This window comes from Balearica regulorum, chromosome 8, assembly GCF_011004875.1.
Source record: "Balearica regulorum gibbericeps isolate bBalReg1 chromosome 8, bBalReg1.pri, whole genome shotgun sequence".
Lineage (NCBI taxonomy): Eukaryota > Metazoa > Chordata > Aves > Gruiformes > Gruidae > Balearica > Balearica regulorum.
In genome coordinates, this window is record NC_046191.1 from 28,591,076 (window position 1) to 29,625,777 (window position 1,034,702).

General features: G+C 49.2%; 25 protein-coding genes and 4 long non-coding RNA genes across 91 annotated transcripts; 16 read left to right on the top strand and 13 right to left on the bottom strand.

Moving 5' to 3' along the window:
• Positions 1 to 1,615: 1,615 nt before the first annotated feature.
• NTMT2 (N-terminal Xaa-Pro-Lys N-methyltransferase 2) lies at positions 1,616 to 48,306 on the bottom strand. 4 transcript variants are annotated; one of them, XR_012836590.1, is made up of 5 exons: positions 23,815 to 24,844; positions 22,147 to 22,308; positions 20,839 to 20,952; positions 3,567 to 3,615; positions 1,616 to 3,085 (listed from the first exon to the last, which is right to left on the bottom strand). XR_012836590.1 is itself a non-coding variant. In XM_075760306.1 (4 exons), exons 1-4 carry the CDS (start codon positions 48,226 to 48,228, stop codon positions 29,348 to 29,350), a joined length of 708 nt encoding a protein of 235 aa, XP_075616421.1. In that variant the 5' UTR covers positions 48,229 to 48,306; the 3' UTR covers positions 28,020 to 29,347. The 4 variants fall into 4 exon arrangements, 3 of the variants coding, with proteins under 3 accessions (XP_075616421.1, XP_010302527.1, XP_075616422.1); XM_075760306.1 differs by lacking the exons at positions 1,616 to 3,085; positions 3,567 to 3,615; positions 20,839 to 20,952; positions 22,147 to 22,308; positions 23,815 to 24,844 and adding exons at positions 28,020 to 29,475; positions 34,703 to 34,952; positions 40,497 to 40,672; positions 48,075 to 48,306; XM_010304225.2 differs by lacking the exons at positions 1,616 to 3,085; positions 3,567 to 3,615; positions 20,839 to 20,952; positions 22,147 to 22,308; positions 23,815 to 24,844 and adding exons at positions 29,344 to 32,055; positions 34,703 to 34,952; positions 40,497 to 40,672; positions 48,075 to 48,306.
• Positions 48,307 to 65,608: 17,302 nt separating this feature from the next.
• KIFAP3 (kinesin associated protein 3) lies at positions 65,609 to 137,251 on the top strand. Of its 2 annotated transcripts, XM_075760323.1 has the most exons (21): positions 65,622 to 65,776; positions 70,921 to 71,052; positions 72,578 to 72,732; positions 73,550 to 73,605; positions 74,106 to 74,247; positions 75,666 to 75,765; positions 76,537 to 76,661; positions 77,135 to 77,233; positions 77,949 to 78,127; positions 80,451 to 80,613; positions 94,639 to 94,739; positions 99,222 to 99,330; positions 100,575 to 100,687; positions 101,652 to 101,817; positions 102,032 to 102,157; positions 102,563 to 102,661; positions 104,120 to 104,205; positions 113,051 to 113,240; positions 117,588 to 117,687; positions 135,058 to 135,107; positions 136,789 to 137,251. In XM_075760323.1, the coding sequence occupies exons 1-20, from the start codon at positions 65,745 to 65,747 to the stop codon at positions 135,086 to 135,088; spliced, it is 2,304 nt and encodes a 767-aa protein (XP_075616438.1). In that variant the 5' UTR covers positions 65,622 to 65,744; the 3' UTR covers positions 135,089 to 135,107; positions 136,789 to 137,251. The 2 variants fall into 2 exon arrangements, with proteins under 2 accessions (XP_075616437.1, XP_075616438.1); XM_075760322.1 differs by lacking the exon at positions 135,058 to 135,107 and having other exon boundaries at positions 65,609 to 65,776.
• A 5,471-nt stretch (positions 137,252 to 142,722) lies between these two features.
• On the top strand, positions 142,723 to 159,186 carry SCYL3 (SCY1 like pseudokinase 3). The gene is made up of 14 exons (XM_075760309.1): positions 142,723 to 142,851; positions 146,501 to 146,792; positions 147,314 to 147,499; positions 148,195 to 148,308; positions 149,229 to 149,285; positions 150,029 to 150,131; positions 150,447 to 150,558; positions 151,229 to 151,306; positions 152,416 to 152,555; positions 153,280 to 153,467; positions 153,909 to 154,080; positions 155,936 to 156,079; positions 156,681 to 157,417; positions 158,765 to 159,186. Exons 2-14 carry the CDS (start codon positions 146,628 to 146,630, stop codon positions 158,825 to 158,827), a joined length of 2,259 nt encoding a protein of 752 aa, XP_075616424.1. The 5' UTR covers positions 142,723 to 142,851; positions 146,501 to 146,627; the 3' UTR covers positions 158,828 to 159,186.
• A 330-nt stretch (positions 159,187 to 159,516) lies between these two features.
• FIRRM (FIGNL1 interacting regulator of recombination and mitosis) lies at positions 159,517 to 177,961 on the bottom strand. Its single transcript, XM_010298306.2, has 24 exons — positions 177,794 to 177,961; positions 177,385 to 177,424; positions 176,571 to 176,659; positions 175,250 to 175,354; positions 174,553 to 174,693; positions 173,398 to 173,560; positions 172,935 to 173,019; positions 172,250 to 172,388; positions 171,623 to 171,703; positions 170,623 to 170,687; positions 169,004 to 169,152; positions 167,958 to 168,066; positions 167,250 to 167,436; positions 166,189 to 166,271; positions 165,763 to 165,814; positions 165,334 to 165,423; positions 164,455 to 164,640; positions 163,649 to 163,771; positions 162,662 to 162,757; positions 162,135 to 162,248; positions 161,637 to 161,741; positions 161,251 to 161,331; positions 160,424 to 160,537; positions 159,517 to 160,122 (listed from the first exon to the last, which is right to left on the bottom strand). The coding sequence occupies exons 1-24, from the start codon at positions 177,890 to 177,892 to the stop codon at positions 159,937 to 159,939; spliced, it is 2,682 nt and encodes an 893-aa protein (XP_010296608.2). The 5' UTR covers positions 177,893 to 177,961; the 3' UTR covers positions 159,517 to 159,936.
• Positions 177,962 to 177,990: 29 nt separating this feature from the next.
• On the top strand, positions 177,991 to 179,922 carry METTL18 (methyltransferase 18, RPL3 N3(tau)-histidine). 2 transcript variants are annotated; one of them, XM_075760313.1, is made up of 2 exons: positions 177,991 to 178,102; positions 178,370 to 179,784. In XM_075760313.1, the coding sequence occupies exon 2, from the start codon at positions 178,633 to 178,635 to the stop codon at positions 179,719 to 179,721; it is 1,089 nt and encodes a 362-aa protein (XP_075616428.1). In that variant the 5' UTR covers positions 177,991 to 178,102; positions 178,370 to 178,632; the 3' UTR covers positions 179,722 to 179,784. The 2 variants fall into 2 exon arrangements, with proteins under 2 accessions (XP_075616428.1, XP_075616429.1); XM_075760314.1 differs by having other exon boundaries at positions 178,037 to 178,125; positions 178,370 to 179,922.
• Positions 179,923 to 184,162: 4,240 nt separating this feature from the next.
• On the bottom strand, positions 184,163 to 187,681 carry LOC104632446 (14 kDa phosphohistidine phosphatase). Its single transcript, XM_010298305.2, has 3 exons — positions 187,474 to 187,681; positions 186,894 to 187,018; positions 184,163 to 184,356 (listed from the first exon to the last, which is right to left on the bottom strand). Exons 1-3 carry the CDS (start codon positions 187,601 to 187,603, stop codon positions 184,264 to 184,266), a joined length of 348 nt encoding a protein of 115 aa, XP_010296607.2. The 5' UTR covers positions 187,604 to 187,681; the 3' UTR covers positions 184,163 to 184,263.
• Positions 184,303 to 209,223, top strand: SELE (selectin E). 3 transcript variants are annotated; one of them, XM_075760310.1, is made up of 16 exons: positions 184,303 to 184,396; positions 186,018 to 186,110; positions 188,603 to 188,677; positions 202,190 to 202,266; positions 202,702 to 203,088; positions 203,871 to 203,978; positions 204,109 to 204,294; positions 204,944 to 205,129; positions 205,237 to 205,422; positions 205,986 to 206,171; positions 206,279 to 206,464; positions 206,748 to 206,933; positions 207,901 to 208,008; positions 208,466 to 208,487; positions 208,601 to 208,673; positions 209,028 to 209,223. In XM_075760310.1, exons 3-15 carry the CDS (start codon positions 188,658 to 188,660, stop codon positions 208,656 to 208,658), a joined length of 1,896 nt encoding a protein of 631 aa, XP_075616425.1. In that variant the 5' UTR covers positions 184,303 to 184,396; positions 186,018 to 186,110; positions 188,603 to 188,657; the 3' UTR covers positions 208,659 to 208,673; positions 209,028 to 209,223. The 3 variants fall into 3 exon arrangements, with proteins under 3 accessions (XP_075616425.1, XP_075616426.1, XP_075616427.1); XM_075760311.1 differs by having other exon boundaries at positions 208,604 to 208,673; XM_075760312.1 differs by lacking the exons at positions 184,303 to 184,396; positions 186,018 to 186,110; positions 188,603 to 188,677 and adding an exon at positions 199,849 to 201,904.
• A 12,509-nt stretch (positions 209,224 to 221,732) lies between these two features.
• RXRG (retinoid X receptor gamma) lies at positions 221,733 to 260,977 on the top strand. Of its 2 annotated transcripts, none has more exons than XM_075760316.1 (10): positions 221,733 to 221,879; positions 249,134 to 249,393; positions 252,492 to 252,636; positions 253,300 to 253,479; positions 256,739 to 256,899; positions 257,621 to 257,750; positions 258,426 to 258,558; positions 259,296 to 259,387; positions 259,620 to 259,725; positions 260,552 to 260,977. In XM_075760316.1, the coding sequence occupies exons 1-10, from the start codon at positions 221,783 to 221,785 to the stop codon at positions 260,697 to 260,699; spliced, it is 1,452 nt and encodes a 483-aa protein (XP_075616431.1). In that variant the 5' UTR covers positions 221,733 to 221,782; the 3' UTR covers positions 260,700 to 260,977. The 2 variants fall into 2 exon arrangements, with proteins under 2 accessions (XP_075616431.1, XP_010305612.1); XM_010307310.2 differs by lacking the exon at positions 221,733 to 221,879 and adding an exon at positions 239,108 to 239,303.
• A 7,324-nt stretch (positions 260,978 to 268,301) lies between these two features.
• LMX1A (LIM homeobox transcription factor 1 alpha) lies at positions 268,302 to 312,421 on the top strand. The gene is made up of 9 exons (XM_075760337.1): positions 268,302 to 268,434; positions 268,758 to 268,872; positions 269,458 to 269,644; positions 306,023 to 306,255; positions 311,159 to 311,328; positions 311,481 to 311,558; positions 311,671 to 311,740; positions 311,876 to 312,046; positions 312,250 to 312,421. Exons 2-9 carry the CDS (start codon positions 268,797 to 268,799, stop codon positions 312,408 to 312,410), a joined length of 1,146 nt encoding a protein of 381 aa, XP_075616452.1. The 5' UTR covers positions 268,302 to 268,434; positions 268,758 to 268,796; the 3' UTR covers positions 312,411 to 312,421.
• Positions 306,267 to 800,800, top strand: KLHL20 (kelch like family member 20). Of its 9 annotated transcripts, none has more exons than XM_075760327.1 (13): positions 306,267 to 306,278; positions 769,346 to 769,406; positions 776,815 to 777,388; positions 781,947 to 782,105; positions 783,262 to 783,356; positions 784,598 to 784,713; positions 785,079 to 785,262; positions 786,442 to 786,585; positions 786,803 to 786,936; positions 787,544 to 787,752; positions 789,407 to 789,513; positions 791,751 to 791,831; positions 791,916 to 792,116. In XM_075760327.1, exons 2-13 carry the CDS (start codon positions 769,384 to 769,386, stop codon positions 791,944 to 791,946), a joined length of 1,857 nt encoding a protein of 618 aa, XP_075616442.1. In that variant the 5' UTR covers positions 306,267 to 306,278; positions 769,346 to 769,383; the 3' UTR covers positions 791,947 to 792,116. The 9 variants fall into 9 exon arrangements, with proteins under 9 accessions (XP_075616442.1, XP_075616441.1, XP_075616448.1 ...); XM_075760326.1 differs by lacking the exon at positions 306,267 to 306,278 and adding an exon at positions 767,059 to 767,183; XM_075760328.1 differs by lacking the exon at positions 306,267 to 306,278 and adding an exon at positions 768,004 to 768,022.
• Positions 353,465 to 486,675, bottom strand: PBX1 (PBX homeobox 1). 2 transcript variants are annotated; one of them, XM_075760334.1, is made up of 9 exons: positions 485,699 to 486,675; positions 482,981 to 483,054; positions 381,791 to 382,035; positions 378,704 to 378,894; positions 377,624 to 377,759; positions 373,865 to 374,024; positions 366,036 to 366,148; positions 364,445 to 364,534; positions 353,465 to 357,556 (listed from the first exon to the last, which is right to left on the bottom strand). In XM_075760334.1, exons 1-9 carry the CDS (start codon positions 485,887 to 485,889, stop codon positions 357,464 to 357,466), a joined length of 1,293 nt encoding a protein of 430 aa, XP_075616449.1. In that variant the 5' UTR covers positions 485,890 to 486,675; the 3' UTR covers positions 353,465 to 357,463. The 2 variants fall into 2 exon arrangements, with proteins under 2 accessions (XP_075616449.1, XP_075616451.1); XM_075760336.1 differs by lacking the exon at positions 366,036 to 366,148 and having other exon boundaries at positions 354,789 to 357,556; positions 485,699 to 486,672.
• On the bottom strand, positions 513,133 to 583,488 carry LOC142602792 (uncharacterized). The gene is made up of 4 exons (XR_012836591.1): positions 583,367 to 583,488; positions 515,856 to 516,023; positions 514,550 to 514,816; positions 513,133 to 513,228 (listed from the first exon to the last, which is right to left on the bottom strand). It is a non-coding gene; the product is annotated as an uncharacterized LOC142602792 (long non-coding RNA).
• LOC142602689 (uncharacterized) lies at positions 589,561 to 623,173 on the bottom strand. The gene is made up of 6 exons (XR_012836452.1): positions 623,021 to 623,173; positions 617,684 to 617,944; positions 617,152 to 617,300; positions 607,740 to 607,821; positions 590,835 to 591,070; positions 589,561 to 589,671 (listed from the first exon to the last, which is right to left on the bottom strand). It is a non-coding gene; the product is annotated as an uncharacterized LOC142602689 (long non-coding RNA).
• NUF2 (NUF2 component of NDC80 kinetochore complex) lies at positions 673,381 to 689,291 on the bottom strand. Its single transcript, XM_075760317.1, has 13 exons — positions 689,078 to 689,291; positions 687,888 to 687,962; positions 686,712 to 686,788; positions 686,182 to 686,243; positions 685,187 to 685,284; positions 684,511 to 684,584; positions 682,573 to 682,669; positions 681,724 to 681,786; positions 680,842 to 680,979; positions 679,817 to 679,957; positions 678,830 to 679,005; positions 677,033 to 677,168; positions 673,381 to 676,028 (listed from the first exon to the last, which is right to left on the bottom strand). The coding sequence occupies exons 1-13, from the start codon at positions 689,198 to 689,200 to the stop codon at positions 675,879 to 675,881; spliced, it is 1,410 nt and encodes a 469-aa protein (XP_075616432.1). The 5' UTR covers positions 689,201 to 689,291; the 3' UTR covers positions 673,381 to 675,878.
• On the top strand, positions 690,087 to 694,839 carry LRRC52 (leucine rich repeat containing 52). The gene is made up of 2 exons (XM_075759078.1): positions 690,087 to 690,726; positions 694,586 to 694,839. Exons 1-2 carry the CDS (start codon positions 690,102 to 690,104, stop codon positions 694,837 to 694,839), a joined length of 879 nt encoding a protein of 292 aa, XP_075615193.1. The 5' UTR covers positions 690,087 to 690,101.
• Positions 696,767 to 703,422, top strand: MGST3 (microsomal glutathione S-transferase 3). Its single transcript, XM_075760318.1, has 6 exons — positions 696,767 to 696,877; positions 699,555 to 699,678; positions 700,838 to 700,911; positions 701,598 to 701,655; positions 702,777 to 702,849; positions 703,195 to 703,422. The coding sequence occupies exons 2-6, from the start codon at positions 699,562 to 699,564 to the stop codon at positions 703,302 to 703,304; spliced, it is 432 nt and encodes a 143-aa protein (XP_075616433.1). The 5' UTR covers positions 696,767 to 696,877; positions 699,555 to 699,561; the 3' UTR covers positions 703,305 to 703,422.
• ALDH9A1 (aldehyde dehydrogenase 9 family member A1) lies at positions 703,645 to 712,484 on the bottom strand. Its single transcript, XM_010312198.2, has 11 exons — positions 712,139 to 712,484; positions 711,287 to 711,432; positions 710,061 to 710,190; positions 709,598 to 709,732; positions 708,897 to 709,093; positions 707,910 to 708,050; positions 706,996 to 707,184; positions 705,825 to 705,912; positions 705,335 to 705,476; positions 704,659 to 704,771; positions 703,645 to 704,549 (listed from the first exon to the last, which is right to left on the bottom strand). The coding sequence occupies exons 1-11, from the start codon at positions 712,317 to 712,319 to the stop codon at positions 704,455 to 704,457; spliced, it is 1,557 nt and encodes a 518-aa protein (XP_010310500.1). The 5' UTR covers positions 712,320 to 712,484; the 3' UTR covers positions 703,645 to 704,454.
• Positions 714,016 to 732,687, bottom strand: TMCO1 (transmembrane and coiled-coil domains 1). Its single transcript, XM_075760319.1, has 7 exons — positions 732,488 to 732,687; positions 730,823 to 730,900; positions 727,344 to 727,403; positions 723,748 to 723,794; positions 723,049 to 723,116; positions 719,362 to 719,506; positions 714,016 to 714,355 (listed from the first exon to the last, which is right to left on the bottom strand). The coding sequence occupies exons 1-7, from the start codon at positions 732,555 to 732,557 to the stop codon at positions 714,257 to 714,259; spliced, it is 567 nt and encodes a 188-aa protein (XP_075616434.1). The 5' UTR covers positions 732,558 to 732,687; the 3' UTR covers positions 714,016 to 714,256.
• Positions 736,742 to 757,952, top strand: UCK2 (uridine-cytidine kinase 2). Its single transcript, XM_075760320.1, has 7 exons — positions 736,742 to 737,039; positions 747,437 to 747,596; positions 748,460 to 748,556; positions 749,406 to 749,548; positions 753,368 to 753,465; positions 755,497 to 755,545; positions 756,123 to 757,952. The coding sequence occupies exons 1-7, from the start codon at positions 736,941 to 736,943 to the stop codon at positions 756,260 to 756,262; spliced, it is 786 nt and encodes a 261-aa protein (XP_075616435.1). The 5' UTR covers positions 736,742 to 736,940; the 3' UTR covers positions 756,263 to 757,952.
• Positions 791,451 to 798,799, bottom strand: CENPL (centromere protein L). Its single transcript, XM_075760347.1, has 4 exons — positions 798,618 to 798,799; positions 798,080 to 798,331; positions 796,882 to 797,424; positions 791,451 to 795,543 (listed from the first exon to the last, which is right to left on the bottom strand). The coding sequence occupies exons 1-4, from the start codon at positions 798,762 to 798,764 to the stop codon at positions 795,472 to 795,474; spliced, it is 1,014 nt and encodes a 337-aa protein (XP_075616462.1). The 5' UTR covers positions 798,765 to 798,799; the 3' UTR covers positions 791,451 to 795,471.
• DARS2 (aspartyl-tRNA synthetase 2, mitochondrial) lies at positions 798,862 to 824,894 on the top strand. Its single transcript, XM_075760324.1, has 19 exons — positions 798,862 to 798,910; positions 799,161 to 799,302; positions 800,701 to 800,800; positions 802,127 to 802,193; positions 802,480 to 802,581; positions 803,632 to 803,727; positions 804,677 to 804,800; positions 805,428 to 805,474; positions 806,174 to 806,280; positions 807,075 to 807,144; positions 807,724 to 807,903; positions 808,732 to 808,839; positions 810,078 to 810,140; positions 810,317 to 810,469; positions 811,285 to 811,503; positions 811,803 to 811,913; positions 812,103 to 812,178; positions 813,456 to 813,659; positions 824,778 to 824,894. Exons 2-18 carry the CDS (start codon positions 799,188 to 799,190, stop codon positions 813,641 to 813,643), a joined length of 1,926 nt encoding a protein of 641 aa, XP_075616439.1. The 5' UTR covers positions 798,862 to 798,910; positions 799,161 to 799,187; the 3' UTR covers positions 813,644 to 813,659; positions 824,778 to 824,894.
• A 2,332-nt stretch (positions 824,895 to 827,226) lies between these two features.
• On the top strand, positions 827,227 to 857,232 carry RGS8 (regulator of G protein signaling 8). Of its 8 annotated transcripts, XM_075760338.1 has the most exons (10): positions 827,227 to 827,538; positions 828,040 to 829,709; positions 832,264 to 832,563; positions 836,278 to 836,336; positions 837,831 to 838,364; positions 840,253 to 840,354; positions 841,279 to 841,343; positions 849,662 to 849,828; positions 851,857 to 851,978; positions 852,379 to 857,232. In XM_075760338.1, exons 5-10 carry the CDS (start codon positions 838,339 to 838,341, stop codon positions 852,752 to 852,754), a joined length of 858 nt encoding a protein of 285 aa, XP_075616453.1. In that variant the 5' UTR covers positions 827,227 to 827,538; positions 828,040 to 829,709; positions 832,264 to 832,563; positions 836,278 to 836,336; positions 837,831 to 838,338; the 3' UTR covers positions 852,755 to 857,232. The 8 variants fall into 8 exon arrangements, with proteins under 8 accessions (XP_075616453.1, XP_075616461.1, XP_075616457.1 ...); XM_075760346.1 differs by having other exon boundaries at positions 851,857 to 852,521; XM_075760339.1 differs by lacking the exons at positions 827,227 to 827,538; positions 832,264 to 832,563 and having other exon boundaries at positions 829,630 to 829,709.
• A 7,015-nt stretch (positions 857,233 to 864,247) lies between these two features.
• RGS16 (regulator of G protein signaling 16) lies at positions 864,248 to 869,390 on the top strand. Of its 2 annotated transcripts, none has more exons than XM_075760348.1 (5): positions 864,248 to 864,382; positions 865,723 to 865,824; positions 866,514 to 866,575; positions 867,948 to 868,114; positions 868,381 to 869,390. In XM_075760348.1, the coding sequence occupies exons 1-5, from the start codon at positions 864,303 to 864,305 to the stop codon at positions 868,579 to 868,581; spliced, it is 612 nt and encodes a 203-aa protein (XP_075616463.1). In that variant the 5' UTR covers positions 864,248 to 864,302; the 3' UTR covers positions 868,582 to 869,390. The 2 variants fall into 2 exon arrangements, with proteins under 2 accessions (XP_075616463.1, XP_075616464.1); XM_075760349.1 differs by lacking the exon at positions 864,248 to 864,382 and adding an exon at positions 864,869 to 865,094.
• Positions 869,391 to 875,435: 6,045 nt separating this feature from the next.
• RNASEL (ribonuclease L) lies at positions 875,436 to 885,930 on the top strand. 4 transcript variants are annotated; one of them, XM_075760350.1, is made up of 9 exons: positions 875,436 to 875,708; positions 876,371 to 876,524; positions 879,250 to 879,522; positions 879,679 to 881,305; positions 881,684 to 881,772; positions 882,181 to 882,371; positions 882,475 to 882,592; positions 883,377 to 883,498; positions 884,601 to 885,930. In XM_075760350.1, the coding sequence occupies exons 4-9, from the start codon at positions 879,856 to 879,858 to the stop codon at positions 884,734 to 884,736; spliced, it is 2,106 nt and encodes a 701-aa protein (XP_075616465.1). In that variant the 5' UTR covers positions 875,436 to 875,708; positions 876,371 to 876,524; positions 879,250 to 879,522; positions 879,679 to 879,855; the 3' UTR covers positions 884,737 to 885,930. The 4 variants fall into 4 exon arrangements, with proteins under 4 accessions (XP_075616465.1, XP_075616467.1, XP_075616468.1 ...); XM_075760352.1 differs by having other exon boundaries at positions 882,478 to 882,592; XM_075760351.1 differs by lacking the exon at positions 876,371 to 876,524 and having other exon boundaries at positions 875,482 to 875,708; positions 879,250 to 881,305.
• Positions 885,931 to 889,099: 3,169 nt separating this feature from the next.
• Positions 889,100 to 907,291, bottom strand: RGSL1 (regulator of G protein signaling like 1). Its single transcript, XM_075760573.1, has 22 exons — positions 907,279 to 907,291; positions 906,374 to 906,456; positions 906,025 to 906,099; positions 905,132 to 905,261; positions 904,049 to 904,153; positions 903,548 to 903,709; positions 902,424 to 903,388; positions 901,779 to 901,841; positions 899,753 to 899,984; positions 899,005 to 899,091; positions 898,479 to 898,587; positions 897,044 to 897,237; positions 896,463 to 896,580; positions 895,881 to 895,977; positions 895,343 to 895,472; positions 894,136 to 894,316; positions 893,254 to 893,392; positions 892,499 to 892,623; positions 892,220 to 892,332; positions 889,652 to 889,747; positions 889,461 to 889,465; positions 889,100 to 889,174 (listed from the first exon to the last, which is right to left on the bottom strand). The coding sequence occupies exons 1-22, from the start codon at positions 907,289 to 907,291 to the stop codon at positions 889,100 to 889,102; spliced, it is 3,297 nt and encodes a 1,098-aa protein (XP_075616688.1).
• Positions 907,292 to 911,916: 4,625 nt separating this feature from the next.
• GLUL (glutamate-ammonia ligase) lies at positions 911,917 to 922,824 on the top strand. Of its 2 annotated transcripts, none has more exons than XM_075760355.1 (7): positions 911,917 to 911,937; positions 917,217 to 917,407; positions 918,693 to 918,854; positions 919,124 to 919,270; positions 919,726 to 919,853; positions 920,028 to 920,227; positions 921,119 to 922,824. In XM_075760355.1, exons 2-7 carry the CDS (start codon positions 917,242 to 917,244, stop codon positions 921,435 to 921,437), a joined length of 1,122 nt encoding a protein of 373 aa, XP_075616470.1. In that variant the 5' UTR covers positions 911,917 to 911,937; positions 917,217 to 917,241; the 3' UTR covers positions 921,438 to 922,824. The 2 variants fall into 2 exon arrangements, with proteins under 2 accessions (XP_075616470.1, XP_075616471.1); XM_075760356.1 differs by lacking the exon at positions 911,917 to 911,937 and adding an exon at positions 915,847 to 915,975.
• A 7,444-nt stretch (positions 922,825 to 930,268) lies between these two features.
• LOC142602793 (uncharacterized) lies at positions 930,269 to 959,764 on the top strand. 4 transcript variants are annotated; one of them, XR_012836617.1, is made up of 5 exons: positions 930,269 to 931,149; positions 956,499 to 956,696; positions 957,808 to 957,891; positions 959,030 to 959,202; positions 959,645 to 959,764. It is a non-coding gene; the product is annotated as an uncharacterized LOC142602793 (long non-coding RNA). The 4 variants fall into 4 exon arrangements; XR_012836619.1 differs by having other exon boundaries at positions 956,499 to 956,567; XR_012836618.1 differs by lacking the exon at positions 959,030 to 959,202.
• LOC104642971 (uncharacterized) lies at positions 958,020 to 1,003,554 on the bottom strand. 29 transcript variants are annotated; one of them, XR_012836611.1, is made up of 14 exons: positions 994,621 to 995,852; positions 993,296 to 993,333; positions 992,757 to 992,829; positions 991,372 to 991,470; positions 987,937 to 988,125; positions 982,373 to 982,510; positions 981,404 to 981,515; positions 981,093 to 981,143; positions 978,886 to 978,984; positions 978,243 to 978,359; positions 977,137 to 977,222; positions 971,588 to 971,915; positions 959,762 to 962,382; positions 959,074 to 959,652 (listed from the first exon to the last, which is right to left on the bottom strand). XR_012836611.1 is itself a non-coding variant. In XM_075760359.1 (4 exons), exon 4 carries the CDS (start codon positions 995,738 to 995,740, stop codon positions 994,574 to 994,576), a length of 1,167 nt encoding a protein of 388 aa, XP_075616474.1. In that variant the 5' UTR covers positions 995,741 to 995,856; positions 997,310 to 997,468; positions 1,000,370 to 1,000,443; positions 1,002,888 to 1,003,023; the 3' UTR covers positions 993,189 to 994,573. The 29 variants fall into 29 exon arrangements, 4 of the variants coding, with proteins under 4 accessions (XP_075616476.1, XP_075616474.1, XP_075616477.1 ...); XR_012836615.1 differs by lacking the exon at positions 993,296 to 993,333 and having other exon boundaries at positions 958,020 to 959,652; positions 995,692 to 995,852; XR_012836610.1 differs by lacking the exon at positions 993,296 to 993,333.
• Positions 1,003,555 to 1,005,967: 2,413 nt separating this feature from the next.
• LOC142602794 (uncharacterized) lies at positions 1,005,968 to 1,024,126 on the bottom strand. 3 transcript variants are annotated; one of them, XR_012836621.1, is made up of 6 exons: positions 1,023,997 to 1,024,126; positions 1,016,743 to 1,019,218; positions 1,014,953 to 1,015,076; positions 1,013,638 to 1,013,920; positions 1,013,367 to 1,013,427; positions 1,005,968 to 1,006,576 (listed from the first exon to the last, which is right to left on the bottom strand). It is a non-coding gene; the product is annotated as an uncharacterized LOC142602794 (long non-coding RNA). The 3 variants fall into 3 exon arrangements; XR_012836622.1 differs by having other exon boundaries at positions 1,014,953 to 1,015,132; XR_012836623.1 differs by lacking the exon at positions 1,013,367 to 1,013,427.
• Positions 1,024,127 to 1,034,702: the final 10,576 nt, after the last annotated feature.

The window sequence follows — 1,034,702 nt, forward strand, 5'->3', positions numbered from 1 at the left end:
TATGTGTCCTCTTGGAGAGGATGGGTTGTCTCTATTGCTCCTCTGTTATCGTAAGCAGCTTTTCCTGCCAGGAAAACTGGCCTCGGTGCAGCTCTCTCTACGACCCTCACAGCTCTGTCCAAATTTTGCAAGCAGACACCTTGGCACCTCCAGTTGCCTTCGAATTCTGTTAGTGTTGGCTGGCTGGGACCGATAGCTTCCATCTTCTTTCTCCTTGTTTCATTAACTGTCACGTTGGAGGTTTTGATCTTCCCTGGAACCAAGCCCTGCCAAGAGATTTACTCTACTCCAGTGCTCCGTTTCACATAATTGCCAGAGAAAGCTGTGCAGTTGGTAACGACCAAGGTAAGGAAACACACTAGATGCACTCAGGATATGGCGTTCATATATTGTACTTTCATAAAGGTATAGCAATGGAAACATTCCCTATTTTGATTGTCCCAAAGCCACAGGAAGAAGGGAATTAAGGGAATTGATATGTCTGGGATAGATGCCAGCTCCGATTTACTCACATTTTTACCTCGACCTGAAATACCTTGGTCAGAGATGGAAAACTTTTACAGAAGACACGAACCAAATCAGGCCCTGCAAGTGCTGGTATCCAGCTAAGAGCTATCTCAGCTGGCACAGTCCGAGAAACATAAAAACCACGGAAATGGGAATCAAATTGGCAACAGCAGCTCTGTAAGAAATTTCTTCTCTTCCTACAGAGGATTTGGACATTCCAGCGTCACCACGGCTAATACCCGCGTTTGCAGTCTGCCTTCTGACCACAAAGTGCCTAAGGTACCAGAACACCAGTGAGCGAGGATGTAGGGGTTGGCTTGGCTCCTGGAAAGAGGATGTGCTTTATCATCAAATCCCAGCATGATTTGGTATGGAGAGGCACAGAGCGGTCAAGGCAGAGTGGTGAGCCCAAAACAGGGTTGCCTTTGGAAGCAGTATAAAAAGAAAATATCCTTGCTAACATAACCTCGCCTTCTAGTTTAACCTCCATGTTCCCTCAGAGAGTGCAAACATGCCTGCACATATTTTAGGCACAGCAACCCACTTAGGAAGACTCAGATGTAGCGTAAGTCCAATTAAAGCAAAATGGAATGAAAGTCCCAAATTATTTCAATGTGTCAGAGCGAGGAGTTTGCAAATCCACTGGTTATTGCAAAGTTGTTCTAGGAAAAATAATTTCTGTGTAGATTCCACCCCACTTCGCTGAACTCCAGGGGAGTTTTGCCATCAGTTTCAACGGGAGAAGGACCAACACATATAAGCGAGCATTAGCCATGCATTAATTAATTGTGCTTCAGGCCAAATGCATTTGCTCTTATGCACCAATTGTGCAATGAATTTTCTATGGAAAGATCTCTGTCCCTGCAGTGGTGTCTACTGAACTTGCACCAGCAACGTCTAACTGCAAGATCCCATCTGACTGTCCAGAAACCCGTAAGAACATATATCTGCATTAATCTTGCTGAGATTAACATGAGTTCAATCAAGACCAGAGTTTGAGGAAAATATCTCATTACATATCAAGCTGGAGGGTAGATCAAAGCTTTTTGTTTAGCTCACTAATAAACCAAAACAGAAATAGCACTGCGGAGGAAATAGCTTGCTTGTTTGTGATGGCTCCCGTCTTTGGGAAGGTGAGTACAGAAATCACAAAATTATTACTGCCAAAATAACCAAAACAAAACACAAAATTAGGCAAATCTTTAATGAAGGATATAATCCATAATTTTTTTCTCTTGTTAAAATTCCTGAACACCAGACAGTGGGGATGGAGTGTTCTGCTTACATCACTCACCTCCAACTTCTGTTCAGAACAAGGGAAAACAGTTAAGGTCCTTTCTTGATTTATAAAGCATGGGGTTGTTGGTTTGTTTTTTTTTTTTTTTTCCATGTGTTTGAATATTAACAGGACCCCAAAACTCTGGTAGCATGAACTAGATTTACACCAACTCAGTGTGCCACCCCAAAGATGTGCCTGTGTTTCCTCTAAGGTTGTGTTCTGCAGTTGAGCTCTGCTCTCTAAGGGTTTCTAACACAGAGTTACCAAAGGGCAGATTTGGGTTGTTTTTTTTAAACTTGCTAGAAAGCCATTTGCTCCCTTAAATGTAATTTATGTCATTCAGCTAGAAAGTTTGTTTTCAGTACAAAATACTTTTTAATCACCTCTGTTAAGTCTTTCTACTTCATCTCATTTGGTTCCTATGGAAATCGCAAGTCTTCCAGAACTGCAAATTCCATTTCCCAGCCAACGTTAGGAAAACTGATTTTTTCCACTACCTTCTGAGATAGTATTTGCATATAAATACTGTTCAGATCTCAGAGAATATATTTGAAATTATTCTTATTATTCATCATACTGGAGACCTTCCATGTTTCCACAAGCAGCTGCTTTATTTTTTTCTCCCTTTCCACGTAAGCAAAAAAAAATCTCCCATTTGCTTCTTCATTAATCCTCAGCTCCATTTTACATGTAGTTCTTCACCAGAATTCTTGTTGTATTTAAAAAAAAATCAAAGAGAAAATAATAAAAATTGGCACCTTTGTGGCCAAAACAGCACTTCCCACCCTTGATCCATGGATGGCTGGCAAAGTTATAAAAGCTTGTAGTTGGTCTGGAGAACCAACTATTTTTAAAAACTCTCTATTCAAAGTTGAACAATGAAAGTGTAAGTGCTCCAAAAGACATAAAGAAGGCTGACGAGGATCTTTGCACGGTTTGGGAACCTCTGCGTTAAGGAAGAGAGAAAGAGCATGGAGTTGCCTGTCTTTTCTATGTATGACAACCTACAGTGAGCTGAACAAAAAGTGACGTGTCAGGGTGAACACCTCACATGTTAATGACAGGTAAGAGAGACCAACTGAGTCAGCCAGAACGAGTAAGGCTGCTCTCTGCTACGTGTTACACATTCCACAAGCACACACTAATGGTTCTGCTTATGCATTCGCTCAACTTCCTGGGCTTGTTGCTGGTGCTTTTTTACACCTCTCCTTTCTTTCTGCTGTCCCTCTCTCCTGTTTTAGGGCTCCACGTCACTGCTGCGTCTGCACTTCGGATAGCAATTTCAGGTGTAAAAGGAGGCTGAAACACAGGAAGGGACGACACTATCCATTAGGCAGTACAACAGGAGGGCATGACTATAGCTGGATAACAGAACAGTCAATGTGCAAGCCTCAGCTCCCAAGTCTTGTGAAGAACCATCCTTCACCTGTACTTGGGAGGAGGACCCAAAAGGGGAAGTGCAGTTGGAGCAATCTTTAGCCTGGGCAGGGCAGAAAATAGGAATATTCTTGCAAGTGGGATTTGAAAATCCCACTTGTTCTGAATGCTGTCCCAGGCAATGTGCAGGAAGAATACAGCACCAGATGAGAGCCACATGCTGAGTACAAGTGGTGAAAATCTTTTCTGTATCTCTGTGTCTCTCCTGCAGGGCACCTGAATACCAGAGATTCATGAGCATTTGCAAAGGATTTACTTTCTCAGCACGATCATTCTTGAGATTAGCATAGAAATGTCACAATAACATAAATTTCAGCTGTCCCCTTGTTACCTCCTCACGCACCTTGGGATTCTTCAGGATCTTCTCAGTTGTTGACAAAGAAGTTCTTCTCCTTTAAAAGAGCAGAAAAATATGGTTTGTTACTGTCTTCACCAGGCTGTGAGATATAAAGAATTCTTGAGAAGATCATCCCCTCTATGCCCTCGATCTAAACCAGCTACAGCACTAGCCAAGAGCCTGTGTCTTTTCATCTGCTTCATTAGCTACATTTTGGAAAATTTCAGGGCTTGTGCAGCTGGGAGATGCCTAAAACAATGTTAAGAAGGGCCATAGGTCTCTGGGCTTTGCAGCCGCAGCACCCATGGAAAGACCTGACATAGACGCTGGCAGTCATGGGTGAACCTTCTTTCAGAGGAAATGGAGATGTGCTGGGAACCTCCCAAGAGAGCAAAAGAATGCTTCCAGACAGTCAGGTGGAGCAGCCTGCTGGCTCCATCAACCTGACGGATTTGGCAGCCTCTCCTGCTCCAGCTGGCCAGGATCCTGGAGTCTGCAAAGCCAAAGGCAGAATTACTGAATTATTGGGAGAAAAGAGATAGCTGCGTAAGCTTACACACAGTGGTACACACAGACACACACATATATATATACCCACACATACACATTTAGACACATAATGGAGTAAGCAGCACACCCTTTAATAAGCTTGCAGGATAGATGAACTCCTAGTAGGACTTAAACCCCCATGCCTTTTCCTATAATGACTAAGTTGGTCTCCGTGTTGGGCATGTTAACTCTGCAGGAGAGCTCTAACATCTTCCTGGAAGAGATTTAAAGATGTATTTTTATAAGCTTTTGTAGAAGAGACACTGACTAAAAGCTCCTATCTGAAGCTTGCCCAACAGCCTTACATTCCCTGGGTTCCTCTAAGCCTGAGTCCTCAAAGACTTTCTGTAGCAGAAATCAAATCCCACTTCCAGCTCCAGTCTGCGCCAGGCTTGCTTGCTAGACTCTCGACTTCTTCAGCCCAGAGCAGAGTTCCTGCTTACGTCAGCAGCAGCTGGCCAAGAGAAAAAGAGAACAATACAGCCTTTATAGATTAACAATATTTCAACTTACTATAAATTATACAGAATATAACATGGCTCAGAGGTGTAATTTGTCATTCTTTGGGATCTTTGCTTTTTCTATCCTTTCTTTCTCTTCCTTCTCCACCTTCCCCTTTTCACTTCTCCTACCTTCCACTTCTGTCTTTTTACCTCCTTTTCTCTCTCCTTTCTGCATTTCCTCCCTTCCAACAGATCACACACTATTGCTCTAATGGCTCCACTCCAATCCCTACCTCTGTGTTATCTGCTAAAATCACTGACAACAGAACATCTAAGTGGAGATGCATTCCAGTGTCCTGGGAACACATGCATAGAGCAAAGAGAGAAGGACTTGAGGGGCAGGAGGACTGGGATATGCAAGAAGTACAGGCAGGAAAGGCCTGGGGTACCTACATTGGTATGGGCAAAGGAGAGAGCTCACCCCCAGCAGTGGCTGAAAGAATTCTCTACAGCATTTCTGCCTGGAACTGTCAGTCCAAGAAAAATTGTATTTCATAGTCAGAAGGACAAAAATAAATAGAAAAGTGTTTCATCTTTGGAGTGTTGGATATTTGACCTTATCTGGAATGAGTGTGTGTGTACATGTGTGCATACGTCACTGTTGTTATTTTATTACAGAATGCTGTTATGAAACTTCCCTTCCCCATTTTGCATAAATCTTCCTTTTCAGACATGTGGTCACCGGTTTAGGAAATATTTACTGTTAAATGCCTCAGTTTTTGCAGACCCAACTTTTCTCGGTTTCATTCTCAGGACTGCTCGGCATAACCAGAGCCTTTGCCACAGATGTCCCAGACACTGCTCTTAAAAACTTATTCTGACCAAAATTGGTGCTTTGGCCTGTGTGAACTGCTAAACATCATCACAAAGCAGCAATTAGGCTGTAAGTTACTTACAATCTTTGCGTCTTCAAACCTTAATATTTAAGTCACGTGGAAGAGTGTAGTTGTGGACACAAAACCAAGCACTTACAGGTTGCCATATTTGTTCAAACTCATCTTTGGTTCTCTTCCAAAAGCTAACCTTCCAGCTGACATTTGATGTGCTGCTCGCCTTATGTGGATGCCTGCTCAAGGAAGGAGAAATCCCTTCCCCACAGCAAGTACAGGCCTTGCTCAATTGACTCCAGAACCTAAGCCTCCAAAACTCAGGAGTCAAATGACTCCGCTGCTGAAAAGGCCCAAGTTCCCCATGGACTTGTCATCTGTGACACCAAGGAGCTGCCTCTCCCAAGCCAGGACCCAGAAGATGCTGTGCAACCTAACAAAATTCGACTGACCCGGCTACATTCCTGTCTAGCTACCACAAGGTACGCTTGTTAAGTTCTTGTCCTGTCAAGGTCACCTGACAAACAAAAACACTTTCAGAAAAGAAAATTGAGCTCATCCCTTCTGTTCTTGTGATCAATGTCAGCCCACGTTCCCCTTCACTCTTTCCCAGTCACCCGGACAATAGTTCTATGCCCCTCATTATGTATAAGGACATGCTTCCAGGTCCCAGAGAAAAGCACACACACAGACTTCCTAGTATTAAAGGTACTCTGCAAAGCATGGAAAACCTTCAGGACAGTCAGAAGAGATAACAACAGACAAGATGAATCCCACAGTCTGAATTCCCAAAGCCCTGAGTGCACCAAAAAGCTCTGCAGCCTCTCCCCTTTCCTTGGGGTTGGCTGCCTGCACTACAGGCCAGCTCTGATACAGTGCAACTGCAAACTGGGATCAGACTGCCTTGAAAAACGAAGTGAAATAATGGCAAGCAGCCTCTACAGAGCCCTTCCCCGCTTCATGCGGGAGCCGCATTTAAACTCGGGCCCTTGCCCTTGCCCTTCCCCTTAGCTACCTCGTAGGTCTGCCTGTGCTCATACACTTTGTTGAACCTGATCCTGGATTTGGGGGAAGAAGCGTTCCCTATCGCCCCTGGAAGCGATCAGATCCAGGAGCTGGTGCCCAGCTCCTCCTTGCTGCAGTGCACTTATCCTGCTTGCTCAACACCAAAACAGGCAATTTAAGCAGCCACACTGGTCCCCATCACAAGCGGGTGACGATCTTGTCCTTCAGGCCATCTTCTCACATTGGAATTGACCCCAGGCAGAACTGTTCATGATACAAGTCATCATATGTCTTCTCCAGGACAGCAGCAAGCGGAAGATCAGACCGCTGCCTTTTAGAAGACACAAACAGGAAACCATATCAAAGTAAAATCACAGGGAACTTAACTTCACCCTCACTCTTCCTAAAATCACTGGGCTCTTTGTGCCAATGTTGTATTTTGACATCATGTTCTCTGTCTTTACAATTTTCAGTTCAGCATAAAGTGATATGAGAGCAGAGAAACCCACTATGAGGATCAGAGATAGTGAAAGCCCTTCTGGATCATCTGTTTCAGAGCAGGTTTCTTATCTACTCCTCAGTTTTCACTTGCTGGAAAGTTACCCAGCCATATGTTTGCAATTAAAGTCTCAGTTCCTCATAGGCTCATGGCAAATAGTCTGCTTCACCTGGGTCACATCTCTAAGGGGAATTCCCCCAGACTGGATTTGCAGGCCATATTCGGTGGCAGCTCTGACACAGGTATTAGCAATAATGGAATCCATGTCAATTATGAGTTCATCCATTCGTTTTTCTATCCAGGCCTCCCACTCAAATTTCAGAGATCTCCTTCGAAAATGCAATTTGACCCTTTTTGGAATGGAGAGAGTTCCTTAGTCAGTCCATTTGAGACCAATTAGGCTGTTTGATTTGGGATCCTTTATCCCTCAGCACTCTTAGTCTGTCTGTTCCAATAAATGTTGAAAAAAATCCCCGTCTGAAATCCCTGCATGCTTCATGGACCCTATTTCCTACCCGGTAACTGCACTCCCTTTACTCCTCTTTCACCGACCTGAGTCAATCACAGACTCTGGGGTTACTTTGTGTGTACCAGCTCCGTCTCCTTGAACTGCCCTTCAACTTTGTGCCTGTGAAGGCCATGAGGATGAGGAGGTGTGATTGATAGACTTGCAATGGTTAAGAGCTCAGAGCAATCTCTTCTGCGGCTTATCCACAATGCGAACATGTTCTCAGAGTTCTTTTTTCATCGACTGCACTGATTTGCTTGAAATATTGATCGAATCATAACTGCTTCCTTTCCAACCATCTAATGGACAGTTCAGTCAGCCCATGAGTTTGGAGAGAATTCCAGCTTTCAAACCAAGGAGCAATCTCCGATTTACAGTGATTATTGTGTTTTATGTGTCATTCCTAGATGTTTCCAGCCCCTTGTCTCCCTGTAGGACAAGTCAATGATGTGGATTCAAGGCTGATAATGGAAACAAGGTCGCAGGTTGTGAGAAGACAGTCTTTAGAAGTTCTCCACATGTTCCAAACCAGAACAGCCTGCAAGGTTTGTGAAATCAGGGTGCACCCACAGTACAGAAATAATTTAAACCTAATATAATGTAAACCTTTGATTGAGGAATGAGCCTGAGCACATATTTAACTGTCATCACAAAGAAGACGGCTTTCCTCATTAGGGGCCCAGATGAATTGTTACAATAAGTCCAAGACCTGTTAGAGGAGAAGGGCTGGAATCAGCTCTTCCCTCCTGAGCCTCCGGGAACGACCCTGAACTTTCGGTGAGGGAGGTTTGTTTCAGAATCCAAACCTGAACCTGACTCTGAAGTTGGCTGCTCGCCCCCTCTTCCACGTGGCAGACCTAGCCCAGCTGAAGGCCTCCACGGCCTTGTGCTACACAGGGAGTTCAAAACCCAGATCTGGATTTTGCAGCTTGGGATCATCTCTGACTTTCCCGGCTTCAGAACCACAATTCCATTTGCTTTACGTCACTTGCCTGTTTGGTTTGAGGGAAGAAAAAAATATTTTTAAAAAACCCCAACCAGTAACAATCCAAAAGACAGCAACGCTGTCCCAGCAACATTCCTCCTTGCAGAGCAACGAAGAAGACAATTAAGCCCAGCAGTACCCACATCCTTAGCCCTTTGGGCCTCATAGCATTTTCTCCCTCTTTCCTCTGTCTTTGTTTTTGGGTTTTTATTTCCATTTTTATCACTTTGGCTCGTGCTGCCTGAGAGGCAGGGGACCTTGGTGGTGTCCTTGAAGTGTTTACTCAAGATTGGAGCACACCCAAGAGGTGGTTTTCAAGGCTCCTGCAAGACTCCGAAACCCCACACTGCGTGCGTGTTTTGCAGAGGGGAACGGCTGCAGCTGGCTCTACAGAATTTGCCGTTGGGGACAGGTTTGCCTGCCAGTGATGGAGAGGTGCTGGGAGCAAAGTGCGTCATCTTCATCCTCCTCCTCTGTCAGCCACACTCACATATTTGGTGGTGGAGAAGTCGTCGTGCTGCAAGCTCGGCTCTGCCCCTATTCTGGAGGATCTCCAGGCTCCCAGCAGCACACAGGAACAGTGCTCCTTAGGTTTCCTGAGCCTACAGCGCTGCCTCCTTCGGTGGCCCTCCCTGCACATCCTGAACCTCTGATACCACCCTACGGAAACAGACCTCCAAGCCTCTGTGTCTTGCTCACACCACTAATCAAAGCACTGTTACTTTTTATGGTAGGTTGCATAAAACCTAATAGATCCAAACAAAGCAATACAGTGTTCAGCGCATGCCCATCCTCCTTGCCATCACCATTCTTACACAACCTCTTGAACCTGGGCCAAGGCCTGTGGACTATCCAGAGCTGTCCTCCTATGCAGGACTTCACCACACCAGGGAATCTATCCTGCAAGGAGCTTCATCCTGCTTTTCTCCACTTTTAACCTTGGTGGTTCTTCACTGAATGCCCTTTCTTTCCTTCCTTAAGTCTTCTCTGTTTCTCTTCAATGTTGCCTGCCTTCCTCTTCTTTCTGGTCCTCCATCTCACGAGCTTTTTCCATGATTTTGAATGCCTTTGCTCCTCCAGAGTGGGTAAAAATATTTTGTATCGGTGATAAGGTAATATTTTGAAAACAAACTTCTCATAGTTAAACTATATTGATTGATATATGAGCACACGTGTTCTAATTTTCTGAAACATTCAAAAAATATAACCAAATATATTTCATACTGGAAAATATGACATTTCAGAACACTCAAAAACTGTGGAAACGGAACTTTCTTGCATTATAAAAATGTTTCATTTTGGGAAAACCTGGATTTTCTTTGCTTTTCTCCAGAAAAAATACTCAAAACAGGTACTTTTTAATGTTTGCACAAAAAAATAACGTCTTGTTTAAAAATCTCCTAATGAAAAATGTCCAGTAGGTCCCGGAGCTGGGTTCATTCCATGGTCACAATCCCTATTGATGGTGGTGAGGTTAGTTATGCTTGGTAAGAGATACAATGAAGAACTAACAAACATCCTTGCTGTTCTGCGCTTGCCCCAGCCTTCCTCCGCTGCAGGCACCCCCCTGCGCTCTGATCTCTTGGTAGGAGGGATTGGGGTATTTGTTATTGGTTTCGCACTGACCATGGAGCCTCATTTCTTATGCAGCCTCCCAGGACAATCCCGGGTTCTTGTGTGCAAATGAAATATGGCTCTGTTGGTGCATGCTGACGGGCCCTCTCCATGGGCAGCTTGCAAGAAAACTCACCCGTGGCATTCTGGCACCATTCTGAGGCCATTACCTCTGCTCCTGCTGTTTCTGCTTCCTCTGGCATTTTCAACGTTACCGTGGAATGAGGAGTGAGCCCCAGAAGAGGCGCATACCTAGAAACATAGCACTTGTCCTGCGGCTGCTAATAACTACTGACACTTGGTTTTCTACACCTCCACGTAGGTGAATTAAGCTTGCTTTGTTGTGCAGAAGAGCTCAAGCCCAACCAACGAAACCAAATTCTGGTGATATTTGGATCCAAGGCTGGAGCTGCACCTTTGACACTGCAGCTTAAACCCGTCTGCACAAACAATCTTGGCTCTCTTCCCACTGCAGTTTTCTATGCTGCCAAACCTCAGTTTTGAATCAGGAGGCAGGCACGAAAAGGAAAAGGAGAAAGAAAAAGAGAGAAAAGAACGAGAAATGTGACACATTTTTACTGGTTTTCTAGGTTTTGTTAGGCTTTCAGGTGCAGTTGTCTCGTGCTAGAAATTTTTCTTAATCAGAAGGGCTAGGAATATAACCTTCAAAAATAGAAAACCTGAGAGGTTTGAATAATTGCACACTACCAATGACTAGTGCCTCATGAATAGCCCTAAACCTGATAATGCATCTCTAGTTGGCAACATCAGGATCTGTAAGATTTCCCCATCTCATCAGTGAAAAATGTTTCCTGTTTGCAGAACAAACTTGCATCCCTGAGGTAAGAAGTACATCATAACATAAGGATTGTGAAACGTTTGTCAGCAACCTCTCTTTTAAATAGAAATCAGCATGTTGCAGCAAAGGCCACAGCCATCTTGCTGGAAAACAAAGTGATTAATGACACTAATATGTAATAATTAAAACATACTCATTGAAGGGGATTGTGAGCTGTTCTTGACTTGGGTAGGGCGTTGCCCAGTTGGATCAAAAATCTCTGGGATGTTCTTTAGGGATGCAGCAAGGTACAGGGGTGGTCCTGGTCTTTGACCAAGGCTCTATGACGCTATTGTAACAACAAAACGTCACAGAAGTGATCACATCTCAGAAAGACCTCTAGTCTTCTGGCCAGAAACACTAAAAATCTTAAGCACGGAGAGTCAAATTTCCACAGTCACCTTGCATCAGCCTGACTGTGCTCCCACTGCAAAATCAGTCACTGGTGGTAGGAAGAACAGCCTGTGCTTCTGAAAATCCCCTCTCTTGGATTTATTTCAGACCGCTATAAAATGCTTCTTCAACTTGTACATCAACCTAAACATCCATTCTTCAGAAATGGCTTTGTTGTCCATTCAAACTGTGTTTTCCAGCCATCGGAGACACAGGAGCAAAATGGTCTTTGCTCATCCCAGCCAAGAGTTTGGCTCGGAGCAGATCTGTTACTCTACCACGAGGCCCAAGCAATGTCAGCTAATGCAACACACCTGAGTTCCTCATCTCACTTGCTGGTGCCAGTCATTGGGAGTCAACTGTTTTCCTTAGGGCCAGGATTTCACACATTGTATTTAAGCTACCACTGAGTTCAAAGGCCATTCATCTCAATGGCCTCCTAAAGAACCCATGAGCAGCGCTAAGAAAACTCAGAAATCTCAGCCTTTGCAAAACTAGCGGAGGAATTTTCCCTTAGTAACAAACCCCTTTGCATCTTTTGTTTTGGAAAGTATGAAAATGTTTCCATATAAATTTTTCCAAAATGCAGCCCTCAAGATTCTCACATTGCCCCGATGCTGAGAAATCCCTCTGCTCGCCCCAGCAAAAGAAAAAAAAAAAGGACAGCCCGTGGAGCATCTGAAAGATGGCAGCATCCTCAAGCATCCCTAGCCTTGGGGTAGAAAGCTAAGCCTTGTTATCCCTGTTTTGATCCCAGGTTCCCAGGGCTTCTTGCCAGGTTGTTGGGGGTCTGGCATCTCTGGGGGGGTTTGTCTGGATTCTGGGGCAACACTCCGGGTGTCTGCGGGCTTCCTGTCCCACAGCAGGATTGAACGCAGCACAGGGGCCCCAAGCCCTGGAAAACAACGCAGCCGGCTGGCAGGAGAGCAGGCTGCGCTCCCACAGACTTGTGGCTGGGGCTGGGCTCACCAAACAGAACCACTCTCGAGAAGGATTTCAGCAATGACGAAGGATGATTTCCTGACAACGAAGAAAGCTTTCCATTAGAAATGTCCCAGACAGTCCCAACCCAGAGGCAGCATGGTGCTCTGGCAAGGTGGAGAAGTCCTCTGTGCAGCCCAGCAGCTACACCATGAAAGCACAAGGCTCAGGAGCCTGCCCCAGGGACCCTTTCCAACCAGCTTAATGCCTACCAAAGCCCTGGGGTTAGCTATCCAGTTATTCTGGCTCCCTCCATACCTCTCTGCAGTGATGCTCCCTCCTAGGAAATGAATCACACCTTACAGAGAGGCTGAGAAACCCTCTGGAGGTGCCTGTATGCGTGTTGACTCAGAAGGAAGGAGACTGCCAACACTAGATGTCTCAACCAGGGGCTGTGTCCGGGCAGTGGGCTCACACTGTGCTGACCCTAGGCAAGCATAGGGTGCCCGGCCCGGCCAGCCCACAGTGTAACAGCTTTTTCCCCCTCCAGCTTTTTCACACCTCCTTGTTTGCCTGCACCTCAGCATGTGCTCGCACATAAACAGCCCGGACGGCGGGTGAGTCCCCCGATTACGAACAGAGCCAGATTCACAGTTTGAGCTCATCACAGATAGCCTCCGTGCTCTCCTAACAACAAGGAGAGCATGTGGGCAGCAGCCACCATGTAGGGAAGGCAGTTTGCTTCACAAAACCCATAGCTATCCAGCAACAAAAAATGACAGGCCAGGAACCCCTCCAGGCATCTCGGGTGGGTTTTTAATGCAACATTTGGGGGCAGAATCTTTGTTCCAGGTTTTGCTTTGCTTTGATTTCTTAAGCACATACACATACAAGCCTGAGCCTTCAGCCCTCCAGCTTGTGCAAGAGCTCTTCTGTATGTGAAGTCCTAATGTCCGTGTCTTCTGCACCGTATGATGGGCTCTGCACAACACCCGGCAGAGAGAAATGGGACAAAATCTGTTAACAGATCATCTGTGCAAGGCCTGAACTCCAGCCAAGACAGATAAAAATAAAAGAAATTAAAATAGATGTGTATGTGTGTGTGTGTGCGTGTGTGTGTGTCTGTTTTATGAAGGGAACATTTATATTTTTAAACTAGGAGTAATTGTATTCTGTATCTGAAATGGCATCTGAAAGTGATTTAGTGGAACAATGTGGTTTCTGATTGGTGCTTGAACTAGTTCCAGAACATTTTTTATAATAAGCATCATAAAGATCCCAATTATCTGATCCTTTTTCCTAACATGGTCACAGAGGATGTTTCCAAAGAAACGGCTTTTGGGTTGGTTTTTTTCCTTTGTGGAACTGATCCTGCAAACATTTACATACATGCTTAATCTTGTGAGTAGCTCCAGAGAAGTGAACCAAGGCAGCCCTCAGCAGCAAAGCTAATCGGAGAGTAAACTACTAATGTTCAGATTTGCTAATCAGGGCAATCCATAGACTTTCAGGGAAAGGTCTGCTTGTTATTCTGAGAGCTGTTCAGGATGCATTTACGATTCAATAAAGGAGGCCCCAGCATTACCAAAATAATTACTTACTCAAACAAGCCTGTAAAATTCAAGGACTGCCCCAAATAAAAGGAGGCTTCCCCTCCTCCAGTTTAATAACATAAATCTAGTGAAATGCATCTTGCTGCCATAAAATCAGTTCTACATGCCTTAGAAACCATTGATTTACTAAGTGGGCAGGGAGGTTAGATCTTGCTAGGGACTCAGAGGGCTGAACATATGGAGAGAAGTTTTAAACCTGAAAGTTTTGTCCACCCACAGAAATGGAAAGCAGTTCGTATCTTACCATCTAACTTCAGTCTCCAAAATAAGACACATAAAAGCAACAGGCAATGCTACAGATGAAAATGGAGCCATTTTGATGATCGCTCGGTAAAGGGGATAAATAACAACCCTAAAACCCACTGCCTGTCCCAAGGGGGTGTTTGTCCCCGCCTGAAAAACTGGTTTTACACTGGCAGCATCCCCCTTGTGCTGGGACCCTGCAGGAGGGCTGGCTGTCACATCCTGGGCATTGCCTTTCCCAGGCAGCCCTCACCAGGCTGCAGGCAGGACTCCAGCACCGTGTGGCACACCAGACTTCCTGCCGTGAGCGCTGCAGGGCAAGGCCAGGCATGGATCAGGATGCAGCAGACACCTAAGGCAGCAGGCTGGTAAGAGAAGCAACAGGGTCTGCTACAGGACAGATGATTTCTTCCTGACAGAGACAAGTCTCTGCCTCTTTAGAAACATCTCTTCCACTTTGCGCCCCAAAAAAAGCCCTTTTTTCCTGAACTAACTGCTTTTGGCTACGTCCTTCCTGCCACACAGCACAACAGGGAAACCACAGGTCATCCTGGACACCACTTTTCAAGTACCATCTCAATATCCCTCTGTTTGACCAACGCGGGGTTTAATGTGCTGCAGAGGACAGTTGGTTGCCACTGTGATACCTACACGTAGTAACTAAGAACCCTCAGAGGTTCTTGTGTTAAAAAGGGCTGTGTGTGACACCACCCTCAGGGTCCTCTTTCTCCACCTTGCTCTTGTCTGGAAGAAGGAAACTCTCCTCTATATAGAAAAGAAGAAATATCCAAGAAGAGAGCAAGGGAAACTGCCAGGCAGTTGTCCTCCTTCAGACTAGCTATAGTTACAGGAAGGTGTGAGGGATTAAGCAGCCTGCTCAGCCTCACGCAGCAGGGCAGCCAGAGCTCCAGCAGTGAGTTTGCATTTGTAGTCAAGAGGAATAGGAAAACAGCTTTAAAAAATGCCAACTGACTGCTTGTGGGTATGAGCTTATAGAGATCATAAACAATTCCTCACAACACTTCCACACTCTCTGCAAACTCACACTGAAGCCTGCTGCGGTTTTGCAGTACTTCACCCCTATCCCACACCCACCTCACCTATAAAATGTTGTCAGACCAATCCTGGAAGGTGCTCAACCCATGTAGCCCCCAGCACTATGCAAAGGTAATTAGCCTGAGTGGGTGGACCTGGAAATGTCACCTAACTGCAGCAGCCACCTCACTATCAGGCTGCCCCTGGTCGATTGGATCATGTTCTGATGATGTGTGAACACAGAGGTGGCCAAAAATAAATAATAGAGGATGCCTTACTCCCCTGAGCGCTGAGGCTCTCATGCCAAGAAATATTCTCTCTTCTTGCTGCCTCTTTTTGTGGTGGTTTTCCCCGAGACTGAAAATGCTCCTCCACTGCAGAAGATGCAAAAAAATTCCTGCTGACCTCAGCATTGAGTTTCATCTTTTTGAAGCTTTGTTGCGCCTCTAAGATAATTTATGAGGTGTCAGGATTTTCCGACCACAAATGTCTTGGACGAAAACCATTTTTACACTACAGATGCCATGAACGAGAAGCAATTTCAGTCTGTTTTTTCTACAGCACTGTCTGTGTCCACAATGAAGCACGAGTTCAGAGCTCCTGGAGATTATTTGTGTAAGAATTGTCCGGGCCAGCGCTCCACTGAGTCTCAGGCTGGGTCTGATTCCCCACCTTTGCCTCATTGCCCTGATCTTCTCTGTTGGGAGGGGAACTCCCATTTCCTGGTGCTGTGCCATGAAAACATGAGCTTGCCAAAGTTACTCTCTGTATGTGTGTATGTGCGCGTATGTGTCGAACAAGCCAGAAGTACCAGAAGTAAAAAGATCCATTAACAAACCACATTTTGCAACATCCACAAGGATCCCCAGATTTCTCGTCTGTGGAGTTCTCTCCCCCGTGCTTTAGATTTTCGAGGGGAAAAAGGAAACCAACAAAAAACCCCAAGAACCCAGCTTAGCCGCCTCTAATCCAGTATGCACCTCAGTCTCCATGAAAGTGTTCTTGGGACGACAGCAGTATTTCCCTTGGCTGGGATGCCCAGCCTCCTGGCTCCTCTGGAGCTGCAGAGCTGTAGACATTCCGCTGAGTAGTTTGCAACCCTGCCTGCCAGGAAAACCCAATGTCTCCATGGAGAAATCTCAACGGAGGAGTTTGATACTCAATCAGGGATGGAAAAGAAGGGAGTTTATGCCTCCCTGAGACCAATACCTTCCCCCCCCCCAAAAAAAAAAAAAGAAATTAAAAGCAAGAGGGAAAAAAAAGAAAAGGGATCATATTCTTTCAGCCATGGGCCCGGACACGCCAGTAGTATTGGTGTACGGTGTATTTTTTTGTGTCAGGATGGGCCCAAGACATGGAGGCTCGAGCCAAGTGTCTGTTTAGGTCAGTGGGAGTCTATCAACTTTGGATCAGGCCTAATGTTTGGATCTGAAGCTGAACTTCCAAAAGTCTGGGCATGCTTGCATCTTCTGGTGAGGGAGGCTTGATTTGGCCTGGCTTTCAGATAAGAACCAGCTGCAAATGTAGGTCTCCAAACATGTTCTAGGAAAGAGATTATAGAAGAGCCCCTTCTTGCTCAATGCATTTATTCCCTGTGGACCAGATTCTGACATCTTCATTAACAGTGAGCGGAACCTTGCTCCAAGAGCCGTTATGTTGATTTGAATGGGGCTATTCAAGGAGTCAGCAAGCACCTCATGTCAGTGAGGGTAGCACCATCTAAGGGTCACATCTGTCTGCTTCATTGACATAAATGAGGTTTTTCTCCTTCCTGCTATTAGTATACACCGCTACAGAAGAAGCACATTGGGTTCCTTTCTTCCTTGAACCTCTTCAGCAAAATGCTGATTGCAGATTCTTCCTCACTGGTAATGTGGAAAGAAGCAAAAAAGTGCAGGAGCTCAGCTTATAGCTCTAACAGCTAGAAAAATCCTCTTGTGATAAAAGGAAGCTGTGATGAGAAGGTTAGAGTTCCTTCCTGAGCATTGCTCTAATCACCTTTTGTCTGCTTTCCCTCCCAGACTGAAAAATAGCGCCTGCATGTGAAGGCAGAAGAAGGACACTACTGTCTACCCACACCTTTTTGTAGCCATCCCTTCCTAGAGGTCATTCTCCTGTGGGCCATGGTCATACTTAGTCACTTTAAATACTAAAAGTCTGCTGTTTTGGATCACTTTGACAGAACCAGGTAAGGGGAACCACTTACCACAGGTAAGGCAAACCACTCCTGTGATTGCTGATAGAGGCAACCAGCCTTCTAAGCAGAGTGCCTGTGATGGGCAGGACTTTTCAGCCACATGAACTGCCTGCCTTGCTACCCTGAGTTTTGAGAGAGCTCAGAAAACTAGCTTGGAACTGGGCATTTAGACAACTAGACAGCTGAAGGAACCCCAGATTTAGACAATTAGGTGTACCTGATTCACATAACATGGAAGTTATACTCCTAACTCACATTCAGGCTTTTGAAAACCTCACTCACAACACCCAACACCCGCACATTGGATTTTCTTCCTTCCAGGACAGTGACCAGCTCTTGGCCCTAGCTGTTTCAGAGGTAACTAATTGCAGAAGAGCAAAACAAAGCAAAACCCATCTCCTCTGGATTCTTGCACCATTTTCTCCATAACCACCTCACGTCACCTCCCAGTCACCTAACTAAGGTTTGTCACATGTATATTTTCTTTTCCTTCTCCTTTCTCCAGGGAGGTAAGGGTATTTGCACTGTGATGCTAATATGAATCATCATAACTATTTACCTCACACTTCCTAAGAAACAAGGCTGCTTAAACAGAGTGGCTGTGTCTGTAAGGACAGGCCAGCCAGCGTTAGTGTCTCTTTCCAATTATGAAGAATGCTAAATGTGCAGCTTCTGCAGGCTAGTATTTGCAGAATAAATGCATGTGATTTTGCTAGTGTCAACAATTATCTGGTACCTGATAGTTGTGTGCAGTGCTGCAGTGAGCCCAAGGAATCCACGTTCTCCTTACTGAAAAGGAGGGGAAAAGTCTCCACACTTATGATAGTCGGCTTTCCTCACCACTTCCAGCAGTTAGCATGATCTTTTAACTTGTTTTGTATACAACTCCTTCTTTCTGCCATATTTTCTTGACCTTATTCTACACAGTGTTCTCAGATATTACAAACAGGTATCCAAGAGTCTGCTGCTTTTCCAGCAGGCATTTCAGGATTTTCTGCGGGCAGCAAATTCTCCGTTTTCCTGGTCTCCCTCAGCAAACTAACTCAACAGTGTAATGAGAGCAAGTGACAGACTGTTGTTTGTCAAGAAAGACCTTCTGGGAGAGGTTAAGAAGAGGATAACCTCTGCTCTTTTAGGTTCTACTCTGAATGGACAGATGAACAGAAAACAGTTGCCAGTCCATGGAAGACCAAGGTCTGAAAGGGAACAGCTGAGTTCTGGAAAATTGTTGGCAGCAAAACTGGGATTATTGGTCATTTATAGGTTGGGAGGGAACATAGTGGCAGGACATGAAAATTGGTAAAATAGTTTGTTTGCACACATTTCACATGCAGGAACGATTTTTATATGAGCAAACTATCCTCAGGAGATGGTTCCTGCTTAAGACTTGAGATTTGTCCCCACTTTAGAGGATGTGGAGGGATGAGATTCTGGTGTTAAGTCCTGGCCTGATGCTCCCAGAGCCCAAAGGCTTTGCAATGCAAGTTCCAAGTGAGCTGGAGACTAAGATATATAAGCAGAGGGAGTACTGAAGCACTTTTTGGAGATGGAGAGCAGGTTAAGCTGTTTTGTAAGATACAGCTAATGAAAGATCATTGTTGCCCTGAGGAGAAAGGAAGGGAATTGTATTATTTATGTATTATAAAATGCAGCCACTAAGGCATAAACAAAGCAACTTGCACAAAACCAGACAAAGGAGGTTGCCGCAGAGTCAGCAGTTTCAACTCAGGTTTCCTGTGTCCCAAACTAGCACTTTAATCATCTCCCTTCTCTGTGAGAGAGAAACAAGTATCAGAGAATGGAGTGAGTCTCCACATTTTTCTAGCCCAAGACAGAACTGTGTCCATTGTTGGGACTAGCCCCCTAGGAGGCATTATTTCTATTCAATTTGTGTGTGTCACAGCCAGATAATGCACTGGGTGGTATTTCCCTCTCTTCCCCCAATCTTTCTCTTTTATGACCACATGACTTCACCCCCTCGTGTGAGTGACAGTACCCATTAGACTAGACTCTGATGCAAAACAGCTGTGTGGAGAGAAGGGGAGGAAGGGAGTGGGGAACAGCAATTTAGAAAACAATTAAGTACATCAATTCCAATTCATTTGCTTGGCCAGGATAAGTAATTTCTAAGAGGTAACTTGATCTGTAGCGGACTGAGATTAAAGGCGAACTCCATTATCTCTAGTTTACAGTCTGGAGGAATTTGTTTTAACTGGTTACCAAGGAGGCAGCAAGAAAAAAAAAAAAAAAGAAAGAAAAAAAAAAAGAACCTTTGCCTAAGTATGTCTTAAAAATCCTCCTGATTTCTCCTTTTAAAGGGCACGCATAGATTTATTAACTCTCTGAGAGTATGGTTGCATTGAGTTGCAGGAGAACAGTTCAGTTTTTGAAAACAGAATCCCTGCCTGCAAGAGGTTAGAGATGCATTTTATCAAAACTGATCATGCCAGTTTTAAACTGCTGTTAAGATTTTGGTGCAAGATAGACTAGAAACATGAGACATGGGGTTCAGAAGCAGATTCAGCACACCGCAGAGGAAGCAGCAGGGTCCGGAGGAGAACACAGTGAGCTGAGCACCAGGCAGCCCCAAGTTTTCTCCTTCTGGTTTTGCCACCGCTGGACTCTCTGCCTGTGAAAGGTGATTCCCTGCACTGCTTTACCACTGCTGTGAGCGAAACGGTGGTGAAGTACTCAGACACCTCACAGAGGTGCTGTGATACTCCATGAGTAAATACCCCAACATCCCTTTGGAAACTGAAAGTCTGAACCCAGGCACACCATAGCAGGGGGTTGTGACCCAGCAGACACCAGGTTTTCTCCTGTATTCATGCTAGAATGTGGAATGACACCAAAAAGTGAGTGTGTGAGTGGGAGAGCCACTGATTCTCCACCCCATACTCTAGGGCTCTCCCCTTCCACCTTCCTAGGATCTCAGCACTTTGCCACAACCCCATGTCTCAGTCTTTGCCCCAACTTCTGCAGGCCCCTGTTTTGCAAAATACAGTGCTGTCAAGAAGCCAAGATGCCCTGCGACTCCAGACCAACAAAATGTTTCTCAGACCACTGAAAGCCCTTGTACTCATCCTGGGCATTCCTTCTGGGAACCCAGAAACAGCAGCCGTTGTGATTACAGGAACATAGAGGCCACATGTGTCTCTGGATCTGAAGTGAGGAGCGCAAGGGTGGGGTAAAAGCAGACATGGAAAAAACCATCCGTGAGCTGGCTCGAAGTTCAGAGTTGGCCTTGGATCTGCATTTCCCTGGCTGGACCCAGACTTCTACCTCTCCTGTGCAATTCTGTTTGTCTTAGGGACAAACCGCATTGCTGCCATCATGAAACGGCCAGCCTGCGCTTTATACAGCTGCATCCCTGTTAGCTAGCTGAGACTACAGGGCAATGTAATCACCTCAGTGGAAATAGGAGCTGAAGAATGTGATGTGATGAATTTTCCCGGACCACCAAATAAATTAAAAAGTAGGCTCCCAGCCCAGAAAGGTTACCCTCCCAAATAAACATGTCCCAGCCTCCCTTCCTCACACACACTTACCTTCTTCCACACCAGGAAGCTGAGTTCCTCACAGACTCCATTACAGACCCAGAATGAACAGGTTCTTCCAGCCAGCCGGCATCTCCCATACAGTAATTGCTTCGGTATGGGCATCTGAGAACAAGACAGAATTGTATATACTAGAAATATTCTCTTTGCATAAACTTCTCAGTAGACTTACTTTTGTCTTGTTGCCAGGAAATGTATTTGGGGCCTCTTGCTAACTTCACGTTTCTTTGATTAGAGGGGCATGGGCAGTTTGTTCCGATAGTTACAGGAAAACAGTGATGAGAGGAACTGAGAAACTGGAAAGCCCTCTCTAAGCACAACAGCTCCACAACAGCATAAGACCACCCTACTCCACCATCCTTCTTGTGACATCCACACTTCCAAGGGTTGGAAAGGAATGAGGGAGAACTCATCTTGCAGACGCGTTTCTCCAGAACAGGGAATGTCATGGTAGATAACCTTACAACCTGAGATCACTTAAGCAACACAATGCAGTGAGCTCCAGGGTGAAAGAGGGCCAGCAGCAACAAGTGATTGGGGGAATCAGCAAACAGTCAGAACTGCTTGGTTGGTTGGGGCAGTAATTTAAAAGCAAGAATATAGTCAGGGAAATTGGAGTGCGGCCAGGAAACGTGAGTTAACACCTTTCCTCTGCCAAAGACCACCGCTACGTCGGCAGTGACAGTGAACGGCCAGGGCCTTGGCGTCAATCTGCTCAAAAGCCTGCAAAGTGGGACGTGCACATTCTGTGCCCAGTCCAGGTCAGGATTACTTTGTGGCATGAGACAAGGCATTTAGCTTCTCTTGGCCCCAACTTGCTGTGTGCACAGCTCCCTGAGTTAGTACTTGCCTCCCTCCTGAGGCTCACTAGCAGTTTGTTAAGTGCCTGGTTCTCTTAAGAGGCAAGGTGATCCAGACAGTGCAAAGTACTTTATTTTCTGTCCTGGAGAAACCAGCCTCCTTCAGAGTCTCACTCATTAAGGCAGCAGCCGTTGTAATCCAAGCTCCTTTGATGGAAGAGGTAAGTGGAGAGATTGCCAAAGGGAGGATTAGCTGATGGATGTCTTGAGCTGCAAGGGTGTCTCATACGGATTTGTGCAGGATTTTCACCTCAGCCGTCCTGGCTGGAAATCCCGTCCTACCGTACCAAGACACTCTCCTTGCAGGCCCTGCTCTGCCTCTAGCAGCAGTGAGGCCCTGGCTGAGGCCTGGTTGCTAGCTGTCATTCTCAGCTCCCTCGCGAAGGAAAGGTACGCAGCATGCCAAAGAAAACCTAGCCCCAGCCTATGAAAATCTTACCTGTTGTACTCATAGGGAAGTGGCAGCTTTTGTCCGGAGACAGGATTGATTCAGGTGGGATTCCCAACTTGGCTACTCAGTGATACGATGCTCCGGGCCATTGTTTTCCCTTCTACAGTAGGGATTAGCATATGCTTCTCTCTGCACTGCACCCTTTGAGACCTATGAATGGAAGTGCTGTAAGCTACTTTGTGTGTTTAGGCCTAACCTTAAGTAAAGACATTTAGAAGGCACAGTTCCAACACATATTCCTAGACTATGTGACAGGCAGCAAGTTTCTCACTATTCCTCAGTCAAAAGGAGTAGCACAATCCCTGGTTTTCTCCCGTCTATGACTCCGCCTCCTCCTTAGTTGTCACCTTTGTCTTTGATTTCTGCCACTGTGCTTCTATGGATACCTCAGGCTATTTGTGTGAACTCATTGCTATGGGACAGAAAGGAAGGACAATCTGCAAAGGCAGGTTAGACCCACTTCTACATTCTCTAGTTATGTGAGAACTTTCATTTTGAAAGAACAACTTTCTAACCTTCATGGTGCAGTTAAGCCTTAAAGGGTATTAACTACAAACACAAGATTATTATTTCCTAAAATGTCATTATTTGAAAGCCATTCTCACAATGGGGTGTTTGAGGATGAAAATACTCCATCCTGTCAAGTCTCCTGCTTTCTATGTCAAACATCCCTCTTCCTTCCTGTCACCACCTTTGCAACTCACACACGTCAGCATGAGGCCACAGCTTCTTTCTGGCTCCTGATCCCAGGTGCTAGATGCTGTTCTGTCCACGCTTGTCTGACAAGCAGGTCACAAAGGTGGAGGGGAGCGAAGCACTCCATGCCACTCTCCATGTGCTGCCAGCTGCCCTAGCGCTTCTTTATCACACAGGATTGCAAACCCATCCATGGGCGGGTGTCCACTCTTTCTGTCACAGGACCCACTGGAGCAGGGCATAAGACTCCTTGTAATGTTATTGTTAAGAGGTTCCCTTGGGTTGTTTTTAGCAGAAATCTAAGTTGCTTGCTTTCCAGCAGAGGATCAGTTACAAAAACAACACCAAGCAGAAAGGCTTTTTTGAGAGTGAGGGCTCTGTTTACCGTGTTAATTTCAGGGAAAGTTATTTGGGAGGAGGGAGGAAGTAGTTAAATCCTTGTTTACCATGCTGGAAACCCAAATCCCCTCAGTTTACACAAATAAGAGAGAAAATGGCTCAGTGGTATAAGCACATGGCTGCAACTAAGGAGAGCTGGGTTTGCTCCCTGCTCTAATGTACACAACTCTCTAAGGCCACCCCTTCCTTCAAGGTGAGATTCAACTCATTTCACATTAGGTATATGGTCCCAGCTGAAGACCAAATCACTAATCAGCAGGCAGAGACAGGATATTCTTACTGTCAGATTTGTCCAATAGCATCAGATGGACTGAAAAGTCTTGCAGAGGTACTGTCCTTGCTTCCCTGATTATTAGGCAGTTGTAATAACCAGTTGGACTAAGCAGATGAAGTACGAGATGAACGTAACTCTGCTTTCTGGGATTCCCATCCATGCAATGAAGCTAACTAGTCCTTCCCCACCTGACAGTGGGGTGGAAAGGGTCAGTATACTCATCATTATAACATGCTTTGATACTGAGATGCTGGAGGCCATAAAAGCCTCACTCTAAGTAGATCTACCTGAGAAGGCAGCGCCGGAAAATAGTCCACTGGTTCCTAAATCCTTTCTGTTCGGTATGTGTGCCTGTTATGGCTGTTGCATGGCTGGTTCAGATCACCGCAATGATGTGCTCAGCCATCTTTTGTGAGGTGGTATTTCTCTCCTTGCTGTGGAGAATGCAGTCTGTTGGGGGAGACAGGACAAAGCTGCCTGTGCTGAAAGAACCCAGAAAAAGAGATAATTATTTACTGATCTCTGCTGCGTGAGGGCAAAGGCAGGGTTTGCTCTGCCCACTGAAATCACTGCATGCTGCAAACTGAAGGTGCTATCAGACATCAGCTTGGGGATCTGCAAGATTGAGAACAGAAAGGGACTGAATCCTACCTGAGCAGTGAAATGACTTAGTGTAGGGTGAGAAAGTACTCTCTTGCTCAGGGTCCCTCTGCCTTGGCATCTAGACACCTAGGGATGATACATGGCCTAATCACAGGCAGGAAACAAGTCAGATAGATAGCTCTGCAGACACCACCTGAACAGGAACCTCTTCAATGGCCTACGTTTTGCCTTTGGTAAGTGGTCAGGGCTGCCTTTCTCACCAAATCAAGGCAGCCCAAATATGGCTCCTCTGGGAACTTTAATGTTTTACTGAATCACTTAGTTTCTCTTGATGACTGCTGCTTCAGAGTCTCAGTTGTTGGATCCCAGTGGGGATTTTGTTGATGGGGGTTTATTGACTTCTTGTTACCTTGAAGTTACTGCAGTGGCAGGAGTCACAGGTAACTCCTGGAGTCTGTTTATTTTATGGGTTGGATTTTTAAGAGTACACCAATGGTATCCTGATTTTAGGAGAAGCTACTTGTTTATTTAGCAATGCACTCACGTACTGATCCATAAATAAAACTAGTGTGTTATTTAGTAAGGCCCAACAGAGCGTCAGCCCTGGCTCACTGGTAAACCGATCAATCCAGAGTGCAAAAAGCACTCCTCAGGAAACTCATCAGGTCTATCTGGGGGAGGTCGAAGCCAAACATCAGTGTAATTTTGTACTCTACTGAGTTTTTAGGTGTATCCGTGCCTGTACCTTCTGAAATGAAAATGCTAAAATGGAGTCCAAGATGGAGTAATTTCCAAAAACCTTCACTTTGGTCCTCAGTAGAGGCTTTCAGAGTTGAAAGATTTTTACAGGTGGGGCTGCAGATCCAAGTTCCACATCTGTGGGAAAAAGAACACACTTGAATGCACTGAAGACTGGTCTCACAGCAGGGTGCATGAATTCCCATACACTCCAGCTGGAATTCATCTCACCTCACTTAAAGACCTAAGAATGACTTGTCTTAACCTAAGTCAGTCCTGTAAGCTCCTTCCACAGTTGAGTATATGTGATAACCATCACAGAGGGAAGCTTTCTGGGAGGAGCTGATCTCTCCCCAGTGACAATCATGGGAAATCTTGACAACTACCTTAACCTCAGACAAATGTCTCTTAGATGTCCAAATTAGGTGAGAAGCATCTCACACCTGGTGCGCCCTGTGATAACGTGCAGCCATAGAGAAGGGAGCCACAAGGTCATTAGGTTGTCTTAGCTGATCCTATATACCACATGACAAAATCCTCATGTAACTGAGAGGCTTAAGATACAAGCAACATTAATTGAAAGAGGTTAGGGCAGATCTGAGTGGGTTTTACAAGTCAGACGTGCCAGGTGTCACCCAAGAGATCCTGCCATGGAGTCCTGGGACAGAGCCAGGTTAAGCAGATGACATCCAATGCTGATCCAGCAACAGTTGTCTTGGCTACCGGTGCTGGACCATTTCTCTGTGTGGTTGGGGATCCAGATTACATAGCGGCCCCTGTTCCACTGCAACAGATGCCCTGTGAAAAGCTGGCAAGCCACACATATTCCAAAGACCACAGGTCACCTTGGCGAATACAAACCGCATATTCCACGTGTATGCATATACACCTGTAAAACTGTTAACCGTGTGTGCACACACACAGAGAAGTCTTTCGAAGGACTTCAATACTGTTTGGATCTTTAATACACCTACCTAGAATGGGATGAATGCATGGGCCTGCTACAAACATCTCCTACATGGGGCATTTTTTTTCCACTGAGTGCAAAGAGAGCCTAGACAATTATCTTAGATGAGACATCTATATTTAGGTGTTTCAAATAAAGTGAGATTATTTGTACCTAAGATGCCTACATCTGCCTGAGGGGTTTTCAAAGACATGCTGATGCTAAACTTTAATTGAATTGGCCAAATGCTTTAGAAATCCCTCTAGATGCCTACCTCCACTGACAGACATTTAAATGCTTTCAAATCTGGTCTCCTAGATAATTCTGAAAATGTAGTCTTGTATGAAGCTGAGGTTCCTACAAGCCAAATCTTCAGAGACTTACAGGCACCCAAAGACACCAATAGGTATCTGCTAAGCCAGTGTACTCACAGGACTTGTGCATCTTCAAATGCCTCTAAAAACCTTAGTCTCAGGAGCCTGGAAATACCAGAACAGGTTGAAATGCCTGCAAATGCAACATTTTTGGAAGAGAGATAGAGGGAAGAGAGACTCCCCCACCTATTTTCTGTCTATTTTTGCTGCAGGCATACAGAAGGTTGTTCTTCCAACGCTTTGAAAGGAACAGAAGCTGTTTATGTTCATGAGCACCATGTTCAGCCTGAGCCCTGTCTTTGCAGGACATATCAGGTTGGCCTCATAAGCAGACTAACCACAACCATGCTGTTTCAATCTGCTCCAAGCACAAGCATAATAAGTTTATGTCTGTGTCTGCAAAACACTCTGTAGTTCCTGTAGTGGTCTGATTTGTGGAGGTGTTAATCACTCACAGCTCCCACTTAGGTAAAGCTGTAATGCAGCCCAGATCAACCTTCTTTGCCTCAGTTTCCTTATCCCGAACACAATGATAATGCATGCTTTAAGGTCTAGGGATGTATTGTGTCATACAAATATTGTTATTTATGGTGATGATGAGAACGTGAGCTTTGTTTTGTACAAAGGTCTGGGAGTGCCTACTTGACATCAATTGAAAGAGACAGGTATTAACCTGTATGTTTGATATACAGCGTGTTGTTATTGCTTGCAGATAAACAGAATTACCTCCTCTTAAAATCAAAGGTAATCTGTTTTACTTCACTGAGATGTGGTGATGTCCACAGAGAACAAATCATTTTTGGCAAGTGGAGGAGGGATTTTCTTGGCAAGTTGGAAGAAGCATCAAAGGAAGAAAAGAGGGATGGGATGCAACACAACTGGTTTTAATCACACGTAACAGTCAAGTTCCTTTGGACAGGTCTACTGTCTGATATGCCATTGCAAACGCTCTGGGGAGCCTGGATTAAGAGAATGGAAAAAACAAGTGAATGGCATAAAGGTACTCAGGGCACTCAGTGGAATAACTGGCAAAGCTTTTGTCAGTTGGCATTAGGCAGTGATATATTGCTCCCATTAATGTAGTGCCCTGGTACCATGACTTTGATTTTTAATGGGTGTTTGGTTACCCAAGTCCGTGCGTTTGGTTACCCAAGTCCGTGCCTTTTTCTGGTTTTGACAGTCACAGCTCCTCAGATCACACTGCACTTCTGTTTGACATTAACAATGAAGATGCTGAATTGGTTATAACAAGGATGCACTTTCACTCCCACTGTACAACCACGAGGGAGAGGGGAGACTCTCTTCTTTCAAGCCAGTTCAGCTCTGAGGTGGTCTGAATTGCTCTGGGGGTGCCAGTTTCTTCTTCTTGCCTGTGAAAGAGCCCAAGGTGGCTGCTCCTTAGGTCAGGCTCACTGCAGCCTGCCTGAATGGATGGGATAATGTCTGGACAACAAAAGCTTGGGCAAATATTTCTTGACAGGACTGTTCCTCTTGAAATGACTGTTTCCTCTGGAAGTTGCTGACTTGTTTCACTAAATTTGAGGGCAGGGAATGTACTGATTTTATTAGCATATTCTGTAGCAAACTAATGTTTCACTTCAACTATTACAATACTATATAATGTATTATATTATCATCTCACATAACATGTCAGTTTAGACTAGATTATAAAAACATCCAAACAAGAAAGTCAAACTAAAAATATTTGATATGATCATTTCAGTATTTCTGAAACAAAATATTTTACAACATCCATTCAGTGATATGTTTCAAACTGATGGCGCTCTCTTCCAGTTAGGAATGAAAGGACATTTATAATGTCTGAGTTGCCTTCGGAACTTGAACAGCTTGAGCTTTGATGGCTGCTGGAGCTGCACAGTTGGGATCGCTGTTCTGACTGCTGTAATAATTGCTTCCTTACGTTTTGTTTGGGTTGCAGTAGCATTTGGGGGCTACTGTCAGGGCTTGAGGATCTCTTTTGCAAGGAACCTCACATTCATATCATAAAGATAATATTTGGTCTTCAGTCTCACAGAATAGAAGCACCGGACCTGATATGGGGAAACCAGGCATTACCAAGAGCTTTGGTGGTGACATGGCAGAAGTGGGCTTTACTGCGCTTTGGCTAAATGATTGCTTGAGTAGTGGTTGCTGGGAGAAACATCTGATTGAAGGACTAACTGGGTATTTCACTAATTACCTGTTGGTGAATGAGGGCTTGAGTTTGAATGACTCTAAATGTTCTGTGAACCTTGTCTCAGCTAGGGTCTTGATCTTGGTTTTAAATTCCTGGTAGAGAGTGGGAACGAGTCCTAAATGAGCACCAAACAAATGGGATTCAAACTCCCACTGCAATCTGATGAGCTAAAGACTTCTTTAAATGCATGGTTTAAATAACCTGAAAGTTGAGGCAGAGCAACGGAGTTGATTATCCAGTCTTTGAACACCAAAGAGCAACTGATACATAAATGATTTCTTAGCAAGATCTTCTATTTGAAATTCATGGTTCACTATTATTATTATATACTACAGTGAAGTCCAGAGAGCCCTGAAATTTTAAGACAAGAAAGGCCCTTTACCAAATTCATGAAAATTTAGGGTGGCCTACACTGGTTGACTGGGAGTTCTTGAATTAAAATGTACCTTGGAAAAGGAGGAAACCAAAATATTATTCACTGTGCAGCAATCTCATGCATTTAAGCCCCTGGTGGGCTTGTGTTTCTTTACTCTTGAGGTTCATTATGTCACCAGAAAAGCTTTAATATTTTACTGTGGAAGCAACATAGCCATGAAACATTAATTTCCAGGAATGTGGGAACCATGAAATACGTTTTTTTCTACTAAATTAAGATTTTACTTGTCTCTGTTCTCACATAGTTAAGGGAACCAATGTTCATTATATGTATATGTATTCTGGAAATTCAAATAGGAAAGATGTACAAAATGTGGGAAGAACATTTTTACCTTGAAAAATGTATTTCACTGATAACAATACCAGTAATTTACATTCTACCTTTCACCCTAAACTACATTACATTCTGTATCCATCTCGGAACCACGTCTCTCATTACTGAACTCTAGTGTGTAAGCGAACAGCTGATATATTCTGCCCAGTGAGATGTGGCAGCTGTTTAGATTTGTACCAAATTGTTTACTTTCCTATTCCCACAATGCTGCTCTCTCACCATTGTAGTCACCAACACCAGTCAGAGATGCCTGGCACAGACACAATTGTACTAGGATCTCCAGCAGTTCCCAAGTACTCTGCACCATGGCACATTCTCTGGCTGGAAGAAAAAATGGTGAAGGACAAAATAATTTTTAATCCACAGAAAGGCCTTTTAAATATTTTCCTGTTATTCCTAACCAGCATTACTAACTATAGACTGATGGCTTTTTCCTGTGAAACAAATGACTGGGTTTCCTTCAGATATCTGCACATACTCCTATGCATGCAGAGACCACATCAGCTTTTAGCAGTGTTGGAAGAATGAAAGCATTGTAGAGGCTCAAAAGGCATTTGAAGCACTTAGTTCTGGGGACAATTCCAGAATGTAAGTGTTCACCTAGGGGTTTTAACAATGTTATATACTAAATTTATGTCCATTACCAGTTGATTAGAATGAAAGAATTAGCCAAAACATTCCAGAAGCATCTGTGTCATGGGAACCATAGGTTTCTAGGTTATATGACACGCCAGAATATTCACCAAATCAAGCAGGGTTGTGTTCCTTAATGGTACAATTAGAGATGGCACATTAAAAGAACAATTACTGGATAAGATTTGACGGCACAAAGCCCTCTGCCATAAATTGGAAATTCTCAACATATGCAACCATATTGCTAGAGAAGATGAGTTATGCAATTAAAACCAAAACTGGAGATTTGTTATCAAAGGATGGCAAAGAGTACTAAAATCCAGAGAGGTCCCCTGGTCTCGTTATCTTCAGGCTTCTATGTGAGTTAATCCAACACAGATGACAATATTTGACACAGTTATGCCTACAGTCATGTGGACGATGTTTTATAGAAGCCCCTTCTATCAGAACATGGAGGTTTGTCATAATGCAACTCTTTAAATTAAAGTCTGAAAAATTTTGCCAGAACTGCATTGCAGGGGAATCAAACATGGTAAAAATTCTGACAGAATCAGACCAGTCCATTCTAATATTATCATTCATCTCTAAAATTTTGAACAAGCCATATTTAATTTGCTTTTTACCTCACTATAGTAATATTTTAAATGCAAATTATTTAAAAGTTGAAGTCAAAAGAAACATTTGATGATTTTGTCTGAATGAAAAAATTTAATCAACTTGGAAAAGTTCAGGGTTGTGTGGTTTTCGTTCATAAATAATTTCAAGACTCTTTTCTTGTCCTCATTCAGAATGCAGCAGAATTTCAAATCCCGAATTTTTTTGCAAAATGAACTTCTGTCCTCCCACAGCACTTCCTGTGCCTATATGAAGGGGACAAGAAGCTGAATGTGCAATTTCTGTGAGCCTTAAAGAGACAGTATGTGCATTAGTATTTTCAAATCCAGGCTTAAACAGCTGCTGTTTGAATATAAATCATAGATGCTTTTGGGTTACACTAACACCCTCTGCAGTTTAGTACAGTTGTTAATTAATACAATACTGTATTAGTTCTTCTTACAGTCTTACTATTAACACCCCATGAAATCCCATTAGCTCTGCATATGGTGCCAGACTTGTTCTGAATGTGGGAAAGAAAGAAATTTACAGTGGTATGAATAATAAAGAGATGCTTTCAAGTGGTTTCCACTGTGAACATTTTGAAAAAATATTTTCCAGAATGTAATTTGTGGGGCAATCTTTTCACAAAATTTCAATGCAAACATGGATATATGTCATCTAATTTTTCCCCTGGAGTGTGAAAACCCTTACGAAGCACTATTGTTCTATGGCAGAAACGTCAGGAAGATAAAGTAATTCCTAAAAATAGAAAATTAACCAAGTTGTCTTATTGTCCAAACTGACAGAAATGAAAAAAAAACCCAAAAAAAGAGAAATAAACTGCATAGCTGATGCCAAGAAATGGATAAAACTTTCCTTACATTTTTGGTTTAAATATTTTTAAGTACCAACAGTGACGACAGTCAAAATTCAAGTTAGGTTTTCCAGAAGTTATTTGAATTTCCTGCTTCAGTGATCTGACAGTTCCTTCTTAAATTCTGATTTAAGTGCCATAGTAAAAACCAGGCTTATTTGTTAACACCTCATACAGAACACACCGAAATGTATTAGCCACTACAGACACTTCAGATCTAATTATTTTCTGTTAGTTGAGTTTTGTCCAGTATTGACTCTTTAAAAATGAAAGACAGATCTGACAAGGAGCTGTTAGAAAGGCTTTTAAAAATTGAGAGAATGATGAAACAGGCAGGATTTAGAAGCAGACTATTCCCCAGAGAAGCTGGCTCAATTGTAATTCTCTCCTGATCCTTTCAGAGTTGCTGGCCTAGAGTTGTAGTAGTAGTAGTTCATCGTTAGTAGGATTCTAGCAGATGCTTTTCTCCTTCCCAGTCCTGCGGTTCATCAATAGTCCAGTCTCTGCAGTTTCACTATGCAATCAGGAATGGCCAGGACCTTTCTGCATGGCCAACATCCAGACAGGGACACACTGCTCAGGGAATCCCTCCTGCCTCTCCTCTCGTAGGATGGTGAGTCCACTCATTTCAATGAGGCTGTGGAGGATGTTCAGGTCTCGGATCACACTACTATCCAGACAGTCCAGGATACAGCCCTCCCTGGCTACATTGTCCTTGAGAATGATAACACCATTATCCTTCAAGCCATTCTGGCACCGGATGAGAAACTCCAGGAGATCTTTATCTGTCAGATATCCTACAGATGAAAAGATGGACAATAGATCACTATTAACCATTCAAACAGACTCCCCCTGTACACATCAGAACGGTGCCTTGATCTGAGTCTCCATACCCTGTTTATTGCAGGAGAAGTTCTAGTCCTGCCAGATTTCATTATGAAATCTTGGGCAAATCAATGAGATCAACAGTTACAAACTCAAATCAATATTTAGGATCCATATTAGTAGTAGCAACAGATGTGGACAGAAGTCAATGGGAATAGTGGAGAAAATACTGGGTGCTGAAGGATTCTTTAATCTGGTGGTTAAAGTCATAATAAGAATCAGTGGCAGGAAGCTGGAGCCAAGCAAATTCATATTGGAAATACGTGACAACTGTTTAACAGTGTAAGTAATTACTCATTGGAAACTACCAACAGAAGTGGTGTTTACCACCTCTTGAAGTCCTCAAATCAAGCGTGGTTGACTTTCTCAAGATATGTTTTAATTGAACACAAACTACTGGCTCAGTACAAGGGTAAAGGAATGAATACAACAGCTTGCGATATAGACTAGGTCAAACTAAATAATCTAACAGTCCCTTCCATCTTTTAATGCTATAAATCTCTATAACTTTGTGTAACATTATGTACCCATCAAAGGAGTTCTGGATCAAAGATCCAGTGAGGAATGCAAGACCTTCCAAACTGCCAAATAAATTCTTTATATTACCCCATACTGTTGTGATTTCTGTATATGCCATATATATTTAAAAATAGTACTTTTTCAATATGCTAAGATTGTGGTTTTTATCCTTCCTTCTCAAAGATCAATACTTCTGTTGAGATCAGCTGGGCTCAGAGAAGAGCAAAATGAGAACTCTCACATGTGAAACATCTAAAATGAATTAATAAGGACAGATGGTCAGAAACTGAATGAAAAACTTGAAAAAAATCATTGTTTATATTTTCCAGTCAAAATATTTAGTTTTCTTGATGGAAGATTTAAACTATTATGAATGGAAGTTGTCATTTCAAAACCATGTTTTGACATAGCATGTCAGGTTTTTTAACCATGCCCCCCCCCCCGCAAAAAAGAAAAAAGCTCCAAAGCCAAAAGCTGAATTTTTTGAAGTTGAAGGAAAATGGTAATTTCTATATGAAATGTAAACTTGCATTATTCTTTTTCATAAAATAACAGTCTGGGCTCATATACTTATGCATACATAAGACAAATCAAGATCGCATTGGCAAGATTCATTGAAGCTTCTGAACACCTAATTTGGAACTTAATGTTCTCTTAGCTTTTAGCCTAGTTTCCCAAGAAAACGAGGTCTTCACGGTGCTGCTCTCTACCAGACAGTCCCGCCCTCACTCCACCAAAAAGCATTGAACTTGTTGGTATATTTCAGTCAAATTCAAGACAGGGGTAGAAGTTTGATTAATCCTTAAGATCACTACGTATTTCATTGAAATTGATGGAGGAAGGAGATTCAGATCTGTGTCTATGCTAAAGAAAAGGCATGTGCTCCCTTCATTAGCAGCCCCACGGCTGATCACCACAGCTTCAGACAAATCTTAGCTCATTCAGTCTCATGTTGACTCAGATTTGTGCAAAAGATGAGGCAAGAGCCACATTTACTGCAGTGACTGGTTATTCAAGAAGAGCAAAAATGCAAAGGAAAATGATACTGTTCTGAAGCAACTTCCTTTATAGCTATAAAGACCTGTTCTAAGCAGCCCAGTTTCACTACTTTTTAAGACTATGTGTAGAGGACAAATAAATGTTCCTGAATAAAATCATCTCCTGTGCTAATCTCTCTACCTTTATCTTTCTTTTTGCCTAGCAAGAAACTATCTCCAGGGTTTTGGAGAGGAGTTGTTCAGGCACCCTCTTGTGCTTTAGAATAATAACTTCTGCCAGCTGAAACTGCACCATGGAGACTTAGGTTCACAGATTAGGAGAAAACCTTCTTTCTGGAAGGACAGTTAGGCACTGCAGCAGGTTTTCTAGAAAAAATTAAGAACTTCTTTTTGGTGAGGAACATATTATTATGATTATTATATTATTACATATTATCTGATCACCAGTTTCCTGCACTTAATGCCGCAGGGCATTCACTGGGATGGCTGTAGGAGAAGAAGCAGGTATTGCTTATATGAGGGGGTACTGTGGGACATAGCTAAGTGAACCTGTTTGATAAGCATCAGTGCATGTGTAAGACATGATCTGGTTTATAGGTATTGGTGATTTCACTATGCCTTTTTCAGATTGTTTCCTGAAATATCCCCAAGTCTGGATAATCATCAGATTCAGAAATCCCTGCTTCACAGATTAAGCCAACCCCATGTATCTGTCTGTAGCATTGGCAGCTAAGAAGGAGGATTCCTGCACAAGAAAATGCATGTATAAGGCTTACTCCTCAGCTGCACCTTAGCATGCAGGCTAGTCTCCAAGAACATGCACCTTCCTCCAGTACCTCACCTGAAAAATACCAACTTGATTTGTACCCACTGTACATGTGGCTGGGGGAGAACTCTCAGAAGTCTCTCGTGAGATTTTAGGAAGCAGTCCCAAAGATTTGAGAACCTCCTTTTACAGCCGCACCACTCTTTTAACATAAACTTTAGCACAGGCTGTATAGTTCTCTGACATGCTGGGCTGGATGAGTCATGCTGAACTAACCTGAAACCCACTGAATCCAGATGACATCATATCTTTGTGGGGCTGGAGTGAATTCCTGGAGGCTTTTGCAATAATACGTCTCTACTCTGTCCTCCTTGCCCTGCAGGTAGTTCGGGACCTCAGCCAGGAAATTCTCCATCATATCCACCAGTTCCACGCTCTTGAAAACTGGTAACAGGACATGCTTGCTGATACGACCTATCCCAGAGCCGCAGTCCAGGGCGCGGTTGGTGCCAGCTTTCCCCACCCCCTGTGGGATACAAGAAAATATTTTTGAAATCTGAAAAATACCACCTGAAAGATCACAGCAACTGTGTTACCAGCTACGGCCTTTAGTCCACAAAGCCTCATGTCTTGTCTCCTTATTTGTGCAGGGCTGTTTTAAGATTGATAAGAACCTGGGACGGTATCAATAGAGCTTTGGGTACCTAAGTGTGAGCCAAACTGGGCTGCTGTGTTCCCAGGCTGCTGTTGATGGGACTTCCTCATTACAGCCCTGCATTTATTGCTGTACAGTAAGTTTTTGCTTGGTGTAAGAAGAGACATAATCTTTCACATGCTCCTAGCTTTCTCAGAAGTTCCACTGGTCTTTGTAAAGTCCTTGCAACTTCACCTGACAAATATTCATACCTCATAGCCAACTACATGGCTAGATAAGCCTCATTCTGAGTCCTGCAGAGGCCTAACAAAAAAGTAAGCATATACCAAATACTGCATGCAAGAAGTAACTTCTGCAGCATAGAACTCCCAAGGTGGCCATGGACATCTCTGCAGATACACAGCATCCTTGGAATCAGAGAGCAGTTTTCAAAACAAGCTGTGTTTGAACAAAGATCTTGGAGTTATAGGTAACTTATGACAACTCAAACAGTTTGGACTGGAGCACAGAGACAAGAAAGATGATTGAGTAGATTTTGCTTAACTGTTCTTTTTTTCTTCATAAATATCATCTCTGGACAGAGATCAGACATGAAAAAATGTGGCATGAAGGCTAGGTCTATGAGAAAATAATGAGTCACTGTAAAATAAGCTTTACAATGAAATCTGTATTTCACCCCTAAAGCTTCCATTCTAGCTATAAAAAGGCTCTTAAGAGCCTGCTCCTGTTCTGTAAAACAGAAATTTTAAGTCTGTACATGCACTGACTGTGGGATTGGAGCTCCCCTGGCCAAAGTTATCTGTTAAACAAATACATTAAAAGCAAATGTAAACACCTTTTCCGTGTCCTCTAGAACTGAGTGTTGAAGTGAAAGCTATGGGCCAATGTTCTGGCTGCAACTTCACTGCTCTTAAAGGAAATAAACCCCGGAAGAGTCTTGCTCTTCCTGCTTATTGGGAGACCCACTCTGTAATGACCAAGCATAAATCACGTAACTCACCACTTTTTTGGCCTTGCTTCAGTGGGTAATTCAGTAGATTATTAAGGTCAAAGGACAGTACCGTCAATGACATGACTATGAATAGCCCGGCTGAGCATCTGGTTACATAGAGTAACTGTAGAAAGAGCACAAGGACCTCAAAGCCTCTCACCAGTCTCTAGGGCTCCTGGTCCCAATTTGTATACCTAGGAAGATTAATCTCCCAATGTGTGCAAGAGTCCACAAGCCTTCAACCCTATTGGACTCTGGAGACTACCTGTTTGTAGTTAGCCAGAAAATGTGAGCCATTCTTCATTCACAGGCTGCGTGCAGGAGCATGTGGCTTTTACTGAAGACTGGACTAAGCTGTAACAGGGAGTTCATGAAAGGAGAAGGAATGGTGTTTTGGATCTTTACAAGGTGGATTTCCATATTGCTTGCTGGCAGAAACATACAGGCCTACAATGATGTGATTAGGTAAAAAACCTTTGAGAAAGGTGGTGAGAACACTGGGATGATTTACCAAAACAACTAACAGAATTTGACAAAAAGCCATATAACTTGTTTGATACTTGTGTTTCAGAGAACCTATAGTCACAGTACCTCACTCAAAACAGGGAATTCATCTCCCATGATGTGTCACGGCAAGGACCTCTGATGACACATCTCCATTTGCCATCAATAAGAAGGAAAGGGAACAATCATGGGAGATGAAGCTCGATCCCACACCTCACTGAAAGGGAGCAAGAGCATCAGGCAGTCAGTTGAGAAGTGCTGCAAAGCACCACGGCTCCATTTGTAATGAAAATGTTGACATAATTCCATGTTCAGCTAATATATTTTCAGTTTGGAAGTGCTCAGAGCTTTGACAGGGTATTAACATTTTCTTTGGAAAGCAATCATTTTCCCAAAAGCCTAATTGAGTTGAAAATCAGACTCCTTATTTAAAAAAATAGTCTAAGTGAAAATTTTAAGCCAGAACAGACTTCAAAACTTAAAGATTGACTGCTCCTCTGATTACCTGCTTCCCATCACCCAGAATCACTATCATTTAGGACACATACACACACAAAAATTCTTCTGTAAAGCTAAATAGGGCACTCACAAATTTCCTTAGGGATAAATGAGCTGGGGAATATGTTCCTGATGCTACTTCAGGTCTTGGAATGGCAGGAAGGCAGTGTAGATATGTAGGATATAAAAGAAATCAGATTTCAGGAAATAGATAAAAATCACAGTGGTTTTCTTTCTAAATTTAAAAAAAAAAAAAAAATCACGTTTTCAACAACATCTCTTCCATCCCCCATATTAAACAGCAGAAAAATCACTTTCGAGAAGCTTTTCATTCAGCAAGTAACCAATATCAGGCAGGTGAAATGAGGGCAAGAAAGGGAGAAAGGGTTTAGGGCAGAAAGGGAGCTATAAAGTTAATATAATCTACATCTGTATTATTTCACACACCTACAGCTCACAACTGTTCCTGAATTAATGGTTTCTTTGTTTTCTTTATTTCCCTTTTTACACATTACCTCTGGGTTAGGCACTTGAAAACACAGCGTCTATGTGGACATCAAGGCTTTAACTGGCATTAATACGTTGCCATAAATATGCAGTGCTATAGCTCTGCTGATAACCCTTCAAGTATGACTGTACCTAAGACAGCCTATAGTTTGTCTGTACAGCACTGTTGGCTCAAGTAATGTTGCTCTTGGTTTGAGTTCTGCCCACACACACATAAAACCTCTTAACTTGAGCACAGTGGCACTTTTAACTCAGTTTGATTTGCCTGGGAAGGAGACAGGCTAAAATATAAGTGAAGTCCTTAGTCCGTTCTGTAATTCCTTCCATGTGCCCAGGCAAGATAAATTCTCCAATGGTAAAGAAATCTGTAGCTCAGTTTACAGTGGTGCTAAGAATCATGCTAAGAAATGCCATACATGAAGGTATGCAACATCAGTCATGTAAGGGAAATGTCACAGTGTGGCATTTCCACACCAGCCAAACTAACTCAAGAGGGGTAATTTGAGTGGAACTGGGCAACTGTTTTTTAAGGAACACTAGTTTTGCCAGAAAATAAAGTTTTGGAAGAATAAAACTCTCTGTGAAATTGATATTTCAAATCTAGAGAACAGTTATAGCCAAAAAACGTCGGAAAGAATGTTGAAAATGTCAAGATACTTCTTTTTCACGACTTTCAAGGAAAAAAAATAACTTGTCAACTTTTCATTTCTAAACAGCATTTTTCATTTTGGAACTGACTTATATCTTGAAAACAAAGGGAAAAGTTTTTCAGAAGGTAAAACAATAAAAAAAAATAAGTGAAATATATTCAGTTGATCTGAAACTAATTTTCCTGTTTTCTGATTTTGTTAAACTTGTCTATAAAAAAAGAAAGTCTAGTTTATATTACAGTGAAGCAAGTAGCTTTTTTCTATCTTGATCACCTTATTAGAAAAAAAATATAGAGCCATAAACTTTGGAAGACATAACTCAAATTAGCTTTACAATAAAGTCACTACTACAGAAAGCCAGTAAATATCTGTATCTGGTCGAGTAGGACTCAAATTACAGTAGTAAGAAAGAAAAATAAACCATAAGTAACATAACCAATTGACTGTATTTCAACAGAGGACAGGCTTTAACAAACTAAATCAGAACTAGCAAAACAGCAGATTCCTTTCTGTTCCTTTTTTTTTTCTTTGTTTGATCTTGGCCATTCAGAGTATCCTTTCTATCCCTGGCTAATAATAGGAGTAGGAACTCTGCTCTGGAGTATTTTCTATCTGTCATCACACCTGATGCATTGGGTATGATTTCTCTTTGGCATGTGAAACTCTGCTACAGACTGTACTTCTTTCCTTTTCGGGTCTTGGAGATGAGAAAGCGTAACAGTGTGATATAAACCTGCCGTTCAAGAAACTGAATCTAGATGATGTCTAGGAAGCATGTAATCTTTCCCTTAGTACAAGTTTATGCAACACTTGAATTCTACAAATACCCTTAAAACAAGACTTAAGGAAAATATAAGGAATATGCCTTGACCTGGCTCCAGGTTTGTAAGTTGTGTTTCATTTTTTTCTGAAAATGTCGGTCTACCATCAGGTCCAGCTGCCTTGCTGAACTTCTTTGTATTTTCTTATTTTGTGTTTGTAGAAAGCCTGACACATCAAGGCTCTGAAATGTTATGAAGTCGTTTTGCATTAGCATTAATACAAATGACTGTTAATAAAAAAAAATGTAACTGTTCACTTGTGTTTTGCTGACTTAATGCCCCCAAAGCCTTCCGCTATTAGATACAGCAAACTTTGCCATCAGTTGCCCTTCACTGCTATACAGGATTTCTATCTCTTGCTAAGCCACACTCATTTTCCACCCTAATCCATTTAAACTTTGCCCTTTTTTACACACAACGTCTAATTAGCCTATTGAGCTTTTTTTCCACAGTACGTCATTAAGACTAAAAAAAGGTCATCTGGTTATCCCAAATTTGTATGTTTCAGCAGAAAATGAAAGATCTATGGTAGCATTATACAGAACTGGTCATTTTGTGAGCAGGAGAACTTACAAAATTTGGTTTCCTGTAGCTTCGTGGATTCTTTAGCATCTAATACTGTTGTTGAGCAAATTTAGAGGGCTTTTTTCCTGGGAAGAGGGAAGGGCAGTCAGAAAACCATCAGGCCACACTTTCAAAGACTTGTAGATTCCCAAAGACACATTTAGGCATCAACAGGACTTTCAGAAACTTAAGTGCCAAAGTGATACCGCTATTGTTGGTGCTTCTAAAGTCCCACTTGGCATCTCTCCGCATCTCAGGTCAAAGCAGAGCTTTGAAGATGTTTACAGACCTTTAGAAATCTGCCTGCAAAGGTCCCTAGTGACACTGGAATGTTCAAGAAAAAAATATGTTTCCTAATGGGTAGCTTATTCTATACACTCCTAATGTTTGCAGGGGGGAGGAGGGGAAGAGGGCTGGGTTTTGTTGCAGCATTCTCAGAAATATCTATAAATAGGCAAAACAGAAACTTGGCATTTAGTTTCAGCTACTTTCTCAAATGGACTGCAGGAATTTGCACAGACAAATCTCCCACTGAAGCCAGCAAGGATTTTATCATGAAAGGTCCCAGTCCTGCACTGAGAATTAATCTCCCACTCAAACACAGCTGTAAGAACTCCTTGCACAATCCTCTTTGAAGCTTTGGACCATAAGGATGCAAAACAGGTAAATAATAACATATGGCCAGGCAAAATGTGTATTGATGATGATGCATGACCTGGTGGAATACGTTACTAGACCCAATGACAGTCAGTTATGACCTGTGACTGTATATCAAATATGACATATGGTGCCATTTAAAATATACGTGACCGGGCACAGTGTATGTCATTTACGACACATCACCACTGTTTCTTGCAGAAGATGGGATTAAATGACTCACCCCAACAAATTTCCTGAGAAACTCCCTGGAGGATTCAATGTCTGTATTGGAGAGCTCAATGTAGTCTCCCATCATGCCCTCTTCTGTGGCTGGCACCTCCCGGTAGAAGTGTTTGGCCCTGGCGTAGAACTGCATCTCCCCATTGATAACTTGACTTGTCAAAGCATAAAGTTTCACTGCAAGCAGATAAATCACTGTTTTATTGTTAATGACAGATATTTCTGGTTTAGTTTACTGCTCTGGAGGCATGATGGCCAAGATCTATAAACTTATGTTGAGCCTTCAAATCACCAACCTCTGTTTCTAAAGGAAAGGTGGAAGGAAAGGTGTTGGATTTAATCCTGCAATACCTTGCAGGGACACAGCCCCCCTTGGGCAAATTCAGCGCCTCCCAGGCTCAGACATCGTTTTTGTCACCACACTCTTTTCACGTCAGTGAAAAAACATTTCAAGTTTGAAGTGAACTTGCATGCCAAAGAGAGCAAGGGGTTTGATTTGCTCTCAGAAAAGCTGTGGGCGGCATTTATTGCTGTGCAGGGTCATTATTTCCGCTATCACAAACCTAACTGTTCTGCAGATTTCCATATATGCTTTCTAGCCATTGACAGCTGCAGGGAGAATGCACCAAGAAGAGAGTGGATGAATGAGGCACTTGCTCTGGTTTATTTTTAGTGATACTGTACAGTCTGTGGCACTGCAAGTAAGCTGAACCAAAGAGCAGATGGTAGTCTCAGGCCTAAATGAGTACCAAGGAGGGAGACAATTTAGAAGCAACAGTCCTAAATTTTCATCTGTCACAGATCAAGGAGCGAGATAATCAGTGGGTGATATACTGGAAACTTCCTGTCTGCCAGAAGCTGAGATATTTCTTTTCATTGCTTCGCTATTTTGGTGGTAATATACAGAAATCATAAGTTTGAAGCTGTTTTATTAAAACCTGTTTGCTGGGTAAAGGGCTATTTTCCCCTATTCTTTAAAAAACTGAGGTCTGTCCTCCTCATCCTGTGTTTTTCTATACTCGATGTCCATCGGCATATCAAAAGTAGTTATGTTTTGCAGCTCAAAAGCGTGGATTGAGGCACGTCATAAACAGTTTGCTTGGTAACCAGCACCTCTTACTATCTCATGCACACATACAGGTGCCCAGGCATTTTCCTCTGCGTATGACACACAGCTATTCCCGGCCAGACCTTCCAACGAAAACACAACTACGAGCCTGTCTGTGAAAGCTAAGCAATAAGGAGGGATGGAGTCACACTGGGAAGAAGTCTTTGCGAGCATCACTTTGCAGCGTGAGACCAGCTCTGCTGCAGATTTCCAGTGTGCTCAAGGAACTGGAAATGAGCCGGCAGCAAACATCTTTCGGGTTAATAACAATGAAAAGGGAGAGCTCCCTGCCGGCTGCGTACACGGAAGGATAAGGAAGCAGTGCTTTGTCACTGCATCTTTAAACATCTGCGGGAGAACTGCTCGTCATTCTGGCAAGGGTCTGAACAGGCCATGCCTTGCTTACACCGGCTGGAGAACAGGAATTATGCCCTCCATGCAGAGGAGGAGAGCCAGGCCAGAGGCCCTGAATATAAGCCTGGAATGTATTTATTGAGGGCAAGCAAGCTCAGCAGGGAATGATAAGTGTGTGCCTGCCCATCCTCAGCAGGAGAATGACATTTTGGAGGCAAATGAGGGGGGACAAAGGAAGTAGGATGAGGAATAATTACCACCAAGGACCATTCGGAACAGAATAGTGCTATTGGGTTACACATAAGCAGCATGCCCAGCATATCCTTCATCCAACAAAAGCAGCATTACCAGCCCCTCTTGTCATCACCTGCTTAAGTCAACTGCCGAACGGATACTATTAAAGCTTTAATCCATTACACATTTATGTTATGCCTGAGAAATTTATACCACAAGAAGCACTGAGCCCAGCAAGGGTCAAACCTGGGAGTTTTACACACTCCACTGATTATATTCACATACTCAGAAGAAACCATTTAGCTGAAGAAATTAATATGAAGGGGGCAGCAGCCAATCCCCAGCACGACTTGGCCAGGGTGGCTCCCAGAGCCTGGGAAAAAGAGTCCATCGATGGCTGCGATTCTTCCAGTAAATGATCCCCATCTTCCCCCAGGAGTGGCACCATCTTGTTTGCTGTGTCTCTTTTTTCTTGACTTCAGATGCCAGCCTGTCTGGTGAACAGAACTGAATCCCTGCATGTTGGCTTTGCAAGATCTTCCATGTAAGAGTCCAGTGATGATTTCTAGGGCTTGTTTAGTGGACCTATCAACAGACAGTGATTTATCCCGTTCTGCTAGATTGAAGGGAAAAGCATTTACAGGCTGTCTGCACACTAGGACAGGGTGTTGCAGGCAGCTGGCAGCATGAGCAACAAATACTCAGTCCTTCTACTCAAAACATGAGCCTGACCTGAGGCAACACATGGGGACGATATGCTGTTCAGGATAGCAGATCTGTAGTGTGCACTCTCAGATTTCTCACTCAGAACCAGTATCAGGCTTGCAGAATGCTTGCCAGGACTTGCATGCATACACCAGCTGTCTGTGGCTCCTCCCGGGCCAGCTGGGGCCCCAGAGCCTGCCTTATGTGCTGGCATCTGAAACCAGCTCTGGGCTTAGTATCCATAGGGTCTTCTCTACACATCAACCTTTGCAAAGACCTTTTCATGCAAGTCTCCCACCTGAGGGCATGCAAGGACACAGGCTAACATAAAGAGTGGCACTGTACCCAAAGTCTTCTCCTGCGGACCCACAGAGTCTCACTTATGCAGCGTATGATCTATAGAGATGATTTCCACCTCTTGCTCCTTCCCTGTTACTCCTCCCTCTCATGAATTTGCAACACTGCCAACTCTCCCAATCCACAACCCAATTTTCCAGACACAGCCAATCAACCTCACCTCTGATCTGCCTTGCAGCTGTGCCTGGCATGCAGGCTCCAGCAGCAGGCCCAGAGGGAGAGGAAGGTATGCCAGCTTGCAAGAATCTACCCCAAAAGAGAAGTGTTAGGAGGCACAAGTCCTTGGTGGCAGTTAGTGTTGCAGCTTTGCTCCAGCACACTTCCCTGTCACCATAGGACTTGTCTAGCCAGAATCATCTCCCTTTCCATGGCCCATGTGGGACCGTCTCATGCATCAGGAAGTTAAATGCTTCTGAAGTCTGTTAGGGATGCACAGCCTGATTTCAATGAACTTTGTAAAGCAAGGCATAGGCCAGATAGGATGATGGAGCCTGTAAGTCTCCCAAATGTTGGGGGGGGGAAGCTGTCTTTCACAGACAAGCTTTTCAGTGTTAAGGCACGTGACTTGTAAGGTTTAAGGTTAGAAATGTGTTTCTAGTAAAGTAAGAAGCACGCTTGGTCTCTCAGCTGAATCTGCTGGCGAATCCCTCAAGTGGAGACGGTTAAAACAAACCTACTGCAAAAGCTGGCTGAGAACAGGAACTGGCTCCCTAAAAGTCACTCCACAGTCGTGAGATGTTAATAATTTTCAGTCGCTGCAAACACAGTCTGGATGCAGAGTGGTGACCTACAGCTGAATGCCAACCCCTGGCCTAGTCAGACAGTAACTACCTAAGCCCTTTTGCTCTGCAAAGTCCAAAACATGATCTCTAATATTTTTTCACGGGTCAGTTCAAAATACTATTTCTCAGTGCATCTGATCTAAACCTCTAGAGAAATGGGACCACTTAATATGTAAGATTTGGTGCAATCTCAACCTGCACTAGACTGTCTTACAGTTCTTGGTTGCAGAGTTTACTCAGCTAAATTTCCCTGGCAGAAGTAAATGTTGCAAGTAATTTTTTTGAAGTTTTTATTTGTGAACATTATTTTGTGGCTCCAACTGCTTTCTGCAAGATATTGAACTAATTCCAGTTTGGCTGAATATTCCCTTTTAAATGCAACATCTGCTTTGTACATCAGTTGAAAAATAGTTATGTGGGTGCAGGGTAGATTTCACCTCTCTGCTGCGGTCCAAGAACCATTTAAATTCTGTTTTATAGAGGATGAACAACAGCCCACCTCCAAAGCAGATTTTACTTACAGGCACGTGCCTCACACAGGAACATTTGTCTCTGCGGTCTGATCATCTAAGTTTTCCACTACAGATCTCACCCCACTGGCACTGAGTCCCACAGCCCATGTAAACATGTGCATAATTTCCAGCACCTAAATAGCTCCATTAAAGTCCACTGGGCTTAAGGGCATTCGCACACATTTAAGTACATTGCTGGATCAGGGCCTAAAGTTACTTATGTCTTCTATTTATAAATGCTACCCTGGTCTGTAAAAGTGACATGTTTCTCTTAACAGGCTGTGATACCAGATATGGTCAGCTCACAGGTAAACATGCTTAAGTGCTCCTCTACTGAGCCTAGCTATGGAGTGGGGGGAGTGTGGAGTTAGCATAGCTTGAAGCAAATTTTCTGCCTTGCTGTACTGCAAGTTTCAATGTGAGGCTTTATTTCAGTGTTACTATTCATGCTTAGGGTTAAGCACATGCTTAACTACCCTGCTAGGTCACAGTCTTAGCGTTGTTTTAGTTGTATAATACTGTTTACACAGAGATATCTGGATCTAGTCTTTGAGTTCAGTTCATTTCTGCTCAGTTCCACTCTGAACTGAACTGGAAAACGTCATTCTGCAGAGATGTTCAGACCCGCCACATTCTGTCCTCTCCATGAGAGCGAGCACTGAATCACAGGATAATCCAGGTTGGAAGGGACCTAAGGAGGTCTCTAGTCCAAACTTCTGCTCCAAGAAGGGACAGACATGCAGTCAGATGAGGTTCATCAGGACTTTATTCAGCTAGGTTTTGAAAGCCTCCAGTGATGGAGAATTGTATGACCTCCCTGGGCAACCTGATCCAATGCCTGACTGTCCTCATAGGGAAAGAGCTTTTCCTTATAGCCAGTCTGAACTTCTTTTGTTTCCATTTATGGCCACTGTCTCTTGTCCTCCTACCTCACACTACTGTGCAGAGCTCAGCTCCATCTTCTTCATGATCTTCTTGTAGGTACTGACAGGCTAGTATTTAGTGTCCCTGAAGCTGTCTCTTCTCGCTGCACACACCCCATTCCCTTAGTCTCTCTTCATAGGCTATGTGCTCCAGTTCCCTCACCACCTTGGAGGTCAACCAACTCACTCCATGTCATTTCCTGCATTGGGAGTTCAAGACTCCATGCATATGGTCTAATGACTTCCATAAAGGGGGATAATCGCTTTCCTCGATCAACTAGCTATGCTTTTGTTAAAAGGCCCAGGATACTGCTGGCCTTCTTTGCTGCCAGGACATGCTGCTGATTCATGTTCTGTTGCCGTCTACCAAAACCCTAACAGTAGGGCTGCTCCCTGGCCAGTCACTGCCCAGCCTGTGGTGGTGTTGCCAAAAGTTCTTCCTTTCCAGGTGCAGGACTTGGCATTTGCCTTTGAATTTCAGTGAATTTGAATTTCACTAGGTTCCCACTGTCTCCTTCCTCTAGCCTAACAAGGTGCCTCTGGATGGCAGTCCTGACCTAGAATTTGTGGACGAGTCCTGCCAGTAGGCTGCAATCTGCAAATGTGATGAGCAAGCAGTCCTTCACCTCCTCCAGATAAAGATGTTAAACAGGACAGGTCCCAGGACAGACCCTTGCGGTACTCCACGGACCTCGAGGTCTGACCACGACTTTCTGAGCCCCATCACCCAACCACTTTTTACCCATCTGATTGTCCACCCATCCAGACCATGACATCCTATCAGGCTGTGAAGTTTCTTGGATGTGTTTTCACAGCGCACAAGCTGCCCCACAGTACCTGTCCTTATGTACTTTTACTCCGTGGCAATAATCACGGAGTAATAAACATACTGCATGTTCATATGAAGGCTGGACTCACAGTACCTTTTCCACAGAGTCAAACTAATTTGGGTATGCTGGCAATAAGCTTTAAGCTCTTTAATGAAGTTTTAATGATTCAGGTAATGAAAAACCTGGCAGAGGGGATCTTTAGTCTGATAGGAACATTTTACAAAGCTTGTTGGCTGGGAATGGAAATTCAAATAAAATTCAGACACGAAATAAAATATAGTTTTACAAGAGTAAAGCAATTAGGCCTGGAAACAGCTTAATGATGGACTGATGGATTCTCAGTCATTTGCAGCCCTTAAACCAAGATATTTCTGTCTTCATAAATGTATACTGTGACCCAGTCATAAGTTACAAGCATGATGCAGGAACTTTTATGTGAAATTCTAAGCTAGATGTTCATAATGGTACCCTCTAGTCTTAAAATGATCTATCAGTACTTAGACTAACAGTTACATTGTAGGAAATCCTCTCAGTTTCTAATATGTTATGTTTATTTTCAAAACAAATGAAAGAATAACATTTTCATAGACTTCTTGAGATTACATCAACCTGTAATTAACTTCCTTTCCATCTTTCCTTCCTTTCCATTGTTCATAGCTATCTACCATTAGGGACAGGAGTATTTATCTTCCATGTTTCATTTTAAATAGCTGCAGATACTGCTGCATTTGAAAAGCCACATCAAAATATTAAGATAATACGGAAATGCTTTTTCTCCTTAGAGGACTCATGAATTCTATCATATTGAGCAGGGCTCTATCATATCTTGCTCAGCTCTGTATAGTTTCACACAATCAAGTAAGATAATGCACTCACCTAAATGGATCATTCGATTAGGAAGCCCTCAAGAATTCACTGTGAAGAGTAGTTTAACAGGTTGCACAGACACATCCTTTCCATCTTAAAATTCCTACAGTTCTAACATTGAGTGGAGGCTGAATAATTCTGCTTAAAAAGTGACATGCTAAAGTAATACTGACTCAAGTCAAATCTACCTTTTAGCTATATTGTCCTGGGGAAATCTTGTTTCTTATTCAGGGTCACATTTTCCTCAGAAATGAACATTCATTTTCTGCATCTAAAAAAAATTGTCTTGGCATCCTGTACTAGAGGCGTTGACTGAAATTTTGCTATAAACAAACATTTTGGAAGCATTTTCTTCCCAGATAACAAACAGTAGTTTAGACAGCCCGCTGCAGAGATTGGGATTACAAACACTCTTAAAACTTTTTTAAAAATCATTACCTTTCAGGTGCTTGTCCAAAACAATACATATGAGAAGGCTAAGGACACACTGAATGACAACAAAAGAGGTATCAGGCAACAGAAAGTAAGGCCTGTCAGCCCTGCTAGTTTTGTATTTGTCCTTCCAAGTTCCAAACAGGTCAATGCATGTTTTACTTTAATGGTGACAAAAAACCAAACCATCAGCCAGAAACCAAACTTTCTTTCACTTTTGTGTTTTTTCCCTTGCCCCGCTCTAACAATCTGGAGTATTTAGGTAAAACAACAGGATACTGAATTAGAGGGACCTGAGAGAGAGAGTACCAAATGGTTTAGCTAGCGCTGTAGTCTCTCTAGCTGAGCTTCTCAAAACTACTAATTGTAATTAATGTGACTGCACTCCACCATCTAACATCGTATGTCTTTCTGGAGCATGGTCACACACACACACACACAGACACACAGACACTCCTGCCCACCAGCTACTCACCCAGGGGAAGCTTTTCCAGCAGATAAAGGTAACTCTGAAAGAAATCATTTTGGATCGCCTTATGCAAGATGAAGGACATGCTGTGCCGACACAGTTCTTCATCTGTCTTGTGCCAGCGCGACTTAAAGGCCAAATGTGCTGCTTTATATGCCATGATGAAGATGATTTTTGCAAGGGTGGACAGTTGCTGTGGCTAGTGCTCTCTGGAGGACCTGTCCTTCCAAAGAGGCAGAGGCAGCGTCATTTAAATTGTGGCAATGTGCTGTCATTCTATACCGGGGTGTGTGTCTAGAGCAGTGCAGGGGGCGGAGGCGGGCACAGGGGAGTGAGAAATGCTGGCTGTTGGCACTGGCTCAGAGTAATCTCTGGAGTGTCGCCCTCTAAAACAAGCAGGTGCTGGAAAGTGATAAAAAACTCAACCAGGAAATTGCTTAGCCAGGGTAAAAGTATATCTACTCAAAAAAAGAGTGGCTTTAATTCAATTACACTTTTCCTAATCTATTCAGCCTTCACTTCAAAGGCACTCAGATATAATCCAGGAGCTACCATTTCTCTCTTTTATATCTCATAGGGTGATTTTGTTTCTGTCTCTCCCTCACTATTTGTTTTTCAGTCCAGGACACCCAAGAGGAAGGCCAGAAGACAGAACATGGACATGCTTCTACACGAACTGTGTGTCCTAATAAACTGTGATTACAGCAAGCAAAGAGAAGGCAAAAACTTCATGCTTTGCCACTGCGTACGGCAGGGCAAGCCATCCTCTATGCACTACAGTCTGCCCGGGTTCATTTAATCTGCTTAAATGGTACAGACTATCTCATCAGCAGAGGCTAGCTGGAAGAAATTACTGTCTAGGAACACAGAAATGGTGAAGCCAGGGGAGGGTACGAGCTTTTTGCTTTAGCTAACAAAATACACAGAGGAACAAAAGGAGATAAACTGCCCATCAACATACTTAGCCAAATATATTGGCTGGAAAAGAGAAGGAGGTTCAGGTCACTGCAGTGGGCAATATTCTAGAATAGGGGGAGTAGGGTGAGAATCTGAAATGCTTCTAGGATGGAGAATGCTAAGCTGCTAAAGGGGGCTGTATTTCATAAGTATGTCCCATCCCAGAGGAGGATCAGGTCCTCAATGGACAAGAACAGACAGGTACTGCTTCAAAACCTTGTTTGCCCCTTGGTATTTCAGGGGCAGTACAGCTTCAAGCCCCCTGAGTTGCAAAGGTACCCAGCAAGGGGATGGGCGGCTTCATACTGACTGCGCTGACCTCCACACATTGTGCCCATGAGGGTTTCCCCTTTTCAAGCTGTTTATTCCAGCTGTCTGCAGTGTAGGCACACTATAACGCAGCAACACACAACCAGAAAGTTGGATGTTTTCAGTACAAACAGGCTGCCATATGTCCTGAGCAGTACTGCAACTCCCGACAAACATCTGATCAAGCTTCTGAGAGCAGAACAAAGATGACCTAGCCTCCACCAAGGAAAATCACTAGCAATTCAGCTACAGATGATGCTAAATAGCATTTAGCAATGCATCAATTAATTAAAGCCTATTTTCCAACATGACTCGCTTCCTTGGAGGAGTCAATCTCTATCTCTGCTTTGATATTACTTATTAAAAGCATTTAGGGGCAAAACCGTCCCTGGGTATTACTACCTTTCTTGTTTCCTCAACTACCATCCTGCATTACTCATTCTCATCTAACTGCATGGGCAGGCTGCTCCCCCAGCTGTTCCAGTCTGCATGGTAATGCAAACGTGTTGATGAACAGATCAGGGAATAAATTTTATTCAGAAAAATATACTTATTTTTCTTTCAAGTAGTATCAGTTCCCCAATCCAGCCCGCAGCTGACACAAGGGAATTTGTCATGTGCTACAATACGGGGGCTGGAACAGCCACTTGGGATGGCAGTGTGGAGGAGGTAGTCATACAGCCACAATACACCGTGGCCTTACCAATAATGTAGATCTCCTCCCTGTATCCTGTCAGAGAGTTGTGCTGGAGGGGCTTCCACGACAGCCAAAGCTAATCTAAGTACTGGAAAATATATTCCTACGCTTCCACCCTTCCCTGCTCACACATTCCTGTTGTTGAGGTCTCTGCTGAGCCATTTCAGCTTGCTACACCAGTTGGCTTTTTCTGTCTGGTCAGCACTGTGAACCAGCTCAGTGCAGAGCTTACAATTGCTAGAGAAGTGCAAGAAGGGAGGCAGAAATGTGCAGTTGAGGATTGGGCGAAAAAGTGGGATCGTGGCGGTGGTTAGATCAGCTCTAGTGCCACTGCACCAAAGTCTGAGCCTTTCCTTCAATAGACGCCAGTGTTTTTCACACAGCCTTAGAAATTTCAGCCATCCCTTGAAATAACTCAGTCCCAAATTTCTTCCTGGTTATGTATCTATCAGAGAAACACCAGGCTCAACCAATTTTGAAATATCTGGGCCCAGACACAATCCTGGTCTATGTCTTGGTTTTCTCACAAATCTGGCCCTTTCACTTTGCTTATCTATTTTCAGCCACTTGCCAGTTAGCGCGCCAGGAACCGATGCGTCAAGACAGCATGTTAATGCTTTGGAAAGACGTTGCACAAGCTCACTTTATCACTGACAAAAGATACCCCTAGGAACTCAGGACCCACCTGTTCTGCATTTGACACCACGTTTCGCATTTGTCATGGCTGTAGTTTTGGCAATGCCCATTGTGTAGCAAAGTGACTCCTCTGCTTAGAGATAGCAGTGACTCCAAGCATGAAACCTAAGACCTGATGTGTCCTAGTGGAGTCAAATGCTGGGACAGCGTTGTGGAGGGTGCTGTGACCGCAGCCCCAGGGCTCCCCATAGCTTTGACACTCATGACATCCACAGGGGCCTGGGCTTTTACATTCACTAAGAGGATGTGAAGTGCAAAGGCAGAAAATGGCACTGTTTCTCTGGGCACTGTTTCTCTGTGCTTAACTTTTGCTTTGGAGCAGCACATTTGGGTTCCCCAGCGCCTGTGACTCCAGTGAAGCTCTCTCGATTTACACCCTCTGAGAATCTAGCTAATTATGACAGTGAATACATACACATGGGAAACAGGGCGTATTTCAGAGTCACTCCCTATCATTTTAATGCCCTGCTAGTGATCTTCGCAGAACATACTCCTAGCCCACTTTCCTTAGGAAAAATGTTAGGTGCAATCATGTTGTGTATGTCTCTGTCTATGACTTTTATTACCCCATCACCAAACAACATTTAAACCTATCTATCTATCTCAAACAAACCCCAGAACTACTTCAAAGCTTCAAAATAGTAGATGGGGTAGAGAGAGAGGTCTCATCCTGGTATCACTCAGCAAAGTGCTCTTCTGAGACACCGTAAAACCCATAAGGAGGGACAGGCATGGGTACATCTGCACCTCTCTTTACAAGGTACCATTCTCAACTATCCAACACAAATGTGTCAGAAGCAACAGTTCACAGGATTAGATTTTCAGGCTGAATGTTGGTTATAACTCTTTTTGATAAATTCATGGTGGGTTTGACTCACAGTAGTCCCGCCCCACACTAAAAGAGTAAAGATCTACAGAAGGCTGTATAAACACTAATTCTATTTATTCTGTTTGCATGTGATCAACACTAAATCCCTATTCCAAACAGCTCTATAATCTAAGAGTTACTGTGAACACACACTCAGTCCTCAAATACTAGTGCAGCTAAGTACAGCACTAGTACTTAGTGCTGTAATCACAACAGCATTCAAGCCTTCTAAAGCACTTCCAAAGCACTTCCTGTTGCTGTCAAAGGTTAGGCAGAAACATAGGTTTGTGCCCAGAAGTGCCTGAAAAAGGCCACAGAAATAGCAGGGTTTATTTCAAAAAGTGGATGCTATATTCTCCGCCTATTTGTCAATGGCAACATTAAGATGTCTTCTGCTAAGAACAGTTCACAACTGCTTCACGCTGTTTCCTAACCCCGTATTCTGAACAGGAGTAGTATCAGTCTACCCAGAAGCTGTGAACAAATCAAGCAATGTTATATACCCTGCATCGCCATTAACAAGAAGTGTGGGGCTTGAGTACGGGCACAATGGCACCCATACTACTTGTAGGATTACTGCTGAAATGTGAGTAAACGGACTTCTCAACTTTAGTTTCTTTTCCCAAATGGCCATTTGACTCTTTCTGAAGTTGAAGCCAGCAAGTCAGCTTTTTTGTTGGTAGTAGGGACACTGGAGAATCTAGACCTCTGGATAAACTGAAGCCCTACACTAAAATAACAGTAGACACGGCCATAATGCATGACAGTCATTGCCTCGAACAGCTTCTGGTCTAAAATAAGACTGTGTTTGTATTTATGTGGGTAAGCAAATAGTTCCTCCATGTGTCGTCTTCTTCCTCCCCGTGAGATCACGCAGTTCTAGGATACCAGGTTTATCACAGATTAAAATGAAGGATCAGCTAGAGTGGCTTCTTTTTAAATACCTGCAGCTGATCTCTGCCTGAGGGCAGCACGTTTAAAATAAGGTATCATACGGCTTATGATGAGTCACTGCAAGATCCAAGGCAGATCTGTTTGTTGGAGCATCAGGGTATTTAAAGAGAAGTTGGAGTTACTTTTATATTAGTAGGTAACTACCTGCCTCTGCAGATCTGAGCTGCACATGCTACTTCTGAAACACATCAGCTGCACAGAAGAGAAAAAGAAAAACATGTGCACTAGCTCCACATATCATGCAGGTCACAAGGGGTCAATTTTTGCTTTAAATTACTGTGTTCTGCTTACAAAACACCTGGAATGCAATATTTCCACACGGACAAGCCATCAGGATTGCTGTAAGATGTCTCTTTATCTTAAAAAGGCCTCTATATTAATTCTCCCTCACGCTCACGCCTGGCATATGCTGTCAGGAATAGATGTGGTTAAAGCAAGTAATTTTTGTTTTACCTTTGACAACAAGTTTTTAAAAGTTCCTGAAAACCACAGGATCATGTTGATAGATGAGGCACAGGCAGAGAGCACACATGCAGTTATGAGGGCAGTGAAGAACAGCTGCAGGTTGGATGGCAGGTGGTAACCTTTACAACTGACTTTGCTGCAGCCAGAAAAGCAACTGCCTGTATTGTTCTGACTGCAGCTTCAGTGGCTTATTCAGAGCCACAGTGTACACCAGTGTCTGGGTGTCAAGCTGGGAAACAGTATTATGACAATGGATGCACTAATTGTGTGACTTGTTGAAGTCCAGAACTCCTAGTCACAATCCTCACCCACCTAAACTTCACTCATGGGTCCAATTAGAGTCAGCAGTCTTCAGAAGTATGACTGTGAAAGTAATTTGGTTTAGAGTTGAGTGCGGAATTGAGAAAAAATAGTGTTTTGGGTTGACGAGAAACTGAAATATTTCTCTTCTCACCCGAAAAAAATATTTCTGTGTCAGGCCAAACAAAATGTTTTGGTTTGTTTGCAGGGTTATTTCCTTTCTTCCACTTATTTATTTGTAATTAAATTTAGGTAAATTTGGTTTCAGCTTATCATTTACAAGTGCAAACAATAATAATGTTGTCACCCGTAGACCAGTCAGTCTTGCAATATCACTCTGTGGCAAAAGGACCCAAGGAAATGCAGAGCAAACAGGTCCTTGGGCAAAGACCCAACCTTGGGATAGGACTTCTGATCTCTCATGAGAAACCCTTGCTTTGAACCACATTTCCAAAGCAGAGTTCACTGCCTGTAGGTCAGGCTGACTCATGCCCTTGAGGGCATATCCTGCACAATTCCCGTGCGCTTTCATGGGTGCAGTCACAGCAGCAATCTGTTATCATTTATACAATTGGAATTTAGCAATCTGGAATTCCATCTAAAGCAACAAAACACAGCATGTGAGCCCTATGGGTAAATACATTACAATTCATGTAAATGAAATTGGCCAGAGCTTTATCCCTATGGAGGGAATACACAGTTCTTTTCCTCTAATCCTTCTAGCTCTGGAGCCAACACTAAATTACATTTTTAAGGGAGTGAGTGAAGCCACTCTTAGGTAGGAGTGGGAGCCTGTCTCATCATGTCTCAAGCATGGCGACAGTCACAGCGGGACCCTGATTTTGAGATCCATAAACAGTATGCTAACGTAAATAGCAATATTTGGGGAGGACTCCTGCATGTTTTGGCTGTGAGGATTTTATTTGGTTTTGGTTAGGGACTCTCAGCAGTGCTGGGGCTGAAGGGAAGGAAGGGCAGGGTTCCTGATGAAACTGCAGCAGGGGCTGCTCTGTTGTTCTTGATAAGAAGCATGACAGCTGTGCCCACAACATCTGGTTTTCATTGAACCCTAGTGAGACTTCCTTGCTGAGTCTCTTCCACCCCATATGTGGTGGTTTAATTGATGGAGCCTGAGAAGGTTTTAGGTCCAGCGTGGAATGCTGCCTTTCACTGTGATATGTGACTCCAGATACAGTAAGGGCTGGGCTGCTTAGAGTCATCTTTTAAAAGCATTTCTTCTCAATATTGAATTTTGCATATATTGCCCTCTGTTGGCTCAAGCGTATGATAAGGCTCCTTTTCTAGGTGAAAGCTGTAACAAATCTTCTGGCTGAGTGGCAGGGTTTGAGGGTTCTGGAAAACACAGGATCAAGTTAGCTGCAGCCTTGTGCACGCGTGTGTGCATAGTTCATATCCCCCCATAGCTCTGTGTTTAGGAATGCAGGCACAGCTCTGTAACCAAGGAGGAAGGGGGTCTGGAGACTGGCTGTCTCAGCCATTGTGAACGGCACATAAGAAGAGAGTTTTAAGGACTGACCGGAGGGAATAGTGGTTTGGTGAGCCAGGATAAAGAGGATGTTGCACACTCAGGAAACAGCACAAAAAGCAATACAGAAAAGCCTGTGGGAGAACTGGGCAAGTGGGAGATAAGTTAGTCTTAATGTCTTTCAGGTCTGGCACGCAACTGCCAGAAATGCTTTGGTAAAAAGTCTCGCAAGGCTTTATTTTCAATTCCAAAGCAAAAGAAAGATGGCAACTCACACCATCAAAGCTCCTTCCGCACACAGCACTGCCAGAAAAACATGCCTTTGCACTTTCTCTCAGCTGGATCTAAGGTGTATGACTGACCCATCTGCTCAGACCAAATAGCATCTCACCCAGTTATCTTGTCTCTGACAGCAAAGAGCAGCAATGCCTAGGGAAGGTCTAAACCCGTTAGCTAGGAAATGTGCTTTGGCTGGTTTTTAGCACTTACATGCTGCTCCTGCACCGAACCAGACCAGGTATTTTCCAGGTATTTTCCTTAACTCTTAAAAGACCCAGGCATGAAGGCTCCCATCCTCGGCATACAAAGGCACACACTAGTGATGTGACAGGACACAAGAGTGGTGATGTCAGGAGGGGATAGCCTTTCTCTGAAGTGTGAACATAATGACAAAACAGAAACTCCAACCTGAGGAAGCAGAGAGTGCAATGGATAACAACAGATCTGTAGGAAGAAGTAATGTGGACAAACCATGGGTTAGGGAGATCATTTAACCTTCTGCGATATGCCTCTCTTATTAGAGAGGCTGAGATGTAAAGATCAGGAGCTCTGTGGATCCCTCCCTGCTGTTAGCTAGGATGGCAAACATCGCATTGGCATTTCCCAGATCCAGTACAGCAGCACATTTCACAGCAGTGGTGAAGAACATCCTTTTTGTTAGGGCAGTTAAAACTAGCCTGGAAAATGTGTTGTGCTGTGAGCCATAGAGCAACATGACACTTAGTTTCTTTTAGATTTTTGTCTAACTGCTTCTACCTGAGATAAGCCCCATACCTCCTCTGACTTGCCATCTATCGTGAAAGATCCACCACGGAAAAGAAACTGCGTGTGCTGCAGCCAGTCTGGAACTGCTCCAGGACAGCTTGGCCAGCCCGTTCATCTGTGCTGTCTGTCTGGCTAGTGTGCATACAGGGACTGACCCCTCACTGCTGCCAAAGAGCTGAACTCTGGTTAACTTTCCCCGAGCGCAGTCCCTATCGTGGGTCTCTCTCATCTACCTGGCAGCCAGAGTACACAAACCTCTAGAAACTTAACTAACTTTCAAACTCTGCACACGTCTTTCAGTGGTGATCACACTTGGCCAACACGTCATGAAGTTATTAGAAGGAGGAAGAAGAGACCTGATGAATGCAAGGATAGGGAATGCAGGATAAAACTAATTTCCTGAGGAAGCCAAAGGGAAACAAGCTGAAAGGAAAAAAGAAAAGTTGACTGTAGGGAACAAATCTGACAAGTGACCTTGAAAGGCCTCTTCCACCTTTAGCTCCTGAGAAGGAACGGTCTGGCAGAAGCCGTACGTGTGTGTGTGCACACCAGGGAAATTAGAGGGGGTCAGGAGCTGTAAGCAGCATTTTTACTGGATCAGTAAAAGTATTGCAAGTATACTACCCCTGCATTTCAGATACAGTGCATCTGTGACATTGCTGGCTTGGATAGCCTTCATCCTTAAATTGTCTCTGAGTTGTGCGGACTTTCACAATACCAGGAACTATGCAGTTAAATCCTGTGCATGCCTTGGAACATTCAACTCAGTTTCTGGAAAACCAAGCGATAAGTATCAAGGGGCAAGAAAACTAGATTAAGCTCAACTCCTGGACAGCATAAACATACGGGAACATAGATTGCAGAGACTATAAACACACCTCTTCTTGTGAAATACTGCTCTTACACAGAGGAGTGTCTCAAAAATTGCAAAACCCACCTCTGTTCAGAACTGAAAGTAGAAACCTAAATGATGAAGACTGGAAACTATTTGCTTTGCATGAACACTTTTTATCTGAGCTCTCAGACTAGAACCATTCAAAAGCCAAATGTGTGTGTGTTGTCCTCTGGAACAAAAAAAATAATCAAGACATAAAAAGTTTGAGATAGTTAAATGCTTCCTCCAGAGGCTGGGGATTAGAAGTCTGGGCAAGTAGCAAAGTAGGAAAAAAAAAAAGAGTAAAATAAAAGAAGAAACTCTTAAGTGACCTGACAAGGGAAACTTAAATCTTATTTTTAAGGGGTTAGGTTGTACTAAAGCTTGAAAAATTAAATCCACAGCTGTCTCCAGAGGACTATATCTCACTAAGAAAGCTTCAAGTAAGTTTATCATGTATCCAACACCTAGACATTGGACCTCAGGGACCACTAGGATAATATTTCCTCTGGATTAGCAAGAAAGCTAGTAAGTGACATTTGTATGAGACTAACTTTAAGGGGTTTTCTTATTATAAAATGATAAATGAAGAATGAGCATACTGGGAAGAAAAGTTCTTACAGTTTGTAAATCTAACACATCCCCACTATTTCATTAAAAATGCACTGTTATCTCCTAAATTAGTTTTATTTGGTGACATCAGTAATTTGATGTTTTTACATCTATCATCCTCCCAGTGAGGATCAACATGTTCTTTATGAACAATATTTTTAATCTCATAATCCCCTTTATGAGGAATGCTTTTAATTTCAGAGACCATAAGCACGGGCATTGAGACAATAAAATATATATGAAAAAAATTCAAGAACAAAACTATAGGAAACACAGGATGGATCTGGCACAATTACAGTGCTTTCCTCCTGGGATTCTTCACAACTAGCCAATAAAGCCCAGGATATGTTGGAATGCTATTAATTAACTCACCTCGCTGTGCCTTGCCATGACAACTGATACGCTCCTGGGTTCCAGGGAAATCTTACATATCATATGAGATGCAATAGTTAGCCGGAGCTGGGTGAACTAAGGACAACTTTAACATGTTAACTTTGAAATCTGAAATCCAACAGCGAATTGAGTTTTGTACAGAAGGCACAAAATAAAACTCAGACATCTATACAAACGCCAACGTTGGAGTTTTGTAGGATAAAGCACTTTTTATTTATCTATTTTGCATTTTCTGTGTCTGTTTAAGATAAGATACATTGGCGTGAGGAACAGACCACAGGTCCCCACAGCAAAATGCCTACCGTAATCTAGCATTATCCCGCTCTGCCCACAGAGCACATCAGTGACAATTGTGTTTTCCAGTTCTATGGAAAATCCTGAGTTACACACCTATGTGCTACTCTGTGCCTGTACAGATGCATATGTAGGAGGTGTAATGAAGGAAAGGCATACATAGCAAAATTAAATGGGGAAAGCGAAATGAGGGGTATTACCTAAACAGCTTGCAGATGGTAACTAAATTAGTTGAAAGCTGAAGGATTGTTTTTTCAACACACAGCTCAACAGCATTGTAAAACTTCCAGTACTGTAACCCAGAAGCTCGTGAGAAATAGTAATTACCAGAGCTAAACTCCTGGGCTCTCGTATTTTCTTACCCACTGGCTGGCCAGACCAGCCCCCGATCTTCCTTCCCCCAGTGCTTTCCAGACTCCTGGAAAGTAGAGCTGGGAGGGTGAAGAAATATTCTTCACCCCATGTTCCCTTCCACCTCTCCTGTCTTCTGTTGTCCCCCACACACCTTGTTTCAACACCATCACCTTCCTCTTCTGACACAGTTTCTTCCAGGCCCACATACACTCTCATGCCATTCCTTCACTGCGTTTCACAGCCAACAATCCCTCTGGCTGTTTCTGTGCTGAGCTGGCTAGGACAGCACCTGGAATGCACAGTGCTCCAGAGCTCAGGTTGTCTACAAGTCACATCCACTCTTGTCAGAGGCATTTTGGGAAGCTCCTCAGGAAAAGATATCTTGCCTGATTATCATTCCACCAAGAACTGATGGCCTAGGTGGAGTACAAGGCGGGGTCTAGGCAACAAGCAAATGCAGCCTTAAGGCTCTCCTAACTGTGAGGGAAATGCAGCCACAGCCCCCATGATGTGCCTTCACTCTTTGCATCCTGCTTGTCATTGACTCCCAGCTGACTGTGACATAAGTTACATTTTTTCTTACAACTGTCTCTGTTGTACAGATTCTTCCATTTTCCACCCCAGCCACGTTGCCAGAAGTAGTTCTGGGAAGACCAAGTAGGGTGAAGGGGCAAGTGCACTAAATCAAACAGCAGTACAGCATCTGCTTGGGTTCCTGATGAGTCTAAAACTGAGTCATCATGCCCCCTACCCAGTGGACTACTTCGTCTATTATTATCAACCATGATCTAAATACAACAAATTAGCATAAGAACAGAACCCATGAAAGAATTTACTATACATTCATCAACCAAACTCTTTCTTAGATTTAAAACCAGGACGGACTTCCATGCCCATCCAGTTGGCCCTTCAGTATAATACACACCAAAGACCCCCACCCACTGATCCCTGCATCAAGATCAGCCTTATCCCTACCAAGTGGAAGGATTACTTCATCCCTATAAAAAATATGAAGTCATCCTTCTTACCCATTCAGCACTAGAAAGACTTCAGCTGAATTACTGTACCCAGGTCTAGGAATGGCTCTTCAAGAAAAACATGGGCTGTCTGAGTAGCTTTGATACAATAAAAGGAATGGCTTTCTTGCAATAACGGCACTTCAGTCCTGGAATAGATTCCCCAGGAGGACTATAATGCACATCACTGAAGATGACAATAGTGATAGGAATAATATGGGTACAAATTATCTGGCTTGGGGCAGGGGAATAGCCTGAAAGAGGTTGCTTCAGCACAATTTGCTATGAACCTATGAGTCTGTTTAGGCTGGAGCATTTGTTTCACAAAGGCATCTACTCCTGACATAAAGACTGATAATAATGGGGAAGCATCCAGTCATGAATCCTAAGTTATTCCACTGGTTAAGGGCTATCTCACTAAAATTTTATGTTTGATTTCAGGTCTGAATTCATCTAGCTTAAATGCCTCTCCTTGTGCTTCCACTGTGCTATGCTTCTCACGTGCTTTGGTTAAAATTAAGGGGAAACAAAACCACAAATGCTGCTACCTGCAAAAGGATTTGCCCTGATACGAAAAACAAGGCTAGTGTTGTCCATCATAGTTCAAACACTTAATGAAAAAGATTTTGGCTGTAAAGTATTGTGCAAAATCTTCATTTTTTCTAAGGAAATAACCATTGTCTGAGATATTTATAATAAATTCTTGGAAATGGAAATTTCTCTTTTGGACCTGTTTGAAATGAGGAACTTGCTTTAAGTCAAATGTCACCTGAGCAACATCACTTCAGCTGAGGTACTCATTCCTTATTCTCCCTTTGCTTTTTGTGACAAAACCAGAAAAAAATGGCAATTATTTTTGGGCAAAGTAGAAAGAATTTGATGATCACATGCTTTTCTTTTGGAGGGGAGGGATGAGGAAGAGGGGAAATTCCTGATTTATGATCAAATATAGACTTGTTCAAGTGCCAAGGAGACCCCTTCTTGAAAACACTTAAGCTGGCGCTTAACTTTATTACTGTGGCAAAATTAAGCATGTGCTTGAGTGGTTGCAGAGTCAGAACCATAAAATGTCATAGCCTTTATAGCTATGAGTCTGCTTTCTGCCTGCTGCATCTAATAAACATTAAGAGGTGAAATTCTGTCCCCATCAGGGGTCAATGGTAAAACTCTCATTGACTTCAGCAGAACCAGGATTTTGCACAAGAAATCTCCATCATTGTCACTGAGGCCCACAAGATGATATTAGCAGAGAGAGGCCATCTGCTTGCTCTTGTGTGGACATTTTTATATTTAATCTTTCTATGTTTTCCTAGTCCAATTGAAATTAACCCAAACTGAAAGCACATCATTGACTCTTTGGATAGGATACTGCATATCAGGTTGTTTGTCAGAAAATTAGCAAACAGGAAATAGCAAATTCTAGTGCACCATACATACTGAACATACACACAGAGAAAATACTGACGTGTAGATGTGGCACTCAGGGACATTGTTTAGCGGTGGACTTGGCAGTGTTAGGTTTACGGTTGGACTCAATGATCTTAAAGGTCTTTTCCAACCTAAATGATTCTATGATTCTATGAAAATACACAACATGTTGTTCTGTTTCTCACAGCAAAATTCCCTCTTAAACAGTTGATACCTTAAGCAAAAAAAAAGGTAATATAGCACCATTATGGTACATTTTATGTCTTCCAACACTTCCTAGGTCAGCCTTGCTTAGGACATTAGTAAACTGGTATTTTTTTCTGTAAGTAAGTAGCAACCCTCAAATCTGAAGTCAGGCACTGAAAGTCTATGTAGATGGTTGCTTTGCCACGTCACAAGCTGCAGCTGAGCGTGGGTACTGTATTCCTGCCTTGCAGGCTTGTGCGGGTCTGCATGTGCAGAGTTTGTAACCAGTGCAGCTGCTGAGGAGCACTGAGGCACAAGACAGAAGAGGTCAGTTTACCCCCAGCTGGATATACTCACTCAGGCAACTGAACAAACGTACAAGGCCATCAAACAAGATCACTTTCACGTAAGTGAGCAATTCTGATCTGAATAAGCCAATGGACAAAACAGTATACCCTTTGCTCTATAATGTCTAGTTAAAAGAAAGCTCTGCTTCTCTATGAAGAGGTCTGCTTCTTTTCATATCTTCAAATTTTTCTTTCTACATCTTAAACAATGAAAACCTACAGCTAATTTTCTTCACTGGTTTAAATAAGCTGCAAATTGATGCATTTACTTAGGTCAGTGTTGAATTTGATATATTATAAAATCAAGCTCTCTGTAGAGACGCCTGTTTTCATTTTTGTGAAGTCTCATGTTCAAGGATAACAAGAGCACCCAGTATTTACCATCACGATCGTGTGTCATATTGAAAATGCCCTTCTCTTGCACAGATGTCCCTGTCACTGCTGATCAAAAAGGCATTCAACAATCACCTTGATCTGTGTCCCAAGATTAATTTCACCCAGAAGACTTAAGCCAAACTTTCCCGTTGCGTATCAGATTTTGCTTTGCCTCGTCTCACTTCTTTCAATATAAACTTTTAAGCCCAGTTTATTACCTCCATACCTCAATCACTTACTATGTGACAGCACACCAGAACTACATCATCTCCGTCCCCTACTGCACAGCATAGCCTAATCACTTAAAAGGTTCCTCTGAAAGTTATCCTTTCAGATTGCTGTACTTTATTTTAGCTAATAAAAGACCTTATTATACAGAGTTAATTTTTACAAGGTCTAGGAAAATATCCTGTAGTCTCCATTTTTCCCTTGAAATCCACCCATACTCTTTTTTTCCTGAGAACAAGATGCAATTTTCGATGCAGAAATTACAAATCTAAGGGTTGCTTTGATTTCTTAATTCCACAAGATAGAAATCAATCTATTACATTTTAACAATTCACACTCATTGAAGACAATGGAAACAGCTTTTTTGACTTCAAAATCAGGGTTAGCATCAGTACTTTTCAGTCATAATGAATTTGGTTTATACTAAGAGAACAAATAGGAAGAAATAAAACTAAGTTACCATGAGACAGTATGGTGAGTGTTGCTCTGATGTCACAGAGTATATTCTATCTGGTTAAGAACGTCTGGCCATACCTCCAGGAAAAAAAAAAAAGAATCTCAATTTTTTGCATAAATGTATGCTTCCTCAATTACATTAAAAAGGGTTTTCACTTTTTTAATGCAAAGATGTTGTTCATTTCTTCACCTACACTTATTCTACAAAAATGCTGTTCTTCATTTCCTCTATACTTATTCTACCGTGTATTTAACTTGAGAACATTCCACAGTTGTCTTTCCTCTTGTTTACCCATCTGCTTCACTCCTCTCACATAGCTTCTCTTCATGCAACTTCCTCCACTGTTCTCTTCCTGTTCTGCTTTTCTCTGCAACTCCCAGGCTCTTTTCCACCCTTTATATTCCCTCACTAAAAAAAAAAATCTTTTCTTCTACCTGACTCTAGAACAGTATTTCTTACAACTGCTCTAAGAAAAAAACCAAAAGCCAAAACCACCCAAACAAAAAAAAAAGAGAAATCCAGAAATACTGCACATTCCAGCTTCTCTTTGCAACTTGATCACCTTTCTGCCTCAAGTATCACTCTTTCTTTCTTCTTGTGTATACTTCTAACTTGCAGGTGAGGGTAATCGCCAGGGTCCTGTGGTAATGCCATGAACCTCATCACACTATAACAAAAGGGATATAAGAAATTGTGCAAAGCAACATCAACAGCCCAGGAAAAGGCTGTAGAACCAGACCTTAGGCAGCATTTGTTTTACAATTTAATTTTAAAAGAATCTACCAAGCAATGCAAGGTTTTTAGTGTTTGCGCCATGTGGTTTTCTAAACCCAGCATCAACTGGTTATCACTTACAGACAAAATTATCTGATTTTGGTGCTGTTTGTGGCTCAGTTGCTACACAGCTGAGGTATTTTCATTTGGACTTTGTCAGGCTGAGACAGGCTCTGCTGTCCTTTCAGCCCCTGACAAACAGCCAATTTTAGCCCAAACATTGTGGCATGCTTAACTGCAATAAATTTTCCTTTTCTCGTATTTTTCAGGTCTCACGTTCTTTTCTATCGTTGTCATCTTGTAATCTTTGACTTACTTTTTCATAGGTGTCTACAACTATTCTCCATTTGTAGGCATATGTGATCAGATTAAAAAAAAAAAATTCTCAGCGAAATAGATGGCGATTGTCAGGTACTTAGTACTCAGGAAATATCAGACTATTTATTTATATGACTTCAGAATTTAATGTTTGGCTCATGCTTATCTGAAGAGCTGCTGAAATCACTGAAGAACTGTTGTTCTGATCAGGTAGTCATATATACATTTTTATTTATGACAGTCATTAATAGAAAATACTACTGTGATAAAAAACAGAATAAGAATAGTAACAAAAATGTTATGTTCTAGCAATGTTTTGTAAATTCATTGCTCTAAGGTAGCACTTTATGCTTCACAGGTTACGTACTTTTTCCATTTTCTGTTAAAAAAACAGGCAGGGCACAGTATGGATACTGCCAAATATTTTTTGCTGAGCTGTTATAATTATGAAAATATAAAAAATTTTAGTGTTCAATAAGGTCAGTAGACATTAAGTATTGATCCTTAATATTTTGCCACAATAAAAACAGAAACTGCTTATTATTTATTTCTGTATTATTACCCCTATGACTCTGGGTAGACAGCCATTTCAGTTGTATGTGATGGGGCTGTAGTCCAGCAAAGAGCACTCCAGAAAACAACACACACATGGATCTGCCCTGCATCTTATATGCAACTGCTGTTAGTTGCTACAGCGTGGTATTGTCCTTTTATTCTGACACTCAAACAACAATCCATGCTCCTCAAATAACTCTCAAAATAAATAATCTCTGTAAATCCCACACAACAGTTTTATTGAATTTTATGAAAACAAGAAGAAATGAAAATCCTATTTTGAGCAAGTACAGAGAGAGTTCAAAAAGCCAACAAGCCACTGCTGGTTCTAGTTCTGTGTGTTAACCGTTTACTTTCTAACCAGATGAACAGGAGGACCCTTAGGCAGCTGGGGATGGGCCTGGTTTACCTCTATCATGGACAGCAGAACAAATAGCTCAGAGGAATTGCCATTTGGGACTGGATGCTGCTCTGATACAAACTTTAGTTAAACTAGAGCCCATTAAAATGGTTTCTGATACCTCTTGGATATGATGTCATTTGGTTGTTCTTTGGAGCGGCTGGGAAACAAGGTAAAGTGACAGAGGGTTCAGGTCCTGGTTGTACGATATAACATATCCCAAAACAATTTTGGATTTCCAGCCACCTGGCTGAGGCTGGAACTACAGCAGTATCACCCTCATGTCTCCTGTGCATCAGCAGGTGAGCAACAATGCTGCTGACCCAAGATGAAGATTGTATTTCAAAACACCTTGCTGACCAAGGCTGCCTTAAGGCTGGGCTTAGCCAAGAGGTGGTGCTGAGGTAAAGTGAGAGCTCAGATGGCCATAAAGGGGCAGGACACCACAATCCTCCCCTACATACTTCAAAGATGACGTTTCTTTATTCTTGCTACTTGCAGCTTCTGGAAGTACCAGGTATGAAACAGGTGGATGTCTCTGTAAGGGCAGGACTGTCTCTTGACTCCCTCAGGGCTCGAAGACCTGTGGCCATGCCCCACCTGGACCTGCACTTTCCTCAGCACCATTAACTTTGCTGGGGGATCAGCCTTGCCCAGCCTGCCCTGTGCAGCCTGCAGGCCGCCATGTCCTGTTCGCCCTCCTGTGAAGGAGTGAGCAAACCCTGAGGCAGCCCTGGTAATGACCCCACCGGGGTGTGAGGCTTGTAGGGCAGCCCTGGCCCTCATGGGGGTCAGCTACACCCCCTGATCTGCGAGGGCTCTAGGCCTGGGAAGCTTACCTAGCACGGCGGGCAGAGGCAGTTACCCGGCCGTTGCACCAAGGGGGGCACTGGGGACTCCGGCACAGCACGGCACAGCCCCTCCAGGGGTGCCCGGCCCCCGAGAAAGGCGAGGACAGGGCGAGAAGGCCGCGCCGGGCGGGGAGGCCGCCTCACGCCTCGGACCGGGGCCAGCGGGACAGCGCCTCCCATGCGCCTGCAGGGGGCGCTGCACTCGCCTCGCCCCGCCCCGCCCCGCCCCGCCCCGCCCCGCCCCGCCGCGCGCGGCCGGCACCAGGCGCAGGCGGGCGGCCGAGCCGCGCAGTGCGCATGCGCGCTCGCCGCCGCGGACTGTGGCGGCGGCGCGTGCGCGCTCAGAGCTCGCGGGGCGGGGCTCGCGCTCACCCTGGTAACAGCACCGCTGCGGGGCCGCGCCCTGCCGAGGCCTGTTCCCCCCCCCCCCCCGCCGCCATGCAGGGCGAGGATGCCCGGTACCTCAAGAGGTAACCGGGGAGGCTGGCCAGGGTGCGGGGAGGAAGCGCGGCAGGCTGTGTTTGGAGGTGGAAGGGAGCCGTGGGGCTGAGGCGGGGCAGGTCGTGGTGAGGGCTGGGCGTGGGACTGAGGCGCGGCAGGTTGTCCTGAGGGGTGGTGTGTCGTCGGGTGGGGCGCTGTGGGGTTTGCAAGGTTGTAGGGTGTGCGGCTGAGGTTGCGGGGTGGTGGATGGGAGGCTATGGGATGGTGGGGTACAAGGGAGCTGAGGCTGTGGGGCTGAGGTGTTTTAGCCTGTGGTGGGGGCTGAGGGGGAAGTCGTGAGGTAGGCGGGCAAGAAGGGGTGGTGGGGAGGTGATGGGGTGTGGGGCTGAGGTGTTGCAGGTTGTAGTGGGGGCTGGCTTGGGGATGGATGGGAGGTTATGGGTGAGGAGGTGAGAATGGAGAGTATTTTGAGAGGGGAGATGGTGAGGTGGGTGGAGGGATTGGGATTGGGGAGTGGCTTGTTTGGAAAATGGCTGGAGGTTGTGGTGCGTGGGGCATGATGGGTCAGAGGCTTGCTTTGGGGTGAGTAGTTTGTGAACGGCAGATAGATTTGTTTGGGGCAGGCTGAGGGTTGGTTGCCCAGTCTGGTGAGCAGGAGACTTGGATGGGGATTGGGAGGCTGGATTAGGGATGAATGAAGTTTATAAAATGAGTTTAGAGTAGGCTGAGAGATGGGATGGGTGGCATGCTGGTGGTAACTGGCAGGGGGAAGGTTGGTAGTTTGGAGGGACACACTGGCTTGGGGATGGCTGTGGTGGCATTTTATGGTGTGCGTTTGGGATGAGGCACTGAAGTAGCAGCAAGCTGAGAGGAAAAGAGATACTATTGGGGATGAGTGGGGAGGATTGTGTGGGTATTAGGGGTTGGGATGGGGCAACTGGTTGCTTTGGGGAACAGGCAGGCTGGGGACTGGGGAGGGAAATGAAAGTAAGTAACATGCAGTAAGGGCATGTTCTGGGTGCAGCTGGGAGAGATGAACTGGTTTGAAGGAGATGTTAGAGCATGGCAGATGGGGGGACAGGTAATGAGGTGGGACAAATGGGATGGTTTGGGAGGTGGGATGATAAACGGAGGGTGAGAGGATGAGTGTTGTGAGAAGTGAGTTGCAGTTATGAGCCCATGTAAAAGACGACTGGGAGGAAGGATGGCATAATATGGTGAAGGATAAAAGTGTGAGATAGGTGATTGCTGGAGGGGGTGTGAGCAAGTTGCATTGAGCAGTGGGAGGGTAGGTTGTGTTTGGATGAGAGGAAGCAGAGTATGATTGGAGGCTTAAAGACGATAAGGTGACATAATGGGTGGGGGGGATTAAAGAATAGCTAGGGATGGGTTGTCGAGGGGGAGCATGGCTAGATGTCGGCAGCATGGGTAAGAAAGGATAGCAGGTGGAGAGGTGATCCTGAGAGGTAACCATGGTGTATGAATGGGGCGATCTGAGTTTGATGTTAAGGATGTGATGAATGATGGTGCCTTTATCTGTCTGTTTGGCAGTGAGACCAGTCAGCCTAAAGAATAGGGTCTGATTAGGCAACTATTGGATCTCCATCAGCTGTTTCAGGGCAAAAGTGCTAGCAACCCCGAGAGATGTCAGGCAATCTAGACCTCTGTTAAGATTTGATGTGTGAACAGTGTCACTTTCTCCTACTATGCAGGTGATTTTATCTATCACATCTTGAATCCTGCAGAGTTCCTGGTCTCTCTTCTCCCCCGCCTCCCCCCCCTTTCCATGTTATTAGCATTTTCAGAACTTGCTGTTTAGGCTGTTTGGGTTTTGCTTTGTTTTTTTCTGCTCGTATGCTGCATATCAAGACCTATAATCGGAAACGGGAAAAAAATCCCTCTTGATAATCATTGAACATTAGTTCTGTCATGTAAATGTGATAACAGGTACAAATCAAATGGCTATCTGTAATTAAATAGATAGATGTAAGTTTAAAGTGGTGCCTATTTTTAGCCTTGCATGTTCTGTTTGTGCCATCTTATGTGATTTTGGAAGAATCTTCTTTATTTTGTAGTCATTACTGCAACAAGCATAGTTTTCTCTCTTTTTAGGGAGCACAAACTGAAAAAACATCTGATGTGCTGTTTAACGTGACTAGGCTTGTGCGGAAGTCCGGTACTCCTCTGATCCCTATTTCCCTTTGTCATCCTCCATGAGCAGTCTCCCTTCCACCAAGTCTGACTTGCTAGGATTTGTTATTGGATTTTCAGTCTTATCCACATGTGTGATTTGTGCCACTTGTAATTAGGATAGTTTGGTTTTGCTTTTTTTCCCTGAAGGAATTAGTTAATAAAGGGTATTCACACACCAGCTTTGGTTATATGAGCTCAGCTGGCACAGCTTTTGTCTGTAGAAAAGGCCCTCCTCTTTTAAACCTTTAACAGAGCAGGATTCTTGTTGACAGAGCAGGCAGTGAAGTGAAAGGATGGACTGATGTGTGTGAGAGCTCCCCAGTGCATTGCCGTTTCCACCAGGTTTAAGAATGTCTGTATTTTTAGATGTTTTAGGAAGTGACTAGATGCTTACAAACTCAGGATGGATAGAAAATCAGTAGATGTTTGTTGATTTGGGGAGGGAGAGAAGATTTTTGTCCCTAAAAGAAATTTGGGACTTTTTTGTGGTGCTAACAATCTGAATGCAGTGGTTTCCAAATGGAAAGTAACTTTAGTGGCTGTGTAGTGCATTTTAGTGTAGATCTTCAAGCAGTTCACAAAGTAAGATTTTTCAGAGAGGGAACTTGAATGTGAATTGATTTGTGACTCCGTTAGCTAGGAAATAGCTCAAGTAGTGAGGATGGTTGTCAGTATAAAAGGGCAGAAAAATCTCTGCAGCTGTAAATTCTTCATCTTGCCCTGTCTCTCTTAAGGGAAAAATTAAATATGGGAAATGCTAAAACTGTTTAAGCAGTCTTAGGCTGATGTTCTGCTGGTCGCTAAGCTCATCAGTGGTTTACTGCTGCCAAAAGGAGGAGGTCATCTCACTCCTTCCTCTTTATCCCTGCTCATAGATAGGAAGTGTCATTTCCTTGCTATGGAGCACTTTAATTCTGTAATACATTGAAAAACTCCCTCTGCCCAGAACATGAAGATTTTTCTGTTGGATTGCTGGAAGTGGCTGTGAAAGGGTTTGATGAGCCCTCACACCGAACCAAGGTGACTGCCAGGAGCAGGGAAAACATGGGAAAATGTAATCCTTTTGGCAATGATGAGTGTTAGTTCAGCTTGGTTCTTGTAAAACTATACCCAACTCCTTCAGGCCACTTGTCCTCCACCCATCCTTTTCTTTATATCTGTAAATATTACCAAGTTGTCTATTAACAGAGGTTTGACTGTCAGGAGGAGCGTTTGTGTTTGGGATCTCCTGGTAGGTCTAAATATGAGGGAAATATATTTGGGGATGGGAAATGAGAGCCAGTTTCTGCTGAAATAGATTTGCTGTAAGCTTTCTGCCCTGCAAGGCTGGACCTTGTGAGAACAGACTGTAATGAAGCATCTGCTTCAAAGTACTATTAAAGGAAAAAAACCCACAAATCTCTTCAAAAAATCTTAAGTGATAGATGGAGTTCTGCTACAATCTCATCAAGTAAGATCTTGCTCTTTAGCAGTGTGCTATATTTGTTTGCCCTGTAGCTTTATGTCTTTGTAAGGCTGGTAGTTGAACTAGAGCCTTCATTTCCCACAGCAGACCTTTCCGAGGTTTGTGGGGTTTTGGGGGGGCAGCTGTATCTCAAGAAAAAGGTATTTTTTACAGTTGTATTCTGCAGAAGGGACAGCAGCCACCATAGTAGCTGGGTAGATGGAGGCAGACATTTCAAACATTTTCTGAAGAGAGTGGTTACACGAAAGGCTGCATCTGGATTTGCTAACATTTCCAGTTCTGTGAGATTGAAGCAGTTTTCCCTGGTCTAATTGACCCAATGACATAGCTAGCTGTTATCTCATTTATGCTGATACAACTGCTGGTGAAGCCACCTGTAAATCTGTTTATTCACATGATCTGTCTAAAAAAACCCAACACCCAAACAAAACCCCAAAACAAACAAACAAAAACCCCAGCCACCCACCAAAAACCAAACCCACGTTAGGGAGTTGGTTTTTATCTGCAGTGTTTTTGCAGCCTGGTTTATGGCATGGCTGTACACATTCTACTGGAAGTACCAGTGGGAAAAGGGGCAAGTGTGAGCTTTACCACCAAAGACAGAAATGTGTAACTGTATTCTCTGGATGTGGTTCTGCCATCACTTGAAAACAGAAATGAGGTGTGCCTTCTTGGCCTTTTGTCCTGTCCTCATGGCCCTCGTATCTCTGCATAGACATGGAGCTGCTGGCGCAAAGAAGGAGAGAACAGCACTGGCTCTTTTGGCAGTGACATACCCGAGGTGCTTTCCTGGAGAATGCTTTTCCAAAATATCTGTAGCTGTAGCAAAGCAGATAGACATGCTTGGTTAATACCTGTTGATGGCAGCTGTTGATCTGGCTTGACCCAAGCCTGGCAACAAACACAATGAAATGAAGAACAGGAGTGAAGAGGTTTGTGCTTCAGGAGAGAATAGTGAATTTGAAATTAAATTTTTTTTTTAATTCATTCTCGATGGATTTTTAACTGTTAAGCTTTAGCTAAGCCTGCCGAGAGAGTCTTTGAAGAAAAATTTCCTTTTGTCAATGACTATACTTGTACCATTAGATTGATGCCACTAGTGGAAGATTTTGCAAGGTTGATAATGTAACAGGGAATCAGCTGGGAAATTCACCTTCTCTATGAAATGCATCTTTCCTGATTGTAGTTCCTTAAGAGAGCTGGGAGACTTAGAAATCAAAAATTTATCCTGTTTCTTCCTTACTTGATTTCTGTGACTAAGACTTGACCAATGGCTTGGGTGAGTCTGTACATACTAGAGACAATACTCAAGAATATGCCACTAGCACTAAGCACTGGTACAGCTGTGTAAAATGAAATATGGTGTGGAAGGAGGGCAGTGCTTGGGTTTAGGGTCTGGATGAAACTGGCGACAGGTTATTGCTACTGATCTATGTACTGGTATGTTTTTCTGAGCTTTTCATTTAATTGCTAATGCTTTTTTTTTTGCCTTTTTTTTTTTTTTCTTCATGGCAGGAAGGTAAAAGGAGGCAACATAGATGTGCATCCATCTGAGAAAGCCCTCATCGTCCACTATGAAGTGGAAGCAACGATTCTGGGAGAGATGGGAGACCCCATGCTGGGGGAGCGCAAGGAATGTCAGAAAATGTAAGGTCATAGCAAGTTCTGATAGCTTTTTCTGTTTTTCACAGTAATAAATTCAATAACTCAAAGCATCAACAGCCTGTAAGAAACTATGCTTTCTAATCTTTGTAAAACTTAGTATTGGATTAGCAGAGGGTTAAGAAGCCAGGAAGTAACATGTGCCTAGGAAAGTTAACATCTAAAACACATGTTGTAAATTGCTTTTCATCCATGTATGTTAAGGAGTTTTGTAAAGAAAAGTGATTATTCCCATTTTTCATGGTGGGAACTTGAGGTAGAGAAAAGTGAAGTGATTGATTCCTGCTCAAATGATGGTTAATGTTGGAGTAAGTAATGCTTTTGAACCTTCTGACAGCCTTATGCTCTAGCTGTTGGCTCTCTTGTTGTTTTGATCTGTCACCCCTGCTAGTGATTTCACTAAGTATCTGCATTTTAGTTTTGCCTAGTATTTTTCTTTTAAGAACATTAAAAGGTTCCCCATTGATAGTTCTCTGGACTTTTCCATAACTTCAGTTTCCAAGCTGCAAGTCTGGACCTTTCCTAGGTTTGTTTTATGTCTATACTGAATTCTTTTTGAAAATTTGAGCTGAAATGTCTGTGTGTGAATGCATGTAAGAATAATAATTGAGGAAGATAAAGAGAATCCTTGAAATCATCTTAAATTTTTGAAGATATCAGAAATGGTCATCTATTTTCAGATGAATTGGCATAACTTGCATCTGCCATGTGGTGGAATTGCTTTTTGATCCATCATATTGTTAATGCCCACAGATTTCTTACTGCTTGTTGCTTGTGGACCTGGCTGCAGGTCTGCCAGAGCTATGGGAGACTCCCCACACTGCATCTGCAGACACTGCAAAAGAATCTTACTGTGTAGTCAACACCCATAGCTGTTTCTCATTTTGGATTTTGTGTATGCTGTACTCCTTTGCAGTCCTGTGTACTTTTTTGGGGATATGTTGCAAAAAAATTACTGACTGCTGTGTCTAAGACAGTTATAAGGGATTAGTGTTGCAGCTTGTCAGCTGATGGACAGTTACACTCTGTCTAATCTAACAGTTACTTGCCATTTGGAGTTGTAGAGAGCCACTGCTTTGACATTGCTTTTGTAAGCCATGGCACAGGCATTGGGGGTATCGGGATTTTCTGCTTCAAGAATTCGTAACTGTGTAAACATAAGGGAGTGTAGTGACAGGACAAGGGGTAATGGGTTCAAGCTGAAGGAGGGTCGATTGAGATTAGATATTAGAAAGAAATTCTTTACTGTTAGAGTGGTGAGGCACTGGAACAGGTTGCCCAGAGAGGCTGTGGATGCCCCATCCCTGGAAGTGTTTAAGACCAGGTTGGATGAGGCTTTGGGCAACATGGTCTAGTGGAGGGTGTCCCTGCCTGCAGCAGGGGGGTTGGAACTAGATGATCTTTGAGGTCTCTTCCAACCCTAACCATTCTATGATTCTGTGATTCTATAAATCAAAGGATTTAAGATACAAAAAATTGAAAACTGAAAAGAGACCTATCTGTGTTGCAGCATTCGGCTAAAGAGTCTTAATGCAAATACAGACATTGCTTCCCTGGCTCGAAAGGTGGTTGAAGAATGCAAACTCATTCACCCCTCCAAACTCGCAGAAGTAGAACAGCTGTTATACTATCTACAGAATCGCAGAGATGCCTCAGCGGGAAAAGGTAAATATTACAGGGTCAGAGTAGCTTGGGACTGAGGTGTTTCAGTGTTGAAGAACTGTTGTGTAAGGTTTTTCTAGCTGAGGTCCTAACTTGCTTGATGTACGAGTTCTTCGGAGTGGGGAGGATGTATACTTAAATCACACTTGGAAAAAATTGCAATCTTGGACCAAGATGCGAGGCAATTACCATTCTAACAGCCAAAGTGGGGTTTTCTTGTTAGTTAAACTTAATATTGATGCTTCTTATTGGCTGCCTTGTGCTTTAGCAGGACTTTAGAGGTGTGGATTCCACTGTTTGGTGCAGCCTCTTCATATTGCATCTATACTTGCAGTAACATCAAAAGACTGTATGAGGATCTTCCTAGGAAGAATCACCTGTTGCAAGGGTAGTGTTCCTAGGCTGAATTTGTGCTGTCTGTAAAGCTGAGTGAGGAGTTAGAGCCTAACAAGCTTTGGTACAGTGTAGCAGACAGCTTGGGGTAATTCTCTTAAGTTCCTGGTGAACAAGTTACTGAGAACAGTAATTCTTTGCTCTGATGCTAAGGCATTTTGGTGGTCCTATTTATGTCTTAAGTTCATCTTAAACTTTCTGCTCAGGGGACAATTTCATATTTAATATCTGATCCTGCATTAACTTGTGGCTAGCAAGGTTTCCTGCAATCATGAAATGGTAAGCTTTGTTCTCAAGTTGGATTCTTAATGGGATGTGTTTAAAACAAAGATTAATGTTATTTATATGCTTTGATATGTTTTTTGGATACGTGTTTTGTCTGTGAATATGCATAACTTAACTGCAACCAAGTCTTTTTTCCTTATAGAAAAGAAAGAGAAATCCAGTAAGCCAAAAGATCCACCCCCATTCGAAGGAATGGAGGTAAGTATTGGTGTTAGAAGAGAAATGCAAAACTCGTTTACTTCTCAAGTAAGCAGTTATATAAGGGAGGGAGGGAGAGGAAATGCTGAATTCTGGGGGTTTTTTGCTTCTTGTTTTTTAAACAAAGAACTTGGTTTGGAAATATTGCACAATGGAATAAAAATCATCTCCATAAAGGGTAAAATATTTGACTTGCATACTTCCCCCTCCGACTATAGCACGCAGCAGGACAGCAAGTGAGGTCTGGAACATCGGACAGGACACAGGGAGTCATGTCTGAGCATCCTTTGTTTTTTGTAATTAAATCTTCTCAGATTTCCTGGTGTTCATTGGCAGTGATTCTGGTTGTGTTGATTTTTTTTTTTCCTTCTATTTTATTTTTTCCTAAGATCTTAACTCAAAGCTGTGCACTCTTTTGTCTTGTGATTAAGTAACATTGTGATTGATTGTCTTAAATTGACATCTCTCTGTGTGAAACCCCTGCTTATGACTGCTTTCAGATTGATGAAGTTGCTAATATCAATGACATGGATGAGTACATCGAGTTACTGTATGAAGACATTCCTGACAAGGTGCGCGGCTCTGCCCTCATCCTGCAGCTGGCTAGGAATCCTGATAATTTGGAAGAATTGCTTATCAATGGTAACTTTAAAACCCAATAGTTACTCCTCTTAATGTTGTGCTGTTTATTTGTGGTGCTTTCTTCTCAAGGGAAAAGAAGTTCACCTTTAATTTAGGATTTTTTGTTAGTTTGCGAGGCTTTGCTTCTTGGTACATAATAAGCTGGATGTCAAAGGCCAGTTGGATCTCTCTGCAAATGGATGCTTCTTAGACTGTTCTTAGGCGAGGGTAACACAGAAATCCTCCTGGCCTCAATAGGCTTTAGCTGTTTTTTCTCATCCTTGTTATTTGATGCTAAATTAACTTCAGTTGGCATTGCTGCTGGAGACAAGAGAATGTAGAGCTGTATCCTGAAGATCAGGAAACTTGCTTTGAAAATGGGATTTGCAAGCTGACATTAAGTATTGATGTTCGGTTTCCAAGAGAATAAATAAATTGAATGTGGATGCATGACCAAAGTATTTTGTGTATGCATACATACGTGCTGTGCCATGTGTGTTTTGAGAGCTACATCAGTGTGGAATAGTATGTGTTTGTAAATACATAAGTGTAAATACGTTTGTGTACATGTATATCCATTCTCATTTCCCATTGCCTCCTCTCTTCTGGGGGGGGAAAAAAGGACCTGTAAAGGTCTGTAAAAGTGTCAGAGAAACAAAAGATAGGGGCAGTCCAAACTAGACCTCCAAAGTGATGGTAAGTTCATGTCTTGTTAATTTAGTCTTTTTTTTTTTCCTTGCCCTCTTTCTCTTGCACTGAGCCCTTATACCCCCACATTTGTTGAGTAAATGATGACTTCAATATATACGCTACTCATCCTACAATGTCAGCAAGCAAGATTATTCTAAGAATTGGAATGGGAGGGGAATGGTAAGCCATCACATAATGGCTTGTCCCCATGAGTTGTTGCAAATATTCTAGTGCTTGAAATTGCCAGTTGCTGCTTTTCTCATTCTGAACATGTAACATGGTGCATATGAAGAGGGACTAGATAGGGGAAAGTGATTGGAAAAGATAAGTGGAGAGGAAAAGTAAGCTGAAATACGACAAGAATAAATATAAACCAAATTATGAAATAATACAAGTTGCTACAGGGGGAAAATAAATAGAAAGAAGTGGATTAAAAATGATAGTTGACAAAGTATAATTTAAAGGGGATTTGGAAGTGAACATGGTGATGTTTTAGGTAGAGGCCACAGTGTAGTAAGGTACACAGATGGCAGAGGCCACAAGGTCTTAAAATTAGTGATAGTTTTAAGATAACCTTAGTGTTTGGTTGCAGTTTCCTTGCATGTTGCCTGTTAGGGTGAGATAGCTCTGAAAATCTTCCATTAGAAAACTGATAGATGTAGGATAAGGTGTATTCAAATTCTGAGTCTCACGAGACAGAAGGAGGGAGGTGAAATGCCGATGCTCATCTGAATCTTGTTTCACTTCAGAAACTGCCCTGGGTGCATTGGCTAGAGTGCTGAGAGAAGACTGGAAACAAAGTGTAGAACTTGCTACCAATATAATTTATATTTTCTTCTGCTTTTCAAGGTGAGTGCAGAATCCCTGTATATAGGGACATAAGGAACTTCTCTCTGCTTAGTGGCTTTTCATTTGTTTTCTGCACTGCACTACAAAACCTCACTGAAACAGGAAAAAGAAATTGCTGGATGATTTGCTAAAAAAATAGCCATTTTCTTTAAATGACAAAATTGAGGCACAAAAAAAAAAACCCCATGGTGAGGCAGTGTGTAGTAGAGCTGGGAAGAAACTAGTAAGGATTCTGACACATAGGCTCAGCTTATAGGCTGAGCTGCCACTTTTTATTTCCCTTAGCATTCCTACTGAGGAGAAACCATATTCAAAACTGAAGTGAGAGCTTGCTTTTATTTAGATATGCCAGTGTTTCAGCATACCATGCCTAGAAATAATTCAAATGGAATTTGCATTGCAACTTGATTTTAGACCTCTACTATATTTCTGGTGAGTAGAGGGTCCTCTGAAGTACTTATAATATGAAAAGTGGGGCTGATTGGAAAACATTTTCCTTTACGCATGAAAATTGGAATGTGTTTGACTTGGAACAGCACACTGTTGCTTGTCCTTCTACAAGTTTGGAAAAAATATTCATGTTTTCAGGAATTGTTTTTGCTTTGAAATAGTTTTCCAATAAAGAAGTGTTATAATGTGGCACAGAGTAAATACCTTTTTTAATACTTCACGTGGTGCAGTGTTCAGGCATTGCTACCATAGATGTCAAAACAGATTTGGGGTTGTTTGCATTTATTTTTTTCCCTCACAGGTGTTTTTTCTTCTATGTAGTTTTTCTCAATTTCATGGAATAATCACACACTACAAAATTGGAGCTCTGTGTATGAATATCATAGACCATGAACTGAAGAGACATGAGCTTTGGCAGGAAGAACTTGCTAAAAAGAAGAAAGCTGATATCCTTTTGATAGGCTGGGGCAGCTTGATGGATTCTGACTCAACTTGATAGCCATTGTTGAGTAGTACAAGATGAGCATACAGCAACTTCTGTGAAAGCAGTAGAGTTTACTAGAAAGTGCAAAATATAATTACAGATATGAAGAAGACCAAGAGTGAGAAGTTTGGGCTGCTGAAGAGATTAAGCTGAAGTTACTAAAACAACACAAGAAAAACAATTTTTTATATTATCAGCAGTATGTCTTAGGAACATTTTTGCTGACTATTAGGATGTAATATATCCAGGACTAAGAGGAGAAAAAAAATCATGCTGTAGATTACAGGTGTAGCAAAGTGTTGCTGAGGTAGCGTCTTTACACTGGCTGTTCTATAGATCTCTTGCTGTTTACTAGTGCTTGAATAACACCTTTGAGGACAATAGTTATCTAGACTGTATAACTTTTATCTGAACTCCTTAACTTCTGCAATTTACTTGATGAAGATCCTGAAAATCAAACCCTGAAAAAGGACTATGAGAAAACTTACAAGAAATATCAAGGGCTGGTTGTCAAGCAGGAACAGCTACTCAGAGGTACCAAATCCAAGCAGCAAATTATTTCCTTGTTGGTGAATGTGGGCAGAGTGTTCTACTGGATGCCTGTTATAACCGGGATGTCTTAAACATACTTAAAGTGTGGATGAATATGGAAGAGCATTGCCGAAGAACAGGGAGAAGATGAGTACTTAATCAGATTGTTTGACAGTATGCTAACAATTTTTAAAGTGATCTGTCAGTCTTAGAGGAAAAATAGCAAAAGTGATCCACGTAAGTTTTCTTTGCTCATGATGTTGACTTGGGAGGAGTTGGGTATTTTGGTTTTGTATGTTTGTGTTTTAACTTAGGCTAACTTAGCCTGTATCTAAGTTGAATAGCTTTTACTCTATCTCAGTTTTTGTACTAAAATACACTTAATGTTAGATTGAAATGATCTGAGTGGCAAAGTTTTCCTGGGAAGGGCTTTTTAATGGTTCCCATTAGAATTGAAAGAAAAATATAAAAAGCTTCTAGTGATCATAATTTTTTTTTTTCAAATCCACTATTAGAATTAATCTTCTTCATGCTTTCTAAACAGGAATAAAAAGTATTCATGGTCAGTTTCCTTCAAAATGCATTGGGAGGGGAGGGGAACGCTTCTGAAAGTCTTGTCCTAAGCATTTAACGTGTATATAGAGACTTGTTTTTAGCTCTATTGTCTTTCATCTGTTGGTATGACTTATGTTTGTTATGTTATGGTTGACTTTGTTAGTTGCACTTTATCTACTCTTAAATCTTGCTGAGGATACTCGCACTGAGCTGAAGATGAGAAACAAGAACATTGTTCATATGTTAGTGAAAGCACTGGACCGTGATAATTTTGAGCTGCTTATCCTGGTTGTATCTTTCTTGAAGAAACTCAGCATTTTTATGGAGAACAAAAATGATATGGTAAGGCTCGTAGCACACTACTGCAATATTGGAAACGTATCGACTCTGAAAACTTGGTGTGGTTGGAGGGAAGAGGGAGACATCTCTGTCTCCACCATAAATAGCCGTAGTACTGGTTATCTTCCTCTCTTACTAGCAAAATCCAACATCTAGTCATAACATAGTGCAAAAATTTTTGAAGAACTGTCATCCCAAACAGTGAAGTTACCTCAGTGTGATATGTGAAATTCCGAATTTTGAAGTCAGCACCCCAAAGTCTTGTCATACCCCCACTTCTGGAGATGCCCATGACCCTTCCCCCAAACTAGACTCTTTTTGACAACATATTACTGTCTCTGCCATGTATTGTGCTGGAAGGGAGAGGTAGTTATCCTTTTAAAGTTTGCTGGACTAGTTTACTTATTTCCTAGATCAGCTTGGTCTTCAAATGCACCTCACAACTGTTCCTTCATGCTGCCAGTAGCTCCTAAGAACTAGAGGCAGTGTTACTCTTCATAACATTTTTTTAGGTGAAGTCTCAAACTTCTGAAATTGTAGCTTTTTTTTTTGTGACTTTACGCTTTAGCCAAGTATCTCCTTTACTGATATCCCCATGGCTTTCAGTAGATACATGCTTTCACTTCTGTGCCTTTATGCCACTTTGTTAAAGGAAAATGATAAATTTTCCTTATCCAAGAGGTAATCTGAGATTGATGTTACGCTTAGATTGTGAGATTAAAAGATCTGTGTAAATGCAATAGAAAATTAATTGCATCTTTGTTACTAGAACTGTCATTTGCATGCATATGCACTGAACTCTGCAGACAAGAGGTATCTTCCTTATTTATATATGGGTATCCTATTTCTTAACAAGTCAGGCACCAAGCATGCATGTTTTGGGGAATGTAGGCCGTTTATCAGGTGATTGGTCTTTGATTTAGTTTAAACTTGTGTAGTGCCCTGAAGGACTTTATTAGGAAAATAAGGATTAGCTCTCCAGACCACTGATCTGCTGGCACACTTTCTGCATTCCATTTGATTTAGTGGAAAGACAAATGAAACAAAATTATTGAATTTATTTTATTGCAAAGTGTTTTAACAGTTTTGAAAAGACTTTTGAAAAGCTTTGTATGCTTCAAGTCAACTGTTGGAGCATTTCTTACTGATAATAAAGATGATACTTTCTTCTCAACAGTATTATTAAGGAAAGGTACCAATGAAGGAGAAAGTGTTCTAATAGTTATGTCAGGCAATAGCTCAAAAGTGTCAAAGACAAAATGAACCAAGATTAGTTATACGATGCCTGATTCTAAGGAAAATGGAATAATCCATGTATATTTATAGCACATTCTTTCCTTTGGTATTCAAGTGCCATATTAAATTCAAAGCAGTGAAGTAGGAGTTCTTGCTATCTGATCGTTTTTGATCAGAGATATCCAGTCAGTTGTTTGATTATTGCATTATGCTGTGTGGGGAGAGCTGTAGTTTCTTTTCTTAGTGTTCATTCTGTGTGTATTTATAACTGGAAAGCTAGTTACCTCCATGAAAAAGTTTGAAGAATGCAAAATAATTTTATGTGCTGCCTTCTGGCCAAAGAAGGTTCTTGGGGGGGGGGGGGGAGGGGGGAAATGCATTTAAAAGATTATGTCAAATAAAAGCAGAGAAATGTTGCTTAAAAGATGATAAAAACTTTCTGAAGTCTTGCCAGTCAATGCTCAGATGTCTTTTCTGGCTGGTAGAGTGAACATGATCTCAGGAACTGATATCACATCTCAGTTCCTGGATTCCACTTTTTAATTTGAAAGTGATACATGCTTCAAGATGACTTTCATGCTTTTATTAAATTAATGTACAGGACGGCATGCCTCTTTTGAGAGTGCATGCAAAGTTCTGTATAGGGGTTCATTTGAAATTGATAATGAAAGGTCTCAAATTCTTTTTTGGATGTCAATTTTCTGTCTGACTTGGTTGGGTATCTCTTTGACTCTAATGTCAGTTGCTCCAGGGTTGCTTGCATTTAAGTTTAAATGAGTTCCCCCTCCCTCCTCAATCTAGTCTTGCAAGTGATGTCTCGACCACATTCTTGCAGTATTCCAACTGTGAGGAGTATTTCCAAGACATCTGAACTGTTCAGTTCAAAAATTTTTTTTAATCAACATTACCAGTAACCCAATCTAGAAGACTTCAACCACAAAGACATAAGCAAAGCTGCTTCAGATTCAAATGCATTGGCAGTCACTATTGTGGGTACAAATTGGGTATGTATTTGCATATGTGTGCGTGTGAACATGTAATGCACTGAGAGGGCTTTTACGCTGACTGATTTTTCTTCTTTGATATACAGGTTGAAATGGATATTGTTGAAAAACTTGTGAAAATGGTACCCTGTGAACATGAAGACCTGCTGAACATCACTCTTCGACTCTTACTAAATCTCTCCTTTGACACAGGCCTGAGAAATAAAATGGTACAAGTTGGTCTGCTTCCCAAACTCACTGCACTTCTAGGTATGTTTTTTCTTTTGTTCTAACATAAACATTTCAGCAGGGACAGTGAAGCTGTTTGCATCATGATGTAGTGTGCCTTAAAGTTGCTACATCACCTTTCTCTTTGCCAAACTACTTCCTCAGTACTCCCAACTTTTTATCATTCAAATCATCTTTTCAGATGCAGGTTTAAATGGAAGCTTAAAATAATGTGGTTCCCAGTAGATTTATTTCTAGGTTCTCTTAAACTATTGAATGAGTCTTCCGGTCTTTAAAAATAACTTTGATAGCTACGTGAGCTGACACACAGTTGATGTTTGTAATTTTGGGGGAGCACCTAGGAAAAATAGCCAGTAACTTCACAGAGCTTAGCTAATGGAGACACCAACTACCTCTTTTTCTTCTTTTTTTTTTTTTTTTTTTTTTTTTTTTTTTAAATGAAGCTTGATATACCTGCTGCCTCTTGTTACCTTAATAGTCCGGATAGAGAGAGCAGAATTTTCCCAGCTTTGTCCACTTAAACTCTAGGCAGTACTGATTTTTAGACTTTGAGCTTGACAGTCTGTAACTTGTGTTAAGTTCATGTGAGTACTTCAGATACAACTGAAACTTATTGTCTCCATGGCATTCCCCTATGGACAACAAAAAGGAGTTTGGATCATCGTTGTGCACTGGAGTTCTCAGGAGGGAGTTTTTATTGCTCCTTGTGTGTTCTTTGGCTGATACTATCTAGAGGCTGCTCTGGTAGATACACTAAATGTTTGGCAGGATTTGGCCATAAGAATTGCTGAGTGCTCATTTTAAAGTGGGAGTTGAGGATCTTGTATTGTGGAGCCCTAAATGCCTGAATCACTGATGCAAGGCATTGTTAAAGCTTTCTGAGATATGTTGAGTTTGGGATGTACTAAATCCAGTGCAGCTGGTGTATCCAGATGTGATTGGAGCAAGTGGAATGCAACAGTGAATCTGAGCTTTTTCCCCTTGTTTAGAGTCTGTTAGGGTTGTTTGCCTTCTCGATTTTACATTCAACTTCAACATAGCCTTATTGCTGTATAGTATGCAAGTAAATACCATGGAAACTTACACTCCTTTGGAATCTTTAATCCTGATGGTGACTAATGTAACAGCTACCTGATATATCCTGAAATGCCTCAGATCTTTTTATGCTTTCTGCCACACAACTGTGTTTGCACTTGATAGCCTCCTCTGGGCTGAGCTAGGAGGAAGAAGAAAAATGGCTTTTGGAATCACTTATTTATACTTTTTTTTTCCCCCTCAAGGTAATGCTATTTGGCAGTAAAGTAAACTGAGAAGTGGAAGCTAGTCAGGAAATACATTTTTCTCTCGTTTGAGAGAGGATCTGCCTAGGTAGTCTGGTTCAGCCTGGATTGTAAGCTTTTTGGGGCAGGAACTTGTCTCTTGTTTTTACAGCAGCTAGAGCTTTGGTCTAAGGCTAGGGCTTCTGGGAGCTTGTCACCCTAAGCAGTGGCACACCACAAATCACTGAGAAGTTCCTGCTCCCAGAAATTCCCCATTTAATATTACTGTCAGACTAAACTCATCAGTTAAATATCTGCTTTCTCATGTCTGTTTATAATGTGGAGAGGAGAATTTATTTTCAAATGCCATTCTCTTGTACTTCTAAGTAGGCCTGTGCAGAAGGCTGTTTAGATCAGAAGAACTGGCTGCTAAAATTGCAGTCTGTTCCTGAAGTGGCTGTTAGGGTAATCTACAGCAAGTTCCACTAGTACTTCCAGAAGTTTCACTGTCTGTTTGGCTCCAGGGGTGGTAGTTCTTTCTCTGATTTGGAAGTGTTTGACCCTTTTTTTTTCTTCTTTTTTTCCCTCTTTTATACAGGCATGTGCTGTTTGCGCTAGCTCTTCCCTGTAGAATTGCTTGATATTTATTTTGCAGTGTGCTGGTTAGAAAATGTAGGAAGAAATACTGTCTATTACTTGTTTCTTAAGCTAACTCTGTGATTTGTGAGATTCTTCTTGATATGGTGATTCAAATAATTCTCAAATACCTCATTTTGTGTATCCTGTCTCCTGTATGCCTGCAACCTTAATAATAAAATAATCATATGCCAGGTGCCCCTTTTATACAGGTTACTTGAATATTAAACACACATTATTCAAGTCAGTACCCTTCGGCTTACATTTGCAGGTCACCTTAAAGTGCTAACGCATCTCAACAGCTGTTGACAAGTTACCATACAGCTCCTAATGCCAAGAGGTCAAGTTTGTTGACTCAGCCTACTGAAATTTAACATTTGTGCATGCTGTGCCTTTGAGTCCTTAGCACTGAGTTTGAGATGAGTGTAAATTAAGTGTAATAGGTATTTAAGGGGAGAGTTAAGATTGCAAAGAATTAAAGGACAAGATTTTTCAGGCAGCACTTTAGGGTTGAGGATGGTGGTGGCTGCAGTCTGCAATTCTGGAAGATGTGCTGCTTTCCCAAGGGACTCTTAGTGGCTTGGGAGCAGGAAGGCTCTAAATGTGGGTGGAGGCTGGAAGCCAAGGGAATGGACTGGTTTCAACTGAGCTATCAGGAATGGACTAAGTATGGCATGGATATATTGGAGAACGACCATCTTCTTTCTTTCCTTCTCACTTCAGAGTGTTGAGGCTGCTGTTGAAAACATGGACATGAGAAATTCTGCTTAGTCTTGGTTTCCATTTTAATTAGCCTTTTGTTTTTAATAGTGCCAATGGCTTCTTCCCCATGTAGCTTTGCCAGTCAACACCACTTGTTAGTTTTCGCGGCTTCTCTTCACAAGTCTGAAGTATTGTGTATGACAAGACTCTTCTTGCTCCCTCCAGGCACCCAAGTTAATCAACTACAGCTGATCTTTGTTATGCTCTGAATCTCAAAGAACTGGGTGCAGTTGAGGGAAATTTGGCTTCGGACTTGAGATCAGAAGCTGGAGCAGAGCTGTGGAGACCTAGGAGATATACAGCCTGTTGTATTTGGGTTTTTCCATACACAAGCTGCTTGAAGAGATATGAAAAGAGATTTTATTGATGTGCGTGCCTTCAGTTCTTTAAGAAAACCTAATTGTTGAGTCACCAGGGCCTTGTGGAGAACGTTTTTTGTACTGGTGGCTTTGCTTTAATAGTTAGAAATTATATTTACAGTGATCTTTTCTTATACATTCTCTGTGAATATTTTATGTGCCAGTATATGTGAAGTAAGGCTTCAGTGGATTAAGGTGAGAAGTCATGTGAATTCACCAAGTGGTTTAAACTAGACGTTTGCCTGAAATATGGAAAATGCATATTCGGTGCCCTCTAATCTTCACCTCGGCAGGAGAGACCCAAGCAGCATGCTATAGACTATTCTGTGGAGGTTTGCTTCACTCATGCAGTGCTCTTGTTTTGCTTTGCATGGCATAATTCAAGTGGAGTGACTTGCTCCAAAACAGTAGAGTTTGATTAGTGTATTTGCTTGTGGAAAGTGTTCTCACTGAAAGGGGGAAATGTAGAGCTGAACTTTAAGAAAACAGATTCACATCCTTCCTTTATCCCCAAGAATGTTCTTCCCTTTTTCATAATTCTTCCCTTGGATGTGTGATTGGTTTCTAAAGTAAATGCCCTGGCAGCAAACAGAAGAAAACATTGTCTACAAGGAAGAATAAAAAAACCTTACTTCTTGTTTTGACCAAATGCACTTTGTTTTTCAGTGAACTGGCCAAACCAAATAGAAAATTTTTAGTACAGCTCTCTTGAATATATGCACAGCTTGTGATTCACATTCTTCTAATAAGAGTGCTATTTTGTGCTGCGTCTGAGTGGTTTCTTAGCCTTTGTGAAGTGAGACAAATAGTTTTCCATGAGAACAGCAGGCAGTTTGTACAGCAGAACCAGCTGAGTGTTGCTGTGTGTGTTTATGGTGGCTGCAAACTCTACTTGGTGGACCCCAGTTCAGGAGGACCTCCTGGCAGTATGGGGGTGTGACAAGCACTACCAAGGTTTCTGTGTCCACCCATGAGTGAGTTATTCCTCTCAAAAGGCTATAAATGATAGAGAATGGTGCAAAAGCTGTTACACTGGGAATTGTGGTGCTGCTCAAAGGGTAAAAGGAGTAGGTCTGGCTTCATGCAGGGAGCAAACATTCTTTTCTATGATGTGTGAATTCATCCCTTTGAGCTGCTGGACAGTTCTTAGGTGTACTGAATGTATATTGTCATGAAATGCCATTTTCATTCACTTCCCAATGCAAGCCATGCTTAAAGAATGAAAAGTCATTATGCTTGGAAGTCAGACTAAAGCATCTCTTTTTGGTTGCTCAAAATTACTAGCTGCTTTTAAAAATTGAGGGCCGATTGAGCTCGGGTATTGGTGAGCTGAAAACTGAGTGGGTCACAAAACAGTACCGATTGCAAACCAGGCCTGAATGCAGAAGGGTTGTGCAAAGTGTTACACAGTGTCAAGGTGCTCAATCTCAAAAAGATTTTAAGTGGTGATGAGCATCTTGGGTTATGTTTTCCAGTACAGATTACAGCAACTGAAAGAAAATTGGCTTTGTGGATTTGTATCCAGCCAAGTAGATTAGCGTTTGTTATACAACACTCTGAAATGCAGTGTGATCAGTCCCCAGTAGCAGTAGTGTAGTTCTGACACAGTATGTGTCAAGCCTATATGTCTTATTAATGTGAGCATCCTGGCCTGATGTTCTTAATTTCTTGGTGTTCCAAGACACTGAGAAGTAGTAGCCATCTGATCGTATGTAGAAGTCTAAGGGCTGTGTAGTAGTTTGACCTGCTTTGGTGTTTGCAAACTTTTCTATTATGAGTTCTTTATTTAAGCTGCAGATAGCCAGGGCGGAGGGTAACTTTGAGTCTGATTTAGTTCTCACCGAAGACTCTTTTTTCGCAAGGTTCATTGATAGAATTTTTGAGAGTTTTATTATCTAAAATCTTTTCTGGAAACTGCTAAAATTCCTCTGATATTTTTCCATTCTTTACATGTTATGTTTAATGAGCAGCCAAAGAATTGCCAAATAGTTGTATGTTGGCTTTCTTAACAATCACGTCTTGATATGGTATGCAGCCAAGCTGGATTATATGTTGACTGCTGTTTAAAAACCCAAGAAGTACTTTGCTCTCTAATTAACGGAGTGCTGTGGGTTTTTAATGTTCTATTCCTTTTATGAAAGTTTCTTTTAAGAAGGCTTAAAGTAGATGTGTTCTCTTTATGAGTTCACTTGGCCTTTTTGTAATGAACTTATTATGGAGCTTCACACATCTGTTGAAAAATGGAGCTTCTTATAGGCTACTGCAGTGTTTTTTCTGACTTTAATAGGCCTCGTTTATCCTATAAAGAAACATACATTTTCTTACCTGATCAAGTGAGCAAACAATAGGGGTCAGATGTGGCAAAGACCCTAACAAAAAGCACATGTCCAGCCATCAGGGTGAGGTAAAGTCATATCAGGATTGCTTGAAGTTATTAATGGCAGTAAAATTTATGCTTCCTCCTGTTTTCCCAATTAAATTGAGAAACCTTTTTTTCCTATGGTGGCTCTGCAGCAGCTGGTTCCAATACTTGTTGTGTGAATATTGCCTGGGGTGTCTCCATTCCTTTATAGTAGAGGCTGGCTGAAGCACATTAAGTAACAGTTCAACTACAGGGACCAGTCTGTTGGAAAGCAGTAATTATTAAGGGATTTATTTTAATGGTAGGTTTTTTATCATTTGTGGCGAGTATGGCCAAGGCTTAAAAAAAAACCCAATAAAACAACCCACAACAACAAACAAAAAACAACACAAAACAAACACAAACCAAAACATCTCTTAACATTCAACTTCTAAATCCTTATTAGAAGTGCAAATAAACCTAGCATGTGTAACTGACTTAAGGAGAGTGGTGGGTACACAATGTGTCTTAGAACCCAGCACTTATTTAGATACCTTAACTATGGATTAGACAGCAAACTTTAGTATTTAGTATTGTTACAGAAAAATTGACTTCTGATGTTGAGAAATACAGAACTCAGAGAGACCTCAGTATCACTAATATTGTGTTGGAAGTAGAAATAGAATCCCAACTAACTTTAAGGTAAACGCCTTCACTGTACCCTGCTTCATGCTACTAGTAAATTGTAGTGATTTATCAGGAAAGAATGACTGAAATTCATAACATCACTTTTACATAGGCGTACAAGTTTTTGAAGTCTATTGTCTAAGATTTTTCTGACTGCTTTAACGCTGTCCAGAGTTGGAAACAGTGTTTTTCCCTTTTGTAGCCATTACAGGTAGATCCTTGCTAATCTGAACGCTCAGCATTTGACTGTTCTGGTGAGTGAAAGCTTATTGCTGTGGTGTGCCACACACAAATGCGCATGTGTATTTAGCTGTGTTATTACCTTTTTTTTTAATGGAGAAGATAACTTTGATGTAACACGAGAATCTAACTTCAGGAATGTTGACTGAAAATAGAAATGCTTAAGGCAGCTGCAAGGACAGGCGTGGAGAGATGGCAACAATCTAAAGATGAGGGAGCTGAGTTGTTGGAAACTCACTGAACTGATGGATGGGAATGATCCCCTGAGCCAGTATTTCTACTGTGGAGCTTACAATATGTGACTGCATAATTAACTGAATTAATTTAATTGTTTCTTTGCATATTGCAAGAACAAACCAATACTTAACAGTAAAAAGTAAATCTAGTCCTCTGTGTGAACTGTTGATATCTGAAAGCTTTACAGGGCATAACTCGGATGTCTAAAACATGACAGAACAGAAACAACCAGCTTTAGTTTCTTGGCAAATCTCTGTAAAGAAGGGGTTGGGGCACTTCTGCTCGTCTTCCTAATCTATGGTAAAATTTTGATAAAGCCTGTATGAGAGCCAAAGTAGAAGAGAGAGGAGCACCTTTTCCAGAGCCCTTGTGGAGCCTGTAGGCAGAGGGATGATCTCAAAGGATCACGTGGAACAATTTTTGCAGATGTAGTCCCGTAGATCCCAAGGCTTTTACGAGTTCAGACACAAGGGGGGAGGTTACAATCAGCTTTCCCTTTTTGAAAATGTGGAAACATCTTAGCTCACAAGTTTCTGCTGTTTATCTAAGAGTTTCTCAGATGATCTTCTCCAGTGCAGGAGACCAACTGCAGGTTGCCCATGTCTGCAGTTGCTAAGGTGAGAAATCCTTTATCAGTTGATGGTATTATCTTCAGACCCTTTGAGCTGATGAGGGAAAAGATATGAAAACACAAAAAGTTGTTGCTCTATAGTGAGTATAGTGCTGGTATATCTCTATACAATCAATTTCTGTTCCTTTGGTCTCTGACATAGAAATGCTTTGCAGGATGGGTTATAATTTTACATACTTGAGTACTCTTATTGTGTAAAGCAAAACTTTCTTTGTGAGGCTGGGGCCTCAAATAGCTTTTCCAAAAAGAATAAAAAGACATCGGATCTGTGAGAAACTTGTAGATATCAGCAAATGACTTTTTAAATAACAAAACTGTAATCTTTTCACAATGAGAACACCACAATTGAATTGTTTACGTTTCTTCCAAGACTTTGCCAGTAAGAGTATGCTGGTGCTTGCACGGGAACAGTATCTCTTGAATAATACGGAGCTTAATTCTTGTTTTCTGGAAGACTCAAAAGCTCAGCCAATACTTAACTCCACTTTTTGGGCTTAGTAGATTTGAACCTCAGCTTTGTACTTCAGCAACTTTGAAGCATGGGTAAAACCAGTTTCCATTTCAATGCAGTGAATCATCCTTTTCTCGAAGTGAAAGGTGGCATCCTGTATTGTGGGTGTTTTGTTTTTATTTTTTTTCCTCCTTTGAGCAGCAGCATTTTGAAATACAGCTGCACCATCCATTCAGAACTGAGGCTGCTCTGCTGTGGAGCTGTGCACTTGCACAGCCAGGAACATGGAAAACCTCCACCTTTTTGCATTCCTACTGACTTCCAAACAAGAAGATTCGAAGGGTGTTTTTAGAATAGAGAAGTTTCAATATTTTCTAGTAATTGTAATTGGAGCAGTTGATGTAGTTTAATGAAATATAGGGCAGATATGGCAAAAATTATGCATGTCCTATAAATTTCCATTTAATTGTGTAGCATTTAATCTATGTAGCTTGGTGGAGACTTCTAAAGGTACAGCTTTGCGTGGAAGTTTTTCCACCTACTTTGGAAGTGGGTGTTTTCTTAGTTTGATTTAAACTGAGAAGCACCTCTCCTAATTTCCCATTTCTTGTAATAATGGTAGTTAATTCTCTTTCTCTCTTGCTGTCTTCCTTGGTCATAGCCTGATGCAAAACATATTTCTTTTGTGGAGAAAAAAGAAGTAGCTTTATCTTCTTCCTGCAGGGATAATCCTGTTGCCTCCTGTTTTCTCTCTAATCTGAACTTATAATTGATTTATATCTGGTTTGGGATATTACAACCAATCAGCTTCCAATTTCTGTGTCAATTCACAGGAGTTCAGTATGATTGGTTGTAGGACATCCTAAACAACAGCAGTTGTTGGATTTTTTGGTTTGTGGTTTTTTTTTTTTCTGTAGGAAGATCAAGCCTTGAAAAAGGTCTTATCTAAATTTAGCAGTATGTTGTCTACCCAGTGGCTGTGCTTTGTGGTCTTTTATGAGTAACAATACTGCAGTGAGGTGTTTACTGTATATTTTTCAGTCTGTCCTGCATAGAGTTCCAGGCAAAGAAATTGAATCTGGGGCTCCAGATGTGCAGCTTAATTTTTGTCTATAGCTGTAACATTAAATAACTCAGCCTAAGTTAGTAATTTATTAGTCCTTTGGCTTAGGATTCAGCATTATAATTCCTTCTTTGTTCCCTAGAAAAGACTGTATCCATGTTTCAGATAGGGCATGTATTTAGTTCTTTGGGGAAAGGAAAAAAACCAAACCCAAAACCCTTCCAAAAAAATAAAATTCCCAACGATGGCAAATTTGGGGTTTTAAGTTAGGCTTATGGTATGAAGCCAGTTTCAAATAACATAAAGGTGGCACAAGAAGGGTTATTAGTATGTAATTAATATCGTAATGTATTATTTCCAATGTCTGGTCTCCTTGAGTATGAGCAGATTTGAAAATTCTTTCAGGTTCTCTTGATAAAATAAACTGATATATCCAATACGATTTATATTTACATACGTAAATCAAACCAACATGTGTCTAAACCACACATGGAGTAACTTAGTCCAACTGTTTCAGGGCTGGTTGCAAGGAATAATATGGGATAGAGGTAAGCAGAGATACCTTTCTATCACTTTTTTCCTAAGATGACTGCTAATTATCATACATGCGAATAAACTCTTGATTTCAATGTTTTTCTGACAGCAGTGTGAGACTATCTAGATCTGCCATTCAGTTTGTGACATTCTTATCCATCTAGATGTCTTAGTTGCCTAATTCTGCATCAGATTTGACTGGAGAGTATCAGAGTTTGAAACTGAAATGAAGATTCATTCTGCCATTTTAATAGGTATTTACCTTCATTTGTGTTTTGGTTTTGATTTAGTGGTTGGTCTTGCACATGAGTTGGATAGGGTATGTTTCATATCTAATGTGAAGACATTGATTCCATGAGAAATGATGGCTACTTGAATTAATGATAGTGCTACATTTGAATTTTTTAGTCCATCATTTATATTCTCATTTTTACTTTAGCATTTGGAAGCTGAATGCTGCTGCAACTCAGAATGGCATTTCAGTTTTACAGCTTTAGGGTTTCTCTATTGTTATCATGGATCTAGTGGAGGATTTTTTCATTTTAAGCTCACAAACTCAACCAAAATGTAGGACTTGATCTCGTGATCAAGAAATTGTGTTTTTTTTCTTTAGCTTCTGCTACTAGTACTGTTTAGGTCTTTAACCTTAGTAAGAAGTAGACATGTAATTCAGGCGTTGGTCCACAGGACTGGCACATGGCTTCTTATTAATGTTCAAAGGCTAAAAATCTGAAGCCATTTTGAACTCAGAACCCATCATGTATTTATTTCCCTCTCTAATTTGCAGAAAACTAGTTGTGAAAACAGCCCGAGGGACCTGATATTTTTCCATCCCAGCTGCTCCAGCTGAACTACAGCTGCAAAAAAAAAAAAATCCGAGTATTGTTTCTATAAACTGTTGAGTGTATTTTATAACACAATAATTCCCACAAAATCAGTAACTGCAGTTAATGACCGGTTTGTTAAGGCATTAACTGCGCTCAGCTGGGAATGACCAATTTCTCTGGAATGGCTGTATAAGAACTAAGGATAATTCAGTAACACTTTCAAATAATTATTTGGTTAATTAATGGTAAATTCTTGTGGAAATCCTATCAAAGTACTCGTGACCCCCACGTTTAATATCCAATGAGTTCATTATGATTCATGTTTTATTGCCATAAATACCAGAAGAATCCATAATGACTAGGCCATTATTTTCCAGGGCTGCCCTTACTGCTTTAGGCCATTTGGCTATTCCACCTTCAGTCATAAAAAGCCTGATGCTCAAAACTACCAGCATTTGTAGGCCACAACTTTCTGGCACCCCACCAAAACTTTGGTGATTTTTATGAACACGTTTGGCAGAGATCTGTTTTTTCTTTTCTTTCTGTTGCTTTTTCTAGTTAGGGGAATAATTGATGTCTACTGTACCAAGTCATAAGGAAGTCTTTCTTGCAGTGTCTGCTTTTTCATGTGTGGCCTTCAGTAGTGGTCAAAAATGGCAGAAAAGGTATCGCTTCCATGCGTTAGAAAGCTGTTCTCCAACCAGGTACTGGGCAGGGTTTGAAATTTTTACAGCCAAGTCTCTTAACAATAATTGACTTAGGCTTTATTCATTAGTATTAAGATGAGTATAAAATAAACAAGCTTGGTACTAGCATATTCAAGTAATAGTCAATAGCTGCCAGTTTATATTTTGGGGAGTAAAGTCCCTACATAAAAGGATGGCAGTTGGCTTGGTGGATTTTTCAAACAGTCTGTCGCTTCTTACCCTTTTATACAGTCTTTGGCCTGCAAGATGATGCTTAGTGTTTAGAACACTGTAGCTGTTGAATCTGTTCTCTTCCTAATCTTCAACAAACCAGTTATGCACTGTTTCCAGTCAACTTTCCAATAGGCTGTATGTTTCCTATTTAAGCACGAGATTAACAAATGCATTAAATCATGCTGCCTGTGTGTAGAAACAGCCACCACCTCTTGATTTTCCTGAAGCGTTTGATTCTTTGGATCCTGAGTTGCCTCTGAGTTGCCTCTGTTTTGCATGAGAACTGAAAAAAGTCAGTAGGTTCTGTGTTTTTTTCCACCAAAGTGCTTCTATAGTAAAGTGGGACAGTGAAACTTCCAGAGGTCAGCCTGAAATTCTTTCCTTTCTGGGAAAATAAATGAAATTAAACTTAAAATGCATATACCATTAAATACTTACAGGCTGGTTTAGTTGCACACTGTTTTAACTTTAGTTCTGTAGCTTATTTTCATCTTGAAGTTAGTAGAATTCAGGTTTTTTTCTGTTTACTCGCAATTGCTTCCTTGCTGAGACTGTGCAATAAGTGCCTGTTGACTTAAATGTTCTAACCCTTCTCTGCTCCCTGTGTTGACAGTAGGATGGGGAACTCAGGAAAACGAGTCAGTTAACTGCACAGCAAGAAGGAATTTGAATTTAAATTTAAATTCAACTCTTCTTCTTGAAACTATAGCTGTCTTTTGCCTCTTTTGTATCATGAAATTTGCCTTACGGAACATACTTGGGGAGAATGATACAAGTACCAGTCATTAAAAAACAACTCTTTAAGAGTTCATTCAGATGAAATAAATTGATTTGAATTCTGGATATTCTTGACATTTTAAGTTGAGTATCTAGGTCTTGTTGATTATTTTTGGTAGTTTAGAAACCAAGGTAATGATGTCATTCAGCCTGATACCCAAGGTGGTGTTCAGGCATCAGAAAGGTTATTGTGACAGGCTGGACCTTGGAGAAAAAAGGAGAGAGAAAAATCTGCAAAGAGTTTCTTCTCAAAAAACCAGGCAGCCTTTGCTGCTATAGTAGGCTAATTTATTTGAAAATAAGCTACCGGTATTGCCAAATACCAGGTAAGAGCTATTGCTACCAAATGTAAGAGGCTATCTTAGCTGATGCTGTATCTTAGCACAAATGAAGCTTTCAAAAATAAACAGGAAAATAAACATGAAGGACAGAGGTTAAACAAATACAAAGTAGCATCATTCTCGTTGACTGCCTGCCAGTTCATACCTGCTGAAGGTCTGGTCCAACTTCACTCTGGTTTGTTTTTTCCTGTTGCTGTTCTGGGGAACCAACTTTCCTCCCTTTTATGCTGGCTTACCTTTTATTTCACGTAGTGTTTCCTGCATTATCCAGCAAAGCGTAATTGTAATTTGAGTCTTCATGTTTGAATCTTAAATAGAGGCATGGAAAGAAGTGTTAAGAGCAGTGTAAACAGCTTTTTTTTTTTTTTTTTCCCCCAGCCTCGTGAAATTTGAAGGCATAATTTACTGTTAAGATTTTTATATTTGCTTAGGTGAAGCCTTTAGCTATATGTATGGGAAGTTTTTTTTCATGTCATTGTTGGATTTACAATGTCACTACAAGTCAATAGGTAGGTGAGATGACCAGTCACAAGAGAAGCGCAAAAGATAATAAACACTTCATTTTGTTGACTTAAAACAGAGTGCATATGCTTTAGCAACTGTAGTACTGTCTGTGCTTTTACTTTAATAATAGCCAGAGTACCTTTCAAATTTGGACATTGTCCTTTCTCCAGTTGTGAAGTGTGTGGAAAGTTGTGATACAAGTCATGTTATTTTTCAAACAGGTAAGAATCCAGAAGGATCTGGAAGGTCAGCTGTGTTTTTAGGTTTGGCATGGGAAGGACTACTTCACTGTTGTATGGCAACTGCCAGAAGGGTTTCATGGGTCTTTTTTGGTAATTCAATTTTGAAAAAAAGGCACGAATGTGCATTCTCAGGATAAAGACATCATGTCCTTGCTGCTTAAAGGAAATTCCAGCTCCCAGTGATGTATGCAGAAGAAAAATTTAACTCTGTTGCTTGCTATTTGAGGTCTTGATGCTTTGCCAAAGTGTTAAACAGATATGTTCTAACTTAGCTTAAATAGAAGCGGGGGGTAGGATATTTCTTATCAGTTGTATAACTGATATTATCAATTGTTACTGTGAATACATCCTGATTTGGTGACCTTATTACATCCTGGTTTAACTAATAGAAATGGTCAGGTAAATGTTTTATCCCATATATAGCCAGTATCCTGCTGATGTAGGGCTAGAGGAGAACTCAAGAGAATGCTTCGTCCAGACTTCAGCAGTGAGTCAGGATCAAATTCATCTGTGTTGTTCTTAAACACTTGTACGTTTGTCTAAGCTGGTTTTATAGAACCTTTCAGTTAATGTAAGCTGTGAAGTATTTAACTGCTCCAATTTTTCTTGAGAATCATTTTCTCTTTGGTAAGTATTAATGTGAAAATATGCTAATGTTGTCTTTGAAATGTATGAAACACAAAAGGCACCCACAGGATAATATTATTGTTTAGGATAATTAAAAAAATCAGTATGTGACTTCATTGAAAGGCACTGGATTCCTTCTACAACACTTTAGTGGTAGTTCTTATTTTTCTCTCTGGCATTGGTATGTTCTTCATCGTTTCACTTTGAGACAAACTTGTTGTTTCAACAGGAATATCCACAGCTAAATTGGCATTACATTTGATATTTAATTTCCTAGCTGGAAACTGATGAAGGCTTCCTGAGGATGGCCTATGGTTATTAAGTGTTCCTTTCACAAAATATATTCCTTGCAAAGCAGGCAGGGTTAAGGAAGTGTTTTGAGGTGCTGGGGAGAGGCGCAGTAGTTAGCTTTGCCTTTGTTCCCTCTTTGCACAAATACGCAGTTCATTTGGATAGGCTAGGCAAGACCCTTTCTTAATGTTGCATTTCTGATTTAAATTTTCCCTCTATTAGCTAGGATTTTTGTGCTTTTTGTTTTCCCCTTTTGAGTGTTTACAACACCTAAAATACTAGACTTCTGTTAATATGGATTTTTTTTCTCCTTCTAGCAAATGAAAACTACAAACAAGTAGCAATGTGTATTCTGTATCACATAAGCATGGATGATCGCTTTAAATCAATGTTTGCATACACAGACTGTATCCCACAGGTATGTGCTTTTATCTAAGATTTGGTGTTGGGTGCATCTTTCACTGTGTCTTTTTTCAGCACTCATAGCAGAGCTCGCACTGACACCCACAGGTGAAAGTGGGAACAACCACGGTGCTGCTGAGTCGGTAGTGAACCACCTACTCATAGGGCAGTCTGACTGTTCTTGTTGTCTTTTAATGGTCCTCAGAAAAAGAATAGGTGACACGTTCTCTGTCAGCGCTGCTAACACTTGAGCTGCATCAATGAATTGGTAAAAATACAGGTGACCTGATGAATTTCTACAGAAGATCGGGAATGCTTGAGAGATGAAAGCTTGTGCGCAGCAGGTCTTTAGGGAACCTTGTGGAAAGTATTTCCTTTACAGTTTTAGAAGGCATTCTTTTCTTATCCCATTGGGTATCAAAATTTCAATGTCTCCAGTATTACAGGATATGAACTGGAAACCAGCCAGGCAGCGTTATGTTGCTACATGACAATTCCTTTTCCAACTGCAGGCATGTACAACACGGGAGACTTGAAGACCTTGGAAGGCTCTTCACCAATCTTTCAGGCTACAGTTTGTTGCATAACATTTTGTTCCCAGTCATAGTCTTTGATCCAAGCACAGACACAAATCTTGGGGTTTTATGTGTATGTCTTTTGTGTATTTTGTTGTTTGTTGTTTTGTTGGGCTTTTTAAGTACCACCAAATCCTCTCTTACTGATCTCTTTCTCAGTCCTGTTGAGGCTCGAGTTGACAAAGCCTGTGTTGCATGAGTGTTAAAAGCTCTCCGGTAGCTTTTTCAGAATTGCACCATGATATCTTCTTTCCTGCCAAACATGTTTTTAACATCAAACACATCCAGAATGGGAAGTTGCCATGGAAAGTTTTCAGAATGTTTCTGGTCATTATCTCATGATGAAAATGGTGATGTTTTTCCAAATGCAGGAGGATTTTGGAGAATAGAGAGCGGACAACTGGTGGGAATAACTAGTATATGTTACAAAATGGTCTTGTAAACATCCTGCTGACTGCCTTTTCTGCCACAGGAAGCAACTGTATCTTAAGGCATTTGTATGATATAAGGGACCTGCTTTGTTCTGAGCAGTTACTGGCCAAACCAGAACTAATGCACTGTGTTTCAGGGCTCATTTATGACGTGCTTTCAGGGAATTTTGGCATGGCTCTTAGATCCCCAGTGCCAAATGTAGAGAGCTGTGGAAACTTCAGTGATGTCATACTATGAACTTTGGTGAACATCATTGTTCTGATAGGCAGTGACTGCTCAGACTAGTGCTTAAAGAGATGTATCCAGAGAGCAGCAGAGCGGGAAACAAGTATGCTGCCTGCATTGGATTTTGGATAAAACTGCAAAATTCGAAGGATACCTGTGGCTATTGATGCTTCAGTGATCAATGTAATTATTCACAGATCATATCCGCTGACTGTTCAAAAAGGACAAGCTGGGCAACCAGAGCTTAAATTTTATTAATGAATGTTCAAAACCAGGGCAGTTATTAAAGAAGACAGAAGTAGCAGAAAACAGGGGGAAGTGGATAAGGCACAAGGAGAAGAAAGGGACCTTTTTAAAAGGACTCCCTGCCATCTGATTCTACCCTGGAAAACCAAATTCTCTTTTCAATAGCAGTACATGCCCTTCTGTGGGTTTGTTTCCTTTTGAGGAAAGGTGTACATCTACACTGGCAAATAATTGATAATGAATGTTTAGCTATTGTAGAAAGTGATTGGAAAATCCATCCCCTGTTCTCATTTTGAACAGGCAGAGTGTTTGACAAGGGCTTGCGCGTGCTGTCCCAGGTAAACATCCTTGTGGATCGCAGGAGTTAGTGGGTGCTATTCTAGTAACAGTTAAAAGTGAGTATTAACAGTTCATTCTTGTTTAGACCTCAGCAATGCGTGTTTTGTTTAAATAGGTGCAAATGCCATCCAGATGCTTATAAAAGCCTTTATTGGTAATAACTTGGCCAATCAAAGGGCATGGTTAGGCAGTGATGTCATGGTGATATTTAATATTTCACCACAGAGCAGTGTGCAAGGTTCTCTGCAGCTACCCACATGTTTTCCACCACGGTTGTCCTGTTTGGCCCCTCTTTGATCTATAAGCTTCTTTTCAGCTTAATGCTGGTAAACGTCCTCTCTTGACAGCACCCTTTGCTCCTGTCCGCCATTATCTGCTGAAGTTCAGAAACCAGAGCATCACTTCAAACAGCAGAGTTAGGGAGTAGCCGGTCAGGAGAGATTCCTGAGGCATGCAGTTCTGGCATAATCATTCAAAGATGTTTGAGCTGGGCTTGGGGAGGGGGTTGGACAGAGGTGTATGTGAACAGAGAGCTGTGGGGGTTGGCCTCTGGTCACTGGTAAATAAGTGAAGGCAGGTGCCAGAGAGTCTAGACACAGTGATTTCAGTCCTGGTCTGTGGTATCTGATACTCAATATGGGACTTGTCTGATTGAACACTACTGCCTCTTCATTGCACATGCTGCAGTCTTTTTACTGCCTTCCTGTTAAATCAGTAAAAGATGACAATGGACATAGTAAAAGCAGAACAAATTTAATTTTAATATTTCCTATTTGGCAGCAATTACTCTTCCTTTTGAAGTGGCACAAGAAGCAATCAAATTAAATGAAGACATAATGGGAAACATGGAGCTCGTATGAAACTATTATTTTAAAATTTGAACAGCTTTAATTGAAACTGGATATATTTTTTCTTTTTATAGAGAAGTAGTTCAGTAATTAACAGTGTAATCCTATCTTGTTAAACATCTAATTTCCACAGATTTTGTATTGTGTAAGTAATGAGAATGTTTCCCTTCAAATAATTTGAAGGGTTTTAAAAATCTGGTTTTAGAGGTTTTGTAACAGGAGAGTTGCAGGGGGTGATTTTTGAATGCTCACGTTTTACTTGTTAAGTGGCAACTTTCTTCTCTGGTTAATTCACTCTTACGTGACTGTCAGGCTTACGGATTTAATAAACTAGGGATTTTATAAGTTCTTCAAACAACATAGGGAAATCTAATTCTACCTTTTTAAGAAAGGGAGGAAGAAATCAATGATAGCTTTTTAAATCGGTACATGGAAGTCCCAGAAAGGGATGAATAAATATGTTAGAACATTTTTTTTATTTATTTTTTCATTTTATTTGGGTCCATTTGGAATAACAGCCTGCTCTCTGATAATAAATAAGCATACAGAATTGCTGTAGTAAAATACTTTGGAGTGAAATTCCTGCAATCGTATTGTTCCTTTCCCCCCGCCCCCCCCCCCCCCCCCCCCACTGGGTTGTTCACCCACTTTCTGTAGTTTTGAATGCATTACAAACTGTCTTTCCACCAGGGGGCAAGCACACAAATATTTAACAATCAGTTGTTGCCGCCTTCTCCCCCCACCCCTTTTTGACACAAACTGAGGTACATTTTTTTTGTACCTTATGTCCTGCTTATCTTTAGGTTCAGTTGTTTCTACTTCCAGTAATCTCAGTCTTGTCATCACGCTGCTTTGCATTCTAATCTTGGCATAGCTTATGAACTAAGCGGGTTTTAGAAGCAAATAGAATGATGTCCTGCAGCCCATCAGTGAGGAAGCCATGCAACTTGTCTGCCACGGCTGGAAACAGAGAAAAAGAAATTTATGTATTTGAGTCACATTCATATATATTCAATATGCCATTTCAAAAAATGTTCATATTGAATGAAATGAGACTAGATAGCCTGTGATGTAAGGGACATTTATACGTGTGTATAAAATGATGTCAATCCATAGGTTATTTGCGTAGGGAATCATCTGGGAATTCACTGACAGTTACTAAACAGTTGGAACAGGATTATAGGCAATTGTCTAGTTATGTTAACCCAGGTTGTTCTGTCCCATTACCAAAAGAATAGGATTTATACTGAGAAATATTTGGTGTGTGGCAGTGTTCAACTCTAGCAATGGAAGCTGCAAAGGTAAAGCACATTGCTGCAGATACAGCTAATTTGCCTATCAATGGAGTAATCTCAAAGCAAAATAGTAGTAGAATTATTCTGCCCTTGAATATCTGTTTAGAGTAATAATTTTATTAAGCAACCAGGTACTAATCTGACTTTCTGTGCAACTAAGTTGTAGGGTTTTTTTCTATATCGAGTCTACCTAAACTTTCAAAACAAATTTATACATTCACAACTTTAAAAAAAAAAACAAACCAAACCAAACAAAAAAACCCCAGTAAAAATTTAAAAATTCACTGGTAGCAATAAAATGTAACTAACCCAAGTTAAAGTGATAAGTGACTGCCATTTTTGTTGCTTTGTAAGCATTGTTATCCCCAAATAATGGAACTATACATCTTGTGCCTTTGACCTTTATAACTTTATTGTTCCTGTAAAAATGCTAAATATTAATTTAAAAAAAAAAACCTACTGTAGTTGACATCATAACATTGCTCTTCTAATGCTTTGGAAAGATTAACGACTTAAGTGTGCTTGTGTTTCTTGGCAGTTAATGAAGATGCTTTTTGAATGTCCTGATGAGCGAGTTGACCTGGAACTTATTTCTTTCTGTATTAACCTTGCTGCCAACAAAAGAAATGTACAACTTATCTGTGAAGGTAAGCGTCCTGAGATTTTACTGTTTTCTTCAAGATGATAACACACACACACATATATATTTATTTATATATACTTTCAAATATACATAATTTACATGTGTTGTTTTTAAATGCATATATGTACATGTATTTTTAAAAAGTAAAATGTACCTGTTTGGGTAATGATTGCAAGCAAATGGCCAAAAAATTGGTCTTGGTGGCAGGAGTGACACTCCATACATGCCCACATCTCTCGTGTGTGTAGTTCTGTAAAACACATTGATGATATTACTGTGGGAAACTATGGCTATATTGTTCTACCTGATGCCTGAAATCAATATTCAGCTAATCAGTTTTTCACCTGCCAGTACCAAATTAATAACACAGTGATGTCATTTAGTTGTGTCTTTCAGTTTTGTTTTTTTTTTCATTGAGCATCTTTTGGGTTCTAGTATTTTGTTACATGATATAGATGGATTCTTGTCCTGGTTTTGGCAGGGATAGAGTTAATTTTCTTCCTAGCAGCTGATACAGTGCTGTGTTTTGGATTTAGGATGAGAATAATGTTGATAACTCACTAATATTTGTAGTTGTTGCCAAGCAGTCAAGGACTTTTCAGCTTCTCATGCTGCCCTGCTAAAGACAAGGTGGGGAGTGCCAAGAAGCTGGGAGGGGACACAGCCAGGGCAGCTGACCCAAACTAGCCAAAGGGATTTTCCATGCTGTATGATGTCATGCTCTGGTAACAGTGGGACTTGCCCTGTGCAATCAAGTACTTCAGATCTGTATATGTCTGTTATGTGTGTTCCCACGTAATGATCTATATGACTGGTAAATAATCTTTTAAAACCATGACAATGTATTTGGTCCATGGAGTGGGGAGAGAAGTCTCTGAGCTAGTACTAACAGCTGTGCTGCATCTCCACTGACTGCACTTGATGATAGGGTAATAGTTTGGATCTAGAACTAAGCACACCTGAAGCATTTAGTTATTTATCTGACTTTTTAAGTGTCCCACCAGTACATATGGTTGTAGTAGTTGTTTTAGAGAAGCTATAGAATTTATACAAAGCAGGTCTTTTCTTTTTGACTTAAACTTGGAAGAAGAAATAGTTCTTGTCTAGATTCTTTTTCCTTTTAAACTTTTAAAAGTTAAAGCTGTTGTTTTGTTTGTGTGGTGGTGTTTTTTTTGATTGGCCAGTACTTTCCTCATTTTTTTTTTTTTTTTTATTTGGAGAATATCCTAAGTGTTTGTTTCTTTTCAGGAAATGGTTTGAAAATGCTAATGAAGCGGGCTTTGAAATTTAAGGACCCATTGTTAATGAAGATGATCAGGAATATTTCACAACATGATGGGCCAACTAAAAGCCTGTTTATTGTAAGTACTATCTATTACCTAATGTGATCTCTGACTCTTCTTACTGGAAAAGACGGGCTTTGGAGAGCTGGTGTGTTTTGTCTTTACAGGGTGTCCAGGTTAAATTTTCTTGGCTGTCATAGGTTGATTTATGTTTTGTTTTATAAGGCTATCTCAGTTGGTAGATCAGGGTTTTGATTCCTTACTAGAGGGAAAACGGATCTTAAGCTGTATCCAATAATTTCCTGCTCCAAAACAAACACACAAAAACAAGTAAACAAACACGACCACCACCACCACCCCAACTGCTGAGGTGCACATCATAACAATTATTTTGTCCTCTAGCTCTAAGAGCAGAGATTTAGGATAACTTAAAGTGATGGGGTTTGGGTTTTTTTTACTGTGCCAAGCGTTTTGTCTAAATGGATATCTTCAGATTTTGAATACTTAATATTCAGTTAACCATGTAAAGCCACCCTTTCAAAAGAAGAGGGGGAAACACATTCTAATTGTGGAAATTTTAAATGTACTGTTAAAATGAGGATTGAATATCGAATTGTCTTAAGACAGAATAGATTTAGTAAGTAGAATCTATCATTCCCCTGTTCATGTCCCCAGAAATTCTTGTAGTTATTTCTCAAAATCTTTTGGAAGGGGACTCCCATTACTGTCACTAATGCAGTATGGTGTTCGCTATCTTTCCCTTATTTTCTAACAACTTTCTCGAACTGTGTGTATAATAGCTACTTTTGGAACATCTCAACAAATGATCTACATCCCTTGGAAGTGAAAGGATAGAGAAGAATGCTGAAAGGTTTTCTTGGATTATTTTTCGATTGAAATTGAAGCTGCCTGGTTAGCCCTTATTTCAGGAGAAAAGTCTCCTTAGTGTTCTTTTGGGAACAAGTTTTGATTTCACTAAGTTGTGAGTTCTTCAGAACCCCATATTATTCACCTGTATTGTTTGTTGCTGTATTTTCTTTAGGATTATGTTGGTGATTTAGCAGCTCAGATATCAAATGATGAAGAGGAGGAATTTGTGATTGAATGCCTGGGAACACTTGCGAATTTGACCTTACCAGATCTAGACTGGGAACTTGTGCTGAAGGAGTACAAACTGGTGCCGTACCTCAAGGACAAACTAAAACCAGGTCTGTACAAAGTTTGGTTTAGTCTTCAAGAGACTCTACTGTGAAAGAATACTTAGAGTGCTCTTTCAGAGTAAGGTTTGTTTACCTTTGTAATTTGTGATTGTTTGGGGAAACACAACATTGAAGAACAGAATCATATCTACAGATAAATGTACAACTGCCACAATATTAAGAATTTCTAAGAGGTAATACTTTCTGCCTTCTGACTTACCAGGTTCTGCAGAAGATGACCTTGTTTTAGAAGTGGTGATAATGATTGGAACAGTTTCTATGGATGACTCTTGCGCTGCTTTGCTGGCTAAATCTGGAATCATCCCTGCACTCATTGAGCTTCTAAATGGTATATTGCCATGTTTCGCTTTAGGTCTTGTTTTTCTAGAGAAGTTTAGTTGACATAGCTGTGCTGTAACTGAATGCACCATTCACTTTCTCTTGTAAAGGAGGGGTAGGTGTTTTGCGTATGAAAGGATGAGCAATTACTCCGTTATTGATAGAGTGATACTGTCTAGTGGTCTAATAGGTTTGATTTTGGTTTTGCCGTACCTCCACAACTCCTGCTGCAATCTGTGGTCTTTCTACTGGACTGGAGCAGGGAAGAAAACACTCATTTTGTGTTGTCAGGAGATGGTATCTCACACATACTGCTGAACTGTCTAGCTGACGTATAAGAGCTGTGCTTTCTCTGGGCATCAAAAGTTTCTAGTTGTGAGATCTGAAATTGTGGGTTGGGTTTTTTTCCTTGCAGCTCAGCAGGAAGATGATGAATTCGTCTGCCAGATCATCTATGTATTTTATCAGATGGTCTTCCACCAAGCCACCAGAGATGTCATTATCAAGGAAACCCGTATCTTTTTAAAGATGAAACATCTAGAATTACAGCACTTAATTTGCCATCACTGATATTTGACCTATAGTTCTCTTGCATAAACCTCCTGATCTCAGAAGTTGATTTGTAAATGGTTTATTTCAGCTGAAGAAAAAAATGCAAGCAGCCTAGGCATGTAGAGGGACTGCAAGACTAATAGTAAAGATTAAAAGTTAGTTTGCTTCGAAATGGGGAGGGCAGTAGGAGAGGGATCACTGGACCAGATGACCCATTGGTTCCTATCCAATCTGAATTACTGTATGAATTTGTTTTGCAACATAGTCCGTAGGAAAAACTTACATGAAGCATAGACAAACTTCTTATGCTGCACCATTATATGTATGTGTTGCACACTCTGAAGTTACGTGCATTAAAATACTTTAATAGCGTTCTTTCTTGTATCAGTCTAGGCAACATAAATAATGCCTGCTCTGTATTTTTCATCCACCTAATTGTTCTTTAAATTGTATGTTTAGTGTAAGTCTCCCATCATCTTCTCACTGTGTAGACTTTGATTTCTGCTTCTGGCTTTCCTCTTTCTCTGTTTTCACCTGTCAGTTGATGACTGAATCTGTTCTTCAGTTTCCTCATGTCATGGATCTGTTCAGATTTTTTTGTATGGTACTTATAACCCAGTCTTTACTACCTATTATTTCAGTCATTGCTGATGTTGAGCTCGTTTAGATGATCCAAAAACTCTGGAAAGAGGCACTAGCTGCCTTTGTGAGTACTAAATTTTATTGAAACATTGAAGGGAGTCCTTGTAGGCATAGCAGATTAATGATTCCTTTGCTAATGATACAAGGACTACGTCTTAATGTCCTTTTTCCTTTAAGCTCTATAGAGTATCTGAGAAGCCATTTGGGATCTTGTTCTTTGTCTCCTGTTTGGACTTCCAGGTGGCTAGCTTTAATAATGAAAAAAAAAATAAAAACTGCATCTTTCTTTATATCTGTAATGATAAAGCACCAACATTTGAACAATGCTCAATGGAACAAGACTAGTATTAATGCTATCATCACATGATAGATTATCCTCAATATTTTTGAGACAAATACATTGGAAACCTTTTTTTTTTTTTAAAACAAGAAAACTCCCTAAAGATTACAAATGTAACAGTCTCAAAAGATTAAACCATTCCACAGAATCTATGCCTTTTTGACTAACATGTTAGGTGCATATATTTCCTGTAACAGATCAGAATGTATTTTCTTTGTAAGGGGCATGCAATTTTTCTTCAGCAATTTTGAAGAATATTTGGGTATCTTAAAATGTGATTAAACATAAAAAAAAAAAAAAGTGGTTGGATGAAGGCTGCTGAACTTCACATGTGATGGAAAATTCTTGACTACAGTTCTTAATGAAACTTGCAGTTGGAAGAACCCAGGACTGTGGAAAAAAAGAAAATAGCTTTTATCCTTAACAGTTTCTTTCCAGAGGCTCCAGCATATCTTATAGACCTGATGCATGATAAAAATGCTGAGATTCGCAAAGTTTGTGACAACACTCTGGATATTATAGCGGTAGGTCTGATTTTTTTATCATCTGTTCAAGAACCACTTTACATGAGATAATTCTAAAATAACTAAATAGCAATAACTTGCAAATTGAGAATATTTTTCATGCACAACTTTCTAATCACATAGGTAAAAGATTAATTTTCATGGGACAATGACAATCCTTAATCTAGTCTGTGTACCAAACTTCCAAAAAGTGCATATATACTTTGAAAATTCATACCAGCTAGCTTTACACTACAGACACTTTTAAAGAGTGCTTCTGTATTTAAATGAATTAATCACATTACACAAGTATGTCAAGCTTTCATTATTTCTTAGTTCTCTGAACAAATGACTCTTGTTACCCAGCAGCTTTTATTCAACTTTTCTACATCACCTGATGCCAATATTTGTTTTAAAAAGAAAATGTGGGTGGCAATCCTGAAGCTGGTTGTTTTCTGCTGGGGGAAACAGTCAGTATAATATTGAACTTTATAATATTGTCTTCAACTTTTGGATATGTTTCCTTTAGCTCTGTGACTCAGTTCAGCTGTCCATTGATCACAATAAACTTTTGAGGCAGTTGTTTTGTATTACACTGCTAACTTCGATAACAGAAAGAATACTAAATTATGAAGTGCTGTTGCTTTTTCAGTTCATATAGCATGTATAATCTGCTTCTGGGGATCCCTGACTCTAGAAGTGTGAATATTTTCTAGAGTGTTCTTCATTGAAGTAAAGGCATTGTGAAACTGATTCCACTTAAAAGTTGTGTTTCATTGTTAAAATTCCTCCTAGCTTGCTTAATTGAATTGACTTCTATTGCCAAAAAGAAATTTCAGCATTTTGTAATGTCTGAGGGTTGTACAGACTGTACATCCTTTTGGATGTAGAGTAGCTATCATGAAATTAAATCTTTTAGCCAAAGAGAACTTAACTATGAGTCAAGAGTAGTATCTCTGACTACCTTAATGTTTTTCCTGTCATCTACTTAGTTTCTTCTTTGAATTGTGCATATTGCAGCTTGTTCTCTGAAAGGTTTAATATAATGTAAGACCTCACTTACACTCCACAATAATACAGGGTATTTTGTCTTTTTCTGTTATACTCATTAGTAATGCCTTCTAATTTAATATTCATCTAAAAACCAAGTAAAATAACATAACACTTTCTGTGTTGGAATTCTGGTTCTGTTTTTGCTTCAGGGAGGTATGGAATGAAAATTGTGCTCCACTGTTTAGTGGCAGAGTTGCCATTGACATTCATTAAGGGCAAGATTTCAACTAAGATGAATTTGCACGTAGTACTTATTTATGATGATCATTATGTTCTGCTTACCAAGATCAATTATTTCCAGGGACATCTCCAGTAGAAACAATAGAAAGATTTTTATCTTCTGGGTGAGACTGGACCATCCGAATGCTTCCAATGCTTGTTTTATGTTGGGGCCAGTGCAATTTCCAAGTGTCTCAGGCATTGATTTGCTCATATGAGAGCTTTACAATGTGATACATAATTTTTCAGTAACTAGACACTATTATGTTAGTAATACTATTAAGCAACATTTATAGAATCTAGAAGAATACGTTGAAACATAGCTTCATGTTCAATATTAACATCCAAGTAAAAAGTACTTGGCTTTTTTTCCCCTCCTAAGAAGAGGTAACCTTTATGCTAGCTGTGAGTAAATGAGGAGTGCTATGATAATGGATGGGAAAGGCTTTCCAAGTTGCAAGAAGCATGGACAGGACTTCTAAGGCCTTGAGGAAGAATAAAGGGAGGAAATGAAGTGGTACTGCTGTTATTGGGGGCAGGGGAGAAGATAGCAAGCACATACTGAGAGTAGTTTGTGTGATGGTAAATTGTTTTTTTTCTTTGATTGTGGAGCAGTGCCACACTTAAAATGGTGTTCACTGGTAAGTTAGGAGAATTCCCTTTCTGCAAAGGTCTTTTTAGTTTTATTATCTAGCTGTTGGGTTTTAAGTTGCACAAACCATAACTGACACCATGCCTCTGTGGGGAACAGGAAGCACAATATGTCGTCTTTTCTGGAAAACAGAACTACTAATTGATTCCTTTCTTGGCAGTGTTGTAAGCTGGTTGCACTTTGTTTCCCAGTTCCAAAAATCACAGGTAAAAAAGGTAACACATTCTAGATGGTGATGGGAGAAAATATGAGAGAGTAAGTTATCAGAACCTCAGTCTTGACAGGTGTTCTGCCATTCAGTTCAGAGGCTACGGTGAAGCAGCCTGTGGACACCAAGGTGTTTGGTTGTGTGGCAATTTTGCATGACCAGTGTCTTCTGAGGTGTCTGAACAGACGTAGTCTCCAAGATTGATGAAACTTCTTATCTGTCCTAAATCCCCAACAAGAAAAGCTTAAGTTTTCGGTCTTGTTGTTCCATACATGCTGACAGGATTAGTTCCTCTGATGATGGAAATCAGAAACTAAATGTTGGAAAATAGAGATTTGAAAGTAATTTCTTCTTGGGGAGACAAATGCTGCTTTCACTCATCAATAAGCTCTATGCAGTGTGATTGAAATAACACTGAAGAAAATCAGATGCCTTATAAGCCTTAGGGGAGATATGCTTTCTGTAGTAAAGTAATTGTCACAGAAATTACGGAAATATTACACTAGTGATGATTTGTTTAATATAGCTTGGCCGGACTCTGCCATTGATGAACTGAAACAGATGTGCTGCTTTAGCATAGTATGTACTGGGGAGTCTCAGCTTTGCACTGGTAGATGCAAGATATCCCTTTTGTCAAAAAGAAAGTCTGTGTTGAAGCATTCCTAAATTATCAGTCTTGTGTCATGTGCCGACTCTTGACAGCAATCAGCTAGTTTAGTGTACTTGTACACCTAAAGCGGGACAGGTTTCAGGCTCAGCAGAAAGGCTGGAATCAACAGCTGGTGTAGGAATCTCAAGCAAATGAAGTTCCCTTTTCCTCTGCCTCAAAAGTCTGGACACCTGCAACTCAAATCTTGTGGAAAGAAATGTCAGCTTGAGATGTTGGGGTTTTTTCCCTATTCACTTTGACAATATTATCAAGAGCTGAGGGGATGTTATTAATCTCTCATGCTTCTCATTCTTTTTCTGATCCTAGCTTAGTCTTATTGCAGATAAATGATTTTCCTCATTTATTCAAAGGATATTTAATAACCATAACCAGATCCTTGGACTGTGTAGTCCAAGACTTCCCCCTTCTCTGTTTCCCCCCATTTTCCTAGTCAGCGTTCTTACACAGCTTTGAATCCAGGCCTGCTGTACCATCTTATCTCTTTTATGATCAAAAGTGGATCATTATGCTTCCCGCAGAAGTAAAACATCTTCTAGATAGCTACAGTGTTGTCCATGCGATTTAGGAAGGGCCTCATGCCTAAGGTGTGTTTTCATCTCTTGTTCTTTGCCCCAGGTATTCGTAATGAATGTCAAATAACGTTTGCCTCATCTGGAAAGCTGCATTAATGAACGGCTTGCATCTTTCCATGTTAGCTAAGTGCCCTGACACAAATCTTCTGTGTTGGGAATGCTGGAATTTCACATAAGAAGCAGGAATGTGCTGTGAGCCCTCAGTGCTCTGGGATTTGGGGCCAGCCGTGCAAGATGTTGGCCAGCTCTCTTAGAATCAAGGAAGAGCAGACCACAGGGATTTGGTGTGGGCTTTATTTGAATAGGCAGCGTACTCTGAAAATAGATAACCTTTGACTCCAGCTTGGTGTCCTCTTTCCATGAAGAGTGCTGTAGTCACTCCAGGGGAAAAAAGTTCTCCCTTCGCTTGTCAAGACTCGTCCTTTCAGTGGCGTCTCTTGTTCCCCTGTTATGCTGTAACAATTGTGAATACAGAGGGGTGTGCAGAAGAGCAGATAGGGTGTGAGGCTGCAGGCTGTTGACAGATGTTTTCACTGATCGACTTCTGCGTTGTTAAATTTGCAATCAGGCTGCTTTGGTGCTGGTAGCTTTTTGTGAACTTAGCAGGAAAGGCTCTACCTGGATTAGAACAGCAGCTATGCTGCAGGCAGCATTAGATAGGACAGGCACGTCCTGATTGTTATTGTCTTCACATAAACTTGTCTTGGACAGATTTCCTTCTAGCGTTGGTGCTTGCTCTTTGGAGTTGTAAGACTACGGAGGTGAGCCAAACCACTGATCTCTGTTACTTTCATAATAGCTTGCCAATGACACACCTTACATTCCTCCAAAGGGAGGAAAAAAAATAGTGCTTTCTTCAGCTATTGACAACACAGGAAGCCTGTTGACGGTGCGTATTTTGCATAAGCACTTAAATTTAGGGGGCATGAACGTTTACTCTTTTCTCTGCCTTGCCATTAGTTTCATACCACAGGTTTCTATAGCTTCACATCAGAATATATTTAGTGATGAACCTGATTGTTAAGAAGTGACTCTGGCTTGCACAGGTGTAAGTTGCAGAAGGATTTTTTTTTTTTGGCCTGTGAATGAATTGCCCTCTGGTTGTACTTACCCTAAGGTAGGTGTCATAGGCACCTGCAGAAGGTGATCCACAACATCTGTTTCTCTCCTTGGTTTATAGAGGCACATAGTTCAAATGATATGCCTAACTTTTGGATAGCTAGACAAGATAAATCTTTTCTTCCTTAATAAATGGTTAACTTTACCTTTCATGTAAGCTGTGTGTTTTAGGGATGGTTGAATAATGAAGAATGTAACATATCACCAAGTATAGCCTTGAACCTAATGAGCATTTTACTTACTGTATAGCAGTATGAGGAATCACATCAAATGAACCCTATTACAGACCCAATTAAAGGGCAACCACATTAAAGTGAAAAGGAAAATCTGTTTTTCATCAGCTTTGAGAGAACACAAAGCAGATCTGTGTAGCTCTATGTTATCCTATAGTGTGTTAATCAGATACAAGGTGTGACGGAAGCCAGTGACAAAGGGGACCCCTGATAGGGAACAGACATGCTCTGATAATAGGCCAGTTAACGCTTCATAATATTTCAATGGTTCAGTAGTAAACAAAGTTGGAAGTAGAACTTCAAAAAGGATGGCACATTCCTCACAGAGTCAAACCATACATCTTCTATGACACTTCTGGATTTATGGAAACCGAATGTTAAAAACAGTGATGTCAGGGAACTCCAAAGAGAATAAAATCAACCTTCGGGATTCCTCCTTTTATGTTTCTGAACATGCAATATTGGGGGGCGGGAGGGGAAGGGCAAGGCATTGGAGAATAGGCATGTTCTGCCCATCTTCTCATTCCCCCACCCGCCGCTTTTCTAGTAGCCTAACGTTTAAAAGGACTGGAGGGCACAAAGCTGTGTTTGTATCTCCATCATGGTTAGCTTTCTGGTTTCATTTTTGCAGGAATTCCTTAGTAAGGAAAGTGTGCTTCATGTGTTTAAAAAACAAAACCAAAACCCAACTGAAAACAAAAAACTCACAACAAAAAAAGGGGTTTTTTTAATAGCTCAAAATATAATTACTGGAAGACTTGCTGTGGTTTAGGGAACTGTTTTGCTCTAAGCTTCTTTAATTTGGTTTCTTTGTGCCTTTTGGCTGTAGTCCTGTATTTACAGCTTTTCTTCCATTCTGATGTTATTCCATTAATCATTTAACCAGTGGTGTTTCTACACATTTCTGTGGAAAATCTACAGACATATTCCTGATCTAGCAGTACTTAAATGAACTTTTTTTGTGCGGAGGTTATGTAAATTGTTCTAGATTACTGCAAATCATCCTTTTCTAGGATTGCTGCCAGAATGAGACTCTTGACAAAACCGATCATTGATCTGTGGTCACTTCTTTGTTCTTGTTCCTCATTCATAGTGAAATGCAAAGTACAAATATAACAAAGTAGCCAAACTGCTTGATCCCCTAACTGGTGATTTTTTTAAGTAATGTGCAGATATGGTTGATCTTACAGTGCCTCGTTTGCCATTCAGTTGCTAATCTGGTTTTCCAAAATTTAGATGCAATGATTGAGGTAAAATACCTGGGAGTTTTTTAAGCCTCTTAATATAGGCTGGCAAATGTAGAATTCTGCCCTGTTGTCATGGTCTAAGAAAAAAAAAAATCAGTTAGGATCTGAGAAATTTTAACTCATTTTTTTCTTTTAGAAGGATATACGAAGTTCTTGTCTGTTTGTGACAGATGTTCAGTATGTTCAGACAGTGGTGTGGAATGGAACAGCGATGTCGGGCGAGTGGGATTCATTTGGGGTTGTAACTTTGGGAAGATTAAAATGTTTTCAAAATTTATTAATGGTAAATGTGAATTAGGTAATTTAGCTGCTGGCCTTTTTACTTTTGAGAACTTTTAAAGGTAAACACGGCAATGTAAAAGGGATTCAGCTTTCCCACAGGTTTTGTCTAATTTGCTGTTTGTTAAATTTATTTTCCCTTGCTGCTTTATTCCCAGAAATCATGATTGCAGTTCTCATAAGACTGCAGTATGATTTCTGGCAGTTGTAAGATGTTTCTTTAAAACTTGTAAGTAATTCACAACTGCTGGAGCTGACATAAGATAGCCCACAGTTTAGCTCCAGCAATGTAGCAAAGGAGATGTTTCCAAGATGCTGGTCAGATGTTGCCCTTGAGTCATGCCCTTTCTTTTTTTTTTTTTTTTATGGGTCATTTTATAAATCTGAGTGATGAGTTTGCTTTTTCCAGGGGAACTCTTGTTTTGAACTGGTATTTCTAGCCTTTCCTTTTAACAGATAGTGTAAATGGGAGGGGGAGATTGAGAGGTAGAAATAGCATGAGCTGTTCTTTTTCCAAACAGTGTGAGGCATGGGGGTGGGGTGTTGTTTTTTGGTGGTTTGTTTTTTTTCTTTCTCCTTCCCTAAGGTTGTTGCATTACCGTATGGCTCATAGAAAGCTGGAATTCTGCTTGAGGCCGCTAGGCACTGAGAAAATCTATAGATTCTGCAGGGGATACCTGCTCCATGTATTGAAGTTATGCAGGAGACCAGGTTTTGAACAGGACTGCTTGTGTGCTGGGATGGTGCAGAGGGGAATTAGAAAGGTCTAGTAATTAGTGTTGATCAGAGGGGGAATTGGAGACATTTAGAATAAAGTCACAGACTGGGCACCCTAAATCTTGCAGGTACTTGTGTGGATGTACCATCAAAAGGAAGTTTACATTCTGCTTTAAGCTAAGAGAAACAAACTTGCCATTTTGTCCAAGTAAAACAAAGTTTAAAAACCCACTGCCACAGAATAAGGGTTTGTGGTTGCACAATACAATGTGATTCCCGTGAAATCTTGGATGTTTTAGATACTCGTCAGCGATGTCGGTGGAGCCTCTGCCAGAATGACAGAGCCAACTGGTTTTTGTGTTATCAACCAGTCAGAAGGGTGGAAGAGACATGGGGTAGAGAATGTGTAACCTATGTCAGGTTAATAGCAGTGAAGACAAGATAGGATGAATATTAAGTCAGTTTAAAAGCTCAAATTCAGTGTATAGGGGTTTCAGAAGTTTAACCTGAGCTACTAAGCCAACTTATTCTGACCTCACTGCTATTTTTTGACCTCTGGTTATAGACAGATCTACTTTTGCATGTCTAGCTGGAGCGGTTTAAGAAATTACCACTTCTGCAGCCACGGCATTGTTGCTAACTGCATGAATACTCTTCATCCCCTTCAGGGCTAAGTAAAACATTTTAAAAACCTCAAACTACTGCAACTAGATCTCTGAGGGAAGTCTGTCTAAAGCATGTGTTGACCATTGTGAGAGTTAAGAAATGATTTTCAATTTTTATCTCCTTTATAGTTAGGTGACAGTGAAGTGGGACCTGTTTCACAGGGATATTTCTTCCCACAAGTCAAAACACTTCAGTCATGAATGTTATTCTTGTTCACAATCCTTTGATTAAAAAAGTACTAACCATGGTGCATTATTTGTAAATCTTCCCAAATTGATAACATCTGCAGATTTTATATATTGATGAGTTTCCTATAGTTAGCTGTGCCCTGTCTTTCCAGTAATATTGAGAAACTGAGTATTATCCACAAGTTTGCATTCCCTCAGTGGTAATCAACGGCTCACATAGTCTGGTCTGTTTAGAAGAGCCTTCTAAACAACTGATTGCAGTGACCATAGGCTTTGTCACTTCCTTCTGATGCTCCTTTATATTGAATATCACATCACTTGAGTGCAATTAGGCTGTAATCCAGATTGAAATTTCATGCCTACATCTTGTTTCCATAGTGGCTGGAACCTATATCCTGTTTTCTTTAGCTTTCTGGAGAAGTTCCTCTCAGATTTTAGTTTTGTATCTTGGAGTCCAATATCCTCGTTATTACCAACGTATACCATTTTTTGTGGGTATTCAATATTAACCATAGCCATTATAAAATTTGACAAGAATTTGAAAATTAAATCCCATTTTATTGGAGGTCATGAAAGAAAATAAAGATTTATTGGTTTTATTACAACCTTTTGTTGTTGTATTTTCTAATAATGAGTTGTCTTAGTGAATGGTCATCTAACAAGGATGTACAGGGTATTTGGCCAGTGTTAGTAATTAATTACTGAAATCCTCATGAAAATTGGCAGTAATTGGCTGCTCTTGATAAACCAAATGAGGAGACTGTGATGATGGAACTTCCCTGCTCAAAGCAGGAATCTTTTTCTGGATGGTGTAAAGTTACAAACCATGAAGGGAAGATTGTATTGCCGCATGTACAAAACCAGAATAATGCCTAGTGCTTGCAAAATCATTATTTGCTCAAAGTACTCTGCAAACTGACTAGAGGGTATGTCACTGAGCCCTGAAACTTACATCTTTCACTGATGTTAAATTCCTCTACTATTTCCTGTTAAACCAAACAGCTTTGTCTCATCTTAAAATACTGTGTGGTGATTTTTAATAGGAATATGATGAGGAATGGGCTAAAAAAATCCAGAGCGAAAAATTTCGATGGCACAACTCTCAGTGGCTGGAGATGGTGGAGAGCCGGCAGATGGATGACAGTGAGCAGTATCTGTATGGTGATGATCGTATTGAGCCCTACATCCATGAAGGGGATATTCTGGAGAGACCTGACCTCTACTACAATGCAGGTAAGGTGGGATGTGTTAGTATTCAGCATTGGGATTGCCACCTCCGTATTTGGAACGGGAGCTTGACCTGGGGCTGTAGAGAGAATCCCCTGACTCAAACCTGCAAGACAGCTCCCCTTTTGTGTCACTGGGAACAGCACTGATGCATACTAGCCAGGAGTGGGCTTGTCCTTGTTAGGATGTTAATGATGGATGGAGTACTGTATATCCATGGTCTTAAGAAGTGTTACAGGTCTTCAGAAAGATGAGTAGACTCGTCTCGGAGAGCTAATGGACCGTGGTGACTGATTTGAATAAAGGTGGCCCAGCCTTGTTCTTCACACCTATTTCTTGTGTCCATAGCTTGTTTGCTTTACAAACACAAACCTTTTCTCATCTCTGTTAAATTCACAGCTATGGGATTTGATACTGAATTTTGTTCTGCCTCATGTGTTAGTTCTGTTATGGAATTTTTATTGCAGATCTTGATGAAAGACTTAAGCCACATCAAACTTCTGGGTTCCTTAGCAAAGGCAATCATTCTGAGACTTTCAGCTAATCTGTTTGTATGATTTTTGCTGTCACATATCTAGGGAAGCAGATGAATCTCTTCCGTAAATACTTTTTTTTTTTTAGTTCCTGATATGAAAAAGTTTTATTACTTGACAATTTGAAGAAGTTAAAAAAAAATGCGAAATTATTCTTAAGAAGTCATGTTCTTGATTAACCCTAATCCATTTTCTAAAGAAAAAAGACATTTCTTATTTTGCTTAATGCTATTGGTAGTGCATAATGGCACAGTTCTGGAAGAATCTCAGTTGGAATCTGCTCTGTCTCTTTCCGGCTGTAGAGATTTTGTAGTTACTAAGAAAATAGAGGTTACCATACTGGATTAAGACACTGATGTATCTAGTCCAATATTGCCAGCTGTTTCAGAGGAAGGTTCAAAAAACTCTGCAGGAGACAATCAAGAAATAATCTGCCCACTGGATAAATGTCTTCATAACTTTTCATAACTAGGAGTTGGCTTATGCTCTCAAACTTGTGGCGTTATATCCTTTTCAAACTCCTGGATGACTGTGTGCGCATGGATTTTTAAATTTTTTTTTAATTGCTGGGTTTGAGTCTGTGGTTTTTTATTTTCCACTTAAGTGTCCAGTCCTTTGCTTAGAAGCATGAGTCACAAAACTCTATGACTCTGGACGAATTTGCACAAATAGTAATAAGAAAAACAAAACCACTAAACCCCATAAGCTTTACTTATAGTTGCTGTGAGAAAATAATTGTGCAAGATCTCAGTAGCATTTCAAAAATTATTCTCAAAGGATATCAGAACTTAAGGATTCTTTTTCTTCTACTTTTGAATACATATGTCAGCCATAGCAACCTGCCTTTTTAGTGATATGTTTTTTCCTGTTTTTCCCTTCTGAATCCTGTAGCTTTCTTTTGCTCTACTAGACCTACAAAGTTAGCAGCGTGAGCCACATGTTGTACAGTACCAGGGTCTTTTATTATATCAAGTCTTCTTTGGGCTTCCAAAGTTAAAGATGTGCCAGCCTGCCTGATGTAGTCTCCCCTTTACAGGTCTTAATAATAAATCTTTGCTTATTCCATAGGGCCATTTCTTTTCCCAATAGTGTGAGCTAGAGATGGAGTGGCACCAGTAACACTGAATTTCCTGGCTTTTAATCATTTATCTTACAGGCTTAATGTTATTTAAGCAAAGATTTTTGTGTTGGAATTGATATTTGACCAGGAAGGAGAGGCAGATTTCCAATGATATGTTCTGCAGACGTTTGAAAAGTGCTTTTGTTTTTAAAGGTATAAGAGTAGGTGATTATGTTAAAAATACAGATTCACTTCTCGGGTTCCTTCTGACAAGTGCCCGTAATGGCGTGCTTCTGAAGTCTGCTAGATTTATACTTTTGAGATGTGCCCAGAGGGGACATAATATTCCTTTTGAAAAGGCTACGGATTATTGTACCAATTGGACTAGGCATTTGGTTTTCCCAAGGACAGAGTGTTACTTGGTCAAAAAATAACAAAAATGCAAATCTTTGTGCAGTCAGAAATTAAATGTTTGTATTTCAGTTTATAATTTTAGAAATTGCCTGCGCTGATGCCTGATGTACAAATCTTCCCTCAGCCATTATAGTTCTGGAGTTCTCTGATGTCAAGATGAGTTCCTTATTGCAATGATACACCATTTCTCTTGTGTAGTAATTTAAACCTACATGAAAAACTTAGTAGAGTCTCTGAAGTTACCTTCATGAGCTCAGTGTCTTTCTTGCTCTGAAAGTACATAACCCTAATTTATGTTGAAATGTACATAACAACAGATGTCCTTGCACTGTGTAATCATATTATATAGAGCTGATGCTATGCATGTGCTTTCATTTTCCTATAAATTCATGAATCATAACTGAGTGTTATGGTTTGAATGTTAGCACTCTTGATTGAAGACACTTTAAGTAGTGGTAGCTCTAGCCTCAGAGTTAAAATGTAGTGCTTTCTTTATTAATATAAAGATAGATGTTATTGTTAAGTCTCTCTCCTTTCAAATAAGTTTTAACCAAACCTGACTGTTTAAAATACATAGCCATTTAAATTGATTGTTTTTGATCTGAAGTGCTGCAGGTTAATGTTCCCCCTCGTTTCTCTTCTGTGAAAAATAAAGAATAGGTGGTAAGATAGAAGCTGGCACAAGTGTTAATAATAGTCATTTCAACTTTCCTTCCTGTTCTTTGGTCACTTGCCGTCCATATGATATCACAGAGCACTCATGTCTAGCTGAACATGCTGAAGGACAGTAATATTGATTTGTGTGAGATTATTTGCTTGTCAAGTAATACTCTTTCACATACTGTATACACATGTATACAATTAGAATATCACCATGCACAGCTATTTTATGCTGCTAAAATGTACTATCATCGTGGCTAGCATTTTTCACTTACAATCTGTTGCATTGTATTCAGTCACTTTCCCATGAGGTATTATCTTCTAAATGAATCTCTGTAGCACCTCATCTAATATCTGTTAGAAATCTAGATATGTCAATTCTATTCCTTTTATCATTTGTCACTATATTATCTTCAAAAAGCATCAGGTAAATTCATAAAGCACCAGGAGATTTGTTTGAATGCCTGAGTCGTCATCTCTAAGCCCTTGTGTCTGTAAGTAACTTTCCACTGCTTCCTGCACAGGCAGTTTTAGTAGTTTTGAAACCACAGAGGTTAAGCTAAGTGGCCTGTGACTCCCTGGATCTTATCTCTCTGTCTTTAAAGTGGAATGGCATTTGTAACTTCCTAGTCATTAGGAATCTCTCTTGTCTGTTAAACTATGAAAGTATCAGCCTTGAATGTACCTGTTTCTGCCCTGTTTTTATTGGGAAGCTTTCTGCACTGCAAGTTTGGGATTGTTTTCGTACAGTAATGGAGACAAACTGATGTAGGGTCTGTTTTAATGAAATACATCGTTTTATCTGATTAGAGCCTAATACTAATTACCAACTAAGAACTGTGGCCTTAATATTAACAAGAAATCTGTTCTGTGAATGGGAACAGGAAAGAGTTAAGCCAGGATCTCATTCATCTGGGTTCAGTTCACTGACTTTACTTCAAAGATACTCTGGATTTACACTGATGTAACAGAGGGAAAATGATAGCCCCTGTTATACTTCTCTTCCTTATAAAGCAAGTAGAGACTGTGAAGCCTTTAAGGAATACTGCTACTGGCTTTACAGATGTCTGCATCTTCATATGCCAGTGTTTTAATATAAAGGAAGCAAAAGAAAACTGTAACCTGTGTCCTTGAGTGGGTATTGTGTGGAAAGACCACTCTGTTTAGGAAATAGCTAGAAGACATTAAAATATGCGGGAGGTGAAAGAAATAGGTTTGAAGTGGCTTACCTGTTTTTCTTAACCAGTTTTAAGTGATACAGTGGTGAAGGGTAGAGTCTGAACAATTAAGACCTTTGCTGCTTTTTTGCTTTTATGCTGCTGGCCCAGATTAATGTTTGACCCTTCTCATTACTTTTTCTCTGGGCTCACTTTCATGACAGGGCAGACAAGATGGGTCTTGATATAACCTTTATGGGCCTGAGGAAGAAGAGGAGTAAGAAAATATTTCTTTGGTACAGTTTTTTTCAGGGCAGTAGGCTGAGCTACTTGGAGTTCCAATAAGGTTGTGGGGTTTTTTTTGTAATTGAAGTTGCTGTTCTTCAGTATTACTGCTGCTTGACACTCTTTCCAGAAATATTGCAAGTTGCTAATGAATTCCTAAGCCAAACCAGCACAGGTTATGTTGCCCACTTGCTATGAAGTCATGCTCCTTCATACGGTCACTGTAGCTTTCTTGTTTTTATAGATGGCCTAATAGCCCCTGATGGAGCGGTGAGTCCGGATTTCTTCAGTGATTACCATCTTCAGAATGGAGACCTCGCTGGGCAGCATCCCTTCTCTAGCAGGTAAATTGCTGTTTGTAAAGAATGCATATAATCCAACAATGGCTATTCACGTTTCTCTATAGAGCTTCATTTGTGGTGGTCAACAGTTTTTGCCCTCGTAGCAGTGGGAATAGCTTACACTCAAAAAGCAGTTCTAGTCTGTCTCCTGAACTACATGTTTCTTAACACATTAACATATATGCTTTAATACCTCATAGCTTTTGAAAAACTGTAGAACAGAAAGCTAAAACTAGAAAACACAACTAACTACATGTTATGACAATTACTCAAATACTACTCAGAAATTATTGTTGGGAAATATCTAGAGAGGCTTGAGATGCTGATTACCTAGAAGACTTTTGTTTCCAATATTCTTAAATTGTTAAAAATAAGTTTCTCAGCTGCTAAAACTATTTCTGTGGGTTTGGTTTTTTGTTTGGGGTTTTTTTTTTCCTCTTAACCTAAGTCTTTCCAAGGTATTCTCAGTTAGATTACTAATGGCACTTACTTTGAAAATTTGCTAGATGAGCAAAAGATGTCAGCTTGACTTTTGGGAGATTCTTCTCTGAATTCCCCTTCTGGTCAATGACCTCTCCTTCTCTGAATGTTAGCAAGCTGTTCCAGTTTGAATTTCTGAGTAGACTTCTCCCACGAGTTCAAAAAAAAAAAAAAGACTCATTTCAAAGAACGAAATCTTCATAGATCCTGTAGCATCTAGGAAATGCCTTTTATAGAGCATGAATTATGTACGCTCATTAGCAAGAAATATTTCAAACACTTTACAGTCATGGTACAGAATTCACTTTAGCAGGATGCTATCTGGACATGCCCATCCCATCCCTGTGGTTGAAATTCTTCCTTTGGAAAGGAAGAATGTTATTTTCCCAACTTACAACTTTAGTCAACATTTGTATAATAGGAGTAATTCACAGTACGTACAGCTGAAGCAAAAAACTGTTTTTCTTCCTTACTTTGGCTTCTAGTAATTGTTAAAGGACAGTGGATGGCTATGCTTGTTTGTTTATTCTACCTATGGTGCACCAGAAAGCTGACCATTCAGCAAGGGTGGAATGGTGGTAACATTTTTAAGAACAAATTAAAATAACTGAAATGCTCAGATTGGGGAGAAAAAGTAGGACTTAGGAGATGGGTCCCCTTGGGAAAAAAAAAGGAAGTGATTCTATTCAGTAAGGATCAAGTTCAGACTAGTATGTAACTCTTTGCGTGGAGCCTATGTTTGGGAAGGCACTGATCTTTTCCAAATGCACAACCTTCGTTTCAGAGCATGCAGGTGATAGAGAAACTGAGGGAAGTATGAGCTATGTGCTACTCTTGGAGTCTATGTGACTCACTGTTGTCAACTTTAAAATAGACACACAATCCAGGAGATGACAGATTTCTGTATTAACCAGAACATTGTATGGGTAGGTGGTCCCAACAGTCTTCATGCCCTGCTGGAGGTGGGGGCAAAGGTGTGTAGGGTGAAGCTTGCAGACTCCTTTATTTCCAATAGACTTAGATATAGCCCCAGTCAAGATGCTCCTGTTTTGCTATGAAGTTTTCAGCTGGGGAAGAAAATCTTGAGTGCCCTTGGGTAAAAGTTAAAGTAGATCACTCAGCCTCAAATTTCAATCCCTTATCAGGGAGCTATGTTAGTAAGCTGCTTTTGTAATCTGATTGTATTCCAACTAAAATGAGTAGCAAAATACATCTGATGTATACGTAGTTAAATTAAGTATTTGTAGGCTTTCCTTGTAATGTCTCAAGACATTTTTGGAGGCTCACCTCAAGAAAGAGAACAGACAAAAACTGCAGTTTGGCTAACGACAAACTCGGTAATTGCCTGTTGTTGATAGCCTCTGTAAATATTCAGATTTCTCATTAGGATTCTATTTTCTAGGAAGGCTTTTTTGATATGGCTGCTCCATGGATTTATCTGCAGTCCAGACACACAGTCTAATTGGAAACAGTGTGGACTGCTGCAAATGTTCTGTCCTATTTGTAACAGAGCAGGACTGAATTGTTTGATAGAATAGATACTGGCAGTCGAACGGCGAATCCTAGTTTTCAGATGTGTGTCATTATCGTTTTGAACTTCTTGGCGCCAGAAGCCAGGATTTCCTGATGCTTAGAGCTAATGTAAAATGCATTAGTGCTCCAAGGCATGAGCCATGGAATTGCCAGTCCCATGAGTTTGGAGAGTCAGACCCTCCCTTTTCTCGAATTTGAATTGGTGTTGGAAGGTAAAACCATACGTGCTAGAGAGGCTAATTAAAAATAATAGCAGCAAGTCAAGGCTCTTTTTATATGTTATATAGTGTACATTTCAGCCATACCAAAACATAATTCTAGGGTATTTTTATGCTTACAGTTTAAAGCTAACAAGAACCTTATGTCAAGGATTTATTTTTAACTAGTTCCAGCTTTTAATAAATCAAGATTTTTGTTATAAAAATGGTTCAGTTTTCTATTCTTAATATTTGAATATTTTTTCAGAAATTTTTTTAAAGCTGAGTTATGATTTGCATAGACAACTAGCAAGTCAGTTAATAGTAACATTTTTTGTGAGTTCCAAGAGAGGTGGCCTAATAATGAGTAGATGCATATTTTTGGTCTTTTCACTTGTTATACTTTTTTATTTGTTATACATTTATTTGTTGTGCCTGCATCTTCTGGTCTTTGCCTTTTATATTAGGCTTTTTAATTCTGTAATAAACAGTTGTTTGCTAAGTAATGGGGTGAGTTCTGAAGGGGTCTTTTCCGTCAGTTAAGACCACCCTGTGAAACTTGAGGTAGGTGACAACCATGAGCTGACTTTTTGTTACTCAACTTTGAATAATCTAATCCTTTCTTCTCCTTTCTGCATGCCTACAAGGATGACTTAGAGTATGTTGCCTCCATAATTTCTCTGAGGTTATTTCCTATCCTTGCAACATGCTCAGACTTCCCCTTGCCTCCAGGAGAGCCTAACAAGTCAGCCAGAAAGACTCACCTTTTTAGTGCCTGCGTGTCACTGAGAAGCTGAGCTAGTGTTGGTGCCTTCAGTGTGTTTCCAGGTCTTAAGTGTGTTCTTGGTCACCAACCTCATTTTTTGAAGCCAAAGAAATGGGTCCATGATGAGAGGTTTTTAAGGACCGCAATCAAACTCAAGTCACCTTGAAGATTTTCACTGCAAGCAATATTTAATAATACCTCTGCAAGGGAGCTCAGCCCACACCAGCTGCCATATGCCAGATTGTTATACTGTGTTGAGCAGGTAGTGAAACCCAAGTGCTTCCATGGTTGTAGGATGTTAGTTCTAGCAGAGGTCCGGGACAACCTCTGCCATTGCAGTTCCACCATGTTTGATTCAGGAGGATTTGGGGAATTGGAGCAGCAACCGTATCCAGATGTGCAAGTGATGAAGTGGTTGACTTTCTTGTAACCCATTAGGGATATCACAGCCATCTCCTGTGGAGTCTTTGGCCCAGGAGACACTGGACCTACATACCTAGACCTGCTGCACAGTCTTGGGCAGGTAGGGAAGTCCTCTTTTGAAATCAAGAGTAAAACAGAAGTTCAAAAAAGTTAAGGTATTTATAGGCAACTCCACTCACTGGGTTAGCACATCAGGGTTTTTTCCCCCCCTATAATTTTTTAAGAGGGAAATTTTTAAAGAGAAATAATGGTATTAATAGTAAGAACATCTTTAGTTCTGGTGAACTAGGTGGAGTATCTTAGGGGCTGCATTTTCCAAAGACATTGCCTTCTCTTCACAGGGTTTCTTGGGCTTTCCTTTGAAACCTAGAGCACTGACTACTGTTAAGAGTTGAGAATGTTACCTGGCATGATCAATTCCTACATTGTGAAGTACAGAACAACTTTGAAGGGAATTGTAAAAGTATCTAGCCATAAAGTCAGTTTGTAGATTTGCTTGCATGCTTGCTATTCTGGAGATTTCCTGAAGCAAGCAGGGATAATTGTTTCTGGTACTTATCAACAGAAAGGAGAAGCAGCGCATAAGACCTGGAAAATTGACACTTTTCTGATAGTGCCACCCTCACTTTAGGGACTCAAGGCATTGTTAGAAATAGAAATGCTTTGTTTCTGGTAATCTAGCTTGTGTGTTTTACAGCTCTTATTTCTGAACTATATTCTTAGTGGAGCTGTACTGTTGTGTATGATGTCTATAAATAGAATTATTTCAGAATATAATGTATACAGAAGTGGTGATAAAATACATAAACAGCATCTCTTGTTTTCCTCAAAGGTTTGGAGCAGAATGCAAACAGATCGTAAGGTATGTTTTCCATTCAGCAGAAAATACATGACTGAGGAGGTTGTTTTGACAGCTTGTATCCAGGTTTTTTTTATTGGCTACAAAAAGATTTTTGTGATTAGATTACCAGCTTTGAATCATCTTACTGTCTTTCGGAAGCAGATGGGCATTAGGCATAGATTTGAAATTTTCATCTGTTGTTAAAATCTGTATTCAAGCCTCCTGGTTCTGATAACTCTTAATACAGAGTGAAAGTTTTATGATTGTAGCAAACAAAAAATCCCTCACCTTTGGCTAAAGTGATGACAGCTTAGTGTCTGAGCTGCAAGGGATAAAGACCAGTTGAAAGCCTTCTTTGAGAAACTATGGTCATTTGTCAAATTTTAATCACCTCCTAGAGACTAATTACTTAGACACAAACATAATAGTGATGCTTAAATATCTTATAATAGAGGTATCCACAGTATTTTTCTTACCCTTTGGGGAAGAGACCACTTTTTAACCTTTCCCAGCTATAACCAGATAATGGTACACATTTTAAGTGCAAAAGCCAATTTTTTGTTAATATCTTCATCAGAGTTCCCAAATCCTCTCTGTAGCTTTAGAAAGATTAATAGTTAGGAATGCTGGAGCTAGCCAAAACTTTTTTTTTCTTCCCAAGGAAGTTTTTGCCAAATGAGAGTTCTTTAACCTCGTTATAAAATGTAGCAGAGCTGCCATTGCACAATCTTCATTTCCACCAAGACAAGGCGTTTCTGTGTGTGTGTGCTGTTCCCCGCGTGTGTGCTCACATCTCTCAACAGAGATCTGATTGAAGCTTCTTCCCAGGAAGCAGTGAGGTTTGGCATGTCAAACAAAACCAGTTTTATGAGGTGACTGTCTGTCTCTGTCCTTGGTGGAACATCTTTCCTCTTGCCTGGATTTACAGCCTCAAACTGTAGCTGCATTTCTTCTTTTTGCCATGGCAGGTCAGTGTGATCTTTTGTGAGCTAAGTATATGGAGCCAGGACCTCGCAGGCTGCTCTGCGTTGACTTAAGCTATGTCTGTTGCTGGCAAGTATAGGCATGCATAACCAAGCTGTTGTGTCTTGAGCTGACAGAAACTGTGGTGATGTGGGCTTCAGTAACTTACTACATGGCCATAGGTCCTGGTGGGAGCACAGGGAAGACTATTCCTGTGACTTAGTTTATCATGTAATGTCTGCATGTGCTAAAAGTCCACATTGAATGGAAGGAGTAGTCACAGCCACATGGTTTCTTGCTTGGGTACCCTGATGAAAATTTTAATGGGGGAAGGACATATGTCTCTAGCCTTGCATTCCTGTTGACTCCTGCAATGTGGTATGAACTCTGTCGTGAGTCCCAGCTGAATAGCTCCAGTTCAGGTCAGCTACAGGAACTCCATCAGGTGTTGGCAAATGCTGACTTTGTAAATGTTTATCAAAATGTTTTTAAATGGTTGTACTTGTAATTTATATCCTACATTGACATTTATAGTTATCTTCCATATAGATCCTCATCTTCAATTAGACTTGTTAAAAGCAGTCATGTGTTGTACTTCTCAAGCATTGTAGTTAGGATTTCATCTCTTCCTTGCTTTAGTCTCTGCAGGATATATCGCTGATAAAAAGAACCTCCTTCCTAAGGAAAGGACTGAAGGAGTTGGTGACCCTGCTGTGGATTATTTCTCATCCATGTTTTATTTTCAGTAGTGTGCACAGTTTATTTAGAAGTTTGAACATTCCCTTCCCAGCCTTTGAGCAGCGAAATGCCATCTTGCAGGCTATCTCTGAAGGTGAAGAACTAAAAGTGAGCTGCTTCAGGCAACCCTTTACAGCCATCAGCAGCAGAAGACTCTTTTGTTTCATGGTTCTTGGAAAGATTAGCTTAGATAAAAAAACATGTTTTCCTGTGGGGTCTGCGCTACCATAGAATTGAAGGTATGCACATCTCTCTCTACTCATCATTTGAATAGAGGCAGTAATGCTTTCCTGTCTTAGGGGTGGACATATAGTGAGTATAAAATCTTTTAATTAATGGAAAGAAAAGCTAATAGAATGTAAATTACTATTAAATATGATTCTACTTTCAAACATTTTACCACAGTGATATTTCTTACAGTTCTGTGCATTACTTTTCCATACTTAAACTTTATTTTAAAAACAAAACCAAAACTCCCCTTTTTTGCCTTTGCAGTATGTTCAGCGGAGTTGTACCCAGCTTCTAACATTTGGACACTATTTCATTTGCATTTCCCAAGAGAATTGAATTAGGTTTTATTAGTAAATTGGGCCTATAACCTTGTAGGCAGGTTTTATTAGTTTATCACACATCAGTATTAGCAAATTGTAAATCCCACTGAAACGAATTTGAAAAGGCCTTAAAGAGAAGCCCAGAACCAATGAAGTTTCTGGAGACAAGTAAGGGTGTGTTTTTGGTTTTGGCGTTTTTGTTGGGTTTTTTAATCCCACAAAAATGTTGTTAGTGGTAGTGGAGTCATATCTTTTTTTCTTCTTTTTTTATCATATTCTGTTGTCTTAACTGCCTACATCTTTAGTTTTAAAGAAGTTAAACTGAATATGGTCAGGAGGATTTCACTAAATTTCTGATATGGCTCTGTATGACTTGACATAACAGAGATGAAGCACACTCCTCATTTGGACAATGCAGCATTTACTGACTATCCATGTGAAACAAGCAGGTAAGTTTCTCTTTGTTCAGGTGGTACATGGAATTAAGGTCTTGCATTTAAAAGATGGTACTAAGGAAGCAGGAACTGATGCTTCTTGTAGGGTTTTGATCACAGTCTGGGACAAGCTTATTGAAAGACCTCACTTGATTTCTTCCGGTCCTGGATCATGGCCCGAATCAAAAGTCACTATATAGTTGTTTTCCTTCAGTACTTAAATGGGGGAGTGGTGCTTCATCGCAAGGAGCTTTCGAATGCAAGCTTGAATTTCTTTGTGTCTAGTTTAGAACAATTTTGTTTCTGCACCAGTACTAAACTAGAGTTATCTCTTTCCTTTCCCTGTTTTTTTAGGTAGTGGTTGTATTCCCTGCTAGCTGTCAGTTTATTAGTTTTTTCATACTGTCTTTTCAAAGCCATGTTTATAGATATTAAATACTGCAACCTGATCATATTATAATCCAGTTTGGGTGTCACCAATATGTATTTGACCATACTCTGCTGTTATGATATGGACAGTTATTGTAGCATTTTCGAAGAGCAGGAGTCTGATTATTCAAGGGGAAGAGAAATTTTCTCTATGACCCGTATTCATCTATGAGATTTTTCAGGGTTTGGTGATCTGTGTGTACTGTGCCACTAAAGGATTAGGGCCCAGCACTGCCTGTAATTTGGGAATATCCAGATGAGGACAATATTCTTCATATCTAGTATTCTATGTGCAGCAACTTTTTTTTTTATGTGTGTGGGTAGTTATTTATTATTATTCTGGTCTTAGACTGTAACATGGAAAGCTTCCAAGCAGCTGCTCTTGTACACACAGATGATGTCCACAGTGCAACACACAGTCCTTGCCCCAAAGAACTGATAGTCAGGATGGGCAGGGAACCAAAGGCGAGGAGATGAGAAGGGCCTCACCTGAAGTCAGGTGCCAGAGCCTGGAGTAGAGCAGCACTTCCCTGACTGCTCTCACGGTGCCCCAGTGACCAGACCACACCACCTCTCCAAGGTGTGTGGTCCATAATCATGAAGGATCATGTTGCACTTGTTTCATTTACTGTAAGAGCTGTTTAATTGCTCTGAACAATTACACTAGTATGCTAGGAGATGAAATAGCTTGCTTGGGAATATTTTAAAGGCGCAATTTTTTTCAGCAAGTTGCAGATGCCGTATGGGAAGAGAGTTAGCATTGAGGTTTTAATGCAGCTCAGCTCTTTTGGAATATAAGATACTTGGGCCTCTTTCACTTGCAGTCACTTCTTTTACATTTTTTTTTAGTTGCTTTTTATTTTACTATATTCCACCTGCAGTTGGCCTCATTTAACCGACCTGGTTTAGGAGGCTATTAAGAATTTTAAAAGAATACCAAAATGCTGTAGCAGTTAGCTCAAGTCCTTTGGAATGTCTTACCAAAAAATCCCCCAAACCTGAGTCTGTCTCTTCTGAAATGTAACGTTAATTAATTCCCACGTTCTGTCTGCTGCTCTTAGTCCCTCCAGATGTGCTACTAGGAATAGACTGGCTCCCTGGTTACAAGCCATCTGGGCTCTGTAAACTGATTTGCACTTATATTAAACAATAAGTGAACAGAATGCGGAAGAGTTATTAAAGCAAATGTACATTGCTTATAAATCTCAAAGTAAAATATTAAAACGTAGTAAACGGGAATGGAATGTGCAAATGAAGACCTGCTTGGTTTTAATGAGTTTAGCTGTGACCTTCTCGATTTCAACCAAAAGAAAAGAATTTTATTTTTCTCTTTAAAACAAAAAAAAAGAAAAAGAAACTATAAAACTGCTTACAGAAGTATCTGAGACAAAAACAAGGAAATATAATGTTCTAAACTTGACTGGTCCAAACCACTCAAGCTGCTGTGACAGCTCATAAAACTGAGAGTAGTTTTTAACTGGACTCTGTTTTACATTGCCAGAGTGAATTTTCCTTGCAGGAAGTAGCCAGAAGGTTTATTTAGTTTCCAGACTGCTGCTTTGATCTTTCCATTCTGTCACTTCTCAGGTTACATAGCCCTTTTTCACTGCAGTAAATCTGCAACAGTTAATGAGAATAAAATTTCCTCCTTCTCACTGATCGCATGCTGTTAAATGCCAAACCACAGCCAGCAGCATATTTGCAGAATTCAGCTGCACTGTACAAAAACAGCACAATCAGTTTAATCTTGTTGGTTTTGTAATTCATTTTATTGAGCTTTCCTTTTTCAAGTGACCTATTTTATCAAGACAAGTGGTTGCAAGGCCAGACCTGGAAGAAAGATTTAAAACTGTAATAAAGTGAAGGGTGTTTTGTATGCTATGTATAAGCATGCTCACAGGATTCAAAATTAAACCTACAATGAGTAGTTTTAAAAAATCCTGTATATCAGTGGGGTGTTTGTTATGGTTATTATCTGAACGGAACATGTGCTGCAAACAAGTCTCTAGTATAAAAATTAATGTAACATATCAAATTAATTTCTTTGCCAAATACTTAAAATTGTTTTGAGTCTAAAATTTGACTCTCCGAATCTGTGTGTATCAGCCTCAGCCATTCAAGTACGATGACTGAACCACCCGTTTCTCTTCCATCTGCAAAACTAGGATTTTTTTTTTTTAATCATGAGATTTTAAAAAAAAATAAATAAGTTTAGGGAGTTTATTTGCCTTCTGGGTTTTGAGCTTTTTAAGTTGTTTTTTTTCCTAGACTCTCTGCCCCACCTTTGGCCTGGAAACATTTTATTTTTTGTTTGTTTAATTAAAATTGAAATTTTGCATAATAATGCTCCAAGGTATAGATCTCCAAGAAAATGTTCCATGTCTCTATTTGTATCATTTGGCTTGTTCCCTAATATATCCAGTATTAGCCCAAAGAAAGAAAGCAGTAAGACATTGAGGCTTACTTCTTTCTTGGTTTACACTAAAATCGTCGCTGATTTGTGGTAGATTTTTGACAAGACTTCACTACGGCCCTGTGTTGATACGCGAAAGTGGTTGAAATCTGGACAGTTGTCTATGGTGGTAAAAAATATTTAAAGTTTATTCATCAGTAATAATGTTCCAACTGCATTTGCCGTGTGTGCTTTAGTGAACACTGCAAATCCCCTAGTAATGTTAACTTTCAGAAAAGACTTTGAAAGCTTTTATTGGCTGCAGCTGTAAGTCAAAGCAGAACACATTTATTTTTTTTATTTTTTTTTTTTTACTCTCCCTCCTTCCCTCCAGCATCTGGATTATCATAGCCATTGAGTTGCCCGGTTCTTGGTGCTGAGCACGGGAGACAGCAGAACTACCAGCCAGTAACCTGCTGGCATGGCTTTTCTGGGTATTTGTGCACAAGAGGGATCTTCTTTCCCGTTTGTATTGAAGCACAGAGCTGAGTGGCAGTGCTTAGACTTGAGGAGCTTATATAAATATTTAAAGGAATAATTTTCCAGCTAAGAGCCCTTCAATGCAGGGCACTGAAAACTTGCATTTCTGCTTCAACTGCTTATCTCAGTGTACGTTTTCAGTGACTCAGCTCTGTAACCTAGCACAGGAAGCAAGAAACGCTTCCCGTCTGGAAATGGGAAGGCTAGTGGAAGATGTGGACCAGATCCTGAGCTGATCTAGTCAGCGACACCGGTCACCTCTATGAAGTTGCCACTTAAGGATCTTACTCTGCTCAGGCTGTTGCCTAAAGCTTCTGTACCCAACATAACACTGACATTGCTGGAGCTCAGTAAAAGAGATGCTTTAGTTGTATATCTGGCTTGGGAAGGTTTCAAGATTAAGGCAATGTACTCTTCAAGTTATGGAGTTGACAGAAATACTTTGGACTCTGCAAGGAGAGAGGGGGAGGAAAGGACATCTTGCTTTTTATTGCCTGCTCCTCAGGGCTCTTTTTATTTGTTTTAGTTCTTAATTTTTAAGAAATGGATGTATCTAATCAGTGAGTTTGGCCAGTTGTTGAGCCAACAGCACAGGAGATGTTTCTGTCAGACTTATAATGGAAAGTCAGAACCCTTGGTTTTCATTCCAACTCTTACTGTGCACTTGACCTTTTAACAAATCCTGTACAGAATAGCTGAGAAACTCCCCATCCACGTGGCAGAGCTGCAAGCCTTGGGGAGGGAATGCTAGTAACGTTATCTCGATGCCCCTCAAAGGAACAAGATGCCTATGTGAAACAACTTGAGTTCTTGAGTTGCTATTTTGCCCTCTGGCAGCATTCTGGATTGGTTGCTTTTCTAGCAGATCAGAAATATTCTTTTTTTCCCCTCTTTGAGGGGTGTTACAGAATAAGCAAAAATCTTTTCTATCTACATCAGTCCAATTTGAGTCTTCTCATTACTGTAGTTTGTCACTTGCTGTCTTTAATGTCTGGGGTGTTTTTTCTTTTAATACTCCAATGGGAAACTGAGGTCATGGAGAAAAGGAGCAACTTGTCCGGGATCACACAGCAGGTAACTGACAGAGCAAGAAACTGAGCCCAAGTCCCAGGCTGCTTTCACAGAGCTGGGATGGCAAACTCTACAGCTTTCAAGCAAGGCTATTACTGAATTTGGCTAAGCAAGGTCATTTGTTTTCAGTTCAGTGCTTTCTTCCTATTCAGTTGGGAAATACTCTTTTTTTTTTTTTTTTTTTTTAAATACTGCATCCCCACCAGTGAATTTTGGCATGCTTATTGCTTGGTGTGTAGCTGGAGCCTGACACAGAAGACACAGTGCTCATTTCTCCACCATTGTCAGATTTGCATTTGTTTATAATTAAATGTCAGAAACAGCAGTATTGTGCTGAGATACAACTGGGCACCAAGTCCAGAAGCAACTGGAAACTTTAAGTCATTTAGTGCATTGAAGAAGCCTGGATCACATGGAAGGAGAGACGCGATCATATCCATAAAAGCTGTATCATGATGCACAAAGGAGCTAAAGTATTATCGCACAGGTTCATTCTGACACTTTCTGTCTTTGGGCAGATACAGTATTACTATTTAAGGAACATTAATATTCAATGCTAATGTAGAGATGGACTTGATATTCGATGCAGTGTGTACAGTCACAGTCCCTGCCACGAAACTTCCCTCTCACTTGAGCTTGAGGAATAGAAAGCACGGGGAAAAAAGCTTCACAGATAGGGGAGAAAAAGTTGGGGCCATGAGAGACAGAATTTAAGAGACTTGTGGTTTATAGTTTAACGTCATTACCAGGAGTGGGAGAATCTACAGTTACAGGACATTACATAAAGAAACGTTGTTTTTTTTCTAAGGCTTCTCAGTTGCATGCTGTTTCTCCATAACCCATGGTTTGTGCTCTTACTCTGAAGGACAGAAAATTTATGGTCAGTGAAGCAAAACCAGAGGTAGCTGGCATGTAGAATAGGATCATCTTCTCAGTCACTAGGCATTAAGCAAGGGAAAAAGCAACCAGCCCTATGCTGCTTTCTGATACCCTCCACTCTTTCATGATTGGTGTTATGAAAATGGTATCCCACCCAGTGTTTAGCTGACAGTGAGTATCAGCAGAAAGAGTCCATGGGTTTCACAGGCTCTGAGCCTTGGTTGAAGTGTGGTGGTTAGCTGGTACCTGCAGAGCATTAGTTAAATATTTCTTCCCTGAATATAATTTTAGAAGCTGGAGGTCTGTTTGTTCTATGGAATTCAAAACCACTTCCCACCTCCTGTGCTCGGATGCGCACCGTGCCTGAATCCTTCCTGTACCGTGGGCCAAGGCCTGGATGCCCCCAGCTTCCCCTGCCTTTTCCGTACCTGGGGAGGGAGGGAGCTGCAGCATTCACTAACCAGTCTATTAATTGAACTAGCAGGACAGCAGCCTCTGCCACATCCCATACACCATTATACTGCCCTGCATTGCAATCCTTGTCTTGGACCTATAGTCTAGCACCTTTCATCAACACTTTAAAAAAACACAAACAAACAAAACCCACTGGGAGGAGAGATAAAAATACAGATTTTGCTGCTGGCAAACTCCTGTGACTCTTGGTGACAAGTATTATAAACAATAAAGTGCATCTCAGTTGTACAGGTTATAATGCTGTGCTTGTCTCGAGATTAGAGACTGATGTGCCACTTCTATGGCTCAGGTACCTCCTGAGGGAAAAATGCAGCCTTTGGTATTCATCTGAACATAACTTGTTTTGTCTGTTACACACGGCATTATAGATTACAGGGGTTTATGGCATGACAGTTTATAAGGCAATATAGAGTGGTAACTGTACCATATGTTATCAACGGTGCTGTCACATACGAGTAGATTCACAGAAGGGAAACATTAGGACTTCAAAGATGCATTGCACAAAATTCCGAATGCCTGCCTGGGGTGAGGTGGGGGATATTTTGACAGTGGTTTGTAGAAACAACAGTATGAGGTGTATAAAGGGAGAAGGCACAGTGGAAACAGAGGGGTTCCTATGAACTCTACTGATGTCAGGCTTCTGAAAGATGCTCAGAAACCTTCTGGTTCAAACCCCATTCTCTGACATGCAGGAGGAGATTTGCAAAGCTGCAGGTGTGATCAGTGGCAGCAGGAAGAGGTGCCAGTGTAAACAGGGGCTGCTTGTTTATGCCTGCAAATAAACCCTCAGCAGCTCACCTGAGCACATGGAGAACTTTGGGTCTGATTCTTTCATTAGGATTTGGTAGGTTTGCTGATGAGTTGAGAGCTCTAAGTAGCGTTTGCTTGGTCTTGCCAGGGCCAGAGGACCTAGTGAATTATAAATTTATAGATTTTTTTTTTACTAGACTTTATTTTTAATAGAATGATAAAGCTTGTATCGCCAGTGAGTAGCTGAGAGCCTCTCAGACATGAGGCTGGTATAAGCCTTGTTGATGCAGAGTAAGGAGGGAGGATTGACAGGGGTTTAGAACAGGTTTAGGATGAAAAGAAATGTAGCTGAAATCGTGGCTCCGGTGGAAGCACCATATGCGTTTAGCTTGGATTCCATTTTCAGTAGGCAGTGATTTCAGGGTGCTTTAATATTGGGTTACCAACCATGAAACTGATAGGCCGAAAAGGATGAAATTTTGGCCCTAAAGTGTAAGCTCCTAAAGCGATTATTTCACCCCTTAAGGTGAAGACTTTTCCTGGGTCACCTTCGCTTGCACAGGCAGTCGCAGTCTTTTACAGTACAGGCTGGTACAATACTTGCCATACCGCTTCATGCCTCTTTCGTGAGCGTGCAGGCCTGTTTCCCAAGCAGTGTTTCTTGCTGAGATCACACCAAGATCCGTGCATCCTACTGCAGGATTTCCAGCTGGACTTCAAGGGATTAGTTTTGACCAAGAATTTCCCCAGTGACCCAGGACTTGCCTTGCTTATTCCAGAGGAATTAGTACCTGTTGTAGAGCAACTTGTCAGCACCAGCACTACTAACAGTGTCAACGCGAGTGTGGACAGGCTCAGGTGTCTATCGCATCGGGAAAACTTACAGAAAGCAGCCTTGCTCTGTGGTCAGTCTGCACCCAGGCGCTAATTACCCTGGTTCAGACTAAGCTCACGAGCCTCTCTTCCTGTACCGCGCGCTCACGAGCAGCAAAGATACCTGAGCGGGAACCCCAGCGGAGGGTTGCTGGCAGAGTGCTCCCTGCCTGAGCCTGCCAAGTCTTCCGGACGTAGCACAAAGCCGATCTAGTCTCTGAGGCTTTGGGCGCAGGAGAGAGTTAAGGAAAGTCAAGTATTTTGTGGACGTAGTGGGATGCTGGTTGGCATTTCCTACTGTGAGGGGGGGATGTGGTTGGTCTTTACATTTTAAATTATGTCAGGACACCTAGGATCCTAGATGAGCATATTAATTTGGATGTTATGAATCAGAGTAAGTATCAATAAGCAGAGCTGTTAAGAAATCTCTCCTCACTCATGCACATCAGGAATGCTTTCCTCTTCGGCATGTGTTCTTCAGTTCCCCAGCAGTACAGGCAAATTGGAAAGTTCAGCTGTCATTTGGGGAAGGTCATAGATCACACTAGCAGCCTGAGTAATCCAAGAGGTTTTAAGTATCATAGCATTTAGTTTAAAGTGAAATTTGCTCTGACAGGGGCTGGCAGACCAATAGGAAAAAGAAATATTTGTGCTTGGAAAAGTGCATGTGTAGAGACCGCGAGTATAACTGATGGCTGGAAGTGATTTCAGTCTAAAAAAAACAAATCATTAAGAGAGTGCATAGGGGTAAAATACACAGTTCATATTTTAAAGGGTCTCAAAATGAACCAGCAACTGAGGTTAGCAGTACAGAGTAATTAGCTGTGCTGTTCACCGTTTAACTCCATCAGCTCCAGGCACGGTGGTAAACTTTGCACAAGAAAACAGTTGTGCTTTGACGGCGTGGTTAGCAAGCATCGATCTCTCTGCGCACGCGTGCAATTTTGTGAGGCAAAACTGCCTTAACTTGTAGATTAAGGCAAGACCATAAGTCATTTATCTGAGGAGTTTGTTGTGATGTTGTGTGATCTGTATCTGCTATACGACTGCAGGGATTGTACGTGCTTCTGCTCGGTACATAGTTGGACAGGGCTGATTAACGGAGGAAAAAAAACCAATTTGAGGGTGAATATTGTGGCCTCTGGCATAATTGTGTGTCCCTAACTTTGGGAAGACAAACTGATGCTTGCTCTGCTGAGCGCTGCGTTTCCCTGTAGATACTGTCTAAATAAGGCCAACAACACGTTTTTCCTAGGAGTAAGTTTTGAAGTTGATTGCTGGTATAAATCTAAGAACACATGGTACAAATCATGATCTCAGGCCAATCATTACCCAACAACTGTTTACAGCCAAAAAGCTACCCTCTTTCCTGGTTCTGCCCTTCTGCTGTTCCTGTCCCCTGTCTCCATCTCCGTAGGTTATGCTTGCGGAGTCATTGCCCTTGACCGGCCAGCCTCACGAGTAAGCCAGACTTCAGTCTACCGACGCGTGTTTGCTGTTTTGCAAACAGTTACCTCTTGGGTTCGATAGCCTTTCCTTCAACTAAGGGGACAAGCTTCTTGCCACAGGCTGCCAGCACAAACAATCGAACAGGCAAAGCTGGTATGCTTCAACAGCACTCGCATGTAAAAATGAAGCCAACATTTTTTGAAGCATGGACAAGACTTCATTTACTACAGAGAAATATTTAAATAGGGGAGAGTGGTGATTTGATCAAGGTGTTTTAATGTGATTTTTCTGTTCCTTTCTTTTTATTTTTTTTTTTAACTGTCCAAAGCAGTTATCAGCTGATCCATCTCTTCCAGTTTTCTTCAGGACACTAACATATGTCTAAGCCATTTGGAAATAACTGATACTCCTCAAAGTTTAAACTCTAGGGATCTTTACCTAATTACTTACACATTTATAAAAAAAAAATTTAAAAAAAAATTGCTGAGAAAGTGATTGAAACCATATTTTCCCTGCTGTCGTTATCAATTTAAATACATTTAGAAGTTCTTTGAACACGGATTACTAACCTGGAAGTAGCAGGGAAAGCTCAGCCTGCAGTGATAGAGACCCATTGCCACCTCGTGGCTCAGCGTCGTCATTACACTTCACCTCCCAAAAACCCAACGTTATTTTAGTTTGGTAGTATGTAATGGAGTGACCAGAAGAAGTTCCTGAAACTCTGTAGGATGAAGAGAAGCCCCATTTACATTTAAGAAGGAAGTCCTGCTTCAGGACAGGTGTCTCGGTCCGCTGTATTTGTTGCATCCCATAAGCCCGGGCATGGCCCCTACCAGGTCAGCTCACGGTCACCAGCCTCCCTGCAAACAGGACTCACAGCCTGCAGCACTCACCTGCAACGTCTTTCCAGAACAAAGTTTCCAGTAGTTAGTAGAAATGCAAAGAGCCCCTATTGTACCATACTAGACATAAAAACAACTTATCCACAACTGTAATTATGTTATAGTCATAGAAAAAAAACAAAACATTGAAATATAAACTCAGAAAAGTGTTTTCTGTTAAAACAGCTTTTCATTATAAATCAAATGTAGATGCGTTAAGGATCTTTGGAAGAAAATAATGGAATTCCTGAGTTTAAAGGTAGCTTTAAAGGGTCCTGCTTCTCTGCAATTTTACGCATGTGTGGTATCACTGATAACTTGCGGTGGTGACAACAGAACTGGACTCTGTACTTCTAAATCCCACTACGCCTTCTTTTAGTATGTTATTAACTCCTAGTACTAACAGGACTGAAAGAACTTAAAGAATGGGCATTGTTTTACAGCAGTTATTCAACTTGTTTTCTGAACTGCCAGACAAATTGGTCAGCTTCATGCTAGGTCCTTGCTGGCTTGCTCAGAAGAGCTTTGTGGCCTGTACTTACCAGCAGCCCGTGTGAGGTCTGTCTAATCCTTTCATGTACTGCAAACCAGGAACAGTGGTAGAAGCAGGGACCATTCTCTGACTGAGGTGAGTGAAGGGTTTGGTGTTTCTGGAGATAAGAGTTAGATACAGACAAGTAACAAGATTTCTCTTCATCCCTTCTTTCAGGAGTATTTTAAAGCTTCAGGCCTGCTCATGAGAAAGCTGTTGTTTGCCAGGTACGAAGGAGGGACCTGGAGAAGGGGCCTCAGAGGTCACCAGCTCATTTCATAAAGGGCTTGGAAAAGAGTAATAGGACTTTGGAGTGGATGCAGGAAGGAATGGGTGGCCAGCGGAAGGTGTGGAGCCAGAGACGTGTTCACGTAGCTTTGCACCACTATAGAGTACGCTACGGCTACTCTGCTTCTCTTTGCCGTGCTGAAGGGACTGATCAGCCCTTAAGGTCAGACCGATGGCTCTGTGTACGAGTCATGAGACAGGGCATTGCCAGTCCAAATACAGACAGGCAGATGTGGAGATAGCAAAGCACTTTCAGGGTGCTGCATTTCTCCAGATGCATTCAAGTGAAACACAATGATTTTCTCTGCAGTTTGGCTTGTTGACTCTGTCCCCTCCCTCTCAGAGGATAAATCTCAGCCTCAGACCTTCCACCTTCACCTGATAATCAGAACATCCCATGACTGAACTAGTCCCCTGAGAAATCAAGCACCAAGGATTCCTTTTCTAGGACCTCACGGAGGTACAATCTGAGGAAAGTGTCTTTGCAACACCGAGCTATGGACATGGTCCCCGCCACTTCGGCTGAGCCCTTTCAGTCCAACCGATTCAGCAGTGCCAGCTTTTTGCTGAGCTGGGGCCCACCCATTGTACATCTGGATGGGTCGTTCTGTCCCAGCCTGGACTGTTGTGTAACCCGTGTTCCATATGTATAATTAGCAGTAATGAGGTTCAGCTTTTCCCCACTCCAAAAGCACTTTGGTTCTTTGTGTTTTGACAGTCTTCTGAGGGGAAGTTCAACTCCTTTCAATGCATCTTTAATCAGACAAATCAGAATCCATTTGTCCTTCTACTGAAGTGGAAGTTAAGAAGCGGCATAACTATGACTAGGCAGTAATCCAGTATCTTAGGCAATGTTCATTTTTCCTCTACCTCCTGCGTGAGAGTTACTGTTGAGTGTGAAATATGTGCCACTTTTCCCTACACAGTTCTTGTGCTTTAGTATCTAATTCATTGCTGTGGGATTTGTTAGGTGTAAAAGATGCTGTTCTATATGAAAAATGAATTATTCTGCCTCATTAGTACATAGCCTTTCAGTATACGATGAATTCTTTCTGCCATTTGGTTGTCAATCTTGTATCCCACCAGAAACGCTGTCCTTTGCTGAACGATGTTGCTGTACCAGATATTCTCACTTTCTCATTTCTAGCTGGTATTTTCCCAGGGGCTTCAGAAGTGTCCGGAAAGAAGGAAATTGGACCGTTCAGATGTGCTGTGCAGGGCAGGGTTACCAGTGGGCTTTGCAAGAAGCATGCTTGAAGCCTTTCCTGAAAGACATGTTAACTTTAACATGCAGATAGAGAAACTGGGTCACAGAAATGAAGTGCTTTGCTAGTAAATCCACAAAAGTATAGAAGAGAAGACTTCTGTCTCTTCTGGGATTTCTATTTGACCCAAAAGCCTTTCCTCGACAGGAGTTGTGCTGATTTCTCCACAGCATTTCTTTTCCCACCAAGGGAAGAGGAGACAGAGAAGTGCTGGCTAGAAGGGGAAGATGGCTTCCAAAGTTGCCTCACCAAATTATCTCTGTGGCAGGAAGAGCTGGAGACACCAGCACTGGTGCGCCTTCCCTACCGTACAGAAACCTACCGTTTCTCTCTCCTCTTTTTTTTTTTTTTGTAGCATTGGAGTTGACGGATTTGGTCAATCACCAGGGGTTCCTGGCCGCCCAGCCACTGCGTATGGATACCGCCCAGATGAACCCTACTACTACAGCTACGGAGCACGATAAAACGGCCCGCTCTGCGGCCCAGGGTGCTGCCACCTGCCCTGGAGGAACCAGCGTGTGCGTGGCAGGCAGTAGATCTGTCCCTTGGTAATGCATGATTGTACCGCGATGGGTCCATCGTTACGTATCCTTTGGCGTGCGTAGCTCCAGATAAACCTCACCTTTCTGGGTCCAGTGTTTTAGTGACAGTGTTTGTTCTTTGGTTGCTCTTTGTTATCGTTTTTGTACAGTATTTGCTCTGTGACTTGAAAGCAGGAATTGGAAGGCTACTGGACTGGAAAGCGTAACATTATGTATATTAAGCTACTAATTTAATTTCTATTAAATATAAAAACCTGTGTGGTCAGCAGTGGTGAATGTGTTTCTAACCAATGTTTCGTTTGTTTTACGAGGCATTTAAGAAAAATGCTTCATGTGAAGTGTGTTTAACATGGACCGTTTCCTTCTTGCACTTAAGTAACAGGAACACCCTTAAGCCCCGGCATCTCCTGGCAGTGCCTTGACACATAGTTACCGAAGTCCAGTCCTGGGTCTGAAGACTTTAATAATGGAAAGATGGCACAGGTTCACTCCCCTGGAGCTTCAAACATTTACAATCTAGTTTAAATGCTTGAAAACACTTAAAATTAGAAACTACACTACAAAAGAATACCTTTACCATAGTGTTTAAATAGAGTTCTGTGGGCTGAGAGAAGACAGCCACATCCTGAGGACTAACAAGAGAAAAAAAACCACTGTAACTTGGTTCAGAATCCAGATGCTGAGCCTTCCCCCCCCAGCTGCCCCATCCTAAAATCCAAATGCATCCTGTCCTGCCTGTTCATGGGGTTTAAGCTGGATCTATGCACAGATCATTGACTGAGCAGCAGAGACAGGCCAGGACACCTTCACAAGACAGTTCAAATTTTCACTTTTTAAAAGAAAAGTTACATCCACGTCATAATTATTTTTTTGTAATGGCTATTGATTTGCAGAATTGTTCCTCTCCTCTTTTCTCCCTCATTTTTGGCTTAAACAGAAAATAGACTTGCATCAGGGACTGATACTAGTAAAACAGCAGCCTGCAATCCCCTAAGACTGGTGTATGTGCTAGGAAAGTGATCTTCAAAGGCATGGAGTTGTTTAGGAAGTTGACAGACTGTTAGTCCGATAATTTAAAAATATCTTTGAAATCAAGATTGTTTTGAAACCTTGCTTTATCTTTTAAAAGTGGGCAAGAACTTTTATGTGCACTGTTACTCACTATGTTTCATACTGCATGACTGGAAACGATTCTAAAATTAGCCATGGTATTTCTTTACCAGTTTTCAGCCTCCTCCCTGCGCTGGCTTCATGCTCATGGCTACACTTACTGGAGGTAGGTGGAAGAACAGCATTGCCAAGATTAGAAAATGATTTTAAAAAATACTAGTTTTACAATTTTAAACTAATTCTTATGCAGGTTCTTAGAAAATGTAAAATCTTACTAGAAATACTGCAGAAAACTTGAATTAAACTAATGGCTTTCCAGTGTTGTACCTTTCTAGATTCTTTCCGTTGGTCCGAGCCCACACTTTATTTGCCCAGCAGTTGTGCCACATTTGTCAAAAGCGTTCAGGTATTTTTGTAGTTATAGCTGTGAGAGAAATTACCCAAACTGCATATTCAGACACAGGCTTTTCTTTTGAGACTGGCACTCGCTCATCAGGCTTTTCCAGAAAATTAGTGTGAAGTTATTTAAAGCAGTTGCCCTTCTCATGGAATGTGTTTTGGGGAAAAAAAATAATGAAGTGGGTCCTTGGAGTATATGCAAACTATCAATGAAACTGAAGGAGCCTTTAATTGGAAGCTTCAGGTTAACGAGGAACTACAGTTGAGCTTCAGCGAACGGGTGGGTGCCTGTAATTGTAATACAGTTGTGACCATGCTGAGAATAAATGGCAGTGGAAAAATCTCTGGCTGCATTTTTAGTATTCAATGTTAGGAGTTTATGAGAAAAGAATATAAAAGATCAAGTATTTGTAGCTTTGCCTGGCAGCAGCTAAGAGAAGAACATCATTTATCTGCAAGCAGAGCTTGGTAAAAATTACTCAGCACTTAGTAGCCTGAGGACAGAGCCTGCTAGCCAAGATGAAAACCAGCTGTGCCACTATACTCTCTGAGGCAGGAGAGCGCCTGATTTTCCCTTTAATTACAGTTCCCGAGCCAGAAAGGGGAAAAAAAAAAGATATGAGCACATAGACTTTTCAATCTATATCACATTTCCTGTGGGCGTCAGAGGGAGACTGGAGAGTCTGACCTGTAGGGTAACTTTTTAATTGTCTGTATTTATGGATCCAGTCCCTGAGTACTGTATCCTGCATGAAACGGGGCGAGGAGGGATCTGCTTTCCTTTAGCAACTTCTACAACTTCTGTCCTTTCCTCCTTTTCCTGGTTTCTCTCCCTGACTTCATATAGCTCCTCTTTTCTTTTCCTACAGCAGCAATCCCTAAGCATCCCAGGAGTTTCCTCTTTCCCAGTCTGCTGCTAATTAATTAATGAGTTTGGTTTGGCAGGTGTTTTAGATATAATTAAGCTGTAAAGTTAACAGCACAATGAAATAAGCATAGACTGAGAAGTTCATAGGTCTGTTAGCTGTTATTCAGGCTTTCTGCAGATGTACGGTGTAATTTCAGTGAGCAACCTACTTAATGTGGCAGCCTAAGATCTTGTTGTAAATTATTATTTGTACCACGCTAGTACTTAGGAGCTTACTAGGGCAGCAGAGGGTAGGGGAAAGCAAAAGCAAACGAATATCCTTGGCCTAGAGAGCTGATGAAGGACCCGATTCAAAGCCTTTCAAATACGGGGGCGGGTGGTGTGTGGACCTGTCTGGTAACAGTTTAACATGTGCATTTCATCCTGAAATAAGACTGCCATGATTCTGTTTAGTTTAATCCACTCTGGATTAAGCGAAACAGGAACAAGATGTATCTTCTGGAATAAGCAGAACAAGCTCTGTTTAGATACCAGAGATTTCATACGCCACTGGTAGCTCAGCTGTCCACCCTTTGCGGGAGAAGGCTGAGAATAGCTACAACCTTCATTCCTTCCATGCCCATCCTCAAGAAAAATAACATACAGTGAAGCTGACTTACTGGTGCAACTTATGTCGCAGCTGTCAGCCCTTAAAGTTGTTGTGACCTGCTCATTTTTTTCTTTATGAGGTTCAGGAGAGCACTCTGAGGCAACAAGAGGCACTGGAACTGCCTGCCTGCGCTGGCAGTGGAAGATGGTGCTGCGTTGCACGTAGTTCACAGGTAGTGATGATGTTTGCAACCAGTCAGTCTAGAAACATACTTCAGTGAGAACACGCACTTTTGTGAAGGTGGTATGTTGGGGTCCCTGCCTCCTAAAAAGAGAAACCCAGTTCTGTTTATTAAGAAACTGAGGCCTTGAGACTTGTCCTTAGCAGCAAAGAGCTACCGTAATGGAGTTGTAACTAACAGGACTGTGTGGCAGCAGGGCATCGCTGGAAAACACGTTGGCTGCAGTTGGTGCTGGGAGCACGACCCCAGCCCTGTTTCCTCCCTCGGCCTTTTCCGAAGGCACTGGGCCTGGAAGAGGAAGAGCTGAGGAACAGCTCAGCTGCAGACAGCGACTGCACTGGAGCCTGCTGGGCCACGCTCCCCAGCCATCCTCAGAGCCCTTACAGGCTCTATTCCATAGATGTGCCCTTTGTTCCGTCGTCTTCTACTGTCACTAGCTGTCCCTCCCCAATATGACAGTCTGTCCTTGCCCAAGCGACTTAAATAACTAGTTACAAACCTAATGAGACACTTGCAAAGAGCTCTGTGATCCCTCTGGTTCCCTGACTCCTCTTTCCTCTTCTGCCCTGGTTTTTTTTTTTTGCTGTTTTTTTCCTGGGAGCCACATGAATTACACCACAGCCTGAAGCTGGAGCCAAGTTCTGCGAGTAGAAATCAGAAGTTTAATAAGAAATGTTTGTCTTTACCTGCAGTTGTTCAGGTTTTCCAATCTTCTGCCTTTCCCCTGCCACAAACAAACAGGCGCACATACACACAGGTGACATACAAATCCATGCTTAGGCCCTTGAATAAACTGGTGAGGAACGCCCACAGTTCCCCTTATTTTGCGCTTCGGGGCTGGGCCTTTTGGCATGACTGTTTGTCCCATTTGGGCCAAAGACTTGAGATCTTTCCCACCTTTGAAAGGGAGAGGTGGCAAAGCTGAACTTTAGTTTTTGTTCCTGTGAGCACTGTCAGCCCATGATATATGACATATTATGCCTCACACACTAGGTAAGACCCATTCTACTTTCCTGCACCCTCTTCCTCCCATCATCTACCTCCTTTATTTAAAAGGACCCAAATCACCCAGCTGCCAGAGGAGCGGGCTCCTCCAACTGCTGTGCCCCTTTGTTCCCCCCAACATGCCAGTTTATGGACCTCCCAGCGCACAGGCGTAGGAGAAAGCCTTCCTCTGTGCTTCCCTGAAGATGGTGACGCTCAGCTGAAGGGAGTTTGGATGTGGATCTGAGGGGATCCCCGTTTCTGTCCAGATGCCTGCGGCTTCGTTGTGCTGAAGAGACTCGGCCATAAAGGAGCCTCTGGCCAGCAGACCCATGTCTCAGGGAATATCTGCACTGTCCCCGCTCTGGGCATGGACTGGAAGGCTTTGCTAGAAAGCAGGAGGAAGCGTATTGCTAAATAATGCACTCTACACATCTGTATCAGATTTGACAGCGCAAACTGTAATGCAAGCTAAACCGGTGGAGCTGAGTTACTAAAGCAAGCCAAGGAGTTCAGCAGAGCTTAGACCACCTTTGTTAAACGCGCTGCCTTTGCCATTAAATCTGTGTCTAGACAGGGCCACGGGTATGGGGTGTGCTGCTGGGCCCTGCTCGCTCAGAGCGTTACGTTCAAAATGATTGAGCAAACCACATCCTAATGCCCTGGCGCTGCACGAAACTGGAATAACATTGGCAACATGAAAATAGCGTGTGAAAAGCCCAGACCTCCCACTGCACTAGAGTAATTCCTTTCAACGTTCGTTCTGCTGTCCAAAATACTCACGTGAAATCTCTCCCAGGAGTCACTTTACTCTGCAGCACAGAGAGCAATTAGTTTTAATGGCATTAAATAGATCTCCTTCTGATGCACGAGTTACACCACCCAAGCAAACATTCGGGGCGATGGGGCGGGGGAGATGTGTTAGACAGACCACCTGCCTCGCGTAGCCAGTTCTCACCCCGTCGCCCGCCCTTGACTGAGGCTGCTGGGGAAGCTATCGCTCGATTCCCTGCAGCACTGGGAAGCTGTGGAAGGAAACTGGCTCCCTAAGCGCGGCTGGGGGGCAGGAGGCCGCAGCACGGTTCGAAGGAGGCAGACCCCTGGCTCCCCAAGCACCCGAGACCCATAAATCACAGGCAGCGCAGCTCGGTTCCCCACAGCAAAGGAGTTCAGGCGGAGGGCCCGGCCTGCCCACCGCGCCTGAGGCGCCGAAACGGAGGATGGGGCTGGCGGCGGGGCAGCTCGGCCGCTGCTGCGGGGCCTAGGCGGGGGCCGCGGGGCTGACCCGAGCGCAGGCCGCACACGGGTGGGCCGCGGTTCAGCGCCGGTGTTCGGTTGCTGCCGCGATTGCCGAGGGACTGGGGGTGCTGGCAGAGCCGGGCCGGGCTCACCACCGGTGCGGAACTGCGGCGGAAAGGGCCGGGGCGGCCTGATGCGAGGCTCGCCCACAACCAAAATGGCCGCCACTGCTTCGTGGGCCGCGCCCCTCGTGCGAGATGCCCGCCCAGCCGCTTCGCCTGGATCCGCCCGCCGCCAGGAGGCGCGCAAGGCAGGTGGCGGCGCTCCGCCCCGCCCGACTCGATGGTGCGCCGCTGCCGGAAGTGCGAGTCGGCGGCAGCGCTGCGAGGGAGGGAGCGGCCGGCGGGGCCGAGGCGGCACCACCCCCCCGGGCCGGCGGGGAGCAGGTGTGGAGGGGCCGCTCGGGGGTGGGATACGGGCTAACGGCGGAGGCAGGTGGTGGAAGGTGGCAGGGGCTAATGGCGGAGGCCGTTAATGGGGGGCTGACGGGGCTGGGGGTGCGGGGCGGCGGTGAATGGGGGTGACCGGGGCTCCGCTCCTCCACCCTCCCCAGGGCGCCGGTGGTCCCGGGGACCCGGCATCCCCAGCTCCCCTGGCGCCCGGGCAGTGTCCTGCCTGTCCCCGGCGGTGTCCGGCCTGGCGCTGCCCGCGGGCTCGCTGCTGCCGGGGACGTGGCGTCGCGCCTGGGGCCGGGGCTGCGGGGCCGGGGCACGGGCCCTCTGCTTCCCCCCGGGTTCCCCCCGGGCCGGCGCCTCAGGCCTCGCTCAGGTCAGGTCCTGACAGCCCGGCTCAGGAGAGGGTGACGCCGCTCCCTCCGTGCGGGTGTTGGTAACTCACAGGTAGGGTGTGCGGTGGGGGCAAAAGCTCGCTTTTCTGGGAGAAAAAGCACATACCGCATTGATGGCTAGTGGTTTCAAGTGCGCTGTAGGTAGCGGCCGCGTTCCCGGCAGCTGGCGTTACGCTGGTGTTTCTGGGGGAGCCTTCTGTGTTAAAGCCTGCTCTTTCCCCGTGCCTGGTGTCCAGGGTTGAACCATCCTTCGTAACGTGCAATAAACTCACGCTCCCTTCCCCAGAGAGGCTGTTGCCCCGTGATCGCCCACCTGTCTGGGTTCCTGGCGCTGCTTGCACAAAGCGCCCGCTGGACGTTTGCAGTTGCCGCGTTGGGAAACCTTTGCCTTTGGGAGGAAAGCACCATCACCTCTGACAGCCGCTTCCAGGAGGCTTCACCAGCGTGGGAGGCGGTGGGCAGGGCGAGGGGAAAGCTGGGAGCCGCCTCGCCCTTAGCTGTGGAGTGACAGGGCTCAGTGTACGTGTTTCAGGTGGTTATCTCCTATGCGAGGTGTTATCGCTCCACAAATAAGCTAAATTGAAATTCCAACTCTAACGCTGTTTGTGGTAGTGAACCCAAATTGTTCTTAACCGCCAGTCTCTCTGTCTCTCCCTGCTGGGCTCCTCTCCATCTTGAGGTGCACTGTGTGTTATATCTCAAGTTCATGCTTACAATTTATTGAAAAGAAGATGTCAAAGGGTTCTAATGTGGGTAATGCTGTTAACCCACAGAGCATATGTGGTCCTTACACAGTGTAGTTGTGTGACTGACAGTTTATTTTAGCATTGGAAGAATTCTTCCATGGGTTTAACCACACCTAGGAGTACACCTTTGCAAATGCTTTTGCCTACTGGAGTTTCAATAGCCAGCATGTTTTGAAGTGCTGTGAAAGAGAAAAGAAACCAAGCGATGGCTTTGTGAAGCTGGCGTGTCCCTGAAAAGCGTGGCTTGGGGTTCCGCAGGCTGCTGTTGCTGCCTGGTGTTCAAAGCTGCTCGTTTGGAGGTGCTCGGCGTTTGATACCAAGAGTTGCTGCGCCGCTCCTGAGAGGCGGTTACCTGGAGCGGGGGATGCTTGTTTGGAGCTGGTTGTCGTACCATGGCACTCGAGTAGATCGCGGTTATTTGGTTGACTCACGTTATGGTATTTCCGAACTGTGGGTGTCCCTGAAGCCAAATTTGTAACCAGTGAATATGTCCGTCTGCATTTGGAGGAATGCAAGGCACTAGGTTAGTTCAGATACTTCCAGCTGTCATGTGCAAAATCTGACTGAGAAATAATTACAGTAGAGCTAGCTAACAAAGCACAGCTGAGAAGAGCAGAGAATGCGGGTAAATGCCCTCAGCTGTGCCCACGAGGAGCAGCCAGTGCCATCGCACGCAGGTATGGAAGGTTAACATGGGGTGAGGCAGAGCAGGGCTCCAGGGACAACTGAAGAGGCAGCCCTTCCATCCTGGGGCAGCGGGAATCCTTTGTGCCAAGGAGTTTGCAAGAAAATCCACTTTAGAAATGTGTGTAACTGCTGCACGGTGCTTCCCGTTCACCTCTTAGCCCCTCTGTGTAGTGCTGGGAAGCTGTGGTTTAGACTTCTGTCTTTATTTCTTAAATTTCTTATGTTATTTCTTAAAGACCACTTTAAAGGAATCAGCGCTGAACAGGTGCAGATCCATCCCTGTTGCTAGAGGGCAGAGAATTCTCCCAAGTTGCGCGTTCTGTAGATAATTCAGTGTTAGATTTTAGGGGGATCAGGACAGATAACCTCAGTTTAATGTTTCAGGCTAGCAGTTGTACACTCACTTGGTATGCTCTGGAGGGTGAAGGTCTGTTCACATCAAAGTTAGGAGCTGTAATGTCTTCCAGTTCCCATACCTGATGTGTTCGTAGGGGTCCCAGCAAGAAGCACATCTAGAGTTGTAGCTACCTGTTTGTTACAGAACAGTTAGCTAAAAAAGGCAATTAAATGATGTGTGAGCAAGGATTTGTATGAAGTCTGTTAAAAAAGCAGTGTTCTGCTACTTCCCAGTGCTGCTGTTGACTGTGCAATTGGCATATTTACATTTAATAAACAAATTGGATCTAACGTGTTTTAATATAGAACATTTTGGGGAAAGGGGGGCAATCATTTAGGTAACTAATTCCTAACTGAAGCAGTGAAAAGAAGGCAGGAAATGGTAACAACCCAGCTCTCTCTCCAGGAGGCCCCCAGCACTGCTGACCCTGGAGGTCCTGGGAGGGCTTGGACTGGAGATGTGGGAGAGGGCCTGGAGCCGCTCTGTCGGGGAGCCGAGACACCCCCATGTTGTTGCCCTCCTGAAGCCTCAGGTCACAGCTGGAAACAACCACCATAAAGTGATTCTCCAGTTGCAAAAAATGGCTGGGGGTGGGCAATTTTTTTTTTTTTTAAATTTTTCCTGAAAACTGAGGTTTTGCTCTCTCCTCCTTTCATTACTAAAGATCGTTTGCTGACTTCTGTATACAGACAGGTATTCAGGGTCTTGCCTGTCGCCTGTGATCACAAGCCTGATTACAGAGCATATGCTCGGTCAGTGTTTTCTAAAAGAGCCTCCGCAATCAGCGTGTTTCTTTTACTGGTTTTGTATGTGAGGAAGCAGCACAAAAATCTGTGTCAGCCTCTTTCTGACAGAGGCTGTGGGAGGAAGGAAGGGTTGGCAGGCAGATGGAATATTTGTCAGAAGGAGAGAAGGTAATCGGAGGGGAAAGCATGCCGCTAGAGGAGGTTACCTGACTAGAGCTCCACTGGAATCTCTGTGGTTGGAGAATTGAGGAAGGGCTGCTCTTAGGAAGGCGCTGGGCTCCTTGTGCCTAAGGCGATGGCAGTCACAGTTCCTAACTGTTGGCTGGGCATAAGCTGAATTAGACCTCTGGAGTAGGTGTCTGCGTGACTGGAGGTATCGGTGGATCCTGGTTTTGGTGGATTCTCGGTTTGGTAGCCAGGTCAAGGACTAATTGTGAACTCTGTACTGTGTTCATCTGCGTGTCAGAGCTGGTGATGCCTGGCGGTGACGCTGGCACAGGTGCCAGCGCAGTCCTAGCTCCACAGCTAGAGTGCTACTCACCTGTTGATCTGAACCCTTGTGTTGAACGCTTGGTTTCCTTTACAATGTATGGGGCTTTTATTCTTGTCCCTAAACTGAAGGAGAGGATACTAGCAAGATGAGGTTCTTCATGGCTGTTTTATGCTTTGCAGAAAATGCTCTGAAGGTGATCTGGACAGTGCCTGCTGGAACTGAATCTGTCCGAAAAATATCTTCCTTCACCCAAAGACCTGTTCGTCATCAAGAGGGAACCTCTACAACAGCCGAACTCTGCAAGTGATGGGCTCGGAGAACAGCGCTTTAAAGAGCTACGCACTAGAAGAGCCGCCGTTCATGCTGCCAACTGGACACACAATTTATCCGGCCGTGCTACAAGATGGCAAACTTGCTTCGGTCTTTGTGTACAAGCGAGAGAATGAAGATAAGGTTAATAAAGCTGCCAAGGTACTGTAGAGAGCATGCCTGGGACAGGCTTGTCAGAGCTGTCCCTCCTTCTTCTTGGAGGGGTGGGAATCCAATGAGAGTCAAACCCGTGGGGAGTAAGGGCAGGAGAAAAGGTTGAAGTTGACTCTGGCTGCAGACAGCTGCAATGGAGGGGGAGAAAAGGGGCCGGCAGCTGCGAAGCTCATCACGCGCCACGCGATGTGAGCGGCGGCGGGAAGTGATGTTCGGATAGCAATACCTGTGTTACTTTGCAGAGCACTGGTCTCTTCCTGCAGATATGAGTCAGAGAGTCATGAGTGGATCCTACCTAAAATACTGTGTTTATTCTGTGTAAGACTTTGTATCTAGCTGTATTATAAAAAGTTCTGCGATGAGTGAGTGTGTGTGCTGAGTGCTCGGTGAGGAGCAGGGATGGGCTGCCGAAATTCAAGCAGAAAATGTGGCTAAAAGTACAAGGCTAAGCTCTGCAGCCAAAAGAGATGTCTTGGGTGAGATTTAACAGATGTCTTTGTTTCTGGAAGCACCTGAAAACCTTGCGCCACCCTTGCCTTCTGCGCTTCCTCTCTTGTACCGTGGAAGCAAATGGGATCCACCTGGTTACAGAACGTGTGAAGCCTTTGGAGATGGTCCTGGAGATGCTCTCTTCCGCAGAAATCTGCGCAGGGATCTATGACGTGTTGCTGGCACTCATCTTCCTCCATGACAGGGTAGGTACCACCAGCAGTACTAGTGAGGTTTTGGTGGGACCCAGATGCAGTGTGACAGGACAGTGTTGTTCTTGGGCTTGTCTGGGTAGCTGTCTCATTCCTGGTTCCTCACTAAACGACAGACCCGTACCCCACAGTTCTTTTAGGCTGAAACTGCTAAAATAATTGGCTGCTTTGTAGGAGTAATTGAAAATTAGGGTAATTGAAAATGCTGTAGGTTTTGGAAGTAAGGAAGCAGTTCTCAGTTCATGAACTGGCATCAGCTTGCAGTCCTTCTTACTTTAGGGAAATGGGATTGCTCGGCCTTGGCATTTATTTACAGCTGTCGCCATGTGTCAGAGATCGGTTGTCACCGCTCCCCTGCTTTGGCGCTGTGTGTTTGTCCAGGATGGTGGTTAAATCCCAGCTCAGACTGTAGCTTTTGGGCTTTGTGTTCGTAGTTGGAGGTGTTCTCTGGATTTACAGTTGCCTTGCAAGGGCTGTACAGAGCTTTGCCTGCTCTAAAACCCCAGCCCTTCTGCCTGATACCTACTAGTCACGTACAAAACCCTGAAAGACCTTTAGAACCGTGTGCTTTTTGGCAGCTTTTCCTCAGCTCCTCACAGCACCTAATTACTGCTGGCTGATTAAGATTTTACATCTTCATCTATCCCCAAGTCTGTTATCTCTTTTTTTTTTTTTTTTTTATGTTTTAGGGAAAACTAACGCATAACAATGTCTGTTTATCATCTGTGTTTGTAAGTGAGGATGGGCACTGGAAGCTGGGAGGAATGGAAACAGTCTGTAACTTCAGCGAAGCCACCCCAGAGGTAAGAGCCAAGCCAGGCGCACCCTCTGATGCCTGGGAGAGGTCCTTCCAGTTACTTGCAGTTACTACTAAGTGTGTTGGCTCACTTCTAGCTCTGACCTGAATCTTTCCCCTAAGGACACCGTAACTATACACTGCAACTTCTACACAATCAGAAACTGATTCCACATTAGCTGAAAAACAGCTGCTTTTCTAAGGGAGACCGCTGGCTGGAGGGTAGGTTAGGACTGAGGGGAGTGAGAAATCTTTGCTCCTCTAGACTGATTTAAAACAAACAAAGCTTTAGAATCAGGAAGATCCAGGTTGAAATGAATCAATAAGCAAAAATAATTTCAATGAGACTTCAGCTTTTGCTGCTGGCATCTTCACTGCTTGTTACTGGTCTTGGCAGAAAAATTCCTGTTTGGATTTCTGCTGCATGCTGTGCAGAGTCATTGCTGCAGCCTGGCGCTGTGTTGTAATTGTATATTGCCTTTTCTCCCAGAGGATCCACAAATCCTTCACAAACTGCATTGAGTGTCCTTGGCGTGTGTCACCCTTCAGAAGGGATCAGGCAGACACGCAACCGGCGTGCACGGTGGCGCGCAGCAATGCAAAGAGTGCGGCAGTAAAACCTGAGTGCTAAAGCTCACAAAGTCCTTTCCCCGTCCAGATGGAACATGCGGAAGGATGGGACTGAGGACCTAAAGGGATGAGTTGGCTGTGATGCCCTGAAGTTGCTCTCTGTCAGCCTGGTGCTTCACACCCAGTCCATTTGTGCCTCCCCTCCGGGCGTAGCAAAGTGCAGCCTGCCCTGGATGCCAGCCGCAGGGGCAGACCTCCCGCCATGCCGCTCACCCTGGCCCTGGGCAGAGCCTGCTCCTGCTGTGCGGCACAGATAGGTGATTGAGGCAGCTCACGTCTCCCCTCTTCTCCTTCCAGTTCCTCTCTCATGTCAAGTCGGTACGAGACCAGTCATGCATCCCTTGCGAGGAGATGGTGAGTAACATCGCTTGCTGGTGGAACTTCTTGCTGGCAATAAATAAAAGTGCAATGTTTGGGAAATAGTTTTCATTCACGTATTTTATTTCCTTATGGCTGAGTGGGAGGAAGTGGCTGGTGGATAACACCTGAGGTTTATTCTCTTCCTTTTTTACCTCCCTTCCCTCCGATCCCTGGTTCGGGTATGGTGTTGGGCACGGGGAGGTGAAATTCTGAATGAGGAGCGATGGGACAGCAGGTTGTTACACTGTTTTTCAAACACTTCATGTTTCAGATTTAGTGCCTGCAAATCTCCAAAGCTTTGCAGAAATGACAGAGTAGTTGCTGAGTTGCTGTGGTTGCACAACAGTGTAGCTCTCGCATACAGCAGCCTTTTTTGTTTTTACTCATTAGTCACCATTAAGCATCCTATGAGTTGCTTATGCTAAAGGAGCGTTCTTTCTCTCTCTAATTATCCCGTTTCCATAGAAATGCTGAAAGTTGTTGACTTGCAATTGCTGCATTCATTCACGGGGGAATTGTTTCATTGTGATGCAGTTGCTCCTTTGGGCTATAAATTCCCTGGTGGAGGTTTTTTTAGCATAATATTCTACTTGTAGAATACTTAGTGGAGCTTTGGTGTTATAAAAAGAATTGGAGAGCGTATGTGGTGGGGGGTGCGCGTGGGAGTAGAGATTCATGGAAACTACCAAGTATTTCATAAACTTCTACTTTGCTCATCTTTTTGGGTTTACTTTCAGTCTGCAGATTTCAAAATTCTGCCCAACAGCTATGGGCACGCGAGGGATGCCTACGCGTTTGGAACAATGGTTGAAAATCTCCTGACAGTCCTAAATGATCAGGGTGAGGAATGACACGTTTATTTTGCGACTGACAGCTCTCCGTAGCTTTTTCCTTGCCTTGGCAGCAGTCAGAGGTTCACTTGGTCCTTCCCCACCAGCTGCTTCATCAAGGGTGAGGGACACAGGCCCCAATAGCCAGGAAACCTAGGGAGAGAAGTGGAAATGCTGTTTTCCGTTCCTTTAGGGACAGATATGAGCAATTTTGCTACCAAATAAGAGCTTCTAAAAATAAGGTTTTTGGGAGGGTGGAGGACTCCTGAACATAGCTTGTCCAGTGTTGAGAGAGAAATCTAACTGTAGGTGCTCTGGCTTTCAGTTTCAGCAGATATTCTCTCCAGCTTTCAGCAAACCTTGCACTGTACACTGCTGAACCCAGATCCAAAGTGTCGTCCGCCACTGTCCAGCTTACTGTCTCACGAGTTCTTTAGGTAAGGAAAGGAATAGCCTGCCCCTCTTGGTAGGTCTTAATACTGCTTGTTTCTGCATTGCAAATGTGAAGGTGTGTTACTTGTTGGATGGGGACTGCAGACGTAATCCCTACCTCTTACGGGGATCTTTGATAAAGACACTCCTTAAATCAAGAAAGCACGATCAGCCTTCCAAGTGAGGTGCTGAGCTAGCAGTGGTGACAGTAGTGCGTCCCTTTGTCACATGCAGTCAGTTGCATCTCCCCAGGCTCATAGGAGGTGGTGGGAAACACTCTAGAAAATAAAATCATTAGTGATACTGCTGGAGCAAAGCAGGCTCTGTGATAATCCAGGTGTCTGCTGTCATCTGAGGGCTTCTCTGGGTGGTGGTATTAGCGTAGGGTGGCACTTCCTTCTCCTCGCCCCAGGAAGCTGGTCAGAGGTGGCTGATGCTGCGTTGCCCCAGTCTCCCTGTGAATTGCCAACTTCAAAGTGCAGCACTGCACAGGCGCAGCTGTTGGGTAACCCCTTGCACCCCCATGCTGGTGTTCGTGGTCCCCCAGTGTTTGACTTGTGTCCCTCTCTCTAGTTTTCTCTGCTAAATGAAGGATGGGGATTTGTAATCTCTGATTTGCGGGTGGTTTAAGCATCGATAAGGATCGCAATTGACAGCCTACGTTTTTGTGCTTAGGAATGATTTTCTGGAAGTTGTGAATTTTCTGAAGACCTTAACACTAAAGTCCGAGGAGGAAAAAACTGAATTTTTCAAGTAAGTGAAGGAACTGTAATCTGGAAGCTTCTTATTTCAGAAATACTTCTGCTGAATGGGATTGTGGAGGACCTGGAAAGTCTGGTGGCCAGAGAGGTAGTTCCTTAGGTGCCAGACTGATCGCTTTGGCAGAACATTGTTTGCTCTGTATTTTTCTTTCTTTTTCCCATATAAGAGCCTGGGTGTTCTTACAGGGCTATTTTCCTGCCTGTTTTATACTTCTGTGGTTACTGTCAGTTGTAACACTGGTTTGATTCCACTAGTTTGTGGAATCAAAGTGGAGGAAATGAGAGGAGAACAGGGATCTTAGCAGGAGCATTCAGCATGGTTCCCACAGCGGTGTTTACTGAGGGAGGGAGTGAATACTTTGCTTAAAGATAAGGCCCCTTTATCAGGCAGAGAGGCTTTCACAGTGTGTGCACTATTGCTCTTAGTCTCATCCAAACCGAGAGAAAAGCAGTAACTGTTACTGCTGTTTTAAAAATGAAAATCCTACGAGGAAGAGCAGTTGCACAAAATCAAACTTTGTGACTTTAAATAAACCCAACCTGTTGGCCACCTCCAAAATGTGTTCGATGGAAGTGGTTTCAAAATGGGATTCCCTTTTTGCAACGGAAGCTTCCCTTGTGTGGTGGGTAGAACAGCCTTTTCCCAAGCAGTAGGAACCTTCCTGTGATGCACCAGGTTGTGGGGTGAGGGGACAACTCTCTACTGCAGTTTTAACACTGCAGCGCTCCATGGGAAGACACCAGCTCTGAGGCAGTTTGATGTCACAGCAGTGAGCAGCTTCTCAGAGGAGGAAGCCTTCACGTGCCAGCTGCAGGTGCGCGGTGCTTCTGGATGGGCTTGTGACGGCCTGTGATCCGGGTGTGGGGCTTCACGGGATGTGTCTCTAGCTCCCGTTTTCTGTTACCTTTGCCTGAAGGCCTCAGGCAGGAGCAGAGCCTTGTCCTTCTAGGTTAGAGCACATGCAGAGTAAGAGGCTGTGATGGGATGCTGTCTGTAGGACATGAGGCAAACGCAAAAAGAGGGAAAAGCAATACTAAGGGAAACAGTTGTAAATGCATGGAAGGCTGCCTTGATCCTAATTGCTTTCTCCTGGAATGCAGATTCCTGCTGGACAGGGTGGCTGGCTTGTCAGAGGAGCTGATAGCATCACGGCTGGTGCCTCTTCTACTCAATCAGCTTGTGTTTGCAGAACCTGTAGCTGTCAAGAGTTTTCTTCCTCATCTGCTGGGTCCAAAGAAAGGTGACCTTTAAATACTTTATCTCTTCACAATTATTACTGACAAGTTTGGAATGAATTCAGAGTGGTCATTCCATTGAATAGTGGTGTTTCTTTAACCAGAACAAGTACCCTAACATACGAGCTGGAAAGGACAGTTGTGTGTGCTTCCCCATTTGCAGTACTTTGCTCTGTTGATTCTGGGAGGAGAATTAGGAATTGCCTGAGCTCTTTCCCAGGTTTGCGTGTTGCCCACGCAGGCTTTCCGTGTGGCTCAGTGCATATCTCTCTTCTCACTTTTCCCCTTCCCTGCTTGCCCTTTCTTCTGCCACTGCACTCTTCCTCCTGTAAAGGGCGCTCAGTCGTTCCTTTCCTATGTAAGAGGTGTTCAGCATGTCTTGCTGGATCCCCAGCTGTCTCTGTCCCGGCTGTTTGCCTCCCCTCTCTTAAAGCTATTTTTCCTAAATAGCTGCTGGCGTTTTAGCCAAGCAATACCTGTCTTGTTACTGTTTGACCCTCCGTGTTCAGAGCTGTTGCCATCAAGCAATGGCCACTGGCACCATGCCTCTCCTCCCTCCCGTCTCTGACATCCCAAGCAAGCTGTGTCAGCAGCTGACAAAGACTCAGACCTGGCAGTGAGGTGACACTGCAGATCTCGGCTGTGATGGTTTCTCAGCAAGTAGCTTTTGGGTGAGCCGTCTCTCGTCGTCGGAAGCGGCCTTTTCCCATCTTCACCTCTCTTCCCTAGAGCAAATTGGAGAAAGCCAGACCAGCTGCCTCCTGTCGCCAGCCTTGTTCCAGACACACGTCATTCCTGTGCTGCTGAAGCTATTTGAGGTTCACGAGGAACACGTTCGAATGGTGTTGCTGTCTCACATTCATGCCTACGCGGAACTGTTCTCTCGGGAGGAGTTGAAAAACATCATATTGCCACAGGTTAAGGACAGTGAAACAATATGCGGTATATCCTAGAATATGGGGCTTCTGCTGGTTGCGTTGATTCTTAGTTTAAAGTTAGGATCTCGTAGTGCTGGCCACAAACAGTGTGCAACCTCCTTTCTATGCAAGCCCTAACTCTTACACCCCACCCTGATCTGGAGTACAGGTTTTGTTAAATCCGACGCCCTCTGTCACACACACACCATTTGTGCCGATACCTGCTGGCCTTGACTGGCAGCCTCGTGACAAGAGACTGTGTTTCTGTTTCACACCACAGCTGTCAAGAATGGAGGAGTCTCAGCTCAGGGTGCCTTGGTGTTATCTACTGAGAGCAGTAGGAGATTGTAGAAATGAAATGTGCCGCAAATGTAACATTTAAAGGGGAAAAGTGAAAAAGAATTTTCTGTCTTTGGTAACGTTGTTATGTTTTTGGTGTAGGTATTGCTGGGCCTTCGTGATACCAGTGACTCTATCGTTGCGATAACGCTGCACAGCTTAGCAGTTCTCGTCTCCCTGCTTGGACCTGAAGTAGTTGTAGGTGGAGAAAGAACGAAGATTTTCAAAAGCTCTGCACCAAGCTTCATGAAAACTGCAGATCTCTCCCCAGAAGGTAAACGATACAGCCAGGGTGCACTTGGGATTCCTGCCTGTTCTATCCAAGCAACACAGGCAGAATTTCTTGGATGATTAATCTGTTGCTGTTGACAGGTTAATTGAGAAAAAAGCTAATTTGCAGCTAAACTTAATTAGGTGCCGTTTGCAGATACAGAATTGATATTGGAAGAAGAGTTATACAAAAGTATTTTAAATGTAGGGAATATATGGAAAAAAACCTTAAATCTCTGCTTCATTTAAGTATCTCTGTAAGTAAAGGAGATTGTTATGGGTGTGTGTTTGTCTTTGGTGGAAAAGCTATACTGCCCTTCTAATGGACTTATGTCAGATAGTTGTTTAATATTCCCTCTAGTCCTTCATGTCTTAAAAAATAGTAAATCTCATCCTCTTCCCCCAATTTCTATTCATAGATTGGAAAAGGAATACGAACTTCCCTATTTTCTCAGCTCTCAGGAGGCTTTTCAGCTAATCCAAATGAAGAAAGTAATCCCTGCACCTGCTAGATCACTTGGAACCAAGTATACTAAGGGAAAGCTTTTCTGGATATTCAAACTAAGAATGCTTATAACTGGAGGGAAGAATCGCCATTTGTTCTACTTTAGATGTATAGATACCAAATGAAATGCATGACAGAGATCAGTTTAAGTATAAATGTCTTCTTCCTGATAATGCGTGTACTGCCAGCTACCACCCTTTATTAAAATCTGTGGATGGCTCGTTGCATTATTTTGCTTTACATTATTTTAGTAGGCTATAGTGTATAAACCCCTTTGGATTGCATGCTAAAACCAGGTTTATTTTTCACAATATATTTATAATTAGACCCCACTAAACTATTGACAAACAACAAAACCCCCACTTTTGTCCTCAACAGTGACAACCTGCAAAAACCAGTACTAGAGGCTGAACAAGCTGTTTGCTTAAGCCCCTCAAAGGATGTACATTTTATCAAGGGCTCTTTGGGGAGGGGCTGGGTTGTGTGTGTTAATTGCAGCCCTTCCCAGTGCCACAGGCCATGCACTAAGGCCTAGCCTAGGCAGGCGCAGTTGGCTGGGAACACTGGTGAGGCACGTGGAAGCAGCTGCAGCACAGGCTCAAGCTGTGCTCTTTTGGGAGGGAGGCAGCAGGGCCTCGGACAGCTGAGGCCGGTGCTGATGAATCACCACCACAGCTCCCAAAGATGAACCGGAACGGGGTGGTTGCCAAGCTGTCTTCACTGGCCCAGGGAAACAAACTGCCTTTTGTGCAGCTTCTAAGCGTGGCCTCTACTGCCTGCCACCCCACTGCCCCTCGGGTGTGATATGGGGGAGGCTGTCCCACAGCCCTCAGGGTTCAGCCTCTTGTTCCTGTAAGCTGCTTCACTCATGCCCAGGCATAAGAGAAGGTTTGTGTAGTGGCATGAGTTTGCTTATGCTTTGAGGAGTTGTGACTATCAATCAGTGCTGTGCTTTTGTATGAGAGGCCAGTAACAGGGCAGTTGTGATGCCATGCAGTGCAGAAACTGGCATTTTGGATCCAGCCAGGTGGCAGACAGCATTTTTTTTTTTAAGCATCTGTTCTGATCATCATCAGTTTGTTCATTGTGTATTTCTTGAAAGAAGATACCAGCAGAAATTGACCCTTTAAAGTTGCCTAAACCATGTACTGGCAAGAGCTGCAGGTGGCGGGAACAGAGGAGCATTGTGTTACACACAGCTCAAGGGGGGCAGCTGGTAGATCGCTGCACCAATCTTCATTCAATATTGCTTGTCGGCATTGTAAATAGTGTTCTGATGTTGCGGGCAGTTTCAACTAAGACTGACATCACACCTTGTGGACCTGGTGTCCTTTCTTTTCTTTTATCCCTGCAGATTCTCCCAGCCACGTTGTAAGCAATCAGAGATATCAAACCTCTTGGCCTTTGAAAAACAATTCTAGTGCATTCTCCATCGCTGGAAATGTACCCGTCAAGAAGCTTTCTGTGCAACAAGACAATCCCCTGGCTTTAAAAACAAGTAAAACTTTGCCCTAGCTCTTCCTTTTTAGAAATCAAGTGTCTTACAAATGAAATGTTGCTTGAAAAGATGTTAGTTTTCTCCATATGCTGATCTGAAAGAGATACAGTGAACCAAGGAAGGTAACTGATGGAAGGAGAGCGTGACCCTTGACTTCCTAAGGAATAGTTATTTGGGAATCTGATATACACAAATGGCTGGCCAGCCTTAAATTTCAGTTTCCTTACCGCACGTTCTCTGCTGTGCTCTTTCACCCCTCCCACAGCTTGGCAGATACACTAGATTTATAGATCAGCTCATACTCTGACCTCAGAAGCTGACTCAGTTTACTTTCATGGCCTTTTTTCAGTCACTCATTGCTTATCAGCAGGTCAGCTTTTATTGCCCCAGGGCTTTGAGAGCAATACCCCTCCTTTGCAAGTAAGAAGGTGTCTGTGCTTTCCACGATGAGAGGAACTTGGCACTGAAGCACCTTTCTAATCAGCATTACTGGCTTATTTCTGTGCGGGGTGCTACCTGTGATGTCCAGGAGTTTTAAGCACTACTCTGTCTTTACATTTACTCTCTTGAAATGAGTATGTAACAGCTTTGTCTTCCACAGGTGAGCAAGACACTCAGTCTCCCCTGAATGGAATTCCTGGAAGCATTACTACCCTAGAGAGCAACAGGAACTCTTTGACTACCTCCAAAAAGCCAGCAGAGGAGTGGCCAGACTGGAGTGAGCCAGAGGAGACAGACACTGAGAAAACTGTGAACATTCAAATTCAGCCCCGAGAGCTGCGGGGCAGTGTGGGACCTTACTTTGCTGAACGTGATGTAGATGAGAAGCCTTGGGATGACTTTGAGCCCAGCAGCCCTAGTCCTGAACTGTCCTCAGGAAACTGCCTCACTGTGACACAAGCTGACGCAGTTGAAACGCCGAGGCCTCTGCCGGGTACACATCAACTGAGCAAAGAATCCAAAAGCCTCAGGCTGAGTCCCCCCACAAAGTCCTGCCCCAGAAACAGCTGGAGCAATGACAAGTGGGACCACCAGGAACAACTGGGAGAAACTGTGCTGCCAAAAACAACCTTTCAGGACAGGTTGAAGTCTTCATCAGAGTCTGGCCTAGGAGAAGAATTCACCATCAAAGTGAAGAGGAAACCTGTGCGAGACCCTGAGCTGGACTGGTTTGCTGACATGATCCCAGACATTAAACCTTCTTCAGCTGTCTTGATTTTACCTGAAGCGAGGACAGAGGCAATTGTTCCCAGTCACTCTGGTGCAGTATCCCACAGAGAAGGTGCCTCCCAAAATGTGCTGTTTTCATCCAAATTTGCAGCAGCTGACATTATTGAGGTAAGAGGCTATAGGCAGTGGGGTTTAAATGACTGTGCACCTGAGAGGATCCTAAAGCACGTACATAGCACAAATGGCTGTGGTAGCACTAGCTGGGTCCTTAATGAGATGGTGGATAACCTGGGGCAGTATCAGCAGCATGCAACTGTACAGTTGACTCTTTACCTGTAAATACAAGATGCTGAGCTCTGAATGATGCATCTTATCAGGCACCAGGTAATTCAGTGAGCCCCTCCTACAGCAGCAAGAGAGCTGTGTTAAGAAACATGAAGGAATGGACTTAACTTGTACACTACTAAAGGCGCTAAGGAAATTTAACTCCAGCTTTTAATTTGTGCTGCTGTATCCTGGAAGCAAGGACCTGACGTTATGTTAGGGAGAGTCTTGGTTTGTCAGGCAGGTAAAACAAGGCTGGATCCTGTCTGCTGAGCAGGCACAGCCCCATGCACAAACAGAAGGGGGCTTTCCAGCACAGAGGATGCTCAGGACTCAGTGTGGCTCCTAGAAAAACCTAATAGCACTGTAAAAAAAGGATGAGGAACCCAGAACCTCTGGATTACAGAGTAAAGCTTTTTGGGTGCTTTGTCTTCATGAAAGAGTAGCTGAGAAACTTCTCCATTTCAGAGAACCAGGGGGTTATAAAGCTGCCTTTTTAAGGAAGCAGGTAAATCCCTCTAGCCTCATCACAGAGACACCAGAGACTGCTTCTGTTTCTTAGGTGGGGAGGTAGCACTCCCACCACTGCCACCTGAACTCATAACTCCATTAGGAAATAGGTGTTGATTTCAAGTTGTTTTGCTAATTCAGCCTCAAGAGAGGTACCAACCAGGGTAGCAGGCAGCATGGGGAGAGGAGCCCTGGATATAAAGTGAAGTTGTTTACAACATGTGAAAATGGCATACTGGATTTTTTTTTTTTTTTAAGAAGGACTGCTGTGGTATTGACCACATTTGAGAGGGGAGAAGTAGAAGAGCTGTGGTGAGATCAAAGTCATATTGTTAGAATACAGCAGAACAACAGCGGTTTTCTAGGGGGAAAGAAATAATCTAGTTTATAGCATCCTGTTCTTAATGGGAAATGTTTTGTGACATACATACAGTTCTTTAATTTTAGGAAAAAATATAAGAATCGCCCTGTTGCTTTGCTCTTTTTCTTTAAGGTGTTTCCTTTTGTAGTTAAAAGTTCTTTAAGAAAGCAAGCTCCAATTAATGGCACTTCATTTGTGGTCTTATGAGGGGCTTTTGGCATTCTGGATGAACATCTTGCTCTGCCATGGCAAGGGGCTGTGTGCTAAGTACAGTAGTATGGTACACGTGCCTTAATATTGGTAACTTTACATGATTCTAGGCTGAAGCTGCAGGCTGGGGTGAAGAAGAGGAGTTGAACTGGGAAGATGATGCAAACTGGTAATGGGACTGAAAGAGACAAAGGCAATTTATGGTGCATTGGATTCTGTAAGAGAAGTGGCTGCTTCCCCGATACAATGGATAAGTACCTCAGCACTGGCTACAGCAGCCAGCGAGATCCCGTGGGGCTGATCTCTTGCCAAGGATGCTCCTTTCCAGCCTGTGCCAAAAACCGCAGGGGTGAGGCCTGCACTCAAGCAATACGCCCAGCTGTGGCGCGTGCCACCACTACTAGAAAGAGGAACAGCGCGATGGATGTGTTGGTGCCGACGTGCTACTGGAGGCCAAGAGCGGTGTAAGCGATTGTTCCAGAACTCATCCCTGCTCTGAAAAACTGATGACAATAAATGAAAGTCACACTGAGTTCCTTGGTTAATGTGCCTTTTTCTTTTTTTTTTAATTTCTTCAGAAAAGTAAAGCCCTTTTAACTTTTTAGCTAAGAGATGGTTTTAAGATGAATGTACAGTTTACTCAACTTATTTATTTCTGTTTATATAGTTCTGTCAGTGGATGGCACAAGAGGTGCTAGGAACCGTGCAGTGAAGGACCACTGAACACAAACTGCTTAAGCTCTGCATTCTTTCTGCTCTTAAGTGTGACCAATAAAGATTATTTTTAAAAGATGACCCTAGCGTGGAGTGGAACCAGCAGCAGAGGTATGTTCAGAGAACAGTAGAGAGCCTTAAATTGTTATTTTTGAGTGTATATTAAAATTAAGATAAAAACATGTACTGCCTGGTCACCTGCATGTGACAGGAACAAAGGTAACTGTTACTTTTACAACAGATCCAGACATCTTAGTATTCAAAATACAGTTTTGTGCAATATTTATCATCATATAGTAGCTTAGAGCAAGCTATACATCAGCAATATACAAAATGACAGCTCAGATGCACAACAGTGTCCATTAAAATATATTAATCCTTCCAGGTAATTATTATGAAAGATGGGCCAACATCTCACACCTCTGTTCATTTTGACACATTAACCGCAGTACAGTAGAGCATCACCCTGTGTCAGTTTTTTCTTCTGCAGCAATCGTGGTACAGAGGCATCTTTTCCCTCAGAACAGGGAGCTGAGCTGTTGTATTGTCTGTAACACTGCTGAGCGCCTTACCGTACACTGTCTCTGAGGACAGCTATAGCTGTATGTAGAGCCTCCAGTTTCACTGCAAGCCAAACAGGGGGTGACCCTTTCCGGAGTAGCAGCTTCACAGCCTCCACTGCCCCCTCCATCGTGTCTACTGCTGACTTATACTGCTCCTCAGAGGGTGAGTGGCATGCTCGTTTTGCCATGGGCTGCAGATTTAAGTAAACAGGAAACATCATTTATAATCTCTACATGAGTGATCAGTCTTCATCGAAATGCAAGAAAACCCTTCAATGGAGAAGAGCTGCAAGAGATTCTCTTGCCTTGTGAGAGTTCTTGCCGGCTGGCAGGCAGTAGTGAGCATTCACGTATAATATTAAGGGCCAGGAGGGCACACTACCTTTTTTCTTAGAACATGGAGGGCAGCAAGTCCATCTTGAACCTCTTTAGATACTTCCCAGAACTGACAGAAATCAACAATAGAGCCCAGATAGTTTAAAGTGCAAGTACCTCTCCTGTTGACTCCAGTTCTCCAGCCATTTTCATAAACTGTGCGCTGCAGGTAATCCTTTCTTGTTTCATGCGTTCTGTTCGTGCTTCTGTTGTCTCTTCGACTTGCCTTGTCTAGGGAGAAAGCCACGGGAGAGGTAACCAAAACAGAAAGCATAACAAACTTTCATAACCTCAATTTGTATGCCAGAACAAGGGGGAAGGAGGGAGAGATCTTAACATGCAGTTCAAATTAAATCTGATCTTTCATACGCTCTTCTGAGCAGGAGATTGAAATTACCTACAACTTTGGTGTAGCATCACTGGCAGCTATCAGTTCTGTTGCTAATGATCTGCTTGTCAAAAACTGCTCATCCAGCTAGCCCTGCCATAGGTTACAGCATGATAACCACCCCTCTTTCCCATTATCTATGTTCTGCAGGAAGAGCCATCTGTTCTTAAGAGAATTTTTTTTTTTTAACATGCAAAAAGGACTGAGATGTTTCGTACGTGTTATTTAGCTTTCAGGAACCAATCCAAGAGAAATGGGGAAGGAAATCACACAAATGGAATGATGAAATCCCTGCCTTTTTAACAGGGGACTCCTCCTCTGCTTACAGCAATAACTATGCAATTTGATAATTTTTTTTTTTTGGTCAAGAAGGGAAAAGCAAGGCATTAAAGTTGCAAAGTACTGGAAGAGCTGCGTACATAAGCATGGCAGTTGTTAATTCTGCTGATTAAAGCAAATAGAAAAGTTCAACCAGATCCCAGTTAAACGAACAATTTAAACTTACATATGTGCACAACATCAACTAAGAAAGCACTAAAATGGTTCAACAACATACCTTAGCCAGAAAACTAACAATTTTGTTCTTAGTGTCTTCAGAATTAAGGCACTGAGGAACAATATCTTCATGGCTTGTTTCCTGTCAAAAAAGTTGAGTAATAGTTGTTTAGTGCATTCATATTAACAAGGGAATAGACAAGTTAAAAAAAGTTTCTATGACAAAGCCTTCCTTGTTGCAACCAATGCTTCATGTCCCTTCCGCTCCTGAAATCACTTATAACTGCATTAACCTGTAGAAAAAATACATTTGATGTGCAATAGCAACTGTAAAACTAAGATCTAAATTGGTCAGTGAAGAGCAGCAGACATTTAAGGCAGAAGAATTGCTGTACAGTAAAAGTTAACAGAGCCAAATACACACATCCAGGGTTCTGCCACGCTTACCTCTGCAAAATGCGTGAATGCCTCCAATGCGTGCTGATGGATCAGCCAGGTCTGGTCAGCTAGCAGAGAAGCAAACAAACACGACAGCTGGGGTACAACTTGCCTCTGAAAGAGGAACGAGTGTCTATCAGTTCCAAAGAGTGATTTGTGCCTATCTTACCATCAGGATTTATTGGTAAAGAATCACTCTAAAGTTAAGGAACAGATTTGTGAAATGCAAGAGTGCTGCTGCTCTGTCTGGGGAAAAAAAACACCTTAAAGGAGGTGATGTTTTTTCTCCTTGGAGCTTTAAATGTCAGTCCTTTCTAACTGGTGAGAAGCAACAAGCAAATGAATAAACCAAGCATCTTACTTGCACTCAGCATGTCTCAATGAAAAATAAAAACTGCCATAGACTGTTAATAAGTCTCCAAGATGATTATTAACTATAGTTAAATAAATAGCTTTTAATTGGAAGATTGAAGATTATTTCATCATTAAGGCCATAATTATATTTACCTGTGCTTCTTGTGGTATAAACACCTTTCCCATAGAAGAGAGAAAATCCACCATCGCTAGACGAACATGATCTGGGGGATCCAACTGGAAGAGAGAAGACTGCAGTGCAAATACCTGCAGAAAACAAACCCCAGTGAAGCTCCATCAGACGGATTGTATGTGAAAACTGTTCTGTCTCATCTTTAAATCTAAGGACTTTGATTTTAGCAAACTGCACTGAAAACAAAGGAGGTGTGCGCTATACCTTGAATAAAACTGGCTAGGATAAAGCTGCAGTGTGCATTTTAGAAAGAAATGAGCATGCTCTATAGCATACCAGAATAATGGGATTCTCAAAAGCAGTGGTAACTAAAGTACCATATACTTGGTTTAAAGACCAGGAAAGTAATCAAGGAAGAAATAAAATTAGGCAGCTCCATGTGTTAAGAGAAGGCCAGACCATAAAATATAAGTTATTTGAGCTATCAGTAAATCAGGAAAAACTGGTTTTTCGTGAAGTTTGGGTTTTGGGTTTGTTTTTTTTTTACCTGAGTAATCAGTTGAGCATCTAATGCTTGGATGAAAAACTCCAAAAGGTGAAGTAATAAACACAGTGTCTGCTGGAGAGATGGCTCACTTGAGACCTTCAACAGATCACAAGATATTAGTAACATTGCATTTTAGCTTATGGAATAACTACTTAAGAAAGAAGTCAAAGTTAGTGTCGTGTTCCAAAATTCTTAACCTAACTTCACACACATAAACCAACACATTGTAAGCAGAAGAAAATATTAAAATAGTCATATCAATATTTCTAGGTAGTCATATTTTACAAGACCCTTTTCTTTGATTTTTATTAAGAATATTTCTTATCGCTCATCTCCTTCCTCTGCTCACTAATATAAGCAGCTAAAGGTTATCAACTTTTTCACTTATCGGTGACCTGATGCCTTCACAGAATGGCTGAGGTTGGAAAAGACCTCTGAAGGGGCACATTGTTGGCTCTTTTTCACCCCCACTCTCAAACTTTCTTTTTTAATCTGGAGTGTGAACCTTGAGAATCCTTTTTTCTTTACTACAGCTGTAGGCATGAACAGGTATACAGTTGCAAGGGAATCGCCTTACCCTCTTGCTCTCAAATGTGGGAGGAAGGGTACTAGCTCTGTGGGTTTTCACGTGCTAAGCTACGTACTAATTGCATCACCAAGAGTTTTGTTCACGTTCTATGAACATAGAAAATAGGCCAAATTTGTAACTGGTATGAATCAGAATGAGGTATTTCAGACTTCTCATTAAGCAAGTCTGAATCTGACACTGAGTAACAGATGGAGTAACAAGGAGCCATACGTGTAACATTTGGGAAACTTCGAACTGGGCTTACCAGAGCACGCACCTGCCTAATACATAAACCAGCTGAAAGCAGATGGGCAAGCACAGTTACACAGTAAAATAACTTAGTAACAAACCCATGATGAAACAGCACCAGCCTCTCAAAGACATTGTGCTTTCACCAGTGGAGCAGCAAATTCTCTTACCTGCTTAGCCTGGAGAAAAGTCCAGAACTGACCAAGCACTCCCAAGATAGATGACTGAAGTTCTGCCTCCAGAGTGTCACCAGCAAAATTGCAGGCAGCCAGCAGGACAGAAAGGGCAGTATTCTAGTAGGAAAAAAATGTATAAGTAAGACCAAAAAAACTACATGTAAAATGAACCAAAACCCCAGGCTTATATTAAACATCTAAAATGATACAAGATGGCAAGAAGCCCAATGTGCTGTGTCAGCTGTACAGTACAGCTAATCCACCAGGCCACTGGCCAATACAGCTTCCAAAGCGAGGAAACCATCCGTTACTTCTGAGTTTCACAGGGTGCTGTAGTCATTAGCGACATTGGCAGGTGAAAGCTGGCAACAGATACTTCATGTGGAAGTCTCTGGTTTCTCACACTCCTTCACCAAGGAGACCAGTGAGCATCTTTCAGAGTTGATGCTGCCTAAAAACAGGCAGGAGTTTAAAACTTAAATGTACTTGTATGATATAGTTTAAATCAGATATTCTAAAGAAAAATACATCTGCTCACCCAGAGAGCAAACAACAACTACAATAACTAGTAAACCACATGACCTCCACTCTCATCATCCTCAGATTAGAGGGTCCTGAGGTGCTGTGTACTAGAAGAAAATGTTAAAAATGAGAGTTCTTGCTCATGTATGGGAAAAAAATCCCCAACAAACTCTGCAACACAAAAAAAAAAAAAGAATTGAGGTAATAGCAACAGAACCCTTACAGTTTGGAAATGCAGAATTCACACATTTTTATGGCGAGAACTAAATGTCCTTTACCACAGGTCGGAGCTGTCCCAAAGCACGCCTGCTATTCAGCCATCGCCTGCACTGTGCAAGCCCTGCCAAGCAGAGCTGACACGCCACTCGTTTTCTCAGGTCAGGGCTCAGGGCCTTGAGGGATATGTGCTGCCACACAGCCAAGTTCTCCTCCTCTTCTGGAAGAAACTTATGAGCAAATTCAACCTGAAAACAAAAGTTAATATTAACTAAAAAGACCAGAAGGTAATTTGATAACCTGTCGAAAAGCTGAGAAACCAACAACCAAAATGCACTACTAGCTTGCTTTAGAAGTATTACATGAAAAAAATTGCGTAAACCCCGTTGATTAAATAATATCCAACTTTTTATATCAAAAAAGCCTTATAGGACCGCCGCCTCCCTTGTCACATACAGGACATCAGAATGATTAAGTAACTTACTCTTTCAGCTGCTTGAAGCAATGGCCCTAGCAAGTAGAAGACTGAGCCTTAGCCTCTCCAAGGTATACACAGAGAGGTGCTGACAGGAAAGGATACAGCTCGTTACATTTGATGACATGAGAACAGTCACAAACACCAGTTGCAAATGCAGTAACAGGACATCCAGTTTCAGCGAATCTGGGAGATATGCCATTTTCATACTTAGTCAAAAAAAGGACTTCACTGCCACTCAGTAAGACCACTTTTACAAAGGTGTACGTGCCTTTCTTGTCCTAAAGAGCACACCTGCACAAAGTAGGATCTACTATGACAAAGCAATAACAAGTACAATATCAAGTACAGCAAGCAAGCACTCAGCATCTTGTAATTTCTGAAGAACTGAAAGAGGATATTTGAACACAGGCTACTTATTTACATCTCTTCTATCAAAGACAGAGGATGCTAGTGCTATACTTGCCTGATGATCTGGAGCCATCAAGAACAGCATACGTCTCAGCAGAACACCCAAGGCAGAGACCTGGTAACAGTCACTGGGCCAAGACTTAATCTGAATTAGGAAAACAAGGAATGAATCTAATTAGATTAAGAAAAAAATCACCACTTGACAAATGAATTCTATACAGAATGTTCTGAGAGTTGTTATGTGGGATCACAGCAGTAACACTAAATAGAACAATGCAGGATATGTTGGAAATACTAGGCATATTGCTTTATATTTTCAGAGTACTGCTTTTGCTACTTGTTATCTCAATTTGAGGAATTAAAACAATCTCAATTTTGGATTTGGAAGGGAGATTAAACTTCTGTCTTTGGTCATTTAGAAAGTTTGCCAGTAGAACTAGGGTTAAAACCAGTGCCAAATTGCAAACATCGCTCTGGTTCTTACCAAGTGGGCAATCACAACAACGTGGTGAGCGCACAGTTCAGCTGTTCCATACCTGGAATGGAGAGAGAGAGAGACAGAAGATTGTGAGTCTGTACTTCCTACTCTTTTACAGACTAAATATTATAAATCTTGTCTGAAAGATGGCCATTTCTTCTAACATTTAAACTTGATATGCACAGACACAATTTACTTGGACCATTGCAAAAAACAATTACTAAATAATAGAAAAGGTATGTTCCCCTCACTTGCATGAATGTAAACATGGCTAAGCCATTTCTGCTCCTATTTTTCCAAATACGATCTATATCTGAAAAGAATCTAATTCTAGGACAATTTTGTCTTAAAAAAATCTCTCTCAAGGAATTATGTACAACAACTAACTGGATCTGTGGAAATCCTGCTTGACCTGTAATAACACCATCTTACCGGGCAAGAAAGCACCACGAGTCCATTGCCAGCAGAGACGTGATCATACTAGAACCCAAAACAGCATCCAGCAGAGCATACTCCTGAGGAGAAAAATGTATATTTAAATTCACACAGAAACAAATTGCAGGCTTACTATTACTTTTACTCCATTAATTAGCATAAAACCTAATAAGATTTTCAACTTACCGAATTTAAAATAAGAACTCGTTTTCATACTCTATATTCAGCTACACCATCAAGCAAGCAGCTACACCTTTAGTTTTGCATACATTGAATGTACATGTACATTCACTTCAATGGGCTGAGGATCCTTTACTTTTGAAAACATTTCATCACATGCATCCCTTCTTCGCAAGGCAACTTTTATGAAAAATTGCCAATTTTCTTGCCAGCTTTATCAGCAGCTTACTGAAAATCAAGTAAAACCTTTTTCCTCTTTTAGGAACACAGATTTTATGTGAAAGAGGAATGTAGCATTTAGGAAAAAAGAAATCTAAATTAGGGCTATAATTTTTGTTACAGCTCTTAACTTTATAAAGGTTTACATTTATCTAGAGGTGAAAAACTTTTAAAACGTTATGTAATCAAAGCCTGGAATACTCTGAAGTAGAAAAATTTGCTTATTACCATTTGATGGTATGTTCTTACCTGGAATCCCAACAATATAATCTACTCTAAATATTAAATGCCACTTTATTACTTCACAGTATAGACTAACAAAACAAGGTAAATTTAATCCAAATTGAATACTGTATAAAAGAAAGCACTTAACTTTTATAACAACTTGACCCCCCCGCCTCCTGAAGACAGCAAAAATTTCCAGCACCACTGAGGCTCTCAAGAACTTGTAAGCAGCTTTATTTTCCCCTTTGCCACAAGTGACATTGGCTGTATAACTGAACTCCAGTCATGTAACAGTATCACGGCTGCTTTCTACAGAACCGCTTCAAGCCTAAGCACCTCTTTAGAGTTAGATCGTTTGAAAGAACTTATTCTTTTTTAAATAGTACCTATGCATCACAACAGGTGAAGAGATGAGGAGCAAAAAACAATCTTACCAGCTGAGGAAAGTGCGATGGGAGCGTGGAAGCAATAAAGGAGCACAGGTGGACACAGACATAGTGATACAGGGTGATGGGAACTGCTGGCTGTCCTGTACCGATCACATCTGGCAAACAAACAGGGAGAGAAAGCTCGCCAGAACATTGCTGGAAACTGAAGAAAAGAGCTGAAAACAGAGACAGGCTGCAAGGGTGGGGGAAAAAAACAAAACAAAAAACACAACAAAAAATGGCTGGGTTACAGATATGCAAATCCCAAATCCTGCAAACAACGTCTGTATTTCTGTAGTACAGAATCTCTGTCCCTGACTGGAAATGGTGGCAATAACTTCAGTGCTTTTACACTAGATTTACATTCCTGACTATCTTCTTTTACAAATTCAGGTGATTATTAGAGGCTTCAGGCATAAAAATGCAAGATTTTAACTTAATGAAGTATCAGCAAATTATACACACATCTCTTCTTATCCTAGAAATAGTCTAAACACCATTCCTTTCCTGGAAAAACAGAGACATCTCTGGCTCTGCATCCTTCACTCCTGAAGCACTGAACATCAGATCCCGTTTTTCTCAGCATAAGGATGTAAATCTATAGAGTCTGACAAACTTACTATTTATTTACTGGAAAACCCCAGCAGCTGAGCCCCTCTGCCAATATACACTGATTGCTGTGGTGAAGAATTACAAGAAAAACTTTTGTAGTACCTGTTTCCTGTGTTCCAGAGAGTTTGCACTTCTTCAGGCTGAGAGGACAGCTTGTCCATTATGGTAATCAGGATGAGACACTGGGGCAGCTGCTGCTCAGGAGGGAGACCTGTAGAAGTTTTATTTTAAACGTGACGCTAGTTGCCCTGGTAAATAGACCGTGCGTGTAAACTGGCTTTGAAGCGATAAATGATGAACAACTGGCGAAACCTAAAAGTTGCCAGTAAAACAATCAAAAATCACTTTTACACACAGCTGGGCAAAAAAGGAATGTTTTGTCATGAATGAAATGTTTGAAGTGAAAAATTAATGCAATATACTATTTCAAGTAAACGATAAAAATATTCCAGTTCTGAACTGTGACTGCAACATGCTGCAAAGGAGTTACAATCCAGGCGCCTCATGCTTCCAGTCTCCTTGAAAGCACTGGATGCCTCAATCACTGAAAACACAAAGGTTTCTTCTAAGCGTGTCAGGATAACCACAAGGCCAGAGTGCACGTGTGGGAGCCCAGCCTACAGAGAGAAAAGGAGCAACTCATGCTCACACTGATCTCCCAAAAGGTACCACAGCTATCTCAGAATTATGACATGTTGGTCAGGGCAGAAGTAACAAAAAGCTGATCATTTTTTCCCATTTCAATGCATTCTACTTTCCACAGAAAAAAAATTAGTTTAGGAAAAATAGCTGTCTTTCCTCACCAAGAGAGCAGCAGAAAAATTTCAGCCTACTTTGAAAGTTTGACAGACAAATGCGGATTGAAATGATGCAAACTAGCAGAATTGACAGGATTTCTGTTAACCAGATTAATATTGAAGTTATTGTGAATACTTTGGAAAAGATGCATTCACCAGCAACATGAACTATCTGTTATAAAATTTATCTGAGTTAGCATGCAACTGGCTATATCATAGCACTTACAAAAGAATTAGAGACAAGCAAACCAGCTCAGAATGTTGCTTGTCCAGACAATTAAAATATCAATCCTGATCCCTTAGAGAAACTTTCATAGTACTATAGCAGTGGTAGCTGTATTTTAAACTCACCTAACTTTTCACTTAACACTTGCTCCATAAAAGGGCTAAAAGGAAGAAGCTGATTGATGAGAGGGTCCAGAGCCACAAGAAAAACCCGGGATATTTCATCTCGATGAACGTCCAAGATCTCTGGAGCATAGAGACTGGGAGGAAATTTGCTGAGGGGGGATGAAAAAAAAAAAAAAAAGTTAAATAATCTCAGTAGCATTTTTTGAGATTACTTTTCAAAATAACTACAAAAAGGCAAATTCATGATTTTTATTTCACAGTAACAAGGAAGACAGAAAAGGCTCCCCATTTTAGAATATCTGTTATAGCCTGAGCATTACAACTCTGCATTCAGCCTTTAAACTAAGCATCACAATCCAATATTTTACTAAACATTAAGAATACCTTACAAGATCATGGAAAATGCATATAAAATCCGTAAGATATGAGAAGAAATATACTGAATCACAAAAAAAAAAAAAAGTCAAGCAACAAAAAGCCAAGAAAACACCTGTATACACAATTTGACAGTCAGAAGCGTGACAGCACTAATTTAACACATGACACTAATAAAAGGGTACCACAATTTCTTTGAAGAGAAAAATACCCTAGGCAATAAAAGAAAAAAGAAGTTATATGGCAATAAAGCAAAAGAGATCATGAAATGAAAACCTTCTACTCTTGCAGCTTATAAAGTGGCTGTAAAAATGCTACCTTCCTACTCAAAAATCCTGCTTGGTTTTGCTGAATGAATAAAAGTTTACAATCTTCCACTGGAGAAAGATCTACAAGGTAAGAGGAAACTCGTAAAAAAAAAAAATCCACCCAGTCTTGCAGTGAAATGTGCAGTGAACTCATGCATGCATCTCACCACAGAACCCAGTTTCAATTCCAAAAGAATGATTGAAATCAGCCCTCTATTACAAAGTCCACTTTCCCCTATCCTTCCCCACTATTGCAGCAAATACAACAAAGCTTTTGAAAGAAAAATGATAAGCCGCTTGCAGACTGATAAGTTTTATGAGCATAACATTAAAAAAGCATGTGCTTCTGGGGGAACCTGAGAGTCCTTTTGTGACACTTCAGGAGATTATAAACACAACAGTAAAGTGATGAAAAATTTCAGGATAGAAACATTTCCATCTTTTGTCTTAAAGCTGAAACAATCTATCAACTTGTTGCTGCTGACACCTGCACTTAGTCTAGTTTTTAGCTCTGCCTAACTGCTTCATCACATGATGACCCAAAGGCGAATCCTACCTTCAGGAACTTTGACATTAGGAACAAGAATTTTCAAATGAAATTGCATCAATAGACCCAGTGTCCAAGACAATCAATCTGCATATTCTACACATAACTTGTTAAGAAATGTTGACATAATCGATTGCAACAAAGTTAGTGGCTTGTCAATATCAGACACTCAGAGCACTGATCGATAATAGGTTTAAGGTAACTGGTACCACACAAAAATGTCCAATTTGTTAAAACAATTTTTTTTAGATTTCTGTACATGAAAAAAAAGGAACAACTCTGGAACAAGAACTGTATTTTTATATCTTAAAATACCTGCAACTTTAAGAATGTAATATGAAGATGCTATTAAGACAGTATCAATAATCACTTATTTGTACTTCACTTACCTGTATATCTGAAGGAAGAGCTCATGTAACTGAAAGCACGAGTCAGAGAAGAAAGAAAGAAATTCCTGCAAAAGCCATTAATTTTGAATGGTACTTTTAATATAAAATACATGATTAAATACACTTTCTTTCTGTTCTGCTATACTGGTGTGTAAAGTACTATACTGCAAAAATTGGTTAAATTTTAACAGTCCATAGCACAAAGCAAACAATAAACAAAGTATTCTAAGATTAACTACACTACATGTATATATAGTAGGTAAAAATCAAATTTATAGGCTTATTTAAAAAAATTAGTAAGTAGAATTGTAATAGCCACAGAGAGCTGCAAAAATCGGACGTGCTCTCATACATGCTGAAAAGCTGTTTTATCCTGTCACAATGTCATTCACTTTGTGCTGAAAAAAATATCATCCCCCTGCTTTTCCTGCATGGGAGAAAACAGATGCAGAATGCACTGTCACTGCTGTTCCTAGAGAGCAAATTTTTTTTTCACATACATTCCTAAAATGGGTAGGTTTTACAGCATATCTTCTAATAATAAGAAAAATAAAATAAAGCAACAAAGTGCTTTAACAACAGTACACGGGCATTTCTTCTAACTAATGCCACATCTCTTTCAATTATTGAAATGAGAAACAATTCTGAAAACTTAGGAAACAGGTTTAATTTGCTTAATTCTTCCAGATAAAGTTACTATTGCACTGACTCAAGGCTACCTGTAAAGACTGGACATCTTCTGACAACTCCTCAGTGACATTGCTTGTTAACAGCCTATTTTTCTTGTTTGTTTTTCTGTTAAATCACAGCAGTGATTAGCCTGCTTAGGCTTGTGAGTATATACAGGTGGAAGAACTACAAGCACTTTATGCTTGGATGTTATACCACCCATATGGTATAGTCACAAATTGTTAAGATATTATGCAGTACAAAATTATTCCATTTGCAGACCAGAGGCTTAAATTTAATATTAACATAGAATTCAAGTATTAAAACCTACCTTGGTGTAGTGTAAAAGGGAATTAGCAAAGAACCTGCACAGCTTGACTGTCTTCTGGAACAGCCTGAGGTCAGTGCCCTCCTGTACAAAAAAAGGAGTTCCAAAACTTAATATACAGAATAATCCAATTTAAAAAAAAAAAAAAAAAAAAAGTTAGGTTTTGAACATTGTTAGCAATCTATTTCAAACGTGATTCTCTCCAGAGATGGGGGGATTCTGGATTCTTTCCAGGGATGGGGATTCTCTGCAGCTACGGGGGAAAAATTTTAGAAATCTTCTGTATGCCTCAACATTTTTCTAGCAATATTCAGAATTGAAATATTATCTTTTGACTGACCTTGGGATATTGTCAGTTTAGGATATTAAAAAAATTCCCATAGAATATGGTGGAAACTTATTGTCAGCACCTCACTAAAACATCCCTAATCTAAACAAAGTTATGGGCCTCATTTTCGCGTGGTTTCAAAAGAACAATGTATTCTGCCTAGTACATGAAGTAAAAAAAACACCACCAAAAAACCCCCAAAACCCCAAACAACCAAACCCAAACCACTCCCAGCAATAATACAGCACAAATAACTTATCCCCCTCAAGTTCAACAGCAGCTTTGGGAGCTTTTTAATTCACCTGTATCTCTGACATCTTCATTTGCTCAGCCAGTTGCAAGCAGGAGTGAAAAGAAAGAAGAGTGTCCTTGCACAAGCCACTGAGGATGTCACTGTGTTTCAGATGGCACTGCAGCAGAGAATGATGCTTCAGGCTTTGCCTAAATTATAGGAATATCATCAGATATTTAATTGTCAGAAGTGATCATGCAATGAGTTAGTACAAATCCAAATAATTTATTTTTCTATTTAGGCTTTTATACAACACTTATTAGTGCAATATCCACGTACACTGAAACCAGAAATTTAGTGAGAAGAACCCTCTTCACAGCCATGACGTAAACATAGAGGAGAGGCAGGATGAAAGCACAAGACAGCACAACTCAAGCCAAAAACACCTACAGAATTGCAGGTCAAACATCTTAAGATTATTTGTTCAGGCAACGGTGTTTCAAATTTTCTTCTGTTTTGTAACACAAAAAGTCAAGTTTCCACATATGATTCCTAACTATCTTCACTGACAGTGCCTTTAATACCACTTACAAGCTACATTTTTAAATAAGTTTCTAAATTTTCTTATGAGCTAAATTGAATTCTCCAATTTCAATTTTATTTGAAACTCTGAATATAAAGCTATCGAAATGCTAGTTATTTAAAATGACAGTCTGTTTATATTACAAAAAAATCCAAAGAGTTCAATGACATACTTGATTATGAACTTCCACGTATTGGCATGAAGAGCATGGTCCATATTGGAAATGACAGAGCATATCTCCAGCACAGTGTGGATTACTAAGGAGGAAATAATAACAGCAGTAACTGAGTTAAATCAGATTCATGAGTTCAGAGCTATGCTACTACTCTCCTAGGAAAACAGCAGCAATCACAAGCACTAAGAGAATACCACTGCATTGACACTGAATCAGGAAAATGGCTCAGTGCTGTCCCTTTCCTACAAGCTGATGCAATATGCCCCATCCCACAGAGAAATTTTCAGGAGAAAAATGGAAATATTTCAAGCTGCAAAATACTGCCTTCTGAAAGGCTGGTCAGGACAGCAAGAACTGAGCATGCTCAGAACCCTGTTTTAAAAATTCAGACATACTCTCTATAGAAGGAAAAAAAAAAAAGACTCAGCAAGACTAAAAAAAGTGTCAGATCCACATATACCTGACACCATATCTGTGATGTTGTCTTCAGTAGAAGTAGAGTCCATGGAAATCATATCAAGTAGTTCCATCAGCTGCTTCTGAAGAGAGTAAGTTTCCTTGAACATAGCTTGTAGGAGGTCAGAAATCAAGTGCAGATGCCCACAGTACACTGATTCACTGTCCTGTAGGAAACAGGGAGAAAGAGGTTTAAAAAAAAAAAAGTTCAGGAGTCATGATTTTTCACATGCTGAAAACATCAAGAGCTTTGTCATACGTTTCACTGGGAAAAACAAGGCAGAGATGTACCTACTTTAACCCAATACAACAACCAGATCTGTAGTTTCTGCTACCAACCCTGTTCACTAAATATAAAGTGCTGTTCACCTACAGCCTCATCAACAACTAACGAAGCCTGCTTGGCTCTAGCAAGTTTAGTGAGCTTTGGATTAGGCCTTGATGCATGAACCTAACATTGTATTTCTGAACAAAATAGTACCAGGTTAGCAACAAATGAAGTAGCAGTCCTAATGTTTCCCAATAGTTTCAAATGAGAATTGTTAAAGGTATGGCACTTGAGTTCATCCTGACATGGAAAACTGCTATAAATGTTCCCATAAGAAAGAAAAATTGAAAAGTGAAAATGAAGGCTGACCAAAAGCTATTGTGTCCTTATGAAAGCCTTATTTTCACTGTTGTAGGGGGAATTATTGTTGCATCTGAAAATGCAGATCTGAAACTGATATGTGTTACTCAATCAACATAAACATCCTAATCGCAACCTTCAGTCCACCTTGGAACTCGCATAGAAATAAGGTAAGTAGCACCATTTTGGTATCTGTTTGTAGCTCTCAAAATACTGCAGCTATCAGAAGTGCACAGACGCCACAGAGAGCCTTCATTCATCAGCAAAATGTGCAATTGACATTGATGCAAAATATGGAAAAAGCACAGTTTGTGCCTCTCACTACCAGGTCAGACTTGCTGGGCAGACAGCTGAAAAATCATTTTTGTACTTGTGCACTAAGTACATTCTGTAAACTATTTCACAACTAAATTTAAATTTAAAAAAAAAAATAATTCAACAACAATATTATTTCAAAATAGGATCTTCTTAAAAAGCATTTCCTGAAAGCCAACCAGTACAAGAATTTTTCTCCTTCTAACATAGATCTACCTTGCAGTGTGTAAATGTGTTCTTTATTACATAAAGAACCGAGGATGGAAGGGTGCGGATGCTCTCCATAGGCACACACTCTTGCAGTGTGCAGACGTATCGTACGCAACCAGTCAGAGTTTCCAGCAGTTGCACCATAGTCTTAAAGCAAGAACAAACAACAACAATTAATGTTCTTCACTCCTGCAATAATTTCAAAAGCATTCTTTCTTAACTGAATAGCTCCTAGATTGTTATGACATTTAAAGTTCACTGCTATTTGCATAAATAAGTAGTTTGTTAAAGCTGAATGAAGCTCCAGAAAATACTATCAAGCAATTCCAGACCTTTTCTCCAATACCATATACGTTCTGAAAGTTTCATATTTCTTTTGACTACTGTTCTCAACTTACAAAAATGTTAAACCTTTTTATTCAGAGACTGTATAAATAGGTGCCAGATTTGCTCTTTAAATATGGAGAATCTTATTCCATTTGCATTAGAGAATTTTTTTTTTTAAATTCTGATTAGCATCACACTCTAAATGTAATCAAATCATTCACACAATTTTAGTTGAACTTCAGCTGCAAAGGAAGATCGAATTATATTTTAACCAGCAGGTTAGTAGCTGGCAAAAGTATTCTAAAAACTTCTTAATTGTTTGGGTAAAATCACAGAACGTAAAAATTCTTTTGACAGCTTATTTTATGGGACTTGCCTGTAGAAGATTCCTTACAGTACTGCGTAACTCTGTATTCTGGCTGGTTAATCCTTTGGCCTCACTGGATAATTCATACATCAAGTTATCAAATAACTGTAGAGTCTGTCAGAACAAAACAAAACTTAAACATTTTATTTATAAATGTAGACAGGCAAATAGTAACACCATTCTCTATCTGCTTGCTTCCTTGGCATGGAGTCATGGGCTACCAAGATAACTCATAAGAGAAATAATGCTTTCTAGTGTTCAAATGATAAAGCACGATATACCAAGCAAAAACTATCTTATGGTTTTCCCAAACTATAGACAGAAGCTATATTACCTGTTACTTTGTATAAAGTCTGTTAGTAAAACAAACTTTCTAGCTAACTCACTTGAAATATATACCTCGTTCTACCAAAGATTTTTTACTTCGTAAAAGCCACACCATTTTAAAAGGATTTTCATTTTGTCTGAGAAAAATTGGGGGGGTCTGTTGGGAATGGTCGTTAACATTTTGAATAAAGAAATGACCTACAAACAACAGTAATTTCTACTTTGGTTGAGGTCCTTGGATATTTTACAAGCGTTACTTCTGCGACTGCAAAGACAGCAAGCGGCTTCCAGGTATGTACAGGATACTACATAAACTGTGAAGGTACTGTAATCCTTGTTCGGGATATGCAAGTTATGAGCCATTTTTCTTGTAATCTCTGAAATCTTGTATAGGACATAAAATAAGGGAAATGGAAATCAAGTGGCCATTTTTACAGGCTTCTTAAAATATACAAGCCGAGGCCTGAAACTTAAATCAGTAACTTGCCACTGCTTAATATCAGTTAAAACGTAAGCACTGAAGAATTTTCATACAGCTACAGCACAAATCTCTCCATCAGTGAATCATAAAAAACCACGTGTTAGGCCAGTATGGTCTAAAAGTTTATTCACTGTAAAATTCACAAATATCACAACGTTTATTCATGATATATGAGTGTTGGGTTCTTCAATTTATTTGTCCTGAGAGGCAATCTCCACTTTGGTCATTTTACAAAAAGCACAATCTTCTCAAAAACAAATAAAACCCAATTCTATTATTGAACACAGAAAGTCAAATATCATATGTTCGATCCTCTCTCCATTGTAAAGAATGGTAACAATCACAGAAACAATCCAACAACACAAAAACTGTTAAACTTTTTAAGCATGAAGTGTTAACTTCAACTTTTGTATCCAAACCAATAACTATATTGTGTGACTTCAAAAAAAGAATCGCTGCATTCTAAGCAGGTTTTAGCACTGGACTGACTGAAAGTTCCACATTTAATTGAAGCTGTCATACCTTAGGTAATACTTTTGAGAAAAAAGTTTGTTCCAAATCTGCAAGGCTGATATGGGGCAAAAACATTTCAGTCAGGATCCTCAAAACACCTGCAAAGCAAAACATTTATAAAATGTTACAGAAAAACATGTTATTATCAAAAATAAGCAGTGACCTATGAGATGAAACAAAGAACTGCATCAAGCAGAAACAGATCAGGTATTTGATTCTGAGAGAGGAACGTAACATTTGCCACATATGCATTATCTGAAAAATCAAGTAACAATAGCAGCTTCAACATGCATAAACACATCAATAATAGTGTCACACCTGCCTACGCTTAGCTGAAGGCCAAGCACAATGGTTTGCCCATGGAACTAGAATTTTCTGTATTCCAAACTGCAAATAGTTGTACATTTCACATGCTGGTTAGCACTAATACACAACTTAACCGTGAATGTGGGCAAGACTCCTAAACAGTTACATAGCAGCCTCATTTTCTTATTACTATCAGGTATTACAAGTTTTGCCACCTGCAAGATAATGGCCAAAAAGACAATAAAATACAAGATAAAAAGCATCTTTCTTTCAAGTATCTAAAAATCAGAAATAGCGTGAAGGAAAAAGCAGCCTCACATGCATAGCTTCTTTATGGGCTTTGTATAAAGCTTATTCAATGTGCAATTAGTGTAAAATGCAATGTCCAGCAGGACTGGTGAAGACTGTAAAAGTCACTAGTTATAGCAAAAGTATTTTTTAAGTAGTGCAGAATTTGTAATGCAATTGCAATACAACGATCCATAGGAAGAAGAGGCACTTCTTGGTCACTACTTACGAATATGCTCAGTCCAGTCTTCAGACTCTTGATACATAGAGTAAAAACGTTAAAGAAACTCAAACTCGCTCTGCCATGAAGATTATCTTTAAAGCAACTGCATAAGTCGCGGTGACTTCTCTCAGGCTGTCCTGCATGCACTTCATCCACCTTATGAAACTGGCAGGGATGCTCCATAATAAACACGGGCTGATATACCTCACGCACAATCAACGTAAGTTTTTCTGCAATGTATTGGGAAATTAAGTCTTGGGATTTTGCGGGGGGGGGGGGGGGGGGGGGGGCGGGGCTGGAGAGAGGGTTTATCTACAGTACTGAATGAACACCCACACACCCCCCACATCCCCCCCCGCCATTTCGGGGTGTCTCCTCATCCCAACAGCCGAACCACCCGCCCCGCGAAGGATATAAGGAGCCGGGGCAAGACAGCGGGCAGCTCCCGGCGGCAGAGGTCCCAGTCCCAGCCTCCCAGCCCTTGCAGGAGCAACTCGGGATCTGTTTGGGACATGGCGCCAGCTCCGTTTACCTCAGGACCTGCCAGCGGCGGGAAAAAGTTACCGCCGCTATCCCAGCAGGCTCCGCGCCCGCGGTGAAGGGGCGGGGCCGCCGCAGCCACCCCCTTTTTCACTGCGGGCGCGCATGCGCCGAGGGAAGCGGAAGAAGGGACCGCTCCATGTGGGAGAAGTGGAGGACGATCGCGTCCGGCAACCGGGGCTCGGTACGGGCACGGCCGGTAACGGGGTGCGTAAACCGGGACCGGGGAAGCAGGAAAGAGAAGCTGGGCCTTAATAACTTCGCTTTGCGTGGGTTAGAACGTTAAGTCTGAGTTTTAGCAGAAAAAACCGCGCTTGTAACGTTATCTCTTCAGAAATTTAAAGGCTTAGAAAATTTATTTTTTTTAATGAAAATCAGGATGCTACAATTAGACGGTTCGTTTGTGCTAATATTTAGCAGTTTAATGATACGTAAAACTATTTATTTTCAGAAGTAATTCACCTGATTCTTTGGCAAAACATCTGATATTCTACCTGCAAAGCACTCTTCCCCGCAGCCATACCTACTACGTAAAAACATCCTCTGTAAAAAAAAACCAAAAACCACACAACAAAACACCACCAACAAAACAAACAACCACCAAAACAAAAAGCACAGAAGAAAAAAAAAATCTTTGTATCAGTATTGCTCTTAAGTGAGCATTTCTGGCTGTAATAAAAAATTAGCTTAATTTATTACAGTTATTCCTGCAAAATGGCTTTTCAATTTAATTTTTCTATTGATGAAAATGAGAGCAATGAACCAGACACTCATGATAAGACAGACTTGCAGCTGTGCTCTCCAAAACACAAGCAGGAATCCACAGAAAAGAGGAAGCAAACTGCTGATCCTGTAGCAGACTCCAGGCTGGGTACTGATAAGCACCAAGATAAGACACCATCAAAGAAAAATTTCTGCTTTAAAGCTGCTAAGGAGCATAATATACCTGAGGATCTTAACAAAATATTGGAAAATAAAGTCATGGAAACAGTAGCAGACCTGTATTACATAAACGTGTCTGTAGTGGAAATGACATGTTTGGATGGCGCTGACAGAGAAGGCATCGTGTCTAAAAGTGTTTCTTCTCACTCCGATCTCATCCCAGGAGTCTATGAGGGAGGACTGAAAGTCTGGGAATGCACCTTTGATCTCATAGACTACTTTGCCGAGGCTGAAATACAGTTTACCGACAAGACGGTATTGGATCTTGGCTGCGGGGCTGGACTGCTGGGAATAGTTGCATTAAGGGGAAAAGCCGAAAAAGTCCATTTTCAGGACTACAACAGCACAGTGATTGATGAAATAACCTTGCCTAACGCAGTGGCTAACTGTATAAACGGAGGCAATAGGATGGGCAGTAGAGAAAGCAGAAAAACAAGCAAGCCTCCTTTGAAGAGGCCGAAGAAAGCAGAGCGCTTACCTAATCTGCTCACCAAATGCAGATTTTTTTCTGGAGAGTGGTCTGAAGTCACCCAGCTCCTGTTAAGCAGCAACAAACCCTTTTCAAAGTACGATATAATTCTCACATCTGAGACCATCTATAATCCTGACTACTACAGTGCTTTGCATGATACACTGGCTCAGCTCTTGCATAAGAACGGCCGAGTGTATTTGGCAAGCAAAGTACATTATTTTGGGGTTGGTGGTGGTATCTACCTCTTTGAGAAATTCATTGAGGAGAGAAACGTGTTTAGTACCAGCATAGTTAAAATAATTGATAAAGGACTGCAGCGATGTATTATGGAAATGGCCTTTAAAGATGCCAGTGAAAATTCAACTACTGGTCCTTCAAAAATATCTTAGAGACAAAATGGTTTAGTCCTCATATCTTTGCTTTTTTTCTCTGTTCAATTATTCTGGTTTGACAAATTCTGATGTCTGACTAGAAGCGAAAGACTCCTCTGATTCTGGTTTTTACATAGAAAAATGAAGTTCTTAAATGACCACCTGTTTATGCTAATTAATTGTCATTTATATGTATTTAAAAATGAAGCAAGTCACTGTCCCCAGTCCCTCTCACATTCTTTGGCAGTGCCAGAACCATATGTCACCAGAGCGGCTGCTGTGCGCAGCCTGAACTAGAGATCATTTAACATCCCAAAACACTGAGCATCCTGATGTAGTGCAGAAAGTGTTTTTTGAGGATTAGGCTCCCAACTCAGATACAGTTTAACTGCAGCAACGTATTTCAGAAGCTACTGCACATACCTGTGCTCTGCTGCTTTGCCACCAGAGGGGGATGTGATCATATTTATCACTTGTGTCCTATTCTGCTAGTAATCTTACATGTGTTTAATATTTCCATATGTAATGCACAAGTGCATTATTCAAGCCTTTGAAAAAGTATACCAGAAAACATGTACTAGTGTGGTCTGTGAATTTTCAGATTCAGATTTTGACATATCATTAAGAAAATTTCACCAAGTAATTGGAAAAAGCCGTACTGTTTTTAAAAATGAGTTAAGACTGATTTGGTTTAGAAGCTGAGTTCACAGAAGATACTATACAAGAGAATTTCCTTAAAATAACCAACCAATAAACCTACAAATGCAATCCAGGAAACTGGAGGATGACAGAACTGAGCTTTAGGTGACAAGTAGGAAAAGAGATAAGCTGCACTGTTATAGCAGATTGCTGTACTGTACTGTAATGGGTTTTTTAAAAAAAAATTTCCAGAAATTAACTGCCCATACACTATGGCCCATTTTCAAAACCTGTTGGGGGTACTACTGAACACTGTCACACTTCAACCTTTCCAGCAGTTGAGCAGGGCAGCAAACATTCAGAAAAGCCCGTGGACAAGTCACTCCTGTGTCCTAGGCTGAAGATTGTGATGTTGCTAAAGAACTACCAAAAATGCAAACAAACCCAAAGAACTACAAAATCTGGTCCCAAGTGCTTGATATCACCAGCAATTCACACAAAAATCCATTGCATGTTCTGTCATAACTAAAACTGGACAAAAAGCTATTAAACAATTCTACCAGGTATATCAAGCTACTGCTTATCATCATGCTGTGCTTTACTGGGTGCCCTTGCAGAAACACAAACAGTCAACCACTGCAGTAAACTGATGCAAAGATACTCAGTGGAGGGGAGAAAGAACAATAGTCTGAGGGGATGGAAAGAAACTTATTACAGCAGTGACCCAAGTCACTTTAATTATTGCATAAAGTTCCCGTCATTGAAGACTATGAAAGCCAACTGCAAGATTCCTATGTTGACCATGTTGCTATTAAGATAGAATCATAGAGGATTTCCTGTACTTTACAGAAGAGCCTTAACAACTACTGTTGTTTCAAAAACAATTCTAAGTAGACTGTTTTAAAGGGATGCTTGGATAACTACCACAGTTGTTATTTGGGGGGGGGCACACGGGAGCAGTCAGTTGTGCCATGGCTGTGACTGCGCTTTGGAATTTTTCTGCATCAAGTCTGAAACTTACTGATGATAGACAGCTGCTGACTACAGATTGAGAAACAAAAAAGTTTTCACTTTGGCAGATCAATAAAATACTGTTAACAGTTCTTTCTCATCAAAACTAGGAAACAAAGCAACTACCACTTGCCATTTTTCAAACCTCAGTTATAAGACAAATTGTGGCTTTCACATAGTGACCGAGTAGCTTGTTCTACACCTGCTAGGTCTAGTGCCATTTCAGAGAACAGTACCTGAGGTAGTAAGAAATGTTGACAATGAATATGGTTAAGAACAAGAATCTTAAGTATTTTTTGATGAGCAAAGGCAGCATTTAGAATCTTCTACTGTAATGCTTCCTCTTGAAAATATTCCACAATCAAACTCACTGTTTGGGTTTAATATACTACTCCTTTACTCAGTAGCCTCATTTTATTATTGGATTGCTCAAACATAGCTCTGTTTTCATGCAGATACAGAATTAGATTTTTTTATAGGACTTTCAAGTGAAGACTGCTAGAGCCATAATTAAAGTGATCACACACTTGCAAAACAGGAAACCCCACACAGTATAATTAAGTTTCCATTTCAGAATTACAGATGAGGATTAAGAATCCTTTTCTTAGGTGAAATCAACAGAATTAGTATTGGGATTTCCATAATTCCAGGTGATGTATATACTATTTTTAAAAGTCAGCAGATATATATATCCTGAGAGGAAGCAGAATCCAACACTTAGTTTTGTAGGCTGGTTGTTCTGTTTGTGTTTCAACATCAAATACTGTTTTCCCTAATCTACATAAAGGCTTTCTCTACCTGCCAAATCACCACCCCAGTGACCAGTTTCTTGCTTCTCTTCATGATCTGGAATAAAAAAATCTATCACTCATTTGTAATACTTGTACATATTATTTAATAGCTAGAGAAATTAGCATTTCCCTAAGTGACACTGCATAAGAAAGTACAAGAATTGAGAGGACCCTCAGAGCATTTTTTAAACCCTCACATCAGGCCCAATTTCTTGTGTGAAGAAACAAAGGTAGACATCATCTGGTAACTCAATTTATTAACTCATTACAAATCACCACCCCTTTTCTCACCTATGCCACCCCCTCACTTTTTGAAAGAGTCATCACAGTAAAAATCCGGTCTAAATTATGCCTTTCCTGTAAGTATTGTGGAGGAAAACATTAAAATCAGTCTCGACATCTCAGGAAACTAAATTTAAAAGCTTGTTTGTTTTAACAGATACTCTCCTTAACTGATGACTTCCCTTTGAAGACTATTTGCTAGTTTTGGGAAATGAGGCTATTAAAAATCAGTTTTGTATACTGGCACCAATTAAATGGTATCCGTTACAGTTACTTTACTAAGGCTTAAGGGAAAAAACCCATGAGGAAAATTGCAGTGGGAAGTGCCCTATTTGCAAATTATTGACTTGCATGCTATTCTTGGTTACTAGGTACACAGGCATTTAATCATGTTCTGAAATCAAAATCTTGTTAAGAAAAATCAAACCTACAATCAATGTTATCATGGCATTTGAAGTGGTACAGCCAGACAACTATTGCATGAGAGAAGAAAAAGAAGCACAAACAGCAGATGCAAAAGCTCAGAGGTGCTGGAGGAGAAAGTCCAGGCTGCATGTAGAGGCAAACAGGTGCCAGGTTCAAGAGATCCTGTTCCCAGGTGATTATTGGAATGGGGATACTTGGGACTCTTCTAATGAGGAATGGACTGAAAGGTCCGAGGACAAGAAGAAATCCTTTTCTGCCCAACCAATCAAAATAAAGATACAGAAGGGTGACATAAGATGGATAATTAATGTAATAAGGCACTAACAGGAGGATTTTTTGTAATAGAAATTGGACTAAAGCCTCTCAAATTTCATATTGTTTGTACTTTGAGTCACATACACATTGGAAAGAAAGCCACTAGACACCACAAGATACTGGTAGATAAGTGCAGTAGGAACCACACACAGCAAAGGGAAGAACCAGGATTTTTATACAAATAGCTCTTGAAGACTGCAAGTCAACAGTGTAGGCATTAGAACAAGAGGTACTGCCTTGAAATCCACAACAGCATTCAAGAGAAGACTGGCAGGAAACAAAAAAAGTGAAATTGTAGCAAGTAACAAATGAAAGGCAACATCCTGCCACAACAGGAGGAAACAGGTCACATAAGTTAAATTCAGAGACTGCCTCGGTGTATTGGGTCTGGCTGAGAGGTAGTTATCTGTAAGGTAATTATTGGCATAAAAAAAGGAAAAAGCATCATACTCATGGGGAATAAAAGTAGTCCAAGGGAATCAGAATGAAACAAGTATTGTCAGAATTTGACATTGCCATCAGTCTGCTATAGGCAAGGATCTTACAGGAACACAAAAGATCTTGATCGTTACTTGTGTGGAACACAAATACTGATTTTTCAAAGTAAGTGGAGTAAATCAAAGATTTAGATCATTGGTGAAGAACTGTAAGTCAACCATACCCTCCCCTTGATTTCCATAAATGCAGATAAGTTGAGAAGCCTAAAGAGCAATGGAAAATAAAACAAAATACTGGTCAAGAGACCAGGGAACAGGTTTGGTCCTGTGGTGTTTAAGGCAATGGCAAAGTCCTAATGTATCCTATAGTATATATCAGCAATACAGGATTGGATGAAAACAAACTGCAGGTAAGATGTGGGAACATTTAATTAGATGCCATGTCAAGAGTAGCAGGAAAAAGGCTTAGAACTGCAGATTCTGCACAAAGGAATCATCTGAAAAGTAAGACATATCTGGGAGTTACTAACAGTATTATAAATTACAGCAGAGTCCAGATTTATGGTAACATACATAGAAGATACATTCCATTTTATTTATCAAAGTACAGCTCAGAGTTACCAGTTTTGAACTGCTTCTTGTGTTCATAAGTAGGCAATTTATTTCTTGTCATCTGACCATGTAATTTCATAATCTGTATACACTTTTTTCAGTATCTCTGCAGTCACTGAATGATCTGCTTTTCCATAGCCCTGCAAGAAAGAACAAGTGCTTATTAGACACACACAGAAAGTAAGTCCACAGAACCATTGAGTTATTGTCAACATAAATTATCCAGTTATGATTTGATACTCCAAGTCATAGTTCACATACAAATAAATATAGGATCTAAAGCGTTATTCTTGCCATATCAAGTTTTATTTTTCTATTGTCCTCTAATTCCCTCCACTCTGATTTGTAAAAATAAATGAGATCAGGTCAAGTAATATCAAGTAATGCATTTTTCACATCCTGATTTCTTCAGCAGAAAGCTTGTTTTAAAATATTCCCTATCCCTCAGCTACCATATTTATTGAATGTTCTTTTAAACCAGAGATTGCATTGACCCACTTGAATGTATGAGCATAAAAACTGATTCAGCTCAGCTGAAGGAAAAGGGAATAAGAAGCCACATGTGTGAACATTAGAGTACTATTCTAGCCACTGAAGAAATCAGTCTTCATTTTTTTTTTTTTTTACTTATTTACAATCTTGTCTTAGCTGGTAACAGTATAATTTTAAGTATCTGCAAGTCCGAACTAAGGCAAGGTCAGATGACCCATCTGATTTTAATCCTCATTTAAATCACTGATCACAGTGTTACTCTTTCACTGAAATTTAAGAGTTGTGGTAGAAGGTGCCTTTTCATTATTGTCTTATGTGACTTAAGTTATCTTGATTTCATACTTCAGAACCACAAGTTTTTCCCTGTTAAAAAGCCTTTACTGCACAACAGTGCAGTCTACTGATAAAAACCTGTGATTTACAGGTTACTTTTTCCAGTACTATTTCACATGAAACATTTAACTTTAAGACTGAAAAAAAGAGCTCAAGATTGCATTATCAAAATATGTATTCTTATTCATCACTGACTCTGCCCCCCAAGAGGAACAGCTTAAGCAGCATTTAAACTGCACAAGTTAAAATTATTGATGCATTATAAACCACAAACTTTTCAAAAATACCAGATAGTATAGTTATGTCAGAAGCACAGCAGGTTTTATACTGTCAGTCATAAAGCAATGGACCTGCAGATCACTCTTGCCTTGGTAGTCACTCTGAAGACCCCATCTGGCTTTGCAAATAATAGCACAGCATCTACTTCAAAAGTAGTCAATGACTATTTCTCTGGCTTTCATAAAATACCAAGATAGGCCTGTTTTAGAGTCTGACAACAAATCCCCAGGAGATGCATTAAACCAACTTCATTAGTGTACTAACTCCTGACCTGCTAGTGAGGTCTGTCTCCAAATCACTGCCTGACAGAAGCCCTCATGGTAATAACTTTCCTTTTACATGGTGCTCATCTATAAGCATCAAGGTACCAAAAAGAAAGAAGGAAGGTATTTTCGTTAGACATTGTGTTACAAGATAAGGCTTTGGGCAACGTGGTCTAGTGGAGGGTGTCCCTGCCCACAGCAGGAGGGTTGGAACTAGGTGATCTTTAAGGTCCCTTCCAACCCAAACCATTCTGTGATTCTAAGAGCAGGAGTTGATCACTGCCTGTAACACTAAATTGGCAGCTGAAATAATGCAGGTGTCAGATCTCATCTAAAAATGCAGTTATGATGGGCACAATACTTTAGAATAAGCATTATACACTGCCTTCCCTCCCCATATAAATCCTAAAGAGTTTTTTTCCATATGATTCCAGGTGGCAAGAGTCATCTTAGAACAAAAGCAGCACTAACATTTAAAAAATGCTTAGCACATTCAAGGCCCAACCTTCACTGCTCATCCAGTTAAGGTAAGCAGATTTGAAGTAATCATCACTTCCTATAAAAAAAATCAATTAACAGAACTTTGTTCTTCTTTACAAGAGAAGCCTAGAATCTTTACTGACAGTATTACTACAGAAGTAGCTACACTTCATCACAGAGCAAGACCAGAAACAGATTACAACATGTTCCCCAAATTCAAGAAATTACAACTTAGTCTTTCATAAAGAAATTGAACTTGCACAGAACAGTAACAGGTGACAAAAATGTTCTGGTTTCAATTCTCTTAGAAGTTACTTTTAGTCCCACAAAATGCATTTATGTGAAACTATCTTCACCTACTAAAAATTCACCATACCTAAACCAAGTCTACTCTTCTCACCCAACACATACACAGAACATTCAAAATTTAGCTGGTCAACTACCAGCCAACATTTTTATTGGTAAATAAAGATCACACAATAGCTGGATCAAGACCCTGTGGCTACAAATGGGCTATTCCTGCTCTAGCAGTAACACTAAGATTCTGACTCAGAGAGATGCTAACTTCCATTTTTAGTCTTGATTATAACTTAACGCTGATATTGCTCAGCATATTATCTAGATATTAGTCAGCATTGTTAGCTATTATTTTTGCTTTGGTCTCCTGCCCTTAAAAATAGTGTTTTTCTAATTTATCTTACAAGTGAGACAGGCAAGTTTTCCAGTTAATGTTTACACTGTGATTCAAATTGCTGAAAGCCACAATACTATGAAACAAAATTCTCAGAACATCAGAGACAAAAGGATTTGAATACAAGAGATGCACTTACTGTAGAGAGCCCAAATACCCTAATTTTCTTGTCTTTGCTATTATGATCAATTTTCCCTCCTCCAAGGCACTTGCACTCATATCCCAGCTTTTCCATCTCAGGATTTACTTTTTCAAATATGTGATCTGCACAAGAAGAACGGTTAGAGCCATTAGAATACACACAAGGCCTCAAACGCTCTAGAACTCTTATTTTCAGGTATTTTCCTCTCGTTTTCCTCCAGTTCCCTTCCTTCACCTGCAAGAGGAGCTTTCTCTTGACATACATAGAAAAGCTGCTCTAGTTCAGTTTTTCACTTAGTTAACATATCTCATTCTCCTAAATGAGGTTTATCAGGTTTGGAAGCAGCACCTGACAGAAATATTGACCTGCTTTTCATATTTGCACAAGGCACCTATAAAGGGGGGATAAAAGAGGGCTTCTGAGCTACGCCCACTGACACCAGCCACAGGAGGCCGGGGGGGGGGGGTGTCCCCCTCAGATTCGCTCGGGAACCGGCAGCCACGTCCCGCCCCTGAGGGACGCTGCCGGAGAGCCCCGCTAACGGCCTCCCCCCCGCACCCCGAGGCCTGTCACCCACTGTGGAACTCGGCCGCCTTGGTGCCGCGGACGATGTCCCGCTGCTCCTCGCCGCCCGGGCGCTGCAGGCGCACCAGGATATACTTGAACGTGCCCTCGGGGTCGATTTCTACGTCCCGCACCGCCGCCATGGCGGTACCGCCAGCCCCTGAGGTGACCGGGCCGCACTGCTGTTCCGCGCGGAGGCGGGGTCGGCGGGAAGGCGCCGCTCGCGCCCAGAGGGCGGGGCAGCCGCTGTCGCCGCCGCTCAGCGATTGTCGTGAGGCGAACGGGTGACTGGAGGCTGCGGCTCGGTGCGGCCGGTCTCCCCTCGCAGGCTGTGAGAGGGCGCACGGCGAAGGCGGGTGTTACTCGTTCGGGTCGCCCGTTCAGGCTGTAGGGGGGCCCTCATCCATGCGCCCCTTCCTTCGCTGCCGTGCCGGCTCTCCCCCGGCTCCCAGACCCAGGGGCTTGTGGCGGGCCTGCGGTACAGGCCGAGGCGTTTACACCGGGGGAAAGGGGTGCAGACAGGGAGAGCTTAATGCCCTGAGAATCTATGGGTTACTCTTCGCATGTGTTAAGAAAGATACAAATTTACCTTCTATTCACCTTTTGGTAAGCGTTCTTAAATCATTAGGCAAGTTCCACACAGATTTGTATCTAGAATGATAAAGATACACCAGCTTGCTGAAATAAGAGCATAGTCTTGTATCAAACACTTACTCCAAAAAGAGGGAATATTCACATTTGAAAGACTAGAAGTTATTTAAGTAATTTCAGAATAATTCCACAAGTTAGTTTCACCATAGCCATAGCCTTTAAGTGCTATGTTGTAGGTCACTTTCGGCTAACCCAGCTTATTCTATTAAAACATACAAATCATAAGTCATTGTTGCCATTCATTTCTCCCACTCTAATATAAAAATACTGCTTGAATACAGACAGTGTATATATGAACCAAGATGTAATATATGAAAAATATCAGTAAAATATAGAAAGAATAACATTTAAATATGATATTTAGAGGTATTTAACAAGATAATATAATTTTTTTAATTAGAATTTGGTTTGTTGCTTTAAAGTTATTTACTAAGCTACTTTACTGACTACCTTAAGTCTTAATAAACATTTCTAATATGTTACTATTTCAGATACTATCATTAGTTACCTTTTTGAGCACAGAGTAGTACCAGTACTGTGAGGAAAATGACTAGAGGCTCAGTAAGGTAAGCCAAAACCTTGTTAGCTGTATCTTAGGAGCTGAGGCTATGAGAAGGGCTTTAAGTAGAAACCAAGGCTACCATCTCAGCTGTTCTGTATTTGCCAAGGCAGGCAGGGAAGGGGATAAAATCTGTGTCTGGGTCACATAGATCATAAGACTGAGAGAGAGTTGAAGTCCTGTGGAGTTGAGGTGGTTGGTCAAGCTTGTTTTTGTCATTTCAGTGATAAGGGTCTGTAGGATTGCTGTTGTATTTTTTTAAGTTTCTTTTAAGTGATTGAGAAAGTCTTATTTTGATGTTTTTTTTGTTATTTTACTTGATAATTTAACTTAATATCTGATGTTCTTATTGGAGCTATAGCATTAGGAAAGTTTTATGGTGCTTGCTTGTTTGAACAAACCTTGCCTTTTTATTTTTAACTGGAATATAAGCCTGTTGTATGGCTGTGGAAAACTTTCTTGCCCTGTTTCAGATATGATGCACATAAGGAACTAGTAACAAACAATGGTAGTACTGATGAGCAAGCACAAGTATGGCAAAGAAAATACTTATGGCATACCTCAGATAGAAACTAAACTTAAAGGTATTTGTAGTCTACATGGAGAACAGGTACTTGGCTTGACCTGACATTAGTTTGAGAAGATATGTTTGTAACTCTGTAGTGGGCAAAGCAGAACTTTGATCTGTTCTTCTTAATACATTTAACCTTCTTAAGTGCCCACTTTATTTAAAAGTAGTTTGCTATCCTATGCTGAGGTATAGGAGCTTCCTGTTGGCCTTTTAGGCCAAAGATAAAAATTTTCTGCTGTTGGTGGTAATTGTTAGTGCGTCACTTTAGGTCTCAGGGGTACAAAGAGGATGGCATGGAACAACGGGGTCTCAAACCAGAGACAGCCTGTCTCCAATAAAACTGTGTGGAGGGATTTTCCTTTTGTAATGGGATTACTCATATCTAACTGTGGCAGTGAGTTTGGCACTACTTTCTGAAAAATTAAGGGGTTTTTTATTTATTTGGCCAAGTGACACCTTGTCTCTTTACAGTGATGTCCTAAAAACCATCGTTCTAAGAAAAAGTATTGTAAACATCTCAAACTAGGTAACAGTGAACCAATGTGATGATAATTAAGATAGGATAGTAGATATTTTTCTTGAGTAGCTGTAGCCAGACCATAAGGGTAAGTGTTGCCAGTATTTTTTCCTCATCTGTGTTACCAATGGGGCTTGTTTTCTGTTATGGTTTGTAGGCTTTGGACTAGACCCAAATGACTATAAAGTTGTGCTGTTATTATTTATGCCCTTCCTATCATCAAATTGTTTTAATCTACATGGCCTTGTAAAATTCACCTATCCTTACATTGGCTTGGGTTGTGCCAATATTGCAATGTATGTTGCAGCAAATTCAACTGTTGATGTAACAGCATTTGTTTGTTGGTGTAATAGAATGTGTAGTTAGGCTGTTGTTAGGCTGAATCTGGGATACCTGAACCAAGTTATTGGTTGAGCTGGTGCATTTGAACTTGGTCAAACTTTTCTACATATTCTAGCAATCAGATTAAAAAGAAGCAACAAAAACTGTTTCATGTGATGTAGTGTAATAGCTGGGTATAACTATGTAGCCACACCAGCTCATTTTCATAAAGACATGAGATGTCCTGGTATCTGTCATACTTTTACCTTCTAAATGGTCTTGAGAGGGATAAAGCAGATAATAGCCCTGTGTTCTCTATTGCATCCCTCATAAGAGGGTCCTGCAACTACACTTTTTCTGTTTAACTGTTGAACATGTTAATAAGTGTTAACTCAATTTGAGATCATGATAGAGATATCAGTGAGACTGTATTCCTGCAGGTTTGATGAAAATGGGTGGAGAACAGAGGCACTGTGAGTGTTCCTGCTGAGGGAATGGGTTCTTCTCTATCAAGTGAAATATTTGAGTGATGGGAACCCCTGATAGGGGACAAATACATTCTTCTTGTCACAATTAACTGCATTTCTACTAGGCTTTGTGGTGACATTAAGGCTGTGATATTTGTGTCTTTTTATAGTAACTTTCTAGGAACATTTTTCTTCCCTATTATGTGCTCCCACTCCTCCAAGAAAAATTGTTGTGTTCAGGAAGTGTGTATGAATACTGGGCATTCTTTTTGAATCTTTTTTCCTAGAATTTCATAATTTTTTGGCTACTGAGGTAGACAAATGGTCTCAAAATAATCTTGGAGGAGGTTTCCACTTGTGAATGCAGTGCCCTTAAAATTGGCGCTGGAGTGTTTAGTAGATGTAAGCAGTAGCTTGACACATCAAAATACAGCTATTCTATCTTAAGTCTTTATATCCTCTAACCATCCAGAAGCTCAAACTACAACACAGATTAGGGTTTTCTTCCTACATATTGGCAGTCCAGCTAAAGCACGCATAGAATATTTGCAATAAAAAAATACAATGCTGTAGTTATGTTAAGTGATAGGTCCCTAGGAGTTCCTGAGGCATAGGTGCTAGCAGAGAAAGGTGGGTGTTATTAAGAATTTCCAGAGCAGTTCTGCCCAGTTATCCCTTTCTTACGTTTGACCTGTCTCTTTCTCTTCTCTTCTTGCTGTGAGTATACCTGAGATGGCTGTTGTAGGACTCCCATCTGCTAATTGGATTCTTAAAACCTTTGCCATAAAAGCAGAAAGGTTGAGTCTCTTGCTTGCCTTCCCTTTAAGTATCACTGAAAAAGCTGTGCATGTACAAAGTAGGCCAAATAATTGGAGGTTCTCAAGATGTGATTGGACAGGGTGCTGGATCATCTCATTCAGGCTCCCTTTCCCATGAAAGATTAGACCAGGTGATCTTCTGAGGTCCCTTCCAATGTGGGCTATTCTATGAAATTCAAGTGCTAAGATTACTGAACAGGCAGTGAAAAACTTGTTTTTTACTTTAGGGATGTGTGTGTGCTTATGAATGCATAAATGGATTTCCCACTTAAATGTTTTCATGCATGCAAAGATTAGATCTTCACAAAAGAGAATCCCTGCAGATAGAAGGTTCATAGCTTCTCTCCCTATTTCTCCAGACCAATTTGTGTAGTCAGTAGCAGCATTTTTCAGTCAGACTTGAGTCATGAACCTAATTTTAAAATTCAGGCAGAGGACCACATACAGTATTTCAACTCCTCTCCTGAGCTGTGTGTCAGCAGTCCAGCTCTGAGACTAAATTACATTTTGACTCACTGCAACATTCTGATAGATTATCTGAGATGACTCCTTCCCCTGTGTTATGGTCTGTGTTTTACAGCCTTCAGCTAAATTCACTTAGTGGAAAAGCTTAGTACACAGTAACTGGTTACAAAGAAAACACAGTGGCTTCCCTTTGAGTAACCCAGTAACAGAAAGGATCCCTGAAAAAGCATGGGTTCAGAGCCCAAAGGGGTTAACCCTGGTGCATGATGGTTCATGAGATTTTCTGATGTGCAGTTAAAAGCTAATTTGGCCTTGAGTGGAATTTTTGAGAAATTGTTACTGACTATTGACAACTGTCACTTGTTTTATTAACTTGGTTTGAAATGAGGGATGGGGAAGAGAAGGTGAGGCTGTACTGCAGCTGTATGTGGAGATACCAAAGCCAGTTCTAACTGAACAAGTTCAGGTAGAATTGAACAAGTTCAAGTAGCAGAAGTCATCTGGCTGCAGAAACAGAGTTCAGATCTAACTGGCTTATTCTGCCAAAACTGAGGATCAACTTACTGTGCAGGTCTCAGACCTGCTATTTCTAGCTTGTTTTCAGTGCCCAGACTATACTAGTTAACTTGCATGACATCTTAAAAGGAAGAAATTGGATTGCAGTTCAAGATCAAATGTAACATTTCATTGAGAATAGGCAAAAAGCTGCTAGCCAGGAGTATCTTAATGTCAAAACATCCTCATATTTATTTTGCTACTTAGCCTCTGAACAGCAAGTGACTAGAAAAGGAATATTAGTATAATGCAAATGTGTTAAATATACATTGTGGTGCAGCAAAGCTCACCATGGGATTCTCTTAAGCCATTAGGCCAATCCAGGTTACCAGAGTCAGGAAAAGGGAAACAATCAGTTTGAACTCCAGCTTTATAATTTTTTCCTTTTATTGAGCTCTTTGACAGGAGGGCACAAGATGTAAGGATATGTTTGGCCCATTATTGTATTACAGGAAAATATTAAGAAAAGAATTTTGAAGTAGGTAATTTCCATCACATGTAACTCTTGCACAAGGAGAAAATAAAATGAGTTGCAAATTTTTTTTGTCCCAGAGACTACACCCTTGAGTTGAGCAGAAGAGTATCTAATACAATGATGCAAATGAAATACACTGTTGTAAATTATGACTATCATGGACATCAAAGATCAGATCTGATTTGCTGCTTGGCCTGCTCATTTTAATAGGCTTTGAATGAAAATTTTTCTTCAACAACTCTTGGTTAGCAGCTACTTGGATTAGCAGTGAAGCCAGAACAAACGCAGGATAATAACATTATCTCTCTTAGTATTAACATCTTTCAGATCTGTGTACGTATTGTCAGCTCAGAAACCAGAGGCTTGGTTTGTGCACTGAAGGTTAAGACTCCAAGCCAACCTCCAGCATGCAGGAGTGTAAAGGACCTATGTTGGGTCTTTTATATCTTGCTTTCATGAATAACACTCTTGTATGATCCCTTTCAGAAACTGAGCAAGGTCTGCATGAAAAACAAATGTTTTGTTCTGCTGCTCATAGGAAGCATTTTTTAATCTCATTGCTCTGCTAGCTAGAAATTTCCTCCTAATTTCTAGTCTATGTTGACTCACAGATTATTTGTATCCATTTGGGTTTTTTGTAGCAACTTTATCCCTTTATATACAGAAAAATTCTGATCATTACCTTAGTTTCCTGATACTTATAAAGAGCCCATCACGTTGTTTCTGAGCCTCTCTAGCTGCTTCCTCCTCCCCAGACTTAAACACAAACTTCTAATAGCACCTGGGAAGATAGTTCTTTAGATGGTACTTCACAGAATATTTCTACTGTTTGGACAGTCTAGAATTTCTTACCAGGAAGTGTCATTCTCCTGACTCTCCTTCTGAATGACCATAAATATCACTTGCCTGTTGCAGGATTTCTAGTCTTCTCCGCTTTAAAGTACTGAACACATGCTTCCCGCCTATAATCCCCTTGGTCAGTGAAACTAGTCTGCTAGGTTTGTTTTCAGGGCTCTGCTGTCCTTTGGTTGTCCTTCCCTGCCTTTAGTGTCCATGCCTTACAGCATATGCTAGGGGCATGATGAAAGCATGGTGTGCAGATGATGATTCCAGAGTCCAGCTGTTACTTTGTGGTCTATAGAGATGAACAGTGTGAATGAATTGTTTAATTGATCAGAGTTAATTTATGTGGGATATGACATCCCGAATATAAGGGCCTTTCAGCTGCAGCTGCTTTTCTTCAAAGTAAACTCATGCATTTGCATTCATGGAGCAGAGATATGAGGGTATTCTGAATGGTGGTTTTAGGGCTGGAGGTACCCAGCAGGGAAACTGTGTCCTCCCTTAGTCATGGTGTTGGGATTGCAGTTCCCTAGGAAAAAATCAAAATGATGAAGAAAACATGGATGGGGAATGTAATTGTATGAAGTCTTAGTTGCAGAATTTTGGATATAGATCAAAAGAAGATGGATTATTTTTATTTCTTGTGGTGATCTACTAATATTTGTGTCTGTGCACTGGTTTAGCTATAGTAATAATTCTGCTGAGAGAAGGGACATCACATGCAGAACATCAGAATGAAGAGCTGCTTTCCCAAATGTGTTTATTTCAGAGGAAGAAAATTCTATCCTGCTTTAGAGGATAGATGCAAACTCATAGAATTGTGGTGGTTTAACTCTTGTTTTGTTGATTTAGTAGCTAATGGCATAACCTGAACAAGAGATGAAAAATAACATGACTGTCAATTTTGTTTTAATGCTTTTCCCATTGCTTTAAGTATCTGAACAAATGTATTTGCTCTCATATTTGTTAGGGAGAGAATGGATCTCCTTTGACTTAACGTTTAGATAAACCTTTGTCTTTGACTCTAGAGGGTTGTCATGGTTTAACCCCCACTGGTAACTAAGCACCACACAGCCACTTGCTCACCCCCATAAGGTGATGGGGAGGAGAATGAAAAAACACCTTGTGGGTTGAGATAAAGACAGTTTGATAGAATAACAAAGGAAGAGAATAATAATAATGAGTAATAACAATAACTATAACAATAACAAGTGATGCACAAATGCTATTGCTTACCACATGCAGAAGAAACCAAAAGCTGATGCCCAGTCTGTTTGAGTAGTGATCCTGCCTCCTAGCTAGCTTCCCTAGTTATATATGGAACATGATGTTTGTTGTGGTTTAGCCCTGGCCAGCAACTAAGCACCATGAAGCTGCTTGCTCACTCCCCTGGTGGTCATGGGGGAGAGAATGGGAAGGGTAAAAGCAAGAAGACTCATGGGTTGAGATAAACAATTTAACAGGTAAAGCAAAAGCCATGTATGCAAACAAAACAAGGGATTCATTCACCACTTCCCATGGCCGGTAGGTGTTCAGCCATCTCCAGGAAAGCAGGGCTCCATCATGTGTAACAGTGACTTGGGAATACAAATGCCACCCACCCAGCCCCTTATATGCAGAGCATGATGCTGTATGGTATGGAATATCCCTTTAGTCAGTTGGGGTCAGCTGTCCTGGCTGTGTCCCCTCCAGACTCCTTGTGCATCCCCAGCCTACTTGCTGGCAGGCAAGTAGGAGAAGCGGAAAAGGCCTTGACTCTGTGTAAGCACTGCTCAACAATAACAAAAACATCTCTATCAACACTGTTACCAGCACAAATCCAAAACATAGCCCCATACCAGCTACTATGAAGAAAATTAACTCTATCTCAGCTGAAACCAGGACATTGTTATATGGTAGGGATTATCCCTTTGGCCAGTCTGGGTCAGCTGTCCTGGCTGTGCTCCCCACTAATGATCTTATGTTAAACAAGACTGTCCTAAAAAAGCAATTATTTATCCAGTTGATAGAAATAACTGCAGAGGTCGGTATCACCCAAAGCACCTTTTAGGTATATGATCCAAAACTTCTAGGTCCTGCAAAAATGTGGCTCTCCAGTTTATGATCTACTGCAGATAAGACTTGGAAAGTTTGTTTATTGCTTGTTTCCCAGTAAAAAATAATAAAGGACTAGAATATCTGTACTGGCCTTCTCAGAAGCTTGTTTAGCAGACATTTCCTCCTAGAGCTCCTGAGGTGGGCAATTTGGGATGAAAACTTACGGAGAAAACTGAGACATTACAATAGTGAAGCTATAAGCTGCTGTATTTAATGATTAAAAAAATGTTGTTGACATTAGTTGTGGACTCAAACATGTTAAATACTGTGTCCCTTGATGTATAAAAATTATTTACCTGAAACTGACTTAAGCACTGAAAAGAACAGACCTGAAGCTTGGAGTTCATAAACTAATGGTGAGATGTATTAGCAAGGAAGTGAAGCTACTGCCCTCTTCATCCTTTTTTGTAGTTTTTTTCTCATAACAGTGCAAATGGAGAATGGAAGGTCATGTCAGCACTCCAGTGCTACTGATAATTCATGTTCTATCTGATAAGTCAAACCAGTGTTTCCTGGGACCAGAGCTAGATAGAAGCTATGCAAAAAAAATTGCAAAACAAAAAACATTTCTCATAACCACTTTTACAGAAACAACCACCTACTTAATCCTGAAACTTCCTCTCACTCCTCTCATTTGCCAAAAGCTGTAACTGTTCTCTTCCTCAGAGCCAGCATCCCCATCAGTGTCACAATCGGTGACATCTCACCTGCTGAGAGTGTGGGACTCGGAACAGACCTGGGCAGTAAAATCAACAGCGCTGGGTCTAGCCATGGGTTATGTGGTGCATGATGGGTGGCAAGGTTTCAAGAACTTCTCTGCCATAATTTCCAACAGTAGAATTAGAAATAATCAAGCTCTGTATGGAACCAGTTCCACCTGCAACTTCAGGTAGCCAAGTATGTGCGATGTTAAGACCAGCCCTGCTTTTATCTTAAGTCATGGTGTAAGTTGATTCCTCCACTCCTTTGCTCTGTTTGATGTTTCAATGCACTGAAAGGCACCTTGCCAGTGCGACTGATCTTTGCCCTCAGGTTAGATTCTTGAATGTGTATTTTTGCCTGTTTGGAGGAAATTGAGCAGTGTGAATCACATCAGAGAGTTCCCGAAATGAGAAGTGGCGATAAGATTTTCTGGCTCCTGGGGTTTCACTCCAGACAGACAGGAGACTGCCTTAGGCAGCTTGAGAAATTCCAGCTTCTTTGTAGCAGTTGTATTGCCTATCTTATTCACACTTAATGAGACACAGAGGCTGAGGGATGAGTATGGTTTTGGAAATTATCTTTTCCCATCTAGATCTCGGGGAAAACTTGTGCCTTAGACCTTTTGTCTCTGAATTTTTAGAGAATTAGTGTTTCAAGCTCTTCTCCAAACAGGAAACACCTTCACTACTGGCACCAGAACTCCCTTTCCCCTCAAGGCTGGCTAAAGCTCTCACTCTTCCTCTTCCACTGATACTGTGAAGCTGGAGTTTTTTTCCGTGACTTCAAAATTTCAAGTAGTTTTACAGTTCTTTGCCATGGGATAAATGTCTGTTGTACAAACTATTTTGACTTAAATACTTATGAAGTGGTTTAATTTAGGAAAGACAAATATAGCTCCTAGAAGAGGGATAGAACTGGATTACTCAGAGGTACTTAATTATCTATTTTTGTCTGTTGACATAAAAGCACCATTAAAATGTTTAAAAAGAAAGACTTAGAAATATGTAAACGCAGATGTAATCTTATTATGTAAGCCCTACAATGGGGGACCTACAAGAAAGCTGGAGAGGCACTGTTTAACAGAGCATGGAGTGATAGGACAAGGGGTAATGACCTTAAGCTGAAGGAGGGTAGATTCAGATTAGATATTAGGAAGAAATTCTTTACTGTGAGGGTGGTGAGGCACTGGAACAGGTTGCCCGGAGAAGTTGTGGATGCCCCATCCCTGGAAGTGTTCAAGGCCAAGTTGGATGAGGCTTTGGGCAGCCTGGTCTAGTGGAGGGTGTCTCTGCCCACCATCTGGCAACGGCTGATTCTGTGGAATAATTGCAAATTTTGTCTTAAATAAAACCTCCCTGTTAATGCATATCAGAACAGCATTTCCTATTTTTTAAAATGACAACAAATCATTAACTCATATTGAATTTGTGATCTGCTATAACTCCTAGTTCCTTTTCTACAATTCTACTGCCTAGCCAGCAGTTTTCCAGTTTGTTTTGTTATTTATTTTTCTTTTAAATTAAGACCATTGTGCTTGTTTCTATTGATTTGTCCTCATTTCTTTTGGATCATGTCTGTAACTCACCCAAATCTGAGTCCTACGTTGGTCCTTTGGAACTCTTGCAATTGCTCAAAGCTTGGTGCCATCTGCAAGTTTTCTAAGCATTTTAGATGATAATTTGCCACTCAAATTAGCTCAAGTACATTCAGGCTAAGACCTTGCAAGGCTCATTTGTGTAGTCCTCTCAGGCTTAGTGATCTTTGGAAAACTGCTCTTTGAGTAATGGTTACATCTCTTGCATGCTCATTTTATGGTGATTTGAGCTAAGCAATATTTCACTTGTTTGCTTGTAAGAATGTCTCATGGGACGGTATTAAAAGTCTTAATTAAGCAAACTATAGCACACTATTGTTTCTTTGTTACTCACTCAGCCTTGAAGTACAAACTAGATTGATCTGCCAAGAATAAATCATATCAATGCCAGCCATTCTTGACAGCTTAGCCTTCTGCTGATTTTTCAATTGTTTTCTTTACAATTTTTCAGTATGGTTCTAGTATCTTTTCTAGGTGCTCACATGGAAGGCCTGGCTTCGAGTTACCTTGATCTTCCTTTCATAGATACAGCGAGGCAATATTTGCTTTTTGTCAGCCCTCTGACACCTTTCCCCGCACTCTAAGGTAATTCCTGAGGGTTTGGATCCTTAAACAGTAACTTGGTTGGCTGTAACTAACCTAGTCTTCACTCCAGCCTTTTCTTTCTCTGACCTGTTCTTTTTTTCCCACTGCATAACACTATTGTAGTGAGTATTTGTTAACTTTTCTCTGTGTTGAAAGCAATGACATTTGACATGTTCTCTGTCAATTACTGTCCTTCTTTAAATAGCAGAACTGGCTGGTTTTTATTATTCTTACTCCTGATATGTTAATATAGCCTTTTCTTACCTTTTATGTGTCATGGTGAACTATCAAGTTAAACCTTCTAACTAGTTGCTGCTAGATAATCCTTGTTAGGCACTTCTGTAAGGGAAAAGAGGTGATCTGGAGTATTCCCATTCACTTGTAAAAAGCTGGGCTTTCACTTGTGGAAATGAAGGTCTGGAGTCTATAGGAACAAGAAGTGTTCTGCATTTCTGGAAATTTGACTTGATTTAGGTTTAGAGTCTCCTGTTTTTCTGGCAGAGAGGAATTGGATTAATTTTAAGGAACTATGTCTGTGTTCACGCAGCCTGAGAGGATAGTGGACAACTGTATCCAGCTCAGTACAGCACAATAAGTGAGGGTCTTATATTCTCAAATCAATTGGCAAAGGAAGAATACAAAAGCATAAATGTGAAATAACAATGAGAAGAGAATAAATCAGTAACATGGAAACCAACTAAGAGGCAGGCTGGATGGCATTTCTAGCTTGAATATCTGCAGTTCAAGCTAAGCAACTGTATCAGGTATTTTTGCTGAAATACCTGTTTAACTTAAGATGTAATATGAGCTTTAGCTCACAGGAATCCCAGTCTTCCTGAACAAGAAAATTGAAGTTTTTAAGCATCTTTGACTTTTAATGAAGAGATTTTAACCTCTCAGTTGTGTGCTTTTGAAAATGCTTTTCAGGCTTTCTTTTTTCTGAAAACTTTGCATTTATAAACATCTTCCATTATATTAAAAGGATATAAAAATATAATCAGTGGATGGCAGAATTCCCTGGGAAAAACCAAAAAGAGCCCCATGTCAGTGATGTATAATGGAATGCTGCCAACAAAAAGGCAGTCTTTTTTTTTTTTTTAGGCTGGAGTTTTTACAGGCATATTGCTTTTAGGCTTTGGTGTTTTGGGGTTTTTGTGGGTGGGGTTTTTTATCTGCTGCAGACAAGAGGTCTCAGACAGCCCCTGTGAAGGAAGACTATTGTAAGCTGTGAAATGCTCTCTTCCTTCCTCCGGAGATTCCACTGACAAAGCAACTCTGATGAAGTTTCCTCCACTCAGCTTCAGAACTTCTGCCATGACAAGGATGAGCACTTACCAGTAGGAAGCTTGTAAAACAACTTGCAAAAGTGAATCTCCAGGAAAAGGTGTAGGACTTTCTGCCACCTGGCTCCAGAGAGGATATCAACTGTTCTGGAGTTGTCTATAATTTTTCTGTGTGTACAATTATAACAGCTGATCAATGTTTTAGGAAAAAAAAAATAAGGCTGCCCTATCAAAACTCATTATCATTAGTTTGTATTAGGATAACATTTACAGAACCCCTGTGAAATTAGGCCTTGCTGCATGATGTACTGTACAGGTGCATCAAAAGTACTAGCCTCTTTTAGAAGGGTTTACTGTCTGAAGAACATGGACAGAGAAAGGTTGGCAGGCAGGAAATGTTTTCACTCCCAATTTACAGACGAGCAGCTGAGGCTAAAGAAATAGCCGTCCTGATCTTACGCTACCTGGAAGTCTCTGGAATTCTGTTCTAAGCAAGGCTGGCCCAGACCTGGGCTTGCAGAGTAAATTTGTGACATAGCCAAGAGTTAACCTCAACTTTCTAGTGTTTCTTGACTGTCTGTTTGTGTTTCTAGCTTTGCTAGTTCACACCTGCTAGAAAGTGTTCTTCTCCTTACAAATATTCAGTGCGTTGTTTTTAATCCTCACTCTATTCAGTAACTTTGACATGCTTTCTAGGACTTTGTTGCAATTTCTAGTGTACTCTCATACTTTGATAGTAACTGAGGCTGGTTTAGAATATACTCTTTATTTTATCCTCTTTTCTGTGATGAATTCCTTTGGGCAGAGATCTATTAAGGTATGGATACTTGACAAATATTTTTTTGTGAAAAAAATTGGGAATTGATACCAGCCAAGATCTTAGGTTGGAATCCAGGAGCCACTGATTTTTATTCTGTAAGAACAGGCTGAGGCTGCAAAATAAGAGCTCTGACATGTACTGTATAAACTATAACTGCCTTCTTGTGTATGCAGGTACACTCTGAATAGCCTGTGTCCACCTACCAACCCACTATAGCAAAGCATCTATAATTACATTACAAATGTGTCTCTGTACCATGGACACCATGTGACTGCCTATGCAGGGCAGTAATATAATTAATCAGTGTATACACAATAAATGTGCATTGATTCAGTACAAGACTAGCATATTGTCTTGTCCACCTGAAATATTATATGCACCTGTTCAGGAATTGTAACTCTATTGAGGTGAGGATATTGGAGCATGTGGTCCAAGGGACTTTCAAAGCTAAGGCCGTATTCCAAGCTTGACTTCTAGGAGTGACTGATGAATCTGTATTGTGAGCAAGACTCTAGAAGAGTACTAGTAATCCTGGGGCTGGCAAACCTTACCACAAATGAGAATTCTGCACAGCGTGCTGTGATCCACAAGGAAGGGCTTGTCCAGTGCTGCAGTTTCTATCTTTTACTCAAACTTAGTTAACCAGTTTTGGGTGTCAGTGCTTTTCTTACTGAGATCCCAAAAGAACTGGCACCTCCTTGCTGCAAAGCACTACATGCTGGGTGAAAAGTTGGAATCTGCTTATTCACACATCTAAAACTAACAGTCTTGCTCCTTCCTGATATCCTGGAATTGTGTGTTTCTGTCAGTAAAACTATGTAATGCAGCACTTGGCAGTTGGGGGGGTTGATTTGGCAAGGGGAAGCTTCAGGCTTATTGTGTGGGAGGGCCAGATCCTGGGATTTTCCAAGAAATTTTTTTCCACACGGAATTTCCTATCTCGCTGAGGATAGGCCAGTTGAGAGAATAAAAGGCCGTAGTAGAGGCAGGAGATTACACAGTCCAGACACTTGGAGCTGAACTTAATCTTCAAGTCCATATTCAGCAACTTAGCAACAGAAAGCAGTCACTGAGAAATATCGCAGAGGACTTTTGCCACCTGTCCACCACAACTACAACCTGTGAGTATAAATTGAGTGTATTATTCTGTTTCACTGCTCAGCTAAAGAACCACTGGACAGATGGAATTCTGTGTTGGTATTCTTTAAAAGTCGTTTACATTTAAAAGTTATTTTGATATTAAGCACTGTTTTAAAATGAATAATTTTGTAAAAATGGAAATTTTATTTCAGTCTTTAGAATAATTGTTTTAAAGTATGTAGAAAAGATTGCATAGACACTTTCATACTGAATTGTAAAAAGTGAGTATTTGTTCTCTACAAATGTGTACCTTCGATCTCTCATAGCCATCTGCTTAGAAGATTAGAGAAGAGAAAACTCAGAAACATGATTTGCTTGTGGTTCCTATCTCTTCTTGCTTATGGTAAGTGTGTCTTTTTCTGTGTAGAAAACTAGTTGGACGGTAATATTAGCATGACTGTTCTGTTTGAGCTCAGAATTAAACAGAATTTTTGAACTAATTAACTTGAGCTTAGGTTCATGTAGAAAAACCTCTAGCTGCAATGACATGTTTCCCTGCTTGCCTATCAAATACATAATTGGCTCCTACGCTTTGCTGTGAAGTCTGCAAAGCTTTGTGTGATCAGACACGGTTTCACAGGCTGAAGTCCCTATACTTGATGCTGACATGCCAGTTTTGAAGCTTTCCCGTTGATTGTTTACAAAATAATTGCCACTGGTTTTTATGTAGTTTCAGATATTGACAAGTTTTCAATATTTATAGAACCTTTCCTTCCCCTCTCTCTAGAAGAGGATGTGTCAAGTTAGACACCAACTTTTTGATATCTTTTCATTCTAGGACTTACAGTACTGCAGGGGGTGAATTGTTGGACATACCATTATTCAGACACGAACATGACCTACAAGGAAGCAGAGCTGTGGTGCAAAAAGAGGTATACTAACATGGTTGCCATTCAGAATAAGGAGGAAATCAACTATCTCAATGACTTCTTACCCTTCAATCCGGGTTACTACTGGATTGGAATCAGAAAAATTAATGACGTATGGACCTGGATTGGAACTAACAAAGAACTGACAGAAGAGGCAAAAAACTGGGCTTCAGGTGAGCCAAATGGCAAAGGGAACAACGAGGACTGCGTTGAAATCTACATCAAAAGAGGGAAGGATGATGGCAAATGGAATGATGAACAGTGTGAGAAAAAGAAGGTCGCCTTGTGCTACACAGGTATGATGTGATAAAGGCCATTCTAGTGGGCCCCTGTGGAGATGAGATGGTGGGTGGGATGAGCTGTTTAACCTAGTCTTACATATTAACTACCTGACCCTGTAAGCACTTGTACACCCATCCTTACTTATAGGACTGAGGTTCTTGTTCTAAGAGCTGGATTGATCTCACTTACCTTTTACCTCCCAGAATGTTACACATCTTTTATGAGCAAATCACCAGACCTTCTTTATAATCAGTGGCGAGAAACAGACTCTTCCAGATGTGACTTTCATCGCACTCTCAAGTGGGTGTCTCAGCTAGATAAGAATTGCCCTTTTGGAGGCATCTATCTGCTGACTATAGACCACTGGATTAGATTAGACACTTTGTGTAGAGGTGGCTAAGGCTAGGTAAAAAAGAAAATTCAAGTAAAATATCAGCCAAATTAGAGCTGTGGTAAGTTAATGAAGAATGTACGTATTGAGGATTTCTACCCACCCCATAGTATATTGTTCCTTTTGCATTCTAAATATTGCTAATATCTACCTGAGAACAAGTGATCACAGAGCTTCCAGCGAGTAGAATCCTTTCGTTGTGAGGTGGTCTGTCAAATATGTTGATTTCTGAAATCCTTCTGTAAAATGGCAGGGTAATCCTACATACCAAACCACCTGCTTTTCTTTTGCTGTACAAAGTGCTTATTTAGGGCCAGAAAGATAAACAAAGTGCTAGCCAGATTTCATTAGTGGCCATTGCTGATTCTTTTATAATTTGCTGTATTTTTTCTTTTTTCCTTCTAGCTTCTTGCAACCAATCTCTCTGCAGTGGCCGTGGAGAATGCATAGAGACTATTAACAATCACACCTGCCGTTGTAACCCTGGATTTCATGGGCCCGAATGCGAGTTTGGTAAGATTACTCCATCCTGCTTTTCAACCAGGGCAATGTTCGTGCTAGCTAGAGTTCAGTTTGTCTGGCTTGTTGGTTTACCTGCTCAGCCGATGAGACTGACTGTGTACCTTCTTGTGTTTCTTTGAAGTTAAGAGCTGTGATCCACTAGAGAAACCTGATCATGGGAGCCTCGAGTGCAACCACCCATTGCAGAACTTCAGCTACAACTCATCCTGCACAGTTCAGTGTGAGGAAGGCTATGAACTGACTGCGCTGGAATCTGTATACTGTACCTCTTCTGGGGTCTGGTCTGCGCCCCTTGCGACATGCAAAGGTGAGCTGCTCAAGCAGTGATAGATGAGTTTTCTGCATTATACATAGCTCTGTAAACTTCAGCATTGCTCTTAGTAGGTACACATTGAAGTTCTAGCCCATTTCCTGATAATTAATTATGTGGTGAAGGAGCTATTTTACTGTAGCACACAGGTGTCTCTGTTCCTGAAGAGATGAAATGGGCAGGATAAATGCTCTGGCCCTGGCCTAGATTTCCTTGTAGGGAAAGACTTTTTTACTTCTTAGTGGGGAACAGGGAATGGAGATGATCTAGCTGTGAGACTGCTTACAACAGGCCAGTTACTCCTGAATGTAGGAATTATTTTTTGAGGTGTTCAGCTTAGAATAAGCTACTGTTTGAAGCAAATAAAAGCATCAAACATCATCAAGCAGCAGTCAAAATGGGAAAATTTTGGATTGTAACTATTTGCTGTTCTGAGCTGCAGATGAATTTACAGCCATGTCTTAAGAGTCAGTCTTCCATTTTGAGATCTTTCCACTCCTATCTGCTTTTTGAAATGGCAGCATAGTAGATCTCCTTTCTAAAGCTGATTACATTTAGTGGTTATGTTGCTAAGTTTCAGGAAAGAAAAAAACAAACTTATGGTTTGTTCCCAGCTAAGCTCTGTGCTGTCTCTTATGCTTTTCAGCTGTGACCTGTCCTGCCTTAGAAATGCCTGCTCATGGTGCTGTGAACTGCTCTGATCCCTCTGTGGAGCTCACCTGGGGTGCCACCTGTGAGTTCACCTGTGAGGAAGGATTTGTCCTGACAGGACCAGCCACACTGCAGTGTGGGTCTTCTGGGGCCTGGGACAAGCAGCAGCCATCCTGTGCAGGTACCTTTCCTTATCCCTGCTCACCTGAGCACTTGGGGCTGTCAGCATTGGCATGTTGGATTCCTGAGACATCTGTGCTGATTGCTGTTGTGATCTGTGTGTTGCAGCTGTGAGGTGTGAGGCTGTAACCTGGCCAGAAGAAGGCTTTGTGACCTGTGACCACGCTCCTGCAGATCTCACCTATGGCTCGCGTTGTGATTTCCGCTGCAGCAGGGGCTATGTTCTGGACGGCCCATCCAGCATTGAGTGCATGGCACAGGGACAGTGGTCAGAGCCAGTGCCAAAATGCAAAGGTAAGATTTACTGGGCTGGAAATCATCAATTGAAGCTTAGAGTAGCTCGATAGTCTGAAGAGACTTCCTCATTCAAGTGCATTCAAGGAGCAACAGTCATCCCCTGTGTATTTATAGCACTTTTCATAAGCAGATCTGAAGACAGAGATCATTTAGTCTCTTGTATTAAAGAGGAAACAGCACTGCGGGGTGAGAAGCAACACTCAGGAACTGTGTCCCTGACACACATGATAACAGGCTTCTGAAGTGAAGTGTTCTGACAGGAACTTTTTATTCCCTACACCCCAAATGGCAGCCAGTGTCTGTTTATGCAGTCCACTAGTGGAGTATAATCTGGAGCTAGTCTCAGGATAGCTTGCATGCTTTAGGTGCACGGTTAAGGGTTCTGGCTGCACTGTGCAACATGCTGAAATCCCCGTTTCCTGAGACACTGCTAGGTCTGAAGGGAAGTACTATGGCTCTGCAGGGGACAGCTCCAGGCAGGGCATGTCCTCTTGTCAGCTCTGAGTGTTTATCTTGACCTACTCCAAGCTAAGCTCTGTGCTGTCTCTTATGCTTTTCAGCTGTGACCTGTCCTGCCTTAGAAATGCCTGCTCATGGTGCTGTGAACTGCTCTGATCCCTCTGTGGAGCTCACCTGGGGTGCCACCTGTGAGTTCACCTGTGAGGAAGGATTTGTCCTGACAGGACCAGCCACACTGCAGTGTGGGTCTTCTGGGGCCTGGGACAGGCAGCAGCCATCCTGTGCAGGTACCTTTCCTTATCCCTGCTCACCTGAGCACTTGGGGCTGTCAGCATTGGCATGCTGGATTCCTGAGACATCTGTGCTGATTGCTGTTGTGATCTGTGTGTTGCAGCTGTGAGGTGTGAGGCTGTAACCTGGCCAGAAGAAGGCTTTGTGACCTGTGACCACGCTCCTGCAGATCTCACCTATGGCTCGCGTTGTGATTTCCGTTGCAGCAGGGGCTATGTTCTGGACGGCCCATCCAGCATTGAGTGCATGGCACAGGGACAGTGGTCAGAGCCAGTGCCAAAATGCAAAGGTAAGATTTACTGGGTTGGAAAACACAGTTTTCTTGTCACTGGACAGGACACTGAAATCTCTATTCCTATAGGGTCTTGGTTCCAAACTGAACTCTGTGCTGTCTCTGTTTTCAGTGGTGACTTGCCCTCCCTTAGAAATGCCTGCCCATGGCTCCTTGAACCGCTCCCATCCCCAAGTCACACGAACTTGAAATTCCAGTGTACATCTACTAGTGCAAAAACAACAGGGCTAAAACCAGGGAAATCCTTAATGACTCTTAACCATTTCTTTCTGTATTGCAGTTGTACAATGTGAGCCACTGAGCTCTCCTGAGAAAGGCTCTATGGATTGCTCACATGGTGTTGGGAACTTCACATACAACACGGCCTGCCACTTCAGCTGTCTAGAAGGATGGAGGCTCAATGGTTCTCATGCTCTTGAGTGCAGTGAATCAGGAAACTGGAGTGCCAGTCTGCCCACATGTGAAGGTATTTTACCTGTGACTAGCCACAGAAGGGTAGGACTGGGTTTCTAGTCCAATGAGGTGTGGAAGGGTGGAGGAGATAGCACCAACCAGTGAGTTAGAACTTCTAGTGAAGTCCATGAATTAAAAAGCCCAACAAAAACTCTCAGTACTTTTTTTGAAAATAGAAGAGGGGAAAATTACTGAAATGTCTTGGTGAAAAATGTTTTCTTACCAAAACCAAAAGCTGCAACCTGATTTTGGGTTGGTTTGGTTTTTAATTAAAAGATTTCTCATGTGAGCTTTTTCCATAAAAAGAAAAAAGCTTTTCTAGAGAAACAGAACCCTGTGGGGAAATCTGCATTCATAAGTCTGTTTCTCAGTGGAAAAGTTTATAGATTTATTAATTTGGTGTGATAGTTTCTTGGGTGAACTCCTTAGCCAAAAGATCTCATGGAGCTTTTCTGTCAAAGGCTGTAATTTTACTGGACGGAAGTCTCAGCTTTGCTTTCTCATTCAAGGCAGTAAGAGCTCTGTCGTTGTCCTCAGTGGGAACATCCTTGGTCCACCTGAAATGCTTTTGCTCAAGGTCCTAAAAGCTCCTTTATTTGCTTGAGCAGAATTTAGATTCTTGAATAATTTCATTTATCTGATTGGGATTGCTCAGAGGAAGACAGCACAGTGGGAATTAAAATATGAACTGAAACATGAAAAATAAAAGATGAGCATTAATTGTCATGCGAGGCTGGAAGTTAGACAGACCCTGGTAGAGCTAGCTTGTTGCCTTGCCATTGCTTTGGCAATGGGTGGAATAATTTTTAGTATGCAGGTTTTTACCTTGTGTACAGGATGTGTCCTGTCTCAGCAAGAGCAAACTTATGGGTTACAAGCTGCAATTCTGGTTCCTCTTGAACACAAGGAAAAGGAAGTAGAGAGGGCTTCAAAGACCATGCATGCCTCTAGATCTCACTGAAACTTTTCCATCTTTTCAGCTTCTGAACAAGTCAGCTATGTCTCTGTGGGCATAGCAGCCACAAGTGCCTCTCTGTTGTCCACGGCATCATTCCTCCTTTGGCTTGCAAGACGTTTCCGAAGAAAAGGTGAGCAATTGGACTGGGCCCACTAGTTTTATTTACCTTCCTGAAAAATTCAGTAGAGAAAAAACACCTCCAAATGCCAATACCTTGCTTTTTAAAAAAAAGTGAAAATTCCCATACTTAAACAACTTCCAAAATTATTTTCAAGAAGCCTGCATACATGGCATGTTTGGGTTTTAGATGAACATTTTAAAATCAAAAATAGTAAAAGCCAAATGTTTAGAAAACAAGAATTAGAAGAAAAAAGCAACATTTTCTTTATGAGTAAATACTGCCAAGGAAAGTGAATGAGAATTTGAGATGGGGCTAATGACAACACAGGCATAACTGCCTGTGAGATTTGTTGCTAGATAATGGCTTTTTATCAGATATTCAGAAGTGAGAGTTTTTTAGAAGAAAAAGTTTGCATGAGGAGGCTTTCATCTTGAAACACTAAAACCTTTTCTTATTCTTCTTGCAGCAAAGAAATTTACTCCTTCCAGGTAAGTTTGTGTCTCAAAAAAGCAGCATGAAAAACATTGCAATCACTTTGCTAAAATCCATTTGATATAAACCCAGTTGTCATTAAAGTACTTCTCATTTGTGTTTTTTATAGTAGCTGCCAGAGCCTAACCATCGAAGGTAGCTTCCAAAGTGCTGGCCAGATTGTCTAACTCCAGGTGTTTCAGGTAAGCACATGAGATAGCTGCACTCCCAAATTCTCTTCCTTTTAATCTGACAAGCAATCAGAGCTGTTAATTGCTATACAATTGCTGAAATAGCAAGATGTGCTTTGGGGTGCTTAATATGCATCTTGGCATTGCATGAAAATATCTAACAAGAGTGATGGATTTATTGCTTTAGAAATGGTTATTCAGCTCCTAAAGTACGATTGTGCTTAGCATTCTGTCCAGCCTCGTGCAGTCTTAGGAACACTTTTGTGCTTTTTTGCTACCTGCTGCATACAAAATTCCTCTGAAATGAGAGCAAATACAAACTGATGCCAATTTTCCAACTTATAGAGGAATTTTTTCTTTCTGAAGGAATTGAAGCCATCTTTACTTAGTCTCGGAGATTTCCGGAGAATGAAACTGCATGCAAATCAGCAGCCATCCAGATGTTTTTATCTCTTGCTGACAAGATGATTGACCTTGTGTATTGCTCAGAAATTTTCAACTCAAGGTGTCTGGTATTTCCACTGAAGACAAGCAGAGAGTAAAACTCTGGCCTTATGGCAAAATACTGTCTATGTTCAGTCATGTAGTTATAACTGGGAGCTTGCCATCTCTTGTCCAGATGGTGAGCAAATAGTAAGCTGCTGCCTAAAGAGGAGGCTGGTTTCCCCTCTGGTCTACTCAAAGGTACCTAGGTGAGGTGATTATTTCACATCACTTACTACACTGCTGGAGGTGTCTCCTCTGGACACATATGGGTTATACTTGCAGAAACAGAATAATCGGGATGAAAAAATATTCATTGAATAGTCTTGAAAGCATTGATCTGGTTAATTGTTGAAGTCAGTTCATTTTAAGAGGATGTCCCAGCCAATAAATATGCCTGTAGTGATATGGGCAATTATTTGGGTTTCTGCTGTATGTCCCAGAAAGCTTAGAGACTCCTAAGCTTTTTTATTGTAACAGCACTAGGAATTGTAGTGCTTATAGTAGGTACTCGAGTTTCTGAATGCAGTGAGTAGATCTGAAATGACCTCATCCCTGTGGGATTATGCACTGTAATACAGGTGTATACATAAATATTTAATTGTGTGATTTTTACTGTGGTTATTTCTGTGCTGTTAACTGTAAATGTATTGTAAAATACCTGTTCCTGAGTAGGTCTGTGGCCATGGATCTGGGCCTGGGTAATTTTAAAATAATTCAGAGGTGTTTGTAAGGATTTCATGCCTGCGTATTATTTACAAATAAAATGGAAGCCTGAGATTTGTGTGTGTGTATATATATATATTGCAAGTATGATTTATTAAGCTGTTAAAGGACTTTAAATGAGAAAGTCTTAAGTTATGTTTAAGTTATAATCATAAATTAAGAATATCTGACTTAAAATCTGATATGTATTGTTCTATTTGTAACAGTAATTAATAAAATGTTTTTAATGTAATGCTCCCTTTTTGGAAACGTACATCATTTAAATGATTTAGGTCAGCCCTGTGGGATATAGCTTCAGCAGCAGAAGGTGAGGGTCTGGGGGAAGACTGGCTAACTAGCAAGGCTGTCCCTTATTTAGCTTTCCATGTTTTCAGAGCAGTCGAAGAAAGAGTAGCCAGCAGATGGCACTGACTGCCTGGGAGCTAGCACAGCCAGAGCTGGACCCCAAACCAGTATCCCCAGTCCTGAAAGGAAGGAGGAAGGCTCAGTGATGCATCCTGTAACGCAGGTGCCTGGACCAGCATCGTGCTCTGTGAGAGGCATGCTCAGGAGGAGAGGAGAGCAGAAAGAGAAGCAAGTAGGTGATCTTGATGCATAGTTAACAGCACAAACCTCTCGGCCCATGCAGGTCTTTGCAGCCCTTTCTGCTGGGAAATTAGCTGAGCTCTGGGAGACCATGGGGTAAGAGGTGAAAGCACAGCGCTGGGGATTAGTGATGACTGCTGTCTAGGGACCTCCACTCCCACCCTGGCTTGGGCTGGAGCCAAGGACTCTGCCATGGGCCAGTGATGGCCAGACGCTCCTGCGGCCACCCTTCCCCAAAGCCTGACACAGCCAAGGAAACTGCACTGTGGCTCTCCACAGCTGCTGCCAGAAGCCAGCCCTTGATGATGCACTCCTGCCCTAGGCAAGGCTCAAGAGAAGCCATCAGGCCTGTGAGCAAGGGAGTCAATTAAGAGGTGCTGTCTCACAGTGGACAGGGCCCATTGCTGTTTATCGCAAACCAATTAGCGAACTAAGAGTGGCTGTCGGCACTTCCCCCGCCTTGACAAGGTGGGGCCCAACCGTGTGAGCAGATGTAGAGCAGTAATCCTTCAGGTTCCCTGAGGGGATGTAGAGATTAGCCCGAAATGCCCTGCTCTGAATCCCTGCAGGAGCTGTTTTGAGAGCTAAACCACCACACGGGTCCCCCAGCCTGTCCTTGTTGTTGTCCTCTACGTGCGTGGTCCTGCAGCATCCTCTGGAGAGAGCTGCTCAGGCCAGCATGGCTCCCACCCTGCTGCAGTAAAGGCAGCCTGGCTTCTCCTTTCCCAGGAGCTGACCAGAGCTGGTACTTCTAGCAGCTTTCCCTGGGATGTTACAGGGGCTTTATTGCTGGAAAAGATACTAGAAAATTATCCCTGCTCCTTCTCTAAACCTTCATCCCTTGTGACTTCCAAAGGCAGCAGAAGTGAGACCACATCTGAGTGGGATTAGCCTTCTCTCTCTCCCATACATCCCCTGGGCCAAAGACTCCCTGAAGGGAATCCCATTTCTTCCAGTGACTTACAGGTTATGTCTATCCTCATAGTTAATGTTAGTCCAGGGCACAGGTGAAGTGTTAGCCTGTGCTTGTCCAGGTCACTTGATTCTTGATCATCATAGAATCATAGAATGGTTTAGGTTGGAACGGACCTCAAAGATCATCTAGTTCCAATCCCCTTGCTGCAGGCAGGGACACCCTCCACTAGACCACGTTGCCCAAAGCCTCATCCAACCTGGTCTTAAACACTTCCAGGGATGGGGCATCCACAGCCTCTCTGGGCAACCTGTTCCAGTGCCTCACCACTCTAACAGTAAAGAATTTCTTTCTAATATCTAATCTAAATCGACCCTCCTTCAGCTTAAACCCATTACCCCTTGGCCTGTCACTACACTCCCTGATAAACAGTCCCTGACCATCTTTCCTGTAGGCCCCCTTCAGAAACTGGTAAGCCGCAATTAGATCTCCCCAGAGCCTTCTTTTCTCCAGGCTGAACAATCCCAACTCCTGGCACTGTTTTTTCCTGCTTTGGGGTGTGAATTACCAGTTATGATGGCATGGTGCATCCAGGCCTTTAGGATCTTTCACGAAGTCATTTTATTTGCTGTGGATGTGTGTCTGTTGCAGTGCCTGTGAACACAGCTTTTCTGTTTGCTATGTGTAGAGCCCCTGTGCTAGCAAGAATGACCATGGGAACGCTTGCTGCCAGGTGGTCATTTAGTAACTCTGTTGTATCACTCCTGTATATGGTGCAGTGCTGTGCAACTGGAGGGACTTTATTTCCTGTTGTCCAATTTCCCTTAGATTCCTCAGCTCTCCCCAGGCCCGTGGCGTTGTTCAGAATGGGGTCCATGTTTTGCCTGGCATCTTATTTTGGAGTGGATGTCTACTTGTGCTGTGACCTATGGAAGCTGTGAAGGTGACATTAACTGGGAGGCACGCATGTCCTTTCATAGCTCTGTGTGTTTGCTGCTTGGCAAGGGGATGGTTTTTGTGGCGTAACTTAACACATTCCTGATGAACCAAGCTACCCCGGTGGCTTTAGCTTTTTACATCTGCAGTCTGACAGAAGGGGACTTAGAAACAAAATTTCACTTGAAGTCTCAGACAGACAGGTAGTGTTTGATTTGGGCCCTTGATGATACAGACAGTATAAGCCCTTCCCAGATTTGGTTTGTGCCTTCTGTTTTCATAAGCAATTAGCCATCAAACAAGCAGTCATTTACCAGGGCCTGGCTGAAGTTGCCTTCAGAGCTCCAGCTTTCAAGGGTTGGACTGGAACCAGAATTTGGCCAGCAGTTCTTCACTCACGAAGATAGGTCACTGCTACAGGCTCTGGAGACTTGGAGGTCTTTGCAGCTCCTTGCGTGCTTTGCTGAGGACTGGCAGCAGGGACTTTGAAGCAGCAGCAGCAGCTCCCGCAGGAGTTGGTGTTGTGATCAAATCACTATCCTGCTCCGCTCCTGCTCTGGGAGCTGTCAGAGGATATTATGGCCAGGAGGCCAGACTGCAACATAAAATGTGCCATGCAACATACTTGAGTCTCTGTGAGTCTGGTTTCTGTCCGAGTCTCGTTCCTGTTTAAATTCCTCTGGTTCTTGCAGGGGGCTGGCTCCCTCCTCCTGGCTTGAGCATGCTGCTCACGTGTGGCTGGTGGTGGGTATTTGGTGAGGGTCTTCAGACCATAGTCCTGGAGAAGAAAGTTGTCATGGTGAGCTCTTGGTCATGGACAGAGAGGACCACAGGATCACTGTTTCCTGGGAGCCGTAACTTGTGTCAAATAAGAAATACAGCAGGGGCTTGCTGATGGACAGGGAGGCCATCCTGCTGTTGGTAGTGGGCAGCAGAAACTTGGTGGAGGGCAGCAAAGCAGGCATCAGAGCCCAGCCTGTCACAGCATTTGCATGGTTGTATCACGGAGCTCCCTAGCCTGGTTTATGGCCTCTGATGTATGCCTTTAGGGTGAAACAAGCAAGGTTGCAGGTTAGATTTGGCCAGTGGAGTCAAAACCTGCTGGATGGTTATTGCTACTCACCTGCCACTATTAAATCTTATCCAGAAGGGAGGCAGCCTTGGCCAACACAGTTCAGCTGTGGCTCCATTGTGAGAAAGAAATCCACTGCCCAGAAAGTGTTTCCACAGCTGATGATGGCTAATGCTTTTTCCAGCTCAGGAAAGCTGCTGCCAAGAACAGGACAGCATGCAAAAAGCACAAATGCCTCCTCAGCAAGGCAGCAGATGCCCTCGGGCAGCTGCCAGCAGGTTTTCTACCTGCCTTCCCACTTCAGGGAAGGACATTCCCTGAAAAGCCCAACAGTTGCTTTGACTTTCAGCTTGGGCCAAGTGGGACCTTCATCAACTTCTCGCCTTGCCAGCTGCCATGAAAGCAGCAATGGCAGGTGTGAAATTGCAGGTGACTTGCTTGCTTCTGGCACTCCAGTGCTGTCATTTTGGGCTTTTGACAGCCTCTGAGTGGGCAGGAAGATGGAATCGCACTGAATCCATCCCTTCTGGAGCAGGCCTTGAGTAATGGAGCATTTGGGTGGAAGGAAAAGGGTTAAAGGGGAGACAGGAAACACTTTGTTGAGGGATTATTCCACAGGGTGATTTCTGGGAAAGGAGGGGCTGCAATCAGGCAGGATGCATTCACTTTGGGATCTTGGGAAATCAAGCCCAGCCTGGCCTAAACCAAGAGGAGAATATAGCGCAGCCCACACTGCATGAAACAGCCACGTCCCTGCTTCACCTTGTCTCATGTCAGTGCAAACAATCCAGATAACATAAAAATCAGCCATGGTGAAATGCTGGCTTCGCATGGACAACCAAGATATCCTATGGGGAAATGATACGGTTTGAGCAGAAAGATAGCAGGGGTAGTCCTAGAAAGCCCCATCCTAAGATAGAGAGAAAGGGCCCTCTCCAGTCCTGGCTGTATTTCCTCCTCCTCCGTTGGTACCAGGGACCCCAGGTTGGTCCCTGGGTGGAGAGCAGGGTGTGCTATCTGTGTCACGGGGCTGTTCCCAGACTGGAGTCTGATTTAAGTGGCCCTCAAAGGCAGCAAAGGAAAGCTCTGCAGAGGAGTTAGGAACTGCTGGGTCATTGTCAGAGAACAGAGATGATCTTTGCTACTTTACAGCAAATCACTTTTAACCAACACAACCCCTGCAAACAACCAGATATAGTAGAGGTTCTTCTACTGTGTCAGAAGCACTTGTAGAGAAAAACTCACCTGTGTCAGTAACCTCTTGCAACTAAAGGCAGAGGATTTGGCTGAAGCACTTTATAGTGATGAAGTAGTCATCATGGAGTCATGCAGGAATGAGCAGGGAGACAGCCCATGTTCTCTACTGCTCTTCCTCCTCTCTTGGAGAGAACAGCAGCTCCATCTGTTTTGCAAGACCCTTCTCACCTGCCACCTGTGCTCTTCTCTCTGAGTTTTTTGGTGGGTACAGTTCTTGGGGTAGAGGTGAGAGACCCTTGCCACATGCCTTTGAAGGGAACGGTGGCAGTTTGCATTGTGCGGGCAATTGGTAAAGGCACAGTGAATTTTGCACGCGCTACTCAGACATGCAGAGTTTGCTCAGGCTGGTGGTTTATTTGCACTGAAGACAGGCCAGCCATTCACCTGAACGCATTTGTCACTGCTCTTTTGAACTGGGGCAGCTGGATATTACTGCTGAGGTCAGTACAGATTGATCTGGTTCATTTTCTTTTCCCTCTATTAGCTCTTTCTTCAGGAATATTCAGTGCCCTGTTTAATTTTCCCTGCCTGAGTAGAGGGTTTAGCTTCTACACAGAGTGGTATAAAATCCCAGCTGATATGCCAGGAGGACAGCGCTCAAGACTTTAAAAAAATCCATGCCTTTCCTAACATTGCGTTTAAAATCCAGATTTTAAAAACATACTGGATATAAAAAGTTTCTTGTAAAGTAACTGTAATTACTTACAAACAAGCTTCTGGCTCACTGAAATCATGTAAGTGCTGAAAAAGAAGTCCGACACAGATCACCCTTTTCTCCAGACTGCAATTCATTCGGTTTGGCTGCATTAAATTCAGAAGCAGTTCCTTTAGGTGCTGGCAAAAGTGTTTCAAATGCTGCCAGACAAAGCTAATAACGCACACGCACGTGTCTGTGCATAAACACACAATGGGTCAGTCAATGCTTTTGTTTTGTCACCTTTTTGTGTTTCCTTGCACACGCAGAAGGCAGATTTGGGTTCTCAGCCCATTAAATGGTGAATGACTCTTCACTACATCCTTCCCTGTCTGCTAAGTGGGAGCAAATCTTGCAGGAGAGCCTTTTGGTGACAGAAATTGGTGATGGAGACTCTGTGGACTTTTAAAGCACTTTATTCATGTTCCTGCATGAGCAGCGGAAATGGAGATGGTTGCAAACAGCAGACAGATACTCTTTGCTTTCACATTGGCATTGAAGTGTTGCTACAGAAAATGATTCTGCCTTAGAGAAATGCACTGTGCAAGGATGAACCATCTGTCTTGAGTTTTGGGAACATGGAGTCTCCCAGACTTTGCAATGAGCAAAGCTAACTCTGAAGAGCAGGTTTTTCCCTGAACTTGCACCTGAGGAAAGAACTTGTCAGAGGATCCTATGAAACAGGATTTGAGGAGCCCTGAGAAGTCGCCCGCTCCAAACCCCTGTACCAGGCTGTGAGTGATATTGCGGGTGGAAGTTGGTGCCATGCACCCCATGCAAAAAGCAGGAGCTCTCTGAGAGGAACCCAGGTGGCTATTAGCTCTTCTAGCACTGAAGTGGTGGCCTGGGAAAATGAGCGCTTGGTTTAATTTCCCAGCACTGCTGATGGTTAAGTCTGAGAAATTCATGCCTCTACCTTGTGTCTAAACCAGAATGATACTCAACGCCTTAGAGAAGAGCTTTGGGACCTTCCCAGGAAGACCAGAGGACCTGTACTAGGGGAATGACAACATGTCCTGTTCATAGCCTCCTGCCCTCTCTATCTGCTGCTGGATATGAGGCCAAACAGGCTTTTGCTCTGATCTGGGACAGCCGTCCTTCTGTTCCCATGTCTGGAGCCTTTGGGGTGTTTGGAGGCTGTGGGAACAGGTGCAGTAGGGAACCTAAAAAACAACAGATCAGAAAACATATGGGACCGCCCCAGCTCTTAATTAACCTAATTGCTGTAGCTTCCACAAAGGTCTGCATGTTTGCCTAGCGTGTTGTTTCTGGTGCAGGCAAGCATCCCCGTGATAGAGTGCAGACGCGGTAATGCTATCAGCAGCCCCTTCCTTCCCAGAAGGGGCCCAGCGTTCCAGATCGCCTCCATAAAATCCAGCTGGTGGGCCCAGTCCTCATGCTTAGATGTACAGCCCACCCCTCCAAAGAGGTGCTGCAGGCTTCTCTGGAGAGAGGTGGGGGGTGAGGAATGGGTTTTGAAACCTAACAAGGGTTATTTCAGCCCAGCGGTTTGACTTGTCTGCCTGTCCTCCATCTGAGGATGTTACTTGCTGATTGCTGCTGCAGGGGCAATGAGTCACTCAGGCTGCAGGTGGTCAGCTGATAAATATATTGAGCCAGCTAACCTGCCTGTTCAATGGCACAGTAAAACCACTAGATATTTATAGAATGAAATTGCATCCTAACTGGTAAACAGAGAACACTAAATGCTCTTTGGTTAAAGAGCACAACCGGGCTGTAGTCCTTTCTTCAGGACTTCAGACCAAGAGAAAGGGTAGTCAAGAATCTTTACTAGCCTCTTTTGATGCTCAGACAACAGCAAGCTTTTTTCACTTCAGAGTCACTCTTCCTCACTGGAAGTATTTGGAGAACAAAGTCACTCCCAGTTTAGTTAAACATTTGTCTTTTCATGGCACTGAATTGTAAATAAAGCTGTTGTCCTAAAAATACTACAGATGGCTCAAACTTTCCTGAGTTTCAAAGATGTCCTCTAACAACAATCCTTGTGTTGTGCTGCAAACTGAAATTTGAAATCAGTTGTCCAGATGTCTGGTACAGAGCAGCCCAGCCGGCCAGCCTGCTCTTTGTAAGGGAGCAGCTATTCCCACATACGTGTTTCGCTCCAGTAGAGCCTGGATCCTCTCTGAAGCTCAGGGGCCGGAGACTTGAAGCACAGCAGAAGGAGCTGCCTTGAGAGATGCAGAGATGCTAGCGAGCGAAGAGGGAGAATGGAGTATCTGATGTGGGCACATCTTATCTGGTCAGCCAAGCCGAATGTTTATCACCTTTGGATTCACCATGCTGCCCAAAAAGCAAAACAGACGTGTAGTAGTGTTGGCAATCTCTGTAGGAACCTCCTGTCTGCCAGATTCTCTCTCCCTGCCCTCCCAGCAGGTGCCAGCTGGGTTTTTGCTTTCTTTCATCCTATGATCATGTTTCATCAAAGCAAGCACAGTCAGGGGATGCAGAGCCCAAAGGCTTACTAAAATTAGGCCTGATCTTTGGTCTGGTTTGTAAGTCGTTCCTAGGCATAGTGACGTCTGACATACAAACTGGCTAAAATCAGGGTTTGCAAGTCCTAAGTGCAGCTATGTTTGTATTATTGTTTGCAAAGTCCTTTGGGGCAGCTGTGTGCCTGTTAGAACAAAGTAGCAGCGCACAGGCACAGATCAAAGAACCCCCATGAAACAGATTTCAACACAGACAAGCAGCCTACACTGTCAAACTAGCTGACAAAGGAGGATCACGGGAGAAGCACTGCGACTGCAATTTTGACACAGTCAAACCATGCTCCATGTCCATGACTCAGTACTGGTGTCACACAGGTTACTGTGGAGATCTCTAGGTCTTCTGCAAAAACAACGAATGAACAAGATGTTAAGTCCCAATTAAGTTAATGGGGCTTAAACAAATCTTTCAAGTTGAATGTAGTGGTTTGTGTTTTAGTGGATCTGGATCTTGCTAAACCTTCCCTTCCCCCTTCTTCCCATTAGAGCTACTTAAATAACAGGGGTTAATAAGGAGAAATTATGAACAGCAGTTCAAACCCCAAAGCATGCCCAGAATAGGTGTTTGGAATGGCTATATGATATACTTTCAAAGAGGTGATGAATAAGCAGCAGAAGCAAGGAGGGAGAGCAAAAAGTGTGGTTTGTGCCTGTTTTGTAAACTTCGCTCATGTGGGTTTTTGAACAAAGAGGAAGTGTCAATGTCAGGTCTCTGGTTTGGCTGATTGCCTAACATGTCCTGGAAGTTAGTGCCCATTGCTAGTGCTGTCCTCACACCTGGCTAGAAGAGCATTCGTTCGGTGCTGGATCTGAAATAACAAGTCATCCCAACTCTGGCCTGCTCTTTGTGGGTAACAAATTTGGTCTAGTTCAGGTCTTCATGAAGATCTGGGTGGCCAGCAGCACTCTGCCAGGCCCGTGCTCCACCTGCTTGCTGCAAAATGGGCTTCTAAATGGCATGAACCAAGGTGAAGCTGATCTAATTTTGCAGTAGCCTGGGTGCACCATGATACACCTCTGGTGCACAGTGCTCTGTTTTCCTTTTCCCTGCTGCGTGGTGTCCCCATATGCTGCAGCTTGTGAGAAGAAAGGGGGTGTATGGGGTGCATCATACCCCAGGACAGGAATGGAGCTTGTGTCTAGGATATCTTTGTGGGAACTGAAAGGATGCAAGTTCAAATTAAACCAAAGGAGGTGTTTCTCCACTCTTCATTCACCTGTCCTGGGGATTGCCCTCCTAGCAGCTCCCTCTCTGCCCCAGGGAGACACAGGGGAAATCCTGGTGATAGCTCTGGCTTGGGGTAAGGGGCAGCTTCAGAAATGGGCTGCTTCCAGACTGTTAGGAGCTTTATAGGCCAAACCCAGTATCTTAAACTTCACCTGAAAACACATTGGCAATCAAGCCTAAGGAACACACTCCCAGGAAGCTTTGCAAGGCATGCTTTTATTGCAACTCTGACTATAAAGGTCTACAGCCTCTCATTCGATGAACAGACAACAGCATTTTTTTTCCTCCTAACAAGGTTTCCTTAGAAATGGATCCACTGCTGAATCCCGAGTCTGCCTGGCATATTCCGGGGGACATCTGGCATAAAATCTTCATTATTAGATTACATTAGTTGCAGCAATAATCATTCACATGGGATTATTACATCCAAGCTTGTCTCATTGCCTTTATCCTTTCACACATTGTCTTTCCCAGTTCCCCTTCAAAGGGCTGTTGTGAGTCTGTGTCGGAGCAAGAAATTAACTCGTTAGTAATTTATGCATCATTTCCTCCAGCCACATGTATTTAGGGCAAGATCAATAAAATATAATAAGGAAGCGGGTGGGTATTGTCACTGTGGGGCTGAAATAATTCCTTTGGTATCACTGTAAATCCTTCCCTCACATATGAAAACCTGCAGTCCTGTCCATCATTAGCTTATTTTGCTGGGCTGTATCAACAGGACATTGATTCGGCTCCTTTGTACGCTTGCAGAGTTCATGCCCTGCTACTTGTGCTTGCTGCCACACAAAGTGCTCTGAGTGGAGGTTTAAGATTTTGAAAGAGCAGCGTTTCACAGCCTTTCTTCTGACTCCTGTCGTGTAATTAAAGCCGTGCCACGTAACACTGCAGATTCGTTTCTGGAGTGGCTCCATGCTCTGGCATCTGCTGCGATATGTTAGGTCTGAGAAAGGGAAAGGGACAGCAAGAGGGATCCAAGCACCGCAGCTCAGGGTGCAGAAATCTTGCTGTCTGTGGGAACTGGGGAGGAAAATCTGAGTGGATCTGAAAGGTCAGTGGCAGGTTTGAGAGGATCTGGAGTCACTCACTAGTGATCTTACTGCTAGGCAGCCCTTCCTGGGTAATAACAACAACAAAGTAGGAGTTTGGATCCGTCTCACCCATGGCAGTGTGAGGATGTAAGAGGGGCAATGCTTGTGGAGAGAAGAGACAGCAGGCAGAGCACACTGGATTTCTATGGCTCCTAAAGAGACTCAGAGCTGATGCCACAGGGTATCTTACCTTTCCATGTCTCTTTTCCCACCTCATGGCTCCAATCCAGACTACCCTGCAGGGTTTCAGCTCCATGAGAACTTGAATTTAGGGAATTTGTTGCAATTTCAGATTAAGAATTTTCTGAAAGTGTAAACAAAGTCAAACGAGCAATTCGGCACCCTTGCTAGCTCTGCCTGCCTGGACTCCCTGAGGCTGTTTCTCCTGCAGGAGATGTCCCAGTGGTTAGCACTGATGTGGAAGGGGCTGTGTGGCCCACCTTGGCTTTAGCAATGCTCTGTCTGCTGACCCGAGGCGATTACAGCAACGCCGAGGCTCCAATTTCTGAAAGTCTCTGAAGGGAGAAGTTTTGAGATCACTTTGCACTCTGAGACCTGCATGTTTTCTTGCTGTAAATGTGGAGAAATCTAGGAGAGAGAGGTGGTTAAAACCTCTGACTCACATCCCAGAGGAATATATTCTTTGTGCGGTTGTGCTGGGCCGGGCAGCACACAGTGTACAGGACGGGGCAGTGAAGTCGGAGTAACCCTGCCCTCTACAACCCCGGCGATGTTGACACAGCCTGAAGGGGAGCACAGAGGAGATGAGAGCCTGAGATTATCACTGCAGACAGGGGAGTGGAATGTCATTTGCTTGTAGCTCCTCTCCATCAGGACTGGTAAAACCCAAACACAGAAGGAAGACGAAGGCAGACGCCCACGCATGGTTTGAGAGTGTAACAGAGATAAGCAGGCACAGGGACAAAGCCAGGGGCTCTAACTTTAGCACAAGAAAAACTGGTTGCAGCACAGAGCTGGTTGTCTTCTGAAAGCCTTCTGGAGACAAGGGTCTGTCCAGGTCACCTGCAAGCAGCTAGTGACGCTGCCCAGGAATGCATACAGGACATTGCTCCCTTGTCACCTGCCCCCTCGGTCCTCAGACAGCTTCGGTGAGGCAAGAGCCAGCTACACCTGGTCTCTGCTGGGGCCCAGTGGCGATGTGGCTAACACTACCACCTTTGCAATGGCAAAGTTTGTCATCAGATAGAGCGGGTATGCTTGCAGATGACAGAAAAAAGACCAACTGGCAGAGAGGAGGAAAGCAGAACTGAGAGGGATGCTCAGATGGGATGGCAGTTGTTTGCTTGGTTTTGTTCCATGAGGAGCCAGGGTTAGAAAAGAAATCGCTTCCAGGAGACACTTTCTCAGCAGAGCAGCTTCGGAGCAACTCCTTTGTGTTGCAGGGCCTTTCCCCAGCCAGCCCTCCCCCCCGGCATTGCAACATCTCTCGCTTTCCAAAGAGACAGGAGCCCAAAGAGCAAACACAGGAAACCCCAGCCCCGGTCAAGGTCTGGGAGGTAAATTTGTAACTTCGGACGGATCGTGAGGATGCTGCTCTGTAATATGTAAACACTCATTTCTTTTTCCAACAGCCCAGCACAGCGGAGAGCTGATTCCAAACCTCCCTTCATGGTTGAGTCTGCTGAAGAGACAGGACGCAGGTTGGAAATGCAGCCGGACACGCAGGCTCCTTATTCCCTGGAGACAGGCTCCTTCCCTCACTTCTGTAAGTCCTTGCTCTGACCCCACGTGAATCGGCTTGCCCAGCCGCCTGTAGCAATAGGCACCGACTGAACAGAGCCTTTATGGGAGTTTAACTGAGGCACCGGTTTTGGAAAGAAACCCTCATAGCGCTGCGCTGCACTCTGCATTGCAGGAGGGAAAAGCTATTTAACAGGGGTGGTGGAGATGTGATGGGACAGATGGGCTGTGGAAGGAGGTGGCAGCTCTGTACCCAAAGGTCTCTGGTCTGATTTGGGGCAGGAAGTTGGTGAGATGAGCTTGCCAGGTCTCTTCCAGACCTGATTTCTGTGAGTCTGTGCTTTCGTCCTGCAACGGAGGGAAAGAAAAGTGTTCAGAGTGTGGAAGGGGATACTTCAGGGGTGAGGGTGGCAATGGCTTATACTAAAGGAGTTCTGAGGATCAGCTTATAAAGGTTAATAAAGGACAGGTGGAAGTTACATGTAAAGCTAGTCAAGAATTTTCCATTAGAATAATATTTTTAAGAAAGTGATGTTTCTCCAAAAACTGAAGCTCTCCCTGGATAAATATTGATTTTGTCAAATATATTGAATATGTGTCTGTGTATGTACAGAGAGAGAATTCCACTGGGAAGATGCCATAATGCTCTAATTCATTTCAGATCCCTTTGAACCTGGTTTGTGTTTTGAACTGACTCAATGTGTTTCACTATCTCTGCTGCATATGAACTCTGCAATATATGTATAACAACGTTCTGACCAAAAGGAGTATATTTACTTGCCTTTATATATTTCCAAGTCACATAAAATTTAAAACAACAACTTCTCTTGCTGCTTTTGTAGTAAATATGTCACATATCAATATCAAGTTTAATTAGCATCAGCAGATGATACACTATTTGTCTGATTCCTGTACATGAGGTAAACCAGTGGCACAACACTGGAATTGATCTGATCGGATGCAAAGTAACCGTTGCATGCAGGGCCGAATCCTGGGAATCCAAACCCACCTGTCTTGGGCAGATCAGAGGGCTGGAGGGACTGCGGTGAAGTTGCTTTCCCCCCATCTTTCACTCCCTTCCCTTTGCTACACGGAGCACGGCTGTCCTTAGTGTGTTTGAGCCAGGCTCAGGGGAAGGGGACTTTGGCAAAAGGCAGAACTGAGAGCTAGGCAGGAACTTGAAAGCATTTTGGAAAAACCACCTAGGCTTGTGCCTGCTGACAGTGCTGACATACAGGTTCCCGCACGAACCCTGTCCAATTCTAGCGGGATTTCTGTAGTGCCACACAAATGGGGAGGCAATGCACAGCTGTAAGGCATCCTTGGTGCGTTTCTGTGTTGGCAGAACCCATGTTATAACCACCTGGGGCACTGAGGAATCACTGTCATTTTTAAAATTTCTATTCATTTATTTTTACAAGTACTCCAAACCATCAACTTATCTGGGTCTAAAGCACTTCCAGGGTGAGGGGAGTTTGGGTCAAATTCCACCAGTTTTGGAAGAGTCACTGGCTTTTTACTGGGGTGATTCACTTTATACATGAGAAACTGACAGCAAATGCCTGGATGCCAACAGTTCCATTTCCTACAGAAACCTGGACAAATAGGTGTGCACGTAAAGTGAAGGACAGAGATAAAATGATGTTCAAGGCTCAGAGATCTAAAAAGCTGATCTGGGTCATGAGAGCCAGAAGGGCATCCACCCCACCAGCGTACCCTCATCCCTCAGGATGAAGGAAGGCTGCACAAAAGCTCTGCCTGGTGCTCAGCCCCACTCTCAGGTGTAGTCCCCAGACTCTGTTGTCTGGAAGCGATCCACAAAGGATTTGTCACCAGCTACAGCCAAGAGAACCCCGAGTTGAAGTCTAGTGTGTGCTGCCAAAGCCAGCTTGCAGGTACTCACAGGTTAGCCCCTTCCACTCTGCATCTGTCAATAAAGCGAGCATCCTTCCCATCCTGACTTTTCCCAGCTGACCTTTTTAAGCACGGTTGCAGGTTCTGCCCGATCTTCCCTTTGACAGTTCTGAAGATTCATTCCGAACTTTGCAGAGGCAATTGGTTTACAGGAGAGATCAGCAACCTTTCATGAGCGCAGGGCTGGCCTGCCTTTCTCTTCCTCAAAAACAAGCTCACGCATGCCTGAAAACACTCAGGCAGGGAGATGGGAGATGCTGCCTTTACAATGGACGAGATGGTTCCCTTTGGGCAGTGAGCTTGGAGCTGGCTTTTGCATGAGAAAGAAATTTCTGTATTGAAGTCAGGGAGCTGGGAAATCACAGGTGACTGAAACAACAGGAGCAAATCCGACTCCATCTTTCATGTAACTCCATTGACCTTCTAGGGAGAAAACTTTTATTGCTGAGCCTGCTGCTTGCAGCAGAGAGGGGACAGTAAAAGCCCTTTAATTAGCTGATGAGAAGGAGTTTTCTTCTAGGCTAGACCTAGAGTGTTGTAGCAGGCGTTACTGCAGTGATAACAGTAGGGGAAAGGGTGGGTGAGTGGATGTTTATTGCAGGTGTTTTGAGTCTCCTCTTGGATCTACTTCAGCTGAAAACCCAAGGCCTTTTTACCCAGAGGATGAGGTTAGAGAATGGTTTGGAGTTAGATTTCTCTTCTCTTGCTGTGATCCTGTTTGGCTTCTCTCCTTGCTCCTGTTGCAGTAGCTTGCCAGGGTGATTCAGAAGTTGAGCTGATAGTCCTCACCTTGTGTGGTGCCTGGTTCTGCTCTAGTCTTGCTGTAAGTGCCTTGGTTGTGCTGAATAATATTGTACTGCCAAGTAGGTGCTGCCTCTCTGGGGAGGGGTGCTGGGCTGCCCTTGGGGAAGGGAGAGGATGAGGCAGCAGGGTGCTATCTCAAGGCTCACCCATGTGTGTGACAGTGCAGGCAGAGAGGAAGTCTCTGGGAAACTGTGATAATGCAATAAATGAGAGTAAAAATCCAGAATGTGCCAGGATGGGGAGGCACAGTGTGGTGGAGTGGTGCTTTGCTATGTCCTGCAAACAACAGTGTGTAAGGTCTTCTCTATCTGGGTGATGTGAGCTATCTGGAGTAGGTTTCTCTGTGCCCTCTCCTATGGAGGAGCGTCACATAGGAGCGAGCCTGAAAAAGCCAAGCAGCAGTGTGGTGGCTCTGATGTGCCAGGATGCTAATGCCTGCTCTGTCCTTGATGTCAGTGGCTGCTGAGCACAGCTCTCCCCTCAGATGGGCCCTGCTGCCCTGTGGGTTTTCTGCAACGCTCTTGTTTGCTTTCTTGTTATGGCTTTTTAACAGGAAGCCTTTGACACGATTCTGGCAGAAATTGCTCTTGCCTTGGCCTGCCCCTTCTGAGCTTTCTCCAGAAACATTATTGGATCCCAAACAAGGAATTTTGGGGCCAGGGCTTGGATGGCCCTGTTTGTTACCTGTGAGGGGTGTTGGAGGTGGCGGCTGCAGTGTGGGGAGGCTGGGCTGCCTCCACACCCAACTAGCAGAAATCCTGTGCTGTCTGGAGTTTTACAAGGGCTTTATCTGTACTTTTGGGCGTAGTTTATATTACTGTGGTTATATATATATATTTATTACTAGAGGAAAGCCTCTGGTTTTGGTGCTTTGAGGAAGAGAAGCATAACGCTACAAATCTAGTAGGTGAAGCTGCATTCAGAGACCGAGAGAGGCTTGGGGGTGGATTCTTTTCTCCTTGGCACCAACCCTGCTGGGCTTGAGGGCACAAAGTCGAAGTACACAAGGAATCTGGATCTCCTTCTAAAAACAAACAAGATCTGAGTTTGCAGTGCCTCAGCACCCTGGGGAGTACGTGGTGCGTCTGCTGCAAACCCAGAGCAGATGAAATTGGCTGAGGAGTTTGGCTGGTTTGAGGTGCAGGCTCACTCCTTCCCCTTGGGTCCGTCTCCTTGGAAGGAGGCATCAGAGCAAAGATGCCTCGGGCTGCGTACTGGGGGGCATGTTTGCTGACATAGGAGCCAGCAAGGTTACAGGAGGATACAGCAGTGTTGTGGGAGGGAGGCTGCCTCTGTGTCTGGCTGGCCTTGAGGGCAGTGAAGGGGTTAAATCCCACCCATTCTGCCCAATCAGTCTGGCTTGCCCGTAATAACCAATTAACAGAGTGTAATTGTGCAAATCCATATGTGGCAGTAATTACCAGGGAGATTAATGGATTCCTTCCTTTCTAAGTGGACCCCACTGCAGCTTGCCAGCATCCTCCCACCACCTGAAAGGACTCAGTGAGGGGGGAAAGCAGGAGCAGCTCTTCCCTGGACGCTCTGTGATGAAGCTGAGCAGACAGGGAGGCCCATGGGGACTGCCTGGTGCTTGTTTAAATAATACTTTTCATCTCCCTGCGTTTCCTTACATACAGCTCGCTGCTCCCTGGCTCGGACCCGGACTCCCAAGGACAGTTCGTGCCCAGCCTGCCGGAGCCTGGACTGCCGTGTCCCTGCCCTCCCCATTGTCCATTCATTCCCTGTTCCCCTTTTCCCTGTTTAACCTAATTGCTGCAGAATATCGTGTTTGTTTGCCCTCTTGTTTTGTAGCTTTGTTATTTTAGTTGCAATGGGTAATCCAGCAAACTGTTAAAGGCATACACGAGGCAAGGAGGGGACAGCAGGGCGCTTGGGGCAGATTTTCAAGCCAGGCAATGGGGTTGCATTTGGGTGATGGCAGCTTGAAGGCAGGCTGGGACTGCCACGTGCTTTAGGATGGGTTTTCTTAGGGATATATGGCCACAGAAGCACAGTGACCCTGCAGCAGGTGAATACTCCTCCCTCTGAATGCTGTGGGTGGAGAAACAGGGCACTGAGTCCTGCTGAGGGAGAAGGGGGTGCATTTGGGGACCTGTCCTTGGGTAGGTCACCACCTGGGCAGCATGGGCTCCTCCACAGTTGCACCAGCACCTTGAACAATTGAGATGCAAAACTGCCTGTCCCATTCAGCAGCCCTGGCCAGCCTTGCCTCTGCATCACACACGTGGTCTGAGCCCTGCTGACCTGTGGAGCTGGGAAGCGCTTGGCCCTGTTTCCATGCTGGGTGATGATCCCCATTTGTGCAGAGTCAGCCCATGGGGAGGGCTGATGTGCTGGCCATGGAGCCATCCATCCCTGGCTGCACGCACAGGGCCGTGGGTGCCCCAGCAGCGGCTGTGGTTGCTCGGCTGGGGATGGGGCAGGTGGCTGAGGAGCCAAGTTCCCTTTAGGGCCTGGGATGGCAGGGAGCGATTGCATCACAGCTCCCATCAAGTATCCTTGCATCCTTGCTGCCTTCCTCAGCTGGCCAAAAAAGTGATACTGGGGCTTGAACCTGGGTAATTTTTTTTTTTTTTTAAGCCCCCTGTGTGTAGGCTGAGACTTGGGGTAGGACAGAGCTGTGTGTGCTGGGTGAGGGCATCCCGTGGGTGTAAAAAGCAACCAGACGGAGCCAGGCCAAAGGTCTGTCTTGCACATGGTGGATGCTTGCAGGGGAGGTAGGAGCAGAGTGTGCTCAAGTGTCCTTCCTCCAGCAGGTATCTCCAAGCAGTCTGCCCTGAACCATTTGGCATCTTCCATCAGTGATAACTGTGTGGGTCCAGGACTGGCTGCCCCCAAAATCTGTAGTAATATCTGCACAGACATCCTGCAGAGCACTGGCTGGCCCTTGCCTGGCTGTTCTCCCGTAGCCCTGGCCCCATTTACTGCCACATACACAGTGATGGATGTGAATGACCTTTTTCTTATTGCTGACTTGTTACAAAGGCCAGGATTGTGGCTGGTCTGAGGGAACGGCTGTTCAAGGTGCTCAGCAGAGACGTGAACAAGGCTATTCTCCAAGGAGGCTTACAGATGATGGGGGAGCTTTGGGGGGATCCTTGCCTGGAGGTGATGGGAATTTACAGAAAGTTGCATCTTCCTAGAGGACAGGCAGAGGTGGAGAGCCCTGTCAAAGATGCTGCTTCTGAGTCTGCTTGCTTGGGGTCCTGGGAGCCAGCCTGCACCAATAGCTGGGCCTCCAGCCAGCAAGAGGCACTGGGGCAGCCCTTGAGTATTGCAAATGTGGTGGTTTTGTTTGTCAGAGAGCTGTGTCCACTGGTGTCAGCTGAGGCCCTCGACTATTTTAGCTCTTCTGTTTCACCTGACCAAGGGTTCATCAGTACTCCTCTTCCCTTGCTGCTGTGTCATCCTAGGTTAGAGGTTATGTGTGCCAAAGCACAGCTTGTAAATGAGCCTGTTCTGCTTGCAGGAGCTGGAAGTAGCTCATGTCTTAGGGGAGCCGTCTTCTCGGACAGCTTCCCACCTGGCACAGGTACCCAGGGGGATTCAGAGAAGTACTTGGTGCACTGAGGGATAGGTTTTGCACAATTTCTGGGATGCTTGAATTGTTGGGTCTTTGTTGCCCTGGATTTTAGGTTCCAGGGCTGCAGGATTTAGTGGATAGGTATGATGTAATAGCCTTGCTAATGAAATGAACCAGGGGAAACTGATTTGTGTGGTTATGGCTTGGCTCTTACCTGTCCAAAGTTCCCTGTGGGAACAGCCCTTGGCTTGTGCTGACTCTCAAAGTGTGCTTGGGAACCATCTGATGGAAAGTGCCAGGGACTGTGTTTACAACCAGCAGGACAGACCCTAGGATTGTGTTTGTGTCCTGGTACTGGTGAATTTACTGGTATAGATTAGCCTTTGGGGCTGTGCTGCTGGTTGGCAGCTGGAAAGCTTAAGACCTGAAAAGAGACTGGGCTCCAGAATTTTTTTAATGTTTGGCTAGCAGAGGAGACAGCTCTGTGTTGAAGAAGCTGCTCTGGGATCTTCAGGTCTTGCTTTTAAGAAACCTGCACATTGCATATTAAAAGTCAGCGCACACCAGTGCGGTGCCAGTACTCAGTGTGCATTGCTGCGCTCATGTTGTCCTGGGCCCTTTTTCTGCTTCTGCTGTGCAGAGGCTGCTCCTTATGCTCAGAGGCTTGAAAGGACGGGGCTGAAACATGTGGCTGTGGGCAGGTGCTCACTCCTTTCTCTCTCTTTCTACTGGGAAGAGGTTGGGGGGCAGAGAGCAGATATTTGACAGTGCCAGCAAATGTCATTCCACATCCTTGCAAATTCTTCACGCGTTTGCTTCTTGCTGCTGTGCTGTCTTGGCTCTGCATGGTGTGGTCTGGGCTTGCCTTGATACAGGGCTGTTCCTTTCTGTGGGGCACAGGGAATTTTGTCATGCTTATGTGGCTTTAAATACCAGTGGATTTTCCATTTGGTGCAGGGAAACGTGGCTTTTTGGAGGAGAATATATTTGAAATGCAATGGAGGGCACTGATGAGGAAAGGAATGCTCACTGTAGCTGGCTCCTTACCTGCCCTTTGGCTGCGCAGGTGGGTGAAGGGTTTTAAACATGGAGAGGAACTGATCTCGTGGGAGAAGGCTTTGGCTGAGTTTCGTGTTGTGTTTTTCTCCCTTTGGCTGCCACTGAAAGCTGAGTCCTAGGGGAAGGATGGCTGCTAGAAGAGATGAGGGATGTGCGTATCTGTCAGGGCAAGGCAAAGAGATGGCTCAGTCCCCTGAATGTCAAACAGACCAGGCTGGTGGAGGCTGGAACTCATGTTGGTAGGATCTATAGAAAGATGATCACAAAATGAACGTGTTGGTTTTCTGTGAAGCCGAAGCCTGCATGGCTTAGGGGGCAGATCCAGACGGTCACGAGTGGAATTGTCGGAGCCACCAGTGCAGTCAGAGGCAGTGAGGTGGTTGTATCCTGCCTCTCCTGTCTTCTTACTGCTGTTTATGAGGGGTGTCTTTGGGCTCCAGCTCTGCAGCATAGCATTGAACAGGGTGTGTCAATGATGTGGGCTGATTTATTGTTTTGGGGCTTTTTGTGTGTGGTTTTTGTTGGGTTTTGTTTGTTGTTTTTTTCCCCTGGTGACTCAGAGGCGTTATAGGTGTGAGCTGGGGGCTTGCAGTGCGCAGAGTTGCTGTGCAGATAGTGCTAGGCCAGGGTTGCTGATCAGAGGATTTGAAGGGATGGAAACTTGTTCCAAGACTTGCTTGAAACTCAGTGGAGCTCGGGAGAGCCATCCCCAGGAAGATCATGTCATTGCAGAAACAGATGAGACCTTTGTGCGTTAGAGGAGACAGCAAAGCATTGAGAAACCTCCCTCTCCCTCTTTCATGCAGACACACTTGGGTTTTAGTGGTATTTTATTTCCTTCCTTGCTCTCAGGGGACCCAATAGACAGGCTGAAATCTGTTGGAAAAAGGTTAACTGAGCCAGTGGCATCTAAAGAAGTGAAACAGAGGTGGGATCCAGGTGAGCTGCCTGCCTCCTGAGGAGCTGCAAGCATCCTAGGAAAGGGGCAGCAGCCCCACCACTCCACCATGGCTTGTAAAAATGCCTCGTTGACTCGAGCAAGGACTAAACTACAAAGACAGCTGGCTGAGAACACTAACTAAAGCTGTGCCTCAGTGATATGGTAGATGTGGCTTTTGGGCCCTTAGTCCAGATGAAAAATCTCCATGGCCACATGATGCAAAGTGCTAATCTGGTGTAAATGCTGCCACCTTCAGATCTTTTTAAATTATAGTAATGGGCCAACTTGATAAGGCAGGTTTTATCCTGGATCAGATACACTGGCTGCCACACAGCAGATCGTATTGTAGACATAAAAGTGCAGGAGAGACAGGAGTGATTCAGTGAAAGCTGGAGTCCTTGCTATGGCATTAATGTGACAGTGTGCAGTCTGATGTTTGCACCTGATCCAGGCAGTGCTCCATGGAGGAACCCAGTGTGAGCAAGCTTGAAGCTGTGGCCTTTCTGGTGTCGTGGTTTTAACCCAGCAGGCAGCTAAAACAACCATGCAGCCGCTCGCTTGCTCCCTGCCTCCCCGTCTTCGCCCACCCCCCCGCCCCCCCCGTGGGATGGAGGAGACAGTTGAAAAGAAAAAGGTAAAACTCGTGGGTTGAGATAAAGACAGTTTAATAGGACAGAGAAGGAAGGCAATGATAATAACAACAATAAAAGAATATACAAAACAAGTGATGCACAGCACAATTGCTCAGCACCCAGAACCAATACTCAGCTAGTTCTTGAGCCCACCTGCCTCCCAGCCCCCCTCCCAGTTACATGCAGAGCATGACATCATATGGTATGGAATATCCCTTTGGCCAGTTGGGGTCAGCTGTCCTGGCTGTGTCCCCTCCCAGCTTCTTGGGCGTCCCTCTGTCTTCTCGTTGGCAGGACAATATGAGAAGCTGAAAAGTCCTTGACTGCTTGGCAACAACTACAAACATCAGTGTGTTATCAACATTATTCCCATCCTGAATCCAAACCACAGCACGATACCAGCTGCTAGGAAGAAAATTAACTCTATCCCTGCCAAAACTGGGACAGCTTGCTTGGAGAGAGCATGGATTAGAAATCTAAAGGTACATGCTGATCTCCCCTCTCCCATGGCAGGGTACAGAGGCGCCTGGATTGAGATGTCTTATGATGGCTATCAACCTTCTGGGCTTTTGGGGCCTGGCTGCTGTGGCTGGGACCATGGGGACCAGGCTGTGGCTGGTGATGGCTACTGTGCCCTCAGCCATGAAGGTATTGGTGCTAGCCCCTGATGTGAAGCTGTTCCTCTTGGATGCCTCTAAGCCTTCCTCCCCTGAGAAAGGAGCTACTCAGAGCAGAAGTAACCCCTGTTACCTTGAACTCCAAGATATCTCCATTTGCCTGTCTGGTATAAATAGACCATCTGAGGCAGCTGGATGTGATGGAGATTGACAGGTTGTCTCTGGAGTTTTGCACTTGCTGAAGCAGGAGGAAATGTAAAAGCATGAACGTGGGGATGCACAGAGTGAGAGTCACAAGCAAAGCCCCCAACTGCACAGGAGGCTGTGGGGGATGCAGGTGGGAACCCTTTGTGGCCTTGTGCAGGGCGCTGCTGTGACGAGACCTTCCCACTCTGTGCTGAGCTCTGGTGGTCATCAACAAATGCAAGGTCCAGCAGATACCTTGCGTGGCTGGGCTGTCCCCTGCCACCTGTATGCCACCCAGCTCAGGCCCTTGCCAAAGGAGGGGAATGTAGTCTGCTCGCAAAAATCCAGGTTTGCCAGCAAAAGAGAATGAAGAGTGGAGCAGAATCTGGGGGGAAAAAAGGGGGGGGGGGGAAGGGGAGCTTTTGGAAATTTTTTCCAGGAGTTCTGCAGAGATGGGGGGGGGGCACCAAGTTTTACTGAGGTAGTTGGTTTCTGGGTAGTCAGAGAAGCCCTGAAATCTGTAGGTTTATTGTTAGGGAGGTGTTCTTTCTTTGTGTTGTGGTTTTCTTGGGGTTTGGTTTGTTCTTTTGCTTGTTATTTTGGTTTTTTTTAAGAGTCCCCATCCCTACAAGCAACAATGCAGAGTTTACCTTGTCAAGGAACCATCTTCTGTTGAAATACTTCCTCTGAGAAATGGTTGTTGTGGGGGAAACGGCAAAATTGCAGGCAGTTGCATGGGCTGTGTCTTCTAAGGTTTCTCTGAGAACTTTTTTTTTTTCAGGAGATGAGGAAATCTTGGTCTTCAGAGTGTAGTTTTCTTTGAAGCAAGGTAACTCAGCTGTTTTCAGGCTTTTTGCAAAAATCCCAGCTTCACATTGTGTGTACAGCACGGTTAGAGGGGCTTGCATTTCAATGACAACCTGTAGGTCCTCTGGCACTCTGACTCAGAAGTTTTCTTGCAGGGTGCTATCAAGTGAACCTTTTCTTCACCTGTCCTTTGAAAGCCCCTTGCTGAACACCAAGTGATGTGTCAAAGTGGACTTTAAGAGCTGAGTGTTCATTTCCCACCCAAATCTTCTCCGGACATGCAGGCCTTTTGGTCGGAGACCTGCCTTTGGATCTGAGTGACTTTAGCACCTGCCGATAGATATCTTGGCTTCATTTGGTCCTCATCCAACCTGAAATCCTGGTTTTATAGCCCAGTTTGCTTCCTTGCGCCGCTGGCAAGAGAAATCAGGTGCTTGCTTTGAAATGCAGAAGGATGTGTGACTCTCCCAGTTGCAGTATTGTGGTTCCTTTTTTTTTTTGTCTCTAGGATCTTTATTCCAGCAAAGCTAGAAAAGTGGAGTGACTTGTCTGAAAGTAGGCAGGGAGCCACAAGCTTCCAAACCCTGACCCAACCATTGCTCCGCGTTAGGACGCATGCCCAAAATCTTTATCTGGGGTGGCACAAATCTCCTGTATTATGGGCTTGCTTATTCCCCTGCAAACCCAACCCAAAGTAATAGATGCAGTTGACAAAAAAATATTTTCCAGAGGGTCCAAATGGCCTTTTTCTTTTTTTTTTTTCTTTGATCCACCTTCCCAGGAATACTTTGCTGCATGCTTTTCCATGACGCTACCGCTGCTGACCTTTCTGCTCTGGCAAGGGGGAGTCGCTGGGAAGCGCATAGGCAGCGATTCTTTACTGTTACAAAGGCCGGGATTGTTGGCAGTTTGATGCCCCAGAAAGTGTCTAATTGACTTGACTCTCTCTAGCTGGGCTCCAAATGGATTTTCTGCCTCAGGATAGCTCAGCATTATAGTGGACCTGTTGTTTTTGCTCCTCGCATGATATTAAAAAGTGCATTGTTGGAGCAGAAAGCGTGAGTCAGAACGGATGTGTGGAGGGAGCTGCCTGTCGCCTTGCGAATGAGTGCCAGCACAGAGGAGCGGAGCGAGACGGGGTCACCTGCCACCCGCAGTTAGGGGCGGAAAAGTTTCTTGGAGCATCCCAGAGAATGAGCTTGGCTTGATGGTATAGATTACACTTCATACTCAGAAATGGACAGATGTAAACCTGCCCTTTGCATCTCACATAGGGAGCACTAGTATTAAAACATCTCCTCTAATAATTTTGCAATATTTGCCCATTCCAGTGCAGGCTTGGTCCCAGGTGCCCTCTGGGCTGAGCAGACAGCTTGCTCAGGTGTCTCTGTCACCCTGTCATCTGGCACTGGTGCCTGGGAGCATCTCACCTGCATCTGTGTCAAAATGTGCTTGTGCCACCACCGGTGCCTGCTCGGGGTGGGGGGTGGGTGGGTAATTCCCTGGGAGGAGTGGGCAGCTGGGCCCCGCAACCAGCCAAGCTGCTGGAGGTGCTTAGGCAGGCGTAAGAGGATTCGGTGACACTGCTGATTAGTGTCGAGGGCCTCATTAACCGTGCTGGTAATTGAAGGTCTCCCAAGGTTTAAGCAGACTGATCTGCCCTCAGAGCCTGCTCTTGGCTGCATGGGACCGTGATTTTGCAAGGTAGGCAGTGACCTCCCTGAAGCAGCCTGGCACTGGGGATGGTGGGCCATGTCCTCCGTACCCTGGGGAGGGGACCCATGGTGGGTGGCAACTGTAGGGCTCAGAGAGAAATGGGACGGCCTGGCAAGGAGGAGAGGGCAGGTGTGTCTGTGGTGCTGCTGTTTGAAATGCTGCTGCTGGTAATTGCATTAGCCGGAGGAGGCTCTGTGGCTAATTTTATTAGCTTGGTGTCTGTGCTTATTGCTTTACAAGAGACAGCGGTGAGAAAGGGCAAGGCTGGGTGCAGAAGGGATGATGTGGTAGCTTCCTTCCCCTCCATCTCCAAGGGATCATAGGGGACACATTGCTTTTGTCTGTCCCAGGCCAATGCCAACTGGTACAGCAGATAGATGAGGTTGGTTCAGTCCGTTGATTGCCTTGAGAAACCCGGATTCAAGTCCCTGCTCTGCCACTGACTTCCTGTTTAGCCCTGAGCATGTCACCTGATGTCTGCGTGGCCTCCCTTGGAGGCAAGTAGGGAGGGGAATGGGCATTTTGGCTCCTGGGCACTCAGCCTGGCAGCCCCTCTTGCACCTCACTAGCCATATGACAGGAGTCCCAGCTCTAACACCAGCACCCTGTGGGCAGTGGGTTTTCTCTGGGACTCTGTAGCTCTGAAGCAGTGTGCCAGGAGGGAGATGCATGTGCAGCTGTAGGGTTATGAGGGCTGCAACCTTTTTATTTGCATATGCTGTTGCCACATGCACAACCATAGGATGCCTCTGCCTTTAAATAGAGATGGGATGAGGGACTGATGGGATTCTCGGTCATGTTCGGAGTTTTCCTGGTTCAATCCAATGTGCAAGGAATAGGAACCATACTTAATCTCTAGATTTCATGGTTCTGGGGCAGGGTGGGATAAGATTATTCCACGTTAGGCTTTCACATGTTTAGGGTCTAGCTCCGGAGACCAGCATCTCGAAAGCCTTGATGGAGTAGTGCTGGGAGGTCTTTGAGATACTATTCCAAGACTGCTGAAATATTAGCTGCAGTATGTCGACCTTGGAAAGCTAATGGGGAGGCAAGTGAGTCAGGGACCCAAACACAACGTTGGTGTCTCGGTTGGCTTGAGTTGGCATTGCTTTGTCGGGAGTCCCACTGTGACTGATGCCCCCCAGGGTGTAGCTGCTGGATGACAGTCAGCAGCACAGAGTCCCATGGCAATGGTTTGCCTTCCTAAAATAACAGTGGCAGTCATAATTTTTTTGTCTGAGGAAAAGGCTTGGAAGGGGTTTCCTTGGAGTTGCTCAGTGTGTGCATGTGTTCTGCAGCACTAAGCACTCACTAACCCAGATCTACTAAAAATCAATAAAGTAATCCACTTACTGCTTGGGACTGCCAACCTTTTTAAGGAGCTCAGAGCTGTTTTGTCGTCTTTCCTCTTGCCTTTCTTCTAAGCTGGAAGAAAGAAAAGAGGGATGGAGAAGGGGTGCTGGCAGAGCTGGACTAAAATCAGGCTCTTTGCTCTGGGCAGATCAATAAAAATAATTCCCCACTAAAACTTCATTAGCACGGAATTAAAGCTGCTGAGATCCCGTGTGGTCAGTAAGAATTAATGCTACTACTAAATCTCAGCACGGTTGGCGCTTAAAGCGCAGAGCCCCTTCGTTGCTCGCACCTCCCTGTCCCAGCGTTGCTGTGGCTGAACTGGCCGTGCAGCTGGCTCTGCTCCCGCTCTGCCCCACAGCTGCTCCGTGGGGACACAACCCTCTTGTCCAGCCTGAGGGCAAGGGACGGGCCAGGCTGAGATGGTGGCAAGGTGCAACTCAAGCAGGTGGAAGCAAAACTGTTGTGCAAGGGTGGATTTGTCTCTCAAAACAGTGGCTCAATTCTGAGTGCTGGTGGGGACCAGGGGGTTGATGACCCTGGTGTGTCTCTGCAGGGTGATGGGCAGATGATGGGGACAAGTCTCTGGGTGGGTGCCGGACAGGCAGGCTTCCCGTTGTGCCAGAGCTTTCCCTGAGACAGGATCTGAGAAACATCCCTCTGGTAGGCTGTGCTTGAGGCTGCACAAAATCCCTCTTTTCTGTGGAAGTCTTGGATCTTATTGAGGGGGTATGTGTGAAAATCACTTCTTTTGGAAGCAGATTGTTTGTTGGGGTTTTGATTGAAAAATGTTTCTTTCAGTCTTGTCACAGAGGGGAAAAAAAAAAAACCTCGCCCTGCTGAGAAATCCAATTTTCTATCCAGAGATTGAAACAAGTCACCTTGCAGCAGGCTCCTCTGCGTCGCCCTGGGTTTCTGCTTGCAGGGCCTTGGGGCATCCCTGCCTCATGCCTGGCTCTTGCCTCCTGCCCCTCACAAGGATCCTCAGCGTGGCTGTTAAACGGACAGCACAGGAGGCAAAGCCAGCATTATCCTGAAATAGCAAACTTTGACTACAGGTTAGAAATCCCTGTGTTTGCCACTTGGATTAGTACAGGGTGGAGAGGGGTTTTGGAGGGACCCATAGTTGAGTGCGGGGCAGCACCCACTGAAACAGGAGCTGTGCCTACAGCTCCGGCACCTGGATGTAGCTGTGGACGCTTGGAGGAGGGCTGGCTCTTGCTGAGGACGTTCACTGGGGACGTCCTTGTTGTATGTTGGGATGGTGGCAGGGGAGGACACAAACTCAGCTGCACAGGGAGAGGGTCAGGACATAGCACCACACAGATGCTGCTGGTTGTCAAACCCTCTGGTCTCCCTTCCCCGGAGCTCACAACTTGTGGCCTGTGAGTGGGGCGCATAAGCATGCTGCTCGGCTGCCTCTAGAGCAGTTCTGCAGTGCCATTGCTGTTTGTGCAATAAAACAAATGAGATGTGAAAGGTGGCCAGATAGAAAATACGAGAGCGATCTCTTCTGCTTGTATTTCCCCTGCAAGACTGCAGTTACTTGTTTTTTGCCTCAGTAGAACCTACTCTGAATACTGATTTTTTTTTTTTTTTTTTTTTTTTAAACCATGAGAAGAACCAGTGTGCGTATACCTGGGCCACAGCTAATGGGCTATGTAGAACACTGATACATTTGCCTGCAAACCTTCTTGCTCCTGACACCAGCCCAGTTATTTATTCATACTGCTAAGTGGAGATGTGCTCCCAAATGTTAGGCTCCTGTGCCCAGATAAATTCAAGTCCTGGAGTTGCTCTGATGTACCTGCTACCCATAAAGAGCTGCGCATCTGTGGCATGGTATCCTCCCGATATTGCACATTATCGGGTGCTTGCAAACAGATGCAGAGCAGAAATGGGAGGAAGCCAAGTCACCTTTTTAAAATAACTTTAAAATCATTAATGTGGAGGGGTGGGGGGAAAAACAAACCCTTCCCTTGCTTAAACTCTTTGGCTAGGGAGAAATGGATATGGCAATGTCTGAGAGCCAAGCAAGAAACAGAGCTAACAGGGTAACCTTTCCTTCTGCACCCGCAATGCCTCAGGGCTGACGGCACCTCAGTCAGCATTTGCCTGAGCTGCGGCTGGATGCTGTGAGCAGCTCTGCTGGCATGTTGCGTGCCTTTCCCTTAGTGCATGCTTAGTGCCAAAGTGCATGCTTAGTGCATGCTTAGTGCCAAAGGGCAGCATGGGCCCTCAGGTGTCCTGGAGGGGGCCAAGAGCTAGTAGGCCCCTGAAGGATGCCAAATATCCTAATCTGTTCTTCTCCCCCCCCCCCCCCTTTTTTTTTCCTCGCTGCTTGTACAGCATGCTCCCCATCCTGTACGCTGGGGTCATACGTGGCTTCTCTGGGAAGGCAGAGCCCCTTGCTGGCCCTGTGCCCCCTTTTTCTGCTGCACAGCTGGTACCAATGGCAGGGCTGCAACCTCCTCCTCCTCCAACATGGCCCTGCACATAAGTCATTGCAGACCTTGCTATCTGTTCACTTTATAACCTTGGGCAAAATTCCTCCCTCCTCCATTCCTTTGAGGTGACTTCATCCCAGGTCACCCAGATCAGAAACCAGCAGCAGTGGGCTGTGCTATTGCCTGCATCCTGCCTCTCCCCAAAATTGCAGCAGTTGGGTAGGGGGGCTTGCCAGGCGGGGAACTGGGACTGCTCCCCCTCCAGACTACCGGTCACTGGAGGAGGCAGTGCTGGAGGCTGCATGTGGCTTTGCCCCAATCTGGCAACTGGCTGCTTATTTCTACCTATTTCCTGCAGTACTTCGTTGTCAGGGTGGGTGGGCATTAAATTAAAGTTGTGGATGTACATATGGGACTGTCTGTGAAGCCTAATGCATTTTGTTGCTGTGGCTGTGAATGCTTTACTGACTGTATATGGCACGAATTGAGCCCCCTGGACTCTGTCCTGTGTCTCTACCTCTTCTCATCCCACACAGCTTTAGCAACTGGCTAATGAAGCTTTTTGGGGGTGGTTTGGGTGTTTTTTGGACCCCTTCGGATGGGGTTGGGGAGGGGAGTTGAACTTCCCGTTCCACTAGCCCTGGGAAGGTCCAGGTCCTCCTCAGCCTTGGCTGTTTCCTAGGGGTGGTGGCAATCTGGCATCGCAGGGGCCACGACTTGGTGCTAGGAGCACAGCTGAGGCAAGGATCAGTGTGGGATGGGAGTGCAGAGCTCCCTGCCCTGCCAAGCTCTAGCCCCTAAGCGCTGGGATGGCTGCACGTGTGCTCCTGCCCTGTCAGCCGGCCCGTCCTCGGGGTGCCAGCTCCTCCAGGCGAGGGTTGGCCCTTCGCATGTCTGGAAAACACCTCTGCATGGCTGGGACTAGTATAGCTAATAAACTGCATCGAGTCTTCACTGGTGGAAAAGCAAAGCATCCCCCTCCTTCCCCACGATGCTCCTCCCCTAAACAACTTCACCTCCCACCCTCCTCCCAATTTCTGATCTATACCGGAGCCGTCATGCATTGATCGGCATCTTATCCGGGCGATTATGCTGCCCGGACGGTCTGCCGTGAATTCACAGGGAGCCAAGACAGCTGAGCACTGGAGCCAGCTCTGAGCGGCGGGGAACAAGAGCATGTCTCATCCCGGCGAGCAGCTGCTGCCGGCGTGAAGCGAGGATGAAGCCACAGGAGGAGGCAGCTGCCCCGGCACCCTTGGAGAGCCCCTGCTCCTGCAGAGCCATGTCCCGACCCCGGCGAGCTGTGCCATGCTCCGGGCAGCTTTGAAGTTAGAGGAGGCAGTTGTGTTTGAAAAGGCAAGGGATGAACTGAAGATTAAACATGTATGGGAATTATCCTCACTTCATTAAGTTTCCTGCAGGCTTTGGCAGTAAGTATTTTACTTGTGTTTGCAATCTGTGCCTTCTGGGTTAGGTGGAGGAACTGATCCCACAGTAGGAGTATGGGGGGGGAGGTAAAGGGAATTTAAAAACATATTTAACCTATCTCCTGTGTGGCTGTAACCTACGGTGCCTTGTGCTTATGATTGAAGCTGTGCTGTGAACTTAGCACAGCCAAACTGAGCTGCCTGAAATTATGCAGGCTTGCGTCAAACCCTGACTCTTTGCTCTGAAGTTTAGTACATGGCATTTGAGATGCATGTATGTGTCTCTGTGTGATGGACTGAATCTATTCATTGAAAGAACAGGATCAAACCAAATAAGTATCTTTCCAATTGCATTTTTATTAAGTTGTTGGAAGGAAAAATTACTCTTAGAACATAAAACAGCCCCCAAGAAAATCTAAAGAAGGCTCTTTCCTTGCCTGGTGATCATCTCCTGCCCTTGTGACACAGATACCACCATAATCGTGTGAAGCTGTGTCAGATTAGCCAAATGAGGCTGCACAGCGAGACAGGGGTCTGCAAACGGCTGCGAGCTGCGATACCCCCGCGCACGCCAGCCATGTGTCAGCCCCAATTGCAGAAACCAGAACTGCTCTTGGGAAACGGGCTTTGCAATTACTGGGGCTCGCTCTTTTATTTTTATCTGAAGTTATTCCTCTTGTCCTCACATGGGGGATGTGTAAGGGGAACGCGTTGAGGAGCCGCAGGGCGCTCCCCAAGCGAGGCAGGGAGCGGGCAGGTTGGAGTGCTTGGCTGCAAGGGGCTGGAGCACCTGCGTGTTGGCTGCTAGCAAAATATTGATGCCGCTCCAGGGAAGTTAAAGTGCGTTGATGCTTGTGGACGTGCAAGGTCTTAGTATCTCTGGAAAACTCCTCAAGTTGTTCCAGGCCCTTCAGTGTGGGTAAATCTCTCCAGGACTCGCTCTGGCAGCCCCCAGGCTGTATACATCAATCTGTTATTTCTCTGCTAGAGAAGAGATTTGTGCAGACACTGGATTGCACATGGAATGTTCCTGCTATACGCATAGCTTTTTTTCCTCCCTCTTGCACCAGATGCTCACCTCTGGTAATTCTCCAACTCCAGAAAAGTCATTGGTATTGCATCAAGTCATCCCTAAGTTTCACAAGCGCTTGACTTTCCAAAATACCTTTTTTAGACAGTTTCTGCAGAAAAGAGACGAATCATTGGAAGAATCTATTGCTCACTGGTGTTTTTAAGAAACAAGCAAAGACAAGCCAAACTCTCTCCTATTGCTGCAATGAGAGTGAAACAATGGGAGTGTTATTTGTGTTTAATTTGTTGAGTATTACAAATTTACAAGGAAGCGAAGGAAAAGTGACATTGAAACTGATGTTCACAGGCACAGATCCCTGTAGAGGCAGGGGTCACAGCTCTTAGCAGAGCCTTTGGGAGATTTCTAGGGGAGGAAATCGGTAGTAGGAGCAGAGGTATTTCTGCTCCACCAACGCAGGCGAAGGCACTATTCTCCAGCCCACCAACAGTTCAATACACTGGGACTTTACCTTTCATTTAAAAGCATATTTAACTGGTGTTTTAACCTGCTTCTAACTTGGTTTAGAAAAACAGAGGTGTTCTCTGCAGGTGAACTTCTGACAGACCTGCAAAAGCATTGGCCAAGTTTTGTTTTGGCTGCTTTAAACCAGTTGCTCTGGCCTGTCCTATGCTCCCTGGATGATATAGAACTGCCGGTCACTGCTCACATCTACTCTGCCCTCAAAGCTGGAGGACTTCCATGCTCCTGAGGCAGCTTGAAGGGTCTGGGGGCTGCCTTTCCCTGGGTTGTTGGGTCTGCAGAAAGGGATTTCTGGCTGTTTGAGAAGGCAATTGCTGCTCTGGCCAGGCAACTTCAGGGCTGTGTGAGAGGCACTCGGGTTTTGAGAGGGATGAAGCAGGATGGATCGTGGTGACCATTGATGGGGGGGGGGTAGCAGCAGCTTCCCGCTGCCTTGGGATCCTCGCCACAAAGCCCGTGCAGGCAACCTGCATCTCTGGCAGGTCTGCAAAATGTTCATTGTCTTTGTTGCTCCCCCCTAAAAATAGTTAGGAAACTGTTCCATGTCCTGCCTGCGCTGTCACCATGAATGGGGACATCGGGGTGGTGCAAAAGGGTAGTGTCCACACTAGACTGTCAGCTTGTTGCATTCATTGTTCTTGTGCTGTGTTGCTGAAGAACAGAACTAAGGTGATGTGGCTGCTCCTGTTCAGCGTGTCTAGCTCTTATTGTGTTCAGATTTGCTTTAGCTCTGGAATTCTGGGCTTAATTTTGAGCATAACAGCATGGGGAAAAAAAAAGTATGTGTTGTATGTATTTGCTCTCTTCTTTTTTGCCTTCAAGTAACTGTTATGTATGCTTTAACTTAATTTTATCTGCATTCACATTAGAAATAAGGTACGTGTTTTTCATGGTGTGTATAACTGTCACTTTGATCTTAAATGTCTGAATAACACCGTCAAATTTGTCTCAGAATGTACGTACACAAATTGGTAATAGGCACATCATTTCTGATGGAAAAAAGGACAGTCAAACTCTGAAGCGTTACAGATGAGTTTGTAGAGTAGCGGGGAAGTGTTCAGATGAATCACCCTTACACATCTAAAGCGGGAGATGCGCACTAAGGCAGATGGATTTGCCTTCACAGCCTGGGCTGTAGAAGCAAGCAAAGGGCTTCAAAATGTGGTTTTTATCCTCCAGAAAGATGCGTTTCATCCAGAGTCCAGCTCCCAGGGCAAGGAAAGATGCTGTGCTGGCTGTCCTCTCTCTCTGAGCACTCTCTGGCACAGTTGGTTGGGGACAAGAACTAACTTGGCTCTTCCACAAAGTCTCTTTTATTAGTACTCATGTAATTTGGCCTGTGGCCACGCCACCTCCGGCTGCAATCTTGTTCAGCTCTCCCAAGCAAAGCGGGGTTAGGCCAGGTCGTTTGGGGGATAGGAAGAGTTGCAGAGGAAAAACCAGGCTGTGCCAGAGAGGGGGTTGCTGCCCAGCTGTTTGACACCTTTTCGCCCATCGTGGTCCCAGGTTTTGTGACATGTAGGGTGCTTTTTCCCTGGGTGTCACAGCTTGCCATGTCCGTACCTGTAACTGCGTGTGTGAAGATGGAAGAGGGCTCTGTCCCAGCAAAGGTGTGAGAAAATCCAGTGACTGGGCAACTTCTGCAGCGAGGCAAATGCAGGTGGTGGGGTTTTTGGTTTTAATTTATTTTATTTTTTTTTTTTTAAGCAGGAGACACTTGCCTTCAATTGCCTGGGGCAGCCACAGAGCCTGCAGCCAGTGGGATCCTTTCTGGTGGGGACCTGTAGCCTCTCCAGGAGTTTAAAGACCACTGTAGGAATTTGTGCATGTGTTTTCCTGGTGGATGCTGTGCCGGAGATCCCACTGCTCAGGTGGGAAATCTGATCAGACAATCATGAAAAACCTTCAGGCCTCAAATTCAACAACTTTTTTTTCTTTGGGGATGAGAAACTTTATCCAATGCTTGTGTATTACTGTGGTTACCAGGAGGATGTGATACCTTGTTAGGGTGAGTAAAATTGGCTTCTAGTCCCTATTTTAATTATATGACAAGCAGTTGTTGAAGGAGTCCTTGGCTGGCAAGATCACAGTGTAATGCATCGTTCCTGTCAAAGCCGTGGCAAAGCCTGCGTAGCTTCTGTGGATTTTGCTCCTTCCCTCCCTCCTCCTTAGCTTGGCTTCCTGGAGGGGAAAATATGGGGTTTCACTGCAGGTGTGTCTTGTCCAAATGTCCTTGGACATATAAGCTATTGATCCACTGTCCAATTTCAGTCAAATCAGACCAAGACCTCAAAATAGCATCTGATGCTGAGCCTGCACCAGGACACGTGAAAGTCTTGTGTGCTTCAGCATGCTGCTTCTTGTGATCCACGTTTGGTGCCTGTTTGCAAGGGCAGTACAGGAGCATCACCTGAGAGGAGAGGGAGCAGCTCTTCCCATCGCCTGGAGAGCTGAAGGAAACTTTCTCCTGCCCTGTGCAGATCCCTGTTGCAAAAGCCCCTGCTAACATATGTGCTAACACACCTCCAAAAAATTTTTGCTCCTCCATGATGTTAGCTGGCAGGGGAAGGCTGCATTATTTATTGACTCAGAGTTGAGTGGAAAGATGGAAGTGCAAAGGTTACTGGACCTTAAAAGTGAGGTGAAAACAATAACCTTTCTGTAAGATATTAGCATGGCAGTCTGTACTGCCTGTGGAAATCTGCTTGGACAGTTAAAAATATCACCAGAAAGGGAATAGTTTTTCAGTTTAGTTGCCATGTATTAAATAAAAACTACTTCTGCAGTCGCAGCAGCAAAACTTGGTTTGATTCCAGTTAACATGGGATGCTACATAACTGCATCCAGTTTCAGGAGTGTTTCTCGCAGGTATTTCCCCTTGAAGGTCGTCCCCAAGGACGAGCTGCCTGCCAAGCTGTACCTCCCACGCACGCCCGTGCTCCTCTGCTGAAATCAGCCCTTCTCCACGTGTCTCTTCCCACTTCTTGGTGCTCTCTGATCTGCGGAGGATGAAGTATCTGCGAAGTTTCGCTAGTCATGTGTCAGGCAGGGCAACTAGCACCTTTAATTGTTCATACCAATGAACAATTTCTGTGTATATCTGAGGCCTTAGAAGCACAAGCATATTCTTCATTATTTGAACAGTTTGTTCCATCTTTTTATTCTCTCTCAGATTAAAAACAAAACTGTGAAGGTTGAAAGTATCATCATCTCTAGACTTGCCAGGGATCTGCAGGTCTTAGGAGGTAGGATTGCTTTAGGCTTTAATCGAAGAAAGACTCCGGTGTTTAACGTGGATACCTTTCCTCTCAAGGCTTTGCTAGGGGTTAGAGCTGAAGGGCATTGACCAAAACAAACTTGCATCCCATGTTGGTTAACTAGACACTGTGTGTAGGACTTGGATGTTTCTGGTCCCTGTGTGTTCTCATTCCACTTTCTGCTCCAACATAATTGCCGAGACTGGTATTTCCTGCTGTAATTTGGGTGAAAATCAAGACAGCTTTATTGGTTGCAGGCTGGACGCTTCTGTTCCCACTGCCTTTGCCGAGGCGTTTGTGGTTGCTTGTGCACTCTTGCAGGTTGTCCCTGCTTCCTCGTCTGGCCTAGCTTTACCTGTGAAGTGCTCACAGCACAGGGGTATCCAAGCTGGCTTTATTGAGCCAGCGTTGGTCCTGGACCAGTTTAGCTGCGTTAGCCCACACCTGGCTGTTTAGCATTGGTGTGGTGGATCTGGAGCTCTGTGCTCTGCAGGTGCATCTGTCGGACACCTACACATCTGCTATGAAGTAGACAGCGTTCATCTATTTCAAATTTTGTGAGGCTGTTTATGCAAGTTTCCCACCCCTGGACTAGGATTTTGTGAAGATGAATGTGAAACACAGATGGAAGTGGAGCATCAAACTTTGTGTCCTTGCTTGGCTTCGGTGGCTGGTGGGTCAATCTAATGCTGTTGCTTATGTCCTCAATGGCACTGTTTTTAAAATGCAGAGATTTGAGTGGTTCTTAGGATCTTCCCTCATTATTTTTTCTGATGTCAGCAGTTGTCTGTGCTGAGATTAGATATGACTCTTATTCCGAATGGTAAAGCAACAGGATGGACGTTGTGTCTGTGCGCACACTTCCAACCCATGGCTGCTCTCTGCTGCAAGCAATGTGATGCATTTGCAGAGGCAGTTTGAAACAGCAAAGCACCCAGATGCAAGTTTCTTCTTTTTAAACTTTGCTTTTTACAAAGAGAAGGCTTAAGTGCGTGCATGTCTGTACGAGAGAGCTTGTGGGGGGTTGATTGAGGCACTGAGTTCTCTGAAACACTGCATTTTTGTAGTGGAGACATCAGAGAATCCACACAAGGCAGTTCCCTCCTGTCCTCTCTTCCTCTGCTCCTCCAGGAGAGAAATAAATACAATATCAGGCTTCTCTGAACCTCTCTTCAGGAAGCTACCTGTCCAAGCATTAATGCGGAGTAGGGGAGACGGGGAAAAAGATATAAGCAGCCCCATTTGTGGCTCAGAAATAAGCTGGTCTTGAATCTGGAATAGGTGGTTAAAAGCAGCAGCAAGCCCTGATGCTTGTTGCAGGGTCTCGGCTGGTCTCCCCCAGCAGACGTGGGGGACCTGGCTGGTCTGGGAGCCACGTTCGGTGCTCGCAGGCAGGGGCTGTGCCAGCCGCAGAGCCCTCACCTCCCGACGCAGGGCTGCCCTCCGCTCCATGGGGCTCTGCCGCAGCTGGCTGAATCCCCAGCATCGCTTGTCACCTCACATTACCTGACAGACAGACTCCGGGCCCGCTTTGGCCTGTGTAAATGTCACCTGTGCCGAATGCCGCTGGAGAGGCGGAGGCGGCCAGCTATGGCTGGCACGCAGGACCGAGTCCCATCTTCTCAGTGCCCCCCGCTCTGTCCCAGAGCTGTTTCCCCACTGCAGAGCAGCTCCTTGCTGGTCCTGCTCTGCTGCCGTGCTGATGTTTCTGTTCGTCCCCCGAACGATGGGAGAAAATACCTAAAGGAAAGCCATGCCATCCCTGCGAGCCCACTGCCTTTCTTGTTGCTTTCTGTTGGGAGATACATGTCACTGTTTTCAACCAGAGTGAGTCTGACTTCCAATCTCTGCTGTTTGCGCTGTCCCAGCCAGCCTGGCTCCTTTATACTGAAACAACTTTGGGGGTGCTCAGCTCAGGTAATTAGTAACCCCAGCGTCAAGGACGCTTTGACATGGCTCTTCCTGCACACCTTCTGCCAGCCGTGCAAATCGTTCCTTGCACGTGATAACGTGGTAGCAGTCACATCTTACATCCCTCTTGGAGCTCTTCCACCTGAAAATGAGAAGCTGAGAGGAGTATTTCCCCAGGTGTGGAGAATGTATTTCTGTTCCCTTGGGGACCAACTCAGCAAACTTATCCCAGAGAAAGATTGAAAGTCAAAGTTTGGACCAAAAAGTTTGACCAAGTTTGGTCAAAGTTGCAGGAGTGCTTTGCTTTGATTTCCTCCCCTCTCCCCAGCCCATACACACCCTTTTCTAAATATGGTTTGTATTGCAGTTTATAACAAATGGATAAAAATTATTCATTGGTAAATGGAAAGTTAACGTGGATGGTTTAGACCAAGGGGTTTGTCACAGCCTTGGCAGGACAGTGCGGCCAGGCACTGTGGGAACAAGCACGTTAACTCTGGTTTTTGTCGTCAGGCCCTGGCAGAGCCTGGCTTTACACCTGTGTGCTCTTCAGTAGATACTTTCATTTATCCATCCATCTCCACCAGCAAACACTCCTTCATGCATTCATGCTTGCTCTTTGGTGTCTCATTGCTGGGGTGAGAGGGGAAGGCACAAGCCTTCCAGGCTTCCTGGCTTCAACTTTTGATCCTGTCCTGGATCTAGGGGATTCCTCTGGATTTCTCTGGCCATAGCCCTTGAACATGGACACAAGCATACCATGGGGCTTGCCTGGCAAGCAGCCTCCTTGGGTGAAAGCCTTGCTCTGGGTCCTTATGAAACCCGGAGCCCTTCTAATGGAGGAACGTAGTGGTGACTCTTTCTGTAAGGTCTGGTGTAAATGCAAACAGTTAAATAACTCTCCTGGGAGTCTTATTGGTTTAAATCTTTTTTCATGATACTTTCAAAATATGCCCTTTTCTGTGTTAATGGAAAAGGATGAAGAATCATTCTTCTCCTTCGCTGTCCTGATGTGATAGATTTCATCCCAGTCTCCCCTTCAGTGGCTTATTTTCCAAGCTGAAGAATCCTCAAAGGCGGTGTTTTTTATCTAGGTGTTTAAAGAGGCATAAACCCAATTTCTTTGTAAGTCTGTGCTACAGATGCTGTGGAGGACTGCATGCTATGGTACCAGACTACTTGCAGGTGATGAAAAATGCATTTGCTTTTGTCTGAAGCTGACAATGGCACAAGTCAGGATGCTTCTTTTAAGTCCCAGGAAATAACCAGGGTGCCGCTGTGAGCTGAGCGCTGAGCCTGCTGCTAAAGGCTCTCCTGGCAGCTGTCTCTGGGGTGGAAGGCTTTTGCGCTTGGGAGCCATTACAAGGTAGGGATTTTGTTGTCTACTAACAGAAAACAGTCAGCGTGTCTCCATGATGGTGGTGGGGGACGTGGGGTGACTGTCTCCAGCAGCAGGCAGGAGCCCTGGCTCTGCCTCCAGACCGTCTTGCTGCCTCCAAGGCTTCTGCTGTTGTCATTGAGCCGGCTTCCTCTTGCTGCACATCGCTTTCCCACTGGGAGAATTGATCCAAAAAGCCAAAGCAAGAATTGACAAAGACCTTTTCTCCCCCTCCCTCTGCAGAATTAAGTCTGAAGTGGGTTGATAACGACGGATCGAGTCCTCCTTGACTCTGACAAATGTCTTTAATGTTATTCAGCAAGCTGACCTTTTCCCGTCTTTATTGTGCATCTTCCCTTTGAATCAGATTTGATTGTTACTTCAGGTAAAATAACAAACACTGTCACGTAAATAACTTTGCGATAATGTTAAAAGGAGGAAAAAAATCCAAACAAACAAAACACCAAAGCACTGCCTTACTTGCAAATGCAATGGGAACAAGCATCCTCTGTGCCAGCCATGGAAAACCAACTATGTGACCTTCCCAGGCAGCATCTTTGCCTTCCTACTCCAGGGAGTGATCTCCTGTGTTGAAAAACTAACAGAGAAACAATGGTTCATTGAAATGTTAACGACAGCTAATGCTAACTGGGGTTGTTAAATTCTAGGGGAGGGAGAAAAGGTCATATAAATCCTTAAAATACAACTAGATAAATAACCCATCGGGACTAGTGGGCATTTGATGCCCAGATACCCTCTGAATATTTGAGATTCTTCTTCTAGGAGACAGCGTTCAGGCCTTGGGTGAGGTGTTCAGCCTCAGAGACTGCCCTGAAGTGGCGATCATCAAGGTTATAGTGCTTTTCTAGGCCAACTCTTCCCCAGTGGGGTTCAGGGGCAGACTGAGCTCATGGGGCTGCTGTGAGGCTCAGTTTGGCAACGTGCGCTGGAGCTGTTTTGTGTGGAAGGAGAAAACCCTCTTTCCTGGTGGTTGTGAGACTGTCTGCCCAGGTGTGTCTGTGTGGCCACAGTCTCTTCTCTGCCTTGTACAAAGTGAGGAAAAGTAATGGGCAAAATACTTGGTGGTGCCCTGTCCTCTCATCTGCTTTGCTAGCATGTCATGGGCAGTTTCTGTCCTACATTGCTCCAGCTCCTCCTGAAGATGCTGGCTTCAAGTTTTGAGAGCTGGAGGAACATGTGAAATAGCACAGTGGAGAGATAACTGGGTGGGAAGGGGAAAGACCTGAACCATGGGAAGAGGAGCCTGCTGAGTATGATGCCTGACACATGGAAGGGAGCGAAGGTGCTTCATAATACACAGGGAGAATTTAGGGTTTCTAGCCTGGGTGGTGGGGATTTCACGGTTTCAGATGTGCACTGCCTCTGCAGCCAGCTTGCATGAAAGAAATGGGACCTCTGGGAATAGCTCTGAGCAAACCAGCCTGAGGCCAGCAGGCAGCAGTGCCTTCTTCCAAGTCAGCTGAGGCACCGAAGCAGTGAAGGAAGATTTGATTATTAAGTATTACCTGCATAATATGTTTTGTTGCTGTGTGTAACTGTATTTCCTATACCATAACTGATGTTTCACTCTTTCCCTGTATAGCATAAGGCATGTTTGCTGGCTGGCTTCGAGCCTTGGCCAGCATCTAAGCTGACACAACCAAGGCTGGGCAGCTGACCGCCGTACAGCCAGCCTTGCTCTTAGTATATTTAATCTTTCTGCTTCTCCCTGTAGATTCCCCTGTTCACGCCAGCTCCACATCTGTGAGCCCGTCGTCGAGCCTTTCCACAGGAAATTCGGTGGACGGGCACCACAACTACCTCGAGGCCCCTGCAAACGCCTCCCGGGCGCTGCCGTCACCCATGAACGCAATCGGGTCTCCGGTGAATGCGCTGGGCTCGCCATACAGAGTCATCACGTCCTCCATCGGCTCACACCCCGTCACTCTGTCCTCAGCCCCGGGCATGAATTTCGTGACACACGCTAGTCCGCAGGTAGGCAGATGTGCTCGCTTGCTTTGCTATGATGTTCAGACTGAGTAAAGTCCCAAAAATTGAGGAAATGGGTTGGCTGGTATGTTTTGGCTACTTAGGGAGATCAGCTGTGAAGAATGACTTCCATTTTCTGCATAAATCTCCCTGGCACAGACACGGAAAAGACACCTGTATATATTTCAAAATACCCTGCATGGTAAGGGGAGAGAGCTAATTCCCGGGGTCCATTCTTACCATGGGTACAGTCCAGTTCCCCTCCACTGCATCTATTGCAGTGTGTATAATTGCTGTATTTGAAAATAATTGGGATAGCCAAGGCCTGCAGCATATGAAGCTTTCCCTTTCTTCCTGCAAAAGGATATCTGCTTTATTTCATTATGTGGAAAGGAGACAGACTTTCTAGAGAGACAAACGTTAATGCTAAATGCCAGCCACATGTTCTGTGTTGCATATAAACTTTGCCTGAAGAAAAATTGTTTCTGTCCTCACTGCCTGAGCTTACTCAGGGGCTGAGGTTTCCCCTTCAGACAGGGGGGAGACCCAGATGTTAGGGTTGGTGTGTTCTCAGAGCCATGGATGGACCAGGATGGCCTTGTGAGGCAGGGACAGGACACGCTGCCCTGAGAGGCTGACACCACCTTTGGCATAGCTGGGACCAAGGTGGCAGTGTGGAACTTTGATAGTCTGTTGAAATGTCCTGAGAGTTCAGATCTAAGTGGAAATTTTGCCTTTTGTTAACAAGACTTTGCATTTTATTAGTGTGACCTGAAGGTAGGGAATGCCCAAGAGCCTCACAGCTCCTGCTGAAGTAGTAGCAGAGAGATGATCCCTGAGCCCTCTCTGCCCCATACCCTGCTGCTACTCCACAGTCTGTCTGAAGCTCTTTCTAGCGCCTGCCACCAAGTCAGGGAGAGGATGGTATGGGGTGGCCCCTGAAGAGCTCTGAGAAAGTATAAGGCTGATTTGGCAGGCTTGGCTTACCCTTCACCAGCATCCTCAACTCCTGCCTGGGTCTGGGCTGTCTGCAGTCCGTGTGCTGGGCATCCTTCCTCCCTTCGCACCACCTGACTATTCCCCATCGACCTGTCAATATTTGTGCCCACGGCATCCAGGGCAGGTACTTCATGGTGGTGGAGCTGGTGGCAGCATTGGCTGCGTGGAAGCCTTTCCTTTCCTGGGCTTGGGGACGCTCTGGGAAGCGGTTTCCCCAATCCAGGCACCGTGCCAAGTTCCCAGCTCCGAGGAGCGAGTTTCATTTGTGTTGCCTCTAATGCAAGGAGACAGCTGGGCCTTGGGGATTTGGTAGGGAGGCAGCTAATGGATTTGGGTTCAAGCAGTTGTCCCAGATATTGTATGTGATTGCACTTAACCTGCAGGAACCAAGCTCCGAGGACACTGATGGCTAAAGCTGCCCCGTTATTGTCTCAAAGTGCAGCCAGAGAGAAAGAAAAGGTGGTACCTGAGCTCTGAGTAACGTTTTATATCATAAAAAGTTCCTCCTGGCTCAGCATCTTGCCAAGAAGATGTTTTCAGGGTAAAAAAGGTGGCTGGACACTTATGGGGAGGAAGGGGTTGATTTCTCCTTTCCTTGGGCCAAGTTCAGATTTTGAAGCATTAGGATTTACAGCTGCCCAGTGCCTGGGGAAAGTGAACCTCTGTTCCTCTGGGCAATTTTTCCCTATGCACTTTTATTTTCCCGTGGGGCAAAACAACCTGGCTCCTTATTTTTGCTGCATAATTTGTATTTTCAATGTCATCAGACTTTTGAAGCTTTGAAAATGAAGGGACAATGGTGAGGAAAGGTGAAAACAGACTTCACCTCTTTATTTTTCCAGTGACAGGTCCAAAAATCCCAATAGGATGAACCCTTCTTGTTCTTTGATGAAATTCTCTGTGGAAATTATTATACTTTTTCATGGGAAATGGTCAAGTTCTTGGAGCAAATGGAGAACTTGCAACAGCATGCATGAAATCTAGTGGTTTAGATATTACAGAGACTGTAACAAAGGCTGTAGCTGGATTTTTCATCCAAAGCCCTGTTTTCTGTCCCTGCTTCTGCTCTCTTACTGGGAAGAAGAACTTTAACTGATAAGTTTGAGTGACTGTTAAAAACAAGCTTAATGATGGAGAAACCATTCCTAGCCCTTAAAGCATGGCAATGGGAAAGATGATTTGATAGTGGGTTTTGGAGAGACATTGCTCTGCCCAGACAGCTTTTGACAAGACGTGCTCAATGGCCCTTAATCCTCACTGCCCTGCCGACAACAGCTGGAAAGCAAATAGCAATAAAATGAAGCCCTGGGCAACATCAGGCTTTGGTCTCTAATCAATGTCGGTTCGTAACCTTTAACTTGCAGCAGCCGTGAGCAGCTCCTGGGGATCTCAGCTGGGGGCTCTGGGCTGTTCACTTGCATCTCACTGCAGCTGATTTTAGATGCTCAGCCTGCTCCCCCCTCCCCCCCCCCCCTTTTTTTTTTTTAATCTGGAAACCCCAAATCTGCTCAGTTCTCCAGCCTGCGATAGTGTTTGGGAACCTGAGTCCCAGGGAGTAACCAAAATAGCCATGTTTTCATGCATTTATGCAGATTTGCATATCATGAGGCAGGGAAGCTAACCTACTTAACACTTTTTTTTTTTTAAACATTGTTACAGCTTCCCAAGCCATGCAGCAGCGCAGGTTTAATTGCAACAGATCACCTGGCTGCAAAGCTCTTCTTTACTAAGCTGTTAGTGCTTGAGGCTGCAAGCAGCCAGTGATCAGCATCCTCTAATGAAGCAGGCAGGATCCCACCAGCCTTGTCACTTGGAGGCTGTAACTGAGCAGCTGAGAGTTGCTGCCTGCCCTTTTCCAGCTCTGCTTAGTCCTGGCTTTGGTTACAGAATCAGGGCAGGGTGAGAGGCAATATCTGCTACCAGGCATCTGCTTAAACCCCTCCAGCTGGATTCACCAAAGGATGTCTGTCTGCCCATGGCAGCCCCATGGAGGTGCTGGGGATAAGCTTGTGGGACGAGCCCAGCAGGAGCGGTCAGGCCAATTTGGGGATGGTTTCGTTGAGGTACAAGTCTCGACTCTCTAACGTGTCTTGTGGCTTCTGCAGCTCAACGTCCTAAACAACATCAGCAGCTCAGAGGACGTCAAGCCCTTGCCGGGTCTCCCAGGGATCGGGAACATGAATTATCCATCTACAAGCCCAGGATCCTTAGCCAAACACATCTGTGCCATCTGTGGGGACAGGTCCTCAGGTAGGAGGTTTTCTTTCTTGGAGAAGGCTTTGTGCAATGAAAACTCCCCTGATGCTCTGAAGCAAGGCTCGTGCAGGAGCGAACACTGCAGAGGCTCGCTGGCGCCATACTGGCATTGTTGGATTCATAGCTGGGTCTGGCTTACCCAAGGGCAGGCTGTCTGCTTTGCACATTAGTTGGGCTGTGCCCAAAAGAGAGCAAACCTAAAAGCCACGCTCTTCTCCCTTATATCTATAATCTCATTTTACATTTTGTCCCTGTTTATCAAAGGTAAGCATATCAAAATCGCTGTGTTCTTATTCACCTGGGCTTTGACTGTGCTTGTTTTTTTTCTCCAGCCTGGCCATGCCTTGCAGGCCCCCTCCATATCAGTGTACCCCATTTGCTACCTATGGCATTTCTGTTCTTGCACTGCAGCTAAGATGTGGCTCCACATCCTTCCCCTGGGATGCAGTCCCTCCTTATCTCAGGAAAGTGGCAGTCCTATAGTTTGACTGTTGCTGGTCACTATTCCAGCAAAGAGATGTTAAAGCCAGGTCAGGCCTGCTAAGGTGACACCCTGCAGCCATTTTTTTCACCTTTGGGGTTGGTTCAACCTCCTCCACGCTAGATGGAAGGGCAGATGCCTGCCTGCCCATTGATGACCTCCCCTTGCCTCCCCAGGGAAGCACTACGGGGTGTACAGCTGTGAGGGCTGCAAAGGCTTCTTCAAGAGGACGATCCGGAAGGACCTCATCTACACCTGCCGTGACAACAAGGACTGCCTCATAGACAAGCGCCAACGCAACCGCTGCCAGTACTGCCGCTATCAGAAGTGCCTCGCAATGGGGATGAAGAGGGAAGGTGCGTGCAGGCTGGTGGAAGGAATGGGCTTATAGAAATTTTCCTTACGTTTATTAGGGTAAATCTGTCTCTTGGTGGCCCTCCAAGGCTGGAGCATTCAAAAAAACCCACACTGACAGCTTCAGGCCATTTTTGACCTCATTTTGTAAAGGAAATGAGGCTGATGGGGAAGCTATTACACTGTATTTTTATTTCCATCCCACCTAAACACACGTACTGGTGACTATTGAGCTTATTAACTGATTTTGACCCAAGCTTGCCTTTAGTTTGTGGCCCTCAACGGCCTGGACCCCTGTAAACCTCTGCTGTGGCTGTGAGAAGTCCTGCAGCCTACTTGTCTCCTGTGTGAAGAGCAACCTCCTTTTTTCATTTTCAGCTTGCTGGCTGCATTTGTCACCACCTTGCACTGGAAGATAAGGGTGAATGATTTATTTCTATCTTTCATTTTATAGTTCCCCGTCCTTTCCTCTCTTAAGCTGAATTTTGGAGGTGAGCTCTGGTACAGCCCACATCCTGCGGTGGTTTTGTGCTGCAGGAGAGAGCTGTGTGGAAGCAGTTCATACAGCCTCTTCCATACTCTACACGTACTCACTGCAGCCCCCAACGGACTGTATTTCTGGCCCACACCATCTAAGGTGTTGATCTGGAGCAAGGATCTGACCTGAGGCAATTGGACTTAGAGGGTTTTGACATGACTTGACGGAAGCCTCCAAGAGCTGCTGAGAGTGACCCGTGTCTCTGGTGGGTCCTGCAGCCCTGTGCCTCTCCCACACAGCTCTGGAGAGTGCAGAGGGCTTTTGCAAAACCACCACTGAGTGAGTCTTTGCTGCAGGGAAAGGCAAGCCCGGTGGTGTGGGTGTTTATCTGTCCACTTCTGCCCCCTGCACTAGCTGCTTCCTCCTTGGTGGAGCAAGGACCCCTGAGCTAGATTGTCTCCCAAATGATACTGACAGACGCGAGGTCAGGTAGTGAGAACTAACACAGTATTAAAGCTGCTTTTTTCCAAGATAAAATAACTGTGCTGTCCCCAGGGTTGAATGCTAGCAGGCAGTGCAGCCCTCCCTTCTGGAGGCCACACTGTCCCCCTGCGGAGCACGCAAGCCGGTCCCTGTGCAGGGCAGAGCCTGGGGAAGTAGCTGTAACACTGGGCACAGGCTGAGCATCATCCTGTTCCCTGTAGCATCATCAGTGCTCTGCTGGCTCAACCACTTAGGGCAGCGGGGGACTGTGAAATGCCAAACTTGAGTAAAAAACCTAATCCTAGGCACAGCTCTCCCTTCCAGCTGGGTGCAAAGTGGCTCAGAGGACCAGGGTGTCAACGCAACTTCCCTTTGCATAGCGTGAAAATTTAAACCCCAGGATTTTGGTGGATCCTGCGGGGGTTTGGCTGCAATAATCACAGGGGCTTTCTGCGAGCTGCGGAAACTGGGGACAGCTTGTGGCTTGAACAAGGAATCCTGGATGAGTTTGGGGGCTGAGTGATGGGATTGGTGTTTCCTTGGCATGTTTGTTCTTTCGCTAAGATTTTGATGACTTTAGAAACACTTCCCTGGCTTCTTCCTGTCCATTACCCTAAAGAGGACAAATGCTTCCCCCAGCTGGCTGGCACATATGTGCACCCAGTGCCGCCCTCCCTTGCCAGCGCCAGACTGGATGCCTTGCTGAGCCATCTCTGTGGGTGCTGCCAGTTCCCCAGCAGCTGGGCAATGCTGGGAAACACATCCTCCCAGCTGGGAGAAATGCAGGGAAGCGCTGAGCATTGCAAAGTGCTGAGGAACCTCCCGTGGTTTGGCCCTTCCTCTGAAAGCCCCCTGATGTAAGCCAGGCTAAGGCAAGGCTGATGTGAGGGCTTATTTCCTGACACCACTGCGAACAGCAGAGCTATAAAGACAAACGGGAAAGAAATCACCCGATTCAAGTATCTGACCTGGAAGCTTGTCACACCCTTCTTCCAGCAGCACTTAGCGAACTGAGAAAACGGGGATCAAATTCTCCCGCAGGCTTGCTGTGGTCTTGCTGAGCTGGTCCCTTCCTTGGTGTCCCCTGGTGTTTATGTAGGTCCCTTCTCCTATTAAAGGGCTTTTTATTCCTTGGCCTTGGTGGTTCTCCCACTCTTTTGGATACTGACTGCCTGGTGCTTAGCTAATGATGGGGAAGCCATTAAGCTATTGAATAGCAAAGCACCGATGTCTTCGTGGCAGGGGCCAGCTTTGCAGCCAGTGTCTTCCTCACTGAACCTTTCATTTCGGGTGCATAAATGCCTACAGCTCAGTGCGGGTCATTCCTGGAGGCCAGGCCAGCTGCCTACCTGTCCCTTAGGGGTTTGGGGACACTTTGGGCCCCTGCCTGGTGCTGTATGCTCACACAGGGGAGTGATGCTAGCAGGACTGTAGTTTTGGGATGTTTCTCCCCACCAATGAACTAAACTGGTATGACACCTGCTGGTCAGGTTTTTCTAAAGCAGGATTTTCTTATTTCCCTTTGAGATGTCTCCAACAAAAATGTGCACCCAGGACTTCTATTGAGCACAAGGCTTGGCATACCACGTACACGTGTCCCACGCCAACCTGTCCTCCACACGTCCAGCAGCCCTGGGAGTTAGTAGCTGAGATCTAGAGAGAATCTCAGTGATTCTGTTCCTTTAGTCAGCAGATATTTTGGAAGATGTACAGAGATGGGAGAAGAGAGCGAAGACGTTGGGGTATTCAGAGGTGCTAGGAACTGCTTTCTGCTGAGGAGCATTGGGAAGAGAGGTGGTAGAGGGAGAGGAGACACCAGGGCTGGGGCAGGCTGGGTAAGCGTTTGCTCAGGAATGAGATAGGCAGTGCGTGTGGATTCAGCTGGAGGTGAGGGACCGTCTATCCCTGCTGCTGGATGCTCTGGCCACTGTGGGACACGCTGCGAGCACAGCAAACTTCAGTGTCTGGGTGCTGGGTCCCTCCTGCCTCCTCCAGCATCTAGTGACAGCTGAGCCCAGGCTGCCACCTGGAGGTATCAACTCCTCTTTATTCTGGAGCTTCATACCTTGGAAATCACAACTTTTTGTCAAATTTGGAGGCCAGTGCTCTACAGCAAGCACAAAGTTATTGGAGGGTGGTGGGGGCAGCCATTTTAATGGGCATACATCTGAAATATCCATTAACTTTCTGCTCTCCCCCTTGTGAGGGTGCTTCTTATCCCTCCTCCCAGAGGAAAGGGGACCCACTGTAAGCAGGTAAGCGTTGCTGTGGATGTAAAGAGCCGTGTTTCTGTCTGGTAGCTGTGCAGGAGGAGAGGCAGAGGAGCAGGGAGCGGAGTGAGAACGAAGCCGAGTCCACGAGCAGCGGCAGCGAGGACATGCCTGTGGAGAGGATCCTGGAAGCTGAGCTGGCAGTGGAACCCAAGACGGAGGCATACGGTGACGTGAACACAGAGAGCTCAGTAAGGGGCACTAACATCACTTGCAGCTTGAGATGAGAGCCTTCGAGGTGTGGTTTGAAAAGACAAACCCCATGTGTACGACTAGCATTTAGCGAGGGGTTTTTGCTTTGTACTGCCTAAAAATCGCCAATAATTTCTCTTTTGAAGCTACTCTGAGTGACAACTAGAAAACGGTCTATACGTTATTTTCCTAGCATTTTTTTCCCCGGTTCCCTTTGGTTTCAGTGAGTAGATAGGGCAATAGCTGGATGCTGGAGAGCCTGAGCCCTGTGCTGGCTTCCACAGTTGCACAGCCCTGGCCACTGCTTGTCTGCCCCAGTGACCAAGACTGGAATGGAGCTGGACACAGCAGATTTACAGCTGTGGTTTCACTGGTTTGGATAAAACTGCTGTTCAAGCCCGTTCAGAGGCTGCTTGGTGGCTTTTAGATATGTCCTGGGGAGCAGTAGTGCAGCCAGCCAAAGCACAGCAAGCAAACAGAAAAGTCTAGCAACCATCTGATTTGGCTGGTTGTAGAGGGGATAGTAGTAATAAATACCTTCTCTTCCCAACAGGGCACAGCTGAGATTATTGGCAATTTGATCATTTTACTTGTGGCTCTGAGTATCGTTAACTTGATCCGATACTGTGTGCGGTGCAGGCAGTGATTATCAAAGATTTTACATTGACAAATTCTCCTGTTTTTCTCCTCTCTCTTCCTTTTTGTATTGCTCTTAATTAGACAAATGACCCTGTCACCAACATATGCCACGCGGCTGACAAGCAGCTCTTCACGCTCGTCGAGTGGGCCAAGCGAATCCCCCACTTCTCTGACCTGACACTGGAGGACCAAGTCATTCTCCTGCGGGCAGGTAATGTCCCCCACATGTGGCCTCTGGGGCTATTCCTGGTACCCCCACCCCTTCTCTGGGCTGCATGCCGTGTCAGCCAGTCTAGGTGGTAAATGGGAGATCCTGAGCTGATCCATCCTTGCTGTCACAGGGTGAGCAACCCACCCTGGGCCATGACCAGCGGTTGGCAGAGGGTGTGGATGGGGCAGTGGAATCTGCTGTTCCCCTCTTCATGGAAATGTGGAGGAGAGCTGGGGAAGAGTGAATAAATGTGTCTTGTTAATGCAATTCCTATAACTGCAGAACTTACTGTGTCTGGGCCTCATCAGCATGTAATGTGTAAAATAATGTAAACAGATTGCTGATGCAAGGAATATGGTTTTTAGGACAAAAACCTAGCATCTTTTGGGGGTTTTTTTTGTTTTGTTTTGGGGTTTTTTTGTTGTGGTTTTTTCGCACTTTGAGTCTTTTTCTGCACCTTCCTTGCTGCTGGTCAGGATTTGCCCACCCCTTGCAATGTTGGCAAGGGTGCGGTTGGTACCTGGGGTCCCTTCTCTCCTATGAGCCGAGTCTGGAGCCCGTAGGGAGAAACCAGGATAAACCAACTCTCCTGCTCCATGTAGGACTGATTTTTTTTATTTTTATGGTTTTTTTCCTCTGAACTGCCTCTTGTGTCCTGTATGCCTCCTTCTGCAGGCTGGAATGAGCTGCTTATTGCCTCTTTCTCTCATCGCTCTGTATCGGTGCAAGACGGCATCCTTCTGGCCACAGGCTTGCATGTGCACCGCAGTAGTGCTCACAGTGCTGGTGTGGGCTCCATATTTGACAGGTACGTGGCCCGTTTCTATCATCCCATGTCAGTGGTGGCCAGGTTGGCTCTGTCTCTCCCCTCTGGAAGGGAGACATGTCCTCATTGAGAACTGGAGCAAACCTGTGGTGGTTTGGGGCAGAACTAGCTTAGAATGAGGAGGGGACACTTGACCGGCTTAAAAACCAAGAATGGGATGCAAGCACCTTGGAAGAGGATTTGCAGCTGCAGGAGATCCTTGGGTTGGTGTGCAGGGGGAAGGATGCTTCTCTGACTTCTAAGAGTTTGCCATAACTGGATCTAGAGCTAATGTTGATCAGCAAGATCAGCTGGCAAAGCCTTAAACCCCAACTTGCTCATACAGTGACTGTACATGCCTGACAGAACACTGCATTACCCCACTTACACAGCTGGCATGCTTAAGGGCAGTGCCCGTGTTTCACACAGTGAAATGTGGAGAAAAACCCATGCAGTTTTTCCCAAGTGAATGCAAATTGTTCTCCATAGTCTGAACAGAGGACAGAGGGCATGTGCTGAGCAAAGTGAGAACGGGAGTGAATTTGATGCTCAGATCCACAAATGCTGCTGATACATGTGTAGAAGAGCAGCGTGTGGCGTGGCGGTCCCTCAAAGCTGCCTCTTCCTGCAGAGAAGAATTGGGGGTGTTCCCAGTGCCTGTCCCAGATGCTTTCCAGCCCCCAGCCTTGCTGTCAGTACCTGTGTCTGATCATCTGCCCACCCATGTCCCCCACATGCAGGGTTTTGACAGAGCTGGTGTCCAAAATGAAAGACATGCAGATGGATAAGTCAGAGCTGGGGTGCCTGCGAGCCATTGTCCTGTTCAACCCAGGTAAGTCCAGGGCCTGGGGCAGTCCCAGGTGACACACACACCTTCGGCAGGTCACAGACAGGACGGCTGTGGCCGTGAGCATCAGGACTGCAGACAGATACGTCCCAGTCCTTGGGTGCATGGTTAAAGAGACCCTGAGTCCTTTCCTGCCCATGCACAGTCACTCTGCTGGCCAGGGAAAGGTCTCCTCTGCAGTGATTTCTTCCCTACCAGTAATCTCTCCCTGATCCAGATGCCAAGGGTTTGTCCAGCCCCTCAGAAGTGGAATCGCTGCGGGAGAAGGTCTATGCCACTCTGGAAGCCTACACGAAGCAGAAATACCCAGAGCAGCCAGGGCGGTGAGTGTCCCCAGGCAGTATAGGCCACCACAATTCCCACCCTGGAAAGAGGAAACTGAGGCAGGGCTGTCTGTGCTACCTCTGCCCGAGCCACCCTGGGCAGGAGCCCCGGGAGCAAAGCAAGGGCAAGACACCCGCCAAAACTGCCTGAACAGGCTGGCTTATCCTCTCAGTGCCCTAACTCTGGATCAGAGCCTTTAGGGTGCTGGTAAGATGCAATTTTCTTACTTTTCAATCCAATCCTACCCTCTGCTGGCCAAGCTCTCAAAACGCAGGCAGCCGGATCCTTCCTCATCATGGCCAGCCAAGCGATGCGCCCACAGCATCTTCTGCTATTTTTGGCTCTGGATGTGACTGCAGAGCGCTGCAAGTGGGATGTGGGGAGGGGGAGGCAGCCTGCCTGCTGTACCCCCTTGCAGCTGCGCCTCGAAACAGGAGGCGGTGGCTAGTAGAGGCACTGCTGTGGGGGTTGCGTACCGTCTCTGGTGGCTGGGGATTTTTTGAAGGCTGTTTCAAGAAGGATTTCAATGGCACCATGGAGATGTAAGTCACTAGTTCGAGTCTTGAAGAGTGAATCTGGATGTGTCTGATGGGGTTTTTTTAAGTTTTAAAAATGCTAAATTCTGTTTTGAAAAGATCCATATTCCCTTCATGCATGCAGAAAGAAATGTTTATTTCGAAAGCATAGGGGAATCTAAGACCGAGAACTCTCCAAGGCATTTTTGGGGAGGATTTGGGCTCTGGTATCCTGAGCCCCTGGCACAGGCTTGGAAACAAGGTGAGAGAGGGTGGCCATTGCCTCCTGCATGCCTCTGCTCTCTTCCAGGTTTGCCAAACTCCTCCTGCGCCTTCCGGCGCTGCGGTCCATTGGCCTGAAGTGTCTGGAGCACCTCTTCTTCTTCAAGCTGATTGGGGACACCCCCATCGACACCTTCCTCATGGAGATGCTGGAGACACCTCTGCAGGTCACTTGAGGGTCTGACTCTGCTCTGGCCAGACCCTGGTCCCCTGTGCCCCTGCACAGCCTCCCACCCCTCTGAGAGCTCAAGAGATGTCCTCTGCCCTCTGCCCCTCCTCAGTGGGATTGTTGTGGTTTTGTACAGCTGTAAATCACCCCCTCTAACCCTGCCTGGCTGTGGGGAGGTCCCAGATCCTCCAACCAGCTAACTGGTCCCCTGCCCCCCCTGTACAGATAATTGCTTTAAATTATTTTTTCACTCTGAATAAAAGCCAACAAAACAAATAAAGTAACGTATGAGAGAGGCACTGATTGAAGCTGGCAGAGCAGTGTCCTCTTTTGCTGAGGTCATGGGTCTGGCTGGGGATGGGGATGAGGGATCTTCCTGAGGCTCTTGGGCAGCCCAGATCAGGTCAGGAACATCACTCGGGATATTGCTCTATGTGTCCTCTGGCCAAGACAGAACCGGTATTGTTGCTCCTGCTAAGGAAAGACCTGGAGAAACTTGCTGCTTTGACCAGAATATTTCATTCTACCATCTTAAAAAGAAGCTCTTGGACCTTTGAATTTTCAAAGTAGTTAGAAAAGTGACTTTTTAATGTTCTTTTTCTCTTCTGATCTAGTCTAGCCACTGAGGGAAGAACCACAGTGCATCATTTTGGTCCAGGTGGAATATTTTGGGGTGACCCAAACCTGGTGTACTCATGGATAATTTTAATTTTTCTGAAGCTTCATGGATCCTGTTCTCAGGCTTTTTTTTTCCCCCCTCAGTATTTCTGCACTGGAAACAGGCTCTTCAACCCCAAATTTATAATCTCATACCTCCGTAAGTGAAACTTGCGGAGAGGGAAAGCAGAAGACACTCTAACAAAATCTACCTTGAAAGTCTGCCTGGTCTTTCCCCTGCTCAAATGGCACTGCTGGAGCTTCCCCTTGCAACAGAGCTAACCAGAGTCAAACGAGTTAAAGACATGAATTTGTTCAATACGTGGAGCTTATCCTGGTGGGAAAACATCCTCCTAGGAACCCAGCAAAACTGTCTGTATTATTATTCATAAAACAGGTGTAGTGTTAAGTGATCTGCCCCTTCTGACCCTCTCAGCAGACAGTGCGGTGAGATGCAGCCGTGCTTCGTCTGTCTGCGTGACAGATTGCAATGCTGCTACTCGGCAAGTCGGGGAAGTTTGGGGGAAAGGAGGAGTGACAACAGAAAAGAAAGAAGGATAAAAATGAAACATTCTTATTTTAAACTCCCCCATGGGGACATGATTAATTCACCAGTATTTCATTGTGAAGAGGAGAAAGACAATCAAAAAAGCAGGAGAAACAAAAATCCAAAATTATGAAAACTGATTTTTTTTATGACACTGGAAAAAACAGAATTTCAAAAGAGGTGAAAAGCATATTTAATTGAAAAGTTAATTTTTCCATTTAAGCGTTTCCCTTTTAAGACAGAAACTATTCAACCTGCTCATTGTACAACCTTTGCCAGAGGTTGAGAGACTGCGTGCAGACTGTTCTGGGATGGCGCCCACACCATGCTGCTAGTTAGACAAAGCAAGAGGTTACCTCCAGCTTGGGCTGCTGCTTCCCCCTCCAAGACCTGTGGGCTTCTAAGAGGTGGTCCCCAACTAGCTGGGTGGAGGTTCTTTTCAAATTATAAAGCCCTGGGTTTCTCTTGATCTCCCTGCTCTCAGGTGTGATGGTTTAAATCAAGAAGGATGGTTGGCATTAGCAGGCTTAGCAAGAGAAAGGCTGCAGGAGTTGATGCCACTGTGTGGTATTAATGCTTTTTGTTGAAATATATAAAGGAAAATCTGAGGGTCCTCATGCATGCAGCAGACCTTTTGCTAAGACGGTGTCTGAGTGCTGTTTTGGAGCCCTGCAGCGCTCGGTGGTAACGCCGAGTGTGCTTTGGCTCTGGGGTGAGCTGCTGCAGCACAGTGGGCTGAGGCAGCTGGAGAGGACGGGGTGCTTCCACACCAATGGTGCTGTCTCTTTCAGGAGCTCACAGGCACACAGTTGTTGCGGCTGTGATCAGAAGTGTTTACGTGGAGCTGCAAGATTAGAATTTATTTTAGCCTAGGCATCCAAAAGTGCTTTGGGCCATGTTCAACCCTCTCTGATCGAGGTTTAACGTAGACAGCGTGATGCATCTTGGTGGCTTAATTTGAGTCCGTGATGAGGGATTCAGAGTCCCTGATATTCTACAGTGGCAGAACAGCTCAACATGTGGGCAACAGCGAAAAATAAACTGTACAGCAGAGTGGGATCCAGCACCTAGCCCAGACTCCTGTTGCAGTTGGTGCAAGCAGAATGTGCTAAATCCCATGAGCGATTCACCTCGACTGTCTTGATGCTGATTTTGGTCTACTGTCTGCAAGCAAATCCAGATAACTGCCTGCAATATGAACAGTCACTTTTTGAAGTTGGAAGTGATGGGATATGATAACCAAGGCTGGGGCAGGAAGTCTCAAAGTGGCCATTTGTGGTTCCTGGACACCCCTATTCTTAGCAGTCTGCCTTGAGACCCTGGGAAGGTGGTCACTGGGTTCTGGGCCACAAGGTCTCCATGTTGCACTTCAAGCAGGGCTTGTCCTCTTTTTCTAGATGCCTAGTGGGGTTTTCTTTTGAAAATTTTGTGTGCTTGATCATCTGCTTAACACACACCCCACTCACAGATTCCCCCACCCTGTCTCTGGTAGGGCAGCGAGAACATGAGTCACGGAGTGTGGCTTTTGTAAATGAGAGACTGCTTGCTTGTCTTAAAGTGTTACTAGTAGACAGCTGTCCTATGCAGAGGAAAGAAATCATTGAGTAACTGAGCTCTATCTGAAATCATTGAGGAGCTGAGGTTTGATGTAATCTCCTGGACTCGGTCCTAACCCTCTGATTCCTCATTCATGTGGGCCTCTATACAATGATGTCAAAATGCTGCCCATGAGCAGTGCTTCCCCTAGCCCTGCAAAGCGTAGGGGCCAGTCTCTACAAACACCCCAAGGAGCCAACCTCACAACAGTTAGTAATAGCTCACTGGTGTAGATTTCCTTCAGGATGAACTGCGGCAGAAGAACATCAGCTTGGCGTGGCTGGAGCTTACCTAATCTGCAGCCCTGCAAAAAACTAATTTTCATAAAATAGTAGAAATCACAATCATGGATAAGCCAAAGAAAACTTCTATCCTTGCACGTGTATTCAGCCTCATCTTGATGGGCACAAAGAATTCAAAAATAACACTGAAGAACTAAAAAAAATCAAGAAATACCAAAGTTTAAGTCCTTTCCAATGTGGGCATTTTTTCCTTGCAGACATATGTCATGATGCCTTCAAAATCCACGCACATCAGCCACTTTTTAGGCATAACAAGGAGAGCATAACAGGGTCCAGCTACCTACCCTTCCTACTGAAACCTGGTTCCTCCTACCTCCCCTGAATTGTGTTCTTGCCAGGTTCCAGTTGCTGGGTCTTGCCACCACTTTGTCTGAAGATCCAATTACTGGTTTCCCCATGAAAACCCTCATAGCCTCAGATTGAGCTCTGACATTTTTCCCTTTGCGCTGGGAATAATAAATAAACCAGGCTCTGAGAATGACTGGTGCAAAGCAAAGTGTCATATTCTCTTTCCCACCATGCATCACATCTCATGAGCTGGATTTGTTTCTTACCCAGAAATCAAGCAGGTGTGTTTGCCTGCCCTGTCTTCCTTTGCGTTCTGTAGTGGCTGCTTCAGTTTCTGCTGGAGTTCAACAACAGCAGTTCCAAATTGGGAATAAAAAAAAATAAATCCCAAGCTACAAAGGTTTGATCTGGTTTGCATTCAGTTCAGCTCTGAGCTCCCTGCTCAATTTAGTTATTCAAGGGCATGTGCTATAGACCTGAGATGACTTTCAGACACTGGTGGTGTGACTCTGAACTGAGTGCCACCACCACTGGCCTTTCCTTGAGGACCTCTTGGCTGGGCTGCGCCCTGGACTGCCTTCACCATCACACCTGAGCTTCCCTGAGATGCTCTCTTTGCTGCCTGATTTCTCTGCTCGTCCCCTCTCCATCCCTCCCAGCTCTCCACTGTCCCATCAAAGGCCCAGGTGGGAACGTGGGGAGGCTGTGCTGAGTCAGTACCTCCCGGAGTACCAGAGGGCACGGGGAGCAGGAGGCGGAATTGCACTGATTAGGAGGCATGTGAGGCTCCCAGAGCTGGTGGTGGGGTCAGAGAGGGCAGCTGGGAAGCAGTGTGTGTGCCCTCTTTCAGGGGATGATGGCTTTTATTTCGTGGCGAGGTACACGGTGGTGGAAAGCGTGATACAGACAGAGAAGCCCTGATAAATCCACAGGCATTTGCCACCATTGGTGGACAAGACCCAACCTACACCCACACGAGGCCAGTCGCTGCCTCCCCACGCCTCTCGTCTCTCTCCCTATGCCCTCTGTGCAATTAGCTCTACCCGAGGCAGGCTTGGTTTGGGGGATTTCAGTGGTAAAGGGAGAGGATTTTATCACCCCAGGGATATTGGACAGTGTTGTGGCTCTGGCCTGATTTCTGGCTTGCTTGTCTACCCAGGGCCAACCTGCCCAGCTGGGTGTGCAGCACCCGATGCCTACAAAGGGCTGCGAGCGTGGCAGGAAGGGGAGGGTGGTGTGGGGGGATGTGTCTGTATGGTGCTTTGTCTCCTGAGTCAAGTTGGCTTCAGGCATTAAAGGCACCTGATGATGCTAGCTAGCATCATGATGCCCAGTGCCTCCTGTCCCAAGGGAGGTGGCTGGAGTGTGTATAGGGAGTACAACTCACTTTCATCATCTTTGGTCTCCTGCATGCCTGCTTCTGGGTCTAGCCCTCATTGCTCCTGTGTGGTTCTGCATCTGCTTTGCTGGGCAGAGTTAAGGTGATGTTGGAGGAAGGATCTGGCTCCCTATTCTCTAGGACCATGTCTGTTGCTGTGACCCTTGGAGCTGAGCGCTGCTGACCTCCTTCCAGCAGTGAGAGGCAGGGACCTGCTGGTCCACCCAAACTGCCCAGCACAAAATGTGAGAGATGGCCAACCGCAGTGGGTAGGCTGTTGGTGGAGATGTGCTCTTGCAACACTGCAGGCTTGTTAATTTGGTAGGCAGCTTCTGTTTAATGCTGTTTTTCCCAGATGACCTGGCTGCCTGCAGACCCTACAGCTAGAAGGAGAAAGCCTAGTCCTGCTTCTCCTCTAGTTCAATTTCTCTTCAGCTGCTAATGCTGTGAGCTACTGCACCTAATTCGGCCCTGGGTGAGCTAATCATGGAAACCCTGGCCCTCAGAAGGTACAGCAAGCTGGCTGAAATACTACCCCCAATCTTTTGTAGCACCGTTGCTCAAGGCGAAGGTGTACTTTGGGAGGGGAAAGGTGAAATTGCCAGGGGACCCTGTAAATGCTATCAGTGAGGAGGTTTGGAGAGTGTTGCATGTTTTACTGGTTCACCTGGTGACTCTCCTTTGTATGAGAGTGTGCTCCAGTACCTGTGACCTGGGTGGGAGCAGGTGTGTAAATCATGGGCAGCAACACCCTGCTGCAGACCCCTCAGTGTTACGCACTGGGCCCATCCCTCAAGCCGGATCCTTCATAGACTGACCCTGGGAGTTGCGCACGAGAGCTGTGATGTAAGGCAGTCTCCAGACCACTCCTTGCCTGGAGAGGAGGAGGAACACCACAGGGTGAGAACATCTAGGGGGAAAAGACTTCCCTCCCAGCTGTTCCTGCATCTCTGATCAGACTAAATCAGGCGGGTGGTCTGAGTACATAAGCAAGGTGCCCTGTACATGGCCACAGTTTTTAGCAGTGCTGGAGGATGGTTCCCCCATCCTGCAGGGCTGACTGCTGGCTCTGTAAGGAAAATCTACTGCCCTGCACAGCTCTGTGGGTGGGTGGGATGGGATGGCTGTGCTGGTTTGCACAGGGAGAAACAGCAGCATGTGGTGCCTGGAGCCCCTGGTCGTGCTACAGTCCTTGCTGGGCTGGTGTCTTGGCAATGTGGCTCTGATAGATCTGACTAACCAGCAACTTGGCTAGAGCTGCTCGGAGACCTTCAAGAGAGACAAAGATGGAAGCATCAGAGTCCAGTGCCTCCCTGATGCAGCTGCAGCTCAGCCTTCCTGGATGTGAGGGATCAGAGCTGTTTCATGCTGATCTGTGTGACGGTACCAATGCTTTCATACCCAAGCTCCCAGTCTAGTTATACTGGGATACAGTGGGGCTGTCTGTCCCAGGACCCTGTTTCCTTGTCCCGTGGGATTTTGGCAGGGCGGTGATCCACCCGTGCTAACCTGTGGCCTCTCTCCTTCCTACGAGCTCCCAAAGGACGTGACCTTGGTCCCTGCATCACCCACGTCATCTGGGCGTGGGGAACACTTGGTGACGAGGATGCCCCACGGAGAGGCTGGGAGCGCTCCTGCCCCCGGTGCCAAGGTCACCGGTGAACACGGGAGGTGAGGCCCCTAAAAACCTCCTGCCTGTCCTTCAGGAGTCTGTAGCCGGTGCCTCGCAGCTCTGAAGCCGGTTTCTCCCCCACCAGCTGGAGAGGGGGGACCCCAGCCCTTCTCCGTGCCGAGGGAAGCCGCGGCCCCGCTGCCCGGGCGGCTCTGGCAGCGGCAGGTACGAGCCCCGGCCCCGCCGCGGGTGGCTCCGGACCTGCCCGTGAAACTCCCCACAAAACAGCGGCTTCCCCCGCAGGCAGGAGAGAAGGGAAGAGCCGGGCGGGATGGGAAATCGCCGGGGCTGCGGGAAGGCTCTAAGTTTCGGCTTCCCCGGCCAGGCGGGATCTTTCCTCCTCGGGTTTCCCCTCCCCGAAACCGATGCGGTTTGGCGGAGCCGGAGCGGCGCTTCCCCGGGGCCGCCTCCCCCTGCGGCTCCGCGGTACCGGCGCCCGTAGCGGACCGGGTCCTGCTCGGCGCCAGCGATCACAGCCGACGAGCTCTCCGGGGCAGCTCTTCGGCTTTGCTTTTTGTTTGGTTTTGTTTGTTGTGGTTTTTTGTTATTTTTATTATTTTTTTTTTCCTCCCCCCAGCACTCATTTTCCTCAAATACTCCGGAGCGGCGGGAAGGAGGTGCCCGGGGCGATGCGCAGCGCGGGTGAGCGCATCCCGCCCCGGCCGCTGCCTCCCCGGGCCGGGGACCGGCTCTCCCCAAAAACTCCCGGCCTGGGCTTACTCCTGGAACGGAGAGCCGATTTCCAGCCGGTTTCACTACCGGGAGAGCCGCGGTGGCAGGGCACCACCCTCCACCTTCCCCCCCCCCCCCCCTTTTTTTTTTTTTGGCTTGCTTTCTAAGAAAAGAAGAAAAAAGGCCAGGGAGCGGAGCGGAACCGGGGCTGCCCCGGCGCCCCGCGGGGCGGCCCGGCCGTGCCCCCCGGAGCCGGCAAGGGCCGCCGGCCCCTCGAGGCGTGGCGGGGCCGGTGCCTGCAGCCAGGCAGGAAAGCGGGGAGGAAACTTATTTCGAGTGGGGTGGAGAGGGGAGGGCAAGGGGGTGGGGGTCGGGCAGGGAGGTATCAGCTCCAGGAAATGTGCCTTGGCAGCAGTCGGACGGGCGCTTCCCCGCAGGTTGGTGCGCTCCGCTCCGGAGCCGTCCAGGGCTCCTCGGTTCGCTCCCTACCCCGGGCAGCTCCGGCGGCGAGGAGGCCGGGGGCGGCCAGCCTGGGGAGGCAGAAGCCGCCGCAGGACCCCTCCGGAGCGGTGGCTGCGGACGCTTCTCCGGCCGGCTCCCCGCAGGAAGGCACCGCCCGGGCCGCCCCAGGTAAGCGGCCGAGCCCCGCCGACGGCAGCGCCGCATCCTCCTGTCCCGCTGCCGCGGGGGGCCCCGGGGCCGGTCGCCCCCTACGTCGGGGCCGTGGGGCTGGTGGGACGCTGCGAGCCATCCCCCCCTCCCCGGGCAGCGGCTGCGAAGGCGGAGCGGGGGTCTGGGGCGCGGGGGGGGGTTTCTCCCGCTCGGCGGCAGGGAGGGAAGAGGGGAGCGGGGCGCCCCGGGAGCGGGCGGGCAGCCGGGGCGGGGAAGCCCCGGCCGGGGGCGGCGGGGCCGGCGGCCGGGCTGAGCGCGGCGTGTCCGGGCTGTGTTGGCAGGCGGGCGGCGCGGCCCCTCGCCCGGCCCGGTTCCCCACCATGCTGGATGGGCTGAAGATGGAGGAGAGTTTGCAGAGCGCCCTGGACCCCGCGGCCCCCTTCTCCTCCCTGCTGGGTAAGTCGGGGCACCCCGCTTGCCCTCCCGGGGAACCCCAGGGTGGGGCACGGCCGGGCGGGCCCCGAGCGATGGGCACAGGAGGGTCCAGGGGGGCCCGGGGGCAGCTTTACCCCCGGCTCGTTCCTACCCGCAGCCCTGCCCGGCGCCGCTCCCTTCGCCCGGGGAGTGCCCCCGGCGCCCGCCTTCCCCGCTCCCGTTTCGTTCCGCGGTTGCATTAAATTGCGTGCCTCCCCCCACCGCCCCAGGGCAACGAAGGCCCTTCCTTCGTATCGAACAATAAATAATTTATTTAATTTTATTTTCTTCGTTTTAATATCGGTTTCAAATAATCGCCCTCTCTCCGACCTGCGGTTCTGCCGCCGTCTTTCCAAGAGGAACGAAATTGGGGGCGATGTCTCCCCCCCGGAGCTCCCCTAAGGCACAGGTCCCCCCCGGATCCCGGAGCAGCGCCCCGCACACCCCCCGGCCCCCCCGGCCCACCAGCCTGCGCGGGGGAAGCGAGAGCAGCGGGATCCTCCGTCCATCCCCTGCCCGGTCCGTCTCTCCATCCACCCAGCCCTGCCCCCGGGTCCTTCCCCGCAGGCAGAGCCGCGACCCCCAAGTCGGTGTGCGAAGGGTGCCAGCGAGTTATTTCGGATCGGTTCCTGCTGCGCCTGAACGACAGCCTGTGGCATGAGCAGTGCGTCCAGTGCGCGTCCTGCAAGGAGCCCCTGCAGACTACCTGCTTCTACCGCGACAAGAAGCTCTACTGCAAGCTGGACTACGAGAAGTAAGTGTCCCGCTGCCTCCCGGTGAGCCCCCTCACTCCGCTCCCACCGCCCGCAAAGCACCGGCGCTCTGCTGAAAGCTCCCTGCTTCCCCTGCCCCGTGTGTCCCAAGAGGCGTCAGCTTTACGGTGCTGCATGGTGAGTTGTGCTTCTCCCCCGCAGCCTGGTTGCACCCCGGTTCTCCCCTCTTTAGAGGTGTTTTGTTGTGCTCGGTTTTTGCCTTGGGAATTTAGGAGTCTTTTGTCGGGAGCCTCCGAGACCCTCGGTAACCCCGGGACTGTGGAGGGACGGGGCCAGGCGTTTTCCCGTGTCCTCTGGCTTTATTTTCCTACTGAGCATCTACAGGAGGGATGTTATATCCTCCCTGACCTGGTCCTGGACAGGGCTATTTTCCTAATATCCCCATAGACAGGGCAATGCTATCGCGTCCCTGGTCAGATGGGGAAACTGAGGCACTCGGTGGGGACCAGGAAAGGCCCCACTGAATTCGGAGTGTTTGCTATTGTACGCCAGAGGCTTTGCCCGTGTCTGGGGCTGTGATGGAGCAGGAAATTTGATGTAGGTGGTTAAAGCTTCCAGCCCTGACACATCCCCTTTGGCAAGTGTGGGGCTGGGGGGGGGGGGGAAGACAATGAGAAAATGATTTTTCTTTTTTTTAAAGAAAAACCTTTCCACTGGGAATGGGGAGAAGGCTGTTGAGTCTTTCCTCTCCTGCAGCTGCTTTTGTTTTTTCCTGCTCATCCCTCTCTTGCCGTCCCTGTCGGACCCTGTTCCCTGGCTGGGTTTCGGAGCCGTTAAGTTTGTTGCCTCTGGGCTGGTTGTTTCTTGAGGAGGGTGTAGATGGGGGGCTGGACCCTTCGCTATGGCAATAGCACGGCTGCTTGGAGCCCTGCGATTTAATTCCCAGGTCGCTGTTATATGAGAAAACAGTCGTCGGCGATGCTCTCGTCCCTGGCCTTCGGCGGGTCGGTGAGCGTGCCGGGGGCTAGCCCTGCTCCAGGCCTTTTTAAAGTTGGTTTTTTTTTTCCTTTCAGTCCCGTATTGTGGGTCTGAGTTTAATCACTATGGATACAAGGCAAATTGAAAGCAGAATTTGCACGCGTGACCTTGTTTTCAAACGTTTACGAAAGAGTGGAAGAATTAGCTGCCGCGAGAGTGGAAAGGAGAGGGCTGCGTTACGGGTTTTTTAGGCAGAAATTTGTCGAGATTGGGTGCGCTCCTTGTTTGTCAGTAGAATGTGGCTACTGGTTCCCATAGGTTTCCAACACAATTTAATGTGAGTTTTCTGCTTTATTGGTGCCTCTGTTTGGAGCACTAAGGAGAAATTGGGGTAAATATTACCACAGAAATGCCTTTCGAGCTTGCAGCACATGGTTTTACTCTCTGCGTGTTTGACTCAGCTTCTGAGCTCTGGGAGCCGGCTCCAACCTGAAACCCTCCTCCTATGTCTCTTGGCCGCGAAAGAAATCGGTGCCGCAGTTGGCTTCTTGCTGTGCCCATCTCGCTGTCGGGATGGACAAGGATGATGGCAAAAAAAAAAAAAAAAAGGCACAAATATTTCCTAGGCTCCGGCGGTGGCACCGTTTATCCCGGTTATTTCCCAGCTGCGTTTGGATTGGTAACTTCTGCTTGAGCCGGGGAGCGAGCTTTGCGGCTGTTTCCCCAAGGTGTGATAGTTTTAGCGCTGAACCGCTGCTGGCCTCTTCCCCTCCTGCACCTGTCTGTCCCTTCTCTCACCTTGTTGTCCCCTTGAATTTTTTTTTTTATTATTTTTTTTTTGGTGTGGGGCTGCAGGTCCATGTCCCTGCTCCCTTCATCGGCCCGGCGGGGCTCTCTGCCGTGTCGGCGCTGCGACTCCCTACCTGGGGACAGCAAGGATGCGGGGCAGAGTCCCGAAGACCTCTTTCCTTCGGGCTCTGTGGAGTTTTATATATGATTCTGTATTTAACAAAAACCCCTCTTTCTTCGCCCAAACTGCCTGTCCTGCCTTTGACCCGAGTGTTTTCGGAGCACTGTGCCTGCCTCTGCCGCGGTGCCGATGCCGATAACGGGGTTTTCAGTGCGAGACACGCAGGAGAAGAGCTGCTGCTCTTGGACTGAGCTAATTATCTTGAGCCAAGAGCTGGTTAATTAACGCGGGTGACTGACACTCCTTGTGCAGCGCGATGGTGTGAAGCGGCCGATCCTCCCCGCGGCACCGGCGGCCTCTCCGTCGGCACGGCGGTGCTCCCCGGGTGGGAGGCCTGGGGTGTCTGCGTGTGAAACGCCGGTGTCGGGGAAGCGGTCAGGATCCTACTTGCCAGTGTCACGGTGGTGATGTTTTTTGGTGTGGGGTTTTTTGGGGGGGTTTTTTGGGTTTTGGTGGTTTTGTTTTTTTTAATTGAAAGAAGGGATTTCTCTTCCATATGGTGACTATTGGGATGTTTTACCAGGGATGAGTAGGTGCAGTATTTTCTGACACGTATCTTTGCTCTCTGTTTGAGCTCCGTTTGTAACGAGGCTGCAGAGGGTTAACTACAGAGCGTGAGACGGCAGAGTTATGCCTTTAGTTATAAATACACCCGTGGAAAGTGTTACAGATAGTTTTAAGTGAGCATCTGACTTTGCTGGACTCTAGAAATTGAGGAATCATTTATTAAAACAGATGTTTTACATTTCTTTGTCTTTTATAAAGAGGAAGACCTTGGGAGAGGACCTGGAGAGGGATGGATTAAAGACCAGGGATACCGAGCTGGGTCTCGGCATCTCTTTGAAGTGCCCAGGGCCGCGGCTCAGGACCCGTGGGCAATTCGGACAGTGATGCCGGCTGGGGACTCGGGGGGCTGGGGGCCAGTCTTGGACCAGTTTCCCCGGTGCTGGCGGGGGGGGCTCCTGGGGAGGGACCGCTCAAGCCCGTGCCCCTGGGACGGCATCTATTTGGGGCAGAGGACGTTTGTTACAGAACATCCTGAATCCAGCGGCAGCCCCCGGCGCTTGTCCAAACCTGATAAGTCTTAACTATGACAAGGTTCAGGCTTCGCCCTGGCCGGCTCCCCAACTGCAGAGCGGTCCCGGGGACGCGCCCTGACCGTGGGGCCCCTGTATTAGTGACCAGGGGGATGGGCTTTTGTGGTGCTAGATCTGGGGGGGGAGCAAGGTCAACCCTGGCTATAAATGGGGAGGAGTGCTGGAAGCAATGGGAAGAGCGGGGCTGGTGAAAGGGGCTGCCCCGGGGGCTCAAAATCCACATGAGGATGGGAACGGCTGAGCCCTGCTTGCCCAGAGGCGTTTCATGGTGGGTTTGCAAGAGCCAAGCGTAGCTAGAGCCGTCGGGAACATCCCCATCTCAAAGCCCCTCCACAGGCGATGCCGGCAGCGTGCAGAAACCCCGCCGGCCGGTTCTGGGGGCCGGGAGCACTGACAGCGGTGCGGTCGTGACGGGGGGCGCAGCTGGGGAGCGTGGCGACGGCGGGACGGCTTGGCACGTCCCCAGCCACGGCGCAGAGCCCCGGCCCCAGCCCCGGCTGGCAGGAGCAGATGGCCAGCACATCTCGGAGCAGGCCTGGCATGTGGGCGCCGGCAGCGGAGGGGCGGCCGCAGCCCCTGAGCCGCCACCACCGTGCCGGGCTCCCCGGCCGAGGGAGGCAGTTGTGTGATGCTCGCCCTGTCTTCGCACGGCTTGATGGCTCTGTGCCGTTGCCAGCTTCTGCGCCGTCATTGCAAAGCTCCCCCTGCTTGGCTCCGAAATCCCCTGCTCCTGGAGTCATGGGGTTGCGTGGGTGCCTCTACCTTCTCCTCTGTGAATTAGAACGAGGAGGTGCATCCAGCTGCAAAGGAAAAAAAAAAAAAATCCCTCCAACCCCTGAATACGCACAAAAGAAAATGCGTGTCAAGAAATTCATTGGCGTTGGGTTTTAAAAATCACACCCGGCATCTTTGTATGGGGGATGAGCCTGAATCCCTGGCAGCGTGGTCCTGGCAGACCGCAGGCTGGCTCTGCCCGGGGAGGAAGGTGGGATCTGCCGGCTCGGGGCAGCGCAGCCTCCTCTCGCCCGCTGGAGGCTCGTCTGGCAGCTGCTGCAGGAGAGGAGAGAGGGGGAAGAGGTCTGAAGCATGGTGGCTGTTCATCTTGCTTAACGTGGGTAAGGAACGTAATTGCACAATTAGCTGCAAACCATGACGCTGCTTCCCCAGCCTGGAAGAGTTGCAAGGGGGATAATCCCGAATGGATCGAGTGAATAAGGTGGTGTTGAATGCTTTGGTGCAGCCTGGTCCCACCGGCTGGAGACCTTCTATGGTCTGGGGGGGTTTGTGCTGGCGATTTGCAGTCCTTTGCCTTCTCTCGCCTGGAGAAATGGGACTTTTCACTCTTCTTGTGGCTGATGGGAGAGAATGGTCCCTCCAGAGAGCCATGGGCCAGCCCAGCTACAGTGCAACATGCCCTCGGGAGGTCCTTTTCCCTTCTCGTAAGGGCACCCTACGCATAGGACGGTGCTAACTTGGGTTTCTCCAGCTGGCCAGGCGCTGGGGGCAGCCAGGCTGGCCTGGATGGGGTAGCAGAGCACGTGGCAGCTCTGCGGCATGATGTCCCTCTTGCTGGTCTCTCTTTTACCTGTCCCTCAATCTTTTCTTCTAGCGCTTCCCATCCTTCCTGCCTGTTCTTCATCTCTACCCAGCACCTCGTCTCCCGTAGCAAACCCCTCTCTGTCCTCACCCCCTTTCCCATGGCTCCCAGAGGAAATGTGCCGACTCTTTGCGGGCTTGCAGGAGTGCGGCTGTGGGGCAGCCGAATCTGGCCTCGTCCTCGCCAGGGATGCGGTGGTGGGTACCGCCGGGCTGAGATCAGGCGCCGGTCCTTTGGTTTTTATTATTAAGTCGCCTTGTTGGGCGGGTTGTGGGGGGGAAGCGGAGAAGCAGCGGGATGGAGCAATGAGGGGGGCATTGCGGGGGCCGCTGCGGGATCCACGCTGGAAACGCCAGGCGAGCAAAATATGCCTTGCCCCGTCTCTGCCACCCCCTGTCCTCCCGCTCGTGGGGCTCCCCCTTTCCGAAGGGAGCGGAGAAAAGTTTTGGCGTCTTGCCCCTTCCCTCTGACCTTAATTAGATTTGTGTCTTACAATTAACGTTTCATAGAAAGGCCTGGAAGGGAGCGACGTTTGGCAGCTTGGGAGCGAAGCAGCCGAATATACTTGTCATCTGTCCCCCTGTGGTGGGGACAGGGGTGGCTTTGGGGTCACCCTTGCTCCTGCTCATCAGCAGTGGGACCCTGGAGGCTGCAGGTCAGCGCTGGCAGCACTGGGACCTGAGCATCTTTGGGACCCTCCGTGGTTTCTGCCATCTTACTTCAGACTTGTAATGATTTTTTTAAATTTTTTTTTTTTTCCCTTTTTCTTTCTTTCTTTCTACCCCTGTGGCACAGCACTCCCTGGTCAGCCCGGATGGGGTGCTTGGAGGTGGGGGAGCTACTTCAGATCTTTGCAATGCCTGAGGAAGGCACCGAAAAGAAATCGGCTTGGGGAAAGAAAGGGAGGTTTGTTTCGGTTTGATGAGAATTTTGTCTCCACCAGCTGGAGAGACAGCTGGGGTCCTCTCCTGCCCCGGCTCGCCAGCCCTCGCCTCGTCGGTTCTTCACCTGCTCGCAGCCGCCAGGCGCAGGGAGGGATTTTTCTGAGCCGTGGATTTAAGAGAGGCCAGAATTTGGTTTCTTGCTCGGCCCTTCCTTGGGGAGCTTTCCGTCAGGGTCTAAACCCGATGCTGTGGTCACCCCCAGCCGATTTCGGACGGGGTGGTGGTCTCAGGTGTTAGCCCCGCCAAAGGCTGCCCAGCGTGCGGGCAGGATTTGCCGGTGGCTGCGGGCGCTGCCGGGGAGGCTGAGCTCCGCTGGCTGCCCCCATCCCCGCCGGCAGCAGTGGGGTGGCCTCAACATTTCCAAACCCGCAGCCGATTCTGACTCTGATCCTGCACGCTCGCCCCGGGGTGCGGCCAGGGGGACTCCAAAGCAAAGGAGGGGGACAAAGGGGACTTTGGGGGGGGGGAAGGGTTGGTCTCCTCTTCTGCTCGCAAGGATGCAAGTCCTGCTTCTGGCTGAGGAGAGGAAAACCCAAAGGTTTGAATCAAGTTTGGGTTTGAATTCACGGTTCCCCACTTGTGGTGAACCCCACGGTGTGCAGCCGTGGGGAGTACTCAGCATGCCCCAGAGCTGGAGGGTGTCCGAGGAAGAGGCGGCTGCGGCCAAGGTCGAGGGAGGTGGAAATGAGAGAGGTGTCCGGGGTGCTTTTCTTCTTAAGATGCTCTTTGTCCCTTTGTGCTCTGTTTTGTCTCTGGCTCCTGCCCTCTGCAGATGCAAACGTGAAGTGGGGACAGGGAGCCTGGGCTGGAGGACTGTGCCTCTGCCTGCGATTTAATACAGCATCTCCTCTGTAAGAGGAGTAAAGAATATCTTTAAAGCAGGGAGAAGATATTTAGATTTTATTAGGGTGAAATACTGGGGTTGACCCAAAATAACTCTTTTTTTCCATAAATGCGTTTTCATGAGAAATTTGAATTTTGGTGTATTTGTAAGAATACACTTTGTATGTACATATTTGTATTCCAGAAGGGAGAGGTGCAGGGGGGGACACGACTAACTGCGCTCCCTGACAGGGCAAACGCTGCGCAGACATGTGTGGAAGCCTATAGCCGCAGTGTGCGAGCCTGTAACTTCAATTTTGTTCCTCAATACTTTTAACCTGGAAGGAATCCTGCCTGGGCAGAAGGAAGCCAGCTGGTACCTGGGTATCTTCTGGTGCTCTTGCTCCTCAGGGGCAATGGACGCACCCGGGTTGTCTCGGGCGTCTCTGTGAAACCGGCAGGCATCTTGTTGCAGCTCTGAGGTTTGTGGGTTTTGTTGGGGTTTTTTTTGTTGTTGTTGTTTGTTTTGTTGTTTGGTTTTTTGTTTGGGGGTTTGTTTTTTTTTTTTTTTTTAAATCATCAAACCTTGGTTTTTTTTTGTTTTAAATCATCAAACCTTGGTTGCCCAGGAGAGGAGTTCTGTAATCTCTGGCTTCCCAGCCCAAATATTTACAGACAGTCAGATCCCGAAGCTTTTTGCGAAAGGCGTGGGGCAGGGTGACCGCTGTGCAGTGCGGTGCCAGGGCTGCGCTGGCAGCAGGGGCACGGCGTCGGGCCAGTGGCACCGGTCTCTGTTCATTTGCAGGGGTTTTGTATCTTCTCGCTTATCTGTTTTGCTGGGATCTTATTAATGAAAAACCAATTTCTTCAGCTTGTCAGGGATCCTCCACTTTTTGTAGGCTGGCTGGCTGAAAATGGTGTTTTCTCCCACAAAGGTTGGATTTTTCAGGAGGGCGTCGTGTGCGTTTCTCAGCACAGGGCTGAAATCACGTTGTGTTCAATGCAAACAATTTATTTTCTCGTATTGCACTGTGTGCTTGCATGCACCTACCTGTTTTGAGTAGAGGTTTAGCATTTCTCACGCCCGCAGATACGATCCAGTGGTTGAGTTCAGGTCTCCTGCAGTTGGTGCCCAGTTTGGCTACAATGGGCCACGGTCGCGTGCAGGAAAAAGAGCTGAAGATTTGTCTCCTTCACCCGTGAAATGGAGCTGGAAATATGAATATAGGTTTCATTCATCATCACAAGTACTTTCAGCATCTTGCTGGAGGATTTTGAAGGCTGGGCATGAATTTTCAGTCTCTCTCCAGATTTACCTAATTTTTATCATATTTGCCTTTGTGTGTTCCACCTCAGGCTACCTGGACCACAGGTGACCGAGAGGTTGTGCTGCAGAGACACCACCTTCTCCCAGGCGTTGTTTAAGGAGAACAGCTCTCCTCTGTATCCCAGCACATCCCGGCAGGCAGGGATGCTTCCCCTCGTCCCAGAGTCGCTGGGGCTCCGTGGCCGCAGACGAAAGGTTCGCCCTGTGCTGAGGCATCGCGCTCTTCCTCGGGGCAAATGCCTCAAAAGGCAGAGCATGCCGGAGGAGGCTTCCTCGGCCGGTAGTCATACTTTGCAAGCCCATCAGGGCTCGGCATCGATCCTTCCTAGCTGTCCCCCTGTCACCGTCATCCGTACGTTGTCTCTCGCCGCTCCTTCCCTTGTGGCCTTCATTTCCTAGCCCTTCTCTTAGGGAGAGCTTTCTGTCCTTGACAGCGGAACAAATCCCTTTTCACGCGACCATCACTCCTCGGCCCATTGTCCTCCACCCCCGCCGCCACCGTGCAAAATCTCCCCCCGGTACGTCTGTTCCTCTGGAATGATAACCGCCGTCGTGGTGGGGAGGTGAGCCCCTAAAAATCCCTCTGGGCAAGGTTCCCTGCCCTGCAAGGGAGCAACGTGGGGTCTTAAAAGCACCAGAGGCGAGGGCAATTCCCAGAGAAGAGGTTTGTTTGGGACCGTTTAGACGTGATTCATCTCTCTGGGGGTGTGCATCCTCTCCTCTGGTTTTAGTGCTGCAGAGCTCCTTGGATGAACCTGGAGTCTGTGTGTACCGACGGCTCCTTCTTCCCTGCCTGGGGCCGGAGGGGCCACATTATAAGTTGATTTTTCACTGCGTAGCATCGCCCAAGGCGGCTAAGCAGGAAGAGGGAGGCGGGAATTTTCTCTTTGCTATTGAAAGCTCAGGGAAGCATTTGGCAGGAAAGAAATTGGAAAGGGGAGAGGAATAGGTTAAGGGACCTGAAGACAGTTCTCAGCTGCAGTAATTTTTTATTTGAAAGAGTCGGTGTTGTCATGTCTTCCCTCCAACCCCTGCCATTGTAAAAGTACAGGGATGCTTTGGTTGTCAGAATTTCTGCTCAGCATTTCCCAGCTCAGTTAAGTCTTTATTCCTGGAAAACAGCATCTTAGCTGTGCAAAATGTTTCTGACCTCTGCAGTAATGTGTCCAAACAGGAGGAGAGAAAAGCAACATGTCGAATGTTTGCAATTGCCTCCACAGGGATGATTTTGATGCCATTGGATGAATAAATTGACGGGTGCTGATAGTGGAGATGGACATTTGTCAAGGCAGAAGCCCAAAACTCTCGCCCAATGACTTCTATGTCAAGCCTGGATTAGGACTGCCCTACAACACACTTCTGCTTTCCCATTGCTGATCTTAGAGGGGATCCTCCAGGCAACAGGAGAGGAGGGAACAGCCCTGTGCTGGGCGTTGAGGACGGGGCGGCAGTCTCCTCTTCTCTTGCGGACCGCTTTCTGTAGGCTCCTGCAAGGGTTGAAGGGGAGGAAGAGGCTCCTCTGGAGCACAGAGTTCAGCCAAGCCAAGGCCCAAATTGCCCGATGGAGATGCTGAACTCTAGGTCTTGGCTGCAGGGAGAGCCGAGAGCACCTTGCTCACCTGAACCGAGTCTGTGAACCCAACCATCCTCTTGGCTTGGGCATCTGCGGTCTCTGGTGTCGTAGGATGGATCAGGCTCATGTGTCTTGAGTCTCGCTTGTGCCAAATGGGTGGCCAGTTGCATTGACGATGGGGATCTGAAATACTGAATTATGTATATCTCAGCATCTCCGCTGCCGGGCAGAGCACCGGAGTGGTATTGAGCAGATCCTTTTAAACAGCGATGTGGACGTGGGAGCTTGGTTAGGAAAGCCATTAAGTGTTTGAATCTTCTTGATGCCTGCTCAGGTGAAGGTTGCTCCTTCCTTCTGCGTCCGTAATTATGAAAGGCTGAAAGAGCAACCTCAATGGACTGGCTTAAAAGTTTAATGAAGCTTAAAGTCTTGTAGGTTGGGCTCTTGAGTCTGAGCTTGTTTCAGGAGGGTTAACCAGAGAGGAGGAGAGGCTTCCTGCACACATTACTTCGAGGACATTAAAACTCACACTGACAGGAGGTTCTGTTATGGAGATAGATTAGGAGAAAGTAGTGGGAGAGGAGATGGGTGAAGGGCCCTGTGTGGGGAAAGTAGGTCCAAGAGAGGTGGGTATCCTTGGTAAGGGGAAAGCTGCCCATGGCAGGGACGAGATTTTCTGGCTGCTGCTGTGCAAGATGCGTGTGTGACGGATGCCCTCTGCTCTGCAGCTCCAAACCCAGGCAGCATTGATGGATGTGTGCCAGGGCGCAGCAGGATCTGGGTGGCTTGCCCGCTCTGTCTGGTGTAACACGCTCTCGCATCGACCACCAGAGATGCTCCAGGCTGGGGAGGGTTGCTGGCCTGCCGGTCTCCAGCTGGGTCCCAGCAAGAGCCAAAGTGTCTGTGCCCTTGGCAGAGTCTTTACGGGAGTTTCTTCTGCAGCACCAAAGCCACCTTTGCGCCTTTTTTTGGCCGGCAGAGATGTGAAGCCGACCTCTTTGCCTTTCTCCTCCTCTCACCTCGTGGTGAAACTGCAGCTCTTTATGACTGGAGTGAAAGATGGAAGAAATGTGGTCAATGTCAGGGTACATATGGAGATGCAGCTAGGTTTGTGAGACCGTTTCTCCATGGCCAACCACGTTCAGAGGCCACCCATCCTTATCCAAGCAGGGTGACGTGAAGAGGTGAGTCTGGCTGCTAAACTGGAGAGCCCAAATCCACCCTGCTCTGCTGGGATGGCCCATCCCCATCCTCCAGAGAAAGTGCAATTTCCCTGCCAATAACGTCTTTATGCTATTTCCAACCGCGTAACAAAAATCCCAGGAACTCCCTGAATCTTTGGCTTTTAAGATAAATATACCCCCACCCCAAAGTGATTTATTTTTGCCTGTTTCAGGCACTTTTGCTTCCAAACATCAGCCTTGGTCCTTCCCTCCCTGTCTTGACGCTTGCAGAGCACTGTTCTCGCGTGGAGCGGCCACTGGCCTTGTCTTGGGGTGACGCTTTGCAGGTCTTCTTGGTTGGCCGGGGAAGCACGTTTGGGCACATTGTGGGTGAAAGGTGCTAATGAAGTGAAAACCAAATCTACGTCTTCCCCTTTAGTGCCTTCATGCTGGAAAAACGCAGCGAAAGTCAACTGACAACGCGTCTTGCCGAAGCTGTGTTTTTTTTTTCCATAAGGATTAGTGGTTCAAGAGCGGGGATTTTCAAACTGACAGGCCCTTGGCAGAGAAATAATTATAGGCTTTTTATGCTTTGTGTTTCCTAAGTAGTTCTAAATGACTTTTTCCCTTGGGGCATTTTTTTTTTTTTAAGTCCGCAAAAAGGGGGGAAAAATGTGCATTTCCTCAGTGTCCTTGAAAATATGCAAGATGTTTGTGGAGACCATTCAAGTTTCAGCTATAAGATTTTTTGCATGTGTGTGTTTGCTTTAACCACGTCAAATCAACCAAAGTTTCTTGGCTAGTGATGCTTCAGAAATGGATCTTAGAAATGGGAGATGGAGGGAGATAGATGCGGTCACTTCCCAGCCATCTCAGGAATGCGGGTTTTGCCTCTGCAGTATATTCCCCGGGGTTTTTACTCCACTCCTTGCTGTAAGAGAGGATTTCTGGGGCTAGCGGAGCTGGTTTTCCCCGTCAATATCCATTATTTGCTTGCGCCGAGTTGCTGCTCATCCCGCTGGGAAACCCTGGCCGTGCCCCTTTCGTCAGCATCCCGCTGTGGAGCTCAGCGGGGCTCACCCAGCCCTGTCCTCTGCTGGGTCCTCTCCTCACCTGCGCCTCCGTTCGAACAGCTCTGGCCAGTCTTTTCAATTTTAAAAAGGCAGCAGGATGTGGAGAGAGAGGGGAAAAAAAAAAAAAAAAAAAGGGAAAAAAGCCACATCGGTTGGGAGCAGCTCCGAGACGCATGTGAGCTCATGCCTTTTATCCCTAGCAAAATTCACCTCCGATAAGTTTCTATGCAAGCCCTTAACGAGGTGCCCTAATTTTCTGAGCACACCGGACATCTCCGTGTCGCAGCATGTTTTACCACGACTCAATCCTGGCCTGGAGCCCTTTGCTCCCTACTTTTTTTGCCCCTCCCTGGGAAAAACCCTCCAGAGGATGCTGTCCTAAACCTGAGCTATCCCGTGCCTGACCGGGGAGGGGTTTCCTTCCATCCCTGATACTAAACGCTGCTTGCGATATAAGGGGGGACCTGGGAGAGGGCCCCGCTGGCATTTACACTCGCCGCAATATAAAAGGGCAGCGTTGGGGCCGGGAGGGGCTGCGTTATTGCATCCGCTGTTGCGGCAGCGCCGGGATGGTCCCTTGGGATTACCGGTGCAATATTCCTGCCGTCAGTGGGGAGGGGGCCAGGCTGCTGTTAATAACGGCGTTGCTCTACCTTGCCTTTATTAAATGAGGGAAGTCTTCGTTCCTCGTGCCCCAGGCGTGACTGGGTCCGGGCTTTGCGGGGAGAAGGAAGCGGGTGGGGGTGTGTGGCGAGGAGATGGTGTTTGAAGTAATTAGAGCTGCTCAGTGGAGAGGGGGGAATTGCCAAGAGGCAACGATATCTCTGATAGGGTGTCCTGCCCCAAAACCCTCCTGCAGGCTCTGCCCAACCCACCCTGTACCTCTCAGCCCTTCACCTCCCTGGGGCTGTGGCGTTTAGCGAGCAGGATGGTAAACACCTCGCTTTCCCCACTCCCCCCTCTCCTGAAGACCCTCTTAGGGTAGCTAAAGTGTGGTTGAGCTTGTGGAGAGGCCATGATGTAGCACCAGGGCTTACAAAGCTCCTTGTGCCCTGCAGAGGTGGTAGGTGATACTGCAGAGGGATGTGGTGCCAGGAGGGGACCTGTCTGTCCTGTCTCTCCTCTGCCCTAGCCATCGTTTCTCAGGGGAAAGGAGGTTTTTTTCTCATCTTCCCCTGTCCAGACGCTGTGAATCCCACTAAAACTTTTGACTGGAGCAGGGATTACGTGCTCAGGTTTCAGCCCTTGTCTGCGAGCGGTGTAAACTTTCTGCCGGAGCTCGAGTGACATTTTGTGGGAGATAGGAGAGTATTAAGTGTTGGTCCTTGCAGATAAAAATAGCTGCTGGCCCAACGACGTTTTCTGTCGTCTTGTCGCTGGTCTGACCTGGCTCCATCGCCTCCACGCTGGCACTCCTGACACGGTCTTTTCTTACCATCAGGTGCTGGGGGCATCCGCAGCCTGACCCGCTGTGGTCCCGCTCTGAGCATCCCCACCTGCCTGTGACAGCGATGCTCCTTTCCTCCCGTAAGCGTCGTAGCCGGGGCAGTGCCGGGCTCTCGGCGTAGGCTGGAGGGGAAACCGGAGCAGCAGGTCCCGGGTTTGTGTTCAGAGGGGCTGGAAGGAAACACTGTCCATCCCGCTCGCTGTCAGCCCACCCTAAACAAGCACAGCACCCTCGTTCCCTGAAACTGGAGCTGGCGGATCAAAGCAGGTACCCCAAATTGCCCTTTATTGCAAACCTCGCTGCTAATGTGGGAGCTCTCCTGATTACAGGAGTCCTCATGCGTGCACACGTGTCCGCCTGTCTGTTTTCCCCGTTGCTGTGTTTCAGAGCTGATGTTTTCATCCCGAGGTTATAGCCAGAGCTGGCTCGGGGCCCCTCAGCAGCATCGGCAGAGCTGACTCTTGCTGCTCCAGAAACGCAGGGCTGGGGCCAGGCGAAAGGAAAGGGAGGGAGAGGAGGAGGAGGAGGTCTGGCTCGCTGCTGAGCTGGGACCAGATCCACTCTGGGAGAGGCTCTCCCACCCTGCCTGCCCTGTGCCTTTCCCGGGCCCTTGCTTCAGAGCAGCAAGGTAGAGCTTGCTCTACCTCCAAAAATAGCCAGCGTGGCTCTGGAAGAGCTTGTGTACAGTGGTAGGATGGCAGCAGGAACAATTTCTCCTGGTGTTGAGTCTTTCTTTCTCACGGCTGGGCTGGAAAGTCCCCAGGCGTTGGTCTCTGTGGACTGGGCATCCTTTGAGGATGCCTCCGTTCCATCTGCTTGTTCTTCTGATGTCCACCAGAGCATCGTTCTCCCCAAGGACCTCTTCATGGACCTCCTAGCTGCATAGCCAGGCTGCCTTCCATGCAACTTTTTAATTGCAGCCCTTAAATACCCTTCTCAAACAAGTGAAGGCTTTTGGCAACGTCATCTTTTCCAGAGTCCCTTTACTCTCTGCTTCAAGGCCCACCAGCCGCTGGGGGATTCATCATCTTGCATGGTGTCAACCATCAGCAGAAGCGTCTCTCCCATCAGAAATAAGGAATGAGGACTTCGTGTGTCTGGAGCCGAACCGATGCAATGGCACTTGGCCACTTACAGTAGTGGGCGATTACTGAGCCCTTGCCAGGAATTCTTCCAGTGGGATTGGGAACGCTCCCGGGTGTTAAATTTGTCCTGCGGCGTGTAACCTCTAAGTAGAGCCGTCGTGTTTTGTAACGGATCATATGATGCTGGCGAAGGCAGCCGCCCGCCCCGCGTTTCAAGGTCAGTGCTGAGCTCGGGGCCGGAGGGACAGCTCCTGGCTGCAGCCTCGCCTGGCCACCGAGCCACCACGCAGGGCTCTGCTCCCTCCTGGGGTAACGTTTTGGAGCCTCAGAAGCTCAGGCTTGGAGATGGAGGCTGGTGAGGCTGCAGCCCGCATCTTGGGATCTCCCCTTGCAGGGTGTGCTCCTGGGATCAGCGTGGCTCTGGGATGCAAAGCCTGCTCGTGTCTGTCCTGCAGCCCCCTGAGGGTTTCTCGTGTGTCACTGACACGCTTGTTCCCACATCTGGAAACCACTGTCCCTTAGCCAAAGCCTATGTATCAGGTGCATCTCCATCCCCTGAGAGCTTTACAGCATCATGCTAAGGACAGGAGCTTCTAACATACACGTAGACAATATTGCCTTGCTCTCAGTGCCTTAAAATACCTCCCAGTAAGGACTTCATCTTGTACATCTTGTATCCTTGAAGAGAACTGCTGTGCAGGGACAGGTTTGCTGGGGAGGTGAGGAGTGTTGAGTCCTTGTCTTGATGGACAACCAGCGCAGCGATGCTGCTGCCTGCCCTGTCCCTCGGCTTCCTCGCAGGAAAGCACGGCCATCCCCACGGGAAGAATCTCTCATGGTCTTTATCAATAAATAAATGGTTTAGGTCCATCACTGTATCAAGTAATTACAAGGGACTTTTCGGACAGGTCGTTAAATAAGAATAGCAGGGGTTTAAAATATTAATGGGCAATTGTCCCTCGCCAGGTCTCTTGTTACACGAATGTTTCATTTATAATTTGGACCCAAGTTGGGATGTGCTGAGAGATGCTCAGGCTGCAGCCTGTGCACGGGGGTTAATGTGGTGCTCTCTCCTGCCAGAAAATAATAAAAGCCAGGGACTGTCTAGGGATCGTGCGTGAAGGATTAGGAAGAGGATATGCACGGGCCTGTCTGCAGCTGGTTGAAGTCTAGTGCACAGGGGTAAGCCTGGAAATCATTGCTTTCTGATGGCTGCAGGGGGGCCAGCGTGGAAAGGGAGCTTGTCTCCTAAAACCTGGGGAGCTCTTACGGCCGGACGATATTTTTAGTGGGAGGCAGCGAGTGGATCATCTCTCCCTGGGAGATGTCTGTGCCGGTCAGGAAGGAGGAAGCACCGCAGGGTGGATGCTTCTGCCTCCACTTTCCAGGTGCTGCAGTTGTTCAGCGTGAGCGGAGGATGCTGGGCTCTAGGGATTGGGGTTTTTTGTTGCGGTTGGAGGATGCTGTGCTCCAGGGACTGGGTTTTTGGTGTGAGCAGAGGATGCTGGGCTCCAGGGACTGGGGTTTTCCAGCTTTCTACAGGATGCCCCACCAGATCTCCAGATTCTGCTGGGAGTCTGGCTTCATCCACAGCATTATCTGTGGCTTTTTGGTTTCTAAAGCTAGAGGTCCCAGAGCCAGGGGATTCAATGAAGCCATTGCCTGCCTTTCAGCGGGGAGCACTTCCAGCTTTCTGGCTTTAGGGAAAGCTGGAAGATGCTCGGGTCTCCCGTTTGTTTGACTTGATGTTGGCAGTGCCATTTCCTGAAACGGTCACCTCGAGCTGGCTTGAGAAGCTGGAGTCACAGCTCTCCGGCTTAGCGAGTGCATGAAGATTTCAGTATTAGGATTTACCTCGCAACCACCGTGCTTGTGGAAGGTGTTTGCTGAGATGGAGGCATCTGAATTCCCTAAGACAAGTCAGGGCTTTATGGCCCTCGCCCAAGAGAAGCATGTTGCTTTTGTGGCAACTATTAATCGCTTCCTGAATTTAAAAAGCATAAACAAACTCGCTTGCCAGTTACCCGGCACATAAATGCTTTGCCATTAATGCGTGGCTGACCCTGACGATGATGTGAGGACCAGAAGAGCTTTCAAAGAATTTACCAGAAATCATTTCAGGGGAGGTTGTGTGTTATAAATCCTTAAGTAATGAGATGGAGGGAATTAGATTAGATAATAGTTTGCAGAAACTGGGCACGATTCCCCATTGAGGATCTTGAGATCGTTAGAAACGTAGCGTGGTGAGGCAAAGCCCCTGTGTGTCCTTATCCCAGTGACCGACGAGTGCGTTTACAACCTGGAAAACAAGATTATCGAAGGGTTTGTTTTACACACCGCAATAACGAGCTACGTTAGGGAGCAAAACAGGGTCCTGTTACATCCAAAGATGCATTGTAAAGCCGCAGCAGTTGCTGGAGGAGCAGCCCAGGATGGGGCTGTTTGTGTTGGGTCGAGGATGCCCATTGCATCCAGCACCCATCGCAGTAGCTCCTGGGCACCTCACAGCTTTGGCGCGGGTGTCTCAGGCAGTCCCATGCTTCTGCCGAGCTCACCCCGGCTCAGGGGGACGCTTCAGGTGGACTTTTAGGACACCACCTCTCTTGCTATAGCAGCTATCTTGCTTTCACAGTCCGCCCTGACGTATATGCCCTGCCGTGAGCTGTTTGCGGGTTTCTAGGGAGCCCCAGCCCCTCCTCGCAGGTTCCCCAGCCCGTGGACGGGGCCGCTGAGCTATTTCACAGGGAGATGCTGGCGCGTGGGGCTGTTTGCTGCCTCCGCACTCCAGCAACGCCTTTCATTTGCTTGCTACCTCCGCTGGTCTGCTCTTCCTCAGGCTTCCCCCACGCTGGAGGGACGGGGTTGGGCGAGCTTTAGGGATGCTTTTACCTTCTGGGGCGTGTATTGGGTTTTCCCCAGGTGTTTGGAGATGGTGCCAGCCACAAAGAGCCGGGGAGCTCAGCAAACAGTGTTAAACCACTCTCATTTGAAAGGGCAGGCATGGGGGGGGAAAAAAAAAAAGAAAGAAAAAAAAAGGAGTGTTTTGCCTGTGGCAAAAAAGTATTTCCCAAATCCAATATCTATGCAATGAGGGGTACCGTGGTGGGAATTGCGCATCCTTTCGTGGGGCAGTGCTTGCAGGGAAAGCAGTCGGCAGTCAGGCTGCCTCGAGCCTTAATAATAGTCTTGTTGGCTGCTTGGGGCAAGGTGTTGGTGCTTAAAAGATCAAATCTAGTGGCTGATATTCGTCTGCCTGTTAATGGCGGTGTGGCAGATCACATCTGGCTTGCCCGTCTGTTGTGGGGCTGCCTGGCACATGCACGAGGCGGTGATGTTTTCAGGATGACAGTGCTTGACACTGGGGAAGGTGTAAGTCTAGATTAGCACCGGGGTGTGTGTTTGTGCATCTCCAGATTTCACTCTCTCCAGCAGAAGGACAGAGTTCAAAGGGGCTCTGGCCTTCCTGGAATAGGAAATGGCAGGATCCACCCCAGAGCCTTTTTTCCTCTTACCCAGAAGGGTCCCACCCCATCCGAGAAGCTCTAAATCCAGCTGGGTGTGGAAATGGGGGCGGAAAGGTCCATGCGAGGACTGCGCTTCATTCCTACCACTCCAGTGCTGGTCGTTCCGTGGCACGTGCGAGGTTGCCTTTGATTTGGGTCTGAGCTTGGGGTTTGTCTTTATCCTCCTTTAGAAAGAGAGGAAAAGAAATTCGGGAGGCCCCGGTGAGATGGGCTTGGAGCAGGGCGGCTCTCGCTCCACAGAGCAGGCGCTGGCGTCCAATTTTCTGTCTCGCTGTGTTTAATGGACCTGCGAACCCGTTGCAAAGCCGAGATTGCACAGGCGAACGCCCCGCAGCCAGATTGCAGGGTCTTGCTTAACCCAGCGCTGCCGGGTTTCTCCCCCCCAGTTTTCATGCGAGGTCTCGGCTTCACCTTTTCACCAGTGAGAAATTCCCCAGAGTGGTACCGCCAACCCTGGGGGACGGGGGTTTTCTTTTGGAGGTGAGCTTTACTCAGCCTTGTAGATGCTTTCTGGCGATGTGTAGGTAGAGGTGGGAAGTACCTTGTGATGGCCGCAGGGATGCAGAGGCGGCTTTGCACTGTGCGCCAGAAATGAGCCCCCTGCTTTCTCCCTCTCAGGAGGTGACTCGGAGGCACCTTTCCATGCTGGTGATGTGCGGGTCACTCTTTGTCTTAACCAGCCCAGGAGGTATTAGCTCAGAAGGTGTTCAGTGGGTTGGCAGGTGACATCATTAGGTTTCAGTGGTAACGCGCTGTGGAAGTAAGCAGGGAGACTTGCTCAGTGGTTGATTCCCTAACCCGGGGCTCCGTGCTGCTTTGATTTGGACTCTGTTCATTCTGAGATGGTTTTCCTCCTGATGGGTACCTTCCTCACAGGCTTTCACAGCGGACTCAAGCAGGCGCAGGCTCTCGGGCAGGCTTTGGCTTTCTGCCTGCGAATAGGTGGCCCGATGGCACGGTGGTCCGGTGCGCTGCACCCATTGCTATGTCCACCACCCCTGCCCGGTGGGTCACATCCCTGCCTGGCTTTGGGGACCACCGGTCCCAGAGGCAGGGAGCACCCAGTGCGGATTTTTTTTTCTGGGAAATAGGGGCAGAGAAATACAACATCCACGTTTCCAAGCCACCAAGGATGTCTCTGGAGGAGGAGGTGTGGAGGTGCTCGGGATGCAGCTCGAGGAGGGGCAGGGGTGAATTTTGGAGGCTTGGAGTCCCCTTTGCACTGATGCTTCTGGGAAAGGTTTTTATCTGGCATTTTCCGTCTCTCTGGAGGGTGACGGGTTCCCCTGCCTTCCCTGGCCGCTGGCAGGGATATGCAGGCAGGAGACGGGCAGGGAAGGAAAGGAGGAGAGGATAACGCCCCGGCCGTGGGCCTTGGCCATTTCTGGACGAGTAGGTCATCTGGGTGTGGGAGGGGAGCCGGTGTCCAAGCCAGCCTGGAGAGGCTGAGGTTGGGTGTATGTGCGATTTGGGGGAAAGTGAGAAGGGATTTCTTAGGCGAGAGGAATGCGAGTTTCCTCCTTCACATATGTCTCCTGTTCTTCCAGTTTGCAACAAAAGTCATCAAATTGCCCAAGACCTGGCAGCAAGGACAGCCCGAGAACAGCCCACAAATCACGGGAAAGCATCTCCCCTCCTCCCTGCCTGCCTCCAGATATTCGTGCATCAGGAACCACTTTAATCTCCCTTTGGGTGATAAGACTCCTGCCCCTTCCCGATTCCAGGCGGCTGCACAGCCCAGAGCCTCCGGAGCTCGTGCATGCTGTAGCACCCGTCCTGGTAGGTTAGAAATCTGGGTTTCCCTTGAATTGGTTGCACTTTAAAACCCTCCAAATGGTCCTGAGAAGGGCTGGGGTGCTCAGACATCAGGGGTGGCAGCAGTCATTTGGAGGAGACGCTGTGATGTGCCTCGCGTGACTTTCCTTGTCCCCACGTGGTCCTGCTTGGTCCGCCCGAATTATCGGGCACTGGGAGAGGAGACAGCGACTCCCGAGGATGCCCAGCTGGGGAGAACCAGGATTTGGGGGGGTAGGGCTCCAGCTGAGAGGCTAAGGAGCAGTTGTGTGTCAGGATGAAGGGTACTTTTAATGAGCCCAGCCCTTTCCTTGCAATCCTGCCGGCTGCGGGGGGGAGGTTTGGCAGAAAGAGCTGTCGGTGGAGCAGAGCTGCAGAGATCAGGCGAGCCTTTCTGAGCTCTCCTGTTCACCCCGTACATCACGGGGATGGGCAAAGTCCCTCCTGCCTGTGTAATTGTGACGTTGGGATTGCTGCTGAAGGGGTGTTTCACGCCGTTTCCTCTGTCTCACTTGGGGCTCCCAGAGCAGCTCCAGCTCCACCATCCTCCTGCCCGCCACGAGCGTTCGCATCCTGCATGGTTTTGCAGCCACCTGGTTTGCACCAGGAGGTGATGGTCCATCAGAAAGAACGGTCCCCGTAAGAAAGGCAGTCAGGTTACCCCATTTCAGTCATTTAACTTTATTATAGGATTTTCTTACAAGAAAACAACTCTATCTGTCATCAAGTGTAGACTAGCCGTGATACCAGGGGGAGGGCCACTGAAGGTGTCCCACCCTCGGGGCACACCCCTCATCCCGTGTCCCGTAAGACAGCCCTGGCGCAGGTTTCACCGAGCGATCCAGGGGCTCGTGTGATGGAGGAGACATGGGTGGGCTTTGGCGTGACCGGAGGACGGGGGCATCCGGCACTTTGCGCCTGTCGATACACGCTGTGCAGCAGCGAAGGCAGCAGCGTGAGGCTCTGCGGAGGAGGAGGGGTTACTTCTCTGTACAGCTTGGGAGTTGGGGGTCCGCTCTAGTAGCGTGAACCCAGCCGTTAGCTCTGTGCACCGACTGGTGCTGTGCCCACGCCTTGCCTGGCCGGGGTGAAGGTGTCAGCCCTCTGCCACCTCTCCCCTTCCCGTGTGTGGCTGATCCGCCTGGGAACCAGGCACGCAGCTGCTGCTCCCAGGGGAGATGTTCGTGCGATGGGGCTTCCCGAGCCTAGGCAGGGGGAAACGGCTCCGGATGAAGTTGAGTTGCATTTAACACTCCTACTTGGGATATTATTTTTTCCTACAAGGCACTACCCCACCCCAGCAGGATCCCCTGCTGATCACCAGTGTGTGGTGCCAGTCCTTCTTCAACCCTCCCGGTGAAACCCTGCGGACTGCCCCAGCTCACTGAGCTGCTCGTGGGCAAGACCCGTAACCTGGTTCTCGGGGGACCTGTGGCAGAGCTGGTTACGTCCCAGCCACGCACAGCCGCAGCCCCGGCTCTGGGCAGCAATGGGCTGGCTTCCCTCGCCGGCCCGACACGCTGCTCCCATGCCGAGCCGCTTTCCGCTTCCCTGCTCCTGCCTTCCTCCTCCTGCTGCAGCGTCTGCTCCGGATGTTCCCCCCCCCCCCCCCCATATTGCAGAAGCTGCATTTTTCCAAGCTGAATTTTCTTTTGTTTTTTTTTTTTTTCCATCTCTCCAGGGTCTCCTTCAGATTGTTTTGCTCCATTCCATCCTCTCCAGTTTATTATCTCCTGCTAACATTATTAACATGCTAATTAGCCCCTAATTGCAATCACCAATAAAGATGTCAGATAGGGCTGATACTAACCCCGATCCTTCGCATCACTCTCTCTCTCTGAATTCTGCAGATTACTCTGTACCTCGCTCATTGTCTTGCTTATTTTATCTTGTTTGGCTTCACAGAGGGATGCTCACGTCTGTGTGAGTGTGGTTGCTCCCCTAGTAAAGACTCACTGCGACGTAGCACAGGGTGGTTTATGAAACCCCCAGGGCCAGGCTGGTGATGGACATAGCTCTGAGATGTTCTTTTGGCTGGTCCCAAGGTCTCATCTCAAAGGCAGGGTGCATGCCTGGGTCTCCGTGGCAGCCCCCTTGGGAGGCAGAAGGAAAAGGACTTTGGAAAGTTAAAGAGCGGCATTTGCCATCCCGCCTATACGCTCAACCCTCTGGCTGCTCGGGCGTTGTGCAAAGGTCTTCCATGACTATAAATAGGCAGAGAGGTAGGCAAAGAGGTGGTGAGATGGGATGAGGACAGGCGGTGAGCCAGCCTTGGCCGGCATCTGGAGCTCTCATCGCCTTCGTGCGCAGAAGAGGTGCGGTTTGTTCCGGCCACGCTGCTCTCGTCAGGCGAAGTTTGCCCCCGCAGAGCCTATTTTTGAACACACATCCCACCCCCCCCCACCACCACCCCCCCCCAGCTCCCGGTTACCTCTTGGAGGTGCCGCAAAGAACCGGGGCTGGCTTACAGCGAGGTGCCCCGGCGCTGCTGCGGGACGTCGAGCCACGTGCTTCGAATAGCTGTGTGCAGACGTGGCCTACGGAGATGAAATGTGGCTCTTGACCGATTGCGAATAAATCAGGGTCAGGAGCTTGAATGCTGGCCAAGAAACCCAAAGGGATAAAATATAGCCTCTCTACAGACTGTTAGCAAACAGCACGTGGGCTGAGATCTGCTAGATAAATTTATGCGCTGTGAATTGTTCACCCAGCTGTAGTGGAGGGATGGACGGACCCACAGAGAACTAATAACCATATGTGGTGGACATGCCTTCGGTGCTGACCTTTACAGGGTTCAGCAAGGCTGGGAGGTGGCACGGTGATGTCGTCTTAGGGATGTCACTGGAGAGAACGGACACACGTGTTGTTTGACGTGAGGGAGGGGGATTCAGGCTGCCTCTGCCCTGCACGTCCAGGAGACAGGCTGGCAAAATAAATTAATGCTCCTGACCTTGGTTTTCCCATCATGTCATTAGACGTGAATCGAGGATAAAGACTGGGCTCTTTGCCTTTGCCTGCTTGTTTCTGAGCTGGAGGGACTTGCTGGCCCAAGAGTTCCCATTCCTGATGCACCCAGGGAGATCAGCTTAAAATGGGAGGAGGAAATAGGGAAATAGTGAAAAGGTGGGATTCTCACCCAATCCCAGGCTATGGGCATGGGGCCTCCAGCACCCGCTGTCACCCCCGGCTGTGGGGGCTGCCTCCTCTCACTCACCCCAAGTCCCTCGTAGCCGCAGAGAGGAACATCGACTTCACGTTGGGATGAAATGTCCTGGCGTCGGAACCAGCTCCAGGCAGACCGACGTAATGAGCCTTTGGGCTCGGTTCAACTGTTTTAAACCGGAGAGATGGGCCCAAGCCCAAAAGACAGAGCCAAACAGCCTCGTGCTTGTCCAAGCTGCAGATGAGCGAGAGCGGTTCGTGGCTGGTCCCTCCTTTCTCTAACCAGGCATCTGCTTCCCGCCCTCCGTCCCGGGACGCCGGATGTGTGCGTGCTGTCCTCAGATGGGACTGGCTTATGTATCGACAGCTTGTATGTCAACATCTTATATATTGGCATCTCTGTCCTGGCTTTAAGCTCAGCTTGCAGGGGGGACCCGACACCCCCCCCCCGTGGGTATCAGACCCTGCGCCCTGGGTCTGGCTACGGGAGGGTGACCGCGCTGTTTTCTGGTCTCATTTTACCCTGGAGCTGGAGGGGGAACCTGAATTCCTCTGGCTGCGATTCAGGGAAACGCGGGGAAATAAAATATCCCACGTTTTTTGGGGAAAAAAAGCATTTCTCCCAGATGCTGGGCCACCCCTGGGCTGCGCTGGGCAATCCGCCTTCCCTTGGCTGCAGGAGATATCGAAGGGGCTGCAGACCGTCTCTGCTTTCTGGGATTTGCAGCATCATTTTGAGGTTGAGAGCTGGATAAAGAGACTTTTCCTAGGCTGGGTGTCCTCGGCAGCCTGGGAGTTCTCTCCGGGACGGACTGGCCGTGCCCAGCGTTTCTCTCGGGACTCCTGCCTCGGTGGCTAATCCACCCCCCACCCCCCCCACTGCGCCTTTGCCTTGGGCTGTGACTTTTGACACGGGCAGGACACATTTAACAGTGTGCTCTGAATGCTTTCCCGGTGGCAACCTGGCCAGTCATGAGCTGCAGGGCTGTGTCACCGCTCCTGCCGGGGTGATGCCAGAGCTGGCATTGCCGTCCCAGCCGGCACCGGGGACCCCCATCCCAGCTGCGGCCGGGGGCAGATAAGAGCCACCAAAGGCTGTTGCGGCTGTCCAGGTGCAGGGTGAGGGATCCCCACCGTGATTTGCACCGCCGTGCGATTCAGTGATCTCATTTGTTCTTTTAAAAGTTACTTAGACTGCGTCGGAGCAAAACACGGCGCGTTTTTAGCACTGACTGATTTTTCCACTGAGGTGTCTTTCCTTTCTCCCTGTGGTGGTGAGGATTTTTACAAAACCTCCCAAGGAAACCACGATGAAATCAGAGCAATGAAATCAGTGTGAAAAAGTGTGACGTGGTGCTTGGGTTGGACATGCCCGTTGCTTTTGGTGAGGCAGCTCAGAAAAGCCCAGCACTGCCCCTAAAGATGTTTTGAGGGGAAAAACTGACTTCTTTTTTTGTTTTTTTTTTTTAATTTAGAGGATGTGATTTTGCAAGAAGGTGTCATCGTGGTCCTTCTCTGTGGCCAAGCACCCCAGTGCGTATTCCTTTATCATCAGGATCTAGTCCATCCCTTAAAAGAAGGCATCTGCCAGCTTTTCAGGAGAGCAAACGTTGCCAGGGCAGGCAGGAGCAGCGTGCCCCTTCCCTGCTGCCCAAAGCTGCTGCTTATCACGCACCAGGCGAAAGAGCAGAGCTAGGAGGGACTCCCCGACAGCCAAATAGCAGGGAGGGGATGTCTTACCCCACGCCTGCCCCAGCAAGCCGGCGCGTTTAGTGTTTGAGTGAAAGAAATGAGGCTTCTGCTAGCGATGGGGGTGGCTTTGGGGGTTAATGAATCTGCTTACTACCTGGATGCGTTTGTTATTGCTGTTGGTGGCATTTGTAGTCTCCGTTGGTTGCAATCATTAGGTTCCAGAGTGAACGGTGGGTACAGGAGTAGTTTGCGCTTGTCTCGGGTGCGAGGGGACACCCCAGCTTTAAATTAATACCCTTCAAAGATGTTACCTTTTAGCTGGAAGGATTAGCAACATCATTTTTGCGGTTGTCTTCCAGAGGGTCCTGCTGGGGGTTTGCAGAGCCCTGCCCTGACGTTGCTGCTCTGGGGGTTCCCATCCCACCGGCTCTGTCTACCGGCGTGTGTTTTGGGGCCAGGAGAGCCTTCTCCTGGCTGAAGGCGTTGAGCCATCTTCCACGAGGGGTTCGCAGCTAATTGGTACAATCAATATTTGTTTTGCAAATGCAATTGGAGGGAAAGAGGGATTGAGAGCGCCAGAAATTCAATTGATCTGTAAAAACAGATACTGTGTAAAGGGAATCCTTTCCCTGCCAAGCAAATATTTAGAAAGGAGATGCAATAAAATGAATAAGCAACAAAGTAATATCCTGCCTCGCCGGCCGCCGGAGGCTGCTGGGAAGGGCTGCTGCCCCCAGTGCAGCGATACCTCTGAGCAGACGAGTGGCAGGAACCTGTTTCCTAGAGAAACCGTGTTTGCTTTTACCGTCGAATCCGTCGAAAGCTCATCCTGGTGCCTTGGCAGCACTGGGACCTGTCTCGGGTAGCCTGGCAAGCTGGGCACTGGCCCCGCGTCCCTGCAACGGCGACCGCGGTGTGAGCCCGGCAGTGCCACAGGGGACAGGGCTGTTCCTGCCCCCTCGTCCCCCCTCGTAGGGGTCTCTGCTCTTGGCTCCCAAATCCCCGCGCAGCCTCCTCGGGTGCCCCGGTGATGGGAACACGCTGGGGAGGTCTGCGAGGGACGTGGGTGCTGAGGGGTGCAAGGGATGCGTGGGGCAGAGCATCGATGGTTCGTGTCTGGAAGGAAATTGAAAATGGTTAAGGGAAAAAAAAAAAAGCAAAAAGATTTTTTTCAGATCAAAAAGCTCCAGAAAAATGTTTTTGAGTAGGGAATGCTGAGGTGGGGTCCAGCCAGGGCTTTTGCCAAGCTGGAGCAGAGCACCGGGTCCCTCTTTTCCAGGTCGCTCAGCATCCCTGTGCACAGCCCTTCGGTACCCAATGACTTGAACCAGACAGGTTGCCTGGGGTGCACATCAGAATTGAAAAAACTCTGTGGAAAACAAAGATTTTTCAGAAAAAATACATATAATGTACGTATGCGCCTGTGTGTGTATATAAAAACTAGAGCAAATAGAAGGAAGGGAAATGCTATCATGGGAAAACTCTCAACCAGCTCTGGTGCTGAGCACTCTTAGGCTGGTTTGGAGCCTTCTGAGCATCTTCCCCCCGTGACAGATACTGACCCTGCTAGGTGATGTCAGGGTCTGAGACTGCGTCTCATTTACTGGCATCAATTAGATCCTTTTTTGGGGGTGTTCATGGCTACTGAAGCCATCTTGAAATGCAGTCACTACACAGAAATCAAAAAGAGGTTTGAATTCACATTGGTGTGAAATTGAATTTTCAGGAGTATGTTGGCTAAAAATACAGATTTTCCTCCCGCACTTCCCCAGACTGAAGAGGAAAAAGCTCTAAAGAAGAAAGTGAATTTTAAACACTCAATAATTACGTTTTCCTGAGGTTTTACCGCTGTTTATTATGAGACTGAGCTCCTCTAGGATGCTCGGATACCTCTGGGGAGCTGATGCTCAGACCCACAACAGGCAGAGCAGTTCTGCTTCTCCACGCATGAGATGTCATTTAGGGAGCGGGTTTCTTGCAGAGATCTCCATCGGTGAGCTGCCCGTCCTGGCCGCCTCTGCCGACACATCCCCGGGCCACCGATGGCTTGAGAAAACCCCCACGCTCCATCAGCTCTTCTCACCGCCCTGTCTCGGGTGCCGCTGAGGTTGCAAAACGTGCTCCCGAAACCCCAGCTAGAAGAGAGCTGCAACATGAGCTCAGCAGAGCCGAGGGACGGGGGGGGGGAAGATGGCTTTAAATTTAATGTCTTTTTAGATGAATATTTCCATTCATTCCAGAGCATATTCCTCTGGCATTTCCAGCGAGCTTGTTTAGCTGAGTAGTTAACAAACTTCATCGAAACACATGTTATAGTGCTCTCTAGTGCACGGAGCTATGAATGAAGGATGCCTCTTTTGAGATATCTCAATGTGCAGTGCAGCTTTTCCTCCGGAGCAGCCTGTTAACCACAACAGCTGCTTCCCATTGTGGAAATACTATTAAAAAAAAAAACAAAACAAAAAAAACCGAAACCAAACACAAAACACAAAACCCCATCCCAACAACTTGACAACACGCGCAGATGATACATATGCAAAACCCCTACGCGAGGGCGAGCTGGGGCACGTGGAAATAAAAGATAACACAAGAAATAACCCAGCCGGGAGACCGATATCTCCTCGTCGGCAGCGCCCGGTGTGCTCCCGTGGATCTCTGTTTGCTGAGCCGGGCTGAAGCACCTGGTCTCTATGTCCGACTTAGTTTACTCTGTTTAGCTTTTATACAGCCGAGCGATTTTTATAGCCGCCAGAGCACCGGGAAGCTCGACAGGATATTGGTCACCTCCTAATGAGAGCTTGCCGCGTTGGCACGTCGGCACGAACGCCCCGTGAATTTTAAACGCCGGGGAAACGGCGGCTCCTGTGGCCCCGTCCCCAGATGCTCGGAGAGCCCTTAAGGGGAACCTGGGTTTTCTGTTTAACGAAGGAAAAGGCAAGCCTTGATTGTAGCCTAGGAGACTCTAGAGGAGCTGGGAACCCCAGCGTCGGGGCCGGACCCAATGTACATCTCCCTGCGCTGCCGTTGATGGTGATGCTCCGGGAAAGCCCCCCAAAAGCCAAGGGAGCCCGTGCTGCCCTGGGCAGTTGGGGATTTGTGTCGTCCTGAGCGTGAGGTTGGACCTGTGGGACCAGGCTGGAGGTGGACTCGGTGCCTGATCCCTTTTTGAACCTGTTGGTACAAGGTGGATGTAAATTTATGGCATCACTGGAGGTCCCCAGCCCTTCCTCTGCTGGGAGCGGGGCTGGCTTGGGTGCTGGGTCAGGCTGGTCAGGCCCCGAGAAAGGAGGTTTCACAACTTCTCCACTTGATCTGAACGCTCTTTTTTTCTTTTTTTTTTTTTTTCTTTTTTTTTTTTTTTGAAACCCTCCTTTAGAAATTCGGAATGGAAAATGGAAAGGATTTAATTTTTGGTTTTGTTTCTACTTTCATTTTCCATCACAGGAGGTTTACAAAAGATTCAGAGGCAAATATAATGATTTGCAAGAGGGGGTACCCTAAGCTGGAACAGAATGAAAATTGTTCCTTTCCCCACAGTGGTACGGCACATCGAAAAACCAGCGGATGTGTGAAATCTCCAAGGGGATAGGAAAACCAGCCCGCAGGATTTTTCAGCCAGGGTTTCTGTTTCTTGGAAAGGAAAAAAAAAAAAAATAAAATTCAAGATCATCATGGTTTATCCGCAAAATGAAAGACACGAACAGCATTTCCTTCTCTCCTACTTACTCCTGCCCCGCTTACAAAGCCGGCCAAATCGGGGTGGTGGCGGTGATGGCACATCCTCTTGCTCCTGGTGACTTTGCTTTTCCATCATTTGCCTCCCCATTAATCTCAGTACAAACAAAGGCTCTGAAGAGACAAGCTGAAAAGCTCCTGGGGGTACGTTTAAATCAGTCCTTTCTAATAATGTCTGTCGACCTCTCTGTGGAAGCACTGCTCCCCAAGGAAAGGACACGGAGCCGCGGCAGCGTGCTGAAATATGGTGGGGTGTAATTAATTCTGACCTCTGCCTCCCGCTCACTCACTCTCAATATTAAATTTGACTAGTGATATTGTGGTTTTTCAATTATCCTTGTTTTCTTGGGGGCACGGGGCGGGGGGCGGGAAGAGGGGCGCCGCTCAAAATTCAGCTTGGTGGGAGATGCATCGGCCGGGATGCAGAACTGCCGTGCCGCAGGCTGGATGGGATCGATCCTTGGGTCGTCTCCATTGGGATGGTGTTTGGGCTTGGACGCAGTGTTGTGTGTGCCTCTCCCGCTCCTACCTGCGTCCCTCCCGCCTCCAAAACCAGAGGGTCGATCGGTGCTGTGATGGGGCCGGCTCCCCTGCCCGATGCTACACACTGTTATGGAGAAAGGGGGCCACGAAAAAGCAGCAGCCTTTAGGGAAACAGGGAGGAAAATCAGCAGTTTGGTCTTGTTCTTCCAACCTTGCCCAAGAAGTCTCTTTCTGGCCACTCCTGAAGTCAGCAGAGGATTTTTATCAGACTCCCCGAGGGCCTGGAGGGGACCCAGAGCCGTCAGCTCCTATGGGACCTTGTTGGTGAAAGTCTTAGTACGTCCTTGATCAGAAATGGAGCAACTTGAAGCAGCCTTAGAAGCCGTGCACTTGCTTGACCTTTTATTTTGGTGTAGAGAAGGCTTGAGGGTTGCTAGTGTGCTTTGGCAGTGGCTGTTTGCTTGGACGGCTTGCTTTGTTTGCTTAACTCTATCCTTCTAGCAGTGCCCGTGCGTGTCCCGGCGTGGTCTCTGGAGGGTCTGGGGGGTGTTAAGTGACCGCTTTTGGACCTCCTCCTGGAGGCAGGGATGAAAGTGTCCTTTCCTGGGAAGGCTCGGATGGTTCCCATGTAGCAGAAGGAGGCTTAAACAGCCCAGCCCCAACACCCTCCTCCTGTGCTGCCCCCCTTTCCCCTTTGCCACCACGTCCCCAGCACTCCCTCGTCACCACGGTCCTCTGCCATGGCACCGGGTGCCGGGAGGGGACGTGGGAGCTGCTCAGGTGCCAGTGAGCATCAGGGTGGGAGCTCGTTTGGGGATGTTCCTGCAGGACACCCATGCATGGACCCCCCCAATTTAACCCCTCTAAAGCCTCCGGAGTCCCTGGACGGGGCTCTGCGCTTGAGAGCGAGCTGTGCGTGGTGGCATCCACCGCTGCGACAGGTTCTCCGGGGCCGGGAGGTCTGCCGGGCTGGGATGCGCAGCGGAGCGGGATGCCGGATGGGGTAGGACCACTGGGTTTGGACCCTGAGAGAGCTGGGTTGGGTGAAGAAAAGTGAAATGCAGGTCTCTCGGGCTTCACCTCACTCCCTCGCTTTCCTTGGTCTCTCGGAGAACACAGCCACCGGCCGACTGCTCAGGGTAGATTTGCAAGAGGCCAAGGGTTCGTTTTTTGGACTCCCCATCTCTGGTTGCTGGCAACAGCTCGGCTGGACCCCAGTGAGAGCTCACGGCCTGGGGCCGCGGGGGACAAGCTCACATCAGCCCCCCGCGTTGAAATAAGCCCATTTCAGCCCGGTTGCCACGTCCCTTCGAAGTGTCAGAAGACACATTCAGGCAGGAGGAATGAGAAGGGCTTGAGCCGGGGGGGTGGGGAGGAGAAGGGAAATTAAAAAAAAAAAAAAAAAAAAAAGGAAAACGCCACTTGCTGCAAAGCGAGTGAATTCTCCAATAAACCTGAATCTGCTGAGAATACATTTTACAAACATGCAGCGAAGTTGGCCGCTTTTGTTTGGGCGTTTGTTAAGCATTAACTAAAGAATGCCATGGTCCAGCCTGCTCGGTGTGAAACCTAATTCTCCCCCTTTCTGGAGCCATGGCATGGAGTGCTCAATTTTTTTCTCTCTGTAGGACTGCAGCCTTCTGGTACTCCAGCCAAAAAACACTCATATTTTAGCAAGCTTAGCCCCGGCCCCGTTGCCAGGCAGTAAAGCGAACACTTGTCCGCCTCAGGGGGGAGGGAGCCCGGAGACGGGGAAGGGTCAGGAGAACAGCCCCAGGGAAAACATCCCTCCTCCGTCCCACCCGAGAGCTCTCCGAGGGCTTGGGGTGCGCAGGGAGAGAAGGAGAGGCGACTGCGGGTGCTTTCCTCCGTCAGCCTGGGAGCCTGCAGACCTGGGGTGGGTTCGGTGGTCCCCAGGGATTGCTGGTGCCGCGTTGCCCTTCAAAATGTTCTCCCCATCCCCGGGACGTGCCAGCCTGCTCTCTGCAGTGCTGCGATGGACTCAGCCCTTTCCTAGTTGCTCCCGTGGCCTCAGCACCCTTCCCGCCGGGGCCGAGGGTCCACGTCGTCCCCCCATTGCTGCGGCCGGGGGGTGCCCTCGCAGGCACCACGCACCGGGGGGAATGCATCCGTCCCCCTTCCTGCACGGCCATGGGTCCGTGCCCTCTGCTTCATCCTTTCACCCCCCGAGGGCGGGAGGTGGGGACAGGGTGACGTGAGCCCAGCAGCAGCAGGACAGCGACTCGTTCCCAAGCCGTGGGCGCAGGGTTGATAGCGACTGGCATTTTTCCACTGCCAGCCCGGTCGAGGACCTGGTGCTGCTGTCCCCCCTTCTGACGAGTGACAATGAGTAAGAAGATGACCCGGTGCCAAGACAACTCAATCCGGTGTCCTCGCTCCCCACAAAGCCCTACGGCTCACCGCCGGTGCCCGCTGCCAGCCGCCTCCTGTGCATGGCCATCAGCTCGTCCCCGGGCCAAGGTCACGGCTCCCGGGGGGGTCACGGCGTTGGTCTCCAGAGAGCCGTTGGTTGGGGACGGCTGTGAGCGTGACCGGGCTGGAGCTCCCTGCGCCTCCGATGGGTCGGTCGGGGTCTGCTCAGTCTCCTCCTGGGCCGTGGTGAGAGCGGGAGATGAGTTGGTCGGGTCTCTGCACCGAGGTGCTGGAAAAGCCAGCATCCCTGTGGATGCGTCTGCTGCGAGCAGCCCTGGCAGGGAGGTGGGCAAGGCAGCTGCCTGCACTGCTTCACAGGGACCCGTGCCCACGGTGCCCACCCCCAGCCCTCGGCCAGGAGCCCGTGGGGTCGCTCGGGGGCTGCCCCTGCCCCTCTCACCACGTCCCTGGGCCAGGCTGGCGCGGGCGGGGAGGGATGCAGGGAGGAAAGCAGAGCAGCCTTGCCTTACCCACCGCCTGAACCAAGCCTCCGTGCGGCGTTTGAGATTTGTCCGTCAGTATTTAATATCAGCGTCCCTGACCCGCCGCCGCCCCCCCCGGGGAGGCTCCGAAGGGCCGCGTTTGTATGCGGCGCACGCAGACAGACAGCAGCCGGGAAGCGCCTGTCAATCATGGCCCCTTTCAGCCTGTCACCTCAAAATAAAGGGAGAAATGCGGGGGGGTGTGATGGCTCCGATGGGAAACTGGGGCTGCCTGCACCGCTCCCCCTCCGTCGGTGCAGGGAGGGACATGGGATGCGCCGCTCCGAAGGTGGCTTCAGCCACGTGTCGAAATTTCTAGCTTTCGGTGATGCTGCGTGGATGGGAAGCCCCAAAGCAGAGGTCTGGGATGGCTTTCTCGAGGAGGAGGAATTGCACGGAGACGTGGGACTGTGTCCCAGGGGAAGGGGGATGTCTGTAAGGCCAGCTACCTCGCTTGGGTTCTTCCAGCAGAAATGTTGCACTTTTGGAAATGGCAAAATATTTTGTTTCAAGATTTTCTTGAAACCCACCAGCACCACCTTTTTTTTTTCAAAACTGCAGACTGTCATTTCAAAAGGGACCTAAATTTTAAAGAAAAATAAAAATTAATGCAGATCCATCAATACAGAAACAGGGACGTTTTTAAGATGAGAAACAAAAGGTTCTGTGTTGTGATAAAAATTGCTTACATCACCGTATTTTTGTTCCAGTTCTTCCTAAGTTGAGCGGGTTTGTTTTTATTTACAAATATTTGCTGTCAGCGCTTCAGTGAGGCTTTTACTGAGCTGCCCGTGGCAGGCTGGGTTTCCACCGAGCATCACAGTGCTGAGCGGGTCACCCCGTCCGGTGCCTTGCCCTGCGCCTGCCAGCTTTGTACGTGGCTAAACAAACCCAAAAGCTGCCAGCCAGGCCTGATTTATCTTTTGAACCCCAGGCTATTGGGGGGGGGGGGGGGGGGAATCTACTGAGAACTTAAGCCCGCAGCATCCCTAGGGTGGCAGAATTGAAGGTGCTCCTGTTGCAATTTCGGGGTTGGTAATTTGTTCTTGGATTAAAACCTGTTGAAGTTCCTGGGCAGAGCCCGTCCTTCTCTTCTGTGCAGCCTCCTGTAGCGAAATGTAATCTCAAAGTCCCCTTTGCAGCTGCAGGGGGGGCACAAGGAGGTACAGAGGGGAGAAAAGACGGCATTTGCTCTGCAGCCCGCTGCTTGCAGCAGGAGGGAGCTGGGCACAGAGCTGAAGATGCCAGAGGTGGAGGGAAACATCTCCGGATCCAGGCTGGTGTGTCTTGCTCTGGGAAAAAAAGTTAAATTAATTGCTAGGTCTGGTGCTGGAAGAAAATTTCCCTTCAGGCCCATCTCAGGCTGACCGGGGGTGTTTCGGTTGGGTTATCCGTGCTGGAGTTATCCTACCTGGGGCTACCCCCATGTGGGGTTATTCCCAAGTGGGATTATCCATGCGGGGGAGTTATCTGTGTGGGAGGGTTATGTGTGTGGGGGTTATCCATGCAGGGTAGTTATCTGTGTGGGGGGGTTATCTGTGCGGGGGGGTTATCCATGCATGCTCTTCCTCCCTGAATAGGAGCTGGTACTGTCCAGGGCTGGTCCAGGGCTGTAGGGACCTGGGACACCAGTGATGCCCTTTGCTCTCTCCCCATTACTACCTGTGGTAGGCTGCAGATTTTATACCCGCGACCTTTCAGTGCCTAAAATCTGGGTTTATTGTGGGTTTATAAGGAGCTCTTTATGGTTTCATACTGTGGAAGATGTTTTATGGGGATTTCTCTGCATCTCACGTTGCCCAGGGATGGGGGAGTCCTGCACCGGGCCGTGAAAGACGCCTGGTCCATCTAGCATCCCTCAGCGGGAGCTGTTGGGGACTCAGCAGTTTGGAAATAAAGTCATTTATTCAGTGACCTAAGTACAGCTTTAATTGTCTAAGATTAGGCAGCCATTTACATTGATTTCACACCTTCCTGTTTCGCAACACTCTTTGGGCTTCGAAAAGTCCTTTGCTGGGTTGGTGCTGCTGTGCCTAATTGGCAAAGGTTCGTGGCTCTCTAATCAGTGCCCTGGAAATAAAGATTTTGGGCACATTCATTCATGTAAATTGGATAGCAGTAACATAATAGCTTATCAATATTTTATTACCGAGAGCAGTTAGTAATCCCAACAGGTAGGGCTTAAACTTCATTTAAACAGGATGAGGATGTGTTACCAGATAATAAAAATCGCCTCCACTTTGACATAAAAGAGACATAATTAAAGACGAAATGACTACAGAAATGTTAACACAAGCCTGCACTTCTCCGAGCTGGACCAAGAGGAAAATGACCCTTCAGAAGGGATGCTCTCAAGGGAATATACATCCCTCTCCTCCCAGGGCAGTCACAGGCATGTTGGAAGTACATACACCTTAGAGACAGACAGTTGTATGTAAACCTGGGAGATTAAAGTTGAATGTCCAAAAATAAAAGCTGCTAACGGCATTACCTGAAATTATAAACTTCCTAACCTCCACCTGTTATTTGTTGATTTTTCCACTTTCTGCAATGACAACAGTGTTTTATAAAAGCTTTATAACACCCCTTTCCTACTTCTTGGGAGATGCTACAATTTGCTGAGCGTGCCCAGGATTTGGCTGGAACGGGGAGAGTGATGCACCCCATCCCTGTGCTCACCGCCACTGTTTTGGGAAAACCTGGGAGGGAGCGGGCATAGCCCACGTGCCGGCCTAAAGCGTCCGAGAGAGCCCCCGCAAGGTGGGAGGGAGCCGACGCCAAATAAAACGGAGGACCCCATTCCCAACCCTTCGAGCCCTCGACACCCGTGGTGGGCACCGCTGGCGGGTGGCGGTGTGCCCTGGCGCCCTACCAGCTGTGCGCACATCTGGCGGGCAGCTGTTTGCCTCCGGACCTGGGTGCTCACCAACCCGCGGCACGGGGCATCGGGAGATGATGCTCTACGGCCGACCCTGCCCGTCGGCGCGGGGATTCGGGCGTTATCCTCTGCTCCTGCACGTATCTGCCCTCCTCGCACCAGTGGGACGCGCTGCCTTGTCCGGGCTCGCTGGCTGCACGCAGGCAAGCGCTGATCTCGGACGAGACAAGCACAGATGCGACCAGCTGCTGCCGACTCTCCCGGGCTCGCTGCCTGCGCGGCGGAGCCTGCCTGTCCCCCTCCGGCGGTTTGCACAGCTGAGCGTCTTGTTTATCGGCTATTGGGCGAGGAAAGCAGTGAAATGAAAAGGTGAAATGAAGCCTGGCTGGGATTTCACGGGAGCAGCGGCTGCGCGTGGGGCTGCAGCACGATGCGTGTCCCTTTGCTGCTGGGGAGCTTTTGTTCAGCAGCATCTCCGGTGTTACGGGTGCTACCTCTGGGGCACAGAGACACGCACGTGCCTTGCTCTGCCCCCCCCCGTCTCCTTTTTTTATGGGCTATCGAGCTCATCACAGAAACTTTTTAAAATTATCCCAGTTTTCTGATGGTTTTGCATGCGTCTGGTCCTCTCCTTGTTGGAATGGGGCTGACTCAGCACTTTTCATTCCCTCTGTGGTTTTTGTAACAGGGATTAAAAGCCCGCTGGTGGCTGGAGGGCTGCCCTTGCCTTCCCCAGCCAGCCATCCCCAGCCCCGCAGCCCCCCAGCCCCGCAGGTCTCCCCCGAGGATGGCACATGGGACAGGGACCACGGAGGCGGGAGCTATCTGGGGTCAGTGGAAGGCTGGATGCAGCCCTCCCCACGCAGGTCCCTGGGCTGGGCCACGGGCAATGCTCGGAGATAACCTCTGAAGGATGTGTGCTGACTTCTGACTTCTCTTTCTGGGCCAAAGTCATCAAGACAGGGCAATAATAATGTCCAGTTCCCACAGATATTTAGGACGAGGCTGGGTAAACAGGGATTTTTTTCTTTATGGGGCCCAAGCCAAAACCACGGATATCTGGAGGTGGCAACAAAGATCTGGTTTGGTGTCTTCAACCACCTCTACTGCGGGAAACATCCCATTCACTTAAAACATCCAGCCCAAGGTTTAGCTCCAGGTGCTTCCATGTCCTCTCGAGCCAACACTGATGCTGCCACCTCCGCTCTGCTCGCCTCAGTTTCCCCAACTGTAGATCATTGATCATGCTACTGAGCTTCTTGGTAAGGACATTTAAAGTCAAAGAAAGAAAAGCTCTGTTTCAGCCTAAAGTGTTATTGCTGTCATTATTATTATTGGCTTTTAAGTATAAAACCAGTGTGTCGAAACCTGGGAACTGTACAATTAGGGATGCCTCAAACACTGTCACATCAATGTCAAGGAACGAGCTGAGCTTTTTCTTTTCCTTTTGACATGTCAAGTCTTCAGTCTGTCACCAGCCTTAACCCAAACCTTGCTGCCATGGAAATTTTTATGATATGTTAGATGTTCCCGATGTGTTTGCAAGCAGGAACGGGGCTGTTCCAATGACCCAGGCCGGAGGGATGGGGTGGTTTGTGGGTGACCAACAGCGCGGATGCTTTCTACAGGTGCTTGTTGAGAGGTGTGGATGAGCTCGCTGGCCCCATTGCCTTCTGCAGCACCTCCTTACGTCTAGGCGTGAGCTGGAAGCAGGTGGACGTGCAGGGCTGGCGTGATAAAACCCATATAGGTGTCATGTGTCCCATGTCTTGTGGTGGTGGTAGCTGGACTGTTGGGTTTGACACCTGCTTGCTTTTCACCTGGGGTGTCCAGACATTGGTGTCTTCATCCTTTGACCTCATTCATGGTAAGCACCTGATAACAAGTCAACCAGAAGTGCTAAAGTTGACCCAAAGGCAGCATCCCCCACGGGCACAGGGCAAGCTTGCAGCACGTGCCGTGTCACTGCAGGGTGCCAGCACCGATGTGCCCAGCCTCTCAACGCAATCAAAGCACCGACGGGGTGACACAGTGATCCTGTGCCGATGCCCGTCTCCCTGCCACGGATGCCCCATCCCTTGTCCCCAACGCCGCACCACGTGCCGGGTGCAGCCGCGGTGCTGCCGGGTGTCCCAGCGGGATCTCCTCTTGCTCCCCCAGGCTCTTCGCGGTGAAGTGTGCCGGGTGCCTGGAGGCCATCGCACCCAGCGAGCTGGTGATGCGCGCCCAGAAGAGCGTCTACCACCTGCGCTGCTTCTGCTGCTGCGTCTGCGAGCGGCGCCTGCAGAAGGGCGACGAGTTTGTACTGAAGGAGGGGCAGCTCCTCTGTAAGAGCGACTACGAGAAGGAGCGGGAGCTGCTGAGCTTGGTGAGCCCGGCTCTGTCGGATTCTGGTAAGGGGCCGCCCGCGCCCGGCGTCTCCCTGGCTGGTCCCACTCCGAGGCCCCTGCGAGTGCGGTGGAGTTTGGAGGTGACATTTGGGCTCGCTGCCCTGAACCTCTGCCCCGTGGTCCAAAGGGAAAAGCTCTATAAGCACTGTTGCATCCTCCAGCCAAAGTCTCTCCCACCTCGGTGGCAAGAGCGTGAGCGGGCACCTTGGCGGCGGAGGGGCTGCGGGGCTGGAGGATGCTCTGGGGACCATCCCATCTCATTAGTCTCGCTTCTGGAAGGGTTTGTGCTCCTGGCCTGTGCAGGGCACCAGCACCCCATCCCGAGGGGCGTACAGCCTCCCCGGGCGCGGGAGGGAAAGCCGTGCTGGCGGAAGGTCACATCTCCCACCTCCTCACCCGGGGAAACGGAGGAGCTGCCCCTGGTATAAATACACTGTAAATTAGAGTTTTCTTCCTAAAAAAAAAATCACAGTCCCAAGAATCCTACTGACTACCTTGGGCTAAACCTTCTGTGTCCCTCCGCGGTGCCTCACCGTCCCCACCTGGGACTTTGGAAAGGCTGAGTGCAAGAAGGGAGCTGCTTCTCCTCCAGCCACCCTTTTTAATACCAAGGGGAAACTGAGGCACGGAGCTAAAACATGAGCGAGGAGCGGGGAGCCAGCAAATCTTGTGTCCCCAGCAGCTTCCCGGGCAGTCGATGGCCGGAGCCAGACTGCAGACCCGGTGTGGTGACACTGCGGGGACACCGCAGAGCCAAGGGGGGCTGCGGGCGAGGTGGCACCACGGCTGGAGGTGGGCAGGGGGGCTGGCATCCTCCTCCAGCCAGGGTGTCACTGCTGGGTTAGATTGCCCAGAGCATCAGATCAGCATTAAAATATGTATCTACAGTCAACACAAATCAAATCTGAATGTTTCCCAGGAAGACAAATTTAGTAAGAAAGTCCAGCAATGGGGCCAGGGGGGGTGGAAATGATCTACTAGCAGAAATCCTCACGCTAACACTGCCTCCGCTGAGCCCCGCTCCTCGCAAGGCTGCACGGCCCCACGCCGTGCGCCTGGGTTGCTTGGCTCCTCTTAAAAAGCGTCATTGGGGGAAAATCTGCTTTGCGGAGGGAAGGATTTACCTTTGAAATGCCGTGCTCTGGAAAGGGCTGCCGGCAAGCTGGGGGCAAGCCTGTCTTTTCCCTGCTAGAGCAAAGGACTGGATTTAAAAAAAAAAATAGAAATCAACATTATGAGCCCATTTAGGAGGGGGTTGTTAAGGTGTGAAGCTGGGCAGGACACGGTCATGGCAAAGCCAGGCAATTCTGCAGCTGGGAGAAGGTGTGGGGGGGGACAGGGAAGGTTTTGGTGGGGATGGAGCAAAATTTGCCCCAAGTCCGTGTTTCTCTTTAATATTGTGCTCCTCTGCAGTGAGAGCCCGGCTGCTTTGAGCACTGCCTGCGGCTGCTCTGTCTGAGCTCTGCAACCCTGCTCGCTCGAAAGAAAAAAAGCCTCCCACCCGAGTAACAGTGATGATATTTAAAAAATAAAGAGTGAGGCCATGGGAGGAGGTGGCTGAAGGGGGCCGGTGAGTGATCATCCAGCGCTGGAGGAGCTGGAGAGGCAGGAAAGCAGCAGGATCCGGCACGCTGGTGCTGGCTCTTGCCTTAGCCCTGGGAAAGTCCTTAATTGATTGAAGAATTATTATTTTTTCCTTCTGGGATGTGCAAACTCTTTCAGTTAAAATAGGAACCAATGAGGAGACGTCATGCAGGAAAATAAATGAATTGGCCACAACGATTTGGGTTTATTCCTAGTGGAGGAAAAGGGCAGTTTGGCAAAGGTTGGGGAGCTTTTCCTCCCCAGCGACTCATCGGCCCGTGGTCCAGCCCTGCTGCCAGGGGCTCTGGCCAAAGCAAGAGCTTCAACCAGCAAAAACCTCCAGGGGAAATACTTCTTTAGGTGGAAACTCCAGTTGAGACCCGAGGGATGCGAAGGGCCAGTATGGGAGTCAAAAGGGCACGGCAGCCCCTTGGCTGGTCGGAAACCCGACCCAAAGCCCCCGGCAGCCCCTGGCCTGGGGGGTCCTGGCCCTTCCCATCTCCCCGCAGACCCCATAGCTTAGCCCCACCACCGTCCCTGCCCGGTTTTGGTGGCCACCAACAGTTTGTCTCGGGACGTCGCGTGGCTCTGGGGACCGGTGGCACGGCGGGGGCCAGCCTGCGTGCACATCCCACGTGGATGCTCAGCGTGGCGCAGCTTTGCCCTCTCCTGCTGCCTCCCCCCCAGGGACCCCACTGCCACGCCGGAGGATGCAGAGCGGTGTCCCTGCTCTGGCACCGCTCCCAGGTGCCCTTCACCAGCAGCGTGCGATGTGCTTCTCCAGCCTCTCCCCTGCCCCCCCCCGCCCCACCTCGCTGCTTTGAAGCCCCTCACCCTCCCTCCCCCCATCCGCTGCGCACCAAAGGCCACTTTATGAGAAAGCGCAGATAAAAAGCGAGCCATATGTTGTCTGTAATCTCCCAAACCCTCGCTTCAATTACTGCCTCCCCCGAGCCTCCGCTGCCCGGCCTAAGTAAACAAGCCCCTCTGAAAGAGGACCCCGCTTTCCAATTAAAAGCGTCCTAACATTTCTCCTCTCCCTAAATCCTCCTGAGCGAGGAATGTCCTGGCCCCGACGGCGGGATGCGGGCTCGGCGGGTCGGACCGAGGGCACGCCGCACAATATCCATCGCCCCGGCCCCTTCCCAGGTGACGTCAGGGGCAGCCCCAGACACTCATTAATTTCTCCCCCCTCCTTGGAGGGGAAAGGCTTGAAAGAGAGAGTTAATTAAAAGTAATACCCCGCCAAATCCGGCTTCGCTTTTCCTTCTTTCCCTTTGACACGGGGAAGGATTTGGGGAGCAGGTGTTGTGGGGGGGGAGGGCTCAGGGCGGGGGGGCTGCTCCGAGCGGGTTTTCCCCCTTGGTGTGGGTTTTGAGCATCATTTGCTTGATAGAGTACATGAGCGTCTGGCTCCCCCTTTCCAGGCTCTGCCCCTCCTGGACTGGAGGGGATTGGGGCGCTCACCTCATCTTAGGGTGCAAAGCTGTTCAGGCACCGAAATGTCTCCATTGGTTGACATTCCTTTTCCCAATATTTGTAAATTTGTCTACACTTCCATCAAAATTAAATTCCTTCAGGTTTCAGGAAAGCAAGCAGCTCAGCGAAGCAGAGATCCTGCTTGTGCTGGCACTGAAAAGGAGCCAGCGGCAGCCGCTGCTCAGCCCTACCAGCCATCAGAGACTCCACACCCTGGCGGTGCCCAGCGCTGGGGCTCTCAGACCTACTGCATTACTACGTACCTCGCGTTGGGACGTGCAAGAAGGCAGCAGTTTGCCGTTCCCGTTCCCGTTGCTGCTGTTGGCATGCCGTGGATGTGCTGTGGGTGAGCAGCAGCAGCAAGGCACTGGCTCCCAGGGGCCAGCACCCAGCTCCGGGCTGGTTTTGGGACCACCAGCGTGGACATCTCTCCCTGTCCCAGCCCTCCCAGCCCTCATCACAGGGAAGGTCTCTGTATCGGCCGGTGAACCCAGGAGATAGCCCAGCAGCGTGGAGGGAAGAGGTGACTTTTACTGGAGAGCATCCTTGCTTCTCTGCTGGGATCATTGCCTCCCTTCGCCCCGGAGATCTGCTCCTGTCTTTCCCCGTTCCCAAATGGGCCGCCATTGGAATTACACTTTTCTAATCCATGATTAGCTCTTGCCATGGGGTAGGACCTGACCTGCTTTAGCCATGAACTCTGGGCCAGGCTGACAATCCCCTGGTGCATCCCCATCTCCCAGAGATGCAGCAGCCCCGGGACGGGACTCGGGCTGAGCACAGCCTTGCAACCTGCATCTGCATCGAACCAGCACCTCAGCTCCATTATCAATTCCCAAACAGATGGTGGAGGAGCTTTCTGGAAAAGGCTGTAAGCGATTTACGGCTTGTGAGAGGAAAGGACCTGTGCTGTCAAACCCGCATTACAGCTCTCCTATGCAAGTGAGGTCATCAATACAGTGGTGATGCGGTAAATGAGGAGGGATGGTAAGAGGCAGGGCAGTGCTGCCTGCTTTCCCGGAGCAGCTCCTGCCCGAAGGCCCCGCGGCCCCAAGCAGTGGAGAGCAGCAGGGAGATACACACCAGTGCCTGGGAACACAACGGAGCAGCACATCGCAGCGAGCACCCGCGGTGTGAAGCTCAAAGCAGCCTGGGCTTCTGTCCAGGGAGATTTAAAACTCTATGGAAGGGGGGAAATATAGGTGAAAAGATGCCCCTTGTATTTGTGATTAAAAGTCTGTGCTCTAAACGGAGTTGACCTCCATGGTGGGACAAATCAGGAGGGGTTTGTGAGGTCTTGGCTAACGCGTTGCCCTCTCTGAGCATCTTTGCTCACCCTGCACCCTGACCTCCCCCAGCATGGGCTGTCCAGGCAGAGGGACCAGATGCCTGGCCACCAGCTGGGCTGGGGGGGACAGCCCCAGGGGCAGAGTGGTCCTCGATGTCTGCTGTCCCTTCTTGTGGATGTGACCTGTGTGTCTCTGTCCAGATGTGTCCCCAGCTGTGGCTTGGCAGGAAATCCCTGTGGAACAAGCAGGGATTTGGATCTGATGAAGGGAAAATCAGGTATCCCAGGGTTTCACATTGCAGCTGCTCAGACTGTTGGGGAAAAGAACCAAAAAAGCACATCTGCTGGATGAGCGACCCCAGACTATAAGCCACAGCAGCTCTCTCCCTCTCTGAGCTGCCACGGGTCAGCTAGTCCCAAACCTCAGCTCCTCACACACGTTCACAAGAAGATCCCCACCAACAGCAGCTTGTTTTGGACGTGCTGGAAAATGGTGTGCCCAGCCCATTGTCTGTAAAGGACCTGCTTTTTTTTTTTTTTTCCCCTCCCCCTTAGGCAAAAGTGAAGATGAGGACAGCATCTGCAAACTGGGCCAAGCCTCGGGGAAGGGTGCCGAGGACGGGAAGGATCACAAGCGGCCCAAGAGACCCCGGACAATCCTGACCACGCAGCAGCGGAGAGCATTCAAGGCATCATTTGAGGTCTCCTCCAAGCCCTGCAGGAAGGTATGAGGAGAAAGGCCCATGCTCCGCCTCCTCCAGCCCCCAGGGATGTCCTGGATGCTGGGCAAGTACTTGCCCCGACTGCTCTGTCCCCTCCTAAAGTGCTCCCGAAAAGCTGAGTGGGCTGAGACACTGCTGTTGTTCCTTTCTCCAAGGTGCGGGAGACGCTGGCGGCCGAGACGGGGCTGAGCGTTCGCGTGGTGCAGGTCTGGTTCCAGAACCAGCGAGCAAAGGTGGGTGCACGGGGGTAGCCCACCACCAGCGGCCGGTTCCAGGGCTCCCCTCCCTCCTCACTCTGGCCAGGAGATGACTTCATCCCGTTTTTTTCCCCTTCTTCTTGACCAGATGAAGAAGCTCGCCAGGAGGCAGCAGCAGCAGCAGCAAGATCAGCAGAACACACAGCGCCTGAGCTCAGGTACCCACCCTGCACCCAGCCCTCCCTGCACTCAGGGTCTCCCCATTTCCCAGCCCTCTCCAGGCTTCCAAAGGGAGCTGGGCCCCCCAAAAAGCAGCAAACCAGCTGCACCGATGGCTTGCTCTTATTTTCCAGCCCAGACGAACGGCGGTGGCAGCGCGGGGCTGGAGGGGATGCTGAACCCCTACACCGCTCTGCCTCCGCCCCAGCAGCTCCTGGGCATGGAGCAAAGCGTCTACGGCTCCGACCCCTTCCGGCAAGGGCTCACCCCGCCACAGATGCCCGGAGATCACATGCACCCCTACGGTAAGGCCCCAGGGTTTGTCTCTTGCCTTCTCTCCGTCAAAGAGATGCTGGGCGGTGGCAGGGGGCTGTGTGGCGGGCAATGCGTTGGGGGATGCAGCGACAGTCCCTTCTTCCCTAAATCCTTCACTGCAAAAGCTGAGGCTACTAATGCCGGAGGAGAAAGCAGGCTCTGAAGCCCTTCTACTCCTTCCCTGCTTCCACAGGTGCCGAGCCCCTCTTCCATGACTTGGATAGCGATGATACCTCACTGAGCAACCTGGGTGACTGCTTCCTCGCCACGGCGGACGCAGGGCCACTCCAGGCACGAGTGGGGAACCCCATCGACCACCTGTACTCCATGCAGAACTCCTACTTCACCTCCTGAACGTGACGTGGTCCCCAGCACGGGGCAGCCGGTGCCGCCGCGCTGCCTCAGGAGGGGCTGCAGAGCCCCCGGGGTTGGGAGGGAGGGGGAAACGACACTGCTGGGATGCTGTCAAACAATATGTTGTAGCTTGGGATTCCCAAGGAGCGAGTTAAGTTATGGGTTGCATAGTTTCATGTTTCTCTTAGGAACCTAGGATTAGGGACAGGAGTGGTTTTTGCAGCTGGCTGGTGGGCTTTCAGATTTCAAACGGGGAACCAAATTTCTCGTTTCGGTAAGGGGAAAGGCAGGGGGAGGGGGAAACACTTCCCGCGGGAGCATCCCAGTGCCATATCCCCTCTGCAACAGCTTCAGTCCGAGCGGTGGAAAGAGCAAACTGCTGATCTTCACAGGGGGAGCCCGCAGCATCAGCTGGGCTTTGAAATTTGAAAAGCTGACAACACTTTGGGGAAACACGGGGAAAACTTTGCTGCGGGGTTTTCCCTCTGTTCCCTCGACCAGCTTGAGCGCTCGCTGTTTAAACACAGGGACTTTTAAGATAGATGTTCCCATGCAAATATAGAAAGCTAGAAACCCCTAACATCATCCCCGTCCCCGAGGATGGGGCTGTGTGTGTGTATGTGTGTGTGTGTGTGGGCACACGCGTGTGTGTGTGCGCAGAGCTGTGTGGCTGTGGGTGACGTATTGCACGGCCACACCTGCCAGATTGTATCAACAAAGTTTATTTCTAAGTCTATCAGAAATTTACTGTACAGCAAAAGTAACTTTATTTTCAGCGTGAACCATATTTAAGGAAATACTCAATGCACTTAAGTTATAAGATGAAATAATTTACTTTTTATAAACGTTATGTTTAGGTTGCAAAAGCCCAGTGGCAGGGAAGGAACATCAGTTCATTTCAGGCAATAGGTTTGGGTTTCGGGGTTGGTTATTTTTGGTGCTCTCAGGTTGCCCCACTGGTTTTGAGGTGCAGTTGAAACTCAAAGCAGGGCTGGCTCTAGGGACCTGCTCCTCTGCCAGCAGATCGATGGGGACAGCACGGTGGCCAGGTCCTGTCCTCACCACTGCACGTGTCCAGGAGGTCGGTGCGGGGTGGACAACACTGCTGGAGCTGGTGGACATCCCGGCCCATCGAGGCTCAGCTCTGCTTCTCACCTCTCTCCTTCCCACGGCGGGACCCAGCCTGCCTCTGGCAGCAACCCCATCCCGTACCCTCAAATATGGGTGCTAGACCTGTGCGAGCTGCTGTCCTGGCTCTGGAAAATACCGCAGCCCGTGTCGCCACCCCTCGGGCGAAGAAAAAAGGAGGGAGAGCCCTACATTTCCCACCCCACGTTCGGGTTCATCCCTGCAGGAGCTGTGGGAACCTGGGGAAAGTTCTCCTTGGGGTCAAGCCTTCAGCTGACCCTCACCTCATCCCCACTCTCGTTTTCATGCGTTGTGTCCTTTTGTGCTGCTGTTCACAAATGATGTAAGCGACAACCCGTAAAGACATACAAGTGACTGTGAGGCTCAAAACACTGGCTCATCGCCACTGTACTATCTGACACTGAATGTAGCAGGGTCTGGAGATGGCTGACCCGGCGGGAGATGCTGACACACTGTCAGAAATCACGTACCAAGATAAAATTAAAAAGACAAAAAAAATCTCGGTTAAAAAAAAAAAAAAAAAAAGAAAAGCCTGATGGTCTCTTCTTGTGTGGGGTGTCACGTTGATTCGGGAAAGGGAGGGGTTTGAATCATCTCCAAGGTTGGAAGGTGTTGGGTAGGGTATGGTAAGACCATGGGGGAAGCTTCTGCTCCTTGGGTTTTCAATATCAAATATTCTCTGGTCTAGGACTAAACTGGCCCTCAAGGGTCCTCTGTGGCCAATGGACAGAGATTGGTGGATCTGGAAGGTGACACATCTATCTCTGGCTCCCACCTGAGGTGGCAGTGAGGGGCTTGCTTGGGGCTCTCCACTGAGAGCAGGACAGTGAACAGCCAACTTTCAGACATCTGTAGGCAGCAGAGATGACTCCCAGCCAAAATGACAAAAGAAAAAGGGAGGCCAGACACCAGGCAACCTTCTTCAGAACAAGAAAGGATCTTGTAGAAAGGATGGGCAAAAAGAGAGAAAGAAAAGTGGTTTGCATGTTTGCCAGCTCTCTGCATGGGTTCTTGTGTGCTTGTGCCATCAGAAAACTCCACTTCATGTTTGCACCTGCCCACAGTGTTTCTGTGCTCTCAGCATTGAAGGAGAGCTGGAGAAGCCAGGACAGCCAGGTTACCAGCAAAACATTTTCCCGAACACATGAGCTCTTGGCTTAAAAAGCCCTGCAGACCTCACTGGTACCTTCACATCCCTGGTTGCCAGCTCACCACTGAGCAGAGCATGGCTGGGAGGCATTCGTCCTCCTCCAGGGCAGGGGTACTGCAGGACTGGGAAAGCATTTCTGCAGGCCCAGTTACCCCGTAAGTGTTTTCATCTGTACTGTCACTTCACCAGGAACCCCAACTCTCCGCGGCAGGGCTGTGGGCAACCCCACGTTAGGACTGCCTAAAAGATATGGGTGGGTATTTCCCAATAGGAGCTGGTCTTATTGCAGCTTCCTGACATGAAGAGATTCCACAAATATGTGCTGATGCCACCAAATTGGGGATGGGGATCCACAACTCATTGTATGAGATGTTCAAAACAAAGTGTCCTTCCTGCCTTTCATCAGTCACCGCTTTGCTGTCCCTGTGCTATAAAATGCTTTCAAAGTCCAATCTGCAGGAAAAAAAATAATATTCCCGAATGGTGTGACTGCATGAAGAAAATTTGTGATTTCTATTTTGCAAGTTGTAGTTTCCTAGGAATAGCCTGGATTTCTTTGGTTGGGGTTTTGCTCTGTTTCAGGACAGAAGAGCATGGCACCTGACCCTGTGAACGGCAACTGCTGCAAAACCCCCAGCAGCCCCAGCCCAGCAGTGACCAGTTTGTTCCAGTCACCCAGTCATGTCTAGGGACTGGGTGCTGGGCAGCCCGCCTGACCCAAACTGCTCAGGACTGTGGCCTTGGTCATCCTGCAGCTGAATATTTCCCATTTCTCCTCAAAATGAAGACTTATTTTTAATCACTCCACAGGCTCTATTTTCTCTCAACAATAACATTTTGATAACAAAACACCTCTGAGCCCTTATCTGGCCTCTGTTGCCCCAAACATGAGCTGAAAAAGCACAGAAAGAAGGCTGGAGAAATGTCTGACATGTAGGAGAAGGCTTTCCATGGAGAATTAAATAAGCTGTATTGACCTGCAAGGTCTTGTCTTTCAGTAGAAATATCTCATCTGTGCCTGCTTGCTCATTTGGGATGTAATTAGTGAGTCACCAGGTGAAGGTGTTGCAGGAGGGAGGGTAAAACCCTATAAAAGCAGGATTCACAGGTTGCCTGAGTTTGGGAGGAGGTGGGAAGATGTGCCCTAGGAAGCTGCCTGGCCTGATTTGAGATGATCTTGTGAAGGACAGCAGGGTAGGTGCTTGTGTGCAAGTTCTGCTGTGTTTCTAAAGCTCTTGCTCTTTCTGAGAGGGAATTACATGTTGGGAAATTTCTTTGTGGAGAGTGTGGTGTTTGTGTGTACTTTACTCTTGCAAAGCACAACCTGTTATAAGTGGTAGGGTTTTTTTTTTTATGTGGGCTAAGCATAATTTTTTAGCTGGATGTCTCCAAACCTGACTTCTCAGAGGATGATGTAGAAAGGCAAAAATCCTATCTTTTAGCCTGGGATTTTAGCAGAGGAGAGCACAGGGAAAAAGGATTGGACCTGTCCTGGTCCAGGCTGGTGAAATTATAGCTTGAGATTTCTCTATCACTGGACTTGGTGGTCTTGAAGAAATGCTGGCTGGTGCTAGTGGAGCAGAGAGGATCTGGGCTGGGGTGAGGCTGATGGTCACTGTGGGCTGAGGTAGAGATCTCCTTTGCTTGTGGAAGGGGGGGGGCAGATCTGGTGGAGGTGGAGTATGTGTGGTGTGGAGGAGCTGCTGTGACCTGTGAAACCAGCATGAGTCTGACTTGCAGGATCCAGGTGTAGGTAATGGCTGGGTTAACACCACCCAGGCTTGCAATAGAGAAATGGATGTTTTCGATAATGGTTATTAAAACCACCTTAAAAATTCCCCTCACTTGGATATTTCTTTAAACATCATGTTTAAATTTTTTTTAAATCTTTTAAAGATAAAAGGTTTGTCTTCCCCACCCACAGCTATCTCCTATTTGAAAAATGTTCACCTACATCAGTCTGGCTTTCCATCAGCCTAACTATCAATTTACACTCACCAAATTACTTCCCTCAAAATAAAACCCCCACAAAATCCATGTCATGCAGACTGGTTGCCTGCTTCTTTTAAAATCTTGCAAAAATGTAATGACACACTGTAATCACAGTATCTCAAGGTATGTGTGTATATATGTATAAAAATATTACGTATAATACGTGATTTTGGGGAAGGATCAGTATGGTGGAAGGGCGTGGTTCTTCGTCTAGTAAATTCAGCAGAATTCATGGTCTTAAACCTGTCCTCTTTCTGCACGTTGGCCTGTGTGCTTGGCACAGCCTGAACACAAGTCCAGCTTGCAATTGTGCAATGCAGTAGCAGATGTGGGTCCTCCTGTCATCTGGATTTCATATTCTGTTGTGCCTTATTTCCGGGTGTGGATGGATCCTGCCAAAGCAAAACTGGCTGGGCCTTATCTTCTGCTAGTGATGGAGTCACTGCATGGCAGATGACTTCTTGTCAGGCCAGGTGGGTTGTTGGATGTCCCTGGGGTGGGTTTGCTATTTTTATGACTGGCCTCCCTGGAGATGCACTTTCATGGTACTGCTTTGCCATATTGTGCTCCATGTCTGAGCCTGCTCTCAGCCTGGGGAGCAACTCCATAGGACAAATGATATCTTCTTGTCAAAGCCAGGAAGAAAAGAACAAGGTCTGACATGAAAACAGGCTCTACCTTGCTCTCCAAGGCAAGGGCAATGCCAGGAAAAGGTTGGGAGCTGACCTTCATGTCTCTAGTGACTTGAAACAAAGCCCCCTCTATTCTGGCACTGCTTGGTGGCCAAGGAAAGATCAAGTCAGAGATTACTTTTCAGTTGAGGACACTGATTAGATGATACTGATAGGCAGGAACGAGCTAGCTCTGAGTGATATTATGTTAATTAACTTGCTCTTCATGAATGGATGGTACAGGAGCTTGTGGCAGATGCAGACTGGAGTGAAACTTAAAATGTTATTGGCCAGTACTGGCTGGGTTTGCATCTAGAGATTTAAATCTCGATGGCATTTTTAGGTATTTGTGGGAGGCTTGTAGTGCACAGTCCTAGGAGCAAGCAACCTTCCTGGAGGCATGTCACCTTGGTAGCAGATGCTGTCTAGGAAAGCCACCTCCAGTTGAAGGGTTGGATTCTTGCCTTGCTCAAAACGGCCTGGCTCAGCATGTAACTGAAGTCACAGAGCTGTGCTGGCTCCTGCCAGCTGAGATGTGGGCGCTAAGAGACCCCAAAGCAGACAGCTTCCTAGCAAAGAAGAGCTTGGCGCAGGGAGGAGGCCCATGTGTGAACCCCAGTCAGTGCACAGCCACCCCCCAGCCCCTTGGTGCACAGGGTGTTTGCGGGGTGGGGGCTGCTTTCTTGTGTGATGTGGGCATGCGCTCATGCACAAAAAGAGCCTGCAGAAGAGCTGCTTATGTACCCACACCAGTGGTCATCCTTCTGCACATCTGAGGTGGAGAGGGCACGAATCCCAGGGAAGTCCCAGGCAGGGTCTTTCCCTGGAACTGGACGTGGGAGATAGCAAATGCTGCTTTTCTGGTGGGAAAAGACCAAAGCTTTGGTTGCTTCTGTCACCTTTCCAGAGTGAAATCATTTGCCAGGTGTCTGATATCTACACTGATGCTGTTCTGGGCACAAAATGTCACCCATCATTAGAAAACGCTTGTCTTGTGACACATGATAGGGCTCAAACCACTGAGGATGAGCATCTTGGCCTTATGGTAGGTCCGTGAGCAAGATTCCAGGTAACACCAGCTGTCCAAATCTGTGACTTAATTTGCTAAGTCTTTCCTTCCACTGCTCATCTGCATGGGAAGTTCATTAAAAAAAAAAAAAGCTTTATGAAATGCTAAAGACCAGCAATGGAAAGGCAGGAAAAGGGTTAGAAGCTCTTCAGGTGTAAAAAGGTGAATAATAGCTTCTTATCTTGTTGGAGATCAGACCAAATTCTTGTGTCCATTCCTCTGAGTGGCAATGTGTTGGTCATGAAAAGGTTATCTTGTCAGCTGTAGACCTCCTAGACACTGATGTGGAGGCTGACATGTGCTTGCCTGGTTGACATGTATAAGTTCACAGGCTGAGGATGAGCATATCCAACTGCAAACCATGTCAAAACACTCCAAGTGATCAAATACTGACAGCACTTTCGGTGAAGAACAGCAGATTCCCACTGCCTCGGGCCCTCTGAGCTGCTGCTTCAGAAGGAAGATCAGATTTCTCCTCTGATGACCCCTGAGAACAGGGGTCTTATTCAGAGGGATGCTTGGTGAATTGAATCATGGTCTTGGGGCAGAGTAAATGCGTGGCAGGAGGCAGGCACGCCCTGTGGCACAGAGATGGGGAGCTGGTGGTGAACCCCAGCAAGCAGTGCCCTAAGGTCCTTATCAGCTTGGTGGCTTCAAGTGGGGTGAAGAGCTAATGACCCTTTTCTGACCAATCTTATGTAGGACTCTTAAAGAGCCCAGACAGGATTAGTGCTCTGGAGAGCTGAGCTTTGGTATCTCAGACCAGTGCTCTGAAACTGGCTGGTGCGCAGCAGCTCTGGCTCTCCTCTTGCCTCTGTTCCTTGCGGTACAGATGCAATAATATCTGCTTTGGAGAGGAGGGGCTGTGAAGAGAGGTATCCATGGAGCCTCAGGCTTCTCTGTGCTTTCCCAAGAGCATCTGCGAAGAAACAAGTCTGTGCTCAACTCAAGCTCAAAATAATATGTGAGCACGGAGGGCCCTCGGGCTGCGCACAGAGTGAGGAAGAGATGGGAAACAGTGAGCAACCACCCGTTTGCTGAACGAGGCAGGGACCGTATGGAAAATATAGCATGAGATCATGGAGCTGGAGATGTAGCATAACGCCTGTGCCTTGGGTGGCTGATTATGTTGTCCTGACAACTTTGAGCTGGTGTCCCAGGGTTGGAGGGTTTGGCTCTGCTGCTGAGTTGCATGTAGGTATTTGGGAAGTAACTGGAGAGCCCCTGAGGAGTTTGGGAAGAGGAGACTGGTGAAACTCTTCCAAAAGGATTAGCTGGAGCCTGCCAGAAGCTATAACAGACTGTTGGCTGCTCTGTCTCTTCCTGGAGTAGGCGGAGGAGTGCGGAAGGAGCGGTGATATCCCTGTGCTGCCAACAGAAGACCTGGGGGCTGGGGCACATGAAGCTTCATCCCATGGGGCAAAGACTGCCTTTGCAGGGAGGCCTTCAACAAAGGCTGGGGCGGGAGAGCTGGAGACAGGGTGAGAAGCTCAGGCAGGATACAGTGGTTAAAGGACAGTAGCAAATGTGGCAGAGCAGCTCGCCTAAAAAAGGGGATGTTACCTGCAGGTGGGACCAGGGTGGCTGAGGAAGATGAGGCAGTCGCTCCCCTGTCAAGACAAAAGGAGCAGCCCCACCATGGGTGACCAGGAGGCCTAAGGAGAGGCACTGTGAACCATCTGAAAGCCTGTTTTGATCTTCAAATTTAAAGTATGAGAAATGGGGCCAATTCTCAGCACCAGTTGGCTGGGCATGGCCAGGCTTCTGCAGCCAGTGGCAGGGAAGGAGAACAGCATGGCTGGTGTCTGACCAGTGGCTTTCCCATGTCAGGCTGGGTTACCTGGGAGTGTGAGATGGGGAAGGGACACTGAATCTAGAGGAAAGTATCAGTGAGGGTGAGGAGTTAGACCCACGAAGAAGCCCAAAGGCAGATGCTATCCTCAAAGGCATTGCTATGTGTTGGGCAGCAGTAGTGGGACCCATAGCCCATGCCGTGCCCTAGAAATGGTTGTACGAACTGAGCTGCTTTGCCTCTTTCCTGGGCTTTTACAGTTCCCATCAATTAGAGGCTAATCACTTCCTTCAGAAAGCTTTTAAGTGCTAGCAAGCTTATTCAAGATGATGAAATTGCCTCCTAATTGATTATTCCTGCAGTTTAACAGCTGTTTCCCTGACTTGCTTATTTTTTTCCTTTCCTCAAAATAAAAATCTGCTGTTGATATGACCAGCTCACCTCCAGCCAGGAGCTCGTGAGGAGCTAACAAATGTTTGTGGCCGTGCTGGCTTTTGTGAAGGGATTGACAGAAGCGCCTGGTGGAAAGTGTTATTAGCCAGGGCTGGAGCTGGCGGGGAAGAGCTTCCCCATGAAATAGGAATAAGCAGAGGAGATGCTACATTTTCAGTCCTCCCTGTGATGGCCTCAAAGCTGTGGTGTGCTGGGGGGAGGAGGAAGAGTCCTGTTTCATCCCACAGCCCTGGGCCACCCGAGCTTAGGTGCTGCCTGACCGCGTGCACCCGGCCAGCCCTTCCCGATAGCATCGGGGAGAATACAGTAGGTGCTTTGTGGTTGGGGGGGATCTGGTTACCTGGGAGCAACTCTGCTCCTGGGGAAGATGATGACAACGTGCTGGGGGGAAGCGGGGCTTGGGGGGGATAAAAATGACAATGCTATTTTGTGAATTCCTCTGGGATTGTTTCAAGGTGCTTCCTAAGGAAGAAGTCAGTGGGCTCCCTGCATGCAAGGATTACCTGGTCTGCATCTACCTGCTTTGCTGACATCCTTATTGCTGTGTTTGCTGTGCTATACCACAGCCCCCCTGCTTCCCGGACACCGTACTCCCTTTTTAGCTGCTATTACATGTCCCACTCTGCATTCCCAGCAAGGCTGGTGGTGGCTTGTCTTCCTTTCCCAGCAAATATTTCTACTTTGCTTTCCTGCTCTGACAAGGTTCATGCAATTGCCTGGCATGTCAACTCCTTACCAAAATGATTTTTGGGGCTGTTGTCTAATTTCTGCTGGCTTTGATAAGTTAAAAATGGTTTCTGTGGGCCTTGCATAAAGGGATGCCGAAGAGATCTGTAAATCTGTCCACTACTTTCCTTTCCCTCCATGGGGAGACTCAGTGTGAGCACAGCCCTTGTTGGACTTCAGGAATTGCATTGCTGAGCACTGCTACCCATGTCACACCTGCAGCTGAGGTGTGAGGCGGGGATCGTGGCTGCCCACCAAAGGGATGCACAAAGCCATGGGAGATCAGGCTTCCCAGTAGCTGGGCTGCTGCCGAGTCCTTCTGGCCAACAGGTTTCTCTGCTTGAGGAATCCCATGAGTACATGCAATGTGCTGAAGTTTTGGAGGAGATGCATTACTGCTACCGGCTCATTCTTTCCTCTGTTGGGAGACCTGGCCAAAATGGGTTGGGGATGTACTGTTATTTATTGGCCTCTGATCCAGGGGCTGGTGTCTTGGGAAGGTCATAAGAGAAAGTCATTTACTCTTCCTGGCTAAAAGTCTTGTTCTCTACCCCTCTTTTGGCAGCATATTCTAGTGAACATGAGGCTGAAAGAGTCCTCTGGAGGCTCTCACTGAGAATTTAAATGTGCAAGCTTCTTTCTGTGTAGATACCAAGTCACCCTAATGAAAACTGTGTTCCTGGTGGGGCTTTCTGCTGCATGAGATGCTTCAGCGAGGGAGCAGGACCCTTAGCTAAAAGGCAAAAAGCTTGGGAAGTCCATGGGAAATAGAGCAGTGAAATACAGAGATGGTTATGAAACTTTGCCCTCTGCTCCAGAGCAAACCGACTGTGGGAAATATTCAGAGCAATGCCAATACACACACACTTGCTCCCGCAATGTGTTTTTGGTCCTGGTGGTGTGGGAACCCACTGGACGTGGCATCTCAGCTGCTGGTCCCTCATAAAACCTACAGTGCACCTGGAGGCCTCACCTTTATGTTGGAGAGCGATGGGAAGCTGCCCTTCAGTGCTGGGCGAGTTGCAGTCCTGTTATTCCAAGCTGTGCTTTTGGTGTGCTGCATACTGGTGGGTAACTGGGTTGCTGTTCATGCTGCTGGCTGTCCTGGGAGAGACCCTCTGAGCTGCTTTTCCCAGGATGGTGCACCTGGTTGTCCTGTCTGTTAACATCTGTGGATTGGGGAACACAAAATACTGCTCTTGACACACCACCTGCATGACGCAGCCCAGACTGAGGGCTCTGTGATAACCAGCCGACAAAACCGTCCTCAAAACCGCAGCGGTGCACGGACTTGGCCAAGCTTCCCTTGTGGGGTGAACAGATCCAGTTTCAGCGCTAATGGGTTTCCCAGGATTTGCAGATGTGAATTATTTGCATTCTTGACTCAAAGGTGAGCGCAGGTGCATCAGATGGTCCCTGTGAGCACCCCTCTGGCGTGCTGTCCCCCACCTCCTGGAGCGCGGGTGGCTGGGCGAGCGCACAGAGCCGCTATTGTGCATCGCTGCCTGTGTGCCAGCTGCCTCTGGAACAGCCCTTCGGGTGCTCAGGGTGTTGCTCGGTGCTGTCTGGGTGATGGTGCTTTCTAAAGGTGTCCCTCTTTTTTCTCCTCCAGGAGAAATACTGTTCAGAGTCAAACCCTGAGCCGGCCCTTGGGCTCTTGGTCAGAGGTCCAAGGAAAACAGCCTTTGCTTTAAACCACCCTCCTTGCGTTTGCTCTGCTGAAACTCCAGGACTATTTAACACGCTTCAGCTTCTTATAAAGTTTCTGTCAAGACTGATTAGCAGCAGGCTGACAGATTGCTATTACAGTCCCAGTGAACTTTTAATACCTGCCAGTAAGTTCTGTGAGTCCCTTAAATCCTCCTGTGGCTGCTTGGGTTGGGGAGCAAAGGCTGCTCCTTAAGTGGCTGGTATTCGGGGTACCTCTGCCTCTCTGTGAGCTGTCAGCATTAAGAAATGACCTCTAGGGATTTCTGACATTATGTTCCCTAAGGCCTCAAAACGGCTTCCTCGATGCAAATTGCATCCCCTCTCCCCGTGGGGTGAGGTGCTGCTTGCGGCTGGAGGTGCCCCAGCAGGCTTCAGGCAGAGGAAGGGCAGCAGCACATCTTGGCTCCTGCCTGGGCAGGGTGTTGGGGGTGTGAGCAGAAGCCAGGGTGATTTGGGCGGGGGGGGGACACCCTCGGGGGCTGCTGCCTGTGCAGTCTGATGGCTAGGATCAGAGCACCGCTCAAGTGAGACAAGCTGCTAGCTGCCCTTCAGGCAGGCTTGGTTTGATCTAGAGAAGTCATAGTCTGCAATCCAGGCACCCTAGTAAGGGTCAGCAGGTTGGTGGGTCTGGAGGAGATGTGATTTTTCTTCTTTATACTGAATTTCACGTGTTTTTATTTGAATTTTGATGCACCTTTTCCTACTACTCCCTAAACTCAAAACCCAGAAGATACCCAGTACTTAATTGAGGGCACATGAGTTTTTGTGTGCTTAAGACAAAAACTGGAAATGGCTTTTGGCCAGGGTCTTCCTCTTAGGCTCTATCTGAATACATTCTGCTCTTTAGGTTTTGCTTACTGGGATGCACGTTCTCCCAGTAGGCAACTTGCATACAGTGTCTTATTAGCCTTTTGAAATGCTATCTTTCTCTTGTGTGGTGTTGGACAAGTTTGTGTAGCTTGGCAGAGATACAGTTGCTCAACAAGAGGCTGCAGCTGAGCAAGATGCCTTGTCTTGGCATGGCCAACACATCATGGCTGGTATTTTGGCCTCCTGCCTGCAGGACGTGCCTCAAGGCACCCAGCAAGCGCTGCGGAGGTGGATGCTGTGTACCCTGCTGCTATCAGTATGCCAAGGTGCTGTTTGATATGGTTCAAGGGGAGGTTTACAGTTGCCCTAGAAACTCTAGCCGAAACTGGAACTCTGCTTGGGGCTGCGCGAGTGGCTGTCAGGAGCCAGGACAGAGGTCCACATAGCAAATGTATGGTGGATGCAGATAAAGGGGGAGCCCCTTGTCGATGGAGGGGGATTTGGGGTGCTGGGGGAGCCAGGGTAGGCACAGATTTGCTGCTTGTAGAGAGCTTGAGAATGAGAGGAGAGAGACTAACCTTGGTTTCCCATTGCCTGTCTCTGCCCTGCTTGAACTGGGTTAACTTGGGCAGCTGTTCTTTAAGCATCTCTGATTTTTTTTTTAATTGTACAGCAAAATGCTTTTTGGAAGGCTGGGCTATTATCCCTCCAATAGCAAAATCCAAACCCAGAAGAGAGAAAGGGGTGAGGGGGAGGGAGGGAGCATGAGAAGGGGGCCTTTGAAGTGAGCTGCCCAAATGAAACGTGTGACATCAGAGAGATGGCAGATAGCTGGCAGAACAAGGCTGCCTTTGAGCCCGCCTCGGGCCTGGCCAGCGTGCACTTTACACCCCACCTCCCAAAGTCGGAGATGAAAGATGCCCCAGGCAGCCTGCCTGACCCCATTGCCTCTGCTATCTCCACTTGATTGCACAGTGTTTTGCTCCAAACAATTCTTCACTGTCTGGGCCGCACAGGTGAATCTCCCAGCTTGGCTCACGGAGCGGGGATGCCGTGCATAGCAGGGCTGCTTTGTTGCCATTGCTCACCTGCTTGTGGGGTGGTTTTCTTAGGATGGGCATTGTTCGGCAGCAGGGTGCAGAGGAGGGGTGGAGAGAAAAGGATAGGGCAGGACAAGGCAGCCTGGGGACAGGGAAAGGTCCGCTGGGGAATGCGGAGTCAGGGAGCATCCTTGGTCAGATTAGTGAACCCAGCAGCTTGTCCTGGATGCTAGCGCTCCAAGAAGGAATCCAGGCTGGATTTGAAAATAATCTGTTTCTCCATTGGTTACTGGATTCAACCTGGTTGTGTGTCTGAAGCACTCTGGTTTTTCTACCTGGGGTCCTTGCTTTCAAAAAAGTGTGGTGGAAGGAGGACACCCGCATGCATGTCTATACTAAGAATAGCTTCTCAAAGATGCATTTTCTGTCTCAAAAGAGATATATGATGGATTTGTGTAAAAAATGAGATGTTGGAAAATGGCTGCAAATAAGGCACACATCAAACAAGCTGAGGGCAATCTGGCTCTGAGAAATTAAACAGGGTCTTGGGAAAGGAGATGGTGGTGACTCATGTGTTTGGGATTGAGGATCTCCTAACAAGTCTCCATGCCAGGCTCATGGAAAGGAGAGTTGGAGAAATAAGTCACACAGACTGTGTGTATGGAGAGGGTGCATCAGATGTCCGAGTGCTCCTCAGAAGGGCTGAAGGTTGTAAACTGTGGACCTTAGTTATTCTTCTGTCCTCAGTTTCTTTGAAGCTGGGTCATACTTACCTGATGTGAACCATGAAACCAGTCCTCATAGGCTACTTTAACAGCATTTTACATTTGTCACCCTCTCACTGAACATCACAGGACTGGAGTTCTCTGCCTGGAGAAAAAATCGGGGCAGATGCCAAACTGGAAGCTCCAAAACATAAGCAAGGACACAACCAGTGTTGCCATAAGCAGGGCTAGCATAGACTCCTCCTGACTGGTTCATTTCTGAGCATCTTCCAGAAGTGTAAAGGCCAGGTGGGATCTGTCTCCCATGCATTCATGGCTGCTCTCATGGGACCTGTGTCCTTCCAGCTGGGTTGGGATGGGTAGGGTAGATAGACATCCTGCTAGTGAGAGCCAGTGGTGCAGAATAAGGGCTATTACAGCAGGGCTGGTCATATCAGTCCCTGTTTAGATCAAGATGGAAAAGGACTGAGTGCTAGAACCAGTCTTTAGAAGATCAACAGCCAGTTAAACTCAACCTTTACATATGCTCTGTAGACAAGCTCAGGAAAGTTTTGAGTGCTCAAGTAGTACCACAGATGTGTCCACACAACTGCCTCAGTGGGTTCTTCCTGAGCAAACACAATCAGAGAGGCAGTTCCTATGGTCATGTGAGGAAGGCAGATTTCAAAACCCCGAAGGGCACCTGAACAGTTGAGCTTCTGTATGAAGACCTGAGCACCCTTTTGACCTTTACCGAAAAGATCAGAGCCAAGTTTTCCCTTGCATTCAGTGACTTGTAAAGACTGAATGCCCTAAAATCAATGTTACTAGTAGGAACATGGAAATTAATTGTGTCAATCTATCACTCATCTTGCCCTATTACATTCAGTGATTAGAACTTGGCCTCAAATACATGAACAAAGTGTCTTCTGTGACGGGTAGCTGCTGCACAGGAGATGGCAGTGTATGACTTAATGGTCAAAAGCAGAGAAGAAAAGAACTATTTTGATCCAGTACTGGTTTTTTGCTAGTCCAATTCAATGCTTTCCTTGCTTGGGTCTATTCAGGTCAGTATGACATTTTTGGGAAGAAAAGATTAAGTACATGTTTGCAGAAGTCTGAGGTACAAAGTCTTCAGGATGCATTCCCTTACTGTCTCTGCTGATGGGCAATGAGTAATTTGCAGGTATTTGCTTAGTAAGGACTTGTGAAATTGTAAAGTTAGAAAAAGGTAATGTAGCAGGAAACTGGCAGATTAACTGAGGTGGGGGGAGAAATGGAGAAGGTATGCATTCTGTTTGTGAGCTGGTTTGGAGCAGAGCTGACGAATAACACACTGAGTCAACTGGTCATCCCCAAGTAGACCCTGGGGCCAAGGGAGGTGATTTGTTGGACTATGTATAGGCATTGTGCAGTGATGTCACAAAAATCATTTAGAACTAGGCTCTTTGAAGGTGTGAATTACACCAGTGCTGTGGGCATTTTTGCATCTGCAGCTACCATATCACCCTACCCAAATCTGGCCTCCAGGCCTCAGGGAGCAAAAGGTGTTGATGGTGACCTCTCTGCCTACATCATCTTCATACACAAACAACTTGGAGGCAGGGTGAAATAGGTTGCAATCATGGCTGCGAAACACAGCTGAGGTTCCTGATGGCTGGAGGGTAGGTACAACTGAGCTAACTTCAAGAGAGCCTAGCTGGGTAGCAGGAACAGGTATGGCAACACAGAGCTCAGATTTGGGCTGAAATGACTCCACCTGGCTATGGTTTTTAAGTTCAACTCATGTCAAGCTTAGCTTTGGAGTAGAATAGTTACTGCAGAGAAATTGCAATTTTGCTGTGCATGCATCATGCTCAAACAGCTTTCATCTTGCCACAGAGCCATGGCGTTTTGTCCAGGTAAGAAGCTTCTCGCCCAGGATTACTGCTAAATTCTGTGAATCCCCAAGTCTGTTGAACCAGCCATGGTGAGATGCTGTTGGCCCCAAGAGCTGCCTGGAGGTGGCAGAGAGATGACAGCCCTCCTCTGGGGGAAGGAAGGCACCTTCCCACAGCAGACCCACTGAGTGTGGGTGGCCTAGTTCAGCAGCAGTTCCTCTGTCCTCACCCATGGCAATGGGAGGGTTACAGCTTGAGGCAGCAGGTCAGCTTGGAAACTTGTATTACCCTAAAAGAAGTCTCATTTCTCTAGTGTTTCTCAAACTAGTGCTGGTGGGAGAAGAAAAGCCTTGGTGTCCTATGGCAGCATCCCCATGTGCTCACCATCACCCTCCAGCACAGCCTGGATCTACAAAATAATGCCAGAGTTGGGGTGGGGAGAAAGGAAGCTATTCAAGGCAGAAGCAGACCTGTGGGATCTATGTTGCTTGGTCTAAAGTTGATCACCAGACTGAAAACCTCATGTAGACACCTGGATGGGCCCAGCTAGGCAAGCCCCTGGGCTTGGTGGCACAGTCATGCTGTACCTCAGTTTCCCACCCATCACTTTTCCAAGGGACACCTTGTAAAATCAACTAAGACAACAAGATCTCAAGGTGTGTAAGTCATGTAGGCTCTGAGGGTGCTGGACACCTATATAGCTCTGTGGACCTGTATCTGAGTTTCCTTCTGCGAAATGGGGAGAAGAGCATTCTCCTCTGGTTCCTATCCCTTTGGGGCAGGGCTGTCCCTCAGAAGGCAGAAACGCTGTCCGCTGTAACAGAGCCTTTCAAAGGCTGTGATACTAATATCAAATATCTCTGGGATTTCCTGCTCCACCTACATCTGTGTTCACAAAAAACCCTCTGCCAGGGTCTGTGTCCAGGCATGGAGCTCACCACTTCTCTGTAGCTGGTGGAAAGGGGACAGAGGGCCCAGATAGAACAGAGGAGTTAACTTTGGGGGGACCCCAACAGGGAAGAGGAGGAGAATTGACAGCTAGATCAGGCACTGCGGGCCTCCTACCCCATGCCTGATGCAAGGCAGGGTGGACTCTGCACTTGCCCAGCCTGGGCTGAGCATCCTTTGATGACCAAGACTGCGAAGGCTCTCCTGGTGCTGCCATTTGGGAGCTTCCCCAAGCCTTTTTCTGCACTCCCTTCTTGCATCAGGGAAAAGGAAGGAGGCAGGGAACAAAACCAAGGAGGGATGACCTGCTTCCCCACCGAGGAGGATGAACTGCAGAGCAAGAGGGCTTCTGCCCTCTGCTCATCCCCTGTGGCTGAGGGGTTCAGGAAGACATTTCCACCGCTTTGCTGGGGCCCAGCTCTGGGGACAGCCAGGAGTTTGCAGCACTGGTGGACACCCCATTGCTGAGCTGTCCTGTGGCCCTGGGCTTTTCCAGCCTGCTGGTGTCCCTTTGCTGTGAGGATGGGACCACAGCTGTCCCTCCCTGTGGGATCTTCACCTTGGAGGTGGCCACAGCAGCTCAGTTTCCGCATGTCCCCTTCCTCCCTCTCCTTCATTAAGGCACTGATCTCTTCCCAATAACAAGGGGGCTTCTGTTCGACAAAACCTGCCAATTAGTCATTCTGGCTGGGTATAAACGTGGCACTTGAACAGCTGAGGGGACGGCGGGCAGTCCTGCCCCTTCTCGCGGCGTTGCCAAGCTTGCCATTAACACAATGTGACAACTAATCTCTCTATAGCATCTGACTGAGCAATTTTAATTAATAGCTCTGTACGCTTGCACACACGCTCCTACCCCCTCCGCTTCGCACAGGTACCGCATGCCTTTAAAGCTCCTTCTCTTGCATTGCAGCCCATGTGGACAAAAGGAGGAAAAAAGCCTAATTTTGCCCCAATTAGTGTGGAAATGCTGCTCGTTCCAGACTCTGGCCCTCGGACTGAGCAAGGGTTTGCTGTCCCCCACTCTCCCTCCCCTCTGTGGGGTTGAGGGCTGCAATAACCATGGTGGCTCTAGGGCTGAGGTGTTTTCTCAGCTCTGCTGGTGGTTGGGACATCCCTGCGGTGGCCCAGGGGAGGTGAGGTGCAAGCAGGGCTGTGCTGGCTTTGTGGGCTGGATGTGGGAGAATTGGAGGACACTGAGGGGGCATTCATGCTAGTCCTCCAAAAAAAGGCTCCCTGGCTTTATCCAAATGCATGATAATGTCAGAAAAAATCCCATTTCCATGGTTGGGTTCTCCCTGACATGAACGGCCATGGCTTGGCAGATGGCTGCTGTTGGGGCCACCACAGTTTTGGTGTGGAGGTGTCCTAGTTTGCCTTAGGACAACTGGGAGGGCTCATCTGTGGTGAGCTTGGGTGCTGCTTTAGCTTAAGGATGCCCGTTCTGGGCCACCACTCATGGTGCTGTGGCCACCACCATGGTTGCAGCAAGAGCCCCCAGTGTGGTGGGGAGGGATGCAGGAGCCTGGAGAATCTGTGCCAGGCTGTGCGGGTTGCTGCAGTGGGAGCAGCGTGCAAATCCCCCAGAGAGGGAGACATGGTTGTGAGTGGAGAGAGAGCTGGACCTTTCTTGTAAGGACTGGCAGAAAAAGCTGGAGAAGGTGGGAAGGCCAGCAGAGTGTAAGGGTGTGGAGGGGTACCCCCATCCTCCCTTCAACAGCTTAATTCTATATTTTGGTGCTTCTGATCCAGGTGGTGCTGGGTAGCCAAGACCAAAGATGGTGTCAGGGTGGCTGAATATCCTGAGCATGACACATGGGATCATCTCTTCCCATGGTGACATGGCTCCACCATCACCTTCCTGCAGCTCCCTCCTGCCCAGGGTCTGCTCAGTGCTCTTCAGATCACCAGAGCAAGACCTCAATGGCAGTGAAGAAGTGCTACGGGGTGCTTAGGCTTGGGCAGAACATCCATGCTTTCTGCAGGTTCTTGTTCCTGTGGCACATGGGTCTGGGGGTCTTGCACTGTCCCCTTGGCAGAATAGCTGTATGCCATGGTGTCAGGAGCCGGTAGCCTTTAACAGTGACCCTGTGGGAAGGGGGGAGCAGAAACCACCACAACTGGTGATGCTTCTGCCAGATCTGGCCTGCTGGAGATGATTAAGCAATTAGGTAATAAATGGGGGGAGCCCTTGCTCTCACGAGAGGGCTGTGCTGTTGCAATACTGTTGTATATTACATCTCTGGGTGGGAATATGCATCCAGCCTGGAAGTGTTGCTCATTGTGGACAAATGCAAGGGCTTGTACCTTCCTTTGTTCTCGTGGAAAGCACAGGCTTGTGTCCCCGGGAGATGTGTGTCTTGCCCTGGAAAGATAGGAGGTGTTGGATGCTGGGGTGGTGTGTAGGAACCCCATTCCTGGAGATGGGATCTAGGAGGAAATGACCAACTGGCCTTGCCTCCCTTTCCTTCTGCTTGTGCTCATCCTTACTCCTGACTTGGGCTCATGTTTCTCTTGGCCCCTCTCCTGTCTTTGGGGCTGCCCAGGCTGTATCCCAGAGCTCTGGCTGCTGTTGTTGGAGGATGTCTCTGCCTTGCTCTGGCACATGGTAGGGGTTGGGACTGCCCAAGAGCACCCGCCTGGCTGCCTTATGCTGGGTGAAGCTGCCCGGGCGCTTTGAGCATCTTGGCCCTGCAAGGACCACGGAGGCTGTTGCATTGCACAGAGCCACAGGAGCTTTCCTGCTTCCAGCTTGCCCTCCCGGCAGAGAGATCACACACCGGGATGCAGTGGAGTCGCCTTGGCCAGGCAGCTGGCGAGCGCAGCCACCCATCTGCAACCTGGGAGACATGATGTGGACCAGCCCCAGGGAGAGCATCTCTGCCCTGCAGCGGGGACCGAGGGGACGTGGCAGGGAGTGATGCAGAAGCCGGTGCTCCCCGGCACCCCCGTGGCACGGCGGCGGCAGGCAGACGCGGGACCTGCCCCATCTGCCCGCGCGGCAGCACGGCGGGGAGCTAATGAGAAGCAAGGTGAGAGGCAGGAGACGGGCTGACAACTTACTGGCTCCGCAAGCTGCCGGTGGCGTGCGGGTGGCAGAAGGACGGCATCTGCCCCCCCGCCCCCCCAGCATCTCCATCCTCATAATGAGGTTATTACTGGCCCGCTGCTTGACGGCCGGCACCAGCATCTCTCGCCAATTCGTCCTCCCAATTCCCACTTGTGGCTATGGGAGCGATGACTCGGGGAGGAAGGGATCACCCTGCCCTCGCGCTTGGGTTTGGCCCAGGGCTTTGGTGGGAGGGAGGTACGGTTTTGACCTTGCTTGAGGAGGAGACGGTGCTCCCGTGCTCACCGCCTGTCCATCCCTTTTATTATCTCTTGAAGGTTTCTGGCCCGTTGCAGCCTGGTTTGACAGGGAGAGAAGTCTCAAAGATAATTAAGTTCCTACAAGTTTTGTGAAAATAGACAGGCGAAGGAGAGGGATGTGATGAGGGCTTCTGCGGTGGGTAGGGCTCCTGACGGGGAGGCTGAGCTGGAGAAGGGTGGCTGCCTTGTTCGTGGAGCTCATGGGCAGCCCTTCCCAAGACCTGACTCAGGAAATTGGGGAATGATGCTTACCTGGGGTTTTTACCACTGTAGGGTCTGCTGGGGGAAGGATGAGATTTCACGGGCTACACCCAGGAGGGGTGAGATCCCAGTGCATCCCATGAAGGAACTCGCATGGGGATAATGAAGGACTTGTCCCATTAGCTCCTTAAAAACTTCTTAAGGATAAAAAGCCCGGTCTGCGTGCGTGCAGTTACCAGCACAGCACGGTGTGTGCCAGCCGTCCCTCTCCCTCTGCCTGCAGAGTGCTGGCTAAAAGGCTCCAAACGCTTTTCCTCATCCCACCCCATCTAACAGCAGCTGCAAATGGCTTTGCTGAGCCAATCACCCCCAGCACACTATTAAAATTTGTATCAATCACCCATGCAGCAGGAGAAACCAGTGTGTTACCAAATCCAGCTTTGCAAACTGGGGTGTAGAATGCCTGCTGCTCACCTGGCTCTGCTCCCCTCCTGCCTTGGCGTAAGGGACACGTAGGTGCCACCGCTCGCTGCCCCTGACCCCACGGCTGACCATGGAGACCCACTTCCAGGCACCCACGTAGCGCTGTTGGCAGGAGCTGCCTGTGCTCGGGGTGCCGGGCAGGGACCGGCCGGCGTTTTCGCCTCTCGGAGCAGCTGGCGCAGATGTCGCAGTGGATTACGTCGAGGAAGGAGGTGAGCGGGAAAGCGGTGACACCTCGCTTACAGCGCCCTGCTGTCGAGGGGCAGATGTGGAGGCCGACACATGTTCACTGCTGCCGCTGTACCGCTAATTAGTCACCTCCGCCACGGGGCGGTGATGGCACCCTGCCCCTTGTGAGGGGTGCTGTGGCCCCACCGGGGTGGCGATGGGCGTTTGTCCCCACACTGCCCCTTTGAGCCACACTGTCACATCTGTGGGATGGCAGGATGATGGGCTGCTCTGCCAGCAAGTTTCAGTGCCGTTGGGCAAGAGAGAGGTTCTTGCCCCTTGCACAGGTGTTGCTACCCATTGATTTAATGGGATTGCCCCCAGCACCACCCTGGCTTGAGCACCCCATGGGAAATTGGGCACCCTGAGACCCAGGCACCTCGCCTGCATCCCGGGGGATAAGGAGATGCAGTGCCTGTGCTTGCAGCTGGAAGGGGTTCGGGCAGTCAGGGAAGGGGATTCCCTTCTCCCCAGGAAGACCTGCAACTTCTGCATAATAATACAGAGACCAGGCCCTTTTTTTGCAGAACAATGTTGATAAAAATGGGAGTTTGGGGGTGTTTTCCTGTTTGCTCCAGCATGCACAGCAGAAGCCAGGCATTGCTCCAATTCGGCTCACCAAAGAGGCACAGGAACAGCAAACACCCACCCAGACCGCTTGTTCCCAATTTCCCTGCTAGCCAGTTGAAAAAAAAAAATCCCAGTTGGAGAGTGTCACAATTTTGCTGAAACCTGATTTTTGTGTTTTACCTGGGAATACCTCACTGAAATTCCTGATGTTGTTTGCCCAGCCAGGAGCACTGGGGGCGGGGAGGGGGGGAGGTCGGTCACACCAGCCCCCTTTGCCTGCCCAGCCTGTCCCCGGGCTCCTGAAGGGGACAGCAGTTTTGGGGAGGGGGGGAGAAGCCCCCTCCTATCTGTTTACTCCAGCTTTCCACCGAGTCAAACTACTAGATTTTGCAGCAAACCCCGGTGGTGGCCTGGCTTTGGGGACGGAGGATGGGGATGCTCCGGGGCCAGGTCCCAATCCACCCCCAAAACACTGCGGTGCCTGGGCAGCCCCAGCATGTCCCCAGGAGATGGGGGACAGCGGGTGGGGACCCCACAACTGGTTGGGGACCTCTGTGGGGCTGCCCTGGCTCCTCTCTGTGGGCAGAAGCCTCCATCTCGTGGCCGAGGCCCGAACGACAGACATGCTGCAGGGCAGGAGGGACAGGGCCTGGGGCTGTGTCCTCGCCTCGGGGGCTGCGGCGGGAGCTCCGCTTTTCTTCATCGCTGACCATATAATTAGCTTTTCCCCGCTGCAAATTTGTCAAGTCTGTCCCTATTGAGCTGGTTATTTTTATTTATTGCTCTTGATCTCTTCTGTGCATGCATTGTTTCAGCAGTCGAAAGTTTTCCAGAAGCTTACAAAGTTTTTTTTTCTTTGCCTCCTAATTTTTATTTTTTATTGCTCAAGGCAACCAAGGTGGCAGCGGGGTGAAATTAGTCAGTGGTACATCCCTGCTCCTCTGCCTGCTCCCAGGGTGTGTTGTCCCCCTCTCATCCCTCAGCCGGGGAAACTCCAGCAGCCCAAAGCAGCTTCTCCTTGTGCAGGGGTCATGTCCGTCCCCCCCTCCCTCGGGCTCTGCTGGCTCTTGCTGGGGGAATCAGGAACGGGGCCGTGCCTGGGGCAGGATTTGCCTGTCATGTTTAACAGCCAGGTCTCCTGAAATGTTTGTTTTCCTGCTCTCTTGTCCCTTAAATGTGAGTGTGAGCAGCGTGTGGGATGCTAACCCTGTGTCCGGGATAGGCTGAGGGGAGGAAGGCCTGTGTGCCTCAGTTTCCCTGTTTCACATGACCTTGCTCTGCCTTTGCTTCTTGCCCAGCCTGGCCCCTATTTCAACTCTAATACAGGGGCTAGGTCTCCCTTACAGCATCCTGCAGGTTTTACACCTAAAATCCTCAGTTCACTGAACTAGTGAGCTCTATAGCTTTTTTTTTTTTAAAGCAAGGTGGCAGCTTTTCTAGGGCAGCTCATTCCTGACCTGGCCGCCTGTGCTGCGTGGTGCTCTCGGGACTGATTCACCCTGGCTTTGGGGTTCCGCAGCCTCAGTAGCCCTCAGGAGGGGTCACACCACGCAGGGGTGTCTGTCTGACCACATTTGCAGGGGAAGGAGACAGCGATGTTACCCGCTTTCTAGCCTAATTCTCCCCTGTGATGGATTTTCCAAGGGTTGCCTCCAAATTTGGCAAACCTGCTTACACAGAGGACGCCCCCGTGGCCAGAGAAGCCTATGCTAACCTTAGCAATTGCCTTCTGCTGTCCCTCTTCTTTTAAGCTTGATACAGAAAGTCAGGAGTGGTGATCCAAGTTTTGTCGTGCTCTCATGGAGAAGCAGCATCTCCTGGTTCTCGCTTTCCCCCATCTGTTATCGCTGGCGCAGGTACGGCGCGTCTGCCCGGGTGCTTCCAGGGCATCATTTCATTTAAACAATTCCCAACCGCAGCTCATCAGTTTACTCGCTGTCATCTGGAGATGGCTGCCCGAGACAGCGTTTGGCTGGGAAATCCGTGTTGCACAGATCAAGGACAAAGTTTGACAAAAACCCAGAGAGACAAACGGCAGCGAAAAGCGAAGCGTGCTGACCGGGGCTGGGTGACTCTGCCACCCATCAGTTAAAACCATGGTGTCCTGGGGGCTTGGGAATTAACCCTCCTGTGGCTGGGGAGGACCATGGGGTGACATGAGGTGACTTGCAACAGGCTAAGCACTGTGTTGCGATGGGAAACCTCTTGCGTGTGTCCTCGTGGTCCATACCCTTACCCCAGGGTGGAGGTCCCACCAGCTGCATCGCCACCACTGCTGCAGGGCTTGGTCCAGCAGCCCCTGGCCTGTGCCTGGAGCTCCCCCTTGCCGCATCTCCCCAGGCAAGTGTGCAAACCAAATGCGTTTCCTTCCAACTTTTTCATTTTCTTGCTTTTCAAAAATTAAGACCTTATTTCAGCATCAGGGCAGGATTTTTTTCCCCCCCATTTCAGAAATTCCACAGGGAATTTCAAGAAAAATAGAAACATTTGCAACACACTCTGGGACAGAGAATGGGGTTGTGAGCAGCTTTCATCTGGTGTAGCCTTTGCTTCCTGCCCTGTGGTATAAAAGTCACAGCAGAAGTGACAAAGACTCATAAATTCTGCAGAACAATTTAGTTCTTTCTGGAAAAAATCTGGTTGTTCCCTGAAGTGGGACTGAGAGCTGGGTGTGACGCAGGGTAAAGAAAGTTTCTGCAAATGTCTGTCTCTTAATTAATATTAATACCTCTCTAGCTTTTTATCTCTGCTTTAAATAAAAGGAATCTAGCCATGGCAGAGTTCCCACCACATTAAGAAACTCATGAAAGTGGAGTGATGGATGCTTTGGAAGATGGCTCTCATTAATGTCTAATCCTTCCCATCAGCCCCACTTGTCCCTGACAGAGCTTGTTAACCATTTTTTGCAACTGTTTTCAGGGACTTCTGAAACTGCGGGGAGGCGGGGGGGAGATGGCATTGCTTCCTCCCCTTGCATTTGGGTGACGGTGCAAAGAAGAGCACGAAAAAGCGGTTTCTGGTTCGGGTGTAACTAGCTGCCGCTCTTGCCATCTGCCTGGCCCAGGTTTATTGCAAGAGGTCTCTCCCAGGCAGACCCCAAGGTTGCGAGGCCAGACCTTGCTGGAGGTGCTGAAAAATGTTTCTGTTTCTTTATAGGCTACAGCTGTAGTTTTAAAAGGCTCTGTGTACTTTACAGCAGTTGTTCCTGGGTGCAGGACTGTGTTAGAGGACCAGAGAGCGGGGTCCCTGCTCGGACTGTAGCTGCCTCCTCTCGCTGCTTTGCTGTTGTTAAGGATGGGCAATCTGGGGACCTTTTGGAAAGCACCAGCTCCTGGGTTCAAGTGAAGAAGTAACTAACTTTTCTTTCTTTTTTTTTTTTTTTTTGAAATAAAATCAATATAGTGCATGTGGAAAATACAATAGGTTTTCAGGCTACAAGTGAACAATAAGTAGGTTTGGTCTCCAGGGGGTTACACCTAGGAAATCCAGCGAAGGGGCCTCTCCCCTGGGCACAGATATGGCACCCAAGCACTTTGCTGGCAGAGGAAAGCTCATCGTGCTCATCCCTTATGTTTTTGTCAGCTCTTTGCAAGCGTGCACCTTTGCAGCGGGAGCGTGCCTATTGCAATGGCGATAGCTGAACACCGTTCTTCCTAATTTATGTCGAGGTTGCAAGGCTAATTGAGAACGTGTCTCAGTGGCTGGTGATGGCACAGCATGCTCGAGGAGAAAGGTGCCTGTCCTTCTGCACCCAGCCTCGCTGGATGTCCTCACAGGGAGGTCACAGAGCCCTGCCAGACCTCGAGGGACCCAGTCACCCATGCCGCATCCCGGGAAAACGGGCCCCTCATCCTGCTTTTGTGGTCTTGCAAAACCCCCTGGCCACTCTGCTGAGGGGATGCTCGAGGTGCTGGGGCTGTCAGGAGAGCCTCACTGAGGCCTTACACAACGTGGAGCTTCTGCATCCAGCCCAGCCGTGCGGGATGAGCAGGTCCTGGCCTCTCTGGAAGAGATAGGCCACCCAAAATCAGGACAATTGCTAGACTTAATCACACACATCTACGTTTGGGCTGAGAGTGATGGCTTGAAGTGTTTCTCGCACCTAAATATTGCAATCAGACTTCCCAGAAGGTGGATGCAAAGCCCCTTGGAGTAAATCAAGCCCTTGATGTGGAAGTGGTGCAGCCGAGGGCGGCCGCTTCTGTCTGCTTTCCACTAGAGGTAGCTGGAGCCACGCACAACCCGCCCCACAGCCCCGGGATTTCCACATCCCCAGCCCTAAGTCAGCATCGATATAAGTGATTAGCCTGCCATTAAAGCCATATAGCCCAACGCAGGAGGTTGTTGGTCCGCAGCTCTCCCTTCCCTGCGTGGCTCCTCTCCTCTGCCCGCATCCCCGCATTCCCCCGCACCGCGAGAGCTGCGGCGGTGAAGGCTGCGTCAGCGCTTTCTTGGTGTAAACCCTGTAGTTTGGGGGGCTTTTCAAAAGCAGAAGCAAAAAAAAAAAAAAAAACTCCCCTCTGCTGCTGGAATTCATCAGGCAGCTTCTCAGCCTTGGGGATAGATGTCTGTGACACTGGAAAAGAGAAGAGTAAACTGCTTTTAGCTGTTTATTCTGCAGAGGGGGAATAGGATAGAAGTTTGGTTGGTTTAGGCAATCTTTTATTTTTTCCTTATTTCTTTTCCCCCTTTTGCCCTTCTAGCAGGTGTAAGATGTATAGTGCCAGCTGACTCTGTAGTGGCTGCTCACAGAGGGGTGAGGAATAACCACCCAGGCAGGGTGGGCGATGGGGTGCTTGGGGGGCAGTCAGCTCTGGCCACAGGGAGCCCTTTGGCTGAAGGGCTCCTGGGATGCAAATATCTTTCTCTTTCTCTCTTCTTTCTCTTTTTTTTTTTTTTTTTTTTTTTTTTTTTTTTTTTTGGAGGGGAAGGAGTATATCATGTAGAGCAGCTCCTGCTGGGGAGCTGCAATAACCTTGCAAAGCGAGGAGGGAAAGAAGGTCAGGAGGAGCAGGGATTATCTGCCTTCCCCACTCCCAAAGGGATTTTAGCCCTGACTTCTAATAACAGCCAGAAAAGAGGCAGACTTCACACTTACCCAGAGGAAAAGGCCCTAATAGCGTAAAGGATCAACTAGAAAATATCCCTTTTTATCTCGCTTTGCCATCCACATGGATGCTGCTGTGCCAGGGACTGCAACCCCCGCCCAGACCCTGCCCTGGGCGGTGGGTCGGGGTCCCGGCTGGCAGAGGGGATGCTCGTACCACCCGTCTGGCCGTGATTTGCCGATGATGACGGTGTGAGTTCTCCGGACAAGGTCACTGGCGCAGCTCTGTGCAACATGAGGGGTTTGTGCTTGGGATGGAGGGAGAGCCCTTAGGCCCCTCTCTGCGGCCACCACGTTGCCCAGTCTTTGCGTGGTCTTAGCAAGTGTGTCTCAAAACAAGCGAGGTTTCACGGAGCTGAAGGTATTGGGGAAGAATAAATTGGAGTTTCATGGCTGGGGCCATCTGCAGCTCCTCAAAGGTCTCCCAAGCCTGCAGCCTGCCACATCAAGAAGGGCTCCTTGTCTTTTCCGGATGCCACTTGAGATATGGCTGCAGGTCCTTAGCTGCATCGACCTTCTGGCCATCAAGTATTGGTCTTGTTTGGTCTGGCCAAAGCCAGCAGCCACCTTGGTGCTTTCTTGGTCCCTCAGGCAGGAGGAGGCTAATGAGTCAAAAGAAACAAGCCTTTCTGGCACCTTCTTGTGTTTCGGTCTAATCCCTAAACCAGTGCTGGAAGATGATCTCAAAACCATCCTTGGCTTCTTCTCCAGACGGTTTGCTGAGGGCTGGTGGGGGGCGTTTGGGGACGGTGGAGCGTTCACCCAGCCCCGCGAGACGAGGACGGGCACGCGCTGGCGAACTTTGACGAATGAAGACCGTTAATATTGAACACATAATTACGCTGGCCAAGGCCGAGAGTCCTTCCGCAGTGATGTGTATGGAGGACATCAATATTAAGGCAAGTTACTAAATGTATCTCAAAGGTGAACTGAAAGGCATTTTGGAGATCCAGGGCTGAGTTTCGGGACTCTGCCGTGCCGCGGCCAGTGCCGAGAAGGTTCTTGCTGGTGTCGTGGAGGAGAAGAGAGCTGCTTTCCCTGAGCCTCTCGAGATGTCTCTGTGTTTGACAGGTCAAAGAGGAGACAGGCATGGCCCACCCCATGCTGCTGAGCTCAGCCTTTCTGAAATCGGGGAATTGGCTTAAAATGCTTATTTTTACAGACTGTGTGCTGTAAATGAATCAATTAAAATAAATCCTCCCAGGGTTGGGGCTTTTAGGGTGCTTGGCTTTCTTCTTCCACCAGACAGAGGAAAACTTTGTCATGGTTGAGTTCTAATGCAAGTTATTCTCACCTAAGCCTTTGGTTCTCAGAGGTGGGGCTTTATAAAAGGCACTCCCAGATCCCTAGTGAGAACTTTTTTTGTATTTATGGAGGAAAAGGAATAATTTCTCTCTATCAAAAATGAATGAAAACTTGAAAAATCTCTACCAGGTTTATTTATTGCCTCATCTATTAAAATAGCCACATATCTATTCAAGTGTGGGGGCTGTACTCTATCTTACCTTTTCCATGAGTCACAGAATACTTTTTTTTTTCTGGGAAAAAGATATTGCTGAGTTTCTCACAAGGGGAAAATGTTCTGGAGGGTGCGAGGGCACAACTTGTCATCGCAGCAGCCGGGAACACCACCGTCCTCCTGCTGCCACCGTCCCATGGCTGTGCAAATGCCTTGGTGGCCAATGCCAGCCTAAGAGCCCCTTGCCATCCCAGCTGGTGAGCCAAATCCAGGGTTTTCCCCACCTTTAAACCAGGAGCCATGCACTGCTGGTGATTGCCAGTTGGGTTACAGAAGGCGGAGATGCTCCGGGATCCCTGAGACACCAGCAGACCTACCTGCACCGAAACTCTTGCGGGACTGATGGCGTTTCTAGCAGGTTGGGGCATTTCTGCCTGTGTTTCTGTGCTGTGGCATGAAGGAGCCACACACACACACGCATACAACCTCCTGTAACTGTCTTGATTTGCATTCAGTGAAACTGCTCTTAAGCATAAGCTCTGAGTTTCTGCTAAGCCAGCCCAGTGCAGGAGCTGATCTATCTGTGCTGGAAGGGACACACTTTGCTATTCGAACACCAGATGCCCCCCAAAACCCTGGAAAAGAACCCCCCTCCTTTTTTTTTTTTTTTTCTCGCTTTGCCTCACACTGAATTGCAAATTCACAGCAGGACAAGAAATTAAACGTGCTGCACACAGTTGTATCCGCACACACGACTCTACCTAGGGCTTAGCCGCACACCTTTGCTGCAGCTTGGTGTTTCCCTCTGTCGCCAGGAGCCATCGCGCTGAACAGATGTTGCGGATTTGCAGGTACCTGCCAAAAAACCCCCGGCATGGGATCTGCCATCGAACCAGGACACCGATGGCGGTGTTTAACACGGTGGGGACAAGGGGGGGGCAGCCCCCAGCACCCCCGCTGTGGGAGTCCCCTGGGATGCTCTGCCCAGGGCTTGCCTTTCCACGCCTCACCACAAACAGGCAGGGACACCTGGTGAATAAACTTTATTTAGAAGTTATCCATAATACCACAAATGCTATTTGCCGGGCTCGATATTATTCATAGTCTTTTCTGCGTACAGTAAGTGCCAGTTTTGCCAGAGCCGCGAGGGCCCTGTGAAACCGCAGGGAGCCGGTCCCTTTCTCCGTAACGCTGGGCTGGTTTTATTCTCGGTGTGAATCAAGCTGAGGATGGCTTTGGCCACGGGCATGGCTCGGGACCGCTGGGGCCAGTAAGTGAGCAGGACTGGAGAAAAGCCAGGGTCCCACCGGTGGAGATGTTATTCCTCGGGGAACGGCAGAAGGGGAGGCGTGGGGGCAAAAGTAATCACTTTATTAGTACTTTTTGTAAGCGCATCAGCCCAGGGCTGGTGAAGGGCTCGGTGGGACGGGCAGCGTTTTCTCCTGCTGTGGGTATTTTCCCCGTGGGAGCCCCACACTGGTCCTATGAGCCCCCACTTCCCCCACACCCTTCCTGCCCATTCCCTGTCACAGCTCAGAAAAAGCTTTATTTATACTCATTTAGCTGCTTGCCTTCTCCCTAATTGAAATCATTAACCTTCTCGCTTAATGAAGAAGAGGACCGGGGGGAGGGTGGGGGGTGCCGAGGCTGGCAGACCCCCTCCCGGGCTGCTCTGCCGACTCCCTCGACCGACTGAAAAATGTGATTTTTGAATTTGGCCACTGGGAGCTAAAAAAAAAAACAAAAAAACCCACCCGAACAACTGCGTCTTGGTTGGGGGGCTGGCAGAGTACAGTTCCCCGTGCCCCCCGGGGCCGCGGCAGGGCTGACGCCGGCATTTCATCTCGACGGAGAAGTCATCGGCTCTGACCACGGGGAGGGCTTTGCCCGCCAGGTCCCACTTTGCTCCCCTATATTTAGCCCATTATGAATATGGAAGAGCGTTGAAAATGATTCGCCCAGACATCCCTCTGTCCAGCCGAATAACGTCAAAGGCGGGAGCGGGGACGGGAGCCGCTCGCCCTGACAAGGGGCCCCGGCCCCCGCCTGGCCTCGTGGGTCACAGAGTGGGGTCCCTGCAGCCTCGGGGTGGGGGGGGCGTGGAGAAAATCACACTCGTGGCTTTAGGGACCTGCATCATGGGCGCTTGGGGGGTGCTTTGGGTGGGTGCCGTGGGATGCTGGCTGGGGGAGCGCTCCCCCCGCCACAGCGTGCCGAGCAGGCGCCCGGGGTCTCAGCTGGCTTCGGAAGGGGCTGTGGCGGGGATGCAGCACGGTGCCCAGCTGCGTGCCGCACTCTCCAAGGGCACAGCGGCCCCATCCCTGCCTCCCGTCACCCCCCGGCTGGCCGGACACGGCCCCAACGAAGGGCCGCGCAGCCTGGGATCCGCAGCCTGGGAACCGCTGGTGCTTGCTGCTTCCCATCGAGATTCCCTCCCCTCCTCTTGGCAGCAGGGAAGAGGGATGCCGCCGTCCTGGCTGGGTTTGCCGATGCCCCGGCATCCCCACTCCGTGGTGCTCAGGCTCCGGCATCGAACGTGTGCTGAACGTCCTGGGCGTGCGATCCGACAGCACGTGGCTGCTCCTCCGCCACGCGTTGCTGGGCTGCCCCGAGCATTAAACACCTTTTCCCAAGGCGAGCTGCTCTCCCTCCCTTTTGGGAGTCCAAACCTACCCCAAAAGCATTTGGGCATCCTCCTGCCCCCCCACTCTGGGGCACAGACACCCCTCTTTGGGCATCTGCCCCTTTTAACCCACTGTTTTCCTCCCCTTTGCAAGGAGTAGTGCTCTGTCCCGAATGCCAGGCACTTAGGGGAGAGGACGTGGGGGGCAAACCCCCTCGCAGAAGAGACAGACCCCCCCCGCCAGCTGGGCTGGGTTGGGGTTTGAAGAGCACTTTGCACGAAAAATTACCGTCGCTTTTGGGCATAGCGGAAAAGAGGGAAAACAGCTTTATTCAAGCTGTTAATGAAATGTCATTTGCAATTCACTTCCACGGCCGTCACGTGGCGGATCCGCAGCACCCCCGGCTTGCACTGGCTCTCACGGGGGGGTTGTTACTTTAGAGGGGGGGTTTGGGAAGGGGGAAAATGCACAAAAGCATCGAAACACGACCGCCCTGTCCCCAGAGCTTGGGGGCCGTGTTTGCCATGGGTGCTATTGCCAGGTGAGGTGGCTCAGCCTCCCCTCCCGGCTCAGGGGACAAGGGGGGGGCAGCACAGACCTGGCAGAGCAACACACCTTTTCTGCGGGGTCTGGCCCCAGAAATCCCCCTGGGCTTTATTTTTGCCCTCCATTTTTTTGCGCATCCACATCCCTCACGTTGCACGTGGGCGGCTGGCGGAGTCTCGCTGCCTTTCCTTCCCCCTCCATGGCTCGGTGTCACGGTTCAGACCCCCTTTTCCATCCTCCCCCCCATTACCTGCCCCGTCTCCCCTCCTCTGACACTATCCCAATTTCCAAGTGATCTTCCGTAGCCGTGAGCAGGTTTAACTAATCTTTCTGTCAGTGGGGTACTTTATGGAAATTGAAAACTAATTAACGTTCATCTCAGCAGCTAATCGCATAAAAAACCCACCACGTTGGCCTCCCTGGTCTTAAAATAATGATGGCATGTGAGCAGGAGCAGGGAAGATCTTGCTCAAACCCACCAGGACAGGATGATCCTCGAGACAGAGCCGGGATGCCCCCGAAACCCGGTAACTGGGAATGGGTCGCCTTCTGCTGGTGTTGGACCTGGCTCCCGACCCGCCGAATCCATCTCGCCCATCCTACAGCCCTTCCCTCTGGCTACCTCAACCCAAGGGGTGAGAAAAAGGTGTTTTGGGGCATTTTTGGGGAAAGGATGGTGTGGGGCTGGGAGGGTGGTAGAGATGTGCGGTCAAAGATGCTCTCGCCCGCAGTGACTCATTCGGCTTTAATTGCTCCCTGAAGTCGCCGGCTGCTGGCGGCACTGCATCAGAGATGTCACGTTATAGTCATGCGTGAAGAGCTAATGGTCAAGGGTGACACCACCAACAAAACATCCTCAGGGAAGCTGTCAGCGATGGGGGGGATCAAAGGGCAGGGAGAGGGGCTGTCTCACTGCCAAGGGTCGGGGCCGCTGCTGGAGATGCAGGTGCCCAGCGTAGGGGTGGTGGCAGTGCCCGTGGGGCTTTGTGGCCAGAAAATCATCCTGCCACATCAGGCAGTGCCCGAAATGGGAGTGCTGGCCCCTCTCAGGACCCCTGCAAAAGCTTTCCTTTGACTTTGAAGCTTTATGCCGGTACAGGTTGGGAGGGCTCACACTGACGGTGTCGTTGGACCAGCGTTAGCTGGTCTCTGCTGTCCCCCTGTGCTATAAGGAGGTGGCCTGGGTGTGATCAACCAGGACATGATGATGGGTCTCGGGTGCACAGCTCCTGCGACAGCCATGGGGGCACCAACGTGTCCCTTTGGGCATCCGTACGCTCCTGTGCCCTGGCTGGGATGTTGCTGTGCCTGGGCTGGTTGGCATCTACCAAGGGTTGAAGGGAAAACCTGGGTGAGAGCCCATCTCAAGAGGTTAAGTGGTACAGCGTGGTGGATTGCTTCTTCGGATGCTGCCAACAGGACGGGCCCCCAGCACGCGTGTCTGCAGGCTGTGCTGCACCCGGAGCAGCACGGTGCAAGGGGTCCTTTCCGGATGCCCCTGTTCCCAGGGGCCGGAGCAGTGCACAGGCTGCTCCTCTGCTCCACAGCAACATCTGCACGGTCCCGGTTTGCATTTGGCTTGGTATTCACGTTTCCAGCTGCTGCTCACCGTGCTGCTGCTGGGTGCAGCATCTTTCCCTCCCACCGCCGCTCCGGTGGGACGGGGCAGCAGGTCCCTGCCCTCCATCAGGAGGAAAGGCTTGGGGAAAGCCAGGTGAGACAGCCGTGCTGCTGGCGATCAGCCTGCCGGAGAAGCCGCCCCGGCCGCAGCCATCCTGCCGAGAAGCGCGGCGAGGGAGGAAGAGTTATTGCTGCAGTCACACGCCAGCTATTACCTCCCAACAAAAGGCAGCGTCTGCACAGCCAGGAGAGAGCCCGAGGACAGGGACAGCCCCGATGACCTTCAGAGGACACGCAGCAGACAGGCCGAAGCTCTGATCTCCCCAGACAGGTACGCCCGTGGGCACCCCTCCACCTGGCCCGGCGCAGCGGGAGCCTCCCGGGATGCTCCCCACAAACCTTCAGCCGCGATCAGCTTCAAAACCTCCTCGCCAGCCCCTGGCCCGGGTGGGTTTTTTGTTTGATGGAGGATTTTTTTGGTTTTTTTTGGTTGGTTGTGTTTTTTTTTTTTTTCCCTTCCAGCGCACATCAAGCTTTCAGGTTTCTGAAAGGAGGAAGAGACAATGTTGTTGTCGGCGCTCAGCTGCTGCGAGGTGCAGCAACTCTAATGCTGGAGTTTGGATACATCCCTGCAGAGCACCGCTCTCCAGCCCATCCCTGGCAGCCAGAGCTTAGCAAGGAACCTGTTTATAATAATTGGGGATCAAGGGTAAGGTGATAGCACCAAAGACCTGTGGGAGCAAGCTGGGGCTCTGGCGAGACCTCTCCTGGACCCGAGGAGCTCTTGCTGTGCTGTCCTTGTGCTGCCTCTCACCCCAGGAGCAGAGGTACGCAAGGACATCCCGGTGCCGTGGTGAGAAACCACCTGTAGACAAGCAGAAATTACTGCCTAGCTGGGTTTTCTGGTCTCTGGCCCAAATTCACCTTGGGGAGGTGTTGGGGGGGGGTGTGTGTGTGCATGAGCAGAGGAAACACCATCACCCCCACGTTCAGCTCCCCACAGAGAGCTGGTGAGGAGCAAGGGCTAAATGAAGGGCGGGGGGGGGAGCGAGTTGTCAGCAAATGTTGAAAAGCAAAAAACAAGCTTCAGAGCCAATTAAGTTTGTATAATGTGAGAGAAGTGCTGGTTAAAGACATGGTAGCGGCTGAACTGTGTAGCCATTTATTTAAATGCAGTTTTCCATGGGAGTGGTGTATGTGCATATCATTAGCGCCAAATATCCCTAATAAGGCTGTCTCCGCTAATATGCCAAGAGCAGCTTAATTAACTTTGCTTCTCAGTGAGCCAGGGAGGTTTCTCAAACGCCTTTTCCTCTGATCGGGAGGAAAAAAAAAAAAACCCTGAGTCTTGAGACACGGGTACAAACGCGGGTGGATGGGTAGGGATAGCACGGCTGGATGGCCCCACGCGGGGAAGTGCCACCAAACGGTGCGTGACCCCGGCGGGATCTGTCCTGCCGCGACGTCCGACACCGCTTAGCTTCAAAAGCACGCTGCGTGCCCGAGCTCCGTGCGAAGCATCAGAGGAGCATCGTGGCTGTCCAGAGCGAGACGGTGGCTGCCTCCCCAGGACACGTGGGGCCATCGCCCCCCTCAGTGCCCTGCAGCGAGCACGATGCCCCAGCGTCCCGCAAACTCCTCGGCCACTGCCTTTAACCAGAGGAATGGAGGAACCAGTCCAAGATTTAAGTGGCTGTGGATTCCGTCTGTCCCTCCACATTTCCTCTAGTGGGTGAACCTTCCCAAGCCCACCGCCCTCCCATCAAACCCCTCATCCAGCGGCTGCAGCACGGCTTGTCCCCGGGCTCCTCTGCACCACCAACAGCGTTGCAGAGCACTGACGCTATTGTGACACGCACTGCGCGGGGGCCTCTGAGGGGTGACACTGCCGGCGGCAAAGGCAGGGCAGCAGGGCGCCCCGCGGCACGTCATCAACGCCCCAGCACCGATGGCACCGGCCGCGGCGGCTGTTGAACCTGCTGCAGGACGACTCTGCGCCCAGAGGGGCTCTGCGGTGGTGGCACCTCGGATTTGCACCACCGTCCCCTCCAGTTTCTCCAAGCACGTAACGCATAGCTCAGGCTCGCCGGGATTACAGATCCCGGGAGGGGTTGTGGGTCCTGGGAGCCAGCACATTACCAAGACACTTTTACCTGTATGTGTAGGTAAATACATTATGCGGCTGATTATATTTATGTCTTCTGTTCCACACAGAGGTCACAGCTGCGCAGCTGCCAGCCCTTTTGCACAGCAGACTTTTCCACAAGCCCGGCCACGCTGGGAGCGGAGGGGATTTACCGCAGACCCCCCGGCACCGGGCAGCTGGCGGCAGCGGCTGGGAACCCTCGGTCCCAGCACCAGCCCCGCACCGGCCGGGCTCCGGGCACCGCTCCCCGCTTCCCTCCCAAACCTCTCAGTCCCGGGTTAATTAATCGTCAGCAAATAACCTGGGTGGGCGCAGCTGGGACGGCAGCTTCACCTTCACTTTGCGATGCCGGGCTCCGTCCCGGTGGCGTTGCTGCTTTTCCTAGGGATGCCGGGGCGTGAGTGCCCAGCACCCGCGGGGGTGCTGCCGAAATGCGGCCCTGGAGAGCAGCTCTCGATAGGAGAGGGGGTCTGGATGGGGGGGGGGCTCGCTAGCAAGGCCCTTTTTGTTTCCCCTTTTATTGGGAAAGGCGTTATGTGCAACGGCTGCAGATCCCAAGGGATGAGGTTCGAGGCAGCTCGATGGGATTTACCCACTTACCGCCCCAATCAGGCTCTGGAAATGCTGCAAACCGCGGAGAAAGATTTCAGGAGCTGAAATTCCCTGTGTTTTGCAGCATTTCCCCAGCGCCCCGGCGGCTTGCATTAGCTGTGCACTGGTGGGGACCCTCCATAGGGTGTCCCCTATAGCGGGGGGTCTCACTGCCGGGGGGAGCCTGACGGGCAGGAGAAGCACCGCACCGGGCTCCGCCTGAACAGATGCTTCTGCGCCACGATAAAAGGTTAAATATTTTAATAAGCATTAGCCACATGTTGAAAGTAAAATGAGCTGCTGGCTTTCATGCTTTTTTTTTTTTTTTTTGTATGCAAATGAACTGGAAGCTTATTAACAAGATGAGAGGCTGGAGTCTAATTAGCAGCAGGACGAGGGAGCCGCACTGGAGCTGAGTCAGCGAGTGGGAGAATCGCTAGCGTGGCCCTTGGCAAACGCTGCAGCGGTCCCTGCCATCGCCGCCCGCCGCTTCCAAATCGCCCCAAAACCTGGGATAATCGGAAAAACGCAGTGCATTTCTGGAAAGGTCGGGGGAGACCAACTTCACTTGGGGTCTGGCTGTGGAAATACCCTGCGTGGCTCACCCCAAAGCCACTGGCCTTAGTTTCTTCTCCATGCTGGTTGCGTTGCAGCTTGGATTTTACGGCTCGAGCCAGGGCAGCGTTTCCAAGCGTATCCTGAATATGAAGGGGCAATGCCACCAAGCCACGCGGCGCTGGACGGAGCAGGAGATGCGGTGTGGGCTCAAGCGTGCCCGGTACCGCTGGTGGAGGGGGGGTGCTGGGCTACTTTAGTCCCTATTGTCCTGTTTTTTTGGCTGGGATAGAGTTAATTTTCGTCCTAGTAACGGGTACAGTGCTGTGTTTTGGATTTAGTGTGAGAATAATGTTGGTAACACACTGATAGGTTGGGTTCTGGTTCTTTTTTGTTTTTTTTTCTAGTTGTTGCTAAGCAGTCGTTACAATTAAAAGTCAAGGACTTTTCGACTTCCCGGCCCCCCCGCCAGCGAGGAGGCGTGAGCCTTACACAGGGGGTGCACAAGGAGCTGGGAGGGGGCACGGCCAGGACAGCCGACCCAAAGTGGCCAAAGGGATGTTCCGTACCATACGACGTCATGGTCAGGATACAAATTGGGCAGGGGGGGAGTTGGCCAGTGTGCGATCACTGCTCAGGGACGGGCTGGGCATCGGCCGGCCAGTGATGAGCAATTGCACTGTTTTGTATATTCTCCTGCTATTATTTTCTCATCATTTTCCATCCTATTAAACTGTCTATCTCAGCCCACGAGTTTTACTGGGTTTTGGGTCTGGTTCCCGCCCCCGCTCCCCACCCTTTCCCGATTCTCAGGGAAACAAATTCTCAGTAAAACCAGAGCGACATGCCTTCACCTCCTTGCCAGGTCCTCCCATCCTGTGGGCCACTAAAATCCTTCATTCACCCCCCCCCCAAAACTCCACCCCATTTGCATGCAGCCCTCGCTGGCCCCAGGGCAGCCGAGAGGCACTGGGAGAGCCCAGCTAATTAAAAATGCAAATGAGAGACGGGGGGCAGCGCGGCTGCTGTCGCCTTTCCGAAGGTGCAAATTACAAGCGGGGTTTATTGGCAGCTTCTCGTTCGGAGAAGTCCCTGTGCCCCCCCTTGTGCTCCACTTGAAGCCACCTCCAGACCAGGGAGAAGGTGACGGAAGAAAGGATGGGAGAAAATAAAGATGATTTTTTTTTTTTTAAAAAAAAAGTTTCCCTGATTTTGTTGGGTTTTTTTGGTTTGTTTTTTCTTTCTTTGTTTTCTTCCCACCTCTTCGTGGGGAAAGGATTCTTCAAAATGAAAAAACAGACGTTATCAGAGGCAAACACTCAGTAAAACAAAGTCTCAGCTGCCCTGCTCTGGGGCCAGCGATGGCTGCACGCAAATGGGCTTGATTTTGGGGGTGAATGACACATTTTAGTGGCCCACAGAATGGGATACTGGAGTTGATGGCATTCCTCTTTTTTTTTTTTTCCCCCCCAATATATATTTCTGCTGTTTAGTCTTGGTCCAGCCTCGCCTCTGTGCCACCATCGCCCATCGCCAGGCAGAGGCAGAGCCCACCCGCCTGCCCCCCCTCCGCGCTCCTTCCTTGCCGTCCACCGAGCACCCCCCGCACCGCCGGCCCCGGGCCCCCCCTTCCCGCACAGCCCCCCGGAGCAGCGCTGCCGCCTCGGCGCCTTGAGCTGCCGGAGTGCGGTAGGACCCCGCAAGGCCCCTATAAAACGATTAAAACTCTACCTCAGTAGCAGTCATTAAAAGGCGTGGCACGTGTTCCCAATAGCTCATGCCTGTGGGCAGGGTTTTGTTTTATTTTATTATTTTATTTTATTTTTGATTTAATTTTTAATTTATTTCATTTTAAAATTTAATTTATTTTATTTCATTTTATATTTTATTTTAATCTTATTTATTTTATTTTATTATTTATTTTATTTTATATTTTATTTTATATTTTATTTTATATTTTATTTTATTATGTATTTTATTTTATTTTATATTTTATTTTATATTTTATATTTTATATTATTTTATTTTTATTTGTTTCATCTCTTCTCTCTTCTCTTCTCTTCTCTTCTCTTCTCTTCTCTTCTCTTCTCTTCTCTTCTCTTCTCTTCTCTTCTCTTCTCTTCTCTTCTCTTCTCTTCTCTTCTCTTCTCCTCTTCTCTTCTCTTCTCTTCTCTTCTCTTCTCTTCTCTTCTCTTCTCTTCTCTTCTCTTCTCTTCTCTTCTCTTCTCTTCTCTTCTCTTCTCTTCTCTTCTCTTCTCTTCTCTTCTCTTTTTTTTCTCATTTTATCTCCTAGGCTCCTACCCCCATCCCACCCACACCATCCCCAGGGTGCCAGCAGAGTAGGGACCCAGGGACGGCCACCGTCCCCCCCCCACCTGGCAGGGGGCCGCTGCCTGCATCCCAGGCACAGTAAAATACTTTACTACAAAGCAGAATTACCCCAAAGACTGATGGGCTGACTTGCGGGACCCACTCACATTTATGAGGTCGTAAGTTACCGACTCACGGTGAACTGGAGAAAAACATAACCCTCGCCTTTATAGGCGAAACGTCCTGCCGTATATTAAACTCTCCAGCAAACGGACGGGGGCTTTACGGCAAACTATAACTTTAATGCCTCCCAAACTAACCCCTCGATTCGTTTGGAAGGGTTAGTAATAACTGGGGTGTGCTTCGCCAGGCCTCGCGCGCCAGAGGCTTGTCCCGGTGCTGGTGGGGACGGGTGGTGGGGACGGGTGGTGGTGTGGGGCTCCTGGTGTGGGGCTCCTGGCGTGGGGACGGGTGGTGGGGACAGGTGATGTGGGGCTCCTGGCGTGGGGACGGGTGGTGGGGACGGGTGGTGGTGTGGGGCTCCTGGCGTGGGGACGGGTGGTGGGGACGGGTGGTGGTGTGGGGCTCCTGGTGTGGGGACGGGTGGTGGGGACGGGTGGTGTGGGGCTCCTGGTGTGGGGCTCCTGGCGTGGGGACGGGTGGTGGGGACGGGTGGTGTGGGGGCTCCTGGTGTGGGGACGGGTGGGCAGGAAGGGCGATGGAGACCCCAGCCTGGCCTGGCAGCTTCCTACGGGGAGACAGAGGTATTGCACGGGTCAGGATGTGCCCCAGGGAGTTTGGGGGGCACCTGGCACGTCCCAGGGCTTCGGCACATCACCGGGTTCTGCTCACCGAAAGCTTTTTGCAGCCTCTGCCGTGGGCATCCGTGGGGCCCAGTGCACACCATGCGTCCACCCCCCCCCACCCCCCACCCCCTGCCATTTTTGGTCTAAAATATTATAATGTGAAATGGAAAAAGTGCAGGGGTTTGCCCTCAGGGTTTGCTCCCACCCAGGGCTGAGCTTTGTTGCCCAAACTGGAGGAAATAGGGGGGGAAAAAAAAAAAATTCCCATTGCTAAGTTGAGTGGCAGGGGGAGAAGGACGGGCAGCACCAGGAGAGGGAAAAGGTGTGGATGTGGGGTGGGGGTGGGGGGGAGAGCCCGAAGCAAGGAAAACCCAAACAATCCAGGGTGCTTCACGTGGATTCGGTTTCTCTTTAAGCAGCCAGGGAGGGAGGGAGGATGCTGCACCCAGCGCGGCTCCTGCACCCGCGCCCAAACGCTCTGGGAGGCCGCACGTGCCCTTTTCCCACCTTAGAACCGTCGCTTTTTTGCAGGGTGGGCTGGGGGGGGGGGAAGAAAGATGAGCTGGGAGGGGTGTGACATGCTCAAACCCACCCTGGCACCCAAAGGGTGCGTGCCAGGACCCCCCCACATCCCAGAGAGCATCACATCACCTCCTCCCCGCCCCACCTCCCGCCACCTGCCTTTTTGGGGCGATTTTCTCATCGGGGCCCGGTGAGACTTAACATTTCTCTGTTTGGAGCCAGGATGAACGTTTATTAGAATTAAACAGCTGGGAGCAAGATGATATTTAAACTGGTATTAGGAGAGCATCGTTGGAGGGAGATAATTCCTGGGGCGGTCTGGCAGCGTGGCGGCCGGGGGGCTCCTCGGGTCTCCTGCCGGAGAGCGATACAGTTAATTTGCAGCCGGAGCTGGAGGCTGGCCCGCGCTGATACTGCCGTGTTATTTAGAAGAGAAAGGTCAGGCTGGAGATTGAATAATCATTGACAAGAAATCCATGGGGGAGAGCAGGCGGCAGCTCCAGGCGAGCTCCAGCATCCTTGTGCCGCCTCCCCGGGGGTGTCTTTCCCTCCGCTTTGGTCCCCGTGGGGTGTCGGAGGGGTTTTGTGGCAGGGATGCTGCCCGCCTTTCTCCTGCCCGGGAGCCGGGGAATCACAGCCACTCTCCCCAGTCACCCCCTTTTTCATCGAATACCTCCGTCTCTGGGGACGCGGCAGAGCTGTCCTGGGTTTTGTCACATGTATAGAGGTTTTTTAAATTGCGAATTATTCCTAAATTTCATATTGCTTTTTGCTAGAAACGTTTTCAACGTTCTTTCTTTTAAACTAAAACCCTCAGGAAAACAAAAGAAACCACCAACCCTTCCCCCCTGCTCCCCAGCCCTGCCCCAGCCCTGGGTGTGATACTCTCCAGCCTAGCTTTTTTGGAAAGAAGAGCACTAAAAAAAAAAATAAATCCAAAAAAAGCAGTGAAAGAGCAATGAAAATGAAAGATTGAAAACATTTTCTTGCATGGACAAATCCGTGTGTCCAGCAGCACCCGTCTCCCCCTGCGCTAGGGAAACTGAGGCACGGGGGGGAGGCACCGGGACCAAGCAGGGGTGCTGCGCCTCAGGCATCACCCCAAATCGCATCCCTCCGGCTCCCAGGCTCCCACCACCAGGAGCGGGACCGAGCATCAGGCTGTTGCCTTTGCTCACACACCCCCCCCCCACTGCACCCCAAACCCATCCTGCACCCCCATGGGGGAAACCCCCCCAGGGCACCTCACTTTCCTATTTTCCTCCCAAAAAATACACCAGATTTGATTTCAGTTGGTTTTTTTTTTTTTTTTTTGCAACAAAAGAAACTATTTATTTGGAATATGCATTACCAGTACAAATCAGGAAACTGTAAAACCTACACCTTGTTAGTATCGTCATAGAACATAAAAGTCTCAATTGGGATCAGAAAGACAGAGGCCTTTTTTTTTTTTTTTCTTTACAGAAGCAGAAAAGCTTAAAGTTTCAAAACCAGGTCGGAACAGAGTCTTTTTTTTTTTTTAGGGTTTTTCTTTTTTTTTTTTTTAATATTTGGAATCCATTAGGAAGAGAAAAAAAAAAAAAGATGAGGGAAAAAAATAGAAAAGAAAAAGCAACTCAGAACAACTGGATCATCTTTACAAGGGATAGAAAGGGCTTTGCAAGAACAAAAAAAGCAAACCGACAAAACCAACCCCCCCGGCAACGTCTGATTTACATCATCTTAATAATAATGAAGGTGTACGAAAAGGACTCCAGGAAACCTTGGGATTAAAAATCAAACCCCAAACCCTAAACTCTGAAAAGCTCAGGGTTTGGTGGGGCTTTTCTTTTGGGGGGGGGGGAGATGTGAAGCAGGAAAAATATTTTAAGAGCAAACCAAAGCGATGCCAACCGGCATCTGCCTCAGCACTTCCCCTCAACCCCACTCTGCAGCCACCGAGATTTTGGGATGTATTTGGGGGGCACTTTGTCCCACCATGGCTGGGGTAGGGTGGGGGGGCTGCCACATCCCGTCCCTCATCCCTCATCCCTCCCAGCGCCGCTGCACGGCCGGGGGGTCGGCTTGTGAGACCCCCCCCCATCCTCGACAGGGTCCGTGGTCGAACCGAGCCCAGGATCTTCTGGGTGTCAAAATGAGTGGGGGCCCCCCGGGAGAAGAGAAACATCCTCCCCCCCCACCCCCCCCCCCAAAAAAAAAATCCACCCTCACTTTTCACATCACTTGGGTCACAGCTCAGAAGCGCAGGGGAAGCGGCAAGGCCGTCGTCTCGGCAAGGTCCAAATAAACTCAGCATCATCATCAAAGCCCTCCTCCCCTCCCAAATAATGCCAAAAAAAAAAAAAAAAAAAAAAAAAGGTAATTTCTGGGTCTCAACGTTAAGAAACATAAGTGTTAGACTGTACCTATTAATGCTCACTATTCCAACCATTTTTTTTTCTTTTTAAAGTTTTACAAAATGAATTACCGTCACTTTTTAAACATTGTGTAAGAATGAGTGTGCACAACTCTACACTTTTCTAGCATTCTTGAACTAATTCACAAATGCGAGAAAATGGAAAAAAAAAATAATAAAAAAGCAACCAAACCATGGGAAAAACAAACAAACAGAAAAAAAAAGAAGATGAATGTAGGTAGTTTGATGTTATAAACTATACAGGAATGAAGCGCTTGTTGCCACAGAAAGAACAGGGACGGGACCTTCCCCCTGTTCAATTTTGCGTGCTAAGAGGGTCATTTTTTATTCTTTTATTATAAACACTATTAAATTCCGACTGCGTTTTTGGTTTTGTTTTTTTTTTTCTTTCTCCTTTATCTGAATATACAAGAACATTCATTATCAAATGTTCATTATCATCAATACTACAAAGAACGAGACACAAATCGCAAGAAACAATGGAAAATGTTAATAAAGCTGAAAGAATCGTCGAGTTTTTTTTGTGGTTTTTTTTTGTTTTTATTTTTTTTGAGTTTCTGCAGGTTTTTTTGTTTGTTTTTTGTTTTTTTGTTTTGTTTTGTTTTTTTGGTATCGAAGTCAGGTTTTTCTGGGCAGAAAAAAAAAATTTAAAAAAAAAAAAAAAGGAGGAGGAAAAAAAAAACCCACAACACTCGGGGTTGGGGAGGGGGTAAGGGGAGGGCAAACAAAACCCAGGAATTAAAAAAAAAAAAAAAAAAAAAAAAAGGGAAAAGGGAAGCGAGCAGCTACGCCAACGCGAACCGGAGGGACCAACCGGGGAACCCAGGAGGTGATTTGCAAAGTACCGTGGAGGAGCGAGTGTCCTGCCCAGGCAGGGGGTGCAGGCAGCGGCAGGCAGGGGGTGCAGGCAGGAGGGGCAGCGGCTGCAGGGCAGGGGAAGGCAGCCCCGGCACCGGTAAGCACATGGTTTCGGCTCGTTCCAGGTTGGTTTCCAAGAGGTACCGTGGCATTCCCGTAGGCACGGCACCGCTGCCGCTCCGGAGAACAGACCTGACCCAGTCCCGCATCCCTGAAATGCTTTGCCGGAAGGGTTTCATGGAAAATAAGCTGTAAATGGTTAAAAGGCTGCACGGGGGGGAGGCCACGGGAGGAGGAGAAGGAGGAGAGCGGGAAGGTGCACGCTCGGGAAGATGGGCAGCACCTCCGAACCGGCCTCGCAGGGAGCCAACCTTCTCGCAGGGAGCCAACCTTCTCGCAGGGAGCCAACCTTCTCGTTGCTCTTGACACGTTCCCAGCTGGGAGGCAGCCCTAGACCTCATGTCACGTCACGCTCTGCAGCACGGTCCCCGTCCCCAGGCACGGATGAGAAAGGAGGAGCACAACGTGTCTTACCGCCGGAGACCTAAGAACTAAGGAAGGAGCAGCTCGTGCTGTTTCTTGTCCACCTTTCACATCCTACTCTGATCCCACCAGCTTGGAAACAGAAAATCCACCAAATTAGGACTTTTGGTATTTGGGGGAAGGTCACAAATTTCAGAGAGGGTGTTTTGGAGCCTTCTGGGCTTGTTCCCCAGGAAAAGGCAGGCTTCACCTCCACTTCAGGCAAGTCACGCTGCTGGCCCCGCACTGCAAGGTGACAGTGTGTCGGAGCTGTGGGCACATCCTTTTTCCAGCAAAAAGGTGGAAATTCTTCCGGCAGAGCTTTAATTTTAAACAGTTCCTGCTTAACGCTGCTCTGCGCTGGCAGTTCCCATCTCGAGACGGCTGGCACCTCCACGGGCAGGGTGGGCACGGACGTGCAAGAGCACGAGATGCAGCCAAGAGGTATTAGGGTCCATCCCAAGGCGCCAGACACGCTGCACCCACACCAGTCCCCACGACACCCAGGGTCTTGCCGCGGGCTGGCTCAGCCTCCTCGCGCGCGCTGGAAGAACCGGTGGCCAGAAGCACCGCCTTCAACAAAAGCCACGTCCTCCCAGTCGTCACCTGCCCGAAGGGGTGCTTCAGCAGGACGAAGCCTCGCTTACCACCCATCACCAGTTGTCCAAAGAGCGGACCAGGAAAACCGGGCAGAAAATCCCACGAGTGTTCCCGCGACTTGGGGCACCACTCCCACGGTAAAACCAGCAGCTTCAGATGAAAGACAACCCCAAGTGGGGCATCAACCCGTCTTGTAGAGCCTTCACCCTCCAGCAAACCTGCGGCATTAACCGTTACCAAAAGCGCCCGACGCACTCGCCCCGCCACGTCCAGCCTCCCAGATCCCGCTGCCCATCCCTCGCTGCCTGTCTGGCGGGGCTTTGGGAAGGCAGCAGGTGCCACCAACCTCGGTGGGTCCTGCCGGCACTGGGGAACCCCCCCTCCTCCTCCACAGCAAGGCACGCGCCCGAAAACACGAGCCAACGCCCCGTGACATTCTCCTCGCCAGACAAAAAAAACCTCCACCGCCGGCCTCCCTAGGTGCTGCGAGAAAACTGCTGGGGTCCCATCGATCACCAACGCCTGATCCCGTACAGCGCCGCGGAGGTGCTCAGCGCCTTCGTTATCAGCGATGGTCATTTCTCACCCACCTCTGCCTCCGTTCCTTCCCTCCTCTCCTCCCCTCCAACAGCGGGCGGGGAGGATGGTTGGGGTTTCACGGCTCATCCAGCTTTAGGATGTGCGGCGGAGCAGGACAGGGACCGGAAGCGCCGGTGGTTTCCCCGGGGCTGGGGAACGGGCCGATACCTTTTGGAAGCGAAGGCCAGCAACGCCGGCTCCTTCTCCTACGTGTGTGTTGTGTGCAGGGGGGGGCCGCGTCCGCCCACACCGTCACCGGCAGCGCCCGAGGGACAGCTCACCGAGGCAGGGCTGGGCACCGGGAGGCAATGGCCGGGGCCGGTGGAGATAAGGCGGCAGCGGGGCTGCGGTGGCGTTTCCCTACGGAGAGGTAGCGTGAGAGACGGGGCGGGGGGGGGGTGAGGGGGGCTGCCTGTTAGTAAAGGAGCGAGATGTGACTGAGGTACGTTTGCGGCTCCTCGGAAAGGCGCTCAGCACGAGGCCGTACGCTGCTTTGGGGTTGTTTTGTGTGGCGGCGGTTGATTTTTGCTTTTCCTCCTTAAAATCCTTCTACCTGTTGACATATCCTTCAGCGGGAAAGGGTGGAAGGGGAGGGAGTGGTGTTGTGGCGGCGGCAAGGGGTGGGGGGAGAGCGGCTTCTACCCAGAAAAGAAAGGGAAGAGAGTATAAAGAAGTGTCCAGATTGGCTGAAAAAAGCATCCCGACGAAGAGAAGAGAAGAGAAGGAGTCTTCTTGTGTGTGCTGATTGGGTTCACCTCCAGTCTGACTGCTGCGGTGGTAGGAGAGGCCCCCTCCCCTCCCGCCCCCGCCGGGGCCGGCTCAGCCAGGGATGCAATTTGCTGGGAGATCAGTTGGAGGTATCAGAGTGAACGCTGCCAGGGCCTTCTGTGGGGGAGGTCACCGACGACGGGGTAGTAGCGTCTTGCCAACCTCCATTAGCCTGCGGGAAAGGAGACACGGAGACGTCAGTCGCCCGACGGCATGCCTGGCCCTACCCAAGCCACCCATCCACCTCGGACCCCCCCACAGCGTCTCCCTCGGCAGGGGCTGGTGTAGGAGGCAAAGATGTCCCCTCGGGCTCCTCCATCCCACCACGGACCTCAGGGCTCCGTCAGTGGGATGGGGCCAGAAACAATTCTGTCGAAAACAGGGGGTTTGATAAATTGCAAGTGCTCACGGAAATGCTGTCCCTTAAAAATGACGTATGTCTGCAGAAACCCTGAACTCTGGTTGTTTCGGGTTTTTCTACCCCCAAATTGTATCCTTCCCCATACGGAAAGAGAAAATAGCAAACGCCTCACTCCAGAAACGCCGTTCTGGGATGTTATCTGGACCCAGGTGTTTTCAACGTGCAGAACAAGCAATGGACCCCAGGGACCGCTGAGCCGTGCCACGTGCCCCAGCATCGCTCCATGTGCCCCCTCACCGCCTCTGCGGGCACCCCTCCTCACCATGCTGCCCACACAACTCTCCCGCCACCGTGAAGGCCACATTTGGGAATCTGGGCCAGCCCTCTGTTCCCAACACAGAGCCTTCCCCTCCTCGCTTTGCAGTAAAACCACAAACACATTTCTGCTGCCCTGGGGCTGGTCCTCCGCGCTCCGCGTCACCCCTCCTCGAGGGACCCCAAGCCATAACACAACAGAGGTGCCACCACCACATCCCATCTGAGGGTTCGTACAGCAAAGCAACGGTGTACTTTTTCTCCTAAAACCAGACACGGAGCCTCTCGAGAGCAGAGCTACCGGAGGTGCCCGGCTGCCGCAGGCAGGAGCCGGCAGCGCACAGAAGCTGCTCCTCCGCGGCTGCCATCCCCTTCGGAGAGGAGCAGATGTTGCACCCAACCTCCTCAGCTCACTCTGACATTGATACAGTGCTCAGCTAATTAATCCTTCCCAACCACTGCCCAGGCTCGAGCTGGCAGCAGTCACCATCCTCCTTCAGATGTGCCCGGGCTGCTTCGCCCTCTCCAGCTGCAAGTCCCGCTGTCTCCAGCGCAGGGCATCCATCGCTGGCCCTGAGAGACACCCACCCCCCCCCCCCGCCAAAAGTGGGGTACAGGTAGGAAAAGCCTCATTGCCCCGAGGCGCCAAGCAGCCATCCGGGACTTGCCGGTGGGTTGTCCACCCAGCTCCTGCCTGCCCAAGGGACAGCTGCGGTGGGAGCAAAGAGCCGACCGTGGGCGAGCCGTGGGAATCCACATTTTGAGGTGCGGAACCACCTCGCAGCGGGACACGCACAGGGCAGAAAAGACAGAGGCACGCACGCACGCACAACGGGCTTGTGTGTTCGTCCATGCACACGTGGGTGCATGGAACCCCTTGCAAAGGGGTGCGGGCAACAGCGAGGAAGACGGGAATCGCGACCTGGGCTCGCTAGCAGGTTAGCAAACCCTGCTCCACTTCGCCTTGGGTGCAAGCACGAAACCAGACTGTGCACCAACATTAAAGGCATCGAGTGCCCCCCACCTAGAGACCTCACCATGCCCACCGCCCCCACCCGCAGCCGGGCCCCGACCCACCGTCCCTGCGCTCCCCGAGATGCAACATCCACCCGTACACGTCTTGGACCGCTGCAAGAGGCAGCAATTACTGTAGATTATCAGCCCGACAATGACAGGCCGTGTAAAGAGAGACACAGAGCCAACTCCGCCGCCCCGAGACTGGCATATTCAAGTACACTTAGGACATTAATAGCAATTTACGTGCCATCAGTGAGAGAGAACCACAATAGCTGTGCTGGCAGCCTCTTATTACCAAGCCTGTTATTTGTTGGAGTTACAAGCTATAATCACAACAGAAACTTTCAAAACCCTTATCTTCCGTGACGCACCAAATCTATTTCAGAGCCATAATTGCTATGTCACCGGAGAGTTTGCTGCTTAATGCACTCAGATGCCATTTAGTGTTTGCAGGGTCATTACGGCGAGCAGGAGGGGGGGAGAGCGGAGGGGGCTGCGCGGAGCAGGGCTCCGTCCCTATTGTGCTCAACTATTTTTAGCGAGGCTTTTGCGTGCCAGCCGCGGTTGGAAGGAGCGAGAGGAAGAGCGTCTTGCAGACAGCAGCTGCGGTGCCTCGATGTTTAGCACCCCGGCCCCCAAAATGCCGGGGAGACCCATGGTACTCAAGATCGGGAATGAGCCTTCACGTGTTGCGGGAGTTTGTGTTGCTGCTGACCGCCTCCGTGGCATCCAGTGAGAAGACAAGAGGAAGGTGGGGAGAGGCCGACCCAGATTGGGGCACCCTCCACAGACCCCACACCCTCCTGCTCTCCTAGCCTGACAAGGCCCCAAGTTATGGGTCAAGCAATGGAAAGGAGGCCCCAAGGTTGGCCATGACTTTAGCATCTCAATGGTATGGACAAGACCGCCATGAGGAGGCCAGATCTTTCCCCAGGCAGAGGGCACGCAGGCACCATCCACGCTCATCCCTCCTTTCCTGGAGTTCACCCCGTTGCTGCACGGACCAAGCCATGTGCAGGATGCATCCGATTCCACCCAGCCAGCCCTGTCTCCTTCTGAAGCAAGGAGATCCCTTGGGATCTGACTGTAGTAAATCCCTTGGGATCTCCCTCGGAGACAAAGAAATCTTCTGAGGAGGCTGTTGCTCCTCGCAGACCCTCTGAGGAGCCCCTGTACGAAGCTGTGACTTCTTCGGGAAGGGCAGAAGCCAAAGACTGAGCAATGGTCTCCAGGACATCTCTTCATACATCACCTTCTGGTGCCGGAGCACAGACCTTGGTGGCTGTCCAGGTGGTGGAGCCCTGGTGATGCATTGCTGAAGCAACTGGTTTTGGTGCCCGTTTCCACAGGTCTCACAGCATTTTTGTCACCTCGGGCAAGTCTGGTCGGCTCTGCGCCTGGGCCTCCTATGTGGGGCTGGGAGATGACTTTCTGCCAATTTTTAAAGGAGCCTTCTGCTTCACACGGAGCCTGTCTCAACCTCCCACCTTCTGGGACCAAATCCCTGTCCCACCACTGACAACGGGACAAACACACCAGATACCGGCAAGTCTGACAGATGGGAAGTAGCCTCAAAGAGGCTTCAGACCTCTGAATCCCCTATCAGGGTCTCCTTATGATACACACTGAAGCTCTTATTGCGCAGCAGAGAAAGCAGCCCTGTCTGGCCATCCCTTTCCAAGGGTCACGGTGGCAGGCTCAGACACACCAAGGCATCTCCAGTGGATGGGGTCCTGAAGTCCCACTGAAGCCCTGACAGACCAGCCGCCCTATCCCAGCTCGTGATCATGATGGCGAACCGTAGCTTGCTGAGGAGCAGAGCAACAACTTTCTTTTCAAGACCCAAATCCTTAGAGAAGAGGGTCTCAGCACAAGGGAGGAGGTCCTGCAGGTACCAGTGCCTGGTGGTCCTTGCTGACAGAAGCGGATGGAAAACTCAACGGCACAACCTGCCACTGACCACTGCCATCACAGCGACACAACGGCACTTTTAAATCAAAAAACCTTGCACTCCCATGAACTTTAAAAATAGCCCCTCTTTTAAAATGATCTATAAGTTAAATTAGAAAGTCCCAAAAGAAATTTCTGAAAGAATTTTTCTTTAAGATGATTAGAGCTCATTCATTAATTAGCAGATGAGGGACATAAAACACTTTGTAGATTTAGGGTCACTGGGCAGTGGCAGGAAAGGGCGGTGTTTTGAGTCGGGACCCACCAGAGGATTATGGCAATAAAGATCCAACTTCTCCTGGAACCTGCCAGAACCTGGACATCTAAACTGAAACCCCCAGCCTCGGGGACCCCCGGCTGGGTACACACACGGACCCCCCCCAAACAAGCACTGTCCAGAGGGACCGGACCCCCCTCACTTAATGGTGCAAAACCCCCAACCTCAATGCTTGCAAAAAGGGCTGGATCAGGCCCCGGACATCCCCTCCTTTCAGGTGGGGGCGTCCCTCCTTCCTCTCAGTGCTACCCAAGGCAGGGGATCCTCAAGACGGCTCCTGCCTCTACCACCCCTCCAGCACCAAGAGCATCCCCGTCCCTCGCCAGGACCGGCGCAGCCCGACGCCGTCTGCACCTGCGGAGGAGAAGACGGCCGCTCTCGCTCTGCCTCAGCCATCGCTGCGGGTCACGGAGATGGCGATGGCTGGGACATCGCCCATTATCCCGCTAACGACGCAGAACCGACTGCAGCCCTTCTCGCCCCGCGGAGAGGTCTGTCAGCCATCGAGCAGCAAAGCCACGGAGGGAACCAGGCTTTGGATAGATTCTGGTCCTCAGCTGTCATGACTTACATGCATTTAAAAATTCATCCTCCATCAAGGAAGGCAAACCCCGAGCGCTGTCTCCCCTGCCAAGGTTTGCAGCGGTGGAGCTGGGCAACCTGCTGCTGACTTCCCAGCCCTGACGGGCTCCGGGGATGACTTAACCTCAGCCCCGTGCAGACATCTTTGTGACAGGGCTCTTGACTAGGTTTCGGCTCATCTCCTTCCAGCAGCTCACGGGGATGCTCGGGTGACGCGGGGACGGCAGCTTTCTGTGTCACTAGCAGCTTTCCTCTGTGTCCCACTGCCCTTCCTTGACGTTAAAGGGTTCAGGGGAGAGGCAGGGAAGCCCTGCCTGCTGCTCTGCCTACGAGACAGCCACCCTGCCCGCACTGAGCAGCTCCCCAGGACCTTGCCCAGGACCAACGCTTCCCAGAGGGCAGCCACACTTCAGGGGTGGACAAGCTGGGATCCGTGAAGGGACCTAGCTGGACGGGAAGATGTTAAGTGACAATAAAAGCTACAGGGAGGAGCATGCTGCCTGGGATACGGGGGAAGCAAAACATTTGGGGACGGAGAGACAACCCAGAAGATGCTTCCTAAACTATCTGCTCAGCTCTGGACTCCCTGCCTTGCTCCTCATGCCTACCACAGCTTTACGGGGAAACAAGGAGGCACCCCCAAACCCGGGTGGTCTCTTTGCCGACTTGCCACTCTGCCCCTCTCCGAACAACATCAAAATCAGGCCAGTTTGCGCTCCTGCCCTCCCTGAAAACCAGCCCGAGCAGCCATCAGATGCCACCACGCCGGATGCCCGTTTGGGAAGCGCAGGGGGACCGCTGAGCCCCCACCGCTCTCAGCTCACCGGTTCCCAGTGCTGCTTGTTCTCCCACTGGAGAACCAATACTGGTTCTCCCATTACCACAGCCAGAAATACCAGCCCAGCCATCCTCGTCCTATTCGGCTTTCAAGTTTCCACTACCTCTTTCTTCTCCTCTCCCCCATCACACCCTCTCTGCTTCGTAACCCCCAGCAGCAACACTCCCCCCGAAATTTCGGCTTAACCCAGCCCACTGTTATTTTCCAAGCCAACTGCAACCGTAATCAGCTCAGCCTCTTTCCTTGGGGGTATTTTAATTTATACAAAAGTATCATCTCTTATCATGATCAGCCTGCGATTCATTTACTCTCCAAGTATTAAAAAGCCAGAAAGGGAATAAATTCAGCGCACGAAGAAATTAATGCGGAACGATAGGCTCTTTCATGTGGCATTTCCAAGCGCCGTTTTTGCAATGGGCTTATGTAACGAGACATAATTATCTGCACATGTTCAATTACATTACTTCACAAATCCTCCCTGCCTCTGCCTCCTGACGTCAAGCCGCCCGCTAAGCCCCGGCGCCTGCAGGAGAGGGGAGCACAGCCCCCCGTCCCACTGCACCCCTCTTCCCGCACACTCTCCCCACGCCGCCGGCAGCCGTTCTCACGCCGATGGCCCGAAGACGGTCACATGCAAGGTGATAGATGGCACAAGCCTTGGCCAGGAGGGTGATGGGACTGGATGGTGCACCCAGCTGGGGTGCTCGGCCGCAGGAACACCACCCCACCTGGAGGACCACCACCTTCATGCCCAGCCCGAGACCACCCCACCTCAACCTTCAGCCTCCTCGATGGGGGCAGAGGCAGCCAGACAGGTCCAGGGCCAGCCGCCCCCTCCTCCGTGCCACCCCGGACACCACCGCCACCACCCACTCGGTGCTCACAGCCTCCTTTTCCAGGCTGCCCTCTTCTCCCAGCTTGCTGTCACCACCGCTGAGATGGCGGACGATTGATCTGAGAAATGAAGTTGGATTGCTGTCCCGAATCTACACTGGGTTCTCCTTGTGTGTGTCTGATCGATTTCCCCCTGTGCGACACAGCTTGTCGCTACGAATTTTCATGCTAGTCAGAACCCGCCAGCGCACCCAAGAACAAGGAGAAGATGCTCCAGAGACCGCCCTCCCCCTCGCATCCTCCCCCAGTCCGGTTGGGCGAGGTTTTCTTGGGTTGATGTTGGTTGGCTTTGTTGTTTTTTTTGGTTTGGTTTTTTTTTTTTTTCCCCCTCCTTTTATTTGCAAACACTATTGCTGCCAATCCAATTGCCGCCGTGCTTTCGGATGCCGGCCAGGGACGGGTTATTTTTAGATGGGTCGCTCCGGGATGGTGCCATCGGCCTCCGCGTGGAGCCACCTCCGGACCGGGGCGTTCGTGGTGACATTCCCCACTGCGGTTACGCGAGGTGTCACCTGTTTAGCAGCTCCTCTCGGCCGAGCGCGTGTGGCCGCAGGTGCCGGGCGAACGCTGATCGGCTCTGACAGTCCTAGACGCCAGCTGCCTGCACAAACCCTGCCCGGTCGCCACTTTTTTTGTGGGCAAAGCTCTGCCGTTGGCGTGACCGATACAGAAGCAATAAACTAGGTGACCGTAAAAGCAAAGACAAGTCCTACTAAGTGGCATTCTGAGCCCTATGGCTTTGAAATAATTGGTAGTGAGAGAACAAAAATGAAAAAAAACCAACCCCAAAACCCAAGAACCCAAGTCTATTTTTTTTTTTTCTTACACTGATGCCCTGCGGACTATACATCTGACTTGCTGCGAGTCCGTCACTGTATCCTCCTGTCTGGCTGATAACATGGCGAAGGGTATCCACCTAAACAGACCAACGACAACAAAGACACAAATTAGAGTGAATGAAAGCTTAGTGGGCAAAATCGCTTTGGTTCATCTTTGGCAAGATAAAACCAAAAACCAGTAGTAGCAGTAGTAGCAGTGATAATAAAAAAAATAATAAATAAATAATAATAATAACAATGGTATACATTTAAAGAAGGCTAAAAGAGAACCGCAGTTGGTCTCGTGGTGAGAGCCAAGCCAGAGGACCGCTCCTGCCTCCCTCACCCCCCCCGCAGCCCCATCACGCTCTCCTTAGTCCCAAGTCTTTTGACAAAAAGAGCGGAGAGGGAGAACAATGTGGCAAGGTCCAGGATGGGGTGGGATCTCCTGGAGCACATCACTGCGGCGGGCTCCACCACCGTGCTGGAGGACCCACGTTCCTACCCCTGCCCCCTTCCACCCCTCGGCCCCAAGCACTGGGAAGCTCACGGCAGCGGAAGGAGATCCTTGGAGTCGGCCGAGCGCCTTCATTTCGGAGGGCCCAGGAAGGGAATATACCTACCATGGCAAAGGCACCGGCAGCTCTCCTCTGGGCGCCCCGTTCCTCTCCCTCCACTCCCCCAGCCCAGCCCCAGCAGCGGTACGTGTGGCGAGCACGCCTCGTCGCCCACGGACGGCACGCTGTGTCCAGCACTGCGAGGGGAGCAGCCTCGGCTTTAGAGAGCTCTCCTTGCCCAATGCAGAAGTGTCAGAGTGGCTGTCGTCTCTCAACACAGTACAGAGCCTTAGACGGCAGAGAGCGGACTCATGGCACATCGGGACACTGGATGGGAGGTGGGAGATCTGAGTGAGTTCCTGGCTATTTTAAATTCTTTTTTGCCCAAAGCATGAGTTGACGTTTCAGTAACGCTGCTCAAAGCTCCCTTGCTCTCTCTTGCTGGTGTGTACGTGGGTGGTGTGAGTGCCTGTGCTTTGGGGAGGCGGGGAGATGGTGAGGGGTGGCTTTTAATTAAAAAAAAAAAAATCTAGCTGTGTATTTGAGCATTTCTCGCCTTTCAGCAGACACCTGGTTCGGCATCAACGAATAAGTGGAAGCCTTGTAAAACGAGACACCAGTCCAAACATCTGGCCCCTTCCCTTGGAAGAATAAAGCAAGCAGAACCTAAACCTCAGCTGCTTTCGTTTGAGTTCATGCCTGTTCTCCTAAACCTCCTCTCCTCCATAGTACGACTATCAAGCCAGAGCCAAATGCATTCACAAAGTGTGGGCAAGTCTCCTCAAGACCATGGTTGTTGGTTCGGTTGGGTGTTTGGTTTTGGTTTCTTTTGGATTGATTTTTTTTTTTTTGGTGGTTGTTGCTGTTGCTTTTTTTTGTTTGGTTGTTTTTTTCGGTTTGGTTTGCCTTTTTTTGAGTGTTGGTTGGTTCGTTTGTGCTGGTTGAGATTTGTTCTTTCAGACGGGAGGGAGAAGTGCCAATACAATCAAAGGCTCCTCCAACACTAATGCATTCACTGGCAGTACATCGGATGGGTCCCTACCTGTGACTGCACGTTGGCTCCAACCTGGGCCCCTTGGTAAGAATCCCCATTGAGAGACTGCACGCTCATGAACAAATCTCCAGAGTTTGACATGTTAAAAGAACTGGAAGAACCTGGAAAGGAAAGAGTGAGGCACCTGAATCACAGAAAGGAAAAAGATCCACCCCATGACTCTCAGCCAAGAGGAAGGAACAACATGCAAAGCAACCACAAAAACAAAACACACAGTCAGGTTAGTAGTATGAAGAACAGAGCAAGCAAAAAAAAAAAAAGGATGCACTCTTGAGGTTATTCAAAGCCACATGTTGTTACAGCTCAATGCCAAGAACATTCTTCAACAGCTCCTCAGCTGGAGGAAGGACTCTTCATGCTCTTGACCGAGACAAACAAAAGCCAGCCTGGAGGACCTGGACAGCCCTTTCCCTTCATTTCAGGGCATCAAAATCCTTCAGGCAGCTTTGAAAATCTTGGTTGTTGGAGGTGTCCACCCAGCAGACTGCACTGGAGAACAGCACTACCCAAACAAGCCTCGCTATGGAGAGCAGAAGCCTTGGTGCACACCACTGCTGTTTCCGAGAAGCTCAGACCAGGGTGGGTGAGTCTGCACCGGGCTGCTCTCTGCAGGGTGAGCACATCCAGACACCATCCAGTTCCACAGCCGGAGCTCCCGCTGAGCCACACCAGGAGCTCTGCCAGGGAGTGGTGCGTGGGGTTTGCCTTCAGGACATCAGGACCCATCACTGGTGGGAACTGCAGAGCACCAGGAGCGAAGGCTCGCAAAAACGTGAAGGCAACTGGGCTAGGCTCCCAGCACCCATCACCTCGGCAAGTGCCTTTCATCGTGATGGGTCATGAGAGAACGAAAGGGTGTCACAGCCCTCCTGGGCCAGCTGCCCCAGAAGAACGAGCTCTGTAAGCAAATTCCCCATCGCATGCACCAGTCGCCAACGTTACGCTGAAAAACGGTAACGGTGAGGACAACTGGGTGGGATCAGGGAAAAAAAAAATAAATGAAAAGAAAAAGAATAATTCCGCCTTTGCAGAAACAAGGCTTTCTGCTTCCAGCTTCAAGATATCTGAGCACCTCCTCAACTACTGAACGGGAGAAACAAACCCATCATGTAACTGGAAGGCGGGCGAGGAGGGAACGGGGTTAAAAATAAATAAAAAAGGTTTTATGGGATTATTTCAGAACTTATCGTGCAGATCAGCGCGTTAAGTGTGAGACAGCTCAACGTGCAAGGTTTGGTTATATACATGACGTTAGCCTTGGAAAGGAGAGACTTCAGGGGCCCAGGTCAGCTACGCTTTCAGCTCCAACCCCAAATACACTCTCATCGTCTCCACTGCCACTTCCAACTTGGAAGACTGGCAACCACAGTCCTGGTGGAGTTGCCCAACTATGGCTCATGCGTACGCTCTGAGAAACGCCTGGCGATCCCCCTCCCTTGGCTGGAGGGGGAAGAAACACTCTGGACAGACCCCAGCTCTACCCTGGAGGTGGACCAAGAAGGCTCCTCTGAAGGAAGCCACCTCCAAGAAAGACGAAGGAGCAGGTGGGAGGTCTATGCCGGAGACTTCATGTTCACTAAGCTCTCTGCAGTTCTCTGCAATTGGCTCTTTTGTCAGGTGTTGGCAATTCTCAGAACTGAAGGAAAGCAGAAACATCACTGCTAGACACAATGCCCGAGATAGTCAAGAGACTCATCTCGAGCACAGTAAGTCTTGGATCAGGACCCTCCCACCGGTGCCTGAGAGGAGCAGAGCCAGGAATAGCTCATTGTGCTCACTGTCAACCCTGCCCAACCCGTTCCAGAGAGCAATCCCACAGCGCTGCGTAAAATAACCGGGACTAGTCAGAAGGCAGCTGTAACCATCAGCTCCTCTGCTCGGCTGGCAAAGGGCTCCTGTCACTTCCCGACCTCTCAGGTTACTTGCTGTTTTAAAGGCAAAAACCCTATGGAAATGAGGTGGCAGACTGAGGATAGCCCACCCCGACACTGCTCAAGTTTAAGCACAAAGATGGGCACATTTCACAGACACGGAGGTGCTTCCTGTTGGGTTTTCTGAGCGGTCGCTTTGACCGCCAGCACAAAAGGACGGGGCAGTAACGTGGCTTTGTACTCCCGCAGCGGCTGAGAACCAAAGGACTCTGCAGCTACCGCTCAAAAGCAGCAAAGAATATTTTCCTGTGAGCAGAAACCTTTGAGATCAGACAAATAATCAGCGGCAGAGCTGGGAAGGACTCGGGAATCCCTGAGCACCTGACAGGACGCCACTACCGCTCTGACCCCAGCAGAGCAACATTTCATTCCACCTTCCCCTACCGAAAGAAAATTATAACAATAACAACAAATAAAAATGCCATAAACTTAACTGATATTTTATTGAAACTTAACAAATCTGGCCGTAAAATTGAGACTGGGAGGGAGGAAATAAAAATAAACAAACAGCCACAAACTCTAGTTCTGAAGAGCGTCGGTGTCTTGGAAATCATGAGGAACGCTGGAGATGTCACTTACAAGATATACACTGCTGTTGGCACAGGGTATTTTTACAATATATGTGCATATCTAAACGGTAAATATGTCTTGCCGCTGATGTGGATGCAAAGATAAATATGCGCATACCAATGGCGCCGCATGTACGGATGCATTTGTATCAGAGGCGTAATTGCAGAGAGCCCTTTGCGATGCTGCTCTGCTGCTTCAGCACTCCGCTGTCTACGTACTAGCCACGTGTGAAAATTATGATGGCCCAAAGTCTCAGAGACACGGCTAAGAGGGGCTGATGCACGGGGGTGGGAGAGGGGGCAGGAATGTGAAGAGCTCTGAAAATTAAGACTCTGGTATCCTCCATGGAGATAAGATCCAAGAATACAAGTCAAATCCTTCCACTAGAGGAGGATCCAACATAAATCTACTCCGTCCCTCTGAAAGGCTCCACTGTGAAGACACCAAAGGGTTTCAGTGGTCGTGATTTGATCTGGGGCTCCTTGAGAACTGCCTTTGAGCTTGTGAATCCAGGAGGGCAGGGCTCTTATCTTGGCATGGAAGTCCCTTGATGTTATTGTGTGTAGACAAAAAAACCCCACCAAACAACAAAACCCCCCAAAAAACCACCAGAAAAAACCCAACACTTTTCATGACTTGTAGCAGTGTGAAACGGTGGTTCATCTTCAGCATCCAGACATCTTATCAAATGCAAGATCTATCACCGCTATTCCTTTGTGCTGAGTTTCTATCAGGGCAACAGTAGCTTCAGAAAGAGCGATGGAAAAGTTTAAACAAGCTATGGTACTCGGACCTTGCCTCTGGGTGAAAGCCTACATCAAAACAATGCCTGCAAAGAGATCTCTTCCACCCCTAACATGTCTGATGAGCAAAACCCACTTCAAGTTTGCCTCCAATTCAAAAATTCTCACAAGGCTGACTGCTGGTATTTCTTGCACCACTTCTCCAGCTCTTCAGAGTGTTGCTTCTCCAGCTTCTCCAGTAACTTCTCTGATGTTTTGACAGTCTCCACTTCCACCTCAAATTTTCCAGGACCTCTAACAAGTCCTCTTCTCTAATGTATCTAACAATTCAAACTGCATCAAGAATAAGCAAATATGGTAACGATGTTCATTGAAGCTGAAACCAAGCCATCCTCATCTGCTGCCTCATACCACCTACCATCAGTGAGACAGAGATCCAGCACACTGAAGTCAACTTTGGTCGGGTACATAAGACTCCTAGTTGAAATCGAAGGCAATGACATAGACTGAGAGCGCAGAATTGACCTCCCCCTGTAACTTTTCCTTGTGTTTCTACCATGGTCAAAGATGAGGGAAGAACTTGATGGACCATGTAGCTCCTCAGCTGGACAAAGCCACCGAGTTTGGTAGCACGTCTAAAAGCCTGGGATGACCCAGCAGGACATCTGTTCTGTTTCACTTGCCAACCAACACACAAGACAGTGAGACCATGATCAGAACAACCTCTCTGCTGAAGCAGGATCCTCTCCAGTGCCACGCTCTGGACAAGTGATTGCCACAAACAGCGGAAGGCAGAGAAGATACAGAATCTGGCCTGTGCCTGGAAGTACATCTCCAGGCAGTGCAATCCCCTCCATCAGTAGCTTAGCAAGATGATTTTTACAAAACAAAAGGGTGAGCAGGAAAAAAACAGCTCAGGGCTATTTTGGCTGCTCTGCATAGAAGATTTCACTGGATGTCATCACCTGTGTGTGGCCCTTGAGGACTCTGGTTGGCAAAAGGGTCTGTCCACATAAAATAGCTTTCATTTGCCATGTGGTTTTTGTGCTGAGATTGTCCAGGCAATCAAAGTGAGGATGGGGAGTTGTTAGCCCAAATGAGCCAGACATCTCAGCTTATTTGAACATCTGGCTGATAAAGCCCAACTGTGCATATTCAGGATGAGAAGGTGTTTGACATTCAGGCCTGGGTGACTGAGGATGGGGGACCCTGCTTTGAACGTGCCAGATGGCTAGACAGATGCAATCCTTGCCCTTGTCAATGTGTGGCCAATCTCTTTGACTGACTGTAGCCATTCACCGATCTCCAGTAACATGGGCATCAATGCAGAGAACAGATGGGTCTGCGTAGCCACAGCAGAAATGAATTTAGCTTCTGTCCCAGGTCCCACTGCATGCAGTTCCACCTCTTCTTCCAACACCATGGCCCTCCAGGGACTACACTGCTGGTTGCTCCTTTCTCATGACCTGTCCTCTGCCTACTCTCTTTCTTTCTACATGCCCTACAATGCATTTAAACCAAAAGGTCCTACAAATTCCCAGAAAAGCCAGTCTTTGTTCAAGCTCCTTCCTCACCAAAGTCTCAGCCAATGATCCAAAACCAAAAAAAGTCCACGGTGTAAAAGAAGAGGCATCACCCATCTTAGTTCTTCACCTCTTCATCCGTTTTGACGTTCCTCCCAGGGCAATTTTGGCACATCCTGATGGCTCATGGCTCTTGACACCATCCTCCAAATCTTTCACAGATAGGTATTTCAGACTTAGCGTGTACAGGTATGCTTCTTGCTGCTATCCACCTCCAGGACAACCTGAAGCGGGGTAGGTCACACAACTTCAGATGTCCTCAGGCTGTGCCTTTGCCCCATGATGTGACAATGCAGGGATGCTTCACTGAGCTGTTACATCCACATGGCTCAGATGGGGAGATTACAACCAGGGATGCCACTGATGGACATAAAATCCATGAGGCCCTTCCAGTTGTCAGAATTCTAAGGAGAGGACAGTGGCTGCCCCACTGCTCTGCCACTGCTGCAGCGTACAAAGAGGGTGGTGGGATCTGGGCCAGGTTAGAAACACTTAGCTTCTAGCGGAAGGATCTCCATGGCCCTGCGAGCTCCCCTTGCGTTGACATGCTGCTTTAGCACTGCCGTCACATTAGGCACGTGAAGAGAGGTCGATGTTTCTGGAGTGCAGACAAGTGAGTCAGAAAGAGGACCCAGGAGCTCAAGTCTTACGTGTTAATAACAAGACTGTTTGTCCTTCCTTGAAAGCGTAGTGTTACCCAGGGATTATCTTAGCTGTTTACTGCAGGGTACCGGCCAATTTATCTTTGAAACAGCCGTGTTACTGCCTGTGGGGAAGGCCAAGAAGCAGCCTCGCACCAGAGCACGATTTAACTGGGCAGGCACTGGGGAAATGCCTATTCCGCTACATGTGGGCCAGATCCAAACCTGTTTAAGCAGTCTGAAGCTCTTCCCTTGCTATTCCAGACCTTTGGATCTGACTGCAGTTGAAGAAAGAGGAAAAGAAGGAAAGCTGCGTCTCTTCGTTCTAAGCTGATGCGGACTGCAGGACAGCATCGCAGGCAGTAGGCATCTCCCTCAACACAGGCAATTCTGCTCCCTATCCTCCAGCTTTTTCTAACGGGGGTTTTAAGGTCAAGAGACTCCACCTGACCAGGTATTTTGAGTGAGCTGTTTGGAAAGGATGACATTTTTAAAACTGCAGCTAAATCTTCAGCAGTTAAAACAATGGAAGGAAAAGAAGGAGAAAAAAAAAAAACCCAAACAAAAAGAAAAGAATATATCTGTCCCTGCAGAACTCTGCCGTGTCCACCTGAGCCTTCTGAGCACCTCAGCCGAGCCGGAGCAGGCGGCACAGCTCACTCACCCTGGGCGAGGAGGAGGTGGGAGAGATGCCTCCCAGCAGTACTTCTGACCTGCAGCATCTCTGCTCTGGACGGCTCTGGGGGCAGACCCCTAGCAAGTAACACGTCCCCTGGAAATTAAGGGGTTGTGCGTACAGACTTCTCTCTGCTGCCCAACTGAATAAGCCTTTTACCACTTGCTTCTGTGAAAGCCACTCACGCGAGTCCCTGCGAGGTGTGGACGAGCTCCCCAGCGCAGAGCCATCAAGCACCGCTTGCCATGTGAGCTCGTGGGTAAGGGACTGCCTTTCCCCTCCCGTTGGGGAGGTGGTTTGGGAGATCGGCGAGACCCCCACACTGCTGGTTTCTCCCCTTGTTTGACCCCTGGCTCTGTTTTCTCCACCTTCCACCCAAATCCTCCAGATCTGGGGGTACTTCTGGGCTGTGATTCCTCTGATACCTGTTCCAGGCTGGATTGCACTCACTGCAGAAGCACATCCTGATAGCAACCAGCACGGGGTACCACCGGTGGTCTATTTAACATCTGGCTTCTCCTGCTGCCCACCATCCCCTTTGCTCCCACATCATTTCCTTCCTCTTAGTAGCCCACCTGATAACAGCAAGCATCATGCCCCAGTGAAAGGCTACCGTGAGCAGACACCGAGCTCAAAGGCACAAGAGTGGCACATTCCCACTCTCCCTCCCACCCCTAAAAAGGAAACAGGCACATAGATATTTGCATGGACAACAAAGTACGTGGCACCCATGAAGTTCACTTCCCCCCCGCCCCCCCCTTTTAAACAAATCCCAATTTTCCATCGCTTTTTGGGAGCGGAGCACAACCAGCCCAGGATCATTTTTGGGTTGGCCGTCCTCGTGGCAGGTACCACGCATGAACTAAGCATCGTTCTCTAGCGGAGGAGTTGAAATCTGGGCAAAGTGCTCTGTGCCTTTGACCCTCAAAACAAACAAATGGAAACCACAGCAAATGGGCAGGAAAGGGGGAAAGGGAAGGGAACGACCCATGGATTTCCCTGGATCGCGCTGACACAAAGGGAAAATAAACTTCACACAGGGCACACTCTTGCAGGTGATCCAGACACTGTCATGTAAGCAATCAAAGGTAACCACAACAGAAAGAAAATCAAAGGATAAAAATCCACCCAAACCAATCCCCAAAATGGCATGAGTTAGGGCATCCCAGAAATATTGGGGTTTATCCATTAGGGCCACCCATGCTTTCAGCCCCAGTGAAATAAAATCATTATGCAATGAGATTTTAATTATTTTTTTTTTCTCCCTCCAAAGTGCAAGCAATCCCAGCAATCTTTTTTTGGATCATTTTTCTGGTTTTGTGTTTACCATCCATGCATATAACCCCCAAAGCGGCACCATCAGTCTGATCACATTGCTTTTCCAACAAAAAACAGAACAGGGAAGGGAAAAAAAAAAAAAGGAGAGAAGAGAAAAGAGGGGGAAAAAAAAACCCTAAAGAAAATAAAATACCTCCCACAAAACAAACCCAAAACCCAAACCCATCTTTTTTTTTTTTTTTAAAGACCACAAAAGTGAACCAACCAAAACCAGAAAATAAAAATTGAAATAACCAAAAGGAGAAAACAAGAGAGAGATTAGAGGGGGGGGGGGGGGAAACAAACAAAAAACCGAACACTAATGACCCAAAATAAAAAAAAAACCAAAAACTAACCAGCTGAATTGGGAGTTGAGGGTGAGTTAGCCTGGCTTCCATGGGCTGACACATTGGTAGCCGTGACAGCCGTTTTGGCAGCATAAATATTGGCTTCCTCTTGAAATTTACCTATGTTCTTCTTGTACCGGATTCTCTTATTTCCAAACCAGTTTGATACCTAGAGCGAGTTTAAGAGAAGACAAAGACATTAACGTTTCAGCTCTGGCGAGCGCGGCTGGGTGAGGAAGGAGGATTAGTTCAGGTTAAGCAGTGCATATTCTTTTTCCACCCCCCAACCCCGTTTTGCTAGCCGTGGAAGGAAGCACCTTCTACCCACACGTACCATACCAAGGCCAGGAAAGGCGGTGGGACCCCCTTGGGAGGGCCGAGGTTGTGTGGATGCGTCTGGTTCCTCTACGGATGGGACATCCACTAAGGGGATGATCCACCGGAACTGCTAGACCCGCCCCATGAAAATATCAGATAGGATTAAAAAAATCTGAGGATGTCAAGTGACCCTGAAATGGCGCAATCTGAAAATGAGTATGTGTCATTTTGGAACTTTTTGTTTGCCTCCTCCTCGGCGTCCCTTTGACAGGGACAGATGCCCTGATTCCTGATTCCCAGATACCACTTCTCCTCCCTTTGGAGAAGCCAGTGTGGCTTTCAGGGAAAACACCCAACGAATTTACTCGGGCCTGGCCGACACACAAAACCTGCCTTGATATCACTGAAGCTCTGCTTGTGATCCACCTGAGCAAAATCAGTGCAAAAGGCCAGAAGTGGATGCTCTTCATCCAGCATTGCGTGGTTTACCACGAGCCGCTACGTAACCGGGAGCTTCAGGGCAAGGCTGGGCAGGCAGCACGGGGCTCGTCGTAAGACCTGACTTTGGTCCCAGGATGTCCTTTGGAAAGGGGAAGGAGATGTTTCCATTGTGTTTGCCCAGAGACCACGATGGGTCTGTTGTGGCTAAAAGTGTGCTGAATGAGGCTAGTGGATTTATCTACCAAAAAAAAAAAAAACAAAAAGAAAGAAATCATAGGGGCAGCTGAAAATGATGGGTGGGATCTGAAGGCAGAAGGAAGCGGTGCAGCTCTGCTCATTGCAGTCCTGGCGAAAGCTGTTTCCCTCTGCCTGCAGCAGTGCAACGCATGAACCTCAGAAAGCCCCAAGGAGAGGTCCTCGCAGGTGGTCCTCGCACACTGTCAGGGTGACGTCCTTCCGTCAGTAGCATGAATGCTTGCAGGAAACTCTGAAGTCTGTGAAATCAGGCTGTGGTATCTGGCCAGAACTGCTTCCCAGGGAAAATGTCAGGGTACCTCCTGAGCCACCCTGAACTCGGCATTCCCAAAATCCCACTCAGTACCCTGCTGATGATAGCATTCGTCACTTGTGGGCACTATGTTGCAGCAAACAATTTCAGAGAAGGCATGGGAAATATCCAGCCTAGGGTTTGGGAAGCAGCTCTCAGCTTCTTCTTGGACAACACCGAACACAGAGAATTGGGGGAATGTCTTCCTACGTGCAGGTCTCTAAGCAGAAGACAACTTCCAGCTGTTACTGACTTTGTATGAGAAAGCTCATCAAGGGTGAAGAGGATGGGCAAATGCCAGAGGACACTGTAACTCTCCCACAGGAGCTCCGACACTCCTAGGATTGTTTGGTGCTGCAATCTTGAGCTAGCAGATCAACCTCTTTGGTGGGAGTCCAAGGACATTCCCCCTTCTCTTGCTGGTGAGCAAGTACATCAGTGCTCCCCCTTCCAGATGGACTGCCTAAGCACTGAGACACAGCAGACAATACCGGATGTTCATCCTCAGAAGCTCATCATTTTTTCCTCATCATTAGGGAAACTGTTTTGGCTTGGGTGTTGATAACTGAAACCCATATGCTTTTATTCCTGGGATGCTTTCTATCTGCAGTGCTCCTAGAGCACTCAGCACCTTCTACACAGAAGTGGCTTCATCCACCAACTTACCTGCTACTGAACTGCATGTATCCAATCCTACGCTGCTGCAGAGCAGGAAAAAGAAAATACAAACTGCAGAGACTCCTGGGAGGCAGAAGGTGGTAACTCAGACCAGCACCCAACCCAGACCTGGGAGGGAGTATTTCGATGGCACGGGGAGCAGGCGCTGTTTGCGAGGAGCTCCATTCCACTTCTTGGGCCAGCTTTCTCCTTACTGACAAGGTGCTCCTTTGTGATCTTCCCACTTGGCTATCTTTCTACAAATCTTCAAATGCTGGAGCCGGTGGGTGAACTCTGAGGGCCACAGGGAAGGAAGTCGGGATAAACAGTCACCACAACCCATCTTCAACTTAAAACTTGTGAAGCAAAGAACCTGCCTACCCCGGCCAGCCTTTGAGTTCAGATGAGCTCTGCTCATGACTTGCACAGCAGACTCATGCTGTCCCATGTTCCTGCTTAGCCTCAGCAAAAACAGAGACTTGGCTCTGTATTTGTTTCTGCTTTCTTTGGATGAAGAAGAGAGGGAGATCCTGGAGACAGGCACAACGCAGCCTTGATACAGCACGGTCAAAAACCATCCAAAGTGCGGCATTTCTCCTGGGCATTTTCTCTTTGTGAGGGAGAAGTTGTAAGTGCGAACAGATGAATTAGAAGTGAGAGGGGAAGCATCAGGACAGCTGTAGTTTCACTTAAACCAATATGTGCTGTCTCTCGTAGGTGACTGGGCAGAATCAACGTTTGGGTCTTCCCACCCAGGGGATGCAATTGGAGTCGCTCAGCAGGCGTTCAACACGGTGATGACACCTACCACTGGATGCTGTTGCTCCTGCTGAAGGCAGACACGCTCTCACAAGGACACCAGATGCTACCGCTGTCTTCAGTTGATTCAAGCGACGAACAGGCATGTGCCTGGGGCTGGGAAGCGGCCCAAGATGGGGAAGGCAAAGGGAGCCTAGAGGGAGCGCTAAGCTCACACGAGGACGAGACTACCAGAGGCCACATAGATTGGCTTTCAATCACGCAGCTTGCTCCAAGAAGAGAGGAAATAAAGAAGGGCAGGCCCGAGCAATGTATGGTTGAACACTTCAAGGACTGCCTGCATCCCTCGCAAACCCCAGCAGCTCCCAGGTGAAAGCTACAGACTCCAGGAACTACGTGGCTGCCTTGAACGTATGGAATAATTCAATTTGTCTTTATTGACCACCTTTCTTTGAGGGACAAGCAAGTCAGGGAGATGTCATGTTCCGCAGCGCAAGTGTAACGACAGAGAGAAACGACCCTGAGAAAGCCCACCCTCCCTGAGCACAAACTATAACCATTAGCCCATCTGAACCAAACCCTTCCCACCAGGACCTCGTCCATTCCACCTCATGGAACAAAATCTGCGCAACTCTTCCTACTGCCTTCGAATCCCTTGGCTTGAAGAACGGACTTTCAGCACAAACGAGCTCTTCTCGCAAGCCAGCTCAGCACTAATTCCCTGAGGAGAAGACTTTGCCTCTGTGGGTCACGCCACATCATTTCTGTGCTGTTAACACCGTGGCTGCACACACAGTCATCGCTCCGTGAAATCTTCATCCCTTCCAAATCCTCTCCCAAACTCTCCTTTTCCATCCGTGCCTTCAATCTGCAAGTCTGCCGTCTGCTCTCCCATGCACTTACACTAACTTGCGTTAAACTCATTTAGTAATTAAATGCTCAACACTGGGACATGACTGACCGGACTGAGGTCCGGAGTGGCCTTCACCACACCAAGGTTTCCCGTTAGCAGTAGTTGTCTTTGCTGTATTTCTGGGCTCTCTCACCTGTGAGACTGTGATGCCACATTTCTTGGCTAGCTCTTCTTTGGCTTCCTCACTGGGGTAAGGGTTGCTGAGATGGGAATAGAAATACTCGTTCAGGATTTCCGTAGCCTGCTTGTTGAAGTTTCGTCTCTTCCGCCTTAGCATGAAGAAAGAGGGGAAAACAGAACGAAAAGGAAAAGGAATCAGTGCCAGGGATCCAGAAACAGGAATGCAATTTTAGATACTCTGACTTTCCCCACTTCCCTCCCTCTTTCCCCTGCTCCTGGGAGCATGGACTGCAATAGAGTCATGGCCGGGAAGGACCTCATCTGCACCTTGCTGAGACTCCTCTCTCAGCACCTTCCAAAGCAAGTTAAGTCTCTTCAAATTATCACTGTATCCTCTTGCTCACAGAAGGTTCTTAAAACTGGCAGCCAGCTCCTCCACCTGGGACGGTGACTCCTGACACCTGGCTGCCCTGGCCAAAGACATGACTGCTGTTCTCTGCAAAGCTCCGTGCTGAGAAAGCAGCGACGGATATATTCCTGGGGAAGCTTGTTCCATTTACAGCTGGGCACCGTCTGCTACCTCCTCCCTCGTGCCCCCCGTGCAGGCGCCTCTCCTCCCCATCCCGAGTCACAGCCTGCACGTAACCAGCTTGGGGAGTGAAGTAATTCTACAGCACGTTGAAAATCTGGGACGATGGAAACAGAAGGAAAAGAATGGGAACCTAGAAGGGATAGGACAGGCTGGAGGATTAGATTTCATCCCCAGCTGAAGTGCACATTTTCATCACAGAGGTTTGCTGGAATATGCCACAGAATTTCCTTCGGCCACAGCAAAGCCGGCAATGTGCAATTCTCAAGGTACAGCTGGGAGCCTCCCCAAGAGAGAGGCTGGATGTCTGGAACTGCTGTCCCCTCCCTTGCTGAGCCCCAGACAGCTAAAGGGAAGGAAGGCAAACAGCCCCTGCAGCTCAAGACCAAGGGACACTGCCCTTCAGATGGACCTGGGTTCACTCCAGAACCTCCAACCACCTCTCCCAGGCCTGAACAATACTGCACGGTGGGTGAGGAGAAAGGTTTGGGAGAGTGAACTTACCGTGCGTCCAGAAATCGGGAGCGCAAGATCATGACGGCTTCACATGTGCTTTGCTTCAACTGCATTTGGATGGAGCTGAACTTGCGGTGGATGATGCTCACCATCCGCTCTATCTCCTTCGGCGAGATAGGTCGGGTCCGGCTCTGCTCGCGCAGCAGGTTCATCACGTGGGTGGTGAATTCGTTGCATGCCTGGGATGGCAAGAAAAGCAAAAGAAACCCCAGGATCGGAAGGTCATTCGACGGCGTCAAGGACAGTACAGAGGCAACGCTGCTAAGCAAGGAGATGCAAGGGGAGACCACGATGGCTGGGGCTTTTTAGGGCAGACCCAGAGCAAGAGCGTGCTGGCTCTCGGGGGAGAGAGAAACTTCTCTCGTCTGCCAAGCAGAGGGCATGAGAGACTCCCAACAATCATGCTGAGAAGTGCAGGAGCCAGTTTCTTTGCTGTCAGGGATCATGGATAGAGCTGGGGCAGGTGAAGCCGTAGGACTCATGTAAAGCGTGAAGAAGTCCTGTTTTTCTGGATGGGACTGGAGGAGCTACAGATGTATCTGAGGAGGACCGTGAACCTTTTGACCCTCTGTCCCCCTCCCGCTGCCCCAGCTGGACCCCAGCACCACGTGTCCTGCAGAGCCCCTCGTGAGCAGCTTCCAGAGAGACACGGCCCTGCTCCGTGCTCTTAGCACATCAGATAAGAAGTAAATAACGATCATAATTAAAGCCTGAGTGAGGCAGGAGCCCTGACAAGTAAGGGCAAGCAGGTAATAATCCCAATTAGTTTGCTGCTGGCACAGCACTGCCTGGCTGCTCCTGCTGTCCCCATGCCGTGCTGTGAGGACAGGGTGGCACGAGGAGTTGGGGGGAGAAGGGAGGGATTTTGAGGCCGGGTGAAGGCTACTTCATTGCTCTCTCTTCCATCTCCATGAGCGCCTCACAGGCACAACGGGATCCTCCAATTCCCAGAACCAGTCTGGGATCCAAGCTCCAAAAACCAGGTTGAGAGCAGCTTCTGATGGCTCAAGAAGCCTTCGGTGCTCCTGGGACACAGGCAGCTGCTCCGGGGACAGCATCGCCAGCTGCCACCCCACGATGGGGAAAAAGTGGCTAGCAGGTGAAAGAAACACTGATTTTGTGGACTGACGACGTGGGCTTGACTTACTATCTCCCACCCCATCATTCCAAACTCCTCCAGCAGTTTCTCCCCCTCTAATCCTTGTCCCCAGGATCTGCCCAGGACTGGTCCAGGAGGTGCCGAATCCCCACCCATGGCTCAGACCCAACAGGGAGATGTCCCCAAGGACAGCAGAGCCCCTCCAATTGCCCATCACCAGCTTCAGCTGACAGCTCCCATCTCCCAGGGTGAGCGCTGGCTACGAGAGCTCTCAGCCGGGCGCCTCTTTGCTCCCAGACGCCTGAGCAATTTCAGCTCGTCTCCTCTTGGCGTGAAATAAAGAGCATTAAAGGCAAAATTGCCAGCGAGCGCCGTGCTGTCACAGCAGCAGCCAGACGCCGTGAGAAGCCAGGCGCTGAGCTCCCCCAGCCACCAAGAAGGGGACTGGAGAGAGGCAGAGACCCCCAACCCCGGTTTTGCAGGGCTGCGGGCGATGACACCGGAGACGTGGCTCGGCACAGCCGTTTGCAAAGCAACTCGGAGGCAAAACCAACCCTGCCAGTGGGTTGTGAGAAGGAAAGATGTGGCGACCCATCTCACCCCATGGGGCTGGGGTAAAGGCTGCTCTCACCTGGCTGTTCCTTTGGGGAGCAAAAATGATGCAGAAACAAAACCAGAAAAACAAACAAAACCCCTGCCCAAGGGGAAGAAGGAGTAGAAGGTCCTTTCCTGAAGGCTGTCCCTGGCTGTGCCCTTGGAGAAGGGTGCTTGTTGGCTCTGTCTTTCATGGGTCTCTCCTTGGGCTTGGGTGGCAGAGGACATGGCGTCTCTCATGCCACACCAGCCTGCATCCATGCCTCGATGGAGTGACAGGGACGGCTGAGGACAGCCACCAAAGGCCATCCTTCCAATCTCGCCTTACTGCGTCCTGCCACCACTCCTCCCCCAGTGCTCTGCCAAAATGCCTTTCATGGTGTGACCACCCTCAGCTTCTCCACCACCAGAGCCCTGCCTGGCCATCCTGACTCCAGCTCCAACCAAGGAGCATGCATCTAAGGTAGCTTCCCACCACCTCCGGGTGTAGGTCTGAAGATGCCATCCAGCAGCCTCAGCTTGGCCAACGTGGCACCTGAACATCCCCCAGCCCCACCACACAACCAGTTAGCCGGGTAAAACGGGGGGCGGGCTGGCTCACAGCCCCGTCACATCGGCATTAAATCAGAGACCTGAAACCCTGCCTGGCCCCCAACCGTGGACTCCACCCTGCACCCAAAAAAAAAAGAGGAACACTTTCTTGCTTGCGCTCCATAAACCACAACCTCGGGGCAGAAACCACATTCATCGCAAGGGCAAGCCGCGCGGCGGGGAAGAGAAGTCTGCAAAATATCCGGAAGCTATTGAAGGAAACTGGTTTTGAGCGTTGGCCTGCAAAGCTTTTCATGCAGTTGTCAGCTTTACCAATAGCTGCATTCATGACCCAAATAGTTTTTCTTTTTCTTTCTTTTTTGAGAATCATTTTCCTCAAGAAAAAAGGCACTTTTTTTTTTTCCCCTGGAAAAAGAACTTGTCAAGCAGAAAAAATATTCAAGGAAGATTTTGATTCAAGCCTTGCTTGGAAAACTGCCTGCACCTCGAAGAGGACTCCCCCTTCATAGGGCCAGTTTTTTGGCAAAATATTAGAGGATGAGTGAAGAGCAAAAATCAAAGGGACAACCCATGCCGAGCCTATTCTCGTGGCACATCCCAGCACACAAAACCAACCCTCCCAACCCCAAAAAAGCACGTTTTCACTCCAATACCCAGCAACAGTTTGCATTTGCCCGCACGCTCCTAACAATAGATGTCAGTAGCGATTCAGGCTGTGCACATCCGTGCCGCGGTGCCGGCACCGGACGGCGGCTCTCCCAGCCGCTCTGGCTCCTGCTCCGGCCATCCCACGAGCACCACCCATCCTCCGTCACGAAGGAGCCTGTTACCTGCTCGTACTTCTCCAGCTCCGTGTGGTAGATCTGCCGGATCTGGGAGAGTTTGGCTCTGTAGTCGGAATGCTCCACCGAGTTGTCGGAGCCGGCTCCTCCCGATGCGGCGGCGGCGGCGGCTGCAGCGGCTGAGCCGCCTCCTTTTTCGGGGCCCGCTACCCCCTCGGCCAGGAGCATGTTGTCTAACCGCATCAGCTGGGGGTCCGTGGGCTCCTCTTCCTGCGCTCCCCGGATGCTCAGCACTGCAGGAGACACAAAGCGGGGAGGAAAGCTTCAGTTGTGCCCGGGGCTTAACTCGGGAAAGGGGATGCTCATCTAAAAGGGGATGCTCATCCAAAAGGGGATGCTCGTCCCAGATTAGACTGGCAAGGCTCAGTCCCCATCAAAAAGGCTTTTTCTTCCCTTCCCAAGGGGACCCACCGGGCAGGCTGCATCCCGGTGCTCTGGGTGCGAGCGCAGCGCCTCGGCTCTCCAGCCCAGCACCAGCGACGGGGGGGTTCTCCAGCTCCCGGCTCCCTCCCGGCCTTTTCCCCTCCCTCCCGCAGGGAAGAAGTATGGCAGAACCAGCAGAGAGCTCACCGAAGGGGTGACCCAGAAAACCACACTTTGTGTTCAAGTATGCAGCAAAACTGCTAGCAACACCAACCAAAAACATAATAAATGTACCCATTCTTGCTGCCAGCAGCCATAGGAGTCTCTAGCCCAGACCTCGGCTCACCCGGGGTCTCTCGGGTCACCCAACATGTTGTTTATGGCCTGATCCTGCACCGTCTGTATCAGCCATCGACCCCAGATGGCAGAGGAAGTAGCAGAGAGTCCAGGGCTGACTGTGCCTCAGTTTCCCCATCTTTAAATACAGATGGAGAGGGCTTGCAAGGCCACACTTTTAGCCACCCAGTGGAAAAACAAGTAAAAGAAGTACAAAATAAATTTTATTCTTTGGAAAACACCGTTTTTTTTAGAATCTGGTTGTTCCAGTGAAGTCTAAATCATGCTAAGAAAAGGGGCAACAATAAATCAACCCTGGCAGAGCGACTTGCCAAGGAGACAATCTTCCTCCCTTTGATGTACTCCCCGCCTCAAGTATTGCTTCGACTAAAATTCATCCTCCTGCGAGGGCTTTCCTGGAAAAACCACATGGGAGCACCCCGACCGCTCCGGGCCGGCTTGGCAAAGGGGACACATCCCAGGTCTGAGGGGATGGAGGTGCCCTGTGTGCCCCCCGTGCGTCCCCCCCACCGTCCGTGTTTGAACACACCAGCGTAACCCAAGATTTCCGCACGCACGCACTACAGACACAGATGTGCGCAGCTGCAAAGCAAATAAAATAAATCCTCGATGAGTGAACAAAGAAGGCATTTCCTAAGAGAAACGACTCGTATTTCCCCATCTCGTCTGGCACAGGAGCTCAAAGCTCTTTGTAAACACACACGCATCCCCCGAGCACACACTCGTGTACATCCAGAGCTGGGTAATGGTGCGTGGATTTTAATAAAGCCGTGCCCGTTTACACCCGAGATGAACTTAACCCCCCGAATCTGTAGCAGAAACAAGAGCGAGTAGTTTTCCCCATCATTTAAAAATAAGAAGAAATCTAAAATCAGTTGGCAAGAAGTAAAACCAGAGCAGCTAAAAAACCCACAAAGTATGTTCTTCCTCACTCTGAAATAAGTTAAAGAAGGATATAGCTATTATCAGTATAAAACTGAAGTAAAAGACCTTGTTGAGAGGTTTGGCTAACATTAAAAGAGCCTTTTTTAAAGTCTCAAACTCTACTGAAATCATTATTTTCAGGACTGTAGCATTTACTGGCATTTCTGTGATTAAAACATTTGCTGTCAACAAAGGTGGGAAGGTCAGGGGGAAAGAAAAGAGAGAAAAAAGCCCAACAACAGTAAATTTGCCAAAAAGATGAGCTAATAACAAATAATTCCATGCTAGGGAGGATCATTTCTATATGGAGGGATGGGGGCACGGTGCCAAATTTGGAGCTGGGTGCCAGTTGCCGAGCCCCGAGGAGACAGGTCCGGCATCCCCTTCCACCGCGGAGGCTTCCCGCGGCACCGCCGGCACCCAGCCGCGCGCTTCGCCGATGAATAAATCCGAGGGGAGAGGTCAGACTTCATCAAGAAAATGGTTTGGGGTCTGCAGTCTGTACACTGAAACAAGAGGGAAAGGTAGCCAAAATCCTTAAAAAAGAGGAAAGCGGGGAGGTGACAGGCTATGGGCAAACTTGCTAGGAAAAAAAAAAAAGAGAATAAATTCCTGTTCTTCCTGGGGGGGGTGGAAATCACTACATTAAAGGACATCAAAAGCCCAAATACAAATGGAAAGCAACACAGGTTAAAATAAATAAATAAATTAAAAAACCCCAAATAAACAAATCAAAAGCAGAGTTGCCAAAACAAGCGCATCTGGATTTCAAAAGGGAAATATTTTTAGATTAAAAATCTCAGGAATCATTGACCTGACAGGTAGGCACGAGTGATTAATTAGTTGATGTTTAGAAAGCTGCTTCCCGATGAAAAAGCGCTGTATAACCCCTGAGCTTTATTACCGTGCAACACGCACGGACCAGCACCCGCTGGGTGCGTGCATCCCGAGCATCCCACGGATGGACACGTGTCCCCACAGCAGAGACCTGAGCCCAGCCGGGGACCGTGCGGAGACAGCCTGGGCTTGGCTCGGAATAAGGCTAGGGAGTAAAGAAATGGAAAGGCCAACGTGTCTAAGCAGAACCGATGCTGCCTATTTATCCCTGGAAGGCTGCGCTCAGCCAAGGAGAAGACAAAATGATTATTTAAAAGCTCTTTTTTTATGTTCCTGGTGCTGTCCCTGGCTGCAAGGCACCTCCTGCCAGGATGCCCGGGGTGCCGGGCTCCTCGGTGGTTCCGACCCTCCAAAAATCCCCCCCGTGATGGGATATGGCCCCTGCTCCGCCGGACGGGGGGGCTCGGGGTGAGCCAGTACAGGCAGCACCCAACCCGCAGTGCCTGGGCGGCCGATCGTGAAAGGCTCCCGTTCTCCCCAGGCTGCCGGCTTTCCCACCAAATTAAAATAAAATATAAATTAAGCAGAACGATCCTCGGTGGTCCAGCAGCAAGCCAGAGCCGAGGGGCTGCAGGGATGAGGGATGCTCCCACCCGTGCCCTGGCATCCCCAGGACCTGCCATTTGCTGCTCCTGATTAAAGAGAGAGGGGAAAAAAAAAAGAAAAGGAAAAAAAAAAAAAAAAAAGGAAGAACAAAAAGAAAGATAGCGACTGGCAGCCGGGGGGAGGAAAATTCATGCAAGACTTTCTGTCCTTGGCCGCTTTCCTGCTGGCTCGGCAGCCCCCGGAGCCGCGGCAAATGCCGCTAGAGGGTGCTCGGCCCTCGCTGAGGTCCCCCACTGCCTCAAAATGCATTTTTAAATATAAATATGCACACATGCAAATATACATACATATATATGGATGTGCTTTAAAAGCAAAACCAAGCCACGCGCCTTGTCACCGCTGCGAAACGCTGCCTGGCTGACCGCGGAGGGGAACAGAGAAGCGCGGCCGCCGCGCGGCTCGCAGCCGTGGCAGGGTCACCGTCACCGACGCCAGCAGCGGGAGCAGCTGGGGACCGCTGAGCCACCAGCCTGCGGTCCGGTCATGGACGCCAGCAGGGTCACGGAGACCCGTTCCAGCAGCTGGGAAATGGCTCCCAGCTCACATGCTCGCTCCTTGTTCCTCCTGAGCGAGGTATCACACAGCCACCGGTCCGCAGAGGACACTGTCCAAGTCCTGGGCTGGCTCGGTGGCGGGACTGGCCTCAGAGAATCTGTGAAGACACCTAAGAAATCCACAAAGGAGGGTCCCAGGCTCCTCCTGGTCCTCCCCGCCACCATCCCCTCCCTCATTTACATCATTTTCCCGGGAGCATTTTTCCAAAGGGACCTGAGGAGCCAGCTCAGCGCAGGAGCCCAGCACACAGCCACCTCTCTTCTTCAAGGCCACCTCAGAATGCTTCAGCTTCACAACTCTTTGCTCTCCATCCCTTCCAAACCCTCCAGATCAGAGGTGTGCAGCCAACACAGGCAGCACAACATCATGAAGGCAATCAAACCTGCCGCGGGTGATGGCAGCAGCTTAGCAGGAGACTGAGGCTCAGCAGTGACAGCAGAAAAGGATGCTCAAGCCTCCAAGCTCTTCCTGTCTCCTAGAAAGGGTAATTTATCCTACTGTGGTCAGTGTCCCCAAGCTGAGGAGATGTGGGAAGCAGCGGCCAGTCGCAGCCAGACTCCCAGCATGGGATGTATCCATTCACAAGGGGATGTAGACTGTGGTGGTACAGCATTCCCCACCCTTTCTCATCCTCGTGTCTCCCTTTGGTGCCGCTGCACGTGTGTGGGCTCATCCCGAGTTAGGTACTGGCCAGGACTTCTGGGGTGGAAGTTGAAGACCAAGCAGAAGCTATGGCCAAGCAGAAGACACCAGCAGAAGTTAAGGCAAGGTGGAGCAGTGGGAAAAGCCTCTCCAGGGATGCAATCGGGGTATCTTGGAAGAAGATACAGTGAACGACATGAAACCAAGCCAGGTTGTGATGACGAAAGAAGAGGTTCCCAGAGTTGGCGTGGTCGCCCGCGAGAGCTTTGCTGGACGAGACCAGCGTTCCTCGACTCTCCACTGACTTCAGTGGTCAATGCAGAAATTTGCTGTGACCGGCTGGTTAAGATCCCCTCCAACTACGTGAGCCAGCAGCTCCTCTCCAGCTGTTTGCTGATACCACCAGGCAAGGGCTGGTCCCAGTGGCTGGACATTCAAACTAATCCACCCTGAGAAGAAACCCGCTGCGTGGTTTTAATGAGTACAGGAGGAGCGCTGCCCTCCCGCCTGAGCTGGGCTTCTTGATGGGTTTTCTCGTGGTTCTTTCTGCCCATTCCCAACTTGCTGAATTGCCTTTCCAGGGGGACATTTTAAAGGAGAAGGAGATTTCAAGTAAATGATTGCAACTTATCGAAAATAATGTGCTACTTAGCATCGGAGACAAGCATCCTGGCAGGCAGAAATGGGAAGCAGTGCCGGAGCAGATGGGAGTAATTAGGTTGTGATTTTCAGAAGGGTTTTCTTTCCTGCCTCCACTGTGCCTAAGATGTACTGATGGGGGGAACAATCTACCCAAAAACAGAGTTTCAAGAGAGGTGGATGATTCCTCTGCCAGCCTGCGAGCTGGCCTATGGGGTGACCTTCCCGTGGGGAAACCAGAGATGCCCAGAGCGGCAATGCCGCTGGTGGAGCACTGCTGGCTGCTCTCGCTGTCCTTGCACGGGCACAAGCGGGGTGAGATGCCTCCTTCCCCACCAAGGTACTCATCTGCCACCGAAACACGGACACCTTGCCTGTGCATCGGATGAGCAAGATCTAGCCCAAATCCTTTCCTGGCCCGGTGGGTTCCCCTGCCGCGTGGACACCAAAGGTACAGCAGCTCCTCCTTGGGAACCCCAAAACTCCTGCACAGATGCACGCAGCGCACAGCCAGGCTTTGAAATGCACGTTGACCGTCAGCCCTCTTCCTACCTTTTGGAATCTAACCACCATCTGTAACATTCACTTGGGGCTCGCGGAGCCCCAGCTTCAGGACTCACATGAGCTCACCGGTTTTCTTTAAACATATGTTTTTACACCTCCGGGTCTACAACAACAACCAGCAAACAGAGATTCAGACGTGATGCCAGCAAAAGCCCCTGCTAACAAAACCAGTAACTAATCACCTTATTTTAAGCCGATCTCAATATTCCCTGGAGCCTGAGTCTACGTTTGTGAATGCCGAAGATCAACAGCACTGAGCCCGGTACAGAAATATTCCCACCTGCCTCATATCTGAGGACAGTCACACATCAAGTGGCTCACAGCTGGCTGGCTGCATCCTCCTCGTACTCATACGTGTAGTCACAACCAACTCAGCAGAGCTGGGGTTCGCTTCCTCGCTGATCCATGATGGCGTGGGTTTGAGCTGCTCTCCCCAAACTCTCTTTGTGCAGAAAAGCCCCCAGACCTCAAGCACCTTCCTTAACTCCTGGGTTTTTTCTCCTATGCAAGTATATCTGCAGCCTCCTTTCTTCTGCAACAGCAAACCCCCGACACAAAGGAAAACCCGGTGACTTGGATCTTCTCTTTAAACACAAAGTCACGTTCAAGACCCTACGTCCAGAAGGAATACATGAACTCTCAGAGCGTTGCGGAGGATGCTCAAGCACCTCCGCCGGGGTCTTCACACCACCCGTTCAAGGATCCGTGTGACAGACAGCAACGTAAACGTCTTCTCGGCAAAGCCTACGGTGTCCACGCTAAACGGGTACCAACAATCTCCGTACCACTTCGACGTTAAGTAAGCACAGGGAGTTTTAAACCTGGGTTGGATATGTTCACCATGTTTACATAAAGCAACTAGGAAAATCAACATCAAAACGCAAATACCTATTTCCAACATAAATGGAAGCTGGAATTTCCAAATACACCGACACACACCTTTCCAGGAAGCAGAAATTAAGAGAAGTTGGGATTTTTTTTCTCTTACAATTGATATAAAAGTTCCCCTGCTCGCTCCAACCTTTCCAAAACTTACAAATGGATGAACAGATTTTTGCTCAGATTTTCCAAAACAGGCTGCCGTGAGATGAGGCATGGAAAATTTTAGCTGGCAAAATGGCTTTTTGTGCACCTACTTATTTATTTATTTCCCAGAAAAAGGAGGAACATTGGGAAACCAATGGGCTGTTTCTGTCACCAATTTTCACAGTCTAAAGCCATAAACCAAACCAAAAATCCCAGCAACAAATCAAGAGAGAGGCTTGTACCCATAAGCAGTGCAAAGCCACCCTGGACCCTCGCAAACCCACCTCCTCTCCCAACACAGGAGCATTCCTCAGGGTTGTTTGGAAACAAAGCACTTAAACAATTTTGTGAGAGGTGCTTTGAAAGGTGGAGAAGCGTTCCTTTAGTCCATAAAGCACACAAAATTGTGTTAAGATATGTACTCCCACAGAGATGGGAGCAAGTCACATCAGTTCAGAGCAATGGTCCATCTAGACCCCAGAGGCCAACTCCAACTGTGGCCAACAAGACCTACTGGAGACCCAGCCAAGGCCATGACCAACGGCAGAAGCATCAGATGCTCAGGGCAGCGGCACTTTCCCCAGAACCCTCCTACCCACCACCAGTTTTGGGAACTTGCATCACAACCCGAATTCAGATCAATCCAAAATGTTTCCTGAATCAAAAAATGAAATCTCCTCCTCCCATTTCATGTTATCATTTTCCCCCTCCTTTTTTTCTTTCTTTTTTTTTTTGTAATCAAAATTTGGGTCAATTTAAAAACAACCAAAGAGCTTTAAAAACCAGTAACTTCCCATCTTTCTGGGATGGAAGAGTCCAAATTATTTGCTGAATGCAACCCAAATTAAAAAAAAGATTTCTGAATTACCCTCAAAGCGTAATTTTGGGACGTGGGGAATGGGAGAGGGGAATTTATCACATGCCAAAAAGTTTCTCAGCTCCCAGCAGCAGCTCTCCATCACTTCAGGAGATGCAGCTTGAATGTGCCACGGAAGCTGCAGAAGAGAGACACGTATTTCACAGCGCTGGCAAAGAGTCTGCACCAGTTTTCTCCTAACCCCATCCCAAATGCCAAACGGGTTGCCATAGCGAGCGAGGATCTGGCAGCAAAATGATCAAAAGGTCTGGAAAATTATCACTAACACATTGGGGTGGAAAAAAAAAAATTCCCCCCCCAACCTGGAAAATGATCTAAAATAGCCCTTTCCAAAAAAATAAGGTACAATGTTGCGTCGATTACTGAAAACCAGATTCCCCGAGAAACGCGACTCCCTGGGAAGCAGAATGAACACAGATGAGCTCGTCTTCCCAGTCCTTCCCCACGTCTTGCTCCTGCCGACCAGTTTAGCTCATGGCTAGTAACTGAGCCAGGTACGGAAACTTTTGACGCCATCCCCACATGCCCACTTATTGATACGTTGTGGTTGAACGAAGCTGTGCGGATCAAATTGAAATCTTTTCCATTTTTCTCTTTACAGACCCAAGCTGTGTCTACCCACGGATGCTTCACTGCAGGCTGGTGGTCAACCCCCATGGGCTTCGGCAGCAAAACCCCCAGCTGTAATTGTCACATCTGAAATTTGGGGGGCACTCAGAAGCCAGAGCTGACTGAACCGCTCGCACCTCGAGCAGATCGCTGAACAGAGGCGGTTTAGCGGCAGAAAGCAGGCTGGAAACGCTTCCAAACATTAAAAACAAGCCAACCAAAGCCAACCACCCCACTGGTGGACCACCAACCTTCTCCCCTCCCAGTTACAGCAGCTTCAGGCCCAACTTTGCCACGTCCCACCAAGCAGCAAACCCTCACAACTCCACCTAATTAAGCAGATCAACTTCACTGCCCTCTAGTAACACCCTGCAAACACCCCATCACCCCAGAGCCAAACTCTGGGTGCAGAGGGATCAACCCTGTCTTACCGCCACTCTTCCCTCGGAAGAGCACGGATTAAATTTTGGTGGCACGTAGGTCCGCTCCCCATCCCGCTGAGCACCCCACACATCCCCAGGCCAGGCTCACGGTCTGGCCACGAAGCAGGCTGACGTCGGGGAGCGATCCTGAAGCGGGCTGGAGCAATCCCACGCTCGGCTTATCTCGCGAAGCAGTTTTCCCTTTCCTAAGCGGGGCAGGATTAGCAGGCTCCCGTTACAGCTGCGAAGCGTAATCAATCCCTTATCTGCGTAGGCAAATCCAGCACGTCTCAAATTCTCCCACCGCATCGACCGCACCGTAAGGGAGAGATCGTCCGCGACCACTCAGTCTCCTCCATCCCACCCTCCTTCATCCCACCCTTCTCCATCTCACCCCAGCCCCTGCTGCGGGCAGGGGGACGGGGACCGGGACCGACCTCCAGCTGCTCGGAGCAGCAGCAGGAGATAAAGGAAAGCAGGGCAAGATTCAGAGCTGCTCTGCTGCTGGCTCAGGGCTGAGCAGAAGACGTAACCCAGCTAATTGACCACGGGCTGGTCTGGCTCAGGGGAGCGGCATCTGCCGCGGAGAAAAGCCGGTGGCTGGGATGGTAAATTGGCATTACAGGCAGCCGGAGGGGAGGAGGCTAACGCAAACACGCACACGTGCCCCTTCCCACACCCCTTAGAGCGCGTTTGGGATTTTTTCCAACCCTAGATTGCGATATGGGGCAAAGGACTCAGGTTTTGCTATTACAATGAGAACAGGTGGCTAAACACAGGGCTCTGCCTCGGTCCCTGCGACGGCAGCACCTGGGACCTCACCTTCTGCTGGAGTTTAATGGGGCAGAGTCCTCCCTGCACCACCAAGAGAGCAAACTGTCACTGAGGACAGAGCAAGCCATCGTTCCCAACCCAGGAGATGGCTCGGACCTGGAGAAACGTCCCAGCCTCCGGAGCATGGAGTGGACGTGGGGGTCCCTAAGCGCTGCAGGAACAAATCAGCAAACAAAAGACGGGATTGATCCCAGGACAGGTCCAGCCATAAACCCCCCCTCCCTTCTGAACGCCAGTTGGGCTGGGATCTGCCTCCTGCTCCGCTCGGTGCTTTGCATATGAATTCTCCTTGCTGAAAAGAAATGGGTCCTTTGAATGAGCTGAATCTGCTAATGAGAAGCCAGGGCCTCCAGAGCCCCTCGGAGGACAAGGGTCCCGTTTGGACCGCCCCAGGCCAAGCCCTGAAACCGGAGAACAAACAAAGAGAGGTTTTCCCCAGAAGGAAGCTGCCTTTCCAGCCCGCTCCCCTCTCGGAAAGGTCATCTCCCCTGGACACGCAGCGCCTGCGAACGGCTGCTGGATGCACAAAGCAGCCCGGGGCAGGAAAGTCATAGGTGAAAAGACCGGCGGGAGCCCAAGCTGAAGAGCTGCATTTCAGATTCCCTTCTCCTGCCATCCTTCAAAAAAGATGACCTGTAAGACTCCACCCAAGGAAAAGCTGGCTGGGAGCTCATTAGATAGCAATGTCGCATTCAAGTCTTGGGTTTGCTAAATAATTTGAAGGTACCCGCTGCCCATCTCATGGCCAAGAGCAATGGAGGCTCTGTTGCCAAGTAGATGGATTTTGTGCAAAATAGGAGAGATTTTCAGGTCTGAGAGCCAAGCCATTGCAGGAAATACACTGGTTTTGCCCTCCCTTTCTCTCTCACAAAGCAGGCAGCACAGAACCATGACAGACGTCTACCAAAAGCTGGGGACAGACACATAACGCCTCCCACTGTGAGCGCCCCGGGGCCATGTCCTCTCCCTCCACTGCCAAGGGACCTCCCCGCCTCCTGCTCACTGGTCTCTGCCCAGAGCCACGTTCCCATTTCCAGCAGTGATCTCCTGATGCGACCCAAGAGCCGAGCATGGCCCTTGTCACTCCTGCTGACTTGAAGGCAGCCTCATCCCTCGGTGCTTGGAGAAGGTGGCTGCAGGAACAGTATATCCTTTTTTTGGTGCGTGCAGACAAGAGGGAAGCAAAAGAGAAGGAAGAAGCAACTATTAAGCAAGGACTTTCCACCCAGGGTGAAATCTCAGGGATGGGTTTTGCAGAAGGAAACCTACTGCCCTGGCAAAGGGGAGATTGCAGCCACCACCAAGTACAAGCGTATCAGAAGTGCCTACCATCGGTGATCATCTTCTCTGAGGGCCAGCCATGGCCCAGGGTCTCTACCTCATGGAGGATGTTCACTGCTCTTCCCCAAGAGACAGGGGTCTTCCATTCCAGATGCAGGAGAAACCACTCCTCCCCATGTCCACCACTCCCCCAGCCATGGTACCAGGTGATTCAAAGCCTTCTCCATGAAAAATTTGAACTGAAAGGTTCCTTGGTCCTATCAGGATAGGTCAAGTCCAAAGCGCAAGAAGCAACCATAACCAAAGGTATCGGAAATCCCACCCCAAGTCCTGTAGTGTAGCCAGCATTTGGACGCAACGCATCAGTCACTGGACAACCTCGGGCACCTACTTTCAGTGGTGGCCTGTACTGGGACAGTATCAGGCCACTTCACAGTGTTACAGATGTCACCTAGATGACAGGACCAGAGCCAGCCTCCCTGGGCGATGCATGTCACCCCTGCGTGTTTTTGAAGAACCACGGCTCTCCAAAACTAAATGTTCCTCTAACTCCTTGCAGACTTGCCTTACACACCAGGTCTTCCTCTCTATGCCATCCACAGATCACACCAAAGTCTACCTGAGCGTTCCTCTTCCATTTGCTTGGTTTCCAAGCTCGTCCCACCCACAGCACCACAGAAGGGTCAAGTTTACCCAAGCCTAGACGGTCCATCAAGCTCCCATGGCTAAGACACGCTGTCTGGAACCCAACTTTCCTGGGATTCAATGATCTCGGGCAAATAAATGAGCACATTTTTTGCACGATGCTCGGTTCCTCACACCGCCATGCCGACCTGCTGAGCCCGGCGTCAAACCCGGTCCTCGAGCGCGCCAGACAAAGCCTGACTCTTTGAAAGGCAACAGCCGGTCGGCAGCATTTTAAGGCCAGAAAACAGCTCTGAACGTTCAGTTCCTTCTTTAAATAGAGGCCCCTTCTGTAAACGATCTGTTTGGACAGGAGGGAGAGTGCTGCAAGAGTCCAAGCGCTTGTGAAATAGGATCGGCTGCCTTCGCTCCCGCTCCATTCAAAACATGTGGGGGGAAGAAAGAAACCCAAAACTGGCAGGGCGAGAGGGGAGGAAAGAGCCCCCTACACCTCCGCGCTGCTGGAAGGGTGCGAGACACCAGAGAAAATGGGGAAAAATAATTAAAAAGGATCAATTAGTGGCATTTCTGTTTCGAGGCGTCTGTGTGTGTTTAATTATATTCCATACGAGAGGCTGTTGACGCAGATTTCCGTGCTGCGGGGCGGTGGTGTAACGGGATCCGGCTCTGCCTTCTACCTCGGACAACCCCGCTCGGGGCTTTAGCACCAAGCCCAGCCGTCCGCATGGTTCGGCAGCACCCCCAGGCAGAGAGGGGCTGACACCCAGCCAGACAGACGGACACACAGCTCCCCCCTGCTCCTTCGAGAGAGGCCCCCCACCATAAACAGAGAGGAGATTAAAAAGGGAGGGGAAAAAAAAAAAAAAAAAATCTTTGCCCAACTCCGGCTGCGTCCCAGATCAAAGATCATCTCCAGTGAGGCCATCTGGTCCTTGTAAATGTAAAACCAAATTGAAAGCCCTGCCCTCACCTCCTCTGACTCCCTCGGCAATATTGCTTTTACTGGCTGGGGCCGGGGAAGGAGCTCGCAAAAGGCATCTGTATGTAATATAGAGCCCCGTGCAGCTGGGCTATAGGTTTGTTAATCACAAAGCAGAGGTAAATGTTTTCTTTGGATCTTCAGGGGCCCTGTTATTCCCAGGGGCTTTGGGAAGAGCCCACGGCAGCAATCCTGAGATGAAGGAGGGCTGCTCTGCGTCCCCATCGCTTCTCTCCGGCTGAGGACCAGGTTGTCGTCCCCGTCCTGGTTCAGAAAGGGACACAGCGAGAGGGGAAGATGCCCCCACCATCCCGGCAGTGTCCCCACCATCATGAAAGCCATGCAGCACCCTCCTTCCCCAGCCCAAGCAGGTTTCTCCTACCACCACTCCCTGCCCGGGAGGCAAAAGGGGACGCAGGGGCCAGCAAATAAACAGAGAGAAAGAGGAGGACTGAACTGAGCGCTTCCAAAGAGGGGATGCAATGCATCCGAGCCAAAAATGACTTGTGAGAAACCCCGCCATTGCCAACCCAAATACTCCAGGCTCGACTTGAAAGGCAAGCGGGATCCGCTATCGAGAGGAGAAAGCTACACGGGAGACGTCGCAGGCAAAGAGGAGGCAGCTTGAGGAATTCCTACCCATCAAGCTTTATTGTGTTATTCCAACTAAGCAGAGACAAAAAGACAAATCTCAGCTCCCTACTTTCATTTATAATTGAACCCAGTCCAGAAGGATGGAGCAAGTACCATCTGTAATGCAGAGTGCATTAGCAGCCGGCAGAATGAAATATTCAAATTACTGTAGGCTACCTCGCATTTTAATGACAGGGTTACAAAAACCTGACTTGTAAGTGGAGATTGGACTGGAAGAACAGAAAGTTTGTTTTTCCAGTGCATGAATTAACCTAACAAAATGTTACTTTCAGGGAAAAAAAAGCATTTGCATGGCTAATTCTGCAACATATCCCAACAGACCCTCAAGAAAAAAAAAAAAATTATTCCATTTAGCTATCCTAATTGATATATTGTCCAGGGAGATGAAAAAACTCGGGGAAAAAAAAGGGCAAGCCTTTCTCCTTTCGGCTGAAGATACTAAATATACAGGCACAAGCATGCACAAACCTTACCATCACGTCCAGGTCCCGTACACAGGGACGCGTGGCAGCAGCTCTGTGCATCCATGGGGTGTGACGGTGCAATGCTTGCCCGAGCCGTAGCCTTTCGATGCCGTGCACAATTTGAATATGCAAATCACCCCTTGATTTTCGTGCTTGTGCCTGCGCCGGGATCCATTCGTTTTGATATCGTTAATCAGGGCTGCCGAAAAGCCTGACACAGTAAGTGGCTGTAGCCCCTAGCAGTAGTCAAGATAGAGTGACAGGCTCCATTTAAGATGTCACAGCATATAATAAAGTGTAAAACTATACTTAAAATAAACGAGATAGAAACAATAAACTTGACTCCGGGTTTGAACTTTCTGGGAGAGTGGCAGGGAGACGCGAGCACACACGTGTGCAAGCGGGCACGGGGCTGGGGTGGCTGGAGAGGACGGTCCCCCACCAGCCCGCCGCCCAGGTGAGAGCGAGGAAGGCTGTCTCCCGCGTCCTCCAAAGGAGCCGAGCTTCTCAGCAACCCTGTGATAACAACCGGTCTGCACGTGGGACATCTCTGGAGCTTCTGGAGGTGGATGATAAGGAGGGGGAGGAAGACCAGGAGCCATAACTGGGATTTGCCAGGGACTGAGGGGATGGCTGGCCGTGACATCGCAGGGCATTGCGATTCCGGCAAGAAGCCCACCGAAGGGGCTGAGCTTTCCTTCCAGCAACACAGCAGAGAAGATGGGATTCACCCGCCGCAGATGTTACCTCCTGGTGCCTGGATGGGGACAAACTGGTCCCAACCACCCTTCCTTCACGGGGGCCCAGGGAGTGTCACTGGCTCCTGGCCACGTTCCCGCGGTGTCCCTTCCCGTCCATCCCCATGCGGTAGTGCTGGGATGGGATGGAGAGGCAGCGATGCCCTCAGCATCTCCAGCCTGGGCTTGGCCACGTCCCCCAGGACCAGGAGCCACAGCAGATGCTGGAGCCCTTCCCTAGCAGGATCAGGATCAGGCCCATGCAGCATGTCGGGGGGGCCATACTAACAAGTCCAAAAGCCCCATTTCACTCCCCAAATCACCTCTTTGCACCTCAAAACCTCCTGCACACCCGATGGCAGCTCTCCATGCTGAGACAAACCAGTCGCTCTCCCTCCTGCTAAGCAGTTAAATTAGAGAGAACTCAATTAATAACAGCTGAATATTCTGTCACATTTAGGAAGATGTATGGTAAGACAAGCGAGTTGTGATGTCTGTGACAGAAATGATAAAAGTTCTCCCGACACAGCCTGGCAGATACTTGGCTGGAGGAACCACTTGCTCTCATGGACTCCAACGTCAGCACAGAAACCAGGCCCAGCGCCGCCTTCAAAGGAGAGACGCTCCAAATTGCATGGGAGAACCATTGCCAAAATCGTTTGCAGGCAGCTCCCTCCCGCCCTCCTTCTGGGATCCATCTGAGATGCAGGGACGAGACCCTGGAGAAGACCTTGGCCAAGAGAGATCCAAGACAGTGCCTGCCAGCCACCACGTGGCAAGTATCACTCAGCAGAAGCTCAAACCATGTCACCTAAAGGTCATCCCACAACACTCTCACCCCCCAGGCTGCCTCAGTTTACCCATTTGCGAAAGGGACAGTCATCATATCCCAAGCAACCCACCCCAGGGGGGGCCGGGGCAGCGCTTGCATGGCACCATGACCACGGGCAAACACCTGCCATCCGGTAAGACGTTCTCCATCTAATTTACGGATGCAGCGTGTCCAGGGGACACAGGGGAGCGGTGCTCTCGAGGCCGCCTCCTCTTCTTCTGGGGGGTTGTTTTTCACTGGTGTTGTTTGCGAACACAGTTTTGTTGCTAAGGAACTACCTTCATATTGCTCGGAGAGCAAAGACAAAGCAACCGTCAAAATAACACCGTATTTTGACAGTAGCCAGATCGTAACCATAAATGATCCATTTTCCCCGCTCTCCTGTATCCTCATTCACGTGGTCTAAATGCCATACTCCCGTATATAACCCGCACCCTATATGTACACATGGAGAGCACGTGCAGGCGCTGGGGACCCGTGCCCTGTGCGCAGGGGATCTGTCACATCCATTCATCCCCCAAGCGAAAGCTGAAGGAATCGGACGTGGGAAGAGGAGGGGGGTCCCCGGAGAGGCCCCGCAGCTCCCTTCTAGGCAGGAAGATGGCACAAGGTCTTTGAGCAAGACATACATGAGAAATTATGGAGAAGGTAAGACTTCTGCCCACGTCCACAGCAGCTAGCTCTGCGTGTCGGTCCTGGTTTGGGGTGAAACATAGCTGTCTGTTGGCTTAGGGTTTCCTGGGTGGGTTGGGGTTGTTTGTTGGGGCAGTTTTTTTAAGTCTCAGGGGAGAAAAAGTAGGGGGAAAAATAAAACCCATTTGCTGCTCAGTTTCCAAAGTGCTCTGTGCCTCTTGCTGCTTTCAGGATGGGGAGATGCTGCCACACAGGGAAGATCAGAGCCACCCTCACCATCACCTTGGCACAGATATGTTCCCAAGCCAAGTCCCCAGGGTCCAGAAAAACAGTTTGCCAACGCATCCGCCTCCTAGGGCAAGAGGACATCTCTGCCTTTCCTGCCGGAGCATCTCTGGCCCCTCTTTGCTGATCCCACTGCAACTGGGAGGGTCTGGATGGGTCCCAAAAAAGATATGAAGAGCACCACATCTGCCCCCCTCAAAAAAGGCAGGAAAGGGGTAAAAGCACCTCTAGGGCAGGAGCAGCTGCACGAAGATAGACCCGTCTTGCGCTGATCCAGGACCATCCAGGATGATGCACAAAGCTAAAAGGCTTGGTGGACGCGATGGAGCAGTGAGGTCAGCAGTACCCTACTCACACCAAAAAGCTAGAGGAAAGCAAACGTCCCGTTCGCAAACGTCCCATGTACCTGGAGAGCAGGGCGTAAAGAAAGGGGGTGAAAAAACACCCGGGCTGGGCCCACTAACAACTGGGAATGAAAACTGCTTCGCTAGAAAGCCTCGGTGTCACAGGAAGCGCCCTGAGCAGAGGCAGCGTGCTGCAGTCAGCTGCCAGCGAGACGAGCGGAGCAGCGGGCAACCGGCACGCAGGCAGGGACGCAGACCTCGGCACCTTGTACCCACCCTGCTGCAAAAGCCCTCCCCCGGGGCCACGGACCCGCTGCCGCTGATTTATGGGCAGAGGGAAAGGCAGGTAAAAGGCAAGGCTGAAACTGCAACCTGTCCTGCCAAGGAAACCCAAAGGGCCCCGCGCTTTTGCAAGAAAGGATGCCCAGAGTCACGGCACAACCGCGGCGGCTCTCACCACCCCGGCAGGACAGCAAACACGGCCCTGCAGTCCTTGACCATGACCCACTGGTGGCAATCACCGGCTCGACAGCCGACAGAGAGCGCGGACTCACCGCCAGCGAGGGATTGCATCGGTCTGCTTTACCCCCCTTGTCGTGCACTCGTGCAGACATCAACGCCTGCAGCAGGGACCGACGAGGCTTGGGAGAGCAGTGCCCTGCCTTGGATGCTTTTTTAGGGTAAATAAGGAGGAAAAGTGAGGTCATGGGAAGCGATCCCATAATATCTGGGTTGTTTGACTCTTCCCCTGGGCCAGCTGGACCGCGGCTCTGGCTGATCCCTTGCCCAAGCACAAGACGCTTCTGCACGTACCCGAAACCCCAGCCCCGCACCGAACGGGCCGTCTCCCATAGAGCAGCAGCTTGCCACGTGTGCTTTCCCTGCCAAAAACCCGAGCTCCACCCCACAGTAGGAGAAAAAGGGAAGGGCGAGAAGAGCTCTGCTGAAACCCACCAAACCCCAAACAACATTTCTCCGCAGCAGAACAAAGCCCTCGGAAATCTCTTCTCCGCTTGTGTCCCCCGACCCACATGAAAGCGGCATTTTTCTGGGCTAATTACACAGGCTGCTCTGAGCCTCCTGGCAGAATATGAGCTGCAAAGGCAGACATCAAAGGGCTCCCAACTTTAAAATAAATGGAGAGCAAAGACAGCACGGTCTGCAGGAGATCTCCCCCTGTTGCCTGCACTGGCTGCCTGGGTTGAATGTTGGAGGTGACGCAGTTCACAAGACCCCCGGCAAGGGAAGCCAGGGGAAGCAGGGGACAGCTAGTTATTTGCATGGCATGTTCCCAGCAGGCACAGGTGAGGAGGAGGGGTTTGGTCTGTGCAGGACCAGCCATGGTCGCAGCAAAGCTTTCTGAAGCCTTCATCCAAGGGAAGGACCAACTATGGAGCCTGTCTGCTAGCTGGGGTGGGCAAGCTGTGGGGCACTGGATGGAGTTGCCAAGGTCAAGTTGTGGGAGAGGATGGGACAGGAGTCACTGCCACACGCCAGACAGTGCTGGCTGCCATCACAGCTGGTCTGAGCATCAGCCCCGGGCGCTGCGTGCCTCAGTTTCCCCACTGCATCCTGAGATGGGGTTTTCCAAACAGATCCTTCACTCTAAAGAACAACCTTCTAGAGGAAACCTTGGTCCTGCTCAAGCAGAGTCACAGCCTGCACCTGCAGCTCCTGATGGACAGGGAACCCGAGCTCTGCTGCTTCCTGTTCATTTGGGAGAGAGAGAGAGAGAAGATGCCTTTGCTGTCCGCTCCAGGAAAGGGGCACCAGTCCCAAGCCACCAGCACCTCACAGCCACCCGTCCCCTCTCCTGGCCCAGAAAGTGGCAGAGTCTTCTGGCTTTCAACCGGACACCCTGACGTGCCAGGCATGATTTGCATCGGAGATGACTGGGGAAGATGAAACCATCCTACCAGCTCCTCCGGCCCCCACCATTCACCTTCTCCTTTGGATTTCATAAGGCCTTGCAGCATGGCCAGTACATGCTCCACAGAGCAACCAGCCCTCGCTCCTTCTCGCTGACGAGCGCACAGAGATACCTCCAAAACAGCAAGGCATGACCAGAAATCCTATGGGTCTTCAGGCTCTGGTCCTTCCACGGGCAGCAATTACCCAGGAGTGCTGCCGGAAGACATTTCTGCAGTGCCTTGGAAAAGGACAGGGGCAAGGAAGTCCACAGGAGATGCTCTGGAAGATCAGCGCACACAAAGCTGTCACACGAGAGATGCCAACCGCACTCCTGAACCCAGCCTGGTCCAGCCCTCGGTCCCCCCGCTTCTCCCCCAGCCTTGGCTCTGGGGGCAAGGAGGAGGGCTGGACCGCACCCCACTTCTTCCTAGGGAGGAGAAGAAAGATGAAAGGAAGGATGAGGCTGGGACGGCCGAGCGTGGGATGAGAGGGGAAGGTGTCAATTAAAGCAATGAGTCCCTCCACATCCCCGCGCCTGACAGCCGGGCTGAGCGGAGCTGACAGCCGGAGCGCCGGCTGGCTTCCCCGTCTTGCTCGCCGGAGCGCGCTTCTCCCCGCGCACCCCCGGCTCCAAACCGGCAAAGCCAGGGCACGCGGACACCAGCAGCAGCGTGGTGTCCCTTTCCCTGCCCCCAGAGATGCTCCTAATAATGGGAATTATCATGATTTGGAGCTTAAGCAGGCCACGGCCAGCCTGGAGGCGGATGGCAGTGAAGCGGTTGGAGCCGGGTGGGAAGGCAGAGAGAGGCGCCGGATCGCAATGAAATAACTAATGAGCGCTGCGAGGTCTCGGCCCCCACGCAGGATGGCATCACCCGGGTGCCGGGATGCAAGGAAGGCGGCAATCCAGTGGACCGGCTTGCAACTCGCCCCCCGAATCCCCCCCTCCAGGCAGCCAACCTGCATCCCAGCTCCCCCTCGCCTCCTCCCGGGAATCACATCCCGGGAGCCCCTGCTTCAACCCCCTGCCTGCCCTCCCCGCGGGCTCAATCCGATTACTGCTGATACACATCTCCTCCTGGGCTCCAAAACACGCTCTTCCCAGCTGAAGGATTCGCACGGACACGGAAAACTTGTCCTGATTGCGGCGTTAATGGTCGTGTGGCCCATGTCATCACTGAAATGGCCTTAGGGGGAGAGTTGATGGGTCTCTGAAGTCATCAGGACTACCCCACCTCATCTTGCTCCCCTTATTAAAACCATTCATCCTGGGAGCTAAATGAATATGTTTCATCTTCAAATGCTGAGACACAACAGCAAGCAGGCAGAGATCTAATAGAACAATACCCATCTAATCATGCCGATTTTTCTCTCCCCATCCTGCCTTCATATTACACGCGCGGCCACGAGACCCAGCCGGGGCCGCGGGCAATGGCTGAGGACGGGGCACAGCCCGCTCCCGGCTTCGCTGCCACCGCTGCACCTCACCCCCCCCCCCCCCCCATGCTGGGGTCTTCCTCCCTCTGCTGCGGTGGAAAAAGCCCCAGGACTTTTAAAACTAATAAGCCCGACAGATACCGAGCCTAACAAGTCCAAGGGAAGCAGGGCAGGCCCTCCGCCACCGGCAGACCCCTGCTTCCCACGGGAATACTGCATGCCGTACTGTCCATGAATCATTCTGGCACTCCGTCCCGCACCCACCGCAGGTTTTCCCAGCTCCCGTTCCCTTAGATACAGAGTTGATTCCCCCCCCCGCCTTGTTTGCTAAAGCACCTTTTTTTGCACGCGTGACGTCGGGGGAAGCAGAATAATTTTGTGTGTCTCACATGTTAAGGCTCTCCAGCAAGGTCCCCGGCTGGGGATGGGGTGGTGGACATGTGGTGGGTGGGAGCACTGGGAAGGGCTGGGGATGGGAAAGGTGCTTAATCCGTCACATCTTTCAAGAGCCTGCTGAAGACGCCGCTGGCCTCCCCTTCCTAACCAGGCTTTGCACAGCAAATGCCCGCTCTATCTAATTATTAACGATAATAACGGCGCCTGGCTCGCTGGATGCCATCTGGAGCACTGCCACGCGTGCCCGCCGGCCCTGGGAGGGCCGGCAAGGGGGTGACCCCGCGGGGCGAGGGCCGGGGCCGGGGGCCGGCCGGGCGGTGGGTACCAGCTCGGGATCGCCCCGAGGACCCGCCGGGCCCACCCAGGCTGCCGTGCTTGTGTTCGCTGCTGTGGCAGGCTTCATAAGGCTCCGCTCTTTGACTGGCGTTGAGTTTATGTGAAAGTAATTAACAGTAATTAATCCTTAATTACAGTAATTAGCCAAGTCGCAGTAAATTAAACCACATCTGGAGCAGATGAGGGCTTCCGAATGGGAGGCTAGTGCAGGCGACAATCGGAGAGATGCTGAATTCATCTGACAGCATCTGATTAAGGCTACCTGTTGCAAGCACCTCATTTGCATCGTGTTTTTGTTTGCGTTTGGCAGTAACCCTTTCAGCCGGGCTCCCCCACACACACCCCCCTCTCCCCCCTGCCCTCTTCCACCTCCCCATCCCACCCCCCGAAGAGCTGCGCGGATCTGCGAGGAGGAGGGAGCAACTCCAACCCAAGAGCCGAGGGTCTCCCCGGCATCCCCCCCCTGGCCAGCCCGGGCTACCCCAGGGCGGTGGGGATGAGCCAGCACAGGGCCAGGGAGCCGCCGGGCTCCCTCACGCCCTCTCGGGAGAGCAGGAGCTGCTCAGGGGGTGACCCGGGCAGGGGATGGACAGCCACCAAGGATGGAGGCAGAACGATGGAGGCAGCCAGCTTCACTCCTCAGCTTCCCCGCGGCCCGCATCGTAACAGCTACAATAATAATAATAATAAAAGACCTGGACTCCAAAGGGAAGCGTATTAGCAAAAAGGGGCAGGTTATTATTAATACCACTCAGCATTTACCCAGCGCCATGCAACCTTGGAGACCTTTCTGATGTTTAGCCACACTCACAGGGAGGGGGAAATCCTTCCCTTCCCTTTCTTCCTACAGCGGAGAAACCACAAGACGGAGAGGTGCAACAGGGTACGAGAGGCTCAGCTACGGCTTGTCATGTTTGAACGCTGAAAGAAAGAGCTCAGGGAGCAAATCACGCTGTCCTGGCTTGGTTTTGTGGCCTCATCCCACGCAGCCAGGACGCACGGTTGGCTCTGAGCAATTAGAACGATACTGAGAGCAATTCACAAAAATGTCTTACGCTCTCCTGGTCCTCAAACTGCGCCACTCGCCAGCACCCAACACCCTGGGACAAGGATTGCCATCAAGGCAGGGAGATGCCAACAGGATTTCAAGAGCAGAACTGCAACCGTGATGGTCAAAACGCAATTGTCTGATTTCAGTAGGTATCGCAAAAGCTTCAGGGCTTAATTGCATGCAATTAACGAGCATGAAGGTTCTGTGTATCTTGCCTTTTCATCATACAGCACAGGGTGGGTGGGCGGTGTACCTAGGCTGCCGCAGCCTAGGCAGGGAGTATTAAAAACCCCTTCGATACTGAAATATTGTCTCTCCTCTGGAACTAAAACCATTCAGGATTGCCAAAGCCAACAGCCACAGCAGGCCCTGGAAACGATCAGAAGAACCTCATTTTATGAAACACAGAAAAGAGCTACGTTTGCCCCTAACTGCAAAATAAAAGCAACCATTTGAATTTCTTGCACACACAAGAGCCTTGCAGAAAAAAATGTGGTTTCCCCACCTCCGCTTCAACTCCGCATCAGGCAGGATTCCCCCGTACCGCCAAAACCCAGCCAAGCCCTGAAACAGCCACTGACATCCAACGCCCGTCCACCCCAGAAACACACTTTGCCGTCTACATCTTGGTTGGAGAAAGAGGAATTCACAGCTTTCCTCCTCTTCCAAGGAGAAACGTGGTGTCCACCAGCCCCCAGGGCCACCAGTCGCCAAATGGAGCAGGAAAAATTAAGTAGACTGAAGTGATGCTCCACCAAATCTCACCTTCCCGAACTAGGCAGGTCTCTGAATACGGATGCTACCTTGAGATGGCTGCGCCTGCTGCAGGAACAACGCGCGTCCGCGTTGAAAAAAGAATTTTGCAGTCAACTTAAAAGAGTGAGGAGGGTTCCTGATTCACACCCCAAAATGAAGCCACACTGTCCCTTCGGTGCAATTTTGCTTTCAATCAATAGTTTTCTAAATAGATATTCCATCAGCTTTGTACTTGAGATCCTTCACAGCTATGGCATTTGCAGCAAATCACATTATCTTGCCACAGCCAGATTTTTGGCTAAAAAAAAAAAAAAAAATTTAAATTCATATGAATAAAAGATTCCCTCACAAATATCTTCAAGTAATACACCCCCCAAATCCACAACGCCAACATTTTGCCTTGCACAAAATAACATCAATTGGGAAGCTGTAACCAAAGAGGCAAAGCCTGCTCCAGCCAGGCAAAAAGACTGCAGGACATCGCACTGCTACAGAAGCGGCAATGACCTCAGATGGTTTCATGGTGGAGGCAGGAGAGCCTGGTTGGGCCTGCTTCTCCTCTGCAGGTATCAGCCAACAGTACAGACCACAGATGCTAAGGATGCGGCCTTCAAAGCTGCAAAATATTCAACATCTCAATTTGGGTGAATAACCAAGTTTTCACTGCATGGACAACTCAACACTCTTGGGAAGACAGTCATTTCGGACCCAAGCAGATGTTTCATCTCAGCTTGTGCATCTCCGTGTATCCAAATCTCCTCCAATCTCACTTGGCTATGAGGCTTCATCTCCATACACACAAGGAAGTCCCTTCCCCATGCACTGAGAAGCTCAAGAGAAACGGCTCCCAAGACAACTCCCAGCTGTCCCACCCTGGATTGGGATTGAATGAGACCCCTCTCCCTGGGAGACAGCACGAGTGAAATGGTGCAACCTCCTCTGCTCACCTGCCCGTTGCTCCTCTCAACGCTGGCAAGGACTTGCAGGGATATGAGGACTGGGTCAGTACCTCCTACAAGGTGGATCAGCAATGTTGCCGTTGGGTCCAACTAGACCCAAAGCTAAAAGCTCCCTAAACCTCCAGTGCGGCTCAGCCCAGTTGCCCTACCTGCTTGCAACTGGTACATCTCCAACTTTCAAGCCTACGTCCTTCGTGGTGACTCTGACCTGCATAAATAGCAACATGAGTCTCTTTGGCTTTTACTTATGGGGCTGGGAACATACGTCCCTGCCCTTTGCACGAGAAATTACTGGGAAAACACCAAGGGAAACATACCTCCCATGTCGGTGGGGCAACGACATTAACCCCACCAAGGTGACCCTCTCCACCTTTTCAAGCCCAAATAGCCCCTTGAGACTTTTTGCTGCAGAAGTCCTTCAAAGAGCAGCTCAATGGTTGCTCCATTTCCAGTAGTTTTGCACCAAATGAGAAAACAAATACAACCACAGAAAAACTAATGACGCCATGAAGCAGGGAGGCACATCTCGCTTCTCTCCAGGGGAGGGGAGACATGACCATCCTCAGCGACAAGGCCAGGCGGGGCTTCCCCAGCCATCAAATATCACCAGTTTTGGACCAAACACTAGTGTGGAAGTTTTAACCTGAAAACAGAACGTATGCATGGGGAAGCTCTCAAATAAAACCACCTGAAACTAAGCCTCTACACCTTACAGTCCAGGACGGCCATGTGGCCCAAGGACCCTGGGTTGGGGAGGCGAGAGGCATCAGATCTGCCCAGCCCTGCCATGGAGCCAGCACGGACGCGGCCGTCACTGCGGACGGACACGCGCACGCACGTTTTACGGACGTGTGCGCGCTCCTTTCAGGCCGAAGACTCGGGTCCCTCCTCATCTGCACAGTTCGAATTAATTATACACTTTAATTTCATGAATTATTAATTTGATTCTGACTCGGCAGCTTACGATTATCCAGCGCTACAGACTATGCAATTCCAGCTTCATTAAAACATCACCAGCTGCCTGAGAGACAGACATTAAATAGCAGAGAGTAATAATAAAATTAAGCTCCCTGCGCATAGCAACAGAGTCTTCCCCAGCCGCACGCGGCCAGGGCCCAACTGGTAAATAGGTCCCTTCCAGGAGCTTTATTCCCTTCCCGAGGCTGGTCCCACCCCGCTCCCTCGCCGGAAGGATGATTCTCCCGGGATGCGTGGCGACGGAGGACCGGGGGGTCTGCAAGAGCATCCCTGGGACGGATGGGGGGCACGGGCGGGCGATGAGGGCAAGCGGCATCCCCCTCCCAACGCCCTCCTCGGCGCCCGCGGCAAGGACAGGGAAGGCTCCGGGGCTAACGTCACCTCCAAATAAATAAAGCCAGAGCGCTGCCTCCCAGCGTCTCCCTGGCAAAACAATTTATAGAGGGAAAATGTCGGAATTTAGACATTCCATTTAGCTGCTTCAGAAATCTAAGGACCCCAAACCTTGTGGGATTTGAGAAATCGATGGAATTAATTAAGGGAGATGTCCAGCGGTCTCCGCTAAGTAATCAGCAGGTACAGTAGACCTGAAATTCTATAAAGAAAAATGGGAAGGGATGACATTGAAGGAGGCAGTGGGGATTAAAAAATGAGCATCCGAGTGGTAAAGGCGCACACCCATTGATCGCTGCATTACGGATTAAGGCTTCAACGAGCAGCTAGAAGATTCTGTAGCAGAAAATGGTTACAGAGGATGAGCATGAGCAGAGCGGATATATATAACCTCTGACAGCCAGGAACAACTGAGACGGAGGATGGCTCTGCGGCGAACCCCAGAGCAGGAAAGTTTTGGGGAAGGGGAGGACGGGGAAGCGTGTGTGTGTGTGTGGGAGCTTGGAGGGAGCCATTTTGTGCGAGGGAGACCTGCCCAGGAGGAGGGAGCCGTGTCCCCTGCCCACCCTGGGGAGGAAGGGGGGCACCCAGAGCCCATGCCGGATGGGGGTACGTGGGGGTGGGCACCCGCACGCCGGCCTGGGAGGCCGCTCCATCAGCGAATGGCTAACGCCTGGCAAGGAGGCGCAGCCCAAGCAGACACATACGCACAGACTAGACCCGCCTGTGCTGCCTGCGCTGCCTGCCACAGGGCTCTCCGGACCACGCTTCGCCTCTCTGCCCTGCTGCAGGTCTCAAGGAGACCGCTGCCTTTAATCCCGTGCCCCTCGGCGGTCCCGTGGTTTGGTTTCCCAACCATCCCACCTCGCATGGAACGACTGCATCCCAGCCCGGGAAGGCACCGTCACCACTCGGACCATGGTCGCTTCCCGAGGCCGCTCTGCCCACTGCACAGCCCCAGGGCGCGCAGCTACCTGTCCCCAAAAGCCAGGCCGGCCCCTCCGTGCAAAGGCAGCTGCAGGCAACGCTGCTGCGTTCAGAAGCAGGTCGCCGGTGAGCACCATTCACCATCAGGAAGGAAACAAGTAGAGCGTGATCACGTCTTCAGATGCTCTGGGTATGTATGGGAGGGGGATAAAGCAAGATGGACCGGGAGGTGCCACCCTGAAACCCCCCAGCAGCACGCAGCCACCCACCCGTGCAGCGCTAGCACCATGCTTGTGCCACCACCTGGGACCAACCACAGACAAGACGTGCTTCTCCAGAGGTCCCAAGCATCACCCAGACCACGGTACCCGACGACATTGCATGGCAGCCGGTTCAGATAAGACTTCAGCAACGTGGTGAACTCGATTTTCCACGCTTAAAACACATCCTCGCTGGGAACGTTGCAGCTGCATCCAATGCCTTGTGCAAAACAGAGCCGTCGCCTGGAGGAAACCCTTGGGAAGCAGCACCCCCCCACCCAGCCATCCTGCCTTCCCGGCCAAAACTGAATTGGGATCATTACAACATTTCAATGAGAAATTTCAAAAATAAAACCAAACCCCCTGGAGCCATGTGCTGCGGCAGCTCCGTGTCTGCAGAGGTCGCGGGGCCGGGGCCAGCCCACCGTCACCCTCCCGCCCGCTCCTCATACATATGCATCGTCGCAAACCAGCGCGAGCTAAATGTCAGCAGTGCCAGCACGCGCGCACAGCCAGAGGGGACCCTCGCGTCGCAGGACAAAGGCAGGCGCTTTCGGGTACGGGAGGCATGGACCAGCCGGGCGCAGCGGGGAGAAGGGCTCACCCCATGCGTGGACACGGCCGTGGGCACCCAGCTGCTTCGGGAGGTGGGTGCAAGCTAGCGAGGCTGGTGAGGCCGAAGCACACTTCCAGCAAAGGGCTGTTTGCGGTCCCGTGGGCGCATGGATGGGTCTGCCGCTCCCACTGCCACCACTCCCACACACAGAGAAGTATCTCCATCCTTCATCCCTTAAATATCTTGCAAAAATCTGGTGGGGACCAAACCGGCGTGCCTGAAGGTCATGGGCATTTTGAGCCAAACCCAGTGAGAACGTCCTGGCTGGGTAAGGGTCTGCAAAAACATCTTCCCTCCCCAGTGCGAGCTGGGCCACCTTCCCAATCCTGCAGGAAACACACAGCTGTGCTAGAATGGACAACTGGGTCACCCCTCTTGCGTGGCTCTGGGAGACAGAGCAGGACACCAAGCGGACCTTGCCTCCTCCATCATTGAGGAAGACAGGGTTACCTTCTCCATTGCTGGCTGAGGGACAGGTAATGCCCGGTTTCTGTGCCAGGCAAGTCACAGGGACCAGGGGACACAGGACGGGCAGTTGCCTGTTCGAGCTAAAGTGAGATGCTCCTGCGTGCGGAAGGCTGAACACCGTCCCCAGACCCAGCACGACAAGACACCAGCATAAAGAGGCCATGACCTCCTGAGAAAAATGGGTCTAGCAGACGCAGCAGAATAAACACAGCTCATCCCTTCTCCTCTGAAAGGTTTCCTCTGTGTCTAGACCAGACTTTGAAGGCTCCCTCTGCCCCCATGTCTCTGCACATCCTTGGATCAAGCCCCTCCAGCTCCATCCCCAGGATCCCTCAAAGCCAACCCCGACCTGCCCCCAGGCAGGAGCTGCCAATCCCCCAGCCCCAGCCAACAGCAACGCCTTGAAATCACACTTGGGAGGCCTTACGGGTGTCCAGCGACACGCCAGGCGATGTGTGTTTTACAATCCACGTGTCAAAGAGCCCTGAGCAAAGACTGTAGCAGATGCAGAGCGTTCAGCAGATTCATTCCCCTGGCTGCATTACAGCGGGAGGCAGGGAGCAGCCCCGACCCTCTGCCCCCCGCCTCCCCGGCCCCCAGCAGGCATTTGGCATCCAGCGCCACGACCTCCCGGGGCGGGCGCGCTCGTCACCACAAACATCCTCCCTCAAAGCAGGACGCCTTCTCCCATGGGGCAAACATTAGTGGGACAACTGGAAACGTTCAACTTGATTATAATGCTTTAAGAAAAGGTCACGGTGAAATTTCAGCGCTTTACCTTGAGCTCTGTTTGTTCTCTGCGGGATGAGATGGGAAGAGTCAGCTTGCCCTGGCTCGTGGCATCCGCGTAGCTCTGATTGCATTTCACGGGCCGGCAGCAGGCTGTTGAGCCGCAGCAAAGCCCCCAGCCCTGGGGACTGAGATAAGTCACCGCGGATGCGCTCGTGGGGGCACGTGCTGGACCACCACACCATAGCTGGACCACCACAATAGCTGGACCACGTTTTCACTCCAACAGTTGTCCAATCCTTAGCCGATTTTGCACTGTGCTTGCACTTCTGCTGTCGAAACAGGCCAAATAAACCCAAAAAGCATGGAAAAGCAGCCAGCAATTCCTAGATAGCATCTCCCTTGGAGTCGGCAAGGTTTTCCAACACGCCATTTGGCTTCATCTTCTCGTGCTTCAAAGGGAGCTGTAGCCAAAACCGCGATGAGACAGCAGCGCTGTGGGACTCAAGCATCACTCAAGCATGGTCCGACCACGGGTGACCCTCGGCCACCACGCCAGCCCCACCGGCACCTTCCCTCTGCTCCTAGAGCAGGAGGGCGAAGCAAAGGCAGCCAGGACTGAAGGGCTGACATGGTTTCTGCCAGAGCTATGAGGAAGACCAGGTCTCAGCCCTCACTGAGCAGTTTGAAGCCCAGGAGTATCCCGGCTTCCCCAGCCCCTATCCTTGCACACTGGCACAATTGCTCTGGGACTCGTTAACAAGCCACTTTGCTCTCCAAGCTGAGGTGCAGAAGGATAACCCACCGAAAGGCCCACAACTGGTACAGAAGGTGGCCTGCGCTCCCCAAAACGCACGGGCACAGGAGAGGAACACCCTAGCAGCCCTTCTCTTCTGCTCATCAGAGCGGGAGCAGCTCTGACCCGCAGCAAAGGGTTTTGCTATCAGTTGGGCGAGAGGAAAACCAAGGTCAGTTTTGTTTGCGGCCAAGCGAAGGATGCTCTGCCCCCAGCAACGTTCCTGCTGCAATAATTAAATCTGTCGTCCGACAATCCACTGCCAAGGGAGTTTTCAAAAGGTCTCCAAGCAGAGCCAGGAGACAAGTGCTTAGTGGGGATGGAGCCCTCTGCACCCAGTGGGGTCCAGGCCCAGGCAGGTGAAGGGAGGAGGAAAAGCTACCAGGAGCTGCCTTCAGCTGGGACAACTGCCCAGGAAAGGGCAAGCAGCAGAAGGTTTTCAGGGAAGATTTTAAAACAGCCAGTTCCACTAAACCGGACCAAAAGCTCGAGGTACCGAGTGCTCTCGCAGCACCAGGGTGGCCGGGAAGGGTTCAGCATCCTTCCCCGGAGGCGGCTGCGTGATCCAGCCTGCAAAGCGTTCCCCGAAGGGCAAACAGTTCGAGATGCTACGCTTGTCGGTGGGGCTGCAGCAGACCCAGGAGAAAGGCAGACCTTCGTCCCCATAGCGCTTGCTCTCGCTTTTCCGGAACACGCATACACACCTGCCCGCGGAGCCGGGATGCTGTATTCCCACCACTCCGGCAGCGCTGCTCACAACAACTCCCAGCTGCTGCCAAAAGGTATTTTTAGCTGCATTATTTATTTGAACACCTGCCTGAGACTTCAAGGCAGAGTACGGAGCCTGAGCAGCGAAAGGAGGGAGGGAGGAGCGGCACTGGGAGATCTGGATCGTTTCCACTGGAAGATTCGAGAGCGGAGACGCAGGTGCGATGGAGCAAGACTCGGGCTACGCCGAGGAAGAGGATGGCACGGCTGGGATCACGCACCTGCATCGCCACCAGCACCAGGTTAACCCAGCTGCTTGCGATAGCCCAGCACCAGTGCAGACTGGGAGGCTGCCTTCAGGGAAACGGGGTTTGTAGGTATCCAACCGCACACGCTTTCAAGATGCTCTGGCCCAACACGTGACGATGTACGCCCGTCTTGTGGCTGTACATTGTCTTTTCTGTGTAACCCCATTTTGGGGAGAAAACTCAGCAGAACTGCCCTCTTTCAAAACGCCTTGCCTCCGCACAAAACTAATTCCACCCCAAAACCAGCCCCCATTGCCCTGTTTTGGAGAGCCAGCCCCAGAGAAAAGAGGACAAAGCGAGCAGAAAGCGAGGGAAGGTGGGATGCTGTGAGGGACAACCAAAATACTTCATTCTTCTTCCCAAAGATGGAGATGACTGCAGGTACCCCAGGGATTTGGGGGGGGGGGGGGCCCGCAGGGTAACTGAGGGACCAGGCAGTGGGCACATGGAAAGCGATACAACACCCCCGGCATTATTTTTGCACGCCTTTCTTGCCATCCCATTCACTGATGTGAACAAAACCCGCCGTGTCCCTCCCCTTCTGCTGAAATAATCCCCCCTTCTCTCTGAAATCAGCCAGGAAAAGGAGGGGGAAAAAAGCAAAAAAAAAAAAAAGAAAAAAAAAAGAAAAAAAAAAAGAAAAGAGCATCTAAAAATAAAGGCCAGGCCAGAGTATGGGCCTCTTGGTTGGGCTCCTGTGCTCACAGATCTGCTTATTTTGGCCTATCTCTCCCCAGCGATAAGGCAGCTAACAGCCCGTTATCAGCCAGTCGGTGAAAATGTGCTCCAGCCTGATTAGGGCTCAGTCTTTGCCAAGGTTATAAACAGCCGTTATCGTTCTCCCAAACAGAATAATCCGGACAGTATCAGCTCAGAAACATATGGGCCACACAGCGAAGATAGCCGCTGACGGACACTTCATTTTAATTGTAACGAGTGGTTAGCAGCAGCCTCCAGACAACAGACACAACTGCCCAATTGGCAGTGGGTTCTCCGCTCCTCCTGCATCCCTCCTCCCTCCCGCTCGCCGCCGGTTTTCTCCTCTCCCCGCTGCCCTCCTCCCCTCGATTTTCCAGACCCCTGGGTGAGCATCCCCGCGATGGCGGGGCTGGGAGGGGGGAGCGGGCAGCACCCTCCTTATCTCCGCAGGTGGAAAACGGGCACTGGCTAGCGGTGGCACGAGCGTGTCACACCTGATGTGCTCATGGCCAGGCTGGCGTGAGCAGCGAGCCAGAGGGTGCACGAGGCCACCACGATGATGGGGAGGCACCCGTGCCCGCCTCTCCACGGGGGATGGAGGCAGAGCGACGGGTCCCCACCGCAGAGCGCAGCACCCCTGCGCCTGGGTCCCCCCTCCGTGCTGCATCCCGGCGTTTCCTCGCTGCCTGCCCGTGTGCCAGCTCAGCAGCAGGCAGGGCACAGGAGGAGGGGCAGCAAACCCTCATTTCACATTCTCCCGGTGTCCCTTCTGTGTCATACCTCCTTTTTTTTTTTTCTCCCCCTTTCTCCCCTCCCTCTTCCCAAAAGGGGTGGTTTAGCTCAGAGAGTCTTAAACACATTTGCATTCCCAAGACAAGCTTAGGCATAAATTCATCTCAGTGCGGGGGTCTTTTTTTCTCTCTTTTTTTCCCCCCTCCCCATCCTCCTTTTTTTCCTCCCATCTCCTTTTCTCTCCAAGCCCTAAATGAATTCAGCGAGAACCCTTGCAATTCCAGCGCCGTCGCGCTGCGCAACGCGGGATTACAAGGCATCCGAGGGCTTTCCTTTTCTTCCAACTCACGGTGTGCGGTGTTGCTGCTTCGTTTTGTTATTAACAATACGCAAGGATAAGGCTGTTAGCCCCATTAGCTGCACTAACCTTCTTCCCATTTTCTACTCCAGTCAGCCCCAGCTCCCAGAAATCCCACCTGAGCTCCACCTCCCCCCGCAGGAAAAAAAGCAGGAGAAAAGGGGGAAACCCCCCAGAAAAAGACAGCAAAATGTTAATATGGAGAGGGAAGCTAAAAACCTTAGGAAGACCCAGGACTGAGCTTCAAGTCACGGACGCTTTCTCAGATAATCTGTATTCCTATCTCGGTGCCAGCGGAGCTGTGATCAGAATATCCAAGGTCTCATAAAAGATTCAGGGCTTATTGACTTCCTTGCCTTCACTGTCGGGTTCGTGGTGCTCCTGCCTGCTCCTGCTCAGCCTCCAAAGCACCCGCTGCCCCTTGCAAGTTGCCATCGTAGATGCCAAACTCGAAGACGTCTACTTCAGCGGCTGTGCTGGACCAGCAGAGCGGAGCGGTGGAGGAAGGTTCTGCTCCCGAGCTGGGGGATGTACTCCCGGCCCCCAGCCCCGGTGAGAAGAGACCCTTTGACCCCACGGACATCCCCACCGCAGAAAAAAACCCCTCTTAGATGTCCCCACGGCCACCGCGATGGGCAGGCGATGCTCCGTGCGCAGTAGGCAGAAAAGCAGATTTGAGTTATTTTAATTCAAGTCACACATTCAGGTGAAATCATCCCCAAGCTGGAAAAAGAAAACTTAGAGCGGGGACCCCTCAAGAGCAGGTTTCCCCCTGGATCGTACGCGGGGGGAGCTCTCCGAGGGCTGTCTCCGGCAGCACCGCAGCCCGGTTTTTGCTGCATAAGCAGCCCCGAGCAAATGTGCCGACCAGAGAATCCAGCCCCTGCAAATTTATGATCAGTGCTCGTCGGCCGCAGCCCTAAGGAGAAGGCAGGGGATGGGGGCAGGCACCCAGCCCTTTGGAACACGCCATCCCACTGTCGTTCACCTACTCACTGGTTTTAGGTGCAAAATAGCAGGTGAGTGGTGAACGTGGTATAAATTGTGTAGTTTACATACTGGAGATCTTCGTGCACGAGTTACAGAGAGATGCCTGTGAACATCACATACAACCAGGCGTAATATAACCATCAAATCCACTCAGGCACCCTATTAATTGTATTTCTGCATCACCTAAAAAAGCCTCACACGTGCACCAAGACTCCATACCTGGAGGCACTGCACAATATAGGAAATAAATCCATAGAAAAATAAAATACCGCATAGGAACACAAAGATTTATATATACATATATGCTCAAACACGCACACGCCCGTTTGTTCACCTATTGTACGTGTATATACACTCATACAGCACGTGCGTATACGCCCCCGCAAGGCATACCCAGACGCGTACATATATACGTATCTGCACATAGATATAGACTATTTATACATACACAAACTATACAAACGCTCTACGCACCCTGCTCGGTGACAGCTCAGATTTTCAGTAATATCATAATATTATTTTTTAGATCAGTTAAGGTATAAAATGTGCGCTCTCTCAGTCTTTAATATTAATAAGTCTTGTAACTAGCAGTTTCTCGTAGCTCCGAATTCTTGAGCACAACTAGAAAGGGCACTTATCCTGAAAAATCTAATAAATTTACAGTTTTATATACTTCCTTCAATTGTAAAAGTCTTGTTCAATAAACTTTAAAATGCCACTATAGAGCAATAACACAGACAGTATAAACCCAGCCCTGGGAAAGCTGTGCAACCAGAAATTGTTCCCCTTTCTGCTACAGCAATAAAGTTTTATATGTTTGAACTGACTGTAAAAAGGTTTGAATGTTGGCAACTGGGGAATAATCTGTCTTCTTTATAGTTATTATCATATTTCCCACAAGACCCTTTGGTCTGTGTCAATCCTTCTCGTATATGACACCTTTGTACTGTCAGCGAAAGCAAGAATACTTAACTTTTTGCGTGCGCACGCGGCTGTGACTGGAGGTCCTTCCCTCTGCTTTTCTTCAGATTACAGCACCCGGGAATAAATTACCTGTGACGTGCTGCGATGGAAGCCTTTTACCAAATCAAGCTGATTTGGAGTGCAAAGCTCCAAAAAAGAAAGAAAAAAAAAAAAAAAAAGAAAAAAAAGAAGATTAAAGATTTATGGACCGGTTCTCAGAGCGCCCAGAGGTAAGAGCGGCTGCCACCGGACAGGGATGCTGCCGTCCCCGCAGCTCCCCAGGACGCTGTGGCTGCACCCCTGGAGCAGGCAGTGTCCCCCATCGGTGGCATCTCCCCGTTGCTCTTTCCTAAGAAAGGGATTTTGGTTTGAGATCAGCTCCTCTTGCCTCTCTGCCACCGTCTGAAGGCGAGGGCAGGTCCAGCACCATCCCCACGTTCAGCGGTTGGAGCCAGAGCACCCAGGTGCCTCCTGGACAGAAGCGTTCTGGGGATTCTGGTTGAATCCCAAAGAGATCTGACCCAGACCCCAAAGAAGCAGCAGGCAAACACAAGGAAATTCCTCAAACTCATCCATTTCACAAACGGGTGATGCTTTAACCGGTTGTGATTTTTAACTAGCTGGGAGCTCACAAACCAAGATAGGATGAATTTTGTCACGAGACCTACGGCAATCCTGTACCTCGGCATCGTCCAAGCAGGGCTGATCTCCAGAGGAGTTGTTGCAGTGGTGACCGCGGGGTGTAAGGATGCAGGGGAACCCGGTCCTCAGCCTTCAGCAACCCAACACCACGCAATCCCGGACCGTGGGCCATCTTTCAGGTGGCAAAGATGAGTCTCAAACAGAGATTGAGATGTCAGAAGAAGTGATGTTAAAGCATGTTTGGAAAAATGAAAAATGAGGAGTCACCAGGACCAGATAATACCTGCCTAAGAGTTCTGCAGGGACTCAGAAATAAAATGATTGCATATTTTCATTAGCAGCTCAATCTCTCATTACACTAGAGGACACAAAGTGTCATACCCTATTTTTAAAAAATGGAGTGAGATGAGCCACAGATTCACCGACTTGTGAGTCTCACTTCAGTATCGGCTCAGATGATAAATAGATAGGATAAAGCCTCGAGATGGACACGATACCACCGAGATTAACTAGCAGTGCCCATCATAAAGAAGAAAACATACCTCGCTAATCTATTATAATTGCTGTGCACCCAGCAACAGAAGGCGCGAAGCACCTTGGCATTGTTTGGAGTCCCCCAAAGTTTCATCAGCTGACAAATTTAACTCTTCTCCCAGCAAAAGCAAGGACTAAAGGTTGGTTAAGAGGTGGAAGAGAGTAGAAATAAATGGCTTTATTCAACAAGGCGGTGGCTGTAGAAGGTTTGCCCACTGCTGCTTAGTAAGTTTATGGCCAAGACAAGAGCATGAGCAGCAGTAGGTGTGAGGACAACATGAGCAACGGAGGTTAGCAAGGACTCTTCTCTATCTGAGATATTCCTCCAAGGATGTGTGAACAAAGCTCCATGAGCTGGAGATAAGACGGCGGGTAAAAGTCAGCGAGGGTAAAATGCACAGGGAAGTAATTTAATTACTCACACACACTGAGTACGCCAAACTTTGCGCAGTCAGGCCGGACGCCTAGCGAAGCGTGAAGGGAAGGAGCGGCGAGAGCTGCCACGGCTGCACGACGCCCCGCGTCCAGGCTGCCCCCCGCCCTGAGGCTTCTCACCCCCTGCAAGCCCATCAGCCTTGTAAGAAAGACGGAGAGAGACTTTTCACCAGGGCCTGTAGTGCTAGGACAAGTGGTAATGGTTTTAAGGTAAAAGAGGGTAGATTTAGATCAGATATAAGGGCAAAATGTTATATGATGAAGGTGGTGAGACACTGGAAGAGGTTGTGGATGCCCCATCACTGGAAGCACTCAAGGTCAGGTTTGATGGAGCTCTGAGCAGCCTGACAGGTGTCCCTGCCCATGGCAGGAGGGTGGACTAGATGATCTTTGGAGGTTCCTCCCAACCCAAACCACTCTGTGATTCTGTGGTCCTGCAGGCAGGAGATAACACCACCCATCGGGTCTCCTCATGGGGGAGCTACAGAGAGACTCTGTAAGGAGGAGGGACGGAAACGAGCACCAAACGCTCATCAGCCTTAGAAATACAACTTGATAGTTACACGGACCACTGGAAAAGCCATCCATGTGAACCAGAAGAAGAGGTCAGAGATACGCATCACCACAGAGCTGGAGGGGACCAACTGCCATGGCTCCTCCCCACCCAACCTGTCCCTCCAGACACGAGAAATGACGTTCGAAACACAAACTGAGCACCAGAACCATGGGGTTTCGGCTCTGGGCCCCAGCTTAGCACTTTGCACAACCAGCCACGAATGAAGTTCAAGCCCCTCAGCTCCCCAGCACCTCTGCCACTGACGAAAGAGAAAGGCCAGCTCAAGGACCACCTCTTCTGCCCTGCTCCAGGTTTGTGCTCCTCACCTCACTGGCTGAGCCCCCAAGATCTGCACACCCACCCTCAGCAGGACCCCAAACCCAGAGCCACCCCAAGCGAGCCATCGGGCTGCTGCTTGCCGACAGCTGCATCCCTTTGCACCTCCCAAGCAGCACAAGTCCCTTGCTAAACAAGCGAGGAATAAATCTCCTGGTGCTCACCACGAAAATGCTCCATCCCAGGCTTGCGGCGAGCCCAGCAAGCGCTACTGTGTGGGATGGAGAGGGGGCCGCAGGCACCCTGGGCAGCGCTCCCCTCGCTCCAGCGGGACAACCCGGCTCTTCCCATCGCACCTCAACATCCCAGCCCCAAACCTGCCGGACCTCAGGGCCACAGACGAGCGGGACACGCGCCCCCCATCCCGCCCGCGGAGTGGCGAGGGTTAAGTCCAGCCGGCAAGGCGCATCTCTGTTGCAAGAGTCCATTACCTCCCGCCACATTACCTCATTCATTTCTTATATGCGGATGGTTTATTCTCCCATGAGCACCCTCGCTGGCAGACATGGCTAGTGTAAAGTCCCCTCCCTCCTCTGTATTTCTCTATCCATCACATTTAACACTCTGACAGTAACAGTCTATAATGTTTCTATTCTACAAAACCGCTCTGTCAACTCCGGGCTTCCAGAGCAGCAACTGAGGAAAATAAATAACATCAACGCCAGGCCCGACAGTATCACAGCTTGCTTTCTGCTGGGGGTTTATTCTATTTTTCTTTATTTTTTTTTTTTTTTGAGGAAGGGAAAGGAAGGGGAAAAAAAAGAGTGAAAAGGGAAAAAAAAGTGCAGACGTGTAACGTGCAGAGAGAGATGGGCGGGGGTTTCCGTCCCACCCAAGGGAAGGGCCGGGAGACCCTTGGAGAGGAGCACAGCGCTTTGGATGCAGAGGAAGGGGGACCCCGCTGCCCCCACCCTGCCGCCCCTCTCACCCCGTGCCCGTATTCCCAGGGACAGGGTGGCTTAGGGGAGGGGGAGGCAGGGGACCGTACCCCGGCTCCCCTTCAATGCCGGCTCTGCCTCCGCCAGCCCAGGGTCCGCATCCGAGGGCAGGAACGGGCTGGGCAGCGCTTCAGAGCCTATTTGGGGGAGCAGAAGTCGGGCAGCGAGGGGGAGAGGGGCTGCAGCTCTCGGAGATGGAGGATTCAACCTGCCGTCACCCACCATAACCCCCGCAGACCCCACACCAAAGCCCCATCTGCTCCACACCAGCCCCCGGTCAGAAATCACTAATCCACTTCAATAATCCACTCCGGCTCCTAGCTTAGTAGCCTCACGGTGTTTTCTGTCCCCTTCCACTCCTGTGAAATTCCCTGGAGCCGAAACCGGGCGCGTGGCCAGAGCTCCGGGGTTTGCCCGCTCCCTTCTGCGGCTGCACGGGGGACCCCAGCACCCCGCGGTGGGGAGGGCGAAGGGGAACCGCACCCAAATAAGTATCGCCAGCAAACAATAATAATAGTAATCGTCATCATCATCATCACCACCTTAAGAAATTGTCTGGCACTTTTAGAAAGTGAAAATCAAGCAGAAAACCTCCACTTTTTTTCAATTATTTTTGCTTTTCCTTAAAGCAAAAGTGGTTATTTTAAGTCCCTGTCTGCAAGCTCGCCTGCCTTCTGCATCAGCCGCGCAGGCTTGACAAACAGAGACCTGCTCAGGTGGTGTTTTTCATTGGGGGGGGGAAAAAAAAATCCAAAAAATAAATAAATAAAAAAAAATAATACATGCACAAGAACTTTTCCAATCAATTGGAGAGACACACAGCCCTTGACAGCCCTGCAGACTTGGGGGCTGCGCTCACCAGGCAGCTTACAGAAACCGGCACGGACGCACCCGCCCGCGGCAGAAAGACGAGGAGGAAACGCGTGCGAGGGCCAGAGGGGATGCTCACAGGAGAGAGAGGTTTGGAGGACTGAGAAAACACGGGGAGCCGTCCTCGCAGCCCCCCCCCCCCCCCCCCCATTACTCGCTTCCCCAGTCCCTTTGTGTCAAGCAGCTCTGAAATCAAGCTGACACCCTCCGGCCTGACACCAGACAGGGCCACCGCCAGCCCCGGATGGGGACATGCGTGGGGCTACACCATGATTCCTTCAAGTGAAAAAAAGAAAAAAAGAAAAAAAGAAAAGAAAAGGGAAGAAAAAAAAAAAGAGCAAGCAGAAAACGGTTCCCTCTTTTGTTTACATACCTGCCAAGGGCTGACGCTGGCTGCTGTCAGTCATTTGTATGAGCTGACGGTTTTCTAGCCGACAGCAACACAAGCGATAGCAAGGCAAGCAATAAAGGGACGGATCCTGCTCTGAGAGCCCCACGCCACCCCCCCTCAGCTCACCCTGCAATCTCTGCTCTGGGAGGGAAACACACCGAGCAACCAGAAGGGCTGCGAGTCCGGAAAATTAACTCCTTGCAAGGGAGAGAATCACCTCTGCGGGAGGGACCCCCGAGCAACACCAGCACCGAGCTCTGCCGGGCACCCAAAATTTGGAGAACTCAGCCAGGAATGGACAACATTTGCATCTGAGCACGGTCTCCAGGATTTCCCTGGAGAGGGGCGGCCCACACGGCACCCACTGCGGCTCAAGTTCACTGGCCGGACCCTGCCTGCTCCCTGAGATGGCCTTTGCTGCGGAGCCCCCCGAGCCACTCAGAAAACCCAGAGCCAGGAAGGATGCTAATGGGATCTGAGCTACCGGCTGGAATGGGCTAAAGGATTAAGACTCCAGAAGCAGCTATCTTTGCACAGACTCCTGGTCCTCCGCCGGGAAGGGCCTTTATTCCGCTGCAGAAAGAAACTTCCCACTTGCAAAAGCAAGAATAAAGCTTCCCGCAGAGGTCTGACAGCATAATATGCACGCAGGCCCACGTGTACACCCCCCTCCCCATACAGGCACGCTCGCAAGGGGAACGTGCAAGAGAAATACAAAGAATTAAGGAGCAATGAAAGGTGCAAACCAAACTCCGAGCTTTGACGTGAAAAAAAAAATGCACAAATGCATTTTTTTTGTCAGGCTGTATGATTTTCCATTCATAAATACCCCCCTCAATAGCTATATATGTACCCAGATAAAATTTCTATTTAGCTAAGCCTTGTCACCGGGAAGCGTGTTATTTGCTCTTTGATCGCCGTTGTTATCCAGTTTATAAAAAAAAAAAAACAAACCAACACCCCGACCTCCCTTTGCCCAACATGAGAGGAGCAAGTGGGCACTGGGAGTGATCACAGGGCGACCGGAGAGCAGCCCTTGGAGAGAAACTCTTGCAAACAGTTCACAGGCTGAGGTTTCTTTCTGGAACCCAATCATGTTTATATAATTAATCCATTTCCTATTTACTTTTGCATCGGGATTTGCTAACAAACAGTTCACAATGCTACAAAGTAAAAACAGGGGGTTTGGGGTTAGGGGGGGGAAAGCTCGTAACTTGTTTTATTTGCTCCCCAAACCCTGGGGAGGCGCAGTGCCCTGTGGATGGACACGGCAAGTTTGGCTCTTGTGTGGAACAGCCAAACCTGCCAGGTTTGCTGCTGCCAAAATTCAAGGCTGGAGACTGGCTCGCAGGACCAGCAGCGTCTTCTGCTCGTGCCCGCTCCAGAGTCCTCCAACAGCCAGAAACGACGGAAGCAGCGGTGCATTGGGGTAGGGAAATCCATCCTTTCCAGCTTCAGGAAACATAAGATTTGGGGTGTTTTTTGCAGGGCAGAAGGGAACTGAGGAAGCAGAACATCCCCTGGTGATAGATAGCAAACGCAGCCCCCCCCAGCTCAGAGCCCGGGGCTCCCCGGGGAGCAGGCAGCGTGCGCACCAGAGGGCAGCAGTGCCAAAGCCACCCACCTCCAGCCCCAGGCACCCGGCCGAGGCCAAAACACCCAGCTCCTCTCAAGACAGCTCTCACCAGGCACTCACTTTACATGGAGGAAGAGGCAGCAGGAAAACAAAATCCCTGGCCGACTGATCCCTTTCCATTACAGAAAGCTCGATGTCGCCTACCAGAGCCAGGAGCAGCCGTGTACCAAACCGAACCGAAGCCCTTTTTGCTGCTGCTTTGAGGACATCCTCAAACACCGCGAGCTTCATCGGGGCGCAGATGGCCGCTTGCAAGGGGCTGTGCTGCCGCAGCGCTACCCGCCAAAGCACGCCCGGCTGGGACTCGGCAAATGGCCCCCGCACCGGGGCACGTCTGGGCTCGGAAAAACCCAGGCACTGCTGCTGCTGAGGAAAGGTAAAGAGGGTTGTGATGGAAAGCCGTGGGAGAGGCCCGGCGTGCAGGCAACGAACGCATCGCCGCGAGCGTCCTCGCATCGTGAGCATCCTTCCATCGCCGCGAGCGCCCCTCCTGCAGCCCGGCCTGCAGGAAGTCAGGGGTTCAGCTCAGCCGCAAGCACCCGCGGGCCGCGGCCTCATCCTGCACGCTCCTCTTGCCGTGCTCCAGACTAAAGCCCACCTCTGGAGATGATAACGGCTAATGAAACCCGCGGCCCGCTGATAACGGGAGATCAGGCAAAGCAGCAGCGGTGGCGGCAGCAACCAGGCTGCCGAGCGGGCTGGGATGCATGTAATCAGAAGGGTTATCTAATGCTAGTTTCATTCTAATTGAGTCACTACCATATGTCACCCTGCAATAACAACGCAAGCAGCATGCAACTGAATACATATTTAATTCACATAATGGGTACAACAGTAGAAGTAATCAAGGCAGTTTGCCATAAGCCATAAAGAAGTGTAGCGTGTTCCTATCGAGGAGCAGCCTGCGCTCGGGGAGAAGGGGATGGCAGGGGCATCGTGCCACTGCAAAAGCTGCAAAGGAGGGGGGGACCCCCCAAAACCCGTCCCGGCGTGGATCGGAGGCGAGGCGGCCATTTGACGCGAATGGAAATCAATGGCGGAATATTGTCGACGGATCGTTAGCCCCTCCAATATAATTAACAGTAATGGATTTATTGGCGGAAACTTAATGATTTGAATGTTAAATACCGGCCTGGAATTGCGGCGTGCGGTCCAGCCGAGAGGCGGTCGCTTTGTTTCCAGTTTCGGAAATTGGAAAAAATCAACCCAAGGCAGGAAAAGGTGCAACCCCGGAGGCAGGGCAAGGCGGCGGTGGCCGTCCCTGCTCCCGGCTCGCCCTCCTCTTCCAGCGGCACCTGAGGGCCCCGCTCGCCGCCTTCATTTCCTCCCACAACGAGAAGATTAATACGATTGAGGACCACTCATCAATATCTTTGGACAGATCAACCGGAGTTTTCATTAAAGCCATATTAATGCTTTTGGATACACAGCTGTGGACGGGTTAGGCTTCAAAAATAAAGCCCAGGGAGGCAAGAAAAGAGGAGAGGAGCAGTGTGTGCTCCCAGCCGGGAATTAACGGAGAGCCGGCCCGTTCCCTCGTTAGCGGCCTCTCCCACCAACATGTTTTGATGTATATTTCATGAGGATAAACAAACATTCATTTCACTTTGGGAAGGTGCTTGCTGTAATGTATTGGCAGCCTCACCAGCAATGAGGGGACATTAATTTCAATTCTGGTGTTTAAACACTTTGTTGAGTCCCAATCATTCATCCCTGGCTCAGCACAGCCCGGGCGTGGGGAAACAACGGACAAGCAGAACCCCAACCTCACCCTCCCACAGAGCCTCCTGGAGTTTATTTGCTATTTAAATGGATTAAGAAGGACCAGACCTTAGGAAAGAGGTGGCTCTACCTTGCTGCTTGCCTTGAGGTCTATCAGCAGAGAAAGGCTCCCAGCCCACGTCGGGAAACACCGTCCCCGGAGAACAGGTTCCGATGAGTGCTTGCGGCTATGATGAACCACGGGATGTGCCAGAGATGGAAGGAGAACATCCGTGCTGGAAGACTGATGGATCTTCCAGGACTCCTCAGCCCTCTTTCACTTGCACCTTCCACCTCTGTATCCCCATTAAATGAGAGTAACAGCAGTGCTTTTCTCAGGAGGCTGCTGCAGAGCTTTCTCAAAGATGGGAGATTCTCAGTCTGCTACGAAAAGCCAGACCTTGCTTATAAAAGAGCCTGCCCGGTCCATACAGCTTGGGACAGGAGACCAGAGATGCTGGTGAGGACCCAAGGCACGTACCTCTTTCCAAACCAAATGTTGTTCTGGGGTAACACCTGCAGCCAGCTCCCTTCAACTGTTCGGACGGATTTGCTCGTCGGCAGCCTGCACCCCTCAACGGGGTTTCGGAGATGCACAGGCTATACGTGAGAAAACGCCCACAGCATTCCCCGGGGAAACGCAGGTAGGGATGCAGGCGGCTGCGTCTTCTCTCCACCCTTGGCAAACTGCAGCGGAGGGAACAAGGGGGAGGGTCGAGGCACAGAGGGTGGGGACATGTGGGAAAACGGGAAGCAAATATGGCCCGGGAAAGGACATGGGGCCCTGCTGCACAGGGGAGGAGAGCAGGACAGGCTGAAGAAAGAGCGGTCGGAAAGACAACACTGCTTTTGTCACTCTCACGTGTCTGTAAGAGGCGATGCTGCTTGCGGAAAAGCTTTTTACAAATCATCTGTGGGTTTAGGCACATGGAAACAGCAAAATAGGAAAACGATGCCTGGTTGACATGCTGTTGATGTGAATGCCAAGGGTTTTGCTTATCCCAACCCTCCCTGAACACACTCACCACCACCCAAAAGGAAGAGGGGAGCTCCAGCGCAGTCATGTCATCCCCCCTCCCTGCAAAAAAGAGCGGTCCCATCAAAGGACTAACGAATATTCACCTGAAGAGCAAAGGCAGGCAGGGGCAGGGAGGGAGACACCACGCACCGGGACAGCCAGAGCTGCACCCCTGTTTCTTCCTCCTGCTTTTATTTTCCTGCTTCTTCTTCTGATCACCAAATATGCAAGATACCCTACACATAAGGTAGACTTAAAAGAAGTTACAGTATCTGACAACACATCAACAGCTCTCTGGGAACGCCATAGAGACATTGCGGTTGCTTTATATTACAAAGGATGCACAAAGAGACGTAGACACACACACGCGCTCCTACCTAGCTCCACATAAATGCAGGCAATGCCATAAAAACGTTTCTCCTTTCGCTTTATTTCCTGTGATCTCCTTTGTGGGGATGTTGTAGAGGCAGCAGCACTGTCTCCGTTCTCATCTATGCATCCCCTTGTTTTTAAGGGTAAAAAGCTGCTTTAAGAAGAAAACACACTAATGCCTAGAAAGGAGCTTACGACAGGTGAGCTGCCACAAGGACACAAACCATCTTGCACCCAAACACCTCCTGGGATGTGATCCCAACCAAAGGGCTTTCATCAACATCAGTTGCTTCAGGACTGTCCCTTGGCACTCAACGGTTAATCCAGCCCCATCAGAAGTCTCTTCCTCGCCCTTCCTCAGAGACTGATGAGGGTCTGTGGCCCTCCCAAAAACTCCCCCCACATCTCTGTCTTGACTTATCCGGTAGCGTTGTAACAGACATGACTGACCTGATGGCAGTGCCCTTGGAGATGCAGGTCAGGCTTTGTGCTTTTGGTTGGATCAAAAATATCTTTCTTTGTGGCAGGGTTAAAAACTGCCAAATTTCCAATTTCAGGTCCCCGCAAGGAGCACATACCATCAGGCACCGTCTCTACCCCAAAGAGCTCCTCGTCTAACCAAACTGGCCAGAGAAGGGCAATGGAAGGAAGGACCGCGTCAGACCTCCGTGATCCCAACTGTCCCACTACAGCTCACCCACCGACACCCAGCAAAGCCATCCCAGCTCCTGAAGCTTCCCTATCCTGCTGGGGCCACTGGAAAAGAAAGATCCACGCTCTGAAGTCGTATGGAAAATCCCAGAGCCTTCCCTCCCTCTGCTCCCCCCTCCACGTTCAATAATCCTGTTAAACTGAACCCTGGCTGGTTTAATCTCCTTCCCCAGACAAATGGGCGATTATTCAGGCATCACATTGGGATTTTTAGGGTTTGTGTGTGTTTCTACTGATCTTCTCTTGGCTGCTTTTGTAAATGGCTTTTACCGCTCCCCCGACAGCACGCACGATTCAATTCAGCCTCTCTATTAACATTTCAGATACAAATACCTGCTCCCCAGGGCTACCCGCAACAAATATCGGCAGAGCTTTGGGGAATCCTTTCCTACTTCACCACCAGTTTGGTGGCCAGAAAAACCTATAGCTATTCATACTTGTCCTTAAAGTCCTCTCCTCTCCAAAGCTTGCTAAGACGAGCTCTGCAAATACTCAACCCGCGCAGCCTAAGGCCAGAGCATCCAGAAATCAACCTCCTAACCAAGCCTGGCAAATCCAGCACACGTGAACACACAACCCGACTGGGAAACGCTCGGGTAGGAACATCAGGTGGCTGTTGTACCTCCTGCCCAGGAGAATAAATGGAGACCCACTAGGAAAAGCACGAAGGAAAGCCAAAGTGACCCTGAAGACACTACAGAAGTTTCTTGCCTGGGTAACAGGAGATGACCACCTGCGACACCAGGGAACTGGCCCTGCGTCCCACCTGGCCATGTTCCCAGCAAGGTTGGCCTCTGCGTTTTCAATATCAAAGAAAGGAATTGGGATCAGGACACGCGGTCCTTACCTTGCGTGAAGAAACGTAACCGTCGGGGTCCTTTACTCTCTGGAGCAGCTTTACAACACAGCTTCCATCTGCCAGCACCTCAGATCCCCATCATCCCACATTGGCATTCCTATATACGCGATTACGTGTGTGCATATACAGATATACGCATACACACATCTACATAAACACGTACTTTCGTAGACAGCATGGAACCAAGCAGCACTGAAACGCCTTTTTGTTCTTTAAAAAAAAATAACCTACTTTTAAGGTTCTTTACCCCCAGCTCCAAACAATGCCATCACATAAAAGCCAACAAGCCCTTTCGCACTGCCCAGATGTTTTCCCCGCACGTCCTCAGCGACATTTCTATACTTCAGTGACTACAATAAGTTGAAACTAATTTATACTCTGGCTACCCCTGCCAAGGCAAGCCGGTTAGGAGGAGCCAGCTGGACCGTGGAGCTCCAGGACTGTTTACCAAGCCCCAGCCTGCTCTGTCGGTCCAAGCCCAGCAAAGGCACGGGTGTGCAAAGGAGCACGCCGACCCTGGATGCCAGCGTGACCCTTCAGCTGCTAGCAAAGAGAAAGGGAAGAAACCAGAAGGTATCTCAGCTCTGCAGCTGGAAGGAAGAGCTCACTGGTATTCACTACACTGTCAGCTTCCACTTCAGTGGGATATTCGTATTTTTGGTCATTTTTTCCTCCAGAGCCCCAGGAGTCTTTGGAGAGATGAGATTCAGCATTTGTATCAGAAAAGCAAGCACAACACCAAGTAATGCCGATCCTGAGGAAAGACCAAGCCTCAACAGCGAGGTTTCCCCCATCGCTTTAAGACATCCTTAGAAAAGAGAAATCAGTATTTCCAACTTCCCTGTGGGGTCTGTCTGGTTGCACTCGGGACACACCACATGGTTCTTGACATCGCTAGGGACAGACGATGCTCTGCCAGTTCCTGCCTGCATCACATCAGCCCAGATGGGGCACCGGGGACAGTGTCGGAGGACTGACGAGCTCCACGCCGAGCCGGGGGGGCAGTGATCCTCGGGAGAGACCCAGAGCACCAGAAGAAAGGGATGCTCTGGAACTCTGAAGAAATCCTTCCCATTGCATCCATTCCCTTTGCAGCAAAGGACATCCCGGGGCGCCAAATGGACCAAAAGGCCACAAAATCTGCACACCTCCAGGTTCTCTCCCCTAACCAGGACGGAGATAACCCAGGCAAAATTCCCATTAACCAGCTAACGTGTATAGCAGTGTTTCCCAGCCAGGGCTCCTCATGGCTAAATAACAGTCTTTATCCCCCAATTTCCCTTCATCATTTGTCATCTTCTTTCAAATCAAGTCAGTATTTCCTGAATCCTCAAGTACTAACAGGCTTGGAAAAAAAAACCAACCCTCAAAACAACGCAGGGAAGAAAGTGTTTGTGACTCACTAGAGAACTGGTTAATGTTTCCCACCCCTCCCTCTTCAAAAACTTCCCCCTTTCCACCCTGGGCCTCCAAACACTTCCCAGACAGCCACAGATCGGCTCAGACGCGCTGGCCTGGGGGGAGGAAACCCAGCAAGCGAGAAGGCAGATGGATCGCAGTGCTAGCAAGAAAGAAGCAAAAAGCACCGGGATCTCCGGCAGACGCGTTTCCCGTTCCCCCCATCTCACCCCAAATCAGCCCAGCATCCCTGGGATAAACACAGCCCTGCACGGAGCGGTGCTGGGACCTTTCCCAAAGGATGAGGGCAGGAAAGCAGCTAGGGATCACGATGCTGGAGCATCCTCCAGGCAGGATGGGTGGCACACGTCCCCCTCTGCCAGCAGCCCCCTTCAAGTGACGTGACAGGGCGGGGACATGAGTTTCTGCAGCAAAAATGGGGTCTGGCACGGTGGTGGTGGTGGGGACGGCATGGGTGACCGGGGCATGGCCCCGTAACAGGGCTGAAGGTGACCCCCCCCAGCATCGCCACGCTACGTGGCACCTCCATCGCAGGTGGAGACCTCCAGCTCTGGCAGAAGGCATCCCAACCCAGCCACAACCATGCTGCTCGCCTCCCAAGCAGGGCCCATCCTGCAGTCTCCAAAGCAAAACAGAAAGAAATGGATAATTTCTTTACGCCCCCCTTCAGTGCTTCCCCCCCATCCCTTGCTTTCTAATGCACCGCCACATCCCCGGATAAATTGTTTAAGGGCAATTTAGGGGCAACCCGAAAGCAAAGCAGAATGGCTGCAGAGTATGGAAACAACAACAATAAAAAAAAACCCCTCAAAAATAAAATAAAAAATGAGGAGAGAGAGGTTTTAAAAAGAGACAGGACTCAGGAAAAAGCAACGACAGCACAAGGAAAGGGGAAGGGGGGGGAATTCCTCTGGAAATCATTAATACTCCGGGAACCTTCAGGACTAAACCTGAATACAGACACTTAAGCTCTCAGCTCTGCCATTAACGCTAGGGCCTAAATTATTGATCTTTTGCCTTTATCAGCATAACAGTCACGTCCTGGTATCAAGATCTAACTACACTGCGGTCCCTGTGCTGCAGCCACTGAAATAATTAGGAGAAATTCTCATTAAAGGAGAGTGAAAGGTTCAGAGATGGAGACAGAGAAAAGGGTCTGGGAGGGTGTTTAATGTCTTCCACGGGGTCGAGAGAGCGCTCTGATCAAATCCCCGCGCGGGGCCGGGGGATGACAGCTTATCAAAAGGAGAAGTCCAAAGCCCGGGCTGGGCTGCGCCGTACCAGCGCCCGCCCGCAGCCACCGCCACGCGCCGGCGAGAGGGAGAATAAAGGAAGGTGGGGGGAAAAATGCATGAAAAATAAATAAAAAGGACCAAAAAAAAAAAAATTAATAATGGAAGGGCTGCTGGGGGCTTCTTCGGAGTCTAAAAAAATTCAGCCCAGGGAAAGAGAAGGGGTGCGGGGAGGGGAAGTGGGTGCGGGAGAGAGCCGGAGGAGGAAGGAGCCCAGCCTGCTCCCCAAGGCACACGGCCACGGCTCTCGCTATCGATTTCACTGCGGACTGCGCCGCTTGGGACACCGAGGGGAAACGGCAAAGCAAAAAGGGAGAGCGGCAAAACATAAGAGAAACCGCAGGAGTGGCTAAGACGATGGAGGGAAGAAGCCAGGAGGATGGGGGAAGACGACCAGCCTGGCAATGACACTGGTCCCAGCCCAAAACCTCGTGGAAGACATTAAAAAAAAATAAAACCAGAAATTTATAGAAAAGGGAAAAATGCATCCCCACCAGCCCGAAACCCCAGGAAACAATTCGCAAAGCCCGGGGGGGGGGAGGAATAAATCCCAGTCCGGTGGGCAGCAGAAAGAAGTCGCTGGAGATTTCGGCGCGATTGCGGAGGGGGTGATGGAAAGATAAGGCGAGTGATGGACGGGGAGAAAGAAGGACAGGGATGAATGTAAAAAGCCCGTCCCCTCCCCCCCGCACAAAGTTTGCCTATATTTAATGTCAACGCGCTGTAATTTAAAAGAAAAATTCCATTTCACTCGGCTAATCAGAATGGTTAGAGAGACCATTACCACAAACACTGGGAACATCTGAAATTGATTATTTTTTACTTCGTGCAGTTAATGAAATCCTCCAGCGACCGCTGGCGAGCGCGGCGGAGGGGTCCGCGCCCGGCGCCGGGGAGGGGGATGCCGCCACCACCACCCTTTCTGCCCAGGGCTGCGGGGGAGAGATGCGGGGCTGCCGGAGCCGGGCTGGGCTCTCTGCCCACCATTTTGTGAAGGCTGGAGATATTTAGCATGGGCGGCACATCCCGTAAGGAGCACCACATCATTAAATGTCTTGGGCTGGTGCGGCGGGGAAGAGAAATGCAGGATGTCACTGCCTGATAGGGAGAAGACTCGGAGGTTATTTATTAGCGGACACTTACCACAAAACTGCATTTTCTCCATTTGCATTTGATATGCTGCAGCCAGCTTAGCGCTGGGAAAAGGCAGGTGGGATGGAGGGACCAGCACCCTCGCCCTTCCCTTGCTCTCCCCTCCTGCCCCCCCCCCCATCTCAACCCCTCAAGAGCCCCCCCGCACCTTGCCAGTCCCACCGGAGCCACTTGCTTATCTGCTTGGCGTGACCCGGTCACACCAACTTTCCCAAGAAGCTGTGAGGCTCCCCGTTGATGCTCTCCATCACCACAGTTGAAGCCACCAAGCCCTGAGGTCCCAGCCCAGGTCCCCAGAGCTCTGCAGTTGCCCCATTGGCCACCGATGCAGGACACGTCCCTTCTGCAAGACCATCCAGAGCAACACACCAAAGAGCCCGCGGGACGCTTGGACACTCAGCCCATCGCAGCCGGGTACCAAATCCCTCCCGGCAGCATCACAAGGGCATCCCAATGCATCCCTGCCTCAGAGGCAGGCACACGCGGGGGGCCACTCTCTCCTCCATCCTGTGGCCGCAGCCTCTCCCCCACCTCTGAAAAGTGGCCGAGTGTAATTACGCAGAAAGCTCCTCTGGAGCTATATCAATAAGACAGACGTCTGTTGTATCATTCTCTCTCAGTAAGGCATTTCTTCTCCCCAATTGCTCATATAGAATCATAGCCTAATAGCATGCTATTAACATAATTGCCAACACAACTAGTGTTCCGTGTCTCACAGCCATTTGCTTATTTTGCCATAAAGAATATCAAAAAACAGCCCGAAAACCCGCAGCCGGGCTGTACGGCCAAAGGGACCGGCCGCTCGGCTCTGCTGGCGGTTTCGGGACCCGGCTAGGAGAGGAGCGGCACCGGTGGCCGGCCCCAGCTGCGGACCACGGCACCGGCAGCGGGCTCTGACCGGGCTCCCGAGCAGACGTGTGTGAAGATCTAAACGGATTCTGCCAGGCGAAATGAAATTCCCATTATTTTTAATTAATCCTTAATTAAAATATATTACTCCGCAGATTCCGCAAATCTCTCTTAATATGCAAATGCGGCCCATTCAAGGATATTTACATATCATTAATTAAAACGGCACATTCTTTCAGTCTAACAAGCTGGGAGCCGTGGCTGTTGCCACACCGGCAAGAAAGCCCAGCCCGGCACTGCCAAACTCATCCAGGAGAAAGATGTTAAGTGTCGCGGCAGGGGTGGGAGAGCGCGGGATGGAGCTGGGGAAACAAGTCGGCTCTCAAGGCTCTCACCCATCACCGAAAGAGAAGCACAAGCATGGGAGATCCCGATCCGCGGCAGAAGAGCACCCCGGAGCCTGGCTGGAGCGGTGAACGGGGATGCACGGCGGCACGGCAGCATCCAGGGAGGAAGGAGGCGTTTCAGCAGAGCCAGCTCTGATGGCAGGGTCAGCGCTCACCCACACACGATGTTTGAAGTCAGCCGGTTCTCCGTGGCCTTCACTGCCAGGGACACTGCGCTGTCCCACCAAGATTTGTCACCGGGGAGTACTCCCGCTCTCCCTCTCTGCTTCAACCTCGGAGCATGGAGATCTCCCTGCTTGCTTCAAAACTACGAGACGTGTCATCTGCAACAGTCGAGTTCCCCGCATCAAATTCACTCTGGGCCGCTTCACATCGAGCGAGACAAACCACCCCATCGGAAGGGTCAGACCCTACGAGACAAGCCAGCGCTACAGCCTTTCAACAGGGTGAAAGCACGGAGGTGACGATGAGCTGGCCTGAGGGAAGAAAGCTTTCTGTCCCCCAGTAATTTCCTCCTCCGTGGCTCTCCAAGACGAGTCTGCGCCTCCTTCCCCAAGTTGAAAGGGAACAGAATAGGCTCTTTGGGTGGCATCACAAACACGGACACCAGCACCCCAACCACCTGTCCCATGGAGCTGCGGATCCTGAGACGTGTTTGAATCAAAGCAGAGCGCGAGACAGCCGAGAGCTTAATCACTGCTCAAGCACTGGTCTAATAGCTGCAAAGAAACTTCTGTTTTAGTACTCCAGAGAGGCTTGTCCAGCAACTGAGGCCGGGTCCTCGTCAGGCACAAGTCCATCACCCCACAGAGCCATCAGTTTCGCACACACAAGGACAACTCCCCGTTACTGCCAACTGACCTGCCTCTTAAGTCTCCCATGGGCTGGTGTCAACAGGAACATCAAGCACCCAAAACCCAGCCAGCTAGCACCTCCCTCCCAGAAGATGAAGGCCACCACCAACCAACCAGTATCCACGTGCTCACGTCTCCACCGGTGCCTGAAAGCAAAGGCTGGCCAGGCGTCCACAGCGACGCACCAGGACAGACCCTTATCCCCCATCGGAACCTGGATATACTGCTCCTATAAACCTGGAGGTTTTCAGCCTGCAGGACTTATTTCCGGGAGAATGACAGCCCCGCTCTCACTGTCTCAGCACTGTCACTACCTTCTCCTAGACAGAGCAGACAGCAGAAATTCAGCCAGCAGCTCTTTACGCGGGACTGACAGATATTCTCAACAACAATTAATAAGCCTCTGTCCTTCTCCAGCGTTTTTCATCAGAGGACTTCAAAGCACTCGAATGAACTTGTCTCCGCCGTGCTCCAGAGCGGGAGCAAACGCGTATCAACCTCCCTGCCCAGATGGGGAAACCGAGGCACGGTGCAGGGAGACCTGTCCCCCGCCACACAAGAAACTTTACACACGGAGCAAAAGAAAAGCCACGCAGCTGGGTGAGGGAACTTGTGCTGAGCATCGCCGGGTACATCGCTGCTCGCTGCCGGGGTTTGGGAGCGACACCAGCGAAGGGGCAATTTACTCTTGACTTGTCCCTTTCTGCTCCTTCCCCTGGCAGCTGCCACCAGGTTTTGGCAACAAGGGCAGCCCGGCTGGGTGTACCTTCAGCCTGGCCTGGCATAGCCGCCCCGAAACCCCCCGGAGATATCCGCATCGCACAGGTACTTGTCACCCAACACCTTCTTGCTTTCTCAATAAATGAGGCTGTTCAGGTCACACGAGCCTTCGATCTCCCAGGTCTTCAGAGGAGGAGGAGGAGACGATCGCACATTCACAGCCAGCTGAGAGGGCACGATATGAACCGCTCAAACCAAGATGACTTGCCTGCATTTCAGTGCCTCTCATGGTCAGGGAAAGCAGCAATATCTCAACGTATTGAGTCCATTTTAGGCCACGCTTACCCCTTTTTGCTGCACAGGGAGTCATTTGTTCTTCTAGTGGGCCGAGTCTTTAACCAGAGAGGTGTATCAGAGGGGATGCTTGCTTTTCTTTTCTCTTGCCTTTTTTCAGAACAGTGCAGGGAAAACATTTCTGCTTTATGGCAGACTGCCCCTTCAGCAAGTTTTCACATCACGTACTTCCTCTTCAGATCTTCAGTTCCACACCAGGCCAGGGAGCTCACCAAGGCCTGTGCAAAACACGGCAGCTGGCAAGCCAGGCGCTGCCAGAGAGGCTCGTCCTGCCTCCGTGGCATTTTTGGTCCCAAGTTCTTCCCAAGAAGCAAGGGGGGGTGTTCGGGCTGGGCTTGAAACACCCCTTCAACCCCTGTGCGAACCTGCCGTGGAACTGGCCGATGCACCAGGAGCCGCAGGCAAAACCCACCAGGATTGCCTTCCTTGCTTGCAGGCAGCCACCTTTGGAGACCCAAACAACACACCATGGCCTTGGGAGCCGACCAGGCCAGTAGCTTTCATCTGCTTTCCAAAAAAGCCTCAAAGCTCCCCAAAATTCCCCCAGCCCGGAGCACCAGGACACTGCGTGGACAACACACCACGAGGTGCCAAACGGTTGACGAATTATGCCAATTAATACTCCCCCGGCACCTCTTGCGATGGAGAGGTGTTTGAACCTTGGTGGTCTTGGCCCAGGGCCAGCCGAGGTGATTAAATCGCGCCTCTCCCTTTGCAGTTCCAATTGCACATGAAATTGCTCCTCACCTCCCGGCGTACCCGGCTGTGTCCTGGCCACCTGCACAGGGTTAAAAGCCACCGCCACAAGCCACGGGTCCACAGCCTGAGCCCGTCTGTTGGAATGGCCCCACGTCCCATGCTCACTCCTCCATCTGGCTTCTCCCTCCTCTGCATCTTCTTCCTTTCACTCTAAACTTGCTGGTGTGGGTGGTGGAACAGGTCTGGGGTCCTTCCTCCGCTCCCCAGGCTGGCAGTGACGCTGCTCCGTCCCATGCAGAGGGACAGGTGCCTGTCCCCCGCTTCTCACCATGCGTCCCCCTCCCAGCAAACAAGGCAAAGGAAAAATGAATGCCACAGATCATTACGGCTTGGGGTCCAGCGAGGGCTGCAGGACAGGAGATCGCTGGAGGAACCCCAGGGTCACTGTGTCACACAGGCTAGTGCTCTCCAAGCCAAAGCCTCCCAGCAGCACCCCACCAGCAACCCCAAGATGTCAAACCTGGGGTGCAAAAGCACCTTGACTTCCTACCATCCTAGAAAGGCTGGTCCCTGTCCCCCTTGGCTCCTGCTCTGTTCCTCCGTCCCCAGCAGATACCAGGCACCTCTTGGGGGCTCGGCACAGCCTCCGGTCACCCCAATTCGGGGGCACGGCGGGAACAGTAACCGGTGGATGGGGCTCTCCCTCCCTCCCCACTGCCGACGCATGCTCCGCCATGGCACTAATCCCCCATTAATATGCTTGCCACAGCTGAAGCAGCCGACGTAATGAAAAAGCCCATCCACGAGGAGATAATTATATTACCAAACTATTTTAAATCAATGAGAGCCAAGACAGATGGGGCAGGGGGGTGCTGGGGACAAGCTGCCGTCACTGCGTCGCTCCGTCCTGCCACGGTCCGACCACCTCGGAGGGCTGGACTCCCTGACTCCGGGGGGCAGGGGACCCCCCCAAGCCTCCTGCACCAGGGGCTGGGCAAACTGGGAGTGAGCAATGCTAAAGAAAAGCAGAACGTGGCCCAGAAGAGCATGACCTCGGAGCCAGCGGGGGACTGTCGGCGTGGCTTTTGGTGCCCCAGCTCTCAGGAAGGGCGGCAGCTCGCTCCAAATTCACCTGCTCCCGTGGACGGGGGATGGCAGCTTTCATTTAAAAGCACTTGCAAAACTCATCCCAGGTTGAGGGCGCACAACCCTAGGGGGACTAGGAGCTGAGAAACAGCCACCTGGTTTTTAAAACGGCACTTTCACACCCACCGCTGTCTCCCACGTGGCCACACAGCGTGGACAAGACCGAGCAGGGGCAGGGGATGCCAAGATGTGCTCTGCAGCGGGGACAAAAAAAAGAGGACGTCCCTCCTCCCGCTCCATCAGAAGAGGATGCAGAGCCACGGACAAAGTCATCACCCCCGGTGCGACAACATGTCCAGCCTCAAAGAGAAACCTCAAGTGCAAAGGAAACAGCTTCAAAGGAAAAAAAAGGAAAAATAGCTGGAAAAAGGGGAAACCCTAGAACCAAAGGAACCCCTACAACACACATCCTCCCCCTCCCCTCCTCCTTTTGCGCCTTGTTCTCTCTCTCCTTTCCCCGGCCGGGTTTAATTTGACACCTTGAGCTTTGGTAACGAGGTGGGGAGAGAAGAGCCACAGCGGAATTCATTAGGCTGAGCACTGCAGGGCCCGCTCTCGGCACGCTAATGACATCGGAGGATAGGGAAACGAGACAGCCGCCACGCCGGATGAAATAAACATGAGCACTGTCAGCCCTGACAGCAAAAGGGACAAAATAAGGCAGGTAGAGACCTTTCCCCAGCCGCGCAATGCAAAGCGACAGCTTCCAAAGCCCCCTGCCCGCGGATTCCCTCTGCCCTCCGCTCGGCAAAGGGGAGGGTGGCCGAGAAGGGGATGGAAAAGAAAAGCGGCGATTAAATCACCCTTCCCACCATTAAACCACCCTTCCCTGGCCACTCGCACTCTTTGGGTCCCCTTCCATAGCCAGAGGAACTCGTGCCACCTCCTTCCAGCTGGTCGGCACGATCCCAAACTCCGCGCAGCTGCTCCCAGGGTGGGGGTTTTGCGTGGGGTACACCTCTCCCTCCCCCAAACGGCACAGGGAAGGGGGGAGCAGGGTCAAACAAGCATTGCACCAATCCCACAGGCTCAACACACCAGTGAACGAGCCGGAGAGGACCGAGCTCCGGCGTGCCACGGGTCTGATGTGCAGCACAGGGACAGGCGTGCAGGCACAGACGGTGCTCCTGGCGTGCCACGGTGCTACACGAACCCGGTGACATCGCTCTGGCAGAACTTCTGCCAACACTCACCGTCATCATTGATTCTGGAAATACCCAGGCAGCCAGCAACGCCTTACATTGCTCACTTGCAAACCTTCATCCCAAGTCCATGAGTACCCAGGTATGTCAGCCCTGCTGAGACAGCACCGTTTAAAGGGCAATATGCAAGTTGCAAAGGGCAGGAAACCTGCAGGCTCTAGGAAAAAGCCATCCATCTACATCAGCTCACCAGTTTGGAAGCTGAACTGCAGGGACACCAGGCCAGGATGGTCCCAGTCTGCTTCCCTCACAGGACCTGGGCCTGCAGGACCACGAGGTGATGCTGAGGTCTTCCACTGTGTCTGAAACATGAGAGGACGGGTGCAGGACTGCTGCTCACCAGCAAGGAGCCGGAGCCTGGCTGCCCAGCTCGGCCTCCGGCATAGCCCCTGGCACGGCACTGCCTCTCCTCCACCTCCAAACGCCACTCCTAGCACCCTCCTCAGCCAGCTCCTGGTCCCCTCTCCTGAAGGTCCTCTTCAGGAGGATGAGGCTTTTTGCATTCGTGGGGCTGCTCCAAGCTGCATAGGTGACAGGAGGGTCGGAGAAGCAGGAGTTACTTGCCGTGGATCAGGAAAAGCCACGCAGGCTTTGAGAAACCAGATCTCGGAGAAGATGGGGCCACTGAACTGACCTGCCCAGCATTAATTCTGCCCGATGCCAGGCAGATCACTCCCCTTCGTGCCTTGCTCTGCCCACCACTTCTCCAATTCATCAACCAGTGCAACAGCCAGGTCAGACTCTTCTTCAACGTCCCTGATGCTCTGCAAGGTGAAATACTTCTCAACCCAAGAGCGACTGGCATCACAAGCAACCTTCTCCTTTCCTCCATTGACCTGCCCCATCCCTCCACTAAGGGACGAGACTTCTTCCCGCACGCACCAAGAGCTCCTCCGCCTGATGCCAGGCAGATCGCTTGGGTTGACAGATACTGTCTTCCCATCAGGAATCTCAATCTTCTGCTTAGGTTTGGGGGCTAATTTTTCTGGCTGGACAAAGTTTCCAGAAGGCTCTTTTACAGCATCTTCACTCCGGCACTTTTAGCGCTCGCAGTTGTTGGCTCTGCTCCCAGGACACAGCAGCGCGCAGGAGGGAAGGGCACACGATGGAAAAAAAAGGCAAACTTGCAGAGCACAAGAGCCCTGAGCATTACTCCTGTATCGGTCCCTAGCCTGCACCCGATCTGAACAAGTCACACGTACGCACCTGCCTCAGTTTCCCCACCAATAAAAGAGCTGAACCCTCGTCTGGCCCTTTTCTCCTCCTATTCTGAGCAAAGGATGGCACTCCCTGACAGATGCACTGCTAGATTTGCTGCATCTGCACCACCCTGATTTTCATCCCAGGAAAGAACCCCACACGTTGATGGGAATATGGGACCCATCATATGGTTTAAATGACCCAGGGCTGTTTCCCAAAGTCCACTCAAAGGCCAGGAACACTTCCAGGCTTAGACGTTCACTCTCCGTTTCATCATCTGCTTTTATTCCCTCCCCCCGCTACCCCAAGCATCCCTTGAAAGCGAATGGCAATTGAGTTTGTAAGTCCCTATTCATCAAGGAAATTAATTCCTTATGCATAATTCATTTCTTTTGTCAACTTCCACCACCCCCCCCCCCAAACGCTCCCGAATGCATCAGGAGTGGAAGCAGCAATAGCAGAATGGGAACACAAGAGGCTGAGGGGGAGAAGAAACTGTCCCACTCTAAGCTGACCAGCCCGTGCCCTGCACCAGCCCATCACTCCAGCCCCTGGCTGACAAGATGTCCCACGAGATGTCTGAGGAGGAGGGAGGCCATCACGAAGTTTGAGCTACCAATAAGCAGCGAGTTTGCTGGTGGGACAGAGAAGACCTGCGGGCTGAAAGTTTGTGCTACGTCTATCTTGTTGCCTATGCCTGGAGGTAGCCGAGCTGAGGATGGTCTTGCTGCAGTTGAGCAGCATCTCAAGTGACAACTGAGAGCCCCAGTAGTGGTCCAGGGCTGGCACAGAGCAGGGGCACCAGGGTGCCCAGAAGACCAAAGATGGAGGGAGCTCTGAAAGCGTGAAATCACAGCGCTCTGGTCCCTGAATCAAAGGGGTGGGAGCCTCCAATCATGCTTTCTGTCCTCCTCATTGCGGGTTATGCTGGCTGGATGGACATGTCCTTCCACAGCTATCCTCTCTGGGTCCAGAGCGAGCTATCCAGCCTTCACCATACATCTTACAGACACCCGTCTGGGTTATTTATGGAAGAGAGCGCTGGAGCCATGTCAGAGCCTTGCTGACTGCAGAAGCTTTGCAGATAGGTTTACCTTGTTACAAGCACAAGTCTGGAAGGAGGCCTGGAGGTAACGCTCACACCTTGTCAGCTCTTGGAAGGACAACCCGGGAAGATAAACCCAGTTGCAAGAGGAAGAGTTGGCTGGAGATGAGCCATGCCTGCACTTGGAGAGGACTCTGAACCCCCAGTTCCTCCAAGTGTCAGGGTGGGCCCATGCCACCAGCAGCGCCCAATCTTTTATTTCCCTGCAGCTCTCATGGCATGGCAGGAATGGAGCGACTCTCCCTGCCAGCTCCACATTGCTCCTTCCCAAGGCCAGGAGATCCCAGCTCACCCCAGCATTGGCACAGCCCAGCTCGGACAGGACACGGGGACACCATCGCTGAAAACTCAAACTGGAAGCAGTGGGGCCACGTGCAATGCCGTAGCCCCGGCAGAACGCCGCTGGTCCCAGTGGGATCGGGTACAACAGCTGCTTGGGTTACAGGGTTTGGTTTACCGCTGACCTATTGACATTTACACTCGCACGCAGTCGGTAAACCGCCTTCAGATACCTGACCAAAAAAGACCGTGGCACTCGGCCCATGCCGCTAATCCCCAAACTTGAGGAGAAGTTCACACGCAGCGCTCACACCCACGTACCATCACTTCCCACCCTGCAAGCTGGGAAACCCCATATAAATAAAGCTTAATTGCTGCTACTCCAACACAGCACACACAGGCAAAACGCGCGGTAGCCAAACAGACAGCAAAGCCCTGGGATTTCCCAACTCCTCCGCAGACCAGACCCTCCAGCCGATGTTCAATCAAAGTCAACGGGACCATCACCTTACCTGCAAACCTGGCTTCTTTCAAATTTCTCCCTCTGCTAGGGAGGGGAAGGCATTTGTATAGTGAAGTTGAATTCATTTACTGCTTCTGTGCTCGTGACTCTCAGTGGCACTAAAGAAAGGGGAAAATTAAGCGATGTGCTGAGATGCCACTACCATCTCCAACTCTCCGCAGAGGGGACACGGCCCCGGCTGCATCCCGTCCCAGCCCACAGAGCAAAAGGCAGCAGTTCACGCTGTTCCCTGTACTAAATTTGGACGGTAAGTAACGCCACCTTGTCACGGGGGTACAGAGAGCGTTTGCAACGCCCCATTTAACTGCGCTGTACTCCTATCCACGGGCTTCATCAGCATATTTCAGCGGCGCCTTGATGGATGAAGATAGATGGGAGAACATCATCCTTGGTGAAATCACTGTTTTATCAAGGTTAAACCATCCTCACGCTGCACCACCTCCCTTTGTTGCTTCGTTTCCAATCACAAAATTAGCGGCAGACGTAACACGCGTTTGCACAGACCCTGTTCCTCCCTCCCCAGCTCAGCTCTCCCTTCCGCGGGGTGGGGAGGGAGGGGAAGCATGGGGAGACATCTCCCATTTCTGTGCCTAACCCCCTCCAGCTCTGTGGGCTCTGGGGACCCAATGAAACCCAAAATCCACACAGATTTCATGAAGTTGCCTCTGCAGCATGAAGGGCCGGTGAAAGCTCAGCTACGTTGGCCATCAGGGCTCTCCAACAGATCCCGCTAAAGCCAAAGGACCACCGAGCCCTTCTCCTTTCACCTTGGCACACCACATCCGCTGGCACGTTTCTGTGGGCTGAGAGCTAAAGCCATGGCAAGCAGAAGACGAGGAGGGAAAGCAGGAGGCAGGCAGGCTTTTGGTGGAGCCAGATGGCCTCATGGTCAAGGTACCAAGGGGAATGGGATGCAGAAGGGCAGCACCACAATAAATGACCTTTCTTCATTGTGAGCCTGGCTGGATGCAGGCGGGAAAGTCTGGGCAATTTGAGGAAAAGGGCATTGGAGCCAGGGAGGGAGGGGAAAGGCTTTTATCTTCAGGTCAGAAGTTCAACCCCAGCCCAGGTCAGCAGCGACAGAAAGCTGTTGCCTTCTGACACCTCTCCAGCAGCCAGCTGGGCAGGCTGATGATGTCCCCACGGTTCCCAGCCCCAGCACTCTCCATGTCCCCACCTGGCAGGCTGGGCACGTCTCCTTCCGGCTCCTCCCAAGAGCTATCCCCTCCAGACTCTGGGGACATGGCCCACAGCAGCTGTGCTGGGCCACCGGGCAGAGCCAGGTCCCCCTGCAAACCCCAAGCACACTTAGGACTCTATCAAACCCCTTCCATGGAGCCCCTCTGCCGAGGAAGGCTTGTCCCTCTGCTCTGTTTTACCAAAAAAGGAGAAATATGTGTCTGAGCACCATCCCTGGTGGATCACCTTGAATCACCCCATTTTTCCAAGATCAGACATCGTACACTTGCCGTGAAGAAGACCTTGTGCAGGGTCACCAAGACCCCGACGTATCTTGGACAAAATCATCAGACGAGGAGCCCTTGTGATTCAGAACACCCCTCCCGCTGGAAACCCTACAGATCTCAGGCTCCCGAGTCACTCTGACCCAGATTTCGGAGACCTTTCGGGGCTGAGTCACCCCGTGCCTGGAGACATGGTCCCAGCAGAGGACAGCACCTGTTATCCCTGCGGCCTCGAGCCAGGCACTCGCTGGAGGAACATGATCCCAGTGGCTTGGGAATACGTAAGGACAGATGACCAAGGTGGGCAGCATGCAGCTTTTAAACAGTCTGCAGGACCCCCTCCCTGTAGCCCCGGGCTCCTAAGTGCCTTTTAAAAAAATCTATACCCCCTTTATAGCACTGTTTGTCTCCGCAGGGCACCTTTAGGTTACGAGAATATCTCCGGGCCCGGGGCCAGCTGCTGTGTTGTGTGGTCCCCATTAAACACAGATGGGTCAGGCTGCCTCCTGCGGGGAGATCTGCTCCAGCCGTGGCTTTGCATCCCCGTCACAAAAAAGTCAGCCTTGGCGACCAGGCTTTCTATCTAGCCTGTCACTCATTGCCTACATGTTGCATAGGTCCCTTTAGCACCTTTCAACCAAGACTCAATGGCGTTTTGCACCAAAAAAAAAAAAAAAAAAAGTGTAAGATGGCTTGCAAGATCCTTGGCTTTACAGCTGGGGAAACTGAGGCACAGGGGGGCCAGCTCAGGCTCATGAAATGCAGCACCCACCAGCCGGATTGCTGCGCAGCCACCCCCCTTCCCTCTCCCCTCCATCTCCTCTGGACCAGCTCCAGACACAGCCAGGCCAGGGGTCAGGTCCGTGGGGGCTGCCAGCCCTCCCCTCCTCCTCCTCCTCCTCCAGTGGGATCTCTCCTTTGCTCTTTCACCAGCAGGGAAAAGCATCCCTGATATGCAGCTCGGCAGCCAACTGACCCTGGCAGGCAGTGACCCGGGAGAAGGTCACTTACCAAGTCCCGCTGCGCTATCTGCTGCCTCTGAAGTCACCCAGCTGCCGGGGGGGACGGAGCTGACACCCCTGGGGGGACCGTGGGTACGTGCACACACGCAGACACCCACAAACTTTCTGGGAGAGGTGGCTGGTTTCACACCCTAGCTCTTTCAAGGCTGTTTCCCCACGCCAACAGCACCCAGGCACCGGCGCGAGCAGGGCAAAGACTTTCCCGGGCTCCCCCCATCCCCTGCCCGCTCCTGCCATCCCCTGCCTGGTGCAGGCAGCTCTTGACTTTGCAGGTACCATCACAACAAGCCCGGTGGAGAAGCAGCTCGGGGCGAGATGCTCACGGGGAAGTTTCCTCTGAGCTCCGCGTGCAGCAGTTGGCTCGCGCTCCAAAGCGACGCGGTTTATAGCCCTTATAAAAACATTTATATAGACTGCCTGTTCCTATGCATATAAGGTCAATGTCTTCAGACTTGGGCAGGCCCCAACACCATATTCAGGCGCAAGGAATAACCCAGCTTCCCCATCCAAAGCTGGATAGAAACCAGTCAGCATCTCAGAAAACCTCTCCAAGAGCTATATATGGATTTTGGAGCCCAGTCCCAGTTCACACTGGGAGAAGAGGCCACGAGGGCTGTGCTGACCAGCACTCTCGAGACATGACAATGGAAACGTTACCAAAAAACTAGAGAAAAGGGGTTACAGCAGTAAAAAGAAAAGGTGGAAGTCCCCTTCACCTCGTCCCCAGTGCAGCGAGGTAAATGAGAGCACGGATTAAACAGATGCAGCTTATGCTATATCCTCAAACAAAACAAAAGCAAGACTTTCTGCAGTATAAATATGTCATTAAAAAGCGCAGCTCTGGGTAACAGTACTGCAGCAGCAGGCGTTCACAACAGCCCAGATCTGGCTTCACACGAGACACGCACGTTGGAAAACCCTCAGCACCCGATCTTGCAGGTTTGCAAGGATCCTAACCCAGGCCTGATACACAGGATCAGTTCCCTTTCACCCCTTTCATACTGGTTGCCTCCGAATATCCTTGGGTATTCCACCGAGGGGGAGCAGAAACATCTCCTTTCAGTTGCGAATTCACACACTAACACCAAGGAGATGCCCTCTTCCTCAGTTTCCCCAGGACCCGAACAAAGCGCTCGTTCCCATGGCCATCCCGGCCCGGCACAGAGCCATTCCCATGGCAAACTTTCCCCCTCCTCCCAGTAACAACCAGTTTGTTCCAAATCCACGCAGCTGTCACTAAGAGCTCACAGATCACGCTCGCCCCAAAATTCTCCGCCAGCCCTGACCCAGGCTGTCCTCTGCCACAGAGGTGGCAGCACCTCAACCACGGGGCAGTCGGGCATCTGTCAAAAGCAAGGACGAGCCGCAAAGCTTGACTTCCAAGACTCAGGGACATTTGGACTTCAGTTCCTGGAGACAATTAAGAGAAATAAATCTGGTTGCTTTAGCCCCAGCACTGGAGGGGGAACGATTTTCCCTAGCGCTAATGGAGGTGCATTTTCCTTACGTATACATCAGCTGAGATGATGTCCAGGCAGAACATTAAATTAGCCAGCCTCTATTAATTACAGCTCTTCTATAGCTCTTCCCATCTTCCAAGTGCTTCACAAACAGCATTAATTCCTGCACATGTTATCTCCTTTCCAAAAACCTCCCTGAAGAGCTGGCAAAGCCCCACAGCCCAGAGCGAGCGGTCCCCACCCAGCCTCGTGGTCCCCCGCACGCATCCAGGCTCCCACCGCGCCTTTGCTCAAGACCATTGTTCGGAGCTGGAGCCCGGCTAATTTACGAGTCATCAAAGGGCCAAGACTCCCCAGCGAGGTCTTTTCCCGCGGTCTCCCACGGACTGGGACTTACTGCTGTCCTCCCACCCCTGAGGGCTGCTGGCACTCCAGCTTCAGCATCTCTGCCTCGCCTCTCTCCCCGGCTGGAGAATTTCTCCCACCATTAAAATTAACAAGGTGGGTTTGCAGAAACGAGCTCGCTACAGAGCCCCTCCTGCTCCCAGAGTTTGGGGTTGTTTTTAAATTAAGTTGCAGTCCTGTAAGTGCAAAGTTATACCAAGCGTCATTTACTTTACTGCTGAGCAATGAGGAGCGGGGAGGGAAGCAGGGTGCTCCCCTCCCGGCACGCCGTAAAGCACCCGGCGCACGCCGGCACGCAGATGCTGCCTGCAGTTCCCCTCTGCTCGGGTCCGGCAGCGCTCCCCGTGCCAAGAGCTACAGCCTGGAAAATGGCACTTGTGCTAAAGTGCCCGCATTAATCAAATCTTCATTCACACCAGCAGAGAGAGAGAGAGAGGGAAAGGCAGAGAGATCCCACCAGCTCCCCGAGCCCAGCCTTTGGTCCACCTGGGTTGGGAAGAAGCACACTCCGGTACTTTGCTGGCCAGCAGCCTCCGCGTGATGTGATGGAAGCCACGACAGCAGAAAAGGGCAGTGAAAGCCTCCGTGTCGCAGCTTTCACAGACCTAAGTGTTCCCGGGAAGAAAGGAGAAATTACAACTTTCTAAACTAGACTTAGCAACACAGGCAAAAAGGACCTATCGCAGAAGAGGGCCACGGGATTCCCAGCAAAATCACCAAGCTGAGCTTTGACCTCAGAGGCTGACCGCAGCTTCCTAACTGGATCCCAGCCCTGGGACCACCGATCCATCATCCACAGCATGCTGTGGAGACAAGCTTAGCAACGGGGACATCGCGTGTTGGACCCGCCAAGGCAAAGAATCCACGAGAGCGATCGCTAGGCTTAGGGCTACCCCAACCTCATCCCAATACAGGGCAACCTCGGCCTCTTAGCCACCATCGGCAGGAGCAGAACAGACGCCAACCACATCAGCACCAACCTTGTACTGGGAGATCCAACGCCAGACTGACCCTTCACACCCCAAATCAGCAGGCTGGAAGGGGTGAACAGACACGTACGGACTGACCCCTTCTCCAACACTGCAACAAGAACATCGTTATCAGATGTTCTTCTAACCTGCTCTTGGACACGCATCACACAGGTGAGTCTGCCGCCGCCTCAGATGGTTTTACGCTTGCACACACAACCTGAAGAGGAGGTTGCTTGAATGTTGTGTTTGTTAGTACTTCTCACCCAGTCTTTCATTTATTCCTTCTGTCTGCAAAGCAAGAGTATGTTTGCTGTCCTCTCTGGACTAAAGAGAGCAAGAACCACCTTGATTTTAGTCTGCTCAAGAGCCTAACTCCCATACGCTCCCATCTAGGAGGCCGTAAGACAAAGTCTTGTCCAAGCTCACGCAGCTATCTGTGGCACTGGAAGAAAGTCAAATATAGATCATTCAAACCCCAAGCGAACGCTCTGCCAACTAAATCAGGGAAAAAAAGCATTGAACAGAAAGTGCAAAAACGGGAAGGTGGAGGAGGCATTCCCCTCCCTCCCATTTTAATAAGCCAAGGTTGCAATGACAGGAAGAGCTCTTCAAACTACACCGAGCCTGGCGCAGCAGCATCATGACCTTCACCGGTTTTCCGCTCATTGGAGAGGAAACAAACACAACATGCTCCAGTTTCTTCCACTCTTCTGCCTTTTTCTGTTCCCCACAGCCCCTCTGGACAACCAGACAAGACAGACTGAACGCTCAAAGGGAAAATCGGCTGGAGCACAGCCACAGCAAGATCTTAAGCCAGACCTTAGACCAGACCCATCCCTTCCCTGCTGCGAAGGTACGGCAGGAAACAGTACGTGGGCCACCAGAAATGAACCGTGAATCTTGGCAAAACCCTGCCACCCTACGGGTGCCAGACACCCGTGGCTTCAGCATCCCTGCACAAGAAATGGGAAGAGGTGCTACAGGTATGATGGAACCTCATCCTCCCAACATCAACAGCTGGTTTCAGCCCTTCTCTCCTCCGCCCTGTTACGGGGTCGAGGACGCAGGGCAGCACAAGGCAGGGCAAGCTCTCCTCCAGGCTTCAGTTACAACGCAATCTGGTGTCCAACCCGCTGCAACTGCGGCAGACGGCGCTCGATAATCATCCCCTTCGAAATCATCGGCTCCCAGCTCCACGACAAGGCAGCCGAGACGGCCGCAGGCTTCCCCGAGCAAGGTGCACCATGACACCTTTGCTCAGCACTCGGAGGTGAGAGGAGGGAGAAGGAGAGTCTGTCTGAAGCCACTTTCCAACCAGCCTTATAAGTTAATGCAGAAATCTTCCCAAAGAGTCTGGCTATAGGAGACACTGGTCTCCACTGAATCAAGATCTGTTATGTTGTAATATAATAGATGTAAATTAAAACAGAAAATCTATCATGCCTCTAATGTAGCCTGATAGCTGAGCGTGTGGATCCGTACAAGCAGAAGCACAGAGAGGAAGGGTGATATATGGCGAAGCTGGATGGAGGGTGAAAAGCGTGGCGAGACGAGCCGGAGAATGGCGCAGCCCGCTCTACGCTCCTCAGACCCAAGGGCAAGAGAGGAATAAATGTTGATTAGTGTTGATTTTGTCCGACGAACGCTTGTCGAGTGACAGTTGGACTAAGCTGCTCTGAAAGAGAAGCATTAATCTTGGTCTGGTTTAAGTAGAGTATATTAATTTGTGTCATTTTTACTAAGTCGTACTGAGAAAGGCTTCTTACTGCTTTGCATCTGACTGCTTTGGTGGTTTAGCCTACTTTATTTTTTTTTCTCCCTTTTTCCCCTCCTTCCCCCTTTTAAACAGATACGGCGGCAGCAGCAACATATTCAAATAGCTCAGCAGGAGAGCGGGGGACCAAACGCTTCGCTCCTGGATTAAGAAAATAAACTCCCAGGGTGTTGGCATAGCAACAGCATTTCAGATGAACTGCTATATATTCCGTGATTAATAAATTAACATTTTTTTCATATGGTTGTTCCTCCTTTTCTTTCCCTCCTTCCGATGGCAGGAAGGAGAGCGGGAGGGGGATGAGCGGCGTGTCCCCACGAGCTGGGGACGGGGCTTTGCCCAAGCAGGGTGCCAGGGTCTCCTTCCTTCTCCGTGCGCCCAGCTGCAGCATGGAGCTTCCTGCACCCTACGGAGGTGCGGGAATATGACGAGGACGTGACGCCCCAAGTGTCGGGGCCAAGGAGAAATGGGCCTCGGGCGGGTGGGGATGGAGATGCGGCACAGGCAAGGAGGCAGGCGCAGGGGTGCAGGCAGCCCCACTGCAGGCAGGGCTGGGGGTGCTGCCGGTGCTGGGACGAGGCCAGTTTCATCTGCCCTTTGGGGGGCTGACCAGCCCCGGCTGGCCCAGCAGCGCGCGTGCTCTCACCGCGGAGGAACGAAGTGCTCCTTCAGTAGCGGGCAGCAGTACGGGCAGGCGTTGCCTGCGCTGCCAGTCCTGGCTCGGCTATGCTCCATTCCTGCTCTCGGTGGGACCGAGGGCTTCGCAAGCAGGTCTGTGCCCCTTGCTGGCGGATCGGCTCTTTTGCAGCCGCTTTCTCCTCTCTGCCGCCTGCCTTCTTTTTTCCTTTTACTTACTTTTATGGGAAAGGGACTAGAGGGAGAAGCTAGAGAAAATATCATGAATTAAGAGCAAAAGACTGCAAAGTTCCCCAGAGCAAACTGTATGCACAGAGTTAATTTTCCATGGCTGGAGCAGGTAACAAGAGCTCCCGCACGTTTCGCAAGCCTTTCTGAACATAACCGGGCGATCCCATTCTCGTATGAACAAGAAACCAGAGCCTCCCCAAGGAGCACCGGTGAGCGACTGACCCAAATTCAAACACTTTCTTCCTCCTGCCAGCGCTGGCAAAGTGACCAGTACTGAACCGTATCCACCTTCGGGCCCTTGCTGCGCTGCACTGCTAAGAGTCCGAACACAGGAGGGAGAAAACCAACATTTCAGGATTCATTATAGCCCCCCCCCCCCCCCCAAAATAAAAAGGTCTGGGGATATGCTGAGCCGGGAAAGCTTTGCCAAGACAGCAGGCTCCCACCGGGGTAAAGGCTGGTGGGGCGAGCCGTGCCCTGTTTTCAAACACCGATAGTAGGCGGTCTGCATGCCGAGAAGGTTCAGGCTTGGTCTATGTGCTGCTCCCCTCTGAATTCAAGAGGTTTGGGTGGGTTTTGTTGGGGTTTTTTGTTTGTTTTTTAAATCTTACTGTAATACCTCTTGTATCTACAAACACACTCTGAAGATCCCCATCACCCATGCTGCTCACGGCCTCTTTGGCACCGCAGCAATCCTCCCCCAGCTCCACCACCCAAAGCTGCTTTGCTTCAGGCACACACCAAAGTCAAAACGTTTCCTCTTCTTACCAAAACCTGAATTTGTTTAAGTTTCATTAACGCATGAAATCATTTTGATGAGGCTTGAGTTACACCCACCACAAGCTGCACGTGCACATAGGCACGCTGTAGGCACGCACTCTGCACACCTCTGAGAATTAAGATCCCGAAGAACAACCAACATTTTTAAAAGCATTTCAGCTATTTGAGATCCCAAGTCTTCTCCTGAGGTCTCAACAGACCCTCCAACCTCCTTCACAGCATCGCCCCTCTGACGGCGTGCCAGGTCCCTCCACGCTCTCTATACCACGGTAGCACCCAGCGGGGTCTCCACCCATGCCTCAAGGGCACCCTCCCACCCGCAAGACCTTCCTCTGCTGCCGGCAATCCTAAAGAAAGAGAAACCTTTTAAAATTGGAGCCACGAGGGAGAGGGAAGCAGAGCACGGCCCCGCAGCACTTTCCTCCGCTCGTTATTGCTGCTGCTGGGGACGGCGGGTGAGCAGCACCGCGCCGTGTCCTCCCCTTCCCTTCACGTTATCTTACACTCCGAAGCACAAAGGACTACTTAGAAAACCCTCGCTGGTGTAATGCTGTTTCTCAATGACTTTTCTTATGGATCCTGGAGGATAAGCCGTATCAAAGCGTTTCCGCAGCTGCATACAGAGAGCTGGGGGTAACCTAAGCCTTTTATTTAAGCAACTGCCAGCCTCTAGCCCAGCACCGGTTGTTTTTAGGGGGAAGACGGAAGCAAGCAAGCGCCCGGGGTGACATGGGATGCTTAGCATCAAACTTCAGAAGTGTCTTTGGATATTGGCACATTCTTCGTCTAGTCCTGTTTGAAAACACATCCCAACTTGCAACATCTTTATTAAACACACCAACAATCAGTCTACAAGTAAGGACTGAGTCCCAAATCCAAAATATGCAGAGCCTGGGATTTATCTACACACCTGTAGGTGGGAACGTTCCTCATCCCTCCCAAACACCGTCCGCGAGAGCCCACACGGAGTCACTGCAGCATCAACACTACCCGGTCCCTCACTAACGCTTTCCATCTAACCCACGAGATTTTAGAATAAATCAATCCATCAAAACACTGAGTCCGAGTGTCAGCCCCTTCGCTCACGAGGAAAGGGCAAGACCCCGGCAGGCAAAGTGTGCACACACGTCACAGCTCATTTTCCCAGGGCTGAATTGAGGGAGCCAGGGTCAGCACGGGAAGAGGTGCAGCTCCTGCTTCCCAAGGCGCATGGCCCGGGAGAGAGAAAACAGGGCACTGCTTGCCCACAAAGGACCAGTTCCATGACTTAGGTGCTTTTTCAGCAGCCTAAAATGGTACTGAAAAGATCCCGTTGGCCCTACCTTCTTATCTGAACACTGCTGTGCACAGAGGCTGCGTCCCTGCAGCACAGAGCCTGCGTCCCTGCAGCACAGAGCCTTGCCCACTTCAGGCACTATGTCACACTGGTCCTTTAAATGGTGAGTCCTTGCACTGGTCTGCTGGACCAGATGGTTCTCAGCATCCTCATCGGGGACAGCATCAAGTATGAGATCCTCTTTTAGAAATATAAGGGGTCAACCAGTCAAGAATGGGATGGGGAAACCCTCAAAGAAATGTAATTTAAAAAAAAAAAAAAAAAAAAAGGGAAGAAAGCAAACCAACAGAACAGCCTCCTGGAATTTGTCCATAATGATCTGCACCAGATGATTCTGTTTTCCCCAATTTCCCCAGTTTAAAATGAACCCTGCAAAGAATCGGGAGCTTGAAATAGAAGAGGACGTATGTGAAATAGTGCCAAGCACGCAGCGTGCTGCAAAACATCTCCAGCCCCTCACAGCTTTTGCTCCTTGCAGTATAATCCCCAGCAACGCTGGTTAGACCCTGTTTCGGGCCTCACTTTTCAATTCATCCCTTGTCCACCCTGAACTTTGCTGCCCAGTTTCTAGTCCAGGGTCACCTCTGTGTTAGCCATTCGATGGTTCCTCACCATCTGACACCCACACCCCTCATCAGCTCACCCAGGGAGAAGCAAAGCGGCAATACTTGCGCCCTGAACTTGGCAAGAAGGACCTTCTTTCTCGGAAAAAAAAAATTCTTTAACCATCCCCAAAATCAAAGGGCAAGTCTGAATTCAAACTCAGATCGAGAATGCCAAATAGAGGACCAACTAGACAATTAATCATTAATTCCATGCTGCTCAAAAATCCCATCCCAGAAGTTTAGCCCTGGACCACGTCCACCTGCACACCTGGTTTAGGGGTGCCTCTAATTTCTGGGATCACCTTCCAGCATCGTGCTTTCACAGCTCCATTAACGCGTGCTCAGAGACCCGCTCTCCATACCTTGCGGCCAACACCACAAGGGAGAAGCCTGTGAAAGGTCTTCTGCTGCTATTACTCTTTTGCTTTTACAAAAGACCCCATGAAACTCCGGTGCTGTGCAAAGAAACGATACAAATAGGTAAAACACCATTCACCTAACGAGCTTCTACTCAGCATCCTGGAGTCGCTCATTCATTTATTAAGTGTCCAGGTGTTTCCTATCAGGTGCTAGCACCTAATATCCCCTCAGAGAGCAGCTGCTGGTGGGTCTCCTGGTCTGCCATGGAAACTAATGAGGCTCCACCACAAAGGGAGAATTTCTCTCCATAACTCCCTAGCTCCGATCCCATACATCTGGAGTTCCTGAAACTCCCTTTATTTCACCAGTATCGTTGCATTAATAAGATGTCTGGAGACACATGCCATACCCAGTTAGGAAAAGAACTAAGATCTCTCCTGCTCTATCGAGTGTGGCCTCTGCAGCCCAGAAAGCCCACTGCTACCTTTTTTGCCAAACCACACTGCAAATAACACATCTAATTTGCTCTCCGCTGTGCTCCTTAGGTCTTTTGCAACATTACTGATTTCCAAGAGCTTTCCTCCCACTGAATCTTTCCGGTTTGGATCGTGAGGGTAGTATTTTGCAATTCCTTCCTCGCACATTCATGAAGTGTTGCTGTTCGCCACTAAAAAGCCGCTTGCTGGGCTCTACCCCAAAGGCAGCTGCGTTTCAATGGTCGGGAAGCTAATAATATACATTACCATACCGGTAGGCAGGGAGAGACGTGCACTGATGTTTATGTCTTCCCCGTACAACCAATGCGCAACACGGACAGGTTTTTGGGGTTTTTTTTTTGGAGGAGAATCTGGAGACGGAGGGAAGCACGCGAGACGATCGCGCCACGGGAGCGAGCGGCAGCATGTGCCACCGGCACCCCGGCTCCCGATCGATAGGCCATCTGTAATAGAAGATCAATCGCTTCCATTTTGTGAGGTGTTAAGTGTGACGGGGATTGAATTAAAGCCGAGACCATAAGAGCAGCTATAAGTTATGCCTTTTTCCTTCCCCCTCCTTTTTTTCTTCTTCCTTTTAAGAAACAAACCCATAAAACAGTACTTTTTTTCTTCCCTGCCCCCTCCCTTTCCCCACTAAGATTTTCAATTAGGTGAGTGGAAGGACGAATGGTGCAAATACATTTTGCTCAAGTTCTAAGTGCTTTTGAAACCCCTTGTCAAAGCATTTAGTAACGCAAGATTTAAGATGCCCAATTAATTTTTCCCCAACAAGGAGCCAAAAGTAGATGCAGGAGGAGGTTAAAAGCTAAGTGTTTAATTAATATTAAATTTATATGATTCTTTATCACTGAAAGCATTGTAAAATTGAAAAAGCAGTTAATTTTATGGTCACTGTGTATTCCTATGCTTTGATCTTTGATCCGTGGAATGAAATTGCGGAGTGTAAAGATTCTCCTGCTTTATTATACCTGTCTCACGGCAGGGATGCTGGGCGAGGTGAGCTCATCTGAGCCCCAGCACAAACCCGGCAGGGTGGTACCCGGGTACGAAGCCCACATGCTGCCCGGGGATTGGGGGGGTGCACAGTTTGCAATCGCCCCCCCCCGCAAGGGGAACTTTGTGCCATTTGGCCGAGGACGGCACGAAACTCTTCCGTACGCCACCGCTGCCTTGCCGCCGATTCCTGGCCTCCCCCGTGCCTATCCGCCAGTGAGACAAAGAGCTATTATGCAGAACGGATTTCACTGGAAAGAAAAAAAAGGGGGGGGATAATTTCTGCAGGGGTTTTTATGTGGTTTTTTTTACATTTTTAAATCCCACTGGGAGCCTCATTATAATTTAGTTATTAGCAGGGGGAAAAAAAACCAAATAAGTAAAAGAAATTTAACATCTTAAAAAATATATATTTAAAGGGAGGAGAAAAATCAACAGGATGAAAGTTCTCCAAGCTTCAAAGCAGTTGAAAATTCCCGATTCAAACATTTCAGGCAGCCCCACTGGCAGCGAGCTGCCTTGGAGTCAGCTCCCCATCGCAGATCCATCGCAGCTCCCGGAAGGGACAGGCACCGTCCCCCGGACCGCAGACGCCCACAAAGCCCTGACAGACACCTGGGATGGCAGCACGTCTCCACGCCGAGCAGGACCATCTGATCCCACTCCTCTCACCCAGCCCTCCGCTCAGAAACCCTTTGGAAAGGCCACGTGCATCTTCCCCTGTCCCTTGAATTCAGTGCCTCCTTCCCAGAGAGAGGTATTGTGCCTATATTCATATAATAAGAAAGTGAGAGTTTAAATGGGAATTTAATCTTATTAAAGTCTTGATTTTAGGGCAGGTACGTAAGTCATACACACGAAGAGGCATAAAGCAATGAAATGATGCAGCTCTCAGGATACAGCTGGGAAAACTGGGAAGTCATTAAGGACAGACAAAAATTAGGCTTGATATGAAGAAATAAGATCTAATAATTGGCAGTGCTTCATAAGTGACGGGAATTAATACTGTTAACCCTTCGCCCCCTGCTCTTCAACTTATTTTCGGGTGCTCTCAGAGAAGGACGGTCACTTTATCCCCAGATGAGAGGTTCCAGCGCAGCAGCAACACAAGTTGCCCCAGGTCACGTGGCTGTGATGGAGCAGAGCCTGGAAGAGAAACCAGGTTTCTCCTCTCCCATGGGATGCCAGAAGGCGGCTCCTCTTCTACTAAGCAGAAGAGATGCCAGACACACAAAGAAGCAGTCGATAACCTCAGGGAGTCCGAAATGGGATGGATAACAACCACCCTGCTGTTGTTAGCAGGTCGTCTCTGCTCCCATCCATGACATGGGAAGCATGAGACAGATTCGTGGTTTTCACATCCCCATTGGACAGGCCACGGAGTCCAATTGTCAGAGATGCTGGCCACCAAATGACACCCTCCAGCTGGCACTTCTTCAAGCCCATATCCAGCCTGGTTTTTTAAGGCTCATACTACCCTTGGCCCAGCCAAGACAAGAGGTCAGATTTCCAAACACTCAGCCTTGGCCTTGAACCAGGCAACTAGCTTTCAAGCCTCGTACAAAACACACGAACCAAAAAAACCCCGAGAAGCATCTGCGCTCATCCATGAGGAGGCATCTACGGCCAGACTGCTCTCTCCACTGTTCAGGGAAGAGAAACAGGTACCAAGGAGCCCACCTCCTGCTAATGTTCACATCGAAGGTGGTGCTTTCAGGATCTGCTTGACAGAAGTCCTGCATGACTTCTGGTCCTCTCCCATGGACCAGAAGTCATGCATGCTCAAGCACGGCAGTCTGTCTTGAAAAGAGCTGCCATTAAGCAAGATGTTCAGGGGACACATACAGCACACAAGAGACCTGGTCTTGCTCTGACAACTCCTCTGCCTCCTCCCAAGGACAGCAGGCCCACCACAGCTCTGGCCGTACGCAGCACAGCCTCCCCGCGCAGACCGACCGTGTTTTATACGTATGCGTGCAGATATCGACAGATGGAGAGAGAAAATTACCGTGCCCATAAATCGAAGCTTTGGTCACGTCAGTTCAAAATTTAGAGCCAAAAAACCAGCTTGTGTCAGTCAGGCTGATGAGCGCAGGCGCCAAAAAACACACCCCTTAGCACGGGGAGGCAAGACGCAAGCACGCGCACGCAGAGACCCCGCTTCTCTTCATCTATTCTCAGCAACTGTTTGTCTGAGGCCACATGCAACTGGATTTGTCAAGCCCCCTTTTAACAACTTCTTGTCACAGTCCATTACCAAATTGCATATAGTTATATATTCCACTAATTAGGCTTCTAAAATATCATTAACATGTCTCTTGATCATTAGCATAACGTATGAGGCGTCCTCGTTAGGCACGACTCGAGTTTGTTAACGCGGTAATGAAAGGCACGGGGCTGGTACTGCAGGAGCCGTGCAGAGATAGGAGGCTGGGAACATCAAAAGCATCAGTGCCAGGCTTAAAAAAAAAAAAAAAAAAAAACCAAGATCAGCGAGAGGCAGGGGTAGAAGCCAATCACCGCAAAACCAGGGCGACGCAGAAGGTGGAACAAGCATCTCCAGGCAGGCAGATACTTCACATACATCGCGCATCTTCCCCGGACTAAAATAACATTCCCATGATGTGGGAACAGCGCAGGTCAGGGATGAGTCAGGACTGTAGACCTGAATGCGTCGTCATCAGGAGCTGGATAAAACAGCAGTGATGACCAGGGTCCATGCAAGACCTCAGCCCCGAGCCCCACGGCACAGCTCTGTGTCCCCTGTTGAACCCTTCCTGTCTGGTTGACCTGGGACACCCCTCACACCCACCTGGGACAGCCCTGCTCCACACAAGGACACCCTGCACCCAAAACCCAGTGCAAGACACACGCACGTTCCTCCCTCCTCCGAAACCAACGCTGAGCGCTCCCTCTCCCCAGCCCCCAGACAAAACTGGTCCGATGCAACGCCAGGCACCACCCTCACCCTGCCAGCTCAGACTACGCAACATTGAGCAACCACCCCGGTTACACCGACGATGAAAAACCACCACCCACCAGGCATTACGCAGCGGGAGATCAGGGGTGTTGGAGACAGCAGCCCAGGGTGGTGCAATGACACAGGACCTCCGTCAGGAACGTAAGAGAAAGGCCTGAAAGGTCTCTGGTACCCAAATGCAACTCCCAGACTGCAATATTTGCTTCAATGCATCCAGGGCTGGGGGATGAAGGCTGTGAATTAATAGCCAAAGGTTTGACCAGGACAGATGCTTCCATGTCCAAGCCAGCTCATGTATCAGTGGTTACCACCGTTGCTATAAATAAGCAAGGACTTTTTTCCCTTTTTTTTTTCCCCCCTTTGAGCGAATAACTCAATAAGTCACCGCATGAAAGATATTGTAAATAGCTCCAGCAGAGTGCAAGTCAGGGCTGCTTCCAATTAGCTTTCACTTACGCTCCCCCCGCCTGCGCCAAGTTTGCGGAGTTTGTTCCCAACACGCCGCTCGCTGCATGGAGAGAGGTGGGGAGCGAACCCCACTGCAATCCGGGCCACCGCTCCTCCACGTTAGAAATGATCTTTTCATTAAGGCTGCAAGGACGTCAAAGCAAGTGAAAACAACCCGCGTATGCATTTATCTTTGTCCAGATGTTAATGCAAAGGTGGCGGGGGGGTAGGGGGTGGAGGAAACAACCAAGAGCTTTTCTTCAGCTGCTGAGAGCGAACGCCACCACCACCACTGCAGCAACAGCTTGGAAATATGAAGCAACACACAACTTTTTACTAGAACAAAGACACGAAACAAGCTTGGCAAAGGCAGCCCCAGAGCTTTTTGTGCGCGCATCTGAAGAGACACCCCCCCCCCCCCAAGAAACGGGTAGGACACATCCTCGTGGGTGACACTGCTGCCAAAACAACAGGGGGAAGATGGATGATTTTGCAGCTCTTCATCAAAAAATTCCTCTTCAACGACATAAACGCGGTGTTAAGACTCTTTCTGAGATTTTACTCATTCACACACACACAAACTTTGTGTCCCGCATGTGCGTGCACCTTCACACAGCAGCTGGTCCCGATACCAGAGGAGCATCGCAGCTAGGAAACTATCACCAGGAAGATAAAATACAGGGCAGGAGAGCGTGGGATCGGTTGGTAACCTACAGGAACAGGAATCCCAGGGACGGGGCTTAATTCCCCACCACCACTATCTGGGAAAGTCACGGAGTGTCCGTGCCTCACCTTCTGCCGTCAGGATGGTGATACAGGTGCCTAACCTGATCCAGGAGATGGAGGGGGACCAGGAAATCAAGACCTGCTCATGACATCATCATTTTAGCCAAATCTCCCTTCTGAAGTCTACACACAACTAGGTACCACCTTCACCCAGGCATTTTGCACAGAGGTGAGCAACACCCCAGAGCAGGACCAGGAGGTGTCCCTAAGCAAGCAGATGTACTCGTTCACATGCGAGCAGCCTCCCCTCCCTGCCACCCCAACCATAACACTGTACTGAAATATGGACACTGGAAAGCATCCACTGTTTTGGGGAGAGGGGGTTAGAGCAGTCAGGCCAGCGCATACCGCTTTTGTTTGCTTCCTGCCTTTCAAGCCAAAAGCAACAATCACAAAAAAAGAAAAGCCACTAACTTGATAATGCTTTCTGATTTGAAAGGGGTCAGGAAAAAGTTCCAGGAAAGGAAAGAGAAACAACCTTCTTTTAAACTCTTTAATGTGGTGAGAATCAGCTCTTGCAGGCTACAGGTTTATGTTTTTCCCTGCAGTTTTTTAACCATCTTTACTCCCCTCCGTGCTCCATCTTCTTCCCACTGCCTCCCGCGCTCCCAAATGGCGGCAGCGCTCCATTAAAACGGCCAGAGAGGAACCTCTCCCCTCCCCGTGCAGGAGGGCGCCGGGTTGACCTCTCCACATCTGGACACGGCTGCAACCTCCGGCTTTCCACAGCAAACGCCGGCACTGCAGCGACCTTCTCGCAAACGCGGTCCTCTGACCTCCCTTTTCCAACCCACCCATCTCCCGTCCCCGCGCTGAACTCCACCGCCCTCCACCCCGGCCGGGCTGCGTGAGTCCACCAGATCTCACCAGGTTGTTGAGTAAAATACTGCCTTCCACAGTCATACCATTGTGTCTCGGCCTTCCCTGGTCAGTCTGCCACGAGGTGGTCCATGCTCTGGCTCTTCCAAGCCACTCATGGGCCAAACCAGATGGTCACTGATACCACATATCGCGTCCCCTCCCCATGCAGGTCCTCCTCTATGTGCCCCAGCTTTCCTGCAACTCACACACCTACATTTCTCCATGGGAGCTGCCTCTCCCAAAATACCAACAATTTTAACACATTGACACATTGCTGGAAGACCACAGTGATGCTCCTGTGGAACAGGAGACCTCATCTCAACAGGGCCCACAACCAACCACTCCATCCACTTGGGATGGTTTTTCCAAACATCCTCCCATCCAGACCGCAGCCGCCCAAGGCAACTGGGAGCTCCCCACACCTTGGATCATCTTGGCTGGAAAGAGCATGACAGAAAGCAGAGCAGATGCTAATGGCTAAGATGCAAACTGTGACTTGGGGCAGTCACAACACCAATGAGCAGAAGCGCTTACGCCGGTGGCATCACTTGCACCGCGCCAGAGGAATAGGCAGAGCTTTTCTTTATAGGACACAAACAGCTTTTCCCATGCACATCACCACCACCAAACCCAACTTTTGCAGCTCCTCCAGCAACAACCCTACTGATTTTTTGCTCTCTTTGCTCGGCAAGCATGGACACCCCATCCTCATCCCCCCCCTCCCCGGCCACGCTGGGGGGGAGGAACACAAAGCCTCATGCACGCAGCGAGATGTGATCCTCCTTGCTGCCCGCAATCAACTTCATTTGTTTATTTTTATTTGAGCAAAACTTTAGCTAGGCTGGGGGGAGGCTGGGAAGGGGACAAACCCCTGGAAAGCCGGGCCGTGCGTTGGTCTCCAAAGGGACTGAAACTGGGGATGGGAGGAGGGGCCAGCTCTCCTTTCCAAAGAGCTTTCAATAGGAAACAGATGTCGAGGGCCCGAGCACCAAAATCAGGGTCTGGAGCTGGCTTCCCTGGCTCCACACTCCCGACAGAATCCGTTCTAATTAAAATATTTCAGTTCGAGCACGAGGCAAGGGCTAGGGGGAGTGGGGAAAGGTCCGGGGGTGATGTGCTTGTTACCTCTGCGCAGGCAGCGGGGTTTGCGGCAGGGCTGGAGGGGGTGCCAGGGTGCGTAGGGTCGGGTCGGAGACCCCATCCCGTACCCCCAGCCCAGGCTCCCTCCCTCCAAGCAGGGCTCGACATAAATTCTGCTGACCTCGAGTGAAAAATTGCCTCGTTTCGGTACCGAAAAAATAACATTACATCATGTAGGCTGTGTCAGGTTCTAACAATGCCCCCTTCCCGCCCACCCCCAAAGCGAGAGGGATGTAACCCAACACTATGAAAACACCAGCCTGGAGAAGAAAAGGGGCCTTTGTCATGGACCATCAGCTCCCCGCTCCTGCCTGAGGTGAAGAAAGATCTCTGAAAATGTTAGGCTGGGAGGTACAGACTGCAGACATGTCCCGTACCCCCCCAGCCCCTTCCCTTCCCCATCCCCACCTCAAAACCCCTGCTTCTCCCTTAAAAATTTCTGCCATTACTAGGACCTAGAGCTTCTTTCTCCCCCCAGACCCCTTGGCAAAGGTCAGCCCAGTGGAAACAAACAGGGTGCCAGGAAGCCTGAAAGCCCAGCCGCAGGATCACTAAAGCCTGAATGAGTCGATAGTGTACTCCAGGTGAGGATCCATCCTGGCTTTTTCCCCAAGGGCACCCAACTCCCTCGCAGGAGGGGAGGCGGAGCAGAGGACATGTGGATAGCCACACCCCGCTCCAGGAAGGAGAAACAGGAGAAGGCCAGGACCCGAACAGCGAGGCAGGAAGCTGGCGGGGGCCATGGCCACCCAAGAGAGCCCGCGCGCCCCACCGGAGCAAAGGCAAGAGCATCTGCCCGTCCCGTGGGGACTGACATGAGCTGATGAGGAGAGGGAAGGAAATCAGAACGCGCAGGATCTGATAAGCAGCATCAGCAAAACACCACGTTTGGGTCCTCAAGGCTACGAGTTCATCCGGGCCGGGCACAGGCTGCGGGGCTGTCCTGCGGACACTCAGGGAGCGCTGTGCCGGGCGGAGGGGAGGCAGGCTGTGCCACTCAGCCCGCAGCCAGGGAACAGGCCCTCACCCACTTCATTTCCTGGGAGAGAGGAGCTGCACCCCCCCAAAGTCCCACAGGCTCCGGGGCTGAGCACACAAGCGGGAACAAACGGGGTGCAAATGGAGCGAGCCCTCCCAGACCACGTACGGTGCAGGGCAGGGTTGTGGGTTGCTTTCTGCCTGCTGGGATCGTGCTTTCCCCTGCCGCAAGATGGGGAAACAGGGGCACGCACCCCGGCAAAGCGTGCCTCGCTTAAACTGTGCTCGCCAGCAGCACCCCGGCTCGCCAAGCTAAGCCACAGCAGAGGGAAAAGCAGCTGCCGCTGCCCGCGGGCAGCACAGCACCAGGCCACGCGTGGGTCGAGGGAGGAGAACACCCAGCTTGCCCCAGGCCCTCGGCTCTCAAATGTATTTTCTCATTAACGTGTAATACGGTTTTATTGTCTCAAACAATGTCTGTTTTCGATCAGTTCCTTTATCCCAGACACTGCCCGCACGGAGAGACCGAGGAGGCCAGATGGTTCATGTTGCAGGAGTCTTCCCGCTCTTCCCCGCCCGCCCCCTAATTCCTTACAAATTCCTGGAATGCCTGCGCCCCTGAAAACCAGCCCCAGGCAGGGCAGAGGCAGGCATGGGTGTCGGGAGCAGGGGCTGGGGGCCCTCCACGGCGTCCCCTCCTCACAGCTAGCAGCTCAGGCAGGGCAGGTCCCCGGCGGCGAGCGGCAGCTCCTGGCTGTCGTCTCCTCCGCGGGGTCACCAGCGAGCGGTTCGCACCCGAAACCGGAGACCCACAGGCCCCCTCCTCCTTTGCCCGTGGCAGGGGGGTTCCTCTGCTTCGGGAGGGATGCACAAACCCCAAAAACCTGCTTTCCCGCTCTCCCCCCCCCAGCCCCAAAGGCACAGCCGGCACCGGGGCTGCAGGCGGCGGGGAGGACGCCTGCCCCTAATCCCCACCACGTGCCCAAGGCCACCGGGCCCCCGCCACACCGCTCGCAGCTCCAGCTTTCACCCACGCCTCCCGGCGATAATCCCCGTGCCAGCAACTGGACGCAGAGGTTCACTGAATCCTTCCCAAAAATTCAGGGGCCGATCTGAGCCTTGGCCGAATTGACGGGAAGGCTCCCGCTGACTTCAAGCGGCCTGCCTCCCCTCAACTCTCCGTGCCGGCTATCCAGACAGGCAGCTCGGCTGGCAGCTCCAGCCCACCCCAAAACACATCCCGGAGGTCCAGCAAGGCTCACTCTCCTCCTGCCATCCTCCCAGCACCCTTGCAAACACCTTCCTCAGAGGAGGAGGGAGCCCACCAGCCCTGGGAAAGAGCCCAACTGAGCACAACCTAGCAGCAGGGGGGAAAAATAAGGGATGCCGAAAACGATTGTTCAGTCTGGAAAAAGGCCAGGAGACCAGTGTTCACACCCCTCAACTCGGGAAAAGTGCCATGAGAACACAGATAATCCCATCTGGAAAAAACCTGAGTCCGATGGAAGAGATGGCACCTTCTCCTAGGCGCCTGAGCACTGTGGGGCACGGCCGGACCATGGGTCATCCCAAACCGCGCACCGGCTGCAGGGTCCCACAGTTGCTCTGATCCTGCAGACCTCGTCCTACCTCCCAGAAGCTCTGTACGAGCCACGTTTTCCCCCTGTTCCCGCTCCGTGGCAGCCGCTGCCCAGGAAAAGTCTCCACCGAGGAATGGTCGGAGGGGATGCCCAGCCTGCAGCACCCCGGAGCCAGCAGTCCTTCTCCAGGGTTTAGCTGCCAAAATGTCATGTGGGCTCCTTGGAGACCTGCCGAGCAGATGGATATCTGCTCCCAATTCAACTGAATTTTCCTGAGGATGACACAAGACAGCCCCATTGCCAAGTTTCTACAGCTCTTCCAGAGAGGAGAGGGGCTAGAGCCTGAGAGGCACCTCCAAAGTCTCACTCGTGTACGCAGCGAGGAGGATGCCTTCTTTTTTTCTCCATTGCTTTTCCCGCCCCGCCGAGCCACTCTGCTCGTTTTAGCAAGCCCTACGCCAAACCTGCCTCCACCCGGAGAAACATCATGGCATACAGTTAAAGTCCTGCCAAGTTCTGAGCGATGAGGGAAAAAAAAAGTAATAAAAGAAAGAGGGTGGGATGTTTATAGCGGGAAGATTTATACCTGTAGGATCATGCTATCTTCTCCAACACCCTCCCTACACCTTGCCCACAAGCACCGCGATGGAAGAAGCTGTTCTTGCCATGTCATGGTCAGATAGATGCTCAAGAGACAAAAGTAGCAGAAGCTGAAGGGGTCTGAGATGTGTGGTTTCCACCCAATAAGCTCACATGCAGAAGAAAAGCTGCTACAAGCCAGAACTGTGAAGGCTTTTACCAGACCTGAAATAGCCAGGGAAGGGGGACAAGTAGGGGACGTGCCCTTGGTACAGTGGAACAAGAGGGCTGGAAATCAGTGATGGTGAGGGCCATGCAAGGATTTTGGTGATTTTGCACTCCATAGCAGAGAAAATATCACCTGCCACCTTTTGGTGTTCCCAGAGCTCAACTTTGGCTCCATTCAGCAAGGAAGGAAAAAAAAAAAAAAAAGAAAAAAAAAAAAGAAGCAGGAAAGAGCGAGCGAGCTGAAACCTGATCTCCTGAAAGGCCGGACTCGGTGTCTGGCTTTTCTTACCGGCTCGGCCGACCTGTACGTGCCAGCCTGGGAAGGCGTAATGGTTCCACCAACAGAACTTCATTAACTTTTTTATACACTCGGCCGCTAATTTATAATCATTAGCGGACAAACAGCCAACAATTACACAAGCAGCACGTTAAGAAGAGAGGGAGAGAGCTTGAAGGAGCAGTGATGGAAACGCGGTAGCGGTCAGGAGGGAGCGGGGATGGTCTGTCCCCTGTCCTGGGGCTGGCGCGTGACAGGGGCGACCTCTCCCAAGATTAACCGGCATGCAGGTTCATCAGCTGTAATTAAGGCATCGGGCAGCAGAAAGGCAAAAGGCGTAGGTGAGCACAGGGAGGGGAGAAATCTCACAAGCCCTCTTGTTTTCAACACAAAAAAATAAAAAGAGACGGGAAGAGGAGGAGCATGCATATTCCACATTTCCAACTCCTGGGGCAGGCAAGGCCCCTGTTTGCAGAAGAATGGGAAACTGCACACACAAACAGCACAAAATTAATCTTGATTTAATGAAATCTTCAGACGCAGGTCACGTAACCCCAGTGCCTTTCCACGCACCAGCTCTCCTTCTGCTGGAGGCAGCTCTGTGCAGGAGGTAGGAGATGGTGTTGCAATGTGCAGCCCTGGCACCCTGGGCGAGCAACGCCTGCAAAAACCCAAATCCTGAGGATGCATCTACCTTGATGACGGAGATGTGAATGTTTCAAACACCTCTGAGATCAGCGGTCTCTGTTCCGCAGAAGCAAACTCAAAACTAGCTCTACCAGTGCTCCTCTCCTGCCCGATATCCCACCCAGCCCCTGCCAGCAATGGCGTGTGGCTCGTGTCACCCAGCCGGACCCTCGCTGCACCACAGGCAGAGAACAACAGGCAAGCTCCTTTCTCCGCAACAACCCGAGCTGCTGTAGTCGATCAAAGAGCCACATGATCCGCAGATTCGGAAGAAGATGTCCCTGCCACGCAGGCAGGCCAGCAAGGAAGCAGAGTGACCTGACCAGCCATCACTCAACAAAATGTCGTGGCCCGAAACCAAATCTACACCTCCCTTGGCTCCCGCGCAAGGGCTGAGCCCGCTCTCCTGCCCCACACCAGGCAGCCAGTCCTTTTTCAAGACGTACGCTTCCTGCTAAACAGGTCTAATGAACACCGCGCGCACCTTGCGAAGCCTCTGCTCGGGCATCTCCGAGCAGCCAGCGCAGCTCCGCAAAGCACCCATTGCCTCTGATCACGAGAGAGAAATACTCCTTTCCAAAACTTCACGCAGCAGGGGAGGGGGGGGGGGGGAAGCAGCACCCAGCTTTGCAAAGCTGAGCAGAACCCCTTGAGAAAGGCAACTGAAGTGGGCGGCTGGCTGCGACCCAGCCAGCTCCCCTCCAAAGCAGGAGGGGGAGGATGCGGCAAGCAACGCAGCCTGCGCGCGGGACCCACCGTGCCTTGCAAGCCACGGCTTGCCAAGCACGCAGAGGGCAGGTAGGCAGAGCCCCGCGCTCCGAGCGTACAATCCCGGGCGTGCTCGCAGCTGGAAAAAGCCGTCGCAGCCCTCCAGCCGCTCCCCCTCCTGCTCCCCGCGGCAGAGGCGTGCGGAAAGGCTCGCAAGCCGCTTTTGCTCACAGCGAGGCCTTTCCCCTTGCAAAAAGAAAAGTGCAGCTCTAACGCATGCTGACTCTTATCACGTCAAGAGACAAAACTGTTCAGGCCAGAAGGATGAATGCCTCAGACTACTGGGGACTAAACCTGAATTTCTCATGTGGCAAGCTCCCTTCCCTCTACAGCTGCTTAATAACCCATCCAGCATCCACACAGAAAAAAAAAATTAAAAATCTCTCCACCTAGAAGTGCAGCTCTCAGGGTAATTCAGGGGATCAAGCAGTAAAGATAATTTAGATGCAAATTCAGTTCACTAATCCTGCCTAGGATAGCCCCGCAACTCCACCGACCTAGATACAACTGCAAGATCATGGCGCCCACCTACACTGGGGCAAGCTTTTAAGAAAGCCTCTACCTGATCCGCTAAAAATACAGAGCATGTTGTTTAGATTATTTTCCTGTGGCTGTTCAATATCTATAGCGCCACGAACTCCTCAGTCCACGCATTTAAGAAAACCGGGGGGGAACTACATATAAGAAGCCATCACGCAGACCCTATGGGGTAACAACCACAGATCAAATGGTGGGATACACAGAGAGAGGAGAAGCGGAGGTTGTTCCTGCAAGCTTTACTCTGGCATTCCTGCCTTTGAGTAACTTTCAAACAGAATTGCCCAAATACCTGTTCTTTCAGGACTTTTTTTTTTTTAAACAGCATCACTTGAGAGCTGGATTTGTCATTAAGGTGTATGTAATATAAAACTGAAGTTAAATTGCAGAGAAATACTTCTAATAAAAAAGGCAAAGGCTTGATTTAAAAAATGTAAATATGAGATGTTTCCATCTTCTTTATGCTTTCCAAAAGCAAAGCAAGGGAGTCTTCTTTACTGAAACATGTTGGGAAATTGAGCTGCACAAATTTGTACAATGTTTCTGTCAACCCAAATACACATTATTATTATTATTTCTTTTCCTCCTCGAGACCTTTTAATTTGGGGGCGGGGGGGGGGGGGGGGAAGACCTCATCTTGCCTAAAGACATGAAGAACACAAAGAATGTCTCTGCAGACCATAAACCACAGCTGGTCCGCACCCCATCTCACAGGGATGCAGCACGGCATCCGCAACGGGCAAGAGGGAGGAGGGAGCATGTCCCATCGGACCTGGGTCAGCATCCAGTCCGGGGGCTCTGCGGCGGCGATACGGGCAGGACGCAGGCATTAAACTTGCGCAGGAATTGAGTATTGCCTTTACGAGCCCTCTGCCACCACCCCCCACTGCCTTGCCCACACCAGCCAGGTCACAAACGCGGACGGAGGGCAGGAGACCTCACGATGGGGTGGCATCGAGCTGGTAGGAAGTGCCATCGCGTGGGAACCCTTGCGACAGAGGGAATGAAAAGCTGCCGGGCTCCAAAGGGGAGGAGGGAAGAGTTACTACAGCCACCTACTAAGTCCAGGCAGGCTCACAAACAACGGACGCCAATGTTTTTTGGGAGAAATGCAGAGATACCTGGGCTCAGCCAGCCCTCGGATGCCTGCACAGGATGGAAGGTGAGCACAGGGACAGGCAGTGCTCCTGGAGCAGGACCCTCACCACCCCAAGCGAGGAGGGGACAGCCTTTCAAAGGACATGGCGAGCTGGGTGAAGGGAGCCCGGCAGCATCCTTTACATCGCTAAAGCATCAGCGGCATCACGTTGTGCCTGGGGGGGGTGTCCCAGAGGGGCCTTTGCACAGAGCCAGGGCTGCTCCCTTCCCTGCACATTTGGGAACGCTCCTCTCCAGCTTTCGGCTCTCCATTATCCAAAGACTCCGGCAAACGAGGCAAGACCAGCAGCGGCAACTCCCCGTGAAGGGGCCAGTCCCATCCACCTCCAGCTTCCCAGTGAGCCTCAGGAAGGGGAAAGGAGTGGGGGGGGCTGGCAGAGAGCACCCCCCTGCCACGGCCAGCCCCATACAAACCTCAGCCAAAGCCTCCCCCGGGGGAGGGGGGGGCCACACAGCCAGCACCCCTGTGTGCAAACCCCCTCCCCATCGCCCCCTTCTCCTTTCCCTCCCCCTAAACTCGCTCTCAGCCCCGTCCTCCCGAACAATCTCGCCGCGGGCTGCTTTTGTAAGCCTCCAGCCCCAAAAGAAAAATGATGGGTTTGAACTCTTAACCCCGCCCCAGAAAAAGGCTGGAATTAAAAGGGGTTTATGACTAAGTATGCAGATGGGAATACTGTAATAACAACAGGCAAAATGTTTGCCCAGCAGTTCTGGGCTGGTTTTGGAGGGAGGGAGGGAGAGCGAGGACGGGGCGGCTTCTGGCCGGAGGATGACGGCACGGAGAAAGAATTTGGCGGCTGGGAGGGAAGGGAGGTTGCTGATAAATGCTGGGGCAGAGGCGGGGAGGGGGTCCGGGACCCGAACGCCACATCGCCGGCACTTCAGGGAGGTTTGGCTGCGGCACTGCCGGTTTCTGGCCGGCTGACAAAGGCACCGGCACGGAGGAGGCAAGCAGGGGTGGAGGCAGACGGCAGGAGAGCTCAGCGCCAGGGCCGGCTCGGCACCGATCAGGCGTCTTGCGGGACACTGTCGCGCTTGATGAGGTTGGGACGCACAATAGGGAAGGTGTATCAAGGCAGATGGCAATGCTCCCCCGCACCCCAAATCCCTTCTGACGGGGGGACCCATGCACACAGGCTCCTGCCAGGGGGTAAGCCCACAACTGCAAACAAGGGGCTAATTTGTACCAGTCCTGGGACTCCAGCTCTGCTGAAAAGGTGGTAAAATGTCAGTGCCTAAGCCACCTAGGAGGGCTTTTTCAAGACATCTCCTTCCCCTTTTAGCAACAGGATGCAACAGGCTAGGGGAGACCCAAACCTCACTTCCCAGAGGAGTGCACCCCACCACTGGCTTCACCCTTCTGCAAGAGGGGAGAGCGCTGCTTTTCCAGCACCTAGTCCTGCACAAGCCTGCTCCCACTCCTCGGGCACCCAGGACTCCCCTCTCTGTGGGGGACCAGCCAGGTGAGACACCTCGACAGCTCCCTGTCACACAAGGAGCCACCCCAACACCCACGAACATGTCCCTGCCGCTGTACCAAGCCAGGCTGTCCATGGGCACCCAGTCCATAGGAGAAGTTTGCTCCACAGCTCCCCGGGGATGCGAGTCCCCAGTTGCACCAAACCAGCACCCTCCTGTTCTCTTGAGCTCTCCACGAGGAGCCTGCAAACTTAGTCCCAGATGCAAACCACTTGCACAACATCACACACGGCTCAGCAGCCGCAGGGCAAAAAGCCACCCAACGCCCAGATCTAGCAAGTCACCAGGACCCACAAGAGAGAAATTCATGTGTGGCAGGTGGAAACAAGGCACGAAAACACAGACACACACACCCACCCCCCCCCCCCCAATTCCCCAGAGGAACGACAATATTGAACTATTTGAGTGATGCTCCTGCCACAAGCACAGGACCTTCCCCCCCGCGCTCGCTGGGCACAGCCCGGCCTGATGCAAGAGCAGCCCTTTGCCAAACCAAGCACCTCGCAGGGCTCCGAGCTTCGGATGGGAACACGCCCCAGCCGCTTCCCTGCAGGGGTGAAGAGGTAAAGCTGCGTGCAAAAACTTCACAGCACGACTGGCGAGCCAGGAACTCCAGGAGACTTCCCAGCTTTCAATGTGGGGGATTTCCAGGCCTTTGCTCAACAGGGACCTCAGAGTTTGCAGCATCGGCGCATGGAGTTTTGACTCTACTCTGGTCACCTCCTGCTGACCCACTGCATTTACCAGAAATAGGGAGTGCTGGAAGGAGCCTGTGGATAGTAGGTGGTCTTCCTCATCGCCACAATCCTCCTCCAGGTCCGACCTGTTGCATTTACGAACGGAAACACAGCACAGCCCTACAGCGACCAGGCAAGAGACGAGTGGACACCCCCAAACTACCTCCTACAACACCCAGCACCGCTGCTACCAGCAACACAGCACAGGCGACAGGAAAAAACAAAGCCACCGAGCTTGTTCCTCTTCACAAGCAAGGAGATCTTTATTTTGCCTCTCAAACAGAGCAAACGTCTCTGTAAAGACATTCAGAGACTGTCTGTGGGGTCAGGAAAGATGGTCCCTAGAGCAAAGGGAGCGTGCATTGCCAAGGGTGACAGGGGAGACCCAAGCTCCGGTCCCTTCCAGAACCACATGCTGCAGCAGCCTGCGGCGGACACAAGCTGCACAAACGCACAGCTCCCTTCACGGCCGCTGCTCCGCGACGGCAAGGCGGTGAGAGCCGACACGCCAGGAAGCACTCGGATCAGGTAATGGAGGGTGTAGGAGATTCGTGAGATGATTCCTGTGAGTCAGATGAGCTGGCCAGGGCCCAGATCAGCAAGCTCTGCAAAATCAGCAAACAAAAGAGGGCAAAACCTGGACCTCCCCAGTCCCTTCCTGCTGCCTCTGAGATGACCCTGCAAGCGGTGCCGGCAGCCAGCAGTGGGCTTGATGACAGCAGCCAAAGCAAACTGAACCCAAGAGATTCTCCTCTCACCCACAGCTTCCAGGGCGCTTCCCAGGATTTAAGGACCAAATGTAAACACTCCTTTGCAAGCCCTTTTCTGACAGCAGCGCTTCCCCTCCCTGCCCAATCGCATACCCGTGCCCCGACAGCCAGGCACGGAGCTGGTCTACACCAGGGATAGTCACATCTCCCTGCCAACCAAGCGGCCCCGAGCCCTGCCTCGCACCACATCCCTGGAGCTTGCTCCAGAGGCTTTAACAGATATCACGGTACGGGAGGCTGCAGCCACTTCTTTGCACCAGGAGGATCCCCTCAGGAAACCAAAGGGAAGGTCCTTGCTTTCCAGAGACGGACCCGAGGCATTCGGTCATGAGAAGATCCAGGATTGAAGCAGAGCCCTGGTCCAGCACATCTCTGCAGGATCACGGCATCTCTTGAGGAGCAGCCCCGAGCGAAGGGTCACCATACGTTTCACGGAGATCTCCTCTCCCTGGAGGCTTGAGATCCTTACCCTCCAACCTCTGCCAAACTTGGTGCTACAGCCAACCCAGCTTCCGTAAAAGCCCCCCCAGAATCTCTGCCATGAGGTGCTACCATCCTTTCCTCGTCTGGGACTTCCAGATGTTCCAGTTATCATTATATTTCATTTAAAAGAAGGAAAGAAGCTGAACGGTGGGGAAGACATCTGGAAAAGGGATAAATACCCATCAGGAGTCATCCCAATTCCGACAGCTGAATGAGTTAGACAAGTGCTAACGAACAAACAGGCTAAATTGCTCCTTTCCCTTCCTGCCAGGCTGAACCAAGTCTCCTGAGCACCCCAAACACCAGCTCGGGAAATGGTCCTAACCCAGCTTTCGGTAGTAGTGAGAAGCCCAACCCCACATGAACCAGCCGGCATGTGCTGTCCGCTGGCACAGGGAGTCCTGCGACATTAAGCCCCACTCCACGGGGTACCCCTCAGCGGGGTACCCCCATCGCCCGGGGGGAGCCCTGAAGCCTGCCAAGACCAGACCAAGCCACCTTTCCTGGTGAGATGGAAGACCAAGCCAGAGCAATACAGCCTGTAGAAACAGATGGGGACCAGGACCGTGCACCCGCTCTTCCCTACGGCAAAGCCTCCTGTTCCAGCAGCCCAGCAGCCTCCATCCCTCCGATCCGTAACGGCCCATAGCCCCTTCCTTCCCCTGCTCCCAACGGGAGGCACACCCAGCGCTAAACACTGAGGCTAACTCCATCCGGTCCTCCTTCCCTACGTCTATTGTCACTAAAAAATTATCTGGTTTCTGCCAAAAATAAAAATAATGCTGCACCTCCCCTCTGCCCTTCAAAGTAAAAGCAGCTCTGCTCCTTACCCGGGGAGGGGGGGAGAGGAGTTTAAACATGAGTCCCCCATCTACTCAGCACTGCTCCACTCCTCCTCCTCCTCCTCCTCGGACTTTCACACAGCCCTGTCCCGTCAGCCTGTCTGTGGCATTTGATTCCTGTCTGTCACTAAGTGATGAGGACAAAGGGTGAGGAGTCAGGAAAAGGTCTGAGCTACTTTGTTCATCGTCTGGATACGAACTTTGGATGAACTCCGTGGGGAAAGAGAAAAGCCGCATGGAGCTGGACGCACCGTGCATAGCGCTCTCTCTCCTCTGGAATAAAAAAAAAAGGAAAAAAAAAAAGAAGAAAAAAAAAAAAGGAGGCTTGAACAAGGGGAAGGGGTGGGAGGGAAAGGGAGAGAGGAGGAGAGCATTCCCCATCCCCATGGTGGCAGGCAGTCCTGAGAGCTCCCTGCTCCGAGGAGACAGAAGGATATTCAAACCGCCTTCCCAGGAGGCATGTTCAATAAAGCAGGATGCCAACGCAGCCTTTTCTCAAACAAATCTGTTAGCGGCGGGCCAGGGGCCAACCACAAGGGCTTGCTTTTTAAAGCAACCAAATGGGAATTTCCTAATAAAATAAAATTTTAAAAAAGCCCCACCGTGGCACAGTTAAAGGGATGCTTGCTGGCAGCGACAAGAAGGATCTTATGCACAGACCTCTCTGGAAGCACGAGAAGATGAAATACAGCACAGGACGGGGAACTTTGGGGCGCATCCAGGGCACTGAAGTACCCACGTGCTCCCCTGGCCCCCCAGGCACCCACCTGCGCAAACCTGGGGAGACGACTGCCCATAATGCGGGTACGTACCAGGGGTGAAGGTTTACAACCACGATCTCTGCCGTGCCGAACAAGGGAGAAGGCTCACCCTACGCTGCAAGGGAGGTGATTTCCCTCGTGCCGACCTCGGGGACCAGGAAAAGCCACAGCAGGGCACGCTCGGCTCCTTTGCTTCACTCCGCTTTTCAGAGCAAAGCCAAACCAGTTTGCAAATGGAAAGCCCTGTGGTAGTCTCGCAAACATTAATTACATCAGCTCCTCCCGGGCAGCAAAGCCACCACAAACTTTCTCCCGAACGGCTCTTGCCAAGCAGCCAAGATGCCCACGCTGGGATCAGACACAGCCTCCATCGAGGATTATCGGCAAAGCCTACGCTCAAGACGTGCCAAGCCACACGGGAAAACGATTGCAATTGTACGTGCAATTCTGCAGCGTTCACAGGAGACCTGCTGAGCGCTGGAGGTGAAGGGTGCCCCAGACAAACCACCCCACCATGCTGCAACACCCACTGAACGCGGGAGGGGACCCGCAGCCCCACGGACCGGTTGGGAACACGGTTCTGGCTCTGCCACCTTGCAGGTCTCTGCCTGAGGCACGAACAGTCGGAAATCCAAGCGTCCTACTGGAGGCTGTTCACCACCAACCTTCCCAGCACAGCCCAGCAGAGTGGGTGAACTTCCTCTGCAGGATGGGGAATCCTATGCAAGACAGACATCAAGTGGGTTACAAAACCCAGGAGAGCACCTGAAAGTAATCCATTAGAACATACCAGAGGTTACCCCAGATCCCTTGTCTCCCTACTAGCCACCAGCAAATAAAAAAACAACCCTGTATGAGAAAGCTCTGCTTGGGACACGGCCACAACAGCCCAGCTGCAGAAGACACAGGTGAGACCTCCTCGACCAGGCACACACCAGCTGGCAGGGCACACGTTCCCCTTCAAGGTGGGAGAAACTTCATCCCTTGTGTGGTGCCCAGTGCAGGAAACTGAGAGCTGCAAAGATGGTCACGGGAACAGCTAATCCCAGCTCTGGTCTCACCTCTCTGCTTGGGAAGATGATTACTCAACACCAGGACTCTTGGAAGTGGATCAAAGGCTCGATTTCATTGACCCACAGCTACGTACAGCCCCAGCCCTCCCAAGGTCCACCAGCTGTGCACCAAGACAATGACTAGGGAAAAAAGGAAGAGGAAGGGGAAGGAAGCACATTTCTGCAGGGAAATAACCCATCCGTGGAGGCTGGGAAGGCAGGATCCTCCCTCACAGCCACCACCACGTCCCAGAGGACCACATGTTAGGAGGTAACTCAAGCGTCTCGGAGGCACTGCCCAGGACCTCTGACGGAGAAACATTGATGTCCTCCAGGCACGGCCAGATCCTGGGGACTGCCTCTAAAGTATATAGCAGAGCGTGCCAGGGCAAATCAACTCCGCGGAGAAAACCTCAGCCTGTTTGGAGGAGTTTGTTCCATGGCTCGCTCCAGAAAAGTCCAAAAAGCTCCTCTGGCAGCGGAAGGGACCCATCCTCAGCAGCCCAGCCAAAGCAGCCTGGCTTGAGGCAACAAGCTCCCAACAGGGAGAACCAGACAGAAGAAGGGAAAAAACTGGACAAGATGTCGGCTGGCTTGGCCAATAATCCCATTTGCAGAAGGTGGGTGCTCAGGGAGGAGATGCTGGTGCTGCTAGATCCAGGGCTGTTTTGAGAACAGCAAGAGGAACAGAGGAAAAGAGAGGGGGCAGGGGGAAGAGAAAGTAAAAGAAAACAAATCTGCTTTATTATTGCCTGAAACCTAAGGAGACTGATTAAAGCAAACAGCCCCCCTGCCCCTTCCAAAGGGTTGTCTCGTCTGCTTCCTAAATCTGATTCCCATTTGTCTCTATATGGTTCTCATTTGTTCTTCATTTAGGTCTCCTCCACGCTCCTCACTGAACTCAAGAGAGCCCTCTGGAGAGCCGCAGGAATGGGCTTCCCCGGGGAGGGCAATCACTGACCAGGGTCAGACCCAGCACCAGCGCCTGCGTCGAGGAAGGAGATGCGGCAGGAGGAAGGCAACAGGCAACATGCAGTGGGCAAGAGGCTGAGGAGATCCTTGGGAAGAGCTGCCCGAGGAAGGAGAGCATCACTACCCAAACGTGCTGATGGGAGCCCGGCTGCCTCTGGGGTAGCAGACCTGGCATCCCCGAAGGGTGAAGCAAAAGCATAAAAAAAGCAAGAGGGACCAGGAAGAAGGGATGCGGCACGAGTCGAGACCCACCGCATGAGCAGTTTCCTTCTTCATCAGCGGACAGCCTTCTAATTAAACAGGAGCTTAAAAATTACCCAAACGGAGCTCCTTCCAAACACAAACTGCAGAGCCCTCTCCTAATTGCGTAGCTCCTTTTTCAATCGCAGCCTACATACATACGATGAAGCAGGTCCATCCGCCGCCCTTGCCTACAGCTGCGTGCCTCGGCACGCAGGACCGGCGCGCTCCCCGGGCGTTGGGGCTGGAAGCACCGTGCCATCGCGGCCCTCCCGGCACTCGCCTTCTGCCCTGGCCCCTGGCTGTTAGCCCCTCGAGCACCGAGCCAGCCGGGCACGCTGCCTTCGCCAAAGGACGTTTCCAAAGCTTAACCAAATGTGGCAGAAAAAGGGAAATAAAAATCCATCCTTCCACCCGTGTGGACTTTGCCACCTGCCTCAGGAGCATGGAGAGAGTAGGGACTGCCCCTACCACCACCATTCCCTGTGTCTTATCTTCTTCCATAACAGTTGTGGGTTTTTCCACAGTAACTGATCCCCATTTGCCCTTGGAATAGTCTCCCTAAGCCTCCAGCCATGCCATTGTACTGCTGCACGTGTGGTCCTACCCCAGGAGCCCACGGCTTTCTACACCCAGATGCAGAAGAGCCATTTCTAAGTAGAAGTCCCACCCCTGGGTGCATGCGCCACAAACCTATCCGAATGGAAATACAACACCCTTTGCCACAATAAAAACCAACCACCCGCTGCCCAAACAATCCATCCACCCCAAGAAGAAACTGAGCAGGACCTGAGCTCTCCATGGCCAGGGCCAACCCTGCATCCACCCAACAGAGTAGGGTGCAGATGGTTGTACAGGTACCATCACGCTCCGTAACATCGTTTTTGCCCTCCTGCTTGCTGCCCAGGCAGAGGACGCAGTGCCCATCAGCCGCTCTCCCCGCTCCCTCCTGCCTGTAAGGAAAGCAGAGCCCCCTGACCTTCTCCGCCGCATCCCCCCAGCCCCTCTGCAGCTTAAGCAGCCCAGGTGCGCAAATGTTACCCAACGCCCTCGCCGGGCGGAAAGTAAATTCCACCCAACGGGGGAAATGCCAGCCACGGTCAGACCCCGGGATGTGCAAATAGCAACCAGGGACCTTCGGGAGAGGAGCAGCCCGGGCCCAGGCGGTCCTACCGATAATCCTTCTTGGGATGCCTCCTCCAGAAGCTCCCGTAGCAGAGGAAGGATGCTAATTTGACTATTTGAGGGAGTGGGGGGGAGGAAAAAAAAAAAAAGATAAATTAAACATTTGTTATTGCGCTAAATGACCTTTTTCAGCCGCTTGGGGACAGAATTGCACTGGGGCTTCAGAGCGAGCTACGGCGGGCACTGCTCGCTCCCTGCACACGATGCTTCGTTCCTCCGGATGCATTTAAGGGGCTCTGTGCCCCCCTAGCCGCCTCTGCCCACCCAGAGGCAGAGCTGAGAAACAGCCTTTTTGGAAAATTCTGCATGGAGTAGGGAGGACGAAGCGGTCTGCTAAGAGCTTGCTGAGCAAAGCGCTTCAGCCGGCTTCATTTCACATCACCGAAAACGTAAATCAGGGAATTGCTCCGCGGGTTTTTCTCCATTAAGCGAGGTATATTGCAACTCCCCTTTCCTACCGCCGATACCGATCGACACTTCACATCTGCTGACCAGATCTAACAGCCATGATTTTCCGGGAGAATAATACATTCACCGAAAACACCATTCCTGCCACCTGCTCCCCCCCAGACACGCAACCGCACCGGGAGCGGGGCCGCGGCAGGCTCCTCGCTCCCAGCAGGCACACGCACAGCGCAACGCGGCAGCCAGAAGCTTAACAAATTCAGATCAGAAATAAATAGGTGGCTCCTTGCAAACCAAGGGTCATAAACCCTTCAAAACACCACCTCCACCAGGGTGGTGGAGCACGTCCCGCTGCCTGCAACTTTCTCACACAAGACCAAACGCCCTTCTGGAAAGCAAAAGCTTCATGAAAAACATACCAGGGAGGCTGTGTCCTGCACTATGAAGTCAGGATCGACGGCCGCAACTCCTTCCAGCTCATTTCTTTTACCCTGTGAGCTATGCTTTTCGTCTAGAGGTTTGCAATAATCACATTATTATTACAAATTAATCATATTATTGCAATATTAATATTATTATTGCAATAATAATTTTCCATATAAACATCCCCCTCCCAAACAAAATAAACAAACAAACAAAAAAAAGGACTAAGTTAAAGCACTTGCAGCCTTTTAAAATTAGAGACTTAAAAGCCAAATGCAAAGCTTAAAGTCAGAGACCGATCCATCCAGGTATTGTATCATTCTTAATGTTCCACCAGAGAATCACTGCACAGGGAGGGGGGGGAAAGGAAAAAAAAAAAAGGCTGTGTGTAAACAAGCAAACGTACACCCACCAGCCGCTTGGGTTTTGAAACATTAATGTTGAAATTAGAAAGGCGCATTTCAGAGAGTTATAGGCAGATTCGCTTTCATTTTGGCTCCAGCCTTGTAAATATCAAATGTCAAAGGAAACAGTCATGCTGAATTAAGGGAGAAAAATCCCCGGGCTGCAGAGACGTGGCCGGGATCGGGACCGTGGGGAAAGGAGCAGCGCCCAGCAAGGAACACTTTGCAACTGGAAGGGTATTTTTGCCGGTTAACCTGCCACCGCTAATTTTGCTAATCGACATCACTCTGGAATTTGAAAATATTATCCAACCAGGAGAGAAAGTTGATTTTCCTCTTCTGATAACGAGGACAGGCAGACCAGCCAGGCTGGGCCAAACGCGGCGTTACAAAACGCTGCCTGTAAAACCGAAAATGGGACATGGAAATGATGAACTGAGTTTCTGGGCTTGCACGCGGGTGAGAAACAAAAATCCAGCCACCAACGTTAAGACAGGCTGATCCCACTTGCAAAGGCAGATCCGCTCGTTTTTCACCAAGGCTGAAGTAAAATGGCAAAGTTATCATTTTAGATTAGTGTGGCTCCTCACAGCACTGGCTGTTCCAAGGGTTTTCAATTTATCAGCATATTTTAAAAAAAAAAAAAAGGGGGGGTGGTGGGAAAAAGCCCATCAGCTTAAGCTAAGCAAAAAAGCTATTTTGGGTAAGGCTTCTCCTATAAATAAAAGGCTGGGCAGGGAGAGGACGGTGACAACATGCTGCTCGCTCAAGGTGTCAAAGGGGATTTCTATTATCCACGCTGGCGACCTCCCCAAAACGCTGAGAAGCGGCAACGGCACACGGGCAGGCACAGCAGCCTGGCGAGGCGGCTTCCCCCACAGCCGTCCCCTCCATCGGCTGCCGGTCCTCCTGCCACCTCGCCTTTGCCACCAAGAAAAGGAGCCAGTAAAAGCAGCTTTCTGTTCCAGCTTTAAAAGAAAAAAAAAAAAATATATATATATAGGGGCAGGGCTCACAAACACAAGGCCAACAGATTTAATTCTTCAGTGCTTTTGGGGTTTTTTTTTAATTTTTTTTTTTTTTTTAAATCGACAATTGCAAACCAGTAATTCCAGCTCAACCAATCCCCCAGCATTGGGAAAAAGCATCACCCGAGTCCCTCCCCAGCCCTGCCGCCGGCCTGACAACACCACGCTTTAATGTATTCAGCCCACAGCCTCCTCAGGCCACGGCTTTCTGTAATTTATCCCTATACCGCCCGCCACCTTGTATTATTCAAGTTGCCGGGGGATGCAACACCTCCAAGACAGTTTTCAGGAGAAGTCGCTGACCGCCCGGCCCACAAAACCATCATTTTTGGTTGCAAACAGGGTTCCCAGCAGATGCTCCCCAAAGGCGACGTTGCAAGAAGAGGGATTTCATGGAAAACCCCTGATGTCGATGCCTCCGGAACACGCTGGGGAGGCGACGGTCTGCAAAGCACCACACAGCGCCTACGAACGTGCAAGGCACCCGAAAAGCAGGGATGCTCCCACAGGTTCCAGGTACAGCCTCAGCACCCCATACCTGCTGGCAGCATTGGGGTGTCACGTGTGACCCCAGGGGCCAGGAACGCTTGTCAGTCCGACCGGACCGGGGTCGCCTCTGGGTGAGAGCGATGTTTGGGAAAAGCAAAGGATGCAGATTGAAGTTGGTTTATTAGATTATGGACAGCCCCATGCAAATAGGGCCATATTGATCCGGTCTGCAAACACCTGGCTGGGAATACAAGCAGCCCCTGAGTATACAGAAGCTGCTGGAGATTATTAACCAGATCCATTGCTGTAAATCACATTACCTCCTTCCAAACCCCGACCCAGCACCGAGTCCCCCTGTGCTAGGTGCTGTACAGCGCACATCCTTGCCTGGCACCCAAAAGCCCAAAGATTCAGCCCAGCAGCACAGAGCCCCGCAGGGGTATCTTGCTCCGGGGTCCGTGGAGCCAGGGCTGCGCAGCCCACCTTCCCCACAGCAACCCCCAAAGCAAAGCACAGCACATTACCAGAAGGGTGAAACTCACTGTATAGGAAAACTGCCCCGGGAATGCAAGGGAGGAATAAAAAATTAAAAAAAAATAAAAAAGGTGAAAAAAAAAAAGGAAATAGCGCGTCTTCAGATGCGAACTCACCCCCTGCTCCCACTGGGTACTGGGTATTTTGCACGAGCTGCAAACCACCCCTCTAGGCTGTCTTGCCTCCCAGAGCACCCCAACTCTAAGTGCAGGGAGGAAAAAATACTAGTAAAATGCTTAACAGCACATTTCCAAGAGATCACGAAATCCTTTGCGGAGCTTCACTAGCAGAGAAGGTGGCAGCTCCCGGATTGCAGGAGCAACTGGGAAACGAGATGCTGAACCAAAGGCAGAGAAGGAATCCCATATTCCTCCCTTCTCCCCACCAAAATCCCCAGCTCTGATTCAGCAGAAGTGCCGACGGCAGCGTAGCCTAGTGTATCTCACTGCAAACGAAACCCTTTACGTTTAAACCACCACCCTGCTCCCCTAAAGAACTGCTGCATGCAGTAATTTCCTTGTGATGGGGGAAAAAACCAAAACATGATGAAATTGTCTCGGAGTTTCTCTGCGTTTTGTTTACAGCCACTGCCCTCAAACACAGGGCCGGCACACAGCGTGCGAGCCTGCTAACGGGAATAAATCTCACATTTGAGATCATTTAGAAAAGCTCTGCTCGCAGACAGTCAGCGCTCTGAGGGGGAAATCCCTTTGCAGGTCTCAAATAAGGGAACTTGAACCATTTTTCCCTGGAGAAATTTAGGCCTGAAAGATCTTCCGAGTTTCTCGTTTGGAGTTACAAGGCCCAATAACAAGATCTCTTTCCCTGGACTCACCCACACCACTCTGACTGCTGCCAAAACCATTTGGAGGTGAGGGGAGACGGAGCAGAGAGACCCCCCCATGGCAGCAGGGAAGACCCCCCAACACGTTCACGTTAAGAGGATGCTCTAGTTAGCTGTTACTGAAGCACACCCCAGGTTAACACAGATATTTTTCCAGCACGTGTTAATTGAGCACGAAGACTCCTTCTCCTCCGCGCCGCGCCCAGTGCTGTCAGCAGGCAGCATCCAAAGAGCGGGCTGCCGGCACGGCACCCCCTCCTTCCCCGGACACACGCACCCAATGGCCACCGCTACCCAAAATCTGCTGCCAGGGGAGGCTGGTGCAAGCAAAGGCCGGAAGACTTGGGAACATGGGATTTCATCCATCCCCCAGGAGCAAACAGATGGGGCAGGGAGCAATGGGACCCAGCAGACCCTCCAAGAGCATCCTCCTGGTCCGCTGCAATCACAGCAAAGTTTACTCGACATTAAGCACCCACAAAAAACAAGCCTTGAAACTAAACAGAACAGGTTTGCTCCTGTACTCCTCAAATTGTGGGGAGCCTCTCAGGAGCAGTAACGTCGTGCCAGACCCGGACCGGGCCTGGTTTCTCCGCTTCACCATCAGGACCGAGGGGGAGGAGGTGGGAGGAAGAGCCCGCTGGCAGCCCCTGTGCTTCCCACCTCCTCCCCTGGAGGATTGCAGAAGGCCAATTTTGATTAAACTAATTAAGCCTGCTCCGTTCAAAGAGCTCCAACCACATGCTACCAGGGGAGAGGAAGAAAATGTAAAATGAAAATGGAAAAAGAGAAATCTCCCTGCAAGCACGCTCCTCCAAAGCTATCCATCCCTGGCAGATCCCTGATGGGCAACGCCACGCTGGGGGACAAAAGCCCAGAAAAAGGACTTGCTGCAGTAACACAGGTCCAACCCCAAAGACCCTGGTCCTTCCAGCCACCAGGACCTACGGGGACCCTTCCCATCAAGGTGACTGGTTTCCATCCCCTCCCAGTCAGTCCCTGGAGATGGTCGCTCCTCTTGCGGTAATACAACCTTCCACCAAGCCAAGATCTTGCAGAATCTGCCTTCCCTCCCAAACCATCCTCATCTTCCAGCGCCTTGCACGTTCCCTTCCCTCCTTTCCCTTGAAGACAATCAGGTTTCTGGAAGCAATTTAATTGTGAGCTGCAAAGAGGCTTCCTCAGGCAGTGCTGGCTGGATGCCCTGCTCTCCCAAAATGTTTCGCTTCCCCCCCAAGGCAGCCACACCAGGGACACAGCAGACCCTGCCCCTGTGGGGAGCCTGCCCGGATGGGAGAGAAAAGCATCACTTCAGCCTTCAAAGCCTTTCAACTGGAGAAAAAAACCCCAATAATAATAACAAATATCAAAGCAAATGTTTCCTCCCCTTTGAAGGGCAGGAGGGAGAGGGCTGGACCTGCCGAGAGCAGAGCGGAGACCCCCGATCCTCTGGGGCTGGGGCACGAGCACTTTCATTATGAGCTTCTGCAGAAGCAGAATGAAGCCTTAGGTGCAAGAATTGCATTGAAATTCAAATCGGGGTGTTTAACTCTCCCCTGCGCCTTGGGAAACCTCCTGGAAACGCAGGATAAGAAGGAGGGCAGGGTTTGAAACCCTAGAGAAGGGCTGGGGCGGGGGGGCAGGAAAGCAAGCTGCTCATCCTACCCTGCGAAAAACTTCATCCGAGGCGCCTTGGACTTGCCAGCGTACCCTGCTTACAGCTCTGCCCTGCACCCCAAAACCACCGGCGCTGCACGCACCGCGGCTGCCCCTCTTCTCCCCGTGCCGCTCATGGTGGGGCTTTAGTTGGGGGGGGGGGGGGGGGGGAAGAGAAGGGAGGGAGGAAGAAAGAAAGAAACCCCATATTGTAATTGCTATATTAAAGAGAAATAGCAGGCAAGAATAATAAGAGAGGTGTCAGAAGTGAAATACAGTAACAGACATTAAAAAAAAAAAGACTACAGTTCTGCGATGGGGGTGTTAATTGAACACAGAGCTGGAGAGAACAAAGGGGTGTTAAGGAAGAAAAGAAGGGGAAAAAAATCCTACCTCCTCCAAAGACCTGATTTGAGTTAAGTTTGGTGAAGATAATGCACAGGGAAAGGTAGCTAAGAGGCACCTTATATAGCTATTATGTTCTAAAATTAAAAAAAAAACAAACCCATTATTCAACAACAATTGCACGGCTAATCAGTGCTGTCTATAAATATTCCCCTTCTTAAATTCCCCCCGTTGGTGGTACGTACATTATTCTTTTAAACCTGAATTCCTTCAACACAGAAGGACAAGGGGGGGGGGTGTGTGTGTAAGAAAATAAAAATCAGGAGATTTCAAATACAAAGTCAGGGTCTTTTTAAGAAGTAGAATTTGCCCGATGCCCTCACCTCCCCCAAAAGAGCGGAGAAAGTGAAACGATGGGAAAAGCTCTTAAGGAGGAGGAATCAGATTAAATGGTCATATATCCTGCGCTCAGCCGCTCCCCGCCGAACAAGATGGGAGTTGGGAAAGGCTCACAGCTGAAATAGATGCTGCTGCATTTTGACAGCAGATATTTTCCAGTTTGCCATCCAAGGACCCCACGTCTGCGTACGCCTTGCCTGATTCTTCTGCTTAGCTATTCTGCTCATGCAGAGAACAGCTTAAAAAAAAAAATACATACCAAGGGGGGGGGGGGAACAAGGGGGGGGGAAGGCCACGAAGACAGAGCCCCTACCCCTGCCTTCAAACTTTTTATAAATCAACAATGCAATTTCCGATTTCAATCCCTATTGACGGATGAATCAATTGTATTTAGGACAACAATGCCTCCCATTTCCATAATTATTATTCCAAAATGCCAGCCAGCCATTTGAAGGCAGTCCTGCCCCTTCCCTTGCAACAAAGCGACCAACAGCAAGTGAAAACACACTAAATGAACGCCGACAACTTATACGTATATTTAAGCAGCAATTTAATTTCCCCCCCCCCCCCCCCCCCCCCCCGCTGTCATGCTCCCGCTCGGATCAAACCTCTCAACTTCTGTTACTTTTAACCAGGCATCACCCCAAAAGCAGCAATCTCCAGGTTGCAGACAAAAGACAACCCACCGAGCTAATACTGTTTTTATTTTTAAAAGTGTTTATAAATGCTTTAAAATAACTGAAGAGCCGGAGTGCAAAAGGGAACTCTTCGGCCAATACAGACGACCTCTTTTTCTAAGAACTTTATGGACACTTTGGGTTTGCTCAAGACAACGTTAACACTATGAAATATTAGCCATAACGTTGCGAGAGACGGTGGTAAAGTCTCCGTAAGGCTCTGGAGTCACTTAAATCAGGCAGTGGGGTAACCGAACGCACATTTCTGCACATCATAACGCCGGGGGGAAGATGTACGCACGCACTTTCAAACACCCACCAGTGACCACAAACAATCACCAGGATTTCAAAGGCGACACATGCAAAAATCTGGGAAGCAAACTGGAAAGCGGGAAGAGAGAAGTTGGCTCAACTTTCACGCCGCTGCCCACAAGGAAGGAGTAAGCAAACAGAAGCAGGCGGTACCCTCAGCCCCAGAAAAAACACGGCTAACTTCCTCCTAGCATCGGGCCCACAAAGCAATAATTTAAAAAAAAAATAATAATAAATAAAACAAAACCATCTGGCCATTTGCTTCTTTACAATGTGCGGCTTTTGGGGATGCAGATGGGGGAGAGGGGAGGAGGTCTTTCAATTTGCAAAGTAAAAATAATTCACTGTAAATCTATCCGAGGGTAGATAAACAACATTCCAAAAGCCATCTCAATTCAACCTCTTCGGAGCCCTCTGTACAGCGGCCCCGTAGCCAAGTAAACCAGGCACAAGAGCAACAAATAAAATTTAAAAAAAAAAAAAAGTCAGACAGCCCCAGTTGACACCTGAATATCCTTTATTTCCAGCAGCATGCTTCACCCTATACCACCCCTCTCGATTTTTCCTTAGCAGACAGGAATTATCCCACCCACTATGGGTATTTGTGGCTCCTCATCCCTCCCCAGCTCGCCAGGATCCCTCGGCATCCCCGAGGTCCCCTGGATTCCCCACCAGGTTTGGTCCGAGCAGATTCCCCCTCCCCTAACTTTGGGGCTGCACTGATAGCAGAGCCAAGCGGGGATTAATCGGTTACCCTGCCAAAAAAAAGTACCCCCGTACGGACAACAGCATCAAATACACATGGAGAAGAGACAAACATTTTCATTACTCACACAAAACAGACACAGAAAGAGAGAGGAAGGAGAGGAACTTGGTGGCTCCTTTTTTTGGGGTGGCACACAGGGAAAGACTATAAAACCACCCATAAAATTTATCTCTAGGCAGACTCCCTCACGTTACATCATATGAATTCTACGGAGGTTCCCGTACCGAACCCACTGCTTGATGTTATGGGAATTCCGTAAGGAAGGACTCCTCGGGAAGGTCAGACCCGGCCACGCAGCCGTGAGGACTTCAGAGAGCCGAATGCCATCGGTAGGTGCTTTGTCTGGGCTACACGCTGCACAAACAACCTTTAACAAAGGGCCCCCTTAGTCATTTTATATATATTGCAAGAGTCAAGTAATTGTATTTTCAATCAGCTGCTCACGCTAGGAGGTTATATATATATTTAAGAAAGAAAAAAAAAAAAATAAGACCCAGATTCAGGTTTCCAAAAGCTGTTCCCCTTTTATGTGTAACTATCAATGTATATCAACTGGGTGTGCAATCATATTTATTGTCACTTTCATTCATGTCATGCCCTTGCTTATATGGTTTAGATATGAATTATTGACTGTTACAGTCCTTGTTGTAAAAAGGGAGGGGGGGGAGAAGTCAAGTACTTTGCAGCGTGCTAAAACAAGGCAGCTGGATCGGCACGAAAAAGCCCGCCGATCGCCGCCGGTCGGCTCAGAAAGCCAACAGCAGAGATGAAACACCCCCCCCTCCCATGCCAAATGTCCAACTTTGCCCCCATTTTTTATTAAAAAAATAGAAAAGAAGGGATTCCAACAAATAAATAAATAAGTGGTGCATGTTGCTAAATGTCCTTCCCTGAGCATCTGTTGTTTAAGATCACCCTTGATTGATGACTGCTATTTTTTAATTGTTGCTTTTAAAATTTAAATGCCCCCCTGGGATGTGTTATAAGTGTGTTAGTACATGGTAGGAGGTCTGGAAAGTGGGAAACGGCAGAACCAACGCTCTCATGCCATTAGCTTCTTTAGAAGCCTGAGAACACCCTATGCCATAAAACAACAGTACCCTAAAGTAACTAACAATCTAATATATTGCTTTCACTAAAGGCAACTGACAACTTGCTCTTACGTGAGCTAGTCTGGATGATTGGCAGACAAGAGCATTTTAACCCTTTCTTTTAAAAAAAAAAAAAAGAAACCTTTATATTTACTTGAATAGTAATAGTAGTAAAACTGCACAATTTCATTGTGTTGGGTTTTGTCCCCTACTCTGTATTCAGATTTTTTTTTTTTAAACAGTGCCATGTCTTAAAGAAGAAACTAGAGCAAGAGAGAAATCACAAGGGTTTTGATTTTTTCTTCTCCCCAGAAAAAGCAATAAATAAAAAGAGGCTATACAATAGAAATTAAACCACGATATTTTCCCTTCCAGACACAAACCACATCATGCAAGTCCACTGCCAGAAGCATTAAATAACAGCGAGTTATTTCTCCCCACTTAAATACTGCTACATGGGGAGGAAGAGGCACAAACATAGTGGAATAAAACCCTCAAAAAGCAAAAAGAAAAATAATACAGAAGCAACAGCACTGATTTCCTACCTGTTTTTTCTTTGATTTCACACAAGACATTAAAGAGGGCTGGCTTCATCCTGTGGCAGTTTAAAGCATGTTTCCTGGAGAGAAAAGGAGAGAGGGGAGGGTGAAGTTAGGATGTCACCACGAGGAACAACTTTCCAAATTCACGCCGGCTGGCGTCTGCGTGCCGGAGGTGGGGGGGGGACACGTTCGAGCCCCCTCGGCCCCGCTGCCATCCCCTCTAGGACTTGAGCGCCGGGGCTGCAAACAGCCACCTACCCGAGGCAGGGGAGATGAATTACGCCAATTTAGGAACGGTTTGAAAATCGCCTTTGCCGCCGAGCGGCTCCCAGCGCCGGTGCGAGCCAGGCGATACACCGAGCTGAAGCCAGCAGCTTTTGGGAGCCAAGTTCGGTTCAACTGTCTTATTCAATACAGAGAGAGCGCCGGGCTCTCTCCGTCCCCCACCTCTGATATTAAACCCAGCCATCGGCTTTATTAGGCTCGTCCTGCAAGGTGGAGGAGAAATAAAGCCCCCCTTGCCCCAGCACTGGAAACATCCTCTGCTTAGAGCTGTCAGTTCGGGGAATTTCAGCGCCCAATTTGGAGACACACGCGCACACGTACGGAGAGAGAGAAACCCATTCCTCTGCCTCCATGCTACTTACATCCAGCTCATTTGCAGGTGTTAAAATTTAATTCTTTACAATTGGGACGGTAAACATATTTAAATAACACAGCTGGCTGCTTCTGGGAAGGAGGGCGTGCTATTCAATGCCTTTCTTTTTGGCTGCTGTTATTTCAGAGCTGACCGTTCTCCTGTGGATTTTGAGGAAGGGAGAGAGTTGGGGGGCGGGGGGGGGCGGATGGTTTTAATCGGCTGGTTTTAAAACTCACCACGCAGCTGCTGAGGCAAAGAAACAGTATGATTTTGTATTTTCTCTTAAACCATATGATCATTTAGCCAAGGGTTTAGTTGTATAAAGGGCTGTTGCTATCAGGCACCGGTTACGGGATTTCTGTTTACCAACCGAAATTACACGCAAAGACAATGTGAACATCTGGCAAACATTCACACTACTTACCCCACCACCCACAACATGTTAAAAAGATTTATATATCTGATGAAGTCTCTCAAAGGTATATACCCTTGCAGAACCACAGAGTCCCCTTATCAGCACTCCCAGATGGGTGCAGACATTTGAGCATACACAAATCACGTACATATGCTGTAGGGGCCCTCTTAGAAATAATACTGGCACTTTGCATCTTCCCAAAACTTCATTTAAAAAAAAAAAAAGAAAGAAAAGAGGCAGAAAAACAACCGTGCAATAGTAGGATGGATGGAGGAAATGTAAAGCCAAACATCACCGATAAATACAGTGTGTTTGGCAGCTCAGAATTAAAAATAATAATAAAGAAAAAGTACTGTGAGGAAGCAGCTGAAACAGTCCAGCAAGACAAACCCACAAAGCCTTCTCCTAGGTCTGTTCTGCTTTGGTTTTATTGATTTGATTAACTACACTAAATTACCCAGGCAGGAACAAACACAATTCCTGCAACTTTCCGAAGGAAGATCCCCTCACTGCCCCAGGTCTGGCCGGGGAGAAAGTGCATGATTTCCTTCTCCTAATAGCTACTCTGCCCCTGCAAGAACATAGGAAAATTAATAAGATCAGCCCAGCAGCAAGCCTTTGCGGTAAGCGGGAGCTTTATGCAAGCTGGGAAGGTGGGGAGAATGTAAGCTGAGGTGTGGAGGGGGTACTTTTATCCTTCGGGAAGTTCTTACTAAGCGAGTTTTGGGGCTGCGCGGTGTGTTTTTCCAGGAACAATGTATTCTAGCAATCTGCTCCAGCTCGGGGCATGAACGCCAGGGCAAGGCCACCACACCTAGCAGCCCTGCAGCCCACAAGAAATTTCAAGGGTACCCCAGGCAATTCGGGGCAACTTTTTTTTCCCTATTATTCCTTCAACTGTGCCTTCAATTCAGGGATTATCCCCCCCCCCCCCTCAACTTTTGCTAGCGCCTTTGAAGGTGTCTATTAGGTTGCGCTCCTTGAAGCCGGGGGCAATTTGGTTACCGGCTTTTACAGCCTTTTTTTTTTTCCTTCTCTTTTAAATACCTCTGCAATTAAGAAAAAAAAATAAAAAAGGAAAAAGCTTCTATGTGCATCCTCCAAGCACAAAACCACGGCCTTAAAAATAACACCAGTACAGGGCCCTAAAAAAGAACATAATTAACGCCCCTTAAAAAAAAAAACCCAAACCCGGAGCAGCACTTTGTGCCTCTCTCGGAGGAGCCCAAAGCAGAGCCCCCCGACGCTCCAACAACCCTCTCCTCGGGAATTAACCCGCACCCCAAAAAGGCCGGGGAAGAGCCAGGCCGCCCGCCCGGCCGAGCCCGGGACCTCCGGACGGGAAGGGGCCGGGGGGGAGGCGGGATGGAAAGGGGGGGGGGGGCTACGGGCGCTGCGACCCCCCGAAACCGCCACCAACTTGGGGAAGGGGGGGCGGGGGGGGTGGGAAAGAACGGGAAAGAAATTAACCCGTCCCCTTTCCCCCTCCCCGCCATGTCCCGAATCTCTCGGCAGCAGGAACCCCCCGTCCCCGCACCATGCGCCCCGCGGCCGGGCGCGCTGCCCCCGCCGGACAACAAAGGCCGGCCCGGGCCGCGGGGGAAACTTCCCCGGCACCTGCCCCCCGCTCCCTCCCTGCCGGCCGGGGCCGGGCCGCCGCTCTCACCTGGCCTGCGCTTCGTCCAAACTCTGGTCCGTGATGGTCATGATCTGCTGTAAGATGTCTCCGATGTCCTGCTTCCTGCCTGCCTCCCCCTCCGCCCCGCCTGGTCCATCCTGCATGTGCTGGGACAGGCCCGGGTGCCCCGGCATCCCCACCCCGCTGTGCGTGTGCATCAGCCGCGGCTGGTCATCCATCGCCGGCCCCCGGCCCCCGCTCCGCCGCCGCCGCCTCCTCCTGCCCTGGCTGCCGGGAGCGGCGCGGCTGGGCTGGCCGCCTGGCTCCTCGCTTTCTTTTCTTGCTCGCTTTCTTCTTCTTCTTTCCTCCCCCCTCTCCTCCTCCTCCTCCTCCTCCCCAGCCTCTTCCTCTTCGGTTTTTATTTATCCTTCACGCTGGCGCCCGGCTCCGCGGCGGAGAGGAAGAGGAGGAGGAGGAAGGAAAAAAATGTAAAAAAAAAAAAAGAGAGAGAGAAAAGAAAGAGGGAAAAAAATCCCTTTGGCTGCTGGAGGAGGAGGGAGGAGGGAGGGAGGGAAGGAGGAGGAGGAGGAGGAGGAGGAGGGAGGGAGGGAGGGGGGGGGTTCCGGGGAAGGGAGGGGAAACGGCGGCGACTCCAAAAGCAGGGCAGCTCAGCCCCGCGCCCGGGGAGGCAGCGGGCGGGCCGGCGGGGCAGGGGCTGCGCCCGGGGAGGCGGCGGCGGCGGCAGCAGCAGCAACGGCCGCGGCAGGGCGGAGCGGGGCGGCCGCCCGCGATGGCAGCGCCGGGGCTGCCGGGGCCGGAGCGCGGCGGAGCCCCCGCGCTCCGGGGGAGGGCTCCAAACTTTCCCCCACCCTCTGGCCGGGCTCGGAGCTGGCTGGCGGCCCGCACCGCTCCGCGGCCGAGCAGCGGGGCCCCCCCCCCTCCGCCGGGCCTGCGCGCACCGCTCCCGGCCCTCGCCGCCTGCTTTTGTTCGGCTCCGGACTCCTCAAACTGGCACGGAGGAGCCCGGGGGGCGGGGGGAGGAAGGGGCAGCGGCGCCTCCCCGCCCCCCCCGGCCCCATTGGCGGCTGAGGCGGGAAGGCCGGCCCCCGCGGGCCGCCCCGCCTCCTCCGCGGCCGCCCGTCAATCTCCGGGTTCAGAGGTGGGCCGGGGGCCGCGCCCCGCCCGCGCCTTAAAGCGGCCTCGGCCGCCGGGGGAAGGGGAAGGGGCAGCGGCAGCGCGGCGGCCTGGCAGGGGCTCGGCTTGCGGGGCACCCTCAGCCGCCTTCACCCGCCGCCGTGCGCCGCTCTGAGCGTCTGCCCCGGCCCCAGCTCGGGCCCGGGCCCTGGCCCGCCTCCCAGCTCCCCGCAGAGCTGTGCCCCTCAGCCCCCCGTTCCCCCCGCCCCCGGCAGTCTCCGCGCCTCCTCGCCCCCCCCCCCCCCCGCCGGCCAGCCTGCTCTGCCTCCTCACGCCGTCCCCGCATCGGCCCCGTGCTCCGGGTGGGAGCGGGGCCCCCCGCTCCGCTGTTCCCCTGCGGAGCTCCTTCCCTCTCACCTCAGCCGCTGGCATCTCCTCACGGTGCCATTTCCCTCCTTCGCGGCCCCACGAGCGGGGCCTTCCCAAGCACACGGCGCAGGCCGGCAGTGCTGCATCCCACGCCCGGTGGCCCCACGCCTGCCCGAACGGGGCAGGGGAAGCTAGCAGAGGTCCCAGGGCCACCAAGACAGCCATTTCACACCTGCGTGTCCCGGTGCTCCGGAGGGAAGCGCTTCCCAGCCCCGTTCTACATTCCTGGGATCTGAGACTGTCCTGTGGCCAAAAAAGACTTTGACTGGTGAGCAGGGATGGTCCCAAGACCGGGCTTGCCTGCAAATTTGTATTTAAAAAAAGAATAAATAAAAGGTAGTTATGGTGATAACAAGGATTTCTTGTGTGGGAGATGATTTCATCAGGTTGTCCCTGTTCTCAGATCCGAGGGTTGCCAGCTCCAGGCTTCTTGTAGCGCAAGGGAAGACGGACCCAGCCCCCGGTTCCGGACCTCAGCACAGGTTGGGGAAAGAGCCTTCAGGCTGATCGCGAAGAGGGGGGAAAAAAAAAAAATGGCAGTTGTTTTGCTTCCACTCTTCCTTTTTAATGAAACACTTTCCAGTGTTTTAAGCAAAACATGACTTTTCATTTTGAAATTTCCTTTCGAACCATTAAAATATTTTAAAGTGGTTGAAGGCGAAGTGAGATGTTTTGATTTTTGTCGCTATGAAATGTTTCACTCAACACATTCTTTGTGTTCCTTGATTTGCCAAAATTTTTCAAAGGTTTCTGCTTTCTCGCCCAAGACATATCTATATATTTTTTACTTTTTTGAAAAGCAAAAAAAAAAAAGGGAGAAAAAATATCCTTTATCTCCATGGCTTCACAGGAAGTGGAACTTTATCCAAGAAACAAGGAGCCAAGGGACTCCTCTCCAAAGGTCCAACCTTCCAGACACTTAGTCATCCCTTCGCTCGCCTGCTCACACACCGAGTCTAGACATACGCTGTCTCCGACGCTGGCAGGGGCTCTCCCATCCCCAGGGCTCAGCCCAGGGTCTTTCGGGTTTGAGTTTGAGCGGCTCCAAGGCAGCGCAGCAGAGCTGAGCATGCGCAGCCGAAAAGGGGAGCGGTGGCTGGGAGGGACACACACATGGACATCGAGGACCACGGGATGCGGTGACCTCCTGATCCCATGATTGCACGTCCTTCCCTCGTTTCCCAAGCCACGACACGATGCCTCGGCACGTCAGGTAGACACGAGAACCAGAAGACCCTTCGGGGAGCCGGCACGGGAAGGGTACGAGGCACACGTGGGGTCGGTGAGCCCCAGGCAGCCCCACGGCATCCCACAGGGAGAGCGGCAGAGCGAGCCGAGCCGCATCCCAGCACGGGGCCTTGGAGGAGCCATTGGGCCAACACAGACGTGGCCAGGGCTCTGCCTCTGCCGTCTGCTGGAGTCTGTAAAATCCTTCCTGTCAGAGATAACTAATCCTGGGGCCTTTACAACACCTCTCCTGAAAAGCACATTTCATTCCTCCGTCTCCTCCTGCCTTCCAAGTGCATGAGACTGCAATAGGCATTACCGAAAATATTCCCCGCGGGAGCCGACACTGGACTCCCTTAAAACCCAAACACCATCACCCCTCCTTCCCCAAGACACAAGCGAGCGCTATGCTCTATTATCTCTACACCCACTAAATCTTTCTGAACTAAAGAATAAACATTTCCACCACACATAGCGTAAGTGTATGTGCCAAGCTGCATCGCTTCCTCTCCTCTGTGGTTGTTATAAAGTGGTTTTGTTTCAATGGTGAAGCAGATGGACAGATTCCAAGTCTGGCGTCCCCACTCCCTCCGAGTACGTCTAACGCTATCTTTGGTTTATCACAGATTCCTGAACAAAATGTTTACGGGAGCCTCTTGTTTAAAATCTTGGCTCCAGCGGAGCATAATTCCTATTATTTATTAAATGAAAATCAAGCTCTTGTTAATGCACCATTACCGTGGCAAAGTGGAGCCCTGGAAACGAAGGCCAAACACCGCTCTCTTTCTCTGAGCGTGAGGGAAGCGTCTCCCCATCATCGTCGCTCAACGCTCACGTCGCAACGGGATAAAAAGCGGTCTCCCGGCCTCCGATTCCTTAAATGTTTTCTTTTTGGTGAGGACAGCCATGGACACTTCTGCTTTGCTGTCCAAAACCTGACACCCCAGAGTCAGACAGCGTACAGATCGTCCCCGACACCGTCGGAGGGGCTTTACCCGAGACACCTCTGTGGCAATACCCTTCTCCCTTCACCGTGACCAAATTAATTTTCCTCCCACTTCTGCAATTTTATTCTAACGTATTCCATGGAAAAACCCAAGCCTTTCCTATTTCCCAGCCAGCCGCATCCCCCATAAGGCAGCGAGCTCCATACGGATAGTCGCTCTTGGGTTGAAGCGCAGCAGAGTTTACATTCCTAACCGGTTTTCAGAGGAGATTCTTAAACTTTCCCGGAAATGTTGCGTTGCTGCTTTGAACTGATTGTTTATTTGTCAACTTAGTCATTAACCTTCTTCCTTACTCCTTTGGCTTTTGATAAGACAGAAAATGTCAAAGGGAAGGGAAATAGGCTCAGAATGATTTCCCCTGGCGAAGGATCCCGGTCCCCAGAAGCGAAGGGAGTTTTCTCATCAATTTTAGCGGAGACACGGCTTCACTGGCGGTGCCAGGTTAAATCAGCGTTCAAGGTCTTGCAGGGTTTGTGCGTTAGACTTGAGCAAAGAACCTGGCTCTTCTGGAGCGATCTCAGTGTGTAGATCTCAAAGCCCTTTCAAAAGGAGCTCAACACCGCTGATCCCAGTTAAAGGAGGTGGGAAGAACTGGGCAGGCAGTGGGAGAGCCAGAAATGGATTCCCACACATCCCATTCCCAGCCTCACGCTCAATCCCCTGCATCACACCGACTTTACCATGGTCATGTTGTAATCTAGTAAGAAATGCATGTCTTTTAATTAAATGCATTGCTTATTAATATTTCCTATTCACAAAATTCTTACAAACAACCCGAACTCGAGTAAAATACTACAACCGCAGGAGAGGAGATCAACTTCCGTCCGCGCAAAAATTTGTTGCATCTAAACTTGTTGTTTGTTGCTTATTCAAATGCAAGTAACAAAATTCTTACCATCAGAAGTTCACCAAAAAGGAAAACGGCTTTTCCCAATAGCTGACATAAACATGTAAGTGCTACCAAACATATTTACATGTTTGAAATAGATGGTATAATTACAATGAGTTATAGTCAATATTCAGTCTTTCCCCGGTTTAAGTGCTACCTTCTGATACAGCACAACACATCCTTTAATTGTGATCACGTGCTCTTTCTTAGAGACTGTTGCAATTTTTTTTCCCCACAAAAACGTCTGTAATTGAAAAGAAAATGGCATTGTTTGAAATAAATTCTCTGCCCTCCTGGAAATAAACAGGTGACTTCCCTTACAGAATGTCCTATTTCTGGGACTTCTACATCACAGCAAGCCATCTGCAAAATCATTTTGGACATTTTTCCAGACCCCAAACTTGAATTTCAGCTAGGAAATGCAGTTTTTGAAGACTGAAAAAAAAAACCCCAAACAACCCAACCCAAAACCCAAGGATTTTGAAAACAAGTCAGGTAAAAGCTATCAGAGGAAATCCCAACAAAAGCAATCATGGAGTCCTGCAATAAAAGCAGGTCCATTCCTGATTCAACAAAAAAAAAGTCTTTTCCCCTCTTTCAGCCAATACTGATGTTCCTCACAGGATACAAAATAGCCGTCAAATTCACTTTTATCTCATGCATCTCACATTCTTCACAGTACTTTTAAAAAGAGAAAGCCACATTAGAGGGACAAACACATGACCGTATTCTACAGCTTCTCCATAAGATCTCACAAGTCAGGCCTCCAAATGTGACCTCCTCGTCACCACCAGCAGTATTTTCAGATGATTTACCAAGAAGGTATATCCCTAGCCTTCTTTTACAGACGGGGAAATGGAGGGACAAGAAGAAGGGCCTTATCTCTGTGACCCACTTGCAAGAACCGAGGTTATCACCCAAAGGTGATCATGTAACTTCTACCTCGATCACTCACAGTGTCTGTGAAATAAATCCCTGCTGCCTCATGTGAACTATAGGTATCTAGAATGACTTTCTTTGTGTCTCTGATGCAGACTCATGGGTTTGGGATGTTTTCCACCACGTCATCCACCTTCAAGTGGTCTTTATGAAGTTCATCTGCAGGCAGAAGTTGGTTTTCCTCTCTTGAGCTTTCCACAGATTTCCAAGGCTGAGAAAGGCTGCGAAGGAAGAGGCTCGGCTACAGGATTCTGATTTCACCTTCATAAAAGAGGGATTTGAGGCTATCCCCAACAACAATTCTCACCAGCCGTGAATCAAGGGACAGAGCAAACACCCTCTGCCCCTCCTCAGCAGTAAAGTCGGTGGGCAGTGTCCCCCCGTGCAAAGGTCTGCCAAGAAGACCCTCACTGCTCTCTGAGCTACAGCCCTACCATCCCACGCACCTCTCAAGCTGCCCATCACCACAAAGCAGTGAGCAAAGAGGTCACAGTGAGAGACTTACGTCTCTACGGCGGTAAGCAAGCCAACAGCTCCAGTTTGCTGACTCGCTTTTCAATAAAATCCCCCCCTCCCCGCCCTTGGCTTGTTCACAGATTGCTCCCGTCTCTCTCGCAGGGGTTTTGACCCAGTGTTCCTGCAGGCTTTCCTATTATCAGCTGTCCCATCCTTTCTACGCAACTGCTGAAGTTGGACCTTAGCCTTTCATTTCATTTTCATTTGGCTTCTTCCCCAACTTCCCATATTTGAGCACTTTGCTTATTATCAGTCTGGTCCCTCCTGTACTCTGTTCAGCTCCATTCTACTAATTGGTTCGAGCGTGGGCCCAGCATTCCCTAAAAGAGAGTCACTTCCCCTCGCACACCATCACTCCCACGCATTCAACACCCTCCCCGGACTCCCAGAGCAGGAGCAACACTTCCTCTCCAAAAGGTGCCGGTGTCCTTGTCTGAACGGGTCTGAGACAGTGATCGATATAATCACTGATATACAATTCTGTCCCATATTGGTTCTTCACAGCCCAGGAAACACGTCCCCTGGCAGGCGCTGAAGGTTGTAGGACAGACAGATAGGCTTCACCACCAGACATCCATTTTCACTATTGCTCTTATCAACAGCTTTCCCAGTAATACGCCTGTATCACACACCACCTTGGGAAGCACCACGTTTCAAACAGCCAGCAACCTAAAACTAGGATGTCCACTTCAACTCCTATGAATTGAAAATATTTGGATTCTCTTACAGTCAGACAAACCAAAGATGCTCACACCACCCTTGTCGATGACCTTGTCTTTCCAGAACACAAGTCACCACCGCTTCCCTGTGGCTCCTGGGTCACAAAGAGGTGTCAAAACCAGGTGCCTCTCACTTGCGAGTAAGTAGGCAGTGCTGCAGAGAGAATAACCACAAATCACAGCAGCAGCTCTCCTGCCCCCAGACGCAAGTTCACCGAGGACTGTATTTTCCTTTTACCTGCAAAGCTTAATTTCTTACCACGCTTTCCCAGGAGGAAAAAAAAAAAAATCTCACCTAGAATTGCTGTCAAGTTGCATATCGTATCTTACCCCAAAAAGACTTAGGCAGGTTAAGCCTAGAAGAAAGATAAACTATCAAAGGCTGCTTGTTTGATAAGGGCACATCTACACTCCAGTGGCACCTGGTTACTGTGGGACGTGTGAGGAGCTGGAAGCTGGGCTGGGGGAGCAGGTTGCCCACCCTAGGCACTGTTTTCCGGGGGGGGGGGGCAGCCAGAAAGGACAGGTTGTCACTAGCACTGAACGAGAGCAAAGCCTGCAGAGCAAAAACTGTTCACATTTTGCGGTGAGCTCAGAGCCACATAATGCTCAAGTTCAATGGGTGGCCCGCTGACCCCGGCAGCTCACCACCTACGCGGGAGGGAAAACCACGGCCCTGAGAATGGAAAGTCAAGTTCAGTGGGATTGTGGCTTTGGGAGGAGGTCCTGTTGAGCCAAAGGAGACGGAGGTCTTAGACACTGCTCTGGAACGAGCCCGCAGCCTCCCACACTGGTCTATTTAGCACCCTCCATTTAATGAGTGAAAAAGTCAAGGTGTCCAAGGGATGAGGCTCTTTGGGAGAGGGCCAGAAGATATTTGCCAGAGGGCTGGAAAAAGGATGAGAGCGCCGTGGTCGTGAAAATGGGGAAGACAAAAGGACATGTAAGCCTCAAAAAGCTTTTGACAACTCTAACGTTGGGGAGGGTCCCCAAAGGATGTAAATCAATACACCTCATTTGAAGCAGTACCAATTTACTCACGGTAAAGACCCGGCTATCAAATTTTAGAAGCCCCACGTAGGTGTTGCACAGGAGCCTGAATTTCAGGGCCCAGGCTGGGAAGACCCCACTCGGTTCACGTTGCCCTGGCCTCAAACAAAAGAGCCGAAACTCCTCCCGTGTTCCAGGCTGCTCAGCCCCTTCCTCCAGCTAATTGTTCTTTCCCCAGTTGGATAGTCTATTTCTGGAGCAATACAAGAATTAGGACAGAGAGAAAGACACTGGCAGAGTCCAAAGAGGAGCAGAAGAGTCATCCCAGGTCCCCACGGAACAGGCAGCATCGGGCTCGCAGCAGCCGGATGGGGATGGGGTGGGGGCACAGAAATGGGAGCTGTGTCCTGGGAGATGCAGACCACCATGAGCAGAGGGGAGAGGCGAGGGAAGCCACAGCCGTTTGGTTTTGCAGGGAAGGGAATGTGGGTGTTTTATAGTCGTCACCCCCCGCTCCCGACTGAAATGCGTGACCTGTGGCCAGCCCAGGGGCGGGCAGCAGATGCAAAAGCAGCAGAGAGACATGTGCTCACCCAAAGGTGCCCTGTACCTTCTCCTCAGAGAACTGCCCCAAGCACGCAGGGCTGCATTTGGGATGTTAAACCACCGTTAAGGCCAGGCCTCGTGCTGCCTCTACTGCAAAGCCCTCAGCTCTGCCCACCGCAGCCAATGTGCCCAGTGACTCCCAGTCAACCCCATCTCCCTTCCCAGCCTGCTCAATACTGGGAGCTGGGAACGCAAACCATCCCGCCAAGACGTGCCCTTTCTATTCCCACTTCTTCCTCCCATTCGGCTGTGACAGAGCCAGGCTGAGAAGGGTCAGACTCCCCACATGAACCCCAAGGCTCAATGTAAACCAGGGAGAGCAGTTCCCAGGGCTTGGGCTGGAGCGTGGGGAAACGATAGGCACATCTCCTGAAACCTCAGGAGCTTGCCAGTCTTGTGACCTGAAATGAAGGCTGTCAGGGATTGCTCAGAGCTAACAGCAGTGGTTATCTGCATTTGAGCTAAGGCTCTGGCTTGGGAGCTTTAGGCAGTCACTGTTCCAGATAACAAGAAAGGGGACTCCTTGCACTCCTGGACACATCTGGCCAGCTGCTGCTCCTGGGCACTGCCATGTGGTTGAAGTGAAAGGCATGAGTCTGGAGGAGAGAGCTCTATCAGAAATAGCAACATCCAGTCCTTTCATAACAGCACCTCCAACTCTGCTGGTAAGAGAGATGGAAGCTTGGCCAGGTCTGCAGCACAGGGCAGACCGTTGCAGGTAGCATCCTGCTTTACTCCTTGACCCAAGAAGCATTATTTACAAAAGCACGTTCAGCTTGTTTTCATAACCTATATAAACGTAGCGTTCTCCAAGCTAGTGCTTGCCGTCAGCTCTGGAGTAACATCCCAGAAGAAAACAGCTCCTGGGAGACTCCACCATCACAGCCTGCTCTGGAAGAAGAGAGCCTCTGCCAGATCTTCACCGCAGGCAGGACAGGGACCTTCACTGCACAGCGCACTGTTCACCTGTGAATGGATGGACCCAAGCAACAGCAGGAGAGACCTTCACCAGGATCAAAGTTCGGTTCACAGCGGTGAAGACATACCTGCATTTTGACGTCATTTTAAAGGTGTGTAGACATGGTTAGGCTGACTCCATTCAGTCACAGGTCTTTCTCTACACCAGAAGCCCAAGCGATACCACAGTGGCATGAGAATGGCATTGCATTAGATTTACTCTGTGGAGCTGGGATCAGACTCTAACCCCAGCCTTCACACAGGGTTGTTTTTTTATCATCTCCCCTCACCACCACTTAGCTCCAACCCCAAGCGCTGGAATAACCAAATACCGTCAATCAAGTTGCCTCAGAGGAAACAAAATATGCATTTTTACAGTCTGGAGCCTTGTTCTCATGCTTCATGATGAAAAGGGTTCTTTAGGCTGCACAAACCACTTGCGTTAAAAGGCAAATATTATTATTTCCTAGGTGTTTTCTCTGGAAGCCAGAGCAGATGAGAGAGAATTCATAATGTGTAATCAGAGGTGCCCCTTAAAACAAGAAATCAATGTATCTAGTCCTCAGCTGATGTAGGAACGGATGGATCCTTCATAAGGGTAGAAGAATGGTCTTGGCTTGGTGGTAGAACCGCAGCAGGAAAAACCTGTGGTGGGACACAAGAATCCCTTCGTGAGGGACTAAAGGAAAAAAAAAAAAAATCAGATTTCTGAATCTTGCCATTAGGCAAGCGTTTCTGGAGCGAGCAACTCTTCCCACTTGCTCGAACAAGAGGAGCGAGCTACGGTGTTTGTTGCACACACACGCACACACAAATCCCACATCTGAGGCTTCCCAGGCTGTATCAAGTGCAAAGTGAAATCACCTGAAGAGTGTCGCTTTAAAAGCCACGGAAGTGCAGAGAGCAGCACCAGCAGCAGTCAATAGCAATTTCCACCGCTGGGTCGATACCATCTGATGGCTGTGTAGCTGTAAAGATTGTTTCACACACATATCAGGAGGTGGGCAGGGGCAGGAAAAGTGGAATTGGTTTTAATGATTGCAGGATTCAAAGTACTCCTGGCTCCCTCTTCTTCTTTCACGAGAAATACATGCACAAAGAGTCAGAAATCAAATTTCCAGCCCTGTCAGTTCCTATCACACCAGCTCCCCGGCTTGGACTCCTTCCCAGTTTGCCAGGGAAGCTTCTCCTAATCCACCGAGAAGTGCATTACCAGGAGATGGAGTTGCAGCCTGTGTCCAAACTTCCCCGCGGTTTCAGGTCGTTAGCTCCACTGGTTTGGACACAGAGCTACAGCAGAAGCGCAGCGCTCAGGTTCAAACCCATAGGGGTTCCAGATGAGGGTAATTTGCACGATTTTACCTCCCAAGACAAGACCGGCATCTCATTTTGCTAGATGCTGGATGGGCAGGGAATAGCAAAGCACAAACAGCTAAACACAAAAAAAAGAGGGAGGGTACACCCGTTTTGCAGAGAAAAATGTGCGAAAGACTATAGCCTAAAAAATAATAGCACATTGTGTTTCTGTTGCCTCACAAAGTGCTTTTCAGCCAGCGACTCCAGGGGCAACACACGAACAGATGTGTCTTGGTCACCACCGAGAGCGTTGCTGTGGGATGAAGCAGGGCAGTCGGAGGGTCTGGGGTTCCCAGGGCTGGCCCCCCCCAGTCCCAGCTCTGCTCTTTTGCTCCCGTAAACGTGCTGAAACACCAGTCGCTGCTGGTGCTGCTTCCCTTGCACTGTCTGCCTGCCTCCTGCCTGAGGCATGGGCTCTTTCTTACTGGGTTTCACTAGCTGGAACTCTCATTTCTGCTAGGAAAACCCCTCAATTGCTTCTGCAGTGACTGAAAGCCAAGGCTGTGTGTGCTTTCCAGAAAGTAAAGAACATTCATTTGAATCTTTGTCTTCTAATTCATTAATTTGCTGACATCTAAACACAAATGTCTTCCCTACCATCACATAAGTAAGATAATTTTCCAAGGAGCTGAGCCCCCCCCCCCCAGTCTCTCTCCTGAGCCTTAGCTCCCGGGTACCGGGGTGGGAGCGGAGCTGGGCATCTTTGAGCATCTCTCTCAGAACTGGGGGCAAAGCAGGCTCTGCACGGGTCATCTCAGGGTGTGCCAGATGGACACAACCTACCTCTCCTCTGCTCCTCAGATCATTTCATAAAACACAAGTCACCGCTGTCTTACATGCCCATCATAGATTATTTTATTGACACTCTCATTTAGGCCTCATACGATAACCGAGAAGCAAACACAATAACCACAGGGATATGCTACCGACTGGTATATCCTTTCACCACGTGTACACACACATCCTTCCCTCTTTTTCTCCCAGCTTCTGAGGCATCAACCCCTATTTGCTGCAGCTTTTTATGTGTTTTTTTTAATAAATACACAAGCATTTCAGGGCCTGACCACCAGCTTGATTCTTTTATGGAAGGGATAAGACATATGCACAATATCCACAGTGGTTAGAAGCGTGGTCCCAAACTCCCAGCCTCTGGAGTCCGTTTAGAAGCAGAAATGCCAGGTAACAGCACCCAAACCTTGAAGCCTGGAAAGGGCGAACGAGGTCGAGCTTCACTGCAAAGGCTGGAGAAACTTAAGAGGAGCAGGCTGCAATTAGCAGGGCTCGCTGAAGTTTTAAATCAACAGCAAACCAGCCACCAAAGCTGCTCTTGCTCTGGATCCAACTTCACAAATAGGTTTATTTCCTGGGAAGAAACACAGAGAGAGGAATGAAGAAGGCGGAAACATGTAATTTCAACATTTTTAAACAAGGCGTCTTGCTGTTTCAGTTTGAAACACTCCTGGTTTATACCTGCCCCTTTCGGAGGACCTGCCAGCTTTCCCCGAGCATGCTGCCACCACCGTCCCTGACCCCTACGGCCGTGCAGAGGTGGCCGCTGCAGCGCTCTGTCCCGGGAGACGTGGGGAGGGCGACAAACACAGCCCAAGCCGTGGGATGACCGAAGCACATTAGCTCAGCGGAGGGAGGTCGACACAACGCAACGGACCTCTGACGCTCGAAGGAAACCGGAAAATAAACTCCGTGTCTCTCCACGTGCGTGACGCCGACGGCGAGGCCACTTGTGCCCTTCAGCCCGGCCAGTAATGCGGAAGAAGCTGCAGATGATGAAGACTTGAAATTCAGAGGTGTGGAGGCCAGACGGGGCCCCCTCATCGACTAAACCTGCTCTGGGACTGTGCAGGTGGAAGGGCTGTGGGAATTTCAGATCGACGACTACCCTGCCTGCAGGAACTGCACACGTGTGCAAGGAGAGCCCCCCCGAGCCCCATGGTGTCACCCCGGTTAGTTTGCAGCTTTGCTAATTAGTCACCAAGCCAATCGCCAAGTAGTCTTTACCACCCCTCCTGCTCACAATGAACCAAAACATCACAAAACTCTTCATGCATTAAAAAAAACAGAATTAAAAAATCCCCAAATGATGATTATTCGTGTTTGTCTTTTGGGTCACGTTTTCAGGTCTCTACAAAAATAAAGCGGAAGGTCCTTGTAATGGTTCGAATCCAGAGGCTGGGACTTTAAATAAAATTCCACGCGCTGGGAGATGCTCAAGGCAGCGGCGAGCACAGCTTCTGCTTTGCCTGTGCTCAACCCTGCAAAAGACTGAAAGGGCTCTGTCTGCTCAGCAGTCAAAGAAAATCTTCGTCGTGACTCGATCCCAGATACCCACCGAGTGAAAATAGCTGAGATTGGCATGTTCGTTAGGCTCACAGGTAAAAGGCACAGTAAGCAGCAAAACCCAAAATAAATAGTGAGAGTTGACAACACTGACTGAGGGAACCTTGAATAGGAAATAAAAGACAATTTTGAACAGGGAGGGTTGTTAATCACCAGGTCCGGTTACCAGGGGAAATGACAAATTCATCAGTCAGAGGTCGTGCACGGAGATTGGATGTCTTCCAAAAAGCGACGCTCTGGTTCAGGATCAAGTTTTTGGGTTCAAGAGCATCTCTCAGAGGAGAAAAATGCCCTCCGTCACAGCCCCTGCGGGTGATGCTGGCCTGAGCTGCCAGGCGAGCGGGCGAGGGTCGCGGTGCTGCAGACCCCCCCTCTCCCCCCAGCCAAACCCTGCGCTGACCGTGGCCCTTTTCCAGACACCCCGCTTGAGCCAGGCTCCAAGTCCTAGCCTCCGTCACGCTCAGCGTGGCTCCTGGCCACCGTGGCAAGCTGTGCCGCCGCGCTCCCTGCACCGAAGCGCTGACTGCCCAACGCAGCCAGGGAAGCAGAATAATGATCTCTTTTTTTTTTTTCTTTTTTTTTTTTTTTCCCCTTTACTCCTTTTAGTCTCTGCATCTGCTCCTTCCTCCCTTTAGCTGCCACACAAAACCAAGCCCAAAATACACGCTCTGGCTTCTGTTTACCCTTTCAGGCAGTTTCCCTGATGCCCAAGACACTGATTTGAACTGACCTCTCTCTCAACGCCACCTTACCACCAACTCGGCTCCCCATCCCTCCTTGGAAGCAGAAACAAAAAAAATCCAAGAGCAAAGCAAAGCGGCCTTGGCATCCCTGATGCGCTCCAGCACCTCGATTTCCTAAACCATCATGTGGGAGAAAAGCAAAACGGATCAGATTTCCAGCTTCGAATGCGGACACGGAGAGCAAAATTCCAGCTAGTAGGTCACAGCGCCGCAGTCCCCGCGTGGAAGCGACTCCCTGGATCCCCAAGGGCAGAGCTGTGCTCTCTCCCCTCCTTCTGCACCGGTCAGTATGACCAATGTGAAGAGGTTTCAGAAGAACGCAGGTGTCTGCGGCTCACGCTGCTTCCCTGACCCTTGTAAATCCAGTCTCTTGAGTGAATGGCTTGTTTGGAGAGAGCCCTCCGTTTGTTTGTCTGGGCTCTAGTGATAATAGCTCTAATTTATCTCTGAGCTGGGCAGGCATGTCTAATGTGTTTGAGTATTTAGAAGCATTACGGAGGTTTCATTTGGTCAATTGTTTCTTGAAATCCTTTCCCACACACAGAACAGCCATGCAAAGGTGGAACCGCTCCACCGCGGGCAACGCCGGGAGCCGCAGCCTGCGCTGCCAGCCTGGGAAGGGCACGCGGGCCGGGGCCGCTGGATTCTCCGAAGGGAAGGCACAGTCATCCCACACCCCTTAGTCCCCTGTCTCGGAAATTAAAGACCAAGCAGCCAACCTTTGAAAGGGACAGTCTGGAACATGCCACCATGCCTCCTCCTGCTTAGACCTCCCAACCCTCTTCGCTTTATCATCTATCTCCTCCACGCAGACATACTCCGTCTCACCTCAGACTCGATTCGGCAGGGTTAGCTTGGCATCTGCACCGGGAAATACAGCACAGTTGGCCAGCCCATTGTACCTAATCTTAAACTAACCCTTCCTGCACTGCGAGGTCCGTTCCAGCCATAACCAGACACCAGGTGAAGACCCTTTACGCTGGGTCCCAGCAGAAGGGGTTAACCCGAGTCAGTGCTGGGGAACGGCCGGACCAGGTAGAACACGCGATCCAACTACCGAGATACTTGCAGCCCAAGCCTACGCGGCTTAACACGCTACCGCGCATCACCTGCGCTGTGCTCGCAGCCTGCGCGTGCTTCGGCCCGTGACAAATGCAAGGTCACGTGCTTCGGCTTAAATCACTTTCGTGGAGGTTTCAGCAATTCTCTTCATGCCATTTCAGCTAATTTTAGCTGCGAGCTGAGAGGCCGTTACCGAGGTTCAGCTGACTGGTGGCAATTTATCAGGTCACCCTGTTGGGGTAGGGAGCCCGAGCCGACTCGGCTCTGCCCCCTCTGCTCTCCCTTTTCCAAACGTGGGAGCAGAAGCATGGAGAACCAGACCTGTCGTACAGTACGTGGCAGCAGAAGCATGGAGAACCAGACCTGTCGTACAGCACCCGTAGCCCCAGGACAATTTAACGGAGCATTTGCATGAGCAAGTCCACGTTGCTCCCCGTGCCCGTCCTCCACGCCACCCCGCGCACCGAGATGCAGCCGCTGCCGGGGTGGAATGTCTCGGGCATCGTGCACGGAGCCGGGAGGAAATGACGCTGCAGCTCCCCGGCTGCCATCACAGGGCTAATTTATAGAGGCCGAATGTAATTAGTTACCCTGGCGCACGGCCAGGACACCAAGGTTAACACCCTCTCTCTCCAAAGAGTGCCAGGGGAATGTTAGAGAGATGCTGCCAAGTCATTTTTTATGCCTCGGCTTCAGGTGTTGCAAGCAGCAAGCTTTAGCAAGGGCCAGCTGGGAGGAAAAGAGTTGTCATGGAATTTTTTAAAAAGCAAAATAAAAGCAGAGGTTTGCTTTCTGCTTGGCTTTTTAGGTTTATTAACTTGAAGTTTACCGGGCTGCACCAGGGACCGTAGCACAACAGCCCTGCAGAAACGCCAGGGCTTGCAGATGCATCCTTCGGTTGGCTTTGGAAAGTTTCGAGCCTCTCTTGGCTTTGATAGAGAAATCTTGTGAGGCCTTGAAAAAACATTGCTTCATCTCTGTCCCTGAGCTCCCCGTCCCTAAGACGGCCTTGGCAGCGTCTGAGCCGTCATCAGCCGGAGCAGGGGCTGGCGCAGACACCGCGTCTGTGCCGTGCCGGCCAGAGCAAGTGCTTGGCTCGACAGACTCCTACGGTGCTGGCAAAAGTTTCTCAGGGCTCTAAATTTATTTTTTTTTTTTTCACATGGGTTTAAAACAGATTGAAATAGCCCTTGTTAAAAATAAAAGGCACCAAATTTAGCCTTCCTTCCCTCTTTCCCCCCACAGCCCATTTCCTGGAGTATTTGCAACAGGCAGCTAGTTGGGAGGTTTTTCCCCAGGGGTTTTGTCTGTTATTTATAAAGCTTTGATGAAAAATGCCAAAGAAAGGGAAAGAAAAAAAAAATAAATCAACTTCCAGGTGACCTCTCTCCTTCTGCAGCAGCTCTGCTCCCTGCAGCGACGAGGCATCGCGCAGCCACGGCTTCAGGGACCACATCCAGCATCCTTTGGGGTCAGCGCAAACCTGCCCTCTGCCTTCCCTGGAGCTTCTCTCCAACCCCCCTCCAGCCCCGAGGGATGTAGCAATGAGGGATACAGTTCCTTTCGTTTTGAGTTTACTAGTTCAGCAAAAAAAAAAAAAAAAAAAAAGTCACAAATCCCCACCTCTTAGCAGCGCCGTGTTACTGGCCGGTGTCCCTGGAGCTTACCGGTCTGGAGGACTTCCCAAAAACTGTTCGTGCAGAACCCTGGAGGAGCTGAGCCGCTGTCCCCTCCTGGTTTTTAGGACAAAGCAGAGGAAAAAGGCATCACAAATACATCCCTCCCGACTGCCCCGGGCCAATGTGCGCATCTCGCGTCTGCTGACGACAGACAAAACCAAGTGTTATCTCTGCCCTTCTCCTTAGCCCATAAACCCGCGCAGGAGCGGGCAGGGCAGAATGCCGATTCCCGTCCCCTCTGCGGGTCCCCCCTCCAGCTTCCAGCAGGAAAGCAAGGACAAGCCCAGCAAGAAGAGCAGCCACATGGCAGCATCCCCCTCTGCTCAGCCTGACGCGGGACCCGGGACGATGCCCGAGGTGGGAGCATTGCCCTGTGCTCCCCGCTCCCACGGCCGGCGCGGGGAATGCTGCAGAGATACATACGCGTGTATTCATCTATATAACACATGTGTGTACGTACTATGGCACGCATACGATGCATATTGAGATAAATAATATTTTGAGAACAAACATTTCATTTTAAAAGTCACTGTGTGACAACAAGTTAATTATCTATCATATCATCTCTCAAACCCAAACATTTTGAAAGCTAGGAAATAACTAATTAAGATCATCATAAATCTTACTCTGTCTCACAAGCCCATTTTCCTAAGAAATAGGAAGAAATACATATTTCATCACAATGCAACATCCGTAACTCTGACCTATAAGATATTAATGACTAGTTCATGCGGTTTCTCTATCTAAACACTTTTTTGCTAAGGTTACGGTAAGGTAGCACAGGATAATTATTCGGTAACGCTCTCCTGGCAACCTGACTTCCAATAAATCTGTAGACAGAGATAGTTAGGAGAAAAAAAAAAGAAAAAAAAGGAAAAAGACAACACTGGGATCCTGTCGCCTAACAGAAGCCACGTGACTTCCTCAGATCCATTTTGTTTTGAACCAGGACAAATCTTATAGAGGAACATAATTAACTGCTCCCAGTTAAAGCTTTAAACCTTCCTCCTCCTCCAGACAACTGCTCCTGCCCAAAGCTAAGCTAGAACTACAACACAGTTAACATGCTCAACACAAGAGAAGAGCTTAAGGATGTGAACATGGAGGAAATGTCAATTTTATTTTTTTCTTTTGATTAGAGTGTGAAAGGCAAGTGGAACAACCATTAGAGCAAGGCTTTGAGCCTGGAACCATGTTTAACAGGAAAAGGAGATTCACACCTAGCATCAGGACTGCAAGGGAAAAAAAGATGAGGTGGGGGAGAGATCAACAAAGGAAGACACATTTGAAAATAAAGAAATACAGAAACAAAATGAAACTTGGCAGGGCTCAGGCAGAGATAGACCTTGAAAAGGAGACAGAAACACAGCACAAAGGGGTTTCATCATAAAAGGAGAGCAAGTGACAAAGTACAGCTGCTCCACACTCATGGTGGAGGTCTGCGTTAGGGTGATTTGGACATGGCCCCAAAAATAAATTAATGCTTGGTGCCTGGGGAGGGCAAAGGCAAGGAAAGCACATGTAGAAATGGCAACGATCCTCACCCGTGTGATGGTCTGGAGCAGAGGAAAGCCATTGCTCAAAAAGCCAGCATCCAGGAGTCACCCTCCATGGCTGTAGGGTAGGAGATGCAGCACCTCTGCTTAGCTCTGCAAAGCTGGTGGGTTGATCTCAAGAGCCTGCAAAGCCTCAGAACAAGTTTTGAAGCTAGGATCATTTGGGACTCAGAGTTCACTATATGGAAAATGAGCCAAAACGCAACACAGCTCCTTTAAATCTGGGTGTCAGTGGGCAAATCCCCAAACCAGCTTCCTCGATGAAACCCAGAAGGTTCAGCTGAGGAAGACTTCACTGAATGGTGTGCCACGGGACGCATCCCATTGGGGTGGAAGGACGGGGATCGTGGGACAACGGATCGCGAAGCAGAGGCGGGCAGAGCAGCGTTAACCTGAAGGACTGCAGAAGTGCCCTGCAAGACCACGCGTTTCCTTCGGGCACGAAGAGCCACCTCCAAGTCCGTGGGCCAGGGCCACGGCAGGAGCAGAAACCCCCTGGCCTCGGGGCAGGGTGGGCTTTGGTGCAGTCCGTGGTGGGAATTCAAACAGACCTAAACATAGTGCTCTTACACTGATGAAACAGGCCCTGGTTTTGTGATGGCTGTTTGCAAGTAAGTTTAAGCTAAAGGCAAAAAAAGGACCTTTTTATACCGGAATTAAAGTGTCTAGACAGAGCCTTCCTGGTGTAACCGGACCTGCATATACTGATCGTGATACACCTGATAAAACTTCCCATGTAGACAGGGACTAAGACATACTTTGGCAGAGATTCCAGCAGGAGCCATTTTAAAAGTCTTTAATCTCGAGAATCGCTTATGCCACGTAATGAAGTCTGCATTATGGCTGTTCATTACCTGGACCCTAAACACTGGAAAGCGAGAGGATTTTCTTTGGCATTATGACAGGAATCCACGGCATCGACAAGGCTGGCCCTCAGCGTGAGGTCATATCTCCCTCTAGCTGCTGGTCCTGGGGACTCAGCAGCCTTTGGCCACCCAACGCCTGCACGAGCTCCTCTCCAACCCCTCCTCTGTGCCAGTGCTTCCAGTGCTGCAGGTCTTGGGGTCGCTTCTTGCTGGCTGCAGTGCTCCTCCAAGGAGTGCAAAGCAGCTCAACTTTTGGAGAGAACGTACTCCAAAAGAAAGGTAGATAGGCCAAGAGTAAAAGCCACAAGGTCTATGGCTTCTTCAAAATAAGCCAGAATAGATTAGTCAACGTGGAGTGCAAAGAGCCCAGGACCATCTGCAGGTGAGACATCCCACAGACAAGACACTGGTGGCTTATCCCCCCTCTTAGCCCAGCTAAAATCCACAAAAATCACCTCCAAGTCAAGTTTCTCTCTCCGACATATAGCAGGATCCAAGCAGTGCTCAGCATCAGACAGGCCTTCCCAGAGACCATGTTCCCCAGACCAGCGGCCCCAGATCTCTGACCTGCCATGATGATGTTGCTACGTCACTCACAATTTCAGAGCTTGCCATTAAAACGCCACCATCATCACCAAAATGTCCCAGCAGGAGCAATCCCAGAGGAAGAGCTCATCCCTGAGTCCTTGAAGGTGGGTTGCTTGAAGATCAGCGAGTCTTTGTAGGTGATGAGTAGGTGGGAGGGTCAGGGGGAGAAGAGAACTGATGACTCCACAGTGTCCATCTGCAGTTCCTGGCTGGAGGAGAAGGCTCCTTCCAGAGCCAGCCAGAAGGGAGACCAAGAGCTTCAGCCACTCTGTAATGGCTCACAGGGCAGAAAAGGAAGCTGCTTCCTGAGAGGATGCAAAGCCTCTTTTTTTTTTTTTTTTTTTGAAGAACTGGATGGGAGCCTTGATTTAGAGAGCTAGAGTCTGGTGGCTGAAAAATGTCTTTTGTCACCTGGGTCAGAGTTGGCCTGGCTGGTCCCACTGACATTTTCAAGTCAGCTTCTTCCTTAGATGTTCGTATCAGAAGGGGAAAACTGATGGTCCCTTCAGCCAGCCACTGCTTAACAACGTTGGAGAGGTGAGCGTGTGTGTGAAGGAGAGATTTCTCCTCCTGCCACAAAGCCAGCAGTAAGGACTCCTCCCGGCAGGTGCCAACTGGGAATCCAAACGATCCTCAACAACGACAAAAAAACCACTCTCCGTAACTGTGACTTATTTTCTTTTGATGCATCTGGACACGTAAGTACTCTAGAAGTGCAAACAGGCTTTGAGGAGCAAGAGACAAAGAGCAGCAGGAAAAAGTCAACATTTCAACGACTAGAAAGGGTCCAGCTAAAACACTCACAGCTCACGAACCTCTAAAAAAATGCTCCTCGGGCACAGTAGGAACCTTATCAGCTCTCCACAGCACAAACACAATTTCCAGCTCCGATTACTTTTCTAAGCCAAGCCCACAAGAGAACTAAAACGGGACGTTATCGCACAGCCGAGCACAACCCTGGGGCTCCTCATCCCTCCGGTCAGGCAGGTTATATGTGCAGGAGCTGGCCTTCACGCTATTCCGGCGCTGGCTGTAGAAAAGAGGCACCTTGGGGTAAACGTGACTTGAAGCCACCTTCTAGCCTAGGGCTGGGGAAAGTCTCAGACCTCTGCTAAATTCACCTTGCTTCTCCCAGGATCTGAAAGCAGAGAGCGTCCGTATGGCACGGCGACGGCCATAGCTCTGCAAAAGCTGGCTCTGCAGAGCCCCTCTGCAAGATCTGCAGAGACCTAAGAGAGCTTTTTCACCTCACCTGAAGGTCCCTTTGCGATGCCAGCGTAACACGGAGGGGCTCCAGCCTGAAGCCAACCGCAGAGCACATCTGCCGCAGGCCCCGGCAGGACCGGTGTGTCTGAATATCCACATGCACGCATGCACAAACACACGCACGGTGTCCACCTTGCAAAGTTTCCCCTGGATTTTTGTTACCATGTCATCTATTAATTACCTAATTACATCTCCTAATTATGGGATTCCTCCAGTATTTATACTCATTACATAAATGGCGGCAATTACACTAATTAGGTTAATGATACAGGATAACAGTCTACAAATTGCTTTAAAGGGACACTCTCAAGGCACATAGGCCAAGGATCCTCCCTGGCAGGTCAGCTGGTGGGTAGCACGCAGACATGCTCCCTCACCCCACGTAGCCGCTGCCGTCTCGCGTGGGCTCTACCTGAACACCGGGGCCTCGCTCCGCCTCAACAGAGAGCGGTTGGAAAGAGAGGTACCAGGGAGATAAGGAAGCAACGCTCTGTTGCTTTGCTGCTAAATTGCTTCTGCTGAAAACTGTGGTCCACTATTTAAGTGTGACCCCCCCGCCCCCGCCAAGCTGGAGAGCTGGAGGAAGGGTTGCAAATATTTCTTCGCTGGGGAAGGGTTGCAAATATTTCTTCGCTGGCTGTATGGAGACCTGCGAGGAAGAAGGCAGCGCACCCACATCCTTCCAGGCTCCCCAGCATCACTTCTGAATGCACCCCGAGTTCCTGAGTCCCGCTTAGCTGGATGCGACCCAATCTCCTGCCTATAGGCATTTCCATAACGGCAGGTTTGCAGCGAGGAAATCCAGCTCCCTCTGCTCCAGTGAGATCTCCTGGAGCTCCGGCAGCACTCTGCAAAGCCGAGCATGTCCTCGGGGTGAAAGGCGAGCCACAGGAGGCTGGAAGGAATCTGTTCTGCAGAGCGCCCTACTTACCCAGATTTGCTGGAGGCTGAGCAGCGCATGGCAAGGTGCTTGCCCCTATATCTCACCCAAAAGGATCCTAAAGCACTGCCAAGCTCCATTACTCTCTGGAGCGGCCTCGAGCACCGGGAGAAAACTTTCTCCACTTGGATTCGAATGCAGGCACTTCTCCGGTAGAAGACCGGAGCCCTTTGCAGCACTTTGGAGCGTGATGAATGGCCCTTTGTCCTGCAGCCACTACAGAAAGAGAATGTAATTACCCAAACTGGAATTCAGCCAGGACGCAATTTTACGCTGAACGAATTTCCCCCCCCCCCGCCCCCTCCTCGCAACACCCCTTAAAGTGTTTGCAAATCCCCCTTTAAAGATAAAATCCTGGAATAAAATCCGGCGCTTGCTTCAAAATTGGCCCAATTCCATTACAAGTCAACCGAACAACTCCATTTTGCACCTTTAAGGCCACGGAGCTCTCTATGTTGCGCAAGAGATTTCGTTATTGGCAAGGCTGAGGAATGCTGATTTCTGCTACCGAACTGCTGTCTTAGCCCTAAACTATATCCCTGTGTCAGCTGCCCAAAGACACGTGTAACCAGGTCCATTTTCTGAAAGATATACAGCTGCATCCGACTTTATAGCCTGTTCCAGCAGGACATGGTTGGCACTTCCAGTGGAGCGGGCTGACCGGTCTCCACTCTAACAGGCAGGGTCTATGGCTCCAGCGGGAGTCTTGCAGGAGCATATATCGATTGTAAATAATGTCTCAATATCCTATAGTAGGTCATAAATCAAAAAGGGGTTGAAATATCTTTTCTCCAAGGGACTTTTTTTTTTTTTAAAGGAGTCTATTTCTTGTTTAGCAGTTTTCTTTTTAGAGTTACTGCATCGACCTTTTACCCCAAGCGCCAGGTTTGAATCGCGGCCGGCGATCCCTGCTTGACCTTCCCCGGGGATGCGCAGCAGCTTTGCCATGAATCCAGGGCCCGGGTGTCCCATGGGAGAACAGTCACATCTCCCACTTGGGCCAAACCCCTCACCCCAGCTGGTGCCCCTTGCCTTGTGTGCGCCTTGCTGAGCAAACCGAGCCCCACGGCAGCCACATCTCCTCGGGTCGCAGACTGTGGCTTGGGGAAGAGTCTCGGATGTAATGGCATTACCGTGGAGATGGGTATCTCGTAGCGGGTGCAGGAAGCAGAGATCCTCCCCGTTGGGTATGGAGCAACACCATCTTCGATTTCTCTGCGGCTCATTTGACCGTTACCAACCCAAAAATAAAAACAAGCTTTGAGCCAATGGAGATATCAACCTTTCTCCTGTTCTGCAGGCCATGAGAGATCCCTCCAAAAGCCTAACCATCAACCCAAACCTCTCCCTTCCCTCTCTGGAAAAAAACCCCACGTACCTCCAAGTTATACGTGCTGGCACGGCAATGCAGAAGGACTGGCCTCAGGGTTTTGTCCTGCTGGACATGCCGCTGGCATTGCCATCGGCCCAGGGCTTGTACCCCCGTGTTGTTATCAAAATGGGACAGATGCCGCCTCCGACAGCCCTGCACCAGTCACCCCCTGAGCAGTCAGGACTCGCAGACCAGTTTGACATGGTTCAGGGCAGAGACCCCTTTTTTGTCACATCTCTGTAGGGCCCTATCACAGGGGCCTTTTGTCTTGCAAAGTACCGGTTTCTCAAATTGCTGCATTATTCTGGAAAATTAAAAAAAAAAAAAAAAAAAAAAAAAGAACAAGAAAAAGTCTACTTTGGGCTATTTTTAGGGGTACTGAGTAGAGACAACCGAATACCTGGCAGGAGGACAGAAAAAAACCAAACCCCACAATAGTTTGTTGTCTAGAAAGCCCTCTAAAATGATCCAACCTGAACCTTCCTGTCGCGTGATGCTACGTGGCACTCGGGGACACCTCCAGTCCCTCTCCCAGCATCTCGTGTGTGCCACCAGCACCCTGCACGGGAAGGGGGGGGACATGCCACCCCAATGGCCACAAACAGCAGGACACGGTCCTACTGCTCCCCCTCCAGCGCTGCCTTCGTAGGACGTGGGTGATACTGGTTTCTTCAAGTCCTAGAAGTATTTAAGCTTGACTGGCAATAAAATCAAGCCCAGAGAAAGGTGCAACGGGATCTCTTGGGACTGAAACGAGAGCTACGATCTTTAAAGAAGCCAAGAGGGAATAAAAGGGAAGGAAGGGTGGGAGGGAAATAGCATTTACCTGCACAAAAGCAAGAACGTTGACAATAACCCAGCTCAGCTCCGGCTTGCACAGGAGACTTTGGAGAAGAGGGTGGGAGGCAAGGTGGGAAATTAACAGGAACTTAAGAAAATATATATGTAAAAATTAAAAAAATAAAATAAAACTGTATCAGCATTGACTAATAATTTCCGGGCTCTGCGCAGATGTCATTAATGACCCTTTTTATTCATGCAGGAGTTCCCAAAGAGGAGCATAATGTTCCATTAGTAATAATTGAGAAAGTCTCCTGTCGGGATTATGTCAAAACCTAGAGATGCTGCTGCTGCCAAAACATTTTGGTGACAAACGTGTGAAGCGTTTGACAGAAGGTGCCACAGCAGGTTGAGGCGGCTTCAGGAGGGGAATCCTAGGAGGAGAGAAGAGGTGGGAGACAGCAGCAGGGTGAGAGCTGAGCACCAATTTACTCAGGGAACATGGCTCAAGGGACGTGCCCACCTACCGCGACAGTTTCGGGGTCACGACGGCACCTCCGAGATGCTGCCGGGGACCGCTCAGGATTTTGGCTGACCTATCTCCTCCCACGCTCCCAAGACTTTGCAACACATCTGCAATATATCCTCTGGCATGGCTCAGCGTCGCTGGATCCTTTTGCCCAGGGATGCCTGCGTCCTCGGCCACCGGGGACAGGCGGAGGTGTTGCGACACCCCGAACGTGTCTTGCCGCTGCCCCAGTGAGGGCTGGGGACCGCTGCAAAGGGCAAACCCAGGACAAAGCCGCTGTGAGCAATTAACCCAGAGCATCCCATTTGAACAGGATGGAGAAAATATCCGGTGACACAAGTATTTCAACCTAGAGTAAGCCTGGACAACACCTCTTTGAACTATGAAACACCAGTGAAATTTAGACAAATGGGAACATAAATTCCTTTTACCAAATCTTTCCCATTTACAATCGGGATATCTCTTTTTTTTTTTTCACCCAGCAGACACAGAGCCCTGCTTGACCACAGCTGCTGCCTAAGTACCAGCATTACACTGCTGCTGCACAGATGCCAGCAAACACAGGCAAAACACAGGAAGAGCAAGCAGTTTTCCAGGCTCAGTCCTTTTCATAGAAAGGGTTATTTAATGCCTTGCAAGAGCCAAAATAACACATCCCCTCCTCCGTCCTCATCCCCCCTCGCCAAGCCACTCCTGGGACCGGAGTTACTGACCCTACACGCTGCTCTTCTGCCACCTCGACTCGCCGTCCCGCTGCAAGGGAGACTTTGCCCCGCCAGCACGGCTCCTCCTTCAACGCAGCCCGGCACGGGGAAGCACCTACGAATGGAGAACCACAAGCCATACATCCCCGACTCGCTGCACAAAACCATGCATGGACGTCCCAGCTGCAGCGATGCACCTGGGGAAGCCCAAGCCAGAGCACCTCAAAGTCAACGTTATGCAGAGCCGTGGACGGAAAAAAAAGTTTGTCACCACCATAGTGTTTGCCCCTTTTAGAGTGAGGAGGTATTTGGAGCCAAGACATTGGTTCAGGCAGCATGTAAAGCCATGAAATTTGGATTTGGATCCAGAGCTGGAGTCTAAAAGCCATCCCAGTTTGCAGGGGTTGGTTCAGGCTCATTTCTAGTCCCCAGACTGCAGCAGAAGGGCCTCTCTTCCCCCGGGCAGGAGCAGAGCAGCTGGTACTCTTCAACCCAGTTAACAGACGAGGTCTGGCCACCGCAGCCGAGGGCTGCTCCAGATTTGTTTTCTAGTGGTTTATTCATTGAGAGGCTGCCAACGTGTTAGCAAAGAGAAATGCACACTGGCCTGATTCTCCCCACCCCAGCCCTGCCTTGCACCAGAGCAAACCTGCTGCAAGCCGGAGCGAAGACCTCGCCGAAGGAGAGCCGCCTCGCTAGAGGACGGAGCCAGGGCACATCCCAAACGGCTCCGATTAGGGCAACCCCCTTAGAGACAAGCCCGTGGGCCCCGTACGCCGCTTTCCATGCCCACCCCACCCCGGTCTCGCGTAGCCGAATTAGTGGTGTCACCCCCCCAACACCTGCGGGAAAGCTGCTACTTCTGGCCCCACCACGGTGGCCTTACGGAGTCGGAGGGGGAAGCGCCATTGAAAAGAGCGTGAAGGCTGATTGCTGTAATTGAGCCCACCAGGGGAATTTCGGTCTGTGGGAACGCGCAGTACATCCCAGCCTGCAGGAACGGGGGTGGAGAATATCCGAGCTGTTCCTTTCGAGGACTAATGATGATGGGTTTTTGCAAGGACTCAAGCTGGCATGGATGAGAGCTCCCGCAGAGCGCAGAGTCAGCCAAATTAAGCGCTGGTCCTCCCTTGGAGAAATCTAGTCTAGAAGAGTTAGTCACAGGATGCTGCCAGCCTGGGTGCAGGCTACGCGGAGGAGGTGGCGGCAGGCGAGGAGCCCTGCGTCCTTGCTGGATTCCTGCTGAGGATTCAGCTAACTCCGGTCTTACAGCCCGTGGTGGCAAGACCCCGAGCAGAGATGGTAAGGTGATGCAGGAGACGATGCCCACGTATCTCTCCTGTCATCACCTGGAGCCGCAGGGCAAGTCGTGCGTGGAATTAACAGCAGAAGCGGAAAAATATGTAGCTCTGCACGTGCCATGCACGTCTTTGTGCGTGCAAGCACAGGTACGTTCAGGGGCACAGAAAATCTGCACCACAGTCAGTGCCCTTTTTACCATTTTGCCCCTTTTTTGCGTTCTGCTGGGCTTATCAAATTCACGTCCCTGTGTATGAGCTTACCCCGCCATACGGTCAGATATCTGCTAATCATTTACTAACCACTTCTAACTGGCTGAGTGTAAAGGATTTAAACCCTGACTAAATGCGAGATGCAGGTCTCATCTCAGAGGTCTGAAAGGTGAACGTGGCAGCTGCATTACTTTCTTGCCTAGCTTGGAAAATTATTACTACAAGATTTAACATGACTATAAATAAGTTTGTTCCAAACTGACTCTTCATAGCCGAATCCAGAGAGAAGAAACACAAGGAACACATTGCTGGTACTTGTGGTTAATTGCTGCCTTTCCTTTTGGGTCTACTTGGTTTGAAATATTAAATGCAGAAGAAACCATCTATTTTTCCTCCATAGCCTGTCAGTGCAGGAAGTGAAATATGTTTGTTCCCCCCCTTTTTTTATAAACAAGGAGTATAAACTGTTTTATAGTAACTAGATAAAATTACACAGTATTTTACTCAGTGGGGAAAAATATGGATCTCTGCGTGGCGGTATTTCTCCTATCTTTCTCGCTGACTGTACGTTAACATGACGACTCCGCATAACTCAGCTTTGCAGAGTTGTCACGGACGTCTTTGAGCTCAGACACCGTCCGGTCTGTCCCACCGCTGCCACTGCCAAGGCCACGCATTTTAAAGGGTTCTGGGGTTTGATATCCCTCCCCGAACACCCCAATAACTCCGGGAAAATTTGGGCTGGTACTCACGGATTTAAGCCTGTATTTCACATCCAGCCTTTACCCAGCAGAGGAGGTCTGGTCCAGCGAGCGCAGCTTCAGCCCACGGTACCATATCATCACCTGGAGGAAACATCTCTTGGAGGAGGAGAACGACAACAGATCAGGAAAATGCACCAACTTTGCTGTGTATAACCTCTAGTCCTAAGCAGCAAATGATCTAAAGCCCAGACTGGCATCCTGGCCCTCAGCAAAGCGCCCCGACATGCCCCCTGCAAACTCCAAACCTCCCACGAGAGCAGGGAATTTTGAAGGCAGGATTTCACAGCCACGACGTTTCTCCCTTTGACCCTGAACTTGCTCTAAGGACGTGCCAATATTTCAGAATCGACTCTACAGCGCTTTATGGCCATTGTTGAGGGATATTAGTTAACGTAAATAAGTAGGTTTTAATTAGAATAAATTACTTTGGAATATAATAGAGTGTGATTTGTGCTGTTTGCTTAGCTTTACTTAGTATGAGTAGCTAGATTTGCCAAAGCCTTTAGGCTGCAATAGAAGTGTTTTTCTCAGTAATTTTCCTAGTAGTGTTCCTAACAGCTAGCACAGTGCTGTCTTTTCGTATGGGAAAGTATTTTGATATCACACTACTATCCTGGTAGTGTTTTTTCTGAGTCTGGGACTCTTCTCCATGTTCCACCAGCAAGGGCAGGTGCACAAGGAGTGTAAACCAGAAGATAAGGAGGCTCCAACCTTTGAGGAAAACTGTGGAAACCGCAAGTCAATAAGATAAGAGCCTGCCTGCCTGGACACAGAAGAAGAATCCAATTAGATATTAGAAGACCCCAGACCAAAAATCACCATTGGACCAAAGGACGCGTGGGACAGCGCGTGAAGGGTGGGTGTAGGGATCCCAAGGGTGTAATTGCCCCGGGATTTCTTTGTTCAGCGTCCCTCTCTTTGGAGGCACCCAGCCTGGGCTGACCCTGCTGCTGCACCATTCAATTAAATGAATTATTTTCTAAAATCCAACACCTGAGACTCTGCTGCAGGAAACCCAGGGTCGAGCCTGAAGGAGGAGGAAGCGCGCCCAAGAAAAAGCGTGTGCGACACCACGAATGGTGTGTGAATGCTCGGGCAGCGGCTACTCTCACATCCACTCCGATGGCAACTCTGAAATTTCTTCTTTTCATCACAATGCTAAGTAGAAGCATTTTCCAGGCCTTTATATGGGATTAAAATTCAACATTTTTCATCACCACCACGCAAACAGCTGCCCTGACAGAGTTCACGCTAGCACCTGGGGTGGGAAATTCAGTGTATTCTGTGTAAGTCTGCTAAATTTTGACCGAACATCAAAACCGGTGTGTCTAGGAGAGCACACAGCTGGGAGCTGGGTTGCTGTCACCCCACATCGCTCGATCTGTGAGGGAAAAAAGACCCACAGGCATCCTTACCTCCAGGCTCCGTCCTGCCACCTCCGCTGCTCGGTGAGAGCTCTGGCGAAGGCAGAGACGCCGGTTCTCCATCGCGGCTCTGGTGGGAAGGCAGACTGAGCTCATCCTCAGCCTTCAGCCCTTTGGCACGTGCACGGCTGCAAACCCACCGGACAGCCCAAAGTGCAGAGGGGGGAGAAAGCGTGCAAATGGCTTTAGCTTTCCCCGTCTCCGTGCAGAAATTCAGAACCACTTTCCTAATCAAATGAGCTGGTGTGCAGCTTTTAGCTGCAAAACACAAGATGAAAATTTTCATACGGAGCTGAACGCGTCCATCCCTTTACCTTGTATTTGTACAGCCCCTTGCACCCCACGCCGATACCATCTCCAGTGCTACGAGAGCATCCTGCTGCTTCGGATTAAAACAAAAAAAACCCCAAACCCAACTTTTGTGATTATTTTTAAGTACCTTTTTTTCCAGGGGAGGGAGGGGGAAAAAAAAGAAAAAAGAAAAAAAAAAAAAAGAAAAGAGAGGATTTAATCTAAAAGTTTCACAGTCTGGAAGTCTCAGCTGCTCCTGCAGTGTTAATGCCTGTGGTGCGGGGCCTTCCCATGGGATTTTGGCGTAGGACGTGGCCGAGGCGCGGAGCCGGAGCAACGCTACCGCGGCGTCGCCCGTAGAGGGAGCTTCCTCGGGGAGCTGGGCACGGTTGACATCTTTTCATCAAAAGTGTTGAGCTTTTAAAAAAAAAAAAAAAAAAAAATATTTCCCAGACAATATAAAGTATTGATTTAAAAGTTCTTGTTGGTTTTGGTATTGGTTTTTTTTTTTTTTTTCCCCCTGCCCCTCACAGCAAAACAAGCAGCTCTGGATTAAACCTGTTGGAAATGGATGTTTCGCAAGAGCGGTGAAAAAGGAATGGGGAGAAAAAGGCTTTGCCCAGCACTGGGTGTTTGCAGCCAGTTTTTAGTTGGATTGTAAACGGTCATTTTTCCATTTAATTCTGTTAGAACGAAGGAGGGGGAAAAGCCAATATTTTAGCAAAAATAAGATTCTGCAGTCTGCCCGTGCTCAAGTGTTAAACAGCTTTTCAGATCTACTGGATACCACTCTGGGTTTGAAATGTGAAGCCCGACGGCTGTTTTTCTACACAATTTTAGTTTAATTTCCTTGCAAACGGGCTCCCAGGCTCCAGTTACTTCTCCATGAGATCCCTCCTACCCTTTGGGCATGGCCACAGGATTCCCACAGCTCCCAAGCCGGTGGAGGAACGTCCTTTTAATTCACTCTGCGGACAGCCCAATTAGCATCCCAGTAAATTATTACCTCGGGGAAAACTCCGGTCTCAGGACTCAGCAGCCAGCTGCGAAGGCAGCCGGCACGGGACGAGCCGAGAAGATGGAGGGCATCTTCTGCACGAGGTGATGACGTTCAGGTGGCTGGGCAGCACAATTAGACACGGGGAATTGTAGATTATCTCTGGTTTACAGTTCCCTGATAAAAGGGAGGAGGAGAAGCACAATAAAAACAGGATCAAATCATTTGTTGTGCTGTTCAAACTTCTGGACAAGGCGAGAGAGAAGACGCAGCTCCACCCCCCAGCTGCATTTGATCTATCGGGCTTTGAAATTAAATGTTCTCCCTGCAACAGGCATAATTGCGTCCTGGTGAAAACTGCTTCTCCTGTAACGCAGGGTTCGGGGCTCTCTCCACTCAGCACGTTAAGAATGAAAAGGCCCAGAAGCGGCCGAGGTCCCTCTGGTTCAGGTGCACCACAAGCAAGGGATGGTCGTCACACCAGCTCCTTTCCTACCTGCAAGGCAGAGGCAAGAGCCCGTGTCTGCTTGGGCAAGGGGACTGGAAAACACCGGGGGACCGGGCCAAGGCTGCGCAGGACATCTGTGTCCCAGCAGGGACACAGCCCAGACGCCGGCACGGTCCACCACGAAGCCATTCTTGCACCTCGGTAACCTATTGCCGCCTTCTCCTTCTGAAGATCCCTCTCTGTTCTCTCCCTCCCGAATGCCTTCGCAGTTCACGTGAACGAAGCGCGGGTAAATAAAACCACATCAAGCCCAGGCTGCAAACAAGAACTGTGACCCTGTTGCATCTACCATGAAAAACAGGAGGGGCAAGGGCGGGTACATGAGCCATTTACCAGCTAAACCTGAAAAACCCCTCCATTTGCACAAACAGATTTGGCAGAGGTGTCCTCAACTCACTCCAGTGTGCTTCAGCTTCAGAAGGGCCAGGTGGATTTTCTCTCCTTATTTCAGCATCCCAAAGTTACACCTCCAAAGGTTTGCCAGCATCGATATTGCAACAAACGGCTATTTTCATGAAATTATTTTCCAACCTGTTTTCAGCTGAGACAGTACCAGCACACAGACACCATCACCTGATCAGGGATGTTTTGTCTCCACAAAATCTCTGCAAGCTTCAGAGGATGGTGTAGCATTTATGAAGTGCAGTTTTTTTAATAAACTTGGCAACTTGGGACACATCTCCTAGGCTCTCGATGTTTCTTGATGCTGGCTGTCAATGTTTCTGCAATGGGACATTCACTCCTTTTATCAGCTCTGCATTTATACTACAGTATCTCCATCACTGCTGATGGACCTACCCTTCACAAGGTCACAATGGGAAAGGGGAGAACTCCTGTACCATATTTGCTTGGTAACCATCAGATCTCCCCCCCGCCCTGAGCTTTTGCAGCCTTAAGACAAGGCAGAACCTGCTGTACTTCTGTATGACCCTGCAGTGAATTTTCACAGCTCAAGAGTACAAAACATGAAGAACATTTCCTTGTACGAGGAATGCAAATGTTTCACCTTTTTTCCCCAGTCCTTCCCGAAGGAGGAGAGAGCAGGTGGGACATCTGAGCCACCTTCCTTGTCCTGTTTGCTAACTGCCCATGTCCATTGTCACTTGCTCTTCTCTCCATAGAGCATCCTCCTTCTGTCTCAGCCAGCCTCCCTTTAGGAGGCCTTCATTCATTTTAGTCTACTGTCTCACTCTGCTCACCAAGACGACAGAAGCAGCACCTATTCATCTGCACTTGCCAGACCAAACCACCCACTAAGCTTATTTCTAAAAGCCCCAAACAACACTTGCTCCAGGCAATCCTTTTTTCCCCAGACCCTGTCTCCGCTTTATTTGAGTCACTTTGCATGCCAGCCCTGTTCTCCAGAATACCCAGGCTGGTGTCATCTGGATACAACCGTAGCCCCACTCCACCACCCCGGGTCATTAATGAAAACACGGAGCATCACCAAACGCCAGTCGCCCTATGCACACTTATTCAGTAAGTCCTTTCAGTGCAACAGCGAACCTCTGGTAGGTGCTCTCCAAATTTTAATTTCTGGCCACTTCTGCAACCTCTAGCATTTCATCCAGATGATTGGCTCCCACTTACGAGACCACCCTGTCATCCACACCAGGTAAACTCAGGATACTCAGCTCCTGCTGTTTGCCTTCCCTCCACAAGACCACTCCTCAGTAACGCAAGGAGATCCTACCGGGCTGATAACAATTTCCTTTGAAGCCACCTGTGTTACCTGTTCTCACCCCCCCCTTGTTTTCTCCTGGGTTTTCACAAGCTTGACTACTGGTCCCAGTACTTTTCTGGGAACTGCAGTTAGACTGAAAGCAGCATCGTTATACCATTCCTCCTTTTCACCCTATTTAAAGATAAGTGTATTTTTCCCCTAGTACTTAACTAGGATCACAGCCGACCTTCTTAGGGGAAAACAAATGTGATGCCACTTCTTTGGCATCATCTGCTGAGTGCCTTCCCTGTCCCCGAGTACCAAACCAACACCTCTGCGGTCCTCCTGCAACTGCTGATGTACTGCTAGAGCGATCTCTCGTTACACTTGATGTCCCCTGCTAATTGCATCTCACCATGTGCCTCGGTTTATCTGATCTTGTCTCTGCATGTGCATACTGCACTTCTGTACTTGATCTGCATGGCCTGACCTACTTTTCATTTCCCCCAGGTTTCTTTCTCCGATCCGAGCTCTTTCCCTAGGTTTCCTTTCTCCTGCAACACCGTAGTCTGAACTGTGCCCAGAAGCAGCTGTGACTAGCTCTCATTATTAACTTTTTCCCCTTCCAGATCAGCGTTCTGGGGGCCTTACCTGTGCCTGATGGACTGGTGCTAGAGGCCCCAGATCTGTACATAGATCCAGCACTCTCCTTCCTCCCTCGCTCCTACTCCTCAGCACCAGTTCAGCCATTTCCCAGCAACTCTAACAGGTCACCATCCACATCCCCAGCCACTTTCTCCTGCAGGAGCTACCATCAGAAACAGGCTCTTCCCTGTTCTCCCACCCTCAGTGATGGAGATGGTCACCCACACACCACCAAGACTCACTGGGTCCTCTGCATCCTCTTTCCCCAGGAACAGACATCCCACATTAACTAAATGAAGCCACCATCTGCTCCCTTAATCCTCCTTTACCTGGTGTGCTGGAGACCCACCCCGTGGTAATCGTCCTGGGGTTTTCCCTTTTAACCACCAGCTGGAGACCTCCAGCAAGTCCCACCCCGCCATTTTCCAGCCTTCGCACAAACACGTGCACCCTTGACACGCAAAACGTACCTTCTCCCTGATGCCCCTGCCTGCCTTCCCCGCTCCAGCCCTATCCCTTTAACGCTGCGATTCCAGAATACAACTTCTCCTGCTAATCGAATCTTGTTGCTTTGTTGCAAGCCAAAGCCCCCAGCTCCCCCCTCTCCCCTCCCATTCATCTTCCATTCAGCTATCGGGTGCAACAGCCCCCTCTGCTCTTTCTTGGCCCTCCTTTGATCTTGCTTTCAATAGAAGAGGTCAAGCTACACGACCACAATTTCTTTCTTCCATCCTTAAAGCCCCTGACTCCGGCGGTGATGGCTGGCACGCCGAGCGCCCGTGAACGGTGCATCCAGCGGCGGGTGAGGGCTCGCAGACCCCCGCGGGGGAGCACCCATCCCCGGCTATCTCCATCCTTAATAGGGATCGGGGTCATGAACCGCAGCAGGCAGGATTTTTTACACCGAGGCTGCCAGATCGAGTTAGTAAATTGTCCTCAGCAGTCAGGTGCCTGCCAGGTCCTCCGATAACGCGGCCCCAGGCCGCACGTCCCGGCGCAGGAAGCTTGGAGTTTCACTCTGCTCTGGGTTTGCTCCGCAAGAGAAACCCTTGCTAACCCCACCGGCACCTGCGAGGGCGATGTCCAAGCCAAGAGGCTGGGAAAAGGGGAGGAAGAATTACCCCATGTGACACTGGTTTAAATCCACTCAGCTGCTGACGGCAAAAAGATTTACCTTCAGAGGCAGGATCCTGAGAGCACTCGGAGCTGAATCCCCAGCCTGAAGTGTACAAGGTTTAATTACTGCAGCTTTGTTAAATCAGCTCCGTTAAGCCCCTGTGTAATTGCTTTCTTCTGGGCCCAGCAGTGGTTTATTTGAGGACAGCTCAGGCTGATTCTCCACAACTCGAAGCTGCTCCTGTGCTGATTCCATCACCTCGTTTAAATCAGTTTAAACCCACACCTTCTGAGAGAGCAGCTTCAAAGAGGTGAGGCCTCAGCCTTTGCTCTGGTTTGTGCTGAGAGAAAATAAAATGCTTATTTTTCCTTTATTTAAATGAAGGCTGATTGCACCCAATGTGTGCCCTAGACAGTGCGTGGTACCATCAGCCTCAGAGAGGATGCGTAAGGCACCCCAAAAAAGAGAAATGCCACCTGGCAACGGGGTCAGGGCACGAGGCTGTGGCCAGGGCTCCTGCCCGGAGAAGGCCATGCACCATGGAGGCTGCAGGAGCCACGTCCCAAATCCCATCGTGCTCCCCACCACCCTCACCCATCTAGGGAGAAGCCCAGGACACACGGCACCCTGGTGATACTCCGCTCCATGCCTGCATCCTGCATCCGCGCTGGTTGCTACGGTTACAGGCAAATCGGTGAATTTTGCAGGGTGGGAGGGGGTGGCGGACAGGACCGGGGTGACGGGGGCCATAAATGAAATGGCTTTTGTGGGAGGGAGGACGCTCGCCCGGTCCTCAGCAGCCCCGCGCCGCAGAGGCGACCCACGCCGGCTGCGGGCGCCTTGCAAATTTGCATGGAGCTGACAAGATGACAAGGTGCAAATAAGCCAGGCTGCTCGGGAGTAATTTTTACGGCAGCTCTGCCTTGTGCACGTTTTTATTGCAAAGAGGGTAATCGGGCCTCTTCATTATTGAAAACATATTTACTACCCCTTGGCCGCTCTCTCTCATTTTTGCCAGCCCCTTCCTTCCCCCCTTAACTACCCTGTCCTCCACGAGATATGATCTCATAAATTTACAGTGTACTTGCCGTCTGCAAAGTGGATGTTCAGTTTCATTTTTATTGGACTTTATGATACAGGCGGATTGCATTTTATTTGTTGCACCGCTACCAGAAGGACTGAAATTGTAGGTAAGTGCTGGCTGCAACAGGGATTTGGCCTGAGAAAGAGCTGCGGGATGGGGCTCCGCAGAGCTCGGGAGAGATCCCGGCGCAGGACGCGCTGGCCGCAAGCAGGACGGTTGCAGGAGAAGGTAGTGCTTTGGAGGAAGGCTGCCTTCTTCCTCCTCCTCCTCCTCCGCTGGAGGAGAAGCTGCTCTGTCTGCCCCGCTGTCCTCCCGAGAGGGAAGGGGATCGATGTGGGAGCTGTGCCTCCCTCCCCGGCAGCCGGCGTGATTGACAAGGGATGCACAGCAGGAACGCGGCAGCGGTTTCTTATGGCTCGCCACTCTTTTCGCGGTTGGTACCCTTCCCAAAAATGCCTTTCCCAAGGTTTGCTCTCAAGCTAGACAGGCTTGTCGAAACTTGCCTGTCCAGCGCTGCCCTTAGCGTGACACTAATGTACCTTAACAAAATTGCCAGAAACCACAGGGAACGGTAGCAACGTGCCTGACACCAAGGAGGTCAGCATCTACAAAAACATCTACCGCAGTCAGTGTGTCGCTCCAGATTTACCCTACTATAACAGCGAGCAGCGCATAACCCCCTCCCCTTCGCTCCAAACCCCTCGGATGGCTCCTACGCACTGCCCGGCACACAAGCAAAAATCCCCGACGCGGAGGCAGCGCTGCCCAGATCCCTGCCCCACGGGAAGCCCGTGCCTCTGCTCCCACAGACATCAGCTCCGGACTGACCACCGAGCCAGCGACCGCCATCACGGCTGCTATAATCAATCGTTAGTTCATTATTAAAAAGCCGTCTCGCTAGCGCGCAAGGAATTTGTTAGCACTCGGCGAACCGCGCGCCCTCCCAGCGCCGGGTGGATGGGGTGGCACCGCATCTCTCCGCAGAACCGCTTGCTTCTCCAGGGGAAAAGGGCTTTGCAGCCCTTGCGGCTACTGCCCAGCGGTCCAGGGGCGTTAGGAGCCCAACGCACTTTGTAGCCATTTCATCTCAGTGCAGCACAGTGGAAATAATCAACTTGTGTCATTTCAATCCAAAAAAAGGGAAGAATTTTTTTTTTTTTTTTTTTTATTTTCCAAGGTAACGGGGAGAGGCCAAGCAAAGCGCAGCAAAGCAACATAAATGATTTAGCACCCAACAATTTTGCCAGGGAAACGCTAAAGACGGAGTCTAATCCTTTCATCTAACCCTGGTCCTTCTAAAAGCTTTAAGCTAGGAGTTGACTCAGCATGTCAGTGCCAAAAAGATCCATTGACCTCGAGTTCAGTGCTGAGAAATTGAGAAATGTTCTTTTTAATGTCTATTCAATAAATACAGCATCACCCTCTCCGTGGGCTGAGCAATCCACTTCAAATCCATTACGGCACGTTCTCACAGACTGACAAGTCGTCCTGAGACAATAGTGGCTGCCAGATGAGGTTAACCCTTGCCGAGGGGGTGTAAATCTTTGTAGCCACAAGCCTTTTGCTCTCAGAAGTCCTTGAGAAGAGGGGAGGGGGATATCTGAATTGATGACGGGCGGCTGCTGCGTGCGCTCCTTGCTGGACCAAGGTGATCTGCGTCGGTAAAAAATATGCCCAGTCAACACAGCCGGGCTTCTGACCATCTTGATGGGAAGGATGGGAGTGCTGCCGCCCTTCGCTTCCCGGTGGGCTGGTGATGCTCCCAGGCACTCGTGCTCCCGGCTCCTGCCAGCCCGCAGCTGGACCAGTGGTGGGACGGACGCTGCTGAACCGAGGTTTTGTTGGGAAGCACCGTGCTGCGGCACTACCATCCCTCAGGCAGCTGGAGCTCATGGTACCTGGGGAAATTTGGAGCTGGAGCCAGTTTGGAGACCTTTGGCACAGGCATGGTGAGCGCAAGCTCCCCAAGTGCACCGGGATCACCTCCTGGGCTGCGTGGCCGTGCTCTGGGCAGCACCAAGCTGGCTGGATTAAATACACGGTCAAGGATGACAACAATGCAACTCACAAAGCCACTCAGCCCACCTAAGTCCAACCACTCCTGGCAGCAGGCCGTGGCCTCTGCTCCCCAAAAAACCATGTCCTAACAGAGCAGCTTTGGCAGGGACAGCCTGGGGCCGGCAGCGGCACAGCCCCCCTGCACAGGCCATTGTACCTGCAGGCTGGGCTTTCTGTCCAAGAGCACGTCCGTGCAAGAAGTTCCAGCAGTATGACACCACCTCACCTGCCACCACATATCTATAACTCTATCCAAGGCCAGCAAACACAAGGACACACTTTTCACTAGCTCCTGGTTCCCAAGTGCCCCAGCTGGTGGGTGCCCTGTGGCCGTCTATAGATATTTCAACACTGATTGCCCTGGTCATCTCTGATTAATCCATGGTTGGTGGAGTCTGACCCAACCAGAGGGCTGTCAGCCTGTCCTAAGGTCAGAGTCCCAGATCACTGGGCTAAGCAGGCTTAAAGGAGTGCTGGTCTCCCTCCATAGAGAGCAGGAGGCACCTACTTGGCCAGTTTAGTCCATCAGAGCTCAAACACGAGGAGACAGGAGTCCCTGCACAGCCCCAGGGGGACGCTGCAGCCAGCTGCACCTTCTTTCTGATGGAAACTCCTGGACTGCTGCCGCTTCCAGCAGTAAGTCATTAATGAAAATTATCACCTTAGTCATGGTAATAATACAATAATTCCAAAAGGTAAAGCTATGGGTGCACAGTCAATCTGCAAGAAAGTGGAGCAGACGCAGCAGGGGAGCCCTACGTCTTCAGTTTTATGTTTGGTTACAGGTATTTTATGGTGTTCCCTTCCTCCTTGTCCCTCGTTTCAAGCTGCTGAGCTTTGGCACACAACTACGCTGGAGGCTGTGGCAGTCTTGGGGGGATGACGGGGTGCCGCCGCAGCAGCCACCCAGCCTGTGCAGGCTTCTCTGACACATCCGGGTGGAGGAGGTCGCATGAGCCGGTGTTTGAGGCTCTCTGCTGACTCAAGGAAGCCATCCTGCGTCACGTTTATCTGGGTCACATTAACAAATTCTCTTTTTGGTTTTGGAGGCTGGAATTTTCTGTTCCCCGCCCCCCCCCCTTGTTTCTGCATGCCGGCTGAAGGCAGCCTTGCTAAGATCTGCAGGTAGGGAGGGCTCGGCTGCGGACTTGTACTGGTAATTACTGTTTGCTGGTTAACTAGATCACGAACGCTAGCAAATGTTTATCTTTGATTAGACTGCAAAACCTTCAAGATGGTGTTCCTTATTCATAGAGTCTTCAAAGATACAGAATTCTGCTGGAAATCAGCAAAAAAGCTTGTGTTTATGGAAACAAAGTTTATCTATAACTCATACAGGTGTTGAGAAAAACCATGGGAAGGCCAAACGCCTGCGCCCAAAGGTTAAAGTCTGTGATGGCACTAAACGACTCCTGCATTTTTTTCTCTCCAACATCCTTGTGAGTTGAATTGAATTAAAAAAAAAAAAATCTCATGATTGCTAGGGGAGGAGGTGGCACACCAGAGGCTTTTGCACAGGTGGAGCATCTACCCGGCACACCAGTCCTCACCGAGGGACTTTTGGACAGTCAAATGCTTAGGCTGTACTAATAAATATTTCTATACTAATAAATTACAAGTGCTCAACACTCTTCTCAAGCTCTGCTTAATTTAATTCCATAAGCATAGCCTTAAGTACTTCCAAAGAAGCAGACCAAAGCCCCTTGTGTAGGAGGGCAGAGCGCACTGCCCCAGCAGTATCGCTCCTGTCCATGTCACCACCAAGACCTGCTCCATACACTCAACACTGAATGCTGGTTGGATGCTCTAGCTGCGATGTTTTTCGGTCCCCCAGGCTCTCTGTGGGGAAACCTACCCAAAAAAAGCACAACCACTGTGTAGAAGAGATGCAGCTGCTTCACGATAGGCAGAGGGATCCCCAGAAGTATCTGAAAGGTGCCTAAAGGTCCACCAGGGCAAGGACCACCACCATTGGAGATACTGCTAGCTGAAAGACCAGCTGAGCAATGATATTTCAGTCCCTTCCCTTTCCTGCTCCTGCCACACCAGCCAAATAGGCCACATGGGAGAGATGCTGACACCAGAACTTCCCTCCTAATGTTTTAAATTCCCCATGTGCGTAACAATACACCACACGTATAACCAACAACAGAAGTTCTCTAGTCTTCAATAGAGCCTGGGTCTTGCCTTCAAACCCCATGCCAGCACAGCCCTGCAGCAACCTGCTTGCAAGAAGCCACGTGCAAGGCCAGGACCAGTCCAGATCCTTTGCATGGGACTTAAATGCCACCCCATGCCGGGTACGTACTGACCTAGAACATCTGCGCAGGCTGGAAGATCTGCTTTGACCATACTCACAACCTTGTACCGGGATAGAGGATGCACTAGTTAAGATGCTACTGCCGTAGCTGTGTTTGAGCAGCCTTGCCAGAGAAGGAGATCTCCTGGAGAAACTCCTTGCAAGGTGGGAGGCCTTCAGCTCAACTCTTGGCTGAATTTCACTAGGAGAGGGGGAACTGAAAAATCAGGTATTTAGGCAACGATTTCCAAGTGCAAGGTCTGCGCACAGCTCTGTCGCAGGAGCGTTTCCAGCGGTCAGCCAAGCCGAAAGAAACCAGGCAGGCAGATTGTGAACATCACCACCAAAACAAAACCATGAGGAGAAGACATGAGGAGGGGAGGGGGACACTACTCCACTGCTGTACCAGACACAGCAGATTCATTTGAAGACAAGTTGCAATGCCAGGTTGTCACCCTATCACCAATACTCCCCGCTGCCAGCCATGATTTTGGTGCTCTCTAAACCTTTGGTCCATTGGGCCACCCTCTGCTGAGGAGAAACACGATGTCTCTCTTCCACACAGGGACAGAAGACAATACCAAGACGGTGGAAGAGCTGGTGGTGGACCATCTCCAGAATGCTACTGAGATGTAGGAAAAGACGAGGACAGCAGCACTTCACGCACCGATCTCTGCTTCCACCCCAACCCACGCACACCACAGTGGCCACGGGACTCCTTTTTGTGACCCAGACTTTAGGAGTCTCCTCCAAGACATCTGCTGACACCGCTAATTATGGGCCGGGCTGCCAGTGGCTTGGTGCATCGCAAGAATTTCCTGATTGCTTTTTTGGGGAGGGACAGGAGCTTTCCTTCTCCCTTTGTCTCCCTGGTGAAGGATGTGCTCTCGGGCTGAAGTCCTGACAATCCAAGCTGCTGAAATGAATCCTCTTCAGTCTATTTACTTGATATTTACCAAAGTCTGCGATCAACAAGAAAACACATCTCAGCAGCTCACTTGGCAAGAGAACGAATTGAGGCAGCACTGCAGCTGTCATATTTATTTCAGTGGCAAAGCAGGTCAGGAAAATTGATAAAATTAATCATACAAACTAGCAAACACCGGGAGTGAAGGAGAGAGAGAGAACGAAGGGGAGAGAATGAGAGTGAAGGAGTGTTTGCAGCACCAAGCTGCACCTGCTTTTATTTCTTTTAATGGATTTTTTTTTTTTTTATGCAATGTCACAGATAAAATTGGTGCAAGGTACATTATTTTATAAGTAGGTTTGGGGAGGGGTGTTGAGATTACTACAAGCAGATGCCTATTACACCAGGGCTGATCCCTAGCCACGGGGTTTGCAAGGAAATAGGAATTCAAGGACAGAAGTGATTTTTCAGACAGTCCCCGTAGACCAGGTGGGAAGGTCCTTGCAAGCAATATCTAGAGGTGCTCTGACCAGGCTGGAGTTTGTGCCAAGGCTCCAGGTGGCCCCTCAAGGTGCTCCCAAGGTTGTTCTCAGGGCCGCGTCCCTATCGCCTCTGCCAGCTGGGTGCAGATGTACCCACAGCTCGTGGCAGCTGCATCCACCAAAGTGCAGAAACACCTCCCTGGCCACGGCTTTACTCCCCCCGGCAGGAGAGCAGCCCTGGGGACATCTCACCAAACGCATCCCCCTGGTTTCTGCACCTTGGTCTCACCCCGTGCTCCCTGGACAGAGAGGTCTCAGTTTCCGTGGCCACCCGTGACCGGACTTCTGCACCTGCATAATGAGGTTTAACACCAAGTTTGCTCTCGGAGACTTTGCGGATCCATCTGGAAAAGGAAGCTTGCAGAAGCTACTCTCTTTTTGCCATGGGCTCCTCTTTTAGCAGAAACTTGCCTGATTTCACGCCAGGGGCAGGCAAGCCGAAGAGCCAACCGTCTCTGGGAAAACCTTCAGGGAAGGTTTCAAGCGTCAAGCCCCCTCCCCCCCCCCGTTTTTTTCTTTAAGAGTTTTTAGATCAAGATTTAAATTGTAAAAATTGCCATTTCAGAATGAAAAGTGGAAGAGTGCATTTCAAGGATGTTACCAAATGGCATTTTGGCATTTCTACTCTTTAGTTTTCTGTCATAAAAATAGCATTCACAAAACTCAACCCAAATTCAAAAATAGCACTGGTCCCTCTGAAGTGTTTTCTTCTCTTCTCTCTCCTTTTCTTTTTCCTTCCCTCCCTTCTCGTCGCCCCTCTCTCAGACTAAAGATTCACTGAAAAATGTCTCTGCTCTAATTTTGAGTCCTTTTTTTTCTGGCTTTCCACCCTCCTCTTCTACACCTCTCGAGGCCCTCACTGCACGTCCCTGTTCCTAATGTGAATTACTGTTCTCATTGCTCCAAGCACATTAAAAGTGAAGCTAATTAACCAGCAGAACAATTTGCCTAACGACGTGGTAGATTCTCCATCACTTGCAGCCTTCAAGTCAAGCCTGAACGTCTCTCCGACAGAGCTGTAGCAGGGTGGGGGAATTTGGGGGGGGTTGTGTGAGGATCTCAGACCCACGCAGGGCTGCAGGATACATGAGGTCCCCTTAGAGACTTTGGGACCCTAAAACAGGAGGTCCCACCTGCCCCTGGGGAGGAGCACATCCATCGCAGCTCCAACATGCTCATCCACAGCCTCCATCCTCGCTGGGGACGGGGCTGCTGAGGGTGGTGATGGTGACGGCGGTCTTTACTGAGCTGTGGCTGAGGAGGGATGGTGGAGGGGACCCCGAGGAGGTGAACCCAGGGGGATGGTGACAAACCAGCAAGAGGCCACCAGAAACACTGAGGCTGCCGTGGAAATCACAAGAGTTAACAAGCATTTTGAGAAAGAAATCCCTCTATAAGATCTTGCTGACAAGCGCTATTAAATATTCATTCTATAGACTGCGGAGACATCATTAGACACATACGTTCAGGCTCTCCATACTCCCGGCTCTGGCATTTGTTTTACGCCGCGCTGATGAGCTGAGGGGACCTTGGGGGAGCTGGCGCCAGGCCCCGTTAGCAGAGCCGGGCTCCACGGGGGCAAGCACGGCCTGCGAGGAAAAGCACGGCCTCGCGGCCCCGACACCGCCTGTACGACGTGCAGAGAGGCAGCGCCACGGGCTGGGGACGTGGCGATGTTTAAGGCACGGTATCTTCCCCACGGAGGAGCGGCAGCGGAAGTTGGGGGGATAGCTGTGCCCCAGGAAGTCACACTGACCTCCAGGAGCCACGGCCCCACCGCAGACATTCCCCAGATGCCTCACATGGACATGAGGGTGCAAGAAGGAGGTGCCTTCAGCACCCCCTACCCCCAAACCCTGAGCGCGCCCTCTCCAGCCGGTCACCCCCCCAGGGACGGGTCCTATGGGCACCCCAGGAGATGCCACAGCCCAGCCCTGCCGTCAACCACCTCAGCAGCCTCGCCGGACCGATGCTGCCTGCCACAGGTCTCCTTCCCAGCCCAGAGCCGCCTCTCCCGCACCACGGGAAAACTCATGCGCTCGCCCTGGCCGAAGCCAGCTCTGCCCCCAGAGACGGGGCTTGCACACAAAAAAAAAATATATATATATGTATTTTTGCATGCACTTGTGGTGACGGTACCTTTTTTTTTTTAAGCAATCCATCCATAAATGTCACCAAAAATCCCGGTCTCCTTTTATTAAACCTGAAAAATGCGTATAAATGTAAATAACAAATGACTGATACAGGGAGAAGAACCAGAGCGTCTGCTGGCGTCACCCTCCCTCCCTCTCTCCCTCCCTCACGCTCTTTCCTCCTCGTGTAATTTGCATTAATAAAGAGGCTGTTCCTTGTCGGAATGTGTTTCATCCGGTTTAAAATCCCAGGGCGATCCACCAGGAACAGCTCTGGGAGAATCCGACTGTCAGAGCCGACAAGACAAATGAATCCCGGTGTCAGGAGCGTGTGGTTCAACGATGACAGATTGAGAAGAACTGTCCCCCTCTCGACAGGCGGGCTTCATTTTCAAATTAATAAATCTGAATAAAATATTTTCCCTTTCATTACGAGCCGAGCCCGGATGACAGTTCCCGTGACAGGAGGGAGTCGCAGTGTTGATGAGGAGACTTTGCATGAATTCCACCTGGGCTTCTTCGGCTTTATTTTTACCTGCAATTTCATCCCTGTTTACTTCTCTCCCCTTCCCTCCTCCCCTTGCCCTCTCTCTCGAGCTCCCCCCTCCCTCCCTCCCTCCTTCCTCCTCTCCCTTCACCTGCTCTCAGCCCCTCTCCCATTCCTCCTCTGCTCCTCCCTTCCCCACCGTCGTCCCCACCGTGATTTGGAAGCCGAGCTCCGGACGTCACTCCTGCAACACACACCCCGGCCGTCTGGCACCTCGAACGCGTACACGTACAAGATGCACCAAGGTTTCACGTCCTCGCTGCACGCACGCTGTTCTGTTCCCACACACGCACAGGTGCCTCGGTCCCAAAACCCACAGCCCACGCACCTAAAGAGAACCCACCCCCCACCACCCCGGGGGTTTCAATTCTCTTTACGCAGAGGTGAGGCTTGTCTTGGGCAGGCAGAGCCACGCTGCAGCCCGCTCCCAGGGCAGGGGGTCACCAAGGGCTGAGCGTGTCCAGCAGCACGGTCAGCCCCAGCCAACACGCACACAGATCCTGCCCTGGCTCACCGACAGCGGAAGGTGGAACACGTGGGTTAATTTTCCCGGCCTGCTGCCCCAGGTACGTTTGTAAGACCCCCGAGCATCTTTCTTTGAGACAGCAGAACACCAATCACGGCTGCACGCAGCGTTTGCACGACAGCACTACCCAAATCGGTGTCGAGCTTCGCCTCCGCGCAGGAGCGCGTTTTCCCTGCGACGCCAGCGGCCGTCTCCGGGGATGTGCGGTCTGCAGCAGCAGCGTGAGGTCTCTCCGGTCTGCCCCTCAGCACCGGGCCCCCTCGTTTGCTGCGACTGCCATGATACCCGAACCGGTCCTCGCTCCAGAACGTGCAGCTGAGGGCAGGCAAGCAGCAAACAGTCACATCGCAGCCGAGCGCTCGTGACACTCGAGTCTCCGTTCCGCCTCCGGATCCCACTGTGACCCATAAACATGGCTGGAGAGCCCATAAACATCTTTACTGCTGCGTAGCCTCCAAGGCAGCGATGTGGCCAACTTCCCAAGGACACCGCAGAGATTATTCGATGATGCTCCCCGCCACGCAACCTCAGCACAGCAAGCGCTTGCCTGGGACGAGGGCTGGAGAGCCTCCTTCCACCACTGAAGGATGCTCTGGTTTAGGTAAACCTCCCGCACAAGAGTTGGGCTTTAGTTTGGATGGTCCTCTGGATCACCCCAAACGAGACGTTGCACCCATGGAAGATTGCACAAACCCAAGCCAAAATTTGGACTGAGGTGGAGGTGGCATGAAGAGAGCAGAAATAGGAGAGACCACGGCGTGAAACGGAGCATCTGAGCCGGCTTGGGAATTGCAGCGACTCCAGGGCGCGTTACGGAGAAAGCCGGCAGAAATGGAGGCGCGGGCTGCTTCTTTGCGAGCCCAATATCCCCCTCCGAAGAAATTAGAAACATTCCAACAGCTATAGCTGTGCCTGACAGTAAATTTGATTAACTTGCCCGTGGAGTTAATGATATAGAGGGCCGTGTGGATTTTGTTGTAAAGAACACAGAAAAGACAGATGAGAAAATGAGAAAACAAGAAAGTAAATTTAAGCAGCTGGAAGCTTTAACAACTGGCATGATAAATCCAATAAAGAACTGCTCGATAAAACCCAACCACTGGAAAGCCAAACACGGGTTGGGGAGGGAGTGGATGTGCTTCGGATTCACAACTGAAGCGGGAGTGTGATTCACTCACGGTAGGAAAACGCTCCCAGGTCACCGGCCGGGCTGCTGGGAGTGAGCAGGCTGCAGCCCTCCTTGCCGCTTGCTCCCGGAGCACGTGGCAGCGATGCTCCTGCTACGGCCATCCGTAGCATCCACACAGCGGCAAGGCGAAGCCAGGGTCCTGCTGCCCAGGCTCGCTCCTCATCCCTTTTTCCATTCTTGTTCTAGTTTCCTTTGCAGTTCTCTCAGGACCAGGATGAATCTGCTGAGGCTGACGTGAGCCTGGGGGGGATTCACACCTACCAAGCCAAACCGCGCTGACTCTGGAATGCGGCACAGCATCACAGACACGCTTGCCAACCAAACGCAGACCAGGTATTGCCAAGAAGCCTGAAGTAAAACCCAACATTTGGACATCCATATTCTTAAATTTTATCTTCTTTAAAATTTAATTCTGCTGAACCCTGCTGGAAGTCACAGCCAAGAGGAAAACCTCTAAGAAAATGACTGATGAGAACAGATCTCTACTTATCCCAGTAGCAAAAGCTGTGGAGCTGCGTCCCATAGCACCCTATTAGCCAATACAGAGGCAGACTCGGAGCATCACTATACCACAGAAGACCCTGCAGGATCCTTGCTGTCTGCACACAGAAGCAATTTTGACGTCCCCACGCCGAGCTCATTGACGTTCCCCCTCCAGCTGGCTATGCCAGGTAATTCCAGGGGAGCTGCTGCTGCCAGCCTGGTCCAGCCACGCCACCGTGCTCGGGCGGGGGGAAGGTGGAGACACTCTCCGCATGGATCCGAGAGTCAGGAGTGCAGGGGAACAGGGACCAGGGCCACCATGCAGTGCCAGATGCAGCTGGAAACAGTCCAGCCGCTGTGTAGCTCTGGCACAGCTTCCCCGGGGCGGCACGGGGTGTTAGCTGGGCACAGCCTGACCGCGCAGAGCTGGCCTCGAGCCTCAGACAACCAGCCCTGCTGGGACCAGCCCAGCAGCATTTAGTCTGGGTCCATGCAGGACCACCTGAGTATCTCGTCCTGGAATTTCCATGATCCAGATCCTCTGCACCTTCATTTTTCCAGCCCTCCACAGCCCTGGGCAGCAGAAAACATCTCTGTTCCCAACCAGGACATTCAAACTGACCTGTTGAACAAGAGCCAAATTTGGTACTTGGACTTTGCAGACCAATATCTACATTGCTGCACCACCTACGTCCAACTTTGGTCACAATCAATCAGAAGAGATCTGCTACAAGCACCAATGGAGAACAGCAGCTCTGGATGTTCTCCATGCATTATTCCCTAATGGGGCAAAGATACAGATGGAGCCCAGTTCCCCAGAGTCTTAGTTTGCTGCTGTAATCCTAATTCCCAGGAACGTCTCCCAGGTCTCACTTCAAATTTGGAATTGGACTCCCAACGGGGAGAAGGCATCGTCATGAACTGGAGACCTGCTGTAGCCACAGGCTTTCAGGGCTCTCTCAAGCTCTCTCTCCTGAGCAAGGAGAGCAAAGCAGCCCCTCGGAGCCATCTCCCCCATCTCCTGCCACTTTCCTGTAGCTCAGCCACCTGCAAGACCAAGTGGCTGGAAATGCGTAGAGTGCTCTGAATTGAGCTGTAAAGAATGAAGGTGAAGTTTTAAGCCGCTAGATTCATGGCTGGGATTTTTATACACACATAAAATATGAATCTCAGTTGTATACAAAGCTGAGCCCATCGTGCCAAAAGGATCCCAGTCAAGCAGGCCTGTAAAATGAAATCCTCTTGGACTAATTTAAGGAGACCTGAGCAATATAAATTCTGGCCTGCTCAAATGCAGGAAATAAAAAAAAAATCTGACTTGAATACAGGCTTCTCTCTCAGTGTGCTTGGCAGCCCCAGCGTGCAAACAACGGGAACAAAAAAAACCAAACCAGAGCAAGAAATTAGCTCCAGGGTTGCGAAAAACACAGTTCCAGCTCCCCATTTATACCAGTCTTGTGGGCCTAATGAAACCCTCTTCAGCGAAAATTTAATGCAGAGATAAACTTTCCAATAAATAAGGGGTGCTCGTATTTGCTGACTCCTGATGACTTCCCTGACCTGCAGAGTCACTTCCACTGAGCTGTTATGCACAGAGAAAATGCTCATAAAGATGCTTCTTATAAAAGAAAATATTAACTTATCTGCCAGCTAGAGAATCTTGACTCGCACACCTCTATCTCCTCGGGGCTCCTTTGGTTTTAGTGGAGTAACGAGTCTCCTTCAACAAGCCACCTCCCTGGAGGCTGGAGAAGGACTTGATTGTCTCACTCCTGATGATGAGTGTGGCTGGAGGAAGGTCACAGGGCTGGAGGAGCTTGCCCTGAGCCACGGCCACCACAGTTCAGGTGCATCGGACAGTTTATGGCCAGCCCTGGGGAGCCCACCGGTCAGCCAGGCAGGATGAAGAATGGGTGGAATAAGCCATCTACATCCCCTTTTCTTTTCTCGGGCAGGGTACTGGGGCAAGAGGAGCTGAAATGACCTTGCTCAAGGTCAGAGAAGAAGCCTGAGGTCTGGGAAACACACCCAGATCTCCCTGCAAAAGCCAGAGATATGATATCCTTCCCAGCAAAATAAAGAGCCAGAAAAAAACCCATCTAATTACAGGATTAGAAACACCTTAGCTGAAAACGCTGCGTCCTTTTTCAAGGGAATGTTCCTGGCTGTTTTTTGGAGGGTGGGGAGCAGAAGCATCACTCAGACTTGCCTTGAATTATCTGCCAGCTCGCTGGGACCAGAGTGCAGTTGCGTGGGCTTGTGCCACCAGCCTCGTGGCATGATGCACGGCAGCTCCCTCCCAAGCAAAATAGCCTGGAGACAGCTTCAGTGAGGTGGGTACGGCTGTGCTGCAGTTACTGATGGTCCCTCAGCACCTCCAGAGTTCACATGTCCTGTGGGTTCCTTGCCCCAGCACCATCACCACCTCTCCTGCTACAGGAGCCCTCACCTCCCTTCCATGCCTGGGGTCTTCCTCTGTGCTGCGAACCCCACCGCCCCACGCCACCGAGGTCTGAAGCGACTGGGAACATCGGGGAGCTGATCAAAGGCACGAAACATCCAGCAAAGCTATACAGTAATTCAGGGGATGTCCTCCGGTGGCAGGATGATATGGTAGCAATTTTTCTGGGGGTATTTTTCCAAACTTTCTCCATTTTAAAAAAAGACGAAAGAAAGAAAAGAAAGAAAAAATCCAAACCCAAGCACCAGCCAGGAAAAGCATCCCCAATGAACGCATCAGCTTCAGCTCCAAAGCTGAAGGCGACTTCCAGCCCAGACCATCTTTGCTCCTCAGGGCCTTGGAGAAAGATCTCCTCTTGGGCAGCCAAGTAGCAATTGGGTCACAGTGCAGGATTATCTGCTAGTAACAAGCCGCAAATGTGCTCTGGGACCAGTGATTCATTAATGCACTTCATGGTGACATATGAACCAGAACCCGAGGGAGCCTTTATTTCTGCCCTCTCTATCCATTCAGTTGAGAGACAGGGAAAAAGGTTCCAGCACCGCACTGATTTCTAACGCTGATCAAATTAGCACTACCCTACAACCAAGGCAACTAATCAAGGACATCGGGGAGAAGGTGTGGTTTGAAGTGCAGCAAAACCCCGGGTCTCTGAGTAATGTCACAAGACAAATCCTCACTGTTAATAGGGAGGACTGAAGAGGCAGGGAGCGAGGCTTTGCAAGGCGACGGTGCTGCAAGGAACCTGTTGTGGACCCTCACGGCCAGGACTACAGGGTGCCAGCCAGCACCTCCCTCCACCCCTGCGCTGGTCCCTTCCATCCTCCCCCAAAACCCTCCCCGTGGGCCCCAAGGTGGCGGTGGCCAGTGGTCCTGGGGACCGGGAGCACAGATGCTCTTCTGGAGAGGTGCAGTCCCTCCAGAGACACATCGCCCACCCACACCGTGTACCACCACCCTGCTGATTTATTTTAAAAACTGAGAAGCAAAAACTACCCTAACAGCAGGAAAACTGATACCCACTGCCCCCGTTCAGCTGCACAGGTGGAGTGTGTTGAAGGTACATGGACTGCACCAAGATGTTTTTCTTTTAATGCCAGCTGCCAGAATATTTCCAAGGTAGCACATGTGCGCCCTTTCAGACCAAACCTTGGGGGATTTTAAGGAAAATGCCCTTCCCTGGGGCCAGGGCCTCTCTAAACTGCACCGCGAACATGCATCCAAAGCTCAGCAAGTAACCCAAAAGCCAGTATCTCCCTCGCAAGGGCGGAGAGCAGCCCCGGCTCCGCCGAGAAAACCCAGAGCTTCTCCAGCCATACGCCAGCGTGGGAAGCAACAGGGTTTACCCCAGGCTCTGCCCGTCACGCAGACGAAAGGAGCAGCACCGACATCCGGGGGAAGCAGGGCCGATGCTGCCTAAGTAGTCTTCACCGATTTAACATTCCTGTAGGAGCTTTAAACATTTTATTTCCTGACTTTTATGCAATTCAATTCTTAACCATAATGCTTCATTGACTTTTTTTTTATCTTATATTTTTTTCCCCTCCACACTGCCTATACCTCCAGGTTATGAGAGCACTGCACCGGGGTGGATTCACAGCTGGCGAGACCCAGCACCGCCTCACCAAAATCCACGGGGGCTGCCGACCCGGACCGTGGTTCAGAGCTATCCCAGAGGTTTTGGCAGCAGCAGGGCTCTCCCACAGTGCCTGGCTCGTGTGCCTATTGCACTGCCCTTTCCAACGCAGGGTAAAAGCTGCCAGCATCTTTCCATCCCCTCCTGGTCCCGCAGATGCTGCTCTCCCATTACACGGTGTCACCCCGAGTTAGGCTGCAGCAAGAGATGAGGCACCCACCCAGGGGACACGATCCTGAGCCCCGGCTCAGCCTCACAGGTGACCGCAAGCCCGAGGAAGAGGATGGCAGCAGGTCCACAGGGCTGAACCACGCCGCTCCTCCACCCCGGCTGACCACGGCGGGACGCACGCCCTATCAATACAGTGAAAAGGTTAATGGGATCGCCTCCTTCCAACTCTATCACAGTAAATGTGGGATTTATAGCAACGCTAAAATACTGACCTCTATCTGTTTTATGCTGATCATTAACTAAGATTACCTCACACCAGAGATTTGCTATACCAAAGAGCACTGACATCACTAACTGCTATTAAGTGTATTATACTTAAACTCCATAAAGGGGAGCAAAAAACCCATTGTCAGCAGCATGGGGAAAAGGCACGTTACCAGGCAGGCTCAGATTATATAAAAAAAAAAAAAAAGAGTAGTTGCCTGCAGCTTTCTGTGTGCGTCTGGCATTTTGCGATCGCAATATTGAGAAAAATCCTTGAAAAGGTTTTCAGGCTCAGAAACCCTCTGCACAGAGACACCCAGATGAACGCCCTGTAGCTAACAGACGACAGTCGGGATGGTTCACATTGCACGAGGTCCCCAGAGCCTCATTGCAATAGGTGCTATACGTATGGGGCACGTGAAACCGTGCCCACCCTGGGAGCGGTGGGTGAAGGCACCTCATGTCCCCAGATGGCTCAGGCTGTCTCCTCCACGGCCCATCGCCCATGCCGACTCCGCTCGCCGCCCTCCTCGGCTCTGCCAGCCACATGGCTGTTTCTGGGCAGTGGCATATTTGTTGACTTGCTCTTTTGGTGACATCTTCTTTTAATAAGGAAATCTGTCTCTTAGCAGCTTCTTGCCTAAGGCTGTGCTTAGTTAAAGTGTAAAATGTCAAACTTTAGCAAGGATGACAATAACCCTGCTGGGCGAAGAAGAGCCAACCACTATATTATTAGCTACTTGAGGCAGAGGGGAGGAATATTGACCCGTTCCACGGAGGAAAAACACTAAAATCCCCCAGTCTACCCACCCACCCCCTCCCACATGGAGACCAACCTCAAATCCGCTTCCACATGATCTTTCCAGCAGCCAAAGCTCATAACTAAAGCCGAACAGCAAACAGCACACCCTTCCTATTTGATCAAATACACGTAACATATGCAACTATCATAGGTCAAAGTATCCTGGCCGTGCCCTTCCATCTCCCAAAATTCCCCAAGGGCAGATCAGGATGCAGGCACGATGCTGGGATAACACATGATGGAGCAAAGCCGTGCTGTCGCTGAAAAGCCTAAAGCAGAGAGTCGAGCGAAGCCCACTGGGTCCCCCGCTAGCCAGTGGCTCAGGCAGAGGAAGGACAAGCCAGCGGGCACCGTCACAGGCAATAACCGAGGGCAGCTGCACGAAGAGGGAGGTCTGCCAAGGGCTTGCAGACACAGCCGTTTGCAGAGCGGAGGAACACTTTATTGGGCTTACGGGTCTTTGGGCAACGCTTCTGTGCTGCTGAAGGACTCCTCGGTACCGCATCTACCTTCGCACACACAGTAATATATGGAGGGGCAACCTTTTCATCTAGAGCACACGTGATTGGTACTAACGTAATTTTCTGACTAGTTCTTGCCTGAGCTGCACAGAGCAGGGCCATAAATTCACATCCCCAAACTTAGGATAGGAGAACATTTCTATTTTTAAGATCTGAGACTGGACAATGTTCACCATCAGACCTTACTCTTCCTCCAGTGGGCCGTACCGAGACCCTGACACACAAGGTACGACAGGCTTTGAGAAACAGAGTCCACTTCTGGATCAAAACCTGGATCCCAGCTATGTAAGAGCAGACCTGCTACCGACTTTGTGGGGGAAAGGCGACCTTCAGATGCGCAGAGGTACTAGAAGGAAACAGGCGAAGTTTCCACTACTGCAGTATGTCCCAGCAGGCACCAGCTCTTGCATCCCTTCCTGCAAGCACAGGACCTCTTGTGATGTTCTCCATCGGGTGCCACCAGAACTAAATCAGGTCAGAAGCACCACCCTGACCAGTCACAGGATCATCCTTGCTCCTTCAAGCCTCCAATCCCTGGTCCACAACAGGGCCACCACTGGGGTGGTGCCCATCCACCCCTCAGATCCATAGGGAGGTCTCATCAGTGCCAGGGCTGGCAGGGAGCCCCAGCACAGCCCTGCCCTTTTTACTTGGAATCTTTTGCAAAACATTATTTTTTTTTTACTTGGAATCTTTTGCAAAACAGCGTGCCACAGCATCATCACCTACCCAGGCCAATGTGGCACCACAAGGTTGTATTTCTGGCGTGGGCTGGAGACTGACCACTAGCCAGTGGGAGCCCGAGTCTCACATCACAGGTATCGCTAGAAATTCAAGTCCCCCCTGCCCTGCCGCGCAGCCATGGAGCTCTCCAGAGCCGGTGGCGCAGGCTGGATGAGACACAACATTTCCAGCAAGCCCTGTTCTTTGGAGACATCTCATCAGTCTCCAGGAGAGGAAGCAATCTATTCCCTCCTCCTCCTCCCGTCTCAGGACGGAGGTGACCCAGGGGACTGCCTACGTGGTTTTCCGGCAAAGACACTGCTTGCAGCTCCCACCTTCCTAAAAGCAACGCTCACAACCCATCTCCCTCTACACTGCCTAACAGTCCCAACAAGAAAAGAAATATATATATATATGCGTGTGTGTGTGTGGTGCACACACGGGTGTGTTGTGTTTTCCCAGCTAACACACGTCAGGATCTGTTTAAGCTTCGCTTTATGCTCAAATGTCACCCTGCCAGAACTCATTACGTCCCATTTATTAATTAATTAAAATATATTTATACAGAACAGGCTTTATGAGACAGAGATAAAAATAACGTTTTGAGAGCTGTCCCCTGGACGGAACGGGTGCTCTCTGATGGCAGCAGCAAGGACAGTAGCCACAGCCTTCCCTGTCAAGTGCTGACTTGCAGGGAATTGATGATATGGAAATTTGGTAATTAAGGCTGGGGGGGTGGGAATAAATAAATAAATAAATCAGAGGCGTGCTCCGGAGCTGGTGCTGGCCATGCGGCAGCTCCACGGCCCCATCCTCTCCTTGCCGTCGGGCGATGGCACCTCATCCTGGCGCAGAGGACCCCAGTGCGCAGAGCAAAGGGGCAGGCAGCAGCTTGCGCTGGCGCCTGTGCCACCCATCCCCGCACCCCGGGGCCGTGCAAAGGGACACGCAAGCTTCAGCAGCCCCCTCCTCCCAAGTCCACCGGGTACCCACGCTGGAGCCTGCAGCTCCCCCCCTCCCTGCTCATGACAGCAAAGCCCCAGGGCTGGAGAGGAGCGTTCGCGGCCGGAGGAGGCGGCAGGCTGGCCAGCGAGCCGGGGAGGAACACCGGCACAGTCACAGCGTGAGGGGTGATGGCTCACACTCGGCCATGCTTCGTATGGGGGAAAAGCTGGTCTTTCCTAGCCAGGCGTGGCCCAACTGGTACTGGCAAACGCGGGATTTCCCCTTTGCTCTCCCACCTCCCCAGGAGGTGCCACGATCTCCTTGGGACTCGGATCAGACGGTGCTAGAATGGACCATGCTATGGAGAGCACGCAGAGGAGCACTGGGAAAAGAGGGAAGGAGAGGGAGGAAAAGGGATTTCAAGGCTGGGGAGGTGACGGCTGGAGGGGACCAACCCCAAACAAGCCCCTTCGGCAGGGCTGGGCAAAGGGGGGCTGGCGAGCCGCAGCTTGGTGAGCCTGCCCTCCCCGCTGCCACAGCAGCAGCCACTTCGCCGCATGCGCGTTGGCTCTGTTACCCTTTTGACAGAACAACAGTGACATTTCTACTTAAAACTCTCCGTGACCTTTCCCTGTGAGCCTCTTGTGCTTCACTTGTTCTGGCATCTCCTGCCTGCCGCCCCCGAGAGCACCTTGCTCTCACCCTGGGGAGAAGCAGCAGCATGGGCTCCATCCGCCGAGGCCAGCCCTGGCATTTCGGGGTCCGCCTTTACCTGCCGGTTGCCAGCAGCGCAGGGAGGATGAGCCGACCTCCCCGACGCAACGCTGCATCGTGGTGCCTTCCTCCCCCCGGTGCCACGGCTGCAGTGCGGATGCAGGCATGGGGCCAAGCAGCAGCCCACCCCGCTGCCCTGCTCCCCCCCCCCCCGGCTCAGCCTGACCCCAGCCGCTGTCACCCGGCCAGCCCACCCTGGCACCCTGGTTTGCACGCAGAGGGCAAGTCCACATGCCTCTTGCCAGGCGCCGTTAGCTATCTAACGATGCCCCGCAGCTCTCCCGGCCAAGGGATCCCTCAACCTGTCAGTGTGCGGTAGCTGACGCACTCCCCTGGGGCCCGCACGGCCACTCACGCGGCTCCAGTGGGCACCCCAGGAGAGCAAACCACCAGCAGCACCCGCACGGCAGCCCTCTCGCTGGGAAACGTGGGGCCAGGCGAGGCAGAGGTTTGGGTCTCAGGAGGTAAATCAGCTCCTTCGGCGTTGCAGCAGCTGCAGAGACGGCGCAGGTTTCCCCGAGCTCTGCGTGTTGCTGAGACGGGGGAATATCAGCTCGGAGGCAGGGACAGCACTGCAGCCGGGACAGCCCTCCTGTGCCATGGCTGGGTGCTGGCATGCAGTGGGAGCACGAGAGCTTTGGAGCCATTGTGCCCTGGGAGTCTGCAGCCAGATCTGCCCATCCACCAGCCTCGGCCGGCACCTCTCTCGCCTTGTTTATTCTGCAAGGAGTGAGAACAATCACCCCCCCCTCCAAAAGCCTTGAGACGGTAACAGAAAACACCACGTTCTGCAGATCAAGCAGCACTCCTCTGTCTGTGCTCAGCCCTGCTCATGGGCAGGAGGTGGGTGCTGAATCCAGGGGTTGAAGGGAAGAGATGGAAACAGGGGAGAGCTTGTCCTCAGCACCACTGTCCCATGCTCCCCAAAGATCACCTTGATTTAGCCAGAGAGCAAAACAGAGTATCAAAAGACCAAGTGGTGCTGCCAGCAGCTGACCCATCTCCCACACCACCCAGAACAGGCAGAAGAGCCCTTGGGAGGTGCCAGTCTCTCCCCAATGACCGAGAAGTGGTGGCCCTCCATCAGCAGGTGCAGACCCCGCCTGTGGCTGAAATAACTTGTCCCATGTCTCCCAGGACATGCACTGCAGGAGCTGCAATCCAGACCTTCCAGGGCCACGTTCCTTTCCATCCTCACCCTACGCAGCTACTGTACTGCTATTTCTTGGAAGGACCTGGTCCTCTCCTCTGGATGTCAGCCAGCACAGCTCTGCTGACCTTGGAGGAACTCTGCCAGCTTACCCTGGCTGAGGACATAACCATCTATTATTTAGATAAGGAAATACACCTGCAGGTATAAATGGAAGTAAATCCACCCTACTTTTTTTATGTAGGCAAATATATCTCTGCAGATCCTTACTGGACACTGGCCAGAGATGGTAGCAGCAAGGAAGGAGAATCTTGAGCCTGGAGCTCCGTTGTCCTCCTTACAGAAATAGGGAGGCAGTGAAGGAAAAACAATGACGGGACAAGAAACTCTCACCCACGGCAGCAGCACGGGCTCATGACTGCATGGACATCAGCCGAGGACTGTGCCTCCAGCCTCAGCTGCCATCCCTCTGTCCCACCCCGTGGGCTCAGCAGCTCTGCTGGGGGATTTTGGCAAGCGGTGCAGCCCCGAGCCCGGCTGTGCCAACACCTCGGCGTGTGCAGGAGCCAACCTGTGAGGCGCTCTCTTGTCCCTGAGCATCCTCCATCACTCGACAGAGCATCGTGCCCCAGGCAAGCACGCGCTGCCCCTTCACACAGCCCAAATTCAACGCAGCCCAACAGCGTGCAGCTCCGCTCCCAGCCCGCACGCAACCCTTGCTTCTATCTGGCACAACCTGCCAAATCTCAACCAAACAGCCCTTTTTTGCTGCACAGGGACGGCTGTGAACTATTCGTCATCCCTCGGGCTGGCAAGGAAACCACACGCACAAGGGAAGAGCTTCCCTGACTCAAATGATTCTCATTTTTTGAAGGGCAAATTTCCTTAGTCTGCCCACTCAGTCTTGACAAGGACAGCAGGAAACCCACCGCATGAATACTAATGGCACCGGCAGCGGGGACACGTGGGGACGGGAGCGCCGGGGCTGGGCACCGCTGGCGGAGCAGCGAGGAGATGAGGCGGCCAAGATGCCGGGACACCAGGACCCCCAGAGCAACACACATGGAGGGGGGGTCCAGACCCAGAGGGCAAGGGATGAAGGCAGACCTTCACCAGCAGCCTGGAGGTCATCGAGATGCATTAGGTGTGCTGGATCAGGCCGCCACGGGGACATCACCAGAGCTGAGGGTGCAAAAGGGTTACGCTCCCCCCCGACACCATCTTTGGCCTTGACCCCTTCTACCTGCCCCCCCTCCCCAAGCCGCTGAGATGTCCCTTGTGCTGAATTCTTATTCAACTTCAAACTGACAAACTGTTTTTAATCTTTTCCTTCCATCCAGCTTGGAGATTGGGAAGCAAAAATCAATACGGGCTGGCAGGTGATCAAGTTGCTTGACAGTGGCGCTGAGGAGAGAAACAGAGAAAGAGAAGGAACAGAGGGGGGGTGAGGACAGGCAGGAGAACAGGGGTGACCAAGCACCCTGTATTACAGGCCCCAGCTGGGAGGGTCCCACTTGTCCCCATCACCAGTGGAGCAGCTTGATCAAATAGCTGGCATGAGGGTGTCGGGTGCCCACGCGCAGCTGGTGGGGTGGAAGGAGAGGCCACTGCAATCACACCTTGCTCCCAACTCCTCCGTGCTCCCCAGCGTTGGCTGACCGGTGCCCCATGCACCGGCGGGGTTTGGGGCAGTGCCTGGGCACCCCAGCTGGCTGCTGGCCCAAATCCCCACCAGGGACCCCCCCCAAAACTGCCTCATGGGCGTCTTGGTCCTTTCAAATGTGGAGCTTGAAGCCCTGCTCCAAGATGCCTCGGGCATCAGGAGAGCAGCACTTGTTTCCCAAGCCTACTTTTAGCAGGGGGTTGTTCAGGCTGGGAGGGCAATGATCACAACAAAAAAAACAAATTACTTAAAAAAAATTTGGCCAACCTGGTCCCCACCAGTGCCCAGGGGGTGCCCCAGAGCCGAGAAGGGTGAGGGAGGCCAGAGCTCTGGAGGCAAGGAGCTGCTCCCGGGCTGCCCAAAGGACGCGGAGGGATGCAGAACCCTAAGGAAGAGAGGCAGCACCCCAAGGAGGTGGGTGTCAGCACCAGCACTAGGTCCAGGACAAAACCCCATGGAGCCACCCAGGAGCAAAGGCTCTCCAGCCCCAGGGAACGAGCAGGACAGAGCTGGCCGCTTCCATCCGCACGCCGCTGCCTCGACTGCCTCCCAGCATTTCTGTAAGCCACAGGCTCGCTCCCAGAGCCCCCGAGAGCGGAGCTGACATTTGAAAACGATCAGTTTAGGAACTTCCCCCTGCCGCTTTCCTTCGCATCCCCCTTCCTATTGTTACTGTTCCTCCGAGCTTTCATCGTCTAACTCGGTAAATCTCTGGGAAATACGGCTGTGTTTCTGTTGTCACTTCTGATCAGAGGGATGCCAGTGGGGGGGGGGGGGGGGAGGGGAGGGAGAGGGGAGAAAAAAAAAAGATTGCCTGGGGGCCCCACACAGAGCCGGCATGCAAATGAGTGCCAGCTCCATAAAAATAGCCCCAGCAGTCACATTTTATTACAACCGAATTATTGGACCTGGGTTACTGGGAACTGGCACTGGGGAAGGCGAGAGAGAGAAGGGAAGAGAGGAGGAAAGAAGGGTTAGGCATCATTTATTCTAAATATTTGAACTTTGAGAGCGCCAAGGGGCACATCCCCCCTCCAATACACGCGTGCGCCTGAAACTGCCGGGGTGCTGGATGCGCCGCAGCCTCCCTCGTCTCCAGCACGCTCTCCCACCCTGCGCAGCACCAGCGAAACACATCCAGGGGCTTTCAGCCCCGCTGGATTTTCCACCCTCCCTTCCAGGCTGGTGCCGGTTTGCAGCGGGGACGCTCACCGCAGGTGTTGGCACCCCCTGCCCAGAGGTGCCCACGTCAGGGAGCCCACTGCCCACCTCCCACCGCGGGCTGTGAAATGAGGGGGGTGCGACACTGACTCTGCCCCCCAATTTCTGCGGCACCTCTCAGCCACTGCCAGTGTTCACGGGGAGGCTGAGGGCGATGCACGAGAGAGGGGGTTAGGGATGGCGACGATACGAATCTGGAGGCGACTCCTGTCCTGGTGACGAAGGGGGTGACTGGGGGCATCGCAGACCCTGGCACAGGGTCCCTGGACCCCTGCTGCTCCCACCCCCACCCCGAAGGCAGCAGCAGTGGGACACCCTGTTACTGCTGTCCCCGGGGGTCTGGTCACCTCCCACAAGCCCCCCCCCCGCCCTGCAAGCACCTGCTTAGTCAGCGTTTCCCAAGCAGGGACGCAGCACATGGGGGCTCGCTTTGTCACTGTCATGGCCACCCGCCCCGGCACTGAAGGGCAGCGGTGAGGTGTGATGAGTCAGGGCCAGTTTTGCCTCCGAGGGAGCCTGCAGGAGCACTGAGCAGAAAAAAGATGCCGGGGACAAACTACACATTTTTGGAAAGAGTCCCCTGCACCTGCATGCACTTGAGTCCCAGATGCTTTCAAACCAGAGCAACCCGAAACACCCGTCATTGCTTTTCCACCCCCAGCCCGTCAGACCTGCTTAACGGTGGTATTTTTGGTCGCATTTCTTGCAAGAACAGAGGCCAGGCTGGGAGAGGCGATGCCCTCCTCAGGACAGACAAATTCTTGCAGCGTTTTCTTGAGCCAGGCGGCTGCTCAGACTGGCAGAGCGACGGGGTGAAGCTTGGCAGGGACACAGCGCTCGTTAAATGTGCTGTCTCCGAGTGCTCCGGAGAAAACTGGGTCAAGATTTTCTAAAGACAGGAGCTGGATGCTCGCCTCCCCGTCGCGGGAAGCAGCATCCCAGCTGAGCAGGAGGTGAGCAAGGACAGTGGGACTCTCCTCGGAAAAGCCAGACATGATGGAGCAGTTGGAGAAGGGATGTGACATCCTCCTCCTCTCTGCAGCCAGAGGTGCTCCAAGGACGGCTGGTGCTTCCAGGAGAGTCACTGCCTTCCCAGCCGATCCCACCAACAGGCCTGCCTCTGCAACAGCGGGCTGAGTCACTATCTGGGCATCACCCGGAGGATTCGCTCTGATCCAAGCGCCGCGTGGGACCCAGTGAAGTTCTGCATCACTGCGCACCATCCCGAGGAGAAGGACGATAGCATAAACGTGCTGAGGTGCTTACCACGGCAAGCCGCAGAGATCGATCCTCAGAGGTTTAGTTTAGATATGCTGAATTACGATTCCCCACAAAAGGCATCTCGCACAGCCCCTAAATCACCTCTAGGATGATTTGGGCAGCTCCCGCCTTCGTAGCTCCCCAGAGCACCCCCTTCGCTGTGCAAGTGGGAGCAGCGTGGGTTTGACACCGACTGTCAGACAGCAACCCCTTATGCCCCGCAGCAGGGGCCACGAGCTGTTCCCTGCATCGCTGCCCAGCCCCTCTCACGGCAGGATCCGACCCCCTCACCCCAGGCGTGCTGCAGAAGCAGGACAGATGCACACGCTCTCTCCTGTGCAGCTCTACAGTCCAACATACCCCATAACCCCTTTTACCAATTATTTTTTTTCCTTTCTTTTAATTTAAAAAAAAGAAAACCCACATTAGGAAACTCAGAGCCTGTGCTCGGGGCTCATGCCTGCCCTCCCACTCCAGGTGATGCCACCCACCCCATTCCTTCCACTCGCAGCAGTCAGCAGCCACGTGCGATGGCCCAGGGCTATGGGGTACAGAAAAAGGATCTGCCATCCTGGGAACACTTCTGCAGCTTCTTTGTCTTCTCTCTCATTTCCCTCCCCTCCCAGCCCCCCACCTCCTGGTTTTGCAGATGTCCCAAAACACCTTTATATTTTCACAAGGAAGAAACTGCCGCCAGCAAATCCCTGTCCGGAATGCCAAGATCTCCATTCCTGAGTGCATGTGTTTGAGGGAAAACTCGATTTTAGGAAAGTTCCTTTCCTGCAAAGCTCAAAGACCTTCAGAGGAATTAAAGAGAAGAGAGCAGAGCTCCACCCTAGGCCTTACTGTTGAAAAGCTGGTTTTGGAGCTAATTTGGGAAAGGCCTGACTCACTCTTCTGAAATGCCCAGGACTCCTCTTCCTGCTGATGCTGCAGGAGCAGAAGAGATGCCAGCCAGCTCCTGTTATCACCTCTGTGGGACTGGCTTGCGATTAAACGCATCTGAGTTGCGAAGCACGGAGGGAACAACATATGGACAGGAGCAAGGGACTGCTTTTCCAGCCCCTCTTTTTTAGCCTGTAACTGCATTTGCAAGAGGATCCCAGAGCCGCAGTGCAGTTCTTAGTCAGTGCTATTAAACTTCATTAACTGATATATCGTTTCATGTTGACTCAACGACTCTTAAACCCTCTTCCGAGGGACTTCCTCGAACATACTGTAAATTGCCCGTAAGTGCCTTCCACCGGGAGCAAACTGCTCCAGCCCCGGCACGGTCCCACTCCCCCGCGCTGGGATGGAGCGGCACCGCGGGCAGCGATGCTCCCCGCACTCGGGAGCCCGAGAGCTCCTGGATTTCTCCTCCTGCAAACCGGGGAAAGCAACTGGAAGGGCAAGGACTGCAAAAAGCAGCTCTCCTGACTTTGCTCCAAACTGCAGAGGAAACCTCCCCAGCAAGTTCTAGATCCTCAGCAGAGGAAAAAACTCCAAAAAAAAAAATTCCTCCTCCAGTGATCAAAGCATTTCTTTGCCACAGAATTGACAGCTCTGCTTCCAGCTGAACGCTTTCAAGGTTCGCATTGTTTTATGTAAACTATAATCCAAAATGATCTCAAATCCAAAAAAAGCCCTCAAAATTCAAGCTTTTGGCCCTAAACCCAAATGGGTCATTTTGGCAGCGTATGATTCTGATTTTTAGTGTTTCTTCCCCCACCCCCCACCCCAAATTCAAATATTAGTGACACCGACCTCCTTTCAGAGAGCTCTTTGGCTTTGATGCTGTGGCGTACACAGATGGAATATATTTCTGCATATTCCAAGACACTCTGGGATAGCTTCGCTCACGTAATTATTCAGATAAGCTAACCTGAAAGCAAGAGCTCATTTGCCAAATCTGAGCAACTTTGCTTTCAAAGCATCGGTAGGCGCTTCCCCCGTCGCAGGTGACGGCTGCCAGGCTGCGGTCCCCAAGCCATCCTACGGGTTTGACACGGGTGGGTGAGGCAGATGAGAGGATAATCTCTGCTAAGGGGTCTCCTCCACGATTGCAAACCTGCTCATTGACACAGCCCGGCCAGCAGCAACCGCTTGCGGGGCACCTTGCACCTCCTGCAAACGCGAGTGCTCGTTCCCCTCCCTCCTTTTAAACCAAGTGCGCTTTAGGAGCAATTTCTAAACGGCTCGGAGGTCACGAGAGGATGGCTTTACTTTTAACAGCAAGGCAGGACCGGAGCAGCGTCAGGCAGGATAATAGCAGGGCTGTGTGAGTGGCAGGTGGGCCACCGCGCCGTCCATTTACCGCTCGCCTCAGCCAAGCGCCGGGTGCAATTATCTCAGGCCACCGTATCATCATAAAGCGCCTTTCTGCTGAAATTATAACGTGTCGCCTTTAATTACGCTAATTGTTAATAGGGATTCTAATTTTGGGTTCATTTTTCACCGTTAAAAAAAAATAATAGGCGAGGCAGCCCAGGCTTTTCTGCCTTCCCTGGGATTTCTCCCGCCAGCGCTAATTGAAACGTCCCCCCGATCCGCGCCGCTCCACGCTGACAGTGGTTTTGCCCCTTGTCATAAAATCAATGGTCTTCCCCTGCCCAGCCCGCGCCGGCTCCTCTCCGGCTGCCGGGGCTCCTTTTCCCACTCGCTGGCTCCCTCGGATCATCAGGGTTAAATGATCTTTTCATACCGCCCGGCCGGACTGTCAGGAGGCATTGAGTGACTTTTGAAAATGAACCATGTTAAGTGGACTTGATGGGGGTTACAACCGCCATTATTGCTATCACCACCGTGATAAAATGGAGCCGTAATGACGGGGGAAGGTACTTATCACTGTCTTTTGTAGATCACTTAAGATGGTTTGGGTCTGAAGCTTCTTGCTGGTGATAAATGGAAGGTACTGAAGACAAATGGCACCGGTACGGAGCCTCCCGCCGCACACGGGACACGAGACGGGAGCGACCTGGCTGCGGTGGCCACATAAAACGATTAAACACACAAAACACACATCACCTTTTCCTGCGGGAGCCATCAGAGGAGTTGCCCAAAGCCACCTGGGTGACAAGGTTTGCTCAGGCAGCTGCCAGCAGCTGAGTGCCAAGAACCAGGATGGGAAAGAAATGGGAAACGGGGTCTTTGCCTTGCAGCCTGCCTGCAGGAATCAACAGCAGCGCTATCCAAGAGCTGACCTGGCACACCAGGAGGTCCTCTGCTCCCCTAACCCCTGACAAAGCTGCGGTGGGACATGGAGGAGTCCCTTCCCTTCTCTCCACCAGGTTCCTCCCCATCCAACGTGCCCCAGGCTGGACCAGGAGCAACATCACACCCGGGGTCAGCATCCTGCCCCTGCAGCACCCTCTGTCCTTTCTCTGGTCCCCATCCCCAAAACAGGGATCTGGTCTAGCGCTCAGCTGGATCTGCGAAACACGAGTCCCAGAAAAAAATCATTCGCGCAACACAAAGTGAGAAGTGATCTCAAGGTAAAGGATTTCTCACGTGGCATTGCCAGAGAGAGGCACGATAGGAGAAAACCCTTTGGGCGTTTATTGCCGTTGGTCCTATTGCACATCAGCCAGAGCCCAACCTGAGCTGCCCCACAGCTCCCACCAAGCTGCAGCCTGCCTGGCACAGGCAGGGGAACCAGCTCCTGCCTACACCAGGTGCAGGGGAAGGGCTGGCAGGAGCCGAGCACGCTGCAGGATACCAGAGAGCTCACGGGGGGCTCAAAGCCCCCACAAAAGCAGCGCAAAGCAGCCCCTCTCCACGCAGCCCAGGCGGGGCAGTGCCTGCAAGGAGGGCTGGCACCCTGCTCGCAATCAGAGAAACCCAAACGATACCAAACTCTCTTCCACGTTCAACAGTTTAAAACAGGCAAGGAAAAATATCACCTGCTTGGAAAACACCAGGTGAAGAACAGGCAGCACTGCCATGCACCACAGCAACAAGGACCTGGGCAGCACCCCCAAAACACCCACCCCCCAAGCCAAGCAGCACCCCACAGCAAACCCTCCGGTCCCCACAATGCCCCACTCACAGTTTGTGATCCATGAGCAGGAGAATCATCCCCATGGGATCCGATGGCTCTGCTGCTCCTGGTCTCCAACGCTTTGCAGAGAAGCATCCCTGGACACTGAGCACCCTCAGAACCCTGGAGAGAAGGAGGGGAGCACAATTAGAAAGCCCCTGAGCCCTCCTCCAGCTCCTTATATCACCTGCTCATCTCCTTCCTCCCAGCCACACCAACCTGAGCTGCGTTATCATCTCACTTCATTATCACTTAATTGAGATACAGGTGATGCTCTTCCCTCCCTGGCCACCTGGCAGCCCAGGTTGCTTTCTCCCTGCCCTGCAAGCATGGGAGAAGACACCACCAAGGCCGGGCCACCCCAAAAGCACCACCTCCGGCGAAAGCCCTGGCTGCTACTACGAGGGAAAGGCAAGGGTAGGGGGAGAGGCAGGGATGCGGAGCAACATAGCGGCTCCTACACGAGTGGGCAGAGCAGATCCCCCCCCACCCCAGGCCACCCTGCTCTCCACTACCATCAGCATTTTTTGAATGCAGAGGTTTCCTCTGCAAAGAGGCAAGACGTAAAAAGGAGCCCCTCTGCAAAGAAGCTGAGCCCCCAGGAGGAGCCTTCAGGCAGGGACAGGAGAGAGAAGGGCTGAGGAAGGATAAATAAAGGGAAGAATCTGTCTGGGAAAGTTGGGAAGGGGAAAGAGCTGAAGCAAAAGACAATTTCTGGGAGTTGCAAGAATGCCATCGACTCAAGTCTTGTCACGCCGGACATGTCAGCTCCGGTTGGGCGCGAGGCTGAGACGCCGGTCCCGGGGTGCCTGGTTTCTCCAGGCCCCCGCCAGCCCCCCTTTCCTTGTCATGGCAGTGGTAGCACCGCTGGCAATATTGACAGCCAGAAGGATTGCTCATTTCCCACAGCCCCACAAGGTAAATTAAAAAAAGGAAAAGTCAAAGCTATCTCTGGCTGCTCGCACTTGGGGAGTCCCAACTCAATACATCTTGGTTACTCAGAAAAGATGCTTATTAATAAGCTACAAAGGCAAAGTTAGTTCTGCAGACTGTGGGGTCGCCGGTTAGGGGGTCGCTTCCTTTGCAAAGACTTTGCGGGGTCGGGTGCCTGGACAAAACCAGAGGCTCCAGCTAAGGCTGCTTCTGCAAACTCTCACCCACATCAGTATTTTTTATCTTGCCACATGTAAAGCTGTTGAGATAAACCAGTATTTTCTCCATCCAGTCACCCGATACCAATTGCATGAACACCGCCTTCCAGGGTGGCGCAAATATGGCAAAAAAGTTAGCTTTAGCTGCAAAGCAGGTATGAGAAAAGCTGCAGTCAGAAACCACGGAAAGTCCATGAAATTGTATCCACCGCAAAACTCTGTTTCCACACTGACTTCAAGGCAGCAAAGCCTGCACAAGTCATACTGGTGGCCATGTGCCTTTTCTTCAAGCAAGGATTTCCTGCTGTTTTCTAACCTCAAGGCAAAAGAGAAAACATCTGTCCTTTCACCAGCTTTATTTCCATTCCAGATGAAGAGCTGATCCTCCTCTTTTTTCTTTTTTTTTTTTTTTTTTTTTGATGTCGCAGTGTCCCAAGATGGTCTCCAAAGCGCTGCCTTCCACCGGCACCGGTGGGAAGCAGCTTGGCTGGGGACAGCCAGATGCCACCTCGCCAGGGCTCTGCAGGAAAAGCCCGGCTGGAAACCGTGCCTGCAAATACTGCATCATTCAGTGCGCGGGCTGCGGAGTGGGAGATGCCCAGCGTGCCAGACCTGGTGAGTTTTGCTCCAAGGCATGGACCAAATACGTGGTTTGGCAAACAAAAAAGGCTGTGAAGACAGAAGAAGGCTTTTGCCTTTGAGCACACATTTGGGCGTCCCACGCGGGTTGTCACATTATCTCGGTGTGATAAGCCTGGTGAAAATTTTTGCTACGAGGATGGTTGTTTGCATTAAAACTCACAACAAAATGGAGTTTCCCAAATATTGACATGGGTTACCCATTCCATCAAACCCCAACTAGGAAAGGTCCCCAAGATCCTAGCCCCAGTCACCCAAACACAGGCTATTTAGCTGTAGAAATTCTCTGTTTTCCCCTTTCTTCCACTTTCCACAACAACACCGAGGAAGAAAAAAGCCCTCAGAAAGCCAAACTGGATGTCAAGGTTTGCCTCCCACTAGTGAACTGGTTGGAGGTGGGTAGAAAACAGGGTGAAGAAAGGGTTGTGCACAAGAAAGGAGGAACCACCACAGCCGCCGTGAGCTGCAAACAGGCCCCTGGAGAGCTGGCTAGGACCTGCAGAGCCCCTTGACAGACCAGGTTGGGCAGGTGTCACCAGGCAGAAGTTGAACCATAAGCATGCAGCTCAACGCACAGACCCTTCTGTGCCTCCAGAGACCCCTTTTATGATAGAAATGGCTGTCCCAAAAGGTTTAAATCTCACGCTAGTGAGCAGCAGCCTCTGAAGACCTGGAAGAGCTGGTGGGCGTCATCACATGGGGGCTGGACCACCACGTTATGGTCTCACTGCTCCTCCGCTGGGTGGCCTTTCGCTAAACCCAGAACCTTTGTGTGATACAGGGTATCCAGCAGCAACAGCATCTCCACCTCTCCGGGACCACCGAGAGCCAACTTCTACAAAGATCTTCTGTAAGGGACTTCTACAGCTCTCACAGAAACATGCCCCTGGCCCACCAGACATCTTCCTCCCAGCATTTTGCTTATTTTCCCCTCCGCCGCCCAAAACTCTGCTAGAGAGCAAAACGCATCCAAACCGCTGAGGCTGTGATTTTCACGACACCGCTGCCTGGCTCATTTCTCTGCTGTCCTCTCAGTTTTGTGAAGGTTAAAGGCATCCTTCCTCAGCGACTGTCAGACCATTTTCTGGGCTGGAACCAGCTACCTGAGCTCCACAAGGAATATTTTATGCAGATTCTCTGCTGCACCTCGGACAGCTCATCAGTAACCAACCTGCTGCTGGTGCCGCGTGGCTTTATTATTTCCTCTGCGCCCGCCTTTTGCAGCCTCGCTCCCTTTTAAAGGTGTAAAAAAGTGGTTTTCCACATGCATCAAATGTAAGGGCTTTTCCTTGAGCTTGATGCAAGGGGAGAAGGAAAAGGTTGCTCTGTGCTGCTCTCAATGGGTTTTTTGGGAGGGATGGGGGAGAGCTAGAACGGAGATAGGGTTGTTTTCCCCAGGAAGATCAGGAGCCCCCTATTACTCTGCATCAGACTTTCACTCCCAGCCCTCTCCTCCCGAAAACCACGCCAGGACAGAGAAATCCCCGGCTCCCTCTGCCTTCCCCTTGGGCGCTTCCAGGGGAGCACGAGGAGAGCAGACAGGCAACACCCAAACCGCTCGCTCTGCCTCCTTCCCCTGGCAAGGGGCTGCACGAAGAAGGGGAGGAGAGTCCAGGTTGCTCGGGCAGCTGCAAATCTGAGGCTGATTTTCACGCCCGTGCCCCTGGCCAGCTGAATGACAGCTTATTGCCATCCCGGCTGGCTGCATGCTTTTTGGGTAGGGAATCACCCAGGGCAGGAGCTCATTGTGGCAGCCTCAGCAGCAGCCTGGCTGGCTGAGCACGGGCTGGAGGAGGTGGAAGGCACGTACCCACCAGCATCCCATCCCTATGAGCCCACCCGGCCTCTCCGGGTACCAGGGCAGAGCACACCGCTCAGGTGGCTTTCCACTAAACGCTGATTATAAACGTCATGATTTCAGAGGGAGAAAGAAAACAGCTGGAGTTGTCAGACAACAGCACTGGCAGCTAAAAAAATGCCATCTTTTAATGTGTGAGCCGAGCACGGAGAGCGCAAGAATAAACAGGAGACCCCGTGGTAACATTTTTACTAGTCCCCTGGCTGACTGTTAGAGCCCTTTAACTAGAACATGACTGAGCATCCCTGTTTCGGGATCTCAGCAGCACACCCAGCTCCTCCGGGGATCACCAGGCTCCAACGACAGATGGATCCAGGCAACCAAGTTCACATCTGGATGGGAAATCAGGAGGACTTGCTTTTGGACCCATCCCCACGTCTGGTTTTAAACTGCACTGGCATGGGAGGCTGTGCTCCTTTGGCCATGCTTTCCCAAGACCATAAATCCAATTTTACGGCACCCAGTCCAAGCCTGAAAACAATGCGAACCGCTGAACAGATAGAAACTCTTTCTGCTGCTTCACAAGATCTCCAAAGGGGCCAGGAAGACTTTCTGCTGAATCAGGTATTGTTTTGTGCTCCCACCGCTGGCAGGGAGCCAGATGTGCACCATATTGTACGAGACGGGTAATTTGGCAAAAATGCGATCATGTGCTCACCCCTGATTCAGACCCAATTCCTCCCATGGGGTGACCGGGTAATGTGCAGATCTGATACTAATTAACGGGAAACCACAGCCCTAGGCAGCGATCCGTCATCCTCTTTCGGATGCAGCTTGTGCCTGCTAACGGCCTCCCCACCCTGGGCTCCCCCCTGGCCTGCCCCCCTCTCTGCGACACCCCAGGGCTGGGTAACCCCCCGACTCTCCCGAGTCGGACCAAAGACCACGCTAACCCAGCGCCTTGTCTCCAAGAGCCACTAAATCTGCGTTCCTGCTCCTGGGCATGCCTGCGCCCCGCGGTGCTGGGTAGGAGGGATTTGCTGCTCTGGCTGGGAGCAGGTTCAGGAGCAGCAGCAGCAGCACGGAGCTCTCACCCAGGTTCCCCATTCATGACATGGCATCTCCAGCCGAGCCAGAGCTCACAGCACCCTGCTGACAGCTCCGACCGCAGAGCCCAGGCAGCACCGAATGCTTTGAAAAAAAAAATTTAAAAAAAAAAAAATCTCCCAGGCTCCAGCAGAAAAGGCAGCACTGGTACCCAGCGTGCCAGAGATTAAGCAATTTACTGAGTCAATTGTCTTTTTTCCAAGGACAAACATGTGTGATAGAAGATCTCCAGATCTGCTGGCACGCTGCGAGCTCTGGGCCATCAGCCCTTTCACTGTCTCAATTCATCTGTCAATAAACCACCATGCCCATTAAGGCCGGAGAAATGGAAAGGGATGTCCGTGGTCCACCCAGCAAGGATTAAATGCCGCGTTGCAAAAACAATGGTTACTCAAGATTTCCCAGTAGAAGTGCCGAAATTCCTGACCGCGACTCACGCTGCCCTCCTAAGCAAAGCAGGAGGGATAATAAACAGCAGGGACATTATTTCGTACCAGAAAGCCCTTGCAAGGGGTGATGTGACTGGGATAGGATCTCACCGTTCCACGAAACGTGGAGCAAAAAACCATGCGGTGCCAAAACAAGGAGCGAATTCCCTCCAACGCATGGGGAAGACGCAGGGTGTCTGCTTGGTGGAGGTCAACCAGTGACGTTCAGCTTTGTCCCCAGATGTTCACAGCATGACTAGACTTATCTCAGCCGTAGACTCCACTCAGGAAGCCAAGCTCAGCTCACTGGGCTTACCTAAGGTCTGTCCCAACGCTGGTGGCCCCGGGAACGTCACTGCCACCTCCTCTGACCCTGTGCATTTGATATCAGTCAGTGGGTGAAGCTGAGAAGAAAAGTAATCTGGCTGGTGGCTTGTCAGGGCTTGGTGGAAAGGCTGCAGGGATAAATTATCCAAGACATGCTCATTCTGGGACAGTTTTGGTTTGTTGTTGATTTTTTGGTTTTAACAGCTTCCTCCAGGGCATATTCCTGGGACCTGCCAGAGATGGGACACAGCAGCAGGAATAACTCGGACTCATCAACGCCATCATCTCCCATAGCCGCCATCACCATCGCAGACCCCTATGCAGCACCCCAGCCAGTGCCCGTAATTAAAACAAAGTGTAAATTAGAAATCGGACCTCAGTCAGGCCCGGGAAATGGGGGCTTGCTTCCTCGATGGCTCAAAGCAAATGCTCGCGGTACTTTTTTATGGCGGGAGAGCAAGGCAAGAGAAACCCAGGACGATGTTTGCTTTTGTCCGTAACCTAAATCCCAGGCTCTGCCCTTTCTCCTGCTAAGTGCCTAGGAGAAAAAAACAGGAGCAGTTTTGGTTTGTTTTTTTTTTGAGTGCATAGCAAAATGGCTAATTTAAAACAATTACGCAACATCTAATTAAAATCATCTCTGCGTCCTAGAAAGGCGACTGGCCAGGTACTCAGCATGAAGCGTTTGGCTTTACGGAGCAGCATCTTGTTAAAACCCTTCATCCCGCGGCGGTGGCGGCTGGACCCATCCCGCGCGTGCCTGCGGAGAGCGGCTGATGGCCCTTCCCGGCGTCAGCCGAGTGAGTCCTCCCTCTCCTCCCGCCCGGCTCAGCACCACGACGTACCTGAGGCACCGGCTGTGCTTTATGAAGTCTAAAATTTTCAACTGGTTGTGTCTTTCCATGCAAACTCATTAGACACTATTTACACCCGCTGCAGCTGTGCAGAGAGAGGTTTTGAACTCTGGCATTCTACAGTAGGCTTTGTTTCTCATTTACATTTGCATATTAAAGTGTTTGCCTGAAATAGGCTATTGAAATTAATTCAGGATTAATTGGTGTCTTTATCTCATTAGGACAATCTAATTTAAGGATGATGAAATTGTTTAGCCTCCCGTTTGCATAATTAGATTGCTTTGAATTGCTGTCATTATTGTGCTCTTTAGCATCATCTGTAGGCCTCAAACAGACAAGAGTTTCAACCTCATAAAGACCAATCATGTGTTACAGCAGAGAGCTGTTAACCCCTTTTAACCCAAACTCCCTCCAATGTGCCGCCGCACAATGGAGCGGACGCTCCACGGCATGGCGGGGACTCAGAGGTCTCCACACCTCGTGTAACCGGGCGTCCCTTCCTTCCCTCTACACGCCCAGGGTGGCGAGGTGCAACCCCAGGAGCTGCTGGTGGGCAGCCCCGTTTCGCTTGGCCTTCCTATAGGAAGGGGAGCGGCTCTCCCGGATGGTGGTGAAACCCTTCACAGTCAGATGGGGCTCGGTGGCCGGCACATGGGCTGGTCATCCCAGGAGGCTGAGCAGAGCCGCAAGCGCTTGCTCTCCCTCTCACATCACTGGAAAGGGCTGGTGGGAACGTGCCCAAGGACTGCCTGACCCCATCTCTCCTGCACAGCTTTGGCAAAATCCTTTGGGCTGGTGGCGAACACCTCCGGGGACAGCTGGGCTTCCCCTCTGTTGGAGCTGGGGCTGCGAGGGATGCTCATGGTCACAGGCACCACGGTGTTTTCTCCCCTCCAAGGACTTACCAAGCTCCATCTCCTTCTTCTCCAGTCTGGAGGCTGCTGCTGAACCCCCAAGTGAGGAGCACCCCCTGAAGATGTCCTGGCCAACATGCAGCCCTTGGGTCATTCTGCTACAAATAGTTCTTCTCTCCCCTCTGTGCTTACCTGGATGCTAAAAGGAGAGGGGACACCTGCCCATCCCTGTGCAATGTGAGCATGCATATGAGGAAGTACCACCGGTACCTACATGAGCTATGGAAGAGCGAAGAAAAAGAGAGGTAGTTGTAAGACTAGACCTCCACATTGGATCATCTTTAAGCCTCGACTCACCCTGCGATGCAGGGGCTCTCCTGATGCTACAAAGGAGTGGACGGAGCCATGCCAGCCTCACGCAGGGCTCAGCCTTGCACATGGGGCAGCAGGGACCACCAGCAGTGGAAGGAGGAGACCATGTTAAGAAAGTACTCACAGGATGGTTGTGCCCAGGGACTGTAATCAGGGTGCGGATCCCCCGGTGCTTAGTACATGCCCCGAAACATCACCCAGTGAGCATACACCAAGGGACGCAAGGATGTGGGTTGAATGGTAGCATGAGCAGAGAACATAGGCCCAGAGCTGCAGCCATCCTGAGGATGCTCGCAGCCCACGAGGGACATGTTCCCCACAAGCAGCCCTTCACCTGCTTTTCCTGCGACCTTCCCCAGCCCCAGCTCCCTGCCCACCCAGGGGACCCGGCACCTCAGAGCCATGGGGACACGTGGGCTGGAGCCACCTGGAAACAGGCATCCCAAGTCATCACTGCCTCCTGGCAGAGGGTACGGGTTCAGCATCCTGAGCTAAGACTTGCTTCCCCATGGGTCTCTCCATTAAAAACCAGCCTGTTCAGCCACACAAACGATCCAAACCACGCATCTCAGAAGTATTTTTACATGATAAAGCATCATGCAGCATTGTAACCGGCTTCCTTGCTAGCAAGGAGAACCATGGCCTTGTGCGTTCCCTCCCGTACAGGGCCAAACTATCTTTCCAGATGGTCGCCAGAAGCCGATAGCCACCAAAGCGCCTGAATCCGGCCCTGGAGATGCTCCCTGGGCACTGAGAGCAGGAAGGGGGTTGAGATGGCAGCTCTGCGGTTGCTCCTGGGGATGCTCTCCGTCTGTCCTGGCCCAGCTCGAGGCGAGAGACCTGCTTCTCATTAGCAGGCGGCTGACTCCGGAGGTGGGGGCTGCGCCAGGCAGGCTGCTTCGCCAGTCGCTTCACGTATCCTAACATCTGGTTGTGTCTCATCACAGTGCAAATTTATGACCCTGGAAACAACATGTTGATGATGCGCTGGGAAAAGGAGCTGGAGCTGTAATCCTGTGTCCAGAGCGGGGATGAAGGGAATCGCCACCCGAGGACTTTGGTGAGGGGGAAGAGGTGAGGAAGCAGAGACCTCTGCCTCCCCGCGTGACGGGGGTGACCGAGCTCCCAATGATGCAGCACAGCAACATTTTTCTCTCTAAATCTCTCTCCTCTAGGAAAAAAAAATGCAAATTCAGCAACAGCCAACTTCGCACAACTTCATCTCGATGAATTGCCAACTTCCAAACCAGCCAACAAACAGGAAACCTTCAAGAAAATAAATGAAAGGTTTCATTTGAATGCTGTGAAAAAGAACACTTCCATTTGCAGTGACTGGCCAGTTGCACTCTCCATTTTATGGTTAAAATTATAGAGACATTTAAAATGATTTGAAATGGAAATGACAGATTGCATTTCAGGTCCTCTAAAGAGAGTTTTGTTTGCCTGGGATAAGTAAATGTTTCATTATTTTTTCCAGAGATCAAATATATCGGCTGAACCAGAACAGAGCGGGACTTGGGAATTCTTGTTTGCAGGTTCACACCAAAGATGTTTTAAGTTTTCAGTTTAGCCCAAACAAGTGTTTTTAGTTATGTTGCTTTGTCGGAGCTGCAGTGGAAAAGAAAGGAATCCAGCTCTTGCATCACAGGCAACCAAAGAAGAAAAAAAAAAACCAACCCTAAGACTCAGTGCACGAGAAAGGTCTTAGCGTGGAAGAACTCTGTAAAGCTTGTCTGAAACTTTCCGTTCTGCAGACCGTTTTTCAGACCCTCGGTACTGCTGTCAGGCCCTTTAACATAGCGGAGAGGACAATCTCTGTGTGACGCCGTACACGCATATATCGGCATACGTGTACCTGGCGCAAGGCAACACGGGGAACTGAAGAAGTGAAGACTCGGTCACCAAAAGCTAGGATGCTATTTCAAGAGAGGTGGGTGAAGTTTCTTCCTTTGGCTGTCCATCAGCTGCCCGGCACGACGGCCAGCCGGGTAATAATAATAATAATAGTAATAATAATAATAATAAGGACAAGAGGAGCCGAGAGTCACTGGACTGCGGGAAAAGGAGATTCGAACCGGTGCAGAAAAGGCCACTGCTCCTCAGATGAGATGAAGCGCAACTGGAGCAAGCCTGGAGGAGAGAGCTGGGGATGTCTGGAGATCTGGGAAACAGAACGAATGCAGGATGGGAAACGCGATGCAAACGTGCCTTTGAACGTGCCAAAGGCTTTTTTCCATGTCGTCGGTGGTGGGTGCATAAGAAGTCATAGCTCAAACGACGCTGGGAAAGCTGAGATGAGCTCTCTGGATGTTGTCACAGCCCATGGTGAGAACAGCTATGGAAAGCACCGTCACAGCTCACCAGCAGCCAGACTTACCTTCAACCAGGTACCCTGGTGCAGAGGTCTTAAGCAAGGACTTTGCAATCACTAGCAAAGAGCTCTTCCCCTGTTCCCTCCAGAGCTGGTGATCTCTGCAGAACGGCTTTTCTTCCCCCATTTTGGTATTGCTGCTGCTGAGCGCTTCCAGAGCCTGCAAGGACAGCAGTTAACGATGGGTCTGAAAACCAAGAGAGGCTCCGGGAATCAGGGTGGATTTCTGGTGGCTTCTGAGACATTATATTGTTATCTCTACAAAATCACGTGGCTTCCCCTGGAAGCCGCCCAGAACTATTTCTGCTCAGCAGTACTAGTGAGACTCAGTGGTTATACTGCATCTCACTTCAGTAGAGAGGGTGCTAGGGAGATATCTGCTGAAGGGAATAGAGATGAACCTTCCCCAAAAGCCAAAAACGGTTAAATCACCTGGAGGCACCAGGGCAACCTTCAGCTCCTGGGCACCGAGCCGGCCACGGGCAGAGGAGCTACAACCCTTGCTGCGGCTGCTCAGACAGCGAAGGCTGTCTAGGAGCACGGATGACCCACGTATCAAAAGGACAAGAGTGCCTCTGTCATCTGCTAGGACGCCGCGATCACGACAGCGACAGCAGAAAGCACAGCGCTCGCCAGAAGTCACCCAAAGCGTCCAGGAGCCTTTGACCAAAGACCTACAAGAGTTTGAAATGCTCTTTGGTGGAGATGCAAAATGCCGCCAGGAAACCTAAGCTGGTTAAGGGGTAGCGTAAACGTGCTGGTATGAAGTAGCCGGCTTTCAGCTGCAAATCAGGTCGTGACCAGCAGTAAACAGCTGCGACCAGCAGCCACGAACAAAAACGCAGGGCTCTTCCTCAGAGCCCACGCAGAGATTTTGGTGTGCGGCTCACAACCCATCAATGGCCCTACGCAAACCCCAGCCACGGAGGGGGAATCTCCCCGCATCCCGGCTCCAGGCACACCGCTGGGTGAGGAGCACAACGCCATGTATTTGGAGGGACCACGTTGTCCCTTGGCTCAGCCCGAGCCTGCCTCGAGGGGGTTAGCAGGGGCCAGACGCAGATTTACAGCTACCCACCCTCTGCCAAGCTTGTGTGGTTCAGCTCTCCTTCCCAGGAGGACTTTGTCAGCAGAGCTTGACAACAGATCTTTATGCTCACTTGTAGGATGCTCTTAAGGAAGGGAAAAAAAAAAAGAAAGAAAAATGAAAAAAACAACAGAATTACAGCATTTGAGGTTAAGTAAAATAGTTTCTTCAGTCTTGAGAGTTTGAAAGAAAAATGGAAAAAAAACAATTTCAAAACAAAAATCTTTTCAAATTAGAAAAATCAGGCAGACTCCTTGAGCAATGTCAAAACAAAATCTTAGGACTTTTTCTAAACTCACACACACGCACATATATATATATATATATACTTACATAGACATACATTTACCAATACATACACAGTTGCATGCTGCTTTTCCCCCATGGGAACGAACACAGCCGAGACCTTCCAGTGCCTCCCAGCGCGCACGGGGGAAAACCTGCTCCCAAACTTCACTCGGGTCTCACCGGCGCAAGAGAGGGGCTCTGGGAAGGGCAGTCCTGGCTGCAGAGAGTGATTTGCACCATCAGCCGGAGCAGAGGGCAACCAAATTCCAGCCTGGGACTCCCAGTGTCTCTCCTGCCAGAACAAGGAGGTGCCCGGCTGGGAGCCGCATCCACCCTCCCGGCTCCGACACGTGTCCACGGACCCATCGATCCTTTCCCGACCGTGCCAGCGCCCAGGCGCGTGCCCCCAGGAGTGTCCCCGGCCCCTCGTGGCTCCCGGGGCCGGGGGCGAGCACACCGAGCCACGGCTCCGGCGTTTGGTCAACGACTCCTGACCCACGTAGGTTATCGGTCTCGTAACCACCCAGCCTCGGTTCCCGAGTGCCAATCAGGCCTCTCCTTTGATCAGTGTTATAATCAGATACAGCACTCCAGCATGGATTATTAAGTTTTAACAGTTGACACATCATTTCTGATACCATAATCTGGCAGCACTTTACAATAAGTGACAGGTCCTCACTAATTCCTTTTGTATTCACTGTAGCAACGTTAATCATGAGTGATGAACTTTGCGTATTCATATGGATGTAATAGGCAGTTCCCAAGGACTGAGACTGTAATTTAGCTTTAACCTAATGGGCACTGATTGTAACAATAAGTAATTATGTCAGCTAAATGCAGTGTTGATGGCAATTGATGACAGCAGCGAAAGCCACGACACCATTTTGGAACTAAGCTTGGAATAGTCATCTGTAAAGCCGTAACAGCCAAGATGAGGAACAATGTGTCCTCTCCTGTGTATCCTATCACCCAGCTACCTTCAGCCTGGTGAGGACAGTCCCAGCCATGACAAACACCCTGTCAGCTCCCTGGTTTACTGTCTGGCAGCTAACTTCAGGGTAGCCAAAAATCCAGCTCGCTAGATGGATGGGGCCAGTGGCACCCTGAAGCTCGGGTAAAAGGAAAGAGGCATCTCACCTTAACGAGATGTTGGGATCAATTCCCTGGATCATCTTCGGGTCCCTTGGGCAAGTGGCGTTGGGTGACACCTGGCCAACATCTGGTAGCGTCACCTTTCCACAGAGCAATGCTTGCTGTTCCCCACGGCTGCAGACCCTGGCTCTGTACCCAGCCGGCAAAGTGGGGACAAGCTGCAGAGGACTGGAGACCACTGCTGAGCTCAGAGACATCTCCATTCAGCAGATGTACAATTAGGAAAACGCCGGCACGAGGAGCGTGCTTGATAACCTAAAACACAGCAGACGTACGTCCATAGAAAGATGCTCTTCTATTACCCATAAGGGCTGGTGTGACCTCTTTTTTGGTTAGAGAGGAAAATGAGGATGTGGTATTTTTAAGCCAGAATATTTGGATTTGAATTGCTTTCTTTAGAAAGGGGGAGCATGGCAAAGTCATAATAATAATCTTGTTAATGACAGTAATAAGACTGTAAGTGCTGGTGTCATCTTGAAAAAGTGATTTGTGCTGCCAATAAGAATCCTGTTTTGCTGGAATCATTAATGTGGTCAAAAATGCTTGGAAAACACAAACACAAAGTAGCTATAACAAGGTAGAAAGGACGTCTTCAAGGAAACAGTTCTGGGGGACTCCCACAAGGTGATGTCCCTGCCCCTACCAGACTGGGAGGAAGAAGCCACCTCCCTTGATGTTAGACAGACCTTTGGGAAGCCAGCAGCAAGCACCTTTTTAAAAATACACAGTGTAATGACTCAGGTGCTGTATACATTTACTATTTTAATTCAGTTCCTAAATTCCAAAGCTGCTTTTTTTTTTTTCTTTTTTTTGTGGCAGTCCTTCTAACCGGTCCTTAGCATGGCTACAGCCAACAAGTGAGCTGTGGGCAGGCAGCTGCCTGCAGACCTCGCTTACCCTATGTTTGGGCAAGAAAAGGGCAATGCTGGTCTTGAGGCTATTGGGTGATGCTTTTGGTAGCCAAGGGTCGGATGTGTCCCTCCTAACGCCTGAAAGGTCACAGGGCCGTCAGCTTTCCCACGTGATGTAACGGTTTGTAATATCCTGGTTTTGGTATAGAGGTCCTGGCTGTGATTTCTAACAAACGCGGAGACCTAGCTAGAGCTCAAGCTATGCAGAAAGCAGCTTGCTTTAGTAAGCTCCTCCTGCCCAGGGTGGCCTGGCTGTCACCACCACAGCTGTGATGAAAGCAGGGGTCTCAGTCACTCTCCTTTGCATCCAGCTGCCTCAGTCCCTGTTTCTCTTCCCTGGGGTGACCATCCGTACACGATGTCAGAGCCCAGCTCTGGGCACGCAGGAGAAAGGCTGCTGGAGGAAACACAGACGATACAGTCAGGTCTTGTGATTGTGCTTTAAAGGCTTAAAATCTACCTGGCAGCAAGCAGCAGGGCAACGCCGCGCTTGCAGAGGCGCGCGCGAGGTGGGGAGCTGAGCCCTGGCAGCTTCAGCCCTGCGGAGAGGCAGCCCAGCACCGCTTCCCCTTGCTCAGGGAGCGGGAGCTGAGCTGTGACGACAGGAGCCAAGTTTTTCAGCAGAGCAGATGCGTCAGCAGAGTTTTGGTAGCCTCCTGGGACCCCCAGAGCTCCAAGATTTGCACTTTTAAATGGGCCGTTTGTTGGCTTTCAGTCCCAGAGGTTGTCTCGCGGAAGGGGGACATTGGCGAGAGCCGAGCTCCAGATGCCGAGAGGCCTCGTGGGAGGGCAGGTCCCGCCGGTGGGGGAGCCGTCGGGGACGACATCACAGCCCGGCAGCAGCAGCGGCACCGCAGGGCACCGAGGAGAAACCACATAAGACCTCACAGTGATCCTAACCCGCTGACATCCATCACGCACCCCGGGACTAAGCGAGCGTCAGCCCGCAGTGCTTGCCGCAGAGAACGGTGGCAGCGTAGCAAAAAGCATGGGCAGATAAAGCAAAATACACGCTCGATGTTTTCTCTTGATGACCAGGTTCAGAGCCAAAAATAGCTGCTTAAATCCCTGATTGCAAGAGATAGGGTAAAATACCCAAGACGAAGCTGTTACTGCTGAAAATGCAGTAGGGATGTGCAGCTACAGGCAAAAACGTCTCCTAGAAATTACAGCTGTGCTGTCAAGGGGACACGTTGCTCTCGATGCTGCGCAAACAGCTGATCTGGAGCAAGCAGCAGCAGCCCTCACGAACACAAGGCAGGCATCACATGCTGCCTCGCAGGAGGTGGGAAGATCACAAGAAGGTGCTGCTAGCAGCAGATCAGCGTGCCGACAATGGAGAAGACAACATTCCCCACCTCGCCGGCCAGCCCCGACACCGAAAAGGTCTTTCGTTACTATTGCAATCGCTACTGAAATACACTGACCACGCACAGCCACTGAGACAAGGAGCTGGGGAAAACACACAGAGGACTCTTGAAATTGTTGGAGGAACTCAGAGGAGCAAGAGCTACAGGGAGAAGGATGAGAAGTGGGCTCCAGCATCGCGCTTAACCCTGCTGCTGGGGCGCTGGCTGGCAGCAGCATTTGCAGCCACCTCGGCCAGGTGTCAGCCATGCCTGCAGCGGGCAGATTTACAAGTGCATTTAAGCATCTCTAAAAGCATGTGCCAGCCTTCTCTGAGACCATACCTGCAGCCCGATGCTTCTGAAAACACCCCCGGGGTTGTCCCGCAGCTCCTGCCACCCTCCTGTGGCCGGTGCAAGCTGGCAGGGTGCTGCCAATTTACCACCTTACCCCAGCTGAGAACCGGTGTCTGCGATTGCAGAGCACGCCCGCCCCCAGCAGAAATCCACACCTGGCAGGTCTGTCTCCATCTGAAAGGTCTCAGCATCCGAGTGCTTCCTCGGATGGCTGCGGAGATGCTCGCTGCCTCCGCCACGGCCTTGGCAGGCAACGTTGGTGGAGGGGGGACCCAATTACCGCTCGTCACTGCCCCGGCGCCGTCTAGGCGTCGCGCCGATGTCAGAGCAAACCGTGACACGGCCAACGCGATGCCGGGCGCTGCGGCGGGAGCAGGGGAGCGCGGGATGATTGGCAGCCTGCGGCAAGCGGTGCCGAAAGCACGAGCCCTCTGCAATTAGCGGTGCCGCAGCGTCTTCCCCCTCCCCACGTGAGGAAGGAGATGAGACAGCAGCTCCTCGCCCAGGGATGCATCCTGGGTGATGCTGAGCGCCGGGCAGGATTCATGCCCCAGCCATGCTCCGGATGAGGGGCTGCCACGCGGGGAGCAGACGGCATGGCTGGTCCCAGGGCGGTGGGCAGTAAATCCCGACTGGCAGCAGCCTCGGAGGCCAGCGCTAATGACACTGGCTTGTCACAAGCTGCACTGTCCCCCCTGCAGCAGATGTGACAGCCCCAAAGTAACCAGGTACCCCCTATGTCCCTGCTTCCTCTCGCACAAAAGTGACAAGAGGGACAGGTAATAAAAGCCCAGGCCAAATCCTTGACAGAGATCTGATGGCTTGAGCCGGCTCAGGATGCTCATCCCTCCCTGCCGGCTTCATTCCCGATAAATAGCCACCCCAGCGGGAACGGCGGCTGGTTGGAGTACGCTGCATACCCCCAAATGCTGGCAAAACAGCCCAACCCCACCTCCTCGCTTCCCTCCCGCTGGCCCACGGGCTCCGTCTCCTGCACACTGAGAGGGGAAACTGAGGCGCAGCTCAGGACCCCCTCCCAGCTACCCGCATCTCTGCAGCCATGCTCTCGTCTGGGCACAGGGAGCCATCCTGGGAGCACTGGCACAGCCCAAAACACCGCGGGGACAGTGGAAGCCCCGCTTAGACATGTCCAATGGCATCTCCTGGCCACCCAGAGGTCTTCTTCCCAGGCGGCTTTCAACCAGCTAAAGCCAAACCTCACCGCGAGCCCTCCTCAGTGCTCCTTTGCTGACTGCAAACCCCTCGATTATTCCATAGCCCAAATTATACCACAGAAAGCAGAGTCGTGGTGGTAACAACGAAATAAGAAAGTGGGAACAGCATCAAGCTGTCGGTGGCATGGACGGGGCCACTCGAGCCGCCCTGCCTGCACCCCACCGGCCGCAGCACAGGGACAGGCGAAGGACGGGCGATAGCGCCGAGGCCAGCAGCAGCGAAGGGTCCTCGCTGCTCCCCGAACCCCAGCGTCATGCCACCGCCGTGATGCTGACCGCCCCCGTGCCGCAGCTGTGCCACCTCTGCTCAGGAGGCTCGGTCTATGCGTGCAGCACCGAGATCTGGGGAACGTTCTTTCTTCCTGATTCGGGTGGATCTGGGAAGTCACTGACCCATGACTGGTACTGATCCTCCTTTTTCCTGCAGGACAAACCTCCCCTCCCACTGCTCAAGCACCGATACACTCTGGTTAATTTACAGCAGCAAACCCTTCTGCACCTTGCGTTAGCATCTGCTCTCTCATTACTGACCTGAATTCCTCTTTCACAACAAATTGGAGCAGCGGGCACAACTTTAGGCTAGCTCTAGGCTCTCTCATCCCTCTTTCACTCTGTGTCTGTTCCAGCTCCCTTCCTGGGAAAGCTCTGAGGACTTCTGTTCTCCCACAGGTCTGTAGCAAACCATCACTTGGTACCAGGAGGAGAGAGCTGGATCTCCATCATGGCATCGCATTGTTTCCAATCCTGTCACACGCCCTGAACTTCTGCTGTTCTTCTTTAGACCTCAGGAGATAGATCTCATGGCCAAGGAAAGACTGCCTACCGAAAATTCAGCCTCTAAAAGGCGCGGGAAAGGAAACAGAGGGTCAGAAGCGTTCGGGGGCTGAGAAAATTCCCCTGCCAGGCAGGAGCTGCATCCCGGTGGGTCACATCCCTGTGGGTCACAGGAGGTGTGAGCTGTTGCTGCTGCCTAAGCCCCCGCTGTGCTGAGGATAAATAAAGGACTTTAATCTCCAGGGCTGGAATTCACACAAAAAACTACAAGTCAGAGCTCAAAGGCAAAGCTTGTCGCTCTCACGTAAAACCTCCTTCTCCCTGCTTTCGCTTTCCTGCAGGACATCTCCCAGCCGACAAACCTCTGGGCCAGCGCAGACCCTGCTGAGATGACACCAGGTTTCCAGCAAAGGGGGATGCTCTTCTAGTGCAGGGCAAGCAGCTGAAGTGCCGTCGAGAGAGACAAAGGCGCCTGGCAAACTTTGAGAAATGCCTCTCATTATTTACAGAATGACACAGGAAAACTTCAGACTGAAACAAGAAAGGCAATTAGTTTCCTGTACGGAAACAAAGAGACATCTGTGCCAAGTATGCTAACATATACACAAGGGGCAGGTATACAGTACATGAGGAATTTCTTCCAGCTGCAAATCCACCCCCAAATTCTCAAGTCAATCTTGAGTACTACGACACTCAGCAATCCTCTTAAAAGTGTCCAGATGCTTTAATAACTTAATTCTAATCTTCTCAGGCACCATTTGCCATTTAACTGCTGAAGCACTGGAATAAGACAGAGGGGTCAGGACTGAAGAGTCACGGTGGGGAAGAGGAAGCCTGTTTTGGAAGTCCAAGAAGCAAATAGGAAGAGCTGGACTCCACCGGTGGGTCGGGCTGTTGGGCACATAGCTCAGGCTGGCTCAGATGCATCCAGATCCCACCAGTGACAGCTTGGGTTTGGGCTAAAAAAACCTTGAGGTCTCATCCTCCGGAGAGGCTTGATCAAGGCAAACCCTTCCCAGAGGGCTGAAGGTTTTGGTGGGTGAGGTGTGGAGCAGGAGCCTGGGGCAGCACTGGAACAGGCTGCCCTGCGCGGCCGCTGACTCCGCACCCTCAGAGGGTCGCAACGTTCAGCCGGACCAAGCCATGCCCAACCTGATGTAGCGCTGGGGACAGTCCCGCTTCCAAGGAGAGTTTGTGCTGGAGACCTTCAGGGATCCTTTCCAAACATTTCAATGAGTCTAAGCCCGGCTTTAAACGCGGCTTATCCTCCACGCGGGCTGGGCAGGCCTGATCCAGGTTGCTGCACATCACCTCCCACCCCCAGATACCCCCAGCCCCCACTTCCGACAGATCTCCAGACTTCCCGTCTCAGCCAGCTACCTTTTAGACAACGTTTTCCCGAGATTGTTTTAAACAAGCGAGGAAATTTTGGTGACACTTTAATACATAAAGTGCTTCTTATTTTCTCTATGCCAAAGAGCAGTGCTTTCTAACACACTTTCTGAGTTAACATCAGGTGTTAAACAGACGCACGCATTGTTTTAGCAGGAGCCCACGTTTTATAATAGGCTTTCTATCTAACAGCTTGATATAGCCCCTTCCATTAAGCATTTATTGCTAATGCATTGTAAAGTGTAACATGCTATATACGCTATTAAAGAATGAAGCTGCCACGTACTCACCCCTTAATAATGAAACACTTACGAACAGGAACCTTAGGTTAAAGAGTTGTGAATTAAGTTTAATCTCAAAGAGATCATCTAGCACTCTGCCAGTATATTGCGGCACGCTGTCAGCGCGAGGGCTAGGACCCGAGTCCCCTGGGAAAGTGCTCCTTGACTTCGCTTTGGAGAAGACCTTGGTGAAAATGCTCCCCAAGCAAGAGTTTGGCTAAATACCACCAGTCTGCTGGAGATCCAGAAGAGCTGGTTTGAGCTCCTCCTCAGAGGGACTCCCAGATAGCCACATGCCCCGGTTATTGACTTTCTAATAATTCAATATAAAACCCAATCATTAGAAACCATTTTAGATGAGATACATCTCCACCTGAGCATTATCATAATTTTTTTCCTTACTATTCAATAAAAAAAAAATTAACCTTTTTAAAAAAAAAAAAAAAAGGAGCAAAGGACCTTCCCCTGGCATACAGCAGGGTTTGGGGTTTTTTACACAATCTTTGCCTAAATAAGAGAGCCCTAGGCACAAGAGGCAATGACTTGATACTACAGGGTTCAGCCGCAAAGGCAAGCGGCGTCAAGACTGTTCCTTTGGAAAGAGAAATCATCTCCATCTCTTCCCTCCTGCTGGTCTCACCCTCCCAGGGATCTATTTATACACACGCTGCTGCACGGCAAGTCTTGCCTTTGTTCCTTTTCCCTGTTTATGAGCTGCTGAAAAACCAAGCCCCACGTCTCCAAAACCATTGCCCCGAAAACCCTACAGCAGGATCTTGGATCGGCGTAAGGCAGGAGAGAGACTTTTTGTTGGTGCAAGAGGTTCGTGTTTTTCATACCCACCTGCCCCCAGGCATTCAGTGGTGACGGGACACCCAACTCCCGTGTGTGTCCTTCAGGATTTATATTTATGGAGGTGGGACTGACCTGAGGCTGGGTTGGGAGATGGTGTATTCAGACAGCTTGTTCTGCAAGGGTCAGCTAGGGATAACTCAGTTTCCATGAAGAAAGGATGAGGAAGACTCTGGTCTTCAGCAGCACTTGCTCTAACCTGCCAAGCTCATGCCTGCTGGGTTTTTGCCCCACATCTTGAAATTAAAAACCACTGGCTTTTTCCAATGGCAGAGCTAAGTGACAAACCCAAGACCTCAGCAATACCTCTAGGGCAAGACAAATGGCAAGACATGGGTTTTGGTACCCAGTTCAAGATGCTTATAACAAGAGAATTCTGAGTGCCTGGAACTCCCCCCAAAAAACCCCTCAGGTTCTCCAAGAGGTTTCTATGTGGTGAGGAAGTCCAGTCCTGTGCCCCTTTGCTCTCCCTCCACATTGCTGGTGGTTGTCTCGGTGGGAGTTCAACATGAAAACACCCACGTAGTACTTAGGAAAAGCTTCGGCACATGGTGACAGTTCTTGGTTGTGTCAGGCTTCCCCCTGCCTAGCCAGCCCTCGTGCACCCAAGATGTGTCACCTCAGGACAATCTGCGTCTTGGGAGGGAAGAGCAACGAGCACCAGCCATGTGGCTTCCATAGAGTCACAACAGCAGCACTAAAGACCCAGCAGCACAGGCTTCAGGGACAAAACATGTACCTCAAGGGGTTGGTGTGGTTTCTAGTTGTGTCCCCTGATGCTGCTGGGACACCCAAGGGCTCACGCACAGGGATGGCCACAGCTCATGAGGGAGATCCCACCTGGGGTCCTCCACCTCTCCAGGAGCTGCTCACACCCAGCATCAGGGGTACTTCAGTGACACACGTACGTGTTCAGCTGCTGCGGTTAAACAGGGCACCTAAATTTACAACAGAGACAGAACACGCGTGGAAGAGATGGAGAGGATGGACCCTCTTATCACCCGCAAAATCTCATCACAGTCTGCAAACATTTAAAAGAAGAGACCAACACAGCCGACTGCTCCTCGTCCTGGAAGTCATTAAAAAACAGAGGTTTCCCCCACACACATCCCCTTCAGCTGATGCACTTTCTAAACTTCTTCCAAGTTTTTTCAAACGAAGGGGAAAAAAGTTCATCTCAGGCTGACATACCAGTGCCCTCAACACTCACGGCAGGGAGCTCAGAGAGGGTCACTCCTCTTGGCCCACCAGCCCCTGCACGGGCACAGAGGACCCCATAAAACCTCCCCGGCCATAGCTCCCCGAGCCCAGCTAGGCACAGGGTCTTGGTGAGCGCACCACGGTGTTGCCTTCCTCCCCCCATGACAATTGCCTTTCTTTTCGGTGCCCGTGGTTCCCTTTGTGTTTACGATAACAGAGGGATGCTTTATTGCATTTCGCCCGGCCCGCTGCCATGGCAACCAGCAGTTGCTGCGCGCTGTAAAAATAACCCTCCTTCTTTGATAGATTTCACTTGAGTGAAAATAACCCTTAAAAATAGGTTGAAATTTCCATACTAACTCTTCCAGGAGGTTCCAGGGAGGGGAGGATGAATTGCAGGATCTGCTGATGGGACGCATGGTGCCCCACCGGCACCCTCCAGCCGTGGCACTGAGCTCTCGCAGAAGAACCCATGAAGATGCTTTTTGGGAGACAGCCCTAGCCAATCCCCTGGGTTTATGGTAGCGATGATGGCATGGGGAAAGGGTCATGCCCACCACCATTGATGTGGCCCATGGTGCAGTTTCTGCAAGGCCACATCAATGGATGGGCCAGAGGATGCGGTGGATCTCCAGGGTTTACTTGGTATTTATTGCAAAGAGAAGAGGTGGTGTCCCCTCAGTGTCTGCTATGGGGGCCTGGATGGGATAAAGGTCAGCTTTATCTTCTCTGTTCCTGTGCACCATGACCTCAAAAAAAAAAGGCTTTTGCCTCCTCCAAGGCTCAGGGACACTTTGGTAGAAGCTGGTGCTCTCTGTCAGCACATAGGCATTTAACAGTTGGCCATCACCAGGAAGCTTCAGTATGGGTTTTGGATGAATAGATCCGAGTACATGAACAGCCAGCGTTGGCTCTCTCCCCAAAACAAAGCTCTTCTCATGCCTGGGAGAGCTGTAACGGCCACCTCTCCACAGGCCCCGTGCCCAGACTCTCAGGGGCAGCAATGCAGCGAGATCCATGGGCACGACACGTGGTGGTGCTAGGAGAGGTTCAAGTCTCCCTCCTTTGATTCAGATCATCCGTACTGGTCCCAGCCCGCAGAAAGATATCAGAGCATTGCTCTGGAACAAGGAGGGTGCTGCTCTCACGCCCGCTCTTGACTCATCCTCAGCCAGGAAGGTCTTTTTTTTCCTTTTTTGGCTCATTTCTTTCCTTTTTGTTCTCCCAACCACTCAACTCTTCCTCCTCCAAATAAAAGCCGATTCACATTTTAGAGGTGGCCCCCGATTCCTCCCATGAGTTTAGGTGAGTCGAACCATAAGAAGTGGAGTAATGAGATTATGATTAAAAGCACACCTTGATAGTGGGGCATCCATCAAGCTGTCATAGAAATCGTATCTCGGAGGCTGCTCTCATCAATCTGACCTTTCAATTATTACCCAGAGTTCATGACTCTAAGTGTATATAATTCCTACCTCAAATCCAAGAATACACGCCTTTGTTTTTTTGGCTTGCCTTGTGCACGGCTGTGCGAGGTCTCCTTCATCAGTGCATCAGAGATGCTTCGCAATGCAAATTAACTTAAAATAGCTCTTCTCTCACCCAAAAGATTGGGAACAAGATCAAGACACCACCGGGGCACCAGAAGAAGGCTGTTTGAAATCTTTATCAATGTCTTTTTGGCTTTTTCTCAGCTTTTTTAAAGCCCGTAACCGCTAAGGCTAACTGCAGTAGTGCTCACAGCTCACACCCTGCTGTGGCTCGTGTCCCCACAGAGAGGCAAGGCTGCTCCAGCCATGCCACAGCACATCCCCAACAACAGAGAAGGCCTCTCCAATCCATCTGGGACAAGCTTACCCAGGCATCAGCACAGATGAGATTTTCTGCCCAAACATCACCGAAAAAGCTCCTTTTTGTGAGCTACACCCCAGCCAACGTGGTATTTCAGGAGTGGGATAGAGCCTAATTCAGCTTTTCATTAGCATCACTAGGAGGATTTCTCCACAGTTCTCTAGGACCAGAGCATCACTCACCTCCAACCAGCTCCATGCATCCCACCCCACCATCTGTCCAGTTCTGGGGCGCTCAGGCTCAGATAAGATAAAATTTTCTTGGTACCAGCTTGGCACCTTGCTGGATCCAAGTTACCAAGGGCACACAGTTACCATGCGATGAAATCCCGCCTGAATCTTATTTGTGCCCTAACACATGTAGGACATCAGACTGTGTCCACAGGGAGTGCCTGGTGCCTGGGAACGGGCATCCTCTTGTTCCCTGCCTGCTCTGCTAACAGAAGAACAAGAAAGACCTGGCTCTTCCTAGCACAGCAACTTAGTGAGCAGTTCCTAACCTGAATAAAACAAATGAATCCATTTGCTTTGTATTTTTCCTCCAAAGGAACCATGTAACTTTTGTAAGAGTAAACTTCCCTGTTATCTAGTGACTTTTCACAAACAAAACAAACAAACAAACAAAACCAAAAAAACCCCAACCAAACAAAAAAAACCAGATACATTGCGGGAGAAAAGAAATCCCTGGTTGGTAGAGAAAAGACAGACGAAACAGGAATGCCTGGATTTGGGATCTTTGACAAATCCAGCCCTGAAGATGTTTTGCTGGTATTTGTATTACTGTAGGGTCTGCACAGCCTTTGATCACAGCTTTCTTGTATGAATAAGTACTGAATCTTTGCAAAAATCTCTGCACTGCTCAGGTGACTGATATTGTGGGAATTTCCATAACAAAAGCCTCAAAAACAACCCCAGAGACTTTTAGTGTGACCCTCAATTCTGTAGCAAAGGCGTTCAGGTGAGGTCAGGCAAGACCACAAGAGATTCTCTAAGTCCAAGATACTCTCAAAAGAAGGAGCAGCTTTCAGAAACGACCCCGAGGCCGACAGGACATAAGGACATTTATCTGCCAACACCAGCTAATCCACGCGACCCTTTGCGGTGAAGCTGGAGGTGGACTGAATACTTGCTCCCACGCCATAGGGCAAACCTCCCTCCATCACAACCCTGCCCAGCTGGGTTGCGGCACTGCAGACTCATTTCTAAGCCACCGTCATTTATTGGCAAACAAGACGCCTTCTCCAGGGAGAAAACACTTAGCAATATTTCAGGCACAATTCTGCTTTAAAAGCCTTACTTACTAAAGGATTAAAGGTACACAGTAATGCATCCCCAGTGCCCAACTCAGTGGTGGGTGAGGACAGTCATCTTCACAACAAGCGCAGGACAAGAATGGATCAGCCATGCAGCCACCACGGTCTCTTTTTTTGACACAACCTATTTCATCAGTCTCATATTCTGCACTGCAGAGCTGAGCACTACCCACCAATTCCAGTTTAAATGCCTCCATAGTATGGATTTCCCAAAAGCCACCCAAAAAATTGCATCTAGCTGAGGGACCAGATGCCTCTGCATTGTGCTGCTCAGTGAGAGCCTCGAGATCCTGAGGCCAGCACTCACGGTCCAGCTCCTTGTGCCCTGCAAACCTCAGGACTGGTTCTGTCCTGCTCCTAGAAGTCCAGTGCAGGTTCCTCTCTGTCCAAGGAACAGGTCATACAGCCACACACCACCACCGTCCTTTCTCTCCTATCTGGTAGTCACATAAAACAAGCAGTCTATAAACCACTAAACCTACACTGTGGCCACAGGTTGCTCCTTTGCAGCCTGGCCTCCCCAGATCTCTCCTGCCAGAAGAACTGTGAAGGTCCTGGATGACGGCACCAGCTGGAGCACCTCTGCCACCCAACGGAGATGCAACCTCCAAAAGCTCCACTTCCATTTTTCCATTCTCTCTCTACTGTTTCCCAGACCAAACCTTCACTCTCAGGAATCAAATCTCTGCTGTCTTAGAGAAAGCCATTTCATTTACATCTTTGTAACATCCCAAAAGGAAGAGGCTAATTACAGTTATCACCTCTGACCGCTATGCGCAACAAGTTGATGGGCTCACGCATGCATCTGAGCAGGCAGCGTCCACCTCATCTAACACAAAACTCGTCGCTGGCAAAAGGCAGCTCCTTTGGCAGTGGCCGGGTGGGGAGGAGAGGACACGAGCTGTGCTGCTACCAAGATGCTAGAGATGCTACGGAGAGGAACGTTCCCTCTTTCACAGGAGCAACGGGGCAGGCGTGCTCATATTTCACCTCTGTGCAACCAAAACGATGCTTAATGCCTCCCTTAAGGTGGTAACCACAGCTGAGCTATGCTGTGCAGGAAAGCTCTAATCCTGGGCTAATTTATTTTATCAAATTAAAAAGACGAGCATCCGTGGAACACCAGAGAACTCCTGTTCTCAGGGTCCCAGCAGAAAGCTTCATGATCCCTTTGTAAAGAGGGTGGGGGGGTTGTTGTTCTTCTTTTTTGCCAAGAATATAAAATTAATAAAACAGGATTAAGGGAGATATGGTTTTAACTGATTCCTTAATCCCAGAGAATAATTAATGAGAGCAATGCACCACTTGGCTTGACTCTCCCCATATTTGAATAATAAATAACATCCATCAAAAAAAAAAAAAAAAAAGAGGAGGAAAAGGGAACAAGAAGATGGTTGAGCTTAATACAAAGAGCTTTTGCCATATGTATGTGTACGTCATTTTCTGGTCTTGGATCCAGAAAATACAGAATGGAAAAAAAGCAGAGGCCAGTTCTGGCCACACACAGATGTGTTAAACTAAGCCAAGATTTATGGGAATCTCCACAGGTTTAAGAAACAAAATACCATTGAAAGTCTAGATAAATTGCCCACGTTAGGCCCTCATGCTAACATCAGCCAAGGCTGACTCGGGTACCGTGACACCAAAGCAAGGGGCAATCCTCAGCCAGAGCCGCTCACTCTTCATGTGCCAATCTGCTTAAATACATCACTTGAACTCCGGCAACACTCATCCTCGTGTTCCCGACCACGCCACAGGCCAAAGACAGGTCTGGTCTACCACACAAGAAGCCCTGTAAAGATTCTGCAGACGGGATTTAGGCCACTGAACTTGAGCTATCTAATAGTTGTTGAAGAATACGCTTCTCTTTAGGGTCTCCTAGTCAATGGGGGTCCTCCAGCTTAAGCACCTATTTTATGGCAGGAGGAACCATCTTTTGAAGTCCCCCACAAAAGCACAAGGAGCCCTCTGAGACTGAATATCTCTTTTAAGTTCAGTTGTGCCCCTGCTCCTTGTCTCGGGAGATGGAGCAGTGCCTGCTGCGGGGGTCAGGGTACCCGCAGTGCCAGGGGTCTGTTCTCCCTCTCCTCCCCCGATGGCACTGCCTACTATGGAGCAGTATTTGGTAGCCAGCGGCCAGGGCCCAGCTCAGTGCGGTAAGTTGTGCCTCCTTGGAATAGCCACAGCATTTTTCTTTCAAATATTCCACCACTTTATCAGGGTCCTGTATCTGTCTGGGGGTGAAATTCCAAAACATTGGGGGTGAGAAATTCTCTAGATACCGGCCCGTACCCTCCCACGTGCCATGCCACCCCTGACTATCCAGCCTTAGGGTGATATTCTTAAAACAAATTTTTATAACCCTCAACAGGACTTGAAACACATTCAGGAGACATATCAATGGGAGCATGCTGGCTTGAACATCGTGAGGGTATTCAAAATTCTCAAAAGCTGTTGTAACCAGGGAAAAGGGGAGGTGACAGAGTAGGAGACAGTATCCTCCCCGCCGTCTTCCTCCTAGATTGGGTGCGATTATTAAACAATTCTGAGACATGTCATCTGAGGTACGGGCAGGACAGCAATGCCACGTACAAATACCAGCTCAGGCTCACGACCATCGACGTTATCTTATCGTAAGTCGATATCACACAGTACAACAAAATGAGAAACTCCTCTCCCGGGGCTGATAAAACAGCACAGCACGGATCACGTACGGCAAGTACGGGTTTACATACCATGGCCACGTGAGCAAACACGACGCCATTGCGACCAGCGACGGTTTAAATGACGCTACAAATACTGACAACAACTTGGTTTGAACACGCTTGGGTCAGACGTGTTGTTATCTCGACCCTTGGTGCCCCCCAAAGCCCTGCCTGCTGCGGCCCCAGCCATGGCCGAGCACCGCGCACCCGCGCACACTCACACGTGCGCACGTGTGCATACACACACACCCCACCACCACCACCCCCCCCCGGCGGGACGGGGAGGGGAATGGGGAGACAAAGGCAACCCCCCCCGGGGCTGGGGGTGAGGACAGGTTACGGGGACAGCAAGGGAGAGGGAAACAATGACAACAGCGCTGATGACGCAATGCACACAGCGGGGGAGGGCACAAGGCGATTTACCGACCCGACCGGACGCACGGCTCAGCCCCACCCCGCTCAGTCCGTCCCGGAACCGCGCCGCCCCTCCCCGGCCAGCCCCTTTTTACGGTAGCATGACGTCACACGGTGTGGCGTAGCCCCTGGCTTGGCTCACCTGTCCTGGCTCGGTGGGAAAACTAAGTCTGTCCTAGCCAGGACACCTTCCCAGCGCTTACTGCAGGCGTTCCCAGTGATGACCGTGCTCACAAGCTCCTCCCAGCTCCTAGACGCTCCCCGCACACAGACCAAGCAGAAGACCCTGGACCTGAGGAGTTCTTCATCCCAACGGGCAGATGAAGGGCTACTGCCAGAGAGAAAATCAGCTTCTCAAAGGATGGTCTCATCACCGTTTCTTAAGCTTCTCGACTCAAAGGGCAACCAAAGATGCTATTCGGTGATACATTTTTTAACTAATACATGGATACCAATGGTGGACCTATGTCAGGCTTTCATAGGACATCATCTGGACCTAGCCAAGACCAAGGCAGCCTACATTTGGGGATAGCATGCCCTGGATCCTAGAAGAGCATCTTAGCTTTGGAGGCCCACCCCAGCTGACCAGGTGGAAGGTCAGAGGCATAAGGAGGAACATCTGAATAAACGTGGCCTCATCCCTGTCTGCAGCCCTTGTTCAGGCAGGGCTTTGCTCTGAACTCCTTCCTGATGAAATGATTAATGAATGTCATGCAGAACTCTTCCCTTCCTTCTTCTGCTTTCCCCTGCCACGCAAAGCAATACCAAACGAGGTGATCATGACAAACACAGCTCTAATTCTTTATTAATATTAATCAGAGGCAACCTTTCCATTGACACCAGAACCCGAGTGCGTGCTGGCAGGCAGGGGATAACACCACAGCAGTGACATTTCTTGGCTAGGCGAATTTTTTTTTACTTTTTTTTTTTTTTTATCTTGTACCTTCCCTTCCCCCCCTTTAATATGAGCTAGCAATACCTTGTACAAACAGAGGAAGGAAGAAGCTGATTAAATAGCAGAGTTGGAGCATAATGAAAGAAAAAGCCCACTGCAAACATGTACTGATTGTTTTAAACGGGAGGCACCGGGAGGTGGATTTCAGGTGATACCGCGGTGGCTCCTCTCATAATCCCGGCTCAGGCGGCATTACGGCTTTCACGCTCAGAGCGAATTTCATCCGGTCCCCACTGGTGGGGAAAGAGGCTTAGGCAGGATAGCAAACCTCAGCCCCATCTCAGGCCAACGCCGGAGCGGGGCTGGGAGAACCACAAAGCCACGCAGCTCCCCTTAGCTAAAAGGGGCCCTTTCCCCATGCCGCCACACCAAAGCAAAAATATTATGAGTAGCAATATGGACACATCTATCTCACCTTCAGGTACTCCTCAACACGTGCACTCGCTGCTCACATTTGGCCTGCCTTGAGAGATGAAGATGGAGACGCGTGTCTTGCACGCTGCTCAGATCACCTGCAAGATTTGCACCTTTACGTAGCAGCTGGAGGTGGGTTCACACGAGTGCCCACCTCTTGGGATGTGCGCTTGGTGAACGAGCAGAAGGTTTGCAGGGTGAGGAGAGCTGTTTGTGGGAGAAACCATCCAATCCGTAAGGAAGAGACACAACCACATCCCCCTCGTTACCCCGGGCGAGCAGGGACACCTTCCTCCAGCTGGGAGGATGATCATTGAGCACGGACAAAGCCCTGGGCAGGCAGGACCTACAGGCTTCCTTCGCCGTCCGGTTGTTGATTTTCTAGATTTCCCCAGCCTAATTACTGCAGGATTGCAGGGAGATTTGTACAGAGAGAAGCCCCTGGTTCTCAGCTGAGTGCGACTCCCCTCTCTCTCTCTGTCTCTTAAAACAAATAGATTTTCATTGAAATCAACATATCTTTCTGAATTGAATAGGTTTTCATGGGGACAATAAATTTCTTCAAAACAATGCATTTTTATTACAACATATTTTTGTTCAAACCAATACTTTTTGACAACCAGATATTAATGACCAGGCCAAAGCCATAAATTTGCCTCAAACTATGTGTTTTCTCATGGAAGTAAATAATTTTTCTCGTACAAATACATTTTTATTTGAATCAATCCTCTTTTTTCCAACCCCCCCAAAAATCAGATGTATTTCTGGGAGGGAAGCAGGAAAGCTGCGTACCCAGGAAAGCCACTTCATTTCGAGAGGGATCGAGTACTTGTGAGGGCTGTCTCACTCCTTCCCAAGCCCAGAAGCTCCACAGGTCACTCAAAGCTTCAACATAAACTCTGTTTTTCCCATACCTAAACTGTCACCCAGCTTCTGGTAGGTCCTACAGAAACGTAGCTTATGTTTTGCTGTTTGCTATCTGTTTGAAATCGTGTTTGCAGAGCCCTGTTCAATAATTCTCTCTTGCATGTCTCTCTGCACTACGGCTTACCCCAGCACCTGCCGAATGCAACGTGGGACTAACCTGCCCCTCGTACCCCCTGGGCAGACCCGTGTGGTCGGTGGTGCTACAGGAACTCCTGGTCTCCCCACCACCTCTTAGCAAGGTCTGAACGTCTTCCCCAGGGAGCCGGGCAGGGCAGAGTGGGTCTCAGCCTCTCTGCTGGATGGATAAACCACACCAGGAATGCCCCATCGTGCATCCTGGAGTGTCTCGGACTTCACCCCGAATGCGGCTCACCCGGCGCTGGGAGTGATCCTGGGATGGGGGATAGCACGGGCAGAGGTTGTCCAGAGACACTGAGCACAGTGCCGTGCAGAAAATAGGACTGCCAGAGGACGGGGGCAGTTTGAAGCCCAGGAGAGGAGAGGGGCACGGGGCAGAAGAGCTCAGGCAGGGCAGCCCACGCTGGCTGCGGCTCGTGGGGTCCGTATGGACCCACCCGGTGGCCAAGGGCCTCTGTGGCAACCCAAGCACTGTCACAGTGACTTGCTCAGCTCACCTGGGCGAGTCCTGCCGCAGGCGCTGGGCTGGCAGATGTAAAGCCAGTTCAGGTACGTGAGTTATGAGCAGAAACCACAGGTACGCCCAGAGGGCCTTTTCCTCAGCAGATCATCACCATCACCTTTGAAGAAGCATTGGGTTGCTCTTGTTTTGGGAGAGTTTCATCTGAGGTAGCTGCTGCAAGCCACCAGGAACACGCACAGGGGACAGCCGTATAGCTGTTGAGTCCTGCCTCCTTCCTTGTACCCTGCCTCTTAAACCTCCTCGAAGTCTACGCGGGAGGCCTGAGCCCCGCAGGCACAGCCCTTGCACACCAGGGATGCTGGTCCTGCACGGCCCCAACCCTGCCCTTCGGTGGGCTGAGCCCAGCAGAGCTCAGCACTCACCCCAAGCACGAGACATCAAACTGATTTCAGCCAGAGACACGTAGCTCCAGCGACATGGGCCAGAGAGGGGCAGGAGGAACGGGGATGAGGAGTTGGTGGCAGGGTTGAGTTTCCTGAAATGGCAAAGGCTATGGCTGCTACTTTTGCTACTGAGTTAAAGCCAAACCAGGAGCAAACCCCTTACCCCCTCCAGACCCCCATTTCCCCAGCTGACCATCCATATCAGACACAGCCCCCTGCTCCAGCAGCTGCCCACACTTGCACAGCCCTGAGCCGTAGTCAAGAAAAATCATTTTTTGGTAGCAAGTAGCTGGATTCAACTGCTTCAAGCCGCATTTCAAGCTTGGGCCTGGGTCAGAGCCCGGGGATCCCGGGGCACTTTGAACATCAGGGGCTGACAAGGGTTCATTTCCCATGGCCCCCATTGGCCACTCTTTGTTGAGCTTCCCCAGTCCATGTAAACATGCTAATTGCTTGGGCTCAGCACAGGGCTGGATGCTGCGTTGTTTGTTTTCCATTGAATAGGATTAGGGATTCTGACACCAATGATTAATCGCGGTGCTGCAGACGGCTGACGAGCCCGGGGAAGGCATCCTCTCCGAGCGGAGAGCGCGCACAATCTCTGCCAAGCAGCTGCCGCTGACTTCTATCTAACCCTCTGCATCTTGCCCTTTATCTTCCCCCTTCTCCCAAAATGTCTCACGTTCACCAAGCCAACCCCAGGCTCCCCAGGGGGCAGGGGGAGAGGGGGCCTGGGCACCTCCAGAGGTGACGAGCAGCCCTGTGCTCAGCTGCCACGATGCCCCACGCTGCTTTCCTACATCGGCACATCCCCAGCATCCTGCGCTGCCAAGACCCTCCCAACACACTGCAACGCCTCAGCCAGCCCTTCTCAGCCTTCATCTTGATGGTTGGGGAGATTCACACAATTTTTCCAGCTCCCATCACCCTGGCATCAGGGCACGGTAACATCTCTATTGGCACACAGCAACCGCGTCCCCTCACCAAGCTCTGCAAGGCCACCAAGTGCCCCATCAAGTGTCTGAGCCCCTGGACTGATGCATGCATGGAAGACCCGAGCCCCCAGTAGAGGACAGCCAAGGCAGCCCCTTTCACAGTGTGGAACATCAACCCTTCAACTTTCTGCGCTCACGGGCACGTAGGGTCGCGCCAGGAGGACCCATGTTCTGCAGATGAGCCGAATACTCCCACTTCCCAGCTGTAAGAGCTGGACGTGCAGTGTTCTTGCAGCGCCAAGCTGCCCTGTGCACGCCAGCAGCCGGTCTTGGCAACCACAAAGAGGACACCCGCACGGCCACCCGGTCCAAGGGGGACTGTGTTCAGGCATGAAGGTCTGAAGGGGTTGTATCCCACGCTGCAGCTCCTGGCCAGCTCTTTGGGGTGCTGTTTCCCTCCCAAACACACCAGCATCCCTTCTGCTCACAACGCCGGCTGCTCCTCTTACTGCAGCCCTTTCCCTCCCACACAGCACCCGGGCATCTCTTTGCCCACACAAATGCACCCACCCTTCAGGGTCTCACCAAGGCGCCCCTTGCACTTGGCCCTGCTCACCCTCCTGCAGGCATCCAGGGTTAAAAGTGCCCCGCAATGGACACAGGGCACCCAGCAGTAGCCCCCAGGCACCTTCAAAGTCCAAAGGACCCCCAGGGACCTGACCAAGGCAGAGAAGAGCAAGGGGAACACAGAACACCTTTGCCACCTCCACCCTCCGCTTGTGGTTTCAGCATCACCTCCATGCTCCTGTTTTCCCCAGCAGCAGGCGCAGGGACAGCAAGGAAGAGGAGGGAAAGGAGGAAGACTGGAGAAAGCAGCCTTGCAGGAGGCAAAGCATGCCCTCAAAAAGTTGCAACCTTTGAGATTACCTCTTCTCCTGACCTTGCAGAAGGAGTGCTGGAGGCAAATCCACCCATCTCTGCTGGTGCCTTGTGCGACATACTGTCACTCAGACAAGCGATGTTCTTAATGGGTTTGTGGGAAAGGCCTGGCCTGCCTTTCCATCTGTACCTTCTGCCGGCTCCCCTCTCCAGCACTGCCTCCCCATACGACATTCCCTTGAATTATTTAGACTGGTAAATCTTCCTGCATCTCACATCTTTAGTCCATCTGTTAGCCGAGGCTTTGCCTTTATAGGAACTGTCCTTTATGCATGCCGGCATCTGTCAACAGTACACTTGCCTCTTTTATTCATGATCTTCCGTGGGAGATGGTACAAGCTGCAGAAATGCCTCATTTCTGGTATGCATTTCATTTTAATGGAAGATTACATGACTGGGGCCCATTTTATTACTTTTTGCCCTGAACATTCATCCATCACGAGCCCCATTTGCTGAGCCTGCACTGGGACGGCAGCCATCAGCCTGCTCATGTCGGATTCCTCCCGTGCCGCTTTCTCCCTCCCTTCGGGATGGGGAGGAAACGCATTGCGTTTGAGGAGGGGAAGGTTAGCAAAGGGGAAGCAATCCGCTGCCGGGGCTCAGAGTTAAGCCAGAGTGGTGGCTAAGCCAAGCAGGCTCTGGGAAACGGGCCCGGGAATCCAACCAATCTCACCCGACGCATGGCCCCTGCGCCCGTATTCGCCTTCACGCAGTCCCTTTCCCACCCACACCACCGATGGCTATTTGGGGTACGGCTGTCTGGTATGCCAGGGCTCTTTGGAAAACCCCCAGACCCCCAAATAAACACAAATATACATATTCCTTAGTTCCTCCCCCGCCAGCGATTGGCGATTCCCTACACAACCCGCTCCTGCCTTGCACATACACACACGCACTGCACACACGCAGCACCGGGAGCAGCATAAATAAGATCAATGTGAACTAGCAGTGGTAATTAAACTGCCGGTGGTATTTGCAGTCTCTCTGTCTTGTAAGGAAGGTTGCATGCAATTAGTGAAAACATTTTGGACTGGGAACAGTGCCAGTTTGCTCTGTCCTTTCTTTCAACTCCCACAGAAACTCGAGGACCCCTGATTATCCTCCAGACTGCAAAAATAAAAACCCTGGTAAAACCACCCCACTTCTATGCTGTGTTTCCCTGAATTCAGGACTCACTGTGCCAGGAGGCAGTGAGTGGGGTCAGAGGGGCCAGAGATGGAGGTGACCTCTTCAGAGAGGTGGGGACCCTCCCCTGCTCACAGTCCTCAGACATCACGAGACGCAGGTTGCCATTTTAACCCAGAAAACGGTCCTCAAAACTCCCAGCCACAAGACCTTTCCTCAAGGACAACTGCTTCACTGTCTTGTTCGCATGAGAAGGTTGCACCATTTCCTCCAAAGACATGCTCTGAAAGCAGATTAGGTCAACCCTGGTGTCTGATCAGGATTAAACAACGCTTCTTGTTTAACTTGGTTAGGAACCCAGTCTAAGATGAAGTAATGTAAGCCAATCCTCAGCTGAGACTCCAAGTCAATTCTTGGTGGGCTTCAAAGCGTGGAAAACCTGAACCATAATCATCACTTTTGGCTGGGATGCCAGTTCTGGCTGGGGAAGAAAAATGAGCAACTTTGGGATGACGAGGAGTCCTATGCAAACGTCAGGATTTTTATGCAACTTACAATATTAGCACATACTAAAAAAAATAGGAAAAAATTGCCATAAATAATGTGCTAACTACCACAGTGGAAATTCAGGGGGAGAGAACCCAGACATGCCTAGAGAAGAAATACTTAAGGCAACTGTCTCCAAACCAAACGGGATGGGCTGGAAGAGGCCGCGCAGCTCCTGCAGACGGGGAACAAGCCCTCGCCAGCAGCCGCTCCTACACACGGTGCGTAGTAGAGTCGGTGGAGAAACCTGCAAGCAAGAACTACTCACCCAGCAGCCAGGAGGAAGCAATACCACACGTGTCCCATATGGCAAGCGAAACCAGCAAGAGTCTGGGCAAGCAGCTACAGCAGAGACTAAGGGAAGCAGAAAAAACAGGCTCAGATAGATTTCATGAGGTTGCTTAGCTAAACGGTCACTGTAATATTAATTTAATATTCAAAATAAGCTTAACTCCGTCCCTATTTCCCATCCAGCGCCTCCCTCTAGTAGGTACTCTCCATATCATAACTAGTCCACCCTGATGGCATAACTCAGCAATTTCCTTTCAGGAATCAATGAGAACAAATGAAAATTTAATACATTCTCCAGACAACCCAACTCCCTTCTCTCCCCCATGGTAAATAAATAATGTGCTAGTCAAATGATGGATGGAGTGCTCGGAGATCGGTGGTCGAGTGCTATTAGGGCTGGGGAGGTCGGTGAAGCGGAGATGTGGTCTAGCGCAGGATGAGGTGGTGGCCGTGGGTGATTTGAGCACATAAAAAGAAGCTGGGAGCAAGATGGGAGGCACAGGGAGGTTGCTGGTTGATGCAGGAAGGGGGCACGGAGCAGACTGGGCTGTGTCGTTAGGGATTGCTGCACGGCGGGTTATTTGGTTTCTCCACCGCAGACACAGCTAGATCCATCAGTGCTGCCGATGAGAAAAAACAAATGAAACTCCTTTTGTCTTCAGCAGGTTTTGGATCAGGAGATTTTGCCGGATGAGGCAGATAGATAGATGTGAGATTTTGGCCTGTCTGGCAGGAAGCAGATGGAGGAGGCAGAGAATGGTCTGGGGGATCTTCAGCCTGCACAGGAGAGGGACAATCGAGTGCAGATGCACTGCAGGTCTGTCGGAGCAAATGGGGAAGGTGTATGAAAAAGCAAGCCTGGAGCTAAAGCATTAGGGAAGGGGGACCTGACCGCAATGTCAGCTGGACAGGAAAGAGCTGAAGTTTCTCGCTTGCTTCCCAGCCTGGATGATCTTGCACAACCTGTATTCTGGGACACATGGATGTTAAGGAATTATATTTCACCTCAAATGAGATGGGGAGGTCTGCCTTTCTCCTTTTGCCTGTGAGGTGGGTCCCTGGGGCTCCCCCAGGACACGGCCAGGTGGGGTCAAGGCAGAGCTCGTGAAGGTGGAGCTGTTAGGCACTAGCAGGACCCACTGGAGAAACAACCGTCAACCTACAGGTCACAAAAAGAGTATGGTGGACAGGATAGATGGTGGTTGCCAGGGACATTAACCTGGGCCAGATCACCACATCTTCACTAGGACAAGCAATTACATCCATTAACTTGTGCTAATCCATACCTTCAAACGCAGGTTTGGGGCTCAGGTCTAGGAACACGAAGGTGTGCTGCTGGCCCCGTTCCTTGCTACAAGACACTGAGCTAACACAACGTCTGTCCCTCCCAGACGCTGAGTCCCAGCTGGTACGTGTGGTCCTAATCGCATCTCCCACTCCTGCACCATGCAGCTCTGGCTTTCGATCCTGTTGAACTTCAGGATGCACAAACGACAGTGCCTGCTCCGCCTCGTCCCACAGCTCTGCTTATCTGCTGAGCCGACTGTGTACCTCCTTATCTCTGGGGAGAGCCTCTGTGTAAATATTGCTGTAAATTCTTTGGCTTCCCTTCCAAGTAGCGCTGCTCTTTAATGCCTTCCTTGTAAGACCTGCGTGCCCTACCCCAAGCCATTAGCTGTAACAGGACGTTAATAAGGAGGGGGTTTGGTATCTCTCAGGGAGGTTGACCTCTTTCACTAGAAGCAAGGCACCCATTACGGAGCAATGATAAATCACAAGCCTTCCACTCCTTCCCCAGCAGGCACTTCTTTGCATGCATAAACACACACAAGAGAGGCGCACGCGCTCCCTGCATTAACTCTGGCAACACCCAAAAGCCCTACCAAGCCAACACGTACGGGACCTGGGGCCACAGGGCCTCTCCAGCTGGTCCCCACCAGCTCTCCCCCACCTCCGTGCATCCTCATAGCACAAGGCACCCTCCAGCCTCTGGTCCCTCGGGGTGGTCTCACATCCCTCGCGTGGGTCTTAGCTATATCCCCACGTGGCTCCCAGGCCAACGAGCCAGGACATCAATGCTTGAAACTGTGGTGCTGCCAGAGATACCGTGGATGTTCAGGCAGAACCTGATGGGCCAGGGCAGGATGAAGGGATTGTCCCTGTCCTTCCTCCGAGGTGGGACAGCAGTTGTGTCCCCATCATTTGCGCCAGCCACGCTGGCTGCTCCAAGCCCCGTTGGACAGAGCACAGCCCCTACCCGAAGCTTTGCTAAGCAGGCAGCGTTTCTCCAAACAGCCCGTTTTCCATTATATTGAGGAGCTGTTGTGTTTAATGTTGAACGCAAACATTGCCAATTGAGCTGAACCAGAGAAGAGGAGGCACCAGGCCCCGGGACCCAAGCACGAACCCACAGAGGGAGTGGGGCACACCAGCAGGGACCTCTGGACATCACCAGAGCTGGGCTGCCACCCTCCCTGTCCCCAAGCACTCTGCTCCACCTGAACCATTCCCAGGCTCACAACTACAGACCAGCAAAGATACTTACAGATACCAAGCCTCCAGAAATTTTCCTGGCATCCCTTAACACACATTTTTTCCCCCTATGACAGTCAGTTCTTAAAAACCTTCTTCCATTCCACTATTTTTTTTTTTTGACATAAAATCAAAAATACACTTGGAGACCTTGCTGGCTTGAGCCCTCAGATTCAGACTTCAGTAGCTGACAACGATGTTGTTTTCAGTGCTGCTATTTAAGAAAAAACAAACAAACAAACAAAAAAAAAACCCCACACAAAAAAAAACCAAAAACCCACACCAGAAGCAAAAAATTTGGCTTAAAATTGACATATTCCAAGAAAAATTCTGCTCTGGCAGAAAAGCAAAAAAACAGCGCCTGTTTGACAGAGAATTGCTTTTGACAGCAAACTATTGACCAGGTCTAACAAGCGGGCTCGGACCTGTTAGGGAAGGAGCACGGGTTTCCTCATCCATCCCGCAACCCGCTTGTAGAGCAGGAGTGTCGAGTCAAGCCGGCCACTGTCTGCATTAACAGCCAATTTGCTTTCAGCCCTTCGCGGCGGAGCTGGAGAGCATCCGAGTGCCACGCACATCCTCGCCCGGGGGTCGTGCTCCCGTGCAGCGGTTCGAGCAGGGGAATGAAGCATCTTCCCGGCATGCCCTCCTCCGCGCTCATAAACAGCCGCCTCCTCTCGCAGCCGTCTCTGCTCATCCTTTAATTACGTTAAGGGAAGATTTCTGCTGAGTCCAGCACAAAGCTGGATGCATGGTGGCATGGGGAGAAGCAGGGGCTTCTCCTGGTCCTGGCCTTGCTCGCCCCATCCTGATGCTCTGCCTCAGTTTCCCTGGTTTGATGGCAGGGCTCTCCACCCTCCTGGGCAGCAGCCACGTGCTGTTGCTATCATCTGCTTGGAGTTAAATATTAATCCACCCTCACAGCAATGTTTTTTGCTTAATTTGAACAAACAAATAAAGAAAAAAAAAAAAAGCCCCAAACCATCACCAGCCAGTTCAGAGCAACAAGTGTGATCAGAGTGGATTTTGATGATTGAAGGGCTGGATCCAAACTGCTGGGGACGGATGGAGAAATCCTCTCCATTTCTGCCCTGCTGCCATGGGTCCAAGCCTGGCTGTTTCCCCTGGTTTTGCTCTACATTGGACTCCGGCTGCCGTATTTAAAACTTTGCTGCTTTTCCGTACTCACCTCCTCTCACCTCCTTCCTGCCAGCTCAAGGGCTCTCGCTCCCTGGGGCTGTCATTAATCGGTTGTGATCAGAGGTCGGCTATAACCCTTTCACAGCAGCCTCCTGACTTCGCTCTCACCCCAGGGGATGCACTCGGGGACAGAGCAAGCAGCATGTTGAAATATGGCTTCCCCCTCCCCGCTTACTGTAAAGCCCTCGCCGTAATCAGAGCAAGGAGCCATTCACACTTGTGACACCAAGCCAGGAAATCAGGGCGCTCTTACTCCAGACTATGGAGCTGGTAAGTGACCTTGGGCAAAGAGCTCTATTTCTCTGTGTCTTCTGTGATACTGTTAAAAAAAAAAAGGGAGAAAAGAGGGATTGTATTTCTAATATGGGTACTGGCTCCAAAGGTGAGACCTTGAGGGCAAAATCTGGCTGTGACACCACTAGGAAGCCACGTCACCAGCCCTTGGTGGTGAAGATAGCTCCCAGGCTGTGGGATGGGAAGGCACAGCCTGACCACGAGAGCTGCGGTGGGCAAGGCTCACCAGCCCTGCACCCAGCACGGTGGTTGCTGAACTGCTCTGCAAACGGGAGGGTGGCAACGGGGAATTCACTGTGAGATCGAGCTCCATCTAACTCACTTTTAAACGGAGGGCAGCATCACAAGAACAGCCTTTGCATAGTTCAAGCAGCCCCATAAGAGCAAAGGCAACTCCAACTATACGTGACTGTGAGAAGCAGCCTGGTATGGAGGGGTCAGCAGCTACCCAGAGGCAAAGACCCCCGTGCTCAGAACCTGCAGCTGCCCCACCACAAAACCTGCTTGCTCCCAGGGCATTTCCATCCCCTGCCCCACCTGGAGCGATTTTGCAGAGGGAGATCCTTCTCCCAAGGAGCAACACAACAAGACCCAGGCTTCAGCCAGGCACTAATGCACCATGGAGCCATCAGAGGTGCAAATCCACTTCACTCTTCTACGTGTTAACACCCTTATAAAGGGATAGCTCATTTGGCAGATTATTCCGAGCCACGATGAGCGGAATGATAAGGACATTGGCTCTTCTAACCACCGTTGGTAAATTGACGGGAGGTGGATTCCACACAAGCCCATAAAATTAAGACCTACAGATCAATCTTTCTTCCTCCGTTTTCCTGTGATTGCTTGGCAGGCAAAAATACACACAAGTGATAAGATGTATCCAATCTTCTGCTAGCAGGAAACAGGTTTCTTCCAGGCCAAGGCTTTGAGATGACCATAAAAGCAAGCCTCCAGCGTAGTGTGAAAGAGATCCTTTTACATCTCGTTACACAGAGGAGTAAATCATCCCAGGTTAAGTCATCAATTCTTCTCGCCCCCTCTGCTGAAGGGGATGAGGTTGGCTGAGGGGACCTGGCAGAGAGGACCACGTTGGGAAGGATGGGAAGGAGAAGCTGGCACCGAGACGTCAGCTAGGCCACGCTCACCGCCTCCCCTGTGGCGTCCAGGGGTTTCTTAGCCATGGCCCTGGGTCGCAGCGCGAGGGTGCGGCAAAAGCATCCTCCACCTAAGCACTGCAGTGATGGAGCGCTAACGTATCTGGTTGTCATATGGATACAGGTGAGTTGTCACCTATCTACATGTTCAGCTGCCCAGCCAGACCCTTAGCAGGTGAAAACTATAGCCAATGCTGTGGAAAACTGGACCCTTACCGGGAGCTTTGTCCCTCCTGGATTCTTAAAATGGCAGCACTGAGAGGGAAGCAGCACCATCCCCACTGTGGGGCGGGTGGAACAGTGGGTACCCTGGTTACAGAGCTGGGAAATCACATCCTGACATACATGTAAGTTTTAAATCCAGTTTATTTGGACACCACTGAGTGCTGCTGCAGGCAGCAGAGGAGCTCAGAAGCTAAGAAGGTTTAGCAGAGAGTAGGAATATCGCTTGAGCTAAGCATAAGTGAGAAGGCTTCAAATATGAACTCGTACCAGGGACAAGTTCACATTGGCTTTGGAAAAATACCAGGCACGGTACCTGCTGGAGTCAGGGGTCCTCTCCAAGAGATGGGGAAGGCCTCAGCACATGGTCAAACAGGAAACTCCTTCTAGAGATGTTTTTAAGTTAATGCTGTAAAAAAATTAATTCCCAGGTCACTGGTGGCTGGGAAGTTTGGGGAGAGAGGCAGGGATCAAGGGACATAGGCATCACATGGGGCAGAGCCAGGATAGCTCAGGATCCTGGCAGTCTCCTCTTCTCCTTCTCCGTATGGGAGCCGGGAAAGGAGGGACCAGGGCAGACAGCAGAAGGGGTGAGGGCCAGGCAGAAGAGCCCTGCGAGGGGGATGGGAAGAAGGCCAGAGGGGGGCAAAAGTGGACAAGGAGTAAGCAAAGGGTGCTAGGACAAGCTGGGAAAGGGAGGGTAGTTGCAAAACCCACCTGGAAAACCAGATCAGCCCACATAATGTCTTCCCACTCACACAGCTATTCCATGAAGATGTACCCCCAGCTGCTGGAGTCAGAGGCTACAGATTGTAGGAAATGTCCTGTTGAGTTGGATCAGGTTTCTTGGCTGTAGCTCTTCTCAACTCTCCCTACTTTGCTGGTAGGAAAAAAGCACAAAAGGCAAAGGCTGCTATGTATTCTGTCCTGGTAGTATGCAAGTATTTGTCCATCTGTACACATCTGGAAGCCAGTAGAGTTCACAGCACCAGCTGCACTTCCCCAGAAGAAGAGGCCATAAGAAGACACGGTTTTGTGAAAAATGAAAGCATTTATAACCAGGACCTCCTGGGAATTATTCAAGCTGAGATCCCCAGGAAGCCCTTGCGTGGGTTAACTCCCATTGAGCTGGGTGCACCAGTGGGCAGGGGCCACTGGGAACTGATCAGAGGTGCAAGATCTCTATCCCAAGCAGCCAGAATTTGGGCTTTTTAACAAAAAGGGGTTTTTTTGGCCACGCCGACTCCACTCATCATCCTGCTGTGGAGACAGGACCTGAGCAGGCATCCTCGTGGAGACCACCTCGTGGTCCAGCCACCAGGTTCTGGAGGATGACACAGCCCCTGGACCAGATTTTGAATCTGGAGGGGGACTCCGGCCTCAAAGCAGCACGTTTGGGCCACCTCTCCCGCTTACACTAGTACCAGTTCCGTGGCCCCTGGAAAGTTAGACCCGGTCTGTGTCAGAGCTCAGCTTTCTAGAGCTGGGTTTGAACACTTTGGTCCCTGGAGCCTCGCCTGAGCTGTCACCGAAGTGAGGGGGAAAGAGAAACGTACTGTCAGGAAACGTAATCTCTGAGAAGTGCAGAAATCCAACTGTGGGAGGATTTACAGGAGTTCAAAACTAAGGGACGCCAGGAAAGACAGCTAAATAAACACATAGATCATGCGTCTTGAAAGCTGATGTCAAGATCATAAAAAATCAACTCGATTATAGGAGCAGACAGGTGGCGATTGGTGCAACCCCTACACATCGTGTCCTGGAGCCTTTGGCTGGCCCTGTCCACTGGAAAGAGCACCCAGCAGATGTTTTCCTGATTACAAATGCTGTATAATTTACAATCCACTGCCTTGCACTTAAAACGATCCCAGAGCTGTGTCGAGGGGTTGGGGAGGCCAAATCCTTTCCTTGCATTAATACAACCAGTCTCCATCACTTCCCAGTGGCATGGAGAACAGACTATTCCCATGATGTGTTAGGGGTTGGGTGCTCTCAGCAACAAGTATGAGACCTTAGAGAACTGGTTTCATACCGTCAAGATACCTGCTTTTGAATCCTGCTCCAGCATCACCAGGAACATCCACCATGCAATGGCAGCAGAGCCATGTTGCTCCCAGGAAGAAAAATCCCTCTCAATGCTGTGCCAGGCTCTGCTAAGGGCAATCGTAGACTCTTTGTCTTTTTCTCCCTCTTCAGAAGTTGACTGAGTCTAGCCAAGGTGTCCATGAGAAGTTAGCAAGTGATACGGGTCACATCGCTCAAAGTTTGGAGAGCAGCACCTAGAAATGAAAACCTCAGCATTTTCTCCCCCTTTACAAAAATCATATGTAGGGCCCCACAAGGAAAAATAGCAAGCTATAAAAGCGTTCTGAAAATCTCTCCTCATTTTGGCACAAAACGCTGCTCTGCGCTTTGCTAGCAAAGGAAATTCAGCACCTTGAATGCCTGGTTTTGGAGACAATAAACAGACTTGCTCCTGGCCAGCTGAATTTGCTCCAGCACCAGCGATCCCCACAGCCCGATGTTCCTCGGCAGCTCTCAGGGCCTCCCCTTCGCCAACAACTCATGCTACGTGCATTCTGGACAGGCAGAATCCTTCCCCTGCCGTCGCTTTGCAGCCACCTCACGTGGACCAAAGGGCATGCTCCTAGGATGTGCAGGGGGGGCGGGCGGGCAGCGGATTTCCACCCAAGAGCCAGAAGACCTGATGGGGTCTTGCACAGAGCTGCCTCAGGTGGTTTCTGGCTTGTGTGCGAGCTAGACTGCTGTCTTTGGGTGACACCACTGGGCTCCCAAGCTATGAAGCGTTACTGGAGCTGAGCTATTATGTCCACCGTGGGCTAGAAGGACTCCCCAGCACTGATAACCCAGTGCTCCCTGCCCACATCTCCACGTTCCCATGGCCAGATGCAGACAGCACGTCCTGGCTTGCAGCACTGACCTTCACAAAGGAATTCCCACTGAGGCTGGGAAAGCTGTTGAAATCACGCTCAGGGCAAGGAAAGACCAGGTTGCACACCGCGGGGCTCAGCCCGAGGCCCCCCCCAACCTGGGCTGCCCCCAGCCCGGGCAGGCTGGCTGCAAGGCAGCCCACGCCAGCAGTCTCTGACCCCCCTCTAGTGGCTATAAAACATAGCAAAGTTCACGAACCCGCTACCAAAGCCGCCTTCTCCAAGCGCAAGGCAGGGGCTGAGTGCAGGGACACAGGGTCCTGGGCCAGCTGGCCCCACTCAAGGCAAAGGTGGGCTCTGGACCAGGAGAGGGATGCTCAGCCCAGCTCCAGCTCCCGGCCCCAATCCACCCTCCAGGATGCTTTAGGTGACAACGGGCGCAGCCGCATCAGCAGGATTAACAAGAGCAGCTCTGCAGGGCTGGGCTCCCAAATCCCAAAGGTTTTTCTGCTGCAGCATGCACACATCCACATACATCCTCCCAAAGAGACCATCAGCTATGTACCCCTCCGGCATTCCCGAAGTTCATGCTCAGACTGTACCATGAACGTTGAACTAGACGCAAAATGATTGTTATAAGAAGTGCTCTAAAACATACTGATGCTTTTCAACTTGGTTCCCGAGGAAAGTGGCTTATGCAATTACACTGTAGGCTTGTGTCTTGGAACTGTTGTGCATTTGGAACCTGTCAGCTAATTTTAACCCAATTTAGTGGAAAGACAGAAAACTCAGATAGTTTTAGTTTCACTGGGCTGTCAGCTAAAGGACAGACACCTTCTTAGTGTCCTCCCTCAAGCAAAAGCTGCAGCATGAGCTCAACCTCTTAGCAGACACCAGAGACTCCCCATAACTTTAACAAGCAGCAAAGGGGCCTTACAAGAGCTCCCACCCCTCACCCAACCTGAGGACAAACCCATGGGAATGCTGCCTTTCTTGCCTAGCCACTTGCCTCACTTCTAAACGCTAAAACCCATCACATTTCATTTTTCTCTGGGAAATTTAATTCTTTTCATCCTAAGTTCCCTATAAACTAAAAAAGTTCAGTTTCCTTTGGCCAGTGACTACAAGCAAATACCATTAAAGGGAAAACTTGAGACTGTTTTTCACTAGAAATGAAGCTGCTGGCATTTTTCCCTTTTTTTTTTTTAAACTCCTCACTAGAGAAGGGCAAGAAAATAAATTGAGCATTTTTAGACCAAAGTGGGGGGGGGGGGGGGGGCGGGGGGGGGGGGGAAATCTGATGAAGTAAAAGACAGTACAGTCACATTTGGATGGAAGAAACATCGTACCAGCTACAGACAATTGGCACCTGCCAAACATCCGACCTTGAAAGATCAGGCCAGGTTTAGTATGCGCAGTACAGACAGGGTTTTAATATAAGAGTTTCAGCTATGTATAGGAACAGATCCATTTTCATTCTTTAAAACAAAATGCAGCAGAAAAGCCTTGGTGGAGCCAGGATGGTTGGTAGCCAGCATACCCTGGCAGCACTGAAATGCTGACGATGCAGGAGAGACCAAAGGAGGGAGCCCAGGAAACCGCGCCGGGGTACGTGGTGCGAGACCATGGTTAGCGGTCAGCTCTCGGAACACGCTGCTTCTCTTTGGCTGTGGCTGTCAAGATGAAATTAATCTTGCCTGGGCAGTCAAAGTTTGGATCTGCCTTCGCTAGCCTCTAATGAAAAATGCATAGTGGCAAGCATTGGAAAATCCCTGCTACTCAGCACCAGAGGGTACATTTAAATAATTCTGTGAATATAAATCAATAAAACTAATGTACTTATAGCTGCTGTGTGAAGTATTCAAACTAGAATAAAACTCATCTTGTATTGCAAAGCCTTGTATTAATTCTTAGCACCTATTGTTTTACATATTCAATTAATCTTAGTCGGCAGATAGCAACTCAGACATGATATTAAAAGCACAAGGCATGAGAATCTGTATTAGAGAGTCCAGACATCTTCATAACCAAGAGTGACTCCAAGAGCCCAGTGCCTGCCTGCGGGCTGGGGGATAAGGCACCACATGGGCTGGAGACATGAGAGGACAGCTATGGCCATGCCAGGACCTCCAAATCCCTGTGCGTGGTCTCCAGGAGAGCACACATCTCTGAGGGCTTCTGCAAAGAGGGATCTCAACGCATCAAGAACAGGAACCGCAGGAAGAAGCGGCTTCACCACAGAGGTGAAGCCGAAATGAAGACCTAGAGCAGGCACCCCTAGCTACTAGAAGACCCAACCATTTGCCTGTGATTTGCTTCTAGTACCAGTCAGATGAGTGGAAGACGTGTGAGATAATCCATAAGGTTGGACTAAGAGCCTTTCCAAGTTTTTGTCAGTCTGGTTTGCCAAAATCTCTCTATTGCCAGCACCCCTCCCACTTAGCTGCAGGGAAAAGCTATTCATTGAACAGTCATTTTGGAGGGCTCACCAGGGAATTTGGAACAGAAATCTGTTGGACCTAATAAAACATTAGAGGACTAGACCATCAAACCAATTAGTCTAAAAGCTGTCAGCCCAGACTTAAGAGCCCCTGCATTTTCAAAAACAGCTCCTACCTTGGGCCACTTGCATGGACCCGAGACCCCTTCACGCCACACGACTGTTGGTATTTGAGCGCCTCGCACTGTGCGAAATGAGACCAGCCTCCATTGAACTCAGCAACCTCTTTGGAAAGGTGGGCCAAGGTGACTGAAGCAAGAAGAGGCAAAGAGCTCTCCAATATCTCCCACGGAGCTACAGAAGGTTGGAGGTCTTGACTCCAGCCACACTGCAGGTCCCATTCTCAACAGGTCTACTCCAGCAAAACATCTGGCCCCAACTTTTTTATCTCTGTGACTTTTCAGAGCATCGTCCCTGGATGGACTGTCCAGCTCTTCAGAGGAGGATGCAGACATCCAGCAGCCAGATACGTCATTGCTGCTCCCCCCGCTACGCAATTACTTAAGCGGTGTTCGCATCTCTTTCTTCAGCAAAGGCTGTAACCTTATTGACACTGCGACATCCATTAAGCTGACAGTGGCCCTCAACACAGGCTACCTGCTATGATGAATCTGGTGTTGCAGGGCCACCCTGCTCTCCGTCACTGGACAAGGAGAGCGCCTTTCGCCGGCACAGCCGTCTGCGGCCGCGGGCACGGCACCGCTGGCCCTAACCGTCATCGCCGCTGCTCACGATGTTTCACTTCTGACTTACTCAGCGCTGTACAAACCAGCCCTGGGTTGTTGACCAGAACGACAGCACGCTCTGCGTCAGGAGCAAAACGTACTCAGTACCTGGAGAGAAGCCCTATATACCTATCTCAAAAGACAAAGAAACGCTTTAAAAAGAAAAAAAAACAAACACCACAAAAAAAACCCCCACACCCGAAATGCAGCATCCAGTGTGATCTAGCGAACAGAGAGCACCATTGATAGAGATCTATGTTAGCCTATTAATAACGCAATGCGAGGCTTACATCTGGACTCATTTCACTTGTATATTAATCATGTAGGTTTTATATAATAAGCCCAGTGTGTTGCCACAAGGTAGGACACCCCTATTCCCGCATGGCGGGTTTAATGACTTTGCAAGGCTAACAAAGCTCCGCTTTCTGAAAGGAGGCTGGAGTTGGGTCCCTACCAAAGTGAGGTTCTCAGGAGGTAATAAAACACCAAGGAGATGCTATCTAGTGGATTTGGAGCACTTCACTCCCTTGAAAGTCAAGTCAACAGCTGATTTAAAGTTTCCAGCTAGGTCATACAAAAGTCAACAGCGGCTGCATCCAGCCAGGTTCAGAGTTTGAATATTTATGGTGTCAATCTGAAATCCAGATAACCACAAATAATCTAAACCCATTAACTCCCCTCCCCGTCCAGAGGAGAAAGCTCTCTGGACATTAATGCCCATATTGCTAGGGTTACCATGGGATCGTGGGCAGAAGGTTGGTTTTTTTTTTCTTTTTCTTCTTTTTTTTTTTTTTTAAAGAAAGGTTATTACGCATTGATGGCGATGTGTCAGGCAGTTCCCGCCAGATCAGCCTGCCTTCCAGGAAAGCCGGCGTGGGCACCACGTGAGCAGAGCTGGTTGGAAGCACCGAGACGCTCTAGCGTTCAGGTCAAATCCAGCCCACCAGGGAACAGCCTGATAAATTGCAGTCATCGCTTGACTGCAGTGCAGAAGCGCAAGGTAATAATCATCACGCGCCGGTCAGCAGAGCTGCCCACAGCACAGCTGCGGAACGAGGCACGCACATCTCTGCGTGCATGCCACCAGGGAAGTACCCTCACCCAGGTGATGAAGCAATCCGCCTCCTTTGCCCTGAAGACATTTTGTCTGACCCATGGGACGTGCTCCCCTTCAGGACTCCAAGGACAATGGACGTAGGTCCGTGTGTCCCAGGGCTGGGCTGCAGCGCAGTTAGCGGCGGCAGAGGCTCCTTCGAGCACACGACCAACACACTGCATCCCATCACAGGTAGAGCAACTTCCCAAGGGAGGCCTAGAGATGATGTGGGGTGGCAGAAGATGCCAAAGGGGAAAAAAAACAACAACAACAACAACAACAAACAAACAAAAAAAAAACCCAGAGCTAAAATGTCAGAATAGAGGCCCTTCCCCTGGATTACCTGACCTGGAGCAGGGCTGACACCCCAGCAGAAAGACTCTTGCTGAATGGAGCTGCATGGGGAGCAGAGCTCCTTCCCTACCCACCCACCAGCCGGATCAAGCTGAGACGTTACGTTATTGTGACACGCCGGCTCTCTGGGGAGGCTGTGCCTGGAGCATGGTACAGATCCTTCCATAGACATCCCGCAGCATGCAAAATACTCCAGCAGGTTAGAACAAGGGTTTCATGAACAGGAGTCTGCAGTAATACCCCAGACAGGAGCCATCCCGGGAGATCTTGGCACACTGCCTCTGGCCTTGCTGCAAAAGCTCCTGAAGAAATCAATCTCGGGGCTTTCAGTGGTGCTTTTGCATCTCCGTTGGCAACTTGGATGGCCCATCCACGATGTCAGCTGTTAACCCAGTCTTTATAGCTTCTCTGTACTATAAAGGGTTGGAAGAAAGTCTTTCTTAAGAGAGAAGAGGTGCTGCTGTTCAGCTGATGTGCGCAGGAAACTTTTGTGCAGCGGGTAGGTACGTGCAGCAGCCCAGGAACTGGAAACAAAACACGCGGAGCAACATGCAGGGCATGCACAAGCAGCAGCATCCCAGGTTTTGACACGGCTGCTACAGGGACAGACCCACACAGATGTGCGTTGAAACAGGTCTGCAACACATCTGCTGGCGTCTGCCAGAGCCATGAGCAACTCAAGGCATTTGCCAAGTCCCGGGACTTGCTACGGCAAGGTTGTGGGTACCGCAAGCCAAAGGAATCAGCAGGATGCTGGCAAGAAGGGCAGAGCAACTTCAGATGAGAGCTGAACCAGAGCAAACTGAACGGGTTATTCTGGCAAATATCTTCCTATCCAGAAATATCCCTCCCCTCAAGACCAGACTGAGTTTTCCTCTGCTGCTGGAGAAGAGTTAGTGCCCCTTGGTGAGTTTTAGGAGGATTAGTACAAGTATTAAGAGTTAAAAATAGTTTTGTGACTGTCTTCACGGACATACAGGAACATGCCTAAATATAACATTAATTTCCATATGTCATCCAAATGGCTGCTTAATAAAAGCAGGGATTGAAACAACGTGCAATGCAGTTTCCCCATCGACTCACGCGGACTACAGCGAGCCCCACGTTGCATAAACAAAGCAGCTCCTGGTGAATTCAAAGTTGCTGTGGGCTGGAAACATTTTGCTTTTTTCACCTAAATTCAGGTGTCTGGAGTGAGGCCGCTATATCCTTTTACTGCCCCAGCCCCCAGGCAGCTTTGGGAACGGTCTTTACTGATATGATGTCGGATGTTATGAATCACAACAGTTCTTTGGGGCTGTTTTAGGTACCCAGGACAACGATGAATTTGGAGGTTTGAGCATGTCATATTTTGAAAAGAAAGGCAGGCAGAGATTGTGCAGCAGGAAATCATTCTACCTACTGCACGATTGTGAAATTATGTTGAAAATTGATTCATCTGAGAGAAATAGGAAGTTTGTTCCCTCTGTTGTAACAGCAATTTGCAATGTTGATATGTGTCTCTATTTTGACAGATTTGCGGGGCAAAGTTAAGCTTGAGTGGGTGGCGGAAGTCATTCGGGGTGATAATGAACAAACAATAATTACAAGGCAAAAGGGGGAATTGGCTGGATACCTTAATTATGCATTTCCAGACTTTCTAAACATTAAAGGATTTTACCAAATCAGCATGCTATTTGCAGAAAGGAAAATATTATTGTGTGGTTGGAGTGCCATCAGAGGAGTGCATGGAAATAGCAGTACGTGGAGTGTAATTACACCTTTTTCTTTTTGGGCTCAGCAATGTTGAGGAGAGAAATTTCCCCCCGTTCTCTCCCGCCAGCAAGCAGCAGCACGCGGGGATCTGCCAGGCTTCACCAGGGTTACCTGCTCAGCGCATCAGGCTGGAAGCAAAGCAGAGCAGCAACAGGTCCCTCAGATCTCGAACATCAGACACCCTGAGCGCTTGCAGAAGGGTCAGGCGATCCTGCAGCAGCTGAAGAGCTCAGATTTGGGAGAAGAGGTTCCCAAAAATATCATTTCAGCCCTATTAGAACAGGTCACCCACTTAGTCCTTTTTATCAAACTGTTGGTGGTAAGAAAAAGACTTTTTTTTTTTCCTCCTTAAAAATAAAAAACCCCCTCCACTTCAACTTAAAAAAGAAACATTTCCATCTTCTAATTCTTAATTTATACCTAAAGCAAATCCTTAGCTTCAAAACAAAAATGTTTCTTCTAGAGTGAAACTGAAACGTTCCAACTTGCCAAAAACTTCTTCCCCAAAAAAAGACTGTTTCAGGTCAAGCCAAAACACTTTTTGGACCTGCCAGCAAATTTAGCGACACAATTCTTTGTGCTGCTGTAATTAGTATGAATGGGCTTCCTTAGCACCATTGTTTCAGGAGCAGCTGTGCTACTTTGATGAATACCCATATTTTCGTATGTCACATGCATTTGCTATGGCCTGTTTATAAACTTTCAAATCGTACAGTCAGGGAGCAGAACAGAAATAATATCAGGAGACTTGGGCAATTAATCACAAACGGCAAACAAAGAGAAAAGACAGGGATCTTGTCGTGGGACGTGGGACACGGGACAAGGACTCGGAAGACCCAGCTTCAGTTCTTGGCTTGGCCAAAGGCTGAGCTGGGCAAGTGAAAAATTACTCTTTTGCTGGCAGGTAAAAGTATCCAGAGATGAAATAACTCGCCGGTTTGTCTATTTAAATTCTAAGGCTTTTCATAAAAGGGCTGTGCTACCTACTCATTTACTGTGGAAGCAGGTAGAAAATGTTCCCCTACCATACCCACATACTATGTATATAACCAGGGAGAAATGCAGATTCAGTAACATCAAACTACTTCTCAAATCACTCCTGACTCCTTCACATTGAAGGCTCTTCACACCAAAATGTTTTAATTCTGCAAAAATCAAAATGTTTAGCTGCAATATTTGTGAGCCTAGCAGTTCGGTTTTCCTTGTCTTGAAATGCCTTTTCCTTCAAATTCAATTAAAATTCTATTTCAAAAGAAGCATTTCAGTGACAGCACTTATTACTAAATATCAACAAAAATATCAGTGCTATTGTTCTATTAAAAAAAAAACCCCAAACTATTATTTACCCAAAATGAAATGCTCTGTTTCCTTTTGGCTTTTAATTCATTTGTAAACTCTCAAACGTTTTTCTTCTGAACCTGGAAAAAATTGTAAGATTCAGACTTGCCAAGGAGCCAAGCTCAACAAGATGAGGTTAGGCTTTACCAGACCAGCTGCTGTAAAGAAAAGAGGAATAAATAATGCAAGTCAAAAACGTGAAGCCAGCAGGGTTGGTATGGGAGGTAGGAAGAAGTCTCAGGATGTTGGGGACAAGAGGGGCTGCAACATCACCCAACACATCTTTCTCCAGAAACCCAGGATCTGCAGGTAACTCACACAAAGAGTTGGGGGAGGGAGAATCAACACAACTGACCAGCCCAAAACATATATGAAGAGCTTAAAAGAAAATAAAATCAGACATTTGCTACACTGTCACACTTCAGCAGGCAAAAGCACTTAGCAGAATAAACAGTTGTCAGCACAATATTTTGCTTTCTGCAAGAGCAGAGGCCAACACGACTGGTGGTCACATACCCTCACGTCCACGGAGCAGCCCTCCTTCTGCTGGGGAAACAGAGCCACGCTTGTCTTTGCCACGCTTGTATTTGAGCATCTAAAGAGAGGTGTCTGCACAGGACTCCTTTCAAAGCATCATCTTTCAGAAGCACTAAATCTATTAACAAAAGCTTTAAACAAAATACATAGCCCCCCTCAGCCAAATGCAGCCTTGCAGCAGGATCCATCCTGACTCCTCACTATAGACTCGGCTATCAGAAGTCCAAATCCAGCAAGTCGCAAGACGAAGGAGACTCTGCTTCTCTTGCCCAAGTCAATAAACCCTGCAGACGTGGCCCAGACTGGCTCAGCTACAGCCCCTCTGGCTGCCGGGAGGGCCAGAAGTGACACCACCCCACCCCCCCCCCCCCCAGATCTCATATGGGGACATCGAGTCGAGCATCAGCCAGAACAAGAGCAGAGCTTGCAGCTCTGACAGTCCCACCCTACCTCCATGGAAAACACCAGCCATAGCAAGAGGTCCTGCAAACTGAGGGCTGCTGGCCACCGTTGACAGCTACTCACCATTCCAACTACACGCCCCAGCTTACGCTCTTTGCTCATGAGCAAGGCGTCTTCCACCTTACAGTACCCTGAAGCTCCCTCCCAGCCAAGAAAAAAAGCACACCTCACAATCAGTTTTAATTAAATTTTCAGCAAGTATCTTCAGTTAAACTGATAACTGGTTAATGACCCCCATTAAAACGAAGATGCAGACAGCAGAACTTGCAACTATCCCCATGCTTCATGGAAGGGCTCCACCACAAAACCTTCTCCCAACGCAGAAAGTTGGGATGACGGCAGGAGGTGACAACTTTAACAGATGAGGGGCCAATAAAAATAAAGGCAGCCACACAGAGCGCACGGCTGTGCAGCTAACATTTCATTTCCAAGCAGGATGTTTTTTCAGAGGGCCCCATTAATTTCTCCAAGGTCCATGGGCCTCACTGTCTCCCATCTGTCTAGCAGGGAAAGAATATAGTGCCCTGCCTTAAACACTTGGAGACCTCAAGTCCCCTCTTTGCTCTCTGCTCAACTCACTGGTTAAGTCACTAACCCCCTGCAATACGGACCCATTAATACTCAGCGCTATGAAGGGAGTTCAAGGCTGATTCATAATTCACCTGGCCCAAAAAGACACTGGGTTGCTTAGGCCTGGGGCCATAACTTTAAAATGTAGAAGCTGTCAAAAAAAAAAAATCAGAACAGTAAAAGGCTGTGAAATTTGCACACAGCAAAAGTATTCCCGTTTCACAAGGTTCATTTAAGAAGTTACTGTAAATAGTTCTTGCAATTCACACACCAAACAACATTTCCAGAAGCATTAATGAAACATTTTTTAAAGCCCCCCCTAAAGTTATTCCTGGCAGAAAAGGGGAAAAGATGCAAGCTGTGGAGTCTGTGACTGCATAAGGGAAGAAGCTGTCGGATCCCATCTGTCGATGAGGAGGATAAACGACCGCACACATCTCTCCTCTGCGTTAGCTTGCAGCCTGACTTTGAGGAGAAGGAACACTCTCAGGTCCCAGCTTTCGGCAGAGGAGGCAGGGATGGCAGCAAGTGGGAGTTTAATCCGTGTAGGTCTTCTCCCACAGTCCCTCCACCCATACTTTGGGAGCTAACAGACGCCAGATTGGGTGCAAAATGAGCTGGTGGGAAGGAAAACAGGGACACTGGGAAAGTTCTCCTCCACTAAAAACCACAAGCTGATGAGAGGCACCTTCCCGGTGGACCTCAGTGGGCTGCACTGGACCCAAAGCTTCCCTGCGAGATCCCTCCTGTGCCACCACTGAGCAAGGCCGGGCCAGCGAGAGCTGCCTGGGTACTGGGTCCACAGGAGAGGGTCCAACACCACATCCTCCCAGGGAAAGACAAGCTTGCTGGTGTCCTTCAACATTATCAAAGAGACTTGGAGCCACGGAGCAGTGCAGACAAGCGCTGGCTGGGACAACAGGGGTCCGTACTTCGGCACATGCACGACTGGCATTTGATGTATTGGGATTAAGAGCCTGCAAATTGCAGCATTCCTCCAAGGCTGTCTCACTGGGAAAGAGCTAAGGTCAAGACCAGGAGAGACCTAGAGGTCAAAGAGCTGCCAAGAAAAATAGCTAAATAAAGCCCAGGATTTCTCCAGTCAATGGCCCACTCATCTAAAGACAGCATTAAACTTAAAATAAGAAATTTGAAATTCACTTCAGACCTTCCTTCCCTTATTTGAAGCAGGCTTTTTTCAGCACAAATACCATTTCATTTCAGTATCCAGTTAAAATCAGCCTGGCTCTCCGTGTTCAGAAAAACACCCAACACTAACTTGAACTTCTGAGGTGCTGAGAATTAGGTGGTCCACAATCGGGTTTTTATTTTCCTTTGAAGCTTTTTTTACATATAATGGAAATTTGACGTACCTGTGAGGAGTTCTGGTGGGGTTTTTTGCATAACATTCCTGGTGTTTTGTAACCTACTGCCACCCTGCAGCTCTCAATGCAATGGCAAAGTGGGACTCTGTTCAAGAGGCGGCCAAAGCCTTCATCATCTCCAAATCCATGTGCTTGTGGGCAGCTGGAGGTGAATCCCTTGCAAGAACAGCAGCAACAATTCACTACTTCTGCTAACACCATCTCAGCCCAGTTTGTGGTGCCATCCCAGCATCACAGGTTGGTGGTTCCTGGACCAGTGTCCAGGACCTCCCAACACCCAGAAGGCATTTTCTGAAGGGATTTGCCTATAACTACAGCCACAATATCCTCTTCCTCACAAGCCAACCGCATTCATACAATAGCTGCTGTCATTCCTTAGACTGCTTTACCTACATGCAAATAGCAAGACATATTTTTATTTAAACAACTCCCAGTCAAAATCCTGCTTTGGGAGTGAGGGAGTCTTTCCTACAAAGCGCTCTCATATCAAAGCCGTGACTTCCCGAATATTCAAGTCAAAGAGTGCACATACAGGGTCACAACAGGACACAAGAGCCCCCAGGTTGTGGCCTTGCTGGAACAGAGACTAAAGTTAAACCAACCAACTTTTTCCCTCCTCATAAGTGCACATAAATGCACTTTGCAGGTAGGAGAGGTAGAGCATCTTGCTCCCTAATCTTCCTGGCCACTCAACGCCAGGTTTCTGAAAAACCCTTTTGCACGCTAAAGACAATATCTTATAAGGAACCCAAACAGAAATATGCTCTTCTCCCCGTCTTGAAGGTCACCAGTGAATAGAATTACTCTTGGAAGGGGTTTGGGCTCTACTGGATTAAAAAGGAATATTGCACCCTGTATTGCATTACCAAAGAGACCCATTACCGGTTTCCTGATGGCCGGTCTACAACAACAGCGCAGATGATCTTCTGCAACTTTGTGAACTCAGCAATTAGCCCCTGAGCCCGGGGAGAGTTTGTCAAGATCCCATCGCAGGCGAACAATAACACAGAAATACAGCTTTGAGGGGGAGACGATTTATCAAGCTGACCACAGACGTCTCCCTCATTTTTTCTTTAATAAATCCAGCCTAGCTCTTGGCTGTGTTCAGTATCTTGTCATTGCTTTCGTCTCCTTTCAGGAATGCCTCCCACCTGCAGTCTTCAGGCCCTTTGCAACCTCGGAGCCATTTATTTTCCGCAATGTTTGTCTGTAAAGAAACCCAGTCTTTTCTCCCATGGAGGAGAAACCGAGGAGGGAAACTGAGGCACAGCAAAGCAAGCTGCCTGGCCCAAGGTCAGGATGGGGGACAGGAATACCTGCTCGTTTGGGCCGGGCCGATTTGTATTGGCCATTTCAAGAGACTTTCGCTCCTTCTCGTGAATAAGCTGTTTAGGAATTACTCGGATACTCTTTGCCATCAGATTTTAATCACCAGGAGTGCCTTCCTTGTGGGACTCCACGGGGCCATTCAGGCAGCCAGCCAAGCTCCTGAGAGCCAGGCTTCATCTAAAATACATATGCTGATTATTCTTAATAACAGCAGGCGGACACCAGCTCGGCTCTGATCTTATCTCCAACTCCTATTGCCAGGGTGGCATTTCTATCACCATTTCCACGTCCCCAAGGGAGACACGGTGAGCTCCAGGCTCTGCTCCCTCCTCCAGTCCAAGGAGACACCCCTGGGAAGAGCCACACTGGAGATGCGTGCGTCACCCTCCGAGGTCCAAGCAGGAAGGTCTGCTCAGGTGGCCAGCTCTTGGGAACACCAGGCATCAGTGCCGTGAGGCTGCTGGCAGACGCAGTTGCCTGTGCTAATTTCATGCCCATCCTCTTCACTCTCTGCAAAATTCCAGGCAGGCCTTCCACTTTGGCTGACATTCAAAACTGTCACCTCTCCGCAGACATTAACTTGGAGGCCTCTGTCATCCCTCACATTAAAATGCTATCACGGGGAGTCAGCACAGCTTGACTCAGCCAGCTAAGGGGCTGGCTCCGGCCGCGCTGCGGGGACAGCCGATTCATGCTTGACATCCATGGTCAATTTGACAGTGATGGACACGCTACTTAGGAGTCATTTGCTGATCTCGTTTCCCCAGGTGGGAGGTCGTGCCACAGAGCTGCCTTCCCCGGGGAGAAGTGGTGATGCTCTCCAGCCCCTCCAGGAGCAGGGCCATGTGCAGATGGGCTTTCCCGTTTGCTCGCCGAGCAGGAGGTGATCTACAGAGCCTGCTGGGAACCCAAAATGCAGCTGCCTGATCCTCCACATGGTGAGGTGGCTTTACTCACAGACAAGCATTTTGCCCCCCAAAAAAGACCTGTCCATTTCTGTGGACCTTCCCTACATCCTTGCCAGAGTGCGTGCTCCTGGGTTACCCCGTCCCTTCTCAGTCAGGACAGGGAAGAGGTCCTCAAGTCTTCTCAACCGTTGCTTGCGTTTTCTGTGCCTGCTTGCTCTTGCTACATCTGCTGTCAAAGGCCATGATAGATTGCTTTCAAACCAAGACACACCTTTGCTCCCAGATAGGGTCTAGTCACTATACCCTGACCTTCATTATAGCAAGGAGAGGCAGAGGCGTGATGCTCATTAAGCTCTAAATCAGTTTTTAATGGACACATGCATCCTCCTTTGACCAGGTCATGTCTAACTCTGGAGGTGCTCACCCTGTTACTGTCACTGTACATCCTTCAGAGCAGGCAATGATAAAACAGGCGGTGGCCAACAGCCCTCACAAGCCTCAGGGGAGCAATGCTCCAGGCAGGAGAGGGCTTTATAAGCCTTCACCTCCCACCATGAGCCCCGGGCATCACCATAGGTGCACCCAGCCCTGGGATGGGTCGGCATGGCGCATATTGACTTCAGAGCATTAGCTCCTTCAAGTGCCCACAGGCTGGGTGACTAATTCAGCAGATGCTTAACCCAAAGTAAATCGCACTCCCCATTTGACTGAAGGCTCCTCAGCACCTGCATCTGCTGACGCCCAGCACGTTGCTATCGTAGCTCTGTTCCCTGTCAGCTGGAGATAGTAGTAGTCTCCTGTACCTCTACGTGCATCTCTAAAACCAAAGTCCACCTGCAGCTCAGGGGGTGCCAGCTCTAAACCAGCTTGGTTATTCTGGTGCATAAATTCCAATTAAACCTGGTTGAGTTAAACTAAACCAAAATACAGAAAGGACTAGTTAAAATTGAAGTGAAAATACAAGTTTCCACACAGACATGAAACCACAAGCTACCAGAGCTGCGGTCCCCATGCATCTTTATACCAGAGGAGAGGGCAAAGCACTTGTTTTGTTTTTTGTTTGTTTTTAAATGCACGGAGCAGTTTAGAGTCTAATCAACTAAAAACTCCCTTCCACTTCTTATTGCCGTAGTACAGTGTCATTGGTAACGCATTCAAATCCCAGGGCTGCAAAAGATAATTACAGCAGGGGAACTCAGCCAGCTACCGCTGGGAACCTCTTCCCAGCCTTTCCCAGTTCTGGGAAGCCTGAGCTGAGCCCTGTCCTAAACACCCTGTAAAACAGATGTCTTATGCAGCATGCCCAGAAGGCCTTCCCCAAAACTAGGCTCTTTTGGATCAGACAAAGGGAGCAAATTCCAGCATCCTCCAGCCCTTGCAGTGAACACGGCTCCTTTGAGAGCGAGGGACGATCCAGCTTGGAGAGTGCCTCTCCCCACAGCTGTGGCTGCCTGGCTCTGGGACAGTGGCACACTTTATTTCTGTCACTGATGCCACCTGTCTCGGATGAACAAGGAGACTGAGGAGTTTCATTCCCCCCAGAGATGCCCTCAGAGTTGATCAAAGCCCTCAAAGACTATCTCGAAGGTGACCAGGCACCGAGGGTGCAGCAACATCCTTGCACAAGATCGCTTGGTCACCCTCACCCCCAAGCAGCAGAGCTAACGCAGCTGCCGAGCTGGCCGGGGTAAGTGGAAAGGGACCGACTGACAGACAAGCCACAGATCTTACAGCTTCAAAAACAAAGCCCCAAACCCTAACATTGCTACTGCTCTCCCCACCGAGCAGCGAGGGTCTCGGATGGCCAGGGCAGCCTGGCTCTGCTCCACCACCCCCATCCCCAACCAAGGCAAGACAAGGACCGCACTCGCCTCCCAGTTACTCGTTCGGTCCTTTTATGGGGAAGATTGGATCATTTTATAGCAGGGTCTGGTAGACTACTCAGCTTTCCCTTCCAGACTCCAGCAGAAAGAACTTGACCCGTGTCCTCAAACCCTCTTAGTCATCGGGCTGAGCTGCCTCTCCCCTCCTCCCACCACCCTCCTCTTTTATGGAGTAGCAACAGCAGCAGAGCATGGGGTGAGAAGTCAAGGGAAGGACAACTTGACTGATGGAGCTCAGGTTGTGGGGTCAGCACAAGGCGTCGTGATCTGGGCTCAGACAGAGCCATTTCCTCTGTGATTTTATCCGATGCGATTTTTATCTTTCGTCTGTTCACACGTCATGCCACCTGGACATAATACAGAGCAAGCTGAGCGCTCAGCTCCAGACTTAACCCCTTCCCTGCCTCCCGGGAAAGCGGGAGGCCCCAGGCATGGAGCAATTCTGCGCTTGTGGCTTTGCCTGGCAACAAGGGGCTTTTCTTTACGGGCCCTTTTTATTGCCTTGAACATCTGTAAGTGGCAGGTTTATCCTTCTCTGCTGACCCCATGGACAATGTTATGATTTACCCACAAATTTCACATTCTTGACAGTGTTCATTAAATGTGATTTTTGGTATTTGCTTTAGGAGAGGCATGCTGGTTTTTTGGTTCCTGCTCTAAGCCACGTGAGCACAGCCCTGGTAGCTTGCAGAAAGGGCTCCTCAGGTGATAGTGCAGACATAAAAGGCAGGCAGAAACAATTTCCTCTCACTGCACCAAAGGCATTCAAGCCTTAGCAGCTGCTTATATACAAGGATGGAGTAATGAAGACCAGCCCTCTGCTCCACTGAGCCCAAACTGAGACCGCAAGTGGAATTAGGTGGCATTTGACACGAGCACAGGTGTTCAGACCAAGATGCACTGGAGTCATACCAAAACCAAAGAACATTTTGAATGTCTACAGAGGAATTGGCAACAATCCCCCTACCAAAGTCTCAGCCATTGAGCACGTCAGATCTGAAATCCTTTAAAAGGCAGATGAAAACCATCACCCCTGTTCAGTGGGTGAGGACCAGCATGAGGAAGGAAGGGGAGGAAAGGGATATTAAAGCCAGGACCTGTCCCAAATGCCATGTCCCCAGCCATAGCACATGATACCTCAACTAACTGCTTCATCACTAGACATCCTCTCACCTCTGCAGGCTGGGCAAGCGTCCTCACATGACATCTATTGACCTTCCTTTCAGCTCTATGTAGCATCAAATCCCATGGTCCAAACAGGATGCAGCTCCAGCAGGAGACACAGGGGAGATCCAGCCTGTAAGACACAGTGGAAGGGCTTGCAGGAAGCCTGACGACCCCCATAACACGTACTACCGATCTCCTCCAGACAGGACTCACCTTCCCAGCCCTCCGCCTTTCCTGGCTCCTCCAAAGCACCGAGGGCTGGCTCCCGCATCCGCCTAATTCCACCGTGATAAATTACCACCGGATGGGACAAAAGTAGAAACTGTATTGAGCACAGGGTATTTTAAGGTGTTTATGTTTGGGGGTTTTTTTTCAAGTTTCTTTATTTGTTTCCTTTCTTGCTCCTGGTATGATAACAGGAGAGAGAGTTGGAAGCTCCCTGTTGTTTATCTGAAAAGATTAGGGGGAAAAAAACAAAGTGCAGCTAGCCACAAAAAAACAGTACGGGGTCTTGAGGATATTTTTATTTTAATTTGTGGCTTCTTAAAATCAATTACCTCACTTTCTGAATTAGGCAAAAATATCTGGACAAAACAGCACATTCTCAAATAAAACCCTTTTGGCCTTCACGTGTGGCTCCCAACTAAGCAATCTAGGGGTGGCAAGGTGCAATATTTTTAATGGCCCTTTCAAATCAAAGCATCTTAGAAGAAGAGGCAGCAAGTTACAGTTCTGGTTCTCTTTCAGAACGGCTATGGTAGAGGGCAGGGATGACTTGGTTTTTCAATAAACTGTACGCACAGTGAACACATACGAATGAATTTCAAAAGGTTAAATAATTCTCATGCAGAAAGTCAACTCTCTTTTGACATTAAGAGACTCCTTTATTTAGGGCAGCCCCTACATCAAGGGCTGCCAAAAGCCAGGTAGGTATAGTGGGAAGGATCTGTCCATAAATGCCCAGCTCTCATACACTCCCAAAGCATCTGCTCTTGGCCACTGTCAGGAAGAGTTTACTATATCAGAAATGATCCATCCAGTTTGGCAGTTCTTATTTTTCTTACAGGCACAGAAAGCCAGGCATACGACTGACTTCAAGAGAAATGGGCCCACTTGGCTACATATCAATGTTCACCCAGTGGTGCATCAGCTCTTTGAGACAGGGACCTTCTGTCCTGTGTCTGTACACCACACGGCACAGAGGGATGCTCAGCCACCAGAACTCCCACAGCCTCTGCACACGTCCAGGTGTAAGAAACTTATAGTCCCAAGCTTTACCCTATACCAACTTCACACAAACCCCCATTTGCCACAAAATTATAATACCTCTTTTTCCCTTGCACAGGAGAATGAATGCAAAGAAGTTTGACCTTAGTGTATCTACTTCAACACGATCTTCAGCTTTCTGCTGTCTTCAGGTAATTACATCCCTTTGGCATCTCCCCTCTCCTTTAACTCTTTGCATCAGTCACCCACTCACTGGATTTGCCCTTGTAGCACATCCCCAGAGACAGAAACACTCCTGCCACTCTGCACTAGAAAAGACACAGACACCTGATGTCACTTGTAGGTAGTCAAACCCTTCATTCAAAATTTATGTTCCCAGATATGCTTCTCTCCACACACAGAAAATAACCCTGAAAAAAACCAAACAGACCACAAGAACAGTTACACTTTCTCCCTCTGGGCTGGGGAGACAGACGCTCCCGTTCCCACTACTCCTTCCCAAAATACCTCTTCTGGATTTTTCTTTTAAAAACCCTGAGTTTCTAAGACATCCACAGAAACCACAACTTCCAGATCCAGGTTTTTGTGGGAAGACTCACGCTGTGCCACCAAGCCAGAGGTAGCAAACGCTGCTGCGTCTGCATGTGGCCAACACCCCACAGAGAACAGGCAGCAAAGCCAACCCCGAACCATCAGACCATCGTTCTTGCCAGCAAGCTGCCAAGGGAGACTTCCAGCAACATAAATTTTGGGGTGCCCTTGCTCTGTGGTCAGCCCCAGTCAAAGACATCTTATCACCGCCCGTTTCCCCATGCAGCACAAATTCATGTCCCTATCATTAAAGGGACACATGGTTTATTTACTCATTACCATATCCAGCTGTTGGCTTTCCTTCTCCCCATATTTCAGGGTAAGTAGTGATTTGACATAAATAATACCCCATTCAGCTCCGGCCTGAAAGATATTGTAAATATAAAAAAAGTCTTCAGCTCCAATAGCTCTTTTCAAGTGCTCCGTCCAAACCCTACTTAGTATGGGAGTGGGGGGAGGTTGGGAAAGAGAAAACCCAACGCCATTACTTAAATAGCCCCATTAAAAATGAGCACAGAGTGAATTACGGCTTTATTAAACAGATGACATTACATCAGGAATGATGAATCATAATGTTTCTTTTCGGGATTACAATGGTATATGACCTCTTCGGCTATAATCATTTGCCTCCTATTCCGAGCCACCACCAGGTGCGCTGGCCCCTCTCCTCATCACATTAACACCAGCACGGGAGACCCATGGGCATCTATTTCTTGAACTGCCACAGCTTGCTGCTGGGGCGAAGGGCAGGGTGGGGGATGATCCCACTGGGAAGCCCAGAGAGGATCCTGGTTTTTGTTCCCAGCCCTAGATGGGCAGGGAAGGGCTGGATGCCTTCCCGGGGAAGCACAGGGGGTTTCTCCAGGTTCCCAGGCAGGAGGGTGTCTGGAGTCTCAGGGTCATCCTCTTGCCTTGGTTTCTCCTGTACCAGAGGAGCTGAGCGGGGTGAAGCAACGAGCCAGCGGCCAAGCTCACAGAAGTCATCGATCCCTTCCATCCCTCTGCACCTCTCAGTTTACCTCCCAGCAAGCTCACGGATAGATCCATAAGAAGAGCTCACACGCCCTGGCTCCTTCCACACCGCCGGCTCTCGCCCGTCTGGCCCCATGCTTCCACAAATCCAACAGCCCACCCGTCCTGCCCCCGCGGCCACAGCCAGTTTCTCCTGAGGAACAAAAACACAGACATGCACAGAGCTCCAAAGCCTCAGGAGAGGAATCTGTGGTGGGAACCAGATTTTGGGGCTGTGTGTCTCGAGGCTTTTCACACCAAATTCCCTTCCATCACGAGGGCTGCATTGGGGCATATAATTGGGATTTGAAGAATATCAGAAGAATGGGAGGTTGCATAGTGCAACATGACTGGGACCACACAGGGTACAGCAAGAAGCTGTCAGGTAAAGGACTCCAGACTGCAGCCAGACATAACCCTCTGGTACACGTACTGCTCTGCTGGTTTACACACCAGAAAAGCAGATCATCACTCCCAAAGCACAATGCATCAATTTAGCTGTTAGCTGGCTCTGTCCTTTGCAGAGCTCTTCAATACACTCCTGACTTTCCTCGTTTGTTTAAAGCCACATCATCTCCAGGACAGGTCACACACATGGATCAGAAGGAAAAGCCCTTCTGAAGACTGATTCCTCTCCCCATGCTGGTCCTTGCAGGATTGACAGAGGAACCGTTAGGAGAAGACCCAGGGATCCCAGTCCCTGCAGCCCAGCAGGTAGCGCCATGGCCCAAAAACCCTACGCGAAATGTTCCCCACGTTTTGTTCCTCTCATCCTGCTCCCAAGGTTTGCCTGACACCTATAAATAACCAGGAGAGTGTGACATCCAAACTCCCAGATAAAGCAATGCCATGCCACAGTCCCACACAAGCCAACGGCTTCTATTTTTACATCTTTGGTGAGAACCACGTGTCAGCTATCAACAACACACACACACACAAAAAAAAGCGCCCCGGCGCTCAGATCCCCACTCCCCCTCCACCTTCTGCTCAGGCAGACCTCAGACAAGCGCCCGGCAGCCCCATCTGCTCGTCACCTGCTAGCATTTGGGTAGCAGATACGTCAAACTCCCGGCTCACGTTTTCACACGTAGGAGTTTGCTGTCTAAGTGATGAGGCTGTCTGTGCTCCCATTGTGCTTTGCCATCCAGAAGGGTGGGTTTTTTTCGGAGCCTTTACAAAACACTGCAAGCCAGTAGCTCTTATGTAAGCTACCAACCTCCTTGCCCCCATTTTACAGACTGGGAAACTGAAATGCAGAAAGCAGGCAGAACGCAGCAAGACCTATGACCTCCTGCATCCGTCCTCCCCACCGTAGTCCTCTGCCCCTAACAGATACCCATCTTTTGCCTCTGAGATGTTCCTCTGTCTACTCATCTCTACAACTGCAGTTGCTTCTACAAAAAAAAAAAAAAAACAAAACAAAACCCAAAACACACACAAAAACCCACTTCAACAATAAAAATCTGCCAAGGGAAGTTGAGCTCTGGCTTTGTCCCATGGTGGTGAAAATGTCCAGGGTCTCTTAAGCTTGGTCACACCAGGGGAGGCCAGGACTCCTCACCTGCCTTAGCAATAGCAGGTCCCTTTCAGTCTGTCCCAAACAGCCATTTGCACCTCTCTTCCCCTAGGTCTTGGTTTGACCTCTCAGCCCCAGCACAAAATGCAGAGTCCTACAAAAACCAAGGGCATGTCCCTAGAAAAAGGTTATTAACATCATAAGGGATTGAGCAATCGAGGTGTCAGCTATGATTCCTACCCCCAGGTGGGCGGCAGCATCTACAAGGATTTGTGACGAAGCATAAGGAAAAAATAAATCAAATAACTAGGAAACTGGTAAGTGGACAACTTAAATTCAGCTTTTACACATCAAAATCGACAATGACAATCATTTCTCTTTCCACTGCAATTGTTGCAACAACACTGACTCTAATCTTAAGAAAAAAAGAATATCCGCCCTGGATTTCACTCTAGTCTAGAAGTGAGTCAGCTCTCAAACCTCAGCTAGAAAGGCAGGCACTTGCTAGGAAGGATGTGGGAAAATAGAGGGTTAGATTCACCACGCTCCTCTTGGGTCATGCTAAAATTACTACGATTTAAGTTAATGAATAGATTTCCTTTTGTTCCAGCTCAGCTTTATTCTGCAGCATTACAGCCCTTATCCCAAGCTGGAAGCAAGCGCTATTCAGATAAAACAAAGCCCAGCTTCCCTTTAGCATTACCACCAAGACTTCTTCTTAATAATATTTATAAAATAGCTATTAAGATGGGAGGGGATAGTAAAAACACATCTGTAAAAGTCAGGCACTCGGGTTATAAAATACCAGGAATTTAATGTGCCCTGCAACACAAATTCCATTCCCGCCCACATGTTTGCTTGTTTCAAAGCATCTTTAATGGCAGGGCCACATCCGGCTTGTTCCTCAGGACTTCTGACTCATCCAGGCTGGGCACCTGAGCAAAGGAGTCCCTGGGGCTCTGCTGCTGCAGCTCCTGACACCTCTTACCGCATTGGGCCCCAGTCTCTGCTTAGACCTGCCTGGCACTAATTGCGGGGGCCGTTTGGGTCAGGGCATGTCCATTTGGATAGCCTCACCTCCTTTACAGAGCAGGGAGGCTCAACCACACCTTGCTTTGAGCTCTCCATGGAAAAGAGGGTGATAGAGGTCACAGCAGAATCACAAGTGCCTAGCACGTGGGACTTGCTCCTTGGCAGGCTCGGTTTGGCACCATCTGTCCTTCTTCTAGGGAGCAGAAAAGCATTTTTGTGCAGCCTTTGGCAAGAGCAGTTGTCCAGGGACAGTATCGCATGTGGCATGTTCCGCTCCCTTGTCCCAGCAGCCTGCAGCAGCAAGGGACAGCTGAACCCCTAAAGTAGATCTGAACGCTGATGTCTTCCCATCCTTGCCCTATGTTCCCACCATCACCAGGAAACCAACAGAGAGGAAAAGGCAGGCTACCTGGCTGCTCTGGAGCACTGTGAAGTATTAGCCTCTTGGGAGTTACTAGTAGCCCAGGCAAGAAGGTAACAAGGTAGAGACTTCCCTCAAAAGGTTAATTTGCTGGAACCAAGCATCAGTGCAACCACCAGGACAGCTAGAAGGAAAAAAGCTCGCAGGCAGGCAGCTGCCCAGCCGGCTTGCTGCCGGACACCGAGATCACCACGCAGAGGTGAGGCACAAGACCAAGGGGCTGCGATAGGCGACAGGCTGTACCTTCAGAAGTCCTGGAGATCTGCACACTGAGAGACAGGGCCACAGCAGCACCTCTAATGCAAAAGTTTTCAGGTCTACAAGACCCTGATTATCCCAAACCGAGTGTCATCATTTCACTGCAGCCAGCCTCAGTGCTCAGCATGTCTGGTTTCCAGCATAACGTCAGCTGTGGAGTTCACCCAGCAACAATTGCATGGAGCCCCAAAGAGCTTGTCACGTCAGGAACACACTGAATCAGGTTGCAAGGACCAGCAAGTCAAGGACCTGGGAGGGAGGACTACCTACATTTGACGTCTCTGGCTGCAATAACTTTTTGCTCACTTTTTTTCAGCATCTTGATGGTGAGGAGGGGATGGGAAAGGAGATTGGTGAGAACAGGAAGAACCATTGTATTTATCCAGGCTGACACCCCGCATAACTCTAGCCAGAGCATTTCAGCTATAACCCCTGTGTTGCGCCAAGCATTGACACTAATAGGACAACAGCTGAGCAATTAAAAGGAGAGTAGAGACAACGAGATATCAAGTCAAAAAGGCTCATGGACAAGAGACAGAAAGACCTAATTTCTGCCCGTTTGCTTTGGTGAGTGGAATACTGTCAGACAGATACCATGCTCAGGAAAAACTACATTTCTGTGTCACCACCAATTAATGCCTCTTCCTTAAGAGACTGGAATCCTCCTGCCTTTTTGCTGGACCAGGTTTTTCACACGGACCTTATAGAAAGCGTGTCAGAGCTTGCAGTGCACAGCATCCCTCTGCACAGATTAGTGGCTGAAACAAGCCACAGATTCTCATTTAAAGACTGTTCACAAACTGTGGGAAATGAGAATTTACAGCGCCTTCACTAGAGATAGAGGCACAGGGCACACTGAGGAGAGCCTCTGAATCAACAAACTGAAGTCTTGTTCACATACTTCCCCAGCAAGAGTCAACAACCAGTACAGTGTGGGAGTGGTTGTACTGGTTTGGGGGCCCTAGGTATAACTATTACTGAAATTCCTGCACATGGGATTGTACATCCCCAGCTCTGCGGGTCCAGGGCAGCCTTGAGGACTGTGGCTGGTGAGAAAGAGCCCATTCCAGCCAGGCAGGACTAATGTCCCTAACGTGCCCCCGCCGCCAAGTGCCTGTGACCCAGTCTCTTAACAAAACCCTCCAAGGTCTCACGGGAAAGTCACAGCAAAAAGCCACCGGCGGGGCTGAGGACAAGGTCAGGAAGGAAAATCAAGGGCGGAGGGGCAGCCAGAAAGCACAGACAGGCTGGGAAGCCGGACATCAAACCTGGTGTATGGCAGCAATTGAGAGAGGAAGAAAAGCAGGACCGGAGGCTGTGTGTCCGATCATTGCTTTCACTAGATTAAAAATGTAAATTCCCTGTGTACTAGCCTGCCTTGGAGATATCGAGAGTAACAGGCAATTAGGAGTAATGAAGCAGCAATGACAGCAGCAACAACAGGCAAACATCTCTGGGAAAGGAGTGGGTTTGGGCAATAGGTGCAAATCTCTCTCCCTCTTTGAAGAGTGCGTGGGAAGGGGTGTCTGCTCCAGCTCTCCGTTTGCTTCGCCGCCGGTTTAATGCTTCCTATCACGCAGTGGTCGTATCACATTTAATCTGGGTTAATAGGATCGCTGGCACGCTCAAGGGAGACATTGCTGGGAAGAGGCACAGGCAATGTGACCCATGGGCCTCGGAAAGCCACAGGCACAGGCGGCTCTAGAGCCAGACGCGTGCTTTGCAGCTGGATCCTCCGGGCGCTAATAAAGGTCGATCATACACCGTATGCCCTTCCCCAGTAGGGTGATAACAGTCTCCCTTTGCTACCCAGCCATGCACTTCCATGTGACTAACAGGAGTTTAATCCCTCTGAGATCATGATCCATCACTGCTGGGGAAACCAGTCAAACAGCACCCCACCCAAAAAAAATCCAAAAAAATAAATGGGAATAAATTGCCAAGAACAACGGTAGAAACATCACCATCTTGGAAAACCAGGCTAGAAAGACAATTTGGCATACCCCGGTCCCTCTTGCGCAATACGGCAACACCGTGAGCAGCACCGGAGCTGAGCAACCTTGGAAATACCTGCAAGCCACCCACTGCCCTGTGCTCTGCAAACACAGCCTGCAACGGAGTAACACCGCACCGGCGTACCATGTGGACACCCCACTTCCACCCCCACCCAGGAAGTTTAAAAAGAGAAGAAACCTGAGGTTTAGACACCAACAGCCTAAGGAATAGAAGGAAAAATGCTAGGAAGCATCAGAAACCTGAAAATAGTGTGTGGGACAAAGACCCACACAAACCTGGAAAATACGGGGCAAGGGGAGCTGAGAAGTAAGAGATACTGAAGGGCTGGTGAGAAGGAGATGGAGCTACGTGGAGGCGACTGGGTTATAGGCAATCTTACATCAGTTTATGAAAATATCCCATTAATCTTCATAGCGCAATCTTAATTGCAAAATCTTTCATCAGCCTTGTTATTTGTGCACCTGTCACTGGAGACACTCGGAGTTGTTTTGTCGTCATTTCTCACACTAATTAGAGGGGCTTGGGGTGGTTTGTGGGGTGGGATGGGGAGGGGGGGGGCTGTTATTTTTTTAATTGTCCTCGAGCACAGCTCAGCTTTATGGTAACGCTGCCAATTAGGGTCCCGCCCTGCTCAGGGCTTGTAAGCCTGCTAGGCACATTACAGAGGACTAGAGGGGTTGTTTTAATTAAATACCCCCAGACTAGTAGGGAAATATTTAGAGCAATTTAACAATCTGCTGCAGAGTTGTTAAGCCTCCAATATATCTGCTTAATGTTCATTTGGGTATTTAATAATCTCCCTACCTTATCTAATCCTGTTTAAATTTAAAGAGATGCATCTAAGCTGGTGAAGTAGCTAGTGCTTATTAACAGCCGCTGGTTATTAAAACATATTTGAGATGTCATCACCAGCGAGCAGTCCCAGTAGCAGGCAGGAGACTTGGTGCCTGCGGATGTATTTCTTTCTTAACTGGGGCTGCCCGGGGACAAGACCCAGTACTTTCATCGCAAGGTCTGCTGTCACCACACCGGTACCCTCAGTGTCCAACCTGCTTCATCTGCCTGTGGAAGGGAAGGTGGTGGCCTTATTGCATAATTAATCAAAGCTACAGGTTATTTATTTTTAAGGCTCTTTTCCCACGACTTTAGCTACTCAGACTGGGGAATTTTTAAAGAACTGGATGTTTTGTTTTCTCAGGTTAATGGAAATTGTGTTTTGTTTTGCTCAGCCAGTTCTTTACAACTCTGTGAGGTCCACAGAAAAGTCATTTGCCTGAGGATAGCCTTGAAGGTGAAAAAGACTTTATTTTGCAAGGTTTGAGTTCAGCTGTCCTTACATAATTTGTATGTTTCTAGGCTAGCTGTCTTGTTCTTGGTGGTCTCCTTACCTCAATTAGCTGCACTGCCATTTCCCACAGCAACACTCTTCAGGTTACCCTGGCCGTCTCTCCTCTACTCTCTCCGAATCAGGTAGCTCCAACACACTTCAAAGTGGTGCCACTCAAAACTGCGATCAGGGCAGGTCCCAAAAATATTGCTGTCACAGACAAGAAGAGGTTGTTATAGAATACACAACTCTCAACTTGAACAACTTATACAAAGAGGGTCAAGCCAATAATTTAAGTTTAAATGTGAAGTGGCCTCCAGGCAAAGCAAAGAATTTTCCTAGCACATTCAGAACACGAACAGTAAATCTGTCTTAAATCCTATGAAACCGAACAGCCTAGACTGTTTCACAAGCACTAACCCACCCAACTTTAAAAGTAGCATCACTGCTGAAGTTAGAAAATAGCAGCTGTCTATGTAAAGAGAGGGCAAAACTCTGCCAGCCAATTTAAAACCAGAAAACACACATCTGGGAGAAATCTCCTTGCCCAGTTGAATGAGAAACACTGTTCTCAAGAGCTAAGGGCACAATACCTTGAAGGTTTAATGTCAGCATCTTCGGCTGGGCAAGGTTCCCCATCCATCTTGTTCAAGCCAAAGTATCTCAGGTTCTCACCATGAAGGGCTGATTTTCATCATAAGTCTGGTGCTCTGCTTTTGGCCACCTTGTTTTGAGACAGAAATGGGCCATTTGGAGAGAGTGAGCCCAGAAGTGACGCATCTGTCACATGCGCTGCACAGAAGCAGAGGCATCCCAGTTGGTCCTCGTTGATCCAAGAGCAGCTTTCAAACAATCTGCCAGAAATGGGAAGGGAAACGTTTTTTCAGCCACATCCACCACAGAATATAAATGACAGGCTAGAAACTGAGGCAAGGAAGATTGGGTCAGATGGGGGGGACGGGATGTGTGGAAGAAAAAACCCAGCACGCTTTCTATGCTTCTTACATTATTCTTGTTAGAAGCCCTAGAAGAGCTTGAGCAACGTCTACCCCCAAGGGTCTTTAAAAACAGATTAGTCCAGAAACAACATAGGTAGAGTTGATCTTACCTTGGGGCAGGGAGAGAGACTCGCACGACCTTGGCAAGGTCCTTCCAATGTCTCTTCTTCTGTAGCCCTATGCTGTAGCACAAGCAATGCTGAGCCCTACCCCATCCTCTCTTTGCCCTACTGCAAGGGACTGGTTTTGGTACCAGCCAGAAGATCCCGTACTCTAGAAACAAGCTAAAACCAGGGACAGATAGTCCATAAACACAGTCCAACTGAAGCAGTATTCTGGCCTGTAAGGCTTGTTGGTCTCGCATGAAAAAAGCTAACCCATTTCATATCCTCAGCAGAACCCCCAAACCCAAGCCCTCCTCCACAAGCAAAGCCCACAGTCCCCACTCCAGATCTGGATGACAGATGACCAGAGGGGAGCAAAATGAACAGATATTTTTTGTTTGTTTGTTCTTTGTTCCTCCTCTCTCAGACACTGGTGTCATTTAGGATTTTTTGTGGAGGAGACGCATCAGCACAGTGACGGATCCTGTCTGGTCCCATCAGCACCGAGGCGTCGTGTCCCCAGAGTAACGCGAGAGGACTGCCGTTCCTGCAGGGAAGGCTGCTCAGCGGGAGGTGTCAGCCTGGGAAACACAACAATTGTTTCTCTCCCATCAGTTCGGTGGCACTTGGAAACTTTCAAGGTGGGGGAGAAGGCTGAATCTGAACCCAGAGGTGTGCCAAGGACTTGCACCGAAGGACAGGGAGCAGACTTCACACCCAGGCATCGTCACGATGCCAGCCGCCCACCATGTCAAGGGAAAAGGGACAAGTATACTTCAAGTGGCTGTTTCCTACCGGACATGCCCTGCGGGGTAAGGAAAGGGACTTCCGAGCCCTCCTCCCATTAGCTGACACTTCCCACCGCACTCCCTCGTCACCTCTGTGTGCAGAGCTGCAGTCACAAGTTGTGGGTTTATTTAGACTCTTAAAAAAAAATAAAAGGATGCAACCGTTTACAATGCAATTTCCTTAATTCTCAATAAAGGATCCTATTTGCTTCCTCCTCCATAAGTCACCTCTGGTTTCCCAGTGTGGTAGCAGGACAAAGGGACGGCGTGAGTTAACACTCCAGTGCCCTCTAGCCCACACAGCTTTTGCTGTAGCAGAAGGACTTTGCATCCCCTTTCACAAGAGCATCAGAGGACTTCAAAGAAGAAGTGAAGATGTGAAGAAAAGCCTGGTGGAGACTGGCTGTGCTGTTCTACCTGCCAGTCAGATGGGGATCCAAGGTGCAGCAAGACTGAGCTGTGTGCCAGACACACGCTGAGGAGCATCAGCTCTCTGGAGACCAGATCACCCATGCTCAACACCCTAAAATCACAGCTGGGACTGTAGGTATATATTTTATGTAACACACAGGGAAAACTGCCTGCAAAAACCAGTCTCTGCATTTGGCTTACTGGGAAAGGAACTGGATTCTGGGCTCCTTCTCTGTGCAACAAAGTGGGATGCACCGATATCAAGTACACATGTATTATAATACCACGTTTAGTCTCATCTCTGCTGTTTAGAGCTACCCAGGCCTTGCCTTGTGCCAGCAGGAGATGCCACGACACGGCTCTCCACCGGGTAGAAAGCGCTTGGAGGAGCTGCCTGTGAACAGCAGGCTCAGAGGGAGAAACCAGCAGAGGCATGCACAGAGCAAGTGATAATTTCTGTGCTGTGCAATTACAGCTGGGAAGGAGTAAACCTCTGGTGCACAAACCTGCCAACAGTTTACTGCCGACAAGGAAACAAAACCGACAGTTGACACTGGAACAGCTACTGATACCCTGTAATCATCTTAAAAATAGACTCTTCGCTAAACCTGCTTGTTAGTAGTGAGAACATATGCTCTTTTTAAGGGGGGGGGAGAAAAACCTCTCAGCATCTCCAAACCAACATATGCATTAGCCAGAGCAAGTGTTTGGTGAAGCTGAAGCTGCAAGTGTCTTCCCAGACCTTGGTCCAGTCCTGCTGGATGACCAAGACAAATCGAGATCCCGCATTGCTACAGCGCATCTCCCAGCATCAAGCACACTTAGTCCTCTGAGCCCAGCAGCGAGCGCTTGCACTGCTATTTCAGACACACAGCTTATTCCGTCTTATTGCACATATATACATAGCTGTGTTACCTAGCACAATGCTGCCTTCAGCGCCCCATTCCTGCTGCACTGTCGCATGGAAATGACTGCTGTCCTGACTTCTCCTGCTTCTCAGTCCATCAAGGTCTGAGCGTGATCACAGCAGTGAGACGTCATTTCTCTGCTCATTCCATAGTCCTCTCCCCAGCGCTGCTCAGCCCCATTGCCCTGCTCTCCCTCTCAGGACTCTGAAAGAAAGCATGTGACATTCCCCCACATCTATGTTCCTCCAGTGGCTAACATCTGCTCCAGTGGCTAATGCTTGCCACGGCATCCCTTTTCACAGGACTATTACAGTCCATACATAAGTGTCTGACACAGGCAGAGACTCTCCATTACCCAGACATTAAGCCACAGTGAAGCACAGTACTGCATCTCCAAACTATGCCACCAGACACCTCCTGGGTGATGGAGCAACCTGATCCTGCTGTGCAGGCAGGCAATAAACCCCATCGGTTGCATGATGCCCTTCCCCAGGCTCCTGGTGCACAGCCTTTACTCATGGTGAGTAGTCCCCAGTGCTCCTTTTAACCACAGCCCCCTGGATCCCAGCTACTTTCTCCCACACCAGTGGGCAGAGGAACACCATCTCTGAGCCAAGTGCTCCGGAGTCTTCCTGCAGCCTGGAGCACTCACACAGAGCTGGATGACAGCATAACCCTGGCCCAGAGGCCGTGGCACCTCAGAAAGTGCCGAGTGTAAGGTATTCCCATGAAGGATAGCACAGCTCAGGACTAATCCAGAGTCCATCAAAACAGAGAATTAATCAGGATCTGGTCTGGCCTGGGTTGGGTTTTTTTGCTTGACTCCAGCTCATTTTTATCAAATCTTCTCAAAGAGACAACAATATCCATCCAGAAAGGAGAGGGGGCTGCTTTGGTCCCTACCACATTCAACACAAAATTCACCCACCTGCAACTTGCTGTCCCCTCAGTGCTCAACACATCAACACTGCAGGGGAGAGAGGAACAAACATTCCCTTGTAAGTGGATTTCATTTTGGTATGAGCCATTTAGCGATTATATCCATTTCAATTTGGGCAGGGATCCAAGGTTAACATCCCTGCTCTTGTTAACAGAGCTTTGCTTGCAAAAGCCCATCAGCTCAATTTTACATCTTATTTGGAAAAGTGAGTGCAATGTTGCACTGTGCACTGGGACGAGGGGAGAGGACAGGTGGATCTTGGTGGGGCTCTGTGACTGCTGTAGCTCAGAGTAGTTTCCCTAGGACTCCTGGACACATACCACCGGTCTCCTCTGTCTGCCCCTCATGAACACAGACATCGCATTGTTATTGTACAGCCCTAGGGTGCTGAGCCCCAGGGAAACTTCAGAGACCCTCCTTTATCTCCGCATGGCCAAGGAAGATCTCCGTCAACAGAGGCACAATGTACAGCATGAGGGTGGCATTCAAAGCCACACATTCCTTTAAAATCCACATTTATGCATACTGTGGTTTCCCAGTTCCTAGGAGTCACATCCACTTCTTGGTGGATGTTACTCCACCAAGGTCACGTTGCTAGCCAAGTTCCCGAGGTCCCTCTGGGTCCTTTGGTAGATCGGCCAGCCAAGTTCAGCCTGCATGTGCTTCCCTGCCTTGCAGCCCTCCTGGGAAGACCACAGCCTGTACCTACACACAGTGATGCACCAGAGCAGCAACTGCAGAGAATCAGTCGACCCAGGAGCTGACTCCAGAGACCATCGTGTCACAGAAGGATTTCAAACCCCAACATCTCTGGGACAGCAGGCACAAGAGTCCATCTTGTTATGGACTTGGTAAATCCATCTTACCAAGTTATGAACTACGGTAAAAGCTGATCTTTAACAGCCTGGATCTCCAGGCACCTTGAGACACCTCAGAAAGCAGGGGAGTGGATGCATGGTCTTGGCTCCTCTAATTGCCAGCCTGGAGAGGATTTGGCTCCACACCAGCAACCACCTTGCTGGCAGGAGACTGTCTTTTCCTGCGTGACTGTCTTTCCCCAGCACCTGAGCAGGAAGACGGCTTCTTCACCCAGGGCAAATGGACTAACGGCTTTCACTGAGGCGTTCTCAGATTAGCTCCCAACAGCCAATACTGCCAGCATGAATTATTAATCAGCGTGTCATTCAGCCTCAGAAGCTGATATATCCACACCGCACAGGAAAATAGCTTTTCGCAACGCACCCGCGTCAGCAAGCCCGAGGCGAGCTTGCCAGGCACTTTCTTGCACCTCCCCACCGAGCTGCTGAGAACTGGCAGGAGGGGACCCGCAGAGGTCTGCTTGCTGCCTTCTCCAGCAAAGAGCCCCGCCAGCCCCACGCGCCTCCTCTCCCAGAACCAGCTCCGTGCCCGGCTGCATTAGCTCACACATCCACCTGTCACGCAAGTCACTCGTTTGGAAAATTATTCTGTTGGAGCATCGCTGAGGACACCTTGCCAGTGAAATATCAGACAACATCAGGCGGTGTTTACTTGCTCCAGTGCAGATACTACACATTTATTATTTACACTTTGCAGTGTATTTTTAGAGTTATGTCAATAAGACTGAGAGTTATCAAGTGATCTGCTTGCAGTCAGTCAAAAACTGCCATGATTCCCAGTTTGCCTGAGGAATTTTAGGACAGGGATTTACCATTTCACACAGGCCTAATCCACAACTGGAGATCTGAGAGGTTATTTGTTTGGATTTGCAGGACCTCAAACCAAGTTTTTGTATTGCTTACCTCCTCTACTTCCTGCATGAGGGTGCTCCAAGGGGATCTAGTCCTGGGGGGAAAGGAGGGCTCCTAAAATGGTGTAATAACGAAGCACAGATGATCTACCTTGGTCCCAAGCTTCAGAAGAGATGGTTGGGATGATTTTTCTCAACTGTTCCAACCGTACTAAAAACAAAACAGAAGTGGGAAAAATTATTAGGCCAAGCTGAACATGTTGCCTTACTGCCTGGACATATTTGGAGACTGATTAATCAAAATTGATGCACCGGATACTAGGCTTAACCGAAAAGATCCTGTTCATTGCTCATTTGTGGTGAGTGAAAGAGAAGATGAAAAGTATTTCCCAGGTGGCATCTCTTGCATTGGAGGGCTTTGTGCTTCTCCTGAGTTCCTTCACGTGATGATACCAGCTGCATCCCGCTGAGCCAGAGCCGTCCAGGCACCACGGCTGCCCACATCTCTCCCTGGGCCAGAGGCCAGCTCTCCTGCACAGCACCTCAGCAAGAGGATGCAGTCCTTCCAGCCAGGAAAAACTTGGGAAAGACCAGGCCAGCACAGCCAGCGACTCCCCAAGCATGGGGAACACCGATGGATCTGGAGACAGAGCGTCACGGCTGTCTCACCTGCAGATGTCAGCTCCTGTCCTAGCCAGTATTTTCTCCCATCTCTTCTACTGTCTTTTGTCAGAGAAGGGAGAGCAATGTACATTTCCAACCCAACCATGGCACAAGCTCATTATTTCCCTTGCTAAGAGCGGCTTAACAGTAAAAGTAGCAAATATCCTCCTTGAAACCTGAACACATTTTAAAATTCTTCTTTTGAACTGTCTTTTGAAATTAAATTTGTATATCTAGAGCTACAGAAAACGACTTCAGAGAAGTTCACTGGATGGTATAACTTCTAGCGCTTTCACCAGTAACACAGACCAGCCACTATTTCCCTCTTCCAAATCCGGACATGACGGACCATTGAGTGCCAAAGAGCAGTAATTATCCCAAAGAGTTTAAGACATTGTTTAAGAGCTCAAATTAATAGCCAGGCTCCAGGTGGTAAGGCACGCGTCATCTCTAGCAGCAGCTCTCTGATGTAGAAAGATTAGCCAAGGTCCTCCCCCCATTCTCAGCGTTTTTATTCTCAGAAGTGCCTTCATGGTTCTGGCTGAAAGACCAAAGCATCCAGCCATACATCTATACAAAGCTACAGGTACTTTAGCAGCCATGCTATGCTGCAAGTCCCATTTCCATGATGGGAAAGGCTTAAGATTTGGTTCCTGAAAAGTCTGTTTTCATCAGGCCTTAGGTTGGGCTGGTTCTAGCATTCAACCCGACTCTGCTGTTCAGCAGCAGAGATCTGAATTCTTGGCCTGGTAATGAGTGCCAAGGCAGTTGTTTTTATCTTATTCAGTCAAGAAGAACATGGAAATCAATTTTTCCCAATCTCAGTTATGGCTAGAAATCCATTCCTTTTAGGCCAGCTACAGGATTAATCTATTGAATGGTTTGCAGGCATTTTGCTGACATACAAACATTTGAAGAATACATTATGCTTCCCCCCTCCTAGTATAGCATTAGTGCTTCCCCCCGCCCCCATAAACATCTTTGTGCAGGAATCCATGAGACAGGATGTGGAAATGTATCTCTGCCTTGCAAAGTAGCCTCATGTCTGCAAAGTTTTGCACTGCACTTAAATCACCGGTGCTTGGTGACTTCAAAAAAAAAAGAGCAAAGACACCTAGCGATGCACGAGACGTGCCAGCAACACAGAGCGTGTACTGAACTGCCTTTACATAGCCAATACTGAACAAAGCATCAGCAAGTATAAACAAAATAAATGATATAAATTCTAACTTCAGCAGAAGCCTTGACCTAAACACCTGCCAGTCTAACAATTAGTCTCCTCTGCTGGCTTCACAACATCAGGACATGCATGTAAAAAGCCATCTCACCTCTATTACGATAGTGGTCTAGTGTAATTCTGGGGCCCATGAGAAAAGGTAGTTGACCATAGTTTATTCTCTGCTCAGAAAAATGAGGATCTCATCACTTGTGGTCCTTAATTTGGTCTCCAGAAGATTTCTTGCCCTTTTCTCAGCAGGATTGCAAGACACTGCAAACTTTCTGGAAGAGTGTATTACATTTAATGAGATAGTTGAATTTTAATTCCCCCCCCCGCTCCCATTTTACAGGCATGGAAATAGAGGCAAGTTTTCTTCTTTCACCAGCATAAGCAAGCCTTCCTGAAAACACTGTGCTTTCAACACTAGCACCTTTTCAACTCCTGAAGAGTTGTTTCCCACCCAAACCTGGGGATACATTGCCCTTAGTTCAAGTATGTGCGCTTACCCATAAGCGGCAGGATCTAAATTTCCATTTGTCCAATATCACAGCTTCTCCACACCCAGTCTCCAAATGTCAGCATTGTTTGTAAAACTTTCCACAGGTGATGAATTTCAGGCCAAAGGCTAAGATTTGTTTTAAAATGTTCTTCACAAAATTTGATCTGGGCAGCAGTATCGAAACTGTTTTGGAAGAACAGAGAACGATAAAGCAATTATATCCCATGCAGCAGGGCAGCAGAAAGCAAGTGCATCCATCTCACCACAGCTGTCCTTCCTTCCTCCAGCAACCTGAGTCCAACAGACTGTGCAGATCTATTTCCCACCACTGTGGAGGGCACTACAGGTATTTCCAACTCAGAAAATACTTTCTATGCTATAATGTATTATCCTGGCCAGAAGGGACGTATCTAGTTATAAAGACGCGGTAGCCCTGCTTGCTTACCTACAAAAAGGTTCTACCCCCCAGGGCCACAGGGAGAGAGCAGAGCTGCTCCAGAGCAATCCCCACCTGGACACCCTGCCTGATGCAGACAGCAGTGGAGACCTCAGCATCCATACAGGAAAGCTATCTGTTTCTTTGCCTCAAGATGCCATGTATGGATGCAGCGTAGAAAAGGGAGCAGAACAGCAGCACCATTCCGGAGCCGTTCCTATTAGCAGCTGATCCCAGCTCCAAAATAGTCAGCTACAGACACCAACCTCGATGCCTAAATGGTACTACATTCACCTGGAGGGTCACATTGTCCACTAGACCTCCTCTTAAGAGCTCTCAAGCTGTTCGTGAAACACATCTTCAGGCCTGCCCCCATCATGATGTCCTCCTTCCCCCAACTTACCTATCCAAATTATTGCCCCTCTGTTTCTGTATCACTCACCTGCTGGGCTGAGACTAAGACAATGCATCACACTTGCTTTTCACCTAGGCACAAAGCTCCAGAAGTGGATTTTATCTCACACAACTCCCAGCACTTGCAGCAATGCATTTATTTCCTCATGAGCCCTCTGGATGGTCTCCAGTTGCCATCAGCAAGACCTTAGTCAACAGGTGAGTCCCTCCAAACAGCAACACTGTAGGTTGAAATAGGCTGTTTCTGGCTATCCCTTGCAAGCCTTTGTTGACTGCACCAGGATATAATCACCAGTCATAAAGCATGAAGAAACCTACACCATTCTGGGAAACAAGTCCCCTTGTAGGCAGAGCAATGCGCAACGTGCCCATGCTGTGCATTGTCTGGAGAGGAGCATGGGACGCTCAAGGACTCCTTTGTACTACACCACAGAGCACCACTGGAGAGCTTCCATCAGGTTCTCTCATCTTGCCAGGACATCCAAGACAGATCCACAGTAACTGAATAATCAATTAATCCTCCTGTAGAGCTCCATTTACATAATGAAAACACAGCCTCCCAATATACCACTATTTTTCAGTTGTCTAGACTAATATATCTGTCCTGTAGTTGGAGGGGGGAGACCTAACACAGCTTCTATTACGGATGGCAGAGTTCCAGCTGAAGTCACGTGGTGGCAATAAAACTTCTATTGATTTCATGTAAGCATTTAACCCTAGCAGAGCATGTATTCCTCCAACAGCCCACAACGGACTCTGCATCCAGCAACCCAGACTGAATTACAGTTGCACCTCACACGGAGCCTGGGGAATCTCTTCTTTCGGAGCTAGAGAGAAAGAGAAGTCGTAGACAAGCAGAAATCAGACAGGCTTCACTGCGTATTTTGAAATACGGCAATGAGTTTGGATTTTTCAGTTCGATACGTGCAACTCATCTCAGACCGCAAAGGTAGGTCTCGCCCTACAAGCCTCAATGAGAAACAAAACAGCTATAACTCTAGATCCAACCCATTTAGCAAGTGAAGGCCTAGGGTTGGGCTCTGTCCTCAGAAGTCTTCTCCCAGACTGAAGACTAGGCCCAGTGGTGCTGAAACAACCCTCCTCCTCCTCCGCTCCACACAGCGCTGGCCAAGCACAAGCCAGTAGAGACTCCAGAGCTGAATTAAAGCCCTTACTCTTCCTCCCACTTTCACCTCCATACACAGGATACGAAGAGCAATCAGTACCTCGCAGCAGGGCCCGCTGGCAGCCCCCAGCTCCCAGCCAAGCTAGGCTGGCTGCAGATGGGCCATCAGCAGGGAAGGCTGAGGTTCAGCTGCAGTCTGCGGTCCTCCCGCGGACTTCTGCGGGTCAACAGGCAAATAATTTTGAACTTATCTCCAAGCCCACAAAAGTCAGTGCAAGACTCCCCATTAATCCCAGACATTGGAAAGGGGACCAAATGTCTGGCCTGCATCGCCAACAGCACAGCTGGGCCACCGGAGATAAAGAGACAAAGCTTTTTGTCAGACCTTCTCCCGGGCAGGACCGTCTCTGTGTGCAGTATGACAAGCCCTGAACCAGCATGCAAGGCTCCCACTGCTTCAGTAACAGCACTGTACCGATGCATTTCCATGAGAGTGCAGCTTAAGTGAGCACGCTCTGCCCTCCTCTGCTTGCTACAGGTTGTCTCTTCAGCCTGCAGAAGTCCAGGCGAACTCGTACGTCTTGCCCGAGGGATCGCATTGTGCTTTGTTGACGACACAGCCGCCCAGCACAGACCCAATGACTTCTGGCCATTCCCATGACCAGGGCACACACACAAATCATCTGCTAATTGCAGCAGCCTAACATTGCAGCTGGTAATAAGGACACTGACGCCAAACCGCAGGGTTCCCCACAACCAGCTGACAGCTATGCTGAGCACAACTTGTCTCCATCTGAACAAGCAACTGTTCAGGCAGCGAAGGCAGCTCCCCCAAGGTGCTGTCCTGACCCAGCACCATTGTCAGAGGAGACAAGGTCTTTGGAGCACACACACGAAGCACCAACAGGATCTCACATGTAAGCCAAGGCTGCAGCATGCCGAGAGCCATGAACTGCCACACTTAGGGACACGTGGGTTGGCCAGACCCTGTGGGGACAGGACAGCCACCATGCCAAGTGAGTGTCCGGGACATGTCCTTAAAGTCTCCCATCTCCTCCCACCCAGCCAAGCACAAGAACAGGAGATTTTGCTTCCTGAGTAAGCAAGTACCAAGATTTGCCTTGACATTTGTAGGTCACTGGAATCAAAATGTTTGGGAAGGGGAGACTTCAAAAATCCTTGAAAGCTCAGCTCTTGCCAGCACACCTCAGTCTCAATCTGCCATGCTTCCTTCTGGGCTTCCCATGTCCCCCACAACATCCTTCTCCCTTTTGTCATGGGACAGAGCTTCTCACCTTATAGCCCTCTCTCCCCATGGGGTGGGGGAAATCAATTTCACCAGCACCAGGATCTCTGGTTCTTCTATCTGACCTTCCAAACGGAGCCTAGGTGGTGCTTCCCTAAAACAAACAGAAGTGTACACATCTCTGCTCCTGCCCAGGTGAGCTCTAGGCCTGTTTCTTCTCAAAAGCCATCTCAAATGTCCTCTGAGGAGCCCTGGCCTGCTTGATTTTCACAATCATTCTTGCTCCTCAAAATAGGAATTCCAAGTTTTGCAGTCAAAGGTCCCTCCAGCTCCTCTGAGCAACCAGGGAGGAGAAAAGTGCAGACTAAATTAGATTTCATGGGGCAAGTCCTCTAAATTTCTTGCAGAAGCACACACAAGGGTGGCTTGTATGAAGGTGTTTCTCTGGTGTGTTTTGTGAATTTGTTTTGCCAAGTTCTCCCCAGGTAACAGTCTTCAGCTTAGAGGAGACCACTAGGAACCACACACAGTGCTAACAGAAGGGCTCCCTGCTTCCAGGGCATCCCACCAAGGCTTCAACCACAAGGAGAGCACTGGGCTACTGTGATCTTGTTCTCCACACCCAGGACCAAGGCCCAGAGTTTTCCATTGGCTGAGTGTTCCTCTGCATAGTCCTGCCCAAGGATGACAGCAAGACATTTAGACTTGGCAGCCCTGTATGTCCCAGGCATAAGTTTTGGAACAGACTCCAAAACCTAGGATGCTGATATCTTCCTAGATAGCAGTTATGTTCCTCTGTGTGGCTTCTGTCATGGCTTTCCCTGCTTTGCCCCTCATGTCCTACATCCTCCCGCAGTGAACACAAAGGCATCTCCTCTTTTACGTAGCTCAGAACGGCTGCCTCACACAACAACTTGCTCCCCAGGTCTGGAGCTCTTGAGAACAGACTACATCTGGTATGATGCCGTGTTTGGAGTCATCCCCGCTCCCAAATGACAGTCTGAGCCACGCTTATGTTACCAGCACCAGAAGCATGTTCCCCACTTCCTAAACATTGCATCAGAGCACAGTGTCAGAAGCATTTGGAAATGCATTGAAGCTGCCTCTGCATATGTGTGTCAGAGGACACGCACGCATCCCGTCTGGAAGCTAGAAGAAAGGCCATCTGCCTTTCATCGCGAACTGGTGACGGTCGCAGATTCTCCCTGTCGCTTTGGCTACTGCACGCTGAGCTGTGCCCAGCTCCACAGCGTGCTCCAGAGCCACCTCCTGGCTGAAAGGATAATAGTCCTGGAGAAGAGCAAGGAGACTAAAAACCAAACCAAAACAAAAAAAAACCCAAACCCACTCTAACAAACCCAAACACCAACCCCCAAATCCCAGTCGTTTGATTTATAGCTGCGACACCCCTCAATATTGAGTTTCAGCAGCACCTCCCTTCAGAGACACTACCCCACTCCCTTTCCTACGCATGGCCCCAAATCCAGGACAGCGCAGGGACCTTCCCATCAGAGACAATTCTTCCTGCAGCGCTGCCTGCCTTCCCACCCTGGCTCCGGTGCCGGCATGTCCGCTGTACCTGCACCTTCCCTGACTGTCACCCTGCTGCCCTGCGTGAATGCCGCTGTACGTGCCCAGCTCACCACGCAGAAGCAGGGAAGGTGGTGGGCACCAGGCAAGGTAAAACACGGAGACTAAAGCTGAACCTTTGCATTCAGGTGTGCAAAGGCCAGCACTCTCCCCATCGCTTCCTCCCTTTGTCCCGCACCTGGCTCGTGGGCAGCACCACCCTGCTCCCCCAGCTTAAAATATTCATCTGTTTCAGCCACTTCTGCAGCCATTTATACCAGGGATTTTTCTTCTCTGTAGAAGATCTGTGCCATTCCTTTACCAAGGTCTGCTCAGCTCAAGTCACTCTGGGACAGCCAGGAACTGCTCCCCTTCCAGGCCAGAAGAAAGGACAGGAGACACAGTTATCCCAAAGAAAGGTCCTTGGTCCATCAGTTCAGAGCAGGAAAAACGTCTCTCAGTCCACAGCAAGGCCAGACCCTGCTGTTTTATGAGGCTTGTTTTCCAGCAAGGCTGTGCAAAACATCCAGGCAACTGAGCTGCCCTGAGGACAGCAAGACTCCGTTTACAGGGCAAAGTGTCCTTCCCCAGTCCTACCAAAGGCAGGTGAAGAGATTACCACCAGGATCCTACCTCTGATGCCCAGGTAACGCTCTTCACACTTGTTGCTACTTTGCACAACGAGAGGTACGTTACCTAACTCTGGAAGCACGGGCTGTAGACAGAGGCCAAGTAAAGCACAGATTTAACTCTACGCTCAGGTTGTGCACACAAAAAAACCCCTAAACCTGATAAGACATCATACAGAACCCTTATAAAAAGGTTTTGCCCACTGTAAGTGTGCTAACATCAGGTAAAGGAAGGGTTACAGCAATTTATAGTGGTCTCTAGCCTGGATTTCTTTCCTCTCAACCTCCTTTCTTCCAAGGTGCCCCTGCCACGTCCACCTCATCCAGCCTGATACAGAACAAACTCAAGCATCCTGCATGATCCCCAACACGAGACCAGACTGAGGATGCAACCACAGACCTCAAAAGGTCTGGCAAGAAGAGACAACTCACTGCTATAACCCCACTGCAGAGAAACCCGAAGGCAGCCAGAAATCCACCCACCACATACCCTTCAAACAGGTAGAAATGCGCCAGATGAGCAGCGTAGCCAGAAGTGACACTGGAGTCCTTATAATGTAAAAATTTCTTCCCATGTTGCAGCATGTTGACCTGACAACATGCCATCAGAATTTTAAATTATGTATCCGAAAACCCTTCTCCCTGTCAGCGAGCGTTTGAACCTGAAGCGAAGCCGGCAGCGGAGAAGAGCAGACAGGAGAGGTAATTACCCACGGTCTCCTCCAAGAGCTGACAGAAAGCAGGCCCCGTGCTGGAGATCCTGGCCTCATTACGGGCTCTCCTGGAGGCTGCAGCTGCTCCTCTCCGTGGTCAGACGTGAGTCAGAGCATTTTGGAGGAGAGAGGAACGCTCCTGCGAGCTCATTAATGGCTGCGGGGTCCATCAGCCACAGCACAACCGCAACCATGCTGGTGTTTGAAGCCAGAGCCCCAACGCTGTGCTCAAACTTCAGAGACTGAGCAAAAAGCCAGCCATGAAGTTGGCTTGCTCATCACTGTGGCATTTCTAATACGGGAAGGGGCTTTCTCCTGAGCCAGTGTGTGGTTTAGGGCTAACAGAAAGTGACGGAGCAAACTCTCACCCCCTCCTCATTAATGGCTGCAAGACAAAAGCTGTGAGATCCCACACGGTAGCTGGGGAACAGCTTTAGAAGCCATACCAACTTCTGCAGCAGAGGTACGTCCCAGGGAAAAAGACATTCGGTCCCAGGAGAGCTGCCACTCTACAAAAATCAGGGTCTCCCTGAGGCTGCACATGCCCCTCAGACCTTGCCTGTGCGGGTCTCAGCCACACAACCCACGGATAAAAAAAAAAGCATATTGTACCTCTTTCCCTCCCACCCTCTGCTTCCCACCACCATGCTCACAGCCCAGCCTTGCCCCTTCCGTTTTGCACAAGGTGTCTTCAACAGGTTTCCAGTTGAAGACCTTGGGCCTCCAATTGTAGGAAGGGAAACACAAGTGCACAGCCGAAGGACTTGCAGCATCAGTAATTTGTGCTCCGTCTCTATCCACCCATCAGCCGTTTGAGAGAGAAACTGCCAGCTGGGCACGAACTACAGACCCAGACAGCAAAAGGTGATCTGTCCCAGCCACCTCAGCCCCTTCCTGCCCAGGGAAATAAAAGTCCTGAATAGCAAAGAAGCAGGGAGACAGACATAAATGGCCAAGTCCTGCACAGGTGTAAAAGTCCTGCACCCGTTTACTCCAGGGGAAGAGACATTAAGCATGTGAAGCCACTTGAATACCAAAACAGAGGCGCAATGGTGATGGAGAACTTGCAATACATAATATCCCTCAGATATGCCCTCGTGGCTGGTGGCCCAGGCTGAGCCATGATGGAGCAACTGGCCAGGGGATGCGGCAAGTCCAGGTCTTCCCAGGAAGCCAGGAATGAGTGTCTTTGCCTTCAAAAAGGTCCACTGTTAACTAGCAGCTTCCTTTGGGAAAATACAGACCTCACAAAACCAAGATCTGCAGCATGTCTCCCTAGCAAGCAAACCGCCTGCCCTTGGATCCAGGGAGCACAAGGCAGAGAGAGAGGAAAGATGCGTCAGGCTGTTCAGCCCCCCGCTCCTGAGGAAAAGGACAGGAGGGGAAGGGACAGAGAAGAATGGGAATAAGTCACCCCCACAGCCACCTGCTCTACAATTTCCTCCGCCTTCCATTAAAACACCCAGTGCTAGAGCCACCACGAACACCAGACCGAGTCAAATGGATCTTGGTGCCACTCCCGCTGTCCCTTCATGCCTAAATAATTAACATAGCCAATCATTTCCTCAGGACCCATTTTCTGCCTTCTCCTCTTCCCAATTCTTTATCTCAACACAAGCCAAATTAGCTTGGCAGTTTGGGGTCCAAGCACCAAAGCACAGGTACGTACGCCAAGCCGCACAGTCCTCCCCGCACCCTCCAGCTCGCATCACACTCGAGTCTGCACTACGTGTGCTAACGGATTTCCCACCGAGCTCAAGGGAGCGACATCAGACTTCAAATACCTCCAAGAAAGCCTCGTATTTCTCTCCACCGCACATCCCATGAGGACCTGTTAACACAGGCAGCTTCTGCTGCCATCCTGGTCGGGGCTGTGCTCGAGGAGTCTTAAAACGGAGCATAAACTCCGCTCTCCTCCTCTGGAAGCGGATATCCTCCTAGAGGGATCGGTGGGAAATTTCACACAGGGTTAGTTTTAATGCTTTGAATATTCCGTGAGGTTTGCGTTCAATTTCTCATCATAAAGTTTTAATGGGAACTCTTTGAAATTGCCAGCTTTTCTGATACTTCTTCAGACAGAAACTGTCTGTCTATGCAAAACCTGGTGAGGTGCATCCTGATTGTATCTGGGGCACTGTCTACAGGTTTTAGTTTAAAAAAGAAAGCAAATCAGATACGCAAGTTTTAGCAGCACTTTTAACCACGATGTGTCAACATTTGTCCCACACTTGCAAGCCTGATAGCCTAAATCCTTGGTTGTGGGATTATGTATATTTGATAAAGGTGATTTTATAGCTGTCTCCTGCGATGCAAGGCAGGGAGCTGAGGACAGACGGGACTCGGCTCAGGGCTGCCACAGGCTAAAACCCACTCCCCCACAGATCACTCAGCCCCCTCTCTCTGCCATAAACACCACTGCAAAACTCTTAGAAACACGAAGTGATAAAATCTTTGTTGAACAAACTCATTGCTATGCTACCTAACAAACTCCCAAAAGTAAATCCCTGTCTTTTCTCCAGCGACCTAAGCATTGCTAGCACGAGCAGAGCCATGGAAGGAGGATTACAAAGAGACAGAGTGGCTTTTCTTAACATAGCATTACTTCTCAGGATCTGCACACAAAAATCTAGTCCTAAATAGCCAGGGTCTTTAGATAAAAGCAGAGGTGAGGAAGGAAATTTAAACAAAAAAAAAGTGGAAAACAGGGAGGGGGGGAAAGAACTAGAAACTTAATTTGGTCAGGGAGGAAAAAACAACCTTGGTTTTCTAACACATCAGCTCACCACATACGTAAAATGTAGAGAACATTGACAGAAGACAGGATGAATGTGGTGAAATAGGAAAAAAAAATAAGATTCCTGCTCTGAGATGGGATTTCTGATCCCTTGCACATTATTTCCCCTTGGATTTGGCCCTTCCTCTTGCGTACTAAAGGACAGCACATCCACTCTACCCATTTGCCCTGCACAGGACAGCCTTTCCACCAGCCCATGCCCACAGTTAACAGCCTCAGGAGATTGCTGAGCTGCAGAGATGTGCCGCAACAGGACTGCGTGGCCCTTCCTGGGGCAGCGATGATGCTCACAAGGGCACCGCTGGACCACAGCCTCGCTCCTACACCTTGCCCCCCGCTGGTACAGCACCAGCCTCAGCTGGGGAGGGGAGTTTTCTAGTCTTTTCCTATCCGCTGACCCTATTTCAGCGCTGGTCACCCCCAGAATTAACCAGCCATCAGCTGTGTGCCGCCTGGGCAGCAGATCGGGGTGCATTTCACCCTGCATCCCTGGACCACCCCCAACTCGGGCAGCGGGGGACGCCTTCCCAGAGCAGCGCTGTGTTTCAAGAGAAGCTGGGTTTCTCTCCGCTTCTTCCCTCTCTTTACCAGAAAGACTTTATGCAAATCAAATGTCTCTTTCGCTGGCTCCCGCTGTGCTGCGGAGGGTTGGTGGAAGAGAGGAGAGGGGAAGGGGTGGGAAGGAGGGGGGGGAGAGGATGGAGCCTTTTTCGCTATCAGCTGCTCAGAAGAGCAGAGCAGAGACAAGATTGATGATGCTCTCTGGATATAAGATCTCCTCCTTGTGAAAGGCTGCTTATGAGGCCTGATAGACTTGTCATCTCTTAATAAACATCGCTGATATGTCGGTGAGGAGAAAGCGGGAGCGAGGGGAGGACACACAGAAAGGCGGCTGACAATTTACTTAGAACGACGCTCTTCTCTCTCCTTGGCCCCCACATGCCGTTCAGATGGCCTCTTCCCGGGGAGGAACATCCCCAGCCCAGCCTCACCAGCACATCCCACCTCAGCAGAGCCCAGGGGCAGGCTGAACCCAGCATCAGGGCATTCCCAGTGAAACTACCCCGTTCCCCACGAGCCTGGGGCCACCAGCCCTTTGCATATACCTGGTCCAGAGCCTCGACAAAGCCAGCAGGATTTTCAAACAACTTACACAGTAGCTATGGGAGCAGATCCCAGTGGGAAGAGAGTGCAAGGGAGGCATTTCATCAGCAACTTGCAGAGTCCAAAGCTGTTTTGTTGCCATTGCACTCCTTCTATAAATTGCTCTCCAAGCATAAGTGACTCTGCTCTTGCCCACGTGGCTGTAAATCAGAGGGACTTGCATGCGATCAGGAAACAAATCCCTTGCTTTTGTTTAATCTCTGTAAAACAGCAAGGAAAATTTTAATGTCTGGAGGGAGCGTTTGCCCTACCCAGTTCCAACAATGACAATCACAGGTAGCAAATGTGACATTACCACCAGGAGCTTGCTTGGGTACAAAACACCCGTTTATGGTCACCCACATCTAGCTACAGGCATGCTGATTTTGTGACTACAGCCACATTTTCCTTGCATATCTGGCTCGGTTTGTATTTAATCAAGCTACGCATGGTTAAAAATCCTCCAGAGCATTAGCAGGTGCTTAGTGGTGCTGTGTAAGTGCAGAGCTAAGGAATAACGTGCTGTAAGCACAGCTAACATAAGTGTTCATAGCTCCCCGTGGGGCTAAGAATGACTGCAAACCAGCTTCTCCACCCCAGGCTTACAGATGCAAAGAGAAGTTCCTACAGAGACCACACGGGAAGCAGCTGGGCTGGAAGGCAGGTCTCTCTGCACGTCCTAGCTGCTGCCTGGAGAGGCTCAGACCTGCCCACAGCTACGGGGACGCTTCTCCAGCGGTGTGGGAGGACATCAGGCTCCCCCGCATGTCAGGGCCACCCCAGCACACAAGGATGACCAGGCAACTCTGCTCCCGCAGGCGGCCCAGCAGGGCAGGCTCCTTCTGCTAACACTTTTGGCCCCCTCTGAGGTTTCTTCCCCCCTTCCTCCTTCTCCCCTCACACAATGTCCTGCTCAAAACCTGCCCCAGAGCACTGATGCTTTACAATATGCTTCATCCTACACTATTTATCTGTAAAATAACACCACGCAGTGATCTTCCCTGTCTTACACCAGTGGCATCATCACTTTATTCTAATACAGCTATCAACAAGCCCTAAGAGAAACTCACTGAGTTAGAAGGACTCATTACATCCCCAGCACCAATACTTAGACCCTTAGCAAATTAAGTCCTTTTAGGACTTGGATTAATATTTTTGAGAACTCACCATATCTTCACCACAGCTTCTGTGTTTGCAGGAGCCTAGATCCATACTCCACGCTTTCCAAAAGGTTAATGCAGGAACAGACTTCCAAGTGCTAGATTCACCATCAATAAACACCCATCCTAAATGAGCAGAGTAGTGCCTACACCCCAAATCATGACCTGGCAGTAGGGAGAAATATATTTCTCCCTGTTTTGTGGCTGACCTTTCTACCATATCTCCCAGGAGAAAGATGTCAGACCTCCCTCCTCCCCAGAATTAGTGACCCACAAGGAATAAAAGCTTCTCAAGGCTGGAGCCCACAGCTCAGAGTAGACCTGCATGGCCTCAAAGGAAAATAACCTTGACTCCAAAAGGTGAAAGTGCAGCCCCGGCATTTCCTGCCCTTGTCAGTCCATAACGAACCAGCGTCACCTTCTCAAACGGGCACTTCAACACTTGAAAGCCTCCAAATCAGAGGGATTTTTGACAACCCCCAGTTACAAGGCTGGTGTTCAGGCATTAAACTGGGATCACGCTCACTAACTGGCATGTCCACGCCTGCCTTCCGTTCCCCAGGAAGGGAATGTTCCGCAGGAACGTTAGAACGTGTTCGGCTCACCTGGCTGCAGGTTCCCCTGCTTACAAGATTTTTCTGAGACAACCAACACACCATAGCCCACATCTAAGCATACAGTGAGACTCTGTTGTTCGTATTTTAGTAGTAAACAGCTTGCTTTGCAGTTACTCCATATATACAAACGTCTGAGCCCTCTTACTCATCTGGCACCCCAGGTCAAATCCATGAAACAGCAGTCCCCAGCACATCCAAAGACAGAAAAGTTCAGGTCTCTAATGCAATATTCCCAAATCCTCACGATTTCTTTGTCTTAGAATATTTTAGGAGCTTTTTTCCAAGTTTCAGCTGCTGGTGGCAAGCGATCACATGAGAATCATAATAATTGTGCTAAAGGAAAGTTACAAATTTCTAACCTCTGTGGTTGTGAAATCCTTGAAACCAGTAGGCAAGCAAATGAAAGTCTCAAATGGACTTTTTTCCCTTAAATTTTACTCCCCCTCTCCTCACCTTAGGGCTTAGAGTCATGACTCAGAGCGCAGCTGGACTTTCAGATTTGTTTACAGATGCTTGCTTTGTTGAGATTTTTCATTGCATCGGAAAAATTATTTTTAGATCAAAATCCCCACAAAAAACCCCATGCATTTTGTAGAGTTTTTTCACATTTTTCTCTACAAAAAAAAAAAAAAAGATAACAGTAAAAGTACAGGATAAGAGGTTTTCACAAACAAAAAGTTAAAAGAAAGCTTTGCCAAGGCTACAGACAATAAAGAACCAATTAACTACCTCATCCAAGAAAGTGAATTGCTTGTCATTAAAAAAAAGATAGTACCGATCTAAACTCTGCCATTGTCATTAGAAACTTAAGATACAGCATATACATTTTGTCCTCAGCACTTAACCTAATGGTTATAATGAGGATATCTAAGTGACTGAGGATATTATTTGGTCAGAGGGTCACCACAGCGAAAGACAGGTACAGCATAACTAGAAAATATGAGGGTATTTTCACATCACATTTTACAAGTTGTCTTCCAATACAAATAGAGGCACGTAAGAAAACAAAAAAAAAGCCTTTGCTATACCATTTAGAAATTCTTCACGTTAATAAAAATTAAAATAGACAACAAAAACACAGCGAGAAAAAAACAGGATTCATGAGTGATGAAGGGATCGAGTGGGAGTACAAAACCCAGTGTTTTGAGAGATATGCTTCAAGTAATCTGAAGATAATCAAGCCAGAAAAAGAAATCCCCAAGGGGAGGAGGAATTATTCACACTCAGGACCTGTTTACAATCATCCACTGCTTAATGCCCTTCCAGTGCCACCCCATCTATGCACCCCCAGACCTTTCCTTCCAGGAGCAGGCCGTTTCGGGGAGCGGGAGGGGGTGTGACTGAAGGATCACAGGGCATGAGGGAGAGAGAGAAAGAAGAAAAAAAAAAAGAATATTTGAAGAGAAAGAGAGACTTAGAAGTCTAAGGACAGCCGAGGGTGTATTTCTCCAGCACAACCCTACTTGAACAGCAAAACCCTGATCAGAAATACGGGATCGGAGCCCTTTGAAAACTCTGCCTACAGCACGCAGCACCAAAGATTAAAACCCCAACAGTTCCTGTCTATAATTCACCCTGGTTTGGCAGGGAGCATCACACAATTGAAAACGCAGAGACAAACGGAAGGTGTCAAGTTAGTAATTTCCTAGCTCTACAGTGAGCAGCATGGAAAATATGTGAACCTGTATTTCATCCTCCAAATCATATTAATACTCAGATCTCAAGGAAGAGATAATACAAGAGTAACTAAAGCTGTTCTAGCCAATATTTTGAAACACAGAGATAGAAATAGAATGGAAGTAGTGTTTTAGAATACATATTAAAATACCAAGTGGGAGGGTGGAACAAAGCTAATGAACTTAAAAGATGACATCTGAACAAGCAGTCCATTACCCAGATTCCAGCATGCTCAAAAATCATATATCATTTGCTTTCACATAAATGTCCATTACCTCTGGTTTGTTTGGGGATTTTTTATGTAGCAAGACATTACCCTTCCTAAGATCCCTGACAAAGACTTAATGCTGCCGTTTTGTATCCACATCTCCTTCGTCTAGTTACCAAAAATCTCTCCCCCCTCCCCTGCTGACACAGTGTAATTCTCCAAATCTGCAGTTTTAACAGAAAGGGAATCTGATTTTGGCTCAGACTCCAGGCAGGGGTATAGCTATAAAGATATTGTCATGTGAAAGATTAGGCGCTAAACTTAGACAAAGAACCGTTCATCTGCAAGATAATAGCCTCTGAAACAGCAACTGCCATGAAAGAGTTACCAGGTACTGCTATTGCTATCCATAACAACGGCGTTGCAACAGAAGATGGAAGGGCTGGAAGCTCCCAATGGTATTGAACGCTCTGCACAGAGAGCTAGCAACCCCGGCATACAGCTCCGGGCTTTTGCAGGTTGTCTACGTCCACGTTACGGTTGTGAAAGTCAGTGTGGAGTTTGCTATGTATGGGATGTTGGAGGGGTGAGATGCAGCAGATCACCATGCAAGGTGATCTGCCAACCCTTCAGGGCTGGGGATCTGCTGCACAGTTACCTACAGGTCTTTCACCTGGCAGAGACAATGCATGGAAACTGCAGGAGCAGGGTTAATCCCACCCATCCAACTCACTGACCACCCACAATTCACTCGGTGTCTCTCCTCACAACTCTCTCACCTTTGCTCGAGGCTTGGTGCCTACAGTCTACATAGTCCAAGCAAAATTAGGGGGCATAAGCGAAGGAGATGGAAAATCAGCAACTGCAGCACCAGGCCTGGAATGAAATTGCCACCTCCTGCCCCAGAAATCCTAGAACAGGTCTCAGCTTGGGATCTGGGAAGAATCACATCCCATCCTGGATCCACTCCTAGGTACACACTGAATTGATCTCCTGGCCCCTGCAGCTCCAAGTAATGACACAGGACACACTTCCATGTACCACTCTGCCTCCCCAGACATTACCTCACCACCCAAGTCAGCGGAGGCCAGTTACATCCAAGTCTACTGCCCCGAGACCCTAACTCTGCAGCCACCTCAGCCAGCAGGAGTTTCATCATCATCAAAAAAAAAAAAAAAGCAGAGATTACTGTGACTGAGAAGACTCATCGTCACTGAGAAGACTCAGTGTCAGTGCCACACAGCAGAGGCCGTGCTGTCAACATAATTGGGAGCTACTCACTTCCTCCTGAGGTTCTCCATACTCCAAGGCCGCTGCTCCTCGGATGAAGCCTTCTTCTCCAAGAGAGAGTCAGAACGTGTCTCAACAGGCCATAGGATAAATGTGCAGACCAACTGTGCCATGTCCCATAGCAGACAGCAGATCAGCAGCAGGCACAAGCTATTTCCACCTGTGGGAAGAGCACAAAACAAGACAGCTTGGTTAGGTAGTGCAATAGAGAAGCCACAACACCCATCTGCCCTGGACACAACGAACACAGGCACGCAGATAGCTAGCCGCCAGCTCAGACACTGGAAACACAAGAGCATAATGCTAACGTTATGAACGCCAAGTTTGAAAGTGAGTCCCTCCTCCCACCTCCTGGGGACACAAACCTAAATCCTTGGAAGACAATGGTGAATTGACTCAGTTGGGTGCACCTGAATAGATTCTGCTGGAGAGAGAAGAGAAACACCAGGGAAAGTCAAAATGCCCGCCCAGAAGCTGGAGGCCGTCAGTGCAGCTGCATACCTGCATGACAGGAAGGCAGCTGGCTCTTCTGTGCCGAGCTGCCAGCTACCCCTGGGGCTGCCACCCAGGCAGACACTGTCACTACGTGGCGTGGGACCTCTAAACAGTCTTGGACTATATTTGCGGAAAATAACAACCCATGGGACTTTATATGCCAAAGGGGCTGGAATGGATAAGCAGAAGTAGTCGGGCAGCCAGAACACTGCATGAGGCATGATGTTTGCCAGATAGGTGCCAGAAGTACCTAACAGGGTCATCCTGTACCCACAAGCCCAGCAGTCTGGGCAAAAAAGCATGCCAAGCCCCACTTTCAGAAATCCCAGCCTCTCACCCCAACACCAATAATTCTGTGCTAAAAAAACGCCTCCTGTTGAAAAAATAATGCAAAGGGACAAACTCCTCCGCTACTTGCCATGGCTCCTCCAAGGGGGACGAGCATCCTCTGGGATGAAATAGGACCGCTGCACGATAAGCAAAGCACAGCAAAACTGTGCTCATCTGCAAGATGTACGGAAGCTGTAACAACCACCTTGCACAGGTAAGCTGTGCCTACCGATGGAGAGAGTTCAAACTGGGAGATGCCTTAGCATCCCTTCCACTCAGTCCTAGAAAATCCTGTTGTCCGGTGCTCCTCCTGCTTCCCCAGTGCTCAAAAAATGCCACACTGGGACCTCAGAGACAGGTTTCCAGGGCACACGAGGCATGCCATCCATCACTAGAAAGATACATTCCTTAGGTGCACAGTTGAGACACAGATGTGCCCCGCGATTCCCACGTCACTATAATTCACCCACCCGTAACAACATCCCCTTACCCAGGGCACTTCCCCATTTGTTTCACATGGGGTGTCACCACCCAGCCCCACAGAAAATAAATGTGTAGAGGGAGGGGGAGGTTAAGGAACCTCCTTTCTTTATCTCAGATTAATTAATCCATTCTGCTTGTTCAAGGAGCTGCTTTGCTCAGCTGTGAGGAGCAAGTCATACAGCACCCAGGGCACAGTGGAGTTCAGCAATATCCCCTGGCACAGCCATGCCAGGTGAGGCTGGGGAACCACTAAATTAACACTGGCAACCATTTGCGCTATGCAAACGCTGTTGCTCTGGGAAACAGGAAAACAAATTTTTTTTTTTTTTTTTTTTTTTTTTAGGAAATGCTAGAGTAGGGCCAAAACATGCAGAGCTGGCATCAGTCTCACAATGAAGACTGTTTTCCCTGTTATCCATTTTGCCTCGTGTCCAAGAACCCAGAAAGGATCAGGCTAAATATACACCTTTTTTTTTTTTTCTCTCCTGAGGGATCATGCAAATAGAGCATTACTATTGACTTACACAATACCAACATATACGCAAGTGTAGTTGAATGATTTTTACCTAGACAGTAGGAGGAAAGTTTAGCTTCCCTGAAGTTAACTCCAGGAAACCAGACCATAGATCTGATTTGTGTGCAGCAGGCTCCTACCTGATGAAATGGAAGATAAACTTTGTGCAACAAGAAAGAGTTATAATATATGATGAATAGATAATGGGGCATAAGGGCTCTGAAGAGGTCACCTGCACCATCTCCTCGCCCTAAAACAGGAGCCATAAACCATCTCCACGCTTCCCCATGCGCACAACTTTTATATTTGTGGAGCGCCCAGCACAAAAGAGCCCTGTGCTGATGGACACGTTGATGATTTAAGTGTTAAATAACAGATAGGTGCTATTTATGTGGAAATTATTCCTGTTGGGACAGAGACATGAAAGCAACATTTTCTCCGGTGCCTCTGCCTGCCTCACCTGCACTCTCGCTGCTCATCCATCTCCCAGGATTGCCTGGAACATTGCACATGTAGGAGCATTTTCAAACAGCTCACATTTTCTTTAAAAAGTCAACCTGTTCAGTAATGGCTCATCCCGCTCCTCCCACCCCCTGCTACGCGCTCCCTTGGGGCCAAGAGGGGAGAAGATTCAGCCTGCACTGGAAAACAGCTTTATGTACATTAAAATATCACCGCTTGTGAGTCTGATGCCATTGCAACCTACAAAGCCAGAAATAGCAGCTTTGTCCCAGTGGAATAGAAAAGGACAAATTTCCAGCCTTCCAGAAGGGCTCAAGGTATGCAGGCACACTTAGTCCTACAGTAACAGAATCCGTAACAGCAAAAATATTACAGGGAGGAGGGAACAATAGTGTTTCAGGTCATTATATTTTATATAATGTCCTTGTATACCTGTACAGTGAACCTCCAGCTCAAAGATTAAAATAAAAGCATTTTACGGAGATGAAAGTAATAACCCTACATCTATCATTTTCCAAAACACTAAAACAACTTTATGAAGCATTTGGTGACTTCAAGGACCTCTACAGGGTACACGGGTAGGAAACAAAGAAACACTTCCCTGCAACCAGCCATCGCCTCAAAATGACAAATAAAGACCCAATTTTTTTATTTTTTTTACATAACCTTCTTTCCCATGTTAGGCAAAATAAATATTTCCATTTTCAAACAAAACCCTTTTTCTGTCCATCAGGCTGCAGGATTCCTGGCTCTGCCACAATCATCCCTTAGGACTCAGCCAACCCGTCCCAGCCCAGATGCACAGAGGCTCAGACATTTCCAAAGGTACGCAAAGAACAGGGGGAACCAGGCAATCACCTGTCTTCAAAAACACTTTGGTGTCTTGTAGAATTAGAAGATGAAGACGGGAGTGGAATCCATCCCTCCCGCAGCTGAGGACAGCGAGTTAGCAGAGATTATCAATAGGGCTGTTGGCAGCGGAAACAGGGACAAGAAATGCAAGGATACGGCTTGCACCAGCTTTTCCTCCCCGTGCCGGAGGAATTGCGTGTCGATAGGGGATACGTACAGCACCGGCTCACAGGATCGCAGCCCAAGCAGCTTGCGCGCAGAAGCGGGAGGGAGGCGAGTTGCCCAAGGCAGCGAGGTGAGCATCGCGCCCAGGGGACAAGCAGCGGCTCACGCTCTCTGCCCTCCGGGGCGACGATGGGGTGAAAGCCAGCAAGATTACTGTTTGTTCCCAACAAGGAGGGATGCTTCAAGAAGGTCGCTGGTCATCTCCAGCTGCCCGGAGATACAAATGTTTTGGAGGATAAAAATCAAAACAAGTCATCAGTTTACCCCCCTTCCGCATTGCTTTTCAGTCTATACGGTCCCCCAGGAAAGCGCTTGCAGACCAGCGCTTGTCTCCAGCCCTGTGACAGGAGGCAGACCAGGACTGCCAGGGACTGTCACCCATCACAGCTCTTCGCACACCAAACCCTTGAGACCTACACAGCTGTAGGAGCACCAGCCAGGTCCACAGAGCGATTTGTCCTGTGGCTGTATCACCTTGTAGGAAAGCCTTTGCTGTTATCTGCCCCAGGAAACCCGGAGGGGACAGGGCTCCTTCAACACCACAGCAACTGAGCTAAAGCCAAGAGCCAGATTTTAGGCAGAAAGCAGCCAAAAGAGCCCCAGGAGTTAAAACCAAGAGTTACTAACTCCGGTTATCATCTGCCTCTTGGTGCCATCACAGCAGCAAATGATTTTGCATTTTGTTGGCAAGATGAGAGTCTTAGAGAAGCCAAGAAGAAAGAAAAGTATTTCACCAAGTGGAAGGCACTCTTGGATGGCTTTCAGTGACCTTCCCAGCCCTCCCAGAGATACGCAGGTGTGTACGCACAGATGCACGCACCATCGCAACTGGGGTTGCTGTTTTGGCAGCCCCCGGATTCGAGCTGATCGAAAATGCACTGGATGCAAGAAGACCGCGCACAGCGGCACTCCTGCAAAACACGAGCTCGATGCAGTGGCGGCAGCAGCAGCAAGAGCCGAATTCCCATTTAAATAAAATGCCAAAAGGCAGTCAGCGAAAGTGACATTTATGGTGTTACTACAAATGCATTCAGTGGGAAGCTGAGTAGCAGAAGCAGGTTGGGGGGAAAAAAACAAGCTGTAGTGAAAACTGCCATCTGTATATTGTGCCCCATTTTTAATATTCTGTATTCTCATAAAAAGTGTTGTTTCTGTCACTATTCAATCTCCCAAACTCACATGGAACACTGTTAAAAGTCAGCAGTGTGTGAAATGGTATTTTAAAATAAATGAAACCCGCTCGCAAAGCTGCGGAGGAATATTGCAATGCCAGGGTGCTGACAGACAGGCATTGAAAAGTAACAACCGTTATCATCTTAAAGCAAAGCGGATTAAATAAAAACCCACAGCTAGTGGTGCATTACCAAGTCTGATATTGACACAGCTGCCGTGGTGGTTATTTTTCATTGTCTCATCAAGACAAAGCATCACGGGATATCAATCTTCCCTCTGTCAGGCCATGCCTGGTGTAAAGTTTTTCGTTTACATTTTCATTATATCCCTTTTATCTCAGCTGCCAGCAAAAAAATATATATATGTATTTTTTATATATATACACACACATATATATCTGTAAGTATGCATGCATGTATATGCTTTTGGGAACGCTGAGGCTGGTTGCCCTCCGGTGCGTTGCCAAACCACAGCCTCTGGCCGTGAGGATCCCCGTTCTCCCAAGACAAAGCCAACCCCAGCTTGTCCGCGTTCGAGGTGGCAGGTGGGTGGGCTGCAGGGACTGGTTTAGGTCCCCTCCAACTGGAGATGGGCTCAGTGGTGAGCTGGTAAAGGTATGATTGCCCCCCCAACATCCCTTCCCCCCCGCCTCCAAGAGCTTTATAGCCAAGAAATCCAATTAACACAGCTGCCAATGCTTCCTAAGCAAGCCCCTTCCTGTAACCAGCTTTCACTGGATAGACCAGCCGAGTCTGTTCTGCTCTCTAGCTCAGTTTGGTGCACAGAGAGGAAGAAAACAAAGCAGAAATCACAATTCTCTGCGGAGAGCACCGGCTGTCTCATCAATACCAGTACTGTTACATTTCTTCCTTTGTAGCTCTGCAGATTGATCTCTGCATCCAATCATTCCACACATTTCTGTCCTCGAGACATCTTTAACTTTTCCAGCCCTGCAGTCTTCACAAAGCACTGCTCCCGGTTCCAGGAGGCTTGCAGACTAGTCTTGCTAGGGCAGAAACCTCTTCCTGAGTATGCCGAGAGCCTCACGCTGCTCACTTACCAAGGCAGCCTGGCCTTTCACTCCCGCTAACTCCGCTGTTCCAAGGCCTGAGGCAGAACCAGCTGTTTGCAGCTGGCCACAGCATTCCCCAGAGCAACAAGGGCTGCAGCAGAACAAAAAGGTTCCACCCCTTATCCTTCGGAGAGCCTCGTCTTCCAAACCTGTTGCAAACATCTGCTGCGGCTGCTATTCTCTGCTTATTCTTTAACTAAAAGCACGACCCCATTTCCAACCTTTCTCGTTGTGTCTCGTCGGAGGCAGCTCAGCACTGCCTGTTACAGCACTTTGAGAGTAGGAACTCTGGGAAATGTAGTTCCCGGTGGAAAAACAGAGCTAAAGCAGCCACAAAGGGCAGGTGGTGCCCTGGAAGAGCTACAAAAGGGGCAGGGAAAATAGGAAAGCAAAACTCTTTGGGAAGGGGCCACAAAGGGGCGAGTATCTCAGCAATTGGCTGCCAGAACTCCCGGCCTCCCTGCTGACTCCCCTGCTGAGCTGTCTGTAGGCTGACAGTGCAAAATCAGTACCCCCCCCCCCCGCCCCCCTTCAACTCCCAGCTCAGGTAACTGCCCAAATCCTGTGCAGCGCTGGACACGCAGGCTTACGCCAGTCCACGCAGGCTCTGTCCGTAGCCCACTATGCAGTACAGCAGGAGTAAAACGCTGATTACACCTTTCCTAAGCCAAGCAAGGGCTCTCTACAGCGGCCCAGAGTGTTTTCCCCATCCAAGTGGCTATTACCTCCAGTACACTCGTCTGCTTCTCTGGCACTTATCTTGAGGTCCGTACTGCTGCTGCTCTGCAGCCCAGCTGCCCCAGAAGCAGAGCTGACCAGTTCCAACACGCAGCATCTCGGATACTCCATCATCTCCCTGCGCTCCGCTCAGACCCTGGGGATCTTCACACCGACGAGAGCGCAAACGTTCCCTATGGCAGAGCAGGTGCTCCCTAAACACCAGAAATCCCTGCATGGAAACCACAATGCAATGTAAGGCAATTCATCCTCCCACCTTTCCCGTGCCTCAGTTTCCCCAGTGCTGCAGTCAATGTCCTTGAGCACTCCACAGTCCCCCTCCTGCTGCATCTCCCAGGCTGTCCGCACCATCCTCCCCATTCCCCCAGCGTAAATCAGGATCCCCCTGCCAGAAACTTCCATCCCACTGAAGGGGGGTCTCCACAACACTGGGACACGTGTCCTTTATCCTGCTGCTGGGGACATTCCCTCTCCATCCCCAAAAAACATTCTCTTCCTCCAAACTACAGCCCATCTTCCCGAGGTGTTTCCATTAACAGAGAGGCTCATCAGCCCCTGCAAAAGGCCAACTTCTGGGAAGCCGCGGCAGTTCAGTGAAGCTCCAGCCTTCCCTTCATCCCTCCGGGGCCAGCAGCGTTCACGCTCGCTTGCACCCAGCCTGAATTTGACCCCCAGGTCCTGCCCCACCAGCCTGCAGCCCCAGCCTGACAGCGGTTACACCTTCTCTGCAGCGCTCGGCATAGCAAAGGGTTACACCAGCTCTTCCAGCAGCGTTTCCTCTCTCTCCCTCTCTGCAAGCAGCAGCAATTGCCATTCTGCATCCTTAATAGCAGCGTAATCAAAAGTTATGATGCATTTTTCAGTAATCACAAGAAATGATCCCCACTTAGCGTTAAGTAAAGCAAATTTGCCACTGGAAGGATGAAAAAAAAAAAAAGAAGAAAAAGAAGAAGTCAAAAGCATTTCAATTTTCATTTGAAACGAATGAGTCAGAGTCAATTTGGTAAAGCAGTTAACAGCAGCTGTGCTCCCCTTCCCAGCCCCTTAACAGGTACAATTTGCTTTTAACAAACAACCTCACGGAGGTCTCTGGCACTGTGTTAACATAGTGGCATTCAACCCCTCTTGCTGTTGTGTATTTAAATTGGGTAACAGAGTCAGGCGGAGGAGATCCACCATGAATCTTAAGAAGTGCAATTTGACAGTATCTTTTAAAAAAAAAAAAAAGGCGGGGGGGGAAGCCTGTATAAAAAATAATAAATGAGTTTGAGAGCAGGTTTTGCTGCATTATTTCAAGGCAGCATATTGAAAACAACGAAAGTCCTAGAAAGCCCCAGCATGGTGGTAAGACCCCAGCAAGCTTGGAGCCATGAGCAAGCAGGGACCCTCCGCAAAGAGCTCTGCAAAAAAAGTCAAGACATTTGACAGCCAAAGCATCCTCAGCCTGGCTGCACTCAAGATACTTCGCCCCACACCAAGAGTGATAGTGGGAGGCTGCATATCATAAAGGATTTAAAAAAAAAAAAAAACCCACACCCTACAACAGCCCTGCACCCTCATGCTAAGGTTGTCCCAACCCCTCAGGGCATCCCACACCATCCCATAGTCTCAGCAGGTTTTTTTAGAGAGAAGGCTACCCCTGGGCTGGGAGGAAAAAACAAAGATTTGTGATGAACCTCCAGCCACCCCTTCTTATCCCTCCTGACCCCAGAGCATCTCTGTCCTTCCCTCACCCCAAAGACAGGCCTTTGATGATGCCCTCATCTCACCAGGCTTTTCAGTTCTGGCAGTCATCTTCTCTCATTCATTCATTCTTTGAAGAAATCTCATTTCATTACCTTCCAGGCTCCTCAGCTTTGTGGGGAATTACAGGAGGTCAATGAAAAATTCATGTTTTCTGTCAGTAATTGGCATTTTTGTTTCTTTTTTTTTTTTCCTTTTAGAGGAAGGAAAGCAAAGAAAAGGATGTGAATTGGGCGGACAGCAGGGTGAGTGGGTATCTTCTGCCGGTTATTAAGATAAAGTCTCTCATATTGCTCCTGCCCAGTGTACTCTGGTGCTTGCTCCAAGCAAGCCCTGTAATCCTGCATATGGAAATTTGAAAGCGTTCCTGGTGCTTTTATTAGAGGGACAAGTAATGAAAGCAGACTGGACACACGCAATTATTACAGTGTAATCCGCTGGAAATGAAGTCAATCCAATCACCCAGCGTTCTGCTTTCTTCTCATTTTTTAGACTTCAAGTAAGTGCTTCCCAAATTCCAGCTGAAGTTACTGTTACGATCAATAGCGCAAGGGCTCTCAGCGTAAGACTCAATTAATATGATGCTAGCAAGTGCTCCCCTATTGATCTCGGGCTGCTCTGAACCACCAGCCAGCAGTGGCACCAACTACTAGCACTAGCGAGGAAGACAAATGCAAAACAAGGGGCTGCCAGCAAGCTAAAAGGAGAAGCAGACCTCTTTTCAAGGATACCCAAGAAAAAGAGAAACCCCTGTCCTGAAAGCACGGGGAAGTTCTCCAAAAACCAAAGCCTGCCTGGCTGCGATCTGCTCCTGTCGGCGGATTTGCCGTCAACGAGCGTGAGACCAAGGATTCACCTGCCCGCGTGAAAAGAAACTCCGTGCAGCCACCTTCAAGGTCCTGCCCCGCGGAGCTGCGGACGGGCGATGCTTCTTCCTCCGTCTCTCCCTCCTGCTAGCAGCGAGCACGCTGTCAGCCGGGAAACAGATTGCTACATACGGCACGACCAAGGCTCGCGATGATTAGATCTATTAATACAGCGCATCTGATTCACCTCCAAGGCCCCGACGCTCGGTGACAAATAGGGACGGGCTTCCCTGCTTTGCTGAGCGGGGACCTGCGATAACGACCTCCTTGCCAGTGGCTGTGTGGAGCCCGGACGGGCAGGAGCCAGCAGGGAGCGGGGAGAGCAGCGTCCCCGTGTGCTGGTGGGTGCTCTGGGACGAGCCCCAGCAAGGACAGAAGACTGACAGCCTCCTCAGAGCAGGAGAAGCATCACCCTATGCTTCTCTACATCTTCCACTTCCTAAGCATCCCCCTCTAGTTGTCCTTTGCCCATCACCTCACGCACTTAAAACTGGGAAGATCGCAATTTTAGCACCTCAGCCGACGGAGATGTGAAACTTTTCGTGACAAAGCGAAACCCTACCTGTTCCCTATCACAACCTGCTGCGTGACTCACAGAAATCAGATGATCCCCGCTGCCTCGGGGGCTGATTTACATGGGAAGAGGCTCTGGTGCCCTGACCTGCTTACCCCACCCCAGACCTTGCCCCGCAGAGCTAGTGCTCTCCTCTGCCGTGCCGGTGCCTGGGAGAGAAAAGCCAGACAGCTGTCGCTCCAGCAGATCTGACATCATCTGCTTATCAGCAGGGTGACGTCTCCTGGTCAGCAGCCGCAGCCCAGGGTCAGCCTCTGCGGGGAGGCACGCAGGCAAGTTAAAGGTGGACACTTAGGGCATTTATTACCTGCTTATTAGATACCGGGCTCCTGTTATGATGAATTGGCTGGGTGATGGCTCTCACCAGCTCCCAATGTTCAGCGAGGCTTTCTAATTCCATTTTGCAAAGGCTGGGCCAAGGCAAAACCGTTTCCGAGAGGAAGGAAGGACCGGTTGGTTTTTTTCCTGCCTCCAAAACAATCTGAGCCCCTTCCCAGTCTCAGCAGGACCTTTCCTTGACGCTCTCCAGTTTTCCTCCTGACCACTTGAGTGCAAAGGGGACAGCTGGGGACCAGCAGCTCTGGTGGCTACAGTCTTCTGTCCCCACACGGAGTGGGCATCCCTGGTGCCCCCACAAAGGCTCTGCGGAGGGAAGGGCCGCAGCAGAGGACCACAGCACTCGTTACGCTCCCTGCGCACGCCACCATTGCTGTTACCACCGTGGGCACAGGGCTCCTTGCCAGCCGTGAGAGCAAATAGCTGGTGGATCTCAAGACAGGTAACACCCCAGCATAGGGCAGGCTTTGAAGCAAGATTTTACCATCTCCTGAAGGTTTCACAGAGCCCACCCAGCAGCTTTCCCCTGTACAGAAGGGCTCATGCCAACCTCTGCAGTACCACACCACATCCATGAGTCTCCCAGCAGAAAAACAGCAGATGGGGACAGGTATCACGAGGTTAAAAGGACAGTAGATGGTGCAAAGACTTTTCTGGGAACGGAAACAGGCTCGAAGAACATTTCAGAAAACCTGAACCCACGAAGGAGATGGTTTTGCAAGGCAAAATGATCAGGAGATAAGGAAATTCAGCATTGTTTCACAGGATCACTGTTCAGCTCTTCTGAAGGCAGGGGTGAAAACCACAGCCAAGAGGCTGATGGCTTTGGGTGCCTTTCCCAGAGGCACAGAGTGCCATCATTCTTTTTGTGATGGTTTCTTCCGTATTCCACAGTTCTGCAGAAACCTGTTCTGCTATCCTTTATCCCTGCCGCAGGCCAGATCCAAAACTGCACGAAGGGGCGAAGAGCTCGGCGGATGTTGAAGTGGCATTCTCACCGAGTCACTCCCAGACTTTAGCGATTTTCACATTCTTGGGCTTTTTTTTTTTTTCTCCCCCTTCTCATTTTGATCAGCAAAAGCAACCCTTGGAGACTGAGTCCTGCAGAAACGACCACGCTTTGCTAGCTGGAGTTACTTCATCAGCCATTCATCTCTACTGGCAGGAAAGACATTCCCATGCTGTCTTTTCACCAGTGATACCACGTAAGGGCAGGCAGCGATGCCACGCTGCAGTTCCGCTGAACAATACAGAGCAACTCCTCGGTTGAGGGAGACAGGCTGTGAAGGTGTTTTGGGGGCCTTTGAGGTGGGCAGGTGTCAGTTCGTGGTGGCCGAGCTGTCTGCAAACCAAGCACCCAGCCCCTTCAGTAGAGACAGACGAACAGTCCTGCAATGCCAGAGAGAACAGATCGTGGGCTTTCATCTCCATCTTGACCTGCCGAGGTCCTGCTGCTCCCCACCGCACCCTCGCAAAGGAACGGTCACGTGTAGAGACAGACGGGGTGAGGAACCTCATTCACGTGGAGCCGAGCGGCGGAGTTCGCTACCTCCGGATGCTGATCTCTCGGCTCGGCAGGAGGTGAACACTTGCCCCCCTCAGGGATGGACTCGGTGCTCCAAGATTCCCTCCTCTTCCATTGCTGGAGGGCCCTCGGCCCCAGCCTGAGGGAGGGCTGCACGTTATACATATCCCCGCTGAATTGTTACACGATTCTGCTGTGTTCCTTAGACAGAGGGCTTCGCTACCAGCAAGCGGGAGAGAAACTGCCATCTGGGACCGCATGTGCTTTCCAGACAGATGGCTGACTATTCTAGTCGTGTTTTATTTCTAGCAATGGTTCATACAGCAACAGCGCTAGTGTGAAAATGGGATGTGACAAGATGTGTATTGCTTACACCTTCTGTAAAGTTCAGATAAAACCAAGATGTACAGAGTATAAAAATCAATATAATTAGGTAATTAAGAGAAGCAAAAACCCCTGATTTAATGCTGCATTGTGTTCATGTATATTACAGATTGTGTATATGTGTGTGATGTGGAACATACATATGTATGTTTCCACATTTATGCATGTCCACAATGCCAAACGAATTAAAAATAAGGAATGTATACATTTATGCATTAAAATAAACATAGTTACCTGTTCCAGCAGGTGTTTCAGACAGAATTTCTGACAAAACACTCACCATTCACCAAAGACCAAAGCTCCACCGGGCAGGAAATTCCCTCCGTCGTGCTCGAGCAGGACCGAGCGCCAGGTCCTGGTTCTGCCCCTGTTCCTTGGGCATTATATCCCGCACTCTGCAATGCTGAACAACTCCCTCTACAAAGGGTAGTAGTAAGAGCAGCACCACACGTGCCCAAGCTCCTTCTAAGCGCTGGTTAAGTTAGGATCATAGCGCTGGTGCCCACAGAGCCAGGAATTCAGCCCTGTTGCTCTCAGCAGCACAGGGCAGCACATCCACAGAGAGCCTGACACGTGCCAGCGCACATAGGAGGGGTGAAACCTGTCTGTAAAACCTGTTTCCAAGTTCTCCTGCAATTCAGGTTGGAACGAAGGCCTGAACTGAACGTGTTAAAGGCCACTGGTCACACACTCGGAGCTGGCTAGAAGCCGGCTTCCCTCTGCAGCTCAGCTCTAGAACTCATGGCTCCCACACACAGGTCTTCATACAGACTCAAAAAGAAGGAGAAAAATGGCAAGAAAAGCATTCAAGACAAAAAGTACCTGTTGTCTGGCTGCCCAAAGAGCCAGTGCAGATGTAAGGAGCTTCTGGAAGAGGCTGCTGCCGGACCCAGGCACGCCTGACACTGCTCCTTCCGTCGTGTCCTGCTTCTTCAGTCTCAAGAGCAGCGAGGGTCCGTCTCATTTTGCACCACGTGAGGCAACGTGGGACTAGAGAGAAGAGGAGCAGATGGGAGAAAGGCATTACTTGATCCTCACCTCAACCCACAGACCCCACCCAGCAAAGTCCCGAGCTCGTGGGCTCACAACGTGTCCCCTAAGGGGCTCAGAGATGTCCTCTGAAACAGCAGCGAGGATCTGTTCCTATAATCAAATGTTTGTTATAAGGGGCTAGCGCAGAGCGGTAGCGGTAAGAGCCCCAGAAGCAGTGTTCTACGCTGATAACCTCGGCACGCTAAGCCCCTGTCCCTGCGAGGTTACCATCAGGTGGGCAAGAGCCAAAGCACGCAGCTGCGCTAACGTTACCCTGCAGGGCTGCGGCTCGGTAAGAGCTGGGTGGCAGCTGACACGGGACACTTGGGCACACAGGACCCAGGATCCTACGCAGGGACACAAAACCATACTTGCAGATAAGCTGAGGGATGCAGAATAGGGAAAATTCATCTCAAATAAGAGACGAGCCCCACGCTCAAACCATTCGCTCCAGGCAGAGATCCAAGCCTGGTCACACAGACAAGTGAGAAACTGCCACCTCTAGACCCCCCCATGACCAACTCTGACTCAGCAAATGATTTTTTTTTTTTGCACTTTCAGGCCCCAAAATAGAGTGCAAAGGACATTGCATAGAAACCAGAGCACGTTTGGGGAGTTTTGGCAATGGCTAACTGTCTTTTTGTCACTTTGCAGCTCCCTGGGTGTCACTCAAAATGGAAATCTCCTGTCCAGTTCCCGTTAGGTGTAGATGTGTTTTCACACTTCTGCCTAGCCAGGTACTTTCTGTACTGCTGATGGTTAATTACTTGAGGATGAATCACGCTGCTCAGCGGGGAGGTGGGGCAAACAGCGTTATCTGAGCAACTCACGGAGCAGGGTGGCAGGGAAGAAAACATCTCTGCATCAGGCAGGTGGGCACACACGTACAGGATTCACGAGGAATAAATTCAAAGAGGAATATCAATAAATCTCCCAGCCTGGCCACCGGGGTGGGAGTTTCTTCTCCCCCTCCCCGCAACAGGGAAATTCTGCTCTTTCCGTGGGGGGGGGGGGGTGGGAAGTGGCGCAGGGCTGCATTGAAATGTAAATTCACTCAAATTATTAAGCACAAGAGAGCAGCTCCTGCCAGCCCTTTGTTCCGCAGTCAGAATGTGTAATCTAGAAGAATAAATATAGTCAGATATCAGCTAAACAAAGAGACCCGGGGCCATGCATATTCAGCGACCCTCTCCCCCAGGACATCCCTTCCCCCTTTATCAGGGAGGCTCTTTCTGCAGTCAACAATTGTAGATCAAAACGCCCTCATTAACCAGGGCTGAGAGGAAAACCTCTCGCTGTTTCATGCTGAGGGTGGGGTCCTTTATTTCTGTCCAGGAGCAGAGTTCTCCCTGTCCCTGGGTTTCCTCCCCTGCCCCTTCTCCATCCTGGGAGGACAGGGCAGGGATGCCTCCGAGGCCCCTGGTACTACGGTCCCATCAGACAGTGGGGTAGCTGCAGGACAGTCCCAAGGTCCAGCAGCTCCAAGAACCGCCCTACGCTTTGCTGCCACGTCCACCGCTGTGCCAGCAAGGGGAATACCCCCAGGAGAGGGCAGGCAGACTACAGGTCTGTGCCTAAAGAGGGCAGAAGCCACCAAATACACTGCCACTTCACAGCAAATACTACCTGGGCTGAGCCTGACAATCGGTGGAGACTCCCAGAGGTGCTCAGATAAGAAGACCACCCGTAAGAACCGTGCCATACGTTTCTTCCCACAAGCTACTCACCTCCCGCAGCAAGGGGAGCTGAAGCCACCCGCGGGGCTCCAGGTCCAACAGCCTTTGCAGAGCTGCAAGTTCACACTCTCTGCTGTGATGACCGAGGACGTTACTACCTCCACTCCTGGGTCGTACGAGAGCAGGCGATCACGCTGGCGTGAAGCCATGCTGGTAACTGGATGGAAAAAGACAGACCCAGCTTCTCAAAGCCATTCCACCAGCAGTGGAGGCCACAACACCAAGCAGGCAGCCTAGGACTGCATCTGCCCCAGGGCGAGGTGGTTGGAGGCAAAACGAGCATCAGGTGAGGAGGAGAGGGTGTTGTCCCCACCCATGGCTGGGGTCATTACCCAAACACAGCTTTTCATCTCCAGTGCTGTCAGTCCCACACCTGTCACTACCACTAAACCTGCTGCAAGATTTAAAGATGAGGTGGAGAAGGGGGGGGAGAAGAAAAAAAAAAAATCAATTTGGCTGGTTTTGAGTTATATGAATATAATAAACCCTGAGTGTCCTGCTTTTGGATGCAGTTTGCACTTCCAATAACTCAGCAACATATTCATTAAACAAAGAGAGGTAAAAGCAGCAAGCCATTAAAAATAAAGCACCAGGAGAGGGAAGGCCATGCGGGCTGTAAATATCTTTGACTCTTTTTCAACCTCCATTTTCTTATCGCTGCTCATTCACTAATTGACCTCTGGATCCTGCTTCTCAGAACCGTTTCCACCACTGCACTTTGTCCTTCAACCACAGCTTGCAACAAAGGATCTCAGGCACTCTCTAAGTGCAGAATAAACTCATACTGTAGCCCTCCAAAGCAGGAGAAAGCGTCCATCTCGCTCATTACCCCAGTGCTGAGATGCAACACCCTCTGCACAGGGCTGCAGAAACCACAGGATCAAAGATCAGGTGTTCCAGGTGAAAACACACTTCAGTTTTAATCTGTTTACGCACTGTGCGCAGACCCTCTGCGCATACATAAGAAATGCCCACCTTCTGGTATTGCAGCTTCATAGCATGAAGTCTCCTCGTAGCTACAGACACAGACCCCTTTTTCTCACCCAGATGGGGGCATTCTGGCCACAGGACACTGCTCCCCATCCTGATCCAGGCAGGACTTAACTCCAGGTGGCAGGCACCAGAGCCTCACCTGCTGATCTGGTCTGAGGACCAGCACACAGTAGCACTGAGCCACCTGGAAAGGAGGGTGTCCTGCTCCATGACAGCCCACGGATTTCAGCACTACTCTACAACTCCTGAAAAGGTTGAGCTTATCACAATGTAGACCCTCCAAGCCTAACTCCAGGATCACCAACTTCCCACTATAGCTGCCAGGAGGTCATCTCTGACCCAGCATCTGAAATCTGTCTTACTTTGTCCCATCTGAAGGGCCACCTCTAGTACCAGGTGTTTTAACTCCCAAATTAAATATTACCTCCCATCATATGCCACAACAGTGATTCAGGAGACAGCACCTGGCTGGCTTAGCACCCTGCAAAAGTCTCCCTAACAGCTGGGATAGATCTCATGCTGATTTGGAGGGAAGTGGTTACTCAGCAGGAGGCTCAGCTCCGTCTCTGCAGCATCTGGTTCTTCTTTGGAGTTCATCATCCTCTGCGTGATCTCGTTCCTTCACAAGTTTTAGAAGCATCTCAGAGCATCACCCAATGTGACAACAAAACAGCAAGTGAGGCTTCCCTCACTTTTCCCCCAATGATGAAAAATGCTTGCTGAAGGAGGCAGTCTTGAGTTTGGTAAGGGCATAAGGATTTTTTCTGCCCCAAAACCAGAAGTGATGGCATTCCTCTATTCCTCGCCTGCAGGCACTCAAAATGCCACATTTCCTCCTTTCCATGGGATTTAAAAGAGCAGCCTTCTCATGTTCTTAATCCCTCCCAAAGCTCACAGCATATGGCAGTTTTGAAGGAAATTGGGTTAAGACCATAAAGGCTATTAGAGGAGTTTTGCTAAGTACTGCCTCTGCAAGAGAGAAGCTGCGGAAGAGGGACAGCCCAGGGATGTTACAGACCTAACTGGGCCTTGGAGAGCAGAAAGCGGGGCCAGGAGCTCCATATCATCTGCCTCTTTGACAAGTCATCTGCACCCAGGCCCTGCTAATGCTGAGCAGCAGCAGGAAGAGATCGGACAAGCTCATCTCCCTGTTTTCTCTGGGAAAAGACACGTTCAGTCCAAGGAGAGAGGAAGGACGGCGCATCCCTGGAGGTCCTCATCTCCCACATCACCCAGGGATGATGGGCAACTGTTCATGCAACCCCTTGGCTCAGCTCAGCCCAGCCAGAGGAAGGAGAAAAACCTGCATATCAGGCAGGCGATTGGCACTATGGCTCCTTGGGTTAAACGCAGAGTTTAAGTAGCCACTTCTGACCACCACTAGACAGAGGTCCTCTCCATACAGCCTTCTGCTGCAGGGAGGGGACTTGCCACAGCCAGCAGCGTTCACTCAGCAAGCCTGTTCTTAGCTACAAATCAGTTAAAGTGCCACCTTCTTCCCCCAATAACTACAGTTTTTCCTCTCACTGTGATTTTACAACGGTGCAGCCCAACTGGCCATAAATCCCAAGAGGGGAACAGAACCTGGCCTCAGCTGCTTGTCCAGTCTGAAGGGCCATCTCTAGTGCCAGGTGCTTTAACTCCCAAATTTAATATTAAACAAACTAAACAAAGTCACATTTGATCAGAAATCTCCTTTTCCATCTACTCATTCACTGGTACTAGGAGATATTTTCAGAACAGCACAGTACTTGGGCAGTTTCACACAAGATTTCTTAGATTCTATTTTCCAGGATAGCCCAAAAGTTAACCAAATGCTGCTTATCCCCAGACACCCTCTGATCCATACACAGGTATATGAACTCACCCACAGATTTGACACAAAACCATTAGAGGGGGAAAAAAAAAAAAAAAGCTGCAAGGCCTCTCGGTTTGGCTCATCAGTGAATATTAATTTCTATTGTCACGCAGTTGACTTGTAAATCAACTGGATCATTAACTCAGACCTTTTGAGCAGTCACATTACAGGATGTCGCAAGTTATTTAGACACCGCAGCGTTCCCTACACTCCCACTGCTTTGAATGGAGAGTTCTGCTCCCAAGGAAAAAGGGGCACAACACGAGGCCACCCAAACACAGGTAATGCTCAGTGTGACTGCATTGGCTAAAACCACCACACCGCGCTAAGCTTTCTAGCCAAATAGTGCCTGCTGCTGGGTAGCTTATTCCCCACGTGTCCTGGAATAGCAGGGCTAAGGAAAGACCTGTTTCTGCCAAAACAAAGGTATCCACAATAAGTTTTCAGGTCTGAACTGAAGTTTTAATTAAGGATTTGTGGCTCTGCTGAGACTAGACTGCAGTTTCAGGGAGTGAACACATCTATATCGATTTACAACATCCAAAGGCTCAGATCTTGCCTGTTTCGTATCTATTAAGTATTGACTATAATAAACTAATTGAGAACATGCCACTGGATCTCAGCCTGCTGTGAATACTGAATTAGCGGGGTGATGCGAAGCACGGTTTGCTCGCTTCTCAGGCTGTTGCTGCCACGGACGTCCCACCTTGTCAAGCCCGGGCATTCCTGACCGTTCTCCTGAAGAAAGGCACAAGTGTCCATCGTCTCTGCTGGAAGCTCTCGTTTGATTTTTCTCTAGGCTGAAGCAATGAAATTAATAGCCAAGGTATTTTCAAGTAGGAAGGAATGCTGACATGAGATGCTAATTCACCTGGGCAACTTGCAGTGAATTGTGACCTGTGGGATTTTATGGAGATTCATCAAAGGAGCTGAGCATTTTCAGCCAGCTCTCCTTGTCCGGGATCGGTGCAGATGTGCTCACAGCCAGGTCAGCATCCGCTGGGCTCAGTGCTTCAGCCTTGGCGCTGCAGTGGCCTCCTCCTGGAGACCTGCCCAGGAGAGGACAATACCCCTCTGCAGGAGCACGCTCGTGTGTAGCAGCAGTCGTTTAACCTCCAGTACAGCCAAAAGCGGCTCAAGGAGCTTCAAAATGGGTTTCCCTGCAGTGCTACTGCTCAGACCAGGTTTTAATCAGGACCCACGCAACCGCCACGCGTCCACGTGACAAGGCATGCCTGACGTACAGCCGCTCCAGAGTACGGCCGAGATGGACGCACCTGCAGAGCCCACACGCGAGGAGGCTTGGGCCGCACCGACTCTCCTGCTCACGCACACTCAGTTCAGTTAAACTGTGTGCTGAGGAAGGGCCATGGCACGCAGCCTCCCACCCCAAACACCAGACAGCCCACCTAAACACAAACATTGGGCACTGCTCCTGTATGTGCTCCCTTCCTATAGCATCTCACTTTCAGGAGGGCCACGTTACTCAAAGGCATGTCTGCTGCTGTCCCGTCTCATTCCTCCACGCCTGTAGGTGATGTGACCTCCCTCCTGTCTGCAAGCCCGCGCCCCTCAGAGACCGTCCCCTAACACGCTGCCTTGGCTGCTTCTCTGCTCCTCAACACCACATATATTTCTCCTTCCATAGGCAGCCACCAGGGCTAAAAGAAGAGACATCTGCTACGAACAAGGCTATGTCAGAGACCAGGAATGAACAAAACTGAGGAGCTGCAGATTAAGACTGAGGGGTACGTGCAGGACACGTTGGTAGGTGCGTGGGACAAGAGTTAACTGCAGAGAAAGAGAGTACAACCACACGGTCCTATGTTCTCCTCTAGCTGCACCATTCAGTCCCCCATCTGCAGAAACCTCGCGTTGTGCTTTCGAGAGAACAGTCTGTTTGTAAGGGAAAAGCAGCCCGAGGTACTACAGAGCAGGTTAAGAGCTGGACACAATAGAGAAGGTGGCTCTGGAGAAGCGAGGGGGTCTCCATTTCCAGTTAAACAGCGACCTCTGGTCTCAGCAGACCGAAACACACACGTCTTCTGTTTGCTCAGGGACACCTTACGATAGATAGATCATTTTGGTCTGGTTTATCTATGGGGAATAAGGACACATCTTTCACATGTGGGCAACCACCGTGACCTTCAAATCCCATCAGATGGAGCCGAGGGCTTCACAGCCCCAGCAGTTGTTAAAGCATCCTAGGATTTACCTTCTCCTACTTCGCTGGTATTTAACCAGATGCCAAGAGAGACAAGGACACCTGGTTTCTAAATGGATTATTTTCAGCATACCCCAAGAGGGAATATAGAGATACGTGCACTCTCACACACACACACACGAGACTTGCATGGAAACTCGCAAACAGGGCTATGTAACTAAGACAAACAAGAAGGGTGCAGCTATTAAACACACCGACTGCCCCTTGCAGGCTGGGGGAGTCAAGAGGCTGCAATATCGTGACGCAGCGCTCCAATACCACGCGCAGCAAGTCACTCTGATCCTGCCTGCGGAACCACTCCCAACAGACCACGGCCAAAAGCTCTGGCTCAGCTCCTCAATACAGGGCATCCTTAGCCCTCTCCGCACTTCTCAACGCGCATTCCCACAGCACAAATTATGGGATACCAAGGACTCTTCTGATAACCGCAGGAACGATCCAGAGGAAACTGGGCTTCAGGCATGATGGGGTTCCTTGCAGGCTAAGGGGTTTTCCCTCACTGGGAAGCGCGGGATGTGCCCATAGCAGCCATTCCACGGTGCCAGCTCTGCCTGCCCACCCCAGCCCACCCGTGCGCCCACGCAGCAGCAGATCCACTCCACTCACTCCTACCACTCCAACGCTACGGTCCCCAGGAAGAAAAAAAGACTGCTCCAAAAAGCCCCAAGCATTCGAAGATCTGGTTTGGGCTAAACTAAGACAACCAAGTGAGAAGCTCGCAGCTTGCAAACTCCAAAGATGTTTTAAAGCTCTCCAAAATATTAATGACAAGCTAAATATCCTAATGCTGTTAGATCAAACAGCTTTTAGGACTGCACGGGAAGGCTCTGCTCTGCTCCTTTCTCCATGCACACTCACACAAACTACTGTTAAGTCATTGCGAAAATTCTTAGAAAAAGCAGCAAAGAAAATGAAAGTCAGTTTAAAAATACCCTCTCAGCTAGAGATAAAAAAAAAAATCAAGCTAAAATTAACCATTTTGAGTGGGACAGAAAATCTATTAAGCAACTTCAAAATTGCTGCAGCCAAGAGTGTCCAAAGCTTAGATAGAAGTTGGCAGAAAGCAGACGAGGTCTCTGCAGCTCCCGGGGGTTGTGTGTGCTCTCCTCAAGGATAGTTTAAAAAAAAAAAAAAAAAAAAAAGAATTGACAAACCTTGCCTTACCTATACAAAACATAAGTTTATCCAGTGTTTCTAGGAAGTAGTCATATCAACTAAGTTCAGGAAAGTTTGTCTCATACGCTTCTGTATGGCTTAATTACTGCTCCGTTTGTGTTAGTTCGGTTGCGTGCCCAGGGCCGTACCTAAAGCAGCAGCCCATCCCGCCCGAGCTCCAGCCACGCACGGGGTCCAGGGACCAAACAAAGGCAGGAATCTGCAACAGGTGAAGTCGCACTTCAGCCAAAAATACTTATGCACAGGCTTCCACATGTGTTTCTATACGTTACTATCCAACAACCTTACATAAACCAAGTCCTTACAGGTGGACACATTAGTAAAAATGAGGATATTAACCCTGGTTTGTCAGGTTTGCTGTTGTATTCCTAGATACACCATTTCCAACAGCAGACCACACAAACTGCATGCAGCATCGCCAAGCGCCTCTGAGCCCAGCGAAACCATCTCCGCAACCGCTTCTCGGGTAGAACCTGGGCATCATCAGCCGCTGGATCCTTCTGCTTGCCTGTCCCCAAACGCTAGTGCCGTGACGCTGTGGGGTGCCTGCCCCCTAAGGCGATGGACAGTCTCCAGGTGGTGACAGCCCACACTTGGACACCCACCAAGGGGCCAGAAGCAAAAGGCTCGGTATCCCTTTAGTCCTTCAGAGCCCCACAGCCCAGGTAACATGTTCTGCTTCACTAAAACCAAGAGCTTCCTGACCGTTTGCCTCAACAGCCCTCACAATCCCTAATGGGAACAAGTTTAGGTGCATTAGCATCCGTTCAATTTTCAGCACTCAGACTTCATAAGTCTTCCCATTTTGTCATTCTTAATATTTATAAGACATCTAGCAAATGATTGATTTTCCTTCGGACCCCTTGTCATTCACAGTTGCTTATCTCCTGCGTGTAGGGGGCAATCAACAGATTTATAGCAGCCCATAAAAGTTGTTACCAAAAGTACAGTTTCTTTTTGTGTGCGATAATTTCTAATAACTCTTATGCATGATAGCAATTACTGACAAAAGTCAGCCTCTGTTAATAGAGTTTATCTCAGTTCATCATATATCCTTTGTCAGTGGAAGCATTTTGACAAGCCTGGGGTTAATTAAAACCAAGAAGACAATAAAATACACCTAATCAAACATTACAGGTACAGAAATCAATTAGCAGATTTATGGCACTTTGGAGCCCTCTATAACGTGCAAAATTCAAAGAAACTGTCAGTTCCATCCCCCCAAGACAGTGTAATTGAATTTCTAATTGAAACTATTTTTCAATAGGTAACACAATCCACAAAGTTTGATTTGCATTAACGTGGCATCTGCAGAGGACAGAGAAATCTTAAAAAAAGAAATCCCATGCTGCTCCCATTATTACCAGCAATAATAATTATTATTATTATTTGCATATTTAAAATTTTTGCAAAAGCCCTTTAGAATCAATGGAGTGGCCAATTCTTTGCCAAGAGAGCTCTAGACGCTAAGATTCCTGCAGAAAGAGTTCATTTAGATCAAAAGGGTTAAAAAAAAAAAAAAAAAAGAAAGAAAATTCAGGGTGGGCAGAAATAAGAAATAAGGTGGGCAGAAAACCCAGTGCTCAGCAGTACAAAGCCCAACTGATGGCCATACAGGTCTTCACAGAAGCAGAACTTAATTCAGGTTGGAAGGGACCTTCAGGAGATCACCCGGCTCCAAACTAGCTCTTGTTCAAGACGAGAAGAATAACACAAAATAGATTTTTAAAAGGCTGCAGTATAAAACCCCTGAGCTTATCGTTACACAGCGTTTCTCTCTGAAGCGCAATGAGACAGAGCACATCTGTGCACAACTGTATAGTCTAATTACACAGAGTACTGTTCGGTATATATTATCTATATTTCACATTGCTTCATTTCTGCTGCTGCTCATAAGACATAGCTAGGAGCTATCTCTCAGTAATTTACTGGGAGATGGGAAAGACTAGGAATGAAAAGTCAGAAGAAATGAAGATACAAGACCACCATAAAGCTTTCCAGTACTTGCATCTCTTTCAGCGTACTGAACCAGATCACTAACTTCTGATTTTAGCACTCAGATACCTAGAATCTGATATATGCAGAATATTGTTATTTAAAGTATTAACCATTCATTTAATATTTATTCAAATAATTGTTAAATTTTTCATGTTATACAATGAAATAAAAACCATAAAAATTGTTTTTATTCAAATACCACTCTGATGCTAGCAAGTCCAAGCTCCATCTAGCTGGGTCCCGCTTCATGAGAACATGAGCGGCAATAAAAGATATTAGACTTTAAAAAAAAAAAATCTGGGCAAAACATTACAGAAAAGAGTAAAGAACGAAACAAGAGCAGAATGAGGCTTTCCACTGATTTTTCTCCTATTTTAAGGAAACCACGGACAAATGGACAAGGTCCTCAAATTCCACCCGGTTTTCCAGAGGGCACATCATCCCAACCACGTACCTTCCTGGTCCACACACCTTTCTTATGCCAGGTGACCAGCCCCCCCCCCGGCTTGTTTTACTAATAATATCTCAGCAGCATCCCATCTGAGAGAAAAGCGCACGCAGAGAGCACATCTACAGAGGTTCACAAAGCAGTGAACCTTATCCGAGAGAGGAAGAGCATTCCCAGGAATCCATCTCTCTAGGATCAATCAACGAGCGAGGCAGAGGGGCAGGGATCTTCTCACAGGGAGAACAGCCACCTGCAGTAAAGATCTACTTTACAGGAGGAGAGATTTCCTGGAGCGCCAAAGATAGCTTTTCATCTGGATATCACTCGGTGTGAAATTAAATCCTGGCACGTTTGGGAAATGGTCCATGGAGAGGTGATTAATTCTATTAGAGGATCTGGAGGGAACTCACTCTTATTTCTTTTGTTAAGGAACAGAAAAGGAGTCCAGAATTCAGCTTGTAGCGGAGTTTCTTCTGGAGCTGACCCTTGAAGCTATCACTTCCAGTGACAGCGTTAATATTACATGGGTGTGCTTGTACAAAGCATGCTTTAAACTCTGCGTTTCCTCCCAGGTGGGAAGTTCGAGGGCTTTGCTCTGGCTCTCCCTCCCCTCCCATAGCGGCTCCATGTAGATGTACCTGCAACGGGACATTTCCTGGTGCTGCAGCATCCACCTCCCTAATTTCAAGAGGATAAACCAAAGGACTGTCCTGGTTTTGCATCTTACACTGCCCCTCATTAAAAGCTTTTTGGTGGTCCCAGCGCACCCTTCACAAGGGAACCGATCTGAGATGCCAGTGAAGCATCACCCTTGCCAGCACCTGTAGGAAAGGAGCTGTTTTTCCGGTTTGGTTGGGGATTATTTATGTTTGTGGCCATTTGGTTTCTTGTTGGTGTTTGTTTTGTGGGTTGTTTTTTTTTTTAAGTTTCCCTTCCACTATGAGCACATCTTTTTGCTTACTCTGTTCCTTGTATGTTTACACACGCCACTTGTCTAGAAGGAAAGGAGGATTTCTGGCACTGAGAAGTGAAACCTTTCCCTTAGTCATCACTAGAAGCAGCTTTCAGCACCAGCCCCCACTGGAATTTGCTGGAAGTAGAATGAAACAGGTAGCAGGGAAGAGGAGCTAGCGAAGATGAGGAAGGGGTATGAAACTGTCTACCCACGCAGGCTGTAGGAATGCAGGGCAACCACGGGGCAGGAGAAAGCTCAGTCTTGCTGAGTTAAGAATAGAAGCAGATGGAGTTGGGGGACCCACGGACACATCCAGTGGGTCCAAAGCTTTTTTTCTGGCAGGCCGATATGTGAGTATTATAGCTTATAGTTAAGGTTTTCCTGATGTCAGCTTAATTCTCCCTTGCTGTAAATGAAGTTTGGTCTTTTCCTTCTGTAAGGCTTGTCATTACCTATCCCACAGGTCATGCTTTCCCAGCTTTCTCTCATTATTGGCTTTTGAAATGCAGCACGCAAAGCTAGATACTTGGTGAAGCCTAGGCTGGCGGGATGTAACACAGTCATATCTCTCTCCCCACCCCACATCTTGCACATGACATGCCTATGAATACTTCCAGGAATAAGATTTCTTTTTAAAGGAGCATCACTGACTCCCTTAGCTGAGATTCACTGTGATCCCAAATCCTTTCCTGCACTACTGCTTGCCTAGGTGGTTGTTTCTTATTTTTTTAATCAAATGTTTCCCTGTCATGAAATTAATCTCATTGATTTCGAAGGATTCCTTCAATTTGTCTCGATCATTTTGAACTCCAAGCCAGCTCTACAGACTGCTTGTGACCTCACCCCGGTGGTGGCATCCTCAGGCACTGTAAGATATCCTTTCCTGTACGAGCCAAGGTGCTCATGGAGGAGAGCTGCACCACCCAGCGTAGAGAGGTTGCAGGACTAGTAAAATCACTCTTTGACAATAAGCCAAGGACAATTATTCTTGAGAAAGGTTCTTCCAAGCAGCGTGATCCCACTTTCTAAGCACATTCAGTCCACACTGCTTTTTACAGTGGTGTCCTCAAGGGTAACGCCAACAACTGCAGTCAACAGGCATTGCACCAACTACCCCATCACCCACCCACCAGCCAGCCCAGGAGGAGGATTCCCCTTGAATGAGCCACACTCAAAGGAAACAAGCTCAGAATGCTTTCTTAGCCCATGCAACGCATCACAGCTTGATCCTTCCCATCTGGCAGTTGAAAACCCTTCGTGACCCACTCTGAATCCCAAAGCCGTAGACCTTTCCACCCCCAAAGCATCGCATACCAGCCCAGACCAAACTCTGTTGTCGGAGGGCTTTTTTTTTTTTTTTTTTTAATTTCAAACCCATCTGATTGCAGCGCGAACGTGCCAACGCAGCAAACACTGACCAGCTGACACATCTCCACTGATACAGGGCAGGACAGCTCAGACAGAGCTGGCACGTGCTCCGCAATATGTTCACTGCTGGTTTAAAACAGGAGATTGCACCAATGCCCCATTCAGAAGATGTCAGACTGTGTTGGCACATGGTCACAATGTGTTGTTACACGGTAATTTTCCCCTCAGCCCAAATATCACTAGCTAACGTTCTGGCCAGCCAGCGCCATACCAGGCAGAAAGAAAATCCAAAATTCTTTCCCTATTAAGTCTGCATACAACATAAGACAGATTTTTATTTTTTTTTCCCCCCTTGCATTTCAGCTTTTTGCCTGGCTGCAAAGAGAGAGGGGTTTAAGAAGAATACATAAAAAAAAATGTTTTCTTAATACCAGCTGCAAATTCACCTGTTTCCTCCATGCTGATACATTTTCCTTCAAAAGTTTGCATCCTTTGACATCTTTGCAATCCCTCCATGTTCCTGCTGCTGTTTCTCAGCAATAGATAAGAAAAACTTCAAAACCTCTCTCTGCACTGGCAATAATAAGATTCAAAAGAAAAGATTTTTTCCAATTTTTCTACATAAAAAAAGGCCTGAATCAGAGCCCAGCAGTGCACAAATATTACTCATGTCATTGACACTAAGAAAAGGGGAGCTGTGAATAAAAAATGTTAAAAATGAACACAAGGAGCATTGTTTGCATATCAGAAAAATTAATCTACATAGAGAAGTGTAAGAGTCTGCAATTCAGAAAGCAAAGAATTAGGACAGCCCAGCTGAGAATAATTTTCTAGCCAGTTAATTTAATTGCATAAATCATTCCTTTGTTAGCAATAAAGAGATATAATTAAAATGAGATTGCTTCTCATTTCTATTCTCTGGAAACTAAAGGAATTGATTTTGGGGAAAGCATTCTTCCAAATACCAGATCGGCAAATTACATTTACCTTTTTAGAAAGGCTAAATTATTTTGCGCTAATATCATGGAGGGTTTAATTAATTATAGATCTGCCATATGATCTTAAAGAAATAATTTACTTAATGCCCACAGAACAGAAGTTTGTAAGTGCGCGTATCCCTCTGATAGATGGTGTGCAGATTTTTACAAACAGGTCAGAAGTTGAACAGGTGGCTGTCAGGAGAAATATGAGGAAATATAATAAACGTTTAAAGACGAGGGATGATTTGTTAAGAGATACGAAAGTACTGCTTCCTATTTATTGGCACGTAGCTGGCTTGCTGGTCTTTGAACCCCTCTGAACCGGTTTTCTTCTGAATATCGTAGCGATGGTTGGTTGCTAGCCACAGATCTTCAGGGCTCAATCAGCATTAACAGGTTAATAACAGAACAACAGAGCAAAAAAAAAAAAAAAAAAAGAAAAACCACAACCCTGTGAAGCCCACCTATTCAAACAGAATATTGCTTTTGCTGAATATCGCCGGGGTTGTCCACAGCCAGGCCCTTAAGTAGGCTGTAACACAATACATCTAAATACAGAAGCCCTACGTCATAGCGTACATCATACTCCATGGGCTCTTTCCCCTTGAAGCATCACAGAGTCTGGCGGGGATCACGCAGGTATCGAACTCCCTCTGCTGCACTTACGGCCAGCCAGGCTACAGGTTTCAACAGGAGGGACCAAAAATACCCCGCGCTAACCGCATACGGCACACCACAGACCACAGCACGGTACCCAGAGTCCTAAGTCTTTGAGACCCCGCAGTAAAAAAAAAAAAACCAAAGTAAACCCAAAGGCCGTAACACACAACAAAGCGTCGCCAGCACCCCGGCTTTCACCAACAGAAGTGCAGAAAAGAGAAGTAGAACTGCTCCTGGAAATAGGTACAAGTCTCCCCAAATCTTCACATGCCCTCAGCTCGTACCCCGTGCTGGAAAGGGCTCCAACAACAGCGGCTTGCAAGCTGGTTTCCAAATTTCACTCCTTTGAAGGTTAAGAACTCTTCCACCCCAAAGGCAGTTATGACAGTGTATGCATAACACACAGAGCATCATTTGGGATCCCCGCCTTCTCTTCCCACCCTCTCCTTGTAGCTAGTTGCCATGCAGGAGACCTCGGATACAATGAGGAGGGGGGGAATTCTTCATCTTCCACCCACCACCCCCCGTGTCCCGCTGCAGACAGCTTTCCTCCTTCCGGCCAGGGGCTACGTTGGGGCGAGAAAGGGATGGAGCAAAGGGTGCTGCTGCTGTGGGCAGAAGGCAGGGAACAGAATCTGTTTCTGTCGTACCCAGAGTCTTTCCCATCCACTCAGGGCTTCTCTCCCCAAGGAAGGAAGAACGGACACTCCTTTCTGCATTTTTTGACACCCCTAGTAATTTCATGGACTTTTGTCATGCTGCCCACTCCCTCAATTCTCCTTTTTGTCAGGTGAAAACTGCCATCCTTCCACCTTCCTCCACAAAAAATTTCCCCTGCCACCAAGGATTCCCAAATCTGAGGCTCCTCAGACAACCACCAGACCGCTGGGGACAAATCCAAGTCAGGCTACTTTGATGAACTCTCCATGCACCCACAGAAAGTCTTCCACAGATCTCAGGCACTAAGCTGCGTCACCTCCAAGGAAGACACGTCCTTACACAGTAAACCCTGTGGGCTACAGAACATCTCAGCAAGCCTTCTCTCAGTACCAGCTTAGCCCATTCTCTCCAGGATCTGCGAGAAACAGAAGCTTCTCAAGGTCAGCACAGCCAGGAAGTCATTCCTACACACGCTGCCTCTGTCTCATAAGCTTTCCCTTTTCTACGCGCTTTGGAACACAGGGAACGGAAGAGAAACAGCCTTGTCCCAGGAACATCGGTCCCCACGCAGAGCGCCGCCGCATGGGGACGGTACGTTCATCACCAGAGGGGACGCTGCGAAGGATGGCAGGTAAGCTGAGAAAGGAGAAGGCTTTGCATGCAAGAGTTAAACAGCAGATAGATTAGATCTCATCATTTGATATTTCCAGGAAAAGTATTGCGTTGCTATGGAAACCTCAACATAACCCGAGTTTTCCCTCCTTTTGTTTGTTCATTTTCTACAAACACTGGCCTCTCCCCGTCCCCTCCAGTGGGGCTTGCAGCTCACAAAAACAATTTTTTTTTTCCTCCTAACATCCACTTCTCTTTGCAAGTTTATTTTTCAGTACGTTGCCTTTCACGCTATCACTGCCACAACCCCCAAACTCTTCTTTTGCAATAAATACCGTATAATTTGCTATCCATTAGGAAACTCGGCTCCTAGGCATGTTGCTCTCTTGCTGCTTGGGTAGAAAAAGGGAGAAAAGCCTCATGGTATGAATCTGAGCTTTCTCGGGCTTCACTCAGGGAGAAGCCACATCTATAACCTCCCTTCTCCCAGAGTCAGCACGTGCACCTCTAGCGATTGTGTTTTAGTACTTGTTAGGACCCGTCTCACTCTCAGCATTGCAGGTGTTTACTCCCAAATTGCAACAGCTCTGCCCGGGAACTTTCCACGTAGAAAATGAAAGCCAACCCAAAAAGCAACCTAAAACTCCTAGAAATGGGCTTTGCATTCGCAGTAGGGTCAGACAGCCACATCAAAGCGGGGAACGTGGCAAGAAAGAAAGCAACATCCCGTGGATTCTTCTGTGTTAGATAGCCCAGGCCTCAGCAGTTACGACACACGTACAACTTGAGGATGCCAGATGAGAATCTAGCAATGCTACTGCAAACCGGCAAAGAATCACATACAGGCAGTGACATCGGTGACACCCTGGAAGTTCACGTCACCTTACCTGTCACGCTGCCTCTTAGATTGCCAGCGCTGTAGGGACCATCAGGGACTGTTACACAATACATCGCACAGCAAGAGCCAAACCTGATTCTGGCCCGTTGGCTCTACAGAAACAAAAGTGACACGAGGTGGTATGGAGCGAGAGGAACAAACCCGACCCAATCCCCATCGAGTCCTGCAGGCACGCAAAATAAAAACTTGGTCTCTACCTTGCAAGACCTCAGTGCAGTTTGTAAGAACCGCTGCTGGGTTTTCCCCACTCTGGAGTCACCCTACTGTTACCGAGTGGTGGCCTGCAGAGCAGCGAGAGCGCACCCCAAACCTTTTGGGGTTGAAGAAACAGAAGTATATTGCAGCAGTGCCGGTACATACCTACCATTTATTTTCTTACAGCCACTGGCATCAAGAAAGTCCACCCTAATCAATATTCTGCAAGGATTTCTATAGAAGTGTTCGCACTAAAAATACCACAGATTAAGAGGGTCCCTTGAATGCCACAGAAGAGAGACCGACCCAGTGTGAAACGCTATGGAGTTCATCATGTCATATACAGTTGTCCCCATTTAGGTGTCAAGAAACAGAGTGTTCCCTTTTTAAGCTTTGGAAAACAAGGCATTTTGCAGGCAAAGAGAATTTGGATATTCAGCTCAAAGTTTTCCTTGTTTTTATTCCCAGGTATCGCTAGCCATTTATTTTACTCTGTTATAATAAGAAGGATTACCTTTAACGACTCTGATGGAACCATCAAGAGAATCTTTCCAAAAGGAAAACGTCCCCCTCCTTTCTCCAGACCAGCTTAGTTCAGCAGCATAAAGGGTCAGATCCTTAGGTGGAAACATGTGCCGGTAAGCTTTGGAGACTCAGCGCCAGGTAAAGGTGGCCTCAGGGCCTGAGCAAGCTTTACTACAGGTAAAGGCACACCTCACAGCTGAGTCCCACTACTGCATAACGCAACGTGATTTCACGGGCACTGGTGACCTCAACACACCCCTCACATCCTCCAGTGCGAAGACACCACCAAGAAGGACACAGCAGCTTTTTGCAGTTGTTTGGATGGTCTTCATGCAAAACTATCAGTTGTCTGAACTCTTTATATAAAAAACAGTTTTAACTTTTAGTTTACCTGGTCCTGGCTAGTCCTAGAATACGTGAGGGTCAAGCAGCAAAGTTGTTACTCTGGGGCTGCAGATTCAGCAAGTTCCCTTCAGGTCCCTCGGCAAAGCCGTGGCAGAACCAGCCGTGAATTCACCAGCACTGTCTGTGCCAACAGCCCCACCACGCGGCCAAGCACACCTCCATCTCCTCCATCGCCTCTTCCAGCTCAGCCCACCGCCAGAGCAGAAAGGTCTCACGAAGCGCTGTTGAAAAATAAAGGACTTGCTGGGCTAGCCCAGCCCTATTCGCTTTTCCAGCCGAAGCTTTGAATGAAGGCAGACCTGGGGAGTGGAAGGAAGGCTTCCTTCCTTCGCAAGGAAAGGAACAGCAAGACATGCAAGCAGGGAAGAGGTATCACATCGCCTCTCGAAGTTTCGTTTGTGTTCATATACCGCGCCAAGCCATCGTCTAAGTCACCCGCCCATTTCCCCTCTTACCCATTGCTACTTCTTCTACTTGCAAAGATACCAACTTTTGTATATGTTATTCAAAAAAATTGGAACAAAGCCCTGTCCTCCCTGAGACAGCAGATCCTCACGGGCAGGAGACGCTTACCTTCCTTTTAATAGTTTATGGCGCGTGGAGTCTGTGCAGAGGAAGGATACTGAAATAACAGGAGGTCCAAGCTGTGCTGTCCATACGTATATTCTGGATGTTCATATGGCTGAGCTTGTAAGAGGAGATATTTTCATCCCAGTGTTAACGTACAGCACCCTCCCAGCAGCGCAGCAGCCGCATACGACAACTCTGTTGATGAGCTCCGTGCCCTCCCCTCTCCCCATTTCCCCCCATACACACTTTTTCTTCTTTTTAAGTTCTAAGCTAAAACTGTTGTGCTCTAAGGAAGGAGGTTTGGGGACAGGCTGTGGACAAGCTGACAGACATTTCATCTTAAACTTCCCCCTCCTGGAAAGTGATCTTCTGAGCATAACCTATATTCACACTGACCTCCCGGGTGATCTAAGCTGCTGCCTGATCTATGCAGGTGCCCTAAAGAAGGGCTCTAGTAAGACCCAGACCATTAGTAAGACCCAGACCACGCTAAATCAGAGCACAGAGCAAGTGCTTGGGCTCTGCTCTGTATCCATCTGAATTGGCATCGAGGTTACCTGGTTACTCAAGCACACAAGCAGAGATATAAAGCCAATTTTACAGGGTATTTATAAAAAGATGGAGTAGATGTTAAGTCTCCCGCATAGGTTAGCGTGCTCAGATCAGGGCTACGTCCTGCCCTGGCTTCCCAAAGATCACCAGAAGCAGTATGCGTATGGCCTTCCACATACGGAAGGCGCACACGTATGGCCCAACAAAAGGATTATGAACAAGTCAGATATAAACAAGCCCATCTTAAACATCTGATGATTGTTAGCATCAGAAGTGGTTACTGCTTTAAAAGACATTCTGGATCATTATATAGCTACAATAATTTTCTGCTATACAGAAGGAATAGGCAGTATTAATCTATGTATATACAGTATGTATATATATGTGTACAGTAAGTTAGAGACTTTGCCAAAAGAGCTACGGCAAACTATTCCTGCCCAGGTGGGCAACCAAAATGACTTGGTGCCATACGCACTCAGAGAAGGGGAGACACTATACATATATTGCCAGACTAATACGTTCATATGGAGCACCCACCTCAGTAGAAATTACATGTTTGCTTGCAGGATTGGGAGCCAAGAATATTTTTCATGTTACTCTTTAAACCTAATATCTAGCCACAAATATACTCACGCATGCACTCTGTATTTCTGTACTGCTAAAGATTTCACCCTGACATAATCCATGTGCCGAGTACAAGGTGTAGCCATGAACACCGCTGTTAGCCATATATGCTTTTTGTGTGGGGTTTTTTTTTTGTTGTTCTTAAAACTCCTCAAAACCAACATTTGACCCTGATACTACAGGCAGCATACACACGTTTGGAACGCACAAGACCAGAAAGCCTTGCAGCCCAAGCAGTACAATGCACATTTACGTTGCGTATGAAATACTGAAGTACACCCCCCCCCCAAAAAATAAATCAAACTACACATTTAAACAGCGTCATGCCAAGCTGTATAGCAGCTACTGACATCCAGATACTCTCTCAGAGAAGGCTGTGAAGGTCTTGTTCCACTAAGTCAAGCCTGGCTATTCTCTTCTATCAGCCTCACAGTAGACGTCCATCTATAACCCTCTTATTTCAAACCAGCGTCTCAAAAGAAAGGAGTTTTGCAGTTTTGTTTGATTTAGGCCTCGGCAGAGGGCTCTAGGCACTTAGAAGTACTAACAACAACCAAAAAACCCCACGCAAATAAGAAAGTTTTGAATAGCACTGCCCTCTTGAGGGAAATTGAGTTGCATCACCTTAGCAAAGCCATCCTCCCTTCACTGCTATTCAGGTCACACTAGAACTCCCCCCACTGCCTTGCCATATGGTCCAAGATGAGTAGAAGTTCTTGAAAAGCAGCAGTGCTCACACCTAGGAATCAATTACCTCCAGATAAAATATAGGTTTGGTTATGTTTTATTTATAGGTACTTTAGGTACAAACAAATAGGCCACTCAAGGCACAAGAGCCAATTGGAAACACACAAACCTGTTCCTGGAAATCAGAAGTTTTGTTTCTTCATGAATTGTGGCCTTTTATTTTACCCAACAGCTGGTGGTACAAAAATCCAAGAGCAGGAACCAGAATCCAGCATTTTCTTTGTCTTACAAATTCCTCATCACTGGGCTATATAAGCACGATCATCTCTAGCCTAAAAGTCTTGATCTTTATATGCAGTTTCCTGAAGGACAGTAAGCTTATCCCGTCAAAATCATCTGCTAGCTGGAGTAATCCCCTGCAGTATTTATTTCAAGCTTTTGGGAATTTCTTTCCCAAGAGCTGCTGTAACATCTAGGCTGTAGAATGCAACCTCCAACCAGTCTTTGTGAGGAAGTAGATACTACTCCTATATTTTTAGAATACCAAGTCACATGAGTTTACTTTGAATCATTATAGCATCACTAACAAAAAAGAATAAGCCACACCCCAAAATTCTCAGAGAAGGTAGAGGAGGAAAGCTTGGCTTCCAGTATCTTGTCAAGCTAGGACATAGGCTAGAGTGACATGAGAAGCAGGAATATCAAGAAAGCTCAGGAAAAATCTCTACACAAGCCTTGCCATCTGTCTACAAGAACATCATAGCATTAGAAGTCTGGAAATATCTAAAAAAAGTTATCACAGTTTTGCACTTACATTGTCCTGATTTTCGGCTGGGATAGAGTTAGTTTTCACAAGCAGCTGGCAGGGGACCCAGCCAGGACAGCTGAGCAAACTAGCCAAAGGGCTAATCCATACCTTAGGGCATCATGCTCAGTATATAAGGGGGGAGCTGGCCCTGGGAGGAGGGATCACTTCTGGGGTCCGGGCAGCAAGCACACCGCATTGGGTATCCATACATTCTAAGTACTGTTGTTGCTATTTTCCTCTCCCTTTGCTGTCCCAGTAAACCGTCCTTATTCCAACTCATGAGTTTTGGCTTTTTATTCCAATTCTCTTCCCCATCCCACCAGGGCAGAAGGAGCAAGCAAGCAACCATGTGGTGCTCAGCTGCAGCTGGGGCTGAACTACAACAGACATCAAGTTCATTAGCAAGTGCTGCCAACAAGAAACAACATCTTCCCATAGACAGTATCTGTGTCAGGCTAGAATCTATGCTATGGCAAAGGAGTGGAGCACACCCGCACATGGAGAACATGCTGCGTTAACACAGCACAGGAGGAAATACTCATTAGAAAACTCACTTCCAAAGCACAATACCCAAAACATCACTAATTTTTCCATGTGTGGCCTAGTGTATGAAATCCACAAAGAATTTTTCTGTGCCTTAGAGGTATTTAACATATTTAGCTCTTGGGGAAAAAAATCTGCTACCTTAACAGTTAGAGTTCTGCTGGTCTCTACACTAGATACTGTTGCACAACATTGCAGGACTGGGTTGAAGAGTAAGCTTCATGGTTTCAAGTGAGTGGTGTTATACGCTTACCGTCCTATCACATGGACTATATTTGATGGAAATGGGAAATCTCTATGAGAAGCTTTAAAGAATAATTAAACAAATTAAACTAAACAAAACCAGAAAGATTATCTATACAGGCTTGAATCCTCCTCCATTATAAAAAGCTTTTAGTAGTACACATTCCTACAAATGTACAACTGAAGTTTTTAAATTGGAATGTTATCTCAAGTCAGTTGGGAGAGTAGGGAGACATAAGAGAAATAGGGTTAAATATCCTTATATATCAACTATTTAAAAAATGAATATTTTATTTCTTGAAATAATTAAAAACACCGTGGCAAACTGAGTGCCATCACAAGTTACAGTAAAAACCACTCATCTATAGGGGTTTTTTAATAGCACTAAGCACCCAAACACAGACTTCCTAGTAAACACAGATGAAGGTTCAATACCTCAGAGCAGAAACAGTGAATTCAAGCATCTAGAGGTACCGTACCATTAACCAGAATGATACTCTTGAGTGTTTAGTCACCAATAATCACAATGAGAATTGGCATTTACATGGATGCTACTGCTCCATCAGGATTTAATCTTAATTGAATGATGGTAGTGGAATATCACCCATTACTGACTTATCTTGTGTCCACTCAGGCCAGACCAAAGCACCAGGTCTCCCCAGATTAAAGTTTGCAGAACAGTTTCTACAAAAAGCAGGATTCTATCTAAATGTCGAGCAATTTGGTGTTAGCAAGACTTGCATTATTACCACTAAAAAAATCAGGTACTGACTGAAACAATACAAACAGGCTAAACCAAGTGTTTTCTTATCCACATTAGCAAGTTCACAACATCAAGATCTGTCTAGAAAGTTAAATGTGTTCTGACATGGTTTTTGAGAAAGCTGGCTTTTGCCTGGAATAATTATCCATCCCGTACAAAGCACAAGCTTTGTTCAGATATGAGCGTAAACATCATGAAAGTGGAATACAAGTGAAGACAGGTCTAAGAACTACTTCCAGGAGTCTGAACTCTAAACAGCCCCTTCTTCAGTTCAGCAATTTTATCTTCTCTTGAGGCTGCATAACTCTTTGCTGTCTTAATGAGAGAGTCATGACGCTTCTCCAACCCAGCCTTCAGATTTAGGTATATTTCCTAGAAAGAGGAGATAAAAGAAAAAGCCCATCAGCAAAGTTAACATTTCTACTTTATAAGGATATAAGTGAGAGTGGTCTGGGGGTCTCAAGTGATTTCAAAGGTATCTCATCCCTAGCTTAAGAAGCAGCATTCACAGAACACAGGAACGATACAGAACCTAAGAAGAATAAGAGCAGCCAATAAGAGCAGCCACAAGCAAAATCCCAATGTTAGGATTCTGTGTAACTCTAGTGGTCGCAATACTAAGACGGTCAAACAACCAGCACTAGTCCAGCAGTCACACCACCACTGCCCCATTCTGCGCTAGCCTGTGTCATCAAAGTCTCTCTGCCACTGTGACTGCTACCGCTGTTCTCCCAGCATGGACAGTGCTTCAGTAGTGAACAGATAGGATGAGACGCTACAGATGGACTATGATCCCCTACTCCCAACCCATCAGGATTTCTGCCCCTTTCCAAAGCTGAACTGGACAGTCATCTTCCTGAAACCCTAGAAAGAAAGGGTTTGTGACATGGCAAATGGTCCTGTATTTGAGGGAGACAGAGGATTACAGTACTGCCCATCACTACAACACAGATGTAAAGCCTCACAGGTCAGGTCCCAGGGGCCAAACAAGAAAAAAAAAAATCTAATTGCTCAGAGCTGGAAATACCATGATACAAAAAAATGGACATCATGGAACTAGCATAGTATCTGCTACAGACACGGGTGGGAAGACAAGTTTAATTTCACCTCCCAAAATATTGGGCAATCACACCATTCCAGTCTGCAAAGACCACTTCTCCTGTGGGCCATCTGCAGCCTGCACAAGCCCTAGCAACCTAGTGGCACCACAAGCAGGAAGTGCTCTCTCTCCCACTATCCACCCAAACCACCACCTGCACCAATAAGTGTTCCTTTATCTACACAGCCCAAGTTAAAAATCACTTTGATAACACCAAAGAGGTTCCTTTGCGGGGGGGGGGGGGGGGGGGGGGGGGGCAGCGGGGTGGAAATCTCACCTTGGCTTTCATTTCTTCTTTTTCAGCATTCTCATTCAGCTGCTGAATTTTGAACCTTATCTGTTGGATTTCCTTATGAATGGCTGTGACTTTATCATATACAGCACCCCTCTTCTCCTGAACTCTGTTACAATATCTAAAGGTGAGAAGAAAAAGTTAGTACTGAGCCATTTAACTAATTCCAGATTAAACTAACCCCACCACAAGCAAAGCTTGCATTTTATAAGCATGAAACTAGCAGCTTCTACAAGCAATGCTGTATAAAATTTATTTGCTGGAAGTTTGTCCAGTTCTTAAACTAGAACTTAGGCACGAGAAGTGAAATTCAAAGTGGAGCTAGAGAGTTATGTTTCAGCATAATTGAAAGTCACATTCACCTTAGCCTTAGATCCCCTCCTACCAAGTTAGAGCTCTGATCGCATACTTCTACATATGTTACCGGCAACTTCCAGTCCATCATTTCATTGCATCCCAAAGAGCAAACCAGTATTTCCCCAGCTTGGAGGTAAATTCAGATAGCTCCAGCTGTGGGCCACCATGTGATCAGCAACAGGTTAGGGTAGGAACAGGAGATCTACTCTGACTTCAAGTGCAAGAACACACCTACCGGTTTATGGTAAGCATTTGTACAATAATTACAGTTGGAACTATAGCAGCTGCTTTCTCTAAAGAACAGCTGAAATCACTCATACTTAGCAAGAGCCTACTTACATCATCTTCCCTCAAGGGAACAGCCAGGACACATTCTCTTACTCCCTAGCAAAAAACTCTTGTTTTCAAACCAAGGTTACCTCCCTTCCCCTCTTGCTTATCAAAGCATCTAGCTTTATCACTCAAGGGAAATATCTAACATTAAACCCAGATAAATTGGCACCAACTTATAACATAAAGGAGGATCAGATTATATTATTTATTTTCATTTTTTATTTGAAATGAAAAAGTTGCTTGTAATTGATCTCCTTTACCTGCTACAGTACACTAGATGAGGAGCAAATTAAGCCTAGGAATCTTGCTGCCATTCTACACACCATACGAGCCTTATCAGCATGATTAAGTCTCAGTTTACTCAGATATGTGGAAAAAAAGCTCTCTTCCATCACAGTTAATCTACCCAGCCAATAATTTTTCCATACTCCATTTCCTACCACATACAAAAATTGTTACGTAGTAAGCTTTCTCCATAGGAGTTCAGCACTTCTAATCTCACAGTGAAGCCGTGACCTTACAACACTGCAGTTTGCTGCTGCAGAAGCAACTGCCATGCTGTAAACACTGCCTTGCAACTTGCCTTCAGCATACGGTAGGAAGGAAGATGGGCTAAGAGGCTTTGATCAAATGACACTTTTCCTTTTGTTTTAGAAGCATCATGTCAGGATAATACTCCTCTGAGATACAAGCCCCATTTCCCCATGGGTCTTGAACATCTTTGATAATGAGCAAAAGTGGCAAGGGAAATTATGAAAAATTCATGAAAGGCAAATGGGGCTTTGTTGAAGTCTGATAAGTTGGAAAATTATCCCAATGTGACATTCTCTTTAAGAAGATAAAAGAATCAAGAATAAGCATTATAAATTAAATTAGCACTCCAATAAAAGAATTGCTGTCAAGTCACATTGCAATTATTGATTTGAGACCCCAAGTCCCTGCCTGCAGCATTACTGGTCTTCATACAAAGCTATCCCACATCACTCGTTTTCTTCTTACTGCTAAGTTACATGTTTGTACCAGACGCGAAGTTTGGTAGCACATAACGAAGACATAAAGTAGCATCAGGCAGAAGTGTCAACTCATCCATACTCAAATACAGTGTGCTTATATTGCTCAACATCTTCACGCTTCTTTTTTATCCTTATTTCAGCTGTAGACAGCTTCTCATGTTTTGCAGTGACCAGTCTCTTTAAGGACATTTCATCTGTCTTCCCCTTTTTCAGCTCTATCTGAGCACTCTCAAGCTGGTCCTCCAGATTTCTGACCTAGAGTACATAAGTAGTATTGAAATAAATTAAATTGGGGGGGGGAACCAATCGAAACAGCATACCCTGTTAGTTTACAAAGATTAGAACTAGCTTCCTGCTTTTGAAGATTGATTGCTAACTAATTCTCCCAGCTAAATCCCTGTTCCCTAGTCTTTATCCAATTTTAATTACATCCAAATGGACAAAATTCCACCACTTAGAACACATAGTAACTTCTGAAAATCATTCTGCTATAGCTCTTAGCCACGGGTAATTTGAACATATGCTATACAGATACCCCAAAAGACTGCATACCATTTTTCAAGTGCTCCTAACAATTGCATTCTCCCAAAACCGAGTAGCAAATAACAAGGTATTGTATTGCAACACACATTTCATCAAGGAAAGGCTGGCTTAGTAACATTAATAAAGGCACTTAAGACATGACTTTTCTTGAAGCAGTAATTTTTTTTGCTCTTAGTTTCTTCTCTCTAGGCAGAAGAAACTGGACCTCACTTTTCTTCCTCCATCATTTCCTACCAACAACCTCAAGACAGTTCAAACTATTTTAGGTCAGGTTTCTATGGCAACAAAGGCTTTCACTATTAAAAGTAGTCAACAGTACATTAGCTAGTGGCATGCAGCAAAGCAGCCACTCTGTTATACTGATATGTGTAAGAATGAGATTTTGAAGTCATCCAAATTCTTTCTTTCTTTCTGGGGAAGAGAAGAGATGGGAACTTTCAAAGTACAGACATTTACTGATGATCACTTATCTTGCTTAGACATTAAATTCTCCCTAACTAGATATAATTTGGATAATGCAAACCTCTGATAATACGCTGGCCAGTCTCTCCACATTTGTTCCCTGTCTTTCCATCTTCTTTTGATATAACTGCACCTCCAGTTGGCATGACGGCAGAACCTCAACTAGGTCTCTATAACCTTCATATTTCTCAATAATTTCTTGCTTTAGAGAGAAAAGACTTATATTAATAAAACAGCTTTGGAGTTCAACAGTTATTTTGTTTGGTATTAATGCATATCGACTTTTATACCTATTCCCTTGTTGTTTAAACATACACTGGAATTAATAATTAGTAGTTACTGAAATTAAATCTTCAGGTTGTAAAAAAAAAGCATTTACTTGGAAAGGACAGGAAAAGTGACATACAAGTGCTTTACACTGAATTAACTAGCTTGTTACAAGAGCTTTCAGGACAGAGAAAAGCTGTACAGTGAAGAAATTCTATACTGGTAAAAAAGGAGTTATGTAAAGCATCATAAATACAGATGCCTGGAATTAGCAATAAAGTTTACACCTTTGAACAAAAATGCATAGGGAGACAAAAGTTATGCAAGCTTCACTGATGTATGAGCAATCATGAACTACAAACATTTAAAAACTGGACATTACCATAAAAAACCCAAAAAGCTAGGAAGGGAAGTCAGTATTCAGGATATTAGTGGTGACAGCCATCAATTCCAGAAACAGTGAATGATAACAGAGACACTATGAAGCATTTGCTCTAAGTCTAAGGACATTTGTGAGCTGTCATCTCTTGAGAGCAAACAGCCAGATAGGTATAGTATAGCTTCAAAAAAAAAGCCAAAACACCCCCACCCCCAAAAAAAACCACCAACACAAACAAAAAAACAAAAATAAAAAACCACCCCCTACAACCAGCCTTCAGTTCTCTGAAGCTGTGATTTCATTTCAGACTAACCACTGTTCTGTTGACTTTTGACTAGAAGTATAAGTCATTCAAGAAGCAGTTTTAGATGATGACAGTTCATTAAAACATGCGCTCTCCAAATAGAATACCTCCTTGTGCGGACAGAGGAAAACCTCACCTTGGATTTCTTGAGTTTCTTAACAGTCTCTTTCATCAGTTCTTTGTAATTTTTCAGTTCCTCTGGACTCTCCACAATTTTTGATTTCAGCTGCTCTTGTTCTTCTTTCAAAGTAGCCATTGTCACTTTAAGGTCATTCTAGTTAACAAGGCAAACTTTCAATATTAGCAATTAGGTGAACAAAGAAGAATTGAGGCATGGTTTGCCAGGATCTTATGACTAGACAGGTCCTTCTCTGTTGTAAGTCATTCCTCATTAGGAAGTTTGTTTTAAAAAGAAATTCCTCTAAACAGCATTAACATTCCCAAAGTTAACAGTCCATTTTGCTCCCTGAACAAGCTTACAGGGGTGCAATAATAAGTCACAAGATCATTTAACTAGTATTCCACAAAGCCTGACAGCTAATACATATTACTAGCAGCTTTCTCCTTCAGAACCCCTCACGCAGAGCAACCCAGGCAGTCACTGCAGGGTTTCAGAGCCAGCTGTATGAACCTGGTAAAAGAGCAACAAGCCCAAAACATCTCAAAAGCCTTCTGCTTTGTCCCCACCAGGTCAGTGGCTGCCTCATTAGTCATTTTCTGCACCTAAAGTACACCCATAGCTTCTCAGAAGTCCAGATATCTTGCCCTTTAACAGATCAGCTTCCTGAACAAAGAGCTTTACATTGCAGAGATGTGCATTTAAAGTTAACAACAAAACAAGCCACTGCAATAAAGTTTCCGTAGGGAAAAAAAAATGTGAAGCCAAATCAGTTTTTTGAAGACTAATAATCACCACCTGAACATTACCTAGGTCCAAGAATAATGTGATCCCAGAAAGAGAGATGATCTATTAGTTGATCCGAGATGCAAGCTACAGCCTACACAGAGGTGTACTTACCAGCTTTCGGGTACTCTCTGCAATATCCGACTTCTTTTGTGAAATCACTTCTTGCAAAGCTGTCTGAAAAAAAGCAATAAACTTTAAATAAGCATCTCTACAACTGTTACCTCCTTTACCCTTCTGTCATAGATCTGTCTACAAGAGAAATCCCAATTACGGTTTCTTTCAAGTTCCATAACTAGACAAAATTGCTGTCTATAAGATTTAAAAGTCAGGGAAGGAGAACATTGTTGCAGAAGCCACTGGGAGCACTAGGGATGCAGCCAGCAGTAGGTAGCTAGGAACAGGAATAAGAGATAGACTACCTCTGTTCTTACTGACCCTGGCAGCATTATACATACACAGTCGTCTTTGCCAGAGGCACTGCTCTTGAGAAAAAAAACTAAGTTAATACAAGGTTCCCAATAATACACAAGTCAAGCACATGGTTAATAATATTAATAGTAGAGACATGACTTTACACAACAAAAAACCTAACCACAGATTTTTTAGGGTTTCGGGTTTTTTTCCAAAACAGCTGAAAAGATTACCTATGAGACCTCAGAGGCAAGTTGCCATTGCTGGAAAGTTACCCCTGCCATCAACCCTACTCTTTTTGCCAGGCACTCCCTTGGGTGACCCTTCTAAGGCCTCATTTCCTGCCACATCTCACCTCCAGTTCCAATTCTTCAAATTCAGGTGGAAAACAAAGCAAAAAATTCAACAGAGAAATATACACAGCGCACTTTAAAGTGCCCTTTATCCTTTCTAGAAGCAGGGGGAGAGGAACAAAATCAACAGGAATAAGGAACACTCATGATCAGAAGCCATAGCAGCATTTCAGAGAAATATATAACAAGATCATACTTGTTTCCGACGATAGTCTTGCCTTAGCAGTTGTTCCAGTTCTCGAATGTTATCTGTCAGTTGCTTGACCTCTGCTTGGTGTTCAACTGGAACAGTGCTAAGCAAAAAATAAAGATACTGGACAGTTTCAGCATCATTATAGTCAGGTCAGAGTACAGTAAATAAAACAATCACTCCCCCCAAAGAGTTTACAATCAGTAACTTTAGTAATCAGGGCAGGACAGTCTCAAATTAATACCCCTTATTTTCCTTTGCTTGTAAGGCTTTGTAGTTGAAGCACAATCTAAATAGCTATTTTGGCAAGAAGTAGTACAAGCACAGAGGACTAACTTTAAAGATCATGTTAAGCACAAAAGAACAAACAGTTCTATCAATTTGTGGTGATTTTCATTTATGAAATTTGCATAACAGTACCTGACATAGAAACAGCTTGTATTACAGTAGACCTACAGCTAACTAAAGAACCTCCTGTCTAGCACATACCAAGAGCAGCTATCAGAAAAAACCTCTTTGTTTTGAAAGCTCTCTCAGAAACTAGCTGTCTCTTCATCCTATTATCTGCCAGCAAAAACAAAACTTAATGGTGCAAAGACACAGGCAGTAGGACTAAATGGCCTGAAACAGAGAATGGGGCAAACATGTCAAATAACTAAGGAAGATAACTTTACCCATCTATTCAGTTAAAGATGAGCTTCCTACAGCTATTGAAGGGATAAAGACATATCACTAAAAACCAACCATAACAACAAAAATTTCACCATAGTCCCCAACATAAAGAAATACAGTATCCTCTCAAAACAACCATATATTCCTGAAGTCACATTTTTATTTTCTGCCAGCAGTTCTTCTAGCCTAACACCTGCAGAGCTGCTTCTGTAACTCTGAGCACATTCCAACAGTTGTATCTCTGTATTTTCTGACTTATTTCCCAGGGAGGCTAACCAGCAACAGACAATGGCCAAAAGAGAAGTCAGGTCTGCTCAAATTAAAAGTTTCTACAGTAGTTATCAAACAATTCTGCTAAATCACACAGCTTGACTACTCAGTTCCTGTTTAGGCAGCCCATATACAATCATAGAGTCATTTAGGTTGGAAAAGACCCTTAAGATCAAGTGCAACCATTGACCTAGCACCCCCAAGTCAACCATTAAACCAGGTCCCTAAGCACCACATCTACGTGTCTTTCTTACCTCCAGGGATGGTGACTCAACTACTTCCCTAGGCAGCCTGCTCCAATGATTGATAACCCTTTCGGTGAACAAGTTTTTCCTAATATCCAATCTAAATCTCCCCTGGCACGCCTTGAGGCCATTTCCTCTCATCCTATGACTTGTTACTTGGGAGAAGAGACCAACACCCACCTAGCTACAAGTTCCTTTCGGGTAGTTGCAGAGAGCAATCAGGTCTACACTGAGCCTCCTTTTCTCCAGGCTAAACAACCCCAGTGCCCTCAGCTACTCTGAGGACTTGTGCTCCAGACCCTTCACCACTTGGTGCCCATCTTTGGGCATGCTCCAGCAGCTCAATGTCTTTCTTGTAGTGAGGGGCCCAAAACTGAACACAGTACTCGAGGTGTGGCCTCACCAGTACCAAGTACAGGGGGACAATCACTTCCCTAGTCCTGCTGGCCACGCTATTTCTGATACAAGCCAGGATGCCGTTGGCCGCCTTGGCCACCTGGGCACACTGCCGGCTCATATTCAGCCGGCTGTTGACCAACACCCCCAGGCCCTTTTCTACCAGGCAGCTTTCCAGCCACTCTTCCCCAAGCCTGTAGTGTTGCCTGGGGTTGTTGCGACCCAAGTGCAGGACCTGGCACTGAGCCTTGTTGAACCTCATACCATTGGCCTCAGCCCATCGATCCAGCCTGTCCAGATTGTAGGCACTGAACAGGAAAGTCAAGTAGTGCATCTGACAGTGCTTACTCCTCATACTCACTTCAGTTTCTCCAGCTTCACTGCTGCCTCACGATTTGCAGTCTCCAGTTGTTGGTGTTTCTCCACAGCCGATTTCTGAAAATTAAGTATTCAGAAATTTTTTTTTTTTTTAATTTTAGAGGAATATAGTTTCTCTCTGGGCTTCTAATAGAGCCCTGCTCATCATTATTTCACATGAAATGCACCATCTCTGAACTATTGAGATATTCAGAAGAGAAGCCACCTGCAATTCTAGCTTCAGTCCACTGACCATTACATTTATCTATTCTCAAAACAACATGAGCTGGCAAACCTTCACTTACCAGGCTAAACTATCAAATAAGTTATGGAAAAAAACCCTCAGATAATAGCCTAAGTAATAACTTCATCATGCTGAAACCTTTATAATATTGACAAGCTCATCCACTCTTCTGAACTGACATGTTTCCTTAAGGGCTTTGCAAAGGTTTTTCATAAACCATTTAAAGTAGGTGTGCATGCTTACAACATGTAATATAGTTGTACGAGTGTTATGAAATATTAAACTGGTACCTTTCTGTATTACTTGGCTGCATTTAAGATTCTAATGTGTTACTTAAACATCCAGTTAAAAACCCACAACCTTCATGCTCCCAGTTCTAGGTTAACATTAATTATACTTAAGTAGGTATCTGGAGTAACACAGCACCCAATCTTACATAGTTCAGTTGCAACTCCAAGTAGACCTCACGTCGCAATTCTCTGAAATTCACAAAGTTGAGAATGCCACTCAAGAAGCGAGCTGTCCTTTTTGTTTCTGAAATTAGAATTGCAAGCCATCACTGTTCTGGTTTCTGCATGCATTGCGATTACATAGGAAGAGTTGGGCAAAAGGTAAGTGAGAGAAGAGACAGAAATCACAAACCAGAATCCAAATTAGTTCTTCTCCTGCTCACCTTGCAAAGATTTCAGAAACTAGACGAAAACTAGCACCAAGCTACGAACTTACAGTGTTTTAGCAATTCTATGCAACTTAACAAATGAAGAGAGCACCTAGGAGAAAGACTATTAAAATACAGCCTCACATTAAAACAGAAGCCAGGCAGAAAGAGCATCAATCTTCAACTACAACTCTGAAGACAGAGCTTCACTGTAACTATTGGGCTAAAGACAGCAGGTTGAACTGCAGGGACTTTTTAGCTCTATTCAAGCGAACTTTATGAAAGATTATTACAAAGGCTTTGAATGTCTTAGACAAGACAGAGACAGAAGTTGAAGCCTTTTCTAAGTTGTTTGTGTTGTACCAGAATCACCACAGTCAGGTGTTGAAAAGGGTGAAGCAAAAATTCAATCGCTTCCCACATAGGTGTAAGAAATCCTACAGTATTCCAGAGTCATCAGGTTAGCTTTCATTACCATCTATTCTTACGCTGTTTCAAGTACATCACAGTCCACTCCCCAGACCAGCAGTTCAACAGACTCATAGCATTCAAAACTTCCCTCAGTTATCTAACTAGATTAGCCTACCTCAGGAATAAGGAGGAGAACTGCTCAGTAGAACCAGCTTGTCTAAAGGTCAGAAGAGCCGCTGGAATCCAGGGACAGTTTTCCATACTAGATGCCCATCTGGCTATGCCAAATGAGAAAGAGCACCTGGATATCACAGGACACCCACCACCCCAGGAAACACAAGGATTACAATGCACTTGCTTACTTGGGTTTAAAACATCAGCAATTTGAAAGTCATTAATCCGGCACACTGGAAGTAAACGCTCCCTGCAAGGAAAACAAAATGCAACCTTATCCGCAGTGATCATTACTCAGTTTTTGTGCTATATCCATTTACTAAAAACCAGATCTTGTCCTGTCATCCCAGAGCATATGTACAGCAAGCACATAACAATGTTAAGTCGCAGGAGAATAACACAGTAGGACCCTACACACAAATCAGCATTAAAAATTTGTACTCTTTGAGCATCTCAGATTTCTATAGACAAAATACCTGCCTGTAGAACAACTTTTCAGCTTAATTAGGAAACTCCTACGCTTAACTGTTAGACAGTTCTCCCCCTACAACTGAAACAAAGGTTAAAGTCCAACACTTTGCCCTGTTCATCTGCAAATTTCACTTTGCTCGGAGCCAACAAGCAGTGGAACCACCATCAGGAAAAAGCTCCACTACTTCTAGTAAACTGGACCTTTACAAGGAATAGCAACTGAACAGGTGCAGCATCTTCTACTTACATGTGAATATACAAGTTACAAACAGGTAGAAAGCCTTCAAATATTTGTGGATACAATATGTCAACGTTGACTGGCATCTAAAGAGTAAAGAGAGTCAATGCATAAGTAGAGAATACTTAAACAAAAAGACACAGGTTTGTTTCCACAACATAAGATAATTCAAATAAGTTAAACACACTGAGGATGGTGTCCCCATCCACAGGGAACACAGCTAATGCCATTGTCTGTGAAGAACCGAGTTATCTTGTACACATATGATCTTCCCTTTCAGTTTATCCAGAGCTGACACAAGTCAATACTATTTATTCTTACTTTCACAAATCAGTTCTTGTCCAACAGAGACAGAAGATAAATTAAGCGTTAATCACCAAGGTATCAGTTAACCTCCAGCTGCATTTCTCCTTGGTTTCCTCTCAGTTAAGGGAGAAGTAGAGATGATTAGACATTAAAAGCAACATTTACTTTCCTTCTAGACCAGTCTAACACTTAAGCAGAGACCGTCCTCCAGCCGTGGCCAAAGGCAGATGCCCAAGACAACAGTATGCATTTTCAATGCCAGAGATGGTGTCCCTTTGTAAGTTTGTCCAGTCCCTCCTGGACCTCACAGACATCTCTGGCACCCGCACCATCTCAAAGAAAAGAATTCACAGCTTAACCACAGAAGGAGAGAGGTCTCCACTGAGCCTTTCCTTATAGCCTACAGCAGTAAGCGAGCTCTTCTTCACACCTACTAGTTCCTGTAGTGGAGAAGAGAGTCTTCTCTCCATAGAGAGATAGGGAAAAATAAAAAAAAAAAACCCAGAGGCACTCAGACATAATCACATAATCAGCAAGGCCTCAGCAACAGCCCACAGATGATGCTCCCAGGTTCATTTACCTCTGGAAATGACCCACACTGATGACTGCACTGCAGTACTACACTCTCATTCCCGCCTAAGTGAACAGACTAGTTGCCTCCTCGAACAAAAACACAAATGCCCATGGGTATGCAGCATCTCACACACAAGTTTTCTGTAGTAGAGGCAAAATTTCTAAGCTCCTATTCATGCAATTACAACATACAAAACAGCTACTTGCCATTTGCTAGTGAGAAGAGAAAGATACTTCAACATTTCATTTGTTAGGTGCAATATTTTTTCCTTTCACATTTCGTTACACCTGCCACTACAGACGTACCATGTAGAAATGCTCCAGGCGGATTCCATACACCTTCTGCAGGACTCTCATGTAAATCATGTGTAAAACGTCAGACTGCAAGAAAAAAGGACGCGAATCAGTATTCCATATGATTGCCTATTCAGGTCTCCCAGGCTAGGCCGTAAAAGCAGTTCAACCTTTAACACATGAAGACCAATTTCATTGAGCCACCAAGCCTAACAAGTTTTACTTTCCAATACTTTGCAGTGCAAGGATTACTATCTCATAAGAACCAGCAATCAGCTCAGACAACTACAGCCCTAACTTCCACAGCTACGGATTGTTTTTCATTACATTGCTTCTCACTGAGCAGTTTTCAAACCAAGTGACAAAAAAAAAAAAAATCGAAAGAAGGCCACAGGAACTACAACCCCACAGCAAAAAGCACCCTTCATCACATTATTAAACGGAGGGGAAAAAGACACCTACAAGCCAAACAGTTACTCGTTTACCACACTAATCCACAATCAGCTCAAACCAATCTTCCTTCTTAAAAACGATCATGTCATGGTTCCCTAAAGAAGCAGGGCCAACCTCCTCCTTCAGCAGGCACAAGCACTTACACAGCAGCACAAGGAATCACACTGAGGCATCAACTCAATTTTAAAGCCACTTCTCTTTTCTGGAGGTCACTGCAAGTCTGTACAAACATTGATGGTCAAACCAATACAAGGAAAAAAAAAATATAAGAAAAGAAGGGGTGGAGCAGGGAGAACTTGATTTTTCCAGGGTTGGTTTAAAAGCATTAGTCCATCAACCGAGCTGTCAAAGCCCTGACACTATGCCAAACGCAGCGGCTATTTAACCTGCTTCCCACGGAACGGAGAAAGACAGACACGTAACTTCATGCGTGCCCGTTAACGAACCCACTCGCTTCCCGGTGAGGCCTGAGCACGCTTCTCTCAAGCCGCAGAGAGGAGAAGCTCCAGGTTTAGCCCTGCGACTCCTACGAGGCTCATCTGCCCCATCGGAAAAAACACTCACCTCACTGCCAAGGCGCCGCCGTACGCCAGAGGCCACGCAAACCGGGGGAGCGATCACCCCAGAAACCGACCGCTCTAAGGGCACGCTAAGGCCTTCCTCCCCGAAGCGCAGAGAGCTCCCGAGCGCGGCTCCCCCCGCCACTCCCGCCCCGGCCGCGGCCTACCCCCCGAACCCCCTCACAGCACCTTGGGGTTGCCGAACACATCGCTCTTAACCAGGTTCCGGGCCTCGGCGCCCACCAGGACGTGGCTGCGGAGGTAACTGATGATGTCGTCGGGGCTGTAGCGGGGGAAGGTCATCGTCTCCATCCTGACGCCACACAACGGCCGCGCCGCCAACCGCTCACCCGCCGGCCGCAGCTTGAATCTGGCGGGCACCTCCTCCGCCCCCGCCCCGCGTCACGCGCAAGCCCGCCGACGGCCTATCCGCGACCGCGTCGGGGGGAGAAGGGCGGGGCTTACCGAAGCCCCGCCTCGCCCCCCTCCGGCGCGGCGGCCGCTGGCCGTTAGGGGCGGGGCCGCCCGAAGCTCTCGGGGGGGCGGGGTCAAGGGCGGTGGGAGCGGGGAGCGGCGCCGCTGGGTCCCCTCGCCGCCCGCTGCAGGCAGGGGCAGGGCAGGGCCCTCTGCGGGGCGGTGGGCAGGCGGGGGAAACGCCGTGGGGAGGCAGCTGAGGCGGCTTTGCAGAGCCTGTCCGGGGTAAAAATGCCCCAAATGCCTCTGCAGAACCTCCTTAGCCGCCGGCTCCTGAAAGGAGACAAAGCCAATCCAGTGCCTGGCACAGGGCTCCTGCTTAAACCAGTACAAGTGACCGCTCCTTGGGTTTTGACACAATTTGTGACAAAATTTGCACTGTTCACACCCACCCTGCACCGTTTCGATGCTCTCACCCCGTGCATGCCTTCCCCGCACCTCCACTTGGCCGAAAGCATCTCCCGCTCGGCCAGCGAGGTCACGGCACTGTCCCTCTTACAAGCTGTTGACATCACAGAGGTGTCATCTGGCACCGAGCACGACATGGAGACGCTCCAGCCACCGTTCCGCGGTTCCCGATGTAGAAATGTGGCTCAGTTTCCAGCCGGGCGCTCTGCCAAGGAGTCAGGTGAGTCACGGACACAAAAGTGCTTCCCGACAGCCTTGCAGCCTCCTCGGCATGGCTGTGACCGTAACGCAGCTTCCGTAGCACCGCTCGCAGCTCGGAAGGCGTTAGACCATGTCTCCTTCGGGTAGAGCGCGGCCCCTGAGCCTCATGTTGCTTTTGGGGATGGGGATGGCATCGGAGAGGATCAGCTGCCCGCGCAGGTGTAGCTGTCGGTACCTGGAAGTGAACTGCACGGGGCAGCAGTTGCAGGAGTTCCCCGCGGCCATCCCGCTGGACACCAGGCAGCTGATTCTGGCGGCAAACAACGTCTCGTACCTGCCGGCAGTGGAACTGAGCTTCTTGGCTGATTTGGTCTATCTGGACTGCAGGAAGAACCTCTTGGGGGATGACCTGGATTTCACTTTCATTGGTGTGGCCAAGCTTGTCTATCTGGATCTCAGCTTCAACAACCTCGCACAGGTCACCTTCAGCACCTTCTCACACCTCCTCAGCCTGGTGGTGCTGAAGATCTCAGACAATCCCAACCTCGTGACCATCGAGAAGGACGCTTTCGCCAACAATACCTGGCTGAGGCACCTGGATGTGAGCCGGACGGGCTTAACATTCCTGGACACCAGCACTGTCCGGGACCTGCCCAACCTGAGGTTTCTGGGGCTCAGCGAGAACCTGTGGCACTGCAACTGTTCCTTTTTGGACTTCATCACCTGGATGACAGAGAGCAACGTTCATTTTCCAGGTGAGGGCTGTGTGAGCAGGACCTCTTTCCTCCCTACTCCTGCAGATCTGTGTGGAACGGAGACGGCTCTCTGTTCTCTTTCCCAAAACTTGAGCGCGCTGGGGCTGTGCCATTGCATGTCGACTGTGGGTCCCAACCTCTGGTGTTGCGCAAAACAGGGATTGGAGCAGGTGGGGTGCGCATCCTCGGGACAGTCAGGGAGGTGTAACCTGTAGCTAGGACGTTGCTGCTGCTCCAAAACGCCTGGCTCCTGCCTCAGGAGGTGCCTCCGTGCCTGCAAGTCACAGCACCCCGCGGCTGCGGTGCCAAGAACGAGGAGCCCAACGTGGTGCGGGGAGCTCTGCGCTGGGAAAGCTGCTGCTCTGCATTTCCTGCCTTGTCTCCATCTGCTCCGATCGTTTGGTGCTGCTGCAGTACCAGCATGTCCGTAACGATCGGTGAACCCCCCCTTCTCTCTGGGGAAATGCTCTCCTGCCTCTGTTCTGACCTGCTCGGGGCAGCCTCTCCAGCCACGAGCTTTCCACCGTTCGGCCAGTGTCCCCTTCACCTCTAACACCTTCCTGCACAGCGTGCCTGGCAGGCAGACCTCATTCGTGCAGCCTCTGCAGCAATTCTGCTCCATGCCGAAAACAAAGCCGGGTTGAAAGCCAGGCAGCTCCTCTCCTTGCTCTCCTCTCTCACTGACCGGGTCTCCGGGAAAAGTCCAGGTGCTGTGGAAGCCAGCGAGAGTTTAGCTGCTGACTTCCACGGGGCTGTGATCACACCCTGCTCCCCATCGACCCGTTCCTGTATGCAAAGAGTGAAGGCAATGCCCTTTGCCTTAAAAGCACGGTAGCTGTTGTGCTAGGACAGATAAAAATTACAAATCCTGCAGCCCCCGGCCGTCGCAGTGCTCCTAGCCCTCAGAGCAGGTACCTTTGATCCTCTGCATCAGCCTGTGACCCAAGGCTCAGAAGTCAGAGAAAGATGTTCTGCTGTGCCCGTGGGAGCTCTGGTTTGGGTCCCAGCTGGCATTTGATGGTCAGAGCGAAACAACACAAGTTACGCTCAGAAAAGCGTCTGTGTCCTTATGGGTGGGAGGCTCCGTGTGTTCCCACTCTTCCTCCGGCACCCCGGAGCAAAGCAGCTCTCTGTTAAGTTTTCCAACACGAGGAATGCAACGCAGGTGAGCACTGAGTCCCGCGGGCTGCAGCAGCACAGCGCAGCTTCCCTCTGGATAGAAGCCATTTCTTGAAAACAGGGTCTCCAAGACATCTTTCCTTCTATCATCTGGGACGCCAAAATCAGCTGTTTCCCGTCGTATTGAGAGATTCTACGAGTGGGCTGTGGACGCCGAGCGTTCGTGAGGCAGGGTAATCACCAGTTCCCTTTCCCAGAAAACCACTGGTCCCGAGGGCAAAGCTTTGTTCTGCAGCTGCAGCACATGAACTTGGTTTTTCCAGACTGAAAAGGACCACGGCACAGCACATACTAACGGAGCAAGCTTCGTCTTCAGGGACGCGTGACACAATGGCGAGAGAGAGCTGCAGAAGAGAAAGTGTTTGAGAAAGTCTGTCCAGCAAATAAGAGGCACAAAAGAGCCCAAAGGGAGAAAAGGGAAGGGCAAATGGAAGCTGGTGTTAGGACAGAACCCAATTGAGGACATCTCTGTGTCTTATTAGATGTAGTAAGCTCCCTAGAGACAATAAAGTTTTTTATTTCCCTCATACATGTTACAGACGGTTATGGACCAGTGTAAAAAAGTACTGTTCGTAGCAGGGAGATTGGGGGTAACACACTGAACTCCACGACGGGAGAATAAAGCTCACTGCAGGCAATTTGAGAGGGTAGGAGTAGGAAAGGAAGTGGCGGCAAAGACTGGGGGTGTGAGTACGGGTCCCTGCGCCGTGCTCTGGAAAATGAGAAAGCCAAAGAAACCTGGGACGTCGCGGAGGCTCCCGCTCCACTTCCCCGCTCTGTTGGGCTTCGCTGCGACCTGGCGAGATGCTGCAGGTGAGTCCGCAGGATGCCCTGTGCCTCCAGGGCTGGTGTGAGGGCTGTGCAAAGCTTTCACGCTGCCGGTAAGCGTACACGGGCTGGAGGCCCCGAATCGCAACGTCGTGGTTTAACCCGGCGGGCAGCTAAAAGAACCACCCAGCCGTTCGCTCACAGCCCCCCAGTGGGATGGAGGAGAGAATCGAAAAGAAAAATGTAAAACTCGTGGGTTGAGATAAAGACAGTTTAATAGGGCAGAAAGAAAATAATAATAATAATAACAATAATAACAGTAATAATAATAATAATTATGTACAAGTGATGCATAGCACAATTTCTCACCACTCAAAGCCAATGCTCAGCTAGTTCTCGAGCCTAACCACCTCCCGGCCCCCCCTCCCAGTTACATGCAGAGCATGACATCATATGGTATGGAATATCCCTTTGGCCAGTTGGGGTCAGCTGTCCTGGCTGTGTCCCCTCCCAGCTTCTTGGCCGTCCCCCTGTCTTCTCGTTGGCAGGACAATATGAGAAGCTGAAAAGTCCTTGACTGCTTGGCAACAACTACAAACATCAGTGTGTTATCAACATTATTCTCATCCCGAATCCAAACCACAGCACGATACCAGCTGCTAGGAAGAAAATTAACTCTATCCCTGCCAAACACCCACCTGCCTTCAGGCAGGAAAAGCAGCTCCCTCTTCATGGGGACTAGGCGGCCCAAAACCAGGGATTGTGACAGGAGCTGACAGCTCCAGCGCAAAGGGATTTGGGGGCAGAGCCCTGGAACCTGCTGCCTGCAGGTCCCCATCCTTGCCTTTAAAAAGCTGCTGCTGCTTCGCAGAACACTTTTGCACCACTGTTTTGTGCTCAGCTGGGTCTGTGCAGTCCAGGTGCCGACACAAAGTTGCCCAAATCTAGATGGGTTTGGGTAACAGAGAGATAAAAGTTCTCCCGTTATACTCAGGACAATGAGAGATACAGCACAATCACTGCAGCTATGTCAGTAAGATATGATATAATGTAATGGAATAGAATGTAAATGCCCTGTAGCTTGTTCCTCTCCACTGCTCCCTTTCCCTCAGGTCCATCCGTCCATCCATCTGTCCATCCATCCACCCATCCACCCACCCATCCACCCATCCATCCAACGCTGATCTGAACGTGCTGGGGAAGGTGAGGGCTGTGGCCGAGGGCACACTCTGCTTCCACAGACACCAAAAGGACACAGGGTGCTTTGCATCTGGTCTTTGCTAACTTCAGAGGGAAAAGCCAGCATCTATTTTATCACCGTGTCTACTACGATACGACAGGGCACAGTCGTTATTTCAGTGGAACTGTATCATTAATGAGTTTACTCTTCCCCTCTCACAGAGCAAGCGAGGCTATGCCTAACCGCAAACCACTCTTGCTGCGCAAGCCTCGTTATTCCAGCATAATTTAGGCTGCGTCGCTTCAGAAGGTGTCTGAGATTAAAAAAAAAATAAAACCACAAGTGCTCTTATATTAAAATAAAAGTGCTCAATCAGCAGAGACGAACAGTGCAGGTACAGCAGGTTGCCACCGTGGCATAATCTGATGGGCAATATTTTCCTGCGGAGGCAACACCACAGAAATCATTCTGGCACCCTGGCAGTTGTGGTTTGGCAAGGGTTTGGCAAGGGTTTGGCAAGGGTTTGGCAAGGGTTTGGCAAGGGTTTGGCAAGGGTTTGGCAAGGGTTTGCCTGTCCGATTTTACCTAAGCCACAGAGGGAGAGGGGTGTGAAATCTGCAGACATTTTTCAGGAGTTTAGCAAACTCCTCCATCATTTTTCTCGCTGGACTCCTGTTCGCTAATGCTTATGACACGGGCATGAGAGTCTTGCTTCTGCTTTTCCCTCTGCAGATGCTGACAACATCACCTGCTACACCCCAGAAGGCCTGCGTGCCCTGAAAACGCCGGCCCTGGAGGCACAGCTCCACTTCAACTGCCTGACCCAGCTGTACAAGCAAGACTACATCTTTCTGGGTCTCATTGGCTTCTGCATATTCTTCGCCGGCACCGTGGCAGCCTGGCTGGCTGGCATCTGTGCTGTCATCTACAAAGTCCACACCTCAAAGGGAGAGGAGGAGGAGGAGGAGGAAGACACAATCGCTTAGGATCGACCCTACAAGTCCTTCTGAACGCACGTCATGGGAACTGGAGGCAGGTCCCTCCTGCCTGATTTCTCACATTATGTCCCGCTCCAGATGCTTTTTTTTTTTTTTAAGTGAAATAAAACTGCAAGAAGAAAGTCTCTGTGCTCCAGTTTCACTCACTGTGCTACCTCCACTTGTCTTCTTCCCCCAGGACTCAGGATATTGGCAAAATACTCATTTTGGGAGGGACATGAGAGGTGTGCACAGTGCCAGGCATTTACACTCCCGCCTTACCATGAGACTACACAACAGCAGGGTCAGAGGGACTGGCTTGAGGTATGACCTGAAAGAGGGGAAAGGCCCCAGCACTCTGCTGTAGCCAAGGAGTTCACCAAGGCCTTTTTGACCAGGAAGCCCAGCAGAGCTTATTGGGACCAGCACAGATAGCTCACTGGAGCCCCAGGGAATCCAAGAACTTTCTGCTGTGGAAAAGCAAGACATTGAACAGTTGGAGCTGTTCAGAGGAGGCCATGAAGATGCTCAGAGGGCTGGAGCACCTCTGCTATGGAGACAGGCTGAGAGAGGTGGGGTTGTTCAGCCTGGAGCTGAGGTCTCCAGGGAGACCTTAGAGCACCTTCCAGTCCCTAAAGGGGCTCCAGGAAAGCTGGAGAGGGACTGTTCATCAGGGAGTGTAGTGACAGGACAAGGGGGAAGGGGTTTAAACTAAAAGAAGGTAGATTTAGATTAGATGTTGGGAAGAAATTCTTCCCTGTGAGGGTGGTGAGGCCCTGGCACAAGTTGCCCAGAGAAGCTGTGGCTGCCCCTGGCTCCCTGGCAGTGTTCGAGGCCAGGCTGGATGGGGCTTTGGGCAACCTGGGCTAGTGGAGGGTGTCCCTGCCCATGGCAGGGGGGTGGGACTAGATGGGCTTTGAGGTCCCTTCCAACCCAAACCATGCTATGGTTCTATGATTAAACCCAGGACTTTAGGGGCCTGGGATCCCCCTGAGTCCTGCTTGCTTTCTTCCCCATTAGACTGGTGACAGCAGAAGTCACCATGTGTCCCCCTGCGGCTGGACCCCCTGTACCTCCACTGGTTTATGAGCATTTACAGAACTGGAAAGTCCAGCTCCAGTTTTGTATCACTTATCTCTAAAACTGAGATTTTTTAAATGTAAAAAAAATTGCTTACACACACTCCAAGTATTCTTGGAAATGGCCTGTGTTTCGATGCCAAAGTCCCAGGGTTGCATATGCACACCAGAATAAAGGGAGATGTAAATAAGATCCTTCATATCACTAACGCTGGTAATTGCCAGGAGAAGTATCTGCTTACACGACCGAGTACAGCAACTCCACGTGTGAAACACTGGCTTCTTCACCTGATACTAGCAGGATCTGGTGAAATAAAAGGGAAAAGCAGAAGAGTTCAGCAAGCGTGGTATAAATTACCATACTGCCCTATAGCCTTTAAACTGCAGACTGTGAATCAAAGGTGAAGTCTTTGTCTTAGGTATAATCGGTATGACAGTGCGGTCTGCTATGGATATATACGTGCTGGGGACGCATACACAGTGCTGGGGACGCATTGCAGTGCTGGGGACGCATAGCAATGCCGGGGATACACACAGAGTGCTGGGGACACGTATGCAATGCTGGGGACATGTATGCAGTGCTGGGGACACGTATGCAGTGCTGGGGACGCACACAAAGTGCTGGGGACACACACACAGTGCCGGGGACACATATGCAGAGCTCCTGGACAGGAAAACGTGCCCTTAGTGACCCTCGTGGCGTGCTGGGAGCCCCTGGCACGGCAACACCCCCTGCAGAGCCACACGAACCCGCGTCCCCTTCACCTCCCGACACATGCCCGGTTCCCCAGAGGCTGCCCTCCTCCCCCCACCCCCCCCCGTACCGCTCCGCCGCGCCGTTGGGCGGCCGCCGAGGGGAGGGGCCCCGCCTGCGGGTGGTGCCGCGGCCAGACCCGGCCCCGGGCGCGGCCCCGCTCCCGCCCCCGCCCCGCTTCATCGCGATCGGCTGCTCCGCGCCGCGCCGGAGGGTGAGTGCGGGCCGGGGCCCCCCAGCTTGTCCCTCCGGGAGGGGAGGGGGGCCGGGGGTACGGGCGCAGTGAACGCTCCGAATGCATGTTTGTGCTGATCGTCCCGATAGATGGCAAAGAAAACACAGCGAGCGCTGTATGACCTTCCTCCCCGACTTTGCTCCCCCCCCCTCCCCGCGCCGAGTGCAGGCTCCGGGGGAAGGTGCCTGCAAGGATGAGCGGGGCCCTGCCTGCAGCCCAGCCCCTGCTGCCTGCTTGCGGGGAGCTCTGCCCTGGGCTGTGCCGTGTGCTCGCCTGGTAACGGGGCCGGGGGGGGACACACACGGGACGGGAGGCTCTCCTGGCGTGAGAGAAAGTCCGAGCTTGGATCTGGTAGTCCAGTCCAGACCCAAGCGTGGGTCCGCACGAGGAGACTTAGTGGGCTTTGCTGATAACTGTAGCGTTAGGGCAAACTCACTATCTCCTTATCGTGGGGTAAAAGCACCCCCCCGGGAGCTCTTGTACTCCAGCTCCCAGTCTGTGCTGTGTCATGCTCCAGAATCTCTTGGCTGCATGGCTTCTGCATGGAAGATACACACGCAGTCTCGTGCACGGCGCCAGTGCTTGTCACCAAAGACCTTGGAGCTGGGAAGAAGGTTGTTGAGATGCGCGAGTCGCCAGAATCCGGAAACAGCCGCCAGTCGTGCAATCGGAGAGAGGCCAAAGGTCCCGTGGACTTTGAAACGCTTTATATGGCTCCAGCTTTCTAGAGCAAAGGCTCACAGGAGAGTTTTATAGCAGAAATGTAAGAGTAGCAGCTTTGTAACACACCTGGCTTAATGCTGTGGTGCGACTGAATTGTACTCTTTACTGCTAAGATAAAACCCCAGATTATAATTTAGCAGCATGAAGATAAAACGCCTCATCCTTGCTGGCAGGTGGGGGTTCCCCACCAACCTTGTAATTTGAAATTACAAGGGAAATGTGACCATCAGCCTGCTCTACCGAGTGGGAATGTGTTGCGTTTTCAGCATCTCATCTGTCGGGTGCTAACCTCTATTACATGTGGGTGCAGCTGACATTCTTAGTTACTTGAGGTTTTGAATGTTCTCACTGATAATTGTTTACCAAACTTCATGTGGACAAAGCCAGCTGATGTCTTCACCTTGCTCCATCAATAGTAATCCCTTTGCAAATGAGAAATGAAAGCCTCTGGTCCCTGAAGACCTCTTGTGAGGGGTGCTGGTGCTGTTGCAATAGGAAGGCCCTTTGCACCGGTTCTGTGATGTGGCCCGTTTTCCCCCCGCAATGACAGATTGCGTTGCTGGGACAATGCAGGAGACACCGAAACATCGTGGAGGCACCAGATGGAGAGTAGGCATTAGCTGGGGTTTGGTTTGGAGAGAGAACAGGCTCGGTGCTGGAGAGAGGTCTCTGCTGTCTCCTGCTGTGATGCATGATGCAGCACCATCTTGGGTCGCGCAGACAGAAAATGTTTGGGATTGTGCGAGAGGACCGATGCAGGATGATTGCAAGTAAGGGCCCTTGTCCTCGCTTGCAGCCGGGCAGGGTGCTGGAGCTCTTGGTGTCCACTCTCTCCCAGCAGCACGGGCTGACGGCAGGTCGGGCAGACGGGGAGCAGGAAAGAGGGAGAAGCGCGCAACACCGCCTTGCTGCGGGGCAGCCCGGTGGGAGGCTGCTGGGTGCACCCTCCGCTCTGTGCTTCTGTCTCAGGCCTGCGCGAGGAAGCGCAGAACCGTTAGTGCAAACCACGTGGGCCCCAGTGTCCCCTGGCCGGCAGACTTGCTTGTGCAGATGTTGGTAAATGCCAGCAGCTGCGCGTTGCTGGGTGCTGGGCACTGACTTGGGGCTCTGAGATGATTCCTTGGAGCTGCGTGGGTGAGGTGAGCATCGCTCGTCTTGCCGGTGCCCCTTTACTGAAAAGGTTCGGTTATCATTGCTATTGCGGTGGTGGATTTTTATTATTATTTTCTGTAAGGATGACCTTAGTGGTTCAAACTAACTGTTCACACGGCCCAGGTCCTTTCAGCTCCGGGGATTTCTGAGCCAGTTCAAGCTTGTATTGTAATTCCCAGTTTACCTCTCACTCCTAGAGCTTGCCCAGTCTCCCTCTGAGTGTATGAAAAGTGCCTGCACTCACAACATCCCTCAGCAGGGAATCCCACAGGGCTGTTTCCCACTGCGTGAAAACCCACCTAGTTTGGTTTTTTAAATCTGTTTCCCGACTTCATTTGGCCCCTAGCTCTGGTGTTAGGAGTGGCCGTGAACAATCAGCTTCTCTCCACCTCTCCAGAGCATCCCTGCAGGCACGGCGCTGTGTCAGAGAGCTGGTGGGGCTTGGCCAGCCACAGCCAGAGCTGATGGGACCTTCTGTGGGCTGTAATCTTGCCCTGAGGCCCTCCGGACACCACCTCCCACCAACACGTCACTGATTTTCAGGCGTGCTTGACAGGAACCGAGCAGACAGCCCTTGGTTTGTGCCACTTTATACCCAATGGGCACCAGGCGGTGAAAATTTCCACAACTCACCATTTCTCCCTCCCTTCAGCCAGTCCCCGCCCTAGGAGGGCTTGGGTCCACGCTCAGCAACTCTTCCACGCGCACGTATCTGCATGTAGTGAGGTGTCGCTTCTCCAGTCACACCCCCAAATAGTAACGGGCTCTCTTTTTCTGACAGCACCAAGATGGCTGTCCTCTCCAAGGAGTACGGCTACGTTATCCTGACAGGGGCTGCCAGCTTCGTCCTGGTCACGCACCTCGCGGTGAAAGTGGCCAAGGCCCGCAAGAAGTACAATGTGGAGGTGAGCGCTCAGGCTGAGGGGGATGTTGGAGACAAGCTAGGTGACACTTTGCTTATTTTTGGGTGACCTGCTGACACTTCCTGCCCCACCACATGGATGCAGAAGGGATGGAGCTGCCATCCTAGCACTCTAGACCGGAGCAGACGGTGGGACGGAGCGTGGGGTTTGGCAGATCAGGTGCTTGGCACCGAGCTGAGACGACTGAAAGCACGAGGCTTTGAGCTCGGAAACGTTGATGAGCAAGAAACCACATGGCTCTGGCTCTTTTTTTCCTGCCAAGAGGGTCGATGCAGCAAAGGGGGGTGGAACAAAAGTGACAGGAGGGTTTCTCAAGCCCGAAGGGAGCACGTGAGCCCTAGAGCCCTAGCACAAGCAGTCTTTCTAAGCGACCTTCCCTCTATCATGGAGCCCGCAGGCTGGGCAGGGCCATGGGCTGGGGCGCTCAGTCCTGCTGTGCCACTTGGCTCCGAGTACAAACGCTCCTTTGCTCTTTCCCCACGTCACTCGGGGAAGTGACAAGCAGGGGTGAGCGCAAGGACAGCCCCGAGAGCGTGCTGCAGGTCCCGGGTGCCTGGCGGGGTGACCCCACTCCTACTGCACCAAGTCAGGATGACAGCAGACGCGCCCGGCGCGCGTGGTGCGCAGAGCGCTGGAGTTCAGGCTGGGGGAAAGAAGCCTCTGCAGCCAAGCGGCAGCTCCGGCTGGCTGCTCAGCTCTGCAGTGGTGAGGAAACCTCGCTCCCAGCCTGTTCCTGGGTGATGGGCTGCTCCCAGCTCCCCAGAGGGGACACTGGGACGTGTCCTCAGTAACGCTGCTTTGCTGTCCTCTCCAGAGAGGTGGGATTTAAACAGGGAGGTCACCCAGTACCTGGCTATCTTCTGTTCGAAGCAGGGCCAGCTCCAGGGTACGGTCAGGTTGCTCTAGGAGTTCAGGAACCGGCCTGCGACAAGCAGCAGTTTCAAAAAAGCAGCTGTGGGCCATGGGCAGGAGACAGGCTCTAACCTGCCATGGCAAGTCAGCCCAGAAAGCACCCCTGCAGCTCAGGGCCCCCTGGGGAGCGGTGCTCCAGGGCACGCTCCTCTGCTGCAGAACAGGCTCCTGAGCCCCGACTGCACTTACTCATCTTTTGCTGCTGGGTTTTTTTGGGTTTTTTTGGCAGTATCCAACCATGTACAGCACAGACCCTGAACACGGGCATATGTTCAACTGCATCCAGCGTGCACACCAGAACACGTGAGTACCACATACGAACGCAGACCTTGAAAATACGCGGGGCTGTGGAGCAGGGCCTACAGCTAGGGACTCACTGCTGCCAGGTGCTCGAGTTCAGGCTCAACGCCCAAGGAAAACACATGGCCACATAACACTTAGCAGTAAGGCTGTGCTGCCTTCTTACCATCCTTCAAACCATGAGACGGGGCCGTGAAACAGCCTCCTCTTCCTCAGTGCCTGGCTCTTTGCCTCCACGGGTGGATCTTGAGCCACTAGAAATCTTGTTTCCAGAAGAGCCTGCCTGAGGGCTGCTGATCTGCTGCTGTATCGCCCAGTTCTCCCTGGGGAGAGGCTGATGGTCAACCAGGCTGCAACAGCACATCAGAGGGGTGCTGGGAGGAACAACTCCTGGATTAGGTGGTGGCAAGTAGTATTTAGTAGTGGCTTAAGGCACAAAATGGAAAGAGTGGGCAGCCTTGGAGAGAGGCACAGGCAGGGGGAAGTCCCTAAAAGCCTGTGTGTGCTCGGATTCCCTCTAACCTCCATCTGCAGCCACAGCATCAAGCACATCTCTCCTGGGCACAGAGACGCACAAGCCAGGCCCCACAGAGACCTTGGCAGGGGACGCTCCCAGCTTCTGCGTTTCTGGAGTTTCCTCTTTGTAAGCAACTTGAGCACAAACACAACCTCCTTGCTTTTATTTTCAGATTGGAAGTTTACCCCGCCTTCCTGTTCTTCTTAGCCACTGGCGGAGCCTACCACCCGGTAAGTGATGCTACGGTATAGGTCTGCATAACTGAACTCTGCTCCTGCACCCTGACTTGGGGAGGGTGGGGGGCATAAGCCAAACTAGCCCCTCTAGGAGGCCAAGCTAGCCCCTCTGGAGGCAGCAGGCTGCTTCACTAGCCACATCATGCTTCATAGCTGTGCCCCTTCTGAAAATATAGTGGTAGAAGGTCTTGTACGGGGGAACCACAAGTATTTAATAAAAAACCTTGTTACTGCTTCAACTGTGAGGTCCCTTTCCTTCCCCTGAAGGTGCCTTGTTGGACAAACCGAAGCATTTGCAGCCTCCGAGCCGTGCAGGGTCCTGCTGGGCTTACAGCAGTGCTACTCGGCAGCTGCTTGTGTGGAGGACAGGAACCCTTTCCCCCTCTTCTAAGCACACTTTCCTGAGGAGTTTATCTGATAAGAATAGGTGGGGAACATGGTGATCTTCCCACTCACTTCCAACACCAAATGAGTTAAAAATATAAAGAGCCTGGATTATTTTTAACTGAAAGATGTAGACAATGCATGAGGAGGCAGGCATGTAGGAAAGGCCCAAACTAGCAGCTCACTCTTTGCCACCAGTAGACAAATACTCCTTTACGGAGAGGGAAGGAAGCCACATAGGCAAATCTGGCAAACTGGAGCCAACTTGCAGCAAGCTCTAAATGAGGAGGCAAGGTGGAAGTCTGCAACAGGGAACCCTGTACACCTGCTGGAGGCAGTGGAGTGGGGCTTGGGGCAACAGCTGCCCCCAAGATCCTGGCACATGGTCTAGCTCACTAATTGGACAGTGGTGACATGAGATTCAGCACCTGCTGCCTGTATGACCACCATTTCTTGCTTGGGAAGAGCTGTGCTGCAACACAGCCAGGCTCTGCAGCACATCCCATGCTACCTTTCCATAGGCAACATGAAAGCGACTCCTCCTGTGCAAACCTCACCCTAGCACGCTGCACCAGTCACCTGTCTCCCCCCCACTGACTCCCAGTTGTCCTAGCAAGGTCAGGACCCACGCTGTAGGTGGTGGTTGCTTCTTTGAAATAGGGCTGATGTAACATCTAAGCACATGCAAACAGCAAGTCTCCAAAACTTTAATGCTTCTCGTTTCTCTCTAGCGGATTGCCACAGGGCTTGGCATCACCTGGATCCTTGGGAGAATCCTCTATGCCTATGGCTACTACACAGGAGGTAGGTCTTTACCCTGCAGCACGGAAGGTGCTTGGAAGCTCAAGTCCCCTACAGTGGCCTCAGGCCTCTTTCCTCCAGCTCACATCAAGGAGGCAGCATAAAGCTTCCAGTCAGGCATAGAGAAAAGGGTGCAGGTCCCCAGGCTGCTAACTCCACAGCACGCTTTTCCTACTGATGGGAGGAGCACTAATCTAATGATAGCACAGACTGAGGGTAGGTACATGGCCCCAGCATCAGCTGTTTTGCCTTGAAATTTATCTCTAGTTCCTCCTCCCTCTGATTTTCAGGGTGGGCTCGTCTTTCAGTGATGGGCTGCTGGACTAACAAAACACGTCTTTTTTCCAGACCCAAAAAACCGACGGAGAGGGGCCATTGGTTCAGCTGCACTCATTGGGCTGGTGGGCACAGGCGTGTGCTCAGCTTGCCAGCACCTCGGCTGGAGCTGCCGGGACTAACTGACCATCACAACAGTTGCCTGGGAAACTAAAGCAATTTTTGTTTTGTTTTCATTTCCTATCTGTGTGTTGGTTTTTTTTTTCCTCAGTGTAATAAAATGAAGTTGTCAGTTCTGTATTTTCATTCCAAAATTTCAGAGAGTTTTCTGAGGAAGTTTTGCAGAACACTAGAACAACTCTGGTTTTGTAGAGCTGCCTGTCAGGTAGAGACATTCTAGCTTTTATGATTTTGGCGACCAAAAAGCCATCGTGCAATCCGTTTAACCCATGCAGCAACAGCCCTGCTGCCTATCAGACTACATTATACACCCCTCAATTCACATCACTCTCTGAAAAGATGTTCTAAACAGAATTAATATTTATTTGATTGCTAAAAAAAAAAAGATGTAGGTGAACATTTAAAGTTGTTGCTTCAGCGTGATTATAAAGAACAATAGGCCTGTAGGAAGAAAATCAAATAGCTTTTGCTTAAGATAGGCAGCACTCTATCCTATGCTTGCTACTACTCTAGTTGTGCTCCATACTCTGTGTCTGGAGATGATTCTCAGGGCTGTGCCTGTCCTGGGTGGCATCAGCTCACCATCCCCACAATATTTTGTCCCACCTTGGAAGTGAGGTACAGATAGAAAAAACAAAACTTGTGTTTACAAGGGGCCTAGAGGGCATAAACAATCCTACCCTTAAGGCTTTTATGTAGTCAAGAGAACAGATAGAGCCTGTAGCTACAGGATATCAACGTGCCCGAGAGCTTATACGCGTACTGAGTCATGTCATACTTGTTAAGAAGCCAAAACCATAGTTGACTGAGGGTGGAAGACAATGGGGTTCAAGGCACATGGCAGGGGATGCAGCCTGGGCTGGGCCTCTGCCACTGCCAAGCCTCTGGCAACACCTACATAGGTGTACATGCTGCTGCTGCAAGCCAGCCTGCTACCTCCTACTCTGAGGTTCCCATCCTCCACCAGACAGGACAGAGCAGGCCCACAGGCTGAGTCCTGTGTGCAGGAGGAGGTTGGTTACAAGTTGCTTCAGCTATGCTCCCCCCCAGGCACTTACAATTTTAGAGCACTTTATTGCTGTGTAAATGATCCATATCTCTGGCTGACAGGCAAGAAGTGGCTGATACTCCCTTGAGCAGGCCCCAGAGCCACTAAAACACAGATTCCACATCACCCATCTCCACACAGACAGTCTTCAGCTGCGAGTAGTACTCGATGGCTGCCCGCCCATTCTCTCTGCCAAATCCTGCAGGGACAAACCAGAAGTGAGAACTCAGCTCCAGGCAGTGCCAGGTACCACTCACACCCCCTGGAACTGGCACGTAGTCATACCAGGAAGGTCAAACAGAGCTCACCTGATGCCTTGTATCCTCCGAAAGGCAGCTCCACAGGGCTGATGTTGTAGTTGTTAATAAAGCACATCCCGGCTTTGAGAGCAGCTACTACTCTGTGAGCCTTCTGGATATCCCTGCAGGAAAAGGGCAGTTCAGCTGGATCCCTTCCCATTCATCCTCTCCTTCCCTGCCAGCTGACATCCCACTAGAGAAAGGCCAGCAGGTCACAGTGGCTTTTGGAGCCCAACCTGTCCTACTCCATCTCTGCCTGCTCAAAGGATGTAGCAACTATTCCCAAGGACACTCAAAACTGCATTTGATTTGAGAGGGCAGGACAAGGACACCAGCAAAGCAGACTACGGCAAGCAGCCAAGAGCTGTCTTTGTGTGCTTTCAGCAGCGTGGCAGGCTCCCGGTGCACGTCTCCTGGAGATGCAGGAAGGCAGGCAGCAGGCCAAGCACAGGCTGGAAGGAGCCTGAAGGACAGCTGGGTCCACCTAACCCTTCAGGAAAAACTAGGAGGAGATGTGCAGTCATGTACAAAGTTCCCTTTTGACAATCCCTTGCTCCAGCTTTTCTAGAAGACGATATCCATACCCGTGCCAGGTTCCGCAAGAGGAGCATCAAGTTGGTGTCGTATTTCCCTTCTCCTCCCCTCCCTAGACCGCTTCCGCACCAGCCACGCTACCCAGCCATACCTGGTGAAGACACCACCTGCCAGGCCGAATTTGGTGTTGTTGGCTCTCTCCACAACCTCCTCCTCTGTGTCAAACGGCAGAATGGACATGACAGGCCCGAAGATCTCTTCCTTCACACACGTCATATCATCCCTGCAGTTCCCTGGAAGAATGGCAGAGTGCACGTGCTTCAGGAGGAAGAGTTAGTAGAACAGCCTGCACATTCAGCAACCCACAGAGCCGCTGGCAAAGCACTTGGCTCAGCACTGCACAGCCCCCCCGACTTGACCAGCAGAAGAGCAAGTCGCATCCTGTCAGACCCTCCCAACAGCAGAGATTTCTCTGGACACAGTTCCCAGACGCCTCAGCTCTCTCTAGTACACCCGTACCACTGCCTGTCCACACTGTGGATGTACACAGAGACAGGTTACACTGAACGCAGCTTTCTCTAGAAGAAACTCAGCAACATCCATTTAGAAGACCACAGTACCATGAACAGGAAGGATCATACCTAACACACAGGGTCGCATGTAGTAGCCATTCTTCAGCTTCGGGTCATCTGGCACATACAGGTCCCCTCCACACAGCACCTCTGCCCCCTGAAAAAGAGCCAAGCAAAAGGTAGGCAGGCACATCCAGAGGCATCCTGCCCGGCTGCTGCAGCTCTGGCTGGCCGATACTCCCTGCTGGATTTACAATCCTGTCAGACAAACCGTGTCTATGCCCTCCCTGGTGTCTCTCCAGGACAGGACTGCTGACAGAACACCACTGATAGATCAAGGTCAGGGGGTGAGACCATCCTAAAAGTCCAAACAATGCTGATTGGGGGTGTAAGTGCCACAGGAGCCTCCAGTGTAGGTTGGAGGGAAGCAACTACAACTAAGAGCAGATCCTCAGTTGGCATCACATCAACTTCCACATCTTCACATGGTGTGAATTCCCTAGTTAGGGAATCAATCAGTCCCTTCGCACACCACCTGGCAAGAAACACCTACCTCCATGAAATGCCCCACTTTAGAGATGGGGATTTCTCCTCTCATTCTCCACATCTCTTCCACATCCATCTTCCTGTTACCAAGTCCTCATCTAGCCCTCCTGGCTTTCACTCACAGTTCCCCTTCTCCAGCCCATCCTCAAATTGGCTACACCTAGTCATATATCTAGTGCTGACAACTGAAACATCTTTATACTTTACAATAATACCTGGAGAAAAAAAAAGGAAAAAAAAAAAGCCTGTGTAGATCTTATTGCTGTTACAGAGATTATTTCCAGCTTCCTGTAAATCTGGCCTTTGATCCTTAGTAAGTTCTTTCTGCAACCAACAAAACCAGAACCCAAACAAAATAACAGCCAAGCATGCAAGGTGTCACCACAACTTGTAAAAGAGAAACTAGTCCAAATGTATGGATTCTCCCGTTTTACACACTGCTGTGCTGGGTAGCTCACAACCTCTAAAATTTGGCAACATCAGGATATGAAAACCCACGTCACCTTCAATACTGATTTAGAGATGGGCCACCAGATTAAAAGTGACCCAGCACACAAGACACCTATTGAGTAATTCAACCACAACAAAAAAACAGCTTAACTGGGAAGGTATGGGGCAGGAAAGCAGCTGCCGGTCTGTTTGTCTAACCAGACAGACATTTCAGGGCAGTCACGAGGCAGCATCACCATCTCACCTGCTCCTTCGCCTGCTTGATAAAGCCCTGGACACGATCCAGGTGGGGCCGGTTGATGAGGGCTCCCATCCGTGTGTCTTCCAGAAGTGGGTCTCCAACTTTAATTTTCTGGGTGCGTTTCACCACCTCCTTTGTGAAGACATCCAGTATCTTCCTCTCCACAAACACCCGTGTGCCGTTGCAGCATACCTGGGATACAAGACAGGCTGCTCAGAATAAGACACACATCACTCCACAGTCCTTCCCCTGCTTCAGTCCTGCCACAGAGGCTCTCAGAAAAGCCCCTCCACAGCTCCTAAAACAGCTAACTTGTCCTTGGGGACAAAGACTGGATTACCCTGCTGCTCATGACTGCACTGCACAGTCCATGCTGGACACGGTGGTACTGATGCCACCAGGTGGCAAAAACACATCAAGTCACCAGCAGGAGAGAACTTCAGCAGCCCTTTCGGTTCCCAGAGATGATCCTAGTAAGCCAATTTGCCAGCAGGATCACATCAAACCTGCAGCACACATGGAGATCCCAAATTTGGGACAATGGACAGAGCCCCATGGGGCTGTGACTCAGCACACCAGACTGGAACCTGCTGCCCATCCAGAGGACACCCGCACAGCTTCTTCTGACCTCTGTGCCCCAGACTGGAGCTCTGTGCACAGTAGCAGCTGCTGGAGAGGCTCCACTTCTGGGAAGGACAGGGCGTTAGCTAAGTCACACTCTGCTGAAGCGCCCTGCACTGGCTTCTGCAAGGGCATCCTTTCTGATCCCTTGTGACACCGCACAGGGAAACGCGTGGCAAGATGACAGCTTCAGGGCAGCCCTCGCGCTAAGCAAGGTCACAGGCTGACTCTGCTGCCCAATTCTCAAACCACCCCACCACACCGGGGAGGACCCGCTCCTGCCCCGTAGCACACACCTCGCCCTGCGTGAGGAAGTTTGCCATGAGGGCTCCATTCACAGCATTCTCCAAGGCACAGTCTGAAAAGATGATAAGGGGGGATTTGCCTCCCAGCTCCAGGGTGACTGGTTTGATCCCTTTAGCTGCCATCTCCATGATCTGACAGAAACAAGGACCGAAGAGACAAGTAACAAGTAAATGGGAGGCTGGTGGAGGCAGGAAAGAGACACCCAAGGGCAAAGTTCCCACAGGGTCCTTTAAAAACAGAAGCAGCGCAAAGGGCAAGCTGGGTTTCTGAGATGCGTTTAGTTCAGACTGGGGACAGTCTCAGAGGGTTTGGGTTTTGTTGTTTTGGTTTTTTACAGATAAAAACAACAAAACCTGAGGAGTCATTTGCAGGAAGTCTTGTGCTCAGCATAAGCCCGGAGGACAGCCGTAACTGCACCCCACAGGTACACACATGTAAGGAGAGTTCAAGGGGCCACATTTCCCCTCCTGCAAATCAGATTTTATTTCTACAAGTCTTTTTAGGGACTTTTAATTTTTTGAAGAATAAATTGAAGAAGAAATTGGGTAAGAAATTCACAGAAACTAACCTCCTGCTTAAAAACAGGAAGTTGTATGCAACTAAATCGAACTAATTCTGCCAGAAATGCTCACACATTTTCCCAGTGCTGCTCTGTTTTCCACAACCTCCTCCCCATACAGATACCCACTTTAGCAGCTCAGAGACTTCCCTGTTTAGCCAGGGGCTAAACAAGTGAAGATGACCAAGGAGTTCCTCTGAAAGGACCGAGTCCCCAAGTCCATGCCCAGTGGGCTAACTGGAGCCCCAGTTTAACCCTGTACATGCAAGCTCCTTGCTCAGACCCAAAAATGCCAACTTGCACCCCATCTTTACAAGTTTCACCCACTAAAGCTCAAGGAGGTATCGACATGCACAGCACACCAGGAAGGCTGGCACTACAGACCCCCTTACGTCCCCGAGCGCAAAGGTGCCTTTACCTTGACGCCAGTTGGCACACTACCAGTGAAAGAGATTTTGGCCACATCTGGGTGATGACAGAGGAACTGGCCTGTGGCCACTCCACCCTGCACCACATTGAAGAGTCCCTTGGGTACACCGGCCTCTGTGAAGATCTCTGCCAACCTCACCACCGAAATGGGGGTGAAGGGAGAAGGCTTGAAGACCATCGCATTGCCTAGGGGAACCCAGACAGAGGCAAGGTGGGGTTAAAACCCAAACTGCTTTAGGAAAAAGAACAACAACCAAACAAAAAACCAAAAACACCCCACACAATGAGTTTGTCTCAACAGATCCCAGAAGATCCCCCCACAAGAGAGGAGGAAACAGTTTCAGCTGAACACTGCAACTAGTGAAAGGGAGGAACTGCACCTTCCTGCTGGGAAGGGATGGGAGACACGAGGCTGCTGGTCCTGCACTGCAGACGTTTCCAGAGACCTTCCTCGCCTGGTACAAAGCCAAGCAATCGGCCTTTTCCCTGACGCACTCCTGCCCTCTTAGCACCCACCGTGTTCCTGCTGCTGTTTCCTTTCCCTTCCTGCCAGAGTAACCGTTCGAAGGTTCTGCTAATCCTTCAACACCTCCTTCAAGGTAATCCTAGACTTTATCCCCCAAATCACTCTCCCCCACAGGATCATCTGGCTTCAAAGAGAAGCTTGTGTGGGCAGAGAGTCTTCATTACCACAAGCCAAGGCTGGGGCAGACTTCCAGCAGGCAATCTGGAAAGGGTAGTTCCAGGCTCCAATCCCAACACACACCCCAAGGGGCTCTCTCCGAGTGTACCCAAAGGATCCTCCAGGAAGCTGGATGTGTTCACCTGCAAATAAGAAAAACAGTCAGAAGGTAGAGAAGAGCAAAGCCCCTTCCTGTCTTTTCATAGCCTCAGGGGCCAGATCTCATTTTGACTGGGAACAGAGACACATGGCCTTTACCCCAGCAAGCTCACAAAAGGTGCGTAAGTGCCCAGAGAGCACGGCAGCATTAGATAGAGATCTCTGAAAATCCTTCCAAGATCTACTCCTACCCAAGGAGTAGCCCATCTCTTAGAGAAATCAGCAGCAAAGATGGATTTGTGCCATGGAAGTTACCAGGGAACGCAAGCGGCAGGACAGAGACTAAAGAGCAAACTCCAGTAACGTTCTCACCAGCTAGAGATGCTGCCAGTCCTGCGTAATACTCCAGGCACTGCCAGGAGATGTCAATGTCCACTCTGGCTTCAAAGATGGATTTCCCATTGTTGATGGTTTCCAAGGTGGCGATTTCTTCTCTCTGCTCCTGTGAGAGGCACAGGACAGCGACAACACGTTAGAGAAGCCTGTAGTAGAACTCCATGAGAAGACAGCTGCTTCCCAAGCACGCAAGTCCCAAACAAGGCCCTGCCATCCGTAAGTGATGCCACGAGAAACTGTCATCTTTAAAGGGTACAGTCCCAACTGCTATTTATCCATTTCCCAGTGGTGACTGATCACAGGGGAATGTCAAACAGACAGCTGCTGGGGTTCACTGCTGGTCCAGTCTTGCTTAACATCCCTGTTTATCTAAAAGATGAGCAAACTTGAACTGAGAAGCCGGCTGGTAAACAATGATTAGAATTCACAGAACTAAACTGGGAGGAAGAGCAAACAGCAAGATCAAAATGGAACCAGAGGACTTGGTGAAGGACGGACAAAGCAATGCAGCTGGAAAGCGTCCTTTAACAGACCATCTTCCAGGCAGAAACATTACCCTGCTGCCAAAGTCTGGCAGAAGTTTGGCAGAAAGAATCAGTTTTCTCATCACTGGAGAAAGGTCTGGTTTCTTACAGATCTGTGCCTCAATGGGGATTAACTTTGATGTCCAAGAACATGTTATCTCACAAAGCAGTTTGTGATAAAGCTACCTTATTTGTATCCTCTCCCATGCGTATTATCTGGTGTCTAAGATAAAAACCAGCATTCCTACTTTTTTTTTTTTTATTGCTAAAACAAGACACTCTCCAATCATGTGATAACAGCACTGGACAAACTGGAAGTTCAACAATGTGACAGTTATGCAATTTCAGCTTTGAAAGCATGTGCAGTGAAGCTTAATCTTTGGAGTTGTAAAAGTAGTATGAGCCCTGCAAGATCTCAACTGGATGGCTTCAGTTCTACGTCTTCTAACAGAATAAAGCAGAGAAGGTACACACTGGCCTTGAATACAGTGATGAGAGCAAAGTTTTGCCCAAGGCCACCCACTATCTCTTCTGGTCAAAGGTGGGTTTTAACTCCTGTATTCTTCCTGGAGCTCTGGAATTCCTGCTGGAAGCTCCTAACAACCACAATGACCCACTAGAAAGCTCAGAGACAGAACCACCCCCCTCCAAAAGAGGGGCTGAACTCCCACAACTTACCCGAATAATTCTGGCAGCCTCCAGCAGTACCCTGCTTCGCTCCATGCCAGACATCTGGCTCCATATTTTAAAGGCAGCCTTTGCACTCTGCACAGCAAGATCGACCTCCTTCTCCCCAGAGCAGAGTAGCTTGCTAATCACTCGACCTGGACATGTTTATAAATAAGATCGATATCTCAGAAAAAGGGGCACAAAAGAATACCGTTTATCTCACATCAAACCCGAAAACACTTCAGTCCAGCCGCCTGTACCAGGCTACAGAACTTCATGCTATGGTTCCCACTGATTTCTAATTGGCTACAAAAGAGGTGCTGCAATTCAGCTGGTCTGAATTAAAAGATCTGTCATTAGCCACAGTCGTGTTCTAGTTACTAATTAGCTCCAATTGTGACAAAATTCCTCCGTTTCCCAGTGGAGTTTGTTGTACTTTTACCACCAGCTTCAAGAGTCTGTTACACATTCCTCAGCATAGTTAAACACTCTCTTGAAGCAATACTGCTGAAACCCAGATATTTCAAATTATATAAAAACCCCTTAATTCTAGAAACGTTTAAATTGTGTCCTTTGCCAAAATCAGGCACCACCCGATTTATTTTTTTTGTTTGGCTAAGAGTCAGCGCTGATTTCTGATAAAAAGTTTGACGACAGACCTGCACCGCAAGAGACAAAGCCTAGCCACCAAAACACCACGGCGTTCAGGACGCCTGCACAGGCGGCCATCTGATCAGTGAAGCCGAAGGCACCCAGCCCTTGCAGGCAAATAACGAGAAGGCAACTCCCGGGCACCGGGCTCGCACCTCAGGGCAAACTTAACCCCCCCGCCCCAACCCCGAGCAGGCAGCGGGGGGGTACCTGTGGCCGGTTCATACACCTCCTCGGCCTGACCACCGTCAGCGGGCTGAACGCGGGCGCCGGCCCGGTAGTTGAGGGGCTGGTTGACAGTGACGGTACCGGTAACGCTGCTCATGGTGAGGCTAGGACGGAAGGTACAGAGCCGGGGTAAGAGGTTCGGCAACCGGGACCGCGCCAGCATCAGCTGGGCTGTCTGTGGGGATGCGGTGGGCCGGGGAAACCCCACGGGAGAAGAGCCTATACCCCGTGGATACCCCGCCGTAGGCGCCCCGCTTCCACCGGTGCCTTTTACCTCAGGGCCGCGGGCTCCGCCCCACCGCGGCGGGCACGCGCGTGCCCGCCGCGGTGGGGCGGAGCCCGCGCCCCCGCCCAGCACTCAGGCTCCCCCTGGCGGTTGGGAGGTATCACGTCCAACCGCACCGAGAGAAACCCCGAAGTTTTTAAGGGTTTTTGGTAAATTGTTAAGATTCACGGGGGGAAAAAAAAAAAAAAAATCGATACGTACAGGCAAAAGGCAGAGAAAGGAAACGCCTTACTGCGCTTGCCATCTATTGCAGGGTGCATGAAAAGTTCCTCTAATAGCTGCTCAGTTTGCTATAAGGATTAACAACCCCCAGGGAACTACCGTATCAAATAAATGATAGCAGAAAACAACTAGAATATAGCAACGGATCAATAATTTTCAAACAACACTTAGGTGTGCAAACGCTTCTCTCCCCAGGTGACAGAGCACAGCGTGATGCAACGCGTGCAGATTTGCCAAGAGCAGCAGGAGAGGTTACTGCACATAACACTTCCCAAGCCATTAAGGTGGAGGTTGTCATTACACCTGATGAGATCTCAATGCCTTAGATCCAACTACCATACACTGCAGATTAAACTACTTCAACAAGGCTGATCCACACAGGTAACAGGCTGGGATGTTTCTGGTTTTGCTGCGGGAATCAGACCCCTGATCTAAGAGTGGTTACACGAGGGAAACAGGAATTTTTTGGAAGGTTGTAGCTACATCAAACACAACAGCAAGTAAAAAAAAAAATATGCAGCTTTAGAGCTAGGCAGCATCAGTATACAGTAGCTGTTTTCCTTTACCTTCCAAATATTTTTTTTTTGAGAGTTAGAACATTGAATAGAGGTTCCACACGATTTATTTTTAATTAATCCTATAAAAGTGCCCCAAACTTATTAATGAGAATTAATCCAGTATTTAGTGTTTAATACAGTATTGCACACACTCCACGCTGTCATAAAGTGTTTCAGAACTATCTCCTTGCCCTGTATCTAGTAAAAAAACTCCCAGTAAGAGGCAGTGGATGATAAACCTCTGGTCACAGAGGCAAGGAATCAATAGCCCCCATGACGGGTGCCTGGTATCAGCCTAACTCGAGAGCAGCAGCAAGATTTATTCACCCCTTTTAAAAAAGGTGAGCGAGTTCCTGCCAACAGGACTGATCCAGATAGTTGTTTGATGAAGCAGAAGACAGTGTAGAAAGCTCCCTGGCCTAAGAAGGAAGCCTTTTAAAGATGCATACTGATCATCAGTCTGTTTAGCAATAAACTAACATGTATGAACAAAAATGCTGCTGTCATAACCACTCGGGCAATAAAGGGTTCAGCAGCAGTGGATGGTACTGACATAATTTAACAGTTTACTCAAGTTTAAAGGCCAGGTTTGTTTCTGTAATTGAGCAAACACTACAGCCAGTATGGCTAAGACAAGAGTCACTTCGCAGCACAAGCGTTACAAATTTTCCAAGTTGTATACTTTGCAGATCTCACTCTTGCTATCCGAGTTGATTTCTATGCCGTAAATATCAACTGCACTACATCAATGTGTTTCTACTTGTCCTACAGCACAAGTAAGAGACATCTAAACAAACATGCCCATGCCATTTATTTCTCAGAAACACCAGAAACAAAAGGTCAAGTAATCTTCTGAGAACTTTCTTGGTTTGATGAGCAAACAACTGCTGGTAGAATACTCCAAGTGGAAGATGTTTCCAATACTGCATAGGCTGGTTTTGGACATGTGAAGCCTGGTGCAGAATCCCATCTTGTTACCTCCCAAAGGCAGTCCTGTGCACTGGTCAGACCTTCTGTGAAGGCTGTAACTGTGCTTTAGGAGAACTTCCCTGCCTGAGGTGGTGGGCCAAGGAAGCCCCCTGCTTGCTTGGTGGCAGCCCGGGAAGGAGCAAGACCGAGCATCTTCTGGATGTTCTGCAAAAATAAGAAGAGCAAGACAGTGTCAGACCACGATGAAGGAAACACCAAAGAGGAAGAAATCCCAACTCTGTTTACAAGGACAACCTTCCCACTAGTTTCAACAGATTCAAGTTCTCACCCACATAGCCTTACCAATCTGGCTACTATATATTGGACCTCTATCACTATGCATTCAAAAAAGCTTAGCACAGAGCCAGACAACCATCCACAATGGCTACAATTCAAGCTGGGCCACTCTCCTCCACCTCAACAAAAGCTTTCTGATCATTAAATCCATGTTTTGGTTGAGGGTTCTTTTCTACCTCCAGCTACACAGCACACACAGTCAGCTAGCAGGTACCTTGTTAATGTCTTTGCACAAGGGTTGGTTTTAAAAAAAAAATCAACCTACAAAAGTTATCTTTGCAATTTAACTGCAGTGTACACACAGGAGCAGGTTCCTAACATCCGCTCACAGGCAGAACCAAAGCAGCCCTCGGTTTTCACAAATTCCAGAAACCCACTGTTGATGGCAGTCATCAGAGCCTGAGGGTCTGCAAGCTGGTGAGGAAGGCCCTCTAATGCAGCTGGAATTCAGGTCAGCAACATGGCAACCAGAGTATGTGCCAAGTTCGACTCCTTTGGCACAGAATTTACATGAATGGTAGTGACACAGACAGAGCAATGGTTTGGTGGAGACATGCGGTATAATAAGACATATGTAGCAAAACCCCAAAACTGACTATTGACCTCATCTGCATCTGAGCAGGGCATTTCAGTGGAAAACAAACAAGAAAGAATTTAATAACAGAGCCAGGCATTAGCTAAAAACTCACAGTAGAATATTTAAGTTAGATGTTTTTCTTTACTTCTGTTAAATTCCTTTTAAGTTTTGCAGCAGTGCAACTACAAAGAGCTACCAGTTCTTTCAGCTTCATCCTTCATTGTAAATAACTGCAGCTCAAGATGCTGCTCATGCAGTGCATCAGGGACATCTGATGCAAAGGCAGAAGAAAACAACTGGAGAACAAAAAAGGCAGACAGAGCTTCATAATTCCACAGTAGCTAAATTTAAAAAAAAAGTCAGGAGTCATTCCAGGTGGAGACTACAGAAAGGAAGGTTTCAGCCCACACACAAGCACAAAAGTAAAGGAGGGGAACACTTGAGAAGAAATTACATTGGGTTTAGTCTGTGGCCTGCATAAATCAGCCACTGGTTGATAATCAGCAACTGAATATACATGAGAGCATTTCACTGTGGGAGACTCCTTCGTGTGGTTCCTCTTCTTGGAGCTTCCTTAGTCAAGAGATGGACAGAAAGGAGAAAACAAGAGTAGCTAAGGGACAGATTCACTAACACCAGAGGGTGCTGCAGAGTCAGCAGCAGGCAGGACCAGGATCCTGTCAGCTTTGTACTGGCTGACCTGTGGAGCAGAGTAGAGATCCTAGCAGAGCATCCACTGAAGCAAAGAAGCATGCACTGCCTCCTCCCTGTTCCTTTGAGTATCAAGAGAGAGGAGAACTGTGGTGCTAACGTTTACCTCATCTGCTTGAACAGTTCCAAGAGGAATAGAGATGACAGCTTGTCTGTATGTGGATTTAAGACTACAGTCACTGCCCAGCATTATGCTTCCACAGCAGTTCCCTCCTTTGCTGTGGAAGGCAGCTAGCCTCCTGCACTAGCTGCAAAGCAAGTTTTGCTGGACAGCAATCCTAAAGCCTACTCAGCTGGAAACACCAGGGCTGGGGCAAAGTCCAGCAGAAGTCTGCTGTGGGCCACGTTGCACAAGGAAGTCTACAGAGTCTACTTCCAACACAAACATGACGATCACCTTCAGGAGCAGGGAGGGAAGACTGTAAGACTTCAGGATCCAAATTCCTTATCTGAGCTCTTCTGAACTTCCCTCAAATGACTGCAGGAAGGACAGGAGCTGCTTCTGCTTTTGTCTTCAAATTCAGGAGGGGCCTCAAAGACAAGGCAGCAAGTGGCTCCCTGCCTCAAGACCAGAACGTGTGGGAAAGTGCACTCCCAGCAGCAGCTATAATTGCTGGCTCCCCTTCACACTGGCAACACGTTTCAGAGAGAAGCAGCCAAATCTACACTTCAGGTGTGTGTGAAAAGGAAGCGAAGACCAGCAAATGCCTGAGGAACAGCAGCATATTCCTGTTCACAAACAGTACAGGTGAAGGCTGGGAGCTCAGAAACAGGAGCGGGGACAGAGGATGTAACCCTGACATTACGCCTCCCACCCAGCCCAGCGGCAGACTTTCCCAGCTGAAACCCAACAGCTCAAGGACCCTTGGAAGGCCTCTCCCAGCATCCCTCCTCTCTCTCCAAACAGGAAAGCAGGAGGAACTAGGGGACAGGATTTACGTGCCAGGGAGAGCTGGGAACAGCGCAAAGGAAGTTACTCACTGCGAGTTGACTATTTTGGGAGATGCTGGCCAGGTCACAGGCAGCAAGCTTCCCAGTCAGTGTCTGAAGAGTTTATCACCCCCACATGCCTGAGGACCACATGAAGAGACTGCCTAATGCTGCTACTGCCCATCCCACTAATCTCAGTTAATTACTGTCCAGTTATTCTCCCTACCCTCACGTACTCCCCTGCATTTCCTTCCAGGTCACTTTTTTCACACACACAAGAATTCCTCTACTGCTGAGCTCCACAGGGATGTCTCTCTTCCCGGCCTTTGATCCCTTCACAGGCAGCTCTGGGATTTAACAGAAGGCTGAAGGACATATAGTCTCCTTAGTTTGTTCCCTGACTTTTGGTACATCTCCATTCCTTCTCCTCTTGTGTCAGCAGCATCAAGACAGACTAACTCCACATCAGTTCTCCTCCCTCAGGCTAACAGCTGTTTTGAAGCTGACCTGGCAAAATCTCCCCTTCTGCAGACAGTAAAACACAAGAGGTCACAAAGCTTTTACCTCCAAGGTCACTGAAAGTACCAAAAGCAAGTCTTTGGCATCATTTTAAGCCCTTAATTACTTTCTTCCCCTCTCCATGGCCTCTCACAGCCCTTCAAAGCCCTCTTCCCAATGCTGTTATCTAAGTTCCTTCAAATAGTAATAAAACAATCACAGCTTCAGTTCCTAGCTTTTGCACAAACTAATGTGGCTGGTTTCTGCCACTCCCTCCATGTAGGAAGGAGGAAGAAACCAAGTTGCCTAACAGCTGGAGAACTGCAGGTATTGTTAACCATGACCACATAGATAAGGCACTATGAAGACTGCAGTCTCAAACTTCAGAGCAAAGACACCCTTCTCCAAAGCAATAAAGTAACTTCCAGCCTCCACAGGGCCATCAGCACAAACTCTCAAGCACAAGGGCAATTTTTTTCTGGAATATCTCTTGAAAGCCCAACCCACTGCAAACAGCTCAGTATTTCTGCCCAGAACCAGACTGGACCACCACTCAGTTCATGCTGTCTACTGATTTCACAGTAGGGAACATCAGGAAATGCCTGGACTAGAACTAACCACAGGAATTATATTTTTTGACCAAAAAAAAAATCTATGGGGGATTTTTCAGCAAGGGAGTTCCCCAATCAGCCCAATGGGTGCTGAAAAATCTTGCTGATGGTGCTATTTAGTTTCAGATAACAATCTGCAACACTGGAAAGAAGGGACTTTCCACATAACAGGTAAGTAACACAGAGCAGCACCAGACAATATTGCCTGAAGAACAGCATCAGATCATAGCATCCCAGGAATTCAGGAAGATGATCCTGAGAGCTAAAAAGGTCTCATGTCTTTCAAAGTAGCAAACACCACTCCAGTTACTGGGAAGTGAAACAAGATTTGTCTTGTAGCAAACAGAATGAGGAAATCTTTGGTACTCTGAAGCTGGCCCTGCTTGGAGTGAGGGGTGGGCCAGATGACGCTTTCAACATAAGTTATTCTACAATTCATTACCTGCTTTCACATAGAACCACACAAATCCATTTCAACACAAGCACCCAGTACAGAGAACTATGGAGAATTCAATTCATTAGCATGCACTTTATGACTGAAGGAACTCTCTGTTATTAAGCTTCTCCATCAAGCTCATCCAAACTTCTGACAGCAACTGGCATAACACATCACTTCCCTTTGCTGATCTGCTTTAAGTCTTTTTAAGTCCCTTGGCATCCCCTGAGGAAAAGCAACAAGTCGGTCAAGGAGAAAAGCATCAAGAATTCAGGAAGTGAATCAAAGAAAAAGGAAATGTAAATACAGAAGAGCAGATAATTTGCAGCTAGTTGCACCAGCATTCATCCAGCCCCCAGAGTCCATTAACTTATCCCCAGCACTCTCTGGGGAAATTTGGCAAACAAAGCAGATTTCTGGTTGCACTGAGAAGGCCCACTTGCCCTCACCAGCTGTTCTGCCACTTAAGCTGCTAGTGAACCTTCCTGAACAGGCATTTCCCCTTATCCTCACTGATGCTTCTCTTTTCAAAAAGAGAATCAGCTTCACTGGGGAGCTGTGTGTAGCCTACTCTTGACTTATTGTACCAGACCTCCTTTCTGTGTCACGTCGCTTACTCTGGGAGAGACCTGACACCAAAGGTAAAGCCTCTGGAAAAAAAAAAGATATCAGGCAGTCTGCAAAAAAACAGGAAGGACAAACCCAAAAGAACACGTTTAACTGTTTCCTCATTTTTCTAGCAGGTTCATGGACTAATTGAACCTCTACAGAACCTCAAGCCACCTCTGAAGTTTCCCTTGAAGATACTACACTTATCTTCTCTCATATTACTATAAAAGTCATAATTACTAAGAAGCAGTACTTGGATTGGCTTCTGATGGAGACAATCTCTTGTTACGTTAATCTCTTCGCAAAGTTATCAGACACACACACAAGGAAGGAACTCATTTCTGCCAACTCCATCCTAGCACCCTGGTGCAAGTCTCCAGTCAAGTCTTCCACATCAGTCCAGGAAAGTGGCTGTTTTTGTGATCCCAACCTAGAACTCCTTTGAATATGGAGATGTGCTTTCCCTGCTCCAGGCATGCAAGAGACATAGCAGTGTACTCACCTGTCTGATTGACATTGTGCAGAGAATGTAGAGGAAGATGAAGGAGCAGTCAGTGTAGTCCTCACCTAGAAGGTTGCGGTGGGAGAGACCCTGGATGTATGAGAGGGGGATAAATGGAAGCTTTGCCACCACTCGGCCATCAAATCTGGAAAAAAAAAAAAACACCGGATCACACCAGGAACAGTGCAAGAGCCTTTGGCTATAGAAAGAACAAGTGAGCATCTTCAACAGGCCACCAGAGCAGACAAGACCATGTGGAAGGCTAAAAAGCCATGCTGCCTTCTCCAGCCCACCTCTGTATACACTACACTAAAGAGGCTAGTTACACCTTTCTCAAAGCCTTCTACACCCAAGCACCCACAGGGTAAGCAGGCTTCCCTCAGTAACCGTTTTGCCACAGTCAGTGTTTCATAGTGATTTAAGTGATCAGCTGGGCAAGCTATTGGTTCATAAAATCTCAGTTGGTGTTTTGCAGTTTACGGATGCATTTTATTCAAAAGGCATATTTAGCAGATCACTCCTCAGAACACAGTCAGCACTTGAATAAAAGACGGATGACCGCCACCCTGCAGTATTGCAGTTACCGTATTAAGCAAAAGAGGTTTTTTTTTTTAAGCAGAGCATAAACCACAGGCACCTTTTCCTTTCCCAGAACAGCTACACTTCTCAGCACAAGAAGGATGTAAAGATCATTCTGTTGATGGCTCTTATAATACCAACAGTCTTCTCTGCATTAGCTCTGAAGACGAAGGCAGTGCTGAGGCAGGATGATGCCACATATTTCAAGCAGCCTATCCTGCTCCTGGAACTCCTCCAGGTCCACATTCCAGGGCATCAGGCAGAGTGTGAATTCTGGCCAGTTTGCAAAGATTTCTTCCAACCCAGGCAGTCGACCCAATCTTTTGAAGTAATTGTGTATGATGCCTCATCAGCATGTGCATATTTGGATGTTATTTTCTCTGCATGCACTGATTTTCTAACAGGTGTTTCTTGTTTCAAGAGATCCTAAATGAGCCTTCTTTCCTGTGGAGATGTGTTCACACAGCTACAGCTCAAACACACACCAACTTTGTTTACATCTCACAGGCAGTTTGGCAAAAGACCTAGGAACGGATGTTTATCTCCCTGTAACATCCCCCAGCGGTTTAAAATTCTGCGTTATTCCTGCTGTGAGAATGACAAGTACTTCAGCAGCAGCACTCCGAGGTACCTGCTTTTAATTCCAGCAGGTTTTCACAGTTATCATGAAGGGGTACTGAAATGCACAACTCAGAGCAAGACTGACTGCATTAAAAAGTTTCTGACACAAGGAAAACTGAGACATACAGAAGCTAATGTCTCTCTCAGAAGAGATCCCATCTGCTTGGAGGCCACCACCACTACAGATCTTGCTGCCCTAGCATACGTTTTAAGACACAATAGTCATTCAGCTGCTCATCTTCAGCACAGCATTCTGCTCTTTGGGTTTAAACCAGCCTTCCTGACACTTACATATCCTTCCAGCATGGATCACCCCACTGCCCCATTACTACTGACACTCTAAGGAAGAGAGGCAGGCATCACCATCATTTCCATTTTGGCTAGCCTGGCACTTGGCAAAGGCGAGATGTGCAGACACAGAGCAGCAGTGTCTGCATAGTACTTGTCCAAAGGGCAGCACTTCATGCTACTTCATGCAATTCCCACTCCTTTTGTCCCCCAGAGCATTGAACTCATTCAAGAACAGGAAAGGCAAGCAAATAAGGCTACAGCCACTGCAGGTGTCAGTTACCCTTTCCTCCTTTGCATACCACACCCACAGGGCCTCCGTGGATGACCTGGCAGCAGCAGCTTCCCAAAGGGAGCCTAAGAGCCTCCTGAGTTCATAACTGAAGTACCATCCTCCTGAGACAAGCAGCTGCTCTTTATGCTATGTCAAGACAATGACAGCACATAACTGAGAACCAGCTCCATCAAACCATTCTATCAGTTTCAAACAGCGCAAGTGCAATGCGCCAAAGCTGCCGTTCAGATACAAATGCACTAGCTACCTTGTACTGAGACCAGGAGCAAAAAAATTAACTATCTAGCCCCAAAGGCAAGACAGTCAAATCTTTAGATTTTAATTCAACAGCCTCAGCTATTAGCAAGAAAGCTATTTCTATTTGAACAACCAGCGAGGTCTCTGGATACTCCTGCTGTTCAGGTTCCCTCTCAAGAAAGGGACAGTTAAAGGAAGGATATGCCCAAAAGCTTCATGTCAACTCTGCAGCTTATAGCATGGTCTCCATGGGCAGGAATCCTCAAAAGATGAACAAGACAAGTAAACTTGGTGGTCTTAAAGGAGAACAAACAAAAAACATGCTTTTTTTTTTTAGGTTAATATCTTTGAAAGGAGCCACACAGGATTTAACCAAAATCAATTCCTTCCTAAAGCTGTTAATGAACAGTCCTGTAACTTGTCAGTCATAGCATACTTTGAACTGCCTCTTCCCACTTTAAGAAAGTGGGCAGAGTAGAATGGAGTTTTTAGTTTGTTTTTCAGTGTTTCAGGGGCAGGGGGGGTGGTGGTCTTTGTATTGCACCCAAACAGGCAAGCACTGGAGTGTCTCAGGTACAGTACTATAAATCCCTCCTGGACACATGACTCACTATGCACCTCCATCCCTGCTCCGGTCTGCAGTTTAATGAGCTGTCAGTGACTCAAGACTGTACCCAAATTTTGAAGTCCTTTAGTGCTGTGGTGTTCTGCTCAGTTTCACAGCATTCCTGAGAATGCTAGATGCTGAAGCCTGACTAAGCTGAATAAAGAGTCCACACAGTGGCACTTCTGTTATTACATTACCCCCGTTTGCAATTTATCCACCCACAGATCTGCAGTAAAATAACCATTGACTGTATCCTAGGGACTGCCAGCAGCGGCCAAAGGTTTTGGTGCCCAAGAACATAAAATCCTGTTTGCAGGACAAGTATGTTGCCCAGATATTACGCTGCCTCCTGAAGGTTATACTAACCATATTCATGTTACCTTCAGATTTAATAACCAATGGGAAGTTCACATTTCAAGACTGAATCAAGTTTTAAAAGTCAAGCAGAGTCTTTCAGTTTTGCATGTCTGAAACCAAGCTGTCTATAACCATGCAAACCAGTTTGGGCTTTTTTTTGTCTTTGTTTTTTTAAGAAATGGACCTATCCCAGGTCATTTTTAAAACAAAGGAAGATTAGAGCCCATGCCTGGACCTGTTAATATCTTGACTCTGATCACCTTAAGTAGGGCAACAATGAACTCTGCAATTACAGCTCATTTCTAAGGGCAAGGGAGCTGACCCAGTTTTGCTTGCGAGAGCATTCTTTGGTCACATTATTATAGCAAAGCCAAAGAAGCTGATGAGTGTAGCTGCTTGCCTGACTTCTACCAAGCTTGCCCTTACCAAGATGCTCCCAAGCAGAAAGGATGTTAAAGTTGTGTCTAGACTGAATGCAATTTGTTCAATTTGATTGTATTCAGCATGCAGTGCTCCCTCTTGAGCACAGCATGTGTGTGGTGACAAATAACTGCATCTTCATATGAAATACTGATCCATTTTATACAGATTAGTTGTGGGGTTTGGATAGACTCTGTCACTGTAACACTTCAGGTGATAGAAGGAAGGTAGAGAATATATTCACCATGAAAATTTAAGAAAAATGCAGAAAGTTAATACTTACATGGAGTTAAACATTCCCATCAAGGCAGTGAAGCAGAAGCCAATGGCAAACATGGATTTCATCCGAACCTGCAAGCAGAAAGGTCAGAGATAATCAAAACAGGCCTATACTGAGGGATTACAGGCTGACATCCTTAAGAACAGACTTTGTTTCCAGCATCACTGGAATCTAGAAGGGAAAAAAAAGATGATCCAGAAGGTCAGAGAGACTGTAAAAGTGACTGGAGAACTCCCAAAGAGAAGTCTGGTCAACAGCTGGGTACAAAGGCAGCCAGAGTGGACCAGTGATATGAAAAGCTGCTTCAGGGGGAGGGGGGGAAAAAAAGTGCTCAAGAACTGTCCTGTTACCTTCCACAGGTTTTTGTTTGGGGGTTGTTTTTTTTTTCCCTCCCTTCAAGCCTATACAACCAATCACCAGGGGATCATTACGATGAGAGTTTACAAGAAGTCAGACAAATTAATTCTACTTTGAAAACATCATGGAGACTTATAAAGATGAAAATAGCTAAGGTTGGGCATGAGACAAGGCAGTAACTGCTGGAGAACTCTGTGGCTCATACTAAAATCTGTAGCTATTAGAGATAATCCAGAAGGATCTTTCAGGAGGAAAAGCTGCTACATCTGTCAATTGAACAAAGTCTTTCTGTTGGAAAGCTGACTGAAATCTTCAGCAGTTGGGAACTAGCTTTAAATGTCTTACCATTGACAAGTCTCTGTTGTTATTCTTCAGTTTCTCTTCTTGCCTCTCTGGAAAGAGAAAACCAACAACAGTTATAATCAGTTATACCAACCTAGAAACCAGAGTGTTTTCATTTCCAGGAAGACTTAACCTTCTTGGCTCTCCAAACAAAAAACACTTCCAAAACCAACTCCGGCTCCCTAGGCCAGACAGTAGAAAGCAAAAAATTGGACATAGTCAACTGCTTCTCCACCACAGCAACACGCATCAAAGCAGGCACAAAAGAGGCGGCTAGGATCACACATTCAGCACTTTTGAAAGAAATGCACAGAAGTCAGATTTGCTAACTCGACCAACTAATACAGTAACATGAACAACGTTGCCAGAAAAACAGAGACAGCGCCTCTATATCACACTTCCAAAAGACAGCAGTCTCAATTTGCTGCACACCAGGCTCGCCATTATAAATACATTATATAAGAAAGGATTTCATTTTGGAGGTGTCAGAAGGGACTCTGAAACCATACACAGAGCTGGGAGCTGCACCTCAGCAAGGCTAACGTCCTGCTGGTTTTAGTAATGAATTTTGGACCCTTGTCACACTCAGAAGACTCTCCAAAGAGGAAAGATATTTTCTACATGAATTTCAGTAATGTGTGTATTACTACACTTTGTAGAAAATAGTCTAGAAGACTACTTTGGAAGTTTAGTCTGTCCTTAAGTTACCACAAACTTCAAAGATGCCCAGCTTTCTTCATTGGAGGACTGCTCTGACCTTGAGCATTATCCACCACCTGTCACCTTTCTTGTCCCACGTCCCCATTGTCTTTTCTCCACTGTGCTCCTCTCAGACTGAGGATCCAGAACAGCAGCCAGGGCTTGGAAGCAACACCTAGATGAAGTAAGGATGTAGATGATGAAGAAAAATCCAGAGAACAGTGTGAGCAAAGAGAAGGGGTAACATCAAAGGACTGTCAAGGGCTATCCAGAATGAGAGTTGTCCAGTGGATCCCTGCTGAAGTTTCTGTACAGGAGGCCCACAGCACTGAAGCTCAAAAATTACCTCTCAAGCCCCAGTGAAAAGCCACTAAATACAGGGACTCTCAGTAAGTTATGAAAAGCAATAGCAACACCACTATCCAATTTCTTAGAATCTTCATTATTATTTTCAATTGCTTCTAACTACAAACCATCCACTCTGGCAGGAACTTTCCAGACACCTGCTTCCTGACCCAGGTGGAGAGTTTTGTTCTGGGACATTTCAGCAGCCACAGGCCAGCTCTTTAGGAATCACATTTGGCACAAATACTTGTTTTTTCCCCTCTGCTACATAACTAGCCATCTATTTAGATGGGCTAAAGGTTACATAGGGGTAAAAAAATACAGCCCTGATCCCCCCCGATACACCTGACCTGTTTCTCACCCATTTCTACAAATTCAAAACAAACAGGCTTTGGGTGTCCTACCACCTTACATGAATATTCTACTCCTGCCCAAGTCATTCATAGGCAACATTTAAGTACTTTGCTACACAGCTGGATAGAGGCACTGAGAAAGAGGACTGGGTCAACAAGCAGCACTCTGGAGTCCAAAAATATTCTCTTATTCTGCTCATTGGAACACAAACCGTAAGAATACAGGGATACAGTAATAATATTATTTGCCAGTATTGTTTTTTTGTTTTGCTGTCTACCCAGCACTCATGTGGACTCATGGGAATGTCACCGTCTATTTCTTCTAGGGTCATGTGGATGCCGAAAGCAGAGACAAAGTTTAAGCTAACAAATGCACTCCTTAAGCTGAAATGACAGAAGGCAGCACTATGATGTTAAAGGTCTCCTGTTCCAGCAGTGTGAAAGGTGATTTAGACACAATGTGACCGAAGTTGGTTCACTTTACACTTAAAAATAAAAAGTTTGATATGTAGGAAACACCAAATTAAGTCTTCTCATGCAACTTTCACCCTACCTCCTTGTGCATATGCATGATTCACCCCTTGTGTAACCAAGCAGTATCATACACACACCACCTGCCTTATTCTGTGCACAAAACAGATGGCAACTGAGGCAGGTCTGTACCACAGCTGTGACTTATCTGTAAAGACTCAGCTCTTCCCCCCCCAATTAGAATGGTGGAATTTAAAGGAACTCTAGCACAAGTAAATTTGCTGTTACAACAACACTACATCTTGCAGAATGATTTGACATCCGCAAGTTACCGGGGTCAGAGATTTCAAAAGCAGTTAACAGTTGTACGTAATTTTCTGGATGTCCATCTTCACATTCAGAGACTGATTTTTCAGAAAGAATAAGAATTCAGTTTTGCCTGAAAATAAATGAGACACTGAAGTTATGCAGCATTTGCAGAAAAAAAAAAATCAGTCTCCATATCTCAGGCTTGGCCAGCAAGCATCACAGCAAACAAAATCAGTGGTCACTTCCTAAGTTCTGTTCCTAGTCCCTTTGTGCTTTGTTTTTCATTTGCAAAACAAGATTATTTCAGTGTATAAAAAAAATTGGTGGAGCATCTGAATTCCTCAGATTCTACTGTTTATTAGTTTAGTCCAAGCACAAGTGAAATACTCTCTGCTAGGAACATAGCTTGGATAGTGCCCTGCAAAAAAGTCATTGCAACACATTCAAGAGTGACCGTATGTAACAACGGCACGCAACATTAAAAAGCTGCCTCATCCACCAAGTAGTATTCAGCCCATGTATGGATTATTCAAGATTAAGAACTGAACATGCACAAGAGGAAGAATTTTGGCTCCTGTCCCTTCAAGAGTCTAGCAATAACAGGTTTTATACCTAGGAAGAACTGTTTGAAGCTATGTTTATAATTATTCCCAAGCTTTGTACAGATCAAATGACTAATCCAGCTACCTGGTGTTAGAGAGGAATGAGGAAACCAACTCCCAGGAGCTCTCAGAAGTGTTCCTGCAACAGTTTCTCTAATAATTTAACTAAGCTTTGCTGCACGTTTTACTTTATAGTCCTACAGATAACAGAACTTTCTAAAGCTCATGTCCATTAAACATCTACCACATTAAGTACTCAACCATGCAAGAACGAAGTGTTACCTTTACCCAGAAATACTTAACTTTATTGACAATGAAAAAGAATGGAAAAATAAAACATTACTTAAAATTGAGCAAAGCTAATTTATCAAACTTGAAATAAATCTAAGTGCAGTTATAGTTAACATGCCAACACCTTCAGCTCTGAAGTGTTCAAATGAGAAAAAAAGAAAGATCCAGAAACCACAGTCATATAGCTATCGCAAGCTGACAGTGCACTGCAGCAAAGAGCTTTGACAACAGAAGTTAACAACACTCATGGATGTAAAGGCTCAAATTGGAGAGAAAGGCAACCAGTTCAACAAGAAGCGCTGCTCCTCAGTGATGCTGCCCTTCTCTGCATTTGACTAAAACCATCAGAAGGCTAGATGCCTCCTGGTTTGGAAGAGTAAAGCAAAAGCGTTCATATTCCAGCATCAGGCCAAGAATCAGTTCTAGTATCACTTTAAATAGTTTTGAAAGGGAAGAAAGGATAATCACTTCCATAAGTTTCTCGAATTTCCCCCATTCTTGGGTCACCACAATCCTCACCCAGTCTTACCTATTTTCTTTTTCTGCTGTCGGCCTGCTGATTCAGTTATTGTTTCCTTCTTCTTTTCCACTGCCAAGTAAAAAGACATTCATCATTTCTGCATAGGGATACCACCATTACTTTTCCACACAAACAAAACATTTTATTCCTTTGGAGAACAGGGACACAGAAGGAAGTCAGGTATGACTAAGAACATATTCAGAATCAACAAGTTATAAACCACTAAAGCTGACTCCACCAAACACTTAAAAAAAATCAAAATCCTAGATGAGATATCAGAATGTTTAAAGGGTTAATTTTAAACTATGTCAAGAGCCCATTACATGGTTAACTGAGCAGTCTGGGAACAATTTTGGCTCAATTGACCCTTGCTGATTTGTCATCAGTACTAGGCAGTACTTTTGATTCAGCAAGTGTAATGAAAAGAGCTTTGTGGCAAGCTCTGCTCCCGATTATCTGCAGTGGGAAGCAGAATACAGGAAAGCCTGTGTTCTCATACATCCCTTCTTCACAGGCAAGCATTCTCAGGGGAAATGCTGTTCAAGCAGTCGGCCACAGCCTCTCCATTCTTCAATTAATTAGTATTGACGCATTTCCAATATTTTAAAGTAGGAGCCTAAGCTCAAAGTTACTAAAATCCCAAATCAGACACTCACCAAGCATCTGCAAACAACTACCACTGCAGAAGAAAAAGGCTAACAAAGCCAGCATAGCGAACTTAAAGCACAGTGAATAGGCTGTTCATCTGCAAATGCCCCTCCGCTGACAGCAAGAGCAGCTTTTCCAGGAAGTAAGAGACATTTTAATTTAAGATCTATAACAAGAGTACTACAAGAAGTGAGAATGATAAAGCATGACTATGGCCTTACACCAGATAGCAGACCTTTTTTACTCTAAATTCAATGTATCTCTACCATATCTATTCTACCAACAAATAGACTCAGCTCCTTGTTAGCGCACAGAATCAGCTTAGAGGCCTGAGCATTAGGACTCTTCTCCCACATGAAGTATTAGCTCAGCACAGATCATCTAGCCTTGATTTCAAAGCACAGGTGAAATAAAGACAGACAGCCTTCCAAGTCACACAAGGGTTTGTAGTGCTGCCTTCTGAAATGCCAGTGATATGCAAGTCAGTCACAACTGCTAAGAAAACCACACTAGCCCAGACAAGATACCAAAACATCATCTCTTCCATGGTAATGTAGCAAGACAATTGGTTTTCTTCCAAAGAACAAGCATATCTCTGATGGGCAGGCTAGCACAAGGGGAAAAAAACAGGGAAGTCTGCTCAGAGGGAATGCTGGAGAGAGGTGCCAGATGACACAACACACCCAGTGCTCACAGAATGCTCTTTCCACAACCTTCCTTATGCCAAATCCAGCTGGGGAATCCCGATCTGTCCATCCCAACCATAGTCCACATAACCCCATGGCCAACTAAACCCAACTGCAGACCACTTTTGACTTTTTTCAGGCCTACCTGTTGCTCCCAGCCCTAACAAGAGTGTTCCTCCAGACCCCAGCTTCGCTCTAGACAGCGCTATTGAGCCTTATGCCAACACCAAGGAACTCTACAGCCCTAATTCCCTTATAGTTTGAGCAGAACAAATAGGCGGTCTCACAAGCCTGTCTGTGGGAACATAGATGACAACACAGCAGCAAGTCTAGAGATAGCCTTCAGCCTTGCAAATTTACGACTACATTCACCCCAGAACACTTACTATAATTTCTGCAGCAGCTTCAGACAATACTGTGCCTCTCAACAGAAAGGAGAGGACAGGAAGAGATGAAACCAAGGACTGTGAGTAACAAAGTCTGCTCAGGCACACTACTTGGCCCATTTGTTTTTGCAAATCCTAAGGATTGCTAAAACTCTCATGGGAGAGCTTAAAGATCTCAAATCTGTTTTTTCCTGTTTCAGATGTGTTGGATAACAGTTGAAAGGTGTGGCTCAAGTGGTCTACTTTGCAAGTCATCTGTAAGCCATCAGGTCAGCCAGCTGTCCTTAGCACAGAAGGAAAAAGAACCACCCCACAAAAATCAAAGCTGAATTTAGTGACTCCCTATTCTGTTTTACTTTTTGTTGTTGTTGGGGGTAGAGAATTAAACAAGGAGGTTAGAAACTGAACCTCATATCTAGGCTATAATCTGTAAAGGGAAAGATATCAAGAGAGCTATAAAAACAAACAGCATTAAACTCTTAAAGCAATCATTAAGCCTAAGAGATTAAGCCCTGCTAACTGCTTTTAGAGTTCCACCGAACACACACACTAGGACATTAAGTTTTCAGCTGGGTTTCAACTACTTCTCTAACTTGCTCTTCCGGGGCTAATTCTACCTTACACATTTTTGTCAGCCAAGTGGGATTAAAGTGCAATCCTCACCTGATACTGCTGTGATGACAAAAGCCCCTAATTCAGGAGCTGTAACACAGCCATGACTCTACTTCAACTCTTCAGTTTATTTTGCCCAGGGGAAGGCTGGAATAAGCTGGACTGGAAAAAGCATGCTTTGATAATATTGTTCTCTCACACACTAAGAGTGCTCACGCCATGGTGAAATATTTTTTAAGGTAAAACCAGCTTAGGTTTGGTTCCAGTCGCTGCATGCTCGTACCACTGCAACTTGCATAGGGTGCATGCAATTGAGTTTGAAAGGACAGCTGAATTTCTTCTCTGCTACCTGGCTTCTGATACAGAAGGTCCCTTGAAACACTCATTGCTCGGACCCTCCTGTTTACCATTCCTGTTAATATTCGATGCATATCCTCTGACTGCCCACCCTCTGCTCCCTCTTCTCTTCATCCTTAGTTCATCCCCCTCCAGGCCTCTCAGATCTCCCCTCTATAGAAGCAAACTGTGACTTTTTTTCCTAATAAGCTCTATTTGTTTCCAGTTTATACTACTATAATTTATTTTTATAACAGCTGATAGGTCAGACCTTTCTATCATGACTTTGTCTTTACTCATTCCCCACTGTTAATCATCACTTTTACTCTTTACATACTATGCTTTCCTCTCACAGTACCCATTATTCAACACTAGTTCTTTCTTACTACAGATCTTAAATTTTCCACTGCCCTTGAAAAGCAGGAACTTCATCTTTGAACTTACTTCAAGCAACTAAAAGAAACTACATATACAGACACTGGCTACTTATATTCAGAAAAAAAAGATGCCAGTACTGATCTCTTACTCCCTCCTGTCCTCCATTAAGAGGAAGAGCAATTCAGACCACACAACAGGTCTTTGTACTAACCTTCCCTCCAGCAAAAGACAAGAATTGAGGACAGAAATAAGTTGCCTCAGTATGGATTTGCATAACTTGTAAAATTAGGCTCCTATAAAATCCGAGCTGAAGAAAGAAAATTCTCAGCAGAAGAGGCAGCAGGAATTTCTCAGAGGACAGACTCTTCTCAATTTGACATCTGCTAAAGCAGGATGTAACCGGAGCAGCAAGACATGTTCTCTAATGTCTAAAAGTACTTACATTTCTTGCTTTGTTTTTCCACTTCGGCCTTTAATCTCTTGTATTTGTCTGTTCGGTATACCAGCACCCAAGTTATACCTGAAACACACACTCAGCAAGTAACTAAACAAGTAAAGGCCTCTTGCAATAATAGGGACACAAGTTAGGAAATATATACGCAAAAAAAATACATGTCATATCTACAAAACCATATTATGATACAGCAAAGGTACCACAGAGCACCAACAAGCTGTATCATTACTTTCCTTCAAATCCCCTTCTCAAGTTCTGTGTAGCAATGGTGCCTATAAAATAAACCAGAAGTTACCAGCTATCTTACTGAGCACTGCTCTTTTGTGGGACTCATTCAGTTTCTCCATGCTTGTATTTATCAGCTGCTGCTCACCTTAAAACCAGGAGTTGATTAAGGCAATAAACATCTTTGTGTTCTGCATTTTCATAGCACTTAATTAAGGCCCGAGGAATAATTCCCACTCCTACCAGGACCTGCCCATTAGTAGTAGCATATTTTGAAAAGGCAAATAGGGATAATTAGGCTAGAGTAGACCTGCAGAGATCATCCAGTCTAACTCCTTGCACTCAAACACGATCAAAACGAGTTGTGTCACAAGTGCCGAACCAGTGGTTTGTAAATGGTTTAATCTGAGCTACCTACACAAAGCTTTTAGCCCTTTTTTTTTTTTTTGGCTTTTGTTTGACAACAGGACTGTGCTACTGAGACCCAGGGATCACCAACTGCAGAGAAGAAAAACGTGTAGATGCTTCTGAGGCCAATGCAGCTTTGTGCTGTGAAAGGCAACGGGTGTGTACACCATCTAACCCCAAACACAATGCAGTAGGGCTCCAGAAAAATCAAGTATCATATTCTACCTGGGACACTCCCTGCCCTTGGAACACCCAAAGATGGTATCTTGCAGCTCTGGTACAAAGGAGATTTTGGGCTATAGTTCAGTGCCAGGAAAAGGGAGCAGCCTCTGACTTTGACTACCCCAAAAGGTATCTATCCAACTTGCCTTTAAAAAGCTGCATCTATTTTAATACTCTACCATTTAAAAAGTCTTTTCAAGCAACCAGCCTAAGCCACCACCATTGCAAGCTCAGGAGATTTCTTCACATCTTTCCCACAAGGACTACAGAAAACCACCAGTGTCTTATTTCAGGCACACTGAAAACCGTTAGCCCATCCTCCCATAACCTTCCTCCTTCTACACCAAAGCAGCCCAATCACTTCACATCGGGGGTCAGTTTTGCTCAAGAGATTCACTGCTGTCCTCTGGGGTGGGTACCTACACACTGCCTATACCGGCCTCCAGGCCCCAGGTGGCCCTCAGTAACTGAACCTCCTTTCACACCCTCACTGCCCTGCCTTTCCCTCTGACACCCGCTCTCCTTTCCGTTCCGCCCACCCTCCCCAGGGCCCTCAATCCCACCCGTTAACCCGCTCCCTCCCGGCGCTCAGGGCCTGCGCGGCACCGGCGAGGTGCAGCCTCCTGCCGCCTGCCTCCCTCCCAGCCAGCCACTCCCGAGCCTATCTGGGCCCTCCCCGTGGACGGGACCGCCAGGACAGGCCCCAAGGCCTCCCCGCTCCGCCACAGCCCAGCCGGGACAGGCCCCACCGGGGGCGGAACAACGCCGCAACCTGCCCCGCGGTGACCCGGCACTCACCCTCGGCCAGCAGCGCGGTGCACACGGAGATGAAGACAATGAGGAGGGTATCGGCGAACATGGTGCTCATGATGATAGCACCGCCACCCCACCCCCCCCTTAACCCGGTAACGCCGCCGCGCTCCCGGAAATAGACCCCGCCACCCGGAAGCTACCGGGGGCCACGTCGCCTAGCAACGGCCGGAAGAGAGCGCCCGCCCTTCCGGGAGACGATGCCGACCAATCGATGCGGCGCTGGGAGAGGCGTCGCGGGAAGAGCGGGTGGCGGGGAAAGCGAGAGCAGACGCTTCTCTGATTGGGCGAAACGGCTGTCAATGCTGGCGGCGGGGCCCCGCCCCTCCCGGTGGCCTCGGGGGGCGCGGCCTGGTGCCGCCGCGCAGCCTGTCATGGCGGCGGGGGGCTGTGGTGACTGGGGTCGGGACCGGACGCCTTCCCTGCTGCCGGCGGGGCCGTCCTCCTGCCCCAGCACCCGCCCCCCCCGAGTCCCACACACCTAGTTCCCGCACACCGCCCAGGGCCCGCGGTGGGGTTCCTGCTGCCAGCATCACCCTCCCCACACCTTGCCAGGCCGCAGTGCCCCGCACGGCTCCCTCAGAGCAGCTCTGAGACTGTTCCCGGGGGAACATACATGAGACATTTGCTTTTGTTGAACGTTCCCACTGCAATTACCAAGGAGTTGGCTTGGAGCAACCTTCCTGGTTTCTAAAATTGTGCCCTGGGTTAATTTGCCAATGGCATGACTGTCCTGTTAGCACGTAGCAGCAGGAGGCATTTTCTGGGATCAAATATTTACAAAAATTGTCTGCCCTTTATCAGGATTCATTGCTGGCCCATTCTCTCAGCCAGCAGGCAGTAGAGGACTGCATTCAGTAATTAAAAGGTTGGAAGCAGGGAAGTAAATCGTATATTCTTGCACGTGTGTAAAATATTCGCAAACGAGATGAGACTGAGAACGCTAACAAGGGCAATGAAATAATGGCAAGGATTTAGCAGAGAGGCTAATTGACTTTTATTGAGGCTCCAGTGATTACACCTGGAGCAACAGAACTAGACCAAATCCACAAGTCGTAATGGAGTAAGGAGACCTAGAAAGCAGAAATACAGAAAAGGAAACGGGGCAGGCAGGGTTTGTGCCTGTCCTTGCATAATGGAGGAGTTTCCCATCAGTGAAGAGCGATGCACTGTGGGATTACGTGCGCAGAGCTGAGTGAAAAATAAGGAAAGTGAAAAGCCCTGCCATCGCCCTTAAATTAAACACTCTGTTCAGAAAGACGCTGTCAAAACCGTAGTTCAGAGAAGGCAGTGCAAGTAATACGTGAGGGTGTGAGATTAGACAGCAAACAAATCCTCAGGAGCCCGGTGACATTTGCATACAAGGAAACACGAAAGCCACGTGTAACTGAAAAGTTACACAGCTAAGCACCCTCTGTGCCCCAAGGGAAGTCCCAGCGCTGCCTCCAGCACAGGGAGCTTTCTGCAAGATCAGGGGAGAACTGAGGGCAATGGGAGTCTAGTGGGAGCAAGAGCCATCAGGGAGATGAGGGTGAAAATAAGGATGGATATTTCAGTTCAGGGTGAGCAGCAGGAAGATATTAATGGCTGATGATGTGGCAGGACCCACGATAATATTTTGTGCCCTGCTGTGTGCTACCTCATGCACTTGGCTGTGCCGTACGCCATCCTCCACTCTCTCTTTGGAGCTCCCTGGCTCTCCTGGCTGTGAGATGTATTGGTATCAATCAGGGCAATATTTGGAAATAGTTTCTCTTATACCACTATGGGAAACAATTCACACAATAGCAGTTACTGGTAATGAACATGGTCTTTCACAGAACACTTGTGCAGCAGAAACCAGGCCAGGAGGAGACAGTGAATGCCATGAACCTCTTTCCTTTCTAGTGTCCGTGCTTTGAACTGAAGGTAGAGGTGACATGGGCGCTTTGTAATTTCATCCTGTCATTTTGAATCACACCAGGATCCTCATCAGCAGATTTTTTTCAGACAACAGAAAGCATATTATTTGCAATGTGATTTCATTTTTAAAACAGCGTTCTGTGCTTTGATCAACGTGTAAAGGACAGATGAAGAGTTGGGTGCAGTTTGATTTGATCCAACAAGCCTGGGATATGAGAAAAAGGAAAGCGTTTGCATAATACATAGCTCTGCACGCATGAGTTAGGGGCCAGTGCAGTCTACAAACATTCTAGATACAGCAGAGGTAATATTTATGGAAGTAACCTTGAAACCAGATTAGAGGGAGACATGTCCAAACAGATTTCATATACTGAAGTCTCCAGACTTGAACAAAAGATGAAGTTGCTTCGCACAGTATGTTAGTGACCAGCAGCTGGGAAGAAGAGTGTGTAAAATTCTCAGGTAAGTTTTGAGGAAAGACGTTGCCTAAAACTAGCTGGGGCTTGGATTTGATTCACTTCCAGTTTACAGCCCTGGCCTGGTTTTGAATGAGCTGTTAATCTGATCTTTGCAAGTTCTCCTTGTGTTCTGTATAAATAAACCTTGAATATCCTTAGCTCGTACCCCTCAAGGGCCCATCAAGAGGCATTTACTTATCCTTCCCTCTACAAGTGCATCTGCTCCTGCCATGTGTCAAGCGTCTGGGGGAACTGGAAGGGGAACTGGAGATGAAATGCCATGACGGGTGTCCTGCAGAGATGCTCGGCTCTGAGGTGGACAGACAGCACAGTCTGAAACAGCTTCAGCGCAGCAGAGGTTTTGATCTATGCCCTAGCAGGGCAGCGGAGAGGCTGGCAACACTGAGCGTAGGCATGAGGAGAACCAAATAACCCAGAGGTTATGACACACGCTGGAGCCCAGTGGTGTGCGCAGGAGCCAGGCCCATGGTCAGCGCTTGGAAACTGGCATGGGGCCATGGGAATCCACTGGAATTCATCCCCACAGGAAGTTCTCATCCACATATAGCACTTCCTCCCCTGGCACTGGCTGCGCGCGGTGCCACGCTCCTGTGCTGCGAGCCACAGTCTGCGGGGGCACGGTTGGAGGGGAATGGGGAGCTGTGGGCGGAGAGGGGCCACACCTTCCCCAGAGATCCTCTCCCACAGCCTGTGTGATGAACAGGGGCAGGAGGAACTTTACAGCATCGCTGAGGCCATCTCCTGCCCAACACAGGATCAACTCTATGAAAAACTTTCTATACAGGAGCTTGCCTAGTGGATTTTTTTTAAATTGTCAGCGGTGGAGAGTCTTTACTCTCCCTAAACAACTTATTCCGGGACTTAACCATTCTCAGACTTGGTGTCCCTGAATATCTATCCTGAATTGCCCTTGTTGCAATTTGAGCTGGCAACATTTTATTCTAATCCTCAGGGGTAAGAGAAGTATATTCCCTTCCTGTTTGTGGCAGCCTTTCATGTATTTGGAAACGGTTATCGTGTGTCCCCGCAGCCATCTCTTCCCCAGACTAAACACGCTCGGTTCCTGCAGTCCTTCTGCAAAGCCAGACCCCAGGGTGATCCCGAGGCCCCGCTGGAGTCTCTCCATCCGGCTTCGCCTTTGTCGAAATGCGGTACCCAGTGGCATTGGTACCCAGGAGAGGGTTAGCTACCGCGCCCTGCCTACGTTTATACATCCCAGTGGGACGTTTGCCTTTTTCACAGCAGCACGGCATTGCCTCTTTGATCCACTGTACTCCCGGATCTTTATCTCTAAAAGGACCGACTACGCAGCAGGTTCCCATCTTGCATTTTCACGGATGATTACTCGTACCTAAGTACAGTACTTTGCACTCGCCCGCATGGACGGACACCCTACATTTTGCCGACCCTTTTTCCATTTTGTCAAGAGCGTTTTGACTTTGAATCCTGGCCTCCAGAGTGCTCACGCCTCCTCCCAGGCAGATCCTGTTTGCCAAAGACATAAGCATAATTTTTATTCTTGGTGTTGCGTCGTTAATAAGCCTTCCAAAGTGTTTGCAGGACCAGGGCCCGGTGGGGTGGGAGAAGCCGGGGTGGAGGACATGCAATGGGGGGGGGGGGCAGCCCTGGCCCGCTCCTGCTGGGGACCCCCCTGGTGCGGTGCCAGCGTTTGCTGGAGGCTGATGGCGAGCGGGCAGCGAGACTCATCGGGCAGAGCGACAAACCAAGCCGGCGGCGAGAGGGAGCGAGGACCGGCGCATCGGGCGGCCACATCGCCTTTGTCCCCAGGCGGGTGGCGGGGGAGGGCGGCGGCGAGGTGCGAGCCCATGTGGCCGCCGTGCCGTGCCGTGCCGTGCCGTGCCGTGCCGCGTCGCGCCGCGCAGCCCGGCCGGAGCATGTGCAGCTGCGGCAGGCACCTGGCAGGGAGCCGCAGCGCCGGGGATGTGAACCAGGCGGGGAGGAAGGCCCTTGACTCATCAGATAAATCCAGCCCCGCACGGAGAGCGAAGGCGGAGGAGGCGAGGCGGCAGCACTACTACTATTGCTGCTAGCAGAGGAGGATGGCGGGGGACAGCGAGCAGAGGCTGGAGGAGCACGGGCAGCCCAGCGGCGGCGAGCCTTTCCTCATCGGGGTCAGCGGCGGCACGGCCAGCGGCAAGGTGCGGGGGCTTACGGCGAGGGGCCGGGGGAGCCCCGCGAGTGGGCTGTGGAGTGGAGTGGGGGGGGAGCTCCGCGCCTTTCCTCCGCGGCGCAGCCTCCCCCCGCCGGGCGCGGCGGCCACATGGCAGCGCGGCGGGTCCGAGCGGCCGCCTCGCCACGTGCGCTGCCCCGGAGGGGGCTCCGCCGGGACGGGACGGGGGCGGGCGGGCTCGGGCTCGTTCGCTCGCCGCCCCGGCGGAACACGCTGCGGCCCGGGGAAGGACGAGCCGGCGGAGGGAGCGGGGCTGCCGCGGCCTCTCCCCGAGCGGCGGCTGCGGGAGCTTGGCGGCCGGGAGCTCCGGGGACACGTGGAGGGGGGGCGTGGGGTGGGAGCAGGCTTTACCCCCCCCTCCCCGGGCCGGGACCCTGCTCCCCTCCGCCGCTCCTGGGGGGTGGGGGGGAATGCCGGAGGGCAACGGGAACGGCCGGGGGCTGCGCGGGGCGTGGGCGGCCCCGGCCCGGCCGGGATGGAGGCGGCATCCCCCTGCAAAATCCTCCCGCCCGCGGCTTTAATGAGCGCTTCCCCTCGTTTGTAGTGTCCCAAAGGGCTGCTCGCCCCGGGGCAGACCCGCAGGGTGCGTGGGGTGCGATGCAATTATATATTTTTTTTTATTATTATTATTATTTTATGGTGTCGGTCGTGCACGGGGCTGTTCTTTTCTAGCCAACTTTGGGGTAGCAGGAGTGAAATTCTGCAGTAAATGCTGACTCACAGCGGCAGAACGACCTCCTCGCTGCGCCCGGGAGGGGATGGTCCTTGGCAGCGGCAGGTAGGAGCGGGGCGGGGGGCTGGGGGCAGCCGCGCCGGGGAGAGCCGCTCCGGGCCGGGCTCAATGCGGGTTTTCTCTGGAGGGCTGCTACACCCAAACTGCAGCGCAGGGCAGCTCCGGCAGCGTCACGGCTTTTTTTTTTTTTTAAATATTTCATATAGTGGGGTTTTCTTTATTTAATGTGAGGTAGGTTGCTTTCTATACTAATATGAATTTTTTTTTTTTTATTTAAGAGCAGTAAAACCAGATCCACAGCTAACCGGCCCTCCTATGGAGGGTAGCACAGACATTCTACCAGCATTTTTAAGAGGTATTTCAGAGAGCATGAATAGATTTGGAAGTAGCGATACCTCTGAAATACTGCTTGCTAAGAAAACTGAACGTGGGCTGTCAGAGGAGGAGGAAGACGGAGCCTTGTATCTCTGTGTTGACTTGTATTTGGGGGGGGGGCTCTTTCTCTTGAAAGATGGCACAACCCAACTGCTGTACCTCAGCCCATAATGACAGGGTTTTTAAGAATGTGTCTCTAAGTTCCCCATTGATTCTTGGACCGCTGTTGCTACTGCAAGGGGGAAAAATCCAGATATAACAGGGGAGGGATAGCGAGAGAGGATGCAATCTCCTCCACTGGGAACCAAAGCTGGATTGTTCCTGCAGTACGGCTCCTGGTGACTCAAACGCCCTGGGTTTGTCTGCTCTCTGATGCGTGGGTCTGCCTCTCTGTAGCTGTCCCAATAACATTGTGTCTGGCGCTGCTGAACTGTTATGTCTCTGAACACTGTGTCTCTGGCCCACAAGGTAAAAGCAGTGATTACAGTACAATACGCCACAGTTGTTCTCAACTTCAAAGTGAAAATGCTTGGTAGCAGCAGGCTGCCTTAGAAAAAAAAAATAGGGAAATGGTCCTTTCTAGCAAGGGAGATGTACTAACTGGCTTTTCCTGTCTCTCAGCTTTGATTTTTCCCCCCCCCCTCCAGTGATTGCTGGCTCCTAAAAACTTCTGTGCAGTGCTGCCCGTGAAGGGAATCCAGCAGATGAGTACACAGTTTGTGGGAAAAGGCTGCAAGAAATATGCTGGCAAAAAACCCCAAAAAACTTGCTCAAGGAGAAGCAACAGGAAAAAAGGACCTGGGGTTTGTGCACACAGATGCGCAAATTCACATCTGATGTAGCTGCAAGGCAGGGGTGCAGTGGGGCTGTCCTCCACCTGGCTAGTGACAGCGCCCTGCGCCGGGCGATGCCGAGCGCCGCAGAACGTTCCGGGGAAGCAGCGGTGGGGCTGGTGTGGTTTGCTCAGCTAAGGGCTGGCCTGCAGCTAAAATCCAGCCCAGGGACTGCTGTGCCGGTGCGCTGGCTCTGGGTGAAAACAAAATGTTTCTATAGGGAAAGCAAAGCAGGCACCTTTCCCACTGGGAAAGCGGCAAATCCATCCCACTCGCCCTCACACCAATTGAGTGTTGTTGTCATAACATGCCCCTTTGGCAGCATACCAGCTCGAAGATAACCGAGGGCATTTGCTTTCCAAGGCCCCCCCCAGCTCCTCCCACTGCTGTTTTTGTTGAGTCTAAGACGGGCAGAAAGGCTCCGCAGTCCCCTCACCGCTCTTGATGTACCAGCACAGTCAGGCTGTGGAAGGAAGGGATCCTGTTTGTAGCTTGCCACAACTTGTTGTGTCGCGTGGTGCCCTCGGGAAGCTGGCATCCGAAGCGGACAGCCTTCCCCGAAGAGCTGGGGGGAGTGTTTGGCTGGAATTTCTTAAAGGCAGATTGATGAGAACTCAAATTCAAAGGCTGACTGCTGTTCCCTAGTGAGCAAAAGAGGCTTGAGTAACTTTCGGTACTCAAATAGGAGGTAGAAATCTGAGCATCCTCCTGTGTTTGGGTCTTAAAAGAAACCTCGACTGTGTTGGGAGCAAAACCAGGGAGCCGCAGAGGTCCTGGGCAGGCTGTGATGCTGCAGCCACTACAAGGGCAGTGTCAGCTGCGTGGTGGTTGTTTTGTGTCGGCTCAGCTGGGACAGGCTCTTCACAAACACTTCTTGGGAGGCAGCATTTCTCCCACTGTCCCCCAAAATCCAAGCAGTGTGCAGCCCAGGCAAAGCTTGCTACAGTCTCCTGATGTGGAGGAAATAACATGGCATTACGACCCCCCTCCTGTGCCAAAGCCAGAGAGGACTGCAACCGCCTCATTTCCTCAGAGGGATTCCCAAGACTAGTTGTTGCATTTTCTTTCATCCTATGTGCTTTCAAGTGTTCTGCTAAAGTTCTTGTTTCCTTCTTATACCCATGGTCTTTGTGCTAACAGCTTCTTCCCTTCCTCCCACAAGAGATTCCTGACTACCAAAGACTGCAGCATGCAAGGCAGGCAGCCAGGCTGCGGGCTGGAGGAAAGTTCAGCAAACTGACTACTGGGATGAGCTGGAAGGTGTTGAGATACCTCCTTAAGCTCTTCACTTGTCCTTACTTCAGCTTAGCTCCTGGAAACTCTGCAGCTCTGCCGGCGGTGCTGGAGCGGCTCGCTCCCAGCAGCAGCAGAAGCATCTGGTGCTGGGGTGGTTGCAGGGGTGGGGAGAGCTTTTTGAACTCGAGCTGAAGCATTAATTGCTTGTCCCCACGTGCCACAAAGTGAGGTGCTGATTGCTACCTTCCAACAGGAGGTTGGAATTAAAAACAGATTTACAAAGGGCTGAATGCTTTCCTTGGGCTTTCCCGGTCCTGAACATGGGTGTCACCATGGTCATCTGGTAGCTGCACTGTTTGAATCTTTAGTTAGCACATAAATTTGGGAATGTCTGTTTTGAACACACAGCCTGAGAGTTCGCAGACTGCAGAGCACCAGAATTGCAGCGTGTGTTCAGCCAGGTGTACTCTTCACTGTTCATCCGTTAGGCACCTCCGCTTTGAACACCAAACCCGCTGTCTGAGCCTGAGCTGGCCGCCTAGGAGAGCGAGCGAGCTAGCCAGAAGGCTGGTGTCACCCAGCCAGGGTGGGACAGCCAGCGTGCGTGTCCTCAGGGAAGCAGTGGTTCCAGCTGCAGCACATCTCCCCATGAGGCAGTTCCCTCTCCACGTGGGGCTTCTTGCGTGACAGACCTCAGACCCCTACGCTAGCAAGGGCAGAGGTCCACCACAGCAACATGGGGGTCACTGCCACCGGGTCACCACCTGGATGCCGGGCAAAGAAGCCCAGGGGAGATCCGGCAGTGACCTGGGAGGGGACTAACAGGGATTGCAGCAGTCCTGTGTGGGTTCAGCACCATTTCCTGGTGACATTCTGTGGCTGGCAGGAGCCCTGAACCACAAGGTCTGACTTGTTAAACGCTGGTGTCAATGCATGCTAGAGACTCGTCAAGCTTTCTAGTAGAACGTTAATTCTGGGCCAGCCCCTGATCAGATGGATACACAGGATGTTTTGATGGGTCAGCCCTTTCCAGTTACTGATTGAATATGTGTGAGTTCGTTATGGAGATTGCTTGCCGTAATTCCGTGGGCTCAGCCAGCTCCAGGCTAGGGAGCTTGCAGCAGGGACTCGAGAAAAATATCCTGTGTCTAAAATGATTGGGATTGTGCTAGGGGGTTTGTTTTCCTTCACACACGTAATCTGCGTTCAGATATTCGGTATTTGCATGTGCCTGTTTATGCTTCAGCCCAGGACTGCTGATCACATGCGCAGTGTCCCAGAGCAAGTGAACAGAAACCTGGCTATCCCAGTCCCAGACTGGTTGGCCTGCGGCTCACAAAGGGAAAGGCAGGAATGGCGAACCTGCCTGGGAAAGCTCTGGGTGGAGACCCAAGCTTTTGGTACAAGAATAGCAAGTTTCCAGTCCCAGTGCTGCCATACGGATGTGCTCCGTTAGGACTGGAAAGGATTGCGTGGGTCATGAACTAGCTCTCTGCAGTCACAGGCAGACATTTAATAGATGCTCTGGGACACTTCCCAATTTGGTATCTGTTCTGTGTGTCACTCCAGCCCACCAGGCACTTAATACTCTATAATTAATATAACCTTACAAGAGGGGACCAAAATCCACAACTAGTGTGCTGCTGGAGAGGAGGACAGCATTGCTACAGCTCCTGATTTCAAGGACCTAATTGAGTAAGTCCTCAGTGATGCTTGGAAAGGGAACCACGCTGCAGGCGACATCAGAGAAATGCAACAAGTAATCCCAGTGGTCCCTGATGTGATCCTAGGGAAAATCCTGCCAGATCCTAAAACTGGAGACTTTTATCCACAAGCATGTGATGAGGACACCCTGGCCAGGCTCCTGTGGATGCAAAGCTATTGACAGCCTCTGTCAAGCCTGTTCACATCCAGATCCTACAGGTAGGGGGTTGTGGCAGTGGTGTCTGTAGATATAACCTCTGGACTTCTCTCCTTGGTGGGAGGTGGGATGGACTGCTGCAGCCTGTCCTCATTCCTGGCTGTAGCATTTGTTGTGGGCCAAGGGTGTTGCTCTGCTGGGGAGGACTGTTCTCATGGCGAGCAGCATCTTGGCTCAGGGCGAGCAGCCTGCAGCAGTGGCAGGAGTCTGTGCCTCTTCCTTCCACGCTGGAGCCCAGCGTGTGCCTCTCCTGGTAGGTCTTGCTTCTGGCACAGACCTTCCCCCTTTACCTGCTCCCCAGGGGACCAACAGCTTCACTATTTCTTCAGAGCTGGAATCACTTTATCTGGCATGTCACTTTTGCTAGGTGTCTAGTCTAGAGTCCTTGGGAGGATGGGAGCCTGGAGAGCAGCTCGGTGTAGCCATGCCTCTGCAGTGCCAGCTCCCTGGGGATGGATGGACTTCTCCAAGTGAGTGGGTTTTACCATATCCACGTGCACAAGGCTTATGGATTCCTCCTAGCCCAGGACAGGGCTTACCAGCCAGGGGCTGCCGCAGCAGACCTGGGGCTGAAAGCATCAGCTGTGTCCTGCCTGGTTCCTTCACAAGGGCGTTAACTGTAGCACTGTCCATCAGCTTTCTCTCTAATACTCATCTGAAGTCATAATTCACTGGCTGATCAGAGCTACCCAAGAGGGATTGTGGGATAATCTGCATAATAATATTGGGGAATTAGTCAACTCCTGAAGAATATCTGAGCAGCTGGCTATAGGCCATGAGTGAATATGAATTAAATATGTAATGTAATTAATATCTTTCAAATAAATGTCAGGGATAGGGCTCCAAACACCCGTCTGTTGAGTTCCTTCCCCTGTGTGCCACCTCTCTCCTTTTGGGAAAATATGCTGGAGTTCTTCCCCAGGTGCCCTCTGCCTCTTCCCCTCCCAGCAGAATAAAGCTGTACTTCTTCCTTTAAACACTGGTTATTTGTGTGCTTGGTTCAGAGGAGGAATCCTGCGAGGGGAGCTGCAGCCACTCGCGTGCGGGAATAACATCTCTCTGAGCTCCCTTCTTGCGCTGTGGTGTGCAGATACGTCCCTCTGAACCGTCTGCGTGTGGTGTGGGTTGGTTTGCACAGCTTTTCCAGGGAGCAGCTCAAGCGCAAAGCTTGTGCTCGGTGGGTCGCAGCCAGTTTGCTCGAACCCAGAGCCGAGTTCCCCTCGCCGCAGCGTGCGGAAAGTCGTGAACGATGGCAGAGAGGCCGGGGCTCCCTGCCTGCATGCTTGGAAAGTCCTGCATCGGTTTCATGTGGCTAGCATGGGAGAGGTCTGCTTGGCAACCATGGAGGCTCGGAGGCTGCTGCGTCCTGTCTATATTTAAACAAGTTCTGGAGGAGGGGAAGGCTTTTGCTTGAGAAAGCATCCTGTTGCCGCAAGTGTGCTGCGGCTGAATCACCATCTGCGGTTGCTTTGGGTCGTGGCAAGGTGTGTGCAGGCAATGTGGATCTGGGGAAGGGGCTGAGCAGAGGCGAGGAGCCTTGTCCTGCCTCGCGTCTTCCTGCGGATGAGATGTGTCACACAGGGCTGAGCTAGGGATGAGGCTCAAATCCCAGAGTTTCTGTATTGGGATTCATCTATAGCATCACGTCATCTTCCTCAAGTCATCCTCTGTTTGCCTCTGCAGTCCTGGGATTCTCAGAGAAGAAACAATTGTCATCTTCACCCCTGGGAGAAGCGGTTGCTGGTAGGACCCAGGCAGTTAGGAACTGGCAAAGGAAGGAATGGGAGCCCAGGTTGTCCCTTCGAGTGGGTGCTGAGCACGTGTGTCAGCACCATGCATCCCCTGGGGCACCGTGCATCCAGGCCGGTTGCATCCCAGTGTAGAATTTCGCAGGCGTGATCTGGTCTTGGCCAAGATGTCTTTCTGAGCATCTGCAGGCCTCCCCAGAGCCTTAACTGCTATAATTTCCAGTTATTAGTAGATTTTTCACACTTCTGATTAACATCAGTCACGCGTACGCGTGCAGTGCTGGTTTGGGAGCAGGGGGTTTGAGCAGGGGACATGAGTCAGTCATTTGAAGGGGCGCTTCCTGACAGTAGGAGTTTCTGTTCCTGCTGCATAGGGGAATTTGTAACCTCTCTGTTTCTGGTTTTTCTTCCTCCTTAACACAGGGTATTTATTGACCAAGGGGAAAAAACTGCCTGTCCGGCTGTAGGAGGTATTCAGACTGGCATCAGGGAATGCCCCTCATGAACCATTCTTGTTTCCAACATCTGCAAATGATGCGAAGAAAGGAAAAACTTTCTTTACTTAGACCTGAGGTGGGCGTTATTTCTTACTAGCCCCAAAAAGAAAGCTGCAGAAGTCCTCGCCGAGGTTTGCTGTCCCACTAAAGCAAGCAAATGGGTTGGAGGGACCTGCCGTGTGCTCTGCTGTCCCTGTGTCCCGCTGCGGTTATGCAGGTATCATGTGTGAGCAGTGGCCTGACCCACACCCTCCGTTTTCTGCGGGACCAGGGTGACACATGTGCCTCTTCCCAGAGGCGACATCCCTGCCCGCCTGTGCAACACGGTACGCTGAACCTGAGCTCAGTCCTGAGAGCAGGATGTCCTTGTGATCATCTTCCTCACCGCTTCTGACAGCTCTCCAAAACCCACCAGAGAAAAGGGAAGGGTCTGTAGCATCTGCCTGGATGCTTTTGCGAGGGGCACTTGCCACCCTAGAACACTGGATGGTAAATGCAGCCAGAATACATTCTGATCCTCATCCTGGGCCCCGGTGGGAGGACGGACGTGTGAGCCAGGGCTTGTGTTCCTGTCTCCAGCTGATAAGGGCTGCTTTCTCCTCGGCTTTTTCTCACCATCATGTGTCTCCGGTTGTGGGGTGTGGAACAAGAGGGTGATTTTAAGAGCTGATGGGGACTCTTTCCCCCACTTTCCAGGATCAGTAGACTGGGGATTAACATGCATAAGGCAGAAGAAAGACTGGCCAGAACTGTCTGATGCCCTGAAATGTTTGTTTTTTTTTTTTTTCCCCCCATTTGCATGGTGAGGGCCAAGGGGAGAGTGTGAGTGCAACTCGTGTGCTGCTTTCTCTGATCCAAAGTAAAGGAGCCCCGCTCCTTCCCCCCAGGCTGGGGAAAGCAGTTTCTGGTGCAGATCCGTCTGGAGCCTGCTGATCTACAGGCTGGGGTGGCTGTGCTGGAAGGCGCTTTATTCCCAGTTGCAAAGGGCCTGGGAAGTTTGGTGTCCTCAACAGCTGTAGCCAAGGCTGAACCCTGCCACGCTGCGTCTCCTCGCTGCACGGGCAGCACGGAAAGGCGGCAGCGTCCAGGGGAGAGAGAGCAGGGAGGAGAGGCACTGTGCACACCCTGTTTTTGCGAAACCTATGGGATACAGCTGGATAAGCAATAGGGCTGACGCAGGCTGGAGGAGGATGTAGGGAGTGGGGGGAAAAAACAGAGGAAGTGGAGAATGGGCTCTGGCTTTGTGTCTGCGCGTGCCGAAGGGCGAGCGACTGGCACTGACTTGCAGTGCTTTGTTCTGGGTGGTAGCAGCTTGCTGCAGGGCAGGGCTGCTGACGTGGCTCGGGAAGCACAGCTCGCCGGCCGTGAGAGGCAGGAGAAGAAGGTGGGATGCTCAGGGAGACCCCATCCCTGACCCATAAACCCAAACTTGTGCCCAGGGCTGCAAGGACTGCTGTCGGGCAGCCCGAGCCGGTTCGCTCTGCAGCAGTGCTGTGTGCGGAGGCTCTCCAGCCGGGCTGGGGCTGACTCACAGCGCAGCGGTCACAGCCAAGTCAGGTCAGCCTGGCCTGGAGGGGAAGAGACGGTCTCTGGGGACGGGAATGCCGTCAAATCTTCCAGCTTCTCAGGCAAACAGCCTTGCCCTCTGCCTGCTGGGTGACCTCCTCTGCCAGGCATGCCTTCTCCTCCCTGTTCCTTCTCACCACTGCTGTTTTCAGCTCTGCATCTGGAGGTTGCCAGCCAGGTATGGACCATATGGTTGAGCCAGTGGGGAGGTGGAAGCGTGGAAAGACCACAGGCTGGGGCAAGCAAACCTCTTTTTGCAAAGCAGAGCACTCAGCGGAGAGTACTTGTGGTAACCGAGGCCAGGAGCAGCTCAACTGGGCATCTGCAGTAAACGTGATTCGTAGGAGGTGAAGCAGCTCAGTTTGGCACCAGGAGCACGTGGATGCCGCGGGGCAGGAGCGGGGCTGACGCGCAGGGCTCCCGCAGACAACAGAGCACTCAGCCGCCGGCCTGACCTTGGCTCTCGCTGGCCAGGGCAGGCGTGCCGGCTGCCAGTTAGTGATGCAGTTAACACCATTGTGTTGCGCAGCGGCCAAGGACTCCTATGACTAAGGAGAAGGAACTGAAGCAGGCTTTGGGATTTGTCCCCCAGGCTGTGCTCTGATTCGTGTCGTGATGACGGGGTCCGGTGTGACCCTCAGCCGCGCAGCTGGTGCCTGCTGCGGTCGATGCCGACCGCTGGTACCTAGCCCCTTCCACGCGATGCGTGAGGTGCCGGACCCTCTGTTAGCTCGTGGGGACCTCGCACTGGCAGTCAGAGCCACGTGGCTCTTCAGCCGCTGGCTCCGCAGTGCCCTTAGCCTCGCTGTGCCAAGAGGCACCAGGATATGCTCGCGGCTACTCCTCCCAGCCCTGGCAGCTGCGGCAGAAATCCCTGATAAAGTCCCTGAGCTATCCTCCTGGTGTCTTTTCATCCTGGGCTTTATTTAGGGTATGAAAACAACCTGGTTCTCCCACTCTGAGGACTCTCTCCCTCCCTGCCCATGCAGTGCTGGAATTTCTGGGCTGGGGCAGGGCTGGGGGAGCCGAGGCACTGAGGCTGCCTCCCCGGGGAGGAGGCTCAGCCCTGGTGCCACACACAGCTCTGCTCCCTGGGGAGCTGCTGGGCAGGCTGGAGCTGGCCGTGGGGACCCTGGGGGTGCAGCTGAACGCAGGCAGCAGCCAACTGGTTTGTGCCCAGCATAGGAGCTGTGGGCAGGCCATAGGGATGGAGGAGAGGGAGGCAGGGAGCAAGCTTGGTGCTGCGTTCACGCTGAAGGACCCCATGGTGATGCCCCAGAGCACTTTTGCCTCAGTGGCTTTGGGTTGTGCCTTTGAGGGGACCACAAACTCTCGGCTGGAGGTCCAGCAAGCAGTGCCCCATGTGCCCAGGAGCGGCTATTAGCTGGGGACATCCTCCCTGTGCGGCTCAGACACCACGTGCTGCTGACTTGCTCCTTTGCTGTTCCTTTCACAGTCCTCAGTATGCTCCAAGATTGTCCAGCTGCTGGGCCAGAATGAGGTGGACTACCGCCAGAAGCAAGTGGTGATCGTGAGTCAAGACAGCTTCTACCGGGTCCTCACCTCAGAGCAGAAATCCAAAGCGCTCAAAGGCCAGTTCAATTTTGACCACCCAGGTGAATGGAGAACAGCACTGGGGCGAGGGCTGGAGCGGGACCCCCTGCTCCACCAGCAAAGAGCCCTGCATGGACACTGGGACTCTGTGTCTGCATGGAGCAGGAGTTGAGTGGCTCAGTTAAGCTCTTCTGGAGCCGGGTGCATCCCTGGCAGGGTGGCTGGGGGCCATCTGTGTCCCCTGCAGTATGACCTCTGTCTCCCTTGGGAAAGAAACTGCCTCTGGGGTGGAGTGTTTGGGGTGAGAAAGGGCAGGTTATGAACCCTCAAGCTCCTTAGGATGTCCCCCAGTTTGAAAGCCTTTCTGGTGCAGCTGGGTCGGTACCAGGGAGATCTGGCCTGGCACATCCCCCTGGAGCCAGCAGCTCCATGTCGCTGCTCTGCAAACCCCTCCGCCGAGGGGGCCGTGCCCTGTTGCTACAACAGGGGCTCTTTGAACCATCTCCGGGCTTGGTGGAGAAATTCCAGAGTCGCTGTCCCTTCGTCCCCACGAGGACAATGGCTGGAGGCAGCGAGCACCGAGCACACAGAGGCCTGTCTGTCCAGCGACTCGAGGCTGAAACACTGTTCCAGTCTCTCTGAGGGCTGGAGCCCCGGAGGAGATGCCTTCCCGAGCTGTCAGGGCCACCGTACAAGGGTGGTATTGATCTCTGCAGGCCAGATCGCAGGCTGGCGTAAAGCAGTGAAGCCCCAGGGGCTCTGGACCTTGCTACGCCCATGGGGATGTGCAGGGCTTTCCTCCCGAGTCCGTGCGTCCGTCTGTCCCCGTTGTGAGGTGCCAGTGGCTCTGGCTAGGCTAAGCTCAACGTCTGGTGGGCGGGAGAGGTTGCAAAGCTGCCTCGGGTAACATTTCCTCTTTCCTCAGATGCCTTTGACAACGAGCTGATCGTGAAAACGCTCAAAGAGATCACAGAAGGGAAGACGGTCCAGATTCCTGTCTATGACTTTGTCTCCCACTCCAGGTCTAACAGCTGCCCCTGCCTTGCTGTGCCTCTGCTAACGCCCTGCGGCGCAGCATGCAGCCTTGCCGGCCCAAACCGCCTGCCCCTCCGCTTGTGCCCGCTCTTTGTGCCAACCAAAAGTTTCAATGCTAACTACTACTCCAAACCCCTTGGTTAGAGGATCCAGAGCAGATACAGGCACAGTCTGAGGGTCTGGAAAGCTGCGCAGCCGTGCAGTTGCATCCAGCAACACGCAGGCATCAGTGGAGGGGGGTTATGGCCCCCTTTTTTCCCCCCATCCACACTTTCTTTCCCCACAAACTCTGTGTTTGCAGCTTTAACAAGTTTTCCAGGCTCAAACAGTACGGCACTGCCGTGAAAGGAGCAGGACAGTTCTTGCTCCTGTAGCTCTTCCCTTGCATGTGTTTAGCTTGTTTTTGCGTGCCTGTGTTGGTCGCGGATGGTGTGACCCCGCTCCGTTTCCCACAAAAGCGCTGTGGTGTCAGGGGAATGCTGCCTGGTGCCCAGGGGAGCAGAGCTGGCCCTTGCAGGTTCTCGTGGGTCAAGGCCCACGCACAGGCTTTCTGGGCTTTATGGCTTGGCACCTAACACTTGCAAGCAACAGCTGGCCAAGGTGGGGGGAGAAGGGCTAGTCTGCTTCCTGCTCTGCACTTTGTCCTTCTAGGAAGCGTACGTATGCCTTGGATTCCCTTCACCATGGTGGGGTAGGTCTGCCCTCTCCTCAGTCATTCCCCTGGTGCAGCAGTGATGTCCCAGGGTTGGAGCAGTGCCTAGGAGCACTGCTGTTCCCCCCCCCCCCCGGCTTGTTTCCCCCCACCAGCATATTTTGACTCTCCTTCCCTCTGGTAGGAAAGAGGAGACGGTGACAGTGTACCCTGCCGACGTGGTGCTCTTCGAAGGCATCCTGGCCTTTTACAGCCAGGAGGTGCGGGATCTCTTCCGCATGAAGCTCTTCGTGGACACGGACGCAGATACCCGGCTGTCCCGCAGAGGTGAGGTCCGGACATGCCTTGTGCAGCAGGGACAGAAATGTCACTTAACTGATGCGGGTGGCTGTCGCAGAGGCAGGTGACAGTACCCTGAGCAGAACTGGAATTGGCACAAAGCTGTGCTGCTGCTGGCGAAAAACCACGGAGCTTTTCCTCCCCGGTGTGGAATGTCACACAGGGCAGCTTACGGCAGCGGGGAGCACCTTGCTCCATGTCTCTTGGGGTTCGGTGGGGTTTTTGCTGCCTTGTCTGGGATTTCTCCTTTGATGTGTGCAGCTGTGTGGCTACTGAGCGTGCCATGTCCTCACGTGGCTCTGTGGTACCAGCCCTGTGCCATCAGCTGAACGGCAGTACTGCCAGTCAGCAGGTACCAGCAGGGAAGGGTGCAACGGGCAAGGAGCTCAATCGGAAGGCAGTGCCTGATGGATCTGCTCAGCACCTGGGGTATGGGTGTGCTCCGAGGATGGCATTTGCGTGTGAGGGTGTCCGTCGTGGATGATGCAGATAGGGAGTATGGTTTTACATCTTGGTTTGGGCTAGCACCGCCAGTGCGGCGTGGAGCCTCTTGGTGGTACTTGGCACTGGGGTGATGGCTGTGGGGACAAAGAGCCCTAGAAACCAGAATCTCTCTCTCTAGGACTCTCCATGTCCGGCTGTGGGTTGCCAGCTGACACAGGAGGGACTCCAGTTCTGCAGGGTCTGCATGGCTTGAGATGCTGTTCATTTCAAAGCAGCCTTTAGGAGAGGGGCACCGATGTAGCACCTGAGTCTCCTGGATGACTAAGAAAGCATTTGGGGGCTCTTGGGGCAGAATTCAGTTGTCTGAACAGTTCCTACCCCTGCCTGGCTCTGACACCCTCCACAGGGTGTCTGGGGATGCAGAAGATGACTTAGAGGAGAGGTCCCATCCAGACCTCTGTGCTGTGACGAGAGGAGCGTGTCTCAGTGCGTCAGCCTGGGACTGCTTGTGCGCATGGGACTGTTCCCTCTGAGACGGAACTGGTCTTGCCTGCCCTCCTGCTGTCAGACAGATACGCAGCCTCCTCTGCTGCTGGGATGTCATCAGCGCTGATTAAAAGCTTTTTTCTACGCATCCTTCTTGACCCTGCCCACTGTTCTTGCATGACTCACCCAGGGAGGTGACAGCCCAGTCATTGCAGGGAGATGTATTAGCAGGTCACAGATACGCATTTGCAAGATCCCCCAATGTGAGCCTTATCCCTTAAGCAGACTGTGCCGTGCAGGAACTTGGGTTTGCACCCAGCCACAGGGTAGCACACGTTTTTGGCAGTGCTCTGTATCAGCTGTCTGAAGGCAAGGCGTTGCCTTGTGCTTTCGCAGTGCCACATGGCCGTGTGTGCATCCCAGTCGTACTCTGGAGCGTGTGATTCAGTCACTTCGGGCTTGGCATAAAACGGTGAGCTCAGGGCTTGACAAGTGGTTGAGATCCCATTGACTAAGAACCGAGACCATCCAGCTGCCGAGCGCAATACAGAGCTAAACTCTGGTGTGCTGCAGCCGTTGGACGGGGTCCTGAGCCACATGGGCCCAGGTCAGTCTTGGGGTATTTCTCCCACCCACTATCAATTGCTAAAGCCTTACAAAGGCCAGTTGAGGTGCTGGTGTCCCCTAATTAGGGCAACTCATCAGCCTCCTGATAGGGAACTGACCATTTGGCAGTCTCCCAGCATGCCGTCAGCAGTTGGTAGGACTGTTGCAGCAGCAAATCTGTTTACTGTGTGTCCCCCTGGCATTGCTGGGAAAGGAGAGCCTGCGTGCGAGGTGCTGAAGGTATAATAGTGTCCCTGAAACGTAGCTGGAGGCAGCTTGTAGAAAAACTCTGGATCTTGCATTGCAACATGGCTCTGAGTCATCTCCCTCTCCCAGAAGTCTTGAAGAGTTGCAGCGATGGGCTTCTCAGCTGGGCAGCAGCGGGAGATGAGGTTCCTGGAAATGCAGCTGATGGGTCAGTTATCAATAGCGCTGGGGTTCGGTACCTGCCACTCGCACTGTCCTCATCTCAGCGCCTCTCCCAAGAAAAAAGCTGCTGCCAGAGCTCAAGGGGCAAGGTCTGTCAGGTGCCTCAAACAGCCTGATCCGTGCAAAGCTGATTCTGGCCGAGGTCCCTCGCTGCGCCGTCCTCAGCCAGCTTCCATACAACAAAGATCAAGTCAGGCGTCGCGTGCATATTTCAGGCCTGATCTGAGTGATGGGTGCCTGCTGGCTCTGGACGGGTGTGATCTGTCCTTGGGACAAGGAAGGTGCAACTAGAGGGTGATACCTCAAGATGGGGTGCATGGTCTTAATCTGGATTTCTGGGGACCCGTTGCTTTGGGTCACCCATGAGACAGTGGGTACTCGACTTGTGTTTGTGTGCGGCGGTTGCCCTGGGAGCAGGCAGGAGAGTTTTGTCCTGTCAGGACCAGCCCCTGCAACCTGGGCACTCGCTCTGTGCAGCTTGCAGGCCTCTTGCACGCCATCCCAGACCGGGTGTGCTGCAAATGCACCCTCGCTGTGCTCCTTCCCCGTCCCAGCGCAGCCAACAAACAGGGTGTGGGACCTGGGAAACAAAAGTCTCTCTGTCTCGCCTTTTTTTTTTTTTTTTTTTTAATTTTCCTTGCCTGTTTTTCTGTATTGTTTGAGCTGGGGCTTGCTCCCGCTCTCTGGAGAAGGCAAGGAGCTGGCTAGAGCAGCCTGAGCTTGGCTGAGCCGTTCTCGGAGCAGGCAGGGAGCTGGCACACATCCTGCTGCCAACCCTTTCTTCCCCCCATCATCCCGCCTGCGCGGGGCTGCGAAAAGGGCACGCTGCGGAGCTGCCGGCCGAGGGCAAACAGAGCCGCGGGGACGGTGCCAAACCGGTGCCAGGAGAACAGCACTGCCGAGCATGCGGGTGACGGCTGCCGGGCAGGTCGCGCAGGCTGGCGGTGCCCTGGCTCGGCTCTGCTTGGCACGTGGAGAGAAAGCTCGCTCTGAACCCGGTGCCAGGCGTTAGCACGCTGAGGAGAAGCCAGCCAGCCTCTTGGGGAGAGCCAAGAGCCGTCTGCTCGGCTGCAGGGCTGTTTTGGCTCTTACCTGTGGCTTGAATCCCTGCTGAACTGGGGCACTTGTCCACGCTGAAGTGGCTTCAGACCGGAGATGGCAATGACCCAAATACCTTGTGCAAACAGGGTGTAAGGCCCGAACAGCAGAACAAGCAGGAGGCCAGCTTGTTCTCCTGGCTTCCTCCTGAGCTGATCTCCTCCAAGAACCCCCTCAGCCTCTGGTTGTGGGAGCCTGCTTCGCCTTCGCAGCCCACTCAGCTGGGGACAGCACAAGGAGCCTGGCGGGGGTGGGTAGGTGGGTGGTTTTTATTCTCCTCACCTCCGCAGACTTGAGTTAAACTGCACCTTAATGTGCGTGTGGGTGAACTCCACTGCTTTTCTATTCTTTGGGCACTTCTGCACTGGGACAACTGGGAGAACGCTCCATCCTGAGGGCAAGGGCAGGGCAGAGTGACAGGAGGGATGTAAGGGCTGAGGCTGGGAACAGTCAGGACTGGGGTAGCACTGGTTATAGCTGGGATGTGCTTGCAGAGCTGAAAAGGGAGGGAGGCCAAGAAAAGCCCTTGGTCAGGTCAGCCAGCCCTTGGCTCCCGGGAGGGGTTGGAAGCTGGTTAAAATCATGTAGCCGGGCTGGGGTGTGCTCAGACGTGTGGGCAGCAGCTTTGAGGAACAGAGACCGTGGGCAAAATACCCAGGTGGCTGGCAAAGGCTGTACTGAAGGGAGGGGGATGGAGCGATTCATGTGCTCATCTCCTGACTGTGCCTTACATCTTCCCCACAGTGCTACGAGACATCAGTGAGCGAGGCAGGGACCTCGAGCAGATCTTATCTCAGTACATCACCTTCGTCAAGCCTGCCTTCGAGGAGTTCTGTTTGCCAGTAAGTAAGGGGAGTGACACCAGAAATGCCTCGTACCCTGCCCAGCTCCTCAGACAGGAGCATGTCGTGCCCCAGAGCTGAGGTTAGCCTGCCTTGCCTTGCTCCCTGCCTGCAGGCACCAGCAAAAACGGGGATGCCGGTGCTGGCTGGGGTGAGATGGGGACTATTTATACAGTCACTGCCTTCCTGGTGACATCGCCCTCCCCTGTGGGAAGGCTGACATGGCAAGAGAAACCCAACCCTGCACAGGCTCTGACAAACCAACACCAGACAGATGCCAACCCCAGGAGGCAAGATCCTTGGCTGCATCTAGCCTGGGACAGGGAGATTCCTGCCCCCAGGCAGTGTCCGCTGTGTCTGCCTCCCGTTCTGGGCTGTCCTGCCTGCGCTTGTCACCCTGGAGCGCTGCTGGCTTCTTGCTGCCTGGATGCTTGGAAGAGCAGGGGAGCTTCTTCCTTTGCTCCGTACTGCAGGATGTGGCCTCGCAGGTTGCGTTTCCTGGCTGGTGAGAGGCCAAACTGTAGAGCGGACAGACCTCGCTCAGGGCCAGGGTTGCAAGGTCTGTCTGGAGAAAGGAAGAGACTTAGGGAGCTGATAACTGAGGCAAGGCTCCCTAGCAGACAGGGACTTTGCATGCGGGAGACCGCTGCAGTCCTGCAGAGCTTGCAGGCGAAATAGCACGTTTGCAGAACTAGCCATCGCACACCTCTCCTGGCCGCCGCTTTTGTGGAGAGAAGCCTACACGTTGGTTCCCAAGGCTTTCCAAGCAGATGGGGTAGTTCTGTGATGAATTTCTTCTTATTCTGGAGCAACTGAGTCCTGCAACCTGGGAACTGCTGGCCAGCAGCACAGGCAGGAATTGAATCTCTGTGTCCAGCCTCAGGCCTTGGCCGCAGAAGCATCTCAGTGCCTGTCTACATGGCCAGTTCTGCCCCTTCCCATATAGAGGGGCTGATTTTTTTTCTGTGCTACAAGATCTTTTCTGGGCTCCTGGGCAGCACCCTTTTCCCTGTCTCGCTCACATGTGGCTTTGGGAACCAAGGTCCAATTCTAGGGTAATGCCAGAAAGATTTTTTTCTGAGAAGCAGGTCCAGCTTGGTGCCTCCCCTCCTTGCAAGTTCCCAGCAAAGTAAATCCACAGCTTTGCAAAGCAGTGGATGCTGCATCAGTGTCTTCTGTTGAAGAGTCTGTAGGAGGATGAAATGTGAAACAAGGAGGGTGGAAAACAACTGCTTTGTCCCTACCCGCCAGCTTTGCAGTGGTCTGCTCCCACTTCCAACCTGGTGGTGGGCTCAGCTGCAGAACAATTGCGTGCGGATGTCGAGCAGGCTCAGCACCCGCTGTTGCTGTTTCTCAACTCCTAAACCAGCTCTGGGCCAGGCGGTCCAGCACTGAAATGGTCCAGTATGTCCTGGTGATTTTTTGATAGGGCTGGAAGCACCTGGAGATGTCAGGTTTACTGATGGTAGAGCTTGGCTGACAGGAAGCTGATCAGCTGTAAAAGCTGACACAAATAGGGGAAGAAACTGAGACTGGCACCTGCAGGTGAAAGTAGGTCAGGACTGGTGTCCCAAATCAGACCTTTTTTGCAAGCGATGCTGGCAGAAAATTCTCCCCACACCCCAAGCAGATCAGATGTCTGTGCCCTGCATGTCCACGCAGCCCTGGCATGCCAACTCTTGCTCTTGTACCAAGTCTGGCTGGATTCAGGGCAGGAATTTGTTCCCAAAAGCATCAGCTGCTGGAGTATTGTGATCGTGAGGCTTTTTAATTTCAGATTATGTTAGGGTGCCTCTTACTGGAATCTGTATGAACTGATGAAAATGGAGTCAAGGCACAAAGCATAGCCCTCACAACATAGAGCAGAAGTCAAATAAGAGCATCCAAACTGTATTACCAGCAACGACCTACCTCCCAGTGGGTTTGGGTTTGGCAAGGGGAGGGTTAGGACCTGCCCCAGGAAGCAGGGACAATTCCCCAGCCTGGTGGCTCCCCACGTTCTCTGTAACACAGTGCTCTCTCTCCTCCCAGACCAAGAAGTATGCTGACGTGATCATTCCCAGAGGAGCAGATAATGAAGGTGAGTGGACCCGGACCCTGCTGTTACATCCTGGCAGCCGGCTTTGGGCCATTGCTGTTGTGGTGGAGTTAGGTCACTGGAAGCGGGACCTGCCACGGAGATGACTCAGGTCACTGCCACCCGAGACAGTGCTGTTCCCACATGCGTGCTGAGATGAGCCTTTCCCCTTTGCTCCTGCCTGGAGCATTAGTGACTGGGAGTTTGTGCTCCTCTGATCAAGCCCGGGAGCCCGCCTATGTGCAGTGCCTCCAGGCAAACTCCTGGTTCATCCCACACAAAGGGAAACGTGTTTCTCCAAGGCCAGACGTGCAGCTGGGACAGCCGGGTCTCCACCGGGCTGGAATCAGCCTGACCATACTGGCTTGAGTGCCGGGCTCTGCCGGGACAGAGGGATGAAGTCCCAGTGAGGGAGGTCCTCCCTGCAGGGTTTGCAGCTCCCCACCACACGATAGGAGAGGACAAGAGCAGGGGAGACAAGCAGGGTCATCATCTCTGCCTTGGCTCTAGTTTATTTGCAGTGATCCTAATGCAATCTTTCTCTCCCCCGTGTCTTTCTCCCCCTCCCTTTTGCTCACAGTGGCCATAAACCTGATAGTGCAGCACATCCAGGACATTCTTAACGGAGGACTCAGCAAACGCCAGAGCAACGGCTACCTGAATGGCTACACTCCTCCCCGCCAGCGGCAGCCCTCAGAGTCCAGCAGCCGGCCTCACTGACCCCGGGCGGCAGGCGTGAGGCTGGGGGCGGAGGGCGCTCGGGCCCTGCCGCTGCCCCTCTGTACATACTGTCTGTTCATTTCCCCCTTATCTATTTAAGAAACCAGACGGAGACGAATGCCTTTAATTTTGTATGTTGGAAATGCCGAATGAGAAGCAGCCGGCTGCTTGGGAGCCTGGACCGCCCACAGCTCCTGGCCTTGCTCAATAACTCCTCCAGCACGGAACCGGCTATAAATCTCTATAAATACAGAATTGCTCTATTTTTGTGTAAACGCAGAATAACGTAAAATTACTTGCCATAAGGTATTTGCCAGGCTCGGTGTTGCTGGGAGGGGGGCTGGGAAGAGGGTCCTGGGAGATGTTGGTGTCGGGATCCTCACCTCAAAAGCGGTAAGGAAGGAAGAGCATTTGACAACCGCTTTGGTATTGCAGTGATGTCCATCCCGGGGAAGGGCTGGGCTGTGGTGGAGGTGGCAGCTTGAGTGTGGCGTGGATTTTGCGACTAGGCTGGGGTTGCCTCCTCCTGCTGTCGCTGCTGAGGTCTGAGCAGCCTGGTTTTAGCTGGCAGGCACTGCACAATGCCACTGGGAGCTGGGAGAATGATGTGTAATACCTCTCCTGACTGTCTCTGCACCTCCAGGTCTCAGGCCCGCAACAGCATCCCTTTCTGTGTCTGACACCCCTTCCCACCACAGGTGGAAGGTCTGCTGTCACAGTAAGGACCTGGTAGGTGATGCTGAGTATGTGATCCTATAAAAATGGCAGCTTGTGTCTTTAGCAGTCTCACTGCCTGGCTTGGGTGGGGATGGTACGTGGATACCTTCAGCTTCTCTGGAGCTCGGTGGCCACGTGTGTGATGGGACTCCTAGCCAAGCCCCGGGCTCAATCCTAAGTCCAGAAGGTGAGAAGGCATGTCCATCAGTGCTCACTTGGAACGGTTTTGCTCTTGGATGAGGGATGTTGGTTCTGTAAGATATGGTTAAGGGAGAACCAGCCTCTTCTGAAAAAAAAGGGCAATGGATGAGGAAAGGCAGCTACTGAACAGCCTGTCTGAGCAGAGGCAGCAGTGTGTAGCGGTCCCTGGGCTGCCTAGCATCCCCAGATGGGACATCCACAGGTCCCAGCTGAGTAGCATGAAACTGGATGCCCAGGAGTCCTCTGCTCCCCTTTTTCAGAGCATGCTCTTGCCTGGCCTGTGTTCCTTTCGTTGCGTCCTGGTGGGGGACACTGTGTCCCTGCAGTGTGTTGTCCCAGGGCTGCCCAGGAAGTGCTTTCACTTTCTGAGGGTAAGAATTAGGCTCCCCATACCTGGTAGTGCTGCAACAGCCGTGTCCTAGCAGAGCCTGGTGGGACTGTACTGTAGGTTTGGGGATGCCTGGAGAGCAAGGTGGGGCAGCTGGGCTGGGGCAGGGGTTTGGTGGGAGCCAGGGAAGGGGATGTGGTAGGATGGTAGCCAGGAAAGATCCTTTGGCCCATGCTGCTGGGCCTGACTTGCCCCACCAATAACAAACTTTCACAGGCATCCCACGAAGCCTGGAGCAGGGACCCTTAGCCTTGCTGCCTCTGATTATTTTCAGTCTTTTAGAGCACTGTTTTTGCTCTGCATAGTTAAAAGCTTAAGACCTTAGACACTCAATGCTCCATCGCTCTCCAGCCCTGTGTGAGCTGAGAGCGCTTTGATTTTTTTTTTTTAACAAAGAGAACAAGAAAGGAAACACCTCCCTCAGTGACTGCTGCCATGGCAAACTCGTTCTCTCTTGGTCTGTGATGGGGGCACATGGCAGCCCTTTATCCCCCTCCTTGTCTGCAGACACTCCCTGAGGCATGTCAGCTTTGCCATAAGCAAGGGCTGGCACTGCCTAATTCTAGGTACAGCCATAAGTAAGAGAGACTGAAGCCCTGCAGCACTGGTGAAGCTTCTCAGAACTTAAGCAGCCAAGACAGCCCTCCAGATGAAATACTGGCCTCCTTTCCCCTGTAAATAAAGACAGAATAAATGCATGCTGGTATTTCGTGGCTCCTGTTTGGTGCTGCGTGTTGCTGGCTGTGCTCCCAGTGTGGAAGCTGACTTGGCCAACATTGTCTTAGTTCTGCAAGTCAAAGCCAGACCTGGAGCAAAGCTCCAGGCAGACTGCTTTGGTGAAGGAGGTGCTGAAGGCAGTGGCTCTGGCTTTTGGCTTGCCAGCCAGCTCTCAGCAAGTCCTGGTGCACACATGGCTTGGGGTGCATTTGTGAAACCCCTCTGTGCTCTCAGGACAGCAGAGAGATGGACAAGTTCAGCCCTTCCCAGCAAGATGACCATCAAGTGAATTTCCTCAAAAGACCTTACAGGCAGGGTGGCATTAGCACTAGTGGGGTATCAGGCAAGGGGCAGACTGCTTTTAGCAAAGGGGTAAATCGCTTTGTGGCATTTGCCAGCATGGATTCATGAAGGGGAAGTCATGCTTAAACATTCTGATAACCCTCTATGATGAAATGGCTGGTTCAGTAGATGAGGGAAGAGCAGTGCGTATTGTCCACCTTGACTTCTGCCAGGCTTTTGATATGGTCTCCCATAAGATCCTCATAGTGAAGTGTCATGGTTTAGGCCCAGCTGGCAGCAGGGCACCACACAGCTGCTTGCTCACCCCTTCTCTGGCATGATGGGGAGGAGAAGTATAACAAAAGGCTTGGGTGGAGATAAGGACAGGGAGAGATCACTCACTAATTATCATCATGAGCAAAACAGACTGAACTTAGAGAGGAGATTCACCTAATTTATTACTAAACAAAACAGAGTAGAGCAATGAGAAAATAACATCAAGTCTTAAAACGCCTCCCCCCACCCCTCTGATCTTCCTGGGCTCAACTTCACTCCCAGCTTCAACCTCCGCCCCCCTCAGCAGCACAGGGGGACGGGGAGTGGGGGTTAGGGTCAGTTCATCACATGGTGTTTCTGCTGCTGCTTTGTCCTCAGGGGGAGGACTCCTCTCATCATTCCCCTGCTCCAGCATGGAGTCTCTCCCACAGGCTACAGTCCTTCCTGAACTGCTTCAGCGTGGGTCTCTCCCACGGGGTGCAGACCTTCAGGAGCAAACTGCTCCAGCGTGGGTCCCCCACGGGGTCACAAGTCCTGCCAGCAAACCTGCTCTGGCGTGGGCTCCCCTCTCGATGGGTCTACCGGTCTGGCCAGGGACTTGCTCCAGCGTGGGCTTCCCACGGGGCCACAGCCTCCTTCAGGTGCCTCCACCTGCTCCAGCGTGGGGTCCTCCACGGGCTGCAGGTGGAATCTCTACACTCCCTCATCCTCCCTCCATGGGCTGCAGGGGGACAGCCTGCTTCACCATGGGCTGCAGGGGAATCTCTGCTCCGGCGCCTGGAGCACCTCCTGCTCCTCCTTCTGCACTGACCTTGGTGTCTGCAGCGTTTCTTACATCTTCTCACTCCTCTCTCTGGCTGCAAAAGCTTCTCCCAACTGTTTTTTTTCCTTCTTAAATATGTTATCACAGAGGCGCTGATTGGCTTGGCCCTGGCCAGTGGCAGGTCCGTCTTGGAGCCAGCTGGCATTGGCTCTGTCAGACACAGTGGAAGCTTCTAGCAACTTCTCACGGAAGCCACCCCTGTAGCCCCCACCCACTACCAAAACCTTGCCACGCAAACCCAACACATGAAGCTGTTGATTTATGGTGCCAGCTTTATTTCTTTGCCTGTGTCCCTGGGCTTGGCTATGAGATGTGTCCCTGTCCCTCATCATGGGGACTTCCAGCACAGCTGCCCATGAAGTTTCATCTTATGCTAGACTTGAACTTTTTAATGTGGCGGTAAAAGAGCACTGAGTATGGGGGGGAAGGGGGGGATGGAGATGCTGAGTGGGTGCACTGGGAGTCCTACATCTGGGAAGCTTTTACAGCATTATAAACCACAGCAGTCAGGCATGCATTCATGAGACTACTGTGGCCTTCCCTCAAGCTAGCCAGAGTAGCGGGTGCCCAAGGCTGGGCACAGCTGCTTTCCTCAAAATCTGCATTTTTCTTCGTGGCTACAGAAGAGAGGTGCATCAGGCATGCGAGTCTCTTTTCTCCTGATTGTGCTGCTGCCAAGGTGGGGACAGGAATGCTCTGGTGAAGAACTTGCCTCTGGCTGTGACCACAGCTAGGATCAGCACCCCCACCCCCTGGCACGAGCCTCACTGCCTTGCTGCATCCTTGTGAGGTACTGCTGCCTCTGTCTTAGAGAAGAGAGATGGATGTTGTTGCACCTGGGACAGGTTTTATCTCTGATTATCTTTGGAGGAGAATATTGAAATGCTTCTCAGATCTCACTGGTAGGGCATTAAAGCCAAGACCAGCATCCACAGAGCTCTCTGATGGTCCTTACAAGGCTGTCCTTCTCCCCTGATCACCTCGCTGCCATCCAGCTGTCAGATCAGAGAATCTCATACCACTGCAGCCAGTGACTTCTGCTCAAAAGAGAATGGCACGCTTTCCAAACCCCCATGCTTTGCAACAAGGCATTTGATTATTTCTCTTTGATAATCAACCCAACTTCACTTGTAGAGGCCTGCTGTTTTCTTACTTGTATTACTGCTGGGGGCTGAGACAGAAAAGGTCGTGTGCCTCGCTAGCCAGGAATATTACAAAAAAGCCCAGCACATTCCTTAGACAGAGATGGGCATATATGAGTGAATAGGGAAATGTATCACTTTTCATGTGACACATGCTAAATGAGTGATTTATTTTATTAATCTGGAATGTGCTAGAAAATGAATATGGCACGGTGCTTGTAAGGAGGAGTTTTGCTGTGTTTCCCAGCCAGCACTGCTGCATGCAGTTGCTCTTCATCGTGGAGAATGAGGAGGGCGGTATAGTCTAGAAATATTCCTGGAGGGACATAATCTCTGGGTTCCTGAGCATGCAGCGGCCACTGCCACCTCACTGGGTCATGGGCACCCACCAGCCACCTCACAGGGGCATGGGCACCTTGGCTGGGATGTGGGGTCCACCTCCTGTAACATAGGCAACCGTGGGGCACCTCACAGCCATGGATGCCTGTTTCTCTCCTACCCTGGCTCTCCCACTTCTCCCGGAGCGCACGCTCCACAAGGCCGCGTACAGCAGCCTGGCTAGCACCGCTGCCTTTCGTGTTGCCTCCTCCGTGGAACCCTCGGTACTGAAACGACACGTGCTACAGGAACAACGCGCTTTATTGATCTGAACAGCGCTAGAAGATCGGGGACGGAGGCTGCTCCCAGCAGGAGTTTTGCCGAGATTCCCAGATGTCTCTGCGGCACAGGCATGCTCTGGCTGTCCCCTTCGGAGAGCTGGAGATGAGCCCTGGCCTTTGGGATGCCAGCGGGCCCCGGCAGCACCCTTGGGAGGGTGGAAAAGGGGACCCTCTGCAGAGGTCCTCACCAGAGGGTTGCCAAATGCCCATTAGCTGTTGTGCCTGCTGGGCACGGGAACACGATCATCAGGGCGATAATGGCCTCCAGCCAGCAGGAGAGCTTGTAGTCCATGGAGGTGCCCTCACCCCAGGAGCCTTTGGTGGCCTGAGGCACGTCCTGACGCACCAGCTGGCTGCTGTCACCCTGAAGAGAGTTCACTGTTAGCTGGACAAAAATGCTACAGTTGGCATTGTTGTCCACCCACTCCCCAACGCCTGCCCCTCCTCCTGGTGGCACGCTCGCCCTCGCACCAGCCTGGGAGGTCCTAAGGCCCCCACATGGGCAGGCACTGGCCACCGCCACCTTACAGGGACATGGGCAGCCACCACCAGACACCTCAGCGGGACACGAGCACGCACCAGGCACCTGAGTGGGACGTGGGCACCCTGCCAGGATGTGGGCCCTTCCTCTGGGGACGTGGGCACCCATGGGGCCCCTCACTGCCATTGGATGCCTGTTTTCTCCTGCCCCACGTCCCACTCCGCACGGAAAGCAGCACTCGCACCGCTGCCTTTCACGTTGCCAACCCGCCGGGCGCACGCTCCAGCTGGCATTGCACGGGGAGCTAGAGAAGGCTCTCCTCACCTTTCTGCCATGACTCCTTCTTGCAGTGCCGGTGCCGCACCTCTTTCAGGTAGAGGCGGTAGATAAGCCTCTGGCACCTGACCAGCAGGGCAATGTTGGCTTCCAGCCAGCACAGCATGTCATATTTGCGGAAGATGCGCTCTCCCCGGCAGTCTGTCCCCATGGTAGACGAGGCCGTCCGTCCCCTTCCCTGGAAATGACAGTGCAGGAAGCACAGTGAAGTGGGCGGGAGCTTGGGTGGCAAAGTGTCCTGCTGGGCTTGGCTTCCTCTGGAAGACCTCCAGCCTTGCAGGACTGCTCGTGGCAGCACGTCGGGCTGAGGAAACCTCCGCCTGGCCCCATGTTGTGCTGGGGGCTCCCGGAGGGTTTGAGCCCTGCGGCTTGGCGTGTCCCGGGGAAAGAGGCAGAGGATCTCTCGGGGCCTGCTGATGCTTTCTTGCTCACACTGGGTTTGGTTTTCTCATTGCAAGCCTTCCTGGCCAAGGCTGTTGCGGTCCCCTGCTCCCCACAACCCGGACCTTTCCTGTGTGACTGATCTCCATTGCTCACCTGTCCTTGGGGTCTCTTCACATTTCTCCAGAGGAAAAGCACAATCCCAGCCATGCAGAGCAGCCAGGCCATGTCCTCCTGGGCAAGGTTGTCCCAAAGCTGGCCCAGAGGGTAGGGCAGGTCAGAGGCCATGCTCTCTGTGCCAATGGGCTGTTGCTTCCGGCCCTCAGGAACGACGGCTGTCCTGACCCTCACCCAGCTCTGGGGGTTGCGAAGGCCAATGGTGCTGTTCCATTCGGCGGCCATGCTCTCGGCAACAACGGGCTGTTGCTTCCGGCCCTCGGGAACGACGGCCATCCTGGCCCTCACCCAGATCTGAGGGTTGTGAAGGCTGATGGTGCTGTTCCATTCGGCGGCCATGCTGTCGGCAACAACGGGCTTCTGCTCTTCGGGAAGCTCTTCTACGTTGACTATGACACAGTCGGGGTAGATGCAAAGGCCAAGGCCAGTGGGGAACAGAGACACCATGCAGACAGCCACGGTGAGGGACAGAAGCGGGCTGAGCCTCATCGTGGTCTCTCTCAGGGAAGTAAAAATGTCAGGGCACGAGCTCACTCGGGCTGTCACCCTGAGCAGAGTTCAGGCAGTGACGTCCAGGAGCAAGTGGCCGCGATTGCAAGTGTCTGCGCTTGAAAGGGTTGCCAATGTGACAAGTCACGGGCTGATGTCACGCAAGGCTCTGTGATGTCACAAGGCCGTTCCTCGCCTGCCCAGGAAGCCGTGAGGGCTGAGGCGGAGCTGGGGAGCCCCTCTGTAGGTGGATTTTGAAGCCTGCTGCTCGCACTTGCTGTGCCCGCCGGGGCACACCGAGCCCAGCAGAGGAGCGGGACTGTGTCCTACGTGATTCGGGCTGCGCCCTGAACTTCTGAGTGAGAAGGAGCTGTGCCCAGTGCTCCATCCAAGCTGCGTTCAGCGCTGTGCCCCAGCTGGGCAGCGATCACACGGTTCCGCTCAAAATCCTCTTGGGGACAAAGTGGCAGCCCACGTTAAGAGGAAAGCCAAAAATACACTCCTGTTTGACAAAAATCTTCTCTGCTGAGAATGAGGAGCACGATTAGTCTAGAAATATTCCTGGAGGGACATAATCTCTGGGTTCCTGAGCATGCAGCGGCCACTGCCACCTCACTGGGTCATGGGCACCCACCAGCCACCTCACAGGGGCATGGGCACCTTGGCTGGGATGTGGGGTCCACCTCCTGTAACATAGGCAACCGTGGGGCACCTCACAGCCATGGATGCCTGTTTCTCTCCTACCCTGGCTCTCCCACTTCTCCCGGAGCGCACGCTCCACAAGGCCGCGTACAGCAGCCTGGCTAGCACCGCTGCCTTTCGTGTTGCCTCCTCCGTGGAACCCTCGGTACTGAAACGACACGTGCTACAGGAACAACGCGCTTTATTGATCTGAACAGCGCTAGAAGATCGGGGACGGAGGCTGCTCCCAGCAGGAGTTTTGCCGAGATTCCCAGATGTCTCTGCGGCACAGGCATGCTCTGGCTGTCCCCTTCGGAGAGCTGGAGATGAGCCCTGGCCTTTGGGATGCCAGCGGGCCCCGGCAGCACCCTTGGGAGGGTGGAAAAGGGGACCCTCTGCAGAGGTCCTCACCAGAGGGTTGCCAAATGCCCATTAGCTGTTGTGCCTGCTGGGCACGGGAACACGATCATCAGGGCGATAATGGCCTCCAGCCAGCAGGAGAGCTTGTAGTCCATGGAGGTGCCCTCACCCCAGGAGCCTTTGGTGGCCTGAGGCACGTCCTGACGCACCAGCTGGCTGCTGTCACCCTGAAGAGAGTTCACTGTTAGCTGGACAAAAATGCTACAGTTGGCATTGTTGTCCACCCACTCCCCAACGCCTGCCCCTCCTCCTGGTGGCACGCTCGCCCTCGCACCAGCCTGGGAGGTCCTAAGGCCCCCACATGGGCAGGCACTGGCCACCGCCACCTTACAGGGACATGGGCAGCCACCACCAGACACCTCAGCGGGACACGAGCACGCACCAGGCACCTGAGTGGGACGTGGGCACCCTGCCAGGATGTGGGCCCTTCCTCTGGGGACGTGGGCACCCATGGGGCCCCTCACTGCCATTGGATGCCTGTTTTCTCCTGCCCCACGTCCCACTCCGCACGGAAAGCAGCACTCGCACCGCTGCCTTTCACGTTGCCAACCCGCCGGGCGCACGCTCCAGCTGGCATTGCACGGGGAGCTAGAGAAGGCTCTCCTCACCTTTCTGCCATGACTCCTTCTTGCAGTGCCGGTGCCGCACCTCTTTCAGGTAGAGGCGGTAGATAAGCCTCTGGCACCTGACCAGCAGGGCAATGTTGGCTTCCAGCCAGCACAGCATGTCATATTTGCGGAAGATGCGCTCTCCCCGGCAGTCTGTCCCCATGGTAGACGAGGCCGTCCGTCCCCTTCCCTGGAAATGACAGTGCAGGAAGCACAGTGAAGTGGGCGGGAGCTTGGGTGGCAAAGTGTCCTGCTGGGCTTGGCTTCCTCTGGAAGACCTCCAGCCTTGCAGGACTGCTCGTGGCAGCACGTCGGGCTGAGGAAACCTCCGCCTGGCCCCATGTTGTGCTGGGGGCTCCCGGAGGGTTTGAGCCCTGCGGCTTGGCGTGTCCCGGGGAAAGAGGCAGAGGATCTCTCGGGGCCTGCTGAGGCTTTCTTGCTCGCACTGGGTTTGGTTTTCTCATTGCAAGCCTTCCTGGCCAAGGCTGTTGCGGTCCCCTGCTCCCCACAACCCGGACCTTTCCTGTGTGACTGATCTCCATTGCTCACCTGTCCTTGGGGTCTCTTCACATTTCTCCAGAGGAAAAGCACAATCCCAGCCATGCAGAGCAGCCAGGCCATGTCCTCCTGGGCAAGGTTGTCCCAAAGCTGGCCCAGAGGGTAGGGCAGGTCAGAGGCCATGCTCTCTGTGCCAATGGGCTGTTGCTTCCGGCCCTCAGGAACGACGGCTGTCCTGACCCTCACCCAGCTCTGGGGGTTGCGAAGGCCAATGGTGCTGTTCCATTCGGCGGCCATGCTCTCGGCAACAACGGGCTGTTGCTTCCGGCCCTCGGGAACGACGGCCATCCTGGCCCTCACCCAGATCTGAGGGTTGTGAAGGCTGATGGTGCTGTTCCATTCGGCGGCCATGCTGTCGGCAACAACGGGCTTCTGCTCTTCGGGAAGCTCTTCTACATTGACTATGACACAGTCGGGGTAGATGCAAAGGCCAAGGCCAGTGGGGAACAGAGACACCATGCAGACAGCCACGGTGAGGGACAGAAGCGGGCTGAGCCTCATCGTGGTCTCTCTCAGGGAAGAAAAAATGTCAGGGCACGAGCTCACTCGGGCTGTCACCCTGAGCAGAGTTCAGGCAGTGACGTCCAGGAGCGAGTGGCCGCGATTGCAAGTGTCTGCGCTTGAAAGGGTTGCCGATGTGACAAGTCACGGGCTGATGTCACGCAAGGCTCTGTGATGTCACAAGGCCGTTCCTCGCCTGCCCAGGAAGCCGTGAGGGCTGAGGCGGAGCTGGGGAGCCCCTCTGTAGGTGGATTTTGAAGCCTGCTGCTCGCACTGCTGTGCCCGCCGGGGCACACCGAGCCCAGCAGAGGAGCGGGACTGTGTCCTACGTGATTCGGGCTGCGCCCTGAACTTCTGAGTGAGAAGGAGCTGTGCCCAGTGCTCCATCCAAGCTGCGTTCAGCACTGTGCCCCAGCTGGGCAGCGATCACACGGTTCCGCTCAAAATCCTCTTGGGGACAAAGTGGCAGCCCACGTTAAGAGGAAAGCCAAAAATACACTCCTGTTTGACAAAAATCTTCTCTGCTGAGAATGAGGAGCACGATTAGTCTAGAAATATTCCTGGAGGGACATAATCTCTGGGTTCCTGAGCATGCAGCGGCCACTGCCACCTCACTGGGCACGGTCTGCTACTGAGAACCTCTCCAGGCCATGTGCCCACCACTGGGACGCGGTCACCCCGGGGACACTGGTACCTTCGGCCGGGCACGGCCATCCTTCCGTCGCTACGGCTGTCGTGCACACGTGCACGCGGCCGTCACGGACGCGCCAGCTGACAGGGGCCCTCCGGGACAGGGCCACCCCTCGGGACAGGCCGCAGGCCGCAGCAGGCCGAGTCAGGCCTTGCCCGTAGCGGGGCTGGGGCGGGCTCGGGGCCGTTGCCGTTGCTGTTGCCGCGGGAGGGCGGCGCGGGGCGGACGGGGGCGGAAGGGGCGGGTGCGACTCGGTGCGCGGCGGCGGCGGTTGGTGGGGGCGTCGCGCGGGGCCGGACCGCTTCCTGCCGCTGAGGAGGAGCCTGGCGCGGTGGGCTCGGCTCGGGGCGGCTGCTGCGGGACCGCGGCTCGGCGGCGGACCCCGCGCCCGGCGTGAGTCGTTCTGCGCCGTCGGGCAGGGGGGCGGCGGCGGCGGCGGCGGCTTCCCGGGGCTGCGGTCGGCCGCCCGCCCGCTGGAACGCGGAGGCGCCGGGGGACCCCGTTGTCCCGCCGGTGCGGTGTCGGCTCGGGCTCGCTGCCCTGCCCGGGTACCGCCGGGGTGGCGGTGCGGCACCGGCAGCGGCGTGTGTGGCGGCGCCTAGCGCGGCCCGGGCCCTCCGCTCCCGGGGCCGGTGGGGAGGCGGCGGCCTGGGGCAGCGTGCCCGGCTCCTCGGCTCGGTTTCCTCTTGCGGGCCGGGGCTCGGCGCCCCTGCCCTCCGCTTGCGGTCGGTTGGCGGTGTGTCCTGTTTGCCGCGGGCTGCCGGCGTGAGGCGTTCAGGGGAAGAGGGCGGGAGGGGAGCGGGGTCCGTCCCGGAGGAGCAGCCGCACGCCTCGGAGAAGCTACTTGTTCCTGCGGGTGCTCGAGTGCCAGCGCCACTTTTTGTTGGGCAAAGCGCCGTTTTATCCAGTGGCTGCCCCGCGGACATAACTAAATCGAGGACCCTGGTCCACAATGTTCTTTTTTGTTTTCCCCATGACTTTTAATTTGGGTTTTAAGGGGATTAAATCTGATGCAATCGGGGGTCTAAGAATAGCCCCGGCCACGTTTCCTAGCATGTGCAAAGTGCTCTGAAGGGCTTTTGCATGTGTTCTGCACATGGGCAGTTGTGGAGATGCTACTTCGCAGTGGGGCACCCGGTGTTGCCCGCGGATGCGTGTGGTGAGGTTCGCTTTTCCATGGAGCCCCTCGATGCTGGGGAGAGGAGTGGCAGTCATAGCTCGGATTTAAATTGGTATGCGATGCCCTAACCGTGAGGCATTAGCTTGCTCTATTTACAGGAAAGTATGAACCCGACTAACTTCCAGCAGTGGAAGATGGCACGTCTTGAGCTTATTCTTCATTAACTGGCAAACTGCTCCTTTTTTGTTTCTGTGATACTGTACCCGGAGAATGTTGCATATAAAATAATATGCTTGTTCACGTAGCCAAATAAAGCTATAAGCCTTTTGTAGTTCAGTTTAAATTGTGCCAGAAATAGTTTGTTCTGGTTGGACTCCAATCTGACAGGGCTACAAGCTGACAGTCTGTCTTCCAAAAATGATTTTATTCTTCCTAAATTTAAGTTTTTTCTAATTTAAATGCTGCTTCTGTTTATTTTAAGAGTTGTTCACTCTCATTCTGTCATTGCTTTTCCTATTGTTTCACTGGTTTCTCATTTCTCACTCCATTGCTGGGTGGGAAGAAGTCTGTGAATATCAATATGGAAGCAGAAGACCCTTCTGTTCTCTTAGTACATGACAAAAAGTTAGGCTTACTGCTTTAAATAATGATTGACTTAAATTTATTCCTAATTGCATAGTCATTAAAAGTGAAATCGGGATGAGTGATGCCCTTGTAAAAAGGGTTAATCTACATTAGAATTAGAAGTTCGTGGTTGAATGTGGAAGGCCTGTGCAGTTTGCAACTGTTATTCCTCTCAGAAAATGAATATTTGGAGTGGAAGTGTAGCAAGCATCAGGCAGCATCATTAATCTTTGCAGACGTAGTACCATTATTAGCATCCCTCTTACCTCTGGGGCACATAGTTATCTTCAATTTCCAGACACAAGTTTTATCTTCTATCAAATTCTGGCTCTGCAGTGTAGCTGTTTATTAGGTGCCAGCGCTGTGCTGTTTATTAGGTGCCAGCCTGCCTTAAATCTCTGGTGAATGTATGAGGGAGAGATGCCTCCTGGCTCTGAGCGAGGAGTGAGAGCGAGCACCCTGTTACTTGAGATATTTTCTCCTTTGATAGAACATTTTTAAGGGTTCAGGGAGGCAGACAGTTTACTGACTGATGTGTGTGTTCCATTTGCCTAAAGAATGATTATGCAGCTGTGGTGAAATTACTTTTAATGATGATTATATTTTCTTTTGCTTTATTCTCTGCAATCCAGACATTGTTAATCTAGGCTGTGAATTTTATAGCTGGATAAGAGCTTGAAGGTGTATTAGTACATGGATGTGGTCAGTTCTGTGGTCCTAGAGCTGGACTGAAGAGAGAAAAGAAGGTTCTCTTGCTTTAGAATATCACTCTTTTTTTTTTCCTTTTTTTTTTTTTTTTCTTTTGGATCAGGTCTTGAAGTATAGGGTGAAGGTTTCTCTTCACGGTGCATGGACGGAAAGCCAATGCGCAGGTAAGATACAAAAAACGATTGTCCTTCTCCAAATAGGATAAATCACATGAGTTGGTTTCATAAGTGCCTAGACCATAAAATGTTGTTTGGTTGGTTTTTTTTTTTTTTAAGGCCTGGTTAGGAGAATTAGACTATAAAGCATTTATTTTTAGTCCTTACTTAAACGTATTTAGTTTTCAATATTTACAAGACCAGATGTCTTTAAATGAATATGCTGTTAGGAAGAATACAGAAGACAAGTTATCATAATTCTTCATCCCCCCTCCCTACTTCCCCCATTTATTATCATATTTAAAATTCAGTATTTAACTACTTAGGTATTCAAATTGTGTAAAATAAACTGCCTGAGAATACATTTAAACTTGATTTCTAAGGGACATTATCTTTCCCTTAACTAAAGGTGTTTTGTCCCTTTGATGGGGTGAGGTCTTGGGTGAAAAGGAGATTTCCTTTTCTAATTATGGATGCCAGCTGTCTCAGTCCTAATGAGCTGAAGATGCAGCTGAAGTTTAATTCAGGGGAGTTCTTGCTGTGGTTATGTCAGGAACATTTTCTGTTATATAGAGAAAAATTTGTCACAGTAAATCAACACAACGACAAGTTGGCAAACAGGATTGTGTGCTAGTTCTAGTTGCTTTTTGCTATCCACTGGCAATCCCGTGGCAAAACTTAGCAGCAGATATATTTCTGTATTTGATACAGGCTGTGTGGAAGCAGTTTCCTGAAGTTCTATACTGCTAAATGAAATAAAGAGAACTTGTGCAAATTGCTTAGGCTGTCTGCATTCCTTAGGATCTTGAAAGGGGGAACACTTTATTACGGATAATTCCGTAAATAGTCATGTAAGGGAAGGCAAGGAGTTTTAACCGTACATGAATATGTAGAGCGTTTCTAGCTACAGCATTTGCAGACACCGTTAGCCTGGGTTCTGTGTAAGGAGGTAAGAAATAAATAGCCATTGAAACCCTTGAAGAGTGACCCAATGTTGTTTAATTAAATGAACCCCTCAAGCGCAACAAGAAAAGACTGTGCCACTGCTTCAGTTAAGCTAATGAGTAAACTTTGGGACATGATACGGGCATTACTGGGGCTATGTGTTCAAAAGTTTTTGCCAAGATAAGAAATGTGGTTTAGACAATGATGAGCCGTATGTGACTTTTACAGTGAGTTCCTTTTTCTCCAAGACGGATGAAGTAGCAGATGAGCTCTCTTCCGTGTTCATCTTCTACAATGGAGACTGTTTTAATCTTAATGTAAACCCACAGCTTTTCAGGTTCTTATGCTGTACTCCATTTATCAAAATGTTTTTGCAAAATGACATAAAATTGGTGACTAGCTTGGCTTGTGTTCTTGTTTTTTCTCTTTGCTTTACTTTTAGTGTTCCTAATGGAAAAATTGGGGTTCTAAATTTATTTTTATGTCTGCTGTTTTCTGCATGTGGCATCGAGGCAGAGAATTAAAGTGCTCAAGTTTGTATCTCTTTTGTGGGTTTGTGGCCTTGGACTTGCTATCACGAAGTTTTTCTGCCACTCAGACTGGGTAGTTTCAGTGGAGGAAGTAGAGGTTTTCTATTGCGGTGCTGATCCTGGCACTTCAAGCTTTTTTTTTTTTTTTTTTAAATTGTTGGGGTTTTTTTTATTTTATTTGGATAATGGATCCAGACCTTTCAGTACCTTTTGTTTTTCCTCCCTCTCTGGCAAGCCAAGGTAGAGCGTGGATAATATGTTTGACACATTTATATGGCTTCACTCTTGAACTACCCTTACAGACGATCTCTGTGCCTGGATGTATTGTATTGCGGCAGTCTAGCCTAGCAAGCATTGCTCTTGGACTTCAGTTCTTGAATATGTTTACATGTTTTAAGGGCCTCTGTGTGGACTGTTAAAATTTCTGTTTGTTGTTCTACTGTGTATCTTAGCAGAAAATATAAAACATTCCTGACTGGATTTCAGGCTCACAGATACTCTATGAAGTCCAGCTAAGCAGATGGCAGAGCACTTCCTTTTATCCTTTTACTCGGGGCACTGCAACCATTTAACACCACATGCAAGAGTCATGTTAGATATTGCAGGAAGAGGGAGTGAGACTTGGTCAGTACTATATTAGTAAACATGGTGAGTTGGTATCAAATGCGTACAACATTCAGAGGATGGAAAGTACAATTTGAACAGAAAAGGCATTGCAGGTATTCCAGTCAAGATTATAGTAGAGAAGATGCATTGATGTTGAAGCAGGATTTATCTTGCATTAGAAATGAAGTGATAGTTGGGGCAGACTATTCTTTCTCACTGTCAATATTCTCTCAGCAAGAGAACATTGTTTAGTTGAAGATAAAAGCAAGGCAGAGGGGACCTCTCCAGTGAAGGGCATAGTCCCACAGTACCCGAGCAAGGAGGGCAGAGCAGATCTGATGACCAGGGTCAGCCAAGAGTCTGGTGCTCATCAGGCAAGTCTGTAGCGATGAGGAAGGGCTGAGGTCAAGCTGAGGAAGCCAGCTCAGCAGTTCATTGTCAGTGGGGTACATGGTCAGGTGCAGATGTGCTCAGGCCAGGCATGAGGGCTTGAACAGCTCCCAAGCAAAGCGGGGAGGCCTTCCTCCCAGCTCTTCCTCACCCAGCTCTTTCCTGGCAGCCTGATCTCCGACCCTGCTGAGGGGGAGAGGCTGCAGATCCCAACGGTGCACTTGGGGCCCTCGCATGCACTCAGGAAGCCAACCAATTGCTTGGACATAGCTCTTGCCCAAGATAACTGCAGAAGGGTTAGGAAGGTTTTGGAAGACTGCAGCAATGACTTCATCTTTCAGAGTATGGACATCCGCGTTCTTGGTGAAACTGAGTTTTCTGGGCTTGGTCAGTGAAAATCAAACTAAACAATGTAAATAGGGATGTATATACCAGACCCTTGCTGTTCTCCTTTTGAGTAATGTAAAATAATATTGCAGTCAGATTTATCTACTTGTTTGCATAATGCAACCTCGTTGAGAACGTATACCTAAACCTTGCTAGCTAGGTAAGAAAAGGAATCAGTGGTATTTTTACTGACAATCAGACTTGCAGCTAACTAATTCCTAGAGTATTGATTGCCACAATAAAGCATTTCCATTTATTTAGTAGGTAGTGTTGTGGTGGTCACTTCCATTGCTGAAGGTATCACCTTTGACTGGGCCAAATCAAAGATCTTTGTCCTAGCAGTTCTGTGATGAGTATAGGAAATATTTTCTCTGTGTATGCATTAAATTCAAACCCAGACATTGACAGAAATCACAGCACCGGTTTGGTTTGTTATCTTCAGTTGCTACTAAAATCCATTGCTACTGAAATCCACTAGAGCCATGTGTGATTTTGGATTAAAGTCAATGTTTTCAGCCTGAGACTTGTTCTGTTTCATAGGCCTTAGGTCAGCCTATTGTTTTCTGCTGAACTGTGTTAAAGCTTGCTTGTAATCTCATGCTAAAACATACATTATCTTAAATAAAAAAATGGAGGCCATTCTGACTTGAAAGTCAAGGAGCTCTATGACAGTATCAGAGACAATTTTTCTTAGATATGTTATTAGATTTTTTTTTAAAATTTGGAAGAAGCTCCTATAAGCTCTAAGGATGAATGTCTCAGATTCCTATGTTAATAAAGTTTTGGGAACTGGCGTAGCTGAACAAAATGGAGGCAGAGCAGCCTATTTATTTAGCTGACTTAGTGTTGCAGTCTGCCTGTGTTGCCATTTGTACTTTTCAGCAGTGTGCTACAAAAACTGATCCTTTGTCAGCCCCTTCTTAATCCCATTGTATTTGCTGATTTCCCCAGCCCTGCATTTTGATGGAAGCTAATCCCAGAATATCTGCATAGCTGAGCATGAATCTTTTATCCTTGCATACACATTTCTTCTCCGATGCTCAACCCTTCTTAATCACCCCGAGTATTCAGGAGCAGCTCTTAGCTTTGCATGGAGGGGGGGGGGAGGCGAGGAAGACAGCTAGCCTGCCATGTGAGAATCAAGTGCTGCCTTCTGTCTTTCACACCTCTAAGCTACTGACTCATCATTTCATTCTCTATGCATATATATGCATAATGTACACATAATGCAGTTAAATTATTATCCTCCTGGAGACACATGCCATCAGACGGTGTCCTTTTAATTCACACTTCTGTGCCTGTGTATAGCAGCAACCCACCGTGCTTAATATCAAGCATCTGGTTTGATCTAGTATGGAAATTCCCAAGCCCATTGATCACTAGCTTCTGCATTACCCAGAGATAAGTTATGGATGAATCAGGAGTGCTAATTTGATTATTACTCTTTTTTCCATCCATTCAATTTTCTTTAATCATTAACCAGCACTTTCGCTCCTGGAGGAAGGAAGCTGGATACAATGCAGGCACTCGGATAAGCACTGATGGGAACAGGAATGCCTCCAGTTCTCACTTAACCAGACTCCTTTTCAGTTAGTTAACTTAAAGATGCGTTCAGCAAAGTCTCATTTGGGCAGAAAAATCCTGTTCTGGCTAGGAAGGACTAGGACTACTGCCTGAATCTGGTCCACTATTCATGTGGCGTAAGCTGGTCCACCCCATTGCTCTGTGTCAGCAAAGAGCCTTGGGCAGCGGGATTGACAAGGCACGCTGCGTTCCTTGTGGCGGCATAGCCTTGAACTAATCTTTTTGTAGTTAGAATCTGTGCTAGTCTTAAAAAGCTCTGAGATCTCTTTAAGGGCTGTTTCTAGTGGGGGTTGTCTTTGAGGAAAGACTACAGGTGTAACAGAGAGGTTCTGCTTTCCAAAAGGAGGTGTTATCCTGGACGTGGGCTGTCTCTTGTCATCTTTAGTTATGTGAAATGGGGTTTTATTTTAAGAATGCCTGTTCTGTGTTTGGATGCTTTGACTGACAGTCTGGTCAAGACAAACTGTCCAAAATTACTACAGTACCATGTGTCTTAATAGGGTACTTATTTTTTCTTTTCTTTTTTTTCCCCCCCCTCCCAGAGGTTGGTTTGACATAGCTTGAAACCACTAATGCACAATAAAATCCATTTGGCTTGCTTAGCAAGAACTAGACTCTGCAGGGGGATTTTTGTCAGCACCTTTCTCCATCTCTTGGTAGAAAGATTAAATTACTTACCCTCTGGCCTTAGCTGCTAAGGACTATGAAAGTAAGCCAATTAGATAAATTAATCTTTATCCAAGGTTTCTTGGGGTTTTTGTGGGGGTACCATTAAACTTAGTTTGCGTATGCTGCTGTGAGGAGAGCTTAGCTGCATTGTTCGTGAATGTTCGTGGCAGAGCTTTGAAAATGGTTGTCAAACCCCACAAGGTGAATTTGGGTTATGAGGGACAAGAGTGGGTGGAGGAGAGTGAGAGGCAGTATAACAGCAGAAGGATTTGTCAGAGGTGTCAGAAAAGGAGAATGGTGATGGATATAGAAAAGATGGAGTAGGGATAAAAAAACCCAAAAACAACAACCCAAGGCATTTAAGGTGCAGAGGCTGAACAGGAGCAAGCAGCAAAACCCAGAGGGGAGACCCAGCTGGATCTGTGTGACTAAGATATGAGGAAGAGGTAATGGTCTGAAACATCTGAATATGATGATCAAGGAGAGGGTGTGGGGGGAATGGGAAAACAGGCTAAGATGCAAGTGAATAATTTGAACTGCTGCAAAGAGACTGGTTTCCCTGTGGTTAGAAAGCACCATTGACATAATAATGAGAGGAAAAGATGTGAGTTGTTTTTTTTCTAATTCTTTCCTTCAAGCATGCTGCAAAATACATTGAGCAGTGGCAAAACGAAGTTAAATTTCTTTTCAACTCTTAATATGAACAAAGTGAAGTAGTGACAGCTCACAAATGCCAGTGTACTGGAGAAGCTGGTAATGGATAGCGTGTATGGGGTCTTTCAGTGTATCTCCAACAGCCAGTGCGCTCACTGGGTAATTCATAACTATCAGTATTCTGATATTTTGCTCAGTATGCTTTAATTGCTCTAAGTGATGGTTTTCCTTTGAAGTGGGAAGAGGCAATAGTTTCCTGTATTTTCTTTATTTTCATAGTAATTGATATGTCACTGGTGCTGATGCATCTTTTTAAATAATTGTGCGTACGTTATCTGGCAGAAATTCACATGTGTTTGAACACACAAAATGGTGTCTCAGTTACGTTCAGTCTGCTGAAAGTAGAGTTGGGTTTAATTCTTGTTTAGCACTGATTTCAGTCATAATGTGGTAGCGAAGCCTGGGGTGTAGGCAGACGTGTCTGCAAAGTGAGGTATGAGATGTGTCATCTTGGTTCATCCCTGCAGAAGGGCCCAGGGCAATACTGCATTCCCGTTCTCTCGAGTTAGTAGCGTACAGGGTGCGAAGCGTGATCTGTCAGCCTTGTTGCCCTGTCGTGCAGAGCGGTATTGCACTTATACCGTGGCAGAACTGACATACGCTCAGGGATGTGAGGGATAAAGGAAAAGTGCCTGAACTTTCGTAAAGAGGGACATCAGGTAGTTAGAACGTTGCATGTGGAGCTGGGATGATAGTATGTTTTTCCTACCCTGTGCCAGAAACTTGGTTTATATATTCTGAAGTCATTCCTCGTCTCTAAAGTTACCATCTTGACTTTATTTTCTTCCTTTTTTGGTAGGCAAGTAGTTGTGGATGCTTTTATTGTTTTGACTTTTTCCTGATTGTTCTGATAATCCCAATTGCCTTCTACAGTTCTTAGTCTGCCATCCCTGGGAAAGATTAGCTATCTTTTGAAATGTGGTAGGGAAGGTGGATTGAGTCAGAAGCCTCTATAATTCAAAAATAACTGAAGAGGTGATGATTAAATGGATGTTCTGTGAACCTGAAAGATACCCATGTTAGGCTGCAGGCCATTTTAAGTTACTGAAGTCTGTGTGACAGTTTAGTGTGTTCAGATATCAGAGTGATGAGTGACCCTATCAAAAATGTAGGTAGAAGAACAGAGAAGTTTGGCTAAATCATGCAGCCAGAATTCTTTGCAGTGGAAATCCATCTCCAGCTCTGTCAAAGGAAACTCAAGTGACAATGGGCAAGTCAGCTAATCTTTTCTGCTTTGAGTCACACTCTATGAAATGGGGATAATACTTCTCTACCGCACAAGGCTATTATGAGGTTCAGTTAATAAATATGTATGTGTAGTTGGATATTACAGCAGTGTGTCATAGAAAGCACATTAAAAGAGATATAAATATAAGCCTGTTGCAAGTTGGCATTTGTTTACTTCTAGGTACACTTTGGTTTGAGACGGATTCCTCTTTCACGTGATCACCTGCTTGTTTCCGTGTACCAGCATGTAGCAACAGGCACTGCTAGCTTTGCGTTCGTAATTGCTGCGAGCTCCAGAGCTTTGGCTGACAGTTGGTGGTAGATTAGTTGATGATGGTCCTATCTTATGGCTTCCTCCGCTGCAGGTGTACCAGTACTCGACCAGGAGAGACCGGAATGGACGTGACTAGCCGTTGCACACTCGGAGATCCAAACAAACTGCCAGAAGGGGTGCCGCAGCCTGCTCGCATGCCCTACATCTCTGACAAGCACCCTCGACAAACTTTGGAAGTCATCAATCTTCTCCGGAAGCACCGGGAATTGTGCGATGTGGTGCTAGTAGTCGGTGCGAAGAAGATCTATGCTCACAGGGTGATTCTGTCCGCCTGCAGCCCTTACTTCCGAGCCATGTTCACTGGGGAGCTGGCAGAGAGTCGGCAGACAGAAGTAGTGATCAGAGACATCGATGAAAGGGCCATGGAACTGCTGATTGACTTTGCATACACCTCTCAGATCACTGTGGAAGAGGGAAATGTCCAGACCTTGTTGCCAGCTGCTTGCCTTCTCCAGTTGGCCGAGATTCAGGAGGCTTGCTGCGAGTTCCTTAAGAGACAATTGGACCCTTCCAATTGCCTGGGCATCCGAGCTTTTGCTGACACTCACTCATGCCGTGAACTGCTGAGGATTGCTGACAAGTTCACACAGCATAACTTCCAGGAGGTAAGAATTCTGGAATCATGGTGTAAAACATGTGAACGTGTCCTGTGAGAGCCTGGGCAAGTCTCGTTTTGTGTTTCTTTCCAAATCCTGTCTTTACATCTGCTGTGTGCCCTAATAGCGATGGGTGTCAGCCGTTAGTTGGGGAAGGAGGAGGGAAGAGGTACTTGCAGGACAGAGTTGCGCTGATGGTTTGTATGTGATCCACAGCATTTCTTCAAGTTGTGTGACGAGTGCTATGTGGAAGGCAGGGTCACAGGCATAGTTGGAGTTTGTTGTTATATCTGATATGGCTGCACAATGGTGTGACATTCCACTCCCCTTTCAGAAATGTTCTGAATTCTACAGGATTGAAGGAGACATGGATGTTAAAGTAAGGACAATACATCAATAGAACAAAAAAAACCAACCTGGTGTTGAGTTTAGGGATTGGAAATGTGGGTGTATTGGGGGAGCATACAGCTGCCTCAGTGGAGTCTACAGCTCCCTTGCTGTAGGAGAACTAGGGTTTTGCATCTATTATTCAGCAGAAGTTGTTTGAAAGTAATTCAAATGTGTAATTTTGTAGCTGACCTTTTATAAACCCAAGTCTCTTTTCCTTTGTTAATTCTGCCTAGATGATTTTTGGAGAAAAGAAATTGCCAGCAACTGGTTCAGGGAAGGATCAGCATAATAATTAAGGATTCTGTGAGCAGTAGTCTGAGAAAAGTGGGTCTTACTTGACTGTTACACCCAGATGCAGAAGGGAGCCCAACACTTAAGTGGTGTTTTTCCTGAGCCCTGGTTGGAAGGGGAAGAATTTGCATGTATGTTGGAAACAGCTACTCTCTAGGAGTGCACCCAGCATAAAGGTCTGTTCCCCTGCTAGAGAGGTTTGTCTCTTGGCTTTTCCAGAAACTGCACTCTTCTGTCCTTTGGAACAGGTAGCCTGCTGTGGAGAAATCTCTTTCCACCTGCTTCACAAGTAGAACCTTTCCAAAGGGAGTAACTCCAGTATTGACTTCTGATGCTAATTTAGTTTCCCCAGAGAAGTGGCAGTATGTAAGTGCGGTGATTGATTGCAGTTTGTTGATGTTTTTTTCCTCACAGGAAACAGATTGCAATTATATTAATTTCAGTCAGATAGTATTTAAAATTATGAGCAGAAGCAAACACAATTGAACTTGACTTCTGGACACTTTGAAGACAATACTTGGTGTTTAACTGTAGACATATGACATCAGTGTACTCTAAAAGTTGCAATTAAATACGCCTTTCCTAACCATAAATACTAGAATTTGCTGTTTAAGATGAGAGGTGTTTTTTTTTTTTCTTTTGGTAGAACTTGGTGATTTCCCAAAAGCCCTACATTTTAGCTGGCCGTTTCATGTGCTCTGTGCTTGCTCTGCATTTCTTTTATTCTGCTTTTTTTTTTTTTTGGGAGCAGAATGGTAACCAGATGGTCATTTATTTTCAGTGCTTGGTCGTTTTAATGGTTAGATCTGTGCTCTTCTCATTATTACATGAGTAGGGCATGCTTGCAAGCCTCTAAATAACTTTTTAACAGCATAACAATTTTGTTTTAAAATGTTTTAGCATTAATACATGCAGCTGGCTGTTAAGAGCTGCCTGCTATGGAGTTCTTTTCTTTCACAGTCCCTCAAAGACTGCTTCCTGTCTTCCTTATCCCTGTTAAAACACACAGAGGAAAAGTTTTGGACACTCTCCTCCTCAACGATGATGCAAATTATAATTGACTTAACTGAATCATGGCCTCTGGAAAACAGTTGCTTAGATTAGAGCACTATTTCTTTGGCCTGAGCAGGTTTTGGTGTCCCTTTCAGTGCCCCAGGAGTTTTGCAGCTCTGTATCCTTAACGATCATTTCTTTTGCTTCCACTGCAGACAATCTTAATGGTGCTGCTTGTTGGGATTGTGTTCTGTTCTGCTGTTATTTTCCATCTGGAAAGTGGATTGGTAAACCCTGATGGAAGCCAGTGACTTGGCTACTTAAACATCTTCCACTGTGGAGGTTGAGAACTGATAAAAAAATGTGCCTTTCTCTGCAGAGGCTATATGGTCATCGTTCCTCCAAGCTGGCAGAAAGAAACGTGAGATGGGAATTTCCTGAATGGCAATGTAAAATATTAAGCACTAGGCATCGAGCCAACCCATGCAGTTACTTTGAATGCAGTCTGAATTGCTTCATGTCCTCTGCTGTGCTAGTTCTATTAATTTTTATGTGTATTGCTGCATTACATCATTAACTTCTTGGTAGAATGTTTTTCCAAGTTTTCCATTCCCCTCAATTTAATTTGTTGCCTAAAACCCCTAGTGAATCTTGTGCATGTAATGTGAAATGGTTATATTAACAACTCCGCTGTACAAGAACAGCCTTTGTATTTTTTTGGTTTGGTCTCTGACATCTGTGTGAAGGGAAAAAAATATACTTAAGGATGAACAACTTGTACTTTGTATCAACAGATAAAAATTGCACTCCATATTGTATACTCTGACATTTATTCTATCTGTTTGTAAATGTAGTAATGCACATGAATACTGTAGAGGAAATGAAGCCCATCAAATTCTTGTTTAGTAAGCAAGTCAGTCAAATAGACTATTAATATTAGTCAGATAATTATTAGTATCCTGATAATTAAGCCAAAGCATTTTAAATAATTATTTGTTTTACTCTGTAAACGAACAAGTTGCATAGTAGTAATAACTTGGCTTGCAGAAGTGCTGCCAATAGTTTGAGTTTTGTGAGGCCATTGATGCAACTGGGTTTTTTGAGGGTGGAGGAGAGCCTGGATGACCATCCTTAACTCATAAATTTCCACAACCTCTGTTTTCAGAGTCTGAGGCTGCATTTACAAACTGCTGGGGTAAAGCTTCGATGTAAGCTAGTCTATGTGGAAGGGAGGGAGACTATGGAAAAATGCTGATAATGATCTTTAATGACCAACCCAGTTCTAAGGCTGAAGAAGTGTGTGAGCTAACCTTGCTGTGGCTCCTACTGCCTCTGAAAGCCCACGGGATCCTAGAACAAAGTCTGGTAACTGGTTTCGCTGTCTGTTGTGTTCCTTCTAACTATATTTGCTGTTGTCAGTACTTGACAATTTTTGTATATTCATTCAGTGCTCTTAATTTCTTTAGGTAATTAAAAGGACTTCACAGCTGACTGCTGTTGAGATGATGGTGTCAAAGAATGTATTTTTCTTTCATTCATGCTGCAAATCATAAGTCCTGGAATCCTAACGTGGTCGCAAATGATAAGGGCAAGCCTGTATTCAGTTATTTTCTGTCACTGAACCTCTTGGAGGCTTGGTGGAATGGTTGTAGGGAAGCCAAGCTGGGAGTTATCAATCAAACCATTTCTGCAGTTCTCTTTATTTTGATTCTTGCTTCTTTCCCATCTACCTGGTATCTGTGCAGCAGATGTGGTTGTGCCTGAGCTCTGTAAGCTCTCAAGGCAGTCGCAGGCTGACTCACATGTGCTCTGTGGTGTGGTGTGTGTGAGCGGTCCTCCGGCGACGGCTAAAGTCTCCTGAGAAACTTGGTCGCTATCGTGGGTACTGAAGGAATTAACATGTTTGCAGATTGTCACTGTCTTGAATTTCACAAGAGATCAGTCCTTAAGGCCTTAGGAGGCTCTGATTCCTTCTTAATGCATCTGGACTTGTGCAAACTCTATATATTTAGAGCAAATGAAAAAGGCAGGATCAAATGAGTCCATCACCCTCTCCTGAAATATTTTCTGTTCTGCCACAAATCGGCATTCAGGAAGACTTTCTGTGTTCTCTACAATGCCTCTGGTAACTTGTTTGAGACTCGTATTCTTGTGCTCTGTTTTGGATTTCTTTTGACTAGAGCCTCTCTATTCTGACACTGCTTTTCAGTCACATATTTATTACCTATGCAGTGTTTTAATTTCTGCTTTTTTAAGCTGAAGGAGGGTCGATTTAGATTAGATGTTAGAAAGAAATTCTTTACTGTTAGAATGGTGAGGTACTGGTTGCCCAGAGAGGCTGTGGATGCCCCATCCCTGGAAGTGTTTAAGACCAGGTTGGATGAGGCTTTGGGCAACGTGGTCTAGTGGAGGGTGTCCCTGCCTGCAGCAGGGCGGCTGGAACTAGATGATCTTTAAGGTCCCTTCCAACCCAAACCATTCTGTGATTCTATATATATTAGATGTGGCAAACAAAGAGACTGATTTTAAAGGAGGGCTTTGTTTTTGCTAAATTTTGAAACCTGATCAGTGTGTTCTGTGGTTTAACCCTTTAAAAGCGTCCAACAAGAAAACTTTGTATAAAATTCCCTTTCACTTGCAACCCCATCTCAAGGTGTCTGTGTTGTGTTGCTAGGGACTGCAATCTGCTCTGTGCAGCAAACCCTTCACATGTGTCGATGTCAAAATAGTGATGGGTATGTGGCACTTTCCTGGATCAGTCCATTAGACTAATTCAAGTGGACTGTATCCACTTCAGACTTGCACTGAAGTACTGGAGTGGTGAATGGCTCTTTGGTGCTTTGGCCACTGTCCTTATCTTTTTTTTTTTTTTCCCCCCTTTCCATTTAACCAGGTAATGGAGAGTGAGGAGTTCATGCTGCTCCCTGCCAATCAGCTCATAGACATTATATCCAGTGATGAGTTAAATGTTCGCAGTGAAGAGCAGGTGTTCAATGCGGTGATGGCCTGGGTGAAATACAGCATACAGGAAAGAAGACCCCAGCTGCCACAGGTAATCTTGAACGCAGTAATATTCGAGACCTCTTTATCCAGGAGAAGAGTAATGAGGGCTGATGTGGTGGTGCCACAGCACTGTCACAGTTCTGAATGCGTGCAGAGCCACAGTAATCCTCTCTGACTTCCACCTATGTTAGGTGGCTTCCACTCTCCCATCATCTAGGCTGGAAGGTGCAGTGGCTAGAGCCTTCAATAGGGGCTTTGTTGAATTGTTTCCAGGTAGGACTTGCCAAACTAGATCATTCCAGTAGTCTGTCCAGACAAACCTGCCTGCATTGCTTTGAGTGTTGTATAAAAAACCATAATGGATAAGGAAAAGCTTGCCTTCGTTTGGGCTGTATCTTTAAGCACTGCTGTTTGATGTATGCCTCAGCCCTCGTGATCTTATACTGGAGCTTGTCAGAATGGTTTTGTTGAAATAGGATGCTTCATCTAAGCCAAGACATTTCAGAGAAGCACCCATTCTGACAGAGCTGTCAGCTGGAAAGCCTCTGAAGTCTCAGGCTTTCTGATCAAAAGAGGTGAGAGTCTGCCTGCCTCAGTGTTTCTGCTTTGGAAATAGACATTAAATGCAACTTTATTTAGCGGAAACCTTTTGAAAATTATTTTAAATAAACCAAACCAGAAAAACCTGCTGTTCTCAAGGTAGCTCTTACAGCTTTTAGAGCTGCATGCCTTTTTTGGCCCCTCTGTCTGTACCTGCTTGCATCTCTAAATTCTAAACTGTTGTGAAAGGCACATTATTTGCTATTGTTCACTTACTGCACAATACCAGTCATACTTGAGAGCTAAATAGTTGATAAAGCTTCTAACTAAACTAGTTTTTCAGGCAGATGTATTGACATCTGTAATTTTGTAAAGGTTTTCAATTGTGACCTTGTTTTCAGCTGTTAATAGATCCATTGGATTGTCCCCTTTCAAAGACTGATTTTCTGTTGGGTGTCTAAATGGGTATATTGAAAAGGCAATGGTGCTCAAAGATGAGCTGTGTTTAACTAAAATGCCAGGGTTTGGATGTGCAAATGACTGGGCATGTTTGCCAGAGGAATTACTAACTCCCTATCAAAATTTCTTAGCCACTATTGTTTTCAATTTGGCTTCTTGCATCTCTGTGAGTATATGTGGTTTACCGTATGTGTTCTGTGTTTTAGGTCCTGCAGCATGTCCGTCTACCGCTGCTGAGTCCCAAATTTCTTGTGGGTACAGTGGGCTCTGATCCACTTATTAAGAGCGATGAGGAATGCCGGTAAATCTCCTGACTGATCTACAGATTTGGATTTTGTTGTATTTGGGTGCCTTATTTGCATCTGTTCTCTAAAACTGTGCTGATTGTCAGTGGTAAATGGGTGGTATCTCACAATTTCCTCTTTTGCAACTGGGAGGAGAAGAGATGCAAGAAAGTGTTTAGTATTTGCAAATCAGTGACTAGTGTGCCCTAGAAGTGTTTTTGTTCTTCAGTGTAATAGTAAACTTTGAGTGCACAGTTTGACTGTTGGTAAAATACCCTTCAGTGTATTGTTTTCCATTTTGCTTTTTTTTTCTCTAGTCATGGCCTTTCGTTACAGCTTACCACTTGCATGGCATTCGTGATCTCATTAGGACTTAAAGTATGTAAAAAGTCTGCACTTTGGTAACGGAATTAGACTCTGGAATTAGAGTCTGCTGTTTCCCACAACGCTAGTGCAGGGAAACTCTCATTTCCTCCTCTTAGGCTATGAGTCTCACCTTTCTAGTTCTGTGGAGTTCTGTATCATCTATAAAGCAGGCAATTTTTCTTGTCCTTAATGTTAAAAAAGTACAGGGGATAGGCTAAACTGTTATCTTCCATAAACATTCATAGTGGGGGAGTTCCACATATGTAGAGGGGAGGAGGACTACTTTTTTCTTTTTTTTGGGGGGGGGGCTTGGGGTTTTTTTGGGTTTTTTTTGTTTGTTTGTTTTATTCAAGGATTTGGAATATTAGGATTAGTCCAGGTGGCAAGTCATGCATGGATGGACAGTGTGAGCTGGCCAGAGCTGATGGAGAAAATATTCATCAGAAGGGTACTATCTCCATCTGTTGGTTGTGCGTGTGTATTATGTATTTGTGTGCTTTTCAACTCCTGTTTTTTCCCTAGGCAAAACAACTGATTGTTAAGTTTTAGCTTGAGGCAGTCTGGGTTTTTGTTTTCTGCACAGTAAGCTTGACAAATCTCTTGTCAGAGGTTTTTATCAGTCTTTGTATGGCAAGCAATATCTATTATTAACTCTGGCCAAATACTGATACTGGTCTAGTGCTGCCACTGTGTAAATGACTTGTAAACAGCTGATGAGTATTTAGGTGACAATGTACGTTTTAACTAGAGCTAGTCATGCACTTAGGTGATTTGTGAATACCTGAAGTGCATGACTAGTGCTGGCTGCTCTTGCCCTTGGTTTTGATTTGTACCTTCTCCTGAGACTGGTATCAGTGAACTTTGGGGATTAATATTTTCCTGTCTTACACAGGGATCTAGTGGATGAAGCTAAAAATTATCTGCTGTTGCCCCAAGAGCGACCACTGATGCAAGGACCAAGAACTAGACCACGCAAACCCATCCGCTGTGGAGAAGTGCTCTTTGCAGGTATGTATAGCTCCTTCTGGCTTAGGTCAGGAGACTCAAGTCTGGATTTTCTGGTGATAGTTCTTCTGTAAGGCTAGTCTTTACAACATGTTTCTGAAGTGACCTGTGCATTAATATTTGGGGATTTATCTTATGCTTTCTTACTTGTGTGATTTCTTTGGTGCTATGAATGCCACAGTTATGCTAATCCTCTTGAAAAATCACATTCTGTCTTCTAATTATAATCCTCAGAATGAGTAAGTCAGAGATGGGGCTACTGGGTTAAGGTTGACAAAGTTCGGAGGGATTATTTGTACCAGGCACATGTACAGTACGTGAGCTCAGTGTGTTATTATGACGCTACTTGTTGTGTTTGGTTCCTACAGTGGGGGGCTGGTGTAGCGGGGATGCAATTTCCAGTGTCGAGCGCTATGACCCTCAAACCAACGAGTGGCGGATGGTGGCTTCCATGAGCAAAAGACGCTGTGGTGTTGGAGTCAGTGTTCTGGATGACCTCCTCTATGCTGTGGGAGGCCATGATGGTTCCTCTTATCTTAACAGTGTAGAAAGGTAGGTCTCCATAAGGCCAGTGCGCAAAATGTTAACTCTGGATGTTTAAACCTGGGTGCAGCCTCTTAAAAATGAGTTCATTTTGCCAGCTGCCTTCTTGTTCTGCTGAAAACCTGAAATTTATATTACGTTACCTACATTTCCTCCTCCCTTGTGTACCCCTTCAATATTGTGTTGGTTTACTGCTGAACTAGGACTTCATGCATAACACCTTGTGTCACGTAATCCCCAGCTTAACGAGACAAGATGTAGCCTTTGGTATAAGGAAGGCATATGTAAGAGATGGGCCTGGGTATAATTGATGGGAGAAGTGATGATCCTGGTTAACCTTCTTTGCGATTGCTGGTTTGTTTTTAGCATTGTTGAGGAAGGTGAGGTTACAGTAAGTATTTCTTAGATGGTGAGGGAAAGAGCCTGGAATTTTATTGTGGAGTGTTAACCAGAGAATTAAGGAACCTTGCAAACACTTACACAGAAGGAAAATAGGTCAGGTTTAGACCTGTGAAAGACCTAAGTCAAACAAGCTTTGTCAAACTTCCTGTTTCTGGGAGCTGCATATGGCAATCCCCATGCCTAAAAGCCACGTGACTCAAGTGCTCCTAGCACTCTAAATCTCAGCCCTGTAACAGATCCAACAAGCAACACAAATACCGCCTTTGTCCTCAAGCCTCCCCTTCTTCCCACGTATCTCCTTGCATACTCCCAGCTTCTCAGATCATGGCCTTAGCCTTACATCTCCCGTGTCCCATACTTTTCTGCTATGCACCATGTTTCCTTGTCTCTGGATTCCCAAGTCCATGGGGTTCCTTCCTCTTTTATCTCGAAGTGCAGGTCCCAGTGCTGGCTGAGTTCTTGCATGAACTGCAGAGAACATACAGCAGAGGAACTCTCTCTGCTGCTCTTTGCATAGATGCAAGTTGCCACATGTCAGCCAGTCCCTGGTAACTTGCTGCCTTACGAAGCTGAACCTTTGATTTTCACTTTGAATCATCTCAAGCTGCAGTTTGAACATCCCTGGAATAACATGTATTGGATGCATTATATCAGTTATGGGGTTTTATCCAACTTACAAAATAGCTGTGTTGTGGTTTAAGCTCAAGATAAGCAAGTTTCACTGCCTGGAAGAGCCTGAAGTATACCTAGACAAGCAATTTTGTGCTGTTTGGTGTGTTTTTCTAGGTATGATCCGAAGACCAATCAGTGGAGCAGTGATGTGGCCCCCACCAGCACCTGCAGGACCAGTGTTGGAGTAGCAGTTCTTGGGGGCTACCTCTATGCTGTGGGTGGCCAGGATGGTGTCTCTTGTCTCAACATTGTGGAAAGGTACTTTTTAGTTAAATTTAAAAAAAAAAAAAAAAGTGGTGCATGGGGACAAGAGCGTCTCTTAGAAGGTGCAATTGATGCAGACGAGCTGGAGAGGGGGGTAAGTACTGTACAAATCTTATGGGGATTTTTCTTTGGAGAGAATAAGGTCAGTCTTCCTGCCCCTTTGTGAAGATGCCGACACTTCACTAAGCTTCAGCACTTATTCTTTTGCCAGGTATGATCCCAAAGAAAACAAATGGACTCGAGTGGCTTCCATGAGCACCAGGCGCCTGGGGGTTGCAGTGGCTGTGCTGGGGGGCTTCCTCTATGCTGTGGGAGGCTCTGATGGGACTTCTCCTCTCAATACGGGTATGCCTTTTGCTGTCCCTCATTGCAGTCAGCACTTGTCACTGTCCTATTTGTCCTTAGTGTCCCCGGATGGCTGTTGAATAAATTAGTCATAACTTTGCTGTGTTTTTTCTCCTTTAAACTTGATTTTTACCGTACAGTAATTCACTTTTTAGGCTTGTGAGCCCTTATTACCTGGTTCTGTGTTGTTTTTTTCTTTCTCAATGTCGCATTTGGCAGTGTGTCCTGAATAAAATACTTTGATTTGCATAACAGTTGCAAGCACATCTTTTTTCCTGCAGTAGCCCTTTTCTGCTGTAGGAAGGAAGGTGCCAAAGGTAAAACTACTGCAAGATGGTAACGCAGGTCAGTTTGTAGCATTGTCAGCTCACTCTTGAGTGAAGATGCTGAATGTCATTTGACTTTGTAGGACTGGAGAGACAATAGCAAGCCTTCTATAGAAGAAAGGCATTAGAGTGAGAGATAACAAACTGGTTCGTCGTATTTTCGGTGGGTGGAAATTGCAGCGTCTTTACAGATTGAGCAATACTTTGGATGCAGGTTCAAAACTGCTAACCCCTGCTGCCTGCCAATCCTGTTGTCCAAAGATGTGTCGTTTCCTCTGCAGTGGAACGCTACAATCCCCAGGAGAACCGCTGGCACACAATTGCACCCATGGGGACGAGGAGGAAGCACCTGGGCTGTGCAGTATACCAAGACATGATTTATGCTGTGGGCGGCAGAGATGATACAACAGAGCTCAGTAGTGCTGAGAGATACAACCCTCGAACCAACCAGTGGTCTCCTGTTGTGGCCATGACATCCCGCCGAAGTGGAGTGAGTTTGGCTCAGTTTGCTTGCTTTTACCATACGTAATCACATGGTGAGAGCACAGGGTAGTGTCATCTTGGGAGGTTTGTCTTTTGCTTCCTCTCTACCTTCACCTTTCTTCTTCTGTGAGGAGAAAGGTTTGCAAAAAGTCAAAGCTCTTTAGCAAGACTAGTGAATGAAGTGGTGGTTGTGTTATGCCTTAGATAGCTGTTTAACATGCCTGAGGATGGGGAAGTGGAGTCATTTGAGGATCTTGTTAAATAATTTTAGTCCCTTATATGGAGTCATCTACTTAGGCCTGAAACCGAGGAGTTCTTTAGGTTTTTACTTGGTGAAGCAGCCATACTTGGTGTGAGATACTATTAGAGAACACTGTCAAAATTAGTACCCAAGTCTCATCCTGCAATCCACTTTGGATGAATTAGGAGGTGAACATACCAACTTGCCCAGAAGAAAGAGCTGGGAAACTGGGCAAGTACGTGTTTAGATACAAAATTCCAGCCAAGTCTTTTCATTGCCTTGAGATGTGTGTGGGAACAGGGTTTCTGGGCTTTCACTTAGTATGTCGCCTCTCTTCTCCGAATCCTGTGAGTATGGGGAGTGACAGCATCTTCACATTAACTGCTAATCTTCCCACTTTCTGTAGACATGCGAACAAAAGATTAACATAGTGTTTTAAGTAGTCATCGTGTTTGGGCAGATGCAATTGTTATGAGTATTTATCATTGGATACTGGATTATATAGTAAAGAGTGGATTAATTCTGTCTCTATGTTAGTACTTCAGTGTCTGGTGAGGCAAGTATGAATCATAATTTGAGCAGCTACTGGTTTTGGAGGCAGAGAATACGTATTTATTTCCATCCTCAAAACATAGTACACTGTCCAACACACTCCTTTTTAGTTACTGATGAGGTGTTGACTTTTCATGAACCTCTTCTATATTTGCTTTCTGTAGGAACTACTAAACAGATGTGTCTGTAGCCTTCCTGAGTTGTTTCCAACTTCCTCAAAGCCAAAACAAGGACGGGCCATTTTACATTGTGTTCTTGTTGTCTTTTCTCTGTTATGCCATGAGATATTTTCACTGGAAGTGATCTTCCAAAACCTCAGAACTGTTTGAGATTTCAGTGGTGGTGTGCTTCAGCAGAAAGACAAGAGAGAAAGTCCGGAGGCCAAGGTGCTTAGAGATGTTCCAGACCTCCAGCCTGAGAGGAGTAGGGCAGGGGCTTACATACGGTTCTCCTAGTTTAAGCAAGCGTTCCAGGCTGTAGGCTGGCAGATACTGATACATGTGTGTGTGTCATACTTTGTTAAGAATTTCAGTCCAGGACATAGTGAGTTTTGGCTGATAAAGGCTTAGGTTCTCATGTATCTATTATCACACAAGCAGTTCTAGTTCTTGTAGTTGGTAGTGAGGGGAACCTTCTGCTTTTTCTTTGATGGTCTCTATTTTGAGATACATATTTAACTGTTTATGTCCTGTTATTTTTTGGCTATTTTGTTTGTCCTTTTTCTCCCCCAGACCCTCTACTACAGACTGCCTTTCACCAAACATGCTTATTAAATCCTTTTATTAACATTTTCATTTTAACCTTTTCAGGATCTGTCTTCTCAGGACATCCCAGCTAATAGCTACTATCTGTGATGGTTGTTTTGCAGGTTGGCCTTGCAGTGGTGAATGGACAGCTAATGGCAGTGGGGGGTTTTGATGGCACAACGTACTTGAAGACCATTGAGGTGTTTGATCCAGATGCTAACACATGGAGGTAACTGTTAAGTTTGTGAAACAATCAAATAGTGATCCCCAGCTCTAGCAGCTGCCACCCAACTGGAGCTGTCCTAGCCAAATTAGAAATGTGAGGTACGCCATAGTGAAGAACTTGGGTGTGGTAGCCAGTCTACCATGCACGTTGTGGCTTGTTGGCTAGCATGGAAGTGTAAGAAAGAAAACCACATTTTGAAAGATATTCCAGTATGCCATTTACCTTCAGCATCCCCATGCCTATAACTAGGGCAGTTGAGAAACATTTTCATGCTTATTTCTGATTGAATTCCAGCCATTGATTCCATTTTAAGTAAAATGGGAGCGAGTTTTCCATAGTTTTCCCATCCAAGTATCCCAAGAGATTTAACCAACACTTAATGAATAAAATCTCATTGCATCTTTTGCAGGTAGGAAAATGGTGTGTAGATAGGTTACTGAGACCCAGAGAAAATAAGTGATTTAGCAGGCTTGTTGGGTAGCAAGCAAAGGGTCATACCAAAACCTAGTTTGATTTTTTTAAGTGCTGATTTTGAACATAACAAAAATGGACCACACTGAGAGAGAGATACCCCTTCTGTTTGTTCTGGGCTGAGTCTCTTCTGCTTCCCGATAAAATTAAGCTTGCCATTAGCAGAAGGAGCTCACAGGCATCATGTAGAATTCCACCTACTCATTTTTTGCTTTCAAGCTGAGCCTCTGATTTCCAAATCCTTTTGGAGGAGCTGAAACAGAACACTTTGGGCATTCTTTCCCTTTAAATCTGCAAGACAGCAATTAGAAGAATTTAATCTGATTGACAGACTGAGAGGAATAATAGGTTGCCCAGAGAAGCTGTGGATGCCCCATTCCTGGCAGTGTTCAAGGCCAGGTTGGATGGGGCTTTGGGCAACCTGGTCTAGTGGAGGGTGTCTCTACCCATGGCAGGGGGTTGGAACTAGATGATCTTTAAAGGTCCTTTCGAACCCAAACCATTCTATGATTCTGTGAAATTGCCTATCAAAGTTATGTACTGAGCAGAAAGGCTGTTTTTCATATTACTTTTTTAGTTATAACTACACTTGAAAGCAATTGCCTGTGTATTTCTTCCCAAGTCTAGTTAGTATAAAATTTCAAGCTCCTGTCTGTATTCTTGCTGCTTTAGTAATCTGGCAGGGGTGGGGAACAGAAAGAAACTAATGTCCTTATTTCTTCCAGCCCAGTAATACTAGTAGATTTAACCTTTCCTGGTGAGATGAGCTGTCATAAGAAGCAGTGGAGGAACTTCCCTTTGTTTGTTGAGCTATGGACAATGCCTTTTGAACTGCTGAGAAAACCAGTTGAGTAGAGAGTAATACGTACTTCATGTTCCTCAGCTGAATGGTTTCAGCTACTTCCAGTGACAGTAATAAGATGTCTAGAGGTAGGAGTTACTGCCTGGGATAGCATTCACAGAAGTTTAGGAGGTTGTTCAAGGTATTAGCTTGTGGGGTTTTTCTTCTCACCAAATCCAGTATAGCTGGTCAACGTCTGTGGTCTTCTCTTTTTGTTTGCTGAACTTCTTGCTCTGTGAAGGATATTTTTTCATTTGTGTAGCCTGACTGAGAAATGCTTCCGATTACAATTTGGGTTTAACACTGCATTGGTAGGAGTTATTTGAAGATCTTGCTTCTCCTGTTTCTGCTGGCAGACTTTGGTGACACAGAGAGGAATATGCAGCTGAAGTGAGTAGGATGTTGTAGTCTATAGGGATCAGATTTCCATATGAAATGGAGCCACCATTTCAGTAACATATTTTGGAGAAGCAGATGGTGCTTGGGATGTGTTACATCTTGGTTGGATCAGCTGAATTTAGGGTATTAGAAATAGAAAAAGAATTAGTTGTATTGTAAGTAGCAAACCTATATCCTTGCTCTTGTGTTACCTAAAATACAGCCCAAGGTCAGCTGCAGCCTGCAAATCTTTCTTTTTTATCGTGCACGTAACCACTTGCTTTCTCCCTGTCTGGTAACTTGAGTGACTGAAAACTGCGGTATCAAAAGAAGAAGCAGTTTCTGTTTTGAGAGAGAAAAGCATGAGCAAATACAGCTGTTTACCTTGGAAGTACATAAAATGACTGCTACCCAACTTACTTGTCATGGTTCGCTTTAACCAGCGGTTAACAACGGTGTAATTGTGCTGACAGGGACTGATAAGGTCTTTCCTGTGGTAGCTCCATGAAGGAGCTGAACCAGTGTGAGCACTGAAACCTTGTCTTTGCAGGTTGTATGGTGGGATGAACTATCGGCGGCTGGGAGGAGGAGTAGGTGTTATCAAAATGACACACTGTGAATCTCATATATGGTAAGCATCAAGACGGGGGGAGACCCCTTGGTTCTCGTTCCTAGAAAAACTGAAGAGACTTGTTGACACTGGACCTCTTTGCAGCTCTGGTATGAACGGTCTAGATCCAATGTAACTCTTTGCCAGTGACTCTTTCTATGGAATTATAAAAATTACTTCTGTGAGAGTGCCCAATGGGAGACCACGTCAGACTCCAGGGAACCACTGGACAAAAGTAGAAGTGTTGCTTATGTCCGTATTTTTTCTAAATAGTCTACACTTTTGAATAAACCAAATGGTAAAAGATACTGTAGCGTAAACAATGCTGATGTAGAGGCCACGTGCTATACTGGGAGTCTGGCAAGGAGGAGGGTTTCCTGCTTTCCCTCCTGCTGTGAGCAGTGGATGTGGCAGCTGTGTGGTGGGCGAAAGAGGAAAGTGATACAGAAAACATTGCTTTTTGCCTTATTTACAGAGAGCTTCAAAAAAAGTACTTGACCTGCAAGGTGCCACCTTTGCACAGAAGCTTTTCTGTGCACAGAGTATATTTATTTTTTCATTTAATTTGTATCATGTATTTTCTTTGTATCGCTCACAGCGATAATTCCAGCTTTTTATATACATATATGTGTATTTTATATATATATGTATATGTGTGTGCGCAATTTGAATTTTGACAAGCTGGTGGCTAGGGCAGGGCTATGTCCTGCCAGCTATTGTGGTTCCAACCCTTGTGGTATGTTTTAGGGTCTCTTAGAGTACAGGAGAGCTATGAGGATGGGTGCCCTGAATCCCTTTTCAGTCTTGCTGGAGGCAAGAAGTAAAACTGGAACTCTCATCTATCGACTGAATCAGTGAAGTGCTCAAAAAGGGTGAGAGTGAAGAGGATTTCAAATGATGCCTTTTTACTGTACAGTGTATGGTACAAAAGTTCAGCTTTTGTCTCTCCCCTTCCCTTGTATATGAACCTAGAAACAACTAGTTGTTGCTTACTTATAAATCCCTTTTTCTCACATTGCCTGCTAGATATCGGTTCTTGTCTGAAGCTGGGATGCAGGTATCATCTGTTAATTCTGACTAGCCTAGATCAGCTCTCACTTCTCAGGTTCTTGCTAGAATGGCAGACCCGCAGTTGGCTCCTGCTGAAAAAAGTTTAGACCAGCGTCATCTTCACTGCCCTCCTGCCTGTGTCCTTAGAACTCCGGTTGTGAAATGCTGACCCTGATGAGATGGTACCCTCCCTTTTAGTGATTTTTATGTCCTTTGCCTGTGTTAAGAGCAGGGAAAGGTATGAAGCTCACTAAAGAGTTTGGAGGGGAGGGACTATGAGTAACTGTCATGTTTCAGTGACTGCGGAGGCACCCAGGTGTGGGGGGAGAGGAGGGAGGAACTCTATACTCAAAGGTTCTGATATGTTTGTACTGTAATTTCTATCTAGTGTGAAAGAATGACCTTTTGCACCTGATATAACTTTGGACCTTACTAAATCTGATTTTAAGAGTAAGAGGACTGTAAATTCTCAAGATGAAAAAGGCAGTGCTGACATCTTAAGTTCTTTAACTTCATAGTTTGAGTCACATAACTCAGCATTTTAATGTGCTTGAATATAGTAAAAATTACACTACAGTAATAAATGGGTCATTAAAACTTTTTTAAAAGCCCTTTTTCCCCTAAAGGTTGGTATTATTGTGTTTACATATGAAGATCATTTGCACCTTTACAAGGAAAACAAGTATTCTGTAAACAAATGTTTACATGTATCATTTATGCTTTTTTCTAGCATGAGTAACTTGTATAAATAGTGCTATCTTAATAAATTTCTTCTATGCTGTTTTTTGTTTGTTCCTTTGGGTGAAAGCAGTGGACTATACTTTTGTATAGTTCGTGTGGACATAGATGCTGCGGTGTTTTTCAGATACCACTCCAAGTAAAACTGGCTTAAAACTGTTTGTTGTTACGCTCAGTTGCTTAGATGCACGTTTCTTCCAGAAAAAGCTGGTTCTGAATTATCTGGCTAAATCTAGCTCTCTTCAGTTAACTGCAGTTATCAATGAGGGCTATACCCATTTGCAGATAAGCATGTAAAAAGAAAAAAGTAGCTTTTCATTCCAGCACTACCTTACTACACACATATATAGCAAAGCATCACTCTTGAAAGCTGAGTATGGCTGTAGTTTACAAACATACTCCACTAGAGTGTCACATGCTATTAGTCTGTGTTCTTAAGGCAAGGAAGAGGTTAAAGAGGCTATATGGAATTTAGTTTGAGATTATTTATGCAAATTTGTTGGAAAGAGCTGAGCATTAGACTTAAAACCAAGCCAACCACACCAACTGGGTGTAACAGTACTGTTTTCAAATCAAATACAGGTACCAGTTATGTCCTACTTCTGCTTTACCCAGTGTTCCTCTGAACTGATATAGACAAATAAATGGGAAACTAAAGTACCAGAAGTGATAGTTTAAATAGCTGGTGAGCTGTCAAGACCTTCAGAAGATTACTTAGCTGCTTCTACCAGGGTAAGAGTTATCACTTTACAGACAGCAACCTTTACAAGCAAAAATAATCCATCTTCAACTAGTAAACAAAAATTAAAACCAAGTGCATATTTCTTTGGCTAGTAGTTTAGTAAGGTAAGCTATAGTTGGAAATAAACACCACACAAGTATATATTTAATCAGGCATAGATGGTCTTTACTTTGCTCAAGACCAATCTATTGGCAAAAGATGGTAAATATTTTCTTTATTTGGCACAGTAATAGAAAAATCATAACACTTGGCATGCACTTACGCTACTTCCTTTCTGTTCATTTAAGCTATGGCCAGGCACCATGCACTAGCTCTCTGAACTGCCTGCTGTAGAAGGGAGAGATCTAATATAAAATTTTAACACCCATAGCTACAACCCTGAGAGCTCTCTGGCCTACAAGATGACATCCAAGACAACAAACATCAGGCAAAGCATAGTGAATATCTAGCTTATACACAGACCTCAACTTCCTGTGTATTAATTTGTCTGAGGACCAACAGGCTGGACACACAAGGCAGTTGTCAGTCTCATGCTGTTCACCTTAGCCCAACCAGGACATAGATGAACACCTCTATGACCATCACCAACTGGCCTTAGCAAACTAGGAAGTTAGAGACCTGGATATTTCAGCCCTGGGTCGTAGAACATGCACCCTTTCTCAGGTGTGCTTGACTTTGCATTTAGACTGGCCCAAGAGTAGTCACAGTTTAGCTAAGGCTACTGTCTGTATAGCTTAGCCTAAACTAGTTAAGTGAAAACCAAATTGCTATTTGAAACAACAGAAAAACCTGTCAATAAGTTGCATCCAAGAATTGGCAAAGTTTTATCTCCTAGCCCCTGGCTGACATCTACACATAAATGAACAGAGTGACTATGATAAACCAAGGGTGCTTAAGAAGCTCTTAGCAGTTTGTCCTGTAGCCCTTCTTTAGGGCTTTAGTCTGCTTTTCTTTGCTGTGCGTGATATTGAATTACAGCTAGTTAGAGTTGAGTGCAGGAGTTAGCATCCAACTTTGGACAGCCAGCATGGAAGGCAAAATGATTCTGCAGGACTGAGTTTCCAATCAGTTTCTCAGCATGCATCTTCCAACAGTAAGCCTTTTTAGCCTGAAGATTTGCTGTAACAACTCTCATTGTATCTGAGAGATTGCTAGTTCCGTCAGAAGCATCAGCACTCCAGTTAGGTATTGGCTTTGTAGAAACTATAAGGAAGAGGAAAAAAAAAGCACGTCAAAACAAGAATTGCAGTTGCCAGATTTCCACACCCTTAAATAGTTGGAAATCTACTACTGAGTGTTCTGTGTGATTAGTCAGCTTCTCTGTTGTTGTTGGCAAGGTACCTATTTTGACCCTGGTTATGCAGACTTCTGCTTCTGTCCCATGTGAAGCAGGGTACCTAAGAGACACCCTGCACCTACTCCTGCTTTTTGAAAGGTGAGAATCCTAGCACTTCTGCTACCTCCCTCCTTCTGTAGGAAGGCCAGGAGACTATGCCAAGTTTCCTTGAATATCCATTTCTTCTGAATATCTGACTTGAACTCATTATCCCTATTATGGAAGGGCCATAACTGAGCTTACACAACACTTTCCAGAAGAGAACCCTTCTTTAGAAAGCCTATTCAGTTGAGTATCTCTTGTGTTTACTTACTTGTGACATAAAAAGTTGTTTAAGCCACTTTTTTAAACTACTGCAGGTAAAAATAGGCAATGTAGTGGTTTGCAGTTACCCTACCAAAGGCTGAAATTGTTGAGATTCTTCACAGCAAAGCTTATTTTCTTTTTTTTTTTTTTTTGATGAACTCATGCTCCAGGAGAGAGGTCCCAGTTGTAGCCTCTACCATTCCCTCTGTACCCAGAACAATGAAGTCAGCACATCATAGACAGACTAAATTTAAGCAATTGCAGTTATCCAAACTGTTCTTTAACTCAGAATACCATATTGTATTCCTTGAAGAAACTTGAGGAAGGGTTAATCCTCCATGGTTTTAAAGTGTATTTTTGATACCTCTATAGGGAGACTAGCACCTTTAAGAAAAGGGTTACAAGTGAAGTAGCTTTAAGCAAGATGTTTTGACTCTAAAGATCATCCATCTCTTAGCTTTCTAGTATTGCAGTTATTAAGACAGAGGCAGAAGACAAATATAATTAACCTGCTACTTAGAAATAACTGCTGTGGGGGTGCACTAATGAACTTTTTTTTAAGGTTTTTTGATTAAGTTTGGGATCTTTTTAAGTCTAAGTTTTGGACAATGGGCAAAGAAACTTTCTTGTTCATAGCGCAGCTAATAGACCTATTTCTGGCCCAAGACTAGGGTTAGTAGCTTCTGCTGCAATACGGTACTAAAATACTGCATTAATAGCTGCCCCAACTCCAGAACTAATTATGACTAATAAGAGCTGAGAGCTTAACAACTTCTTTGTAGGAACATATGCATAAGAAACATGAAGCCTTCATTTGTAGAAGTAAGGCATTTCTAGACAGGTACAGCCATTTTATTTGCCCAGTATTAGTTGGGACAACATGCTACTTAAAACCTCACCTTTATAATCCCATCACAGTGTGCTGAGGCAATTGCTGTAGAAACTTTCACCAGTTTTGTAGCTGACAAGCGGATCTTAAAGTGTCTGTGGAAGTGAGAGTAAAGGCAGTCCATAAAGACGTCGACCTCTTCTTGAGTGATCTCTCCTGGAGTTTTTTGGACTGTGTCCCACAGAGCTTTTGCATCCTCTGGATGAATGGCATATGAAATATCCAGAGGCTGGGCCAGATGGGGGACAGAGAAAACAAGTTCCATGGCAGATACATTTTTGTCTACTTTGCATCCGGTCCACATAGCTGCCATCCAACTGAGATTGAGAGGGCTGATGGCTAAACGGCGGAAGCAGCAGTCAAAAGTCTTCTGAAACCAACTTCCAACAATGGACGTATAACTCTCTGCCCCGTTAGCAAGAAACAGAGGTAAACAAGTGAAGTCCTCTGGCACGTTCTCGGAAAAATCATCTCCAGACACAGAGCAGAACCAGCCCGACCATATCACTTTCTCTTCTGAGTTTTTTGGGGAAGCTGGTGATCTTGAAGAAAGCTAGGATGGGGAAAAGAAGTATTTGAATGCTACAGAGAAAGTTTCACTTTTTTTAGCCAAAGATGGTTTTTGTTTTATCATTTCAAGTGTTTGGTAGATTTTTCTCAGGACCTCATATACAACATTCTTCTCTGTAAAGCTCATACAGTTACTCAGTCTATCCATGACATCCCTAAAAGATGCGTGCAATTTTGTTGAAAACAGCGGGGAAAAGCATTTTGTACTTCATTTGGAACAGTCCTGAAATCTGAGTTTATGCTGCTTAAGAAGAGCCAATCCGTAGTACGTCCCATAACCACTGACACACTGAACTCGGTGTTTCAGTAGCATCTTTCACTTGAGGCAAAGCATTTCAGAAATATTAATTAGTCTTGAGCTATGGCCAGGAGATAGGATTATACCAGCTTTGTCCAGGAAGCTAAATAACCTGAGTTCTTGCAGTAAATTGACTGCTGAACTGAAAAATTAGACAAAGATTGCTCCTTATATTCTTACTCTCATCTTACCAAAGAGTTGAACTCAAAATTGCAATTAAATGTATCTGTTGCTTATGAGATGCTCTGTTCCAGTTAAAAACAGACAAGACTCACTTTCATTAAATCTCAACAGATACTACAGTAGTTACTCCATACAGCTAGGGTGGAAGACTCCTTACCTGCACAAGAATCGCAGCCTGGTCTCGGTCACTACCTCTCAGGTCTGGAAGGCTGGAGATGGCCACTTTGATGCCCAGCTCGACCCCTATTTCCACCGCCAATCCTTTCTGCTTCTCAGCAGCAATGAAAGCACTCAGCAGTCTGGCATAATCCCTCAGGTGAGCGTCAGAGAATCTGTACAGAGGGGTCACGCTGTATAAGGTCCACTGCTTGCGCAGTAGAAATGCGGTTTTCTGAGAATCTACGTTTTCCTAAAAAAAGAAAACCAACAAAAGTTAAGAAAATAAGATTACAGCCCAAGAAACAAGGGTAGCTTCCCCCTTTGGGGCTTGCAAAGGGACCCCAACCCACACGGCCCAGGCGCTGTGCCTGAGCAGGGGGGGGTTTCCTGCCTGGCAGCACTGCGGGAGGGGTACCGAGCAGGAGCCGGTAGCGCCGATGTAGCCCTGAGTCCCGCTGAGGCTGGGCCGAAGGGCCGGGGGGCAGCCCGGCTCAGGAGACAGGTAGGCCCCACCACTACCACCGGCCCGGCCCTACCTGGGAAGGCGGCGCTGGCGGGAGCAGCCGACTGCTGGGGCTGAGCCCGACCCGCCCGTGCACCCCTCCAAACAGCAGCCCCCGTGACAGCCGCCTGATGCTGGGCAGCGTCCGCGCCGCCCCGTCCACCGACTCCATGACCGACATCAAGCCCGGCGCCGCTCCCCGCCGGGCGCGGTTTGAACGCCCTTCCCGTCAGCCCCCGCGGCGCGCTGAGCGGGGCACCGCCCCCGGCCGCCATATTTACGACGGGCGGAAGCGAGGGAAGGAAAGAAGGAAGCGGTGGCGGCGGGGTGAGGCTCGTTCGGCTCGGCCGCTCTGCTGCGGCTCCGGGTGAGGAGCTCGTTCTCCGGTGAACCGAGCCTTACCGTGAGGCGACTCGCCTGCTGTGTTCGGGGACCTCTCTGCTGCTCCCGGCTCCAGCCGCGGGGGCTCTGCTTCCCGCCGGTGCCCCAGGTCTCTCCGGGAAATGGCAGCCCTTGAGGGGAGAGGCTGAGGCTCGGGGGCCGGCGCGTTCCCTCCCGTGCTTTTAACGCCTCGCAGGTTTCCCCTTCAGGTGCAGGCTCTAAGATGGCCCTTCCCCGCCTGCTGCAGCTGCTGCCCCGGGCGCTGCGGGCCCAGGCCCGGCCGGGCTGCGGGCGGGCCCTGCACCGGGCAGCCGCGGCCCTGGTACCAGCGGCTCCAGGTGAGAAGGAAACGTTTGTCTTGTCGCCACTGCCGCTTTTTCTGGATTTTGGTGGTTTTGTCTTCCCTGGGACCCACCTCAGGGTAGTCTGCAGAGGAGACTAAAGGCATGCTCATCATAAATTGCTTTCCCTGGATTTTTTTTTTTAAAATGTCTTCTCTAAATCATGTTTTTGTTTGACTTTTGGCATCTTGCAGTGAATTGTGGTTCAAAGTATATCAAAAGCAATTTAGGTTCTTTTTCCTGATCCTTTACTTTGCTTCCCCCGCCTTTCTCCCATAGCACACAATCTATAAACAATGTGAAAGCAAACCTTGTTGCTGTCTGTTCTCTGCAGCCTTTAGGCTGTCATGAAGGTGGCAAGGGAGACTAGTTCTTAAGAGTTACACGCCTAGGTAACAGCATCCTTCAGATTTCTCTTTGCAAGCTGAAGCTCTAGCATGCTCTATAAATGGTGCACTTGGCTTTATAATTAAGTCATGATGCCAGGCCACTGAGATCTGTGGAAAGTCTTCTGTAGTCATGGTTCAGGTATTTTACCAGTAGTTACAAGCAGAAAACTCTTGAATTTACACCCACATGGTGAGTGTCAATATGTTTCAGTCTTGGCTTGTCAAGCCCCCTTTCCACTGTGTTTTCTGTGTTCAAATGTGGAATTGCCTGTGTGCCTCGGGGCTGATCTGCAGCTTTCCCTTCTCTTGCCCCTGGAATTTGCAGGGCAACAGTTTGCAGCAAGGCTTGTGTTCAGATTCCTGTATGAAAGTGTGACTGAGACATAGAAATAATTCTTAAAAATTAATATAATTTCATGTTATTTTTATGTCCTAACATTATAGTAGTTGTACTGGGAATGCAATACAATACAATACCAAAGTCAATGAAAAAGTAAATAGGGGCTATGAGTTCAGTGAGTAACTGCACAGGCTAAAAGGCAGCCTGGAAAAAAATATTAAGTAGACAGAAAGGATGAGGAGTGCTGTGTTGAAGCACTGCAGTTTGTCTTGTTTGTTCCACAAATGTAGACTAATTCAGTGAATAAGTACTGATGCATGTTTTTAATACTTAAGAGACTTTCTTTTAGATGTAGTTCCAAGAAAACACTTTGATATATACCTGCCATTTTAAACTTTCAAAAGTCTGGTAGTTTCTTTAGCTATATTAATACTGTTTCTTTTGATGGGGTCATTGTATAGTCTGGGTTTGGTTTCCTGGGATTTTATTAAGGCTTCTTGGTAAAGCTTAGAAGGGAAATTTTGGGATATAAATACATACAGCATAGAGATAAAAAATAACTTTTTTGTATATGTCTAAATTATATTGGGTTTTTCAGGGGAATTCTAAGTGTTTTGTCTTGCTTGTCTGTAAAAGCTACAAAAGAATTTATTATTTTTGTTCAAGACTTCAATAGCTTTGTTGCTCGGACCAACACTTGTGGAGAGCTGCGTTCTGCTCACGTGGGACAAGAGGTCACGCTGTATGGATGGATTCAGTATCAAAGGTAAATGCAACCCAAGGTGAAAATGGCGATTCTCGTTTGCCAGATTCAATGTATGCTCCAGGCCTGGATTCAAATGCTTTTCTTATGCTTCAGGTTATTTTTTCATATCCTGCAGTAGTCGCTTTGGAAGTAAGCAAAACAGTTGAGAATCGTGCCAGATCAGTATTTAAAACTTCAGAGTTTCATACAAATGTTAATTGATCCTTATTACAACACTGTAAAGCAGTTAAATATTGCCATCCTCATTGTATAGGAGAGAAAACAAGTAATAGAGTATTTATAGCAATTCTAACAGTAGTGAGCAAATAGTTTCTTTTAATTGTGTCCTTTAATTTTAAGCAGTGTTGTTTGTCTTTTCAACTACAGCATCCCATGATGCATATTTAAAGTATGCATGCTTTGCTTAAAAAAGAAATAATTAAGCAAAGGTAGCAAGCAGGGGATGAAATGTTAATTCCAATAGTTTGCTATAGGTGGCATGATGTAATCACTCCTAATGGACTTGAAGGTTTTGTAAATGCACACAGCATGGATGATGCTCCAAAATGTTCTGTTCTGGGGTATGTGCTTATAAAGTGGAGATAGGTCCTGTGGCTTTGATTAATTAATTTGTATCAAAAGTTGCGTTTTGCATTTTACAGTCCAGAGAGGTTGGGTTTTATCCAGCATTGTTCTGCAGTGATGGTCTGCATGGATTTTTTTTTTGGCAAATCCTGACCACCTCAGTTCCGGGAAAGAGAGTTAGGATTATTGCAATGTGATCATTGCACTCTTGCTTTTAAAGACAGCCAGAGCATGTTCCATTTGACAGCTTCTTGATGAATTAAGTACAATGGTAGTTGTCTTTACTGCAGCTGAAGGGATCAAGATTTATGATTCTGAGTCTAAAGTGTGGATTGTTCATGTGAAACTTTTTATGGGACCAGTGTTCTCCTTCTTGTTTTGTGGTTGGACTTTTTTTTGTATCCATGTGAACTTTAGTTCTATTGCTCATCTAAATATGTTTATCTGAATGATGTTTCCCAGCAGGAAATTGCATGTCTTCAGAATCTCTGCTCTACATGGATTAACGTTCAAATTAAAATCCTGCCTCTCCTGGTTATTTGCATATTCTTTGTCTGTGGCTGGGCAAAATCTGAAACACATTTTTCAGATTAGATTCAGATGTGGGAAAAGTATTTGTACATACATTATGTAGAAGTGCTTTGAGATTAGTCACAAGGTACAGAAGGTAGCTACCTGTCATGTGGTTTGGCTTAAAAAGCAGAAGACTACTGAATTCTTGGGGGGAAAAAAGTTTTTCCTTTTGTGTTTTTCATGGTTCAGACAAGACCTGTTTCTGGTTTTGAGGGATTTCCAAGGGCTGACCCAGATCATCATTCCACAGGATGAGGTAAGTGCTACCAAAATAGGAGGTTTTTTTCCTTTGCCAGCTTGGGCCCAACAGACATGGAGAGCAGAATGAGGTACTTTGTCAGAATGAGTGCTCTGACTCACAGGTGGATGGAAGCATTAGGAGAGCCCTGATCTGACACTGCAACAGAAACATTAATGCTGTTTTCTCTGGGTTATGAGGAGTGATCCTGGATTCAAATGGGCCATTATGAAATGAGGCCCTTGCGCATGGTGTGTTTGTCCTCTTCTTTGAGTGTCTGTGAGACATGGTCATCTTCCTGCAGGCACATGCTCATGTGAAGAAGCTCTTGTCTAATGCCCCGGCGGAGTCTGTTGTCAGAGTAACTGGAATTGTGTGCCCTCGGCCCCCAGGACAGGAGAATCCGGTGAGGAGGATGGGATCTCAGGGTTTTTTTCCTTGTGGAAAAGAGCACTGCATAATAGGAGTATGGTGGGTTTTCTGTCATAGCTTTGCCATGGGTTCTACCGGTGAAATAACTGTTGTGACATGTAACTTAGGAGAACCTCAACGCACACTTGACACGAATTAAATTGTATTCCAGCCCTTTGAAAGGATAATGGCTAGTTTTTCAGGCTTTCAAAGTGTGGTTGAGAATTTCTTTTTCTTGAGAATACATATTGTCATCACAAGTTCCATAGCATATGAGGACCTATTTCTCCCTCTGCATAGATTTTGCTGTTCTCATTGTATAGGAAACAGAGGTTGAATAACTTTTTTTAATGTTATGCATTCCTCAGCTCTCATTGTAATCAGCTGTAGATTAATCTGTCAGGATTGTACATATCCCATCACTGGCAGACTTAAAAAGAGAACCTAGATTTATGACCATACTTTTTTGCTCTGACTGCTTACAGATATCCATAAAGAATGTAGGCTTCAAGCAATGCTTTTATTTCTTTTAATCATTTATCATTTTGTTGGAAGGCTGTGCATACTTTCCCTTGGTAAATAGAAAGAGTTCTGTAGGATCAAACAAACTTTGTGGTACAGTGTGAAGTGGGGAAAGCTGTCTGTTCTCCCTGGGGATCCAAGAAAAAGACTAATTCTGAAAACGGGTGTTCAGAACTAGAAGTTCCTCACAAGTTGCCTTTTTTCAATTGTGTTAAGGACTGATGGTGATGCTGCTAGTGCACATTAAAATGTATACTGTGTTATATTTCTGGTAGAGATCAGTATGCTACTGGGAAAGAATATGCCATCTTCGGTGAGGTGACTTGTGTTTTTCTGAACAGAAGGGAAACCTAGGAGAAATCTGTCCCTGAGAGAAGTTCTCAGAGTTGGACTGTGTTAGAAGGCAGGGAGGATAATCACATGGATTTCTTGTTTCCCCTGACCTGAAATACTTGAATGGTGAAATGCCTTTGTCCTATTGTTCTCCCTGAGTTTTGAATCTGTTTTTTTCTTTTTGCTCCAGAAAATGCCAACAGGGGATATTGAAGTGAAGGTGGAGACTGCAGAGATCCTAAACTCCTGCAAGAAGCTACCTTTTGAAATCAAGGATTTTATCAAGGTGTCTGTGTTTTGGGTTTTTTACCAAACTGGTGGCTTTTCAGTAAATTGGGAATTTGCCCAGGGCAATGGCAAAACATCTGAGGGCTTCATCTGGTTCTCTACTTTGGGGGAAGGATGGTATTTAAGAGGGGTGCTGCTTGTTAGCTGTGGGGATGTATTTCTAACTAAAGTAGAAAACAAGGCATGAATGATTCCAGTGCACAGGGTTTTCAAATACCACTGCAAGAACAGATGATAAAGGGAGAAGAGTGAAAGAAATCAGGCTATGCTAGCTTTTTTGTTTGAGAGCGTGAAACAGAACCTGCCAATGCACTGCTGTGTTTTAAGGCAAGGGTGATTAGTCTTATCTGGACAAGTAGCTAGTCAGTCAGAGGATTTTCTTCCTCTGTAAGTACACAGTCTTAAAAGAGGTTAGTTTTAGTGCAGGCTCCCTGGTGTAGGAGTGGCATCACTGTTAATAACAGATATTCTCAGTGCCATTGAAACTGTGACTAATACATAGGTGTTGGAATTGGGAGACCTAGGTCCCGTTCCTTCCATGTTACAGGTCCTGAGCAATTCCCATCAACTGCACTACTTCAGTTTTCCTGTCTGTCATAAGGATGTATCACCATTTAGTTGTTCTTTTAGATCTATGTGCGATACCAGCCCTCTGCTTAAAAATTGCAAGAAGAATTGCTACAGTCTGTTGCAGTGGACTGAAAATAAGGAGGGCTGAAATCCTGAACTTTATGGAGAAAGCTCTTATCACAGGAAATGTCTCTGTCTTTTCTAAAGTAATTGTTGTGCGTGGAAACACTCAAGGGCTGATGTTTGTGGGGATTGTAGCAATAGAGCAACATCCCTTTTTTTAGCTTCCCCTTTTTTGTTCTGTGGCTTTAGGAGCAGCTTTATTGGACATACAGTTTGAATTTTGTCTCTTAATCCTAATTACCTCTTATCTCCAGAAATCAGAGGCCTTACGGATGCAGTATCGCTACTTGGACTTGCGTAGCTTCCAGTTACAGTATAACCTGCGGCTGAGATCACAGATAGTGATGAAGATGCGGGAATACCTGTGTAACCTCCACGGTAAGAAAAGTGCTTGACGAACAGTGTGTAGCAAACAACATTTTAGCTTTCCCTTCTTCTGTTTCCTGTTGCTGGGAGAGATTGCCAATCAACTTGCTACTCCAAACTGGTCCCACTTAGTAAGGACATGTCTGCCTGCAGTGGGTCTTTAGAGGGATGTTGGCAGGCCTGAAGAACAAAGTATGTTGAAAACTTCAGCATGCTACTAACCAGTTGTTTTAAATGAGCTATATGCAGTGAGTGACCTCTTGGTCACCCACCTTGAGGTATATCAAAGGGATGGATTTCTTACAGGGCTTTTGCTTATCTTAAAATCAGGAAGTCCTTTTTGGACTTTTTGGACAGTTCAAAATGGATAAAGAATTAATAACTTTTCAGCCTGTGTGAAGTCCTCTGTCATCAACAGTTCCAGCAGGACATCTGGCAGGGTAGCTCAGAGCCTTTAAATCTGTCATTACGCAAGTTATTAGAAGTAGCAAAATCTGTAGATTTTGGAGAGGCTACATGGTGTGCTAGATTACCTCTTTTGCTGACTAACCCTACTCTAGCTTACTTTGTGTCATACATACTTTGTGTTCTCCCTGCTCTCAGCATATTCTGTGTCTGAAGCATGTGTTTGTTCCTCAGGGTTCGTGGATGTAGAAACTCCAACACTCTTTAAAAGAACCCCAGGGGTATGTATTTTGTTAGTAATGCATTTTAGCGTAGGCAGTTCATGGTTGAATTACTGTCAATTGCTGCTTGGCCTTCACTGCTGTTCCCTCACTAAGTAACAGCTCATGTGCCAGTGTCTGATGTGATACATGGATTCTTTTAAATGTAGAGGGAAGAGGTGATATCTTGTGTCTTAATTTTGAACCTTCAAATGAATAAAGCTTCTGTCTTGTAGAATGTATGTTGAATGCAAGTCCTGTCCTGGAACAGCCAGATCATAAAACCAAAAAACTTCTTCTAAGCACTGTTTCCCTAGCATTTATCCTTTAACTAGTAGGTTACTGCAGTGGCACTGTCATTTTAATTTCTGAGTTAATATTCCTTTCTGTCATTTCAAAAATAATCACAGAGAAAGAGGGTTGTAGCACAGGAATTGTTGATGGAACTAACACATGGAGTTCTTGCATTTAAACCCCTGTCCTGGATGGTGTATTGTTATGCATTAGTGTCTTAAAGCAGAAGGTGGAGAATCCTCCTTTGTGATATTTTGGACCTAGTTGGTTAACGTATTTAAGTGTACAAACAGCCATTTCCTTACAAGTGGGATTTCATAATGGCAAAAATAGATCCTTTCCTCTTGTGCTTCTAGTCTGTGCTCTCTGTCAGGAATTGAGGTCACTTATTTGCTGAACTGTGCAAGCTTTTCTTTGTGATGCTAGGGAGCAAAAGAATTCCTTGTGCCCTCGAGGGAAACGGGCAAGTTCTATACTCTGCCACAGAGTCCTCAGCAGTTCAAGCAGCTCCTCATGGTTGGAGGCTTAGACAGGTAAGAGTTTCTTGGACTCCTGTTTTCTGCGTGTCCCATCCAGAGTTTGCTTGCTTTGATCTGTGAGGTTTTAGATACTTCCTCAAAAACTTACTGCCAAAGGTTTTGAGTTTTGAAGAAGGATCCTTAAATACTTAAGACTTTTCAGCTATGCCAGGCCCTTTGCCCCCCCCAGCAATCATGCCTCCCAGTAAGAGGAAATGTATCCTGTTAGAGGGTTAATCTTCACTGTAGTTTTAAATGGAAACCTGATCTGAAGCACAGTCTGCCTGAAACATAGAAAATCTAGTGTGTGATAAAAGCCTCTCCAAGAGTAACCTATAGAACTAATTGAGAGAGGCTGCACAGCTGAGCATGACTGAAGACAAGGGAGGCATGTTCGTAGGGTGCATGAGTACAAGCTTTTAATTGCACTTGTTTTTCAAATAAAATTGAAGGAGAAGGAGACAATTGTTCGTGCAGTGAACTGCAGGCCAGGTCTTGACCATGAATGAATTTTGCCTGGCTGTTAGTAGAGTCCAGGTTTGGAGCAGAAGGTGAGAAAAGGGGTTGCGTATGCCCCTGTTGGGACACAGCTTGCCTGGTAAGCCTCTGCATGCCTCTGGAAGCTGTGGTTGCAGATGGATACAGCTGCTTCCACTCAAAATTTCATGCTTTTGAGGGGATGGGAACAACCAGGGCTATGATCATCTGCTGCACAGAGAACAGAGTGGTTTTTTTCTCTTTTCAATTCTGTAGTCATAATTTAATTTAGGGTACTTAAAATTGTTATCTGAATAAAAGTACTATTGCAGGTACTTTCAGGTTGCTCGTTGCTACCGAGATGAAGGTTCACGGCCTGACAGACAGCCTGAATTCACTCAGGTAACAGATCACACTGCTTTTCATCCTCCTCTTCTTCAACCCAAACATCCTGTAGCTGTTTTTCCCTTCTGAAGGCTTAGTTTCTGCTAGCTGTTGTGCTACTTGGGGGGCTACAGTGGTTGCTGCGTGTTTCACGGACACAGCCCTTTGAAGTTAGTATGGGACACACACAGAGTGGTTACTGTCCTTGGCTGACTGCATGATCTCAGGTGCAGTAGATGTGGGAATTGTGTTGCAGCAGTGATTGTGCTTGATGATGCAATCTCCTCCTGTCCTGCTGGGTCAAGCATCCTATTCCTCAGCCTTGAGATTGCAGGCAGAGTTAGCCTGGTTCATTCAAGGCTTCTTCTGTCCTTGTCATCATTACCTCATTCAGTTCTCTGAGGAGATTGTTGCTTGAGTCATCAGGCTGTAGGGAGATTATAAGCACATCCTCAGTCTAATGCAGTCATGCTATGATTTCATGTAGTATATTGTTTCTTTTTATGCTGACTTTATAGTCAAATGCTCCTGCAAGTAGCAGTGCAAAGGCAAAACCTGTAGCTAATGTGGAATCCCTCTCTTCTTTTATGTTTTAAGATAGATATAGAGATGTCATTTGTAGATCAAGCTGGGATCCAGAAACTGATAGAGGGCCTCCTGCAATATTCCTGGCCTGAGGAAAGAGGCTCTATTACTACTCCTTTCCCCTCCATGACGTATGAGGAGGCACTGGCTGACTATGGGACTGATAAACCAGACACCCGTTTTGGGATGAAGGTGAGGGTTTGCCCATTGGAAACTTGCAGCTTTCCTTTCTGTTAGTCTTTTAAGAATAATCTTTTTTTAAATCATGTATACATGATTGGCAGAGGTTCTTAATGCTGTAATTTACCTAAGGTATCTATCCTATCGTTGCTGCTTTGTACAGGTAATCATCCCTCCTGGAGAAGAGAGGGTTTGATTATTTGGTTGTAGGAAAATGTATGTTTTTAGAACACTTTATTTTAAAGGCAATGTATTGTTAGGAAGCAGTGTATCTTGACTGTCTTAGGAGTAGAAGCCCATAAGGCAGATACTGTAAGTGCTTCTCTCTACTGCTCTCCAAAGCATACTCCTGGTGAGCGTGCTTCACGAGACAGGCTTCTCCAGCCTTTTAATGGCCTGAAAGGTATTTTCAAGATAGCCAACTACAGTTGTGTGCATACACTGTTTGTATGTGAAATAGAGTATGAATGTATGACATAAGAATATTGACAAATGTATTAAGAGGCACAGTGCTGAAAAGCAAGAAAGCATCTTGTATTTACTTGTATTTAATTTTGGGGGTTTCTTTTTCACTATTCAGCTCTCTTCACTGTGGTAGGATGTCACCATCTCAACCTTACGTTTTCCTGGCTGTCTTGCACTTCTGTTTCTGCAGTGCTCAGCCTGCTAATGGTCATTCCAGCTTAGCCCCATTCATTTCTTTCTGGGAACCATTTGATTTCTCTGAGTAAAGAAATGATATCCCAGGGAATGGTGTTGAATGTGTTAAGACATAGATGCAAGATTTTTGCTTTGTGTTCCTACCACCGTTGCTTTTTCCTGTGATCTCTCCTTTCTCAGATAGTGGATATCAGTGACTTTTTACGAAGATCAGACATTCAGTTTGTACAGAATGCACTCAGTTACCCACACGGCACTGTAAAAGCCATTTGTATCCCTCAGGGAGCGGTAAGTGATGCTTTTACATACTGCTTATAGTTTATGTGAAATAAATACAATACCAATTTGAATTCCTTTGTTGGTATGGAAGTGTTCCTTGCTATTACTGGGGCAGTAGTGCCCTTCAGGGAACTTGGGATTGGTTGTGATTGATGTCCAGTTGGGCTGAGTGGTGTTGAGGGGAATGGAGATGATCAGGCAATGGGAAGAAAATATTGTCCTTAGGAAGGGGAGGAAGAAAACAGAACTGCAAAGTCCCTGAAGAATAGGGAAGCCTCTCAGGATTTCAGCTTGCTTTTGTCAAGGATGACTTCTGATGTGCATTTCAATAACAAGTTGTGCCCTGGGGCAAGAGATTGAAATAGATCCAGGTATGGCATAGCTCTGTTCTGGACTAGTGAGAGAAAGATTGGGTGGTTACATGCCCTTCTCATGTTTGCTTTTACTGCATTTGCGGGCATAACCTGTGTCTTGTAATGAGAATGGCACAGACCAAATCCAAGGCTGACAATAGATGTAGAAGATCATTTGACACAGCCATGTATTTTAGCAGGGATGCAGATTTAATTCTTCCTGTGGACATCTTTGCAGCTTGGGCAGTATGGGAAAAAAAAAAATCCACTAAACACTGGGTTTTATTTGGGGAACAGGACTTCCTGACTGTGGTTTCTCTTGGGATACCTTAATTTTGGCACAAAAAGTGCAAGTTACTGGCTTCCCACGAGAGGGCACTAAGGTGTGCAAGTGAGCAAAACAAAAGTAGAATCTTGAGCTCCTCTGAACATCAGAGTAGCTGGGGGGGGGGGGGGAAATCAAGATCTTGGTGCAGGTCCTCACATCTACTGCATTTCTTTGCACATGAGTCAGTCTGGTTGGTTTCCTTCTGTTCCTCCAAACGAAGCTATGCCTTCCCCATTAACAGTGTGGTGTAATAATCTTGTTCCTGCATGCTGGAGGCAGTTGGCATGATCTGACTCTGCTGACAGCTGGTCTGTGAGCCCGGAGAAAAGCTGCAGCCAGAGGTACAGCCTAGAGGGGCCTCTTTCTGAAAGGAGCCCTTGGAGAAGACATCCAGCTGCAGCCTAGTGCTGTGGTCCTTTTCCTATTCCATAGCCCTTGTAGAACTTCCACTAGAAACCAATAACTGGAGAGGTTTGGAAACAGATCAGTCAGTACATCTGAATCCTGGTTAGGCTTTCCATAGATTTTGCTGATGTTTAACATGTTTTCTCTTGCTCTTTCCCCAGAGATACTTTAAAAATAAAGATTTGGAGTCATTAAAGGTGTCTGCAAAATCTCAGTTTAACCAGGTGAGACAAACACTGCTGAGGCATTGGAAATGGTGAATGACAAAGTGTGTGTAAAGGCACTTGCAGGCAGGGGAAGGTAGAAGAGCAGTTTTTAATAGCTGAGTCAGTGCCTGAGCATGTGATGTCTAAAGACAAGAGAGGGCAGCACTGAACTGACATACGCTATCTTTCTTTAGGAAATTGTGGAAATTATCTGCAGGCCTGATGGAAGCTTGAAGTCTCTGCTTACAAAGTTTCTTGGGGAGGAGCAGCAGTTGGAGCTTATCCAAGTGCTGAACATGCAGGAGGATGATGTGGTACTGCTGGCAGCTGGTGAACATAAGCAAGTGGTAGGAAGCATTTCTTGGGTGGCTGTGAGAATTGAATGTTGCTCATGATGGCTTTGATGTTATCTGACCTTAGTCTAATTCTTCTTATTATTAAAATAGGTCATCATCTAAGTCTATGCCTCTCTGGAGCTGAAGCTATAGCAACGGCAAATAATGCCTGAAATGTACCTATTGCTTTCACTGGCCCCAGTCAAATTCTGGGAAGAACTCGTAACTGAAATGAAGGCTGGCATATAAAACAGGAACAATTTTGTGCCTCCTTTTCTCTCACCTGAACTTAATTTTTAAAGCATCAAACAGATTGGAAAGCAAGGTCAGCTAGGTAATTTTGTCTCCCACAAGCAGATGAGGAGCAGTGATGGGACATTCTGTCCCTACCCTCCTCTGCATTCTTGCCAGCAGACGTTGCCTTCCAAGCATTGGTTTATGACAAGGTGTCATGCTTTGCTTGGTAGCCAAAATGTTGTCATACTATCTTTCTGTGCTGTCATCCCTGTGTCTGCAAAATGCAGATCTTACCTGTGCTCCCCTGGTTAATCCACGCTTGGGTAGAGCTTGAGACTAGTGTAGGAGAGTTCGGTGAGGATGGAACATTTGGAACACAATGAGCTTTCAAGCTCCTTACTTGCCTTTCTTTGTCAAACACTGGAGCTGCTGCTGCTGCAGCAGGAAGATGATATCTTTTAGGAGACAAGGCAAAAGTGTTTAAGGCAACAATGCATCACAACCGATGCTGTCTGATACTACTTTTGTGTTTGAGTGACTTCCCTGTTAGTAAAATTGCCCTGTCTCATTCTCTCCCTTCTCTTTTGCAGTGCTCTGCATTAGGAAACCTACGGTTGGAGAGTGCTGACCTCCTTGAGGCGGCTGGGCTGGTACTCCGTGATCCTAGGACTTTTCACTTTCTGTGGGTGGTGGATTTTCCACTTTTCCTCCCCAAGGAAGAGAATCCCACTGAACTGGAATCTGCTCATCACCCCTTCACTGCCCCTCATCCTTCAGATACCAGCCTCCTCTATTCTGATCCTACAAAGGTAACTAACTTCATGCCTACCATGCTGGCTCTGTTACAGCTGTGTGTCTGGGCAAATACAATTGTTTTTACTGTAAAAATGAATGTTGTTTCATGTTTGGAAGAGATGGCTTCCAGATTACTCTGACAAATACCTGTGCATGCTCCTGACAATCTGTGCCTCTGATAGGCAAGGTACCAGAGAGCAGTGTTGTAGTATGTCATGTCTTCACTCCCAGTGTCTTTGCTGTCTGTGTGCAGGTTGTTGGATACAGCTGTGCCCAAGCCTTGCTAATGTGCTGTTCACTTCTTTTTCTGCAGGTCCGTAGCCAACATTATGACCTTGTGCTGAATGGCAATGAAGTTGGAGGTGGCTCCATCAGAATTCATAGTGCAGAACAACAGCGTTTTGTGCTGGAGAAAGTGCTGAAGGTAACACCTAAAGATGTGTCTAACACTTTTCTTGGAGATCTCTTTCAAATTCTGAAAGAAACACTTGTGTCCTCAGATAAAGAAACATAACTCCTAGTCCTGAGTAATGGATGGCTTTATCATACCTTCATCTTAGGTTGCTAGTAGGAAGAGCATTATTTGTCCAGTGACACTTACGTAATTTTGCAGGAGGATTCTGAGGTGCTTTCCCATCTGCTTGAGGCTTTGGAGTTTGGAGCTCCACCTCATGGAGGAATTGCTTTAGGTAAGTGCTCTGTAGCTCTCCAGGATGCTGGTGTCTTGTAACTTTTTTTGGCATATTAGATCCCGGGAACAAGCCTCATGCTTGTTAGCAAAAGCCTTGTCTCCTCCTGACAGAGATGGCTGTTCTGGTGTTGCTGTTTGTTACCACCAGCATGAGTAACACAGTGCTTCCATCTCTGTAGCTGCTTTGGAGAAGGAAATAGAGATCTTGTCACCAGGTGCAGAATGTTTCTTTGTTCCTCTCCAGGTTTTAGTTCTTAGGTTTTTTTTAGTTCTTATGCAAGGACCACATCACATGTTGGTAGTTTTAAGTATGACCTTATCTGCTGTTCCACAAACAGTGTATTCATTAAGATTATGCCACCTTTCTTCTCATTCCTGTGCAGCCAGAACAGGATCCCTGTAGTGCATGTCCAGAGGCCTGGGACAGAATGGTACTTTGTGTTTCCTACCCTGGATCACTGCTGCAACCTCACCCTCTGCTTCAGTCTCACTTCCCTTCTTCCTTGTTTGTTTTGCTCGCTAATTCAGAGCGCTAAACTGGCAGTTGATGAATGCTACCAAGTTAGCTCCCTGATCTGGCTCAGCGTGGACCTGATGGATGCCTGTGCCAACACAGGGAGAAGAAGGTCGAACTGCAGAGTCAGAGGGTGTATAGGAGACAACAGCTGTGACCTAGGTTGGCTTAAGTTGTTGCAGATGGCATCCTCAGAAGCCACTACAGTGCTGTATACAGCATTACAGCAATGTCAGATTTTTTCTTAGAACCTTGCAAGTTTGTGGATTTTAAAAAAGAAAAAAAACCTGCACTCAGATGAAAAAACCCCAAGGCTAGCATTTTAACCTGTGATCTGCCAGTGTGACTTCCATCCAATCACCCAAAGGCTCTTGTTCTTTTTTGAATTCCTCCTAGTTGTATTCCTTCAGAACTGGTTGACCAAGAGCTTTGAGCAGTTAAGCAGAGCCTTGATAGTGTTCCTGCAGCTTAACTGCCCTGGCTTGTTATGCCACGTTTGCAAAGGCACTGTGTCTTGGAGTCCTTGGTGTACCACAGTTTTTTGTAATATTGAAAAGGTTTATTTTGCTAGGCATTTCTGCTTGCTCTAGGCAAGTCTGTTTCTCTGCTACTGGCTGAGATTAATTTTTCACCTTACTTGCTTCAGTTTTATTCTTCAAACTCAGTAATATTATCTACTCCATCTTTCTGGTTTTTCTAAATCAGAGGAAGTAATATAGGGCCATAACTCAAGTGGTTCACCAGTTGTTTTCTGCTTCTAGGACTTGATAGGCTGATCTCTCTCATCGTTGACGCTCCAAGTATCAGAGATGTCATTGCTTTCCCTAAATCCTTCAGGGGACGGGACCTGATGGGCAATGCTCCAGACTATGTCACTCCAGAAGAACTAGAGCCATATCACATCCGTGTTTCCTGGCCTGTTGCAGAAAAAGAGGCAAAGAAAAACTGACTTTAAAGCCGATGATGTCAGCTGATGAAGCTGTAACTAACTCTGGTTAGCACTAAATACTAGAATTCAGTTCAGAAAACATCTACTGTTATGGGAGGGTGGGGGAGCAGTACAACCTGCTGTACTATGGCAGTTTCAGGATTGAATGGGAAATAGATACGAGGGCTCCCTGATAGGAATTCACCTTTGGGTTGGTAATGGGAAGAAGTAGAAAAGCAAAAGAACGTAATTTTAGCATAGGATATTGAGACTGGCTTTGGGGTGTCATCTTGGAGGGAAGATAGGATCTATTTTTTTCACTCCCCACTTTTTACATATTCCCTGTAAAGTATTTCTCCTCCCCTCTGGAGGAGGTACTGTCAGCTTCCCTGGCAGGATGGTTTGTGTTCCTGAGGGTCGCTGAATCTGTTAGCTGAGGACTGTTGCAGTAGAGCAGTGCTGTGCTAGGCCAAGAGCTCCTGACGCTTCACAGCAAAACTTCTGCACAGCCAGCATGTTGGAGGATACAAGATCATCTAGAACTTGCCACAGGGAGTTTGTATGCAGCTGTGTTCTCCTCTCAAAGAGGGAGAGAAGTGTTCATAACCCTTGTCCCTGTAATACTTGTTAAAGAGATGATGATATGTCTTTGGGGCCTGTGGTCCTGGTGTTTTTCAGCATGCTAATCCTGAAGTTTGTATGTTTGTAAATAAACTTTATCTGGCAATGTGTTTTTGACTGAGCTTGGCTTTAGGCTTTTTCTGCAAGAGCATGCTGCCAATTTTTTTGAGCCCTGATCCCTCCAGGAGATGACAAGAAACCTGTGCCAGCATAGCAGGCTTGCCAGTCTTCTGTGAATTCTGCCTGGTCCTGCAAACCTGCTGCTACAGTGGTGGGTGAGTGCAGCAGCAAGTTCCTCACAAGCAGCTATCTGTTCATCCCTGTCCCACACCAGAACAGCCACAGTGCAGGAGTGAGTGTACTGAGTAGAGCACGAGCTGTAGCAGCATCCTACCAGACCAAGCCACTTGGATCTGCTCTGTAGTATACAGCAAGCCCTCTGCAGAGGCACGCCAGTAGGTGTTCTTTGTTACGTTGGAGAAAGCAGAGAATTGGTCAGAGGAAAGGAGGAAGGTGAAGGAGCTGAGGAAAAGAGAAGGAAGAGATTACCTGAATAAACTAAGAGGATGGTACAAAGGAAGAAAAGGAAGAGCTCCTGTGTTCCAGCTGGGAAGGGCAGCAGGAGGCATCTGCCAGAGGAAGTGCATGAGGAGAGAAGGAAGACTGCAGTTCTTGTCTGAGCCGATACTGAACTCCAGCCTTCTGCAGAAGATCCCATCTTCCAGATCACAACAGATTCTGGGCCGTTCCAAGGGTTATCGGCTAATTCAGTCTCCACATTGTGGGATACTATTCCATGGTGGTGCGTGCTGGTGGTCTTTAAATACTGGACTGTCGTGTTGATAAGGAACAGTGAGGGAGGTGGCTCTTCTCCTTAAGGTTGTTTGGGGTTTTTTTTGAGTACTTTATACAGGCTGAAAGTACTGTCCATAGACAAGTAACAGTAGAGCTGACTTGCTGTTGCTTTGCAGATAAGATGATGGAGTTTGTGTGTGGTAAAAAAAACCCAAAAACAAAAACCACCAACCAAAAAAACCCCCCCAAAAAACCCCCTTTAATCCTTCTTATCCCATGTTAGGATTGTTATTGTCCATTTCGGAGCATGGTTAAATATTAAAAAAACCCCACAAACCCAACATAATCCTGGATTTGTATTCACATACATTCTAGCCAAGCACTGAATTCCTTAACTTTTTCCTTCTATGAGCTATTCATTCTTATCTTGAAATTAATTCACCTTTGTTTTACTTTTTTTTTCTTAGTAGAAACTGTCAGTAAGGGAGTGAGGATCAGTTTTCAGAGAAGCTGAGCTGAAAATTGGATCCCTAAGCAGATCAATGTTAAAAATAATTTTTAATTTTTGTTGTTTTTGCAGGGAGGAGTGTCACCTTGTGAGAGTTATACCAGGTACTTTTGTTCCATTAACTTATAAGTGGTGATATGGAATACAGCCATTACAAGGCTATGTATTACATTCTGACTGCTTTTTTTAGAGGATGCTGGGTTTTGTTACTTAGTTTCTTTACTAGTAGTGAGATTAAGATTTGCATGCAATTTGCTTGAGGATCATCTGTATTCCTAAAGCAGGGATACTGGAGGCTTGTTTGAGGATATGGAATCACAGAAAATAATGGTTATTCTGAAAAGTTCTTCACTCCCCAGACTGTTATTTACAGTAACTAAACATAATGTGCTGAACTTTAACTATGAAATTAGGAGTACTGTATACTTTGGTTTGTAACTGTTTGCAAAGGCAAATGCATCTGAAGTCCCAGTTCTTTAAATGAGGATTATCGCCGAGCATTCAAAGGGTTAACTGATGCTCCAAGAGGCTTAGGCAGAAATGTAACGCTGCCTGGAACATTCTTCTTGAGAGCACTTGTTAGAACATGTGAGGAAGCTGTCTCAGAGGCATACACATCCCCCTCTTGTGCAAGCTGGTTTGTGTGATGTTTGTTTACTCACTGCTCGCTGCAGTTCTAAGTGTGTGACACAGCTGTGATTAGCCACAGTGGGGAAAAAAATGCAACAAAACATGTCATCTGAGCTGCTGCAGTCCTGCCACAATTAGGTCAGTGGAAAAGATGTATCCTAAATTTATGCAAGCCATCTGTGCTTGGATTTGTGAATGAAGGTGGCTTACAATACAAGTGTGTGAATTTGCCAGTGGTGGTGTGAATGTTGCCACAGAAAAGACATTAATTGTTTTTTATAGAGCGTTGTGTAAGGTTTCACTTAGGCTTGTGGAAGTCTGATCTACAGAAAGTCCCTGCTAAACCACAATCTAGTTGGCATACTTAGCTCCGTGGTTTGGTAGAAGCAAGAGTAGCCAGACATTACAATGAAATATATGGAGACAAACCTATGGAGAAATGTTGCTAGTTCAGCTGTGCCAGAAGATGCAAAGTCCTGGACTCCTCTGTTAAGAGTTAATCTTTAAGTAATCTTTTGTTAGAGGTGTGGTGTGTGAGAAAAGGTTGGTGAAGCTGGATTGCTGTGTGGGTTGGAGTGTTTTTCTGTTTTACCTTTTTTTCCCCTTCCACATGTAGAAGAGATCTCCAGGTCCAAGCCAAACCAGCAGTGTAAATCCATTCAATGAGAGTCCAAAGTCTCTGAGGGTGCATTTTATACTATCCTTTTTGTCCAAAGAGCAAGCAGTAATACAATTAGTATACACAGACTTCTCTCCGTGTTGTAGGTACTAATGAGACGGTTGGCTGTTACCAGAAATGCCTCCGGCACACAGAGCAGCCTCCCATGACAGTGTATATGCACATGAAAATAGTAACAAAACCCATACTATTACTATCTCCAGATTCCTGCAGTGATTTCCACATGTCATCGTGACTCCTCTGCTCTTCAGCCTCTTTTCAACATGTGTGTACATATGTATGGTGGACAAGAGAATTGTCCAGCCCCTGGCTGCTCCACGTAGAGCAGTTTTCTTTGGGAATAGAACCACCGGCTGGACCCAGGTGCTGCCCGAGCATTTGTTTTGGGATTTTGCTGGTACGGATCAACTTGTGATAGTTGGGTGAGTTCTATGCCAGAGAACTTAAATGACTAGTACATGTGGGATGTGAATGCTAGGGTGGGGGATAGGACTGTACAAGGGGTGTTCTTGCAGGAGCCAGAGTTGTATGTAAGGCCTCTGTACTCCTTTAACCCCCTGGCTTGCTGATTTTTCTAAACAAAACCACTGGTGAAATGGAGAGACAGTTTATTACCCACCTGAAGGGGAACTTGCTCTGTACATGTTTCAATAGATTTGACTAGAGCAACCCTCTAGTAAGTTCATACTACCCTTTTGTAACCTCAGAGATAAGTTTCTGCTATGTTCCAGTATTTTTTCCTCTTCCAGAATAGAAATGTAGCATGCTGGTGGGCTTCTCAGCAGCTGAAGTGTGTTGGGTTTGGTTTTTCTTGTTTCTGAAAAGTTTCCAAGCCTATCCAGAATATTTCAGGTTGGGCCAAGCTGGGGAGGGATTGCAGCGTTTGACTTCAGCTGTCCCAGATGGTTTGGGTGAGTTTGGCTGCGAGGATCTTTGTACAAACTGCCATGAAGTCAGGAACTGTTTTCAGAACTCAAGCTGGAGTTTAATCTGGTATTGTGCTGGTATGTGTCTCTCTAGAGTTAGCTAGATTACAATATAACTTCACAGCAGCTTTGTGTAATCCCATGCTGCAGAAACCCAGAAGTTCAGGGTGCTGATTAATTTCCAGTTCTGTTGAAAACAGACTGCTGCTATATGAAAATGTTTAATTTATAACAAGTCAGCAGAAATTTTCAAAGAATGGTTTCAGCTGTTTGCAGCTAGATTTGTACCCACTATTTACCCCGTGGGGAGAAGGGGGGAACCACGCTCTGTACCGTCACTCCTGTAGCCCCAGTCTGACAGAAGGACATTTGTGTCACTTTTTCCTCTTGGAGAGCATGAGGACCTTGGCTCAGACCTGATGTAAGGACTGTCAGTGCTGTGGAAGCCAGAGGACGCTACTTGGTCGTACAAAACTATTCCTGGAGCTGGATCGTGTGCTAGACCCAGTTTTGCCACGTGTGAGCGGGAGGTGACGCTTTGTACACTGGAGTGGCGAATCTCCAACCTGCAGCTCTCAACCCATGACTCTGCTGCTCTGTATTCCACAGCCATCTCCCGCTGGGAGCAATGGAGCAGGCACGGTGTCGGATGGTGTTCAAGACCCAAAGAACAAGGAGAGCCGATTCTCCCAGATGTCAGGGTTTCTATTCCACACACCCCACACCCCCCTCAATTTATACCTTTAGCTGCTCACATGATGATGCGTTTTGACCACGCTCGCTGCTGTCAGTGTGTGTAACCAGGTGGCCGGTGAGGATGCTCGGTGCCTTCTTTGGCCCCTGTGTTAACAGCAGCAGAAAAAGCGTAGGCAACTGACAGCCACCTACACGGAGGATTTCCATCTGGTATGTTTAAGCTTCGCATGACTTCACCTCTACATCTTTGGGCTCTTATTTTAGGCTTGTGTTGTAGTTTGTTGGGTTGTTTTTTCAAAGCATTGTTTTCTGTAATTAACAAATGCTGATTACATGCAGTCCCCAGCTGTGCCAGCCACAGTGTTACAGCAGAGCTCCATGAGAGATTCAGCCTGGATTGCTCACGTTTGCCTCTAATAATCCATCAGGCTCTAGCTTTCTTGTTATGCTTTGATAGCCTTTGTGTCTGCTGTAATGCTAGAGTTGAAGAAATATGGATAGTTCTCCCATTAATTTGATCATGATTTAAATGTATTTGTATGCCTCTAGCCATGAGTTCTGCTGTTAAATTATGGGTTATTCTAAAAAGTACTTCCTCTTGCTTAATTTAAATCTCTCATCTGATCATTTAATGAGATACCTTCCTGTTTAGGTTATTAGAAGGAAGAAATACTGAAATTCCTCCTATATTTTCCACTCCACAGACTTATATCCTCTGTTTTTCAATCACGTGAGCCTTAAGCTGCAGAGTTTCAGGCTATCTCACCCGCCTTCCTGTGGAAATCACTGTGTACCTCCTGTGCAAAGGCTGAAGTGGCCAAAAGTTGATGCTATTGTAGGTTGGTTGGAGTATTTTTTCCTTTTTTTTTTTCCCCCCCTCACATGTTACTGTTTATATTTATCAACCTTCACATTCTGCTCTGTACTATGTTAAGGTACTAGATAACTTTTTTTTTGGGTGCAAAACCTAGTATTAACCATGTACTTAACTAGTGACTATTTAAAAAAATAAAATAATCGAGAAGATCACAAAGTACTTGAAAAAGAAAGGAGGAAGCTTTGGCAACACTGCGCTTTTCCAAATAGCAGGTGTATACTGAAGCGAATGATATAAAAACATTTCTAGGAACAGTTAGTACGAGGGGCATGTACAGTGGCAGTTCTCTCTGGAACAACAATCAGTGTACTATCAGATTTTTTTTTATATTGTATTCTATTTTGAGAGTGATGGATTTAAAACACTGTCAGTCCTGAGAATTTTGCTTGTTTGCTTAGCAATTTGAAGGGATTTGTAGATGAAGGCTTCAGCTCTTTCATGGTGTCCCTTGAAAAGCAAGCTCCTCATTTGTCATCTATTCAATTTTTCTTGTCATTAGATCTTTATTTGTGTATAAAGAAAAAGACATCCAGTATGGTTTTATAAAAGAAAAGCCTTAAATGGGGTTGGTTTTGGGGTGGTTTTTTTTTGTAGCATGAACAGAACGAATTTGACAGCAATTACAGTGCCAGGGCTCTGAGTAGGGTGGTACTGAGCGACTTTAATCCTTTCAAACAGCATCACTTCACTTTGAGTGCCAAAACAACAGTGTCCAGAGGAAAATGGGTGTAATATTTCTCAGGGGTGCTACAGCCCCCTGGTAATTGCAGAACGCCAGTTCTTGCAGCTCTGTACAAACATATCGGAGAACAAACAAGAGGAGTGGGTGGATGACAGGCCAAGTAGCTCAAGGTCACACAGGACATTGTCCTAGGAATACCGTAACAGCTCATGTAAAGTTAACTCCTCTCTAACCTCCCTTGCTTCTTTACAAGGAAAAAAAGGCTGGAGTTTAAATAAAAAGTACTATGTCATATTCATAGTAAAAGTTTAAAAAAGCAGTTATGGAAGGCAAGAGCTTCATTTGGATGTCTAGAGTGTCTTGTGAAAATCCCAAGAATGTTTTATATAGAATTTAAAGTGAAAGCATATAAACCCATGAATTCTCATTTCATATTTTCACTGTTAATATTGTATAACTAAAGACAGATCCAGAAAATCCCTGGCAAATGTTTGGGGAGGAGGAAGATTCTTGTAATGGGAGGAGCTGTTAAAGGAGGAGCTGCTGCCTGAGCACTTGGGTAGAGCTTGGTCCTGTGTATTTCCATGGCAGCTGTGCTAAAACTGTGCTCCTGTTGAGGGATATTAGTTGTTTAATATAAATACGTTAATAATAATAATCGCCTTTGGAGATAGCTCGCTGGTTTTAATGCAGTTGCAGGAGGCATGTGAAGAAAATATCTGGCATGCTGTTACTAATTTCATTTGTGGAAGATAAATGGTAATGAATGTAAACACCCATTAAATGCAGACTCACCAGTTAAATAACTATAATGACTAAATTAATATACAAAGAGGTACTTTGTAGTTAGGATGACATTCAGCTGGAATGATGCTCTCTAAAAGGCAATTTCTGCAAGTTTATCATTTTATGAATGCTACCCAAACAACCTTCTGTTTCAATCCAAGCTGTGAGTCTGCAGACCTTTTTCTTCGTGCCAAGGTCATTTCCATCCCCCTCTTTCTGCTCCTCGCTGCTGTCTTGGCAGTGCTGACCAAAGCGTTTGGGGGATGCCGGTCAGCCGCCCTTCATTATTTCAGCTAGGACCAGTTTCGGGATCCGGCATGCTGTGTGGCCTCGTAAACTACTGCTGCAGCTCAGACGAGGAATAGGAGTGAGCAAGGTTTGAGGAATATCGGAATGAGGACTGCTTAAGCTGACTTGAAGTAAAATAATGTGCAGTTAACTCCTGCTGCCATCTTGTGGCTCCTGCTTAGAAAGATTTAAAAATACTGGAAATTGTCAAAATAATCAATCTATCATGCAACAGTAGGAACTACTGAAGCTGTTCTTTAAATAGCCAGCGACACAGATTTTTGTGCATTTTCCTAGGAGTTACTGTTCCCTTTGAAATCATAAAATGGACTGCCATTTTTCCCTTAGCCTTTCACAGTAGCGTGGACTAAAAGCTGGAGGTGTGCAATGTGTGTGTTTATCTTCTGCGATAGTGAGCACCTTCTTATGGAGCACAGACATCACATAATGTACAGTTATAGAAATTTTTTGTGCATTTTAACAAATTCATAAACAGAATATGGCATTTAATATGGAACTCTGTTTATAGTGTTCATTTATTTATTAAGTATACCTGGAGGATAAGTAAGATTGAGAAGTCACACCAAAGTCTGCTGAAGGCTGTGACCACCCTGGTGTCACGAAAGAAGAAACAATGAGGGTGATCAGGAGGGTGAGTTGCTTAACTCGCCTTGCTTTCAACAGTCAGGACTTGAGCATGATGCTACCGAACAGTAGGATGTTTCTAATTGAGCTTAATAATTTTATGACCTCTTTGGCAGCTCTTGTGTTTCACTTGACCTTGCTTTTGAACTGCTGTAGGCTTGTTTAGTTTTTTCTCTTTTTTTTTTTCCCCTCCTCCCTGGAGCTAGGATTGCTCATGCTAATGTCTCAGATTTCTTCTCTGTGGATGACTCCCTCCTGTTCTCTCACACTGCAGTCCCTGTTGCAGGCAAAGGCTTCAGGATGCAATGCCTCCTGGCACCTCTGTGGGCTTATCCAAATCTGTTTTCAGGGCGCTCTGAGACTATCCCAATAATGATCATTTAACTGTTGGCGTTTAGCGTTTGTAACGTTTAATGTAATATTTGCTAGGTGGTGTGTTGGACTGTGCCGCATAGCTTGTGTGGCCAAATGAGGCAACCTGGAGTGCCACTACTAAATGAATAACCACGATTCTCCCTTTGTAACAGTGGGATTAGTTTGTATCTCTAAGCTTGCAGGACAAATGCTTTTTGCTTCATCACGATCCCTTAACGTAAGAAATATTTGTTATGGCTGTGACAACCCATCCTTTCAGTAGTCCTGGTAAGCAGGTCAGCACTTTCCTTGGTGGTCCTCATACTGTTAATGTATATGTGGGATAATTGTGGGAACAGAAAGATCTACTGAAAAAATGTCAAGAAGGCCAAAATGTTTAATGCTTTATTTTTTTCATACTAGTCATTGTTGAAAAGTTCAAGAAAAGGAAGTGCTAACTAGAACTGTGGATGATAATGATGAAAGTGAGATCTCTGCTTAGAATAGAGGAAGAATATACATTCAAGAGGAGTCTTGGGAAATCAGGTGGTCTCAAGCTGTCTGGGTGTCAGGAATTTTATTAGAAAGCTAGCTGAAGTGATTTCAGAATCATTTGCGGTGATTTTTGACAAATTATGGTGGATAGATGAGGCTGTCATAAGTCATGCAGTACCTGTCTCTAGAAGGACTAAAAAGAGGACCTGGGTAATTACAGATCAGTTTAATTTTCATTTACTGAAGGGGTAAAACAAAATCTGAAACAAAAGCAGTCTGGAAGATGTTGGACAAATAAACCATATGTTTTTTTGGAGGAAAGTCATCTCAAACCAAAGTAATATCATCCTATGACAAGATTAAAAGTCCTTATTCCTTATTGCTAGGGGAGAGGCAGGACATGACTATGCCAAAAAGACTTGGTGTATTGTCATACCTAACACGGTTCTAGGTGAAACTGGGTACAAAATGGTTGGATGATGCTATGCAGGGGAAAAATAAAATTAAATGTATAATTTCAGGTGCTTGTCCCAGGCATGTTTCTTTCCATCCTGGATGGGGAATAAAAAATACAGTTTCATATATTCATTAGCAAACTAGTACGAATTTGGAGAATCTGTAGGTTATTGGGAGAGGGTTATGGCTGAGATTCAAACCTTGACAAATAGAGAAGTGGTCATAGAAAAACTAGGATGCTATGCAATACAGATAAAAGCAAGTTGCTGTATTTAGGAGGAGAAAACCCAGCTCTATAGACAGCGGCAGATGACTGGCTGTTCCGACAACAGAAACTGCTGGTGTTTATGCTGGGTCACAAGCTAAACATGAGTCAACAAGCTTGTCCTATTGTGAAAAAGCAAATACCATGCTGGGGTGTAAACAGTCATGCAGACAGCAAAACGTGTGTCGCCATCCCTTCGTTCCGCTCAGTGTGACGTGGTCGCAGCTACAATCCCTGATTTTTGGGGCTGGAGCCCCTCGAAGCGAACCTGCACACTGCTGTAATTCCCAGTCTGCGCTGCCGGACGGGTGAAGAGCAGCGCTGTTCGCTTGCTGCCTCGTGACTCGGGTGTGGAATGATTCTCTTTGATACAGAAAAGCTGTCTCCTCCTGTCTGCAGGCGGGGAAGGCAGAGACTCTTGTGAGAGTTGACCAGGTGACAAATTGGGTTCTCTTTGTGGTGTCGCATGTAGTGCTGTCCTAAAGCTTGATTCCTGTGCCGTGCAGAGTTGACCTGTTACACCGGTGTGTTTTGACAGTTAGTTCTACATTTGACCGCTCCATTTTGTTTAGTAGCTGTTGATGTTTTCCAAGAGGGAGAGATACTGATATTCAGGTAGTTGTGAAAGTCCATTCTTATATTTTTTTTTACTTAATCTCATTGCATATTTCTCTCAGATTTAACCTTACACACCCAGCGGATGATCATGTTCCCAATACTTTTTTTTTTAAGAGCAGAGGGGCTGTTCACATCGTCCCTTTGTTACAGATTCTGGGTGCTGCCTGAAGTCCACGTGCCTCCTGGAACTTTGCATCCACGCTGCCTTTTGCAGGCAGTCTGAGCTCAGGATCGTCTGGGCCTGGATCAACTTGACTTGCCCATGCAGCTGTGGGGATTTGGAACCATCTTGTCTGCCTGCTGTCAGGCAAATAGTGCCTTTGCAAAGGCAGATGATGGAAAAGCCTGAAATATAACCCTCTCTCTGTGGGTCACCTTGTTCGGACATCTTTAGTTTTGCATAAGGAGACTGCAAGCAGGAGACGCACAACTCGGCTAATAAATACAGCTTTATGGCTTTACCACGCAGTGAGGACAGGTAGGTTTAACAAGCCACTAGACCAAGTGTTAGTCCACGCTGCTAGACCAGGCGTTAGTATGATGCTACCCTCCTCTCCTGAAGACATCCAGAGTCTTTGGCTCCGTAGGCGTTGCCAGGAGCAGAAAGGTTGATTTCCAACGCTCCCTGCAGCAGATCCTTAATGGTGCTTAGTTGCTGTCTTCTGCCTCCGTATTTCCTACAGAATTTCCAATATTGATGTTTTTCCCCTTGAATCTTTGAGCTCCTGACTTTCCCTGCTGCAACAATCCTGTAGCTTCGTCTGGTATTAGCTCTGTTTTATTTCTTTTTTTTTTTTTTTTTCACTTCTTGGCAATTTCTTCTGCCCATTTTAGGGAGCTGGGCTGCACTGAAGTTAGGCGTTGGACCCTTGGATGCTGTTGAACTGCTTGAAGAGGATTACATATCGCCAGTCTTGGAGGCAGTGTCGATGGCAGGCAGGTGATGGGTTCGGCTGGCAGGGAGAGGGAGGAGGGTAAGAGCTGACCTCAGGCACCAGCCCCAACCCCATCTCACCACCAGTGCCGGTTCTGGGGGCTGCAACGCTGCCTTCCTGGGGGACAGACTTTCCCAGCTCATGGCTACTTAGAAGAGATTTTCTGCTGCCTCACAGCACGGCTCTAGGTTTTGCTGGGCTGCAGTGATAAAAATCCAAAAGAGGAATTAACCCTCAGGTACTTAGAGCTGGCATGTGGTTTTCCAGGCACGGAAGCCAGTTCTCAGGGTCAAAACGGCTGGATTGCATTTATGTATCTTGGCCAGTGTCATGAGAGCATCTAAATGCAACAGCCTGGGCACTGGAGAGGGATGACTTAGTTCCTGGGCCTCTTGTTCTTTACCAAATGGTATTCGGGTCACACCATCTTCCACAGAGGGTGAAGACATGCACGTCTCCCCTCCAAGTGCACCGCTCTTTAAATAGATGCTCAGCCGTTTCCCCAGATGTTAGTTTAGTGATGCAAGGGCTAAACAAACAGCAACAGATGGGAAGTCCCCTGTTGTTGTGCGCCACAAAGCCAGAATACGACTCCAAAACGCATTTTGCAGAGTTGCTGCTCACAGCAGGTTGGTGTGAGCTACAGCCAAAGGAAATGAGAGCGCAGCGTGAACGTTGTTATATCCTTCTCAGTCGTCATTAGGAAGGAGCGTTGGAAGATGATGGCTCACCTCTGAGCTCTGTGTGTGGCTGCTGCAGCAAGGGTAAATGCAGAATAAATAGTAGGGGTTTTAAAAGACTTTTTTTCCTCCAGAAACACTTTATGAAAAGTGTTGCTCCCAGGGGCATTTACTTTAGAAGAGAGAGGTTAGTCAAGAGTCCTTCCCCAAAAGACTTCCCTGTTATGTGATGCTTTTAGCAAGAAAGACCTTCTCTGGAGACTATGCTTTCCCTCCGGAGATTAATCTGTTTGGCAGAGCTTTTCTTTGTATGTTTCTAAAACTCATTTCTGTCTCCATTTGTTTGAAAACAACACTTAATATTGGTCATAGCCCCTGGTCCCTTGGTCCCCTGCGATGGGGTGGTCTCCCTTACCTCCCAGGCTGGACTTCAGGCACACAGAAGTTACGATACCGTCGTGCTGCTTTTTGTTCGGTACTGCCGCTGGCTTGGACTCTGCAAATGGATGGTCTAAGGTCTGGGTCACTGTCCTTTCTGGAAGTCTCATTCCCTGCTGCTTTCAGATAGGTGTCCGGGAACACAGCCCCAGGATTGGGGGCTAGTGGAACCGGAAGCTACGCAAGCATCCAAAATTCCATGCTTTTTCTCTTGGTTGCCCCATGGGAGGAAATTTGCCTCTTTTTTTACCATTTGCAAGCCCAGTTTGGCCAGTAAAGGGCTTTCCCAGGGTCACAGATTCAAAGCCAGACGAGTAACGTATCGTGCCGTTTCCCAGCAATGCTGGCACTGCCCCATGATAGTTTCTGGAGCTAAATGACCTCTTGGGGTGTGGGGCATCTGAAAAACACCCGAGTGACTGGCACTGAGGCTTATATTTCCAAGGCTGGGAATTGCTGGATTCACGACCTGGTTTAAGTAGGGCAGAATATGTGTGTGTGAGGGGAAGGGGAGAGAATTGTCATGGGCAGTTGGTTTGCTGGTGAAGCTGCCTGCCCCTGCAGGGACCAGGGCTCCCAAGATGGATCCGAGCCATCGGATTTTACAGCAGGACGAGCTGCTAATTTCAGTAATAGCACTGCTCCGGCTGCCTGCTTTGAAAGATGCTTGGGTTTTGTTTATGCACAAGGGAGTCATGTTTTGTGAGTGCCCCATCCACCATGGGGGATGTCTCTGTGAGCAAAGGGCCAGCACTAATGCCATCCTGTGTGTCTGTGAATGAATTTGCCCTTTATTCAGTGCTCTCCACCCCTGCTGAGCCGAGAGCCCTGCACCGTTTCACAGGCGTGCATAGATGCCGCTGTTTGCAGCGCTCCTTCAGCCAGGCTTCCGCATCCCGGTGCCTCTAATCCCAGACAAAACCCAGGCTGTGGAGCAGCAAATGCAACAAGACCTCTATTCTTGGACTGGAAAGCCTCAAAGCCAGTTCTCCAGGGTGTAGGGCGATGAATATGCAGTTGCTGGAGCTCTCGACAAAGCTGACTGAATAGCAGCATTTGTCGTTAGCCCTGAACATACGCTCCTCTCCCATTGGATCCGTAGCCTTCACTGCAGCTTTTCAGTTACATAAATACGGCCTATTTTCCCCTCACAAATTAACATCTTGCTCGCTAAGTTTAGGCTTTCGCACGCATGCAAAACAAATCTTCTGATTTTTTCACACGCAGCTGGAAATCCTGGCTCACCCGGGGAGAAGGGAGAAGCCGTCCCTGCCTGTATAAAGCCTTCACAGTGGCGATGGACAGTGGTGCTGACAGCGTCCCCTTGAAGTGGCACGACTCTGCGAAGTCCTGGACACTGCATTGCAAATCATCTGAGGTGCCTTGTCCTTTTTTCGCCCCCGGGAAAGTCGGATCCCAGCCGTTTGGCTGCCAGAGGGTCTGCCTTCCAGGCAGGCTGCACAGAGTCCTGGAGACTGGAAAGTTGGTTGCATGCTTTGGGGCACAGAGCAGATGGCTCCTCACTCCCTGGAAAACACTGACGTGGGTATATTTTTCCTCAAAGATGGTTTGCTCGTACACCCCTGAATGTACTGGGAGATTGCACTGCTGTATATCTGCATTAAAACCAGTACTATAGAGAATGGATGTCATTTGGAAATCTCCCAGCCCTGGGGTGGAAGAAAGCTGACTTGCATCCACTGAGACTCCACTGAGACTCACTTTATTAGTGATATAAGTAACACAGATGCACAGGGCTGGGAAACAGATGCCTGTGCCCCTCCCTGCAGGGGTATTACTCCCTATTTCAGCAGCCTAAAGGCATCCAGCTCCCCAGTGCTGCTGGGGTCTCTCTGGGGTGGGGGAATGGCCAGGACCTTGATGAAGCATCAAATCTCAGCTTCTTACTCCTTGTTGCGGGGGAAATAACGATACCTAGTTGTAGGTCCTCAAACAATTATCCCCTGGGCCAAAGTATCTGCTGCTACGGTCAGAGAAGCCATCTGCAGCTATGGATCCACAGTGAGACCTTTTCTATTCCAGGGCTGATGGCATGCTGTGATGCAAAATACCTTCTGACAGCTCCTGGCAGAGTGACCCGTAAGGGAGATGTTTCCTGGAGCTGAGCACCAACACCCTGAGGCCAGCTGGACGGGCAGGCCGTCGGGGTGCTGGATTATGTCTCGGTAGGACTGGGTCCCATCCTGCTCTGCTGTAGATGGGCATGCGTGATCTTGGGTGAGTCTTGGTCTATTATGGAATAGAGTCAGAGATAGAGACGGACCTGGTAACGTGATGTAGTCTCAGGTTAACTGCTGTGGAGGGTATTGACCTGGAGACTTTCTGCGCCTGTAATTCAGTGCATCGCATGCTGATTTTTATTAAAGGCAGCCATGTGGCTCAGTGTCCCTGTGTCTCTGAAATCACCAGTGGGAAACCTTAGAGTAGGGAGCTGTGGTAAATGGATGACTGGGGGGGGTCTCAGGGGAGGGTGTAATACCTTAAACATCTGACTTTTATTTTAATCCTTCTAAACTGAGCACCCCAGGTGAGACCCAGCCCCTCTGAGGGTTACACCACTGGGGCAGAAGAGGGGAAGAGGCGTGGGATCTTTCAAAAAACTGAAAAAGGCGTTAGGCACAAAGCTCTTCCTTCCTTCCGAAGGGGCACGCACTTCTAAGCATGTGATGCTTTAGAAAAGCGCACTGTAAAAATCCACAGAGTGGGGAATTGGTGCCCCTTCGGGGAGGATTACGGCTAGATGCCCAAATCCCTGGCGTTTTGGGTCTGTCGTTGCAGCAGCGTCAGGGACTGCAGGCAGCTCTGCACGCTGCTTTCTGTGCACCACACAAACGGGAGGTGTTATGGCTGCAGTGCCTCCCCACACTCTCTACCAGCCCTGCCAGGCCTTCGGACCTGTACCGGCATGACCCGGATAACAGGAACGGGGTGGGAAAAGGCTGAGCTTTAAACGCTGCTGGTGCTTTGGGTACGTGCGACCCTTTTTCTGTCTGTCTCAATGCAATGCCATCTTTAAAAGCTCTGGGTCAGGCCAGCCCAGAGGCTGAGCATCCTCAGCACAGCTGAGGAGGACTGGGGTTGGGGATCTTGTTATGTTCGAAGGAGGAAAGGAGTCATCAAGGAAAAGCTGAACTCTATCACTGCAATCGCTTCCTGCCCTCTAGTACGGCCCTTCCTTTCCCAGGTAAAAGCAAACAAAGACAACAAAGCGCCTGGTGCCCAAGTGGTAGTTTTCCTTGCTCCAGGGGTCCGTGAGGCCCTAATCTCTTCCCTGTCCTTTTCCTCACCGTGCCCCCGGCCAGCAGCGGATGCTGGCGAGTTCTCCATGGGCAGCAGCCAGCCTGCAGCAATAATGAGAACAAGTCAGGCAGTGCCATCCTATACAAGCCTCTGCTCTGCGTGTGTGCATCTGTGAGAGCGCGCTCTCCCTCTCCCTTCTCCCCCTTCCCTCTCTTTCGTAACCCCCCTCCTTCCACCAGCTCTTGTTCTTTTCATGAGATGCAGGGCTAGGGAGCCAGGAAAAGTGGCACGGTGCTGCTGCTCCTCCAGAGATAGCCGTGGCCAGGCTGGGTCCTTCGCCCTCCCCGATGCACCGGGAGTCTGCAGACACCGTTCCTCAAGGTCCCAACCAGCCGTGTCCGTCAAGCACCAAAAGTCACATAGCCACCACGCTGCTGCCAGCCGCAGGACAGGTAAGAGCTAGGTGGCCTTGGTGGGGATGAAAGGCTCTGTGGTCCTCTGCTTGGTTACGAGTCCCTGCAGGAGGGATATTTACTTGCTCCTGCCCCAGTTTGCTGTGGGGAAGGATGGATCTGCAAGCAAAGTGGGAGGGGAAGGATGCTGCTTGGATGTCACCCCTATTAATGTCATGGCAGAGCTTTTCCCGGTGCATTAATCTTCCCGTGGCATCTTAGAAATGGTCAAAGGGATACAGGCACCGCTTCTAATTAGCAGGCGGGGAAAGAGAGCAGCGTATTTCTTACGTTAACCCCAGCCCAGGCCTGGCTGGGCTGATACAGAAGCAGGACTGGTTCTGGGGTGATCTCCGTTTCAATGGGATTAGCGCTGGGCCTTTGATGCTGGGAGAAAACATCAGTCTGTGCTGATGCCTGTGGCTCTGAGATCGCCCCGTCTCTTCGGTTTTTTTTTCCCCTTCGCTATTGTTGTTGTTTTAAAATGGTGGATTGCATTTCCTTTAAATATTTGTGGCCAGGGTATCTGTGACATTGTGACTAACACCCGGGCTGAACGCTGGGGCTGAGCTAGTTAAAAATAAGACTAATTGGAGCGAAAGGAGAATGTGTTGGAGGCGAGAGAACTGCATCGAGCAGAGGCTGTAGCAAAAACTTGCAGATGGCAGGAGCGTGTGCGTTCTTTGGGGGAAGAACCAGGGGCTGACCCGAGTGGGCTTGTTTTCCTGCAACCCGGGCTGTGGGGCTGCTGTAACTCATGGAAATCCCTGCAGCAGCAAGGGACATCTCTTTGCTGTTCGATGGGTGGGGGGCAACAAGCTGGTAATTTGGCACAGCTAATAAATACAAGGGACCCGTCGTGCTAGCGTCTTCTGTCTGCAGCTGGTGATCCCTGCACTGGATCCCAGATCCATCTGGGGAGCGTACACGTTGCATAAAGGGCTGTGCTTTCGCTGTCCTGTTGCGCTGCCCTTCTCTGAGACTTGTTCCCGCAGCCCGGGCTCCACCGAAGCAGCCCTGCGGTCCTTCCACGCGGCTCCGGAGACGTTGCCCAGTCCTTAGGGCGTGACCGTTGCAGGCGTTGGCAGAGCTTGGTGTGCATCTCTGTCCAGGCTGGCAGGACACGGGCGATGATGGCAGGCCAGTCTCCCGAGGAGAGATTGGTGCTGGATGCAGCAGACGTTTTTTCTGAAAGAACCACCATCTGCTGGAGAAAGAGGATGAGCCCATCTAACTTCATTTATGTTTTAATTAAGGCTAGAGCAGCAGCCTCCAGAGATGAAAGAGAAATCCCAGCTCACCCATGCGGTTAGCTCTGTATTTCATTGTACAAATATCCATTCACCTGCTCACGTGTTTAAAGTTAAGCACTTGCTCAGGTGTTTTGGTGCAGTGGGAATGACCTCCTAGTGCCACGTTGTGTATCTGTATAGTGGTTAACAACCCCAGTAAATCCTTGCTGTGGGACCTGGATGCCCTGTAAGCCCAACCCTTTGAAATAGCGGCGATAAAAGCAGAGAAGCATAGACCTTGTCCATCATAAATGGATTTGTGACTGCAACCCCGAGGTCTCGGGGCTTATTTCTAACATTCAATAAACGACTAGTTTGCAGTGTTCAGCTAGCAAAATGCAGGCTGCTTGCAAGCACCTTGAATGATCTCTCAGCAGAAAATTAACCCCGTCTGTCAGCAAGCCTCGCTCCCTGGCCTGTGTCGAGCATCAGATCTCAATCAAAACGTACAAGGGCCGGAGCATCTGCGGTCGGGAATCTTTGTGGAGCTCTGTCTGTCGGGGTGGATCTGTCTCGGCTTCCCAGCCATACACACCAACTGCCTTACAGACGCTGCCATATTGACAGCAGCAGCGATGCTGAAAGCTGGGAGGACTCCAAGGCTGCACAGAGCAGCTCTGTGTCATCTCCAATCCTTTCTGCCTCCCTGCTCCGTGCTAACAGCATCCTCTCGCAGAGGCACTGATGCGCTTCTTTACGTGTAAGCGCTCCTGGGCATGGGAGCACGTTTCCTCAGAGAACAATTATGAAATTATAATAAAGTGCTTTAAAGGAGAAATTCTTCCCTTTGATTTCTGCTGCCCCTCTCAGCCCGGAGCCTCCTGCACTGCTTAGCTGTCGGTTTTGTGTCTTACCTGCCCAGAGGAATTGGGGAGGGAGGCGGGAGTGTGCAAGCTGGGGCCAGGAGCCCTCTCGCAGTGGAGACATCTGTTCTGCTGCAGCAATCGCAACGCCTGAGAGCCACGAACACGTCCAGGAGATACTTTTATCATTGACACAGGGGAGAATTTAAATAGCTGCCATGCTCTCGAGCTAAGCCGGAGACAGAACTGTGGATCACACTTTATGTAACTCATTTTTATTTTTAAACACAGTCTTTTATTTTCAAGAGGAGTTCAACTCAGTGGGTGTCTCCTATCTCCTGCCCTGCCTTGTTAACACATGTGAGGTGGCTTCTTTTATCAACCCCCCATCCAGTATATCAGCTGCTTGGTTTCCTCACCTACCCCTGCAACTCAAGCTCTCCTTGTTTCACCTTTCAGGATTTCCTGCCTGCCTGGCCTGATGGTGGAGAATGATTTGAGGTTTAAGGTGAATAGAAAAATTAACCCCTTAAAAACATTGAGCTACCTCAGTGGGTATTTCCTGATGTTACTGGAGCCTCTTTTTAGAAGGGGGAGCTATTCTTGTGGTTCTCATCACAAGTAAGACGGGTCTGTGATTTGTTTTGCAGTTTAGGAAGCTGTCAGTCATAATTCCTTCCTGCCAAGACAGTCACCTCGTGCTGGACCAAGCGTGTTTTTCCCCTGGACCCTAAACCAAGCAGGCAGCAGCCTGGCACAGTGAGTGGAGCATTGCATGTCAGGTGTCACCAACTAACAATTTTCTTCCAGCTTTAATTGCAAATAGTGGTGGAGAACAGCAAGCTCTGGAGATAAATTAATTACTCATTTGAATTACCTTGGGGTTGGGCCCATACAGGTACCAGGCTGGATTCTGGATAAATTTTGAATGACCAAGTGTCAGAGGAGGATTGTCACTCCAGGGCAAGGGTGTTCCTTCCAGTCCTCCAGCCGAAAAACAAAGCCCCCTCGGGTCACAGCAGAAGTGGACCACAGCTGCAGGCTTGCGCTTGAGCCAAAGGCAGGCTCTGCAGCATGCGGGTCACCTGAATTCCCAAAGCAGAGACTATTGTGGGAGGCAATCGGCATTTTGCCGTCACAGAGCCTACGTCACCGAGCATCTTCCAAAGAGATCACAGAGGCAGCAGGGTCTCATGAAAACATACCAAAGAATGACTTCACCTATGGGGATGTAGCTGCCAAAGATCGCAGCAGTCTGAAGAAGCGCTTTCTTGGCGCTAGGGAAAACCTCTCGGACTAGCAAGTTGTGAAGCACGCCCTCGAACAAGCTCCTTGCAGCACAGTACGAGAAAAGAGAGATGCCAGCACGGACCCAGGAAAAGTCGCAAAGTAAGAGCGAACACAATCCCAAAGAAGTTCAAAGCCCTTGTGGCATGGATCACTGTAAATATGACAAGGTCACGAAGTCAGAAATGAGACAGCGGCGGGCTTGGCGTGATGGCTCGTTAAGCAGAAAATAATGGAATCCCAGAGTGGCAGCAGACCCCCGAGGAAACAGAGCAAGAGTGAGAAGATAGGGAGAAGTCTGCTGAAATGTCAAGGTGAAGGAGTTTATTTAAGGCAAACCCACTGGAGATGTCAGCCAAGTAAATGAGCTAGTCGGTGTGGGCATCCTCTGATCTTCCTGCTCCAAAGGGTGGTCAGCTGCCAGCCCCGGAGCAGCGTCCCTGTATCTGGGGAGGCACAAGCCAGAGCTGCCTTCCTGGTCCGGATGGCTATGTGAGGGCGGCTGTACTGGCGGGAACAGGTAGATGTCTTCAGGCCACGCGATTTGGTCTAGCAGTTGGGTGGCAGAAACAGGGACCAAGTGAAACTGGTGAAGGTGTTTGGTCCAGAACAAGTTTTAGGGTAAAAACCACCAGAATGATGATCAATGGACTAAACACATGGAATAGGCAGGGAGGCATTTAAAATAATAGGGAGGGTGAAAAGGACCCTGGAGATGGTGGAGAGAAGATTGTCCAGGGAACAGGCTGGCAAATTCCCTTCCACCCTGTCCAGTGACAGCCAACAAGCCAATGCTGCACGTGTTCACTGCTTGTGTGTTTGCTGTTAGCAGGTCATGAGGAAATGGCTTTAAAGTATTTCTTGGAGAGATTTAAAATTTTGGATGGGATTCAAGCTTAATATCAAAATGAGTTATTTTATTAAAAGCTTTTAAATAGGAGCTACAGAGTAGTCGGAAGCAGGAGGGCTATTTTAGAAGGAATTTGCTATAAACCTCTTCTACTGCACAGAAGCTTTCTAAAATATTACCCTGTAAAAATATAATTCTCTTTATCTGCAATTTAATTACATTTCCCATAGTGCCTGTGTCAACACAGTTCACTTATTTTTGTTCTCTATTAACTCACACCTGGCCCAGGAAACTAGAAGAAAAAACTGTCAATGTTTAGAATCCTTTGTGGGTTGCTCCAGGATCTCACTGAGGTTACAAAAAGGGTGTATGGGCGTACTGGAGAAATAGGAATTGGGGTCTCTGTCCATACTGGCGATGGCTGTGAGATGGCAATATATAAATCTGGCATAAGAGCAGTAGGAGGAGTGGGAGCACTCACGAGGTCCTCTGGTCCATCCCATCCAGAGTTAGTGCATCAGAGTTTTTAATCTGTTTGAGACAGCAGCAAAGTCTGGGTATCTGAATAATCTGGGGATCAGAATTATCTAGAGCTTTGTTGATTGAACCTTTTGTTGAACCTCTCCCACCACACAATGTCTGTGTGCAAATGAGATCTGAGGGATGTCCTGGAAGTATTATGAAAATGTTGTCACTCGTGACATCCTGCGGTTGCCAAGAGAGAACCTGGATGTGCGGAAATGCATTAAAATAAAAATGACACGTTAGAAGTTAAACCCTTGGTGATGTATTAAATTTGGCTTGAGTTTGGGGCAAGGGCTGATGCTGACTGTTATTTAACTAGAACAAACCAGCCTGTGGTACCAGAGGCATAAGATGAACCTCAACCTCTGACCTTGGCTGAGAGGAAATTGTATCAGCCACAGCATTTTTTCAGTGCTTGTCTTCTGATAACTGGAGACATGATTAATCCGGGTCAGGATGACCTGGGCTTTGCAATGGGAGGATGAGAACAAGGCAAATATTTCCTTGCCAAGTGGAGCTGTGAAGGAGGGGATCCAAGATGATGGAGAGCTGAGATCATTGCTGCAGTGCTACTAATCCCTGTGGTTTTGTAGTAAGTTTTGCAGGACTTTGTCTCTCCCCAAGGATGTTGGCTGGTGATAATGTGCTATCTCAAGACATGCTTCCTGCTAGTAGCACCAGCATGTCAGGCCCAGCAGTGCTTTTTAGCCGACGAGAGGCAGGTGACTACAAGTTTCCAGGAAAAAGGCAATGACTTGTTTAACTGCAGAGGACTATTATTATTTTTATTTTATTTTTATTTTAATTAGTCAATCAACTTCATTAGGATCAAAAAAGCGATGGGCGTTCTATGGCTTGAGCTCTCGGTGAGGCAGTCACCCAGGTGGGTGCCTGTGCAGCCTGTGTGACACCTGGATGTTGTTACTGATGGGGGGCTGTGCTGCAGCCCTACCACTCAGGTGCATGGGTTAGGTTGTTGTTAGAGTCACTGGGGTGCACTGGACACCCCCTATGCATCCTCTGGAGGACAGAAATGTGGGTGCAGGAGAGAAAAGGGAATTGGGGTGAGTGCACCCAGGAAGGGGGCAGGGAGGGAGCAGGACCGCACACATCGGGTGAGAAGGGGAGACGGATGAAAGGGGTCAGTCACATCACTGACTTGGCAGGTGGATTTTTTTTTTTCTTCTTTCATCCCATGGCCTGCAATGAGGTCCTCCCTTACCTGGTAAGGATTTTATTTGGCCCTGCTGACACCGGGGCTGTTTAATTAAACTCTCCCATCCCTTCTGTCTGTGGCAACTCTTGATGATCCGTGATCCGAGGGCAGCAGCCTTCCCTGAACCACAGAGGAGCCGATTAAAACGATGCAGGCGGATGCTTTATTCCAACATACCGAGGGTGACAACAGCGAGCGCTTTCACAGGCATATCCCCCTCAACCCCCCCCCCCGCCCCCAAATGCTCCCTGCCAGCATTCGGCATCCGCTGCCCGTGTGGAGCGGTCCCCCATCTCCAACGGGGGAGACGCTGGGGCTTTGCGGCCAGGTTAGCAAGGCGGTGGGCGAGGAGGGATGCGGTGAAACGTGCTGATCAGGTGGGCTCTTGGCAGCGCTGCCGATGAGCGGTGGGAGCCGGCTGCGCAGCCGAGCCCCAGCCTGTCGGGTTGAGGCTGCTGGAGGGGTTTTTGCTGGATGTGAGAGAGCTGCTCCGAGCTGCGCTGCTGCTGCTCGGGGAGGGGAGGGGTGTCCAAGTGTGACTTTCACCCCGTGCAGGGGGTTGTCTCTGAAGAAGACCGCTCTGCTCTCTCCCCAGAGCCTCTCTGACCACGCTGTCAGCGCAGACCCACCAGCAGAGAGGACAGGTCAAAGGCAGTGAGTATCTTTTTCTCTGTGTCTGTCTGCAGTGCCGCTGTGTTCAGGTTTTTTTTCTGGCTTTCTCTGCATGTGAATGGATGGTCTTAATCTCTTGAAGCCCCCGAGGTCTAGTGGTTTGGGTTTGTGGGGATTTTTGTTGTTGGTTTTTTTTTTTACCTTTGTGCTGCTAATTTTTTCCAGTGGGATGGCTTCTTTATGTTTGCTCAGGTGATCTCCTGGGGTGGTTTGATAACCTGAATGTCATAATCGCACCCCTCCCTTTCCATCTCCTAAGGAGAACCCCCCCAAAACACATCCGTGATGAGACTGGCAATTCTCCTTGACCAGGGTCCTTTCATAGAGGGGGGAGGTAGGATGAACGATGGAGCAGGAGGCAAAAAAACCTCGCCATGGACCCCTGCTGGGATGCCTCTACCACGCACCACAGATCATAGTTCTAAAGTCGTAATTGACTGGCTTTATTTGCAATCAGAGGAAATATCCCTGGGGATGCTAGCCTAGCAGTGGGATTGCCGTCATGGGAAATATAGGTCTCGGCATCCGTGAAGTCAGACAGACTTTGGGATCGCAGGGAAGTTCAGTGCTGCTGAGCTGGGCAGGTTCTTGTTGCGGGGGCTGGTGAGCGGGTGGGAGCGGGGGCGAGCAGAAAGCTGTTTCGTAACAGTACCCCAAAAACCAGGCTGCTAGAGGAGGCTGCAAGGGAGGGGGCACCCGGCTCCGCTCCCAGCCATCGCTTCAGAGCAGCAGTGGGATAGAGGAGTAGGGGCTGCTGGACTCTAGGAAATCATGTGCTGTGGCCCCACATGCGAGCGAGGCTGTTAATGAGGAAATTTAAAGGGGCTTAAGGAATTACAAGGATTGATTTCAGTTAAAGCGCATCGAAGCAGCCGGTCAGGGTTAGGGATTAAGGAAATGCACTCACTGGCATGTAGTGCAATCCCAGTTCCATTAATTTAGTTGGGAAGAGGCTTTGTGCGTTTTTAATGTAATCAGGTTTTAAAAGGGACGTTGCGATGGGCAGCCCAAGCTCTGGGAGCTCCCCAGACGAGCAGGGTCCTGGCTCCTTTGCACACAGACTCTGCTCTCATCAGTTCCTTTGTCTCGTCCTCGGTTGTTCCCTCTGGGCAAGAGGACATGGAGGCTATCTGGAGCTTGGCCCTATCCTGGCAAATAAGAAACCTTTGCTCACTATACAGTCCTGCTCTCTGTCCCCTCGGTCTCCTGGCTGGTGGACCTCACCTTCACTCTCTGATGCAAGATTTGTTCAACCAGCTGCCTGTGTGCCAAGGCTCACAGGGACCCTGGCACCCCCTCTGTCCCTTCCCTCCCCTTTGCAGACTGTGCGTCTCCTTGGTGGCTCCCCACAAACTCCCACCACCCCGAAGAGGAGATGCTTTCTTTGAGTTATTTCTGTGTGAGTGCTTGAGCCTGTGATGGTGAAAGGACTAGCATCTGCAGACACGTGAAGTCCTCCTGTTATTTTATTTGCAGTGCCAGCTTTTCCATGATGCCTGGCCAGTAACATCAGCCATGACCTGGAGGGACAGGGACAAGAGGTAGTTTGGTCTTCTTAGCGAGGTCAGCCCGGAGCCCTGCCTGTTGAGGAGAGACCTTCAGAGGTGTTGAATGATGAGTGCAATAATGCCAACTCCTGCTGCTCTGTGGTGAGCTGTGACGCCAAACTCAAATCACTTTAGACCTGAAGCTGGACTTAACCCGCGGTCCTGGTCTTAGAAGGAAATGCTGTCTCTCCTCTGTGATCATCCCTCAACTCTGAACGTCTTCCACTGAAAAATCGACCTTCCGTGCTAGGAGGCAAGGATCAAATGGGTTGAGAACAACTGGCCCACCTCTTTTTGCGGAGGATTCTTTGATATATTTTTAAGTGCCGGGACATGAAACAGTAAATCCCTCCTTCCCGCACTCCTGCCTCCTGCAAACAGCCCCGACTGCTGTCCAAGCCAGCCAGTTAAAGGGTTAACTATAACTGGATGCCTGAATGGCTGCCTTACTGATCCCACGGAGGTAACTGAAAAGACATGATGCATCCCTCACCCCTGCCCATCCTGTCGCTGTCTACCTCGTCCAGCGAGCCTTCCAGCTCGCTGCAGTGTCCCCTCTTCCCTCCTGCCCTTCCCTTGCCTCTCCACCTCCTGCAGACCGGGTTTCTTTCCCTCTCTCTCTCCCATGTCCTGTCTTGAAAGTCCTCACCTAGAGATCGGTGTTCCATGAGACACAAGCTCCTCGCTCATGGCGCAGCATCTCTGTCCCCCCGTACGTTCTGATTCCCTGCTGCAGTCCCTTGATCTCAGGCATCAGAGAGAAATCTGAGCAGCGCTGCGGTAACGCGTGTCACACCTCTTGCTGAGAAATCTGTGAGCTTGCTAGAGCAAGCAGTGCGGGGAAGATAAAGGTTGGGGGCAGGAGGTATCGGGAAAGATACCAGAAAGATCCTATAGCGGACTCGGTGTCCGTTTGAGCACAGCAGGTCCAGCATGCTCAGCTGGGAACACGACACTTTGCAAACGGTGTCTCTGCACTCGTGTTTGAGGTTTATGTAGCGTAGCGTCCCGAGACCACCTGTCAAGGGTCCGTATTGTGAGGCTGTGCAGCAATTCCTGCGACTGAAGATCTCCAGGTTTTTGTGCCCTGTTACATGCTGTGAGCTGCCTGTGCTGCACCAGGGAGACACTCGTTGCATTTAATTAACATTTAATTTGCTTTAAGATTACATTAAAATGTGCAATAATAGAAACTCTCTGAAGGGCGGGAGGAGAAGGGGGAAACAGGCCTGCTACGGATTGGCTCAGTCGCTGGTGCTGAAAGTGTTCTGCAAGAATTACATATGGAAGGGAAAAATACTGTGCTTCCCTCTGCAGTCACAGAAAGTATTTGGCATCTGTTTGGGAGAAGGGCTTTCTCCAGATCGGAAGTGGGTCTGGCAGCTGAGACGTGGAGACTGGGTCACTAAATCCTCCTCCCATGGTCCCGAGGAGAGAATGGCCTTGTTCGATGTCTGGGGAATCTAGTAGAAGAGATGCCCTTGGGCTGGAGAGGCGAATCACAGGCTCTGCCCTTCTAGAGACCGCGTAAAACCGTTAACTGGCACCTGTATGTTTTTGAGAGGAGACGATGCCAGTCCCGTATAACGCATCCGTGTGTTTCCCTCTCCCTTTGTGTTCCTCCCCATCCCGAGGTTATGTAATGAGGGATGCTGCAGATACGCCGGCTATCCCGGGCAGGGGCTGGCAAGGACGCGAGGGACCAGCGGAGGAGCGAAGGCTCTGTGGCTGGTTTGAAATTTAGAGGGGAAAAAAAGCAATAAAGCCATTTTCTGCCTGGGTAAGCCTGTCAGGAAAGAGGCAGTTTTAGCCTGCTTATGTAAGCCCGAGTCTAAGGACACTGCCTGGGATTCCAGCCGGGGTCTCATGGCTCTGCAGCACAGGCTCTCCTTGCAGGTGCCTTGCTCCCTCTCTTCTTCCTCCAGCCCCCTCCTGCCCTCAAGCTTTAGGACTTGTGCTGGATCGTGGTGACTGATTTCTGGTATTGCTGCCTTTTGCTCTACTCCCACACCTGACCAGAGCAGGTCTTTCCAAGAAACCATCCCAAAGCACAGCCTTTAAAAGCCTTTTTGCCAGTCAGAGCAGCTGAGTGACTGGTGTGGGTCAGCCTTCGGCTGTTCTGGTGCCATGTCTGTCCTTAGCGTCTGCTTCGCGTCTTACTGGAGATGTTTCAGGGTCCCCCCCACAGACGAGGGAACCAAGGACGCAGGTTTGATGAGGCACAGAGCCACTGAGGTTTTTTGGTTTTCTTGGATTATTTTTTTTTTTCCTGCCACTCTGGCTAGACTTGTAATCGTCATCTTCTTTGGTTTTCCCCTGCTCACACCCCTGCTCCCCCACATCGACCACAGGAACAGAGGGATGAGGACTCGCCTGGGCTGCCTGTCTCACAAATCAGACTCATATAATGATTTCACAGCTATTCTTCCGGACAAGCCCAACCGGGCTTTGAAGTGAGTATAGCTGCAGCATCCCACCCCACTCCATTTCTGTCCTTCCCCTCCCTGCCCACCACCCCCTCTAAGTATTATCTTCCTTTTGTTGTGCTTTGTATAAGCTTTGACTAGTTCTTTTAGCCACAAGGAAGGAGGAAATCAAAACAACACTGACACAGCTGGAACAGCCTCAGAAAATACTCGGATCATTGATATGAGTTCTCCTGTGGGACAGAACACGCTCACGGTCCCCGCTGCTGTATGTGGGACGTGTCTGCGCATATTTGAGGATGTAATTCACCCCTCTGTCATCACAAATCAAAGTCTGAGCAGTTGACTTGGTATAAGAGGTGACCAGCAATTTCGGGTCACGGTCCTCCTTAGCCTTGTTATTAAACACTACCAAGAGGGCCTACATAAGTTTTTGCATAACACTTCAGGTAGATGCTTCAGACAATCCAAAATCCTGATTTGAGACGAGTGGGATGGGATTCATCAGATCACAAGTCACTGCTTGCATCTAGGCTAAGAGTCTAACCTTCCTGTTAAAGGCAGGAGAGAGAAATAAACACTTCTGCAGGGGTGGGTTTCATTTCACTTAACTTTTGGCATTTACAATGTAAATCTCTACATCTGAACTTGTTCCCTGAGCCTCTGCTTAGAGTCAATGAGGAAAAATTGGTCTCTTTTCGGATGTGATTCACCTGGCCTATTTTACCTGGATGTCAGGTGAAGAGAGCCAAGTCCCTGCAAGTCCCTTGGAATCTCCTCACTGACTCTAAAGGGAGCCCAGAGTGACTTGCTCACCTGGAGACCTCTACATTGTAGACCTCCAAAGTTAGGTGAGAAGAATCCAGCCTTCCTTGGTGTCCTTGTCAAACAGCCCCAGAGGGAATCAGCGGCCATGGGTTGTCTGTAACTTGCCTCTTCCTTTCCTTACAGACGACTGTCAACAGAAGAAGCAACAAGATGGGCAGACTCTTTTGATGTCCTCTTGTCCCATAAATGTGAGTAGAGATCAAATTCTACCTTTTTTTTGCTCCCTGGTACCCTTAATACTGGTTGTAGCTAGGGCAAAGCATGCGTTGCATAGCACAAGAACGGTCCCTCGGGTAGCTGCTTACTGCCCACCAGGCAACGGTCACAGTCATTAATAGGCAGGACTTATTCTCTGGTTAAAAGGCGATGGAGTGAGTTTCTGTGGGTTCCCTTCCTGGCTCTGCTCTTGACTGGGTGATCACAACTGATAAAGTCATCAACCCAAGGTCTAGCTTTCTCCAGCTCCTGGGGACGCGCTGGAGGCAGGACCCCAAGGCTGTGGCCATGCGTACCGTCCTTTGGCGAGCGCCTCTGGGTCCAGTCTTTCCGCACAAGCAAACGGCAGGTTCTCAGCTTGCTAAAGCCCCCAGAGATCCGCGACACCGGCTTCTCTCCCTCCAGCTGCTCTGCTGAGCTGCTGTGCAGCTATGCTGCGTTGAAGCACACAGCCTTTGCTGGGACCGCTACGACCCAACACCATATGTGGTTCGTAACCTTGACCAACTTGCTCTGTAGCAGAGAAATCACGCGTGGTAGCCCTTGGCAGGATCTAATTCACAGTTACCAATGCAAACCTGAAAATTTCACGTCTGGAAACCTTATGCAAACGTATAATCAGCATACCTCGCTCCATTCAATAGATCAATCGTATCAGTTCTTCTCAGAAAATATTATTCTGCTTCACCAACTCATATAATTTCTCATGCTGAGAAATTATAAACAAGACAGCGAAGTTCACAGTATAGGTTCATTAATGTGTTTCCATTGGAGAATAAAACAAGAGCGAGTCAAGGTTGAGGAAAAGTGAATGTGGGTGGTGAACTATTGCAATAAGGAACTGTCTGGTTTTCTTAGAGATTCAGGTTTTTCCACACTTGTATTTTAAAAAATAAGTGTAGAATTATATTATTATTTTAAATAAAGCATAATTTTGCTGGATTTCTACTGCGATGACAACAGTTTTGGCAGGGAATTAAGTGACAACTTTAAACAGCCTGGCTGTCCAAGGCAGAAAAGCAATATATAATTTTAGCAGCAGTATCTTGTTGAGATCATTGCTCTTGCAGCCAGTAGGAAAAAAAAAAAAAAGAAATGGTGTAGCTGGGTATGGCTAAGAGAGAACATTTCTTTTGTGGAAATTCAAAACAAGAGGGGAAAAATGCACCAAAGAGGCCATGGGGTGCCTTGGGGCATGGGGAGGGACAGGATATTCACATCAGTGTTACAATTCTGTACTCGAGCCCCTGTTTCTCCTTCACCAGTGCAAAAGTTGAAATTTTCCTTATTAAATACAGACTGCAGCAAAAGTGCTTTGGTTACAAAAGCCAGTGAATTTACGCGTCTATGTGCTGACATTATACAGACTGTTCCCTCTTCAGCTGACTGCTGCAAATGCTAAATCAAACCTTAGTTCAATTATTTCATCCAACAACCTCTACAAGAGTGTCTGTGTTTATTAATAAATTAGCCTTGTAGAGTGATAAATGAATTATTAGAATTTGTCCTGTCTCTAGAATGGAAAGTAATTCTGATAACTCTCTGGCACCTAATGAAAAATGTTCAGTTTCTAACAGCAACAGAAGATGGTCTTTAAAATTTTAAATTAACTTTTTTTTAGCAGAAGTCATGGTGACATTGCCTGGTGATCAGTCACAAAAAATATTGTTGTTTAATACACTACTTTATAAAAGAATATATTAAAACTGCTCTGCACCTGAAGTTTCTGGAATTCTGCCCTAGTCTAGCAGTCAAGGGTTATAATGATGCAAATATAAAAAGCTCTGTTGAAACAGAAGCGTTATTTTAGTTACACTGGTTTAAAGGAGAGAAGAGCGTATATCCATAAAAGGAATTATCTTGTAAAATTATCGTGGTTTCGCTTATGTACACTTATATCCAAAGCATAGAAGAACTGCCAAAGACCTGTTATAAAAGCAGAACGAAGGGTTGCATTTTTGCTGTTAGAGATGTGCTGATATTAGGCACAAGACTCCCCTTACCTGCCTTATCTGACCAAAATTTCAGAGTAAGAAAAGTGCTGCCTGCATCTGCCTGCAGTAAAGCTGCCAGCTAATATTCTGTTTCTCATGCCAAGAGAAGGGCAGAACTGTCTCAGACTAATTTCTCTTCCGTGACCGCCCAGGTGAACAATATTAGCCAGGGAAAATTTGAATTCATGCTTGGGGGCATGGGCTAAGCACCAGCTGGGCTCCGGGAGAATTTTCCCTGGGGCTCACAGCATCAGCAGGTAGATCGCTTCTGCTTGACACATCTGCCATAAACTCTTTCTTGGCTAGATGGACAGTTCATCTATTTTGGAAGGGAGATTGTGATGCTGATTTCAGGGGGTTGAGTGGCACTTTCTGCTGCGGTCAGATGTTACGGTCGTTTTGGGTCCCTTCAAGTCAACTTGTTCTTTGGGGGGGGGGAAAAAAATCCCAAACCCAGTGTGCTCAAGTAGGACTCAGGAGCTGGATGGAGCAGCTGAAAATGGGGCAGCCTTTGTGGTTAATACTGCAAGGGGTTGAACAGATGCGGAAAAGAGCTCCAAGGAGCGAGAGAGTGGATCAGAGCTCCCTAAAAGGCTTCTGAATGCCAAGGTGAGCAGGCTGCCCTCCTACACAGAGGAGGCTCGCAGGCTGCAATACTCGTTATGGGGAAGGTAAACAACTGGTATTCTTCCACTTCCTATTTTCATGAATCTCCAAATGGAAGCGACCCAAACAAGTTATTATGCATTATACAGACTCTGTGGAGAGTGTCATTATGCTCATTTTTGTCAAATATCCCTTGAAGCGTGCTGGCCCTGTGAAGCCCCTCCGTTCCCTCTCCTCGTGTTGTTTTAATGAATGAACTCTGTAGGTAATGTTTGATGCTGACACGCTGGTGTCTGACAGCATCTTGAGCGGAGGATTGCAAACCCCTGGGTTCCAGCCAGGGATTCCCAGGCTGGGCAATACCCCTCAGTATAGAGTGGTCTGATTTGGACTAATTCCCCGGTCATTTAAGAATAATTTGTGTTGACATTAGCAAGAGATTGCAAGTAGGAAGGGCAGAAAGGTGCTCTCTGTCACACCCCCACCTTCCTTTTGCACTGACACAGGGACTTCAGCATCCCTCAGCCTCTTAGTTACCAATGCAGAATTGCAGGATGCAGCTCAGCTCCGTTTCATTGGCAGCCTCAGATAAACAGGTCAATGTAACGATAACCCACTTGTTTTTGCTAAGGGGTGAGGAAAATCAGCTTTAAATCTTAGGGTCAGCCAGTCGATCCCCTTTTTACAGCAGGAGCCTCGTGTGAGCTCGCTGCAAGAGAAACAAGAACAGCGTTGCAGTGTATTCCCTTGGGTCAGGGCTTCCAAGCACAGGAAGCAACAGGAGAGAGGAGTTTGATCGTACTTTGCAGCAGGAAACGGAGAGTAAGAGACAGATCGTATGTAGCATGCCTCCTTGGATGCTCAGGGAGCAAAAGCAGTGGGTTTAACATTCTAGATTTTGGCATCTTTTCCCATTTTGTACCAGCGTGGATTAGCAATGGCTCCCAGGGAAGCGGAGCTCGGTGTGGTCCGCAGAGTGTGTGTGCATGCGTGTGAGTAACAGAGGAGTAATCCCTGCTCTGTACCCATGCCCAGGAGGTACAGGCTGGTCAGCCAGATGAAGATTTCTTTTGACAGGCTGCTGGAGGGAAATACAAGCAATGGCATGTCTCGTTCTGCATCCCTCGCGGGGCTGGACACATGGCTTGTCATTTGTCCAGAATCCAGCAGGACAGTCTGTCCTCAACCCTTAGTCACTTTTCAATGAAGCATCCAACACAGAAAACCTTTGCACCGAATTTCCATTTTTATCTCAAGGGTGATTCCCCCCACACACACCATGTTTTGTGATCTTTTTGCTCTCCTGCACAAACTTTACTGTCCTCCTCCCGCTTCTGTTGTCTACACATTGCTGCTCCTCCTACACAGCACAGGAATATCGCAACCTACTCCTGGGTTCTTTCTAAGCCAGAACAGCATTAGCATTAGCATTGTGCTGGTGACAGGCAGCTAACGTTCGCCAAAGCGATGCTGAGCAGCAGTGGGAGCACGTACATATGCTATACATTGTGGCCTTGTCTCTTCAGCCCGGGACCCAACCCGCTCCATGGAGCTAATCCATTCATCTACCAGCCGTAGGGGCTCTACCTTTATTCCTCACATGACATGCTGGTTGCCCCGATGGTGTGAAATGCGTGCATTAAATATATGATTGGTAATTGCTTTCTTACTCTGACGGTGGCTAATGCTTGGTTATTAAGCTGTCTGCCTGAATGATTTAAGCCACTAATCTCTGTGTTGCTGGAGCCTGCCTTAGGTAAGCCCTGTGTTGTGTTCTGTGCTACCCAGTTCAGTCCCTTCCTCCACACCCTTCTTGCTGGAAGGGATCCCCTCTCCATGGCCTGAAGGACAACATTTGAACGGGGTGTCAGGAGCATCCGAGTCCCGATCCTCACATACTTGATCTGCCTGGCAGTCCCCATCTATAAAACACAAATCCTTGTCATTGTCTAATTTGCAGGTGACCTGCAGGATTGTATCTGTAGGGTGCACTGCAAGATCTTGGGGTGGGGTTATCTTTAAATACTCGCACAATCCTTCCTGACAATCTTCTTGTGCGTTCCCTTGGTCTGTTTGAACGGAGAGCAGTGCGTTTTGAAGCTTACATTTACACTGCAAATGTCTTCCGCTCCTCTTTCAGACTCTTGACACTCAGTAGAAAAGCTCCATTTCTTCATCTTCATCCTGTCTGCTCCACCATTCTGATTTACTCCTTTGGCTTCAAGCAAGGCCCAACAGTTGTCTTGAAGGGCTTTGCATCTATACTAGGACACCTCTGTCTTCTAGAACAGCTGTGCCTTTAGGCTACACGTTAGGGATATCTTGTGCTGCTGCATCTGAAGACGTCCAATCCTGCTTTTAATGTCAGTGCTGGTTTTGTAAAGCATCCCTTTGGAATGGCACTTCTCAGGTGTTCTGACCATCTTCCAGGATATTTCAGTTGGTTAACTCAGTAGGTGATACTCTCCTGCTCGTGTCACACTGCAATCCGGTGCTGGTTGCACCAGCAAAAAAGCTGTCCAGTTGGGTGGGGTGAGCTTTGAAATGCTGATCATTCATGAGCGACACTTCCTTGAGAAGCCTTCACGTGCAGGAGGAGATTAAAGTCAACATCCAGGTCAAATTCCAGCTCAGATGGTGGCAGTCCCCACACCTAATTGGCCTCCTTCCCTTTCAATTAAATTTGTTGTTGTTCGTGATAAACTCGTGGGCAGTGATTTACTACTGCACAGTCATCTGGGGTCCCACCTCTGAGCTCCTGCTGCCAGGCACAGCTGTAAATGCTGGCAGGCAGTCAAAGGCTAAGGATGAAATCTGTGGAGAACCAGGCAGCCTTGAGTCCAGGATGACCTCTCCTGCATCCAAGGCCACCTCTGCAAGATCCTCCCAGGTCTGGCCTCATCATTACCAGCTCCTGAAAGGCTGTGAGGAGGGCACGACAGGAATACATAAAGTAGTGGAGAACAGCCAGACACTATTATTTATCTATCATCCATCTAAACTTTCTTCAAGATAAAAAGGAGTTGATTGATGTGAGAGCAGGAGGCAGAGCATATGGAAACCTCTTGGTCCCAGGAGGGACCTGCTGCAGCTGCTCTCCGGGGCAGGGCTGAAGCAAACGCCTTTCTCACCTCATCAATCGTGAAGAAGTCCCCCTTTTTTAGCAGATATTCTATTTTGCAAATATTCTGTTCTGCAGATATTCTGTTTGCCATGCAAAGCTGCTATTTCTGCAAGTGATCCTCTGTCAGTGCTGGGGCTCTGAGGCTGCTGTAGAGGAAAGGCGGGGGGGAACAAAAAGACCAGGACAGAAAGGGGGAGCAAGACCTCTGCAGGGATGCACAGCAGAGACTGTATAGCCATAACATTGGGCTTGGGTGCTGGAATATTTAACGTCAAACATCTTAGGAGCTGCTGATATATAAAATGACATACATCTCGTGGAACTGCTGCTTTTTCCCTTTTGTACTTTCTTCTGTCTGAAACCTGTCAGCCTGCTGTTACGTCCTCTCCTTTTCCTTCTGCAAAGACTCCCTGCTCTATTCTCAAGTCCTCCACTTGCTCCCACACAGGCCCAGTGAATTTTATAGGCATTAAGGGGGACACAGGTTTTGAAAAATGTTTCTGTCTCTTAGATTTCAGGAAGGGGAGCAGCCCGAAAACATTTCTCTTGTTCTCTATGTTTATCTCTCCGTGGAGAGGCTCGAAGCAGCCATGTGCAGCACGATCCTGGCAGGTACCCTGCTCCTGGAAATGTCTTTGGTTCTCTCCGCTCTGCGGGCTTCTCCGGAGCTAATGTCACGTTATTGCCCCTGTCTTGAACCCACTATTTGCACTGCTAATTGCTCTGCAGTGCTCGTGGACAAAAGCCCTGGTTTTGCCCACAGTAGCAGTCTGAAACCCCGATCTCCTCCTGCAAGTACGTTAATTAAGCAGCAGGATGAGCTGGTGCGATACAGCCATTTCTGTCCCTCCTGGGGCTGACAGGAAGCAGCAAGCGTAGCTGAGATGGGACGTACCCCGTTTAGTTGCCGATCGCTGTGCTCTTTGCGATGGAGCGGTTAGCAGTGCGGAGCCCGTTCACGAAGGCGCTTTGAGAAACGTCGGGTGGGGAGAGGTTTAGCCTGTAGTTTGGTCCTGTCTGCCCTAATATCTGTTCTGCCTTTCCCTTTGAGAATCCGGGCAGTCAGACATCTCCGCTGACTTACGCGCAGCCAGAAATAGGAGTCTTAGTTGCTGTTCAACACCTGGGGCCATTTCTTAGGGCTTGAGGCTTGGGACCTAGAACTGGAAAATATCTCCGTGTCCTAAGTTATTACCGGAAACAAGAGAAGGAGGAATAAGATTAGGACACGCAAGGGAGAAAAAGGGCAGTGTTACATTGCTGCTTCTCCTCTCAAACCTGGTGCAGGCAAGAAAACGAGGACAAAGCTGTGAGGGAGTGTGCGATGGATCCTGTGACGTGGCCAGCTCCCATCCCCGGTGGGCCCAGGCTTGCTGTGGACACGTGAAAATGTCCTGCACCAAGCATCAGGCATCGTTCCTTGGACTCCGTCCCAGCTCCCACGGGAGGAAAGCAGGATCTCCCACGGCACTGCAGGAGTTCCAGTCCTACAAACCCTCATCAGTCTTTGTCCGCCCCTGCCCCACACACGTGCACTCGGTCCATCACCTTTTGGAGAGTCTGACCTTGCATTCCCGATTCCATCAATATTTTTAGACACTTGCTTGGAAGTAGCTAATGCTGACTTAGGAGGTTTCCAGTCATGAACTGCAAATATTCAGACCCTATAGACAAATAGTCAGACCCTAAAGTTAGAAACACGTTACTGGGGAAAAAAAAAAAAAAAATTAAGAGCCAAATTTATCCCAAGGCTAAAGGAAGGAGAAAGGGCATGTGTGAAACCTTCAGCTACTTCAACTCTGCTGGTGCCATTCAGGGAAAGGAAATAAGAAACAATAGCTGTGTCCATAAATACACCCGGGCAGGCATTTAAGAGGACACAGATTGCCTAATAAATCTTTCCATATTTCTAATCTGTCCCGGCTGACTCAGATTACGTTACCGAAATGTCACAATTGCTAAGCCTTAACAAGTGATAAAGAACACTTTTACCACCAACTAGACAAGTAGTAATTATGCCGCATCCTTTCCCTCTCCCCTTTATTGTAGCTGTAACAGTTAGGCTTTCCGAGATCCTTGCTCTGTTTAAATAAGAACTAAAAATATGTCACAAGGCAATAAAGCAAAGTGACAGAAAACATAGGAGACAAGTCCACTGACACTATGTTTTATTAAAGGTTTTTCTTAATGACAGATAGGACATTACAACGTGCTGGATTAACACGCACAAGATGCTGTGGCGAAGAGACCGTAGCATTGAAGCTTGACATTTTCAAGAGGAACTTTTTCAAAGATCAGGTGCCCCAATCTCAAAGAAAGCCTTTTGCCGCGTTAGCTGGCAAAACACTTTTTCAGAGCAACAGCAAATGATGTTTGGCTTCGTGGCAGCTCACGAGACTCCAGCTGATGCGATGGTGTGAGTTGTGGACGTGTCCTGGGATTGCAGACCTTGGGAGAAAAATCAATTGGTCTTTGGTAGGCAGGGACGGATGGAAGGACGTCTAGTAATGAGACTGCTCCCTGCCCTCTTCCTCCTTCCGTTTAACTCCCCGTGTCTCTCTTGCAGATGGGCTGGCTGCCTTCCGCGCTTTCCTGAAGACAGAGTTCAGCGAGGAAAACCTGGAGTTCTGGCTCGCCTGTGAGGACTTCAAGAAGACCCGCTCGGCAGCCAAGCTGGCCTCCAAGGCCCAGCGGATCTTTGAGGAGTTCATTGATGTGCAGGCTCCTCGAGAGGTGGGTGTGCCGTCACCCCGGGCAGGCAGAGCATCCCTCCGGCACAGGGAGTAGGTCCATCTCCCAGCTGGTACCAGGGCGCAGGTCCATCTCCCAGCTGGTACCTGCGGGGTGCCGGGGCGGTCAGGGAGCCCTTCCTTCCCTCCCAGAGGTGATGGTGAGGAGTGGGTAAGGATGGGAATGCCATCCTGCCTGCTACAGCTGCCACTGCTCACAGTGACTCATCCCCTGGTGAGGGCAACTACTTTGACGATACTAAATTAGTCACAGCCAGTGAGTTCACTGGCAACTGCAACCTACATTTCCTAATCTCTATGAGCTTCCTAGGAGCATTTCACCTTGCTCCTCTCATTTACTATGAATCCCCAAGCAGGCTATTGGGCTTGTTGATCACAGGACGTTTTCTGTAAGAGCATCCCACGAATGACTAACTTGTTGACTCCCCAGAAAGGAGTGTTTATCTGCTGACTAACTCCCAACTCAATTAGCCCTCCTAAAAGATGCGAGCAATAACTCAGAGCTGAACAAAAAGTGCAGTCACAACTTGAAGCCTGGAATTGTTAAGTTCTCTTTCAAGTACTGACAGGCTGATGCGACTGTCAGATCCTGCGTCGTGATGTTGGGTTGTGTTATTGTATTTGTAATGCAACCAGGATGGTGCTTACTGCACCTGCTCTCCCATGGCGGTCCTCCTGCTAGATTGCACGGGTGCTTGCCACCACACAGGTGCCTGCGAGGGGATCCCCCTAAAAAGGGCTCTCTTCATACTATCACAGACTGGTTTGGGTTGGAAGGGACCCTAAAGCCCATCTAGTCCCACCCCCCTGCCATGGGCAGGGACACCCTCCACTAGCCCAGGTTGCCCAAAGCCCCATCCAGCCTGGCCTTGAACACTGCCAGGGAGCCAGGGGCAGCCACGGCTTCTCTGGGCAACCTGTGCCAGGGCCTCACCGGGAAGAATTTCTTCCCAACATCTAATCTAAATCTCCCCTCCTTTAGCTTAAACAACTTTACTCCATCTTTGAACTAGGAAGGCTATTGCAAGGCCACTGAGAAGCACCCAGTTTTACACCAAGTGGTGTGGGCGTCTCGGGGCACGCTTCAATCCCCGTCGCCCTCAGGGAGTGACAAAAGCCCTGCTGTTATTCATGAGGCTGGGTGAGATTCTTCAGGACTGCAGGGCTGAATCTGGATTAGAAATGTGAGTGCAGGTTGGATGGGGTCTTTCCTAAAATTTGGTCCTGTTGCCATAGTTTTGGCATGCTAGAATGTGAAATGACCCCTAAGTGACGCAGGGAGCTAATCTATAGTGCTGTCCTCTGAGTTAAGGCAGACAGCTTTACTCTGTGGACTCCTTTAAGTTTGGACACTGAGTTAATAACAACAAACAACATCTTTTCAGCCAGTTTTTTAAACAATAACCCTAACAAACACTGACTGCTTTGCTAGGGAAAGAAAACAGAAAAACTCACGCTGTTGATTTTGCAAACAAATGGCAGTCATAACATGAGGGTGGTTTATTTTTTCCAAGTCCCTACTAGAGATAATTGTAACATGAAGCTGTTATGGGAAAAATCAAACAATTTATTTTATAACAGCAGAGTTTAAAAACATTTCATGAGAATGTACTAATAGTTTAAACCCAGCTAAAAGTTCATTCACTTTTATATTGGGTATGTAGTGAAGAATAAAGTGAATAGAGAAATCTTGGTCGACAGGAAAGCGGTTAGGCTGAGTGAGCATTTTTAGAAGATGTGCTACATAAACCCGTGCTTAAGAGCCTGAACAAGGCTCGTAACTTGATTTCAGAAGTGCTCAGATCAGTATAAATCTAGTTCAACTTTTCCAAATTTGGGGCAGGATTTGTAACACTGGATCACTAGGGTTTGGGGGGGCTGTTTAGGCATGGATAAGGGTAGGAGCTTGGTTGTTCTGCTGCTTTTAGAGCAACGGCTGAGATGAAACGTGCCATTTCAAGCAGGCGAACTGGTCACTCAGTACCAAACTCTCTTCTGCTGCTTTTCCCAGGTGAACATAGACTTCCAGACACGGGAGCTGACAAGAAGAAATATGCAGGAGCCTTCCCTCACTTGCTTTGACCAAGCTCAGGGGAAGGTGCACAGCCTGATGGAGAAAGACTCTTACCCCAGGTTCCTGAGATCCAAAATTTACACAGACCTGCTCTCTCAAACCCAGAGGAGGCTCAGCTAGAGCAGTGATGGGGCCCTCAGAAACCACATGCTTCCCGCAACAGTCAAAACCCATGTCTAAATGTGAAACTTTCTTGGTGTTAAAAGCAGTGGGAATGAGGAAAGAGGGAGAAGGGGAAGAGGAGGCTTCCAGAGCATGATCCAGATGTGGTATTAGGACTCTTTGAGTTTCTGTGCTTTTTTCGGTTAGCAGTAGCATCTTGCAGTTGTTGCCTCTCTCTAGCACAAAACCATAACCCTCTCTAGTCATGGGGTCATCTGTTGGGAAGGCAGGTTTCCTTTAAAATTATTACGTTGGTTTGCGTGTAAATAACACCACTGCACCTTTCCATCCTTCCAGACGTCTCCCTGGCTCTCACCACTCCCCTGTGTGTGGAAGGGCCCTCAGGGCAGTTCTGAAACTTGTGAGGCCAAGTCCAGTCCAAAGCATCGTCTCCCACACTGGCTGCTGGGGTCCGGATCCAGAGACTGTGAGGAAGGAGAGAGGGGAGGGAGAGGAGAAGGCAAAGGCACATGATTCATGTGGCTTCCCGGAGTGGAAATCATCAGCGAACTCAGCTCACCTTTCCATTTTGGTTGCGCATCTTATGACACCAGCTGCTACCCCGTCACAGCCCCTCATCTTCCAGGGATGGAGACTAAGAGTTATTTTCCGTATGACTGTCAAGGAGCTGAGTTTTTCTCATGAGGAAGGTAATCCCAAAAGCTCTCGCTAGACCTGGTCGGGCAAGTCTTCTAGTACGAATGATTGTTTTTCATTAATATTATTTATTTGTACTGTAGTTCAGTCTCAGGACCCCAGTCGTCGTTCAGGCTTCATTGTGCTAGGCACCATACCAAAACCTAACGCAAAGAGGCTCCTGGCCGCCAGACACATTAACAGGCTTGGTGGCTTCTCGGGAACGACCTGCCAGCTGTTAGGAAAGAGTCGAGAGAAGGAATGTCCCATCTGCCCCATGCCGAGCTGTAGGAAGAGCACAAGACCTGCCTGCTATGGCAGATGACATTTTTCATGTAGTACCTGACCAGCGCACGGCAGGGAGAGGTAACATGAAAAATCACAATTATATTTTTGCTACTTACTGATTATTGACTGTTGTTGTTACCTACCGATTGTCCACTGTGGGTTCAATGCCATGTAAAGAACTGGTAAAGGCGCAGACCCTGCTGCACGGTGCTTTGCTTCAGAACAGGACGCAGGGAAGCATGCAGCGAGCAGGACGAGCGTCCGGGTGGGAGGTGGTGTGTGAAGGGTGCTTTGGCCCTGGTCCCATAGCCTGGAGAGCCAGCTGCAGGAGAAGATTCTGTGCAGATGTCGGTTGTGTCGCATCACCTCTGTGCTCTGCAATAATACCTACCATCTGAAGGCCCCGTTTCTACGGCGTTGCTGTTCCAGCTTATCCGCTGTCAGATTCTTACAATATTTTCTAGTGGAGAAGCAGACAGCCTGTCTGTGGATTTGAGCCTACAGAGCAGAGGTCTATTTTCTTAATTTTATGAAGGCCTGGAAAGTGACACCATGGTTCTTTTCCTTCTCTCAGTCACCCACAGATCAGAGGCTGTAAATCTCTGCTCTAGTTGAGGGCAGTGGCTGGCGATAAAGGTTTAGCGTAACGTGGTGTAAACTAGGCAGACTGAATTCTAAAGCTAAGCGTAACGTGTTTGGAACGGTATACAAAAAGCCTGCTTGGATATTAAAAGTTACTGTCCATGTTTTAGATAGGAAGCAGGTTTTGAGGTTTTTTTGTAAGGATGCTGTGCAGGATGCTAGGACAAATAGGTTTATGATCAAGATAGGGCTGGAAAGCATGTTTGGTTTATTTTGGAGGTGTATTCCTGTGGTGTCTAAGACACTAAAGTCTAAATACGGTGCAAGTGCAAAATTTACGTTCAATAGGGAAACCTGCTTTTCGGTACCTGGTTGGTCGGCTCTAGAATTCTCCACTTGTTTTGTAGGAAAAGACTAGTGAAAGGTGGGCACTGGAAAGTGCCCCAGGTTCATCCAAGGGTTCTACGTCATGCAGTGGCTCAACTGGCCATGAGTTTGGCTGTTCATGGGCCCATAGCTTTATGGCAAAGAAGGTCTAGTGGGACAGGTCTCTGTGGAAACTCGTGCCATGCTCTGCAAGGAGTCAAAGACAGAAGCAAAGGATATCGAGTCATGCATCCAGTGGCTGTCCCCGGCGGTATCTGGACTATACCAAATGGAACAGAAACACGTCACCTCTATAGCCCCCTCCTGCTATAGCGAAAGGGAAGGAGGAGGGTAAATCATCCCACACTGCGGTGAAACGCTCTCAATGCTTGACCTGCAAGGGAGGATGCAAAGCCACTGACTGTAAGGAGGGGCTGGAAGAACCCTCCTTTCCAAGAAACTGTATGTCTACTACACCTGCATGACACTGGATGGACTGGGATCTCTCAGGGGCACGGGTTGCTTTGGCTGAACAGTTCCCCTTGAGATGGCCTGTGGTGCCAGTTGCACCCAGTGTCACTGCCACTGCAGAATGGCACAGCGACCGGTGATCCAACCGCTGCAACGTGGCAGCTCAGCTTCCCAGTGCTGCGGCATCAAAGAAGCTGCTGTGTTGCAGCACAGGGATGAAGAGAGGCCACCTTGTCTGGCCCTGCCTTCCTCCATTTCAGCCTCCTCTTTGTACATGCAAAAAGCATCCCAGCGCTGCCCTGGGTGTAAGAGACAGCAGCAGCAAGCTTATGCAGTCACTGCTTTGAAAGAGAAGGCAGTAGGCCATGTTAACTGCCTTGCGGTATTTCTCTTAAAGCCACCAATACACCTTCTGAGCGGGCTTGGATGATGCTGACCTCTAGTGCCAGCCGATGCATCCCAGGCAAGGCTCTTCAGCAACGTGCCCTGCAGGCACCCATGGCCGTGAGGGTCCCAGAGACGGCCAGGCCCCGAGGAAACAGCAGAACGAGATGTTTTTGTCGAGGAACGAGGAACAGAAACTCAGAAGTGAGGACAATTCCCAGGCTGCCCTGATGGCTACAAAGTCTGGTCCTGTTCAGAGTGTGACTCCAGAAAGCCCAGGAGGGAGCATCTCTCAGCAAGCTCCTCCGGCCTCAGTGCTGGCGTCCTCTCAGTTCGTGTCAGAACTCATCGAAAAAACTTCAAAGTAGCCAACACTGTGTAAAAACCAAGCTCCCCTCTCTCCTCCATCGACCAGGGGAATTGCTTTGAGCAGGCACACTCGGAGATGGCATTGCTGCGGTTGTGACAGGAGCTGCATTCATGCCGGCTGATGTAGAGGTGTTTTGCCCATTAAATCGTTGCCAGATAATATCCTCCACGGGAAACATCCTAGAGCACAGAGTGGAGCAAGAGCATTGTCTAAGGCATATGAGTCTATCACGGTTATTTTTGTTGCTGCTCTTACAGTTTGTCTCTCTTGAAGGAAAGCAGACTAGTTATTTCAAGTAATTTTTATTTTTTTTAAACAAGAAATTGGCACCAGCTGCTTCTTTTATGCCAAATGTCAGTCTGAAGTGAATTAAAATAGGCAGCTTATAGCTCTTCCCCTTAAACCAGGGGCTGATTAAGGAAATAATGACTGAGCCAAAGCTTCGGAAAGTACTGAGTGATGACTAATCCCCATCAAGGACAAATACCCTATCTTTGATTCATCTCTTACTGATGTGAAAGGGATATTCATAACTTACAAACCCCATTTCCCCCCTCCACAAGTACAGACATCCAGAATTTTGCTCCTGTTTCAAGTAATGTCAGAGTGTGCCATCACATGAAGGGGGGGGGGGGGGGGGGGAATCATTTTGCTCAGCTTTTTTTTTTAATTCTGTGTGTTTGCTGGCAAGTATCCAGTCAGCTCCCAAGTCCTTTGACAGCAAAAGGGAAGAAGAGTTTACAAATTGCCTTTTCTATAAGCTTCAGATGTTGTTAACCCCAGATGCAGAACCCGAATCTGCTTTGAGTTTCTTTCTCCTGCTTTGGCCCGTCAGCCAGGTTTGGGGTGATTTCTGTCACTTTTACTGGACTCGTTAATGTACCGATGGGTCCCTGCCCTGCATGCTGGGAAGGTGGGACGGGCAAAGTCCTGCTGGTCTCAGCAGGGGAGGGAAATAGGTGTGCGTGTCTGCAGGTGTGGGTGGGTGAGAGTGCATGTGACTTCACGTGTATGTTATTTAGTGTCTCCTACTAGAGAAGCTTTTCTGAGACATAAATGTGCATGTTAAAATAGGAGAATTAGGCATAAATGACATAAAAATGAGATTTTTAGCCAGTGTTGTGTTTGCCTCGTGTGTACGTTTGACTAGTAATAAGAGACGTTAAACTCTGCTAGGCTTCCAGTTACCCATAAGAGCACATGTATCAAACTGAACTGAATGTTCACTGATAGACACAAAACCAAAATGTTTACAGCATTCAGAGCAATAGCAAAGCATACCTCATGCCCGTCCTGGAGTGCCTCTCACCTGTCAGTACAAGCTCTCCCCTCCCCGGGGGCCTCTTGCTTCTCCCTCCAAACCCCTCTCTCCTCCTCAGTCCTGTCCTCGTGGTCTTCCCTCCTCCTCCTCCTTAGGGTTTCCTCCCTGAAGCGCTCCTGTCCATGCCAACCTTCCTCTCCACCAGCACTGTTTGTCTCCATAAATCTGAGCCTGGGTCTCAAATAACCTCCTCCCATGCCCTCCTGTTCGCATCCCCTCCGTCCCCATCTCTCCCTCCTCTCTTCTTCGCCTTTTGCTCCCCCAGACGCTTGTCTCTGGTCTTGCCATCTTGCACCTACATACCTCCTACTGTCACTATAAAGCTCCGAGTAGCTATCCCTCGCCTGTTACATATGAAGAAAACGCTTCTGCTTTATCTTTCATTCCTGGGGCTGCTGCGGTTGTCTTCTTCCTTGGTATTGTGTTTTCTCCAGCATTGCAGAATTATATCACAGAACTGGAATTAAAGTACATTTTGCTGCTAGACCAGAACGCTCTTCTCTACCACGCACCCCTTGGGCTTTGCAGAGGCTTGGCTTGTCCCCAATATTGGGTCGTCTTCCTCCATCCAGGCTCCACGTGCCGTGCTTGTGGCAGGGGCTGGCTGGTTGAGAGGGCAGCCATGCTGCGCGGAGGCAGCGGCTGCTTCGGCAGGGTCACAGCTGTGCTTCCTCTTGGCTTTCTGATATAAAAAAAAAAAAAAAAAAGAGTGTCAATAAAGGTGTGTGTGTTGTATTTGCTTAGTGAAGTCAGTCGTTCCGCTCTGCGCCTCCTCTTGGTTTTACTGGAGGGCTGTATCTCTAATTTGAGACTGCAGTAAACTCAACTGGAGTTCAGGGAACTGAGGGTATGGGAGGGAGGTGGCACAAGGGGATGAGTTTATTCTTGAAAAAAACCCAATGTTTCTGGCAAAAAGGCACAGAAGAAAAGGCAGTGCCTGCTTCTGGAGGGATCTGGCGTACCAAGGAGGTGTGGGCACCATCCGTGGCGTGAATCATTTGTTTCCAGTAACCCCACAGCTCCCAGTTTGCATCATGTGCTGCGTGCCCCAGGCTGGATCTAAAACATGACAGATGAGGAGCTGCTCGGCTTTGCATTTACAGCGTAGATCACAGAATCCCAGAACGGCAGGAGTTGGGAGGGACCTCTGGAGATCACCTAGTCCAACCCCCCTGCTAAAGCAAAACAGCGTTATCCTAAGAGAAATGTCTTCATGTTGCTCTATCAGTGCCCGCAGTCACCAGCTAAAAAGCAAGGAGGGGAAGGAGGCATCTTGTGTTGTGTGTACTTAGTCCTCTGCGGGATTACTGGTAGCGAAGAGAGCAGGGTACAAGTACTGCCTGGGGAGGATCCCCCTTCCTTAGAAAACACGATCAAGGTAACTTCTCCTGTAACTTCTCTCCCCGCTCCTCTACAAGCAACCCAAATCAGATACGCAGAGTTCAGATTTTTTTCTTTAAGCGCTCTGGCATCTTCATCTTTGGTGGGATGGCAGGAAGGGGCCTTGAGGACCCAACTCCAAACCCAAGCACCAAATAAGGCTGTATTTAATAATAAAGATGCCTTGTTCCTTGGGAAACGCGCTTGCAGGTGGCTCAGAAGAGATTTAAGAGGGCATGTACAGAGTGAACTCAGAAGCGAGCCACCGGGTACCTGGGTAGAAAGAGCAGCTCTTTGAAGACCTTCCCTATGCCACGTTTTTATTTTAATTAGGTCCTGATGCTGTAACTGCCTCCGCAGTGCCTGGGTGCTGCTGGTGGTGGCAGGGAACAGCAGGAGCTGTTTGGGCAGGGCGTGCGGGCTGTTCGGTCTGATTCCTTCCCGTTCGGGGGAAGGCATGGGCTCGGGGTCGGGCTGGCTTTCCCTCTGCATTAGCTGCTCATTTGCTAGGCTCACCTTTCCCTAACGAGGCTGGAGAAGCTCCTCAGCCACACCAGATGTCCGACTGGCAATGATATCCCCACTGAGTTGTGTCACCGCGTTGTGTTACTCACCTGTACTGTATAGAGACCGTAAGGACGTAATAAAACAGCCTGAGAACTACTTGCTCTGTGCCTGAGTGTCTGGAAAAGGTGAGAGTCGAGCACGTTTTCCTGCGTGGAAAGTGGGAACTGCGAGCCTGGCGATGGAGGGGTGTCTCCTAGGAGAACTGGTGAGGAGGAAAAGGATGGGAGAAGCTTGTGCTTTCTCGGACCCTGCCCTCATCCGTCTGCGTGCTGGTTTCACCGGTGCAGATGTGCTGGATGAGACAACGAGGTGCGGACGTGTTAACTCTAAGCAGTATCCTCTGTTGAAGCAATTTGGATCCAGTCTCCCTAGAGGTGCAGTTTGGGGAGGTGAGGCGGAAATATTGTCAGTAGGATCTAGGAGGTTATAAAGAAGGTAAATCTGAAGAGCTTTACACCAGTGCATTGCTGTCCTTTTCTGGGCACACCCCGCTTCTGCCTGTGATGCCCCCCCCAAACCCAAGGACCTGAGTGCAAGCAGCATGAGGAGCAGTTGTTGTTGGAGAAGGCTGCAGCGAAGCTTCCCTGCGGCGAAGGGCTGCTGGCGTCTGCCCGGGGAGTAGCTGCAGTCGGAGCCGAGCGGGAGCACCGGCTTCGGCCCGGGGAGGCAGGCGGCACGGAGCGCGTTGCAGATGGGTGGCGTGAGCAGCCCTTCATCGCAGACAAATTACCCGCTCCCCTGAACTGGGTACCTCGCAGAAACCACCCATAAATCTGCAGGACCTTCCCAGGGGGAAGCCAGGGCTGCAGCAGCGGGTTAACTGCTTGTTTAGGCGTGTTGCAGGGGAAAAATGGAAAACCAAGCACATCTCTCCCCGCCGGGAGTGTGGTGGGGGGACACGGGGCTGCTGAACCAGCCAGTCAGCTCTCTCCAGCCTGACTGCCCCCACGAGCATCCTGCTGTCCTGCAGGGAGAAGCAGCGATGGCTGGGGAAGCAAACGCTCTTTATCAGCCCATTAAACCCACTGACACGCAGCCAGAAGTGGCCGTGGTGAAGGTGGCACGGCTCCCACCCCGGCAGCCTTTCCCTCACACCACCTCATTGCCAAGTGCAAAAACAAGTGCTGAGCCTGCGCCCCACACCAGGGCCAGCGGCGGGGGATGCACAAGCAAAGGTCTCCCACCAAAGGAAGCAGTGCAGATGGATCAAGCATGATCAGGCCATGAAGAGCAGGCAAATGCTTTCTCCAGTCTATAAAAAGCAGCCCAAGGCACCAGCAGGCAGCTTGCATCAGCCCAAGGGCTGGTTTAGGGGGCCTGGAGGAGCCTGGGCTTGCTGGGGATGGGGCAGCAGCAGCTGAGGGCAATCCGGGGTTCTGAAGGGGGAACGGGAGGTGTTAGCAGGGGCAGAGACCAGACTGAAGGCAGCTGGGGGGGTGTTTGGGTGTTAGCAGAAAACTGCATGGTGGGGGATCTGCTGCAGAGCGGGGTTGAAGTGACCCCATGGGAGCTGTTGCCCACCCAGAGGAAGGACTTCAGTGGGGAAGGGCTGAGGCCAAGCAGAGCATCTCCGGAGCAGGTCTGGCAGCGGGGGGAGAGCGGTGACCTGGATGTGGCCCAGCCCTGGGCACACCGAGGGTGCTCCTTCCATCATGCACAGCCCATCTTCCCTGCTGAAAGGTGAGTGTTTGCTGTGTGGTCTGCACAATGTTGCTTCTTCATTTAAAAAGAAAAATTAAATGAGCTTGTTTTTCTCTGGGAATCATTGCAGTGGAATTTATCAGTCTCTCTGTCTTCTTTCTATCCCTCTTTTTTTTTTTTTTTTGCCCTAATTCCCTTCCCTTCTTTTATTGTTTTTCCTTTCATCTGCTGCTTCTCCCCTTTAAGCCTGTCTCTGAGCCAAAACAATTTGCATGCATCCAAGGAAGGATCTGCCATTAGTGCTGCTCTGTCTCTCCTCTTAGTTAGGATATATTTAGCCATCGCCTTTGGGGTTTTATTTTTTTTGCTGTTCAGTGGCTTTAAAGAGCAGGTGCCGGGAACAGAAAGAGAAGATTAAAAATACCTGCTGTCAGATACCTCTCCCTATGCAGATGTGCTCCAGCGCTGTGCAAAGCGAGCACGTGAGCAGAGTGGATAACAGCTGCCCCTTGAAAAGCTCATTTGTAATTCTAATTATTTTTTTTTTTAGTTCAATAATCTCTTTCCGCACTGCTACAAATTTCCAGAGCAGCTATTTCCTCTCGTGCTTCATGTGAATGCAGCATGCGCTTTTGTTGGGAATCAATTAAACGCCCTGTGGGTCAGGGTGAGGGCCCTGTTGTCACGCAGGAGCCGCCGAGGGACAAGCGCTGCTGCCTGTGTGGGCAGCTGCCCGTCCTGCAACGGGGCAGGGGTTTCCCTGGGCAGGGAGGCACGGATGGAGCAAGGCTCGCCTGCAACCACACGGCCGTGGCATCCCGCAGCAGCCCCTGAGCGTGCCTGTCTCATAAGCTGCGCCCGTGGCCGAGACCCAGCTGTGATGTGGCTCCTTGGGGACCCCTCGCAAGCACCCCGCTGCTGTCGCAGCCTCAGCAGCTTCCCTGCTCCTCCCGGGCACCGTCACCAGCTTCCGAGTGATGCCACGCTCCTGTCCACGCAGCGGCAACCTCCCGTTATGGGAGATCCCCTGCCAGCACCCCTTTCCTGATCTCCTTTGCCTACATCTCTCCTTAAACGCAACCGGAGCTTAACCACAGCTTGCTGGTGGAGGAAGGGCTGTGCAAGACAAGCACGGCCTTTAAGTCTCTCCCTTCTACTCCTTTGCATTCAGGATCTCCCGGATTTCACGCAGGCAGCTCCGGGGGGACTTGTCGGGCTTCTGGCAGTCTCTGCTGAAGCAATGCAGAGGGCGTGCGGTGCTGCCTTCAGGTTTTGCTGGTGCTGATCACCACCCCTGCGGTTCCCCATCAGTTCAGGAGAAATCAGGTGTCAGGCTCCTCGGTGAGCCTGCCTAGCCCACATCTTCTGCGATGCAGCAAGACCCCAGCAGTGTGGCTCGCCCTGGCTCTGCCTCCTCCCTGCCTCCTTTTCTCATCCATTTCTGTATCCTCCCCTTCTTATTCCACTCAAACCATATAAAAATACAAAAATACCTGGTACCAGAAACTCTCCCGTGGATGGGAGGTGGGCTTCATGCTGGCAAGGCTGTGGCACGGTTACGGGAAGGGAGCCCAGCCCCGGGTGTTGCAACACAGATGAGGTTTTTTTGTGTTCCAAAACAAGGACTGATAATACAGGCAACCGAGCTGGAGCCGCGGGAGGCTGCTAAGCTAAATGAGACAGGAAGCACGTAATGAAATTAGATATAGAGTGGCATAAAGACATCTGAGAACGCATACATTGTTGGGCTCGGAGGCTATTGCATAACCCTACTGAAGAGCTCTGCGTTATAAAATATTGCGCCTGATGTGTCCCTTGGTGGTGAGCTGCCTGCCCTTGAACAGCATCTCCCACCCCATGGAAGGGCAGAGTTAAAAAGCTGCCCCAAGGGAGCAGAGGTGCCGGCCGGTGGTTTGGGCAGGGGGCTGGTGGCCAGGGCAGAGCGGGCAGAGGGTCTGTCCTGGCCTTGGTGGGGAGGACATCGCTGGAACAGCCCGATCCCGTTCCTGTGCCTGGGCTCAGACCCGCGTGCACGGTACTTGCACTGCGTGGTGTCCCAGAGCCGTGCACCGGTTCAAGCACCCAAGCGTTGGGGCTCTGTCGTGAGCGTGGCGTTTCCTACGGCTTTGTGCATCTTCTGAGTGATTGTGGTGCCTGAGAAGATGCAGCCTTTGGTTGACGCTTTCTCTCCCAGGGAGGTTTTACAGGGGTCTTTCCCTGCATGGAGACTCGCAGGGACCAAGCTCCCACCGCAGGCATTTCCTCGCTTCTGCCTTGCCGTCAGCTTTGCCTCCCCGGAGCCAAGCGCTTCAAAAGCTGCGGCAGCGGGGACACGGTAAAACCACACACGCGCTTGCCCAACGCGCTTTATTTCCATGGGAAAAAGCGGCGGGGGGACAGGCTGAAACAAAGCGGAGGTGTCAGCAGGCTGTAGCACCAAGGCAGAGATATGCAGAGTTTCTCTGCTCTGGCTCACATCACCCGTGCTCCTCTCCCGTGGGCCATGGCTGTTGCTGCCGTCCCGGCTGTGGTTTTGCCATACAGTTAAGTTTCCCCGGCTGCCTCAAGCAGCACGTGGCTCCCAGCACAGCGGCTGCCTCGGGGACCACGGACTTGCTGCCAGAAGTCATCTGTCCTGCGTGTCTGTAACACGTGCCCAGCCTCCTGGAGGTTTGCCTCTGGAAAACGCTGGGGAGAGTCACCGGAGCATTCTATGGCTTCTCAAATCTGTAGGTGGGAGAACGGGTTGCAACCTGTGAGTGCGGTTTTAAAGGGAAAAAGGACACAGATGAAGCCCTGCTTAACACTGGGCGGGCCCTAAAGTGATGAGACCAAACAACACCAGAGCATCACTGAGCACTGCATCTGTGCAGAGAACCGCGGAGGAGATGGAGGGAGATGCAGGTAATGGAGGAGAAGGGCTGTTACCACCCCAGGCCTGTGACTGCTGTTGTTGGCCGACTGCTATAGGCGGGAGGCGAGTGCGAAGGGTACGTGTGCGTGGCCGGTGCCAAAATACCCGAGTGTGACCCTCTCCTGTGGGTACCAGGAGCCGATACCCATGTCAACACGGCACTGCCGCTGCGACCCCAGTGCTCCCAGTACGGCAGTGAGCTGGGGTGAAACACTGGGCTGATGTGGCCAAGCACTTCCAAAACCTGTGCTAGATCGAGTGATGTCCGCGCAGTGGGTGTGCACAGACCGTCTGTACAAGCAAAGGCAATCCTACAGCCCTCTCACCCTTCCCCTTCTTTCCTTAAACCCACTGCAAGGATTCTGTTTTGCTGGTTCAGTTGTTTCCCTTCCAGTTTTCAACCTCTCCCCGTTTTTAGTCTCTTCTTTCCCTCGTCAGTTCTCATTAGGATCCACCTTTATCAGGTGCTTTCCCAGGCTTTGCTCAGACATTCTTTAATGCGCATCCCCTCCCCTTCTCTTCTCCCACCAGAGACCCAGCAGAGAATTTGTGATGAAGTGCAACTTCTGCCAGCACGTGGGGTCAGACATCGGTCCTTATTTATTCTAGTTGTGGACTGGCGGTGTAATTAGGGGGGAGGTGGAAACATCAGACACTTCTGCTGTATCTGCAGTGCAAGGGGGGGGGGGGGGGCACATTGCGTTGCTCCGGGGAGTGCAAACCCTTCCCTGAGGCTTTGCAGCTGCCCCTGGGATGCCGCGAAGCAGCCTGACTCCGCTGGGGACTGGCATCCCCTGCTTAAACCACCCGGGGAACAGCGTACTGATGCTCTTGCGGCGCTGGCAGGGCGGGGGATTGGAAGTCCTCGGGCAGCAGGACCGAGCTGACGAATTGCCGTGCATTAGAGCGTCTGTCCTGTCCCTCTCGCTCTCCCCATCTGCGTACCCACCCGCCGGCAGTTACTCAGCGGGCTCCGCACGTCGGTGGAAACGAGCCTGTTTTTTCCTGTTATCGAGGAAGCAGTTACGACTATGATGCTCAAGGACAAGCCTGGGCCTCCCGCTCCCTTAACAGCACAAAAGCAACCTACCTAAAACGTTATCTTCACCCGGGCGCTGCCAGAGCAGCTTTTGGTTGGCTGGAGGCTGGAGCGATGCTGGGTCCCCCTCCCAGCTCTCCCGCCTCCCATCCGATATAAAGCACGGCTCCTCGCTGCTTTTCCAGCCGACAGCACACGACCGCGGGCGCAGGTGGTGCCGCAGCTGCCTGTTGCACATCCCTGCCGCTGCCGTAAGGACCCGATGAGTTGCTGGATGCCGGGGTGCCCAGCTCTCAGCGTGTGCCGGGGGTTAGCTGCGCTCCCCATCGCTTGCCTGGAAAGGTAAGGGGCTTCGCCACGCCGCAGTTCTGGGATGCAGAGGGTTAGGTGGAAAAGATGCACCTAACTTCAGAGCGGCCGGGCCAGCCTCCGCTGCTGCGGCCGTGGTGTTTCGGTAGAAACTGGGGTGCAGACCGCGAGGAAACACGCGGCGAAGGATGGCTTGAGTGATTTGTTTTGGCTGTATCTGTTCTGCTCCCCAGGAGGGGAGCACAGAGGTAAAACACGCAGAGAGGAGGCTGGGTAGGGCTGCCCTGCGTGTGTCCGGGCGTACAAACACATGAGGGCTGTTTCTCTGGCTCCGTCTCTGCAAAACTTGCTTCAGGTTGACAGCAGCAGGACTATTTTTGTCAACACGGTCAAAATGTTAAGTGACATGTTGCTCCTCCTGCCAAACACGGCTACAAAGCCCCACACAGCTGGCTTGACATTTAAACACTTATTTTTATATGAGCGCCTTGGGATGCCTGAATGAGCTGCGGCACACAAATAGCAGCAGGGCCGCGGGCTGCCTCGGGGAGGGGGGGGACCCCGGGGATAGGAGCCGATTTAGCAGCAGCTCCTGCCGTATTGCAGCAGAGATCTCCTGGCAGGGAGGTACCACCACCGCAGAGACGCGGTGACGGGCAGCCGCGTCCCAGGCTCTCGCAGAGGGGGGCTCTGGGACAGGAGCATCGTGCTGCCAACCGGGCTCGGCGGGTCTCGAAGGCATGGGGTACGTAGATGGTGTCACCGGGGAGCACAGACATCTCCGTGGTGTGGTGGCAGGCTCCTGGTGACTCAGGGGCGCCCACCCCCCCAAAAAACAAGGCAGGGGAGCATCAGCTCTACTGCAGCAGCCTCACAGCAAGGAGATGCTCCCGCTCTGCCAAGCAGAAAGCAATTGCTGCTTTTTTTTCCAGTGTTTTGAGAGCGGTGTAGCGCTGCCGGGAGAGGGGAGCGAGAAAAAGAGCCAGGTTAGCTCCAGGGAGCTGGGGGGGCAGGGATAGGGGGTGGTGGGGGCTCCAGCTGGGCACCCAGCAGCTGCTCTGCTACCTGCCCCAGAGGAAAAAGCTTGCTGGGCTTTATAAATGCGTGCGGCGCTACCTGGGAAGCGAGCAGGAGGAAACAGTCCCCTGGGCTTAATGCGCTGCTGAGTGTGGTTGCCAGGGAGCAGAAAAAGCAATTGGGGGAGCGTTTATTTTGTGCATCGGAAAACAAAGAAGCAACTGAAGCTGAGGAGCGAGGGCTGCCCCTCCAAGCTGCGTCGGGTCCGTGGGGCGCAGCCCCTGCGAGGCGGGGGGGTGTGTGTGGTATCAGTCCAGTGGTCCCGCAATCCCACCTCTCCCCTTCCTCCCTTCCAGAGCCAAGGATCTGAAGACACGCTTAGGCATCCTGCTTCATAAACCAGAGCTGGGACACAGGATCGGGAGCTCCAGCAAGCTGCAGCTGGGCTCCAGGCGGAGGTAAGCCAAGCAGCGCCGTGTCCCACGTTCAGCCCGGGACGGGTCCCCATGGACCAAGCTGCCCTGGGGGATGCTCCTGCCCATCTGCGCAGCAGAGAGGGCAGAGCACAGCTCACCCTCCCTACGGTCCCACCCCGGCAGGCAGGGAAGGCGGATCACTTCCCAGCTCCACCAGTTATAAAATCAGACTGGGGAACTGATGCTCTGGCATTAGGCAGAAGAGAGCAGGGCCTTAGCAATAGGCAAGAAATCCAAAGGGCTCCTGCAGTTCCTGGTGTCTCAGACCAGTTCTGGGACCCCCAGGGAATGCAAGCAGCAGAAAAAAGAAAATATTAAAAACTGCTGCTGAAGGCAAGGCGTCTTCTTGCAGAGGAAGCTCTGCTGGGCTTGTACCAGCGGAAAAGGGCTCCTCCGAGTATCCTCTAGAGAAGCTACGTGGCCAAAGCTGCACTATGGAGCTGAGGTCTGGCGAGCCGTCAGGGAAGGTAAAAGAAAGGGAGAAAGGAAAGAGAGCCCACAGGTAATGGATACTGGGTCTTGCTTTGGTTTCCTGCCGAGTGCCGCTGCCTCCCTTCTCGCACTGTCTCCCAACTAACGGGGCTGCTTGACTGAAGTGCTCCCACCCTTTGCTGCGGGGCAGAAGTGTCACTAGTGGGACAGCGAGCCTTACGTCCTTTTGTCTTTTCCAGAGACTCCTCACGAGAGGTACTTGAATGGAGGGAGTCCTTCGACCAGCTCCTGAAGAGTAAAAGTGAGTAGGATCTTGGGTTTTTTTCCCTTGGTGAGAGCGCGTAGGACAAACACCCTCCCAGTGAGCGAGGGGGTGACTGTACGCCTGCAGCCAGTGTCGAAGGACATCTTGTCTCCTCCTCAAATGAGTTTAGGAATTAGAGAGAGGCCCCTTTTCTGCCCTGACAGAGCTGATGCGTGGGGCTTATTGCCTGGCTTGCGAAGCTGTACCCTTTTCTTCTGGCTGGGTACTTTTTTTGGGGGGGGGGGTACAGGTTCTGTCTCGCAATGCCTCGCTGCTGCCTTGGGACAGGAGCATCGCTGTAGGCATCCCGTGTGCGACAGTCCGTCATGGGGAGCGTCACGCCGTGCCCGACCATCCCTCTCCCTGCACTCAGGGGAAGGCAGCGTGCCTGCGCTCGGTGTCCTTCGCGCAGCAATGCAGCCACCTCCCCGCAGGCTTTTGTTGCTCGGAAAACTGCGTTGCTGCCATCTGCCTGTCCTGTGCCTCCAGCGATGGCCCTTCCATAGGGAGAAGGAGTTCAGCTGCTTTACTGGGTTATGCATGGCTATCTTCCCCTCGGATATTTGCTCTCTGTATGGTGATGCACAGGGTTCCCATAAGGTGCTGTCTCCCTCTCCCCGTGCAGATGGTACCTCTGGACCCAGAGAGAGGACCTTTTTTTTTTTTGAGTCCCACACACAAACCCTCCCTTACACTGGGCTTTGTAGCGGGTACACAATATTAGAAGTACCAAATTTTAATACAAAAGGAGTTGTCTACCTTAAAAGCTATTCCACAGCAAGAGAAAGTCCTTCCATCGTGCTAGTTTGGGGCTAGGCCTTTTTTTGTGTTGGTTTTTTTTTTGTTTTTTTTTTTTTCCCTCCAGCCTTCTTTGCATGCTGTGATGGCTAACAAGCATCTCTGGCTTTGGAACTTAATACATCCCCTGGCCTGGCTCTGAAATCCTTGCTGCAGTTACTCTCCCACGTGCCTCAGCATCTTGTTTCCCCTAGATCTCAGCTGAGAAACAAAAATAAAGCCATCGCTGCTTGGTTTTTGCAGGCGTACTGATACCTCAGTGGATTTCTCCTTAGGTAGAATTAGCTCTTTTCCGAAGCTGTAAAGAAAATACTCTGAAGCCTCATTACAGAAAGGTCAGATAAATAAAACCAGAGGATTACTCGTCTGTGGGAAAGGATTTTATTGGAGTCTAGAGCCCAATTAGCAGTGTCTCAGAGGGTGGAATTTGCCCGGAGGGAAAGGAAATCTGTAGAAGTCATGGTCTGAGCTCCCAGGGCGATGCTTGCCTGCAGCGCTGTGCCTGGCAGCCATCCTCCTCTTCCTCCCCCTGCCTTCAGCCCCATTAACTGTTTTTCTGTCCCCTCCCCAGGTGGGGTGACGGCCTTCCACACCTTCCTGAAGACGGAGTTCAGCGAGGAGAACCTTGACTTCTGGCTGGCGTGCGAGGACTTCAAAAAAACCCGTTCAAAAACCAAGCTGGCCTCCAAGGCCAACAGGATCTTCGAGGAGTTTGTCCAAACTGAGGCGCCCAGGGAGGTGAGAGCATTTTCCCTCTGTCCTGTGGCATCAAATAGGGTGGGAAAGGAATAAAATATCCTGGTGGGTTGTACCAAAGTGGGAAGATGTGCTCTTGTTCATGGGAGCTTTCATTTCTAACCTCACACGGCCCACCAACATGAAGGGATATAAAGGCCTGTGGGTATCTTCACCCTCATCTGAAGACGAGGAAAACAGTGTTCCTCTCCGCCATGGGAGGGGGATGTAACACCGAGTTAATGTTTGTGGACGCTGCTTCCTTGCAGGTGAATATTGATCACGAAACCAGGGAGATCACCCGGAAGAACCTCTCGGGTGCCACCTCCGCTTGCTTCAATGAAGCTCAGGCCAAGACCCGCACCTTGATGGAGAAGGACTCCTACCCCCGGTTCCTGAAGTCCGCCTCCTACCAGGACATGACCAAGCAGGCCACCAGCCGCGGCATCAGCAAGCGGTCACATACCTGACCCGAGCCCGAATCCGCCACGGGGGGATGAGCCGGGGGACCAGGCAGAGCTTGAGAGACGGTTCGCAAGGGCTGAGGTCCACGCGGTGGGGTTTCGGCTGAAGTCCTGGCATTTTAGCGGGATCCCCAGGACCTCAAGTGCTCCTCACTTCCCACGGAGCTGCTGGGAAGAGAGGTCCTCCCTCTCCAGAGGAGCAGAGCGGGTGGGAACCCGATGCCTCCCTTTGAGCATGGCTGGAGACCAATACCACCACGGGGACAGAAAGAAACCGGATTTCAGTTGCGAGCCTGGGAAAAAGAGACCGGGTTCCCTACAGCATCCATAGCCAGAGAGCTCCCACCTGCTCTCAGGACCCTGCCTCCGGCCCGCAGCATCGGCCGCCGGCTGCAGAGCCAGCACAGGAGCCTGCAGCTCCGACCTGCCCGCAGGCCTTTTCCTAGGAGGGAACATCCAGAATAAAAGTCCAGACACTACGTGGCATTGTCGGCCGGAGGGACCCCGCGCCTGCCTTGTCCTGATCCTGAGATTCTTCTTCTGCCGTTTCCTGCGCATGCTCTGCATCAAAGCTTTACGCCTTCTTCCAGTACAGCGTATCCCTAGCAGTGACGTTTTTATCCCTCGCTTAAGCTACGTGCCCTTTAAATTGTGCCTAATCTTAGGTCACGTGCATAACTTTTAATTACTATTATTATTATTTATTTTATCATTATTATTATTATATATATTTATTAGAAGAGCACTGCTGAAAGCATACACACATCCCTTGCTCCAAGGAGCTTGTAAATTAAATTATTTTAGATATTGTAGCACTTAGCATGCCTCCCACCTTTTCTGTATAATAACTTGAGAGAGTTGACCAGGTGGGTCCGTAACACAACCGTGGAGCAAGGTACACGAATAGCAGCAAGCAAGGGCTGCCGGAGGGGTCTAAGGCGACAGGTTTCCCATGAGCTCGGAGGACCATTGATGGCGGTGAAAGGATGCTTTACAGTCCGTGCTGTTTCCTTTCTCCCCTTAAATACAGCTTTGTGGATGGCTTCTCGGCATGTAGACTCGCGTTTTTTTTTCTAGACAGAGAATAGCAGTGTAAAACAGGCGCTTTGGCAAGTGATCTTTTGAAACTTTATTTTTGACACGTGGGAGACAGAACCTGAGGCTTTCCCCTGGTTTAAAATCGGGCTTGGTGTTCCCCTGGCCGGTGAAACCAGTCTGCAGCCACAGCACTTTAGCAGAAACCCGGGGAGCCGAGCGAAACAGCGATGCGTGCCGTGAATTCGGCGTCTCGGGGGTCGGCAGGACATTTCGTCAGCTCAGACCTGTGGGGCGAGCTCTTCAGAAGGAAGAGCTGCGGATCCCGTTCGGCAGCACCGGTGCCAGCAGCCGCGTGGGTGGGTGACGGGGAGCCCACGGGTGTCCTGCGCTGGGCCATGGGGGACGTGCCACCAGCGCCATTTCCTACTGAGACAGCCTAGGGCTGCCACGTGTGCCTCCGTTGATCCCTAAAGACCCAACCTGGAGGTCCTTGTCCCGCCGGTTCTTGCCCCTTGCCCAGGGAACCATCCTTTGCCCTCCCCAGCATCAGCCGGAGCATTGGGTCGCTCGGGGTTTTCACGGCGGTTTGAGCAGAGCAAGGGACCGAGGACCAGTTTGGGGATGTTGTTCTGAGTCCTCTTCCACTTTCCCCATCTCGGTTCTACCTCTGAGCCCCGGTGGGTCCCGGCTGTGTTTACAGGGAGATTTTAGCTGCTTTCTTATTTATTATTTATTTTTACAACTGGAACCACCTTCATTATGTTACTGAAGTGAATGACGCACAATGGTCCGTTTTCATTACGAACATAATATTGTCATTATAAAATAAAATGCAAAGAGGAAAATACTGTGACAACATGGGGTTTTTTTTTGGTTGTGGTCTTTCAATTAATTTTTACATTCTAATTTTGGATGAAGTATGCAAAGCATACTAAAGCAAGCTGCTTGTGTTGGGTGGCTCGAGGGGCATTTACAGTCGCTTTAAAAGTTCCAGCATCAGGAATAGGAAGGAAAGGGTCAGACTTGTGAAGAGTAAAGCTTCTTCGTGGTATTTGGCTTATTGAAGAGAACTGAACAGTTCAAAGCAAGAATGAAAGCACAAGTTAAGTTTTAAATATATTAATTGCTCGGGTGTTTGGCATTGTTTGTATTGCCATTTTCTGAGCGCTTTGCAGGACTGCAGTTCCCCATACCTATTTAATACCAGTAAGACACCGTTGTCTTAAAACCATGAGGGGATTCAAGTGAGGGCTGCTGTTTGCAAAAACTGCTTTTGGGTCGCCGTCATAAATAATATTTGGCTTTTTATCATAACCGATGATTGAATTCATTTACAAGGGGGGAGGGAAGCATCTGGCTGATGAGGGGATATTAGAGAACACCCCACTTGTGTTGCAACGTGTGCTGTCCGCGAGGTCTGAGCAGTCCCCCGTGTCCCTAGGGGATGCTTTGGGAGAGCAGGGGGGTTTCGGGGTGCGCACACCTCCAGGGACCGCGGGAGAAGTGGAGGGCTGCCTGCGGCACGAGCGATGCAGGGAGGGGAGCAGCCAAGCGTAGCTCTGAGATGCTAATGCTCTGAATAAAAAAAAAAAAAACAAACAAACAAAACATGTTTTTTAAGTTGTCTTCTTTCTATTTATTGGGTGTTTTGGAAGCCAAAATTAACTGGCCTGCGTCAGCAGAGGAGAGTGTGAGTGGACTGCCGAGGAGGAGCTGGCATCGCAGGCGGCTGTAAGTCAGGAGCACTTAGGTCCCGAGATATTACTGTTGGCATCAGCCAGCCCCCGCTGTCAAAAAGCCTTTTACAAGCACGTGCGTCAGTAACGAAGCCTTCTGTCTCTTCTAACGCGGCCGTGCGGAGGCCAAGCATCATCCTGTGTTGTAAAATACACCGACTCTTCTCCATCCCTGTTCCCTACAGTTGTCCACCTAACTGGAGGAAAGCAGTTTAAACTTCCTCTTACCTTTTATTCGCTATTTCGTTAAACCTGGCCTTATCTTACAAGATAGGCAGTTCGGAATCGCAGCGGTCTGCTCGTATACCTGATCTTAGTGCATGGGAGAAGGAAGAAATTAGCTAAAAGGTGTCCAGGAAGCATTTAAATTATCTGGCAAGAGAAACTTACAGCAGCAAAACAGTATGGAAGCAGCTAGAAGCGAAATATTTTTTATTTTCCAACTGCAGCTTCTAACTGAAAAAAAAAATATTTTTTGTCTTGCACACCTTGAAGTTAATTTAAAACTGATTCTTTCTTATTTTTAATTCATCAACAAAAAAGTAAGAAAAAATCAGAATTAAAATATTTTTGAGTTTTCTTTAGAAGGAGATTTGGGGTTACGTCCGTTCTTGATGCGCCATGCGTGGGAATGGATGGCCCAGGCTGAGTCTCAGCCTTGGCAGTAGCGCTTAGACTTCACAGCTGATACTGGAGTATCCCATTTGCAGCATAGTTTCATCTCGACAAATCTGAGATGCTTCCCAAAAAGAAATCTCAGTCAAGAAAACCATGCTTGCATCCAGAGTGTGCTCTGTGATTGCTGGCAAAACCCAGTGGTAATATAACAAAAACTTTAAAGTTTTGGGACGATAAAAAAAAAAACCCAACCCACAAAACCGCATTGAGAAAGAGGAGCCAAAGCTTCCCGCGACTGCCTTTGGGCATGGCCGGCTGCGGTTGCTTCCAATAAACCACGACCAAAGTTTCCCAGGGCAGAGGCTGCAAATTTGGAAGCAGCAGAGAAGATTTGAGCTCCGGGGAGCAAATGTGGGGGCTGGCGCTTGCCCCCCCCCCCCACCCCCCGGGTGTGACACATACTTGCTCCAGGGCCAGGTTTCCATGAGCCAGGATGGGGGCTGGATTTATTTGGTGGAAAAAAACCACCCGTTTCCCTCTGCCCTGGGACCCTGTGTGTTCCCAGCAGCGGCTCGGTGGGGTGGCATTGTCACTCAGCCATCCCCTCTCCTCCTGCAGCCGGGGGTCTCTGCTCCAGCAGGACCCAGCAGCCTTCAGGGCGGCCTTAGGGCACGTACGTACGGGCACCAGCGGCCCCATGCAGACACGTATTTGGGCAGGTGGATGTGCATGTATAGGGGTATGGATGCTGAGCTTTCTGTTGCACGCACCGCAACGGATACACGTGCACACCACCACCCATATGCAGGCAAAGTCCTATGTGTTTGCGTGTGTGTGTGTGCACATCCATGATTTTTTTTTTTTTTTAAAGACAGACTGCAAATCAATGCTACGAAACGTTGTTCAAATCCGTTTTTTGAAGGGAGCTCACCAGCAAAGGGGATGCACTGAGCCATTTCAAATACTGCAAACACCTTGCCCAGCATTTTGCAGCGCTCTGCCAGCCCCCGTGCCAGCCGACGGGGAGGGAGCACCTGTATCATACTGCTTCCTGCTCTGCAGCTTTCACTCCAAGGCCTTAGCCCGAATAAAGTGCCAGAAGTCACGTGTGATGCGTTTCCATACGGCTCACCGTCCCTCTCGGTACACGTGCTGCTAAATGCCAAGGTTGCCAACCCAGTCCAGCTGCATGCAGGAATTCTTACCCCCGGGGTGCTTCTGGAACCAAGGAAAAATTAATGATAATACTGATGCTTTCTGGCACTGCTGGGGCGCTGAGGGCAGCGTCAGTCTCTGCAGCCCTCCTGCCTCCCCGGGGCTGGGCTGCCTGTGCTGGAGGGCAGCTCTGACACAGGGCAGCTGCAACCTGGGCTCAGCCTGTGCGGAGAAGCTGGGGATGGGAAACAGCTGGGAGAAATGCCGCTGGGGAACCACCTCCGCCGCTTGGGAAATGCATTTAAGCTCAGGTCCTCAGCCTGGCTTCTTGATTGATCTTCTTTGCCTGATCTGGGATGCTTTTGATGGACCTGCTCTGCTCTCCTTGCCCGGGGACTGGGAACACGGTTCCCTGCTCGGTGAGGTCCCTGCCTGCCTTGCTGTTGCCCTCACCTCTTCTTTCCAGCCTGCTCCTGCTGGCAGACGTGCTGCTTTTTTGGGGTTTTTTTTTTTGGTTTTGGTTTGGTTTGGTTTGTGTTGTGGGTTTTTTTTTTTGTGGTAATGAGGATTGAGCAGCAGCCTTAAAGGCTAGCAAATACAGATTAAAAATGTAAAAAGAATGTAAAAATACTCCACAGCAAAGCAAAATGTGGTCAATGCTCCTGCATGGATAGCATCACCTGTCAGCGTTTGAACTGCATCCTTCTGTGGACTGTTTTCTAGGGCTATGGTCCAGCACTGAAAATCACATCAATGTGGCCAAGCATATAAACCCTGGGACATTCCCATTTGGAAATATAATAAGGAAGCAAGTACAGGGAACATGAAGAAAAAAAGCCATCCTACTATTCATAGCTACTTTAAAAATTATTTTGACTTTGGCAGGCAGTTTCTGTTGCCATGTTTTAGCTCATGTTTATTTGTGGCTGGTGGCCAGGGCATGGATGCTTGGAGACGTTATCTCAGGGGAAGGGGTGCAAAACGGGTGTAGGTACATCAGGATGGAGGAAAAGGAAGATCTGGATAACCGTGCTCTTGATTTCCCATCTGACCGTGTCTCCTCGGCTCATCTCCTGAGTCCCTGTGTTCCTGGGGGCATAGAAGGGCTCTGCAGAAATGCAAATACAGCAGGAACTACGTAGCCCGGAGGCTACAGGAATAGTTGTGGAGAGGAGCTCTGTGACTCCCATGTTCAGAAAAACTTTGAGGGCCTTCTGTTCCCCGTAAGCTGCCTGTCACAGGGTCCGAGCGTTAGGCTGTTGTGCATGACTATGGAAAGCAATTTGCATCAGGGATGAGGCAGGGAAAGCACTACCAGCAAATCCTCCTTTGCTGGCATGCGGGCACAGGACGTTCCGCCACAGCCCTGCCGGTTGCAAACACCTTGTTCCTAGCAGCCTAGGGTTTGGGTTCCTACTGTCCTAGGGGTTCTCATCTTCCCCTCATAAGATAATGAAATACTTTAATTAAATCAGCAAGCCGAACAGGGCTTTTGTACTTGTATGTTTGGGTGGTGTGATACTGTTACGTATTTTAACGTTAACTTTGTTTTTAACGTCTTTACAGTTGGCTCTGAGCCTGTGATGTGCCCCTGCTCGGCTTGTCTCTTTTCCAGCCCCAGCTCTGGTCAAACCCCGAGAGATGCTATTGAGTTTGGCAGAATTCTGTGAATTAAAATGGGATCTCGACAGTGATTCGAGATCGTTCCTTGAGTTTTCACAGCCTTTGTCCCTTGCGGTGCCAAGGTGTCCTGTGGCAGGCAACAGGAACTCTGTGAAACTCCAATCCAGAGTTTGCGGGACGTTCCCCGAGTTTGCGGGACGTTCCCCGAGTTTGCAGGACGTTCCCCGAGTTTGCGGGTGTGCCGCGTGCTGTGGGAAGCAGGATGCTCAACACGACAGTTAGGTATAAAGATGCAACTCCCGCCTCGGCAGAGCTTTTCAGAGCATTTGTGAATGCATTTGTGAATGTGGGCGTGCAGATGCGAGCAAGCAACGCCAGGTCCATAAGGATTTGGATCCGCAGGTAAAACGTGCGTGGGGCTGCAGCCCCGCACCCTTTAGGGTGTGCTTTTTGCACCCTCACGTTTGCATCCAGGCGCGGCTCCGCGCACAGATGCGGATGCCCGGTTCCTGCGTGTCTCCACACGCCGTGGAAAGCCGGGTGGGAATTCAGCGCCCCCGATTTCAGCCCCGTTTCAAGCGTGAGCTGCATCTTACAGCAGACACGGCTCCGTGGAGCTGCCCGCGGCGCGTCCCGCGGACTCCGTGGGCTAGTGAGGTCATCTGACGTTACAGGGCGGTGGAGGAAACAGCGGGACGTCATAGCCTGTGTGTCCCCACGTATTTCCTGTGTGTGCTTTGCAGGCGGGTAGGAAGGGCTGGGGGGGGGGGGGGGCTGTGGCCACCCGGAGCGGTGCCGCCCTGGAAGCGGGCTGGTGGCCGGGGCAGGCAGCTGCCTGCTCGCCTGCCTGGGTGCAGGCAGGAGCACACCGGCTATGGCATCAACGGACCTGGAGCTCGGCGGTTCCCTGGGTGGCGTTTAGCAGCGTGGCTGGTTTCCTGGTGTGGATGGATTTACCAAAAGGTGAGGAAAAGCTTAATAATAATAATAATAATAAAAATAAAGATCCAACTCAAACTCCCACCCTCTAAAAAACGCCCAAGCCCCTGCCCCCCCCCCCAAACCCCAGCATTTAACGTGTCTCTGCCTTCAGCTCCTGAACCACCGCTGAGAGCAGGTTTATAAACAGGGTCTGCAGGGGGGGGACACTGCATGGGCACAGCACTTTGCTCACGATCTCTCTGCTGTGTGCTGGGGGGAAAAAAAAAAATCACCACCAACCCCCCCCCCCCCCCAAAAAACCAAACAAAAAACCCAAAAAACAAACCCAAAAAACCAACCCAGCATCCCCCCGCAAAGTGGATAAAATGCTCCTGGGGCTGCTCCTTCCTGGGGGGGGGAGAGCATTTTCTTGCAGACTTTGCTGGGAAGCAAATACTGTCTGGGGATGCTTGCTGGGAAGCAGCAGCGAAGAGCTGAGAAAAGCTGCTCCCTGGCTTTGAAGGTGTTTTAAGCATCGTCTGGGTTCCTGGCCGGGCAGAGGGACCCCTTCCTTACCTTCCCGTGGCAGGGGGAGGCGGGTGACACCGGACAGGGTTGCGGGACTTTTTGCGTATCAGCTGGCACCCGCAACGCGCAGACGCGCAACCAGTGGGATGGGACAGAAATGTTGAAACATTTTCTAGGGTACGGCACTTGCAGCTCTGCTGTTCGGCGGCGGCGGAGGAAGGTGCGCAGCCCCTGCTTTCCCCCTCCCCGGATTCTGCCTTCCCAATGGGGGTGAGGAATTTGAGCCCCACCGTGCCCAGGGGATGCTGTGCTGCTTTTCCAGCCAGGAAGGTAACATTTCAAATTTTTTTTTTTTTTTTTGTACGTGACAAAAGGCATAGAATTTACTACAAAGAAACGCAGTTCGTCTAAATCGATGAAATAGGGTATTTGTTTCCAGTGGATGGTTGCACTCAGAGTTGCGGTGTCCAAGTGGAGACCAGTGACAAGTGGTGTTCCTCAGGGCGCCGTTTAACATCTTTGTCAGCGGCACGGTGTCCTGTCCCACTCGGGGTGAGGGTGAGGTTAACTTTTTAATTCTCTGCGCAGTAATGAGAAGTAATGACAATTGCTTCAGAGGTTCAAACCAACTATAAATTTACTTAAAATTCAGTGGAACTACAAAAGATAGAGGCATGGCAAAGGTCATAACAATGCTCAAAATTTAGCAGAACTATGAAAGGTAAGCGTTTAGCAAAACGTGTGACAATATTACCCTAATGTGCCGAAAATTAAGTTACAGACAGAGAGTGATAGAGAGGACAAGAAAGAGAGAAAGAAAAGAGAGAGAGAGAGAAAAGATATCACCACCCTTGGATCCAGCGATGTTCTTTGCTCGTAGTTGCAGTCTTCAGGTGGTGGGTGTGTCACCGAAATCCGGGAATAAACCTCGTAACACCAATGTAGTGTTCAAAGGCAGGCATTCTTTATTGCAGCGCTGGATGCATGGGGGATAGCTCCACCCAACGTGCATGCCAGGTGATCACCCACACACAGGTTATGTAGGATCAAAACATACATATTCATCGTTTTACTCAGAAAAGGCAGTCCTAGGATAATCATTTCTTAGAATCCATTTCCATATTCTCCTCCCCGTCACGCATGCTCAGTGATTTGAGTCGGTGGTCCTCAAGGGTCTCTGGTGGTCGTCAGTGGTCTCGCACCCGTGTCCGCTGGGTGACCCTCTTCGTGTGGGCCTGCGCAGTACCCTTGCTGTGGATGCACCTGTCCGTAACGACTTCATAAGATTAATATCTCCAAACCTATTGTTCAGTTTGGTAGGGACTGTACATGGAACATAGCAGCATTGTACCTTGCCATGGTCAGTTAGCTTCATTACCTATCACCTTGGTTACAAACTCATTATCTTAACCTGATTCTATAGTTTCTGTTTCACAGCCCCTATCCTACGGTTACAGGTGCACGCCGAAAACTTCTGTTTCCACTTTTTATAACCCAATGTGCCTGCCCCATAGGCGGGGGTCTGTCATCACTGAGCAGGCACAGTATGTGCTCAGGAATGTTCAGAAATGTTCTAGAAATGAGTCGGTGGGTTCTGGGGGTCCTGGGCACTCACTGTCCCCCCCCTTCAGGGCTGACCAAGCAAGTGGTGATCTGTCACAGGCACATGGTGCACAGGGCACAGATGGTCATCGTTTCTGTGTTTCAGGAATAGAGCAGTGGTCTCACAAGACGTTATCCTGCCTCCGCAGGCTCCGTTCTTGTTCAACACTCCCTGGTCATCGTCAGCCCATCCCTGTCCATGTCAAGACGGGTGTTTGCGACATTCACTTGTTGTCAGGGCCTCACACATGGACAGTGGGATCGAGTGCACCCTCAGCAAGTTTGCTGACCACACCAAGCTGTGTGGTGCAGTTGACACGCTGGAGGGAAGGGATGCCGTCCAGAGGGACCTGCACAGGCTGGAGAGGTGGGCCCGTGCGAACCACATGAAGTTCAGCAGGAACAAGTGCAAGGTTCTGCACATGGGTCAGGGCAATCCCAAGCACAACTCCAGGCTGGGCAGAGAATGGATGGAGAGCAGCCCTGAGGAGAAGGACTCGGGGGTGTTAGTGGGTGAGAAGCTCAACGTGACCCGGCAGTGTGCGCTTGCAGCCCAGAACACCAACCGTGTCCTGGGCTGCATCCCCAGTGGTATGACCAGCAGGTTGAGGGAGGGGATTCTGCCCCTCCGCTCTGCTCTAGTGAGACCCCCCTGCAGTGCTGCGTCCAGCTCGGGGGTCCCCAGGACGAGAAGAACGTGGAGAGGCTGGAGCACCTCTGCTATGGAGACAGGCTGAGAGAGGTGGGGTTGTTCAGCCTGGAGAAGAGAAGACTCCAGGGAGACCTTAGAGCACCTTCCAGTCCCTAAAGGGGCTCCAGGAAAGCTGGAGAGGGACTGTTCATCAGGGAGTGTAGTGACAGGACAAGGGGGAAGGGGTTTAAACTAAAAGAGGGTAGATTTAGATGAGATATTAGGAAGAAATTCTTCCCTGTGAGGGTGTTCAAGGCCAGGTTGGGGCTTTGAGCAACCTGGTCTAGTGGAGGGTGTCCCTGCTCGTGGTGGAGGGGGGTGGGTGGTGGAACTAGATGATCTTTGTGGTCCCTTCCAACCCAAACCATTCTATGATGATTCTATGCTTGGGAGGGGGGAAGAAACCATCCTAAAGTGGTCTTTGGCTTTCCTGAGGGTAAATTCACATGAATTTATGCTTTGGCTTTATACTTTAAGACTTCTCTGTCTCTTTTCTGATTTGCTTAGATAATTTATTCACACTTCAGCTTGTCAGACAGTGACTCCTGAAAGTGCTGGTCACTTTGACCAGCCTTTGCAATCAGGAAAAGGGGCACTGGGGCTCCAGCTTTCCTAGATACTAGATAAATATAGATAGATCTGGTCCTACATGATTAACCTCTTCATGTTGTGAAAAGCTTAGGAAAGGCTTCTGGTCAGGTAGAGTCTCCTAATTGCCTGTGGAGGTTGGAGGGATTCAGGCTGGCTCTCTGTCTATTCCAGGTATCGGATCGGGGACTTTCCAGGACTCTGTGTGTGGCTGCCATCCAAAACTGAAGGAGAATGCCCATCTCTGCTGCGTTCTCCGCCTGAAAACATCACCGGGGGCCGCTTTACTAGCTAAACTGTAGTAGATCTGAGGTAACATTTATAGCAAGAACTTCCTGGGTTCTCCTCCATCCCCTCAGCCAGACACCCCAGCCCCCAGGGAACGTCTGCCTGGGCTGCGATTAGTGCTGAGACCGGGCGAGCGAACGCGATGGGATGTGTGTCTGGGTGAGTGATAAAGTCGTGCTTCTCGCCAGGCCTTAGCTCTGGGCTGGCACTGGCATTGCTGTCCTTAGGTGCCTCTCGCACAGACCTGCAGGATATCGAATGTAAATGGCGAGGTTTCCCAGTCTAATAAAACAAGATTTTCTGTTTGTTAATTAGGTGAAGACCACAAAGCCATTAAAGTAGCAGCCTGTCCTACCTAGCGCGTATCGTCAGCCAAACCCAGAGCATCCCCCACAACGAAGGCGCTGAGCGTTGCACCTCTCCCACCCTTCAGTGGGATCCCTGGGCTCAGGTGAGGAACGTCAGAGGTACGGAGCCCTCCCCCTGGCCATCATGGAGCCCACAGCTCACAGCCAGCAGCAGGCAGCTACCCCTTCCAGCACGGAGACAACAGAAGACATTGCCTCCTGTTTAAATGCTGCTGTGAGGAACAAAAACCAAGAACGTGTGCTGGAGCTGCTGGAGAAAGGGGCGGATGTGAACTCCAAAGTAGCGTTTGGCTGGACACCATTGCAGAGTGCTGTGCAAGATAACAACGAGGACCTGGTCCGGCTTCTGCTGGACAAGGGTGCTTGTCCACATGCCAGGAAGGACAATGGTGGCACTGCATTTACTGAGGCAGCGATAGTGGGAAACGTGAATATACTGGAGCTCCTCCTTGATCGTGGGTTAAATATTAATGACTGTGACGACAACGGCTTCACGGCTTTCATGGAGGCTGCGTGGTATGGGAACGAGAAAGCCTTGGAATTCCTGTATAGCAAAGGAGCAGATGTGAATTTGAGGAGGGTAGTTAACGAGGAGAAAGCGAAACTGCATAAAGGAGGTGCGACAGCACTGATAGATGCTTGTAGGAGGGGTCACTTCTCGGTTGTAAAAACTCTTGTCCAAGAGATGGGGGCTGACATGAACATTTGTGACAACAAAGATAGGAATGCCTTGATCTACGCCCTCCAGGAGGGCTATGCCAAGGAGAGATACGAGTCGGCTGTCTCCATAGGCCTTTTCCTGCTGGACCAGGGTATTGATGTGAACAGCAAAGACGAATGTGGGAAAAGTGCCCTCATCCTAGCTGTTGAAATGCAGAGCCTGGAGTTGGTGGAAGCTTTATTGGAGAAGGGTGAAATAGATATTGATGATGCAGATGAGGAGGGCAAGACAGCACTGATGGTGGCTGTAGAGAAAAATAATTACAAGATAGCAGAGTTGTTGTGTAGAAAAGGAGCAAGGACTGATGTTGGGAACCTTATTGCTGTTGCAAATAGGAACCGTGCTCACAAGGTGGCAGAGCTTCTTCGCCAGCATAATGCCAGGTTTGTTCCAGAAACCCTTGAAGACTGGGAGCCAAACAGCAGACGCTGGAGGGACCAGCTGAAAAATCTTTATAAAATATATCGCCCTATGATTCACAAACTGAAGACGTTTCAATACATCCAGCAAAGAATTCAGAACACTTCCCAGGGTGGCATCTACCTGGGGCTCCACGGTGAGACAGAGGTAGCGGTAAGAGTATGCCGCAGTACGGCGGGTGACAAAGAGACAGAGTTCTACAAACAATGTGGTAACTGTGAACATCTGCTGAAGCTCTTCCAGTCTGAGAAGGCCAAAGGCTACATGTATTTGTGCTTCCCTCTCTGGGAGAAAAACCTTGAAGAACGTCTGCAGGAACGAGAAGACCAAATGGATTACAAAGATGCTCTGCGGATGATCTTCCAGGCAGTGAGAGAGCTGCACTCCCTTGGATTTGCTCACCAGGATCTGCGTCCCAGCAACTTTTTCATAGGTTATGTTTTGCTTTCTCAATGTTTTCATTTTGCTTTCCTGTTACCCATATTTAGAGAAGATGCTTCATAGCCATCTGTAAAAAAACCAGATATGAAACACGAGTGCAGATGTCTTTATGCAGAATGAGGTGTCTGTGGCATTAGCTCTGCTCTTTGAGTAAGTATAGGTATGTTCACAGGGAGCCACAGAGGGGTGAACAGAACAGCTTTCCGTGTCTCATTGGATCTGCTCTCCTCTCCAGGGCTTTGCAGACAGATCAACCCACAGCAGATCTCTTGAGATTTGTTTTCCAAAGAAGGGGCCGTCCAGAAGTCAGTGACAGACTGTATGAAGGCTTTCCACCATTATTTATTAACAATTTCTCTTATTTCCTCAGATTTAGTTGGCAAAATTTACTTGGCGGACTTCGATAATAAAAGAAAGTTGATTGAAGGCAAAAAAGAACTTGTAAACTCAGATTTAGAGGTAACTTCCCTGTGAATCGATGTATGGTTTAAAATTTCAGGCGCGCTCCGATATTTTCTGTTGCTCTGAATCCTAGGGGAAGCCTTTCTGCATCCTCAGCTAGAAAACCCCTTGATTTTGGGGAAAGCCCATAGAACAATAGACACCGCGTAAGAATGGGAATGATTAGGATGTGAGGCCGTGGCTGGTGCTGGGGCATCCACAGGTACCCGTGGGCGCGATTAGAGCGTCTGTCTCCTCTGTCGTCGCGCACGCAGCTGCAACGTTTGCGTTTGTACGCTTCTGCACACCCGTAGGCGCGTGCGGGTGTTCACAGTACAGTTTGCTCATTTAGGAATGCTCGTCCTCTTCCGTTTGGTAGGAAGGTTCGCGCGCCTGGCACGTGAGCGACGATGTGTTTCTTTGCAGGCCCTCAGCAGGCTCATGCTGTATGTTTTAACGGGGGGTAAGAAACCCCTTCAGCAAGTCAGTACCAAGGATTTGGCTGCTGATTCCCCAGATTACGAGGAGGCTCTGGACCTTGTAAGTAGCCTGGGCTCTCATGATGAACGAGGCTTGGAAGGTTTGAGCAAACATCCCTATTTCTGGAGCAAACAGACGTAAGTGCTGGGAGTAGAAGGAAAAGCTTTCGGTACGGGATGTGCCTGTAGTGCTGGGAACGGCAATGTCCCGTTGCAGCTAACGAAGCTCATCATTCCATAGCAGGTTCAACTTCCTGAAGGGTGTATGGAATAAAATCAAAGATCTCCACAAGCGAAAAGCTGTCTTTCAACCTCCTAATGCTACTGTAGTTTTTCCTTACCCGTCGTGGACCCAGGAGGTAATCCGCTGCTCTTTGGATGGAGAGGAGGTTTGAGGTTGACTTTCAGGCAGAAGCTTTTCCTGAGTATTTCACAGGCCCTATTTAAAGCCGTGACTGGAAAAAGTAGCCCCGCGCGAATACAGATAACTGGGGAAACAATTAAATCTAAGCCACGTAGTCAAAATACACCAGACTAAAGACGTTGATGCTAAAGGGAGCTTCTGGTGACTGGGGTGGTAGTAGGGGATGGTGGTTCTAGAATTAGCTGGCAAATCTTCAAGGGTGTTTATTGGTCACCCCTTAAGACAAGGACCTCTGGCCCTTGTTGCCAGCAAATTTCTGGCAAAAGTATTTTGCTAGATCGGCTCAAAAGCGGTGAGACCAGGCCTGCTTTTGCAGGTAGCATCCTGGGAAGAGATGCTGCATCGTTTGAGATCTGACAGTCTCAGTTCAGGAGGGCAGTCCGTGTGGCCCTCTCGACAGTGACACAGTTAAATCAAGACTCTTGAGTCCCTCCTGCCTTCCAGGCGTGCACGAAAATCTCCTGTGCCATGTTGACAGTCCTAATAAGAGTGTCATGCCCTAGCAAAGCAGGAGAGGAAACACTTAGCAGAATCAGAAGGCCTGCCCTGCAGAGCGAACTCTTCTGCTAATGGTGGGGAAATACGCTTTTAAGGGTCACAAGATTTATTCACACAAGGTGATGTCCCTGCAGAAAGGCAGCGGCTGTGGTGAGTGGAGGTAGATGTGCCACTTTCGTGGTGTGTGGAAGGTAGAGAATAATCTATGTTCTTTTTTTCAGATTGACAGAGAAGTTTTGAATATCATGAGAAATCCTAAGAAAGGAGGAGCATGCCATTATAGCAATGATGTCACCGACCTACTGAGGTTCATGAGAAACCTGGATGAACACCCAGATACCAGGTACATGTTCGCATCCTTGCCCCTGCCACAGTTGCACTGCAGGGAGCATCTGGGTATCTGCAAGCGTCAGTGAGTTTGAGAGCAAAATCTTCTTCAGATGGTTTTCCAGAAGGCTGAATGCAGCCAGGATAGATGTGGGAGATAGCCACTCTAATGAGATAAACTTTAATGGACTGTCTCCTCCGGCAGCACAATAGCGTGTGAAAGATTTTGCAGCAGGCAGTCTGGAGTCAGCCTTCAAAATCACCTTCCTGAGGGTAAGAAAAGGCAGTTAGCTCACAGGATTAGACCTCAGATTTTGAAGCAAAATCTGACTCCCAGATCATCTCCCACATCACTCCCAGAACGTCCTCAACCAGAGCCTTCTGCTCCAGAGGGGATGGCAGCAGCTCCAGAGAAGTGGTGGCAGCTCCCTCTGCACTCTTGCCTTTGCAGAGCAGCCGGTGGGGTGGAGAGGTGTCTCTGTGACAGCTGGGGCAGGTCATGGCTCGGCAGCAGGGGACACCGTGAATGCGTCCTTCTGGGCTGTTGCTTTTGCTGTAGGCTGGTGGTTTTTTGCTATAACTCCAGGAGGGTTTTTAGATCACTCTTAGATATTTGTATCATCCTTTATACCTTTGAAAAGCCTCCTTATCTACCTTGCTAATAGTTCCAAAATGCTGATGTTTACTGTGCTCAAGTTCTTTCAGATTCAGATCAGGAACCACGGGGTCCTGTTAGAAGATCCTGTTAGGAGGTCTTGACTCCTAAAGAGCTGCCAGAGTCTCCAACCCTCTATAATCATGGGTGCTTACATGTGAGGTTAGAGGTGGTGTTAACTCCTAGATGGTTTCACTGACGTTGGTGGCCAGCACTGCTCTTCAGTGAAGATGCAGGTGGGATTAGGCAGATGAAGGTGCTGGAGGAATAACAAAAAAAGTGGATTGAGGAGCTTAGGGAAGGTATAGAAAAGTTGCAGCTCAAGGATTTCTAGGAAACCCTCCTGTGTTATCAGAAAGCCTCTGGAATGGGTTTTCCTCTGCAAGGGAAGAACCAGGGCATCCTGCACACTTGGCTCCTTGGGCAAGCTTTAAAAATCCACTTTGGTTTTGTTCTCTTTCAGGATCAGCGAAATAATAGGAGACTATGCCAAGTATTTCTTGAAGATTTTTCCAGCACTTACCATTTATGTCTACAACAGTTTACGCCAGAATCCCAAGTGCAGTCACTTTGCAGACATTCAGGACCCTTCTCTGTAGGATGTCATTGCCTCATATACCATGTCTGATCCCACCATCGCTGCCTCTGTTTATTCCCTATTTCTTCATCTGCAAAAGAGTTGGAAAAAAGTGGGTAAGGAGATGAGAGCGAGCACATGCAGGGACAGAGCACGGAGGACTTTTAGTCTAAGAAATGAAAGATGCTTCAGAAGCGTTTGACGTAACAACCGTGAGCTTTGGGGAGGAACCAATTGAGTGCTAGCCCAGGTCCCCCTTGACTACCTCTGTCCCTCTGGGTTTATCTGTCTCTCTGAGGTGGAGATCAAGGCCATGATCCTTATGGAGAGCAGGGAGATGTGGGACAGCCCCATATACCCAACACATCTGGGAGGCAGGAGAAGAGCTCAGGCATTGCCAGACAACGTGGGATTCTCTGATAAAGGAAAAGGCGTTTGAGCTCCTTGCTAGGGACAGTATTCCCTACAGCTTGCACTGATGAGCCGCTCATCTACCCCTAGAAAGGCATGGATTCTCTCTTTTCAGTCTTTCTGAAACGCAGCAGCTAGAAAATGAGATGCCTAGGCAGTGGTCTGGCTGCCGTCGCCCTTGGCCCGTTACCCCTCTGATCTGGTAGAGGCACACTCAGCCCAGCCTGCTGGGACCTGAACGACTTCTTTTGGGGGACGCAGGAGATGTTTCCGTGAGGAACGGACACGAGGAGCATGATCTCACTAAACTCTGCTCCTGTGAGTAGTCCTGACTCACTTGGAAAAGGTCGCTGACGTCAAAGGGACTGCAGGGACCCGTTCCTCCCAGAAAGGACGAGCTCCTGGCAGGCTGCGACCGCAAGGCAGGACACGCACAAGCACTCCCTGCGTCTCCAAAATGGTGCTGCTGGTGGTGTGTCACTCTCCTCCTGCCAGACTCAGCTCCCTTGCGCAGAGCTGGTGCCCATACAGCTGTAGCACGCAGCCACCTCAGAGCTTTGACAGTGGAGGCCCCGTGGCACAAACCCATGTCTGAAATCCTACGGCGTGCAACGTGTGTCTGATTGTCCACGGGCTTGCTTGCTTCTCGGCTAAAGCTCTGATTTGCACAATGATTATATGTTGCTTATGGAAATATTTTTCAGCTGTTGAAAGGGTTTTTAATTTTTTCTTCAGACTGAGATTGTTATTCTTACGGTTAGCCTATGGAGAACCAAACTTGGAATAAACTTGCCTGGAAAACTGACTCGTACTACGCTCGTTTATGAATGAGGTCCCCCATCCTCTCTGCACAGAAAGAATCTGCAGCGCTATAAAATACCCAAAAGGCTGGGATTTTTGGTCTCCCTGGGGGGATACCTCTTGGTTGTTTAGGTAAAGTGGTAGACAATTTTGTCACTGCTCAGATGAATTGCTTCTGGCCCATGTGAGTATCTGATGGGAAAAGACGTTAGGAAGTACCAAAGGCTTCCTGTGCTCAGAAGCAAGCTGTCTCTTGTGAAATAACGGGCTGAATGGTGGGGGTTTTGCACTGATTTTGTGGATGAGTTGAGGTGCGAAGGTGAGCATCAATGCTTGCACGTGTGTGTTTGCGTACACGTAAAACTCCGGGAGTTGGATGTGTTTGACCCATCTCCTCTACAAATGAACGGCCTCACTGAGCCCTGTGCACCCGCTGAGCTGTGAGCGTGTATGGGTGTAGGTACCTGCAAACCAGCAGGTCTCTGCAGGAGATGGGTTGCAGACTGCCACGCGCGTGCTCACGGCTCAGGAGGTTCGTGTGCCAGCCTGCATCAGTGGTCCTGCCTCAGAGCAAAGTCCTTCTGATGGCCTTGGGAACCTTTTAAAATACATCAATGTAACCACAAGAAAGCGTGACTATGCAACTGTTGATGAGGTGCCCTTAGAGAAAATGCAACCAGGAGAATGTTGATGCCTCTAGTGTCAATGCTTGTATTTTTTTTTTTCCTTTCCTCCCTGCTGCGTTTGGGGTTTTTGTTCTCTTTCTCATGCCCAGAAAGCAGGAGGACACCCAGAGATGCGTGTCTGGGTCCCAGCAGCGTGGGAAGCAGGGGTGCTGTGGGGAGCGTGGTGGCTCTGTGCTGCAGGAGCACATTGCTGCTCTTGCGTGAGGAGAGGTGAGGCTGTGAGCTGGGCTCCTTCAGCCTCTTGGATAAACGTCATGTTTCCAGCTTGCTTTGACCTTCGCGTCTTCTTGCATCACTCTGCTGTTTTGCTAAAGGACTGTGACTTGGCAGCCTTAAAAGGCTGTGGAAGGGCCTTCCTGAAAGCGGAGAGCGTTCAAGGCTGTCCAAACCAGAGCAATGATTAAACCCGTGGAGGCTGTGACTTGACTCTCTGGGGCAATCAGGCTGCTGGGAAGAATTTCCAGGGAAGGCTCGTGTGGTCTGCAGGGCTGTGACCTGCTTTCCGAGAAGCCGGAGGTGCCGGCAGGCTGGTGTCAGAGGAGAAACTTGATCTGTGCACCGCATCTGCAAAGCTTGTTGCTCGTAGAGCAGGGGAGGGGGAAAAGCAGTACGGGAACCAACGCTGGGGAAAACACCAGGCTGCCTCTGCTCCTCGCAGGGTCAGAGAGGATGGGCGAGTGCTCGGCGAGAGGCCAGGCAGGATGGGAAACCAGCGGCAAGGACAGCTGGATAGTACTGCAGCTGAGCGGTACGGCAGTGCCTGATCTCGCGACCCGGGGGTAAAGGTGTCCTGGGACGCCGGGGCAGAGCCAGCTGCCGCAGTTAGTGCTGCTTGATGTGCTGGTGGCTCTCAGCACTAGTGCCCATCTGGGAGGTGCTGCCTGCCTTTGCCTCGTACAGGCGGGCTCGCAGACCACGCACGGTGCCCAAGGGCGAGCCGATTTGGCCCTGCGCGCTTCGTTCCCCTGCTGCCGTGCCTCTGTGGTGTGCCTCCGCTGTGCCTCTGCCTTTTTCCCCGGCTCCTGCTGGGCGACCCCAGGGGCAGCGGGCTCAACCTGATGCGATGGGATCAGGTGCTCCCCATCCTGTCACTTGTGTGCTGAGGACACGTTTGTGTGCGCGGGGATGGCCCCGGGTCAATGTGTCTCATCTGCTGCACTGGGGGGGGGGGGAAAAAAAAATCCACAGCAGCAGTGGAGTGAAGATTGCTTTTAGCTGCGGTTTTGCTGTGATGAGCTTCAGGCAGATCCGTGAAGCCTTCTAGGGACCAGGCTCAGCTGGGCTCAGGCTGCAGAGCCTGAAGTGTTAGTGCAAAGCACACAAAAATGCGGCTAGCTTTTGGGGCTGAAAGCTTTTGGGGCATAAATCAAGTTACAGCACAAGGGCAACTTTGAGAAGCTGGTCAGAGTCCAGGTTGTAGGAAGCTGATGCCACTCCTAAGCGCCTCATTTATTTAAATGTTGTTGGACTTTGGGTTTGTTTGGTTTTTTGATCCTCCAGAAGCAAAGCGTTGATAATCATAACTGACAAATATGAAACGTGTCGTCCTCTGCCTTAAATGCACCTGTGTTATTCCCAGCATGCAGTCTTCTAGGATTTGAGGGTTAAAAAATAGCTGAAAATAGCCCAAAGGTTACAAAGCTGAGAGCTTGGCGGGAGCTGTCAGAGGCAAGGTGTGATAAAGGTCATGGTCTTTTCTTCAAGAGGTCCACAGAACATTGGGGATTTCTGCGGTGACTTGGCAAAGCCGCTCTGACTCACTTTCACCTGGGGAAAATGAAGGTCTTTGATATGATTTGGTTAGTGCTGTGTGAGCATACTGGCTTTAAAAAAAACTATCACGTCAAGGCCCCGAGTCAGGCATGAGCTGATTTTGACTGGAAAATCGGAAAGGCTCTGGCAAGGCAGGCACCATCTCACCACCCAGGGACAGCTGAGTAGTAAAACCAGGTGGGATCTCTTAGCCTTGCCACCCACGGGAGGTATTTAATTTGTGTGGAAAGCATGGGGGGGTGAGGGGCTGGGACAAGGTTGTGAGATGTTCTGAGCAGAGGAAAGCAATCTTGGTGAGAAGCGTGGCCCCTGTGCAGCAGGGCTCTGGGGACCAGTGGTCTTTGAGGACCCCCCTATCCTCAGGCAAAGTATTTATTGTGACTATTTTCTGGCTTTGAGGACCTTCCAAATGTCTTTGAAGAAGACTTCAAAGGTAGTGGTGTGCTGTGTGTGCCCAGTGTGATTTATTTATGTTGTTACTGGGTCCCAGCTATTGGCAATGCGGTCTTCTATAGATACATGTGAAGAAAGAGACTGTTGTGTGGACAAGGGTATCTCCTTGGGTGGAAATGTGTTGTGGCACATCCCTGCTGTTGTCACAGAGGTGCAAACTGCTATGCTGTGTTACCAGGCAGGCTGGAGGATGCTGTGAGTTGCTTTATTTTTAGGTCTTATTGCTGATTAAGTGCAAACTTTGCAGTGTGTCCAGACTGCTCAGCTTTCTTGGAGCACATCCGTATCCTGCTCGGTGTGGATGGTAGGTTGGGAGGTCTGTCCTTCCCTCTGTGCCTGCAGGGAAGGGAGAGATGTTATCTCAGTGGCTGCTGCTGCTGGAGGCAGGGTGTGGGTGATCAGGGATGAACAGCACGGCTGTGTGCTCCCCGGGGGGTGTTTGGGGCATGGAGAGGTGCAGCAACTGGGGATTTTCTGTGAAGGTTACTGGAGATGGTGGGGGTGACCAGCATCCTGCACAGACCCACCCACTTGGCCTTTGGGTTTTAAGGGGAGTCATTGGTCTGCTGCTGCACGTGCTGGTGTGGTTTGGGGGAGGTAGACTGCCTCTGCAACCACCTACCTGCCCTGCAGGACAGGAGGCAGACTTGCTGAATGAGAGCCTTTTCCCAAGACTTTTATCTGAATCTGAGAAAAACAACACGCACAAATTTCCTATCGTGGACCGACGCAGGGAGCCCTAAAGCCCAGCTCCCGTCCCAGCAGCCAGAGCTCCCCTGGAGAGCAGGAGCGCTCCTTTCAGCCCTGGCTCACCTCTCTGCTCCTCCAATAGCTCCATTGTCCTCTGGGGCTGCGGCAGCAGGACCTGAACCCCTTTCAGGAGCGTGAAGACAATGGTGGTGTGACTGTCTGGTGAGGGAGAAGAGATGAAGCAGTACCGTGTGGTAAGTGCTCTGGTGGCAAATGAGGGAGGACGGCGGGATGTGTTGTCCCCTTTGAATCCCATGGGGCTTGTACAGGGGTGGTTGAGCAAGGACATGAGTTACCCACATCTCCTTGACTGCAAAGCTGTTTGGGGGCTGCAGGGCAGGGGTGACGCATCCCACCCTGGCTCTGCTGCAGGGTCGGGGGTCCTGGGTGGCAGACGGGAGGCTCGTGAGGAAATGGCGTTTGGAGAGACAAGGGGATGTGTGTGCACGGCTGTCCCCACGCACAGACGTGCTCTCAGCTTTGTGCCTGCACGGGTGGCTTCTCCCAAGAGGAGCTCTGTGCTTGTGCCCGCGAAGCGGGGTGCAGGCAGTACGCCCAGTCTCAGCAGGACAGGCCCCTGTGCAAAGGCACAGACGGAGCCACAGTGACGCCTGGTGATGGGAGATGGATTCGTGTCTGGCACCCTCCCAGCTGTGCACGCACCACGTCTGCGCAAAGCAGCAACCCTCAGAATAAGACAAAAGCAAGATGTGGGCGATAGGAGGTTTTCTCTGGAATTACAGGTATTTTCCCTAGCAATTTTAGTCCCTTTTAAAGACAACACAATCAATTTTTCCCAGCTGAAAAGCAAGCCTTTTATCTAAAGGCCAGAAAAGCAAGACCCTTGGACAAAGGTGAAAGCATGATAAGGTGCAGGAAAGCATCCTGAGCAAAAGATGGCACTGGCATTAGTGCAGTCACAAACAGGAACCCATATTTTTGGGTTGCACGCTGATTTGGTTTGCTCCTCCCTGACAGTCAGGGCCGGCGGTGCAGAGCGGGAGCCAGCCTGCGCTGCACCCTGCGGGTACCACTCTGCCCTACCAAGGCATGATGGCATCCGCCCTTCCTTCTCCGCCAGGCTGAACGCGCCAGCCACACAGGCTAGGGCAGGAGAAATGAGGCAGGTCACGCATCTCTGCCCACAACGTGCCACCGGAGCCGAGGGATTTTATCTGCCTGGCTCTGGTTATTCGTCCCTGTGAGGTGCTACGAGGAACTGTGGCTTGGGGACAACAGTTGTCGCAGGGACATTCACTGCAGGATTAATATCCATCTGAGGAAGATAACAGTCTTTTCTACAGATCCCCAGCTGTTTCTCCAGAGCAGTGTCTCTGCTTGCTTGCTCTCCGTATCTAAATACGGGCTGCAGTGCTTGGCCAGCGGTGGGACTGTCCTGACCCTTGACAACAGTTGGCACTGATTAGACGTCTGTCTCTCCCCGTCGGTTTCCTGAAGACCTTGGCAAACAAGTGCCTTTGCCCCAGACAACAGAGCAGGTAGCTCCTGTGTAACATGACGTTTCTGGCTTGTCACTAGCTGGGAATACCCGTGTGCTGGATTAGGTTTTTGTCTGGTTTTTTTCGGGTGGCAATAAGGCTTTGCACTACAGCAGTTATGGCTGAGAAAGCCCTAGAAGAGCAGTGAGGCTTGGTAATACAGTGGAGACTCAAGCTGAATATTGCACGCTATCCAGGGGAGTACCCAAGGTGTTTGAGCTAATAGAGGTGGGGGAGCACAGCAGCACGGGGGGCTGTTACCCCAGCTCAGCTGCAGAGCAGTAGCTCAGGCTCCTGCCTGCAGGTATCAAAATCTTCTCGCTCTGCTGATTTTTTTTTTTTTTTTTTAAACCAGAACTTGACAGTGATAAATGACAGGGAGCAGATCACCGGCTTGCTGACACCCACTCGATCGTCAAAGCAAGATTAGTACGTGCCTATTTTGGTTTCCCCTTTAATCAAAAATCAATTAGACAATTACCAAATGAATATTCAGCCAGGTTGTCAGGCAGACTGACAGCATTAGCACTGCTTTCTTTGTGTTTTTCAGTTCAGTGTTATTCAGTGCATTGAAACTAAACAAGCAGATGAGGAAGGGGAAAAAAAAAATCTCTTTTCCCAGAGATGTCCTACTGAGTGTCACCTCAAATCCTGATGAAGCTTTTTCTCCATTCCAGATGTTCAAAGCATCCCCCATGTAATGTCACTGAGCCTGGTGCTTGGCTGCGTAGTTCTTTTCCTGCTCCCATCTGACTTGCAACCCAAAAGATCAGTTGCTTTATTTCTGTTTTAGGGTGTGTGTGAGAATATTTTTAACTTGTTTTTTGAAGTAAACAAGAGTTATGCAACAGCTCTTTGCTCATGAAGTCTCTACACCCACTTCCCTATTCCCCAAAGAAATTTCTAAAAACCCACTGGGCAATTTTGACTGAATTTGATGGGAAGGTTTCAAAAATGCTCCATTTTCCAACAGGTCTGCACCACTTATGTCCTCAAAGCTGTGTGAAGGAAGGAGTTTGGCTCTTTTAAGGAGAACCCTGTGGAGCCCTGAAAACCCAGGTCTGGACGTTTCTGCATTGGAAGAACAAGCCTGAGGACAAATGTGGAGCAGGAGGACAGGCACTCAGCTTACCTGGACTGTAGACTTCAGATGATTCAGAGGAGGCTTTGGAACTGGGCGAAGAGATTGGCTCCCTGTCCTTTGCAGACACTTGAAAGCTCCTCATCACCTTCCAGATGCAGAACCTGTGTGAGAAATACTGAAGACAGCAAACCTCCAAGCAGACATCTACAGCTAAGCTCCTGGGGAGTGTCTCATCTGCATTTTCATCATGTCAGAGGAACAGGTGGCTGGAGAAAGAGGCTGGCATCCACTGAGCTTCCCCCACCTTGGGACAGAGGGGATAGGTACCTTCTCCAGAAGTGCATCAGGATGGGGAAGATGATGACTTTGGCCCTGTGGTAGAGGATACGGTTCAGTAGCCCTTTGGAAGATAAACTCCAGATGAAATCTCTCTCTTCTTCAGAGATGTTTACCTGGCCACAGAAGAGAGGTTAGCCAAAGCAGTTTGTGACACTCCTGGTGCGCCCTAGAGGCATGTTCCTCCCCCTGACCCCACCTTGCATTTCAGTAGTCTCTAAGAAGAGATACTAGTTATGTCCTGGCTGACTGTCCCAGGTACGAGGGTGGGATTTCCCCTGGATTTCTGTAGAAAGCACTGGGCTGTGCTTTCCAAAGGGAAGACAGGCAGAGCCGTGGCTACTATAGGAGAAGAGGTGGGGAGGGGATGATGGTGACATTGACCTCTGGAGACTGAAAGGACTGAACTGGTGGAGTGCAGCACCCATCCTGGTGCTTCAGCCCTGGCACTTCTCCAGCAGGTAGGAGATTTCACCATCTCCTTGTCTATGCACTTGTTCTCAATCAGTGTGAGTCAAGTGGTAGCGTGGGTCTGGTGGTGGATCAGTTCCCATACCATGGAGCCCAGGTGGAGGTCCCAAGCTCCAGACCATGCTCTGAAGCTTCACAGCATGCTTGGCTGGAGCAGATCCAATCCTCTGCCTGGTTCCCCTTTCCCCACAACAGCTCACAGCTGCGATGCAATTGTCTTGAACAATGAGCAGACAGCAGCCTTCAGCCTTCCTGGGCAGGTCCCAGCATCTTACCCGCAACTTAGGGGGAATGTCAGAGTTCAGGAAGAGTTTGCTGATGATGGCAACTTTCCTTTTGAGAAAAGCAACTTCCTTTTCTGACTGCATGTTGCGAGCTGCCAGAGCTTCAACTGAATCAGCCAGCCTGGAAAACCTGCAAAGGCATGTGGGGTCTTGCTCTGAGACAAGTGCTCTTGACTGCTAGGCTAGACAGTCATGTTCTTGCTTAGCTTTGTATTTACTGGGGCAGAAAAAGCAATCCACAAGGTGTGGAGCAGTGAAACAGGAGGTGTGAAAAGCCACTTACTTCGTCTACCGCCCTCGTGGTCACAGCATTCACCTGGGGAATGTGATGCTTGTCCTTCTTCAGGAAAAGAGGAGAATCAAAACCTGGTCTTGTGCGTGTGGGGATGTGCTGACTGCAGGGCTGTTGTGGGTTGGCCATGGCTTGCTCTTACAGGTTTGTCAGGGAACTGGACAAAGTCAATGGGGAAATGCCAAAACTGGCACGTCAAGAAAGGTGTAGGCAAAAATAGATTGCTTGGGACTATCAAACCAAAAGTGCTTCCAGGATACCCGAACAGGAACCCTGAGCCAGGGGACTTTGGTTGGAATGGAGGCTTTTGGGGGCTCCAGGGGCAGGTAACCATGAGCAGATTAGATGTAGATAGCTATGGGGTGAGACTTTGGTTGTGTCATATGATGTCCAGGTACCAGCTTTGCATAAAGATGTTGAAAGGAGTTTAGGGGTGGCAGCACAGACCTTAGTGTGTGCTGATGAATCCATGGACCAGGCTTTATCTGCTGCTGAGAGATGGGCACTACCTGCAGGATGGGTTTGGGCCAGAGCCAAGGGAGACTGCTGGTACCTGAGCACCTGGTAGAAAGGGAACTTACTTGTTGATCTCCAGATAAAAGCGGAGGTCATCAACGAGGAAGTTGACGGTAATGAGCTGGTTGTTAAACAGGTAGCGTTTCACTAGTACCACTTCCTTGTCCGGTGGGGTGCTGGCAGAGGCCGTGCGGGAGCAGAAAGTGCTCGTGGTGCTGCTGCTCTGCATCGAGCTGATGGGCAAGTCTGAGAGAGGAGAAGAGTTGTTGTGTCCTGCTTCTCCCAGCACTGGGTTTGAGGCCAGCTGGGCATCTGATGCTGAGCTATACCCTGCTCCTTCCCCTCACCTGTGCTTGCTTTACCTGCACGCAAGTCATTTGCTGAGAGTCTTTCTACCTAGGTGGACTACAGCCTTCCTGCAGTCAGGCTCTCCAGGGAATTCAGACCCATCCAGAGTGCAGGCTTCCCCCTAGCTTGGTTTCTCCATCCCTCCTCCTCTTTGCACCCATGGAGTGCTTATGTTTTCATAGAGGATTGCCACAGGTAGATCAAAAGTCTACCTGTTTGTCTAACCATTTTCCTGTCTCTGACAGGGGCCACAAGCAGATAACTAGGGAGAAGGAAAGGTAAAACATCTGTGTTATTTCCCCCATATCAATATTCTCCAGCTTCCAAACATTTTCATTTCCAGGGACTTCTTGACATCTACATGGGGTTTCTGTGTATTTAGCAATTTCAGTGGATTTTTTTTCTAACAGCTTTTCCAGCTTCCTCTTACACCTGTGTGTAAATTTTCAGGATCTACATCCTTTGGCAAAGCACTCTGGAGGTCAGCTCCTTGTTGCATAGAGATAATTTCCTTTTGTTTACTCTTTGACTTGTCCCACCTTAGCTTCATTTAGTGCCTTCTGGCTTTTGTGGAAGGGACGCAAACTTGCATATACATTACTACTTGAGAGAGATGCAACAGCATCATGGGGCACCTGCCTCAGAAAAACAGATATTGCATGAATGTGTATGCGTACACGTTGCCTGTGCAAAATTCTGGACCTCATCTCCCGACCCCAGCACCCAAGTGTAGATTTGTGCACAGCAGTATCTGGCATCCCAAAACTCCTGCTCTTCTGGCTCTTTATGTGCCTCCAACTGAGAAAACTAAGTCAGCATATGGGGATGGGAGATGAGCCATAGGTTTCCTCCATTTACTTCTCTGCCTAAACCCAGGACTGTCTTGGGGAAGGAGGAGAAGGGGTGGCAGGAGTATAGCCATACTTTCCTCCTCATTTCCTAGTTCCTGCCGGAGAAAGCCCTCAAACTCCACACGGCGTTTGTCATTGTCCATCTCCCTCCGGAACTTGCAGATGCTCCTGACGATGTCGTGAATGGCGTACCAGCCCCACCACTGCGGAGACATGGCACAGCTCGTGTCAGCCAGCGACACGGCCCTGGGGAGCTGGCCCCTGGCTGCAGCAGTAGGGTCAGAGCCTGCCCGTTTGGACCCACCACTGCAAGCTGGACCACCAGAACCCAGCCTTCACAGTGAGATTTGTGAGCCAGCCATCATCTTTGCTTTGTTGTATTTCTTGATTTTGCTGGTGGCTGTAGGTGATAGTGTGAATCACTTGGCCAGTCCTGACCAAATCTGGTGGAGTCTGCGTGGAGCAGGACTCCAGAGCCTGTAGGAGTGAGGCTTTACCTACCAGCTGCCTTTTTGCAACTCCCATTTACAAGAGCACTGCTTCACTTGCAGCATCTCCTCTCTTTCTTGCCTGGACAACATCCCCAGCCTGCCAGCAGGGTCTTTCCTTACCAGCTTGTCTGTCGTGAAGTTCCTCATCCCACGCCGCAAGCACAGGTTAGACTTATGCATATCGCCTGGAGGGAACAGGTCCTGGTACTCTTTAAACCTGCCGGATGCGAGATCAGAGGGAGAACATCAAGGGCAGCCAGACGCATGAGGAGGGCGGTGGTTTGGTGGGAGGGTGGCTAAGTGGGGGGAGCAGCTGACGGGGATGGTCCTGGGGCTGGCGTCCCACTGGACTTCTGTTCATGGAGGAGGCTGGAGAAAGGGACAGGGGGCTGGAGTTTGGGACAGGTTTGGGAGTGTCCATTCTGCTTATCTGTAGTGTATGTTCTCCTCCAGCCCAGCACCCTGCAAGCCCAGCAGTGCTTTGGTACCTATGGGACGAGCCCTGCCAGCCTTGCACACATAAATACATCAGCAGCTGCAACAGCCGTCTTTCTGGGGTGAGGGTCTGGCTGGGATTTCAGTGTGATGGTTCATAGGGAAATACATTTGTACCAGTTGCTGTCTGTCCCCTTGGGGTTCCCATGGGAAGGATGTGTTTGTGTAACCACTGGGCTTAGGAACCAGCTCGGCCCACGTCCTCACCATCGTTTTTCCATTGCTTTCTGGACAAAGACCTGTGCTGTCATCAACATGAAGGGGCTGACTACTTCGGCCTCATTTATTTCTTTGATGATTGAAGTGTGGCAGTCCAGCAGCTCCTCTGGAAGAGAAAGGCATCATTGCCTACCCCTGCCAGCCACCCCCAAGCCACCATGACATCTCTTCTTACCCTCACATCTGCAAGTAGCACCCTGTCTCATCTCTGCCTGCCCTGATGGCTGAATTTGGTTGCCTCATCTCTTTTCCTTTCTATACTATGTTAATTGCATATTTTGGGAGTGAAGCTGTGACTCCGAGAGCATCTAAAGGAATCCAGGGAAGAGCTATTTCTGCCACTGCAGGAATTGCACGTTGCAGGTCTTGGTCAGTAGATCCTGCCAAAGAAGTAGGCTACCTTCCTAGAAATATAAGTGGGAGTGGAAGGCCTCAGCAAATAGATGCTCCACTGGACAGGAGAGGAGAATTGGCAGGTCCCTGCAAGGTAATGTAAAATCTGCATCCAGCTCAGGGAAAAGAGGCTTCCATCATGAATGGAGTAAACTGCAGGGTGAGAGGGTGCCTACCAGCTGGGATTTCAGCATGGAAATAATTTCTGACAATGTTGTTAATGAGTAAGTTCTTCGTCTTGGGGTTGGTCTCTGAGACTAGCTTCTCCACGGCCATCCAGAAATGCAGTGGTTCATCTGCGTTGCGCTCCTCGAGGAACTGCTTGAAGAACTGCAGGTGGGGAGGGTTGTGTAGTACTTTCACAAAGTGCCTGTAGAGGAGGAGACACCAGGAGATGTGATCTCTGTGCTGCCAGTGACCTGGAAAATAGCCAGAACCTCTGTGCTTGGTTCTCAAACAAGAAGCACCTGAAGAAGAGCTAGAAACACATGGATGAGTGATGCCTGGGGATCTGTAAAGCAGATGGGCCAGTAAAGGTGCTGGTGGAGCACAGCCTCCCTTGTCTGTCTTGCCCATCCACCGAGCCGTTGGGAATCTGGAGGGGGATTTTCCTGACAAGCTGTTTCTTTTCTGCTGTAGGTGCACCTGCCCAATAGCTTTGCTGCCGTGGTCCAAAGGAACCGGTCTCAGCCTGAAGAGGAGGCTTTGCCCAGGGAATCAGGGAGGAAGCAGGACTTTGGGTCTGCGCTGGAGACCTCAGAACCCACAAATGGATCAGGGCAGCCCCCGCAGAGACAAGGGGAGAGAGGCAGGTAAGGATGGGGGACCTGGAAAGACTGGTGGGAGGAGGAGGTTGTGCTCCCCTCTGGCACTTGCTGAGAATGAGCAATAATTTGCCACTGGATGGCAGAGAACTTCATGGGTTTGGTTCTGGGGTGGAAAACCCTTGCAATTGGTAGATCAGGAGATTATTGATAGATGTAAAGCCACAGGACAGCCACATTGTAAAGATTCAGCAGAGTTTTGGAAGACCAGAGCTGGGAATGGACTGGGATTTTGGGTCATTTATGAGATTAGCAAACCCTTATTTGAAGATCAATGGACTGGGTCAGATACTTTGTCTAAGTGTGGCTCCCAAGACTGACTTGTGTCCTGGATACCATTTATATCCCAGTGTGGAGCTGTGAGGACTCATCTGGAGTATTCCCAGGAGGTGAGACATGAGCCACATGGACATTCACGCAGTCAGCGAGGACAGACATTTATGTGTGGTCAGAGGGTATTTTTAAGTGATTTTCTGGGGAAATCTGAGACCTGCCCAGCTGTAGTACAAGTGGCATGCCAGGGAGTGATTGAGGATGAAGTACATGAGATGCACAAGATGTGAGGAGTAAATCTGAACTGTGGGATTGTGGGTGTGTTAAAACATTTTTCACCTTTCCCCAGTAACTCCACGGTTTGGACTCATGGGGTACCCGTGCCTACATCTGAGAGCGGCCAACGATGAAGCAAGGAGCACTGGCACTACGGGAAAGCACTGGGAAAAATCTGCCTTCTGCTTTTGGCTATTTCCACTCTTTCAGCAAAGCCCTGTGCTGCAAGGTGCCAGACCTGGGTCTTCTAGACGGCTTCTCTACTGCAGCAGTGGTGGACTTCATTGTGCTTGATTTGGTTTTTCTCATGGGATGAATCCTTTTCTTTCTGTTCTCGGGTTCAGCGGCTGTGGGGACAGAACAGGGTTGGTCCATTCCTCAAGTGACAGCCAGAGCCCGCTCACAGCTGTCCGCAGAGCAGAGGACCCAAAGAAGCCCAGGCTTCTCCAGAGCCACCATGCTGATGTCTGCATGGTGAGCCCAGTTCACAAGATGATGGAGAACTCTTTGCTTCTGCGTGGTTTGACCACCCTGGTATCTGCTTCAGAGAAACCCTCCCACTTCCACCCTCTCTGGCTGGATTAACACCCCAAAACACGTGCCTTTCAAGGGCGGTTAAACCTCTCTCCTTCTGGAGATGTTCTACAGGATGCAAGCAGGGAAGACCGCTGCTTGTCAAGTCCCCTAAGAGTATGCTGGAGCACCTCCAAGGGCATGATGGTTGGGAGCCCACCCTGCTTCTAGCCTGCTCAGACTGGACTCACCAAGTGATGGGCTTTTGAGAAACAGCAGCTCATTCTCCTTGCTTGGGCTACCCGCAGCCAGCTTATTTGATATCATCTTCTGGGAGTCTGCGTCAAATAGAGAAGAGGGGAGAGATCCAATGTTCATTCCTCCTGGCTACGACAGCACTTGCTCCGAGAGCTCTATTGTGATCGCTACTCGTTGTTCCTTTCCCCTTCCCTGTCCTGTTCCCATGATCTACCCATGACACTGCATTTCTGAGGCATGACGGAGGCCCCACAAGCTACCTAGGGGTTGCTACAGGTGACTGCTGTCACTCTCAGTGCACCAGCAGGTGCCCAGAAACTTGATGTCATTCTCAAAAGATGATGTGAGAAGACAAAGCTTAGGTGTTACACCTTCGTGGCCAGTCCCAGCATCCACAGGAGAAGGTATGGAAGTGGGGTGACAGTGGCTGTTGCTGGCTTTGGGTTTCAGTCACTTTGCTGCAGCCTTCATTTGATCTGGTGGCCCAGGCTGGTGCAGGGAGGTGGCATTTGGTGCCTCTGGTACTGGCAGGAGGGAATTTGGCCCACAGGTCACTGCCAGAGCTTGGATTACAGGTGATGGCTCCTAGATACCCAGTCCATGATGTCCACGCACTGCCAGCAATACGGCAATGCACCAAAGCCTGTGCATTAGGGGCACTGGTCACCACGGGTGCACAAAATATGCTTTACCATCCTGAGCCAACATGAGCCCTGGCAGAAATTCAGAGCCTCCTCTTACCAGTCCTGTACAGGAGATGTTCCACCTCTGCCTGGAGGGAGCCCCCTTTCCGGAGGTCCCGAGTGGCAATTAATCGCCAGCACTCGGAGGAGAGACCTTCCAAGTGCCTCGTGCCGTGCAAGGCCTGGCTCAGCTTCAAGGACGCGTTTATCCGCTCGGACAGGAGGAAACATACATTTTTCCCAACAGCGTGGCCTTGCATCTTGGGCATCGGGACATCACTCTGCAGAGACTATGGTGAGAAGAGCAGAGGGTGATTGCACAGAGCACGTACCCCGTCGGAGGAGCTGCTCCTGCGCTGTGCCCGACGGGCTAGCTGCGTGTTTTACTGTGCCTTAGAGTACAAACCTACCCGAGACAGATCTCTGCTTTAGCCTCAAACCGTCTGGAAGAAATCTAGGTGAACACGAAGCTCAGCATAGACCTTAAACCTACCCGTGCAGCTGCTGAAAGCTGGCTCACATCTGCCTGCAGCTGGGACGTCCTGGGGACATGCAGCAGGTCCCCCAGGTAGCCCAGACAATGGCTTGCCAGCAAAGGCAGCAGCTTTCCTGAAGATGTCAACATCCACCCAGGAGGGCTGAAAACAACCCTGAAGGTGTCCCCGGCAGACGGGTAACCTCGTGTGCCTTGTCGGTTGGCTGCCATCCCTGGGATGGGCTCTGGCCGGTGCCCTGGGAGTGCCCCCCCCCCGCCCCCCCGCTGAGACCCTCCTGCAGGTTTTGTCCCTCCCCACCAGCGAGTAGTTTGCACAACTCACCACGCAGCAGGGTCAGAGTGGCTGGTTTCTGACTGAAATACACGCTGCTGAGCACAAGCACCAAAAATAACCCTGCTAAGCCCCCGAGCAGTTCCCCTGACATCAGCACAGCGAGACCCGGGAGGAGGTTGGCTTAGGGAATGGTGCCTGCCGAGAGCATGGCCTCCATGCCTGCTGAAGTGCTAATTGCACTCCCAGACCAGGTCTGTGCTCTGAGGGGTAATTTCCTTGACAAGAGATGCTTAAAAACCTGGGCAGCTAATTAACTTACAACCAAGAGCATTTAATGAATCTGGGTCAGGAGCTGCCAGCTGACTTTTCCAAGCTGCTCAGCTCTTGCTGACTGAGATGCTGGCATCTCTGTGAGCCGGGTCTTTGGGGGCACTAGCCCTGACAGCCTCTCCTTACCATTTCCAGTTGCTGATTTTTACATTGCAGCTGGGGGAAAAGCCTAATGGTTGGCTTGAAGAACATTGTCCGCAGTGAGCGAAATCGCCTGCGTAGGTTGTGCAGGGACCCAAGCAGGTGGGATGCTCGGGGGTTTCTGTCTGCGAGGAGGTTCCTGGGTGTAAGGCTAGCATTTAGGGTGTTAATAAACATGAGGTATTAGTGGGATTTCCACTGCTGGGAGGGATAATAGTCCGGGAAGACGAGTGCTTGTGTGACTCTGCTTCCTTAAATCATCCCTTTACACAGTGGGGAAAAAAATATGTGGAAAACTTGAGCATGGTTGAATCATAGCCTAAAAGGCTTCATGCCCTTTTCCCCCAGCGTGTTGGCCAGGCGCTCGTGCTGGGACAGGGACATACATGTGTGTTTGCACATGAGTCACAGCAATAGCAGTATTTGCTGCGGGCAAGGAAAAAAGGGGTGAGAATTAATTCCCAGAAGTGTTTTGCCTATCAGGCAGTTACCCAGTGCACAGCCTGCTCCTGGGCTCACCCCTGCCTACCCTGGAAAACTGCTTTTAAGTCTCCTTGGTTTTGGGATGGGTCGTGGCCTGTCTTAGGGCAGCTCTCGCAGGGTGTGCCCACAGCGCTGCTGACTTACGGGATGCTGCGGTGGAGGAGCTGAGGATCGTTGCTCCCGGCAGCTGGAGCAGGGCAAGCACTGCCGTATCGCCCTGCAGCAGCATTGGCCAGGAAAACACTGGGATGCTGGACCACTGCTGGGCTTCCCCTCCCTCCCTCTCTCCAACTTCTCACATCCCTGCTGTTGCCTGTGTGCCCCACGAGGATGCCTGTGTGCCCTGTGCATCCCCTTTACCATAAACTGGAGGAATGTCCTGTCATCATCAGCCAGAAATTCCTCGTAGAAGCAGCAGAGCACCTGAGGAGGAGCAAAGGTGGGTTGTCCTCAGTCAGAGCTCCAGCAGCAACCGGCACCCCCCAGCCCTGCAGTACCCTGAGGTCGCAGCGGTGATGCCGTGGGCAGGTTACACCTCGCTGAGATGCCCAGGACAGCTCTGCCAGGAGCCGTATGCCCAGGCTGGTCCACTGGGCTGCTCGGAGGCTGCCCAGAAGTGCTTGGGTTGTAAATGCATTTTACTTGTGCTGGAACTGGCGACTTGGATGCAAAAGGACAACCAGTGCCCTGCCATCCCCTGGTCCTTGGCATGTGCATCTAACAACTGAGGTCACCAGCTGCTAAATGACTGCTCGCCTCTGCTCCACTGCCCAGGAAACCAGTGAGGATGGTCCCCTCCACTGGCCTGGCACATCTTGGTCACTGGTTCCAGTGCAAGGTGGTTTGCGACTATAAGGTTTGGGGTTTTTTTCTCTTCCTAATCTCTCTTCATCTTCATTTTCCAAATACTTCTCTCTTAAACAGGCCCACAGCCCTCACATCAGCCTAGGGGTGCCAATGCCAGATGTGCCTCCCAGCCTGACCATTGCCAGCACTGCTCTGTACCTTGCAAATCTCCTTCTGGGCTCTGAATATCCAGGGGGAGAATTCTCCAGACATCAGATGATCCCGCAAGCTCCTGATAGTCCTGGTCTCCAGGGGAAGCTGCTGAATGGTGCCCTCCTCCAGATAGGTCTTGCATATCTTTTCCCCGATCAAACGACGCAAGAAGAAACTGTTTTCTGTGCTGGGGTCCAACACCACGGGCAGAAATTCCTCCAGGTCATGCCACAGGTCCAGGAGAAGAGTCTCCACAGACCGGTCCTGGCAGTTCAAGAAGTCCCTGAAGGGCCGTCCTGCACAGCAATCAGCGCTAAGGGCCCAGGGAAGGAAACTCAAGGTCTTGACTGGCTTTTTCAGGGATGGCAGCTGGGCAAGGGGTGCAGAGGAACGCAGGTTAGAGAGGACTTTCTCTTCAGAGAGGTATTCCGGATGAAGGACCTGCTCTGCACTGGGTCTAGGTCTTTTGGGAGAGGTTGCTTCTCCTTTGCCTCCAAAGGCAGTGTTTGCAGGATGCTCTGACTGCTGAGGAATCGGTCCCAAAGCACCCTTATCCGGATGTGAATCTCTTGTGCTCCCAGCTGGCCCCAGCTGCCTTCCTGGTTGCACCTGAAAACTGGGCATCTTCATTTCTTGGGTGTCTCTTCCCCTATTGACCAGAGTCCAGATCTCCGCTTTGGCCTTCTTGCTGCAGTAGGGCCCCGATAAACCCTGGCTTCTTTTAATATGCATCATGAAGACATTCTCCGAAAAGTCTGAGGGCTCCTGCAAGTTGGCCTGTAATAAACGCTCCCGATATTCCTGCAGCAGAGGCTGGCATGATTTTTCTTCCTCCATGCCCATCTTGCAGTGGATGAAGAACTTAGGGAGCCAGTAACTCTGAATCATAAAAAGGGCCTGTTCCTGCATCTTGCTTAGGATCTCCCGCCTGGTGCTGATGGGCTGAACGTGGCTGGGTTTTGGCAGTGACCCTGAAATGGATGCAGGGGATTACGATGAGGAGATGGCTCCATACAGACCGTTCCCTAGCCAAGCAAAGCTGGTGATGGTATCCTGTCTCTCCGGGAGCATCCAGGAAAGACCACCTCTCTGGAAGGGCACTGCTCATCCCCAGCTCCCGTGCTTCTTACCAGCGATGGTCCTGCAGAGAGTGACGACGCTGGAGCCTTCGCGCAGGTGAGTGGCTTTCAGCCTGCAGAGCAAGGACAGGTAGAGGTCCCTCTGCCTCGTGTCCGACTCGTCCAGCCCCAGGAGCCTCTCAGTGGTGAGCCAGAAGTTGGTCAGTTCCTCCCCTATGGATCAGACAAAGGATGGGAATTGGAAGGAGTCCCTGGAAGCCCTGCTGATGAGCAAAGCAGTCTGTTTTTTTTAAAAAAGAGAAAGAAGGAAAGACCCCCTGGATGAACCAACGGACCAGTGTAGAGAAGAGCCAGGGTTATGCATCCCCCCAGCATGCAGCACCCATGCTGGGGCTCTGCTATGGGCTCATCTTCCATATGGGAAGTGAGTGGGGATCACAGTGTCTCCTTTCCCACTGGTGCTCACCCGTGCCCCCAGCTCTGTGCCGGCGTTCCGCCGGGCAGCTGGCCCGCGGCTGGCTGAGAAGAGGCTGTGGAGCGCCCCGTGCCCACCTGCCATTCCTTGGACGAAGGCCCGAAAGTGGCACATGCCCTGGCTCCCGCTGATGCACTTCTCCAGCAGCCACTGGTCAGCACTTTGCCAGTTCAGCAGTTTTGCTGTCAGAGAGAGAGAGCGTGCAGAGCATGGCATTAGGGGTGCATGCAGGAGTGGTCCCCAAGAAAGCCCTCTGGACCCCACCAGCAGCATCCCCCCAGCCTCCCGGACAGAGGGCAGTGGTGCTGTGAGCCAGGAGACCAGCAAATCACACCAAAATGGAAGTTTCAGACAGGTTGTGGGGTGCACATGTGGTGTTTGCAAGGACGACCCGCTCATGTGGGTGATAGTCTGCACAGCTATCGTGCCTCTTCCCCTTGCAAACATCCATCTTTTTTGCTTGAGTTTGGGGCTTACTCTCAACTTCCTTCAGCTTGAGGTTCAACCCGACTGGAGAAGAAGCAGCAACGCATTCAGAAATGGAGCACGCCTCAATGAATCGCTTATTTTTCTGAAATGAAAATCTGCATCCCAGCTGCCGCAGCTTGCTTTCCAGTGGCCTTCTCTTGCGTGGACGCGCAGGCTGACAAAGCAGTTGGCTGGGCTGAGATGGCTCGTTTTAGGGGTAAACTGAGCACAATTCAGACTTCCTGCTGATAGGACAGACCACGGCATAGGCCTATTTTCCCAGCGTAGGATGCATCATACGAGCAGCTTATTGCAATACAGTGCAAGAGCTCTGGGCACCCTGCATGGCAACAAACCTGAAGTGCCAGGAACCCAATTTCCCAGGTCCGAGGATGCTTTCCAGCCCTGCTCCACCCATGATCCACAGGATAAACCCTGCTAAGCAGCTATTTCAGCTCAACTCCACAGAGGCAGCAGACCTGTACTAACAGGGCAGTGGGGTAAAGCCCTGCTCATCCCGTGGAAACCCTGGGATCTGCCGCATCCCTAAAAATGGGACATGCAATGCCTCTTTAACCCGGAGCAGAGGCACGACCCACTGGGCAGGCACCAAACGGTGACAGCCCCGGCCAGAGGAAGCCCTGCTGCAGTGGCAAAGCTGCTCTGATTTCCTCTGTGCCGCAATGACTCACCTGCTTCCCCCGACCGAATGAAACCCAGGAGCTTCTGGCAGAGGATGAGGTGGAGGCACAGGCTGGATTTGCAGAAGTGAGGCAGGCGGTGCTTTTTCAGCCAAGCCAGTAAAGCTGGGGGGCTGGGATCCTGCATTGCAACCCCCGCGCCCAAGGAGAGGATTAGGCTGTGAGCGAGGAGCCGTCTCTTGCCTGGGGATTTGGGTGAGTAACGGGGCCCTGCTATGGGGGAAGGAGGCAGGGGAAAGCACCCTGTTGCTAGACGGTGATGCAAAACCATCCCCATGCTGAGAACAAAGGGGGATACTCAAGCTATAGCCCCTGCCTGCATCCCCTTGAGCTCTGCTTGCAAACCTGGGAGACCCAGGCACTGCATGGCTGCCTCTCCTCGCAGCCCGCCTGCTTTCCCGGAGCCCAGGCAGGAAGGCACGGCAGCTTTCCGGCAGCACCAGAGGAACAAGTTCCCTTTTGCTACGGGATCTGAGCGCTGCAAGTGGTGCTCGTGGCTGTGGGGACGGGGGACGTCCGTGGGGAGGGCTGAGCCGGTTTGGAGGATCAACAGGACTTCATTCAGGAGGAATGCAGGACACGAGGGGCTGATGTTCGTGTCCTCCTCCTCTGCCACCACGCGTGCTCTCCTTAACTCCAGCTATCAATGTTTACTGAGGGCCGCAGGGACCCCATAAGCTGCACCAGGACTTTAAACGGCTTGTGCTCCTCCCAGGGCTTAAAAGCAAAATGACACCTGGATTTGAAATAATCCCCTGGCTGCGCAAACAGGAGAGCCAGAGAGTGGCCTTGGCAATGAGAAACTAGCTCCTTCCCTCCCCTGCCCTGTGCCCTTCATCCCTCCTCCTCACCCCCCTCCCTCCTCACAAGGGGCGTTTTCTCACCAGGAGGCTCGGCAGCTCTGGCCAGAGGTGCCACTGCCCCGTGCTGCTGATGTAGATGGGTGTTTGGCCAAAAACCTGTATCGAAAGGAAAAGGGAGAGCTGAAAGAGATGAAGGGTGGCAGAAGAGCCCAAAGCCCAACTTTTCTAGTTAGTCCTCACTACAGAGAAGGGCATCATCTTCCCTTTCAGACCTCTGTCTCCAAGCTGAGGTCCTCAGGTTTCCCTCACTTTCCAGCCTGAGTGTGGTGTATTCCCAATTTTCCTGGGATCTCTAACACCACAGAACCTGAAAGTTCACCTGAGAGGAGTTCAGAAAGGTCCCAGGCTTTATGGTACAGAGTGGACTTACAGGAAGATTCAGAAATGTGTTGAAAAAGTCGACAAAAACATCATCTCTCAGCAGAAGCCCCAAGTCCGTGGAGGCTATGGTTGCTACAAGGGGGAGAAGAGAAAGTTACCTGGGCTTTGTGTTGCCAAGTGTGAAATGAATGTGAACAGAAGGATGAGTTTTGAGAGGGACAGCTCTAGGGGATGTGCAGTATGGGCTTGTTCTGTGCACACACGGGAGGATTTGGACCTGGGACGGTCCATGAAATGTGGGTCCCAGTGCACCCATGTGCTCTGGGCAGGGTGGCACAGGGTGTTTGGCAAGCATCAGGCTCAGCTGCACGCAGGAGCTGGAAAGTTTGAACGGCACCTTCCTAAATGGCAGAGGGACGTGGTTTGTGGTGGCATCACTGGGGCAGGAGAAAGGTGCTGTGCTCCTCCACCCTACCCAGCCAGCAGGCATAATCCTGCTATCATGGAGAGGAACCGTGTGCAGTGCTCTGGTGCTGCTGCTCCAGCCCCACCACCTTGGTGCCCTCTGAGTCCTCTTGCTCAGGTTCTGGTAGCAAATTTCCCCAAATTTGCAGGCACCATCAGGCAGGGAGCAGGTTGTGACTCTGGGTAGAGTGACAGTTGCTGCAGACCCCCACCCCATCCACCCAGGACATCTAGGTAGTGTGCCAGTAGTGCCCAACACCTCCCACTATCCTGTGAAGTTTTATTCGTGTTTGAAAGATCTGGATGGAAGGAGGTGGGCTGGCATCAGCCTACTGATGGGTGGATGCCCTTAGATATGTCCACTTGTGTGAAGGCACAGCTGTGTCATAGGGAGGACCCACATTTCAGGAGCCTAACATTGCTTTTTTCCCTGCTGTCCCCTTTGGGGTGTGCTCAGAGGGGCTGAAGCCTCCAGCAAAGGTAACTCACCGGTGGCCATCATGCTGCCGTGTTCCAGGGATGTGTTCTGGAGTGCCACACTACTTGTGACACGCGGGTCCTCGGGGGCTGCAGGGCTGTAAGCATCTCCTTCTTTGCTGTCCTTCAGCAAAATATCACTTTGCTAGTCACCACCCCTGCAAACGCACTTGGGCAGTCCTGAAATGAGACCCTTCCACTCTCCCCACTTGGACAAACTTCTTGCCTTCAAACCAGGTTCTTATAGCACCTTGGTACCATGTATGGTTGCTGTCAGCACGTCTGCTCAGGTGGTGATGGAAATTTCACAGGAAATCCTGCTACGTCTGCCCTGGACAGAGCAACCCCAGATGCCGTATTAGCTGTCCTGCTTCATCATATTTGGGACTGAGACCCAACCTTGGAGACTGTCCAGTGGGAAGAGGAGAAATAAAGAAGGAAGCACAACTCTCTTGCAGTAGCAGTGAATTGTTTCCATGGTAGGAGGAGGAATCTGCTCCCAAGGTGGGTATTTGATCCCCTAGTCTGTAATGCCATGGTGTCAGACCTGGTAGGGCTGTTAGTGCCCTCCAGTTTCTGGGCACCATCATGCCTGGGGTCTCTGGTGTGCCTTGTGGGTCTGCTTGTCTGTGGCTCCATGCTGTTGACGGGTGTGGGGAAGGGTTTTGTGGCCTCTCCTGCACTGGACATCTCTTCTGTGCTTGCCTAAGGGTGGCTGCAGGGTAGACTCTGCCAACCTCACGTTTCTAAGAAGCCTTGAGCTTTCTTGGTCTGGCCATTAACAAAACTCACTCGCGTTATGTTGAGTGTCATGTCTCCTTCTGTCGCTGTGGCTGCAGTCCCTGTTACTGTCACCTGCGTGGGCACGGGCAGGTTAAAACACACCTAAGGGTGTGCAAGCCTCCCCGGAGCCACGGGGGTGCAGGCAGTGGCGGGGCAGGACGGCTGCCTGCACCCCACGGGTCCCCGGGAGCGGGGCCACCTCACGAGGTGGCGCTGTCAAATCAGGAATGTGAAGCTGTCCCCAGCAGCAACAGGGCTCCGCATCTCAGCGATGCGCTTATGACTCCACGGACGCAATTAGTACAGGGACGACTCCTAATTAATTGGGGGGTTGGCGATGGGGACCCCAGGGTGACAGTCCTGGGCTGCTGGCACCAGCTTGCTCCGTCGCCCTGAGCAAGTGAGCTCGTTTCTTTGTGCACCGCTGTGCTGCCCTGTGCAAGGAGGGTAACTGGTGCTACACCAGGCCAGGAGGGACATGATGGAGGCTTGTGAAAGCCTGTTAGAGATCACGCCTGAACTGTCCGTGCACACACGTGTGCCCTGGGGACGTCACGTCCTGCCACACTGCAAGGCACCGGCCACGCTGCATTAGTTCAAATGGTTGAAGCTGTTGGGTTTAACAGCGGTGGGTGGCGTACATGTCCTCGTAGCACACGTGGGATGCGCATCCTCGTGATGACAATGAAGGGGTGTTGTCCTTTGGGTGATGCTTTGCTTTTAGGAGGCAGAGGCAAGGACTAACTTGTGCCCTGCTGCAGGATGGCTTGGCAGTGCCCGCCTTGCATCGGCTGCCACAGGGATGGCTTTGGGATGGGGCCGAGCACAGCCCCCTGGAGAGGAACACCCACCTTCCTTCTGTCACAGTCTGGGCACATCGGCTGGTCACTACGCCAAAACCCAAACTGGTCTGGGGAAGGGGCAGCTGTGAGGCACAAACCATCTGCTTGTCCCAGTGGTACCAGGCAGAGCTGCTTGAAGGAGTTATGGGAGACCCTGGGGAGGAGTAGCTCCGATGACAAATTCATAAGGATTTGTGCTGCTGAGCCCAAGAGATGAGAGGAGAGGTTAGGGATGAGCTGGCATGGTGGATGTCTCACACTCGAAAGACTCAAAAGTCCTCGGGGAAAGGTTGCAACTATCAAAAAAACATATTTTCCAGTTGGCAACTGAGCAGATCCCCAGAGGCTGGTGTAGTTCCACTGGTACCCATCCAGCTCTGGGTTGACTTCAGCAGAACTGTGCCAGTTTCTGCTGGGAAAGGCCCAAAGTTGTGAGGAGGAAGAACAGGCCGACGCAGTCACTGTGGGAATGCAAGGGGCCATTTCCATGGAGTCTCTCCCCAAGAGAAGACCCCAAGAGGTCTGGCAGGCCGGAGCCTGGCTGCAGCTTCCTGGGCTTTGCTTGGTGCGTGCATGGGTACATCTGCCTTGTTCATCATGCTGCAACAGCTCCTTGCAAAAGGAGCTCAGGTGAGCTCCGTGGCTATTAAACTAATGAAAAAAAAAAAGCTTAAAAAAAAAAAAAAGGCTTAAAAAAAAAGAGATGGACACATGAGCACAGCCCAGATTTAGAAAGGGGTGCGGAGAGGAGTGCAGAGTGGCTGGACTCTTTGTACAAAGATAAGGGCAGGGTTGCAACACCAAACACGTCAGAAGGGCTTCGCTCCCCCTCTGTCCAAGCCCAAATTACCCACGTCCTCCGTCCCCCTGGCACGGGGCACAGCCCACTCTTGGCAGACCTCAGGTCACCTCTGCCAGCGGCAGAGCCTGGCGCTCCCGGGGTGGCAGAGGGGACAGGGCTTGGTTTCTTATCCTTGCCCAACATAAACTGGCATGGCTCGCCATGGCGGCAAAGTCCAAGGCTGCCCGACCGTGGGGTCAGCCTCGTTGCCTGCGGTCGCCGGCCGCTGACAGCCTCCCCAGACAGCCCAACCTGCCCCTTTTGGTGCCGTGGGGGGGTGTTCCCCCCCCAGCTGCGGTCAGTACCCACCAACCCGTGGCAGCCCCACACACCTCTGTGTTGCTTTTGGTCTCAGGTGATGGTCTACAGCCCCTGCAAGCTGGGCAACTCCAGCATGAGGGAGCAGTGCAAGCACCTTGCTGCACAAACCTGTTCTCCCTCTAGCACAAGTATCATATGCCCAGAGTGAGCTTTTGGGGCAAGACTGGGGTTTTTTTTTTACTCCCATGCAGCACCAGCTTGTTCTCATATAAATAGTTTAGGGCATCTCAAAGACTGTCAGCAGTGGGTTTGATCCTTTTGGGCCCATAGCACCTTACAACTGGAATTGTCTGAGGTCTCAGGTATGGCAGTTCAGCTTTAAATATTCATTTTTTTTCTTGAATATATTAGGATTTTATTTTTTTAATGTGATTTTCATGCTCGGTCTCATGGATGCGTAACACTTGTTTCCTGAGCAAGGACATCTCTGGTATTTCCTAACATTAATCAGAAGTATTTTTGAGCCTATTGCCATCTGTCTGTAGTTTCCTTGCCTGGGATTTATGGTGAAAGCTGGGCCCTGACCCATTACACCTGAGAGCCCCCGCAAAAAAAAAGCTCTACGTTTGCTTGCCTCTTCTCCAGCTCACGTGAAATCGCTCGTGTAACCTTATACGTGTTGCTGGGTCTGTTGACTTCACCAGTCCAGGTTAAGCACGTGGTGCAGCAGGACAGGGACCTAATTCAGCCATAGGGAAGGGACGCGGGAAACGGCACTTCTGCTAGTTACCTTTTATAATTTACAATGTCAGGCCCGGATCCTACTGTTGAATCCGCTTGGGCAGCGCTTTGAGGATTTCTGCACTCTAGCTTACGGAGCTGCAAAGTGTATTAGGCTGAAATTAATCTGCCAACCACAGCTAACACGGCCCTGACCTAGCTGGGAGTGCGTTTAGCAGCATGAGCAGCGCTAATAAAAGAGACACAAAAAAAACCCCCCAAACCCAACCAAAAATCAAAACCAAACAACAAAACCCAACCCTGCCAATGCACACTGTGACCAATTTCCAACTGCAGGGAAAGGCATGCGCTGAGCGTTCCCTGGGATATTCTCCACCCTTGTACAGAGCAAACCGAGCCAAGCAATTTCTAGGTCTCAAATCCCTCCTGCCCCTGACGTTCTCATCTTCCAGCTTCCCCTGGTCGCTTTTGAAGGCGAGCACGTGCTTGTCGGCGGCGGCCCCCACTCGCTGAAGACGCTTGGCCTCTGCGCAAGGCCTGCACGCGTGCGGGGCAGAGCCGGCGGGAGGTAGGTGCTGCCTGCCAGGGCTGCTGCCCGACCGGCCCCGAGCTGGCAGCGGCAATGCCCCCTCTGCAAAGAGCCCTCCCCGGGGGGGGGAGCTGGGGTAGGGGGCTGCTGGGGGACAAAGCAACGCTACGGTTTCCTGCGAGGGGTGGCGAGGTGGGCATGGGGCACGGCGACTGGCACCGAGGCGGCTGAGGAAGGGGTGGAGAGGGAGGTGCAAGTGACTGCGGGGGGGTTGCACAAGGCTTTTCTGGCTGCTGTGTTCCCAAGGCCCCTCTTCCCCTAAATGCGTCACGGGTGGGTATTGCAGCTGAGCTGCGTGCGAAGGGAGCTTTTTTCTTTGCGTGTGCCTCTGCGTGTTTGTTGTTTTTTTATTTTATTTTATTAATTTGCTTTCCTAAATTGCCCTTCTGTGCAGCCCAGGTAAATCTGCTCTGCCTCCGAAAGCCCTCTGGTCACTAGCCCTCGGCTACCCTTGACCCTGGCAGCATCTTCAAAGGCAGCATGGGCCTGCTGCGGAGCGTGCAATGTTTGCTCACTTATCGGGGGAGCAGCTACCGCCTCCCTGCCTTGGGGGGTTTCGTCAGCCTCCCGCAGCGCTCCAGGGGAGACCGGTCAGCCACCGCTGCTTGCACAAGGTCAGTCCCCCGGCATCGATGTTTCCCCCACCCTACGGCAAGCTCCCTGTCCTCAGTCCATGACTGCTGTTTGAGTCTTATCGGGGCAACTTGTTAATTAAGCACTTGCTCATCCCACTAAGGCATTAGGTTCATTTTTCTAGCCCTTGCTAATGATGGGTGAAAGGGGCTGCATCTCCAGTTCCTCCATCCCCGTGAGCCCTTCCAGGTCCCAGTGGCGGTGGGCAAGCCGTGGTGGGTCCAAGCAGAGGCAGCTGTGCCCAGCGGTGGGCAGAGATGGAGGCGATGCACCATCAGGACATCCAGCCCATGCCTGGTCTCGCTTGGGTGTGCTTCAGTTATCTATGCGGGACCTCGCAGCCCAAAGCACTGTCCTAGATGTGTCTGGAAATGGTGTATCTGAATTTGGGAACGTCTTAGCTGTTGGGCACAGGAAGAGGAGAGATGCTGAAGATGTCCCTGCTCATTGCAGGCGGCTTGGACTAGGTGACCTTTAAAGGTCCCTTACAATACAAAATATTCTGTGATTCTATGCTCATCCTTCCTCCCTCCCAGCTGTGCCATTGCTAGAGGCTGGGGCATTTTGGGTGCGTCAGGCCTCCTCCTAGGATCTAACGGTCACAACAAAATGGACCATTCCTCCTCTCTGTGTGATAGCTCTGTTTAAAAAAGAAATCATTGATTTCTATTTAAGAATTTTTTTTTTTTTTTTTTTTTTTTAGTGCTGATGAAAGGCAAATGGGTATCTGGGCTTAGTGGACCAGGTCTGCTGTCTGTTGGGGCTGAGATCCCGTGGGTGGCCAGCTCTCCAGCTGCAGGGTCTGCAGTGAGGGGCCACTCTTTGAGATGGCCCCAAGGTGCTGGGAAACCATCCAGCACTGCAGGAGCAAAGCCAGTGGCCACCTGCCCCAGGGCCTGAGCTGCAGGGAAGTTTCACATCCTGCCTTTTTAACCCTTGAATTGTCCCCTCTTTCCCCTCCTCCCCGTGGTGTGACACTTCTGCATTTTAAGGCATTCCCAAATTTATGTGGCTGCACTTTCAGGAGGTCCCTGCAGCCAGGCTGGGGCGCAAGACCTCTGCACAGAGAGAAGATTGCCTGGGGCAGCTAGAGGGGGACATGAGGAGAGATGGGTGGCACACGTGGACAGGGATGGGTCACAGCAGCCCCAGCAAGGCATGGTGGGGACGGAAGCCATAGCCCCTCACTGCTGGCTCCCGCGGGGCTGGGGTTGGACAAAGAGGTGCCAAGGTGGTATTGCGATGAGCACATATAAGAGGGGACATCTCATGCTAACCGTGAGAGACTCGACCGTCCTGGTCCCCAGACCTCTCGCAGAGAGACCGAGGACGTTGCTTTCTGCTGTCCCTGCCGGGTTTGCATTGCTGCCTTGGAGGCAGAAGGCTTCAGAGTCCAGCCCTGACCAACCCTCCCAGCTCACCAGGCGCTTTCCAACCCTGGCAATTCTGGCAGGATATAAACCGCTGCCGGAGGGAAGTGCCGGGGCAGGCGAATAAAGGTGTTCCCACGAATTAATAGGAGGAAGAAAGAAAAACATGTGCCAGTTGGGACTCGCCCCTGGAGCGGTGCGTTGTCTCTGGCAGGCTGGCTGCGCATTTAGAGCGGGGCCCTTTGAAGGCTGATTTAAATCCACTCCTGGGAGGTGTCACCTGTTGGCATCCTGCCTTCCCCAGCTTCCCTGATGAGGGTTTTGTCTCGTTGAACGCTGGTGACAATAAGGGTCACTGGAGCACGCAGCTGGGCGAAGGCACAGGCTCAGCAGTGTTTCCCAAAAGAAAAGAGGAAAAAAACCCAAACAACCCCGAAACAAAAAAACCCCAAGAAACCCGGCAGGCTGCAAGGGGAGAAGGGGAAGGTAAACAGGCGGTAAACAAGCCGCCTTACGCCCGGCAAGGGGCCGTTTCTCCCACCGCCGGCTCCCCGGGAGAGGGCGCTGGCCCCGCAGCTGCAGCGCCCGGCGCTTCTCCGCTGGCTCGTAAACATGTTGTGCAGGGAGAGGGCACGGGTGTGGAGTGCCACCACCCCACCCGGGGCAGGGAGCGACATCCTCCCACCCCAGCCATGAAACCCTTGCCCACGCTGGAGGTGTCTCCCAGGCAGGGGTTTGCTAGCCGGCGTGCATTCATCGGATGGAGAGGAGATGTTTACGTCGCAAGCTGCCTTTGCTCCCTCTCCGCTTCCCTTCGGGGTGGCTTGGAGCTCAGCGGGTGAAAAGAGGAGCTGCTCGATGGCACGAGAGTCACCCCACGCCGCAGGGACTTCCACCCGTAAACACCCTGGGCTTGTTTGCAGCCACCTCAGGTGGCCAAAGTTTCTGGGAAATTTGCAGGTAGCAAGCGCATTTCCAAGAATTTGGAGCTATCGGAGCTGTCAGTGTCCCGATTAAACAAACCCTCTCAGCAAACCTAGGGAAAAGGGTTGGGCATGGCTTTACGTTGCCTGTGGCACGACAGCTCCCCTTTATGGGAGCTATTTTGGGTCTCTCCTGGCTCGACGGGGTCTCAGCATCACCTCCTGCCTCCTTTTGCTTCAGCTGTGCCAAGATTCAGGTGACCACAACTGAACTTGGTCTGAATATGAGATCCTGAGCTAATTTCTGTGGGTAAAACACAGTATTTGTTTCTGCGCTGAAACCTTTGCTCTATACGTAGGAGGTGCAGGAACTGGGGGAGTGGGGGAAAGCAGTTTCTGTTGTAACACTTGGTGACTTTGCCTTGCCCAAACAATTCAAGGAGGTGAAAAGCACCTGAATTTCACCTTTTCCTGGATAGCCTCGGGGGATGAACGCACACTTGTGGCTGCTGCAAGGTGCTGGTAAAGAATGAGCTGGGTTGTCCTCGAAGGGAGGGTGGGGACTGGCTCTTGAGATGGGCAATAAATCAAGGTGAGGCCTTAGCTAGCACTTCCACCTCCTCCTGGCTGAGGATCCAGCTCTCCCTGGCCACTTTTCCCCCAGACTTTGGCTGTAGAGAGGCTGTATCTTCAGTAGGGTGGCCGTGATGGTCCGGAGCATCCAGCTTCTGGAGGGATAGCAATTTTGGTGCCACCCCCCCTTGGGGCTGACATGGGGCAACCCAATATCCTGTCACTCCAAAGCAGGCGTGTGGGTAGCGTGTGTTTGGCCTGGTACCCGTGTGTGCGTGCAGGCGTGTGCACACAGCGGCAGCTCCTTCTGGTAGTGCTGGCATCGCTCTCCTGCGCCTTGGGTCCGGGCTGGGACGTGCGGAGGGCTGAGCAGGAGCGGGGATGGGACAGCGAGCGAGCTGTGGGGGTGGAGAAATACTGAGCAGTGCCTGCAGTTTGTTGGGTGCCCCTTGTCACCCGGGTGCCTCTGAAGCGGGTGTTCCCGCACCCATGGTGGGGCTGGGGGATTTCTCGTCCTTCACATGATCCTGTGCCCTGGAGCGAGGGTCTTGGCTGCAAATCCAGGTGCTGGAGCCTGTTACCTGCTGCAAGGGGCAAAGCCGGGCATTGAGCAGGCACTGCCCGAGCCTGGGCCCAGGGCTTGGGGGGGGCTCCAGTTCCTCCCTCTCGTTCCCCGGTGCCCTGTTTACCCAGGGCGGCTGATTTCCATCCCTGTGAGTTATGCAAAGGCGGCCGCTAATGTAAACGCCGCGGAAAGCCCTGGATCTGCTCCCGCCGCCGCTTTCACAGAACTATGCGAGACGAGGGGTTATTTTTTCGGGCCGGGAGGATTGCAAAAAGGACCCCCCAGCCCCCTCTACTTTCTGCCCCCCCCCCTCGGCGAGGGGCGGGGGGGTGTCCCTCCCTCTCTTCCCGGGGACGGGGGCTGGGGCAGCCCGGCCGCGGTGCTGCCGCCGGAGCAGGAGGAGGCGGGGTGGCGGCCCCCCGGTCCCCCCCCCGTCCTGCCCCCGGCCCCGTCCTGCCCCCGGCCCGGCCGCCGCCGCTGCCCAATCAGTGCGGCGGGGCCGGCGCTGCGGCGCCATAAAGCGGCGGCGGGCGCGGCCCCGGGAGCCGAGCGTGGGAGTTCCGTGCCCGCAGCCGCCGCCGAGACCAGGTAACGGCCCCGCGGGGAGGGGGGTGCCCGGCCCCCACCGGTGTCTTCCCCGCCGCAGCCCCTCGGGGCGGGGGCAGCTCCGCCTTGTGCCGGGACTGGGGCTCCCCGGAGGCTGTTTGGCAGCCGGCGGACAGACCTTCTAGGGGAAAATTCCTGCTTCGCTTTTTAGCTTTTTTTTCTTTTTTTTTTTTTTTTTTTGGGGGTGGGGGGGGAGAGCAGCTCGAGTTTTCTCTTGAAAACAGATGGTCTTCGCGGTTTTTGGTTTTGGTTTTTTTTTTTCCTTTGCAAGGCTCTTTAGTAGTTTCTGCTTGCTTAAGTAAATACGGATGCCTTCCTCCCTGCCAGGAGATTCACGCGTGGGTGACGCTTCTGGCAGTAGAGCGGGGCCGGTGGGGAGTCCCCCGGGGCGAGCGGAGCCCCCCGGCCAGCGCCGAGGAGCCCCGCCATAGCAGGCTGGGCTGGGGGGGGGGATGGTCCGGGCAGCCCGAGCCTCCCTGCAGAGGGGCAGGGTGTTGGACGGGCTTTCCAAGTCACTTCACTTTTTCAAATAATTTGCGTTTCTGAGCTCCCGCGAACACGCGTGGGTCCTGGCACACGTGGGCTGGCTGTCCCTGGGAGCCCAGCTCCGGGCAGTGCTGGGCTTGGTGGGGATGCTGCAGGTCTCACCGCCTGGGACCGGAGCCCCTCTGGCCTCCCCATCGCTGCCCGGAGCCTGCTGCCAGGGTCACCCAGGGCTTGGTTGCGCTGCCTGTCGCTTTCTGCTGGCTCCTGCCCTAGGCAAGGCCTGTATATAACCTCAGCTGATCTGAGAAGGCAGCTGGGGCTGGCAAGCACTCCTTGCTGAAGCAAGTATATTAAGAAAGCCCCAGCTAAGCTTTCCTTGTGCGTTATTGCTCCAGAGCGGTGGTGAGCGTGGAGGTGAAAAGTTCAGAGGGCTGAGGAGAACTTTTGAAGGCTGTCACTTGGTGGATGTGACCTAGGTTATTGACAGGACACGGGCAGGAGTTTGGGTATTAACGGGATACTTTGAAGGCATCGCGTCTGGAGCAGGGCTTTCCTAGCTGCTTGCGTCTGCCTGAGCTGCTGTGTTTTCTGCCTGCAGAACGGCATGGGACTGCTGGGGACGGCGGCCAGCCCTGTGGCCAAGCTGTCCCGTGCTCCTCCCTGGCTGGGGAATGAAAAATCTGGGAGCGCAGGGAAGGGCTCACGGTTGGGGTTGGTTTTTTGTATCCTCCCTGCAGGAACCCCCTCGTCCGGTCTGCAGCCATGGCCACCTCGGCGAGCTCCCACCTGAGCAAAGCCATCAAGCACATGTACATGAAGCTGCCGCAGGGGGAGAAGGTCCAAGCCATGTACATCTGGATCGATGGGACGGGAGAGCACCTCCGTTGCAAAACCCGCACGCTGGACCATGAGCCCAAGAGCCTGGAAGGTGAGAGGGCAGGTGCAGGATTTGCAGCCCCTTGCTGGGTGGAGAAAACATCTGTGTTTGGCTGCTCCGGAGACAGGATGCCATTTCTCTCTTTTCATGGCAGAAGGATGGTATTTAGGGGAGATGTTGCTCCATCCCCCCCTTGCAGTTACCTCCTGCCCCAGATACCCCAGGGGAATGTTTCCAGTTCTCCAGATGTGGAGTTTCGGTGAGATGCCCGGGGCTGGGAGCTGGTCCCTGGCACCGGCCCCACTGCAGAGGGGGCTGGGGGCTGTTGGCAGGGGCTCGGTGGCCCATTGACTCTCAAGTACTCCTTTTGGCCGGAAGTAGTTTGGCAGAAGAAAGTAGAGGGGAAAGAATGGAGCTATCCGGTGTAATTAAGAGCTTGTGTCCCTCAGAACAAACAGTCCCAGCTTACACAATAATAGCATTAGGATTTTCCCCAGGTTGCCATGGTGCTGGCTGGAGACAGTTATGAAATGAAAATACTGTGTGTGACTGAGCAGAATTCTCTTTTTTTTCTTCTTTTTTTTCCTTTTTTTTTTTTTTTCCCCTTTCCTTTCCCCTTTTCCCCTCTAAGGGAGTGGTTGGCACAGCTCCTTTGAAATCTTTGTGCTTCCCATCCTCCCACTCCTCCCCCAGGATATGGAGGAGATAACATTGCCCGGGTGGAGTTCTCCCTGCTCCCGCTGTGCCTTGAGGGCAGCGCACAGCCAGGAGGGGTGGGCGAGGGGGCCATGCCAGCCATATTCCTCCTCCTTATGAGACTCCACCTATACGTGATTTACTTTCCCACCTTCTCCAGGCCATGCAATGTGGATAAGGGTATTTTGTGGCTCCCCTTGTTCCTACAGCTTGAAGGTGTTCCGTGCGCTGCCCTCTCCCAGCTTGCCCCGCCACCTCTGCAGGGAGACCGGGTGCTCTGCTCATCCCCGTGGTTGTTGCGACGTGGGAAACATCCTCGGTGCTGCTCGGCTTACTTGAGTTTGGCCAGCAGCCCAGCTCCTTGTGTTTCCCAGGGTGGCTGGGGAGTTGCACTCCCCTGTTTTTTGCTTGTTTTGGTGGTGGTTGTTTTGGTTTCTTGTGGTGGTTGGGCTTTTTGTTGTTGTTGTCTTTTTTGCTTCCCCCATTTGGAACAAAATCAGCTGAGCTGGGATCAAACCTATTGCAGGCCTGTTCTCTATAAGCATCTTCACCTCTGTAATGCTGGAGGGTGGCAGGGAGCCCATTTTCCTGCGGACCAGGGACCCTGGGTCACTGTAGCTTGTTCCTCTCTCCACTCCAGATCTCCCTGAGTGGAATTTTGACGGCTCCAGCACCTTCCAGGCCGAAGGCTCCAACAGCGACATGTACCTGCGACCTGCTGCCATGTTTCGGGACCCTTTTCGCAAGGATCCCAATAAACTAGTTCTCTGCGAGGTCTTCAAATACAACCGCCAGTCTGCAGGTGAATGGACCTTCTCCTGGCGGAGGTGGTGTTTCTGGGGAAGGGAAAGGGAGACCTATCCGAATGCTGTTCATACCCTTAGCATCATGGATGACACAAAAAATAATCCCTGCCCCAAAAGTAAAAGGCAAACAAAGTGCTGGTGGGGAAGAAGGGGCTGGTCCTGGCATTCTTCACCAATGCTGCTGGGACTCAAACTGTAAATAAAGTGGAAATGGGGAATGGGAGGTGGAGATGCTAAAAAGTCTCATGTTGCTTTTCTGTTCTAGAGACAAATCTCCGACACACCTGCAGGCGGATTATGGATATGGTGTCCAACCAGCACCCTTGGTTTGGGATGGAGCAAGAGTACACTCTTCTGGGGACGGACGGACATCCATTTGGCTGGCCTTCCAACGGCTTCCCTGGACCCCAAGGTAATCTTTTGGGAGTCTGCACTGGACCAACTCAGGAGCGTTTGAACTGTAATCTTAAGTGCTTCAGGCGAGCCGAAAGATTCGAGGTCTTCCTAGAACTGAAGGTGGACAGTAGCAAGCAGGATATTAGCAAAAACTATCCCATGAAATTAAGGTCGTTACAGAAAGGTTAAGATGGTGATTGGCCGCACCCAAATTTGCTGCTTGGTTTATTAGTCTGCAGGTGACTTAACTCTTGCCCAGCGTGACAGATTGCAAGCCCAGACTATCAGAGGAACTTGCTGTCCATCTGCTTTGCTAATGCTTCCGTGCAAAATGGATTTTGGGGCTTTTTCCACACATCACATGCCTTTGGAGAGTTCTTCCTTCTTTGTGTTCTGTCTTCACTGAGTTTGAGCCTTTTTTTGCTTTCTGGAAACTCATGTTCCCCTTGCTGTTTGCCTGTGCTGTTGCAGGTCCGTACTACTGCGGCGTAGGGGCAGACAAAGCCTATGGCAGAGACATTGTGGAGGCCCATTACCGAGCGTGCCTTTATGCTGGTGTGAAAATTGGAGGAACCAATGCAGAAGTGATGCCAGCCCAGGTAAATTGTTTTAGGTGCCTTGTGGAATGAGATGGTACAGAAAAATCCCAGGCAGGGGGAGCTTTTTGGCTCTGAGCCATGTAGTTTTATCAACAATCAGAGCATAAATGCGTGGGAAGTGTCTCACTGCGAGTGTCTCTGCACCACTGAGCCAGCGTCTCCTCCTTCTTGTAGTGGGAGTTCCAGGTGGGACCATGCGAAGGGATTGAGATGGGCGATCACCTCTGGATTGCACGCTTCATCCTCCATCGGGTGTGTGAAGACTTCGGTGTCATTGTGTCCTTTGATCCCAAACCCATCCCTGGGAACTGGAACGGTGCTGGCTGTCACACCAACTTCAGTACCAAGAACATGAGGGAAGATGGAGGTCTCAAGTAAGTTTTTTTTTTTTTTTTTTAGATGGGCTTATAGCATCCTTTTGCTAGGCAGCGGGCTGGACTTGGTAGCCGTGAGCTTTTTGCAGAGCTTTTGCCCCCGTGGGAGATGTCACTCTGGTGCTTGGCGTTATGTTTGAGCCTTTCTTCTGGATTTTTTCTTTTTTTTGGTATTTTGTATAATGATATGCTCTCATCTTGGTGTTAGGTGGTAAATTCAGCCAGCAGTACAGCTCCATCAGTGTTGATGGAAGCATGGGTGGCCAAGATGCAGCTATTCTTAACAGGCTGTCCAGCCTGTGGGTTTTTGGTTGGTTGGTTTGTTTGTTTGTTTTTTTAATAACCACGATGAAGGAGAAAGACCATTTGCTTCTGTGTAGGCCAGGCCGTGGAAGGTAACGCTGTGTTTTCTTAAACAAGATCCTGGAAACGTTAAAACGCTCGTTCCCTTGTGGGCCTGATGTGCGGAGTGCAGGCAGGGACCTTACAGCACTGGGTTGCAGTGGAGCTCTAGGAAGGGATTCCTCCTGGCGGCTGCGTTTTCTTGCCTTAATCTTAGTGATGCCCTGAGATAATGAACCAACCCCAGGTTCCTCAGGGCAATGTGTCTGTGGGATTTGGCCATGGGTCAGACTGGTGGTGTCCCACACGCAGCACTCCTGAGGGACCTTCTCAGGCTATGGGGATCCTTTCGCAAGAACCAAAGTAGGAGAGGAGCCCTGTGTTGAGATGGTCAGAAAAATGGGGTGTAGGGCATAGGCTTCATGATGAAGTGTCTTGGGGACAGCGATGAACCTGCTGTGGCTTGGATGCAACAGTCAAGAGTGGCTCAGCTTGTACCGTCCATCAGGCACTGACTGTGCCTTCCCCTCTTCCTCGCTCCCTTTGCAGGCACATTGAAGAGGCCATCGAGAAGCTGAGCAAGCGTCACCAGTACCACATCCGTGCCTACGACCCCAAAGGGGGGCTGGACAATGCCAGGCGCCTGACGGGTTTCCACGAGACATCCAACATCCACGAGTTCTCCGCTGGCGTGGCCAACCGCGGCGCCAGCATCCGCATCCCCAGGAACGTGGGCCATGAGAAGAAGGGCTACTTCGAGGACCGCCGGCCCTCCGCCAACTGTGATCCTTATGCTGTGACAGAGGCCCTCGTCCGCACGTGTCTCCTCAACGAAACTGGAGACGAGCCTTTTGAGTACAAGAACTAAGCAGACTGCGCCCACAAACACCGCCTTCCCCCCGCACTTCCCGCACCCCTAAACTTCCCTTCTAGATGTAATCCCAAGGGTACAAGATAACACATTTTGTGTCTCAGTAACTCTTGTTGTCTTGAGGTGGGGAGGAGGGCAAATTTAGTTTTATCAGTGTCTGTTTGTCATTGACTCTTCAGAAGACAAGAGAAGGAGAGGGGGTTAGAGAACTTTTAACCACTGTTTTATTTTTTTGTCTAATTCATGTGTACATCTGATGGGATCCAGTGGCTTCCAGGGACAGACTACACACACAAAAAGTGAGTAGGAGAGTGGAAAGCTTAAAATTATAGCTGACTCCCCCAAGAGTCAGATTTGGGGGGGTGTGAGCCCCACTGCTGGCTCTCTGCAGGCTAATGGTTTTCTAAGGTTGGCGCCCTTCTGCGGAGAAGGGAAGACGGGAGATGCGATGGAGCCCCACGTGCTCCTGCCTGTATGGTGTGGTGGGGAGAACTTCACCCTCTAGCCACTCTGAGGTTTCTGGGAATCTTCTGGCATTGAGCTCAGTGTAGGAGCGTTGAGGAGAACTCTCGGTTCTGTCACTAGAAGTCAACTGGTCTCTGGCTCATAACACAGAGTGAAGTAGTATTTTTCTATTTAAATATAAAAACAACAAAAAAAATATGAAAGTGTTTTTTTTTTTTTTAAAAAAGAGATGACGTTCCAATGACTCACCCGGCTAGAGCAGGCAGAGCTCCTGAGGATGCTGTTGAAGGGCCTCCAGGTGGGACTGAGGGTGAGCTTTGGAGGGCTTGATGGAGGAGACTCAGATGAGAGTTGTTTCAGCGTGGAGTTTGCAGGAAGCGGTTCCCAAACCTGGGAAACCTGCAGAAACATGTATTGCTGTAACTCGAGCAGCTGCGACGTGCTCACGAGCGTGTAGATCACCAGGAGGAACCTGTCCTGAGCTAGGAGTTGACCGGTCAACTTAACTGCGTTCTGGACAGAGCTGTGGGTGGTGTTTTACCTTTCCAGCAGGGCTAGCATGTCACTAAAGCAGGGCTTTTGATAAAGGAGAAAAAAAAAAAATGTTTTAGGTGATTTTTTTTTCATAATGTTCTTAGTTTCTAAAACTAAATGGTTTTACAGAGACCGTTGATGTCACTGTTGTGTCCTGGCTCTGGGGCTGCCCACCATCCAGCTGTGATGGGGGCTAGGAGAAGGGAGAGGCCACCCATCCCTCCCGGCCAGCCCTGGCACCTCCCAGCTCATGCTGGGGGGTTCAAACGTTCCAGGATTTTACACTTGGGTATCTTAGATGGTGCCAGTTATATTCTGTTGCATTTGGACTTCTTCCGAATAGTTTTTTTTATAATAAAAAAAGAAAAAAAGAACAAAACCTTAATGCTGACTTCTGCCTCCTTTCTGTGATTCATCCTGGCAGCTGCTTCTTGTATGTGTGTTGCTTTCACCATTTGGAGGGAATTTGACCCTGATAGTGGGTAGGCTTTGGCTTTTCATTTGTGGGTTGGGTGTTTTTGGGGTGGGGGTCTCACAACCCATGTGTGCTCTCCAGAACATGGGGTTTTGTAGGTGGCTGTTGATTCTCCAGTGAGTGATGGTCTAGCTGTGACTGGGGTTGGGGTTCTTTTGATATGGGAAAGGGACTGGGTGTCCCTGGGGAGGGTTATGGGGTGCATCTCCTCAGCTTCCTCCACAGAAATTCTATGGGATGTAGAAATCCCCCAGAAAACAAAATTCTAGGAAGCTTCTTGGGGTGGGAAGGGGGCTTTGTGGAAGAGAATCCTTTCCCACTCTCCCTGTGGGGAGGAAATGCTGCTCATCCATCTTTGGTATAAAACCAGCCATTTAGAAAAGTAAGCAAGGTAGTAAAATGTGTCCCATTGCTCCAACAGTCCTGAAGTGCTATTTTCCAGCTCCCAGAGACCTACCATCTTCAGGGGTGGATGCTTTAACCATTCCCATCTTTAAATAGGGATTAACTACACAAGAGCATGCTGCTGGGCTGATAAGGCCGTTCCTGCCACCACATTTTTGTGGACCAAGTAGTAATCTTTTTGCATCTTGCTCTGGGGAACATTCGAGGCAGCACCTTCCTCATCGTGGTCCCAAAATTACCCGGTCTCTCTGTGCCTGTATGGGGTGGAGTGTCACCGGAGCAGAAACGAAGTGGACACCATGTCCTTTCCTCTGATTGCGACGTGACCATGAGGACTTGGGGCTCTGGGCTTGAGCAGGGATGCTGCAGGCAGAAGAAACCCACGCTGCTCTGGAGTAACTCATGAGCCCAGAAACTCTGGGATTTTCTGCTGATTTGGGGCTAGCTATTGTTCTTTCTGCATTCCAAGAAAATGTTACAGAGGAAAAAATGGATTACGCTTAAATTAAGGAAACTTCTGTGAGGGTGTTTGCACAGAAGGATGGACAAGAAGTGGTTATGCTTTTTTTTGAGATTCCTGTACCTTCAAACAGTGTACAACCTCAAGGCTGGAGCTCTGTCCCTCCAGAGACCCTTTTCTCCAGGGGCAGGAAGGAATTGGGAAAAAGGGGGCACAGCTTAGTTTTAGCCACCAGACATGACCAGCAGCCAGGTTTTGTCCTCACAGAGCCTCATTGATGCAGAGACATGGACTACCATTTGTGTCCCCCTGCAGAGGATGCCATCTCCAGGCTGGCCATCTGGGTGATAATGGGAGCAGAGTTTGGTCCTTTGCTTCTCCAGCTGCTTTAAACGTAAATTTAGGACAGGAGCTTGATGTTTAATGGTTCCTCTTGTTCTCAGCTCAGAAAGCATTTTTCCACTCACTTCACAATTACCTAAGTGAAAACCATTGTGCTACAAAATGGCTTTTCAGATGATTATTAAAAATATATGCAAAAAAAAGATTATAATGAATTAGAAGGAAAAAATCCCTCCTTTCCTCTAGACAATGTTTTCTGAATTTTTGCCTAAAGCTGCCTTGCTGAGTCTGCTTTGCAGTTACCTAAACACCATTTCCCAACTATATAGGGTAGAGATGCCCTTAAGGCTGTGAAGCTCTTGGAAATTGAGCCCGAAACCTTCAGAAGCTGAATTTACCGCTTATGTATTTATATAAAACATTTTGGCTTTTAATCTTAGCCCCTCACGAGGAAGCGAATCCCTTTTCTCTGTTTACTCACGCATCCTTAAAATGTGAACAATGATAAAGAAATATTCACAATATACAAGAAAAATGCAAGTATAGGTCCCAAAGGGACCTGTAGGCACATTGGAGTATCAGGAACTGCTCTGAATGAGGCGGTCAAAAATAGCACCAGCTTTTTGAAGTGCCTGTTGGTTGTGCTCCCTTTTAATCAAACATCAGCTTAGGAGACGAGGCTGCTCCAGAATGATTAATATATCTGCTCACATGCCAGGCTTTTCCCCATAACTGAATTTTAAGGCAATCAAAATAAGATTAGCCACAGCTCCCTTCAAATGCAGCCTGCAGCAGATGAGCTAATCAAGATCGCATTTGGAGTGGCTTTTAACACTCGGCTGTGCCAGCCCAATTGCAGTGAGGTTGGGAGGGCTTTTCTCTTCCTAAAAAGTCTGATGGATCAGGTGTGGCTGCTTGGGTTTCTTTGACCCTATCACAATTTCACAGCACCCTGATGCTGCTCCAGTATTCACGTACCGCTTCTCTCTTTTTTTTTTTTTTGTTTGTAGGGTTTTTTTGTTTGTTGTGTGTGTGTTGGTATTTGATCTTCCTAGATGCCCCTTTTTGATAGGTCAGCCTTTGCATCCTTATGCAGCCTCCAGCCCTGGCTGTGACCACCTCTCCTTTCCTGAATGCAGCTTCTGGAGGAGAAATCAGCCAGTCTTAGGTGGGTAAGGTTTTGCTGAGCTGTCTTTTGGATGCCCTTACTTGGGGGGAGTGGCATTTCTTCTTGGTGTTAGGCAAAATTGTTTTTATTTCTCCGAGTCTGTGTTTTTCCCTTTTCCTGGAATGTTGATATTGGCCTGTGTGACTGTCCTGCATCTCTTTCTGCTCGTGGAGGATGGGAAAGGATGGTCCTAGGAAGGCAGGTGGACGCAGACTACTGAGGGGGTGGTTTGCAAAGCTCTGCAAGAGCCTCTGTGTGTGCTTGAACCTCATTGTTATCAGAGCAGCCTTGCTTTGCTCTCTTGAAATGCCTCCTGGATGTCCAGCAGCTCCTCCAGTGTGGTGTTCAGAGATGTCCTGGCTGAGATCTACGCTTGCTGCTCACTTCATCAGCTGCGTTGTGAGCTGGAGCAGAGCCATAGGAGAGGGGCTGGAGGTCCTTTGCCCTCTTGAAGGAGGCCAGGGCATGCTCTGGAAAGGTGCTGGAGCCCAGTCTACTGGGAACAGGTCAAGTGGGGCTGGTTGGTAGCTTCTTGTGTGACTCAGATGAGAAAGCTGGTGGAGCTGGGAGGGGAATCCTGCTGTCACAGATGTCAGTAATTCAGCCTTAGCTGAGCCGGGATTTCATCCCACTTGTTCAGTTACTGATTAAACTGAGGACAGCCTCTTAGGAAACAAGTGGGAACTCCTGAAAGGGGAGATCTCCTTAGGTCTGCCTGGCTTCCCTGGCCAGCTGGATGTAGGGTCAGACCTGGGGTGGCTTGTGAGTGGGTTCTCCTGGCTCTTCAGCTGGGACTGACCACCTATGTGTGTTGCCTGTTTTCACCATGCTGGTTCTTGCAGCTTTTAAATTGAGTCCTGACTCTTTTTTGCTTGCTGATAAAGGGGCCAGTCCATCTGTAGGATTTTCAGGGTGGAGAGATGAACAGCTTTTCCTGAGGTGATGTAGATTATGGGAGATGTCAGTCACTGAGTAATGACCCATCTGGATGCCCAAAGGTGTCACTTGGTTGATGAAATGATGATCTCAGTTTGCTCCTTGTGACTCTGCTCTGAGCCAGTGCCGGGTCTTTTGGGACTGTCCTCCTCTCTTGTGCAATGACCTTGGATGAAAACATGCCCCAGCCCTGCTGCTCTCCTCACTGAAGTGTCTCCAGGGTCTCCATCCCTGGTGGGAGGTGGCATGGATCAGAGCCTTTCCCAGCTGCTCCTGGAGATGTCTGGCCTGCGTTTGGAAGGAATGAGAACTGGGGCTGGGTGCTTCTGTGGGTTAGCTTCCAAAACCTGCACTGGCCTTGCACGTGGAGTATGCATGGGTTGACCTCAATAGGAACCTGTCTGGATGAGGAGAAGCCCAGGGGTGGAGGGGGAATTTGGAGGGAAAATCCATGTTCTGTGACTCCAGAATGAGCACCAGGGCTGCAGCTCTTCACTATCTTGTAGGAGGCCTAGGTTCTTTGCCTCTCCTAAGGCTTCTCCTTCGCTGCTCCCTTCCTCCCTTCCCCGGTGAGATGGCACAAGGCTGCTGCATGTGCTGGGGTAGCAGTGCAGGGGGACAGCTCAGGCTTCACCTCAGCCAAAAAATTTTTTTTTTTCTTTTTTTCTCTTTTTTTCCTTCTCCATCCCGGCCTGCCCACAGGCTGGCACGGCCGGGCTATTTTGCTTTCATAAGCTGCATTATGTAAGCCGCGTCTTGAGTGGGGATGCCGTGCCAACTCGGACTCTGCAGCGGGAAGGAACCACATTCTTCTGCTGCTGGGTTTAATCCCTGCCTCCAGCCACAGTTGGTTTGCTGGGAGGAATGGGAGGGCCGAGCCGAGGTTTCTAATCCCCTGCCCCAGGTGGAGACAGCTCGTTTGTGCGGGAGCCCTGCTTCCCTTCTGTCAACACGTTGTGCCCATGACTTCTCTTAGCAAGCCCTTTCCCTGGCTGCTAGGAGGGTTGTCCCAGGCATGCACACCGCATCTCAGGACCTTCCTCTCCTCCCCTTGTTCGTTGAACTCGCCGTGCTCCATGGCTTAGGTTGCACTTGCTCAGAAAGGCTGGTGGGGGAGAAAAATGGAAGTGGAGACTTCTGCAATTCTAGACCAAAAACCAGTGGTAAAGGTGGGTTGTCAGGCAGGCATGGAAAGCAGGTAGGCTGCAGAGGATGATGAAGACCACGTCGGTGCCAACAGCTTCTCCATCTGTCCCACCACTGACTGCCCTCCCAAGGTGCCAGATCTGCAGGACACAGCCCTTGTCCCACCAAAGATCTGGGGGAGCCCTGAAGATCCTGCACCCAGGGCTCCTGTGGCACCAGCCTGGCTGGGTCCAGGATGCAGGACAGCAATGGGTGCTTGGCAGGGTGTTTGTTGGCTCCCCAGCAGCCTGAGCAAGTTGCCTTCAGCCCCTGTGCTCAGGTTTGATGATCTTCAGGATCTCATTTGGCTGGGCATGGGCCACGCAGGTTCAGAAGGAAAAGTCCTCTTCCTCCACTTGGGTTTTAGATGAAGCTGACAGCAGCAATGTCTTGCTGTGTGTTTTCACATTCTTGTGGGTGGACGAGGCACTAGACACCACAGTTTTTGCTGGCAGCTTTTCCCAGTGCCAAATATGCTGTTAAAATGGGAATTATTAATCGGATACAGGTTTGGGCCTCTTTTTCTCATCACAAAGCTGGGTGGCTCAAGCCTATCCGTACGGCTCATGGAGATGCTGAGCAGCTGGCTGCATTGCCCAGCTGCTTCTGTCCTGAGCCGGAGCTTGGCCAAAATGCCTAAAATACTGGGAAAGCAAGTGAATAAGATCCTCCTCCCTTACTGAGCTGAACCTGTAGGATTCTGAGCAGCAGGCATTTGGTAAATTGGTAGGATAAACATTTGCTTCAACCCCAAAAAGCAATCTGCTCAATGCCTCCCTGTGTTTAGGGGATCCTGAGCAAGCCACCAAATTCGAGGTGGGAATAGCTATGCCCAGGGCTATGTTGTCCGGATGCCGTTTCCATTTAGGAAGCTGCCTGGGAACAGCTGGGCTTAAAGATGGGCTTAGCCTGCCTCTGAAACTTGGAGGCTAGGTCTTCAGCTGGCTGAATCACCGAAAACTATGCGCTTGCTCTGAAATACAAGATATTTTCAGACTATTTTCCACCCAGACAGATAACACATGCAGGGTGATTAACTGGCTCCATTTTTTCCACCTCTCCTTGTGGCTGACTCTCCTGGCAAAAATCTCCATCCGCTCTTCAAAATGCTTTCTCTGTAATATGGATGCCTTCCCTTCTGGCAAATAACCGTGCCAGTGATCAGCGGGGTGACACTGTCACCGTGGGCTGTAGACCTACGAGGAAGCATTTCATTAAGAGAAGAGATGGCTTTGGCGTGGAAGTTTTTTACCTGTGATCTCTCTAGGATGAAGAAAGCTGCTTGTGAAGCTGGCTGGGGAAGGAGGTGGTCTCTGGCAGGGCTGTTCTCCTTAGGGATGTGCCCTGTATACCAGAACCAGGAGCCAGGGACACTCCATAGATGGTGGTTTGGGACCAAAGAGCATCCTAAAGATTTGAGTCATGCTAGCAGTCTGTGCCATGGAAATGTCAGAATGAGGAGCTTCAGCTGGGTCATTGGGTCTTTTTTTTCATGAGGAGGGGAAAGAGATTTGGCAACAGTGCTATCTCACTCTCAAAGTGTGAGTTGTAGAGCTCATGCATGGCAAACCCTACTCACACCAGCTTCTCTGCACAGGGTAGAATATAGCTCAGAAACATCAAGGGACAAAGGGCAGTATCCAGGACCCTACAGAAGGTGTCTGCCTGGCTTATACAGGCAACGGAGAGCAGAAGGGGTTGAATACAGCCTGAATGATGTACTGCAACACCCCTGTGTACAGGGAGCTGGGCTTTGGCACAGCAGGAGTGCTCTGAGTCACTCCTGTGAACCACCCATGGTGACTCCAAAGCACCCGGGAAGCAGTTGGCCACACGATTTGAGCCTGCGCATGGGTAGGCACAAATCAACATGGTTCCTCTCGAAACAAAAGCCAGCCCTTTTGTTGTGCCTTGCAAAGAGGCAGCCTGGGCTTGCTGGGAGAGCTTGCACTGGAGCAGGTCCTGAAGCTTGTAGGATGGGAGCTTCTGCTGGAAGATCTGGACTCAGTAAAGTAGAAGTCTCTGTGCAAAGGGTGAGGTGGGGGAAAGGCGGCGATTCTACGTGGGTTCCGCAGAGCACCCGCGAGACCAGGGTGAATGGGTTTCTAACGGGCTGTAGCTGAACTGGATCACTCCCAGGGCGCCTGTGCAGACAGCGTGCCACCCTGGTGTCATGGGACATCTTGGGTGGGAGCTAGTGACAGCTTAGCCTGGAGACCTCTGCCACCCAGCATCTCCCCCTGCTCATCTCCCCTCCCCTATCCAGCCAGTGCAAACTGCTCACATGAAATCTAAAGCAAACACTGCAATAGTTGTCTCTTTTGTCGTGAATAACGTCAAGCCTTTTTTTCTGCGCGCTATTGAAGCAGCAGCTGTATTTCAACCAGCTGGCAGCACTCTGGGAGGAGATCAAGTGTTCTTAGCAAAATTGGGCCAGATCTGTGGCTGGTGGAAATCGGTGTAATTCTGTTTGACCTCTGCGCTGAGCTGCTTTATAGCAAGTTTGAACTGGGCTCCTGGGATTTTTGGGGAAGGAGAAGTGCTTTTTGTAGAGGTGAAATAGTCAGGCGTGATGTTAGTGGTGTCTGCTGGAGCAGGAGGATGAGGAGCTCGGCTGTGCAGTCGGGCAGTCATTGCTGCTGGGCAGGATTTTGGTTGTGTGGGGAGGTCTCCAAGCACTTGCTGTTGTATAGTCCTCTTCTGAAGCATGAAAAAAACCCACTAAACAATTTAAAAAAAAAACCAAACCACCAAACAAAACCTCCTCTGTGTCCGGGGCACCTGGAGCTGTGTATGTGCATATTGCTACACTCTGCCCGTGCGTGTTGCAAGACCAGAGCACCAGCCCTGCCAAAACATCCAGCCCTTCTGGGAAGCGTCCGCAGCACCATGTGCTTGTCCTGCAGGATAAGCTGTGCCAGGTACCACGGGACAGGCGCCAGCCCTTGCTCTGGGCTCGGGAACAGCTTGTTTTGAACATCGGTGGCACAGAAAGCAGAGAAAACAGGAGCAGATGTGCCTGTGGGCACCGCTGCCCATCTCCCTGGCACGGGCAGGAGTCCTTCCTCTGACGCTGCTGCCTGCAGGCATCTGCCCCTGTGCTGCTGACCCCTGGGATGCTTGGACACCCCACCCCGGTACCAGCACTGCCCCGTGCTCTCAGCCAGACCCCCAACCTTTGCACAGAAGGTCTTGGGGAGCAGAGCTGGTCTGTGTGCTGGATTCATTAAAATAGCGTGTCCTCTCGATGCTCAGCTCAGCCCTCCTGTCCCTCTGTCTGGCTGCGAAGGGGTAGCTCAGCGTGGAAGTGGGCTGAGAAGGACCTGGGGGACTGGAGAAGGCTGGGAGGAGTTGGAGGGGAAGGAGCATGCTCAGATGAGAGGTGGGTTTTTTGGGTTTTGGGTGTTCATTTGTGATTTTTGTTGTTGCTTTTTTCTCTTCTCTTCGGTCTGCACCCATCTCCTTGTCAGAGCCCTTCTCTGTTACACTCAGAGATTTGGTTCTTAGCCCTGAGGAACTGAGAGGACCTTTACTGTCAGAGGCACTGTGTCTACCATCCTGCTACTATCAGAGCTTTTCCTCTGCTTTGCACCTCCCTCTGCCCCTCGCTGAACAAACAAATGCTTCTGTCCCAGCTGTGCCAGTCCCAGTACCTGCGCTGGCAGGTTCCAGCTTGCCGTGTCCTCGGGGAACCGAGGTTGCTCCTCCAGAGCAGCGTGGATGTGCCCTCAACACAGCAGTAAGTGGAAATAGCAGTGACAGGAGCAGCGGGGGTGAGAGGAAAGCACTGAATAAATCATGCCCATGGATGGCTTTTTCTGCCTGACTTGGTTTCTCTTTGCTAGGAGCTGCACCGGGTTTATTGCATTGCACATCTCTGCTCCATCTCTTGGTTCGGTTGGGTGTGCTGGGCTCATGGCTCATTTGCATGGGTGCGCTTTTCCAGTGCTGTTGACATCTGCTGATCTCAGATTGCTTTCCAACCATTAAACCCTATGTGGCAAGAGAATTGAAGGAGGGGAAGACACCTCATTAATTTTTACTCCACCCTGCATCCTTCCCATCTTTTTTTCTCTTGCAGAGACAGGGAGGAATATTGTTTTGCTTGCCCTAGGGGGAGAAGAGATGCAATTTAATTGCCTACCACCACATAGCACGGCTGGTGAAGTCAGGGGCTAAAGGATGCTGTGCTTGGCTGTCACTGCACGGCACTTCAGGCAGGATGGTGTGCCCTGAATTGCCGCCTAGCCTGTCAAGGCTGCTGCTCCGACTGGAGTGGGATTTGGGCAAGATGCGTTCCTCCGTGCTGCCTGGATTACCGCCCTGAGCGAGCCGAGTCCCCGGTGCTGGGCACAGTGAGCTGTGGCTCCTGTTTTGCTAGGGCAGGGCCACCGCACCGATCTAACCAGCCTTCAACCTCCTGCCTGCCTTGGTCCCGTGGCTTGCAGGATGCTTGAGCATCCAGCCTGGTGCCCACCCCAGGTGGGTGATGTCCCCACTGGGGTGGCTGGGCGCAGGGAGGTTCCTAGAAGAGGTGGACCTGGAACTGCTGAGTAACAAGGCCAGGCAAAGGGTGAGCTCGTTTCTGCAGCCTGTCGTCAGCCGAAGCCATGAAATGATTAACTCAGTGGGGAGGTCAGGGAAGCGTGGCTGCCTGGAAGAAGCGTCTCGCCCACTGCTGGAGCAAGCGCCTGTGAGCAACCGGCGGCATGCTGTAGTTCTAACCCACGCAGGCACACAGCGTTCAAGCCTTGCCTTCGCTCCTCCTAACCACGCATCTCCAAGGGCAGCAACCCTTGCCTCCTCACGCCCAGCTGTGTGCGACAGGCTGAGCCCCAGGCATTCCTCTGCTTCCCGTTGCAGTTCCCCAAATCAGCCTCTGCAGCGTAAATTGTGCCCTAGCAAGGCCATGCCCTTTCAGGTTTTGGGGGGTTTTTTTGTTTGGGGTTTTTTTTTTTTTTTGAGTCTGGTGCTATTTTGCAGGTGGTATAGCAGAACACTGCTCTGCAAAGCAGCTCTGTATTTAAAAGCAAAAGCGTTGCACAGGACGTGTGTTTTTTAGCACCCCAAATATATTGAGATCAAAGGCACGTCCTAAGGTTATCGCTACCTCCCAGAGTGCCAGCACAGCCTGGGATCTGAACAGCCACACGGTACACAATCCCTCTGGGTCCCAGCTTGGCTCCTGCTGCTCTCCTGGGCACGGCACAGGGATGGGCATGGCGAGGAGCTGGGCTGCTGCAGGAGCTCATTCTGGTGGGGGAGGCAGGAGCTTCCATCCTAGCCCAGCTCACAGTTTCCGCACCGCCTGACAGTGCTGAGCGCAGCCAAGCAAGACTTGGTCAGCAAAGTCCTCCACTGATGGGCATCTACTTTCCTTTTCAATGCCCCCGGCTGATGTTCTATGGGAGCTGCAGATGTTTAATATCCGAGGGCATTTTTCTTTCCCCAGGGTGGGCTTTTTCGAAGCAGGACGTTGAGAGGGTGAACAAAGAACACGATGATACTCCAAAAGTGGTCGTATTTTGCTGTAGCTAAATCTAGCCGCTGTGCCAAACAGATTTATTTCTGAATGAAATCATCCACAGGAAGACGGACCATGCTTTCCAAGCAGTAGTAGTGTTGTTGCGGCAGCTGGGCTGGTTTCAGGTGATGGGCAGAGCAGTGTTTGTCAGGAGAGGTAATACTTCTGTTAGATGCACTGGATTGCTGGAAGAAAAACAGGCAACCCGCTGGGACAAGGGAAATAAAACAAGAAATGTGTAAGTAGAGACGTGGCCAGCTTCGAGCTAGGTACATTCCTTGGTTTGAAGATTTCTTGCTCCATCTCAGACCTAAGATGGATTTGGGCCAGCATCTCTTTGGAGTTTTCTTAGCTGTCTTGCTAGAAGATAATTGCTTTCCCTACAAACTTTAAGGACTTGACACCTGTAGTTTATCCATTGTAACTTTCCTATGTAAGCAAGGCTGAAAGAGAGAAGATTAAAAAGCATACGGTGCTTTTCATAGCTTCTCACCCCACGGTGCTGGGGAAGGGGTGTGCCGGGGGGGAGGTTAGCCTGGCTCTCGGGGAGACAGGCGGAGATGGGGACGGGAGTCTGCTCCAGGAAGGATTAATGCAAACCCCTGGTTGAGCAGATACTGGCTGAATCCTGCCTTGATCGCTCCTGGCTCCCCTGCTCTGCTCCTGCCTGGGTGTCTGGGGAAAGGCGGGGGGGAATGAACCGGATCCTGCTGCAGCAACGCAGCATCTGGGAAACGCTGCTGGAGGCTTTTTGTGGAAAGGTGACTCCACCTCGTAGGTGTCACACCAGGGCTGGGGTGAAGCAGGAGAAACAAAGACGCCTTTGTGGCAGTTCCCCTGCCGAGCTGCCTGGCCCTGCACCAGCGAGGTGCCTGGCTTGCTACCGAGACGAGAGGTTTGGGGGAGGCTGGCTGAGCAGCCAAGAGCTTCCCAGAGCTGAAATTTGGTGGTAGTTGCTTTCTCACCTGGAGATGCAGCCTCCCTCCCGGCAGCAGCGTAATGTGGCTCGAATGGGGTAACCCCTGAGGCTGCCAACCTGCACCTTCCCTCCCAGCCCTCCTCGATGCATCAGAGGTGCTGATAGCGGGATGGGTGGCCTCTCGAGGGACATTGGTGCAATGCCCGGGGTGGTCCCAGCAGGCAGGAGGGTGCAGGCATGCCCGCGCAGCACAGAGCGAGTGGGTGCAGGCAGAGCTGCCTCCGGGAACGGAGCGAACGTCAGCACGTGGGTACGTGGCGAGCGGGTGCGTCGCCAGCGCAGCGCTGCCTCTAATCGCCGTTGCTCTGACCTCGGCTGGAGATGCCCTTGCTCCAGCCTGTGCCAAGCCAACCGCCACCACCCCCCCTCGCCGGGCTGAAGGGAAAGCTCGGGGACCCACGTGCTTTGGAAGGGGAGGTGGTGAGATCTTCCAGGTCTCAGATGCACCCTTAGAAATGCCAAATTCTACCCAGGGGATGGAAAATCCCATCTCCTGGCATCTCCAAGCAGCTTGTTTCACCAGCACGAAACGCATTTAAAATTTTGGGGGTAGGAGAGGATGCGTTGATCCCTACACATGTAGTCTTTCTCCGTATCATTCCCGCAGGGCAGCGGGAAGCAAGACCAACTTGTACATCCCCCCCTTCTGCACGATGCCGTTTCTGTCGCAGGTTGTTGCTCCCGTTTTGGAAAGCCCCTGGGACCGCGAGAGTTAATTCTTCATCCCAGCTGCTTTCCTCCTAGAGCTCAGCAGGAAGAGGGATTGTGCTAGGCAAGGGGCACCGCTGCGTAGGGGGAGGAGAAGAAAAAAAAAAAAAAAAAAAGAAGAAAATAGCTTCATGTTCAGACCTTTTACCTAATTTCCAAAGGTTCAGACCTGAGGGCCATAGCAACGCGAGCCACCGGTGGCGTGATTGGAGGCGGCAGGCTGTGCTGGGCTGCCCTCCCAACCAGCATCCTCGCCGCTGGGACGCAGCCGCCGTCGAGGCCGGTGTTGGCTTTCTGCCTCCCCTTCCCCTCGTCCATGGGATGAGCTCGAGGCACGCAGTGATGGTTTTTTTTTTTGTTTGGGGTTTTTTTTTTTTTTCAGCTGATTGCTTTTGCTCGTTTCGAGTGCGTTTTCCCTGGTTTCTATGAGTTGTTTAAAAAGTTCTTGGCATTTGTGAAATCAGATGGCACCCAGGAAGGACTGTTCCTGAAGACCTGCCTAGAAATTGATTGGGTAGTAAAAACCCAGAGAGTTGTCATATATATTTGTATAACCATGTAGAAGTGAGCGGGGGTGGCACTTGGCAGCCACAGAACAAAGTTTGGCCTATGGGAGCTTGAGTCCAGCAATACTTTGCTTTTACCAAGGTCAAATTAGCCTTTGCAAAAGTATCAGGGATTCCTGCCATCCAAAAGCCATCCAAAGATGGGACTTTGGGCAATAAAGACTGCAAAACATTCTCATTATGACTATAGCTTTCTAATTCTCCTTTTGGATTTATTAGTGTGGTTCAACCATCGAGTTCATCTCCAAGTGCAGCCCATCCTAGAGAGATATCCCACAGGCTCTGCGGGGGAAAAGACCCGATGAAATTTGGATCTGCTCCCCGGGGGTTTTCTGAGCAGCAACTGCTTGCTTCGGTGACACCATCCCCTTTTACTCCTCAGTAGCCCTGCAGAGCTGATGCAGCCGTGGGCCAGTTTCTGCAGGTCATTGAGATCAAATCACCTGCAACACTTCCACAGCCACTTTTTGGAGCAGAATTGCATTTTAATCTGAAGATGCGAGCACTTCTGACAGTGCCGAATCTGTCACGGCGGCGAGTCGCTGGGGAAAGAAAGCAACAAAATTGGTTAAAAGCAAAAGTGCTCGCTAAGGAAAAAGACGGGGATTGTAGGAGCAACTGAGTTGACTTAAGTAGAGCTGACCTGTATTCCCCAGATTGTCAGGATCACTCAAAGCTTCAGCAGAACAACTAACTTTGATTACATCCCTGTTACAGTTCTCTTGCGCAGGCAGCATCTTCCTTAGATCGTTCTTCCTCGGTGAGCCGCGAGTTTAGCAAAGCATATGCTTCACCGAATCAACTTGGTTCTCCTTACACTGGCACCGGGTTCCCTTTGTCACAGGGAAAGGTTTTTTTCAATGCGAAGCTGGCTGCGTTTCTCCTCTCCCTAGCTTGTGCACGGCAGCCTGTGTTTACAGTTCCTTTCCTAGAGAGGAGAACATCTTTCTGTGCCTGTGATACATTTATCTTCGAGTCAGAATTAGTATTTAAAGAAAAAGAAGGTCGATATACTCCAGACAAAGCTACCTTTGTGTTTTCTGGAGACTTGCTGTGCTCAAAAGCTTTCTGTGTATCCCCGCAGCATTTGAACCCTGCCGCAGAGCAGTGAAACGCAGTTCATCCCTAGGGAGCTGTGTGTAGCGAGGATCAGCTTCCCCTGGGTTTTAATAAGCTGTGAAATAGGGTATCCGGCTGTTTCCATTATTCTAGTACTCTAATTTGTGTATAAAAAAAAAAATTGCACGTTTTAGTCCATTCATCTTAAAGATCTATTGTGATATTTCTAGTCTTAGATGTCCTTTGAAAGTAGGGCTGTCTCTTCAGCCGCATCCTGCTCCAGTGCTCATCAGACAGCAGCTCTGAACAAACCCAGAGGTCTGGCTTTGGGGCTGCACAGCTTTGGGGGGCAAGCAGTTGAGGAGGGCTGCTGTATGAAAACACCTTGTGTAACACTATATAGGAGCCATTCCCCGCCATTCCCCACCATTCCCCGTCCCTTCTACCTCATTTATAGCGTGCTTCTCCTGCGCCACTGGATTTGTGCAGAAAAGCCTTGAAAGCTTGGAGCATCTCTCTTTTTCCCAGGGGTCTGAGCCTGCAGGCACATTTCCCTTGCAGGCACTGAGCAGCCGAGAGCTGGATTGCTCACTTGCATTCAACTTTCTGTTCTTAAGGATTCATTGGAATATGAATAGGATCCTTATCAAACCAGGCTCATCCAAAGGACAAGGCCATATTAATTGTTTGCAGAACTCTAACAAATAAACAGCATTCCTCCTGAGTTCTTATTTGCCTGCTTTAATTCCAATGGCCAACTCAAGCAGGGGCCACAGAGCTTGGCAGCGGTGGGGGGTGACAGCCTTTGGCAAGTATTGGACTGTGCCCAGCTTCCCAGGTGGTGCCACCAGGCGCTATGGAAACAACTTCTGGCTAGAGCCTTTAAATTCTGTATTTGGGAGGGAAAAAAGGGGGGGAAAAAAAAAAAAAAAGAGTGCCTATCACATCTAGGGGTCCAAACATAGAGGGGAGACCTGCTGTGAACAAGGCTTTTTTTTCCTTGAAGCCATTTACCATGGTCTGGAGTAAGGTGGGGAAAACGGAGAGCAATAATGGTGATAAAATAGAAGCGTGGGGCTTGGCTTCCTTCCCAGGCAAGGACTGGCATCCTAAAGCTTCAGGGCTGGCGTACAAGAGGCCAAAAGCCGTAATGACTTTCTGTGCCCCAGGAAAAAAGCAGGCGATGCAGGGCACGGCCAGAGCTCTCAACACCTGACATCTCCATTTCTTCTGGGAAGTCCTCTTTGGTCAGGCTGGTCGTCTGCTTAAAGAGAAGAGAAAAAATTGCATCTTTTTTTTGTCTCAAAGTAGACTGGATGGCCAAAAAGCCTTGTTATTCCAACCAGACTGCCCTGTCCAGCCATCGCTGCTCTGCAGAGCGTGTCGGAGTGGTTTCTTTGCTGATGGGCAGCCAGGGGTCTGCCCCACATACCGCGTCGCTGCTGGGGCTGGAGGCTCGGCGGCTGAGCCCACGGGGAAGGAAGGGTGCTCGATCGGTTGCGCTGTGTGGCAAAAGCCGGTGTTGACGCTGGCCACGCTGCTGGCTCACCAGAAGGGCTCGTGTCTGCAAAACTTCAATCTAGGGCTAAATTTAAACACCAAAATGTAGCGTTTAGAAGCCCAGCCCTTGTCTCCAGTGGCTGCCTCTAGCCAGCCCTCCCTTTGGCAAGGAAGAAGCTTTTGTTTTCCCTTGACTCCGGACCAGCTTGGAATAATAACACCAGCGAAACCCTCCCTGCCCCAGCACAATGAAGCAGAGCTCTCATTTCCCAGATGTGCAGGAGGGAAGTGCCCAGCGTGCCGCCTCCTGATGCTTCCCTTCCAGATGTGGAGTGGCAGGGAGCCGGAGGCAGCCTGTCGTCGGCTGGGAGGAGGGTTGGGGAGCGGGCAGCGGAGTTTTCCTCTGGAAACCCACTGGATCTCGCTGCTTGTGTCTGGGGAAGCGGTTTGGGCTGCCCTGCCAGCTATTCAGCTGGTTTGCAACAGCTTGAGCTGTGCTGCAGCGAGGAAGTGTCCCTCCAGCGAAGGTGAGGATGTCTTCATCCTCGAACAGCTCTTGGTCCCCGTCTTCTCCTCTTCAAAGAGCCCTCAGTCCTCACATCTCGTGGACAGGGATCAACGTGAAGCCTCGTGCCAGGGCGATGCTGAGCTAGGAGCCCTGCGGGATGAATTTGGAGATTGGAGCCTGTCCCCCTGGGATGAGGTCAGGGGTGTTTCAGGTTCAAGTGGCCCATGAAAGGCGCCTTTTTTTGGGCAATGCCCCGGGCAGAGGGATTCGGACAGCGCACGAAGGGGCTGCCTGCGGGCACAGCTGCCTCTCACGGTGCCGGCGGGCGATGCAAGCCAGGGCACCGCATCGCCTGACCCGGTTTGACCATACGTCCCCGGTGGAAAATTCCTGCCCATGGGCAGCGTCCTTCTGCCTTCGTTTTTAGGTGGCTCACTAAGGACACAGCTAACGCGTGGAGATAATGGGTGCTGACAGCAGCCTGGCTGCTGATTGGGTTTTTGCCTGGGCTTACATGATATTTGTAATTAAAGGAAGGTGGGAGTCGGGTTTGGTGGAGGAAGGGGTGTGATGTGATAGGAGAGACGGAGCTTGCAGAGGAGCCGGGGCTCCCCGAGGACGTCACAGGAAAAGATGCTTACATTAAAAGTCAGTGTCAAGATTACTCATATCCAAGTCATCGGTGTGCCAGGGAGGCTGGGGACAGGGTGTTCCCGTGTGTGGGATGGGGATCCAGACCCCGCACGGTGTCAGAGCTGATCCATCCCTATGTGGCAACAGTGCTGAGCATTGGGAGAGGTCACCTTAAATTTGGGGGTGCTCATGGCATTTCCCTGCTGTCCTTCAGAGGCTCTCTGCTCTTCCTTTTTACATCCTTCCCTTCCCTTTCTCTTCTCCCCTTACTTTTATGCAGCAGTACACACCACCCGTGTTCCCAGAGCCCACCCAATTAGGGTGGATGCTTTGCAAATCTAATAATTTATTTCCAAAGCTTTTTTTTTTTTTTCCCCAACTGAATTTTCCACTGGGTAGCAGAGGTGCTTTGTTTGCCTCTTTGTTTACAAGGGAAAAATGCACACCAGAAAAAAAATCCAGTAGGTGTAGGTTAACTTTCAGCTTGAAGCTGTTTGACTTGCCGTGAAGGAATGATGCAGGTGTCTCAAGTCAAACCCGTGCATGAGCCTTTGCAAGATTAGATCGTGTAGTTTGTCTACCTGAATGTGTAAATATATCCAAGGGAAACCTTTGCCCTGGTGGCAACTCAGAATAGTTTCCAGTCTATCTCAAAAAGAAATCTTGAATAAAAATAGGAAGATTTAGACACACAAAACCGTCTGAAAGATGTAAACAATCTGTCTTAAGAAGGGATGTATTTAAAGAAAATCAGTGAACAAGAAAATCCTATGGAGATGCTGGACATGTGAAGGGAAGATGTTGCACAGATGAAGGTGATTCATGTGGGGTACCAGGTAAAGCCTAACTATGGGTGGTGCTGTTCCAAAAAGGGAGGGAGAGTAAATGTTTTATACCGGGCCATAAAGCCAAGGCTGTTCTGACCGTGGAGCTGCTTGTTCCTTGATGCTGGTTACGGGATCCCCGTCCAGAGCAGCTCACATCTGCAAACAGGGTGTACGGGCTGAGGAGCGCTTTGAACCAGCATCTGCAAGCACTCATCTCCCTCTGCCCCACACCGCTGGGATCAGAGGCACCGAGGGGCTCAGGAGGGGAGCGGTGCGAGCGAGAGGAGCCGTGCCCCCTGCGTGCCCATCAGCATTGAGGCTGAAGGAGGTGAATCTCAAAACAGAAACACAGTTCCCGGCTGGGCCAACCTTTGTCATGTCTCAGGGACGTTAACGGGGATGCAGGAGAGGAGAAATCCAAGCAGCTGCTTTTCCCAGGCTCCCCAGCAGTGATGTATCTGCCCAGTCCCAGCCCTTCTGCCCAGCGACCCATCCTGCTGCACCGGCATGACACCACGCAGATGGTCCCCAGCGAAGTGTTATCGCCAAGAGGCAGGTGGTAGCCCCGGGGCACCCTGCCATCTCGCTGAGTCGGCTGGCCCAGATATGAAAGAAAAACAGAGATGGGAACTACTGACTCAGCAACAGCCACCCCAAAATGTGCTGGCAGGGAGAAGATGTGTTGGTAGGGCTGCAGGAACAGCCTCTCCTCCATCCGAGAGGATGCCTTCAGGTGCTGTGCAAGGAAGATTTCTAGGCTGAGTTTCTGGGTAGCACAGTGCGGCGTCGGTGTGTGCAGCGTGTCCGTGCATGGCCCAGGGGAGGGGTGAAAATCTTCCTGCTCTGCCTCTTCCTCCATCCCTGCCTGCCAGATGGTCTTGCAGCATCCTCTGCCGTACAAAGCCCAGTGCCCCGGGTCTGGGCACTGCACCCGGGTTTGCAAGCGATGCTCAGGGTTTGCGACTGACTCACACCATGTTTCTCTGCACGGGTAAAGGGTTCATATACCACTTAGAGAACCTGGAGTCCAGGACTTAATTCGTCTCAGAGTGGCAGGCTGAGGCTCTGGTGTCACCTCAGCAGCCTGATGGCACAGGGCGGAGGAAACCCGGCATGTAACCAAAGGTTTGGAGACCTCCAGCATCTCCAGCCGGGCTGCCACCTCAGCTTTAAATTAAGAGCTGGGAAAAGTTATACAGAGTTAAGAGGAGGGAAATAAGAATAAAAAAAACCCCAGATGGAGCCAGCCCTGTGCTGGAGACAGGAGGCATACAGCCAGTGGAGGAGGAGGAGGAGAGTGAGGAAGGGGGTGGCTGCTCCCGGCCAGCCATTTGGGTAATACTGGCAGTGGTCACGTGCGGAGATCTGCTTTCGGCATAGCCTGCGTGTTTGTGCGGCACGGGGAGCGGGTGCGAAATCAGCTCCTGCTTCCAGGAACCCTCCCAGCACAGGATATGCGGCAGGGAGCTGGTAAACATGATACAACCGCTGGCCTGTAACTCAATCGGCTCCCTGCATTAGCCGCTCCCTGCCCGGGCACCTCGCTAGCCCGATGGCTTCTCGGGGTGTCAGGGCACGGGACGGCGTGTCCCAGGGCACAGGGTATTGCCGGCAGGGAGTCAGGAGTGATGGGAAGTGGGGAGGGGAGCTTGCACCGGGGGTCTGGGCAGCTTCTGTAGCCCAGGGAGGGTGGATATTCCTCTGGTGCAGCCTGGGTCCAGCTGCTGCTTTCAAACCCCCTCCAGCCTCAGCCGCGGGCTCCCGAAGTCAGAAATAGCCACTTGGCCGAGGAGCAAATATCTCTCCAGACCTCCCCTTCCCCACCTCCCCATCCTGGCGGCGGCGGGACCCGCGGGTAGCAGCCCGCACCCATTCACAGATAACACCCGCTGTCCTGCGCCGGCTGCCAGCACACCTCGAGCTGCTCCTAATCTGCCTGCTCACAAAAATATATCTTCCTTGGGCTTTTTGCCCCCCTCCCTCCTCTCCAGAGAGCTTGTTTATCGCTGGGTATAGGGAAACCCTGACCTCCACTGCCTGTCGTCCCCCTCGGCTCCCCGTCCCCGATGCTGGCGTGCCGGCTGGGGACACGTGAGGGGACGCCCGCCGCTGCACGGGGGCGAAGGCAGGGCTGGGCGCCCGGGTCCTGATTTCGCTGTGACCCCGGCTGCGGGAGGATGGGGGTGGGAAGGGGATTTCGCAATCGCAAGAAGTTATATTAATTAGACCGGTGTCTGGCTTATGGATGGGTTCTGCTAACGACCTCCGGGCGGCGGGGGCTGAGTATTGATGAGCCCGAGCGTGAGACCTGGTGAGGTAGGAACGGGGGCGAAATTAGTGACTATGGAGCATAAAGCCGCGCAGGTGAGGATGGGGAAGAAAAGCTCCTGCTGCCGCTTCGGGGCAAGGACACCATGAGGGTGAGATGCTCTCGGTGGGTGGATGGAGAGGAGCTCCCCACGGCACGGGGGACCGCTGTGTCCCCTGCGCCCAGCCTGGCAGCAGTCAGCTTTGGATGAGAGGGGTGGTCAGAGGGATGGGATTCCCTGGGGGGAGATAGGAAGAGCTTGGCTGGTCTGGCTTAGCAAGGCGGGGAGTGCGAGAGGGACACGGAGCCTGCCTGCTCTTGACCCCATGCCCAGGTCTTCAGCAAATTGGCCCCAATCAATTTCTAAATATATTCTTCAGCTGAGACAGGGGAAGAACAGGATCTGGCTGCTTTTTTTTTTTTTTTAGCCCTCGGGTTAATATCTTTCACAAAGGAGGCGGCGGCTGGGGGAGGCAGGGCCTGGCTGAGCAGCCCTCTGCGGGAAACGGGGTGGGTTTTGTGCCGCCCGCCGGTTTATTTGTATTTTTAGAGCGTGCCGCAGGCACGAGGTCACCGAAGTGAGTGAAATTCCACCCTGGAGCCCGGAGCAGCTCCTCGTCCCCATCCCTCTCTTCGGGGAGGGGCTGGAGTCAACAGCTGAGCCGGGGCTCAAGTGTCCCGGCTGCGGTGGTGCCCGGCCGAGCCGAGGGGCAGCTGGGCGAGCGGGTGCCGGGGCTCCGGGGGGAGAAGAGCTGGGGACCAGCAAGGTGGTGGGCAGAGGGCAAGCCTCCTGCTGTTATCACACCTAGAAGAGCCTCTCTGGGAGTGAGGGTCTGGCTGTGCCGTGCTGGAGACCCCGTCCCGGGGTGGCACGGGGTGCTCGAGGGTTCTCCATTGCAAGTTATCTCGGCGGAGGATTCATTTGGTAGGATGGTGGGTGCGTTGCCCCAGGGCAGCTGGGGGTGTGGGGATGCCGAGACAAGACTGGGACAAACTGGGGAGGGGTGGAGAGCTCGAATACTCTGAGGAAGAGGCTGGGGTGTACCATGCTTGCTCAATGGAGTCATGAGTTGACAACATGGTGAGTCAAAAGCTGAGGAGGGGGAAAAAAAAAACTAGCAAATGGGAATGTGTAAGGGCTTAAAATGGCACAGCACATCTCAGGAACACAACTCGGGTTTCTTCTTCATCATCTCCAGCAACAAGTGATGCAAGTGAAGCATCCCGCCAGGGCTTGGGCTCGACAGCAAGTGAGTCAGGCAGATGGGAGTCCCACCTCTTGAATCACTGCTGGCAGCGCCGCCGGACGCAGCCTCGGCGCCGGGAGCTCCCCCTGCCCGCTTTCACTCGCGAGGGGTGATGGAGTCACAGCCCCCGTGGGGTGATTGCATGGGAAAATTGTCACTGCATGAGCTAAGCCTGAAATAAAGAGAGAAATTATCCCCTGGGATGCTGACCCCTCCGGAAAGTGTAGTAAGAGATGTTCCTAGGAAGAGCAGAAAGTGTCGGATCCTCGCTTGAAGTTTGCCTAGCAATTAGGACAAGAGGTGCTGAGAGTTGTTGTTTGAGAGCTGCTCCTCACAAGGTGTGAAGCATCTTCCTCTGCTTTTTCTGATGATCTTCTAGGAGATGTTTTTTCCTGCTTGAGCTACCCAAATGCCTGGGATCACCCTGTTCAGGTGGCCCAAGCACCCAGCGGTGATCACACACGTGGCGGGGGGGGCAGTTGCTTTCATCCAGAGATACATATACTGACGGGAGTCAGTGGGACCAACATTCAAATCATGGCTTTACCCTAAAATCTAGTGACGAGGAGCCCTGTTTGAGGGTGCTGAACCCCAGGAGAAGGAGATGAGAAGCACTGTTGCTAGCCTTCGGCTGCCAGGGCTGCTGTGTGGCACTTGGTGGGCTTGCATCAGGGAATAACGTGCCGTGTTGCGCACGGCCTGTCGTTTCATTAGCCTGCCCTTTGGTCTCAGACTTGGGGACTCTTTACTGAGACGTCCTTCCCTGGTGTGGTGGCACAGGGTGATGTTTTGGGGAGAGGGTGGCCTGGCTCTGCTGGGCAGGAGAGTGGGTAGGGGATGCCCCACGGGCATGCTGAGCCCCTTCTGCCTGTCCCTGCTGAGAGCAAGGGCTCCCCTCCACCCTGTGCCCACACCGTGCCTCCAAGGCACTACAGTTTTGGGGTGATTTCTTCCTTCTAATACACAGCCCAGTGCATGCCTGCATATTGCCAGTCCATGGTTCTGCTCTGGGGCATCCCCTCTGTTTTTTCTTGTTTTGTTTTTCCCCAGACCTTCTTCTCAGAGATTCCTCCTCCTCCTCTTTTGCAAAGCAGGCTGTTTCCCCTAACAGCAAGGGCCCAGCTGCCAGCAGCTGAAGGCTCACTTGCTTTCCCTTCTGCACGAAACTTTCCACTTGTGCTTTTTGTCTTTCCAGCCGAGGGAAGCGCCTGCTTTCCCCAGCCTCTCGCCTGCAGAAGCATGCGGGAAACGTCTGCCCTCCTGTGTTCAAAGTGCCCTCCAAAGAGAAGCCAAGGGTGCACTGACCTCACAGAGTAAATATTTTCCATGACATCTCCTTCCGACATCTCCTTTTGGGCTCTGTACCTATAGCTGACCCAGCTCCGGGTTTGCAGCCTGCTTCCCTGAGCCGCGCCGGTACGGGGCAGGGGGCTGGATCCTGCCCTCTCCTTGCTTCCCTACGCGTCCCCATACGATGTCATTGCCTGAAGGTTTCAGTGACCTCTCTGGCCTCCCCCTCCAGGGACTATGCTGGCAAAGAAGGTGGCTCACGGGCCAATGCTGCTCCTTGTAGACACCAAATCCTGCTGGCTTGCTGTGATGGTTTCTCCAACACCTCCCCTCACCCGCTCGCAGCTAAACCACGCTTGTGGTTATGGGCTGAAGCCAAGCCAGCTGGGATGCTGGAGGCAGCAGCCTTAGAGCGGTGCGAAGCATCCCTGGGCCCGAGGTGGGAAGCAGGGAGGTGGTTTTGAAGTGGGAGCAACTTGTCACCAGGCAAAGGAGGGGACATTTACTGACTCCCTATCCTTGCTACTCCCCAGCTGAATGAGAAGGGATGGACGATCCCAGCTATTTTCCACCTCCAGCCTCCTACTCTCTTGCTGTCTTGTTCCCCTAGAGAGTCCTTCCCCTGACAGCGCTCTTCTCAAGGGGATAGTCACATCTGGTGCTGATCCACGACAGGTCTCAGCAGATGGATTTATGACGCAGGGACTGCAGAGCCCAGGGCTCTTTGCGGTCGAGGTCTATTTTATGTGCAACCACAAAAAGTTGGTGGCTTTCCCCCCACTGTTGGTTTGCTAAGAGCGGATGCTGTGGTCATTCTGCTGAGGCTTTTCAAACCATATGATGGTTCCCAGTCCCAGCACGGTCTCCTGAGGGGGACCAGGGCATTTCATGCTGCTGCGTATAGAATTGGATCCCTTAGGATTGGATCCCTATCACCTCCCTCTTGTGCAACAGGGAGCAAACACAGTATGCTGCCAGAAGTGATGCCAAGCATGTGGCACACACCAGGAGGTGTCAAAAGATGCTCACGCTGGCCTCACAGGCAGCTCTGGGCCTTCTGCGTTGGCCATGTAGGGCAAATTACCCAAGCAATTTGCTGTGGGTATTTCAGAGCCCTTTGTTTCTAGGGTCAGGTCTCACCGACAGCAGAAGTGCCTCTGCAGGTCAGGCAAGGAGAACAGCTATGCCCTTCCTCCTGGTAGCTCCTCCCCGGTTTGTATAAGAGATACCAGTGTTTCCCAGTTCTGCATGGGAGAAGTGCCATGCTTATCTGTAGAGTTATTAGTGCTACAGAGAAAATGAATATTAAACATCTGGGTGTTCTTAGGAGTTCTTTTTTGGCTTTTTAGCAAGCTTGCTGCTTTTTTTTTTTTTTTTTTTTTTTTTAAAAAAGGTCTCATTTTTGCAGCCAGGGAAGCATTTTCCACTTGCTCCACAGCTTGCCTTGTGGCAGCTTCACAGGAACACTTAGGGATGCAGTGGAGTGCTTGGCTGGACCAGGGCTGGACCAGCCCATGACTTCCAGATGTTGTTGTTCACCTGCTGCAAAGTGACGGACCTCCTCCCTCCACCCCATGCTTTTGAAGAAATGCGTGTGTATGCGTGCGGTGCCCAGCACTCCCCTACGGCTGCAAACCACTGCGCTCTTGCGCTGAAGCATCAGCTGCACAGGCTGCTTTCAACGAGCTGGAAAAGAGGGCGAGCTCATTTGACTGTGCACAGGAGATACACGTGTCACTGGCACGTTCTTGCACCTATTTTTGTCTGCTCCTTGGAGGAGACACCTATCCTTGCTCTTAAGCAAGTGCTGCTCTCTTCCTTGGAAATACCAGGGTGGGTCTCTGCTCCTGGGAGGACATTTCGGTGCATCCCACCGGGAAGTGACAGCTCAGTATCAGGGGAAATGGGACTGTGCTGGAAGTCCCTGCCTGTTGGACATGGCAGGCTTTTGGGGGGGGGGGTGTCGCATCACATGTTGGAAGTTGACACATAGCTGGATGTAGAAATCTTGGCTTTCCCGGAGGCCTGGGTCTTCCCTGGGGCTGCTGCTCTGTCTCCTCGCATTTCTGGGGAGAGGAAGCTGCGGCTAACCTCACCGCAAACACAAATTAGTTAGGTTTTTGTTGCTTTTTGGGTTGGGTTTTTTTTGGGGGGGAATTTGTGTGTTCAGTTTGAACAATAAAACATCTGTTCCTGAGCACAGCAGCTGGACCAAACTGAAATGACGTTAGCATCAACTATCCTCCGGGATGGGGAGACTGACGGGAGAATGGTGCAGATGATTGCCTTAACGCTGAATAACAAATGAGAACAACAACTTGGCTAGGTGGCTCGTGCTCCCGGGGAGTCTCCAAACACCCCACCTGCTCGAGCCCTCCCGTTGGGGCACCCGCTGTTGTGCACGGCTGCTCCGGGTACCAACTATCGGCCATGGGGTGAATGGAGGAGATGCTTTTGCAACGACTGGAGAATGAGACCTATTTTTGGTGGGAGGGCTTACGGATACGGCGGTGGCAGAGATTTTTCTGAATGTACCGATCCAGTACAAATAACCCTGGTACAAAATCAAGGTGTTTTTTGCAGGGAGGGCTGCAGGGATGACAGTGCACCCATCTCTTGCGGGGCCGGCCGGGATATCGGCTCTGGTGGGCGCAGGCAGCCAGCCTGGAGCAGAGCTGGGGTTCACAGCGGGATGGGATGATGCAGAATCACGTTCCCTGGGTACAGAAAGGGGCTATTAAGGGGGAGAAAGGAGGGGGGAGCGATGGAGCACAATGGCTCTGATTTGTTGGCAGTCGAGACCTACAGTCCCTGGCAGCACCTCAAAGCAGCTGTGAAGTGCCAGTCGGTGGCGATGCTTCGGCGCGTGATGCGGGCGCCTGACCCTGGTGTAAGGCTGGGACACGGGCTGCGCGGTGGGGAGGGCACCGACCCGGCTTCTCCTCCCTGGGGCCCCGCCGAGGAAACCCAAGCGTGCTTGTGATGGGCTGAGCGCTCCAGAGACATGGTGGCTTTGCTTTCCAGGGTTCTCCTCAAACACATCTGTCCTACTAGCCACACCTGGCTAAATTTTACCTCTTATAGGATTGCATGCACACAAAAAAGTCCTCTCATCGCATCCTGAACAAGCTCACTAGAAGAAGGTTATTTCCCCACATCCCGGTAGCACAGAGAAAAACTGTGACTGGGGGAAAACTTGAGAAAATTATCAAGGACTAGCATTTTTATGAACGAGCTGCTTTATACCTGCGCAGCCAGATGCCTGAATAACTTAATGCAGGCTTCAGGAAATAATTTTGGTGCTGCAGTTTTGAAGCCTCCAAAATAGCTTTCCTGCTCCCCAGGGAGCTGTGAATTTTTAGGCCTGACAGCTTCCAGTGCCCCGTGGGTGAGGTACAGCTGCTCATCGCAGAGGAGCTCCCCGTGGGGCAGGGCTGGGGGGGGAAATGGGGCTTATGGGGCTCACTAACTCAAATGATGCTCGTTGTGGGTTTTTTTTGGAAGAAAAGCGAGTGTTTGGGGTGAGCAGCAGCAGGGGGAAGAGCCCATTTGGGAATAACAGCTTGTTCCGAAAACCCAACAGCATCAAGCACCCATTTTGTTTGGCTTCTTCCTTGAATGTCGTGGGTACCACCATGGGACAGCGTGTCCGCGATGGACGAGTGTCCCGGGCTCTGTTGCTGTACATCCGCACATCCGGGTGCACTCCGGCGCTGCAGCTCTCGCAGGAGCATCACCCACATCACCCAGCAAAGACATTGCTGAGAAACACACACACACACAACACACACACACACACACACCCCCACACACCCCCTTGCTTCCTTGCCCGAGCCGTTTTACTCTCATCCCGTATTGCCTTTGGCCTCCAGCCTTGGTTATATCGGCACGCCACACCGGGCCAAAACCACCCCCAGGTGTCACGTCCGATGTGCATCGCTTCTCTGCTCAGAGTCTGGGCTCCTGCCCTGGCCCCTCCTACCAGAAAACAGAGTCCGGCTGGGAGAAATTCTCAAAATCCTCACTCTGAAGAGGCTTGGCAGAATTAGGAGCAAAAGTAAAGGAAGCTTTGGCTTTAAAAAAAATTAAAAAAATAAATCACTTCTTTTTGTCCCAAAGCAACTGAACTTACCCCAGTATGTGTAGTTTCTTTGTTATTTTATGTACTGTACTTCAGCCTGTTTTCTCAAGCCTTACAAAAGTGCATGTGTCGTCATCCTGTTTGCCTGTCCCTTCCCTTACTAACATGCTGAACCGGCTGATTTTGGGTAGATCTGGCAAAAAAGACATTAATTTCTCCCCAATATTCAGGTCTTTCTGGTTGCAGGAAAACAGGCGCCAGTGCTGGGGGTTGGGCTGATCTCTTACAAAGAGAGAAAGGCTCGTCGGGTCCCCGTTTTCCCAAAATTTCCCGGCTGGTAGTGACCCCATCAGCTGGAGCATCGGGGAGGTGTCCGAGTCGGCATGTGGCAGCCTGGATGGGAAGGGGAGCGATCCAGGATGCCCCGTGCAGGACGGGGGTGGGCAATGGATTTAATAAGAAAAGTTCCCCCCCCCCCGCCCCTGCACACCCCCAAGGCTGGATTAGGGAAGAGTTCGTCAGCCAGACGCAAAACTTGGTAATCCCTTGATGCTGGGGTGAGGAGGGCTGTGCTGAGAGGGCAGGGGTGCGTGTGGGATGGGGCTACCCTGACTCCAGGCATCTCTTCCCATCCCAGCCTGGCAGCAGGAACAGCCTGGAGAGCCCCTCTGATGCATCGGGATCTGGAGGGGTGGAGACGAGATAAAGTCTGAGGTCCCTGCACCCCTGCGTGATTCTCCAGTGAGCCACGCGCAATCTCTCCCTTTCTTCTTCTGACCCAGTTTGCAGTGGCCTGCTGTTCCCAACCTGCTTGGTAATCCTACGTAACAGGAGGCAGATGCCTGCACATCTCTTGAGGAGCTGGACCTTAATCCCTACCTACGGCGCTGGTGCTCTGGCTCCCTGTAAGCTGTCTCACGTCTGCAAGGACTGAGCCTCCCGTGCATCACTCTCTCCTGGGCAGGGCAAAATGTGCCCTGAGGGGTGGGGACCAGGGTTTTGTGGTCACCAGGTAAGGACCCAGTGAGGCAGGGCTGGGAAATATGGCAGCCGCCCATGGATCATCACCCGGAGGACGTTGGATGGGACAGAAAATGCTGAACAAGGCGCAGGAGGAGCACGAGGCATGTGCAATGCGTCCGCCTGCCTAGGAAAAAGGAGGTGGGGTAGGGGAAGAAGGGGAAAAAGCAAGGCAGGGGCAGCGCGCTGCCTGCCGCATGGCACCTGAGACACCGGTGGGGTGCTGGGTGGGCAGTGATCGGGTGAGGGATGCACGGCTCTGCACTGCACCTCTTCCTGCTGCCAGGGTAGGGCATAGCCGCAGGCTGGGGCTAAAAATGTTGTAGTAACATCTGCATCCCACCTCGGTGGGGGTTTTGTGCTCTGCAGGGCTCCTGGTCAGCCCCGCTCACTGGGGGGGGGCTCCTCCACCCTCAAGCCAGACTCAGCATCGCTGCCTCGGGCAGCTCGGGGGGGCTGCGGGGCCAGGAGCTCTCCTCCCCCTGGAACTCCTCACCCCTTCATTTCAACACACCCCTCCTCCTCCGGCTTGTTTGCACAGCTCAAAATGTTCCGAGCATTATCAGTGTTTGCCCTGTTACCACTGTTTGTGCTAGTTGCACTTTAAAGGCAATAAAGTCAAGCTTTGTTTGCTTACAAGGAAACCATATTTTTTTCCCCTCATTAGACAAACCAGAGCTCACCCTGAAGCATGGCACCAACCTCCCCTGGAAGCCCCGGGCCTGCCTGGGCTCCGAAAAGGGGCTTTATGTGTGCACACACGCCGTGCATCGCCCCATGGCTCTGCCTGCCGGGCTTTACACTTCAGGGTGGGGGGGCTGAAGCCAGCATCCCCCCTCTTTCACCCTTTGGCTGGTCCCCTGAAGCCGGTGCCGAGTTATCCCGGATCACACAGCCCCAGGAGGCCCTTTTCCAAATGAACTGGCGTTACCCCGGCAAAGCCGCTTCACCCCGACTAAGTCCCGGGGCTTACGGAGCAGCGTGGGAGCTGGGTGCTGCTGATGGCAGTGGGTGATGCAGGTCCCACTGGCGCGGGGAGGTGTGACCTCACGTGTGCCCAGCCGCCCGCTGCCGTCCCTGCACGCTGACACTGCTGCCTCCGACACGCTGTCCCTGTCCGGTGGGTTAAACAGTAACAGGCTGGGGCCAGGGCAAGGCCAGAAGAGTCTCAGGAGTGACTTGGAGAAGGATATTATTTCTGGAGAAAGTCATGCTAAGACGTGTCCTCCTCCACGCTGCTCGGTGACTCTCTCCCATCTGGCTGCTCCTCGACCCCTGCTCACAGAGAGCCTTCCTCCATCATCCTCCTCGGCTCCCCAGCTGCTTTCTCCATCTCTCATTCTGGTTGAGCAGGGGCTTGCTGAGCTGCTCAGCGCGTTGCTCCGTGGGCAGGGTATTCCACGCACCGCCTAAGGCTGACCTGGCCGAGGAGATGCTGCTGGGGTGTGTGCTAAATCTCTCGGGGTGCTCCGCTGCCCCCCCTGCTCCCAGCCCTTGGTACCCCTCCAGCATCCTCCCGACGGGGCAGAGCCCATTGCAAACCCTGCCTGGTGCTGGAAGGGGCCAGAAAAGGCACAAACTGCACAGCTGTAAGGGTTTAAGCTTGCAAAAAAAAAAAAAAAAAAAAAACAGAAGAAAAAAGAAAAAAGAAAAAAAGAAAAAATAAAAAAAAATAAAAAAAGAAGAGCTGTGGAAAAGCCAAAGCTCGGTCTGGGCTGGAAATAATGGCAGTGGTCGACTCATCATGACCTGAAATGTCGGTGCTGTGGTGCAGTGCGTGGCGGCTAACCCTGCCCTCTCCTGGACACCGGCTCGCTGGCAGCTAGCCCCCTTTGGGAAATTTCCTGAATTTTGAAATATCCCCCCCAAGAAAGACGGAATTAGCTGTTCGAGGGGTGCAGCTCGCACAGGCCTGTTGGGCTGGGGAGGCTGGTGGCATCTTGGGGTGGATTCAGGATGTGAGCTGTGCTCCTTGGAAAAGCAAGAAGAAAATGGGGGACTGAAGCACAGGGCAGCCCGGAGGCAGAGCGGGATGCACGGAGCAGCCCTGCGAGCGGCTCGGTGGGGACCATGGTGGGGATGAGGTCCCACAGCTGTGGGACACGGCCACGGGGGCAGGATGGGACCGACCGAATCAGCGTAACCGCTCTGGTGTGGCAATGGCACTGAGCTAGCGATGCCCCTCGCTTTCCTGCAGCAGTCATGCATTCGTGTTCGATGCCTGGTTTCATACCCCCAGATTCAGACCGGGGGTGTTTTCCACCCCTGCTGCCCGGCGGGGGGGAGTGCTGCTGGCACAACGGTGTGGGGACCCACGGGAAGGTGACTGCTGTCCCACCACACTAAGGCTCTACGGCTGGTTTTGCCTGCTGTTGCATTTATTTTTTGGTGACTGCTGGTGCTACCTATAGATAGAGCAAACGGGGTGCCTGAGTCGGCTTTAAATCCATGTGCTGTGATTACTGAGACATGAACCTTTGGGCTGGGATCACTAACGGGAAGCACAGCTGGGACAGGGAAAGGCGCATCGCTTTGTGCATCCTGATGCCTCTTTGGCAAGTAAGCGCCAGCGGCTCCTTGAATCTCCTTTATTTTTCACAGGTACCGTTTTCCAGACCAGGAACAAACGGCCACAGTCTGCCATGCTGTAAACTCCCAGCCGCGCTCTCCGTCTTGGAGGGGACGGCCGGTGCAAAGCGGGACGAGGCTGCGGCAATGTGCCTGCGAACCCAGCGCTGCAGCCCCCCCGGCCTCTCCGTCGTGCTGGGTGAGGGGGGGGGATTTTGCAAACCTGGGTGGATGCAGCTTGCTGTGGGGAGGAGGCACCCGCTGCAGCTGTAATTCACAGGTGTGGAAAGCAGCCCGGGATGTGCCTGGTGCCGCCTGCTCCCACCCAGCGTGGGCTGAGCCGTGCAGGTGGGCACGGGGTGCCTGGCACACGCTGGCGCTCGAGGAGCTCGTCCTTGCCCAGCGCAGCCTTGGCTGCAGCTCCTGTTTCCATCCTGCCCTCCCCGCCCCGAGCATCTCTCCCCCACCTCCTGCCGCCGCCAGCTCTCCCCCGCTCACGGGTCCAGGCCAGCGCTCCTTGGAGTCCTCCAGGCTCTGCCGGTGCTCATTTCCCTAAGAAACTGTGATGGCAGCATGTTGCAGGCACCGCAGCGTGGTGCGAGCTCGTGGGACTAATCCTGCCTTAGTCCAAACCCAGGGACTGCAGCATGGGGTGAGCTTGGGGAGGAGACACGCTCCGGTCCCCATATTGCATCCCGGAGCCCGCAGGCAGGGAGCACGGGGTGACACCAACATACCCGCCGCGCTAATTGCTGCCTGTAATCCCAGGATTATGTTTTACTGCTTGTTATATCCCTCTTACAGCTCCCAGCTCCCTTCCCTACCCTGGGCCAAACCAGAGCACAGCAGGCCTTGCGATCCTCCTAATTAAATGTTGGGTTTTTGTTGTTTTTTTTTTTTTTACATCGTATTTTTTTAATGCAATTTAAAACACATGACATAAAGACACAGAGACCCATGTCCTTCTGCATCCCGGCCTCCAGCACACCCAGCGTGTCCCTTGGGATTAGTGACTGAGTGGCAAGTCTGAGGGATCACATTGGACCCCCCCCCCCCCCCCAGCGCCATCACCGGGGATGGGTATAATGAAAGGACCCATTTTGGGGGGGCATTTTAAGCTCCTGGGGTCCGTCCTGCAGCGCTGGGCTTGGGCAGAGCAAAGCCCTGCTCACCCCAGACAGAAGAGCCATCTGCGGCAGCCGTGAAAACGCAGGCACCTCTTTGGGAGCCGCCGTTTTTCATCCCTGGATCAGGAGCTGTTTATGAAATTACCAGGACTGGACGAATGACGACTTTTGTTTCAGCAGACACGCTGCGTGCCAGGCACCTCGCAGGAGATAAATCTCTGACCTTGTAATTGTATTTCTCCTCCTTCCTCCCTCCTTGGCTTCAAATAAATGGGTTTAAACTGGTCCCAGCTCTCTGAAGAGGTGGTGCTGAGCGATGGGCAGGAAGGAGAGGGAAAGGGCAGCAGAGAGCTCTCCCAGCCCAGTGTTTGGAAGGTCCTGAGGGCCTCCTGAGCAGCTTCACCATGAACCCAGGTGCCTCCAAGATGCTGCAAGGGACCACGTCCGCTCATGCTCTTCCCTCCTTCCCACCTCCACTACAGACCACCAGCACGAGGGTCTGCTGAGGTCGGGGAGGTAGGACTGGACGAAACCTCTCCCCCAGCTCTTGCTGCTTCTTTTGCAAACATCTTTCTGGCACCAGTAACGGCAGCCGTGCTGTAGTTGTTGCACCTGTAGCTTTTTTGCTTTATTTGGTTTTACCAGGTCTCGTTTTACTGGATAGTTTTGCCTTTTATGTGGCCCAGTACACAGAATAATTTGTTTGTGAGGATGCTTGATCCATATGCAGATCTCCATGGATGGTATAAAAGCAGGGGATAAGGGGACTCGGGGTGCGTAAGCAAGAGAGAAGTGGGGAGATTTGATTTATACTCCCACTGTGGGGCACCTGGAGTAGGATTTTAGGATCTGCTCAATACAGGCTTGCAGGCTTCTAAAAGATCTTTGAGGGTGTCTCATGCACAGCCCCAGAGTCCTTTAGAGCTTTGCTTTCAACAGTGAAGAACCTGTCAGGAAACTATACCGCAAAGCCATACACATACCTGCCTGGGGTAGGGGTTAAATAGTGTGTGTGTGGGGAGGGTGTTTTATTGCCTGTCTGAACATTTGGCAATAGATTGTTTGGTCCGCGGAAGTTTTGTCCATAAAAAGCCAAACTGGTCATGTTTGCGGAGATTCGCTGAAGACGCGTGAGATCAGGGAGAAGAGCTCATGACAACAGCTGCCTGCCTTGGTGCTTGCTCGGTGTGGCCATGCTGGTTAACGTCTCAATTTATGAAAGTTTTAGAAAGCATTTTTCTATTTAAAAAAAAAAAAAAAAGAATTAAAAAATCCATACATATGTATCTTTTGCATAGCAGTCGATGGAAAGGCCGTCAGGGTGGGTCACTGCTCCCCCTTCCCCCATGTGACAAAAATTATTCAAATTCTTCTCATCTAATAGCCAGCTAGCGGCCTTGCACTGCGTCGGCTGAAGAGCAGATGCAGCTCTGGCAGGCAGTCAGAAAAACACTAAATGAGCAAGTTTTTCTTCTGCTTCTCGCATTCGCACCATTCCTCGGTGCTTGCAAGTGCGTGGTGTAATCATCCTTCATTTGTTTTTACGGCTTCAGCTCCAGAATAGATGGGAACAGAAGCTACAGTAAACTCTGCTCCCACTGCGGGGAGCCACAAGAAAAATGGGGACGAGGAGGGTGCAGTTATTACTCTGTCCCCTCCAGCTTTCTCTGTTAAGCACTTAATAGCTGAGATACACCCCAAATCAAGCCTAGCAGGTGCCAAATGGCAAAAGCGCCTCTAGATAAACTCTTTTCTTGTGGAAAACAGAGACATTTGCTATGATCTGAACAGCCGTGAGCGCAGCCCGCTTCTCTAGCTGATTTACTTCACCAGCTAGGATATATCACCATTCCCGACTTGTCACCAGCTGGAGAAGGGAAAGCGAGTTGCATTTGCCTTTACACAGAGCACTATACCCCAAACAGCCTTGGTCAGACACCAACCACATCCCCCCAAAACGTGGTCTGGGATGGCACAATGTGCCACAGCATGGACTAAAGGGTTTCTTGTATGGAAAGGAAAATTAACCCAACAATTCTTGCACCGGCGATTGGAAAACGCTTGAAGAAAAAAAACTTGTATTTTTTCTTTTTTAGGTTTGTTTTTTTTTTTTATGTAGTTCCCTCGGTAATTGTGCAGTGATGGAGAGTGTTGGTGCGACCCAGGCACCGAGGGCACGGTGCAAATATTGCATGAGCAGAAGGCGGAGGGTGCCTCCACTCTTACCTTTGCACATCTCTGGTTCATACCTCTCTCCCTCTCCCCGGGTACCACGGCACTGCTGCGGACTGGCTCTTTGGGCAAACTCTCCATCATCTTCCCACCGGGACGAGGACAGCACAGGGGGTTTGCTCATCCTCCCACCCCAGCCGTGCAACCCGCCCAGCACAGCCACCCCGTTCAGGCAGGCTTGGCATGCCGAAAGCGAGCTGTTGGCAAATGCACACAGCCAATTTCCTCATCTCCCAGGGATTTATCTGCAGAAGGAAAAGCTAAGCTCAGCCTTCACATCCTGCTTTTTATTCTACTCGGTTTTCCAGCCAGGCGAGCCGGGGCCTGAGGAGTTCAACGAGTGCGGCCAAGGTCTGACCACAAATCAGGGCTCAGTCAGCCCGGGCGCGTGGGAGCCTCCCTGCTCAGCCTCCCGCCCGGGGGCTCCTGCAAGTGATTTATTTTTTGCCTGCTGTTTCCTTATTTTTAATGCATATACTGGAGTTTCTCATTACTTCCAAAAAGCTTATTTGGGGCTCCCTGTGCCCGTGCCGGAGGGTCGGTCGTGGCCTTGCAGGGTGGGCTGGTCCCTGCTGTGCACTGTGCAGCGGGGCTGGAGGATGCCCAGGGCCTCTGAGCCATGGAGGTGCCTTTGCTCTTCCGACTGCCATTCCTAAGCAGCCAGACACCGAGGAAAGCGCTGGTTTTTCCTTTGCATTGCCCATAGCAAAAGTCCCCAGCGTCATCCCCGAGCCAGCTTTTGGCTCTGCCAGACCACGTCCTTCCCCGGCACTCAGGGAGCAGCCACAGCTCTGGTGTTTCAATCCTCCCGCTTGATCATCAGGAAGTTGGGGTGGGAATGGGGATGGGATGGGAATGGGGATGGGGATGGGATGGCTGCTGATGGTCTCATGGGTTTTTCTCCCCTGCAGCAGCAAGCACCGGGTCAGGCTGGTGCCACGGCGCACAGGCTGGACACAGGAACACGACATTGCAAGGAGGTGAGCACCCAAAAGCCAAAGGAGATGGAGAGAAGCTCCACGTGCTTGTGTGACCAGGGTCTTTGCCTCGGCTATTGCACAGCCTGAACCTTCAGGCGATTCAGTTTGCCCACCCTTGCCTCCAGGCAGGTTTGTTTGGAAAAGGTTCATCTTTGGGCCAGGGGCTGCCCAGCACAGATACAGCTCTGACCACGCACTAACGCATAACAAGAAGCAGCAGCAGTTCATAACGGCGCGTTGCTCCAAGCACAGCTCTGCCACAGCCTTTGCATGGGAGCACAGTTAATTTTAGCTCATCTGAACACACAGCATGGTTGCACGGCTGAGATCACCTGTAGTTAAAGAGATCATGGCAGAAAGGCTCAATTTCTTAACACATTTCTATAGTCATCCTCCTCAAGTCTGGCTAACAAGGAGGCTTGTGTGTGCACCCTCAGAGACATCCTCCCGACACAAAGAAGACGGAAGCGACGATGATGGCGTCTTGACAAGCAAGACCTGCGCAAAGTGGAGGGTGACATTTAGCTGGGTGTTGGCCCGTACCCGGCGCTGCTCAGGGTGGCTGAACCAGCATCGGGGTTGGGGAGGGAGGAATTATTCTCCGGTCCCGCACAAATACCGCCAGGCTGGGGCTGGATGAGCGGCGGGGTTGCCTTGTTCCCTCCACGGGCAGAAAGACTGGCACGCGGTGTCGGCAGGGTGGCCCCGGGACACGGGCTGTGTCACAGCCGCGGGGGTGATGCCAGCGCTGGGCTTTGGCCAGCTGCGGGAAGGTGTTTACTGCTGCCATAATAACAGCTGCTAAACAGCCGGCTGCTTCCCACGGAGCCGGCACCCCTTCTGCCTGCTGGGGGGGGGGACACGACAAGGACCCCGGAGGGCTGAGCCTGCGGTGGGGAGGGTGGAGAGGTGCCAGGGCAGGGAGCTGCGCTTGCAATGGTGCTGGGATTGTGCACGGGGGGCTTTTGCACCTGCTTGTGCAAATCTGGCGTGTGTGGCAAAGCTCGTCTTGGCTCTCGGACGTGGCTTTCCTTGTGATATGCACTCTGGGGTGGCAGGGAAGTGCCCCGGTATCGCCAGAAGCGCAGAGTGCCCACCTTGCTGGATGAGCAGAAAGCCCAGTGGTGCATGTTCCTAGCAGGGACAGCAGCCCGGGCTGTGCCAAATGGCACCCCCAGACGCCAATCCCACAACCAAGGTGTAGTAAGGCATTTTAAAGATTTCTTCTTCCCCTTCCTAGGCTTGCGGGGACTGACAGCCCCAGCCCGATTCCCCCAAATGAGAAGATGCCGGTACACTACACTGCTATCAACCACAGCTGGAGGTGCGGGGAGGTGGGGGTTCTATTCGCGGTGCCAAAACGCTGCCCTGCAGCCAGGAGCCACCAAGGCCCCCTGGAAGCACCCGGTACCCATGGGCGATGCTCAGTGGGACCAGCACTATTTTGTCCAGGGCTGGAGACCTTAAAGTGGTAACTTGACTCTGCAGCCCTATAAATATGACCACTGCACCCTATAAATACAACCTGTGCAAAACAGTAACAGTAACTGCAGTTAACAGTCATCTAATCCGGTTAAATATAATGACTATAATCCAGCAGATTAGCTGAGCACACACAGGGAGACAAAGGGACCCCAGGAGGAGTCTCTGCCCCGTGCTGGCTGCGCAGCAGGCGAAGAGGAACGGCAGCCAGCTCTTCACTGACGTGAAAACACACGGAGGATGAACAGTTTCGCAGTGGTGAAGATGGCATATGGCCATGCAACGGTCCAGTTCCTAGAGAGGGTCATGAGGAATTTGCTATGCGTCCTTTGGGCACAGAGTCAGCTCCTGTGTTGCGGCGCAGACGTTGCTCCGTACCCGTTAGGAGCACGGCCTGTGTCTGGCAGTCGTTGGAGACCAATCTCTCTCTGAAGCCACCGTGCCCTGCCACGTTACCAGCCAAAAGCTCATTAGATGCCTGGGAGCTGCACAAAATGCTCAGCTGGTGCCTCCCTGGCATGATCCACCCATCCCATGGGTTTTACACTGGGACGCTGTTTCTTCCCTTTATATAACCCGCCTAAGCACGGATTCCTACACCAGTGATCAGATGACAGCAGGAGGCAGACAAAGGGGTTGCAAACCGTTTCAAAGCCTCCTTTTTCTGCAAGAAACAGGAGGCTCGTAGCCACAGGCAGAGTGAAGCAGCAGAGACACCTCCAGCAGAGGCTCTTTTCCAGCCAGAATTGTCCTTCTGTCACTTACCTCCCTTTTAATATCCCTGCCTGCCCCTTTGTTGGTGCTACAGCTTCGACAGCCTGTGAGGAGATGTCACACTTCATCTGAGAAGGAATGACAGACCCCGAGACCCCACAGCCCCATAACACTGACACGGAGCAACCTGATTTAGGGTGTAGGAGATGCCTGTTCTGCCCATGACTCCCTCCTCCCTTTACAGCTCAACTTTCTGCTCCTTATAGCCCACCCTTGGCAGTGTTAGCAGGCAGGAACCAGCAGCGGCCACTATTGCCTTGCTGAGATGTTTGCATCAGAGACTCAAACCTGATGAGGAATTGCTCTGCGCAGCAGCTGCAAGGTGTCTGTCCTACGGAGGCTGAGCATCCAGGCTTTCTTGGTGTGCAAGCACCGGCAGGTCAGCCTGAGAACCAGTGCTTGAAAGCCCGTGCTCTGAATTGCATTTGGGAGCTCTGAGTCTTCCTCCAAAGGAAGACCTGGACCAGAGCAGGGCTCTCATGTGTGCATTGTGGTGGGGATCACAGGACCATCTGTTTGGAGTTGATGTGGGTGAGGAATCAGGGGGAGGGTAAGTGTTATCTGCTTCTCCAGTGGCAGAAGACCGACGTGGAGGCTGTCAGCAGAAGCCCATGTTGCAGGGTGCTTCCCAGTCTCCCCCAGGCATTGCCCATTGGGACAACTGGGAATGAACGGGGACCGGGGCGTGGGGGCTTTGCCATACCTACCTGCCTAGGTACCCGCAGGCTTCCAGGGAAGAGGAGCACACGGTGTAGAGCTGTAGGGCATGGACTTTCCTCAGTTGCAGCACAAACCACATTTTCCATTTTTCACTACTGTAGGAAACTTCCTTCAGAAGAAAACATTAGAGCACGTTGCCGGCTTTGCAGAATGTGGAACACAAGCGGGAGGGATGGGAGCAGCAGGAAGGAGTGGGCAGACCAGAGGAAAAACCTCACCCCAGGCAGAACAGTGCAAGGGCTGGGGAGCAACTCTCTGCATGCTGTTTATACCAGCGTCATCTTTGTGGTCCTGGAAACAAGCACCGGATCCTGGAAACACTGCTGGAAGAGAGGCTGTACCAGGAATTTCGAACATAAGGCAGCCCTGAAGAGGCAATAAATATGTTTGCCTGCACATCCGCATGCCAACCTTCTCACCTCCCCCCACTTTGACACCCAGACATGGTATCCGACCTCTGGGATATATCCTGCCCCATTACCAGAGGCCCAACCTGAGTCCTGTCCAACATGTCATTCCCAAAGTTCACCCTCCTGTCGATCTTATTTCCCTCTCTGATCCTCCTGCCCTGCCCAGGGTGGCTCATGTCTGAGGGTCCAGGGCAAAAGACAGCAATCAGGAGGGCATGGGAGTCACGAAGCTGATAACAGTGATTTATAGCTCATACTACAGTGGATTTGAGTTCAAGGGTGTGGATGGAAGGGCAGTTTAATGAAGTGCAATGGAATGGGCAGCATGAGATACTGAAGCTGGAAAAAATACCAGCCTACTACTAAATAATTTCCTCTTGACTAGGCATGTCCTGCAGTCTCTAAATCCTTCTTCCACAGGCTTTAATAAATCCCCCACTTTCCCCATCCCCACCAAACCAGACACTCCGGTGTGGAAGGTGGGTCCATCCCCTCTCTCTCCCCCTGTGTCCTCCACAGTCCACAGCAAATTGATGGGAGCTGGTCCCAAGGTCATCCTGGTGGGTACCACATGCCGTTAGCCAAGGAAGAGCAGGGAGCAGCGTCCCAGGAAGGTCACTGCAGCAAGGCATGGGGATGGAGATGGGGAGAGCTGCACGGCCAGCTTCTAACTTGCTTTGCAAGAGAACTGGGACGGAGAAGAGAAGCTGGTGCAAGGAAGGTGCAGCAGACACCATACGCGCCTTTGATCCTGTCTTGCTTCCAGTTCCCGGAGGCAAATGGTCTGGCAGACACCGATGGAATCACCCCTCTGCCAATCAGTTTCTCCCGATCCTGCTTAGCCCATAAATTAGACTCGATGCCATAGCTGCGGACAGCAGTTACCAGGCCAATGGGGCAGAGCCGACATCCTTATTCCGACTTCTCCTTGTGCCTGTGTTGGAAGGAAAGAAATGCGAGTGGCTCCTTTCCCCCAGGCACTGAACGGGAAGGTTGTACAATGCCGTGGGATGGCGGTGGCCTCAGCGATGCCCTGTAAAAGCCTGAGCAAACTGGAGCAGGCAGCCGGGGCGCTACCGGCAGCAGGCAGGGCTCAAGGCAGGCAGCGCTGCTCCTTGCTGCTGCCTTGCTTTACGCCTTGGATTTGAACAGATTTCAAAGCTCTTGGCACCACCTCTGAAAAGCCACAAAAACCCAGCCCTGGAAAAGGTTTGCGGCTAGAAAACAGATGCTATATCACTCCTCTTTGCTGGAGGACGGCTGGGAAGAGGAGACCCAGGAAATGAGGGTGTATTTCATGTTGACTTTGCTATTTGGTGTGATGCCAGAGTATTTGGCAGTGGGGGAGGAAGGGAAGATTATCTTTGCTGCAAAGAAAACAGAGCTGCTCTGCCACGGAAATCTCCTCTGAGATTTAAAACCTGATGGGACGGTTGCTTTCGATGCTCTGGACCAGCGTGGCGTGCCCTGCCGCAAAGTCACTGCCCCGCTGTAGGTCCAGCTCAAATCACCGGCAATGGTGGGAATTACCAATACCCCAGGGCCATGCTGCAGCTAACACCTTCCTGAACGTGTTTTCCCTCCTATAACCCTGACGTAAAGCTGGGTGTCCCCCCCTTGCCCACTGCCTGCCTGCCCTTTCCCATCCTCCTGGCATGAAAGGCTGAGCTCGAGCCCAGCCAGCCCCTGCCTCACGGACATGGGGCTGCCCTGTGGGAGGGACCCTCGTCCTGCTGCTACATCCATCTGTATCCCTAACCTGAACCTGAGTTGGGGAGGGAATGAAACCTTCTTTTCTTTGGACTTGGACAAAACCAGTCCATTTCCTACCACTGCAGCTCTCGCAACGTCCGATACAAAATTCAGCTCTCAAGCTGTTAGTTTGGCTGATGTTTTCTGCAGCGAGCTGTATAGTACAATACCGTATAGGATATCCTATATATTGTGCCTGCATCCTACTTCTCACTCAAGCCTGAGGATGAGTGCGCAGGCGCCCGGGAGGACCAGTTTGCCCAGCGAATACCATAACCAGCCCAAGAGCAACCAGCACCTGCCTTGTCCCCGGCTCTGCACCCATGGGTGAAGAGAGCAGTGAATTTGCTTGATGAACCTCTATCCTGCCTACGCTCAAGCCTACCAGAAGACTGTACCTGTCCTTCACCCGTCTGACCCCAGCCATCCTCCCAGCTCTGCTTTCCAACCTGTCCTCGCTGGCGGGGCCCTGGCTGCTCTTCTGTTACCTTATCGTGTCTGTGGGTGCTGTAAGGGTGAAAGCTTCAGGCTTTGAAACTTTCAGGGTTCCTCCTCTGGTAGTGTGCAGAGCCAGGAATCAATGGTGGTGCTAGTTATCCATGCAAGGTGTGTGCTTTTCAGGTCAGATACTGTGTGTCCTGATATAATTCTGTAGAGTCAATGAGAAGGGCAGGATGCTGAGAAACAGGGCACAGGGGAAAAGGACCACAAAGTAATTTCCAGAAATAACACCCATTTGTCTATAACAGAGCCCTCGTGGTGCTCCCTGCCCCATCCCTGCGGAGGGAAGATCCCACAGGGCTGAGCTGGTCCCGCTGGCCCGGCGATACCCTCACCCCTCAGGAGCTGTAATTCATGGTGTTTCCCACGGGCAGCTGCAGCTCGGTCCCTGCCCAGCTCCGGCAGCTGGTGCAGGAGAGCTGCCACGGGACGTCCCGAGCTGCTCCGTGCCTCCAGGCCCTGGCTTTCCCTCACCCTACGCAAACAGTTTGTGCAAGAAGCCCTGGGCTCAGCCTCTCCCCGGGGTGGAGCACCACCAGCACGCACAGGCACACGGTGCCCTCGCCAGCCTCTCCCAGCCACCCCCCAAAGATTGGCACAATTTCGCCTGCTGTTCTCCGGGATGTCTGCAGTCCAAGCTCTGTTCCTGCAGTTTACCCAACGGCTCCACGCAGTGCCTGCAGGATCTGGCTCGCCTGCTCTTCATTTGCAGCCTAGGGCACCAGTTTGCAGCAGTCGCTGTTTTCTCCCCAGCCGTTCGGGGCCCCTGGAGCCAGGAGGATGTTTGGCCCATCCTCCCTTCAGCCAATGCTCCGTCACGACACCCAAAATGACCAGGAGAGCGTGACACTCCTCTGGAGGTGGCTGCAAAACGTTCGGATGTCAGGACAATCACGTTTTGCTGGCAGCACTTTCCCTGCTGCGTGGTTGCCTGGCTCCTGCTTTCCACCCTTTGCAACAAGGCCGCTACCCTCGGGCTCTCAATTTGTTTCTTTCCCTCAAGAATCTGGTTGCATTAAGCCACTACACACCTTTCCGGGCCAAGGCTTCAGCAGGATGCCAATCAGCAGAGCATCGCTGCCATCGACTCGGCCGCGCTTCTCCAACTCTGGGGAAGAGCGGCCATCCGTAAGCTGGCCTCTGGCTCTCATCGGGCGTTGCATCCGCGCAGGCAACGTGGGACACGTTATCCTGCTGATCCTGCCGGTCCCGGGTCCAAACACCCATCCCTTACATCAGGGATGGACATGGGATCACGGGCATCCCCAATACCTCTGCGCTTTTAAGCGCACCTTGGCAAGCTCGTCATAAGGTGCTGCCTCATTAACATGCCAGAAAAGACAAAAATGTGTTTAATTATTGTTTTGCGCCCAGTAATTGTGCGGCTGCTAAGCCTAAGGGACCTGCAAAAAAAGCCCTGATGCACGGAGGCGGCGCAGGGAGCGGCAGCTCAAGTCACAGAACCACAGAATCATTTAGCTGGGAAAAGACCTTTAAGATCATCGAGTCCAATCATGAAGCCCTTCAGGTAAATCCCCTGTAACCCAGGGTGGTTTATCTCTGCACCTACCCCAGCTGCTTCCCAGCAGGTTGGGAGGGCAGCGGGCTGGAGCCCAACCGGCGGCCGCTATCCGTCACCCCCCAGCACCCCAGGATTTACACCCGCCCAGCCTCCCGCGCTGCAAACACAGCGGCTGCTGCAAGCACAGCCAGGGGCGAGGGAAAACAGCAAAGCAAGCGGGGAGGGGGGGGGAAACCCAAAACACAACCCTCCGAGCAGGCAGGAAAGCCTGAAAAGATCTGGTTGGACCGGGGGAGGACGAAGCCTGGCTTTCCTTGCTCTGCCCCCTCCTTTCTCCTTTGTCCCACCCCCAAAAAAACCCGTTGATCTGCCAGCGATTAAAAACAAGGCTTCTCTGAGCAGCAATGAAATCTTTTTTTTTTTTTTGGGGGGGGGGGGGGGGGGGGGGGCGGGCAGGCTGCGTTCCTGGGAAAAGATGGGGGCTGCCTCCAAGCTCTGACTCACGCCTCCCCTCCGGCCCTGAATCAAAACCCAAGCAGCTCCAGAGGAAGACAGGGAAAAACAAACCAGGCCGTGCCTCCTTCCTCCCAGCTCCACCAGCTCCTGCCCCTCGCATCGCTGCGGCGGAGGCCCTGGCCTGTTGGCAACGCGTGGATTGGCCGGGGTGGGAGTTGGGAAAACGAGCCCAGTTTGGTGTTACTGGGCAGACTTGGAGATTTTGGGGGGGATGGAGGGAGGGGGACACGTACACATGCGCCTGCGTCGGGAGGGGAGCATGCACAGGGCTTGTTTTGTGATGCTGGATTCCAGTTCGCCTCCGCCGGCACGCTGGGACACGGCGTCAGCTGCTTTCTGTCTCACGCTGCTATTTGGGAGATGGCGATGCAGGGGGGGGGGACGGGGATGGCGAGGGGGGGTAGGGGGGTCCTCTGGCTCCGGGATGGTGCTGGGCTACTCGGTGCCCAGCTGAATGTCCCCATTGTGCTGCCGGGGAGGGAGCAGGAAGCGCTGCCATCGCCCCTCCGCACGCCTGGGCATCTCCCCGGCACCGTGCCAGGGCCAGGGGGACCCCGGGAAAGGGGCCGGGCCCCCAAGGCAATATTGGGGGCAGGGGGGAAGGGGAAATAGGAGGGGGAAAAGAAGGGGAAGAAAAAAAAAAAAGAGAACAGGGTTTGGAAGTAGAAAATGTCACTGTGCAGAAAGGGGATTGAAAAGGAAGGGAAAAAACACAGCCAACCCTTTTGTCCGCTGCACTTGGGCATTAAACATGGCATTTTCATCGGGGAACAGTAAAAAAAAAAATGCCCCGCCACTGCCCCAAAATGCTAATTTCATCCCAAAAGCTGGGTTTGCACAGGTGGCTGGTCCTGTGCAGGGCTAATAAACCCATGCCAGCGGGGAACACCTCAGGACGTTTCACCTGGGTGCTTGTGGCCACAATGGCCGGTCCCTGAAGCCACCCCTGTGCTTCACCACTGGGGCTCTCCCCATTTCCCAGCCCCCCAAACCGTCCCCCCTCTCCCTCCCTGCCTGCAGGATGGGTGCCGGGCACCCTGGGCACCTACACCCATCCTGGCCATGTGCACCCACCCAAAGAGCCTGGGTTCATCTGGATGACATCTCCTCCATCACCAGCATGGGCTGAGAAACTCCAAAGCTGCTCAGCGCTCCCACGCAGCTTGACAGCACAAAATTAAACTTGAAAGCAGGAAACAACAACTTAAATGGCAGCAGGAGCAGATTTCTTTTTTTTTTTTTTTGTCTTCCTTAAAATGTGTGAAAGCCAATTGATTTCTCTATGCCGGAGCCCAAGTAAAAAAGTAAAATCCTTTCCCAGCACACCGTGCCAGATGCCTGCTCCATCCTCCTGCTCGAGGGGCTGGGGTACCTCCGGACAAAGTCTGCACTGAAGGAAGGGTGCAGGTGTCAAGGCTTGGTGTATGAAACCAAGGGGGACTTTTGCCCCCAGGGGTTACCTGAACAATCTTAGAAAAAACAAGAGAGATTTTGGACCAACGTTTTGAAGGGCATCTACATGGCGTCTGGGCCCTGGTGCCATGTCAAGGGGTAACACAGGCTGGTAGGACCCTCGGGTTGGCCTTCAAGTGACAAGTTGTGGGGCTGGCACCCGTTCAGCTTTTTGTATTTCTTAATTTTGCTTGCTCGTTAGTGTGCAAACCAGAAAGTCCGTCACTCCGCCCTGAGCAAAGGGGACAGAATTCGGCTGGCACCATGGAAGCAAGCAGGACTTGCTCCATGCAAACAACAGGGGAACCCATCCTGGTTCCACTTTTCTGGCACTTATTATGTGACTTTTGCATTAATTAACGGTCTTTGACATCAGCAGTACCAGACACTCGTTCATTAGAGTATCACCTGTAGTTACAGCGCTGGTGGGGAACACCACACATGAAACAACGTGCCCACTTTTCCAGAGCCCAGCACATCACATAGACAAGCACACAGAGGACAACTTCCACCTGGGGGAGACCAGCTGGGGCCCACCACATCCCCCCAAAGGGGCAGCTCACCCTCCAAGGACTTTGCTTACCCACGCTACAATCATAAACACTCAGGGCCGCTGCAGGTCCACCTTGGCCACTCGGCAGAGTGAGGCACCTTCCCGGTGGCCATCAGAGAGAAGATGGGGTAGGTGACGGCAGCTCAGAGGCCAGCCTAGAAGATGCAGCCCTGGGCACCGCTGAAAGCCAAGCAAAGCCCAAGACAAAAGTATTTGGAGAGCCGTGCTCATTAGAGAAAAGGGTGAGGTGTTTTTCATTTCTGAGATGTGAGTTTCTATTCACAGTTCCTCATTAGGACTCAAGACGACCTGTGGACCTATCCCAACTTTTGGTTGGCAGTATCTGCGCTCCTATCAGCTTGCAATTGTCCACTGGGCAGGTCACACGAGGGGAAAAAAATGAAAAGCAAAAAAAAAAAAAAAAAGCCCATGCAATTATAAACCAGGTCCTTCCTTGTGTTCAGCCTCAGCTCAGTGGATGCTCTCCTAGGGTGACCCAAGACACTGACCTGGGCCTTCTGCCCTCTTCCCATTCATTCCACAGTCTGGCCAAAGCCAATACCAAGGGATTTTAATTAAAACCTCTTTCCAACCACAGTGACAGGCATTTTGTCTGTTAATTGCAGAAGAGACAGCCTCATAGCAAAATGAATGACTGTCCAGTTGGTCAGTGTATCCTTTTCAAGCCAAGAGTTGGGAACATTAGCACCAAGCAGAAGGACAGTCTTTCAGAATAAGGACACATACAAAACAAGAGGTGAACGGTCGTCGTCATCATCATCAGGAGGCAAAAATGAGATGAACATTTTCTTCTGCTGGGTAGGAGTGGAAACCAGGCTCAGAGCCTGTCTTTGCCATGCTGAAAAACCAAGATGGGAGAAGGACAACCATGTTTGGCCCTCACACCTATTTCACCCTTGGAGCAACCGGGACAGTGGATTTGCTTTGTACTTGCTCCACTCTAACTTTTTCTGGGGAAAAGATGATCAGAGTTGTGCCCACTGTTCCACTGGAGCTCTTGCCCTGAAGTTTTTTAAGTCAATGATGGAGAGGCTTTGTCTTGAGAGTCCCCTAGGAGTACATCTGCCTTTTGCATGGCAGCGTTCAGGGAGCGAGTGGCTCACAGGCACCGTAAAAATCAGTGGATAGTCTAAGCCCTTCTCTGTCATCTCCAGAAAACGTGAAGTCCTATCTTACACTGTTGCTCCTCAAGGTCAAAGACCTTGTGTTTTATACTGCTGAGCTTCATATCATTGTCATTGCTCCTGTCTTCCAGGTCATCCAATTCTCTTTTAAAAACACCTATAACCTCCGCTATACCACTGACACCCCCCAGCTCTGCCTCATCCACGCATGTCAGCATTGCTCTTCTATTTTTTTGGGGTCATTCACAGAAATATGAAACAAGAAAGGCCTGGGGAGCTCCAGGCCTTTCACCTCCCCTCGCAACACCAGCCATGGCCAGCTGATGTGTAGTCAGGCCAGACCTACCTTCATCCCACTCTCCAACCACATACAGATCGTTTCGTTCTTCAAAATCCATTGTAGACTTTGCAGCCTTCCCTAAAAGATAACAATTTGGCTTCTCTGGTGCAGTCCAACCATCTGCACCAAGGACAGGCATCCTCTGCAACAAAAAGCAGGCTTTGGTGGGGATGTCAGAGATGAAAGGAAACCTTTCAGCTACGGCAGTTCTCTCTCTGAAAACAACCCGAGGCACGCACGTGGTAGACTTGGGCTGTGTTTGTTGACGCAGCACCCAGCTCCTACAGTGTGGAGCAGCGCACAGAAATCCCGCACCACCCTCGCTGGGAAAGAGCGTAACATCGCTCACCATAACAGCCCACCTGGGCTGGACACCACCCAGCTGCCAAACCTACTTCCCTTGAGCCATCCTCTCATTAGGCTGATTATAATTACCTGCCAACCTAATTGCACCCTTTCCTTAAGGAGAAGCAAGCTCAGAGATGCTGCTCCTACAGAGCGTCAGAGATTTGGCAGCGTACTGGGAAGCTACTGGTAATTAGAGAGATATTTTTATAACCTATACTGAGCGCCTGACATCAAGGGAGTGGATCTAGGCATGCAAAAAGCTGTAGTGTGTATCTAAAGCGTGCTGCTCACGCCCCTCATGATTAAACACCATCATTAGCACAATTCACTTGGCAGACAGGAAAAACCCAGCTTCTGCCTTCATAGTCTGCAAGGGCTTTGGCTTCAAATGTGACATGGTTTCAAGGGTGTCCTGGTGGGTTTGCTTGCTCAGAGTTTAAGCCTGGCCTTGCCTGTAGGGGGTAGCACAGAAAAATGATGCGTCCTTTCAAAAATTCACCTGGAAGATAAAAAGACCCCTCCATCTCCATTTCTAAGCACAGCATATCCTTCAGGAAGCCATATCTTTGTCTTTCTGCCCTAAAATCATCACCAGCTTTCCCCTGGAAAACAATATGAGTGCATTTGTAATTGAAGGATGTTGACTGGAGGATGAAAACAAGCTGGTAGGGAAAGTTTTCCACTTTCAAATGCTACAGCTTTGCTCTTTGGAAACTTGCTCTATTTCATGTTCTCCTTTCCAGCCAATTCACATTTTTGTTTCAATCTTTACAGCCCCAGCCAGGCACTTCTGTGCAGAGCTGTTGTTAGTGTGTCATGGATAGCAACACATACCTAAGGGAAGGAGTCAACATTTGCTGGAAACAAGCCTGGCTGAACTCCTTTTCCCCCTCCCTAATCCAAATGGCCCCCAGCTTTGGAAAAGTTAGCCTCCAACTCTGAACTCGCTTGGCCCCAACTTCTATAAATAGTCAGAACAAAACCTCCCCGGCCAAATGCCCTGAGTGTTTAAGAAAGCTTTGATCCCGTGCTGCTTTTCGAGAGCTTGAGCCTTTTTAAACTTGTGCGGCTTGAGCCCATACTGTGGCTCAAAGCGGGGCCAGGGAGACCCGACCGGCGGGCTGGGAAGCAGGAGGGTGTCGAGCCCCGCGTGCACCCCGAGCGCGGACCCTCCTCGTCTCTACCGTGACAAACCAGCATCAGTGCAAGACCAGAGGATGGGGGTGTTGAATCAGAGCCACGATACCTGCCTTGGGTGCACGAACCTCCCCGAGGAGAGCTGTCCCTCGGCCGGAGCCGGCAAGCAAACGCTCCTCCTCGCTCCCGGCCGTTGTGTTTGCTTTCTGTCCTGGTTTTCCTGCGGGTTGCGGGCGCCTTGCTTCCCCCTCCCTCTGGGTGTGCCTGGCTCTTGTGCCTTGGCACCGCTCGCCTTGGCCAGAGGCGGAAGTGGAAAGACACAAACATCGGGGGAAGAAAAAAAAAATCAAAACAAAACAGAAAAAGGGCTGCTCTTGCAGTATTTCCAACCCATCAAGCCTGGAGTGGGAATCCTATGAGAAAGCCGGCTCTCACAAAACCCCAGGTCAAGAGGTTTGGATAAGTGGCCCCAGGGTTTGCATCCCTGGCCCTGCCAAGATCCTAATGGTTTCGGAGGAACACAGCTCAGCTCTGCCAGCCGCCAGCACTTGCAGGGGTGCTCAGCACCCACAAACCGGCAGCCAGAGCGAGCACCTGGGCACGCTGCTCCTCAAGCCTCCCCTGCCCAAGGCCAGTGCGGCTGCACGGGGAGGCAGCCCCACATACCCCCCAGCCTTCACCAACCCCAGCCCTCGCACAGCTCCAGCCACCAGCAGCTCCTTCCCATCCGGGCACAAGAAAGGGACCCTGAAGGCCACCCCACCCTGGCCTTCCAGGCTCAGCACTGCAGCAGGCAGCACCTGCCTTTCCTACCTCTGCATTTCCAATGGGTTTTTATGTGTGCAGCTCAGAGCTCCCCCCTCCAGATCCCAGCCAGGAAAACAGCTTTCTGCTCAGGTGGCTTTTTCCCTGCCAAAGCTCTTCCTTTCGGGAGCAGAAGTCGGCAACGCCATTGCACGCAGCGGCACGAGCAGCTCGGGATAACTCACCGGCAGCGCCTTGGAGGAGATGGGACCTCGCTGCCCACCATGGCCGGGTTTCAAACTCCAGCAGTGAGCGTTTGCTCCCTGCCTTCTCACCTTGCCCCGCAGCAGGCTGGCAGTGGTGAAATCGTGGCTCTGTGGAAATTCAGGGGAGCTAGCATGAGCTTGGGCTGGCGCGTCTCTGGGGAGCCGGCTTAGCTAATATTGAGTTGGGAAAGGGCTGAGGTCAGCCCATCACCCTCTGTCACTGGCAGGCATCTAGAATGGGGGCAAGAAAGCCTGGAAATTACTCCTTAGGGGAAGTTATAAATAAAGCAGTCCAGCTTTAAGGGAGCAGTGAAACCCCACACACAGAGCCCACTGCAGAGAGAGGACCGGCGTTCAACCCCCTCCTTGCCCCACTGCATCCTGTGGTGCATCAGACAGGACATGGTCCCACGGCCTGGGACTGCGCCTTCTGGGGTAGCCGGGTCACAGCAAAACCCTTATGGGGACACCCAGCCCGACCGGTGTCCACACAGTGTCCAGCCTGGAGTCACTTTTGGAGCACCCATCCTCGGCTCTCTGAGGCCATGGGGCTTGCCGCCTGAGCCCTGCAAGGGAGCTTTGGCCCCCTTTTTCCTGCTTGCTCCTCACCAACGCCATGGGGGCAACCTTCACCCAGCTGCAAAAACAGCTGCAGCACCCAGAAACCCCCCTGGGTGGGCTCCCATCACCTCCCCACATCCCAGGCTGTGGCACCCCGGATGGGGTGGCTGCTCCCCAGGAAGCACACGGGGGGAACGGGTCACCCCGCGGGGGGTTTGGCAGCACGCTGCCTCGAAGGCGAGGGCTGGCTCGGGGCTTTGTTTTATGTCCTGTTTATCCTGCCGAGAGAAACAGAGGAGTTCAGTGTGCAGGAATCTCGTGCCCTCGCCCCGCTCCCCCGCCACATGAAAGCTGCTGAGCAAACAGGAGAAAAATCAAAGGCGCTTGCGCCCCGCTGGCAGCCCGCTGGGTTTCCGCACTGCCGGCCCCGCTGCCAACTTTTACATAAGCCGCTGGCTTGGCCCGGCACTGCGCTTGGGGCTTTTTTCTTGTAAACCAAGCAGCTGCCCCAGCGGAGCCTCTCCGGGACCCTGCGGCTGTGCTACCCCCTCTGCTCGTCGGGGAAGACCCCTCTCCTGCCTCCTTGCCAGCCTGTTTGGGTTTGGTGTCCCCCCCCCCCCCCCCGAAAAATAAATGCGAGACCTGGGCAGCCCCTCGATGCAGCACCACGCTACATTCAGCTGGTCGTCGGCATGGCGGGGCACGGGTGGTGGGTGACAGCCAAGCTGGGCCGCCATGAGCTGCCACTGTCCCGTCGCACCCCATCCTCTTCAATGCTCAGCACTGGGGCACGTTACCTTCTCCTGCTGGAAAGAAGAGATGCTTCGCCCCAAATCTGAGCTCCGTAACATCAGACCTCATTTCTCTTTGCTTCGCACCCCAGGGCGGTCACAAGAGGTCTGGCACCGGTGGCACAAGTGTGCATCCTCTCCACCAAGCACAGCCTGAAGCACCATGGCAAACCATCCCTGCTTTCTGTAAAGGCATCTTGATCCCATCATCTCTAGCGGTCAAGCAGTCCCCAGGCGTAAGGGCGTCCACAAACACATGCCCTGCGTGGGTTATGAGGACTCATTTCCTCATCTCTCCTAGGCACGACCTCTCAGCAGAACGGGAATGAAAACCCTGCAGACATTAAAAACAACCAGGAAAGAATATTAAATCCTCTAAGTACATGCCCCTCACCACCAGGCATGGCCTCACCTTCCCCTCCAACAAAAGGTTATTCTCTGGTTTGGCAAGGTGACAGCTGCCAACGGAGGACAAGGAAGAACAATGTCACCCCACCCTCTGTTTTCATCCCTACTCCTTATTTGCTCTCTTGGCATGCCTTTCACCATGGGAAAAGGAAGAAAGAGAAGTTTCACACTTTGACATGTCACTGGGAGCCAGTGCATGAGCAGAGGGGGCTCTCAAGGGCCCTGTGCCCCCCCCTCCCCATCCAACCACACCAGTCCTCCCACGCTGTGGGGTACCCCAGGAGGAGCTCCCCAGACCACAGCTTTAGCAGCTCCATCCAGCACCGCATAGACCTACCATCCACCAGTCTTCAGCAACACGCCATCATCCTCTACCATGCAAAAATATTCTTACTTCCTACTTTTTTTTTTTTTTACTCTGTTTAATAATTTCTGATTAAAAACAATTTTAAAAAAAAAGGATTAAAATGCCAGTTTCCCAGGTTTCACCATCACACAAACCTCTGTGCTAACAGCCCCATTTACCTGCACGCTCCCTGAGCCCTCAGTAGGGAACTCCTCCCTTTCCAGCATGCACAGCATAGGGATTAGAGCAAATTAACTCATACTTGGAACTGCGGCAGGATCAGGCAAATCCTGGCTCGGCTATCTCTCTTTAGACTACATCTTGCAAACAGAAGGGCTGGAAACAATTCTGCTTTAATTGCTTTTTAAAATGCAGCCAGCTGATGGTTTGGTAACCCAAATTCATGACTCTTTCCACAGCTCTAGGCTGCTGGCTTAGAAACCAAACCCAAAAATGACCTAGGTAGCGAGGGACCCATCCTGCCTGCTTTACCAAAGTGCCCTCCATAACGACCAAGACAGGACTGCCCAGGAGGGACATCTCAACACTGCCAGGCCATCAGCTGCCTTTGCTGCATGTCCTGTCTGCAATCCCCAGCCACCAGCGGAAAGATGTCTCCATTTCTGGCTTTTGGTCTCGGCTCAAAATCTAGCCAAACGGCATTTGGGCAGCCCAGGGCTGGCAGGGAAATTAAGCAGGCAGGTCTCCAGTCCCAAGTGGTATTTTTGGTTGGAGGGACTCGAGGCAACAGGCTGGCTGCTCCTGAAGAGCACTCGCTCAGCACAGGACAGCCAGAAATAAGGGACAATTTGCAAATGCATCACAGGCTGTGGTGTCAGGGCTGCCGTGCTCAGAAATACTACGTTAAGCCTGGAGAGTCCACAAGCACATAACATGGTCTGCAGCTTCAGCGGAGAGCATGGCATGTTCCCCCATGCCCTGGAAAGACCATGTCCTGCCCACACATCCCTTTGTCACCTGGTCCTTGGGGGCTATTCCCATGGACCCATGCCCAAGAGCATCCTAGCTGCTCCTGAAAGGCTCATGGGTCAGGCAAGCAGAGTCCTTTTCTTGCTGGCTCTCCCCTGACCTGCTGTGTAACTTCCCACTAGTCCCTTCACCCCTCCTTCTCCATGGCAGTCACATCCTTGCTGGGCCAGCGTCCGCAATGTCTCCATGCCCATCAAACTGGGAATGGGGACCAACAGAGCTACACGCTGGCTGCAGACCTGTGCATCACAGCAGGGTTTTAATGCATCCAGGCTGACGCTCCTGACCCGAGTGGTTTATTCTTCACCTGTAATCCCCACCTCTCCACCAACACCTACGTGCTCAGCATGCCACGGTACCCAGCTGCAGAGCTCTGCCCCAGAACCAGCCACATCACAGCACAGAGGAATTAAGGCCATCCCGAGAACCTTGCAAACGTCTTGTGAAGCAGGCTTGTTTTTCTGTTACAAAGTAATTTGAAATTCTTGGAAGGCAATCAGGAAAGTACAAAGTATTCTAGCTCAGGACAGCCTGGGACTCATTCCTTAGAGGCACAATGGTTGTTTACTCAATCCCTCATACATTAATATCTAAAAATTCATGAGTTCAACTGTAAACAAGTACTGGCTTTACAGTGTTGTCTATTTAACAATAGTGGTTCCAGCCTGAATGCTGATTTTGTTGTTATCTTTCTTCTAATCTTGCTATCGGAGGGTCAAGATCTTGCAAAATTATGGGAAATATTTCAAGCCCATTTATTTCTGGTTTTGAAATGTATCCCTCTGAAACCCAAGGCCAAAGAAGGACTATTTCAAATCAACATTGAAGAGTACAGGCAGGGAGAAGAGCTGTTTGTGCCAGCACTGTCCTTTGGCTCCAGAACAAATGAAGAAAAAGCCGGCCACAGATGCATTTGTGCTGGAAATCTGTAGAAGATTCCTAAAAATTGGGAGGGAAGGTCCCCAGGGCAATCTCCTAAGGGGACACAAAATAAGCCAAACCCAACCTGTTTCCAAGACAAAGCACAATCGGTGTCTGGAAGCACTTGTACCAGTGGGTTGCCTGTGGTAAGCAGAGGTCTCACCCACACTCATCAGCCTAAGGACTCTAAATCCAACAGTCCAGGACTCTTCCCAACTCTTCATCTGAGGAAAGCCCCTGAAACTGCATCCCAACAGCAAGCTGGTGAGCCCAGCTCCCTCTCCCAGAACGAGCCATGGGGGATGAGGGTGGAGAGCCTGCAGGATGGACATGGTCCAGAGCTCATTGGAGCTCACCTGCCCTTCCATCTTTGCTGACTGGCACTGCCACAGCCCCTTCTCATGTCCGGTCGGTGCAGCCTCGAACTCTTCAGCTGGTCCCACTTACAGACTTCTTTCTCTTTGGGGTCTGATGCTTGCTAGAGTGAGTGAGCCGAGACCGTGGCTGTGGGCTCCTGGAGATTCACCAGGACATTCACAACTAGGCTGGCAGCATTTCCTGGATCCTTTGCAGTCCTACATAAACATACTGCTGTTTCAGGCATTATCATGCCAGGGAACATGGTTTTAGCTCAGCTTTCTCATCTCTCCTCCTGAGCAACAGCTACTTGTTTAGGTACCTAAACAAGAGGAGATCCATCCCTCTTGCTCGCAGAGTCAGAGCAGATCAGCCAGCTCCACCTCAGTGCTTTCTCACACTCGTGCGGAGCTCAAACACCTCCACAGGAGCCCTTGCTCCAAGTGAGTGAGGAGAGACGAGTCAGAGAGTACTTTCACGGGTGAGTAGGGCTATGTGTGAAACCCCAGTTGCTTCTTCTGGGGACAAAGCCTTAGGCCATGAAGCAGCAGACCCCATGCTAATCTCAAGGAAGCGGTGCAAGAGGAGGAGGAAGCTTCCTTGAGCAGGAGGTTCATGCATCTTTATCTTTGCTGCTGTCAAAGGGCAATAGCTGAGATAGCAGTGTCTTGGAAAGCTTCCATGCAGGCTGTCTCCTGAGGACATCAACAAGTCTGGAAAATCACCTTCACTCTCTTGATAAAGGTTTCAGTGAACAAATGAACTCCAAGGCAGGTTCCCAGGGAGCAATAACCTCTACTGGCTAGAAATACATCAGCTTACATTTGAGTCAAGCCTTTGGCTTGCTTGAGCCAAAGGTACTGTCTGGAGATGCACAAGCCTGCTCTCCTGTTGGGGTTAACCACTGTTTCAGCTGTAACTTCTGCCCTGCAGAAACCAGCCAGATATGAGGTTTATGGGGTGGTGATCCAAGTGCTGTCAAATCACTATCCAAGGGCAAGAGCTCTTAGACAAGCCCAGATTTCAACCAGTGAAGAAACTGGAGAGGAAACACTCCACAATTCAATCACTCTCCCTTCCTATCCCATGAAGTACAGCAGGACACGCCATCTGAGAAAGGCCATGAGCCTTTGATCTTTACTGCTGTCTCTTCGGACAGAGACCTCCACCAGGGAAAAGTTGCTACCACATCAAAACCTGCAGTACTACAGCAATGCAAGAGGAAGCATCCGGCTCCCTGTTCACTCCAGCGAGCAGCTACTTCCATGGGCACCATGGGAACATCCCCTTTGGGGCATTTAGCTCTACGTTTGCACACAAATATTCCCATTGGAAGAGCTCAAACAAAGCCCATCTCCAAACACCGGCCCCCATCCACCTCACCAAGGAGGACACGATCTGCACCAAACCCAGCTGGGATCACGCTGATGCCACTGAGGATAATAAATATCCTCTTCTGATGGGAAAAAAAAAAAAAATCCAGTAGACTGCCTGAGGCCATGGTGAGAAAGGATCCTTCTGCTCCCTGCATGGGCTGGGGGTACCACCCTGCAGACTGCGGGCAGGGTGGGAGCTCCTCCCCGACCGCCTGCGGTGACCGCAGCGGAGCACTAAGCCAAAGTGCTTTTATGGCTTCGCCTGCCCCGATCCCTGGCTCTCGCCCATCCTGCCGGTCGGCCAGTCCACCCCAGAAGGCAGCTCTGTGTTTGTCTTGGATGACCTCCTGCCAGACCAGCGCTTTCCATAGCGCGGCTCTTCTGCGCAGCCGGAGAGCGGATTTCCTGCCGTTTGATCTAAATTTGCCTGTCGTTTCACCGAACGCCTCCTGATTTCCTTCATCAGCCCCGATCTTTCCATCAGGGAGGCAGCCGGTGGAGAGGCCTGGTAGTCAGAGAGCAATCACTACTGGTCCATGCCTCCGCTGGCCCTGGAGCTGGAGGGGTGGAGAGGACCTTCCCTCCCTTCGCAGGTGGATCAAGCGTGGACACGCAGTGCCCTCTGCCGATCCAGCCACCGAGGGCGATGCAGGAAGGAGCAGCACGCAGTGCTCGCCGGCTTTGCAAACTGCTGAGCCTCCAGCCTCCCTGCCAGCTCTTTGCAGGCAAGGCAGAGACAGGATCTTGCTCTCTGCTGATAAATCCCCATTAATCACAGCTCTCCGAGGAGCTGTTTGAGAACTCAAGCTGGTAAAAGAGGCCCAGTCAGTCCTATCAGCCAACTCCACACCCGCAGGTTCTAACTACCTAAAGAAACCAGGACATCTTCAGTACCCTCGGCTGTCCTACCCACCAGGCTTGAGCAATGCTCTCTTTCCCCATGCAATGGGGAGGGGGACCGCCTGGCAAGATGGGCGGAGCATGAAGGGACAAGGAGCCAGCGTGGGGGACATGATAACGTTCCCTTTCCCCTTGACCAGAGGCTCCCTTTCCCCAAGAGAAATGTGCTGCTTTATCTTGAAATAGTGGAGGGAAGCAGCTGCGTGGGGAGGACAGGCTGGTGGTCCAAACTGTCCCGGGGAGCAGAAGAGCCTTACCAGGAACTGTAGGGATCGGGTATGAAATGGAGACATCGCCTGTACCAGGACCTCTGTGAGTTACTGCTCTTGCTACAGAAGCCTTCCTAGGAAGACAATGATAGATGTGAATTAATCAAAGGCCCAGAAGGGTCCCTTGCAGTGTTCCTGCTTGCAGGAATGTAGGTGAGGTTCGCCGTAGCCCAGCATCATTAGCTGCAAGCCTGCTACTAGCCGACTTAGCGGCTGCGAGGAGTTTTACGTGTGCGAGTGCCTCTGCCGAGCTCTTTGAACCAGCCTCAGGAACCGCAGAGCAAGGGCAGAAAGAGCATCCCAGCTGGTGTGGCTGGAGTTGGCAGAGCCCTACTGAGCCCTGCAGGTGTGATGGACCTGGGCTGCTGCAGCGCAGAGGAAGCCAAGAGCTTGGCACACACAGCCCCCAGACCACCCTGGATCCCCACCACTGCACTGGAGCAAACCTGGAGTTGCTCCTGAGCAGCACCCAGCTATGGGGCCAGCAGGACACCCGCGGCTCAGGGCAGCTCACACTGGAAGAAACCACTTTGTTTTTCTTTTCCTCCACCCTGTCAAACCCTCTCTAATTCATTTGAGGGTGAACCTCAAGTGAGGTTTAAAGGCCACAACACAGGCAGCGAAGTCCACTCCTAGTTACCAAGATTCGCTTTAAGAGATAAGGCCTATTGGCGTCTGGAGAACGATAGAGGTTTATAACGCTGGCAGCAATCAGAGCCCCGGCAGGTTTACGTGGCACAGGCAACGTCCAGCTAGATAGTCCTCTCCTGGTCCTGGACTGAAATCGGCTCCTTCCCCTGACTGCACAGACTGCATATTCCTTATCTCTGCTGCAGGGGAAGGTCACCACTGACATGCAACGCATTCAAGTTTCGCTTGCTTTCCCCTCTCTATTAATTTTTCCAGGACTTCTGGGTGATCAGAACACAAAGCAAGCGGAGAAGGATCTGGCTCAGTTTTGCACTTGATTTCAAAGCAAGGTTTCCTTCCTCCTCATTTCTATCCATGGCTTTTCTAGCACTGCCAGCCCCCATCTCTGGGTACCCGCACTCCCGCTCTGCCATCGTTCCCCGCTTGTTACGTACCAAACTTACCATCCTCTTGGACAAAGACGACCTCTGTGCCTCTGCACTGTGCCTCGGTCTCCTTGGTGCTCCTCCAGCTGAGACAAGCATCGGGGCTAAGGGCTAATGGGAAAAGTCATGTCTGTCCTGTAAATCAAAGCATCATTTCAGAGGGGAGGAGCACAAGAAACCACACACAGCAGCAACTCAGTGCCTCTCTCAGGACCTCTCATTCAGTCTGATCTCTCTCTCATGAGCACCATTTGCTATGTTTCATGGATGTATCAGCCCGGGACACTCCTCCAGCCCCCAAAATGCAGCCACCGCTGCAGCGGAGCCTGGTCATTAACAGATGACAACAAGGCCATGTTTTAGGTAAACGCAAAACAAAAACAGGACCACACAAATTCTCCTAAGAGCAAGAAATTACGCTCAGGCCATGCAGGCCTGATGCCTTCTGGCATAAAGACTTAATTTTTTTAAGAAGCATCCCAAAACCAGCGCCTTCCAAGGTACCTGCACCCTTTAGCAGGGAGCTGGGGATGCAGCTGAGGGCTGGTGGCAGGGGCACCATGAGGACCCATCCCTGTTTCCGTGACCCGCATACCCTTTTGCCAAACCCCACCGAGAGCGCACAGCCGGTATCTCTGTGTTACACCTAATCAGGAGATACCTGGCCGGGACAACCGCCACCCCTCTGCACACAGTATCTTGTTATCTCACATCCACTGTAAAGTGCTGGCAAGAGAAACGCTGAATCAGGAGCGCTCAGCTGGAAGAAATTAATGTATTTTTTAGCATCGGCGTGGCCCTGTATCAGTTCGAAGCATTCCTGCTCGGGGAGCAGAGGATGGCCCCACCAAGTGCGGTTCAGCGCCTCGCTCCCTGGGGAATAGCTTGGTCCCAAACCAAGCTGACCGGGCACCAGGGAGGCCGAGGGGACCCACAGTAAACCTTTGACAACTCAAAATTATTTCTTAGCATCTTCTGGCCTGTTGCTTGTAAGCCTGCAATGAGGTGCCTTGGCTGCTGGTGTTACTTGCAGTGGGAGCATGCAGGACGGATGCCAGCCCTGATTTCTGTGCCACTGATGCAGTCACCAGCACGTTGTTAGCCTGGGGGAGTCAGCAAACCCCGCGGCCACTCCTTGGGGTCCTGCCCCAAGCAGGCAAACAGCTCCCGTTTCCCTGAGCTCAGCAGCCCAGCCTGATAAAGGATGGGATGGACCTGCACCGAGAAAAGGAGACGAGAACGCTGTCACCGCTGGCTCTCCTCCCATCAGATAGAGAGCGCACGGCCGCACAAAGTCCCCGACGTACGGCTCTGGGATGACCCCGGGACGTGGCCAAGCCAGGCAGTGACGGCAGCAGGAAGCAGCCTGGCTTTCCATCCTGCCGGGGCTCTGTAGGGCACAGGAGTGGTCCCTGCACATGGGGAGGAGATGTGGCCATCTGAGCCCCCCAGCCTGCTGCACCCTGAAAACACCCGCTGGCACTGGGCTGAGGCGGGGAGAGGAGGTATGACACCCCGCTGAAGCTCGTGTCCCGACCATGCCAAGCCTTTACCAGGCTCCATCATGGCAGCAGCCTCACCCTACCCACTGCTAAAAACGACAGCCGACCAGCTCCACAGCGTCTCCAGTATCCATTCACAGGCACGGTCCCTGCCTCAGTTTCCCCAGCTGTCAAAATCAAACCACCCCCCACACACCCCCCAAGGCCTGGCAAGAGCCAGTCTGGGCTATTTTACATCTTGAGGCTACTCCAACTGTGACCAGCCCGGTGTGGGCAGCCCCACAGCAGCCTCTGCCAGGCGGGACGGGAGAGCACCCAGGCACTTGCCTCTCCTGCCTGGGCGGCCACAGGGAGCCGAGCTAGCCCAGGGCCAAGGAGCATCTGCATCTCTACCAAGCACCCAACGCTGCTTGAAACTCTCCGGCTTCTGCAAAAGGAGCCGGACCCACTGCCGAGGGGGTCACTTTGCCCCCTGTCCCCAAGCTGTCAGCGCAGCAAGCATCTGCCTGCACCCCTGCCTGCCTGCACCCCTGCCTGCCTGCGGCTCTCGCGGGGCGACATTGCCATCTGCTGCCTGCTGCTCGGCAGGACACGCCAGCCTGACTCTGCCACCCAGCCCTGGCCCTCCTCCATCCCTGCACACAGGGCACCATCCCCGCGGGGACCCCCCAGCACCCAGGGGGTGACGGGCGTTGGGGCAGCACCCACCCCACCATCTCCGCATCGAGCCACCTTTCACGGATCCCTCCCGGCTCCAGCCCGGCAGCAAAGAGGGTAAGGGAGCCATGCCCCAGTCCCACCAACCGCCTCCACGTCCACCCTACTCGAGGGCTGCGTACGTGGTTGGTAAGCTCGTTTGTGGCTAACGAACATGCAACCGCCCAGCAGCACGGGGACAGCGGCATCCCAACCCAGGGCCACGTCCCCTGCCAAAAGCCCGGCTTTGCAAACACCAGCCTCGCCACGTGCTCTATCGGAGGATCGATCAAAAATCTGCCAGCATATTTTAGGAGAAGGGTAAGCTACTCCCTCAAGCACCCTGGCATATTCAAAACTAGCAACTGAGGGTTTTTTTACCCTTAAAAGCAAAAATATAACATCTCTGAAGCCAAGTGATAGCAGTGTCAGCACTCCTGGCTCCCTGCAGGTACCGAACCTGCCAGCAGCTCCAGCCTGAGGCGGCTGCACAGCGGTCAGCGAGGAGATGTGACCCTAGAGCCTGCTTGTTTGCAATAAACGACCTGCAAAATACCTTAGAAATTGATCTGGACAAAAACTGCTGCCTTTGGGTCAAATCAGTGCCCCAAACTGCCGCAGAGCAGGACCCCGGCGTCGAGCGCTGCCCTCGGCTCTGCTGGCAACTCACCTGCTGAGCGGGAACACACACCTCCAGCTCCCTCTGCCTTCGGTTCTTCATCTGGAAACACAAAGATGGTATTTTTTAACTCACAGCCACACCAAGAGACATTCGCTTATTTTAATCTTTAAAGCACCTACATGTTGTTTCTACAGCTTAAGATAGAAGATGCCATCAAAGGGAGGAGAAGAGAGGTAATTATCTGCAGTTCAGAAGTTTAACCTTTAGAGAAGGAATTTGGGTTTCCAGCTACCCTTGTAACGTGCTTTTAAGCTGTTCTTTTCCAAGAGGCCGTGCAGTTTATAATTGAGATCACCCACCTGAGACAGGAGGTTTCCAGAAGCAGGCCTGGGTTTATAGGTCACCAACACAGACTAAGGCTGACAGTTGCCCTGATCTTTGAGAGGCATGGTAACACATTGCTGGAGGTCACTGCAGGAAAAAAAAAAAAACACAAAGGAGAAACGTGGATTCCCCTTCCCGGTTGCTTACATGATGGTGGGGACTATCCCCAAAGCCTGGCTGAAAGTCAACAGGAGGCATCACGCGCTATGACCTCTGCAGGGGTCTAAGATGACTTCTTGCATGAACTTACAAACACAGGCATGCTTCTGTAGGAAACGGCGTGCGACATTATTTCTTGCCTGAACTGGTGGAGAAAGCTGTAATGTGAATGAATGCGATTCCTCGTTATCAATTCCAGAGCAAAATCACCTTCCCCTCCTATCGGGTCTGGCACTGAGATTTGCTGTGCTGTTGCTAAATCCTGCAGTATTATTTCCTATGTTTTCCACCCACACAGACTGCCCAGTAGCTGCCCCCAGATTCCAGTCTTCCCAGTTGCTGGCACCTGGACGTGCCACAGCCCCAGTGCAGTTGTGGCACGGACCCCCAGCAGCTGGCCTTGGACATCCCCAAAAACCCGGGACATCGGTGCCAGAAGAGCTCAGGAGGGCTCCTCCAGCTGCCCCATCCTGATGGCCCACGGGGCTGGGGGTCTCCTGAGACAAACCCAGGGTGTCCCCTTCTCTGGGGCTGTAATTTGGGTTCCCGTCTGCCTCTGACGGCTCCTGCAATGGGCCTGGGAGCAGTTTGGGCAGGGTGTTATTTGGGTTCCTCACCACGACTGCTCCTCCACGGGCGTGCAATGCAGTGTTTATCCCATAACCTAACACTGGTAAACAGGGAAAATACTGAGCGGATCTCAGATCAATCCAGGGACTGCAAGGATAAAGGGAGGATTCCAGAAAGAAAAATTAAAAAAAAAGAAAAAAAAAAAAAGCACTTACCTGTGTACTGTAGATTTTGTGACATCTTTTTCTTCTTAAATCACCATTTTCTCACCCAGGTCATATAACTTAGTGCTTTCCTAGTATATGGCATCTCATATGGCATTTTCTTGGCTGCATCTTCAGCACAGAGCTCTGCTAAAGTGAGAAACCAGCCCGGGAGAACACGTTACTCACAGACCCAAGCAGGGAGCACAGTTTGTTGTATTTTTTCCCCTGACAACATTTATCCCCTACTTCAAGGGTCTGAAGGGGAGAGCGATATTCATCAAAATTACCTTTTTCTTCTGCAATACTTCTTTTTTCTTTCAGGCTAGTCATAGCAGCATCCCTGCCCTGGGCAGGAAAAGAGCTGTGCGTAGGAAGGGACCCCTCCAGGTACCCCAAAACACCCAGCATGGCTAGAGGGGGACCAGCAATGCCAGGATCACCACAGCACCGCACCAGTCTAGCACTACTTTTGGCAACCCATGTTAGAGAAGAAGCTCCAGCCCCCGTCCCTGCACTCTTTGTAGCTTGCAAACAGGCCTCAGCCGGCCCCAGTGATGATGCTCGTCTCACCGTAACGAGCTGAACCTGTCTCCAACCTCTGTCGATCTCTTCCCATGACTTTCTCCTGCCCTCTGGTTTTTAAACCATCCCCGGCTTGTCTTCAGTGAGAGCTTCCCCATGGGTTCACGTCCTACCACTATTCCCCAAGCCAGGCTAAACCCCTCTGCTTTGCAGAGATGCCGCCAAGACCCGGCAAATGCTTTTTGCTGACAGAGCGCGGTTTGCTCCAGCGCAACAGGAGGCTACGTGGGAAGGAGCGTGGGAATAAAACTATTGGGAGGAGGATTTCAGACTATTGGGAGCAGGGATGCTAACGTATGGAGAATACCGTTTGGGAAGCCAGTTCGTTTATATCGCATCCCTGCAATAAATAATGGTTTCGGCCCCTAGGAGAGGGACGGTGCCCTGCTGAAGCAGCCTGCTCAGGGGTGCTCGCCTACAGCATCCCTCAGCAGCGACCTCGTGGCCCATGTAAACACAAACACTTTGTGTTTACACGGGTTTGCGTGTCTCTGGTTTCCTGTGGGCGCTGCAACATTAATTCCTTCGAGTTATTGGATCTAGAGCCGTCTCCGAGACACACACTCTCATTTACTGCACACGAGTTGTCCAAGAGAGGAAAGCCAGAGGAAAACAGCTTTGTCACGCATCCACCTGGCGAGTGGTACTGTGCTCTGGACCATCCTCAGGATGCTCCGAGTGCAGGCTGGGGTAACCACCCCTTGCCACGTACTCCCCCGGCTCCTGACGGCAGGATCATGTTCTTGGATTTGCACGTGCAAAGCCCTGAGCAGCAGTGCAGGACCGAAGGCTGCTCCGTAGCATTTTTATTGAAATATTACCTGTTGCCAGGACTTCTTGGGATTTAATTTCTGCTAATTTCAAATTAAACATCTGTAGGCAGAGAATCCTCGGTGCTGAGATTGCCTATGAAGTGAGTCAGCTCAAAACAAAGGGAAAAGTTTGATTCCGATGTCAGAGAGGAGACAGCGATCCCCGCTGCGAGGAAGGGAAAGCTAAGCAGCGTGTGCGAGACAGGCAGCAAGGGAAGCAGGGAGAAAACATCCCTGCGGGAAAGCTCCCACACCAGGGAAGAGACAGAAACACACACGCTGGACTTGTGGGGAGGGAGAAACCCCTCACGCCATATCCAAGGAACAACCAGATGGGCACAAACACGTCTTGAAGGGGAAGAAAAGCAGGGAAAAAACGCACCGGAGAAGTCCTGGGAAGAAGACGAGGGAAAAGCACCAAGGAAGCACGACTGGTGCTGGGAGTCTCTCCAGCAGAAGTGGAAATGGCATCTAAAAGCCAGGAGCGGGCAAAAGCCTCCTGGTAGGTAGTGGGAGGCACAACTCAAGCAAGCGGCTGGTGCTCTCCATCGCTGGAGAGGAGGAGGAGAGGGGAAGGGCGCTGGCAGGGCAGCCCGGCGGCATTTCCCCCGCTGCTCTCTGCGATGCAGGCAGCAAGGTTGGGGCGAGGAAAGAGTCCCCATCTCCAGAGGCTCTGCAGTTGCTCCACTGGACACAAGAAGATGAGCCAGACACCGGCACACTTGCATGGGGTGCTCTGCACCAGCCCCTCTCGTCTCCGCAGGGGCCGGGGGCTGCTCAGGCCGGGGCCGGCTGCCCAGCTCTCTACAGCAGCAGGCTGCAAGCAGCCTGGCCAGCCCGTACGCCACTGTCCATAGCTTTTCCCTTGGGGAGCAAGGAAATAAGATAAAAGCAGCGTTGGCATTTCCCAACTCTCGCACGTGCTGTCTCTGACAGCAGCAGGCTTGCTCAGGCTCAGCCAGCTGGTTCCAAACTATCCAGCAGCCTCTGAACAAGGGTGCTGGGGGATACCAGTAAACCAGCATCCAAAGAGGAATTCACCACGCCTTTCGTCAGTGAGAAGAATGGGGCTTCTTGCTTTCTCTGCTGGGGTTTGCAATGGGTTTTGCCTTCCTGAGAAGCGATTGCTCAGATGCCGTCCTCCCCACGCCTCCCCAGCCTTGCAGCAGCGTGGGGAGCACAGGCACGCTCCTCTTCAGACCCCTCACGCAGTACGAGCTCCTCGGGCCATTTCACACGCGTGCATGGGAGCAGGGCAGAGCCCGCTGACCCGCTTGCAAAAATCGCAAAGAGAATTGGTGAAAATAAAGCTGTCGGAGGCCCAACGTCCTCCCCTCAGCGCTGCATAGCCACAAACACAGCAAACCCGCTGGTTGCTGGCTGCATCTGGCTCGTGGTCAGGGTCTGATTTTAATTCTCTCTAAATGTTCTGCATAAAAACGGGGAGTAGAAATGCGGTTGCACTGCTCCTTCCGTGCCTAGGGACAGGAGGCAGCTTGGCTTGCCCACATCTGCTGCTGGCAGCACACAGGGCATCTGCTCTGCTGAGCCAACCCCAAGGGCCTGCCGGGCAGCTTTCCCACCTTCACAGCTCCACCGTGTCCTTGGTTTCTCACCCTCTTGCTATTTTTATTTCTCTGGAAATGCTCTGTGTGGCCAGGTGACCTTTATTAAGATAATATTTTTTTTTTTCCTACTGCATGATTCTGCATTAACACGGAGCTCTTTTCTCTGCTGTGCCCTCCAGGAATGGGAGAAGCAGCTACTGCTCGCCTGGCATTGTAACCCGTGAGCTCCTTAGCCGTCAAGAGAGACAGCCACCGGATCTGAAACCTGACAGAGCATCAAGGCCTCTGTAATTAGTAACATCTGCGTTTTGTTTCCTGGTGGTTCTGTATTTAAAAAAGCAGAGGAATAGTTAAGAAAGCGCAGAAAATAAAAAACTATGCTTTCAAATAAGCATTGTAGTCATTAGAAAAAGGAAAAAGCAGATGAGATCTAAGCATAAATCAACATAGAATCACAGAACCATAGAATGGTTTGGGTTGGAAGGGACCTCAAAGATCATCTAGTTCCAACCCCCCTGCCATGGGCAGGGACACCCTCCACTAGACCAGTTGCCCAAAGCCTCATCCAACCTGGCCTTAAACACTTCCACTTAAACACTTCTTAAACATGACCAGTTATACATTAAGAAACAGCTGCCTGGTTGTGTTCTGCTCCTCACGCCTGTCCCCTCCTGCTCCAAAATCCAGGTCCCCTACAGCAATGTTCCAGGGGTGGAGGAGCCTTAGAGATGTCCATGCCTGATGCAGGTGAGGAGCACGGCAAGCCCGGGGCGCCCCGAGTGCCCGGACCAGGAGTACCCCCACGGCAGCACAGAGGGGAGCACTGCCTGGTAACAAAGATGACGGCAATGCTGATGAGGAGGAGACCAAAGAGAGCAACCACCTGAAGCTACCGGTGAGCCTTCACGCCCGGGGTCCTTCAAGAAGTCCAGCAACCCGCTGAGCCACCGGGAGATGCGCAGCGGGGCCGAGCTCTGCGGCAAAGCCTACTCGCACCAGGGCAGGCTGCAGCAGCACCGCTGCCTGTGCCCCCCGCCCCAGCAAGGCTGAGCACCCCGCCCCAGCCGTGCAAAGGTGCCGCACGTGTTTCACGGGAGGGTGAAAAGCCCACCAACCCCGTGGGTTAAGCAAATAGACGCTGGGTTTAAATTCCACGTGGAAACGGGCAAGGAAAAACCAAACCGAAGTGCGAACCCTCCCGTGCTGCCAATGAGACGAGCGCTGCAAAACACAACCCTTTCACACGGGGTACGCTGGATATGGTAATTACAGGCAAAATATTTGCACCTCTCGCTTTCCTCTCGGGAGAGCCCCTTTCCGAAGCAGAAGTGCACTTAGCGTTTCTACAGCAATAAGCTGCTGAGACCAAGAGTAGTTGGTAAAAATGGCTTCTGTCGGGTACCTGGTAGCTGAGGCAATTAAAGAAAATTAAACTGACATTTCTAACTTGCAGTGTAAGAGAGATGTGGAGTGGAGAAATAATTAAAAGTTACTGCTGGGAACGCACTGTTTTCACCCATCTGTTGCAAAGAACAAAAGGGCAAGAATCATTTTTGGCTTGCCTCCCCCCTCCACACCTTCTTTCTTGATAATTAATTGCTAGTTATTGCTGCGTCCCCAAATGCTAGAACCCAAGGGTTTTCCAAATGACGACAGAGATATTTAGTGGTCGGTACCCGGTTTATCCAACCTCGCTTGGTGACAAACAACATTTTGACAGCCAGATCTCCCTGCTCAAGTTATTCACATAAAGGGCTCAGAGCTTCATTTTCTGGTTTATAGCACTCGCTTGAAAGGTCTTTCCAGCAACTGCCTGGGAGCAGCTCCACGATGAAGCTGCATTCCCATCCCTTGCTGTCTCCTACTGTCCAGCATCATTTGCTTTCCCACCAGTTACACCGGTGTACCAGCTGCATCTGAGCCTCTCAGGCAGGGGAAGTGGTTCTCTGGATGGGAACCCACCATGGAGCATCCTCATGCAGACAGGGCTCACACTGCCAGCTCCTCCCAAGAGCTCACGGCTGGCCACCTCTGGAAAGGGACTTCCAGCTGTTTTTCACAACTCCGTGAACACAGTGCTCGGGAAGGATGGTTCATCCACCACCCGAGTGTCCCATGGGACCAGAGGTGGGCCTGAAAGACGAGGAATGGCCAGGGGGCACAGCAGACGTGCCCTGCCGACCTCTTCATTGCAGCAAGGGTCCTGGCATGTGTGAGAAAACATTCTTCTACCATTCTCATTAGCTAAAAGAAGAGAGTAGTATTTATTAAGTGCCTGCTCACCAGATGCCAGCCTGGTCAGGATCTGGGTCCCAGGATGCTCTTCACATGAACCTCACACTTCTTGACACAACCCCGTCATCCTGGCCCTCCTCATTACCTCCAGCAGCCGTGCTTGGCTTACGCTTCAGCCCATCACCTAGAGTGCACCCATCTCTGGCCCTTCCTTCCACCCCTCCCACTAGGCCAGCCCAACGCCAGGTTCATTTGCAGGAGACAGCAACAGCATAGGAAAGTTTCTGACATTTCCAGAGCCAGAGTACCCCCAGATTTCAGTCTCTCTCATGCAAAGCAAGGCTGAGTATGCCCTGGGCTGGCGTTTAGCACTGACCTTCAGGGATGGAGAACAAGGCTCTGCATGGTTTTAGGATGAGCATCCCCTTCGCCCACAACAGGAGCAGGTGAGGGATGAAGCCCAGAACCTTAGCAGGTATGTGCTGCTCCAAAGTCCGTATTGCTCTACTTCAGCCTGTCCAATCTCCTGTGTGCAAGCTCTTCCAGGAAGGGTTTGGGGACCAGTCTGGAAGAACAAGGAAGATGCATGCTAGGCTGACTCCATCACTTCCACTGTTAGGGGTGGTGGTGACGTTTTATAGGTCTGTACAAAGTCAGCCAGCAAAACCTTTACAAGACGAGACAGAAAAGCCACTTAAAACTCTTCCTCAAGGGCGTTTCCTGATGAGAGAAGCAAAAGAAGCAATTAGAGCAAACTGTGAAATAAAAAGGAAGTCAGGTCAAAAGACAGGCGAGTGCATAATGCACTCAGCAAGGCTCTGCAATGGAAATTGCTAAAAGCCCCCCAAAATTGCTTCCCCCTTTAGAGAGTATGAATAAAACAGATCAAGCTAGGACTTCCCTCACTCAGAACTGGCTGTCTTCCGTCAGCAAGACGGAAGCAAGAAATCACATCGAGGGAGCACATCCAAAGAGAGAGCTGTCCTTGTTTCCAGTTTGGAGAGGAGCAGAGGGCTTTCACCTTGCCACCTCAGGGGTTCAGACATTTACAACGACATTGCTGACAGCGTTACGCCCCTGCGCTTTGGGAGGACAGCTTGTGTTGCTTGTGTGTTGCTTCTGCATTTCTTATTCTGTCTTTATTCACGGTGGCAAAAACCTGCTGAAGAGCTGAGCCCTGGTCTCAGACCACCTGGCCATGTAGCGCTATTGAAGGCATGTAAATATATCTGTAAATGATGATATATAAATGCAATTATAATAAATGTGTTTGTATTGTAATAGGATTGTCGCTGCCAAGGACACGGGGAGCCTAGCTTTATTTTTCGCTCTTGCAGTGATTACTGTCTGATCAGTAACAACTGGATGCTGTGTCACAGTACGCGAACAGAGAAGGAAATTATGCAGCTAAAACTGGGGATAGTCTTTGTGTTTACATGAACTCCCCTGTCCTGGAGCTATTTTAAAGCTGCTGTTATATCTCAAGTGAATACACTGGAAATACTCTGTATCTACTCATGTATGCCATGAACTGTCTAAAAGAAAATCTCTTGTGCTTTTAGCTGACATATGCTGCTGTGGTCTTGAGCAAATCCAGGTATTTGTACAGGTGCATAGCTATTTCTGTATGTCTATTACTGCACGCTAGGACTGTGCATCTGCCCATGTCCACGAGCGAAGCAGGACACGAGGTCTTGCAACTACTCACAGATGTCTTCCTGTACCTCAACCCAAGCCTGCAGGTATCCCTCGGGGTGAGCTTTGGTCCGCGAGACACCAAGGCTGGTGGGAGGCTTCGCAGCGGGTGTGCGGGCAGCCCCGTCTCAGCAGGGGCTCCAGCCGTAGGACCACAGTCACAAACGCCTCAGCCTTCTCCACGCGCTGCACTTCTGTCGTGCTCGCACGCTGCTGTGCTGTAACCGGGAGCCGACGTGCAGGTGAAGACGAGACCAGCTAACCACCTCTCTGCTCTCAGGAAACGCAGCCACCAACCTCCCGGCTCTCTGGGAAGGAAGCATCTCCCAGAGCATGCTGCACCAGGTGAAAACCACAGCCGTGCTTTCTGGCCAGGTCAGCCTTCACCCAGCAGATCTAACACTGCAACGGCAGAAATACTTCCCTGGGGTTGCAATGAACCACGTTACCAAGTACAGACTCTTCTCAACGCAAAAGTCAACACCGCCTTTTTTTCAGGCTCCTGGGACAAACTGTTTTGCACAGTCAGCAGACAGACTTCTACAAGCGAGTTCAATCTTCTTTTTAAACAAGTAAGGTATAAATATGAAATCTAGCTAACAACTGGTCCAAGAGCTTCTTAAATGCAAGTACTAAGACATACACGCTAGCAGTCTTGCTAAGAGGTCCCACGAAGGTCAGTTAGATCACACTCTAATCTTGGGGTCTGGAAGATTGAATTCTGTATCATACCTTCTCCCAATTCCCTTTCCCAAACAATGAAAACGAGTCATCCATCACCCACACCACTTACCAAGCAAAAGTCTTCAGACCAACTCCTTGAACAACTGCTGACACCTCAGGTTTTAGTAACTCCTCTTTATAAATTGCTGTCAATCCACCAGGCAATCCAAAAGAACCCACTGAAGTCACGAAACCATCCCTGCCGACACCACCAGCGGTATTTTCAGGAGCAGCAACAGTAGTCAAAGCATCGAGGAAGAAGAAAATCAGCACAACCTTCTTCAAGCAGGAAAACAGAGGGCAAGCAGGCCAGCAAAACATGCCGACTCCTTTGGGGTAAAACCACACTCAACAAAGAACATCCTTGCATCGAGGAAGATGTTTCTTTTTAAGACATGCCAGGTAGTTACCAAGAACGGCTGTTAAATGGCAAGCTGGTGGCTAGGCTACCTTCCTGTTAGCTGTGCATGGCTCCGAGCCCAGGGACCTATTCCTTAAGAGTCCCTTGCAGCCAACGAGATGTGTGCCGGTAGCCTGTACAGAAACAGGCCTGCTCAGAACAAATCGCTACTCCTGCTTTCAGATTTGAAGCATGCAAGCAACAATTAAGATAAAACCTTGAATGAGAAAAGGAGTTGATAGCTCTGATGTTTTCTTCTAGCAGATAACCAAGAGGAAAGCCATTACACTAACTGGATGAGCCCATTCATTTGAGCACACCCTCCTCTGGAAAACAACATTCCCACGTAGCAGGGGGCAGGCGAGCAGCACAGCCGTCCTGCAGTGAATTTACAGGTGGGCTGCACGCTGGTGCAGAGACCTGTATTACCTGCTTCATGGGCTGGCTCCCACTCACCGGTTGGTCTTTTAAGATGACTCTAACCTTGCAGAGGTCCACAATTTTTTAACTTCTCAAAGCATCAGACACAGCTGGGATCAGCAAAATAAAACCACTGTTTTCCTTTCTACTTCCAGTCTGTTATCCTAGTGAAATGCTACTTATCTGCCGTTCTGTTGGAAAGATCTCAGCCCCTGGTCGTTTTTGGTCTGGGAGTAGGAAAACCGCAGTGGGGGCTCCTTATGCCAACAGAAACTTGACAAGATCACAGGCAGATCATCATACGATGAAGCCTCACTTTAAATAAAAGCTGCCTACCCCAGAGATTTCAATGCCCTCTGCTCAGATTAATTGACAAATGATGGATTGCTTAGTGCTGCCTGTTTACCTCAAAGACTCCTGCTTCAGACTCCTCCACGCCGGGAGAAAGCAAATAGTGTAAGAGGAGGAGGATGGTAGTAGCTTTTCCTTTGTGCAAGGTGCTATATCTACACTCCACAAGCACGGGCGTATTTACCGTGCAGCACCTTTGTTAACAAAGTAAGCAAATAGTACCGTGGGTGCCGAGGACTGGCCGGTGATTCCAGGTCAGGGAGAGCCAGGAGTCTGCAGCGCTGGAGCTATTCTAACTTCTTACGTCTCGAGACAATTTCCCTGTGATGGAAATGAGTTGGGCAGAAGCGACGCAGTGAGGGGACAGGAAAATTAGCAAAGGGTATTTCTATGTCCCACTGTTCACAAACACCGTCCAGCAATCAAAAGCACTCGCACAATTGGGATCCCGGGCCTAGCTCAGAGCCCTGGTGCTGTGCCGGTGTCGAAGTGCTCGCCGTAATGTCCGGCAATGAGGGAGCTCCGCACGGCACAGCATCGAAGGGAACGGGTTCTTCCATGGCCTCTACAGATGCAAACGAGCTAACAGATCGACTGGCTACTCTGAACAAATGACTTCTGCTGAAACAACACACTTCAAAACCTCTCTAACGAAGCAGTGCTGTAGATCTCTCTCCCCATTTCAGCTAGATATCATGACTGACTGTGTCTGTTGTAGGCTATCGGCAACTCACAGTGACACTGTGAGAGCGTCAGGGCCTGGGAGAGATTTCCAAACCTTTATTTTAAAAATGTAAAGTGCAGAAGTGACGATCTCTGGGTTAAATTAAGCTCCAAGGGATTTCCTGTAGCTTGCACACGACTTAGTAGAAGTTTCTTTGAAGAGGGTTCAACACGCTTTTCCCAGAAACCATCATACATTTTAATTACTCCTTTCACACATCCGAGCTCTTTATATGCAAGTCAACCTTCCAGGCAAGTATCTTTTTAATAACCTTTTAGTTAAGCCTAGTAGTTTTAATTTCACCAACCATTTACTCTTCCCATTAAACAGACCTTTGTTGAAAACACTTTTACCATTACGCTGTTACAGGTACAAATTCCACCGACCGCTAACACCAAAAAGCAGAATACCTAGATGATTCCCAATTACCGCAACTGTCTAAGCAGAACAGTCACACAACATAAAGGTGCGCATAGTAGTGCAGTTTAATTGGATATTAAAACCCCCCATAGCAAGAGCACCGCATACCCAAGGGAGAAGCAGGATGCTGAAAAGGGGAGACCGTAGCTGACAACTTCAAAATGGGTTTAGAAGATGAGGGTGGAAAGTTAATACATGATAGCTTCTGGAACGGCTTTATCACCTTGCTATCTGCCCTCTCTCCAGGTCATTTCAGATTGCGTTGAACAGCACGGTCCCCGCAGAACAGCACCGGTGACCTCTCTCTGCAGATCATTTACCCACCGTCTCCTTTCAGACAGGATTTTTTCCATGTGAAGATCTCTCCTCTTATCTGAGGGCTGCTTAGCCTTTCTAAAACCGACCCTTTGCTAAGAGGCCCTGTCAAAAGCCCTTCAGAAACCTAAAACCACACTGGAACTACCTGCAGAGGGGTGTTTGGAGAAGTCTCACTCACAGCTGTAGTGCAGGGTCCGGAGCCATCCTGGCAGAGACATCTGCGTAACAAAAGTGCATCATTTCAGAGACAACATAACACATCCCCGAGAAGTAGGATGCCAATCAGTTCCCTAATCTGGAGACTTCTTTGAGGAATTACATTAAAACAACCCATTAGCGAGGCCGGGAGAATTAGTCCCCCATTTACAATCAAGCTGACGTGTAGCTGAGGACAGTGGTTCAGCTTGATCTGAGCCAAGGACCTCACGTCAAACACTGCAGTGCCCACAATTGTACAACACCTATCTGCTCAGCTGCTGCACGGGTGGAAGGTGCTGAGCAGCCGTCACCCACAAACGGTATCACGTTTAGCCCAAGTTCTGAGACACGGAGCTCAGACATCATAACTGTGCAGAAATCCAGGAGAATGCAACAGTCATTTTTTTACTCTATGAAATATGCAAACACACGGCAAAATCTGTGCTTTACATTAAATAGCCTGTAGGAAACGCAAAGGTACATTACCCCGAAGCTTTACTTTCACTCTGCTGCACAACTTCCTGCTGAAAAGGCAGAAGGCATTAGAAAGAAATTAGTGAAATTATGGCAGCTGGCAGGGGAAAGGAAGCAAACCTTTCTGACACAGAGAGGAAATCAGGGCTGCAACTTAAGGACAAGCTGGATGCTTCTACCACAGTGGTTAACAGCACAGTAAGCGTCATCGAAGTTAAAAACCCCACTGCCATAACCGAGGCAAGACATAACTCTTTGGAAGTTACAGCCTTGGGGTACTTGGCAGCACCCGCCTGAATCTGCAGGGCTGGTTTCTAAGGAAATTTCTCTTCGCTAATCATCTGAATCTCAATCAAAGCGAAGAGTCCGGCAGACGCTTTGGGCAGTACTCAGACACGTCACAGAACACCGATCGCGGTTTTGTTACGGGAAGCTTCGTTATGTGCGAAAACGTTTAAATGAAGAAGACTCCTATGCAATGAGTAGCAAAGGTGGCTTGAATTTGGTCTTTCGCCTGCTCTTTGAATTTTGTGTTCTCAAACATTTGCTACTGTAATACCCAGCTGGACAGATCTAGAGTGCATGGTTCCATCAGAGACATAAATGTATTCAAATCCCTCACCCCGAGAACATGCACTGTCATAGTGAAAATAAAACTCTTTTTGCATTATTAATAGACATTCAACTAATCACACGAAATGGATCGGTACTCCCTTAGATAGAAACATTTATGAACTACAGCTGGTAACTGCTGAGTTTATTAAGGAACTGTTTTGTGGTTGATTTTTTTTTTTAATAACCAACATGATATTTCCCCTCCAAATAAAAAAAAAAAAGTAATGGAATGCAAGGGGAAAAGGGATAAGAGGACAACTCTGGACTGGTCTGATTTAGCAAAGACCTGCAACAACAGATCTCCAGAGCCAGTGCCAAAGAGCCATCACACTCGAGAGGGCAAGGCCAATTTATCCAGTGACCAAGGCTGCAGAGAGGTGTCTCATAGCCCGTGCATCCCTGCAAAAAGCTCGAGCTGATACATCACTAGTTCAGCAAACTGAGACAGTGCTAGCACGTGTGAGTGACTTCAGCCTTCACAAGTCTCACATTTCATTACTCAGCAGTAATTAGGTTGGGTTTTTTTCATACAAAGTCAGTTTAAAGCCAGTGAGTGCAACCTCTACCAGTTCCAGAGATCCCCGTGACGTAGTGCTCCCTACCAGCCACTGCTGGGAAGCAGGTCTGGACTCGCCCAGAGCACATGCAAATAGACCGCGATCGCAAATGAACTAATTACGATTTGTCCAGTTTGTGTGTGCGCTCATGCCTCCGTAGGGTACCTGACTCGGTGAAGGCATGACCACAGTAATCGCAAGAGTAGGGCTTCTCTCCAGTATGGATGCGGTGGTGGCGCTGGAGCGATGCCAGCCGGGTGAACGTCCCTCCGCACTCCTCGCAATAGAAGGGACGCTCCCCAGAGTGAGTCTGCTGGTGTCTTTTCAGCCTGAGCAGCTGGACAAACGCCATGCCACATTCCTGGCACTTATAAGGCTTGTCTTGCCGGTGGATCACCTTGTGTTTGGAAAGCAGGTTAGGTTTATCGAAACCTTTGCCGCACGTTGGACAGGCATAAGGTTTATAGTCGTCTTCCTCAGATTTTTGGTTTTCTGCACAAGGCTGATCGGTATACTCAACAGTGTGTTGGTTACGGTGCACTATCGACCAGGGGTTCCTAGCCATGCCGTTTCCCAAGATGACCATGGAGCGCTCTATCTTGTGCACGTTGCGTAGGTGCCTCCAGACATCAGCCGTGCGAATGAAACCCTTGTCACACTCCGGACACTTGTGTGGTCTGTCACTAGAATGAATGAGCTTGTGCATTCGCAAATTTGCCGCGCGGAAAAACTCTTTGGCACAGACGGGACATCGGTATGAGTTTTCCACGAGGTGAGTTCGCTTATGTTCCTGCAGCTCGCTCATACCCTGGAAAGAGGAACCACACTTCTTACACCGATATGGCAAAGCTTCCCCAGAGATGGGCTCCAGGTCCTCTTCAAACACATCGGCGAGAATGGTATTTTCGTTATCGTTGCGTACTCTTCTCTGTGGTTTCTTAGACCGCTGAGAGGAAGAGTGCTCTAAATCTTTATCTTCACACTGCAGGTCAAAGTTGGTACTGGAGGGGATAAATACCCCAGCTGTACTCTCACCTTGTTTCTGGTAGTAGTTCTCATAGGTTTCTTTGTCTTCACACTGCAACTCTGCAGGAAGCTCCTGCTTACCTGAAGGTCCAGCAGAGTTACCACGAGGACTGCATGTCTGTGAGTAATTCATGTCTACCTCCTCCTGGAGGCTAGATGTGTGGCCCGCCTGCTTGGTGGTCTTTCTGGAATAATTTGAATGCCTCTCACCTGTATCACAAATGTTATTCTCAGCGTCCCAGTCCACGTTCACATCCATCCTCTGAGGTGTACGCTGTGTTCATCTGCAGCTCATCGATGATGTGTATAACAGGAGCTTCAGGTCTTTCATGGTAAGTCCATCTCATTCTCCGCTCTCTTTACAGCCCCCCCCCCCTAGAAAATAAAACACCCATTTCATCAGTGATTTTTCTGATATTAACAAAAGATAAAGTTATCACAGTCAAGATTTTTTCCTGACTAAAAGAATGGGACAGACTATTAGCTATGCAGTAGGAGAAACAGAATCATCTACTGTTATACACACACAAAACAGACATTCAGCGTACAAAATGCAGACAGACTACATTTAATGAAGTTAAATCCTCTATCATAATCCAGCCTTCACTACAAATATAAATTGATAAGTAATTTCCATTTTAAATTCACCTAAAGATAAGAAATCTTCAGAACTCTGGGGTGCCAACCCTTTAGGCAAAGTCCTACACCACAGCTGCCCCACCACAGGTCTTTTTCCGAGCATTCACGCTTAATCCTTGTGTTCACCTTGCTAAACACAAACTAAGAGCACCAGCCACAAGATGTTTTCTTTCAGAAACTAGTTAGGTAACGCAATGAGACCCAGAAACTGTGTTAGTCAAACAGCCAAACCCAGAAACAATGTATGGAAGGGGCGTCTGGAGAGCTCGGGAGCGCCTTTGGCCTCCCATCCTGGCCAGCATTATTGTCTTGAGGATATTTGGGGTCCCTGTGCCACTACCACTTGGAATCATGCAAAGAAGGCATAGGCAAGGAAAGGCATGTCCAGAATGCTGTCCAGAAAGCTTCCTAATCATCCTCCCAGGCTTCAAAGCACAGCTGGTAATCCTCCAGAGCTGGCCGCAGGAACAACTTCAAATTCTCTGGGTAAACTCCCTCTGCAGACAGGCCTCACTAGCAGAAAACAGGAGCAATGGTCAGAAATACCCATCCAAGTCACAAACTTCCTCGTGAAGAGGATGCTTTCGTTTATGCCATGCCAAAGCGTGGATTTGCAAGAGGTTTTCTAGATTTGTCCCAGCAGCTTCTGTTGGCAGCAGCCCCACAGCGAGCTTTCACTCACCCAGTTTAAACTTGCATTCACACTGAATTGCTCGGCTAAGCTCAGAAATTGCATTTTTCCCAACCTGACAGATACCTTGGCTGCTCCTCTGACCCCCACCTTCTCCTTCACGCCCACTTTTCATATTCCCTTTACTCCCACTGTTTCTTCACTTCCTCTTAACTGCTTTTGCCTGGGTTACTAAGACTTCTCCGAACACAAGCACATAGATTAAAAACACGTCTATGTAAAAACGTAGATATTTCTGCATTTCCGTGCGTACATAAAGCTTGTCTATTTAGTTTCAGTAGGTTTAAATAAAGGCACGACAGCAATGTGCATTAACTGAAAGGTCTTATTCACATCTCAGAAAGGCCAGCTTCATTTGAGACACAAGCTGAGCTTTCTTCTGCTGCGATACAGAAAACAAGCCTGAATTAGTCTTCTTCATTAGTCACCGCCTGGAACAGAATGGCTCAACTTGGACCGTGCCCGTTAATTTCAGAACCAAGAGGGCCCATCGCTCACCTCCTGCCAGGGGCTGAGCACCTCCGCAGCACGCCGCCCGCAACTCATCTGCCGGCTCCTTTGTTGAAGAAAAACTTTTCCAGGGAGGCTTAAGAAGACGCTCTGACAAAAGCCCGTCTGGTTTCCACTGGGAGAAGAATATTTAAATCACGACGTAGGCTTAAAAAGAATAAAAGAAAATAAAAATATTTTTTAAAAAAAAAAAGATACTTTTTTTTTTTTTTCCCTCCAGGTCGATGAACCCCCAAACTTTTCCCCGTGGCGCAGGGCACCGTCCCGCTCCGCGCCCTCCGCTGTCCCCCCCCCCGCCCTGCCTTACCCTACCTGCGCGGCTGCCGCTCCGCCGCCCTCCGCCCCACCGCCACCGCGCAGCCCCTTGCGCCGGCGCGGAGGCCCCCGGCAGCAGCAGCGGCGGCGGCGGCGCAATCGCAGCGCGGCACGGCGAGGCCCGCAGCGACGGCGGCGGCTGCCAGCAGCGGGGCGGGACCCGGGCAGCGCGCACACACACACACACACACACACACACACAAACACACACCCACCCCCGGTTCCCCCCGCCAACCCTCGCTCCGGCCAACGCCGGCCGGGATCTCGCCCCTCCCGGCTCCGGCGCCTGTTTCAAACCGCCGGCGGGACCTGGAAGCGCGGAGAGACATCGAGGGGGGTCAAAGCGAGCGGGTGTCCTTCCCACCGCGCCTGCTGAAAGGCTCCCCCCAGCCCCCTTCGCCCCAACTCCAGCCCGCTGCAATTCACCGCTGGTTTGTTGGGTTTTTTTCTTTCTCCTCTCCGTTCGCAATAACCGTGCCTCTTCCCGCAGGAGTTTGGCGGCGGTTGGAGTCACTTTCAAGCTTTGCTTGGTGGGAAGAAACAGGCTCTGCTCTTGTAAGGAAGGCTCTGTCCACATCCCCGACTTGTGTGTCTCGCTGCCACCTTGAACGAGCATTTCTTCACCCCAGAACTGCACTCAGCATCTTCAGCCAAGTCTCACCAGCGGCACGATTTCCTCGTTGCTCATGGAAGTCCTCTGCCCGACACATCCTGGGATCCCATTTGCCTTCTTCAAAGCCACAGTACGATCACAGGCCATAGGTGTTCTCAGGCTCCTTTCCTCCATCCCTTACAGCTGATAAACCAACCCAGAGCAGAAATTTTGACCTTTTCTCTAGCACCATTTCTGGAATACTTCTCATTTTATCGTGGCTCTGCAGCCCTCCCTCCTGTTCACATTCCCCATCAGCACATTTCATTCCTCCACATCCATTTTCACATTCCCATCATTAACGTAATGGTTCCACACGAGTCACCCAAGGTCCAATCCCCCAGGAGCACCCAACAGCTCCTGTTCAACTACAACCAGTGGTCCCTGACCCCATCCCCTCAGCACTCTGCGTGTCCCCCCATTATCATACTGACCCGTTCTGCACTTCCTGCAGGCGAAGCTACTCTCCAACATCACCGTGTGATCTCGCAGAGATTCCTCCTGCTTTGAACGCTGCAGCTGCGTTGCACACTGGACAGCTATCTTGCTGTCTTTCAACAAAACTCTCTAAAACTTTTTGAAACAGGCTTCTACAATTAACAGCAAGTACAGAACTGAAATTAAAAGTGAACAAGAGTGTACGTAGCTAGCATGCAAATATGGTATATAAAAATGCTCAAAGTTCTGGTTTTTTCTGATCTCACAGATCTCTCAAATTAAACATGAAACCAGAAACTACTCTGCTCGGAGTTGAGGAAGAGAAACATACCTACTCCTTTCACACGGAAAAGCGAGCTACTTTTGAAAGCACAGTAAGTGGCAACTCAGTTTCTTCAGATTAGGCGGTTAAAAAACCAAATCGGCAACATCCCTTTAACGACAGTCCTTGAATCCATGGGAAACCCACGTGCTGCTTAGTATGGCAAACCTTGTAGAGAAAGAACCATCATTCCAACTCTCACAAACTGGGAAAAAAAACTCAGATGATTTTCATTATTTTTATTATAATTTTCCTGAATTTAAAACTCTTAGACGTTTCTTACTGCAGTGCAGTAGCTGGGCAGGGTAAAGGCTATCTTCCACCTAGACCCAAGACTCACGGCATCACGCACGCCTTCCACCTCCCTTATGGAAGACAAGCACACAACCCCCGCCCCTTGTTCATCGCTTCTCCTAAGGAAAACTCCAATAATATATAAGCACAGATGGCACCACTATCTCCACAGCTGAGCATGTCTGTGTGGGGTGCAGATGATAAACAGCCATTTTTAAAAAGATCCAAATCATGGTTTATTACAACTAATGCATTAAAAGATGAGAGGATGTATGGCAAGAAGAGAGGGATGAGCCAGTCTGGCCAAGTGGGCTGTACAGTGGAAAACCAGCCCCAGGGGGTGGTGATCATCTAGACAGCAACACCGTAACTTAGAGACCATGTGCACACAGAAGCTCTAATTAAACACGTCAGTCTTACAAATGTAGATGCCCAGATGAGTCCAGCTAGCCCTGATCATATCCAACAACTGCACGTCTCTGTAGACTTCAACCTGATACAATGGCAGCATTTCCTCTTGAGGTTCCCAGGGAACGGCCTAATGCCAGCAAACAGTGGTATTCCTCACAGGGATCATGGAGGAAATGATCAAAGCATCTCCAGAGGTGGGCTCCAGGTCCTCCTCCTCCCCTGAAAAGCAGCTATAAGAACGATACTTTCATCATCCCCACTTATCTCTTCTTCAGGCTCCTCAGTGTTCAGAGGAAAAACATTCTAAACATTCATTTCCACACTTCAGGTCAAAGTTGGTGGGTTGGTTGAATTATGCTTCTGGTAGTTAAGTTCCAAAGGTCTCCTCCGTGTTGCAGTTCTATATGGATTTCTTGTCGGACTGAAGGTCTAGCAGGATGTACCCACGACTAGAAGGTGGTGAGTAATCTTCCTCCATCTCCAGGTGGATGTTGGCTTTGCAGCCCACCCTTTTTCAGGTTTGTCTGGAATCATCTGAGTGTTCCTCACCTGCGTGACAACTGTCATTAAAAGAAACCAAGTCCGCCTCCATCCTACGGTATCGTATCGTGCTTACTTGTTAGTAATTGTGGAGACAGGCAGAACAAATTCCTGTGACCTCTCGTGGTTGGCTTCTTTCATGTCAGCTTCCTTAGAAAAGAAACAAGAATTTCATTACCTGCCAGGCAAAGCTAGCATTTAAGGTGTCAGTTTAATTGAAAATACTTTAGTAGTAATAACTAATGCAGAACACTCCAAACGGTGTCTCATGGGTTAGACCGAGGACTCAGGGCAACTCTATTCAGTGCACCGTGTCTTCTGTTGTTGGTCCGAGATGAGATAGAAAAGGGGTTCTATGGCAAGGTAATAAAACCAGCATGTACACACCCCAACATTCAGACTGACAAAAGTGTCAACACACTCATAAAATTAATGACCACAGTCCCAAAACTAGCCTCTTGCTTTTAGTAACGAAGAACAGGCCACTCTACTAATGTTTCCCTTTTAACCTAAAACAAAAAACAAAATTCAGAGGTCTTCAGAAGAATATACTTAGCTCTATCAAGTTCCAAAAAATTTAATTTTTCATCCTAGTACTGAGGTATTTAGAATGTACTCTGCCTTCTATTTCATATGTTCTATTTATGAGCACATGATTTCATTAAATTCTGCATTCTAACCCTTTTCCATCAGCCTTGATGAGTTATCCCAGCACACAAAAAAATAAGCTGTAATCCTCAAGGGGAAGGAGGCAAAAAGTTAAGTGAAAGGCCTATCTCTTTACAATACATGATTGCTATTAGAATTACGTTATTGGTGCTTTGTACCCTTCCTTCATTTATATTCCCAGCACACATATATGGAGCCCAAATCCTTCTTTTTCTTTACACTACCTCACTTTTATATGTTTTAAATGTGAAGAGTCTGTCAGGACAGACGAATCTCTGCAATCTACTATTTGTCAGGTAGATCTACTTTGGAATAATTTTTGTTTTAAAGGCTCAGACTCTACACTCCCATGTTTCCCTTAAATTCCCTAAAAAGCGCAAACTTGCTTGCTGTCACAATGGGGGCTTAAGATATTTTATGAAGGATCTAAAATCACATCATATCAAATCTGAATTTTTATTGGCCATATAGGTTTCTCCTCCGACATCTTGCTACTTTGTTTTAGGACTGCCATAAACACTTTAGAGAGCCTCAGATTTCATTTAACACCTTGGGGAGCCTCAAACTCTTCTACATAAAACAAACAAAAAGACCGCCCAAGTCTTCTTCAAAGAAAGAGCTGAATTCAAGGAGACTTAACTGATATTTGGCTGAAGCTTGAAGTTTTAACTCCCCAGGGGAAAGATGGGCTCCCTTTAGCACACTGAACTCTGGTGAAAGACTGGCAATAGCAGTTCCCTGTTAGAGATACTGAATTTTGCACAAACACCATCACAGCACCCAACAGCAAGTGATTACACCACATGCAACATGCTACAGCCACAGAGAGGGAGAGCGAGCAGCCAACGCTCCAGCAGTAATCACAAAGAGTGAGATTAAAAGAAGGTTCAGGATCTCTGACGCTGTCCTCTCTCAAATTACCCAGAGCAAGGAATTGTTCCACTCTCTCTAGCCAGCTCCAGCCTGTTATCGTAACGTGCTTTTTTCTGCGAAGCTTGCCGGGATCTTCTAGGTCTTTGGGTCCCAGGCAAACAAGGCATTCAGAAGAAACGAACACGTTGAGAAACCAAGTCTTAACTACAGTGAAAGTCAGACACAGTTAGAAAATCTAGAGTCAAGCTGTAAAGAACATGGAACAATTAACAGGAAGAAACTAAGCAAGGACTGCAAAAACCAGGCTAGTTAAGTAATAACTTTCTGGCATGCTTTAGTTTCTCAAACTTGCATTTTCCTTTGCACATGCTGATGTGCAAAGGAAACTGTCAGCAAACTTCTATGCAAAACTATTGTCTGATTTCACAAACATCCCCAACCCAACTCCTACAGCTCAATTCAAATGCTGGATGGGCGAGACTGTAAAGGAGTCTGCAAAGCAATAACCCGACCCTTCTGGTGCATGACAGAGGGCACATATGCAAGAATATCCATACCCTATGGCTTCCTGCAAGGACTGGCTGTGGTTTTAGAGGAGATGTATCTGTTATCTGCATGTGTACCTTATACGTGCTTAGTTTTGAAAGCCCACAAAATGCATACACAAGCTTGTTAAAAAGTTAAAGGAGAAATCTACCTGCTGAACAGTTCTCTCAATACCCTTGACCTGTACTCATTGGTTTTTATTGCAACTCTTGGATTACTAGGTTGGCTCAGAAAAGCATTTGACAATCTATTCAAATAAACATTCAGCATAAGGGATTTTTACTGGAGTACCAGATTAAGCACAAGTGGGATGTTTTCAGTGGTGCCCCAGGAAAACGCGCACTCTCGGCGAGTTCTTTTCTGATTAAAAAGGAAACTGAGCGAGCAGCTCTGACTGAAACACCGCACATCACTCGAGTCACCCCAAACCGTCCCCAGGGCCTGTCCCCCCTCTCGCCCTTCGCTCTTCCCAGGGGAAAAGGGCGACGGGCGGGCAGGAGGCTCACACTGCCCGCGGCCCGGCCCTCCCTGCAGCGGCCCCCCCCCCCAACCCGCACCCCCTCACCGTGCTAGACGGCAGCTGCCCTCACAGGCCGGGCCGGCCGGCAGCCGCCATGTTGTGCGGGCACCACCTGCAGGGAGGGGTAAACAAAGCGCCCCCGCTGATGACGCATCGTAGCCCCGCCCCGACGGACAGCTCCCGCCGCCAATTGGCGATCCCACCCTGACGGACAGCTCCCGCCACCAACCGCTGCCCGCGCCAACGGCGGCCCGGCGCAGCCCCTTCGAACCCACCGGTGAACGACACGCCCGGGGACCGGCCCCCGTCACACCCCCGGTGACCGGCGCTGCCAGAGATCAGCCCCTGTCACACCCTCATGGGACTGACACTCAGGGACCGGCCCCCGTCACACCCCCGGCGGGACTTTCACAGCTGGAGACTGGCCCCTGTCACACCTCCAGTGCCACTGTCACACCTCCAGTGTGACTGACACCCAGAGCCCAGGCCCGTCACACCTCCAGAGTAACCCACACACCTGGAGGCCAGCTCTTCTCACAACCCTTTGTGTGAGGGTCATACTCCTGTCGCATCCGCAGTGTGACTGACACCGCCAGGGACCTCCCCTGTCACACCTCCACTGTGATGACGCAGCCAGAGGCCGGCCCTGTCACACCTCCGATGTGACTGACACCGCCAGGGACCTCCCCTGTCACACCTCCACTGTGATGACGCAGCCAGAGGCCGGCCCTGTCACACCTCCGATGTGACTGACACCGCCAGGGACCTCCCCTGTCACATCTCCACTGTGATGACGCAGCCAGAGGCCGGCCCCCCTCACACACCCAGTGGGAATGACACAGTCGCGGACCAGCCCCTGTCACTGCCCCAGTGTGACTGACATCCACGCACCAGTCCCGGTTAATCCCCCAGTTTGACTGACACAGCCAGACACCAGCCGCCATCACGCCCCCAGTGTGACTGACATCTGGAGACCAGCTGCCGTCACACCCCCAGTGGGACGGACACAGGCAGAGGACCCGCCCCTGTCACACCCCTAGTGTGACTGACACAGCCAGGGACCGCCCCATCGCACCCCCAGTGTGACTGGCACAACCGGGGACCGCCCATGTCACACCCCCAGTGTGACTGACACCACCGGCGGGGGACAGACTCGTCACTCTCCCAGTGTGTCTGAGACTGCCCTGCTGTCACACACGGCCGTGTGACTGACACAGCCAGGGACCAAACCCCTGCTGTAACCCCCAACGTGACTGACACGTTGAGACCACCCCATCCCCTGATGCATCACACTCACATGAGGTTGACACAACCACCCCCAGTGAGACTGTCACTTGGAGATCAGCCCTTGTCACCCCTCAGTGTGCCTGACACAGCCAGAGACCGGCTCACCTTTCTGCAGCTGTGGTCTGACTGACATCCCGGGCAACCACCTTTGGCACCCTGTACGCAAGCCCAGAGAAACCTGAGGGCAAAAGACACCAGCACGCCTACCGCTCCCCCAGTATGCCCACCAACTCCTTAGCTGCCAGGTGAAAATCATTAAATCATTGATGCGCAATTGTAACAGGGTTAGGGATGCTGAGGTGTGGTGTGACACAGCTCCTTTTCCTGTACCTCATCCCAATTTCGTGCTGACAACCCACATTTCGGCTTCTCAAGATTCCACCACTGCCACCACGAGCCTTACAAAGGTTCAACAATTCAGCGGTACAGCCTTCACCACTGCTGTTACGCTCAACGCAAAATTTTTCACATAAAATCTTCCGGCTGTACGTTAACACGCATTTTTTAACACCCCGGGATGTCTGGTTATGGTGTAGAGATCCAACAGCAGAGACCGTGCCCCCGAGCCGGGGTCTGGCACGCCTGTTCCGCTCTGTGATTGATTCCCAAACCAGCCGAGCTGCCCACAGACAACGGAAGGATGACTGCACGAGAGAGAGGGAATGCACAACGTGTGCGCGTGTGTATATGAGCAATCCCCTAAATATACAGGCGATATGGGAGAAGCCTCCAGATCCAGGATTCTCTGCTAAATCAAGTCAGGGGTATGATGCCTGTGCTATGCAGATGAGCTGTCATATTGTCTCCCACACAAGACTGTCTCCAAAGGAACCTACACCTACTGCAAATATCCTGCAGCATATGGACATTTATAGGTCAACCTGGAAAAAGTGAGAGTAATGATTGTCCAAAAAAAAAAAAAAAAGGCAGGAACCCAAATAATTTTCCGATGTTATTTTGGAACACGCAGGCGTGGAACGAGCTGAATTATACCTGAGAGCCATCAGAAAATGTCAGATCGCCTCTAAAATGCGTTAGGAGAGAACAAAAACAAAAAAAGAAAAAGAAAAAAAAGCCTCCAGCTTTCTTGTGCGAGAAGAGAATGCAGTATGGAAATAAAATTCCCTAATAAAAATCAGTGCTGGAATGAATTTACAAGCTTATTTTGACTGTCTCTCATGATGGGGACAGAGTCCGGGGTCTCATCCTAACAGCCAGCAACACCATCAGGCTGAAACCCTGACAGAAGAGCTTTACCTTCGTTGCAGGAGCAACCGTGGTGCCTAATCCTGGAACTCCTCCCGTAACGATTTCAGAACAAACCCAGAATATTTGTTACCCTTCTCAAAATTCAGCCGGAAAAAAAAAAAAACAACCAACCAACCAAACTTCTGATGCCAACTCTATGAAAACAACACGTGTGTCTTGGCAGCACACTGTTAGATGATGTAAAACCAAAACCCAACCAGCAATGCAATATTCTGGGGGAGGAAGGGGACCGGCGGACCCCGAAGTCTGTTTGGATTTCCAAACTCTCACCATTTTCACCTCTGGCATGTACCTGCCACAGCTCCCAGTTGTATGCACCATCCTCAGCATATTTTTTCCAAAGCTTCAGCCTTTGGAAAGAGCTGAACCCTCTGCTGACTGACACTTCTGCTGGAGAGCTGAGATTTCTATAATTGGCATCACAGAGAATTTGGGGAGGGAGCTGCCTCTCTTCCCCCCCCCGTTTTTGTTTTTTTTTTTTTAGTAAATTCGGATGTTGCACATTTTAAAACAAAAACGTTCTACTTAAACATCAGCGCATTGGTTTGTAATTGCAGAGTGGGGAAGAGGAGCACGTCAGTAGTTGAAAAAACATTAAATTTGCAGGGAAGCGGCTGAAGCGTTTGCACAGAAGGGGGCAAATGGAGATAAGCCAGGCAGTCTGCCTGCATTCAGCTCTTGGGAAACTTGTACAGCAGAGACTTACCCATTGTAAGAGAAGCAAGAAAAAAAACCCAAAACTATAGTAACACCTGCTTTCCCTTCTCCCCCGTGTGTGCAAACTCTCATTAGATGAATTGCTGGACCACAGGTCAATTAGTGGAGACAGTCCCTGGCCGCCGGAACGGATGCCCCTCACATCTCTGCTGGGATCTGCAGGACTTGCTGGGGACAGCGTTCACAAAAGTCGCATCATTGAAGGGAGACAATCCCTCTGCCTTGAACGTTTCGGTCACTGTGGGGATGATGTGTGATTGTACATTTGTATTAATGCCTTTCCATTTGGCTGCTTTTTAGTTTCCTTTGTTATAACCCTCAGGAAGAGTCAAGACATAAACATCCATTGCTGATAGGCAGCTATCGTCGTCTCACGCCGGGGAGGTATCACCCAACGCTTACCTGAAATAGAGGCGTCTATTCTCCATCTGGTAGGAAAACAAGCTTAACATTTAAAACTCTCTGCAAGATGGGAGCAAATGCAGTCCTGAATGAGTGCAGAAGGGAACAGAACGTAATAAAGCTAAACAGGTAATCGCTGATAGATTATCTGGAGACACAGGCTAATGCCAAACAAACCAGGAGAGAGAGCTTAAAAATGACTGATAACCGAAGCGCTGCTCCAGTGCCTGTTACCACACTCTGCAATCTCATTCTTGACATCTCTGTATTTGCCTTTTTTTTTTTTTTAAACGCTGCAGTTATTCAGATTAAAAAAACCATCATTTGCATGAATCCAGCTAACGTTATTCACGTTGTTTTGCACATAGATACGCTACGAGTGCCTCTGTGGCTTCGCACAGAGAGTAAACCTTACTTTATCTAAAATGATCAACTTGCCAAGTAAAATATAAGTTTTCCTACTTGGTTTTTTTTTTCCCCAGAGAACTGAAACTTAAGCTAATGAATCAAAAAATGTAAAGCGATCAGAAAACACCTGGAAAAAGAGGTTAAAATAGTTGTTCTTGTTCAGCTGAAGAATCCATTGGTTATCTGTCCTAGATTTAATTAGTGAAAACCACAAAGATTGGCTAGCTCAGCACAAAATTTCTGACCCGAGCCAATTCCGTATTTGACAGGATAAAATACCGCTACTTAGAAGGTGAACACCGCCTATGAAGCGTGCATGCTGATGAGCTTTCAGAGGGGAAACGGCTTTACAAACCCAGCCCCGTTTGGAGGAAACGTTACGCGAGAGATTCAACAAGCATGAGGAGTAATCAGGGCGCAGCCTGGGTGCCTTCGGGTCCCCAGGACTTGCCTCGGGGTGCGATTCTGGCTGCTGTGTCCTTTTGGGTGACTTTTAAACCGCAGGATCATGGGCAACGCGGAGCAGCCAACGTAATCAAAGCCACTGTCATAGGTAATAACTTCAAGATTCCCAAACCGCTTATAAGTACATGGTAGCCATATAAAAATTAATGGCCCATTGACTGCAAACAGCACAGTACAAGGCAAAAACAGATTTGTTGATGTATCTATTTGCCATTTGCTGCCTGTCCTCACGCTAAAAGTGTTTCTGGTTATGGTTACTGTTAATTGCTTTTTATCTAACAACGGAGCTAAGAGGTTTCAGCTGAGATGGGGTTTCACAGTGTTAGGCAATTACACAAACATCCAGATGCACAAAAATTCCCTGGTTTGTAATCTGGACAAGGCAGAACACAGCAAGTTATCTCGGGCCTAAAGAAAGGTTTCTGATCTGGAAAAAAAACCTCAAACCCAAGGTCTGACTGACCAAGGAAGCATCAGGGAAGGTGAAAAAATGAATCATTGCCTTCTTGTGCTTCATCTGTTACAGCTCACAGATTAAAAATTCAGCCACGGTTGCCTGACTTTTAACTCATCAACAGGAACACACAGAAGCATCGTATTTTCAAACACACCACATCTTCTGAAGACATTCCTCCTAAGGAGGGCTTCCTTGTGCAGCGTCATTATCTCCGACAGATCTGCTTTGGAAATTTCCTCTCGGGGCTCCTCCAAGTTGACAAGTGAATTCTCTGCATCAGAAATATTTGTTCAGAGGCTGCCAGGCTCATCAGTCACATCCCCTAGAAGGAGGTGGTCCGGGGGTGGGGGGAGGAATTCTGCTTTTCCCCTTACCTATTGCCCCTGCAAAAATAACATTATTGAGGGGACAATGACCACAGCCACCTGCCTGGGCCACTTGTCTCTCTGCGACACTGCTCGTTTCTTGGCATCAGGGCTGGGAACAACGCTGCTGGCTGGCCTTGGTCCTCACAGCCAAATCACAAACACACCAAAGACGAGAGGGTAACCTGGACTGGCCTGGGCAGGACTTCCAGCCCCTTGGGCACCCTCCTGCTCCGGGGCTTAGCAGGGATAAGACATCCCTGCTGGCTGCCATCCACCAACACAGGGCTAATTATTTTAGACCTATCCAGGCAGAAGGGGAAAAACAAACATCCTCCTGCTCCCCCTAGAATGGGATTGTTTAGCATGCACCTTTGGTCCAATGGTAATTCTTCACGGACTGTACAAGTGATTTATGGCGTCTTCATGCAGCATCACGGGTGGACAAAGAGAGGATGGCTGGATCTCAGGCAGCATCTAGATGGGTGGGTTAGCAAAGGCCTCTGACAGCTCCTGATTTACTTAATGAAGAGCTCCTTCCTACAGCTCTGACTGCCGCTTCATCATTCATCATTAACGAAGCACTTAGGTGTCTTATCTCTGAACAGTGAGATTTCTTGTGTACACATAAATCAGCCTCTCTCTAGCAAGAAAGCTCAGTTTTCACCCAGCCAGCTCTGTCTGAAAGCGAAGGCTCTGCCACAAGAAGGAAAAACACCTTCCCCTTTTCGTTCTCAGACATACTACATGACAGTCTTTTCCCTTTCAAATGCTATTCACTACTTTTCATTCCATGTTCACCAATTATTATAATGATTTTGCTTAGACAGAGACAAGCAAAGTATAGTGTCATTTCTTCTTCTTGTTTTTTCATCTTCTGTGTTTTTGTCACACAAGTGAAGATTTGACTTGGTCTCTTTGAAAGATGGCTAAGGACTCATTTGTCGTGATTATTCCACTTTTAAGCTGGTGCTGCTCTGCTACACACCTGAAACCAGACGAACCCAGTGGTGAACTTGGCAGGTTTTGAAAGGTGTCACAAGAGAAAAAGTGTTATTAGTTCATCGCGCTAACAAAGGGATCATGCTGGATTTTCAGCCTCACCGTTACTGCTGCGTCTATGGTTTCTGAAGCCAAAAGATGAAGACTCATTAATTAACAAAAGAAGCTGGGAGATAAATGTGTGATTAAGTTATTGGAGTGGGACCTGGGAGAACTGGGTTGATTTCTCAGTCCTGGACCGGTTGCTATGTGATCTTACTGAAATCACTGCGTGGAGATAAACGCAAGACGTTGGCAGTGCCAGCTCCCCATCGGCTGTGGGCGCTGTGGGCAGGGGCTGCCGCGCGTTATATTTTTCGTTATTACCAGCTGGAGTCAGTTCTGCTGTAAGACAAATGGAAATAACCCCCCGACTCCAAATACGTTTCACGTTCTGCAACTGGCCTTTGCTCAAGCTTGCTATTTTTCCAGAATCTCCTGTGATTGACTAAATCACTCCTTTTAATGGGTTCCCTCCCTCCCCTTCTTCTGTTTCCTTGTGAACGTCTTTACCTTCTGTCTGTTGCAAATGTGAACAGTTTTAATTAGGTGCTGTTGAAATGTCTTTTGCAGTTTGGCATCCTGTTTGGTTTCGCTTCTCTCATTCTCTTTGCAGTTCTGTTCCTTCCCACATTGCTTATGTTTTCTTGTTTATGGAAGCTCTTCTTTATATGCATAATTTAATCATGCTGCACTTCAATTTCATCTCTAATAAGCGTAAATAGGGAAAAGGGCATCTGATGCCCATCTCTCCAGACGCTCCTTAAATAGTCCTCTTTTCCTCTAGTGTGTCCCTCAAATGTTACGAGTTCCCAGCTGCACTCAAGGACAAAGCACTCAGCCCAATGGATTTGTTGTGTTTTCAATTATATTCCTAAATGACTTCATTCCTTCTACAACTTTAGAGATCATACCGAGCCTACACCTTCAACTGAGGTCCAGAACGGCAGGGAACTGCTCGAGAAACTCAACAAAGAACCAAAACCCCAAGGGTGATGCTATTAAAACCAGCTCCTCATCCCCTCCTTTTTCCGCTCTAGAGTCGAACCACTGGATTTCATTTTTGCTCGATTTATCCTTACTGTGGCAGCAGCAAATTGACACGGTCTTCTTTCCCCATGGAGATTCGCTATCAGTGTCTCGCCGCTCCATCCTCAGTGCTCTAGTCTGTGAGCGCTGGGTATCGCAAGTCATTTTTCTATATTAACCAGATCACTGTTGATCTAGTTACATCCAGCTTATCTGGGGAAGTCAGTAATTTCAATTAAGCTGCATTCTGCATTTACTTCTAGTTTTATAAGAGAAGATAGACTTTCCCTTTTATTCTTCCTGATCTCCAACAGCAATACTACAAAAATCATAAAAAATAGGGCTGAAGTAACTGCAGAGGTCTGGCGGTTCACCTCTCTAACACAAGCGCATGGTCATCTACACCAAAATCCGCTCCAGAAAGAGAATTTTAACAGGCTCCACACACAAACTTTTCAGATGCAGCCTCTGTAATCTCTCCCACGATCTGCTTTAACATTTACCCCATACCTATCATGACCGTGTTTTCTTTCCCTCCTCTGTCATGTTCAAACTGCATCTGCTTTGCTATTGTTTAAGCCTACTACTTCTTCTCCCACCCAGCCCACGTCTGACGAGCGTGATTTTTACAAACGTGCAGCCTGTTACCAGATCTCCCCGCTTATTCCCTCCCTCGACTGCTGACCTGGGCAATGCAGGTTTGGGCTGAAGTCAACCCCATTTAAAAAAAAAAAAAAGGTATTTTGCGAAGCAAGAATTAGCAAGATTAATTTTATGAGAAGTAGATAAGTTAATAGCGACACTTCTTTAAAATTCATTTTTCTGAGGTTTGACATAAGCCAGTCAGGCAATCGCATCCTATCACGTTATCAGGGACAACTGCCTTGCTGCAATGAAATCATTTAGCCATGCGTGGAAGAAGAGAGGATTAGACAGAAGAAGACTTGGTGTGTGATGAATGGGATTTACAGGCAAACCCGCACACCGCACATTTGCTGCCCTGTCTCCATCCACAGGAGGGTGACTAATACGGAACTGATCTCCAGGGCACTTTGTCCTGGCGCTGATTCCAGTCAGAAGGTGAACGACATTGCCAGGCTCTGCTTTGTGCTGTGGGGTACCAACAAAACCCTTTGAAGGTGCTCTGGGGTGGGATTCTTGGCTTTATCCTGACCTTGGGAAGGACAGGGGCTTGTCCCTTTTTCCACACCTCCTTTGCAGGACCACACCAGCATGGCTGCCCACAGCTAACTTGGTGCAGTGATTCCATCCCTGCAGTTAGGACTTCTGTTTTAATGCCTTCCAGCACAGGTAAAGAAACTATTTTCTACCCTGGTGTCATCAGTTAAGGACCGAAAAAATATTAGTACCCTGCAGCTTTTCCCCGGTGAATAGCACCTCATTCACTGAGTGCTCCTAGCTTGAGTCCAAGGGGACACCTCTTGAATTTTATTCCCTTCTGCTCCTAACCACTTACTAGAAAAGCAACAGGCATGCACTGCAAGCTTAGAGGTCTGTTCTGGGCCCATGGCAAAAAACTATTAACAAGTGACCTTTCAGGTACAGCAGATGAGATCTGTGCCCTAAAAATCAAATCCTTCAGCTGCATTTTTCAGGCTTCCCTTGGTCCCTTTGGAGTATTTAAACCTTTGATCTGACTTGTGGCTTGAATCCTTTTCCCCAAACACTGCACATTTCCTTTTCGGTTCAGGCTCCAGCCAGAGACAAGAGGGGCCAAACCGTCAGAAAAGGCGCTGGGGATGGGATGGCTCAGACAGGAGCGAAAAACTTTTCAAGAAACCCTTCTCAGCACAGCTTCCTGCTCAAGTTTTCAAACCCAGCTTCAAAGTGACCTCCAAAATTATCCAGCATGCCATTTACCTAGCACGGGCTCTGACACATTGTAGGTTTGCTCATGCTTAATTGAAGCAGGAGAAGCATCGAGTAACTTGGCTCTGACAGGCACCGTGACATTTTCTTTCTACGAGGGGAAACCTCAAAGACGCTCGTGCCTGATAAGGTCTGACTGTTTCCACGGTTCACATTTACAAAGGAAATAAGTAAAAATATCTACAGCTACTGGAGAAGAAAAAGAAGCCTTTTTGCTGTGTGGAGTGGAAACCCTAGCTTCAAAGTTAAGGCAGCTAAAATGCTTTTCAAAATGCTGGCCAAACAGCTGCTGTTTGACGTTTTGTGTGTGCAAAGTTACCGTACAAAAAAAGGAAAGAGGAGAGACGTGTTTGGAAGCACAGCGGTAGCTGCATGCAGAAGAAAACACATGGCTCCTTCCAGCCCGGATTGTGTCATTTAGCGCGTCTGGATGGCAGAGCTGAAGGCATCGCATCCAACATGCTCGCTGGCTGTGGAAATAACACTGGGGGTGAAGCAGGTCGGTGGTGGTAACGCTAACAGTGGGATCACCCTGACTGCATTGCTGTTCTGCACCAGCTTTTGGTCACCTCATGCGCTTCCTATCGGTGCAGAAAAGCCCGAGAGAGGATGCTGTGTGGTATGGATGGGTTTGTCTTGATCCTGGGTGGAAGCCAGGATTCCTCCAGCCCTCGTGGTGGGTCTGTTGAGCATCACCGTGTCTGCAGGACCAAGTTCACTTGTGACAGCGGAGATGCAAAGGGTGAGCTCCACTCTGGTGCAGGGCCTGAAATGTTGCGCCGTAAGAAAATCGGCAGCCACGGCAGAGAGGAGAAGGACGCCAGCAGCATTAACATAAGGGTCAGGGAATCCTTACAGATGAAGATGACATGGTTAGATAAATTCAGGGTGGTACTGCAGATTAAGTGCATGCCACTAAGCTAATGAAAGCACAGCCTGCATTTCAAGAGAGCCTCGCTGCAGTGTCAGCAATCAGTTCATTTTTGCTGGTCAAGATAACGGTAATGATGGGGCAGCAATGCCAGCGAGCAAGAAATACTCTGAGAAATGGTGATGGATGATTTCTGGGGACCCTTAAAATAATGCTAAGATACTAGAGCAGGAAAGAGGTGTAGATTAAGCTATAAAAGCTGACCTGTTGGATCAAGTCCCTTCTCCATCCTAGCAGAAAGTCCCACAGTCGCCAAGATGTTCAGCTACAATGAAACAAGATTGATAAGCGCTTAATTAGAATGAAAGATGGGAAAAATAAATAAAAGATTAAACCCTTTAAATGAATGGGCAGCAAACCCCAGCAAGTGGGGCCTCTAAACCTACACCAGAGAGAAAACAGGTATTGCTGAGCTGGCAGTGGAAGAAAAGCAGGGAGGAAAGAGTCCTGGGTGCCCCATGGGCTACGTCAGTACCTGGAGTCAGGCTTCTCCTCGCTCCTGGGACATCAGCTCCATCCTCCGGGAATGGGAGGCTCGTCCTGGCCGTGGCAGTGGGGTGAGGCTGTGCAGCTTTCCCCTCCGTTCTAAGGTATCCCCCGACTGGCAGCTAGAAACCAGACACCGCAAACTCCGTCGCTTATTCGCCTTCATCAATATTTTAACAGATATTGGTTTTTACTGTAAGAGACATCACTTCTTGTTAATTTGAGTGCTGGAATGGCACTGGCAGGCAGAATACCTTGGCTCCAAACAAACCCTGAGGGGAAAAGGGAAATATATTCATAAGAACAACAATTGGAAAGAATCTAATTCAATAATAGATTTTGTTTGGTATCGTTCTGGCACCAGCAGTCATCTTCTTGTTATTTTTAGGTTCTGATGACGCCAACAGGTTTTGTTTTTTTCTTCATGGGATTTTATTGTTGCTGTTATGCAAAAAAATCCCGAGGAGAAAATTTCCATAGTTTAATCACATTGAACGAAATTACAATTACTTCTAGAATTTAAGACTTTGTACCCCTAGATCCTCAGCAAAATATGCAGAGGTTTGCCAGAGTCCAGAGAGCAGGATAAGGGCTTCTCAGCTGGCTTTTGGGGAAGGAGAGAAGGATGGGATGAGGACAGAAAGCAAACACATATTTACCTAGCGAGAGACTAACAGGGTTTTAGATGAAGCATATTACACAGCCCAAGAGGCAGAATTTGTGTTTATAAATACAAAACAAACACCAAAATCATCTCGTTTCATGTGACAGCCTTTTTCTTTGTGTTTTTCTTTCCAAGGGATTAGTCACAGAAGTATTTATTTGGGGATATTAGCTGCAGTAGCTGTACAAACCAGGCACCAAATATTACGAATGCCTGGTCCAGTACTGTTTGTGTTTTCCACTAGGTCGTGAAATTCTTGATCTGTAAAAAATGCGAGTTTTGAAGAGCTTTTCCCCATAATTTCCTTTGCTTTGTGCATCACGAAGACTTATTTTTTTGTGCGCTAAGTGGCTTGATAGCAGGGTGGGGATCGCAAATCCAGACTAAGTCAGGAGCGGCTCCCAAGGAGAGCGAGGGTGAAAGGAAGCGTGCCAGCATCGGCTATGCGGCCCCAAACTCGGGGTGCTGGATGGGGAAAGAGGTGCACCTGCTGAACCCCAAACCCCTTACATGTATGCACCCTGAATTCAGGAGCTGTCGCAGATAGACACGGTCAGTTGACCACAACGGGGCCGTGCGGTTCCTGAACCGCATTGCCTGACGCAGATGCCTGCTCACCGAGGTGCAAAGGGATGCTCACCTAGCTGTAAGCACAGTCACAGCACAGCTCAGGGTCACAGTTCAGCTGAGATATCTCCATCCTCTTTTCATTTACCGCAGATTTCTTATTCTTCAGCAGAAAAGCCTCTCCTCGTGTTTCATTCCTGTGGAGGAGCAAGCAGGAAGGAGTTTCACTGAACATCTCCATCTCTTCCCAGGACTGCTTGGCCAAGAGAAAAGCAAGAGGGAAGCAAAGACCATCAGATGATTTTCTTGGGAGCTGCATGTCCCCTTTCAATGGTGACAACGTGCAGACCAAGAAAGGACATTATTGTTCCAGGGCTGGCCAAAATGAGAGTTAGCCGAACCCTTACAAATGATGGAATTTGTACTTAGGGACAGCAGGATCCATATCCCCTCACCACATTTACTGCCAGGCTTGAGGCATTTTCTGTTCTTGCTTGAGCACTTGGGATGAAAAGATGTCGGTTATAAAACTGCTTGGCTATGAGGAATAAGATGCAAAGTACGATTTCATGTTTTTAAGAGTTTGTTCAGCTTACATGTCACTTCTGGGCTCTGAGTTATACAAAATCCCATATTTTTCAAGGGTAAATTCTTTCTGGTTTGTTTCTTTTTCTTCTTCTTTTCTTTTTTTTTTTTTTTTTTAATTTTTACAATTACAAAAGGTATTTGCAAAACATTCTCTTTTTTTTTCCCAGATAGCTTCTGGCTGCTTTCAAACTGAAATTTGGCAGTCAGCATGCATTTCTTATTCAATAACAGACACAGATTCTGCACTTTAAAACTTGTGGTGGATACAGACCCAAGAGATTTTTTTTTTTTTTCTTTCAAATCTGCATTAAAAATCACACATGACTTTTTTTGAGTGTGTGTTTTTAAAGCAAAAACTACAACAGAAAAAACCCTCGGATGTGTATTAACAACAGTCAATTAGCCACATATTGCCTGGGTGGCTCCTGTAGAAAGGGTTTTTGTCAATAATGAAGTCCTGGAAGCTGATGAATTCTACAGTGGGACGATTTAATATTGAGGAACCAGATTGCCTCGGATGCAAAACAGAAGTGAGGATGTGTGACGCTTTGTATCTCTTGGGCACTTGTCCAAAGCCAGCCCCCATCAGCCCTGCCTGGTGGCTTTACCATTTGTCAGTCGGTTGGGGTTTGATGATGGGTCCCCATGGGGTAGAAGGATTTGGGAGAAGGACATTCGTTAGCATTGCTGGAGGGGAACCCCTTGGTTGATCCTGCTGCCTGCGGGCTTTTGCATTCATCACCTATTTCCCTGGAGGGAGGCACATCAGAGAAGAGGGAAATGCACGCATCTAATTTTAACTTTGAAGTGGGGGAAATGGTGGCGGGTTTTTTTCCTGGAGCTCCTTGTTATTCTCCCCCCTCCCCTTCGCCCCAAATATCTTTGCAGACTTTTTAAAATCTGGTTGGTTTGAATATGCACAGTCTTCTTAGCATTAGCTCGGACCAGTGCCTTTGGGTAGCTTTTTGAAAAACATGAGAAATTAACATTTGAAAAGGTATTCCCACACACTCTTTGAGCAGGAAATGTGGCTTCCTTCTCCACCCACTTTATCACTAAGCAGCTTGGAGATAAATAATGGAGACTTTAACGGCCATTGTGGTAAAAACCATCACCCGCGCTGGGATAATCTCTCAAGCGTGTCTTTGCTGAGCAGAGAAATCAGACTGCACCTAGATATCCATGTGTTGTCTCAGTCACCCACAGAACTTTGCTTAAAAGAGGGTGAAATGGGAGATGGAGTAAGTCAAGAAAGCCACATTCCGAAACACTCACCCTTCAGCCAGTGCTGGCCCTGCCAGGTCTCTGTCGTCGGACACCACACCGGTCATTGGCACTAGGTGAGGCTGGAGAAGATGCTCTGGTTCCTTGTAGCCTGTCCTCCTTATATACGCCCTTGGGTCCAGACACACAATGAAGAAACCAAGTTATTGGCAGCTTAAAGCTACCTCCTGGCATCTGTGTAGGCAGGTCAATCCTGCCCCGGGCAGGGCAGCTTGCTTTAAATCACCGTCTCTTAGGGCATCATCACGTGAACATGCTGGGCTTGGGTCTAGGACCTGAGTTAAATATCCCTCCTTGGGCTGTAGGTCTTGTGCTGACAGACCAGCTCGCTTTGGGGTAGCATGGGGAAGGGACTAAAGGCCTCGCAGGAGGGATATGCCTTGAGACAGCAAGTTCAGGAAAGGGTCGTTAGAAAGCTTTATGGGTAAAAAGCTAAAAAAATATTTTTAGGTGACCTACTGCACCGAACACGGAGACAAAATTTAGACTGTTGGAGTGCAATATCTAGGCGTCAAAGCTCTTCTGAAGGGCACATTTCAATGCAGCTGTAACCAGGTAACCATGAGCAGCACCTTCACAAAAAAGGAAAGAAAACCAAACCTAATTCACCATCCAGGCCTTGGTGTTTTCTTGCCCATTTTTACATGTGCACCAATCTGCCAAGCCAGATGTACAAATGCGTTGTGTGGGCAAACAGGCACTTGTATGGGCAAACATTGCCTTGACGCGTGCGTTCTTGTGGGCATGAAATCAGGCGATGCACAGAGTCGGCGAGGAGAAGTGGGGCTGGGCGAAGGCTGGCCCCTCTGCCAGGGCACGAAAACCCTTCCTCTACTCCCCAACACCAAGAGGCTGGGATAACTAAGCTCAACAAGGCTCAAAAAGGTGGGTGATGTTGCAGGACCTCCTTTCCACCGGTTTCCCCAGTGGACTGAACCATCCAGCCTTGCTGGCATTGCCGTGGGGTTTGACAGGCTCCCATGCCTACCGTGAAAGCTGTGCTTGACCGAATCATATCCAAGGTGATGTGATCAGCTTGGATGTGAAATGAATCATGTTAAGGTGCTTACCTCATCTCACGTATGAATTCCTGTCTTCCCCCAGCTAAGGCAAGACACCCAAGGAAGCAAGAAAGTGCTATACCACCCTAATATGACATGCAACACTGTTTATCTTCTACTATCTATGAATAACCTTGTGTAAGCCATTAAAAACAGGTGTGAAGTAATGCATTTGCTATGCTTTCACAAGCTAATTAGGAGCATTACAACAAATGACTAGGTAATTAACCAGTGTTTCAACCCCAGTAATCACGTATTGTAATTCTAGCAGAACCACAAAGACTCTGTATTATTGACTCCTTTTGGAAGGAAGCACCATTAGCCTTGTAGTCTGAATCCCTGTTCTTAAAGCAAATATAATTCTCCCAGAAACAGCAGTGGGATGGGGCAACCTTGGAGCAATCTGGAGCTGGCGACCTCCAAACATCAGCCCTGACAGCTCCAGTGGAGCAGCCCCTGGGCTGTCCCTCTCAGCAGAGCAGGTAGGGGAACTGGGGAGATGGATTTCATCTGGGGCAAGCCCTAGCTGCAGGGTGGCTACACATGGCTGGTTTGGGCTGGACACAAAGAATTACTTAAAGAAAAGCAGAGGGAGGGGAGAGACACCTCTGACGGCACGTCCTTCCATCCTCTGTGGGCCAAGGAGCCCCTGGCCAGCGCGATGGGCAGCAGGACCAGCTCTCCGTGCGGAGAGGACACCAGCTCCTGGTCAGGGTAGAAGACCCTCCTTCCAGATCCAGAGGGCCAGGTGCCACCACGGGCTCATCTTTGTGTCAAAGGCCAATTACATCTGATTCAGGGCGCAGTTCACTCTGTCTGGAAAACAGAAACAGCTTAGCACGTCCTAAAAAACCCCCAGGATCTGACTATTAGTCTGCTGCAGGTTGCTTTGGATTTAGTAGCCCCCGCAGCCCCTGGAAAGGCCCAGGGTTGCTGAACATCAAGGGCGACTCGCAGCAGCAGGAGCTGACAAACACAGCTCCCTCCCGCAGCTCTGAGCACGCGTTGGTGCGCTGCTCTGTCTGATGCAGAGGATGCCAATCTGGCACCGAATTCTTCCTTTAAAGCATTCCCCTCTCAGCTCCTAAAACATCCCCCTCCCTCCCTAAAATAAACAAACAAGTTAGAAAGCTCACGAGCCTGGGAACGCGCTGCGGGCAGGAAGCTCTGCGAGATGACGGAGCTCCAGCGTCCCACGAAGGCGGGGGCTTGTGCATCCTTCTGTCTCGTGGTGGTTTCCGGCCCCTTCGCGTCACACCCCGCAGCTCCCGCTCCCTCCCGCACCGCGGCGAGCGCGGAGGTGGTTCACATGGACCCTGTAGCAACGTCACGGTGGGTGCTGTCAGGACATCGAGACAGGACTAGCACCGGGTGACCTTCCAGGGTGCTGTAGGGCTGGTAGCTCACTGGGGAGACATGAAATCTGCGTTATGAACTCTGGGCAAGAATGATTTCCCCCCCAATTCAACACCACAGTGCTCCCCTCATCCATCTGGGACAGGGAGAAGGGCTGTGTCAGCCAGGCATCGAGTCCTTACCAAAACTGAGCATGCCAAGAAGGGGCCTGGTTGATCTCAGCCTCCGTCTCCCATCAGCAAGGGCAGGATCGAGGGATGCTAAGGTTGCTCCTGTCTGTGCCAAGGCAACTGAAATGTCTCTCCCTGCCTAAACTTCATCTGCCCTTTATAGGTCTCTGCCCCCCTCCTTCCTCGAGAGCAACAAAGCAAAGTGAAAAACAGAGGCTTTATTACAAACAGTAACCTGTTTCCATAGAGATTTGCTCAGAAAATAAATGAGACAAAGATGGAGGTTAGCGAGGAAAACGCAAGGGCTTGTCCTTGTGCATCACAGGAGATGTCTCACCCGCCCGCGGCGTTCAGCAGCCTCCGCTCGCCTGGACGGGGCTGCGCGCGGGTGCGTGACAGGACCCCCAGCCTGTCCCCGACGGACACGGGAGCTGGTGCCCTCTGCCACAGCGGATCCACCGGCCGGTCTTGATAACCCTGATGGGGATGTCCCCAGCCAACCCCCTCCAGAGCTCAGAGGTCAACGAGAGGAGCCTGGCTGTAAAACAGCAAGAGGGTGAAAGGCTGAAGTGACATCTCAAGGGAGAGGATGAAAGTAGGAGGGAGAAATCTGCCATCCTCCCGCTGCCTGCGAGGGGCACGGGCAGCGCAGGGCCCACCGGTCCGGTCTGGCAGATGCAACATCCCTCCCTACCGCACCCTGCGGCACATCAGCAGCTGGGAGAAACCTTCCTGCATCACCACCAGTGCTGAGCCGTGCTCAGCCTGTGATTCACCAGCCGCGTTCGCCGCTCTGCGTGGGACAGGACAGCACGGCGCCGGCGGCTGCCTCTGCCCAGCTCTCCCTTTGCAGGGTGTCTGCTGACAAGAGCCTTGCCCATCGCTTCGCACGTGCATGACACAAGCCGGGGCCAAATTCACCCCAACGGTGTTATCAACACAGCGAGAGCTGCCGCTTCTGTTTAACGAGGGAGATTAGAGAAGTTTCCTTCACGCTGCAGAACCCAGGGTTTTCTCGTTCTCCTGGCAAATCATGATGCCTCGGGAGGAGATAAAAGTACGGATGCAATTAGATCCTCTCCTATTTGCCTTTAATCAGCTCTCTGAGGAAACGGGCTCTGTAGAAAATTCTTGCAAACACTTGATTATTTCCACAGCTTTCCAGAGTAAGGAAAGAGTTGCAAGACAGACAGGCAGGGTGGAGGGAAAAAAAAAAAAGTGGGAAGGGGCAGTCTTGCAGGACCCTACCCCAGTGCCCACAACCCGTAGGCAAGAAGTAAGGGAAGAAGCAGCTATTCCCCTCACCAGGTAGGGCGGTGGAGATATGCTGGTCCCACATGTTCGGTAAAGTATGTAAGTGGATGCAAGGAATTAAATAGATGAGACTTTCTTAGACCGTGGTATGTCGTCTCCAGGAAAGCATCGCCAGGGCGATGGCAGTGGGGTTGGGCTGGGGGACGCTGGCACCCGGCTAGCGAGGCTGGACTGCCTGGGCCAAGGGAGAGGTGTGCTCCTACCAGGATGGGGGCACAACCAAACACTGCTTTCCTCTGCATGCCTGCTCCTCTGGAAGCAGAGATCCTTCCCTGGCACGTAGCCTGAACTTTTGGGAGCTCACGGGATGATTTCAGTGCCTGCTTCTCTGATGGGGAACCAAAGATCGGGTTTATTGCCACGCTCTGCTGCGTGGAGTGGTCTCACACACACCCGGCTGATCCATGAATGAAGGGGTAACATTGCCTCCCAACAGTACATCCCCGGAGAAAAGTAGCCGTTTTTATGGAACAGGGATCTACGAATGGCAAACAAATTCCTCAGCTAAAGAAACCCACGGATTCACAAGAAGAAAATTACAGCAGTCTCAAGAGGGACACAGGCTTCGCCGCACAGGGAGAGAGACTGTTTGGGGGCAAACGATCCTTCTCCTTGAAGAACAGCAATGACTCAGCTCCAGCAGCCGGGGAAAAAACAGCCAGACGGAGCCGGGCATTTTCTCGGCACAGGAAAGCCTTGCCGGGGAGGGGGCAGGAGGCGGCTGCCGCTCGTATCCAGCCTCTGCGAGGCACACCAAGAAAAGAAGCCAAGCGTCCTGCTGCGCCTTCCAGCCAGTGGGTCAACCTCCACCGTCACAGCACCAACGCTCTCCCAGCCACCCTGGAGCCATCCCTGGAGCTCTCGGTGTCACTTTGATCCCACCGCCCCTGGCAGACAGAGCGGCAGCCGGGGCGAGCCCAACTGCTGCTAGTGCTACCCTCCGACGAGCGTGTTTTCAGGCACGCACCGCCCACGGAGGGAGAAAACAGCGGTGTATCAGCTTTTCCCAACAGGGCTGGGAAATTAAAATGCAGACAAGATTATTCGGTATTATCTTAGCTGGGCACATTGAGAAATCATCTGGCTTTTGCATTCCTGCAAAACAAGAGATGCTCTCCCCTGGCAGGGCCTCGCAGCTGCCTCTGCATAGCCTCTGGTTAAAAAGAAAGAAATTTATCCACCCTCGGCTCGGTCTGCAAGATCAGCGCCCGGGTCGACACGCAGCAACAGATACCTGCAGAGCGATAGAGCATCGCTGCAGAAGGGGCGAGGACAAGCCGCTCTGCACATCCCCACAGGCTTATGATGCCCACGCAAGACAGCAGTGACATCGTGGGGAGCAGACCAGGCCGTTGGGCCGCTTGGTCCTCCAGACAGCAGCTGGTACTCCCGGCGGGGATGAGAGCCACGAGTGCGGGTCACCCATCTGTGACAGTCCTAGCGCTTAGCAGACACGTGGGGACAGCTGAAGTGCAGTAGACCGAAGGGAAGAAGGAGCAGGTTTCATTTAAAAAACCACGGACGTTGTGTTCACTCGACAGGTTCAGCTGAAGTGACCAAAGCCCGGCAGGACTCACGCCTGGATGAGCAGGTTGTCAGGCACGGGCTGTGATGGCTGCTGGATTCAGCTCTTCCTCCTGACTCAGCGCTGAAACATCACTGCCCGAGAGCCGTCGGGGGCCCTGTGAGAGTGGCTGCTATGAGGCACTCGTGGCCGTGGCTGCTCCTGGAGAGCTTGGAAAACACCAGAATCCCTTTTTACAGGGGATCCTTGTTCTGCTGCTCTATGAAGCACTCGCTGGGTGAGCTCACACAGCCGCTGGAGCCTCGTGGAGCACCCTGAGTCATCTTTTTCAGCCACAGCTGCAAAACCATTAGCCACACAGCCTTTTGTTGAGTGGGGAAGCCGCACAAACTTCCACGTGACTGAAAAGTCACTTTTCTGCCTGGGACACGCCGCATGAATCTCCTGAGACGCAGACCTCTGACATCCCAGATTTGACCAAGTCACAGAGCATGGGCCGATTGCTGGGTGCGCTTTGATTCGCTGTGGAAAGATTTTTAGATCTCATCGAAATATCTGCAGCCATCCTCACCCCGGGGAGCGTCGCACCAGCCAACGCGAGACACGGGCAGCCAACCAGGCACACGAACAACCCATGTGCGGGGAGCCTGCCCCGTGCCAGGCGAGCTCGATCCGCAACGGGCAGGCAAGGCAGGCAACCGCTGCCTGTGTGGCGAGCAAGCTGCCCGCGAGCTTCTGCTCTCACCAAAGGCACACTCTGCCCTCTCTGCTGCTGAGACCTCACATCACTGGGTAACTCGTGCTTGGAACTGGGATGCTCAGGACTCGATAACCACCTCTAGTAAAGTCTCCTCCTTCCATCGATGAAGTTACTCGTGCCTCCATAAAATAGGATTTGCTTCTCCCACCCTGAGCTGACATGTTTCAGGGAGCACGGGCTGTCTCCTCCTGGGTCTCCAGATGGCACCACCCCCAGGAGCCCCATCTCCGCTGAGAGGCAGGCTGTTACTGCAGCACACGGCTGCAGTGAGCCCAGGGCTTCTGCACAGCGTCAGGGGAGCACTGAGAGACCTTTTGGTGCACAAGAGACAGAGCTTTGCAGACATCTGCCACCGTGACCACGCGAGCCCTGTGCACGAGCATCGCAGCCCCATGAAGGGGTATGAAAGAGCAGCTGTTAGGTGGCAGCTCCCTCATTTTCTCTAGGACTTCATCGCCACGCTCCTGGGGACTGTGTTTCTTAGGACAGGGTCTGCATGGGTGACCTCCAGCCCTGCTCCCCTCTCCCCTGCGTTTTGATTTTGCCCTCCCTTCCTTTCTACACCCATCACCCATTCGATCGCACAGCGACATTTAATCCTGCATCGCAGCCTATTCAACCAGCAGCACCGAAGAAGTCAAGCCAAGCTGAAGTTTGGATTAATAGACCAAAACACACTAAAAAAAATTATCCCACCAGCCGGTGCATCCCCCAGCTTCCCAAGCCACTGCTAGCAACCAGCACTGCTGTGTTAACACCAGGACGGCTGTCAGGTCTGCCAACCGCCCAGATTGCCCCAGCAGGTCAGCGATACAGAAACTCGTGGCCATTTAGTGCATCCACTGCTGAGTGCACAGCAGGACCCAGGTTTCTGCCAGAACCCTAGAAATGCAAATTAAAACATGGCTGTTCACCGGAGAGGTTGCTATTCTCTGAACGGAGCCACATTTCACATCTGTCCCCGCATGCCGCAGCGTCAGACATAAAGCACAGGGATAGGCATGAGATAAAATTCCAGCTGCATCTTGAAATAAATCTAGCTGCAGTTTTACCACTCACCTCTCAGCTGTCCCCTCGGTCCTGCTGTCGTCTGTCCCACTTCTCCGACTGCCAGGACTGAGGCAGGGTGATGGATGCTGCCAGAGAACAGCCCTGTTCAGAGTAAATCCTTTCTCTGGGTGTGCAGGGGAGTGTGTGTGCGTGTGCTGCTGGAGCAAAGGGTGTGAAACAAGGGGAAAGGGGCTGCTTGAGGAAAAGGGGCTCTGGGAGCTGAGCTGAGCTGGAGGAGGATGTCAGGGAGGGTCCTCCTTGGTGACCCTGGCAGAAAAGCAGCCCTGCCTCTTCCCCGCAACATGTCCTGGCAGGGACCCACGGCATCAACATCGGGATGGGGAGGTTGGCGTCCACCAGTGTTATTACACGGCCTCTCGGCTTTACGGCATCAAGACAAGGCTCTGTGTTGTAGGACCAGGCAACGCTGGGCCCATCAGTCCAGGTGCCTCATGGGAATATCGCCGCTATCCTCTGTGCCTGCGTGATGAGGATGCCAACACACCGTGGCTTGCCTTCCTCCCCTGCAGCACCCAGCCTGTGGGCGATGGGGCTCGCTGCTGCGTTTCTGCTGTGCACACGGGAGCCCTGGCTTTGCTTTGGGCTTCTGGAGGTTCTTATGATCTACAGAGAAACACGAATTTATGGAAAAATACAAACACTACATAAGCTCCCCCTGCCTAAGCCCCTGCTTTATATTCAAGCTATCATAACAGGCGTTTGTCAGGAACAGAGGATACAGCGTTCTCCGTCTGCAACATGTCTCCTTATGCCAGTGCTGGCAAAATCAACAACTTGTTCTACTCATGGATGTGAAATTCAGCCTGGGAGGTCTCTCTAGACCTCCTGACCTCTAATTTCTTAGCTAAAGTAAGTTTGCTGTGGCTGGGAGAAGAGCCAGAATCCCTCCCAGCACTGCTGGAGCTTCTCCCCCACCCCAGCCTGTTTGTGGGACAGCATCCTCCCAGCTCCCCTTCGCCTGTAGGGCCATCCCCCCACACCACGGGCCAAGGGAAGGGGCAGAGTATGGACAAAAGCTTTTTTTCTGGCCTGACTTCAGCCAGCAGACAATTATAGACCATCACTTCTCTGCTTCCTTCCCAGACTGAAACCTGACCTGTTCTCATGGCCTGTAATAACATCTTCAAGTTAATTCACTGGAGTTGTAGTCATTTGTGTCCAAAAATACAGTTTTTCATTCTTTCCCTGGATGCAGAGGCTGTTTCGAGGGGTAGGTTAGAGCCCTGGCAGCAATGGGGGGCAGCAGGTCAGCCCCCACAAGCACAACCCCAGCCAAAATCCTCCTGATGCCTCACCAGGCAACCCTCGCAAGCAGAGCAAAAAGAGGTTTCTACAGGGGGAAACTTAAAGAAACACGATAAAAGCATTCAGGCAGCAAGCACCAGCTCCTGCCAAGGCCAGAGGAGCAGGGACCAGGGGACAGACCCACCTCTGCAGTGACTGGCTGCAGCTCCCCCAGGAGAAGAGCAGGGAAAACCCTGCACCCCCCTCACCGCTATTTAAGAGGTGGCTCACAGGACACACCTGGGGTCTGCAGCATCTCCACCCTGCGCAGCTGGGAATGAGCATCCGAGCTTGGAGCCGGCACCAAGCCCTCTGCAGAGCATCCCACGGGAAGCCCAGGGGCACGCTCGGTGCCGGCAGCTCCGTCTCCAAAGTGCACGATCCTCACGGTGGCACGTGTGCGTTGGCGGAAGGTGTGTGCGTGCCGCAAGTGCAAACAACAGGGTCTGGGAACAGTTAATCCCAGCAGGGGCTGCAGATTTTATTTGCGAAAATCTCCTTCTGCTACAGTCTCCTCCAGTCTGCTGGCTTTGGCCGAATATTTCGCAGGGGTCCCTCTAGCACGGGGGGTGTGGTGGAGGCAGAGGTTCAAAGGGCAGCAACAGCTTGACAGCCAGAGGTGATAAGCAACCGTAGAACAACCCCGTGCTGGTATTAATTGGTGTGCAGCACCCGGAGTCAGCGGCTAACCCCAGCTACGGGCCGGCCGTCTCTCTCAGCCTGTTTCCTCGGGCAGGCACCCTCAGGAGCACGCACGAAGGAGAAGGAGATCTAGCGAAAGCTGCCTGCTGCGGCCGAGATGACTTCCCAGCCGTTAGCTGCTGGCACCGGAGCGTATCTCTAAAGCTCTTCCTAGGGCCAAGGATCACTAAATGCTGGAGCAAAGAGAGCCATGCAGGAGAGGGGAAAATTAGCAAAAGGCAATTAGGCAGGTCAGCCGTCTTTTGTCATCCAGATGGTGCTGGGCTGGGACAACATAAACCGGCGTGGGAGCGGGCAAAGAAGCTGCAAAGGCCGTTGCCCTGTGAGCTGCTGGGCTCTCCAGCGCCCAGGGAGGCTTTCCTGCCGGGATGCTCCTGGGGCGGGATGCGGAGGAAGGCCAGCCTTGCTCAGAAACGTCCCGTCGGGTACGTTTAAACACCCACCAGCCTCTCACAGACAGCGGGAAGAAGGCGATTGTGTCAAGCATCAAATCGCTGTTGCTAGCGCAGGCTGAAAACACGCTCGAGGAGTTAATGCAGGGAAAAAAGAGGCTAAGACAAGAAGAGAGTGGCGGCACATGTGACTGATAATCCCATCTGCCCGTTTCGCTGTCAGCCGTAGGTCTTCATCCCCACCGACGTTGCCGAGAGGTTACAGGCACAGAAGAGCAAGCCGGTTCTCCACAGCACCAGTTGGCTCGGCACAGGGTGGGAAAGATGTCCCTCTTCCCAAACCAGCACCAGGTGAAGCAGGGATTTGCCAACACTCGTCACAGAAATGTCCCCAAGCATCTCTCCTTCCCTGCTACCTGCTGGGGCACCTTCCACCCCTAAGTGATCGCTGAGACCTGGGGGCAAGGATGTTTGTCCTTGCAGCGGGGTGGTCCATCCACCATGGGACACCACGACACGGCTGGAGCCACCAGGCACTTGGGGACGTGGGGACCACAGCAAAGCCCTTGTTCCCAGCACCGGCGTGGATAGCCCGGGCTGTGGGTGGCAGACTGGCTGTGACCCGAGGCTGTGTCCTTGAGAGGATGCAAGGATTTATGGCCTGTCCCGTTGCCTCCCCTCCGCTCTCACTTCTGCTGCAGAAAGCAGCTGTAGCTATTCCTGCCAGGAGGTGTAAGACAAGGCTTTGCCAAGGGGCAGGGGAGGCTCTGCTAATTCACAGCTCCTTCGCACAGCTCACGCTGCTTTCCTAGCTGCTGAAGGAGGTGAGACTTGCTGATACGGTGCAATATCACATGCTGGAGGAACAGGGGCTCAAGCTGGGACAGGTCCTTAAAAAATTATGCCTGTGTAAATGAAGCCCACCCTTTGATCAGTGAGAAAAAAAAAACCTTAAAAAAGCTTGATTGCACTTTTTTTTTTCCCCTCCTAAAGTAAATTAGCAATGAAATAAGGCCGTCTGAGAGCCCCTGGCAACGCTTCAGAGGCCAAGGGAAGGGGGCAGCTGGGAGCTCTGGCTGACGGTCCTGCACACTCCATGCTCCGTCCTGAGGACCCAGAGCCGTGACACTGTGGCCCGAAGCCCACGTGTTTGCCCAGATACCATAGGATTAAACTCCGCTGGGAGGTATAACCCTCGGAGTTATTTCCTTCCTCTGCTCCTCTCCTTTTGGAAAGGAAAAAAAAAAAACCCACATCGTTCACGATGGCCAAGATGCACATCTGTGAAAATCAATCTGAAAATCACATCATCTATGGCAGAATGCTCCATAAATTGACTGACTGGGTCCCAGGGGAGGGCATGTGGGAGGCAGAGAAAGCCTAGCTTAGGCTTGGCTTTAGCAAATAACTGCACGTCCTTAACCCTCATCCCTATTCCCTCTCCCTTGCACCCCAAGCGGCATCGGTATGTCTGCTGAAGTCTGCTGGTGCCTCGCATCCGCGCCCTGGTCCTCACAGCAGCTCGCTTGTGTACCAGACCGCTGCGGAGACATCCAGCTCTCAGCCCTGCAACAGCTTCGAGATGAGGGCACCGGGTGATTTTTGGCTGCAGGTCGGCACTGCTGGGTTTCCACCCGCTCACCCAGCCCCCAGCCCCAGCACCCGCCTGCCCCTTGCCAGGGGTGCCTGGCACCTCGAGAGCCCCGCTTTGGCGAGAGGAGGAAACCACCTAGGGAAGGAGAGCAATTAATGCTTTTTGCATTCATTTAGAAAGCAGAATTGTGTTAGTTGGGGGGGTGTGTGTGTGTGTATTATCTACAGAGAAATATGCAAAGGCAAATGCATAGCGGGCTCTGTCCTGCTCTGGCATTTAACCAGGAGATGGGGTGGTGGGTACCAGGACAAGACAAGCAGGGGTGAGACCAGTCCTGCCCATCCCCTTGCTCCCTGTCGCTTGTAAAGCCAAAGGTGACACAAAGCAGCTCCCAAAAAGCTCCTGGGAGACAGCGTTTGCCAGCTCGCTCTTCAATGCACTGGTAGGGGCCAGTTTCCAGGGCAGTTCACGGTATTTCACCTGCTCACGTGGGGTCTAGCAAACGCAGCCGGTGCAGATGCGCAGCGCTACTTCCCCGAGCAAGGAAGATCATTGTCAAGAGACATAACTAAATGAGAAGAATAAATAAATAGGGGTGCTGAACCCATCGGGGAGGACCACCCTTGTGAGCACATCCCATTTCCCTCGGGAGCCGTGCTGGTGCTGGAAAGGAGCAGCGATTGCATGTGCTCGCTGGTGGGGGAGATGCTCGCCCGTGGGGGGGATGCTCGCCCGGGGAACCGTCGGCGCTGCCAGCCAGCAACACCGCGTGGCTCCCAGCGTGAGTAAGCACCAGCCCCACTTCAGAGCCCACACACATCCTCGGCACAGGGAGAGCGCGCTTCTAAGTACCAGCGGAGGAAGGAAAGGGAAGGGAAAGGGGGGGATGAGAGCCGCCCCCAGCACCTCCCCTCCGAGCAGCTGTATCCCCCGAGGGAGCAAACCCCTGCCCGGTCAGCCTTGTACGTATGGATTTTAAACACCTCGCTGGGACTGCAAAAATGAAGACAAAAGGTTTAATTCTTTCAAGTTTCCCAGTCCCTCCCTCTTGTCCCTTCCTCCCCCCGGGAGCTTGGCTTTGACTCCAGCACCTTCACATCCAAGTTTCCCTTGTTTTGCTGGAGAAGTGAGTGTGGTGATCACCAGGTGTTTGTCCAAGGGGGTATTTGAGTGCCCCAGGACTGGAGCCAGGTTTCCCTCGCAGCCCCCCCCCCAGGGTCACACAGTGGCTGGTATCCTGCCTTAAAAATAATCTGGGGAGCCTTTAGGGAAGACCCAGTGCCCGTGGAGTTACCAATGCACCCAGCACGATGTGCCTTCATTTGGCTTTGCCGGGGGCAGTAGGAGGAAAGCAGGGCAGAGACAGAGAGAAAAAATCTAATCAGACGAGGCCTCTTCCCGGGAAGGATCTTCTCCTGGGAAGAAGAGGCGGGTTACGGGGTGGTGATTTGCAGCAGTCCCAGAAAAAGGGCTGTTCATGTCCCCCAGATACCTGGATGCAAGACGAGCTGTGCACGATGCTCACTGCGATGCTGATGCTGTGGGCAGGGACTGGTCCCACGTCCTGGGAGCCCACGAGTTGCCTGGGCAGCTCTGCTGGGACCCGGGGCTGGAAGGGTGCTGCAGCACCCATGGGCGAGGCGAGGGGAGCACACGCAGGCCAGGTTTTGGTGCTTCTGGTGGCCCTGTCCCCATGGCTCCCCAAGCCCCGGCGAGGAGCAGCGCAGCCCCAGCGCTCCTGCCAGCGGCACGCCAGCAGCATCTGTTCCTGGGGTACTTTTGTTCCCAATTTATCCCCTGTCTCCTGGAGCTATTATAAGCAGGTACAATCTGCATTGCCATTGTTATTCAGATGATGTACAGATAATTTTAACCTTTCTGTTCCATTTGTCAAGGGGCTTTTTTTAGCCTCTACGCCTGCCAGGCAGAACGCCGGCTCTCCGACAGCGAAGGCTCCCCGTTTTGCGGCACCAATTTCCCTTGCTAGGGTGAAGCTCTGCCTTCCCTGCCTTGCTCCGGGTTTCTCTTTCATGGCCCCAGCTACGTTATGGGATTTGGGGAAAGACAGCAGAGGGGGTTAAGCTCTCCGCTAGCTACGTCCATCGCTCATCCTGGCACCAGCCTCCCAAGCAGCACTCCATGGGATGTCCGTCGGAGACCTGCACGTTCGGTCCCGCTTTCAAAGCTTTTGGGGCAGTTCGTACTTAATACGCTCACTTCCAAAAATGTTAATGCAGGACTTCTGACCCGCACAGGAGGAGGTCTTCTCCTTAAACTGCTTCCAGCACCAGTGCAAAGCCCCTCAACGATGCAGAAGGCATCGCCACCCTGCAGAGCCTTCTCCACAGTCAGGGGTGCGGATCATTTTTTTGGGGCTATAAGATGGGAATGTGCTTCCCAGCCTGAAAAATGCTGGGCTTTGCCTCCAGCCCCTGGCTGTCACTGCATCCGCCACTTGGGCTAGTGCCCTCAAGGCTGGGCCATCTCCTGGACAATGTCCTTATGGAACTGTACACTTCCCGCTGAAAACATGCTTATTTTTTTTTTAGTGCTTCAGGAGCCAAAGAATTGAAAACCAAACCTGACGGCATTTGGGAAACAAAGGGAAAGACGTACAAAGTGAGGGCAACATAAAGCCAGTTCCTATAGGTCACGACGTTTGGGCTTGGTCCCCAGTGCACCGCACAGAGGGGCAGCAGCGCGTGGGAGACACACAGGGTAAGCTCGGCTCAAAGCGGTCCAGATGAGCAGAGCAATTGCCTTCGTCCTTCCCTCAGCTCTTCTTGGCACAGCACCCTCCCGTCACCGGGAAAGAAAAAGAAGAGTTCTGTTGAAAAGCCATAAAACATCCCTGTCACCCGTGCTCAGACTGCCGCAGGCTGCTGACTCGCCTCTGACTGCCGGAGAACTTCTTGTGCTTTAAACAGCTCTGCAAAAAAAAAGAAGTATAAGACCCGACTTCGGCGTCTTTGCTTGACAACTCACCCGTGAGCTTTGGATCAGGCAACAGCGTCTGACTCCACTTGACACCTCCCGGGCGCAGGCGTGGAGCGGGGTGGCCAAGCTGTTTGAATCCCCCAAAGCCCCAGGTCTCAGCAGGTTTCCCAAGCCCTCGGTTTGCAGGCTGGTGCTCCCTTGCACTTGTCCAGTGATATGATGTCACTGTGATGCTCTCGGCTTCCCTCTGTCCGTTTGCTGCGATGCCACTGTTAACAGCTCCTCAGGCTCCTGGTCCTGCCCCCCCGTGCCCCCAAACCCCCAGTGCCCCCCAACTGGTGCATCTGGAAGCAGCCAGGCATGAGCCACAGCTCCCCCGGGGTGACAACTCTTCCCAAATGTGCCCCCCGCCCTGCCTGGGGACCACAGGGATGCCAGGGCAGCACTGGCAGGGGACGGCCACTGTGCCCACGCTGGGGAACACCCCGTCCCACGTGTGTGCCACCCCCCTCCCTGCCATGGGGACCTTTTGCAGGGGTCCAGCATCTCACCCGGGGTCCCCACAGCCCCACGGGGGGTGGTACCAATGAGACGGGGTCCATGGCGGTTCTTTACAACAAGGTTTTATTTTTTCTTCTCTTTTGACAAAAAACATTGATGTTGTACATTGCCGTCAGTCGGTTCGGTTCCCCGTTTGGGTCTGAATGAGCATGTTATGTTACAACCCCCCCCCCCTCAGTGCCTGGGCGATCAAGGCAGAGCATCTCCCACCCACCGCCCTCGGCCCCAGGAGCCACCAGCCCCACAGCGGGGGGGCCCTGTCCTCCGAGACCTCCCGGGGGGGAGCAGCAGGATGGGGGCTGGGACAGCCACCCTGGAGGCGACAGCGGGGCTCCGTGTTCCGGGGCTGCCTCATCTCCCCGCACGCCCTCCGCGGTCCCCCCAGGAGCTTTGCAGGGCTTCGAGCCCAGTCCCAGCACCAAACTGGGAACCAGTTGCATGCTACTGGTGAATCCCTGCCTGGGCAGGGGCTTATCCCATGCAGGCAGAGGTTGAAACACGTGTACCCCCCCTTCCTCATCCTCCCTCCCACGGTCAAGCATGGCCAGCCGCCACCGATGACGAGTGCAGCGGCAGGTCCCTGGCATCCGGGAGGCAAAGGAGATGTCCAAAAAGCCACGGACGAGAGGTCGTACAGCAGCAAAGTGAGTCCAGCGCCTTGAAAAGCGAGACGCAGGCTGCAACGGTGCCTCGGGGCTGTTTTTCCTTCCCCCTTGGCATAGTCTTTTCCGTGGTTCTCCTGGGGCTTGTTTTTGGTTTCAAAGACGTGCTTCGGAGGTGCCACCTCGTCCCCATGGGTCCCTTCCTGCCCTCCCGCCATGGAAGCAGAACTGCAGCTATTGCAGGAGAGACAGGAGCAGGCCATTTTTGGGGCCCTCCCCCGGGAAAAAAGGGGCTCTGGTTTGCTTCATACAGTTTCCGTACGTTAGTGAAACACAGGTCTCACGTGCCAAAAAGCTCAAGGTCGGATGCCGCAGCCCACTGCCACGGGCGGGTGCACCCCGAGGGGCTCTGCCCCCAGCCCGTAGCACCACTGCAGAGCATTGCCACACACCGCTCGCCAGCGGGGTCGAGAAAAACACCCAGAGCTGGAAATCTGCCTGAAACGTGCCCCCCCCCCCAACTTCGAGAGCATCCCTCCCTCCCTCCCACCCAAGAGGCTCAGACACAAAAAGCCGCCTCCTCCCCTCCCCGCGGGCTGTTACTCAGAGCCCGGCGTATTGTCAGACACCTTTCTGCATTTAGAAGTAGACGATGCCAGCACCTATATTTAGAGCACGTACGGCATCGCCTCCCCCGGCCCCCAGCATCGCCGCATCCGTGGCCCCGGCCCCCGCGCTGCCTGTCAGGCCTGGCTCCCCCAAACTCCGGCACAGGCAGCAACGCTCCAGCAGCTTCAGGTCGAAGCTACAAACTTCTGACGGATGGTTGGAAGGGGACAGGAGATGCCACCGGCCAGCACTTGCAACCTTCCCCACAGCTGCCCGGGGCACGGCTTGCCCCCAAGCACCGAGGTGAGGGATGCAGGAGCCGAGCCGGAGCGATGGAGAGGGCTTCCCAGGGAATTTTTGGATCCTTTGGCAGCTGGAAGCGTCTGTTTGCGGGGCGAGCGGGGACAGCAGAGGTGCCACCCGCCGGCAGGGACCGATCAAGGCAGTTTTGGCCCCATAAACAAAATCTGCTCCTTGGGTGTGCGGAGGGTGGCTTGGCTGTTAGAAAGAGGGGGTTTGGTCCGTGACCAAGCCCAGGAGCGGGCAGCCTTCGGAGCTGGCGGGATTTGCCTCTTGCAAAGCAGAGCTCCTCTGGGGGACCTCAAAAAGCGATCGGAGCAGGGGCTGATCTGCACATGCAGGAGCGGGGCGGTTTGTGCCCACGGCATCTTTTGGTCGAGAGAAGACACGGGTTACCCAGGACCAAAGCAAAGCCTGGCCAGAGCTGCTGCTCAGCCAGCCAGAGGGGCTGCAGAACAGCCCCAAGGACCCGGACCACAACATCCCGCAGCGGAGCGAAGCTGCGGGCAGGAGGAAGGGCAGGACGAGGGCTGTGCCACCTCCTCCTACCCAGCCCAGCGGGCTGAAGACCACATCCCATCTCTACACGCACGGCCGTGCCTGGTCCAACTACACCGACCAGACCCCCAGACCCCGGAGCAAGCCCTTCCCTGAGGCTCCAAAGGCACAGCACCCTCTGGCTCCTCAGGACCACGCTCGGGCTGATGACGGACACAACTCACAGCAGAAACGTGCCGGTGATCACCAGGGTGAGCCACCCATCACCGCAAGGCCACCAGCATCTCCCCGGGCTGACAAGCAAAGCATCGCACCCTCAGCCGAGGGTATGCACGGATTGTTAGAGCTCATAGCAAATAATCACCAGATTAATTAGTGACCGGTGCTGGCAGGTGGCCCTATACTACGTTTTCAGTGTTTCCAGGAGGCGTGAGCCATCCTGCTTACCCCCTCGACCACCCTCCTCTCCCAAAGCCTCACCGGCTCTTGGACACCCACCTGCCCCGGCACCGGGGCCATGGGGTTTGCAAACCCAGCCACCCCCATGGCAGCCCCCCTCCGAAGCGGGGGAAAGCCCCGCGAGCGGGCAGGGGCCACGGCTGCAGGGGAAACCGAGGCAGGGGAGGTGCCGAAGCCGGGCTCCTCTGCCGCGAGGAGGGAGGGATCTTACGGCACCGTCACGCACGCACATCTTCTCTTCCCTGCGGACGCGGGAATCTTCTTTTCCTGGGAAAACACAGCAAAGAGGCCTCTGAGAGGTTTGCCATCGTCCCCTCGGACCGCTGGCGCCAAGCGAGCTGTACCCCCAGGGACAGCCCCGACCTTGTCCCTCGGGCATCCCACTCCCGCGGGCACGGCCGGCAGCACAGCCGCCCGAAGACCCCTCTAACGGAGAAAATGCAGTTCCCACCGCTGGAAACATCTGGGATGGGGGCGAGGGGACTGGGGTGACGTTCCCAATGCTCTGCTACAGCGATGGGTGTGCAGCAGCCCCCCCCTCCCCCCCCGGAGAGGCTTGGGCCTGCCCCCACCAAACGGGGTGCAGGCAATAAAACCCCCAAGGGGCTCCCCAGCATTGTCAGATGACTAAAACAAATCCATGTATGTGTATATCTTTATATATACAGCATATAAATATATATACACACACATACCGTATATACACACACAGGCACACCTAGAGTTCTCCGTATATAAATAAATATATGTCGGTGG

Coding starts and splice junctions, on each gene's coding strand:
- NTMT2 (XM_010304225.2), bottom strand. CDS start 48,228: ATGGCATATAAAGCAGCACATTTGGCCTTTAAGTCGCGCTGGCACAAG. Junction 40,673..48,074: donor GCTGGAAAAGCTTCCCCTGG/GTGAGTAGCTGG, acceptor ATCTGCTTGCAG/TGAAACTTTATGCTTTGACA. Junction 34,953..40,496: donor TTCTCAGGAAATTTGTTGGG/GTGAGTCATTTA, acceptor TGTATCCCACAG/GGGGTGGGGAAAGCTGGCAC.
- KIFAP3 (XM_075760322.1), top strand. CDS start 65,745: ATGCAGGGCGAGGATGCCCGGTACCTCAAGAG. Junction 72,733..73,549: donor AGATGCCTCAGCGGGAAAAG/GTAAATATTACA, acceptor TTTTCCTTATAG/AAAAGAAAGAGAAATCCAGT. Junction 75,766..76,536: donor ATTTTCTTCTGCTTTTCAAG/GTGAGTGCAGAA, acceptor TCTTCTATGTAG/TTTTTCTCAATTTCATGGAA.
- SCYL3 (XM_075760309.1), top strand. CDS start 146,628: ATGGGCTCGGAGAACAGCGCTTTAAAGAGCTACGCACTAGAAGAGCCG. Junction 146,793..147,313: donor AGGTTAATAAAGCTGCCAAG/GTACTGTAGAGA, acceptor TGTTTCTGGAAG/CACCTGAAAACCTTGCGCCA. Junction 150,132..150,446: donor GACAGTCCTAAATGATCAGG/GTGAGGAATGAC, acceptor TCTGGCTTTCAG/TTTCAGCAGATATTCTCTCC.
- FIRRM (XM_010298306.2), bottom strand. CDS start 177,892: ATGTCCCAAACAGATCCCGAGTTGCTCCTGCAAGGGCTGGGAGGCTGG. Junction 161,742..162,134: donor TTATACCACAAGAAGCACAG/GTAAATATAATT, acceptor TTCCTCTTTCAG/AGGCAAGTTGTACCCCAGCT. Junction 161,332..161,636: donor CATTCACGCATTTTGCAGAG/GTAAGCGTGGCA, acceptor CTTTTTTGACAG/GAAACAAGCCATGAAGATAT.
- METTL18 (XM_075760313.1), top strand. CDS start 178,633: ATGGCTTTTCAATTTAATTTTTCTATTGATGAAAATGAGAGCAATGAA.
- LOC104632446 (XM_010298305.2), bottom strand. CDS start 187,603: ATGGCGGCGGTGCGGGACGTAGAAATCGACCCCGAGGGCACGTTCAAG. Junction 187,019..187,473: donor CAAGGCGGCCGAGTTCCACA/GTGGGTGACAGG, acceptor CTTCTTGTGCAG/ATCACATATTTGAAAAAGTA. Junction 184,357..186,893: donor GGGTATTTGGGCTCTCTACA/GTAAGTGCATCT, acceptor TCTTTCTTGCAG/GGCTATGGAAAAGCAGATCA.
- SELE (XM_075760310.1), top strand. CDS start 188,658: ATGACTAGAGGCTCAGTAAG. Junction 188,678..202,189: donor ATGACTAGAGGCTCAGTAAG/GTAAGCCAAAAC, acceptor GATCTCTCATAG/CCATCTGCTTAGAAGATTAG. Junction 206,465..206,747: donor GCCAGTGCCAAAATGCAAAG/GTAAGATTTACT, acceptor TCTGTATTGCAG/TTGTACAATGTGAGCCACTG.
- RXRG (XM_075760316.1), top strand. CDS start 221,783: ATGGTTGAGTCTGCTGAAGAGACAGGACGCAGGTTGGAAATGCAGCCG. Junction 249,394..252,491: donor TGACACACGCTAGTCCGCAG/GTAGGCAGATGT, acceptor TGGCTTCTGCAG/CTCAACGTCCTAAACAACAT. Junction 257,751..258,425: donor AGTCATTCTCCTGCGGGCAG/GTAATGTCCCCC, acceptor CTCCTTCTGCAG/GCTGGAATGAGCTGCTTATT.
- LMX1A (XM_075760337.1), top strand. CDS start 268,797: ATGCTGGATGGGCTGAAGATGGAGGAGAGTTTGCAGAGCGCCCTGGAC. Junction 269,645..306,022: donor TGCAAGCTGGACTACGAGAA/GTAAGTGTCCCG, acceptor TTGCTCCCCCAG/GCTCTTCGCGGTGAAGTGTG. Junction 311,329..311,480: donor CCTCCAAGCCCTGCAGGAAG/GTATGAGGAGAA, acceptor CCTTTCTCCAAG/GTGCGGGAGACGCTGGCGGC.
- PBX1 (XM_075760334.1), bottom strand. CDS start 485,889: ATGGATGACCAGCCGCGGCTGATGCACACGCACAGCGGGGTGGGGATG. Junction 382,036..482,980: donor TGAAATCAAAGAAAAAACAG/GTAGGAAATCAG, acceptor TGTCTCCTGCAG/TGCTGAGCATCCGGGGAGCG. Junction 366,149..373,864: donor CTCAACTCCCAATTCAGCTG/GTTAGTTTTTGG, acceptor TTTCCTTTCCAG/GTTCTTCCAGTTCTTTTAAC.
- NUF2 (XM_075760317.1), bottom strand. CDS start 689,200: ATGGAGACGATGACCTTCCCCCGCTACAGCCCCGACGACATCATCAGT. Junction 685,285..686,181: donor TGCTGATGTTTTAAACCCAA/GTAAGCAAGTGC, acceptor TTCTAATTTCAG/AAACAAAAAGGACAGCTCGC. Junction 679,958..680,841: donor AGAAACTCAAGAAATCCAAG/GTGAGGTTTTCC, acceptor TTCTCTCTAAAG/CAAGAAATTATTGAGAAATA.
- LRRC52 (XM_075759078.1), top strand. CDS start 690,102: ATGTCTCCTTCGGGTAGAGCGCGGCCCCTGAGCCTCATGTTGCTTTTG. Junction 690,727..694,585: donor GAGCAACGTTCATTTTCCAG/GTGAGGGCTGTG, acceptor TTCCCTCTGCAG/ATGCTGACAACATCACCTGC.
- MGST3 (XM_075760318.1), top strand. CDS start 699,562: ATGGCTGTCCTCTCCAAGGAGTACGGCTACGTTATCCTGACAGGGGCT. Junction 700,912..701,597: donor CAGCGTGCACACCAGAACAC/GTGAGTACCACA, acceptor TTTTATTTTCAG/ATTGGAAGTTTACCCCGCCT. Junction 702,850..703,194: donor CTATGGCTACTACACAGGAG/GTAGGTCTTTAC, acceptor TCTTTTTTCCAG/ACCCAAAAAACCGACGGAGA.
- ALDH9A1 (XM_010312198.2), bottom strand. CDS start 712,319: ATGCTGGCGCGGTCCCGGTTGCCGAACCTCTTACCCCGGCTCTGTACC. Junction 705,477..705,824: donor CATGCGACCCTGTGTGTTAG/GTATGATCCTTC, acceptor CCATTCTTCCAG/GGAACTGCAGGGATGATATG. Junction 704,772..705,334: donor GCAGGTGGTGTCTTCACCAG/GTATGGCTGGGT, acceptor CTTTTCCTGCAG/GGATATCCAGAAGGCTCACA.
- TMCO1 (XM_075760319.1), bottom strand. CDS start 732,557: ATGAGCACCATGTTCGCCGATACCCTCCTCATTGTCTTCATCTCCGTG. Junction 723,117..723,747: donor ACAACAGAGACTTGTCAATG/GTAAGACATTTA, acceptor TTCTGCTTGCAG/GTTCGGATGAAATCCATGTT. Junction 719,507..723,048: donor ATGGGAATGTTTAACTCCAT/GTAAGTATTAAC, acceptor TTTTTTTTCCAG/ATTTGATGGCCGAGTGGTGG.
- UCK2 (XM_075760320.1), top strand. CDS start 736,941: ATGGCGGGGGACAGCGAGCAGAGGCTGGAGGAGCACGGGCAGCCCAGC. Junction 737,040..747,436: donor GCGGCACGGCCAGCGGCAAG/GTGCGGGGGCTT, acceptor TTCCTTTCACAG/TCCTCAGTATGCTCCAAGAT. Junction 748,557..749,405: donor GACTTTGTCTCCCACTCCAG/GTCTAACAGCTG, acceptor TCCCTCTGGTAG/GAAAGAGGAGACGGTGACAG.
- KLHL20 (XM_075760325.1), top strand. CDS start 776,783: ATGGTCCTATCTTATGGCTTCCTCCGCTGCAGGTGTACCAGTACTCGA. Junction 783,357..784,597: donor AAGAGCGATGAGGAATGCCG/GTAAATCTCCTG, acceptor TGTCTTACACAG/GGATCTAGTGGATGAAGCTA. Junction 786,586..786,802: donor TGTCTCAACATTGTGGAAAG/GTACTTTTTAGT, acceptor TTCTTTTGCCAG/GTATGATCCCAAAGAAAACA.
- CENPL (XM_075760347.1), bottom strand. CDS start 798,764: ATGTCGGTCATGGAGTCGGTGGACGGGGCGGCGCGGACGCTGCCCAGC. Junction 798,332..798,617: donor CGCCAGCGCCGCCTTCCCAG/GTAGGGCCGGGC, acceptor TTCTTTTTTTAG/GAAAACGTAGATTCTCAGAA. Junction 795,544..796,881: donor ACTGTGATGGGATTATAAAG/GTGAGGTTTTAA, acceptor TCTTCCTTATAG/TTTCTACAAAGCCAATACCT.
- DARS2 (XM_075760324.1), top strand. CDS start 799,188: ATGGCCCTTCCCCGCCTGCTGCAGCTGCTGCCCCGGGCGCTGCGGGCC. Junction 803,728..804,676: donor AAATCAAGGATTTTATCAAG/GTGTCTGTGTTT, acceptor TCTTATCTCCAG/AAATCAGAGGCCTTACGGAT. Junction 806,281..807,074: donor ATGGTTGGAGGCTTAGACAG/GTAAGAGTTTCT, acceptor GTACTATTGCAG/GTACTTTCAGGTTGCTCGTT.
- RGS8 (XM_075760338.1), top strand. CDS start 838,339: ATGGCTGCCTTACTGATCCCACGGAG. Junction 840,355..841,278: donor AAGCCCAACCGGGCTTTGAA/GTGAGTATAGCT, acceptor CTTTCCTTACAG/ACGACTGTCAACAGAAGAAG. Junction 841,344..849,661: donor TGTCCTCTTGTCCCATAAAT/GTGAGTAGAGAT, acceptor TCTCTCTTGCAG/ATGGGCTGGCTGCCTTCCGC.
- RGS16 (XM_075760348.1), top strand. CDS start 864,303: ATGAGTTGCTGGATGCCGGGGTGCCCAGCTCTCAGCGTGTGCCGGGGG. Junction 864,383..865,722: donor CCCATCGCTTGCCTGGAAAG/GTAAGGGGCTTC, acceptor CCTCCCTTCCAG/AGCCAAGGATCTGAAGACAC. Junction 866,576..867,947: donor CCAGCTCCTGAAGAGTAAAA/GTGAGTAGGATC, acceptor TCCCCTCCCCAG/GTGGGGTGACGGCCTTCCAC.
- RNASEL (XM_075760350.1), top strand. CDS start 879,856: ATGGAGCCCACAGCTCACAGCCAGCAGCAGGCAGCTACCCCTTCCAGC. Junction 882,372..882,474: donor TATTTCTGGAGCAAACAGAC/GTAAGTGCTGGG, acceptor ATCATTCCATAG/CAGGTTCAACTTCCTGAAGG. Junction 882,593..883,376: donor ACCCGTCGTGGACCCAGGAG/GTAATCCGCTGC, acceptor TCTTTTTTTCAG/ATTGACAGAGAAGTTTTGAA.
- RGSL1 (XM_075760573.1), bottom strand. Junction 905,262..906,024: donor CAGAGCTGCCGAGCCTCCTG/GTGAGAAAACGC, acceptor GTTGCAATGCAG/GATCCCAGCCCCCCAGCTTT. Junction 903,710..904,048: donor CTTCGTCCAAGGAATGGCAG/GTGGGCACGGGG, acceptor TCTGATCCATAG/GGGAGGAACTGACCAACTTC.
- GLUL (XM_075760355.1), top strand. CDS start 917,242: ATGGCCACCTCGGCGAGCTCCCACCTGAGCAAAGCCATCAAGCACATG. Junction 918,855..919,123: donor ATACAACCGCCAGTCTGCAG/GTGAATGGACCT, acceptor TTTCTGTTCTAG/AGACAAATCTCCGACACACC. Junction 920,228..921,118: donor AGGGAAGATGGAGGTCTCAA/GTAAGTTTTTTT, acceptor CTCCCTTTGCAG/GCACATTGAAGAGGCCATCG.
- LOC104642971 (XM_075760359.1), bottom strand. CDS start 995,740: ATGGATGTGAACGTGGACTGGGACGCTGAGAATAACATTTGTGATACA.